The 969,700-nt window shown below is 45.4% G+C and overlaps 2 protein-coding genes across 3 annotated transcripts; both read right to left on the bottom strand.

The window, feature by feature from the left end:
* Window positions 1-1,612: 1,612 nt before the first annotated feature.
* On the bottom strand, window positions 1,613-34,223 carry SEC61A1 (SEC61 translocon subunit alpha 1). Its single transcript, XM_086939287.1, has 11 exons — window positions 33,984-34,223; window positions 30,305-30,372; window positions 29,622-29,687; window positions 28,336-28,414; window positions 27,121-27,252; window positions 17,726-17,835; window positions 14,987-15,140; window positions 14,240-14,400; window positions 13,197-13,394; window positions 12,515-12,706; window positions 1,613-1,711 (listed from the first exon to the last, which is right to left on the bottom strand). Exons 1-11 carry the CDS (start codon window positions 33,988-33,990, stop codon window positions 1,631-1,633), a joined length of 1,248 nt encoding a protein of 415 aa, XP_086795413.1. The 5' UTR covers window positions 33,991-34,223; the 3' UTR covers window positions 1,613-1,630.
* A 130,828-nt stretch (window positions 34,224-165,051) lies between these two features.
* Window positions 165,052-738,334, bottom strand: KBTBD12 (kelch repeat and BTB domain containing 12). 2 transcript variants are annotated; one of them, XM_086939286.1, is made up of 6 exons: window positions 738,234-738,334; window positions 720,050-721,230; window positions 686,031-686,301; window positions 608,935-609,085; window positions 480,404-480,601; window positions 165,052-165,307 (listed from the first exon to the last, which is right to left on the bottom strand). In XM_086939286.1, exons 2-6 carry the CDS (start codon window positions 721,117-721,119, stop codon window positions 165,291-165,293), a joined length of 1,707 nt encoding a protein of 568 aa, XP_086795412.1. In that variant the 5' UTR covers window positions 721,120-721,230; window positions 738,234-738,334; the 3' UTR covers window positions 165,052-165,290. The 2 variants fall into 2 exon arrangements, with proteins under 2 accessions (XP_086795412.1, XP_086795411.1); XM_086939285.1 differs by lacking the exon at window positions 165,052-165,307 and adding an exon at window positions 270,010-270,772.
* Between the last annotated feature and the right edge of the window lie 231,366 nt (window positions 738,335-969,700).

Here is a 969,700-nt window from a genome sequence, read left to right as displayed (position 1 = left end):
ACCTGTATGTTGCACCCAACCCCAAATGACACTTTACAGGTGTATGGCGCGAATTAAGCGTGCTCAAATTACAGGATGGTCCCATACATCTTAAGACTGATAGTGTGTTCAGACATTGCTCAGCACTAATGTATGTCTGACCATATATACCTGGAAGAAAGGGATTGAGTGTTTATGGTCATAGGGAAACAAATCCATCTATGGAGGTAGAGAACGTCTGAAGAAATGGGAAAAAGTAGGGTACACTTTTAGGGTTAACTGAAGAGGGAAACAAACTAGTGCTAGATAGCCTCTTGTTTTATTTCCTGTTCTCACTGGGCGGGGAAAAAGGGTTTTCCTGTTGCTAAACTGTATTTAATTGAGAGTGCTATGATCTTTCTTATGCTACAGAACTGGACTGACAACTGTAGGCATTCTCATTGTAAACCTAGTACATTTTCTTCATGGAAAACAAAAATGCTTTTAAAAAGGTAGTTCATTTGTAGAGGAGGCGCCTAAGATGATGCCTTCTTCGTAACTTCTGTGCCTTATAAAGAGCTTTAATAACTTAAGCAAAGTACTGAAAACAGAGTAGCAGTAGGACCTTCTCAAAGTCTGGGTAGAATTCAATTTGTTCAACAGCCAATTTGACTAGTTAATCAAAGTCAAAACAATTCTGTAGGCTACATAAAGTAGTACAAACCAATTAGCACATATGTAGCTGAAGTGAGCAATAAACCCTCCCTTCAATCACGGCTGACGGAGGTGTCAGATACTCAGAAGGAACTAACTTTATAAAAACGTCCTAGCTATGCCTTTCGGCTGCAGCTCACCGGATATCCTGATACGTGAAAATACTTTGTCAAGAAAAAAAAAAAGCATACAACTCTCTCCTTAACAGATCACTCTTCAGAATGATTAATTTAGAACAAAGATAAAAGAATCAGATTTAATTAGGAAAAAAAAAATAGGACTCCTACATGAGAAGTAAAGATAAACCGTCAAACTTTTCAGCAGAAGTTTGTTTGTTCATTTTGGGCCAGGGCATTTTACAAAGTATCTCGGTATGTGTCTGAAGGTCCATATACATGAAACAACGGAACGAAGCATGTTGAAAATATTCAATGAGTGATATTTCATACCCAGATACACTTATCAGAAACATGGAAGCACTAGATTGTTTCATAACAGGGCACACCATAATGCATACATGAAAAAGTCCTCTACATCTACCCATGCCACTATGTTTTCTGGTCACATGTGCTGTCATTGCTACGGTCAATTTGGCAGCAGGGTGTTTTATGATAGTAATGGTTATCAAAGGGGGTCCCTTTGCAAATAAACGTTACCGAATATTTGAGGGACAACTTAAGCTCCTTGCTTAATGGCACAAATTGGTAAATATTTCTCCCACCAAAGGTAAAATGAGGCATGACCAATATATAATTAGTGGTTATTAGGTCAAAAGAAAAGCAACAGACTTGGGTTGCAAATCAAGAATATATTTTAAAACAGACCCACCTTTCCGTATAGTTAGCTAGGGCGTGGTTAACATATACTGAATGCACATGCCTGCTTTGTACCATAGCTCAATCTGTAGCACCTCACACAAATAAGTTACAAAACCCATAAATAAATTATATGAACCTGCTTACCTATTCAGCTCATGAACCATGGAGGTCTCTCTGTGACCTCTCATAACCATCTGCTGTTCTTTCAGTTGTTTAGCAACCTGCAGAGAAAAAGATTTATTTAGAACCATACACACAACAGTTTCGAGAGTCCCATTTATTTTTATTTAATAAAAAGCTTTTATTTTTTGTTGTTGTTGTAATACTTCATTCGATATATACATCATAAAAGAATTCAAACATAAACCACACATATCTAAAATATATTAGATTCATTTCATGATTTAAAAAGATAAAAGGATATTTACATATAAAACACAGTTATATAAAAAGTCATATAGGTCATATGCAGTAGTGGGTTTAAGTGTCAAGTTGGGTGCCACGGTCTAGCTTTTGACAGTTTTTAGCAGCCTTGTTCGTATGAACCATGCATTTGATAGATACTTAGCAATCCCTCATACGACAAACAGATGTAGTATCTGATGAGAGAATACGCAGAGCAATCCTAAAATCTCTCACTCCCAACTCTCTACACACAGGTTTTAACCATCTTGTTCTGGGTTTTTTATATGCTATACAAGCGAACAAGAATGGGGTAGAGATTCGCTCATACATGGGCACCCAGGGCAGGTATGAGAATGGGTCCTCAATCCTTTCCATCCCTCCATGAATTTATTCAGAGGAAGTACTCTGTATCTCATTTTCATGAAGAGCGACCTATCTCTTGGGATTTGGATGAAATCTAGGAAGGGTTCAAACTTCTTAGTGGGTTTGTGTTCCAAAAATTTTGTAGTTAGAGTCCCCCACTTTGTGCTTTTTAATTCCTCCGCCTGAACTCATTCCAATAGATTTTTTAATAATTTGCTTATGGGGAGGGGATTGGGAGATCCAAAATTCTCCCAAACCTAGATCCAAAACCAACTGCTTTAGTTCGTTTAGCCAGTGGATCTTATTTGAACTATTCAAGATAATCAACTCATCCAACACCAGGGCATAGTTTTCCAGTTCTGGCGTCCTTCGCAGGCGCACCCAGAACAGCAAAGGACGGAGGCACACTACGTCTGCAATTGAGTGTCTATAAAAGGGGTTTAAGAGGAGTAGAGGGCAGAAGGGCAACCATATCCCTCAAACTTATTCTCCGCTCTTACCAGGTCCGTGGTGTTTTCACATCCCCACAGCTCCGAGCCATAGATAGCAGAGGCCAAGGCCTTGCCATCATAGACTGCCAGAGCTGGGGCTACCGGTCTGCTGATGGACAAGCGCCGATTTCTCAGGATTGCTCCAGAAGCTCTAAAAAGCTTTTATCTAATTAATAGGCCCTGTAGGACACTGGGAAGCACACTAAGAAGCAGGACACTGAGAAGCACACTGTAAGAAGCCTTCATGAAATGCACGAGATACAAGACAGTCTTGGAGGAACAGTTTCTCAACAATGTCAACCAAAAATGAGAAGTTACTTACCTGTATGCCTAGTTTTTCTTCGGAGAAATCTCTATTGAAGTTAGAAGCACTACCTGTATAACCGAATCAATTTTCTTCACAAAAGTCAATTTTAAAACAAGCATTTACAATGCAATAGGTCTCGCATTAGGAAAAAGTGTGAGCTATTGGTATTGTAAATTACACATTTTTAAAAAATATGTTTTGGCTTTGAAAATATATAAATTAATAGCATTGTTATTCACAAAGCCAATAGCTTACACTTTCCTAATGCGAGTCCTATTTGCTATGGCAATGCTTGTTGGTAGCAAGCAAGGGCCGTGCTGTTGTGGTGCTGAGTGATGATGTGGTGGGGCTGAGGGATGATGTGGCTGGGCTGAGGGATGATGTGGCTGGGCTGAGGGATGATGTGGCTGGGCTGAGGGATGATGTGGCTGGGCTGAGGGATGATGTGGCTGGCTGAGGGATGATGTGGTGGGCTGAGGGATGATGTGGCTGGGTGAGGGATGATGTGGGTAGGCTGAGGGATGATGTGGGTAGGCTGAGGGATGATGTGGTTGGGCTGAGGGATGATGTGGTTGGGCTGAGGGATGATGTGGTTGGGCTGAGGGATGATGTGGTTGTGCCCACGAGTGATGTGGGGTGCCCCGAGTGAAAGCTCACGGAAAGCTGTCAAAACAAACCGGCCCAATGCAAAGTGTCATGTGTCGCTGTGATATATTTAGAATGGCTGCGCTCTAAGGCAGTGTAAAGAAAGCACAGCGTAGAGTTGGCGTGGAGGCTGTGGGCAGGCATCATTGGGCAGAGGCCGGGCCAGAGGCGGGGTGCCTTGCTGGGATCATTGTAAGTTGGGGATGGGGAAAGTGTCTTTTCTTGTGGGTAGTTTTGTTTAGTGGTGTTTGGGATAGTGTGTGTATTAATGTCCCAATTCGTGCTGCACAATGTGGCCCATTCCGTCCTGGCAGGATTGAGGTACAGTGTTTCTATTACCTGAAGTTATGTGCCTTTGACTTGAAGTACGGGCAGTCTGTCGTCTTTGGTATTTGGTTTATAGAGTTTGTGGAGGCAAGCGGCACTGTGCCTTTAACTGGGGGGGCAGTATGTGTGGCATATTTGTAAATGACAGCAAACGAAGACGAAGACGAAGTTCCACTGTTTGTGGTGCTTTGAAGGTGTGAAGGTAGGACAGCCTACGATGATATGAAAGAAATACGTGAGAGACAGCGGTCAGAGAGTCAGGGAGAAAGACTTGGTACCAAGGGACTGGGAGAGCTCAAATAGACAGAAAAAGGAACAAGCTCTTGGCATTGCAGTGGAGAGGGAGCTGGAGCACATTCCTTTGAAGTCTGAGGCTGGGGAGCGGCAGCCTTTTAAGTCGGATGCCGAAGCACAGACAAATGGTGGTGTGTGACGTGGCTGGCGTTGTGCACGCGCCGGTCTCACATGAACTGTGTCTAATCCGTCACTTTGGTAGACTTTTCTTTTCCCCTTACTATAATCTTGCCAGCAATGCGCAAGCGCATTGGCTGAGGCGAGACCTAAATAGCATATTTGTGGTAGGGAACTGCAGTCTTACTTTCCAAATTATGTAAAACATTTTTTTTTAATAAGCTTATTTAAAATGCCAGTATTTATGCATGTAATAATACAGGTTTACTAGCGCAAAACAGGTGACGGGAATAACTTCTCACCACCCTTTTATAAAATACAATGTAAGAAAGCAGGGGAAGGTAGCTAGATGGGGTACATCCTATAGAGGCTGAAAATAACACACAGCTCCTTTAAGGGAGCACACTGCACCTGCCTGGTCAGTTGCTCCAGTTCGTTTTGCACATTTCACCTGTCTTCTCACACTAAACTGAATGTCTGCTACTCCTGGCACAAAGGACAATAAAGAACAAACTTTGGCAAAACCAAGAAAGTTCCTTTATGAACTATTGCCTTTGCAAATCCTCTTTTGCCAATGCTGCGCAGCAACAGACAAAGACCTAAAATTGAAACAAAGATGCAATGAGGGGACCATATCATTCTGTATGCACCTACCGGCATAATGGCTGTTGCGCATGCGTGCGTCACCATGCGTGCACACTAGCGCAATGACCGAGGTACAATTTGCTTTTTCTAAATTAACAATTCATGATTGCAGATGCCACTTGGATTGGTTATTTTTTAAAAGACTAATGGAAATGGCGATCAAAACACTTTTTGGATTAGATGCAAGATCATAAAAAAATAAAATAAAAATTCAAGGACAGCAGGGGAGAGCGGTTTGAGCGGGTGGACGCAGCAGAAGAGAGAGGGCAATAAAAACACAAGCACTCTTATGGGGTGCCTCCATGAAAAGATAAACCGTGAGAATTGGAAGGATGCAAGTCTGCCAATAAAAAGAATGGTAAAGAGGCAATATGCCCCGCAGGAGATACAAACAAGAAGAGTAAAGCAAGGCATTGAATAATAATAATAATAAACAAGCAACTTTCTGAGTGATGCAGCCAACCAATGGACATGCTGTAAAACTCACTAAATTGTAGGTCTTCAAGAGGCTTTTGCCTACACACAGCTAAAAGATGTTAGGCGAAATTAAATTGAAATCCAAGCCAGATTAGACAAATGGCTGTAAAAGAATAGAGTAACGACCACAGGCCACAACCAAATTCTAGGATGCCTTAAACGGATGGTCAATGAATGCAATGACTGGGGGGAGACGGAAGAAACGAACAATTTAAGCTTGGATCAGGAGGAGGTTCCAGAAATGGATTTAGCATCTTACAAGGTTCATGCCTCCTATGTCAGACAAGATCTGTAGCGAAGTGCGGTTTAGCAAGCAGAGGAACAGAGGATGTTATGAGACTGGATGATAAAGCCAATAACTCAGAAGAGTTCAGTGAAGGCTGTGCGGGCGAAACAGAAGATTCCTTTTGAGAGGGCACGATCTCAATGATATAACTAAAGAACTGCCAGCTTTTGTAAATCTGCACAGACTGGTTACAGACAGACGTTTAAGGTTTGCTGCATGATATTCTTGATTGAGCTCTCATTTCTCTGTGGAACAGGCACAGGGCTCCTCTGAACCTACACTGGCTACATACAGTCTATCCGGATCAATTATTTTACCACCTACAAAGCTATTTGGGTGGCTCGAAAATAGCTCTCCCAGTACGCAAACCTATAATTTGCAATGCTTTATCCTTGCAAGCTTATAATAATTTTAAGAAGCCATATTATTTTACCGATCTAAGGGGGGGGCCGCATGGCATTCCTGTAGTTCCACCGAAGTCCTGAAGGCTCACTTAGACTGATCACAAATTCAATTATGGGAAATAGATAAGGCATCTTTCCTTTTTTTACAGGATAAGACTTGGATTTGGGGTACTTTATAGCATAGATTTTTAAGAGTTGTCTGAGACTGCGTAGCTAATGGCAATCACCAGTTTTTGGCTGAATTATAATATCCAGGGGCGAGGGGGGCAAAAAGAGTTGCTCTGTGGGCCATAAAAGTAATTGACTCTGCCACCCTGTAGACATACACTTTCTTGTACGCTTTACTGATTATGGTTTGCATGCACTTGGTTTCCTTTTCTCCAGTGCTCCAGTTCTTTTTTGGGACGTGTCGTAGGTTGGTAAGGTATTTGGGAGTTTATGGAATGCATGCTGCTATGGTGGGCTGAAGGCAGCAACTCAGTAATCACTAATGACCTATAAACACTGCTATTACTCTGGCAGGTGCCGGCAGATGCATTCAGGCGGCTAACATGGAAAGGTGTGGACCAGGGCCAAATCAAATGAGTATTAGTTTTAGCTTGTTTATATTGGCACAGAATAAACTGAATTGTGCTTCAGAACACCTGTTAACCCAGGGATCTCATGGAAATGCTATGGCTCTGGGCCACACTAAGATTAATCCTTACTCCATGCGCACAGAGGATTTCAATATAAAAGCCTGGATAGTTTATCGTGTTCGGGTCAGCATAGGACTCAGATCTGAGGTACATTACATTATTATCCCTCGATTCATAAAGCAAATACACCCAGAGGCAGACACCTGGTATCAAGAATATCTCTCCCGAGGGGAAAAAAAAGACACTCAAGGGATGGTACAAGTATCACCTTCACATAATTACCTGTTTTTACTGTCTTAACACACACAGAAACTGCATTTTACAATGTGTTTTCTTTTTTCACTAACTTTATGTATGCTCTTGGCTCTTCTACTCTCCTAAAATGAGTAGGAGTGTTGGGTGGGGGAAGACATATTTAGGGGTAGTGGGTTTACTGTGGTTCCAGAGGCATGCAAAGGTCAGGGCAACCTTTAGCAGAAGGCAAGTGCATGTTTTGTATACTACATGCGGCTCTGCAGTGCAGCTCCTAGAGTGCCCCTACCCCTAGATCCAACACCAGGAAAGACATCTTCAAAAGTGATATCAGCTACACACTGCAGACGGTAGGCACATGATAAAAGACGATGAACCCTTAAAAGTTGTGCGGCACCCCAAGACACGTGCAGAGCAGGTGTGGACTGAAAATGGAAATAACCATGCAAAAACATTTTTGGCTGGTTTTATAACAAGAGTATACCAAGTGTAATGGATGGCCTTACTCAGACAAAATCAATGTTCATATTTTTCTCAGATTTCATTCATAGCCCAAAATGTAAGGAGTGTAGTACTACGAGCCATCAAATGAGCTTCAGCGCCTCACATGAGGCATGAAAAGCTATATAAATACAATTGCAAATAAAATAGAAAGCATAAGGGAGTGTCATGTGGTCTAGAAGGTATATCGGCAGACAAAGGAAAATTGAAGTGAGTGGCAAACATTTCACTATGAACTTGGGAGTGCAATTAACTCACTAAGTGCTATATGGACTAGTTGGCCAAACTGTTTAGTCTCCTAAAACGTAATTTAAAAACATGTTCCATTGAAACGCAACTGGATATTAAACTAAATTGCGATTTAGTCAAGTCAAGTCAAAGGATTTATATAGCGCACTACATACCCGTAGGGTTTCAAGGCGCTTAGGAAGGGGAGGAGAATTACTTGTCAAAAATCCACGTTTTAAGTTGCTTTCTGAATGCTAGGTGGTTCTGGGTAAGGCGAAGGTAAGCGGGGAGAGAGTTCCAAGTTTTAGCAGCCAGGTATGAAAAGGATCTACCTCCCATGGTGGTCTTGTTGATGCGAGGTACAGTGGCGAGGGCTTGGCTGGAGGAACGTAGATGGCGGGAGGGGGTGTAGAAGGACAGTCGTGAGTTGAGGCATTCTGGACCGATGTCGTAGAGTGATTTGTGTGCGTGGGTAAGCAGTCGGAAAGTGATCATCTTATTGACGGGTAGCCAGTGGAGGTCTTTAAGGTGACCAGAGATGTGATCGTTGCGTGGGATGTCTAATATGAGTCTGGCTGAGGAGTTTTGGATTCGTTGGAGTTTCTTCTGGAGTTTTGCGGTAATACCTGCGTAGAGGGTGTTACCGTAGTCCAGTCGGCTCGTGACCAGAGCGTGGGTGACTGTTTTCCTTGTATCGGAGGGGATCCAGCGAAATGTTTTTCTGAGCATGCGAAGAATGTTGAAGCAGGAAGAGGATACGGCGTTGACTTGTCTGTTCATTGAGAGTGAAGAATCCAGGATGACGCCTAGGTTCCGTGCGTGGTCTGTTGGGATGGGTGCTTTTCCGAGGGCTTCCGGCCACCAGGAGTCGTCCCATGCAGAGGGGGATGTACCTAAGATGAGGACTTCTGTTTTATCTGAGTTTAGTTTCAGACGGCTTTGTTTCATCCATTCGGCAACTTCTTTCATTCCTTCGTGTAGGTTGGTTTTGGCGGTGCTGGGGTCATTGGTGAGGGAGAGGATCAGTTGAGTGTCATCCGCGTACGAGATGATGTTGAGGTTGTGATGGCGTGCGATGGCCGCGAGGGGGCTCATGTATACGTTGAATAGGGTGGGACTGAGTGATGAACCTTGTGGAACGCCGCAGATGACTTCAGAGGCCTTGGATTTGAATGGTGGAAGGCGGACTCTCTGGGTTCTTCCGGTGAGGAACGAGGTGATCCATTCAAGTGCTTTTCCTTGGATTCCGATGTTTCTGAGGCGCTGTAGAAGGGTGCTGTGGCAGACTGTGTCGAAGGCTGCGGAGAGGTCGAGGAGGATGAGGGCGACTGTGTCTCCATTGTCCAGTAGAGTTCGAATGTCGTCTGTTGCTGCGATGAGGGCGGTCTCAGTGCTGTGTTTTGCTCGGAAGCCAGATTGTGAGGGGTCGAGGGATTTGTTGGTTTCGAGGAAGGCGGCGAGCTGGTTGTTGACAGCTTTCTCGAAGACTTTGGCCGGGAATGGGAGAAGCGAGATGGGGCGATAATTTTTGAGTTCGGTGGGGTCCGCTGTGGGTTTTTTCAGAAGGGCGGTGAGTTCAGCGTGTTTCCAGTCTTCCGGGAAGGTGGCGGAGTTGAAGGAGCAGTTGATGACGTCTCGGAGGTGCGGTGCTATGACGGAGTCTGCTTTGTTGAAGATGTGGTGAGGACATGGGTCTGTGGGGGATCCTGAGTGGATGGAATTCATCAGGCGGATGGTGTCCTCAGTGGAGATTGGGTTCCAGTCGTTAAGGGTGTTCACGGGGGGAAGATGATCAGCAAATGGTAGGGTGGGTTGGTTTCCGGGTTGGTTGTCAAAGCTGTTGTGGATGTCTGCAATCTTGTTGTGGAAAAATGAGGCTAGGGAGTCGCAGAGGGTTTGAGAGGGGGTGATGTCGTTGGAGTTGGCCGAGGGATTGGAAAATTCCTTGACGATGTTGAAAAGTTCCTTGCTGTTGTGGGCGTTGTCGTCAAGTCGATCCTTGAATGCTGTTTTCTTGGCTTTTCGGATTAGTTTATGGTGAGTGCGGGTGGCGTTTTTGAAGGCGTCCTTGGTGCTGGTGGTTGGGTCTTTTTTCCAGGCCTTTTCAAGGGAGCGGCAGAGTTTCTTGGACTTCTTGAGATCATCGTTGAACCATGAGGCCTTCTTGCTGCCAGGTTTGTTTTGACGTTTTTTCAGTGGTGCTAAGGTGTCAGCGGTGTTGGATAACCATAGGGTGAGGTTGGCGGCGGCTTCGTTAGCGTTAGAAGAGAGGGCTGGGGTGTTTTGAAGGAGCGATGCGGAGATTTGGTCCGTGGTGATTTTGTTCCAGTTCCTTTGTAGGGTAGGTTGGAGGTGGATGCTGGGTTTTGGTTTGTTGTAGGTGAAGTGAACGCAGCTGTGGTCAGTCCAGAGGAGGTCCGTAGTGTGGTTGAAGGAGACATGGTTGCTGGATGTGAAGATGGGGTCGAGTGTGTGACCTGCGATGTGGGTGGGGGAAGTGACTAGTTGTTTAAGTCCGAGGTTGGCGAGGTTGTCCACGAGGGTGGCGGTGTTGCGGTCGTTGATCCTTTCGAGGTGAAAGTTGAGGTCTCCCAGAAGGATGTAGTCTTTGGAGGGGAGCGCGTGTGGGGTGATGAAGTCCGTGATGTCTTCACTGAATTTTGCGCGGGGTCCTGGTGGTCTGTAGAGGAGGGTGCCTCTGAGTGTGGTTTTGGGGTCGATGTGGATCTGGAAGTGAAGGTGTTCGGAGTTGGCGAGGTTGGCGTCCGAGCTGGTTGATATGCGGATTGATTTCTTATGGACGATAGCGATTCCTCCTCCTGTGTGGCCGGTACGGTCCTTGCGTGTGATCTTATAGTCTTCAGGGATGGCAATGGTGATGTCTGGTGCGGAGGAAGCATTCATCCATGTTTCCGTTAGGAAGGCGACGTCTGGAGAGATGGGGTCCAGTAGGTTCCATAGGTCAATGGCGTGCCTGTGCACCGAGCGGGTGTTGAGGAGGATGCATTGTAGTTGGTTGGGGTCGGGAATCTGTGGTGTGGTCGTAGCGGAGATGTTGATGGTGCCGCTGAATTTGCAGGAGAAGCAGGAGAAAGGTCCATGGGTTTGGCCAGGGGCGGCTTGGACGCAGGTGGGAGCGCGACCGGGGTTAAGGGCTAGGAGGGTTGCGGTATCGTAGGTAATGCGGGGGGGCAGGGAGGGACGGGGGCCAGGGGGACTGGCGCTGGGCGCGGTCCAGTCGCGGACGGGCGTAGACGGGCTTACCTTTGGCGCACCTTCGGCGCGGATTGGGCGCGGTCGCTGCGCGTGAACGCTGCGCGCGGGAAGAACTGTCATATATGGATAGTGGAGGGGGAGGGGCGAGGGCGGCTCGGCTGGGAGGCGGGGCGGGCTCGGGTCAACACGAAGCACAACAACAACAGCTACAAAATGGATGGGGGAGTCGAGCAGGGCGCTGGGGGGTATCGCGCTATTACTTTGGCAAGAAAAACAATGGTGCAAGCAGGCGAGGTGAACTCAATGCGGTTAAAGGCACAGTTAAATAATGCAGCTCAGTTCTATGAAACCGGCAGGCAAGCGAGGTTGAAACAATTAATGAAATGGCAGTGCAAACAAATATGCTAGCGAGGTTACAACAATTAATTAAATGGCAGAAGCAGCGTGGGTCAACGATACCGCTACACGGTGGAGAAGCAGAGGAGCGACCACTCGGGGCAGAAGCACAGAGGGATCACAGCGCTTCTGGTACAGGAAGCGCTGTAAATAGATAGTGGGAGGGCGGCTCGGCTGGGAGGCGGGGCGGGCTCGGGTCAACACGAAGCACAACAACAACAGCTACAAAATGGAGGGGGGAGTCGAGCAGGGCGCTGGGGGGTATCGCGCTATTACTTTGGCAAGAAAAACAATGGTGCAAGCAGGCGAGGTGAACTCAATGCGGTTAAAGGCACAGTTAAATAATGCAGCTCAGTTCTATGAAACCGGCAGGCAAGCGAGGTTGAAACAATTAATGAAATGGCAGTGCAAACAAATATGCTAGCGAGGTTACAACAATTAATTAAATGGCAGAAGCAGCGTGGGTCAACGATACCGCTACACGGTGGAGAAGCAGAGGAGCGACCACTCGGGGCAGAAGCACAGAGGGATCACAGCGCTTCTGGTACAGGAAGCGCTGTAAATAGATAGTGGGAGGGCGGCTCGGCTGGGAGGCGGGGCGGGCTCGGGTCAACACGAAGCACAACAACAACAGCTACAAAATGGAGGGGGGAGTCGAGAAGGGCGCTGGGGGGTATCGCGCTATTACTTTGGCAAGAAAAACAATGGTGCAAGCAGGCGAGGTGAACTCAATGCGGTTAAAGGCACAGTTAAATAATGCAGCTCAGTTCTATGAAACCGGCAGGCAAGCGAGGTTGAAACAATTAATGAAATGGCAGTGCAAACAAATATGCTAGCGAGGTTACAACAATTAATTAAATGGCAGAAGCAGCGTGGGTCAACGATACCGCTACACGGTGGAGAAGCAGAGGAGCGACCACTGCATCATAAACCCACAGCCAGAATGTTACAATTGTGAACATTTGAGCTTCAAGAAAAGTCTTATCACCATGACAAAAAATTTAGCGGTTACAAACCAGCTTCCTCACTTACATCTTTAGCAGAGGATCCAGACACTTCAATCCAGGTCTTTGAAAAGAATGCACATGAGCCCAGCATGAACACGATATAAATTGCAGCATGAACCGGATCTTCTAGTACAGAACCAAACGACTCCGGTGGAGAGAGGTAGTAACACAGCCCACCAACCGGGTAAGCTCGAGCAGGACCGCCAGTCGAGGTATCCTAAGAAAAAAATAGTGAACGGTAAAGAAACAAATATTCCTTACACATAACAAATCCCAAGAAAAGAAACAGGTTCTTCATGTAAAACTTATGAATGTCTTTAAACAGAAAATTTTGTTGATTTCCCTTATTTACTTTTTAATCAATATAAACAGATGCTCTTTGTTGACAGTTTTGAAGCATGTGCCATTTTCCTGGGATGTTTATCGCCTCAGTACCTCTAAATTTCAGCCCTTTCGAATATGTACTGAAAGTAAATGGCTTACCCCAGGTCAGGGAGAGGGATGGGGAGATAAATTGCGTAGAACTAGAAATGATATCCCCTCTGCCCATAATGTAATAAAGGTCACCAAAACATACACGGTTGAACAAGAGTAAGATACAGGAGTATTGTAACTGTTGAATCCTCTACGCACATCATTTATTATGCATCAGCACAATTCCTATTCCCTTATATAGATTATGAAAAAAATCGCAGCAGAATACTTACAGACCAAGTACCTAGGAGATTAACCAGTAGGTTGCCACTAAAGCGAGCAGACAACATCTGAGATATCACATACAAATTGGATACCAAGGCAGATTGGAGGATGATGGGAATGTTTGAGGTATAGAAAAGCTTGATAGGATAGGTGTTGTACTGTCCACGATAACGTGCCGATTTGATTGGAAGGTCAACTCTGAAACCCTGCATATAACAAAAGAGAGACAGAGTAAACATGCAATAGAACTTAGAATGACAATATACTTAACACAGAAGATTCAATGAGAACTGTTATTTTCTCGCTTTCAGCAATCTATGCTGGTTACTGGAAAAAGGGTGCTGCAACCAAAACGGATCACCCCACTCCTCCCATGTCAAATAGTCATTTACAAACTCTTTAACCTCAATGTGTTCAGTTTCTGCGAACATTAGGATATTCATCATGCCTTTCAACATTAAAGAGGAGGAGCTCAAGAATGTACTTAACGGGTTGAAGAAGTTCCTTTACTGTTGTAAGGGACGCTTTAAAATTTGTTTCACCCTGAAGTTGTCGTCAAGTTAAAAAGCTTAGCACGCTGAGAAGTTTAAGATTTTATAAAACTTGACCCACAGAAAATTCTTGTAAAGGTTTTTGATAAAATACTTTCCTGAAAAAGCTTAAAGAAGAAATCTGCTTAAAATTGATTTTTAAGTATTTCATCTCCACAGAGATGGCAGACAAAATGGGTACCAGTCCAAAGACAGATGCGGACTCAAAACTGCAATACAGATTACAAGCGGTCTTACATGTGATTTACAACATATACATAATGATGCCTTGGTTGGAAGAATGAAAGACAAATATCCTAAATTCTTAATTTTAAGCTCAAAACACAATTTTCAGTTGGAGACCATTTTATTTTCCATATATTGAATATATGAAGGAGGCCATAAAAACAATAAACTACATTTGCAGCAATAGGAAAAAGCCTACAAGATGTGGACCAGAGAACACATTTACTGTGTAAATATATAGTGGACGATGTATAAGGATGGTTACGTAAACTCACCTGAAAGTATATTACAACAGCAAAGACAAAGATGGTGGCAATCAAATTCATCAGGTTGGGAAGGTTCTGTCGGTAGAAGGCCTCACGGAGAGCTCTGATTTTGTCAGTGCGAGTTGCCAAAAGGTGGAACAAAGCAATAATGGCACCTTCAAACTCAGTACCTGAAACGGCAGTGTAACAAATATAGGAATCACTATAGGAATGTTAGAAAGACCACGTATCCTCTGCAGGCAGACCAACATTGGCAGAAAAGTATACGAAAAAAATATCATGTACGAAGAAAATATCATGTTAGGATATGAATACACCAGGAACTTAAATATGGTAAATGCGCTTTATGGAACTGGATCAGAATCCAGCAACACAGTACTTAGGTACCAATATTATTGCTCCGCTAAACCCTTTTTTCTATGCAGTTCCTATAGCGTGGTCTCAGGTGTCCACCAGCATGGATCTGTTTTTATCAAATACTGTTCAAAGAGTGATCCATACCTGTCTTGAGTTGAAGGGAGAGTTTATGTCCTCTGAACAATTAAGACAGAGCACAGGCGGAGTCTATGTAATTAAGTGTATATAGAGCACTCTGCTTGTAAGGATGCAAACTATGGAGGTCTGTAATTCTAAGAAAACAACCTTTTTTGCAACATATCTATTTTTGAGTATAAGGTGAAGTACCAAAAATAATGCAGGGACACAAAAATGACAGCAGGTTAAAAAAAAAACAATTTAAGCCAGACTTCCTTTTACCTCGGCCAGTGTTCACAGTGGTGGGGCTGAAAGCTTTCCAGACAATTGTCTCACAGATGTTTGTAGCAATGAAGAGAGAGATACCAGATCCCAAGCCATAGCCCTTTTGTAAAAGTTCATCCAGAAGAAGAACTATAAGACCAGCGACAAAAAGCTACAAGAAAGAAATGAAGAACCATGTTAACACAGGGTATTACTCTTACTTAAATTTGTTGCTGTCAATTTACCTGTATAAGTATTTGATCTCATTTTCGCAATTGCATAGCTTAGAAAGGTTTTGACCTATTTACACTGTACATGCATGGCTTTTTTCATAAGAAAGAGTGAGGTTTCAACAAAGAATACAAATAAAACGTCTAGGACATTGGGACATCAGAATTATACTGTAATGATATAGTCTAGTTGTGACGTCTTTTCTTTATAATCTGCGACTGGGAGAGTCACAAAACGCAAATTATAAAGAAATTACAGACTGGCGTTTATACCAAGATTACTAAAAACCCCATGTATAATATATGTATAGGGAGAGCGACACACACCCCTACATTACACAAGTAGACCCAGATATTTATTGCAGCGATTCGAATGACTTTCAAAATGCCAAGCATGCATATTTTTTCACAGGATCTACAAAGGAGGGTGAACAGCGTGTGTGTGTGTGTGTGTGTGTGTGTGTGTGTGTGTGCGCGCGCATCTTGACACCCTAAGTACGGCACACAAGTCGTGATGTGGGCTCCCTACTCACAGTGCCATGGAATTTAGGCGGCACCATAATGACGAGATCCAATAAAGCGGAAAAGGGCCTGGGGTTACTTGTGTTATCATTCAGAAGGGACTCATTTACAGTGGGTGCGATTAATTCAAGTACGGAATCAATCACTTTTTTCTGTTTCTTGGTACTCACTGATATTCAGTACAGAGTAGCAACCAAATGTAGCCAAGCATTTTTATTTTTTTAATTGCAATTTGTGTCTCTTGGTGATCTAGACACAGTTTTGGCAAGATAACTTTTAGGATTTACCCTTCTTGAGACACATAAACCAAGTCAAATTCTGTAATACACGGCAGAACTAATGTTTTTGAGTCTTCAAGTCAAGTAATCTGCTGAAAGACCTCTAAATTGAATGGACAACAGATCTCACCAAAAATCAGGTCCCTTTTTCAGTGTGGTTTAGCAAAGCTTGACATTAAGTGTCAAGAGGCGTGACAAATATGCATTTGCACATGGCGAGTGCAAACATCTGAAAAAAGAGGAGTCACAGGCCTGCACACAGACACCATCAATAAAGCTGTGCACAAGGATACAGCTAGGAATTATACAGTCGTTATGTATTCCATGTTTTGGTGGCCTTCAACTATTTGGAAAGGAGTCTCCAAAACTAAGCAAACAATGCAAGTAATATTTCCACTATTAAGCCTTAAGCAGGTGGTTGACAGTCTCCCACAAACTCGCACAATCCAACCACCAAGATCTAATAAAAATAGACATTTTAGAAAACTGGTTCACTATCTATTTTCCAAAAGCGTATGCAATACTCAAGGAAAACAAGCATTGGAGTGGAGTTGATAGTGACCACTTCACAGTTAACACAAATACAACACTTTGGGCATACATATTTAAGATTCTGTGCCTTATGAAGCACTTAATGGAGAATATGGATGACCATGGCATATTCTTCTAGATGTCCAACTGTTGCCTCAGGATCACCATTCTGGAAAGGAATTCTCTATATTCACTAACACTTAGCAGGTCAATTTTCTTAGACAGATTTTTTTTCCACGAATTCTGCCGAAATTCTCCACTTCTCTGCTTTACCAAAACCGTTTCTGGTAAACCTTAAACAGATATCACACCTGAAAAAGGGACTCTTTGCCCATAGCATTTCTGACATCTTTATCACAAGTAATTCATTTTGCACATTATATTAACAATAATTTACGTAGTTTTAGCACATTTAAAAGCGAAGCAGAGATGCATTGAATCAACAGAAACATTTTAGATCAGAATATTTCATGAAGCAGCCATTATTTAACAAGATCCTCTGCTGATGTACTACATCTGGGACTACTAATGGGTCTTGGTGGCCACTAATCGCAAACCCTAGCAAAGTCTTTTCTTTTGGGGAACAAACAAAAGATCAGATTTATACCATATGCCCATGGCCTGCACCCGCTGCTGAAAAATCCTGAGCTTACCCTGATCACAATTAAGTTCTCGGAGGAGATGTATTCACAGTAATTGTTTGCTATTGCAAACACACACCCAAAGGTTATGAAACTGGAATACTAATTAGCATTTTTAAAAGTGAATGAAGGAAATTAATTTAAAGAAAATAAAGAAGCAGAGGGAAGTAAAGCAATAGGTGTTTTTGTTTAAGGGTGGTTTAAAAGTTACATTAAAGAAGGGACAGCAGAGATTTCATTGAGGGGGGTACAAGCTGGATGGTGCAAAGAAACGGAGGGATCAGGAAGACTATTAATAGGGGGGGGGGGGTGTAAAATCTGGAGTACTAAGCGCATCTGACAAACAGTGCAAGTGACCGTGGAAGCCACAAGTGAGTAAAGTGTGTGTGTGTGTGTGTGTGTGTGTGTGTGTGTGTCTGTGGGGTTGCGGGGCGGGGTGCCTTTAAAGCACTATTACGCCATCAGGTGTAAAGATCCCAATAGCCAGTGTGAATTAGTTTATCCGTTTGAACCAAAAAAATAAGCATAATAAATCTACTTTGCTTTAGCAAATACCTGGATAGTGATAAGGAGGCAGATGCCCGCACCCATCTCTGAAGGATCGCCATACATTCCTGTCATTACGTACACAATAGCCTGGCCGATGGTAATAATCATACCAAACACTGTAGAACAGAAAAAAGGTAAGAGTTAACCCCAGGATATGGGGTAATTTAAAATCATGAATAACATACTTTTTCAGAACCACTTTGGAGGCGATGGGGCAAACAGCGCTTACTGGGTTTTACGCCTGTCCTTGTGTATGACCTACTATTGCTCTGCAAGATGAACACCAAGCACACCCGTTCAGCACTTGACCCTTCGGACAGCTGGGCAAGCAGTCTGAGGCTTTTCATGGAGGTGGGCGTCAAGGTGTAGAGGCCCAGCTCAACCATTACCAAATAGCATGTAATAACGATAGGCTAATCCATTGAATTAAAGAGACATATACCAAAGTGAAACACCATACAAAGAAGTAGGACCGTAGGCACGGTCAACAGGAGAAAATAGGGCAAAAAATGTATCAAGCTTGATATATCATTTCACAGGTGCAGGCTCACTGCACACAGCCTAATCAGACTACTTTGTCACTTATCCGCAGGTCAGTCATTCAATTCCTAATTCACTGGCAACCCCCACGGCAGCTTTTCCTAAAGCCACAGTTACATGGTCTTGAACAAAACTTCAAAGGCACAGAAGTTATCTGAACAGAGCAGGAGTAAGGCCCTTAGCAGGAGGCTTCATTCCTGAGGGTGTGCTCAACAGCCCCGCCTTTCTCAAATGTTTGGGTGCTTTATGCAGACCACGACTGGTCAGTGCGTGCAGCTGCAGGGTTCACAGGAGACAGTCCCAAAACAAACCAAGAAATTCTCCTAAACAAGCAAAGAGCTCATCCTCCAGAGCTTGTGATTCTCCAATGTTCCTCCACTTCCTGACAAAGACAGCATAGAGGATGTCAGAGGCAGTCTTTGGAGGTACTGGTCACACGCTCTTTTTTCTCCAGGGTTGCCGCAGCATATAGGGTGTGGTTTAAGTGTACGTGCACAGCACAGAAATACAATCCAGCACTCAGGTCAGTTCTTGAGTCACAGCAGGCTAGTGTGTGCCTCTGGCCTGTCCCTGCCACTAGGACATGGTGGCTGGGCTCCTCTGGACAGTCCTTCTGCAGGGGGTATCTTCAACTTCCCTCCCTTAGCAGACCAGAAAGACTCTGGTACAGAAGCAACCCCACAGCTTTTTGAAGATTTTCTATATGAAGTCAATCAATGAGAAATCTGGAACCAACGGCTGGTGGGGCCAAGAGGAGGAGGAGGCGTGGATAACAGAATCATGCTGCAGACATAATTCTGATCCAATTGTAAGGGTCCAATGTGGTTCATGCGCTTTGTTACCGTCTCCTTTGCAGAGCTCACAGTCTTAGTTTCGGGTCAGGGTTTTCACAGCAGGTACAGAAGAAGAACAAGCATTTACAATGCAATGGTTTTGCCTTTGTTAAAGTTAGAGCTATTGGCATTGCTCTTGACATTTTTATTTATGTTTTTTTTTCTAACATAAATGGCATTGTCATTTACAATGCCACTAGCTTTATCTCTCGCAAATGACACACACAAACACACAGAGCCCCCCCCCCCACACAGAGCCACACAGAGCCCCCCCACACACAGAGCCACACAAAGCCCCCCCCCACACACAGCCACACAAAGCTTCCCACACACACAGCCACAGAGCCCTCCACACACACCCACACAGCACAAGCAGGCAACAGGGGCACACGGAGGCACAAGCAGGCAACGGGGGCACACGGAGGCACAAGCAGGCAACGGGGGCACAAGCAGGCAACGGGGGCACACGGAGGCACAAGCAGGCAACGGGGGCACACGGAGGCACAAGCAGGCAACGGGGGCACACAGAGGCACAAGCAGGCAACGGGGGCACACGGAGGCACAAGCAGGCAACGGGGGCACACAGAGGCACAAGCAGGCAACGGGGGCACAAGCAGGCAACGGGGGCACACGGAGGCACAAGCAGGCAACAGGGGCACACGGAGGCACAAGCAGGCAACAGGGGCACACGGAGGCACAAGCAGGCAACAGGGGCACACGGAGGCACAAGCAGGCAACAGGGGCACACGGAGGCACAAGCAGTCAACAGGGGCACACGGAGGCACAAGCAGTCAACAGGGGCACACGGAGGCACAAGCAGGCAACAGGGGCACACGGAGGCACAAGCAGGCAACAGGGGCACACGGAGGCACAAGCAGGCAACAGGGGCACACGGAGGCACAAGCAGGCAACAGGGGCACACGGAGGCACAAGCAGGCAACAGGGGCACACGATTACTGGTGGCTGACATTATTTCATAAAGTCGACCCATCACTTGTTTTGCTTTCCTTAAACAGAACAGGGTAGGAATCAAGTTCCTGCAGGAAACACATTAAAATGCACATGGAGTATTCCAAGCTAGCAGAGAAATGGGGTGGACAGTGATATTAATCTGTGTCTTCTACCGTCAACAGAGGGGTGGCTATCTATTTGTTCTAGAAGTGATAAACATGGACCAGGAAGATTACTTCTGATAGATGTTTCATAAGCAAGAGCCCTATGAAACGGACAAGCAATGGTAACTCTGTAATGACGGGTAAAATGGATATCCTCAATGAACAGGGACAGAGCACATATTTTCGAATGTAGTTGGCTGACTTGATGGATAGCGTAGATATGATGGATGACTGGAGAGAACTGCATTGCACTGAAAGGGCTTATTCCTTTACCCTCTCCACCTACCCCCTACCCCTCCCCATGGCTCAATAAAAGAAAAGACACGAGAAAAAACAGCTAAACCTAGCATCTTCTTTCAGCCAGTGGGGCTCTCCTGCAACTCCGGCAGCGGTAGGGGGGCGGGAACGGGAGCCGAGGCAGCGGTAGGGGGCGGGAACGGGGCCGAGGAGACACAGAGAGCGCGAGGCAGCGGTAGGGGGCGGGAACGGGAGCCGAGGCAGCGGTAGGGGGCGGGAACAGGGCCGGGGAGACACAGAGCGCGAGGCAGCGGTAGGGGGGCGGGAACGGGAGCCGAGGCAGCGGTAGGGGTAGGGGGGCGGGAACGGGGCCGGGGAGACAGAGCGAGGCAGCAGTAGGGGGGGTGGGAACGGGAGCCGAGGCAGCGGTAGGGGGCGGGAACGGGGCCGGGGAGACAGAGCGAGGCAGCGGTAGAAGGGCGGGAACGGGAGCCGAGGCAGCGGTAGGGGGGTGGGAACGGGAGCAGAGGCAGCGGTAGGGGGGCGGGAACGAAGCCGGGGAGACACGGAGAGCGAGGCAGCGGTAGGGGGGCGGGAACTGGGAGCCGAGGCAGCGGTAGGGGGGTGGGAACGGGGCCGGGGAGACACGGAGAGCGAGGCAGCAGTAGGGGGGCGGGAACTGGGAGCCGAGGCGACACGGAGAGCGAGGCAGCGGTAGGGGGGTGGGAACGGGAGCAGAGGCAGCGGTAGGGGGGGCGGGAACGAAGCCGGGGAGACACGGAGAGCGAGGCAGCGGTAGGGGGGCGGGAACTGGGAGCCGAGGCAGCGGTAGGGGGGTGGGAACGGGGCCAGGGAGACACGGAGAGCGAGGCAGCGGTAGGGGGGCGGGAACGGGGTCCGGAGACACGGAGAGCGGGTGGGAACGGGCAAAAAAAAAAAAAAGCAAAAAAAAAAAAAAGCAAGCACTCACCTGGACTTCTTCCGGGTGCCTTCAATGCCGGACCAGATTCAGGGGGCGTTCCCGAGAACAGGCTTTCGGCTGACGTAGCCAAAAGCCAAAAATTCTCGGGAACGCCCCCGAATCAAGTCCGAGATTGACGGACAGAGCCTTCTCCCAATGGCTAGCCTCCATTTATGGAGCTAGCCAATGGGAGGAGGGGGTGTAGACCCGACCCCACACACAAATCATAAGGTTTTTGGCGCATGCGCACTACGTGTGCATCGCCAGTCAAAACCTAAAAAAAAAAAAAAAAAAAAAAAAAAAGTCTCGCGCTGAAGCACTCAAAACAGGAGCACAATCACCCGGGAAGACCTTGCAACAGGTAGCCATGAGCCTTTGGTACTTGCGCCAATGGAACAAACAAATGGGATTACCCCTGTACAAATCGACGACTTTCTCCACATCCCCACTCTCTCCAGGATGCCGAATGGTGGTGCTCAGGAAAAGACAATGAGCAGACCTCTATTAAAACAGTCACCGCTGCATAGCTACAGCAGCCTCCCACGGTCCTTCCACACCTTACTGTCAAAGTATGTTCTAAACCCAAAACTCCAGAATGGGAGCAATACACTTGTCAATTCTGTGGAGGGTCATCTTATGTCAGGCTTTTACCAAGTGGGATCAAAAAAAGGAGCCTACTTGCCTTAGAGTAACCCATTTGCATTCAACAAGGAGAAACTTCCAGCCACCAAATGTACTCCCAGTGCACACAAAGCTCACTCAGATGCCCGGGCAGGGTCCTCACAAATCATAGTAGTGGAAATGTATCATATCGACACAGATCATTCTCACAGGAAAACAGCTTGGCCTGTACTAATTATCAGAAAGACTGTATTCTGCCACTGCCGCTCCATGACTAGGTCTATGAATAAATCCCAAAATTCTAAGGTTTAGAACCCATTGCGAATGACACCGCAAGTCATCACAGCCTAGCCAAAAGGGAGCACAATCTTCAAAAAGAATTAAGTAGCCTTGTCAATAGTCACATGTTAATACACTCCCCCCCCCCCCCCACCCCACTACGAAGGCATTGACACTTCAGCATTTTGTTACTGATAATTAGTAGAGCACACAATCAGCAAAAGCATGGCAATGTAGCACCGGTCAAGTTTGGGAGTTTGCACAACTGGACAGAAGAGTAGGACTTTGAAACCACTATTACCATGTATGCGTGATCAAAAAGATTAGAGATTAACAGCAAAAAACTGCCAGTAACAACAGTTTTCCACCTTGAAGACTAGGATTTCCATTAGTTCAACACTTATGCTGCAATCTATTGGTTAGGGGACCAAAAGCATTTGGCAGAGTCCATGTAAGACACCTCCCCTCTCGGATCTCTACACTGCCCCAAGAGACCATGTCTACTTCAATTTCCTTTATCGTTCTAGTGTACTTGATGGCCATAATAAAAACCTGCAATGGTACCCCACCTGGGAGACAGACCGAGTACCTGGAAATTATCACTTTTTCAAACGGCAAACTTCTGCAGTGTATTTCACGACCAGTATTTTTCAATTCCAGATTGGCAGGTTTTGCATAAAGAACCATTTGCAGCTTAGGTAGGTAAATGACTGAATACATGAATTCAAAGGGAGGTTGGGACCAACACATGCACAGCTACTTCTTCCATGGCACAGTCTTAAATTATCTTTTGGAGTATCGAGGAGGATGGAAACTGGTGAGAAGACGATGGAGGGTAAGAAAGAGGAGTACATTCCACCATCCTGGTTTTTCATTTTCGCTGTAAAAAAAAGAAACTTTCACACAGTTTTGTTCCTTCTCGAGACAGATCCTTGGTGGTCCTCATGGTTGGGTACAGTATTCTAATCTGTTCAACTGTTTAACAGTAAATTTTACCCATAAGATTGAGACAGAAACTAAGCACAGTGCACCCCTAGTTTCTGCTTCAAGAAGGACAGGTTGGTGGCCTCAGCAATGATGCCCCAGGTCTGGAGATTAAGGATTTGAGAGAGCGAATGAAATATTGGGTGGTCATATCATCAGCTGCCATTGCTTCATTCTGTGGGTGTGATTTACAGCCTGTTCCAACCTAATCTCCACTCCACTACTCAAAACTCAACAGAGTTCCTATCGGCTTTGTCATGGTGTAGTTACCAGGTTTCCACATAAGCATATCAGCTACTCTCATTTGTCAGCTGAGGAAAGTATGCGACCGAAAGAACATGCAAATTTCTGAATCAATCTTGCAGAAAATGGAGGGTGCTGCACTAGGGCAGTTTGATATAGAGATGTCATGTGTGAGTTTTAACAAAAGTGAGCAACATGGTCATTGCTGGGAAGTCCTCCTTAGTTTGAGAAGATGTCACTGGGGCAAAGACGGTTCCATCATACAGCATAAGTAGCAGTAAAACCCCAGTTACTAGGGCACCATCAGAGGACAGTTCCTGGGCCAGTAAGCATTTGATGCACCTAAAGTCATGGTCGAGGGTAGCCTGCTTCAACCAGTGACAAAATCTTCACTCATGGCCGGTAAGGAGCAACTGCAGTGTCAAGTGACTGCGGGATGCAGTTGAGGATAGGGACTTTCCAGAAGATCCCATGCAGCATCTTCCTATCCCACTTGACAAGCACCTTGCTAAAGAAGGGAAGGAAGGAAGGAAGGAAGAAAGGACCTGCTGAAGATACATTGTATGGTAAGGAAGGAATTCTTGGATAAAGTTACAACTCACCTTTGGATAAGCGGGGCATACATTGTAACTACAACCCTAGTAAAAGTCGAATCCAAGGGCAACTATTTCAGTAGTACCATTCATGAGCCTGTGCCAAAAGACAATCCGTCCTGCAGCCCAGTAACCCCCAAAGCCATAAGAGGACTGCATGCCTTTGACAAAGATAAAGATCTCCAGTGGACAGTGGACCTGTCCAGAAGAAACCAACTTCAAAGAACAAACAACTCTGCCCTTAGGAACTGCAAAACCACCACCAGACTCACCTCTGCACCAGAAGACCACGGCGCGAGTGCAAGTGGACTACCAGTCCTGTGACCCTTGCCGGAATCCAAGTCGACACATGCAGCGGCACTCGAAGACTCCCCCTGGACCGCAACCTGCCCAATAAGGCTTTCCGACGCCCCAGAACACCCCTGCACCCGAAGCCCCAGGGCCTTGGGGAGCTTAACCAACGAGGTCCCTACATCCCCTAGCATTTCTACATACCTGGGCAGCTGTGAGTTCTTCTTCAAACCACCAAGCCTGCAGCCTTTCTTCAAGGCTGATCTCCCCCATTTAATTGCATAGGGTGCCCAATGTTGTGTTGGCACTCTGCACCCGGCCGCCTCTGTGCCGCTGAGGGTGTAAGTTTGGTGCTGCCTTGTGACACCCTCACCCCCGTACTGACCTTCACTCCAGGAGATCGACCCCATACAACGCTTTACTCACATGTGAGCAGCGCAACTATCCTAGTATCCACTGATTAAGCAAAGTTCTTACCTGCAAAACTGCATTCTTGTTTTTGTCTGATATGTTAACATTACAAAGCTTGAAAATTGCACTAAGTGTCCACTTTTTAAAGTGTAAAGTATTTTTCCTGAAAAACTTACTTCACCTTTTGGCATACATCTTGGTCTTAAAACAAAACTTGAGATAAACTAATTTTTCAAAAATTGGCGTGGGTCTCGTTTTTGAGTCGTGTGTCATTTATTGATCACTGTGTGCATAACAAATGCCTTACGCCACTATGTTTTAGGCCCATGGCTGATCGCCCACACAGTCACAAATAGAGCACTTTGGGTTTATATTGAGCCCTGTACACTTCTCTGGACTCTTTGCACAATATAACCACCTAGTGGTATATCATATAAAGAGCCAGCTTCCTACAATAAAATAACATTAAAAAACCCATTGACTCCAATATGAGCTTACCTTATAACAAACCACTCTCCATTTTATTTTCTGACGAGGGTGATGGGAGGGGCGGGGGTTATACTGGAGTTTGGTAAATCCACATGGCCCAGCTGTAGTTTTCAGAACTTTCAACTTGAACAAATCTTCTAAGAAGTACTTGTGGAGAACCATGCGTTGTTTGTAATCATGGAACTTGGTGAACAGTGCAGGGGTAGTTTCATTTTTAACTACTCAATACTGCATATTTCTCCATCGTACATGCATTATTCCTACACTGGTCCTGTTCCAAAAACGTCCCCCTGCCATTAAGAGCACTTGCTCAATCTCTCATAGTAGTCCTAGACCCTGTACTTTCACATATATATAAAGCCAGACACTCAGTTGAGTGAAGCAAAGTGTTTTTAATCTGCTTTGTTGCTTCCTTTAGCCTCAGCAACTAGTGTGCTTCGAGGAGGCTGCACATAGCACTCTCTTATGCCAACAGCCCAGCAGACTTGGCTGGACTCCCTTCTGTTTCTCTCTAAGGCCTCCCACCAGTAACACGAGGCATTAATCCACTGTTGAAGAAAATCATTCATCCCCTCTACCCAAGATGTACAAGGTCCTTCATCTTAGGCACAATTTAAAAAGTCCAGTAACATTAAAACAACCCCAGCCTGTTATTCCAGGAAATCCTAGAATTACGGTAACAGCAATTTTGAGCACTGCATCCCACACAAGTCCCAAACAGTAGCTCACCTGCACAGTCACTCGTGCACACTACTCTGAAGTCTTAAGCACTGAAAGCCTTGTCCAAGGCACATCAGGCAAATGTTGACAGGACAACACTATCAGTATCCTCGAGTGCACTGTCATCCCAGAAGTTCTGGCACCTAGAGAATTGAATACATCTCTTCAACTGTTGACATTTTGGTGACTAACACTCCATTCACAACACCGGTTTCTTATTCTCACCACACTTCTACCCTTTTCAGTCCTTTTTTGTCCACTCCTTTTTCATCACTTGTCCAATCATTTTTATCTCACTCGTCACCTAAATGCTTTGAGATTACTTTTGAGCAGCAAAAAGTATAATTCGGACAGTCAATGTAATATTTAGGTCATATGTAGGTCATCTATTACCAGCTGTTATCCTACACAATTATTTTGTTGTCCCAGAAAAACTAAGAATCCACCAGTTCTGATAAAGGGGCCGCTGTGCACCTTAACCAACCATTAAATAGATTTTGTGTGTGTGTGTATATATATATATATATACACATATATATATATATATATATATATATATATACACATATATATATATATATATATATATATATATATATATATATATATATATAATGTACTCCCTGTATCAGTGAAGTGGCAGCTCCTCAGCCAAGGAGGAGCGTCGCTTCGCTGACTTCAATGGGAAAATTATAATAATTGTTATTTTATTTGTCCTATTCAAGTGAACTGCTCTTTGTTTGGGCTGGCCAGAGCAGGGAGAGGAGTGGTTTGCACTCCTTATGTGCACATGACTGCCTGGTGAGGAACATGAAGCCTCCCAGTGTCCGACTGAGCGCCGAGGTTTGGCTCTCAGACCAATCGTAACGCTGCACTTCAGCATTGTGATTGGCCATGGCGAGTCTGGGTGCTTCCTGCAGCCAGCAGAGACAGGAAGAGGACAGTGAAGAGGCAGCAGCCGGCCAGCTCGAGAGTTGTTTTTTTTGTTTCATTCCGTCCTATGACCCCTCCCTCCCCACCACTCGCGATCGCATCTGCGTTGAAACAGAGACAGAAACACTGTTCATTAAAAATGATAACTTACATTTCTGTGCACCATTGAAGAGGGCTCTGTCTTTTGGAGTGTCTCCAACTTCAATAATTTTGGCACCAGCCAGAAGTTGCATGATGAGACCAGATGTGACAATTGGAGAAATGCCCAACTCCATTAAGGTACCTGATCAGAATGAAGTAAAGGAAAAAAGAGAACATACTTCATTATTCACACCAAAAAGACAAGAAAAAAAAACAAAAGTGACGAGTGGTAGGTATCATTGCTACCTAATAGTCTTGTAACCAACATCCAAAAGCCCAACATTTGCAACACTCGCACATTAGCTGGGTTGGAACCCATGATGTCACACTGCTTTGGTGCTCCATATGCTATCATACTGAATCACAGCCCTGCACGTGCAGAAAAACAAGTAGGATTTGCACATAGAATGGACATTTGTAAGTTATAGGACTACTAGACTTCTAATTTCTCCAGGATCCCAGTTGAACTATCTTAAATTCCAAAATAAAGCCACACAATCATATCACTGTTTGAAAAAAGTAGAACACATTAGAAATTCTGAGTCAAGATTTAATTGGCGATTCATCTTTATACCAACTTCTAGCTGGATTCAGTCCAATACCACCAATACAGGCCTACCAACTCACATGGTGCCTCTATGATGGTCACTCGATATCTGCTCTCTTCGTCCACTCACCAGGTGAGGAGATGACCTGGTGGCACGAAAAAGGAGCTAAAATGACTTTACATGATTTTTTAGCTAGTTTTCGGAGGCTCTGGACAGTCAATATCCATGAAAGGAGTATGAAAATAACCCAGGATATCGGGGGAACAGCAACCATTTGAATTTTTTTTGTAATGTGTTGGGGGCAGAGTGCCTCTTGGGTAGCGCTTGGCATGAGGTCCCGTCCCTTCTCACACTGTAAAATATTTTTGTAAGTTGGCTGGTCTGGCAACAAGGCATTTGCCAATGCCCCCCCGATGCAAAAAAATTAATATGATGCATAGGTTACTGGTTGCCCTTCAAGTGGCAGCTCACTGCACTTCGGTCAAAAAGAATTATACTAAAGACGGTGTCACTTTGGAAATTGAAGTTTGTTACATGTGATAAGTGGATAAAGAGCCAGGACAGAATTTCAAGCACAGCGACCATCCACAGTTTAGCCAAATACATGTTAGAATGAACACAAATGACACCAGGATGTATACCCCTGACACAGTGACAAACACAGAGAATGAACTTACCTCTGTTTGAGGCAAGAATGACTCTCATCCAGTAAAAAGGATCTGCGGAGTCGGAGGACATGATTCCGAACAGGGGAATCTGGAACATCAAGTTTCAAAAACATTATATAAAGTCCTATAATTACATCACTGCTTAGCTAAAAAATATTTTAAATACATTCCTGTCTTTCATTTGGGCAGTAATGCATATACAAACCCTATTTACATAGATGTCTAAACCAAATCTCTGAAGAAGTGCAGTCATCTACGATTACTATTTCACTGTCCTGGGATGTGGCCTGCTGTTGAGTCCCTCTTGCTAGGGTAGCTAAATTAAATTATTTTTGCACGAGACAGGTTGTGCCAAAAGTATATATGCACGCAAGTTCCTGGGTAAAAGGTCCCAAAATGCACTGTGAATTCTTTTGTTCTATATTTGTTTTATTTCAAAGAAAAAAAATAAAACAAAGAACAGCGGACACGTTTTGCCCGTATGGCTAGCAGGCCAAGGGCTTTTTCAAGGCAGAGAGTCTTACAATTATAGATTTCAGTAGTCACCTCAAGCACGTTCGGTAAGCTAGTAGGTATCAGAATCCAAGTTGGACTTATGATCCAAGGAACCTACGTGCATATATACATTTGGCACAACCTGTCTCGCCACCTGACAGTCATGTGCCACAAAAAGAATTTGGTCCGGTCTCCTTGTGCGCGAACCCCTACAGATCACCCCCATCAGAACTTAATCATAGTTAAATTAAATGTTTACCAAGGCTACCTAAACCTCATTTTGTTTTTTTAAATCACATTCATCCGCTTTTCAAAACAAATATATGGAAGACTTCTTGTACCCACTGTATGATATTTGTATATGGGGAGTCTTTTCTGTGTTGACCAAGTTGTAGGCAAGCACTTACAGCGAAGTGAGACAAAAATCCTATTTATCTCTAGATGTTATTCCAAATCATAACTGGGTTTTATATGCTACTGGATTATCAGCTGCTGCCAGTCTTTTCCAAAATTAGGTTCCAATACGATCACACCTCAGGACTGCATGCAAACATGTGCACACAATCCACAAAGTAAGTATGACATCCGGGACATTAAATTGGTAAATGTGGGCTCCCCTCCACTGAGTTAATCTAGAAGTCACACAAATTACGATGTTGTAATTTACATTTGGCAAGTCATGTAGTTTGGTATACCAGCACCAGAAACTGATGGTGCATCTGGGTTATATCCTTACCACAGCTTAAAGATGCATAAACATTCCATACGATATGGGCTATATACAAAAAGTGCATTCTTACCTGGCAGCACACTAAAAAGATAAAGAGCGTGATTGCAGTCCATAATACTTTCTCTTTAAATTGAATCTGCAAGAAAAGTGCAGAAAAGCATTTAAATCCACAATTGTTCACTGCAAATCTTGTATTCATCTGCACAGTATCAGTACTACAGGATTCCCTGCAACAATTTTTTTAAGTGTTTATAAATTTTCTCTTTGAGGTTTCAGGGGGCACCAATACCTCCCAAGAAGTATACTGCAAATTGAAGAAAATATAACAAATGCAAAATATTTGACTGCTATATAACATAATATTGGCTTTAAATTACCACACCAATCATGTACAAGCCAGTCCACAGGTTGATTTTTAACAGCTACCCTCTATGAACCAGAACAACAAATTCAACCCTGTGTATTGACATTTTTAATGAAGAGTTCAAAATAAAGAATGGTTGAAATTGTGTTGGTTTGGCTAAATGTGTAACTGTAACACAGCCAAGCAAGGGATCATAAATTGATCCACAACAGATATATTGCAACCAAACACTTAACAAATTATCAGCAACTAATATTTGGGTTATGAGAAGACCTACAAGAATGACGTGTGCATACATTGTGTCTTGGCTAACACATACTTTCAATATTACCATTTAAAAAAACAGAAACATGAAGTGTGTATGACATCAAGAAAACTAACCAACATACCTTCCTTTCAGGTTTTTGGATTTCTGGCAATATAGCACAGAAAGGCTTGATGACTTCCAGAAATTTAACTGTGGAAACAACAAAACAGTTTCATTAAATTAATATAGTCACTTAATAAAACCATGCAGTCTAGTAACTTACAAGGCCGGTTTTAATTAATTAAAAGGGTGGATTCCACCCACTGAAATAGTTCTTATTTGACACAGAACGAAAACAGGATTCTAACATTACTTTTAAGGAGGATGCAAGCCCTTAATCACATAACCACAATAAGGATAAACATGTTTATTCTGGAGTTATTGTGGTTTGAAACCAGTAAAACCTAGAACTGGGTATACAAATCAGTCATATTGGGACTTAAACATGTGATACAGGAATACTTTTTAAAACAAGACAGGTGTTGAGCAAGAAGCAGCCTTAATACGACCAGGGTATAATTGCTGCATGTAGATATAATAGATTGGTTGTAATAAGATTAAGGTACCACAATCAAGAAATGTCCCACTATTGAACACTGCAAAAGGAAGGAACTAATTCAACGTTCAATTATTATTAATGTTGGTGTGATAAAAAAAAAAGTAGGAGATGGATCATTGAACCAAGTGACCTCACATTGGGAACGACGGTGTCACGTACTCTAACTTCTTTACACAAACAGAAACGTGAGTCAGTCTTAACGCGACTGCTAGACATAAAAAAATAAAATTGTGCAGACACCAAAAAAACTAAATTTGGCAGTTTATAAAATTGCTTGTTAAACCCAAGAAAGTATGTATACGATTTTATATGCACAGCATCCTGAACAAAACTCCTACACCCAAATAATATTTATGATTACTAAGAATGCACAAAGACAAACTAGTCTAAATATAAATGTCTGCCGGTTTGAAAGGGAATTGATGTTTCTGCGATATTTGAAAATGAGCACAAATACTGAAGCACCAAACGGTGAAGCAAGGTTCATTTCATATGTTGTTTTGCCTTTCTGGCCCTCTTATGATCTGGGCGTGGTTAGTAGGAAACGAGGACACCTCAGCACTAAAATCGTGGAAAACCAGGATTACAGGAGGGAGCACCCCCCCCCCCCCACACACACACAAACCGCATTGTAAATATCTAAGGTAGAAGTACTAGTCAATATTGTAGACATACATGCAAAGAATTTTGTAACTTTGATATGGCGTAACACGATTATTAAGTCAACGCACAATGGGAAGAGGGCAGTGGAATAAAGATGTTGCAATGTAGTATTGTCTTGTGCGGGTGTTGGTTCGATTTTGCTAAACTTCGGAAACTACACAGCAGATCTAGACAAAAAAGTGTATGCCTTATAAAGTTAAGGAATACAGACAAAACTGCATTGTTTTACATCAAACTAAAAACATGCCAACATTAAAGACGAGCGCAAAGCCATGATGATGAGCTATGCAACTTGAGTGTGAAAAGACAACAGTGAAGTCACTGGCCCTTTTGGGGTTTGGCTAATTTGTCCTGATATTATGTTGAAGATATATAATCTGCCAAGCAAAAACATACGATTAGAACGTACATGTAGAGAACTTGAGGCCAGAGGGCTATAAAAATGCAATTATAATGCATGGATTTCAGAATAATTAACCCGCCCCATGAATGAGGGTCACTTATTACGACTGTGTGACAAATTGTATAACAACCCGCACCCAAACATAATACAACAACATGTGCATTTACAAGGTACACACAGTTAAACGGATGAATAAACACAAGTAAACACACAGAGACATGTGTAAACAAAGACGCACAGACCCACATGCAACTAAACTGGACGACATATCACTACTTTTACGTCCCTGGAGTACACCAGTCTATCATTGTTCAGGTTGTGCCATTTGAAAGGTGCAGGAGAATAGCTATATGCAAACTGGTTTCACCATAACGAAAATCGCAGGGTAAAGTACACTTCTAGGCCACGTACTCTCTTAAGAGAATAAGCAAACAACCTCAAATCTTAATGCCTGGGGGCGGGAGGAGGGTTCAGGGGGCTGGACTTGTCAAATCAACAAGAAGCAGCTGGAGTCTCAATAGGCAGGGAAAAAGTGATCCATATCAATTCCCTCACGGCGAGACATTAGTATAACATTCTAGCAAACAGCAAATAGAAGATTACTAGCACACGTCAAGCACAACATGAAATCACAGTCATAAAATCCTTTGGTAAATCTTTCCTGCATGACACATATCAAGGGGCACGATGTTTTCTTCTGTGCACCACTACATCGGACAGATCAAAGCTGCTTGAAAGGCTGCTCAGCCCTTGCTCTAATACACGAGGTCTAATGCCACTCCAGTGACCAGTCTCTTAAAGTAGCATTCGCTATCCTCTGCAATATCTTATTAGTTGGTTCACATCAACTGCCAGTATCCAGCCCTGCTCAAGATACAGCGCATGTGCAAACAAACATAGCTCTCTGGTATGCAAACTTAAAGAGGGCTTTATAAACGCTCTTCCTTACATCAACTAAGTGTAACAGACAGTACGGGTGAAGGAGCTTGGATATTTAGGACATCGAAGTATACTGCGCTTTTCACCAAAATGCGGTCTCCTAGCACACTGCACAAAACAGGCGTAAGGAACTCAAATGTAATGATACCCAATGAATGGCTACAAAAGGAAAAAAGACCAAGTCAAAACTTCCGACATTGGAACTTATGGCTTGAATGTCATGCAGACACCTTAAGGAGAGATCAACTCGCTGAGCGATATTTTGGAGATAGTTCAGCAGTTATGGAAAAGTGACATTGCACAAGCTATAGTTTAAGCAACATCCGGTGCAGCTACTGTAGACTCGCCTACTTGTGAAAAAATACAAAATAGACGGGAGGACTCCACAAATCTACAGAACCCTTTTTGCATATTCATATACAGTCCTTCGTTTTCAAATACAAATCCAGTCTGTCTGGTACATCGTTGTATCAGGTATAACTAAGAACTTCCTGCCATAATCACCGAGGCCAATGCTGGCACTTCGATTGTATCAAGAGAGGATATGAACTAAGATATTTATTAACACTAGGTGAGTGTGTCTAGACGTTCTTGTAGTGACCATTAATCAACGATGTTCCAGGCCGTTGTTTTGAATTTAAAAAAAGAATTAACTGTACTGGATTAAAGGATTCAGTGGATTTATTAAGTGCTTCCGTGTTTGGTATTGTTTATTTATTGAGCCAACTATCTTACCGGCTTCGAAAATGTCCCTGGGGTATAAAAAGTGACCCTATGGTATAATAACTCACTCATAAAGGACTCATGTCTACAGTCTTGACATTTACGTTTAATGAATTGACTAATGGGGAGGAGGTCTTAATTAGCTGGTCTTTTGGGGGGGGATGTGTGGGCGACAGAAAAGGAAGAGACGTTATCTCATTGAGGACACTTGTGTCACTACCGCTGAGATGTAGGGTAGGGTCGTTCTTTCACAATAAACGGACATCCTGTGTCAAAACCAAGGTCGGAGGCCGTGAGGGGAAGTCCTTAGGGACAGGGAACCATGGGCTGCTTCTCCCAACATCCCTATTACCGGACGCCCTCCGATCATAGTATTAAAATGGCGGATTTTGGCGTTATTTATTTGAATTCTAGGGCAGGCTGCGTCCCCGGCTCGGCTGCGTGCTCTCCCTCCCGTGGGCTGCGGATACTCACTCCCCATGGTGTCTGCCTGGTTCCCCGCGTCCTCTGTTGCCCGTTCAGCCGCTGTCCCGGCACACACTGCCCGCCTGGCTCCTCGGGCGGCCGCTGCTAAAAGAACCCGAGCAGGAGAGACACGTCACCTTCCCAGGGAGGCAGCGCAGGCACACGTCAGTGCTCCTCGGAAGCAGCTGCCAAGCGCCTGACGTCAACGCGCCGGCGACACCGAAGACAGACTGTACACGTTGGTGCTCCTAGGAAGCAGCTGCCAGGCAACTGATGCAAGCGCGCTGGTGACACTGAAGAAAGACTGCACACGTCGGAGCTCTTTGGAAGCGGCTGCCTGGCTCCTGACCCTGAAGAAAGACTGCACACGTCAGTGCTCAGAAGAGGGCCAGGAAGGAGCACGAAGCGTAGAAACAAAATAAACAACACAGAAGGTGTCTCTGACATACGAGTTTATGTCAACTGTGTTAATAGTTGATTTGTAACAGCTGACTGGCCTATTGTTGCTCAACATTTGCTTTAGCTGTGACTCGGACGGAAGCTGCCAAAAGTGACTTGTACATTGCAGAGCGTCAGCGTAGCCACCCTCGTTGAACGGGCAACTTCACTTCACTTTACAATACATTCATTTATTTATGCGATTTTATATAGCTCGAACTTTATCCGAAGGTGTCAGAGCGTTTTACAATAGAACAAGTTACATTACACGAGGACTTCAGAGTACATGAATTACATAAAAGGTACGAAACAGATAAACTCTAAATTTACAAAGAATGGTAGTAAGAACAGATGCCTACTATAACTAGTGGTTTGTAGTAGGCATATGTTGCAAATTCAGGTAAGATTACATTTTAAGAAGAGTTAAAGTGATTAGGGTTTGACAAATATATATTACATATTTACAGAGCTTGATATTCTCACCGTTGCTGGGGGTCTTGCGGTGCTCGGTCAGCCAGACTTTCAGGGTGATTGTTACACTCATGGGCAGTGATATAGGGCCTGGAGGAATCCCCGAGCTGATAGTGGCCAGATGCCCTCCACGCTTGTTAACCGAGTTGCCTCAACGCTCCTGGTACATTGAGAACAGTTTATGGCGCTGGGACCAGCTCAGCGTTGTGGGAGGCTAGTAGCTGAGGTGTGCAGGAGTGGGGACATCATGGCTGCCTCATTTTTTTTCATGGCTTCCCCCTACTTCTTTCTCTCCACTTTCCTGTAAAAAAAAGAATTAGCAGATCAAGGCACATTTACGGGAAGAAATCCTATCCATTGGCTCTCAACCTGACCCACCACCACTGGGTCGGCGTGAGCAGATTATGACCCCAGGGGCTGGTCTGGAGCTGCGCCAGCATGCAGGGGCGAGATGGGGAAACATTGATGAACCCCTGCAGGCATTCTTTGGTCGTGGCACAGGTTGCCGTTCATCCATGAGAAGATGGTTTGCACCAGGGTGGCAGCTCTCAGGGGGTTTCTCCATCGCTGTCTGAGTGCAGGCCTGGGGACCTGACCACTTCACTGGGGAGTGATGGTTCAGTGCCAGCTTAAAATCAGGGCACAATAAATCCAGCAGCGGCATTTGTAAGAGGGGCGGTCTTGGGAGATGCGATGGTGGCAGATGGGACCTCGGGCTCTCTCACCACTTTGGTAACTGATTTGGGCGCTGCGGCAGCTGTCGCGGTGAGCGCGCTGGGATTGCGGATGCATAGGTGGCACTCCCAGTCTCCCAAAGCCGGAGAAAATGCTGTTGTACCGAGTTGCCGTGACAGTGCACAGATGTTAGGTTGCAGGTGTGGATTTACACCAGAAAGGTGATCCCGTATCTGGGTTTTCTCCCTGTTTCAACTGTGTGATCAGCCATGTTGCGGGATTTTCATCATTGGCGATCCTTCTTTGTACTTCTTGAATGCTGCACAGACTTTGCAGGGATGCAGGATTACGGGATCCTTTACATAGATGGAGCGGATGTGGTCTGGCGGCTAGATTGCAGACTTTGGAGATGAGAAACTAAGGTTCAAGCCTCAGGGTCGCCTTCACATCCTGTGATTCTGGGAAAATCACTTAATTTCCCAGTGCCTACCAAAAAAATGAATGTGTCCTTGTGTAATGTAACCAGTGCTCATGTAAAGCGCTCCAATACCTTCGGGTCGAGTTCGCGCTATAAAATTCTGCAAAAAAAAAAAAGGATCCCAATGAGTGGTGGCTCGATGGGGGGGGGTGGGTTTTTGTGGATTTCTCCCACATGGCGATCTCTAGCTGGGGAGCTACCGGCAAGAGCTCCTTAAAAGTCGCTAATTTTGTCTGGAATATACTGACAGTACTGGTAACCACCGTCCTGTTGACAGGAATATGGAAGTGTTCTTATCACTGCCCTACAGACTGCATCGGACCCCAGCTGCTTTACTCATCTATTATGTGGACAGGTATGTGCAAACAGTGTTGCCTTTTGGAAGAGGCAATTCAAATTCAGAAGTCAAGCCCCTCCACAAGTAGCCCTCTGCAGACCCAACGGACCTCAAGAACTACAGACCCATCTCTCTCCTCCCATTTACAGCCAAAGTCACAGAGAAGATCGTCAACAACCAGCTCACAAACTTCATAGAATCCAACGTGATCCTCAACACCTCCCAATCAGGATTCTGGAGAAATCACAGCACCGAGACTGTCCTCCTAGCCGCCACAGACAACATCTACACTCTCCTAGACCAGGGCCACACGGCAGCCTTTTACTACTAGACCTCTCAGCAGCCTTCAACACTGTCTCCCACTGCACATTAACCACCAGACTTCATGACGCCGGCATACAGGCAACTGCCCTAGACTGGATCCACTCCTTCCTCACCAGCCTAACCCAAAGAATCAGACTCATGCCCTTTCTCTCCAAGCCCACAGAGATCAGCTGCGGAGTACCCCAAGGATCCTCTCTCAGCCCCACGCTCTTCAACATCTACATGGCCCCCCTCGCTACCATCATCAGAAAGCACAGACTAAGCATAGTATCCTATGCCAATGACACCCAGTTCATCCTCTCCCTCACCCAGGAACTCAACATTACCAGACACAGTTTCCAGGAAGGCATGAAAGACGTTGCATCCTGGATGAGCAGCAGCTGCCTGAAGTTCAACTCGGATCCAACCCCTCCGTATGGGACAACACCTGGTGGCCCACCGCCCTCGGCGACCCTCCCACACCAGCAACCGTGGCATCATACCCAACTCCTACCTCACCATGAACTGACAGGTCAACCACCTTTCTTCAACATGCTTTAGTACCCTCCGCATTCTCTGCAAGACCTTCAAATGGATTCCCCCGAATCCAAAAAGTCCGTCACCCATGCACTCATAACCATCAGACTGGACTACAGGAACGCCCTCTATGTCGAGATTAAAAAATCTCCACTCCTCAAACTCCAGACCGTCCAGAACACAGCAGCCAGACATGTCCTCAGCATCCCACAACAAGACCACATCACCCAGCACCTACAAGACCTCCACTGGCTCCCTGTCGAAAAGAGAGCGACCTTCAAGCTGCTTACTTATGCCTACAAATCCCTTCACAACACCGGACCCCAATACTTCAACGAAAGCATCTCCTTCTACGCACCCAGGAGAGACCTCTACTCCACCAACCTTGCTCTGACCGAAATCCCACACATCTGCAGAGTGAATACGGGAGGAAGATCCTTCTACATCGTGGCCAAGAACAGAAACAAACTTCTCCTCAGCATCAGATGCACCCCCACACTGCAAGCATTCAGGAAGAGCCTCAAGACCTGGATCTTCAGATGACACAGAGCTGCTCGAATCCCTCCTCCCCCCAGTGCCTTGAGACCATCCCAGATTTATTGATTGAAATCAAGCGGATCACACTTGCAGAATATCACCTTGTTATATAATGAACTGCAGCATCGACAGGGCTTTTTGTGCAGTATTTTTAACACAAGCATTCACATATTCACTTCACTAACTAAAATAATAAAAAATGTCACTTTTTCCCATTTGTATGTAATCGTTTATGAGTACTGGTACTTTTAGCTATGTTGTCCGTGCAGCAATAGCAGGCGTCCAGAGGAAACTACTCTAACAGGAAGCTCCTACTCTTTTAAGTAGATCCAATTGATTTTTAGTTTCATTGACGTCCCACTCTTGGGTACAGTTTTAGTCCTGCACCAAAGTGTGCCCCTCTCCCATGGTTTCCCTAATTTCCTGCCACACTTTTATCTCTCTCCAGCTACATCACATCCTAAGCTAATACATACATTGCTATGTGTCCTCATAGAAAGTATATGGTGTTTGTTTGTCTGTTATGTGAGAGAACTCATATATACAAGGGGTAGTGTAGAAGGGATCACATGCATCAGCTTTGTAGTTTTTAACTTATACATTTGTCCTCTGGACCATCTATGTTAGCTTTATCATCCGTTGCATTGTGTGAAGATTACAAACCCCCCACCACCATAACACCAGCATCTTTGTGCTCATTTATGCCGGTTGAAGGCCACACCATTGGTGCACTGCATACATCATCTTTGTGCCACACTCGTTTGAATTCTATGTCAAGACCGGAGGCTTTGATTATGCTTCTCCTTCTTCACTTCTTCAAAACAGCAGCCAATCACAATAAAGTTTCAAAAACACTACATTTCTCATGACTCCATTCTAGTCACCTGATTAAACATAGAAACCCAGCCCTATGAAACCCTTTCACAACATATGAATGTAAGGAAGAGGGAACAACATATGTAGAGGATAACATGTTTTTTGACTGTTTGTCTATGACACCTCGTTCTGCCCATTCTATCCCCTATCAGCAGGACGAGTGGTCTATGTCACATACGCCTGTTTGGGAAGCTACAGCGTATGGTAGTAATATCGGTGCCTTTAACTGGGAGAATCCTTTACAGAGAATCCACCCCTCCAATGATGTAAACAGAGCAGGCCCAATAAGGAGAGGAACCGGGGAACATCCTGTTCAACGCAGATATACCCCGCAGTGCTTTTACGACGCATCCTTTACAACGCAAGTTGTAACCACGACTTGCGCAGGAGGGCGCTAAAGGATAAAGAATAGTATATTTACTATTCCAACACCTTCCCTACTATCCACGGGGACTGGTGTTAGAATAGTAAATTATACTATTTACCATCCGCGCCCAACAACACAAGTCGTTGTAACAACTTGCGTTGTTAAAGACGCGTTGTAAAAGCACGTGTTGAAACGGTACGCGTTGAACCCTCATACATCCAGAAGAACCTCACTGGTGTAGGCGTGTGACATCACCCAAGGGAAGGAAGTGGGAGAGTCGGAGAACGCCATTGTAGAAGAAGGAACGCCATGTATTGGAGAGCCGAGACAGATAGAAGAAGCAGTGGAGAAACCGGAGAAATCAGAAGACAAACATCACCGTGCTTTATCCGGCCACGCTCCTGGAGGAGCGTGGCTGTCCCAGGTACGGGCTAAGGTCTTTGGGTGGGTCGGGAGGAGGGAGAACACAGGAAAGTAGAAACCCGACTTCCCTCATTTTACTCCTGCTTGCGCCCTCACCCGAACACATTATCACACCTCATCTTTTTTTTTAAACGTGTGTCACGGTTCTTTTGGGTGCTCCTTCACTCCTTTTCCCCACAACCGCAGTGTTATATCTATTCTCAGCGCGTTCTCCTTGTTTGTTTTCTTTTATACGCCGAAGCCCAAAGAGTCCGTTCTGCAACCCGAATACGGAAAGAGGAAACGCGTGACAGTGCCCAAACTCTAGGATTATCCTTCCATCCACAAAAGGACTATATGTAAAGACTTTATATACCTTATAACTGATAGTCTGGCATTACTTAAGAAACACAGCTTTAAAATAAATAAACCCTCACTATCCCGGCATTGTGTGAGATCTATTCTTTCAGACCCGCAACAATGAACTTCCTTGTTGCTTTGCAGCCAGTTAAGTGCATTCCTCCTATGTCAATATATGATGTAATTGCCTATTATATGGTGTAATTGCCTATTGATTGCTCGTGTAGTTTGTATTACTGCATGTTGTTCACTCAATACGTGTCATTTATTGCATCACCTGGTATAGCTTGACTTAACTTGCTGTGCTTTTGCTGTGTATTTATTGGAACACGCTGTGCAGCTCGCCATTGTTATTGCTTTTCAAAGGGAGCGTTCTACCTCCCGACGGGGTGGTCTCCACCCTTGTCTTTCTGTGTGGAGTGGGAGAGAAGGGAGCGAGTACGCGCAACTGGCCGTCATGCGCTCCTCTTTCTCTTTTTAAACATTGTGTGGTCTCGTGCATGTGCTGCGGCCATTTTATTGCTTCCCATGATTGGAGGCTTGAATTGAACATGCGAGGCACGTTAAAACTCTATCTGTCTTCTGCCCTTTGTGTTTAGCTCTCAGTTTATACCCTTTGTCTCTATTTTATGAATAGGATTGGAAAATTATCATAGTCTTTGTCTAAAGTTGTTTGTGCAGGTTCTCCCTCCACCCTTTATTGGTATTATAACTCTTCAAGTTACTTTGTTTTCCTTTGGGGTCTGATTTACTGCTCCCCCTGATTGCTCCTTTGTGAGGATTGATTGTCCTTTTTTGATCTTTGGTCTTTTACGCTCCTGAGACACCTTTGTTGACTCTGCTGTGCAGGCATTCAGATCCTGGCTGAGTACTAGGAAAAGGGATACTATTATGAGGACTCAGCTGAGTCTCTGGAGCAAGACCTTGTGGATGCATTGGATGTTGAGTTGTAGCATTCAGTAAACAAGGCCCTGGTGAGGGCAATTGAGCACCTGAAGCACCACCTATATGGCTGTGCTGAGCAACAGGCTTGGTTGCCTACCCCTCCCCTGTGAGTACAGGGTGGTCGTTCGTTCTCCCAGACTAAGACCAGCGCATAAGCCCCTAGAGGCCCCTATTCTGCTGATTTTGAGAGGCTGGCCAGTCTCTAACTATGGATCATGACTACAGTGGCTCGTCCACCGTCTCAGCCCCAATCCATTTGAAGGTGATGATTCCAGCTCTTCTGCCCAGAGCTCCGATCACTAGGATGTGTTTGGCCTTAGTAAATGCAAACGCAAGGTCTGTAACATTGACCCCATTCCCCAGGCTAAGCTACTTACCTTTGAACCCTCTGAAATTGTCCATCTGAAATCTACTATTTGGCGGCTCCCTCCACATTTAGTGGCGGATTATGATCAGTCACATACCTGGCATGCCTTTGATAAGGATGTGCAGACTTGGTTACATTCCAAATGCCCAAGGCTGGACCTTCCGGACAAGGTCACAGATACACCCGAGAGGTAGCTCATACTCTTGTCACTTGCCTCAAGAAGTACTCTAAGAATCCAAAGAAAGGGATCAATACAGCCTGGTTCTCCTGCCAGGATAAACTGCTGGACATGTCCGGACCTCTAAGAAAAATTCTGGTATTGGGTTTCGGAGCTATGGAATCCACAATGGTCATTGATCCGGATAAGTTAGTCATCTGGGTGCAACAGGCTATTTGCCAGTTAGGTAACGTGAATTGTGCCATTTCCTGCAAATGGTGTCACTCTATCCTCCTTAAGCTCGACTCAAAGCTCATGAAGCTCGCATCTTCCGATTCAGTTCCTGTACACCTGGGCCTGTAAGGCCAACCTTTCCTGAAGAAGCTGTCCAAATTTGTAGCGACCTTTAGTAATTTGGATATGGCACAGGGGGTCACTTCAAAAGGTCTTCAGTTCACATTTTGTCAGGGCGGACACTTCTGAGGGCGAGCATTCATCTGTGGCTACAATCAAGGCCCACAGAGTGGTTTTTATCAGCAAAACAGAGGTGGTTACCAGGATTCTAAAAATGCCACCATCTACCCCTCTTGTCCCAGAGCCGACAGGATCCATTTCTGGAAGGGTCGCTATGGAGGATCGCAGGGCTCCTCCCAGGAGTCTGTTGCCACAGGTGAGACGAATTCAGTTTTCAGAAGTGTTACTGGGGAAAGGATTCAGTCCTTCCTACCCAATTGGCAGACTCTTACACAGGATGCGTGGGTTTTTTAGAAAGTTCAGGGCTACAATCTGGAGTTCTACAGTTCCCTGAGACAGGAACTCCTCCCTCCCATGATGTCTTTATCCCAACAAGAGCAATATTTTATCACCTCAGAGGTTCAAACTCTCCTACAAAAGGGTGCAATAGAGTTATCGACCCTTCACCTTCACCCCACAGTTTTCTCAGTTGCATCTTCCTGGTTGGAGAAAGAAGGGGGTGGTTGGCGTCTAGTGTTAAATCTCAAAGATTTTATTGGTTGAATCACCCACCACTGTTTTTAGATGGAGGGCATCCATCATCTGTGGGATATGCTCCAAGAATGGAATTGGATGGTTCAGTTAGATTTAAAAGACGCATACCTTTCCGTCCCCATCTTTCCACCCCACAGACGCTTTCTTCAGTTCCTTTGGCAGGATCTTTGTTACAAGTACACAGTCCTTCCATTTGGCCTCTCCTTAACCCCTTGGTGCTTTATGAAACTCCTGACGCCGGAATCCCCGAGAGCTTGTGGGGTGCGTTTGATTATTTACCTAGACAACATCATTCTCATGGCCCAGTGCCCCCAATTGAATCTCACTCATTTGAAATGGACGATTTCCCTTCTCCAAGATCTGGAATTCATAGTGAATGCTCAGAAATTGGTTCTGATTCCGTCACAGAGCATAGAGTTTCTGGGATTTTAAGTAGATTCTCTCATTTGCCAACTTATTCTCTCCCCAAAAAGTCTGGAACATCAAGAAGGAGTTAAGATCGACTTTGAGCAATCGAACTGTGTCCTTGAGTTTGATATCTAGCATTGTGGGCCTGTTAGCCTCATCGATTCAAGCCATCTTTCCTGGCTCCCTGAATTTTTGGCGCTTAGGAGAATCAAGATTTGACATCTCCTGAAGGCATGTCGTGGTGGTTGGATCACATGGAGACCTGGAATGGCAGGGCAATATTTGGCTCCACTCCAGAGATTGTAATCAAGTCTGTTGCCAGCTGTTGTGGTTGGGGTGCTCATTGCAGCCCTATTTCAACTGGAGATCATTGATCCTAGGAGGAACTGACCCTCTACATCGACTGTTTGGAGCCCTCAACGGGCTAGTTTGTGATTCGCAGCCTTTCACCGGAGAGGTCAGATTGTTGCATACTGCTTCGTATGGACAATATATCAGCAGGTTAGTACGTGAACAAATTGAGCGGAACGAGATTCCACATTCTTGCAGGATCGCCAAGGATTTTTTACATTATTGTCTCCAGCATCGGATCTCGCTGGTAGCGGAATATCTTCTGGGACAGAGCAATTCCAATGCGGACTGACAGTCCCACCACTTTCGGGATTTCAGCGACTGGAGGCTCCATCCATGAGTGTTCCATGCTCTGAATTGCCTGTGAGGTCCCTGTTCCATCTCTCCTCAAACGTCAGATTCTGACTTTTTTTCAGTTGGCGTCCAGATCCTAAAGCCCAGGTCACAGATGCTTTTCTTCAGGACTGGTCTCCCAGCCGGTGCTATGCATTCCCCCCTTTTCTGATGAGCCCCAGAGTATTGACACAGCTCTGTCACGAACAAGTGGAGTTTGTGTTGGTGACGCCATATTGGAGAATGCAGGCTTGGATTCCTGTTCACCTGGAGCTGGCCTGTGCCTGTGCCTGTCCTATTCTGATTCCATTCCACTGGAATCTCCTTATTGATCCAGGGTGTTCTCCTCATCTATTGACATTGTTGTGACACCTCTCTTTACTAGCTTGGAGGGTTTCAGGAACAGATGGAGCATCCCAGGACTTTTGCAAAATAATAAGTCAGGCTTGGTCTTCCGGCACCTACAAGCGTTACTCTTCCTCTTGGAGACGTTGGAGTGGCCGGTGCCATGAAGGGGGTGCAGATCCTGTTGGAACAGATTGCTGTTTGTTCAAATTTCTTGCCCTCGCTGGCTTCAGTAGGTTTAGCTTACAGGTCTGTTAACAATTTCAGGTCTTCCATTTCAGCAACTCATGTGCCGGTTGATGGTAAGGCTGTGGGCAAACACCCCATTGTCTGTAAGTTGTTAAGATGCATACGGATTGTGTGGCGTGGCTAACCGCCAATGGAGTAGGCAGCAGAACACCGCACTCCTGCGGGAAAAACCCCACATCAGGCACCATCCTGAATAAAATGCTGTACTAAAAGTCAGCACTGGCCAGAAACAGAGATGAGCACCCCACGGGCGCCCTGAGGCCCCCCTCCAAATAGATGGGCGGACGCAATTTAATCCCAAGGACTGGCCTCCATGTTGCGATGAGGTGGACTCCTCAAGATGGCAGCCGCGGGCGGGACCCCGGGCCACTGACACTGACAACAGTAAGGAGTCACCTGGGGGTTGGAACAGACCTGCTGCTTCCTAGGAGGAGGCAGTTCGGGGAATGGTGGGGGGAGGTTTGATTCCCTTGGATAGACTGGGCTTCTGCCCCTACACCTGAGCGGACTGGCGGAGCCTGACGGTGGCAATGGGGGGGACTGGGAGTGGCTGACGAGGGACGCAGGTTCCCCCTTGGTTGTGGAGGGCTGCCACTCCCGGCAGAGTGTGGGCCCGCTGAAGCTCCCCCATTTGCAAGACTAGCAGTGGGGTATTGAGGGGCGACCCATAAAGCCCTGCGTAGTGAAACTGGCCCCCCATTGTACTGGTAACTGTCTCTGAGGTTATGGGCCTCCTACCTGCCATCAATTGAGGAGCTGTTTGGGTATCCCACTGATCGGGCGTCTGCGGTGTGGTGAGGCCTGACTGCCGAAAGTGACAAGGGACTCCTACTGCATTGTGCTGACCGGCGTGGCCACCCGAGTGGACTGAGACTATGGGCACGCAGGATGCCGACCTAGTGGAGAGAAGGCTTGGCAATTACAGCAGAGTGACTCCCCTGAGCCGGAAATGTGAGTGGGAGTGCCACCATGCCTGCTGTTCTGCAGAGTGTGCACTGAGTCTGGTGGAGACCTATTGCCAGGAGAGCTGGGGAGATCAGGAGACCTGATAGCACCTGATGGGAGGCACACCTGTGGTCCTCGTGTCCTAGACCCTGCCCCCAACGAGCCCAGCTCCCGCTTTGGCAACATGAGGGGAACGGCCCGGACTGCTGGAGACAAGAATGAGGAAGATGACCAGGAGGTGGGACCTCAAGGCGGGGCGCATCACGGGAGACGAAGGAGCAGACTCCCAGGAAGAAAGTTACGGCCTGTTAGCGCAGTCCAGACCCTAGGAGGGCCCCTCCTTACAAGACATTCTGCAAGCGATCAGTACCCCCAGGGTGATACTGGAAGCTAAAATAGAAACATTAGTGACGGGCAAGGGTAAGTTGTGGGCAGATCATCGCCGGCTGGCGGAACGAGTAACCTCATCCGAGCAAATTGTGGCAGAGATATCCCCAGAACTGTCGGCTGTGACTGGCCGACTGACAGATGTGGAAGTAAAAATCAAACTGTTAGAGGCGTGAGCTGAAGATGCAGTAAACAGATCACACCGGAATAACAGAAGGATCATAGGGCTTCCGCAGAAAGCATGGTGGACTACCTAGAGAAGTGGATTCGGGACAAAGTCACCCTGGAGGGACTGTCCCAGTTCTTTGCCCTTGAGAGGGTGCATAGAGTGCCGGCGTGCCCTCCACGCTCGGGAGCTCCACTGCAGGCAGTGGTGGCCAGATTACTATACTATAAGGACCGACACTTTATATTAGAACAAGCTTGGACGCTGGATAAGCTACAGGTTGGAAATAGTCAATTCCGTATTTCCCCTGATTTCTCCAGGGAGGTGCAGAAATGTGGATCCACGTTTTGGGAGCATGTCTTCCCCAGATGAAAATACCATACACTATGCTGTTCCCAGCTCGGCTCAGAGTGGTGACAGATGGAGGCACTTTGTTCTTCCAGAACCCGGTGGAGGTATGAGGTTGGATTGAGCAGAGGGACTCAGCTAAGAGACACAGAGGACCCACCCAAAGACAGCTAGAGCATGAAGAAGGTCCAGTAGGTGCAGGGTGGAGGCCCCGTCCAGAGCAGAGGTACAACAAGAAAGGCAGAGGGTGGTGGAAGTTGTGCCTTCTTTGAACAGTGGGGGGGGGGGGGGGGGGGGGGGAGGGAGAGAGGGGTGCCCTCATTCGAAGGCTGCTGATGATGCTGAGGATCTGCGGAGCCTGGACTCAGACAGCGGACATAGCTCCAGCAGTGCCTCAGATACTTAACTGCCTTGAGGAACTCCTGGAAAGGCTGATTATTTAGCGAACATCCTTTAATATTGTCAATATCTAATGATGAATGAATGATGCTTTGCCTGTACCCTACATTGCTTGACGCCTTGTGGGACAAATGCTGTGTGGAGGGGTGGGCCCAGGGAGGCTGCACGATGCAACCTCAATCCCCACCTTGTTTCTCTATTCTTGCGTTACCTGTGGGTGCTCCTGCGAGGCCTAGTTGTATGCCTGTTTGCTGGTTTGGATGAGTGGAAGTTGCCTGCTTGTCCTATGGTGTGGGAGTAAGGGAATGTGTTTATAGTCTTTACTTGGGGTAATGTGAGTCTATACTGCTGGAGTTTTTATCTGGGACAGGCAAAGATCGACTGTTTTAGTACTCAGTACCAACTGCGACTGGTGCTGGGTGGCGGAACGGTGACTGTTTTACAGTAAAATTGCTACCCATGCAAACTATAAAATTACTAACTTTGAATGACAGAGGGATGCACTCCATGACAAATTGATATAAAGTATTCTCTTACCTGAATCGCAGGAGGATACACATTGCTCTGCTGCAAGACGCACATCTGATGGCTAAAGAGTGGGCGGTATTATGCAAATGCTGGAGGGGGCAGGCTTACTTCACTACATAATCGGCCCTGGCACGAGGAACATTGATCTGGATCCGGACTGGGGTTCCTTTCCAACACACAGGGGAACTGATAGACCCTGAAGGAAGGTTTGTAGTGGTGGCAGGCAGACTGGAGGGTAGAAACATTGTGCTTATTAGCGTGTACACCCCAAATGTAGACCAGTGTGGCTTTCTGTCTCATTTATCAGGAGTTCTGCACCCCTCTATGTTACAATCAACTCTGCTGGGGGCGATTTAAACTGCATAGCGGACCCTGACACAGACCGTTCCCTTTCCTCCTTCAGAAACTCCCCCCATAATCAGGACGGCGAGATGCTTCACGGAGTGGCAAAGTAGATGGGGACTACTAGACTCCTGGCGCCACTGTACCCGCTCCAGAGGGACTATTGCTTCTTTTCCCACCTCCATGTCTGGCTAGACACATTCCTCTGTACTCCTGATACACATGGGCGAGTGAGAGATGTGGAGCCTTTAGCTCAAACTGTCTCAGATCACAATGCAGTGCTGCCGCAGCTGCAATGGGAGCATCCGCTTACCTGCATCTCCTCCTGGCAACTGAAACCGGAGGGCCTGGAGGATCAGGTGTTCGGGGAGAGTATTGGTGCTCACCTCAGACAATAGTTTGCAGACAAATATGGGTCAGCTTCTTCCCCGTTAGTAGAATGGGACGCTTTCAAATCCCTCCAACAGGGACGATGCATTGTGAAATCAGCGGAAATCCGTAGCCTGCTGCTGCAAGTAATTACGCAGGCCGAATAAACTCTGCGGGAGGCAGAGAAATCCAGGCTGGGACACCCATAGTTTCACCAGACATTAGGAGATGCTAGTGAAACATTGGCGGAACAGACTGAATGACTGCGTAGTTAAGACTATGAACAATACATGGTGAGGGCTCAGGCTGAGCGTGATCACACAGGCTCCTTACTGGCCTGGCTGGCTAACCCAGCACGAAGAAGATCAATGATTGTTGAGCTCTCCTCGGATACAGGCGATCACTTGTATAGACAGGAAGAAATCAACAAAAGATTCCTGCATTACTACACTAGCTTGTATACAAGCGTTGCCCATAGTGCCCACACCGCCATCGCTCGCTCCACCATGCGCCCCATACACTTACAAACCAAGAAGACTCATGAGACATAATTGTGGGAAAAACGGTGGTGCAGGTTTATTTGCATACAAGTAGCAGATAGGTGGGTCATCTTACAGGCGATCCAAAGCGGCAGCCCCTCGCTGACCCGCATGCCTAATTAGCCATTTTGCACGGTAAGTCGATGCTCTTGACGGTGCAATACTTTGATAGTTATCTCGTTTACTCCCGCCCCCCTGTCAGGGCGGAGCGATGAGGCACACCCCCGGTCGGTTCAGGCCCCCCGACCGCCCGAAGGACTAACGGGGCGCCGACGTTGTTTCCTGGAACCCCCTCGGCTCCAGGTTCTTGGCTCAGGCACCCCTACTGTGCCAGGCAGAGGTATTGCTCTCCTTCTGCCGCAGAGGTACCCTTACTGTCCATCTGCTTCCAGATCGCCCTGTACTCCGCCACAGCTCTGGATGAGGCCCCCGACGATGACAGAGCCCCCCACCACCTAGCCACCTTTATACTTTATACCTAGCACCCTCCTATCAAATGCACCCTGCTGCTGCTAACGCTTCCTGTAAGTCAAGGAGAAAAACATCCATACCAATCCCAGACAAGTGAACCACATCCTTTTCATAGTAGCCCACAGTCCTGTCCTGTATTAGTGCATGCCTAATAAACCCCAGACCCCTCTTCTCCATGAATTTTTGCATAGCCCTGTTCACCCTTCTCCTGCCTTGCTCGATGGCAAGGGGTGACCGTGCTCCCCTCCATGTCCTGCGTGGGACAATCTCTGACCATACCAATTCAGTGGTCCCCAGCTCGTTCGTTATCGCCGTGAACTCCCGCTGCATGGCATCCACTAAGGCTCGCCTCCCCATGGTTACCAGGTCATTACCACCCAGGTGTATCACTAGGATGTTGGGAGGCCCCCCAAGGCTGCCACACCCTGCTCCAGTCTGCGCTTTAGCTGACCCCATCTCATTCCCGGTGAGCCCATCCATACTATTCGTGTCTTTGCAAAGGCCAACTCCCATTTCCTGTATGACGCCCATTGTTCGAGTCTGGAGACGTACGAATGCCCCATCACCCACACGCGGCAGTCAACTGCAAGAAAAGACACCGTTGGCATTATACTTTTATTCAAAACTCACTGCACAGCAAACGAAATTCAAACGATAGCACTCCAGAATTGTTTTGCAAAAAACTCAAGGTTCCAAGGGGAAACGGATCAGAATTGGCATTGCATTGAACAAGCAAATGGTTTCACCCCTTTATTCAGCCACCCTTCCCTTAAAAGATAATACTCAACGTCCTTGCCCTGCCCGTGTTGCATAGCAAAACGCCAAAATTCCACATTCTTGTGCCCCCTATATTCACGGGCGTACATATCTTTGGTAACATGCTGATGACCATCTCCCCACTCTTTTGACCCCTTCTTCCCCCAGACCCGCCCTGTACGCTGCTGTAGCTGCCCCTATTCTGATAGAATGGCTGGAAAATTTCTTGCCATCCCCAGCAGCTGATACTCCAGCCTTTGCCAATACCTTCTCCATCACCCTTTCAAATTGAAACTTAGTTAGTGGCATGCCGTCTGCGTGGATCAGGAAAGGTCCCGCCAGCAGGGGTCTAATTTTCAAGTACTCCCGTACCAATGTCACCGGGCAATATCTGGGGTCCTCGAAAGCATGTAATGTTATGGCCACTCCTTACCCGGCCTGATCAGTTTTGGATTTGCGCAACCATAAGACCAGAGAATCCCTAGCATTCACGTCTAACATGTCCAGTGCTCTCCCAGACCTGTCGTTTTTGGACCTTACCACTAGCTCACTGGCCCGGAAGGCTCCGAAGAAGGCCAGGCAGAATGCTGTTGCAAAAAGTTGGGCCTCAAAGGCCGAGTTGGCCACAGCCGGCACTGTGTCCACCATGCACTTCAGGGCAGGAAACTCTATTCCGGCTCTCTTATCGGGACTCCTGACCTCATCCCGCGCCCAACCCTTCAGCGCCGCCCTAATCCTAAACGCTCCCGTAGGGTCGTCCTCACCATTCAGCCTAGTTTCGTGCTTGAGCGCGGCCAGGTGGCTGCACACCCAAGAATGGGACTTGCCGGATTCGTTCGCCCAAACAACAAACCCCTCAACTTGCCCCTTCAAGCTCCCATCCGTTGCGCCAAGGTACTTTGTCACTGCTCGGAAGGTGTCCAGCTGGGACGCATATCTCCTCCTGGTTGATTGTGCCAGGGAACGCTGGCCCATCTGTTTCAAGCGCTCCCCCACCGAAGGAGTCACCAATACACTGCCGGGAACGGTGTCATCTCCTCGCTTGCCTGCGGCCATGCCTCCCGGAAACGTGACAGCTGAAAGCGAGAGAGAGCGTCAGCTGCCACATTCTTGACACCCTCCACATGTCTAGCTCTAAACTCTATGTTGTAACGTAACCCCGCCCTGACTAACTCTCTCAGCAGGCTAAGAACCAACGGGCAGTTTGCGCTCAGGCCGTTAATTGCCTGGACCACAGCAAGGTTGTCAGACCAGAACACCACCTTCCTGTTGCCCAGTCCTGCCGGCCATAAGTGCAAAGCCACCACGATGGGAAAGAGCTCGAGGACAGTGATATTGGCCGTCACCCCTTTTTTGCGCCATGCATCAGGCCATTTCATGGCGCACCATTTTTCACGAAATATTACTCCAAAGCCTACTCTCCCTGATGCATCAGAAAATAAACAAATGCCTTGGCTGCTCTCCCAGGGGGCCCTCCAGATTACTGTACCATTGAAATTTCTCAGGAATTCATCCCACATGATCAGGTCAGCTCTCAAGCCCGGTCCCAGACGCACTAGGTGATGCTTTTTCGCCATCCCCGCCGTAGCCTTAGCCAACCTGCGGGAGAACACCTTACCAGCCGGGATAACTCTTGCGGCGAAATTCAGCTTGCCTAACAAGCTCTGCACCCGTTCCAGTGTTGCGCTGCCCTTACCCAACATTGCACTAATCTCCTGTCTCAAGTCACACACCTTCTCAGCCGGTAGTCTGGATTGCCCTTTGACAGTATCTAGCTCAATACCCAGGAATGTTAGCACCTGGGCGGGCCCCTCAGTCTTCCCTGGTGCCAGGGGGACCCCCAAATGCTTAGACAAGCCCTCAAAGGCTCGCAAGGCTTCCTCGCACTCCTGAGAACCGTCTTTGCCAAAAAAGAGAAAGTCGTCCAGGTAGTGAGTGACCTGTGAAATACCATGCCTGTGCGTAAGGGCCCACTGTAGGAAAGAGCTGAAAGTCTCAAAAAGGGCGCACGATACCGCGCAACCCATTGGCATGCAACGGTCAAAATACAGTGCCCCTCCCCAGCTGAACCCTAGCAGGTGCTGACTGTCGGGGTGCACTGGCAAGAGGCGGAATGCTGACTCTATATCTGCTTTTGCTAACCAAGCTCCCCTACCTGTCCTCCTGATCAAATCGATGGCCATGTCTAGAGAGCAATAAGAAACCGTACACGCCCCTTCATCCAGCCAGTGGTTAACAGAATTGCCCTCTGGGTATGAAAGATGGTGGATCAGTCTGTAGGAGCCCTGCTGCTTTTTCGGGACTACACCTAGCGGGGAAACTAGGAAATTCGGGAGAGGTGGAGAAGAGTATGGCCCGGCCACCCTCCCCAAGTCGACCTCCTTCTTTATTTTCTCACTGACCACTTGAGGTAGGTCCCTAGCTGATCTCAAGTTCAGTGCATCCCTGTGGCCCAAAGGGCCCTTATATGGAATCCTGAACCCATCCACAAAGCCTTCGGTCAATAGCTCACGCTCCTTCCTAAGCGGGTATACCCTGAGCAAAGGCAGAATGTTCAGCAGTATTATCGGGGAAGGACCCTTGGAATGCACCATCCCACCACCCAGCTGGGGGATTACAACATTGTGTTCAAAAGCTAAGTCGCCATGTACTAACCGTCCTGTCTGCCCTTCACTCACCTCATTGTCTGGCCCCATCTGAACCCTGTGTTGTAGTGGTGGCTGGGTTCTGAACATTGGTGCAAGAGATTGCTGCGTGTTGTGACCCACACTTGCTGCACTCGTGTGCGAACTTGCACGCTCTCCCCCATGTGCAAGCGCCATTGTTAAACTGCCTACAGGTCCCTGAGTTGAATCGCCTTGGTCCTGCTCCATAGCCCCTCCCTCGACCTCCCCGAAAGGGCTGCTGAAAGGACCGCCTCGGGTATTGCTCCCACTTCCTATCTTGGTCCCACCTCTTGGCCTCATGACCCTCACTCTGTGACCTGTGCGATGTATCCCTTTTACCATTCCCCGTCCTGCACATATGCTTGAACCAAAGCTGTATGTCGGTGTGGTCCCACCCTATGACTGGGCAGCTAGCCATGGTCTTCCTGAACTCCTGATCGTAAGAAAACCATCCCATCCCCCCAGACTCTCTTGCCCCTTGCTGGATGGAATTGGCATACTCCATCAAGGCCTCGCTTTGATCTGGGTCCTTCTGCACAATTATAGCTGCCAAAATGTTGAACGCCTCTGTCCAATTCTCAATGGTCTTTTCGGGCCAACGCTGAAACCTAACCTTATCCTCCTTCTTCTTACCCATCCTCCTCGTGTCAGCCCCCGCATTGTCGTGCATAAGCAAGGTCAGGATGTCTATGTACTCCCTTCTCCATATGCCCTCCTTTGCGGCCTGCGGCACTTGCCTTGCCAATGAACAACCACCTTTAGATTTAAAGCCTGGTTTCCCCATGCCTGTTGGCTGACCCAAACCTGCGGGACTTGGAGCTGCCCGAACCGCCGCCCCACCTGCACCCAAACCTGCACCTGATGTCCCTTCTGTGGCCGGTGCCCTACCTGCAGCATGTGTACCTGAGGTGGCGCCAGGCAGGGGCACTACCGGGGGGGTACCCACAGGTGTACTAGGAGGTCCGCTCTGAGGGACAATGGGGGCCACACTTAGATGATTCACTGCTGACACACTCTGTGAGTTGAGTGCGTTGACAATCTGCGGAGCTACAGTCAGAGGAAACCCGTGACCCATGCTCGGCTGGACCGCAGGCGCACTGATCTGCTGCGCGACAGCCGATAGACTTTGTGAGTTGATAGCATTAATAATCTGCGGAGCACCCGAGAAAGAGTTGGGCCCCGCCTGTGGGACATTGTTGACAGCGCCCGGTTCACTGGCCGGTAAGGCACTTTGCCCCGCCTGCGAGTTGGCACCCAAACTGGCAGGCATTGACGTTGATATTCCGACCATTGGTGACGGCCCCGCTAACGGTGGCGGTCCTGATTGAGCCCATACCTGGCTCACTGGATCAGAAGCTACTGCCCCCAGCAAAGGAGCCAACTTCTCATGTGCAACAGTCATGGAGTCTAAACGCTTCTGAAACATAGCCATCAAACCCATCATGTCCTCCATTGTCTTACCCAGTTGGGACAAGTCATTCATCTCCGCCACAGGCACCGCTGTGGGTACTACTGCCGTGTTTGCTGTGTTGACCGAAACCTCAACAGGCAGGGTTGGTGTCGCTGCTTCGATCCTACGTGGCGGTGAGGCTGGGAAGTCCTTCCGTGTGCCTTTCCTTTTGCGGGTGGACCGACGCGTCCCCTCTCCTGAAGTACCCGGTGCGTCATCGCGTGCACCCGGTCTGCCCGCCTCTTCCAGACGGCGTGCTTCGATAAAGCCCTGTGCCCAGGCCGGCCCCTTCGACTGTGCGACCGCCAGGAATTCCGCCCACAATCCGTCCTGTGGCAACGCATCACCGCGGGAGCTCATTACGAATGTTCCTGCCTCTTGGAAACCCTACGAGTGAAAAGTACACGTCAAGCACTGCATTTGCCAGATCATTTAAATGCAATCCACTAAGACGAGTTACACCCCGCGTTCCTACATGTCCCCACAGTGGCGGGACACTATCCTAAAGCCCTGGTGAGCGTAATACATATGACTCTAGCGTGACGATGACTCTAGCGTGACGATGACTTTCCCGCTGCTATACCTGTCTACCTATCGCCACTCGAGCATCTATCCCGGTGTCGTGTATCGAAGTGAGTGTTACCTGATGCTCTTTAAGAACGTCCGCTGTCCCACCCTTCCGGGATCCGCACGCGCCGGGCACGACCTGTAAAACAGCACGTGTTACTGCACCTGTATTCCTTCAAGATCGCCTACCTGCCACGAAACCCGCGTTCCCGCTGGCCCGTATTACAAACGCATTTACCAACTATATTACCTGGCATTCTTCAATATGGCCACCCGGTCACTGCCCGCAATCCTGGCGTATCTGCAAAAACTGTAAAATACTATGCGTTACCCGACTGCACCTGAATCCTTCCTGCCCTGTTGGGATAAATGATCTTATCCGGATGCCCCACCCGAAATTGCATAGGCGACCCCATCTTACCTGAATGTCTTGCGCAGTCGCTGCTGCCGACCCCTGCCCGCGCGCTCGCCGGAGCTAAACTCGACACTTGGTCCCCCTGACAAAGCGAACAAGATGAAGGAGAATGCCAAACAGGTGATTAGAACATAACGTATGGGCCTTGAAAAGTGTTCTTGATATGCTAAATTGAACAGCGAATCTGTAAATGTCATACACATGCAGGGAAGAAAGCAAAAGCGCAAATGAAATACATGAATGTAACAAGCTTGGTATTTTCTCAATTCGTGCAGAGTTTGTCAACTCTTCATTGCGGCTTTGCCCGTGAAAACAGTGCTTTTAAAGTGTGTAATATTTCCACAGCTCCTCATGAGGTCACCTAATGCGAACGAACCTTTACTTTAGAGGCGCAGAATGCGTCATAGTTGCCAACTTGATGCATGTGAGGGAAATTAAGTAACTGCAATGTGGAGTCAATTTAAAAGCAACGCCACCTCATTATTGCCGGAGCCATAACAAGGCTGTCTGAGAATGCGTTTAACCTGCGATGAAAGATGTGCAATGGGCATACGCTTTGCATTAGAACTTGATTAATGAAACAAAAACCGTTTATAGCTGAAGAATGCGTGAGATAATCATGTTAGCATGCTATTGCACGCAACTCAAGGGCTGCGAGATGTTTTATTTGTCTTGTGACAGTGATATATATCCGCTCCCTGCTCTTGCGAATTCCGAAGCAGTATCTGTAAATTGACTACATCCTCCTATGCGTGTTCTCATACTGAGAGGTCTTCACACTATAGAATGTATGGAGCTAAAACAATTGTGTATAGCACCTCTATTTTGTAAACCTGCAGATTTCTGTTTTAGTTTCCAATTCCAGGAAATTCGCTTTCCGGGAATAACGCATCTGCGTGTCGGTAACACAGTATGATTACAGATTATGAAGGGCAAAAGCTCTTGTCCCGACCCGGGAATCGCAACCCGGACCTCTTGTTTACTGCCGACCACGAAGCGCCGGCCCTGCCACATAGGCCCCTGATATGGAGGGAGGAGGGCCAACCCGCTGCCAAGCGCCGCTGGAAACCTCAGCCCCCCCCCCCCTCTCTCGGAAGGTCAACCCCCCCGCGGCCCGTTTCACCCCGGGAATAACTGCCAGCCTATGACACGGTGTCCGAGCATGCAAAATTATCACCTACTTTAAACAAATCATTCCATCACTATGAATAACCCGATCATGCTCGCTAGTAGCCTCTGCGTAAAATGTCCCCTCTCGCGCTCTCTTTTCCCGCCCTCATTTTGGGACGGATACCCTTATTTATAGCACGCGCCGAACCAGGAAGTGACTGAGGGACAGAGGCGGACCGATGCAGGCACAGGACACGTGAGAACCCGCCGGAAAGACACTGCCCGACCCGCTCCCCCTCATACCCCCCAGGCCGCAGGACCCGTGTGAACCCGCCGGAACGTGGAAACTGTCAATATTAATAATATTAATTGCAGTTTGGGGGCAGCGGGCATTGGACGTTTCCTAGGATTTCCTTGTCAATGCATAAGCTCCTGGGATCAGGGACTGACCACGATCTGATGGAGTGTATCAGTGATGGTCAAATACAGAGCGGTTTTCGCCGTCTTCACCACCGGCTACTCGATAGAGGTTAGGACGTACTCGGACTCGGTAATGCCGCGAGTTAGCGGAACAAGTCACGCGCCTCGAAAGCGGCGTGGTAAGGAAGTCCATTGTAACTTACACGAGACATCGTGCTTGCTGCAATAAGGCCTTGTCCTAACTACATTTAACTGCCATTCTACGCTATATGTCCTTGGACAGATTTTGCCATGTATCACACGAGCCCACCAGCGGCTCCATGGTAGAAACTTCATACCCGACCCAGCCCGCGCAAGCGATGGCGAACGCCCCGCTCGGGGCCCGTGTCTGACAGAGAGCACCAGGGAGGGGGTCAACCTTTGCAAGGGAGATCGGAACTACAAACTCAACCTCCCCATTCTCGATAATTTCCCCGCCGTGCCTGATGCACGCTTTTCCCCGCCGTACCTGATGCACGCTTTCCCCACGCCGTCATACCCACAGCACACAATCATCTGCGTGTATTGAAGTGGGCGTCCCCATGCTTTTCCAGTTTTTCTTTCCAGTTACCGGAATTGTTGGGAAAGCCCCAAGCTACAACCCCCGACGACTAGAAAGTGGCCATGCGTCGCTTAACATGCATCCAATTAACTGCCCACATGCCATGAAAGCCTTAGCTGGAGTCGGTGACTGCCGCGCTCACCGTATGGTAACCTGCTCTGTGCCTCCCAACACCACCCCCGCAGGCTGCTCACAAGATCCTCGGGCTAACACTCACAGCAAAACCAGACGAGGGAATGCCCGACGCTAGCCGCAAGGCCGGCAGGCGCACGACGATCACACACGGAACAACCTGCTGCACTGTGACATGGTTTGCTATCTACTAGCGATTGACCATTCAACCGGCGGAGCCTCCCCGTCTGCCCACGCATACTCGCGGACCGGGCCCCGGGCTCTCAGGCTAGGATCGCACACAAAATCAGGCCCACACGCGGCAGCGCCGCCGGCAGCAAACACACAAAGGCTCTCCCCATCCGCCCGGACCGAAAGCAATCCGTCTGCTAACCCGACTTCACCCGCCGCCATAATCTCGCACTCCCCTCCCTGACAGACCCCAACGCTCTACGGCCAATCGATCGGAACCACGGCCGTCCAGCTACTACCAAACCCCCCCCGTGGACTAGCCACTGGGCCCTATCAACCTGGTCATGCCCAGGGACGGGGCCGGGGGGAGGCCTGTAGTAACGCATACCTCGATCAACGAGTCCCACGACGAACAGCGCAGAGCAGTCAGGACGAAACGCGGCGGAAAGAGGACGGACACAGCCACGCTGTCCTAGATAAAGGCCCTGGGTCCGCCTCCCCCCTTACACGCTCCCCCTGCATTGGCCACCTCCTAAAGGGGGCGGCACCCTGTCCGGCGCGCTGATGACGTTCTGCTCGCGAGGCATGTGTCACTAGGACGCTGTCTCGCGTTATCTCCCCTTCGCGTCGCGCGGCCAGCGGCATTATGGAGAGGACGAGTTACAAACTTATCTGGCACCTTTGTCGTTCACTGCCCTCTCCGCTGAAGAGGTGAAGAATTTGAGAAGTTCAAAAATGACCCAGGAGACACGAGGAGCAATAAAACTCTGGGGACAGACGGCCATCTGGCTGAATTCTATATGACACACGCAAGTGACTTGACCCCGTGGGTGGAGACCCTTTACCAGGAAGCCTGGGACAGAGGCCATCTTTCAAACACATTGAGGGAGGCATTAGTGGTTCCAATATTGAAACTCAGAAAAGCTGGGCTTGATTGTAAGTTGTACAGACCTCTGTCAATGTTCAACCTCGACTACAAAATACTTAGCAAAATTCTAGCGGCCAGACTTCTCCCTCCCATGCCCAAATTAGTCCATCCTGACCGCACTGGGTTCATACCGGGTAGAAACATTGCACTGGACATCAGATGGTTGGTAGCCATTATGGACTGCAAGGTCTATGATCATAGCGGGGAGGCGGGGTGGCGTCCTTCTTGATTGACATTGAGAAGGGCTTTGACAGCCTAGAATGTAAGTTCCTTTATAGAGTCCTGAGCAGAATGAACCTGGGACGGGGTTTTCTGTCATGGGCTAAACTACTATACACAGACCCAATGGCCAGGCTGCGAACAGGACGGTGGATCTCTGAGAGTTACAGAGTGGGTCGAGGGACCCGACAGGGATGCCGGCTGTCGTCCCTGTTATTTTCTGTAGTGATGGAGCCACTCGCTTGTCTAGCACAGGAAGGAAAAAGATACCCAGGAATCCAGAACTGTAATTATCAAAATCAAATAGCCTTTTATGTGGATGACCTAATACTCTTTCTCAGAGATGCGAGGAGGGACCTGCAAGGGGCAAGGGATTTGATGGAGGAATTTGGCTCTTGGTCTGGTTCGCGAGTTAACTGGCAGAAGTTGTTGTAGTTTCTTTTGGAGACTGGAGCTCCCCGGCAGGATGACTTAGGTGACCTCCGCTGGGAACCTGACTGCTTGCCATACCTGGGGGTGAAAATACACCATGATAGGCAGCACCTGCTGGACAGAAATGTAAGACAGCCTATCAGATCCTTACGGGCGAGCACTGACTTTTGGAGAACGCTCCCACTGTCGGTCGCTGGTAGAGTGGCCTTGTTGAAAATGGTGGCCCTCCCCGTCCATCATACCTTTTACACTATGCTCCCAGAATGGATCCCTAGGGCAGTTTTTAGGGAACTCGACTCCATCCTGACGATGTTCCTATGGGGCTTGGGCTGCAGGCGGGAGGCCTTGGCTAAGCTACAGTGGCCCTCGGCTAACTGCGGTCCCAGTACCGGAGTTTGAGTCCTTCTACCGAGCAGCTCAACTTCAGTGTTTTACTTATTGTATTGCAGGGAGACGCTCCCCGGTTTCGATATTGTGACTGTTTGTCCCAGAGCTCCTCTAGATTAATTGGGGCACTGCAGATGATGACACACCCCACTAATGAAGACCTGCACAGCGTTGTTGGGCATGTTGCCTGCAGAAAACGGGGCCAGGAGTCCGTTACTCCCCAGCCATTCTCCTAGAGATGCTGAACGACTTGCCCCATGGAGGGCGCTGGGATGGCTTACATGACTGGATAGATGCCAGGGCTGAAAAGGTGGGTGACCTATCCCGTGATGGACTGCTACTCCCATTCGAAGACTTTAGGGACGAGTTCGACTTACCCTGAGGTCGACTCCTCTTGCACAGGGCGGTGACAGGAGCGTTCTGGGTACATTGTAAAGCTGGGCTTTCAGAACCACAACTTCACAACACTTGTCATTACATAATACGAGTGTCAGGCACTTTAATGGTGGTTTCCTGTCTTTGCAGAGCGATAAGAAATAATACACTACTACCATTATGGTCGCCAAAGGCTAGATATAAGGAGGATTTGGGAACCCCTATCCCGGAGAAAGACTGAGATAATATCATATCTAGAGTGCCCAAGGTCTCCAGGAACGCGAGATTCAAACTGATTAATTACTTCTCATTCCACAGGGCATATTTGACAGAACACATAAACAAATGCTTCCATATGAAGGATGCGGCCCGCCCACGATGTTAGGAGATGGGGCGGAGCTGAAACACATGCTATGGGACTGCCCAACTTTGGTACCTTATTATTTATTTATTTAAAACACTTATAAAGCGCAGCTGTCGCCTGGCAGGCATCCTGGCGCTGGGAGGCTTACTCCTGAATTGGAAGCTATGGGAGTTGATTTAGAAAAGTGGAAGTGGAAGGGGGAACTAGGGGAAAAGCCAAGTCTTTATTAATTTCAGAAAAGGCAAGAGCTGTGAGGTATGACGAATGTCAGCGGGCAGACTGTTCCAGAGCTTTGCAGCCGCCACTCGGAACGATCTTCCCCCGATCCTGGCTCTCTTGAATCTGGGTACTATTACAAGTCGGGCAGTCGCGGATCGCAAAGCTCTGGTTGGTGTATACCAGGTAAACATCCGTTGTAGAGGTCTAGGTCCTAACCCATGTAATGCCTTGAAGACCAGGCAGAGAGACTTAAAGGCAATACGTTGCTTCAAGGGAAGCCAGTGTAGCTCGGCTAAGGCAGCCGTGGTTGAGGATCTCCTGGTCCATCCAAGGGCCAGTTTGGCTGCTGCTGACTGGATACGTTGGAGTCTGTCCAGCAGTACCAAGGGAGAGTCGAGCAGGAGGGCATTACAATAGTCAAGGCGACTAAGAATAGTGCACCTTACTATCTGTGCTCTTGCGGGTGGTGGAAGTAGTGGCAGGATTTTACGTAGTGAGCGCATAAGGGCTGAACAGGTGGCGACTGTTCTTGATACCTGTGTTTCCATGCTCAGTTTGTTATTCAGCATGACGCCCAGATTGCGAACACTAGCCACCGGTTGCGGATTATCTGGATTTTCCGGGGGCCAGAACTCAGCAGGTAGAAGGCGAGGTATGCGGCTTGCTGGACAGAACATAACCTCGGTTTTAGAGGAATTGAATTGGAGGGAATTATGGTGTAACCAGCCAGCAGTATCTCTCAGGCAGTTGTGAAAGGCTTCTAAGGTAATAGATTCTTCACCCTCCCAGGAAAAAATAAGCTGGGTATCGTCCGCGTAGTTTACTGTAGTCATCTTGTGGGATTTGATAAGAGTGACCAGTGGTAATAAGTAAACATTAAAAAGGATCGGACTGATAGAAGAACCCTGGGGTACACCGTGGGGGACTGGGGAGAAAGCAGATTGAAAAGGGGGAAGGGATACAGCCTGTTTCCTATCTCTAAGAAAGGAGTGGAACCAGAGCAGGGCGGTGCCCTCAACCCCAGCCTCTCTCAACCTCTCCAGCAGGATCACGTGGTTGACAGTATCGAATGCGGCAGACAGGTCCAAAAGGATCAATGCCACCGCTTGACCCCTGTCTGCCCGCACTCGAAGTTCTTCCATGGCCGTAAGTACAGCTGTTTCGGTGCCATGGACTGGACGAAATCCGAATTGGAAGTCGTCCAGAACGTGATTCTGCTCGAGGTGGGTTGACAGGCAGGTGCTGACCCATCGCTCCACCACTTTCGCCGGAAAGGGCAGGAGTGAAATGGGTCGGAAATTGGAAAGGCATTCTGGATTCAGGGATGGTTTTTTCAGAAGCGGGGTGATTAGAGCTAGCTTCCAAGGGTTGGGAACCACTCCACTGCGGAGAGATTGATTGCAAATCCTCTGAAGGGTATGGAATAGCTCGTGCCCGCATGCTTTCCAGATTTTTGGGGGCAGTGGGTCAAGAGGGGACCCAGAGGTAATGCCCAATGCCAATCTTTCAAATTCTGCTTCGGGAATCTGGGGGAAAGCCAGAAGACTTTCCCTGGGCGAACCGACTAAACTGGGAGGACGGTTAGTGGGGCAGATTGCCGGGGAGGTAGACGGGTATTGGGATGATGAGATTGTCAGGTTATTGATGATTGTCATGATTTTATCCAGAAAAAACTGTGCGAGATTGTCACAGAGGGTCTGGGATGGGGGAATAGTTTTCTTAGCACAGTCGGGGTGTATAAGATTCTCTAAGATCTGGAATATACTTTTAGAGCTGTTAGCTGCATTAACTATTGTGGAGCAATAGTAGGCCGATTTGCTCACTCTAATAGCCGCTTTATATTCAGCAAGTTTATTTTTCCAGAGGGTTTTATTGATGTCACAGTAGCCGTGTCTCCACTTCCTCTCGGCCTGCTTACAAGCTGACTTGAGGGTTTTCAGGGAGTCAGTAAACCAGGGAGCAGACCCTCTCCCTTTAGGATTACCGTGTTTTAAAGGGACAATGGAATCCGTGATGGATATTATCCTGCTACTGAAGGTTCTGTAGTTGTTTTCCACAGAGCTAATGGAAGAGAAACTATCCTCCATATCGAAGACTGTGGTGGCAGAGCTGAGCTTTTCTAGAGCTTTCCAGTTCCGGTAAGTAAATTCAGCTGGACGACTATTTTTGGGCTTATTTGCAGTGGTACTAGTAATATAAAGTTTGATGAGTGAGTGATCAGTCCAGCTCATAGGCAGAATATCGCCCACTTGTATTAGGTCTGAGCTCGAGAAAATAAGATCAAGTCGATTGCCTGCAGAGTGGGTGGGTTGCCTAATCAGTTGGTGTAGCCCCACACTGTCACAAGAAAGCAGGAGGTTGTCTAGTGCTGTGTCGAGGCAGCCATTTGGCCAAAGATTAAAATCTCCCAAAATAACTAATTTATTATGGGAGGTTGCCATATTTGTGAAGATGGTGAGAAGTGCTTGTTGTTGCAGAAAGGAGAAAGGTCCTGGGGGCCGGTAGCAAATAATCACTGTAAAGATATCTCCTAGGTGGCAATTTATGGCCAGACCGAAGAGCTCGACCCCAGGCACTGGGTCTATGTCTATAGTATATATAGTCCAGGAGGCACGGAATATAATACCAACTCCGCCGCCGCGGCCTTTTGGTCTTGGGAGGTGCAAGATATTGAAGTTGAGTGGACATGTGGATGCAAGATCAATATCACAGTCGGCCTGTGCCCAGGTCTCAGTTAGAAACAGGACGTCGAGATGGTGTGTTTCTATAAGGAGGTTGATTTCAGTGGCGTGTTTAGGTAATGATCTGACGTTCAGTAGGCCTCCTGAAATCAGGCCCCTCTGGGAGAAGTCAGCTAAGGGAAACGCAGTGTCCTCAAAGGTAAGCTTACCTTCGGGTGTGGATCCTTGTAAGTGAAGCAGTGTGTCTCGGGTATAGCGTGAGAGATGCGAGTCAATTTGGCCAGAGGTGGCGGCGCTGGTCGCGTCCTCGTCGGGGACGAGCGCAGACGAGCTTGCCTTTAGCGCGCCTTCGGCGCGCAACCGGCGCGCCCGCTGCGCTCGTCCGCTGCACTTCCGATATTGACACATGGTTTATAGTGGCGACTGATGACGTGGGAGGGGGCGTGGCCAGCAATGGAAGGGCGTGGCAGAAGTCTCCCTCGGCGTGCCGATGGCGCCCAGAAAGCAGCGTTATGGGGGACAGGCAGTGTCAGCTAGTAGTCAGCTGCACGGCGCGATCAGGGTGAGTGCCAGAAAGGACAATGTGCAAATCTGCAATTTTAAAAACACAATACACAAGTTTAAAAAAAATTAAGCTCAGAGACAGACTCCCGGCTTTCCGCCTCAGGAGTAACGCAGCAATGAAGCGACGCTAGTGCTCAGCGCGCTTTAAGTGATTCAGTGGAGGGGGCGTGGCCAGCAATGGAAGGGCGTGGCAGAAGTCTCCCTCGGCGTGCCGATGGCGCCCAGAAAGCAGCGTTATGGGGGACAGGCAGTGTCAGCTAGTAGTCAGCTGCACGGCGCGATCAGGGTGAGTGCCAGAAAGGACAATGTGCAAATCTGCAATTTTAAAAACACAATACACAAGTTTTAAAAAAATTAAGCTCAGAGACAGACTCCCGGCTTTCCGCCTCAGGAGTAACGCAGCAATGAAGCGACGCTAGTGCTCAGCGCGCTTTAAGTGATTCAGTGGAGGGGGCGTGGCCAGCAATGGAAGGGCGTGGCAGAAGTCTCCCTCGGCGTGCCGATGGCGCCCAGAAAGCAGCGTTATGGGGGACAGGCAGTGTCAGCTAGTAGTCAGCTGCACGGCGCGATCAGGGTGAGTGCCAGAAAGGACAATGTGCAAATCTGCAATTTTAAAAACACAATACACAAGTTTAAAAAAAATTAAGCTCAGAGACAGACTCCCGGCTTTCCGCCTCAGGAGTAACGCAGCAATGAAGCGACGCTAGTGCTCAGCGCGCTTTAAGTGATTCAGTGGAGGGGGCGTGGCCAGCAATGGAAGGGCGTGGCAGAAGTCTCCCTCGGCGTGCCGATGGCGCCCAGAAAGCAGCGTTATGGGGGACAGGCAGTGTCAGCTAGTAGTCAGCTGCACGGCGCGATCAGGGTGAGTGCCAGAAAGGACAATGTGCAAATCTGCAATTTTAAAAACACAATACACAAGTTTTTAAAAAATTAAGCTCAGAGACAGACTCCCGGCTTTCCGCCTCAGGAGTAACGCATCAATGAAGCGACGCTAGTGCTCAGCGCGCTTTAAGTGATTCAGTGGAGGGGGCGTGGCCAGCAATGGAAGGGCGTGGCAGAAGTCTCCCTCGGCGTGCCGATGGCGCCCAGAAAGCAGCGTTATGGGGGACAGGCAGTGTCAGCTAGTAGTCAGCTGCACGGCGCGATCAGGGTGAGTGCCAGAAAGGACAATGTGCAAATCTGCAATTTTAAAAACACAATACACAAGTTTTTAAAAAATTAAGCTCAGAGACAGACTCCCGGCTTTCCGCCTCAGGAGTAACGCAGCAATGAAGCGACGCTAGTGCTCAGCGCGCTTTAAGTGATTCAGTGGAGGGGGCGTGGCCAGCAATGGAAGGGCGTGGCAGAAGTCTCCCTCGGCGTGCCGATGGCGCCCAGAAAGCAGCGTTATGGGGGACAGGCAGTGTCAGCTAGTAGTCAGCTGCACGGCGCGATCAGGGTGAGTGCCAGAAAGGACAATGTGCAAATCTGCAATTTTAAAAACACAATACACAAGTTTTTAAAAAATTAAGCTCAGAGACAGACTCCCGGCTTTCCGCCTCAGGAGTAACGCAGCAATAGGTTCCTCCGGCAAGGGGGTGCGATCCGGGTGGCGTTGCTGACATGCATCCAATCCATGTACTGCAGCGGTATTGCGGCGGCCGACATCCAGGCATACTATTGAGCTTCGCACCTCCTGGTAATTAACGAATGGTGGTATGGTTCTCAGACAGATCCGGCTTATGCCATGGAGAGGCTCTTTATGGAGGATACTCCACTGCTTCATCTACTATACAGTTGCTTGCCCTTAGAGGCATTTCCCACGGCCTGCCGGACAGTTATTCAGATATGGAGGCGCGTGGTTCGGTCCATGGGGTGGTGGGGTATGCTGACCGGCGCCACTCCCCTCTGGCAGGGAACACACCTTTGGCCTGTCTCGGCACTAGTGGGGTTTCGCAGGTGGGATGATATTGGGATAGCCACTCTCTCTCAGAGACATTATGCAGGGGTCCACACTTAAATCATTCCAGCGGCTGCAGGCTGATTTCGACCTTCACAAGTCACAGTTTCATCGGTATCTGCAGCTACGACACGCATTGACCCCCCCTGATATGACATCTTCAGTCACTGCCAGAGTTCCACCCGCTGGAGGGTCGGTTGCTGATGGGCGATCATCCAGCAAATTTACCAAACCCTCACTACACAATCCAAAACCACTATAAATCGGACCCGGGCAGTGTGGGAGGCGGACGTGCCTGCCCTGACAGACGATGATTGGGCAGCAGCGCTGGCAAGCCCCAGGTATGCCGCCGTCTCGACCAGATATAGGCTTATTCAATTTAAATATCTCCATAGAATTTATTACACGTTCCTCCACCTCTGAAAAATCGGGGCTATCCCGTCCCTCACTTGTCTCCGTTGTGGTACCGATGAGAGGTCATTCCTGCATACGGTGTGGAGTTGCGGGGCATTGCAGCTCTTCTGGTCAGGCGTGTTGTTTCGCATGGGGAAGGTGCTGGCATGGGACTTTCCTGCGGACCCTAGATTGACGCTATTACACAGCACAGAGAACATTGGGGGAACAGATATTAAAGACATCTTTTGTTTTTGGGCCTCACATTGGCCAAGTGAGACATAGCGCAGCGGTGGAAGGCCACATCCCGCCTAACATGGCCACTTGGAAAAAGGCCTTAGGTACGTGCATGTCAGCAGAGATTGCGGTGTATCAGGCAAGGGGCTGCCAACAGAAACATGGAAAGATCTGGGCTAGGTGGGCCAATTACAGAGGTATTGACTTGTCTTTAATGGGGCAGCCTGGCACCCGCGACCCTATCGATAGACTTGTGGTGAATGACTTGCCAGTCTAACGTGCCAGTGCTACACAGATGTGGACAGAAATTCATTCGGTGTGTCAATATTATATTTTCAAAGTATGTATGGTGCATGTTTAGGGGGGGAGGGGGTGTTTTCTATGGTCTGATGTTCTGCAGACCTCATGGGTGGGTAATTTGCAGTACCTAGAGTTTATACACTGTGCCTTTCAAATGTACGCTGCTTGCTGTACCTGGCCCATCTGGTGCTTTGTAAAATAAAAAAAAATCTGTTTTGTGGGACGTGACCGTTGTCCTGTGGTTTTTGGAGTTTTTGCCGGACAATAGATATCCATCTAGAAAACAATTGTCAGCCAAATTGACTCTTATGTCTCATATCGTATAAGCGAGTGTGTTTGACGTTCGTGATTTGGATCTCGCAGGGAAGATTTTTTTCTCCTGAGGATTTTACTTTCTCTATCTCTCATCGCACCAAATGCAATTCCACCTCCTTTTCCTATCCTCTTTTTCCAGATAATACTAAACTTTGGTGGTGCAGGATTATGCGGCGATTAATGCTGAATTTGGTACTGATATGAGGGGATGATTGTTGATTGCTTTGCAGAAGCCTTTTCGCGCTGAGGCCTTTGCCATGCTGGCGAGATGCGTTCGCTGGCTTATGTGTGAGGTAGGTATTGATACCTCCATATTTGGCGCTCACTCGGGTCATGGAGCAATGGCTTCCAAGTCATTTGCTTTGGGCTCTAGTTTGACTGACCTTCTGAAAGCGGCCAATTGGTCAGCAGAATCTACATTTAAATAATTTTACTGTAAATGTATTGTGAATGTTGCTTCTGTGGTGGTGGCTCAGCTTTAAACAAGCATAATCAGAGCTTCCGGTCCTGACGTAGAATTGAAAAGTTTCCAACATTCGTGACAAGACTTTTCAATTCTATTAAGAACACGGAGGCGAGGATGATCCCATCCTTTATGTTGTATTTACCTGCATATGATTGATTGCATATTGCTCTCTGTTATTGCATGTTTTCTGTACTTGTTGTGCCCTTCTCAAAGACACTGTATTGGCTATAGTATGTCATTGGTGAGGCTAGTGTTTACAGCATACTATTTTACTCACCTGTTAGGAACTGGTGACAAGTGATTATTGGATTGACTGTACAAGGAGGCTGTGGAAAGGCCATAGTTGGTCGGATGTCTCTTTTTGGTGGAGACTCTCCTAAAGTTTCTTCAAAAGATCGCCGGGTCCCATTGGGCCGAGTTCCGATTCCTGCTCGCGCCGGGGCAGATGGTTATATTCCATGAGAGTTGCTGTCCTGTCGTTACAGGGTCTTGGACTGTTGGTTGTGTCTTGGCATTGCTGAGCTTCGGACTGTTATGTTCATTGGATTGAGCAAAGAAAGAGGAAGTTCATGTGTTGTGAAAGGGTTTAATGGAGATGGGTCTCTGTGGCTAATCAAGTGCATAGAATGGAGTCTTGGGAAATGTAGAGTTTTTGTAACTTTATTAAGATTTGCTGCTCTTTTAAAGAAGTGAAGAAAGAGAAGCATAATCCTTGCCTTTGTGTCCTTAATTGAAAATTCTTGTCACTAGTGTCGGAAAATTCCGAATTGTTGGTCATTTCTCATCAGGGTGGCTGTGTGTGTGTTAACGTATTTTAATTGGATTTATGAAGCACGTACCCATTTATTAGGTGTAGAAGTGCTGTGCGGCAAATAGCACACTACTCTGGAACCCAAAGTTAGAAGTAAATCGAGCAGTTGTTGGTTAGTTTTGTGCTTTACATGCATTCATCTAATTTATTTACTTCAAATTCTTAGTAGTAAAGTAACAGATGGGAAATATATATATATGTTTATGTATGAGTCTAGAGAAAACCCGAGACTAAAGCAATGCACAGCTTGAGAGGCACTTTGGCCTAATTTATGTAAACAAAAGTATTATTTCCACAGTTGATCAGAAAAAGTTTTTTTACTCAAATGTTCTTCAAAAAGTATCCAATTAAATACAATATAATGTTCAAGTAAACTCAAATATTAGTACATATCAAAAAACTCATCAATGTCTCTGTTTTCGAAAAGTAAATTTCACTTTTTAGTATATGAAACATTCATCCACAACCCAATGCATTTCGGGTTCATTCAGAACCCTTCATCAGGGGAAATCATATTTATAAATGTCCACATTTTATATGGTTTGAACTCCTCGGAGCCAGTCAGAATGCGAATCTACAACAAAAAAGATTGTGATAACTTCAGTTACAGTTCAGTTGAATTATAAAAATCACAATGATAATGAGCATGAACATAGAATGCAGTGATATTCAATTGTGATTAATGTTGCTGTGGGTTTTCCATACCGCAAAACGACAGAAGTGCCAAAAAATTGTGAATAGAAAAGTCTGAATCAAATGTACCTCCACCATTAAAACCAAGAAAGCAGAAAAAACGAAAAGCACAAAGTACCCTTCAAATACTGAAATGAATAAGTTACCAAAGGTGTCTAAACCTACTAAGTGCCACACAGGTGTAGTCTATAGAAGTCTGAAGTGGTGCGAAATACCTTATGACGTCCTGGAAAGACCTAGGGTCTGTAGCATGAAATTCAACACACAGCACTTCTTCCTGTTAAAATTAACAAAGTACTGTTGTTTGACCGTCCTTATCGAATCAATTAAAGTTGCACTGTTAAACCGCTATAGTGATGAACTCTATACTCACAACACTGCCTCAGTTTCAGATCCTATTCCAATCTAACTCCTGAAGATCGGAGGATTTTAAACAACATGCGACAAGATCACACTACAACTTTCTAACCAGCGCACAAGGGAGGTGCCTTGGTGGTTCTTGATACTGAATTCTATCAAAGAAACGTAAACATGCATGTTTCAGATGAAGACACTTACTTCCAACTAGAACTAGATCCCATTAAGGAATTACAACAGGTTTTGAGCACCATTTTGACAAAAGAAGTAGAGACGGGAGTGATTACGGAAAAAGAGAAACAGTTTCTGTACAATCAATACCCTAGAACTCCCTCGATGTATATGTTACCTAAGGTACATAAAGACAGAAATAATCCCCCCTTCCTCCCCATTGTGGCGGGGTGTGGGTCTATACATGAAGCATTAGGATTCTTTTTGGACTTCTATTTACAGCCACTTGTCCAGTCTTGGACAACTTACGTGAAAGACACTACAGACTGTTTAACAAAACTTGATTCCATCAAAGAAATTTTTACCCAGGATATATTGCTTTGTACCATCGATGTGGTGGCGCTGTATACTTCTATAGCCCACGAAGAAGGACTTGAAGCTACAGAATGGAGACTCCTTAATTCAGATTTATCGCATGAAAAATGCGTATTTCCATTGGAATTATTACACGTTGCTTTGTTCCACAGCTATTTTTGTTGGCAGGACCGCTTTTATGCACAAAGAACAGGGACCTCCATGGGTTTTCGGGGGCACCTGCGTATGCAAATACGTTTATGGCATACTTTGAAGAGAAACATATACTCCACCATCCTGATTGGCAACAAAATGCCATGATGTTTATTCGATAAATCCCTTTGTATCTCCCATAAAATTATGCAAGGTAAAGGACCTCCAATTCTGAGTAGCCTAGTCACTCCCTATAAACCCAATAGACCTCTGCACTCAGATAATAGACATCTGACCACTGTGCCCAGATTCAAGAAGACACGCACTGGAGGCAGTCGCTTTTCGGTAAAGGCGGCTTCACAGTGGAACTCTCTCCCACCGAAACTTCGGGCAGAATCCGGCCACCTTCTTTTCCGAAAGACACTGAAAACCTACCTCTTCCCCAAATAACTTCCGTTCTACTCCTCATACCCCTCTCAGAGTGTAACTCTATCTTAGCGCTGGGATGTCTGCGGGTAGCTACGCGCTTTACAAAAACGCAATACAATACAATACAATACAATACATCTTGGTGATTTGGAAAGGCCCACGCATGATACTGGAGAACTGTCTTGAAGAATTGAATTCTTTCAACAGTCGAATACAGTTTACGCATGACATCGATGAAAATAAGATACATTTTCTGAACATTGAAATTTTGAAAACTGAAACAGGATTGGTGACTAGAGTTTACAAAACACCCACTGATGTGAATAGTGCACTTCATTTTTCAAGTGCCCATCCCTTGTCTCTGAAAAAACATTTACCTGTCTCGCAGCTTATGAGAATCAAAAGAATAACATCACAAAAGGAGGACTGTGAACAATTGATGGATGATCAAGTGAAGAGATATAGATCCAGAGGTTACCCAGATTCGACTTTGAGCGAAGCAAGAAGGACAGTGTCCAATAAAAAAAGAGAAGATCTTTTACAAAAACAAAACAAACCTAGTGCGAAAAAGGAGGTGTTTGTTTTAAAATACTCCACCCAATCTCCAAAAATTAAAACGATCATCTGTAAGAGATGGGAACTATTGAAAATGAACCTGACTTTCACGGAATCATCACGGGAATACCCCTATTCGCCCACACTCGGGCTCAGAATCTTCGAGAACTGTTGAAAACACCGAGAAAAGACACATTGAGAGAATTTAAGGGGATGAGGAAGTGCCACAATTGTGGCCAATGTGGGAATGTAATCACTGGGAAGGAATTTCGACATCCCCAAACTGGTAAAACAATTTCTTTAAGACATACCTCTGATTGCACGACTGAGAATATTATATATGCAATTAAGTGCCCTTGTGGACTGACTTACATGGGCAGGACGAGTAGAAAAATCAAAACACGGATAGTGGAGCATAAGAGCCGTATACGCAACACAAATATGAATTCGGCACTAGCAGCGCATTGGATTAATGTAGGACATACCATTCCGCAGCTGAGATTCACCATCCTTGAGTGCATTACACCACACACAGGCATTGACATCGACACCACACTGTCACGTAAAGAAACACAGTGGATCCTTAAATTAGGGACCGTAATCCCAGGGGGTCTTAATGACCACTACGAACTTCTGTGTTTTCTATAAGTGTTATCAGCAGTGATTTGCGAATGTGAGGGGCATTTTACATATTTCACAACTACATTATACTTCGTTTCATTTTGATCTTCCTATCATTCTTATATTCCCATTTACTTTCATTTGAGTTCTATTTTTCTTTTTTCTATTCTTTTTCCAATAATACTTTGATTAGTTTTTTAAATTACTGCGTTTTACAGGCTGATGGGTAGCGCCATCTTGGATAGGTTAGGACTAGGTTCGAGTCCTTTGTTGATGTTGTTGGCCAGAAGAGGGCGGCGTGCCGTGTCTCTGGCTAGATTACACATTGAAACCGGCCACCCTCTTCGAGTACAGACGAGGAGCAGTTAGACTTTTTTGAGCAGCATACTTGCACATCCAAAGGTAGGGGGACTTCTACTTTTTTATTTAGTATCGCTTCACGATTCATGATACACCGCTACATTTACTTATGGGTATCATGTATGTTTCAGATACTCCTACGGCATAGAGTTAAGGAAAACGAAGGGGGTGATTACGAGAATCCAGGTCTTTGATTTCACCTTGGATCTGAAACTGAGGCAGTGTTGTGAGTATAGAGTTCATCACTATAGCGGTTTAACAGTGCAACTTTAATTGATTCGATAAGGACGGTCAAACAACAGTACTTTGTTAATTTTAACAGGAAGAAGTGCTGTGTGTTGAATTTCCTGCTACAGACCCTAGGTCTTTCCAGGACGTCATAAGGTATTTCGCACCTATTCAGACTTCTATAGACTACACCTGTGTGGCACTTAGTAGGTTTAGACACCTTTGGTAACTTATTCATTTCAGTATTTGAAGGGTACTTTGTGCTTTTCGTTTTTTCTGCTTTCTTGGTTTTAATGGTGGAGGTACATTTGATTCAGACTTTTCTATTCACAATTTTTTTGCACTTCTGTCGTTTTGCGGTATGGAAAACCCACAGCAACATTAATCACAATTGAATATCACTGCATTCTATGTTCATGCTCATTATCATTGTAATTTTTATAATTCAACTGAACTGTAACTGAAGTTATCACAATCTTTTTTGTTGTAGATTCGCATTCTGACTGGCTCCGAGGAGTTCAAACCATATAAAATGTGGACATTTGTAAATATGATTTCCCCTGATGAAGGGTTCTGAATGAACCCGAAATGCATTGGGTTGTGGATGAATGTTTCATATACTAAAAAGTGAAATGTACTTTTCGAAAACAGAGACATTGATGAGTTTTTTGATATGTACTAATATTTGAGTTTATTTGAACATTATATTGTATTTAATTGGATACTTTTGAAGAATATTTGAGTAAAAAAACTTTTTCTGATCAACTGTGGAAATAATACTTTTGTTTACATAAATTAGGCCAAAGTGCCTCTCAAGCTGTGCATTGCTGTAGTCTCGGGTTTTCTCTAGACTCATACATAAGCATCCTTCCCGGGGGACAGGTACCTTCTCCCACAGCACTGCACGCAGACATTTGATTACATCTGTGCAAATTTATTTTATAAGTTCAAGAAAGAGGTGTGCACACCCACCCACATCAACAAATATATATATGTGTCATTGTTAGTAGGTGCTATAGGAGTTCATGAAAATGATCGGTGGAGTGAATAGATGAGCCAGACACTATTAGAGACTTTTATAGGGCAAGGACATGGTTAAAGTAAACTTCAAAAATCTTACTCATATCATATGCCTGTCTTGAAGCCTTGGAGTTCCCTCCGTGATGAACTGGCTTTCATCCCACATGTAAACAATGCCACATCTGCATTCTTTCATCTGCACCCTTTGTATTAGATCTTGCCATTGCCACATTGGATGGTGTTGACCCCCTCAGCAATCCTCTCCATAATTATCCATCACCCTTATATCCAGTTAGATGTCACTGCCAGTACACTGGGCAAGCTTGCATGGCCCCGATAATTTTTGGTGCTGATGAAACAGTTGTCAATATAGGGCCATTACCTTTCAGGACTTGAAAAATATACTTGTCCACTCGCTATGTTGAGTCAGATTCTGTCAGGTCGAGCTATTTTCAGGACATACTGGTCCGTTCTGGTGAGTGAACTTGAGCTGGAAAGGTACAGGGGCCGTATTACAGAAGGTGCCCTGGGGCGCAACGGGTGTTTGAGCACGCTTTGCGCGCACCCGGGGCACTTTGGTATTATAGAAGGGGGTGTGTGTCCCCTTCTATAATTCCAATAGCGCTGGCGCACTTAAAACACCAGTGCGACCTTCAGAGGGTATTCCCTCATTTGTAAATGAGAGAATTCCTTTGACTCTGTGCCCGCGCCATATTACAGACGTGTTTACAACAAGGGGTGGTGAGGGACAGAGTCTCTGAATTAAGCAGAAAGCTCTCACCCAGTCAAGAGATCAGGGCTAGATCCAACACAGTTTTTTAGCTCACTGCACCATCCCAGTTTCAGAACCTGGCTGTATGCAAATTAGTCTGTTCCTGTCCCAGTGCATGATGGGAACAGGGCAAACCAAACTACAAAAGCCAATTCTTACACTGGGAAGGAAACAAGCTCCCGGGGACCGGTTTCTGGCATTACAGCCGTCTTCGGCCCGGTTTGCTTGAATCCTGATGGTGCAATGAGCAAGGGTCTCACATCTGAGAATACCCTTCCACGCTTAGGGTGGACAAAAATATTTACAACAAGGGGTGGTGAGGGACAGAGCCTCTGAATTAAGCAGAAAGCTCTCACCCAGTCAAGAGATCAGGGCTAGATCCAACACCGTTTTTTAGCTCACTGCACCATCCCAGTTTCAGAACCTGGCTGTATTCAAATTAGTCTGTTCCTGTCCCAGTGCATGATGGGAACAGGGCAAACCAAACTACAAAAGCCAATTCTTACACTGGGAAGGAAACAAGCTCCCGGGGACCGGTTTCTGGCATTACAGCCGTCTTCGGCCCGGTTTGCTTGAATCCTGATGGTGCAATGAGCAAGGGTCTCACATCTGAGAATACCCTTCCACGCTTAGGGTGGACAAAAATATTTACAACAAGGGGTGGTGAGGGACAGAGCCTCTGAATTAAGCAGAAAGCTCTCACCCAGTCAAGAGATCAGGGCTAGATCCAACACCGTTTTTTAGCTCACTGCACCATCCCAGTTTCAGAACCTGGCTGTATGCAAATTAGTCTGTATCTGTCCCAGTGCATGATGGGAACAGGGCAAACCAAACTACAAAAGCCAATTCTTACACTGGGAAGGAAACAAGCTCCCGGGGACCGGTTTCTGGCATTACAGCCGTCTTCGGCCCGGTTTGCATGAGTCCTGAAGGTGCAATGAGCAAGGGTCTCACATCTGAGAATACCCTTCCACGCTTAGGGTGGACAAAAATATTTACAACAAGGGGTGGTGAGGGACAGAGTCTCTGAATTAAGCAGAAAGCTCTCACCCAGTCAAGAGATCAGGGCTAGATCCAACACCGTTTTTTTTTAGCTCACTGCATCATCCCAGTTTCAGAACCTGGCTGTATGCAAATTAGTCTGTTCCTGTCCCAGTGCATGATGGGAACAGGGCAAACCAAACTACAAAAGCCAATTCTTACACTGGGAAGGAAACAAGCTCCCGGGGACCGGTTTCTGGCATTACAGCCGTCTTCGGCCCGGTTTGCTTGAATCCTGATGGTGCAATGAGCAAGGGTCTCACATCTGAGAATACCCTTCCACGCTTAGGGTGGACAAAAATATTTACAACAAGGGGTGGTGAGGGACAGAGTCTCTGAATTAAGCAGAAAGCTCTCACCCAGTCAAGAGATCAGGGCTAGATCCAACACCGTTTTTTAGCTCACTGCACCATCCCAGTTTCAGAACCTGGCTGTATGCAAATTAGTCTGTTCCTGTCCCAGTGCATGATGGGAACAGGGCAAACCAAACTACAAAAGCCAATTCTTACACTGGGAAGGAAACAAGCTCCCGGGGACCGGTTTCTGGCATTACAGCCGTATTACAGACGTGGGCGCAGAGACAAAGAAGCCCTCAAGAAGGCGCACTGACAGTGCGCCATTAAAAAGGTTGTGACTGTCAGTGTGCCCCCTGAGGGCAACCCTCTGCAGGGGGTGAAGGTGATCCCATGGACCCACCAGACATCTCCTTGCAGGCGAGTGCAGTCACTGAATGCACCCACCATCAAGGGGATCTCTAATCCCCTTTGAAAGTGCAGGCGGGTGCTGCATGCACTGTGAAAACACAGAGCAGCTGCTCCGTGTAGATGAATGCTCTGCCTCCAGCGCGAGGTTGCGGCTGCCCTTGAGGCAGCGCATACATCATAATGGGCCACATTATCATTGTTTGCGCCCGGGCACTTTTTAAAAGGTGCGCCGGGCGCAAACAATGATAATGTGTAATACGGCCCCAGGTGTTCTGTTTATTCAGAAAGTGAATAAGCAATAAAGATGCCTTTACTTGACACATTTGCTGTCCAAGGGTAGAGGACAAATGCCAGTTGTCTTGTTACTAATTGCTGCTTATCTTATCCTTGAAAATTGTGTTTACTTTTACCAACTCTTACTACAGTCAGAGATTTTTGTCAAGTGAGCCGTCTGAAAATCATTCTGAAACAAAAGGCTGTAGGATGCCAGTTTTTTTTAACACACATTTAAAAAGCTTGTAAATGAAGTGTACAAATATTTCAAAATATATCAGGATTTACGAAAGCTAATTTTTTTGTAATTCAGAAGTGTGATGCAAACAAAGATTTAAATAGAATCAGAACAAATAAGAACCCTTTACCTCAGAGGTCTTCAAACTTTTTGATGCCGAGACCCCCTTGTAAATCCTTTTTAGGCGTAAGGACCCCCTTCCGACAAAAGATTCTAGAAACTGGTACTCCTCATCATAAACAACTATCGACAAGCATAAATGCGCCTGTTAGACCTCATCACATCCATCCATCCATCATTCATCCACCCACACTTCCACACATCCATCCATCCTTCATCCATCCACCCTTTCATCCTTCCATCCATACATCCATCCTTCATCCATCCATCCTTTCATCCTTCCATCCATCCATCCATCCATCCATCCTTTACCTATCCACCCGTCCATCCACCCGTCCATCCACACACCCACCTTTTCACACATCCATCCATCCATCATTCATCCATGAAACCTTTTATCCATCCATACATCCATCATCCATCCACCCTTTCATCCTTCCATCCATACATCCATCCTTTACCTATCCACCCGTCCATCCATCCACCCATCATTCTTCCACCCACCTTTTCACACATCCATCCATCATTCATCCATGCAACCTTTTATCCATACATCCATCCACCTTTTCATCCTTCCATTCATCCTTCATCCATCCACCCTTTCATTATTCCATCCATATATCCATCCACACTTTCATCCATACATCGATCCTTCATCCACCCACCCTTTCATCCATCCACCCACCCATCCATCATTCATCCACCCACCTTTTCACACATCCGTCCACCCCTTCATCCTTCCATCCGTCCATCCATACAGCCCCTTTCATCCATCCATACAGCCTTCATCCGTCCACCCTTTCATCCATCCATCCACCCACCTTGTCTGTGCATCTCTCATGGGGGGTCAGTATCTCTCTGCTTCGTCTTCCTTCTTCTTCCTCTCTCATGGCAGGGCATCCCTGTGCCTCCCTGCTTGGGGGGGGGGGGGGGGGGCGGGTGTCAGCCAGCTGTGAAAATATCTCACTGTGAAGAACAGACTCTCAGCCACATTTCTCCTGCACAGGCGCCAGGTATGAGGGCTCGTGGGACTTGAACCAATGATTGTAATGTCCTTCTGCTGTCCTTCTGCTGTTTACTGTGTATTTGTAAAGCGCTCTGATACCTACTAAACTAGCGCTATATAAAACGTTTAAAGTAAAAATAAACCCACAGCTAAGTCCATTGAACTCAAAGGGCTACAGCCTCCTCCCCCAGCCCCCCCCCAACCCCCAGCTCGTGTATGTCAGCCTGGCTGAAACAGCTTGGACACACACAAAGGCACACCAGAGTACTATCACAGGTCTTTAACACCTTGGCTGCTAGGCGTTTCCCCCCCCCTGTGCTGGAAATTGCTTTATTACTTTATTTATGACGAGCTCAGCTCGTCATCAGCACAGCTCAACTGTGCATCATGACGAGCTGAGCTCATCATGAGCATCGAAAGGGTTAAAAGACCTTTACTTGTTAATGAGGCTTTGATGTGTTTCACACCTCGGTGTGAATTAGGCGGCCTCCGCCGTGAGCACCCTCCATCAGCCCGACGCCAGGAACTGCACTCTGCAGAATCTGCGACCCCCTTCCCAGGACTCCACGACCCCCCTGGGGGTCGCGCCCCACAGATTGAAGACCTCTGCTTTACCTGGTGATATGCAAATGACAAATATTTACAGAAACTTGATTTCCAAACATTGTTTGTACACTATAGAGTTTTATCAGTAAAACACATGTCAGTGGGACATTTGGTGGCTATTCCAATGGAAAATCTGCTGATTACACATAACAGTGTGCTACCACTTCATTCTTTAGTTTTTATTTATTGAAAGTGATAGTTTTTAAACGTGATTTGAGAAACATTCCTGCCTCACCCTGATGATAATTCTGTTAATGAACTAAGAAGCAAGTCAGGGGTCATGTGCATCCTATATGTTAGTTTCTAGATTTGTATAACATATGGAGCAAAAATGTATGCTATTAAATCAAGCAATATAAGATTTTTGTACAGCAGGTGCTCTCGTATGTGATACTGAAGAAAATGGTGGCTCAGTGATTTAAAATATTTGTCCAGGATCACATAATTTGAGACCAGTTTAAGGGTCAAGAACATTACAATTAGGTCGAGTAGATTATTTAAGTCATTAGACCTGCAGGTTTGGTAACATTTTAATAATTTTTTTGAGGCCTGCCTTTAAATCTAGATCATCAGGCAGAGGAGCCAAAAAGTGAAGCATGCACGGCGGCATTGCGCCAGAGCCAGGGTGTGCCTGGGGTGTGGCTTTAGGAGGTAAGGGATATGGTTGGGAAGATTCCTAGTACTGGTTGGCTCAAAACAAATGACCCACAATAAATCTCGTGCACAAGACAGTATGAATTTGACAAAGTGACGAGATGGTCGGAGTAAGCATGCCTCTTAGCAATAAAACAGTGGATGTACTGCAGATGTATTATGGGGTTTGCAACGAGGATACAATTAGTAAGAACGTCATTATTTTTCAGACATTAAGGGGCATATTACCAACAACTAGTGATAATTATCGCTATGTTGGCTTATTGGCAATATTTTTATCGCCCAGCTCCGCCGATTTTTATCGCAGATCAACCTTGCTATTGTCAAGGTTTATCTGAAAAGTGATAAAAATCGGCCGAAATGCATGAATATCGCTGAAAAGTCAGCGATATTCATGCATTACCGAGCTAATGCTCTTATCCATGTTATCCACCTACCTTTGGATAACATGGCTAAGAACTGCTCTGGGCAGGCATTAGCATTTGGAGATATTCGCCCTTAGCCCGAATATTTCCAAAAGTAGGTAATAGGAGATAGCGATGTTAGCGACTGTTTCCAGTCGCTAACATCTTGGCACGCCCACTTTGCATGTCATTAGCGATAATTATCGCTGACATGCAAAGTGGGCCCCAAGATGATTGCTATCTCCTACTAGCTGTCGCTAATTGGTGTTAGCGACAGCTAGGTAATAGGGAGATAAAATTATCGCTGCTTTAGCGGGAAAATTCCAGCTAAAGCGGCGATAAGGCCCTTGGTAATATGCCCCTATGATCGTTAGAGGCAACTCATGCTCAGATTGACACAATGGGATCATCAGCAAGTGTCATTATAGGTAATGGTCAAGGCAATATCGAGTTGCTGGATATGGGTGGGAAGGAGAGTATGGCTGTGCATCGTGCACGCTATTCGGATCATACAATGAGAGTTGGACCTTTTGAGAGCCCCAGTATGAAGAAGCTTTCCTAAACCCAGAGGCAGAACCATTTGTGAACATAAACCAAAATAAAACCAGGGAATCACAACTAAGTGATACAAACAGTCAAGGCCACATCAGAAGTAAACACAACCAAAGATCATAGAAAGCCACTGATCTCATTTAATCAATCACATACGCAAGGCCTGGTGAAGGAGGGACACGGAAAGTAAAGGCATTGAAAAATAATACAAATTTTACCAGACCTCCTGGTCTACTTACTTGAATAATCTAGACCTAACTGCAAATCGCATTCACCATAAAACTGTTCTTAAATTGTGTGATCCTAGGCAACTATTTTATTTCACAGTCACCTTTTCTCTTTATTATCGCATATACATTTAAATATGTGAGTTCAGCATGTCTGTTGCAAAAAAATATTTTGTTTGTTTTAATAGACTTAACTTTTGCTCCACGTATAGAAAGAATCTAGCCCATATGAAGGGTAGACACTACCCCTGACGTGTCTCTTAGTTCAATAATAGCTTTGTCATCAGGGCCGGGGTCAGGAAAGTTTCTCAGTTCATGTTTATAAAACTTTCACTTTTAATATATTTCTAAATCATGATGAGCAACACATTGTCATTAACAGGCAGCACATTTTCCATTGAAATGACCATAACATTTCTCACTGTCTTGCAGTCTGATTGATAAAACTATATAATGTACAAATGAGAATGCATGCTGTTCTTTGCCAGCTCAAGCTCCCTCACCAGAAAGGACCACCAGTAAGCCCTAAAAATAGCTTGCACTGATAAAATCTGACTCATCGAAGCGAGTGGGTGATTTTTGTAGGCCTGCCAGTACTCTTAGGTGATCCATCCAATGGTTATGATAGGAGAGGAAGGAAACATTTTTAAGAACAAGAAGTTGGAGAGTAGTGTATTATACACTTTTCGCAATAAATCCGGAATGGGATTTAACCTAGCACGACTGCTGGCCATCATTTACCATGTGTAAGGAGCTGAAAAAAATATATATATTATATATATATATATATATATATATATATATATATATATATATATATATATATATATATATATATATATATATATATATATATATATATATATTGTCACTAGGGCTGTCTTTTTGTCCACCTAGCTAGCACCTTTAATTATGCGCAGACCAGGATGGATTTATTCAAATTTACAAGGAAGTTAAAATTGAGAAAACTGTACCTGGTCAACAAACACAAAACGCGTAAACCTCTAGACATTAATATCACAGGGGAGGCAGAACCCGCGATAATGTCGGTAGGGGATTATGAACTTCAATGTGATCTACAAAATCTCCTAAGGGAAGGGGACACAGAGGGGATTCTGGAGGAGGACATTCCCATGAGAACGAATGCCCCGGGAGCAACCACGGTTAAACCAAAATCGACGTTCAACCCTGTGATGGTACACGACAACATCGATGTGTTCAGTGAGTTGGTAACGGCTGAAATTAAAAAACTTCACAGAACATCATTAAGTGATGACAGCAGGAAACAAAAATACAATGATGCGTTTGGCAGTTTGATGAAAAAATTATAGAGTCAAAACAAGGTGGTCATCAGACAGTCTGATAAGGGAGGAAATATTGTCCTCTGGCCAATGCACATGTATATGGAGGAAGCTCTGAAAGAGCTTAATGACAGACAATGCTACAGTAGAAGTGACTGGCAAACACCAAACTATATTCCTGGAGAGGGCAAGGGCTCTTAAGTGGTGATGAACTAAAGTTCCTAAAGACGAGTCATCCGGTAATCCCGGTATTTTATCTGATCAAGCCACCGGGTAGGCCCATTATATCGGCCAGAGGAGGAACATTTGAAAATGCGTCTCGTTACATCGACCACTTCCTCCAGGAACATGTTAAAACTGTCAGGATTCAAGACTTGCGCCTGCATTGCCGGGCAAACCAAATACAATCAAACACGGAATGGGAGTGAATTGACCGGGAAACTACAACTCCCAGAATCCCCGGCGGAGGGGAGGTGATATCTGTACTGCTGACACACATCCTGTTGCGTATAATTCGTTTTCGTGCCTTGTTCCTTGCCGGCTGGCAGAGGAACACCTTTCCCTCGTTTTCATTCAAGGTTTTCCGAGGTTGGAGAAACTGGTGGTGTTTGTTCCTGTTCCGAGGTAGGAGCAGAGAGTTGAGACTGTGGACAAGTTTGCACGGAGCGCGAGGTATTCCTTCCGCGTTGCCGTTAGGGGAAGAGCTTGTCCTTGTTGTTTAATTCGAAAGCGGAGCGCGGTAGTTTCCTGCTACGCGTTGCCGTTTTCCTTTCATTCTTTCACGGGAAGAGAACTCATCTTCCGGAGGCATTGTGATTATTCTTTTACGGAGTTTCACTGGCGGAGCGCAGTAGTGGTCTCAACTACGCGCTGCCGTGTGGTGATCTTTATTTCTACACTTGGTATCACACGTGGAGAGCGGTGTAGTGCCTGGAGTTTTCTGGGGATCTTAGGTTCGCCCGATGGTTTACTGAATTGTGTAACAATGCAAATACTCATGGTTTCTTTTCCATGACAGAGCGGAGTGTTGTGGTTCTTGCTTCCTACACACTACCGTGTCTGTAAGACCTTGGGCTTCATTTTCTTTACTTACTGTTTTGACAATACCAAAAGGGAAATTGACCGGAGTATTCATTCTATTCTTTCCCTCATCAGAACCCATTATTGCAGGCCATCCTCACACGATAGTCATGGTATGCGGAAGGGTGGTAGATGTGATATTCATGTTGAGACCCTATGTTTATTCTGTATGATTACAGCGTGTTGTTTATATTTCATTTAGACGCTATACTGTCAAGGCTGAAGGTGAATGAGGCGGATCTTTTCTGGATTTGTTTCCTTTATTTTTCAGGTACTAGTGATTCTTTAGTGAGACCATTTGAGAGTAGCCAATGTATATGGAATTGTTCTAAGTGCCTGTTCTTTGTCGTTACAGGTTACTCCCTTTCCCTGCGGTCCCTTCCCTTTCCCTCCCTTGTTCTTTTTTCCCTCGCCTAATGGCTCAAATACTCTGTGTACTACAAGTAGAGTGTTTGTGACGTTGGGAGGTGGACCACTATATACTACAACCGGATCCTGCGGAGCTGAATATGACAAAAACCTTGCCATCCTACCTAAAAGACACTATGGACTTCTTGGAGAAAATCAAGACAATTGTGTGGTACAATGATTATTTACTGATCAGACTTGATGTGACTGCCTCATACACTAGTATCAACCATAAGGACGGTTTGAAAGCAGTTGCACATTTTTTGAATAGGAGACTGGTATGCATGCTAGAACACAATGCTATGATCAAAGAAATGATGGAGATTTGCCTCACGAGCAATTATTTCTTATTCCAAAATCAAGTGTTCCAACAATTGAGAGGAGTTGCGATGGGGGCCTGCTTCTCCCCCAGCTACGCGTGCTTGCACATGGGGCTGTGGGAGGAGCAGGTCCTGGGAGTCGCCTATGCAGAGGTGATGTCAAAGAATGTTGTGTCATGGTACAGATTCATAGATGACCTTTTCATAATCTGGAGGGGTCAGCAAGTGAGGCAGAACAATTTATCTCGGACATTAATGTCAATGAGTTGAATCTGAGATTTACCGGCATGATCAGTGATAATAAAGTCAACTTCTTAGACGTTGAAGTCTATGTCAAGGGAGGTAAGCTTCAAACCAGGTTGCATCGCAAAGAGACCGCGGGCAACACGGTCCTCCATGCGTCTAGCCACCACCGTGGTCACCTGATCCGCAGTATCCCCTATGGGGAGATGCTGAGGATCAGGAGAATATGTAGCACGGATGAGTCATGTTTGGCATCACAAACAAGTAGCAAGGAAAGGTTCCTGGAAAGGGGTTATTCGGCGGCCTTGGTTGTAAAAGCCATGACAAGGGCCAACAAGATGAATACTCTGCTCAGGACTGAGGGGAAACCTGATAAAACACTGAAGGTGAAGAGTAGTGTAGGCGGCCAACCAAGACTAATTACAGCTTACGGTCGCCAACACAAGCAGTTGCAAAAGATCTTTCGCAAAAATTGGCCAATAGTCAGGGGGGATCCCGTGATTGGTAAAACGCTGGCTGACTACCCAGCCATAACGTATAGTCGTGCCAGGTCAATGAGCGACATGCTTGTGAAAAGGAGCCCGGAGGTGGTGAGCAGAGACAACTGGTTAATGCAAAGTAAGGGTTTTATGAAGTGCGCCGTCTGCAAGGCATGCACCATGGGGAAGAACAAGACGACCTATATGTCCCCATTCTGTGAGGTACCAAATCGGATCACCAAGAAAATAACATGCAAATGAGATTTCGTCGTGTATGTGCTGGAGTGTGCGTGTGGCCAATGGTACGTGGGCAGTACCAAGCTACAGGTCCACAAACGCATACTCCAGCACATGCGGGCGGTCATCAACAAGGATGAGGCATATCCAGTGGCGAGACACGTCAACTTGTGCCACAAGGGTGATCTGGGTTGCCTCAGCTACCATGCCATAGATATGGTGCAGCCGCTCCGCAGAGGAGGTGACAGGGAAGCGCGCTTAAGATTACTTGAGACCAGATATATCCTTGAACTTAATACCAAGACGCCGAATGGTCTTAATGCGACAGAGGACTTGTATACATGCTTGTAAACTGAGATATAATGAGGAATATATCAGCAGGAGTATGACCAAACGGCATGCTCAGGAGAAAATTTGCAGGGTGTGTCATCTAAACAGAAAACTGCTTTTAGGATTTATTTTTACTCTATATTCACAGGTGAAATCACATAACTCTCACGCACATGTGCAATGGGTAAACAAGATCATGAGGGCAGTGTAGACGCAGTTATCCTCAAACAAATTAAGCCCACTTGGGCTTTTATTTTATTCATTCCCACTTTTTTGTTTTTAAACCCAGTTGGAAAAACAATGCATATTTTGCACAAATTTCAGCGGATATTGCACATACTTGGCCTATTTGCACTAATACATTCAAAATGTTTATTTATATTCATTTTTGTGTATATATATAATGAAATATTGAACCATGATTTTACATTTGATGTATTATAAATTGATATGGGCTGTATTTAATATTTATATATGTATTTATTGGCGAAATTTGCACAAGATCAACATAAAATAGGGAGGACTAACAAGTACAACATAATAAAATGTTTTATAGTCCCTGGGTTTTCAAGGGGAGAATTAAAAAGGTGAAAACGATGTAATGTATACATTTTAACAACATTGTTGGTGATTGCCATATTTTATACATCATCTCGCCGATATTGTTAATTGTTGTGGATTAGGCAGAAGTCTGTTGTTTATGTCTACAGGCCTGAGAGGGCGCAAAACTGTGTTAGAAATCGTAGGGGTGCATCATATTCACAAGTAATCAGCACCCACATATATAGGGGTTTATAATCATATTTAAGTGTGACACAAAGCTATGAACGCATGTATCAGAATTTCCCTTAGCTGCAATATAACGTGTTTCTCGTAGTATTAATGTCATGTAATTTAGAAATGTATTTGTGAAATTAATGTTAGTCCAGTTAAAGTGTGTTTAAAGAAACATCATGTATTCCAATGTATGCTTAGAAATTCATTATTGTATTCATGTAAACGACATAGAAGTGTTTAGTTGGGAAATGTATTCTTTTCTTTTTCTATAATGATGCAGGCCGAATGAGTAAAACTGTTTGCCAAAGGAAGGGGGTGACATCTCGAAACGTGCAGAGGCCCAGGTGGGGATAACGGGTTGTGTAGGCCGAGTCAGGAATGTAACTGCTAGCTTAAATCATGGAACACCCCTTCCCTAGAAGGTTGCTTTAAAGAATTAATTGCAAGTAGCATGATGTCGTGAACCGATTTATGTGCGTTCCTTTGCAGGTGCAAGGTTAGCCAGAGACAGGGCCCATTGTATGTGAAAGTTAGGAAAATAGTTGTAGACCTGGAGGAGTGGATGTGGAATTTTAGGGAAGCAACTCCAAAGGAGACGACTGTGAGACCCAAGGCCGTTTTTCAGCGAACAAGGATGAAGACATCAAGAAGACGACCCTTTGAAATCCAACTCTCCAAGGGGGGCGTCTCTTGGGGCGTGTCAACTGAAATGTGAATTTCGTATTAGGGACAGCACCCCGGGAGGAGAGCAGAGTAGAAGCGCACAAGGGCGAAGAAAGATGCTGGGTAGGCAGAGAGCTGCTTGCGAAATGAACTTAAGAGGCTAAGTCCGAACTGAGTGAGTGAACTTCTTTGGAAGTCACCACGGCTGACACCTTTTTAAGTTAGGGAAGGTCCGGTTGTAGGGATGACACTTAGTATAGTGTAGGGACAGACTTATCCTGATGTATTTCTTCTTTTCTTCTATGCCTACCAGGACCCAGATCATAGCAATTATTGCAAGCTTAGTGGTCTTGGAAATCATATTAGTGCTGTTTCTCAGTCGATTGAGATTTTTCCGTAGGATTATGTTTGTATTAGTACCTGTGTATCTGTTGAACCTTTTACTGAGGTGTTTGTATACACAACTGATTTTGGCTTTATAATAAATCTTCAAACTTGACCTTTTGTCAGTGGTTCTTTGGGGAAGGAAATAGAAGTGATCCAAATTGATTTGTTGAAAAATATTGCCTTCTACACTCTATGACAGGTACAAAGGTCTAATCGACCTGTGACGGGATTCTAGAGTTGAGATCCAAATTCTAGATTAAATTTCCCGCCTTTCCAGTTGGTAGCAGAGTAGGATGGTTTATCTTCTGGAGTGAAGGTAATCCACATAGGTTAAGATTTCCCCAAGGCCCATAGACATCCGAAGATGTGCGTCCATAGAGCAGCGGACGGAGAATGGCGATCCACGGAAGATGACGAGAAGTGACGGTGTGGCAGAAAGCAGCAGGTCGTAAGAGTGTGAGTATAAAAAGGGTCATGCGTGTTAGATTGCGGTGTGTATTGTGTTGTTGTGTTGTATTGTCTAGCGGAGATTGAATGCCTGTAGTGTGAAAGGAGATCAGGTTGTGAGCACGCGCAACCGGTGAAAATCTTAGGCTCAAGGAGAGTTTAAGTGGTTCGGGTGTATCGAACACTCACAGTAATTGTCGACCATTGAAAGGGGATCATGAGGTACCATTGATTGCCCGCAGGACCGAGATAGGGGGAACGAGTGTGTGAGTGTGTGGGTAACAGACGCTGGTCGGAAGTTACCGTGTGTATGAAACCTATCAGAGAGGTGATTGTTGTTCTTTAATGGGACAGACATTTACCAGTCGGTGACAATTACAGTCAGACTGTGGACGTACAGTCAGAGAAGTGATTGCTTGGTCGGAAGTGATCATTTCAAAGTGTATGATTGGGACGCATGCATGACCGAGAGACGAGCGGAGAAAGGAGGGGAACTGCTGCAAATGGAGGAGAGTGACGTCAGGAAGCGCCGCGCTGGGATAGGACGGTTAGTGTGAAGCCGCGCTGAGATAGGGTGGTTAGCGGGAAGTGAGTGACGTCAGCGAAGAGCCGCGCTAGGATAGGACGGCCAGAGTGAAGCCACACTGGGATTGGTGGATTGTCATTGTAAAGTAAACGAGCATAGTAAACAAGGAATTGTTGTGGATTTCATCATGAAATGTTTTAAAGGATTGCGAAGTTGTTTTTCCGGAGAGAAGAGTTTAGAACCTCGGGGTGGGGAAGAGGCTCCACCCGAGGATACGCCAGCTCATTACATGGCTACAAACGTTGGGTTACATACTATATTGTGGCTTGAGAACTGGTGTAAGATGACTGAGGGGAATGAGGAACTGACGTTTCCCAAGTACGGAACATTCAGATTAGAGGTGTTGTATCAGCTCAAAGCGATTATGTCTTCCTTGCGACCTTTGCCTAGGCCAACACAGTTCGAAGCATTAAATGCATGGATCAGGGCAGCCCACGAAAAAAACAGAGACCGAAGACAAGAAAGAGTGAACAGATCAGTTAGAGCAGTGCAGGATGCGAGGTGGGACGCACTACCCAAGAGATGGAGAGTACAAACCATAGAAGGGGATAGGTGGTACCCATTGTTGGTTAGTGAGAAGGAAGCACAGAAAAGGAATACAGAAGACGATGACAGTTTAACGGAAGATAGTCTGATAGAGAGGCTATTATCGGACAGACCACCTCCATATAATCCATAAGTAGAAGGGACCTCACCACCACCAACAGAAAGGGGAACATCGGCAGTGGACGGTGGGATTCTAAGAGAAAGTGACTTAGGTCCGGTAGGGAACAGGGCCGTCACGGTGGAAAGCGAGGTACCTCAACTGGCCCCGGAAGCAAGAGTAGTGGGAAGATTCACGGTACAGAAGGTACACTGTGAAGAGGGGGTCAATGCTCAGAGGTTACCAGATGCCCTTACGGTACCTGTTACCATAGGTCCTATAGTGTCAGTGTACAACCCAGAACAGACCCAAAGCGAGAGTCTGCCACAAATGGATAGGGAAAGAAACGCCAGTGAAATTAGGGATAACGTGGTGAATGAGTGGAATCAATGGTCCAGACCGATAGAAAGGAGCACCCCTTTGGCAGCATCAGCAGACTCCTCAAGAGAACAGGGGGGCTTAAGAGGACCGATGGATCTGAGAGGACCATGGCCCCGGCTCATTAGAGAATTGAGGCCAGATTTGAGAACCTCGGAGACGGTTGCGGATAACCAGAGCGACAGGTCAAGGGACGATTGCAGACAGTGGGGTTCAGAGAACAGGGAAATATCCCAGTGCAGGTCAAATGGAAGTAGACAAGATGGGGACCGTGGGAGTGAGGAAAATAGAGGTACGTTTACCCCTGGAACTACAGAAAGGCGACAAGAATGGGACCGTGAAAGATGGGAGAGAGGGAGTGTTCCCCATAACACCCCTGAAGAAGACAGAAGAGTGAGTCAGGAATGTAAAGGGAAAGACCCAAGCGAAACTTCTAGCCAAGGCACATTGAGAGCAGTGATAAAGGCCAGGAGAATAGATGTACTAAGGCTGAAGTCGGAAGTAGAAGAGGTAGTGGAAGGTACAATCCCTCTAGAAAGAATAGAACTTTACGATCCAGATGAACTGTTGTTTGTAGCGAAGGATGTTACTCGTCGAGCTAGGGCAGCTCACGAGAAACTAACAGAATTAGCGAACAAATATTCAGTGGACTTGACCAGGACAAAGGCGTTCCAAGGCGGCCATAGGTTGCAATATACAGACCAAGATCTTGACGAGAAAAGAGTAATCGGATTAAAAACCCACATCAGAGAACTAGTAGTGGGAATTCGAATTTGGGTCCAATTGGACAAGTGGGAGGAAAAGTGGTCGAGAAAGAAAAGTGTTAGACAGAGCACCATAGAGACTCCCACAGGAGCGGGGCTGTAATGGCAGAGTTTTTGGCTTTATTTAGCAGTGATATAGATCATTAGTCTTGCTCGCATCTAGTATAGGTATTCTTAGCCTGTGTTGGCCCTTTTAAGCCCTTTTTCCAGATCTAGAAGAGGATAGCTGCTTAATATGCCTTTATTCTTGACTTTCACCTGTCTATTGCCTATTGGCTTTGACATATTAGACACATTGGTATGGTTTATGTAGGTATTCTGACAGAGCTGAGGAGCATTTCACCCCTTTCAGGACTACAGGCCTAGAGCTAGAGGGACTCCATCTTGATGAAGCTGAGAGGCTTTGCAGGGCAAAGGCAAAGTTTATAGTTAAGGCTGTTTTTCACTTGGAGAGAACCGGTCTGGGCCAGCCCTTATCGGTAGGCTGTATTATTCTCTGTGTAGAAGACACAACAAAAGGCCGGCCGGCTGGGTGTGTGTCCTTGATGCGAGGTGATGCAGAGACCTGGTGGGCGGCAGGCTGATGGCTGGAACTTTCCATGAGGAAACAGCATTCTATATTTGTGAAGTGCAGAGGCGGAGTCAGTCAGTCAAGCAGAGGGTCAGTCAGCCAGAGAGTCGAGCAGAGGGAGTCAAGCAGAGCGGGTTCAAGCTGGAGAAGAGCTGAGTTGAATAGTGAGCTGGAACTGAAGGAAGCAGTCAGAAGCAGTTGCTTATCAGGAGGAGGTGTGAATAGCTGGAGTCTGAAGTAATGCCTTTTAGAAGAGACGGAGGAGAGATCGTGGACTAACCTATGGGAGCAGATGGAGTTAATTGGACATTGGCGCAGAGACAGAGTGAATAAGCTAGTGGAATGAATGGTGATCAGAGCGGCAGGAACCATTAAGATTGAAGATAGAAGGTGGAGACAGTCCGTGTGGGGGAGAGGAGTCCAGAGACAGAGCGATCAGCGCAGAGGTGTACCCAAGAGTGCAGGAGAGAGAGAGAGTCTGAGATGAGCCAAGGCACAGACGAGAGAGGAACCCAGATGACAGCTAGAACAAGACTTCACACTAATCAGGTGATATTGTTTTCATCACATTAGTTACACTTACACTTTATGTCTAATCTTTTCCCTTTCAGCGGAGTGTTCCTGTTATGTTTAATCCTTCTCTTTCAAGCGGTGTGTTCTACCTATAGTCTTTGTCAGATCTGTGTAAATGTTTATATTGTTATAATAAAACAACCCCCAGTTTGTAGAAAACTGGCAAGTGTCCCCTTGTATTCTTGTTCACTGAAGGTAAATGTATCTCCTAGGTAGTTACTAGGTACGTGAATGGATGAGTAATCCCAATCAGGTAAGTGGTGATCACATAAATAGGGAGTGAGTGGACCTTTGATGCCAAGAGCAGGGAGTACACTATATAATCTGGAACTATATTCAAAGTTATTATTGTAGTTTCATCCCGAGTAGACAACTGAGATATTAATATTATTGTAGTAGCAGACCCTTAGTGAAGAGACTTCCCAATATATATATATATATGTATAGGTGTTCATAGGAATGTGGTCGTCGTTGATATGCGGCGTTAGTGAGAGCACTGAATATGAGATCAGTGTGGATACCCACTGGATTGTGGCTTGAATAAGTGAGAGCGTTAGGAGGTCGAACTAACGTGTAGTTTCGCAGGATTGCGAACAGTTTGGAAAAGGGAGCATTGGGTTCTGCAGGCCCGTGTGTAGACGCACCGGATTGTGTGTCATATCTGCCCTAGGGTAGAACGGTCTGGGTCAGGGTGGCCGCGAGACCAACTGATGTGAATAAGTGTGGTGTAGGGTATGGATATCCCTAGTAATCAGTGAGTATTCTTAGTATCCCTATAGATTTAGTGGTGTTTTTAATAATATGAGCTTGTATATTGCGAGTTCCCCATCCTCAGGTAGGTACCAGGTGCCTGGATAGAGGAGTCCTGAGGAGGGAAGGTGAGTACGTTCTGGCTGGGTTGGAGGGGCCCCTGGGGGCTGATCCCACCTACTCAGAAAATCCAGCCATTACATCTGGCGTAGTCGGCTGCTTACGAATCCTGTGTGACCTGGCCATGTGCTTAGATTGTTTCCCATGTGTTGTGTGGGAGTGCCCTGAGCGCCAGACATTACATCTGGCGTAGTCGGACAGTTTACGAAGCCTGTGTGCCTGGCCATGTGCTTAGATTGTTTCCCATGTGTTGTGTGGGAGTGCCCTGAGCACCAGACATTACATCTGGCGTAGTCGGACAGTTTACGAAGCCTGTGTGCCTGGCCATGTGCTTAGATTGTTTCCCATGTGTTGTGTGGGAGTGCCCTGAGCGCCAGACATTACATCTGGCGTAGTCGTCATCTTACGAAGCCTGTGTGCCTGGCCATGTGCTTAGATTGTTTCCCATGTGTTGTGTGGGAGTGCCCTGAGCGCCAGACATTACATCTGGCGTAGTCGTCATCTTAAGAAGCCTGTGTGCCTGGCCATGTGCTTAGATTGTTTCCCATGTGTTCTGAGGGAGTGCCCTGAACGCTGGTTCCATCTGGCGTAATGTTGCAGTTTATGTAGCCTGTTAGACCTATGGGCTTGAACAGTTGCAGCGTGAGGAGATTGCATTACATCATGGCATTTGGTTTATTGAGGGTGGAAGGAATGGTTTTCATCTTGGTGTTTAAACTGTCAGAGTTGAAGGATGGCATTACATGAGGAAGCCAGTTACATCTATGTGATGGTCCAATTGTATAAATGTGTGTAAAAAATGCTTTTAAATTGCCCATTAAATTGCTTGCTGCATCTGCTTATGCTGTGCAATGTGAAATGTGTTCATTGTAATATGATTTGTGGAGTTCTTTGAATATAGCTCCTTGTAAATATGACTTGTGAATAGCGCCATATTAATGTGGCTTGTGAGGTGCAGGTTCTCATGTTGATCTATTGTGTTCCTTGTGCATTGCGCCTTGGAAATATTGTTTGTGAAAAGTTTGTCTTGTAAATATGGCTTGTGAATAGCGCCATGTGGTCATGGCTTGGACAGGGCATGTTATCATTACGTTAGGCAGGAGAGAGCTGGATCTCTCTCGGGTGCTTGGGGATAACGTTTTGAAAATATGTGTACGTGTCATCTGTAAACGTGAAGAAATGTGCTAATGATTTTCCCATGTATCTGCAGTCGTTGGGAAATGATTCTGCTTGAGCTGCCAAAGGGTTAATATCTTGAGTTGAGATGGCAGTCTTTATTTTTTACATGCTGTCAACTTGCATGGTTATCTGACCTGACTATAAAAGTCAGTGGATTATTTGATGGTTTGATTTTGACTTTTTTTTTGATTCCTTGGTCTGCCTATGTGCTTTGTCAGTTTCTTGACGGAAAGGTAACATCTTGTGTTTTGCGAAGGGTTTTGTTCATTTCACATTCTTTTTGAAATGCGTCTACGAATTTGTGTGGGTTTGCCTTGGAACTGATGTGGTTATAAATCAACCAGTCGGATTACGGAGAGAGCTGTGTTCTTTTAAAATGAGTGAAATGTTAAAAAGATGGCCCGTTAGAATGCATGCTACGAGCTGTTTTCATTAATTATTTCTTTGAGGGTTTCCATCTAGACAGGAATGTGCTGGTTGCAATGATCATAAATTCAGAATAATTAATCTTGCCCGACAGTGCATGGTAACATGTGCTTTTAATTAGTGGAAGGCAACCATGTGCCTTTGAAAGAAAAAAATGTTAAAATGTAACATTGTTATTTTCCCAAATGTAAATTAAAATGTATGCTTTTATAAATGTGTCAGCAAAACCTTAAATTAAATACAATGTTGAAATGTATCTGCATTTTATGTTGTTTTACAAATTATTTCTCTTTTCAGCAGCTGACAATGGACCATGTTAATTCGTTTTTTCCCCAAATGTAGAATGTATAATCTTGTGTGTATAAGTTAGTTGCCCCTTTCTAAATAAGTGCCCATATTTTAAGTGTCTTGCCTTTAGCTGAATTAGTTGGACTAAAGTCTTTTTAAAAACTGGAGCTTTTTTAATTGGCAGTACACTGTAACAGAATTGTTTTTTTTTTAAATGCTAGCTTCCGTTAGTTAGAAAATAAGGCATGAGAACAGGCAAGGAATTTGTTTGTCGACCTTGGCAGACCAGCTGGTTTGTGCAGACGAGTTTTTTTCCTTCATTCTGCAAGTTTCGATCACGTCCCTGTTCGTTATGATTGGCTACAATCCAATTTTCTTCCGCGGATGGCTTGTTTATTTAAGGGAGGGGCTGGCTTAGAGAGGCTCATCACTTGGCGGTATTTCAAAGTAGCTTCCCACTGTAGCATGGCTCCTGCTCTGAAGGGAGGGGCTGGCTTAGTAAGGATTAGGGTATGTTAGGCCCTGCTAATGTTATTAAAAGTTAAATTTTGAATGTTTTTAATTAATTAGGATATTTTCTTTTCAATAATGAAAGGCACCCGGGGTGCTTTTTAAATGGAAAATTTTATTTTGCAAGAATAATGATACTTGTTCTCTTGTTTCTAGGATTGCTGAAGTTGTGGTTGTGCGTGGGTCCCTCCCCCTTCCACTTCTTTTCTTGTTTTAGCTTTTTACTTTCATGTTTTTATTTTAGTTTATTGTTTTTGGATGATGGAACCAGACCAGACCAGACCAGACCGGAAGGGTGATGGATGGCCGCATTGGAGGAAGTGTCCGGATACCGAGGATGCAGGGTGGTGGCCTACACTGAAGAATTTGGACATAATTGCTTGGCCTGCAATTTTTTCTTGACATCACTACGAGCAGGCCCCACTTTAAAAAAAATAAATAAAACCCACAACCTTGTTTTATTTGTTACAGAATTTTAAAAGGATTTGATGAATGATCCCTTGGACAAGCAGGCCCCACTTTTAAAGCAAAAAACATGTCACCTATTATAGTTTTTCTGTTTTCTTCAAAACAGTTTTTGCCAATGAAGGACTTTTTTTTGAATGGTGGTGCGCACATGTGTTCCACAGTGTGATTTAAAAGCTTGATGTTACACCAGCTATCTTGTAGAAATGGGGTTGTTGTTTTTTTTTTTTTTACTGTTCTTACATTTTCACCTTGATTGATCAAAGGGTGGTTACCTTAAAATTTGGATTGTTCTGGGTGGTGTGTCTTTTAGTATGATTATGTATTAATGTTTGCCCAAACCTTGACACAGTTTATCATGTCTATTTCTCAGATTTCACCAAAATGTTAGCTTAGGTTAACTAAAGTAGGTAGGCCTCATTTAGCCTTAAGTTGTCCGAAGTAGGCCCCATTTAGGCCCCTTGCTGTTTTCATTCAACACATAAGTCCCTACATCACTAGATTTCACCAGTTATCATTAGAAGTTGAGGCACATTTAGTTTGAGGATGCTTTGGTTAGTTTCTGTTGTTATTAGATCCAATCTCAGATATGTTTCAGCATTCAAGTCAAGGGTGCTTTGATTTGTTTTTAGGTTTCTATTCCCTACAATTGAGTTTCAGGTGGAATTTCCTTGAGTTGTCATTGTTTTTAGGGAGTTTTTTTTAGGTTTTGATTTGTTGATAGATTGTGTTGATGTTTGTTTATCTAGATGTTATTGTTTATAAGATGTTCGCAAGATAAGGATCTAAGGGTGGATGGCAGAGATATTTAGCAGTGATATAGATCTTAATCTTGCTCACATCTAGGATAGGTATTCTTAGCCTATGTTGGATAGATTATGTTGATGTTTGTTTAGATGGTTGTTGTTGTTTATTGATGCTCGCAAGATAAGGATCTAGGGGTGCAATGTAATGGCTGAGTTTTTGGCTTTATTTATCAGTGATATAGATCATTAGTCTTGCTCGCATCTAGTATAGGTATTCTTAGCCTGTGTTGGCCCTTTTAAGCCCTTTTTCCAGATCTAGAAGAGGATAGCTGCTTAATATGCCTTTATTCTTGACTTTCACCTGTCTATTGCCTATTGGCTTTGACATATTAGACACATTGGTATGGTTTATGTAGGTATTCTGACAGAGCTGAGGAGCATTTCACCCCTTTCAGGCCTACAGGCCTAGAGCTAGAGGGACTCCATCTTGATGAAGCTGAGAGGCTTTTCAGGGCAAAGGCAAAGTTTATAGTTAAGGCTGTTTTTCACTTGGAGAGAACCGGTCTGGGCCAGCCCTTATCGGTAGGCTGTATTATTCTCTGTGTAGAAGACACAACAAAAGGCCGGCCGGCTGGGTGTGTGTCCTTGATGCGAGGTGATGCAGAGACCTGGTGGGCGGCAGGCTGATGGCTGGAACTTTCCATGAGGAAACAGCATTCTATATTTGTGAAGTGCAGAGGCGGAGTCAGTCAGTCAAGCAGAGGGTCAGTCAGCCAGAGAGTCGAGCAGAGGGAGCCAAGCAGAGCGGGTTCAAGCTGGAGAAGAGCTGAGTTGAATAGTGAGCTGGAACTGAAGGAAGCAGTCAGAAGCAGTTGCTTATCAGGAGGAGGTGTGAATAGCTGGAGTCTGAAGTAATGCCTTTTAGAAGAGACGGAGGAGAGATCGTGGACTAACCTATGGGAGCAGATGGAGTTAATTGGACATTGGCGCAGAGACAGAGTGAATAAGCTAGTGGAATGAACGGTGATCAGAGCGGCAGAAACCATTAAGATTGAAGATAGAAGGTGGAGACAGTCCGTGTGGGGGAGAGGAGTCCAGAGACAGAGCGATCAGCGCAGAGGTGTACCCAAGAGTGCAGGAGAGAGAGAGAGTCTGAGATGAGCCACGGCACAGACGAGAGAGGAACCCAGATGACAGCTAGAACAAGACTTCACACTAATCAGGTGATATTGTTTTCATCACATTAGTTACACTTACACTTTATGTCTAATCTTTTCCCTTTCAGCGGAGTGTTCCTGTTATGTTTAATCCTTCTCTTTCAAGCGGTGTGTTCTACCTATAGTCTTTGTCAGATCTGTGTAAATGTTTATATTGTTATAATAAAACAACCCCCAGTTTGTAGAAAACTGGCACGTGTCCCCTTGTATTCTTGTTCACTGAAGGTAAATGTATCTCCTAGGTAGTTACTAGGTACGTGAATGGATGAGTAATCCCAATCAGGTAAGTGGTGATCACATAAATAGGGAGTGAGTGGACCTTTGATGCCAAGAGCAGGGAGTACACTATATAATCTGGAACTATATTCAAAGTTATTATTGTAGTTTCATCCCGAGTAGACAACTGAGATATTAATATTATTGTAGTAGCAGACCCTTAGTGAAGAGACTTCCCAATATATATATATATATGTATAGGTGTTCATAGGAATGTGGTCGTCGTTGATATGCGGCGTTAGTGAGAGCACTGAATATGAGATCAGTGTGGATACCCACTGGATTGTGGCTTGAATAAGTGAGAGCGTTAGGAGGTCGAACTAACGTGTAGTTTCGCAGGATTGCGAACAGTTTGGAAAAGGGAGCATTGGGTTCTGCAGGCCCGTGTGTAGACGCACCGGATTGTGTGTCATATCTGCCCTAGGGTAGAACGGTCTGGGTCAGGGTGGCCGCGAGACCAACTGATGTGAATAAGTGTGGTGTAGGGTATGGATATCCCTAGTAATCAGTGAGTATTCTTAGTATCCCTATAGATTTAGTGGTGTTTTTAATAATATGAGCTTGTATATTGCGAGTTCCCCATCCTCAGGTAGGTACCAGGTGCCTGGATAGAGGAGTCCTGAGGAGGGAAGGTGAGTACGTTCTGGCTGGGTTGGAGGGGCCCCTGGGGGCTGATCCCACCTACTCAGAAAATCCAGCCATTACATCTGGCGTAGTCGGCTGCTTACGAATCCTGTGTGACCTGGCCATGTGCTTAGATTGTTTCCCATGTGTTGTGTGGGAGTGCCCTGAGCGCCAGACATTACATCTGGCGTAGTCGGACAGTTTACGAAGCCTGTGTGCCTGGCCATGTGCTTAGATTGTTTCCCATGTGTTGTGTGGGAGTGCCCTGAGCACCAGACATTACATCTGGCGTAGTCGGACAGTTTACGAAGCCTGTGTGCCTGGCCATGTGCTTAGATTGTTTCCCATGTGTTGTGTGGGAGTGCCCTGAGCGCCAGACATTACATCTGGCGTAGTCGTCATCTTACGAAGCCTGTGTGCCTGGCCATGTGCTTAGATTGTTTCCCATGTGTTGTGTGGGAGTGCCCTGAGCGCCAGACATTACATCTGGCGTAGTCGTCATCTTACGAAGCCTGTGTGCCTGGCCATGTGCTTAGATTGTTTCCCATGTGTTCTGAGGGAGTGCCCTGAACGCTGGTTCCATCTGGCGTAATGTTGCAGTTTATGTAGCCTGTTAGACCTATGGGCTTGAACAGTTGCAGCGTGAGGAGATTGCATTACATCATGGCATTTGGTTTATTGAGGGTGGAAGGAATGGTTTTCATCTTGGTGTTTAAACTGTCAGAGTTGAAGGATGGCATTACATGAGGAAGCCAGTTACATCTATGTGATGGTCCAATTGTATAAATGTGTGTAAAAAATGCTTTTAAATTGCCCATTAAATTGCTTGCTGCATCTGCTTATGCTGTGCAATGTGAAATGTGTTCATTGTAATATGATTTGTGGAGTTCTTTGAATATAGCTCCTTGTAAATATGACTTGTGAATAGCGCCATATTAATGTGGCTTGTGAGGTGCAGGTTCTCATGTTGATCTATTGTGTTCCTTGTGCATTGCGCCTTGGAAATATTGTTTGTGAAAAGTTTGTCTTGTAAATATGGCTTGTGAATAGCGCCATGTGGTCATGGCTTGGACAGGGCATGTTATCATTACGTTAGGCAGGAGAGAGCTGGATCTCTCTCGGGTGCTTGGGGATAACGTTTTGAAAATATGTGTACGTGTCATCTGTAAACGTGAAGAAATGTGCTAATGATTTTCCCATGTATCTGCAGTCGTTGGGAAATGATTCTGCTTGAGCTGCCAAAGGGTTAATATCTTGAGTTGAGATGGCAGTCTTTATTTTTTACATGCTGTCAACTTGCATGGTTATCTGACCTGACTATAAAAGTCAGTGGATTATTTGATGGTTTGATTTTGACTTTTTTTTTGATTCCTTGGTCTGCCTATGTGCTTTGTCAGTTTCTTGACGGAAAGGTAACATCTTGTGTTTTGCGAAGGGTTTTGTTCATTTCACATTCTTTTTGAAATGCGTCTACGAATTTGTGTGGGTTTGCCTTGGAACTGATGTGGTTATAAATCAACCAGTCGGATTACGGAGAGAGCTGTGTTCTTTTAAAATGAGTGAAATGTTAAAAAGATGGCCCGTTAGAATGCATGCTACGAGCTGTTTTCATTAATTATTTCTTTGAGGGTTTCCATCTAGACAGGAATGTGCTGGTTGCAATGATCATAAATTCAGAATAATTAATCTTGCCCGACAGTGCATGGTAACATGTGCTTTTAATTAGTGGAAGGCAACCATGTGCCTTTGAAAGAAAAAAATGTTAAAATGTAACATTGTTATTTTCCCAAATGTAAATTAAAATGTATGCTTTTATAAATGTGTCAGCAAAACCTTAAATTAAATACAATGTTGAAATGTATCTGCATTTTATGTTGTTTTACAAATTATTTCTCTTTTCAGCAGCTGACAATGGACCATGTTAATTCGTTTTTTCCCCAAATGTAGAATGTATAATCTTGTGTGTATAAGTTAGTTGCCCCTTTCTAAATAAGTGCCCATATTTTAAGTGTCTTGCCTTTAGCTGAATTAGTTGGACTAAAGTCTTTTTAAAAACTGGAGCTTTTTTAATTGGCAGTACACTGTAACAGAATTGTTTTTTTTTTAAATGCTAGCTTCCGTTAGTTAGAAAATAAGGCATGAGAACAGGCAAGGAATTTGTTTGTCGACCTTGGCAGACCAGCTGGTTTGTGCAGACGAGTTTTTTTCCTTCATTCTGCAAGTTTCGATCACGTCCCTGTTCGTTATGATTGGCTACAATCCAATTTTCTTCCGCGGATGGCTTGTTTATTTAAGGGAGGGGCTGGCTTAGAGAGGCTCATCACTTGGCGGTATTTCAAAGTAGCTTCCCACTGTAGCATGGCTCCTGCTCTGAAGGGAGGGGCTGGCTTAGTAAGGATTAGGGTATGTTAGGCCCTGCTAATGTTATTAAAAGTTAAATTTTGAATGTTTTTAATTAATTAGGATATTTTCTTTTCAATAATGAAAGGCACCCGGGGTGCTTTTTAAATGGAAAATTTTATTTTGCAAGAATAATGATACTTGTTCTCTTGTTTCTAGGATTGCTGAAGTTGTGGTTGTGCGTGGGTCCCTCCCCCTTCCACTTCTTTTCTTGTTTTAGCTTTTTACTTTCATGTTTTTATTTTAGTTTATTGTTTTTGGATGATGGAACCAGACCAGACCAGACCAGACCGGAAGGGTGATGGATGGCCGCATTGGAGGAAGTGTCCGGATACCGAGGATGCAGGGTGGTGGCCTACACTGAAGAATTTGGACATAATTGCTTGGCCTGCAATTTTTTCTTGACATCACTACGAGCAGGCCCCACTTTAAAAAAAATAAATAAAACCCACAACCTTGTTTTATTTGTTACAGAATTTTAAAAGGATTTGATGAATGATCCCTTGGACAAGCAGGCCCCACTTTTAAAGCAAAAAACATGTCACCTATTATAGTTTTTCTGTTTTCTTCAAAACAGTTTTTGCCAATGAAGGACTTTTTTTTGAATGGTGGTGCGCACATGTGTTCCACAGTGTGATTTAAAAGCTTGATGTTACACCAGCTATCTTGTAGAAATGGGGTTGTTGTTTTTTTTTTTTTACTGTTCTTACATTTTCACCTTGATTGATCAAAGGGTGGTTACCTTAAAATTTGGATTGTTCTGGGTGGTGTGTCTTTTAGTATGATTATGTATTAATGTTTGCCCAAACCTTGACACAGTTTATCATGTCTATTTCTCAGATTTCACCAAAATGTTAGCTTAGGTTAACTAAAGTAGGTAGGCCTCATTTAGCCTTAAGTTGTCCGAAGTAGGCCCCATTTAGGCCCCTTGCTGTTTTCATTCAACACATAAGTCCCTACATCACTAGATTTCACCAGTTATCATTAGAAGTTGAGGCACATTTAGTTTGAGGATGCTTTGGTTAGTTTCTGTTGTTATTAGATCCAATCTCAGATATGTTTCAGCATTCAAGTCAAGGGTGCTTTGATTTGTTTTTAGGTTTCTATTCCCTACAATTGAGTTTCAGGTGGAATTTCCTTGAGTTGTCATTGTTTTTAGGGAGTTTTTTTTAGGTTTTGATTTGTTGATAGATTGTGTTGATGTTTGTTTATCTAGATGTTATTGTTTATAAGATGTTCGCAAGATAAGGATCTAAGGGTGGATGGCAGAGATATTTAGCAGTGATATAGATCTTAATCTTGCTCACATCTAGGATAGGTATTCTTAGCCTATGTTGGATAGATTATGTTGATGTTTGTTTAGATGGTTGTTGTTGTTTATTGATGCTCGCAAGATAAGGATCTAGGGGTGCAATGTAATGGCTGAGTTTTTGGCTTTATTTATCAGTGATATAGATCATTAGTCTTGCTCGCATCTAGTATAGGTATTCTTAGCCTGTGTTGGCCCTTTTAAGCCCTTTTTCCAGATCTAGAAGAGGATAGCTGCTTAATATGCCTTTATTCTTGACTTTCACCTGTCTATTGCCTATTGGCTTTGACATATTAGACACATTGGTATGGTTTATGTAGGTATTCTGACAGAGCTGAGGAGCATTTCACCCCTTTCAGGCCTACAGGCCTAGAGCTAGAGGGACTCCATCTTGATGAAGCTGAGAGGCTTTTCAGGGCAAAGGCAAAGTTTATAGTTAAGGCTGTTTTTCACTTGGAGAGAACCGGTCTGGGCCAGCCCTTATCGGTAGGCTGTATTATTCTCTGTGTAGAAGACACAACAAAAGGCCGGCCGGCTGGGTGTGTGTCCTTGATGCGAGGTGATGCAGAGACCTGGTGGGCGGCAGGCTGATGGCTGGAACTTTCCATGAGGAAACAGCATTCTATATTTGTGAAGTGCAGAGGCGGAGTCAGTCAGTCAAGCAGAGGGTCAGTCAGCCAGAGAGTCGAGCAGAGGGAGCCAAGCAGAGCGGGTTCAAGCTGGAGAAGAGCTGAGTTGAATAGTGAGCTGGAACTGAAGGAAGCAGTCAGAAGCAGTTGCTTATCAGGAGGAGGTGTGAATAGCTGGAGTCTGAAGTAATGCCTTTTAGAAGAGACGGAGGAGAGATCGTGGACTAACCTATGGGAGCAGATGGAGTTAATTGGACATTGGCGCAGAGACAGAGTGAATAAGCTAGTGGAATGAACGGTGATCAGAGCGGCAGAAACCATTAAGATTGAAGATAGAAGGTGGAGACAGTCCGTGTGGGGGAGAGGAGTCCAGAGACAGAGCGATCAGCGCAGAGGTGTACCCAAGAGTGCAGGAGAGAGAGAGAGTCTGAGATGAGCCACGGCACAGACGAGAGAGGAACCCAGATGACAGCTAGAACAAGACTTCACACTAATCAGGTGATATTGTTTTCATCACATTAGTTACACTTACACTTTATGTCTAATCTTTTCCCTTTCAGCGGAGTGTTCCTGTTATGTTTAATCCTTCTCTTTCAAGCGGTGTGTTCTACCTATAGTCTTTGTCAGATCTGTGTAAATGTTTATATTGTTATAATAAAACAACCCCCAGTTTGTAGAAAACTGGCACGTGTCCCCTTGTATTCTTGTTCACTGAAGGTAAATGTATCTCCTAGGTAGTTACTAGGTACGTGAATGGATGAGTAATCCCAATCAGGTAAGTGGTGATCACATAAATAGGGAGTGAGTGGACCTTTGATGCCAAGAGCAGGGAGTACACTATATAATCTGGAACTATATTCAAAGTTATTATTGTAGTTTCATCCCGAGTAGACAACTGAGATATTAATATTATTGTAGTAGCAGACCCTTAGTGAAGAGACTTCCCAATATATATATATATATGTATAGGTGTTCATAGGAATGTGGTCGTCGTTGATATGCGGCGTTAGTGAGAGCACTGAATATGAGATCAGTGTGGATACCCACTGGATTGTGGCTTGAATAAGTGAGAGCGTTAGGAGGTCGAACTAACGTGTAGTTTCGCAGGATTGCGAACAGTTTGGAAAAGGGAGCATTGGGTTCTGCAGGCCCGTGTGTAGACGCACCGGATTGTGTGTCATATCTGCCCTAGGGTAGAACGGTCTGGGTCAGGGTGGCCGCGAGACCAACTGATGTGAATAAGTGTGGTGTAGGGTATGGATATCCCTAGTAATCAGTGAGTATTCTTAGTATCCCTATAGATTTAGTGGTGTTTTTAATAATATGAGCTTGTATATTGCGAGTTCCCCATCCTCAGGTAGGTACCAGGTGCCTGGATAGAGGAGTCCTGAGGAGGGAAGGTGAGTACGTTCTGGCTGGGTTGGAGGGGCCCCTGGGGGCTGATCCCACCTACTCAGAAAATCCAGCCATTACAGGGGCTAATGCATGCAGAGGCATACCCCTTGAGGGAGGTAGCCCATGGAGGATATGTGCACGTACCCTGGAGTAGGGGGGATTTGGCTGCCTTTACGAACACTTTTCCAAAATTGAGGGAAAACCCAGTGGAATGGTACAAGCAGGTAGAGAGGTTTGTCAAAATCTCAAAAGTACTGTGGGTCGATCTGAACACACTGTTCGACATTGTGGTTCCGGGAGATCTGTGGGTAGCATGCAAGGTCAGTGTCGAGTGGCCCACAGAGGAACCAGAACGGGATGCACACACGAATGGACCTTCACCAAGAGTGATGGTAAAATATGAACAGGTGATTACGTGGCTGAAAACCAAGGTGCCAGCACAAGACATAGATTGGGTGAAAATAGATCGAACTAGACAGGAACCAAAGGAGACAGTCCATGAGTATTATGAGAGACTGCTAGAGATATTTAAACAGTGCAGTGGTCTGGATGTGATGGATCCGAAGGATATGGGACAGTTTGTGTCCAAGTTTGTTTTGGGCTTGAGACCCGAGATCTGTCTAATGATACAGCAACATTTGATTTGCTGGCAAAACCAGCCTCTAGATGAGATCCTGAGATACGCGAGATACTGCAGTGATGAGATAGACTCGAAGACTAAGAAGCTTAAAGATAAACTGATGCTAGTCCAAATGCAATCGGGAGGACAGGGTCAGTCAGGAAGTGGAACGTTGGGGAGAAGATCGAACAGCCAGAAAAGGGACAGTGAAGATGGCTTAAGGCCAAGGGTGGATCTGGCAACTCTGAAAAAGACAACAAGGTGTCATCAGTGTCACAACATCGGGCACTGGAGGCGTGAGTGTCCCCATAACCCAGAGAATCAAGTACAGGAAGAGGAAGAGGAGAGCCAGACTCCCCAAACTCCGAGGTCCACAATAGTCAAGCTCAAAGTGGCAAAAGGGGGGACTCCCGCTCCTAGAGCCCCCGTTCCCCAGCCACCGAAGATCGGAGCAGGGAACAGGATATACCAGCAGATGCCCCTCCTGATAGATGGAGATTAATACTATGCTTTCAACCCAGTAACAGGAAGGTGTCTGGAAGGGGAGGAAGAATGCACCTCAGGAGCGGCCTTAGAGATAGACCAGAGAGGACCCTTTGTAGATGCGGAGGTAGCTGGACACCCCACTACCTTTCTGGTGGACACGGGTGCGACTCGTTCTACTGTGCGGTCAGCAGTGGTTCCTAACCTGCCTCTGTCAGGTCAGACCATTCAAGTTGTGGGTGTAGAGAATAGGAAGATGACGAATCCACTGACCGAGCCAGTTCCAGTGAAAATAGGAAACTTCTGTGACAACCATCAATTCGTGGTATGTGATTCTAGTCCTGTGTGTCTGTTAGGAAGGGACCTGTTGTGCAAACTCAACTGCACCATCTATTGTACGCCAAAGGGAGTAGAGTTGAAAACAAATGACGATGATGCCGCCTTTAAGGTCGCAAACACACGTCTGTGTATAGAATTGTATCCTGCACTAACAGTAGAGGAACTCCCCTGGGACTTGAGGGAAACAGTCAGACAGGAGGTTTGGGATTTTACAGGAGAAGAGATTGGACTAATCAAAGTCGTAGAGCCAGTCAGGATACAAGTAAGACGAGAGGCGGAATTTCCAAGAACACCCCAGTACAAGTTGACCCCAGAAACAATTGTGGGAATAAAACCTGTGATTGAGTCAATGATTAAACAAGGAATCCTGAAAGAAATAATGGGCAGTCCGTGTAACTCTCCGATTATGGGCTTGCAGAAGCCTAGCGGGAAGTTCAGGATTGTGCAGGATTTACGAAAGATAAACGGCATTGTTGTTCCATGCTGTCCAGTGGTACCGAATCCATCAGTGATACTGTTTCAGATTCCGGCACAGGCTGAGTGGTTCACTGTGATCGATTTGTGTCAGGCATTTTTCTCTATCCCGTTACACGAAGAGAGCCAATTTCTTTTCGCTTTTAAGCTGGAAAACCATGTATTAACATGGTGTCGTATCCCAAAGGGGTATACAGAAAGTCCATCGATCTTTAATCAATTATTGAAGATGAATCTTGAACGTCTAGTACTGCCCCAGAACTCGGTTCTTGTACAGTACATAGACAACCTCCTTGTTGCGCCGGAGACAGAAGATGCCTGTAGAATAGACACCATCGCGTTGTTGAACCATCTGGCAGAGAATGGTCACAAGGTATCTCCTAGCAAGTTACAATACTGTCTTCCAGAAGTACAGTATTTGGGACACAGGATAGAGAAGGGGATAAGAAAAGTGTCCCCAGACAGGATAGAGGCAATAATGAAAATGATGGTGCCTACCACACAAAGAGAGGTTAGAATGTTCCTGGGAATGGTTGGCTACTGTCGCCAGTGGATTGCCAACTTCTCACTGAAAGCGAAGCCTTTACAGAAACTGACGCTCAAGGACGTGAGTGATCCGGTACCATGGGACACAGACTGTATGATGGCTTTTCTAATGTTGAGAGAAGACTTATGTCAGGCTCCGGCCCTGGGAAGGCCTGATTACACTAAATTGTTTTCACTGTTTTGCTGCGAGCGAGAGGGCTGCGCGTTAGCAGTTTTGACCCAAGATCACGGAGGTGCCCGTAGGCCAGTTGCATATTTCTTGGCTACCTTAGATCCAGTAGCCGCAGCGTTGCCCGGATGTCTCAAATCCGTTGCGGCAACAGGTGTCAGCATTGAGCGTTGTGAGAGCATCGTAATGGGGCATCCATTGGTGGTACACGTTCCGCATTCAGTAGAATTGTTAATGACAAGGACCAAAACGCAGCACCTGACTAACAACAGGCTCACACGTTACGAGCAGGTTATACTGGCTGCAGAGAATGTGACCCTAAAAAGATGTTCGGTTTTGAACCCTGCTACATTGATGCCATTGCCAAATGTTTTAGATGATGATTGTGAAGACCATGACTGCCTTGAGGTGACTGAACTATGCACCAAACCAAGACCAGACATTGTTGATGAGCCTTTAGAAGACCCAGATGAAATTCTCTTTGTTGATGGCTCATGTATAAGGGACAATGCTGGACAGTTGAGAGCGGCTTTTGCCGTTTGCACAATTCATGGAATAGTCGAAGCTGCCTGTTTGGAAGGAGTACACTCCGCTCAGGTAGCTGAGATAGTAGCGTTGACGCGTGCCTGTCTGGCAGCCAACAAGATTCGAGTCACCATATACACCGACAGCAGATATGGGTTTGGCGTGGTTCATGACTTCGGCCAGTTATGGTCTCAAAGGGGTTATATGACATCATCACGTTCCCCTATCAGGAATGGAGAATGTGTCCGGTTACTGCTGGAAGCTCTGCAGGGACCCGCAGAAATCGCAGTGGTAAAATGCACAGCACATAGTAAAGGTGCTGATGTTGTGTCCCTGGGTAACAGATATGCGGATGAGGTAGCACGTTACTGTGCCGAGCAAGCTTACTCCTTCACAGACCAGGTTGTTGAAGGAATACACAGAGGGACCGAGCTAAACATGGTACTTGAAGTGGCAGACACTTGGGACTAATTGAGAAAGATGCAGGAACAAGCGTCAGATTTTGAGAAAAGAGTGTGGGTGACTTCTGGCTGTACGAAAGGGGATTTGGATTTGTGGATTTCGGCTGATGGGAGAGCTGTGTTGCCGAATGAACTAGTGAGCCCAATGGCCCGCCAGATACATGGTTCTGTACACTTGGGAAGAGATTAAGCATGGGCGAATTTTGCGAATCTCGCGTTCGCGAATTTTGCGGATTTGCGAACTCGCAATCCGCAAAATCCGCGAATTCTCGCGAATTTGCGGATTTTTTTTTGTGTTCGCGCGGGTTTCTGCCAGTTCGCGAGGGTTTTGTACAATTTCGCAAACGCGAACTTACCTGTCGGGTCGCAAGTTTTGCAAACTTGTTGTTTCTACGTGTCCAGCCTGTTTGGGACACTCTTCTTCATCACTGCCACTCTCTGTCACCACTGCCACTCTCTGACTACTCATGCCACCCTCTGGCCCACCCATGCCACCCTCTGTTTCATCACAGCACCCTCTGGTTGTCCAGTCAGTGTACATTATTGTGGCAAAGCAAAGCACACCTTCCCTGCCTCAAGTGACCTGAATTAATTTGGGGCTGATTAATGTGTCACAGAATATTTTTTTAGCTGGCACCTGCTTCCTTAGTGCTTCCTGATTAGTGATCTTTTGCACTTGCTAAGTGCTTTCATTGTTGCAAAATTAGTTACAACACCTGCCCTGCCCCAACTGACAATAATGAATTAGGGGCTGATTAATGGATTTGAACTTCCAGCCTGGCTCCTGCTTGTCTCGCTTAGCTGTAATTCAGGACCTTTGTGGCATATGTGTAACTATTCTGAGGTTCAGAGCAGGGTCACATAATAGTTGCAACTGGCAACTGAACTCTGGAGGGGCCCCTCAGGAAGCACTACAGGAAATGGCTACTAATGATGAGCCTGAACTTTTGAACCTGGTAAGTAGTTTCAGTTTTGCTAAGATCGTATTTCTGCAATTTAGCGCTTATTCGCGGGGCGCGAAGTTGTACTGGGAAGCCGCGAACAGTGCGAGCAAGCCATAAAATCCGCTGCTCGCGGATTTGCGGATTTTGCGGGAGATTCGTGAATCTCGCGGATTGCGAATTTACCGAAAATCCGCAAAATCCGCGAGCGAAACGGATTTTACGCCCATGCTTAGAAGAGATGCTATGATACGAGTATTTAGGCAGACGTGGTACAACCCTAAGTTCCGAACGGCTGCGGAAGCGGTGTGTCAGAGGTGTGTCACGTGTCAACAGATGAATGTTGGGAAGAGGACACCAGTTACGTTGAGTCACGTGGGAAGGTCTGGAGGGCCTTTCAACAGAATGCAATTGGATTTCATTGAGATGCCAAAGTGTAACAGCCTCAGATATGTCTTGGTCATTGTATGTGTGTTTTCCAGGTGGGTCGAGGCATATCCCACTCGTAGGTGCGATACACTCACAGTAGCTAAATTATTGTTGAGGGAGTTAGTACCTAGATTCGGGGTCCCGACCTCTTTGGAATCGGACAGAGGAACACATTTCAGCAGTGAAGTTGTGAAGATGCTCTGTTCTGCACTGAATATTGATCAGAGACTGCATTGTAGCTATCGGCCAGAGGCTTCTGGCATAGTGGAACAAATTAATGGAACGCTCAAGGCACGAATGGCGAAAGTGTGTTCTTCCACATCTCCTGGTATCGTTGGCCTCATCTGCTGATTGTGCTCATTGCTATTGATTTATTTAAGAACGCGCATTTGAAGACCACTGCAAGCATCTACTTCGCTATTATTTATTTATTTGCATAACATTGCAGGTTCGCTTGGCTGTTTATCACCGTAACCTGATAGCGCTTACCACCTCGCCTGCTCATTAAACGCTTGTAGCACTGTGCTGTCTCTGTGTTGCCCTGACCGCATTTTTGTTGTACTTTTCCCCGCACTTTGAGTATCTCTGGGGCTGCCTGCTCCGTTCCACGCTGCCGGCCATTTTGGTGTTTACCTTGTTGTTGTTTGTTGTGACACGCCCCAGTCTCCACCCCGCTCCCGCCTTCCCAGCTGACACTCCCTCCCACTAAGGCCATCTGCCCCACGCTGCAAAGTTCGAGCTGTGACCGTCCTGTGCTCCACAGACACGGCCGCTCCTCCTCGCTGCTCCCCGACCTGCCTCCCCTCACAGCCTGGTATCGTTGGCCTCATCTGCTGATTGTGCTCATTGCTATTGATTTATTTAAGAACGCGCATTTGAAGACCACTGCAAGCATCTACTTCGCTATTATTTATTTATTTGTATAACATTGCAGGTTCGCTTGGCTGTTTATCACCGTAACCTGATAGCGCTTACCACCTCGCCTGCTCATTAAACGCTTGTAGCACTGTGCTGTCTCTGTGTTGCCCTGACCGCATTTTTGTTGTACTTTTACCCGCACTTTGAGTATCTCTGGGGCTGCCTGCTCTGTTCCGCGCTGCCGGCCATTTTGGTGTTTACCTTGTTGTTGTTTGTTGTGACACGCCCCAGTCTCCACCCCGCTCCCGCCTTCCCAGCTGACACTCCCTCGCCCCTCCCCTTCCTCCATCCACATATGACAGCTGATTTTGCGCGCAGCGTTCACGCGCAGCGACGCGCCCTTTGCGCGCCGAAGGTGCGCCAAAGGTAAGCCCGTCTACGCCCGTCCGCGCCTGGACCGCGCCCAGCGCCAGACCCCCTGCCCCTCGCGCTGCCCAGACCTCCCGCATCACCTACGATGCCGCCACCCTCCTAGCCCTTAACCCCGGTCGCGCCCCCAACTGCGTCCAAGCCGCTCCTGGACACACCCATGGACCTTTCTCTTACTACTCCTGCAAATTCAGCGGCACCGACAACATCTCCGCTACGTCCACACCACAGATTCCCGACCCCACCCACCTACAATGCATCCTTCTCAACACCCGATCGGTCCACAGACACGCCATTGACCTATGGAATCTTCTAGACACCATCTCTCCAGACGTCGCCTTCCTAACAGAAACATGGATGAACGCTTCCTCCGCCCCAGACATCACCATTGCCATCCCAGATGATTATAAGATCACACGCAAGGACCGTACCGGCCAACCAGGAGGAGGAATCGCTATCGTCCATAAAAAATCAATCCACATCTCTACCAGCTCTGACGTCAACCTCGCCAACTCTGAACACCTTCACTTCCAGATCCACATCGACCCCAAGACCACACTCAGAGGCACCCTCCTCTACAGACCACCAGGACCCCGCGCAAAATTCAGTGAAGACATCACGGACTTCATCACTCCACACGCGCTCCCCTCCAAAGATTACATCCTTCTGGGAGACCTCAACTTTCACCTTGAAAAGAACAACGACCGCAACACCACCACCCTCTTGGACAACCTCGCCAACCTCGGACTTAAACAACTGGTCACTTCCCCCACCCACATCGCAGGTCACACACTCGACCCCATCTTCACCTCCAGTAATCATGTCTCCTTCAGCCACACTACGGATCTCCTCTGAACTGACCACAGCTGCGTTCACTTCACCTACAACAAGCCGAAACCCACCAACCACCTCCAACCAACTCTGCAAAGAAACTGGAACAAAATCACCATCGACCAGATCTCCTCATCACTCCTTCTAAACACCCCAGCCCACTATTCTAACCCAGACCAAGCCGCCGCCAACTTCACCCTATGGTTATCCAACACCGCCGACATCCTAGCACCACTGAAAAAACGTCAAAGCAAACCTGGCAGCAAGAAGGCCTCATGGTTCAACGATGATCTTAAGAAGTCCAAGAAACTCTGCCGCTCCTTTGAAAAGGCCTGGAAAAAAGACCCAACCACTAGCACCAAGGACGCCTTCAAAAACGCCACCCGCACACACCACCAACTAATCCGAAAGGCCAAGAAAACAGCATTCAAGGATCGACTAGACAACAACGCCCACAACAGCAAGGAACTTTTCAACATCGTCAAGGAATTTACCAACCCCTCGGCCAACTCCAACGACATCACCCCCTCTCAAGCCCTCTGCGACTCCCTGGCTTTATTCTTCCACAACAAAATTGCAGACATCCACAACAGCTTCGACAACCAACCCGGAGACCAACCCACCCAACCATATGCTGAACATTCTCCCCCCTTGAACACCCTCAACGACTGGAACCCAATCTCCACTGAGGACACCATCCGCCTGATGAACTCCATCCACTCAGGATCCCCCACAGACCCATGTCCTCACCACATCTTCAACAAAGCAGACTCCGTCATAGCACCGCACCTCCGAGACGTCATCAACTGCTCCTTCAACTCCGCCACCTTTCCGGAAAGCTGGAAACACGCTGAACTCACCGCCCTTCTGAAAAAACCCACAGCGGACCCCACCGAACTCAAAAATTACCGCCCCATATCGCTCCTTCCTTTCCCGGCCAAAGTCATCGAGAAAGCTGTCAACAACCAACTCGCCGCCTTCCTCGAAGCCAACAAATCCCTCGACTCCTCACAGTCTGGCTTCCGAGCAAAACACAGCACTGAGACCGCCCTCATTGCAGCAACAGACGACATTCGAACTCTACTGGACAATGGAGACACAGTCGCCCTCATCCTCCTCGACCTCTCTGCAGCCTTCGACATAGTCTGCCACAGCACCCTTTTACAACGCCTCAAAAACATCGGAATACAAGGAAAAGCACTTGAATGGATCACCTCGTTCCTCACCGGAAGAACCCAGAGAGTCCGCCTTCCACCATTCAAGTCCGAGGCCACTGAAGTCATCTGTGGCGTACCACAAGGATCCTCACTCGGTCCCACCCTCTTCAACGTATACATGAGCCCCCTTGCGGCCATCGCTCGCCAACACAATCTCAACATCATCTCCTACGCGGATGACACTCAACTGATCCTTTCTCTCACCAATGACCCCAGCACCGCCAAAACCAACCTACACGAAGGAATGAAAGAAGTTGCCGAATGGATGAAACACAGCCGTCTGAAACTGAACTCAGATAAAACAGAAGTCCTCATCTTAGGTACATCCCCCTCTGCATGGGACGACTCTTGGTGGCCGGAAGCCCTTGGAAAAGCACCCATCCCGACAGACCACGCACGGAACCTAGGCGTTATCCTGGATTCTTCACTTTCAATGAACAGACAAGTCAGCGCCGTATCCTCATCCTGCTTCAACATTCTTCGCATGCTCAAAAAAACATTTCGCTGGATCCCCACCGAAACCAGAAAAACAGTCACCCATGCTCTGGTCACGAGCCGACTGGACTACGGAAACACCCTCTACCCAGGTACTACCGCTAAAATCCAGAAGAAACTCCAACGAATCCAAAACGCCTCAGCCAGGATCATATTAGACATCCCGCGTAACGAACACATCTCTGGCCACCTGAAAGACCTCCACTGGCTACCCGTCAATAAGAGGATCACTTTCCGACTGCTAACCCACGCACACAAATCACTCTACGACATCGGACCAGAATGCCTCAACTCACGACTGTCCTTCTACACCCGCTCCCGCCAACTACGTTCTTCCAGCCAAGCCCTCGCCACTGTACCCCGCATCAACAAGACCACCATGGGAGGAAGATCCTTCTCATACCTGGCAGCTAAGACATGGAACTCACTCCCCACTCACCTTCGCCTTACCCAGAACCACCTAGCATTCAGAAAGCAACTTAAAACGTGGATATTTGACAAGTAATCCTCCTCCCCTCCCTAAGCGCCTTGAGACCCTCTGGGTATGTAGTGCGCTATATAAATTCTTTGACTTGACTTGACTTGAAATGGCCAATGGAGAAGAGTCTTGCCGGTGGCAGAGGCGGGCTCTATCTACTTAGTGCTTTGATCCAGGTTGTCACACTGCTTGCGCTGTTGTAATAGCGTACTGTTTTTAATTTAGCGAGTTAAAGGCTAATTTTAAAACGTTCCTTTGTGTGTCACACTATTGTAATTTGGGTAACTGCACCTCACCTCCAGGCTGATTTTAGAGCTTGGGGGACCACGCATTCCGCCCACTCCCGCCCCGGTCCGCCGCGCCCATTCATGGGCGTTTGAAGCGGAGGGTGAGGAGGAGCCTAGCACTTCCGGGCTCAGGGCTGACAGGTCAGCGCTCTAGCGGCCCCTACCACCTCTATAAATGTGTCTTGGTCAGCGACCGCGCAGCGGAGGCGTGCAGCGGGAGCGCCGGAAGTGCGCCGAAGTCGAGCCAAAGTCAAGCCCGTCTGCGCCCGTCCGCGGCCGGACGGGGCGCGGGGCCACAAACTCTGGCTCTTCCAAGTCCCAAGATATACGGTATGATAGACAAGAATTGCTGGATCTATGTCCTATCATTACCCTTCCATGTAAACACTCTATGGAGGCATTATCGCTACATAGCTGCTCTACATGTCCCTTTAATCCTGAGAACACCCTTACTAATTCAAGCACGAAAGGGCTGCTGAAAGCGGCACTGCTAAATTGCAGATCCCTTAGGAAACATTGCACTCAAATTTATCACCTACCTGAGGATGAGGCTCTAAACATCTTGTTTCTTTCCGAGACCTGGTTAGGCGAGCATTCTGACCCTGACATAATAGAGGCCATGCCACCCGGATATTCCCTCTCCAGACTCGACAGGAAGGATGGCAGAGGTGGGGGAATTGCCATTGCTACCAAAGCACCCTTAGAATGCTCCTTATCTCCCCTGATGATAGATCATAGTGAAGCCGGCTCTTTCACCATCATAACAGGGCCGAAACACTCCCTCTCGGGTGTCCTTGTGTATCGTCCCCCAGGAAGGCTATACGATTTTACATCTAGCCTAATGGAAGCCACAACTCATCTAGCACTAAGAAAAACCAGATTGCGAGTGCTGGGAGACTTGAATGTCCACTTTGATGATCCCCTTGATAAAGAGGCCTCGGACATAAAGTCTGAACTACTCTCTTTACAGCTAGAGCTTAAGAACCAGGACCCATCACACCAACTAGGACATTTACTGGACCCTATATTTGGGAACTGGACTGGAGTGCACCCTCTGTCTCCACAACAGGTACCCTGGTCTGATCACTTCGTAATTCCGATGCAAATACAGCTAGCTGAGACCGAACATAACAAAGACAATGTACAACGCTACCAATGCAGGAAATGGAAAAATCTTTCCCTTGACACCTTTATAAAGTCACTTGAAAATGCTGGTCCTCCAGGAGGGTCTGACTGTGAGACGGCCTATAATCAGCTACAGGAATGCATCATAACTGCTCTAGATAGCACTGCCCCTATTCATACTCTAGCCCAGGGGTCTCCAACCGGTCGATCGCGAGCTACCGGTAGCTCGCCGAGACCCCTTGAGTAGCTCGTGATGCTTGCGGCTGAATTTAGTATCCCTTTAGTGTTATTTCGGCTTTTTAGACAGTTTGCAGGCTCTGTTGCCCGCCCTCACCCAAACCAGCTGCTGATTGGCTTTGAGCTTAGCTAGGGCTAGGCAGGCCGGGCTAACGAGAATGACGTGCCTCTCCTTCCTAAGCAGATCAGCGTCTTCTTGTACCTCGTGACCAGGCGTCTATGTGCACCCTGCCTTTCCCTCATGGGCACCGCGCTCATTGTGAGAGTCACAAGTGCGGAGGGTGCTAGTGCTGAGCTGCATTAGGCGAGGCAGGGCAGAGCAGCTGTTTGCCGGTCGCGCAAGTAGTATACTGCTGGGACCCGAGCCCTCTGCACTTTTTAACAGTACAGCCTGCCACCTAACATTCACCAGAGCAGCAGGTAAGCCGATGTGGAAACAGACCCAGAACACTTCTGAACTCTTTAATTATAATTACAGTGGACTGCACGCAAAAAGCACAACCCGTTCAAATTTGCAGCTGCTGCCATTTTTTCACAAAAAGCTGTTCATCTGTCATAGCCCCCTTTTTCCGCGCTTTCCACTCCTCATTCTGCCACTTCCTCCGGCTTCCCCTCCCCTCTATCTCCCTGGGGACAGTAGCTATTTAGTCCACTATTCCGGTTACTGTTATCTCGTGAGCCTGGCTGTAAACTGTTAACAGGATAAAAGAAAAAAAAAACCGGTGATGCACCTTTAACAACTAAAGAAGAATTTATCACTATGTTTGTTTTTCTGTGCCACTTGTACTGTATGTATTATTCTCTCACTTCACTTCATTGCCACTGGGCGATGATACTTCCCTTTATGTACATTGGAGTGATGTGTTTATTCTGCGAGCATGCTGGTGTCAAGTAGTCAGAAGCACTGTCTAATGACGTGAACATTATCGATGTCCACTTGGTATGTATAGCAGACTGCACCTAATGGTGGTTTTGTAATGAGATGGCGATCTGCCACTTTGTGTGATTTATTCAACGGCCCAATGAAATGAAGCATGCGCTCTATCCGATTGGGTGTGACTTTGTGGATGGGTGCCGTAACAAAGTACTTCCTTCGGTATCTCTCATGCTGGGTGTTAAGTCTGTTGTTCACAATATCTCATTGTAAGCTTTCGGTAGGTTTAATTTTCATTTTATTTCACCATGTTTATATACTAATATTGTGCTCATAAAGAAAGAACGGTATTTTGCCTGAAGTACGATGTTTGAAGTATGATGATGTGGGGCTTATATGTCACGCTTACTCCAATCATGATTATATTTTTTGACAAAGACGGACTTGGTAGGAATGCATCCAGCTGCTAAATAAACTTTACTCGGCTTCAACCTGTAAAATCACTTCTTAATGAACTGCCTCCACTTTACCTCCCCCGACCCCCTCCAACCTCGGCCATCAACCCCTCCTTCATAGAACAGGCCTGATTTAGAATGCATATTAAAGAAGTGGTTACTTTCAAACGGACATGTTAGGCCAGGAGAAATTAATGGTGTTGCTAAATTCGATAAAGCTAATAATAAATATACCAGCTTGGAGTAAAATTTAGTGCTGGGTTACAATTAACATCCCAAAAAATGTACGTGAATTACAAAAGTTATCAGCTCAGGGAGCGTGTGTGGGGAGGGGGTAGGAGTGACATCTCACAGTCAGCTTTGGCAATGTTGAAGTGCAAACTCTATTTAGGGGTTGAGCGCCTCTAACACAGTATGCCCACCCTTTCATCTCAGATACGGGGTGAATTAAGATTAGAGCAGATAGGTCCTTCAAGTCAAGTATTTGAGTCGAGAGCTCATAGAGGAGCACAACTCGGGAGTGGTATGGCAGGTTCCTTGACAGAATGTGCAGCGAGCAAATGTGCAGCTAGCCTTAATTACATTTCCTATTTTCTGTGCAAACTGGCACACAAATTGCTGCCTAGTGCCAACACAGGCACTGCGTGCTGTGGTGTAAGGGAGCCTGCGTTGCAGATGGAATTGTTTTTTTCTCAGGAGTGGGCACCTTCTTGCACAAAAACAATCCTCTGAGAGGGAACTCTTAAGAACTGCATTCAAACCACAGTATGGCTCTGAAGACATTAGGTTTAACGTCAATGAAATTGGGCGCGAGAGGTCTCTCAGAAAAATGCGCAAGTTGCTTGGGGTTTAGTAGCTCACAACGATTTTCACTGAACAGAAGTAGCTCTCACTACACAAAAGGTTGGAGACCCCTGCTCTAGCCAATACTAAGAAGGCCAGGAAAACTAACCCGTGGTTTACCCAGGAACTTCAGTCAGCCAAATCTGCATGCAAAAAACTTGAGCGGGAATGGCGTACTAATTTTTGCCCTAAAATCAAAACCCTATACAAAAAAGCACAAAAAGACTATAATAAAAAGATTCGAGTCTCCAAAGCATCCCACTATAACAATCGCATCGTGGAAGCAGAGAACTCCTGGAAAGAGCTTTTTAAGATCTTCAAGGAAATCTCTGTAATAACCTCGAACAATACATCCCATAATGATTCGGTGGACACTTGCAACAAAATCGCCAAGTGTTTTGCCGGCAAGATCACTGACATCTATGCCAACTTCTCTGGTAACATAAAATCAGGCCACAACTTTATTGAGAGGGAAGATGCCGCTCTCACAGAATCTTGCCTACGTAACTTTACTGTCCCTCCCCCGGAAATATTCATGAAAACATGCCAAAGCATTAAATCTGGTTCCCCTCGGGATCCTGCTCCTCCCAAAGTAATAGGAGCTAGTCTAACAGTCTTAGAGCCGTACCTTAGACACGTGCTCCAAGTTTCTTTTGCCACAGCCTGTCTGCCTGAAGACTGGAAGAAAGCTATTGTACTTCCCATCAAGAAAAAACCCAATGTGAGCCAGGACACCCTAGAGAACCTACGCCCCATCTCTTTGCTACCTTACCTAGCTAAAGATGCGGAAAAAATAGCCAACACTCAACTCATGGCCCACCTCGAATCTCACAATGCTTTACATAGCTCTCAGTCTGGTTTTAGGTCGGGCTACTCCACAGAGACAGCGCTCCTGAGAGCGACCGAAACTCTAAGGGAAGGAGCAGATGAGGGTAAGACCATGGCACTCATTATGCTGAACCTCAGTGCTGCGTTTGACACTGTAGCACACTCCATCTTGCTACAGTGTCTAAACAAAGCAGGGGTCACCAAGGAGGCATTGGGTTGGCTGAAAGCCTTTCTAACCAACCGGTGCTTTCAGGTTCAGAGAGGCAACTTTCTCTCGGACAGCATAGCCTTAGAACAGGGGGTACCTCAGGGCTCTGCCCTGAGTCCCACCCTGTTCAACCTCTATATGGCTCTGCTGGCAGAGGTGGTCCAATCGTACGGCGTACAGCTAGTCTCCTACGCCGACGATACCCAACTGCTGATCTCCTTGTCCCAAGCTCCCTCCTTAGCTGCTGACAACTTCAAAACCTGTATGAGCGATCTTGCAGATTGGATGACCCAACACTGCCTCAAACTCAACGGCTCTAAAACTGAGGTGTTAATAATAGGAGGCAAGGACACTAGCTGGACCAAAGACTGGTGGCCACCCTGTCTGGGGCCTTTACCCACTCCTGGTAGGGAAGCGAAGAACCTAGGTGTCTGGGTGGATACTAAACTTTCGTTTGACAGCCATGTAAATAAAATTGTAGGGAAGTGTTTTGGGGTCATGAAAACCCTCAACCGCACCATGCACCTCCTCCCCTTCGAGGCCAGGCGTACCATGACCCAGGCCCTAGTAACCTCCCGAATGGACTATGGCAACGTGCTTCTTCTAGGAACGTCTGAAAAGAACATCAGGAGACTGCAGGTGTTAAAAAACTCAGCAGCACGGCTAGTGCTGAGACTACCTAGAAGAGCTGCTTCTAAACCTATCCTGGCTACCCTTCATTGGCTGCCTATTAGGAAGAGAATTCTATTCAAAGCACTTCTCATGTGCTACAGAATCATCTCGTATAAAGCACCGTCCTACTTGTCTGACCTAGCCGTTCCCTACGAGCCTAACAGAACCCTTCGCTCCATGGAAATGGGCCTTCTCAAGATCCCCCGTATAAAAAAATCTAGAATGGGAGGTCGCTCTTTCCGTTCGTTGGCAGCAAATAAATGGAACTCCCTTCCCTCCAATATTAGGTTAGCGAACAATGAATCCACTTTCAGAAAACTGCTAAAGACTTACCTATTTGCCCTTTAGCTCCTCTCCCTCTTCCTGTTCTCTGACCCTTCTCCACAGCGCGGGGATTCGCCGGGAGGCGTCACCAGGCGCTTTATAAGCCCCTTTATTATTATTATTATTATTAGATGCCTTACCTTTGGTGTTGATGAGCATGCGTAGCACACCAGACAGGAGAACAGGACTTTCACCCCATGAGGTGCTGATGGGAAGAGCTATGAGATTGCCTTCAGTCCCTTCAGCGGCCTTGCTGAATATCACAGATGATCTGATTCTTGATTACTGCAAGGGATTATCTGACGTCATCCATTCTGTGTCCCTTCAGGTGCAGACGGCAGAAATCCCGACTTCTAGAGACCTCTGTCACGACTTGTGCCCCGGAGACTGGGTGCTAGTACGGAAGCACGTGAGGAAGAGCTGTTTGGACGTCCGCTGGCGAGGGCCGTTTCAAGTCATCCTGGTGACGAACACGGCAGTGAAGTGTGGTGGACTGCCAAACTGGATACACGCTTCCCACACCCGAAGAGTCCCAGCACCCCTGGAAGAAACAGCTCCTCTCGTAGAAGAAAATCCAGCTGTGGAGGAAGATCCACAAGAGGGGACAAGACAAGCTGTGGGGGTGTCTGAAGAAGCTGGTAACTCATCTGACCGAGCTGAGGGAGATCACAGCGACAGTGACACTGAAACTGCCACTGAATGGGAAAGCTGCTGTGAGGGTGATCCCAACTCTGGAGAAGCTGAAGGTCGAGATGAGCAAGTTGTGCCGACAAGGGTCAGAGGAGTAAAGGGCACCGAGGCAAGTTTGCCTGAAGGGCGGAAGAGGTTGAACGTGAGATTGACCTCCGAAAAAGATCTTGCGCCTGTATCCGAAGAATCAGACCCGGAACCAGGAGACCAAGAGTCAGAGGAGAAGGGTCCAAGGAGATCAAGGAGGGTGAGAGTACCTTGCAGAAGATACGCCACTCCGGAGTGGACCTACCCTTTGACAAATGCCAGGTGTACTGAGATCCGGGAGGGTGAGGTCAGTGCTGGTGACCGATACGGCCCGAACTATAAATTGGAAGTGATACTGTTGGTGCCTGGACTGGAAATAGAAGGCCTACTGACAATCACCGTTCCTAATCCCCCTTTCCTAAGCAAGATAAGTGATTTGATCCTAAACAGACTGACTTTTCCTACATTTGGTCCTGAAATCCCTGCCTGTGATTCAATAATACTTCATATGGAACTTTTAGATTACGTACTCTGTGCACTCGGAGAGAACCTGATCATTGATGCGCAGTAAAGACTTTGTAAATAAGCTATAGAAGATACTTAGAGCCTAGAGGAAGAAGAAGAAATTCAGGGACATCCCTTAGAGGACGGAGAAGGGTAGGGTCACCTGAACATAAAATGAACAATGAAAAATTTGAAAGGGGACCTCTGCTTCTAGGTGTGGTTCGAGAAAATTCATAAAGCCAAGCAAGAGACCGTATATTGCCAAGACTTTGTGTTGCTGCTAAAATCGAATCACACTGTCCGAGACCATGGAGGCTGGGAACCCGACTCGTAGGGCAAAATGTATTATATGTACACTATTAGGGTTAGTGATTTTCTTTATATTTGTTGTAGTTTTAGTTTCTTATTTAGCACCACCGGAGCAGGAAGTGGAGGAAAAGGGAACTCCTAAACCTACCACTCCTAGCCAAAAAGAGGTAGACATAGGAGCCAAGAAAGCTTTGCTAGCTGAAGAAAGCCGTAGATTACATGCTGATTTGTCCAAAGGAAACTTTGGGAAGAATGCTTATGCTAAATTGCTGTATGAGTACATTGATGCGATGGATGCGAAAGATTGTTATGTGTGTATGCAATTGCCTGCTTCAGTAGATGAGGGTATTAGATACCATCACTTGCCATTAACATATGGAATTTCATGTAGTTTGTTGCTTAGTTTATTTTATGGCAGGGGTCATTTTGAGTATTTCTTTTCGAATTATGATGTTGTGTTACCAGAAGTCCCAAATTATAAGCATTTGAACAAATGGGATTATTATAAGAGTGAAGATCGATTAAGGAAATTTTTCATTCCTTGGAGAACGCTGGATACTTCACATGCCCGAAGAAATAATTTGACTTGTAAAGTGTCAGAAATTGAGAAAAAGTTTATAGGGCAGGTGGATGATCGATATAGAAGGCAGAAGATACTAAAGGCTTCGGGCCAATGGAAAACAGATTGGACCGAGGAGGAAAAGTCACACAAAAGGAAGGGTAGTAATAGTCCAATAGCTTTAGATCGAGTGCAAAAAGGGAAACTATGTATATACAGGGGTAAAACCTACTATGAGAATGTGTTTGTGGGAGAAGTAAGTTGTGAACATGTTTTCCAAATAGAATACTATACAAAGGATTTCTTGAAGGGAATGCAGGTGTTCCGAATGTATATTTTGTCTGTGGAAGAAATGCATACGTGAAACTACCGGATAATTGGTACGGATCATGTTATTTAGCAATTGTCTTCCCCAAAATATACCATACTAAGGGCCAGATGTATCAAGGCTTTTGCGACTCGCAAAGGCTGAAAATCGCAGATTTTCGGCCTTTGCGACTCGCAAACGGCCGTTTTGCGATATTTCACATGTATGAAATAATCGCAATTTATTTAATCGCAATTATTTGCGATTCCTTCTTTTGCATAGCATTTAAGGAATCGCAAATTTTGCGATTCCTTAAATGATATGTATGACACATTTTTGGTGTGCGAATTTGTGTAAAAAAATCGCATTTTACCATCAACTTGTAGTTGGTGGTAAATTGCGATTTTTGACAAAAATGCCCTAATTGGCATTTGTAAGGGTGGCATGTGACACTCATACATGCCCATAGGGCATGTATGTGTGCCACATGCACACACATGTAGATTTGAGGGGTGCAGCAGGGTGTCTTTGAGACACCCCTGCACCCTTGAAATAATTCTCAAATTGCGATTAGCAAATTGCGAATTCGCAATTTGAGAATTACTGCACAATCATTCCTATGGGCCTCCTGGCCCATAGAAATGAATGGGAAAATTATTCCTTAATTGCGATTAGCAATTTGCTAATCGCAATTAAGGAATTTTAAGGAATCGCTAAAAAATAGCGAAATTCTACATACATACCATTTTGCACTTCTCAAATAGCGATTCCTTAACAATCGCTATTAGAGAAGTGCAAAATGGTTTCTTGATACATCTGCCCCTAAGGATCTAGAAATCATAGAAGGAGGAACTCAAGCCAGAGGGAGAAGGGATGTAAGCAATGATGAGGTAATTGGAGACGTATTTGGTGCTATGTTCCCTCTTTTAGGCATAATACTGAATGATGTCAAGATTAGGAGATTGGCAACAGTTGTAGATAGGTTGTCTGCCAGTACTGCTAGGTCACTAATGCTGGTGGAGGGAGAAATGCAATCGATAAGGGCAATGGTTCTCCAGAACCGCCTTGCCTTAGACGTCCTATTAGCAAAAGAGGGCGGAGTCTGTAAACTTTTGAAGGTCCAGGAATGTTGCACTTACATTCCAGACAATTCAAAACCTCTTGAGAAATATATACGCAACATTACTGCTATCCACTATGAGATTAATGATTTGACACAAGAGAACACATGGGAAAAGGTTGGCAAGGGTTTTAGAGGTGTTGGAAGTTGGTTTGCAAATTTGGGTAGGAGTTTTCTTGAATACATTCTGGAGCCCCTCCTCATCATAATAGCCTGTGTAATTGGTATATGGGGTTTGTTGAGACTGTACAAATGCTATAGGTCCAATAGGTTGGATAGAGCAGTGAGGGGACAGGCACAGAGGATGGAAGAGTTACAGGATAATCAATACCGAAGCTTAAGGGCTTTGGAAATGCTCAGGCGAGGAAATGTTGCAACACGTGCTGTTTAAAAAAGGAATATGGGATGGTGGTGATGACACAGGTCATCAAAGGGGGGACTGAGAGAGCGCAAAACTGTGTTAGAAATCGTAGGGGTGCATCATATTCACAAGTAATCCGCACCCGCATATATAGGGGTTTATAATCATGTTTAAGTGTGACACAAAGCTATGAACGCATGTATCAGAATTTCCATTAGCTGCAATATAACGTGTTTCTCGTAGTATTAATGTCATGTAATTTAGAAATGTATTTGTGAAATTAATGTTAGTCCAGTTAAAGTGTGTTTAAAGAAACATCATGTATTCCAATGTATGCTTAGAAATTCATTATTGTATTCATGTAAACGACATAGAAGTGTTTAGTTGGGAAATGTATTCTTTTCTTTTTCTATAATGATGCAGGCCTAATGAGTATAACTGTTTGCCAAAGGAAGGGGGTGACATCTCGAAACGTGCAGAGGCCCAGGTGGGGATAACGGGTTGTGTAGGCCGAGTCAGGAATGTAACTGCTAGCTTAAATCATGGAACTGCCCCTTTCCTAGAAGGTTGCTTTAAAGACATCATGCTACTTGCAATTAACTCTATTGATTCCAGTTTGTTCAGAAAATCTGTGGTGTCCAGCATGTCACTCTCTGATAAAAGAATATCCTTCTTGGACGTGGAAGTGTTTCCTACTGAGGGCAGATTATCAACTTCACTCTTTGTAAAGCCAACTGATCGCAATAAAGCCCTCTTATATTCAAGTAATCACCCGAGGAGTCTTCGAGAGAATTTACCATTCGGGCAATTCCTCCGAGTGCGAAGAAATTGCACATTAAATGAAGATTACAAGTTTCATGCAACTAATCTGATGTCTAAACTATGTGATCGAGGATACCCAAAAAAACTGGTATCCAATTGCATGAAAAGAGCACGCTGGACGCCAAGGGAAACCCTCCTTGAACGACGCACCAAACCACAGCTAAAACGTCAGGTTTGTGTGACTACGTTTTGCCCTAATGCCAATCAATTAAAGAAAGTAATCGGACAAAACTGGCACTTGGTTAAAAGCCTAGACGAGAGCCTAAATAAGCCTATCCAAAGTGCGTTACTGGAAACCGCACGATTAATGTCAGGAAGTGCTCCAACCAGGGAAAGAAGAAGCGGAAGCCCAGAGGAGAACAGCAAAGGCAGCCTTTATTCACCCGGTCACAAAACTGATGGCGGCGAATGCATTTCGGCGTGTGCCTTCGTCAGCGCCCAGCACCAGCATGACTCATAGATCTTCCCTGCATCCGTTTTCATGGTGTGCACAAGTTCGCCCCTCCCCTTTGTAAATACCACTCAGCTGGTGTAGTCCGTTCTCCATACTCCGGACTGCAACTCCCAGGATGCCTTGTAATGCAGGTAACCCAGGATGGTGAGTTGAATCTGGGGGGTTATGTTGTGAAAGCCGAATGCACTCGTTGAGCAGGGTGAGATGTCATGTTGCAGTGTCCCAAGTTCACTCGGACTCCCCTCGGGTCTCCTCATACTGCCACAGCCTCCCGAACCAAAGTCAATAGTGCAGGGGCTAGACTGCGGATGCAGAGTGCCCACGAGAGAGGTGAGATACCTCCACTGCTCCTCTTCTTCAGTGCGGGTGGCGGGAAACGGACTGTTCCATACCTGGAACAAACGAAAATTGCAGTGAAGCAGACCAGTTGAAGTCCGAACCCAAAGCGTGGCAGGGGCTATCCAAAGTGCGTTACTGGAAACCGCACGATTAATGTCAGGAAGTGCTCCAACCAGGGAAAGAAGAAGTGGAAGCCCAGAGGAGAACAGGAAAGGCAGCCTTTATTCACCCGGTCACAAAACTGATGGCGGCGAATGCATTTCGGCGTGTGCCTTCGTCAGCGCCCAGCACCAGCATGACTCATAGATCTTCCCTGCATCCGTTTTCATGGTGTGCACAAGTTCGCCCCTCCCCTTTGTAAATACCACTCAGCTGGTGTAGTCCGTCCGTATATATATGTTCGCTCCAATTTCTCCAAATGATACCCAGCCGGGTTAGAAGAAATACAGCACTCTCGGGGTTCCAGTTGTCAGCAAAAAGGTTTATTACCAAAACAAACGCGTTTCGGGAGAAACTCCCTTCGTCAGTGTTACAAATGAACGCGCTGCGCGGCGCCATTATGTACATCCGTTATAGGTGGTAAAAACAAATATAGGACTGCTTCAAACATTCATGTTTAAGCGCCATCTTGAAATATGCATGTTGTTATTTCAAAGAACCACCCAACCATAATCACGCCGTGTATCGGCAAAATAAACTTAAGTATCAAATTTGTGACATACACAGTGTCTTATGTGTGTGGGTCAACGGGATATATCTTGAATAACGATGTCAGAAAGTCCACAAAACATCGCTTCCTGCAAACTAAGTGTCAAATCTGATGTCCATATATGATCACTATCTTGCCGTGTATCGGCAATTGCAGCCATTTAGGCCGCCAAAGATCCAGGTTAATGAAATGCTCCCAGATAGACCCATGTCATTACATTTTCTCAACACTATATTGACACTGTATATGACTTCAAGAATAATACCTTTAAAAACTATTTTCACCTTCATATCGAATACACCGGTCTTTAAATAATCCCGTCAGCAATTCATTATTTAAAAAATAATTGACTGTTACACAAGGATTATCAAATAATTCATCATTTTCCAGAAATCACGTTACAATAGCTGATGTTCCAAATTCATCCTAAATGGGATGACATTTCTTCTCCTATATTCAGACCACCCGGTGCCTTAGTCTCTAAATCGATTATATATCGAGACTCTAATCTCCTGAGTGCCTGTAACTTGTTGCCACCACGTGGCCTTTCAGGAACACAATCTAGACAGAAAAATCTCAGGAGATCCATATTGCTGTTATGCTTTATTGCAAAATGTCGGGTGACAGGATATGAAAAGTCTTTGTTGGCTATTGCCCGCATGTGTTCAAGCACTCTCAATTTCACTGGGTTGATAGTGCTGACAATATATTTTAGCTGGCATGGACACATCAAGCAGTAAACTGCATGGTCTGTATGGCAGGACATGAATTTGTTTATTCTTTTTCCACCCTTACAGCCCGTCACATCAAATGTCAGTGTTCGTTTACTCGATGCACAGGCTTCACACCTTCCACAAGGGAAGAAGCCCTTAGCATCTTTCAATGTTCCTTGGATCTTTCGTGTGGAATTTAAACAGCTTTGAACCACACAATCTTGCAAAGATCTCGCCTTTTTAAAGGTGATCAGGGGAACAGCCGGTATATCAGGACCAACAATATGGTCAGTTTTTAAGATATGCCAGTGTTTCGTCATGATAGATCTTAATCTAGAGGAGTTGGCTGAGTGATCATATGAAATTTCCCATCAGTATGTGGACGTGACTTCTTCTGAAAGAGAGAACCTCGATCCAATTTCCTCACCCTGTTCAATGCATCATACAGAAGATTCCGTTTATATCCTCTGTCAGAGAATCTATCCAAACTTTCGCTGGCTGCCTTTTCAAAGTCTTCCACTAGAGTACAATTACGTTTTAGCCTAAGAAATTCCCCGTACGGGATACTGTTTATGAGTCTCCGGGGGTGACTACTAGATGCGTGTAGCATGCTATTCCCCGCCGTGGGCTTACGATATAGTAAGGTATGGATTTTACCATCTCTAACGTTCACTTGCAGGTCTAGATAGTTAACCTTTTCTTGGCTTACTTCCCCCGTGAATCTTAGGTTACAATCATTGTTGTTTATAGTTGTATGTACTCATTGGCCTCTGCCACAGACCCATCCCATACTAGGAATAGGTCATCAATGTACCTGCACCAAGCCACCACCTTGGTGTTCCATGTGGCGTTCCAGGGGCCCAGGCTACCTGCTCCTCCCACCAGCCAACAAACAAGTTTGCGTAGCTGGGGGCGAAGCAGGAGCCCATCGCCGTACCAGACAACTGTCTGTATATGTCATCCTGGAAAAGAAAGATGTTATGATGTAAACAGAAGTGAATTAATTCTAACAACATCTTATTGTGCATGGCATATTTTAGTGATATTTTGTCCAAGAAATATTTGATGGCATGTAGGCCCTTTTAGTGCTCAATGCACGTGTAGAGACTCGTTATGTCTAGAGTTAACAGTACATAAGTCGGTTGCCAGTTTAAGGTCTCAATTTAATGAATGAAGTCAGATGTATCTCTGATATAGGACTTCAACGAAAGTACGAACTCAAATAAGTAGTGGTCCAGAAATCTGGAAAGATTCTCAGTTAGTCCCCCAATGGAGGAAATGATTGGTCTTCCTGGTGGAATGTCAATGTTCTTATGAACCTTGGGCAGGTGATAAAAAGTGGGCAGAAATGGATTCACAGTTTTTAGAAACAAATATTCTTCCAGTTCTATCATCTGCTTGTCATGCCATTTTTTTCAAAAGATCATGTAGCATCAATGCTCTCAAGATACTCCTTTTTGGTTATTCTGGCATAACAGGTCCTGTCCTGTAGCTGCCGCATGGCTTCTGTCAGGTATTGTTCTCTTGACATGATGACAATGTTGCCTCCTTTATCAGAGGGTTTACATACGATTGAATTGTCCTCCGATAGTTGTTTTATTGCCAATCTTTGCTCTTTCGAGATGTTGAAACATTTTCGTTTGGACGTTTGTTCTGTCCTGATATTCATCAGGTTTTTAATAACTGCGTCAGAAAATGAGTCAATGGCGTCCACAGCGGTTTGTGGCAGAAAATTAGATGTTAGTTTCAGCCCGCTTGTGGGTGCTTCCTGATCAATTTCAATGTTTGCTAATCTCTGAGTGAGAGTATTTGTTGCTTCACTTGTTTCCATACTACTCTCTAAACGGAGATTTTGTAATACTTCGCATGCGGTCAGATCATTGACGTTTAAAAGGTCAGTGTCCTTTTTATTATTTCTCAGATGTTTGACCTGTTTAGCAGTCGGTTTCACCTTGAAGAATTTATGTAACTTGATCTTGCGAATAAATTTGTAGAGATCAATCCTTGTTTGGGTATATTCCATATTCACATTTGGGCAGAATGTGAGTCCCAATTTTAAGACAGATTCTTCCGAAGAAGTTAGCGGTCTGTGGGACAGGTTTACAATGGTTAGGTGGTCCGATTGAGTTACCACCTCCCCCTTCTCTGACTTCTTGTCCTTGGGGCCGTGTTGGTTTGCCCGCTGCCTCTTCCCTTTCCAGCCACCACGTCTGGTTTGCCTACCCCTTCCGGGGGTTTGTTTTTGCTGTCCCTCAGCCAGCTTTCTCTGATTACTTTGAACTCTTGCTGAAAAGGAGTCTTGGTAGCCACAGCCACGGGACCCGTTGTTTCATCACCCGATACCTCACTTGCTGTGGCATTCCAGTCGGAGGTTTCGACTCTTACTTCTGGTGCTGATCCCGGCATTTGATTTTTCTTTGCAGATTTTTCCGTGGCTGTTCATATTTTTTGGAAAAGGTCAGGACCCTGCCCATCGCATAATCCTGCGGGACACCACTGTGGAAACAGCACCCGCTGCTAGAGTGACTCGTGTTATTGGCGTTTTTTGGAGCAAGAATATATATATATATATATATATATATATATATATATATATATATATATATATATATATATATATATATATATATATATATATATATATATAGTTATATATAAGTTATATATAAGTTTCTTTCTCACAAAACCAAGCAAGGATTGATGACGCTGTGTACAGGCCACTAGTACTTTATTGGGACAGCTGGAAAAGACGCGTTTCATCTGCCTTGAAGGCTTGTTCACCAACAGTTTTTTTGTTGTTAAAACGGCCATTTTAAAAAAAGTGCTCACACACCCGGTCACATGACGTGTCTACAAAAACAGTGTGTAACATTTTCAGATGGAGCCGGGATCGTTAGAGCATTGGTTTGGTTAGCATGGCATATGACCTGATACAACGTGGGTCTTTTATATATATTTCGTTTTCCTGCCCTTTCCGTAAAAAGTTCCCTTATGTATCAAAATTCTATATTTTTTGATCTCCTTCAGTCTTGAATGAGGGCAGTAATATATGGCTAGCCATTTACACTTTATAATATACGTATACATGACGGGAATGTCTGCCTCAAGCAGCGCGGCAGGAAAGCGGCATTTGGGTTTCATCTGTGGATATTTGCCTGTCTGAACCGCCGTTGTAAAGGAATTCCGCCATCTGCCAACTTGTTTGGATTGTGACTAACACAAGGTAATGCTGTTTACTTATAACGGATTACACAGTAGCGGAGTTCTGAAAAACGGCAGGCGTAATGGGGAACAAGCGGACCAAGAGGCTCAATAAACACCGGACTAATGCACCATTGGATTGTAAAGTGTTTTAATACCCAGAATTGATGGAGGACTACTAAAGTTGTACCTAGCCACGAAAACATGAATGGCACCAATGAAAATAACAACTAAACACACTAAAAGATGGCATCCAAGAACTCGAAGTGGGAGGACCATGAAAAGAGTCCCTCTTCGCTGATGCCGGGAAAGGAGGGGCCAAAGGCTGACTTTTAAATGCTTTTGAAAACAACAGCTTCCTCACATTGCACACAGCGTCTGAGGAAGTCGTAAGACGAAACGCGTCATGCTGGATGCAATAAAGAAGCTGAATTGAATCCCCTGTGTGCTCCGCGTGTCTTTTAAAGAGGGACACTTTTGTGATGAATATATATATATATATATATATATATATATATATATATATATATATATATATATATATATATATATATATATATATATAGTTATATATAAGTTATATATAAGTTTCTTTCTCACAAAATCAAAGAAAGGATTGATGACGCTGTGTACTGGCCACTAGTACTTTATTGGGACAGCTGGAAAAGACGCGTTTCATCTGCCTTGAAGGCTTGTTCACCAACAGTTTTTTTGTTGTTAAAACGGCCATTTTAAAAAAAGTGCTCACACACCCGGTCACATGACGTGTCTACAAAAACAGTGTAAAAGACAACAGACTGGTAGTTCATTCAGCGTGCAACCGCTGTGCATGTAAATAAATAAACAGTCAATTTTGTCAGCGCGCCCCACGCATCGAAATGGGGAACTTTCATATAAATTCCTAACTCCAAAACAAAATTACAGATCAGGATATCGAGATGCCGAATTGGTAATACCTGGATCGACTGAACAGGTACATGTTGCGCTGGTTTATTAGTTTTTGCCATGCAGACTTGATAAGACCCTATGTTTAACATTTTCAGATGGAGCCGGGATCGTTAGAGCATTGGTTTGGTTAGCATGGCATATGACCTGATACAACATGGGTCTTTTATATATATTTCGTTTCCTGCCCTTTCCGTAAAAAGTTCCCTTATGTATCAAAATTCTATATTTTTTGATCTCCTTCAGTCTTGAATGAGGGCAGTAATATATGGCTAGCCATTTACACTTTATAATATACGTATACATGACGGGAATGTCTGCCATGTTTTTAGTACAGTTCAATCATTACAGTGTAGACATTGAGATTTTGACATATTCTCCTTTGTACAAAATGAGGGATAATTTACGGATTTCTGATGATTGTAATATATACATTTATAGGCAACTGCCGAAAGGAGATATCTACATGGTTTTCCGAAAAGAATAGGAGGTGGGATTTTCCGACTACGTTGAATGAATTCCAAATACATAAGGTAGGCGCCATAGAAAAGGATGTCGATTGGAAATAGAAGTATGCCCTTGGTTGGGGATACTTTTTTGATTCGTATGGACAATTAGTATGTTCATAAGTAATTATGTATAGGACTTGGGACTATACCTTCCCGAAATTTTCATTTCTCATTTCTTTCTCTCACGAGTATAGGTTAAAACCCTGTTCATAATATATCGACAAGAAATTTAGATCTAAATTGGGGAATCATATGAAGTACCAAGACCTTTGGGCTTACTGCAGTAGGATAATCTAATACAGAAAATTCATAACTATATGGGAAAATACCGAGGAAGGAAGTCTTTTGAAAGACTACACGCCTATGAAATTTCGATTGCGGTAGGAAATATTCTTTATATATATCTATTCTCTCTATCTATGTGTGCGGTGCATCGATACATGCTTGAAGAATATACTGTGCAGATAATATGTCGTTAAAACATTTGTAATGCACGCATTGTTGAGATAATATGCTTTATACTTACGAATAGAAAGGACAAATAATTGCCAATGCCCCAAGGGTCTTTTAAATGAGCTTTACAGCTTTCTGTGATTTCTCGTCTGTATTCAATAGCTTTTAAGACAATCTCTGGTACATATACCTTTGGGTCTATGCTTTGGCCAAATACACAAGGGGGTTATTGGTTCTCTTACTATTGGAGATGGTCTGGGCATGTTTTTTATAGATATAGTTGACAGCAATGGTACATTTGTGCAATGTCGATATGATTGAGGAATACTTGATATCTTAGTGGGCAGGTAACTGGGCATTGAGTTATGTGGATAATGTCATGATCACTATGTCTACGTAGGCCAGCAAGTGGTGATGTAACTCCAGAGGTGGTTAGAGGGGTTTTCTGAGACCAAGCATTGTATATATTACAAATATTCAGTATTAGAAGCGACACTAATGCTTTGAGATTATTTGAGATTACTTGGTTTATACAAATGTTTGGGGACCATTTGGTCTAATTCATGCTATGTTGATAAATTATGTGCGGGACGCTTCCCACAGTTTGCACTGACTGAGGTCGACACAGAAAGAGGCGCTGACAAGTGTGATTACGATATTTATAGATGAAATGATCTAAAAACACATGAAATGATTTAAAAATGCATTAAATTGCTGAAAGGTTTTCTAATAATAAATGATATGGAGAATGCAGGCACCTTTTTCATAAGTAAAATTGAATGTCTCATGTGACGTTTGGAAATACTTAATCCTGCATTAATTGTACTTTTATGTGGGCACTGTAATGTTGCAACTTTTATATATATTTATCTATGTATGTGTACATGTTGTCTTTCGTGTCACTTATAGTATTATTTTTGTATGTCTTTTTTCTAAATTCACAGCCCTGAAGAAGTTCTGGTGACAGAACGAAACGCGTTGGCTGGTGTCTTGTCTATAAGTGGATCATTAAAAGAACACTGAATTTCGTACATCACGACTCAGCGTCTTTATAAGAGGACATTTCAAAGACATATTAATCTCCTATGATTGGTGGAGACTCACCTTTGTAGCGGTGCTTTTCCATTTAGGACAAAAATAGACTTTTTCCCAGGTTTGGGTAATGCTCTTGGAACAGGGAGCATGTGGAAAGTGCACGCTGGTTTATTGAAAACTGAATAATTTGGTGATAGTTGGATTGGTGCTTTGCGGTGTGCTGGAGCGGTCCACTGTTCGAACTGTGTTGTAACAAAAATTACAGATTAAATTACTGAGTTTTGGACTGTCTGAAATTTCAACAATTTTGAAATAACTTTATCGATCCTCATGCGTGAGCAAAACCCTCATCATATAAGGGTTTGCTCTTGTAATTGCAACCCAAGTGGGTTGTAACAATATTGCAGAATAAACTGACTGGCACGCATACCTCTGGTTGACAATTCAGCAGGAATTGAGCCCAAGTGGGCATATTAAGCACACAGCGGAATTAATCTAATGTACCATAGTGCATAAACTATGAAAAAATCATAAATAAAATAAATTAAACCAAAACATTAAAAGTTAACTTCAAGAGGGTACTCTTATTTGCTCAAATCTCTCATTATACAGTATAACCAGCAGCCCGTAACTGGATTTAAAGATGTGTAATTAAATCATCTTTCATATTTAATCCCATAGGGGTTCTTGTGTTTAATTCTAAGATGTAAGAAGACTCTAAACTTCTTAGCTTCTTTTCTCGGTTGCCTCCACGTGCACTAGCTGGTACACAGTCAATTACAAAGTAGCTGAGTGCCTGTGGACTTTTCTCATGATGTGATTCAAAGTGGCGTGCCACTGGATATGTTTTATCCCCATTGCATATCGCTCAAAGATGTTGCAATACCCTTTTGTGGACAGGATGAATTGTGCTCCCCACGTACTGCAAGCCACACGAGCATTGCAGCACGTAGATCGCATATTCATTTCTACAAGACAAAAATCCTCCGATCTTTCTCACTCTTTTGGAAAGACCTGGGGTACATGTTTGTGTGTTCTTTCCATGCCAACAGGACTTGCATTTTGTGCAGTTGACAAAGTCTTCTTTCCTCTTTAGCCATGTTTGTCCCTGAGCACTTTGTTGTTTCTGCGGGATCATATTGCTAACCAGCGGTTGTTTGAACGACCGAGCTCTCCGGAAAGAGATGGAGGGTCTTTTTTGAACTAGTTGCCCTAATACAGGATCATTACGAATGAGGTGCCAGTGCTTACTAAGAATGTTCCTGACCTTCCCATGCTGTCGATTAAAGGAGGTAACCCTTCTTACTTGGTTATTATGTGTACTCCCTCGCTTGATCTTACTCTGGCTAGGGTTAAACAGAATGTCTTCCCTACTTCTCTTCTTGGCTTTTCTAATAGATGTTTGAACATTTTCTTTAGTATAGCCACGGGTTTTAAACCGAGACTCATCGCGGTTCCACAGATTTGATTGTACAGATCGTTGTTGAAGAGAAAATAGTTGTTCTTAAGACACACAGAAACCTTTCTAAGTAACATTTGTGTATGTGCCACAATTTGATCGTCGATCACTCAGGAAGTGTTTAATTGCCCGTAGGCCATCTTCGTGCTTAAAGATGGTGTTTAGGGTAGTTACATCAATAGTAACTAAAAGTAGATCTTTTTCCCACGGTAGATCATAAATCTTTTTTAAAAAGTCCCCAGAATTTTCCATATAGGAGGGGAGGAGCTTTACAAGAGGGCATCGAAATGAGTCAATGTATTTTGAGGTGTTTTCCAAGGCCCCATCAATTGCGGATATGATCGGATGCCCTGGTGGGTTCTCTACATTATTATGAACCTTGGGTATCAAATAAAACTCCCTTCTCCCACCCCCATACCTCAAGAACTCTGAAGTACCTGTCGCAGTATAGTTAGCCTCTGGCCCCCAACGTAGGGCCTGAGACTGGCTACACCAATGGATCCCTCTCAACCTGCCCATGAACCCAACTCCCCCACTAAACCAAGATAAGGGGAAAAACACCCGCCCCTCGAATATCCCCTCCACCCCTGCCTCTTCACTCATATCACAGTCAACATATAGTAAAAGTCCCTTTGGCCCCAGCTCCTTCCTAGAGCCTCACTGCTGTGACATCATAGACACACTAGTTGCGGTGTAGGCTCATTCGCAGCAACATTCCCCTTGTCCACATACTCACTGTTGAAGGATCCACAATCAGAGGATCAGATGCACCCTTCGAACCTCCCGCCGCCCCCCGATGTGGAGCGCCTCCTGGATTGCCAGTTTCTCTTATTCCGTGGCTCCTGAGCCGTTTGCGACTGCGCCCCAGTCTGCGAAGCGTCGGAGTCCAATCCCGGCGGGGTATGCACCCTCACTTTCACCTTCTCATCAGTCCATTGGAAGACCTCCTCCAGGGTATCAAAGAAATGGGCGCGAGACTGGAACACAACCCTCAGACGAGCCGGATAAAGCAGAGCATAAGGGAGCTTGAGTTCCCTGAGACGTGCCTTCGCCGCCATAAACGATTGCCGTTGTTCTTGAACCAACCGCGTATAGTCAGGGAAGATGAGGATCCGTTGATTCTCATATAGGAGAGGTTCCTTTGCCCGTGCCTGCTGTAAGATGGTGTCGCAGTCATGGTAGTTCAATAGTTTAGCAATCACTGGTCGGGGCAGGCCCCCACTGGCGGCTTCTGAACAAGGGCTCTGTACGCCTGTTCTATCACAAAACAACTCGATAGGGAGTCTGAGGGGAGCCAACTCTCCAACCATTGAGCCAAGAATTTCTCCATGTTGCCCTTCTCGCAGTCCTCCTGGAGCCCAACAAAACGCAGGTTGTTGCGCCGAGCCAGCCCTTCGGCATCCTCAGCACGAAGCGCTAAGTTCTTTTGACTACTCTCCATATTGCCAACCTTGCGTTTCAGGGTCGCCACATCATCTTCCACTCCCGATATTCTTGTTTCGGCCTCCGTGATGCAGGCTACAGCATTGCGTAGGTCCTGGCGAAGCAGGGTAACATCTGCTCCCAGAGCCCCTATTTCGGCATCTACCATGTCTCTAGATTGAGTTATGGCTGCAAACAGTGCCGCGTTATCTGGCCCCTGATTTGGAGGGCCCCCGGCTGCTCCTGCTCCTCCATTTCGCCTCCGTAAACTTATCATTCGGTCCATGTTTCGTGGCTCCCCCACCTCTCCCACCTCTCGTCATCCTCGGCGACTATCAGGGACACTCACCAGCATCGAAGCTTGCCGCTCCCCACAAAGATCGTCTGCAATAGAGCCCCTCTCTCAAGCCACTTGCAGGATCCTAGGGCCTGTGGTCAAAATTCATCAATCCTGTCCCCTGCGCTGCGAGCTCATGCACACCTGTCTGGCCCTGTTCAAGTGGGCTAGGCGTCCGGAGCAGTAGCTAAGAAGGCCTTCAACCTGGGAGCCGCCACTGCCTATGCAGGCCACATGCCTCTTGTATCCTCGTCGCGCCTTCCAGCCATATTTTGCCTCCCGGGTTCTTATCTTCACCTCCGGTGTCACCCCCAACTTCGGGACCCCGGGGCCTCCTTCAGGCAAATCTAGCGCTCTCCCATCCGGCCACTGCACGTGGCCACTGTCCACCACCACTTTGCCCTTCAGGGTGCCAGCTCCAACCTCTGGCCGTAATCACCCCTCAACCACAGGCCGCCACCTCCAAGGGCCAACCTGCCCCCCAAAACCCAGTTGGCTGGCTTGCCGCAAGGAAAGCCCTCCCGGCCGGCATCAAACTTTAGCCCCCGGCTTCACAGCCTACCTCCCGGCCTCACAGTATGGCGTCCTCGGCGCCACTGCAGTCAAGGAGGTTCAGGCTCTCGCTGCTGCCCTCCTGCCCACTTCGGGAGTCGTCGATGTCTTGGAGCGTCCACTTGCAGCCCCCGGGGAGCAGCCGGTCGCCGGCCGCACTCCGCTCCCGACTGCCCCTTCCTGGGCACCGTGTCCGGGGGGCCCAAACTCTAGGCCCCGGCGTCTCCGGCCCGGCCTATGCCTCAAATCGCCACCCTCCGTCGCACGCTTTCCTGGTGTCCCCACGCCCCACAAAATGCACCGAGGCGTCTCCTCATGGTCCGGAGCCAAGATCTTCCCCTTCATCAGCAGTGCATTGCGGGCGCGCAAGTTATAGTTAGCTGAGCTAACTATAACGGAGGAATTTCAAAGGTTTTGTATGATAGAAATGTTCAGCTAACTATAACGTGTGAAACCTATGGTTTTTTCAGTGAATTTCATAGGTTTTGTAAATGATAATTTATAAATGTATTAATTATTATGTCTTTCTTTTTATACTAATTTCTTATATATTTAATATAAATATTTATATTTATTTTATTTCCTAGATTATATTTCATATTCTTATTATAAAATAATTACAAAACTAAATTGCAAAGTAATTTTTGGATGAATTATTGCTTGACGTCAGTTGCAAGTGTAACACAGCTCCAGCAATTCTCATGGGGCCTTATGCTCACAATGCTGTATCAATCCTTACACCTGCTTCAAGCATGTGCAAGGTTTTGACGCAGCATAAGCTCAAAAGTCACTGAATAAAATGTTATACATTTCACTCAGTCACTTTTAGGAAACCTCGCTGCACCCCCTTCTGCACAAGAAACCCTCTTCTGGCGCAGCGCTTTACAATGTAATACACCCCCCAGATGCGTCACATTCTTAATACCATACACCATGGCACATCTTTTGCACCACCGCTGTGTCACAAAAGTGACACAACGGCTGTGTAAAAGAGGCACAAGGAGATTGTAAATCCACCCCTAAGACATACAAATTCACCCAGGCACTTTCACCACTAACGCAAATTGAAACATAGACTTGTAACATATTTATGTACATATGGTACATTCAAGTGCTTCGGACATACTACAGTATACTATAGATAAACACCTTATACATTTATGCTGTAGCAGTTCCTTATAGTTCTGCACTTTCACATTCTCCATACACTAGTAACATATTCATTCATTCATTTATGAACTACACATTCATTCTGACAATCTTTTACACACTAACATAGAAATATAGGGCCTCATTTATGAGAAATGATGCATCGCTGCGTGAAAGCAGTGATGCGTCACTTCTCAATGCACACTCCTTGTGACATTCCTGATGCGCCATATTTAATGTATGACGCATCATGTCGCAAGGAGTTACAGATACGTCAGTATTTCTGACGTATCTGTAAGCGCAAAAGTGACGCATTGCTGGAGTGTGTCTTCCTTTGTTTGCTGTAGCTGCAATACTCTTAACTACGGAATATTAAGAACTCACATTAAAATTCACTTTAGATAGTAGTTACGCAACTCCGTTTACGATGACTAATCAAAATGTTCTTTTGTTTCCTTCAGCAAACATCTTTCAGAAGCAACTACGGCCTATCGAGCAACAGCAATAGAATTCTCTGCAAATTATTGAATATACTTTGACGTATAGAAGCAGAGTTCAAGTGGAGTGGTGAACTCCGGTGGCCGCACTCTTTATACAAGGTAAGCACAGCAGCCTAGATCTACAAAGCCTTCACAGGAATGCATTAGAAATAAGTCGCCATAATAGGCGTCAGTAACGCAGTAGGCACTTCCATATAGACACCACTTGAACGTGGCACTATACCAACTGAAATATACCAGGTACACTGCACTCGTAAAACTGTACTGTTAGCTTTATTTGTGAAACGGGAGAGGACCATATTATCAAGCCAGGGCGACAAAATTATTGCCACTTTATCGGCAGGAAAGTGGCGATAATGGGTTTGATAATATGCTCTATAGAATTCCAATCGAAGCTCATGTTAGATGTGAAGGACATCAGACATGACCTTCGATTGGAATTCCATAGAGCATATTATCCAACCCATTATCGCCACTTTAAAGACACTTTCCTCCGGATAAAGTGGCGATAATTTTGTCGCCCAGGCTTGATATTATGGCCCAGAGAGCGTACTGTACAGTAGCTTCTGTTTAAATTCTATAATTACCTCCGAGCAGTAACAACAGATAGGTTACAACAGTCTGACAAACAGATCTACAACCTTATTACAACACTTTTGAGCCACTTTTAACATGGTTAAAGTGATGCAAGGAAAAAATCTCAACTCCAGACTCTGCGACACAGTTTTAATGTTGTTTTCTCTCTCTCTCACTCTCTGTGACATCAATTCTCTTTCTCTCTTAAACTTAGACACTGCTGTCTGCTTAAGCATGTAAAAGAATTGTTGAAATCAAGTTGTCAATCCAAGTGCCTGAAGTGTTTGGCCGCAAGGTTTATACAAAGGTATGCACAGAGGCCTAGATATACAAATCCTTCATAGGAATGCATTAGAAATAATTCGGCATAACGGACGTTAGTAACGCAGTAGGCACTTCCATATAGACACCACTTAAATGCGGCACTATAACAAATAAAATGTACCAGGTACACTGCACTCGTAAAACTGTAGTGTAACTTTTATTTATGAAAGGAGAGACGACCATATTATCAAACCTTGGCAACAAAATTATCGCCACTTTATCGGCACCAAACTGCCGCTAAAGTGGCCATAATAGGTTTGATAATATGCTCTATAGAATTTCAATCGAAGCTCATGTTAGATGTGAAGGACATCTTACATGACCTTCGATTGGAATTCCATAGAGCATATTATCAAACCCATTATCGCCACTTTAGCGAGACTTTCCTGCTCATAAAGTGGCGATAATTTTGTCGCCCGGGCTTGATATACGGCCCAGAGTTTTAATGTTTTCTCTCTCTCTCACTCTCTGTGACATCATTTCTCTTTCTCTCTTAACCTTAGACACTGCTGTCTGCTTGGACGTGTAGAAGAATTGTTGAACTTAAGTTGTGAAGTCTACTTTCTAATGTGTTTGGTCGCAAGGTTTATACAACGGTAAGCACAGAGGCCTAGATCTACAAATCCTTCATAGGAATGCATTAGAATAATTCGGCATAACGGACGTTAGTAACGCAGAAGGCACTTCCATATAGACACCACTTGAACGCGGCACTATAACAAGTAAAATGTACCAGGTACACTGCACTCGTAAAACTGTAGTGTTAGCTTTATTTGTGAAACGAAAGAGGGCCATATTATCAAGCCTTGGCGACAAAATTATCGCCACTTTATCGGTAGCAAACTGCCGCTAAAGTGGCTATAATGGGTTTGATCTATAATTACCTCCGAGCAATGACAACAGATAGGTTACAACAGTCTGACAAACAGATCCACAACCTTATTACGCCACTTTTGAGTCACTTTTAACATGAGTAAAGTGACGCAAGGAAAAAATCTCAACTCCAGACTCTGCTACACCGTTTTAATGTTGTTTTCTCTCTCTTTCTCTCTCTCACTCTCTGTGACATCATTTCTCCTTCCCTCTTAAACTTAGACACTGCTGTCTTCAACGTGTAGACGTGTAGAAGAATTGTTCAGAATAACTTGTGACACCAACTGCCTAAAATGTTTACCCGCAAGGTTTATACATCAGTAAGCACAAAGGCCTAGATCTACAAAGCCTTCACAGGAATGCATTAGAAATAAGTCGCCATAACGGGCGTCAGTAACGCACTAGGCACTTCCATATAGACAGTACTTGAATGCAGCACTATAACAGAACTGGAATGTGCAAGTCACACTGCACACTTAAAACCGTAGAGTTAAAAAAAACTTGTAGGGGCATAGTATCAAGAACGGTGATAAAACTATCGCCATTTCAGCGGCAAGAAACTGCTGCTAAAGCGGCGATAATGAGCTTGATAATATGCCCTTGTAAATTCCCATAGTAGCCCAGGTTAACACCAGAACCTGCACTGCTATAGGAATTCACAACAGCATATTATCAAGCCCATTATCGCCGCTTTAGCTGCAGTTTAATACAGCTGAAACGGCGATAATTTTATCGCCGTTCTTAGGGTGTGTATTGGCCCCACTCCTTTTCAATTTGTTTATATCCGACCTCTCTCCAGCTCCCGACAGGGTAAACTGCCATCCTCGTCAACTTGACGGGACTCGCATAACCAACTTGCTTTATGCCGATGATCTGGTGCTGCTAAGTCACACAAAAGTGGGTCTCCAGAGGTTACTGGATGAATTGCTACCCTACACGACAAGAAACCATCTAGAGCTTAACTTGTCAAAAACCAAAACTATTTCTTTTGGGAAGCAAAAAAGGCCAACAGAAAGGTGGTACTTTAACAACATAAAGCTAGAGTAAACCCCCAGTTATAAATACCTGGGCATCTTTCTGGATACAAGAGGCTCCTTTATCAAGCACAAAGAAGCATTAAAAATTAAAGCTCTGTCGTTAGAGGTGCTCGCTGCAAAATTGTCAAAACAGCTACTAGGTCCTAGCCTAACCCCCATGCGGAAAGTAATGAAAGCCAAAGTAATCAACTCCTGACGTTCGGCCACGAGATCACCAAGGGTACAACCAGTACATTATTAAACAAACTAACAACAAAAATCTTTAAAAGAGCCTTTCGGTTGCCAAAATCTGCTCGCCAGCTCAAGTGAGACTTGAATTGGGACTCAAAGATCAGAATGGAGTGGAGGCAGGTGAATTCATTAAACTGTGTCATAGATTGCGCCATGCCCGGGAGGGTTCCTTGGAGGCCCGGCTCTGGCAGTGAATACAGAAAAATCAGACCAGCCACAAGCATCGGCAACTCCTGGATTACCTCTACAGTTCCTAGGTGCAAATGAGCTCTGGGATGCAAATCCATCTCTCCCGGTGCTAAAGTACGCCATCAAAAAAACTGTTAGATTGTGGTCCTTTCATTCGGACAGGGCGATACTCTCAAAGAGAAGACACGCCTGGGCTGTAATCGCCAATTTTAAAGTGGGTGTTCAGCCGCTCTAGTTATCAAGCACATACACACTTTATTGGAAACACAAGTTTATGGCCTTGAGGATGGGAGAATGGCCCTTTTTGAAGAACCTCCCGTAATGGCGCCGGCCGGGTAGTAGCACGGAATGCAGATTGTGTGGCTACCATTCAGAAACAATGGAACAAATTGTCTGCGTATGCCCTGCACTGCTCACAGCCAGACGGTCACTGTTGCGAGGCCAATGTATTATGTTGGGCGTACGATCTTGTCGCCAAGCAATAATGGCCGCTCTCAACCCTGACAACACCAAGTTAAACATTGGGCTTTTGAAATTTGTCCACAAAGCGTTAAAATTCTTTGAAGCCACACTCCCATCCAAATTCTCCCCACCATAGTAGAGCGGCAGATTTAACAGACCCAACACCCAAATTAGAGACTATAAGAAATACAGAGTTATGTACTGTATTAGAACACTATCAGATCTTATTGGCCCCCCGAATTTTAACTCATTTTAAATTAATTGTTTTAATCTCTTATTACAGTCATCTCTATTACTCAATTTTGTCATGTTTTAAATTGTAAATGTTTTTTTTTTAAACCAATCAATAAAGATTATTATTATTAGTCTTTATCGCCGTTCTTGATAATATGCCCCGTAATGCTTCAGCTCATTTACTCACATCTACATAATTCTAAACTCTAATTTTCTTTTTTCTTTTGCAGATTAACAATCGGACACCTTTTGGAATCCATTTCACAATTTGTTTATAACATTGTTTAAGTTATTTTTCCAGTTCTAATATAGTTATAATTGAGTTTCGTTTATATTTATTGTTTAATAAAAGTTAATAAAAGAAAAACTACATACTTCTTTTATTTTGTGGGAGAGGGGTATGACGGCCCACAATAAAAATAATGTTGAAATACTATAGTAAGATAGTCAAGACTAGGATTGAAAACTACTGAGTTCTACTAAAATGGCGGTGGACGAAGTACGTAATCAACGTTTGGCTCCTCGGCACTACCTTTCAAATAAATATATAAAAAATATGACTATTAATACTGTACAAAAGTACAGCAGCGGATGACACAAACCGGGAAAAGAAAGTGACAGATTTACTAAGTGATATAAAGAAAGGTTTGCTTGTTAAACTTGAAGAAAAAGAAAACGTGGGCTTCGAAACGACGCTGAGCATGCAAAGACAGTACAACTGCTACACCAAAAAAAAGGAAAGCTTTTCATACTATCATAGAAATGAAGGAGCATATTATCAACAAAAGGCGATACATTATCGCAGCTTTTATCGACAGGAAACTGCCGATAAAGCAGCGATAATGTGCTTGATAATAGGCCCTTGTAACTTCCCTTAGCAGCCCAGGTTCTGGTGTTAACCTCGGCTACTACGGTTATTCACAAGGGCATATTATCAAGCTCATTATCGCCGCTTTATTGGTAGTTTCCTGCCGATAAAAGCGACGATAATGTATCTCCTTTTGTTGATAATATAGCTCATTGCTCTTCTTTTGACCAGTAAACTTAGGTGTATATTATCAAAGACTGGTGTTAAAATTATCGTCGTTTTATTGGCAGGAAACTGCCGATAAAACGGCGATAATGAGCTTCATAATACAGCCTTGTTATTTCCCAAATAATATGAAAATTAATACTGTACAAAAGTACAGCAGCGGATAACACACACAAACCGGAAAAAGAAAGCAACAGATTTACTAACTGATATAAAGAAAGGTTTGCTTGTTGAACTTGAAGTAAAAGAAAACGTGGGCTTTGAAACGGCGCTGAGCATGCGACTGCTACACCAACAAAAAAGGAAACCTTTACATACTATCATAGAAATGAACGAGCATATCATCAATAAAAACAGGCGATACATTATCGCCGCTTTTATCGACAGGAAACTGCTGATAAAGCGGCGATAACGGGCTTGCTAATAGGCCCTTGTAACTTCCCATAGCACGCCAGGTTCTGGTGTTAACCTGGGCTGCTATGGTTATTCACAAGGGCATATTATCAAGTCCATTATCGCCGCTTTATTGGCAGTTTCCTGCCAATAAAAGCGACAATAATGTGTCGCCTTTTGTGGATAATATGGCTCATTGCTCTTTTGTTGACCAGTAAACTTAGGTGCATATTATCAAGGACCGGTGTTACAAATTATCGCCGTTTTATTGGCAGGAAACTGCCGATAAAACGGCGATAATGACCTTCATAATACGGCCTTGTTATTTCCCATAGAAGCCCATGTTAACACCAGAACATAGGCTTCTATGGCAATTTACAAGGACGTATTATCAAGCCCACCCTCCCAACATAAATAAAAAACTCCACACAATCCAGGTACCCGGAGCTGGAAGGTCATTTTACATATCACTGCCCCAGAAATGTGGCATTCCCCGTGACGTGTACAGGGAGAGAGAGAGAGAGAGAGAGAGACCTCAAAACATATTTTTTTTTTTTAAAGAACCGAGGGGTGCCGCTCACCAAGACTGCGGGGAGTACGACTGTAACTCCCCCGTATACTTCAAAATAAAACCAGAGGAGTTCCGTTCCCAAGTGCTTGGGGCACCTTACAAGCCCCCATTATGCAGAAAAATTTCCCCCGTATTTCCCCCCCCCCCCCCCCAACCCCGGGACCTAATAAATAAAACTGACTTCTACTTTTTTTTCAACTTTTCCACCGCGTACAACTACAGCACGAGTACCCCGCCATTTTTTATTTTAAAAAAAAAAAAAATCAGCCTAAAGATCCATGTACCACCCCCTGACCAAGACTATAGGCTCAGAATGTTTCTACCCTGCCCCGTTTCCTTATTTCTCAACTTTGTTTTACTGTTTTCTTCTGACTCTACTCTCCCGACAAACAACATGCCTGCCAAAACTTCCTGGTTTGGAATATTAACAGCCAATCAGCATGCAGCTCCTGCTCGTAATTGTACGTATTTTCATAAGCATACGCCACAATTTTCCTTTAACAAATACATAAATAAATAGAGCCTAAACATCCATGTACGACCCCCTGAGCAAGCCTAGAGGGTCAGAATGTCTCTACCCTACACCCTTCCCTTATTTCTCAACTTTGTTTTACTGTTTTCTTGTGACTCGGTTCTAGCGAGGTACAAGATGGCCGCCAACACTTCCTGGTTTCGAGTGTTGACAGACAGTTCACAGCTAATCAGCATGCAGCTCGCGCTCGTAATTGAACAGATTTCAGTACGCGTGCTGAACTCCGTCTCTAAATATCGCTTTGATTTTACTTGCAATTTTCTCAAAAACTACTGAACGGATTTACACCATTTAACAATAAGCGCAATCTGCGAACAGAACTCTACCTCTCTGCCAAATTTTGTGTAATTCCGTTCAGCCGTTCGGGCTGTAGCCCTGGCTAAAGGTCCCTATGAAAAATTGCATGGGGAAAACACGTTTTGGGACCCCCCTTTTTTTTCGGCCCCTGCTTGACCAATCACCCCCAAACTTTCAGGGAAGGAGCGGAACTGTGCAGGCCATTTTCTTGGAGAAATTCACGAAGATTCGTCCACCAGTGCCAAAGTTATTCCAAATAGAATGTTGTGGATTTCCTATGGAAACTAGGTCCTAACTATAACTACCTACCTATACTACCTATATATATATATACAATCCAAACAGTTGCCTGCTGTAAGAATGCCCACACAGGTAAGTCGGTTTACGCCATTTATTCAGTTGGAAGGAACACAATCACCAAACATCAGCGATGCCTCGCAATAGTGAATTGTCTTGCCCAATGTGTTTCGTGAAAACACTTCATCAGGGGCTGCAGGCATCACGGGAAACAAAGTCACGGCAGAGTTCTTTGCACCAATTGAATATAGTGTCTCCGCCTCAGTTGTTGTGGCTACTGGCATAGCCTGTTGGAGCTTGTAGTGCAATGCGTGTTCCTTGCTGTGAGGCGCCATGCACTTGCTCTCTTAGTGTTAGTATATACATATATATATATATATATATATACAATCACACATACACACACACACACACACACACACGTAATATATATATGCAATCTGTCTGTTAAAACAGGGGATCCAAAGATGAACCCTGTTAGACCTGGTATCCTTTGCGTGCTTTCCCCAGGTCTCCTGTTTTTGCTGACTTCTGTTTTGCTGGCCTTAAGACTCGGCACACTTTACCACTGCTAACCAGTACAAAAGTGCTTGTAGTCATTCCCTACAACATGTTAGAATTGGCGAAAACCCAATTGCCATATTTAATTTACTTCTGAGTCCCTAGTAAAGTGCATTACATGTCCCCAGAGCCTGTAAAATAAGTGCTACTAGTGGGCCTGCAGCATTGATTGTGCCACCCGGTTAAGTAGCCCTGGAACCATGTCTCAGGCCTGCCATTGGAGAGTCTGTGTGTGCTGTTTACACTGCCATGTCAACCTGGCGAATAAACCTTTTGTCAGGAACAAACCATCCCTTTTTATACATATAAGTCACCCCTATGGTAGGCACCGGACAGCCCAGAGGGCAGTGTGCAATGTATTTAAAGGGCAGGACATACAGTATTAAGTTTTACATGTCCTGCTAGTAAAAAAACTCTTAAATCCGTGTTTCACTATTGCAAGGCCTACATCTCCCATACAATAACATTGGGATTATCGTATTACATGTTATAAGTGTAATTTCTAAATGGGAAGATGTAACTCAAGCAAGTTTGGTGTCGCTGGAATCCTAATTTAAAATCCTAACTTATGGTGAAGACACATTTTAAATTACAGTTGTGATAACGTCACTTTTACAAACATGCATGTTAAATGCACTAAGTGTGGAGCATGTAGCCTGCCTCTGATTACATGACTGGGTGTAGTTGGCAGTTGGGCTTTGTGTATTCCCTTAGACAGCCCACACAATGGGAGCTTAGGTGTATCTCAATGGATCCCATCTGTGGCAAAATGGGAGGAAGGAGCTGGGCACAGCCTCACTTACATCTGAATAGGCTGTATCCTGTCCACATACAAAGGGCTGCATACTCCCCGTAGTGAGCCTGGAGCCATGGCAGGAAGGGAGAACAGATGTGCATTTCAAATGCATGCCTTTGAAGTCTCCCCAACTTCAAAGGCACCACTGGGTGTAAGTACAGCACTTCAGACACCACCATGTCACTAGGCTTCTGGACCTGGGGATACTCTGCAGGGTCGGATTGGGATCACAATTCGGCCCGGGCACTGACGAAAAAAGTGGCCCACATTCAAGAGGCGTGGCCCATATTTAAGGGGCGTGGCCCACATTCAAGGGGCGTGCCCTTTCATGAAACACCATTTGTACAGACAAGGAAAGAAAGTGGGAGGATACTGTTCTTGCACAGGACACAGGGCCAAGGTGACAATGGCCTACATGCTGAGCAACTAAAAAAAATAGCAAGGCCCCTTTTTGTCACAAAATTATTCGAGCCCTCCAGGGAAGGAGCACCTGAAAAGCAGCAAAGCCCCTGCTATTACTAACCTACTTAGCCCTCCCCAGACCTTCAGCTCAGGAGCACATGAACAGAGGTAAGGCCCCTGCAATTAGTAAATTAATCAACCCTCCAGGCCTTGGGAAAATGTCCTGGCAGGGGAGCACAAAACACAGCTTTCTGGGTCATCCAAGGTAGCCAGGTAGCCAGGTAGCCAGGGGGGAGGCTGAGGTGAAGCTGGTGCATGGGAAGTGCCTTCCCAGTGTGTTCTGGCAGTTTGAGTATTTGCCATTTACTGTAGTATTACCCTTGTACCTGTGTATGGTACCCTTTTGTAACTTGCACACGTCACTTTTCTCTTGTAACACACTGTTTGCTACCTCTCACTTTTGTTTGCTTTAGATACTTGCACCAGTGCCACCATTGCCTACGTAACGTTTGTTCTTGTGCTGGAGTGTCTGCCATTAATTGCAGTATTATACCTCTACTTGTATTTTGTATGCTTTTGTAACCTGCACACATATCACTTTTTCCTCCTGTAATGTATCGTTTGCTCCTCTTGTATTTTGGTTGCTCACTATTGTCATTTTTGATTCATGTAACTTAACGTTTGCTTTTGTAATTTGTCCACTTATAATTTTCTCCTCATGTATTATTGCTGTTCCTAGTGTGAAGCCCTCTGACACCTTCGGGTAAAGTCCGCGCTATATAAAATTGCATAAATAAATAAATAAAACAAAAAAATTCCAAACATCACCAGCCCCCCACAGCAAGACCCATTCTTCCTCGCCCACTATGCCCTGGATTTGAAGGGCTGTGGGCGAGGTGTTAAGGCTAACACCGTTTCTGGGCTGCATGGGCGCCAGGGGGCCGAGGTGCAAATGGCTCAAAGGCCTGAGAAACACCTGGCCCCCAGGGAGGCCAATTATGGCAAACAATCACCCCTCCCCAGCCCAGCCTCAGCTTGATTGCTTGGCAGGGTAGGGGTGAAGGAGAGGCCACAGCTGACAATCGCTGTCTGGCCGCACAGCGAGGCTGCTTTCATTTTCTCTTGTCTCTGTCTCCGTGCACTCTGTGGGCCGTTTTTTTTTCTCCCCTTTCCTAGTCCACTCTCTGTGGACTGGGACAGGGGAGAAAAAAAACGGCCCACAGAGGGCACTGAGGCACCGGCCCTTCGGCCCATGCCCGAATGCCCGCCTTGCCAATCCGCCCCTGATACTCTGCCAGGAAAAAGTACTGCTGTGATGCTGAAAGGACTGCCACTCTGCTGAACTCCTGCTCTGCTGTGCTGACCTATTTCCTGCTGTACTCTTGCCTGGGTGAGAAGGACTGGACTTGCATCTCTTGAACCCAGAGTGACTTCAAGGGCTAGATTACTGGCCCCCTGATCAAGCCTCAGGGACATAACAGGCTTCCAATAATGCTTACCAGCGGAACCGACGCATCTTCTCTGCTGAAAGGTGCATCCATGAGGTGAACTGACGCATTTCCACTGCTGCGTGGACTGGACCAGGCGCAGAAGGCCCACATTGCATTTAAAGTCCTCAGAACTGACATATTGCTGAAGGTATGGCGCATCTCTGGCCTAGGTCCTTGTATCTCTTGTTGACGGCAGCTTTGACGATGACGCCCAACTGCACATTGCAGCCTTCCAGCTCATCGAAACCGTCACATCGCCAGCTGCGTGCTGCATTCCCGATGTCAGAACTTCACATCACAAGCCCTGTCAACGGGATTTCTCAACGACGACTACGCAGCAGGACCTTGTACCGGAACCTCACAGCAGCCTCACCACATCTCAGAACCGGATCACTGAAATATTATCGACGGTCACATTATCGACTTGCTAAAATATCGTTGAAAAATTATCGACGACAAAAATATCGACTGTCTATACTTATTACACAAACTACAAAAATATCGAGTCAAAAATATCGAGTACTTACAATATCGAGTACATAAATATCGCCTTAATAAATATCGACTACAAATATATCGTTTTACATGAAATTAGCCCTAACACTACAAAAATATTGACAACTAAAATATAGACTACTAAAATATCGTTTTTTTAAAAATATCGAGTTCATTTTTGTACCCTTTCATGTCTAAAATACCATATTAATCATCAATAAAAGTCATTGCTCTATACAAAATACATTTTACATATAATACCTGTAACTTTTATAACATTCCTATTTATCTACATTTGCTATACATTCTATTACATGCGTTCTATCATTTTCTAAATATTCTTTGCATTTAACAAACATTTTCATTACTTATTTTCACTTCAAAATCTATTTCATTTAACAACTAACCTGCTTTAATGCGGCAATCACCACATACCACCATTCTCACATCAACAAACACACCAATTAACAAAAAAAATTCAAACTAGCCTATACAATGCTTCATTACAACCAATCAAATCAAAGCACACAAAATACACATACTATAAAAGGGATACATGCATTCTACCATTTGTTGCTGCTAACTCTATAGAAAGTAGATGCCAACACTCTGAAGATTTTGTTCCTGAAGAAACATCTTTAAAGATCCAGCTCACTAGCTAATTATTCAAGTAAGTAACAGTGCATTATTTAGAAATCTAAATTAGAAGTGTAGTATTTTACTTACATCTCCTAACTCTTGCACTTATTTTATTTTTATCTCTTCCTACATTTCTGATAGAAACTACTCCAAATCAATTCCTAATACATGGTCATATTTCTTCACATGGAAAATCAGATAGTAAGTATATATTAATGCTCTGTTATACACCAACTGCTGTTTTTAAACACTATTTCACAAGATTCTTTCTTTATTTTAAACATTATATTTACAGATATACTGAGATTTTCCTATTTCTACACTACAAATGTATAAAACTACACTAATTAAACATGTAAGTATAGATGTTTTTGTTATTAAACACCCAATATTAAAAATGCACATTTCTAAACAACATATATTGCATATTACATCTTCCCTACAGATCATATAAAACATCCAGCATCAACTATACCAAAAGACAAGACTACCCTTGTAAAAAATGTAAGTATACGTGTAATTTCTCTAAAACTTCAGAAAAAAACGCTAACTATGTTCTTAACACCATGTTATATTTTTTTAATTTCCTCTACAGATATTCTGAATACATCATACATCTATTCTACAGATCCTATAAAAACATCCAACACCAACTATACCAAAAGACAAGACTACCCTTGTAAAAAATTTAAGTATACTTGCAATTTGTCTAAAACCTCCGAAAAAAACGCAAACTATGTTCTTAACAACATGTTATATATTTCATATTTCCTCTACAGATATTCTGAATACATCATACAGCTATTCTGCCTACAGCAAAGAAAACGATTTATTTAAAAGTTAGTATACTTTTAAATATTTCCCATTTCCCAACGCTTCAAAATATTAATTATAATAATTTACATTTATTTATTCTATCTTCTCTACAGATCTGAACTTTACTACCTTGATGTACTCCACCAAATACTACAACTCTACTATTTAAACAAGTAAGTATATGTAATGTTTACATCAAATGTACTACTAAGCTAAATGGACAACTGCTTTTTTGTAGGAAAAACGTTTGTTATGTGTAAACATTAACTTAGCATTTCTATATTTTCATACCAACAGTAAATAAAGAAATACATACAAGAAAATCCTTCAAAATACAGTTCTGCATTTGTGATTACTACTTTTAGTAACTGTAAGTATAAATACATCATTAATGATGTTTGCACCACAAAGTGAAATATATGTGTTTTGATTTTGATTCTTTCTACTCTTTCCTAGAACAAGTAAAACAAAATGACAGAAGGTGCAGAATTTGTTATGTCACAAAAAAATAAATTACTATTATGTTATATGGGTTATGTGTATAATCAGGAAAGACAAAGTGGTAGAAAAGTTTTTTGGAAGTGTACCAAATATTACTCCAACAAATGTTATGGGAGGGCTACTACTGAGGAAACTAATGTGTTATTTACCAGGGAAGACAATCATCCCCCAAATGTCACAGAAATTGAAATAAGAGATGCTTTAGAAAGTATTAAAACTTCTAGCACACAAAGTGATAAACCAACAACACAAATCCTTAAAGAAGAACTGTTAAAAGTCCCAGCCCATGCTTCAGGTCAACTACCCTCTATTGACTCCCTGAACCGCACAATTGCACGCACTAAAAGACTCACTAGCACAACCCAACCCAACTACTTTTGAGGAAATTATTATTTCACCAGAAATGGCCATCACACACAATAAAGACAAATTTATCCTTTTTTATTATTATTATAGGAGTTTATAGAGCGCCTGGTGACGCCTCCCGGCGTGTCCCCGCGCTAAATGACAATGAAAGCAGTACAAACAGAATAATTATGTTTGCAACTGCAAGTAATTTAAGAAAAATCCAACAGTGTCCCCAATGGATGATGGATGGAACATTTAAACCATGCCCAAAACCTTTTTATCAACTATATTCCATCCACGGTTTATACCATAACTCTAACATACCTTTCATTTACTGTTTGCTACCCAACAAACAGCAAAACACTTATACAGAAATATTAAATGTTCTCAAAACTGAAATCAATAATTATTTTCCAGAAAAAATAATTATTGATTTCGAATTAGCTATGATTAATAGCATTTTGAGAACATTTCCCCACACAGCAATCCAGGGTTGCTATTATCATTTTAATCAGAGCATATGGAGGCATCTCCAAAAATTAACTTTAAGTATACTATACTCAACAGATAGCACCTTTGCCTATCAAGTTAAAAAATTGATAGCCCTGGCCTACGTTCCTGTTACCGATGTAGCGGAACACTACAATTTATTAATTGACAGCACATATTACAAGAGGAATGAAGATAAACTAACCCCATTACTGGACTATTTCGAAGATACTTGGGTGGGAAGGTTGCACAGATCTGGACATCGACGCCAACCCAAATTCCAAATCCCTTGGTGGAATGTCTATCATAGTACTTTAAACCAAGAGGCTAAAACAAACAACAGTGTAGAAGGGTGGCATAATGCTTTCCAAGCTACCACAAGCAGAGGCAAACCCACATTCCATAACCTTCTAGAAGCTTTGAAAAAAGAACAAAGCTATCAAGAACTAAGAATGGAACAATCTGTGTCCCAAATTGGTCCAAAACTCACTAAACAAACTAAACAAATGTTCCGACTACTGCAAAGTCAAGTCACACTATACCCTACAACTAGAGGATTAGAATACCTGTCAATAATAGCTAAAAGTCTACTATAAAAATGTCTACAAAATATACTAATGTCTTCTTACAATAATGGTAAAATTACATTTCATAAACATTTGTAATCAATTATAAATAATATATATTTGTTTAACAAACTTATCAAAATTTGGAACAATATTTCTGAACAAATATGCAATATTTATAATTACATCACACATACACATTACATAAAAATCGACATTTCCCACCCAATAAAAATAGTAATTTAAATACTTACAATTTTTGTAGATGAAAAAGACGTAATCCAGCAAAATGCAATCCATACAATCCAATCCAATATAGGACAAATCCAATATGGGAAACCCTCAAAAACCCGAAAATTAAGTTAAAAAAAAAAACGCTCCAGGAAATCCCGAAAACAGTAGTGTGGACACTTTAGTATTTAAAGTGATATACACACAACTTTTAAAAAACGGTCACGCATATCAATGTATCAATCCAATTCGAAACCCTCCAAAAACCCGAAAAATGTTGAAAATGTGTAAAAAACGCTCCTGGCAAACACGAAAAATAGGAGATAAATGTCAAAATATAACCATAATAAGTCAAACATTACTTTCTCCGTAAAAAAACACGCTTCCTTCCATGTAGTTTTCATGCGAGGAACCGTAACCTGTAAAATAACAGACATAACGAAACCCACCCACAAATAGCCCATAACATTTGTAAATACACTCACAATTAACAGTAACCATGTAAGAAGACATTTCCGAACACTTAAAATAACACTAGAACTAAAACATACACGACGCATCTCTATCGACGACATTTCACCTAAACGCTACTTAAACAATTCATACATACACAAAAAAACACTACACAGTTGGAATATACCCTCAAACATTACCACTTAGTTATAATTTGTATGTAAAAATAACCTTACCTCTCTCCACGCGAAGCAACTCCCAACCGCGAGCTTCTCCAGTCCTGAATGAAGCGCAATAACCTTACGCGGTAAAAAAGTAGTCCCCTAAAACCATTTTTGTAAAAGTATCATAGACAATACAATGTTATAGTTAAAAAATATAATACATACACATTTTTAATTTTACAAATTAATACACTAGACTCATTATAATTGAACATGTTTAAGAAATACAAATATATTTAATATTAATTAATATATAGTAATTATTATATATTAATAATATTAAAAAATTATGTAATACTTGGATAAAAGATGTAAATATTTTGTTATTGTGTACATTTATAGGAATAAGTTTGTGTTTGTTTTTAAGTAAACATTATAATTGTTTATGGTAATAATTAATAATAATAAATAATAAAACTTATTTATTGTTATTAATATCAAAATTATAACCATTAAATATATAAACAATGCCCTGAAATAATGTATTTTTTTATCTCTGAATGTATGTTTTTCTGAAAAGAATAAATAAATGATTATGTTTAGTAATTAATAATAATAATAATAAATATATTTGTTATTATTTTTATTAATTATTACAAAGTGTTTTATAATAATTTGTAAATATTATAAAAGTATATAATTGCATAAATAATCTTTTGGCAATACCAGATATTATTATTAAACATATTGTTCCCCTATACTGTTATAAAGTTTACAACATAATATATTTATATGTTTAATTTAAAAACAACATTGTCTGAAATATGTAACAACAAATGTTTTAATTTGTTTTTCAATTTCTTGAGCAAATGTAATAATAGTCATGTTACTTTATAAAAATGTAAATGTAAAAAATATATATTTAATAATATTAATAATTAATATTAACATTATTAAATATTAATGGAAGAAGTTTAAAAAAACGTTTTTTTTACTTCAATATAAATACTTGTAACTCAAAGTTAATGATGATTTTTTTTATATTTACTGAAATAATGTTGTTAACTAATTGTGTTTTATAATTGACAACATGTATATAAATGATAATGTGTTATTCTGCGAATACTACATTTCAAAATAATGTTATGTAATTTTTGTTTGTGATTGTATTGTAGTACACATTAAAAATTTCAAAAATGTTTAATAAAGTTTTTTTAAAACATCCATGTTGCATTATTTTTTAATATTATAAGACAGTAATGTAAAAATGTATGCAAATGTGCTGGACACTGACCAATTTAATATTTCCTATTGCTACTCCAGTCAAGCTAATATCATGGAAGGTGCTGGACACTGACCAATAATTATTTACTATTCCTACTCCAGTCAACCTAATATCAGTGAAGGTGGTGGACACTGACCAATGATAAATTACTAATCCAACTCTAGTGTAGCTAATATCAGTGAAGGTGCTGGACACTAACCAATTAATAATGACTATTCCAACTCCAGTCTAGCTACTATCAGGGAAGGTGCTAATACATAAATTTTGTAGATAAATTAAAAACTTAATAATGTAATGTAATTTTTTTATTTGTAATTTCATTTAATAGCTTTAATGTATTTTTTTGTTTTTTTACCCTGTACGCCTGTACCCCAAAAACCCAAAACTGACCCTGAACACTAAAAATACCCCTTCACCCAAAAACCCAAAACTGACCCTGAACCCTAAAAATACCCCTTAACCCAAAAACTGAAAACTGACCCTGAACCCAAAAAATACCCCTTTACCCAACAACTGAAAACTGACCCTGAACCCTAAAAATACCCCTTTACCCAAAAACTGAAAACTGAGCCTGAACCCTTAAAAAACCCCTTAACCCAAAAACTGAAAACTGACCCTGAACCCCAAAGCATACCCCTTTACCCAAGAACTGAAAACTGACCCAGAACCCTACAAATACCCCTTTATCTACAAACTGAAAACTGACCCTGAACCCTATAAATACCCCTTTACCCACAAACTGAAAACTGACCATGATCCCAAAAAATACACCTTTACCCAAGAACTGAAAACTGACCCTGAACCCTTAAAAAACCCCTTAACCCACAAACTGAAAACTGACCCTCGACCCAAAAAATACCCCTTAACCCAAGAACTGAAAACTGACCCTGAACCCTATAAATACCCCTTTACCCACAAACTGAAAACTGACCCTGAACCCTTTAAAAAACCCTTTACCCACAAACTGAAAACTGACCCTGAACCCAAAAAATACACCTTTACCCAAGAACTGAAAACGGACCCTGAACTCTTAAAAAACCCTGAACCCACAAACAGAAAACTGACCCTGAACCCTTTAAAAACCCCTTTACCCACAAACTGAAAACTGACCCTGAACCCAAAAAATACACCTTTACCCAAGAACTGAAAACTGACCCTGAACTCTTAAAAAAAACCCTAACCCACAAACTGAAAACTGACCCTGAACCCTTTAAAAACCCCTTTACCCACAAACTGAAAACTGACCCTGAACCCAAAATATACACCTTTACCCAAGAACTAAAAACTGACCCTGAACCCTTAAAAAACCTCTTTACCAACAAACTGAAAACTGACCCTGAGCCCAAAAAAATACTCCTTTAACCAAGATTTTTAAACTGACCCTGAACCCTAAAAAGACTCCTTTACACAACATTAAATATTATTATTTAATTACCAATTAATTAATATTAACAATAACAAAAAAGTAAATATATTAGCACATTAGCTGTAATTAATAGAATTTATTAATTAATATGATTTATTTCCAATTAATTAATTAACATTAACACAAAATTATAGATAATAATAAAATTACTCTAATTAATGTAATTAACTAATTAAAATTAATTAATTACCAATTAATTAATTTAAAAAGATGTTAAAAAATTAATTAAATAATTAACTAAGTAATATTAATTAATTACCAAATAAGTAATAAATTAAAAAATTAACAAACATATATTAATTAATTAATTATTATTAAATTACTTCCCACCCTATTCCCCTATAAACCCACAACCCGCTCCTAAACATTAACTACTATTTATATTAATATTAATACCAATTTTTTTTTTAAACATTTTATCAACATATTGTCAATATTTTTTACTTTGACTATTTATCGATATTTTGTCTGGTCGATATTTTTGAGTCGATATTTTTGTAAACGATATTTTTTTATCATTTTTTTAGTCGATATTTTGTCCAACGATATTTTTATAGTCGATATTTTATTAATGTCGATATTTTTTACTCGATATTTTGTCCATTCGATATTATGTAGTCGATATTATGTCTAGTTACCCTCAGGACCGACGTATTGCCCCAACTTGCCAGTGCTTCTTCGACACGGATCCATGCAGCGCCCTGCAACCAGGATTCAAGTTAGTTTGTTCAGCAGTCCTAACTGGGTACCTGTAGCCGACCCACGCTTTATCGCGGTTGGCCTGAACTTGTGATTTATTTTCCCGGTCCAGCGCGACCAGATAGCCCTTCTTGGCGCTTTGTGTTTTCTGGTGCAATTTTAACTTAAACATTTCAAATTCAATCTCTCTGCTTTCACTAATTGTAGCTTTGTCATTTTGGTCTTCTTTTATCTATTAAACTAAGCTTTATTTTTCTAAACCTGCTGTGGGATGTTTTTGTGTGGTGTTTTCACTGTTTTACTGTTTGAAGTGTTGCACAAATATTTACACATTGCATTCAAGTTAAGCCTGACTGCTCTGTACCAAGCTTCCAGGGGGTAAGCACAGGGTAATTTGGGGTTTGCTTGTGCCTTACCCTGACTAGGATTGGGTTGCTGCTTGACCTGGGCTCACGCCCCAGTCAACCAGCTCCCCAATTTCTAACAAACCCTAATACCAATATTATTTTTTTTGTGTTCAATTTGTTTATTGGCATTTCATCAACATACAATCATAGAGCACAATATGAGCACACACATGACAATAATATCGCAACAATTCCTTGTCATGGACACTGTAATCAAAAAGTATTACATTACCCCCCCACCCAAACAGTGTGGGAGACACATATATAATACACTTCCTTTCCTCAAACTCTTTCAGTACTCCCCGTAACCAACCTGAGCACACATCAAAAAGCCTCACGTCTAGTTCAGTCAGCCAGGGTCTCCATGTCAGTGTGTGGTGATGTGTCCTCTCATGCACCCTCCGTCTCCAAATCCAGGTGAGTCCCTCCCTGATCACCCTCACCCTGTACAGGCCTCCTCTCCAGGTACAGCGCCCAGTCATTTTTAGGGCGGTTTCGAGGCGGGAGCAGCTCACTATACTGTTCCATTTGTGCGCAGCAATATAACATGTCATTGGACCAACTAGCTAACGTCGGAGTCGGTCCTCGTATCCAAGTGAGCACAACGCAACGTTTGGCTACTAAGAAGTCCATATCCACCAGTCTCTGACTTGCCGGCGTTATATCCTTAGAATACCCCAGTAAGGCCAACAATAGAGACAGGATCAGTGACAGATCAGTGATTCTGTTCACCTCGTCATATATCGCACACCAGAAGTCTGCCACTTTTGGACACAGCCAGGCAAGATGTAAAAAATCACTGTGCCCTACACCTCTCACAGCCAGGGCTCTCACGTATGCCGTATCTGAAGAAATGCTCAGGGGTGTAATAAACCCTATTTAGGAATTTAAAATGCAGTAGTCGACGACGGCCGTTAAGGGATACTCTCCTAACGTTAGCACAGCAGTATTTCCATTTATCCTCAGGGAGGTCAATATCTAAATCAGTCTGCCAAGCCAATCGTGGCTTAGTATAGTCCGCTGTCCGTTCGGCTAGAGTGATACGATAGAGGTTCATGATCAACTTGGTCGATGTCTTAGCAGTGACTACATAGTCATATGACAAGACCGTTTGGTGCTCTGTCATTTCCTCTCCAAGCAGCTCCTTCAAGGCATGTTGCACCCTATGAAACTAAAAGCGTGGGAGTATCAGAGTTCTAACACCGTCCCTCGGGTTCAAATCGTCCCAGGTACAAGCCCTATTATTCACAAAAGATCGCCCATATCAACTATGTTCAAGTCAGCCAGGGCAGCCAGCACTCCTTTATCCCCACAAGGACTAAGCCACGAGCACCAGGCCAATTTCGCTCCCGGGGCATACAGCAGCGAGCAAGCCTGAGAGTCCATAAGGTTATGCCAGGCATGCGTCACTACGTTCATAGAGTCTAGGATGCCCGAACGACGATCTCTAGGTCGGAACAATAGAGCCGGCAATGGAGCCGGGGCGGCCACTAGCGCTTCAATCCGCAGGTGCGGTGCATCAGCAGGGCCATGTATCCAGCCATATGCGTGCGCTCCCTGAGCAGCTCGATAGTATAATTCACAGTCCGGGGCATGGAGTCCGCCCTCCTCATAGGAGCGGATAAGGATGTCCCATGCAACCCTGGGCTGTTTCCCAGCCCACGCCAGGCGGAGCACCAGAGCATGTAGCTGTCTAAAGAATGCTCCCGCCAAGACCATAGGAATATTACTGAAGAGGAATAAAAAGCGGGGGAGGACTATCATTTTCAATAACGATATACAGCCTATCAAGGACAAGGGAAGTACAATCCATGTGTTCACGTCGTCTTCCAACTTAGAAATCGCTACCCCGTAATTCTCCCTAAGGACCACTTCCGAGTCCGTGTGCAGCTTGATGCCCAGATAGCGGACTGAGCCAGTAGTCCACTAAATGGGGTATTCCGAATCAACTCTCTTAGTGGCGGGGGTGAGAGGAAACATTATGGTCTTGCCCCAGTTTACATGGATCCCGAAAGTGAGCTAAACAATACCACTTCTCTCAGCACCGTCGAGAGGTTGTCTTCCGGTTGCCGCACATATAGCAAAGTATCATCTGCATACGTGGACACTATCAGGTTATACGTGGGGAATCGGATACCACGATGACTGTGGTATTCACGCAAGGCGCAGGCTAGAGGTTCCGCCACCAGAGGATACAATAGAGGCGATAAGGGGCAGCCTTGTCGGGTACCGCGTTCTACAGGAAAGGGCTCGGTCGTAAGCGAGCCTATGCGGACCCTAGCCGTTGGGGAACCCTAATACCAATATTAACAATGGGGAGGACATCTGCAGACTATTTGAGTAATAAAGAAATACAGTTCTATTGACTAATACAAAAAATGAAGAGCAAACGAATATGCACTATCGTTATTAGTGTGTAGAATAATCCTATTGTGAACAATACCACCACAGTAATAAAACATCTTGGACTGGAAGATTACTATAGTCCTCTAAAATTGTGATACATAATAAGCAGGTCGAATAATTCAATAATCTGTGATGCACCTTATAATCAGGCCATAGTTTATCACTAGAAATAGTGTAAATCTCTAGGTTTCATGGATACTTTCTAACCCACTTTTAGTTAGATCTGCAGGTGCTGGAAGAGAAACAAACCACACTTTATCCACTTGGACCTCTAATGAACCCCCAAAAATGTGATTATTGCTCTGCTCTGCCAACTATAATTCAAACCTACAATTGCAGTAGTTTTGCCACAATCCCTACAAGTCAGTGGAGGCCCTGGATAAATTGTAATTTATGTACTATATATGTACTCTCTGAGGCCTGGAAATGAGCCAAATCCATTTGCATTTGGCACAACCGTCAGCCAAATAATATATAAACACCACCACTAAACTTATGGATAGGTCCCTTGGCACAGCCCCCAGTCAAATGCAATGTAAACTCTGCTAGTAAAAATGTGTATGTAAATTGTTTGTTTGCTATCTGTTTGGCCTGTAGCCAAACAATGTAAAACACCTGCTATTTAACCAGTAGCCTGGTAAATACTGACCCTTCTTTTAGTATTTATATGGCTTTCAGGTAAATAGTGCATAATCCCAACTATTTAGCTGGCCACCAGGCAGCTAGTAAAGGTTATGTGAAGCTTGTCCAGCATTAGCCATATGGGACAAAACACTGTGCTACTGAGCCAGGTTTCAGCTTACATTGAAAAGAAACTTCACTATATACCCACTGGTTTCCTAGCCGCTACCATTTAAATTATGACTATTTAAGAGCCTTCTGCAGTTCAACACATTACTGGAAATTATTTTTGAAGATTGATCAATTTCCATTCTCTCCTATTTCATTGTTCTTGATCCCATTTTGAATAAATAATTTAAATAAATTCAGAACACCCAATGTCTATAAAAACCCCTGCCCCCTCTGTAAGCATTTAGCCTTGGAACATGTATTGAAAATACATAATACAACCGCACAACCAATCACCTTCATTTTACTTCCCCACCATAGTTACTCTCACATGTGCTGCCTCTTGACTCACCTAGGTTAACGTGATATCCTTTATAGAAACAATCTATAGCTAATATCACTCATGCATAGGCTGATGCCTGGACATTAGGAGCCTCCCCCAACCTCCAGACATCCCTGGAAATGTGGAGACATTTAATTAGCACTCCTATTATACTGTAACAACAATGACTGTGAAAACATTTCCCACTCTCTACTCTGAAGACAATGAAGGGCTGAACAAGATGCTCCTCCATCAAAATAACCATCAAGGAAAATAAAGACCTGGGGCCAGATACAAGTATCAAAGGGTTTTACTCATTCTGCGTCTATGGGAAAATGTGTTCATTCACATCGTCCATGAATATTAAAAGGAGGTTCTTAGAAATGAGTATAAGAGGCACACAAGCAGACCGTCTACCCTTAAGATGTTGCTCCAGTCTCCACAAGCTTAAACAGCTGAAATGCAAATATATTTCATTACCGAGAAAAGTTGCTGATCCTCGATCTAATGCCGCTCAACAAAATAATTTTGCAACACCAACTCGTCTGGCTGTTTTCTAGTCCGTTACCTCAAATGCTAGAAAAAACAGAATATATGTCTGTAATGAAAATCAATAATGCTCATATTCTAAAGTAATATATAGACATGTTCAACTCATTATAGGAACTGTACACTAAACCCCCCCCCGATACATCACGTACTAGTGGTGTGTTAGATCTTTATCTGGACAAGATTAACCCACTCTGAGAATCTCACTAGCAGATGGAGATAACCTGAACGTGAAGTGGATCTAACCTGCTCTGTCAATACTCTCCTCTTAAATAAACCCCTTGCCCCAGATGACTACTAATCTCTTTTACATGCAGCTGGCTAATATATTAAGAGAAAACCTTATTTCACTCTCCCTGGGATCTACAAGTCTGTTTGAAGTCTGTCTTAAGTCTGTCTTAAGTTTGTCTTAAGTCTGTCTTACGTCTGTCTTAAGTTTGTCTTAAGTCAAACTTAGGACAAAATCCTAACTTTACTACTACTAAATGCCTTCTGTGAATATCAAAAGCAGTACGTTTAGGATTTTGTCTTAAGTTAGTTCGGTGAATCGGCCCCAAAGCGTCCAGAACTTCTGAAAGATTCAAAGTGTCCAAGACCAACTTTTTTCACCTTAAATACGTAAAGAATTGATAATTATTCTCTATCGTCACTGTTAAATTTGAAATTCCCAGCCTCTGTATTTAGGAGCTATCACCCCTTAATTTTAGGAGACTGTGGAAGTCTTTCCTTTTTAACGCTTAACTCTGTGCTCATCCTTTATAATGGCAGACTGTTGCTTATCCCCATTTAAACAGCTGACTGCACCAGGAAATGTTGGTGATTGTTCAGTGACAAATACCCTCAAAATTTACATTTACACATGCACAGATCTTGTACAAACATTGGTGTGCATTGTCCTTGACATTGATCTCTCTTGCCATTGACATATGTAAATATATGCATGTTATAAGGTCAGTTTGCAAGCCTCAATTTTCACTTGTCCTTGCGCAGATTATGTACTATTTACCAAGTGCCAGGATAAGATTTAATAAATGGCCTAGCTGCTGGTTAGTGAAACTGGAGCGTGTACTTTTTAGCAGTTGGGCAGGCAAATAGCAAAGAGTTTCACTACAAGCAAACTAGCAAAGATTATTAACTTTTTGCCAGTGGCTGTGCAAATAGCAAAGAAATGTCACTAATTACCTGGCTACTGACTAAATAAATAAATGATTACTTACCGGTAATCCCCATTACTCTTAGTCCTACTCGTCCTGGACCCAGTCATGCTCACCACCCACCCTCCCTGTTCAGGCCTTTGTTACTCGGTATGTCAGGAAGTGCTTTCTGTTGGCTATGTACTTATAGCCCCTGGGAGGAGGGTGGGTGGAGCCTAAAAGCGTTTCCTATTTTGTTTCCTGTCAGTGGAATATACCTCATTAGTAATGACTGGGTCGAGGGCGAGTAGGACTAGGAGTAATGAGGATTACCATAAGTAATCATAGCGTCAGTGAAGTCAGCAGATCCCACATTTGCTTACACCAAGAAGGGGCGAGTGAGGTGTTGCTGCTCAGTAACAGTCTCTGCTAATGATAGCAGTGGGCATTACAATCATACTAGGAACCATAGGCAAATCATGTGCATAGACATATGCAAATAAACCTGCACAGTAAGGGACGCTCAATGGTCCTTCAGTGTGATAGTATTCCATTACTTTTGGGGGGCATGCACACCTAAGTGGTTGAGAAGACGCGCATTCAACAATTATACCACATCATATCCAAACAACTAGCACCAGAAATCTAAATGCATGTCCTACAAATTTTATTCAGCAGTTTGTACCTATAAAAAGGTTATGGGAGAATAACATCTGTTAGCCTGCTGTGATGGAAGTGGGTGATATACACTTTGCTAATCCTTGTTAGACACTCTTAAGATGAAATATATACTATTTTCCAAACTGTAACTTTGTACATTATCTCTGTGTTTAGATCTGGCTGGGCAGCTTGAGCTTTCTGCAAAGCTTATCGAAAAGCAAGCAAACCAGAAAAATATATTCATGCATATACAATTCAATTCAATATAACTTTATTCGAATACTTGTATCCATAGAAGTGGAACAATAAAAATACATTAAAAACCATAAATATGACGCATAATGAATCAAAACGTTTAGAGATCCAGTGCCCTCAAAAGTACATAAAGTGCAAAATCGTGCATCTGAGCTGTACAGTATTCACGGAGCGACATTCTCTTACAACAGCTTTCGAAAAGGCACCCAAACAAATTATCTCAGCTTCATCATTCATGTGAAGAAACAATTCACGTGCCAGTATTAAATGTCTAACTTCTTGTTTCTTTAAAAAAGGGAGAGAAAATATTTGAAAAATAGAAGATAAAACCCACAAAAAACATAAAATGTGACATTGACTGTCCTGAGTTGCCATCACAAGAACATGGGGGTAAAATCCAAATTAATGTTAAAGTCATACACATACAACAAAGGGCTTTGGTTAGTCTTCTTCAGCCACTGGTCTTTTTGAGTGTCATTCCCATTAGGCCCATCACAGCAAATAGCAAATAGCATGGGCCACTTCCACCATTGACCCTAATGTTCTGTGAACAATGGCATTTTACCTGATCAAAAGTTGACATCCTACTGAAACTGAGTATGCTTCAGTGCCAGGGCTGGAAGGTGATAATTTCGTTTTCAATTTTCTCTGTTTATTGGTCCCCTTTTACTTCTTTCCATCTCCTTTTTTTTAAATAAAGCTTCAGCAGAGCACCTCCCCACATAGTGCTACCTGACCCCACATTTCGACTCATTTAATCAGTAAGATATCACATCCCACAGGGCCTCCAATTCTAATAGGGAGGTTATCTTGAAAATGGTATTGTACATAGTGCATTATTGTTTCACAGGTCCAAAATGGCTGCCATGTTTAGAAGCAAAATTTCATCCATCATGGTATTGAATATTGTGATAAACATACCATTCCAAGGGGGACGCCAAGTGAGTTTTTTTTTATAATTCTTTTTATTATTTTCAAAACAAAGAAGGAAATAGACATATCAGGTGCCACACATTCAGACGTAATAGTAAGGTGAGCAGGCTTGAAAAACAGGATAGATGCGAGCAACGGAAAACAATTGAGATGCCTACGCTAATGTTAGGGAAGCAGGGTGGGCAACAGTACAATATAGAAACCACTGTAAGTGAAAACGTAAACGTAAACGTGGTTACTTATATAGCGCACGTATCACCCCAAAGGGGTCTCGCGGCGCTTGCTTTGGGAACCCGTCCTGGTGTTCCCCTGTGAGGTAACCCCGGCAGGGTATCCACAAGGTGAAAGCCAGGCATCCCGCCGCGTGGAGATTAAGCAAGCTATTGCCCAGAGTCACAGAGTATGAACCCGTGAGACGAGTAGGCACCGGAGTGAGAAAGTCAGGATGTTCTGTAAACTATACTTATCAAAGGAAAGTGAAAGAGAGTACGAAGAAAAATAAACCATAAAAACAAAAAAGAGGACAAAACAATAAACCCATCCCCCCATCCTGCACCCCTGCATATGGCTGTCGCCTAACCCCAACTAGCAGTGTGCCTGTCGCCCCAACTAACGAACACTAAAAAAAAGTAGAAAATGGAGGAGGGCATCTTCATACATGCCCCCGGTCCCCCCTCCCCCCCTCCAGAATCAGAATCCCTATACGAAAGTCAAAAAGTCTATTAGGCTGCAACTACGTATCGCAACAGGGGGAACTTCAAATACCGCCCAACCTCCCGAGAGCATCATGTTTGCAAACCCCATGTCCAGCAAGACTCGATGTCAAACTTAGTCACTTAGTCTCATCCTTGACCCTTCCGATCAGACGTGTGAGCTCCCTCCGGGCGAACTGCCGCTTCCGCAGGATAGTCAAAGCACAACAAAACTGTACCAAAGTTCAAATCGAGACTTAGCAAAGAGATGAAAGTGCCGGGAGCTCTGTCAGGTCCAAAGACTCCCCTCACCGTTATGAATTCCCAACGTTTTTCCATCCGCCATCTTAGCGGTGCTGATGTGTAGGGGAGTGACGCAGTTACAAACCAGCAACAGTTCCCATCAAGAGTCTCCGGAAAGGGAGCATCAAATAGTCCTTTCGTAGTCGACAATCCACTTACGGCATCGAGCTTGTTCTCATCAGTCAAGACACTGGTCAGAGGCTCTAAGTGGCATCTTGGGTATCACGAGTCGTTCCGTTTCTCGTAGTGGAGCAGGGTCCGGTCCAATCTGCCCAATTCCAGACATACGTGCTATCATTTTATGAATGTGGGTTTCAAGGCGAACATGAAGTGACCCTGTTGCTAGCACAGTTCGTAGTGACGGGTCACTCTCGGTCCGTTCCACCACTCCTCGCTCGGTTTCGATCATGTTCACGTCCCCAGAGAGCCCGGTCTCCCCGGGGGGAACAGGTGGATGTGGAACGGACGACTGTAGAGGGGGACTTATCGTTGGTTGCAATAATGATCCGAATTCCGCCACCGCAGGCGGAGATCCCAACCCAGCGAACACCAGTGGGCCCTAACCGGGCCACCGGGCCAGGGACCCCCGTCCACCGCTTCAGTTGTGCATCGTCGCCCCTCCTTCGATGGTCACCAATTCAGCCAAACATTGGTCCAAAAAATCTTCCACTTCGGTAGACCGGACCCTGTCACACCACTACAGCCGATGTTGTTCAACTGTAACCCGGCTGGGCCAGTACTCGAGACCCCGGCTTCCAATTTGGTCTAGGCTGCAAACTGCCACACAATGTATCTTCGTCTACCAAACAGGTAGAAATCTCGGGATCGCACCATTAAGCTCTAGTCCGGTTCATACACTCGGAGGCAGGGGGCGAAATCAGGATAAATGACAGGATCTTCTGGCAGGAGTCGGAGGTCGGTGGAGCCGGGAGATTACGCGGCCATCTTGTTTGCTAGCGTAGCTCCTCCACCAAGTGAGTTTTATTCTTTTAATTGTCTTGCATATGCTTCATGAGTCTCTGTGTGTGATTTATTGTGAATGGAAGAGTAGTTTCATACAAGGATGAGTAATTATGTAAATGAATGTATGCATGAGTGCAAGGATGAGTGACAGAGTGCAGGTACGAGGAGTTATTGAATACCTAAACTCAACAGTGATTGAAGAGACGCTTTCAATCATAAGCCATCCATATGCGCCCTGCTTGTTCAACGAGTGCCAAACGTTTCCTGCCAGGTACAAATTGAAAACCTGTTTTCCACTAGCGCAATATTCTATGTAACCACAAGATGGCAGGAATACTTCATTTCCGCGAGATACCTATACAAGCAGCACGAGTTAAACAAAAATTTTCTTATCTTGTTTTAGAAAACATTTTAGAATCACAGACGCTGCTGCAATTTTATTGTAGCACACAGGCCTTAACACTGTTGGAAGAGGAAAAGCTCAATAATCAAGGGAGGGTAACCTACCAATATTTTGAGACAGTGAAATGAGGCAAAAATAGAGTGATTTGCTAAGCAAATGAGTACATGAAAATCGCTAGGGTCATAATCTGAGAAGAAATGGAGGTTGGGAATTGGTTTTAGAAAGATGCAAAGTGATATCAACATATGGACAAGCATAGCAGAACCTTTCGGATTCAGAATCAACAACAGGCTGTCCCAGCAGGAATCATCTGAAAACATCAAAACTGTGACCAACCAACTACACTACTCCCCATGAAGCTCAGTAACTTCACGCTGAGCAATGGAAGCGGAGTCATGCTGGTGAATACAGGGGCATATTATCAAGGGGGTTTATCTCCGCTTTTTTGGCTTTAAAAGCCAAGAAAGCGGAGATAAAATTATCTCCCTATTACCTAGCTGTCGCTAAGACCAGTTAGCGACAGCTAGTAGGAGATAGCGACCATCTTGGGCCCCACTTTGCATGTCAGTGATATTTATCACTAATGACATGCAAAGTGGGCGTGCCAAGATGTTAGCGACTGAAAACAGTCGCTAAAATCGCTATCTCCTATTACCAACTTTTGGAGATATTCGCGCTAAGCGCAAATATCTCCAAAAGCTAACACCTGCCCTGAGCAGTTCTTAGCCATGTTATCCAAGGGAGGTGGATAACATGGCTAAGAGCATTAGCTCGGTAATGCATGAATATCGCTGACTTTTCAGCGATATTCATTCATTTGCGGCGATTTTTATCGCATTTGCGATAAACCTTGGTAATACCAAGGTTTATTTGCGGTAAAAATCGCCGCAGCTCAGCGGTAAATTTTTGTCTCTAACCAAGCAATGGTGATAATTATCGCTATTGCTTGGTAATATGCCCCAAATTTTTTTCAAGCATTCGCAACAAGAATTTTCAATTATATTAAGGACACAGAAGCTAGGATTATGCTTCTCTTTAATTTTCTAGAGCAAAGGACAAGGGAACCCTACTCACAAGGAGCCAAGGCAGTTAAAGGATTATCAGGAAAACAATGGCTCCTGTGGACTAATGGAAACGTATTCTTAATAAAGCTTGCACAATGGCAATGTACAGGGTTAGATTGATGTCAGAAAGAGAGCAAGCCGGACACACCATGGATTTAGTTTGTATGAACAATGATTTACACAGACCATCCTTCAGGGGTCCCTACACTCCAGGTCCTGAAGAAACCCTATATTGCACACAGGGTCGAAACGCCGTTGACTGTTTACAAAAGCGAACCATTATCCAGCACTTATCATTGTATAAAGTGCGGATATACACAATGTATACCTGTTAATGGTCGTCTTTATGTTTTAAAGGAAACCTTGTACATATGTCACAAATATGTCACCATTAGTTTAGGTTCCATTTTTTCACTGGGACACCACTCACCAATACTTGACTATTATTTAGATACCAAATATGTATTGTTTTCAATTAAAAACTCACTGTATAAATCATTTGTTCATACAAACTAAATCTGTGGTGTGTTCTGCTTGCTCTCTTTCTGACATCAATCTAACCAGGTACATTGCCACTGTGCAAGCTTTATTAAAAATACGTTTCCATTAGTCCACAGGAGCCAATCTCTTTAATTTTCAGCAGCCAATCAAATGTAATACTTTCAAAACACTACATCTCCCAAGACCACCACAGTCACATGTCCCAACGCTACTGCCCACAGCCCTATATACCCTTCATGTTGCTGTTCAACTTCCTGTTTCTTTGCCTCAAATACCAGCAAAACAGTTAAACCTTCGGAGACCTTGAAACGAAGGATCAACAACAACTAGAACCACCAACTAGCCCAACGGGAGCCCGACTCAAATGTCCTGGATCCAAGGAATTCAGGGTCCTCTGTTTGCGACAGCGGGAAGAAGATCGTCCCACAACGAACCCAGGTACCACTGAAGAGTACTTCCAGAAAGATTGAACTTCCACCTGGCACAAATCACTTGTCCTCATTTCCTAGAAAGATTAAAACACCAAAGTCGTAAGCACTGGCCCATATATCATAAAAAAATCACAAGATAATCAACACTGTCAGGGCGGAAAAAATTATATACATCATACATTTTATTCAAATACATATATGTGCAAATCTCAGGTAACAAGTTTACTTTGTGTAATTCTTCTGAAATGACTAGTCTTACAGCCAAAGAGTGGCCCAAATAATGTGCCAGTGGTATGGAATTCCATTGCCTAAAATGTTACTCCAGCTTTTAGCTGATGTTTTTCTTCTCTCAGGGCGTATCCCAAATAAAGTCCACTTGGTCACAAGGCCATCCTCGACCTAAATGCCTAAAACTGTTCCTCCCAATAATTCTTCTATCATAAATAATCAAGAGCAGGGGTATAATAATGTTAATCTTGATAGTGATGCCAACTTTATTCTGGGAGAGGGGGCTTCTACTTCTATTACTGTGGCCTATTGTGAAGTTAAATCTTGTTTGTCTATCATCTCCCGGAATTTGGCTGGGATAACTTCTAAATATTTAGATCTAGGGTGGTTTATTTTTATTGAAGTAAAAATGTTTGTATCTTCCAAGAGACATGGCCTGTCGATAGGGTATCCATTAATGGTTACACCAGATATAGTGCTGATGCACTAGATCTGAAGAAATCTGGAAGAGCCAGTGGAGGCCTAGTAATTTTGTTTAAGAACGCTATTGCTTGTATTCATAAACAGCTGTCGATTGACTCACAGGATATAATAGGGATCCAGGTTATCTTTCCTTTGGGATTAATCCTGACTATTTTTAGGTCTCGCCTGTCGATGCGCATGCGCATCGAGCTTGCGAGTCTATGGTGGCTTATCCACTCTTTATCCAACTTGCAAGGAATCGTGGCGATTCCTTGCAGTGCACGAGAAATTTAAGCTCAATGCGCATGCGCATTGAGCTTAAATGAGCGTGCACATGCCCCCAGCCGCCTGCCTTGCCTACTCTCTCTCACAGCCTCCCCCAGCTCCGCCCCCTCACTTCTTGATTGCACGGCCGCTAGGCCGTGCCTCCCCTACTCTCCTCCCCCCTCCTCCTCCTACTCTCCTCCCCTGCCTGCCTGCCGTGTCGCACCTCTCCCCTCTCCGCCCCCTCCCCTGCCCGCCGTGTTACGGTGAAAGGCTTGGAGCTAAGAGAGAACGCACTAAACCAGCTTCTTTACGCCCCCACTGCTGTGTGTGGGTTTGGTTTACATAAAGGCTTTACACTCGATGGGAGGCTTGTTAAGAAGTGTCGAGCAGACTCAATTAGCTGACATATCGGTGACGCGTCTACAGATTTATGTGCTAGCTGCTGGCCTTTTAACAAAATCGTTGCTGTGCTTGTGTTTCTTGGCAACTCATATGGCTGAGATACCCGCCACCCCCTCTCAACACAATCCCCAAAAGGAAGGGAAACCGGAAACTGTTCTTAAAGTTTTTGGATGTGGGATGGAGTGACCATCCCGGCCGTATTTATTAAAACAAAAAATTAAAACATTAAACGTTTTCATGTTATGTACAATTTCATTATCACATTACGATGTTTGGCTAACCTTAACATAATCTCTAATACAGAGGTTCTCCTAGCCGAACTAGCATCCTACAAAACATTCTCTAAGAACACTGAAATTGTACATCCTAACGTTTAAGGGCCAACGGCAAGGTCATAACCGGTGTCAAGATCCCTAACCAGACTTACCCCTCCCACTTAGGAGGGGCGATGGCACAGGGGCTTACCACAAGTGCAACTACTAACAATTTCCCTTGACTTGACGGGGGCACTTAAGACTCGACGCCATTTAAAGGTCGTTCGAACACTTGTGTGTGGTATCTAGAAGGTATCGTTGACCTCTCCCCACCCCACACAACTTACCGCATCTGCCGTCGCAGATGACACTGGCCCCGGGAAATTCCCCAGGAGGGGGCTGTAACCCCTCCTACAAAGGAAGGGGCCTTGACCGCCTTTCCTTTACTTCCGGCGACCCGCCCTTAGACGGGACCGCCTCCCCACTGAGGGGCCAATGGCCACCTCTCCCGAGCGCTCCCATCCGTGTTGGGTGACGCCCACTCATAGGGATCTACCAATTAGTGCTCACCGATCATGACCTTACCGCCTACCAAAAAATAAATACGACAATTCTTCAACCTATGAAAACATTGGTCGCTACGACCGAAGGAACATGCTAAAAATGCAACATCACATCAAATCACTTTAATCGTAACAACCTAAACGATATTCACCATCTTTATTAACCACAAACTGATACTGTTATAGCCTGTAAACGAAACGGAAAAACAAACTTATCAATTCACTTTATTGCACAACAACTTTGCTGTCCTCAGGGGCTGGTGGGTGGGTCAAAATTGGCTCTTCGTTCCGTCCCGAGCTCACGTGTAGCGAGGAGGTGCAGCTTCGGAGCACAAGAACAAGAGGACGTCTTCTGGTCTTGCGCCTTCTTTTATCCGTCTTCAGGGCGGGCGAAAACCCGCCCCTGCCCGCCCGGGGGCGTGGCTGGCTGCGTCGGTGTCTAGGCCAGCCCACTCTAGGGCGGGAAAAGGCGCGCCCCGGCTACGCCGCTTCGGGCATACCAGCCGAGACGCGCCTCCCGCCCAAAAATGGCTTCCCGGGGGGATCGAGGCACTCATCCATACGTTCGGGGGGACCGAGTGGTCGCCCCTTTCCATATGGCTGAGATACCCGCCACCCCCTCTCAACACAATCCCCAAAAGGAAGGGAAACCGGAAACTGTTCTTAAAGTTTTTGGATGTGGGATGGAGTGACCATCCCGGCCGTATTTATTAAAACAAAAAATTAAAACATTAAACGTTTTCATGTTATGTACAATTTCATTATCACATTACGATGTTTGGCTAACCTTAACATAATCTCTAATACAGAGGTTCTCCTAGCCGAACTAGCATCCTACAAAACATTCTCTAAGAACACTGAAATTGTACATCCTAACGTTTAAGGGCCAACGGCAAGGTCATAACCGGTGTCAAGATCCCTAACCAGACTTACCCCTCCCACTTAGGAGGGGCGATGGCACAGGGGCTTACCACAAGTGCAACTACTAACAATTTCCCTTGACTTGACGGGGGCACTTAAGACTCGACGCCATTTAAAGGTCGTTCGAACACTTGTGTGTGGTATCTAGAAGGTATCGTTGACCTCTCCCCACCCCACACAACTTACCGCATCTGCCGTCGCAGATGACACTGGCCCCGGGAAATTCCCCAGGAGGGGGCTGTAACCCCTCCTACAAAGGAAGGGGCCTTGACCGCCTTTCCTTTACTTCCGGCGACCCGCCCTTAGACGGGACCGCCTCCCCACTGAGGGGCCAATGGCCACCTCTCCCGAGCGCTCCCATCCGTGTTGGGTGACGCCCACTCATAGGGATCTACCAATTAGTGCTCACCGATCATGACCTTACCGCCACAGGTCCGGATAGTTGACCGGCTATCCGGACCCCCCACAAAACTCCTACCTAAAGGTCATGCTTTAAAGATTTTAACCAGGCTAGGAAGTCTCCTATGAGTAACTCGTTCCCCGCCCTCGACAGATGCACACCATCCCCCAGATACATACTATCATCATTAATACAATTATGCGAGACTGAATGCAATGTCTTGGACCGGAACAACCTACTCACTTTGTTATTCAACTTTTTAACAGAATGATTCAAAGCAGGGATCGAGATAGCCCCCCGCCACACTTTTCGTGGAATCATATGAGACCACGCAATTAGGCACCCCGGAACTCTCCTCGCTAACCAACTTACCGTGGAAAGCATAGCCTCCAGGAGCAGTCGTCTACCGGTGGTGACCAAATCATTGCCCCCCAAATGTACTATGACTATGGACGGCGGTGACCTCATCCGCCCTAACAGGCCCTCAAAAAATTCCTGAAACTGGTCAATACAGAGACCGCCCCTTCCGTAGAAGGACACTCTGTACCCGTATTCCCCAGCTACGTGAATCATGTCACCTGCTTTGAATACGTCTGCGGCCCGTCTCACGTATGAGTGGCCCACGACCCACACCTCCTTCTTCACAGCCGGTGACGTGCGACCGCTGGCCTGGTGTTGGGTCGACTGCTCAGTCTGCCCTGCCGCGTAAGCTTGCACAACTGAAAATAAACAAAAGACAAGAGGCGTGAGTACATGAATACAGCTTCACAACATGTGCAATCGCACGTACCTCTTATAACAATTGGAGGACCAGCGCCCCACACGTTTCACTTGTTCTACATTAAGACCCCTGGCTGTAGCTTCAGTGGCAGCCCCTATACGAAAGGAGTGGGTCCCAAATTCGCCCGGGTCCAAGCCCGCTGCGGCAATGGCCATTGCAAGCACCCGTTGAAACTGAAACCTCGTCAGCGGGGTGGCGTCTGCATGCCTCAACAATGTCCCCCCCCATGATGCCACTCTCTGTGCTAGGTAATCTTCTAAGCACTGTACCGGACACATGGATGACTCGGGGTTCCTGCGAATGATCGTACAGTCCCCTCTCCCATCTTGGTCAGTCTTAGACCGGAGAAAGGAGACAATCATCGCGTCCCCCCTGATCTGAACATGTTCCCTGCACAAGCCCCCCGTCACATCCTGTTTGTTCCTTGCAACCAGCTCACTAACTCTCATAGCCCCGTGAAACGCCAGCGTAAATGCAGTCCGGAACAAACAGGTCTCAAAAGGGGACGAGCATGTATTCGGGAGTGTGGCCAGTAACAGGGACAACCTGTCTAGACCTATCGGTCGTCTCACGTCTACTCTGCGACCCTCTAGGCGTTGCCACCCACGCAGCGCTTTCTGTACTGTGAAAGACGCTGTTGGGTCCAGGATGCCATGGGCCCTGGCAACAAAGGAAATGGCGGCACGATGCCTTTGGGCCGTAGCCACCGATTTCCCAGCCCTGTGTAAAGACATAAGAAAGAGTACTACCCACTCTTCCTGACCCCAAAGACCCCCTCTCTCTGCCCCCAAAAAGGCTAAATAGGCCTGGAACGCCCCTTCATATGCCTTCCTTGTCCTGGGTGCTAGACTCTCTCCCACGAGGTGACGAAGTTCGGGGCACCGAGAGACCAGAGAGCTTCGGGGAAGGGTGCCGGCTCCGGGTCCGCTGAAGGAAGGAAACCCGAGAAAGCCTGCATGTGAAAACGAGACAGTGCATCAGCAGCCTGATTCATCACCCCTGGGACATGTTTTGCTCTGAAAACCACGTTCAGTTGCATACATAGTAAGACAATTTCTTTGAGCAGCCTCAAAATCAATTTACAATGGGCTGACTGACTGTTGATGCATTCTACCACGGTCATATTGTCGGACCAAAAAACTACAGAATGATCTCTGAAACCTTCTGGCCAGGTTCTCAGGGCAACGAGAATGGGAAATAATTCAAGGAAAGCGATATTACTCGTTAGCCCCTTCTCGTGCCACCATAGGGGCCATCTTTGAGCAGACCAGCTCGTGCCGAAGATGGCGCCAAACCCTATGCTTCCTGCTGAATCCGTCCATAGCCCAAGCTCTTCCGAGGACACGGCTGGCTTGTTCCAGACGACTCGGCCATTGAAGTCCGCCAGGAATGCTAACCATATCCGCATGTCCTGGCGGACCTCAGCCGATAACCTCGTGCGATGATGACCCTCCTTCAGGCCGATCATCGCTTGGGCAATGGAGCGGGAAAAAGGGCGAGCCATTGGGATTACTCTCAAGGCAAAATTCAACTTCCCCACTAATTGTTGCAACTGATGCAGTGTAACCTTGGGTGTATTTAAACATACTCGGAGGGCTGACCCGAATTGTAACACTTTGCTAGCCGGTAAACGGAAACACCCCTCCCTTGAGTCCAACTCGATCCCCAAAAACTCGAGGCAAGTCGTGGGACCCATAGTTTTACCCGGTGCCAACGGCACGCCAAAATGACCCATCAACCCACAGAATTCGTTTAAGGCCTGGGCACATTCGGGATTTCCGGCGGGGCCAAGGAACAAAAAGTCGTCAAGGTAGTGCATCACATTTCGAAAACCCGTCTTCTTAGTGAACACCCATTGCAGGAAAGTACTGAATTGCTCAAAATAGGCACATGATATAGAGCATCCCATTGGCATACACTTATCCATGTAAAATGATCCCTGGAACCCGAATCCCAAAAGACGCTGGTCGTCTGGGTGTACCGGGAGCAACCGGAACGCTGACTCGATATCGGATTTCGCCATCAACGTCCCGGGCCCCAGGCGATTCAAGATGGCTACTGCCTCATCAAACGATGCGTATCGCACCGAACAAACTTCAGGATCAATTGCGTCGTTCACCGAAAGGCCGTGTGGCGCAGACAGATTATGGATCAGACGAAACTCACCTGGGTCCTTCTTGGGGACCACCCCTAACGGAGAACAAACAAAATCCGGTACCGGGGGTACACTAAACGGGCCGGCGACCCGTCCCCGGCTAACCTCTTTCTGAATTTTTTCCTGCACCACAGATGAATGTTGTAAGACAGAAAGCTGATTCTTGCAAATCCCTACACCCTGAAAGTCCCCCACCGGGATGCGGAAACCATGTGTAAAACCGTTCCGCAGCACCCCGGCAGACGCACGATCCGGGTAATCACTGAGCCAGGGGATCATTGCCAAGGTATCAATCGGGGTTGGTAGAGGCGCCCCTCGGACTAAATTAGACCTGTTTGGCGCCTCCCTTGCCCCCATTCTCACCCGTTCTGGCTCTGCACGCTGACTCAGGATGGGATGACCCACACGTACTACATTCGTGTCTAAATTTACAGGACCCCGGAGGCCTGGTACATTTCCCTTTGTTGAAGTTATAACAGAAACCCTTTCTCCCGTTATTACCTGCGGGCCTCGACTGGTCGTCGGTGCTCGTACTTGGTCGAAAGGGCGACCCCACATTTTGGCGGGAGTAGTCAACAACATTGCTCCCGACCAATGGCATTCTTAACATTCCCGATTCTTTCATTTTATCCCATGTTAAAGAATCGTAACAATCCCAGGTCAAACTCTTGTTATGTTCCTTTTCCTTCCTGAACAGATTATCATAACAAAACCAATGGTTACCTTGATACGCCGTCGAGTAACCCATAATTCGTGATTGGTAAACGGGAAACTCAGGAAGCAACTCGGGCCTACGTTCCCCCAAAATCGATGTAAAAATACCCCAGGCATTGCCCCAGTTCCCAATGTTCTCATTTACCTTAAAGGCGGCCATTTTTGCGCGCCAAACACTCGGATGCATTAGGTCCTTCTGACTTTTTACATGCTCCACATCATAATGATCAACAAGCAAGGAAAAAATATTCACGTATTCCCCTGCCCAGATCTTTTCCTTTATGGCTAAAGGCACATGTTGTCCCAATCTCTCTCTACGAGAGGGTGCTGACTCGTCCCGTGCAATCGGCAATGGCCGCTTACCTGAACCGGACGCAGCTTCTGCCGCTTGCGGCTTGTCTATCCCTGCCAACGGTACGGCCACTCTAGCTGCCTCCTTCTTCTCACGAAGCTTTTTGATCAGCGCCTGTGCCTCAGCAGCCGTGGCGCCATCACTGCTATCCCCCAACCATGCTGCTAGCTGTGCTGCCAGCTCGGGGGGCATGTCTTCCTTAGGTGTCGGGGTGACGACAACGGGGATTGGATTCCCCTCGATCGGTACTGGGGTCGGCGCCTCGAGCGGGGCAGAGGGAGCCGGGACGCCCCCCCCAGCTGGAACCCTTTTCGATCTCTTAGGTCTCCCTCCAGCCGGTGGTTGGCCCGATCCCTCCTCCCCATCTCGCTCCGCCAGCCGCTTCTTTATGTCGGACATATCCTTAAAAAGGGCCCGAACCATCTGCTCGGTCGTCATTCTCTTTGGGCCTTTCTTGGGCATCTCTCCGACGAAGTCTCTGAAAGACAAAGAAAACGATCAAAACGCTCAAAATTGGCTCTTCGTTCCGTCCCGAGCTCACGTGTAGCGAGGAGGTGCAGCTTCGGAGCACAAGAACAAGAGGACGTCTTCTGGTCTTGCGCCTTCTTTTATCCGTCTTCAGGGCGGGCGAAAACCCGCCCCTGCCCGCCCCGGGGGCGTGGCTGGCTGCGTCGGTGTCTAGGCCAGCCCACTCTAGGGCGGGAAAAGGCGCGCCCCGGCTACGCCGCTTCGGGCATACCAGCCGAGACGCGCCTCCCGCCCAAAAATGGCTTCCCGGGGGGATCGAGGCACTCATCCATACGTTCGGGGGGACCGAGTGGTCGCCCCTTTCCATCAGTTGTGCAGGCGCTGAATGTTCCAAAACCTAGGACCATGAGCGCGCCATTTCTTTGATCATTATTGCGAAAACTGTAAACCGCTCCGCCCCCTCACTTCTTGATTGCACGGCCGCCAGGCCGTGCCTCCCCTACTCTCCTCCCCCCTCCTCCTCCTTCTCTCCTCCCCTGCCTGCCTGCCGTGTCGCACCTCTCCCCTCTCCGCCCCCTCCCTTGCCCGCCGTGTTACGGTGAAAGGCTTGGAGCTAAGAGAGAACGCACTAAACCAGCTTCTTTACGCCCCCACTGCTGTGTGTGGGTTTGGTTTACATAAAGGCTTTACACTCGATGGGAGGCTTGTTAAGAAGTGTCGAGCAGACTCAATTAGCTGACATATCGGTGACGCATCTACAGATTTATGTGCTAGCTGCTGGCCTTTTAACAAAATCGTTGCTGTGCTTGTGTTTCTTGGCAACTCATCAGTTGTGCAGGCGCTGAATGTTCCAAAACCTAGGACCATGAGCGCGCCATTTCTTTGATCATTATTGCGAAAACTGTAAACCGCTCCGCCCCCTCACTTCTTGATTGCACGGCCGCTAGGCCGTGCCTCCCCTACTCTCCTCCCCCCTCCTCCTCCTTCTCTCCTCCCCTGCCTGCCTGCCGTGTCGCACCTCTCCCCTCTCCGCCCCCTCCCTTGCCCGCCGTGTTACGGTGAAAGGCTTGGAGCTAAGAGAGAACGCACTAAACCAGCTTCTTTACGCCCCCACTGCTGTGTGTGGGTTTGGTTTACATAAAGGCTTTACACTCGATGGGAGGCTTGTTAAGAAGTGTCGAGCAGACTCAATTAGCTGACATATCGGTGACGCGTCTACAGATTTATGTGCTAGCTGCTGGCCTTTTAACAAAATCGTTGCTGTGCTTGTGTTTCTTGGCAACTCATCAGTTGTGCAGGCGCTGAATGTTCCAAAACCTAGGACCATGAGCACGCCATTTCTTTGATCATTATTGCGAAAACTGTAAACCGTGTTTACAATGAAAACAAAACGTTTCGCGTAGAAAACTTGATCAGGAACACTTGTATACATTTATTTTATAGATTTTTTTTTTCTTGTAAAAGAGAACAATAAAACGAACCAGCAAAGGATCTGCATTGCGTCATAACATAGCTTTCCACGCCATGTACAAGTAATCATGTGAATTCCGTCTCGACTCGGTACAAAGAGCAGGATCCAGAAACCATACAGATGACATCTCGGGGGTACGTGTCTGCTCCTCCGGGTGCTTTTTGCTGCACCCTCACACTATACACCGTCTCCTATGGAGCATGGGTCCAGACTTCTGAGCCATTCAGACTTTGCTGGGGCCCTTTCGTCTGCAATGTCTCGAGTAACTCCTAGGAGGTCTACACACAACGAGGAATGAGCTGCTCTTGTCCCCCCCCCCATGCTTCCATAATGCCCATCAAGGTAAGTCTAGGATCCAGCGTACACTGGCCATGGATGTCCCCAGGGTGCTAGGTATCTCTACTCTGCCCATGGCACGTACACGTGAGGATGGACATCCACCCCTTCCTCTGTACTCTAATTGGATGATAATAGACTCAATGGAGAAACGTAAATTGGATTGTGGAAAGCAATACCCACTAAACATGGTGCGAGTTCTTACAGGCTCCTCTCCGCCCCCTTCCTTTAATAGCCCTCCCCCTCCCCAGCACAGAGCACGAAAACCGGTTCTTATCCGCCTTTTAAGGGGTGCAAACTTGAAGTACAGGGCTCGTCCGGCAGCAGAGGTACATAATTGAACGTGTTCGGTGCCTGCATTTTATGCGCGAATGCACGCAATAACACAGACCGCTGTACTTGGTTGTCAAGCTTCATAATGTAAATACAGGCAAAGCTTTAACCGATCGGCCTAAAGGATATTTTCCTCAAAACACCTCGGTAGCTTTTTGTCACATTTTGAGCAGCAAATTCCGGTGATGGAAGTGTATAGCACTTTCTGGCGTATACTAATATTTCCAGATGCCAGTAAGAGCAAACCTGACACAATAGATTTATACTAAGCTGTGCATAAGATTTGTGCCTCTTCCTTTTATCATTCTACTTATGAGATTCGTGCCTCTTCCTTTTAGCATTCTACTTTGGTTTTGGTGGAAAATTGCAGAGTACATTTTAATATATAACCATTTTGAATCCGTAATGATATCGTAATGAAGACTAATTTTGACTGTTTTACTCTACCGCATGTCTTGAACTCTTGAGATTACAGTTTCTTTTAGGTCTCACTGAGCCACACACACCACCCCCACACAACCCCACACACAGACACCCACACACACCCCACACATACCCCCAAACACCCACCCACACCCCCACACCCCCCCCACAACCCCACACACCCACAGCACCCCACACACAACCCCCCACACACAACCCACACCCCCATCCCCCACACACACAACCCCCCATACACAACTCCCCACACACCCCCCCCCCCACACACACACACAACCCCCCACACACACAACCCCACACACACACAACCCCACACACACACACTCCCACACACACACAACCCCCCCACACAACCCCCCCCACACACAACCCGACTCACCCCCACATACCCACCACACTCCCACACACACACACACACCCCACACACACCCACACCCCCCACACCCCACCCCCATACCCCCCCACACACCCACCCACAACATCACTATGCGCTACTACAGCATCACTGAACACCACAGCATCACTCGCCACCACAACAACTGGCACGTCTTGGGTTGCCTTGTCCTACAGCTAAATTCGAACTGTTCTGAACTAGAGTCTCATAATTTTCACAATTTTGCAGTAAAACGATCAAAGAGGTACTAACTTAATTTCGACATCATTATTGAAGTGCAGTTTATCTTGTCTTCCTCAGTACTTCGTACATCTCTCTAGAGATGTGGCCTAATGACCAGAGCTGCCATCTTAGTCACGTACATACAAAACATGTTGCATTACAAATGCTATAGGTGTCACATTCGCAAAAGTTATAACTATTGGCATTGTAAACGACAAAGCTATCAATTTAGCTATTTTAAAAACCAATACATAAATAAAAAAATTGTCATTTACAAGACCAATAGCTCCAACTTTTCTAATGCGAGACCTATTGCATTTCCAATGCTTGTTTAATGTTTATGTTAGGTCTGTTTCACCAGGCACGGATTCACTGCTCCTATTCTTTCCACATTCTATTTCCAACTTCTATCTATAAATGTTTCCTCATGATCTTTATGAATATGGATTTGTTAATATGAAGGCTTATTTAACATTCTGTATCATACTTCATTAATTATTACAAGTATGAATGTATAGCTCAGTGTATTTGTTTGTTAGCTCAAAAATAATATTGCATATAGTGTTATGTTATCAGTTTTCTCAGTATATATTTTATATTTTCAGATTAGATTGTGGCAATTCCTGACGAAGGTGCATTAAGTGCCGAAACGCGCGTCGAAGACCTTACTTCTGCCACATTTTGGGTCTTTTCTTACTGTACTTTTTAAGATATCTGAATATGTTTGGAATAAATATATTTTTTATGTAATTGAATTTGTATTTTAACAATGAATATGTTATCATGAACTCAAATATTTGCAAATTGAATATCTCTAGTTAAAGACACTGTGCTATTTGATCTTTACACTGAGTCTATTACTATTGGTTATATTATTGGATTGCCTAGGAATTTATTTTCAATTGTATATTCACCCTGTCCTAGGAATTGTCTGACCAATTCATCAGGGGGTCCTTGTTACTTGCATTTGATAATGAGATCTTGTCACCTCACCAAGCTCGGTTTCGTGCCAGAATTAGTACATGCGACCAGGTTTTTAGGTTTACACTACTCTTCTGGAAATTCGTATTGCTAAATAAACAAAAATTGTATGTAGCTTTTGTCGATTTGTGAGCCTCGAGAAATGCTTTGTAAAGTTTTATTAGACATAGGAGCCCCTGCAAACTTGGTAAATCTGTTAGCTAGGTTGCACGAGGGAAACCATGCTCAGGTTAGGTGGGGGGAGCGGGCAAACTAACCAGTAAGATCCCCATTCCGTGCGGGGTGTGCCAAGGTTGCATACTTGCACCAGCATTATTTTCCTTGTGTGTCAAGGCAGTGGTTAACATGCTAAGTGAATGTGAAAATGATGGCCCTCTCCTGAATGGTAGGCAGACACCTATCTTGCTGTTCGCAGATGATTCTCTATTTATTTGCAGGTCCCCAATGGGCCTCCAGAATTTACTCAGCACATTTTTGGCTTTCTGTGTGGCTAGGGGCTTGGAACTTAATGTAGAGGAAACCAAGTTAATGTTTTTTGGTAAGAGTAAGAGCTGCACAAGAGCAGTGAGAATTGCTGCGAAACCGCTTGAGAGGATAACCACCTTTGACTACTTAGGAGTTAGGTAACGGGTTGACAGATTCGCTTGGTTGGGAACCACAACTTGATAAAAGTTATCTTCTCCTCAGCCACAAATCTAAATCTATATTACGGTTCTATAGACAGACCCAGATCCAATCACTAATTCCGCACTAGAGGTCTACAGGGCAAAAGCTCCGAGTGCTGCTATATACGGAGCAGAGATATGAGTCCATGTTGACACTCACAAGTTGGCTGTATGTGAGAACACATATGCTAGATCCCTTGTCCCTGTCCTAACCAGCACCCCTCTGATCCCATTGTTTTTCGATCTTGGGATGAAGAGAATTGGGGATGTTGCTTCACTAAAACCCTTGACGTGTTGGTTGCGCTTATGGACTATGGGCCAGATGTAGGTGTCAAAATACCGGTCGGTAACAGCCGATTTCGGCCGTTACCGACCGGTATTTGATGATTGAGATGTAGTGAGATGCAGTGTGGCTCACTGGTTAGAGGCAGCAGACCCGAGAGCAGAGGACGGCCCGGGACCAGGGTTCGATTCCCGGCGCGGCAGGTTTCTGGACCAGGGTCAGCGGACTTGATAATTCTCTCGCCTCGGTGCCCACTCTGATCAGCGATCACACTCGGCAACTCTGGGCACTAGCTTGCCTCATCTTCACTAACGGCCCCACCAGACCGCCGGGGATGCCTGGTCTCACCCTGGAGATACCCATTAAGGGACCATCTCTCAGGGAAGCCAGGAAGGGTTTCGCAGCGGTCGAAGCGCGGAGGTACCCCTTCGGGAGTGATTCCTGCGCTATATAAGCACACAATTAATTAATTAATTAGGGGGCCTTAAATTTACCGAATCGGTAAATTTACCGATTCTGTAAATTACCGAATTGGTAAATTTACCGAATTTCAATTTCGGGATGTAGGTGGCACTGAAAAAAGTGCCACAGGCCCTTTAGGAGTCGGTATTTACCACCCAATCCTATTGGGTGGTAAATTACCGAATTCAGGTGTACATGCACATCTGTGTATGTAAACCTGTGCCATGTGACATAAAATAATGCCCTTAGGGCATGTATGAGAGCCTTGCACTTGGGGTGCTAGAGGGTGTCAAAGTGACACCCCCTGCACCCTTGCAGGATTCGGTATTTACCGATTCGGTAAATACCGAATCAGTATTTCCCATTGATTCCTATGGCCTCCAAAGCCCAAAGGAATCAATGGGAAATACCGATTCGGTATTTACCGAATCGGTAAATACCGAATCTTACAGATTCGGTAATTAAAAATTTAAAATTACCTACATCTCCCTCCTTCCAATTTACCGATTTATAAATTCCGAATCGGTAAAATTCGGTATTTATGAGTCGGTAAATTAGTGAGCTAAGTGACTACTACTGAGAGTCTCTGAAAGAAGTCCTAAAGAGCAGTGATGCTAAACGAATCCCATGGCTTCTTTATGTAGCAACTTGGTGTAGATCTTTGGGATTGACTGGCCTTTGGGACTGTCCTGACTCTCCTGAGAGGAGTAGTAAAAAATATATAGTAAATTTAAAAGCTAAGTATTGGGCTCATGTGGCTGATCGGTATGCCACAAGTACGACCGTAGGACGTTTAACCACTCAGGGGCTCATTTATGAGCCCCTGCTTCACTTTTGCGCAACCGGTGCGGCACTTTTTGTGATGCACCAGTAGCGTAAACCATGCGCCATGTTGCGCCATATTTACGAAGTGACGCATCTAGGTAGATGCGTCACTTCGTAAACCCCAGCGCTACATTATACCTGCGCCAGGTATAATGTATGCAGGGTGGGCGTACCCCCGCAAGAAAGGGTCGTAGGAGTGGCGCAGCGAAATATATGAGATTTTGCTGCGCCACTTCTAGGCCGCCAGTGCGTCAAAACCTTACGCCTGCCTCATGGGAGGCGTAAGGGTGACGCAGGCCCTTTCACATGGGGCTTGCCCCATGTGAAAGGAACATTGCTGGAGTTGCGTCAGGCTTCCGACACAACTCCAGCAATGCGCCACTTTTTGCACTGACAGATACGTCAGTTATACTGACGTATCTGTCCTTCCTTGCGACATGATACGTCATATTGTAAATATGACGCATCTTTGGTGTCACAAGGAGGGTGCATTGAGAAGTGGTGCATCACTGCTTTCACACAGCGATGCACCACTTCTCGTAAATGAGGCCCTCAGTTCCTACGTTTAAGTAATTCCCAAGGTTTGAGCCTTCCTTAGATCTGATTTCATCACCACTAGAAAAAGGTCTGTGCGTGAGATTTCATTTGGGCTGTCTGCCATTAAGATCTATCAGTACGTGGGTCCCCAAACAAGTTTCAGTTGTCAGCCCTAGAGACCGACAAACACATTTTGTTCTTTTGTACTGAATACGAGCTCCCTCGAAGAATGTGGATCTGACCAATCGGTCAGAATTTGGTAACCGAACATTATTTGTTTGCTCTCAGGATTATGAGGACTGATACATCCAATCCTATTGTCTTTGCTGTGAGCAGCTTTTTATTGAATATCTGGTGTATGAGACTGATGACCCTAGATTGGTGAAGAGATTTCTTTTTATTCATCATCAGGGTTGTAATACAGCCAAGGATAAACCAGGTGTTTTCCCTGTGAGACAATTCTCGACATGCCTAATTATTTATTTAATGAGTCCTTTAATTATTTATGAGAATCATATTGTCTGTAGTTCTTGGAAATTGTTCTTAGGAGGTTTTACATTTATATTTTATCTGGAATTTGTGATTGTTATTTATTGTTAATATATACTTTGATGGTTTGTATAAAACCGAATACAGTTGTTATGGTGATGATATATGTGTAAATGACTGGGTGGGATAATCCTCGCCTCTGTGTCCTTCATGGAATTTAAAATTCTTGTCCCAAATGTTCGAAGATTTGTTATTCTGTGTCAGGACCGGAGGCTCCAATTATGCTTGTTTGAAGCAGAGCCACCACCTCAGACTGTCCTCAACTCTTTCTTGATGTTCTGGACATTTTGGGCTGGGAACACCAGTTGAGACAGCAGAGAGTCCACCTAAAAACTCAGGAATCTAGACATTGGGAAGGGGTTAGAATCAGTTTCAGAGCATTTATGATGAAACCCAGATCCCAAAGGAGAAGGATCGTCCACTCTAGATAAGTCATAGCCAAATGGGGACATTGAGCCATGATAATGATGTTGTCTAAATAGAGGAACAGACGTTCATCTTGAGCCCACAGGGACTCCACGGCAGGTCTCATGATCTTAAAGGTGGAGGGGAGGACAAAAGGGGGAACTCTGAATTTGTGACAAAGACCGCGCCAAAGGAACTGAAGAAAATGTTGATGAGGAGGAAAAATGGGGATGGTTAAGTAGGTGTCTTTTAAATCTGATCGAACCATCCGATCTCCCTCTTGGAGGATGTCCCTCAAAAGGTGGATTCCCTCCATCTTGAAATGGCGGTAGATTATTCACCCATTGAAGTATTTCAGGTTTAACACCAGGCGTGACCTGCCCCCTTTCTTTTCCACCAAAAAGATGCTACTGAGAAACCCGTTTGGGTGGGGAGACATCACTTTTACAGCTCCCATCTCCGATAGAGTTTGGATTTCTGAGGAAATGAAATCTTGCTATTGTTGGAAAAAATACATAGTGGGCGGAAGACTGGGTTGGACAGGTTGCTGTAAAACTCGAACTTGTCCCTGAATGAATTTGAGAATCCAAGGGTCCGCGTTAGACTCTGCCATTTGTGAAGAAATTACTTTATTCTGCCCTCCCCAGTAATACTTCTGAAAGTGGAATATTTCTTACCAGTGGACCCAGATTTTTGCAAAACTCTGTATTGCTCTTTCCTGAAGCGATTTTGGTTGGCACAGGGATGTGAGGGGTCGAAGGTGGAGTTATAGGAGGATTCTTGATTTCCTCCTCTTCCTCATTAGTAGAAGTCTTGTTGTGGGCCTTGGTGGTAGCCCTGGCCGAACACGTGCCCCCTGAAGCATCCAGCCCTGCCAAAAAGTGGTCTGAAAACCTTTTTAAAGGATCCTTGTGCTTTGTCAAGATTGCTATAAGTAGCCACACACTTAGAAAGTTCTTTCCAGAAAGTGGTGCCAAACAACAGGCCTTGAGCTATTGGCCCCGAATCAGATGATGTGAGCTCAGAGTGCTTCGGGTCGATTTTGAAGAGGATGGATCATTGATGTTCACAGGATATAGCACAATTTCCATTGCCTAGTTGGCACACAGATCTTTGGATCCAACCAACTAAGACATCTCGATCCATGGGATGCACTGACTTTTTGGCTTGTCATGTAAATTCTAGGATTTTAGTTAGATAGCCTGATACATCCAGTAACTTGTCCTGTCAGTCATGATCAAGGCCCTTTTTAGGATATTTAAAATATTTATTTAGGAATGTCACTAAGGTAGGATCAACTTCAAGGGTTCCTGTGACTTTACCAGGGAGGTCCGGCCTGGGGCATTCGGAACGTATGGCCCTATTCACAGAATGAACTTAAGACTCAATCCTAAACTTACTACTATTTCGGTATTCACAGAATGCACTTACTCATTTCGGTATTTACAGAAATTAGGAGTCCTAACTTTAGGACTCCTAAATGCCTTCTGTGAATACCGAAAGTCTTAAAATTAGGATTTTTCTCAGTTTAGTAGTAGTAAAGTTAGGACTCCTAACTTTAGGATAATCTTGAGGAATGGCTGCAACAGGCTAGCGATGAAGTTGCCCCTCTAAAGAAAATCAAAACTAAGCGTCCCCATGACGCTCAACGTTGGTTCACGGACCAACTCAAAGCAGTAAAACTTGCACTGCGACAATCAGAACGCCGTTGGCGCCGTCATTACGACCCCCTGCTTAAACTAGCCTACACCGAGGCCCTGAAATCTTATAAACGACTAATCTTGGAGGCCAAGACGGCATACTTTTCTCAAAAAATTTTGAACTCCAACAATAAAACTAAGGATATTTTTTCCATTGTAAATGAGCTCTCCATGCCAGACAGAGTCACTCTTCAATTGCAGCCGACTCAAACCCTCTGTGACTCACTTAATTCTTATTTTATAGATAAAATAATCACAATAAAAAATAATATTCCATCTCCGGCCTTCCCCACTTCTCCTCTTCTCCCCCCTACAAATACCAATATCCTTACAGAGTTCCCTCCTATATCCTTAGAAGAGTTCACTAATCTTCTGCATAAAGTCAGCTCGGGCTCTCCCAACGACTGCTGCCCCCCGCAGGTCTTAAAATAAGCTTTCCTTGCCTGCCCAGGTCCCCCTCTGGCACTACTTAACAACTCCCTTGCCATGGGGAAGGTCCCTTCTTCATTTAAGCAAGCTGCAGTTTTACCGATACTAAAGAAACCTACCGCAGATCCTTCAACACTTAGCAATTACAGGCCTATCTCTCTCCTACCTTATTTAGGAAAGATCCTGGAGACCTTTGTCACTCGCTGTTTGAGCTCTTTTATAGAGCAATCTTCCTTCTTAGACCCCCAACAAGCAGGATTTAGACCCCTCCACTCCACCGAGGCGGTCATCGTAGCTGTTATGGACACCCTTAGGAAAGGTGCGGATAAAAACACCCCTCAAGCCCTTGTCCTATTAGACCTCTCGGCAGCTTTCGACACGGTCGATCATACTCTTCTGATCGACCGTGTCCACAACGCTGGCATTCAGGGCGTGGCCCTTGATTGGCTCAAATCTTTTCTCCATCAACGCTCTCAGTCTGTCCACTTATCCTCCTTTTCCGCTTCCTACACTTCCCTTCCTTGCGGAGTCCCTCAGGGCTCAGCACTTTCTCCTCTCCTTTTTAATTTGTACCTCCAACCTTTATTAGCTTCCCTCCGCAACTCACCGGTCAAAATATTTAATTACGCTGATGATCTTCAGTTAATTTTCCCCATAGACTCCCTCCCTTCTTCCCGCACTAATTTTCAGACCACCATGATGACCATTGCGGAGTGGATGCACCACAGCCACTTGAAGCTGAACCCCACTAAAACGGAGCTCGTTCTGGTAGGAGGCCCCAATCATCCCTGGAACCCTTCGTTCTGGCCAACTTCCTTGGGGCTAGCACCCTCTCCCGTGAGCTCTGTTAAAAGCCTGGGGGTGATTATTTCTGAGGACCTGTCAATGCGACCCCAGATCAACGCGGTCACTTCTGCCTGTTTCTTCCATCTCAGGCGGATCCGCAAGATCAGCAGGTATTTCAGCAAAGAAGCTCTGACCCAAGTGGTCATTGCCCTTATCACCTCCAGGCTCGATTACGCCAACATTCTCTATGCTGGGATTCCAGCTTGCCACCTCCAACGGCTGCAGCTGGTGCAGAATCAGGCTGCTCGCCTGATCTACCACCAGCCTAAGCACCAACATGTCACTCCCCTCCTTCGTAGCCTACACTGGCTCCCGGTATCCAAACGCTGCACCTTTAAACTGGCATGTACCACCTTTAAAGCCCTTTCTGATGCAGCGCCCGCTTTCATCTCCTCGGCTCTGACCCGTCACATCCCTACGAGAGCCCTTCGCTCAGCCTCATCAAATCTCCTTGTGGTGCCTAGATTTAAAAGGAAAAAGCACGGTGGTCTGAGCTTTTCCGTTCTAGCTCCCTCCACTTGGAACTCTCTTCCCCTTTCCCTTCGTCTCTGTCCAAAGCTAGACTGTTTCCGCAGACTTTTAAAAACTCTGCTCTTCCAAGCTGCATTTGACTAAACCTCCTGCTCTCGGTCCCCCATTTGTCTATCAGCGCCAAGAAACCAATGGTGATAGAGCGCGTTACAAATGTTTTTAACAATTTTAACAATAGGATTCTTAAACTGAGAAAAATCCTAATTTTAAGACTTTGGGTATTCACAGAAGGCATTTAGGAGTCCTAAAGTTAGGAGTCCTATCTTTACTACTACTAAATTGAGAAAAATCCTAATTTTAAGACTTTGGGTATTCACAGAAGGCATTTAGGAGTCCTAAAGTTAGGACTACTAACTTCTGTGAATACCGAAATGAGTAAGTGCATTCTGTGAATACCGAAATGAGTAAGTGCATTCTGTGAATACCAAAAAGTAGTAAGTTTAGGATTGAGTCTTAAGTTCATTCTGTGAATCGGGCCCGTAGAGGTGCCATGACATCCCTCCCTGGCGATATGCGTTTTCACATAGCACGCAACTTCTTGCGGGGCATCCAAACAGTGGATCATGAAAGAACAATATATCCTGGCTCAAAGGCAAGCACCTTGGCCTGACTCTGGACATTCATGTAGCCTGACTTGCGCTTTCGCTTACTAGGACCAGGTTCCTCGACATGATCTGAGCTTTGAGAGGAGTTGAAATCTGTATCATCTGGGAGGGAAGCTGAGGCTGGAGTGGGGATAGGAGGAGTGCTATAGTCATGATCTATAGCCATGGAGTCTGCCAACTTTTTGAAAACCTCAATGTGGGGTCCCTTAGGGGTTTTAGTACCAGGCTTGTCTTGCGTGGCTGAAGGGCCACCAGCAATCATCAGTGGTGTGTAGGGATCCGACCCTGTTTCTGTGCCTGGAGAAATATCATCTCATATGAATATCATGTTGCAAATATTGTTTACAAAAATATAGATTTTCTATTATTAACACCAAATGGGCAATATTTCTGTAAATTTGAGATATTTATCTCAGATGATATTCTGACTACAGTTTTCTAGTACCGCAGCTCCAGAATAGCTGTCCCGCCGTAGGAAGCAGGGGTAAACTGTCATGCAGAGTTCTGCGATCAAGGACCTCAAATTATTATCTGGTAAAAGATATATAAATGTCTCACTCACTGCATCATTCCATTCTTTTGGTCTGATGAGTTCTTTAACATTATTAAAATCCCCTGTTTCTGCCTAACAATCAGCGTCTTTCATTTCTGTTAAATTGAAATTTAAGTTGACAGTTATTAACACTGGGAAATCCAAACCTCTGTCAATTCTAATACAGCAGCTACATCAACGCCTCCTGCAAGGGGTATATAAACTCTTATCTCTTTTGTCATACGTCTGCCAGACTGAAAACTGAAAACTATTGTCCTATTTTCGGTTAAGTGTCATCCGGTTGCTTGATTGCTATGATCTTGATTAAGAGTCTGTTGGACTCGTTACTCTATCACAAATGTGATGGATATCCCGTCCGACGTATTGCAAATACATTATATCCTACGGCACTTGTAATAATTCGGACCTGATTCTATGGCACTTGTAATAATTCGGACCGTATACTGTCATGTTTGCGATGGAGTAACCTCTTTGCCAGCCCCCAAATTAGGCCAGATGCCAAGAGATTGCTCTCTGTATGCCGTCCTCTGTTGCCCCTCCTGGTCTCAGTGTAATGACTGTTGCAGCTCGGTAAGGATACCCATTTTAAGGACCAAGATTTCTTGAAAACAAACTTTACAAAGTAGGTGCTTCAAACATGATGCCTACTTGTGAAAGCTTCAGTGCCTTCAGTAGGGCACCTCGGTGGTAGCCCCACTAAAACCGCCTGCCTGGCAAACGTCTCTAAATATGGCGGCCGTCCTTTGCCAGAGGAGTAAAGGCGATAGCCACCACTGACCTGGTAGGCTGTTGGGACAACTTCCAAGGTCTAAATGGTGCCCTAAGATTCTTACAAGCAAATTTAATTTCGTCACACAGATTAAATATATTCCTATCAATTAGCGTCACCAGTCCTGCAGCATTTCAAGAAACCATGGCTGTCGAGCTTGAGTCTGAACTAGTATTTATTTAATTATCTGAGGTTTTGTACAGACTCAGCAGTGCAGGAGATGGCTTTACAAACGTACACTGGAAGACAAACAAATGCAGAGTAAATAGGAAATGGTGTACTAAAAACAACATAATTCATTCGAAAAGGGCTTGGTGGAGGAAAGGTGTGTATAGGCGGGGATTGAACTTCATCAGGCAAGATAATGTCTTATGGGTATAAGAGGAGGGCAAAGGAGTAAAAGAGGGCTAAATACCCCCAAAAGAGTCAGGATTTAGTCAAAACATTAGTAGAAAGAAGAATTGAGGATCAGAATCAGAAGTATAACTTCCACAGGAAGTCCATTAGTTTTAGAAGACAGATCTCAAAGACCCCTAAGCCTAAGAAGAAAGCCTAATATGAGATTGATAGGTTCTCAGGCAGATCTAGAAGGGACATTGAAAAAGGAGGCCCATAAGGTCGTTCTTTAAATTGTCATAGGAGGGGTTTTCCAGTATGTAAACCAATATGTACATTGGCATTGCTAGGAACAAGGAACACCTCTTCTGGTCCATGGCGCTGCCAACCATGACCATCCCTCTCCGCGGTGTTGGCTATGGAGTTCTCTGCCTGCTGCAGATCCGTATTTGTGTAGGTGGTTGCTGCTGGGGATCAAAGACTCTTATTGGTGGGGACCTGGGCACTTGCTGGTGGTCCTGCGGGTGGCAATCCCAAACTTTGGCTCCTTCTGAGAAAGGAACCAGAAGAGTGATCAATTGCCTACCCCGCCCCTGAGGACAGGCCAGACTAGGCAGAGAGATTGGGCCCGATTCACAGAATGAACTTAAGACTCAATCCTAAACTTACTACTATTTTGGTATTCTCAGAATGCACTTACTACTTTTGGTATTCACAGAAGTTAGTATTTTGTCTTAAGTTTGTCTTAAGACAAACTTAAGACAGACTTAAGACAGACTTAAGACAGACTTAAGACTCACTCAAGACAAAATCCTAACTTAAGTCTGTCTTAAGTTTGTCTTAAGACAAACTTAAGACAAAATCCTAACTTCTTTGAATACCAAAAGTAGTAAGTGCATCCTGTGAATACCAAAATAGTAGTAAGTTTAGGATTGAGTCTTAAATTCATTCTGTGAATCGGGCCCATTGATGTTGTAGAGTGTGTGGCAGCGTCAGGAGCAGCAGTAACATGAGTGACGCACATGCAGTCCCACAAGCCAGCATCAGTCGTCGCCTGTCACAGCGCTCCCTGGACTGACTGGCTACAGCTCAGCTGGGATAGGGCTGCGGACAGGTCATACGCAGTGGTGGAAGAACATAAAATGTTTGTACTATTGTTTGGCTGCTCACACTGCTAATGCAGTAAATTTAGCTTGAAGGAAATACTCTAGGTTGCGCACAGCTCCTCCCACCTCACAATCCTCGTACCAGTGACACTGAACGGAGAAGCATGGTGGCCAGACTGAGGTCTCTCACAGTGTGCAGTGCCTCTTCAAGCTCTAGCCGTGCTGAAACTGAAAAACATAACTCAGACAATCTTCAAACAGAGAGAATGTTGATTAGGAATGAAAGGCAGTGCTTAATTTGTGATAGAGAGCGTGCCTGTGCCTGTGCCTGAAGCTCTACTCAGATTCCAGAGGCTGGTGCAATTAAATGTCGGCTTGCTTAATACCAAGGCTAGTACTCTTTAATCCACTACCGGACACTCCCTGCTCATTTTTGTCGCTCTGACAGGTTCCTGCTTCCTCCCTTTGTGACCGTTTTACCGTCTTTTTATTTCGCCGTCTTTCCAATCTGTGTTTTTCTCTCTCTTGCACTCTGTAAATATCTGACACTGGGAAGTGAGTGCTAGTCCCAAAATTAAGTGCCAATGGTCTCCACCGACAATCACCGGATGGAATTAAGCACTGATGAAAGGTGTGGTCCAGAGGGCAGACCAGCAAGGAGCACAAGTCAAGTCAAGGAAGAAGGGGTGCATTCAGTGACAGCAAGCTGGACGCCCAAGGTCAGCAAGTAGTCATCACAGTATTTGAAAGGGAGAGAGCAGAACAGTATCATATCTATTAGGAAATGGTAGTGTTTTCCTGTCTCCTTGCACTGGTGCACTTTAGGCTGTCATACACCAACACACCCGTCCGTCCTGGCACTCTGTGTCAAGTTGTGTATTTGATGCCAGATACAGTGTTTTCCCGGAAGGGCTCCCTTCCAATGCACAATACTATACTTTGACACAGTTTAACACTTTTCTCACTTGGTATGTGTGCTGTTCAGTAGAGCACACATGCAAAGTAAGAACGGTTTTGGGAAAAATGCAACTTTTTCCAATGTTACACCTGCCTCTAGGAGCCATACATTCCAGGGCCGGACTGGGAACAGAAACCGGCCCTGGGAAACGGCTCTGCCGGCCCCCTGGGGGTGGAGGGGCACTTGGTGGCCCGCCTGAGCTGTTTACTAGGGATCGTTTCGGCTGATTTTGTACAGGGGGCTAATATTGCTGGCCCCGGTAACAAAAACGGCCCTCCAAGGGCCGAAAACCGGCCTCCACCCTAGCGGCCTACTAGGGAAATGCCCGGTGCCCGCCACAGCCTGTCCAGCCTCGATCAATTCTGGTGCAAATCTCTACAAATTTTTATAGATAGAGATTTGCTTCAAAACCTAAGTGTCGTTGGGGGGAACACTCATGTACCACCCATGGAACGCCCCCTGGTGCAAAGTAGCACTAGGCAATGCAACGTTCTGCTTTGTGTCTCTGTGCTGTAATGTCCAGTGCAAAAACATGTTTTCCAGCCCTGCTTGTGACAGTACGTAAAAGAAAACTACTAAAGTATTACTTCACACATTCCGAATATTACTGTCAATCGACCCCATGAAGGCTGTATGGCTTTTCTCATTTTAGAGGACATTTTAGCCGCACTAGCGTAACAAAACTTGAGGTGGAGTGGGAGGGAGGGCCTGTAAACTACATGGAGGGCCCCCCCTCCAGACTCAGTCAGGAGCTGTCATGCGTTACTCCACTGACAAGAACTGCAAATACAGATGGAACAATTGTGGGCAATCAAGACCTGCATTTTGTTGTCAAAGATGTAATGTAGATTCAACTCATAGGCATCAATAAAATATGGCCCATCGTCAAATGCGGCAGATGGGGCAGCTAAAAGCAAAGAAGATTGGGCGAAAGGGCTGACGAGTTTAGCCCGCCGTTTCCTCTAAATTCTTTCCGGTTCAAGCTGACAATGAGGCAGTAGTGAGTAAAGGTTATGGCCCTTGTCAGCTGATTATGAACTCGGTTCCGTTGGTTTGATGGACTTTGCCGAGACCCCAGCAGTGCCAAATTTTGCACTTAAGGTTACTATAGTGTAGTTAGCAGTCTAGTAGTTGGGGTGGGCGGAGCTAGCAGGTTGAGGGGAAGAGGAGGGGACAGACCGGATGAGGGGCAGTTAGAGTAGGGACAGGGGTAGAACCAGATGTAATGAATAAAGCTCTTGAAAGAATACTTGTGTTTGTCCTCATTCCATTAAGGACATGACAACTGGCGACGAGGGTGGGATGAGGCAAGCTCACTACTCATAGAACCCCACAAGAGCGCCCTGTCCCAAGCAGCCTCGAGGCGAGGAGAACGCTGCCGAGTGAAACGGAGCTGCCGCCTGAGCAGAGAGGCCAGCAAGCAGCAGGTGACCCTACCCCTCCAGAGACCGAGAGGGAGCCAAGAAGGAGCCGAAGCACCGAGCGCTAAACCGCTCGAAGAAAGAGACGCTGTTCGTGCCGAAACGCGACTCACGCGGGAAGCGTGCAAATCTGGTGAGCGCTGCATGAACAGAAGTCGGGATCACACTCCGACTCTGCCAAGCTCCCAGAGCGAAGGAATAGTGCCTCAGTGTGAAGGACGCTGGTCCACGAAGGTCTGCTGGCAAGCGCCGCTGAGCGCGCTGAAGTCGGAGCTCGAGTGCCATCCGACGTCGGAAAACCTCACGCCTGATGCGTGAGTTTCGGCACGCTGTTGCCGAAGAAGCGCGGGACCCTGCAAAGTAAGGCGGGATCCCACCCCAACCTCACCTGACTGTGGCAGAGAGTGAAGACAGCCAAATCTGAAGTGTGCTGCCCCTGGAAGCGACTGCTGGTGAGTCCCAAGTGAAGGAGCTGGGCCGAGTGAGCAGAGAGAAAGTAGTGCATGCAGACAGCCACGGCGGCCATCTTGAAGTCAGGCAGTTTCAAGGACAGACCCATTAGTCAATGTGGGGCGGCCATCTTAAGGTCAGGCATAGCGACTAACACCTGGAAACGACACACACAAGCTACAGAGAGACCCCTAACAAACGTGAGACGACGCAGGGGAGCAATAATAACAATAAACAAGCATGAGCAAATTCAAACGAATCTGGAACAGAAACAACTGCGGTTGACACTCCCCGGTACCAGTGGGCAGGTCAGTCAGAGGCCTAAAAGGGCGGGAAGCGCGCACCACCAAGATGGTGACTCCTGACACATCTCCACAGCGAAATGAAGCCAAGCCCGTCGTGGCAGGAGGGTCACACCTGCGGGCCCCGGAACCGTTGACATTGACCACAGGAGGGGGCATGGGCCCCATGTGGCAAGAGTGGCTTGAAGATTTCGAAAATTACATGGAGGGATCTAAAGTGACTGTTGATAAAGAGAAATTAATTGCACTTCGCAACCTGGCAGGAAGAGAGATAAATAAAATAATCAAGGACCTTCCCCCTGCAGATGCCGATACCTATGACAAAGTGCGGGAAGCGTCGATAAGAAGTTTCTCCATAAGAGAAATGTGGACTACGAACGTCATGCATTTCACCAAGAGCGCCAAGGAAAGGACGAGGCGATGAGCGCCTTCATCACCCGACTGCGACGGCTATCAAGGCATTGTGAATTCGACACCTTTTCGACAGATGCTGCCATAAAATCGCAAATCATAGACGGGTGTCATTCAGAGACTCTTAGAAGGCGGCTGCTAAGAAAACCCCACAACATAGATGAGATTGAAGAAATGACGCGTATATATGATCAGGCTGAGGAACACGCCACCACCATTGAAACAGGGCGCCATGTGAGTCATGAACATGTGCATCGCGTCCAAGCTAAAGGCAGTAGTCGAAGAAGCTCAAAAGATAAGCAGTGGAGGTCACAACCATCATCTTACCCAAGATACTCTGAGCATAAAAGGCGAGAGCCTGGGCGGAGATAAAGAAGACCAGAAAAGACAAGAAAATGCTACAGATGCGGATATGATTACCCTCACGTGGATGCCTGCCCTGCCATGGGTCAGAGATGTAGGAAGTGTGGGCGGACGAACCACTTCGAAGCCATGTGTGGGGACTATCACAAAGAGAGGCGAGGTGAACCGACCAGGTCGTCTCGCTCGGACACCAGAAAACACCACATAAGGGCTGTTCAAGGAAAGTCCGTGTCCTCAGGTTCATCTCACTCAAGTCGAGAATTGCGAAGATCCAGGTGGGAACGTAGATCACCCTCCCGGGACTCTAGATCTTCATCCAGAGACTCCGTATATACAATTGAATATGTGAACATGATTGCGGACCCTGACCAACTAAAAAAATATCCACGTTTAGACATAAAGGTAGGGAATCCTGACACCAAATTCGTGCTAGACAGTGGGGCTTCACTGAACTATATCCCAGTAACAGAATATGATAGGATGAGCCCTAAGCCACTACTGACGTATGCACCAGTCCGAGTCTTCACGTGTATGTCTAAGAGACCACTTCAATGCTTGGGAAAATTCCCAACGACACTACAGCATGACGCCATCACCATACCGGCAGTCATACACTTCATCAAAGGCCCGGAGGCTGACTGTCTACTCAGCCTACCAACTGCAGAGCGTCTCCGCCTTGTTGAGATCCTCTTAAAAGTCAACGATAATCAAGACATTGTCAACAAGTTTCCCAGGCTGTTTCAAGGGCTAGGAAGATGAAGGATTGTCAAATACATCTCCACATTAACAAACAGATTAGGCCAGTAGCCCAGCACCCTCGACGTGTACCATTTCATCTCCAGAAAACCGTTGAAGATGAACTTCATGACCTCCTGTCCGCTGACATCATCGAACGGACGGATGGTCCAACCCCATGGGTTTCGCCAGTGGTCATAGTGCCCAAGAAGGGCACCACCGGCAAGGTGAGACTGTGTGTGGACATGCGATTGCCCAACACCGCAATCGAGAGAGAACGTCATCCAGGGCCACACCTGAGCGAAATGATCTCTGCTTTGAATGCGGCGAGGGTGTTCTCGAAACTGGATTTAAACAAAGGCTACCATCAGCTGGAGTTGGACGTCAAGTCCAGTTATATTACAACGTTTGCAACGCACCTAGGACTCTTCAGATACAAAAGACTGAGCTTTGGGGTGTCATCGGCCGCAGAAATTTTTCAGGAGGCGATTCGGCAGATTATTCAACATATCCCCAACACGCTAAATTACAGCGATGACATTCTTGTGTATGGCTCGGAAGTCCGTGAACACGATATAGCACTTGATGGCGTCTGCCACGCCCTGTTAGAAGCAAACCTGACATTAAACAAAGACAAGTGTGAGTTACATCAGTCCACATTAAAATTCTTTGGCCACATCTTCTCAAGCGCAGGAATGAAGCCTGATCCAGACAAGATAGCGACCCTAAACAACACCAAGAGTCCTCAGGATGTCAGTGAACTAAGATCGTTCCTAGGGATGGCCAGCTACTGTGCCCGCTACATCCGGGATTATGCGACCATCAGTCATCCCCTTCGCATCCTCACTAAACAGGGTCAGCCGTTTGACTGAACGCCACAGTGTGAACAGGCGTTCAGGGAGATCAAGCATGCAGTGGAGTCCGCTAACAATCTCTCGTACTTCAATCCGAGACGAAAGACGGAAATCACCGTTGATGCTAGCCCCGTGGGGTTGGGGGCTATTTTAGCACAATATGACGATGACTCTGACCAGCGGCGCATCGTTGCCTATGCCAGTCACAGTTTGTCCGATCCTGAAAGGGCGTACTCGCAACCCGAGAAGTAAAGTCTAGCTGTGGTGTGGGCATGTGAACATTTTCATGTTTTCATTTACGGCAAATACTTTACATTGATCACCGACCACCAGGCGCTAGTCACCATCTATGGCAACCCCAGCTCCAAAATGCCTCCAAGGATCGAAAGGTGGGGCCTGAGACTTCAGGAGTATACTTTTACCATTGTCCACAAACCCGGGAAGGCTGAAAACCCGGCTGACTATATGTCTCGTCATCCTCATGCATCATCAGATTCCGGCCCCTCCATTGCCGAGGAGTACATCTACTTTGTGGCTGACAGAGCCTTGCCACCTGCTATTCCGATGGAATCTATCTGGGAAGCCGCAGCGCAAGATGCTATCCTGCAGAAAGTTCTTCGCAGGATCCAATCCAATCGGTGGAGACATGATCCTCAAGAAGAAGACAATGACCCAGCGATCAAACAAGAAATGCAAGCATTCCGACACGTCTGTGACGAACTATCTGCCACCGCAGACGAAATAATACTAAGAGACCAACGGATCGTGGTCCCCAAACAATTGCGGCAAGGAGTCATCGATCTTGCACACGAAGGCCATCGAGGGGTAGTAGCAACAAAGCGAGCTCTCAGGGAACGTGTCTGGTTTCCTCTCCTCGACAAAATGGTGGAGTCCACCCTGAAAGCCTGTCATCTGTGTCAGCTGACCAACAAAGGAGACCCGCCAGCCCCACTGCAAATGACTGACCTACCTAAGGGAGTTTGGCAAGAACTCGCCATGGACTTCTATGGGCCACTATCCTCTGGCAAGTATGTGGTTGCCATAATTGATGAATACTCCAGATATCCCATCGCGCAATTTGTGCCGTCCACCAGCGCAGCTAGCACTCTTAAGGTGCTTGATGAAGTATTTGCGCAATGGGGCGTCCCCAAAGAAGTGAAGATGGACAATGGACCCCCCTTCAATGGGCAGGAGTTCAGAGCATTTGCGAAACACATGGATTTCAATCACAGGAGGCCTCTCTGGCCTCAGACGAATGGCACCATCGAAAGATTTATTGCCACGATCAAAAAGACATTTCAGCAGGCCACGGCTGAGAAAAGGGACCTGCAGGTAGCACTCAACGAGGTCCTCCGAGCATATAGGACAACTCCTCACTCGACCACTGGAAAGTGCCCGGCAACGCTCATGCTAGGACGTCCGATGAGAAATCGCATCCCAACCTGGGAAGGGGCCCTGCGAGCCGTGTCGCCAATTCGCAATCATCAAGAGATAACAGTGACTGACAAACATAATAAAGACAAGATGAAATCATATGCGGATGTCAAGAGGAGAGCGCGGTCTTCATCCCTACATGAAGGAGATTACGTCCTTGTCAAACAGGAGCAACAACGGAAAACGGACTGTCGATTCCGAAATGAACCCTTGCTGGTTACCCAACAGAAGGGCACCATGCTGACTGCGGAATCTGATCACCGTCGAATTACCAGAAACATTTCACACTTCAAGAAGTGTCCTCGAGACAGGAGTGGACCCTTGAGAGACACGACTGACATGCTCACCTCCGAGGAGTCTGACCGTGGCGCCCAGGAGAGCGGAAGTCAGTTAAGTGAACTGCTGGTTGATGATCAGATTGAAGCCAGGTCCTCGCGGCCCCGCCGAGACATCAAGCCACCAAAGAGACTCATTGTAGAGATGGATTAAAGATTATTTCTTTTGTTGTTAAGAAAGGGGGAGATATAGTGTAGTTAGCAGTCTAGTAGTTGGAGTGGGCGGAGCTAGCAGGTTGAGGGGAAGAGGAGGGGACAGACCGGATGAGGGGCAGTTAGAGTAGGGACAGGGATAGAACCAGATGTAATGAATAAAGCTCTTGAAAGAATACTTGTGTCTGTCCTCATTCCATTAAGGACATGACAGTTACAATCACAAATAAACTCTAATTAATCTGTTAGTTTGCAATCTCACTAACACAAAACCAGAGCAGGGAATCTTCTTTGCAGTTTTTTAGCGCCCTCTGCAGGTCCTCGCGATTCACATACATGTGTGGATTTTCACGGGAAAAGCTGCCACATGAAAATTATGGGGCTCTTTTCCTTCCGGTGCTCCAATGTTGACATAGGTAATGTGTTTTCAGTCTGAGTTAGTCGCTCCTGCGTCGTTAAAATGTTTATATAATTAATGTTATTTTGTTCACATATTTACTGGGCAGCGTCATTCTTCACCTGGAATACATAGTTCACCTGGGCTGCAAAAACCACAGACAATATCTGTACTAGTTCAGCTCTGGGCTTGGCGCAAATTGCAAATGCCCCGGGCCACTGCAATTATGTGATTTGCAGCGATTTTCACATCATTTTTAGATTTTCCACATTTGCCACATAATCCATCATCTGCCTCATGATCTGCAAATTTTAACAAAAAAAATGTTTGTTTCTAGCTCAAATAATTCAAAAGTTACTAAAATTGCAGTAACACGTGGTGCTGCCCAGTGGAAAGCCCTTTGCAAAGCTGTACTGGTCACCTTTCTGTTGCTTATTGCTATAGTTGGATGTTAAACTGGTACTAATGAGGTGCAACCAATGCCCATACCAACCAATGCCCATACCAACCAATGCCCATACCGTGTTACAAAGTTTAAAAATGATTTAACTCCATGGCTGCTAAGGCAATTCCCCTCCTGTGCTGGGAATTGCTATTTTCCTCTTATTATGACGAGCTGGGCTCGTCATCAGTGTTTGAGGAGGCTACACCATGACGAGCCCAGCTCGTCATGAGTGTGGAAGGGGTTAATAATGAATTAGTACTAATATGAAATGTGCTGCATTATGCCGCATAATTTGCATTTTCTTGCTGCATAATTTACTCAATCCTGCTGCATAATTTAAATCAATCAATCAATTGAATAGCACGGCTAATCACCCAGAAGGGTATCCAGGCACTGATTTGGCTCTCTCCTGCCTCATAATTCCAGTGGCCTTAGAAATGTCACATTTCAGCTCCACATGGAGGGGCCCATAACAGGTGCAATGAGGCCCACTTCAGACAACCCCTGAGCACCATCACGATGATTCTGCATACCGTAGTCAAGTTTGTTGCACTCGGTATTCACCTGTTACAACGCATTTTTTACTCCGCACTACCACTACAACGCGGGCATTACAACGCATACCGTTACAACGCATTGCGCTGGGGGGCGCTCTAGGATAAGAGGTAAGTTTAATTTACTATCCAACACCTTCCCTAGGGTCCACGGGGACTGGAGTTAGAATAGTAAATTATACTTACCACTATCCAGCACCCCAAAGCGCTATGCGTTGTAGCGGTATGCGTTGTAAATACCGCGTTGTAATGGTACGCGGAGTAAAAGTATGCGTTGTAACGACATACATCCGTTGCACTCTGACGTCATTAGTGCTCGCCTTCATTTCTGATTTTGTTTTTTTCTATTACTGCATTACATCCTCCAACTCTCTCCACACAGTCACACACTTGAATTCTTATAACTTACAATCTATCAGTTTTCTTTTACGATTCTCAGAAGGAGCCAAAGTTTGGGCATGCCACCCGCAGGACCAGCACCAAGTGCTCAGGTACCCACCACTGCATTGTCTGGGCAAAGGCCATCAAAAAAACTCACCAGATCATGGGGAACAGAATGGAGAAACTGCTGGGACTGACCCAAAACCCAGTTCTTGATCAATAATACCTGCCGAAACCAAAATCAGCGGGTTCCCACACCAATGCAACCATGGAGGGCACGCATAGTGAATCTCCCCAGGGAGCACACAACTTTCCTTTTACACAGTGCTTTAAATGGGAAGGTACTGTCCGTTTCTGAGTACCTGCACTTCTTTAATTTGAGGGAGTGAATACCTGCACTTCTCAGCGTTGCTGAAATACATTTAATGTGGGAGTACCGGCACTTCTCGGGAGCAAACAGGTACTCTGGATATTGAGTACCTGTACTTTTGTTTTTCCATTTAAAGCAGTTGTTCTTAATCTTTTGACTTCTGTGGACCTCCACGGAATTATTACTGGAATCTGGGGACCTCCCACTGAGTCATTATTGGAAGCTGAGGCCTCCCAGCCTAAGCTATTTCTATGATGTGAACTTTCAAGCAATACAACATAATGCAAACACAAGTATGTACCAAACAAATGCTTACATATTATAATATTTGGTTTAGTTCACAATCAAATCTAGAAAAAGTTTTCATATTTTCAATGTTGTATCTTATTTGTATATGCGTTATTATTCTAATGTATTAATCTTAATGTTATTTATTTTGTAAGATCATAGGGATCCCCCTAAGTGGGCCCGTGGACACCCAGGTGTCCACGGACCACGGGTTAAGAACCAATGATTTAAAACTGCGTTTACAGCTGTGCCACCAACCAGCCTGACCTCTGCCAGGCTGGATTCCTTGAGGAGCTCATCCTCCCCTCTGAGGGCACATGTTCTCGGCCCACACTGAATCCCCCAGAAACGTTGCAACCACGCATGGTCCCAATGCTGTTCTCCTTACCTCTAACATACAGTGCTTGAAAGCACAACCCTACACTGAATTCCTGCATAATAACACAAACTTTATTATAAATAGGCTTTCCTGTTTTCAGTTACTATTTATGGTCAATTCTGGTGGGGTTTTTTCAGTGTTTTCCAGTGATTTTAATACCTTAAAAACAGTGGTTATCTGTGGTTATACATTTTTGCGCCATTAAATCAACAGAAACAGTGTTTTTCCAGTGTTTATAGAACATTTTGCTTTTATTATTGCTTGCTTTCTGCACCGATAGTGCATGGTATATAGACAGTGAGCGTACAGTGTATATAAGGTCCAAATACATTTTTGCAATTCAAACTTTTTGTAGTACACCATACAATACTTCTTCGGTGAGTCATTAGTCATGTGCGCTCGCTCTTTCATTCCCATGTAAAAATAAATTCTGTGTAAAGGCCCTCTCAACATTGGCACTTGAGACGGGTAACGCCAAAACGGCCAGTACACAATTCCCTAACTCTGGCCACTGACATAGCTTTCCATACCAATACTGGTGCACTTGAAGAGTGTGATTCTCTGGGCAGGATCTGCAACATTTATGTCGAACTGGGCACTGATGCCCTCAGATTTATTGAAGTGGTCGAAATGAAGCAGCACTTTTAAAACTACAGTGAGAATTCCCCTTTAGGAAGGGGTCTAGAACTTGTACAGTGTACCACAGTGAGGTTTCATTGACTTCAAGTGCCATGGTTGGCGAAGGTCTCATAGGTAAGTGATTCAATTTAGGACTGATGAGGCTGGAATCAAAGATAAATTACAACAACAAAGTGCCTCTCAGACCTTGGATCAATGATTATTTTATCAGTGAAGAGCTCCAAAAGTTATCTCCACTTATGTACAGTTAATGAACTTAGATCACTTATAAAATCTTGATGAGACAAATTGCTAGCGTTTTCCCTATCAAGTGGGTATGGACAGAACTTAACATGAGTCATCCTGGTTTCCAGACGAGGCAAGACTTTTAACCAACTGAGTACCACATCTCCATGATCACCATTGTTTCCAGGATGTCTGGCGAAGGACAGGCGACCTGCGCCGATTCATGGCGTATGACACCACGCAAGCCCCGCAAACCAGGAAATGAAGACAGTGAAGAAGCCGGACTCTGTAGAACCCGTCACATTGATTACAGGAGCCGCCGGTCCTGACCCTGCTGGAGACGCAAAAGGAAGTTGTGGACAAACCCCACACAAGGTAATTGTGACCTGGTGCGTTCCCGCTATCTTTGCGGTCTCGCTAATCTCATTTTCCCCACATGAGGAAACTGACAAGACCCCAGAGTAAACAGCCACACAACTTTATTCTCCCGCCATCAGTAATTATCGACGTGCACGTAGAGCTCACTGGAACACTTTGGTAGTAGCATGTAGCCCTTCACCATTGATTATTCCCCTCCACATGGTGCACAATAAAAAATTATTATTCCCTGCTTGACTTGGCACAAACTTTATAGAGTACTAGCTTTCCATAAGCACCCTGTATTGATGTTCTCCTACATAAAGAAGTCCGCTGAGGATGGTCTAAAGCTTCTTTCTCTAAATGTAATCCACAGATAACCCAAAGACCAAAGGCCAAAGACAAAAAGGACCTAATACACGTGAAGACATCTGACCTCCAATCTCCCATACGGACACAGTTCCACCCAAGCGGTGGTCTGCTCACACGATTGGGAACCTATCAGGTACATTATCAGTATGTGTCATGCAATAGGAACAATTCATTAATAAATACAGAAGTTTTGAAGCAGTTTAACTATATAATACCTGTATGTACCCCTTTGTGTACTTGCAGTGACCTACACAAGTTCCCCTAGCCCTGAGGAAGACCTTCTATCAAAATAGTTCCCCTGGTCCAACCATGAAGGTCAAAACGCGTCGGCACACATCCTCTGAGGCCAAGAGTCATTACATTGAAAACTTGTGAAAAAACCCCAAATATCTAAGCACAATTAAGATGGCTTAGTCTAGAACATTTATATCTTCACTATGACCTCAACAAGGACCCCATATTAGTGCAAAGACAAAAAGCAGAAAGGTCCCGACTTTGAAAATACATTAGGGCACACATGATTCACTTTGCAGAATAGGCGACACAGTAGTCCAATAGAGCATATGTATTGAATAGGATGTTTTTTTGCCGTAATTTGTGTATTGTTTAGTAAGTTCACTGTGTAGAATGCATCAAAACATTTTTTGTGTGATGCTCATTTGTGTCTTGTCTCGATTAATGTATTGATTTGGTCCAAAACGGAGTTATGTATGTTATTGTTTCATTTCGTTGTTTCATTCAAAGATAAATGTTTGACACAGTCAACTTACCTGCTTCACGAATAATTATTATGTTCTAAATACGTGAGTTGCACATATCAATGAAAGATAAGGAGAAACGCTAGAATTTTGTCTCATCAAGATTTTATAAGTTATCTAAGTTCATTAACTGTACATAAGTGGAGATAACTTTTGGAGCTCTTCACGATGATAAAATAATCATTGATCCTTAGTCTGAGAGGCACTTTGTTGTTGTAATGTAATGGTTGGTGAAGGGACATTTCTATGCATCATTGCAAACCATTTCTCATACATTGTAAAATAAAAGTTCTTGAATTGCTCTTCAACGTTGCTTTGCAGTAGAGCGTACTTTTTTCGCATCACTATCAATATGCGACCAAAGGTCCTCCCATTTATTGCCTTAGACTCATCACTCAGGAAAATTTCAGTACACGGTTACCACATGGACAATATAGCATTCCTAGCCTCCTTGGACTGAGAACCATCAGCTAAGGGACCCAGTTGGGAAGACTCATTCTTTGATGCCACACAAAGCACAAAATGAGAAATATTTGCGTTTTAGTTCCAGCCCACTCTTTGGTCCAGATTCACAATCCCAGCCACCTTTCCACAGAGATCATGTCACTGCTGAGCCACGCAGGAGATGCAGCGGTCCCACGTAGGCACAAGAAGGGCGCTGAGCCAGATGTTCACTTTAGAACTTCCGATTTTTTAATGTTTGATTTTTACGATTTAACATTTACCTAAAATCAATCAACCCCACTGGAATACGTCTACGCCTTTTCCATCTAAATTGTCATTTAAAGATTCATTCCATGATAGGAAATTATCCTTGAAGATGTAGGGCCATATGCATGAACACATTTTCCCATACACACAGAATGGGCAAAACCCTTTGATGCATCTGCCCCATAATCATGTATCTGACCTATTCTTTTTACTATTGTATTGATTGTCTTCGAATATAAAGGCCATTTGTTATGCTAACAAGGCTTGTATCTGGCTATCCCTTACTCCTCGGCCCTCTGAAGAGGACTACATGTGATGTGCAGCACTTCACAAAACCTATACATACAATAATGTAAAAATCCTGCTAGAGGCACCTAAGAAAATCGAGAATACAATTCCTAATTCTATATTCTCAAAATTAATGTATTAGTTACAATACATCAAACTCAAAAATAGGAAAGCAGTGTTGATGATTACCCAACCATTGACTTGTTATTAATCAGATTTCTATATTGTACCTAGTACATGAATTTTGAGAACATACTATTGCATTCTCGATTTTTTTAGGTGCCTCTTCCAGATTCTGTTTTTTATAACAGTTACATGTGTAATGATAGTAAGGCAACTTTAATTTAGGGAGCACCTTGTGCTGGCCACAAGCTCCTTGCACCTCTTTTCCTTGATCTACTGAATGAAATGAAAAAATAGGTTAAAAACATTTTTAAGCCACGATGAAACACCCCAATCAGGATGACAACACAAAAGTATTTTTTTTCAACTTTTTTTAATAAATAAATAGCATGGCAGATGCCACCTCAGCAACTGGGATATAATGATATCTAATGCTACACAGCTCTGAATGCATGAAAATCTCCTTATAGTCATGTATGCATTTACCCCTCAACACATGGCCAGGAACAGTCTGGCCATTCTGTCATGGTCGCCTTTTCTCAGTTAGCTTCAGGCTAGTGGCTTGATTCAGTGCTGGCTGGTCTGCTACGATCGAGCCAGTGATTTAAATGGGGAAAAAAAGTGCAGGTACTCATCAAATTGAGCTGTGACCTGGGGGTGTGGCAAGAAGGCGGGGCTAGGAGGCGGGACAATGGGCTGGGCTAATGGCACTTTAAAGGGCGCAATAATTTTTTGAGGTGCGAATAATGACAAATTGCTTCAATCTGTAATATATTTTTGATACCCTTGCATGTATTAAAGATACTTTTAACATTCTGTTTCAAATGTTGCATATGAAATTGCCGGTGCACAAATGGCACACGAATCACATTTATTATGGACAGATTCAGCGACAATCACCATTGAGTATCCAACTAAAAAGGAGAGGCGGTGGACAAAGGTATTAATTTAAAGGGCATACAGATGAAACCAGGGTGCGGTGGGGCGTGGCGAAATGCTTGAAGACGCCAATCCCAAGCCAAGAAACCCCATTCCTTGCACTATAGTAAATGGACCCTTTCGTAGTAGCAAAGCAAGAGGAGGAGGTCTGAATTAAAGAATGGGGTTCCAATATGATCAGTGGCAATTGGCAGTAGAACAACACACACACACACACACGCACACACACACACACACACACACACACACACACACACACACACACACACACACACACACACACACACAAGAGGAGAAAATGTTGGATGAGAACTAATTAGCAAAGTGTACATTTATCCCTTGAGGTATTTTGCTGCTTTCAGAAAGATGTATATTACCCAAGTCAATTTTACTCATTTTATCGACCTCAGAAGGATGAAAGGCTGAGTGAACCTCCTATGATTTAAAGCTGAGAAAAAGAGGTCAAACACACATTTTTTAAGTGGATGCATTAGGCCACTGAGTAACCACAGCACTACCCCCACCCTACTTCTTGAACATCTACCAAGTACCAGCTAAACCCGGGGCAGGCCTGCTTTCATTGCTCTGGCTTCATTCTAACAGTGCTGCTCTAATAGCCATAGTCGCCCATTCGGTGGTGGGGGCGGGTAGAGGAGAATCAGTGTAGCTATGAAGCACATTTAAGCTAACTTGTTTGACCCTGACTATCTCTGCCTGCATCAGTGTCTTTCCTGAGTCCCAACACGAGAAGCACCACTGTGAAAAGAGTCTGCTACCTGCACAGCTCTAACAGTGTGAGGAGAGGCAAGGGCCTACGGCACATGACTGACCCACAAAAGAGTTTGCTGTAGGCTAAACATTCCATGTTTAGGGCCACCAGGATCACCGTCTTAAGTATGCTTTATCTTTCTGGTTATGGACTAACAGAATGCTATTCAGCACTGACCTTGACGTGCGGCCCCAGATCAACAGCAGCACTAGGCTGCACCCTACTCGACTAAGAACTGACATCAAAAAGGTGTTAAATAAACATGCACGCATTTATTTAAAGGTTAAGTGAAGTTAAAGAAAGAAAGTAACTAGGGTGTCTTGCACCTCTTAACTTTACTAACACACATTGGGCCCGATTCACAGATTGAACTTAAGACTCAATCCTAAACTTACTACTATTTTGGTATTCACAGAATGCACTTACTCATTTCGGTGTTCACAGAAGTTAGTAGTCCTAGCTTTAGAACTCCTAAATGCCTTCTGTGAATACCGAAAGTCTTAAAATTAGGATTTTTCTAAGTTTAGGAGTCCCAAAGTTAGGAGTCAAGAGAGACGCAGGAGAGTTTGCCCAATGACCGGCTGGGTAGGTGATGGTCAAAAAAGGAATCCATAGCCCATCTCCCCTTTAGCTTGTGAGGTAGCTCCACCGGGCATCAGTCAAAGTGCCTACTTAGTTCATGCTTCGGAGAAATAAAAGGAAGCGTTGTGAGGTGAATGGTGGCCAATTAGGAGGCAGCTAAAAAGAATAACAATTAAGCCAGCAAATGGTAAGTAATGGGCGGGCTCCAAGCGCTTTACTGTATCCAATACCCCTCGTACAACAGTGTATGCGCAGTATTAGGCAAGACCTAGAAGTTGGTCATTTTCTAGCCAAGCTAATTCATAAAAGAAAAATTTCACACTCTTATCATTGCAGTAAAGCTGCAAGTCAATTTGCTGTGTGAGCCAAATTTACAAACAAGAAGGTTCCATATATTTCATAAAAACTGTGTATCCATTATTTACAGTTCTAAATGCTTCACGGGAACCCACAGCTGCTCTGAGGCCATATAAACCTATCTACGATGCAAGAACTTGAGGCAACTGATTCAGAATTCATGCCTCCCGCTGGATGGCACGTGCAGTTCACAACTGTCACAGTCCTCAAGAGAGTGGCAGAGCTGGTCGTACAATTGCTTGTGGTAGAGGATACAGGCCAGCTTCACAATAGGTGACATCCAATGAGGATGAAGTTATTAGTAACTGAATTACTGGACGCCCCATTCTCTGTGTTGAGACGCTTATACATCGCAATTTTGAAGGCCTACACTAGGGTGCTTTTCAAGCCACATGCAAAGGCATGTAAAAAGCGAGAAATCAGACCGTGAAACTTTACAAAGTAAGGTTTGTTAATATACTGTAAGACTCACCCAGCATAGGCAATGTCAATCGGTTTTGCTTACATACAAATGAGACCGACTGGCATTGCCTGTGCTTGTTAATACTAGCCTGCCAAGATAGATGTTTAATAGTCCACATTTTTGCTGCAGTTTTACTAGTGACTACTAAGTGGCATTGAAAGGCAGCAAAATGATGCTATTTAAAATGTTGCTTTATTTGGAATGCTATATTCAGAGGATGAAGAAGTACAAATCTACAACGGCAAAGCCAAAAAGCTCCTGTGGGATTCAAACACAGAAATGGAGAAAAACAACAAATCGAAGCTAGGCAACTGAGACTGAGATTAAGGCCATTACATTTTGAATAAGGATTTGCCCTGTGGAGCATGGACTACTATGCCGTCTGTAGCAAGGCTGCAAATAGAATCATAACGGGGTACACCCCAAACCAATTTAAGGTCCTCCCTTGGAGAGAGGAGCCGGGCCAGCAGCGAGGACCGGAGCGAAACACAGCAGCAGAGGCAGAAACAGCAGGAAAGGAATTTATTAGATTCCTTTTTTATTGTTACTGCCTCTGCTGAAACGCAGGATTTGATGGGCCCCTCGGAGAGATGTAAGGCAGGGCACCGGTGTGAAGCGCTGCAGCCGCCCCTGCATTACACAAGCCAGGGCTCGAGTCGGGGTACCACGTGGGTGGACGGCGTCACCCCACTTATTTTACAGGGTGGACACCGTCCCCCCTGCCAAACAACTGGACTTCACTCTTTGGCCTCTCTGGGACGAGATCGGAGCGCACCTTACGTGACGTCACCCTGTTGTGACGTCACTTCTGGTGACAGTGTCCCCCCACTTCTCTTTGTAGGACTCGTGCCCTGACACAAGCACACTAACTCAAATTAGTGTGCATGTGTAATGCAGGGGCGGCTGCAGCGCTTCACCCCGGTGCCCTGCCTTACATCTCTCCGAGGGGCCCATCAAATCCTGCGTTTCAGCAAAGGCAGGAACAATACAAAGGCCACGCAGGGTACTAACCTAGGAGTTGATGAAGAGGGTTCCTCGCTGGGTCTGACTGGCGATGGCAAACCCCTTCAGGATAGTGCTCTTCTGTGCTGTAAAGTGGTGATCCTGTGGCTCTGCTTTCCGTCCTGCGCTGGGAAACTGAAACGGGATAAACTGTCCCTTTTCAAAGGGCTTCCTAGCCTTCCTACCTGGCAGGTGACGTCAGACGTTGCTTGGCTGTGTCACGTCACTACCGGTGTGACCCCGGTGTGAAATGGGCGTTGTCTGAGCAGGTGTCACAGTGTAAAAAGGTGACGCATGCTCACTAGACCTGAAACGCCGACCTGCTTGAATGAGTACCGGTACTCTCCTTTGTAAGGAAAAAGTGCTGGTTCTCTCGGAGGGAAAAAAAAGAAGTGCCGGTACTCAGTACCAGTGAGTACTGGCCCATTTAAAGCACTGGATCAAGCCTTAAAGACTCCCTGGCCCCATACTAGTGACAGTGGCTCTGACGTGGTAAAGGCTTCAATCTTTCGTATATCACTTCATCGCTATAAATGCACCTTCCTTCAGTGAATCAGCAGCATGTCTGATCAGAATGCAGAGAAAAGCCTTTCTGAGAAAGAAATTGATTAATACTTAACATGACAAATAGGTCAGATAAGGTAACACTGAACCCATGAGGTTGCGACCTTTTATCTTGTCCTGATGAAGACCGTGTTAAATTATTTTAAGTGTCGAAATCTTTACTCTTTTTTTGGTTGGCCAGGAACCAATAATCGACATAAGACATTATGGTTCATTAGTTAATGTCTTGTAGCATAAGAACTATACTTGTAACAATTGTATTTTGTATTTTTGCCCTCATCACTTTGTCAATTTTTCACCTGCACTGAGTCTAGACAAGATACACCATTATTCGATTTATGTCTTGTAATTTTACTTTGCCCTAATTATGTGCCCATCGGTTATAATATTCGGTTTTTGCTTTAATTTATTTTAGGGTTGCCGGAGACTCGTGACCCGGCTCCCCCAAATCAGCAATATTCCCAATGGAATCTGAAGGAACCCAACTTCCCATTGGTACTTTCCTAAATTGGAGAAGAGTCTGGAATTATGCAAATTAAAATAAATAATAAAATTAGAAGAAAAAAGCATGGGACGGGCAGCTGCTCCAATTATTTTGCAGTGGCTACTGAAATCTCGATAGTTTGAGCGCTGAGAGCGATGTTTAAGTGTTTTTCCTGAAACAACCGATTAGACGAATTTAGCTCTCGTGCATTATTACAAATAACCTCTAGGTGGCAGGAACAGCTAGTTTATGACTACAGAGCGTTGACTTTTTCAAGCTTTTCAAGCAGTAAGAACTGGGAGACCTCGATATATTTATTCATTTATTTAGGTTCTAGATGCAGCATTCCAAGACCATGAGCACAGGACAGCAGAGCAGGGCAAAGAAATTACGGGGACTTTAAATCCTAAGAAATAGATCCATTCCTTTGTAGTGCAGGTTTGAGCAGATCCGATTCAACAGAGTAGCACTGATTTTTTTTGTGCTGGGATGTTATGACAAACACATGCTATTTTACAGACATTATTGTGTTGACCGGCTGGTCATGGTCTAGTGTTTTAAATGTTCTGTTGCCACCAGCCACTCCTTGAGGGCTGACATCCACGCTCACCCCACACCCGTCCATCACAGGTGTCACCGGTCAGGTGACACTGTCATTAAAAGGGGCCGGGCGCACGTGACCTGGGTCAGTTCCAGATAGTATGCCACTGTGTCTACGTAATCAATCTAACTGCACGGGGCCTGCAGCCCAGCCCCTTACAATTACCTTACTTAGTCCAGCTCCTGTTTAGGTCAAGCATTCGAGACCTCTTGTATATACTTTAGTATATACTTATATATACTTTATGGGCTCTGGAGATCAGCCCCAGGACTTGTCTGCTTCCGCTTAGGAACTTTTTTTTCCTGTTCAACTGCCTTATGTAACTGTCTTGATAGAAAACGACCAGCAGAGGTCACTAAAATACCAACATTGCTTTATTCTTAGGGACTTTCTTTTTAAAAAAATTCTGGCAACTGCCTCTATTTAGCTTTCTTGATAGAAAACACCTAGCAGAGGTCAGTAAAATACCAGAATCACTTTAGCTTTCTATGGATTCCAGTTCATAGAAATTGTCTTGCACGAGCACCCATAGACCATAATATTTTTTTAAAATCTTGTATTTTCAGTGATATGACCACCGAAGGCCCTGATTTTATATTAAAAACAGAGCTCTGGACTATACCATTTCCCGCTGAAAGGCAATATTTTTCTCAATGTGTTCCCATCTTAAAATCTTCATGGTTTGTTGCTTATTTTACCTCCATGTTAAAGAACAGTCGATGTTTCAGCACCCAGGCTAATGTGCTGCATAGCTAAATACATATAAGGTCCCAAAGGCAAGACCGATTGCATTGCAAATGCTTGTTTGGGTTGATAATCTAGAAAGAAGGCCAGAGGAAGGAGTACATAGATGTGCCACCCTCGCCTATCGACTGAGTTTACCAGTACTGTTAGTCTGGCTAACACAGTACATTTTGGCGTTGTTAACCAAGCGGGTTGACATTACACAGACCTATTTGATCTTATAATATCTTCCAAATAAGTAGGTGATGTGTTAAGATGTTGTTTAGCTAGAACATCTCATGGGAGTCAAGAATGATTTTCAGCAGAAAAGACCAACAGGGGAAACATTACGTCATCATGACATCACGTATTCTGGTGTTTTTTATGATGCAAACGACTGCACGCAAAGTGGTGCCGGTCAACGCGGATAAGGAATAATCAGAGTGTACTTTATCGATAAGTAATGATGTATCGGCCACAGCAGTTCTGCGGGCTCAGTGAGTAGGTAGGTAAAAACAATTTTTTAAATGTAATAAATGTGACCTATTATAACAAAGGGTTCACATAGGAAACCTGAAGCAATAAAGGTGCCCAAAGATATCAAGAAGGCAATTTTTACTTAGAAATAACACTGATTCCTATTATCTGTGGGACGTGTATATAGCTCCCTTTGACTCAAATAAAGTGTAATTCTCTGGTAATATGTGCGGATGACTTTTATTACAGGATTCGTCGCCACTTAAACAGATGCATTTAAAAAATGCCTCTTCATGTCTTATTTTGATATAATATTAGATGTGAAGACAACTACTTACATCTATCCTAAATGTTGCCTTGTTTCATTGTTATTAAGTAATCTTGTGGGATATAATGCAAAAGCTCCCTGATGCTGTCAGCCAGTAGTATTTTGGCACTAACAAAAATCCGAATTAAAAGTACCCATTTTTAGTTCGAACCTGGGCAGCGCATGCTCTGCTCTGCGAGCCATGCCCATATTTGTCTATAGCTCAAACTTGCGTAAATGCGAGACCTATTGCATTGCAGATGCTTGTTGATTTTGGTTTCAGAAATGTGGAGCCTAAAATGTCCAGCCAAGTGTGGGCTGCTGCCAGATGTGAGTAGCGAGCCCAGGTGCAGTGCATCTGTCTCTTTCAAAACGCCAGAAAGCTTTTGCTTGTTTGGTAAAAGGTTGCAGAATATTTTAATTTCCTAATTACATTTTAGATCAATGGCTCTGTTCTCCTGCAGCTCCACGGAAGGCAAGGTAACCAACATCAAATTAACACACTCAGCAATTCCGGTGCCTGGTTAGCGAGCGGTGAACACAGGCTTCAAAACAGTAAGTAGATGTTTTTCCAAGCAAATGTTCTTTAAAATACACAGAGCCCTGGCTGCAGCCTATTAGTTTCGCATGCAATGTAATCGTTGCTCTGTTGCTGACATTCTAAAAGTGGACCTAGCCAATGCTTAATTTGTAAAAGAGTAATGGGCCTCTATATCTAGGGCTTGCGTCTGTTTTGCACCACGCAACATGGTGCATGTGTGCAGTGACGGCTCCTCTGCTAAGGTGTGGGAGCATTGCCCCACTGCTCTGTGAGAAGTTCAAATAGGAAAAATAAAATGATATTAACGCAACGATATTTTCATTTTAATTTTACGTCGTGGCTCAGCTGGTTAGGGGTGGGGTGGGGCTGTCACAGGAACAGGAGTGGTGGGCACTCTCTTAAGTGCAATGACTTTTGGTCTGCCGTCTTGGGCCGGCCAAAGAGTAATGCGCACTTTGCATGTTCTCCACTGGCTATATTGCACAGCCTGGATGGAGAACATGCCCAGGCTCCCAGTCCCTCACTGAGCGCCGGATAACGGCACTCAGACCAATCACAACGCTGCTGTAACACAGCCTTGTGATTGTCTAGGGGAGCATATGTGTTCCCTGCTTTCTGCTCCTGGAGTCGACCTAAGAGCTGAAGGGGACCCAAAGGCGGTGGCCGGCCTGCAGGTAAGTGTCATTTTTATTTATTCTTTCAGTCTTTCTATTCCTCCTTCTTTCCATCCTGTATGTTTTTCTTTGTTAGGGTCAAGGTCTGAAGACGGAAAATAAGTGCTGGTCCCCAAAAATGAGTGCTGGAGCCTGGAGGGCCCCACCTGCAAACACCAGCTCAAATTAAGTACAATGCTTAGCCAAGGGGCATGTTCTGGCCATCAAAGGTTTTCTTAGTTTAAAACAACACAAAAACGTATTTTGAGTGTGTTTTTGTCCCCCGACCGCAACACTATCAAGTACCAACATTCTGTAAAACCTTTTTTTATAAATAATCTCTCTCAGAAAATTTCAGTTCGATTGCAAAGCTATTCTGATCTATATAGTGGAAGAGCTCATTCTACTGAGTGTGATTTATTTTTCACCTTTACTGAAAGAGATTTCTCATGCTCAAACCACCCAGTAGGTTTATGTTTTTAGAATTGATGGATTAGTGAGTTGAATACCCAACATCCTAAGAAGTTTAGAAAATTGTGTCATATACCCTAAGGGTTTAAAACAATTCCAGTTGGGTTAAAATATTCCTCATTTTTTCTGGGTAGATGTTTTTGCCCTTTTCCTTCTGTTGTCTGGGGTAGTTAAATTCACTGGCTACATAGAATATATTTGGGTGTTGGCTCCAATTACTTCTATGGGTTTGTGATTGCTCCTTGCAATCACAGATACATCCTATTTCAGGCCTCAGTGCTCCTGGCCAGCTAGGATGCAGCCAAGCCTGGCGATGTTGTTGCCCCTATGAAACATATTTGCAGATGGCGTGTCCAAGGGCAACTGAGCATTAGAAAACATTGGTAATAAAAAATGTCTGAGTTGGTCAGCCCCTTGGTGGGTTTTAGGGGCATATTTACAAGGGCTTTATCTCAGCTTTTTTGGTTTACAAAGCCAAAAAACTGGAGATAAAACTAGCGCCCTATTTACAAGAGGGAGCAAACATGCGTAATCGCATGTTAGCACCCTTTTTCCCAACGCCTCCCTTTGCATCTCTAATGAGATGCAAAGTGGGTGTCACTTGGCGTTCCCCTGATGGACTACCTTGCAAATATCGCTGATGTTTACATCGCGATATTTACAAGGCAGCCCACATGATTTTAGCAGATGTTAGATTTTGGCGAAAATGGCTGTTTTTGCCAAAATCTAACGTCGGCTAAGATCCTGACTTAGCCATCCCTAACATAGGGGGTGGATTATGCTGATACGACCTTGTGGGTCGTATCAGCAAGGTTATCGCCCGTTTGCAGGGAACATCGCTGGAAAACCAGCGATGTTCCCTGCAAAAGGGCGATAACCTCGCTATCTCTGGAATTTTTATCGCCCTGGAGTAACGCATTGTTAATAACGCGTTACCAGGGCGATATATTCCAGAGATAGCCTGCGATAATATAATTATCGCTAAGCACAGCCAGCGATAATTATCGCTGGCCATTGTTTATATGCCCCTTAGTTTCCTCTCCCGAACTGGTTCACTTATGCCAAGCACAGGCTCAGAGTCTTGTATCGCATAGGGGAGAGGCCAGTCTCCTTCTCCAGACATCTTAAAACCTTCTATCACCAAGCTGATATCACTGCTTTTGCTGGCCCCCAAAAGGATGCTTGTTGTAATCAAAGAATCAAATTTAGATAATTGAGGAAGCAACCAGTTTGCAAACATTTGGCTAGTGACCTGGCGTCGCAGATCTCCTGAGGCAGTCCTTGTCTTTCACCAACTGTTCCAGCAAATTTCTGTAAAATTAGCCCATGTCCCAGTATCCAGGGAGGGTCATAAATGGATAGGATTCGTTTCATTATCTTGCCTTCATAGGGAGTCCGAATGCTATAAAGAGGACATACTTGGGGAGCTCGAATAATGCAAGATTTAATGACAGCAAGCAGCCTCTGGAATTCCTAAATCAATGAATTCATTTATAATACATAGAATCATCATGCAATCCCAGTACAAAAGCCTGTCTCTAATTTCGTTATTACAGTTGAGTTATAGGCCCACATACATCAAGCATTTTTGGAGTCGCAAACGGTGCGATTCCTTAAAATCGGCCGTTTGCGATTCCAAAAATGCTTTTTTGGATGCATCAAGCAATTTTAGAAATCGCAACATTTTTGCGATTTCTAAAATTGCGATTGCTTTTAAGAAATCGCAAATTTGCGATTTCTTAAAAGCAATGCATGATTACTTTTTAAATTGCGAATTCGCAATTAGAGGGATAAATTTACAGAGTAGTTGAACCACTCGGTAATTTTTTAAAAAGTGTAAATAACGCAGAAAATGCAGTTTTAAAACATTCATGTTACGGACACACATGTCCTTAGGACATGTGTGTGTGCAACATGATGCGAAAAATACATTTCAGGGGTGCATGGGGGGGTCATTTAGACCCCCCTCTCCACCCTTGAAATGGATTGATGAATTGCGATTTTCAAATTGCGAATTCGCAATTCCCATTTATTCCTATGGGCATTTTGGCCCATAGGAATGAATGGGAATTGCGAATTCGCAATGTGAAAATCGCATTTTTTTATGCGATTCGGTAAAAATAGCTATTTTTACCGAATTGCATAAAAAAGGAAAAAATCGCTATTATGCATTGGCTTTTGCGATTTCTAAATTGCGAATCGCTATTTTTCGCAATTTAGAAATCGCAATTGCCGATATTGATGCATGTGGGCCATAATGTCTCTGTTCCCTTTAATAAGAAAATGATGTAGCTGTTAAACTGTAATAGCTTATTACAGTTGAGACTTTAGGTCATAATGCCTGTTGCCAGAGCCTGCACCCAGAATGAAATGCTGGCCATGAAGCACCATTAGGGCTGCAGTGTAAAGAACAAAAGATCATTCTTATGAGCTGTTTAAAGGAAAAAACATGAATGGTGAATAGCAGAGAGGAGAGAATTATAGCCACGTGTTGATTTTTTTCACATAGTTAAGTACACTAAAAAGAAAAAAATGCTCTGCATGTTAATACTCATTCTTTGCTACAGCACTTTAAAATCTGATTTACAGTAAACTGAATCTAATATGTTTTTGTAACAAATTACGGACTGCTTTTTGGTGTGTTTAATTTTGCACTACTGATACCGCTTTATTCTTAATGTCTGTGACCATACTGTCTCTTTTATAAGAACGAGTACCACCCCAAGGATTTAAGCAGTAGTGGTTCCTCTATTGCAATGCTTGGGCATTGCCCCCTGTGTTAGAAATGGCGGTCTCTGGTTGGCAGTGGTTTGCACCCTGTCCGATTCGGGGCCCTTCATTTTAGTCAGGGTAAGGAGAACACACACCTAAGATATTTCCTGCTCACCCCATTGGTAGCTTGGCACGAGCAGTCAGGCTTATCTCGGAGGCAATGTGTAAAGCAGCTGTACATAACACACAGTAATACAGTGAAAACACTACAAATGGACACCACACCAGTCTAGAAGAATATGGGGGCATATTATCAAGGACGGCTTTAAAATTATCGCCGCTTTAGCGGCAGGAAACTGCCGCTAAATCGGCGATAATGGGCTTGATAATATGCCCTTGTGAATTCCCATAGAAGCCCAAAGACAAAATCCTAACTTCTGTGAATACCAAAAGTAGTAAGTTTATGATTTTGTCTTAAGTTAGTTCTGTGAATGGGGCCCAATGTTTCTAAGATGTTACTTAAGGTTATAGGCTTTGGGTCACTAAACAATGGATCATTGAGCAGTTGTGTCTATTGTGGTTCTGCAGGATTGATATATGTGTCAGTTCTCTTGAAGCAGGGGTATTCAACGTAGGCCCTGGAGATCCAAGTTCCAGGCCGGATTTAAAGGATAGCCTCAAAGGGTACTTTTCCATAAAGTTATTCTAAATGAAACTTATTTACTTAGTCAGGATTTTCATGAAAATCTGGTCGGGATCGGTCCCTCCTGGACCTATAATGGACATCCTGTTCCAGGAGGAGCACAGGAGGATCTGGGCTCTCAGACTTTAGGGAAGCGACCCTGCCACCCATATATGCACCTGATCCAGTGCGCTGCTCACTCTATAGGGGAACCCATTGCATTCCATGTGTCTTGTACCCGGACAGTCGCTTACCTTCAATGTCAATACAAAAAAAGAGCATTGCTCAGTGAACATTTACATATGCAATGATTTTGCTCTGACCTTGAATATGATGTGAAATCCTACTTTAAAAAGGCTGTGTGTTGTACACATTGCTACTAGAAATGTTTCATTTCTGCTGCACCTGACATGGAATGCTATTATCCCTATTTTCTGCTCACCATGCAACCGACCCAGAACTGTGTCATGCTCATTATGGTCTGGCTTGACAGCACAGCTGTCACCAGACAATTGTGAGAGAATCACCAGGAGAGGGTCTTTGGCTCCGCCCACATGTTGGGATCCAGGAGTACATTCACTTCAAGCTGATTAGTTTAGATCTCTATAGAGATCAACAAAAATAAAACAATTCAAGTTTTTCCATTCATTTCCAAACAATAACATCAATAATATTTAGAAAAAGGTTAAAAAATGCAATAAAAAAATGTAAAAACATTGTAACATATATATTTGTTAGAAGGAAACATTACTAAATTAATTATTTTGTCAACTCTCATTATATTAAATTTATTATTATTTTTTTTTTATTTAGAAGTTTTCTATAGCGCTAACAAGACCCGAGGGTAGCAGAGCGCTTTACAGTAAAAGAATGACGAGGTGAAACAACAAGACACGTAACAAATAAAGGCGATCCCCAAAAGACAGCATTGGAGGAGGAAAAGTTCGTAACAGTAGGGCTTTTGGTAGAAGGATACAGAGAAAGACAAAGATGCTAAATAAGGGGGTGCATGGTACAGCGACTGCAGGACATACAAAAAGTGCATGTTTCAAATCCTGGGACTCTAGGTTACATAAATTGTACAGACTAGTTTATTTTTTTTTAACTGAACCAGTAGCTTTTGAATGCATTTAATTGAAGAAAGCCCAACCTAAGTGCAAGTATCACCCTACTAACTCTATGATGCGTTTGTGGGCGGTTATATTCTATATTATCTTTATCGGTTGTTTGCAGTTTCAGTTTCTTGCAGTGCATACTGTCCTCAGAAAAACGAAGTTTTGAAATCAAATTTTTTTAAAGTGTCTTATTTCTCCAGGAGACCATGATTTCAGGTAATCTTGCATTCTTATTTTTCTAATGCACATGTGAGGTTTCCAGTAAAATTATAGCTTTTCTTGACTTCTGAAAATATTTCTGCTTTAATAAATCTCTAAGGGTCTCTTCTGCTGCGTGTAGTAGACAGTAAGCCCAACGTACTATATTTTCAACATAAAAAAAGCTAATTAGTTCAAATTCGAATCACAACGCCTAAACTGGAATTGCCTGGCTCACCATTGTTCATTTTCACAGAACCTTCCCTTCGTATAGATTTAAGTGTGACCATTTACTAAATGGGATGTGCTCCAGTGCAAACGTGAGTATCGGAGTGATGTTGGCTTGATACATTTATAATAAATAATTATAATGTCTCCTTCCAGAAGCTGTGTAGAATTTATTTAAAACATTGGTCCGTGCAAAAGCCTTATTCCCTAGATGTGAGAAATGCAGTTTACTATCCATGCTCTGAGAGAAAACTCTGCTTAGAAACATATACGTTTTCACCACTTTAGGGAGTTTCCACCTAGCGTCCAGGAAAATAAGCAATACTGTTTTCTTCCCTTGAGAGCCATTACTTTAGTTTTAGAGTCAGGAGTACATGTTTTGACTAGGCAGAAGTTGTGTGCTTCCATTTAAAAAGTGCTTGCCCTCCACACACACAGCTGTGATCATTTTATTTATGCAGCTGCCTTGGCTTGAATTTTCAGGGGCACATGCATACCATTGTAAGTGTCTTAGATAAATAGGGGCCAGATGTTGGTAAAATCAAATTTGCGAATCCTTAATAGCGAATTTTACCGATTTACTATTAAGGACTCGCAAAATTGAATGTAGGTAGGAATCGCTAAAATATTAGCGAATCCTTAATATTCCTTAATAGCGAATCGCAAATTGAGATTAGCTAATAAGGAATACCTAGCCATTCATTCCTATGGGCTAGGAGGCCCATAGGAATAAATGGGATGATATTCACTATTTGCGATTCGCTATTAGAGAATCGCAAATAGCGGGCGCTATTTCAAGGGTGCCAGGGTGTCAAAAGGACACACTGTTGCACCCCTGAAATGTGCATGTGTGCACATGAGGCGCACATACATGCCCTAAGGGGATGTATGTGCGCACATGGCACTTTACAAAAAGCAAAAAAGTGCTTTTTTAAAGGAAATCGCTAATTACCACCAACTTGAAGTTGGTGGTAATTAGCGATTCCTTAAGGCTAAAGTGCACTTTCTTTTGTGCTACTAACATTAGCATTTAAGGAATCGCAATTTGAGATTCCTTAAATGCAAGAGCAAAACAAGGAATAGCCCCTACATCTGGCCTTGATAATTTATGGTTTTTCTCTGGCAGTAGCACATATGGGAGGCGGGCAGTTATTAACGTACATGAGTTTTTAGGTGTGGCTTGACTATACATTCATAAGACAGACCTTTTGGCATTGACAATGCTTGTTTTAAAGACATACAGCCGAGGTCTTGTGAGGTAAAGGAGGCGATCTGTGTTCACTTGACTCGGCTCCTTCGTATTTGCGGACTGCTTATCGGAAGGGGGCGCTGTCTACAGAGTTAGATGACGTCAGCTAAAAAAGGCAGGCAGTCTGATGAGAATGTCTGCAGAGCCAGCACAAGACAATGAAATCTAAATTATAGGGCATTTTCGGACAGTTACGGACTGACTATATGCGGGCAGCCACATAGTGACACAGCGGGCAGATCCACAGACTCAAGAGGTCACGGGAGAGCTTTAACTACCCAGAATAGTCTGTTACCGTGGCAACGGCGCCTGAAGCTGCTGAAAACATTTAAAGATTATTTATTATGTATTTTTCTCGTGGTTAATAACTGCCGCTTTGAACTCTCAGTCAAACACGAATGTCTTTATTGGCTAAATGTAGTTTGGCCGGCCAGTCACGGCTACTTACTTGGCCAAACAGTGGGATCCTGTTAAATCGCCTTATCTCCACGTGCCTCAGTCTCTTTATCTGTCAAATGTCAAAGCAGCGCCTAGAGGCGATTCAAATCAGAGTGCGTGTTACACAAGAACAAGAGAGACATTCATTCAGGGGCTGGGCTATTACAGCGGCCTATACACTTGTTTTCAGTAGCATATGATACTTCACCTACACAAACCATAGGCACCATTGCCAAACGTGTTGACTCCAGTGCTTAATTTGTAAAAAACATAAGTGCCAGGGCGCTCTTCCGGAGGCCACCACAGCTTGCCCCACACATTGCCCCTGCCATGCTGCCAACGACAGAACCGACACCGCTGCTAACCATCACACCCTACAAGTGTGACAATTCAGACTATTCCAGGGCCCCAAAGCTATAAGAATGGTATGGAGCGGGCAGGCAATAAATAGTCAGTTTTAATGTACATTGAGTTTATAATTGTCTGTGTGGCCAGCTCTAAATCAGCCAGACAGCGCCATCTTGTGGCAGACAGTCAAAAGCACCGGTGTAGACAATTAAGTGCTGGAGCCGAGTACCGGAAAGCCCGGCTCAAATTACGCACTGGTTTACTCATGTATACGAAAAGCGGTCATTGTACCAGCATTAATATTAATGTGTTTATCCTTTGAGGTTTACCTTTTTATATACATTTATGTTTGGATTTGAATCATCTGAGGTGTTTAGCGTCAAATGACGCATTGTCCAATGCCTCATCAATACGCGGACTCAAAGCCTGATTTTGAGTTTGGTGCCTGACGGTGCAATATCACGCGCTTACCTGGTGGTGGCAAAAAAGCCACTTTTTAAGCAGTAGTGTAGCAAAAATGCCATAGGCCCTGGCACAGCCAAGAGAAATTGCCCCTTTGACAGCTGTTGGGATCATAGCCACGTTCAATTTCTGTAACTATTTGCCCCACACCCATGGTCTCACCAGGCCACTGGATATGGGACGACGGAACAGTGACCGCACGCATTGAGAAATCTCGCTGGTAGGTGGTCTAGTGTTGGATTCTCCTCGCTCACACTCGCCAACTTAGTATTGGTGAGCACGAGTTTTTCAGAACTCCACGTGCTCTGCGGAGCGCAGAGTGCGGGAAAACCCCGAAAACTCAGTGAATGGAGCGGAGTTGACTGCCCAGACCTAGTACATTTCTGCCCCCTTGGGAATAGGAACTATGGGATATGTCACTTGTCATTCAAAGAAATGCGCCAGGGAACCAGAGCCAGCATCAATAGCCAAGCAACAGCTGGTGTACCTGTGTGAAATCTAAGGCATTCTCAAAACTCCAGATAACTTTGGGCCCGATTCACAGTACTAACTTAAGACAAAATCCTAAACTTACTACTTTTGGTATTCACAGAAGTTAGGATTTTGTCTTAAGTTTGTCTTAAGACAGACTTAAGACAAACTTAAGACAAAATCCTCACTTAAGTCTGTCTTAAGCTTGTCTTAAGACAAATTTAAGACAAAATCCTAACTTCTGTGAATACCAAAAGTAGTAAGTTTAGGATTTTGTCTTAAGTTAGTTCTGTGAATCGGGCCCTATGTGTCTGGGTCTGTTAGAGGCAGCATAGAAGAATTAAAAATGCACTTTAAACTGGTGTTATTGGCAATCACTTACGCACGCTTCAGCTCCCCCAACAAGGAGCAGCTCCTTGGGAAGATGAGCATATGTTTTATAATGCCCAATCTAAAACTCCTTAAAATATACTGCTCACAGGGACTATTAAGCCTGGAAGGTGCCCTTCGGGACCCAATGACATTTTGAGAAGCTAATACAATCCAGGACAGAATTGAGTCCTACAGCTTCTGGTAATTCAGACCTATGCATCTGGGAGTGTTCTCTGACACCCCTCTCCTCATGGGAAGTCATTTGGAATAGAAAGGTACAAATTAAGCTGGTATCTATTTTGATTCATGGGAGCAGCGCAAGTACATGAAACCATGGTATGGGTGACCGGTGGCCTCAGTTGAAGCGCCTGTGTGCTTGGAGAAGAAGAGAGGCTGCGGTAGAAACAAAAAAGATAAAAGCCTGATTTAGATCTTGGCGGATGAGGAATACTCTGTCACAAATGTCTCCATAGGAGATAATGGGATCGTAATAGGGCGAATGGGATGTCCACCGTATTACGAACTCATTATATCCTATGGAGATCGCAATATGGCGGTCGGGACATCCGTTGCATTTGTGATAGAGTATTTCATCTGCCGAGACCTAAATAATGCCCAAAGTGATGTGCCAGAGTCTAGCATATCACTGTGTGTTTTGGAAATAAAACCAATTTTAGTAAAGTTCTAACCTTCCCTTCAAAATTAAAATGCCAATTCTTCCTCTCCTGCACTGTTTACCTATTTTTCATGTTGTATTTTTTATCTCTGTTTTGCTTCCTTACCGCCTTCCTACTGTGTAATGCAATTTCCTTCTGTTTTTTACTGTGTGTATGTAAAGCGCTCTGATACCCATGGGTCAAGCTAGCGCTATATAACACTTTTAAAATAAAAAATAAATAAATAATAAAAATTATTCATTTTTTTGTTTGTGAAGTTAATAAAACATTTAATCATTCTTGTATTTTTTTATGTATACTTGTTTCTCTAGTTTTGTGTATTTTTTTAGGTTCAAATTGTAGATATTGCTTAGGCTCCGGTTCCCGGCTTTCATTAGTGATTCAGTGGCGTCCACAAAAAAGATAAGTTTAAGAACTGCTGCAATAGAGGACGCCCTTTGGAATTAAATGTATCACATGTTTTTATGTCACAAGCATAGCATGTGCAGCATGTTCATTGCCTAGAATGTTGGTCAAAAAGGCACAAGGAAAATGGTGCATAAAGCAAGATGTCTGCCAGATATGGGAAGGATATCACCAGGTGCATGTGTTGGTCCTGCCCCTTGAGTGTTTGTGAGGATATCTCCTCCTCCTTCATGGAGAGGGGACACGCGCAGGGCTCTAACCAATCACTGATGCCAGGCCTATAATTTCAAGAAGGTTGCCAGAACCTTTATTTGACCATGAGACAGAATCAGCTCTTGTCAATGGGAAATGCAGCAAAGCACCAGCCACAGAGAGAGGTGAAAGGAATAAGGGATAGGGCAGCAGGGAGTAAAACCTGCAATAGGATTGCTGCGTTGCAAGTGGGTGCTGAAGGCGTTTTATGGCCATTGCTTCCCACTCCATGATAACGTTGATTTGTGTTATGGAAGTCAATGTTCTGGCCCTTAGTAGATCCTCAACGACTGTGAGTGTTGCGTCCTGGGGAATGCTGGTGTATAAAGCTTCGACGTCGAAGAATATTAGACTGTTATTGGTTCCTTCAAATCCTATGTTGTCCAAAAAACGTAAAATGTCTTTGATGTCTTTAAGAAATAGGGAACCTATTAGCAAAAAATAGCGATATTTATCGCTAAACGTGGTTAGCAACTTTTTTTATATCGCTGGTCATCGCTGGATATTTTAGCGGAGAAAACATGCTATATGCAACGTTTTTCTCCATTGTGCTAAAATATCCAGCGATAGCGGCGAAATGCGAGAATATCGCTGGAAATCCAGCGATATTCTCGCATTAACGCCAATGGGGGCTTAACCTGATAATCGACCCCCCATTGACTATACAGGTAAGTCAACTTTTTAGCAGGCGTTATTTTATAGCGATAATCGGGCTTAGCGCAATTTTTTTTAGCGCTTCGCCTACCTTGCTAATAGGCGATAGCTCTGTTAGCGACTGTTTTCAGTCGCTAACAGTTTGGGTACGCCCACTTTGCATGTCATTAGCGATAAATATAGCTGACGTGCAAAGCGGGCCCCAAACCTATAGCTATCGCCTAAAAGCTGTAGCTAACTGCTGTTAGCGACATTTTCCTAATAAGGCAATAAAAATATCGCCACTTTAGCGGGAAAAAGTCCCGCTAAAGCGGCAATATTGCCCTTGCTAATATGCCCCTAGGTTCTTTCTTCAGTCATTGGACGTAGGAAAGAATGACAAAGGATGGAGACTGGTTCAAGAATGGAGTTGATGCAGGGCATAGTCTTCCCGGGGGTGGTGGTAGTTCATTTGTGGATCTTCGCGTGAGAGTAACAGTATGGGATTTTGGGACTGTCTTTCTGAAGGAAGTCCGCCTCCTTGCTTGTAATCCATCCCATCGTTTCTGCTTTGTATACCAACTATTGATGTGTCTTCTCAAGGTTGAGGTGGGGTCCTTGTTGATTATTTTGCAGTCGTTCTGGTCTGAAAGGAGTCTTATGCTTTCTTTTCTGTAGTACTCTGTTTTCTTGATGACGATTGCACCACCCTTGTCTGAGAGGGTATTTATAGCTTCCCTTTACTTCTTTTTAATATTTTCGGATGTGCTTCTTTGTCTTAAGGAGGAGACTCCATGAGGACTGCCTGTTCAAAGGTCTGCAATTCTGAAGGTATTGCTGAGATTCGAGGGTTAAAGGTTAAAGGGTTTTGTAGTCCTGTGTTGAGATTGTGTAGTGTCTCTGGTTTGCTATTGATAACACATTGTAACTGAATCTTCCTGAAGAAGGTAGAAGGTTCACACTGTAATAGAAAGGGATTCACCCTCAATGTAGGTACAAATCCTAGTCCATAATTAAGAACTTTTTCTTCAGCTGCTTTGAAATCTGGGTCTGACAAATTAACTATTAGGTTGTCATTCTTGTGTTGATGTTTCTAGTTCTGCTCCATGTTTGGATTTGATAGTCTTCCGTCCTCTGTATGTGTGGCTGGACTCCTCTTTGTCGCATTTATCCTTTTCCACTGCCCTAGCCATAACTTAAAAAAAGGCCAAAGGATGTTGGGGTTCATATACCTTGGAGGATATACTCTGGTTGGTTGTTGTGAAAATGGGGGTGAGGGCTAGTATGATGGTCCAGGGTAATACCCAAAATTGAGTGGTGTTCTAGGTGTTTTGTTTCCACTGCTCCACTCTTCAGAGCCGGATGTCTATCTGCTTCCTTTTGATTTAGTCTTCTGATTGGTGCCCTTGGTCACACTAGCTGTCGGTGGCTACTGGTAGTCTTCGTTTATATAAGTGAATACCTTTTCCATACTGTATTCCTTTATACCCTTTTGTAATTTATTTATCTGTTGTTGAGTCAGGTATTCCTTATTTTCATTGTACTTCGTTAATTTCTTCCATTTATTTCTTGTACAGTTATGGTTGCCCTATGGCTTTCAATCTGGTTTCGGCTAACTCTATCTTGACTAGGGGGACATTAGGTAGTCTTTTTGCAGTATTGATGATAAATATCAGTAGATCCGTGGTACATCTCCAGACTATTTGGGACCACTCCTTCCAAAAGGTAATGTCTTCTAGGACAATCCTTGGCTCATTGGTCATGATTAGCCCACATAGGGGCACATGCATCAAAGTAGGCGTTTGCGAGTCCTTAATTGCGATTATTAAGGAATCGCAATTAAGGACTCGCAAAAGCATATGCATGTAGGAATCGCTATAAAAATAGCGATTCCTAAACATTCCTTAATTGTGACTCGCAAATTGTGAATCGCAATTAAGGAATGAATAGGAAATTGCATGCACAATTTGCGAGTACCAGTAGGTACTCACAAATTGCTCATGCAATTTCAAGGGTGCAAGGGTGTCAAAGTGACACCCTGTTGCACCCCTGAAATTGTGATGTGCACCCATGTTGCGCACATACATGCCCCAAGGGCATGTGTGTGTGTAACCTAAAACTTAAAAAAATGCATTTTAGTGCATTTTTCATAGTTTTTGCAAGTTACAGACAAGTTTGATTTGTCTGTACTTTGCGGTCCCAAATAGCGAAATCGCTATTTGAAAGTGCTTCTAGCATCGCATTTAAGGAATTGCAAATTCTTAAATTGCACATAGGAAACACTTTCCTGCATCTCCAAAGGCCAATTTGCGACAGCAAATGGCCGATTTTTGAGAATCGCACCGTTTGCGATCGCAAAAACCTTTGATGCATGTACCCCTTGGTGCTGTATTCGCCCGAAGGTATTCTGCCTGAATGGCTCCATGCCACCAATGTGTTTTAACCTTGGCACCGACATATGTTGAGGATAAAAGACTATTGAACGGGACTACCCATAACGAAGTTGAACTGATATATTGCCCAATCTATCATTCCCTTCAGAAACCATAACCAAAGACACCATCCCTTGCCATAGCAAATACTAGGCAAAGAGAACAAAAAGATCTTTATGAAAGAGCCCCCTTGTTGGGCCCGCTGGGCTTTGCAGCGCCCACCCACTGAGGAGCACAACCCAGTGATGAAGCATGCCAGTTCTGTGGGTGAGGGCTGACGCATCCTTTAAAGGGTACTCCTAATGATCACGAACTTCTGATTTCACTGTCTAAAGCTGAGACTTGGTGGGTTTGTGGAACGGCACACCAACTAGAATTTTTTGATTTAACTAATCCTGGGTAGGATGTGTGTTGGACGCCTCTAAAAACACCTCTACTTCTCCTCTGAGCTTTTGGAGAGAAGCCGGGATTTATACTAGTTTTTCTGGTTTCACATTGTGGAATTCAACCACTAGCTGGCATCTCTTTCCCTCTCTCATTTAACAGCAAAAGTTAATGCTTTGTATTTAGTTACATTTTTTTAAAATAAAAGAACAAGGGGTTTCTTACTGCGGAATATTCTTAAGCCTAAGTCATAGAAAAAATAAGTTCTATGCCAGAAGATCCAAATAGATATATACATGTATTTATTCAATCATGCAACACACACAAAAAACATAAATTGTGTAACAACAAAACAAGAAGCAAGAATTACAAAGCTCAGACATTTCCTAAAGACTGTAGAAATAATAAACAGGTCTTGTCACATGTCAGTTTAGAGTACCAATGCTATCATAACTTTAAAACATTTTCAGTAGTCATGGTACTGTTTGTCGACGATGTTTCGATCCCTCCGTACAATATGGGGATCTTCATCAGGACTTAATTGAATATGCATGAGACACAAAAAATGCCTGTAAGGAAGTAAAAATACAAGGAGGAGAGCAAGAGGCAGAGAGATAAGAGAGAGAGAGATACGGTCATAAGACCAGAAAGAAGAGGAGAGAAGATTTTGAAATTTATTAACAAAGATTGAGCTATAGCGGAAGGCAGCGACCAAACAACCCATGCACGTATGTGGTCAAGTGTCAACCAAACGTGCATCACACTGTAGGCCAAATATTGCCAATATGGTGAGAGAACACATGCGAGTGGTAAAGTGATAAACTGGGTAGTTCAAACCCAAAATTAGAAGGTGACTAAAAAGGGTATGGTAATTAAAACCAAAATTGAAGAGAACGCTGACCTATGCATAGGCACCCATTAGGGTACGATAATTGCTGAAGGGGGCAGAAGCCAAGTCCCTGTTGCAGCGGTGTTATGTATAGTCTAAACTGAATAAAATGGCAAAGTGAGTGTGTATTAGCTTGGAGAGAATTAGCTAAAGGACCAGAAATCGCTAAAGTTGCACCTAATGGCAAAGTGAATTGTCCATTGCTATCTTGTTCTCCATCAAACGCTGGGTTAGGAAGACCCACTAAGATAGCAGAAAGCTGAACCCCTGGTAGTTACTCTGAGTGCATTCAGCTCACTTTTTATAGGACAAACCCTGTGTAAACTAGTCTTAACATTGCCTGTGAAGGGATGATTGAGCCCAATGAGCAAATTCTTAGAGGATGATGAGCTACTACTGGGGCAAGAAGCATTAGTGAAGTGGAGCATTTTCAAAAGATTGTTGCAATAGTCGGCTGGCAGAGAGAGTGGGTTCATGAGGTCACAATGAGCGTGGAAAGATGTTTAATGAAGTTTATAGGCATTGCAGCCATTATGCAGTTTGAAGTTACCCTCACTGCACCATAAAAAACGTGGGGGCATATTAGCAAGGACCAGATCGCCGCTTTAGTGGCACTTTTTGCTGATAAAGCGGCGATAGGCGGTGATAAAAGAAATCGCGCTAAGCGCGGTTTGCGATAATTATCGCAAGTTGTTGCAAATATGACCCATAGTGCCCAATGGTCAATGGCAAGTTTGGCAACATGATCCCACCATGCTAAGGACATCCCAACCGCCAAAAAAGAACACTGATAGAATGTGCTTGGAAGGATCTTTGAACTTATAGGTGGTTCTTTCATGGTTGACCATTGAGGACCATGTATTACTGGTGCAGGTCTGCAATATTGAGTGTGCACTCTTGAGTTACCAGAATATTGAAGTTATAGTATCAAGTACCAATATATCGACAGGTAAGTATGTATAGGTGAGTATAGGTCTACTAAACGCAACTCCATACAAATGTACTTTGATGATATATACCTCTTTAAGGTACGTATATGTGGAGTAAAGATTAGTAAATCTATTCTTACCTATATGCACTTACACAGTCGCTATTCTGGTCCTCAACATTTTTGCTTCAATATTCTGGTACCTTGAGATTTCACACTTGTTATTTCAGCTGCAACCTGTATTTTCCATGGATAACCACAACCACGGTTTGGCCAAGGACAAGTATTTCTGTTTTTTTTTGGGGGGGGGGGGTTAATGATGCCTGCATATTTGGGCACATTTGTGGAGTTTGTACTTCCCAAAGATGTTCCCTGAATTTACCTGAGGCCTGCATGGTTACATTTACTGAAAACATGCAGCCCGATGTCCCACCAATGGTTACAGGAGGCTTAGGGAATTGTTTTCTCACTGTCACCTGAGTGGCCGCGAGGAATACATTGGGCCCGATTCACAGAACTAACTTAAGAAAAAATCCTAAACTTACTCCTTTTGGTATTCACAGAAGTTAGGGTTTTGTCCTAAGTTTGTCTTAAAACAGACTTAAGACAAACTTAAGACAGACTTAAGTTAGGATTTTGTCTTAAGTCTGTCTTAAGTTTGTCTTAAGACAAACTTAAGACAAAATCCTAACTTCTGTGAATACCAAAAGGACTAAGTTTAGGATTTTGTCTTAAGTTAGTTTTGTGAATCGGCCCCCATTGTTAGCTGCTCGGACTCTAGGGCCCATTTTACAGAATATGTTGCACTCTCTTTGTATGCGTCGGGCGCACCTTTCAAAAGGCATTCCCTGTGCAAAAAAGGAGATTGCACTCTATTATATAGAATGTGCTGCCCCAGGGCAGCTGCAAAGTTGTGCTACCCTGGGGGCAGCGCATTCAGTTGAAATACGAAGCAGTTTTGAAGCAGCCGCTCCGTGTTTCACTGTGCAGGCGGCAATCCCCTGCACTTTTAAGGGGAATTAGAGATCCCCTTGCAGGTTGGTGCAGTGAGTGACTACATTCGCCCGCAAGGGGATGTTTGGGGGTCCATAGGACCTCCTTTTCCCCTCCTGAAGCATGCTGACAATGGGTGCAATGGCAGTGCACCACCTTTTTCGCAGTGCACTGCCAGTGCGTCTCCTGACAGCTTCTTTGCCTCCACGGCCAGGTCTATAGTACAGCTCGGGTGCAGAGGCAAAGGGATTCGCTCATTTGCATTGGGCCACGCCCCCATGCAAATGAGGGAGCACCCTTTGGTGATAGAACTGGTGCTATATGTGCACCAGCACTATCTGTATTATAGAAAGGGCTGCACAACCGTCTGCGGCCCTTTCTGTAACACAAATGTGCTCCGGGGGCGCACAAAGTGGGCCCACATGCCTGTTGCGCGCCCAGGGCACTTTCCATAATACGGCCTCAGAAGTTTACAAAACAGACGGAACATGTGCTGCATGAGGAGAGGAAGGTGGCGCTGCTCTTAGTTTTGCATGGCAGTGGGACCCTTCCTACCACAGTGCTTGGTCACACCTGCCAATAGACCTAATTCAGGCAGAAGACACGATTTATGAGGCCAAAAATGGCTTTATTGTGGCTGAAATTGCCTCTCCTTCTATAGAAGTGAATGGTAGAAATACATTCTCCTGACTATTTTTTTAAATCTCCTAATTTCCTCTTTTAAAATGTTGGCATGTATGCAGGGCCCTTTCTTCAGTTGGCATAGGCATGGAGTAGGCATGGTGAGCGCTCATGGGTCTGTGGCAGGTTCAGACAGCCTATACAGCATTCAGGCAGTGCCGGTGTGGGCTGGTCTGACAGGTTAGTGAGAGGGCTGTTTTTAGTGGCTGTTTAGGGCCCTGTCTTATGGTCTGCTGGGCCAGATTTTACTGTTGATTTCTGTGATATTAAAACAAAAAATGCCTGCAGCAAGCTCAAATCCAGGCAGTGTTCCATGCCTTGCAAAGCAGTTATACAGCGCGGCTTAACAGGTTCAAGATTGCCTCATTTTACAAGCATAGACCCATTTTAGCTTTCTAATTCACTAATAGAGGCCATTGTTATTTTGGTGCCCTGGCCTATTTTCTGTTCCCGTCCAACCCTGGTCTGCGGTCCCAGGTTTAGGTTAATTCATTTATCCCATGATCTGTTTTTGAGGGGCCCCCATCTCCTTTGCATTTGAACACAGGTTGTTTTCCTTTTCCCTAAAATACATCGCTCATCGGACTAAATGATGCGACAGGTTGTCCTAGTGACGTAACGAAACTTGAGGAGCAACGCCTGCAAATTACACGGAAACAGCCCCCTCCCCAGCTCCCTATCTACCACTTTTGCTGAGGTGGGGCTCCCTCGCCCTCCGGGACCCCCCGCACTGCAGGGACTCTTGCTACGCCACTGGGTTGTAGGAACCACTTGATAGAACCGCCCCTTAATGAACACCAGGCGAGCAATGCCCATTGGACTCACAGGGCTTCACCCAAACCCCCCCCCCCCCCGCCCCGTTGGTGTGGCAGCCTGGGATGAGTCAGCTTCCCGGGCGCGCACACAGCCGCCCCGAGCACTTCGCAGGTCTTTAACACCTTCGCTGTGGTGGCTATTCTGCCGCAGCGCTAACGGTCGCGGGGGGCGGGCGGCTCACCTGCGCGGTTGACAGAACCGTTCCGTCACGGCTCACGGGTGAGCTGTGCTTGTGACGGAACGGTTCCGTCACGGCCCCGCCCGCTTAATGAAATGCACCGCGCAGGCGCGAAATCAGCGCCGCGCAGCGAGAGGGCTGTGACGGAACCTTTCCGTCATGAGCACAGCCCACCCGATGGGCGTGACGGAACGGTTCCGTCAATAGCGTCAAAAGAGTTAAAAGACCATTTGCATGTTAATGAGGCATTGTTGTTGTTTTACCCCTTCTAAGAGCCCCTGCAGTTCCACTCTGCCCATTGCCTTAAGATTCATCCCCTCCCAAAATTTCTTTCATAGCTCCCCCCCGAAATGTGTCTCTAGTTGCGCCTCTGATGAACACCATACTGCGTGCACACTCTTCTAGCTCAGCCTCAGGCAGGGCCGGACTGGCCGTAACGGGCATTGGACATTTCCCCGGGAGGCTGGAAGGGTGGGGGCCGGTTTTGCAGTGGTGGGGGCCAGTTTTGTTACTGGAGCCCGGTTTTGCAGCGGTGCTGCAATAGTTACCCACAAAGCAGCAGCTTCATACTTGCATGCATGAACCTCCCCAGTCCCCACCCACCTCTTCCCAGGGCTGGTCCGACCAAAGTGCCAGGGCTGCTGTGGGTTCCCAGTCCGGCCCTGGCCTCAGGTACCTTCTCTGAAGGGTGGGGACAAGACACACATTTTCCTTGCTCAATCTCACACAGCCCGGCTGCAGAGTATTTTCACACGGCCTCTACGTGAAACCACAGTTTTTGGACGAAATTGCAGCACCTGTTTTATGGGCAGCTAATGATGTCACCTAGGAATTAGCAACAGAAGTGATGCTAATGAACTGGTCCAAGCCAGAAACGAGGGCAGAGGTCGCCTCTAAAATGGCTTATTCCCGGCAGAGGCAGAATGGAGCCGGCAGATTCCTATCAGCATCTTTAATGACCCTCTGTGTTTTGGCTTTAATTGACTGTCTCTACTAAGGGTGAATAAAACTGCGCTAATGAATCCTCCCAGGGCCGATCTGCACCTCTCAGAATGCAGATAAAAAGGCTTAAATGGGAAGGAGCTAATCTGCCTTTAGGATTGAAAAAACGGAATATATAACAGCATTAGCATTGTGAGCCTGCTTCATAGACTACAAACTAATACACAATCAGAGATAAAGCTGCGAGGAAGAGGATGTGGCTTGGAGGGAAAATCAGGACACGATCGTGCTTTATTCACACAGATGCAGGGGTTTTCCAAACACAGGCGCCGCAGGTGTTCCAAACACAGGGACAGCGGGTGTTCCAAACATAGACGCAGTGGGTGTTCCAAGGACAGGAGCAGCAGGTGTTCCAAACACAGGCGCCGCAGGTGTTCCAAACACAAGGACAGCGGGTGTTCCAAACACAGACGCAGTGGGTGTTCCAAACACAGACGCAGAGGGTGTGCCAAACACAGGTGCCGCAGGTGTTCCAAACACAGGGACAGCGGGTGTTCCAAACACAGATGCAGTGGGTGTTCCAAACACAGTCGCAGAGAGTGTGCGAAACGCAGGAGCCGCAGGTGTTCCAAGCACAGGGGCAGCAGGTGTTCCAAACACAGACGCAGTGGGTGTTCCAAACACAGGCGCAGAGGGTGTTCCAAACACAGGCCCGCTTGTTCCAAACACAAGGACAGCTGGTGTTCCAAACTCAGGCACCGCAGGTGTTCCAAACACAGGGACAACAGGTGTTCCAAACACAGGGACAGCGGGTGTTCCAAACTCAGGCGCAGAGAGTGTTCCAAACACAGGCCCACTTGTTCCAAACACAGGGACAACAGGTGTTCCAAACACATGGACAGCAGGTGTTCCAAACTCAGGCACCGCAGTTGTTCCAAACACAGGGACAGCGGGTGTTTCAAACTCAGGCGCCGCAGGTGTTACAAACACAGGGATACCGGGTGTTCCAAGGACAGGAGTAGCAGGTGTTCCAACCACAGGCACAGCGGGTGTGCTAAACACAGGCCAGCGTGTTCCAAACACAGGGACAGCAGGTGTTCCAAACACAGGGACAGCGGGTTTTCAAAACACAGGGACAGCGGGTGTTTCAAACTCAGGCACCACAGGTGTTCCAAACACAGGGACAGCGGGTGTTTCAAACTCAGGGGCCACAGGTGTTACAAACACAGGGACACCGGGTGTTCCATGGACAGGAGCAGGAGGTGTTCCAAACACAGGTGCAGCGGGTGTTCCAAACTCAGTCACCACAGGTGTTCCAAGGACAGGAGCAGCAGGTGTTCCAAACACAGGCGCAGCGGATGTGTCAAACTCAGGCACCGCAGGTGTTCCAAACACAGGGACAGCGGGTGTTCCAAGCACAGGCGCAGAGGGTGTTCCAAACACAGGCCCGCTTGTTCCAAACACAGAGACATCTGGTGTTCCAAACTCAGGCACTGCAGGTGTTCCAAACACAGGAACAACAGGTGTTTCAAGCACAGGCGCAGAGGGTCTTCCAAACACAGGCACAGAGGGTGTTCCAAACACAGGCCCGCTTGTTCCAAACACAGAGACAGCTGGTGTTCCAAACTCAGGCACTGCAGGTGTTCCAAACACAGGAACAACAGGTGTTTCAAGCACAGGCGCAGAGGGTCTTCCAAACACAGGTGCAGAGGGTGTTCCAAACACAGGCCCGCTTGTTCCAAACACAGAGACAGCTGGTGTTCCAAACTCAGGCACCGCAGGTGTTCCAAACACAGGGACAGTGGTGTTCCAAACATAGGCGCAGCTGGTGTTCCAAACTCAGGCGCCGCAGGTATTAGAAACACAGGGACATTGGGTGTTCCTAACACAGGCGCTGCTGGTGTTCCAAACACAGGCACAGTGGGTGTTCCAAACACAGGCACCGCAGGTGTTCCAAATACAGGGACAGCAGGTGTTCCAAACATAGGTGCAGTGGGTGTTCCAAACAAATGTGCAGCAGGTGTTCCGAACACAGGGACAGCAGGTGTTCCAAACATAGGTGCAGTGGGTGTTCCAAACACAGGTGCTGCAGGTGTCCCAAAAAAGGGCAACGAATGTTCCAAACACAGGTGCTGTAGGTGTCCCAAACACAGGGACAGTGGGTGTTCCAGACACAGGGACAGCGGGTGTTATAAGCACAGGGTCAGCAGGGGTTCCAAACACATGGACAGAGGGCGTTCCAAAAACAGGCGTGGCAGGTGTTCCAAACACAGGCACAGTGGGTGCTCCAAACACAGGCATGGCAGGTGTTCCAAACACAGGGACAGCAGGTGTTCTAAACATAGGCACAGTGGGTGTTCCAAACACAGGTGCCACAGGTGTTCTAAGCACAGGGACAGCAGGTGTTCCAAATACAGGCACTGTAGGTTTTCCAAACACTGGCAGAAAATGTTCCAAACACAGGTGCAACAGGTGTTCCAAACACAAGTGCAACAGGTGTTCCAAACAGAGGGACAGTGAGTTTTTCAAACACGGGCGTTGTGGGTGTTTGAAACACAGGCTTAGCGTTTTTTTCAAACACAGGTACAGTGGGTTTTCCTAACAGAGGCCTAGAGGGTTTTGCAAACACAGGCACAGTGGGTGTTCCAAATACAAACTCGGCGGGTGTTCAAAACACAGAAGCAGTGGGTGTTCCAAAAACATGGGCAGATAGTGTTCCAAACACAGGACAGTGGATGTCCAAACACAGGTACACCAGGTTTTCGAAACATAGGTGTAGCGGGTTTTCCAAACATAGGCACAGCAGATTTTCTAAACATAGGTGCAGCAGGTGTTCCAAATATAGACATGTTGGACAGGCCTCGTGAAAGGGCCGCTCCCTCCCCGCATGATAAGGCCCGAACACCGGCTCTCCCGGTGTCTCCAGAAGAACCACCCCGGCAACCCATCGAAGCAACCCGCAACCCGTCCCCAACGGGACGCCTGCTCCCGGCTCAGCCGCCATCTTGGACACTGCACCACGAGGCCGCGTGGCCTCAGCTCGACCCCAACCCTGGGCCTGGCCAGGCCCCGACATCGAGGCACCACCATCCACCCAGGAGGTGAAGGAACCACTTGGCAGGTCAATGGGAAAGAGAAGTGTCGGTGGCTCTCCCCCGCCAGGTGCCGATCGCCCCCGGTCTCCCTGGGCGCTGGCTCCACCCCCCTGCTGGGTGTCTGGACTCCCTCATCCCGGACCTCCTGACCTCCAAGCGCGAGGGTCCGGACATCAAAGGAGGCCAGACCTATAACTGGGGCAGCTCCAGAGCAGGAAGGCAGTTGTATCCTGGAGTCGAGAGACACCTTGAAGAACTCATCCTTGACGGACTGCTGGCGCTGCCGCAGCCCTGCCTTGTGAATCATCGTTCCTGCCTGCTGGCACTGCCGCGGCCCTCTGCAACCTACACCTTCGTCGGGACCTGCTGGCGCTGATGCGGCCCATCCTCGTGAACCATCGTCCTGCCTGCTGGCGCTGCCGCGGCCCTCTGCAACCTACACCTTCGTCGGGACCTGCGGGCGCTGCCGCGGCCCATCCTCGTGAACCATCGTTCCTGCCTGCTGGCGCTGCCGCGGCCCTCTGCAACCTACACCTCCGTCGGGACCTGCTGGCGCTGCCGCGGCCCATCCCTGTGAACCATCTTTCCTGCCTGCTGGCGCTGCCACGGCCCTTCTCGAACGAGACTTGTCATCCTAGCCGGCTGGCGCTGCCGCGGCCCGACCTTCCAGAACTCCGAGCTCGAGGATTGTGAGCTCCTCATCTTGCCACACCTGTACCGGACCGGTACCAAGACTGTCCCGCTACCCTTTCCCCTTCAGAGACTAGAATTGAGAGGACCCTCGTGTCCCGACCCCACTGTATCGTTGATAACCTTGCTTCAAGAATCGTATATAAAGAGTGTTAACCTCATCCTTGTGTGGTGTCCATCTGTGGGGGGGAAGTTACTCGTCTGTACGATCGCTGGAGACGGCCCTCACCGGAGGCCTCTCCCCCTGTCCTCGGCCGACCCTCCGGGTCCCCGTCTAACATTGGTGGCCAGCGGCGCGATCCGAACCAACGCGTAATAGTACAGAGAGTAACTCACCCCACGACTCAACCACAATGACAACAAAAGAGAGCGGAACCACAGAAAACTTCCAGATGGAGAAACTAGAAGAGTACAACCACAGAGAGCTAAAACAATTTTGCATAGAACTAGGCATTGCTACCACAGGACTGAGCACGAAAGAAGACTTCAAAAAGGCCCTGGAATCTTGGGCGGAGACGGGTATGACCGTACCCCAAAACCAAAACCTCGAGGCGCCGGAAACAAACACCACTCCGACAGAAGGAAGGAGATCGGGTCTCTCCCCGGAGGAGATCCGAGAACGTGAAAAAAGCCGACTCCATGAATTGGAGCTGGCTCGACTGCGTTTGGATGGAGAACTGAAATTGGCGGAACAAAAAATAACGTTGGAACACTTGCGGCTCCGAGAGGAGCGGGAAGAGAAGCAAAGACAGAGGGAGTTAGAAGAGAAAAAACTAGCCTACGAACATGAGCGCAATCTAGCAGAAATAGAGCTTCGGAAACAGAATAAAGATCTTGGGGTGCCCGATCGCCCGAACACTCCTGGCACTACAGACCCTAAAGTCCACATCCCCAAGGATGTCGTCAGAGAATATTACCGGAACGACGATATCCAGCAATGGTTCAAAGCCTATGAGATAGCCATGACCTCCCACCGGATTTCTCGAAGTGACTGGGGAGCCGGGTTATGGGGGAGGTTCATCAACGAAGGGCGAGATGCCCTGCTGCAACTCCCGGACCATCAGATGACCTCCTACGACCACATGAAGGCCGCCCTACTCACTCGATACGGACTCACGCCCGAGATGTACCGCCAGCGGTTCCGCGACTGTAAACGGATCCCGGGTACAACTTGGGTGGAGTACGTGAACTTTTTCAGCAGAGCATTCGAGGGGTGGATCAAGGGCAGCCAACCACCTACGAACAACTCTTTAACCTCATTGTGTGGGAGCACCTCTCCAACAACTGCTTCGTCGAGCTCAGGCAGCACCTCCTCGACAGTAAAGTGACTGAACCTCGGCAACTCGCCGCTGAAGCTGACCGATGGGAAAGCACCCGAGTTGCCCGAAACGGGCCCAGCGAGCCAAACAGAACCAACCAAGGTCCCCATCGCCCCCGAGGAGGAGGAGGCCAGGGCCGGGGCAGAGACGCCGTCCCGGCGGCTCCCGCCAGCAACACCCCGCCCCCGGCCGGCAGGGGAAACCCCCTGATGCGTCCAGGGTTCCGAGCAAACGTTACTTGCCACCGGTGCCAGCGGCCCGGCCACTATGCCAACGACCCTAATTGCCCGAAGAACCAGAATCCTATACCACGCCAGGTCGCTGCCGCCGCCCTGGGAGAAGAGCAAACCCCAGAGGATTATGAAGAGTACGAACCGGACCAGCCCGAGTGGGAACCAGCCGCCATGTCCCTGGTCTGCCTAGGGGAAAGAGACATGATTCCGCGGGCTCCCCTACCCGCCAATACGAGAAAATACAGCCAGTGGGTCAACATAAATGGGCGCCAGGCTGAAGCCCTACGCGACACCGGGGCCAGTGTGACGGCAGTCCGCTGTCACCTGGTAACCCCGGAGCAGATCTTGCCGAACGTCCTTTGCCCCGTCCCGTCAGCCGACAACTCAGAAAGCCTGTGTCGGATGGCCTGCGTCCCCTTCGAGTGGGGAGAAGTGTCCGTAATGCTGAAGGTGACTGTCCGCGATGATGCCCCAGTGGACTGCCTCCTGGGGAACGACCTCGAAAGTTCCCCCTGGGCAGCTGTCAAAAGAAGAGAGCACCTGGGGATGTTGGGCCTCCCTGAATGGGCCTGCATAACGACCCGGTCCATGGCCGCCCGCGCCATCTCCAGTCCCGAAGAACCCAAATGGCCAGAACATCCTCCCTCGATCGTCCCGGAGGGAGACGACCTAAGCGCCAATCCCCCAGAGCAAAACAAAGAAGGGCCCGTTCAACTCCAGGACCTTCCCGAACTGGCCCAGTGGCGTCAAGAGGGTGGTCCCACCCAGGAACAATTCCGACAAGAACAGAAGACCTGTCCCTCCCTCGAGGGACTCCGGCAGCAAGCCCTCACCCAGAGCGCTGGAGATACCGCGGGGGCCCACTGGATTTATTGGGACAATGACCTGCTCTACAGTGAGCAAAGAATTGCTGAGCTGGGGGCCAGTCGGGTGCTGGTGGTGCCCCTCCGCTTCAGAGACTTCCTTTTGAACTTGGCACACAATGTCCCCCTTGCTGGGCACTTGGGGCAAGACAAAACATACAGCCGCCTGGTAACCCACTTCTACTGGCCCAAAATGCGAAATGATGTCTCCAACCACTGCCGGGCCTGCCCCACCTGCCAGGCCAGCGGGAAGAGCGGCCGAAAGATCAAAGCACCCTTGCAACCCTTTCCCGTCGTCACCACCCCGTTCGAACGGGTGGGAATAGACATTGTGGGGCCCCTGGACCCCGAACGGCCCAGGGGCACCGGTTCATCCTAGTCCTGGTGGACCACGCCACCCGCTATCCCGAGGCCATTCCTCTTCGGACCGTGACAGCACCCGTGGTAGGCCGAGCCCTAATGAGGATCTTCTCTCGAGTGGGCTTCCCCCGGGAAGTCGTCAGCGACAGGGGCACGAACTTTATCTCAAAGTACATGAGGTCTCTCTGGCAACAGTGCGGGGTCACCTACCGGTTCACGACCCCTTATCACCCGCAAGGAAACGGACTGGTCGAGCGGTTTAACCGCACTCTCAAAGGGATGATCATGGACCTGGAAGAACCCCTACATCGCCAATGGGACGTGCTGCTCCCGTGCCTCCTCTTCGCCTACCGAGAAGTCCCCCAGAAATCCCTCGGCTTCAGTCCCTTCGAGCTCCTGTACGGACACCCCGTCCGGGGCCCCCTCAGCCTGGTCAAGGAAGGATGGGAGATGGCCCCCCAGAAGACACCTCCGGACGTATATAAGTATCTCCTGACCCTCCGCAACCAGACCCGGCGATTCAGGGAACTCGCCAAAGCCAACCTTGAGGCCAGTCAGGAGGACATGAAGAAATGGTACGATCAGCATGCCTCCTCCATCGAGTTCGAACCAGGCCAGCAAGTCTGGGTGATGTCTCCAGTTGAACCCTGTGCCCTGCAGGACAAATGGACAGGACCCTTCAAGGTGATAGAACGCAAGGGCCCTGTCACCTACCTAATAGACATGGAGTCCTCCCGGAACCCCCTGCAAGTCCTCCACGCTAACAGACTCAAACCCCACTTCGTACGCTCGGAACTCAGCCTACTGATGGCAACGGATAGTGGGACGGAAGAAGACTCCGAGCCCCTCCCTGACCTACTGAGGACCCGTGAAAAAGATGGCTCAGTGGAAGGGGTCAGACTCTCCGAAGCCTTGTCCCCGGAACAACGCCAAGACTGTCGGGCTCTCCTGCTACAATTTGCGAACCTGTTCTCCCTCACCCCAGGGGTTGTTAGATTTCTCCCCAACTGGACCCACACCATGGAAGCGAGGATGGCCCCACGCCTCTACCCCTATTCGGAACGCCACACGCCCTTTATGTCACAGCGTGGCAGCGGACCGAACAAAGGAAGAAGGTAGGAAAAAACAAAACAAAGAAAGAGAAACGCCCAGGCTCTTTCTATGTCACAGCCAGATAAACTCTGTATTGGCATCTAGGATACGTTTTCTAACCTGCAGCAAAACAAGACAAGAAGCAGAGAAGAGTACATGAGGTTACTCACAGTTCCAGTGTCCTCCTACATGTATCCCCCTCCCTTCACCCTTATCACTGCCCAACACACCCCCTTTTCCTCCTTACCTGTGTGACATAGACGGCACTTCCAAAGGGAGATGTGTAACGAGTAGTCCCACAGGAAATGGCAAACAAACTCCCAATAGCGAGCGTTTAGTTCAAAATAGGGGAAAAAGTCATTCTTCTGACACAAAAAACCCCTTAAATAAGTATGCCAGCTTATATTGCCGTATTTGCATTACTCAATCCTACTTGTGGCCACAAACTAAAGGGCGTTCTAAAAGAAACGCTAGAAGCAAAACGCTTCGTGAAAAGGTCCCAACTTCACACAACGATGCGAATCGGGTACTCAAGAACTCGGCACCGCCGTAACTCTCACTGCATCCAGGAAGAGCTCCAAAATTCTCTTGAAAACAAACAATGAAATGTCCCAAGTCTTTTTTACGCTTCCAAGACCTGAAGCGCAGCGCAAGTCTCCCGTTGCACCCAACTTGCGGAAAGGTGTTCCAAGCAACAGGTATCCGGATAGCAGAACGAAGCCTCGTTCTGCACAGCTCTGCATTCAGCGGAACAACGCCGGGAATGAAAGAACGCACCCAACGGAATTAAAGTTCAAATCCCCACAACTCGTTCTGGTAATGGACGAAACCCAACCAGGTAAGAAACCAAGCCCCGATCAATGGCACGGGCACCTAGTTATGGAGAGAGGAAGGAAAAAGGGGGCGGATGCTACCGAAAGGTGGACACAGAAAGAGGACACTGGTAAATTCAGGCAACAGGTAACAGGAAAGAAAGAAAAGTCTGCCTAATTCCTAACAGGGGTCACCCCCTGGTGCCTTCACGACGTGGACACTGGGGATAGTCCACCTATTCGACACAGGGCGTACCGAGTGCCAGATCGGGTGCGCACCTGCATCCAGGACGAAGTCTCCAAAATGCTGGCCCTAGGAGTAATCGAGCCATCCGACAGCCCCTGGGCCAGCCCAGTCGTACTGGTCCCGAAGGCTGCTGCCCCCGAGCTCCGGTTCTGTGTAGACTATCGGGGCCTGAACGCTGTTACCCGAACCGACGCTCACCCCATCCCCCGGGCGGATGAGCTGGTTGACCGCATGGGGGCCGCCCGCTACCTGAGCATCTTCGATCTAACAGCGGGCCACTGGCAAATCGGCCTCACCCCCAGGGCCCAAGAACGATCCGCCTTCTCTACCCCGGGTGGCCACTACCACTTCAAAGTGATGCCATTCGGCATGAAAAACGCTCCAGCTACTTTCCAACGACTCGTGAACCAGGTACTGGCGGGCCTCGAAGAGTTCAGCGCCGCCTACCTGGACGATATCGCTGTGTACAGTCGTCACTGGGCAGACCATCTTCACCACCTCCGAGAAGTCCTGCACGCCCTCCAGCAGGCCGGCCTCACCATCAAAGCCAGCAAATGTCAGATTGGCCAGGGGTCCGTGACCTACCTCGGACACCAAGTGGGGAGCAGTCTGGTGGCCCCCCTTCAGCTCAAGATCGCTGCCATCCAGTCCTGGCAACCTCCTGTCACCCAAACCGAGGTCCGGGCCTTCCTAGGGCTCACTGGATACTACCGGCGGTTTGTGAAGGACTATGGCAGCATAGTGGGGCCCCTCACAGAACTCACATTGAAGAAAAACCCCAAAAACGTCAACTGGATTCCGGACTGTCAAGCGGCCTTCGAGAAGTTGAAGGCCGCCATGTGCACCGCCCCCGTGCTCCAGGCCCCGACTACAGCCGGGAATTCATCGTCCAGACGGACGCCTCAGATCATGGCGTTGAGGCAGTACTCTCTCAACTCAACGCCGAGGGAGTCGATCAACCAGTAGCCTTCATCAGCCGACGCCTGCTGGCTCGAGAACAGCGCTGGAGCACCATCGAGCGGGAGGCCTTCGCAGTAGTATGGGCCCTCAAGAAACTCCGGCCCTACCTCTTCGGTACCCATTTCAGGGTACAGACCGACCACAGACCCCTGCAATGGCTGATGCAGATGCGGGGGGAGAACCCAAAACTGTTGCGATGGTCCATCTCCTTGCAGGGGATGGACTTCTCTGTGGAGCATCGCCCTGGCCAGGACCACGCCAACGCGGACGGCCTGTCACGCTTTTTCCGCCTCGGCAAGGAGAGTACCCAAGAAGATGGGTGACTCTCCCTGCCTTCAGCTGGGGGGACGCATGTTGGACAGGCCTCGTGAAAGGGCCGCTCCCTCCCCGCATGATAAGGCCCGAACACCGGCTCTCCCGGTGTCTCCAGAAGAACCACCCCGGCAACCCATCGAAGCAACCCGCAACCCGTCCCCAATGGGACGCCTGCTCCCGAACACCCCGACATCGGCTGGCCCGGGCCTCCATCGGCAGCATTACCCCGGCCCAGCCGCCATCTTGGACACTGCACCACGAGGCCGCGTGGCCTCAGCTCGACCCCAACCCTGGGCCTGGCCAGGCCCCGACATCGAGGCACCACCATCCACCCAGAAGGTGAAGGAACCACTTGGCAGGTCAATGGGAAAGAGGAGTGTCGATGGCTCTCCCCCACCAGGTGCCGATCGCCCCCGGTCTCCCTGGGCGCTGGCTCCACCTCCCTGCTGGGTGTCTGGACTCCCTCATCCTGGACCGACCGAACTCCAAGCGCGGGTGTCCGGACATCAAAGGAGGTCAGACCCGTAACTGGGGCAGCTCCAGAGCAGGAAGGCAGTTGTATCCTGGAGTCGAGAGACACCTTGAAGAACTCATCCTTGACGGACTGCTGGCGCTGCCGCAGCCCTGCCTTGTGAATCATCGTTCCTGCCTGCTGGCGCTGCCGCGGCCCTCTGCAACCTACACCTTCGTCGGGACCTGCTGGCGCTGCCGCGGCCCATCCTCGTGAACCATCGTTCCTGCCTGCTGGCGCTGCCGCGGCCCTCTGCAACCTACACCTTCGTCGGGACCTGCTGGCGCTGCCGCGGCCCATCCTCGTGAACCATCGTTCCTGCCTGCTGGCGCTGCCGCGGCCCTCTGCAACCTACACCTCCATCGGGACCTGCTGGCGCTGCCGCGGCCCATTCCTGTGAACCATCTTTCCTGCCTGCTGGCGCTGCTGCGGCCCTTCTCGAACGAGACTTATCATCCTAGCCGGCTGGCGCTGCCACGGCCCGACCTTCCAGAACTCCGAGCTCGAGGATTGTGAGCTCCTCATCTTGCCACACCTGTACCGAACCGGTACCAAGACTGTCCCGCTACCCTTTCCCCTTCAGAGACTAGAATTGAGAGGACCCTCGTGTCCCGACCCCACTGTATCGTTGATAACCTTGCTTCAAGAATCGTATATAAAGAGTGTTAACCTCATCCTTGTGTGGTGTCCATCTGTGGGGGGGAAGTTACTCGTCTGTACGATCGCTGGAGACGGCCCTCACCGGAGGCCTCTCCCCCTGTCCTCGGCCGACCCTCCGGGTCCCCGTCTAACAAGACACAATGGGTTTTCCAAACTGAGGGGCAGCGAGTGTTCCAATGACAGACATAGTGGGTTTTTCAAAGATAGGTGCAGGGGGTTTTCCAAACATAGGCGCAGGAGGTTTTCCAAACACAGGTACAGACGTATTCCAAAAACAGGCACAGTGGGTTCTCCAAATATAGACACTGCAAGGGTTCCAATGACAGACGTAGTGGGTTTTCCAAACACAGGCGCTGCAGGTGTTCCAAACAAAAACACAGCTGGTTTTCCAAACACAGGCATAGCGGGTGTTTCAAACACAGGTGCCACAGGTGTTCCAAACATAGTCGCCACAGGTGCTCCAAACACAGGCGTGGCAGGTTTCCCAAACACAGGCTCAGTGGGTTTTACAAACACAAGTTCAGCAGTTTTCCAAACACAAGCGTAGCGGGTGTTTCAAACACAGGTGCGGTGGGTTTTACAAACACAGGCGCCCCAGGTGTTCCAAACACAGACACAGAGGGTTTTCCAAACACCGGCTCAGCGTGTTTTCCAAACACAGGTGCGGCGGGTGTTCCAAATACAGACATAGAGGGTTTTCCAAACAAAGGTTCAGCGTGTTTTCCAAATACAGGTGCGGCGGGTGTTCCAAACATATGCACAGCGGGTGTTACAAACACAGGCGCCACAGGTGTTCCAAATACAGACATAGAGGGTTTTCCAAACACAGGTTCATCGTGTTTTCCAAACACAGGAGAGGCGGGTGTTCCAAACATATGTGCAGCGGGTGTTCCAAAAAGAGGCTCATCGGGTTTTACAAACTCAAGCTCAGCCGTTTTCCAAACACAGGCGTAGCGGGTGTTTCAAAAATAGATGCAGTGGGTGTTCCAAACACAGGCACAGCAGGTTTTCCAAACATAGGTGTAGGGGATTTTCCAAACGGAGGTACAGCTGGTTTTCCAAACATAACTGTAGTAGGTGTTCCAAACACAGGTGCAGTGGGTGTTTCATACATAGATGCAGTGGGTTTTCCAAACACAGGCGCCGCAGGTGTTCCAAACACAGATGCAGTGGGTTTTCCAAACACAGGCGCCGCAGGTGTTCCAAACACAGATGCAGTGGGTTTTCCAAACACAGGCTTAGTGTGTTTTCCAAACACATGCGCAGCGGGTGTTCCAAACACAGGCTCAGCATGTTTTCCAAACACAGGTGCGGCAGGTGTTCCAGACATATGCGCAGCGGGTGTTCCAAACACAGGCTCATCGGGTTTTACAAACACAAGCCCAGCAGTTTTCCAAACACAGGCGTAGCGGGTGTTTCATACATAGGTGCAGTGGGTGTTCCAAACACAGGCACAGCAGGTTTTCCAAACATAGGTGCAGGGAATTTTCTAAACGGAGGTACAGCAGGTTTTCCAAACATAACTGCAGCAGGTATTGCAAACATAACTGCAGCAGGTATTCCAAACACAGGCGTAGCGAGTTTTCCGAACACAGGTGCAGTGGGTGTTCCATACACAGGTGCAGCAGGTTTTCCAAATATAGGTGCCGAGGATTTTCCAAACGGAGGCCCAGCAGGTTTTCCCAACATTGCTGCAGCAGGTGTTCCAAACACAGGCGCCGCAGGAGTTCCAAACACAGATGCAGTGTTTTTTCCTAACACAGGCGCCGCAGGTGTTCCAAACACAGACACAGAAGGTTTCCCAAACACAGGCTCAGTGTGTTTTCCAAACACATGCGCAGCGGGTGTTCCAAACACAGGCTCAGCAGGTTTTCCAAACACAGTTGCGGTGGATGTTCCAAGCATAGGGACAGCGGGTGTTCCAAAAACAGGCGCAGTGAGTGTTCCAAAGACAGATGCAGTGGTTTTCCAAACATAGGCAACTGAAGAAACCACACCCCATCTTCTTCCTAAACAACAACTAATGCATCCAAGCCACAAGATTATGGGCCAGATGTAGGTGTCCATTTACCGACCGGTAACGGCCGATTTCGGCCGTTACCGACCGGTAAATGGTCATTTGAGATGTAGGGGTCCTTTTTTACCGATTCGGTAAATTTACAGAATCGGTAAAATACCGAATCGGTATTTTTACTGATTCGGTAATTTTGAAATGTAGGTGGGACTCTTCTGAGTCCCACAGGCCTTATCGAATCGGTATTTTACCACCCAATCCAGTTGGGTGGTAAAATACCGATTCCAGGTGTGCATGCACATGTGTGCATGCACACCTATGGCATGTGACAGACGGACATGCAGGGCATGTCTGTGTGCCACATGTCACACATGCCTTAAATCGGGGTGCCAGAGGGTGTCACAGTGACACCCCCTGCACCCTTGCAAAAATCGGTATTTACCGAATCAGTAAATACTGATTCGGTAATGCCCATTGATTCCTATGGGCATTGAAGCCCATAGGAATCAATGGGCATTACCGAATCGGTATTTACCGATTCGGTAAATACCGATTCTTACAGAATCGGTAATTCAATTACCGATTCTTTCTACATCTCCCCCCTCAATTTTACAGATTCATAAATACCGAATCAGTAAAATTCGGTATTTATGAATTGGTAAAATTAACTTACCTACATCTGGTCCTATATGAGGCTCAGAAGAACTCAGGGGAATATTACCAACAACTAGCGATAATTATCGCTATGTTGGCTTAGCGGCAATATTTTTATCACCGTGCTGCGGCGATTTTTATCGCTTAGGAGCCTTGCTATTATCAAGGTTTATCTCCTAAGCGATAAAATCGGCCGACATGCATGAATATCGCTGAAAGGTCAGCGATATTCATGCATTACAGAGCTAATGCTCTTAGCCATGTTATCCACCTCCCATTGGATAACATGGCTAAGAACTGCTCAGGGGCAGGTGTTAGCTATTGGAGATATTCGCGCTTAGCGCGAATATCTCCAAAAGTTGGTAATAGGAGATAGCGATGTTAGCGACTGTTTCCAGTCGCTAACATCTTGGCACGCCCACTTTGCATGTCATTAGTGATAAATATCACTGACATGCAAAGTAGGCCCCAAGATGGTCGCTATCTCCTACTAGCTGTCGCTAACTGGTGTTAGCGACAGCTAGGTAATAGGGAGATAATTTTATCTCCGCTTTCTTTGCTTTTAAAGCCAAAAAAGCGGAGATAAACCCCCTTGATAATATGCCCCTCATTCTTTACTTTTCTGCATTATTCATCATTGTGATTCATTTCCCATTATATGCTTGTATTTATCAAACATCATGATTATTATCACAGTTAAAAAAATTGTCCATAATTTCATCTATTACAGGTCGCATGAATAGAAAAATACCTCATGTTAAAAACTCGACACAATCACTATCAACCATTCCACACACACACTAACTACCATACCTTCACTCATTCAAATATCTTAAAATCATCAACATATATTGTGAAGCTAGTTACTCTTATTACAAGGGTCACTATAATACATCCATGCCTCTATTACTTCATTTCCACAAAATGTAAAATTCTTTTCTTTGGTATTTTCTGGATCATGGGCAGAACATACATGTTTAAACAGTCATCTCTTCTTTCTCATTGCTCAATACGCAGCTGTTTTTTTTTTTACATTAACTACAGAAAACCGTCTCTTGATGATTGCAAAAATGTATCACATTCATTTCGTGGCTTTTCAAATTGGACTTTTCTTTTCAGTGGCTACACAACTGGATCTCACATTCATCCCAATTTCAACCTCTAATCCACAAATTCTAATCTGTAATTCTTCTCCCAGGCCCCAAATCTTAATTCTACCCCTAAATCTAACCCTAATCTTAACTCTACCCCTAATCTATGTTGTGCATCCCACCTTTTGTACTGCAGTGCCCACAATGCAGAGTACACTAGACCACGTAACACTACACAACTAGGATGTATTTAGCAACTACACGGGCACTTAGATCAACTTCGCTCCAAACCTAATCCTACCACTACACCCTATCCTACCCCTGGCCTCCACTATGGCCCACCTCTAACCCCTATCCTAATGCCATATTTTACCTGTACACTAATCCTAAACTTAAAACTGTATTCCTAACACTTACTGTAACGCAAAATCTGACCCGTGAACTTCTCCTAACACTAAACTAGCCTTAAAGCTAAACCCAGGCTTAGTCTCCATCCTAACCCTGAAAGCAATGACAAACCTAGCCCTAAACCTTAAACTTAATTTCTACCCTAAACATAAACCTTATTCTAACCCAGAACACAAGGCTGACCCTAGATGCAAGCTTAAACATACCTGTACCTTAATTTGAAACCTAAGAATGAACTTTATCTGAATTCGAAACTGAGGGACATATTCGTCACCCTTGCTCCATGCAAGGGAACACAGGGCGTCACAAAACCTACAATGGAATTTACCAAGTCATGCAAGGCCTCCTTGCGTTTCCCCGTGGTGCTTGGTAAATCTGGGGTAACACAAGGCCGCACAAGTTGCTGCCTTGCGTTACTCTGCCAGAGGGAGGCGGTTCCTTGGGTGGAGTGTGGGTGCTCCCTTGCATCCACCCATGCATTTTGGTGCATTATCCAGATTTACCATGAGTGGTAGACCTGTGAATGCGTCAAAATACTACGCCTTCCCAGGGGAGGTGTAACAAGGAGAAATATGCTTATTTATCCTTGTTTTTAGGTTTTGCCCGCACAGCGGTTGCACAGTACTTGAAAAATCCTGTGGTATTAAAAAAGAAGTACCAAAAGGGGATTGGAATCTACGCAAAACTTACCTGAACTTTCCATTCCAACATTGCTCTAATTTCCATGCTTCTGATTGGCCAGCACTTCTCAGTTCCTGCTCGGCTTGCTGACCATGCCGTGGTGTACAGCGGGGCCCAAGTACAGCTTCTGGTCACTGGCTACTGGCCAGTATCCTTCCACTAGCTGCGCACACAGAAGGCCATTTTTTTTTTACTTTGTTTATTGATTTTCACATAGAAGTCGAACATAATAAACATACATTGATGCCAGAGGCAGCAAATCAAAACATATTGAGAAAAAAAATTCCAGAACAATAATGACAATAAGTAGATATGCACAACCATAGCATTTCCGTTTGGGTCTCCAGATGCCGCGGTGTTTCACCTGAAACATAAAATTAGTATAGCATTTTTTTTTTACATGTCAAACCAACCCCACAGATCACAAATGCAATGGTATAAGGTATCAAGCTTAATATCAACCTGATCAATTTAAGAGGACCCTGTCGTCAACCAATCACAATCAGTGTGAGAGTTACAGTAATGAGTTACAATAGAACGGGGGGATATGACTGTGCACTTTCAGTCTCCACTGGATGCTCCAGGAGATATCTTTCAACCCCTTGTGCGCTGATGACGGAACCGGTCCGTCATCAGCTGCGATGGCGCTGTGCTGATGACGGAGCGGTTCCGTCATGGCCCGCCCGCCGCTCATGCGCGCCGCGAATTCCGCGCCTGCGCTGAGCGTTCTATTGAGCGGGCGGGCCATGACGGAACCGCTCCGTCATAAGCACAGCGCAACCGACGCTGGTGACAGAGCGGTTCCGTCAACAGCATGCGCCCGTTGCTCTTCCGCCCCGCCCCCTTAGCACTGCGGCGGAATAGCCGCCGCAGTGAAGGGGTTAAGAGGGTCCCAAATATCTCGAGGCCTGGACGAGAGTGGGAGCAGTTTGGCATATATGTTTGCTTGGTCCTGCTAGAGTATTAGATCAATCCATTCCTTGAATTTGGGTGCTCGATCGGGGCCCCAGCGGCGGGCCACACGTCGTCTGGTAAGAAGGATAGAAAATGAGACAAACTTGCTATGTGCCACTGGTATCTCCTCTGCGTGTCATAGTATTGAATGAAGAGGGGAAACTGGGCGTTGCAGGGAGGCCATTAATTCCACACAGAAGGTCATTTTTATATGAACCCCTTGGCCGCGGCGCTAATTCAGCCGCGGCGCTGGGGGTGAGCGCGGCGCCGCCATGCTTGTGACAGAACCACGCCGTTATGAGTCACGGGCGAGCTGTGCTCATGACGGCATGGTTCCGTCACGACTCCACCCACTCACTAATTCGCCCGCACAGGCGGGAATCAGTGCCGCGTGGGCAGAGCGGCCGCAGCATGACGGAACTACGCTGTCATGAGCACACGCCGCCCGTGGCTCATGACGGCCTGGTTCCGTCATGAGCAGGGAAGGGGTTAATTTCTTATTGAGCACTCCATACAAGTACATCTGCAGGCCGTCTTCTCTCCTCCCAGCTTGTCGCCCTCCTCCCTCATGTGGCCGGGTGCCTGGAGAGGTACTTAAAAGAAATTCAATTCAATCTTATTTAGTAGATTGTTCCAGCCATAACCTCAGCGTCTTGACATTATGGGCAAACCACTTAATCACAGGATGTTGAGCCGACACCGAGAATCGAGCATGGGTTCGCAGCTCCTGAGTTGGCAGCTCTAGCCCTTCAGCCACACCCTCTACCCAGAGGATGTCACATCCCTTCCTGTTTATATCCTAATCCTTGAAATGGCACTGCCTCTCACCCTTTTCTCTACCCTACTCCTAAAAGTCCCTTAAGCCCCAGATTCTAGCAGTGGCAATGTAGAGCAAGTAGATTGAGTGGTATTCAGTACAGTGGTATGCGCCAATAAATTGTAGTGTATATTGAGTGATATTCAGTGCAGTCAGTGGTATACATGAATGCAGTGTAGTGCAGAATGAGCGGTATTCAGTGCAGCGGTATGTGCCTATAAAGTGTAGTGAAGATTGAGCAGTATGCAGTGCAGTGGTATGCGTCAATGCGACGTAGTGCAGATTGAGTGGTATTCAGTGCAGTGATATGCGTGAATGCAGTGTAGTGTAGAATGAGCGGTATGCAATGCAGTGGTGTGCACCAATAAAGTGTAGATTGAGTGATATTCAGTGCAGTGGTGTGTGCCAGTATAGAGCAGTGCTGAGCACATAGATTGAGCGGTATGCAGTGCAGTGGTACGTGCCAGTATAGAGCAGTGCTGAGCACATAGATTGAGCGGTATGCAGTGCAGTGGTACGTGCCAGTATAGAGCAGTGCTGAGCACATAGATTGAGCGGTATGCAGTGCAGTGGTACGTGCCAGTATAGAGCAGTGCTGAGCACATAGATTGAGCGGTATGCAGTGCAGTGGTACGTGCCAGTATAGAGCAGTGCTGAGCACATAGATTGAGCGGTATGCAGTGCAGTGGTATGCGTCAATGCGACGTAGTGCAGATTGAGTGGTATTCAGTGCAGTGATATGCGTGAATGCAGTGTAGTGTAGAATGAGCGGTATGCAATGCAGTGGTGTGCACCAATAAAGTGTAGATTGAGTGATATTCAGTGCAGTGGTGTGTGCCAGTATAGAGCAGTGCTGAGCACATAGATTGAGCGGTATGCAGTGCAGTGGTACGTGCCAGTATAGAGCAGTGCTGAGCACATAGATTGAGCGGTATGCAGTGCAGTGGTACGTGCCAGTATAGAGCAGTGCTGAGCACATAGATTGAGCGGTATGCAGTGCAGTGGTACGTGCCAGTATAGAGCAGTGCTGAGCACATAGATTGAGCGGTATGCAGTGCAGTGGTACGTGCCAGTATAGAGCAGTGCTGAGCACATAGATTGAGCGGTATGCAGTGCAGTGGTACGTGCCAGTATAGAGCAGTGCTGAGCACATAGATTGAGCGGTATGCAGTGCAGTGGTATGTGCCAGTATAGAGCAGTGCTGAGCACATAGATTGAGCAGCATGCAGTGCAGTGGTATGCGTCAATGCGACGTAGTGTAGATTGAGTGGTATTCAGTGCAGTGATATGCGTGAATCCAGTGAAGTGTAGAATGAGCGGTATGCAGTGCAGTGGTGTGCGCCAATAACGTGTAGATTGAGTGGTATGCAGTGCAGTGGTGTGTGCCAGTATAGAGCAGTGCTGAGTACACAGATTGAGCGGTATGCAGTGCAGTGGAATGTGTCTATACAGTTTAGCAAAGAGTGTGTAGACTGAGTGGTTTGTCTCAATGCAGTGACCTGGATGCAGTGGGGTGCACCATGTAAGCAGCTGCTGTCTCCCCATCACCCCCCTCCCTCCGAGTCACGTGTGCACATCTCATGCTCACGGCTGCGCGAGGGCCATCTGGGCCCGCTCCTGGCTGTCCTCGTCTGCCCCCACAGGCTTTGCATTTACCATGTATCTGAGAGAATGAGACACTTTTATGCCGCGTTTCACTCCTCACATCTGTGACAATGGCCCCTCACCGTGACTGCTCCCTAATTGCCGGCGGGGCGGGGCGGCAGATGTGAAGTTGTCCTCTCTGCCGCCATTGTCTCCCCGCTTCCTGCTTCCCCCTTGTAATTCAGCGCGCAGCGCAGACATCTGAAATTATAGGGTTCGGCCCGCGCCGCGCGCAGAATCCCAAAGCGCTGCCGGCCCAGGATGCACCGTGCAGGGATGGATGAGCGCGCAGCAGGAAGACACCGGCGGGGAAACAAGGGCCTCAGCAGGAACTTCCGGCTGGGCATCCGCAGGGCCCCTAGTGGGAAACGCAGCACTCCCACCCTAGCACCTAAACCACAGGGCATCGGGGCTGACCCTGCGCGTGAGGCCGCGCGCACGAGACGCTTCCCTGTGCGCGCGATGATGGATAGTGGTGGCTTTTAAGGTGCTTCCAGAAAAGCAGAAATCTATTACATGGCGACCCAGAGGCTCGAGGCTCATGAATCAAACCTGCCAGTCTCACTGCCTGACGTCTCTATGCATTTGCCAATCATTGCCCTATGAGAGTATCATCTAATTTGCATAAAGAACTCATCACAGGATGCAGCACAGCAGGGCTGACTTTTAGCATGCTGGCTTACAGCATTTTTTTGTTTTGTTTTGGGACATTAGATGTGGGTGATATATTGTTGGAAACAGTGCTTTAAATGGACCAGTACTGTCCAGTACGGAGCACCAGCACTTTTTTTTATTTTGAGCGTAAGAGTACCGACATTTCTGAAGAGAAATATAATACTTTTAATGGAGAGTACCGGCACTTCTCAGAAACAAGCAAGTACTCTGGTACAGAGTACCTGCACTTCACTTCTAATTTCCATTTCAGGAGGAGTTTGGAAATGTAGGGACAGATTTACAAGAAACTGACGCATCTGTGCAGATGCGTCAGTTTCCCTGCGCCTCCATGCAAAACCCTGCATCACCATGGATGCGCCATATTTACAATATGGCGCAAGGACTGACACATCTGTTGGCGCAAAAGTCACGCATTGCTGAAGTCGTGTCACAAATACGACTCAACTCCAGCACTGCATAGGGAGGCCTATTCCCAAAACAATGCCTAACTCCTTACGCTTGCTCCAAGCAGTGATGCAGGGGCGTCCTAGAAGTGGTGCAGTGAAATCTTCTAGCTTTCACTGCGTCATTCTATGAGGCTTTCCTGCATGGCATTCCTACAGACATTATAGCTGACGCAGGTATAATGTGACGCAGGGTTTTGTAAAAGGGCCGCAATGTGGCACATTGTTATGCTGCCGCTGCATCACAAAAAAGTGATGCAGCAGTGGTGCAAAAGTGTCGCAAGGGGCTTGTAAATCTGCCCCGTAGGATTGGAGCATGCAGGATTGCAGAGACCAACTGTGCCACATGAAATGAAATGAAATTGTTTCATAAAGCGGGCAGTACCCGAAGGTGTCTTAGTGCTAGACAGAGCAAAAAAAACCAGGACATAACCTAGAACAAAGACAGATCTGGGAAAGCAATTAGTCTATTGGGTAAATATCCAGGTCTTCAGCTGCCTCCTAAATTTCCGCAGTGTAGCCTTATTTTCTCTGAAAAATACTTAGGGGGTCATTAGGATGACGGGCGGACTTTTCCCGCCCGCCATCCTCGTGGTAATAGGGACCTCCCGCCATAAGGGCGGGGGTCCCGTGGGGGGTATTAGGATGTGCCCGCCACAGCGGCGGGCACATCCTGCATGTTAAGCATTGTGGCGGGCGGTGCTCTCAGCACCGGCCACCACAATGCTTAAAAAGCACGTTTGCATTTGCATGATCAAAGCGGCAGGCACTTTGCCCGCCCGCCATCCTCGTGGTAATAGAGACCGCCCGCCATAGGGGCGCGGGTCCCGTGGGGGGTATTAGGATGTGCCCGTCACAGTGGCGGGCGCATCCTGCATGTTAAGCATTGTGGCGTGCGGTGCTCTCAGCACCACCCGCCACAATGCTTAAAAAGTACTTTTGCATTTGCATAATCAAAGCGGCAGGCACCGCGCGGTGCCTGCCGCCTTGATTATGCAAATACAGGGGGGTACCACAGGTACCCCCCCATGTGCACCCCCCTACTCTCCTTCGCTCTGGGGGCCCGCAGGAGGCCCCCAGAGTGAAGTCCGCATGCCTTTCCGTGGCGGCATTGCCACCACGGAAAATCATTGAAAAATGCCTATCATAATATGGCTGGCGGTGTCTGATAGACACCGCCACCGTATTATTCCTTTTCCGCCCCGGCCGCAAGGCGACCGGGGCGGAAAAGCGGCGGACGGTATTTCCGTCCGCCGAGGTCCCCCCTGCCATACTAATATGGCGGGGGGGAAATCAAGAGTGGATGTCGGGCGGATTGCCCTCGCCAAACTGGCGGGGGCAATCCGCCCGATATCATAATGGGCCCCTTAGTCTTGAGTGTTTTAATTCATTCTTTATACTTTAAAGGTCTTTTTTTCATACTTAATCTTTTCTTCAGGACAATGGGCCCGATTCACAGAACTAATTTAAGACAAAATCCTAAACTTACTACCATTTTGGTATTCACAGAAGGCACTTACTCATTTTGGTATTCACAGAAGGCACTTACTCCTTTCGGTATTCACAGAAGTTAGGACTCCTAACTTTAGAACTCCTAAACTGAGAAAAATCCTAACTTTAAGACTTTTGGTATTCACAGAAGGCATTTAGGAGTGCTAAAGTTAGGACTCCTAACTTCTGTGAATACCGAAATGGTAGTAAGTTTAGGATTTTGTCTTACGTTCTGTGAATCGGGCCCAATATTCCTTTCTCCATATGTGTTCTTGCAGTCTACATTTAAGTTGCACAGTTTTTAGTCCTTGCGAGAACCATGGGGCAACAGGACTTTTCTTATGGCTCGTAAATGTTTTTTCCGGTACCAGCCTCAATACGGCTGTGTCTAATCACTGTGTGTAGTTCATTGCTGCACTATTGACATTATTGTCTGGAGTAGGATTTGATTTATCACAGCAACCCAACTTCAAGGAGATGTTTTTGAATGTTGCCTGGAGGCTGAGGAGTTATGCTGTCTGACCTTTGACTGAGGACAGTAAAAAGGCCATGGCTGGAATGCTTACAGTAATCTCAGCCACTGGTAATTGCTGATGGCCACATTCCAGTCTGTCATTTTTCTGCCCACTATACCACTTTAGGTTGAAACCGGCCATATGTAAGTCAAGACTGATTGCTAAAAGACAATGCGGCTTCCGCAAAGACTGTAGCACAGAAGCCACTGCCCTTAAAATGACATTCACTGCATGCTGGATAGTGTTATATCTGCCTCCGCAACCGTAACGATATATCAGTGGTGTTTGATAGGATTGAGCATAATCGGCTCATCACAGTCCTTAAATCCCACATGGGCTTCAGAGGTAAGGTCCTTGAATAGTTTTCGTAATTCTGAACCAACTACAAACACCTGGAAGAGGTGGGCACTAATCTGTTTCACCTCATTCCTGTCATGTGTTGGGTCCCTCAGGGATCTGTCATTGCACCCGTGTTTTTCAACTTGTACATGGAACCACTAACAATCACGATGGAGGAGGCCGGGGTTGCGATTCTCCTACATACAGACAATAACCAACTGTATCTAAAACAAGTGTTTACAATGCAATAGGTCTCACATTTGCGAGAGTTTAAGCTATTGTTATTGTAAATGACATTGCCTTTTATTGATCTGTTTTGCTAATTAATACGTAAATAAGAGGCATTGTCATTTATAATGCCAATAGCTCAAACTCTTGTAAATGCGAGACCTATTTCATTTCAGAGAAGCGGCCGCCATTGTCCCGGGCTGCTTGGAAAGTTAAAGCGCATATGGCGCGCTGAATGTTGCAAGAAAGCATGTCTTGCCTGCAGTAGGAGAAACTCATTAAAGAACTTGGGGGCATATTACCAACAACTAGCGATGATTATCGCTATATTGGTTTAGCGGCAATATTAATATCACCGAGCTCCGCCAATTTTTATCGCTTAGGAGCCTTGCTATTATCAAGGTTTATCTCCTAAGCGATAAAAATCGTCGGAAATGTATGAATATCGCTGTAAAGTCAGCGATATTCATGCATTACCGAGCAAATGCTCTTAGCCATGTTATCCACCTACCATTGGATAACATGGCTAAGAACAGCTCTGGGCAGGCGTTAGCTTTTGGAGATAATTGCGCTTAGCGCGATTATTTCCAAAACTTGGTAATAGGAGATAGAGATGTTAGCGACTGTTTCCAGTTGTTAACATCTTTGCACGCCCACTTTGCATGTCATTAGCGATAATTATCGCTGACATGCAAAGTGGGCACCTAAATGCCCGCTATCTCCTACTAGCTGTCGCTAACTGGTGTTAGCGACAGCTAGGTAATAGGGCGATACAATTATCGCCGCTTTAGCGGGAAAAATTCCCGCTAAAGCGGCGATAATGCCCTTGGTAATATGCCCCATAGTGCTTACAGACTAAAAAAGACGTACAGTGTAACAACCGAAGTAAAAGGGGTAGTCCTCATGGGAGGTTACAAATGAAGACAAGGCGATACCAAGGAGGGACTAACAAGCCTATTACCGAATCAGCAGCCAGCAATTACAAAGGACAATGACACAGGCAAATGACAAAGATGGGCAGAGAATGGGCGGAGATTCTATTCCATACTCCAATATAGCATGCCGCAGAGCAGCGCATGCGCTGCTCAGGCTCGACCTAAAAATCATCACCGTGAGATATTCGTACTGTTTAAAATTGTCTAGAACAGAGTCCAGTAACTTTCCTTAAGTTAAATTCCCCCCAAAACACAAAGTGATCATTATGGGCCCGATTCACAGAACTAACTTAAGACAAAATCCTAAACTTACTACCATTTTGGTATTCACAGAAGGCACTTACTCATTTCGGTATTCACAGAAGTTAGGAGACCTAACTTTAGCACTCCTAAATGCCTTCTGTGAATACCGAAAGTCTTAAAGTTAGGATTTTCTCAGTTTAGGAGTTGTAAAGTTAGGACTCCTAACTTCTGTGAATACCGAAATGAGTAAGTGCCTTCTGTGAATACCAAAATGAGTAAGTGTCTTCTATGAATACCAAAATGGTAGTAAGTTTAGGATTTTGTCTTAAGTTAGTTCCGTGAATCTGGCCCTATATGTCTATCTGAGTCCAAATTTCAGATGTGCTGGCTATCTGAATTCACCTCTATGTTTTCTCACCAGCTCTGCTCTGTGAGGTTAAATCATTAGTACACTTTCTTGTTTTCAGTTTTTATTTCTTGTGAATTCTGAAAACTGTGTAAAAATCAGTGGTCATCAGTGTTTACTTTTTTTTCTCCGTACAAAATAACTGGGATGAGGATTTTCTAGTGTTTATAAAGAAATGTATTTATATTTCATTCTTTTCATCTCGATTCTTTCTTGCTTCTAACTCCCTTTTTACGTTTTTCATGAATTTGCTCTTTCAAGTGACTTTTTATTTTTTCACCTCTTTGCTTGTCGGATTTCTCTCCGTACTCAATCCCCTCGTTTTAGCAGTCCAGTCCCGTCCCATGTCAAGTACGTGCATTGACTGGTCGATGTGTGCACTTCATTATGGTTTGATTATGGTAGTTAAAGGTTAATGGTGGGCATTTAACACCGCTCTGGGATGTGGATTGTGGAGTGCTCGGTGCTCTGTTATTTCAAGCCAGTATCGCACTGCCCTGTACTTTGTCTGGAGATACCAAGAAAGAACTGGGCTAATATATATAATATGTGTATCTATTCCTGCTCTGCCTTGTCACAAGGGAGAAAACCACTAAGTAATTAATATGGATGCCATTATTTATAGGGACTTTGTTGACTGCAAACTGTTCTGTTGTATGGAGATAAAGTTGAGGTAGTGAAGTAGGATTTTTGGGGGCATTCGTCGGTGTAGTTTACACCAGGAATTAGGTTAATTTATGGTATTTTGAATTTATTTATATGTGAGCCTGCACAAGGACGTCTTCATTGATTTTTATGAATCACGTGCACCTTTGTTTATGTCAATGAAGCAAGTGCAGTGTGTTTCCACTTGTGTTATAAGTGGGACTGCGCTAAGCACTTTACCTTTGTGTTCTGCGCAGTGTGCACAGTTCTAGTGCATTCCCATCCGGATGTACGTCAGTACAACGCAATCTTTTAGATCGCGGTATTTTACAACGCTGCCATTACAACGCAAGTCGTTACAACGACTTGCGTTGGTGTGCGGGGATTGGGGATTATTATAATTTTATATTCCAACACCAGCGCACGTAACAGTAGAGAAGGTGTTGGAATATAAAATTACAATATTCCTTATCCAACAGCGCCATCCAGTGCAAGTCGTAGTAACGACTTGCGTTGTAATGGCATCGAGGTAAATAAAGGTAGTGCGGTGTAAACACAGCGTTGTAAACGATGTTTCCCTTCCCATCTTTGAGGTCAAAGGGAACAAGCATGGCTCAATACCATTCCATTAAATGCAGTCACAGGAGTTTGTTCAAGTGATGTTGCTAAGTTTTAAACTTTGTTCAGCAGCATAAATTTCAAGCCTCGTTTTCATTAGGGGTGTGCAAAATTTGCTGCCCTGTAATTATGCGAAATTTTGGCAAAGGTGCTGAAAATTATGCACAATTACTCGAAATGCAAATCGGGCATTTGTTGATAGAATTTTGCATGAAATGAATTCTCGGGTCAATTTTTGCAGCAAGACTGCATTTTTATCCCCCCAAAAATGCAAGAAACCAAAAGCACCTCAAATAACAGCAGCTTGCGTTCTGCTGTTCCCATGCATTTGCAGAAAGTTATTACACGCGCATGGCGTGTTCACAGTAAGTTTTTTTACTGCATATGGCATGTAATTAGGCAAAATGGGATAATGCCATAATTATGGACCATGACCATGGGGCTGCATCATGAATGCATCCTACTTTAGTGTGCAGGCTCAAAATGGGATAATACACTTGTTTTTTCTGAAATTGTTCTGTCTTCAGCAAATAGAAGGAAACACATTGCAATGATTCCCTCTTCATGTTACTGAGCTGAGTTCTTTGCAGCTCAAATTCTAGCTCATAAGTTTGCTGAGGCAATTTGTGGGCTGAAAGCAGCACAATATCAGCACAACCGGCAAACAAATCCCTTCTGTAGAGCCCCTGTGAAATTGCAATCTGTCCCATGTTTAGATTGGTCCAGTTGAAAATCCTTCCCCGTATATGCTTCCCTCGCACACATCTATATGAGTGGGGCTGGGGTCTATCAGGCCTGTGTGTATAGGGTTGCCAAGAGGAAGGCACTTTCTACCAGGGGAACATCCTTTACCACAAACCTTTTACAACGCGGTACCATTACCACGCAGGTTTTACAACGAAAGTCATTACAACGACTTTTGCTGGAGGGCGCTCTAGGATAGGGAATAGTTCAATTTACTATCCAACACCTTCCCTACTATCCACGGGGACTGGAGTTGGAATAGTAAATTAAACTATTCACTATCCAGCGCCCCCCAACGCAAGTCTTTGTAACGACTTGCGTTGTAAAATCTGCGTCATAACACTCCACGTTGTAAAAGCACGCGCTGTACCGTCATACATCTCTTCTACCATATACTATGGGAGTCCCCGAAATAGTCCCTTTATGGACCAAGGTTACGGACACAATGTCTGTGGTTGTCGGTGATTCGGTGCCGATGGAGCCAAAGTGGCTGTTGTTGATGATCAAGGGAGACACAGATTGGTCGAGACATGTTGAACTTGTGTTGGCCCTAGCTGCGGGTGTATCAAAAAGAAACATTGCCAGGGGATGGAGATCCCGCAATGGGAACAGTGGAGGAGGGTCCTTGATTGGTGCCAAAGGGCTGAGAAAACTATATATAAGAGCAGGGGTTGCATAAAGAAGTGGAAAAAGATTTGGGGGCCATGGTGAAAATATAGGGGATCGGGGGGACCTCGGGGGGCAATCATTTGTGTGCTGATGTGCTATTTTTGTTCACCACAACGCTATTCTTTAATCTGTTTCTTGAAGACTGTCTACTGTGTCATGGTACTACGAGCTATGTTAAATAAAAAGAATTTAAAAAAAAAACCTGTCTGTGCATGAGTACTGCGAGGTTCATGGTATGACCCTTGATCCTTCTGCGTGAGGGGATGTGGCTCGTATAGACTTGCTTTACAGACCATCATGGAGCAAACCTAGGAAAGGAATGTTGTGTGTAGTATTTTAAGGGAGGCATGCACAGTTATCTTTGTTGCCAAAATCCTGATACCGGAGGCTGGAGAAATCAAAACTCTGCACTGCTCTCAGTGAAAGAGGATGATATCATGGAGGTGCTGCTTACCCTGGACTCACCACCATGCAGAGCTCAGCTGAGAAGCGGCTGGCCGCTACACAGCATCATGTACGGAACAGTGAACGGAAGCCAGATGAGGTGAACCAAGCTCCCAAAACGGGAGTGAAAGAGGTCATGGGGACCAGGGACACGGGGGATGGTTACATGGGTATATTAAGTGGCTTACCACTAATTGAGTGGACCATAGTGAAAGCATTTATCGCCCAAAAGAGCTCAAAGGTCGGGGCTGAAATTAAACTGCTTAACACCAGCGGCCACCAGTAAAAGTGCAGCAAAATCTATGGGCCCAATTCACAGAACTAACTTAAGACAAAATCATAAACTTACTACTTTTGGTATTTACAGAAGTTAGGATTTTGTCTTAAGTTTGTCTTAAGGCAAACCTAAGACAGACTTAAGTTAGGATTTTGTCTTAAGTCTGTCTTAAGACAAACTTAAGACAAAATCCTAACTTCTGTGAATACCAAAAGTAGTAAGTTTAGGATTTTGTCTTAAGTTAGTTCTGTGAATCAGTCCCTATGTGTTGAAGATGACCATCTGTGCGTGGTACCACACCCTATTTTTACCTCACTGGTTTTGCTGGCTGTCAAACTCAATGCGCTTTACCCTTGCTCACCAGTCAAAAAGAGCCTGTGCTCTCCATTTCAACATGATGAAATTGACATACTCCTTATTGCAATCTTTAACTTATATAGTTGTACCTATATGTCCCAGTGTACCCAGGGCCTGTAAGTTAAATGTCACAAGTGGACTGCAGCACCTATTGTGTGTTCCACTATAAAGGCAATGTAAAGATGACTGCAGGCCTGCCACCTCTCGCCTGGCTGTGCTGGTTTAAACTGCAAATTCAACCCGTTAAAGTAAACCCGTTTGACAGGCCTAAATCCCAGTTTTTAATTATTATTAAGTAATCCCTAAGTGGCCTCACATGCCAATAAGGAAGGGTTAATTATATTTAAAAGTAGGACATGTACATGTTTACTGTTAAACATGTCCATGCAGTTAAAATGCCCAAAAGGCTATTTTCACTGTAGCAGGGTTAGCTGTCCCACAGAGAAGTATGAGGATACAATATAAAGCTTATTGGCCACCTACACTTAGGAAAGAGCTACAGAGTTCATGTTTGAACTTTTAAAAATATTTTTTGCAGGCCTAATTAATTGACAAAGTCAGATTTGTAATACATATTTTAAAACAGGTCCATTTAGACAAGTTGCATGTTGCCTGTACAAAGCCTCTGGAAGCCCATTTGCAACTTCATACAGGAGCTGTATAGCTCCCCCGATGAGGTTTTAAGTGAACACAAAAGAGCTGTTTCCCTGGCCACATCTCTAGGGTGAGATAAGGAGGTCTGCACAGTGGAGAACATCTTCTGCCATGTTGGCTTTGGGCAGAGGAGAGCACTGTGGGATTATTTGCAGTAAAAGAAAACAGGAAGTGCAGCAAACATGTGTAGGGTCACCCCATGGAACTTTTATGCTATTGGTTAGGAAGTGGCTGGGATTTTCCACCACCCACACACTGGCACTGGGCATAGATCTGTAACTCACAGTACCCACCTCAGATCATTTCTGGCCCTTTGGAAGAACAGAACAGTACTCTTTGCAGGCACCACCACTGTACTCATGCAAAGACTCCAGACGATCCAAAACGCATCCGCCAGGCTGATCCTCAACCTACATAAGATAACCCACATCACCCACCACCTAAAAGACCTCCACTGGCCCCCCCAAGTCCATGAGAGATGTCACTTCAAGCTCCTGACTCATGGCTACAAAGCCCTTCACAACTAAGGACCCACCTACTTGAACCTCCGGCTGCACTTTCACTGTCCCCACAGGAACCTCCGCTCCGCACATCTCACCCTCGTACGGATCCCCTGCATATGCTGCCGATGCACCGGAGGACGCTACTTCTCCCATCTCACCGCCAAAGCCTGGAAAAGCCTCCACCTCTGCACCCGACCCTTGCTGACCAACTTCAGTAAGGGGCTCAAGACCTGACTCTTCGAATGAGACCTACAGCAAGCACCTGGATACCTTCTTGGATCACAAGCAGCCCACTAGAAATACTTCTTGATTGATTCATTCAAAAGAGGGCTGGACCTGCTCTCTGTGACATTAAAAGAGCCTAGAGGACTGGCTCTGCTATCCCTCTTGTACCCAGGACAAAGAAGTGGATTCCAAGTGTCATGAGGCTGACCTCCTGTTTGGGCTACAGGAACACCACATGCTTCAAGATCCTATTTCCTGCATTTCCAGCTGACTAGTACTAACTGGATCTGCCCTGGACCCTGCTGCTGGCCTCTACTAGAGTGAGTCTTTACCCCCAGGTGCTCTCCCAAAGATCCTAGACCCTTGGCTGGTGTCAAAGTGTACAGCTCCTAAAGATTTATGACCTGGGGACTTGGAACGTTTTTGGCAATGTTTTGCTCTGAGAACCGACGGGGGACTGGGACAAACTGACCAAGCCGATCAGACGAAGGTGCATTGCCAATGGGGCTAAAAATTCAGGCTGTTCGAGCAATGTACTTCTCTGCAGCAGCAAATCCAACTCAGCAGGACCTCGCAGAGAGGGTATCCGGCCTTGTAGAGTTGCCTTTGGCTACATCCTTCTCCCACTGCAGGAATCTGAGCTCCATAAAAGTGACTATGTTTGAAGGTAGAAATCTTCACCTGGCGAATGCGTAAAAAGTACTCAGCCAGTAGGTGCTGGGTCCGAAATTCGAATTTCTCCCGCTCTGAGCTTTTGTGCCAAAAGTCAATGGCTTTACCGAGTTCTGGTCCAGTGGTTAGCCAACTACATGGAGTCTTCTTCTGCAGCATGTTGCCTTGCTTCGCAGAGGAGTTTTGACTTTCATTCCAGAGCCTAAGTCCGGTGGTAAAACTTTTCACCGGGACAAACCTGCCCCTGTATTCGACAGACGCTCCATCGCAGTCAGCCTTAAATCTTACTCTTGTCCTGGTCAAGCACAACCAGATGACTGTGGTTGTCTCTTAACTCTTTTTGGTGCTATTTTGAACCTTCAAATGTAAACATTCCTATCTCTGGTTCCTCTACCTCTGTTTTTGTTGGCTTGGTTTCATTTTATTTATAACATTTCACTCTATTTTCTAAATTGCTTTGGGATTTTTCTTGTGTTGTTTTCACTTTATTACTGTTTGAGTACTGAATTACCTTTGCACATTGCCTCTAAGTTAAGCCTGCATGCTCTGTGCTATAGCCACCAGGGGAGTTCAGGTTGCCTGCCTGCCTTATCCCAAGAACTATTGCACCACTATTCAGGCTTTAATTGTATTTATTTTGGATTACAGCAACCACACTCTAGCAGGGAAAGGTAGAGTAAATGCCGGTTACTTTTTGGTGGAAGACTGTAACAAATTCATTGCACCTGGCAATCGAAGGTGGAGCCAATGGGATGATGACCAAACGGTCTCTAGGTAACGTCGCTATGGAGAAGATTTCTTGGAGGAGTCAGCATTTTTTTGCATTTTTTCTGCATAAAAATGCTGTGGATGTCTGTCTAATAGTTTTATTATACTCTTTAATAGGCATGTAATAGTTGGATTTACAGATCGGATTGCAGGCTTTGCGCCAAGCTCGTTCCAAGGTCTTACAACTTTTCGCCATAGCTGACAATTTTCCATTAAGCCCGCTAGCTTATGGATGGTTTTGGTTTGGAAAAAGATAGTGGTGTCAGGGGAACCATTTTATAAAGAGAGACTTTGATCCAAGTGTTAACCACTGAGTTGGCCTCAGTGACATTATTGGGAAGGCTCGATATAGCTACGGCTAAAGATTTGCGAAAGAGGTCGGGTGAAAGTTTTGCCCATTGCCTAGACAGTAGAAGAGGCAAAGAAGTGCAGCTGTTATCCACTGAAGTATGAGCAGACGAGTGGCGTAATGATCTGACCACGATAGTGACATAGGAACCTCCATCAGCATGTTGTGTAGGTTAGGGTCTAAGATGTGGCCCGCATAATGTGTTGGGAGAGTTACCTGTTGCATTTATTCAGTGCTTTCCAGATCACTCCTAAATTTCACAACTGAGGGGCAAGTTGAGTTATCAAAGAGTAAGTTGAGTTCCCCTAGTATATTGAAATTAGTGAACCTAAGTGCCTGTGGAGCAATAAGCTCTAGGAACGCATAGGTGAAATTAACTGTTGGACCTGGTGGACGATATATGAGAGTCCCTGGGAAGGAAAATGTATGGCCTCATTTTAATGTGAAGATTAATGATTTGCTTTCAGGGACCCTCAATTCTGTGAGTGAGCATCTCACTTCAGACTTAAAATCAATGATGAGCCCCATCCCCTTTGAGCATAGTGGTCCTGTCAGACTAAGTAGTAATCGTGTGGAAGGGCTTGAACAATTAAAGGCGGTGAGGTTCTTTAAGCTACATTTCTATTAAGAATAAAGCATTGGGTTTGAGGTCCATAATAAAGTCATATATATTCATCTTATGCGTAACCCTGGATCTACTATTGATACAAAAGTGTCTTAGGTGGGCAAAGATCGGTTGGTGAACCTGATTTAGCTGCGGCCGGTGCTAATGAGACATTCTCTAGGGTGGTTGGGTCAAAGCAGTCCAAGGTGCGTCCTGTCCATATATCCTGCTCCCCAGACCAGCTCGGGCTCTCCGGTGCTTGGGTGCTTTTTCCTGGGAAGTTCTCATAAATTCCAAGAATTTTGTCTTGGAAGAAGCTGGCAAGCTGATTACAAAAGTCTTGAGATTCTAAAGGGGATTATCTGCACGCATGTGGCGACACATAATCCTTTACAATGTTAACAAGCATTTACAATGCAATGGTCTCGGCATTATTAAAGGTAGAGCTATTGGCATTGCTCATGACATTTTTTTTTTAAACATAAATAAGTGGTATTGCCATTTACAATGGCAATATGTGAGCATTAGAGAGTAGTAGAGAGTTTTCGCGGTCACAGAGACACACACACACACACACACAGACAGAGCCGCGCGCACACACACACACACACACACACACAGACAGAGCCGCGCACACACACACACACAGAGCCACGCACACACACACACAGACAGAGCCACGCACACACAGACAGAGAGCCACGCACACACACAGACAGACAGAGCCACACACACAGACAGAGCCACGCACACACACAGACAGCGCCACACACACACACACAGACGGAGCCACGCACACACACACACAGACAGCCACGCACACACACACACAGACAGCCACGTACACACACACACAGACAGAGCCACGCTACTTGTCTTGGCCTGTGTCCAATAAAAGCTTCTGACTGGCCTGGGTAACTAATGCAGGTCTACATGTACGTTATAAACTCTGTTTGTGTTTGAAGCGTTAAATTACGATTTTCGAAGCAACGGAGTCTGCATTTATCAGTATACTTAAGAGCTGTCCCGCAGGTCACCAATCAGTATGCTGTTTTCTTTTATATTAGGTCACGGGCTGACAGATTCAGAGCTTGCAATGTTCAGTTACCGGTTTGTGTTAAAGCAATCAGGGCTAACATAAAAATATTTACATACTTATTGCAGATGTACAGAAAAGTCTATAAGGCATTTGGAGATGGCCCAGTGTGCTTGTGGATAGGTGAAAGATGGTTAACTCTGTTAGTAGTGATTTTAGTAGGAAATGTAACGTTTATTTTGCAACTACGTTTCTCGCAAATTTAACAAGATGTGCATTGAAGCAACTGTGTTCTCAGAGCTGCACCACGTGGATATACTTCTATGAATTACACACCCCTCCCCCTTCAGGATAGTCATTCCCACAGTCCAATAAAGAAATGATGTACCACCCTGGGCTGTTCCAGTACCCACCTGAGGTCAGGGATAGCAGCCATTCCGCGCGTCTGAGGCTTTCCTTACACACGTAAATCATTCATGGCTAATATCCGAGCCCCCCCAGGAGCAGGTGCCCGGGGAAGACAGCTGCTTGCAACGGGAAAGGCTTCACCAGAGCAAGGGATGTTCAGAGCACTGCACTGAAAAACAGATGGGGGGAGTCAGTCATATGGGAGGCTTCACCTGAAATTAGACCGACTGCCACAGCCCGCTACCCTGTCAGAACCCCACCCTCTGGTAAATCGCACTAGGTCTTTACAGCCCCCACCCTCCCCCTCCACTTCCCGGGGTGGCTGAAACAGCCTTCCTGCCTCTGAAAGCATTAAAATGCTCCGTTCACAGAAGTAATCCATCCGAGGGAGCAGGGCATCCACGGACTCATTCTCCGAGCAGTCTGGCGAGCTGTTCTGCTGAGTTCAGATGTCTAGCATGCCCAGGCAGCTCTCGGGGAGAGATTTAATTTGCGCAGAGACGACATCAGCCACAGCTGTAGTCACGAGACTAGCCAGGCTGATTGGTGGTCACCGACTCCAGGGCCGGCCGGTGTCCGGGAATGGTGGGATACGCAAGGGGGAGTGGGGGCAGGGAAAAAAAATCTCATTCCGTGATACGCCGAGACCGGCCGGGCCCACGGGACATGTCATGAGTGCACGCAGAGCTTCAAAGGGCGCCCGCTCCTCTATCTCTGACATCAGCCGCTCTGCTAATGGAAACAAGAATAAAACGGCAAAAACAAAACGGCGGCCGCAACGCCTTTCGGATTCGGGGCGGGAGCAGCGAACAGCGGGAGGGGGCGGGAACTAGGACAGCTGGAGCATGCGACCTACCTCATCTTCAACAAACAGCAAAATGGCAGCCGGCGCTTCAGAAAATTTTCGGATTGGGGGCGTGGTTTTGCTGTCCTAAGTGACGGACGACGTCACAGGGCTAAAGAATGCAAAAAATCACGCCCCCAAATCCGAAAAAGACGGAGCTTCTTTGAAGGGACGGCTCTCTCCTCCAATGGCTGGCCTCCTTTTAGGAAGCCAGCCAATGGTGGAGAGACAAAGCAGGGAGGCGGGTTCTGAAGCCCCACTAGAGGACATTAATTCTTCTGACCGAAAGCTGCTTCGCAGCTTAACGGTCCCTCGACCTAAAAAGGGCTTTGGGGGAGTTGGCCGCACCTTCAATTTGGTTGAAAATAAATTGGCGTCGTGCCAGTTTTAGGTTTTAGTGGTAAGAAGTCAAGGCTTGCCTAAATTGGATCCTATCAGGTACTATTTTACTGTTGCGCCAGGCTCTCTCCAGTCTTTTACATTTGGATTTTTCGGCCCTAAGTTCGCTGGTATACCAGGGGGCCGATGGACGGTCATGTGCCTGGGCCATCTTTTTTTTAGGGATCACAACATCCAAAGCCGTTTCAAATGACTTATTGAAGCCCTCCAGGGTCAGCTCATTGTCCCCAACTTTTCTGTTCATTTCTGATTGAAACACCTCCTCAAAGGCTTCGACTGAAAGATTGCGCCAGGGTCTGCGCATAAGTCGCTTCTTACCAGTGATTGGAGTGATGATCTTGGACAGGGCAGTTTAATGGTGAAACTCACCAGCGCATGGTCAGACCATGTCAGGTACTCTGGGGGTTTCAGTTCAGATGGTCCATGTTGGAGAAGATAAGATCTAACGTATGTCCCGCAGAGTGGGTAGGGCCAATCACTCTTTGGGACAGACCCAACAGAGCATTTGACATGGGCCAGAACCATTTGCCACGGGCTCTTGGGGAACATGCAGTGCGTCCACTGTAGGGGCCTGTGTTTGGCCTCATGGTCACAGGATCAAATCCCGGCGGGTCCACTCAGCCTTTCATCCTTCTGAGGTTGATAAAATGAGTACCATTTAGTTGGGTAACAATAAACATCTGTTATTCAGCGCCAATATACCCTTGGGTGAACATGCGATTTACAAATACACGCTGTGTTATTTACACACTGTAGTAACGATCAGAGAGGGAAGAGGTGGCCTGTCTGTGGTGAACAGATGTCAGTGATATGTCTTCAGGCCTTTGAGTGAAAACCACAAAAACTAATATGTGTGAAGTAGAGTGTGTGAAGTAGAGTGTGAATATATGTCTTCCTTGAGTGAATGTGCATATTGCCCTATTTTCTGATGAGCCATGGAGTTGTGAATGATCTGCTGCCTGTGATTGAGGCAAGGGATATTGATATATAATACTGATTTAATGTCCCTGAAACCCACAGTGCAGATCTCCCAATGTTATGACAAAACCTACATTTATTCACTAACATTTAGAGAAAGGTCTACAACAGAGTGGAAGCCTGCTCAAAGAGTCTAGGCCTGTGCACAGATGGTGTCCTGGTAGCTGTGCAGTGTTGTATGTCAGAAAGCTATGCATAGGCAGAGTTTGGAGTAGTTACTAGTTAAACTGAGGCAGAATGGATCCCTGCATGGTGGAAGTTAGTTGTCCAGGGGCTGGGCCGAGCGAGATAGAGAAAAATGGGGCAGGCTGTCATCTATGAAATGGGTGTAAGAAGGCTACAGGTGGGATTCCTGTAGCAGGGGGAATCTGAGGGCTAAAGGAATTTTAGGACATTTGTAGGTATAACAATCCCATAGCGTTCCTGTCAAGGTTCATGGTCTTAGACCCCATGAGTGGTGTGGGTAAGGTGCTCCTCCTCAGTCCTCCCTTGTAAACCGAAGGAAAAAACTCTCTGAATATTTACTTTGGATGCAGTTCAACTACTCTGGAAGGTGAATGGACTTGTTTATTTATGGATGGCCACTGTAGCTGCGCATATGCGTGTTGGCGGACCTTGTCACAAAGGGATGTTTCTTCCAACAATATAATCGCAGCGGAGTTACAGAAGCTATATCCGACAAGTGTCAACACCTCCTTCAATTCTGGCCTGCCTTTTGAAACACTTTTCACACTGGCTGAAAATTGCTCAAATTGCCACTTCAAAGAGATCTCCCATGCTTTCAGCCATTGGTGGTCATTGTATCAGTTGGACACCCAAGCCTGAAGTTTCATCAAGTGCATCCATCATCTAACACCACTATATCGTAAATCCCAGGTGTTTCCCTAATCCACAGCAGCGTGCAAAGAACTTTCGAGCGATCTTTTCTGGCTACTTTCAATTTCCACCTGTTTTCCTAAGGAGGCCGAAAAGTTCCCTTCCAAGCAGCCCAAAATTGGAACACTTTGTCTTATGCCTGTCCCACAGCTTCATAACCTTCCGGCTGATCCAGAAAATTCATCTGTTCTCAGTCTCCTTCCATACACAGTGCATGGGCCCTGTGCCTAGGTATCATTATATCTATGAACACTCTCTATATCGCTCAATCACTCATTCCATCCCACACTCTCCCTTACCCTCCCCATTAGTAAATTTACAATGATCCAGAACCAGGCTAAATAAATTTTACGAGGAGTCCACAGTATCCTCTCAAAGTTTTTAATTTTTATGTTTAAGCCACATTTTAATAGGGTAATGATACTTTAGTCATTCCTGTAAGCAAAAGTAAAATTGCACTGATAAAAACGAAAACAAAAATGCTTAGAGCTACACTTGGCAATTCACAAATTAGTGCTAAAAAAATTGACTATATTCATAATAAAAATGCAACTAAAAGAACATCTATCACCATCGCCCTTCATAAGTTCGCACATTTGAGGCATCTTTATGAATTTAAATACACCATTCATGTCATCATGCAAATATTATAAAATGCTTGCATATTCTAAAATCTAGATCATACGAAGGAAAGCATACATCAATGAAGGAAATACCTCAGTTCCCAAAGAGATTGATAATTAAGGATATTTGTTCTCCATCATCAGTAACATTTATTTAAGACATTTTATAATAAGAAGACCTTGACCTCCGCCGAGGACCGCACAATCCATCATATTGGGCCCTTAACTCTAACATCCAGCTCCTTAAATGTGGCCCTTGGTGTGGCTCCTGGTATCCTAGTGTGGATACTGATATCTTTTGTATTGTTGTCTTCACCAAGGATCGAAAAATAACATATGCTATGATGGTTGTAAGAGAGGACAAAGACCTACAATTTGTGACTGTGTTGTGCCTTTCGATGCAAAAACTACATATGGTGATTGTGTTGTGCCTTTCGATGCAAGAACTACACATGGTGATTGTGTTGTGCCTTTTGATGCAAGAACGACACTTTGTGACTGTGTTGTGCCTTTCGAAGAACTACACACGGTGACTGTGTTGTGCCTTTTGATGCAAAAACTACTTTGTGACTGTGTTGTGCCTTTCGAAGCAAGAATTAGAGTTTGTGACTGTGTTGTGCCTTTCGATGCAAGAATTAGACTTTGTGACTGTGTTGTGCCTTTCGATGCAAGAACTGCACATGGTGACTGTGTTGTGGCTTTTGATGCACTAGCTGCACCTTCTCAGCGGTGATGTGTACATTATAATCTAGTAAATAACTGGTAAGTACCTACAAAATTCGATGATCAAAACATGTTTAATTACCCTACCTGTGCTGTGGGGGTCGTTGTTGCTCTTCTGTCCTTTACATCATGCTAAAACAATTTTACGTGCTTGAGTGACTTGATGACATCATCGGCGTGTGTCTCTGTAAATACAGTGGTGCACAATTGTTCCCTGCTTGTGCAGGACAGCAGAGCTGTGACTCATGTGACCAAAGAACATTGTGCAGAGAGACTAGCACAGCTCAGTGACTGCCAGACTCTCATTGGCCAATCAATCAATCATTTCATATTTGTAGAGGACCACTAATCACCCGCGAGGGTATGCAGACGAATCTGGGTTAATTTGCGCATTTGAATGTTAGCAGAAGCCCATTCAGTGATACTCATCTCTGCACATATGGAATTCCCTATATCTGCCCATCAATGCAAGACTGGCAAGGTATGGTGTACCAGGGACCAAAGTTTTTCCCAGGCATCCGCTGCAGAATGTTGGGTTGCCGAATACCAAGGTTGCAACGTACTGATGCCGGCTCTGCCTCTTGCTTCTACCATTCTACATTTCCTGTCTTTTTAGTTCACCCTTCACAGGTTGTTTTTCACTCTAACTTTCTCCAATCTTCCTTTGTGACTGGTTTCCTATCTTTCTTGTCCTCTTTCTAAATCCCTTTTCTGCCTTTCTCTCTTTTGCTCTGGGTCAACGTTTAATGATAAAAATAAGTCCTGGTCCCGAAAAATGGGTGTTGGTGTTCACGACCTGCAATCACCTCTACACATTAAGCACTGCTTCTAAGGAATCAATGCCTTTAGCCCCAGACTACTTTTTTAAAGGCATGATTGTATTACTCTCTCTGGTCAGCACTTGTGTGTCTCGCTAGGTTCTTTTTTAGGACTAAGTGGGCCTTGTATTCTTCAACTTGCCTTCTAAGTTCTGTCCTGAGCTCTCATTGGCCGAATCCTGATGTTTATTGACAAGCCATATCTGCTGCTTTCCATATGCTGCCTGAGGTTTTCATGCTTCTGTGGTGAGGCGGCCTGAAGCTTTCCCCCTATCCTCTTTCTTTCAGTTTGGGACTGCGTCTGCCAAAGAATATCATCTTTGTTGGGACAGAATTTTAGGCTAGGATTCCAGATTGATTTGTTAAAGTAAGTGACTGCTTTGATATATCCTATTATGAGATAATATGAAGAGAGAGCCGAGGTTATGCCTCGATTACATGCAGTAATGTAACAGCACTTACACCCCCTTCTTCCTTCCGTTATGTGTCTTTATTTGTCGTCTGTTAGAGGGGTCTGCTTTGGTAATCATACCATAAGACATGGGTGTGTTGATGAGGAGTTTAATGTGTGGGGAATGGTCACAGATTTCCTGTTCTCTAACCAGAAGTCAAATAGGTTTATCGTTAAGGTTCATGACTTATTGCTTTGTCCTTCGACTATGTACGTCAAAGGTAAAGATGTTCATGTTCTCCATAAAGGGCTGTAGGAAGCATGCAGATTGTTAATTCTCATATTTGGACACCTGATAAAGTTGTGTCATCCTGCTTGGAGGTCTCCGAGATACTTGTTTTGATGGGGTTTGCCTTCGAAGGAATCCAAAATTGGGCACCTTGAAAGCCCTGCACATTGTTTCCTCTCTTCAGGTGAGTACTTCTGGATGAGTAGAAATCTTACTGAGGTAAATATAGGGATTATAAGAATGTGGGAGTTTAGAACAGACATGACTCACAATCTTGAAAACATAAGCTTGTTCATTTGTCCCCAGCCACTAGTGTGCCAGAGCAGAGAGAGAGCAGGACTTCCCTATACCCTAGTAGCTATGCCACATTTCAGTCCTCTCCATTTGATGCAGCGCAGAAAAATGTCTTTTTGAATTATGTTAAATCAAATGTTAGTAAATTTGCCCCTTTGAGTCTATCCCGCGCCCTCCATGCCACTGGAATGAAGCTACACTGGCTGATGAGGGGAGAAACCCTGAAACCGGTCCTAGGATGCTTGTTTCCTGTCCAGGCTGGACTGTTCCCATTGGGCGCAGGGTCAATACTGATTTGGATATGGCTGGGTCCAAACTAAAATGGCATGGTGAGCAAAAAAACGATGGATTTAGGCCCAGAGCCCTGTACTGGGTTGAATGTATGATATTGTTCTGCATTCTGTCCATCAATTGCTCTTTTTGCCTTTGGGTCTATCAGCAGTGGGAAATCCCCTTCCAAAGGTAAGGGCAATGCTTTCCTTTGATAAACACATGGGGCACCGCTAAAGACCTTTGAATCTATCAGCAGTGGGAACCGCGATTGCAAATGGCGAAGACTTTGATAGACCCATGGGGTGCAGCTAAAGACCTTTGAGTCTAGCAGCAGTGGAAAAGACCTTGAAAATGGTGAGGGCAGTGTCATGGTTTTGATAGACGCACATGGTGTACCTACAGATCTCTGACTCTATCAGCAGTGGGAAAAACTATTGGAAATAGTTTGATGGATGCATGGGGCGCAGCTAAAGACCTCTGAGCCTATCAACAGAGTGAAAGGACAGTAGCGTGGTTTTGATAGATGCATGGGGCGCAGCTAAAGACCTCTGAGCCTATCAACAGAGTGAAAGGGCAGTAGCGTGGTTTTGACAGATGCATCGGGTGCAGCGAAAGACTTTTGGGCTATCAGCATTATGAAATGGCAGTAGCGTGTCTTTGATAGTCCCATAGGGCGCAGCTAAATATCTCTGAGCCAATCAACAGAGTGAAAGGGCAGTAGCGTGGCTTTGATAGATGCATGGGGCGCAGCTAAAGACCTCTAAGCCTATCAACAGAGTGAAAGGGCAGTAGCGTGGTTTTGATAGTCTCATCGGGCTCAGCTAAAGACTTTTGGGCTATCAATAGTGTGAAATGGCAGTGGTGTAACTTTGATTGAAGCAAGGGACGCAACTTAAGGCTTTGAGGCTAGGAGCGTTAGGGATGGCAGGGTAAGGGTAGTAGTGTGGCTAAGATAGTTGAAGAAGGTGCAGCAAAAGGCCTTTCTATCAATAAGCATTGGAAAAACCATCTCAAGGGGTTGGATAGCAGGATGTTAAAACAATCTCAAACTGTTGAACTTTCATAAGATGAAAACAAATACAAAGCAGCTTAAAATACAGTATTTAGAACCACAATGCTTGTAAATAAAGACACTGGCTGAACAAAAAGGTAATCCATCCATCATCCGGCATCAAGGGGACCTCTTCCAGACCTCCCAGCTGCTCTCAGTTTGAGGAACTAGCCTCATCACCCAGTGTTCACTTCCCACGCAGAGATCCAGATTGAACGGATGAATGGAGGATATAATGAATGGGATGGACTCTCCCAGAGGGGGTGGAGCTGTGGCTACTGCTCCACCAAGTCTGTGGGGGGAGGGATGAGATCTCGAGGGTTCATCTTTGCAACAAGGCAGACGTCATAGCTGTCGTGCATCAGAACCTTCACAGCCGCCACGTTCCACTGGTTCTCCCACGTGTCAAGCTCTAGAATGTCTTTCATGATGACCTCGTGACGATCTGAAACAGCAGAGAAAGAATATGGAGCTCAGGTCAAAGGAACAAGACAAACACGTAGAGCAGGTTCAAGCCACGTCACACTGTGCTGGAAGCCACCAGCCATGAACCACACACTCCAGTGAGCCCTCAGCCACGTCACATGAGCTCCTGGACAGCTTTTGCAGACTCTGACATTCCTCTAGTATCTTTCCGGAATGCCTCTTAATCTCCTGCAAGCCCTTAGATATGTCTCATGCTACAAGCCCTGTGCTTAGTCACATGTCCTCCTGAGAATCCGCGGACAAGTCATGCTCCCTTCTAGGTGCCCTCAACCGTGTTGCACACTTTGTTGCATGCCCTCTGGCACCCATGTCTGTCAACACACTCTATTAGGAGTTCTCTAGCATATGCCACCCTCCTGTGGCGACTATCTGCAGCATCACAAGCTCTCCTGGGAGCCCTCTGCCAAGGTTAAGACTTCTTTGGAAGCCCTCTTCCAGGTCGCATGCTCTTCTGCAAATCGTCTGGCAGTCACTCCCTCTTCGTATGACCTCTAGCATGGTATGTTCTCTTTAAGGACTGCTATACGTCTAACTGCCCCTGTAGGTCATAGGATTTCGCCCATGCCCTCTGCTATGTCACAAGGGTTCTTTCATGAATTCTGCGTTATCATGAGATTTCCTCCATACATTCTGCATGTCCGATGCCCTTCTGAAAGTACTGCTAGTTGTCAGTCAGCGCCTCAATGAAGTCTCTACCATCTCTCACTGTGTCCTCTCACTGTGTCCTGCATGCCCTCTGTCAGTCACACTGTCTCACAGGTGATCTTTCGCTCTCTCCTGTGGGCTAACTGTCCACCAAACACTCCTGTGAGCCTCCCACAATGTCACAAGCTCTCCTATGTTTCCTTTGCCATTATAAGACAAACAGGCACATGCATCAAGCTATTTAGGAATCGCAAACGGTGCGAATCGCAAAATTCGGCCGTTTGCGATTCCTAAATCACTATTTGGGATGCATTAACCAAAAAGTGAAGAAATCGCTATTTTTGCAATTTTTTAAAGTACGATTGCTTTTAAGGAATCGCAATTTTGCGATTCCTTAAAAGCAATGCATGAAACTGAAAAAAATTGCGAAATCGCAATTAGAGAGAAAAAATTACCATGAGGTTGGACCTCATGGTAATTTAGCGAAATGTTAGAAAAATGCAATTTTTTGCATTTTTTTAACTTTCATGTTGTGCACACACATGCCCTTAGGGCATGTGTGTACACAACATATGTGCATTGTTTGATTTCAGGGGTGCAACAGGGTGTCCTTTGGACACCCCTGCACCCTTGAAATCGCAATCTCAATTTGCGATTAGCTAATTGCGAATCGCAAATTGAGATTGTCTTCCCATTCATTCCTATGGGCCATAGGAATGAATGGGAAGGGATTTCTTAATTGCGATTCGCAAAATGCTAATCGCAATTAAGGAATTCTAAGAAATCGCAATTTATTTAGCGATTTCTTAATGCATAGGCATTTGCAATTCCTTAATTGTGATTCCTTAAAATTCGCAATTAAGGAATCGCAAATGCCGAGTTTGATGCATGTACCTGTATGTCCCTTGTCAGGCCATTACCAATCCTTGGTCTTGACGCTGGGTCCCTTGCCATGGCTTAGACAACACATCTTCCATGTCAAAACCTCTCCTAAAAGCCCTTTTATACCACAATCATTCCCCAGTAGTCCTAATAGGTCAGCACCCTGCCAGTGACATGCTCTACTGCTGGTCTTTCGCCTTGTCACATTTTTTCTCACAAGACTCTACCATATTTCACGCTCTCTTGCATATGCTCACCATGCCATACACTCTCCTCCAGGCCTTCGTCATGTCTCATACTCTTCTGGAAGTCCCCTGCTATGTCACAGTCTTCTTCAAGCCCCCTTCACATTGCACCTTCTTCACCAAGCTCTGCGCCCTACGGGGCTGATTCACAGAACTAATTTAAGACAAAATCCTAAACTTACTACTTTTGGTATTCAAAGAAGTTAGGATTTTGTCTTAAGTTTGTCTTAAGACAAACTTAAGACAGACTTCAGACAATATCCTAATTTAAGTCTGTCTTAAGTCTGTCTTAAGTGTGTAGATTCCTGGTGGGGAGCTAGCGGAACAGAATGGAGCCTAGACCAGAGGGGCTGTTTCTGGCCAGAGCCTTGTATGCCAGGCATACGATCTTAAAATGGATCCGTGCCTCTACAGGGAGCCACTGTAGTAGCTTTCTAGCTGCTGTGGCTGAGGAGCGCTTGGGAAGGTCCAGGACGAACCTGGCAGCGGCATTTTGGACTACCTGCAAGCGCTGTAGTAGGCTCTTTTTCAGGCCCGCGTACAGCGCGTTGCAGTAGTCTATTCTAGAGCCTATCACAGCAACTGCTAGTTGTTTCCTGGCCTGAAGGGAGAGGTAGTTCCTAATCCTTCTCGGGATATGGATAATGCCCCAGCAGGTGGAGATGGTACGACTAACCTGCTTGCTCATGTCAAGGGCAGGGTCAATCATGACCCCCAAATTCTTGGCAGAGGCAGTAGGGGTAGGACAGGCTCCTAGTGACTCTGGCCACCAGCTAGAAGACCATACTTCCTCTTTCCCTCCGAACACCATCACCTCTGTCTTCTCTCCATTTAGTTTAAGCGAGTTTGTGATCATCCATTTGCCGACCGCCTCCATACAGGATCTAAAATTGGAGGCAGTCGGAGCGCTAGCATGGGAGAGAGAGACAAGGATCTGGGTGTCGTCAGCATAGGAAATTATCTCCATCCCGTAAGATCTAATCAGCCTGGCAAGTGGGGTCACGTAGATGTTGAAAAGGGTCGGACTTAAAGCCGACCCCTGAGGGACCCCACATTGCACAGGAAGGGATGGAGATAAATAGTCCCCCAGCTTCACTCTTTGTACTCGGTGGGTGAGAAAAGACGTGAGAAGATCCAGGGCTGCTCCATGCACCCCAATCTCCCTCAGCTGAGTTGTTAGTACTGAGGGAGAGAGGGTATCGAAAGCAGCTGTCAGATCTAGAAGGATCTGGAGGGTGGTCTGGCCCTCACCAACCCGTGTGCGTATGTTATCCAACACAATGGTGAGGGCTGAGTCAGTGCTGTGATCCCTCCTGAAACCGTGTTGAGAGAAATCGAGACAGTCCGAGCTTTCGATAAAGGTGGCAAGGTGTGAATTGAGGTGCGCCTCTTGCATCTTTGCTGGGGCAGGGAGTAGGGAGATTGGCTGAATGTTTTTTAGAACTGATGGATCCAGGGTGGCCTTTTTTAGGAGAGGTTTTACCACCGCTCTTTTCCACTGCGTGGGAAAGACCCCATCTCTCATCTGCTGCAAGACATGCACTGTAACGTGTAAATAAACATCAGAGAATGGCACCCTGCCTGCTGAGTATGAGTTTTTCAACCTGAGCGAGATGTTCAAGTAGACTCGCGTTTACAATGTTTCGACCTAATGCAACTTTAAGATCATCAACAGGACATAGTAGTTTGGAGCATTAGCAAGATTTGGATCTTTTAGACAATCAAGGATATTCATAAGAGTAATGAGTAAGCCACAGGATGTTGATCTGATGTAAGGGCTGTCAAAGTTGAAATAAATCACAATCATCTGCAGATATGTTCAAATTTCACTGAAAGCGCACATCTCAATAAACGAGCAAGCCAAATCAGGCAAAATGGACATTGAGGTTTATAACTAAATGCATTTATTTTGCCCCTGACAGAAAATTGATTGTCGAAGTCCACTATCTTTTATTGTGTCCATAACTTTTCAACTCTTTTTATCAGACGGTGTGGGCACTATTAGCACTGAGCATCTTTATGTCTTAAGTAAAAAGTATTTATCTTTTTTTTCACTAGAATGGTTGTATTTGTGGTTGATGAAAATCTGTGATGATTTTCAGTTGTTGAATATATTTAGGCTGTCCTGAAATTGGTAATAACCGATTGTGCCCGACAGTACTCCACTGGCTGAAAATCAGCTGACCCTGTTTAAACCGGGTATCGCTGATTTCTCACATTTGTTGCACCGTTTGGCCACTTGAGGGAGCCAAAGCAGCATAAAACAGAACAGGTCTGAAAACTGCAGTTTAGAAGCAAACAGCGCAGAAAAATGCGAGTCACCCCCATTAAATTAGGGGAGACACATTGGTTGGCAAGGTTGGTGGGCGGGGTCAGGTCCTATTTAAATTGCTCTAAGAAGTATGTCTGGCCCCACACACAGCACCACACAGCAGACGATGATGAGACAACGACCGCCAGTGCTCCAAGACCTAGCAGGTAAGTTCTGCAAGGGGGTGTTTTATTACACTGCAACCTCTGTATTGGCAGAATCCTGGATACCGCCTGTGGTTGGAAAGGTGGCAGGCCTCGTTCAGTGGTGGTGGTTGTGGTGGTGGTGCAAGGCATTCTTTGATTCAGTAACTTCCCAACTCCAGCCTGTGCGGAGAGTAGGGAAGGTACGGATTTTAAATCCAACACCTTCTCCCCCCTCCGCAAGGCGTTGTTTACACTTGCGAGGTAATGGTATGCATTGATACAACGCGGTCGTTGTAACAACCACGTTGTATTGCATGCGGGGTGACGGCTTCGTTGTGAGGGCTGTTTACCACATGCAAATATGCCTCCTTTTCAAGCTGTAACTGTAACCCACGCCGCACAAATGCATTCGAAGAGCCATCACAGGCAGGGTGCAAAAAAACAAACCATGATGGCCCTCGAACCAGTCAGCCTGCTCCCCTTCCCCTCCCATAACTGTGGGAGGTTTATTTTTTGCAGTTTTATATAGCACAAACTTGACTTGAAGGTATGGGAGCGCTTTACATGAACACCAATTACATTATTCAAGGTACCCCGACTCCAACTCTTTCCTACAGTGTCGTATTGCAAACCTTTGGTGCCCGCTTCCCCTGAGTGTCTGCAGAAGGCAGGCTGCCTTGATCAGGTGTGTGGATACTGGAAGTGGGCAGAGCTTCAGCTCTAAAAGGACCCAGACCTGTGAGTCTTCCCCTGCACCTCATCTGCTGTGGTTCTCTGATTAGTGCTTTCAGTTATGGCCTTTTGGGGAAATAGACCACCTGCCATTGGACAAGCACTAGCACTATTGTAATGGTATTTACATAGTGCCTATGAACCCCGTCGAGGCATTGAAGCGCTTTGCAGAGAGTAGCATGCTATTCAGGTACCGAAAATGTTAAATTGACAAGCAGCACAGATGGCAGGAGGGTAAACATGAGGAATATATATATATTTATTGTAATAATATTTATATAGCGCATACGACCCCTGACGAGGCATTGAATTGGTGTTTTCCAGTTCTCCAATCCCTCCCCTACCCACCATTAAACTTCAGAGGGCAGTTGTAGGTTTAAGAGTGTAAATGTTAAATGTCATCACTAGGTGGCGATAAAACTTTCTAAATGCAATATGCCTACCGCTTTGACAGAAATACACATTATTCCCTTCATAACCAACTATAATACAGGCCCCAATAATAGAGACTGACTCCTATGAGCTAATACCATAACACTTTACATACAAATGCACTTCAGGAAAAACTCTAATACAAGTTATTCCTTTGTATTTAGCTGTGCAGAAAGGAAGAACGTCAACGAGGCCGACAGAAACCTCTAAACTATAAGAAACTATGGAGAAACCCTTCCTCTAACAAAGATTGTCATATAAAGTCACAATCTGTAGTGGAACTTTTATTTGGCAATGAACTAAAACAAGCTTTGGAAAATCATGAAACTGTGAAAATGTTGTCTTGCTCATGATTTTCTCAATTTTATGCAGTGACGATCTCGAAGAATGATACCATGTGGGTTGTGTTTTTGCAACTTTGTCACAGAGCAGTCAATGCAGTCCGCAGTGTTTGCTCTTTTCTCTGCATCTTTGCCAACCTGTTTTTAAGTGGTTTTTTTTTGCATTGACCTAGTCTGTGAAGAACAACATGCCCGGCAGAATAAAGGCGCCAGAAAATTAATGCGCTGGATAACAAAGATTTCATGGTTGAAGAAGTGCATGGGTGAAAAATGTTAATTTGCAAGTTTTGCAGAGTGACTATCCCAAAAATAACTGGGAAGACTGCAAGCTAAATTGCTGAACATCTTGTCACCAAGACCCACTTAAAATAGAAAGAGCCACCTAATACAGACAGCATATGCCAGATGTTTATTGCTGAGACGATGACACGCTACAAAAGAAAACATAATGAAGAATAGGATGTGGTGCATTATTTTGTACGTGCCCTAGTACAATCTAGATCCAGTTTACACAAAGCCGATGGACCGATTGGGAATTTGTTCCACAAGCTTGCACCAGCATGCAAAACATTGCCAAAAGCAACCCAAGTATAGGACAAATACCTACCAGAGGTGTTCCTCGAAGATAGTGAACCTTTTTCTTAGTTACTCCAAGGTGAAGTAAAAATCTCTGTTACCATTGATGAAACTCCAGAGATGCATAGCAACCCATCAGTTCCAGTGCAAATCACATTTCGCGATGCAAAAAATGGATGGTTCTGACACACCATCATAGCAGATCTAGATGTATTGGACAAATGCAACGCAGTGTCTCTTGGAATGTTGCTGCAAAAAGTTCTTACCAAGTTCAACAACGATTGGAGTGATATTGTTTGTATTTGCAGTGATTTAGCTACATGCATGAAAATATTGTGTGAAGACCTGTCAAAATCGATACCAGAGCTGAAGTGCTTCCCTGTAAGAGATCCTTGACACTTGCTAGATGGTATGCTGAAAGCATCTTTTCAATCTTCGGAGTTAATGAAGAATGCTATTGACTTTTCAGTTCTTTCTGGTGTACTGTTTCGTTATGTGTGGAAAGAGTCATCCCAACTGTGTCATGTAGCTGGTGGTTCTCAGTCCTAGAGGCCATGAATGCTGTATGGTCCATGTGGAGACAGTTTACAGAATATTTGCTTAGTGATGATGCCAAAGGCAAGAAATGTGAGGATCTTCGGTTGCATATTGATAGTGGTGAGAAAAAGAGTACTCTTCTGCATTTTTTGATTTTTACAGGAAAACATGACTGCTGTAGTGGACATAATAAAAAAAAACTAGAGTCTGAAAACACCCTTGTCTACCAAATGTTCAGCGTAATTGGTGTAGATTTGAAATATGTGCCTTGTTAAACGCATTTGTTGCAGAACCTGTCCCAGAGATTCGTAATATTCAGATACACCAGTATTGGCATGGAAAGCTATTGAGTGGCTAGAGTTAACAAATTGTGTACTGGCTGTTTTGGTATTGTCCGTCTCAAGTGCCAATGTTGAGAAGGCCTTTTCACAGATAAATGTTTACAAGGGAAAGAAAGAGCGCGCGCGCATGACCAAAGACTCACTGAAGAAGTGTTGTATGGTATACTACGGTAAGTTTGATTTGTAAAAATTTCTTGGACCTCATATACACTGTACGTACACTGTCTATCTATCATGCACAGTGAGTGCAGAAAGCAAGCAATAATAAAGGCAAAACGTTTCATAATCACCAGGAAAGCATTGTTTCAGTTGCTGTTAATGGCGCAAAAATGTTTAATGATCAAGGTGGAGTGTAGGAGACTCCCACACTGCTTCCTGTGGCCCTCCTGTGGGTGTAAAAGTCACCCTCCTACAGTATTTCGATGTGGTATGATTTGTAAATGGAGAGGAAACCAGTTCATGCTCAAATTCCACAGTTTATTTGTAGGGTCACATATTCGTTCATAGCGACTCCATTAGTAAATAAGCAAAATCTTTAAATTGCACGTGACACAATCCCTATGCATTTCGGGACTAACGTCCCTTCATCAGGGAACTGGTTAGTATCTGCAAGGAAATAAACATGGATTCAGGAAATAGGCACAACCCTACAATCATAAATGCTACAACTGAGAAGTGTGAGTGCGTCGGTGAATCCACCAAAGGTGAAATAACGGAGGTGAGTTGACAAAATAGCAGGTGCCTGAAACATCTTCACTAGATACGAAAAAGTGAAAAAATGAAAAACAACTGTGAGTGTAACAAAGACGAATTCAAGGCTTAAACGAAATCAGAAATAAAGTGGCTGGAAAACATCAAAATGAGTGAGAAACGGTGTGATCCCAATATCGTGAAGTTAAAGATAGGGGCGACGTGGCATGCGAGGCAGGTATGCCGAAAGTTAACACCTTAGCTGCTTTGGAACGTCCAGCTCCAGTGCTGAACGTTCCATTGCGCAGGTGCAGTTGGAACGTCCAACGGCCGACGGCAGCACTCCCGATGTAGTGGTGCCGTCGGCCGCTGGACGGACGCAGCGCTTAAGGGGTTAATGAAAGCATTAAGTGTATACCGGGAAGATACATAAAAGTAAACATAAACGCGTAAAACACCCAAGGTAGATAGAGAGGCCGCAAAATCTCACCGGTTCATAGTGCAAAATATGATTCGACGAGTTCCGGGTTAACGGGAAACACGCCAGAAAAGAGTGTGGGTCGCTTAAGAGCGTGCAGTGAAAATAGAAAACATACTTATAACCGTCAGTGGAAGAAACGTTCGTGGTACTGAAACTCAGAACGCTCCGAAGGGTTGAACACATAGTACAAAAATTATACATATGCAAGTAGAACCATCTCTAAGTGCGAGTAAAACTAAATGCATGAACAAGAGTGCAGTAAAAAATAAAAGCGGAGTGAATGCAATGGAACAGTAAAAACAAAAGGTGGACAAACAGTGTCGGCCATCTTGAGTGGGGATAAGACTCCACAAGTCATCAGTCTAAACAATATTGTACAAAGGATCAAAGGAAAGGTAGTAGACACAAAGGGTAAAGAAAAAAGGAAGAAAAAGAATGAAAAAAATGGATGAAATAAATAAAATGAAGAAGGAAAAAGCAGGTAAAAGCTGACATCTAAGTAAAGGGAAATTGTGCTGTAAAAAGAAGGACTTCTAGACGAACATTATGAGGAGAAAAAGGGGAAAAAAAGAAACTTCTGATAAACTCAAAAAGAGTAGAAATACAAAGTTCAGTTCAAAAGAAGTAAGGAATGTAAATGAATAAGTGTTGGATAGCAAGAGGGTGATAAGGATTAAGAACATTAAGCGTAAGAAAGGCAAATGTTCATAGGAAGCAACTGTAATCGATCCTCTCGTTGAGTCCTTTACGATGACAAGCATCCAGTTTCTTTATCCAAAAGGTTTCACGCTGTAACAGTTTTTTACGATTGTCAATGCCTGGTCTCGTAGGAACAATCTCCAGAACAAGGAACCTTAACTAGCTGACGTTATGCTGAGATGAGGTGAAATGTGCAGCTAAGGGTGATTTCAAGGATTTGTTCCTTATGGTGCTTTTGTGTTCGGTAAGACGAACTTTGACTTTCCTTTCGGTCTTCCCAACATATGGTAAGCCACAAGGGCACTTGAGCAGGTATACCAAATTCATAGAATCGCAGGTTGCATTAGTCCGCAATTTTACTGGTTTTCCAGATGATGGATGGTTGATAACGTTGCCTTTGATAATGTTATTGCAGTTGCCGCAGTTGTGGCAAGGTCTGGTTCCCAAAAACACTGCATTCGGTGACACAGTTTGGGTTTCCAAAACATTCTTTAGGTTGCTGGCTCTCTGATATGCAAACAAAGGAGTGTAGTTAAAAATTCCTCCGAAATCTGGTTCAAATTGAATCATTTGCCAATGTTTCAAGATAATGCTCTTTATGTTCGAGCTTCTGGATGAATATTTAGACACAAAAACCGGCCTCTCGTTGCTGGTTTGTTTGATACTGGAGGTTAGAAGCTCATTCCTGTTCTTCAGTGATATGCGTTCATGCCCTGTTTGTAAAGCAAATTCTGGGTATTTCCTCTCCCTGTATCTCTGTAAAATGTTCAATTCAGTACGGTGATATGCTTCAGGGTCAGAGCAAATTCTTTTGGCCCGCATCAACTGTGAGTATGGCAAATGTTTCTTTAAAGGGGTAGGATGACAACTGGTATATAATAATGCATTGTTTCTGTCAGTGACCTTCTTGAATAGTGAAGTCTTAATCTCACCATTGTCAAGAGTAACTAGAACATCCAGAAAAGGTAAATTTACGGAGCTTGCACAATGGGTGAACCGTATGTGATCGTCCACACTGTTAATGTGAGAGATAAATTCTGGTATACCATCCAGTGATCCACTGATAATTAGTGTTATTTAAGGTATTGAAATCTTTGGAAAACACTGAAAACACTGCAGTAGAATTTACGAAAAATAGAAACTGAAAACAGGAAAGCCTAAATATAATTGTTGCGTTACATAAAGACTTTAGATTACATGAGTTACATAAGAGATATAAACATGAAAAATTGCAAATGTACAAGTTATAAAGTCACTCAAGGAAGAGATACAAATAGATAAACTCTACAATCACATAGGAATGGTAGTAAGTACAAAGGTCAACTACATATACTAGTGGTTAGAGATAACAATATATACAAATTCCAAATTCACTCAGGATTACATATTTAACATATTTACAGAGCAGGGAATTCTTGCCATCGTTCAGCCAGGTGTTCAGGGGGCAAGGGAAGGAAGAGGGGGGGACAGAAAGAAAGGGAAAGGAAGGCAGATAAGGACAGGAAATTGAGAGTGAAACAAAACAGGAGAGGGACCAGAGATATTAACAAGATCTACAACAAGGAGTAGGTCCAAGACAATAGAAAGGTCGCTGGGACAGAGGAAGAGGTCAAAGATCACTAAGATGGCGGATTAGGGACAGGGAAGTTAAATTAGAAAGTCACAAAATGGCGGGGAGCATAAGAGTACAAGTCAGAAAGTCAAGGGAGCAAATTCCAAAAACACCAAGAGCAATTTTGCGTAGAGTAACTAGGGTGGAAATGAGCAAGAGAGTCAGGAGGGGGAGGGCAGTCGGTTTCAAAGTCATAGCCGTACTGTCCATGAGCAGAAGTTGAGGACAGGCCTGAAGAGCAGTCCAAGTACAAGTCCAGGTGCTAGAATAGTGCAGGACATCAACTCTGCCTTTAGCTCACCATCACTGACAGTACGAAGTTCTTGCCGAATCAGGACATGAAATGTCCTTCGCATTTAACTTCTTGGCTCTGTTTGGTTCCCAAAAGGAATTGGTGGGTGTTAGACGGACCGGGAGGGTCGGCCGAGATTACGGGGAGAGGTCTCCAGGGAGAGCCGTCTCCAACGACTGTACAGGTAAGTAACTTCCCCCCCACAGACGGACACCACACAAGATTGAAGGTTAACAAGACTTTATATGCAATTCTTAGGTTACGTCGTTACGATACAAGGAGGTCTGGACTCAGGGGTCCCCTCGGTTCTGATCTCTGGTTGAGGAGAAAGGGTAGCGGGACAGTCTTAGTTACCAATGAGTTAAATAGCTCTCAATCCTCGAGCTCGGCGTGGTTGCTGATCGGGCCGTGGAGGAGCCAAGCAGGTCCCGAGATGGATGAAGGATGGTCGACGGGCCGTGGAGAAGCCAAGCAGGTCCCGATGAAGATGATGGTTACAACGGTCCGCGGCCTCGCCAGCAGATCCGGACGACGGTGAAGAATGAAGGTTACGACGGCTGTGGCAGCGCCAACAGGCAGGACGATGGTGCACAGGACAGAGCTACGGCAGCGCCAGTAGTCCGTCCAGGATGAGTTCCTCTTACGTCTCTCGACTCCAAGATACAACTGACTTCCTGCTCTGGAGCTGCCCCAGTTATAGGGCTGGCGTGCTTTGATGTCCGGACCCTCGCACTTGGAGGTCGGGAGGTCCGGGATGAGGGAGTCCAGACACCCAGCAGGGGGGTGGAGCCAGCGCCCGGGGAGGCGATGGGCGAGCGGCACTGGGCGGGGGGAGAGCCATCGGCACCTCTTTCTCCCATTGACTTGCCAAGTAGCCCGCTCACCTCCTGGGTGGAGGGTGGTGCCGGATTGTCTGAGGCTGGGCTAGGCCCAGGGTTGAGGTCGATCGGGGGCCAGGCGGCCTCGTGGCGAGGTGTCCAAGATGGCGGCCCGGGCTGGGTGCATGGGCCGGCAGTGGATCGGACCCACGAGGTTATCATGTTCGAGGGCAGGGGTCCCTGAGGGGACGCAGGGCGTGCAATGGTGGTGTGTGGTGCTTGCGTGACTGGGCTCGGGCCTGGTCGAGCCGGGGGAGAGCGGCCCGTCATGTGGCCTGTCCAACATGCGTCCCCCCCAGCTGAAGGCGGGGAGAGTTACCCATCCTCTTGGGGACTCTCTTCGTCGAGGCGGAAAAACCGGGACAGGCCATCGGCGTTGGCGTGGTCGGACCCAGGCCGGTGTTCGACTGTGAAGTCCATACCTTGTAAGGAGATGGACCAGCGTAGCAATTTTGGGTTTTCCCCCCGCATATGCATCAACCACTGCAGGGGTCGGTGGTCAGTCTGCACCCGAAAGTGGGTGCCAAAAAGGTAGGGCCGGAGCTTCTTGAGGGCCCATACCACAGCGAAGGCTTCCCTCTCTATGGTGCTCCAGCGTTGTTCCCGGGGTAGGAGTCTCCGGCTGATGAAGGCCACCGGTTGATCGAGGCCTTCGGTGTTCACTTGGGACAGGACCGCCCCAATGCCCTGGTCGGAGGCGTCCGTCTGGACGACGAACTCCCGGCTGTAGTCTGGGGCCTGGAGCACAGGAGCGGAACACATGGCGGCCTTTAACTGTTCGAACGCCGCTTGACACTCTGGGGTCCAGTTCACCTTCTTGGGCTGATTTTTTGACGTGAGTTCGGTGAGAGGCCCCACGATGGTACCATAGTCTTTCACGAACCTTCGGTAGTAGCCCGTGAGGCCCAGGAAGGCTCGCACCTCAGTTTGAGTGATAGGGGGTTGCCAGTTCTGGATGGCGGCAATTTTCAGCTGTAGGGGGGCCACTAGGCCGCTTCCCACCTGGTGTCCGAGGTAGGTCACCGACCCTTGTCCAATTTGGCATTTGCTGGCCTTGATCGTGAGGCCAGCTCGCTGAAGGGCTTGCAGTACTGCTTGGAGGTGGTGGAGGTGCTCGGTCCAATGGTGGCTGTACACAGCGATGTCGTCCAGGTAGGCGGCGCTGAACTCTTCGAGCCCCGCCAGGACCTGATTGACGAGCCGTTGGAACGTCGCTGGGGCATTCTTCATGCCGAAGGGCATGACCGTAAAGTGATAGTGGCCATCGGGGGTGGAGAAGGCAGAGCGTTCTTGTGCTCGGGGTGTGAGGCCGATCTGCCAATAACCTGCCGTCAGGTCGAAGATGCTGAGGTAGCGGGCAGCGCCCATTCGGTCGACCAGTTCATCTGCCCGGGGGATGGGGTGTGCGTCCGTTCTGGTGACTTCATTCAGGCCCCGGTAGTCGACACAGAACCGGAGTTCTGGTGTGGTCCCGGGGGCGGCTGCTTTGGGGACCAGTACGACCGGGCTGGCCCATGGACTGTCTGAGGGCTCGATGACCCCGAGCGTGAGCATCTTAGCTACTTCCGCCTGGATGCAGGCCCGTACCCGATCAGGTACGCGGTAGGCCCGGTGGCGGATAGGAGGGCTGTCTCCGGTGTCCACATCGTGCACACACCAGGAAGTGACACCCGGGGTGAGGGAGAACAGACTGGCGAACCGTGATAGGAGGGCTTGGCACTCTTGCCGTTGTTCTCTGGTGAGGGTCTCCGAGAGTCGGACCCCATCCACGGAGCCGTCTTGCTCCTGGGTCCGCAAGAGGTCAGGGAGAGGCTCGGAGTCGTCTTCAACCCCATTGTCTGTGGCCATCAAGAGGCTGAGTTCTGTTCGTGCAAAGTGGGGTTTCAGTCTGTTGGTGTGGAGGACTCGGAGCGGATTCCGGGCGGACTCCATATCGATCAGATAGGTGGCAGGACCCTTGCGCTCGATTACCTTGAAGGGTCCCGTCCATTTGTCTTGGAGAGCGCACGGTTCTGTGGGGGACATTACCCAGACCTGTTGCCCCGGCTCGAATTCAATGGATGAGGCGTTCTGGTCATACCATTTCTTCATGTCCTCTTGACTGGCCTCTAGGTTGGCTTTTGCTAGGTCTCTGAACCGCCGGGACTGGTTGCGGAGGGTGAGGAGGTACCGGAAGACATCTGGAGGACTCTTGGCCGGAGGCATCTCCCAGCCTTCTTTGATCAGGCTGAGTGGCCCCCGTACTGGGTGCCCATAGAGCAGCTCGAAGGGGCTGAAGCCTAGGGACTTCTGTGGGACCTCCCGGTAGGCGAAGAGGAGGCACGGCAGCAGCACGTCCCACTGGCGACGGAGGGGCTCTTCCAATCCCCCGATCATCCCTTTTAGCGTGCGATTGAACCGCTCAACAAGTCCGTTTCCTTGGGGGTGATAGGGGGTCGTGAAGCGGTAGGTGACCCCACACTGTTGCCAGAGGGACTTCATATATTTAGAAATAAAGTTCGTGCCTCTGTCACTGACGACTTCCCGGGGGAACCCCACACGGGAGAAGATCCCCATCAGGGCCCGGCCGACCACTGGGGCTGTCACGGTCCGGAGAGGAATAGCCTCAGGGTAGCGGGTGGCGTGGTCCACTAGTACCAGGATGAAGCGATGGCCTTGTCTTGTACGCGGGTCCAGGGGTCCCACAATGTCTATCCCGACCCTCTCAAATGGGGTTGTGACTACTGGAAAGGGTTGCAGGGGAGCCTTTAATTTGCGGCCGCTCTTCCCACTGGCTTGGCACGTGGGGCAAGATCGGCAATGCTGGTGCACATCGTTTCTCATTTTGGGCCAGAAGAAGTGGGTCACTAGGCGGCTGTAGGTTTTATCCTGTCCCAGGTGCCCTGCCAGGGGGGCATCGTGGGCCAGGTTTAGCAGGAAGTCCCTAAAGCGGAGGGGCACCACTAGTACTCGGTTGGCCCCCAGCTCGGCGATTCGTTGCTCGCTGTACAATAGATCATTGTCCCAGTAGACCCAATGAGTTCCGGAGGTATCCCCGGCGCTTTGGGCGAGCGCTTGTTGTCGGAGTCCCTCAAGGGAGGGACAGGTCTTCTGTTCCTGACGAAATTGTTCTTGTGTGGGTCCCCCTTCTTGAGCCCACTGATCAAGATTAGCGAGGTCGGAAGGTTGAGCAAGTTCGAGGGGGATGCCATGGTCGGGGGTCTCGGCGGGGGCGACCGGAGGCGGTGGCGCCGGCCATTCGGGTTCTTCCGGGTGATGGTTGGCACGGGCGGCCATGGACCGGGTGGTGACGCACGCCCAGTCTGGGACGCCCAACATCCCCAAGTGTTCTTTTCGCTCCACGGCTGCCCACGGGGAGCTTTCCAGGTCATTTCCGAGGAGGCATTCCACGGGGGCGTCGTCTCGGACCGTTACCTTCAACATGCCGGAGACCCCTCCCCACTCAAAGGGGACGCAGGCCATCCGACACAGACTTTCCGAGTTGTCGGCTGATCGCACAGGGCAGAGAACGTTCGGTAGATATTGTTCTGGGGTCACCAGATGACAGCGGACGGCTGTCACACTGGCCCCGGTGTCTCGAAGGGCTTCGGCCCGTTGTCCATTGATGCTCACCCATTGGCTGTACTTCTGGGTGTTAGCGGGTAGGGGGACCCGCGGGACCATGTCTCTTCCCCCTAAGCACGCGAGAGTCATGGCGGCTGGCTCCCACTCTTGATACTCTTGCTCGCCTGTTTCTTGTTCCTCGGAGATCTGTTCTTCCCCTAGTGCCGCGGCGGCCACCTGGCGGGGTCTTGGACTCTGATACTGCGGGCAGCTTGGGTCGTTTGCATAGTGGCCGACTCGTTGGCATCGGTGACATGTAACATTGGCTCTGTATCCCGGTCGCGCCGGGGTGCTGCCCCGGTTGGCCGGGGGGGTGGTGCTGGTAGCGGGGGCGGCCGGAGTATTGTCTCTTCCTCGTCCTTGGCCCCCTCCTCCTCCTCTGGGTCGGTAGTGACCATTGTTGTTCCTGTTCTGCTCGTAGGACCCATTCCGGCCCACTCTGGTGATCTCCCACCGGTCAGCTTCGGCTGCGAGCTGCCGGGGATCGGTTAACTTGCTGTCGAGGAGGTGTTGGCGTAGTTCAATGAAGCAATTGTTGGACAGATGCTCCCATACCATCAGATTGAACAGCTGCTCGTAGGTCGTGACGTTGTTCCCTCTGATCCAGCCTTCGAAGGCTCGGCTAAAGTACGTTACATAGTCCACCCAAGTTGTACCTGGAATGCGTGTGCAGTCTCGGAACCTCTGACGGTACATCTCGGGCGTGAGGCCATAGCGGGTGAGGAGGGCCGCTTTCATATGGTCGTAGGAGGTCATCTGGTGGTCTGGGAGCTGTAACAGAGTATCGCGGCCCTCATTGAGGAATTTGCCCCATAGGCCGGCTCCCCAGTCGGCTCTATCGATCCGGTGCGCAGTCATCGCGATTTCATAGGCCTTAAACCATTGCTGGATGTCGTCTTCTCGAAAATATTCTCGGACCACATCCTTGGGGATGTGCACTTTTTTCTCCGCGGTCCCTGGGGTGGACGGTCTGTCGGGCACCCCTAACTCTTTATTTTGTTTGCGCAGGTTGATCTCGGCTAGGTTCCGTTCGTGCTCGTACGTTAGTCTTTTTTCCTCGAGCTCCCTTTGCCTCTGTTTCTCCTCTCTTTCTTCTCGGAGGCGAAGGTGCTCTAAGTTTATTTTTTGCTCGGCCAATTTGAGTTCTATGTCCATCTTGAGTCGGGCCATTTCGAGTTCGTGTAGTCGGGCTTTTTCTCTTTCTTGGATCTCGTCTTGCGAGAGACTGGTTCTTTGCCCCTCAGGGGCCGTGTTGGTATTTTTCGCGGTGCTTTGCTCAGGGGCTTCGACATCCCCGGTCTCTGCCCAAGATTCTAGGGCATGCTTAAAATCGTCCTTGGTACTTAGTCCGGTGGTAGCGATACCTAGTTCGATGCCGAACTGCTTTAGTTCACGATGGCTGTATTCCTCTAGTTTTTCCATTTGGAACTTCTCAGTTGATCCGCTCTCTTTAGTCGACATTTGTTGTTCGTTGTGGGGTGAGCTACTCTCTGTACGTTATGCGGTGATTCGGATCGCGCCGCTGGCCACCAATGTTAGACGGACCGGGAGGGTCGGCCGAGATTACGGGGAGAGGTCTCCAGGGAGAGCCGTCTCCAACGACTGTACAGGTAAGTAACTTCCCCCCCACAGACGGACACCACACAAGATTGAAGGTTAACAAGACTTTATATGCAATTCTTAGGTTACGTCGTTACGATACAAGGAGGTCTGGACTCAGGGGTCCCCTCGGTTCTGATCTCTGGTTGAGGAGAAAGGGTAGCGGGACAGTCTTAGTTACCAATGAGTTAAATAGCTCTCAATCCTCGAGCTCGGCGTGGTTGCTGATCGGGCCGTGGAGGAGCCAAGCAGGTCCCGAGATGGATGAAGGATGGTCGACGGGCCGTGGAGAAGCCAAGCAGGTCCCGATGAAGATGATGGTTACAACGGTCCGCGGCCTCGCCAGCAGATCCGGACGACGGTGAAGAATGAAGGTTACGACGGCTGTGGCAGCGCCAACAGGCAGGACGATGGTGCACAGGACAGAGCTACGGCAGCGCCAGTAGTCCGTCCAGGATGAGTTCCTCTTACGTCTCTCGACTCCAAGATACAACTGACTTCCTGCTCTGGAGCTGCCCCAGTTATAGGGCTGGCGTGCTTTGATGTCCGGACCCTCGCACTTGGAGGTCGGGAGGTCCGGGATGAGGGAGTCCAGACACCCAGCAGGGGGGTGGAGCCAGCGCCCGGGGAGGCGATGGGCGAGCGGCACTGGGCGGGGGGAGAGCCATCGGCACCTCTTTCTCCCATTGACTTGCCAAGTAGCCCGCTCACCTCCTGGGTGGAGGGTGGTGCCGGATTGTCTGAGGCTGGGCTAGGCCCAGGGTTGAGGTCGATCGGGGGCCAGGCGGCCTCGTGGCGAGGTGTCCAAGATGGCGGCCCGGGCTGGGTGCATGGGCCGGCAGTGGATCGGACCCACGAGGTTATCATGTTCGAGGGCAGGGGTCCCTGAGGGGACGCAGGGCGTGCAATGGTGGTGTGTGGTGCTTGCGTGACTGGGCTCGGGCCTGGTCGAGCCGGGGGAGAGCGGCCCGTCATGTGGCCTGTCCAACAGTGGGGGTCACACTTTTTAAGTCGGTTTACTTGAGAATAAGTTGACTTGAATCTTTTTTAACTAATATTCCGGTGTGGTACATCTTAAAATAGTATCTCTACTTTGTCTATGATAAAACCATTCTTCTAAAACTTCACTTTGGAAGAAAAACAAATACATCATTAAAAAATATGCACCCAATTTATAGTAAGTTAAAAATTCAATACTGCCTGGTTGCATCTTAGTTCTGTGTGGATTGGCAGTCAAGCCTGTCCTTCTTACATCTTTGTGTTCTCTATAACTATTTTATTAGATCATTGTATTCTGTCAAAATTCTTTAATGAGCTTCTACAAGATAGGTTGTTGGGGAGACATTTTTTGAATATTGGAGAAAGCTAATGCCGGCTGATCCTTGTGATTTGCATCATTAGACCAACAAAAGTTACACTTCACAATCTCCAGTCTCCAATTTGATGTGGTTCTTATGAGTCAGAGCAAGGGTTTTTTTCTCTAGGAAGGGGCGCACTGCTATGTGATAACGCTAATATACCAAAGAGTGGTGATTCTCTATAGAGTTGAAGTGCAAGAGGGTGAGGGGATAAGCCCTATAACCCCTCCAAGGAGTACTAGCAAACGCTTGCACTGGATAGTCACAAAAACAAAATACCCATGCACACTCTGAAATCAATTAAACAGTAATGTCAGTGTCGACCTGTGAAACATTACGGTGACAAAGGCCTGTAAAAGCACACAATAATGATTATATATTTAGACGTTTCAGGTGTTGATGTTGAGTGTCTTTTAATGTTCAGACACGGAAAACCAGCCGACACGTGTTTCGTCATGTGTGGCACAGTCAGCCTGCGACTCTTCAGGGCTGTACACGGAGAATTGAGAATGAAAAGGTCGCTCTGTCGGTGATAATTCCGACCCGACAGGTGACCATATCCGGCGCACAGAAGGAATATTTTTTTCGGACGCACCCGTCGAGAAACTCGTACTGGTTGTTGGGACATTTGATCCATGTGCTTTCACCACGCCGTGGATCCATCCCTCTAACCATATTCCAAATTGATCGCTATACTTAAAGTGTATCGTTTCCTATGACCCTAATAGATACCAATAGGACACCTCCTTTCTGGTATCTACATATCCACAAGATGATTTTTACCCGGGCCAGGGCCCTGTCGGGTCGTAATTATCACCGACAGAGAGACCTTTTCATTCTTAACCACCAGGGGTGGGTGTAACTCAAATAATTAACTGTAGCATATTTACGTGCAATTACCGCAAAATTGCACGAGATTACACAAAATTACGCGAGGAGCATAACCCAGTTTTTAGACCTATTTTTTGTAGCACAAAATGCATCCTTGCATCCAAAATGGAACCAAGGATGCATTGTTTGCTAGGAAAATAGTGCTAAATGTAACAGAACACAAACAGCAGCAGCCACTTATGCGCTCAAAATTCATTGTTCCTGGGCATCTGGGGTAGGATTTGTTCCCCCAAATTACTCATAATAATGCAAACGGTGGTAATAGGGTAATTTTCGGTAATTTTTCATCAAAAGAGTAACACAAAATTACCATACTTAGGGGGTCATTAGGATGGAGGATTTTCCGCATCCTCCGGGCCGGCGGAAGCCACCGCCGGCCCGGAGGATGCGGAAAATCCTCTGCGGACCCACCAGGACCCACCGCCACATTAGGATGGCTGGTGGGTCATGGTTTAGGTCCGCAGCTTTTCCGCCGCGGCTGGCTTACAACCGCGGCGGAAAAGCACTAAAATGGTGAAGGTGTCTCTTAGACACCTTCAGCCAGATTAGGATGTGCATGGAAACATGCTTTTCCGCGGCGGCTTTTCCGCCGTGGAAAAGCATGTGTAACTGCACTGCAGGGGCCCATTGCGGGCCCCCTAGGTGTAGTGGGGGGTGCACATGGGGGGTACCTATGGTACCCCCCTGCATTTGCGTGCACAATGCAGCAGGCACCGCGCGGTGCCTGCCGCTTTGTGCACGCAAATGCTGTGCATGCATTTTTAACATTGCTGCAGGTGCAGCTTGAAGCTCCACCCGCAGCAATGTTAAAAATAGAGGATGTGACCGCCACCCTGGTGGTCACATCCTAATCTGCACAGAGGGAACGCCGCAGCCCATGCGGACGTTCCCTCATGCTCTGGGGTCGCGGACGGACTCAAGTCCGTCCGCGATCCTAATGACCCCCTTATTCTGATTAATCTGGCATAATTAAAATTTCATCCAGGCCTATTAACCACCATGGACAACACGTCATTTAATTTGTCGCTATTTCCTTGAAAAAAGATGCCTGCTGGTGGTTCAATTGTACATATGCTCTCTGATGCCAGTCTTTGAAAAAGAGTGATATAGGCAGGCCACGGACTTTACCCAATTCTGTGGCAGAAATACTGTTTTTGTATATTTATGGTTTTAATGCACTTACCACTTTATCCATTTTCACCATAATTTGCAGATTTCAAGAAAAACGTTTCTAACTCAAACATCAAAAGTTCCTAATGCAACACCATACATGGTGCTGCATAGTGGCAGCCCATTTCAAGAGATTAACATAGCTGTATTCAGGTATTAAACTGGTACTAATGAGATAAAATGTTTTCCGAGATATCATTGATAGGACCTGCCTCCGCAGTCTCTGGAGTGGAGCTTGATGAGCCAAAAGGATTGGGAACCATCTTCTTGAAGTCAGAGTTTCTGTAGCCTGCAGCTGATGTAATATACCCCAAAAGGTATTTGGACAAAATATTGAGTTGTAAATATCGGGAGACAGAAATATCAGAAAAAAATATTGCAATACAAAAACAGATATATCGCTGTCAAGCGTTTTCTTAGGTAAGTAATATTGTTAAGAATGTTATTGTTGGTAATATCGTTTTTAATAATATAGTTGTAAAGAATATTGCTTTTTAATTATTTTAATGTGGTTTAGTTCATATAATAATTGTATGTGTTACTATTGTTTGAATAATTGGTATTTTTTTTAATATAGTTTGTAATTTAAAGTGATTTACAATGTTTAATTTAATTGCTAATAGTACTTTATAGTGTTGCTGTGGTTTGTTGGGTTTGTAGGGGAGTAGGGTAGGAAGGTAATTAAGTAATAATTAATTATTAATCAATAATTTTTAAGTACGTATACGATTGACATTAATCATGTATATTAAGGTATACTGATTTATTTTACTTATATTTTAGGTGCGGGTTGCTACACTGGTAGGGGTATAAGGTGGGAAGTTAGTTAGGTAATAACTAATTCACAATTAATGTATTATTAAATATTTAATTGATTATTAATTGTGTGAACTGTGCAATAATGATATATCACAGTTATATTTTAGGTGCAGGCTGCTGAGTATGTAGGGGCATAGGGTGGGAAGTTAATTTAGTAATAATTATACATTTTTAATTTATTAGTAATTATTGAATTGGTTATTAATGATGTACATTGTGTAATACTGATACATTTGAGTTATATTTAAGTTGTGGGCAGTGTATAGTATGTAAAACAATAAGTGACATGGCCTTCATTAGAAGGACACTGAAGCTTGCACCATCTATTGCTCCTGCCAGCACTAATTACAATACCAACACAAATACTAAACATCACACTCCTACAAGTGTGGCAATTCATACAATTTCAAGGCCCACAAAGCTATAAGAATGCTTTGGTGGCACATATTAGGGAGTGTTAATGGATATTAAATTAATAAACAGTAGCTGTTGTGCTCAAACCCAAATTTGTCAGACAGTGCCCACCATGTCCGCGACTGTCACAAGCACCTGTGCTAAGAATCAAGGGGCATAATATCAAGGAATGGCGTTATAATTATCGCCACTTTAGCGGCAGAAAACTGCAGCTAAAGCGGCGATAATGGGCTTTATAATATGCCCTTGTGAATTCCCATAGAAGCCCATGTTCTGGTGTGAACATGGGCTTCTATGGGAATTCTCTACGGCATACTATCAAGCCAAATATTGCTTCTTTACTGCCACTACAGCGGCGATAATTATAACGCCATGCTTGATAATATGCCCCCAGTTGCTAGTCCCAAGCATCACAAACCACCAGCTCAAATTGAGCACTGGTTGCGGGTTGCTAGGTTTGTAGGGGTATAGGGTGGGAAGTTAATTAAGTAATAATGGGAAAAATACGTATTATTTATGTATAAGTAAATATATAGAAGCATGCCGAACTCAGCGCCCTACTCAAGAAACCTACAGCGGACCCCACCGAACTCAAGAATTACCGCCCCATCTCGCTCCTCCCGTTTCCAGCCAAAGTCATCGAGAAGACCGTCAACAAGCAGCTGACCGCCTTCCTCGAGACGAACGGATCCCTCGACCCCTCACAGTCTGGCTTCCGAGCCAACCACAGCACCGAGACAGCCCTCATCGCGGCCACCGATGACATCCGAGCCCTGATGGACAACGGAGAAACAGTGGCCCTCATCCTCCTAGACCTCTCCGCGGCCTTCGACACTGTCTGCCACCGCACCCTAGTGCAGCGCCTCAGCAACGTCGGAATCCAGGAGAGGGCACTGGAGTGGATCATCTCCTTCCTCGACGGAAGAACACAGAGAGCCCGACTACCACCGTACAAGTCAGAGGCCACCGAAGTCATCTGCGGCGTCCCTCAAGGATCCTCGCTGAGCCCCACCCTCTTCAACGTCTACATGAGCCCCCTCGCGGCCATCGCACGCCAGCACAACCTCAACATCATCTCCTACGCTGACGACACCCAGCTGATCCTCTCCCTGACCAACGACCCCGCCGCCGCCAGAGACGACCTTCACGAAGGGATGAAACACGTAGCCGAGTGGATGACGACCAGCCGCCTGAAACTGAACTCAGACAAGACGGAGGTCCTCATCCTGGGCTCCTCGCCCTCCGCCTGGGACGACTCCTGGTGGCCCCCCGCCCTGGGCACCGCACCCAAACCGACAGACCACGCACTGAACCTGGGCGTCATCCTGGACTCCTCCCTCACCATGACCAGACAAGTCAACGCCGTCTCCTCGTCGTGCTTCAACATCCTGCGCATGTTACGGAAGATCTTCCGGAGGATCCCCACCGAGACCAGGAAGACGGTCACCCAGGCCCTCGTCACCAGCCGACTGGACTACGGCAACGCCCTCTACGCCGGAACCACCGCCAAGCTCCAGAAGAGACTCCAGCGGATCCAGAACACCTCAGCCAGACTCATCCTCGACATCCCATGCTACAGCCACATCTCCGGACATCCGAGAGACCTGCACTGGCTCCCCGTCAACAAAAGAATCACATTCCGTCTCCTCACCCACGCACACAAAGCCCTACACGATCAAGGCCCGAGCTACCTCAACAACCGCATCAACTTCTACGCTCCCAAACGCCATCTCGGATCAGCCAGTCACGCCCTCGCCGCCGTCCCCCGCATCCGAAGAACGACAACAGGAGGAAGGTCCTTCTCCTACCTGGCCGCCAAGACCTGGAACTCCCTCCCGACCGACCTGCGCCTGACCCAAGACCACCTCTCCTTCAGGAAGAAGCTCAAGACCTGGCTGTTCGAGCAGTAGCAGCACCCTCTCCCCCCCCCAAGCGCCTTGAGACCCTCAGGGTAAGTAGTGCGCTCTATAAATGTCTTTGATTGATTGATTGATTGATATAGTTTATTAATAATTATGTAAATTGTGTAATATTCATAAACGTTAGTTACATTTTAGGTATGGGCTGCTGGGTTTGTAGGGTTGTAGGGTGGGAAGTTAATCATTAATTCGTTATTAAATGAAAATTAATAAGATTGTTTAATTATTAATGACAATTAATTATAACATTGTTTATTGGTTTTGTAAATTGGTTAATTGTTTATTATGTATATATTTTACGTAAGTAATGTTTATATTTAGAGTTTTATGTTTTTCTAAATTAATAAGGTTATTCAAATATCGAATGTGTTTGAATGGATGCAGTTTACCTACTGTTGCTTAGACTGGCTGGATATAGTAAATGTAACCCATCCGAAGTCTAACGCTTTCCCTACTGCTACTTAGACTGTAGAGGGAATAGTAAATGTAACCCATCCGAAGTCTAACGCTTTCCCTACTGCTACTTAGACTGTAGAGGGAATAGTAAATGTAACCCATCCGAAGTCTAACGCTTTCCCTACTGCTACTTAGACTGTAGAGGGAATAGTAAATGTAACCCATCCGAAGTCTAACGCTTTCCCTACTGCTACTTAGACTGTAGAGGGAATAGTAAATGTAACCCATCCGAAGTCTAACGCTTTCCCTACTGCTACTTAGACTGTAGAGGGAATAGTAAATGTAACCCATCCGAAGTCTAACGCTTTCCCTATTGCTACTTAGACTGTAGAGGGAATAGTAAATGTAACCCATCCGAAGTCTAACGCTTTCCCTACTGCTACTTAGACTGTAGAGGGAATAGTAAATGTAACCCATCCGAAGTCTAACGCTTTCCCTACTGCTACTTAGACTGTAGAGGGAATAGTAAATGTAACCCATCCGAAGTCTAACGCTTTCCCTACTGCTACTTAGACTGTAGAGGGAATAGTAAATGTAACCCATCCGAAGTCTAACGCTTTCCCTATTGCTACTTAGACTGTAGAGGGAATAGTAAATGTAACCCATCCGAAGTCTAACGCTTTCCCTATTGCTACTTAGACTGTAGAGGGAATAGTAAATGTAACCCATCCGAAGTCTAACGCTTTCCCTATTGCTACTTAGACTGTAGAGGGAATAGTAAATGTAACCCATCCGAAGTCTAACGCTTTCCCTACTGCTACTTAGACTGTAGAGGGAATAGTAAATGTAACCCATCCGAAGTCTAACGCTTTCCCTACTGCTACTTAGACTGTAGAGGGAATAGTAAATGTAACCCATCCGAAGTCTAACGCTTTCCCTACTGCTACTTAGACTGTAGAGGGAATAGTAAATGTAACCCATCCGAAGTCTAACGCTTTCCCTACTGCTACTTAGACTGTAGAGGGAATAGTAAATGTAACCCATCCGAAGTCTAACGCTTTCCCTACTGCTACTTAGACTGTAGAGGGAATAGTAAATGTAACCCATCCGAAGTCTAACGCTTTCCCTACTGCTACTTAGACTGTAGAGGGAATAGTAAATGTAACCCATCCGAAGTCTAACGCTTTCCCTATTGCTACTTAGACTGTAGAGGGAATAGTAAATGTAACCCATCCGAAGTCTAACGCTTTCCCTATTGCTACTTAGACTGTAGTAGGAATAGTACATGTAACACCTCCCAAGACCAGCACTGTCCCTACTGTTGCGCAGACTGGAGTGGCAATAGTATATTCTACCCTTCCAAAGTCCAATGCTTTCCCTGCACAGAGTGGAGTGGGAATAGTAAATTTAACCCCTGTGAAGTCCTACGCGTTCCCTACTGCTTCACAGACTGGAGTGAGAATAATAAATCTTATCGCAAGAAGGAGAAAAACGTTTTTTCCCCCTCATCATTTCCTCTTCCTATGTGTGTTGCATCCTGCAGCACACATAGAAAGACAAAAATGCCTCTATGGATTGTTTTTGTGCAGGAAATTATTCCTTTCTGCACAAAAACAATTCTGCTCGCAACAGAGGCACCCTTGCACCATAGTGCGTTGAATTGTTGTTGCTGCTACATCTTAAACTTTTTTTTTAATTTGCTTTTAAATTAGTTTAAAACAGTGCCTTAACCTTTTTCCCGCATTGTGAACTTTAGCAGAGAAATGCAATAGAGGTTAGCACTCCTGCTTTTGAGGGGAGAGTGTATAAAATTATATCCAGTGTGTGGATGAGTCGTTAGTGTCTCGCCCCACAAAATTTAGTGGGTGTGAGAACGGGGAATTGTTTTTGCTGCTACATCTTCAACTTTTTGAAAATTGCTTTTAAATCATTCAAAAAAAGTGATTTTACCTTTTTGCAGCATTTTGCAATTTAGCTGGGAGATGCGATAGAGGTTAGCATTCCAGCTTTTGAGGGGGAAGTGTATAAAATCATATCCGGGGATGACACTCAATTGGTCTTTTCTCTCATTTATAGCCACAAATCCCCCTCCTTTGCACTAGGCCTCTGCCTCGAAAAAGTTTCAGGTTGGATGAACAGCTCTTGCCTCAGGCTTAATGGAGGAACAACAAAGCGTATGATGCTAGTTAATAACCAGGCACCTTCATGTAATCTGAAATGGCCAAGCTGTTTAGGCCCTCACTCAACTCCAAAAACTGCAATAAAAAGCCTCGGAATGTGGCTGGACAATTCTCTGAACTTCAACAGCCAAGCAGGAAAGCTGTCAGCCATTTGCTTTGGCCTACTAAGGAAACTTCGGAAAATTCTCCCTCTCCTTCTCCACACCGCCAAGAGGCTGGTGGTCCAGATTATTATTCTTTCCAATCTGGACTACGGCAATTCTCGATACTTTGGTTCTCCAAAGATCACAAAAAGAAAATTACAGGTGATCCAGAATGCGGCTATCTGGATTCTGTGTGACCTGCCTCAACATCAATCAGCCCAAAAAGCTTTAGCTTCCCTCCACTGGCTTCCAGTGGCGGAGAAGATCAAGTTTAAATCACTCTGTATCGCCCGCAGGGCACTACTTGGTAAAAGGTCTATGATCTCCCATTCCACGGGAGAACCTTGCGTTCTTCATTGGCCCATCTAGCCATAGTTAATAGATTTAGATTGGTAAGAGTTGGAGGGTGCTCGTTCACCTATAATGCGGCTAAACTACGGAATGGTCTCCCGCTCGCTCCCAGATCAGCCAAAATAGAATTTCCATTCAGAAAACTTCTAAAGACTTGGTTGTTCTAGGTCAGATCACTCTAACCCTCTTCTTTTCCGCTTTGCGGCTCTGACAGCGCTAGGACGCCTATGGGTATCCATGAGCTATATAAGTGCAAAATAGAATAGAACAGAATAGAATGTTGGATCGTGCAATATGACAGCCATGTTGAAAGCATGGAAGAGAATGCTTCCTATGCTTTTAGTAAGGCTGGTCGCTACTTTTGGCTTTGCCAATGTATTGTAAAATCATCCAGCACTGGCAATGGCAATAGCGGAGGCCACAAACATTGGCAAGGCGCGACCTATTGGCGTAGCCAGTTAATGTTTACATAGTGCCTCCTGTAAAAAAAAACACTGAAGAAAGAATGCGAGGTTCTAAGTGAATTTATATCTTCCATAGAAGACAAAACAATTTCAGAATAAAGATTTTGGATACGGGGGTCCCAATTTAGAAACTCAGAAGCCAAAAGAGTTGTATGGTGAAGGCTGCTCCGGATAGGGTGTACGCGTGATTTGGGTATTAATTAGCATCATCTCAATTCATTTAGCAATGCAGTGCTGTCCAAGCCTCCCGATAAATGTATTTTTTGGGGCAGATTTACAATAACTGGCGCATCCCCAGGGATGCGCCAGTTATTGTGCGCCGCAGCTCCGCCACCCATGGTGCGCCGCATTTACAATGCGGCGCACCATGGGGCAAATACAGCACAGATGCGTGACGCATCTGTGCCATAAAGGTGGCACATTGCTGGAGTGGCGTCGCAAGCGCAACGCAGCTCCAGCAATGCTCTGGGGGCCCTATCTGTCCAATGCTGCGTCAAGCCTTACGCCTGCTTCAAGGAGGCGCAGGGTTTTGACGCAGCATTGACCTAAAAGTGACTAAGTGAAATCTTGTAGATTTCACACAGCCACTTTTAGGAGGTGATCCTGCGCAGGAACGCTCCCCTGCGCCGGAACGCCTCCTTATGGCGCAGGGCTTTACAACGTGACGCATCTCCCAGATGCGTCATGTTGTAAATACCCCGCACCATGGCACATCTTTTGCGCCGCCGCTGCGTCACAAAAGTGACGCAAAGGCGGCGTAAAAGAGGCGCAAGGGGCTTGTAAATCTGCCCCTTTGTTTGTAGTTTTACATAGCGCAAACTCGACCCAAAGGCATCAGAGCACTTTCCATGAGCACCATTGGTGTTGAATTATTGACGGACACATTCATTTTCGGGCACTGGGAGATTAAGTGATTTGCTCTGAATCACAGGATGTCTAAGCCCCCCCCCCCCCCCCACCCCCCCCCCCCAGGCTCGAACAATGGTTCCCCTGCTTCAAAGTCAGCTGTCCTAGTCGTTAAGCCACACCCTGTCCCCAAGTATTTAAGGACTATGTTCAGAAAACCTGGCGGCTTGGCGACACAGACTAGGGACAAATTCACATTCGTACTTAGAATCTACTAAGCTTGTATAGCGACTTACTGATTTGGGAGCAGTAAAGTGGATTGCCATTTGCAAGTCTCATTGTACACATTGTGAGTCTGTGCAAGTCAAGGGGGAAGGAGCGGCTAATGAATGCTCTTGACTTTCAGCTTCAAGTGACTGACGGTGGGATGCACAGTTGCTTGGAAGAGGGGTTACCAAATGCCAAGAGCAGGCACAAAATGCATTGAGTCAACATCTGACAACAGGCGTAAGGATTGGCAGGCAGTGGTCACACCGATCTCCTCATGTTCTTCCTGATGTCCCCTTCACAAGGGGCCCTTTTTATGGAAAAAGGTGAGAACACTGGGCGTACAAGAAATACCCTCCCCTCATATTGAAAGGAAAACAGGCGGGTCCAAAGGAAGAAAATGGATTGAGAGGGAAAAAAGCTCACACCCCCGTCCCCATAAAAAACAGGAGGATGGGTGATACGATACCCCTTTAAAAATGAATTTCAAAAGTGGAAACTGACATTTACAGTGGATTTATTCCAATAAAATGCTCTGAATTTTCTAGGAAATTCATGAAACGAGTCCCCTCTTATCAGTCATGTTGAGATTAATAACCCGATAAAAATCTCAGCGTGATTAATGGACCAAATAAAATCACTAGAATGAAGGTTGAGGAATAATATTAAAATGTTTGTTCATCATTTCACTGCCAATAATGCACCGAAATGCCAGCGGTGGCAGAATGCATTTTATGCTCTCTTTGGGCCATGATGACATCAATGGGTTGACCCCTTGGCCCACTCTTGCGGCGCGGGGGGGCTGCTACTTATCGAAGAGCCAGGTCTTGCGAAGTCTTCTAAAGGTCGGCAGGTCCTGGGTCTGTCGTAGGTTGGTGGTGAGAGTGTTCCAGGTCATGGCGGTGAGGTGGGAGAAGGATCGGCCGTCGGCGGTAGTTTTCTGGATGCGAGGAACTGTGGCGAGGACGAAGTTGGCGGAGAGGAGGCTGCGGGTGGGGGTGTAGAAGCGGTATACCGGTTTGGCGTTGTGGAGGGCCTTGTGTGCGTGGATGAAGAGCTTGAAGGGGATCTTCTTGTCGATGGGGAGCCGGTGCAGGTCTCTCAGGAGGGGTGTGATGTGGCTGCGTCGTGGGACGTCGAGGATCAGTCGTGCCATGGCGTTCTGGATGCGTTGTAGCCGTCTCCAGAGCTTTGTTGTTGTTCCTGCGTAGAGGGCGTTCCCATAGTCCAGTCTGCTGGTGACGAGTGCATGGGTGACGGTCTTTCTCGTGTCGGAGGGGATCCATTTGAAGAATCTGCGGAGAATTCGGAGGGTGTTGAAGCAGGACGTGGAGACGGCATTGACTTGCTTGGTCATGGAGAGGGCGGAGTCGAGGATGATCCCCAGGTTGCATGCATGTTTGGTGGGTTCTGGGGGAGTTCCTAGCATGGTGGGCCACCAGGAGTCATCCCAGGCTGAGTGGATGGAGCCGAGGATGAGAACCTCCGTCTTGTCTGTGTTCAGCTTCAGTTTGCTCTCCTTCATCCATTCGGCGACGGCCTTCATTCCTCTGTGGAGATTGTCTTTGGCGGTGTGGGGGTCTTCGGTGAGGGATATGATCAGTTGGGTGTCGTCGGCTTAAGAGATGATGTTGAGGTTATGTCGTCGTGCGACGTGGGCGAGCGGTGCCATGTAGATATTGAACAGCGCCAGGCTGAGGGAGGATCCTTGTGGGACGCCGTAGATGATCTCGGTGGTATTGGAGCGGAAGGGTGGGAGGCGGACGCTCTGGGTTCTGCCGGAGTGGAAGGATGTGGTTCATGCCAGGGCCTTCTCTTGGATTCTGGCGTCATGGAGGAGTGCTGTTAGGATGCGGTGGCAGACCGTGTCGAAGGCTTCTGATAAGTCCAGAAGGATGAGGGCGGCTGCTTCTCCTTTGTCCATCAGGATCCTGATGTCGTCGGTTGCGGTGATGAGGGCGTTCTCGGTGCTGTGGTTGTTGCGGAAGCCGGACTGGGATGGGTCCAGGATGCTGTTGTCTTCGAGGTAGCAGGTCAGCTGTCTGTTGAAAATCTTCTCTGTGATTTTCGCCGGGAAGAGGAGCAGGGAGATGGGCCGGAAGTTCTTGAGGTCCTTGGGGTCTACCTTGGGTTTCTTCAGTAGGGCGTTGATCTTGGCGTGTTTCCAGTTCTCCGGGAAGGTGGCTGTCTCGACGGAGGTGTTGATGGTTTTCCAGAGATGGGGTGCGATGGCTGTGCCAGCTTTGTTGAAGATGTGATGGGGGCATGGGTCCGATGGGGATCCGGAGTGGATGGAGTTCAGGGTCTTGATCGTGTCTTCAACGCTGACGTTGGACCAGGCGGTCAGGCGACTAGTGCGGGTGGAGGTCGCGGGGGTGGTGTCGGCGGTGGATGTGGGGGTGTCGGAGTTGAAGCTGTCGTGGATGTCAGTGATCTTGCGGTGAAAGAAGGTGGACAGTGAATCGCACAGGTCTTGCGAAGATGGGATATCGTTGGTGTTGGAGCTGGGGTTGGAGAGTTCTTTCACAATGCTGAAAAGCTGTTTGGAGTTGTGTGCGTTATTGTCTAGGCGGTTCTTGAAGGCGGTCCTCTTGGCTGTCCTGATGAGTTGGTGGTGTCTTTGGGTGGCGTTTTTGTGGGCTGTGTGGTTGTCTGGAGTTCGGTCGCGAAGCCATCTCTTCTCCGACAGGTGTGTTTGGAGGTCCGGAGGTCTTCGGTGAACCATGTGGCTTTCTTGTTGGTGTGATTGGCTGTGGAGGTCTTGAGTGGGGCGAGGGTGTCGGTGCAGTCGTTGATCCACTTGTTGAGGTTGATGGTGGCGGCGGCGGGGTCGGTGGGGTCGTCGGGTGGACTAAGGGCGAGGGTGGTGGTCAGCAGGTCCTCGGTGACCTTGCCCCAGCGGCGGCATGGCAACTGTTGGGCGCGGTGGTGTGTGGTGGGTTTCCTGAAGGTGAAGTGGAAGCATCTGTGGTCGGTCCAGTGGGGTTCGGTGGTGTGGATGAAGGAGACGTGAGGACTTGTGGAGAAGATGGGGTCCAGTGTATGTCCAGCGGCGTGGGAGGGTGTCGTCACGTGCTGTTTGAGTCCGAGGTTGGCGAGGTTGTCGATCAGGGCGGTGGTGTTGGCGTTGAGGTGGAAGTTCAGGTCCCCGTGGAGGATGTAGTCTGTGGAGGCAAGGGCGTGGGTGCTGACGAGGGCGGAAATGGTGTAGCTGAACTGTGGTCGTGGTCCGGGTGGTCTGTAGACGAGTGTTCCTCTGAGGGTGGTGTTGGGGTCGGTGTGGATCTCGAAGTCCATGTGCTCGGTGGGGGTGAGGGTTTCGTCGGTGTTGGTCGAGACTCTGAGGGTGTCCTTGTGGATGATGGCGATTCCCCCTCCCACTTCGTTGGTGCGGTCTCTGCGGGAGATCTTGTAGCCCTCAGGGATAGCTATGGCGATGTCGGGTGCCGAGGTGGCGTTCAATCAGGTCTCTGTCAGGAAGGCGACGTCTGGGGTGGTTGAGTCTAGGAGGTCCTAGAGTTCGATGGCGTGCTTGCGAGCGGAGCGGGTGTTGAGGAGGATGCATCAGAGGTGGTTGGGTTCTCTGGTTGATGGTTTGGCGTGACGGATGCTGGTGAAGCTGCAGTTCCGGCATGAGAAGGGCCCTTCGGTGTTCTTCGGGGTGGCCCGGTAGCAGGAGTGATCTGGTCTGATGTTGAGTGCGTGTAGGGTGCTGGAGTGGTTGTGCAGTCTGGTGTTGCGGCGGCCTCGGGGTCCAGGGGTTCTGGCGCTAGGCGCAGTCCAGGCGCAGACGGGCTTGCCTTTGGCGCGCCTTTGGTGCGCAATCGGCGCGCCCGCTGCGCGTCCGGGCGACGGTCAACATAAAAGGCGAGGATGGAGGGAGGAGCAGCTGGGAGCGGGGCATCGAGGGGGCGTGGCCGCGGGCGAAGTGGCGGGAACGGAGGACACAGAAGGGAATAGGGGAGGGAGGTGGGAGGGCCGGAGGGAAACAACAGCGGGAAAAAACACAGGCCCAGGAGGGGATACAAGCAGTCCAAACAGCGGCGGTCAGAAAAGGGCAAGTACAAAAATCAGCAGTAAAAAATGGAACAGCACAATAACCAGCAAGTTGAAAAAAACAGACCACAGAGGCGTAGAGCGAGGCACAGGGGTCTTGAACCCTAGGAGCAGCAGCAGCGGGTGGGGGAGCGCTCACAGGGTGCTGTGGGCGTCAGGGGAGCGATCCGGTTCCTGGAGCAGGGTCGGAGGTCACCCCTGGTGTCCGGCAGCGATCTCCTTAAGAGGAGGAAGGGAGGAGCAGCTGGGAGCAGGGCGGCGAGGGGGCGTGGCCACGGGCGAAGTGGCGGGAACAGAGGACATAGAAGGCAATAGGGGAGGGAGGGTGGGGCCGGAGGGAAACAACAGCGGGAAAAAACACAGGCGCAAGAGGGGATACAAGCAGTCCGAACAGCGGCGGTCAGAAAAGGGCAGGTACAAATATCAGCGGTAAAAAATGGAACAGCACAATAACCAGCAAGCTGAAAAAACAGACCACAGAGGCGTGGAGTGAGGCACAGGGGTCTTGAACCCTAGGAGCGGCAGCAGCTGGCGGGGGAGCGCTCACATGGTGCTGTGGGCGTCAGGGGAGCGATCCGGTCCCTGGAGCAGGGTCGGAGGTCACCCCTGGTGTCCAGCAGCGATCTCCTTAAGAGGAGGGACGGAGGAGCAGCTGGGAGCGGGGCAGCGAGGGGGCGTGGCCGCAGGCGAAGCGGCGGAAACAGAGGACACAGAAGGCAATAGGGGAGGGAGGATGGGGCCGGACGGAAACAACAGCGGGAAAAAACACAGGCGCAGGAGGGGATACAAGCAGTCCGAACAGCGGCGGTCAGAAAAGGGCAAGTACAAAAATCAGCGGTAAAAAATGGAACAGCACAATAACCAGCAAGTTGAAAAAACAGACCACAGAGGCGTGGAGCGAGGCACAGGGGTCTTGAACCCTAGGAGCGGCAGAAGCGGGCGGGGGAGCGCTCACATGGTGCTGTGGGCGTCAGGGGAGCGATCCGGTCCCTGGAGCAGGGTCGGAGGTCACCATCGACACGCTTCTTTTGCTGCAGAGTGAGTTGGGAGGGACGGAACAGTGGGCACTACAAAATGTCAACAGTGTTCCTAGAGCCCTCTACACATTCTATTTCTGCCTTCATTATCCCGAGACCAGGGGTAGCAGGCCAGTGCCATGGGTACGTAAAGGCAAGCCAGGACTATCAGCCGCTACCCCTAATTGAGTCCATGTGCCAGTGTGAAATCTTGAGTTGCTTTCTGCTCAGCAGGTTGAGAAGCTACGCACTACAGAAAGCCTGCACTGAGAGGAGGCATAGACACAGAAAAACAAGTCTCATACAACATAGGGAGCTTTGTGCAGAAGGCGGCCATCTTAAAGTAGCCTTTTATTTGCAAAACAGCCTTTGCAGCAAAGTTCTTACCACGCAATACCTTTACCGAACAGCCTTTACCACGCATGTAAGTACCCCACAGGTAGGTATTTGTGCCTTTACTATGCAGGCATTTTTTTAAATGATAATTATTATAATATAATTATGCTATTTTTTAAAAAGGAATTAGGTGGGGGTAGTGGTTAAGGGAGGTAATAGTAATTTTAGGGTTTAGGTGTGGGAAGTGGTAAAGGGAGATAAGGGCAATTTTAGGATGAAGTGGTGCATAGTGGTAAAGGGAACTAAGAGTATTTGTAGGGTGTAGTGGTGTGCAGTAGTAAGGGGAGATAAGGGTAATTTAAGGGTTTAGGGGTGATTACTGGTAAAGGTAGGTAAGGGTAATTTTATGTGTGGGTGGGTAGTGACAAAGAGAGGTTAGGAATAAATTAAAAACAACGGGATTTTGTTATTTCCTCCGCAAAACGCACACAATTAAAAACTGAATTTAATATTTATATATATATGTGTGTGTGTGTGTGTGTGTGTGTGTGTATATATATATACTAGCAGCCCGTCCCGACGTTGTCCGGGTATGAATTGCTGCCGGCCAGTAGTATATTGTTTTGTAGGATTTCATTTTGATAGCATTTCTTATCTGTGACAGGCCTGTAAAACGCTCCGATTCACAGTGCACTGCTGATGCACTTAAGAGAGCGCGTTCAGTAGTGTGTGAACTCGAGTTTCCCTACTTTATTTTTCCTTGCAATATTATATAGCGCAAACTCGACAACATGGCATGAGCACAATTTACATTACAGAAGAACGCATTCATTTGTGGTAGGCACGGGGAGACAAAGCGATTTGCCTGGAATCACAGGATGTTGAGCTGATGCAGAGATTCGAAAGTAGCACCCCAGCTCTAAAGTTCGCAATTCTAGAACTTGTGGCGGGAGGTGTGTCTAAAAGTGTATGTCGGTGCTGGCCATCAATGAGAGAAACCTGTGCCTTTTTCATATGGGTGGTGAAAAAATATGAGTATGTTGCTGGAGATGTGGGCCGCCGTGCCACCAATGTACTTACCGGGGAGGGTAAACACCCATTATTCCGCAACTTTCTTTCCGCATACCATCACTCCGCATACTTTCATTACGAAAGTACCATGACTCCACAATGCCATTATAACGCATGGTATTACATTTTATATGCTTTTACCACGCATACATTTACAACGAAATTCGTAGTAAATGCATGAATGGTAAAAGCATGTTTTTTTTTAATGTTTGGATAAGGTAAGTATGGGTATAGGGGTATATGTTTTGGGGCACTGAGGTATATGTTTTGGGGTGTTTGGGTATTATAAGAGTTCAGATATAGTTTTGGGTTATGGGGTACAGGGGTAGTTTTAGGGTTTAGGGATAGGTATGGGTTTTGGGGTACAGGGGTATTTTTAGGGTTCAGGCTAGGTTTGGGTTTTGGGGTATAGGGGTATTTTTAGGGTTCAGGGGTCGGTTTGGATTTTGGGGTACAGGGGTATTTTAAGGGTTCAGGGGTAGGATTGGATTTTGGGGTACAGGGTATTTTTAGGGTTCAGGGCAAGGTTCGGGTTTTGAGGGACAGGGGTATTTTTAGGGTTCAGGGGTAGGTTTGGGTTTTGAGGTACAGGGGTATTTATAGGGTTCAGGGCTAGGTTTGGGTTCTGGGGTACAGGGGTATTTTTAGGGTTTAGGGATAGGTTTGGGTTTTGGGGTACAGGGTATATTTATAGGGTTAAGATGGGTTAGTGTTTAAGGGTGTTGGGGTATTTTAAGGAGTAAGGGTGGGTTATGATTATGGGGTGCAGGGGTATTTAAAGGGAGTAGGGTGGACACCCGAAGCTGGAATGTACAGAACATGGGAAGAAAAAACAATGAAATACTGGGCACAACGCTAGCTGTTTTTTCCGTAATCCCGCGCCCCGCACATGCCCACGCCCCCAGCACACGCCCACAGCACACAATATGAGACATGGCATGAAGGGTGGAACGTACCACACGCCCCCAGCGTTTGTCACGCCCCCAGCACACGCCCACAGCACAACGCAGACACGCCCACAAGGGACTACTTTGCTGGCACGGTTCTTTTACCTTTTAAATGTATATGGTGGGCGTCTGCATAGACTATGTCCTTCTGCTGCAACTGCCCTTTCCAACGCTGTATTGGGTGTTGTGATTGGTGCTGTGGTTCCTGAGATTACCCGCCTCAAAGGTTTGGGCTCTCTCTTTATTATATTAGTATAGATATATATATATATATTTATATGGCCAAACAAACAGTTGGTGCGCTCTTTGCCTAGCGGGTGCCGATTTCGAGGCCAGACCAAACCTCGTAGTCAATTAGCCAGCAAAATTCGAAGAAAATCGCACTCCAGGAGACAGGAACTTTTCGTGAAGCTTGTTTATTTAAGCATAGTGAAATCCGCCACCTTCACCACCCACCAACATTTGGCACCGGGTAAAAGAACATTTCTTGTTCGAAACGTTGGTTGACATTGGTGTCGCAAGGAGGGCGCAGGGAAAAGTGACACATTGCTGTTTTCACGCAGCTATACGTCACTTTTCATAAATGAGGCCCACTGAGAGGCAAAGGCTTGCGTGGTAAAGGCATCTACGTGGAAAGGACATGCGTGGTAACTGGAGGAAAACAAATAAGAGGCTCGTATTGATAGTTACATGAATTTTATTGCATTTTTTATGGTCTTTTAAATACAACCTATGAAATAAGTTTGAAATATGATCGTTTTTTTATATTATTGTGTCACCCATTTGTATTTGTAATGTAATGTGATTTTTGATTAACTCTTATGATTTTAATTAATCGAATAAATTGGTTTTGACTTGACTTGAACTGCATGCATTGCATTGTATTGAAAGGCTTGATGCTGGAATTTTTGTACAAAGCCCAACACCCTCTTTTGTAAAGACGTGACCCACGACTCAGTCAAAAAACACGATGTTCCAGAAAATGCTACATATTTGAACCTCTGGCCTCTGCGCTCAATTAGACTTTCCCAGCCTTTGCCGGAATCTATTGGCGCTGGGTTCAAAGTTCTACTGCAAGGAACTTCAAAACCAGTGAAAAATTCCGCGGCTCCGGCTGGAAGGGGCCGAGATTTGAAGTGTAATCAAAATACACCGCTTCCTTCTGACGAGAGTGACATTTAATAAAAATGTGTCTTGGAGTCAATCTAATATGTAAGGTCTGTAGCCCAAGAGAGCTAAACCCGGCCCCGAGGCAGAGACAACCATCTATTGATTTCCGCTCTCTGCTCTTCGGGTGTAGGAGTCTTGCATCCGAGGCGAAGGGAGGGGGGAAGTAGAGTTTTGGGTCTAGTGGGCAGTGAAGAAGGTTTTGTCTTTTGGCTTTCTCTGGGCACCCGTGAGGTTCTCGTAGCTTCGAGAGGCTCAAATAGGCTAGCACGGGGCCAGTGTAGGCAGTGCTTAATTTGTCAAATATGAAGTGCCAGGGCCCCTTTTAGGAGGCCACTGTGGCTTGCACAACCCGTTGTCCGCCCCCCAGCATTGGAACAAGTACTAACCATAACACTCCTATAGTGTAACAATTCAGACTATTCCAAGCCGCCCACTGCTATAATAATAGCTTGCATAGCAGGTCTTTTTATTGTGTATTGAATTATAAAACGACTGTTGTGCTCATTTCCATGTGACACACAGCCATAAGTGCAGGTGTTGATACTTAAGTTCTGGTGCCAAGCACTGGAAACCTCTGGCTACCTTTAAACACTGAGTGCCTGATTATGAGTCTCGCGGTCCAAGGACCGCCATGGTGGTGCGGTGGTGGCAGTCTACCGATGTCCCTGGAGGTGACGCGGTAGTCCAGAAACCGCAATATGATTGGCGGGACCTCCGTGGTTATGATAAGTGATTACGAATTTCCTCTCCGCCAGGGTTTTCATGTCAGTTCCTGCTCCATGAACACTCTGGCAGAGAGGAAACAAAGGGGGCCCTTTAGGGCTTCCTTGTGCCTCACACCCTGTTTATGCGCACAGGGGGGCAGCACTGTGTGTGCATACACCCCAGTTTCTGCACATCATGCACTTTCAAGTCCATGCCGTTCAGGAACTGTTTTTGGTGTTCCCATTGCAGTGCCAATTATTAAAGGTACCACTGCCAGACATGAGTTTCACTTGTAATCTGGCGGATGGCCCGACCACTTGTTTGGCGGTGCGGTGGCAGGGTGGCTCCACCACTGCACGGTTAAACTCATAATCAACCCTAAGTGTAGGGCTGGCTTTGTAGGTAGGTAGTGGACTGCAGGTCTGCGGAGGTCGTGGGAGGCGGGTATTGGTCGGGTGTTGGAAGGGATCTGTTACCTGTGCTGATGAACACTTCACATTGGACTGGTACTTCAGTCGTGGGTGCACTAGTATTTGATGAACACCGGGGGCAGCAGACGGGGAGGACAATTGGATCCAAGTGCTGTGGCCTCCTTAGTAGGGTGACCAGGGTTCCTGGATTTTATGGGACAGTCCTGACTTTTCACAAACTTTCCCCGCCGATTTTAGCAATTTTGGGTCTGGTCCCAATTTTCAGTGAGGGTCGATTGCAAACATTGGAGCCACGTTTTTATGTGTTCCAAATCAGTACTGTTTAGCAGTTCTTATTAAAAAGCTGTTTAAATAACCTGTTTGATACTGGGTTTAAAAACTGACTTTTTATTTATTACCTTAGTGCCTCCATTGTGTTTCTATATTGATGAGCACTGTCATTCTGCGCCGGTCGTATGACAGAGGCACGCATGGCTAAACCCCATGTGCCTCTGCAACCCAGCCCGAACAACGAATGTGTCTTAACAATGCATTCCTTTACCACGCATGCCTTTACCACACAATTTTGTGGTAAAGGTGACTGTAAAGGGATATGTGTGGTAGAGATCACATCCCAGCCCCCGCTCTGTGCCCTAAAAACAACCCGACCCCCCCCTATTTCCTAAAAACAACACGATCTTCCTGAGCCCTAAAACAACTCCAACCCCTTCTGACTCCTAAAAACAGCCCGACCCCCCCAAGCACAAAAAACAACCCCCAAACCTAAAAACAATCCTGAACGCCCTGAGCCCTAAAAACAAACCAGCCTCCCCGAGCCCTAAAAACAACCCACCCACTCCGGAATCCTGAAAACAACCCTGACCAACCTGGGACCCTCAAAACCTGGCCCCGGCTCCACCTACCAGACCACGTCCTCTCCCAATCCTTCCTCTTCCTGTGCCCGCCCATCTCAGCATCTAAACCAGGCACTGCCTTAACCACGCATATGCATAGTTTGAGCATATGCGTGGTTAAGGCAAGCATAGTTCCGCTTGTGGGGAAACGGCACGCGTGGCTCGCCCACATTGTAAAGGACATTTCCCTTCTGTGCCGCTCAGGTGATGTTGAATTAGTGCTTCTACTATTTTTTGTGAAATGTCCTGGTTTTTAGCTTTCAACATCTGGCCACCCCACTCCTTAAGCAAACTGGCGGCACACTGAACAGCCTCAGATGAGGGAGGAAGTGCTCAACCTAGGCTAGGTAAGCAGCAGGATAACTTGTAAGTGGCCTGACATGGCGGGGTACCCTGTGTGGTTCGAAATTCCTCTTTGGAGATGGGCGAAAGGCAGTTGGGGTGAGGAGGGACATGAGGCACAGGAAGTCAAATACCACAGAGGGTTGTGGATTGAATGGGGGGGTCTCAGCAAGGAGCAGTCATGATGTGGGATGGAGACAGATGCCAGCACAAAGATTGATTAGCTGGTGGTGGCATTGAAGCGGGAATGGGCCAGGTAAGGGCATGTAAGGAGATTGGTGTGGTACCAGGAGGGTGAAGCGCTGCATCAAGAAGACAAAAAGGTGAACATTTTGCATTTTGGGTTGGGCTCTGGTGAAGATTTTCATGCATGAGTTGGGATGTTTAGGGTGGTGCCCATCCAGCATGGAGGCAAATGAACTTATAGAAAGGCAAACTTGAATATGAACAGCAAGGGGTGGTGGAGCTGGTGACTAAGCAGTCAGTGAGGAATGAAAAGTTGCCATAGCTGCTAAAGATCTTTGTTTGACACACCGAATCACTTTGGATTTAGGTAAATTTCCAGAATGGAGAAGGACATTGCAGATGCGTTGTCTCGTTCGCAGGGGCAGCGTTCCGTGGGCAGATGACGAAGGTGGAAATAAAGAGGATTCAGATTTCATAGGTGCTGATGGATTCAGGTTCTAGCACATCAAATGCTACCCTATGAGCTGTTCAGCGTATGGGTTTAGGGAGGTGTGGTTGGAATTTACAAGTGTGAAGTTGTAAGTAGAGCAGCAAGTTTAAGCAGAGGGGAAGATGGAAGTACTTGATGGAGAAGAGGGAACATGTTCTAAAATGAACTTAATTGATAGAAGATATTCCCTGGTGACGTTTGTCCTTGCTGGTATTGCATTCTACATTAAATAGTTTTGGGGCTATGGTCCTATGGCACATAAACTGGGGGCGGAGGGGGAGATGTTAGAAGGTCGGGCTGGGCAAAGAGGGAGGGACAAAGCCCTCGTAGGCCAGTGGAATCTGAGAAACTGGGGGAAGGTTGAGAAGTCACAAGGGAGCTGTGACTCGGCCTCAGAGGCAGCGGTGTTTACATTTTGCAGACATGGACGTTTTCTGGAGCCTTTAAGGTGTCCAGATTGTTATGTTGCTGGGTATTCCATGATTACAGCAGGAGGATCAGCAGGATAGGTGGAAAGCGTGGCTATTAGGTTAAGTAGGTCAAACACTGATAATACTAAAGTGGGTGAAAATTAAGTTTTAGTTTGAAGATAACTGTTGCTTCTAGGTGCAAATGTGAGTGAGCGGTGTCTCGCATGAAATGTGTGCTTCAGGCACAGTCTATATAGCAAATGTATACACCGGGGCAACCATCAAGGAAAAGCCGTAAAAAACGTTTAATTTTGAAGAAACAAAAAGTAATGCGTGGAAATTTACGGAATTCCGCTTGCTCACAATTTGGGCCTAGTTTCATCTGGCTCTAAGATTCCACGCAATCACAGGTTGCATTACTTTGATAGAAGAGACTTTGCCGGGAATTCTATGGGTATATGCGCTGTTTCCGCCCCATTATGATCTCTTTGCACACATTAGTAGAGGTCTGGTGCCACATGACACAAAGGCGTTTGTATGCAAAAATAAATCAGCACTGCCAGTTGCACTGCTTAGCATCGCTAGAGCGTCCAGGGCAATCAATAGTTAATATGGGTCTGAGAGTTTTCAGTTATTGCGCTGTTACTCTACTAAGATGTATGACAATATCACACATGATTTTAGCATGCATGCTTACAACAAATCCTTTACCACACATGCCTTTTCCAAGCATAGTAAGTGTAGTTAACATAAGTAAAAAAAAAATATATATATATATATATATATTCACTGAAAAAACAAAGGGTAAAAGGGCGTTATAGTTAGTTGAAACATACTGTTTTAAACTAGCAAAGCCACTCAAATTCACGAGTTATAGTTATCTCAAGTAACTATAACTCATGCCCCCACCATGCACAGTCTTGTCATGATGCTATCAATGATGTCATAGAAGATGTCATGAGTAATGTAATATGTAGGGTAATTCATGGCAAGTGCATGGTGAGGGAGTTATAGTTACCTTAGTGCGCGAGTTATAGTTAGTTGAGATCACTATAACTGGTGAATTTCAGTGGTTTTGTTTGTTTAAAAGTACATCTTAACTAACATTTTCACCTAACTATAACGTCCCTTTTACCTTTGTTTTTTTTCAGCGAATTTCTTTGTTTTTTTTTCAATGGAAAGTAAGATATTATTACCATACCTAACTATAACGTCTCTTTAACCCATGTTTTTTTCATTAATATTTAACTACCATACGGAAGGCCAGCCCCTCGCAGTGCACAACCTTTCGCTGTACGTGGCGTAATTACGTCCATCTCCACGTGGGCAGCCAATTGCACACTGCCCTTTGCTTGGGTAGGTCACAGGCCAGGCCTTTCTCCCAACCCCCACTGTTGTCCAAACTCCTGTGGACACACATGGCTGCATATCAGGGGTGTCATTTTAAGTAAGGCAGAGATATTGAATATGTCAAAGGGTCAGAACACCAAAATGTAAGAAGTGAGTGTATTGGATTTATGAAGGAGTCACAATGTCTACATAAAAAAATAATGTTTTGTTTTTTGTCAGAAAATGACCAGTAATTACAATGAAATGTATATTTCATTAATTCACACAGTTCAATGTGTCATAAAAATTATTGTCATAAAAAATGGAAATAAAGCTTTATTTTTTTTAAAAATCAACATCTTTGAGTCTTTTTTTTTAACACTTTTTATGCAACAAAGTGCAGCCATAGAACTCAAACTGAAGAATTTAGAGTTTCAACTGGGAGCACTTAAAAAAATAATAATCTCCCCTGTGTTCATGGATGCAATGACTCAATAGACTATGGGCCTGATTACGACATCGGAACACCGGTGCAGTCTCAGGACCGACCGGCCTCCGGTTGGTGGTCCCGACATCGCTATTACAATTCGACCGCACATGGTGCGTTCAAATACTCCCATTTCTCTATGGGAGCTTGTGCTGCGGCAGTAAACTGGCCGTAGCACAAGCTCCCATATAGAAATGAGAGGTTATGTTAATCCCTGCACCATGTTGCAGGCATCACTAGTTGGTTCCGACGCGCAGCGCAGGGATTAACTGCCTCCCTCTGCCCCCAACCGAAGCTGCAGAGAGAAAGAGGCCATGCAAGGGGTCTCCAAAGTTGCTTTCCTTGTCGGAAAGACTGACATGGAAAACCTGTCGAAAACCGACATTGTAATCCCAACAGTTGATACACAGTTCGTAGGAATTATGGTGAGGCCTCTGAGCTCCCTGAGCCACTCGGAATCCAGCCGGAATGACCGGCCGGTTTCACTTTCGACCGCCGGCATTGTAATGCATTTGGAGCCTTTCCGACCGACATCAAAATAAGGACCTTACTGTTTTTTTATGCTGCTGGGTGGCTGCTGCACTCCCTGCAAGCCCCTCACAACATTAAAAACATGTTTGATGGTGCCCCTGCCTCTTCAAAGGGCACCACATGCTTTAAATATATTATGTTAATATGCCCTAGGGCATTATGGGGCGCTCCTTGCAGTGAATAATGAATGAGCGGTTCCTGCTGCTTATTTATTATTTTTAGATTTGGGGTGTTTCGGTGCCCACCTTGGACATCCAGATACTTATTTTTTGTTGGAGGTGGTGGGGGAGCCACAGGTCCCCCATTGCCCCCCGACGCCCCCTGCTAGCACCCATCATGGTGCCCTGGTGCCAGGGGAGCTGGCGATTCTTTTTTTCACTTCCTAATATTGGGGAGGGTGGTATGAGACCACCCTCCCTGAACCTTTTCAAGAATGGGGACCCCCTTCCTCCAAAGGATATCCATTTTTATGGTGGGGATGTGTGCAGCCCCCATCCCTAAGCCTTTACCGACCTGGGACCCCATCTCCTGGGCCAGTCTTCTTTTTTTAAGGGGACGGGGACATTACACCCCTGAGCCTTTACAGGCTCCTTGGACCCAATCCCCCTGGGCTATAGTCTTTTTTTAAGGGGGAGAGGGATGCACCGCCACCTCCCCGAGCCTTTATGGTCCCCAGGGACCAAAATATGTGGCCCGCTGGCTCTACTGCATGTACCCATCCTGGGCACCATAGTAACCGGCTACGCTTCTACTTGGCGGAAGCAGGTAATTCGTTCTGCTCCCGCTGGGCAGGAGAAATCTCTATTTCCCTGCGGCAAAGTCACGTGCAGGAAAAAAATGTATACTCGCACCCAGTGGAAGCATTTTTGCTACTCCCCCGATGGGAGTGTAATTTTTTTCCTTGCTCAGTCAAGGCCCCTGCTGAGCTGAGAGGACTTTTTTGCCTGCAGCTATAGTGCTCTTCTCAGAGGGATTACTTATGCAGCACTGAACCCACTGGGGCCCTGGAAAGATGCGCATTTCAGACCAGTTAATGGTATCCACCCATCAGGAGGATTCTTAATGCAGCTTTTGATTAAATTCTAAAGAGCTTTTATCAAACCCACCTGGAACAGCCGGATGCATAAATGTCTGCAGAAAAGCAGAGTTTTGCAAGGAAAAGGGTTTTTCTACAGATATAAAAGATATTATTTTTTTAGATTTTAAAGCAATGGCCAGATAGAGGCCACCATCTTCTCAGACTGGAAATAGGCTGTCTTTCAGAATGGTGGTTCATTCTAGTCTTTTTCCCAAAACTTTTTATTGTCCTTTTTAGTAAAAAGAACAAAAAATACAACATAGAGCACCATTAAAAGCCTAGGCATCATATACATGGACACTTCAAAACCCATTAGCCCCCCTCGCCCCCCCCCCTCCCCGATCTCCCCCTCCATTGCGATTCTTAACATTGCTTGATGGTTCTGCCAGGGCCATCTGTTCACAGCCTGCATCAGTGTCTTGGGCACCACATATATTACCTCTATAGTCCATTCCAGGCTTTTAACCAGGATCTTTCTTACCCTGTTGGGCACAAATAGGCGATAACAATTGAAGTTGTAGCCCCTGACGAAATGCACTGCAGCTAATGTGTTTTGCAGGGACTTTCGGCTCACAGAGTGAGGGGTGGGTTTCTTTTAATGCAGCCATCAATTCTGAGAATTAATTAGATTCTGAATCCAAACAAATCTGACAGGTAAGACAGTCGAAGCAGAAAAGATTGAGTTGCTCAAGATGACACAGTTTGATCAAGTGGAGGACTTGGGATTTGAGCTCAGGTCTGCATGGTGCTCTGTCACAAGCTTGGCCACTAATCCTTAACTTTTGTCTCCACGTAGCACTGATATCCCACAGCCACACACAACCAACACACCCCTTTCATAGCAGTAAGGCCTGCACTGACTGCAAACAATTCATTAAACATCCTATTTATGACAGGCTACATGTGTGCAGATACCAGGCTGACTTAGATACGTATGTGCAGATACCAGACTGAATTAGACAATAGTCACACTTTCTTATTCCATACATATCTGCACACACATGTGCACACGTGTTCAAAATCATTTTACAAGTGAGACTCAGTAAGACTCAATCACAGCAGGGATCCAAGAACAGGGTGGTCCAAAAATAAAAAAATCTGGGGCTCATGTAGCGGGTTAGAACCCACTTGCTCAAAGTCGCTTTCCCTGGCTGTGTCGGCAACCAGGGAAGGTGCGCGGTTGTGGGGCAAGGGAATGCAGAGCTACGCTGCACCCCAACTGAGTCTCTCTGCATGAGACATAGGAAGCCAAATTTCTTTTAAACAAACTTTATTAAGATTTGGCAGATAACAGTATGTGTTGCATACGTTGTGATAAAAAAACAAGAAAAGCCCGTCACAGAAATACACAACATCAACTGTGTCTTTAGAACTGGAGTGATACAGCACATAAAATATTATAACCAACGATGATCAGAGTATACATATTGCTGGTATCATGGGGGCATATTAGCAAGAACCTCGTTAAAATGATCGCCGTTTTATCGGCAGGAAACTGCCGCTAAAACAGCAATAATGGGCTTGATAATATGCGTTATAGAATTCCAATAAAAGCCCAGGTTAGAGGTGCAGGACATCTAACCTGGGCTTCTATTGGAATTCTATAACGCATATTAGCAAGCCCATTATCGCCGTTTTAGCAGGAGTTTCCTGCCGCTAAAACTGTGATAATTTTAACAAGGTTCTTGCTAATATGCCCCATAGTATTGCCAGAAGAGTAACAATTCGAATTTAGTAATCCTAAACACCCCCTCACCCTAACCCCAACTAATCTTCTGCTAGTAGGACCTGTTCAAACGTGGTAGCAACGTGAGGGTCGGGGTGGGGGGCGGCGAACAAGAACAATTTACAGTATTCAGGGGTCCACCTAGCGTACAGCCAGGGCTTTAAGTAGGCCGGGTCCTGCCGGTGCTGAGCACCAGCAGTTCTTAAAAGCAAGTGCTGAAACGGTTCCCTATCGGGCTCTCCATTTTTTCCCCTCACCTCTCAGGCAGCCACAGCCCATGGAGGGAGTTTTGGTGGGGCGGAGAGGCGGGGCAGGGGAGGGGCAGGGTGGGCGGTGCTAAAAACTGGAGTATGGATAATTGAAGGTAAGTAAACAATTTAATAAATAAAACGAATTTCGTAGAGCGCCCTGCATCAGCAGTAGTAGTGTATGCAGCTTATCCATTTATAACATGTGTGGCTTCTAATCAGTGTCTTTTTAGGAGAAATGCAGCTAGCCAATAAGGTGACCACTGTAACTGGCCCACGTAACAGTAAGCCCAGAAGCCAGGGGCGCCCATTCCACCCTCCTCCGGCGGTAGCTGCAGCTTGGATAGGCCTACTCTGCTTCTCCCCGTGCCTCACACCAGATTAATGAGTAAAGGATTGAGCAGTCTAAAGTATACAGCGGGGACCACCACTGGAAATTTTACAAAAATATATAGAAGGCAGGGCAGCTTTACCATTTTGGAAAGTGTCAAGTCTCCCGTCACCGCAAGGGGCATGGTGATCCAAAACCTTATTTGTGAGTGGAGTCAAGTGATGGCCATGTTTACGTTTCCATCCAATAGGTCAGCCATAGACCTATACATCTGTATCCAGAGGTAACTGAAGGTGTGTGGCGCTATAGGATTATTATGTGTACCTATGCATACTGTATGCCCAGTGTACACTCCTGGAGGAATAAAGCATGAGATTGGACATGGTTAACGTGAAGCCAGAGAGTTCACCAAATGTATAGTGCAGGATGGCAAGGGGCGATAGATCCATGGTCAGGTCACCCATGTATATGATCGTATCTTCTGCATACAAGGAGGAGACAGCATGTTGCCACTGGCCTTGAAAACACCATTCGGTCCGATACTCTGTGCTAGTGGTTCCATAGCAATTACAAAGAGAAGTGGAGACAGGGAGCATCCCTGCCTAGTGTCTTAATGCATTGCATAGGGGGGTAGATATGTGTGAGCCCATCTGTGCTTTTGCACTGCGATCTGTGTATAGGAGTTTGACCCAACTAATATAGGTCTGGGGGATTCCAAACCTCATCAGTGTGGAGTACAACTACTCCCATCTCATGGTATCAAATGCCTGCTGGAGGTCGAGGGAGAGTCATCCTGCAGCGGGGTAATGTTCCTGCGCCAACTCCATGACCTGGTTCAGACGTTGGATATTTAAGGAGGTGCTCCAGCGTGGGACAAACTGGTTTTGATCAAAGTGTATTAAGTCCGGCAAAATAGGGAGCAGCCGCCTCACCAGCACCTTGCTCACTATCTTATATTCGGTTGTTAGCAAAGATAGGGGCCTTTAAGAGGACATGTCCTGCGAATCGTGGCCTGAATTGAGCAAGGACATAACTAGGGCTTAGCGAGCTGTGGGCAGAAGTGAGCCAGTTTCAAGCAATGTTTTATATAATCTTTCTAGATGTGGCAGAAACCAGAAGGCAAACGTGATGTAAAATTCAACTGGAAAGCCGTCCAGACCAGGGGTCTTATTTGCAGGGGAGCTCAGATATCCCATTGCAGATTTCGTTCTGCATCGGGGGGCCCGTTGTGCCGCTTGGTGGGACAGTGACACCCAGGGCAGGTGCAGGCGGTCTTGAAATGTTGTAATGGCAATGGGGGATTGTGGAAGTGCGGGGGCAATATAGGCAAGCGTAATAGTCCCTAAATGGTTCATTTATATCCACTTGAGTGGTGCATTGGGTGGGCGTGCGCACTGAGAGTTTGGGGTGGGGGACAATTGCGGACAAATCATGCACGCCAGGAGAACTCCAGCCTTGCCACCTTCAGCGTGTAATCTCTGAGTGTGTGAACTATAACCTATAACCCGAAAGCACTGCAGGAACTCCGCATATTGAATGCGACACTCCTGGAGTTCGCCATCACGGGAGTCGTCATGGGCTGCTTTGCATTCCAGGGCCCCAAGTTGTGTTTCATCACACTTGATGTCTTCCAGCACTGAGTGTTGTGCCCCCACTAAAGTAGATACGGATATTCCACGTATAATCACCTTACAGGCCTCCCACTCAACCAGTGGGGAGGAGGCAGTGCCTGTGTTTTCTGCAAAGGAATTTGTAATTGTTGATGCCAAAGTATGTTTGAATAATATGTCTTTTAAATGTTGGGGCTATAAATACCACATGGGGACTGGGGAATGGATGTATGACGGTACGACGCATACCGTCGCAACGCGTGATTTTACAACGCGTCTTTAACAACGCAAGTCGTTACAACGACTTGCGTTGGGGGGCGCTGATAGTGAATAGTATAATTTACTATTCTAACACCAGTCCCCGTGGATACTAGGGAAGGTGTTGGAATAGTAAATATACTATTCTTTATCCTCTAGCGCCCTCCAGCGCAAGTCGTGGTTACGACTTGCGTTGTAACAGACGTGTTGTAAAAGTACTGCGGAGTAAAATCCGCGTCGAAAAGGAAGTTCCCCTGGGGAATGCATATGGCTCCACCACATGACAAGCTCCAGGGGGATGTGATTGGAAAGGGATTTACCCAGGTAGGTGGAATCAGTAATGTCTGCCAGCATGTATGCAGGTCATAAGATGCCATCTTGGTAGGAGTGTAATTTATGTGGGGGGGGGGGGTAAAAAGAACATGCTCTCATACTCACATTAAGTTCCCTCCATGCATAAATCAAGGGCCCTTCTGATACCCATTCACAGACGCCCGTGCCTAATTTGAGTAAGGAGGTGGTAGGGAGAGGTAGATAAGAGCGATCCAGGTGTGTGTCTAGGACTGCATTGAAGTCCCCTCTGATTATCCAGTGGAGGTGAGACCAGTCAGCCAATATAAAGGACAGATGTGAGAGGAATGTATCATGGTCCGAATTAGGAGCAGCCATAAACTCTATCCAGCATTAACTGTCTAATATCCATCCTCTCACTGACAAGCACATAGCTGCCGCCAGTATCCACTCTAGTCTCCACAGCCTTAAACGGTACACCCAGGGCAAAAGCAGAATAAGTAGTGGCAAACAGTTGTTCCCTCCATTTCGTTTGCAGTTTAAGGGATTCAGCTGCAGAGAGGTGGGTTTCTTGTAAGTCAACTATATGAGACTGACAGCAGCTGAGCTGAGTAGCGTTTATGCTCTAAGCCCATCCCCTCTCACATCCACGTCAATACTTTAAAGTCATTTTCTACTGTAGTCATAAAGCGAAGGCATAGAAAACATTACCAACACCGCCCTACCTTCGACATCCCACTATATATCAGAAATAAAATCACCAAACACATTAACCGCATCGCTGCGGCGGTTATTTTTCGGCTACGCGGCTTTTTTCTAAAAGCCGCGTTAGATGACGAGCTCAGCTCTTCATCCGCACACGCCCCCCGTGGCTGATGACGAGCTGAGCTCATCATCAGCATCGAAGGGGTTAAACAAAGAAACCTTCGATCTAGAGTGGCACCTTGCCTACAAATCCGAAAATATAAGAAAAAAACAGTGGGTGGCACATCATTCTCTGTTCAAGCAGGCACACTATGGAACTTTTTACCCCCCAAAATAAGTTCCACAAACAACCACCTTATCTTCAGAAAACTACGCAAGGACTGGCTCTTCCCCACATAACCATCAAACGCAAACAGATAGAAATATGCAACATATCTCTCTGTATATAAGCATGTATTTCTACAATATATATGTACCTATATATGTGTATTGCTTTGTATAAACGTGTATAATGCTTATGTTTAAAAGAAAGAATTATTATATATAGATATTCATTTGTTCTGCTTAACAAATGTACATATTACTGATAGTTACATTATTCTATGTTTTCAACATGTATATAAGCGACTGCATAAATAAGTAAATCTTTTTATCATAACTATGGGCCAGATGTAGGAGCCTTAATACCGGTTGGAAACGGCCGATTTCGGCCGTTTCCGACCGGTATTTGGCTTTTGAGATGTAGGGGGCATTTTATTTACAGAATCGGTATATTTACCGATTCGGTAAATATACAGAATCGGTAAAATACTGAATCGGTAAATTTACCGATTCTGTAAATCAAGATGTAGATGGCACTGTAATCAGTGCCACAGGCCTTTACCGAATCGTTATTTACCATGGAATACTATTCCATGGTAAATAACGAATTCCAGTGTACATGCACATCTGTGCATGTACACCTGTGCCATGTGGCACACAGACATGCCCTAAGGGCATGTCTGTGTGTCAAATGGCACACAAGCCAGAAACAGGGGTGCAACAGGGTGTCAAAGTGACACCCTGTCACCCTTGCAAAATCGGTAATTTTACTGATTCTGTAATTACAGAATCGGTATTTGCCATTGATTCCTATGGGCTTCAAGGCCCATAGGAATCAATGGCAAATACCGATTCTGTAATTACAGAATAGGTAATTACCGAATCATACAGATTCGGTATTTTTACCGATTATTTTACCTACATAGCAATTACCGAATAGTGAATACCGAATCTGTAAAATTGCATTTATATAGAGCTTACTACCCCTGACGAGGCATTGAAGCGCTTGCTACTATGCTGCCACTCACTGAATGAGTACAGGACGATCTTTAGGTGCATGAAACGTACACATGATGTCTTTTTGGGGGTCCTCTTCATGGGGTGGGCTGCAATAAAACATATGGCACTCAAAAAGCTTTCTGTCCTGGAGCATGTTTTTGCCGACGCTGATTGGGTCCCGGGATCCTGATATTCATTGCCGCATGCTGATTGACGGCTCGCTGATTCCTCCTTCCATTTATTTTATTCTGAGAGGTAGATGTGCTGTGCAAACCCCATGCCTAAGAGGGCGGGGGCTGAATAGCCAAGCAGTTTGGAAGAAGGTTGTATTGCCTCCTCTCCAGCACCAGGTCACAGAGACTGACTGTTGTTACTGTGACGGTCTTTATATCAAGAGTCATTACATCATATGTGTGTATGTACACAAACACACACTATACTACCCCTTAACGCTACCCTTCCCTGAACTCTAAAAACCCCTCACTACCCCTTAAGACTACTCTGCGCTGAACCATAAAACCCATTACTACCTCTTAATGCTATCCTTTCCAGACCTTGAAAAAAACCTTCACTACCCCTAATTCTACCCATCCTTGGAATCTAAAACTTATTACTAGCCCTTAAAGCTTACCATTCCTGAGCCCCCCGCCCCCCCCCCCCCCCCAAAAAAAATAACCATTAAAATTGGAAGCGCAAAAGGTAAGGAAAGGGGACAGGGATGTATGGTGCCATGGAAGGGAAGTTGGGAGGAAGATGTCATCTTTACTTAAAAAATCAAGGACAGGGGTCAAGGAGATCCTCAAGAGCAGAAAGGGGCAGGGAAGATGCAAGAACATGAAAGGTGTATGCGCAGGCGTGAGAAGGGGAGGGAGTTGGGGTCATCTTGAACAAAGGTAAAAAAGAACAAGGAAGCATATGAGGGAAGGAAGGAAGACGTGAAAGGAAAGGGGACAAATTAAGGAGGATTATGGGCAGTCTACCCCAAGGGAAGAAAGTAATATACAGGTTACCCCAGTAGAGTAGTTCAGGTTGAAAGGTACAAAATGAAAATTAATATCTGTGAAACTTTAAGATACAAACTTGTAGAATAGAATTAATTTTGTGATACAAAGGCATTCATTGAATTGGAATCTATCATCTAATAAATACCTTTGATCTTGAAAATGTCTATAAACAGGTTAGGGGAATGGATTCCCAAGCTGGTATTGTACAAGTTGTTTTCTCAGAGATCACATTGGGTCCCTTGATATCTTTGAAGTGTGAGTCTGTTCTTAGTGACTTCTATAAGTAGCATGTTTCAGAAGAGGAGTCGTGGTAGGTTGAGAGCCGATATGACTTTGCAGCAGTAAACTTGTAACTGATTTCCTTTTGCTGTGGTTCTGATGTGGAGATGAACATGTAATTTGGAATCTAGCAGGAACTTTGGAGACTTTGTGTTGGAAACAATGGTGGGCGTATATGCTTTCTCTGCCAGTAGAGTGATCCATTTCTGGATTGAGAGTCTGGCGAAGGTGCCTGCCCTAAGCCAAAGACACAAATTATGCCCAAAAAGTACAAAGACAGTGTAGGAGATTTTGCCTTTGTTAGTGCCTTCGCAAAGTTCAAATTAATTGTGGGGTGGAGCACTTTTACCTTATTCACACCATTTCTCCCATCACTGCATTGTCGTTTTGTATTGTTAGATTTCTATAGAGCTTCATAGCCCGGACGCGGCTGCAGAGAATTAAGACTTGTTCCTGGTTCCTGGGCTCTATTCCGGAGTGTAAGGCTCATTGTGTGTGTGTGGAATGGATTTTGACCTGTATGAAAGGTGTTGACTGAGGTTCAAAGAAATGCATTGAACAATGTGCAGTGTACCTTGCTGACCATAAACATGAGGTGTCGCAGTGAGTGTGAGAACTGATGCAGTTAACGCACATATTCCATGGTATAGAGTTATGTGGATGAGGTAAAGAGTGCTCTCCCCAGCTGCAAGTGACTGTCAATTCTTATTCTTGCAGAATTGAGGGGCCTATTACCACGGCCACTAAGCGACAATAATTCCACCGCCCTATTACCAAGCTGTCGCTAACACCAGTTAGCGACAGCGAGCGGTTTGGGGCCCGCTTTGCATGTCAGCGATATTTATCGCTAATGACATGCAAAGTGGGCGTACCCAACCCGTTAGCGACTGACAGCAGTCGCTAATATTGCTATCGCCTATTATCAAGAAAGGCGAAGCGATGGAAATATTTGCGTTAAGTGCGAATATCGCCAAACGCTAACGCCTGCAAATACCATTTCTTAGCCATGTTATCCAATGGGAGGTGGATAACATGGCTAACAGCATTTGCACGCTAATGCGTGAACACCGCTGGTTTTCCAGCGATATTAAAGCTAACACCTGCAATATTATTGCTTTTCAGATAAACGTTGGTAATAGGATGTTATCTCAGCGATAATATTGGGCGAAGCGCCGCGTTAAAAAAACTAACGCTAAGCTCAGTTAGCGATAAATATCGCTAACTGTTGGTAATATACCCCAGTTTGCAACTTTTTGAAGAGAGTGGTGCAGCATTGACCTGTCCAGAAAAGTGTGGTGGGGTGGGGGTGGGGCGGGTGATGGGGGTGGTGAAAGTGACAAACGACGATAGGGATTGTAAAATAAATAAATAAATAAATAAAACCACTTACCTTGCACTTGCCGCATCGCTGACTCGGCGATGCGGGGAGCGCCAGTCGTTTGTGACCCCACCCTTGCCCGACCCATCGCGCTTACCTGCACTGCCGAGGTGACTGAAAGAGTGACCAGACTAGAGTACGTCTCATTTGGTGATGGGCCCAGAGCTTATGCTGAACCGCTTACCTTTTGTTAATTGGGGTATAATTTTCAGGGGGAGTAGGGACCACTGCCAGCTCTCTCTGAAACTAAAAAAAATACTTTTTATTAGAACTTTGGAATGTTGAGAGCTCCATTGTAGACAATGGAGTGCTCCATGCTTCTACATGCTTGTAAAGGCCCGCAAAGCAACATTCCAATGTTTTACAAAGGCCTCTCGGAGTTCGAGGGGAGGTATCGCGGCGGACGGAAAGACCGTCCACCGCTTCTCCGCCAGTAGGCAATCGCCACGATTGCCTACCGGGCGGAAAAGGCCCACAATATGGTGGCAGTGCAAGGCACCGCCATTCATACTATGATGTGTGTGGAGAAATGCCTTTCCATGGCGGAGACTCTGCCATGGAAAGGCATGCAGTGTTTACTTTGGGGGCTCTTTAACTCTGTGAGAAAAAAAAATTGTACACACACGTTTCTTGGTGCCGGGGCTGTTATTACTGTGAGTCACTGATGCTGATACATTCCCTAAACCTGCTGCCTCTGGGCAGGCCCTGAGTCTACAGTATTTGCTGGGCTGACAAGCTCATAGCCCTGAGGCCTGTAAGGTCATCAGCTCAGGTAAGACATAGCCTTGAGAACCAGTCTCCACTCCCTGATGACGTACGGGTAAAGTTTGCCCTGGGTGCTTCGGGCTGAAGCCCTGTAACACTGGGGCTTCACATCAGTCAGGGAGTGGAGGGGATAGTCACCTCACCCTTTCCCTACTCGTTACAAGGGGGTGGAACCTGCCCTGTGAAGTTGTCTTGCTGAAGGAACAACACCCCTGGAACCTTCTTAGTCTAGCAGGCTTTACTGGCACTGGCAGCCTAGGACAAGCCCTAAGGAAGGTGAGCGACATGTGGAAGCTCGGCAGTGCGTACGTTAGATTTGCATTTTCCGTGAAGTCTTTTTTTTGTTTTGTTAATTGAGTGCACATGTGCTGTTTGTTTTTAAAAAAACCTTTAGTGGAATTTTCTTAAGAGAATGATATGTTACTGGGACTCACTGTCCTAATTTAGTATGGCAGAGTTTGTCAGAGTTGAACTGGAAAGTTTGAAAAGGAAGATTTGCTATTTTTGACAGAGGGATGGAAAGCGTGCCTAAACGGTCTGCATTTCAAAAAGCATTCTTTGTGTGGTTATTTTTCCATAGCAAGGTAAAAAAAAATGTAGCAAATTGGGAAAAGATGTATAATTTGTCCTGATTGTGTTTTTTGAGATGTGGTGAAATCAGAGAGTAAGGGGAGCATTTAGATTGGAATATCCCCACCAGAATAGCACTTTAGTGATGTTCTGGTGGTGAGATCCCCTTCTCCTTATTTACAAAACAGTGTTAAGCCACTTATCGTGGCCTAATGGCACCTTGTAAGTAAGGGCCCTTTTTATGCTTCACTTAGTGTGAAAGGGGCATGCAATGGGTTTTTCAGTGTTTGTTCCCCCGCAACACCCATTGCTTATACTTAGACTGGCGATGCAACTCTTCATATTTTGTTCTTAGTCGCGGGCGGCATTGATCGTGGGTGGGGGGTGGGGGGTTGCGCGGGGAAAGGGTGGGGGGTAATTATTTTTTTTTAAAACTTACCTACGCCTCCGGTGCCAGACTCCAGAGTCGCGCCTCCTGCTCTCTATAAACAGGAAGCAGAGCAGGCAGCTTCCCTCTCTTCCCCTAAGCCAATCACAACACTGCAATGGCAGTGATGTGATTGGCTAGGGCGCCGTCCTTACAGGCATCTAAGAGGAGGCAACCTGCATGAAGAAACCAGAGAGTGCTATGACTGATAAGTGTCCATAACATTGGGCTAGCCACTCCTCCCCGACCCGCCCACCTGCCCGCCCCCAACCAGGCACACCCTTCTTCTGCTTTCTTGCAGTGCGAGAAGCAGAAACATTACATGGTATTTATACCATTTTACGTTTCTGAATTTGCACTGCGAGAAAGCAGTGGGGCGACACTCTAACTCCCACGTGGAGGAGCCGCCCCTGTTTGCTCTCCCTATGTGTGCTGCATTCTGCAGCACACATAGAAACAGCAAATCACCTATCAAGATTGTTTATGTGCAAGATGGTGTCCCTTGCTGTGCATAAGCAATCACCGCTGCAGAGGAGGCACTATGCAACATGGCTTAAGGGTGCCTGCACTAGCGCTAGGCAGCTTTTTTAGCGCCAACGTCAGGAGAAATGCTGGGGTATTTTTGTAAATACAGCACATCCCTGCAAATAAAAAATGTCAGAGCGTGGCATTACCAATTTTGGAGTAACACCACACTCTTACATTTTATTTTAAATATCCCCCGTGAAGTCTGGGCGCTTTAAACCAGTACCAGCATGATTACATTGTGAACTTGAATGTCTCACAAATGCTTCTCACCCGAGATAAATGGACTGTGTGTTAATGCTTTATCTTGTGTTTTTTGTATTTATTTGTTCACTGAGAGTTAGCTTTTCTAATTGGAGCGTTGCTCGTCTTTCGGTTCAAGCAGAACTGATCAGGCACTGCTTGGGTGAAAAACTTATAGAGAGATTGCTTAATGACGTTTGAAGGATGACTGGTGAAGCACTCATGAGCTAACATGGAGTAATACTGCTGTCTGCATACAAATATTGACCAAAAGTTGGATTTGCAGGGATTACTTCATATGTGCACAGATCGTTGAGTTAAAATACTGACCATTTGTGCTTTGTAATGTTTCGTAGTGATTTATACAGCACTCATGGTAAGGCTTTGCAGAGGCTGTATGCAGCACACTGCAGCAGTGCTGCTCCTGGTGCTTAACTGCAGGTGCTTGTTTGTCAAAAATGTCAAGGTATCTGAGGGCTTTAACATTTCATTATGGCCCTCTGTGTTTTGCTTGAGTGCAGAAAATATCCGTAGGACCCATGGGGCCCGATTCACAGAACTAACCTAAGACAAAATCCTAAACTTACTACCATTAGGGTATTCACAGAAGGTACTTACTTATTTTGGTATTCACTGAAGGCACCTACTCATTTCGGTATTCACAGAAGTTAGGAGTCCTAATTTTAGGACTCCTAAATGCCTTCTGTGAATACCGAAAGTCTTAAAGTTAGGATTTTTCTCAGTTTAGGAGTAGTAAAATTAGGACTAACTGTAGAGAGCAGAGGCCCCTAGCTCTAAACCCTAGCCAGATGTGGTTGGTCTCTTTTAACGCCACTGCTATACTGGGTGAGGGTATGGTCTACCCCGGAGTTGACTCCCTACAGGGACTCTTTAGTAGATTTAATCTCCTGTGACAAACAATTCTGTACCCCATTGCTGAAAAATGTTAAGAAGCAGTGTGACCTGCTGAAAATTGGAGAACTATGGAATTCGCCAGCAGACATTGCCAATGGCTTAACCAGAAACTGAAAAAAGCATTCTGGGAAAACGCCAAGCTGTGGATTCGGTCAGACCATATAGATGGGAGCCTGACTGGGTAGTTCTTGAACTATAAATGTTCACATATGTTTGAGATTTACATTGAGGGAATTGCCTTCCACTAGCAAAATGCCTATATGTGCAGTTCAGATTTGGTACATTACCCCTTAAAAAAATTAAAATCCAAGTAGGACAAATCAGGTTGCTCTCCAGAACACTGCCCTTACTGTCCACTGGAAAAAGAATAGGCAGACCATTTTCTCCTGTTATGCCCCAGCTACTCACTGCCGCAAAAGACATGGATAATTGCAGTCTGTAAGCTGGAGGGAATAAGGCATCACTTGGAGGCTTTAGGAATTCTAGAAAATGACCTGAAGGAATCGATAGTCTTCGCAGTGGCACGATTCCTACAGTGGGCATGGAGTGTCAGATCGAAAGGGCTGCCTTCAGGGTTTAGAGATAGGTTTGGGTTTTGGGGTACAGGGTAACTTTTATAGGGTTAAGATGGTAAGTGTTTAAGGGTGTTGGGGTATTTTAAGGAGTAAGGGTGGGTTATGATTATGGGGTGCAGGGGTATTTAAAGGGAGCAGGGTGGGATTAGCACATGATATGAGACATGGCATGAAGGGCGGAACGTACCTTACGCCCCCAGCGTTTGTCACGCCCCCAGCACACGCCCGCAGCACAACCCAGACACGCCCACAAGGGACTACTTTGCTTACACGGTTCTTTTACCTTTTAAATGTATATGGTGGGCGTCTGCATAGCCTATGTCCTTCTGCTGCAACTGCCATTTCCAACGCTGTATTGGGTGTTGGGATTGGTGCTGTGGTTCCTGAGATTAGCCGCCTCAAAGGTTTGGGCTCTCTCTTTATTATATTAGTATGGATTTTAACTTATTTTATTGTGTATTGTATTGTATTGCATGTTGCACTTTTATGGTCATTCAACAGAAATAAAGTCTATTGATTGATTGAATTAAAAAGAATTCTTAAAAGGGGCCCCCAAAAATTGTCTAGCCAAAAAAAAGGCCACGAAAAACCCTTAATGTAGCACTGAGCACCCAACACAAATGTTATTTGCAGTGGGGTGCTTTTTTACATTTAATTTACAGTAGGTGCAGAATGAGCCTAAAATCAGACCGGAGTAATTTTAGGGCCAGATGTACGAAGCATAAGCATATTACCAGTCTCTCATTGGGCCATTTGGGACCCAAAATGCATCTTGCCCTGTACAAAAGGCAAAATGCGACTCAGTAACTTGTTACCAAATCACATTTTGCGTCTGCGATTCGGTATTAGGAAGGAGTGTGTTTAGGGCGTCCCTTCCTAATACCGATTAGCACTGGTATGTATAAATGTTTTGCGGCTGGAATGCGATCACAAAACATTCACAATTTACTGGCTCCGGAGAGGAGGTGGTATCCCATTTGCAAATGGGAAGGTTTACCCATTATGAATGTGGATGAAAACATTTTTTAAGAGCAACCAATGGTCCTAGGACCACTTCTCATTTTTAGGTCGAGGGACCGTAGGGCTTGGCAGTAGGCCAAGACCGGAAGTCCGGAGAATTAATGTTTCTTAGAGTGGCTGCTTTATCCCGCCTCTCTTTTTGTCTCTCCTCCATTGGCTGGCTTCCTAAACAGAGGCCAGCCATTGGAGGAGAGATGCGCCACTTAAATTTAGCCCCGTTTTTTTCAGATTCGGGGACGTAAGTTTTGCTGTTCTTTAGACAATGACATCATGCGTCACTCAAAACAGCAAAACCACGCCCCCGAATCCGAAATTCTTCAGCGCTTTGCGGCCGCCATTTTGCTGTTCGTCAAAGATGAGGTAGGTCGCCTGCTCCCGCTGTCCTCGTTCCCGCCCCCTCCCGCTGTTCGCTGATCCCGCTGTCCTCATTCTCGCCCCCTCCCGCTGTTCGTGGCTCCCGCTGTCCTCGTTCCTGCCCCCTCCCGCTGTTCATGTCTGTCCGTTCTTGTTGTGACTCTGTTCCATCTCCTTATGATTCACCCCTCTTTGTTTTGTTTTTTTGATGTTTTCAACTTCCATTCTCAGAACATCTTCTGCTTTTCTAATTGCTCTTTTTCTATGGTTCTTCTGACAGCGTCACCTCTGCTTCTCTCTCACGGCACTTTCGTCCTTTTGTCGGACTCCCTCCAGGACCCACGTGCCCGCCCTGTCCATTCTCGCCCCTTCCCTCTCCTTGCCTCGTTGGGAGGACCAGGGCTTGATCATCTGTGCCTTCGGTCCCTCACCAGCCAGGCATGGTGGTGCGGAGGTCAGGTCACCAGCGGAGCAGAGGCGGCCGAGCTCGGCAGCACACAGGCACACAGGCAGGCACGCGGCGGGCCAAACAACACCATGGCAGTCGGCAGCCCCTTCCCCCCCCGCCCGCTCCTGCAGCTGCCCCCTCCTCTAGAGTCGTGTTTACCTCACTTTTCCTAGTGGCCCCAGTACGCCCCTCCCTTATACACACCTCTTCTCAGCGCATCCTCTACCCTCCCTTTTCATAGCAGCCTTGTTATCTATCCCGGTTAACTCACCCCACCACGATCGTCGAGACCCCCCTCCCCCAGTAACCTATGCCTTCTGACCTTTGTTACCGCCTAAAAGAGATCTTCCCCTAATGGCGTTATAACCACCCCAAACATTAAACTGTAACCATCCACCTGCCTCTTCCCAGGAGCATTAATACCCCCTTTAAGGTGTTTCTTATCAAAACGTTGGCACGTCCTTATGCAAGCAAATCACTCACCCCCCCCCCCCCAATCAAGAGGAGGATCGCTTGCACAATACAACTGTACTAAGTTAGCTGTGAAGTCAGTGAAAGCGCGTGCACTAGACACAGACAAGGTTCCAGAGACATATGTCCTTTTCAATCCTTCGGGGAGGGGAAGCCCTTTGCACCTACAAATACGGCAGGCGGGCAAATGCTTCTGTCCCCTCGTCACCGATGATAATACTTTAGAGTCAGCTGCTATCCTATAAGAGCTCCTTCACGATCACCAGGCTGGAAGTCTTTCTGAAGGGCCTTATTTGGAGGAAGTGTGTCGAAAAAGGCAGCCGTCTTTCTGTAATGTTTGTGGGTGATTCTCTGCCCGGAACGGAAGCGCACTCCAATCCAGAGGTCACACTGCTTTGACCAACAGTTGTTGCAGTCTAGACTTTCCACTAATAAAAGCCTCATCTTGGAGTTAAGCTATCTACGACGCATGCCCCCCAGGTTCTCAGTAACTCCAATGATCTCCGTACCTCGAGCAACTGCGATGTACTAAACATCGTTGCTCCTTCTTGTGACGTGTAAGCCCCACCAAAACCCTAGCTCAGTCGCCGTAGGAAAGATACACCTCAAGTCGCGACTTGTGGTAACAAGAGTTCAAGTGTCAACATATAAGTGCTCGCAGGCCTTCAGCAACACACCCATTCCTTTCACCCCTGGTAACCCTTACCCCTAACAACCCCTTTCTCTCCCAGCATTCCATAGCAACCACCCGTACCTGACCACTCAGAACACGTAGCTCCTCATTTCAGCCCAGAAGCGGCACTACACACCTCACTCCATGGACTAAGGGAACTCACGATCATTGCGTAAAGCAACCCCCCCCTTGGAAACGGTAGCATCCGAAGGCACCAACCTGATCGAGAGCAGGCAGGGTATGGCCAAGGAAGCAGACTAACGAGAGGCCCCCGGGAGGAGGTGTCTGTCCATCAGCTTGTCCCCCTCTCTCTCCTCAGATGACACCAAATGGACTCCTTCACTCACACACCCGGATGAAGAGTTTTTGGCCACCGCTGTCTGTACAGGAAAACACACCGAATTGCACTCCCCCTTACCAAAGCTCTTAAAAGGCAGAGGAAGAAACCACAGTTTGCGTGCACGCGAGGAAAGCGAGAAATAACAGCAAAACAAATGGTACAGCTAATGAGGACAATTAAATTAGTTATGTTCAAGGCGATGGGATTGCAACCCCCCTCCCCGATCCGCTACTACTCGTTGGCAACTGCTGCTCGCTAATTCATGGCAACTGATTGCTGCCTCTATGCAAATCTTTGTTTAAATCGTTTAACTAATTACATGACGGGATTGTTCCTCGCCTAAGGTGACATAATTCTTAGCAATAAGCCCCCCACTTGGAGTGTGGCAACAATAAGATTTCTGGTATTAACAGCCAACCAGCACCACACATTAAACAGGCTCAAATCTCCCAGTTCTAAGTACTTAGCGCCCTCAAATCGACCCCTGCGATCCCAGTTGCTTTATCTAACAGAAGAAGGGGGCACAGGGAGAAAACATTGAAAATCAACCGAACGTCGTGCGTAAGAGGCTATAATGAAGTCAATAGTTAAAATTCAGCGCCACGCCATTCATTTCCCTTTAAAATGCAATGATAATTAGATGGGTCATAAAATGCTCTTCTTTTCATTATGACTGATGAAATGCATTAAAGCTGACAGGGTATTACCTGACGGTAATTCGGTTTTGTCATGAATTAAATTATTTGAAAGCAGGCTATCGCCCCAATCATTCAATTTACAGAGAGGTTTTTTTAAAAAAATCTGTGCTACAAGGGTGAGGGGGAAAAACAGTTTTCCCCACTCTCTTTACAACCTTGCATTATTCACACCTCAGGGGGAGTGTGGGGAAGAAAAACAAAAAATGGGTGCACATGAAGAAAGAGGCCGGCCCTTAATGCTCTGATGTGATCAGCGTCAGTGACCGGCGACAATTAAATACAAGTGCCCGAGAGGTGATCTCGTGAGCACGAGGTGGAATGTAATCATCCCATGCTTGCACTTGGGAAAAAAAGGGGGTGGGGGAGAGGACACACAATTAACTCACAGTAAGCCCCAATTTCACCACATCAAGGCTTCTTGCGTTCCCATCTCAATTCATCCCAAAAGGTTAATAATAGAAAAAAATAAAACACACATTTGGAGTTTCGACTGTGTGTGGCTCTGTCTGTGTGTGGCTCTGTCTGTGTGTGGCGCTCTGCCTGTGTGTGGCGCTCTGCCAGTGTGTGTGGCGCTCTGCCTGTGTGTGTGTGGCCCTCTGCCTATGTGTGTGTGGCGCTCTACCTGTGTGTGTGTAGTCTGTGTGTGTGTAGCCTGTGTGGTGCTGTGTGTGTGTGTGTGTGGCGCTCTGTGTGTGTAGCGCTCTCTGTGTGTGTGTGTGTGTGTGTGTGTGTAGCTCTCTGTGTGTGTGTGTGTGTAGCACGTAGCGCTCTGTGTGTGTGTGTGTGTAGCTCTGTGTGGATAGCTTTTTTTGTAGGTGGCTGTATGTGTGGGTGACTGTCTGTGTGAGAGTGGCTCTGTGTAGGTGGCTCTATGTGAATGACTGTGTGGGTGGCTCTGTGTGTGTGTGTGTGTGGGTGGCTTTGTGTGTGTGGCTCTGTGTGGGCGTAAATGCAATAGGTCATGCATTTGCGAGCGATTAAGCTATTGGCATTGTAAATGTCAATGCCATTTATTTATGATAAAAAAAACATAAATAAAAATCATGAGCAATGCCAATAGCTCTACCTTTAATAATGCCGAGACCATTGCATTGTAAATGCTTGTTATTTTTGCAATGCAGCCTGTTTTCCATTAAGAAAAATGGGTTGCATTACTGAAAAAAATTGCTTTATTTAAAAAGCAATCAGAGTAGGCAACCCCAGCATGCCACCATTCCTGTGATTGTAGCCATTCCCCATGGCTCGCAAATTGCGACCAGCCTCATGACTGTTGATGAGGCATGTCCATTTGTGACCCATTGGGATCGCAAACAGTGTCTCAGACACTGTTATACATAGCTGTTTCGATTTCCTATTTGCGAATCACAAAGATTTGCAATTAGGAAATTGCAAACTGACTTTTTTGTACATCTCGTCCTTAGTTCCTGTCCGTAAAACCACTTGAAGGATGTTTGTGAATGTTTACACAGGTATACACATGTGAGTGTTTGCATATACCCTTTCCACAACTAACCTTTAATAATTAATTTAGCGAGAACACTGGTCCCTATTTTCAAAGGAAGAGTCACTTATATATAATAATCATACTCTAAATAGGTAGTATGTCTTTTGTCCAGCCGGACAAGAATTTATTTTACATATATATATAAAATTAATTTGTTAGAAACACTCAATGACAAGTGGGCACAGCCGTGACCCATGAAACAATGAGACCAAACAACGAAGCACAGAATGGCCAAAGGGCAAAGTGAAATACGTCTGTACACTCCTATTTGAAAATTTTAACAGACTTAAATCATTCTCTCATGCACGATTGCACATTACAATATTGCATAATCATATTGCATATGGCGTTTTTTGGTGTCGACGACGTTTCGATGCCACTACTAGATACTGGGCATCATCCTCAGGACAACATAATATTTCATTGTTGTCTTTATGAATTCACAATTGCACTATGCCTTAATCGCATTACTATACATATACATGACACAGGGAAAGAAAATGGGAAGACAACATTTGACCGCGAGCTATTGCGCCCGCCCCTGATCTGTTTTGCAGGTACCGCTCCTCTCACGAGCCCGGTTTTTAAACCCACTTCACGCCTCACTCCTTTCATTAAGCCCCTCCAACTCTGTGTCAGCACGATAACAATGCATGAATGCTCAACTATGTCCTTACACCAACCACTGCGCCGTTATTACTAGTGATCTAATCTGAGACAGCATCGTTTTTGTGTTTTTGATCTATTTATCATTCGAATGTGATCTACTGATTACTGCGCCGTTTCTATCCACAATGCATTATTACCTCCATGCCTGCCCGAATTAATGCATGAACCTCTTTATTGTGCTCCCGCCATTGTTTAATCACACTGACCGCTGCGCCTCACTGAGTGTTCACGTCACGACATTAGATTGCATCCGCATTTAAATTAGTGCATGAACCCTCTACGTGCTCTCTCTTTAGCGTTACAATACCGATCACTGCGCCATGGTTCTACATTTAGTATTGAACAATTTTCTCTTCCATTTTATCACAATTGTCCTTTTCTGTAATGGTTATGATCTGAAAAGAGAGGTCTCACCTCTCTGACCAGTGGCGTCACTAGGGTTGGTGTCACCCGGTGCGGGTAACTCATGGTGTCACCCCCTCACGACTTACCGCATGGACCTTCTCCGCTCCGAGTCCGCCAGTGGACACAGTTGGTAAGTAACGTTTGTAAATGTAATCGCCTTTGGGACCTTATAAGTGTTTAGCCATGCAACGGTTGACATTGTTGCACCAAGGATATTGGGCTGCATAACTAAATACTTATAAGGTCCCAAAAGCGAGACCTATAGGCACTGCCAATGCTGTTTTTTTTTGCGTTAGCCGCAGTTGATCAGAATCGGCAACAAGCACTGTCAAAGTAAAAAGATCAGCTACCACTTTCAAAGGTGTGACCTCAAACAGATTTCTGGATTGGATGCCTTATTTCCAAATTATTTTTTGGGAACTAAATAAGTAGGAAACAGATTTTTCACACAACTGCACATCTTGTAGGTGTGAATCTATGATGCCTACAATTTAGTAGGTGCGAGTCTGCATCGTTTTGGAGTGAGTTATACTAGAAATGAGAGTATGTTGGTGACAGTGCCTAGGGAAAAACCGGTCTTTGTCTATCCTTAGTGATCTAAGAGCAGTAGAGTGCCCTGGGGATAGAATGGGACGAGGGGGCATCATCTCAGTGCTCAACGACCTCCCTGTCCTGAGGTTGCATTAGAGCAAGCTATCCATTAACAAGTGACAGGGACCAGAGGGCCACAGGTGCTCTAATGATGAAAGTGTGGTGCCAAATATCTGTACCAGCTATAGCAGAGAGATGAGAGGGGAAGTAGCCGAGCGGAGACCACTGTGTCTGCCGGCAGTGACTTCTAAGAGCCCTGAGGATGGAGAGGGACAGCCAGAGAGGGCAGCATGGGACAGGGAGGGTCAGAGAGGGCAGAGTGCGACAGGGAGGGCCAGCCGGAGAGGGCAGGATAAGACAGAGAGGGCCAGCCAGAGAGGGCAGAGTTGGACAGGGAGGGCTAGCCAGAGAGGGCAGAGTGGGACAGGGAGGGCCTGCCAGAGAGGGCAGGATGGAACAGGGAGGGCCAGCCAGAGAGGGCAGGATGGGACAGGGAGGGCCAGCCAGAGACGGAAGGATAGGACGGTGAGGGCCAGCCAGAGAGGGCAGAGTGGGACAGGGAGGGCCAGCCACAGAGGACTGGATAAGACAGTGAGGGCCAGCCAGAGAGGGGAAGATGGGACAGGGAGGGCCAGCCAGTGATGGCAGGATGGGACAGGGAGGGTCAGAGAGGGCAGAGTGGGACAGGGAGGACCGGCAGAGTGGGACAGGGAGGACCAGCCAGAGAGGGCAGAGTGGGACAGGGAGGGCCAGCCAGAGAGGGCAGGATGTACACAGTAAAGTCAATATGGCCTACATCTTTTAAGAACAGTGGGCATGGCTCGGGGCTGCAGATATTGTTTCAAAGATAATTTACTGATGAAGCATAACGCTGAGAAGGCGGTGCGAGGTAACGTTCTGCACACAGAGAACACAGAGCACCCCCACACAGCTCCCCGTGTCTCCCCGGGCTTCGATGAGCTATACATGCCAATGTATTACAATAATCCCTTGGTGGTCAGAGCCAAGGTGCAATTCGTCCTGGAGTGAGCTAGAAACCTGAACTATCAGTCCACAGAGAAACACTGACGCAACAGCACCTCCCCCCATGCCCCCCCATACCCTCCCCCCCCCCCCCCCCCCCACCTCCAATCACCTCCCAAGTGGGATTCCAAGGCAAGTGAAAGCCTTGCAGGCGCTAGGGAGAGAAAACACTGGTGGGACACTGTCTGCCAAGTCTACCCAGTGGCATCATTCTGAGCACCCAGAGACTGAAAGTAAACGGGGCTTTCAGAGCTTCCCTGTGAGACCGCCAGACAGTCTAGGAGCTAAGCTGCTGCCTGGTCCGTGAAAAGAGAGCAGCATCTTAATTTTCGATTTTTGAAAAATATTGCACTAGCCATTTTTAATGTTGGTGGGAGTCCTGCCTCCCCAGCCCCCCTCACTTTTAGCCACCCCTAGGATTCCTCTAGGCAAAACAATGTTTAGGTTCTTGCAGATGTTGAATCCATTTTTCATTCACTAAAATGGGCCCTGCTGAGTTGAAAATTATTTGACACCTTTTCCATTTAAAAAAAGCAATTCGATTATGAGGCTTCTTATTAGTGAAATTGCACACACAAACATATATTTCAGTTTCAGTTCAGTTTAAATGTATTTGTTTGATAGGTTGCCGACTAGGCAAAACAAACATCACAATCAACACATACAGTTAAAAATGACAAAAAATGTAAATGGAATTAATAATATAATAATACTATACATCTAAAAAGATGTATGCTAAAATTACAAATTGCTCTCAATTCAAGTTTATGTAAGTTATACAATACAAAAAATAAAAAAACGCATCCAATTCCTGCTTCGAATCACATAAGTATCCTTCCCCTGGACTTCTGCCCACCCACAACACGTTATAACATTTCATCTGTCCAATAAAACGAAGAGGCCTCCATATAAAGCCATACCAGACATGAAACTACTTTTAGGAGAGTTCCTTCTATCTCCCTTCTGCCCATCTGGCCAACTAAGCAAATACGAAAGCGAAAGTCTGGATGCAGCATTTGTTTCTCTTATTTGATCAAACATGCTAAATATAATTACTCCATTGTGTTTTTGGCTGGGCCCTAGGGGTTCTGGAAATAACCCTCAGCACTCCCTGCCGAGACTATCTAGTGCGTGGTGGTGGCGGCAGTGGCGCACGTCAGAGGACTCCGCACAGCGCAGGGGCTGGGCCAGGGCCGTCATTGGTAGCGCTGTAAGACTGACGGCCCTGGGATCCACAAACTTGTTACGCCGCCGCGCATCGCATCATCATCTTCACTACTATGCTAGGTGGTGCATGCGTGGCTGCGTGCACTGCAGTATTTGTTGCTTGTAGGCTGATTGGTGTCACCCCATGACGATGGTGTCAGGCAGGTGTCACCCGGTGCGGTCCGCACCCCCCACACCTCCCTAGTGACGCCGCTGTGTCTGACTACGCACAAAAAGCACTCAGTCACGCCAATCGTCGGTTTCTAATTCTTTCTCACTCACTTGTTGCCCCACACATCTCGCCGCGTTTCAAACTCACGACAGTCACTTTTTTACCTGCCTAGCAACATTCATGTTTATCAATCCATGTTCTTTATGTTTTCTTCCCATTTTCTTTCCCTGTGTGATGTATATGTATAGTAATGCGATTAAGGCATAGTGCAATTGTGAATTCATAAAGACAACAATGAAATATTATGTTGTCCTGAGGATGATGCCCAGTATCTAGTAGTGGCATCGAAACGTCGTCGACACCAAAAAACGCCATATGAAATATGATTATGCAATATTGTAATGTGCAATGGTGCATGAGAGAATGATTTAAGTCTGTTAAAATTTTCAAATAGGATTGTACAGGCGTATTTCACTTTGCCCTTTGGCCATTCTGTGCTTCGTTGTTTTGTCGCATTGTTTCGTGGGTCACGACTGTGCCCACTTGTCATTGAGTGTTTCTAACAGATTAATTTTATATATATATGTAAAATAAATTCTTGTCCAGCTGGACAAAAGACATACTACCTATTTAGAGTATGAATATTATATATAAGTGACTCTTCCTTTGAAAATAGGTACCAATGTTCTCGCTAACATGATACTGCCCAAGGTCCCTATACTATACCTTTTGGGTTCCCTTGTTTTTTGTAACTTTAATTATTAATGGCAGTAGAAAATGTCATTGTTCTGGCAAATTTTCCTCCGTCCCAAGTGCACTCATGCGTTGAAAATGCCACTAATGTTGAATCTATGAACCAGGATGTGAAATTTAGAATTGCAATTAACTTATTTTACGCATGTAAGACCTTCTCCGAGTCCTCTGTGAATCAGGCCCTTAGAAAGGGATGTGTCTTTCCAGGACAGATTTTCTAGCTGAAATATACTGCGAGAGAAGCAAAACGGTGCATGGGGCTGTAAACAAAAGAAGCAGAGTTATTGTTTGCTCGCTGACGAACAAAGCTTTCTGTGTCGTGATGTTTCAGACTCATTTGTAACTTCTAATTTCCATTTTGCGAGCAATCATGTTCTGTTCTGCTCTGCGCTGTCTACTGTGCGTGACGTGCATGTAATGTCATGTGGGTTCACAGTGAAGCTGTGATTCAGCTGCAGTGCCCACTGTACCTCAATGTCAGCTCAGCTAGGCTGGGCATAGACCAGTGACGTAGACTTGCCAGCTCACACGGTGTCACGCGATATCAGCTCCCTTCACATGGTCACCTGGGAAGGAGTCGATATCACATGGGTGACTGAAAATGCGAGCTGGTGGAGCCTGGTTTGAAAATGGTTTCCAGTTCATCTTTGGAGGGTCTAAGCAGTTGATGTCTATTAACCCCTCCCATGCTGATGACAGCCCCCGTCCGTCATACAACACGGTGGGCGTGTGCTGATGATGGCTGGGGGCCGTCATGATCCCGCCCAATCTTCAGAAGTGCCGCACAGGCGCAGAATCGCGGCCACGCCCAAGGGGTTAAGGTGTGTGAAAAGCCGCCAGGACGCTGGTGGTATGCCCAGCAAGCTTTTGTTTCTTTTTCAAGAGCGGAGTTTATCGAGAGTGGGCAGAAGTGTCTCTGAGAAAATTCTCGTGTTTAAGGAGTACAATGGTTCAGGGTTGGCCTTACTAGGTCCAGAGCAAGAACTTTAAATCTATATGTAACCCGGGTGGGGAGGCGGGTGTGTTCAATTTGAGCTAGACACTTAATTAAATTGGGAGCAAGATTGTAGGGAAACGTATATGGTTTATTTTCCATTTATACAAATAGGTATTTGGGAATACGGTCAGGTGCTCACATAAGTGGGAAGGTGCGTATTGTGACTAAGTGAAAGTGAAATAAAAAGACATAACATCACATTGACAACATAAAGGAACTCCAAATAATTATGTACTATGTAAGGGGTTCCTGTTGTAAGGGTCGACGGCGTTTCGATCTTTTAGTTAGTTAAGATCATCTTCAGGACAGAGTGAGCAATCTGAAATCTCTATTTGGGGGTTGAGAAATTGAGGGAGGGAACAGGATGAGTCTTGGTCCTTCATGTGGTTGTGTTCAACCTCATGCCTGGGGATATGGATCTGACGTATATGCTCCTAGGAGGCAACACGGTGGTGCTGTTTACAGGTGAGTTGCTGGAATGTTGCGTACATATATTAATCTAGAGGTCTAAAGGTTTCCTTTAAATGTGGTTTCCAAACAGGTGAGGGGTACACTTAGGCTCCAATTAGAAGTATTCAGTAAATTCTGAGGTCATCTGGGTGAATGAGTTGACATCAATTGGGAGTTCTACTGGCCAGCCGAGCTTCGGATTTTAGGCGGTTCTACTCGCCCCTGATTGTAGTTGGTTTTTAGCTACCGATGGGGATGGGTGCACCGTCTAGGTTTGGGCCGATTACAAGCGAGGTTCACCGGATGAATCAAGGGAACCGACCAATCCCAACAATGTACTTGAATAACTGGGCTCTGAGTTCCTGGCTGTTGATCAAGTAGGGTGATCAAGTAGGGTGTATTAGAATTAGTGATCCTTCAATACCGGGACTTAATCGCGGCAAACAGAGTCATCTAATCACCATCCTGGTCAATGCGCTGCATTCACTGCATCTGCGGCGGCGAACCTTGGAAAGTTCTCAGCATGAATCCCAAGGCCTTCCCTTCTCCTCACATGGTTAAAGGTTTTGGCTTGGATTGACGACACAGCTGCTGCCAGACAATTATGTGAGAATCACCAGGAGAGTGGCTTTGGCCCCATCCCCATGTTGGGAGTCAAGAGTACATGTTTTGATTGGGCAGAATTTGCATGCTTCCACAAAATAGTGCTTGCCCTCCGCACAGGTGTGATCATTTTGTTTATTTATCCAGCTGCCTGAGCTTGATCCTCCAGGGCACATGCATGACATTGTAATGCTATTAATGTGTCTTAGCTAACAATACAATTTATGGTACAGTTCTCTGACAGCAGCACAGATGGGAGGAGGCAATCATTAATATACATAGATTTTTAGGACAGTGCAACTGTCAACTGACCTTTTAACCGACACCAATATTATTCTATTTTTCTTTGCTTTCATGCAAATACATATCTGTTTCCATGCTATATATTTGTAATGCTTCACATTACCATACACCATTCTCTTAAAGTCAGACCTATTGGCATTGCCAATGCTTGTTTTTAAAGATGGTAGGACTGGAGGAATGAAACAGTTACACCAAGCACACTGGGCCAGCAAAAAATGACAATTTCCTTCGCACAGCAGATCTTAGCGCTGTTGCAGGTAGGGAAAAACATCGCTGCCATCGCGCGCCAAACCCCCGGGCCACGCCCACTTCACCCAAGCCTTCCTAAGTCGCGCTGAATTACAAGTTGCGTCATAGATACCTAATTACTCCTGAGGCGGAAGCCGGGAGAACTTGCTCGTATTTACTTTTATAAACATTGCATTGTACTGCTTTTTAATCTACTGCACACTCACCTTTGGGCACTTTCCCCCTGAAATCTTGCTGTAATTTCCTTCGCACAGCGGATCTTAGAGCTGTTGCGGGTAGAGAAAAACATCGCCGCCATCGCGCGCCAACCCCCCGGGCCACGCCCACTTCCTATGGCCACGCCCACTTCACCCAGCCTTCTTAAGTCGCGCTGAATCACAAGTCGCGCCATAGATACCTAATCACTCCTGAGGCGGAAGCCGGGAGAACTTGCTCTTATTTACTTTTAAAAACATTGCATTGTACTGCTTTTTAATCCACTGGACTCTCACCTTTGGGCACTTTCCCCCTGAAATCTTGCCGTAATTTCCTTTGCACAGCGGATCTTAGCGCTGTTGCGGGTAGGGAAAAACATCACCGCCATCGCGTGCCAAACCCCCGGGCCACGCCCACTTCCTGAGGCCACGCCCACTTCACCCAAGCCTTCTTAAGTCGCGCTGAATTACAAGTCGCGCCATAGATACCTAATCACTCCTGAGGCGGAAGCCGGGAGAACTTGCTCGTATTTACTTTTAAAAACATTGCATTGTACTGCTTTTTAATCCACTGGACACTCACCTTTGGGCACTTTCCCCCTGAAATCTTGCTGTAATTTCCTTCGGACAGCGGATCTTAGCGCTGTTGTGGGTAGGGAAAAACATCGCCGCCATCGCGCGCCAAACTCCCGGGCCACGCCCACTTCCTGAGGCCACGCCTCCCACCTCCCTATATCAATGTGCATTCCCTGGACGCGCAGCGGACGAGCGCAGCGGGCGCGCCGCCAGCGCGCCGTAGGCTCACCAAAGGTAAGCCAGTCTGCACCCGTCCGCGCCAGGCCGGGCCCTGGGCCCGTAACCCCTGGAAAAAACACACCGCCATTGCGGGTCTACTCATCTGACATGCTACTCTCCTTGCGACTCCCCGTCAAACACAAGATCCTACAGAATGACAGACAGAGTTCCATCTCGTCCTTCCTGCAACTTCCAGCTTGAGGTCCCTCAGCTTTGCCGACACCTTACCACAGGTTGCCAGCCGATACACAGGTGGCTTCTTGGTAGCCTAAATTGCCGGTCTCTCAGCAAACACAAAAGAAACATTTACGACCTTCTGTCGGACGACAAACGGGATGCCTTGTTTCTCACAGAGACGTGGCTACATGACAGTGCTGGCCCTGACATTGCAGAGCTCTACCGTCAAACTATGCGATTATCAGAAAAGACCGACCAACAGGAGTGGGGGGTGGCATAGCAGTCATTTTTAAAAAATCATTTCAATGTACTTTGGAACCGGTCTCCTTAAATGCCTGCGAGATGGCCCTTTTTAAACTCCAACTACACCCGAATTTCACCTTCACTGGTCTTTTGATCTACAGACCACCAGGTCCCGCTTATTCCTGGGCCACTCAATTTGTGGACTGGATTGCATCGGTTCGGGTTAACTATAGTAACCTGTCCATCATAGGAGACCTGAATATACACTTTGATGACCCATTGAATAAACTAGGCAGTAATTTAATCCATGACCTTGCTGCCATGAACCTTACGCTGTGGAACTCGGGAGCAACACACAAAGATGGTCATCTCTTGGACTCTATTTTTTCCAGCATTTCCCTGTCACACTGCCCACCAGCTCTGCCCCTTCACTGGTCAGACCACTTCCTAATCAAATTTAGCGTGCCTGATCCAATGGCTGTTAGGCCTTCCAGCCCGTCACTACAGCCCTGTAACAGGAATTGGAAGAAGCTGGATATAAATCACTTCATTTCCGTCTTAGACTCTGCACACCAGGGCGAGATATTTGACACGGAGGACATGGAGGTAGTAGCCACAAAGATTAACAAGTGGCTTTTAGGAGCCTTAGACACATGTCTGCCTCTGACTCACAAAACATATAAAACCCACAACCCTCCAGCGTCATGGTACAATGAATTATTGAAGGCTGCTAAATCCAAGTGTAAACGCCTGGAACGTCTCTGGAGGAAAGACTACTCCCCTGCATCTGCTCAACTTACAGAATTGAACTTAAGCTCTATCACAAAGCCTGCACCACAGCTAGAGCCAATTACGTGGCAAAGACTATTTCCGAGGCCACAAACAAATCTAAATTACTGTTCCATCTAGTAAAGGAATTAGCGGGCTCCAACACCACAGCCAAACCCCTTCCGTTGAATGATGTTCAATGTGAAGAACTGGCGCAGTTCTTCACAAACAAGATTGAGACCATCTATCAGGATATTGTCAAACAACATCAGGCACAAGCCGCAAAGAACCCAGATCTCAATCCGAGGGAGGAGAGCACCTCCTTATCGCCAGACCTGTCCTATGAGCCACTTACATCCTGGCCTGAGTTAAACGTTCAGGGCCTTCAAGTTATCTTAGGGAAATTGAAATCGGGCTCTCCTATCGACCCCCTCCCAATCTCTGTACTAACACTTTTGGATACTCCACAACTTTCTGTAATTTGCCAGACTTTGAATCTATACCTCTCCACGGCAAAGGTCCCATCTATGTGGAAACATGCCATGGTCTCACCACTGTTAAAGAAACCATCGGCAGACCCCAAAATCCTGGCCAATTTTCACCCTATATCCCTCCTACCTGCTTTCTCCAAAGTCTTGGAGAAACTCGTCCACGGTCACCTTGCTAGATACACGGAGGTAAATGACATACTTCACCCTTCCCAATCGGGTTTTCGCCCTGGCTTTTCGACAGAGACGACATTGCTCGGGGTGATGGAAAATCTTCGCCTTCTGGTCGACAGAGGGGATTCTTCTGCGCTGATTCTTCTTGACCTCAGCGCAGCATTCAACACCATCTCCCACAACATTCTGTTAAAATCACTCTCTGCCATGGGCATCAGGGGCAATGCATTGGATTGGATTGCATCATTCCTGACCCTTAGGACATTTCAGATCGCTTCCAACACCTCGGCCTCAAATGTCCATCTATCCCCCTATGGTGTCCCCCAGGGCTCGGTGTTGAGTCCTCTGCTTTTTAACCTATACGTAACCCCTCTCGCCCAGATCGCCGAAGCAGCAGGTTTAAACATGTTCACCTATGCGGACGATTCTCAGATTGTTTTTTCACTCTCCACTGAAGATCAGGACTCCTCCTCTCTCCTGCAGATAGGCCTTAGGAAAATTGCAACTTGGATGAGTGATAATTTGCTCAAACTGAATGGTAGCAAAACGGAGGTCTTAATACTGGGTCCAAATCAAAATCTCTGGAACCCAAGACACTGGCCCTCAGAAATGGGTGCCTTACCCACTCCGTCGCACCAAGTACGCAATCTGGGCATTATCATTGATAACGGCCTAACCATGGAGCCCCAAGTTACCAACTTAACATCTACCTGCTTCACCATACTGAGGTGGCTCAGGAAAATCATCTGAATGCTGCCTGACGACACACAGAAGTCCGTGGTCAACGCACTAATCACTTCCCGTTTAGACTACGGAAACGTCCTCTACTTGGGGTCATCACAGGCAGTCCTGAGATGCCTTCAACTTGTTCAGAATGCCGCTGCAAGACTACTCTGCAAGTGTCACAGAATGGAACGAATGTCTGGACATCTTAAGGAACTCCATTGGCTGAGAATCGAAAATAGAGTCAAATTTAAAACACTGAGCCTCATGCACAGAATCAAATGGGGAAATGCCCCCAGATACCTACAAACCCTTGTGCACTCCTACACGCTGGCTCGTTGCCTGAGATCTTCATCTCAAGGCCTCTTTTGTGTGCCCAAAGTGCGCCGAGCAAGGATTGGAGGACGATCATTCTCCCTGTTGGACCCTAAACTCTGGAATGCGCTCCCTCTGAACTTACGCTTGGAAACCCGCTACATCCACTTCCGCAGAGCCATAAAAACATGGCTTTTTAATTAGTAAGCTGCTCCCGCCTCTCCTCAGAGCTTTATGATCTGCTCATTGGTTCAGTATCTTTTCAGCGCCGGGAAACCCTTTTTGGGTAGCTGTCGCGCTTTACAAGCCTAATAAATAAATAAATAAATAAATAAATAAATAAATAAATAAATAAATAAATAAGGTGATAAACAGAATAAGTGGGTTGATGAGATTATCTCTTCGCGCCCTAAGTTACACTTGACAGCTGTCCACTAAGCCTATGTCATAAGCACAATTGTCAGCCAGTCAAGGGTATTTCAGACAGTGCGTGCAGACCTGGATGTCGAGTCATCAAAATGCCAACCTGGATTGATTCCGAACAAAAGAAGTTACTTTCAACCACATAGATTCATTCTCCGTCTGTTAATACCTCCTGGATCGACTCCTCGCTCCCGCCAGACGGGACGACCTAAAGACTCTCCTCGCTTGCATAGGTTGCTCACCACCATTCTACGATACCCAAGATCATTTCCCTCTACTCATCCCCTCGATCGATCATGTCTGAAATGACGTGTCGATTCAGAGACTAACAGCCCGACCCGAGGTTACCCTCCACTCACCATGCAATTCGTGCTTTCAGCACAGGTCATCACTCAACCCTGTCCTGAGGAAGATCCCAATTCAAGAGGATCGAAACGCCGTCGACCACTCCAAGGCGCAACATACAATGTGGTTCATCTAAAATTGCAGCCAGCCCAAAGTATAACCAAAAAGACCATAATTCACCTGGAACCATATTGTTGCTTCTATTCACTGTATCTATTCATGCACTAGTCACCCTGCGCCGTTTTTTGCTGATCACTTTGTCACTTGCGTCGCCACCGTGTACATCATTAGCACCACTTGTGCACCAAGTACAAATAGGGTTGTTTTAATTGAATTGTTTACAGTGCCGATACAACTGTAACCAGTCCTCTTCCTGTTTTGGATAAACATGATGCCTGAGCACATTTACAACTAAGAATGAGTCTCCTTTTTCTTGTCTGGTAATGTTGTTTAACATAGCTGCCAAGGTTTCAAATTCCTATGTGTGACATTTTAATATTTTCAGTGTAAATATGAGTGACATTTCAATGATTATGAGTGACACTTTTTCACGAGCGAAATCAAGCAATGAAGATGAGGGACACATATAAATATCAGAAATTAGACCCATTTGAGCAACAAAAAACTCCAGGAACATCTTAAAACTCCTGCAAAGCACCAGTCGACGTGGGACCTGGCCCAACAGGAAGGATGTGTGAGGCCTCAACATGAACAAGTTACACACAGAGGCATCTCAGCTGGATAAGTGCCACACTCTCAGCTGATTCACGCACAGACAGGCTGACGAGCACCATTTTGCATTGTCCAGTCACAGGCTGAGCTTTGCGCAGTAATCTGCAATACAACATAGCCGACACCGTATTATTGTCAGAAACCTGCTTTAAATGACCCCCGGCGGTTTTGAGAAATAAACCGCAAAAGTAAAGGAGGAGACAGAAACACACACCTGGTCACAGCTCTAACCATGGCCGTCAGCCAGTTGCCCATTAGCTATTCTCATTCTTTTAGCATTACATTTACAACAACAGTGACATTGCAGACTATACTGTCCTGTTTTGAACATGCTGTAGATTACAGGCTGTTCATTAAGACATCACATGCCATTAACTGCAGACTACACATGTATACATTTGTAAAAGGTGGAGGAGAGGGATGAAAAGAAAGAAGAAAATAGGAGGCGGTAGAAGAGAGGGAAGGAGGGAGACAATGGGAGTAGGGAGAGGGGGAGGAGGTAGATAAAAGGAGGAGAGAGTTGATAGAGGGAAAGAGATAGAAAAAGAAAGGGTATAGGTGCTATTGGAGGAGCGAGTGAGATGGGCAAAAATCTGAAATGGAAGTGGAAAAGCAAATGTGAGGCATTTGACATGGCTATTGCAGAAAGTAAATATAGCCAGAGGTGCGCTGGCCTGCTTGGTTAATTTATAGATACGATCTCGGTTATGGGATGGAAAACGAATGTGCTGCTCTGCTGTGAATAACTGTACTGTCGCTGGAAGCTGGACGAGCACCCTGCACCTTCCGATAAGTAGTGTGTGTGGACCCCCTAATGTGGGTCATACAAAAAGTGTTCCATCTTTGCTGAAGGGACCCTGTCTTTATGGGCTCTACAGGTTCCGCTGTGGATCCTAAAGTAAATGATCATTGAGCATTGAGGTTGCCAGGGAGTGGTGAGCAGAAATGGTTCAAGTGCAACAAGTAACCCTTTATATGTTTGCTTTGTGCTGTACATTTAAAGAGACAGGTGGCAGTGAGTTTTCTCTCCTCCGAGCCGGTGGAAATTGCTCTAGCACTGAGCTCATTCCCAGCTTCTGACTGAAAGATTCAGAGTTACCAGACCACAGACAGAATGTCGATTTTTTCGGAAAGCAGGCTGCATGCATTAAACAAAATTCCTTCGCAGCTCTGTGGGGGTCAGTCAGGGTGAAGGGGTAGTAGCTGGATGACAGGTAGCGATGTGCAGGCACCAGTGGGCACGCCGCCCATGGCAGATGTCTCACCCTCAGACCTCACCCCGAGTCTGTTTCTCCGATTATTATATTTTTGAGCGTGAGGCGGAGGGTCCGGCTGAGAGCTTCCTTCTGTTCTAGGCCTGTGACTGTGAGAGGCCTGTGAGAGGCAGCCCCTGGACCATAGTGCAGCGTGATCGGCTCTATGCCTACGCAGCAAAACTGGAGGGGATCACGCCATCACAGGGATGGGTCAGAAGGTACAGGTCAGCTCAGAGGCATGGGAATGAAGGTTAGTAATTAGGGAAAGTCTCAGGGAGGAAGACAGCGAGCAGGTACAGGTCAGCTCAGTGAGCCTCCCCCTGGGCATGGCAGTTTTAGTAATTAGGGGAAGTCTTCAGGGGAGAATCCAGCTGGGCCGGTATGAATGCACGTGTGACGGAGGAGAGTAAAATTATATTATTTATATAATAAAGGGAGTCGATCGACATTAGATCATGCAGCCACGCCAGGACACTACAGATCTTCTGAGCCACTGACTGCAGGCAGCTGCTGATCTCGCGCTGCCTGAAGGAATTGCTCAATCGCACATACCGTGTTTAGCTGCATTTCACCACTTTCTCACGTACTTCTCTGCCAGTAATTCTTGCAGCGAATCTGCTCTGCGCGGTAGGCTCAGACGGCAGGCCTCGAGCCACCATGCAATTGCCGTTTGCCCCCTGCTTACTCAGTCCTCCGAGCCAGGCCATTCAGGTCCTCCAGTGACAGTCCTGATCACTGCTGCTGCAACGGCCACTCCTGTATGGCTCTCTTTGCAATTTTATATCACCGCGGGCGGCGCGGCTGTGGCTCAAATACTTACTGCAGCTTTCTGACTGAGAAGCTCAGCCACGCGGCGGCCGACGGTGCCCCCAGACAGCGCTGCTGCGCCATGACGTTTAGACGCAAAGTAGTCCAGCCCCCTCCCTCAAGTTAACTCTCAATCAGCAGGGCATGACCCCCCGGCCTCAATGCACACAAGTAAATGTTTCACTTTCAGCCACTAATAATTCAGCCAGCCGCAAGCGAGCCCTAAGCATGATATAATGAGAGCAGTGCGCGCTGCCAGCTGCCACTCCACTTCAATAGTTGTAGGCAGCGCTAACGGTTTGAGTGACAGCTGTGGGGCTATGCCTAAATGCGTGACAATACATTTCAGTGCGGTGAGCCTAAATGCGTGACAATACATTTCAGTGCGGTGATGCGGAGCACTGCACTGAAATGCGTTAGTGTCACACACGATGCGTGATACTTGGCAGAACTGTTTTAACATATCCTACATAATTGTCTACAAATAATACCTGTTGGGATACCATATGTTTACATTCCAGATAGAGTAAGTGTCATTAGAACTCTTTTTTACCCTATAATATCACAGGTTTGTCCACTTATCCATAGAGGTTCTTTCACCATAACAGCAGGGGCTTAGGAAGAAAAAGCTCTCACCCTTTGACCTCGTGACATCACAGGTATGACCAACTGTACCGCCATTCAGCAGCCTCATAATTGCTGGTAGAACTTAGTAGATGGGTCTTCACTGGATATGCAGAAGGTAAACAAACAAGGTTTGCAGAACTGTCTTTCATTTTTGTTCCTACTGCAGTATTTATGACCCCTGATACCTGGGGCTAGCAAGGGTAGTACCAGGGATACTAAAGGACAAACCAGGGGTAGCAGCTGCTTTGTCATGGTACTCCTAAATTATGTACATGCATGATGGGGCTTGTCATTTCTCTTTTCCTACAAGTTCCAGCATGCTTAGTGCTGTTGTATGAAAATCAAGACTGGCTGAGAAGGGTAATGGCAGTGGAGAGACCATACACTGCCTAGTTATTCAGGAAGAAAGTCGGATAGAAGACTCTATTAAGTCTCAGACTGAACAGTAACTATCCACTCCTCTTCAATCTGGTATATTGGCACAACCACTCCCCTCTTACCTTCCTTTTCCGCCCGTTTGACAGCAGCTGTAGAGAAGGTGTGTTATACCAGAACCTAACCTCACCAACTCATAGAATCCTGGTAACCTATTGTTAATTTGTACCAACCTATTACTCGCTTGTATGTAACTCAGTGCTCCAAAGCAACTACAAAGACTACATGCACGTGCTATATGAACCAATTTATATAAATCAATAAATATAGAAGGACCTACATTTAACACTGCCCACCACACTGGATACCTTGCGCTATCAAACATTAACAGCTGCATTGATCTCAATTCAAAATCAGTCTCAGGCATATTAGTGACTATTTTTCAAGTCACTAGAAAGCACAACACAAGATAGATGGAAAACACGAATGAAACCCGCCCACAGTCCATTCTTATATTTTAGCTGATGGACACCATTACACATAGGGTCAGCTCCTTCCTCATGATTGGATGGCTTAGTTGCCCATCACAATTGTCTGACCTTGATTTAACAGCTTTTTCCCTTTTTTTGCAATTATCCCATAGATTTAGTTTCACTTTTTTCTGACCGGATGAGTTGTTGTATCTTTGCATTGCTGACTAGAGGGTCTTTTGTACGTCTGACCTTTGAGACAGTTTTAGCTATCTTGCCAGATAATTATTTTCAAAATATGTAAATGTAATATACATGTACAAAGGAGCTTGCAACCATTGTTCTTCATCCAGTGGTCTGTTCAACTGTCATTCACATAATGCTTCGGCCTACTACGAGAATAACATATGGTATACCAACTGGTATAATTCAGAGGCAATTAGGCAAGATATGAATACAACATTATCATATGGAGGTAAGGAGACTCTTTTTGTTTATTATATGTGCTTGTGGCATCATATTTAATGTGGAGATATTAAAAAGGAAGGAAAAGAAACAGGGCATTTTACAGTTGTTAAAGCACTGCAATTTACAAATAAAAAACCCCAAATAATAGCAACCCAAATTGTACTTGGTGCTCAGTGTGAGTGAGTGAAAAACACGGTAGCGACGCAAGTGACAATAATCAGCGAGGACGGCGCATAGTGACTGGTGGTAAATATAGACAGTGAATAGATGACACAATGTGGTTCAAAAATTGCTTTAGAGGTTCGTTTAGATATGATTTGCTGGTGTTGTTCGTGAACCACTTTGTCTGTAGCGCCTATGTTCGCGCTGATGGTAGGCGGCGTTTCGATCCACTTTAAATCGGGATCATCATCATGAGGACTGGGTTGGGTGCAGTGCCTGGAAGTTGGGAGACAGAAGGCTGATCTGCAGAAATGCGTAGGTGCCGGGAATCGAATTACCAAGGCTGGCGAACATTCAGAGGTGGATGGGCGTCCAGTGTCAGTTTGGGGCAGGTCAGTGGATCCGACGGTAAAGTCTCGATGCCGATCACGTGGTGATCGGAGGCTGGAGAAATAATCTCGAGGGGACAGAGCGCTTCACTGGAATGAATCCGGACTTGCGTTGCGAGCATGGAGCAACGGTTCAGGCAACTTCAGCCATTGGCTGCCCTGACTGTAAGTGACTTTGCAAACAAAACAGGTGATGGACAGAATGTGGATCAATGTCACACATTCACCCCAGTCCAAAGATCTGGGCCCAAATCCATTGTTTTTTTGCACTCCACACCACCCTGGGTTAGACAATGGCGATATGCAAATCAGCTCTGACCCTGTGCCCCATGGGAACAGTCCAGTCCGAACTACAAAAGCCATGTCCTTCCCAGAACGGAATCAAGCATCCGAGGACCGGACCGGTTTCGAGGTAACACCTCTCATCAGCCCGGCTAGCTTGACTCCAGTGGTGTGGAGTGCCTGGGACCCACGTCTGAACATCCCCAGTGCACTTAGGGCAGAATTTGCAAACAAAACAGGTGATGGACAGAATGTGGATCAATGTCACACATTCACCCCAGTCCAAAGGGCCCGGCAAATCAGCTCTGACCCGGCACAGGGTCAGAGCTGATTTGCATATTGCCATTGTCTAACCCAGGGTGGTGTGGAGTGCAAAAAAACGATGGATTTGGGCCCAGATCTTTGGACTGGGGTGAATGTGTGACATTGATCCACATTCTGTCCATCACCTGTTTTGTTTGCAATTACCGCCATAAGTGCGCTGGGGATGCTCAGATGTGGGTCCCAGGCACTCCACACCACTGGAGTCAAGCTAGCCGGGCTGATGAGAGGTGTTACCTCGAAACCGGTCCGGTCCTCGGATGCTTGATTCCGTTCTGGGAAAGACATGGCTTTTGTAGTTCGGACTGGACTGTTCCCATGGGGCACAGGGTCAGAGCTGATTTGCATATCGCCATTGTCTAACCCAGGGTGGTGTGGAGTGCAAAAAAACGATGGATTTGGGCCCAGATCTTTGGACTGGGGTGAATGTGTGACATTGATCCACATTCTGTCCATCACCTGTTTTGTTTGCAATTACCGCCATAAGTGCGCTGGGGATGCTCAGACGTGGGTCCCAGGCACTCCACACCACTGGAGTCAAGCTAGCCGGGCTGATGAGAGGTGTTACCTCGAAACCGGTACGGTCCTCGGATGCTTGATTCTGTTCTGGGAAGGACATGGCTTTTGTAGTTCGGACTGGACTGTTCCCATGGGGCACAGGGTCAGAGCTGATTTGCATATCGCCATTGTCTAACCCAGGGTGGTGTGGAGTGCAAAAAAACGATGGATTTGGGCCCAGATCTTTGGACTGGGGTGAATGTGTGACATTGATCCACATTCTGTCCATCACCTGTTTTGTTTGCAATTACTGCCATAAGTGCACTGGGGATGCTCAGACGTGGGTCCCAGGCACTCCACACCACTGGAGCCAAGCTAGCCGGGCTGATGAGAGGTGTTACCTCGAAACCGGTCCGGTCCTCGGATGCTTGATTCCGTTCTGGGAAGGACATGGCTTTTGTAGTTCGGTCTGGACTGTTCCCATGGGGCACAGGGTCAGCGCTGATTTGCATATCGCCATTGTCTAATCCAGGGTGGTGTGGAGTGCAAAAAAACGATGGATTTGGGCCCAGATCTTTGGACTGGGGTGAATGTGTGACATTGATCCACATTCTGTCCATCACCTGTTTTGTTTGCAATTACTGACTGTAAGTGACAGCAGATTGCCATTGCACATGTGCACATCCATAAAACATATTCCACTTCACCAGGGAGGGCCGAGCATTATGTGTCAGAGTAATAATAGTGATATCCCACACTGTATCAATCAATCAATAGTCCTTTCTTTTGGCTCAAAATGCCATTAAAGGTACAGGAAAAAAAAACATAAACTAGGGCGCACATTCAAATACCGCGCCAACAATTAATCATTAAAATGCAAGATACATGAGATATATAAACCTCCAGTTAAAAGCAAATAAAATGCGGTGCAATTTCTTGTGGAACATAAATATTACCGCAAATTACGACGTTTTCCCAAATTACTCAAAGAGAATCGCATTATACAATATTAAAAAAACTCTAAAATGCGTACATGTTGTGATAAAAAGTTTAAAATATTAATTTCTGACTGTGGCAGAAGGCCCATTCCTTAACAGCAATGCAGAGCAATAAAATCTGCAGATATAAGTGCCATTGACTTTATGTTTCCTTAACTCATAATGAACCAAATTGAAAGCAAATATCTTGCAGTCGAGTATACCGTGCCCTCCCTGGCATCGGTCTAACATACCCCTAAGGCACTATGGCGATTACTGAGGCAGAGGAAATGGCAAAGCGGCCTAACTCAATGTGAGCTTTGCTTCCTATAAGCACTGCAAAAAAATAATACATGTTCTTAATTTTCAACTGCCTGGAACCCCAATGGGCACAATTTTTAGAGCAATCAGATTCCTTGTGCCCGGAGCAAGTAAAGGAGGCAGTGGTAATATACCAAATCTAAATTGTATATAAAGTGCTCGTGCAACTGGGTTGCTAACATAATTCATAAAAGGTTCAAAGGGGCATATTACCAAGCAATAGTGATAATTATCGCTATTGCTTGGTTAGAGATAAAAAATTATCGCCGAGCTGCGGCGATTTTTATTGCAGATAAACCTTGGTATTACCAAGGTTTACCGCAAATGCGATAGAAATTGGCAATAATGCATGAATATCGCTGAAAAGTCAGTGATATTCATGCATTACCGAGCTAATGCTCTTAGCCATGTTATCCACCTCCCATTGGATAACATGGCTAAGAACTGCTCAGGGCAGGTGTTAGCTTTTGGAGATATTCGCGCTTAGCGCGAATATCTCGAAAAGTTGGTAATAGGAGATAGCGATGTTAGCGACTGTTTCCAGTCGCTAACATCTTGGCACGCCCACTTTGCATGTCATTAGTGATAAATATCACTGACATGCAAAGTGGGGCCCAAGATGGTCGCTATCTCCTTCTAGCTGTCGCTAACTGGTGTTAGCGACAGCTAGGAAATAGGGAGATAATTTTATCTCCGCTTTCTTGGCTTTTAAAGCCAAAAAAGCGGAGATAAACCCCCTTGGTAATATGCCCCTAAGTCTGGTGCACATTTAAAATATAAATAAAGATCTGTAAGGCTACCTGAGGTTGCAACAGATAATTTGGCACCAAGGGTGTAATTCCAGTAACATGATTTTACATCTTCACAGGCACCTCGGAGTATTCCTGCCAGATGGGATCAGTAGTCACTCAGACCTAGCTTCAAAAACCATCTATTTATGATGGGAGAGAACCAGGGATTATAGTGATTGCTTGCACAACTAAACAGCTCTCTTAGGCTGGGTCTGGTGGCTTAGTGGACTGAAGCGCCCACTGTAGGCAGCCTGTGTTCGACCTCAGGGTTACAGGTTCAAATCCTGGCAGGTCCATCCTTCTGAAGTCGATAAAATGAGTACCATCGAGTTTGGTAACAATGAACATCTGTTATTCAGAGTCACACTTTACAAATACAAGTTATGTTAAATAGGGCCATGCCTTCGATGGTCCAAAGCCGAATCCATATAGAATTGGTTTCAAAGCTGCAGTATCAGAAATTGACCTAAGATTAAGATCAAACCTCAATGGAAGTGTTGGGGCACTCATAAGGAGTCTCAGAAGTGACATAATGAAAGCATTTTCTGACGTTTCCAATGATGCTATGATGCTATGTTACACTGGTCCCATAGATCTGCCCCATACGTGGCCCCACATACTTAACTTTTACATGTCTCTACTGCAGGTGAGATAGTGAAAGAGGACACTTTTCGCAAATCTTATAATGGCCCCTGCTCTGTACCGTACTGTAATTTTACCATGTGATAATTTTACTATGTAAATGATGATGAGAAAATTGTTGCATTTAAAATAAATAAATCATACAGCTCACAGCACCTACCGAAGTATGATGCTGGCCGTTCTTAATGTCAGAGCAACTCCCCCTATGTCTTGCTTCCTGCTCTACACAGCAACCGCTAGCAGTAAAGAGCTGACAGCCTATCGATTACATAATCGGGACCCATAGTAACACACACAGGGTACCCACAGGCATGAAATCTCTTTTTATAAACTTGAGAATACTTCCAAAATAGTTCTTTTCAGTGTCCACCACGGACGATTTAATAAATAATTGTAAACTTCGCCCGTTAAACCCGCAAATCTATGGATTAATACAGTGCGTCTTGGTATAAGACAGGTTCAAATATGGCGCACACGATCACCATCGGGACCCCAGGGTCCTATTGACGTAGTCCTTTCTCTTTGTCATTCAATTCAACTCCGCGGTGAGACAAACGGAGTTACATATGGCGTTTTACCGGCACTTCACGTAGTACAACGCTCGTTAGACGGAACCCCATACAAGGCGGACACTCTTGGCGAACCAGGTATGCAGCCACATGTTCATTTTGAACAATTCGAAAATATTGCTGCATTACTATCAAGCAGACTAGTAATTTAGTTTTTTTCACCAGACAGTGATTCCACTTCGGTGAAGATAAGGTAAGGGTCTCATGACCTGTAGAAACGATGATATCGATATGTTCAAGAGGATTAGTTGTATCTTGACATATATGAATTTCTTTTTTCAGCGAATATATAACGTCACACACAGGTATGTTTCCATCAGGCCTTCGGGATATAGTTTTAGAAACCCTTATGCAATCATAAGTTGATTATTTACTGTGATTATTTATTTACTATCATCCACAGTGACCAAATTGAACATAAGGATTGACACGCATATAAATTGTCTGAACTGGCAGGTATGACCTAACAATAGGATCTAGCTACATACACCCCATGAACCCCCTTTAAGATTCTGACATCATCTTATTTGTTTGATTTCCAGACACGCCCCTGATGAAGGCACCATCGCGGCGCCGAAATGCATTGGGCTCACGTGTAATAAATGTATATACTGTTTAATGTAGAAATTGAATTGAATTTAAATCAATGATATGTTGGTTATGTGTGTAAAAATGATAAAATGTTGAAATACGCTTGTATTATGAAAACATGACAATAATACATGAGTAACACTAACAAAGCTTGAAACAGAACAAGAATAAAACAAGCATTTAAAATCAAAGTGTGTGAAGTATAAATAAAGCGCGGAGCGCTAAGTGCACAGTGCCCGATTTGGTGGGCCCAACAACCCACCGTAATTTGCTTTCATATCCCAGGACTGACAACCCTGACAAATCGGAGCACCATTGGATTAGTAAGATAAATCTTGAAACGGGAGTGCTCCTTGCGCACACCATTTACTTGCTTTGCTTCCTGCTCTGGCAGTTTGCTGCCTGTTTGTAACATGGGGCTGTCAGTGAATTAATCGTGCTTTTTCGGTCTCGCCTGCTAGAAAGCACGCGTGCTGTTTTTTTTGAGACATTATCAGGCAGTAAATACCAGTCGCAAATGGGCAGATTCTCAGAATCTACCCCTTTGCGACCGGTATTTTTGCATTTGGGATGCATCATCCCAAATGCAAAAATCGCAATGTAAGGAATCTCTAAATTGAGATTCCTTAAATTGCGATTGCATTTAAGGAATCCCAAATTGAGATTCCTTTAATGCAATGCATGAAAGTAAAAAAAATAGCGAATTCGCGAATAGGAGTAGCAAATTACCATGAAGTTGAACTTCATGGTAATTTGCTAAAACTTTGAAAAAAGCACTTTTGTGCATTTTTAAAAGTTTCATGTTTCATGTTGCGCACACACATGCCCTTAGGGCATGTGTGTGTGCTACATATGTGTAAAGTTCAATTTCAGGGGTACAACAGGGTGTCATTTTGACACCCTTGCATCCTTGAAATTGCATGAGCAATTTGCAAGTACCTACTGGTACTCGCAAATTGCTCATGCAATCTCCAATTCATTCCTATGGGTCTGTAGGCCCATAGGAATGAATGGGACAGATTTCCTTAATTGCGACTAGCACTTTGCGAGTAGCAATTAAGGAATGTTTAGGAATCGCTATTTTAATAGCCATTCCTACATGCATAGGCTTTTGCTATTCCTAAATAGCGATTCCTTAAAAATCGCTATTTAGGAATCGCAAAAGCCTACGTTGATGCATCTGCCAGATTGTTAGTTTGCCGTGGGCTTAAAGCCTGCCCATTGCTTACCATTGATTGGCTTCATTGTCACTCTCATTTTCTTGCTCCTTATTCATTAGTATGTGTGGGCTTTCCCTCCTCTTCTTGGCTGTATCCCTCCCGTGGAGCATGAACCTATTACTGTGTTCTTACACTGCTCGCTTTTTCAGACGTTACTTTTGTTTGCTTAAACACTCTACAAAAGTGTATATATTCCTAGTGTACTTCTCTTTCCCTTGCTGCATTGCTCTCACGCCTGTGGAAATCTCTGTAATGCTCTCAGCATCATGTGATCCCCCACCCATGTCATTTTCTTGTCTGTGTTCTTTTCCCTTCTCTCAGTTCCACGTTGCTCTCTTTCTTTCTTGTTCTCCCACTGCGCATCACATTGCTATTCCACGTGCTCTTTTGCTCGCTGTCACCCATCTTCATATTCCGTGTTGCTTTCTGACCACTGTGTTGCTTCAGCTTCCCAGCTCTGTGTCGCCTACACATTCACCCATCCGTGTTGCTTTCCATCACCCATTTTGCTTGCGTTGCTTAGGTGCCCCTAGATGTGTCGCTTCTTTCAATCAGCTTTCCAAAAAATTAATAAAAGCTTTATCATGTGGTTTTTTTTCGTTTTATTTATGGATCCTAACTGGATTGGCAAATACATTTTTTTTAAAAAAAGAAGCCAATGTCCTTTGTAGGTGCGTGCATGCCTGGTGCATCAGCCTACAAAATGGCACAATCTATTTTTTCTTTTTAGCGATGCTGCAAAGCATCGGTGATGCTGTACTGCATGGCTAAAAGGTATTGACAGCCAATATGCCAAAGGCGAGAACTATTGGCTTTACAGTGCTTGTTTGCAAAAAGGGTCCCAGCTGCAGGCCAACTGCAGATCACACTGGCCTCCGGAGCCTTGGAGACATACAGGCACATGCATCAAACATTTTTGCGAGCGCAAACGGTGCGATTCGCAAAAATCATTTGTTTGCGCCCGCAAGAAGGGCTTCTGCGATGCATCAACCTGTCAGCCTCTTGCAATTTAAGAAATCGCAAATTATTGAGATTTCTTAAATTACGATTGCGTTTAAAGAATTGCAAATTGAGATTTCTTAAATGCGATGCATGATGGAATCGCAAATTGCGATTTTGCTAATAGAGGGCACAAATTACCATCAATTTGTACTTGATGGTAATTTGCAAAAACTTGGAAAAATGCATTAAAGTGCATTTTTCAAAGTTGTAGGTTACACACACACATGCCCTTGGGACATATGTGTACACAACATGTGTGCACAGATCAATTTCAGGAGTGCAACAGGGTGTTCCTTTGACACCCTAGCACCCTTGAAATTGCATGTGCAATTTGCGAGTACCTATTGGTACTCGCAAATTGCGCATGCAATCTCCCATTCATTCCTATGTGGGCCTGCAGGACCATAGGAATGAATGGGAAGGCATTCCTTAATTGCGAGTCGCAATTTTCAAGTCGCAATTAAGGAATGTTTGGGAGTCGCTAATTTTATAGCGATTCCTACATGCATAGGCTTTTGCAATTCCTTAATTGCAATTCCTTAATAATCGCAATTAAGGAAAAGCCTGCATTTGTGCATGTGTCTGATATTTCCCTACAGCTAAGGATCAGACTGCCCTGCTGATCGAGGACTTTTTGCTTTCCACGTTTATGAGTCTGCTGATCTGTAAGGGAACAGTAGCAGCTGCTTGTTTTTTACCCAGAAGAGGCCGCGTCTTTCTCCGAAGTGTCATCATGTGTTAGATGTGCCCTTGTATTACAAATGTGAACGCTACTCTGGTGTGTTTCAATCTAAAAATGCATAAAATATGTGCTCAGCAAGCGTTTCTCAGACTATCAGAATTCATTTGATTAATAAAAGTAAGGGACGTGTGGCTAAACCGGCGAATAAACTGATCACTGACTTTACTTTGCAATTTTTATAAGAAATAGAGCAGTAGTCTTTCTCTTTTATTATTGCTAACTGCAGAAGTGGACAATTTTGTTTTGGCATTTAGAAGTGGACATGTGTCTTGTTAGAACCTGGGATGTCAGGTCACCTAGGGTAGCCTGGCCTAGGGGTAAGACAAGCAATTCTAGAGGCACAAGTGTGAAGGTTGCAAACCACCCAGCAGTAAATCCACGCAATAACACATAAAAAGGACGCTACACCAATGTTGGAAAAATAAGTACTGATTTATAAAAATAATATCTATGCTCTCTTGGTTCTGGATTTCACAGTTGAGAAGTACACATTTGTTCAGAAGGATTAATATTACATTTCTGTCTGTGGAAAAATTACAGCACCATAAATTCAGATGTCACTAAGTCAGAAAGGCTATCTCCAGAAACGCTAACTTATCTCAGAAGGATTATTTCAGCAGGGTTAGCGTGCATTAACAAACAACAACAATAGTGAATTTCATTACATTTGTCTTAAAACTTTACTGGCTTTGTCTTCTCCTTAGTATTTAAACCTTTACCTCCCTCTACACCTATATCCACTCAACAGATATACATTTAATGAGAGGTTTTCTTATGCCTTTACATGAGCCTCCGCAGCTCCTATAAGGAACTCTTCCTCACCCACTTAGTTGCAGTAATTGGCGGTATAACAGTGAGCTAGGGCACTTCCCACATGTACTGATATTAGTTTCCCTCAGAAGGGTAAGACCTTTGCTTGCCTCCCACTTCTCTATTCTCTGAGGCGCTTTATCCTAGGAGTGCTCAGCTCTCCCCTTCACCCCCTCTCTCCTTACTGTCTCAGTGGGCGGTACTGCCACAGTCCTCCGGCCTCTGGCTGACAGCCGGCCACCGACGAGTCTGCCAAGCTCCCCCGACCAGCTACTTAGCTTGGTGCTGGCGAGGGGAAAAACAACACCAATCACGCGGGTACTTGTGTCAGGCTTCCGCCCCTTCCCCACTGCTCAGCGCTGCTCCTCCGTGTTGGAGCTTCAGCAGGGAAAGAGGTACTAGAAGCGGAGAAGCGCCAATGCCTGCTCCCTCGCCGTTCGTCTTCCCGCCGGTCTGGGTGTCACTCTCACAGCGGGTCCACTGCGCAAATGCGGGGGAGTAGTGTTGCCGGCTGGGAGTCGGTCCCGATCACCTGACGCTGGAAGCGTCTCCTGCGTGGGCCTGCTCACTTCTTGGATCGCCTCACAAATTGGGGCATGCGCGGTGGCGCTTCCTGGACAGTGTCTCGCCCCACCTTCTCCACAATAGCGCTACAACAGCAACGCGACCAGGACCCCCGGGGTCCCGCACACAGCTGAGGCGGCGCTGCCTCAGGGAAACCGGTTCCCCTCACTCCTCGTCGATTCACCAGGAAATCCAGGGATCTGCCGACTGCACGTCCGGCCAGGACCTTCCAGGACACAAGGGCTCGAGCCTTCCCCAGCACCCAGGAAGGTAGGAAACAGCGCTGGATCGATTTTCACCTCAGCTCCCACTTCCTAACCCTACAAGGTCCTTTTACCATTCAATACTGGATGGAGGCTGGTGTCAAGGGATGAGGGCTATTCTTCCAGAGTCTCTTTCACTGGGCAGAGGACTGCGCTCCGCAGCGCCACAGTCTCCTTCTCCTGTTTACACCCCACTATTTTCAAGCTAGGGGTTAGTCAGGCGTCCAGGGTCTCCCTTAATCATCCACAGCGGGGACAAGACAAGGATCTCAAAGGAGGAGTAGAGAAGTGGATTAATTAGGCTGCTTCCCAGTCCAGGAGATTAAGAGATCAGGCGCTTAATTGGTGTTCCACAGAGCACCCCTTCAACCCCACTCCACTACGACCTTGGGAGGAAAAGGATTGAGGACATGGTCAGACTGCGTCCCCTCCTATATTGGAGGCGCATAAAAACCACTCCTGAGCTGAGCCATTACGCAGCTGCCCTCCTGGATGTTGATAACTCTGATATTTTCCATAAAGTTCTTTGGCTTAAAGAAGTGAGGAAATTACTCCAAAAACTGCACCTTGAACACTTGTGGTCTGCAGCAGACCCAGACGATTTCCCATCAAAAACTACACTAAAAAAGTTATACTGGGACATGATAAACAATGCTGCATTGACCTCTAACCAACCTTCTGTCCTGACATCTCAGTTCTTAGAAATCAAAACTTTCCCAAAATTTGAACAGTACTGGGACTTGATCTCCAAGCCCCTAGATAGGAAACTGTATTTTCAGTTCAGAATCGGCTCCCTACCTTTAAATGCTTTCACTGTCAATTGGTCTTCTACTAATGTAAACACATGTTCTTATTGTAAAACATATGTAGAGGACATTCCGCATTTTCTATTTGTATGCCCCTTATATGCTGCCCCAAGGAATAGATGGTTGAAGCCCGCATGCAGAAATTTGGGCACAAGGAAATGTCTAGACGCCCTAAGGATCCTGAAATCTAATTGTGCCCCTAACCTCGCAATTGCTGTGGCTAAATACATGGGGTGGGCATGGATAATACGCACGCGCACTTTAAAAACCCTATGATCTACTTGAGCAACAATTTCTTGTTTTTAAACTTTGTGCTGTGTTGATATTCTTCAAAAAATGTGTATTTTTAATATTTTATTCGCCAACCAAAGTACAAATTGTATGGTATTTAATATGTTTTTAATCCTAGATTAGTATTTATTCTGTTTAGCTTAGGGATACATGCTTTTATTTATTTTTTTTAAATTATATTTTTATTGCAGAGTTATAAACCACAGGATACAATTATTCAGCCAGTACACATGTGGGATCCCCCCGTCCAACAAGAATTCCCAGTCGTACACAGCCATTCAGCCCGCATCCCGGAGGCCGGGCGGCATATTATATCGCTCAAGAGGAACACATCACAGTGCACGTCCCATAGGGACCCTGGTTGAAAGATCATTTTGCGTATCTGCTTTTACCCCCCCACCCACAACAACATTCCCGTCAGCCATCCCAATGATAGTCAGTGATGTCGCCCTTGTCGGGACCTGCCCTAGACGCTATGGGTCGTCACACCTGGCCGCCCTACCCAGCCATTCCACCCTCCACATAGTACCCACTGTCCCAGTAGATCCAAGGCCCTAATAAACGATCAACTAATGGCTTCCGGCCCTCCCCAAACACCCTACAACCAACCCCCCCAAAACCCCCCCTCCCCTGGCAACTGCTGAGGTGTGTGCCTCGTTCCGTCGAATTGGATGGGTCCACTACAGTGCGTGGTACTATACTTCTGTGTTCGCCCCGCGGTGTCCAGCGGCTTAGTCCTCTCCGTCCTCATCCTCTACCAAAGAATCACGCAAAGCCTGTACCACTAACTCCCATGCACGCGCCGCATCCAATGCCTTCTCATTCCCCAACTTCACCGCTTGCTTCATCCGGAGCACACTCTTGCAGTCAGACCACCGCAGCAACTCATTCTTCCATCTACGCAATGAGGGTCCCCCCCTGGACTTCCAATGCCACGATATTTCCCTCTGTGCCAATATCAGGCCCAGATCCATGAATTTGCTTGTCACCCTGGTGTGCTTAGTATGCGGGAACCAGAGCAATAGGCACGCCGCCATGTCGAATTCCACCTCCCTGTCAGTCACTTCATTCAGAAGTTTCCCTATCTCCGCCCAATAGGTCCCCAGTTGTGGGCACCCCCAGAACAACTGGTCCATGCCCGCTCCCGGGGACGAGCACCGCGGGCAACAAGCATCCGGCACCCGAAAGTACCGCTGTAATTTCTCAGGAGTTAAATAGGCCCTATGGAGCACATAGAAATGCACCTGCTGAAAACGCGCGTTTCTAGTGCCCTTCCACGTGCGTCGCAGGATATGACCCCATGCCGGATCCGGTATGGGCCGGCCGATGCTCACCTCCCATTTAGCCTTGAGCCCTTGGAGTGGTTCTAGCCCCTCGTTCAGCATCCTATTATGGAGGCACGTCACAGCTTTGAACGTACCAGCCGCCATCACCACATATTGGCACGCCATAGTCGTCGTGGGTTCCAGGAGCCCCTCTTTCCAATGCTTTTGTATGGCAGCCACTACTGCCGCGTGTAGGAGGAAGCCCCCAGCAGGCAGCCCGAACTGGTCCCGGAGCACTTCGAACGGCGCCAAAGCCCCATCTATGTACAAATCGCCCACCACCTGCAGTCCCGCCTCCTCCCAATCCAGCAACGGGGACCAATCTCCTCCGTGCGGCAATGCCGTCAACATCCCGATCGGGATCTCCGGGGCATAAGGCCTCGATGCCCTCGCTCTCCGAAGGCTCCTTTGCCAGCACAGCCGGAGCGTCGCTCTTCCATGGTGAGGGCCCGTAACTCGAGCCGCTGCTGCATGATGATGTAGGACAGCACGTGGCGTTGTATTCCCCGATCCCGGTCCTCCTCCGGGCCCCGGAACACCCTGGCCACATTCTGTGTAAGGACCTGCAACTGCGCTGCAAGATAGTACAGCTCGAGGTCGGGCACAGCCATTCCCCCTTCCAGCTTGGGGCGAAGTAGCGTGTTCAGGGCTACTCTGCGGCGGCCGTGCCCCCATAGAAAGCCAATTATCATTGACCGCAGTTCTCTAAACACCCCCTGGGGAATCCAGACAGGCAGCGTTCGGAAATAATAGAGGAAGCGGGGGAGCGCCACCATTTTCAACAGTGCTATCCTGCCCAGGACTGTCAGCGGGAGGGTTGACCAGAAAGACAAGCTGCCCCGCAGCGCTCGGACACAGCGGCCAATGTTGCCCTCCAATAGGTCCGCAGCCGCATGGTAAATGCGGACCCCCAAATAGGTGAAACAAGAGGGTTCCCATACCACACCCAAATCGCTGCTAGGGGCTGGCGATCCCGCTCGCAGCGGGAACACACAAGTCTTCGCTCAGTTGACCTTAAGGCCCGACAGCCGGCCGAACTCAGATAACAGATCCATCGCTCCAACCAATGCCCCCGAGGTGTCAGCTAGGTACAGGAGCAAGTCATCCGCGTAAAGCGATATATAATGCCACTGCCCGCCACTAACTATCCCCGCGTATCGGTCACCCGACCTCGCATGGACCGCCAAGGGTTCCATCGCCAAGGCAAACAATAGGGGGGAGAGAGAACATCCCTGTCGTGTTCCCCTGCCCACCGGGTACGCCGCAGACACCAGGCCGCCCAATCGTACTCTCGCCGTTGCCGATGTATATAAGACCCTCGTCCACCTCCGAAACCCCTCGCCCATGCCAAACCTCTCTAGCACTCCATCCAGGAAAGGCCATTCCAAGCTATCAAAGGCCTTCTCGATGTCCACAGACAAAACCGCCGGTGCTCCCTCCCCGTCCAAGATGGCGTCCATTAGTCCCACCAGGCGGCGGATATTCAGCGCCGTGCTCCTCGTGGGTATAAACCCGGCCTGGTCCCTGTGTACCAGGCCCGTCATATGCGGGGCCAGCCTGGTGGCCAGTATTCGGCTCAGGATCTTATAATCCACCGTCAGCATGGACAGCGGGTGATAAGACCTCACATCCGCGGCATCCCGGCCAGGTTTGAGGAGCGGTACAATCAAGGCCTCCCGCATGGACCCAGGCAATGCCCCCGTTTCAAAAGCTTCCGTATACACCACCAGCAGCCTGGGCGCCAAGCTGTCCACATATTGTTGATAGAATTCAATTGGCAGCCCGTCCACCCCGGGCGTCTTGTTGCGGGCCATATGTTTGATGGCCACCCGTATTTCCGTGAGCGTGATCGGGCTACCCAACTCCCTCACGTCGTCCTCGTCCAGGACCGGAAGCTGCCTCTCCCCCAGGTATTCCGCGATGTCCTGACCCCCCACTCCCAGCTGACTCCGGTATAGTTCCTCATAATACCCCCTAAATCGTTCCAATACCGCTGCCTGGGAGTACACTATCTCTCCCTGCGCGTTACTAATGCCGAGAATCGGGCAGCCCCTTAGTTCCGGGTTAGCTAGTCTGGCCAAGAGGGTACCCACCTTGTCCCTGTCTGCGTGTGCCCTGATGATGTACTGCCTATAGTCATAGCACCTCAAACGTTCCGTCTCGGTGGCAACCACTTCCTTCGCCTCCAACAACTGGGCCTGTAGACCTGGCCTAGCCGGCCTGCGGCGCTCCAAGTCCCTCAAAGTTTCTTCCGCTTTCATTAGGTCATTCAGCACAGTCGTACGAGCATTTGAGAACCTACCCAAACACACCCCTCTCACCACCACTTTCATTGCATCCCATTCAGTAGACCTACTCGCAGCCGTGCCCTCATTCACTCCGAAATAACTATCAATGCCTTGCCGAACCGCATCGCTGAACACAGAATCCTCTAGTGTCTCCGGCCGAAGCCGCCATGTTGGTATCACTGAGCGCTCCCTCTGCCACTGAATGTGCACCAATAGGGGGTTATGATCGGATATAGTCCTAGCCAGGTACTCCGCATGGGTAATCAATGGGGCTAGGGATCCTCCGCAAAGCACCGAATCGATCCTGACATGTAGATCATGGAGAGCGGAATAAAAGGAATAATCCCTGGCTCCCCTGTGCCGCTCCCTCCAGACATCCAGCAACCCCCATCGTTCCTGCCAGTCCTTCCTGTGCGCGGCCAGCCTGCGCACCGGAGAGTCTACAAGGGGGGGATGGGACCTATCCAGAGTAACATCCGTAATCGAGTTAAAGTCCCCCCCTAACACTATCGGACCCGCCAGGAGAGAGGCCAAGGACCCCGAGAGACCATCAAAGTATCGGCCTTGGTCAGTGTTCGGTGCATAGAGACAGCAGAAAACCACATCCCGTCCATATAACCTCCCCTCCACCGCCACAAACCTGCCATCCGGATCTACTACTTGGTTCAGCACTTGAAAGGGTATCCCCGCCCTCACCCAGATCAACACCCCCCTGGCATACGCTGAATAAGTGGTGCCAAACACCTGGCCCCGCCATCTTTTCTGCAGGGCAGCGCACTCTTTTTTGGTGAGATGAGTCTCCTGGAGCATAGCAATCTGAACCCCCCTGCGTACCAGATATGCATGGACTTTGTGACGTTTCACCATGGTCCGCAGCCCCCGGACATTCCACGTTAGGCATTTCAAGTTAGGTAATGTCCCCATTCCAACTTCGTACAGTCCAAATCAAATAACAAAGGTCCATGGCCCCCCCATTGCAGTTGCCCCCCCCTGAACATTCCCAAAACTGAAACACTTCCCAAACCCCACTCCCCAGGACAGAGCACACGAACCCGATGGCCGCCCCCATCCAAACCTTGAACCAACTTCCCACACTCTTACCCTGTGGTCTCCACCACAGTCGACCTTAAGGGCCCAAGGGGGGTGAGTTGCCGCCGACCCCAGCTAGCGGACGGGATACATGCTTTTATGACAATGTTGTCGAATAAAGTATTTAAACTTGAAAACTTTAAACTTGATTAATTAGGCTGCTTCCCAGTCCAGGAGATCAACCCTTTCACTAGTCTCCCCCCACCTTCCAAGATAGCCTGTCGTCCAGCTGACTCTCTCAGGTAGACAAAATGGCTGCCCAGCATTCCGCCTTATATAGGCTGACCCTCAGTGGTCCAGAAGGGACCAGAAGGTTCTGGAATGCCCTATACTAGTCTACGGGCAAGTTCTGGGTTTGGCAGTTAGGGCAGTTGGTAGCCACCATTTTGTGGTTCCAACTTTTCAGAACAGGCCTCTGGGCCTGAGGTGAAAAACTATGAGGGGAAAAAGAACACCTATCCCCTTGACCAACACCTAGAAAAAGTTAGTGGACACAAAAATTATTAAGGGTATGAGGGGCAAAAAGGGGACAAAATAAATAATACATTGGAGGGACTACGCAAAAAGCCAGACAGGTCTAACATGTCTGTTGTCAAATTCTGAGGAGTTTATGATGTTTTTCTTTTTGTGATCTTACAAAGGGTCGTGTTGGAGGCATCTGACGTGGGATCTTTCCACTTTCTCATATCCGCCCATTATTTTGCTCATATTTTTCACCCCTAATTTTTTACTGTCTTCCTAATTACACAGGGCCCGATTTACAGAACTAACTTAAGACAAAATCCTAAACTACCACTTTTGGTATTCACAGAAGTTAGGATTTTGTCTTAAGTTTGTCTTAAGACAAACTTAAAACAGACTTAAGACAGACTTAAGCGGGAGGAGCCAAGATGGCGATCGGAGTGGAAGCGTAGGCTCCCGGCTCCGCAAGCCTCTGAGCCCCGCACTGAAATCCTGCTCATGATCCTGTGATTGCGCTACAGCGGGGTGCCGGTGAATGCGCACAGGTATCACTCGCGTGATCCCGATGTCTCTGCCTGCCTTGTAACCGGAGAAATCCTCGATGTTGGTTGGCGGCCTCAATAACCCTGGAGCCGAGGCCTCTGCTGCTAAACACGGCCGGGTGTTAATTGATCAACAGCGGCCAGCTGGGCCTGGGCGGAGCTGGTCCTCCGGGACGAAATAACTACTGAGGGAAAAAGAAATACATCTTTTCTGCAAGAGCGCTGCTTGTCACGCTACACGACCGGAGTGCATCCTCGAGGTGGGGGCTCACTGGGAACACTGTTTAATTGCGCAACGCTGGAGGTGAGCTGTATCGACTCCATTTTCGAACTTGCCCGGTTTTCGCGGGCCGCTCCCGAATTTGCTGCTAGCCCTGAGTCGGAGAGGGGATGACCATTACCGGAGACCGCTCCTTAGACGTGTGCTTTGGAGGCCTTGGTGATCCGAATTGTAGCCCGCCCGAGCTGGACTCGCCCCTGCTTCGCCTTCACTCTCCCTACAAGGTGGAAACGCCTGATGGCTGCCTGAATGAGATGGAGTGCATTAACCTGCCTATCGAAGTGCTGTGTGATGGGGAGCGCGAATCACCGCGTAATGCTGTGGTGTGGGGAACGCAGCCTGCGCTGTCCAGTGGTGACGTTCTCGCTGCTCTTGGTGACCTACAGTCTGTGTGGAAAGATGGTTCCCGAGAGTTGGGAAGAAAGCTTGACGATATTGCGCTCACACTGGGGCGATTACGGTCGGACGGCTCCCAGATGTGCGAGGATTTGCCTCTGCCTGTCCTTGTGGAGGATACTATGCTTACACATGGGTGCGGAGGGGAACGGATGATCCCGGACTGCGTTGGTGCCTGCGGACAGCTGTCCGTCTGCTTCTACTATACTGACGGATTCCTCTCACAGCTGCGGACTGTGGCTTCATCCATTGTATCGCCACTATTGGCCCAGACACTGTTTTTGCAACTGTTGGCTCCTGTGACTGCCTCCTCTTTCCTCTCCCTTGTTTCCTTGCTGTGGAATACGTGTCATCGGACGGAACTGGGGGTGATGGTCGTCAGTGAATATGAATCTATTGGTGATCGGCGACGTCCATTTTGTATTTGCATGCCGCTCTTCTGCCTTGCGTGGACATTTTGTTCCTTTGTGTTGGCTGGGACGGGTTTTACTCGGCGGGCATACCTCGGGGGACTCACACGCACAGGGCAGGGCTAAGTGGTTCTCTTTCACGGTTGATGTCTACTTGGCTGGCGGGGGATTGGGTCGGAGTGTTCCTATGACACACTTAGTTGCGCAGTATGTGATAACTCTCCCCATTTCTTATCGTATTATTTGCTTGCTGTTGTTGACTGTGGCTCTTGGGGTGGAGAATAAATTCGTGGTTGGGGAGACCGGGAGCACGTATGGATGGCCCTCCTCCGGCTTCATATGACACTTTTTCTTTCTTTTCTTTCTCATTTCTGTATCTATATTTCGGGTACTCTTTTTCTGGGTGACAGGCACACTGCTAGGGGGGGTAGGCCGTAGCCTCTGCATGCGTGTAGGGTGGGGGTTGGGGGGGGGGTTTGTTTTGTCCGTTCTAAGTTCCTATGGGCCTTTATTTCTTCTCTCTCCTTTCCTTAGTTCTTTTTATCCTTTTTTTCCTTCTTCTGGATCAGCAGGTAGGCTCGGTATGGGGTGGGTAATGACTGGTACGAAACATGAATATGTACTCTTTATCCTGATATGCGTATCATTGTGCCGCTCTTCCGATTATGTTTTCCGCTCGTTTGATATCTTGTGGTATGCATTGCCCACTCTGTGCCTTCGGCGGATTGTATGGCATCTGATCCTTCTTATTTTCTAAATTTTAAAATTTACCTTAAAAATTTTAAAATGAACCTTAATTCCTCCTGTATCTCAGCAGTCCGATATGTCCTCCGTGTAATTCGGAATGCTTGCTATTTTATATTGAGGTACTGCTGAGTCACCGTATAACCTGCGTATGTGCTTAAATTAACGTCGAGGCCGGCCGGATGGTTGTAGGCCCGTAATTGTCTGCTGATACTGCACAATAAAGGTTTTTTAAAAATTAAAAAAACAAAAAAAAGGCAGACTTAAGTTAGGATTTTGTCTTAGGTCTGTCTTAAGACAAACTTAAGACAAAATCCTAACTTCTGTGAATACCAAGAGTAGTAAGTTTAGGATTTTGTCTTAAATTAGTTCTGTGAATTGGCCCCACAATGTCAGAAATTGTCATTCACGCTAATCTTTTACCTGATGTGACACATGCAACAGAAAATAAACTTGCCATTGGAGGATGAGGTCGTCTATTTGGCCTGAGAGAGTCTTGGATATTTCACAAACTGCATTGGACAGGGTTATTTATTTATTATTTATTATTTATTTATGACATTTATTAAGCGCGCGGCTACCCCCAACGGGGGTGTCCCGGCACTCAGGACAGCAACGACGAGGAACCTAAGGTTAGCAGCTGGAGAATAGGAATGTCTTCAGTTTACTTCTGAACTGTGATTCTGATTCGGTCAGGCGAAGATTTACTGGCAGGGCATTCCAGAGTCTGGAAGTAACCACCGCAAAAGCTCTACCACCTTTCCTAGCTCTATGGAATCGAGGGGGAGCAGGAGACGAAGGTGATTAGATCCAAGAGCATGTGATGAATGGACAAGCTTCAGCCTTCGTCTGAGATACTCAGGACCCTTCCCGTTCAGAGTCCTGAAGGTAAGTACCAGGGCTTTAAACTGGATACGGGAGGATATTGGCAACCAATGAAGGTTCTTCAGGTGAGGGGAGATAGAGTGGCGGTAGGGGACCTTGCAGATCAGCCTGGCCGCAGCATTCTGAACGCTCTGCAACCGTTGTAAGAAGTAGACTGGCATTCCCACGTAGAGGCTGTTGGTGTAGTCCAAGTGAGAGGTAATGAGGGCATGGACTACAGTCTTCATTGAATCCATGGGCAGGTAGGGGGAGATCTTTTTTATCATGCGCAGTTTGCCAAAACAGGCAGAAGTCACTTTATGAATTTGGGTCTTGTAGGATAATTCATTATCAATTTGAACGCCCAGATTACGCGCAACTTTAACAGGGGAAGGGGGCGGGTTCAGCTCTGACGGGCACCACTTGGATGGCTGCAGGGGGGCCGCTTGGTTAAAAAAATAGCACCTCCGTTTTGTCGGTGTTAAGCTTCAAAGTGTCATTAGTCATCCAGGATACAATGTTGGAGAGACACGTTTTAAAGTTCTCAAGTCCGTGGTCAGAGTGGTCTCTAAAGGAGAAAATTAGCTCAGAATATGAGACCACTCTGACTCCATGTGCCTCTATCACCGTTGCCAGGGGTGCTAAGCAGAAATTAAAAAAAGGGGACTAACTGGCAGATGCATCAAAGTAATGTTTTGCGAGTCCTTAATAGCGAATTTTAAGGAATCGCTATTAAAGACTCGCAAAACGGGATGCATGTAGGAATCTCAATGTTATTAGCGATTCCTTAAGATTCCTTATTACCGATTCGGTAATAGCTAATCGCTAATAAGGAATGGCTTCCCCATTCATTCCTATGGGCCTAAAGGCCTAAAGGCCCATAGGAATGAATGGGGAAGCCATTCCTTATTAGCGATTAGCTATTACCGAATCGGTAATGTTCCGCTATTTCAAGGGTGCCAGGGTGTCCAAAGGACACCCTGTTGCACCCCTGAAATGGACCTGTGCACGAATGTTACACACACACATGCCCTAAGGGCATGTGTGTGAGCAACATGTAACTTTGAAAAATGCACAAAAGTGCATTTTTCAAAGTTTTAGCAAATTACCACGAAGTTCAACTTCATGGTAATTTGCTCCCCCTATTAGCGAAATCGCTATTTTTTTGGGTTTCATGCATTGCATTTAAGGAATCTCATTTTGGGATTCCTTAAATGCAGGAGCAATTTAAGGAATCGCTATTTAGAGATTCCTTAAATTGCGATTTCAGCATTTGGGATGATGCATCCCAAATGCTGAAATACCGGGAGCAAACGGCCAGATTCTGAGATTCTGCCCGTTTGCTCCCGGTATTTTCTTTGATGCATATGCCTGTAAGAGCCGACCCGTGAGGGACTCCAGAGCTAAGGGTTTTTTTTAATCTTTGGACAACAGGGTTTAACTTCCTGAAGTAGAAGGAGGAATCCAGATTATAAAGAGAAGCTGATAGTAGGACCTGCACTAGGCCTTGGTGAAACAACGAATGCAACTGACCATTGGTGAAGAGAACCTTAGGAAATGACCCAGGAGAAGAAGGAAGTGGATTGGAAGATCATTTGATCCTGTGCAAGATTAAGTAATGTTCAGAATGACGCATGTCTTGGAGATTGCTGGCTCTATTGGCACAGATGATGTACTCCCAAGAGGTTACATTTTGGGTGGGTACCAATTGAAAACAGTTCATACATGGGTTTGCAATTATAGCAAGACAACATGAAGGCCTGTTGTGGATATAACAATTCAACAGGATGCCACATTGGCACACAACCCTCTAAATGCCTTTTAATAGATGGATAAGACAAAGAGAAACAGTTACTCAAGATTTTCTGTACAGAAGAACAGTTGATAAATATATATTTTCAAGAGTGAATGGTAAAATGCATAACTGAAAACCCTGTCTATAGTATCGACAGTGGAAACCTACTTCAGGTGCATAACTACAAAGAAGGAAAGGGTAAGGACAAGAAGGAAAGAAAGGCTGTTTTGTTCTGGTAGGTCAAGATTAAGTGATAAAAAGTTGTGTGAATTTTTATCTCAGTGGCATCTTTCTGCACTGAATGGGAAATTTCCTTTAGAATGTCCAGCAGGCGGACCTTCACGTTTGGTAACGAACAGCAGCCACTTTATTATATTTTGATTAAATACACCAGTTTTGTCTGTTAGCAAAATTCTTCTAACAATATTCTAATCACATGACTTTTGTCCGACATATACCCCTACACAATCCTTAAACCTTCATGTAAAGATGAAGCCCTTCGACTTTGAAATTAAAACCGTATTTGGTGTTGGTCGATTTTCTGGGAATTATCTGAATTGGTATGGTTATTCATTATTGCAGATTTTGAGTTTGTTATGCTGCACTGATATTCAATCAATCACGCATTTGTAGAGCGCACTACTCACCTGCGAGGGTCTCAAGGTGCTGAGAGGGGGGAAGCTGCTACTGTTCAAACAGCCAGGTCTTGAGAAGTCTCCTGAAGGTCAGCAGGTCCTGGGTCTGGCGCAGGTGGATGGGGAGGGTGTTCCAGGTCTTGGTGGCAAGGTGGGAGAAAGATCTGCCACTGGTGGTCGTTCGGTGGATGTGTGGAACGGTGGCGAGAGCAAAGGCGGCGCAGCGAAGCTGGCGGTTGGGAGTGTAGAAGCTGAGCCGTCTGTTGAGGTATGCTGGTCCAGCATGGTGGAGTGCTTTGTGAGCGTGAGTAAGGAGCTTGAAGGTGATCCTCTTGTTGACGGGGAGCCAGTGCTGATCGCTTAGGTGGGCAGTGATGTGGCTGTGGTGGGGGATGTCGAGGACGAGGTGTGTGGAGGCTTCTGTATGCGTTGGTGTCTTTTTTGGAGTTTAGTCGTGGTTCCCGCGTAGAGGGCGTTGCCGTAGCCCAGCCTGCTAGTGGCGAGGGCCTGGGTGACCGTCCTTCTAGTTCTGGTGGGGATCTATCTGTAGATCTTGCGAAGCATGTGGAGGGTGTTGAAGCAGGAGGAGGAGACAGCATTAACTTGCTGGGTCATTGACAGTGATGAGTCCAGCATGAACCAGAAGTTGCATGCGGGGTCGGTGGGTGTCGGCGCAGGGGGTGGAGCCGAGGATGAGGACCTCCGTCTTGTCCAAGTTCAGTTTCAGGCGACTGTTCTTCATCCATTCCGCAACGGCCTTCATTCCTTCGTGGAAGTTGGTTTTGGCGGTGGCGGGGTATTTGGTGAGGGAGAAGATCAGCTGGGTGTCGTCGGCGTATGAGACATGTTGAGGTCGTGCGATCAGACGATGTTGGCGAGCGGTGTTATGTAGAAGGATCGCGTCAACCAAATGGGAGGAGGCATCGCCATCGTACACAAGAACACCATCCGCATCTCGACTAACTCTGACGAAACCTTCACCGCCGCCGAACACCTGCACCCTCATCTACAGACCACCGGGACCACGCACACAATTCAGCGAAGACATTGCAGACTTCATCAGCCCGCACGCCCTTCCCTCCGCCGATTACATCCTCCTAGGGGACCTCAACTTCCACCTGGAGAACAACAACAACCGAAACACCACCGCCCTGCTGGACAACCTCGCCAACCTCGGACTCAAGCAACTGGTGAACACCCCCACCCACTACGCCGGCCACACGCTTGACCCCGTCTTCTCATCCAGCAAGCACATCTCCTTCAGCCACGCCACCGAACTCCACTGGACCGACCACAGCTGCGTCCACTTCAGCTTCAGAAGAACTACGACCCGCAACAGGTTCCCCGCCGAAGCTGGAGCAAGATCACCGCTGAGCAGCTCACCGCCTCCCTCAGCCAGAACACTCCCACCAGCACAACAGACCCCAACGAAGCAGCCAGCAACCTCACACAGTGGCTGACCACCTGCGCCGATGACCTCGCACCACTAAAGAACCCTCCCAGCAGACCCGGCAGCAAGAAAACCCCCTGGTTCACCAACGAACTCACGGAATCCAAGAAGAACTGCCGCACCCTCAAGAAAGCCTGGCGGCTCGACCGGACTACAGACAACAGGACCGCCCTCAAGCACGCCACCCGCAAACACCATCAGCTGATCCGCGCCACCAAGAAGACGGCACTCAAAGAACGACTGGACAACAACGCCCACGACAGCAAGGAACTCTTCAGCATCGTCAAAGAGTTCTCCAACCCCAGCGCCGGAAACAACGACATCACTCCCTCGCAAGACCTCTGCAACTCACTCGCCTCGTTCTTCCACCGCAAGATCGCCGACATACACAACAGCTTCGACGCACAGACCACGCACCCTACCACCGAACCAACGTCCGCCACCACCACCCTCTGCAACTGGACCCCGATCATCACCGAAGACACCACCCGCACAATGAACCCCATCCACTCCGGATCACCAACCGACCCATGCCCACACCAAGTCTCCAACAAAGCCGACGCCATCATCGCACCCCATCTCTGAGACATCATCAACTCCTCCTTCCACACCGCCACCTTCCCGGAGAGCTGGAAGCACGCCGAGCTGACCGCCCTCCTGAAGAAACCAACAGCGGACCCCACCGACCTCAAGAACTACCGTCCGATCTCGCTCCTTCCTTTTCCGGCCAAAGTCATCGAGAAGACCGTCAACAAACAGCTTGCCGCCTTCCTCGAGACGAACGGATCCCTCGACCCCTCGCAGTCCGAGGTTTCGGGCCAACCACAGCACCGAGACCGCCCTAATCGCAGCCACTGACGACATCAGAACCCTGATCGACAACGGGGAAACAGCGGCCCTCATCCTCCTGGACCTCTCTGCGGCGTTCGACACTGTCTGCCACCGCACCCTAGTGAAGCGCCTCAGCAACATCGGAATCCGAGAGAAAGAGCTGGAGTGGATCATCTCGTTCCTCCCCAGAAGAACCCAGAGAGTCCGCCTCCCTCCGTTCAGATCCGAGGCCACCGAAGTCATCTGCGGCGTACCACAAGGATCTTCACTCAGTCCAACCCTCTTCAACGTCTACATGAGCCCCCTCGCAGCCATCGCACGCCCAAAACAACCTCAACATCATCTCCTATGCCGACGACACCCAGCTGATCCTCTCCCTCATAAACGACCCCACCACCGCCAGAGCCAACCTACACGAAGGGATGAAAGACGTCGCCGACTGGATGAGGAACAGCCGCCTTAAACTGAACTCAGACAAGACGGAAGTCCTCATCCTGGGATCATCACCCTCCGCCTGGGACGACTCCTGGTGGCCCCCGGCCCTGGGCACCGCCCCCAAACCAACGGACCACGCACGCAACTTGGGCTTCATCCTGGACTCCTCCCTGTCAATGACCAGACAAGTCAACGCCGTCTCATCTTCGTGCTTCAACACCCTGCGCATGCTCCGCAAGATCTTCAGATGGATCCCCACTGAAACCAGGAAGACCGTCACCCAGGCACTCGTCACCAGCTGACTGGACTACGGGAACACCCTCTACGCCGGAACCACAGCCAAACTTCAAAAAAGACTCCAACGCATCCAGAACGCCTCCGCACGACTCATCCTGGACATCCCCAGACACAGCCACATCACCGGACACCTGAGAGACCTGCACTGGCTCCCCGTCAGCAAGAGAATCACGTTCAGACTCCTCACCCACGCACACACGGCTCTCCACGACCTGGGCCCCAAGTACCTCAACGACCGCATGACCTTCTACACGCCCACCCGCCAGCTACGATCGACCAGCCACGCACTCACCACCGTACCACGCATCCGCAGAGCCACCGCCGGAGGAATATCCTTCTCCTACCTGGCAGCCAAGAATTGGAACTCCCTCCCCACCCACCTTCGGCGAACCCAAGACCATCTCTCCTTCAGGAAGCAGCTCAAGACCTGGCTGTTCGAGCAGTAACATACCCCTATCCCCCAGCGCCTTGAGACCCTCCCGGGTGAGTAGCGCGCTTTCACCGTGCTTATCTGAGACAGCTGCCACTGTTAAGATATAAGAAACTGCCTAAAAAGTAAAAACAGCATTCTACTTGAGGAAATGGGAAACAAGTGTATGAAATTATTTTAAAAGTTTATAGCCGTAAATGTTTTGAGGTTAGTAAATAATGGTGCCTCAATTACCAGTTGCGCTTGAAGTAAAGTATTCCTGAAGATGTTTGGATAGACTAAATATCGGTGGCCAGACTTATCATTCTTTCACACAATGCAATGCAGCAAGGGTAGGGGGGTGAGTAGGAGGGGTGCCAAATTTAGTTTCAGCGCGGGAGACTGACTGAGGAAAAGCCAGCCCTGTATTCTGTCCATGGCCCTTGTTTTTAGTATTTCTTCAGTGTCAGGGGAAAAATAAGTGATTTCCCTCTTGATATTGGGTAATGGCTGGGATTTGGGGACTGGCCCAGCATGAGACATTGCTGAACGCTCTCTCTAGATGAACAGTGCGGCATTTCAAACCTTGATCTGAATCCAATGGGCATGTTCTCTGTGTAGCAATATCAATTTTAAGAACCCACTCCTGAGTTGGGCCACCTTCAACACAGTGTCACTTCCAGAAGTTTCAGTGGAAGCTGGCCACATGAAATCATTATAATGCAAAAACAAAACAAACAAACAAAAGATCAGTAAATAATTAAAGCAAGTTATGTAGCAGATGAGAAACAACTTTACTGAGTAACATTAAATATAAAACAGCAGTACCGTATGTTTTTGTTCTGACGGAAAAGAATTGGTACACTATACAGTATGAATAATGTAGATGAATATAATAAAATATATTCAGCACACCTCTGGTTCTATTTGGCTAGAATGCACAATTGAGCAATACTGTAGGAGGCAAGATTGATCTATGCCACTTTTACCCACCTTGTTCCTCCCTTTCTCTCTCCCTCCTATTCAGGAGTGGTTCTTTGTTGTCAGTGTCGCCATCCTTCAACTTTGATTTGTAGAGCGCGGCTAATCACCAGCGAGGGTATCCAGGCGGTAGGTACTTGCTGGGATCAGGCAAAGAGCCGGATTTTTAGTCCCTGTCTGAACTCCGCGAGAGAGGATGTTGTTCGGAGTGGAGGGAAAGGACATTCTAGGACTTGGTGGCAAGGTAGAAGGAACGTCCTCCATTGTGGCTTTGGTGGATGCGAGGGGTTTGCGCACAAGCAACAGAAGCCGAGCGCAGGTGTCTGGAGGGTTTGTGAAAGTTGAGGCAGTGGTTGATGTCAGCTAGTCTTTAGTTGTGAAGGGCTTGTAGGTGTGTGTCAGCATCTTTAATTGACATCTTTTCGGGATGGGGAGCCAGTGGGGGATCCTGAGATGGGGTGCAATGTGGGTCTGTCTGGCGAGGTCGAGGATGAGTCTGGCAGCCGAGTTCTGTATCGTCTGGAGTCGCTTCAGAAGTTGGATGGTGATTCCTTTGTACAGTGCACTACCATAGACCAGACAGCAGGTGACTAGGGCTTGAGTGACTGTTTTCCTGGTGCCGGCGGTGAGAATGTAGAGTGTGTGTAAGCAGGTGGAGGAGACTGCGTTGATCTGGTACTTCATGGTGAATTTTCTGCCCAGTATGATGCTGAGGTTGCGGGTGTGGTCTGTCAGTGTGGGTCATAATTCGGAGAGCCACCAGGTGTCATTCCCACGGAAGGTGTTATTCCGAAAAATCAGCACTTCCGTCCTGTCTGTGCTGAGCTTTAGACAATTGGTCTTCATCCAGTCCGCGACACTCATCATGCAGTTGTAGAAGTTGGTCCTGGTGGTGGAGGGGTCTTCTCAGAGTGAGAGAATGAGATGGAAATCCCATGTGTAGGATATGATGTTGAGGCCAGGGGCTCTGAAGATGTTGGCCAGGGGCGTCATGTGGGTGTTGAACAGTGTGGGGCTGTGGGATGAACCTCGAGGGATGCCGCAGATGATTCTCTTAGGTTCGGAGGGGAAGGGAGGTAGGTGGAGTCTCTGGGTTCATCTTGTGTGGAAGGATGTGACCCATTTGAGGACATCTCCATGGACCCCTATGTGGTGGTCTTTTTTGAAGAGTCTGTGGTAGGATACAGTGTCAAATGCTGTTGAGAGGTCGAGGAGGATCGGCCACTGTTTCTCCCTGGAGGAGGATGGTTCTGATGGCATCGGTGGCAGCGATCTGGGCGGTCTCAGTGCTGTGGCTGGTGCAGAATACGGATAGGAATGTGTCCAGCAGGTTGTTTCTTTCCAGGTGTTCAGTGACTTGGCGGTTGATGGCCTTCTCGAGGACTTTGACGTGGAAGGGGAGCAGAGCGATGGGGCAGTAGTTCTTGAGTCGCTTGGGTCCACAGAGGAATTCTTGAGAAGGTGTCTGACCTCTGCGTGTTTCCATCCATCTGTGAAGGCAGCTGTGGTGATGAATGAGTTGAGAATGGAGGTGAGTTCATAGCTGATTTCCTTGCTCCTGAGGTTGAAAATGTGGTAGGGGCAGAAGTTTGGGGGTGCTCCAAAGTGGATGGAGTTCATAATGCCTACGGTTCTCTGAGTGGTGTGCTGTTCCCATGCGGTGAGTAGGTAGTCGTGGGTGGCGGCAGTTGGAGAGAGGAGGTTGGTGGGTTCAAGTTACTGTAGATGGTGGTTATCTTGTTGTTGAAGTAGTCCGCCAGGGTGTTGCAGACTTCCTGGGAAGAGGGTATCATATTGTCATTGGCTGACAGGCAAGATAACTCACTTATGGTGTTGAAGAGTTCCTTACTGTGGTTAGATATTGCATCGATGCTGTCTGCCAGGGTGCCTTTTTTGTGTTTCTTTCAGGCGTTGGTGTTTGTTGAGGGTTGTCTTGAAGGTGGCTCGGTCTGTGGGGTCTTTGCTGCTGCACCATCTTTTTTAATGTTACTTCATAGTTATTTTCAGTTCAACGATTTATTGCCCATGGACCTGGGGCAATCCTCCCAACAAAACCGCAAAAAAGTGTAAATAAGTAATTTAAAATATAAACAAACTCTGGACGAAGGGAAATGTCGAATTTGTGAAAACATATGGGTCCAAAAACCATTTGTACTTGCTGTACAGTTCATTCACTGTCCTTCCCTCATCTCATCAGTAGCAAAATGGAGGTTATTGAGGGGCAGAAGATGAAATAGGGTTGTTTTTTTTTTTGCAGTTTTATACAGCGTGAACTTGACCGGAAGGTAGTGGAACGCTATTCATGAGCAACAATTAATTACATTACACAAGGGCATATTCATGTTTGTGTTATTTTAGGCACAGTGGTGATTTGCCCCTCTGAGATGTCATCGGAGGTCAAAATGTGTGATTTTACTTCAGCTACCCTTGAATATTGGTGGAATCGGGAAACGTCGTTTACAACACGGTCGTTACATCGCGATGCTATTACATCGCGGTTTTTAGAACGCAAGTCGTTACAACAACTTGCGCTGGGTGGCACTCTAGGACAAGGAATAGTATAATTTACTATCCAGCACCTTCCCTACTGTATGTAGACTGGAATTGGAATAGTAAATTATACTACTCCTAAGTCCAGCGCCCTCCAACGCAAGTCGTTGTAACGACTTGCGTTGTAAAAACCGTGATGTAATGGCATGCGATGTATTAGCATGCGTTGTAATGTCATACAACCAGTGGAATCTGATCTGAAAAACCTTGTATGACGATTTACTGTGACATGTAAATAAGAAACAAGAACAGTTGAGGCAAAATGTCATCCGCACTGTGGTTCCATCGATTTGTAGGTAATATCAAAATGAAGTTGTTTTTCCATCTGAAAGGAAGTCGCGTCTTCTCTGCGGTTTGTCAGTTTTAGAATCTGCATAAAAACAAGTGTGGCAGCACACAAGGGTGCGGAGCCATAAAAATAGAAATAAGACTAGCCTGGCATCACCCACTTATCTCCAGCCATGGAAACAGAGGAATGTGTGTGCCAGCTTTGAAACAAATCAGGCTTATAAATAGGAGAGTAGCTTGGCAACCTGCCAACCAGTTCAATACAAGCGAAGCAAATTAGGACTAACTTGGCAGCCACAAAAAAGGAAATTGGCAATGATCCCATCTTGGTAGTAAGAGGGGGGTTTAGAACAGGGCATTGCTCAGATTTCCTGGGATTTTATCACTCCTGAAAACAGGGCACCTCTCATATAAATATTTCTTCCAACGGTACAGTGTGCGCACCTGCATACCTGATTCCTAAAATATATATGGAAATGGCTTGTATGATGATTGAGAGGAGCAAATTAACAGCAGCTGCAAACTTCAGTTTCTACAGACTATCTCAAGAAGCCTTATGACATGGCAGGTGATGAAATTAGGTATCTTTTTGTAGTGAAATGCACACAATTTCATGCAAATTAGGCAAAATGTCGCCTATTATGTGAAATATCATCGACCATAGGCCTTATAAATATGGCCTAAGAGGGTGTTCCTCTCCTAGAAAGAGGCTGTATCTCACCTCGCTTTTCTAAAGTTGTGGCTGCCAGGATCAGTAGAACGCGAAGCGAACCTCACGCCCCAAAGAATCAAAGAGAGTGAGAGGTTCCAAAATCTTTTCTTCTAACCCAAAGGCCCATTTAAGGATGGATTTTGCACCCATCACCATCACTTTAACTTAGAGAGAATTAAATATACGTTGTTTCACATTATAACATAAAAAAAACTGTCAATAGTTCATTTAGTTGATTCTCCTAACTGGCCTTTAGTGTATCCTTGTGTGCGAAGTACAAAAAGGAAACCTTAACATGCCATACATCCTAGGGTGACTGAACTCATCCTGCCTGAAGGTTATTTAAGAAGAAGTGAAAAGGATGGAAACCCCGGGGATGTCACTGGATACCTCAGGTGGACACCAGTCTTGGTACCACTGGTGGACACTGATCTTAATGTCAAAAGGAGGAGAAAGCGCGGTGCCCCATTCTGGCCAAGTCTCACGTTAGCAAAGCTGCCCTTGTTGTACTAAAACCAGAAGTACCAGGGGGAGACGATGTTTACTACGAGGGAGTTTCACCGCGGTAGGTTTACAACGCAAGTTGTTTAAACGACTTGCGCTGAAGGGCGCTGTAAGCTAAGGACTAGTACGATTTACTATTCCAACACCTTTCCTACTGTACCTAGACGGGTGTTGGAATAGTAAATCATACTGGGCCAGAGTCACAGAATGAACTTAAGACTCAATCCTAAACATACGACTATTTTGGTATTCACAGAATGCACTTACTACTTTTGGCATTCACAGAATGAATTTAAGACTCAATCCTAAACATACGACTATTTTGGTATTCACAGAATGCACTTACTAATTTTGGTATTCACAGAAGTTAGGATTTTGTCTTAAGTCAAACTTAAGTCTGTCTTAAGTCTGTCTTAAGTCTGTCTTAAGTCTGTCTTAAGTTTGTCTTAAGACAAATTTAAGACAAAATCCTAACTTCTGTGAATACCAAAAGTAGTAAGTTCATTCTGTGAATGCCAAAAGTAGTAAGTGCATTCTGTGAATACCAAAATAGTAGTAAGTTTAGGATTGAGTCTTAAGTTCATTCTGTGAATCGGGCCCATTGTCCTTAAGTCCATCAGCCTCCAGCGCAAGTCGTTGAAACGACTTGCGTTGTAAAACTCACGTTGTAAGATACCGCGATCAACATGATCGCGTAGTATCATCATACATTCATTCGTACCAGGTCTCATTGATTGAGCCGCAGTGCCTTCCACGGAAAAGACCTGTTCACAGAATGAACAGCGGTCAACAACGTTGAAGATGACCTGTGCCTTCTTTATCTGAACCTGCTTATGGTTCAACAGGAAAAAGACAAAGGTTTGCAAAGCAGGAAGAAATAGTTTTATTCTTATATTAGGTAGCTTCAATTCAGGACAGAACAGATTATTTTTCCCTGAAGGGTCCTTCTGAACCTGTATAATGGAAGAAGGTTTCGATGACCATCCAAAGGAGTCGATCAATGGATTGTATGATCAAATATCGACTAGAGACACATCTGCTACCAAAATATCCGGTCAAAATATGGAGGACCAAACTATCGAGAAGGTAAGTGCATACTTGTATGTATTATACTATTCTTAACTCCACATCTACATACCTTGAAGATATATATATTGTCACTGTACATATATGTGGAATATATACCTATACTTAACCAGTGGCGGCTGGCATCTACCGGGAGGGGGAGGCAGGGCATCCGCAGGGAAATTATTATTTTAGAAAACACTCACCTAACGCGAGGTCATCGCCCTGGACCGGACCTCTTCCTGACTCTGAACTGGAACCGGAAGCTGGAACTCCCTTGCCCAATCCTGGCACTGCTCACATGCGCCATACCAGCCCACCCTCCTCACTTCTGAGTGACATGCTTCTGTCACTCAGCAGCAGCCTGTCCCCGTCCAGAAGCTCGGCTCGGGTCAGGGGATGAAAAATAAAATGGTAATTAATTACCATTTAATTTTTTATCTTTGGGGGATTTTTAAGTGGAGCGACACTCTTCCGCTCTAACGGAGGAGCCCCACTATACTTAACTATATATTCTTACCTTTTGATATCTGTCCTCGATATTGTGGTAGCCCGATATTCGGGAGTGAATATTAAAGTGAATTATCAATCAATGAATATTCTTTTCTAAAACCACATAGTAAAACAGAAAACCAAAAGAAACTTCCTTAAATTAATACACCTGATTTGCAATCTGGAATATTAAAAGTTTTTAGATTATCAGTAATACATGTCCCCAGGGCTTCTAAATAATAACAAAACTTTATGTTTGGAATTTCATTTTGGAGTCCTCCAAGATTAATCTGGGCAGAGTTAACTGGACATGTTAGTTGAGTATTGAAGAGTAAATGAAAGGCAAAGAGGTCAATCTAAATGTTTTGGAATTGATGGCTTCTATCTGGGACAGGGTAAGCAATTTAGCCACATGGGTGCTCACTGAAAGATGTAATGGAATGGAAGATTCTGATGGAGCAAGGGGGACTCCAGTCAACGCTAACATTTGCTAGAGCTTTGCTATTGTAAATGTAAAATTGATACTTGTATAGCGCACTACTCACCCGCAAGGGTCTCAAGGCGCTTGTATGAATACCGCTGTGGAACCCGTCCTGGCTTTCTCTGTGAGGCGTCCACTCCTGGGCACCCCCAAGGTGGAGGCCAGGCATCCTTAGCGTTGTGGAGGTCGTTGTGGAGATTAAGCAAGCTATTGCCCAGAGTTGCAGAGTGGGACTCCATGATTGGAATAGGCACCGAGGCGAGAATTATCAGGTCCATGGAATTTTTGAGCCCAAGACCCGCCGAGGCAGGGAAATGAACCCTGGTCCCGGGCTAGACCTCTGCATCAGGGTTTGCCGCTCTAATCATTGAGCCACACTTCTCCACTATTGCTGTTCGGTTAATAAAGTTAAACCACATTTGTACTTGTCGCAAGGTTTCCTGTCTTTTCTTGGGCATGTAGGACTATCCCTGGGCATTGGGGTCTGTAGCTGGGTATTCTGAATAATGTGTGGGCATTTTAAATTATTCCTCAGCATACAACTGATGTCTCTAAACAACTGGGGCTCTGCCTTGGCATTTGGGTGTGTGGCAGGGCACTTGAGCCTGTTCATGTATGTATCGGATTATACTTGGGTGTATGATAACAGCACCTGGCATATGATACCTTCATCTAAGTTGGTGCTAGATACAACCATGGTATATGATGCCTGCACCTTAGTATCCGTAGTAAATATATAGATGTTAATTGAATTAGGCTTTTTTTAGTTTTAGTGAGTTTTTCCTATTATATTAAACTTGCATTTGCTGTTGATTTTTGTTATTTCAAGTTATATCATATCATCAGGACCACTAGTCATAGCATCACTGTGACTTTTTATTGGGGTTAAAGATCAAGTGATGTCACATCCAGGGATGTATTTGTGGTCATAAGGTGTAATGTCAGTCCAGCTGCGCATGCCACTTTGATGAATTTTCTTTTAGTTTCTGGGATTCGTCGCCACACAGCTATAACAGCAGCTCTGAGGGAGAAGCACACGCGTTTCTTACAAACACATACTTGTTTTGCTGTTGTGAAGTAATAATGCCACATAATGTCCTGTAATATTTCATGAGTTTATCTTGTGAGTTGCCAATAAACTCTCTGGCTTTTTTGGCAACATATGTTGAGCTGCTCAGCTGAGTAGAGCCCTTCCTACTGGAAGCAGACTTGGGCACTGTTGCCCAGACTCTGGTTGTTTTACATCCTGAGTCTATGCATGCCTGATTTTTGTCTCCTACATTCACCTAACTCAACTAAAGTGTCCTCCATGAAGAAGCACGCTTCATCTGAGATCTTCACATGTACAACTGGACCGCACTGACCTAGAGGAAACTCCATTGTTTCTCTCTGCGTAGGCTGCCAGGTCTGGCACCTCACCATTCCGGGTGAAGAAAATGAAAGCGCCCAGTGGAGCACACCTGACGTACAGCAGCAGCATGCAGGGACGAGACAGCAAGATGTCCGGCATTCTTCTGTTATACTTGCACTAATGGAAATGGCAGACCAGTCCAGATACTCAAGGGCCTACCTCTGTTCCAGCTCAGCAAGATGCTGAAACCCCATCTCTTCAAGAGGCACCATGACAACCTCTGTAGTGAGTCAAGTCCCATCCCTTTCTACTCCATCCCCACCCTCATTCACAGCCCATCACTCCTCTCTCTGCCACACCATCCCTCCCCCGCCCGCAGTGGCTTAGCTAGACCATGTTTTATACAATAACAAAGGGTATAAAGGAATAAATACAAGATCATTTCCGGTAGAGCACATTTAATTACCCTCTCCACAATTATTATTTTTGATGAATGTATCAAAACATATTTATAACCCACAAGGACAATAGCACCTAATCAATGAATATAGACACAGAAATGACATATATCACAACGTTCTGTATAAACCAAAAAACATAAATATATCACACAATAACCCAAACAAATTATTCTCACTATTGTCCTCCTTACAATTCTGGAATGACCATTAAGAGGTAGTCCAGTTGGCACACTTAAGGCTAGTCAACTAGTACAAACCGTTCTAGTGTGACACCCGCCAATTCCAAACAATCACTACAATTCTAGTGACTCCTCCTTTGAATACCAATAATATGGCCCAAAACTGAATCTGGATAAATAAATACCATGAAACTGTGAGCTCTAAATATAAGTCCAATGCAAACATACAACCAGAAAAACGAATAGTTTACACCTACATCAAATTAAAAAATTGTCTTGAACCCTCCTTGATTGCTGTGTCCTCTCGGTGCACCAAAGACAAGTATTAAACATTTTTAAAGGGATGCCTTTACCTCCAGCATCATCACTAGAAGAGAGGATTTATCAAAGGCAACCATTCATACTGGCATGGCTCTATTGATTGGTGGCATGGTTTCTCTGTTGTTCTATCTGTCGGGAACTATATGCCCGTGATAAGACCGGCACGTCTAAATAGGCGTGCTCTGCTCCCGTTTTCCGCCAACAGCATGCTTATAGTTGGGGATTGCACTGACACCTGGAGCCTCAGGTATGTGTGCCTTATTTAACCTGATCACCTACATCTTTCAGGACACTGAGCCTGTTGGTGTCACAGCCCGCCGGACACAGTTGAGGCGTGGCTGGTAGAGCCAGTACGTGAGTCCATTTGCCTTCTAATGAGTGTTGATCTCTTTTTAATGTTTAAACATTTGGCAATTAAATCACGGATGTTGCCTTTCACCTTGATCACGATGTTGACAAAGTTAACTACTCGTTTGCTTCACTAAGGGTCATCATTTTCATTTTTATCACAGAGGTAGAGTTGCGTTGATTGCAAGTGTACGCTGCGATTCATGTTTTTGTGCACTTTTATCTTTTCTTTTAGATTTTCCTCAACGTTTGTAGGTACTAAATCTTCAATAATACTATTAACGTGGGAGGTAGGTTTATCCACTTGTACCACGGTGTGTAGGTAGGTTTTACATGGTACTGATGAATTTCCATTGATCCTGTTGGACTAGTCAGGGAAGAAACATGTTTACCCCCTATAGTAGAGCGCAACTTTTCCCGATTTATCATTTCAGATAAAGTTGCCACTCTAATTTTTCTTTTAATCAGGTAGGAGCCAGTCATAATAAAATTCTCTATTGGACTACCTAACCTGTTTTAGCCTTCATTTTAACACACATCTACACCTACCCACACCTCACCATACAGCAAGGAACAAAAGATCTCCACCAAAGAGCCCCTTTATGGGTGCCCGTCAGGTATTGCACCGCTGACCCGACGAGGAGCGAGTCCATGTGATGAAGCATGACACCTAGCTGGCTGGGTGTGTGAGGGCCCTAGTTCCGTAGGGAGGCATTCCCCTCCCGACCCACACTATTTGGACCACTGTGTCCTTGTTAGCCTCTCTCTACTCCTATCTACTAGACCCACCTAGAAACTGCATTCCACTCAGGAACTGCATACCTCTTTTTGTTTAACTGACTGGGACATGTATGCTGGACCTTACCAAAAGCCGTACATCCCCCCTTGTTGATTAAAATTAGTCCCTTTACATCCTGGCCATCATCAGATGTTATCCTTAATTCTGAGAGTGACACTTTATGGAGAAGGTAATACCCCACCTGGAAAATACTGATACCGCAGAGGGCATTATTTACCGGGTGCAGTAGTACAATGACATTAAGAATTCTGCACTATGGAATAGGAAATAATGCCGTGATACTACATGTTTCCCCATGTTCCAATTTAAAAGTTTTCCCTGCACAGCTTTCACCAAGGTATAATTCTGAATAGAGCGCATATTCCTATTTGTGTCTGAATTTGAATCGATGCAGCCCTGGGTCTTGGTAGGCAATAACAAAGGAAACAACTCTCACTCTGTATAGCCCTCTGTGCTTAATTTGAGCCAGTGGTTTCCAGTGCAGTGCTCGGCACTTAATTGTCAACGCCGGCGCTTGTGACAGTCTACCACAAGGCGGCGCTGTCTGGCTAATTAAGAGATAACCACAACAACAGTTAACTATTAATTCAATATACATTAAAATGGACTATTGCCTGCTGCCCAAGCCATTCTTATTGCTATGGGGGGGCCTGAAATAGTCTGAATTGTCACACTTGTAGGAGTGTGATGGTTAGCAGTTGTGTTGTTACTATCATCTGCTACATGGCGGGGGCAATGTGTGGTGAAGCTGCAGTGGTCCCCTGTCGAGAGCACTGGCACTTATATTTTTTTACAAATTAAGCACTGCATCATACATAGCAAAAATCTGCAAAAGGTTTGGTTCAGAGTATCTTAAAATAGTCTGTGTGCACCCAGCAATTTATCTTTGAGGACACACCTCTATTCAGCGAGTCACTACGAGAAGAAATGCAGAACTAGATAGAACTGCCGTAGATATGCTTTGCAAGACTATGGCATGATGTACAAAGCCATTTTTTTCTGGTTTCAAAGCCTGTGATTCTCAAAATTACAGGGTTTGCCACTGCAAAAAACCTTTGTCAAACGGGTTTTTGCAACTCATTTCAAAATACAATTAGGTGAGGGTATAAAATGGGTGTCTTGCTGCTATTTTGAATGTATTGTATCAATGGTTTGTGACTGCAACTGTGTTAACCATTCAGTTACCAACCCAGAATTGGAGAGGTAACTGATTTGCAAAAGGGGAAACTGGTCTAATGGAACTGCTTCTCCTTTGAGAATAGTGGCTGGCAGCCTTGAGTGGAGCAGACAATGGTCTTTATGCTCCCCGGATGTCTTCCCTGGATGTCATTTTTTTTTAATTTAAAGAAGCACCTGTCCCTTTAAGAGACCCAACAATGTTGACATCCAGGGAGAGCAAATGCAAAAATGGAGCTCATCTTATCCTTGCAAGCCCCCATTCCTACTTATGCAACCATTCATTCGGGGTCACAAAAGGCCTCCCATCCCATTTATCTTGATTAGGCCAGACGTTTGCGACTTCCTGGGAAGATAGATTTTTAAAATGCGCCGGATTAGTGGATCAGTCTCAGGGCAAAATGAAGCCCTGTTTGGAAACTAGTCAGAGTGCAATTTGCACAGACTGGTTTGCATATAGTGCTTAACACTATTCTAATAAGCTCTTCCTGGTCTGGACAGTAAGCAAACGGCAATCACCATGTAGCCATACACTCCACACCGTACACTATCCAAAGTTTCATGGTTGCTCTCTGCAGAAGCACTATCGCAGTGCGCATGCTCGATGACGACATACACAAACAGCAGACACCCTACTCTTCTGTGAACAGATCTGGGCTGGGCTTAGAGAAGTGTGGTAACAGATAATCCTCCTGAAAGCAGCAGGAACATACTTTTCTCCATAAATTCAATTCCTGCCTGAGAAATTGCCACCAACATGCCAAAGACAGGGGGGTAGATTTACAAGCCACTTGCGTTGCCGGTACGTCACTTTTTCCCATATTAAATGTGATGCACCGGCGGCAGAGGGGTCATGTAGAAAAACCTCAGGATTGTTAACGCACCTGTAGGAGAATACTTCTGTGGAAAACACATTACCACTTTTTGAATGACTGCACGCCACCACATTTCGTTAAACCATGCCTTAATGGCATGATATAGACCCTGGGCGGGGGATTTTCTGTCAACCATTGTAGTGGCTTTCTACGATCTCCAAAGGTGGGGCACGGCAATCCACCAGATTTAAGGCATGATTTAGATCTTGGCGGACGTTTACTCTGTCACAGCGGGGATGGATATCCCCACTGCTGAAATATAAATTCCTTAGGATAAAATGGGATGTATATCTTGGCGGACAGGATATCCGTCAGTGTTGTTCAAGTTCAAGTTCTTGCATTTGTATAGCGCACTACTCACCCAGAGGGTCTCAAGGCGCTAGGGGAAGGGGTTCATTATTTGTCGAATAGCCAGGTTTTAAGTTCTTTTCTGAAGGCGATGTGGTTCTGAGTAAGGCGGAGGTGGGTGGGGAGTGAGTTCCAGGTCTTGGCCGCCAGGAAGGAGAAGGATCTTCCACCCATGGTGGATTTTCGGATGCGCGGGACTGCGGCGAGGGCTTGTGGACGATCTTAGTTGGCGGGTGGGTTTGTAGAAGGACAGTCGAGTGTTGAGGCATTCGGGTCCTAGGTTGTAGAGGGCTTTGTGTGCGTGGGTGAGAAGGCGGAAAGTAATTCTTTTGTTGACGGGAAGCCAGTGGAGGTCTTTTAGGTGTCCGGTGATGTGATCTTGGCGAGGGATGTCTAATATGAGTCTTGCTGACGCATTTTGGATGCGCTGGAGTTTTTTCTGTACTTTTGCTGCGATTCCAGCGTATAGTGTGTTACCATAATCCAGTCGACTCGTGACCAGTGCGTGGGTGACAGTCTTTCTTGTCTCAAGGGGATCCAGCGAAAGATCTTTTTGAGAATGCGAAGTACATTGAAGCAGGAGGACGAGACTGCGTTGACTTGTCTGGACATCGAGAGAGAGGAGTCTAAGATGAAGCCGAGGTTACGTGCATGGTCTGAGGGTGTGGGTGCTGTGCCCAGAGCAGAAGGCCACCAAGAGTCGTCCCAAGCTGAGGGGGAAGATCCCAGGATGAGCACTTCCGTCTTGTCTGAGTTGAGTTTTAGGCGGCTATGTTTCATCCATTCGGCTACTTCTTTCATGCCTTTGTGAAGATTGGTCTTGGCGGTGTTGGGGTCTTTGGTGAGGGAAAGGATTAATTGGGTGTCGTTGGCGTAAGAGATGATGTTGAGGTTGTGTTGACGCGCGATGGAGGCGAGAGGACTCATGTAGACGTTGAAGAGGGTAGGACTGAGTGAGGATCCCTGAGGTACGCCGCAGATGACTTCGGTGGCTTTTGAGTAGAATGGGGGAAGTCGGACTCTCTGGGTTCTCCTAGCGAGGAACAAGATGATCCAGTCCAAGGCTTTTCCTTGTATGCCGATGTTGCTGAGGCGATGTATAAGGGTGCTGTGGCAGACTGTGTCGAAAGCGGCGGATAGGTCGAGTAGGATGAGGGCCACTGTTTCACCGTTGTCCAGGAGTGTTCGGATGTCGTCGGTCGCTGCAATGAGGGCGGTTTCGGTGCTGTGTTTGGCTCGAAACCCGGATTGAGATGGATCAAGGGAGTTGTTGGATTCGAGGAAGGCAGCGAGCTGGCTGTTGACGGCTTTCTCGATGACTTTGGCCGGGAATGGGAGGAGGGATATGGGTCGGTAGTTTTTAAGTTCAGAGGGGTCTGCTGTGGGTTTCTTCAGAAGGGCGCTGAGTTCGGCGGGTTTCCAGCTGTCTGGAAAGGTGGCAGAGTTGAATGAGCAGTTGATGACATCACGGAGGTGGGGTTCGATGATGGAGTCAGCTTTGTTGAAGATGTGGTGGGGGCAGGGGTCGGTGGGCGAGCCAGAGTGGATTGAGTTCATGAGGCGAATGGTGTCTTCAGTGGTGATTGGGTTCCAGGCGCTGATGTTGTTAGTTGGCGGAGTAGGATCTGAGGGGGGTGGGGCGGGTTGATCGCTGGGAGTATTCTCGAAGCTGTTGTGGATGTCGGCAATTTTGTTGTAGAAGAAGGAGGATAACGCGTCGCAGAGGTCTTGGGAGGGAGTGATGTCGTTAGATGCTGCGGTGGGGTTTGTGAATTCTTTGACGATGTTGAAGAGTTCCTTACTGTTATGGGTGTTGTTGTCGAGACGATCCTTGAATGCAGATTTCTTGGCGGAACGGATCAGTTGGTGGTGTTTGCGGGTGGCTGACTTGAGGGAGGCCATGTTGTCGGAGGTTGGGTTTTTTCTCCATATCTTCTCCAGGGTGCGGCATAGCTTCTTTGATTTTTTAAGTTCGTCATTGAACCAGGGAGCCTTTTTGCTGGATGATTTCATCTGGTGCTTTTTCAGGGGTGCTAATTCGTCAGCACTGTGGGTAATCCATTGGCTGAGGTTAGTAGCCGCTTGGTTTGGGTCTATTGGGGGTTGTGGGGGGGTTTTGGTTGAGTGATGTGAGGAGTTGGTCGGAGGTGATTTTGTTCCAGTTTCTCAGAGGAATAGGTTTGTTGCCGGTTGTGGGTCAGGGTGGTTTTGTAGCTGAAGTGAACACAGCTGTGGTCCGTCCAGTGGAGAGCTGTAATGCGGTCGAAGGAGATGTGCTTGCTGGAGGTGAAGATAGGGTCGAGCGTGTGTCCGGCTGTGTGGGTGGGGGTGTCAACAAGTTGTTTGAGTCCGAGATTGGCCAGGTTGTCCAGAAGGGTGGTGGTGTTGCTGTCTTGTATGTTTTCAAGGTGGTAGTTGAGGTCTCCTAGAAGAATGTAGTTCTCGGAGGCGAGGGCGTGTGGGCAGACGAAGTCCGCGATGTCGTCGCTGAATTGAGTGCGGGTACCTGGAGGCCTGTAGATGAGGGTGCCTCTAAGTGTGGTCCTGGGGTCGGTGTGGATCTGAAAGTGGAGATGTTCGGCAGTTGCAAGATTGTCGTCGGAGCTGGTTGTGATTTTGATGGTGTTCCTGTGGATGATGGCGATGCCTCCTCCTGTTTGATTGGTGCGGTCTTTTCGGATAATCTTGTAAGTGTCCGGTATGGCTATGGCGATGTCGGGTGCAGATGATGTGTTCATCCATTTTTCAGTAAGGAAGGCGATGTCAGGTGACGCAGTGTCGAGTAGGTCCCAGAGTTCTGTTGCGTGTCTGTGGACCGAGCGGGTGTTGAGCAGGATGCACTTTAGGCGGTTAGAGTCGGAGCTGTGTTTGGGGGACGTGGATTTGGTGAGGGTCCTGAAGCAGTTGAACTTGCAGGAGAGGCAGGCGAATGGGCCGTGAGTACGTCCTGGAGTGGCTTCGCAGCATAGTGGTGAGCGTCCTGGGTTGAGGGCAAGGAGAGTAGTGGCATCATATGTGATTCTAGAGGGTCGGGTGCGGCGGGGACCAGGGGGACAGGCGCTGGGCGCGGTCCAGGCGCGGACGGGCGTAGACGGGCTTACCTTTGGCGCACCTTCGGTGCGCATGGGGCGCGACCGCTGCGCGTGAATGCTGCGCGAAGATGCCTCTGTCCTAAAAGGGTGGTGAGGGGGGGGGGCGAGGGAGGAGCAGCTGGGAGGCGGGTGCGTGGTTGAGGGGGCGGGCTCCGGGCACAACAACAACAGTAATGGCGGCTGGGGCGGAAGCGCCGACCGGGTTGGGGGAAATTGATGAAATGATTATGCGGTGGTCAGCGAGGTGGCTATACAAATAGTAATTACAAAAACAATGCAGGCAAGGGCACACGGACTCTAAACAAGCAGTGCAGGCAGTTCAAAATAATGAAATAATGCAGGTACAGGCACACGAACTTTAAATAAACAGTGCAGGCAGGTCGAAATAATGAAATAATGCAGGTACAGGCACACAAACTTTAAATAAACAGTGCAGGCAGGTCAAAATAATGAAATAATGCAGGTACAGGCACACAAACTTTAAATAAACAGTGCAGGCAGGTCAAAATAATGAAATAATGCAGGCACGGGCACACGATCTCTATGCAAGCAATACAGGATGTTAAAATAAATAAATAATGTAGGCACGGACAATCGCTGTAAGTAACAGCAGAGCAGCGCAAACGATACCCAGCTTGTCTCTCTCTTTGGTAGACACAGCTACTTTGGTGGAAAAACACTCCTGCCAAAATACACCAGTGGTTCTCGCTGCCCTGGAATTTTCATCAGCAAATGGACATATAACCGCAAAAGTAGGTGGTACAAGGTCAGGGAGGGTCTGGATTTTCCAGCATTTTATTATCCCTATAATTACCTTTGAGTAAAAATCCACCACCTTTCGTGTGGTGGTCTTTCCCAGAGGTAACTCCACCATACATGGATATATTATTATAGACTGTGTGACAAACGTTTTAGCAGACCTGCATTTCTATTCCATGTGGTAGATGACACATCCAGAGATGTTTCATGTGGCAGAATAACCCCGATTGAATGTCGGGCGAGCATGCTGGATAGTAAATTCACCACTAGTTGACCTAATTCCTATTATCAAACTTATCTAATCAACCTTTCTTCCAATATACCATTTATCCTAGTAATTTTACCTCTACTTGCCATAACCATCAGGTTTTTGCACAAACTGAATGGCAGATTAATAGAGGCTAAGCTCCAACCGCTTCTTGTAGACCATGCCCACCCTGACACATGGTGACCACCACCCATTCTAGCCCCTTTGGCTAACTGACCCCTTTCCTTGGGCATCCACCAGGTCTGTCACAAGTGGAGGGCAGGTGGGCTTTGCCCTGGGCCCAGTGGTGTCCTTAGTGGGCCCCCTGCAAGGAATGGTGCGGGGTACCAGCGCACCACCTGGGATGTGGGTTTGTCTGTTATGCCCCTATCTGAACCCCACACTTTTTGGGGCCCTGCTCTCCTCTTACAAGAAGCTTTTAAATGATAGAACAGAAGGCTGCCCTCATCCTTCCTGATGCAACTACCATAACACCACTATTAGGTTAGGCCAAACAATGGCAAAAATGGGAGGAGATAGGACTCCCACTGCACGACAAGGAAAGGGAGCGCGCCCAGGAATATCCAAAGAAAGTGTCTCGGAACGCCCGTTTTAAAAACATACAATTGTCCAAACTATATCGTGCATATAGTGGAGAAGTGTGGCTCAGTGGTTAGAGGCGGCAGACCCGGAAGCTGGGATCCACCGTGGACCAAGGTTCGATTCCCCGCCTCGGTGGGTCTCGGGCTCAAAATTCCACGGCCTCGACAATTCTCGCTCGGGTGCCTACTCAACTCACGGGGTCTCACTCTGCAACTCTGGGCAATAGCTTGCTTAATCTCCACGACGGCCCCTCGCGGCAGGATGCCTGGCTTTCACCCTGTGGACACCCTGTCGGGGCTTCTCACAGGGGAATACCAGGACGGGTTCCCTAAGCAAGCGCCAGGATGCCCTTTGGGTGACAGGTTGCGCTATATAAATACACCTACATTTACATTTACATACCTCACCAACGCGCGGCTCCAACGCTTATACTCAGACACTCAATTTGTATGCCGATGTCAATCTCTAGATGCGACATTTAAACATATGTTTTGGCTATGCCTCACAATACAGCCCTTCTGGAATACAATACATGAGACATTGTGGGAGTTAACAGGTCTCACTGACATTAAAACCTGGGAAGCCAGTGGGATAGGGATCTTCCGCAGGCATAAAACTCTTACGGTACAAACGCGGTTCATTTCATTGGCCCTCTTGCTAGAGAAGAGAGGAATACGGTGCATTGAAGAACCACAAAGGGACTCCCATTGGTGGCCTGGGAGGGAGCGGTCTGAAAATGGGGCTCAGCAGAGGAAGACGCAATCAGGCGGGAGGAGGTACAAGGGGTGCGCAGAAAACACATCTCAATGGAATGGGCATCAATACTGCACCAAATCACCTGGCCAATGCTCAGCAACGATCGTCGCTACAGACACCAGAAAACCCGAGTCATGCTACACAACCCGTGTCCCCCCCCCACACTCATATGGACGCAGTTATTTATTTATTTATTTATGCATTTTTAGGGCTCGCCTGCTGTGCGCATGCGCATAGCTGGCGAAGCTCTAAAGTGGCTTAAACCGAGTTTAAACACTGGCGATTCCACTGGCGATTTCTTCAAGTGCATGTGCGCTTTTTAGGTCATTGCAAGCAAGCGCAAGCCCTAAAAAGCGCGTGCACAATGCCACCAGCCGCCTGCCTGCCTGCCTCGCATTACTCACCACCCCTTGTTGTAAATATATATGCCTCGCATTACCACATCAAAGACAAGCTTATCATCGTGCGCTCAGCATTTCTCCTCCCAGCGCATTCCTCATCCCCTAATTATTCACGGCTAACATTAAATCATGGTAGCTCGCCTGTCTTCCGCAACTTAGTGATTGTCTCCTGGCTGATATTTTTACCTCTGTGTTGCTTACATTTGTATGTTGCCATTGCATACTGCCATGTAACATCCCACACGTTTTTCAAACAATGATGCAACACACGAAGAAGGGATGGTGAAGTTATTCTGGTAAGGAGGCTTATTTGTACTTAAAACCAACACTTTGGTATGACGAAATTTAAATACACAGCTCAAATAGAAGTGTCAAATAATCACGTTGTTTACGCAATTTAACAAAATCTGGTGCACACACGCGAAAAATACTATTGCATTTTCATAGTATGTGAAAAATGCAGCATATATTTCTCTCGTGGATTTTTTAATATATGTATTGTTTCCAAATATTCTAGTTTTGCTCAAATATTCCTTTTTCATAGTTTATGCCCATGTTAGACTTTAAATTAAAAGAAAGTTTCTACACTTAAAGATGGTCGACATGTTTGTGTAGCGATTTCAGATGCTTGCCTCTTGTGCAGACTTATTTGTCCCTTTTGTGTTTTTACTACCGCACAGCAAGGCTGGAGCTTTGGGTCATAGAGGTGTACGCATAAGCACATGATCTGTGCATTAAGATTGCCCGATTGTATTGCAGGGCTGCTTTGTGAAATGGTAAGGAGGACAGCCTCTCCTTACCTCGACGGGCCTGCCCAGTATAAGTTGCTGCAAAGACAGCACAATGGTGACCGCAGAGGTGACCATGGCAGACACTGCCAGGATCATGTCCCCTTCGGAGTCTCCCTTTTCTTCCACCCACTGCACAAACCTGCTCTCCCTGATTCGCGTGGATGTTGGGGTGGCCTTACACAACAGTTGGAAGCGGCGGGTAGAACTTGCACCCTGCTTGTCCAGTTGTCCCCCTTAAACTGTGCATCCTAGCTTCCTTCTCTGTTGAAAAATCATCCTGCACTTTACAATTGCAGAGGAAAGTTGTTTTGACGTGCAACACAAGTGCGGCATTGTCAGAGGAAGGAGCAAACCTTTCTAACTCTGGGTGGAAGTTGTAAAGTTTGCTTCCTCCCCACAAAACAGATGCAGCACCGGCAACAGCAGATCAAAAATGTGTGTTGGAAATGCATACCCTTCGTTGCTACCCACACACTGCCTCTTTTTTTTATTAATCACGTTGCTTAACTTCTCACCAGTTAAAACGATTGGCATTGTCTGTTCTTGTTTGTCTGTGCCTCCGGGGCAGGGTTTGTTGGATTGCCTCAGTGTCTCACACAGATGTGACTCTTTACCCTGCAAGCCTACACAGTCATGGCTCAACACACACACCTCTTTAAATATTCTTTGCATCCCAATCACCCGCAGACAAACTAGCCCGCTTAGGTTAAAAAAAAAGCATTTGCAATGGAATAGGTGTCGCATATCCGAATCTTTGACTATTGGTATTGTGAATATTGCCTTTTATTTATGTGCACTGCACAGCAGAACTCCATACAGCTCCACCAAGGCATCCACCACACAGCTCCACCGATGCACCCACCACACAGCTCCACTGAGGCACCCACCACACAGCTCCACAGATGCACCCACCACACAGCTCCACCGAGGCACCCACCATACAGCTCCACCGATGCACCCACCACACAGCTCCACCGATGCACCCACAACACAGCTCCACCGAGGCACCCGCCACACAGCTCTACCAATGCACCCACCACACAGCTCCACCTACACAGCTCCACCGATGCACCCACCACACAGCTCCACCGAGGCACCCACCACACAGCTCCACCGAGGCACCCACCATACAGCTCCACCGAGGCACCCACCACACAGCTCCACCGAGGCACCCACCACACAGCTCCACCGAGGCACCCACCACACAGCTCCACCGATGCACCCACCACACAGCTCCACCGATGCAGCCACCACACAGCTCCACCGACACAGCTCAACCGATGCATCCACCACCCAGCTCCACGATACACCCACCACACAGCTCCACCGACACAGCTCCATCGATGCACCCACCACACAGCTCCACCGAGGCACCCACCACACAGCTCCACCGATGCACCCACCACACAGCTCCACCGATGCAGCCACCACACAGCCCCACCGACACAGCTCAACCGAAGCATCCACCACCCAGCTCCACGATACACCCACCACACAGCTCCACCGACACAGCTCCATCGATGCACCCACCACACAGCTCCACCGATGCATCCACCACACAGCTCCACTGAGGCACACACCATACAGCTCCACCAAGGCACCCACCATACAGCTCCACTGATGCACCCACCACACAGCTCCATCAATGCACCCACTAAGCTCCACCGATGCTCCAACTAAGCTCCACCAATGCACCCACCACACAGCTCCATCAATGCATCCACTAAGTTCCACCGATGCACCCACCACACAGCTTCACCTACACAGCTTCACCGATGCACCCACCACACAGCTCCACTGATGCACCCACCACACAGCTCCACCGATGCACCCACCACACAGCTCCACCGACACAGTTCCAACGATGCACCCACCACCCAGCTCCACCGATGCACCCACCACACAGCTCCACCGACACAGCTCCACCTATGCACCCACCACACAGCTCCACCAATGCACCCACCACACAGCTCCACCGATGCACCCACCACACAGCTCCACCTACACAGCCCCACTGATGCACCCACCACACAGCTCCACCGATGCACCCACCACACAGCTCCACCGATGCACCCACCACACAGCTCCACCGATGCACCCACCACACAGCTCCACTGATGCACCCACTTCACAGCTCCACTGATGCACCCACCACACAGCTCCACCGAGGCACCCACCACACAGCTTCACCGAGGCACCCACCACACAGCTCCACCAAGGCACCCACCACACAGATCCACCGAGGCACCCACCACACAGCTCCACCGATGCAGCCACCACACAGCTCCACCGACACAGCTACAACGATGCACCCACCACCCAGTTCCACCGATGCACCCACCACACAGCTCCACCGATGCACCCACCACACAGCTCCACCGAGGCACCCACCATACAGCTTCACTGAGGCACCCACCACACAGCTCCACCGAGGCACCCACCACACCGCTCCACAGATGCACCCACCACACAGCTCCACAGATGCACCCACCACACAGCTCCACAGATGCACCCACCACACAGCTACACAGATACACCCACCACACAGCTCCACAGATGCACCCACCACACAGCTCCACCGAAGCACCCACCACACAGCTCCACCGATGCACCCACCACACAGCTCCACCGATGCACCCACCACACAGCTCCACCGATGCACCCACCACACAGCTCCACCGATGCACCCACCACACAGCTCCACCGATGCACCCACCACACAGCTCCACCGATGCACCCACCACACAGCTCCACCGATGCACCCACCACCCAGCTCCACAGATGCACCCACCACCCAGCTCCACAGATGCACCCACCACCCAGCTCCACCGATGCTCCAACTAAGCACCCCACCAATGTACCCACCACACAGCTCCATCAATGCACCCACTAACCTCCACCGATGCACACACCACTCTGCGCAACCACAGCATCACTCTGCGCAACCACAGCATCACTCTGCGCAACCACAGCATCACTCTGCGCAACCACAGCATCACTGGTTCAAATATGTTCTTTCAATGTTTCAAGCTGTTTTCAAGCTTTCATGCTTTATTACAAATCACAAAAAGATGTTAATATTTCACTTCTGTTCTTAGATTTTCGTCACAATAAAAAACACTGAACATAATCTTCACAAAATTTATTTACAAAGTTTAAGCTATTGGCATTGCCATTGTTATTTGTAATATCAATACATCTAAGTCACGTAAATACACAACATGTTGCATTACAAATGCTATACGTGTTTGCGAAAGTTATAACTATTGACATTCTAATTGACAAAGCTATTACTTTATCTATTTTAAAAAATAACACATAAATAAAAAAAAATCATTTATAAGACCAATATCTCAAACTTTCCTAATGCGAGCCCTATTGCATTTCCAATGCTTGTTATATAGCGCGGACTTTACCCGAAGGTGTCAGAGCGCTTCACAAAAGGAACAGAAATGAAACATAATGAGAAACATTACAAAAGAACAGATTACAAAAGCAAACGTTATGTTACATAAGGTAATAGTGACATTTGTGAGCAAACAAAATACATGAGGTAGTAAAAATTGTGAGCAACCAAAAATACATGAGGTAGTAAAGGTAATAGTGACAATTGTGAGCAAACAAAATACATGAGGTAGTAAAAATTGTGAGCAGCCAAAAATACATGAGGTAGTAAAAAGTGCACAGGAGGAAAAAGTGACAAGTGTGCAGTTACAAGAAAAAACAAAATATCATTTGAGGTATAATACTGCAAAAGGTGCTAGACACTCAGGCACAAGAACAAGCGTTATGTAGGCAAAGGTGGCACTTGTGCCGGTATCAAAGGTAAAAACATGTGAGAGATAGCAAAGTGGTGTGTGCATGTTACACAAGGGCACCAAACACAAGTACATGGAAAATACTCCAAAGAGGCAGACACTCCAACCCCAGGAATACACTGGGAAGGCACTTCCATGGTCGTGGAAATCATCAGTAGTGGGAAGTCTTCCTCCAAATAACAAGAGGACGTGAATTACTTTTGGAGGTGTCTCTGGAGGAGGAGAACTTTGAGGTCCCTTTTGAAGGCCTGGGAGGAGGCGGTGGTCCGGAGCTGAGGCGTAAGGGAGTTCCAGATTCTCACTGCGTTGCCTCAAAAGGATTGGGCCATTGTTCTCTCCTTCTTGAAAGTGGGATGTTCAAGTAGTAGATTCTCCGCATTGCGTGAAGGTCTAGAGCCTCCAGAGAGTTTCAGTTTATTCGCCAGGTAGCGAGGAGAGGAGGAGTGCAAGGCTTTGTGGGTGATACAAGCGGTTTTGTAGATAGCTCTAGCCTCGAAAGGAAGCCAGCGGAGGGTGGATAACATCGGTGTGATATGATCGCTTCTTTTGGCCCCATAAATGAAGCGAGCTGCTGAATGGAAAACAGACTTAAGTGGGGACAGGTGAGATTTGGGGAGGCCAGTAAGAAGAGAATTGCAGTAGTCTAGTCTGGAGAGGACCAGCGATTGCACCAGGGTTATAAGGTCCTGCTCCGGGAAGAAGCGTCGGATTCCCCAAAGAAGGCATAGTTGGTAACGAGCAGATTTTGCAAAAGAGTTGATGTGGGGAGTTAGATTGAGTTTTTTGTCTAGAATGACTCCAAGGGATTTTGCGCTGTCGACAATGATGGCTTTATTGTTTAGTAGATTCATCTGATCCATCCATGATTGAACCGGGGGGGAGAGAGTGAGGAGGAGAAGAGGAGGAATTCAGTTTTGGAGGGATTCAGAATCAGTTGATGAGTTGACATCCAGTTTTGGATGGAGTCCAGAGTAGAGCTTAGGAAGGAGAGATCATGAGTGGAGGCAACCTTGAGGTAGAGTTGAGTGTCGTCTGCATAGAGATGATAGTGAATCCCGGATTTGCTAAGGAGGTTTCCCAGTGGTTCTAAGTAGAGATTGAACAATGTGGGTGCAAGTATAGAGCCTTGAGGAACACCCTGACCTACCGCCACAGGAGGTGAAAGACTGTTCGCTATTTTGATCATTTGGGATCTGTCAGAGAGGAAGGATTCAAACCATTTAAGCACAGTGCCCTCCATGCCCATTCTCTGTTGAAGGATATTGAGGAGGGTGTTGTGATTGACAGTGCCAAAGGCTGCAGAAAGGTCAAGGAGAATTAGAAGACAGGACCCCCCCGAATCGAGTATCCTCAGCGCGTCATCAACCACTTGCAGTAGGGCTGTTTTAGTGCTGCAGTTTTGGATGAAGCCAGACTGACAATTGTCAAGAAGATCATTGTCCTTGATATGACAAGAGAGTTGTTTTGCTACACATCTTTCTGTGATCTTCGCAAGGAAGGGAAGGTTAGTGATGGGGCGGAAGTTGTTGAGGTCCTTCGCATCAGCAGTGGGCTTTTTAAGCAGAGGGGTGACCTGCCCAGTTTTGAAGGAGACAGGAAGGGAGCCTTGCCAGAGGGAGAGGTTGATCAGAGTGGTCCAATAGGAAAGGGAATGGGTATAGAAGTCCAAGGCAATGACACTGGGGATAGGGTCAAGAGATTGGTTGGAGGGCTTTGTTTTGCGTATGCACTTGAGAAGGGCATCTTCAGATATGGGGTCAAAGCTCTGCCAAATGGCTAAGGATTTGCGCTCCTCTGGAGGTGTAGGATGAGCGACCTGATCCACAAGTGATTTCACTTTTTCATCGAAGAAAATAGCGAAATCCGCTGCTCTCTTAGTAGAATCCTCCACCTCGGAGGATGGGGGAGAGCAGCTCGGAGTCTTGATGAAATCGAATAGTTTTTTGGGTCTATTTTTGGCGGAGTCAATGAGGGTTTTGAAGTGCGCCGCTTTTTCAAGGAAGATATGCTTGTGGTACTTGGATCTTGCTGTGCAAAGCATGGCTAAATTGTCTGTGGAGGGCACTTGCCTCCATTGCTTCTCCAGGAATCTTAGCTGCTTCCTTTCCTCATAAAGGGAACTGTTGAACCAAGGTGCTGAAGGAGTGGCCCTTATCCTTTTGCTTTTGAGTGGAGCGACGTTATTAATTTCAGCTGCAAGAACTGTGAGGCATTGGGAGGTGAGATCGTCAACATCTATGTTTGGGTCTAGCCTTGGAAGTGATAGCAAAGCTGATTCACAGAGGGGACCGACATCAATATTTTTGGCATCACGGAACCAAGAGATGGCCCTCTTGGGTTGGCCAAGAGTTATAGAGTGTGAAAGTTGAAGAGAGAATGGGATGAGGTGGTGGTCAGACCAATCTACATGGATTGGGGTAGAGGTAGAAAGCATGCCTGCTTTAGAAATAACAAACGCCAGGATTACGCCCTTTTACTCCCACTACCTGTCTGGAAGCGGGACCCGGCAACGCCCCCGAGCGCATAGGGCCGGCTATAAAACGCTCAGCCTCAACGAGTCACACTCCTAGAGAGTCCCCTCATTTCCCCGACCCCCCTCCCTCATAAATGCATGCAAAGTCAGAATGTTCCTTACTTTTAGGCGTCAGCAGAGGCACTCCAAGTCCGCCCAGGTATGATCACCCCAAGTTCTAATCCCCATTTAACCACACACACCGGTAGTTTCAAAGACCGGGTGCTTTTTCAGACAAATAGTTCCTCAACTGCCCTAACTTCCTCACTTTCATCTCCTAAAGAGCTCTTTAGGATAGCAGATTCCCTTACCACCCTTCAGATTCCTGATCCGGTGATGGCGTCACAGGAGCTCTGCAACAATATTGCGACGTTTTTCCAGACTAAGATCCTGGACATATATACCGCTCTAGAGTTGCTGAAACCTGTTACCACCAAGCCCGCTGCCTTTGCTGTCCTGGACTCTGGCCCTTCGGAGAAGTCTCCAGTATGGTGCCTGGAATCCTTTCCCTCTCTCTCTCTACAGGATGCAGAGATACTTCTCAGTAAAATTAAATCTGGCTCTCCTCTAGATGTCTGCCCGCTTAGGATCCTAAAGCAGTGTGGAATTTCTCTTTTACCCCCTCTTGTAGACATCATGAACAGGGCCATGAAGGAGGGTATTTTTCCCCAGCAGTGGAAGAATGCGGTAGTAAGACCTTTACTCAAGAAACCCTCTCTCGACCCTGGGGTACTAAAGAATTTCCGCCCCATCTCACTGCTCCCAGCCCCCACGAAGATGTTAGAAATCCATCTGAATAAACATCTTGCTGCCTTCGTGGAAAATTCTGGCTGTTTGGACCCTTCCCAGCATGGATTCAGGAGGGAACATAGAACAGAGTCTGCCCTCACCATAGTACTGGATAATATCCGCACGCGTGTGGATGGGGGGCAGACCTCCCTCCTGATCCTCTTAGACCTTACTGCCGCCTTCGATACCCTCTCTCCCTCAGTGCTAACATCTCGCCTGAGGGAGATTGGGGTTCAGGGGGAGGCACTGGCTCTACTCACTTCTTTCCTCGACAAGCGAGAGCAAAGAGTGAAGCTGGGTGGGTTTCTATCTCCATCTCTGTCTGTGCAATGTGGGGTCCCTCAGGGGTCGGCGCTTAGTCCGACCCTTTTTAACATCTATGTGACCCCCCTTGCCAGACTTATTAGACCTTTTGGGATGGAGGTAGTTTCCTATGCGGATGACACCCAGATCCTCGTCTCTCTCTCCCAGTCAGTTACTCCGACTGCCTCCAATTTTAGATCTTGTATGGAGGCAGTCGGACAATGGATGATTCACAATTCAGTGAAACTGAATGGGGAGAAGACTGAGGTGATGGTGTTTGGAGGTAAGGAGGAGGTATGGTCAGCTGACTGGTGGCCGGACTCACTTGGAGCATGTCCTGTCCCTGCTGCATCTGCTAAAAATCTTGGGGTGGTGATCGATCCTTCCCTCAGTATGTGTCAACAGGTAAACAGGACTATTGCCACCTGCTGGGGCGTTCTACGCATACTGAGGAGGATTAGGCACAACCTTTCACAGCAGGCTAGGAAACAACTGGCAGTGGGTCTAGTGGGCTCTCGTCTGGATTACTGCAATGCGCTGTATGCGGGACTGAATAAAAGCCTGCTGCAGCGCTTGCAGGTGGTCCAGAATGCAGCGGCCAGATTCGCTCTGGATCTGCCTCGGGGCACCTCGGCCACGCTGGCCAGGAAACGGCTTCATTGGCTCCCAATGGAGAACCGCATTCTGTTCAAAACCCTGTGTTTAATCTATAGGACCCTAGCAAAAAATAGCTCTATAGGAATCGGATCTATCCTGTCCTGCTATAGTCCTTGCAGGAACTTACGTTCCTCGAATAAGGCTCTTCTATCAGTCCCGCATATCCGAAAAGCCCGATGGGGAGGTAAAGCCTTTTCCAATCTTGCACCCAAGTGGTGGAATGTTCTTCCTATGGAATTGAGGTCCCTCCCCACTCTGCAGCTTTTTAGAAAAGCCCTGAAGACCCGTCTCTTCGCGCTCGCATATGCATAGTCTGATTTGCCATCTTTTCTGATTTATTTTGATAGGCGCCTTGACACCTTAGGGTTTTGGTTGCGCGGTATAAATTATTTTCAATTTCAATTTCAATTTCAACGGAAAGGCAATGAGACCCACATTCATACCACATAATAGCTGCAGAGGACTAACCTGGGGCGGAGAACTCCGCTCCGCCCATGGAGTGTGTGGAGATTTGCCTACTCCCCCTATTAACAATTACTTCTACATTAATAGAAATTAAATTAAAAATCATTTACTGGTACCGAGGCGTCCCCGGGCTGCCCTCCTCCTCTTCCGCGCCGTCTGGGTAATCCTTGAGAAAACTGCACATGCGCGCTCCCGCAAATGCCCATTTCTTGCAAGAAATGTGCATGCACAGGTGCGCGCACATGTGCAGTTTTCTCAAGGATTGCCCAAACGGTGAGGAAGAGGAGGAGAGAACCCCGGGGACGCTGCGGTACAGGTAAGTGGTTTTTAATTACATTTTTTATTAATGTAGAAGTCATTGTTAATAGGGGTGTTGGAGGCGAGTGGCGGAGGGGAGCAGAGTTCCTCGGAGTTTACAACTCCGTGGACCTCCACGTAGCCCCGCTACACTCACTACGCCCAGGGATACAGAGGACCACATAACCAAGCCTCCTGCCTTAGAACTATCCCCCAGCCCTGGGGGGGCCAGGGAAATATGTTGTCTAACTGTATTGCTTAAATCAACTGCTTTGCCTACATTCATGTAACAGAATATGAAAAAGCTAATAAAAATCGCTTAAAAAAATAATAATTAGATTATGCCAAACAATATGTTTTCTCTTTGCCTACCAGACATGTTTTCTTAATTATGAGCTGATGCTTGGATCAGAAGCCATAGAGAGGCCAGCCAAATGTTATGGTTCCAGTCCCCAAAAAGCATCTGACATGTCTGGTATTCACTGTGCCCACAAGCCAGGCCTTTCTGGACACTGATAGAAGTCTGGAGTATGGTATACTCCTCAAAATATAACTATGAGACTATGGCAAATGATCCCCCAATTGGAATTGTTTCGACATCCACAATTGGCATTTTACAAAACTGAATTTAAAGAGCTTTTAGTATTTCAAAGCGCATATTAAATTCCCATGGTAAATTCTATAATGAAACTTAGCTCCTTCCACCTCTCTCTGCTTTAAAAGATAATTACACTTATGCCCCCTGAAAGGATGATAAATGCAGTGGGGTTTCTAATTAATCTCAGACTTGATTATTCGAAGAAACTCAGCAGGGGTGTGTCTGGAAAACTGAGCGGTCCATTGTATTAATTATCCTGCGGGATCTGCATTGGCTGAATTTGCAATCTTCTAATAGCTTTTTAATCTGCTGCATTATACAAAGTGACCTGAATAGTTGATGTGGGTCAAACTCGCGAACTTTCATTTATGGATCCTTTGCAAAATGTGTGAAAAGGACAGTGGTGGCTGGCGATCTATGAAAGTGGTTGGGTGGGATACCTGTCAGGAGTTCACCCCATTTTTTCACAATTTACCATGAGAGTTTCCTATATGTTAAGCTTTACCATCATTGGGGAGAGGATGTAGCCTTACGGCTATAGCGGTTGATGTCGAAAATGGGAAACCGGGTTCGATTCTCGGCTGCGACACTCAACATACTGTGATTCTGGACAAATCACTTAATCTCCCGGTGCCTAAGAAACATGTCCTTGTGTAACGTAACTGGTGCTATGTAAAGTGCTCTGATACCCGATTTATTGGGTCTAGTTCGCGTTATATACAACTCACCCCAAAAAATATAAATTTGTGCTAATGGCAGTATTTTGTTATGGCTACTCTCTTATGACAAGAATTACATGTAATATTCCAATACCAGAATGTTGCCATTTATACTGTTCATACACTATTGGTGCCCCGTATGACAAACCGTTCCTCCAGTGTTTCAGGGCCAGCATTTTATTGCGGTTTGCTATCCCCAATATCCCCCTCAGCACCAACATGCAATGGCTGCCCTCTCTGAGACAAAGAATAACCTCCAGTATGTTAGCACCACTATTTTGCCCTGGGTGTACCCTTATTTCAACTATTATTTCATGCCTGCCATTTGCCTTGGTGCCCTCCCTTATGCAAAAAATTCCCTGCACTGTCCTAGTGCCAGCATTTTGCCACGGGTTCCCCAAGCCAAGAATTTCCTCCAGCATGCAAGTGTCAGCAATTTTCCACAGGGGCCCCTGTGCCAAGAATTACTTCTAATATATCAGGGACTATATTTTGCCATGGGTGCCCACACCTATGCCAATAATCATTTACAATATGTTAGCAGCAAGATGTTAAATTGGGTGGCGGCATAAGCCCAGAATTATATTGAGTATGCCATGGCCAGTGGAAGATTCAGAATCATAAAACATACAAACTAACACACACTTACCAACCTACACTCACTTTCAGTCATATTCACTCCCTCTCACATTCACTTTCTTCCCCCTCACTCACTCCAATGCTCTCACTTACTTATTCTCCCTTCCACTTACTGTCCCTCACACACAAACATACTCATGCTCACTGGTTCTCACTCTCACTTACAAACACACTTACATACACTCACCTTTTCGCACTCACTGGCTCTGGGCCAAAAGTGAAACTGCACCTGCTGCACCATTAATAGCTAAACCTCCGACTTAATTTCACTCCCTCTCATAATCCCTAATCACGCACTCCTTCTAACTCACTCACACTCCTTCACTCATTTCCTCTCACTGATCCTCACTTATTTATTCACACTTAGGTTCTCACTTATACTCTTATTGACTCTCCCATGCACACTCACACACACACTTTCACCCAATCTCATTCAGTCTCAATCACTCTTAAACACATATATACACTTGTACAGAAAAAACACATTTTTTTTGTTTACTTACCTTGTTTCTTTTGCTGGCAACTCAGGGCCTCCAGAGCCGCAGCAGATCAATCTGGCACTGCAAACTGGAACCAGAAGACCTTGATTGCCAATGAGGACCCCGACAGAGCAGGAAGGGCTGTGCCCTGAAGTCCCTGATAAAGATCCACCGCTGGAAAATGACCTTTTTCCAGTTCACTTTAGTGGAGGCTCTCCTGTGGGAGTCAGTCCTCTAGCAGTTTGAGCTTTCCTGTATGTTTGTGCCTCCCGGAAGTAGCAGCATGTTGATGCTTCCTCAGTGCAGTGGACGGGAGGCATAGAAATACATCCAAATATTCCGAAAAATAATAATTTACTATTCAGACTCTTGTCTTTGAACATGTGGGGAATGTGTATTTTCGGTTGTCCTTGCAGAATTGTGAGCAAGCAGGTAGTTGAGTAAATATGTACAGACTTGTTAGACTACAGGCATGGAGCTGGCTTGCATACTAAGTAGAGGTTTTAGGCTATGGAACACAAGCAGCTGCAGCATAAGAAACACCTTCCCAATGTTCACAAGTCATGCACAGGACTGGCGATTGTTTATTTGTTGTTTTTTGGCCAGACGAACAGCTTCTTTTCTTTCATTTTACAGGACCGAGGGCTAGATGTACAACCCTACCAATTTGCCAGTCGCAAATTGCGTCGTTTTGCGACTCACAATTTGCGACTCGCAAATAGGAATGTACAACAGTGTCTCAGACACTGTTTGCGATTCCTAATGGGTTTGCAAACTGCCTGCCTCATTAATATTCACGGGGGAGGTGCAATTTCCACCCCTATCAAGAATGGCTAGTACTCCCAGGAAGGGTGGCCTGCCGGGGTCAGCAGATCACCATGCCTGTGACTGGTTTTTAAATAAAGCAGTTTTTTTACATGCAGCCTGCTTTCCTTAAAAGAGAATGGGATGCACTTAAAAAAGAAAAATGAAATGGGGGATCACTGCCTACTCTTAAAAAATATTTCCTCATCCATTCACAATGGGGAAGGGGTCCCCTGGGGACCCTTTCCCGTTTGCGGGTGGCTTACCATCTACTTGAAGTAGGTGGTAAACTGCAAGTGTTTTGCGACCGCAAATGCGGTTGCAAAACAATTATACATAGAAGTGCGAGTCGCTATTAGGAAGGGACGCCCTTGGCACAGCCCTTCCTAATAGCGAGTCGCAAACGTTATTTTGCGAGTCGGTAATAGGTTACTGAGTCACAAAATAGGGTTTGTACAGGGGCAGACCAATTTTGCGGTCACAAACGGGCTGATTTCCCGTTTGTGACTGCAAAAAACTGTCATACATCTGACCTTAAATCTTCAGGATCACCTTTAAAAGACCTGTGCTGCCAATTACAGAAGATGTTAACATCTTTTTCTTTTACACCATTCTAAGCTGTGAAAACAAATTTAACAGAGCTTTGCTTCTACTGAGTATGAGAGTTAACACTCGATGTGGTGCAAGAGAAAGCTTGACCAACATGAACCTGTGGGAATGGTCTGCACTTTCGAGGTCTCTCAGCATTTTCAAACCCATGGAACTTGGGGCTCACACAATTGCATCACAACTCCTTCAGACCTGCCACTCACACATGTATCTCAGCACACTTCACATCCTAATAACCCTGGGTGTAGTTCGCGTAGTAGCGCTACGTGTAGCTACGCGAAGGGCATTTTGCACTATACGAGCTACGCGAACTGCGTAGTGCGATAGGTAAATGCTGATTGCAATGATTGCTCAGTGCCGGATGCTAATCCGCATTGTGCAATCATTGCAAATGGCATCTTGCCCAGTGCAAGCAGTAGTTTTCTACCGCTCGAGTAGATTTTTACTTGAGCGGCAGCTTTCTCAACACGGACTGGTGGTTTCTCATCGCGAGCGGTCGCGAGCAGACGCGACCACTTGCAATGAGAAACCTGACCTTCCCGTTTTGAGAAACTCGCCGGGAGGTTTATTTTCCCCGCTCGCGATCGGCAACTTGATGTTGCTGATCGCAAACGAGGAAAAAGTCTCGCCGGGATGTCATTTTGGTCACCAACTTGACGTTCGAGGACTGCGAGCGAGCAAAAAATGCCAACTACGCTATGCGTTTTTGCACTGTGCTGTGTGCAATTTGCGTAGCGCATAGTTACGCAAACTACACGAGCGTAGTTTTCCGCCCAGGCCTACATCCTAAACAAAAGGTGAGTGAATATCATACTTTAAAGCATTAGACCTTACTCTGCATGCCTTTACTCCGCAGGCATGGCAATAGATTGACTTTACAATGCATTTTAATACCATACAAAGCTTTACAACAGATGCCTTTATCCCGCAATGCTGTCTTACTTTAACTTAATTTCTCCAAACTACTGAACGGATTTACACCAAATTATAGAAAGCATGCTTCCTGGGCCATGATCTTGCTTTCTGCCAAATTTAGTGTAATTCTGTTCAGTTGTTTTGGCAGCCATTAAAACTTGACCGCAACACATTGCTGCGAGTGCTGGCTCTTTGTTGGGGGCCGCACTCTTGGTGTGCACCAGCGGTGATTAGGTACACACCACCACCTTCAGGGTTCTTTGTGGATATATATATATATATATATATATATATATATATATATATATATATATATATATATATATATATATATATATGTATATATATTTATTTTATTTTTTTTCCACAATCCTGTTATGCCCGGGATCTCTCAAGGAACAGGTACGGACCACAGCGTGTTAATGTTGTTCTAGTGCGGTTTATGGCATCGATTTCAGCAGCATTTTTTGACAGCAAGTGCCCAGCATTACGCGCTTCGACAGTGAAACACTGTCTTGATCACATGACGTGCCCAGGCCCAATCAGCAATAAATATAGGTGCAAACGGTGAAAAAAACTAATACACTTTGCTCGCCTTTTCTTAAAACATCAAACTAGAAGATATACTTCTGACATTTCATACAATACGATTCATATTGATTGTATTGTCGGGCATTATATTGTGCAAAATTGCAAATAAATAAAGTGAAAAATAAAGTGCAAGAGCAAAAAATAGTATAATACAACACTAATTAATCACCAGTTATTAAAACAGCATAACTGTTAATAATCTTTCAGAGAAGAACGTGAGATGCTTTATATACATGTAAGAACCACCAGATAATATAAAGTGCTAGTGCAATATCAGTCTCATATGTAAACTCACTAAGTGAAGACAGTAGGAGAAAACCATGGACAGTCCTCATAATTACTATTATCATTAGTTGCCCCTCGTATTTAGCAAGTGCTAAAATTCTATATGAGAGCCCTCATATAAGGAGACATAATTGACAGTATTAAAACCAGAGGGAGACATGTTTATGACAGATATTAAAAACCAGGTGGAAACATTATGGAATACCTTTCTAAAATCGCCCATAAACCTCCAGGCCTTGGCCATATCAAAAGACTAGTAAAGTCAGAGGTAAAACCCGAATTTCTCCAGATAAAACCAATAATAAAACCTCGTCTAAAAACTAGGCTAAAAACCTTGGAATAAATATGGAGCGATAAAAATAGGTAAAATACAGATACAGTTCACAGTTAGTACACAATACACTTGTAAAAAGTAGTGCAGTTCCTCCGCGGTGTTGAGACCATTAGTCATTTTAGTATCAAGTGTTAATATATAGTGAGACTCCAACTGTCTGAGCTTCTTCTCCCTGTTACCTCCCCCTGAGTGATCTAGGCACTGTATCAATGACAAAATAACTCAGTTCTTTTAAGTCATTGTTGTGTACATGTTTCAAGTGTCTAGCCACCAGGTAACTGTTGCTCTCAAATGTTTTAATATGCGATTAAAAGCTTGTAATTTGGTAATGCCTACGTATCTGAGTTTGCATGAACACTCTAATACATAGACAGCAAACTCTGTGCGACAAGTTAACAGCTTAGTGATTTTCATAGGATCCGAGTCAAATGCTGTTATTATCTCATTTGTGTTTTTCCAAAATTTACATGCTCTGCATGAGCTACACTTGAAAAAGCCCATTCTGTTCGATAGACAGTTCGATGTACTCTTAACCTCAGGTCTCGTTTTAACTAGTGCATCCCTCATAGTGGGAGCATGTCTAGAGGTAATCTTGGGTAATTCAGGCACCAATTGTGACATAGTCAGATCTGTTTTTACAATGGGCCAATTCTTTTATATGATCTTCCTGAACTGCTTCTCTTGTTGACTATAAGATGTAATGAGTCTCAATGTGTTATCTTGTTTGGAATGGTCTCTGTTGTCCCTACTAGCAGTATCAGTACTTGTGGAGATGACTATATCCTCACCAATAGTATTTGTTTTACTCATGGCCACCTTTAAATCCTTCTCCTTATACCCATGAATCCTAAACCTCTGAAATGCCTCACTTTGACAATTCTCAAGGTCATCATCTGAATTACAAATGCCTTTTATCCTTAAGAATTCCCCATAAGGGATACTTTTTATCAGATGCTTAAGGTGGGAACTGCTAGCGTGTAACACTGCATTACCTGCAGTGCTTTTTCTGTGCAGTTTGGTATGGATGACATTGTGTTGGATATAGATATCCACATCTAGGAACTGTACTCTCTCCTTGCTGGCTTCAGCTGTAAAACTTAGATTGAGGTCATTTTGTTAATCACATTGACAAATTCATATGCAGATTCAACAGACTCCCCCCAGATGACGCACATGTCATCGATAAAACGCCACCACTGTCTGACATGTGCTTCAAACAATTCCTTGTGGGTGGTTCTGAGGACGTGCTCCTCCCACCAGCCAACGTGTAAACATGCATAGCTGGGAGAAAAGCACACCCCCATCGCGACACCACGTAGCTGTTGATGCACTTCTTTGTTAAAAATTAAGTAATTATTGTTCAGGCATAAGTTGATCATATTAAGAAGCATTTCATTTTGTTGATAATATTCATTGTGACGTTTGGATAAGTAATGTCTAATCGCTGCTACTCCATCCTTATGTCGTATACTGGTGTAGAGTGAACTTATTTCTATGACTAGCAAGACATATTCATGTTTCCATTCTATTGACTGTATTTTAGATAAAAAATGGCCAGTGCCACGAATATAAGATGGTAACGTCTCTACATACTCATGAAAAAAGTAATCGACGTACTGGACATTGGTCCAATAGTCCCTTTTGCGCCGATATTATGGGCCTCCCCGGTACTGGTGTGATGTTTTTGTGCACCTTGAGGATAAAGTACAGTACTGGTGTAATAGGATGGTCATTCTTTAAAAAAACAAATTCATTCTTAGTCAGGAGCCCCATTCTTTTCCATTGTCAGACCTTTTTAAACACGGATTCCTTGATGCATTTAGGATAACTGAACGCAGCCTTTCTGTAGCATTCCGAGTCACCTAGGTGTCTTTCCACTTCCTGCATGTAGAGTTTGCGAGGCCATAACACTATGTTGCCCCCTTTGTCAGATTTATTAATCACAAGGTTATCATTATTTCGTAATTTGTGCATAAGTGCAGAGTATTGCTTTTCCTTGTATTTTCTTTGTTTATCTCTTTGCAACACAGTTCTGTTAAATTGTTTTAAATCTTCTACAACACAGTCACTGAATATGTCGATTGCGTCTTTTGGCATCATGGGTATAAATACTGACAGTGGTCGAAAGGGGGTTGGATTGCTAAGATTACATTGCATCCCTAGTTCTACAGATCTTCTTGTGTAGAACTAGTAGTGTTGTCGTCTTCTTGAGCTAATGCATGCATAGACCTGAGTAATGGAATATCAGAAACCTGAACATGTTCATTTGTTGTCATAGTGGGTTTGAATGTATTTACTACTTCCGTGGCTTTGTTCAGTTTGAAGTGTATATATATATATTCACTGAAAAGAACATAGGTTTCACACCAGTTATAGTTAGCTGGAAATTTTACTGACATAAAACCATTGAAATTCCCACGTTATAGTTAGTTAGTGGGACTCACTATAACTTGCGCGTCTGCAATGCACTACTGATGATGTCACATATTACATCACTCATGACATGGTCAGTGACATCACTCATGACATCACTGATGACACCATCCAGTGAATGTGTGTCTTTCTGAAAAATAAATATGTTTTATATATGTATATGTAAAGGTCGATGGACGAATAAATGTTTAAATAAGTGTCTAAATGGATGTTTTTTAAAAAAAAAATTGATTGGTTAACTGGCTTATTAAGTGTACCTTAGTGAATACATATATTAGCGAGTAATGTTTAAATATTTAAATATATGTATCAGTGTTTCATTTTGTGTATAAGTGGCTGCATGGGTTGGTGAGTAGCTACATGAGTGTGCATATGGGTTATTGGATGTTTTTTTAGTATCAGTATGAGTGTCTGTATCATTTGGTGGGGGTATTACTTAGCACATAGATGCATCAATGACTAACTCACTGTTTGTATGTGTTTTGAAGACAGCATATCTGCAGGACTGTATGGGTGGATGAGTGTGTATATGTGTGTGTTAGTGAGTGAATGACTGTCTCACTAGTGTCTTTATCAGTAACGACATATGTTTTAATCTAGTATATGTGAGCATTGATGTATATAAGTGAGTATATGTGAGAGTGAGAGATTTTAAGAGTTCCTGTTTAAATAAGTATGTGTTTCTATAAGTGATTGTTTAAGAGAGTAAGTATGTGTACGTTTCCTTAGAAGTAAGGTGGTAGTGTGTGTATAGCTGTATATGCAAATAAATGGATGTTCAATAGTTTATTTGAATGTGTGAGTATGTGTGTGAGTAACTTTTGGATGACTGTCGGTTTGTAACAGGATGTATAGGTGTATCACTAAATATGATGAGTGAGTATATGTATGAGTGACTATATAGAATTGTTGGTGAATGAGTGGATGTGTATATAGATGGTGGAATTACTGAATTGGTTGTTGTAACTGGTATGGGTATCTCCATTTTTAAAAAAAAAATGTAGTTTCTATTTTTGAATATGTGTTTCAAGGGTTACATTACACTGAAAGGAGGTCTGTCACTCTGTCAAAAGGATGGTGTCATCAGTGATGTCATGAGTGATGTCACTGACCATGTCATGAGTGATGTAATATGTGACGTCATCAGCAGTGCATTGCAGGCGCGCAAGTTATAGTGAGTCCAACTAACTATAACGTGGGAATTTCAATGGTTTTATGTCAGAAAAATTTCCAGCTAACTATAACTGGTGTGAAACCTATGTTTTTTTCAGTGAATTTAATAGGTTTTGTAAATGCTAATTCCTAACTATAACTGGTGTGAAACCTTTGGTTTTTTCAGTGAATTTCATAGGTTTTTAAATGCTAATTCCTAACTATATATGGGCCTCAAACCTATGTTTTTTTCAGTGAATTTCAAAGGTTTTTTAATAGCAAATTTCTATAGCTATGAAATATAATATTTGTATAATGAATCCTATATTATATATTTATGTAATACTATTTTTTATGTATATTGTTCATGGTTTTTTATTATTTTTTTGCCTTGGAGCGCACCCGGTGCGCATACCGGTGAGCGCACCGGTAAGTGCAGTCTTTCGGCGCACCCCGGTGCGCGTACCGGTGAGTGTCCCGTTTGCGCTATTGCCTCGAACGAAAACATCATTGTGACGTATCGCGTAGCCGCGTCCGCATAATACGCATGGCTTAAGCGCACCCGGAAGCACCCGAGCGCTTACGATCGTGCTACGTAAGTGACCCGGGGCGCACCCCGGGGCGTGTGTAGCGTAAGCGCGTCGGGTCATTAGACCTGAAAATAACACTTTTCATTGGTTCAAGACAGTTTTGGTTTCCAAATGATGAAAGCCCGGGTCATGTGACCTTAAAATAACACTTTTCATTGGTTCAGGACAGTTTTGTTTTCCAAATGATGAAAGCCCCCACCTTTTTTAATCATTCTTACTTTTTACTTTGACTGAGGAAGACCTGTTTGCAGACCTATTTGTACCTATTTGTACTGAGAAATGGCTACAGTAGCAGCAGCAGCAGGAGCATCTCAACCACCACCACCACCACCACCACAAGGACCACCACAACACCACAGTTGTGGAGAAGAAGAAGAGGAGGAGGAGGAGGAGGAGGAGCGGAGGCGGTACCTGCCTGAAGATACTACCACCTATAAGCCAAAGGAGCACATAGTCTGGGAGTTTTTTAAAATCCCAAGGGGCCTCAAGAAAGTTACTTGTCTGATCTGTGGCACTGTACTTTCCAGGGGGAACCCTGCAAAAAAGTATTCTTTTGGCAACAACACCATGATTCGCCACATGCAACGCCGGCACCCAAATAACTATGCTGCGGCAGAGGTCAGAGAACTGACCAGAAACCCTCCCCAATCTTCTCCCAGCACCTCCCAAAGTAAGCAACCCACTCCATCGGGTCCAGAGAAGAGTGAGATGGTCCCAAACATCCAAACCCAGTTTGGAGATTTCAAAATAGTTAGCAAACTTTGCGGAAGGACAATTTGCTATGGTGAGCAAAGTATTAAGCTCATCAACCGTGCTGGTGACAACCACAGGTGCCCAAACAAACCTTAATTTTTTCCTGATTTGTTTTGCTCCAGTTGAGCCGTTTACAATTCCCTGTTTTTTGTTTGACCCATAAAAATTCCCAAAAAAATATAAAATTGTTCATAAAAGCCAAAAAAAGTACAAAATGTTCCAAAAAACAATAAAAAAAGAAAACAACAAAAATAATAAAAAAAGTTCTTTTTAGAACCACCTCCAATTTATAAAGAAATGCTAATTTTTTTTTAAAAATCTGTCATTCTTTTTTCCCCATGGTACGCTCCCCGGTACGCTCCCCGGTGCGCGTATTGGGCGCGCCCCCACATCAACCCTAGGGGGTTAGGGGGGTCTACCCTGCCCCCTTTTGGTCATTTCCCCCTTTGTTTTTGCCACCTCTTTTGTCTCGATCCTACCGAGACACAAGATGGCGGCCGCTCCGGACTGTTTGGAATGTTGACAGACACACGAGAGCCAATCAGCTTTCCGCGCGAACTCGCGTACCGGGGCGCGCTTATAGATATATATATTTTTTTGAACCTAAATTACTCAAAATCCACTGGAGCACATATCTTGAGACATAGCAAAGGCACATCGGGCTACCAGTCCCTACAATTTTGCCAAGTTTGGTGGAAATCCATTCAGCCGTTCGGGCTAAAAGTGAGTCCAACCGCCCTATGGAAATTAACATGGGGAAAACATGTTTTGGGACCCCCCTTTTATCTATATATATATATATCTATCCATACTACTATAATAAAGAGAGAGCCCAAACCTTTGAGGCGGGTAATCTCAGGAACCACAGCACCAATCACAACACCCAATACAGCGTTGGAAAGGGCAGTTGCAGCAGAAGGACATAGGCTATGCAGACGCCCACCATATACATTTAAAAGGTAAAAGAACCGTGCCAGCAAAGTAGTCCCTTGTGGGCGTGTCTGGGTTGTGCTGTGGGCGTGTGTTGGGGGCGTGGCAAACGCTGGGGCGTGTGATATGTTCCGCCCTTCATGCCATGTCTCATATCGTGTGCTGTGGGTGTGTGCTGGGGGCGTGAGCGTGTGCGGGGTGCGGGATTACGGAAAAAAAAGCGAGCGTTTTGCCCATTATTTCATTGTTTTTTCTTCCCAGGTTCTGTACATTCCAGCTCCGGGTGTCCACCCTGCTCTCTTTAAATACCCCTGCACCCCATAATCATAACCCACCCTTACTCCTTAAAATACCCCAACACCCTTAAACACTAACCCATCTTAACCCTATAAATATACCCTGCACCACAAAACCCAAACCCTAAAAATACCCCTGTACCCCAAAACCCAAACCTAGCCCTGAACCCTAAAAATACCCCTGTACCCCAAAATCCAAACCTACCCCTAAACCTTAAAATACCCCTGTACCCCAATACCCAAACCTAGCCCTGAACCCTTAAAATACCCCTGTACCCCGAAACCCAAACCTACCCCTGAACCCTAAAAATACCCCTGTACCCCAAAACCCAAACCTAGCCCTGAACCATAAGAATAACCCTGTAACCCAAAACCCAAACCTACCCCTGAACCCTAAAATACCCCTGTACCCCAAAACCCAAACCTAGCCCTGAACCCTAAAAATACCCATGTATCCCAAAACCCAAACCTAGCCCTGAACCCTTAAAATACCCCTGTACCCCAACACCCAAACCTAGCCCTGAACCCTAAAAATACCCCTATACCCCAAAACCCAAACCTAGCCCTGAACCCTATAAATACCCCTGTACCCCAAAACCCATACCTATCCCTAAACCCTAAAACTACCCGTGTACCCCATAACCCAAAACAATATCTGAACCGTTAAAATACCCAAACACCCCAAAACATATACCTCAGTACCCCAAAACATATACCCCTATACCCATACTTGCCTTATCCAAACATTTTAAAAAAACATGCTTTTACCATTCATGCATTTACAACGAATTTCGTTGTAAATGTATGCGTGGTAAAATCATATAAAATGTAATGCCATGCGTTATAATGGCATTGCGGAGTCATGGTACTTTCATTATGAAAGTATGAGGAGTGATGGTATGCGGAAAGAAAGGTGTGGAATAATGGGTGTTTACCCTCCCCGGTAAGTACATTGGTGGCACGGCGGCCCGCATCTCCAGCAACATACTCATATTTTTTCACCACCGATTGAAAAATGCACAGGTCTCTCTCATTGATGGCCAGCACTGACATACACTTTTAGACATACCTCCCGCCACAAGTTCTAGAATTGCGAACTTTAGAGCTGGGGAGCTACATTCGAATCTCGGCATCAGCTCAACATCCTGTGATTCCAGGCAAATCGCTTTGTCTCCCCGTGCCTACCACATATGAATGTGTTCTTCTGTAATGTAAATTGTGCTCATGCCATGTTGTCGAGTTCGCGCTATATAATATTGCAAGGAAAAATAAAGTAGGGAAACTCGAATTCACACACTACTGAACTATACTACTGGCCGGCAGCAATTCATACCCGGACAACGTCGGGGCGGGCTGCTAGTATATATATATATATATATATATATATATATATATATATATATATATATATATATATATATATATATATATATATATATATATATATATATATATATATATATAAAATTGAGAACTCTGAGTAGTTCCCAAGATTAGGTGGAGAGCAGCTTCTGTACAGAGCACCCTACTACATCGGCAACACTCTGAATCTGCTCACCACAAATGTCTGTTTTTCTCAGCTGTGTCTCTTCAGATAACAAGGAGCATCGCCCCACCACTCTGTGAGCAATTCAAAAAGGAAAAATAAAATAATAACGCAATAATTACAATTTTATTTTTCTGTTATGGCTCAGCTGGTTAGGTGTGGGGTGGGGCTGGGGTATCACAGGAACATGGGGAGGAGTGGTGGGTACTCTCTTAAGTGGGCATGATGGTTTGACCAGCCGTCTTGAGCCATCAAAACAGTCATGCGCACTTTGCATGTTTTCCATCTGCTGTATTGCACAGCCTCGGTGGAGAACATGCACAGCTCCTGGTCCCTCTCTGAGCGCCAAACCACAGCACTCAGACCAATCACAACGCTGCTTTGATGCAGCATTGTGATTGACTAGGGAAGTCTGGGAGCCTGTGTGCTTCCTGGTTCCTGCTCCTGGAGTCCTGGAGTTGACCGAAGAGCCGAAGAGGACCGAGAGGTGGCAGCCGGCCTGCAAGTAAGTGTTTTTTTTTCCTCATTTACCCCGCTACCTCCTCACTCCCCCCCGCCTCACCACCATTGTTAAGTAGCGGACCCCACTGGTTTTTCTAGTAACGTTTTTATACATAGGATTAGCACAATGGCATCCACGCCGAGCTAGAAAGGGACAAAATATTTTGCCATTTCTTCAGCAAAGTCTTTAAGCATATAATTAGCTCAGTGCCATCCATGCCAAGCTATTTGCACTGGCACACAATCTGCTGCCTAGCACCAATGCCGGCACCCTTGCGCCAATGTGCCTCTTACCACTCCAGGCACAGTATTACAACTTTGGAATACTTTTTTTTCAGTGGGTCCTTAATTTTCTAATTTGTTTTGCAGCTGAGCACTGGTATCCCAATACACTATGGTGGAGGGCCTTACATCCTTGGTCTCTGGAATACTGGGAGGGAAAACTTCCTGCCCAGCTCAATGCTGTTCTGAGACAACACATCACATCCTGTCTCATGGCCCTTCCCCTGAATCAGACTCCGGCTCCTTCAATCAATCCAGCAACATGAATTGTGATGTATTTTATTTTTGTAATGCAAACAATGTATTGCTAAATTAGTCACTGGATGTGTCAGGTTGAACGTTGGGTGGCTACTTTAGTACATGCCATGCTTGCAATTCACTGTTAAAATACAAGCATTTGTCGTGATTCTATGGGGCGCTTAGCGGGGGTGCCTCCAGAAAAGCAGAGCAAGCGTGGGGGCGCCATCAGCCACCTTTTCTGCTGTTAGCAACCCCACTCCTTACCAGGGTTTTGATTGGAGCACGCACAAATGATTCTGAATAACTTAAATATAAGTATTGGATTCCACTAAGTCGTGTTACTCATTCAAAACAAGGTTCTGAGTAAAAAGTGTCCCCATGAGCTTGCTAGTAATGCTGTGGAAAGAAAAGTGCAAAAGCTTACCAGCCTCAGGTTACCTGTAACCTCTAGGTCCAAATATTGATAAAGAAATGACGTTGAACCCACCAGTTGTATTTCCTGTTGACAGTGCCAAATACGTCCAAGTCTGTGCTCGATACTGAGGGTAAAGAGGGGGGAATGGAAATTGGGATATTGCAGAAAAAGCACAGAAGAGACGTCTTCGATGGATTATGGTCACACACCTCATCTTGTCAAATGGTGGGCTCTCTTGGCTAATCCTATCTATCTCTTGTGTCGGCTCTTTTTTTCTCAGAATTCGGTTTTCAACATACGGTACAGTACAAAGAATAAAGCAGTTAAAGGTTTGATCTCGGTGTCAGGATATAAACAAGCTTAAGACATATATTTACATATAGTATAACAGCAACAGTCTCCACCAAGGGCACTAATGCAACAGACCAAGCAATGGGCAGCCAGGGAGGCAGGCGAATCGAAGTTCAGCCATGGAAGGGGCCATGGGACCCCAAGCAGGAGGCCAATCAGGAAATAAAGGGGGCCCTTTCCCCCGCTTTAATTAAAATGTCGGTATGCGGATCGCCCCGCTAGAAAACGCTAACTTCCGCTGGGAGGTCAGCGCCCAGCGTCTGTGAGGGAGCACCACAAATGGGTCAAGTGGGACCTACCAAACAGTAATCAGACAAGGGGTCAAAAGGCCAATGAGCCCACCCAAAAAAGAAACGAGGGAAACCCAGAACGGAAGGGGGGTGGGTCCTCCAGCTATGCAAAGTTATACTGTCCAGAAACAAAAAACTATTGTTACTCTATGCTCTTATCATCAATTCCCAGTGCACACAGTTTTTAATGCTGCATCCATTATACATAAATGGTAAACCTCTACAGATAATGAAAAAAATATCCAAGAATCATTCTAGGAACAGGTGCATTATAGTAAACAGCGCAAACACTAGGAGATGATGGACGGAGCACTGAAACTTTTCAGACACTCACCCCCAGTCACAGATCTGGGTTGAATCCATCATCATTCTTTAGCTACCTTCCCCACCTCAGTTCAGACCCAGCTATATGAGGACCTGGCCTGGCAGTTCGGGCTGGACTGTTCTCATTGGGCGCAGGGTCAAGACTGTTTTGTATATGGTTGTGTCCAAACTGGAATGGCTTTGTGAGCAAAAAAACGATGGATTTAGGCCCAGATCTCAGTATTAGGGTGAATGTATGGCATTGTTCTACATTCTGTCTATCAATTGTTCTTTTTGCATTTGTCACCCCGAGTGGGATGGGTATGCCCAGACGTGGGTCCTGTGCTCTCCATGTCAAGCTATCCTGGCTGATGAGGGCTGAAAGCCTGAAACCGGTCCTAGGATGCTTGTTTCAAGTCCAGGGAGGACCTGGCCTGGCAGTTTGGGCTGGACTTTTCCCATTGGGCGCAGGGTCAAGACCGATTTGCATATGACTGGGTCCAAACTGGAATGGCATGGTGAGCAAAAAAACAATGGATTTTGGCCCAGATCTCTGTACTGGGGTGCATGTATGACATTGTTCTACATTCTGTCCATCAATTGTTCTTTTTGCATTATAGTAAACACTCAACATGTCAATGGGGCAGTACCTCTACCGTGGAACAGCCAAGGAAATTGTTGTGAGATTAGTACTATTCTGAGGTCCTATACACAGTTGTTAAAGCAGCACAACTTGAGGGGCTGAACAGACACCCTCACAGAGGAAAGATTTACTCAGGATTTAAAATTAACTCTGCAAAAGCCCAAGAGACAGTTGTTTCAGCACAACTTCAGAGGCAAGACAGTTCCAGTTTATAGGCAGTTCAAATATCCACCAGTAGTTTCACAATCTAAAGATATAAATATAAGTCTCCCTGGTTGATTACTAAACTGAGACCCTGAGGGCAGTGCTGGAAGAGCTTAAAGAGTTTCTAGGATGTATGGAAATGACTTGAACAGTTCTAAGAATGAGAGGATATTCTTTGAAGTGACGCTGCAGAAGGAATTTCAAGAAGCGCTGCAAATAGAAAACTTCTGGGAAAAATAAGTTGCCATCAGGGTTGAAGATTGGCTCATTTGGAAAGCCAAGAACACAGGTGAAGAGCAGAGACCAAGAACCTCTCTTCAATAGAAAGGAAAGCCAAACGCCTGGCCACTCACTGGGTGTGGATTTAATAGACACCAGAATCCCCCAATCCTACAGTAAATCGTGGAACCCCCAGATCCTCGAATCCTGTGTTAGATCTGCGAATCCCGCAGTAGCCTGCTATTCGAGAGGCCTTGATGTCACCACTTTTGGGGTGCCCGTATCGGGACAAGATAGGCAGTGCTGGGGATGGTGGATGGGGTGTCACAGCTGGGTAGTACATACCAAACAGTCACAGTTTTGGGAGGAATTACTCCTGTCACACCAGCATGGATGACATCCCGAGATGCAATACCCTGGGCAAGGGATGGAGGGGGGGAGCAATCATGCACAGGACCAGAGTTGGATGTAAATAGGAGTAAGTACAGAGAAAAGACAGATGCTGGGAGTCAGGCTGCCTGTTAGACAAAACACTGAAGACCACCAGGTTTGCACCAGATACCCGGGGTGTAGTACATGGCTTCACAATGGAGAAGCATAACAACTTTTGCCACAAAGGCAAATAGGGAATTTTGTAAGCTAATTAATTAGGTATGTGTGATAAACAATGTTTGGAGATTCTGTTTCATTAATTCTAATAATATTATCACAGGAGTATCCATTATTATGGTGATAATCCTAGTTGACTGGATATATAATAGAAAAGCATATAATAAAACGAATTATATCATACAGAGATTTGCATCTGTACTGATTTGGGGAGTTATGGGTGTTCCTAACACTACAGACGAATGAAAGAGGTGGAAAATACCTGTTTTCCGGCTTTCCTCAGATAGGGCTGCCCACTAAAAAAATGCGGTTTGGATACTATAGACAGAACCCACACAAACCCTCCTGAGAGAGTCAGACACTCACTCAAGGAAGTGCAATTTATGGCCGGTGATTAAAGATTTTATAGGAATGCTTTTAGCTCCCGGTTCAGAGCTGACACTCGTCCAACTTGTAACGCATTATAAGGATTTTAAAGCCAGGCTGCAGTCCTTTTCATCAAACGCTGCGGTCATTTTAGTGGACTCAGCAATGCACCTCGCCAACATGCTCATAAACTGAGTGAGGGCACTTTTAATTTAAAACCCCTGCACTTTAATTCACTCTGGAACATGATCTGCTCTTGTTAATAATGCCTGCCACTTGTCCTCTGCCTTCAAGTATGTTAAATGCCCGGCTTAAGTGGTAGTTTGGACCAAAGTGTGATCTGGTGCTTGATGCCAAGTCAGGGTCTGTGCTTCTTGAAATCAAGGGAATATAAATGAGCAAAAACGGATGTGGTTTAAGAGGCAGCTCATATCTTTAATATTCATGTTGCTGCATAGCTCTAAGAAGACCAGGCCTGGGAGAAATGTTAATTACGGTTTGGGAAAGTGGAGACCCCCTACATGCACAAGTGAACTTGCTAGCCGTAGGGAAAATAATATGAAGGGGAAAAAAAGAAGCTAAGCTAAAATGATTGAAAATAATGTTTTGATATTCAGATATAACAAATAAAACCAAAATAAAAAATGTATTTGTTAAAAAAATTGAATGAATATTGTCATTAACTTAAAATGACGCATAATGTCGCTTGCATAATTATATCCATGTTGTCCTGGAATTTGGAATGTATTGATTGTTGTACACTTGCTTTTAACTTCCTGTTCTCCCCTTCATAGAAATGTTAATTACGCCAGAATAATTTGAGTAATTATGCATAACTCTTGTAATGCAAAAATTCCGAAAGTACACGATTACTCCAGCTTGAATGATTAGGATCAATTTGGTTCAATAATCCTACCTCAGGAGCCCCAGAACAGAGAGCTAAGAGAGAGTGGCTGCTGGCAACTGTTGTTCATCCTGTAGAATATACTGCTATTTTCTGTGCTCAAAATGCATCTTTTGACCTATTTTTAACGCAAGGATACATTTTGCACTAAATGCTGGATTACGCTTCTCACACAATAGTGCATCATTACGAGAAATTTTGAGATAATTACAGATAATATGCCAGCTACGCCCATCCCTAAAAAAGACCAGCAGTTCACCTCGGGTGCACCACGCACCGAGTGCCCGCCTCACTTCACCACATCACTAGAAAAGAGCCCGCTGTTGGAGCGACGCACATGCGCACTAACCTTGCGTTGCAGAACGTAAAATGGCAAAACCTCATCTTTATTTCTTACCTAGAGGAAAGAGGTTTTGTTAGAAAATAGAGCCAGCGTAGGTCGCACTCATGTCCTTTGATTTCATAAACTCATGCCAATGACATCACAGGAAGTGACATCATGGAGGGAACACAAAAGAAATTCTACATGAAGCGTAAATTCATTAAAAGAATATCAGAATAGTCGCGGTTCGCACCGGTAAGATCGAAATGGTGGAAATGGACAGATGACACATTTTACAGGGCTCGAGTCGGGGTACCACGCGGGTGGACGGCGTCCCCCCACTTATTTAACCGGGGGGATACCGTTCCCCCTGCCAAACAGCTGGACTTCACTCTTTGGCCTTTCTGGGACGTCACTTCCTGCTGTGATGTCACTTCCCGGTGACAGCGTCCCCCCACTTCATTTTTTACAACTTGTGCCCTGCGACGCAATAAGTAATTGTAAATAAATCAATAAATAAAACCACTTACTTTGCGCTCGCCACATTGCCAACGCGGATATACCGCGAGAGCATAGTAAGTGGTTTTATTTTTTTATTATTTTATTTTTCAAAGAGTTTTATATTATTTATTTAATAATACTTATCCCGTAAATTGTCGACTTCCACCACCCCCACCCCGCCCCACCGCTCTTACCTGTGCGAGCCGCTACCAAGTAGCATGGCCACAATCTCAGAATCTGACTAACAATGACAATCACAGGATATAGTTATTCTAACCTAAAGCAATGCCAACTTTCTAAAATTCGTTAGACAAAATGATTAAATCACAGAGGTTGGAAAGCAGTCCGGATGGTTCCAAGTAGCATCAGTGGCGAAGGAGGTGCAATTTTGGGTCGCCACCAAATTAGAAAAGCAGAATTTTTATTGAAGTGTTTAATTCACTGTAATGTAACAATCTATGGCATGTTTGGATAGAGCAAACAACAAAAAATACAAACAGCAACTACGGAATCAAAAAAAATAGGAACTTTTGAAGGGCCACGAGCAGGGAGCATTAATCATTTTGTGCTGCAACACACAATATTATGCTGTAAACACAGTTTACAAAGATGTATGGAAAGTGATGGCAATCAGAGGCAGGTTGTGCTTCGGGCTGTCACCTGAAGATCATTTTGGAAATCAAAGGAGCCAACAGGTGCATTTCACAGCACCAGTGATCAAGGAAAGTGGCACAGAAACAGGGCACTCGCCAAATATTTCAATACACGTTCAGGAAAGAGATTGGTCTCCAAGAATTTGTCATTAAAAATGGGACGAACAGTGAATTGTACAGAAAGCACAGTTTAAAAAAAAAGTAACATATACCTTCATTTTTTATATCAAATGTGTAGTAAAATCATTGTACTTGTAGCTTCCAATTGTTTTAATTTTTTCTTATTTCCTCTTTCAAAGCAGAATTTCAGTCGTATCATACGTCGGAATATATCTACTGAGAGTGAGCAGTTTGGGTACACATAAATGTAACATACATGGGGGCTTATTTACAAGCCACTTGCGCCACTTTTGCGTCATTTTTAACATGAGAAAAGTGACGTACGTGTGGCGCAAGGGGTTTGTAAATTAGTCCCATGATCTTTAAATCATTTAAATGTGCATTAATGTTAGATTGTTCAGTGAAATGATGTCCTGGGTCATCTGGCATAACACACAGCCTAAATATGTAAAATACACAAATTATTTAAAATATTTCCAAGAATATTATATTCCTGCATACACAATATCTAAAGTACTAAGACTATTTAGAAGGGGAATTACTAAATATAATGCATGAATTTGAATATACAAGTTTTGATCCCCTAATACAAATAAAACAGCTGCCGTGCTGGAAAGTGCTGTGTTGCCCAAGGACATTGTTTACATGCTTTAGAATCACTTTTTTCTCCTCCAGCTTATTTATTCTGAAAGTTTAGTGTTTACAGTTAAGAGAATTTTGATGTGGTATCCCTTGTGCTGACATTTCAATGGAGACTTTTTATTAAGGCCCAGATTGTGTCTCAGTTCTTTTATGGAAGGACAGTATACCATCAGCCCTCGCGCTGTTGAAGGATCTACCTTACCCCCTCCTTCTTTCTATCTTTCTTCCTTTCCTACCTGGGGGTAGTACTGTAAATCGCCATAACTCGCCAGTCAGCCCACCGCGAAGGGGCACAAAACACAGCCCAGCACCATGCTCCTAAGATACGCCCAATGTAACCATAACGGCGTTGTTTGCACAACTGTACTACCCTCGCTGTATATACACGGTACTGTAATTATAATAATCTGTCAATAAAATTGTTTGAAAAAATAAATAAAAATAAATTGTGATAAGTGATGGGCAATGCCCGGACTAGACTGATTTTCAAGGTACCACATCATGCACGTATTACATCACATCTCAAATTCCAACATTTGCTCCAGGTGAGCAATCAATTAAACAATCAATCAACTGGTTTTTGTAGAGCGCGGCTAAACCACCAGAATATATCCTGGCACCCCACTCTTGCTGCTAAAGGCAGGATTAGTCGAAAAGTCAGGTCTCGAGTCTCTTTCTGAATTCCAGGAGAGAGGGTGAGGTTCAGAGGTGAAAAGGAAGGTCGTTCTAGGACTTGGAGGTGAGGTAGGAGAAGGAGCGTCCTCCACTGTTGCTTCGGAGGATGCAGGAATTGTGAGTGAGGGAGAGTGAGGCGGAGCACAGGTGTATGGAGGGTTGGTGGAAATTTAGGCGGTGGTTGATGTATGCTGGTCCTTGGTCGTGAAGGGCTTTGTAGGTGTGTATCAGAATCTAGAATTAGCATCTTTTCTGAATGGGGAGCCAGTGGAGGCTCTTGAGGTGGGGAGTGACATGGGTCCGTTTTGGGAGGTCAAGAATGAGTTTGGCAGCTGAAATCTGTATCGTCTGGAGCCTCTTCACGAGCTGGGTGGTGATTCCTAAGTAGAGTGAGTTGCCGTAGCCCAGCCAGCTGGTGACTAAGACTTGAGTGATGGGTTTTCTGGTGTTTACAGGGAGCCATCTGAAGGTTTTTCAGAGCATTCAAAGGGTGTGAAAGCAGATGTAAGAGACTGCGTGGCTCTGGCTTTTCATGATGAGTTTGTTGTCCAGAATGATGCCTAACAAAAATGAATGTGTCCTTCTGTAACAAAACTGGTGCTCATGTAAAGCGCTCTGATACCCAATGTCTCGGGTCTAGTTTGCGCTATATAAAACTCCCCCAAAAAATGTCATGGGCGTGGTCTGTCAGTCCAGGTCCAAGTTCGGAAGGCCACTGAGAGTCGTTCCACAGGGAGGTGTTGTTCCCAAAAATCAGCACTTCTGTCTTTTCCGTGTTGAATTTTAAGCAGCTGGTCTTCATCAAGTCGGCGACGCTTGTCATGCAGTTGTGGAGGGGTCTTCTGAAAGCAAGAGGATGAGCTGGGTGTTATCAGGGTAGGATATGATGTGCCATGGGTTCTGACGTTATTGGCCAAGGGCATCGTGTAAGTGTTGGAAAAGGGTTGGGCTGAGGGATGAGCCTTGAGGGACGCCGCAGATGATGCTCTTGGGTTCCGAGGTGAAAGGTGGTAGGTGGATTCTCTGGGTTATTCCTGTGAGGAAGGATCGAACTATTTGAGGGCATGTCCCTGAAACCTGATGTGGTGCAGTCTCTTGATCAGAGTGTGGTGGTATACAATATCGAAAGCTGCTGAGAGGTAGAAGAGGATCAGGGCAGCTGTATCTCCCTGGCCGAGGTGGGTTCTGATGTCATCGGTGGCAGCAATCAGTACAGTCTCAGTGCTGTGGTTGGCGCAGAAACTGGATTGGGAGGGGTCCAGCAGATTGCTGCTCTCCAGGTGTTCGGTGAGTTGGCGGTTGATGACATTCTCAAGGACTTTGGGGGAAGGGGAGCAGAGGGATGGGGCAGTAGTTCTTCAGTTCTCTGGGGTCGGTGGAGGCTTTATTATTATGGAGGAGGTTTAACCTCTGCGTGTTTCCATACACTAGTAAAGGTGGCCATGGTGATGGATGAGTTGAGAATGGAAGTGAGTTTGTTGTTGATTTTCCTGCTCCTAAGGTTGCAGAGGTGGTGGGGGCAGGGGTCAGTTGGTGCTCCAAAGTGGATGGAGTTCATGATGGCTGGGGTTCTCTGTGCTGTTAGCTGTTCCCATGCGGTGAGAAGGAGGTTGTAGGTGGCATCAGTTGGAGTGAGGAAGCTGTGCAGGTCGGTGGGTTGGGTTTGAACTTTCTTTAGATGGTGGATATCCTGTTGTGGAAGTAGTCCGCCAGGGTGTTGCATAGTTCCTGGGATGGTGAGATCGTGTTCTCAGTGTCTAAGGCACCGGAGAACTGTCTGACGATGTTGTTATATGTGATATGATATCCATTTGTAAAGCGCAATGAATCACACCTAAAATTGTATCTCAGAACTAGCATATTCCAATCCCATCCCCAAACTTATAGAACAGCCAGGTTTTCAACAATTTCTTAAATTGACAAAAACCTACACAGCCAAAAAGAAAGACAGGAAGCTGATTCTATGCCCTCGGGGCAGTGTGAGAGAAGGATCTGCCCCGTGTCTGGAGAGCCTGATCCCCAGAATAGAGAGAAAAGCCTTATCACTTGATCTCAGCGTACATGCCGGACAGTTGAATTGAAGTTTGTTTTAAAGATAAAGCCTGAATCTACCAAAAAGGCTTTGTGAAGAAGACAGCAGATTTTAAAAACAATACGTTTCCTCACCGGTAGCCAATGTAAAGACCTGAGGTGTCAAAGGCGAGCCTGCTGCAAGAATGCAAACCAATCTGGCTGGTGTATTTTGCACGACCTGTCCTGAAGTTTCATCAGCAGAGTTTCATTAGCTGCCATAAGCAGAGCATTGCTGTAGTCCAGGCGACTGATAACCAGCGCCTGGATCGGCATTTTCCTGGCAGCACATAGCCAAGGAAAGACTTTCTTCAAAGTGTGCATCGTGGCAAAACAAGTCCCTCTTGCAGCAGCAACACAATGTTTCATTGTCAAGTCCTGGTCAGTTTTTATCCCTACATTTTTAACTAAGTGAATAGGAATCAGGGCAGAACCCAGCTCCACCAGCCACCAGTCCGGTGGCCAGAGATACTGTTCTTTGCCAAATAGCAGGACCTCCATCTTCTCACTATTCAGTTGAAGAAATGTCTTACCCATCCAAGTAGCAATGTCTTTCATGCAGTTTTGAAGCACTGACTCGAATCCTCAATGTCTTGTTCCATAGTGATGATCAACTGTGTATCATCAGCATACGAGATTATTTCAAAGCCATAAGATGTTCAAGAGTTCCTTGCTGTGGTTGGTGCTGGTTTCAAGGCAGTCTGCCAGGGTACACATTTTTGTGTCTTTCAGGCATTGGTGGTAGCTGGTGGCTCGGTCTGTGTGATCCTTGATTGTGTGCCATCTTATTTCTATTGCCTCTGCTGCTGAGTTTCCAGGGCCTGAGTTCTGGTGTATACCAGCTGGCTTGTTTGGTGGATCTCCTGGGCTTAGCGGGCTTGATAGGGCCAACTCTGTTGGCACAGTTGGTGGCCCAGGCAGATAAATTCTTGACAACCTGTTCAAGGTTGAGTGCGGAGTCCGGATGGGTGGAGGTGGTGCCTGGGGATCCTGCGGTGGTGAAGTGGACGATGGTGTGGTCAGTCCAGGCGAGTTTGGTGAAATCGCTGTTCTTAACTCTGTTTCTGGCAGTGAAGATCAGGTCAAGTGTGTGTCCTGCACTTTGTGTAGGGTTGGTGACCAGTTGGGTGAGGCCAATGTTGCTCTTGCTTTCCAGGAGTTTGGCAGTGTTTGTGTTGTTGGGGTTGTCGAGGTGTAAGTTGAGGTCACTGTTGATGATGTAGTACTGGGAGTCAATGGCGAGTGGGGAGATGAAGTCGGGGATGGTGTTGCAGAAACTGAGGGGTTCTGAAGGTTAGGGTGCCTCTGATTGTCGTTCTGCTTTGGAGTAGAAAGTTGAGGTGTTCCACAATCGATATTGTGTCATCTTCTGTGGCTGTGCAGCAGATGGTTTCTTTGTGGATGATGCAATGCGTCTCTGTGTTTGTTGATGTGGTACTGATGTTTCATTGTGTAGCTGTTGAGCATCGTACTGGCATTGTCAGGGGGTGGGGTTAAGCCAGGTCTCTGTGATAAAGATAACGTTGGGGGAGAGGGTGGTGATGGTGTCCCAGATTTCGGTGGCATGTTTGCAGAGAGGTCGGGCTTTGAGCAGGAGGTTGTGGATTAGTTCCGGGGTGGTCGTAGTCCGAGAATTCAATTTAAAAGCTTAGCCCTTACCAGGCTTTTCACAGAATGGGTCCCAGGTATTCAATTGAACGTGTAACATTATCATCCCATCAGTGATTTCAGATTGTCAAATGCACTATTGTTAACAATTCCCAGGGTTAAGCAAGTGATGAAAAGTGGCCATTCATCTGCCCTTCTGAATGCAAAACTTTGCAATAATCTTTCTGTTACTTTACGTGGCATTGACAATGACTTCTGCTTAAAAAACTATTCAAAACCTGGCTCTCTGGACCTGCTTAACTAATGGTCAAATTATCTCATTGTGCCGCCTCCTACTTACTTAGAGTCGGGATGCCTATTTCGGGTGGTTTTAAAAGTGACCCATTAGTTAATGAATTCATTCATTTATTCATATCCTCAGACAGAGAGTCTGGAAAGGGGCGACCACTCGGTCCCCCCGAACGTATGGCGGAGTACCTCGATCCCCCCGGGAAGCCATTTTTGGGCGGGAGGCGCGTCTCGGCTGGTATGCCCGAAGCGGCGTAGCCGGGGCGCGCTTTTTCCCGCCCTGGAGTGGGCTGGCCTAGACACCGACGTAGCCAGCCACGCCCTCGGGGCAGGCAGGGGCGGGTTTACGCCCGCCCTGAAGACGGATAAAAAGGGACGCAAGACCAGAAGACGTCCTCTTGTTCTTGTGCTCCGAAGCTGCACCTCCTCGCTACACGTGAGCTCGGGACAGAACGAAGAGCCAATTTTGAGCGTTTTGATCTTTTTTCTTTGTCTTCTAGATACTTCGTCGGAGAGATGCCCAAGAAAGGCGCAAAGAGAATGACGACCGATCAGATGGTGCGGGCCCTTTTTAGAGAGATGTCCGACATAAAGAAACGGCTGGCGGAGCGAGACGGTGAGGAGGGTTCGGGCCCTGCGCCGGCTGGAGGGAGACCTAAGAGGCCGAGAAGGGTTCCAGCCGGTGGAGACGTCCCGGTTCCCTCTGCCCCGCTCGAGGCGCCGACCCCAGTACCGATGGAGGGGAATCCTATCCCCGTTGTCGTCACTCCGACACCCAATGAGGATATGCCCCCCGAGCTGGCAGCACAGCTAGCAGCATGGTTGGGGGATAGTAGTGAGGGCGCCATGGCTGCCGAGGCACAGGCGCTGATAAAAGGGCTGCGGGAGAAGAGAGATGCAGCTAAGGTGACCGCGCCGGTGGCGGGGATAGACAAGCCGCAAGCGGCAGAAGCAGCGTCTAGTTCAGGTAAGCGGCCATTGCCGATCGCAAGGGATGAGTCAGCACCCTCTCGTAGAGAGAGATTGGGGCAACATGTGCCTTTAGCAATAAAGGAAAAGATTTGGGCGGGGGAATATGTGAATATTTTCTCCTTGCTTGTTGATCATTATGAGGTCGAACATGTTAAGAGTCAGAAGGACCTAATGCATCCGAGTGTTTGGCGCGCAAAAATGGCCGCCTTTAAGGTAAATGAGAATATTGGCAACTGGGGCAATGCGTGGGGTATTTTTACATCGATTTTGGGGGAACGTAGGCCCGAGTTGCTTCCTGAGTTTCCCATTTATCAGTCACGAATTATGGGTTACTCGACAGCGTATCAGGGTAACCATTGGTTCTGTTATGACAACTTGTTTAGGAAAGAAAAGGAACATAACAAAGGTTTAACTTGGGATTGTTACGATTCTGTGACATGGGACAAAATGAAAGAGTCAGGAATGTTGAAAATGCCGTTAGTAGGGAGCAATGTTGTTGATTACTCCCGCCAAAATGTGGGGACGCCCTTTCGGTCAGGTACGAGCACCGACGATTACCCGAGACCTGCCGGCAACACGGGAAAAAGGGGTTTCTGCTTCAATTTCAACAAGGGAAAATGTACCAGGCCTCCGGGATCGTGTAAATTCAAACACGAATGCAGCAATTGCGGGTCGTCCCATCCTGAGTCCTTGTGTAGAGCCAAAACGAGTGAGAATGGGGGGAAGGGAGGCGCCAAACAAGCCTAATATAGGCCGAGGGGCACCTTTACCGACCCCGATTGATACTTTGGCGATGACTCCTTGGCTCAACGAGTACCCAGATCGTACTTCCGCTGGGGTGCTGCGGAACGGTTTTTCATATGGTTTCCGCATCCCGGTGGGGGACTTTCAGGGTACCGGGACGTGCAGAAATCAACTTTCCGTCTTCCAGCATACATCTGTAGTGCAGGGTAAGATCCAGAAAGAGGTTAGCAAGGGAAGGGTCGCCGGGCCGTTTATTGTACCCCCGGTACCGGATTTTGTTTGTTCTCCGTTAGGGGTGGTCCCCAAGAAAGACCCAGGTGAGTTTCGATTAATCCAAAATCTGTCAGCCCCACGGGGTATTTCGGTAAACGATGCAATTGATCCAGAGGTATGTTCGGTGCGGTACGCATCATTTGATGAGGCAGTAGCCATTTTGAATCGCCTGGGGCCCGGGACGTTGATGGCAAAATCGGATATCGAGTCAGCGTTCCGGTTGCTCCCGGTACACCCAGATGACCAGCGTCTTCTGGGATTCATGTTTCAGGGATCATATTATATGGATAGATGTATGCCAATGGGATGCTCTATATCATGTGCATATTTTGAAAAGTTCAGCACTTTTTTACAATGGGTGTTCACGAAGAAAACGGGTTTCCGAAATGTGATGCATTACCTTGACGACTTTCTGTTTCTTGGACCCGCCGGAAATCCCGAATGTGCCCAGGCCTTGGCTGAATTCTGTGTGTTGATGGGTCAATTTGGCGTGCCATTGGCACCAGGTAAAACTGTGGGTCCCACGACTTGCCTCGAGTTTTTGGGGATCGAGTTGGACTCTAGTGAGGGCTGTTTCCGTCTACCAGCTAGCAAGGTGTCGAAATTCAGGGCAGCCCTGCAAGTATGTTTAAATGCATCTAAGGTTACACTGCATCAGTTGCAACAATTGGTGGGGAAGTTGAACTTTGCCTTGAGGGTGATCCCAATGGCCCGCCCTTTTTCCCGTTCAATTGCCCAAGCGATGGTCGGCCTGAAGGAGGGTCATCATCGCACGAGGTTATCGGCTGAGGTCCGCCAGGACATGCGTATTTGGTTAGCATTTTTGGCGGACTTCAATGGCCGAGTCGTCTGGAACAAGCCAGCCGTGTCCTCTGAGGAGCTTGGTCTATGGACAGATTCAGCAGGACGCATAGGTTTTGGCGCCATCTTCGGCACAAAATGGTCGGCACAAAGGTGGCCCCCTTGGTGGCATGAGGAGGGGCTGACGAGTAATATTGCTTTCCTTGAACTGTTTCCCATTCTGGTGGCCCTGAGAACCTGGCCCGAAGGGTTCAAAGATCATTCTGTCGTGTTTTGGTCTGACAATATGACCGTTGTAGAATGCATCAATAGTCAGGCAGCCCGTTGTAAACTAATTTTGAGGCTGCTCAAAGAAATTGTCTTACTGTGTATGCAACTGAACGTGATATTCAGGGCAAAACATGTCCCAGGGGTGATGAATCAGGCTGCTGACGCACTATCTCGTTTTCACATGCAGGCTTTCTCGGGTTTCCTTCCCTCAGCGGACCCAGAGCCGGCACCCTTCCCCGAAGCTCTCTGGTCTCTCGGTGCCCCGAACTTCGTCACCTCGTGGGAGAGAGTCTAGCACCCAGGACGAGGAAGGCATATGAAGGGGCGTTTCGGGCCTATTTAGCCTTTTTGGGGACTGAGAGAGGGGGACTTTGGGGTCAGGAGGAGTGGGTAGTACATTTTCTGATGTCCTTACGTAGGGCTGGGAAGTCGGTGGCTACGGCCCAAAGGCATCGTGCCGCCATTTCCTTTGTAGCCAGGGCCCATAACATCCAGGACCCGACAGCGTCTTTTGCAGTACAGAAGGCGCTGCGTGGGTGGCAACGCCTGGAGGGTCGCAAAGTAGATGAGAGACGACCGATAGGTCTGGATAGGTTGTCCCAGTTGCTGGCCACACTCCCTACCACATGCTCGTCTCCTTTCGAGACGTGTTTGTTCCGGGCTGCATTTACGCTGGCATTTCACGGGGCAATGAGGATAAGTGAGCTGGTTGCAAGGAACAAACAGGATGTGGTGGGGGGTTTGTGCCGGGAACACGTTCAGATAAGGGGTGAAACGATGATTGTCTCCTTTGCCAGGTCCAAGACCGACCAGGATGGGATGGGAGACTGCACGATCATTCACAGGATCCCCGGGTCCTCCATGTGTCCGGTACGGTGTTTAGAGGATTATCTAGCACGAAGGGTGGCATCATGGGGGGGGACATTGTTGAGACACGCAGACGCCACCCCACTGACGAAATTTCAGTTTCAGCGGGTGCTTGCAATGTCTATTACCGCAGCGGGCTTGGACCCGGGCGAATTTGGGACCCATTCCTTTCGAATTGGGGCTGCCACTGAAGCTACAGCCAGGGGTCTTAATGTTGAACAAGTGAAACGAGTGGGGCGGTGGTCCTCCAATTGTTATAAGAGATATGTGCGATTGCACATGTTGTGAAGCCGTAATAATGTACTCACGCTTCTTGTCTTTTGTTTGGTTTTCAGTTGCGCAAGCCTACGAGGCGAGGCGAACTATGAAGTCGACCCAACACCAGGCCAGCGGTCAGACGTCACCGGCTGTGAGACAGGAGGTGTGGGTCGTGGGCCACTCATACGTGAGACGTGCCGCAGACGTATTCAAAGCAGGTGACATGATTCACGTACCTGGGGAATACGGGTTCAGAGTGTCCTTCTACGGAAGGGGCGGTCTCTGTATTGACCAGTTTCAAGCATTCTTTGAGGGTTTGTTAGGGCGGACGAGGTCACCGCCGTCTATAGTCATAGTACATTTAGGGGGCAATGATTTGGTCACCACCGGTAGACGACTTCTCCTAGAGGCAATGCTTTCCACGGTAAGTTGGTTAGCGAGGAAAGTTCCGGGGTGCATAATTGCGTGGTCTCATATGATCCCACGAAAAGTGTGGCGGGGGGCTATCTCGATCCCTGCTTTGAATCATTCTGTTAGAAAACTTAATAACAAAGTGAGTAGGTTGTTTCGTTCCAAGACATTGCATTCGATCTCGCATAGTTGTATTAACGATGACAGTATGTATTTGGGGGATGGTGTGCATTTGTCGAGGGTGGGAAATGAGTTACTCATAGGAGACTTCTTGGCTTGGTTAAAAACGTTGAAACATGACCTTTAGGTAGGAGTTTTGTGGGGGGTCCGGATAGCCGGTCAACTATCCGGACCTGTGGCGGTAAGGTCATGATCGGTGAGCACTAATTAGAAGATCCCTATGAGTGGGCGTCACCCAACACGGATGGGAGCGCTCGGGAGAGGTGGCCATTGGCCCCTCAATGGGGAGGCGGTCCCGTCTAAGGATGGGTCGCCGGAAGTAAAGGAAAGGCGGTCAAGGCCCCTTCCTTTGTAGGAGGGGTTACAGCCCCCTCCTGGTGAATTTCCCGGGGCCAGTGTCATCTGCGACGGCAGATGCTGTAAGTTGTGTGGGGTGGGGGGGAGGTCCACGATACCTTCTAGATACCTCACACGAGTCTTCGAACGACCTTTAAATGGCGTCGAGTCTTAAGTGCCCCCGTCAAGTCAAGGGAAATTGTTAGTAGTTGCACTTGAGGTAAGCCTCTGTGCTGTCGCCCCTCCCAAGTGGGAGGGGTAAGTCTGGTTAGGGATCTTGACACCGGTTATGACCTTGCCGTTGGCCCTTAAACGTTAGGATGTACAATTTCAGTATTTCTAGAGAATGTTTTGTAGGATGCTAGTTCGGCTAGGAGAACCTCTGTATTAGAGAATATGTTAAGGTTAGCCAAACTTCGCAATGTGATAATGAAATTGTACATAACATGAAACGTTTAATGTTTTAATTTTGTTTTAATAAATACGGCCGGGAGGGTCACTCCCTCCCACTTCCAAAAACTTCAAGAACTGTTTCCGGTTTCCCTCCTTTTGGGGATTGTGTTGAGAGGGGGTGGCGGGTATCTCAGCCATATGGAAAGGGGCGACCACTCGGTCCCCCCGAACGTATGGCGGAGTACCTCGATCCCCCCGGGAAGCCATTTTTGGGCGGGAGGCGCGTCTCGGCTGGTATGCCCGAAGCGGCGTAGCCGGGGCGCGCTTTTTCCCGCCCTGGAGTGGGCTGGCCTAGACACCGACGTAGCCAGCCACGCCCTCGGGGCAGGCAGGGGCGGGTTTACGCCCGCCCTGAAGACGGATAAAAAGGGACGCAAGACCAGAAGACGTCCTCTTGTTCTTGTGCTCCGAAGCTGCACCTCCTCGCTACACGTGAGCTCGGGACAGAACGAAGAGCCAATTTTGACCCACCCACCAGCCCCTGAGGACAGCCAGTTGTTTTATAATAAAGTGAATTTATAAGTATGTTTTCCGTTTCGTTTACAGGTTGTGATGGTATCAGTTTGGTGTTGATCATAATAAAGATGGTGTATGTTTTCCGATTAAAATGATTTGATATAGTGTTGCATTTTTTAGCATGCTCTTTCGGTCGTAGCGACCAATGTTTTCATAGGTTTGAGTAGAATTGTCGTATTTATTTTTGGTAGGCGGTAAGGTCATGATCGGTGAGCACTAATTAGAAGATCCCTATGAGTGGGCGTCACCCAACACGGATGGGAGCGCTCGGGAGAGGTGGCCATTGGCCCCTCAATGGGGAGGCGGTCCCGTCTAAGGATGGGTCGCCGGAAGTAAAGGAAAGGCGGTCAAGGCCCCTTCCTTTGTAGGAGGGGTTACAGCCCCCTCCTGGTGAATTTCCCGGGGCCAGTGTCATCTGCGACGGCAGATGCTGTAAGTTGTGTGGGGTGGGGGGGAGGTCCACGATACCTTCTAGATACCTCACACGAGTCTTCGAACGACCTTTAAATGGCGTCGAGTCTTAAGTGCCCCCGTCAAGTCAAGGGAAATTGTTAGTAGTTGCACTTGAGGTAAGCCTCTGTGCTGTCGCCCCTCCCAAGTGGGAGGGGTAAGTCTGGTTAGGGATCTTGACACCGGTTATGACCTTGCCGTTGGCCCTTAAACGTTAGGATGTACAATTTCAGTATTTCTAGAGAATGTTTTGTAGGATGCTAGTTCGGCTAGGAGAACCTCTGTATTAGAGAATATGTTAAGGTTAGCCAAACTTCGCAATGTGATAATGAAATTGTACATAACATGAAACGTTTAATGTTTTAATTTTGTTTTAATAAATACGGCCGGGAGGGTCACTCCCTCCCACTTCCAAAAACTTCAAGAACTGTTTCCGGTTTCCCTCCTTTTGGGGATTGTGTTGAGAGGGGGTGGCGGGTATCTCAGCCATATGTACTTAAGGAGGATGAAAAACACACTGCAGGTATGAATTTATCAGTGCCTTTATATATGTCACCCTCCTTCTCAAAATTAGTAATACAGAGAACCAAGGAGTGCCATTAACACATAGAAATAAGGTTAACCAAAGTGAATTAACTCAGCTCTGAAGAGTAAGTTGCTTGAGAAAAAGTGCCATGCCATCATAAACGTGTTAGAAGCAGGGGAAACCCAATAAACCCTTGTAGGCTTGGGCACTGTATATTTATAGTCAAAAAATGCTACAAGGGACTTATTTTTAAAGCCAATTAATCTTACTTATGAGTCGTACATATGTAACACACTCTAGTGTATCAACAGATTATCACGCTTTGTTATTGACAAGAGTAGCATTTTTGACTATAAATGTCATCACAAAGCCACCAGAACTATTACATATTCTTTTTTCAGTCCAATTACAAACTGTTCATACTTGCAGGAGTGAAAATGTCATGGGAGAATTTTCATAAACAAAGCTCTCACAGATACCCTCTGTATCTGATGTTCCAGAAACTGTTTTTACCACATTTCTTTCTGGTCAATACATAGTTATTAACTTTGCTCCACTAAAGGCAATATGCACAGACCTTTAGGGACCAAACTTTCAGTAGTCAATTTTTGTCTGCAGGCAATTTTGTGTTGATTTCTCAAATGAATTAAAAGTTGTAGGAGGTCCCGAAACTTGTTATTTTTGAAAGCAACATCGATTTTCTAAAAGGAAAGGTTCTTTGCACACTCCAAATTCACAAAGCTAAGGTTCACAAAAGTTTATCGATACGTCAGCCTTTCAGTCATTCAGTGCCCTTTATTAGCTTGGTGAATTTTCAATTAGCCATTATGGATTTACAAGCAACTATGTGACCGTCCAAAGTTCATGCTCCAGATATATGCCTGTATGTATGCATGTATGTGAGTGTGTGTATATATATATATATATATATATATATATATATATATATATATATATATATATATATATATATATATATATATATATATATATATATGGTGTGATCAAGAGCACACGAAACGTGTCGTCAGAAAGGTTACGAATAAAAGCAACATCTTGCCTCAAGCCGTGGGGGTCTGTCTCCTTCTTTCGCTACGCCGTGCGGTGTGAAGGTTTGGGGATTTTCTTTGAATATATATATATGTATGTATGTATGTAGATAGATGATAGATAGATAGATAGATAGATAGATAGATAGATAGATAGATAGATAGATTCACTGAGAAAAAAAACAAAGGTTAAAGTGGCATAATAGTTAGTTGAAAAGTTCAGTGCCAACGTAACATTTTAAACAAAAAAAACACTGAATTTCACCAGTCATAGTTATTTCTAGTAACTATAGCTTGTGCTCTAAGGTAATTATAACTCACGCCCAGCCATGCACAGTTTTGTCATCATTGTTTTGTTTAATGTCAATGCAAATGTTGTAGTGATGTTATCAATGATGTCAGAGAACATGCAGTGAGTGATGTAATATGTGAAGTAATTAATTGTGCATGGCGAGTATGCAACTTATAGTTATCAGCAAGGGCACCGGGGACCCCATCCCTTGGGGCATTTTTTATTAAAATAAGGCGATAGGGGTGCATGCCCCCCTCCCTGAGACTTTTCAGCCCCTGGCACCCCATCCCTATGGGGCATGTTTTTAAACACCCAGGGGCCGATTCACAAAACTAACTTAAGACAAAATACTAAACTTACTACTTTTGGTATTCACAGAAGTTAGGATTTTGTCTTAAGACAGACTTAAGACAGACTTAAGACAAATTCCTAACTTAAGTCTGTCTTAAGTCTGTCTTAAGACAAACTTAAGACAAAATGCTAACTTCTGTGAATACCAAAAGTAGTAAGTTTAGTATTTTGTCTTAAGTTAGTTCTGTGAATCGGGCCCGAGGAGTGTGGCATGCAGTCACCTCCCTGAGCCAGCAAGGGCCATGGGGATCTTTCTTTTTAAATTAAGGGAGAGGGGCGTGTGACCCCCCCCCCCCACCGGAGCCTTTGTCTATTTTCAATTGCTCCCCCCGGTGGGAGCATAGTCGAGCTCCCTGCCCAGGAGAGGGTGGGCATGGTATACCCCCACTCACCCAGGCAGCAAACACCAGGGCTTTGGGGGTGGGCTCCTCTGGACCCTGTGTTGTATCACTCTTCAGCGGTTGGGAGGCCCATGGGGCTGATAAAAGCACAGTGAGAGGGGCAAGGGCTCCCTCTCCCCTTTTTTTAAACTTGTTTTGGCCCTGAGGGAGGTTTCCGCAGGCCCAGTTGAGGTCTGGAGAGGGGGCCACATACCCTCCTCCCTATCCTAGTACATTTAGCCCTGGGGATTTGAGCCCCCAGGAACTTTATGTGGCTCAGGGAGGGCAGTGGAATGCCCTCTTCCTCTCATGTTTATATTTGGCCAATGGGATTGTAACTTTAAAAAACACACACAAAAAACCCAGGGCTTTAGAGGGGCAGGATGTCCCTACCCATTTTTCTTTTAAACTTAGGACAGGCATCTAAGTCCTCGAGTTCTGTAATGGCTGCTTGCAACATTTTTCTTTAGGTTGCAGGCAGACAATCAGAGAACTCACTTCTGTGGAAGCCTGATTCCCATGGAAACAAATTGGGCCAAGGCAAAAAAGCCCCTTGGGCCAATCAAATAATCTATTTTTTTAAATTGGGTTAGAGGGAGTCTCACAAGAGTCCCTTGAACCCAACCGTCCAGTTATACAAATATGTTTCTTTTTTTATTACCTCAAAAGCTCCTGAACGGATTTACACCACAACATAATAAGCACGCTTTCTGGACCAAAATCTAGCTTCCTGCCAAATTTGGTGTAATCGGTTCAGCAGTTTTTACAGCCTAATGCATGGGGAGACTTGGTTTTGCGACCCTGCTTGACACATCATGCTGAAACTTTCCAGTAAGGTCTCAGGTGGACAGAGATTTTGATTGGAAAGTTTTGTGAAGATTAGTCAAACGGGGCCAAAGTTATAAGCAAACCCAAAAACAATCTTCCTATGGAAACGCAGACCTAATTATAAGTAACCAATGCTGACCCAATGCTGACCGCATGGGCATATATATCTATATATCTATATCCAGATATATATATATATATATATATATATATATATATATATATATATATATATATATATATATATATATATATATATTTTTCACACGTACAATCCGGCGCAATCCTTCAAAGATTGGACAAAAAGGAATCACACAGGAGCCGTGGCCTCTATTCCAGTGCAGATTTATTGCAGACACAAACGTCCTACGCGTTTCGGAGTGGAACACTCCTTCGTCACGGGCAAACTTTGTGCATTTCATCTTTGTTAATAAAGTAAATCAACATGTCACGTGATACAATCAACATAAACAAAATACTATTTCATATTGTAATTCATATGAGTATTTCAGGTTTCTTTAAAAAGGTTTTGTAAAGGGAAGGTGAATGACTAGCATATCTTGAACATTGTTTTACATGTATAAAGGATACAATTTCATTATTTACGAGTAGCGCGTTCGAGTAACACACATTAACTTGCAACAGTTAAAGGTCACCTCTCATTCATATACTCCATGTGTTAAATCCAAATTAAATTAAATTAGTAATGTTCATAATTCTGGATGACATAGAGATGGTAAAATAAATTACTGCATTTATAAATGTATGTCAGCCGTCCGGAGATTTGAACCCGTTATTTTCAAAAGTGAAACAGTGGTGTCTTAACCAACAGTGCTACATGCGTTTCTTATCATTCCACCCCAAAAGGTGCAGCTTGTGCTGGGCTTCAATAAACATAAACGCCCCAGTGGGCAAAATTCAAATAAATGCTCTCGTTTTAAGGCAATACATTTGTATATAACCGTTAAGTCCCAGTTTACGAGTTATTGCTAGTAACCAGTAGATTCGAATTTAAAACGTAAATGCTACTGATAATTCCTGCAGATAAAAGCAAAACTTCATCAAACATAATCAGTCATTGTTTGATACGAACCCTTCAATTCTGAAGAGAAGCCCATGCATATATTAATTTAGGCACTGAGGCTACGCGCTGTCTACATCATTATCGTAGAATCTATCAAACACATAGTATTCATGGAACATGAGGGTCCGATGAGGACTCGTACACGCTGGTCAACACAGTTCAATAACGCCCTAGTGGGCTAGATCATGGTTAGGCGAATTTGCTGGAGTGCTGCCCATGTGGGCAAACTGTTCAAAAGGGTAGCCAATTCATCACCTCTTCCCCAAGCATCTGTTACCTTAAGGAAAGACAGAATGTCTATTAAAATCTTCATACCGCAACAGAGGTTACTGAAGAAGGCACACAAAATTCTAAAAAACAGCAAGCAGAAAAAACAGCAGTTTGCATGGACAATTTGAATCAAACATGCGTTTTAGTATAAGTGTACTGATAACTCCTCATCCTTATTCAATCCATGGGGCACCATGGTGTTGAATCTAATAATGAATTTGGATTCCAATTTCCTAAGTTCTAACAATCTGTTGCCACCTCTTGTATTAGGAAAAACACAATCAATGGCAGCAAATTTAATGAGATTGGCATTACTGTTGTGATTCTCCTGAAAATGCCGGGCTACTGGATATGTTTTATCATTTTTATTGATAGCCCTCAAATGCTCTAACACTCTTTTCTTCCCTGGATGGATGGTGCTCCCTATATAGTACTTAGAACATGGACATTTGAGAATATACACCACATATTCCGTGTTACAATTCAGATGTTTTTGTATAACCCATGGTGCTTCATTGTTATTAAATTTCACTGATTTAATGCTGCTACTGTACTTACAGGCCTTGCATTGGTTACATGTAAAGAAGCCTTTAACTGCATTCTCTTTTCTTGGATTAGGGATCATATTGTTGCACAATTGGTCTCTTAATGATTTGGGTTTTCGAAAGGTAAGTGATGGATAATCTCCTATACAATCCTTCAAGTCTTTGTCAGTTTTGAGCACTTCCCAAAACTTTTTTAGGCTCCTCCTGACTTCCCATGCATGTATACTATAGGTGGTAGTAAACCTTACAGTTTCCTTGGGCTTGACGTTTAATTCAGTTTCCGTAGGAAACAGAAGTTCCTGACGATTTAGAGCTTCTACTTTGTTAATGGCCTTTTTCACAGTTTTAGCACTGTAACCACGTGCTAGGAAACGCTCTTGCATGATTGATTTTTCAGTTTCAAATTTACTGATTGTGCTGCAATTTCTGCGAGCCTGTAACAGCTCCCCAAAAGGTATACTTTGTATAAGGTTATGTGGATGGCAACTATCAGCATGGAGTAGACTGTTGCCAGCCGTAGATTTTCTGAATAAGGAACTCTCTATGGTGTTATTTTTTGTCACAAGTTTAAGATCCAAAAATTCCATGGTATCTTTGCTAATTTGGTGTGTGAATTGGAGATTCATTTGGTTAGTATTTAGTGTCTCTACAGAGCATTTGAGGGCTATCAATAAAAATGATAAAACATATCCAGTAGCCCGGCATTTTCAGGAGAATCACAACAGTAATGCCAATCTCATTAAATTTGCTGCCATTGATTGTGTTTTTCCTAATACAAGAGGTGGCAACAGATTGTTAGAACTTAGGAAATTGGAATCCAAATTCATTATTAGATTCAACACCATGGTGCCCCATGGGTTGAATATTGATGAGGAGTTATCAGTACACTTATACTAAAACGCATGTTTGATTCAAATTGTCCATGCAAACTGCTGTTTTTTCTGATTGCTGTTTTTTAGAATTTTGTGTGCCTTCTTCAGTAACCTCTGTTGCGGTATGAAGATTTTAATAGACATTCTGTCTTTCCTTAAGGTAACAGATGCTTGGGGAAGAGGTGATGAATTGGCTACCCTTTTGAACAGTTTGCCCACATGGGCAGCACTCCAGCAAATTCGCCTAACCATGATCTAGCCCACTAGGGCGTTATTGAACTGTGTTGACCAGCGTGTACGAGTCCTCATCGGACCCTCATGTTCCATGAATACTATGTGTTTGATAGATTCTACGATAATGATGTAGACAGCGCGTAGCCTCAGTGCCTAAATTAATATATGCATGGGCTTCTCTTCAGAATTGAAGGGTTCGTATCAAACAATGACTGATTATGTTTGATGAAGTTTTGCTTTTATCTGCAGGAATTATCAGTAGCATTTACGTTTTAAATTCGAATCTACTGGTTACTAGCAATAACTCGTAAACTGGGACTTAACGGTTATATACAAATGTATTGCCTTAAAACGAGAGCATTTTTTTGAATTTTGCCCACTGGGGCGTTTATGTTTATTGAAGCCCAGCACAAGCTGCACCTTTTGGGGTGGAATGATAAGAAACGCATGTAGCACTGTTGGTTAAGACACCACTGTTTCGCTTTTGAAAATAACGGGTTCAAATCTCCGGACGGCTGACATACATTTATAAATGCGGTAATTTATTTTACCATCTCTATGTCATCCAGAATTATGAACATTACTAATTTAATTTAATTTGGATTTAACACATGGAGTATATGAATGAGAGGTGACCTTTAACTGTTGCAAGTTAATGTGTGTTACTCGAACGCGCTACTCGTAAATAATGAAATTGTATCCTTTATACATGTAAAACAATGTTCAAGATATGCTAGTCATTCACCTTCCCTTTACAAAACCTTTTTAAAGAAACCTGAAATACTCATATGAATTACAATATGAAATAGTATTTTGTTTATGTTGATTGTATCACGTGACATGTTGATTTACTTTATTAACAAAGATGAAATGCACAAAGTTTGCCCGTGACGAAGGAGTGTTCCACTCCGAAACGCGTAGGACGTTTGTGTCTGCAATAAATCTGCACTGGAATAGAGGCCACGGCTCCTGTGTGATTCCTTTTTGTCCAATCTTTGAAGGATTGCGCCGGATTGTACGTGTGAAAATTTTGGGGGTGGCTATCCCAGCCGTGAGCCCGCCGAATCAGAGACTTGGGAACAGCTACAAACTCTGTGTCTATATATATATATATATATATATATATATATATATATATATATATATATATATATATATATATATATATTACAAAGTCCAAAGTTTCCCCAACCTCCGGCCGGCAATGGGCGCAATCCTTTGAGAAAAGTCCATGCGGACTGAAACGCGTCAGGAATGCCTAATTAAAATCATCCGGAAATAAATTCTTTCACTGCTGAGGTAGCGGCTCGTTTCCCTTCTTTAAGGAGAAAAAGTTTGTTTGCATATATATATATATATATATATATATATATATATTACAAAGTCCAAAGTTTCCCCAACCTCCGGCCGGCGATGGAGTAATGCACGAACTCCAGTTGTAGTGATATTAGTTGTTCTTTATTTTCAACTGCTTACTGTGCTCCAACAACCTGCCATATATATATATATATATATATATATATATATATATATATATATATATATATATATATATATATATATATATATATATATATATATATATATATATATATATATATATATATATATATATATATGCAAAAACAACAGGTGATGGACAGAATGCAGAACAACCTGACGTGGGAAGATTTAAGGACATTACAGATTTTAGCAAGTCAAGAACCCACTAGCTCGCAAGTTACAGCATCTATGATATCAGAAGCCAGGAGCTATGGATTGGAACAAAAATCAATACAGAAGCCATTTAAGCCAAAGTCAACCTATATCCCGACAACCCCCTATGACACAATTAATATCTTTGAGGAATCAGTCAAGAAAGAACTATCAGCAATGAGGCTGGCACCGTCATCTAATGAGACAATGAATTTAACTAAAGGACAACGAGAAGCACTACAACATCTAAAAGTGACCCGGACTTGGTATGAAAAACCCTGGGATAAGGGAGGAAATATTGTTTTACTGTCTCGTGATTTCTATATTAAAGAGGCACTTCGGCAGTTGTCTGATACTGCATGCTATACAAAAATAACTAAAGATGAATATATTCTAAGTATCCATAAATACCATGAACTTATTCAAAAGTGGGCGGATAAAAACATGATCAATGATAATGAGTTTACATTTCTAACATGCCCACACCCTGTAACAGCTACTTTTTATCATTTGCCGAAACTGCACAAGGATGCCACTAGACCACCAGGACATCCTATAGTTTCCTCTTTTGGTTGTCTAACCAAGGCAAAGTCTCAATTTGTGGATCACTTTTTAGCACAATTTGTACAGATGCTGCCCTCCTATATACGCAACTCTACACATTTTATTAAGAGCATCGTTGACATTCCATGGGAGGAAGATATGGTATTGATAGTGTTGGATGTGACTAGCCTTTATACTGCGATTGAACACACTAAGGGCCTACAAGCAGTACGGTATTACTTGAAAGGCAGGTCATTGGAGGTAACCGAGCATAATGAAATGCTAATTGAGTTTATCAGTTTCTGCCTGTCTAACAATATTTTCCTTTTCGAGAGACAGCACTACTGCCAAATATGGGGTGCCGCAATGGGCGCCTGCTTCGTCCCCAGCTACGCAAATTTATTCCTGGGCTTGTGGGAGAAGCAGGTGGCCTGGGCGGACAAGTATCACAAATGGGTCAAATGGGCCATATCTTGGCACAGGTATATCGATGACCTGTTCATCTTATGGAAGGGTCCACAGAAAGATGCTGAAGAGTATATTAGTGAGCTGAATTATAACACCTTGAATTTACACTTCAGTGAGCAGATGAGCAAAACGGAAGTCTCCTTCCTAGATCTTAAAGTATTCATTGCAGAGGGCAAGATATGTACATCATTATTTAGAAAGGAGACTGCTGGCAACTCTGCACTAGAAGCCTCAAGCAGCCATCATAAAAGCCTAAAAGACAGCATACCATATGGCGAGCTTCTACTTATAAACAGGAATTGTACTAATGTAGATGATTTTCACATTGCAGCACATGAAGCAATAGATAGAATTAAAATGCAGGGCTATTTGAAAAGCTTTTGCTGAAAACTCTAAGTAGGGTTGAGAAAATACCTAGACACTGCCTACTAAAAGATAAAGTGAAGCCGAATATAAGGGAGGACGATGCATGTAGATTTATTACCACCTTTTCAAATGAGGCAGGGACTTTGAGAAGAATTCTGTTCCGTAATTGGCATATCTTGAAAACTGATCAGATTATAGGAAGGATACTACCTGACTATCCGCAGATAACATTTAGGCAGAGCCAGTCTTTGAGAGATGAACTAGTCAAGAGCCACAACGAACCGATTCCATTTGTCCCAAGGATTAGCAAGGTCACAGGATTTTTCCCTTGCTCTAAATGTAAGACATGTAAAAACAGCCCAAGAGTTCTCTCATATAAAATACCTGGGATGAAGGGTGCCAAAATGATAAATACGTTTTTAACGTGCAATACACCATACTGTGTATACTGTCTTTATTGTCCATGCACTAAATAGTATATAGGAAGCACTATACACCCAACGAAGAAGAGAATCCTAGAACATGCCAGAGCAATCCAGAATAAAGACTTTTCATACCCTGTGTCAAGACACTTTGCCCAATATCATTGCAGTGACAGGAATCTTCTAAAATTCTTCTGTTTAGATCATATCCCTGCCAGCGATCGTGGAGGCAACAGAGAATTGAAGCTTAGAAGGCCTGAGTCAAGGTTTATAATTGACATGTGTGAGACTTGGCCCTTTCCCCAGAAATTTTTCGCTTTTTATCCCCTGTTAATTTAGAATGCCCCTATTGAAACAACAGTGTGTAGGTCTTGTGTAGTGGAGAAGAGCCTGTGTAGTGTAAAACTAGTGTTAAAGTACAGGTACTTCCTACCCCTAACATGGCCGCCACAGACCACTGCTGCAGCAGCGTGGTTTAGTGGGCGCATTCTAGTAGCCAGGGGCTGGCTGGAACCCTCAGGCAATGTATCCATCTTAGCCTGCCAGCCTGTCCACAGGTAGAATGGTGGAACCTCCTGGAAGCCTCTGGAACCTTCTGGGAGAGGTGAGGTGACACCAACTGACACCAACTGACACTACCAACTGTCAACTGGCACTATAAAAGGAAAGGGAGGGAACTTTCCTGAGGAGAGAAGCAGAGGGGAAGACCTGGGGAAGTACCTCCGCAGGAGGATAGGCAGTGGGGGTCAGGGCAGGGTCTTATGATGCTGGAATGACAGGGCCTAGTGTGCTGCTTTGCAAGTGTTGAGGTATCCTGTTCCCCCCCCACTGACCTAGCCCCGCGGCAGGGAACCCCCAGGGACCACTTGAGGGGATTGGCTGAGGAGATCTAACACCAGCCACCAACTTAACCCCCTTCAAGGAATAAGAAACCAAAGGAAACAAGAAACCAAGCAACTAAACTAAGGGCGCAAGAAACATCACGCCAAGAAGGAAACTAAAACCCCACAGGACTTTTGAGGAACCCACCTGGTATTGGCGCTGTGTCGCTCCCTGTGCCCCCTGATGCCACCTGGGGTTCCTGCGCTAACCTGCCACTGCTGTGTGGCTTGACCTGTGCTCTGCCCTTGTTTGAAGTCAGCTACTGCTGAAGCGCTAGCCTCCTAGAAACTGCCAAAGCGCTACATTGCCCTCCAAGCGCTTATCTACTGTGTCCCTGTGAGAAGCACTGAGCCTGCTGATATTGCCGGAGTGCGCTGTGATTCTTGAGGCTATAGTGGCCCTGAAGCGCTAGAATCCTGAAGCGCTAGATCTGCCTTGATTGCTGTCCTGATTGAGCCGCCTTGCTAATCTATGGAAAACTGAGTCGAGCTGTATTGCCCCTCAAGCGCTTTCTTGTGTGCCCCTGGAAGAGCGCTGGACTCCCTAGAACGGTGGCACCCATACAAGCGCTATATCTCTGCTCCGGGCGCTGGACTGCCCAAAAGGGATTGGGAATGAATCGTGCTGTCAGCCCTACTTTCCCAGCGTTCTCCTGCTGACCCTATGAGGAGCGCTGGGGGACTGGAGGAGGTTGCCGCCTCGAAAAACCCGATTGCCTGGCAAAGCGCTGGACATACGGTCCTGTTGTAACCCCGCGGCGCTTTGGCCGCCATCCTGCTACTTAGCGCTGTGAAGAGGCACAGGCCGGGTCCACTCACCACCGCCGCCCCGGTTGTCCAGGTGGGACTGCTGGGAGTACAGTCATCGTCCTCGGCAGCCCCCGGTGCCTGGAGAGGGCCGCCGCAGCATTGCTGAGTGTTGCGATCACCGCCGCAGCCCAGGCCAAGCAGAAGGAGTCTCCACGGCAACCCCCGGTGTCAGGAGGGGGCCGCCGGAATTCCAGTCAGGTCGCGCTGGGCCTGACAGGCCGTGAAGCCCCGACCTCACCTCACGTGACGGAGGTGCGCCGTGTCATCGGCCGCACCCCCGCCCATTGCCGCGCAGCTATTGGCTGCAAGCATCAAGCCCCTTTGCCGGCCGCGCTGTGGTTGGCGGCCGGCACTTACTTGCTGGGAAGACTGTGCCTTGGCGGTTCGGGGCCTCCATTGCTGCATCAGAGGCCCCGGGCTAACCCTAATCTGCCGGGCCTCCATCCAAGGACGTGGGAGGCCTACTAGAGGGCCGGAGCCCTCCCCGTCAGACCCCGGAACCGGCACAAGGGCTCCTCCATGAGCCGAAGGAGAAGGTGAAAACCCCCCTGGGGAGGAGAGCAGAAGGCCGGAGGGAGACCCGGGTTCGCCCTTCCCTGAGGGAGACTGTGTTGGGCCCCGTTGGCCCCGTTGAACTGGGTAAGAGCCCCGGATTGTCAGCAAAGCCCTCGGTGAGGACTTTGTGTCTGCCAATTAGATGGTTATTGCTAAAGTGACCAGTTGGAATGGAATGTTAAACCTTGCATAGGGGTATGCTGATTAAATGTTTTACATCTAAGGAAAGGTTTTTATTCTTACCAGACAGAGTTAGATATGAATCCCTGTTGAAATGGCATGGTTATTCTTACTTAGGGTAACTGGTAGTTAATTGCCTGGTTGCCCTTGTCTAATTAATTGTTATCCAAACTCTAATGAGTTGTTGCCTGGTCCACAGGGAAATGTTTTACCTATGCATAGGGAAGGGTAAGATGCCAAGTGCAATGTTCCCTAAGTATAACTCCGGGAAATGCCCAATGCTGGGTAAGGCAATGTTTTGTTCTTTATTTAAATAAGTTGGTGACATAAAGAATTGAATGGCCTTACATGAAATGTTTTCCCTTTCATGAGGAAATGTTGATTCCTGATTAGGGAAGGGTTGCTCCTATTTCCCTGAAGTGTTTACTCCTGATTAAAGAGAGGTTTACCTTGGTTAACTAACTGTTCTACATAAGGAAATGTTTAGCCTTGCATATTAGGATGGAAAACCCTATAGGAATATTTGGCACTGGGTAGTTAAATGTCTAACTCTGCCTAGTGCGATGCCTTTCAGTTATCTAAGAAAACGTTAATCCTACAGGAGTGTGTTTTACAAGTAAAAGTTGATTACTTACCTCCAAGGGGGTAAACCAGAAGACCATACCTGATTCTTTATTGAGCAGCTGGTTATCACTCATGTAAGGTGGAAGGGCCTAACTTCTAACAAAGAATGTTACATAGAGAAATGCTCTGCCTTTAAGGGAATGTTTTATGTACACTATGTTGAAATGCCTAAATGAAATGCTGGTTTTCCCCAGTGAGGTGTTTTATTCCTAAATAGGGAGATGGTTTAACCTACACAAGAGGTCATTTATTTTTAATGAAATGTTTTGCCTCTTGAGTGTTATATTTGTTGAAGACTAAAGTTATTTATGATACATCCTTTATGCATTCATAAGTTTTACCCCTAATAGGGGAGGAGGAGTCTAATGCTGAGGCTTTTAGGATGTTACACCGTTAGTGAAATGTTTCCTCATTACTTAACGCCGTGCTGTATTCATGACCTTATAATGTATTTCTTACAGGTGATGATGAGAAACCAGGCCAAGGACAGGCCTGTGGTTATTTAATATTTATTATTTATTCATCCAGTATTTATTGCCAAGTGTTCTCACATATGTACTTTAATAGAAAGCTAATAAGCTAATTTTATGATGAATTTCTTCTACCCTGATCCTGCTCCATCTACCTGATTATCTATCTTAATAAAGTTAACTTGAGTTTTTACACAAACTCACTGGAGTGGTGTCACTAATTGCGTGCCCAGGTTTCTGACTCAGTGGTTGCGTGTGCTGCATGGTTGCTTTACACATAAGCTTTCGGATGCCTACCCGCTCGTGCCATGCTACCCTAGGGGACTGGTGACCCCAGTTCCAACATATTGGTGGCAGCGGTGGGATCCAGGACTTGTGACCATGCAGCACCCTCCATTGGGACAGGGTGCACAGCAATTGGGCTGCACAATTATTGTGTGTAAGCCAAAGTAATTGACCCCTCCATTGTCTAGCCTGTAGAGTGTATCAAGATCTGTTAGACCTAATCCTGTCACCCACGACCTGGTATCTTTTCCCAGATTTATCTGAGTCCCCACCTGGCATACTGGAGTGTTGTCAGGGGATGGGGGTGCCTGTTGGGCGGAGGGAAGAAGGAACTCCGTACCACTTTTGGGGCACGGGTAGGAGCCCACCCAGAGGGGAGAGGGGATGGGGACAGGAGGGGCAGGTCACACCCAGGGAGGCGGGCACACCAGAGAACCTTGGAAGGGGGTGTGTGTCGTCAGAGAGGTTAGAGCAAAAAAGGGAGAGTGTGAGCCTTGCAATGAAGGAAGGGAAGCTGGTGCACAGGCTTCAGCTAACAGAGACAGAGCTGAAGACCTTGAAATCATGTGTGCCAGGTACTTCCATGGTGGCAGCGTACCCGAGGTTCGGGGTTTGGACCAGTCACAGGGTGTAGAACCTGGACTGGGGTTTCAGGTGCAGGGGTTGCCTGACCTGGCGGGAGGAATCTCTGTATTCAGAGTTCCCCCGGTTGTGACTCTCAGGGGCACTACTCCAGGTGGGAGGGTGCGCAACCCTGGGAGGGGGTGCAGAGGGAGGAAGGACTCTCCTCTGGCACCGGTCCAGCCACGGGGTTAAGATCCTGGGTTGGGTGGCCAGGTTCAGGGGTTGCCTGACCTGGCGGGAGGAATCTCTGTATTCAGAGTTCCTCCGGTTGTGACTCTCAGGGGTGTCCCGAGGTGCCCCAGCTGTGGTCACTGGGCCTGGAGTGTTCTTTAAGAGAACCCCAGGTTGGGAGACTAGGCTGTCCCGATGTGTCATCCAGGAGGGAGGGTGCGGAACCCTGGGAGGGGGTGCAGGGAGAGGTAGGTCTCGCCCCTGTCACCAATTCAACTTAAGGGTTTAGACCCTAGGTTGAGGAGGAGAGTGGAAAAAGGTACCACGGGCCTGGGGCGACTGCCCCCCACTCTGAGAGAGAGTAAGGGCCAGAGACATCCGGATTGGAGGTCTGTCCTGGCCGCATCCCACTAGGAACACCAGTGGGGTGGTTGGATTAGCGAGGATGTCATGGTGGTATTGGGCCTGCGTCCACCTTTTTCCGCCCCAAGCAGGGAAGCCCGTCAAGGGAATGATCAGTCTACCCTGGCTTTTGGCTGGGGGGGAGATGTGTGAGACTTGGCCCTTTCCCCAGAAATTTTTCGCTTTTTATCCCCTGTTAATTTAGAATGCCCCTATTGAAACAACAGTGTGTAGGTCTTGTGTAGTGGAGAAGAGCCTGTGTAGTGTAAAACTAGTGTTAAAGTACAGGTACTTCCTACCCCTAACATGGCCGCCACAGACCACTGCTGCAGCAGCGTGGTTTAGTGGGCACATTCTAGTAGCCAGGGGCTGGCTGGAACCCTCAGGCAATGTATCCATCTTAGCCTGCCAGCCTGTCCACAGGTAAAATGGTGGAACCTCCTGGAAGCCTCTGGAACCTTCTGGGAGAGGTGAGGTGACACCAACTGACACTACCAACTGTCAACTGGCACTATAAAAGGAAAGGGAGGGAACTTTCCTGAGGAGAGAAGCAGAGGGGAAGACCTGGGGAAGTACCTCCGCAGGAGGATAGGCAGCGGGGGTCAGGGCAGGGTCTTATGATGCTGGAATGACAGGGCCTAGTGTGCTGCTTTGCAAGTGTTGAGGTATCCTGTTCCCCCCCCACTGACCTAGCCCCGCGGCAGGGAACCCCCAGGGACCACTTGAGGGGATTGGCTGAGGAGATCTAACACCAGCCACCAACTTAACCCCCTTCAAGGAATAAGAAACCAAAGGAAACAAGAAACCAAGCAACTAAACTAAGGGCGCAAGAAACATCACGCCAAGAAGGAAACTAAAACCCCACAGGACTTTTGAGGAACCCACCAGGTATTGGCGCTGTGTCGCTCCCTGTGCCCCCTGACGCCACCTGGGGTTCCTGCGCTAACCTGCCACTGCTGTGTGGCTTGACCTGTGATCTGCCCTTGTTTGAAGTCAGCTGCTGCTGAAGCGCTAGCCTCCTAGAAACTGCCAAAGCGCTACATTGCCCTCCAAGCGCTTATCTACTGTGTCCCTGTGAGAAGCACTGAGCCTGCTGATATTGCCGGAGTGCGCTGTGATTCTTGAGGCTATAGTGGCCCTGAAGCGCTAGAATCCTGAAGCGCTAGATCTGCCTGGATTGCTGTCCTGATTGAGCCGCCTTGCTAATCTATGGAAAACTGAGTCGAGCTGTATTGCCCCTCAAGCGCTTTCTTGTGTGCCCCTGGAAGAGCGCTGGACTCCCTAGAACGGTGGCACCCATACAAGCGCTATATCTCTGCTCCGGGCGCTGGACTGCCCAAAAGGGATTGGGAATGAATCGTGCTGTCAGCCCTACTTTCCCAGCGTTCTCCTGCTGACCCTATGAGGAGCGCTGGGGGACTGGAGGAGGTTGCCGCCGCGAAAAACCCGATTGCCTGGCAAAGCGCTGGACATACGGTCCTGTTGTAACCCCGCGGCGCTTTGGCCGCCATCCTGCTACTTAGCGCTGTGAAGAGGCGCAGGCCGGGTCCACTCACCACCGCCGCCCCGGTTGTCCAGGTGGGACTGCTGGGAGTGCAGTCATCGTCCTCGGCAGCCCCCGGTGCCTGGAGAGGGCCGCCGCAGCATTGCTGAGTGTTGCGATCACCGCCGCAGCCCAGGCCAAGCAGAAGGAGTCTCCACGGCAACCCCCGGTGTCAGGAGGGGGCCGCCGGAATTCCAGTCAGGTCGCGCTGGGCCTGACAGGCCGTGAAGCCCCGACCTCACCTCACGTGACGGAGGTGCGCCGTGTCATCGGCCGCACCCCCGCCCATTGCCGCGCAGCTATTGGCTGCAAGCATCAAGCCCCTTTGCCGGCCGCGCTGTGGTTGGCGGCCGGCACTTACTTGCTGGGAAGACTGTGCCTTGGCGGTTCGGGGCCTCCATTGCTGCATCAGAGGCCCCGGGCTAACCCTAATCTGCCGGGCCTCCATCCAAGGACGTGGGAGGCCTACTAGAGGGCCGGAGCCCTCCCCGTCAGACCCCGGAACCGGCACAAGGGCTCCTCCATGAGCCGAAGGAGAAGGTGAAAACCCCCCTGGGGAGGAGAGCAGAAGGCCAGAGGGAGACCCGGGTTCGCCCTTCCCTGAGGGAGACTGTGTTGGGCCCCGTTGGCCCCGTTGAACTGGGTAAGAGCCCCGGATTGTCAGCAAAGCCCTCAGGGAGGACTTTGTGTCTGCCAATTAGATGGTTATTGCTAAAGTGACCAGTTGGAATGAAATGTTAAACCTTGCATAGGGGTATGCTGATTAAATGTTTTACATCTAAGGAAAGGTTTTTATTCTTACCAGACAGAGTTAGATATGAATCCCTGTTGAAATGGCATGGTTATTCTTACTTAGGGTAACTGGTAGTTAATTGCCTGGTTGCCCTTGTCTAATTAATTGTTATCCAAACTCTAATGAGTTGTTGCCTGGTCCACAGGGAAATGTTTTACCTATGCATAGGGAAGGGTAAGATGCCAAGTGCAATGTTCCCTAAGTATAACTCCGGGAAATGCCCAATGCTGGGTAAGGCAATGTTTTGTTCTTTATTTAAATAAGTTGGTGACATAAAGAATTGAATGGCCTTACATGAAATGTTTTCCCTTTCATGAGGAAATGTTGATTCCTGATTAGGGAAGGGTTGCTCCTATTTCCCTGAAGTGTTTACTCCTGATTAAAGAGAGGTTTACCTTGGTTAACTAACTGTTCTACATAAGGAAATGTTTAGCCTTGCATATTAGGATGGAAAACCCTATAGGAATATTTGGCACTGGGTAGTTAAATGTCTAACTCTGCCTAGTGCGATGCCTTTCAGTTATCTAAGAAAACGTTAATCCTACAGGAGTGTGTTTTACAAGTAAAAGTTGATTACTTACCTCCAAGGGGGTAAACCAGAAGACCATACCTGATTCTTTATTGAGCAGCTGGTTATCACTCATGTAAGGTGGAAGGGCCTAACTTCTAACAAAGAATGTTACATAGAGAAATGCTCTGCCTTTAAGGGAATGTTTTATGTACACTATGTTGAAATGCCTAAATGAAATGCTGGTTTTCCCCAGTGAGGTGTTTTATTCCTAAATAGGGAGATGGTTTAACCTACACAAGAGGTAATTTATTTTTAATGAAATGTTTTGCCTCTTGAGTGGTATATTTGTTGAAGACTAAAGTTATTTATGATACATCCTTTATGCATTCATAAGTTTTACCCCTAATAGGGGAGGAGGAGTCTAATGCTGAGGCTATTAGGATGTTACATCGTTAGTGAAATGTTTCCTCATTACTTAACGCCGTGCTGTATTCATGACCTTATAATGTATTTCTTACAGGTGATGATGAGAAACCAGGCCAAGGACAGGCCTGTGGTTATTTAATATTTAATATTTATTATTTATTCATCCAGTATTTATTGCCAAGTGTTCTCACATATGTACTTTAATAGAAAGCTAATAAGCTAATTTTATGATGAATTTCTTCTACCCTGATCCTGCTCCATCTACCTGATTATCTATCTTAATAAAGTTAACTTGAGTTTTTACACAAACTCACTGGAGTGGTGTCACTAATTGCGTGCCAGGTTTCTGACTCAGTGGTTGCGTGTGCTGCATGGTTGCTTTACACATAAGCTTTCGGATGCCTACCCGCTCGTGCCATGCTACCCTAGGGGACTGGTGACCCCAGTTCCAACATATTGGTGTCGAGCGGTGGGATCCAGGACTTGTGACCATGCAGCACCCTCCATTGGGACATGCCAGAGCAATCCAGAATAAAGACTTTTCATACCCTGTGTCAAGACACTTTGCCCAATATCATAGCAGTGACAGGAATCTTCTAAAATTCTTCTGTTTAGATCATATCCCTGCCAGCGATCGTGGAGGCAACAGAGAATTGAAGCTTAGAAGGCCTGAGTCAAGGTTTATAATTGACATGCAAACAGTAATCCCTGAATGGTTGAATACTGAGGAAGAACTTTCAATTCACTTAGGTTAATGTATGAGTCTAGAGGCAAAGAAAAACTGTATATGTTGATGTCCGGTCAAAAGATACGAGACTAATGAATAAGACAATGTCTGCTGTGAATGTAAATATTTCTCTTTTTTTTTCTTTTATTGTAAATTGGATTATTTAGTGTCTTAAGTATAAACTGATTAGAATTGTTAGATGAGCTATGTTTGGTAATTGGAACCAATAGTGCAATACAGTAAGCCCATCCAGGGCTTAATTATGCAAGCCATAACAAAAACAAGGCTATAATTTTGAGATCAAATAATGAGTATTAATTAATTATTTGAAGGACTTGAAAGAGCGTTTATTTGAGAAAAAAGCAAGTCGTTTTCTCATTGAATTATAACCAAGGGTGGTTAAATTGCATGACTTTGTTATGGTTATAAGCAAAGCACTGGAAGTATTTATATGGGTTGTTAAATATTGTTTTGAAAATGTTTTTTGAGTTCCTAAAACACCGAACATGAATTTAAAGACTGTTTTGGTGAAAAACAAGTGTTAAAATGGTGCTTGCTTTGTAAACAGGTATTTCGGGGAAGTCCTCTTTCTATGCCAATGATTGGTGTGCTGGAAACACTGTTGGCGAGAAAGTTTAAATGGCGATTGATTTCTTGTGCAACTTGTACACAGTGGAAAAAGGCGGGCAATGCCGAAACGCGTCCTGTGTTTTGTTTGAAAATCGATGCATGAATAAATAATTTGGTGAAAGAATACCACAGCGAGTGCGGCCCGGTCTTTACCCTTCACCGGGGATCGAATATACATTTGAAGCTCCAAGGTTTCACCCAGATGCGGAACTCTGGACAGGTGCTTTGGCCTGGTAACGTGGGGGTGGATCACGTAAACATAATGAAAAGCTCAAAAGCAGGCCCGGAGAACTGACAGGACGTTAAGAACTTATCTATACTACTATAATAAAGCAAGAACTTTGAACCTTTGAGGCGGGTAAACTCTGGAACCACAGCGCCAATCCACACACCCGATACATCATTGGAATCGTGAGGGTCTGCGGATGGACATAGGCTATATAAATAAAAAAAACAACGTTATTTAAAAAATTGATGATAAAAAAAAGTAGTCCCTTGGAAGTACCGCCGGCCGTGTGCGCTAACGACGCTAACGACGTGCGTGCTGACATCAGCGCGGGGAGGAGCGGTAAAGTTTGCAGAGGCTGAGGAGCGGCGGCGCCCGCGGTGGGCTTGCAGCGTGGAGCGCATAGGAGCGGTGAAGTTTGGCAGCGTGGAGCGGACAGGAGCGGTGATTAGGAAGCTTGGAGCGGACAGGAGCGGTGAATTAAGGAGCGGCGGCGCTGGCAGTGGGCTGAGGTAGGTGAGAGTGGGGAGGCTGAGGAGCGGCGGCACCCGCAGTGGGCTTGCAGCGTGGAGCGGACAGGAGCGGTAAATTGAGGAGCGGCGGCGCCCGCGGTGGGCTGAGGTAGGTGAGTGTGGGGTTGCAGCGTGCAGGAGCGCGGGGAGGAGCGGTGATATTTGAGAGCCTGAGCGCGGGGAGGAGCGGTTATGTTTGAGAGCCTGAGCGCAGGGAGGAGAAGTGATCTTTGAGAGCCTGATTGCTCCCGGACAACGTCGGGAGGGGCTGCTAGTTTTGAATAAATGAATTTCGGCACTACGCCTTCCTCAGTGATTTTATAAGCGCTAGTGCTTTAAATTGAACCACCAGCATTCTGGAAGCAATCCGACCTAACCGCAATTTGTAACATATATTTATATATTTTTGTTTTAAACAAGGGCTAAACTGAAGTTATGGTTAGCTTTAGTTAGAAAACCTAAATGTATATATATATGTTAAAACATCGGAAATCTATCTAAGAAAGCAGGTAAAGTGCTAAAATCACTGGCATTTGCAATGTATGGTTAGAAACTTCAAATTAACCTTTGAACTTTTCAGTAAACTTTTTTTTTTAATCATATGGCACACTCAAACGTTCCCTGCCCCTGAACTCATACCTGTGGCGAAGTGCCAGGAGCAATGTAGATCTCCACAGGGCCATCTCTGCACAAAATTTGCATTGGCAGCGAACTTCCAGAACTCGTGTCCTTTGGCTATATAAAGTGGAGTTTGTCTGGAGGACCCGGTCTTGGTGGAATGCCCTATGCTTAAAATTGCTCAGGCGGGCAACCCTGCTGCTAAAGGCCTTTGGCCATGCACAGGAGGATTGGCTATAAGGCTAGACCCTGCCCGAGACCTCCGCAGGGAGAAATGTCCTCCTTGCATGGCTTCAGCTATGCACAACAGGGTTGGTTGAATGCCCTGTGCCCAACACCTGTGCAGCAGGGGTTGGCCACAGAGCCTGGACGGAGCCCAGGCACTACTCGCAATCTGCTGCCTATGGCTAACCCCACATTTGGCCATTGGCCAAGCACAGCAGTAATGTACTGAATACTTTATTTTTATTTTTTCTGGAGTATACGCCAAGCCTCTGGTGGATTCATGAATCCTGAAACCCAAGAACATCTTGGATTTGTGTCTCTGGCATAGGATTTGGACATCTTGTGATAACAATATTTTAAAAACAATAATTATATTGCCGGGGGGCCCTTTGGGGCCCATCAAATGGGCCTGGGGGTCAAGGTAGGTTCCCAATCTTTTTTTATTCTTTTCCCAACACAATGCTCATTGCATCATGTTGGCTAATGGCGGCCGCAGTAGAATATTTCTGTGATGGCTGGCCTATGAGCACACTGTAGAGTCATGAACACGTGATCCGTGACGTGGGAAAAAGCTCTCTATTACAATGGAGTGTCTCTATTTTTTTAACTGGAGTGATGAATCTGTAGTGGATTTGTGAATCAGCAGAGGATCTGCAAATTAACAGTCTAGATATTTCTAAAATGTAACTGATTCATGACCCATCTGTTGTAAATGCCGACTTCTCGAAAAAGCAGTGAACGGATTTACATTAAGCAAAGCTCTTCCTTGAATAAAGTTTTACTTTCATACCAATTGTGGTGTAATGCCATCCAGCTGTTTATTGTGTATCGATAAGCAAATCATCCTAATAGCTCTTTGCCACAACCCCTTCTTGGCCACTGTTCTGCATAAAACGTTTCATAAAGAATCCACTGAGGTTGTACAATTTTTGGAAATTTGTCTTTAGATTCATGAAATGTCATACAAATGCCTTTCCTGTTGAAACTCAAACATAACCAAAATTATATTGGTACTGTTTAATATAAAAGGATATAAACAGGAATATATAGTTGTTTTCAATCATAAATTCCATAAAATATACAAAATGGTTGTATGCCACAATATCACCAAAGCAATCATGATATTTGTTGCCTAAAAAAATCGACAAAAATATCACAAAAAGAAAAGCTAAACAAACAATATATTAACACCATAAAAATATTTAGAACCAAAATCTCAATAAAGCATTTAAAAAGTCATGAGTAAAATTACCCAGAACAATACAGAATTAAATAAACTTACAAAACACAACATTAAAGAGTATATTAATTAAAAAGTCATGTTTACCTGACACAAAACGACAACACATCAATATACATTACTGAACCAATCACATTCAAAACTATTATGGTTTATAATAGAAAATCAGTTAGTAATTGAGGGGTATTGTTGGAACAGACCCCAAGCAGGCAAAGCTGGTGCTAAACATGACTGGAATAGAACGTCATTCTGCATGAAAGAAACAGCTGTATTCCAAAGTAAGTGCACATTTATGTTTTTTACATTAAAATATAGATTTAGTATATCGGCTCCTGACAAATGGCTAGAATTAATACTACAATACATATATAACTTACCAGTTCCCTTAAAATATTTCCACCACAGATACATGTGCTGAAAGTTTTCAAATTGCCTATACTCCAAAACAAGAGCACGCACTCGCATTGAAACTCCGATATGCTGACGCGCTGCTGAAGTACCTGAGCACGCTAGCACGCCATTGATTTTACCTGCTCTATTACAATTTTAAAATCGCCGTATGTACTGTTGTAGATGATAACGATTTGCACAGTATAAATTTTAAATTGTTGGCATATTAGCAAAGCTGTACCCTTGTGTGTAGGATACCGCACATCTCCCCGTTCCACCGCAGCTTGTGCTGTTTGTTGTGGAGGGAGTGGACTAGCGCGGTACAGAGGGAGTCCTTCACCCTCATTTCCGGGGGCCATCTTGGAGAGGTGACGGTCTAGTGGTTGCACTAGGACCATCAGGAGCCTCCTATTTAGGGCGAGCATTTCTTGCCGCGCTAAAGCAAAGCACTCACTCGCATTGAAACTCCGATATGCTGACGCGCTGCTGAAGTACCTGAGCACGCTAGCACGCCATTGATTTTACCTGCTCTATTACAATTTTAAAATCGCCGTATGTACTGTTGTAGATGATAACGATTTGCACAGTATAAATTTTAAATTGTTGGCACATTAGCAAAGCTGTACCTTTGTGTGTAGGATACCGCTCATCTCCCCGTTCCACCGCAGCTTGTGCTGTTTGTTGTGGAGGGAGTGGACTAGCGCGGTACAGAGGGAGTCCTTCACCCTCATTTCCGGGGGCCATCTTGGAGAGGTGACGGTCTAGTGGTTGCACTAGGACCATCAGGAGCCTCCTATTTAAAGCTCACATGGGGCTGACGCGCAGCGGACGCGCGCAGCGGGCGCACCGATGGCGCGCCAGAGGTGCGCCAGAGGTAAGCCCGTCTGTGCCCGTCCGTGCCGCGGCCGGGACTAGGGACACTCCCCTTAGCCATTCCTGTCACGATATACATATTTCTAGAGATATGATATACTCGCTGCAGACCCAGGATAGTTGCTGCCAAAACACACTGCAAGCAGACACCTGGCGGGGACACACATGCTGTAAACACTGTAGAGCTGAGCTAATCCCGGAGATACATACCATTACGCCCAACGGCTCTACAATTTTCCGTGGTGGACTCATTAACGCCAGGTCAATGTGTAAAAATGGAGCGCATGTACATGATCTAATTGCGGAGAACGATCTGGATTGCTTGTTCGTTACAGAGACGTGGCTTAAAGCCTGGTGTACCCCTGATGTTGTTGTTTTTGAGTTCCTAAAACACCGAACATGAATTTAAAGACTGTTTTGGTGAAAAACAAGTGTTAAAATGGTGCTTGCTTTGTAAACAGGTATTTCGGGGAAGTCCTCTTTCTATGCCAATGATTGGTGTGCTGGAAACACTGTTGGCGAGAAAGTTTAAATGGCGATTGATTTCTTGTGCAACTTGTACACAGTGGAAAAAGGCGGGCAATGCCGAAACGCGTCCTGTGTTTTGTTTGAAAATCGATGCATGAATAAATAATTTGGTGAAAGAATACCACAGCGAGTGCGGCCCGGTCTTTACCCTTCACCGGGGATCGAATATACATTTGAAGCTCCAAGGTTTCACCCAGATGCGGAACTCTGGACAGGTGCTTTGGCCTGGTAACGTGGGGGTGGATCACGTAAACATAATGAAAAGCTCAAAAGCAGGCCCGGAGAACTGACAGGACGTTAAGAACTTATCTATACTACTATAATAAAGCCAGAACTTTGAACCTTTGAGGCGGGTAAACTCTGGAACCACAGCGCCAATCCACACACCCGATACATCATTGGAATCGTGAGGGTCTGCGGATGGACATAGGCTATATAAATAAAAAAAACAACGTTATTTAAAAAATTGATGATAAAAAAAAGTAGTCCCTTGGAAGTACCGCCGGCCGTGTGCGCTAACGACGCTAACGACGTGCGTGCTGACATCAGCGCGGGGAGGAGCGGTAAAGTTTGCAGAGGCTGAGGAGCGGCGGCGCCCGCGGTGGGCTTGCAGCGTGGAGCGGATAGGAGCGGTGAAGTTTGGCAGCGTGGAGCGGACAGGAGCGGTGATTAGGAAGCTTGGAGCGGACAGGAGCGGTGAATTAAGGAGCGGCGGCGCTGGCAGTGGGCTGAGGTAGGTGAGAGTGGGGAGGCTGAGGAGCGGCGGCACCCGCAGTGGGCTTGCAGCGTGGAGCGGACAGGAGCGGTAAATTGAGGAGCGGCGGCGCCCGCGGTGGGCTGAGGTAGGTGAGTGTGGGGTTGCAGCGTGCAGGAGCGCGGGGAGGAGCGGTGATATTTGAGAGCCTGAGCGCGGGGAGGAGCGGTTATGTTTGAGAGCCTGAGCGCAGGGAGGAGAAGTGATCTTTGAGAGCCTGATTGCTCCCGGACAACGTCGGGAGGGGCTGCTAGTTTTGAATAAATGAATTTCGGCACTACGCCTTCCTCAGTGATTTTATAAGCGCTAGTGCTTTAAATTGAACCACCAGCATTCTGGAAGCAATCCGACCTAACCGCAATTTGTAACATATATTTATATATTTTTGTTTTAAACAAGGGCTAAACTGAAGTTATGGTTAGCTTTAGTTAGAAAACCTAAATGTATATATATATGTTAAAACATCGGAAATCTATCTAAGAAAGCAGGTAAAGTGCTAAAATCACTGGCATTTGCAATGTATGGTTAGAAACTTCAAATTAACCTTTGAACTTTTCAGTAAACTTTTTTTTTTAATCATATGGCACACTCAAACGTTCCCTGCCCCTGAACTCATACCTGTGGCGAAGTGCCAGGAGCAATGTAGATCTCCACAGGGCCATCTCTGCACAAAATTTGCATTGGCAGCAAACTTCCAGAACTCGTGTCCTTTGGCTATATAAAGTGGAGTTTGTCTGGAGGACCCGGTCTTGGTGGAATGCCCTATGCTTAAAATTGCTCAGGCGGGCAACCCTGCTGCTAAAGGCCTTTGGCCATGCACAGGAGGATTGGCTATAAGGCTAGACCCTGCCCGAGACCTCCGCAGGGAGAAATGTCCTCCTTGCATGGCTTCAGCTATGCACAACAGGGTTGGTTGAATGCCCTGTGCCCAACACCTGTGCAGCAGGGGTTGGCCACAGAGCCTGGACGGAGCCCAGGCACTACTCGCAATCTGCTGCCTATGGCTAACCCCACATTTGGCCATTGGCCAAGCACAGCAGTAATGTACTGAATACTTTATTTTTATTTTTTCTGGAGTATACGCCAAGCCTCTGGTGGATTCATGAATCCTGAAACCCAAGAACATCTTGGATTTGTGTCTCTGGCATAAGATTTGGACATCTTGTGATAACAATATTTTAAAAACAATAATTATATTGCCGGGGGGCCCTTTGGGGCCCATCAAATGGGCCTGGGGGTCAAGGTAGGTTCCCAATCTTTTTTTATTCTTTTCCCAACACAATGCTCATTGCATCATGTTGGCTAATGGCGGCCGCAGTAGAATATTTCTGTGATGGCTGGCCTATGAGCACACTGTAGAGTCATGAACACGTGATCCGTGACGTGGGAAAAAGCTCTCTATTACAATGGAGTGTCTCTATTTTTTTAACTGGAGTGATGAATCTGTAGTGGATTTGTGAATCAGCAGAGGATCTGCAAATTAACAGTCTAGATATTTCTAAAATGTAACTGATTCATGCCCCATCTGTTGTAAATGCCGACTTCTCGAAAAAGCAGTGAACGGATTTACATTAAGCAAAGCTCTTCCTTGAATAAAGTTTTACTTTCATACCAATTGTGGTGTAATGCCATCCAGCTGTTTATTGTGTATCGATAAGCAAATCATCCTAATAGCTCTTTGCCACAACCCCTTCTTGGCCACTGTTCTGCATAAAACGTTTCATAAAGAATCCACTGAGGTTGTACAATTTTTGGAAATTTGTCTTTAGATTCATGAAATGTCATACAAATGCCTTTCCTGTTGAAACTCAAACATAACCAAAATTATATTGGTACTGTTTAATATAAAAGGATATAAACAGGAATATATAGTTGTTTTCAATCATAAATTCCATACAATATACAAAATGGTTGTATGCCACAATATCACCAAAGCAATCATGATATTTGTTGCCTAAAAAAATCGACAAAAATATCACAAAAAGAAAAGCTAAACAAACAATATATTAACACCATAAAAATATTTAGAACCAAAATCTCAATAAAGCATTTAAAAAGTCATGAGTAAAATTACCCAGAACAATACAGAATTAAATAAACTTACAAAACACAACATTAAAGAGTATATTAATTAAAAAGTCATGTTTACCTGACACAAAACGACAACACATCAATATACATTACTGAACCAATCACATTCAAAACTATTATGGTTTATAATAGAAAATCAGTTAGTAATTGAGGGGTATTGTTGGAACAGACCCCAAGCAGGCAAAGCTGGTGCTAAACATGACTGGAATAGAACGTCATTCTGCATGAAAGAAACAGCTGTATTCCAAAGTAAGTGCACATTTATGTTTTTTACATTAAAATATAGATTTAGTATATCGGCTCCTGACAAATGGCTAGAATTAATACTACAATACATATATAACTTACCAGTTCCCTTAAAATATTTCCACCACAGATACATGTGCTGAAAGTTTTCAAATTGCCTATACTCCAAAACAAGAGCACGCACTCGCATTGAAACTCCGATATGCTGACGCGCTGCTGAAGTACCTGAGCACGCTAGCACGCCATTGATTTTACCTGCTCTATTACAATTTTTAAATCGCCGTATGTACTGTTGTAGATGATAACGATTTGCACAGTATAAATTTTAAATTGTTGGCATATTAGCAAAGCTGTACCTTTGTGTGTAGGATACCGCACATCTCCCCGTTCCACCGCAGCTTGTGCTGTTTGTTGTGGAGGGAGTGGACTAGCGCGGTACAGAGGGAGTCCTTCACCCTCATTTCCGGGGGCCATCTTGGAGAGGTGACGGTCTAGTGGTTGCACTAGGACCATCAGGAGCCTCCTATTTAGGGCGAGCATTTCTTGCCGCGCTAAAGCAAAGCACTCACTCGCATTGAAACTCCGATATGCTGACGCGCTGCTGAAGTACCTGAGCACGCTAGCACGCCATTGATTTTACCTGCTCTATTACAATTTTAAAATCGCCGTATGTACTGTTGTAGATGATAACGATTTGCACAGTATAAATTTTAAATTGTTGGCACATTAGCAAAGCTGTACCTTTGTGTGTAGGATACCGCTCATCTCCCCGTTCCACCGCAGCTTGTGCTGTTTGTTGTGGAGGGAGTGGACTAGCGCGGTACAGAAGGAGTCCTTCACCCTCATTTCCGGGGGCCATCTTGGAGAGGTGACGGTCTAGTGGTTGCACTAGGACCATCAGGAGCCTCCTATTTAAAGCTCACATGGGGCTGACGCGCAGCGGACGCGCGCAGCGGGCGCACCGATGGCGCGCCAGAGGTGCGCCAGAGGTAAGCCCGTCTGTGCCCGTCCGTGCCGCGGCCGGGACTAGGGACACTCCCCTTAGCCATTCCTGTCACGATATACATATTTCTAGAGATATGATATACTCGCTGCAGACCCAGGATAGTTGCTGCCAAAACACACTGCAAGCAGACACCTGGCGGGGACACACATGCTGTAAACACTGTAGAGCTGAGCTAATCCCGGAGATACATACCATTACGCCCAACGGCTCTACAATTTTCCGTGGTGGACTCATTAACGCCAGGTCAATGTGTAAAAATGGAGCGCATGTACATGATCTAATTGCGGAGAACGATCTGGATTGCTTGTTCGTTACAGAGACGTGGCTTAAAGCCTGGTGTACCCCTGATGTTGTTTTAGCTCTGCCGCAAGGGTATCACATCCAGCGATTGGATAGGCAGATACAACGCGGGGGGGCTCGCCATTATCCATCGCGATTCGATCAAATGTACCACATTTGAACTCCCAGATATCAGGGAGGCGGAAAGCCTGGGTTTCAATCTCCATATACACAAGACCACGACTTTCACTCTGTCTGGAGTATTGATATACCGACCTCCGGGTCAACAGAAAAACTTCCTAGATAGTCTAGCTGAGGTGATCAGCAACCTCGCCCTCAAATTCGCTAATTTTACTGTTTTAGGCGATCTAAATCTCCACCTTGATTCTGACTCTGACACTAATGCGTCTTGCTTTAAAGATCTAATAGACGTACTTGGGCTGACCCTACTAACACGGGACCCTACGCCCAAGGCAGGACATCTATTGGACTGCGTCTGCACAAATCTAACATCTATACAGGTCAAACTGCCCTGCCCCCTAACCTGGACCGACCACATGTTCATACCATTTGACCTCATAATGGAGGGGAAGGGGATCAGAAAGGATCTCCCTAGGGCTGACGCCAGTATGAAGCATGATTGGAAGAAAATAAGTAAGGATCCAGACCTGCAGCAGAGAGCTGCAGCACTGAAACTCATTCTTACGGGTGTCACGGAAGTAGATAATAAAAACTTCAATCACTGGATTAAGAAAATCTGTGGTCCCCCTAAGGCCACAAACCCCAGTAAACCACACCAGAACAAAAAATCGGCACCCTGGTTCTCGCTCTCCTTAAAAGAGAAACATGTAGAGGTTAAAAGATTGGAGAGAAAATGGCGCCGCATGTATAAGGAAGAGGATCTCAGCCATTATAAAGAATCTAGGAAGCAGTACCATGCACAGATTAAAACTGCCAAAAAGGAATATTACTTAAAAGCAATTGATTCCTCAAATAATAAACAGAAAGAGATTTTTAAAGTAGTTAACGATTTTATGAAACCAAGGTTCCTCCTATCAGAGATCCCTCCCTCCCTCACTTTATGCAACTCGATTGTAGATTTTTTCGAGCAGAAAATATTAAACCTCACCAAAGACTTTTCTGAACAGCCCGCTGTCAAGGCAGTAGAGGACCTAGAAACTGCCCCGGGAATAGCACAATTTTGTGATTTCCTGCCTATTAGCCCAGAAGACTCACGTCAATTGATTCTGTCCACTAAATCTGGATCTCCCTTTGACCCCTGCCCCCCTATGCTGTTACATGCCTTAGTAGATACAGTCAACCCCATCATAAACAACATCATAAACTCATCTCTGTCCTCTGCCGAGATTCCATCGGAATGGAAACTGGCGGCAGTAAAACCGCTGCAAAAAAAACCCTTGCCAGACCCCTCAACACTCTCCAACCTCTGCCCAATCTCCCTGCTCCCGCTGCTTTTTAAAATGACTGAAACTGTGGCGACCAAACAGTTGACTAAGTTCCTCGAGGATGAGGACATCCTGCACCCTAATCAATCTGGGTTTCGGGCCTCACACTCCACCGAGTCCGCCCTTTTGTACACCGTGGAGACACTGAGGACCGCCATGGATCAAGGGAGGAAGGCCGTCCTTGTCTTACTTGATCTATCGGCGGCCTTCGATACGGTGTCCCACTCAATACTGATCAGTCGTCTGGTAGCAGCGGGGATAGCGGGCACTGTGTTGGACTGGTTGAAGAATTTCCTCGACCATCGTAGACAGGTCACGGTGTTGGGAGAACACTGCTCTGAGGAGAAAATCACGCAAACAGGGGTACCGCAGGGCTCCAGTTTGAGCCCGGTACTGTTCAACTTATATATGACCCCCTTGATTGAGCTGATTTCGTCCTTTAACATCAGTACCATATCATACGCTGACGACACTCAGCTCATTCTAGTTCTAGATAGGGAAAATGGAAAGGCAGAGGAAAATCTAAAAGACTGCCTTACCGCAACCTTTCATTTGGATGCGTGAGAACCATCTAAAATGTAACACCGGGAAGACCGAAATGATACCTTTCGGCCCCCAAAACCCCTTTTCCCCTAGCCTATGGTGGCCATCGGATGTGGAGTCCCCTCCCGATACCATCGCCACGGCCCGGAACCTAGGGATCAGGTTTGATAGTGCCCTATCTTTTAAACAGCAGGCAGGGGCAGTGGCAGGGTCTTGCTTTAACATCATCAGAGGACTCAGAAAGTTTTTTTATTTTCTCCCTCTGACAGCCAGGAAGACGGTGACAGTAGCACTCGTAACTTCTCGTTTGGACTACTGCAACAGTTTATATGCAGGACTCAATCGTTCTGTCCTGCATAGGTTGCAGGTTGTCCAAAATGCTGCTGCCCGCCTGGTGTTAAAATGGCCGAGGAGGTCATCTGCCTCGGCTGCTCTAAAGGCCCTACACTGGCTACCCATTCACAAACGCATACTGTTCAAGATCTTGGTGATTACCTTCAGAGCATTTCACCAAAAAGGACCCAAATACTTTCTCCCCTGGTTCAAACGGTATGCACCAACACGTTCCCTCAGATCAGCAAACATGAATCTGTTACGGATTCCCAAATTCAGACTCTCAACAAGAGGAGGGAAATCCCTCGCAACACTGGGCGCAAAGGCCTGGAATAAACTCCCACCCAATCTGCGCCTGATCTCTGCTGAGAATAATTTCCGTAAGGCCCTGAAAACCTGGATCTTCAACCTGTCAGACACGGTCTGTATGACTTTGGTTTAGACACAGTTGTGTTTCAGTATAGATGAGACAGATGTGCGAACTGACTGTTTCCGGCCTTCCACCTAGGCTACGGGCTAAAAGCGCCGCGCTATATAAGTGCATACTTACATTACATTACATCTGCTAAGATTTTCTGAAAAATGTAAGGTTTATGACTCAAGAAGATAGGTAAGTGATAAATATACTTTTAAGGTAACTATTACTAAAATTAACTATAATCTCTCCGACAATATAAACCCTTGATAATTACTGAATGTTTTATTTATGTCATTTTCAGATCACAACTTGTCAACTGAACCTACATATACAACATCGGAAAAGGCAAGCTCACGGCTGACTTATATGGGAACACAACACTGCCCTACCCTGACCCACAGTCCTAACACTACCCTACACGACCCCCAACACTACCCTAAACACTAAAACACTACCCTACTCTACACAAACACCACAACACTACCCTAAACCCTAAAACACTACCCCCGGCACGTCCCTCCCCGACCCCCAGTCGGTCCCTACACTCAAACACTACCCTGCACGACCCCCTGACACTACCTTAAACCCTAAAACACTACCCTCACTACACAAACACCAGAACACTACCCTAAACCCTAAAACACTACCCCCAGCACGACCCTTCCCCGCCCCCCAGTCCAGTCCCTACACTCAAACTCTACCCTGCACGACCCCCCCACAAGTCATGCGATGTAATGAGTTGCGGTAAAACAGCCGCGTTGTAATGGCTGTTAAACCCTTTCCGCCAGCCGTGTCCCGTGTCTTCTCGGCTCCTACTCTCCAGAAACAGGAAGCAGGCAGCCAGGCTCCCTCCCCTAAGCCAATCACAACTCTGCAAGCAGCATTGTGATTGGTTGCTTAAGGGAGGGACAAGCAGCGTTGTGATTGATGGGGACGCCACCCAGCCAGGTTCCTACAGAGAGACCATGTTCCCCATTTAGCGTGCAATGCAGCCTGCATGGAGAAGGGAAGAGTGCGCATAACTGAGCTAAACATAAAATGGTAATAACCATTTTATGTTTCTGCTTCTCGCGCTGCTTCACGCCTGCCGATGAAAGACGCCGTCATGCCCGGGTAAGCCAACTAAAAGACTTCCACGAAGAACTATTACGGTGCTCACCTTGATAAAGAAGTACAAGATATATGTCCATAAAACGAGTGATGGTAATGACCATAAAAGACAACACTGCCTGGGATAGAACTCCACAGTATTTTGAATAAGAACAGAGAGCATGATTCGCGTTGAACAGATGAGATCGGCTGATCTAATAAATAGCTTTTGGTCCTGAAGAGAACCCTATGAATTTGCAATTGGGTTCGTAACGCGCCTACTGCTTATTAACCAAACAAGCAAAATGAAAATCAATTCACCCCTTGTTGTTTTCAAGTACAGAAATTTTAAATATTAAGGAACCTGGTTTTCATGCTTGGAACACAGTGGGGATGTTGTCAATAGTGCACAGTTTGGTTATTTGCCCATATGAAAGGCTCAAAAAGTTAACTCAAAGAAAGAAACCTAGTTTGGTTTTACTGTCCTGTTGTCTCATTTATGTGTTTATATGTTTTGTCATTGTCCAAAATTTGTCATTAATTGTTGAATGTCATATGTGTTATTTGGGTCATTCTTTATGTGTTATTGTAATTGATGTCAGAGAATATAATGTTTCTAAATTGTGGGTGTGGATGTAGCATAATGTTTGTATAAATTAGGAATTTTTGATAAATGAATTTAAAAACAATTCTTTCAAAAAAATTAATTTGAAATTATAAAGAACACCTTTTAGGTCCCATTGAGTCGTTTTACCTATGTCCTATTTAAAGAATTGACTAAAAGAATATCAGTATTGGCTTTTTGTTACTGATGAAGGGCCAAAACCCTCTGTTGGTAGTAGGTTATGCAGCTAGGCACAGGAAATTCTGATCGGCCTCTTCGAGGGAACACAAGGTACCTGCAGGCACTGTGGTTCTGCTGAGGTTCGTCAGGGTGGGGTCAGACCCATTGCCAAATTTATAAGGTATGTGATTCATTAAAGGCGTGACATGTAAGCTGACCAAAATATGGGCCACATGGCATAGCCTACTACGCAGGACTAACTCCTATTGGTAATGGCAGCTAAATACAGCACTGAGCAACTTCTACCCCCATCTCCCTGAACATAGGTTTGGCGAATCAGTACATTGTCCACCATGAAAATCCAAAAAGGACCTGGATTACTGTGCTGGGCTCTTGACCTAACAAGAGGACCAAAGCTCAGTGCAGTTCGAGAGCTGTTGAGAAGGTGCCTCAGGACGGGAATGCCGGACTCAATAGAAGGGATTTTCTGCTATATATGCTTGGTCCACATATGCGCACTTCTGCGGCGGGCGGTTCCATGACTGGGCCAGCCGTATTGTATCCCAAAAAAAAGGTTGCCCCCATAGGGAAAAGCCTCTCAGGTGGATGCAAATTCCTTTAATGAAGGTGCAGCGGGCTAAGCAGCGACAAGATGCCTGAAATCACAGCCAGACGCATTTTGGGATTCCACGCCCTTGTTCACAGGCCAGGCAAAGAGTCAACAGTGAGGACTGCAGTCACATGTTTTTATTTCAAAGATGCCCGGCCCCAACAGGCCTCCGAGCATTATGGTACTTGTAGTGATGCACAATAAAACGCCAGTGGGTTTCGATGTTGCTCCCAGTCCCATGCACAAATAATTACCACAGTGGGTTGGCATTCATGTCGCCAACCTGCTCCCTGCCAATACCTGTAGCCTTCATCAGGAAAACCACCAGTCCCAGGTACCACCCATTCGTGGTTCACAGATCCGCACTTCAGCGGCAGGCAGTTCCACAACCGGGCCAGCCATATTGTATCCAGAAAAAGGGTTGCCGCGCTACGGAAAAGCTTCTCAGGTGGATGCAAATTCCTTTAATGAAGGTGCAGCGAGCAAAGCAGCGACAAGATACCTGAAATCACAGACAGACACGTTTCGGGCTTCCACGCCCTTGTTCACAGGCCAGGCAAAGAGTCAATAGTGAGGACTGCAGTCACATGTTTTTATTTCAAAGATGCCCTGCCCCAACAGGCCTCCTAGCATTATGGTACTTGTAGTGATGCACAATAAAACCCCAGTGGGTCTCGATGTTGCTCCCAGTCTGAGGCACAAATAATTACCACAGTGGATAGTCCACAGATAAAACTAGCGGAAGCACCTGCTAAGGACAATTCTAAAGACTGATATACAAAAACTATCCAATTGCCAAACATTTTAAGGACTTGCATGGGAAAAATCTAAGTGTATTCAAGTTCTGTGCACTAGACAGGGTCCCACCGTCGGAACGAGGTGGGGATAGACTGAGACAACTACGACAGCTTGAATCAAGGTTCATAATTAAATATGACACTGTGCAACCACTGGGGTTGAATAAGGATGAGGAGTTAGCGGTCCACTTAATTTAGGAGCCCATGCAACATATTCACCGTACTGATAATACTCTAGTGATGTAATCCCTTAAAACCATGAATTTGAAGCTGTCTTGGATGTTTAAATATTTGAGTATATTTTAAAGTGATTATATTTTTTATGTTTGTAGGAGACACATATGTCGCCGCACAAGGATGATGTAAGACCACTGGTTGATGCTGATTTGATTTGATTGGATGGAATCACAGGACTATACATTTGTTAATTTGGAAAACTTTTGGAGTTCAACTAGGTTGTTGAAGTTCAAGGACATTGAGATGAGATTGGAATGAGGCAGTCATGCCCACTGGGGCGGAATTGTCATGATACATGTATCTGAGCATTGGTACATTCGCCCACTTGGGCTAAATTTCGTAAACCTTTGATTTGGTAAATCTGTAACGCCTTCGAGCAATTACATGTAACAAGTTGATTTAAAAGTTACAATAATTAATCTCTGTGGTCCTTAAACAGTTTCACTTGTATACAATGTATATTATACCTGTGGCCAGTTATACATTCAAATATGGCCGCCATATAGTGGTAGAACAAACACTGGTGTGAGGACGAGTAGTCCTACGTTTATGTTTACATTTCTTTTTACTTTAAAAATGTTGATGTGTGTAAACACCGTTACCCGTGACCAAGGTGCGGCTGCACCGAAACGCGTCGGGTGTTGATTGACATTCTGTGTGTGAAATAAATAACACGCTAAAAGGACCTGGGCTCGAGTCAACTTTGTGATGGTAAAGTTGTTTTCTTGAAAAAAAAAAAAAAATATATATATATATATATATATATATTAGCACGATTTTCACCAGCAGGTTCCCTCCTCCAGTCCCGGGAAGAAACCACACAGGAGCCGTGGCCACGATTCAAAAGTGCAGTTTATTGCGAATCACAAGAACCTACGTGTTTCGGAGTAAAACACTCCTTCCTCCCGTGAGGAAGGAGTGTTTTACTCCGAAACGCGTAGGTCCTTGTGATTCGCAATAAACTGCACTTTTGAATCGTGGCCACGGCTCCTGTGTGGTTTCTTCCCGGGACTGGAGGAGGGAACCTGCTGGTGAAAATCGTGCTAATATACAGGGGTGGCTACCCCTGCCGGGTGCCCGCCGAACAAGAGGCTTGGGGAATAGCCACAACTGTGTGTTTTTATATATATATATATATCCAAGCTCCTTTACACCGGTACCACGAGTCACTCAAAAAGCGGGTGCTGTTTCGCGGCGGTGTCCCACGTAACAATGACAGCTCCAATTCCTCTGCAATGCCCAGCCGGGTCAAAAGAAATACAGCACTCACGGGTTTTTTCAGCTTTCAGCAAGGGTTTATTTCAAGAACAAACGCGTTTCAGGAAAGAATCCCTTCGTCATTTGCTCAAAATGTTTAAATCTGACATATATCTTTAGCTGCATATATAACTATAGACACTCATGGATATACACATACATAGAAAGTCAGATTTAAACATTTTAAGTACACATCTAGGCTCGTGATTTCCTCAAACACTGCTTTGCATCGAAAGGTTGCAGGACAACTAATTTGATTGGAAAGGGGTAGTGTGTTTTTTTTTCTGTGTTGCTTCTCGATACATTCAGCAACTGTGGTCGCCTGGCAAAGGGAGGGGTGGGGGCAGGTTGGGGGAGAGGTGTCTAGACAGATAGAACTCAGGCACCTGCCTCCATTTGCCTCCCTCTAGCGGTGCCGCCGGTTACATTGTCTTACGTTCATATTCCATCACACACATGTTCAAAAGGCGGCTGCGCAGGACAGATTCATTAAAGCTTGGAATACATTTGAAAGACAAAACATTGCTGATCTGGAAATATTTGTTAATCGGTGCAAAGCATATAGTTCATCTTATGTACTGTATCACTAAGGGCCTGGTTAGGAGTTTGGCTGACGGGTTTACTCCGTCACATAACCCATCCTCCAAATTACAATTCCATTACATCCCATGGAACTTGCAATTCGGCGGATGGAATATCCGTCACGTTTGTGATGGAGTATCCCACCCGTCAGCATCGTAATCAGGCGCTAGGTCCTCTCAGCGTATTTAACACAACAGCGTCGACCAACCAACCTTGCCTTTGGGCAGGGTTGGATTGTGATTAAAAATCGGCCCGGGCACGCATAAAGAAATTCGGCCGACATTTGTATAATACCTTCCCTCAAATCACTGCTTCAGCGTAATTTTACATAAAAAGGGGGGGTTTAAAAAAAAAATATGCACGCATCAGTTTACACTAGTGAAACACACCTGAAAACAAGTGAGGCCACTTCTGCTCAGGCCCCCTGCCCTGCTCAGTATGCATACATTAATGGGAGGCCCAGCGAAAGAAAAGGGGTGACACCTCTACCTGTTGTTGCTATACGGGAGGTAATGAGTGCCCATCTCCCTCCAGCAAGGCCACTTAGACACCCACTGGGCCGCTGGCCGTATAGTCTCAACAACAGAGACACTGCCCAAATCGGCCCCCAGGCTGCTCAAAAGCAGCTCTCAGGTGGAACTCGCACCCCGGCCCCTCGGGCATTGCACGAAAGCCCCTGTTACCAATCCGACGATGCCTGTGGGTAGGGTCATGTGGAAGGCCACCCATCAAGATGGCTTGCCATGCACTGCCGGCTGGGGTAGCTCTGGCACAGTAACGAGCTGGTATCTGCTGTCTGAGGTGACCACTTCTACTTCTGCTAAGAAGCCTTATATGGCTTTGTCTATGATGGAAATTGCTATTGGTGAGGGACCAATTACTCTGCTGCTACGTGCTAGGCGTGTGCCTAGGCGCATTACGAAAGTCCCTGCAGCTCTTCAAGGGCCCCCAACCCTTCAGGGGGCCCCCATTCAGCCAAAAGCCAATGTATATCTGTGAGATATGGGAGAGTCAGGGGCCTATCATTAAATTCTGCAAGGGGACCCCATCATTTTTCATTATGCCACTGCATGTGCATGTTTGAAGGTACATCACAACTGCTCCAAGCTGGACATTGACAGACCTGTGTGTGAGTGAAGCTTGCAAAGCTGCTTGGTTATGACTTATGTGTAGCGGAATTACGTCATTTAATTCTGCTCTTGATGTTTCTGAGTAGTTAGGGTTTCCACACCCAGGTTTTCCAGGTGTACTACAATCTGACTTGATTTTTCCAGACGGATCAGCCAAGTCACATTTATTGTTTTTTTGTGCCCTAAAATTCTTTCCCTCCCCATCTCATCCCAACTTATCTCCCTGAACCTCTTCCCTACTCACAGGCCCGTGGATAGATTTACCACCTGCTTGGTACAGGTGACAAATATATGCTGTAAAGCCTTATGAAATGGAGAATTCTTTGTGGTTTTATGACCAGAAATTGTGTGCACTGGTGAGAAGTGACAAATGGATAATGGTAAAATCGCATGCAGTTTTACGTTATTACAGTAATGTGCAAATTAGAATCTTGAAATCAAGTCCTGTGTGTTAGGTAAGCTAGCACTGCTGCTGTCTGGGTCATACTTGTCATGTGTGAAGAAACATTATACTGTTGTGGCCGTATCTGTGTGTTTGTGTACATCACACTTGATGTTATACCTGTGAGTGAGGAAGGCATGCACAGCAGTTGTTTATATTATGCCTATTTTGGGTGGTTATCGCCACTCATTTACATCTAGTAGTAAAATGTAAATAAATGTAAATTGATACTTGTATAGCGCACTACTCACACGCAAGGGTCTCAAGGCGCTTGTACGAATACCGCTGTGGAACCCATCCTGGCTTTCCTTGTGAGGCGTCTACTCCTGGGCACCCCCAAGGTGGAGGCCAGGCATCCTTAGCGTTGTGGGGGCCGTTGTGGAGATTAAGCAAGCTATTGCCCAGAGTTGCACTCCGTGATTGAAATAGGCACCGAGGCAAGAATTATCAGGTCCGTGGAATTTTGAGCCCATGACCCGCCGAGGGGGGTAATTGAACCCTGGTCCCGGGCTAGACCTCTGCATCAGGGTCTGTCGCTCTAATCATTGAGCCACACTTCTCCACTGTTGGTTATGTTATTGCATTAGTAAAATTCGGACCATTGATGCAAAGCATCAATCACATATGTAAAAAAACCTCTAAAATGTAAAAATGACAATATTGCTGGTGGATGGCTGGCCAATCAGCTAGCTGGACGACTGGCTGGCACAGCTAATTCCGAATTGTGTCTACACCCCATCCCCCATCCCTGCCCCCAGTGTTATGGAAGCCCCACTTTGTCTTTAAATTATATGTAGGACTTACTATGATTTTAAATGATATATTCCAATGTTCTTGGTCAATGGGCGATCGTAAATATTCATTCCAAGAGTTACCTCTAACATCTCACACTGACACATTCTCTTTCAAGTATGGAACAGAGGCTATTTTAAGGTTGTGACAGATTTTGACATATTTTGCTTGCTGTGCAAGGAACTGTTTAATCAGTTTTAATTCTAACATTATCCAGATCTGTGAGGTAGAGTAGGTACAACAAATAACATTCTATATGTATTACGTTGGACCATTTCAAGAGTCTTAGCTAACTTCCCTAATCATGCTTCAGCCCTGTAGGTTAATGATGGCAAACGTTTGCTTGTAACCTCCTGAAGCAGAGGTTCTAATAAGGGATTTTTAAGTTTTCTTGGCAGAATAGTCAGAGCAAAACCAAGAGATCAAGCATTTGAACTTAATGATGAGATGTGATGGCGAAAATTACCTCACTCATCAAATAGCACCACAAGATACTTCTAAACATGTACATGTTCTAACAATTTAAATGCTACATACGTTTTTTTTTTTTTGCTATCATCCGAAGACTAGAGCTTTCATGCATGACTACCCCAAATAGTTCACTCTGTTAATTATCCCTAAAAAGTATTTAGTTTTTTTGTAACTTCAAAGAAACTAAGAGAATGTCTGCCTCTCTTGTAACATCTCCATTCAGGGATGTTCTTCTTTTTCTCTTCCTGGTTCTTTATTTTTCAGACTGTCCCAATGCTCTCTAGCCAACAGCTCCCTCGAGATAAGGATGGGTAGGTGTATCAGCCCAGAAGAAGAGAAGATGGAAAACCTTTTCCGATCCTGTTGTCTTTACTAAACTTTCTTTCCCCTTTCCTAAATAGAAAGTGATGTCCTTTTTGTCTCACTCTCGGGTTACCCATTTCTTAAGGTTGCGAATTCTGTTCCTCAAGTTGAGCGTTTTTTCCTAAATTTGAATTTCTTTTTCAACAAGATCCTTCCCTGAAACAGGTCTCAGTTAAATACTCTTTAGTGCATGTTGCTAGAGCAGACTTGCTTTCCCTTTTCCTGATGTTCCTCTTTTCTATGACAGTCTTCATTGAGCTTTCATCCTAAATTCACCAGTGCCACCGCCATCAATGTGATCGTGGATCTCTTCCACACTTTCTCCTTCCCCGTTATGCACTTGGCTAGCCATAACCCTCACCAGAATCGTGCAGAAGCAAAAGCCCTTTGTTGGAGGGTTGTTCCAGGTTAATAGTTTCCGCCTGGCCCGGTACTTGGCATCGACAGCTGTCCTTGCCTCCTCTGCCAACCGCTACTCCTGGAGTCCATGTCCTTTGTCACCCAAGTCGGTTTCTCTCCAGCCTTTATCAGATTTTTTGTGGAACTTCCCCTCCTACATTGCATCCTCCCTTAAGACTGTTTCCTCTTTTTGCTGCAAGAGTCTACAAACAACAGGGAGAGTCTCTCTTTCATTTCTATTCTTTTTCATCGCCTTCAGTCTGTTGTCTGTTTCTTTTACTCCTAGTCTGCTTTCCTTTCCTAATGTTTTCTCTCTTTCTGTTCTCCAGGGGTCTGTAGTAAAGGTGGTGGTAGTGGTGTCAGGCCTCGTGGGAGCCATCATTTGAGTACGTTTTCTATGCTAAAAACTTTCAGAAAATGATCACTGTTGACTGATGACTCATATTCATCCTCCCACACAGGACTCAGATCACATCACATCTCAGGGAATTCCACTGGCTCCCAATACTTAAACGTGTTTGATTGAAACTCCTCACGCACACATTCAAGGGACTCCACTACTCAGGCCCCACCTACTCAAAAAGTCACATATCCTTCTACCCCCCACCAAAACACCTCCACTCCGCAGGACTCCTACCCGCACACATCCCGCACACAAAGAGAACCAGAGCGTGAAGACGAGCTTTCCCTTACATCACTCCTAAAGCGTGGAATGACTTAACACTACTCTTCTTGAATTCCACAAGCAGCTGAGGACCTGGCTTTTCAATTAACCAATCTACCATAGGCAGGGCTAGACACACACAACTGCTCATCAACAAGATAACCTCACGAGTGATAGTGCGTTTTACAAATATACATAACAGTACACTGTCACATCTGTTTATCATAGAAAAATTATTTTCAGATTTACATAACGGGACGCTAATTAAGTAGTAACCTAAAACAACATATTGTAATAGTGACGTATTGGAGTCATCATTACCGTGGGCAGAGAACTCCGCTCCAATGGATTTTTGCATACTCCGCGTTCTGCTGAGAACGCACAGTTTATGCAAAACTCTGACTCCGCAGTGGAGTGGAGTTCAGCCCTGGGCCCTCCCCACCTCCACCCCCTCAATAAATATTTTTAAAAGAAATATAAAATTAAGGTAAAAAATACATTTACCTCTATCTCGGCGTCTCCGGGCTGCCCTCCACCTCCACGCCGTGGTCTCTCCTGCAGAATCCCCTACGTCAGACATACGCCATAGTAGGACTGTGCATGCATGTGCATCCTACCCACGACGTACGTCTGACATAGCGGTTTCGATTTCCAGAGGAGGCCATGGAGAGGAGGAGGAGGGCAGCCTGGATATGCTGCGATAAAGGTAAGTGTGTGTTTTTCCCTACATTTTTATTTCTTTAAAAATATTCATGGGGGGGGGGGGGGGGTGTAGGGAGGCGCGGAGCGGAGGTTTTGCCCAACTTCGTGGAGCTCCCTGTAGAGCAACTATGCCAGCTCCGCCCGGGCTTAGTCATAAGATTATTAAGGAGCCTGCCATTTACTACTCCTAACCATACTTTGCGGCAGACGAATGATATTTACCCAATCTATCCTTTTCTGTGAAAGGATCATCCGTGGTGGAATTTGCCAAATAACCCTGGTTGCACTGACTCTCCGCCGTTGTGTCGGAAGGTACTGGCTGCTGCTTTACACCGTTTCTTATTAGCAAATTTATTCAGGTGAATTAATCTGTTAGAAACCCACCAAAAAGGGAATGTTGTAAAGAGAACCAGTAGACAGGCACTGAGAGCTAAAGAAGGAGTGATGTGGCTTCCTGGAGGAGTGTACCTTTTCAGGTTTTATAAGAATTGATTCTTTTATCAGCTTCTTCAAAAAGAACATCGACCACAGACAATACACCAATCATCCCATCACTGCTCAGCAAAGAGAACTATTTTCATCGGAAAAGAACCCTTCAAGCATAACATACCCGCAGCCCCAAAAAGGAGCCCACCATGTAACCCGGATCATTCTTTTGCCAATTCTGTAGATTCCCAGCACCCCTCCTCCTTGTAATGTCTACATTTTAAGCCTCTAAAGTATTTTTTAATGCCACTCTGTGTGCAGGATCAGTCGCTCCATGGGCTAGCTCATTAAAATGCCAATATTTTTGCAGCATCAATTCTTGCACGGCATGTTATTTGGGGAGACGCGCATTAGATGCGCCTTCTTGTTCCATCTCTATTTTGCATGAGCAATGTTCCTCCGCACCAGGCCTGCTGTGTCAGCAGCTTTTGTGATTTCATCCGCGGCTTCTACAGCTCAGCTTTTCGCTCCAAAGGGATCTTTAATAATGCAACAGTATTTTCATAAGATAGCTCTGAATTCAAGCGCGCGGCACTGGGAGGCAAAATAATGATTCTGCTGGTTTGAGCAGAAGCCTTATGTAACCATCTGTGGATATTTCTGCTCTCTGATTGGTTGGTGACCTGTGCCAAACCTGCCAGCAAAACACTGGGTCCCTATTCACAAACCCATTCCCATGTGTAAGTTCCTCTAACAAGGCATTCACAAAAGGTGACTTTGCACTTGTAAATCCATTTACTTATGTAATATTGAGCCACAATTGTGTAACATTGTGTCTGAGTGAATCCCACTGCAGAAGCAGGGTTTGGGATTTCCACAGAGCGAATGCCCTAGAAAGTTTAGAAACACCCACAAATTCTTGTGTGCGTGTCTGACCATCAACCTCCCTCCCTTCCATTCTTACTCTGGAAATAGAGATGTCCTTCCTGTCAAGGGTGGATGTACATTTCTGTGCATGGTAGGAAGGACACCAGTGTTTAATTTGAGCCAGAGATTTCCGATGCTGAGCATCGGCACTTACTTGGTTTCCGGTACTCGGCACCGGCACCTAATGGTCAACACCACACCTAGGCTAGACTGCCACATGGTGGTGCTGCTCATGTAATTTAGAGATGAACAGTATAACAGTTGTTTAGGAAAACAATAAACATTACAAAATTGCTACTACCTGCCCCTCAGCCATTCTTTTCACATTGGGCACCTGGAATAATCCGAACTGCCGCATTTACATGCCAGAGAGATGGTTAGTAGTTGTTTTGGCATCAATGACAAGGGCGATGGGTGATGCCAGCTGCAATAGCCTCCTAGTCAGAGCCCAGGCACTTTATATTTTGCAAATTAAGCACTGAAGGACACCCTTAAAAGTTGTTGATACATTAGGAAAGGGGTGGTAAAAAGTTTTTTTTTCAAAAGTGCCATTGCAAAAATAACATTCCTACGTGTGCATTTGTATACTGTGAAAAACTGCACACTCCGCTGAGCATCTGAATAGTCACAATAGCTAATTCATAAAAATGTTCCAGGCATATGCCTATAAACCGGCGAATGCAAAAACCACAGTTGATGGACAGAATGCAGAACAATGTCATACATTCACCCCAGTACAGAGATCTTGGCCTAAATCCATCGTTTTTTTGCACTCCACACCACCCCAGTTCAGAAATGGCCATATGCAAATCAGTCTGACCCTGTGCCTCATGGGAACAGTCCAGCCCGAACCGCCAAACCGGCGAGACACAGGTTTTCGGGATTTATGGCGTTAGTGAATTGGCAAAGGTTTCCAGAAGTACTCCTGAAAACCTGTAATTCACAGGTTTTAAGAGGTACTAAACATCTGCCAATTCACTAAAGCTGTACAGTTGCACCAACACCAGAGTCATTGAAATATACTCCATGGCCCACATTGCCTTCATTCACCGCGCCCTTTTCGCCACCATACCTGCACCATGGAATCCTCCGCAGACATAGAGCTTTCCATCCACTGCCCCGGCACTGCTAGAATTGCTTCGTAATGAAAGAAGAGGGAAGGGCATTGGTGGTCCAGCTCTCCAAAAATCTCCGTCAGCATTGTAGATTTCCACGGCATCGAGACATATCCGAGACTGTCCCCGGTCTGGGCCGCGACAACCGATTCCACCTGAAAAGAAAAGAGGCATTGTTAGATTCTGGGAGACAGAATGCATTACCTCTAGGATGGGGAGCATAAGACAGGGTCAGTATCTGGGGGCTGTTCTTGTATATCACACTGAGAAAGCAGGCAGGTCCTCTAAAATGTATTAGGTGTGTGGTAATGTCTCTAAGTGGAGATTCTTCCTTGGATATGTAACACATTTTCTGTAATCTTTTAGTTAGCCAACTCTTCTGCATTTTCCTTTAACCCGTTGACCGCGGCGCGAATTCCGCCGCGGTGCAGGTGATTTATGGATTGGGCATGTTTTGGATGGCCCCCGGCCGTCCTCTGCACACGTCCACTGTGATGTCGGACGGCTGGGGGCCAGCCGATGCACAGAACGGGTTAAGCTTCATTCTCAATTTAAAAAACAGTAAAATACGAAGTTATGAATGGAAAAAAAATCTTACACTCTTGTCTCATTCCAGAGTATGCCACTTAAAAACCCTGGTGTGGAATGGCCCGGTTACTTACTAGTAATCTTCATTACTTTGAGTCCAGGTCCTGCTTATTCCCACCCGCCCAGGGGGACGGACTTGATTATGTTGTAGCGGATGGTGGAGCAGTGGAGAGGTGTGGCTCACTGGTTAGAGGTGACAGACCCGAGTGCAGAGAACGGCCCGGGACCAGGGTTCGATTCCCGACGCGGCAGGGTCTTGGACCAGGATCAGCGGACTGATAATTCTCGCATCGGTGCCTACTCCGACCAGGGATCACACTCGGCAACTCTGGGCATTAGCTTGCCTCATCTCCACAACAGCCCCACACAAACGCCGGGGATGCCTGGTTTCACCTTGGAGACCCCCAGGAGGGACTATCTCACAGGGAAAGCCAGGACGTGTTCCCCAGCGGTCTATAGCGCTACGAGGCCTCCGGGTAGCAGTGCGCTTTACAAGACACAACAATTTACAATTTACAATGGTTGTAACTTGCTTGTATATATACAGGATGTGTTGTCATTACTCCTCCCCTTTTCTACTGCAACATGGAAATGGCGGCCATATTGGGAGGATTTTTTTGTATGTCTGCTAGGGAACAGGTGTTGTGGGACGGAGACAGAATCTTGTAAGTAAGGATTGTAGCGGGGAAGACGGACAAGGAAGTAATGGTGGCTTCAAAATGGCTGATGGTGGCCATGTTGAAGGGCTGGGAGATGTTAACATTGACGAGATCACTATTATACCTTATATTTAATGTATGCAAGAAAATCATTATTTCTGCTGGTGGACTCCACTGGAGTGGGGAGGATGGCTGAGTTCTTGCAGTCGCATGCTACTTGTGTTTTACACAATAAATCACAACACACAACACCTACAGTATGTATGGGGCTAAACTACTGCACTTTCGAGTCAAAACACTATTATGTGGGCGACACATCATAAAGTGCTGAACAAAGATACTTAATTAGTACACCACACATCAGAAGTATACAAAAGTCAATGTGCTACTTGTGCTTTGCTGTACTACACAATACCATTTTGTGTTAAACTGTTCCACTTTTGTGTTAGATGACAGAAAACAGCACCGTATTCCTGAGCTCTTATTCTGGGATTGGAGTGTGGATACTCGGTTCATTTGCAGAAATGTGCTTTGAAATAGATAAACAATGCTATATTATAATTGCCCTTGCCAAAGGGGACACTGGCATTCTTATTCTGGCTCAATAGATTCTTGGGGGGGGGGGTCAGATTTTCAAATTAGCTACGTTAGTGGTTTAGTGAATTATGTTTTTTAAACAAACTAGTGACATCAAATTGCTCGACCAAGTTTATTTTTAGTTTCAGGGTGTGATATGATTGTGTATGAGTTCATTTAGATGCATTGAGAAACCACTTTGTACAACTCTGAACCAAAAATAGAATTCACTGGAGTATTAATATAACTACATGTGTTAGCTATCAGTCTTGTCACCTCAGATCAGCACAGTTTGATTTATATCATTTCTGACAGCCTAGGGCTGATCTCATTAGGGTATAATTGCCATGCAATTGTGGAAGCAAGTGGCACTGCACAGCTGTGAAGGATTGTCAGTTTTAATCCGTTCCGTGCTTATGACGGAACCACGCCATCATGAGCCACGGGCTCCGTGGGCTCATGACGGCTGCCGCTCCGTCCACGTGGCATTAATTCCCCGCCTGTGCGAGCGAATTAATGAGTGGGCGGGCCATGACGGAACCATGCCGTCATGAGCACAAGCCGACCGTGACTCATAACGGTGTGGTTCCGTCATGAGCACATGGGCGCCGCGCTCATACCCACCCCCCCACGCCGCGACAAAACTTGCGCCGCAACGAAGGGGTTAACCCACCTTTAGCCAAAAGTTTGTTTTGCAGATTTATATAGCGCAAACACGACCCGACGGTATTGGTGCCCTTTATATGAGCACCAGTTCTGTTGCACAAGGACATAATAATTGGTTGGCATGGGAAGGGAGAAGTGTGGCACAAGGACATAATAATTGGTTGGCAAGGGAAGGAAAAGTGTGGCTCACTGGTTAGAGGAGGCAGACCGAGAAGCAGAGGTCGGCCCAGGACCAGGGTTCAATTCCCGACGCGGCAGGGTTTGGAGCCCAAAAGTCCACGGACCTGATAATTCTCGCTTCGGTGCCTACTTGAATCAGGGGTTCATGCTCTGCAACTCTTGGCAATAGCTTGCTCAATCTCCACTACGGCCCCCGTGGCGGGATGCCTGGCTTTCACCTTGGGGGTGCCCAGCTGGGCTATCCCACAGGGAAAAACCAGGACGGGTTCCCAAAGCAAACGCCGAGATACCCTTTGTGGTGATACGTGCACTATATAAGAAACTACATTACCATTTTTAAGATTAAGTGATTTGTCCAGAATCACAGGATGTGGGGTCGACCCCGAGGCTCGAACATTGGTTTTCCAGCTCCAAAGTCGGCAGTCTAGCCGTTAGACCACATCCTCTCCCCAAAATTGACTTCATACCTAAAGTCTGACATTGTCTTGAACCTCTCTTAAAACAGTGGCCCCTAAAAGGGCATCCTTGGAACCTCCTGGGACTATTTTCACCAGGCATGAGTGACTGTGTTTTCGTTCTTGTGTAAACCAAGGTATCAGGAAGAAGGGGCCTGGCATCGACTCACCAAAATACCAGGGAGGCGGAAGTGAAATCCTTCACTATTTGACCTTAATGACGTCACAGGAAGTGATATGCTATGATCTTTGAAGTGTGTTCTTCCCAGAAGTGATGCCACATGACATAAACCCCAACAACATCACAATAATTGACATCAGGAAGTTCCATAATACCTGTATGATTAATATACCAAATATACATGAGGGTACTAGAAAATTTTGGGAAAATGGTGTCAAATTGTGTATTTAAAGCACCATTTTTCACATGCATTTTGCCAAATCATCTGAAAAGGCACTCAGTACATTTTCGATTCCTTTCTTGGAGTGCCAAAACAACAAAACCTGAGAGCAACAAAGATACCTAATTAGTACACCACACATCACAAGTATACAAAAGTCAATGTGTTACATTGAGAGCTAACTCCACTCTGGCCGGGTCAACATTCTGTCATGGTTGCCAAAGCTAGACTGGGAATTCAAAGCAGCCCTGGCAATATTGTCATACTGGCCCCCACCCCCGAAAGGGTGCGGGGAAAGGGGGCAAGCATGAAGCACTGCTGCTTAACAAAATCAGCCCCCAGCACTGGTACTTTTGTTACTGGGGACGGATATTGCAGCATCGCAGAAAAACTGTCCCCTACTGCTGCTAAGCGGCCCCCACCCTTCCAGCCTCCCATGCTAATGCCTGATACCTACTATGGCCAGACCGAACCTGATGGTTGCCCCCATCGTCCATATGCTGTGAGTGCCCCCTACGCCAAATATCACGTTTGATACGCTCGCACCAGAAATTTGCCATTAACATCATCCAGATACCTTAGGTGACCTTATGTCACAAGTTACCTCTAATTTGCCAGGCTCCACATTTCGTCATGGCTGCCCCCTCCCATGAGACTAGTGCTATGATTTTGCCATGGGTGCGCCAATGCCAACAATGACATCTAATATGCCAGTTCCAGTTTTTTAGCACAGGCCCGTTATTCCATTGATTATCTCCAGTATGCCTGTGGTAATATGGTATCACATTTGCCTGCCATGCTAAGGATTACCTCCAGTAGGCCAGCACCAATATTTTGTATGGGTGCCTCTATAAGCTCAGAATTACCTTCAGTATGCCGGAGCCAATGGCAGTCTTTAATCATAATTCCTTGTTCTCACTCACTTAAATTCACTCAGTCTCACTCAGTCTCACTCACACGCTCATCTGTTCTCAACTGGTGGAAAAATAAACTTCTATTCATATTGCTGTAGCATCAATGGGCCAATTCACAAAAGTAATCTGAGGCAAAATCCTAACTTCATGACTTTCGGTATTCACAGAAGGCATTAAGGAGTACTAAAGTTAGGATTTTGTCTCAGTTAATCTTAAATTTTGGTCTTAAGTTACACTTAAACAAACTTAAGTTTAATTGAGACAAAATCCTAGTATGTTCTTGGCACCGATACATCACAACATGCACTGATATATTATAAACTCAGATAAGAATGGCGTTTTCTTATTGCTCTGAAGTGCCCTGTAGCGTAAATATGCCTGTTAAGATTCATGAATCTAGAAGGCCTAGAGCGCATTTCACTCAAGGTTGTAGATTTGTACGTTTCCTCATTGTAAAGCATAGCCTCGCTTTCAATACTGCCAACCAGAAGTGAGGTTTTAAATATAGCAATGAAGTAGTGTATGGCTGTATTGTATCTTTGCTTCAAGGACATCTCACATTTTCTCTGTGAAAAGATCCTGCCACCTGCTCATTAGATGCCTTTCACTGAAAGTTAACATTTTCTGACACATCTGCAACCCATACATTTGTATGGAGAGAAAAATGTATATGAACCTTTCAATTTTGTATGGATTTTAGCATTATAAGCTCCAACAGAACGTGTTGACTGAGAGCTCAGGTCTGTTGAATTGACAATTGTTTATTTATTATTTGAAGTGCTGCTTGCTATTTTTATATTAAATGCAGGTTAGACTTTCGGCTTCCCGATGTGTAGTGTTTTATTGTAACACTCATGTGTACTCACTCAATCATTCTCACTCAATCTTGTGCCACACTTACTCTCACTTGTCTCACTCATTCTTATTCTGACTCATGTATCCATTCTCAGGCACTCACACTCACCTGCAATCACTCTTGCTCTCACTCTCTCATTCTCACTCACTTAATCAATCAATCAATCAATCAATCATTACATTTGTATAGCGCGCTACTCACCCGGAGGGTCTCAAGGCGCTGGGGAAGGGGGGTCCACTACTGCTCGAAGAGCCAGGTCTTGAGTTGCGTCCTGAAGGAGAGGTGGTCTTAGGTCAGTCGGAGGTGGATGGGGAGGGAGTTCCATGTCTTGGCCGCCAGGTAGGAGAAGGATCTTCCTCCGGTGGTGGCTCTGCGGATGCGTGGAACGGCGGCGAGGGCGAGGCTGGTCGATCGTAGCTGGCGGGTGGGAGTGTAGAAGGTCAGGAGGTTGTTGAGGTACCTGGGGCCAAGGTCGTGAAGGGCCTTGTGTGCGTGGGTGAGGAGTCTGAACGTGATCCTCTTGCTGACGGGGAGCCAGTGCAGGTCTCTCAGGTGTCCGGAGATGTGGCTGTGTTGGAGGATGTCCAGGATGAGTCGTGCGGAGGCGTTCTGGATGCGCTGGAGTCTTTTCTGAAGTCTGGCTGTGGTTCCGGCGTAGAGGGTGTTTCTGTAGTCTAGTCGGCTGGTGACGAGTGCCTGGGTGACCGTCTTCCTGGTTTTGGTGGGGATCCACTGGAAGATTTTTCGGAGCATGCGCAGGGTGTTGAAGCACGAGGATGAGACAGCGTTGATCTCACTCGATTGAACCTTATTACTTAGTCACATTCAATTGCACTCACTATTACTCTCACTCATTCTCACTTATTCTCATTCGATTTTAGTCACACTCACATACTCTCTCATTCTCACTCACACTCTTTAACACTCTCTCATATGTATTCATTTATCACACACCCACTTGCGAACACTAACACTCACTGCCGCTCACTCGGGCACATTTGTACAAAATAATAGAGTATTATTCACTATTAGTATAATAAAAAATGGGCAGAAAACAAAGAAAGCATATCCCTGATGCCCATAAGGGCGAGTCGCCCACATAGTTCTTGGTACTGATTTTGCCCCCTCAAAAGCAAATGGTTGCAAAGGCAATGCCAAGGGTCGCGAGGAGGAAGCGAGCCCAGCAATCTCAAAACAACATCAATGCAAGATGGGGAGATCTCAGATTGGTAGATTATTCAGGAAGTTTTGTTGATTCTGAGGTGTCAGCACTAGAGACACACTGCAACAGTTCACACCTGAAGACCTCAAGGATGACAAAACGTTATTGTGTTTGTAGACAGAAAAGAGTTGTACAACAAAACACACATTACTTCACCAGGGTGTGGGATTTTCAGAATGTCAAGCTTGAATTGGATTGTAGGTCTGGAAATTGAAGATAACTGTGCTCCTGCCTTGAGCATACTCAAACTTATTATATGCACTATATGCTGTCCAATAGGAATTACCTAAGGACTTGCTTGTGAGTGTCACAGATGCAGACCCACGACTCCCTGTTAACATACTGATGTGCTCTTAAGTCAGGTGGCGGCAAAGCAAGATTTACACACTCAGCAAGGCTGACACCTCATGGTAGTCAAAACAAATAAAACATGTTACATAGGTAATGTAATGTAATGCGCACTGCTGCCCTGAGGCGTCGTGACGCTGTAGACCGCTGGGGAACCCGTCCTGGCTATCCCTGTGAGATGGTCCCTACTGGGTATCTCCAAGGTGAAACAAGGCATCCCCAGCGAATGTGGGGGGCCATTGTAGAGATGAGGCAAGCTAATGCCCAGAGTTGCAGAGTGTGATCCCTGGTTAGAGTAGGCACCGAGGCGAGAATTATCGAGTCCGCTGACCCTGGTCCACGACCCTGCAGCGGCGGGAATTGAACCCTGGTCCTGGCCGTTCTCTGCTTCCGGGTCTGCCGCTCCTAACCAGTGAGCCACACCACACCACTCCACTGGTGCATGTGATCATCACATTTACATGTGTGATCAGCACAAAATACATTTTTTAAGGTGAGGAAGAGCAGGCAGGAGTGCAGGTGGTGTAAATGAGGCTTCAATGAAATTTAAAATAATCTAATGCAATTTCTGAAATGTTGTTAAGCGAAATTACCGAAATTACACCATTTCGGCTGTAAACAACAGAACATGAGCAGTTGTTGTTCGCAGTGCTTTTGTTTTTGTGCATTTTTGATTAGCGCAAAATGCATTGTCGTGTCAAAAAATTGACAAAATGGTGCATTTCATGCTAAAATATAGTGATAAATGATGGATTTAAATTTCACGTAATCACACATCATTTGAATTATTTTAGTGACATTTTGCATAGTTCCACAGAATCAAATTACACCAATATCACATATCTCTAGACGTAAATGCTTAATGGGCATTCCAGATACTTGCACGTGGTCTCCTCGTGCAGAACTTGAAGTGAGTTTTTGGATGTTACCTAGACTTTGTCCTTGTGATAAAACATAAGGACTCTACATTTGCAAATTATACCAACAAATAAGAATAATAAGGAGTCTTTTAAAGTTTGGTACCTTTTTTGGCAGTTGTACATAAATACTATCATTAAAACCATTTGTAGCAAGAAATAATTGACTGAATTCTGCTGGGGAACGCATAGGATTTTATTTAGAGCTTGTTGGAGCAGGATCATCACCATCCTGGACCACTTGAAGTTCCTAACCTGATACAGAGACAACAAGAAAGAGGAATCGGAGCATAAATGCCTGCACAAGTTCCAAAATTGCTTCTATAGTGGCATGAAAAAAGGTGCAAAACTGGCTGGAGGCACAATTCCCTACACCCCCAAAATTGGGAAGCAGGTCAAGACCGGCATCTACAAAATCATGTATACAAGATAGCCCAGCACACTTTTATACATAAAATATAACAATGATATGGTAATCAAAAAACAAAGCTTGTTCCAAAGATGAGTCGATGTATTAAATTTGATCCTTTATTCAATTATTTTTTTAAAAACTTTTGAAACCGCCAACACGTTTCGTCCCATCCAGGGACTTCTTCAGGGCTGATGGTGTATGGACGGACAAATTATAAGCTGTGTTTGTTCATCAGTAGTGTTGGTTAGAATGAAAAGTTTGAGATATCAAGAAAGAGTGTGGTTTCTCCATTAGTTTTTAAAATTTCAAATTTGATTCCACGTGGCTTCTCTTAAAAAGGCAAAGTATCCTAGTTCCGAAGTGTAGTTACCTAGACTTTGTCCTTATGATAAAACATAAGGACTCTACATTTGCAAATTATACCAACAAATAAGAATAAGGAGTCTTTTAAAGTTTGGTACCTTTTTTGGCAGTTGTACATAAATACTATCATTAAAACCATTTGTAGCAAGAAATCATTGACAGAATTCTGCTGGGGAACGCATAGGATTTTATTTAGAGCTTGTTGGAGCAGGATCATCACCATCCTGGACCACTTGAAGTTCCTAACCTGATTTAGAGTAGGGAACCGCTGATTTCTGATGTTAGGCCCTCAGTGACTCCATCCTCAGAAACCCTTGACCTGGTGACCATCCTCCACTGGGCCGCAGGTCAGACTGATAAAAGCTACACACACCCTGACTTTCTGTGCCGGACACATCCGCTCATCCATACTCCTACTTGCACAAATTCCACGTGTACGGAAAACCAGATCTGGCACTCTAGCCTTCTCCTGCATCGCTCTTAAAGCTTGAATGACCTGCACTCTACACAAGAGCCTTCACTTCACTTTTTGAAATCCGTAAGAAGCTGAAGACCTGGCTTTTCGAGGTGTCCCACTGGGCCCTTGGCGTGCCTATACTCACACCTGCTCAGCTCCAGGATACCCTCCCGGGTGACAGTGCGCTCTATAGATCTGCATATCAAAATAACATAACATAGCATAGCATAACATAACATAGCATGACATAACATAATACAACATGACGTATCATAACATAACATAACAGGGTCCTCTGTGCGAACAATGGCCAGCCCAGGCATGGAAACAAATGATTTCCCTGATGCACTGAGAGCAAATTAACCACCCTCCAAGGCAGTTTTTTGGTCTGAAACTACCTCCCGGCCACCACCCCACAACTATGCAGAGCAGCCCAAAAAATCTGGGATCCTGTCTGCCATTCATCTATGCCTTCAGAGCATCTTCTACCATAGTGAATGCACTGAAGATACAGAGATTCCAACTAGGCCGAGAAGATTTCTCGATGTGATTGGTAGTGTGTCCAACCTGAATATTGAACCCACAGTATCAGTGGGACAGAATATCGAGGAAAATTATTGAAAAATAATATTGGATAGGTAAGTAAGTCTAGATTTTCCATACCTTACACCACATATATGTACCTACGTGGTACATACACCTTCAAAGTACATAGATGTGGAGTCAGCAATAGTATATCTTTACTTCCCTGCGTGCACTTACCTTTCAATATTTTGTACCTCAATATTCTTTTCTATACATTTTTGTATCTCAATATTGTTGGTTTCGATATTCAGGAGCACAATTCTTTGGTGGGACGTCTCCAGAGGAGTAGAGGCCAGGGCTCTGCTAATCTTGCAGGCCGACGGGCTGCACCCAAGGGTCTTAAATGGACCCCTAGGTTTTGAAAAATATTATACTGATATTCCATAAGTCAGCACCAACAGAAGAGATTCATTCAGAAATTGTTATAATGCACATCTCTAACATACAGTTCTATCACTCTTTTATGATTGGATGCAGTCACAGAAGCCTGGACGACACACTAGTTTTTCTTTTGAAACATGAACTCTTTAATCAAACAATTGATTCCAAGTTCCCTGATTTGGAGCTGAGGGGAGGTCTAGGACAGCTAAAGTTGGGTCCAGTCAGAGGCATTTTACAGCATGGTTTGATTTGCCCAGGACCCCCACCTTCTAAGGGGCCCCTAGTAAAGTGAACTTTCTTTTTATTTTACTACTGTCTATACTGTTCCTCAATCTAAAACCCTCCACTTCTGACTGTCTGTCTATCCAGTGTCCTTTTAAGGATATTTTGGGTCCCAGGCAAGACATATTTCAGCTGTTTTTGTGTGACCCTGTTGAAGTTTACCCTATATTTAAGTAGTGTTTGGCATCATGTGGGCTTTAATTAGAAGGGCACAGGTATTGCAGTTCGAATTCGTTAATAGTGGGGCCCCTAAACTAGGTCTTGTCCAGGCTCCCAAACATCCTAATGACGCTGTGTCTATGTACAAAATGATTTTGAATGCCCTAAGGTGAATATTGGTAAAGAAAACTAGACTTCTTGGGAAGAGTGAACTTGAAGATTTCTTTACCTAAGTGGCCAGAAGAACTAGCCACATCCAGGTAAAGCTTGGAACCTCCGTGGTATGCAGAGATATTTTTAGGGTTCGCCCCGCCAGAGGTTTTGCAGAGTTTTAAGATGCTAGATTCCCTTTAGTGGAGGTTCCTATGGTAGACTGTGCCTGAATTCAAACTCTAGTGAAAAACTATTTCTATACATTTGGTCATAACTCCTTAGAAACAATGGAGCATCCGAAGTTAATTTATTAATTTGTTGTTGTCTACCAACCAATTTGTGTTACGTCACTCTTAACACAGTTAAAATTGCATATGAGATTGGTGGTGCTGTTCTGTTTTTATTCTGGAAACTCTGATGAAGATCTTTAACCCCTTCCATGCTCGTGACGGAACCACTCCGTCACGAGCCACAGACTCGCTGTGCTGGTGACGGAGTGGTTCCGTCACGGCGTGGTCGCCCCTCCCACGCTGCAGGAATTCCACGCCTGCGCGGCCGTTCTAATGAGCGGCGGGCCGTGACGGAACCACTCCGTCACAAGCATGGGGGCGCCGCGCGGTCCTCCCTTCCCCCCAGCGCCACGGCGGAATTACCGCTGCGGCCAAGGGGTTAAGCTATGGTGAGAATTTAGGAAAAAATAACAAAAAAGGGCAAAACAAATGATGGTTTACAAATCACAAAAAGGCCATCATTTAGGCAGGGATGATTTCAGCTGTCATTTTGTCAATGTTTAAAATGACATATTGAAAAACAATAAAAACGATCAGGTTACATAGAGCAATTAAAGGTAGCATTATCTGACTTGTTCAGGTTTTTTTAATCACGTTTTTCTCCATTTGTCACTGTTTTCCCATCATTTTTTCCCAGTCTTTTATCCCTGTCTCACTTTTTTTCATGAAAAATAAGCCCTGGTCCCCAAATAAAGTGTTAGTGCAGCCCACCTGTTTCGGAATAGATCTAATACTAGATTTAGAGATCAAAGATATCAATATTGAGTAGGATCGACCGGCCCATCTTCATAGGTTGTGGCGACCGAGGATGAAGGCATTTGGCCTGTTTTAGATTTATGAAGCTGGGGAGTTTTGTACTTGAACCTTGAAACCACTTGGAATAAGAGAAACTGACTTGTGCACTGAGGAGGAAGTGTTAAATTATTTATAAGTACTATTAATAATAATATCTGCCCTTGGTTAAATGTTGTTCGTCTGTAGTGCATAACATGCTAAATAACAGGACTTAAAGGGGCCATCCGGTGAATGAGGTCACAATTGGCAACCAAAAGCTAAGCAGGCGTCACTGAACAAAGGAACATTCTAGAATGTCTACAATAGGGGTCTGTAATATATGTATGACTCCTGAAGATATACGAGAAACCTATCTGGTAGATTTATATGGCGGCCCTTCTTTTTCATCTAGACCCCAGGGAACTCTTGATAATAAGCTCCCCCACACTTGGCTTTCAATAAAGGAAGTAAGAGCAGTTATCGAAAGAATAAAGCTTTCAAGGGCCTCCGGTCCCCACAACATTCCAGCGGTAATAATTACATTGAATAGTGATTGGAGGGCAATGGTGTATTCCCTCTTTGTTTGTTGGATATCTTCAATGGGCCTCCATGCTCCATCATGGAAAGGGTCTATGGTAAAACCCATCTTAAAAAGTGGGAATGGCTTAGATCCTACACATTATAGGCTGATCAGCTTTTTGGATATTTCCGTTAAGGTATTCTCCAAAATTATTCCAAGTTGGAAGACTGGACCGTCGAATCCAAGATAATCCCAATAGAGCAAGAGGGCTTTCGGGAGGACCCTTCCAACATAGATCATTGCTCCGCTTAGCGGGCCATCATTCAGAAGCCTCTAAAATTGAATCAAAGCCTGTGCTTTTGTTTTGAAGACTTCAGGACAGCCCTTGATACAGTGGACAGGGACACCCTATGGATAAAACTTGCCACCAGGGAGCTCCCTCCGAACCTCCTTAGTGTATTACAATCCCTACACTTCGCAAATTGGGCTCTGGTGGAGCTAGATAAATCGGGCCGGCTATCCCCGAGAATTCCCATTGAGAATGGCCTTCGGCAGGGGTGTTTTTTAGCACTCCTGCTTTCTAGTTTATTTTTAGCTGACCTTCCTACTTTCATATCCCAAACAAAGTCATTTTCTCCTTAAGTCAGGAAACAGCACATTCCCTGTCTGCTTTATGCAGACGACCTGATACTGTTGGATTGCACCCCAATTGGTCTGCAGAGGAAATTATACAACCTTGAAACATATAGTAAGCAGAACCAGCTCAAAATGAGTCTAGACAAGGCTACGGTTTTGGTCTTTGGCAAAAGAGTAAACAATGTAGCTGGTATCTAAACGCACGGGTGGTGGGGTCAGTTGATTACTGTAAATATTTTGGTTTGACATTTAGGAGGAACTTCAGATGGGACATCCCCTGGGATTGTATTCAGCAGAAGTCATTGCTGCAGGCCAGTTGTTTGTTCAGATTTAATTAGAAATACAGAGGGTTGTCTCATATCCCTTTATTGAGGGCCTACATAGGGAAAATACCTCCCCTGGGCTTGTATGGTGAAGAGGTCTTTTCCCTTGATCCCTCCCTATGAGTGGGACCGATTAGAAGGGGCAGTCCTCAGAAGACTTTTTTCGCTTCCACCTGGCAGCATGGTCCAGGGCATAAGTGGGGAGTTCAATCTTACCTCCTGGAATATGTCAGCATTTACTGGGGCTTTAAGATTCTTAAATAGACTATCGGAGGACGGTGAAGTGACAAAGGTCTCTAAACTCTTCTGGGACGAGTTCAAGGCAGTGAAAGAAGGTGGGCAAGGGAAGTAAGAAACAGATTAAATGGTATTAAGAACCTCCATTCTGATGGTGGTACGATTACATCCTGGTCCCCTTTTACAGGTAAAAAATGTATTGAACAAATCTGCAGCAAAGCGAGCTGGGACTCTCGACCTGAGTCAGAAACCTTCGATTAGCTTATTAATTTATTTGAAAAGTTTTATATAGCACTGGGTAGACCCGGAGGTATCAGAGCGCTTTACATGAGGACGAACATTGTTTCAGAGCATGGTTTCAAGTTACATGAGTTACTGGAGCGAAGTTACATGCATTAAAAACATAGATGTACGGGAAAAAATCAGGCCAAGAGTGGGGTATTATCTAATCAATGCATCCGCTTTTGTTGGGCCAGGGTTCAGGAAAATAATGTTTTTTTGTCCCTGCCCCTGAATGTAAAATGTTAATTGTTGTAAATACTTATGGACTGTGCTTTTACCTTTCAAGCTGCATTACGTTTTTAACACCCTTTTTTTTAATATAGAATTGTGCGAAGGACGAAGGTTGTAGTGTTGCTGTCAGAAATGCATTATTTAGATGTGGCAGTAGGAATTGCTCGGTTTTTATGTTCTGTCAAACAGAATTAATGATGGATTACAGTGAGGGGGATGATGGGTTGGCCTGACAGGTTTTACATTAATTCTATACTGTGACTGGTTTATGTGTTTTTAGAATGTTTTATGGACAATTGCCCAAATAAACTTGTTTTCTACCTACCTATCTAGAATGTTCACTGTTGGTGACTGCTAGCGATGCAGAGATCTGTTCTTTTTCTCTACATTTGTCATATATATATATACATGTCCCTTTATCAATATATGAGTCGTAGGTGCATTCCTTTAAATATTACATTGTTTGCAATTAATATGTGCCATTATTTTTGTTTTAGTTGTATAACCAGTGGACATCAATACCTTCATGTGTTGTTCATCCCAAATAAACTTAACTCCTAAGCAGACTCTAAGATATATACTTCTAGGAATGATAGTTTGAAGGCAGGAGGGAGGACCCACTGTCAAAACTTCTGGGAGCCGCTATACTCCACATAATGTCGTTTAAATAAAGTTAATTAAGAGATAGATTTATAATTTTAATTTATTTTTTTGCCGTTTTAGGGAGTGAACGCCACAAGAATGCTGCAAAATAATAAATGATTAAACACTTCTGTCCTGGTTGCTCAGTTAAAATGCTCGACATAATCATACAATGAATTTGTAACAATAATAATTATTCTCATAATACAAGGGATTCTGCAATCCCAGTATAAAAACCAGGCTCTAATTTCTATAAAACATAAGAGGCGACTTGTGACACACCCAGTCGCCGATTATAAGGAAATGACTAACCACTCAACTGTAATAACTTATTATAGTTGAGTTCTGAGCCAGAATACCTGCTGCCAGAGCCAGCTCCAGAGGGGCACGGCAGGTCAGGTCACAGAGCATAATTAAAGCAGCTGTGTAAAGAACCAAACCAAACTTGCTTTTCATTAGTCTGTTCTGTTTATCTAGCTGTACAGTGACAAGTAAAAGGGAGATATTTATGGCAGCATCTTTTTTGCACTCCTTAGGTAATTATAAAAAGTTAGAATCTTTCTGCATATGTGTACACATTCCGAGCTATTGCCCTTTCCTTTACAAAATACAGACTTGTATTAAACTGATTATAATATATTTTTACAACACATTTCTATCAGCTTTTTTGATCTGTTTGATTTTGCACTATAGGTACTAGAAATTCTATTTTTATTCCTCATGTTTGCAAGCACACTCTCTCTCTCATATGAAAGATCTATACACCAAGGATGTAAGTGATTTTTAGGAAAGGTGATGGTGTGGCCATGTATTACAAGAGATAAAGTACCCCCTGATGTCTATGATAAGGATATTCCAAGTCACCTCAGAGTTCCATAATCTTAAAAAGGAACTCAACCTTCGGTCTTGCTCCTCTACATCATGGGTATTCGCAAACATTTTCCCAGAAGCCATAATGTTTGGCCTGTGATATGGGTAGCGTTGATGCCAGCAGGGTGGTGGTTGGGGATTTGAAAAGGGCGGTTGCTGGTGAGGTGAGTGTAGGTGAAATGAAGCATATACATCTAGTGTCTGAACTGCACAATGTGAAACCAAAAAACCTGGAATTAATCCAGGCTTCCCCACTTAACCAAATTGTGTTATCTTAAGCAATTTCATTGACCTCGAAATACATAATTTAAAGATGTGCGCTGTATAAAACCTTCTCATGTGTTTGATTTAATAAACTATAATGTTGTTCTATAAAGGAAACCCAGGCCACCCAAAGAATGCACATTACTGGCATGATTCCTAGTTCACCATTGGCATTGTTGGTCGAGGGGCGGGGGGCAGAATGAATGCTTCTATATTGATTTTTATAAAACATCTCTTAAAAAAAATACTTCTCAATGTACTGATATAATCTGATGTACTAAGGTCAAATGGTTCTGCATCTTAATGAAATACACTTTTTTAATTTTGAAGAGACTTTAGTGCACATGCATCACAATAGTCAAAAGTGATTCTTTAATTGCGATTTTTAAGGAATCACAATTAAAGAATCGCTATTGCCTATGCATGTAGGCATTGCAAAAATAATTCCGATTCCTACACATTCCTTAATTGCGACTTGCAAATTGCGAGTCACAATTAAGTAATTGCTTCCCATTCATTCCTATGGGCCTAGAGGCCTACAGGAATGAATGGGAATTGCATGCGCAATTTGCGAGTACCCAATAGGTACTCGCTAATTGCGCATGCAATTTCAAGGGTGCAAGGGTTCCCAAAAGGACACCCTGTTGCATCCCTGAAATTTCAATCTATCCACATGTTGCGCACACACATGTCCCAAGGGCATGTGTGTGTTTAACATAGGACTTTGAAAAATGCACTTTAGTGCATTTTTCAAAGAAATCGCAAATTACCATCAACTTGTGATTGATGGTAATTTGCAATTCCTATTTGCGAAATCACAAAATTTTACTGGTTAATGCATTGCATTTAAGAAATTGCAATTTGCGATTCCTTAAATGCAATTGCAATTTAAGTGATCGCAAATTTTGCGATCACTTAAATTGCGATTTTTGCATTTGGGATGATGCATCCCAAATGCAAAAATACTGGTCGCAAAGGGGCAGATTCTGCGAATCTGCCCGTTTGCGGACGTTTTTTCCTTGATGCATGTGGCTCTTTATCACATTTTTACATTTTTGCTGCAAGATGTCTTTAAAAATGGTGTTCCTAAAGCAACACGGTGCAGGACACCCTCGTTATTTACTTTCATTAACTTCAATTAACCATTGAATACATGCTTGCCTGTTTATTTAACTTCTTTTTAGGGTTATTGATGAGTCAAGTAAACTGTAGCCCAGTGCTGCTGTTTACCAGAGGGCCGAATGTAAAGGTCAGAAGGGCTGCATACTGCTCCGGGCCGTACTTTGAGCATCACTGCTCACATCTCTTTAAAAAAATACTTCTCAATGGACTGATATAATCTGATGTACTAAGGTCAAATGGTTGTGCATCTTAATGAAATACACTTTTTTAATTTTGAAGAGACTTTAGTGCACATGCATCACAATAGTCAAAAGTGATTCTTTAATTGCGATTTTTAAGGAATCACAATTAAAGAATCGCTATTGCCTATGCATGTAGGCATTGCAAAAATAATTCCGATTCCTACACATTCCTTAATTGCGACTTGCAAATTGCGAGTCACAATTAAGTAATTGCTTCCCATTCATTCCTATGGGCCTAGAGGCCTACAGGAATGAATGGGAATTGCATGCGCAATTTGCGAGTACCCAATAGGTACTCGCTAATTGCGCATGCAATTTCAAGGGTGCAAGGGTTCCCAAAAGGACACCCTGTTGCATCCCTGAAATTTCAATCTATCCACATGTTGCGCACACACATGTCCCAAGGGCATGTGTGTGTTTAACATAGGACTTTGAAAAATGCACTTTAGTGCATTTTTCACAGAAATCGCAAATTACCATCAACTTGTGATTGATGGTAATTTGCAATTCCTATTTGCGAAACCACAAAATTTTACTGGTTAATGCATTGCATTTAAGAAATTGCAATTTGCGATTCCTTAAATGCAATTGCAATTTAAGTGATCGCAACTTTTGCGATCACTTAAATTGCGATTTTTGCATTTGGGATGATGCATCCCAAATGCAAAAATACTGGTCGCAAAGGGGCAGATTCTGCGAATCTGCCCGTTTGCGGACGTTTATTTCCTTGATGCATGTGGCTCTTTATCACATTTTTACATTTTTGCTGCAAGATGTCTTTAAAAATGGTGTTCCTAAAGCAACACGGTGCAGGACACCCTCGTTATTTACTTTCATTAACTTCAATTAACCATTGAATACATGCTTGCCTGTTTATTTAACTTCTTTTTAGGGTTATTGATGAGTCAAGTAAACTGTAGCCCAGTGCTGCTGTTTACCAGAGGGCCGAATGTAAAGGTCAGAAGGGCTGCATACTGCTCCGGGCCGTACTTTGAGCATCACTGCTCACATCTCTTTAAAAAAATACTTCTCAATGTACTGATATAATCTGATGTACTAAGGTCAAATGGTTGTGCATCTTAATGAAATACACTTTTTTAATTTTGAAGAGACTTTAGTGCACATGCATCACAATAGTCAAAAGTGATTCTTTAATTGCGATTTTTAAGGAATCACAATTAAAGAATCGCTATTGCCTATGCATGTAGGCATTGCAAAAATAATTCCGATTCCTACACATTCCTTAATTGCGACTTGCAAATTGCGAGTCACAATTAAGTAATTGCTTCCCATTCATTCCTATGGGCCTAGAGGCCTACAGGAATGAATGGGAATTGCATGCGCAATTTGCGAGTACCCAATAGGTACTCGCTAATTGCGCATGCAATTTCAAGGGTGCAAGGGTTCCCAAAAGGACACCCTGTTGCATCCCTGAAATTTCAATCTATCCACATGTTGCGCACACACATGTCCCAAGGGCATGTGTGTGTTTAACATAGGACTTTGAAAAATGCACTTTAGTGCATTTTTCAAAGAAATCGCAAATTACCATCAACTTGTGATTGATCGTAATTTGCAATTCCTATTTGTGAAACCACAAAATTTTACTGGTTAATGCATTGCATTTAAGAAATTGCAATTTGCGATTCCTTAAATGCAATTGCAATTTAAGTGATCGCAACTTTTGCGATCACTTAAATTGCGATTTTTGCATTTGGGATGATGCATCCCAAATGCAAAAATACTGGTCGCAAAGGGGCAGATTCTGCGAATCTGCCCGTTTGCGGACGTTTATTTCCTTGATGCATGTGGCTCTTTATCACATTTTTACATTTTTGCTGCAAGATGTCTTTAAAAATGGTGTTCCTAAAGCAACACGGTGCAGGACACCCTCGTTATTTACTTTCATTAACTTCAATTAACCATTGAATACATGCTTGCCTGTTTATTTAACTTCTTTTTAGGGTTATTGATGAGTCAAGTAAACTGTAGCCCAGTGCTGCTGTTTACCAGAGGGCCGAATGTAAAGGTCAGAAGGGCTGCATACTGCTCCGGGCCGTACTTTGAGCATCACTGCTCACATCTCTTTAAAAAAATACTTCTCAATGTACTGATATAATCTGATGTACTAAGGTCAAATGGTTGTGCATCTTAATGAAATACACTTTTTTAATTTTGAAGAGACTTTAGTGCACATGCATCACAATAGTCAAAAGTGATTCTTTAATTGCGATTTTTAAGGAATCACAATTAAAGAATCGCTATTGCCTATGCATGTAGGCATTGCAAAAATAATTCCGATTCCTACACATTCCTTAATTGCGACTTGCAAATTGCGAGTCACAATTAAGTAATTGCTTCCCATTCATTCCTATGGGCCTAGAGGCCTACAGGAATGAATGGGAATTGCATGCGCAATTTGCGAGTACCCAATAGGTACTCGCTAATTGCGCATGCACTTTCAAGGGTGCAAGGGTTCCCAAAAGGACACCCTGTTGCATCCCTGAAATTTCAATCTATCCACATGTTGCGCACACACATGTCCCAAGGGCATGTGTGTGTTTAACATAGGACTTTGAAAAATGCACTTTAGTGCATTTTTCAAAGAAATCGCAAATTACCATCAACTTGTGATTGATGGTAATTTGCAATTCCTATTTGCGAAATCACAAAATTTTACTGGTTAATGCATTGCATTTAAAAATTGCAATTTGCGATTCCTTAAATGCAATTGCAATTTAAGTGATCGCAAATTTTGCGATCACTTAAATTGCGATTTTTGCATTTGGGATGATGCATCCCAAATGCAAAAATACTGGTCGCAAAGGGGCAGATTCTGCAAATCTGCCCGTTTGCGGACGTTTATTTCCTTGATGCATGTGGCTCTTTATCACATTTTTAGATTTTTGCTGCAAGATGTCTTTAAAAATGGTGTTCCTAAAGCAACACGGTGCAGGACACCCTCGTTATTTACTTTCATTAACTTCAATTAACCATTGAATACATGCTTGCCTGTTTATTTAACTTCTTTTTAGGGTTATTGATGAGTCAAGTAAACTGTAGCCCAGTGCTGCTGTTTACCAGAGGGCCGAATGTAAAGGTCAGAAGGGCTGCATACTGCTCCGGGCCGTACTTTGAGCATCACTGCTCCATATGGTCATGGAATTCCTCAGTGACTTGCAATATCTTGCAATATCTTTATATTATACTGAAGGGGGTACTTTATCCCATATATAACAATAGTTTATTTTATATAGCACTTTACACCACACTCCCATTTCTTAGCCTAGTGATGAGGAGTAGGTGTAACTAGTATCCAATTGATCAAACTCCCAAGTGTGTAAGATTGAGTTATCTTTATCGAAATTCACACTCGTGGCCTCCACATCACTATGTCAGCAGTAAGAGATTGACTCACTGAGCTATCCCGTCAGTATTGTAATGTCCAGTATCCCTTCAAATGACACAGGATAGGGGATATCAGAAATAGCTCTGAATGATATCATTATGGCGAAACAAAACCGGATATATTCTCATGCAAAAGGCACAGCTAAGTTTCCCCCAGAATGACAAAGGATTTATTACCTCCAAAATGATATGATATGATTGTACGGGAACCTCAAAATAATTTTTCAGAAAAGGTGAATTATGAAATCCCCAAGACATTTTGAAGAACTAATTAAGACATTTAAGGCTGAAAACTATTCCCGTAAAGAATAGAAATAACTAATGCTATTAGTAAAGGGAAAAGGATAACATTTTAATAGAATGATGAGGGGGTCGATAGAGATTGGCCCAGGAGTGCACATTCGAAGACTGATGCTAGGTCTTGAAATTAAATTACACTTTCTTGCCATTTCCAGGCAAAGTCTAGGAAGCCTCCTTCGATGCCCTCTATCGTACAGTGATCCCAGGAAGATGAGAGGGGCAGATAGTCACCGAGACAACCAACTGCATTTCTCAATTAGAGGCTCTCACAGATCAGATCTGTCATGAGGCACACAGGGCTCACAGAACTAAGGTGGGATAGCAAAGAAATCTGCATTTTTTAAACACTGGCTGCATTGCCATTCCAACTTCATTTTGTCTCGCCACTGATTTGCTAATCAGTCAAATCCAAAATTTAATTTTTAAAGAAGTCACACAAAATCCGATGTCATTAATATTTATGGGGCAGGATTTATTTTTTAGATTCCTTGTAAATTATTGCAAGAGCATGGAGGGGGGCCTGCGAGGCCAGTGATGGCCAACAAATCGCATCCCTTACATTTGCAGTCACTGAATGACAACATCTTTTTATAAACTGCGACTTTCTATTATGAGGACTAATTATGAAAATAAAAGTTAGCATTCACTGAATGATACTGGTGAAGGTTGTGTGTGTGTGGGGGGGGGGGTGCATGCATTCGAACCCCGGACCAGTCTGCTCCCTCAATGCCACATGCACACATTCACGTGGTAAAGGCTGTCTCGTGGGGCCAGCTTCCATTTTGCAAGTGAGGTATCATTACCTTCAGGAAGTAGGCATTAGAGCAGTGTTTTGCAACCAAAATTATGGTCGAAAACCACTGATGGCCTGCAATTGCTGTGGCAAACAAATAAAATCTTCCATTGTGATTTGGGAGGAGGAGGGGGGGCTTTCTCATACCAACCTGCAATCAGCGGCAATGTACGTTTTGTGAGGCAGAAATCAATTTTCAACTTCTACTGTGTCCTTTGTATATTTCTGCTTGCCCTTTTGCGGTTGCAGGGACTGTGATATTGCAATTTGCAGGCTTTGTGACCATATAAGGGATAAGTACATCAGGGCTTTTATCACCTATGGCTTGATAAAATTTAAACCTCTTATATCTTTTTAACGGGAAACAACGTTTACAACGCAGTCATTACATCCAACATCCTTTACATTGCATGTCATTACAATGCAGCCATTACATCGCATGTCACTACAACGCATGTCATTACAATGCATGTCTCGCAACGCAGGCATTACTTCGCAAGTCATTATAATGCATACCAATACAACGCATAGTACCCTTACACTAGCCAGCACTTACCCTGCTGTTGCACTCACTGGAGTTAGAATAGTAATTTTTACCCCTACACTATCCAACACTTACCCTAACTGCGATGTAGCGGTATGCATTGTAATGGTATGCGTTGTAAAGGTACAATGCGATGTAATGGAATGCGTTGTAAAGGTAGTTTCTGAAAATGTGATGTACTGGCATGTGATGTAAAAGAATGCGTTGTAAAGGATGTTGCGATGTAAAAACTGCGTTGTGTAAAGGCATGCATTGTAACGTCATATATACACTGAAAATATCATTAAAAACAGTTCAGATTTTGGGGACCTCTTTAAATACATAAAACTTTCAAATGTCAAACATGTAACTGACACACTAGTGTTTCACTACCTTGCGAACTAAGAACACACTTATGTTTTATTCGTCAGTCACCTCATCTACATTACAAAATGCCCATAAGTAATATGTAGTTTACCATCACCATTATGTCAACACCGTTATCTCATTCTTACTTGTAGTTTGTTCTGTTTTCCTGACCTTAGCTGTGCCCGCCCTTAAACGCATTCCTTGCTCTTACTCTAATCTTAAACCGTTTCTTTACTGATACCTTAACCCTAATCTTTCCTTTACTCTTTACCTAACATTAAACTTAACCTTTACCATTACCTTAACCCTAGTCTTTCCTTTACTCCTAACTAACCTTAAACTTACCCTTTGCTGTTACCTTAACCCTAATATTATGTTTACTCTTAACCTAACCTTAAACTTATCCTTTACTGTTACCTTAACCCTAGTCTTTCCTTTACTCATAACTAACCTTAAACATATCCTTTCCTGTCACCTTAACCCTAATCTTTATTTCATTCTTTATGAAACCTTAAATGTATCCTTTTCTGTTACCTTAACCCTAATCTTCTCTTTATTCTTAACGTAACATTAAGCCTATTCTTTATTCTTACTTTAACCCTAATCTTTCCTTTATTTGTGACATAACCTAAACATTTCCTTTACTTTAACCCTAACATTGCCTAACCACCACTGCCTTCCCCGGCGGCCCTCCCCCCTCTGCGCCCATTTGCCGCCCCGCTCCCACCTCCCAGCTGCTCCTCCCTCCCTTAACCACATATATGGAGGGCGCGCGCAGCGGACGCGCCGCCGGCGCCCTGCCGGCGCGCCAAGGTCAAGCCCGTCTGCACCCGTCCACACCTGGACCGCGCCCAGCGCCAGGACCCCTGACTCCCATGACCGCCACGATGCCCGCCGCCACTACGGCTCCAGCACCCTCCACGCACTCAACACCGGCCGATCACGCACCTGCTGCCTGGCCATCCCAAAACACACCCAACAACCCTTCTCCTGCCGGAACTGCAACTTCACCAGCATCCGGCCCGCCAACCCACCCACAGAAGAAACCAACTTCCTCAGATGCATCCTGCTCAACACCCGCTCCGCCTGCAAACACGCCGTCGAACTCTGGGACCTACTCGATACCACGCCCTGGACGTTGCCTTCCTGATGGAGACCTGGCTGACTCCCTCCTCTGTACCCGACAACGCCATAGCCATCCCGGAAGGCTACAAGATCATCCGCAAGGACCGCACCAACAGGACAGGAGGAGGAACCGCCATTGTCCACAGGAACACTCTCAGAGTCTCGACCAACACCGACGACACCCTCAGCACCGCCGAACACCTGTACTTCCAGATCCACACTGACCCCAACACCACCCTCAGAGGAATCCTCATCTACAGACTCCCCGGACCCTGACCACAGTTCAGCGACTCCATCACCGACCTCGTCAGCACACACGCTCTTGCCTCTACAGACTACATCCTCCTCGGGACCTGAACTTCCACCTTGAGAACAACAACGGCACCAACTCCTCCACCCTGATTGACAACCTCGGCAACCTCGGACTCAGACAACTCGTCACAGCACCAACACACTCCGCTGGCCAAACGCTTGACCCCATCTTCTCTGCGAGCACCCACGTCTTCTTCGACCGCACCACCGAACTCCACTGGACCGACCACCGCTGCATCCACTTCACATTCCGGAAACCCACCATACACCACTGCACCCAGCAGATGCCTCGCCGCAGCTGGGGCAAGATCACTGAGGACCAGCTAACCGTCGTCCTCGCCCAGAGCCCACCCGCAGACCCGACCTACCCCGACACCGCAGCCCACAGCCTCAGACAATGGATCAACGACTGTGCCAACACCCTCGCCCCGCTCAGGTAACCTGCCAACACCCACACCAGCAAGAGAGCCAGCTGGTTCTCCGAAGACCTCCAGGTCTCCAAGCGAGCCTGTCGCAAACTAGAAGAAAACTGGATCCGCAGAAAAACACCGGAAAGCTACTCAGCCCAAAGGAACGCCACCCGCCAACACCACCAACTCATCAGATCCGCCAAAAGGACCGCCTTCAGAGACCGCCTAGACAACAACGCACACAACAGCAAAGAGCTCTTCAGCATGGTGAAGGAACTCTCCAACCCCAGCTCCAACACCGATGACATCTCACAAGCACAAGACCTATGCGACTCGCTGGCCACCTCCTTCCATCGCAAGATCGCAGACATCTATGACAGCTTTGACACCGTCATCACCTCGGCAAACTTCCAACACCCCCGCTCCCACGACCACCACCCGCACCAATCGCCTGCTCGCTTGGACCAACATCAATGACGACAACACCATTAAGATCATGAAGACCGTCCACTTCGGATCCCCGGAAGACCCTTGCCCACACAACATCTTCAACAAAGCCAGCAGCACCATCGCACCCTACCTCCGGAAAATCACAACATCTCCTTCGAGACAGTGACCTTCCCAGGGAGCTGGAAGCCGCAGAGATCAACGCCCGACTAAAGAAACCCAAGGTGGACCCCAAGGACCTCAAGAACTTCCGACCCATCTCCCTGCTCCTGTTCCCGGCGAAGGTCATCGAAAAGGCCGTCAACAAACAACTAACAAGCTTCCTCGAAGAGAACAACATCCTGGACCCATCCCAGTCCGGGTTCCGCAGCAACCACAGTACCGATACCGCCCTCATAGCCGCAACCGACGACATCAGGATCATGCTCGACTACGGCGAAACCGCTGCCCTCATCCTCCTGGACCTGTCAGACGCTTTCGACACAGTCTGCCACCGCACACTAAGAGCACGCCTCCACGACGCCGGAATCCAAGGAAAGGCCCTGGACTGGGCCACCTCCTTCCTGTCCGGGAGAACCCAGAGCGTCCGCCTCCCCCCCCTTCCGCTCCCAAACCACTGAGATCATCTGCGGCGTACCCCAAGGCTCATCTCTCAGCCCAACACTGTTCAATGTCTACATGGCACCACTTGCCCACGTCGCCCGACAACACGACCTAAACATCATCTCCACGCCGAAGACACCCAGCTGATCCTCTCGCTCACCAAGGACTTCCACACCGCCAAAACCAACCTCCACGAAGGAATGACGGCTGTCACCGACTGGATGAGGGACAGCCGACTGAAGCTGAACTCAGACAAGACAGAGGTCCTCATCTTCAGTTCCACCCCCTCGGCCTGGGAGGACTCCTGATGGCCTACGGCACTAGGAACACCCCCCACACCCACCAACCACGCACGAAACCTAGGGGTCATCCTCGACCCCACACTCTCCATGACAAAGCAGGTCAACGCCGTCTCCTCCTCCTGCTTCAACACCCTCTGCATGCTTCGCAGTATCTTCAAGTGGAACCCCACTGAAACTAGAAGGACGGTTACCCAAGCCCTCGTCGGCAGTAGACTGGACTACGGCAAAGGACTCTATGCAGGAGCCCAGGCCAAACTTCTGACAAGACTCCAACGCATCCAGAACGCCTCCGCACGCCTGATCCTCGACATCCCCTGCCGCAGCCACATCACACCCCACCTGAAAGACTTGCACTAGCTCCCCATCAACAAGAGGATTACCTTCAAACTCCTCACCCTTGCACCCAAAGCACTCCAAAACACTGGACCAGCGTACCTCAGCAGACGACTCGCCCTCTACACCCCCGCCCGCCAGCTCCGCTCCGCAGACCACGACCTCGCCATCGTCCCCTGCATCCAAAGAGTGACCATCAGCGGCAGATCATTCTCCCGCCTCGCTGCCAAGACATGGAACACCCTCCCCATTCGCCTCTGACAAACCAAAGACCTTCTCACCTTCAGGAGACTCTTCAAGACCTGGCTCTTCAAACAGTACCAGCTCGCCCCCCCTTCCCCAATCCCCAGCACTTTGAGACCCTCACGGGTATGTAATGCGCTTTACAAATGCTATGATTGATTGATTGATTTATGCTTACCCTAACTCTAAGCCTAAACCTTTCCCTTATCCTAACTCTTTTCCTTACTATAACCCTAAATCTGTCCCTTACCTCTGTGTCTCTCATTTATTTTAATGTATGCTTCTATTTATTAAATGTATGGTTGTAACAATCCCATACCTAAACACCTGCTTTGAGGCATTCATATTCATTATGAAGCAACGTTTCTATGTCCTATTGTGCGATGCATTCGAATTTATCTGCATTCACGTGTGACCACTATGATAAGGTTACAATACAATGTAGAAATGCTTATCAGTCTTTCTCCTTTACTTTCTTCAGGAGAGGTACGATTAATAAAGGGTAACAGGGCACCTCTGCAGTCCAGGTGTGTTTTGGGCCATGTAGTTAAGACAGACAGTGTCAAGAACAATGGGATTGAGATGTACATGTGACTTGTGGGCAATTACTATAGGGGTGAGCCATTCAGGTGACTCAATGGGCTTAATGATTCAAGCCTCCTTTAGCCTTTTAAGCTCCTCTTCCAGAGGTATTCTCTTGAAATTGTGGGTGGAACACACTTTGTGGGTGACGTGTCTGGCTCCTTCCTTGAGTTTTATCTTATGTTGGAAATCTTTTAGCAATCCTAATTGGTCAGAAAACAACAGTGGGAACTCTTTATAAATCTTAGCCTCAATCTCTGGTGAATTCACAAGAATTAAAGGCTCAGCCCTATTGGGATCAAAGGTCATTTCTATTTCTTTTTGGTGTTTCCACCCTAACAAGGTCGAACCCTGTTTTGAAATACAGTGGAGCTTCCTATGAAAGACATGCGCATTGTGACCATGCCTGTTGATGGAATAAGGTCTTCTCAGATGTACAGCTGATTCTGACAGGTTATAGTCATTCATTTCAAATGTCTTTTTGAACACAATATAATCAATTAAAGTGTACAGGGAACAAGAATCTGCTAACACTTTGACCTTCTTGTCATATAAATAAATCTCACATGAAGGAGGATGCTTGCATTCACTTCCCTCTTTGACTTGTAAAAACAAACTTACTTAAGTGACACTCATTACTTTAAACAACATTTACACTTTTGTTGCTGGATTCTTTACATACTCTTGCTTAATGTCTCTTTTTCCCACATCTGCGACAAACCCAGTCACATAAATCGGCACCGGCACATATATGTCAACACCATCACTTATGACAGCTGCCACATGGTCTTGCTGTTGTTGCAATTAAAAGATGAACAGAAAAACAGTTGTTTATTAATTCAATATGTATTAAAATCAACTAATACCAGCCACCCAAGCCATTCTTATAGCTTTGGGGGCCTCGAAGAGTCTGAAATGTCACACTTGTAGAAGTGTGATGGTTAGTAATTGTGATGGTACTGTCATTGGCATTGCTGGCAGGGGCGATGGGTGGTGGCCTCCTGACCAGGGCCCTTGGACTTATCTTTTTTACAAATTAAGCACTGGACAAACCACACTGCGTGCAAGACAATTGGGAGAATTAGCCATATGATTGGGGTTACCACATCTATAACACCTCTGTATACAGAGATCTACCTCACTCTTAGGTATACCACCTCTTATTTTTTGTACTTTTGTCAACTTATTGAATGTTTGTTTTATCAATTACCTCACACACTGCAGTGTCATTAGTTACTTTCATCTCCTTCATTTCTTTCACAAAACTCAGGTGTGTGTTCAATACGTTTTACAATTTCTTTACATTGTTTTAAATAAGGATTACATAACAGTATCTTCTGTTGGATTTTCAAGTAATCAGTGCATCACACTAATTGGTTTCATATTAATGAATCACATAAGTCACCAAACTCACAGGTGTTAGATAATCCTCTTTGTGCTGCTATGTGGCTCATGACTTTTTCACCTTTCCCTTGGATCCGAACAAAAAACATATGTCTCTCTAAGACTTCATTTATTTTGTCAACAAAATGGTTTTCCCGTTTTTTTTAAGTAGATTGAAATAAGGCTTGTTGTTCACGACTGCCATCTTCTTCCAAGGGAGCCTCTTGTAAGTCTTCATAAATATTCTTACCTTCTACTCCTAAATTGTGCAAAAAGATATGATGCATTCTTAATGAAAGGAATGTTTCCCCTCCTATAAAGTAAGACTAGAATAGTCTTGCCTGGCGTTTCTAGGGTACAGCTGGTTCTCCAATATCATTCAAAAATGGCGGTTGGTTCATTCCACCTGTCCCCATAATTTATTTTCTCTTCTTATATCTTCATTAATACTGATGAAGAACAGAATTACTCAGTTATATTGGAAAAATATCCTTGGTTTCACACAAATCAACTGTCTATTGGGTAAAAGGAAAGAGAGAGACAGAGAGAGAGAGAGAGTAGGCTAATGTGTACCTTTAAACAAAATGATAGGTTCCTTGGCTGTACAGAATACCCGTAAGGTATGGACTCCTGTTTTTATGTCAGTGCTAAAGCAGAGTAAATAGCAAACTCCACCTCTAAGCCTTGAGAGGAGGATCAGGGTCTCTCAACAGTGCGGCTCCATCAGGCCAACTGACAGAACAGGGATGTGCAAAATCCCCACAGCGGGGCAGTGTAATCAAACAGCCGAGCTGACACACATTAGCAGGGAAGACTCGGAGAATTAGTGTGGAGCAACCAGCTGGCCTAGACCAAGAACACAGCCACAAGTAGGGAGGAGCGGTGCGGCATAATCCGCTGGCCGAGCTGGTGTGTACGCGGCCACAAACAGGGAGGAGCGTCACGGTGTAGTCCGCTGGTCCAGTTTGTAAGCACAAGCAGCAAAGAGCCAGGGAACCAGGTCCATTAGCCCAACATAAAATCTGCCACACACCGGGCTCCTCACACTTCCTCTCCTCACAGCCAATCAGTCACATGCTAGCCTTAAAGAAGAAACTGAGCAGCCTGGAGCGCTGAAGGTCAGCAATGGGTGACAATAGCTACTCACCGCTCTCTGTCAGGAGCTGCTCTGCAAGTCCAATATAGTTAGGTGATAAAACGGTGATCAATCAGTAACAGCAGACTGAAATGGTACAGGGGTGGCATTGATTGATGCCCCTTACACAGCTTCCTTGTCCCCAAAAATTTTGAAAAACTCAAATGTTCATGCACATTAACAATTATGAGCTATATTCGTCAACACCAAAAAGCTCCTCACACCGTCTATAGTTTTGTTGTAACTGACTGAAACTGGTTCATTCAAAACTTTCTGAACATTCCAAGCTTAGGAAGAAAAAATGGGCCTCATTATGATGGCGGTGGGACTGCCATGGTCAGGCCGTCGGTGGTGGTCAAACTGCCATCGGACCCTGCATGATGGCGGGCGGATGGAAGGGGGGCAGAAAGACCAACCGCCATGCATCGTTGGAGGGGCTGCAATCCCTCCAAAAGTGGCGATGTTTGCTCAGGCACCGCTGTAGGGATTACAATGTCCCTTTCGGCCCGCCGTTTCATGGCGGATAATTCGCCATGAATAGGCAGGCGGAAAGTGACTTGGGGGCCCATTGCAGGTCCCACTTTCCCTCTGGCCCTCTGATATGAGCAACAGGGGGGAAAAATGTTGCACCCTACATATCCCTGCACAATGTGGCAGGCACCGCATGGTGCCTGCCACACAGTGCAGGAATATGTGCAATGTGTTTATTTTGGACTGCAGCGTGTGCTGCAGCTCACAGCACACGCCACAATACAAAACATACAGAATGCGACCGCCTTGAAGGCGGATGCATCCTAATTCTGATGGCGGGACTGCTGACAGCTAGTCGGGCGGTCCAGACAGGATGGTGGTCGGACGCTAGTTGGACCGCCATTCTAATCAGGCCAAAGTAATGGAAGGAGGCGGAAAGGAGGGGAAAGAGGCACCATGGACAGGAGGGAGAAAAAGAAACTACAGTTTTCATAAAACCTGAGATAAACTTAATCCAAAGTGTAGATGTACATGTCCCTCCACCCTTAAACGCTGAAAAAGTAATTTATGACCGTAAATTTACCAGTAGTAGTGGATTTATGTCTGTCTTTGATGTTCCATACCCGTTACTAGGCCTTCCAAACCGGGGGGAGTTCGAGCTATGGAAAAGGATAGGGAAACCTTTTAAAGCTTGTTAAAGGTAATAAAACATATACTAAATATGTTAAACATTAATGTTTAATAGTTTTATATATTTCATAAAAATGTAGGTAATATTAATGTAAGTGAAAAAGCAATTTTAACTTAAATAATAATTAATTAATAAAATACATGTTATATAGTAAATTTAAATACACTTTATTTTTAAGTTTGAATAAATAAACTTCTCTTTTAACATAAATATTATATTAATTTATTATGAACTGAAAAATACTAACGACATGTTTAAAATTATTCTAAAATGAATTAACCATGTACAACAACAAATTTAAGTTAAAACTCATTTTAAATAAATAAAATAAATACAATTCTTGTAAATATATTAATTGTAACTATTTATATAGAAAATTATTTGAACTTTAAATTAAATCTAAATATATTTGAAAAATACACTTTACACATGTAGCCTGGAGGTCTCTGCCTCGGCGGAAATCTCAATATGGTAAAGTGAACGGGGTAGTTTTTACAACTATTGAAAACATAAGTAAAAAATGTAATGTTACATTTTAATGCATAATACATTTTATACATATATTTTAAATGTAGAAAAACTGTTAAACTGTGATACAGCACAGTTATCTTGCTATCTAAATGAATAATTAATTTGATTAATTATATTACATTTAATAAATAATATTTCTGGAAAAATGTATTGTAAATAAAAAAATCTCAAAATTTATTTTTTAATCCATTAGAAAATACTAAAATGTACATTAATTTTTTTTATTAAGGTTAAAAGTTTTTTTTTTTTCAAAAATAAATTGTGTAACTATTTTAGAAATAAATAACATGTTTTTAGTTGACTATACTTCTTACCTATAAAAAAAAGACATTTAAATTTTTAAAATTTTACTATTTATTTTAACATTATTTCCTATCTCCGTTATATTCTATGGGAGTGTGCTGCAGTAACAGTGGCCCACATGCATCAAGCACTTTTTCATTCGCAAACGGTGCGATTCCTTAAAATCGGCCGTTTGCGAATGCAAAAGTGCTTTTTGGGTGCATGAAGCAATTTTAGAATTCGTAACATGTTTGCGAATTCTAAAATTGCGGGTGCTTTTAAGAAGTCGCAGATGTGCGATTTCTTAAAAGCAATGCATCATTATTTTAAAAAGTGAAAGTTCGCAAATAGGGTGCCAAATTTACCGAGTGGTTGAACCACTCGGTAAATTTGGAAAAAGTGTTTAAAATGTTGAAAATGCTTTTTTTTCAACATTCATGTTACGGACACACATGTCCTTAGGACATGTGTGTGTGCAACATGATGCGAAAAATAAATTTCAGGGGTGCATGGGGGGGTCCTTTGGACCCCCCCCTGCACCCATGAAATTTTCTAAGTGCCACTCGCAATTTGCATTGACTCCTATGGGCCTTTTGGCCCATAGGAATCAATGGGAATTGCGAAAACTAACTTAAGAATTCGGTATTTCTTTGGGATTCGGTAAAAATTGCGATTTTTACCGAATCACAAAGAAATACCGAAAAAAATGATGCATAGCATTTTGCACTTCTTAATTTGCGATTCCTTATTTTTCGCAAATTAAGAAAGGCAAAATGACACAATGATGCATGTGGGCCAGTGAGTGGCCATGTGTGGTGCTGTCCTACATTTATGTCTGTTCTGGGCCTTTTTGGTAGTAGTAACTGTAGAAGAGCAGTTTGAGAAAAGCAATGGGCTTATCTTTCTGTGGATGGATGCATGTCCCTCCCTGTCCCCCTCTGTACTCTTATTTAACCCGTCCTAACTTCTCCCTAAACGTTTCCCCTTTATTAGTAGGTATTCCCCATTTTCCAGCCACTCTGCATCCCTCTCACATTTACTACTAAAAAAATATATCTATGTGTGCGGAGACTCTCTGCGCAGAAAAAGATAGAACAGGCAAAGGCATAGCAGGCCTTCGCAGTTTGTTTTGTGAATAGCATTTTGTAGTGTACTGTAAGACGTGCTACAAAGTGCAGTTTGTGAATAGTCCCCCAACATTCACTATATACGGCAATATATCCAGCTGAGTCCAGACGAGAAACCTGCCACACTATGTTTCAATCACAGTAGGTTGCATGATTGTTGCATAACAAGCAAAGGTGTTGTACAATCAACCATAAAATAAATCTCAACTGCATCTGGTGTAGTTTAAAGTTCATGCAATGGAACATGACAATTGAGGATCATACATAGAGATAATCGTAATCTGGCAAAATACTGTACCGTATGGCCGGCTTTCGGGCAGTGCCACTGATGCAGCCACTGACCTGGAAAGGGGGGCTGCATTGAAGGGGGGCCCTGACCTCAAGAGGGATGCTGTGTTTAGCAAAAACTTACCATTTAAAAGAACCTGCTGCAGAGCTCCTTGTGCCTCCAGCTTTCAGGCAGCAATAAAAATGTCAAGCTAACTCTTGTGATTAATGTTCCTAGAGAGAGATCAAAAGTAGAGCAGGGGGTTAATGTGCCTGCTTCAAAGAACAGATCTGTATTTTATGTGGATAGCTGAGTGGATTAGTAAAGCCATCCTTTACTAATGCTTTAAAACAAATGAAATGCTTGTGAGAGAGGGGCTATGGAGGGATGAGGAGCACTTTTGCTGGGTGCTAGTGAGGCAATCTGAGGTGGAGGTCATGGGGAGGGGAAGATGCCAAAAAAGATTGTCGCACTAAGCATCAACAGCTGTACCGTACAGTCCACAACATACAAAGCCCCATCATATTAATAGTAAGACCACCGCTAGTATGGTAATTCCCAATATGATTTATCTTATAGCATCTACTTTTCTGTGGCACACCTGCAACAGGTGGAGTTACAGAATCAATTAAACATATTACTCCACTCCCGAAAAAACATGGCCTTGACTCTGACAACCGTAACAACTTCAGACCCGTCTCCAATCTCCCCCTCCTTGCCCAAAAAATTCTTGAAAAGTGCGTTCTTTCACAATTGACTCAGCACATGGACAGCATCAAACTTCTAGATCCCCACCAATCCGGTTTCCGAAAAGACCGTGATCCTCAACATCGTGGATGACATTCACAAATCTTTAGATACCGACAAATGCTGCCTACTCATCCTCCTGGACTTATCGGCAGCCTTTGACACGGTGGATCACAATCTTCTCATCAAGGCTCTCCAAGACAGGGTAGGAGCAGATGAGGTGGTCTTACAGTGGTTCTCTTCCTTCTTACACAACCGCTCCCAAAGGATAAAAATCAAAGCCTTCACGTCTGACTCGCATCCTGTCAACAGAGGTGTCCCCCAAGGATCAGTGTTCTCCCCTCAACTATTCAACATTTATATGGAACCCCTCACCTCCATACTCAAAAAAGCCAACATCACCTTCCACCTCTATGCAGATGACACCCAGATCTATCTGGAAACGTCCTCCTTTGAAGATATTCAGAGGAGGACGTTCAGAGTTTTGTTTAGTCTCTTGAAGATATTCAGAGACTAAACAAAACTCTTAAAGAAGTCCAGCATTGGCTTTCCATGAACCACCTCATACTCAACCAAGACAAAACGGAAATTCTCCTCATCTCCAACAAAGACGAAACCCCCCAAATCATGGAATTGCTTAAAGAAATCGATGCTCTCAACTGTAATCTCACTCTGGCTAACTCCACTAAATCATTAGGATTTACTCTAGACCCCAAACATCAAGCACTCCGCAAAGAGTGCCTTCTTTAATCTGAAGCTTCTCAACAAAATAAAACCCTTCATCGTCCCAACGACCTCAAACAAGCCACCCAATCCCTGGTGTTATCCAGACTTGACTATGGTAATGCTATCCTCTACGGTACAGCGAAATCCCACCGAGGCCCCCTCAAAACAACTCTAAACGCAGCGGCCAGAATGGTCACCGGATTCAGGAAATTTGAACACATTGCACCCGCACTCGAAGATCTAAAATGGCTCCCAATAGAAATGCGTGCCAGCTTCAGAACTGCCTGCCTCACGCACAAAATCCTCCACACAGGTAAACCTGAATACCTGGCCTCCAAACTCAAAAAGGCCGGCCAGACTAGGCCTAAGGAGTTCCAACTCCCTTCTGCTCATTCCTATGAAAACACACAAACAGAAAACTGCTGCACGTTACTTCTCCGGAAATGCACCCAAAATCTGGAACTCCATCCCAGCAGACATTAGGACTATCCCGTCCTTTGTAAAATTTTAAAAACTCCTAAAAGACCTCTTCCTCAACCGTGCCTTCCCAGACAAGTAAACAGTGCTAAAGGGCTCATTCCTGTTTTTCGCAACACCATGACACCTGTCAACATAATCTACCACCCCTAGATTCCTTTTGCCCCTCCACGCCCCTCCCCTTCCTGAAAATGGTTCTGTGCAAGACAATTATGAATTCTGCAAGGCTCTCATGACTGCCCTGCCTCCTTCTTGCACTACACGACAGGATTTCCGAACTATTATGTACACTGATGATTATTTGTGATTCCTGTACTATAAATGCTGTAAAGCGCTCCCATACCCCCGGGTCTGGGTAGCGATATATAAAACTCCTAAAATAAAATATATAAACATATCCCAAAGCTTCGACTCTGCAATGGCAGCATGTATGTCAAAAAGCGCTCCTAGAGTCTACACTTCTACTGTACCATTATTACCCCAGGATACTCCATGAGACTACATGATTCTCTGGTGTTCCAAGGACAACAACATCATCATAATCTAACAGTGGCTGGGATGTTTGCTCCCACCAGCCCAGTCACTTGGATCTCCTGATCGCGCCAGTTATGCCTGAAAGACTCAAGACCTGGGTGACGAACAGATCACCACGAAGCACTTAGCAACTCCAGCGCCTCAAGACTCTCATGGGTGATTTGCTGCGCTTTACAAAAATCCTTGATCGAAGTCTTCGCATTGGGTCTGTGCGGGGGTCATGATCAGACTGTCAATCAGCCATCTAATGTATCTTGTAACTCCTTCTATTACCGAACAGGGTATACAGTCAAAATATCGAGTTTTTAATATCAATTTACATTAATATCGAATTAAAAATATAGAATGGACACAATATCGAATGAACAGAATATAAACTACAAAAATATCGAATAGAATAGCATTAATATCGAATTAAAAATATAGAATGGACAGAATATCGAATGGATAGAATATAGACTACAAAAATATTGAATGGACAGAATATAGAAAACAAAAATATAGAATGGACAGAATATAGACAACAAAAATATAGAATGGACAGAATAAAGACAAAAAAATATCGAATTTGAGGTAAGTTAATATTAATTTTTTAATAATATCTAATTTTTTAAAGTATTTTTTATGTTAGTATATGTGTGAAAAGTGTAGATTTATTTTCTAATTTATTTTAATAATTTAATGTTATGGTATTTTTTTGCGTAATATAATTCTGTAGCAGGTTGTGGGTTTATAGGGGAATAGGGTGAGAAGTAATTTAATTATAATTATTTACATTTTTTAATTTATTTATTGGTATTTATTTTGAATTAATTGATATTAAAATATGTAATTGGTAACTAAATAAAATATAATTGGTAATTTATTTTAATTAATTGATTAATTAATGATTATGTTAATTTTAATAATTTATTTTATGTTGCGGGTTGTGGGTTTGTAGGGGAATAGGGTGGGAAGTAATTTAATTATAATTAATTACATTTTTTAATTTATTTATTGGTATCTATTTTTAATTAATTGATATTAAGATATTTAATTGGTAATTAAATCAAATATAATTGGTAATTTATTTTAATTAATTGATTAATTGATAATTATGATAATTTTATTAATTTATTTTATGTTGCGGGTTTGTAGGGAAATAGGGTGGTAAGTAATTTAATAGTAATTAATTAAATATTTTAATTTATTGTTTTTTGTTCAAATTTTTAATTTTTAATTGTTAATTAATTAATTGGTAATTGGTAAATAATTTGTATTAATAGGTAATACTTTTTAATAATTCATTTTTATTTGTATTTTTAATTTATTAATTATTATATTATATAAAATTGTTAATTACTTTTAATTAATTAGTAATTGGTATTAATATTTAATTTATTTTTATTTATATATGAAGTATTTACTTTCCCTACTGTTGCACTCTCTGGAGTTGGAATAGTAATTTTTACCCCTACGCTATCCAACGCTTTCTCTACTGTTGCAATCTCTGGAGTGGGAATAGTAATTTTTACCCCTACGCTATCCAACGCTTTCCCTACTGTTGCACTCTCTGGAGTGGGAATAGTCATTTTTACCTCTACGCTATCCAACGCTTTCCCTACTGTTGCACTCTCTGGAGTTGGAAAAGTAATTTTAACACTTCCGCTATCCAACGCTTTCCCTACTGTTGCACTCTCTGGAGTGGGAATAGTAATTTTTACCCCTACGCTATCCAACGCTTTCCCTACTGTTGCACTCTCTGGAGTGGGACTAGTAAATTTTACCCTGCCTCTATCTATGTTTTCCCTACTGTTGCACTCTCTGGAGTTGGAATAGTAATTTTTTACCCCTACGCTATCCAACGCTTTCCCTACTGTTGCACTCTCTGGAGCGGGAATAGTAATTTTTACCCCTACGCTGTCCAGCGCTTTCCCTACTGTTGCACTCTCTGGAGTGGGAATAGTAATTTTTACCTCTACGCTATCCAACGCTTTCCCTACTGTTGCACTCTCTGGAGTGGGAATAGTAAATTGTACCCTGCCGCTATTCAACGCTTTCCCTACTGTTGCACTCTCTGGAGAGGGAATAGTAATTTTTACCTCTACGTTATCCAACGCTTTCCCTACTGTTGCACTCACTGGAGTGGGAATAGTAAATTTTACCCTGCCGCTATCCAACGTTTTACCTGCTGTTGCACTCTCTGGAGTTGGAATAGTAATTTTTACCCCTACGCTATCCAACGCTTTCCCTACTGTTGCACTCTCTGGAGTTGGAATAGTAATTTTTACCCCTACGCTATCCAACGTTTTCCCTACTGTTGCACTCTTTGGAGTTGAAATAGTAATTTTTACCCCTACGCTATCCAACGCTTTCCCTACTGTTGCACTCTCTGGAGTGGGAATAGTAATTTTGACCTCTACGCTATCCAATGCTTTCCCTACTGTTGCACTCTCTGGAGTGGGAATAGTAATTTTTACGCCTACGCTATCCAACGCTTTCCCTACTGTTGCACTCACTGCAGTGGTAATAGTAAATTTTACCCTTTCCGCTATCCTACGGTAAAAATATTGTAATATTTTTATAAATATTACGTTTATATATATATATGTATTAACAAATAAATGTGTTTTTTTAACTTACATTAATTATTTATTATTTTTAAGGTTATTTAAATATGTTTAAGTTCATTATATTTATTATTTCATACATTTTTAATTAATTTAAAGCATTTGAAAAAAATTGATATTTTGACTAACTATATTTTTTACATCGATATTTTTTATTCGATATTTTTGTACTTACCTGTTTGGAGATAGGAGGTCGATATTTTGGTATTCTATATTTTTTCCTAGATATTCTTGTAATTCGATATTGTTGACATCGATATTGTTTCAGTGATCCACCGAACTGCTTACCCATCTCTTGTGAAAACACTGGTGCCTGCACCTGTGGTAAGATTGAGTCCTGACTAGTTGTGTGGCTACTGGGATGAAGGGAAAGTGGCACAGCCATCAGCTGTGAGGAGCTGTGATAAGCAGCGTGGTGTGGCTTACAGCAGCATGGAGCAACACAACAGTGAAGCCTTGAGACCCAAGACGGCATTTATCAAGTTTTGATATTGACCTGTCTAGGAGGTTCATGAAACAAACAATATATAGGCAGCAACTAAAGCAGTAAAAACAAAGCAATAACTCAAATAAAGAGTTTGAACAACCGGAGCAGATCACAGGAATTGAAGAACTTCTTTGGAATCTTTAACACTATTCTTTGAAAACATATTTTCAAAAATGTTCTGCACCATCATTTAAAAAAACACATTTCCATTCAAGATGCCCCACATTAAATACATTACATATATATTAGGGAGAACAGAGGCCCTGCCATTGTCCGGTGTGATGTTCTATTTAAAGCCAGCTGAACCTCAAATCCAGAAATAAGCTACACATACTGTGGTCAATTAAGTTGTGCATTCATGTTTTTTTTAGGAATTCACCACCCCCTCCCCCCTAGTTCCAGCTCCTTCTTCCACAACTGAGTGAGAAAGCCTGCCCTCCTCAAGTGGAGTGTGGGTGAAGGCCCGCCTCTACAGACATTTTAAACAAGTATTTGCAATGCAATAGGTCTTGCATTTATGAGAGTTTGAGCTATTGGCTTTGTAAATGACAATGCCTTTTATTTATGTGCTGTTTTTAAAACAGATAAATAAAAGGGTTTATCATTTACAATATCAATAGTTTAAACTCTTGCAAAGGCAAGACTTATTGCATTGCAAATGTGTGCTATACATTCTTTTTAAAGCGCATGGGGAGTGTGTGTCCTGCCTGCAGCAGCAGGCAGGACAAAGCTATTTGAGAAAATAGTGCTCGGTAGCTGTAATTAAAGCTTACCGAGTACCAACACACATAACAGGGGGTGTCGCCATGGAAGGATACAAAATGAGACAAGGCGGTACTAAGGAGGGACTACTAAGCCTTTTGACCAATGAACAGCCATAGTTTACAGTGGACAATGACACAAGCCAATGAAAAATGGGAGCGGAGCTTCAAATCCCTACCTCAACACAGGATGCCTTGCAGAGCAGCGCATGCGCTGCCCAGGCTCGACCTAAAAATGGAGGACAAAGTGATAGATTTTTGTCACATTACGAAAGAAACTCACAAAAAAGTTAATGGTTTAAAAGACATGTGCGTCATGTGAGGCCACGTGTCCAGCAGCTCTTTCTTTTTCTTCACATATTTTCAACCTCTTCATCATCTCTCCTTTGTCTACTTTTCCATCCGCCTCTCTTTTCCACCTCTCCGCACCACTTTCTCCCTTCCAAATTGTATCATTTGCCTTTCTCTCATTTTTTTATTTCTTTTAATCTTCTTACTCCCTCTTCCCGTCTACTTCTACTTTCCTCCCGTCTCAAGATACATCCATTCTCTTTTCTATCTTTTCCTTTCTGACTTATGCGCTAACTTTCATCCACATCACTCCCAGCTTCCTCTCTCCTGCCCCTTTCTAACCCTTCACAGCCACCATTGCCCTACAGCATTTCCCCTCTTTTACTCTCCTGTCAGCCACCAGTACTAAAGAGCCATCACGTGCATGGCCCCAGAACCCCTTACAAGCATGTCTCACACCCAAACACCTCGCCTAGACTCCAAAATGTCACCCTAGCCCTGTTTGAAGTCCATTACTTGTCTCCCTCACAACACATTATTTTAACTCTTCCCTTTCTTGCACTGCTTTCCTTTCCCTGTCTCTACTTTCTCCCCTGTTCACCACCCTCATTGTTAACTTTTGCACAAACACATCGTTGACTTTCTTTACCCTGAAGGTGACTTTAAATGACCTTGATGATGGATGACAGCTCCCTGGTGACTCCTGGCCTGCGGTCTCTGTGCACATCCTGCGACAATGTTCATTTCTAAACAGACTCGCTCTCTTTACATCTCATTACCCTTCCCTCTGCTGGGCAGCGAAATGAAGCAGCTGTTCAGGGTGCCAATGCTATATGAATTCCCTAAAAATATAGGGCCTCATTTATGAAAAGTGACGCATCGCTGCATGAAAACAGCGATGCGTCACTTTTCATTGCGCCCTCTTTGCGACATACTGGATGCGTAATATTTATAATATGACGCATCATGTCGCAAGGCGTTACAGATACGTCAGTATTTCTGATGTATCTGTATGGCGCAAAAGTGACGCATTGGTGGAGTATGTCTCAAAAGTGACGCAACTCCAGCAATGTGTCCTTTCACATGGGGCAAGCCCCATGTGAAAGGGCCTGCGTCAGTCTCACGCCTGCTGTGTGGCAGGCGTAAGAAATTGACGCATTTGTGTCCTAGAAGTGGCGCAGTGAAATCTTCTAGATTTCACTGCGTCACTTCTACGACCCTTTCTTGCGTCAATACGCCCCCCTTGCATACATTATACCTGGCGCAGGTATAATGAGGCGCAGGGGTTTACAAAGTGACGCATCTACTTAGATGCGTCACTTTGTAAATATGGCGCAACAAGGTGCATTTTTTACGCCACTGGTGCGTCACAAAAAGTGACGCACCGGCGGCGTAAAAGTGACGCACAGCCTCATAAATGAGGCCCATAGGGTCTTATTTACAAGCCTCTTGCGCCGCCGGTGCATCACTTTTGATATGTCAAAAAGTGACGTACCGGTGGCGCACGGGGCTTGTAAATATGCCACACAGAGTTCAGTCTTCTTTCCTCCAGATTTCTCGCTTCCACACACACTTCCATACTCTCCCTTTTCAGTCTAACCTTTTCTGTCCCTGCGGCTCTCTCTTACTTGTCTCACCCTGTCTTTTTCTCCATCTCGAAATTTCTCCACTCGTCTCCATCTTTTTGTGTGCAGCTTTAACTGTCATTTACAGTGCTTAGAAAAAAATGAAATAAAGCATAAGGCGCTACATAAAAAACAAGATTGACACTGATCTTCAATCACATCTTGATCAGCCTGTAGGAGTATTTTAGACTCTGTTTTTCTATTGGCTGTTGGAGTGGGTCCTTCTGCCTCCTTTGCAACGCACGAGGGACTATTTTACACCAGATAAATAGATTCAGTGACCAGACATTCATCATTTTTCATGAAATTAGGCAAGTATACTCTTAGGAATAATTTATAATGTCAAAGATTCGGGTGTACACGAAATTGTTCTGTAGTCAGAAGAGCAGAAAGCGCTATGGCAAGCAGCATCAAACTATATGCTGCCAAGACGCTGAATTGTATAAATTGCACAATCATGTTAATTGTCATGGTGTTGTTTGCAGTCTCTGGAACTAAATTCTATCCTGTTTCCTGCTTGGAAGTAAGAGAGGTCCGTCTGAGGTCAAGGTTATATAGAGACAGCGAACTGCTGATCAAAATCATTGCTGTGAAAGTAACAGGGCTATCCATTTCATTTTGTAAACAAGCACCTGAGAACACATAATCTGCCCAAAATAATTTCCACGCCTCAGCATTCAGGTTACAAACATTGGTCCCGAAAGGTAACATATCAAATTTGGAAGTTAAAGGCCAACTAGTGATAAACCTGTTCGACTAGCTTTATTGCTTTGTATTTAAACACAAACATGCATACACAGATCACATGCCCACATACATCCACATGTACAGACAGAACAACTCTTCCGGCGTCCATGCACTCAAAAGCCAACATACACAGTGACACTCATGGGCAGAGATGAAGGCGACCCGGCACACAGACCAACAATCAAACCATCACACGAGGGCCCCTTCTGTACAGACACCACAAAGAGGCACACACAGCCCACAAGCAAGCACACACACACACACACACACCGTCACCAACTTCATTTAAACATACACACTGATGGACTACTTACTATGGTACCCCACTCCCCCTTCTAGTCCATCTTTCCCTTGCCTCCATTAATTTCCTTTCCCCTCTTTCATGTCTCATTTTTATTTCCCTTTTCCTTTATTCCTTCATTTATTTTCTCTTCTTCACTACATCAATGTCAAACTTACAAACCTATTGGCTTTGTCAATGCTTGTTTACTCTTGCACGCCCCCTAAGCATTGCTATCACAGCTACTCACTGTTCTCTGTCAGGAGCTGCTCTGCAAGTTCAATATAGATAGGTGCTCAAACGGTGATCAATCAGTTTCAATAGACTGATATGGTACTGGGGTGGTGTTGATTGATACCCCCTGCACAGCTTCCTCGTCACCAAAAATGTTTAACCCCTTCGAAGCTAATGACGAGCTGGGCTCGTCATGGCGCTTACCTGCCGTGCGCGGATGACAAGGCCAGCTCGTCATGAATAATGGTCATTTTGGTTTTTCAGCGCAGGACGGGAAAACGCCTAGCAGCCATGTGGTTAAAAATACTCAAATGTCCATGCACATGAACAATAATGGGCTTTACTCGTCAACACCAAAAAACTCCTTACGGCGTCTCCAGTTTCGTTGTAACTGAAAGAAACTGGTTCCTTCACAACATTCTGAACATTCCAAGCTTATGAAGGAACAAAGTAAGGGAAAGGAGCGGGAAGAAGGGGAAAGAGTCACCAAGTAAAGGAGGAAGAAAATGAAACTACAACGGTATTCACAAAATCCGAGTATAAAATTACTCCAAAGTGTAGATGTGCAAGTCCCTACACCCGCAAACATTGAAAAAGTCATTTATGACCGCAAATTTACTAGTATTAGTGGATTTATGTCTGTTTTTGATGTTCCAAATCCACACCCTCTACAGGACCTCCACAACCACAACCAGGGGGGAGATCGCCCTATGGAAAAGCATTTGTAAAACATTTAAAGCTTTTTAAAGGTAATAAGAACTTAAACAAAATATGTTAAACACTAATGATTAGTAATTTTATATATTTAATAAAAATATAGGAAATATTAAGTGGAACAGCAATTTTAACTTAAATAATAATTAAATAATTGTTATATATAAAATAAAATACACTTTATTTGTAAGTTTGAATAAATAAACAACTTCTCACCTAACATATTAATGTTACATGAATTTATTATGTACTGAAAAAAAGGGCCATGTTTAAAATTATTCTAAAATGAATTAACTATGTTCAATAAAAAAATTAAAGTTAAACCTATTTTAAATTAAAAAAGATAAATACAATACTTATAAATATATTAATAGCAACTATTTATTTAAAACGTATTTGAACAGTAAAAGAAATCTAAATATATTTGAAAAAAAAAACGTTTCACTTGTATCTGGAGGTCTCTGCCACCGGGGCAGTGTTCCCCCTCTTGTAAAGTATAGGGAAAAGTTAAAAAGATTATACAGTTATTGAAAAAATAAATATAAAATGTTATGTTAAATTTTAATGCATAACACACTTTATACATTTATTTTAATTGTAGAGAAACTGTTCAAATGTGATACAGCACAGTCATCTTGCTATATAAATGAATAAATATTGTAATTAATTAAAATAAATAAATAATACTTTTATTATAAATAAAAAATCCCAAAGTTACATTTTTTATGTATTAGAAGATATTAAACTGTAACTTCATTTTTTTATTTATATTAAAGTTTGGATATTTTTAAGCTATAAAAATAACTTGTGTAACTATTTTATTGAAAAATATATATGTTTCGAATAAACTACACTTCTTCACTATAAAATACAAATATTTACATTGTTAAAATGTTAATATTTATTTTAACATTATTTCCTATCTCCATTACATTCTATTGCTCGTGCATTTTGGGAATAGCAATGGGCTTACTCTTTTGTGGATGGATGCATGTCTCTCCCTGTACCACTACCTACCCCTCTTTTACCCTCCTAACTTCTTCCTAAACCTCACCCTTTTAGTAGTAAGTATTCCCCATTTTACAGCCACTTCCTACATCCCTCTCACATTTACTACAAAAAAATATATCTATGTGTGTGGAGACTCTATGTACAGGAAAAGACAGAACAGTCAAAGGCAAAGGGCCTTTGCAGTTTGTTTTGTGAATAGCATTTTGTAGTGTACTACAAGACATGCTACAAAGTGCCGTTTGTGAACAGGCCCCAAACGTTTAGTATATCCAGCAATATTTCCAGCTGTGTCCAAACAAGAAACCTGCCACACTATGTCACAGCAGGTTGCATGATTGTTGCATAACAAGCAAAGGTATTGAACACTCAACCACAAAAAACACTCAACTGCATCTGGAGGAATGTAAAGTTAATGCAATGGAACATGACAATTGAGGATCATACCTAGATATAATGGTAATGTGCCATGATACTGTACCAAGGAGGTGTCGCTGGTGTAGCCGCACTGGGTGGTGACCTGGAAGGAGGCGCTGACCTCAAAGGGAGGTGATGTTGTTAGCAATAACTTACGATTTAAAAGCACCGGCTCCAGAGCTCCTTTTGCACCCAGCTTTCAGGCGGCAATAATAATGGCAAGCTAACTCTTGTGATTAATGTTTCTGCTAGAGAGAGATGCGAGTTTTGTCTAGTGGCAGTTTTGACTCGCCATAAAGCTGCACAGAAGGTTAATGTGCCTGCTGCAAAGAAATGTATTTTATGTGGACAGCTGAGTGGATTAGTAAAACCAGCCTTTACTAGTGCATTAAACCAATGAAATGCATATGAGAGATGGGCTATGGAGAGACATGGAGCACGTTTGCCGGGTGTAGTGAGAGAATCCGAGGTGGAGGTAATGGGGGGCACCAACAAAGATTGTCACAGCGGTTGCCACCAGCGCTAAAGCCGGCCTTGCTCTACCGTACATTCGACAACATACAAAGCCACATCATATTAATAGTACAACCGCTACTGGTATGGTAATTTCCCAATAGCAGTTACCTTGTAGCATCTACTTTACTGCGGCACACTTGCAACACGTGGGGATACAGAGTCTATCAAACATACACCAAAGCTGCGACTCTACAACGGCATTGTTTTGCCAAAAAGCTCTCCTAGATTCCACAGTTCTGCAATACCATTAATACTCCAGGAGACTCCTTGAGCCAACCCGATACTCTGGTGTTCCACGGACAGCCCTATCATCATAATCTGACAGTGGCTGGGAGTTTTGCTCCCACTAGCCCAGTCAAGTGGGTTTCCTGACCTCTCTAATCATGACTGAAGGACTCAAGACCTGACTGTGTGAATGAACAGATCACCACGAAGCACTTAGCAACTCCAGCGCCTCGAGATCCTCACAGGTGATTTGCAGCACTATACAAAATGCTTGATCAAACTCTTCTTGTTGGGCCACCCCATGTACACCTCCGACTGCGCGGAGGTCACTCTCAGGCTGTCAATAAGCCATCAAGGGAGCTTTTAACTGCTTCTATTACCGAGCTGCTCACCCACCTCTTGTGAAAACACTGGTGCCTGCACCTGTGGTAAGATTGAGCCCTGACTATTAGTGTGGCTGCTAATATGAAGGGGAAGCAGCACAGCGACCAGCTGTGAGGAGCTGTGATAATCAGCGTGGTGTGGCTTGCAGCAGCATGGAGCAACACAACAGCGAAGCCATGAGACACAAGAGGAAATGTATCAAGTTTTGATATTGACCTGAATAGGAGGCTCATGGAACAAACAATATATAAGCAGCAACTTTAGCAGTAAAAACAAGCAATAACTTAAATAAAGAATCCCTACAAACAACCATTGTAAATATCATTCCAAGAAGGGTTTGAAGTACTTGAAGATGCAACAGTTTGTTACAACTTTAGTAGATCACAGGAATTGCTGAACTTCTTTGGAATCTTCAACAACATTCTTACATTAAATACATTACCTACAGATTGGGGAGAACAGAGGCCCTGACATTGTTAGGTGTGATATCCTATGAAAAGCCAGCTGAACCTCAAATCCAGAAATAAGCTACACCTACTGTGGTCAATTAAGTTGTTCATTTATGTTCTTCTTAGGAGTCCACCGCCCGCTTCCCCCCCAGTTCCAGCTCTTTCTTCCACAACTGAGTGAGCAAGCATGCCCTCCTCAAGAGGAGTGTGGGTGAATGCCCGCCTCTACAGACATTTTAAACAAGCATTTGCAAAGCAATAGGTCTTGCATTTATGAGAGTTTGAGCTATTGGCATTGTAAATAACAATGCCTTTTATTTATGTGTAGTTCTAAAACAGATAAATAAAAGGCATTATCATTTACAATGCCAATAGCTTAAACTCTTGGAAATGCAAGAACTATTGCATTGCAAATGTGTGCTATAAAATGTTTTAAAAGCATTAGGGGAGACAAAGCTATTTGAGAAAATAGTGCTTGGAGGCTGTAATTAAAGCCGACCGAGCAACAACACTCGTAACAGGGGGTGTCGTCATGGAAGGTTACAAAATGAGACAAGGTGGTACTAAGGAGGGGCTACTAAGCCTTTTGACCAATGAACAGCCATAGTTTACAGTGGGCAATGACACAAGCCAATGAAAAATGTGGGTGGGGCTTCGAGTCCCTACCTCAACATAGCATGCCTTGCAGAGCAGCGCATGTGCTGCCCAGGCTCGACCTAAAAATGGAGGACAAAGTGATGGGGCCCGATTCACAGAATGAACTTAAGACTCAATCCTAAACTTACTACTATTTTGGTATTCACAGAATGCACTTACTACTTTTGGCATTCACAGAATGAACTTACTACTTTTGGTATTCACAGAAGTTAAGATTTTGTCTTAAGACAAACTTAAGACAGACTTAAGACAGACTTAGGACAGACTTAAGACAAACTTAAGACAGACTTAAGACAGACTTAAGACAGACTCAAGACAAAATCCTAACTTAAGTCTGTCTTAAGTCTGTCTTAAGTTTGTCTTAAGACAAACTTAAGACAAAATCCTAACTTCTGTGAATACCAAAAGTAGTAAGTTCATTCTGTGAATACCAAAAGTAGTAAGTGCATTCTGTGAATACCAAAATAGTAGTAAGTTTAGGATTGAGTCTTAAGTTCATTCTGTGAATCAGGCCCATGGATTTTAGTCACATTCCGAAAGAAACTGACAAAAAAGTTAATGGTTTAAAAGGCAGTTGCGTCATGTGAAGCCATGTGTCCTGCAGCTCTTTTTTCTTTCTTCACATCTTCTCTACCCCTTCATTATCTCTCCTTTATCTACTTTTCCATCCATCCATCTCTCTGCACCACTTTCTAACCTCCAAATAGTATCCTTTGCTTCTCTCTCATTTTTTCAACTCCTCCACTCAATCAATCAATCAACACTTTTGTATAGCGCGCTACTTACCTGTGAGGGTCTCAAGGCGCTGGAGGGGTGGGCGGGGAAAGAATGCTGCTACTGCTCGAATAGCCAGGTCTTGAGGAGTCTTCTGAAGGTCAGCAGGTCCTGGGTTTGCCATAGGGGGAGGGGGAGGGAGTTCCAGGTCTTGGCGGCGAGGTGGGAGAACGATCTGCCGTTAGAGGTCGCTCTTCAGATGCGGGGGACTGTGGGGAGTGTGAGGTCGGCGGAGTGGAGCTGGCAGCTGGGGTGTAGAAGCTGAGTCCTAAGTTGAGGTACGCTGGTCCAGTGTTGTGGAGTGCCTTGTGTGCGTGGGTGAGGAGCTTGAAGGTGATCCTCTTGTTGATGGGGAGCCAGTGCAGTTCTCTTAGGTGGGGTGTGATGTGGCTGCGGGGAGGGATGTCGAGGATCAGGCATGCAGAGGCGTTCTAGATGCTTTGAAGTCGTTTAACAAAGTTTGGTCGAAGCTCCTGTGAAGAGGGCGTTACCGTAGTCCAGCCTGCTGCTGACGAGGGCCTGGGTGTCTGTTCTTCTAGTTTCGGTGGGGATCCACCTGTAGATCTTGCGGAGTATGCGGAGGGTGTTGAGGCAGGAGGACGAGACGTCGCTGACCTGCTTAGTCATGGAGAAGGTTGAGTCGAGGATGAACCCTACGTTGCGTGCGTGGTCGGTGGGTGTTGGAGCTGTTCCCAGTGCGGTTGGCCACGAATAGTCGTCCCAGGCCAAGGAGGTGGATCCGAGGATGATAACTTTCGCCTTGTCCGAGTATAGCTTCAGTCGGCTGTTCTTCATCCACTCGGCGACGGCTTTCATTCCTTTGTGGTGGTTGGTTTTGGCAAAGTGGGGGTCTTTGGTGAGGGAGAGAATCAGCTGGGTGTCGTCGGCGTAGGAGATGATGTTGAGGTCATGCAGTCGGGCGACGTGGGCGAGTGGTGCAATGTCGATGTTGAACAGTGTTGGGATGAGGGACGAGACCTGGTGTACGCCGCAGATGATCTCGGTGGCTTTGGAGCGGAAAGGGGGAGGCGGACACACTGGGTTCTGCCTGAGAGGAAGGAGGTAGTCCATACCACAGCCTTGTCTCGGATCCCAGCATCGTGAAGGTGTGTACGTAGGGTGTGGTGGCAGACTGTGTTGAAGGCGGCTGAAAGGTCCAGGAGGATGAGGGCATCGGTTTCTCCATTGTCTAGCTAGGCCCTGATGCCATCCGTTGCGGCGATGAGGGCAGTTTCGGTACTGTGGTTGCTTCGGAACCCTGACTGGGACGGGTACAGGACGCTGTTCTCCTTGAGGTAGCAGGTCAGTTGTCTGTTGATGGTCTTTTCGATCACCTTCGCTGGGAACAGGAGCAGGGAGATGGGCCGGAGGTTCTTGAGATCCTATGGGTCAGCCTTGGGTTTTTTGAGTAAGGCGTTGATTTCGGCATGCTTCCAGCTCTCCTGGAATGTTGCTGTCACAAAGTTGATGGCTTTCCAGAGGTGGGGAGCGATGGTGGCGCTGGCTTGTTGAAGATGTGGTGTGGGCATGGATCTGACGGAGATCCCGAGTGGATGGTGTTCATGATTTTGATGGTGTTGTCGTCGTCTATGTTGGACCAGGAGAGCAGGCGGTCGGTGCGGATGGTGGTCGTGGGGACAGAGGTCTCGGTGGTTTTCGGGTGGTAGTGGCGTTGAAGCTGTTGTGGATGTATTCGATCTTGCGATGGAAGAAGGTGGCAAGGGCGTTGCACAAGTCTTGCAAAGGTGGGGTGTTGTTGGTGTTGGAGCTAGGGTTGGAGAGTTCCTTCACGATGTTGAAGAGCTCTTTGCTGTTGTGTGCGTTGTTGTCTAGGTGGTCTTTGAAGGAGGCCCTTTTGGCGGAATTGATGAGGTGATGATGTCTTCAGTGGCGTTCTTGTGAGCTGCGCGGCTGTCCGGTGTCAGTTCGCAGTGCCATTTCTTTTCTAGCTTTCGGTAGGTTCGCTTTGAGGTCTGGAGGTCTTCAGTGAACTAGCTGGCTTTCTTGCTGGTGTGGCTGTTGGAGGGTTTCTTGATGGGGCGAGGTGTTGGCGCAGTCGTCGATCCACTGTCTGACGTTGCGGGCGGCGGTGTCGGGGTCGGTGGGGACGACGGGTGGACTCTGGGTGAGGGTGGTGGTTAGCTGGTCTTCAGTGACTTTGCTCCACCAGTGGCAGGGGATCTGGTGGGTGCGCTGGTGCATGGTGGGCTTCCGGAAGGTGAAGTGGATGCAGCGATGGTTGGTCCAGTGGAGTTCGGTGGTGTGGGTGAAGGTGACGTGGGGGCTTGTGGAGAAGATGGGGTCAAGCTTATGGCCGGCGGAGTGGGTGGGTGTTGTGACGAGTTAGCGGAGTCCGAGCTTGGTGAGCTCGTCGATCAGGGTGGTGGAGTTGGTGTCGTTGTTTTTCTCAAGGTGGAAGTTCAGGTCCCCTAGGAGGATGTAGTCTGTGGAGGCGAGGGCTTGTGTGCTTACGAAGTTGGCAATGGAGTCGCTGAACTGGGTCGGGGTCCAGAGGGTCTGTAGACGAGGGTTCCTCAGAGTGGGGTGTTGGGATCGGTGTGGATCTAGAAGCGCAGGTGTTCGGCTGTGCTGAGGTGTCATCGGTATTGGTCGAGACTCTGAGAGTGTTCCTGTGGACAATGGCGATTCCTCCTTCTACTCCGTTGGTGCGGTCCCTGCAGGTGATCTTGTGACCGTCCGGGATGGCTAAGGCGATGTCGCGTGCCGAGGAGGGGTTCAGCCAGGTTTCCATCAGGAAAGTGACGTCTGGGGAGGTTGAGTCGAGTAGGTCCCAGAGTTCAACGGCGTGTTGGCGGAGCGGGTATTGAGAAGGATGCAGCTGAGGTGGTTGAGTTCCTTCACGGTGGGTGAGTTTGTGGGTTGGATGCTGGTGAAGCGGCAGTTCCGGCAGGTGAAGGGTCCCTGGGTGCGCTTCGGGGCGGCTCTGAAGCAGGCGTGCGATCGTCCAGTGTTGAGTGCGTGGAGGGCGTTGGCATCATAGCATTCACTCCATTTCTTTTAATTTTCTTACTCCCTCTTCCCGTCTACTTCTACTTTCCTCCCGTCTCAAGATACATCCATTCTCTTTTCTATCTTATCCTTTCTGACTTATGCGCTAACTTTCATCCACATCACTCCCAGGTTCTTCTCTGCCGCCCCTCTCTAGCCGTTCACAGACACCATTGCCCCCACAACATTTCCCCTCTTTTACTCTCCTGTCAGCCACCAGTACTAAATAGCCATCACTTGTATTCCCCAGAACCCCTTACACGCATGTCTCACACCCAAACACCTCGCCTAGACTCCGAAATGTCACCCTAGCCCTGTTTGAAGTCCATTACTTGTCTCCTTCACAACACATTATTTTAACTCTTCCCTTTCTTGCACTGCTTTCCTTTCCCTCTGTCTCTACTTTCTCCCCTGTTCACCCCCTCATTCTTAACTTTTGCACAAACACATCGTTGACTTTCTTTACCCTGAAGGTGACTTTAAATGACCTTGATGATGGATGACAGCTCCCTGGTGACTCCTGGCCTGCGGTCTCTGTGGTCTCTGTGCACATCCTGCGACAAGGTTCATTTCTGAACCGACTCGCTCTCTTTACAACTCATTACCCTTCCCTCTGCTGGGCAGCGAAATGAAGCAGCTGGTCAGGGTGCCAATGCTATATGAATTCCCTAAAAACACAGGGTCTTATTTACAAGCCTCTTGCGCTGCCGGTGCGTCACTTTTGATATGGGAAAAAGTGACCTACAGGTGGGGCACGTGGCTTATAAATAAGCCACACAAAGTTCAGTCTTCTTTCCTCCAGATTTGTCACACACACACTTCCATACTCCCCCTTTTTTGCCAAACTTTTCTCTCCCTGCGGCTCTCTCTTACTTGTCTCACCCTGCCCTTTTCTCCATCTCGAAATTTCTCCACTCTTCTCCATCTTTTTGTGTGCAGCTTTAACTGTCATTTACAGTGCTTAGAAACTACAGAAATACAGAATAAGGCGCTAAATAAAAACAAGATTGACACTGATCTTCAATCACATCTTAGATCAGCCTGTAGTATTTTAGAATCTCTGTTTTTCTATTGGCTATTGGAGTGAGTCCTTCTGCCTCCTTTATAATGCACGAGGGACTATTTTACATCAGATATATACACTCCGTGATCATACATTCAGCATTTTTCTTTCAATTAGGCAAGTATACTCTTAGGAATCATTTATAATGTCAAAGATTCAGATGTACACGAAATTGTTCTGTAGTCTGAAGTGCAGAAAGCGCTGTGGCAAGCAGCATCAAACTATATGCTGACAAAACACTGACGTGTCTACATTGCACAATCATGTTAATTGTCACTAAATACTAGCCTGTTTCCTGCTTGGAAGTAAGAGAGGTCCGCCTGAGGTCAAGGTTATATGGAGACAGCGAACTGCTGATCAAAATAATTGCTGTGAAAGTAACAGGGCTATCCATTTCATTTTGTAAACAAGCACCTGAGAACACATAATCTGCCCAAAATAATTTTCACACCTCAGCATTCAGGTTACAAACATTGGTCCCGAAAGGTAACATATCAAATTTGGAAGCTAAAGGCCAACTAGTGGTAAAGCTATTCAGCTGGCTTTATTGCAGTGTATTTAAACACAAGCATGCAAACACAGAGCACATGCCCACATAAGTGCACATGTACAGACAGAACAACTCTTCCGGCATCCATGCACTCAATTCAATTCAATTTGTTTACTTTATTCGGTTTCATTAGAAGAAGACCATAAAAGTATATTCATCTCAAAATAGTACATGTTCCAAAAAATACATGAATTATTTGTTAAAATCACAGTAAATTATTTACAGAGTAAAATTTGCATTCAGAGATTTCCAATTAAAAAACATACGGCAGAAATGTAAAGTGCATCAGATCTTAAGTTATAATTTAGTTCTGTGTCGAATACAAAATTTTAAAAAACCTGGCTATATTTAAAGCTAGAAGATCAGATTCCAAGAGTTGTAGAACCATGAAAGCGAGTCGACATTGGCGTAGGCCCAGACTTTTTAGAATTGGTACGAGCCATCGCTTTCTAGGTTCGGTGTAGAATTTACAGAAAAGGGCTAAGTGTAAAAGCGATTGAGAGGATATTCCATCACAGGGACAATGGCATAACAGCTTTGACCAGTCATTAACGGTTGGAAATGTGACAAATCGGTGGAAGATATTAAGTCTGAATCGGGTCAGTAAAAATCTGTCATAGCTAGATCATTTCCAAGTTAAATATGTCTGGATCACCAAGGATGTTTGAATTAACAAGGAATGCTGGACAGAGGTTTTATTGACTTCAGCCAACAAACGAAGACCATTTTTTAGCAAATTCCTTGGAATCTGTGCCATTTCAAGGGGGTTGTAGTAAGATTTCTCCAGGCCAAGATCATATAAAAACTTCCTGACACATTGCAGCCACTCAATCTTTTTAGCGTTTTCAAGTATAACACAGTCTGCTACAACAGATTGAGTAAACGCTAACTTATTTGACGTCCAGAGACGGTGCCATAAAAAGAATTGGCTGTATCTTTATGATATCAGAAATGTAGGACACGCCTAATTCTAAATGGAAACTGAATGTGGACGTACTTTGTGGGACTGCAAGTAAGAATCTTAAAAAGCTATTTTCCACTTTTTGTAGAGATTCTGCCTGTACGTATCCCCACAGCCCCGCCCCATAGATGGCAGTACTAACACATTTAGCCTGGTAGATACGTATCATCTCCTCCGGGGGTCGTTTGCCTAATCTCTGTGTGAAAGTTACTAGAGCCATTGTAGATTTGAAAAACAGTAATTTTCTAGCCTCTATAGCTCTTCTTCAGGTACCCTTTTCATTGATTACAACTCCTAGGTAGGGGTAAGTGGGAGTGTGCTCCACCCTAGAGTTCTTTGTATAGATGTCTCTCCCTTTTCTTAATTTTCGGCCCGAAGTCATGATAAAAGTATTTTTAATGTTAATTTTTAGATCTAAGTTTGACATAAATACATTATATCGATTTAGTGAACGTTGTAGTTCAAGGGGAGTACGGTCAATAATCACTGCATCGTCCACGTATAGGAGAGCGGGGATCGGACGATTCTGGACTAGGGGTAGGTCCTGGCACCCTTCCAACATGGCTAGTTCCAGGCCATTTGTGTAAAGGGTAAAAAGGAAGGGGGCCAGGACCCAGCCCTGTCTTACTCCAGCTCAACCCTGAAGGGTGCGGTTAATTGACCCCCCAAGCCAAATCTCACTCAGGCAGTCGCGTTGCAATAGATTTCACGCAGATAATTAACCAACAGAGGATCAACACCCATTATTGTTAAAGTATCCCAGAGTTTTGTATGACCTACGCAGTCAAACGCTGCGGTAAGATCTACGTAGGCCATGTGTAATCTTCCACCCTTCGCATCCACATATTTACTCCTAAGTAGCGCCAAGTTAAGGACCTGCTCGATGGTACCAAGGCCTTCCCTAAATCCGTACTGGAGGTCAGATATGATGTTATTATCTTCCGTCCAGTACTGAAGGCGTTCTAATGGAATGCGGCCCACAACTTTTCCCAAAGAGTCCAGTAATGAAATAGGGCGATAGCTCGATGGACTATTGCGATCACCCTTTTTAAAAACCGGAACCAGAATGGATTCTGACCAAGAATCCAGAAGACCAACTTTACCCGTTGCTTCCAGTACCCTGAGCAATATTGGGGCCCATAGATCCATTTTAAATTTGTAGAGATCGACAGGTACCCCGTCAGGGCCTGGGGCCTTGCCCCCTTTGCTGGCATTTAGGGCATGCTCAACTTCAGCTAGAGTAAAATCTAGGTCCAGTGAGATGGAAGGAGGCCTTGAACTATTGCTACTAGTCCCTAGATTACACTGGATTAGGGTCGTACCCTGTGTTAACCCAAAAATCTGGGAGAAATAGACTATCCAAGCCGATTCATCAATCGTAACTTTTATTTTACTGGTCTCCCTTGGGCCAGAGAGAAATGGAGTGTTTATGACTTCCCAGAAAGCTGCACTATCATTGGTTACACAGCTATTGTGTAAGGCTACCCATAGTTCCTCTTTTAATTCCGATTTTCTTTGTCGTAGGGCCTTATTGTATGTTTTCCTAAGTTGGATGACCCCTGTCCTGTCTCTATTGGTTTTTTTGAGAGCAGTTTTAAGGTTAGAGTAGGCTTTTGTACAAGATGAATTAAACCAGCCAACCCTAATTTTTCTTTTACCTTTGGGTATGATGGTTAGGGTTTTTTTAACGGATTTGGTTACTACCTTAAAATTGTCAAGAATCTTCTGTCGGGTTGACCAATCCGCCAAACATGAGCTAATTGCAGACATGGAGTTTCTGACAACCTTTTCAGTTATCTTTTCCGGATCTGAGCAGGTCCATTTTATGGAGTAACCATTCAATCTGTTCATAGTCAGACTTTCCTCCTCATAAAGCATAGTCAGCCTATCCCTACCTCATGCCAACTGTGCGGAAAAGGTCATAGAAATCGGGAAGTGATCGCTGAATGCGCAATCATGAGTTTTAAAATTTCTTATGAGGGGTGAAGCCCTAGTTGTCAGAAGAATAAAATCTATACAACTGAAGGCTCCTCTACCATTGAAAGTTGGACTTAAGGGAACAATGGGAGATATCAATTCATTTACGTAGGCCAGTTGAAGGAGCAAAATCGACTCGTTCAAACACGCACCAATATAGGAGTGGGAAAAATGAGTGATACTATTTTCCTGCTCGTCTAAGAGGCCCACGTTATATTATCATTTCTTTCACAAAGGGATAAATTGAAGTCACTACCCCAAACAATGATAGGATTTTTCCCGTGATGGTTATTATTAAAATCTAGAAGGAAATAGCGAATTTCATTCAGCGTCACTATTAACTGGGATTGTTGTAAGTTATTATAGAAATTGACTAGCACAAGGAGATCCAGTTTATCAGTGTCTATTGAGAGTATTTGATAATTCTCCGCGTTTTTTAAGGTACTAATTTCTCTCACCTGTATTAGGTTTGAGATATAAACCACTAGCCCACCTTTTGCGCGCCCTGATGAAGATGAAGTTGCAGGTGAAAAAAATGTTTTATAACCATTTAAATGGATTAGTAGTACGGCCCACTTCTCTTGTAAACACAAGATGTCATAGGCCCGCACAAATGTGAGCCAATCTCCTTCGTTGATCTTAGAGCGGAGGCCAGCAATATTCCAAAATATAATGCTGAGGGGGACCCCTCTTGGAGAATTAATATCAGGCGGTAAGTCTGTGGTCGAGCCTCCAAGTTCCTTTAGACTCGTACTACCAGTTTAGGAAGCCAAAGCTAAGTCTGAGTCATTTATTATTGGGGCACTCTGTGAAAGTGATCTATTGCCGTGATTAGCTACGGGAGATTCTTGCTCCTGTTCGGATAGGGCCAAACTAGGGTTAGAAGATAGAGTCAGCGGATTTGCTGCAATAACTGCTACCAAAGGTGGAATACAAACACGAGTGACTGATCCATCCCTATTATTGCCCTCAACTATATGAGGAACAGACCCGGATGCACAAATTGGTTGTCAGTCCACCTCCTCTAAAAGTGACAGCAGCTCAAATCTGTTAGAGGTTATAACAGAGCCGTTTGCTTTCGCACTAGACTTGGGGACAGGTTTATAGAAAAATCCAAGAGGAAGGGACACAATTTCTGTTGGTAATGCGGGAAATTCCTCTTTATGAATTAAAAGAGAGCGAACCATTCTGGGGTCCTAAAGTTTATAACGATGCAATCGCCCAGTTTGGATTTTAAAGAGGGACCCACCCACCCCACCACTCTTCGGGCCATCAGAATTTGATTTATATGTTGAGGGTTGAAGTGCTTATATTTCATCAGCCAGTCCACTACTTTATTACGAAGGGAAACACCTATTCAGTCTGTCCCTGTTTTAAAGGTGGAACCCCTGTTAAAATCAACAAATAGGGACAGGATGCAGGAGGCAAATTTAGGTTATCTGTGTTGGGTTGAGCAATAGAATTAGTGGAGTTAAGATTATTATTATCCTGCCCTTGATTTTGCGTATTCTCCACCCTGGCAGTAACCTTTAATGTGCGATCCTCTGCTACGGAATTATTTAGAGTTTCTAAGTGCGGTTCCTTTCAGGATCCCGACTTAAGCTCTTGGGTGGATTGCCTACAAACAAGCTTTTGCGATAAGAAAGAATTCATACTAACGAGGGTCGTTTTTGAGATTTCGAGTCGAGTACTAATTGAGTCTACATCCTCTTTCAGTTGTTCTAACTTATTCTCAATACGGGCGGAGCGGGAGACGCGAGAAGTTAATGAAGCCCCCGGCCACGGGGGAGGGGCAAGTTGCCAGGTGATAGCCCCCCTGCGTCCTGGGTCTCGCAGTTCCTTACAGGCACCCCACAGGCTTCTGGTTCCGTGCGAAGCGTCTCCCATGAACTCAAAAGTCCACATACACAGTGACTGACACCCATGGAGAGAGGCAGAGATGAAGGCAACCCCTACACACAGACCAGCATTCAAACCATCACACGAGGGCCCCTTCAGCACAGACACCACAAAGAGGCACACACAGCCCACAAACAAGCAGGCACACACACAGTCACCAACTTCATTTTAACATGCACACACTGATGGGCTACTTTCTATGGTACCCACCGTTCTCCATACTTTCCCTTGCCTCCATTACTATCCTCTCCCCTCTTTCATGTCTCATGTTTATTTCTCTCTTCCTTTATTCCTTCAGTTATTTTTCTCTTCTTCACCATATAAATGTCAAACCTACAAACCTATTGGCTTTGTCAATGCTTGTTTATTCTTGCACGCCCCATAAGCATTGCCATCACAGGCGGCCATAAAGTGCATGCGGGGGTAGAGAAGTATTTTAATTGCACTGTAGTGGGAGTGACAGACTCTACCCTTGTGCCTTCAAAACAGCCCTGGCATCCTGCTGGCATCTGACTGCTGCCACCCCTGGTGCCTGCTGCAGCTGGTAATGAGGACTGAGGCAGGCCTCGGCTGTCATGTGTCAGGTTTTTGTATTTTATGATTCCCAGCGTCGTCTAATGGCAGCAGATTTAACAAGATTTCTCGGTTGACAGGGCACCCCTCAGAAGTGCCAGTCAGTCACCCTGGGCAGCCTGCACTCCCGAGGGAAGGACGCCTTTTGATGGAAGGGCTCACTTCCCGGAGCTGCTGCAGCTTTCACAGTCGCTGCCGAGAGCAGGTGAGTGACTTCACCTCAAGCCTCGACGCCTCTTCCCGCCATTTTTGGCTTCCCACTCCACCCTGGCTTGTTTACACCCAGGCAGGGCCTGTCTCCTCTCTCCACTCCCCGCCCGTGTTTAATTAATCATTTTTACATCTCTCACGTGAAATAACTCCGGCACTGCTCCCTCTGAGGGGCTAAAAATAGCTCCGAGGGTCACCTTCGAGTCCCCGGCCCGCCGCTGCTCCTGGGTATAATGCCCGCGCTGCGCGCGCCACGCTCGAATGGACACGCCGTCACGTGCGTCGTCAAGGCCCTTTCACTGCCGCTGCCTGCTATGGGCTCGCGCTGTGCAAGGTTCCTCGCGCCGAAAGGACCAAAATATGAGCTTTTGTGCTGGAAATGGAGTTGACAGAGCAGGCCTTTTGAAGGCTGGAGACATTCTCGGAGTGGCAGCAAGTGCTGGCTTCCTAGGCCCCGGCTGGCGTATTGTATGCACGCGATTCTGCAAAGCACTTCTGAATACACTATTTAATTGGTTATTTTTCTGTATGAATATTTGATTTTGTGTAGAGTTGCAAAGCTCCTGGGTGTTTTAAGGGCCTGTTGCTTCTTTCTTACTTGAATTCTAGCCAAGGTGCAGGAATGAGTGGGCGAGGGTTGGTGAGAATGGCAAAAAATTGATTGTCAGAGGCCAATTGTTGTATTTAGCTATTAGAAATGTGTTGATGGTTCTAGCATGTATTCTCCACTTAGCTCAACCACCATCACAATTGGAAAAAATTGACGTACGCTTGTCAGTCTCAGCACTGAAGTCTGGAATTGGGTGTGCTTACATCTATCCTATCCTAGAACGCGGTGGGTAGGCAATTTGCCAAAAAGAAAAAGTGGGTGACCCAAAGTTGTTCTTAGGCACCCATTGTCAGTGCTGGTGTTTGCTGGGGTTGCTACATACTAAGGCTGCGTAGTATAGATAACACGTCACGCCTCCTTTTTTTCTCCACTATACACTTCTCTTAATCTCACTCTTGCAAGTTCTATTTCAACCCTGCTTTCTCCCTTTGGCTCTGTTTGCCTTTCTTTCTCTTTCTTCTTCTTTATTCGTTTTCTGCCTTTGTCTCTCTTGCTCTGGGTTGAAAGTCTGATGACGGAAAATAAGCCCTACTCCCAAAAAAATGAGTGCCGGTGTTCACCTCCTCCATCAGTATGTACAAATAGATTCACATCACTTTCCATTCCTGATGACATTACAGGAAGTGACATCACACCTAAAGACATTTTAGTAAGTGTCATCAACTAACATTGGCTACGATAATAGGGCATTGTACTTATTTTGTAAAAAATATTTTTTTAAACTATATTGATGCGAATTGGTGAAATTTGACTAATGAAAAACACTCAAAACTCACTACTAACTATCCTTGCTCGTACCGTCATTCCCGCTCCTGACTCCCTGCACACCCCTACCTCAGCCCCTCCCCCTGTACCGCATTCAAAATCTGTCTCCCTCTCAATTTCGTATCTCAATACCCGCTCCCTAATACGCCACCAGCTTGAAATATTTCAACTATTACATCAAAGTACTATTGACATCCTCCTCCTAGCTGAAACGTGGATTACGGAGGACTCTGGCCCTGACATCCTTGCTGCAATCCCCACTGGCTACTACATTATGTCAGCCAATCGGCCTGCTGGAAAGTTGGGGCGGCGGAGTAGCGGCTATTATCCGCACTGAACATATATTCTCACAGCTTACTGTGGCTCCCATCCCTAAAACGGATTGCCTCGTTTTGAAATTCTCCTCCGGCATTTCCTCCTTTGTATGTGTTCTTACCTACAGGCCCCCTGATTACATGCCTCTTTTCCCCCAACTATTCAGTGACTCTATTTCTCATCTAGCGATCAATCACACCAATATTATGATTATCGGCGATTTCAACTATTGGCCTTCGGATGCCCGCGAAAGTCTATCTTCCGTGGAATTTACCGATCTCCTAACCAGTATGAACTTTCACCAGCACGTTCACACCCCTACCCACCAGAAAGGCCATACTCTGGACCAGGTCTGGACGGTCAATCTGGACATTTCCCCCCCTGGCGTTCTCCCCTGCTCATGGTCTGACCACCATCTTATCTCTTTTCTCTTACACCTCCACACTCCCTGCCTTCCCCCCCTGGCAAAGAATCTTTCAGCTCGCAACTGGAAAAGGGCTAATCTGACAGACTTTCATGCCATATTGGCCTCCACCTCACCTACCCCTGCGATCTCGCTGGCTGATCAGGCTGACCATTTGGATGAATGGCTACGCCTCGCTAGCGATAAAGTGGCCCCTTTTAAAACTATCAAAGCCAAGTGCCCCCACGACGCTCAACGTTGGTTTTCCGACCAACTTAAAGCCGACAAACTTGCCCTTCGGCAAGCAGAACGTCGTTGGAGGCGCAACTATGATCCCTTGCTTAAAGTTGTCTATGTAGATACCTTACAGTCTTACAAACGAGCGATCCTGACAGCCAAAACTGCCTATTTTCCCCACAAGATAGTGGACTCCAATAATAAGACCAAAGAGATCTTTTCTATCGTTAATGAGCTCTCCCTGCCGGATAGGGTTACTCCCCAACCTCAGCCTACCCAAACCCTCTGTGACTCTTTAAACTCTTATTTTTCTGAAAAACTCACAACTATAAAAAACAATATCCCTATTCCTCCTGTCCCTCTCTCTCCCCCCCCCCCCAGGAATCCCAGCCTTTTGACAGAGTTCCCACCTATCTCTTTAAAAGAATTTTCTTCACTGCTTCTTAAAGTTAGCTCAGGCTCACCCAATGACTGCTGCCCTCCTCCGATCTTGAGGGAAGCCTTTCTGGCCTGTCCGGACCCTCCTCTAGCCTTGCTTAACAACTCTCTGGCCACTGGAGAGATCCCTCGTTCCTTTAAACAAGCAGCCGTCTTACCTATTCTGAAAAACCTAACGCGGACCCCACCATTCTAAGCAATTACCGACCCATATCCCTTCTCCCTTATTTAGGAAAGATCTTGGAGACGTATGTCACCCGTTGCTTGACCTCCTTCATAGAGAAATCCTCCTTCCTGGATGCCCAACAAGCTGGATTCCGACCCCTCCACTCAACCGAGGCGGTTATAGTAGCAGTCATGGATGCCCTCAGGACAGGTGCCGATAAAAACATCTTTCAGGCCCTTGTCCTTTTAGACCTCTCGGCGGCATTCGACACGGTCGATCATGCTATCCTGATCGACCGTGTCCACAACGCTGGCATACAGGGAGTGGCTCTCGACTGGCTAAGTTCTTTTCTTGACCAGCGAACTCAAGCTGTCCATCTGTCCACCTTCTCTGCACCCTATATACCCTTAACTTGCGGGGTCCCTCAGGGCTCCGCACTATCTCCTCTCTTATTTAATTTGTACCTGCAACCCCTTTTAGCCTTCCTCAGAAATTCTCCGGTCACAATCTTCAACTATGCAGATGAATTTTAGTGGTCATCGCCCTCATCACCTCCAGGCTTGATTACGCTAACATGTTGTATGTGGGGACCCCGGCATGCCACCTTCATCGGCTGCAATTGGTGCAGAATCAGGCTGCTCGCCTGATCTTTCACCAACCCAAACATCAGCATGTTACCCCCCTCCTCCGCAGTCTCCATTGGCTCCCTGTTTCTAAGCGGTGCTTGTTCAAGCTGGGTTGCACTGTTTTTAAGGCACTCACTGCGGCAGCTCCTGCCTTTATATCATCTTGCCTGACTCGCCACATCCCCCTCAGAGCCCCCCGCTCTTCCTCTCTCAACCTCCTTGTGGTCCCCAAATTTAAACGGAAAAAGCATGGTGGCTCGAGCTTCTCTGCTTTAGCTCCCTCTACCTGGAACTCCCTGCCTTCCACACTCCGTCTTTGTCCCAGCTATGACTGCTTCCGCAGACAGTTAAAAACCCTGCTTTTTCAGTCAGCATATGAGTAACTCTTTCACCATGATCTCTGCAGTTTGTTACGAGCGCCAAGAAACCGTTGGTGTATGTGCGCGGTACAAATATTTTTAACGTAACGTAACGTACTAAAATTGAATGGTGAAGACCTTTCCTCAACAGAATGTTCCCACGACATTCTGTCGTCAATACTCACGATCCACCTACCAGTGTTTCAACATTAACCAGCTGTGCCACTATGAATATTGACCAACCGCTGATATACATTCTGAATTCTTCCCACATAATACTGATCGAGAGCTCTTCTATGTTCTCCTAGTAAAATAAATTATCAGAGGCTTTATCAATTTAAGCACTTGCAATAGTAAAATATCTGATTTCTTTTGCGTCTACAGAGTTTTGTGCACTTCTCTACTCAATCACGAAGGGATTTCAGTTAAAGCAATTCTTGATTTAAGGCTGCCAGATAAACCTCATAGCTGTCTCTCGCCGCTCACTCTGACAGAACAAATTTGTGCCGTTTTAGCTGGAATTTTTTGCTTTCCAAATTCATGAGAGAGTCTTTAGAGACGAAGGTGATTTAGCAACTAGGTTGTCCTCAGTGGGTTAGGTCCTCATTATATCTCCCATGGAATTCCCAGTTGGGTTTTAACCACATCGATGCTAGCGTTATTTTCCTCCCTTGCTGGACATTTGATTTTCCCATTGTTCATGACGAGCTCAGCTCGTCATGAGTGTATGGTGGTGTACACCATGACGAGCTGAGCTCGTCATGAGTGTCCAAGGAGATAACAGGATCTTACACCAGGATTCTGAGTGTTCCACCCATACATTTTTTCTCAGGTAAAACTGTTAGAATTAGAGCAACAAAAACCGCATAGTCCAACTTTATGCACTCGGACCAAGGGAAAACAAGCCGGATCCTAATGATGCCGTAATAACGTATCGAGTAAATACCACACCTCTTAAGGCACTGGGAGACATATTAGCAAGGGCCATATTGCCGCTTTAGCAGCACTTTTTGCTGCTAAAGTGGCAATATTTTAATCGCCCTATTAGCAAGCTGTCGCTAACAGCAGTTAGCGACAGCTTTTAGGTGATAGCTACAGGTTTGGGGCCCGCTTTTCATGTCACTGATATTTATCGCTAATGACATACAAAGTGGGCATACCCAAACTGATAGCGACTAAAAATAGTCACTAACACAGCTATCGCCTATTAGCAAGGCAGGCGAAGCGATAAAAAAAATTGCGCTAAGGGCGATTATCGCTATAATCTAACGCCTGCTAAAAAGTTGACTTACCTGTTTATCAAATGGAAGGTGGATTCTCAGGTTAAGTCCCCATTGGCGTAAATGCGTGAATATCGCTGGATTTCCAGCGATATTCACACATTTCGCCACTATTGTTGGATATTTTAGCACAATGGAGAAAAAAGTTGCTAATAGCAGGTTTTCTCCGCTAAAATATCCAGCGATCGGCAGCGGTAAAAAATAAAAATTTGCTAAGCGCCTTTAGCGCTAAATATCACTATTTCTTGCTAATATGCCCCCTTGTGGTCAGGTTCCTACTGCCTCTAATCTTAATTTCCCCATCCTCTTCTCTCATGTGTAAACCACCATTTCTTTTCTTACCAGCACAATTTTTAAAGCTGAGGTCAGCTTTTGCTTGCTAAATGTGTTTTTTTAGTCTTTTTGAGCAAGAAATCAGTTTTATGGGAAGTTTGTCTTCTCATTTGTTTCCTTCAAAAAATTTGCAAACTCAAACAAGATTATGAAAATTGCATAATTTTATGAAAACTCTATACAATTGTGGAGGAGAAACATTTCACAACTTTACAGACCTTACCTTTAAAATTATTTTGCTTGACATTGGGTTAAGTTGATAGTAGAGGATATTCAGACAGTCTTATGTTCCAAATTCATTGCATTTTGTGGTGCAGACTTCCTTTGTATAAATATAACCAAGAATTGCTCATGGTGTTGTTTAAGCCTCAGGTCTATCAGAGTTAGGTACACCAAATGCACTCCCTTGACTTACCCAGCCAAAGTTCCAATAGGAAGGGCAGGCCAAACATTGAATTAATATACTTGACTTCACAGGGAGTTCTTTCAACGTTAAAGAGGTCACGGCGACATATGCCAGTTACTTTATATCCTCAAAAGCTCTTCTAATTGTCGAGGTATACTGCACAGCCTCAGGTCAGCTGCTGCATTCAACATATTACAGCGATTGTTTGGAATTGTGTCTGAGCTCAGCATCTCATCATTTATTAATATGGATTTTAAATATTCTTGGATGAATAATCATGCCAGTAAATAGCATTACAAATCGCGTGTACTGCCCCCGTTTGTGCCACGGCGCACTCTTACCACATTACAAAACCAATGTGCTGTCCCCAGTGCAGCAGATTCTGACAGATCACTCCTGCTCTGAGAAGAGTGCATTAATGAAAGACAGGGCTGCAGTTTGAAACAGCTACTTCCTCGTTCGCTGGGGTGGACCGGCCTCCCTCTAAAGGCGAAGGCATTCCTGTGCAGGTGAGTGCAGTACATTACTCAGGGAACCTGGAAATATGCGTTTTTACTTAGTTTCCGCATAATTATGGATGTTCTGCTTTTGCCACATCAATCAATTAATCAGGATTTGTAAAGCGCGCCAAAGCACCTGTGAGGGCCTCAAGGCACTGAGGTTGCTAGTTGCTTCGCGGTGATCTGCTCATTCAAACAGCCAGGTCATTGTTGTTTTGTTCTTTTTCATAGGTTCAACCAGTGGCCGAGAATCGCAGAGCCAAATAGGGTTACCGGAAGGGTAGGACCCTTGATGTACGTGTGACTACAGGGCCACCCCCGCAGCCGCAATATCCCATGAAAAAAGGGCCCCAAAACCAACGTGTTGAACCCATGAAAAAGAACAAAACAACAAAAGGTCTAGTATATACTCGACTCTTGGATGCAGTCAGGTTCTTGCATCCAGTCTGTACGGCATTTGACATCTCGTTGACCTGACATACCAGGGAGATGAGAATAATCACCCTGATGAAAGCCCCGGACCTATTGGGGCCATAGAGTAGGGCTGAAACATGTTGGTTTAGGGTCATAGGACCATTGTATCCTTAACACCCTACATCTTCAGTTTAATTTTTAACATCCCCAATTACTCCTTCAATAAAGGGATACTTTGGAGTCAGCAGGAGGATTTTTAATCTTTATGCCCCCTGGTCTATTTCTTTTAAGTGCTCCCTGGAACATGCTCGAGCCCACCCTGATCTTTAGGAGTCAGGCGAACCGGATGATGAAGCATAACACTATTGGAGTGTGTGAGGGTTATTTAAAGAAAAGTAACCCTTGTCTCCCCCGCTTTTAGTAAGGCTTAGCTCCATCTGAAGAAACTAGTGCCCTGCATGTTAGATAGAATTATTATTATTATATTATTATTATTATGTTTCTTATATAGCGCCAGAATCGACCCCCGAAGGGGTATCTCCGCGCTTGCCTTGGGAACCCGTCCTGGCTTTTCCCTGTGCGATAGCCCCTACAGGGCATCCCCAAGGTGAAAGCCAGGCATCCCGCCGCGGGGGGCCGTTGTGGAGATTAAGCAAGCTTAATGCCCAGAGTTGCAGAGTGTGAACCCATGATTAGGTCAGGCACCGAAGCGAGAATTATCGAGTCCATGGACATTTGAGCTCAAGACCCTGCCACGTCGGGAATCGAACCCTGGTCTTGGGTCTGACCTCTGCTTCAGGGTCTGCCTGCTCTAACCAGTGAGCCACACTTCTCCACTACGAATACGAGGTGGGATACTTTTTTTTATATACAGTAATTTGGGAGGACGTATCCCTCCTATATCCCTTACATACGGTGTAAGTACCTCTCTACCCTCCTCACTTGAGAATGGAAACACCTATCCCTTTTCCAGGTCCTATATATATCAGCAAGAGAGGTTACAACAGATGTCGCAGTGTTAAAAGGGATGCATCAGCGAATGTTTCTGCCTGGTGCCTTGCTTCTATGGCTATGTTTGTACCACAGGAGTGCAGCTCCATGTGTGATTCTAAAAACACAGAGCGATTTCTTTCAGATGGTGAAGGCGAGAGTGTTTTGGGGGGTAAGTGGAACTGATAGTGAAGGATTGATTAGGGCAAGGATGTGGTAGATTTGAGTTGAGAGAACAGAGGGACACCTAGTGTTTGATGACAATGAGACATTTGGAGACATAGCTCACCCCCAGAATAAACTCATATTTGTGAGATATTTGCTACCCCTGCAATAGAAACCATCAACCCCCTCCTCCCTCTGCTGAGGAAACAAATGTTGAGGGCTTCCATTTTAACACACACGGCCTGATTCACAAAGGTAAACATACACGTTTGTGTAAGTCTACGCTCTTCACAAAACTGAATTTTAATAGTGTCTGTAGTCAGGGCAGAGAACTCTGCAGTCGAAGGCAGAGAACTTCACACATAAAGAGATTGGACATCCCCATCTATTTATGTGCGCAGTTCTCCTCCCCGAATGCGTTGTCTCCGCCCCTGTAATCTTACTATTAAAATGCAGTTTTGTGAACACTGAAAAAGCATCAACTTACACAAATGCGTAACTTTATCTGTGTGATTCAGGCCGTAATGGAGGCGCCTGCAGCCTCTGCAGTGCAGGGATGACCCCGTACCTGCACAGGCCCCCAACCCTTCAGGGGGCCCTCATTCAGCCCACGACAAAGAACATTTGTTAAATAGGGAACATAAGTGGGCCCCTCCTCACATTCTCCAGGGGGGGTGGGCATCATTTTGCATTACGCCACTGCTCAGGCATCCCTTTGGCTAACGATGGCAAGAAACATGTTGACCGTTGCTCACAACCCACACGCCCTATAGGATCATTGCATCCAGATAGGGTCTACTTTGTTTTTAGTTAGATTAGCAAGTCCCATGAATAAAGTTTAGACAGTATGGCCTTCCTAAACCTATTTTAACACACTGTTCTGCACGTTACTATACTACGCACTTCATTCCACCCACCCCCACGCACCATACAGCTTCATCAAAAAGATCTCCTCCAAAGATCCCCTTCGGGGGTTTGCGTTGGGCATTGCAGCACCGGCCCGACGAGGAGCAGGCCCAAATGATGAAGCATGAAACCTTTTGGGGTGTGTGAGGGCACTTCCTCCAAAATGAGGATATTCCACAGGCCTGAACACTCTCACTTTGTCTCAGGAACTGCACACCATCTTTGTTAGAAATCATTGTGATGTCGCCATTTTGAGTTCTTTGTCGCTACGCTTCCTAAATGCAATGTTTATCTGATGGGAGAGGTTCACATAAAAGCAAGGCATGCGGTTAAAGGCTGCGTCTGAGCGCTATCCCACCGGGGGATCAGTGACTGAGCTCTCTCTTAACCTGTGCATCCTCTCTCATATCCACCGTCCCAGAATCCCTCAGCACCCTTCCTCCCAGATCTCGAGTCAGCCTGTCCACCCCGCTCCTTTCATTTCCGTCCTCGCACGTGCTTATTTTTAGAACATTTCATATTGCCAAAGGCTTCTGATAACTCCGTTCTGAGCACCTCATAAACACAAGAACAGCGCTGCAATAAACATTATCTATCTGAAATCAAATAAAGCACAGATTAGCAGTTGGAGAGGGAGAGAGACAAGTGCAGCTGTGAATTCATATCAGGCAACAATCAAAAGACAAACCAGGAGCACATCAAGTAATATTAGGACAGAGATGAGATTAACAAACCCTTAAATATCTACCTATTTCATGTTTTTACACAAAAGAAGGCTATGTCTAGGCACTGTGTATCAACCGACATAGAATCTGTTTTACAAACGTTTGACTGTGAAATGGCACGCGACAAGGTGGGGAGATGTTAGGGATACAAAGAGAAGTGCAGTTTTAGTAAATTTAGTGCTGGAACATCATCAAATACACTTCCCAGCGTTCACTGTAATATTAGGGGTGTACAAAATTATGGGCATCTAACCTGGGCTTCTATTGGATTTCTATAACGCATATTAGCAAGCCTAATACCGCCGCTTTAGCTGCAGTTTCCTGCCGCTAAAACGGCAATAATTTTAACGAGGTTCTTGCTAATATGCCCCTATATTTCTGTCTTCTAGGTTCTGCCAACGTGGCAATCCTCAAAACGTTGCAAAATGTGCCACTTCTGCAATAAACCGCATGTGGGTCAAGCGCTTTGCTGAAAAGGAGAATTTCCAGTTAATTGTTTTTAGTATTTTTAAGTAGACATTATGTTTTTTTCCTGCAAATCTCACTTTTTAGATCTTGTGTTAGGAAAGAACTTTCAATTTTTCTACAGTTATATAAACAATGTACTTAGTCATAAGGCTTCTCAGCTGGACCTCTTCATCCATTGCTCTGTTTCTGTGTCACTCGTATTTTGTTCTACCCAGAGCAGCAAACAGCATAGGGCAATAGGTAAGCCTACTTCAGTTATTGTCTAATTTCACACTAAATGATGGTATTTTGCTCTCTCACAAGGAGCACATCCACACATAAAGTAGTTCCTTCTGTGCCAGAGCATACTATGGACATGTGTGATTTTACAGATAAAAATAATACTTTTGCTTTCAGCCAATGTTTTTTTATGGTGTTGAGGGCTCATTAGCCTCCCAGGGCACCAACGTTTTGAAAAACCACCCCAAAACAAGCATTGTCAAATGTCAACAGGCTTTGGGCTTAAGGCAAAACTATTGGCTATGCAAATGCTTTTTTCAATAGTTTGTGCAATCTTTTTTTTTATTTGATACTTTGGTGAGTTGTCAAAGGTTTAAAAAAACGCAAAATTAATTAAGTTAAAAAGGGTGACCAAAAGGTTTAATTGAGATCTTGTATCGGTCCTTGTACAGTTTCTGTCTATGTTCCATCAAAAGGTTTTGTCATGAAGAGTCTTTGCTTTCTCTCACTCTAGGATCCTCCCCTTCACAGAACCTATGCCAGCATCTGGATGTGTATAAGGTAAGCTTCGCCCCCCTATAAACATCATCATTTCTGTTGTCCTCAATTCTGAATAGATCCTTTAAGTTCCACCTAGATTTCCTGAACTGTAGTTTGCTTTCAATCATACCACTTGGGATGGTCTTCAGAGCCAACTTTTTAAACCAGTACCACCAGAACCACCAGATGACCCCACCCTAGGATGTCTGACAGATCTGAACACCTCTGGCATTCCATTTCACAGCTAATATTTTAAACCCCTTCTTAGGGTGGGGGGAGGGGGGTTGTCTTTGATTTCAGGTAGATCCTTGTAAAGCCTTGACCAACTGGTTGGGTCTGCAATCTTGGAAATGTGGGGGACAATACGGTTTTCTTAAAAGACATAAGTTATGCATGAAAAAGATATATTTTTCCAACTTCCTAAGCACAGGTTCACCAACCCTCTATGCCACAGGCATCAATGCTGCGTGCAACTGGTCTCAACGTAGTATCATACTACTAGCAATAAGTGCATTGACCTAACAGGTGGACCGAGTGAGGTGAACGTAAATTGCATACTTACAGAGACAGTACTCCTGGCCAGTTTGATAAGATCGTGGTAAATAATATTGAAAGCACAATATCGATGGGTCACAATATTGTGTCCAGAATATCGAGGGACAAAATATGGAAGAGGTAGGTGCACAGAGAGAGGGATGGTTTTACTATTCTGAACTCCACTTTCACGTACAGTGGAAATATATATTCACTGAATAAACCAAAGGTTAAAGTACTGTTATAGTTAAGTGGATTTGTCATTGACAACATTAATGTTTTGAACTAAAAAAAACACAGAAATCCACCAGTTATAGTTAGCAGCACTAACTAGAACTTGTGCCCCCCATGCACTGCTTATGAGCTCACATATGACATCACTCATGACATGTTCTATGGCATCACTTATGATATCACTGGTGACATCTCAAATGACAACAATGGTCTCCTCCTCATTTACTTAGGTTTGGTGGCATGGGGGATTGGGTCCCAGGGGCCTTTAATGGCTCAGGAAGGGGGGCCCACAGGGGTGGGCCACCCACCCTTTATTAAGAAAAATGTCTCCAGGTCATGGGGGTCCCTAGGGACTCTAGAAGATTTGGGAAGGGGGCCTTGTGGGACCCATCCCCTTGTTTTATAATTTTGGCCCCGGGGTGGGCTCCGGGATTATAGTTTATACAAGTGGTCCAGACGCCATTTTCTCTTTTTTTTCGATTCTGCAAGAGTCTTACGGGATCAAGGCTTTTTTTGCCAATTTTGTTTTACTTTTTGGCCGCAGGGGGGTTACTCTAGGTCCCCCCCCCCCCCAAGTGCCTCGGGGGTCAAGGTATCCCTACCCGACCCCATTATAATTTCAGGAAAGCGGATTAAATGCCTAACTATGAGATTGGCGGTCCGATGGACCGCCAGACCCACAGTGTTGGTGTGGCTACCGTCGCACCACCAGTCTGACCCACATATTCCGAGTTGGGCGGTCGGACTGCCATGGGACCACTGCTACTGCCAGGAATCGGCGATCACATCTGCAACAACTGCACCAGCCCTGCATCACAGATGCTGCACCAGACACGTATCACAGATGCAGCTCCCTCCAACTATGTAGTTCAGTTTTGTGAATGAGGAAGAGTGCAAGTGAGAATTTATGTGCTATGAAGAGCAGAAATAAGTGCAAATTCTACAGTTCTGTGTTACACGCTATATGTCAGTGTTTGTGCTTCGCGGCAATCTATCCCCTGACCACATTTTGAGTCTAAAAATATGTCTACAAAATAACGCATTTCGGGAAATAAAACGCTTTCATGTAAAAATGCAATTCTTTTCCGAATTTAAGATGCACTTTTTACCATAGTCACGTTTTGTACAGTATTTAAATGTGACCAAGAATGGGGCCAAAGACCAGCTGCTGTCGTGCACAAACATTTCCACACAGCATGTAATCCGGTCCCTGAAAGAGGAAGAGCTGATCCTCAAACTCTAAATGATAAAAGGAGTGCCAAATCGACGTGCCTCATATTTGTTATGTTGCAAAAATGCAACACACTGTACATGTCATAGGTGCACTTCTTTATCCGGTTTTAAGGCCATCAGCTATCTCTATCTGAGTGAGAAAGCAGTAATCCTCTTAAAATGGCTCATCCTGTTATTTCTCCCCAGTAAAGCCTGCGTATAGCCCAGTCAGTCAGTAGCTTCCAAATCCACTGTAAATCAAATAATCTCTTATTAAAGGGCAGGCCTTAGACTTTGATTAGATGTTCTGTTGTTTCTGACATGCGGAGAATGGAAGGTTGTTATTGCCCTTGTGATATTCGAAGCCTACATTTTGTAATATAAAACACACAAAAGGTGATGGGAGGCTGCTTGCAATAAGTCTAACCACTGACAAATCACTTAGGGTACCATTCCAACCCACAGCTCTTTTGCCCACCATGCCACCTCAGATTAGACCCAGCTATATGCAAATCAGTGCTGACCCTGCTCTAGTTGGAATAGTCCAGCCTGAACTGCCAGGCCAGGTCCTTCCTAAGCTGGAACACAAGCAACCCAAGACCAGTTTCTCCCTGATTGGGGCTCAGGAGGATTGCACAATTGGCATCTCTGGTTTTGTGGGACTGCGGGCCGCAGCCACAGATGTGATCAGTACAACAGGTGTGATAGATGAATGTCTTTGTCAGTTGCAGTCTCTGAGCCATGGGGAAGGTCTTCTGCTTTGGAAGCAATGAAGGCTGTTTGCAGGACATGCTGCACTTTAATTACTGGTAGCCCTAGTCTTTGGGTGAGCTGCAGGGTTGCAGAAGGCATCCTGCTGTTCTCACTGTAGTTTCTTCTGGTTATTTACCACATGAAGCTTGTTCTGGGAGACCGGCTGACCCCTCACGACTCAGGTCAGGGCTGGCTTTGCTCCAATGGCAGCCTGCTTCTTCTGGGTGCACCACACGTTGGGAGCTCAGCTAGGATTCTCCTCCTGGCCAGCCTTTACCCTCGCAGGGCCAGGTACTCTCCTTCCCTCTCTGAGCTGGCAGACAGGCTTCTAGGCACTAGGAAGACTCATAGCTTCTCCAGCACGTTCTGCATACTTCGTGTGATGTCTCCTGACGTCTGGGAGATCATCCTGAAGACACCAGCCCTGGTCTCACATCAGTACTGCGAGTACTCTGTGGCACACTCCTTTTCTTGGCCAAGAAGACATTATTGGAACTGATACAATGGGGTTGGTTTGGGCTCCACTTGTACGTTCATTTTCCAGACCGGGAATGTGGATCACTGCCTGAGATCCAGAAACCAATTTGGGATGGATGCCTTTCAAATGTAATTTTCTGGCCGTAATACAGACACATCCTTTGTGTACGGTGATGGCTCTTACAGCAGGTAGTGATAATGCTGGCTCTTAGAAAGAGTATCCATAACTTAGGAACTCTGAGTATGAGGGCTTTGCACCTGGATGTCATCAGCATTCCTACAGTAGCAATCAGGACAGGACGAAAGGGTGGGTTAGTCCTAGGATCAACTTCACCCTTAGCAACAGAATCTGAGGACTAACCCTCTCCCATACTATCCATCAGATGGCGCTGCTCAGGAACATCGATCAGCATTCTCTTGATAAAAGGTTTTCCTTAAATGCCTAAGGCTAGCCCTGTCTTCAGCATCCCTCACTTTTCTCACTGCATCTCCACCCTGCAGCCACAGGAATATAGAAAATTATCTCCTACTGACTGAGGAAGCTGACTCCACCCTCCATCTTGTGCCATGCTAAACAAGGGACAATCCAAAATGGGTCCCATTGGTCCCACAAATCATACCTACATCTCACATAGAATCTGGGTACCATATGTGTGCGAGCATCCTCCATGCATATCCTTATGCAACACGGACATAGAAGGTCGGTGCAACAGACTAGGTGTTAAATGAAAGCAAAACTTTACTCGAGTCAGGCCAGTAGGCCACACTTCTCTCTGATGAAGAAAAAAGTTTTTTTCAGGACTACTACTTCTCAAAAATCTGTGCTGTGTCACCACTGCTTCCTGTCATCAACCCAGGACATGGACAGCAGTTCCATGTCAATGGAAGGGAGCATGTTTGGTGTGCCTCTCCAGGTCACAGAAAAGGTTGTGGGATGGGTATTACCATGGACTGGCCAAGGTCTCAGCGCACATGTTAGATTAGTATGTTAGTTGGGCAAGTAGGCCACTCAGGGCAGGACTGCACACCCACATACCATTCAGGGGACATTCCAGTCCCAACAGGGATTAAAAGTGATAGGACAGAGGAGGGCAGAGTAGAGAGGATATGAGAGAAAGGGATAGGATGTAGCCTAACGGCTAGGGCGGTCAATCTCAAATCTAGGGAACCGGGTTCGAGTCTCGGGAGGGACACTCAACATTCTGTGATTCTCGAAAACTCACTTAATCTCCCTGTGCCTAACAAAAATGAATGTGTCTTTGTGTAACGCAACTAGTGCTCATGTAAAGCGCTCTGATATTTCCGGGTCAAGTTTGCGCTATATACAACTCTGGGGAAAAATAAATAAATAGAGCTTGATGATTTGCCGAGCCTGCTTAGCGCAGAATGTGCGAAAGGAGATGGGAGTGAGTATGTTGAAGACTAAGGGAAAGCGTCCCGATAGTGTAAGATAAATAATAGATAATTGCTTGTCATAAGAGAGTTAAGGGTGATAACAAGGGCTGAAGGACGAGCAGATAAATGACATGACATAGCTCACGGATGACATCCCCCGGGCACATTGGGGCTCCAAGGTCCTGGTAGGATGATTTCATTTTTGTGAGAATTTTCACTTGTATACCAGAGCACTTGCACTTTTATTTTGTAAATACTTTGCATCACACTCATTTGAAATTAATTTGTGAAGTCGTATTATACCCTGACTTGGTCCTGAAGAAATACTTCCTCCTGGCTGAAACATGTCGACCGTCTTGCACAGCGCCATTGGGTAGTCATATTGTCAGACTACCAGGCGTGGTTTTAACTTTTGATACCAGAACAATATCTATTAAAAACATTTTTGTTCTGATAATCAATCTTAATTTCACTCACTTTCACGCACTGCACTTCATCAGCAGCCCAAATTGAGAAAACCTTTGGTTGGAGACAGCATTTGGTATCCACAACTGCACCGTCACATGATGGGCTGGGCGTTGTTTGGATCCATCATCTAATCTCATGTGATGATACTCCGCCAATTGGGTGGTCTGATGAGAAATTCTCAGCCTCTGGCTACTCATTTTGGTTAGCTGTTAGTCCCTCAGTTTTGCCTATAATCCTGTCTTAGGACACACTTGTATATTTTGTGACCCGGATATTCCTCTTTGTAGTTACGGTAATGGGAATGACCACAGGAAGAGAAGTGTCAATGACTGGGACAGAAGGGACAGCAGACTTTGGGAGGTTGAGGTAGCAACTGGGGTTGAGGAGGGAAGCTCGGGTGTGAGGGGGACACAGATGGAGGGAATGCTGCCCCAGAGGAGGAGAGCAGGGGAAAGCAGAAAGGGTTTGAGTACCAATAGAAATTGCTTTTTATAAGTGGGTGATAGGGATTCACTTGTATCAGACTGGACTGCAGTGTCAAAGTTACCCTAATACCAAAGGCAGCATACCACCTATGTCAACCACTCAGGGATCCCTCAGAGGGTTACTGGAAAAAGTCTCTTCAAGATGCTTAAACACCCCAGGTTAGGCGCATTTTGGTTCCCATTTTCTGATTGGCAGTCTTGTCGATAGACCCAGGTTCATTTGGATAATAAATGCTCCTCTGAGAAGGAGGCACAGCAGGTGATCACTTTGTGCGTAAATGACCCTGGGCATCCCTGGTACTTCTGTCGCGGCAGGCTTCTGCCCACCTCCTCCAGGACCACCTGCAGTGTACCTGGTCTGCCAGGTAGAAGTGTGCCAGTTCTTCTTCTCAATGGTGCAAAGGTTTTTAAATTGGGCCCTAAATGTCTTTGCCTTTCTCTCTGTTCATATATATTTATAAAGTTCTCTCTACCCACTGCTGTGAGTATGCACCTCCCTGATCCACTAGGTGGGATCTTACACCTTTGTTTATGTACTTCTGTCCTTGTGTGTTGCTGTCTGTCTCTGTGCCTCACTGTGCCTTTTCCTGCCTGTCTCTTCATGTATGCACTTACCTGCCCCTCTCTCAGTGTCTCCCCCTTCCAATGTGTGTGTGGGCGAGTGAGAGGGAGAATGTGTTTTGCATCTGAGTCTGTCCCTCTCCACCCACACTTCCTCTCCCTTTGCACGCTCCAGTTAGCTGTATTGATTTATGTAGGTGACTGTTATGACTTACATGCATTGCTCTATTGCTTTTAAATTCCATTATCATGCAATTTTCAGATACTCGCCAGCCCTGCGATGCGTAGCAGGTTTCAGATGTTTTAACAAATGATAGCAATAAACAGGGCACACTTATCACAGTCAAGAAAATGTAATGTAATTATCTATTTAGGCCTCATTATGAGTCAGGGGAGCAGAATTACCATACGAGTTCCTCTCCACCTGAGTTGCCTGGGGTTCCAGCTCCTGATTCTGCTAGGTGCTGGAACACCAGACCTGATTTTAACAGGTGGCAGATCTTCCTATTAAAATCGCACGAGGCTTCAGTGGCAGCAGAGCAGGTGGGAAAACTATGTGTTAAACCCCATGCAATTAGGTTTTATGAACAGTAAATCTGGTCTCACACATTAATATCCCATTCCAGTGGGTTTAACTCTTAATTGCACCGTTACCACTTCACCACGTCAGTGCAGTTGTAATTTAGGCCCAGTGTACTGGATCAAGCAAGCCTGGCTGATGAGGCGTGATACTCTGAAACTGTTCCCGGGATGCTTGTTTTCTGTTCCAGGGAGGACTTGGCCTTGCAGTTTGTGCTGGACTGTTTCCATGGTGAGCCGGATCAAGACTGATTTGCACATGGCTGGGTCCAAACTGGGGTGGCATGGTGAGCAAAAAAGCGACGGATTTAACCCAGATCTGTGACTGGGGGTGAATGTTTGACAATGTTCAGCATTCCGTCCATCATCTGTTGCTAGTGTAGCAGCGTGCATGCTGTTGTGCTGATGACACAGCATTGCTCAATTTGGACCAAACTGTGGTGGCATGGTGGGCAATACAACAATAGGTTGTAATGAAACCCAGAGTGATTGCCAATGGTTAGAAAAATTGCAAGCATTTTTCCCATCACATTTTGAATGTTTCCCAATAGATTACCCACGTGTAGATTCCTGGGCACATGCTCTTATTAAGTAGTTGCCATACAGTGCTACATACAAATTATATGTAAAATGGAGTCTTATAAGGTGTGGACATTTAGTTGCGGAATAACATAACATCGCCATGACTGCATTTTAACAGTTTTTTCAATGAATGTATGTTAAGATCTTATTACCAACCCTAATGTAAATTTCACAATACCTTCAACAGTGCACAGACCAGACTCTGCACACAACCCTCCTTGACTGGCCAACCCTCGGTGAGTGGCCAACCCTCTGTTTGCAACCAATCACCACTGTGCATGGCATTTGACTGTATGCAGCAGAGTAAGACGCAGAACCTGGCATCTGGCCATGCCCTATGCTCAACCCTCCGTATCTGGTCAACCCCCTGCTGCGCATTGGTTTTGGCTTTGCACTGCTGGGATTGGCCGTAGAGGCTGTACTTTGGCCATACCCTGAGCCTAACACTCCATTGATGGCCAACCCCCACTGCGCACGGCCAAATCCAGAAGACTATCCTTCTGTTTTTTTAATCTGCAGTTCCAGGAGGAAGCTTCCTGACCATGTTGTTGCGGTGCCACCCAAGCTTACTATAACTGGGTTAAAGGACTGTCCAGCCGCTAACGGTCAGACATCACTAACTTTGAACCCATTTAAACCCACTGACACATTGTTGAAATGCTAATTTCCTGAAAACTACTGACTGGATTTACTCCAAACAAGCAACAGCAATTTCCAGAGTAACGTTTTAGTTTCATTCCAAATTTGCTATATTCCCATACAGGGTTTCTTTCCATAGCAGAGAGCAAACATTACTATGGCAATTAAAATGGGAAATGCTGCTTTTTGAACACTCCTTCAAGTGTACCCACCCAAAGGACTTGCCTGAAAAAAAACAAAAATGTCATAAGTACAATAAACATGGGGCCCGATTCACAGAACTACTTAAGACAAAATCCTAAACTTACTACTTTTGGTATTCAAAGAAGTTAGGATTTTGTCTTAAGTTTGTCTTAAGACAGACTTAAGACAGACTTAAGACAAAATCCTAACTTAAGTCTGTCTTAAGTTTGTCTTTAGACAAACTTAAGACAAAACCCTAACTTCTGTGAATACCAAAAGTAGTAAGTTTAGGATTTTGTCTTAAGTTAGTTCTGTGAATCGGGCCCAATGTGTCTACCAACTTTTGTGCAGATCTGGAAAACTGTGCCTAAGTTATTGGCAAGTACATGATTTTTTGATAACTCCCTCCCCGCCCCCACCCCGTTTAACCTCCCTCCCTTTTTAGATCTGCATTAACCTGAAGTTCCTCCCTTTGGCATAACATGCTAAGAGCCTTCCAAATATCATGCAGATTCATTACAGAGCACAAACCATATTAGCAGATTAAATCTTTTTTACCCTCAGCCCTATTCAATTTTGCCCCCCTTTCATGGATCTGCACCAAATTTGCCAAAGCCACCGACCATCACACAGACTGACAGATTTCATGTGGATTCATCAAATGATGCCATGGTTATTAGCATGTGAACATGTGTTTGACACCTTTTTTTTAACCCGTTGGCTGCTGCCGTCGGCCATTGGCCGACGGCAGCACTACCTCGCTGGTGCTGCCGTCGGCCAATGGCCGACGCGACCGCGCCCGTTTTTTAAAACGGCCGCACTGCCGCAAAAAAGCGGAAGCAGCCAACGGGTTAAAACCCCCCCTTGACGAATCCTCTCAAATTAAAAAATGCTAAGAGCAAGCAGAGCATGTTAAGCAAATTCTCAAACAGCATTTTATTTATGGGAAGTCAACAATACAAGTGAAGATATCTCTAAAATGTAAACTCTTAAGGCCCAACCAAGGCACCTCCTTAAAATGACAATTTCTCAAAAACTTCTGAGGTGATTTATACCAAAAAAACAATAGCACTATCCTTGAGTCAAGTTCTAACTACGGTGGCAAGTTTGGTGTTATTTCATTAAGATGTTTTTGTGGTATCGAAAAGCAAAAAAACCCTCTGGGAATTAAAGTTGGAAATCACACTTTTGGGGCCCGCCTTTCTCTTGGCCCCAGCCTGAAGGATTGTGTTAACATACTATAAAATTTCCCAAACTTGATGACATTTTTGGGGGAAAGTTTAATGGCGATTGAAATGAATGGTGCCAAAGTTATTATTAGTAAAACAACACATGCCTTTCCTGTGGAAGGTCAGACCGAACTAAAGCATCAGGGTAAAATAAATAAATTCGGGACCCTAAATTTGGTTGTTGGAATTTGCTGGGGCAGGACTACACCACCGATAATTTCCCTGTGGTTGGGAGACAAAGGAGGAGCTATCTGAGAGCTCAGAGTGCATCTTGCCTTCCTGCAACATGGTACACGCCCGGGCTGTGCCCATGCCAGGCCCGCCTATGCTAGGCAGCGGCCCATCAAGACCGAACCAGGCCCTATCTCTTTGATCGTCATTAGTTTTTCGTGAAGCTGTGGGCAACCGGAATTCGACTGATACAACGAACTGCTGAAGGCCTCAAATGAAAGTCCTAGGGCCCGATTCACAGAACTAACTTAAGACAAAATCCTAAACTTACTACCATTTTGATATTCACAGAAGGCACTTACTCATTTTGGTATTCACAGAAGGCACTTACTCATTTCGGTATTCACAGAAGTTAGGAATCCTAACTTTAGGACTCCTAAATGCCTTCTGTGAATACCGAAAGTCTTAAAGTTAGGATTTTTCTCAGTTTAGGAGTAGTAAAGTTAGGACTCCTAACTTTAGGACTCCTAAACTGAGAACAATCCAATCTTTAAGACTTTCGGTGTTCACAGAAGGCATTTAGGAGTCCTAAAGTTGGGAGTCCTAACTTTACTACTCCTAAACTGAGAAAAATCCTAACTTTAAGACTTGCGGTATTCACAGAAGGCATTTAGGAGTCCTAAAGTTAGGACTCCTAACTTCTGTGAATACCGAAATGAGTACGGTAAGTGCCTTCTGTGAACACAAAAATCAGTAAGTGCCTTAGAACTCCTAACTTTAGGACTCCTAAACTGAGAAAAATCCTAATTTTAAGACTTTCGGTATTCACAGAAGGCATTTAGGAGTCCTAAAGTTAGGAGTACTAACTTCTGTGAATACCAAAATGAGTAGGTGCATTCTGTGAATACCAAAATAGTAGTAAGTTTAGGATTGAGTCTTAAATTCATTCTGTGAATCGGGCCCATAGTTCCTTTCACTGCCTTTATGACCTCTCACAGCATGGGTAACAAGGGCAGTGTTAAGGGTACCAGTGGCCAGCCAGAGGTAGCAGTTGCTGAGATGGTGCTGCAAAAGTTGTTTGCCAGAAGTCACTGCTAGGACAGCTGCCTCAAGAGGTCCAGGTGCGGAATGATTTGCCTCCAGCCATACTTACGGCAGACCTCCCAACTTTGAAAAACTGTTCATATGTAATACCGGAGGTAGAACATTGCAAAGAGCGTGCCTAAAGTGGGGCTTTGCTAGGAGCCAATCACTGCCTAAACATCCATGTAGGGGTGGGGCATTCAAAAGGGGAGGGGCTTTGTGCTGTCACTGCCAAATCAGTCACTCCTGTAGTCCCAAAAAATGCGACCTCCCAAGACCTGGTGAGCTTGCAAAACCCGTAAAAAAGATCTAAAATTTGCAGAATCGCCACGGAGAAGCTTCAACACTTCGTCAGGGGTAGTAAGCGCTACATAAATGCAATTTCATTTCAATTCAATACAAGCTGGAAGCCTACTCTGTAGAGTGGTTTCAGCTCACTTGTGTTACATTGCCTCTTCACTACCAGGTGAGGATGTGAACAGGGCCCATATTATGTGACACATGGTGGTAGAGTGTAGGTTGTCAGGTCTAATTTAGAGGCCTTCATTACATCCCTCCTGTACATGTTGTCCATTGACACCCCCACCAGTGTATCCCCATCTTTTGTCCCTCCCTTCAATGACCGCCATTATAAAATGAGATGCCACCACATGCACCTTTGACGCTAAAGAAAACAACATGGGATCCATATTATGACCTGGATTCAGATGCTGTATTTTCAGCAGAGATGGGGAGATTAAAACAAGTAATTAACAATTAAAATGTGGCTTGTGTCCTCCTCGGTGTAGCTCACCTTTAAAACAATTTGCAAGTGCATTTTAATTCTGGCTTCCAGGCGGTCTCTTATGTAAGTTCTGCTCATTACGCTTTAATCGCGCTCACGCTGAGAGCCATCGCGCCTTCACGGCGCTGCTTGCAGCTCCACAAATAACTGGCACAGCAGCACTGAGGATCCTCCTGCATCTCAGAAGCAATAATCCTAAAAGCAGCCGCTGTCTCTTCAGGGGGAGCTGTGGGCAGCCCAGGACATCCTTTACTGTCACTGCGGCAACCAGCTTCAGGGGAAGCGGGCCAGAAGAGTATCAAGAAACTCAAAGTGATTAATGGCGGGCTGCCTGCACGCGACAGGAAGAGGAAATGGAAGTGCATGCTGAAGACCTGTCAGTGGGCCGCTGCCATATTCATTTATTTATTTAGAGTTTTTGTAAAGCGCTCATACCACAAGACGCGTCTCAAAGCTCTGGAGAGTGTGGAAGAGACATTGGAGAAACACAGCAATGGGTCACATGACTGTGTGGTGGAAACCACACATGCAACTAAAAACCTGCAGTTTAAGAATAATGAAGACTCAGGAGATGGTAGAACTTGAAAGTGAGGTCTTGCGGGTTTAGGTCAGTCTACGGCATTCAATTGGCTATAAAAGTAGAGGATCTGTGATTGATGAGGAAGGATCTTGGTGTCAGCAAAAAAGAGTTGAACATGTGAGTCAAAACATCATCCGAATTTTAGGAAGTCTATCTTCCATCTCAGTTGTAGAGGGCTGGAGGTACCTTAAATGTATTTACATGTTTTGGAAAGTGTTGACTTGCTCCAAATCGCCCATCATAGTGATAAATAACCATGAGTTAACTCCAACACCCCATCCAGTCTGGACCTCAATCAAAGTCACGGGGATTTATGTTCCCAGACAATTCAGCTGCAATGTTTCGTGGGGTCAACACTGCATTCAGTGGGACACTATCCTTCCAAGGACGGCTCAGGGTGGGGCAGTCGCAATGTTTTAATTGGACGGTTGGAAAAGCTTCTTTGATAAGAATTATTTTTAAGAGTTTTTGAATTTTTCAAGAATAGCTTGATTTGTGATATTTTGGCAAAGGATGTCGTATGGCTGTGCTCCTATGATGCAAAGCAGCTTCCCGCCATAGAATCTTTGATTAGACCTGGACTGGAGCAGCGGATTTGCATTAATGGACCTCAAGGAGGAATTGCATCCCAGGAACCATAGTGGGTGATATATCGGGTCCTCCAGTTCAAGCTCTGAAGACAGTGGTGAGAAGCTTAAACTTTATTCTCTTTGCTACCTGCAGCCGCTTCAGTGCTTTGAGAGCCTGTGAGATGTGTGAGGATGACGTTAGACTGACACAGTGTCTGGCTTCTTAGCTTCATAGTCTATACAGTTTCATTGCCTTTGTCTTTACCGCTCCAGCATAAACAACATTGCAGTAGTTCAGTTTATATAACACCAAGGTCCTCCTTAGATTATTACAAAAAAGCAGGTAGAGAAGCTGGAGGATCTTACCAGCATGAGATTAAAGAGCCCGATTCACTGAACTAACTTAAGACAAAATCCTAAACTTACTACAATTTTGGTATTCACAGAAGGCACTTACTCATTTCGGTATTCACAGAAGTTAGGACTCCTAACTTTACTACTCCTAAACCGAGAAAATCCTAATTTTAAGACTTTCGGTATTCACAGAAGGCTTTTAGGAGTCCTAAAGATAGGACTCCTAACTTCTGTGAATACCGAAATGAGTAAGCGCCTCTGTGAATACCAAAATGGTAGTACGTTGCGGATTTTGTCTTAAATTAGTTCTGTGAATCGGGCCCAAAATGTATGTTTCTGGATCCTGCTGTGATATATTGATTAAAAAAGGTCAGAGTCGAGACATATGCCGAGGTCGTTTACTGTTCTGGAAGGGGCAGATGAAGCAGTTAGTTCTTCTGGCCACTTAAAGAGAGGCTGCCATGAGGGGTATTTGGCCCTAATGATTTCTGTTTTTGTCCCGTTTAAGCAAACTCTCTTACATCCAATGATACATTTGTTTTAGGCAGGTGGGGATGGCACAACCCACTGTAATTACCCAGGTGGATGTGAAGCTAGATATCTTCAGGATGCATCTGGAATTGTGGAAGGAGCTGTAAAGTCAGCTATGCTGATGGTCTTATGTATACGTAGAGCAAAAGGGGAGGCAGGCGAGCTCCCTTTGGTCCCGACATGACAAGGATTTCACAGCCAGAGGCGAAGAACCGATTATAATTTATTGGCTTTGGTCTGTCAAGAACATTCCTGGAGAGCCCTTCCAGAGGCCTTGTCTGTTTTTCCAAGTTTTCCAATAAAGTTTTGTGTTCCATTTTGCTGTTATCTAAGGTCAAGGTGGATTAAAGTTTCTGGTCCAAGTATGTTAGCTGGTGCTCCAAGATATCTGCAATTGTGCGTTCTGCTTTCCTCCCCGCCTGAACCAAGATTGTCTGGCAGGCAGAATCAAACTGGATAATAGGAATTCTTGTAGATGTGTGTTTTCCCTTTCCAGGATCTTGCTAATAAAGAAGAGGTTGGAGGTAGTTCTGCAGTTGGCACTCGCATTGGGTTTCCTGATGTTGTCTTCAGTGGTGGCATGATTAGGGCATGTTTTAGAGCCCGGGTACCACTCCTTCTTGACGACGGGCAATGTTCTTGTTATCTCTGATGTGAGTATAGAGCTGTTGTCTTTTATTGAGTTAGTCGTATATGGCTTTGCTGGGCTATTCAAGGCTTTCAGTTTAGCAGGCCCTTGTTCCAATCTTGAACAACACTTAACCTTATGAAAGATAGGAAAGCGTGTAGATTTTTGGTATACCAGGTCTTAACCCGGCTTTTCTGCTACCTGTGCCCAATTCTTGATGATTTTGTTCTGGAACAAGGACATCAGGTTATTGCAACGGGAATCAATGGCGACAGGGACTTTTTCTTAATATGTTTGGCCTCTAACATCACAGAAAACCTTAAATAATGATCAAATTTGGTGAGGTGCCAGGATGAATCGGGTACCAAAATGATCTTTCCTTGCTTCCATGGTACGGCAGCTCTGAGTCGAATGCATTAATTGTAGAGACCTGTGTCTAATCAGCAGATCACACGTTCCAAGCGTCTCATACTTCTGAGGTCAGTAGAATCAACGCTCAACAATAATTTACACCTGCTCTCATCTACCACTCTGAGCTTGAACGAATTGACAAGTACACTGTAAAAGTGTATTTATTGTCATGGTCACCATCCTCTACTTCATACCTACAAAAATCCATGCATGGATTTTACAATATAGCCTCAGAGCCCGACGTATCAGGCTCTACCGGCCATCAAAGGGCCGCTCCAGCGTTAAAGGCCTGAGCCAAAGGCGAGGGCCTTTAACAAGGGAGCGGGCCTTTATTGGATGGTAGAGCCGTTATGGAGGGCTCTAAGGCTATAAGAACATTCTGCCCCTAGTGGGCAGAATGTTCTAATTTGTAAAAACGAAGGCCTCTCCGGGCCCAAGGGGGTTTAGATCCCCTTGGGCTCCAAGAGGCCTTTGTTTACAGTAACAGCTCCCTGGCGCTGCCCCGGCTTCCCCTTGCCTCAGGATCATGAGAGCAACTGCAGACACAAAGAGTAAACAGACCTTTGGGAGCCCTGGTTACTTTCTGTAGTATCAACCTCTCACCCTTTCTGCAACACAGTGAGTAAGAAACTGGAGGCGTTGAGGGTGAAGGGTGAGAGAGGAGGCCACCTAGTTATGTTGTTTGGGCTTAAGGGGTGCATGATGCCTGTTCCGCAGCCATGGTTTTGGTGAATCGACGTCAGTACCCTCTCCCCACTCGTTAACCGGTTATGAGAGAACTTTAACTGAGGCCACATACTGCTAGTTAATGCCTGCAGTTGGGGCAATCTGATTGTCTGTCCTACTCTCAATGTCTCAACAAAATTTTTAAACAGGGGTCCAGGCAGAACCAATTTTAACCTGGAGACTTTTCTACCTTTCTTTTCCATGTTCCCAACTTTTGTACAGGCATTGATTGCTTGCCTTAAAGACAACCTTCCCCAACAGACAGAAGTTTCAAGGGCATGGAAGGTCTCCACTTCCACACAATACTTTGAACAATCCTTTGAAATATTATGGTTGATAACAAATTTGATCAATGGTGTTTTTACATTTTATGTCAGCACCAAGTTTGTAATGAGTTCATATATTTATTGATTCCATTTTTAGACTTCTCATAGAGAAAATATTTAGGATGTTATTGTGTTGGGGAGGAAGGGTGGCAATTTATTCGTTGTGATAATGTTCCAATTTTAATGTTTGCAATGTTTTAAAATTATTATAAAAATGTCAATGCATTCATTCATTCATTCGCCTTTTTTTGCTGCATATACTGAAAATTCTTGAAAACCAAATTGAAAAGAGACGTAAACAACAAACAAAATAGTACCTTGTTTATCAAAATAAACTTTCATGGCAAAGTCTCAGAAGCGAACTGGGACACAAGAATTTAATTAGCTGGTACTGCAGGCAAAGCAGCAGAAACAAAGACTCTTTGATTCCTAAATGTCTTCTCATTGAATGCTTATAACCCCTCTTAAGAATTGCAGAAGGGAATTTAAATACCAGAATGACGTCATATCCTTTCCTGAGAGGGCCCTTCGTTCTGGAGTTGCTGTGTCTTTGTCAGCCCTGCAGTGGGAGCTTTGAGGACGGTCTGTGTACCCTTTTTGGGGCCCCCACTAATACTGAACTTTCCCAGCCTCAGCTGAAAGGAATGTGGCTTTTCGTAGGAGATTGACATGCAGAGAGGCGAATATCTGGACCCCCCTCTATGTGAGAGCACAGTGGGTAGTCTTTGTGGGAAAGGCTGCAGCCATCAGATTTATGAGCTGTGGAAATATACAGGAGGTGGAGCACATGAGGAGGGGCCATATGGGGGGGGGGGGGGTCAGGTCATACCTGCTGCACAAAAGGGAAATCGCTGCTTTTAAGATGGGGGTTTATCCTGTAGTGACCCTATAAGGCGCGTGGGAAGATAAATGCAGGATGCCTGACTACAGAACCCATGGTCAGTTCCAATAAAATCAAACGAGGGGTGTGGGTTGGAAATGCATTCTGTTCAAGATGCTGTAAATATTTGTACATGTAATCCTCATGTTACTTTAACCAGGAACACACTTTCTGCACTCAGCGTGAACATTAAAAGGGCTGCAGGGGGGGGGGGGGGGGGGGGGTTGGCTCATCAAATCAATATGTGACCTTTTGTATACAGCGTATGAACCTCCAAAGGGATTCAACTAAAATAGCCTTAGTTAATTTAACTACAGGATGTGAATATAAACTATTAAAAGGAGTGATATTGTTTCCAGTCAAAAAGCTGTTGTGCTCTCACAAGAAGGGAAATCAGATGCCCCCCCCCCCCCCCTGCTGTGACATTTTAACTGACTGAGCAGGGCATGTCTGGGGATAAGACTTCAGTCTCCACTTAAAAAAAAAAAACTTTGTATGCTGTATTTTCATCAGAAAAACCTCTGTTGAGCCTGTTTCCTATCTGCCTCTGTCCTATAACCCCGGCCACGTCACTCTGCGCACTAAGAGATACATATCCCTTTCAAGCAGGCCTTGTCAATCTATTACAGGAAACAGGATGACTAAGATGTCCAGTGCAGTTTAAAAAGCGCATGTTTGGGAATTGTATGCAATGTTTTCATTCCAAAACGTTTGCATTTTAAGCCACGAAGAGTTACTTTTTTAGCAATACCCACTCCTCGACTCTGAAGGTTTTTATTACCAATGACAATTCGTCTGTCCCTGAAAATGTCACTTTCCCGCAAATTCGGAGATTCTCTTTTCATGCTGTGTCCTTCCGTCTATGACGAAAGAGGGCTTTATTTCAATTGTGTTTATTTTTTATTCATGTTTGTGATTTTATGTAGCGCGGACGTGGCCGAGGGCAATAGATGGATTTACAAATTCATGGCAAAGTTGTACAAAGTTGCAGAAAGTTATTACAGTGTGTTTGATAACGTTAAAAAGTATCAACGAGACACAATGATTCCCGATAAGTAAACAGCAAAGCCCCATATCACAATATAACTGCACCATACTTATTTTAAGATTTTTAGCTGTACATGCTTTCATTATACTTCTCTATATTATATATAGAGTCAATATCAATATTGTAATCAATTTTGATTTCTCTTTTGCTACTTGAAATAGTTGTTGCACTAGCATTCATTTTTATTTGGATTTAAATTGTATCTGTTTTGTTTATTTTTGCAGCACACCCAATGAAATTCGTTTTATTTATTTATTTGTTTGCTTACCTCCGTTGGGCCGTATTCCATAGTTTCCTCCCCCCCACCCGCCTCACCGTCCCGCAGCACTCCCACCACCGGCCGCTACTGGTGCGGGGAGAGGCACATGGACACCTGGTGTTTTTGTACTACAGAAGTTCTTTTCTACTTCTCCCAGGTCTACTAGAAACCTATCCTAGCACCCCAAGATCCTATGGATGGGGGTCACACATGTCCAGAACTTCCACATTTCCAAGTTCCATGCGCGAGGTCCCCATCCAGTCTAGGTTCTTCTCTTTGCATTAACAAATTTGTAAAACCTCATTATAACATCAAGATTACAAGTCGCAGAAGGTTAAAAAATAAAAAATAACAGATTAGATGATCCACTTACACATGGATTGGAGAAACGTGAGAGCTCTAACTTGCCAGTCATGCTTTCTGAAGTATTTAGCTGATATGAATTAATCATAGTGTTTTCTATGACTGCTTTTACATTCTAGTTCAGCCCTACCTTGACGTCACACATAGGCCACCCTCTCTGGACCTTATTTAGCACGTGAAGTGCCTTTGGAGACACATGGCGCATTGTAGAGTGGACAAAACGCATGCTAGCTTTAATGCCCTGGGGGAAATGGAGAGGTTTAGGGCCCGATTCACAGAACTAACTTAGGACAAAATCCTAAACTTACTACTTTTGGTATTCACAGAAGTTAGGATTTTGTCTTAAGTTTGTCTTAAGACAGACTTAAGACAAAATCCTAACTTAAGTCTGTCTTAAGTCTGTCTTAAGTCTGTCTTAAGACAAACTTAAGACAAAATCCTAACTTCTGTGAATACCAAAAGTAGTAAGTTTAGGATTTTGTCTTAAGTTAGTTCTGTGAATCGGGCCCATAGTGCTGTCACCTGGCCCATTTCAACAGGAGCATCTTTATCCAACCCTGAGTTTTTATACATAACAGCACTTTGCATGCTTGGACTTGTAGGTCACACTCATCACTTCCAAAAATGAAGGAATGCACAGTGCTGTTGGCTGAAAAGCTGAGACTGGTGGAACACAGCCCATGTGGCATGGGGTCCCTTGGAAGCTGTGAAACAAGGAGTGAGTTCTTGCCCTCTGAGAAGGAGCCTCTAAAGGAATGAGCAGCCCCAGGCATGTAAAGCATCACAAGACATGAATATTAACCAGAGGAAGAGCAGTGCATAAATCAACACCATTAGGAGCACTTTAGCTCTCTGAGAAAAGGCCCAGTGGATGGGAATATAAAGCTCCTCTCTGGATTGAAGTGTGAACTGATTGCCTCGCATGAGAAAGCCCAGTTAAGAATGAGGTCTTAGGCTCTGTGGAGGAAGAATCACGTGATTCCAGCAGACACTGTACATATGTGGGAGGAAGCAGAAGGGAGCACTTATCCGCTAAAATCAGACTAGGACTGAGCAGATTGAAGACTTGTGCCTGGAAACTGATATACTGGATATTTGAGGTTGCAATGGCTACTTACTCCAGAGTGTAGGTCTGAATTGTGCAAACTCAAACTAACCTTTCTCCCAAATTTTCACTTACCAAATAAATTACAAATTATATCGTCTTGATGCTGGATCAAAGGAGCTCTTTAAAGTTCTCGATCAGGGTTGCGGAAGTACTACAAGAAGTCACTAATCTACAGGCCGTCACAGCTCTAGGCCTGGTCGCTTCTTGACATCCTTTTATAAAAATATTTGAGGTCTATTAGCTGCAAAACTCACCACCCTCTTCAAGTCCTTTTTTATGCTCGCCATTAGGTATTCTCTAATTTCTGTAGTTGTTCTTTGGTCTCGTTTTGGACAATTTCACTGCTTATCAGAGCTATAAAGGTTTTTACTGTTCTTTTAGTGGCTAGACTTGAGGCCTTTACTCATCCACCTGATCAATCAGGTTTCATAAAATTCAAAGAAGGTGGTGGGGGGGGGCAATACGAAATAAATGTACATATTGTGGATAATGTTTTCCACACCCAGAAGATGCCTACTTAACTTGGAAGACAAGATCCCTTGGTAAGGATATGGTAAAATGGAATAGCATCTCTATCCTAGAGTATACAAAGAGGAATGCGCCAAGGTTGTCCAATCTCTTCCCTTCTTTTTGCATTTACTATGGAGCCACTGAGCAACTACACCAGACAGAATAAGGAGATTATGTGAGCAAGGATAGGATAATATGATTTCAAGCTCTCTCTAATGTGCCCTCGCTCCTCAAGGGCTCTAAGACTGAACCCGCAAGACCGAAGTCAACTGCAGCTACCAACCAAAATAGCAAAGGTGCCAACGGCTGGAGTAAGGACAGCAGAACTGTGCTTTGGGACAGATTAACGCCAAAGTGAGGTAAGTCCTAGCTTGGTTAAGCTGAGGCGGTTTGACATACTACATTGAGGGTAGAGGAATTTGGATTGGCCCCTATTTGTGTGTTTTCCAGCCCTATGCATATTATGTTGTTAAGATTATATATGGAATTATGGACTGTAGAGCTCTCACATTGTTCGATTGTTGTTCTCTTTATCCCTTTTCACTCTCCTAGCCACCCCCTCCCCCTCCTCCCTCCCTTTTCTCCTTGCACAGTAGGAGTCCACTTGTTCCATCCTTCCTTCTTTGCAGCAACCTGGAAAAGCACCTGTAATTCCAATGCTTAATGTGTATCCTGACAATCTATTCTACATGCACACTACTCTATAATGCCAAACATGTATCATGTTACATTTGTTACATTCATATACGTGTAAGTTACATGATATGGGCTTTATTGTTAACTGTTATGCACCGCACTCTATAATATCAATAAAAACTTTAAACTCAATAAAGAATTTTAAACCACAAAGAGTGTTTGGAAAGAGGAAATCTGGTGGCATACTGGGGTGGTAATCACTGCTGAAGTATTTTGTGACCTGACATATGCAAGAAGTATATGGGTTTTACCCATTTCAAAGCCAGCTCAGACTGGTTTTGGGCATTTTTTGGGTCTTATATAATTTACACTGGAAGTAATGTCCTTATCATTAGATTCCCTCAGGGTTACCTTGAGTTGTAGTCCTACTGAACAGATTGTACTGCTGGGCGGTATTTTCTCCTACTGTAATGGAGTGTATTTACCACCAGCAGTGGCGTCCCTATCATCCTTTTCAAAAAGAGGCCTTAAGCGTGTCGGCCTAGATTTATCAAGGTTTTGCATCATCCTTGCACCATGCAAGGGGACTCAGGGTGACACAAAACCTAGAATGAGATTTACCAAGCCATGCAAGGCCACCGTGGTGAATGTGGAGTAACCCAAGGCAGTTCAAGTCGCTGCCTCACGTTAGTCTGTGTGTTGGGGGTGTTCCATGGGTGGGGCATATGCGTTGCACACATCCTCTCATGTATTCTGAGGCATTCCCAAATTTAACAACGCTGGTAGACCCAGGGAATGCGTCCAAATTGTTTGCCTTCCCACTAGAGGCAAAAGAAGAAGAAATATCTTTATTTGTGCCTCTAAGAATTGTTTTTGTGCAGGCAAGTGCTCCTTTCTGCAAAAAACAATCCTGCCTGTAACAGAGGCACCCTTGCCCCATGGTGCAAGGGTGCCCGTGTTGGTGATTGGTTGTAGCTTGTGCACCAGCAGAGGCAGAAGACAGGAATGTCCCATATCTTTATATATATGGCAGATTCCTACCCTCTTCCTTTCACGCAGTGCAACAAGTTGTTGCTTCTTTGTGTACAATAGTGTTAGCTCTTCTCTGTGGGAAGGTTGTCCTCAAAAGATTACCAACTCCAAACCAAGGCCCTGACTGCATCTGCCAGTGATGCCCCCTTCAGATGGGGTGGACATTCTGATTAATCAAAAACTTGAGTTTGCTCCCAAATCCGGCGTTCAAACTGAGAAAGTCATATAGCACCTGGCCGTTCTTCCCCACAGAAATTCTTCCAGGTAATCCCTGGTGGAATTTGTGTGGGGAAAAATACAATTGTTGGAGTTTCTTATCTCATGGTGGTGGTAAATGTGTGAGGTTACTGCATTAGCTCCCATTCTGAGGTGCAGGACTAGGTGAAAAAAGAAGGCAGTATTACTACACCCGGTAAGCAACGCACCCTGCGGTGTTGTGTTTGCCGGGTGCGGTATTACCGGGTGCACATTTACCACACAAGCAACAGGCAGCTGAGAATGAGGCGGAAGCTGCAGTTTTGCAGGTTACTGTCCTGTTTTGAGGACAATTGGGAGGGATCCTTGACTGAGGAAGAGATTGACTAGCCTGGTCCAGTAGGAGAGAGTGTTAGTATAGAAATCAATGGCGATGTCACTGGGAATGGGGTCAGAGGAATGGTTGGAGGGTTTGGTTTCGCGGATGCATTTGAGGAGATCAACCTCTGAGATGGCGGCAAAGTTCTGCCAAGTGACTAAGGATTTTCGCTCCTCGATGGGGGTGGGGGGGGTGACCTGTTCCACCAGAGATTTTACCTTTTGATCGAAGAATATAGCGAACTCAGTTGCCTTCTTTGATGCATCCTCAGACTTGATGGTTTGGGGAGAACAATTTGGGTTTTTGATGAGGTCGAAAAGTTTTTGGGTCTGTTTTTAGCTGAATCGAGGAGGGATCTGAAATGTGATGTTTTTTCCTGGAAGATGTGTTTGTGGTATATGGATCTTGCTGAGCATAAAAGAGAGAGGTTGGGGGTGGATGGAGATTGTCTCCAGTGCTTCTCCAAGATTCTAAGGTTTTTCCTTTCGTCATAGAGAGCTTTGTTGAACTAAGGAGCTGATGGTGTGGGTCTTTTCCTTTTGCTTTGGAGTGAAGCAATCTTGTCGATTTCGACTGCGAGGATTGAGAGGCAAAGGGGAGTGAGATCGTTGCCATCCGTATTGGGGTCTAGACTAGGAAGAGACTGCATAGCAGAATCACATAGAGTCTCAAGAACAATGGTTTTTGTGTTGCGGAACCACGTAGAGGCTCTTTTGGGTTGGCCGAGAGTTCAAATGTGAGAGAGGTGAAAACAGAAGGGAATGAGGAAATGGTCAGACCAGTCAACACGGATGTGTGAAGCAGTGGTAATCTGGATTGTCCCTTGATTGATTTATTTACAGATTTCGTTTAGATTTTGAATACCGTTTTTGCCCTAATTTTACCTTCCAGCAACATGCTTTTTCCTGAAGTATAACAATCTTTAAACTTCCACCTGCACTTCACATGGTTTGTTTCCACTCCTGGTCATTTTACCCAAGAAACCTATGAACAAAAACTTTTTACCACTAGTCTGCTTTCCGTTTAAAATAAATCCATTCTGGCTATTTTATTTTAAGAAGAGTATCAACTGCTGCTCCTAGCTTTTTGCACATGACTGTTTTTTAACTGCTATTTTTATAGGATTGATTTTGGAATTGTATGTATTGTAAAGATTTTAAAAATCACACAAACAAGAGACTCTCTGCAAGGTATGCAGTGTACGTTTCTTGCATATTCGTTGCATTTCTCCCAGTTCGTTTTTCAGCTTCTGAAATGCTGATCTCAATTTTTTTTCAGTAAACTATTTTCCTCTGTCATCTTGAGACGAAATTCTGGTTTCTCGCTCCGTGATGATGTGTGTGGTCAGGCAAGTTTCAATATGGCTCGTTTGTTGGCAGCAGTAGCAGCACAAGGTAGGGTGCAGGTAGACTCCCTAGGACCGGACAGTCGCCGAGGATTTTGAGTTCTTCTGACTGATGGCCTCCAATCCATGCGCGACCTAATGGAAACATAGAGAAAGTGCTGCTACTTATTATCTACAGTACCTATTCGCTCCTCCGAAGTGCTGCTGCTCTCCCATTTTAATGTATTACAGCAGTGCTCAGAAGTGCAGATGCTCTTTCTTTTAAATTAAAGTAGTTCAGGTACTCATTACCAGACACCATCTGCTCAGTTAAAGCAATAGTTTACATGAAGAAGTTTGGATTTAATGATCACTCTGGTAAGGTTTTCTATCATGGAATGGCAATTTTACACAGGAGCGAGCAGTGGGAATTATCTGCGGTGCAAGCAGGTGTAAAGTGTAGGATGAGAGGAGATTCCACAAGTGTGAGAGCGTTTTTGAAGAAGTGTTTTGAAGGAGTATGTGCATGGGAGAAAGCAGAAAAAGGGTGTTGCATTGCTTTTGGCACCTGTTGAGGAGAACTGCATTTCCATTTCTGGTACTTTGCTGCTCTTTTAAGATAATCTTAAAGTTTCTCATTGCTCAGATGGGTGTAATTTCTTGTATTATTGTTTCCTCGTCTTCATTTCTTGATTTTGCTCGCTAGAAAGTGTCACTCAGTCGTTGAATGTCACTCATAATAACATTGAAATTCTGAAAATTTCACACATAAGTAATCTGAAACCTTGGCAGCTATGCGCAATACGTTTAATTGGAGAGTAATTGGAGAGTACCAGCACTTTTCAAGAGTGACTAGTACGTTTAATTACAGAGTACCGGCACTTCTCAGAAACAAGCAGGTACTCTGGTACAGGGTGCCTGCTCTTCAATTTTTCAATTTCTAGCTTTGGAAGGCATAGGTAGGTAACATGCCTCAAGCTACTGTACATTTTTCAAGGACTAGCACAGGAAGTGATTTGTTTTTGCTTGTTTCGTCCTACATAAATTCTTTCACACCTAATTCCAGAGCTCAGCTTAGCAGCGGGCTGCCTGTGGAGGAGAAGTTGTGAGCTTCACCTGACTATCAGCGGCGATACTATGTGTTTTTCAGACCTCTTTCAGGTGCTCGCCGTCCTTTTTCCTCAGCACCCGCCAGGAGGCGGCAATCTGAAGAATAGCCCCGGGCGCTACAAGCTCTAGCTACGCCCCTGTGCTCTACACACATACATAAACCGCAGCGCTCTACATGCATACATACACACCACAGAGCTCCACGTATACATACACTACAGCGCTCTACACGCATACATACACCACAGCACTCAACACACATGCATACACAGCAGCGCTCTACACGCATACATAAACCGCAGCGCTCTATATGCATACATACACACCACAGAGCTCTACGTTTTCATACACTACAGCGCTCTACACGCATACATACACCACAGCGCTTAACACGCATGCATACACAGAAGCGCTCTACACACATACATAAACCGCAGCGTCCAACACGCATGCATACACAGCAGTGCTCTACACCATACATACACTGCAACGCTCAGTGCTTTACATACACCACAGCACTCAGTGCTCTACATGCATATACGCCGCAGCGCTGTACACGCATACATACACCACAGCGCTCTAAACACATACATACACCGCAGCGCTCTACACACATACATACACCGCAGCGCTCTACACGTATACATACACCTCACAGTCACATTACAGCCTAGTTAAGTATGGAGAGGCCATTTTGTATCTCGTTAGACGTGCGGCTGCACTGCAAGGCTACATGTGCCCAAATTAGCAAAGCAATTTGCAACTCATTAAGTAACACGCAGCAATCAATTTTGTCCAAAAATATGCTGGAATGCGGCTGGTGTCTTGTCAACCCAGCAACTGCCAGAAAACGACTGGCACCACGGATGAACCAGTTTTAAGCTGCTGAGAAAAAAATCTAAAGGACTTGAATTCTGCAGTTTTCTTTTGCTTTGATTTCTGATGGCTTGTGTAATAGTGCACATTGTGAGAGACAGCGCTATCACGAGGACCCATTTCAAGAACGACTCCTCTCACCAGTCGTGGCTACATAGCACCGTGCATTGCTAGCAGCACTTAAATGCTTCTTTTTCCTGGACTGACCACACACCCGCACGCACATAGTCACAAAATATACACAGATGCACACTTACACACACTCACAAAACATACACAGATACACACAAACATATGCCCACATACACAAACTGATTTTTTACACAAATACTCACATACATATGCCCAAATACACACACACAAAATATACACAGATACACACAAACATATGCACACAGACACACTCACAAAATATACACAGATACACACAAACATATGCCCACATACACACTCACAAAATATACACAGATACACACAAACATATGCACACACACAAAATAAACACAGATACACACCAACATGCACACACATATACTCACAAAATATACACAGATACACACAACCACATGCACACACACACACAAAACATACACAGATACACACAAACATATGCACACACACACACAATATATACAGATACACACAATCATGCACACACACACTCACAAAATATACACAGATACACACAAACACATACGCACACAACCTCAGGGTGGTCATTTGCAACTGATATGCACTATTTGACTTTATTCTCCCTTGACATTTCTTTATTAGATAGTTCCCAAAACCCCAACCCACAATAAAAGAATCTTAAATACTATCCAATACTGCACAATATTACTGGCCCAATGCACTTAACACTGCACTTCTTTCCACCATTTTTTTAAAAAGTGCATAGCCTAAGATTGACCAAAACAGAAACGTTGTGAATGTGGACCCCTGCATTCAGTCCAGCCCTGGAGTGCAAACATGAAGCAGCAAACCACACATTTTTAGTCTCAAAATTCAAACATTCTTTGGTTGAAAAGCCAGGAACAGCTGAACGTGTCACACTTGACATGGGGACACTTGTCAGCTGGGAAGATATTTCCTGGCCAAGGCGCTGCCACATGGCGCACAATCCCAGATATATGACATCTTGCCATTATGTCCCAGGTTTTACATTACATGCACACGCCTAAGAAAATTAGCTGTTTATTAAAACATGAACTAACACCGTCTAATGACGGCATTCAGACCATGGAAACAGAAGTAGCTGAGAACCGTGAGAAACAAGCCTCTTGGCGCTACTCTAGTTTCAGTCTAGATCTGCGAGCTCAGTCCTTCTGAAATGTGACCTGGGTGGCAGCTTATCAATTTCTTGTTTTGGTGGCGAGGTTTCAACCTTTGGTGAACTCCCATGTTCCTTAAGACGTCTCATGTGTTTGGTTGCAAAGCTTTAAGCCTTGTTTGTGTGCAAATAAACACACACTCAATTACTGAACATTTCCTAAAACATCTGTACTCCTGGCATGCGGGGCAACCACTCTGCTACAACATGCATTTAACGACTGATATACAGTACTGAGTGATGCTCAGGCTACAGAAGCACAACCAACAGAAAAAGCAAATACTCCCAGTGAATGCAAGATGTAGTAAACATGTGAACTGGAAATAGGGACCGACTCACTCACATGGATTACCTTTTACGGTAATGTTGTGGATTTGGGAGCCAGTTTCAAATTCACTTTTTTATTGTTTACCATATAAAGCTACTTAAGCCCTGGTGGTGAGTTAGATCATACTCTGTGTTGCCCTAGATTAATGTGAAACAAAGGTCACCATTTATACTCCCTGTACCAAACCCAGCCTTGCTGAGCTGATGGAGGTGCTGAGCGCCCAAAGGACTGAGGCGTAGAGGTGGGCGAGCCGACAAATTCACAGGGAGAGCCGAGCCAGAGCCGAGCCAAGCACCTGGTTTGACTCTAAGAGTCCATGCACGAACAGAGCCTTGAAAATAAGTGGCATGTAAACCATTCAACAAACATCATGTAAAAATTAGCAAAAAGTCTCATCAAAATTCAAAAAGTGGGGGCGCTAGAGGGCGCACTGCGGGATGGCTGGCTGAGAAAGGCAGCTCCGCCGGACGGAAGCTACTTAGCGGCCTTTTGCCCCTTTAAAACACCCCAGAACGGCGAAAACGATGTATATGGCAATCGGAAACCTCTGCGCTTAAGTGACTGCAGCTGCGAGGCGGAAACAGCGACATACAAGGACATTATCGGCAAAAGTGGACGAGGACCCGAGAGCCACTACAAAATGGCCGCGCTCGCTGCCCAGGACTGCCGCTGCTTTTAAAAGTCAAACGACCGGCACACTGATGCCCGGACCCGCTGTGGTGCCTGAAGCGGAGCGCCGACATCAACGCACCGGTGAAGCCTGGAGGTGAGCCCTAGTGCACAAGATAATTGCAGGAATACAGCGTGCGTTCCAGTGACCGCAAGATGGCGGAGGTGCTGGAACGCAAACCCGAGGTCCCGGGAGGAAAGGCGGCGAAGACCTGGGTAACACGAGCGAGTGAGGAGAGGTAATCACTGCAGACACAGGAGCGGGAGGCGTACGGCAAGAGGCTGATGGCAGGGTATGACATAGGCAGCAAACGAGTATGCGCCAGCTAAAGACAACTTGGTGGAAGCTTCAGCTGCGAGGGAGAGAAAGGCGCGAAAACAGTGTTGCTGAGCGGACAGTCCAGGCCACCGGGTAGTACACGTCCCGCCCTTGCTAAAGCCTTAAACAGTTATAGCGCCGGTTAGCAAGAAGCTTCAACAGCGGCCACCGGGCTGGAGCGCGGCCATCACCTCGTGACACTGAGAAGGTAACTTTCTTGCATCACAGGAGGCATGGCGCAGCAGCGGACCTAGGAGCCCCCATATTCAGATCTGATATCGCAAGGGTGTAATGGCGCTTGGAACCTGGGAAGGCTGCTTAAGCTAGTACTGACAGGGATAAATAAAGCGATAAAGCTGCCCGCAACCGGCAGATGGCTGATGAGTAAACCCACTACCTTGCTGAGACCCCGGACACCTGCCCGCCGTACCACAGCCGTGAAGATAGCCCAGAAACACGCTAGCCCGCACACCGAAAGCCCCCGGAAACAAGTGGACGACATGGGTAAACCGGACAAGCAACAATCAAAACTACCGTTCGAGACCAGAAAGCAAGGCAAGAACAACGCGACCACCCCAGACACTGAGGGTGACCAGGAGACGCCTGAAGGCACGGGAATGGAGGCTGTCCTGAAGGCGATCCAGCAGAGCCTACAAGAGATGAACAACAAACTGGATAACGTGATGCTGAGGGTCGACAACATGGCGGCAAAGATGGAGAAGCATGATGGACGGCTGACGGAAGTGGAGCAGAGGATCTCAAAAGTAGAAGACGACTCCAGGACCGCGTTGAAAACGTGCAGTGGTCAGGATAAAGCGCTAGAGACTCTGCGAGCGAAGGTGGAGGACCAGGAAGCTAGGTCCAGGCGGAATAACGTACGCATTTCTGGCCTGCCAGAGTCCACCAACACTGGTAAGATGGAGACCTATGTGGAAACACTGCTGAAAGAGGTCTTTGGAGCTGATAAACTCTCACCTGCCTTCCTTGTTGAGCGGGCTCATCGATCGCTGGCACCAACACCTAAACCGGGAGCAGCCCCACGTATGATAATAGCAAGGTTGCTGAACTACAGGGACAGGGATACAGTACTCAGGTTGGCCAGGGAAATGGGCAAAATCACGCATCAAGGAAATACCCTGGAATTTTACCCAGACCACACTATGGCGGTACAGATGGCACGCAAGGAGTTTGCCCCGGTGAAGAAAAAATTACGGGATATGGGGCTAGAGTACGCAATGCTCTACCCGGCAAAACTCAAGGTCATGTCAGCGGGTAAGCCAGTAATACTCCCAACAGTGCAGGCGGCTCAGGAGTACGTCAAGAAACTGGGAAAGCGGAGGAAGTCACAGGAACGGGACGACCAAACCAGCGACATGGAATAACTCTTGGGCAAATTGGACCCCTAGCGAAGACAATGGAAAGGACTACTGTACGCCCAGCTGTGGACGAATATCGGCTGCTGAATGCTAAAGTGCGGAATGAGATCAACACGCTATCGAGCGGCCAGAAAGACGACGGGCGGCCCTGTTCTCGAACTGCTAGCGAGAGTGAGGGCCTATCACAAGCCCCATGCCTGGAGCAGTTGAACATTTGCACCGGAGGTGACACCTCTCGCAGTAAGTACAGTGAACGCATGGGGAATGAGGAGCTGGAAGGTATGGACTTTCGTCTATGATGGGGGGCACAATGCACTTGCAGCAAGCGGAGGGCTGACATGACAGCCTGTGACACTTGGTGACACTAGCTCCTAGGGATGTGGCTGTCAACCGGTAGAGGGAGGTGGACTCCAGCTGAGAGAGACAGCAGAGACAGACACATGCAAGTGTAAAGCGAGGTGCTGGACGCTCAAGGCACGGCAAACTTGCGAATAGGCGGCAAAGTTGAAGGCTGCGATTGTGGACTTGCGTGGGGTGGGAGAAGGGACAGAAGGGAATGTACAAGCTATCAATATTAGTACGCTAAGCTTCTGTCCACATCCACCATGTGGATGGAGATGTGTGAACCTGGCGACACCCCCAAGAGGGTGCGCCCCAATTCAAGTTTAACTACTGTTGGGAACAGTTCAAGGGTAAGGCTTTGGCAAAGTTTGGGCGCTAAAGTGGGCGGGGGGATGGAGGGGGATTTTGGGTTTGTTATATTACAGTCACTGTGTCTGAGAAGCATGGCGACCTTTCTGTCGCTGAACATTCTAGCTGAAGCACTTGAAATGCTTTATTCACTACACCTGTTACATACTACAACGCCACCCATCACTACGACAGACACCGAGTCGAAAGCTAACATGAAAAAGATGTCCAGGTTCGCACTAACGTGATGGGATCTCACACCTTAAAAGTTCTTACGTGGAATGGAAGGGGCTTGGGGAACCCCAAGAAAATCAGACAGATATTTGCGTCTCTAGATAGGGCGCGAGTTGACATAGCCTTTCTACAAGAAACGCATATCGCGACGACGAGCTCATCCACTCTAGGTAGCAGATGGGCGGAGTCAGTCACCAACTCAAATTACTCGTCCTATTCAAGAGGGGTCAGCATTTTAATAAAGAAGGGGACTCATTTTGATATAACTTCCACACTCAAAGATCAGGATGGCAGGTATGTGATTATAGTGGGATCAGTGAGACACAGGAGAATGGCCTTGGTGAACACATATGGCCCTAACGTGGATGACCCAGGCTTCTTCAGGACTGTCTGGGATGTAATTGCAGGTCTCCAGGTGGAACTTGTGCTTTCGGGGGGGGGATTTCAATGTGGCACTGAGGGATGGGCTGGACAGGTCAACGGGCACACTGGAACCACATGTCAGGGCGAGAGTGATGATACAGGATGCGATGGAAGACTTGGGTCTGATAGATGTATGGAGGGAGCAACACCCAGGTATGAAAATGGCGACACATATAAATGCGGCACGTAACAGCTGGTCCAGACTGGACTACTGGTTAGGAACACGCGAGGTGGCGACCTGGAACACACACATAAGACATATCCCCAGAACACTGTCTGACCACAGCCCGGTGCTGTTTGAGATGGCCATCCCACAATACGTACCGCCGCCTTTCACCTGGAGGTTTAATGCGGCGGCGCTGAGAGACCCGATATATCAGACACTTTACATAAAGCAATGATAGACTATTTCGAACTAAATGACCCCAAGACTGATGATCCTTGTCTACTGTGGGAAGCATTTAAAGCCACGATTCGCGGGGTTTGCATTAGTACCTCTGCAGGCATACTGAAGGACATCCGAAGTCAGATACAGACACGTGAGACAGCCATATATGACCTAGAACAGAAATATACACAAACAGGAGACACCAAACTATTAGGAGATATACAAACGCTACTAGCCGAACATCGACAATTTGCGGAGGACGAGCTTAAATATGTATCCAAACGAACTACTGCCAGAAGATATGGGGAGGGTGGCAGGCCGGGCAAGGCACTAGCAGACAAGATTTGCTCAGGACGCACACCTTACAATATCACGGCTATTAAAACCCAGGGGGGACAGGTCGTTAGAGACATTGGGGGAATAACTAAAGAATTCATGGCCACTTATGGCGGACTGTATGAAGCCCGACCCGGGCCACCGCAAGAAGAATTATTGGCCTATATGGCAGACGTAGAAATAGCTTGGCTGGCAAACGGACACCGGGAATATCTGGCTCGACCAATCACGGTAGAAGAAGTCACAGATACGATTAGGAGACTCCCCAATGGCAAGGCGCCAGGCCCAGATGGGTACGTGACGGAATTTTATAAAACATTCGCGGACTTGCTGGCGCCATATCTGGTGCGACTGTATGGGGCAGCACACGAGGCACAATCTCTGCCGCCATCTATGAGGGAAGCCCTGTTGATTGCATTATTGAAACCTGGGAAGGAAGAGGATAGATGCGATTCATACCGCCCCCTCTCCCTCATTAATGTCGACACGAAAATAATAGCAAGCCTGCTGGAGGATAGACTTAAGCCACTGATGCCCATGTTAATTAGGCCGGACCAATCTGGATTCATACCTGATAGGTCCACCGTGCATAACACGCGCACGCTCTTTGCATTGGCTCACTACTTGGCACCAGACATCAAAGCAGTGGCGGTGTTACTAGACGCGGCCAAGGCGTTTGATACCATTGACTGGTCATTCCTGCAGGCTGTTCTGCTTCGCATGGGATTTCCACCTATCTTTCTGGGATGGATTAAAATGTTGTATACAGACTTAACGGCTAGGATACGTATAAATAAATATGTCTCGGAGCCGATACAGATATGTAGGGGCACCAGACAAGGATGCCCGCTTTCACCAATGCTATTTGCGCTGGTTCTGGAACCGCTGGCATGCAAAATTCGGCAACGTCACCACTACTCAGCGATACAACTACCGTCGAGGCCCATACACATCTCGCTGTATGCAGATGACATGGTGTTGTATGTCAAAAATCCGGAGCAACACCTCAACCCCCTGATAAGAGAGTATATAAAGTTCGGTCAGCACTCGGGATTACAGATAAACTGGTCCAAATCTCTAGTACTAGCTTTAACAGATAGCACGCATCCCTCGGTTCTAGACTACCCTCTTGAGTGGTCAGACGAACCAACCAAGTACTTGGGGATATGGTTCCATAGGGACCCGGAGCTGGTTATCCGCACTAATTATGGTAGGACAATATCATTGTTGGAGGACAAGGTTGCTAGGTGGAATAGACTGCCGCTTTCCCTGGCGGATAGAGCGGCGATAATTAAGATGGTGTTACTGCCCAAATTCCTCTATCTCTTTAATAATATCCCAATCAAACCACCTGCGGAGGTCTTCCGTAATATAAAGAAACTGGTGCTTGCCTTACTGTGGGCGGGGAAACAGGCCAGGTTGGATTTACACTAAGCATGAGCGGATTTTGCGGATTGGCAATCCGCGAATTTTGTGGATTTGCGGATTCGCAATCCGCAAAATCCGCGAATTCCCGCGAATTTGCGGATTATTTTTTTTTTTGTGTTCGCCCGTGTTTCTGCCAGTTCGCGAGGGTTTTTACAATTTCGCAATTTGCGACCTTACCTGTCGGGTCGCAAGTTTTGCGAACTTGTTGTTTCTACGTGTCCAGCCTGTTTGGGACACTCTTCTTCATCACTGCCACTCTCTGTCACCACTGCCACTCTCTGACTACTCATGCCACCCTCTGGCCCACCCATGCCACCCTCTGTTTCATCACCACACCCTCTGGTTGTCCAGTGTACATTATTTTCGGCAAAGCAAAGCACACCTTCCCTGCCTCAAGTGACCTGAATTAATTTGGGGCTGATTAATGTGTCACAGAATATTTTTTTAGCTGGCACCTGCTTCCTTAGTGCGCCCTGATTAGTGATCTTTTGCACTTGCTAAGTGCTTTCATTGTTGCAAAATTAGTTACAACACCTGCCCTGCCCCAACTGACAATAATGAATTAGGGGCTGATTAATGGATTTTAACTTCCAGCCTGGCTCCTGCTTGTCTCCCTTAGCTGTAATTCAGTACCTTTGTGGCATATGTGTAACTATTCTGAGGTTCAGAGCAGGGTCACATAATAGTTTCAACTGGCAACTGAACTCTGGAGGGGCCCCTCAGGAAGCACTACAGGAAATGGCTACTAATGATGTGCCTGAACTTTTGAACCTGGTAAGTAGTTACTTTCAGTTTTGCTAAGATCGTATTTCTGCAATTTTGCACTTATTCGCGGGGCGCGAACTCACGCGAACAGTGCGAGCAGCGCGAGCAAAATCCGCTGCTCGCGGATTTTGCGGGAAATTCGCAAATCTCGCGGATTGCGGATTTCCCGAAAATCCTCAAAATCCGCGAGCGTAACGGATTTTCCGCCCATGCTTAATTTACACACTATGACACTTCCATTCGCGCAGGGGGGTTTCAAGGTTCCGGATTTTTATCTCTACTACTTGTGCGCTCAGGCGCAATTCGCGCATTACTGGTACCATGAAATACCCTTCCTGACACATGTGGCGGTAGAGGCGGGAGACGCGGACCCGATTCCGCTGACGAGTATAATAACACATAAGAGGCCTAGCATACACGCACATGCAATTAACCCAGTGAACACAACCACAGAAGCGTGGAGATTGATGGGAAAGGCGGCGAACTGCTTACCACTATATGCACCTGCCCTTCCACTGGAGCACCACTCAGCTTTCTCAGTCACACAGGAAAGGGTTGGCATGGATTTGCTGAAAAGTGCTGGGATAGATAAGTTGGGAGACTTATTCCACGAGGGGGTCTTCAAAACACTAGATAATCTGACATACATTACTAACCCGACATTGCTCTTTAGTTTTACATACTACTGGCTGCAAAGGGCGGTCAAAGAACACCTCCCGGATTACCCGAATGAGCCTAAAACACTGGCACCCTTGCAGCTAGTACTCACCATGCCTACAGCTTCCCACTTAGTATCGAAATTGTATGCCAGCATACAGCGAGACATAGGGCTGCACACGGAACGAGCAAGAGATAAATGGAGCACTGCACTAGGCGCACAGCTCACTGAAGACGAGTGGTTGACAGCCTGCTTGATTACAGGGATGCTAACGCCAAATAGGAACCTGCGAATTATTCACTACAAGTACCTGCATCAAATGTACTATACCCCAGTGAGATTGCATAACTATGGGTTAAGAGATGACTCTAAGTGTGTGAGATGTCGCCAGGACAACGCAGACTTTATGCATTTGGCATGGAACTGTGACAGGGTGGCTAGGTTCTGGGATGAGGTCATGAGGGCCCTAAATGAAATGCTTGGGGTGTCAATGCAATGTGGGGCCAAGATATGTCTGTTGGGAGTTATACCACAACTGAGGGCGCAAAGGCGCAAATTCTGTGGGGTAGCATTGCTGATGGCCAAGAGACGGGTGGCGATGCACTGGAACAGTAAATTAGGGCCGAAACGTAAACACTGGTTGGAAGATTTAACGTACTGCCGAGATATGTTGGTTGTATATGAGGAAGAACTGCCAGTGGGATCGAGGCCCAAGGATTACTGGATGTACTTACGCAGCTATTTGTTGGAACATGAATCGGTGGAGAATGGGGATAACCCATAGAGTTGGATGTGTCAATCAAGATGAGATGAGGTGTAGTGATATCGACTGGTGACGGGGGGAAGGATGCTGTGACACAGTGATGGTATCTACTCAGGTTAAGAGGGTTGATTGTTGTTTCTAGAGTTCGAGGTTTTACCTAAAAAAAAAACCCAAAAAAGTAAGACGACTGACGTGTTTTTGATATGCATATGCACTGCACTACAATGTCACATGATCATCGACACAACGCCGCCGATCCCTTGGATGTCGGCTGATGGGCTGTGTAATTTGCACACTGTCTTCATGTGTCATACTTGAAAAGCCGGCCTGATGAGGTTGTAGGCGACTCCATGTATGATTTCATTCTGATAAAGTGCAATAAACTTCTTACACCAAAAAAAAAAAAAAAAAAAAAAAAAAGTGATTTAGCATGCCGACACGTTTCAGCTTAGTACATTAGATGATCTCACTGCATTCGGAGGTATATATTGAAAGTGGCGGTTTAATACAAGAATTTAGAAATATTCCTGCCCCCAAGCCCTTATGTCAATGCCATTAGTAAACTAAGAGGCAAGTCAGTTGTCTTATATGCCTTGAATGCGGAATATATTCTTATTATAGATTGAACAATTTATATTCTATTAAAACAATACCATTTTTTTGTACAGCGTACACCCTGGACTCAGTATTTAAAGATCTTCATATGGGATAAAGAAAAAAAAGAGATACTCCTTGGAATAAAATGTTGCCTAGCACCACACAGTATTCAAGCTGGGCAACTCTGACCAATCCCAGCTTTCTTTGTTTCACATTGTGCAGTTCAGCCACTAGATGGGTATCATTTCTGTCTCCTGTTCTAATGCGATATCAGCAATACTTTTGGGCTTGAGGCTTGTCCAAGAAGACTTCAAAATGACCCAGAGCCAGGCATCTGGATTCAGCTTTCAGTGGCTTTCCCACCAACTCTGAGGTGGGCTGTCTGCAGGAGGTAGCAGAGGGGATAAAGGAGGGAAAGTCCGGCAGAGCGGGAGGACCGACCTACCTGTGATAGAAGGCTCACCAAGGCTGGAGTGGCCGTACCGGGTATGAGTGTTTTTCCTCCCAGGAGGCTGGAAGGGTGGGGCCGCTTTTGTTACTGGGGTCTGGTTTTGTAGCAGTGCAGCAGTTTTTAAAGCACTGCAAAGTTCCTTGTATGTTTAGCAGTTTTCTGGAAACAATAACATTGTCTAGATAACTCAGGTGATTAATATACCTTCTGGAGAGAGATGGGAGTTTTGTCTAGTGGCAGATTTCACTCATCTAAGCTATCACAGAGGATTATTACGCAAGCTGCAAAGAACGTGTACCATGCAGATTAAAGAACAGTATTTTATGTGCACTTTTAACAAATGCCTACCAGGACGGATGACATGTGAATCCTACACCTTCTAGTCCCCTTTGTGAAATGTAACATTTCTATACACGGATTTACACATGTATGATTCATTGTCTCTGTATGTGTGTCATGTAAAGGGCTCCAACACCCTTCACTGATATGATAGTTGCTATAAAACTAATAAAATACATATGAAAGAGGGGCTGTGGGGAAATGAGAAGCACTGTGGGAGGGTGATAGGGTGGGTATCATTGAAGAGCCCTAACAAAGATTGTCATATTCTGGTGCATAGTAGGGTCATCATTTACTGTGCTTTAAAAGCTAATTCAATGGAATATATGAAGACAAATGTGTTGTCGAATGCATAATTTGTTTCCTAAATTTTCGTGGGGGGAGGCCCCCTGCAAACCACCTCTTTGTAGGGTCGCTCGCTGCACTCAGTATGCACCGTACGGGGCTGGCCTTACAAAATGTGCCAGGGCTGCATTGGGTTCCTAAGCTCAGGCAGTCTTCTACAGCTCCAGTTCACTGATTAAGGAGATAGTGAAAGTACTTGCTCCTGCAAACAGATATACTGTTCATGCACAACTAAAGCCTGCACAGTGTATCTGTGTACTGAATGTGCCCAATGTCACACAGTCACCAGAGCTTACGATTCTGATGTCGCCGTGTCATGCGGTGAAAGACGCATCAGCCCCCCAGCCTAATACACATGCCGCCTATTTATTTTATTTTCCCTATTCCGTCGTTTGTCATTACCACTCTCCCCACCCCCGCCCCATCACACCGTGCTTACCTGCACAAGCCGCAACTGTTCTTTTGTGATGCTACCGCACACTTTGAGAAGTCACATATTGATGGAAAATCTGGTAGTCATTTCCAGCATGTCCCAAATTTTCAAGAAATTTGAACATTTTCTGAAATATGCATGGAACTAAGAAATATGTGTTTTCTCAGAGACATATGTTCTGCATATTTGGACCATGCGTACATTGTAAACAAAAAATAAAGTTCCACATATATGTTAGGTGACTCCCTTCTTTCCAGGAGGCCTGCTGAGGAGTAACTTGATCAGGTTTACGCTGAATATCAATGTGCTAACTAAACAAATAGTTTATTATTTGAGCCATTTCTCTGACTGCTTTTTGGACTGTGCTAAAAACATTCTTGTTCCATTGAAAGATTCCCTGAGAACTAGAGGCGGACTCTACTTGTCCCGGAAGCCAGTGTAGAGGTTTTTGGCTTCGTCCTACTGCACCAGTAGTTGTGAACTTATCTTTTAGGAGGGCAGCTCAATGGACATCAGGTGACCAATGACCAATGAGTTGCCCCTTATGACTGCTAATACTGACAGGACCTAGTGTATTAGGCCGGGTTGGCGGCGCTGGACAGCCCCACATAGTCTGCTGCAAGGGCACATTTGGTGCCCATCTTGCATTTTCCAGTTCAAACCAGATCAGGGAGCCGTTGGCTTCCCACTTTGGTGCGAAACTGGACTGAGGACATGGAAGTATCCTCACCACTGTTTGACCCCTCCTCTGGGAAGGACCCCTGAGTCATCCCAACACTCACCTTAGGGTACTTAAGGGCTTACACATGGGTGGGTCCCGAGATTCATCGTGGGACTTGATTCAGATCCAACTGCACTTCTACTTCGACCGTCTGGGTACTCTGGACTCGGCTGAACTACGCTTTAGAACTCAAGACTGTACCTGGGAAGATCACTGCTGCTCTTGGCCTCCTCATCCTGCAAGCTTGCTGCAACATCTGTGCCCGTGCTCCGTACAAGTCCTTGCAAGGCCTGTGGACATCAAAGACAACTGAAGGAATCTATCTTGGAGTGAAGGTGTCACTCCCATGCATCCGCAGGCACCGCAACACAGTCGACCTGTTTGCCGATCCTGGACTCCACAAGGCTTAGCAACACAGGTGGTGGTAATGTACTTCCTCGAGGTCTGAACTGTTCTCTCTTCAAGCTTGGGCCCAGTATCCCTCATCGTAGTCGCTACAGCTGAAACCCTGTGCACTGTGTCGTTGCATCGCTTCATTGCATGGCAATTGCATTTGTTGTCCCAACTGACTCGTGCCAACAGAGTCGGACACATCAAAAGGTTCTTTCAACATGTCTGTCCCCGTTATAACTGATAAGTGCAGATGCGGTTGGTTGGATAAGACGGACTCTGTCGTCTTCAATGTCATGGTAGGTCAGACAGAGCTATTGACTCAGTGTAACAGTGACGGAAGCTACTCATCAGGCAACCTGCATTCTTGAACTCTAGGGGCCTTCACAATCTGTGCCTCCTGGTCACTCCTGAGTGGCAAAGACTTTGTCCCCTCTGCTTGCAGGTACTCTCCGACTCGAACCTTATTCTGGGTTCCAACCGACTCTTTCATCCTAAGACTGCAACCGCATCGTGCCCATTGACACAGTACTGAGTACACGGTTGTGTACCCTCTTGGCATACGACCGTCGTGGGGTTCCTAGAACCTCACCTGGGGTGGTTCCTTGGGTCCCCTACTCTTCCACGTCTCCTGAGTTCAATATCGCTTTAGGTCGCATTCTCCTATTTGTGATATATGGTCTGGTCTCCCCCTTGGAACCACTGGGTATTTGTGCGACTTACAGTTCTAGCCTTAAAGTATTGTGTGTATTGTAAATATATCTCCAGGCAGGAGATATTATAAAGTGCTAGTGAGTAATTGTAATAAATATCTATTTTTATAAGTGCACTGTGTAGTTCTTTTTCACTTAGTCCATTATAAAGGATTAGATTCTGGTAAACTGAGCTGTTTTGCACTCCTCCGAGACTAAGCCTGAAGGCATCTCTCCATAGCTACCACTTAGAGAGCTTTCCACAGTTATCTAAACCACTAAAATCACCATAAGGGTTGTCTGGATCAGAGCAGGGTGCTACACTTAAAAAAGTGAGCACCATATACTAAGCCAGCCTCTCACACTGCTGAACAGACCAATTGAAGAAAAAGCTGAACCAAAGCCCCTCTATGTAACTATATTTTTATTAAATCACTGACAGCCACTACTCAGCATCGGCCTACACGAAGGGGCTGGAATAGCAGAGGGGGGCTGCCCACCCAAGACAGGAAGTCCTAAAGCACAGCCCTTATGCCACCGAAAAAAGCAGCATAAATGGTGTGGTGCCCCAGTGTGGAACTCCTGAGGGCCCAATAGGTCGGTGGTCTGACCTGGTCACACAAACTACTTCTGGCTCGGGGGCTTCCAGCCTGGAGACACAATAGGGCTCCCCCAAGTACTGACCATGATCCTAGATCTAGAGACTAGAGTCCTGAAGGCAAGAACGATGGGTTGTCCCAAAATCTACAGGCTTAAGCTAGCAGGAGGACGAAGCAAAGGGTGTTTCCCAATTACACCAGGACTGATGCCTTCGATTGAACTATGATGATGCCCCATGGGCGAAAAACCGAATCTGTTTGTAATTACTGATGAACCCGGGTACCATTGGCCGTTACACGGTGGAGCTGTCCTATGCAGCAATAGAGGAGTCTGCCATGGTTCACCCCCTCGGCCGTCACCTACCCAGCTGGACATCGGACATTGTTTTTAACGGTGCTTCTCGGTCTTGTCTATCTTTCACTTTGACTACTTGTTTCCCCTGAGGTCCCTTCCCCCCTCCGGTCTGCCTGACGCTATCTACATTCCTTTCCCTCTGTTTACCTTTCCCCCTCTACCTTCCATTCCACATAAGACATTTCTGTCTTTGCTAAGTAACTTAAAAATAATCTATGTTATTGTGTCATCTCATGTTTTTCTACTGTCTGTTTTCACAGCGGAGTCCGAACAAGCTTGGCCGATGCGCGGTGGATCTGTCGTATGCAGCTATTCACCCCCTCGGTCGTCACCTACCCAGTCGGACATCTGACATTGTTTTCCTCGCCTCCCCATTATGCTTCCTTCCCCCTATCTTTCTATGATGTCTATACTTTGAATCTGTAACTGAAGTAATGATGTAATCTTTAGCTTGCTGATCCTCATGTAAAGCGCTCTGATACCTACGGGTCTAGTCAGCGCTATATAGAACTTTGCAAATAAATAAATAAATAAAAGAAAAAATTAAATGAGGATAGCAAAACACCTAATTATGTGTTGGAGAAAACCAGCCATCTCTATCTTTCACAAGTGTGATAGTTCCTAGCAAGTTATCATACTTCAAAACTTGTTAACAATGATATGGAGTAAATCAAACCAATAGCATCGTTCATATTAAAAATATGGTCCATATGGATTAATACCAATTGACATGACCACTATTGTGCTTTTTAACTTTTCTGTGAATTTTCCTTTGATTTTGAGTTAGACACTAGGTTTTAGTTAGACACTAGGTTTTAGTGACACCAAATGTTGTGATGCCATCAGGAACAAGGTCCAATGGAATCTCTTCCTCGGATTCAGGGTCAAACACCATACAATGTAACTTCCTGTGATGTCGATTGGGTCAAATGATGTGTGCTATCACTTCCAGTAGCCATGGCTTTTTGGTGACCCAATTTCCATGCTTAGCACACAAAGGAATGAAAAATAGCACTTTTTTAGTTTCTAAATGAATTACAAACAATATGTGGTGATGTTTACATGCAATTCTTATATTTTTTTCAGACAACAGGTGTTTAATCCCACACCACTAGGGACTTTCTCAAGGCTCTAAAGTGTACCACACACTGGATGCAGTCGAGAAGATCTTTGACAAGCTACTGCAAAATCACATCCACCAGTGGTTAGATTATGAAAACCATTTACCAGCACACGTCGGGTGGGCTCGATTTGATTTGAAATAATCCCGATGACATTAACCGCTTCCATGCTCGTGACGGAACCGCTCCGTCACGAGCCTCGGTTGAGCTGTGCTCATGACGGAGCGGTTTCGTCATGGCCCGCTCGGCGTGCCTGCGCGGCGCTGATTTCACGCCTGCGCGGCGCGTTCTATTGAGCAGGCGTGGCCATGACGGAACCGCTCCATCATGAGCACAGCTCAACCGAGGCTCGTGACGGAGCGGTTCCGTCACGAGCATGTGAGCGCCGCTCGGACCCCCCTCCCCCCTAGCGCTGAGGCGGAATTGCCGCCGCAGCGAAGGGGTTAACAAGTCTATTGCTTCTGGCCTTTGGGCCAGCTGGGTCTGGTGGCTTAGTGGACTAATGCATCTACTGTAGGGGCCTGTGTTGGACCTCATGGTCACAGGTACAAATCACGGCGGATCCTATCAGTCTTTCATCCCTCTGAGGTCGATAAAATGAGTACCATTGAGTTGGGTAGCAATAAAAACATCTGTTTATTCAGCGCCTTGAGACCCTAGCTTGGGTGATATGTGCGCTTTACAAATGCACGTTATGTTATGTTTTATGTTCATTGACCCAAAGTAAGATTATGAATTAATAGACAGTACTTTTATGGAACTATCTAGAGAATAAAGTAAGAATAAGGCTTAATTTAAGGTAATTTGAATCCACTTCTCAAAAGGCTGCTTAAGATGTAGAAATGTTGGTGGACTGTGAACTGATGTATTCATATTGTTCTAGGGCAGGGGTCTTCAAAGTGTGGGGCGCGACCCCCAGGGGGGCCGTGGTGTGATGGAAAGAGGGTCGCGCATTCCCGGTCACACTTCTGCCGAGGCCCCCTCCTCCCCCATAGTGTGTCTTAGCTCGAGCTGCAGTGGGCTCCACTGGGCTGTGTCTGCAGTCTTCCAGCACAGCACGGCATGCCAGAGTTGTTTACAGGTCATTAAAGATCATTCGCATGTTGTGGTCCAGGGCCGGCTTCAGGCAGAGGGTTTGCTTTTAAAAATATGCTTCTGTGTTCAGAGTCATCCACTCCCAAGCATAGCAGTGGGCTGGCGAGAGACACTTTTCTCTTGTAACACACTGTTTGCTACCTCTTACATTTTGTTTGCTTTCGATTCTTGCACAAGTGCCACCATTGCCTACGTAACGTTTGTTCTTGTGCTGGAGTGTCTGCCATTTATTGCAGTACTATACCTCAACTTGTACTTTGTACGCTTTTGTAACTTGCACACATGTCACTTTTTCCTCCTGTAATGCACTGTTTGCTACCTCTTGTATTTTGTTTGCTCACGATTATCACTTTTGCCTCATGTAATGTAACGTTTGCTTTTGTAATTTGTTCACTTGTAATGTTCTTATGTATCAGCTCTGTTCCTATTGTGAAGCGCTCTGACACCTTCGGGTAAAGTCTGTGCTATATAAAAACACATAAATAAATAAATAAATAAATAAATAAACTCTAGTAGTCTGTGTCAACTCTAGTATAATGAGTTATGTGTGTGGGCAGCTGCGAGCACCGCAGAGAGAGCTGAAATGTGAAAACATCTCATGAGTTCTCTCAGGGGGTAGGAGGGTCAGCTGCAAGCCAGGGGCGTAAGGCAAAATGGTGTCCCCCCCTCTACCCTCCATCTTCCATATCTTACAGATATTCCTTGGCCTTGGCCTCAATGGGGGCCTCGTGAAGGGTTGGGCCCCCTGCACCACAGGGGCCTGTGTTACTCCCCTGCTGCAAGCACTGCACATTTAGCTGAACTCTCAACTTCCCATGAATACTCTTGGAGATGTTTGGGCATGAGAGGCGCTTCTGCAAGCAATGCACGCCGAGCTGAACTGTGACACCCTCTATCATGAGTTTTGTTGCGGGTCTGCTGTAAACAATGCAGAGCCAGCTGAACTTCTTCAGTTCCTGTCTTGAGTTCTTTGTGGCAGAGGATTGGGGGCTTGCTGTATGGTTCACACTGTGAGCTGAGTGGTCTCAACCTATGACTATCTGGGCAGTGGTTATGTGCAAGCACTTGACAGCAAGTTTTGTCTTTGTCCCCTTTACTTATCAGTCATGGATCATTGAGGCAGCCCTAGAACACAATTAAAAGTGCCTTCTATTTATATTTGCTGTTCACAGTATGCACAGACGAGTGCTGAAATATACAGCTTTAGGTGAATGTTTATTTTTGTGTCATCTGGGCCATCAAAATAATGAGCAGGCAACCCTAACCCTAGGACTGGAAGTGTGTTGCAGGATCAGCACATTATTTATTTTCTCCACCCTCGGTCCCTGAATAATGCCATAATAGCAATAGTTTAACTTATATCTGAAACCCTACGCCCCATCATTAATATGCTGAGTTAGTTCATGTGTCTGGGAATACACCCTGCATTCAGACCTCTCGCCCTTCACTTTCACACTCACCCTGCACTCACAATGCACTTATACTGATCACCATGCACTCACACCATTCACCCTGCACTCACAGCGATCACTCTGCACTCACAATGCACTTATGCTGTTCACCCTGTACCTCACCCTGCAGTCACACAAGCACACTACTTACCCTGCACTCATGTGACACTTCACCCACCAGTCCCCCTCACTGCTCAATCTGCAATCTCACTCAAACAAGCCCATCACTATCCATGCATTCATTCATCCCACTCTGCACTTACATCCGCACCTAAATTCATATGGTCACCTCACTCACTCTGCAGTCACTCCTCTTTCCCTACTCTCGCACTGTTGCATCGCTCACTGTGCACTCACATGGGCACTCTTGTCATCCACAGAGTCCAGAGGGTTAATGTGCCTGCTACAAAGAATATGTACCATGCAGATCACAGAAATGAGTGTTAGTAAACTATGAGTAGCGCTATAAAAAAATGAAATGTTTGTCAGAAAGGTGCTATAGAGAGATGAAGTGCATTGTTGGTGAGTGGTAGTGAGGGAATTTAGGGAGGAGGAGGAAACGGGGGAGGGGCCAAAAAAAGACTGTTGCACCATGTGTGACCAGTGCTAAGGCCAGCCCTGTCTGTGAGTGTAGGCCCCCCGCGAAGTTTGGGTTTCGTGGCTCTCCTGCTTCTGCCTATTACTATTATTATTTACATTTATAGTGCCCTCCTGTTACCAAAAGGTGTCTTGGGGCTAATAGCCATCTGTTGCCTGAAGGCAAATGAGAAACACACAGAAGGGGAAGGAGAACCAGCCAAATGGGGTGACCTCCAGAGCATAGAGCCAGGTTTTGTGCAAAACATGTCAAAATAATAAAGCAATTCTATCCCAAAACAATTCAGCATCATATAACATTATTTAAATGTTCTCCCCACACAATTTAGTCAAGCCTGTCATGTAATTTGGTCCTCACCTGCCTCATAATTCCAATGTTTGTCAGGAGGGGGTCCTTATGACTGAAAATTTTGACAGGGGGGTCTCAGCACCGAAACGTTTGAAGACCTCTGTTCTAGGGTAAAGCGTGAAATAGTATTTGCACCAACTTGCACATTATTTCACCACATTTAGCACTTTCACAGCTGTCTGCAGTGGTAAGGTAAGGTACGTTAAGGTCATTTTTTTATGCACGATTAATTAAAACTGTTGCATATACATAACACATGATTAAATAAGATTGATTATGTACAGTAGCAAGGTTAAAATAAAGCTTAAAGACATTGTTTGGCCAATTTTGTCCATTTAGTGAGTCTATAGGTTAAAAACAATAACAAGATGCTCTGTGCTCCATTTGTCCTTTCCCATTTGTTTTGGCTGGAATGGGATCTTGCATAGATTTGCATATTAATTAAATCTTGTGTGAAGTGCCGCTGTGCAGAATAGGCTTGCAAGGTTTGTGGGACCAAGTGTTCCCTGGGATGGCCTTTCAGCTAACCTCCTTACTATTTGGCTTGGAGTTTGCTGTTTGGTCCTTTGTTGTGTGTTGGCTATATAGTAGTGCTTGTGGGAGTTGTGTGATGTGCAGAGCTAGATTGGTTCTAACTGTAGTCTCTTCTCTGCAATATTGGGAATTTTTGTAAACCTGCAAGCCAATTGAACGTTGGCAGATTTGAAACAGATCAGAACTGCCTGTCTGCTGGAATGAATCCTGTATTGATTAAAAAGAGGGTGAAAGAGTAAACGTCGTTCTTTTACTATACTTTTACAGTTGCAAATTATGTGCGCGAGGTCTTCCGTTCCAAGGCTGCGTAGTCGACAAATGTTGTCTCCGGATTTCATCTTCCATGCTGGAAGGTGTGGTAAGATCGGCATTATACCCATTCTGGGCCATATGTAGGTAAAAGGAGAATACCGATTCCTTAATACTGAATTTTACCGAATCGGTATTAAGAATTCGTAAAACGCGATGTAGATAAAAAAATCGGTAAAGTTTACCGATTCGTTAAGATTCGGTATTAAATACCGAATCTGAAAGAATCAGTAAAAAAATCAAAAATCCAACAATGAAATACCGAATCGGTGTTACCGAATCCATTACCGAATCGGTAAAAACAGATTCGGTAATTCAAAAATTCGTACGTAGGATAATCAGCCAATCCTGATCAACCAATTACCTCACAAACAGGAAGTGGCCACACCCAGCCAGGTGTACAGGACCAGGAGCACACAGTGAGGCAGGCAGGCAGTCAGCCAGGAGAGCTGAGGAGGCAGCAGCAACACAGCCACACAACCATGAAGCAAGACAGAAGAACCCGAAAGCAGTGAAATGGCAAGCCAGGACAAGGAGAAGGAGGGAGGTGACAGAAAACGAAAACTGAAGTTCAGTGACAAGGAGCTGGAGGTCCTGATCCAGGATGTCAGCCAAGAGCACCACAAGCTGTTTGGAGCCCAGTCCCACCAAGTGCCAGAGTCACAGAAGAGGCAAATCTGGAGTGGCATTCGTGACAAAATCTATGCCATAGGTGTCACCCAGCGCACCATAGAGGACATCAGGAAGAGGTGGTACGACCTCAGGAAAGCAGCAAAACAGAGGATGGCAGAGAGACACCGGCAGGCTGGCCTAACAGGTGGAGGCAAAAGCCGAGCCCCAGCACCAACACCACTTGAACTGATGGTGGAGTCCACCATCCAGCCGGAGAGTGTGAGCGGCGTGGGGGACGCAGACAGCTCCGTCCGAGCAGCAAGAAAACAAGGTAAGAAACATGCCCAGCATGCTGTGCTACCCCCTCCCCAACCCCAATCCCCATAGTGGCAAAGGGACACCCACTCCACCCCATGTCTTACTGGTTACCTTCAATGCATGATGGGTGATGTAGTCAAAGGGAACACATGACTGGGTCAGTCAGGCTATCAAGTACAATACCATGGTAAAGGAATTGGCTACGTCAGGACAACCACTGTGCTCTGTAGGCATGTTGTTTAATGCAATTCCATTGCTGACAGAGCATTGAGTACATGTACATTTGTGTCATTACAGGCGAGTCATCTCGCAGTGCAGCATAGGGCAGCAGAGGCAAGTCAGCCAGGCCAGAGGGGAGCCAACATGAGGATGACAGCATGTCCTCAGGGACCACAAGCACGGCGCCATCACAGCCACCCATTCCTCCAGCACAGCCATCACCACCGCGCCAGGGAGGGCCGCAGTCCCCTCTCACACAGTCCCCAGAGCGACGATCACCGACACCACCACCACCACAGTCAAGCAGGAGGCATGCCGTGCCCAGCCTCCAGCAGATGGAGGGGTCGGAGGAGGAGGGCAGATTTGGCGAACAAAGTCCCATTGCTGATCGATACCACAGGGAGAGGGCTGGTTCTGCATCCGAGGGCTCCCACATCACAGTAAGGCCGGACTGTCCAGTTGCATCCGAGCAGGGAGACAGTGTGTTTGCTGGACTGGAAGGCAACATGCTGAAGGTCCAGCGCCTGCAATGGAGGGAGATGAAGTCAATGCACAGGGAGGTGGCACACATGAACAAGCATATGCACAGGATGGAGAAGGGCATCAGTGCTATGGGTGAGAACTTGTGTGCGGGAATGGAGAGAATAGCTAACTCGGTGGACAACCTCTGCAGACAGCTACAGCAGGACCGTCTTGCCAGGCGCGGGGAGAGACAGAGGCTCCAGGCCTATACCAAGTCGGTGAACCGGCTGGCCACTACAACTTCAGTGATGTGTCGCAGGTCCATCGCCATGCAGGAGGAGATGGCGCATTGCAGCAGGGATGTGGCCAGGGGGATGGTGTCCATTACCTCTGTGCTACAGCTCATGCAGAATGCTAAGACGGCCACAATGGAAGGGGGGGGACAGTGAAGAGGCTACCAGCTGTGGTGGCATTACGCCCTCACCCACTGAATGCAGGAGGCGTAGTGAACGCAACGTGCCTGCACATGAACAATCGTCCACACCAGACAGTGTCGAAAGGGAACGTGGATGTGCAGTGCGTGGACGCAGGAAGTAAGGAGCTATGGCTGTTTCCATGAATGAGATGGGTGATGTAACCCATGTCCAATTTACATTGCTCATTATAGTGGAGGTGTGCACAATAAACACCTTTACATGTAACAGGTAATGGCTCAGTGTCGTTACTCACTCAGAAAAAGTTTGACGTGACCTCTGCCCGTCTCTGTCTCCCATCATGTTCAATTGCACCGCAGGGCTCTGGCTGAGGGTTGTCGTCGTCCTCGTCCTCTGAGTCAGTTAGTTCCACTGCTGTACTTTTTTTTGTGGCTAGATTGTGCAGCATTGCACATGTAGCAATGATCTTGCAACATTTCATGGGGCTGTACAGACATGCACCTCCAGTTTTGTGGAGGCAACGGAATCTGCTTTTCAGCAATCCAAATGTGCGCACCACCACGTTGCGTGTGCTCCTATGTGCCACATTGTACCTCCTCTCCCTTGGGGTGGTTGGGTTGGGTTGAGATATGGTGTGAGCAGATAAGGCGGGAGGGCATATGCGCTGTCACCTATGTGAAGAAGTAATTGACATTGATTACTGTGAACAACAGCTTGAGGCAGGGTGTACATCAGGGTGTGGCACATGTACTTACCAAGTATGTATCCGTCTCCAAATTCGCCAGCAAGCAGGCGTGTATGGATGCCACTGTTACAGAAGATGTAGGCGTCGTGGCTACTCCCGGGGAATTTGGCCACGATGTCAGTAATGATGTGCTTGGCATTACAGATCACCTGCACATTGATGGAGTGGGTGGATTTGCGGTTTCTGTATATGTATTCGCTTGCTGCAGGTGGGCAGATGGGTATGTGTGTTCCATCGATGCATCCAATGACGTGTGGGAACTGTGCAAGTTGGTGGAACTCAAGCTTGGTTCTCTGCAGCTCCGCCTGTGTACTGGGGAAGGAAATGTAATGTTCCATTCTGTCCATCATGGCATCCAGGAAGGTCTGGAAGAAACGGGATAGACAGCTCTGTGACACTCCACCCACTGCAGCTATCACACCCTGGAAACTTCCTGATGCAAGGAGGTGCAGGCAGCAGAGTACCTGGACATGGGTGGGGATAGCGTGGGCCCTTGGTGTCTGATGCTCCAGATAGAGTCTTAGGTCACGGATTAGGTCCAGGATGGTGTCTGGGTGCAGTCTGTATCTTTCATGGATTTCAGCTTCTGTCAATTGGAACAATGTGATGCGTACTCTGTACACCGCTCTTCACGTCTCCAGATCCTCACTCCTGCTGCTCTCAAGCGTAGCCGCCTTGCAATGACGTAGAGGGCTGCCATTGTGGTCACACAGATGCATTTTGGGCCGCTTTTTATGCACTGCACCTCATTACCACATGCTCTTGAAACGTGGTAAATACCGAATCGTTATTTCCGATTCTGCTCGTTTTCGGTGTTAACGACGTTTGCTACATCGCATTCTTGGGGGTTTTACCGATTCTTTAATTCCGATTCGGTATTCATTGTTTCGGTATTTCCGATTCGGTAAATAAGGAATCGGTAATTTTTCACTGATTCGTTATTAACTATTGCATTCGGTATTACGTACATCTCACATGGCTGGATACCGGTCGGTAACACCGAAAAAGGCCCTTTTTCGGCATTACCGACCGGTATTTGGCCACCTACATATGGCCCTCTGTATTTTACAAGTTTTTCTTTCAGTTGAATCTTGAATCCTTCGCACAAGTACTTATGTGGTTTGGCTGTTACTTAGTTGTTGAATATGTTCCAACCATGTGCTCTCTTTGCAAACGCAGCCTTATCTTCTTCCAATGACAATGCTTTGATGGTCTTGGTATCCACTTTCTTGAAGCTGGTGTGGGACGCAGATGTCTCCCATAGATGGTTCTGGCCAAGTTGACTTAGGGAGTCTCTGAGATACGTTCCCACCAGTGAGTTCCTTCTTAGTGACAGTTCAGTCCAAAGTTGCCAGTTCAGTGTATTTTGCTCCAGCCCTCCGATCTTGTGCCAGCATTTTATAAATGTGCCCCTTCTGGCCAGTGACTGCTTCTGTAGCCCAAACTCTAGCCTTATTTGGGCGGGTAGGTGTATTTTGGGAGGCTGAAGATTGTTCTAAATGACCTGATGGTTATTTTTCCCACAGTAGTAGCGTCTCTTCCTCTCGTTGCATCACTCCCACAAGTTATCGTTAAGAGAAGGTTGGCTTGGATAACCTGTAATAGAGGGCCTAGGGAGGGCCCGGCAATCACTTTCTTTAAAGTCTTCATGGCGAGAGATATTGTGATGCCTTTTCGTTTTAGTGCTTCCATTTGAGGTTTGAAGGAGCCTTTGTTGTCTGGTAGAACACCCAAGTATTTGTATTCCTTTGTCGATTCTAGTCGCTGTAAGTCAGCAAAATGTTTTCCTTTTTTTGAAATTTATTGTCATTGTTTTTGTTTTGCCTAGATTGATTTTCAGGGTTTTAGAGTATTCCTGTGTTACGTCAAGTAAGTGTTGAAGTCCTATTGGTGTTCGACTTACTAGGACTAAGTCGTCTGCTTTTAAAAGGATAGAGATGGTCATCTTGCAGGGGGGTAAACTTCAGATGAATGGAATACACGCATATATATCCCCCACATGAGGGCGATCCTTCTCCCACCTTGTGTCAAATCCTAGAACGCCCTTCCCCTCCACCTTCGAACATCACCCTAATTGGCGAACTTCAGGAAGGGGCTTAAGACATGGCTCTTTTACTGAGACCCTACGCCCAGTGCCCCGATACCCTCGCGGGTGCTGCGTTGTGCTATATAAGCACAGTTTGATTGATTGATTGATTCTTGTGTTTGCAGGTGAGCCACAGGCTTAACTTGGAGTAGTGCTGACTAACCCTGGGCGTAGTTTGCGAAGTAGCGCTACGCCTAGCTATGCGAAGTGCATTTCACAGTATGCGAGCTACGCGTAGCTACGCAAACTGCGTAGTGCAAGATGCTGTTCATACTGATTGCAGTGTTGGATGCTTGTCTGCACTATGCAATCAGTGCAAACTGCATCTTGCACAGTGCAAGCCGTCGTTTTCTGCAGCTCGAGTAGGTTTCTACTCGAGCCGCAACTTTCTCAATGGGGACTGGTATTTTCTCATCGCGAGCATACGCGACCACTCGAAATGAGAAACCTGACCTCCTCGCGTTGAGAAGCTCACCGGGAGGTTTATTTTCCAAGCTCGTGATTGCCAATTTGATGTTGCTGATCGCGAACGAGGAAAAAGTCTTGCCGGGATGTCATTTTGCTTGCTCGCAGTCGCTAACTTGATGTTGAGGACCGCGAGCAAGCAAAAAATTACCGCTGCACTTCGCTACACTACACTCCACATATTTGCACTGTGCTATGTGCAATTCGTGTAGTGCAAAGTAGCGCAAACTTTGCAAACTATGCGAGCGTAGTGTAGTGCTTTGCCCAGGCTTAGTGCTGACTTAATCCAGGAAACCAGGAATAAGTCAGTCAATATGTGTGAATTCTTCCCACACATATACTTCATGTAAGAGTCAGTCGCGGACCTTGCCCTCTCCGCTATCCCCCAATCTTGATATCTGAGTTTTTCAATGGCTTATGAGGAGCATGAGGGGACACATGACTAGTGGCAGAGCATTAAGATTCAAATCCTATCCTCTCACATGCCGAGATACAAAGCTCTGTTCTAGTTGAGGCCTTCACAAAGCCTGAGTGTTGGCTGTCAGGACAAAGCACTGGCTGTCCAGAGAGCACAGTGCATCCCTTCAAAGGCCAGCCTCGGGCAGTGTCTTTTCAAGCCCTGACAATCCCCCTATTTTTCCATGGCAGCTGCAGAATTTTGTCCTCAAGATTCATAACCTTGTGCGAAAACATCGGCCCGAGCCCCAAACGCACTTTTAATCATGAAGCTTCTTTTATGACTGAAAATGGATAAATCACGTCTTCGTGGTGATCACAAGAGGTGACCTAGTAGGTGTCAGTCCATTTACTTTCATGTAATATTACACTATCATGCAATATTATAATAATATTTAATAAAATAGCAGAATTTCTCAGATCTACCGCAGGTAAATGTACAAATACATTTTGTAAAATGGGCTAATATTTATGCATTTTACCTTGTATTTAACCTGCAAAAGCTCTTCTGACGTTGAAAATTAACATCATGCTGTATTTTCAAACTCGGGTGTAGGTTTACTAAAAAGAATAGCACACTGCAGCACCACAACCAAAGATGCTGTGTTGCATTAATGCCTAGTGCCTTGTATACACCTTAGCGCAAAGCTGTGTGTGTTATGTCTAGCATACGTTTGGTACAAAACCCCATGGTTAAACTTTTTTAACATTTCACAGATTGGATGTGCACCGTATGTACAGTGCAACACACATGCAATACGTGCAATCTTTCGAGAAATGAAAACTTATCTCCATCTTGGCGCCTGCCTCAAGGTGGTGTTATTTTTTATATAAAATCAAAAGGAGTGGAAGAGGTGTGTTGGGACGGGCGAGGGGAGGTCAACACCAAAATTGTTGTGAGACCCTCAACAGTTTTGTTCCGCTAAAGGCATGTCTCCCATTGACATACTTAGCCACTGATCGTTACATCATTGGGGCTTTTCCTCCACCAGGAGGGATTGTCTCTTGAATCTGAAAACATATGGGATCCACCTTGTGAGGAAATTTTTTTTACAAATACCTCCTACCTTTAGAAAGGACACATTATATTAAGAAGATCAAAGGTAGTGGTATGATTAAAAAATTTGAGATGTGAAAGAAAGGTATTAGGTGTCTCTCACATCTATCTCTGGAAGAACCAGGTCAACATGTTTCATCCAACTTTGCATCATTTTGCGTACAGTTGCGCTGGCCTAAGGTCTTGATAAATCTGCCCATGAGTGCTTTAAATACACGGTGAATGTACTGGATGTCCATACATTGTTCTGTATGGCTACTTGCTGGCTGCACTCCAGTCAGGGCTGTTAAGAATGTTGATGCAAAGCTGGGTAGTGAAAGTGGCAGCTCAAGAGAAGCTGGGGGGCTAGGAGGAAGCTGAGATACCCAGGATGTGCAAGTGATCATTCAAGATGCTGGGATGAAAAGATTACCCCTTGAAGTCCTCCTTTGTGAGATATCCTGGGGCACCCTCCTCCTCAAAAAGTGATGTTCCCAGGCCCCTTTTTCAAAGGCCCTTGGGAAGGGTGTGGCACCCTTGCAACATTAGAATCTCAGTGAGAGGCAAATGCCTGTATATAGGAGTGAGTGAGAGCCAGGATTCTATCATCATGGTGATGTTAATAATAAGCCTGGAGACTGAAATTCTCGTGTGTAAGGCAGTGTGCCAGAGGAGGAATGAATGTGTGAATGATTGACCTTGACCCTTTCAGTGAGCCGCAGAGAGGGACTATTATGTAAAACTGTTTATTATCTATAATGCTAATTGAAGGAAAATGATAGGCATCATTGAACAGTTCTGTAATATTCACACACAGAGGTATTTCTAACCATGGGTCATCAATTTACTCACTGGACTCGATTTTGGCTTGTGTGCATGCCCAACTAGGCAGGTGAAAATCCCTGAATACAGATTAATTCCTTTGTGTGTCATGTCTGTTGTACTGATCTAAAGAAGTATATTGGTGATTATGAATTAGCAAAGGGCTCATCAAGAAATATGAACGAGGACTCCAGGCAAACTCAAAGAAAATTCATGTAGGGATCATAAAAAATTGGTATGTGTCTTGTTAGAAATTGGGTTTCTGGTTGGCAGATGTGTGCACCCTATCCAAGTAGGAACCACAATCCTAATAAGGGTGAGTGTAGTACACACTAAAATGTACCCGTTCTCACCCTCTGATAGCTTGGCACAGAGCAGTCAGGCTAAACTAAAGAGGCAATGTGTAACCTATTTGTGCACATACACACAGTAACACAGTGAAAACTACTCCACAAAAGTACTCCACACCAGTTTAGCAGAATAGCCAACATTTATCTGAGTAAAACAAGACCCAAACGACAATAATCCAGCATACACAAGTCAAGTTATGAATTTTGCAACATTAAATCAAAATGCAGTGCTTAGAAATCAATAACTCAAACCAGAGCTATCTGGTCATGCTTGAAAAGGGCAAATCCAAAAGTTCAGGCCGACTGCAATGGAGCACGATCAGGATGTGAGATTTACGCAGACCCACTGACAGTACCTTGGATGCGTTAATGCTCAGGAATGATGTGCTGAAATCCAGAGGTGATGCATCGCTGTCGTGTCTGATGCCCCGGCTCTTAAGGTGGGTAAAGTCAGTGATGTGTCGATGTATAGAGCGCTGTGCGTTGGTTCCAAGACGTCGAATTCGAACTGCTGGACTGAAGGCAATGAATCGATTAGAAGCCACGTCGGGCCAGGAATGCATTGGAGTAGGAACGGTGCATCTCAGATGTTGGTGATGCTCTGTCTGAGACTCACGCAGCAGTGGTTCTTAGGAGGTGGTTCGCCGTCAAAGTCGGGCTGCATTGTAAGTCGAGGACATTGCCTCGCTCACTCGCTGAGCAGCGTCAAGGCTTCGGGGCAGGAAGCTGCAATGCGTCGGTTTCGCAGGGATGCTTATAATGCAGCGACGCGTGTTGGTGTTGCGGCTTAGTGGAAGGCCCTTTGGAAAGCTGGAAGGGTCATCTTTTTGTTGGTTATTGCTATACTTGGGTGTTAAACTGGTACTAATGTGGTGCAACCAATACCAAGATAGTTTTAATAAGTGTACAAATGACAGAAAAATTAAGTAATACTGTTATAATATGCAACATTTATCGGCACAATGTGCCTTTTCTTGCTGCATAATTTACTCTACCCTGCTGCATAATTTGGCCCCCTCCTGCTGCGTAATTCCAGTGGCTCTGGCCATAGGTGCAACCACAACACCTCTTAACATGATGTCTGTGACAGACAAGACTAGAACTGTAGAATATTGATTCCCTGTGCCATGTATGTGCTATTTTGTCGGGAGGAGGGACTGTTACAGCTAAGGTATGTGGAGTTTGAAGATGTTACTGCATTTTGTAGCCTGAATCCCAGGGAAGTAACTCAATAAAGCTATATTTTAAGATAAATCCCTAGAGACAGACACTAAAAGGAGTAATACGGACCCTCTCCTTACTAACAGAGATCTCTTTGCCTGTATCCACTGTGGTTCACTTCATAGCCTAAGACAGCACTTTGGTCAGTTTACCTGGAGGTTGGGGTTGACTAACATGTTAAATGGGCCTAAACACGTGGACGCAATGACAAAGTGCAAGTCAGATGCCCACTACTCAGAAGCCCGATAGATGCGCAATATTGATATTGATACGCCTTCTTTATCACAGTTGATGGTTCCCCTTTGTACAAATGTGTCAATTGCCCATAACGATGTGGATGGCAAAGTCCTGCCAGTTCCGCGAGCTAACTACTACTTTGTTTCAATTAAGCCAGGCCCGGTGGCAGTCATAAGCTGAGGTGATGTATATAGCCCGTCTGATGCTGTGGACGGATTTCACCCACCCCTCGTCAGATAAGAGGAAGGTTGTTGTGCCCAAGGGTGTAAGTGTTGTAAGTGGAGTAATTCTTCAAAAAGAGTAAATGTACAATGGGGATTGACGTATTTAGCATCAATAATGTTTCAATCACAAATGTTTACAAAGGAAAGCTGGAGGGACATTGGGCCATATGTATCAAGGAACCAATTTGCGATTCTGTATTTGCGATTTTTAAGAAATCGCTATTTCAGAATCGCAAAATGGTATGTATCAAGAAAAACACATTTTTTTGCGATTTCTTGATATTCCTTAATTGTGAATTCGCAAATTGCGAATTCGCAATTAAGGAAAACTTTCCCATTCATTTCTATGGGCCAGGAGGCACATAGGAAGGAATAGGATTTTTTTCTCAATTTGCGAATTCGCAATTTGCTAATCGCAAATTGAGAATAATTTCAAGGGTGCAAGGGTGTCCAAAGGACACCTTGTTGCACCCCTGAAATAAGCATAGGTGCACATGTGGTGCACATACATGCCCTTAGGGCATGTATGTGCGTCACAAGGCACTTTGAAAAATGCAAAAATGTGCATTTTTCAAGGAATTTTTCAAGGAATTCGCAACTTACTTAATTTGAGATTCCTTAAGGCCATTTAGCACATTTTTTTGCGTTCTTACATTGCATTTGAGGAATCGCAAAATTTGCGATTCCTTAAATGCAACTGCAAAATAAGGAATCGCAAATTTTGCGATTCCTTATTTTGCATTGGATTTTCCTTCATACATATCATTTTGCGAATTCCCATTCGCAAAGGCCAAATTTCTGCAAATTTCGGCCTTTGCGAATGCAAATTTCAATGATACATATGGCCCATAGACCTCTCCCCGATGATACTCTACTCTCAAATATATGGTTGCCTGTGAAAGTGTTGTTAGGTGGCCATGAAGCAAAGAAGAGGCACTCATTATGGAGAACAAGCCAGAAAGGGATGGCAAGGGGCTGAAAGAGAGGTCAGAATACCAAAGACAAACCACAACTGGTGCAGTCCACATAAAAAATCAGATAGCCCAAAAGGAAGGGATACACTCAAGAAGAGCAAGAACTACGGGGCATATTATCAATGACCGGTGTTAAAATTATCGCCGTTTTATCGGCAGGAAACTGCAGATAAAACGGCGATAATGGGCTTGATAATACGCCCTTGTTAATTCCCATAGAAGTCCATATTCTGGTGTTAACATGGGTTTCTATGGGAATTAACAAGGGCGTATTATCAAGCCCATTATCGCTGTTTTATCGGCAGTTTCCTGCCGACAAAACGCCGATAATTTTAACACCGGTCCTTGATAATATGCCCCTACGTTCTGCATTCTATAAAGATAAACCTGCAACGGGTGTGGTACTCTCCTTGCTTTACAGACCATGGTCTGGGTGCAGATGCATGTGTTTCCAATGGTATCTAAGTACATGTGTTCGGAGGTCGACTTCACCATAATTGTTTTGGCAAGATAGTAGTAAGTGTTCAGAACGTGGCATTCGGACCTCTTCTTTGGACATCTGGGGAGTACAAGAACCAAACAAACCGCCTGCTCCTGGATCTTAGAACCACCATGTGGACCCATCAAGTATGTCCGGATCTGCCACATTCCGGTCAAGTAGAGTCCTCGTGTGTGTTTTGTGAACAGGTGCTATGGGAAAACAGCATGGAGGAAAGCATGTTGATCCTCTATGGGGGTTCTACATTTACATCACTTTTTTTCATGAAAAGTGTAGAGCATTAAATTATATGAATAAAACATCTAATCTCTGATAATAAAATAAATATATCTTCAGGTCAGTATCAGAAATATATATTAAATGTAGGTTGGCTATTCTTTTAGCAACACTTTCCTGGAATATTTGGAGGGGTTTTTAATAGAGCAGTATGATCCCACCTCGCGCCTAACACAAAAAACAAAGTTCTCTAGGATCTAAGTATTGGACTTGCATGCAGTGGAGAAGACAGGAGAATCTATCCAAAATGGCGACCAACATGAGAAACGTCATTGAGTATGTGGTAAACCATGTATGATATGGATTTTTGAATTATGTTGTGATTATTATATTGAAACAATTGCAAGTAAGTGGTCCCTTGTGGAATGATGGGTTATTCACTAGGAGTATGTTAAAGAATGCAGAATTTGCTATTACTTTAAGGTTATGTATTTTCTGTATAGGTGTTGTTCATTAATGTTTACTCTTGATGAAGGATGGTGAGGCACTCGACCCCAGATCGAAAGTGAGCTTAGAATGCAGGGAGGAAGAGGAAAAAACACCCAGCACCTAAAACCAAATTATAATCCAGAGGCAAGTCAGAGTTCAGGCAACCAGTCAGCAAGCGAAATAAAATCGTAATCTGGAGCCAAGTCACCGATCAAGCAAAAGAGTCATGGGGCATCATTTATGAGAAATGACGCATCGCTGCGTGAAAGCAGCGATGCGTCACTTCTCAGTGCGCACTCCTTGCGACATTCCTGATGCGTCATATTTAATGTATGACGCATCATGTCGCAAGGAGTTACAGATACGTCAGTATTTCTGACGTATCTGTAAGCACAAAAGTGACGCATTGCTGGAGTGTGTCACAAAAGTGACGCAACTCCAGAAATGCATCCCCCATGTGAAACGGCCTGCGTCAGTCTTACGCCTGCTGTGAGGCAGGCGTAAGATTTTGACAGAACGGCGTCCTAGAAGTGACGCAGTGAAATCTTATAGATTTCACTGTGTCACTTCTACGAGGCTTCCTTGCGTCAATACGCCCCCCTTGCATACATTATACCCGGCGCAGGTATAATGTGGTGCAGGGGTTTACAAAGTGACGCATCTACCTAGATGCGTCACTTTGTAAATATGGCGCAACAATGCGCATTTTTTACGCCACTGGTGCGTCACAAAACGTGACGCATCAGCAGCGTAAAAGTGACGCACAGCCACATAAATGAGGCCCATGGAACTGAGGGGAAACTGAAAAGGGAAGCAAAACCACAAAGATGAGAAAAGTAAATACAGTGAACGAACTAAACAATAACGAAAGAGACAATACAAGAACGAAAGTTGCCAGCCTTCCGCGGGGAAGGAAGTGGGTGCCACTTCTGACCTGGAAATCACATCCCTTGACCTTCACTAATTATTCATCCTGAAGCCCCAACCACATAGACCAGCCTTCCACGCACTCACAGGGCTTCTCATGCAGATTCTGTTGAGTCCTTTCCTTGAAACAAATCCCATTTCCGCATAACTTCCCAATTCAGATATGCCTCTCAGTATTGCCAATACCTTTATTTTTAAACTTTTTTGCCAGTCTTCCTGGTGATTCACGATGTTCAACATCACTGAGTGAGTACTGGTGAGGAATGAGTGCAGAAGTCGCTGTGAGGTCGCAGTGGGAGATTTTCACACCACTGCCGACGAATGCTGGTCTGTGGTCCCCTTTGGTGGCACTGAGGTATGTGCTTTTGTTAGCTTTTAGGTGATTGCTGGCAGGAAGGTTGTTGAGCAAGCTGATGGTGGCAGCACTGCACATAATTATTTTTCTTTTCTAAACTTCCTGCTCAGACGAGCAAAATTGTAGTTTTAAATATAAAAGAGACTGAAGTGTCATAATAATGCGACATTGTTGACTTGGGACTGGGCTAGTGTTCAGAAACCATAACAGCAATGAATATGGGGGCATATCATCAAGGCCATGCGATAATTATCGCTCAGCGCTCTTAGCGCGAGGATAATTATCGCCGGCCAACTCTGAATTTTATCGCGGCGATAGCGTGCTATCGGCAACGCTTATCTAAAAAGCGATAAAATTCCGAGTGCAAGCTGCCAATTGTGCGATTATCATTGGAACTACAGCGATAATCGCACAAGGTTTGGTGAAAGCTTGCTGATAGGGCAAGACATACTAAGCCATGATATCCACCTTACGTAGGATATCATGGCTAAGTCAGTTTTGAAGCAGGAATAAGGAAAGTAGTGATAACAGAGGTTATCACTACTTTGCTTGGCGCTCTGCAGGTTAGCGTGCCCATTGATAATTGGAGAAGTGCCGATGTTAGTATCCAGTCCCCCCTGGACTTCTTACTTCCTTCAGGCCCATGCATTCAGTGAACCTCAACCCTTTATCACAGGCCTTGTCCACCTCAGACAGAGCGCCCTGCATGTGGACAGGAGGACAATGTCACCCCAGTCGCTCGAGGTCTGTCTTTGGCAGTCTTTTAACAAGCAAGCAGCATTCCCCAACAGTTTCCGCCTGTCAGGGGTGGGGGCGGGGTGGTTACTGCTACAACCATCACAAAATCAGGTGAACTAACTTGATAGCTCAATCCACCCAATGGGGGACCACCTAGCTGCCTGTGACCAATCAAAGACAGTCTATATTCTCTCTTCAGGTTCAAAGCCTACTGTCTGATTTGGCAATGTACATTGTAAACAGCTTTTTAAAGTCAATGTTGAAGCTAGCATAGGGAAGATTTAGTAGTTTGCCATCTGTAGGAAAGTAGCAAGGTGCTGCTGCTGCTGCAACACATCCTGTGTGGGGGTAATGTGTATCTCCATATGAATAGATGTCTTTTGAGTGAGTAAAGTTCTTATAGCATTTCTATTTTCTGCACCTCCCCCAAACTCTCAGCAGGAAATGGAAGTCTGTTAAATGGCTTTGGAGAGGAGTCAGAAGAGGAAGTGGTCAGCACAGTGATGTCAAAGACTGTGGATGTCCTTACAGTTAACCCTGGCCTTCTGAAGAACCAACCTGCTTGCACCAAGCCTGTATCTCCTAGTCATCTCACCTCCACCACAACGTCTCTCCCCCACCCCGGAAGTAATTTCGTTGAGCAAAACACACTGGTGTTGCGCTTTGTGATCTTGTGTTGGTCCCATCACTGCACAGGACAACTGAACGCAAACAGAGAAGCCATATCATAAGGAGCTTGTTGTAACACTCATTGGGCACCTAATATAATAGTCCCATTGAGCTTAATATTGCACTAAAATACAAATTGAAGGGTGAATCTCTCATTAGCTGATGCCTGATGGCAGGACGATAAAGAATGGCTAATCGAATCGCAATCTTGTCCTACTTACCCAAGACATAAATCTCACTGTTGACTACAGCCGTACTGAAGCGGTACTTGGAGTACATCATTGGCGCGCGTAGAGTCCATTTATCACACCCTGGGTCATACTCCAGCATTCTGTTGCTTAATCGATCGGGTTCATCGTCTGGAAGATCCATCTGTATGAAAGATGACAAGTTTTCAGCAGCGTAACACTTAGCAGTCACTGAATCGCACGCGCGAGCATGCTGCGCATCAGCGTCTTGGATGGAGAGCAACAAAACGGGCACAGCCATTACTACTGTGAAATAATTCATGCTTACAACAGTTCATAAATTCTCTGGATGCAACTTTAAGGATATTGCACATGGCAGATGCAGAACATAACTTTGAGTGCCTACGACTGCCAATCTGGGTATTAAGGAAACGATCAAAGTCTGCTGCCTTTACCATGCCAACATGTGGGCTCATCTAAACCATCTTTGTAGATCCGTGGGCTTGCATGAAAATCAAGGACCATATTGGGGCCGCGGAATCTGCTACGCCCCAAGGCTCGCACTCATATCCTCAGTGTCCTGCAACCCTGCTCTGAAAGGTACTCCTGTTTTTTGTTGGACTGAATGATGCTCTAAGCACAAGCCTATAATCTTTGACTTTTCTTATGACCTTGCCTTTGGGGGTCATTGTTTACTGATAGCTGTTCCATGACCCTGGATGTCTTGAATTTTTACGGAAGACTTTGAGGGCCCGATTCACACAACTAACCTAAGACAAAATCCTAAATTTACTACTTTTGGTATTCACAGAAGGCATTTAGTAGTAGTAAAGTTGGGATTTTGTCTTAAATCTGTCTTAAGTCTGTGTTAAGTCTGTGTTAAGTCTGTGTTAAGTCTGTCTTAAGTCTGTCCTAAGTTTGTCTTAAGTCTGTATTAAGTCTGTCCTACTACTTTTGCCATTCACAGAAGGCATTTAGTAAGTAGTAAAGGTAGGATTTTGTCTTAAGTTTGACTTAAGACAGACTTAAGACAGTCTTAAGACAAACTTACGACAAACTTAAGGCAAACTTAGGACAGATTTAAGACAGCTCTTAAGACAAAATCCTAATTTTACTACTACTAAATGCCTTCTGTGAATACCAAAGTAGTAAGTTTAAGATTTTGTCTTAAGTTAGTTCTGTGAATTAGACCCCAAGATTCTTTTTAAGAACAGAGCTTCTAAAACTGGTTGTGGGCACTACTGTTGGCTTGTAGTGTAGTTCCTATATTCCCAATAGGCTCTGCGCATTGGAATAATATATCCTGTAGCTTAGACGTAGGACTGAGGTCTACTAGGTCTCTACCGGTTATACTAGACTTGATTGTGAGTGCCAGCTAGCTCAGAGATCACTAGAAACTTTCTCGAATAAACAAGAAGGGATTAGTTTCTGACAACCGCATAAAACATGACAACTTTGTTTCCCAAGAATAAGAAATAAAATCTCTAGTGTCGCGGAAACAATAGATAACTATTTCACTCAGTCAATCGTGCATGCTTAGTTTCACCAGAGGTGCTAGAGAAATAGAGAGACGGGCGTTTTCAATAAAAGGTATTTATTGAACAGTCTTCTTTCTCAAGCATTGAAAATGAACTGCTACAATAGTAAAGCTTACTATGAAGTACAATGCATATAATACAAACAGTATTATAAAGTAGTACTGTAAAAGCATGATATGGTTTCTAAGCCATAAAGTGCATAAAATGTATAAAATACATAAAATACATAAAATACATACAGTGATAAAAGGATGACTAAAATACTCAACTGGTGCTTCTAGAATACGCCTACCCCGGTGTACCTAACCTAAGTCTGGTAAGAGGGAGGGAGTATAAGAGGAGGAGTTCTCTGCCACGAATCTGATTCCAATAATTCTCTAAAAGGTCTAATCAGCTCCGTACCTTTGTTTTAGAATGAAGGAGATCTTGTATCTCGTTCTCGGGACTCGATTTCCCAGATACCGGCAAGGGTAGCCTGGAAACACTGGAACTGGATTTCTCGGCAGGAGAAATGAGAGAGTCTCTCAGTGCGTCTGCTGGAGGGTCGGCTTCCTTCGGCACTTGATGCAGGGCACTTGATGCAGGGCATTGGGCAAGTAGATAGTCGATCTGCTCCAAACCACTGTGTGTTTGTTTAGGCAAATAAAGGCATATTTATACTTTGAAGGTGCCAAGTTTGACGCATGTTTGGACTTAATAACGTCACTCAAAGGCTCATTTCTTGGAAAATGCCGGGAGTTCTAGGAGAACTTAATATTCAAGCAGGGGGAAGGCCCGAGCTGCTGAAGGCGGCTTTTCCAAGAAAACGTGGTTAATTCTTGGAGCTTAATGGAAGTATCCATGCCGTATTTGGGCTGTATGTTTTAGGCCAAATATGGTAATGATTTCTATGCCTACATAAGGAAATGATAAAGTATACCTATATAAGGGCATGAATCGGGAAATTTATACTAGGGTCCGAGATTCATTTACAACAGGCTCACACAAACATGCTACTCTGTGCAGAGAATACCATTTCCTAATCATTTACCAGCCATCAGACTACGCTTCTCAGCTCTGGACGAACTCCTAGGCACATCTTACTAGCAATATGTGCTATAGTCCTAATCATATGAGAGTCTTAGTAATGAACTAACTTCCCTTGCATAATCCTGCACATGGAGTCACTGCCAGCAGTATCACAAACGCAATGGGTTAGCAGGCCTAACAAAGAGTGGGCCACACACCTGACCTTCTGTTACACACCAGTGAGGAGCCACAAGACTGGGCCACCATCTTTTAACGCTGGCCAGAGCCGGACCGTGGCTATCTTCTAACTCGTGAGGGGCTATAGGCATGGAGGTGCGGGGAGGGGAGGCATGCGGCGATAGGCTGGGAACATCCCAGGTCTTGAGGTCACATGACCTAAGGACGCGTGCTGCCTTCTGGTGCTTCTCGATGGACTGGGAAATGCTGGTTGAGGACTTTTAAATCCTTCTGAAGGATCAAAAGTAAGGTGTGCGATGATTGGACCAGGGCATAGCATGAGTCTCTAGGTCATGTGAGCCAAGGCCTGGCACCTCCTCCCAAGAAAGTGGAAAATATGAAGTCAAAAATCACTAGTAACACACTATTAAAGTAAGGCCATTGCCCTCTGGCAGCACTCTAAGGCAACAGCTGCAACCAGTGTGGCACGTGTTCCGGTCAAGCAGAGGGCGGGCTTAGTAGGGACCAGGGGCGCCCGCACATTCCCTCCTGTCCCCACAGATACTCTGAGATGCTGCTGCTCTGCACATTAGCACAACAGTGGAGAAGCTGCATGGGATTTGCTTTCTCCTTGCTCCCAAATACCACTTGGAATGGGGTGCAGGGAGGCTGTCATTGTGTTATCCCTATGAATTAAGAGACATTCTGTTGGACATCAAAGTCCTTAAGCACACCACAATGTTTTAAACAACGTCAGCTTTTGTCCATTATCAACTTAATGCAAACATTCTCACATTAAGGGCTATCTCTGCCATCTCCCCCGTTGGTCGGATTAACCATTCCTTGCCTCCAAGAAAAAAAGACATTCAATAAAAAACAAACATATATTCCTTATACATTTTATACAGGAGTCCACTGCATTTTGTAGTAAATAATGTGACGCCTTGTTTCACGTGCATAGCCAAACGTATCCCAAGCCTGCCAAGGGGCTCATTGCAGTGATAAGTGCAGCCAGTTCTAGATTTTTAGCTGGCAGTGCTGTGCATTCTGGGACTTATAGTTGTACTTTTCTCGTCGTAAACATGCTCTTTTTTAGAAGTGCCACCACACAAAGTCCAATTGGCTGAAACTCCACGCCCAACTTAGGTGGCGCATATGGATGGAGTCGGTGAGGAGCCATGTTTGCTGGGAGTTCACTTTTTCACGCGCATCCTGCCGAGTAGACCAACATTGACAGTAATCATTGATTTAGCTTTTGTGTAGTAGATTTGTTTGTAGCAAGCTGTACTAACAGGACCACAGTACAGGAAGCGTATGGGCAGCAGCAGCATAAGCATCCCAAAAACAAAGAACTGTTAAAGGACAGATGGGAGCAGAGGGCCTGGTTTGTGGCACACATGCCCACCCAGGCCTCCTATCGCTTCTGCAGCCCAACCGTAACTGACTTCACCTCCGGCCCCTCTTTAGATGCTCTCAATGAGGTCCAGATGTACGTAGCTTTTTTGATGTCGCAAATGGCCTGATTCGCATAATCAGGCCATTTGCGACTGCAAAGAAAGCCTTTTTCAATGTACCGAACCCTATTTTGCGATTCGGTAACCTATTGACAATTTGAAAAATGGGTTTGCGATTCGGTATTAAGTAGGGGCGTGTTAAGGGCGTCCCTTTCTAATAGCGACTCACAGTGGTATGTGTGAATGTTTTGCGACCGAAATGAGGTCGTAAGACATTTTAATTTTACTGCAAACTCCGAATTAGTGGTAGTAACTGTAGGAGAGTAGGATCTGCTTCTTATGGTTACCCCCACTTTTTGCTGATGTTTCACTGTTTTTAGACTTTAGTCTGGCTGGGACCCTGCTAACCAGGACCCCAGCTTAGCTGCTTCCTCTCTAAATTGATTACCAGTACTTTAGGTATACTCCAGATTGGATTCAGGGGTACCCTTATAAGTTCCTAATATATGGTATACTATGTACCCTGGGCATAGGTACCCCAGAGGCCTACCAGGGTCTGAAATATGTATTGTGCCACCCCTGAGAAACCTTCCAAAATGACACCACAGGTCTACTACTGCAGCCTGTGTAAGGTGGTGTATGCACACCGTACTGAGATATAGGTTCACTATATCTCTCTATATCACTGCACGTGTAAACCTATCAATCACCCCTATGGCAGGCCTTAACAATCCTGAAGGCAGGGTGTTGAGTTTCGTGTGAGAGGATGTCCATGCATGAGCGGAGCCCCTCTGCAGCTTTCGGAACCTTTATTCCAGGGTTGTTTGTGATGCAGCCAAGCCATATACTCTTAAGTGCATTATAACCTCGCGGTAAATGCTAACTTTAGGATGGCTGCATGGAAACATGTTGTGTTTGGTGTCAAACAACTTGAATATCATACCCCCACACCAGTAACTGATGTGGGAGTATGATCCCACCTTCCTAGAGGAAGAAACATGACCGCACCGGTATACCCGTTACCAGCATAGCAGACCCTGGCATCACAAAATGGATGCTGCCAGCCACAGACATGAGTCTTCCCTCCTGCTGCTGGACGGAACTCTGGCAGGGGAGGCCTGGACAATAGGTTTCCTGTCACAGGGAGGTGTAACCACCTCCCAGACAGGCTTTAGTGAATTTGGGCTGGGTGGGTGAACTCCAAGAGTGCTTTAAAGTCTGCATTGGGGGCACATTTGGTGTCCCTGTGCATAGTCCAGCTCAAACCGGTTGCAGGGGCAAAACTAGACACAGGTAATGGGTGTAGCCAGCCCTCTTTCCTGACCCTCTCATAGGTGGGTCCCCAGAGTTTGTCCCAACCCTTCCTTGGGTATAAGATAGGAACCCCTGGCTACAGGACTTTAGATTTACATGGACGAAACTCTGATACATAATCCTGGAATTTAGAATCACACCAGACACTTCTCTTCTTTCCGGCAGCAGCCCTTTGCCGCAGATCGCCATTGAAATAAACGACGATTCCCAACACCATTTGACACCTATGCATCCGGCTTCCCTGGGTGAGGTAACTCGAGTATTCCGGTGCTCCCGTGGGTGCTGGCTCTAGAACCCCCTAAGTCTAAAGGAGTTTGCTCAAAGTCCTCTGCTAAGTGTCTTTAACTTCTAAAATTCCAACCGTCACTTTCCCATAGAATAGTACGAGGGTTGGCGCCTGTGTTCTCAAACTGCACGGGTCCCCCTTGGGTCTCCTGTATCACTACCTTTGGTGGTTCCTTGGGGTCCCAGCGATTCTAAGTGCTCTAGGCATGGTGTCTAGTCAAGTCATGGTTCTTATACCAATTTCTTGGTATATTGTTTGGTCCTCCCTGGGGCCATTGTATATTGTGCTATATTCTGTCATTTTAGAACTGAATTATTGTGTATCTTGGACTCTAATCGCATCAAAAGATTAGTAGTGAGTGTTTAGAAATAAATACATATATTTTATATATACCTTGTGTGGTTCTTCTTTTATTTAGTAATTCAAGAAGTTATAATCTGGTAAACTAAGCTGCTTTACACTCCTTCAAGACTTAGCCTGAAGGCTGCTCTCAATAGCTACCACTAGGATAGCTTTCAATAAAGGTTGGGCCCGATTCACAGAATTAACTTAAGACAAAATCCTAAACTTACTACTTTTGGTATTCACAGAAATTAGAATGTTGTCTTAAGTTTGCCTTAAGACAGACTTAAGACAGACTTAAGTTAGGATTTTGTCTTAAGTCTGTTTTAAGACAAAATCCTAACTTCTGTGAATACCAAAAGTAGTAAGTTTAGGATTTTGTCTTAAGTTAGTTCTGTGAATCGGGCCCGTTGTCTTTAAACCTATCATCAATAAGGGTTGTTTGGACTGGTGCAAGGTGCCCACTATAACTAGTGGACAGCATGTGCCAGGCCAACTTCTCACATTGGTGGCAGCGGTGGGATTCAAGCCTGCTATTGCTTTACCAGATAATCTCTTTGAGTGACTAACTGAAAACCACTAAGGGTTCTTTAGGAATATTTAAATCAAGTTTAGTGTCAAGTTGTGTGTCAAGGGCTTAGCACACCCTTTCTACATCTCAAGAGAGTTTAGTAGGCCTCACTAGAGTAGGTATGTGCATACACCACACCACACTAGTCATGTCTTCAAGGTCAGAAGCCAGTGGGCCTCTCCCAACTAAGTATGACAATGTTACATACCAAGAATTGAGGACTATATGTGCCTCGAGGAAATTGAAGACAGTGAAAAGACCAACCACACAACCTCTCATAAAGTTGTTGCTTGCAGATGACCTCAGAAAGACCCCAGGGTCTGATGAGGTAGGTAGAGTGGGTGGATCAGCAGAAGAGGAAACTGAAGCTGACCAGGAGGATCAAGATGATTCTAACCTGGAAAATCCAATCCTTCCTGAAGGGGAGGAAGAAGGGCACTGGGGGGCCATCTTAATACCACCTGGAAGGGTTTATAGTGCACCAAGAAGATCCAGATCTCCTTCTCAGGAATTGAATCATTCTGGTACATCTGTAGGGATCTCTGTCTCTCATAGGGCTACTCCCCCTCACCAGAGGGAGTTCTCTTATGAGAGAAAATGCAGACTGCTTGAGTTTGAGAAAGCAGAGCTTAGGATCAAGAGAGAGCAGTTGGCATTAGATAAGGAATCCCTTGAGCTCCAGAGAGCTTCACAAAGATGGGGGCTAGAGCCCCACTGTGGCAGCAACAGTGTCCCTAGAGGTAGAGAACATACTCATGACCATAGGAACCTGAACAAGATTGTCCCTTTCTACCAGAGTGGGGATGACATCCACAATGGGTAACTGCACTGGAAAGGAACTGTAAAGTACAGAGGGTCCCTAGGGAGCAGTGGGCAGCAATCGTGTGGCTCTCCTTTGCAGACAAAGATAGAGACGAGCTCCTCACTGTAAGAGAAGAGGATGCTGATAATTACAAATTCTTGAAGAGCGCACTGATTGATGGGTTTGGCCTAACCACTGAGCAATACAGGATTAAGTTCAGAGACACCCAAAAAGCACAGACTAAAGACTGGGTTGACTTTTTAGATAGTGCTACTAAGGCTCTACAGGACTGGTTAAAAGATTGTACAACTTAATTTTGAAGGAGCAGATCCTTAATAATTGTCAAAACAGGCTGTTGCATCAGTACCTGTGGACTCTGATCTGACCTCTCCCCAAGAATTGTGAAAGAAGGCGGACAAATGGGTTAGAACCAGGGTATGCCCAGACATGGGTACTGTGCTCTCCATGCCACTGGAGTGAAGCTATCTTGGCTGATGAGGGCTGAAAGCCCGAAACCGTTCCTAGGACCTTGTTTCCAGCCCAAGGAGGACCTGGCCTGGTAGTTCGGGCTGGACTGTTCCCATTGGGCGCAGGGTCAAGACTGATTTGTATATGGCTGGGTCCAAACTGGAATGGCATGGTGAGCCAAAAAACGGTGGATTTAGGCCCAGATCTCTGTACTGGGGTGAATGTATGACATTGTTCTGCATTCTGTCCATCAATTGTCCTTTTTGCGCAAAGTTGTTGTAAACAATACAAATTTAAAGTGCAAAGAACAAAGAATCCCAAATGCTATCTACAACTATCAATAAAACAAAGGTTTGTACCCGTGGGGGTTAACAGTAATATTAGGTTTTTACAGCGCTTCAAAAGGTAAAAATTGTTGAGTGAGAGTGTAAATAATTTTAATAACAATAATAAAAAATAAAAAAAGTGTTAAAAAGAGAAACGTCACCCAAGCAGCAGAAACAGAGGCATAGCAGGAACGAGAAGCATTTGCAATGATTAAAACACTTGGAAATGGATAACAATACAGGCGTTTGCAATAATGTTGTAGTAAAGGCAACTGAATTCAAGGAAACAATTACAAAGTAGCAACACAGAATACCAAAAATGCCGACATTTATTTCATAGAAGGTCGCCTCCTCACAGCACTGTGAAATATCAAAACAATTAACAAAGGTATGAGGAAGGAACAAGTAGTCGCATATTTTAAATATGCACCATACTTTAAGTATGCAATATCAGCATATTTAAAGTTTGCAGAAAGAGCAAACAGTGGCAATAATTTAAGTATGCATATTTTAGGTTTAAAAAGCCATAGCGCATTTACACTTGGTAACACCGTCTGGAGGGATATAATTAAACAAGGCTGTGAGGCAGTGATACTTTCAAACACCTGAATGTGTAATAAGCCACACGAAATATTAATAGACGGGACGCAGCAGGAAACTTTTGAGGCTTACAGCTTTCGCTGCTCAAAAGTCTGTTTCAAAGCAGACAGCAGAAATGTAGTGTCATACTCCGCAAAGATGGCGAGGCGCTACCTAAATATTATATGTGCATTCAAAAAATGAATAAAAGGATGCAGGAGCGGTAGTGCAGAAAGATGAAAGCTACCGTGTTGTCAGTGGGCCACAGTATGTGCACTGGAAAACTAGAAATGTTAATTTATTAACAATAAAATAGGAAAAGAATCTTTCATGTGGTGGGACGCATACATATTTGCAAAACAGTATATAAACAGTAGGAGTCAATCGACTTCGACACATTTTAAAATAAATTAATGGATGTCCACTCCTAACACTACTCAAGTGAAAGTGAAAAGATGCATAAAATACAAGAAACGCTGAAGAATTAGCCCACATGAATTCATTAATAATGTTTTACTTATAGTGAATGAACAAACAATGCCCTTGGCATTGTTTGTTCATTCACTATAAGTGAATGAACGTTTTATAATTAATTGGCATTAATTATAAAACGTGGCATTGTGAATAATTACAAGATGTTTGCGTCAACAATATTGATCTGTGCTAGGCAGCAACTTCTTACAAGGCAGGATATAATGAAGATGTTAGCATGAATGATATTAAACTCTGAAAATATATGCAGAAATTATAACTTGTAGGCAAGCATAGAAACATAAAAGGAAAAACCACGTGGCACTCCCAGGTAGAACCCTGTTATTAAAAAATATATGTGTAACAGTTCTCTAGTAGCTTTAGGTAACGCGTGTTCATAATCAGAATAGGACACTGAATACACCAGTGCATGGCACTTACTTCACATCAAGAAAAATAGTTCTATATTGCGCTTACAAAAGGAAAAATCTTTCTAAAAGCACTTTATGGTGACCCGAAAACAAATTATATTTTTCATGTATTGAGAAGAAAATGTGCTTAAAAACACACCGCATTCACATTTCTTTTCAAGTTACAATATAAAAGCAAACCGTTTCAAATAAATGTTAAGTGCAAACGAAAATAAATACACGAAAATTAACAACTTTTCTCGGCATCTTTATATTAAAGAAAAATAAACTGTGAAAAGACACGTTGAAAACACATTATTTAGAAAAGCAAATGTAATACATCTGTGGAAAAACAAAAGAAACAGACACAAAGAAAATTAAGCCTAAGCAAATGTAAAACAAGCATTTACAATGCAATGGTTTTGCCTTTGTTAAAGTTAGAGCTATTGGCATTGCTCTTGACACTCTGAAGCTCCACTCTGCACTCTGAAGCTCCACTCTGAAGCTCCACTCTGAAGCTCCACTCTGAAGCTCCACTCTGAAGCTCCACTCTGAAGCTCCACTCTGAAGCTCTACTCTGAATCTGAACTCTGAAGCTCCACTCTGAAGCTCCACTCTGCACTCTGAAGCTCCACTCTGAATCTGAACTCTGAAGCTCCACTCTGAATCTGCACTCTGCACTCTGAATCTGCACTCTGAATATCCACTCTGCACTCTGAAGCTCCACTCTGCACTCTGAAGCTCCACTCTGAATCTCCACTCTGCACTCTGAAGCTCCACTCTGAATCTCCACTCTGCACTCTGAAGCTCCACTCTGCACTCTGAAGCTCCACTCTGCACTCTGAAGCTCCACTCTGCACTCTGAAGCTCCACTCTGAAGCTCCACTCTGAAGCTCCACTCTGCACTCTGAAGCTCCACTCTGAAGCTCCACTTTGAAGCTCCACTCTGAAGCTCCACTCTGCACTCTGAAGCTCCACTCTGAAGCTCCACTCTGCACTCTGAAGCTCCACTCTGAAGCTCCACTCTGCACTCTGAAGCTCCACTCTGAAGCTCCACTCTGCACTCTGAAGCTCCACTCTGCACTCTGAAGCTCCACTCTGCACTCTGAAGCTCCACTCTCCACTCTGAATCTCAACTCTGAAGCTCCACTCTCCACTCTGAATCTCCACTCTGAAGCTCCACTCTCCACTCTGAATCTCCACTCTGAATCTCCACTCTCCACTCTGAAGCTCCACTCTGAAGCTCCACTCTGAAGCTCCACTCTGAAGCTCCACTCTGAAGCTCTACTCTGCACTCTGAAGCTCCACTCTGAAGCTCCACTCTGAAGCTCCACTCTGAAGCTCCACTCTGAAGCTCCACTCTGAAGCTCCACTCTGCACTCTGAAGCTCCACTCTGAAGCTCCACTCTGCACTCTGAAGCTCCACTCTGAAGCTCCACTCTGCACTCTGAAGCTCCACTCTGAAGCTCCACTCTGCACTCTGAAGCTCCACTCTGAAGCTCCACTCTGAAGCTCCACTCTGAAGCTCCACTCTGAAGCTCCACTCTGAAGCTCCACTCTGCACTCTGAAGCTCCACTCTGAAGCTCCACTCTGCACTCTGAAGCTCCACTCTGAAGCTCCACTCTGAAGCTCCACTCTGAAGCTCCACTCTGAAGCTCCACTCTGCACTCTGAAGCTCCGCTCTGAAGCTCCACTCTGCACTCTGAAGCTCCGCTCTGAAGCTCCACTCTGAAGCTCCACTCTGAAGCTCCACTCTGAAGCTCCACTCTGAAGCTCCACTCTGAAGCTCCACTCTGCACTCTGCACTCTGAAGCTCCACTCTGAAGCTCCACTCTGAAGCTCCACTCTGCACTCTGAAGCTCCACTCTGAAGCTCCACTCTGCACTCTGAAGCTCCACTCTGCACTCTGAAGCTCCACTCTGAAGCTCCACTCTGAAGCTCCACTCTGCACTCTGAAGCTCCACTCTGAAGCTCCACTCTGAAGCTCCACTCTGAAGCTCCACTCTGAAGCTCCACTCTGCACTCTGAAGCTCCACTCTGAAGCTCCACTCTGCACTCTGAAGCTCCACTCTGAAGCTCCACTCTGCACTCTGAAGCTCCACTCTGCACTCTGAAGCTCCACTCTGAAGCTCCACTCTGAAGCTCCACTCTGCACTCTGAAGCTCCACTCTGAAGCTCCACTCTGAAGCTCCACTCTGAAGCTCCACTCTGAAGCTCCACTCTGAAGCTCCACTCTGAAGCTCCACTCTGAAGCTCCACTCTGCACTCTGAAGCTCCACTCTGAAGCTCCACTTTGCACTCTGAAGCTCCACTCTGAAGCTCCACTCTGCACTCTGAAGCTCCACTCTGCACTCTGAAGCTCCACTCTGAAGCTCCACTCTGAAGCTCCACTCTGAAGCTCCACTCTGAAGCTCCACTCTGCACTCTGAAGCTCCACTCTGAAGCTCCACTCTGCACTCTGAAGCTCCACTCTGAAGCTCCACTCTGAAGCTCCACTCTGAAGCTCCACTCTGAAGCTCCACTCTGAAGCTCCACTCTGCACTCTGAAGCTCCACTCTGAAGCTCCACTCTGCACTCTGAAGCTCCACTCTGAAGCTCCACTCTGCACTCTGAAGCTCCACTCTGCACTCTGAAGCTCCACTCTGAAGCTCCACTCTGAAGCTCCACTCTGCACTCTGAAGCTCCACTCTGAAGCTCCACTCTGAAGCTCCACTCTGAAGCTCCACTCTGAAGCTCCACTCTGAAGCTCCACTCTGAAGCTCCACTCTGCACTCTGAAGCTCCACTCTGAAGCTCCACTCTGCACTCTGAAGCTCCACTCTGCACTCTGAAGCTCCACTCTGAAGCTCCACTCTGAAGCTCCACTCTGAAGCTCCACTCTGAAGCTCCACTCTGCACTCTGAAGCTCCACTCTGCACTCTGAAGCTCCACTCTGAAGCTCCACTCTGCACTCTGAAGCTCCACTCTGAAGCTCCACTCTGAAGCTCCACTCTGAAGCTCCACTCTGAAGCTCCACTCTGAAGCTCCACTCTGCACTCTGAAGCTCCACTCTGAAGCTCCACTCTGAAGCTCCACTCTGAAGCTCCACTCTGAAGCTCCACTCTGAAGCTCCACTCTGAAGCTCCACTCTGCACTCTGCACTCTGAAGCTCCACTCTGAAGCTCCACTCTGAAGCTCCACTCTGCACTCTGAAGCTCCACTCTGAAGCTCCACTCTGCACTCTGAAGCTCCACTCTGAAGCTCCACTCTGAAGCTCCACTCTGAAGCTCCACTCTGAAGCTCCACTCTGCACTCTGAAGCTCCACTCTGAAGCTCCACTCTGCACTCTGAAGCTCCACTCTGAAGCTCCACTCTGCACTCTGAAGCTCCACTCTGCAGCTCCACTCTGAAGCTCCACTCTGAAGCTCCACTCTGAAGCTCCACTCTGAAGCTCCACTCTGAAGCTCCACTCTGCACTCTGAAGCTCCACTCTGAAGCTCCACTCTGCACTCTGAAGCTCCACTCTGAAGCTCCACTCTGAAGCTCCACTCTGAAGCTCCACTCTGCACTCTGAAGCTCCACTCTGAAGCTCCACTCTGAAGCTCCACTCTGAAGCTCCACTTTAAAGCTCCACTCTAAAGCTCCACTCTGAAGCTCCACTCTGAAGCTCCACTCTGCACTCTGAAGCTCCACTCTGCACTCTGAAGCTCCACTCTGAAGCTCCACTCTGAAGCTCCACTCTGAATCTGCACTCTGAATCTGCACTCTGAAGCTCCACTCTGAAGCTCCACTCTGAAGCTCCACTCTGAAGCTCCACTCTGAAGCTCCACTCTGAAGCTCCACTCGGAAGCTCCACTCTGAAGCTCCACTCGGAAGCTCCACTCGGAAGCTCCACTCGGAAGCTCCACTCGGAAGCTCCACTCTGCACTCTGAAGCTCCACTCGGAAGCTCCACTCTGCACTCTGAAGCTCCACTCTGAAGCTCCACTCTGCACTCTGAAGCTCCACTCTGAAGCTCCACTCTGAAGCTCCACTCTGAATCTGCACTCTGAAGCTCCACTCTGAAGCTCCACTCTGAAGCTCCACTCGGAAGCTCCACTCTGAAGCTCCACTCGGAAGCTCCACTCGGAAGCTCCACTCTGAAGCTCCACTCTGAAGCTCCACTCTGAAGCTCCACTCTGAAGCTCCACTCTGCACTCTGAAGCTCCACTCTGCACTCTGAAGCTCCACTCTGAAGCTCCTCTCTGCACTCTGAAGCTCCACTCTGAAGCTCCACTCTGCACTCTGAAGCTCCACTCTGAAGCTCCACTCTGCACTCTGAAGCTCCACTCTGAATCTGCACTCTGAATCTGCACTCTGAAGCTCCACTCTGAAGCTCCACTCTGAAGCTCCACTCTGAAGCTCCACTCTGAATCTGCACTCTGAATCTGCACTCTGAAGCTCCACTCTGAAGCTCCACTCTGAAGCTCCACTCTGAAGCTCCACTCTGAAGCTCCACTCTGAAGCTCCACTCTGCACTCTGAAGCTCCACTCTGAAGCTCCACTCTGCACTCTAAAGCTCCACTCTGAAGCTCCACTCTGAAGCTCCACTCTGAAGCTCCACTCTGAAGCTCCACTCTGAAGCTCCACTCTGAAGCTGCACTCTGAAGCTGCACTCTGAAGCTCCACTCTGCACTCTGAAGCTCCACTCTGAAGCTCCACTCTGCACTCTGAAGCTCCACTCTGAAGCTCCACTCTGCACTCTGAAGCTCCACTCTGAAGCTCCACTCTGCACTCTGAAGCTCCACTCTGAAGCTCCACTCTGCACTCTGAAGCTCCACTCTGAAGCTCCACTCTGAAGCTCCACTCTGCACTCTGAAGCTCCACTCTGAAGCTCCACTCTGCACTCTGAAGCTCCACTCTGAAGCTCCACTCTGAAGCTCCACTCTGCACTCTGAAGCTCCACTCTGAAGCTCCACTCTGCACTCTGAAGCTCCACTCTGAATCTGCACTCTGAAGCTCCACTCTGCACTCTGAAGCTCCACTCTGAAGCTCCACTCTGCACTCTGAAGCTCCACTCTGAAGCTCCACTCTGCACTCTGAAGCTCCACTCTGAAGCTCCACTCTGCACTCTGAAGCTCCACTCTGAAGCTCCACTCTGAAGCTCCACTCTGCACTCTGAAGCTCCACTCTGAAGCTCCACTCTGCACTCTGAAGCTCCACTCTGAAGCTCCACTCTGCACTCTGAAGCTCCACTCTGAAGCTCCACTCTGCACTCTGAAGCTCCACTCTGCACTCTGAAGCTCCACTCTGAAGCTCCACTCTGAAGCTCCACTCTGAAGCTCCACTCTGAAGCTCCACTCTGAAGCTCCACTCTGAAGCTCCTCTCTGCACTCTGAAGCTCCACTCTGAAGCTCCACTCTGCACTCTGAAGCTCCACTCTGAAGCTCCACTCTGAAGCTCCACTCTGAAGCTCCACTCTGCACTCTGAAGCTCCACTCTGAAGCTCCACTCTGCACTCTGAAGCTCCACTCTGAAGCTCCACTCTGCACTCTGAAGCTCCACTCTGAAGCTCCACTCTGAAGCTCCACTCTGAAGCTCCACTCTGCACTCTGAAGCTCCACTCTGAAGCTCCACTCTGCACTCTGAAGCTCCACTCTGCACTCTGAAGCTCCACTCTGAAGCTCCACTCTGAAGCTCCACTCTGAAGCTCCACTCTGAAGCTGCACTCTGAAGCTCCACTCTGAAGCTCCACTCTGAAGCTCCACTCTGAAGCTCCACTCTGAAGCTCCACTCTGCACTCTGAAGCTCCACTCTGAAGCTCCACTCTGCACTCTGAAGCTCCACTCTGAAGCTCCACTCTGAAGCTCCACTCTGAAGCTCCACTCTGAAGCTCCACTCTGCACTCTGAAGCTCCACTCTGAAGCTCCACTCTGCACTCTGAAGCTCCACTCTGAAGCTCCACTCTGAAGCTCCACTCTGAAGCTCCACTCTGAAGCTCCACTCTGCACTCTGAAGCTCCACTCTGCACTCTGAAGCTCCACTCTGAAGCTCCACTCTGAAGCTCCACTCTGAAGCTCCACTCTGAAGCTCCACTCTGAAGCTCCACTCTGCACTCTGAAGCTCCACTCTGAAGCTCCACTCTGCACTCTGAAGCTCCACTCTGAAGCTCCACTCTGCACTCTGAAGCTCCACTCTGAATCTGCACTCTGAAGCTCCACTCTGCACTCTGAAGCTCCACTCTGAAGCTCCACTCTGCACTCTGAAGCTCCACTCTGAAGCTTCACTCTGCACTCTGAAGCTCCACTCTGAAGCTCCACTCTGCACTCTGAAGCTCCACTCTGAAGCTCCACTCTGCACTCTGAAGCTCCACTCCGCACTCTGAAGCTCCACTCTGAAGCTCCACTCTGAAGCTCCACTCTGAAGCTCCACTCTGCACTCTGAAGCTCCACTCTGAAGCTCCACTCTGAAGCTCCACTCTGAAGCTCCACTCTGAAGCTCTACTCTGCACTCTGAAGCTCCACTCTGAAGCTCTACTCTGCACTCTGAAGCTCCACTCTGAAGCTCCACTCTGAAGCTCCACTCTGAAGCTCCACTCTGAAGCTCCACTCTGCACTCTGAAGCTCCACTCTGAAGCTCCACTTTGAAGCTCCACTCTGAAGCTCCACTCTGAAGCTCCACTCTGTACTCTGAAGCTCCACTCTGAAGCTCCACTCTGAAGCTCCACTCTGAAGCTCCACTCTGCACTCTGAAGCTCCACTCTGAAGCTCCACTCTGAAGCTCCACTCTGCACTCTGAAGCTCCACTCTGAAGCTCCACTCTGCACTCTGAAGCTCCACTCTGAAGCTCCACTCTGAAGCTCCACTCTGAAGCTCCACTCTGCACTCTGAAGCTCCACTCTGAAGCTCCACTCTGAAGCTCCACTCTGAAGCTCCACTCTGCACTCTGAAGCTCCACTCTGGCGCTCCACTCTGAAGCTCCACTCTGAAGCACCACTCTGCACTCGGTATAATCTTCATGCCTCCTACTTTCCCTGCAGCCAACCATCTCCTCGGATGACGGGCTGCCGGCGATACCTCCCTGCAGCTTGGTTTGACCTTCATGCCCTTTCCCGGCGGGTGCCCTCAATCCCGGACCAGATTCGGGGGCGATCCCGAGAAGAGGCTTTCGGCTGACGTAGCCAAAAGCCAAAGAATCTCGGGAACGCCCCCGTGTCTGGTCCGGCATTGACGGACAGGCCCCTCGTCCAATGGCTAGGCTCCATTTATGGAGCCAGCCAATGAATGACGAGGGCCGACCCAAAGCCACACTACAGTTCTCATTAGGTTTTTGCTCCGCAAAAAAGATGCGCAGAGCGCATCTTTTTGGCGAGGCAAAACCTAAAAACACATACTGCATTAAATAGTTGCTTATACAGCAGGTGATGAAAACCCACCAATATCATTAGAACATCTCACCAACTACTACAATTCATTATCACTAAATACCATCAAAAATTAGCCACTTCTGTCTTAAGATGTAAACTTTTGTAATTTCTGCCCATGTAGAGTTTCAGAAAGAAAATACAAAATTGTTGTCACTAAAGACAACTCTTTAAAGCAAAAAATAACAAAGCCAATAGGGTTCACCTACATGAAATCTATTGGCTTTACCAATGTGTTTTGACATGTTGCACAGCAGCGCGAGCTGCTGCTGAACATGGCTTAAAGTAAACTGAGCCAGCATTGATCACGTCATATAGTTCTTTTTTCCTTTAAAGCATATTGCACAACATCTTGCTCTGCTGTGCAACTGTAAAGAAAAAGCAAGGAGGGATCGGGGTGCTCAAGCAACAGGAGGGAGGATGGTGGGAAAGACCTCAGAAAGCTGGAGAAGGGTGGGGTTGGGGGGGCTTGGGTGAATCTGCAAGGATTAGGAGGAGGGTAGGGGGAGGGTGTAACCACAGGGAGCGGTGGGAGGGCAGAGTGAAGTGGAGGAACTGCTGACACATGCAAGAGTACCTACAGAAAGCTGTACTTGGTCCATGCTCCACATCAGGGACAAAGAATCAAACCCAGGAGGACGCCGGAGGTGAGGAGGAGCCGCTGGTCAATAGGAAGAAAGGAAGGATGAATGATGTGGGAGCCAACCAATGATAAGTACAGGTAAGTAAGGGTGGCTGTAAGCCCTTTTTAAATTTTTTTTACAGGAAATTTTGCAAGCGCAGGGCACGCACTGTGCATAGGAAATATAAAAGAAATCAAGGACATCCAGAACCCACCCAAAATAGTTTTCCAAACAATTTAACAACCGAAGCTAGAAACAAAATCTTTCAATCTCATTCTCAGCTCCTATTGCTACCAACATTGCCAACTTTTTCACAAATATCTTAAAAATACATAACGATATCAAATCAGACCAGATACAACAATCCAGCTGGAAATTCCACAATGGAGTATTCGAGATGGCCGTCATTTAAGATATTACCAATACAAAGACACACCACAGTATGCAACTGACCAGCGACCCCACCGGAAGCAGAATCCCACCCATCCACTTACATATACCATATACCTTTCCCTCTCTTCTCCAGACCCTTCTGATTTGGGAGACAACCTAGGCTGGCTTCTTTCCTGGCCCAAACAAGCAGCTTAACTACTCTTTAATGTCCATTTATCGCTTCCCCTGCTGCCCAAATCTTCATCCATTTCCGTGGGCAGCCCCTGTCCTCATATATTGTTTTCACTGCCAGCATGCACCAATCCATTTCTTTGCTCCAGGCGTCCAGTACAGAAGTAAAGTAATTTCATTTAAGTACACTAATACCCCAACTGGGGTGTCCTGGCGCTGAAACGCATACCTCTGTGGAAACCTTCCTGGCTTTCCCCTGTGAAATGTCCACTCCTGGGCACCCCCAAGGTGAAGCCAGGCATCCCAGCGCTGTTGGGGCCGTTGTGGAGATTAAGCAAGCTATTGCCCAGAGTTGGACTCCATGATTGGAATAGGCACCGAGGCGAGAATTATCAGGTCCGTGGAAACTGAGCCCAAAACCCAGCGAGGCGGGGAATTGAACCCTGGTCCCGGGCCAGACCTCTGCATCAGGGTCTGCCGCTCTAACTATTGAGCCACACTTCTACACAGTGTCCAGAACCCAAATTTTCTGGGGCACTGTGATTGTTACTTCATTTACTATAATGAGTAAGGTCCGCCTTGGTGTGTTTTCTATGTGAGTCCCTAAGGTCTGTTTCATGCAAGTCAACACTGCCTGCAAGTAGGCAGCCCCAGACTGGGAACCCAAAGCAGCCCTGTCAATTTTGTTAGACTATCCCTACCCGGGGGGGGGGGGGGGGGGGGGGGGCAGCATGAAGCACTACTGCTAAACAAAACCGTCCCCCAGCACTGCTGTCTTTGTTATTGGGGGCCAATATTCCAGCATCCATGCAAAACCAGCCCCCACCATTCCAAAACCAGCCCCCACCATTCCAGCCTCCCGGGCAACTGCCCGACGCCTGCTACGGCCAGTCTGGCCCAACCAGTAAGTCTGTATCATTAAGCACTCCCAAAGCAGATTGTAGAAGGAACCCACCATTTCACAACCTTGTAATTACATCTCATTTATAACTCAACCCATTTTTATTTCTGGCAGACCTGGAATAATACTCTCTATGCAGAACCCTGAGTTGCACCATGCAGAATCCAGACCTTATTGAAAACACCCTCGGGCTCTGCAGCACCTCCTTCCATTCTCCCTTTGAATGTGAGAAGATTGGACTCCCATGTCTCTCAGCCACTACAGCTGCCTCAGTAATTTGTTTACGATTTTTTTGTAGAGGCAGGAGATAGCTCCTTACACCAGGGGTTCTACCAGCACTCCGGACTCCATGGGAGACACATCCGGGACGTCTGTTCCTGTAGAAATGTGTGGGAACAGTATGCTTGACCTGTAGGTAGTGGAAGGTTTCACCATTTGTTAGGTTATATTTCTGCTGTAGCTTTTCTAGTGGCATTATGGTGTCCCTCTAGCACAGGTCACCTCATTTTGAGATGCCAATCATGTCCCATTTATACAACATTTGAGGCTCCCTGCAGCCCTAAAATACTGAGCATCCCACAGAAATGTCTCCACAGTGAGTTGTCCTTTCCATCCCAAATAAGTTGTGGCCTCCCACCAAAGGGACACCGCAGTTTTTATAAGTGGGGGACAACCACCAAGGGGTATTCTTCCATACAGTCCCACGGGGTAGCCCCTTACTTATATCTGTCAATTTTTACTGCCGGCTTCGACTGGTCCGCAAAGGCCCTTTCATGTATTACATTCAATTGTGAGGCCCATTAATAGGCTCGGATATCTGAAAGAGCTATTCCACCATCATATATTCCTCTAGTCAATTTTTTTAAAAGTGACCCGGGGGCAGGGGACTAGCCCTATAGTAGAAGCCGAATATACCCCTCTAGATACCTGAAGAAGTGTACCGGGACGTGTATGGAGTCTTTTGAACGCAAATAAAAATCCCGGAAGTGCCATCATTTTAAACATTGCAGCTCTTTCCATTAGCGACAGTAGACCAACATCCCACCTGAAGCAGTCCAGATGTGTAAACAGGTTACGTGCCAGAAACTTGCTTGGATCTTTAGCAACATGGATACCCAGATATTTAAACCTTTCTGCTTTTATTGGCATATGGCAATCTTGGGGTTGTCGTGGAACATCCCCAGTCAGGGGGTAAATTAGATATTTGTCCAAATGTATCTGATATACAGCATACTTACCAAAGTTGCGAATAAGCGGCCTCATCCTTTTTACCTTAAGCTGAGAGTCTGTCACATAGAGCAGTATATTATCCACATAAAGAGATTTACGGTCTTCCCAGTGTCTCTCCGAGTATATTCCTTTCACTGGAGGATCTTGTCAAATCCAAGCCACCAGGAGTTTAAAGGCCTGTCCAAATATAATTGGCAACAGTGGGCAGCCCTGCCTGGTGCTTCCCTTAAGCTAAAATATTTCAGCATATGTTCCATTTACCTTAACTCGTGACAGTGGGATGCAACACAATAGTCACACCCATGCCATAGAATTTGGCCTAAAGTCCAGTCTATTGAGCATTGCAAACAGAGATGTCTATTCCAAGGTGTCAAATGCCATCCTGCAATTCTTCCGCCACCCCCATCACTCCTAACATATTGCGTAATTTAAGTCTTGTACTTCTATTGGGCATAAAGTCCGCCTGGGTGGGATGCTAATATTTTGACTTATGCATTCAGCAGAGAGATTGGTCTGTAAGAGGCACACTCATCTGGGGGTTTGCCCGCCTTTAGTATTATTACTATGGTGGCCAACCTAAGCTCAGTAGGAAGTAGGCCCAAAGCCCTTGCCTCTTTGTGTATGGCTAACTGGTGCGGCGGCAGCTTTGTGTCAGTGCCCTGCCTTAATCCAGTTTGTATCTCCTCGTTTTTTAAGTACCACAGGTTTAGTGCCCACTGTCCAGTCTCTCTGAAGGCCCTGCCCACATCAGGGTGGCCAAGACCAGTGCAATGGGGCGCACAAGACCAGTGAAGGCTCCACAACCATCGACACAGTCCCCGACCTGGTCTCCAAGCTGGGACGTTCCTGGCGCATCCTCCAATGTGGATAAGCTGGATCTAATCCTGGCTGCCATTGAGGCTTCACACCTCATACTGGAGACAAAAGTGGATGCGATCGCCATAGATGTCAATCTCATCGGGCAGGATCATAGAAAGTTGGTTGAATGTACCACCCTCGCAGAGCGCTCCTTGGCAAACATCCAGCCTCAGGCATCGAATCTTCAAAAGCAGATGTGGCACCGCAAAGATCGAGTACAGTCTTAGAGCAGAGGGCCGAGGATGTGGGGGATCGGGCATGGCACAGCAATGTCCATATTATTGGCCTTTCTTAGGTCAGTGAGGGCCCCAACTTGTTGCTTACCTGGATGGGTGGTCTAAAGAGCTGATTCCTGTGGAAGACCTCACCCCATTCTTTTCCATCGAAAGGGCCCATCAGGTCCCTGCAGGGCACCCCCCTCTGGGTGACCCTGTGGGCTCATCATTGCCAAAATGCAGCATTTCAAGGACAGAAACATTGTTTTCTGGGCTGTCTGCCAGTCATTTTTGCATCTAATTCCTGAGGGTTAAACGCAAACTCCGAGATTTGGGCTTCAATTATGCACTGCTGTGATGCGTAGCAGTAAAATCTTTTCTTCCAGGCTCTGTTGGAGGCTTGGGACTAGATCAAAGCCTTATCACCTCCCTTGACTGCCCTGGTGGGCCAGGGGGAATGGCCCAGGGGGTAGCCTGGTTGCTGTCGTCACCAGTGGCACAGCCGGCTGGGTCAGCCACAGATCTGAGCCGTGCCCTCTCCCGAGCAGGCGCAGGACAGCATCCTACCTGCTCTGGAGGTGGCAGCGACCTTCTGGGATTCCCCACTGGATTTCTCAGATGTCATGCCCAGGACAGGGACACTAGGACCCTGGGCAAAGGGCAAAGGCCAGGGGACACCGGACACCGCTTCCGGTTTAGGGGAGGGGACAGGAAGGGACAAGGACATTCCAGGGAGGAGAATCTAATAAAGCATACCTGCAGAACAACATCGCATCCTGTGTGTTCCTGGGGCCGATATACACGACAACTGGCGACAAAGCGTGCTATCGTGTGCCCAGCAGGACAGAAGGAAAGAAGAGTTGCTGCACATCGTGTCGAGGGACGAGCGACGACACCATCGAGACCAGGAGCCCATCCTGTCTCGTGTATGCAGGAGAAAACGACGCAGGAGCCCACCCCGACCGCCAGTGAGCAGACACTGGTAGCACCGTTGCACCATTGCCCCTTAAGACTCTGATATTGGCAGGCCCCATGGGTGAGCCCCTAAACAGCCACTGATATCATCAAACTGGATCGACCTCCACCCACGTGCCAGTTCCCTTTTTGTCCTGTACTCCCCTCATCATCGGATCCTATATACTGGAGGGTCGGGCCAGATGACTGCGCTTGGCAGAGGCCTCCTCTTGCTGCCTGGTTCACTCCTCCTTCGCCCTTTACTGCTGTCGTGCTTTCGACCTGCCTTTCTTCTAGGACGGTTTGGTGCTTTTGTTTGGGCGGCAGGCTGTTCCCTCACTGTTCCCAGTATGCTTGTTCTGTTTTATTCTACATTGTTCAGTTATTGTGTGTTGGGGGTTGATCCAGTGTCTCCTGATCCCCTTTCTCGGCGGGGATCTCTTATCGCCCTTCTCTGCTCATGTGCCTCCTTTCTATTGTTGGCTCCCCGTGGGAAGTGGAGGGGGCGGATCACTTGGGCGACTATGACACCCCAGAAATACAATGTCCTATCCTGTAATTTCCATGGCATGCGTACCATGCCAAACACTATCACATACACACCTTCCTTAAACAGAATGGCACACACATAGCCTTGCTGCAGGAGTCTCGCATCACTAGGGTGGAGGGGGTCAAACTACAGAAAAGGTGGAGGGGCAAGTCTTCATCACTAATTTCTCAACCTATGCTCTAATCTGCGTGTGGGCAGGGACCCCATTTGAGATGCTTCACCAGGAGGTTGATCGGAGGGCACATATGTCCTCCTAGATGCACATCTGAATGGTAGCCAAAGCCTGATAGGCTGTATATATGCCCCCAACACAGACCAACCCAGGTTTCTGAATCCCCTCCCTCATACTCTGTCTCGTGGGCCCAGCTATCATGGCAGATTGGCAGTGATTTCAACACAGCTCTGGGTCTGGTACTGAACCGCTCACATCCGCCACTGCCCTCCACCCCCACGGTTGCTAAAGCAGTGAGCTTGCAGGCCTGGCTACGTCAATAGGAGCTTTCAGATGTCTGGTGACACTACAACCCAGGTAACCAGCTCAACTTCTTTTACTTCCTCATGCATAGGGCTTACACAAGACTGGATCGCATAGTCTGCTCTCGATCCCTTTGGCCCTTTATTACTCAGGCTCCCCTGGCAGGGAATTGTCTGGTGGCGGACTCCATTGGGACGAATCTCTTTCCCGATACCCATGTGGCGGCTCTTCACCATGGTTCTTGAGGATCTCTCACTTCAGGTCACGCTCGGCACTAAGGGCCCGATTCACAGAACTAACTTAAGACAAAATCCTAAACTTACTACTTTTGGTATTTACAGAAGTTAAGATTGTCTTAAGTTTGTCTTAAGACAGACTTAAGACAAAATCCTAACTTAAGTCTGTCTTAAGTCTGTCTTAAGAGACACTTAAGACAAAATCCTAACTTCTGTGAATACTAAAAGTAGTAAGTTTAGGATTTTGTCTTAGGTTAGTTCTGTGAATCGGGCCCTAAGATCCAGGAATTCTTTGACCATAATGAGGACAGAGCCTGTGGAGCCGGAGGCCTTCAAGTTGGTGCTCCGTGGCAAGAGCATACAGGCAGTGGTTGAGGTCCGGCCTGTGATCCTTTATGAGTTGGAGGCGGCTGAGCACTGCTCCATCGATGCAGAGCTGTGGTCGACGAATGACCCTCTTCTTTTGCCCTCCCTGCTCCCCCTCATGGGCGACAGAGACCCAGCTTTTAAAACGTCTCCAATTTTAGATGTTGCATCGTACTCTGCCAAGATGAATGCTACAGACAATAGATTGGGTAAGCTATTGGAGTGGCTGGCTAGCAGAGACACCAAAGAGTCAATAGTACTGGAGCTCCCCACTTCGGATGGCAGTTTCCTCCGGTCACAGCAGGATATACATAAGGCCTTTATGGCCTACTATTCTGATCTTTAACATCCCAAGCTGGAGACCCCACCTTTGCTCCTGGGGGAGTTCCTAGACCAATTGCAACTCCCCAGGCTCACACCAGTTGAGAGGGCAGACCTTGATGCCCCCCTTACAGGCCAGGAGGAATATAGCACATTACTATGCGATGTATTACATTGCGTGCTTTTACAACGCAAGTCATTACAACGACTTGCAGTAGTGGCACGCTGGACTTAGGAATAGTAATATTTACTATTCCTACTCCAGTTTGCGCAATAGTAGGGAAGGTGTTGGAATTCATTTCCAGTACCTTAGCACCCCCTACAGCAAGTCATTGTAATGACTTGGAATGTAAATGCATTGTACACTAACAACGCAGTCGTAACAATCGCATTGTAATAGTACAGCGATGTAACGTCAGTGTTGTAAACGCAGTTTCCCAGCCAGGAGATATGAGCGGCAATGACTGCTCAGGTATACCCCTAGCCGACAGACCCATAGGGCCTTGTTGTACATGGACGATGTCCTCCTGTATTTGCGGGACGTGGACTCCGATCCCTCTGTGCTTGCTTTGTTACTGGTGGACTTTGGCTGGGTGTCAGCACTAGTAGTCAGCTGGGATAAATCCTGCTTTTTTCCATTGGTGCAGGGAATGGAGCTGAGAGCCATGGACCTGGGGTGTGGTGTCACATCGGTAGGAGACCTCTTTTGTTCGATATTTGCGGATTCGGGTGTACCACATGAACCCAGACCTTTTCATGGGTAATGTGGTGACAGCTGCCAATTTGCTCATCAATTCCACTCTGGACATCGCTTCCCCTAACGGTGGCTGGCTGGGTGGCAATCTCCAAGATGATTCTCCTCCACCGCTGCGTCCCCTATTTTGTTAACCTTCCCCTTTCCCTCCATTTTTCCTTTTTTCGGGATCTTCATGCCCTTCTGGCTGACCTTTTCTGGAATAGGTCAAGTAGATAGGTGGCCCTTGCAAAACTTCAGCCCCCCCCAGAGCAGGGTTGCCTCGGGGAACCCAACTTTGAAAAGAATTACTTGGTGGCCCAGTTCTAGTGGCTCTTTTACTGGTTGTGAGGACGCTACTTGGAGCTCACCAGGACGATCATTCCCGCCCTTTCGAGGGCACTCCTTCTTTACCTCCTCCACTCCAGAGGAGAGCCCCGCTAAGGTTTGCCTCTTCTCCGGTGGGTCGCACTCACATGCCTGAATACACACTTTGCCTCATCAGGCACATTTCCCCTTATGCACCAAAGATTCTGCTGCTTGGGTTCCCTGATCCGGAGGTCGCCTCACCCGCGGCCGCCTCCGATGGTGAGAGGAAGTTGGTATCTCCTGTATATGCGACCGTCATGAGGATGGGCACCACTACTTTTCGAGGCCCTGGTGGAACAATATGCACTCCTGAGGGTGAGTTCTTCCTTTATGCTTCTCTGAGGGGTGTGCTGGAGGACACCTGGGGAGCAGGGGTACAGAATCAGTCATGCACCAAATCCTGCAAATACTCCACACTATGGGTGCTGGTCCTAGCTTAATCACTTGTCTTACTAAGGTCTTCCTGACACACACACAGCGATCTCTCCAGCACTTGTGGAGGGTTTGAGAAGAGGAGTTTGGCAGATCACTTCATGACAAGGAGTGGGAGAGGGCATTGGCGTTCCCGTAGAGGGTGTCTCGCAATGCCCGCCTCAAACGTATCCAGTTTTATATCCTTCAACTAGCATATTTCTCCCCAACACAGATCACATTGGTCTTTGCCGGTTCTTCTCACAATTGCCCCAGATGTAGCACCCAGGGGGGCGGATTTAAAACATATCCTATGGGACTACACACATTTACACGCATACTGGCCCTCTGTTCTCACACAACTGGAGCACCTCACAGGCAGGTGGGAATCTTGGGCATTTACTCTAGACCACACAATCGCCAAGCCCACTGCCCTAGCTCTCATATTGGCTAATAAGATGATCACACCTCACCGACCTCTGCTCCATGGCTGGGACTCAATGGGCTAAAGCCGATGCTGTGGCATTGATCAGGGAGGATGCAAGACGTCACGTAGTTTATGGTCTTTCGCTATATTGGCACCTTTGAAAAGCTCTGCAGGTCCCTTGATGGTATTTTTATGATTATAGTCTGCTTAGATAGTTACTGCACTGGATTGTCTAATCAAAACGTTTGTGGGTAGTTATGGCCCTGAGCTGGCTTGGTTGTGGGGAGAGAGAAGTGGAGTGATCTGCTGGTATGTGCATTGTTACTCTCATCTCATATCTGAAAGACATTGTGAGATGTAAAGAAGTGACCTGCAGCCTTGGACTGGATTAAAGTCCTACTGTTGCACTGCAGGTTGCTGCCCATATACATTAATAAAAAAAGGTTGCGAATTGGTGACAGAGCAACGTGACAGGAGATGATGGAGTGTCGACGTTTCGGTCTAAGTAGCAGTCGTCAGATAGACCATCATCAGGACGGTGTTTTTCTATGCAGGAAAAACTCCCTTGAATCCTTAAGTGGATCTTTTATAAGCACGGAAACAGCAGTGGCATGTGGCAAGAATGTCACATGTAAGTGCGGTAACAGCAATGGCGTGTGGCAAAGATGTCCGACACGGAGCTTCAACTTGAGTTTAAGAAGTACGGGCTATGGCTGTTTGCCAGATTTCACGTGAAGATTAACATCAGAGATTTTTTGAGCAATGTTAAGAACCGGCATACGGGCGCATCGTCATCAGTTGTTTCACAACTGATGACAATGCGCCCGTATGCCGGTTCTTAACATTGCTCAAAAAATCTCTGAGGTTAATCTTCACGTGAAATCTGGCAAACAGCCATAGCCCGTACTTCTTAAACTCAAGTTGAAGCTCCGTGTCGGACATCTTTGCCACACGCCATTGCTGTTACCGCACTTACATGTGACATTCTTGCCACATGCCACTGCTGTTTCCGTGCTTATAAAAGATCCACTTAAGGATTCAAGGGAGTTTTTCCTGCATAGAAACAACTGATGACGATGCGCCCGTATGCCGGTTCTTAACATTGCTCAAAAAATCTCTGATGTTAATCTTCACGTGAAATCTGGCAAACAGCCATAGCCCGTACTTCTTAAACTCAAGTTGAAGCTCCGTGTCGGACATCTTTGCCACACGCCATTGCTGTTACCGCACTTACATGTGACATTCTTGCCACATGCCACTGCTGTTTCCGTGCTTATAAAAGATCCACTTAAGGATTCAAGGGAGTTTTTCCTGCATAGAAAAACACCGTCCTGATGATGGTCTATCTGACGACTGCTACTTAGACCGAAACGTCGACACTCCATCATCTCCTGTCACGTTGCTCTGTCACCAATTCGCAACCTTTTTTTATTAATTAATTTTGGTTGTGTCTTTAAATATCTGGACTTGATGTTTCTAGTTATGAACTGTAGTGAAAATTTGATTGACCTCTGTTCATGACCTTTTTGCTTTACTTCATTTGTATTTGTCTCCCTACTTTTGTTGCAATATAAAAAAAATGTTTTTGAACACTGAATACGATTCTTGCTCTATGTGTTCCTTTTGCCTTCCACCAATATATTTGTTACAGTTGATATAAGACGGTTATCCTGTGGATACACAAGAGTGCGTTACATATGTACAACTCATTAATGAATTTAAATCTGTTCTAAATAAGTCCCTTGTAGCATCCCTTGACTTAAACTACTTTGTGCCCAAGCCTACAAGGGTTTATTGGGTTTCCTCTGCCTTTAACAGCCCATATACATTAGCGCCTCTGTGCTTACAAGTGCTATACAAATGCTGCAGTAAAATAAAATGCAATATTTATCATTCGCCCATATCCAAGGTTGTGTTGATCCTATTAAAATCATTGGGCCCGATTCACAGAACTACCCTAAGACAAAATCCTAAACTTACTACTTTTGGTATTCACAGAAGTTAGGATTTTGTCTAAAGTTTGTCTTAAGACAAACTTAAGACAGACTTAAGTTTGGATTTTGTCTTAAGTCTGTCTTAAGTCTGTCTTAAGACAAACTTAAGGCAAAATCCTAACTTCTGTGAATACCAAAAGTAGTAAGTTTAGGATTTTGTCTTAAGTTAGTTCTGTGAATCGGGCCCATTGTTTCCATCTCCTGCGTTTTCTCAGTAAATATGAATTTGCCACATAATCTGCAGATTTCAACAATAAAATAGTTGTTTCTTGTTCAGACAGATTAAAAGTTACTAAACATGCTGCAGCATGTGCTGCAGAGCAGTGGAAAGTCATCCGCAAAGATTGAGTGGTCCCCTTTCAGTTACTTAGGGCCCGATTCACAGAACTAACTTAAGACAAAATACTAACCTACTACTTTTGGTATTCACAGACTTTGTCTTAAGACAGACTTAAGACTGACTTAAGTTAAGATTTTGTCTTAAGTGTGTCTTAAGTCTGTCTTAAGACAAACTTAAGACAAAATCCTAACTTCTGTGAATACCAAAAGTAGTAAGTGTAGGATTTTGTCTTAAGTTAGTTCTGTGAATCTGCCCCTTATTGCTGTATTTGGATATGGAACTGATAGGGCCCGATTCACAGAACTAACTTAAGACAAAATCCTAAACTTACTACTTTTGGTATTCACAGAAGTTAGGATTTTATCTTAAGTTTGTCTTAAGACAGACTTAAGTTAGGATTTTGTCTTAAGTCTGTCTTAAGTCTGTCTTAAGACAAACTTAAGACAAAATCCTAACTTCTGTGAATACCAAAAGTAGTAAGTTTAGGATTTTGTCTTAAGTTAGTTCTGTGAATCGGGCCCATAGTGCCCAATTCACAGAATGAACTTTAGACTCAATCCTAAACTTACAACTATTTTGGTATTCACAGAATGCACTTACTACTTTTGGCATTCACAGAATGAACTTACTTCTTTTGGTATTCACAGAAGTTAGGATTTTGTCTTAAGTTTGTCTTAAGACAAACTTAAGACAGACTTAAGACAAAATCCTAACTTAAGTCTGTCTTAAGTTTGTCTTAAGTTTGTCTTAAGACAAAATCCTAACTTCTGTGAATACCAAAAGTAGTAAGTGCATTCTGTGAATGCCAAAAGTAGTAAGTGCATTAGGTGAATACCAAAATAGTAGTAACTTTAGGATTGAGTCTTAAGTTCATTCTGTGAATCGGGTCCATACTCATTAAATGAAACAATAGCCCAGACAATGCAAATGTGCAAAAAAATTACATAAAATGAAGTAATACTATCACAAAATGTGCTACGTTAAACAGCATAGTTTTCTTGATGTATAATATAATTAACCTTACTGAATAATTTGGGTCTCCCTTACGCATAATTGCAGTGACCCAGCCTGCACCCCAGAAAGGTTATCACAAGGTCTCACTATGCAATCAGTGAATGAAAGGTAAACAATATCTCCACGTTTAACGCATTGGCTGGGTCGAACGTTCAGCTCCAGTGCTGAATGTTCGAAAAACGGGTGGGGCAGCTTCGGCCAACGGACATGCGTAGCACTACCAAGGTAGTGCACGCGACGACCGTTGGCCGACGGCAGCAGCCAACGGGTTAAATTTGTCAGAAGACGTCGCCTGACTTTTAAACTCTGTCTTTGAACATGCAGCCAATGTAACAATATCAATAGTCATTTGTATTGCTCTTTCACCTTCTGAACGCCAGCATTTAAAAAAAATATTAGCCTGTATGCCTTCAAATGTGAATGCATTTTGTTTTGTTTCATAAACACCTTGCTGCACATAAACAATCCTTCCCCCAATGCAGACCCCCTTGCAATATAGTGCAAGGGGGCTTGCGTTGGTGCTGGGCAGCTGAAATTAGCGCTAGGGCAGGGGGAAACGTAGGGCTGCACCGTATTGTTGTAAATACAGTTCAGACCTGTGTTTCAGAAGTGCCGGAGCACTGCCAAGATGGCTAATGCTGCTCTCTGTCCCTTCTTTGTAAATATGCCCCAAAGTTTGCCAAGTTTACGTGGGATTAGGTTTAGCCTTTCGGGCCTTCAAGGTGTGATGATTTCCTGATGCAGAATTCCCCAAGTAGGACATCCTTCAACAACAAAATGTTGCGTGCAGAAGCTGCACATCCACAAATTGAGTTAGGTGTTGTGGAAGGGTGGGCTCTGAGCCACGAGCAGTTATATATATATATATATATTTTTAAACAGAATTTCATTCCTTTTGCATTTTACAAGGTTTGAACAGTATAAAAAATACACTAAGTTGTGAGTGAGTCTAATTTACAATTATACACCCTTCTACTTTAAATAACATCTAATTGACATACTTAAATCCAATCTAATTGAATTTAAAGTTGGACTGTGGAAAGTTGATTGAGTGTGCTATAATTTTTATCTTTAAAAATCCACACATTCTTTCACATAAAATCACACAGTGTGCACCCTGAACAGGTAAACAAGAACATCGATGGCACAGACTATTGAGGACAGAAATCCAATCCAAAGTATTGACAAGTAAGTAGGTATAGATTTTCTATAATTTATTTCACATATATGGACCTGTACAATCTGTGTACTTATATTTTCAAGGGATGTAGATGTGGAGTTAGTTTTAGTAAATCTATGCTTCCTTGTATGAACTTACCTGTCGATATTCTGTCCTCGATATTCTTGTGCCACAGTTTTCTGGGGGTCGATATTTAGTATTACAACCAGTATTTGAGAAAGAATGCACCTTTAGAGCACGGGTCCAATGTTTGGTTGTAGATGAGGGCAGTGCACCCCTAAAATATACTTCTGGCTACGGGCCTAGTTGCCTAGGGTTAAAATATTCTGTGATGTGCACCTGCTTCAATAAAGGGACTTTTTCTTTCCTGAAGTGTCAGTGGGATGTATTGTACACTCTCGTCCAATGATACATCCGTCTCCACAGCTGTGAAACGCATTCTTCTCTCCTGCATATGCTGCTATCATGCCCCTTGTTTACACTAATCTTAGCACACTATTCATGAGAGCTGCTGCAGGGAACACACACTCCTAACCACCTGTTTTAAAAACGGTCATGACTGACAGAAGCTGAATCTAATTTGAATGCCAGCCTTTGTGTCCTGATAAACCCATGCTTCCATGCTAGCTGCCTCAATTATCTGCATGTGCTGCAAGAAAGGGAACGTGCCTTGTTTTCACCACCGTTGTTTTCAAAATAACTTGGATGCCTTCTGCGTGGATGTATCGATGAATATATTAAAAGGCAATTCAGGTTTTCAAAATCTTTATAAAGAGAGCGAAGAGCGTGGCGCTGTGACGCGATGACTGCTTTGTCCATCACTGGATATACCCTCTTCCGGTTCTCAGACTCTCTTAGTGGGGTTGCAGGCAAAGGAGAGAAGCAGTGGCGTAGCAAGGTCGGGTGTCACCCCCCTACCACCCCCCCCCCCCCACCCCCACCCCTCGAGTACAAACTGCAGAGACAGAATTCGGCGGAAAGAAACACCCCTTCCTCTTCCTTATCCATACGCTCTCCACCATTTTGCCACCGCCCTCAGTGATGACACCCGGAGTGGCCGCACCCCTTCCTACATCGCTGGAAAGAAGCCCAGGAAGCAAGGCTCCCTTGGAATCATCTGTATCCTGGTTGCATTCACACACAGCTTTGCAGCAATGGCATGTGGCAGACCTTGCACCTCCGGTGGTCCTTCCAGTCTCCCTCTCCACTAGTTCTTGTCTCGACCACAACGGCGGGGACCACTGCAGAGGCTGACTTGAGTGCCCCCATGGTCCCAGTACCCTGCCCTTGAGCTATGTGCACATGGCATCTCCCCTTCACTTGAAGGGAGTTTGTGTGGTTCTGCAGCTCTTCCTACTCAGACTTGTTCTATTAGACGCACAGGCTTACGTCTGATCTGTGTTGAGCATCTGATTGCCTAGCTCGAACAAAGATACCTTTTGAAGTGGGAGATGTTTTGAGTTATCTTCATGTCTCCATCATTGGGTCTTATCATGGTTCCTTTCTAACTGACGGCTATCCATGGTCTTTCAAATATGTGACATCCAATTTCCGCTGCTGGCCTTTCTTGACCTGAACCCAGTCTCCCACATTAAGGTCAAGTTCCTTAACTCTCCTCTTTTGGTCAGTGTATCTCTTTAGCTTGTCCATCTGCTGTTGATCAGGCTCTTGTATCCCACCATCTCTTCTGGACCCTCTGGTATTCTCTGGGGTCCACTATGGTATTGGAGTGCATACGTCACCACCCAACAGGAGTGCAGAAGGGCACTTCCCTGTGGAAAGGTGCGGGGTATTTTGGTAGGCTCGGAGGACGGTGTTGAGGGCTCACTGAAGAGGCACTTTATCAATTTATGCTTGCTGTACCATCTTTTTCCAACGTGGCCATGAATCTTTCCACCATGCCATTCATCTGTGCCAAAGTGGCATGATCTTCTGTGTCTGAAATGTTGATGGCTGGCGAAGTCTGCAAAATTGTGTTGATTAAAAGGTGGAGCATTGTCTGTTTTGACAGTCTCCGGAGCACCCGAAAATACGAACATTTAGTTGAAAGTTGGCTCTACTACATGTGTGCTGGTTGATGACACGTCTTGCTAGTGGCAATCTGTAATACTCATCCATGATGACCAGGATGTATTTGCTGGATTTTAGAGGTTTGAAGAAATCAACCTAGACCTGCCTACAGATGGTGGATGGTAGGTCTGACATGTGTCAAGCATCTGAAACTGGATTCGTTTTCTTGGAGCTTGTTTGGTGACCTTCATGTCCTAAACCAACTACTTGTTGCTGTAGGTTCCTCAAGAGCACAATCCTTCCTGCTCGCAGCAGGATCCCACAGCTGGTTACTGCTAGTACCTCACTCACATGCTTGAATGCCTCTAGTTCGATGAGGTCAATCTCGCAATCAAATTCATGGCTTTTTTATTGCTGCTACTTTTGCTGTTTTACTCTTCATGCCACTTTGCACAATGTGGGCTCTTTTTTTTTCTCTGGCCTTGATGATGGTGCCAATTTTGGAAAAGGTGATGGACAGAGTTTCTGAATGATGCAGAATACTCCTACCCAGTCAAGAGATCAGGGCTTGATCCATCACCGTTTTTTAGCTCACTGCACCATCCCAGCTTCAGAACCTGGCTATATGCAAATTAGTCTGTTCCCGTCCCAGTGCATGATGGGAACGGGGCAAACCAAACTACCAAGCCAATTCTTATACTGGGAAGGAGACAAGCTACCGGGGACCGGTTTCTGATGATGGTGCCATTAGGTGTTGATGGAGGATATGCCTTCTCCATTATGAACTTTTGGTATTCCTCAGCTCGGGAGGGTTACTCCTTTGTCAGTGATAGGGGATGCCGGGGCATGTAGTCTGCCGGATTCTGATCCTTTCCTGGTTTGTGTTTTATAATATATGCTTTTTGCTGTAGCCTAATTCCCCACCGCTCAATATGTGGCGCCTTAGGGCTGCCAAATGTTGTCCTAGTGCTTGATGATCTGTCACAATTGTGAACTGCTTGCCATGAAAAAGATGGTGGCAGTGTTCATATGCACATACCACGGCTAGGGTTTCTCTCTCATGTTGAGAATAGGTCTTATCAATGTCCCTCAGACGTCAGATGGCATAAAACACTATTAGCCATTGCTCAAGCCATCGCTCATGTTGATCCGCAACAGGGCTGGCATTGATCGCGATGTCCGAGCAGAGTTGCGGATTGAAATGTGCCACATTATCATTGGCATTGACTCTTTTCTTGGTGGTCTGAAACACTCATTCCTATTCTGCTGTCCATTTAAATGTCCTGCCTTGCCTGTTGAGATCCCTCAGGGTCGCAATGATAGTTGTGTAGTCCTTGACATACCTTCTACGGCACGTGGCCATTCCTGGGAAGGATTGAAGCGTTTTGATGTCCCGAAGTGGTAGTGTGCCATTCAGCTTCCTGATCTTGTTTGGGGAAAACATGCTGCAGTGTGTCGGTATGCTGCTCGCTGGTCTTACCAAAGAGGAAAATGTTGTCACTGTAGTTAAACACATTTATGATGTGTCTGATGTCCCTCTGGGTGACTTACTGGAATATTTTGGCAGCTGGTGACACTAGAAAGCTGAGACTCTTGTATCTAAACAATACAAGTTGCGAGTTGAACATGGTGATGTATCAGGAGTTTTTGAGCAGTTTGAGATGATGGTATCTTTTATATAAGTCTAGTGTGGAAAATGAACAATATGATCATATCCTTGATTTGAAGGCCTTGTTGTATTCTCTCTCACAGTCTCACATTGCGTTTGAGTTCTATTTCGGTACCACCAAGAGTGGCGACACCCACGGAGTGAGTCCTTTGGATTTTTCAGTGATGTCCACCTTAAGGTGGTCTTGAAGTTCATCTTTGACCGCTTGTTGGAGATGAAAGGATATATTGGGATGATGCAGACTAGCCGGTTTGACGCTCTCATTGATGTGCAGTCATACTTGGTAGTTTTTCTTCTTTCCTAGTCCCACGAACAGCTTAGGGAGCTGTTGAGCCAGTGTGATATCATCGCGGTTGTAGTACGAATGGTGACAAGCTTCGGTTAGTCAGCGGTGCAAAAGCTAAGTAGGCAGTCTGCGGGAATGTGTCTATCCATGACATGCTCTCTACAGGAAAGTGTCTATCCACGACATGTATGTCTGCATCAGTCGTTGTGTCTTTGTAGTTGAGCACTGACTTTAACTTCCCAAGACATGGTAGTGGTTTATGAGCCATCCAGGTGAAGACTCATGCTTGCATGTCACAATCTTGGCAGGGGTGCAGAAGTAGATCTGAATTGGCATGGGACCCGGAGAAACTGCTGCTCATATTTCCATGGTGACATGGTTTCTTATCTTTGCTTTGATTTGCGTATCATTTACAGTGGAGCAAATGCAGACACACTCCTGACGCCAGTGTTTGCCTTGTGGTGATTGCAGATTTCTTTTTTTTTTTTTTTTACTTTAAAAAAAAAAAAAACTTTATTATGTAAAGAAAAAGATAATAACAGATCTACAACCACGGAGGCTGGTCAGTCAAACACAATAACATCAGCATCAAAATACACAGCTCATCAGCCGACAACCCGGGGGTACGGCAGCGACGTTTCGTGAGTATGCAGAAGCAGGTGGTATAGCTAGGATCAGTGAAAGGTTTCACATTTTATCTGTTATTTAAATAAAACCACAAACAAAAATACAGAAAAAAAAAAGGAAATAGGGTCGAGGCATTGCTGTGTATAAACTGGCTGTCCCTGATGGCAGTGGGAGACGGGTGAAAGACGTATTGCAATTGAAGAAGGAGAAATATCGGGGAGGGTAAGGGGGGGAACCCGGCAGCAATCCAATACAGTGTAATCAACAAACTCTGAGTACAGGGAACGCACGGTCAAGGGAGTAGAAGCGGGTCTGGAAGGTCGGTGAACGGGGTGGGGGTGCAAATCTCTCTCCGGTATGCGTTCCATTGACCCCAGACCCTACCCCATTTCTTAGGCCTGCCACGGGAAACATACACAACTTTCTCTCTGAACATGGACCAGTCCATATTTTCTTTCCACTTTAGGAGCGTTGGTGGCCTTGGGGAACCCCATAACTGGGCTATGTCCCGTTTAGCAACCATATTACCCAATGTAGCCCATTGAGTTTGAGCAACAGTATAATCATTTGGCTCCCAGACATTCAACAGACAACGTCTGGCCTCAGGCAACAACACAACCCCCGTCACTTCACCCATAACTGCATGCACACGTCGCCAAAACATCGCCACTTCCGGACATTCCCAGAGGATATGCAAAAAGGTAGCCAGCATACCACATCCGCGCCTACACAATCCATCCACAGAGAAACCCATATGTATCAGTCGTGGGCCCGCGACATATACCCGATGCAGTATTTTGAGTTGCACCAGCCTAAGACGTGCCGGAATCGCGACCTCCTTAGGGGAGGATATCGCCGCCTGCCAGTCCTCGTCGTCCAGTTCTAATCCGTCACTGGTCCAAATAGTCCGCAATTGCAGGAGGAGATCTGAGCGATCGTTGATAAGCTTCTTATAAATAAGAGATATCGTGCTGTCCGGGACGTATCCATCAAGCACTCTATCCTCGAGAGGGGAGGCCTCTGGGATAGAAGTGTCAGCGGGGAAAACCGAATTAATAGCATGTCTGACTTGGAGATACCGGAAATATTCCCTGTCACTCAGTTTATATTCTCGCTGGAGTGCAGCAAAGGTCTTAACTGTGCCCTTGGCCCAGAGGTCGCCCACCCTGCTGATGCCGATGAGATCCCATCTATCAAATCCCTTCGACGTCCACAGGCCACCTAGTGCTTCTGCAGCATACAATGGGGTAGATTGCGTCAATTTATCCGTCCAACCCGTGGCGGCGGTCGCACTTCCCCAAACTCGCACCGCCACTGCAGTAGGGCCTGTGAGGTGCTTCCGGTCGGCTCTGGAATAGAGCGCTCGGTTGTAATCTCCCCCCGGGAGTTGCCATCTGTCTATCTCAAACGCGGGGTTCGGGACAGGGCCATACATAGCGTGGTTCACAGCACTCAACTGGGATGCCCAGTAGTAGCGCTTGATGTCAGGCAACGCGATACCTCCATCGTACCAAGGCAAGGTCAATTTCGCCAGTGCGATCGCCAGGCGGTTGGTCGCCCACCCCATACCAACCGCCTCTGCAAGCCCTCAATCTCTTGAAAATAGCTAGCAGGTACCAAATCAAGTGTGTTTTGAATGGCATATAAAAAGCGGGGGAGAGACATCATTTTGAACAGAGCCGCCCTTCCCAAGGGGGATAGTGGCAAGCTGCACCACGCCACAACATCCGAACGAAGCCGGGAGAGAGGAGGCAACAAATTCCGCGCATAGCGGGCTTTGGGGTCCAGTGAAATGTAGATCCCCAAGTATTTAAAACCATCTCTAGAAACCGGTATCGGACAATGGCGGGGAAGAAGGGGCTCATCGTCCGTGAGTGGATAAATACATGACTTGGCCCAATTAATGACTAGCCCGGAATTCCACCCAAATGAGCGTAGTACATCAAACAGAACGCCAAACGACTTACGAGGAGAGGTAAGGTACAACAAGATATCTTCAGCATAAAGTGATATGCGGTCCTCGAAATCAGGCGACCATCGAATGCCCTTAAGCAATGGTTCCCACCGCAGCCAAGCAGCCAGGGGCTCAAGGGCAAGCGCAAAGAGGAGCGGCGACAAGGGGCATCCCTGTCTCGTTCCCCGTCCGAGGGTGAAGGGCTCCGAAGCCCTACCATTAACAACCACCTGTGCCAGTGGCTGCTCATACAAGAGCCTGATCCATCCGATGAATTTAGGGCCGAACCCAAACTTTGCGAGAACAGCCCACAAATACGGCCATTCAACGTGTCGAAGGCCATCGAGGCATCAAGAGAAACCAAAATGGCCGGTTCTCGAAGAGACCCCGCCCTTGCTAAGACGCCATGGAGGCGACGTAAATTAAGCGCGGTGTTTCGGCGGGGTATAAATCCAGATTGGTCTGGATGGACCAGGTCCGCGATCACCTTAACCAGCCGATTCGCCAGAAGTTTAGCGAGAATTTTAGGCTCAACATTCAAGAGCGAAATCGGCCGATATGACGAGCAATGATCACGGGGCTTGCCATCTTTATGGATGACAACAATGGACGCCAGTTTCTGATCCCGAGGAAGAGAGCCGAGATCTCGTGATGACAGAAACATCTTGCGAAGATACGGTGCCATTTTGTCTGGGCATAGTTTATACAGTTCCACCGGTATACAGTTTGGGCCCGAGGCCTTCCCGGAGCGAAGCGAACGGATAGCGAGCGCTACTTCATCTGTGGAAAAATCCACCTCCATAAGCTCCTTGTCAGAATCCGACAGGCCAGGCAGGGCGATATCTCGAAGCAAAAGATGCGAGTCTTCCTCCGGCCTATCAGAGGCCGGCGCATAAACCGCCTGAAAGTGACGGGCAAATGTTTGGACTATGTCAATCGGGTCCACGACTCGCACACCATCCATACTCTCCACAACAGGCACCACTTGGTTCAATCTATCCCTTCTGTCCAGCCATGCGATCAACTTTCCCGCCTTATCACCAACATCATACAAACGCCCCTGTTGGTCACGGTGCATCGCCTTGGCCGCATCAGTAACCAGCGCCTTATAATCAAATTGTTTCAGGGCCAGAGAATGTAGCACCTCCGGAGTGACCCCAGACCCCATCCGCCCCTTCAAGTCAGTGATCTCATTTTCCAGATCTACCACCGCGGCAGTCTTACGCTTCCTTTCGCTGGCAATGAGGGACAAGACTTGGCCACGAATCACTGGTTTATAGGCCTCCCACAATGTAACCGGGGAGGGAACCGATCCCTCATTCTCAGCGAAATAATAGTCCATACATTTCACTATCTCCGACCTGATCTTAGGGTTACGAAGGTGCCAGGGGTTAATCGGTGCAACACGACCCTCAGCAGCCAATTGCATGTCAATTGTAAGCCAAAGCGGAGAATGGTCAGAAATCCCCCTGGCCAAATACCTAATCTCACGCACCAAGACTATCTGTGCTGCTGGCACGAGAATATAATCTAATCTCGATAGACTCTTGTGTGCACCTGAATAGAAAGTGTATTGGAGCTGTCCAGGGTGTAGCTGCCTCCAACAGTCAGCCAACCCAAGCGTATCCAGGAGCCTTCCGAGCCAGAGCTGTGCCACAGGCAGAATCCTGGGAGGGTTACGATCTTCATCCCCGCTAACTACAGAGTTAAAATCGCCACCCACTACCAACAACCCGTCAGGAAGCCCCAGGATCACATCACTCAGATCAGCAAACGTAGTAGATTGTAGGCCAGGGGGGACATACACAGACAAGAAGGAGACCGTTTTCCCTTCCCACCGCCCCGTAATAGCCGCATAGCGGCCCCTGTCATCCAACACTACATCATCTATCTCCAAGGTAAGGGAAGTACGTACCATGACCCCCACCCCTCTTGAACCAGAAGTGAACCCAGAGTGCGCCACCATACGGTAGCCGCGTCTGTTTAGTGCATGGCATGCATTTCCAATCAAGTGCGTCTCTTGAAGCAAAATCACATCCGGGGCACAACGTTTCAAATATTGCAGCACAATACCCCGCTTTATTCTATCTCCAAGACCGTTAACGTTCCAACTCAGCAACCTAAGCTCCCCCCCCCCCTTATCCCGGCAATAAGCACCCAGCCCCCCTCGCCCGGGAATAAGCACACAGAGCAAATAACAGGAAATTAAGCAGCCTCGAACAAAGCAAAAAGAAAAAGGCCCCCGCCACCCCCAATGAACCCTGAAAAACACACTCCCCCACCCTGCACCCCTGCATTAGACCAGAAAGCCACCCCAACTTGCAGTGTGCCCGTCGCCCCATGAAACTAGCCTGCAAAAAGAGAGAGAAAGCCCCCAGAGGAGGAAAAGGAAACCCGATTCCCCCCACCCCCGGGTATTCACAATATAAGCGAGTCTATTAAGAAGCCACTGCTAGAAGTCCAAAGTAACCAGTTCGCCGCTGAAGACTCACTACTCCTGTTCATCACAGCCACCCTCGGCACCTCTCGTGCTCTCGCCGCTCATACGATTTGATGGCAAAGTGTCCAACCAGACACTGACCACATCAGGGCGATCAAAGAAAAACGCCCGCTCCTCATACTCGATCCTCAATCGGGCAGGAAAAAGCATGGCATATTTCAGACCAATATCTCTGAGCCGTCTTTTCACCCCAGTGAAACCCATGCGCTGTTTCTGCACCGCCTGGGTGAAGTCTGGATAGAAACTGACCGAGGTATTGTCAAATTTAGTGGGACCGTGGTTCGCGAAGCTTGCAGGATAGCGTCCCGGTCACGGAAATTAAAAATCCTGGCGATGATGGGTCTCGGTGCGGGCCCCAGCTTCGGCTTCCCGCCAGTAACTCTATGCGCTCTTTCCACTGTAAAAAATTTACTGGGGCGCTTAGGTGCAAGATGTTTAAGGACCAGGCCCTCCACCAGAAGGTCCGTGGAGACATCCGATGAGTTCTCCGGAACCCCCACGATGCGGACATTGTTGCGCCTGGCCCGGCTCTCGAAATCCTCCAGCCGGCGGGCGTACTGGTCGTTGGAGGTACGGAGAGTGCGGACCTCAGCCTGAAGGTCCGAGACATCGGTGATCAAGCTCGCAGTTTTAATGTCTAGAGACTTGACCTGTTCATTTGTCTTACCCAGGTCTGCTCTGATAAGATTAACCTCGATCGCCACCGTGTCAATCTTTGTAGCGAGAGTCTCGTATTGTTGGCCCATGTCTGTCCGAACACTAGTAATGGCGCCCATGATGTCCTTTAGTGTCGGCTCCTCCGATGAAGGAGTATCATCTACAGTCCCTTCAAGAGCCTTGCTCGCTTCACATGGAGACCCTTTTGGGCGAGTGTAGCACTCTATAGTCTGGGTTTGGATGAAACCCCCACGATGCGTGCCCTTGGTGTTACGCTTCTCGGCATCCACCTTGCCCGCCATAGTAGGCTTTGAACTCCCACGGAGTCGTTGTGATCTGGGCAAAATGATCACGATTTCGATGGACCTCAAGGGCAAGAGGGTTAAGAACTAGAGCAAACTCAGGATCCGCAGCTGGGACGAGAAGACGAATGGGGCAGCCGTAGAACGTCGTCAACAGTGGCCCAAAACGAAACCAAAAGTACCACCAGGGCTGTGGGCGTGCCCAACTGGCCGTTGTTGTTGAGTTGCCACCTGGGTACTTCGGAGACTCAAGGCCGGGGATGGTCTACGATGTAGGCCACAATCTTCAGGATGAAGCAAGTTCGGTTTGCGGCGTCCGATTTAAGTTCCGAAAAGGTCCTCAGAGTCAGCAGGGCATAGTCAACAAATACCCGTCGATCAAATCAGGATTTGTGGCAGGATAGATGCGGGAGGCGAAGAGGGTCTCAGGAGCCCTGTGCTCACGCGTCCATCTTGGATCCGCGCGAAGCTCCTCCGCAGATTTCTTTTTTATGGGTGGTCCCCCCTGTGCCCCACTCGCCTTCCCATCCTTCCAACAAGCATTGCACCACCTTCAAATGCAGTGCTGTTTAATTAGATGCTGCACTGCAGGCAGCGAACTGTCCATCTGCACATATGAGGCAGCACAAAGTTGATTACCCTTTGCTTTGGTGCTATGAGAAGTCCTCTCTGCCTACTTAGCAGACTGATTCATGGTGATTTTGTTTGCAGCACCAGCAGCAGGTGCACCCCATGTCTGGACATTTTCCTTTTTGCAGGTAGGAATGCTCCCATCGATAGCACTCCTTTATCTCCTTATCGTGATAATGTTTTTTGTTCAAGAATTTTGTTTTCGTATTCATGAGACTTCCACAGAAATAGGGGAACTCAAAGTCTGTGCAGTCTATTCTTACAGATATGTGTTATCAAAAGAGACTAGCATATGACCAATATTGTTAGGACTCTGATTAGATTTGTCATGGGCACCTCGTTGGTGAGTTCATGAAGCCCTCACCCACCAACCTAGTTGGTGGCATGCTTCATCATCGGGCCCACCCAGTGACACCTAATGTGTCCCGGGTGTGCTGCGACGCCTGATTACAGCGGAGCTGGTATTTTACTGAGAGTGCAGTGTGAGGTGTAAAGTGAAGTGTGAGTTAAAACAGCTTGTTGAGGGTCTCAGTACCCAAGGGTAAAATAAAATTTAATTACTGGGCCCCCGTCAGCGGTTAAAATAAGGCTTGGGGATGTTTAAGGGAGGTAATAATAATAACGTTTAAAATGAATAAATAATACATATTGAATAATATAACTGTAATTAAAAATAAACAAAACATATCAAATATACTTACCTAACAATACATTTTATTATTTATTTTAATTACATATAAATTATTAAAGTATACTATAAATTACAAAAATATCTACACACATAAAATAATAACATAAATAAAAATAAACAAATATATTTAATAAATTTAAAAAAATAAAATATGCTTTCAATATGTTTAAACTTAATTAAATACAACAGTATCTAAAATAATACAAAAAATATTAAATACATAAATAAATAAAACTACTATTTAAAGTCCAAAAAAAACTACAGTAATGAAAACATTGTATAGCGTAGAATGTAAAATTACCATTCCCACTCCAGAAAAATAAACAGTAGGGAAAGCGTTAAATAGCGTAAGGGTAAAAATTACTATTCCCACTCCAGAGAGTGCAACAGTAGGGAAAGCTGGATAGCGTAGGGGTAAAAATTACTACTCCAACTCCAGAGAGTGAAACAGTAGGGAAAACGTTGGATAGCGTAGGGGTAAAAATTACTGTTCCCACTCCAGAGAGTGCAACAGTAGGGAAAGTGTTGGATAGTGTAGGGGTAAAAATTACTATTTCCACTCCAGAGAGTGCAACAGTAGGGAAAGTGTTGGATAGCGTAGGGGTAAAAATTACTATTTCCACTCCAGAGAGTGCAACAGTATGGAAAGCATTGGATAGCATAGGGGTAAAAATTATATTCCAACTCCAGAGGGTGTAACAGTAGGGAAAACATTGGATAGCGTAGGGGTAAAAATTACTATTCCAACTCCAGAGGGTGTAACAGTAGAGAAAACATTGGATAGCGTAGGGATAAAAATTACTATTCCAACTCCAAAGGGTGCAATAGTAGGGAAAGCGTTGGAAAGCATAGGGGTGAAAATTACTATTCCAACTCAGAGGGTGCAACAGTAGGGAAAGCGTTGGATAGCATATAATTTAAACATAAAATACTTATAAATAATTTTTATATTTAAAATAATGTGTAATTAAATTCTAAAATAAATATACATCATTTACAAACAACTAATAATTATTAAAAAGCAATTACATTTGAATAATTAATTAACAATAAATGAACAACAAATACCAATAAATATTATTAATAAATATTACTCACCAAATAATAAATATTAAGCAATAAAATATTTTTCATTACAACAAAATATTATTCAAAATTAATTCACAGTTAAAATTTATTAAACAATACAATTATTTTTTATACCAAATAATACTTTTTATAAAACATTGATTACCAATTAATTACAAATATTTTCCAATTAATAAGAAATAATTACCATTTAAAAATATTATTTGGCAATTAACAAAATTATTTACCAATTAAATAATTAATTACCAATTTTAAAAATTATTTCCGAACTACAAACATGAATTACCAATTAAAAAAATTAAATAACAATTAAAAACATTAATTACCAATTAAAAAAATTTATTATCAATTTAAATATTTAATTGCCAATTAATAGTTAATTATAAATATTTAAATAATTACAAATAAATTACTCCCCACCCAATTCCCCTATAAACCCACAACCCGCTACAGAAATATAAACAAAAATGTATTAAAATAAATTTATAATTCCTAAAAATTATTATTTAATTAAGTATATTTTAATTACTTCCCACCCTATTCCCCTAAAAACCCACAACCCGCTCCGGTACTAAAACATTAAATTTATTTAAAAATACCATTATTAATATATTAAAATAATACACATATAATTTAAAAAAATTAAAATACTTAGCAAAAACATATTACACATACATAATTAAATACATAAAAATAATACAAATATCGATATTAGTAACATCAAAATTAGTTACATCGATATATATGCTATCGATATTAATAACTTCGATATTACTTACATCGATATAAATAAATTTGATATTACTTACCTAAGGGTCGGTTTTCTGTCCAACGATATTCTTGACATCGAAATTCTGTACCTTCGATATTTCCAACTCGATATTTGTGTAGGTCGACAATTAGGAATCGATATTTAGACTGTGTACCATCATCCGCATAAAGTGATATGAGGATTTCTCGCATATTACACCGCAGGGCCTTATCATTATGATGTTACCGTAGCCTCGCCGCCAGGTGTTCCAGAGCAATAGCGAAAAGCAAGGGGGAGAGAGGGCACCCCTGTCGGGTACCCCTGGTGATAGAGAATGCCTGGGACGTGTGCCCATTAACAAGTACCTTGGCCACTGGCTTATGATATAACAATCTGATCCATGAAAGAACGAGAGGGGGGAATCCCATTCTCAGCATCACCCCAAATATATAATCGCACTCAATGGAATCAAAAGCCTTGGTGGCATCTAAAAAAATAGCCACCATAGGCAGTTCAGGCAAGACATTATTGAGAACAGTAAATAACGTCCGTAGATTGTGGGATGTGGCTCTCCCAGGCGCAAAGCCTGATTGGTCTATAGGAGTCACAGTGTTGAGGCGATTTCCCAGGTTTCAATAATGAGATCATCAAAGCCTTCCTCATAGATGCGGGCAGGCTGCCAATGTCCAAAGATTCCTCATACAGCTCGCGTAAAATGGGGGCCATGAGGTCAATGTACGTTTTATAAAATTCTATAGGGATACCGTCTGTCCCCGTGGCCTTCCCTCATTGCATGCTCATAATAACTTCCCTGACCTCATCCAGCTCAAATGGGGCACATAAAAAAGTTTGCTGCACGTCACTTAGCCAACCCAGTGCTACATCTCCCAGGTAACCTGCCAAGTCCATCTCGTCTTTCATATTTGTTGTATAAAGGCGTTGGTAGTGGTGTGTGAAGGCATTAAGGATATTGGTTGTGCCTCGGTATACCGCTCCCTCCATGTCCTCTATTTCCAGCACGAAGTTGGCACCGCGAGGCTTCCGGACCATGTGCGCCAATGCCTTGTCTGATCTCTCCCCCTCACCGTAACACAGAGCCACTCAATGCTTACCCCGAAATCTCGTTTCTCTCTGCGCAGCTTCTACATACTCTGTGAGTGTCTCTCTAAATTTAAATTGGGCTGAGCTGGTCGGCGCTACAGCCAGTGCAGTTTCCAGTGATTTTAGTTCTGTCTCCAGCTTCCGAATTTGGTTGATTATCTCTTTAAGGACACCCGACCCTTTTGCAATGCAGATTCCACCCAGCGTGACCTTGAATGCCTCCCAAATGACTTCTACGCTATCCACCGACCCCCTATTGCATGTAAAAAAATCCTGTATTTCCTCCCGCAACTCTTCCTGAAATGCCGCATCAAGTAAGCATGGGGCATAAAGCCGCCGGGAGCTGCGTGGTGCACCAAAGTCTGAGGAGAGTAGAGTAAGTTTAACTGGGGCATGGTCCGAGTACGTCCTGGCCAAGTGTTGCACGTGTTCTATTGCAGCGCCCAGCCCAAGGGACAGTAGCCAATAGTCTAGCCTCGCCCATGACGCTGCCTGTGCCGTGTCATGTGTTCCTTCCCATGTGAGTGGATGGGTGTGCCGCCAGGCGTCTAGCAGTTGATAGGCGCTAAGTGTATCACAAAGGGTTGTGCGCTTTGGTGGAATGATGCCGGGCTGGGTTCGACCAATCCAGTCCAGGGTTCAGTGAAACATTGAAATCTCCACCCCAAATAACATGATCCGAGCCAACCTCTAATATCCTGGCCCACAATGTGATGTAGAAGTGCGGGTCATCTATGTTGGGCCAATAACAACAGGCCAGGGTGATGGACACGGAACCCAACCTCCCCCACGCAAGGCAGTATCGACCTTGTGAGTCCCATGATGCCCCTGTTAGGTGAAACAGCACCTGTTTTTTTATAAGTATCACCATTCCCCTCGCATATGAGGAATAGGAGGAGAAGATTCTGTGCACAGCCTATTTACTAGCAAAGGTATTGGCTCTGTGAGGGGAGAAGTGTGTTTCCTGTAGCATGGCTATGTGTGCCCCATGTCTCTCCAGATACGCCAATATGTGTTGTTTCTTCTGAGCATCACCCAAACTCCGGACATTCCATGTAATGATATTTAATTTCTCAAGAATCAAATCAGCTATACTCCTGAGTTTCCTCCATCAGCTTCACCAGTACCCAACAACGCCAGTCCACTTCACCCACCCTTTTGCAGGTTACGACTGCGATATTCCTTGGATGTCCACCCATCAACTCATGTACTAACTGTCCTATATCAAAGGAAAGAGCCGTCTCCTGAGACTTGTACATACAAAAAACCAAACATACCCCTCGGTCCCCCACCCCCTCCCACTGAAGCAATCCCAACTCGCTAGTAATGTGACCCCACCCACCCCGCCCCCTCCCCCTCCCCAACAAGTACAACATTGTCGTCCCTGCAAACAATATGCAGTGGACCATCCCAGGGTGTTTCCCTTCGGGGTCATCTCCAGGCGGCGACACAACTACCCCTCTCCCATAGAGCACACCGCAGCCAGAGCTGCTAGGCCCTAACGGGTGGGGGGTGCCCGGTGAGCAGCTAACTTAGCATAGTATGGTTCATTAGTCACATAATATAAGCGTCCTCTTGTGGTACTGCCTGCCAGTAAGTAACTCACATGTGTCCATACATTAGTATGATGTCCATAGTCTGCAAGCATTCTCTCATTGAGAGCCGTCTTCTCCCTACTCCGCCAGGGACCGCTGGGAGCCCGCCGCATCGCCATCTGGCTGATTCATTCTTTTCACTTGCTTGAGGAAATCCTCCACTTGCTGTGGTTTGGTGAAAAATCTCTGTCTGCCCTGGTGCGTAACTCTCAAGCGTGCCAGGTATAACAGTGCATAGTGGATCTGTGCTTTTCTCAACTTATTCTTGATGTCCAGGAATTTCCGCCATTCCGCTTGGACTACAGGCGTGAAGTCTGGATAAATAGAGAATGAGTTCCCATCATACGACAGTGTCCATTTACTTCTTGCGGCCCGCAGAGCCATGTCACGGTCCCTTTAATTCAAAAGTCTTGCTATTATGGGCCTCGGGGTAGGCCGGTTGGGGCCTTTAACCAGAGATCTATGGGCTCGCTCCACAATGAATTGGTTGGAAAAGGCCTCCGGTCCAATCGCTGCTAGCAACAGTTTCTCCACATACTCCTCCATCCACCCAGTATTGGTCGATTCCGGTATATTTAAGATGAGTATATTTTTGCGCCTACTGCGCGCCTCCAAGTCCTCATTCTTCGCGGCTATGACCCTCAATAGGTTATCCATGCGGGCAAGTTGCTTTGCATGTCTAGAGGTTGTGTCCTCTGAGTCGGAGATTCGCCTTTCCGTTTCTTTGATTCTATCTTCGTGACCATCCAATTTGTGTGCAATAGCATCCATCCGAGACGACATTCTATCAACCTTGTCCACTATGGTTGCAAAGCCTTGCCGAACTTCTCGAAGAATGTTCTGAACATCAGTAGACTGTCCAGCGGCCGCCCCCTGGGTGTCATTAGTCCCGGCTCTGTCCTGCTCATCCTGCGTGCTTCGGTTACACCTCTTAGCTGCATTGTATTGTATTGTATTGTATGTTGATTTGTAGAGCGCGATTGATGCCCGGGGGCGTCCAAGCGCTAAGAACCATCATATCGAGAGGGGTGACCAGGGGAATTTACTGAGGGCAGTTAAAGAGGAAAGTTTTGAGCTGTTTCCTAAACGAGGAGAGATTGGGGTTGGCTCTCAGCTGAAGGGGTAGGGTGTTCCATAGCTTGGAAGCGTTGTGAGCGAAGGTCCTACCGCCGGTTCTTGATTTCTTTATTCTTGGTGTTGTGGCCATATACATCTGGGTCGATCTGAGATTCCTATTAGGTTGGTAGTGCGAGACTAGGTTGAGGGTGATGAGGGGGCCCGTTTTCCAGAAAGCCTGGTGGGCGATGCATAAGGCTTTGAATTGTATTCTTTGGCGGATAGGTAGCCAATGTAATTTAATCAGCCCAGTTTTGGCTGATTGACGCCGAGGGATCTGAAGTAGTGTGCGGGCGGCGCAGTTCTGCACCGTTTGTAGTCTCCGCAGCGTATGTTCTGGGGCAGCGAGGTAAAGGGCGTTGTTAAAATCCAGTCGGGACTGGATAAGGCCTTGGATGGCTACCTGTTTTGCCTCCATAGGTAGAAGATGGAGAACCTTCCTTAACATCCTTAGGAGGCCGAAACAGGTGGCTGCGAGTTTGGTGGCTTGGGTGCCAAAAGACAGAGATCTGTCCAGCCATACCCCAAGGCTCTTGATGTTGTCCTTTGGGGCTGGAGGAATACCCAGGCAGGGCGGCCATAGAGTACTGAAGGAAGTAGGGTCAGCAGGGCCCAGGAGCATTAGCTCTGTTTTATCCCCGTTCATTTTGAGTGAGGAGGAGGACATCCAGCTCATGACCTCCTCTAGGCATTTCTTGAGCCCTCCCCTCGTAGTCAGGTTAGCTTCCTGGGCTAATGAGACCACCAGCTGAGTGTCGTCAGCATAGGAGACAATTTTAACTCCAAACTGACGAACAACCTCAGCCAGGGGCCTCATATAGATGTTAAAGAGCGCTGGGCTTAATGAGGAGCCCTGTGGTACTCCGCATCTTAAAGGTCTGCTGGTCGATGATGATTCTCCATCAAATACCCGGAAGGATCTATCCTTCAAAAAGGATTCAAACCAAAACCATGCTTTGTCTTTCATGCCGATGTTCGACATACGGTTCAGCAGTATGTCATGGCTGACCGTGTCGAAAGCCGCGCTTAAATCAAGGAGGATCACTGCCACTGATCCTCCTTTATCCAGGATGGTTCTGGATTCCTCGGTGACCATGAGGAGCGCGGTTTCGGTGCCATGTTTTGGTCTGAAGCCCGTTTGGGTGGGATCCAGTAAGTGATGGTTTTCTAGATAGTTGACCAGCTGGCTGTTGATATGTCTCTCCAGGATTTTGCTCAGCCAGGGTAGTAGAGAGATTGGCCGATAGTTACTGAGGTCTGAGGGATCTAGGCTCGGTTTCTTTAATAAAGCTCGAACCATGGCTTGTTTCCATTCCGGCGGGACTATGCCGGTGGTAATGGAAGAATTAAGGAGGTCCATTATGATGGGCAGGGTAATTTCGGAAGCTGACATAATGTCTGGCGGGGCTGGGTCGTCAGGAGACCCTGACTTGACTTTCCGTGCTGTGGACTCCAGAGTTGTAAGGTTGAGGGGGGAAAAATGATCCAGTGTGGGAGGAGGCTGAGAGGAGGGGGGTGTCGGGTCCGAGTTGCTCAGGGTGGGGGGGGGGGGGGGTGCTGGGCGCAGAGGGGAAGGATTCATAGATGTTGGTGATTTTTTGAAGGAAGACATCTGCCATCTTATTGCAATGTTCTGTGGACTTGGTCTCACAAAGGCTGGGTGGTAGTTTGGTGAGGCTTTTCACAATGTGAAAGATTTCTCTAGGTTTAGATTTGGCGGAGATGATTTCTTTAGTGAAATATGCTGTTTGGGAGGCCTTGATTTGTTCTTTGTACTCCTTAAGTAGCTTACGGTATTGAGTTTTGTATTCTGGTGAGGGATCCAGGCGCCATTTCCTTTCAGCTTGCCTGCACTGGCGTTTCTTTGTCCTAAGGGATTCTGAATACCAGGGAGCAGATTTGTGGGAGCGTTTTGTAATGATTTTCCTTTTAGGTAGAGAGTGGTCAAGTGAATGGGTATTCCATTCTTCGTATGTCAGGTTTGCGCGGCATGGGTCCTCATTATGAGGTGGTGGGTTGCTGGCCAATTTAGTGGTCCATTTCTCGATTGACAGCTGCATCGAAGTTCAACTTCGGTTGTCTTGTGTGTAGCTTGCCCATGCTTATTCTAGATGTGTACCACGTTTCTGCGCACTTTCCCGTCTTGTCACTCCTCTTCTCAGTCGCCCCGGCCTCGTCTCCCCTACGTGTGAAGCTATGTCAGTTGTCTTCCGCCACTGAGAGTGCAGCAGCGCCCAGCCAGCAAGTCTCGGCAAATGTGGTCTATTAGGCTCTGACACCATTCCCAAGATGCAGATTACAGGCCCCTCACAATATCTCTGCTAAGCCGGCTCTCCCCAGGGTATTCAGTGCACTCCCCACACCACGTGTTGGTTCTAGCGTTTCTCAGCCTCTTCCACTCAAGTCAGGCCTTGCAGACAATGCACACCCTACCCTGTGGGGGGAATTCAAAAGCCCGTCCTGCAGTCCACCAAGCTATTGTAGGCACCTCCGCCCACACTCCCTTGCCGCCTTTTCTGCCAAATGGCGCCCGTTAGTACTTTTTACTGGCTGGTGCTTCTTCCCCCTCGCACAGCATTAAAGGTGCGCCCAGATCGGCACAGATCTATTGTTAGGCTCAACCGGGGTACCTCTACATCCCAGCAACAATTGCCTTCAGGGGCTCCAGGCTGACACTTTATATAAGGCCAGCGGCACCTCGGCGCCCCCCACTCCAGTGAGGCAGCACAACCAAGCGACAGCGAGCTCCTATACTGCCAAGTCAATGGGGGTAGGGCTCTCTTAACAGCTCACTCCTATAGCTGTGTGGCGGCAAAGCTCTTTTCCCCGCCGTCGCGGGCCACTCACCGCCCGGGGGGGGGGGGGGTCTTCCGTTACTCACCGCCACCTCCTCTCACAGTGCGAGCAGCTCCTCTGCACTCCGGGCACCAGCAGCCTTCCTCCATGGTGCTTAGGCCGGAGCCGCCCCTCGCCTCCGACTGTCAGCTCCCACACGGCTCGGCCTAAGCACCACGAGCCCAGCCGCGGGCTCGCGTAGTGACTGTCACCAATCCCAGCACGCCCAGGGCTCCGCAGGCTTCGTCGGTCCAACTTCAGCAAAGCAATGCAGGAGTAGACGACGGCCGATCCTCCCGCGCCCCGGCAGAAAGTAGCAGGCAGGTTAACTCTCCCCTCTGGTACCGTCAAATACCGCAAATGAAACCATATATCAGGATAAATTGCATGACAAAATCACTGGACGGCAAGAGCCTCACATACGTGCGGCCATTTTGCAAGTGCGCCACCTAGCGCCCCCAAGAATGATAACAATATTTTCCTTAAATTATGATTTATTTCACTTTTTATCTCAGCAGGGGGTTTATTATTGTTTATTTAGTTTTTGTTTAGGTGGGAAATGTACAACATCACATACTGTTCCTACCCAGCAGCCCTGGTATGGGTAACACTCCTGTTTGACTCTTGTTAAAGCTTTGCTCTTTACTGTTAAATCTTTCTCAATAATGCTTTACAGTGTGTTTCTGTCAGGCAGATTTCATAGGGCTCTTGATTAAAAAAACGTAAACATCTAGTACGGGACAAGATCATTAGTCAATAAAGTATCTGCATCGTGAAACCTCTATCCACCTCTTTTGTAAAAAAAATAAATGACAGGAGTTATTCATTTTCCTTTCCCTATATTTAGAGATAGGCTCAAAATCTTAATTTACATATCTCCCTCCCACAGAGCAAGACATTGAATGATGGAGATGAAGTATTTATGCTAAAATTGCATTTCCCACCAGCAGCAGTCATTTTGATGCATCAGTGTCCTTCATAATGAGAATTTCCAGCAAGCGGGTAAAAAAGCCCAAAAGATCCCAGCATAATTGATTTTTTCATATATCTAGTTCTAATGCGATGCTATATGCACAGAGAATCGAAAAAGGATCTTTCCTAGCACCGAAGGGAGCAGCACCGTGCGACGAACACTATCTGGTGCCACAGGCAGCAAAACTACCAAAGTTTGCCTTGAAAATACTGCAAAGTCAAAGAGAGACAACAATTTAAGACCCTGTGCTTACTACTCACAACTGCATTTTAGAGTACGTAAAGCAGTTCTCATGTAGTGCTATTTCATATACTCTTACACAACTTTCCAAATTGACCCCAGAACATGTAAAATGGGGAAAATGGCAATAATCAGGGAATATTCATACAGTTATTACAAATAGAAATGGGCGCGGTCAGCTTTGTCCACTCTGAAATGCTCTGCCTGCAATCTGGAGATAGAAAAACTAAGCTTTCCAAAAGTCTTTAAATCCTTACCCTTTTACTCGCCTTTGCAGAAGCGGCTGGGCACCCTGAAATGATCAACCAAATGAAGCAGCTCCATAGAACCACCTGGGCACCCTGAAATGATCAACCACAGGAAGCAGCTCCATAGAACCACCTGGGCACTCTGAAATGATCAACCACAGGAAGCAGCTCCATAAAACCACCTGAGCACCCTGAAATGATCAACCACAGGAAGCAGCTCGACAGAACCACCTGGGCACCCTGAAATGATCAACCACAGGAAGCAGCTCCATAGAACCACCTGGGCAACCTGAAATGATCAACCACAGGAAGCAGCTCCATAGAACCACCTCGGCACCCTGAAATGATCAACCACAGGAAGCATCTCGACAGAACCACCTGGGCACCCTGAAATGATCAACCACAGGAAGCAGCTTCATAGAACCACCTGGGCATCCTGAAATGATCAACCACAGGAAGCAGCTCGACAGAATCACCTGGGCACCCTGAAATGATCAACCACAGGAAGCAGCTCCATAGAACCACCTGGGCACCCTGAAAATGATCAACCACAGGAAGCAGCTCCATAGATCCATCTGGGCACCCTGAAATGATCAACCACAGGAAGCAGCTCCATAGAACCACCTGGGCAACCTGAAATGATCAACCACAGGAAGCAGCTCCATAGAACCACCTGGGCACCCTGAAATGATCAACCACAGGAAGCAGCTCGACAGAACCACCTGGGCACCCTGAAATGATCAACCACAGGAAGCAGCTCCATAGAACCACCTGGGCACCCTGAAATTATCAACCACAGGAAGCAGCTCGACAGAATCACCTGGGCACCCTGAGATGATCAACCACAGGAAGCAGCTCCATAGAACCACCTGAGCACCCTGAAATGATCAACCACAGGAAGCAGCTCCATAGAACCACCTGGGCACCCTGAAATGATCAACCACAGGAAGCAGCTCGACAGAACCACCTGGGCATTCTGAAATGATCAACCACAGGAAGCAGCTCCATAGAACCACCTGGGAACCCTGAAATGATCAACCACAGGAAGCAGCTCGACAGAATCACCTGGGCACCCTGAGATGATCAACCACAGGAAGCAGCTCCATAGAACCACCTGAGCACCCTGAAATGATCAACCACAGGAAGCAGCTCCATACAACCACTTGGGTACCCTGAAATGATCAACCACAGGAAGCAGCTCCATACAACCACCTGGGCACCCTAAAATGATCAATCACAGGAAGCAGCTCCATACAACCACCTGGGTACCCGGAAATGATCAACCACAAGGAGATGCCTGGCTGGTCTCCAGCACTACGCGATTTAACCCAATCACTCCAGTCCTGATCTCCCCCCTCGAGTTCTGCATTGATGAGTGATTCTTCTATGAATCTGCCTGCCTGGCAGAAAAGGTCACATGTACAGACTCTTGCCAGTACCCAGCTTCCTAACTCATCATCTAAGGGGGGCAGGAGCCCTCATTTGTACAGAGATGCTGGACCTAGAACCTCCGGGCTTTAGGAAACAGAGGATCCTCTCCTGATCTGTTGGGAGATTCCACAAGAGCTTGGAATTAATTTCCTCTGAACTTTCCTAGACTTCCTCCCACTGGACATTTAAAAAGAAAACTCAACAAGCTAAGGCAGATTGAATGAATGATTGTAACTGAGTTGCAACTTTACTGCCTGCCATCCCTGTCTCTATAAACTTAGAGCCTATGCCCTGACTGCACAACACTTGACCTCTTGACTTTCTGTTCTACCTACCCCTGACCCCCTAACCCTCCTCTCTCTTCTGTTCTTTCCCAGGACCTCCGTGCATCAATTCTTTGGGTTTCTGATCCATACGCAACCTTAGACCTCCTTCCTTTCTTCTTTGCCACTACAGTGCGGTTGTTTCCTGTCACGTGTAGATTGTGCTACAGTATTATCCTGTCTTTAACTACTCCTGTGACATGACCAGCACTGAATGTGAGCCAGACTTTGCAATTTATCTTCCTAATATTCTTGCATCTTTCACCGTGGCCCTCCTGTGTACCTTGTTCAATGTTTCATGGTTTCATTTGCTCCTCTCTGTAGAGCAGTCAATGCCCCTCGGCCTTGTTCACCAACAAACAATACCATTAAAAGAGCAAATATTAAACTAACAATGTACCTCTATTGCTAACTGTACACTAAAATGGATGCTCACAGGTACTTATTTCAGAGCATGCCCTAATGAAAAGCATCCCCCATGCTGCTGTACGCGCCATGAGCTCATTCAAAGACACTTTATCCTGCTTGAAAGACATCTAAAGGCCCTTTCAAGCACATACCATCTTCGAAACCAGCTTCATTGCATAAAAGGCAGTAAAGAATTGCAGATAAAGGTTACATCTCCTGAGACAACTCGCCACAAGAAACTATAGTAGCACAAAAATAAATAACATGGGAGCAAATCTTCAACATCTTTATGCTTCAGATATGGGACAAAGCGCCAGATTCATTATGCTTTTTACCACTAGCAACCCGTCAAATACGATAAATCAAAGAGTTAGCGACTTGTCAAAAAACATTTTCTTTTCACTAAACACATTTTTCGATTTCGAAAACTTTTACCGAATTACAAAAGTTGTTTGTAAATAGTTAAAGATTCAGGGCCTGATTCACAGAATGACCTTAAGACTAAATCCTAAACTTACTATTTGGTATTCACAGAATGCACTTACTACTTTCGGGATTCACAGAGTGAACTTACTACTTTCAAGATTCACAGAATGAATTTACTACTCATTCCGGCCCGGAGGCAATGTTTCCGGCCCGGAGGCGGAGCTTGCGGCTCAGAGGTGGAGATTTCAGCCATGGCTAAATCCCCACCTCTGAGCCGGAAGCTCCGCTTCCAAGCCGCAAGCTCCGCTTCCGGGCCAGAAGCTCCGCCTCCGGGCCGCAAGCTCTGCCCCCAAGCCGGAAGCTCCGCCTCCGGGCCGGAATTTTTCCGGCCCGAGTGCGGACATAAAGTTAGTAGTCTTAAATCTATTCTGTGAATACCGAAAGTAGTAAGTTCATTCTGTGAATGCCGAAAGTAATAAGTTCACTCTGTGAATCCCGAAAGTAGTAAGTGCATTCTGTGAATACCAAATAGTAGTAAGTTTAGGATCTTAGTCTTAAGTTCATTCTGTGAATCGGGCCCTCAGTTTTTGGAAGGCGTGTTTTTAACGTCCCTTCCAAATACCGAACCTATATCCTCTGCATCAATGGTTTGCAACCGTAATTCCGGTCACAAACCATTGATCAGTTCCATACTCCGAAATTGGGTTGGAAACTCATTATGCAAAAAGGAAGAGGACCCTTTGCAGGTTGGGGTGTGATCTTAAGGCGAAGAAGGCAATGGTTTAAGGTACCATTGGCAATTCTCAATTACGTTTTTCAAAACTACATTATTTTGTTTTTAAAAGCAAAATTAGAGCTGCTTTAAAAAAAAAGGTTTTGACTCTGAAATGCAAAGACAAACATGGTGTTCTGCTGTCTCTTGCAGACCACCATTTCTGTCTTTACAGCCAAATTGAGGCAGTCACAATATGCAACCTGCCTAATGAACATTCGTTATTTTACCAGCTGACTGGACCTATTATTACATAGGTCTTTTGTAAAATAATTTAGTGGTTGCAAAACAGTCGATGTACAAATTGACATTGAGATTGTTTTTTGCGATCACAGTTTTAGAGCATGTGGCCTAAAATCCCACTGCGTAACTGACTTGTCACATCACTCCTACAGCTGAGGAAAGAACTGAAGACACATATGAAGCAGCAATTATTCCATCAGTCATTCCCTGGGAGATTCAAGACATCCCACCATAACTATGGCCACAATATTGAATCGTCTCCACTCGAAGGGGCATACTTATGAGAGCTTTGCTGCATGGCCGCACCACGCAATGTGGTGCATGCGTGACAAAACCCTCCAAGTCATATTTTCGAAGCCACGTTTCGTGGCTTTGAATGGCTTCAAAAATATGGATTAATGCAACGCAGCACAAATTGCTGTGCAAGGAAGGTGTTGTGTGGGTGTTCTCGCTGCATCTTTCTATGTTTTTTGATGTATTTCCAGATTTACCAAACCTTGTAGCCTGGGCATGTGCCAAAAAGTTACGCCTCCCAGGAGAGTCGTAGCAAGAAGAAATACGTTTATTTCTTCTGTCTTTTTCCTCTTTCTATTTGTGCTGTGTTCTGCAGCACACATAGAAAGAGGAAAAGCCACTCAGGATTGTTTTTGTGCAGTATGATATCCCTTCCTGCACAAAACCAATCCTGCCTACAACACAGGCACCGCTGCACCGTGATGAACGGATGCCTGCATTGGCACTAGAGAACCAAAGCGGCCACCAGCGCAAGGGGAAAGGACAGGAATGCGCCGTATTGGGAAATGCTACATGTTCCTGCCCTTTCCCTGTGGCACAGGGCAGCACAGCAAGGTGAGGGGATTCTGGGATCCTGTGCATCAGGAGCAGACGAGAGCACTGAGGTGGGGGTGGTAGGTACGTTTTCTTTTATTTTTTTGATTATTGTCTCTCGCGCGGCCCATCACTTTTCCCTGCTAGCAGACGCCACTGCGTTTATGAGATACTGTAACCACTTCATTCCTGTTTTGAGCAAACCCCAATCTCACCTAGACATAAAAGTAGCAGATGTCACTGCCGGGGCAACTATTGGTTAAAACATTGACAACAGTGAGGCCTGTTCTCTTGGGTGCATCAGTAAAACAAATATATTCCAGATGTTCTAGAATTATGCTCCAGAACAGTCTTTGGGGAGGTGTTAAAATTGAACACTCTTCTCCCATACTATGCTCACATCCCAGACCAGAAATGATGCCTATGAAGAGTTCTACTTTGGAGAAATGTCATCCGTTGGACTAGGTCAGTTGGCTGACACCACAAATGATGCACCAAGACCAAGGGTAATGAAGCACGCATAAAAAATTGCTCTTGCAGGAATTATTAGGATAAAATTAACAAATAATTATTCTTGATTTCTTTATGTGGTCTTGATGTCATTGCAATGTGTTTTTCCCCTATTCTGCTAATGTATAACGTAGCTCTGAATGGTGCTGTTTGTTGTCAAATTCAAAACTCAATAAAATTGATTGTCAAAAAAAATTTGCAAACAATGAGTCAATCTTAACCAAAAAGGAAGAAAATTGGTCAAACTTATCAAAAAAGACCAAAACTCCACATGTGTGAGCGTCTATAAGAGCGTGACTTTCATACTGAACAGCAACGACTAGGCCATCAGGTCAAAAATTTGAGGGCTCCTGCCTCCTCCAACATCGTTGCGTGACACTCACACATGGTCTCATTCACTTTTGCCTTGGAGCGTTGTTGGAGCCACGTTCTGATGGATTTTGTGAACGGCACCTGTTTATGGTATTTCTTTGGAGCTGAAACATTTTACTTCAAAGTGTAGTGATGGCTTTTTTACTCATTTGCCTTTACTCACATTTCCTGCCTTTGTAGCATTCAATGATTGATCTCGCAACTTGGCCATACAGGTCAGGACACCTTTGATTTTTTTTTTTTATTCGCATGCATGGGATCTGCGCAGTACATCCCGCTGGTCATTCTACGGCTTAATTAGTTTCAAATCTGACTGCATGCCAGCATTGCGGATATGGATTTTGTTTGCGTAGGGGACCAAAATGCACGCTTTGCATGTTTGTGTATCCATGGTCCTTCACTGCAAATGAGGAGTTCAGGAATGTTTTCAGAATGTTTGCGTTGGATTTTGGCCAATCTACACGATGCAACCACACGTTGTTTTCTTGCATGGTCTGATACACCACCTAGTCACTTGCCTCAGCCTCTTTATAGGCCACCCGATGATCCTGGGTACACATTGCCTAGTGTGCTATTTTTTTGCACCTGTAAGATTGTCTCATATTGGCACTATCATAAGCATGCCATGCAGTCGGACATTTTCTTGTGTGGATTTTTCCCCCATGATTAATTGTATGGGTCTTTTTTTCTTCTTCCTCTATTCAGCCATTCTCAACCATTTTTCTTTGAGACTATTTGATCCAGATTGATCTGGTTGGGTAAGACAATTTTGTCTTCCATTGCTATCTAGTAATTTGTTCAAGAGATTCAGACTGATTGTCCTTGTACTTCACTCTGTAGGTTGATACCAGTCCTTTGTCCTGATGAAGGCCCTAGATGATTGATCTGGAAAGGGGTCAAAATGTCGACACTTCCTCGGCCTACCTATATCTTTAATTGAAGGACTTTCAAATTCAAAAACCCATATCACTGGGTTTGTTATCGATTCACTCATGTATCCCATGGGTTTTGGCCCTTTGTACATATTGCAAAAACTGATTGCTTTTGTGCCTTTTCTGTTATTTTGTATGACTCACTGTATTGCACTTGCACTGCGCTGTCATTTGGATCACCTACGTTGGATCACATTATGATGACCAGTTATCTATGTTTAATGATTCAAATATAAAATTGACTATTCTCATGTATGTGGATTTTTGGTCTTTTTTATTAAGATTGGCCAATTTCTTCCTTTTTGTTAAGATTGCCTCATTACTTGATAAAACAAATGAGACATCTGCGATCTTTAAGTGTCATTCCTACTATTATGAGGGGTGGTTTCTCCATTAGGGCTGTGGGGCTGTGCCCTTATAAAAATTCCAACACATTTACATTAAATAATATAAAAAAGATCGATTTATTTAGAGATAATAACGCATCTCTAAATAAATTGATGTATTTAAGTCTGGGTTGTCTGATCAGGCTGCCTGCCCCGCCTCGCTCTGAAGCAGCAGACGGAAGACAGGAGGTAAATCAACTCTCTTAACATGGGGCACGACGCAGGGCTTTCTGTTTTAAAGCCCTTCATTGCCATTGAGGTCTCTGGTTGTATGCACACTGTAGGCCAGTGACGCGTCAGGCTTTCGGGCGTAGGAGACTTCCTCCCTGCGTGATTTCAGACATCCGTCATTCAAAGGCATACGTGAGAGTGGATGCAAGCACATCTGATAGGGTGCCTTGTTCTCGGTAATGGTGAGTGATTGCAAGCTAATGCTGTGCTCTGTATTTTGTGCTGAGACCCCGCATCATGGAAATCTTACCCACTGTGACTACTCTCGCCCTCACTCCACATTGCTTGCTCCTTTAGAAGTGGAGCTGCGGCATTTGCTCCCTTGTGTAATGGATCCAAATAAGGAGCAGGGTTCGCTCTTGTTCCCTTGCAAAATGAATCCAAATATCTGAGTCAAGGCCAAAGTGAGAGATCTGTGATTACTGTGTAACCTGTGTTTCCAGTGGCCAGTCCCCTGACGTATTGCATTAAAACTGGCCCTGTGTGCATGCCCCTAAGTTAACACTGATGCTAAAAACTTGATTGACTTGCAAGCAATGAATGTTAAAAACATCGAGGGAATGCAACTCAGTGATTTAGTTCCTCTCTTATTTTACATGCTTTACTTAATCTTGCATTCCCCACGAGTTAGCTATTTTATAATGTTGTTGTTTATCTTTTTTTTCTGTGCATACTTTGAAGCTTGAGCAATGTTAGGTGTCTATGAGGGGCTTTGATTGAGCGCTCAGGCGCTAAGGCTAAAGCCAAACAAAGGGCCTGTCAGTGGGTTGGCCTCTCTGCAGAGCACACAGAACAATGTTTGTGTATTCCATTTGTAACTGAAATTCTGTGGATATGTGTGTACAGGGGGTATACTGATGTAAAAAAAATTGCAAGGCAAAAGTAAGAGAAATTAAAGTGCTTAGATTTGAGGGAGTGCAGTGCATGTTTGGGAGCAGTGAAGTGACAGAGATGGGAGGAAGGCCATTCAGGGAAGAGTGAAAAGGTGATGCTGAAGAGGAAAGAGAGGGGTTGAAGATGTGAAGATGGATATGCAGAGAAAAAGAAGATACATATCTAACATAAAGCACACATAATTGAAGGCCAAAACTACTTCCACAGGCTTCAATGTTATTTAATTCAGAGACTCACTATTTCAGAATGTAAACATTTCCAATGTTAATTATTTATAAGAAACCATTGTTGTTACTCATTTATCTTAAACAGCTAACACCCACTGACAGACTTTAGGCGTAGGTCAGTTGCTGTGCCATTTATCTGGATAAAATTACGCCTCACAGAGAAACCAAAATCCCGGTGTGATGACACACTATGAGAATCACAGAAATGTATTTGCCATGTTCCTTCATAGAGAGCACCCACTTTTTTTTTTTTTTTAAATTTTTGGTAAACCTTTATTGATACTTAAATCAGTTACAACCAAAGCAGTACAGAGCATCATGATCAGCCATCAGGACGGGAGCGGATAAAACAAAGCAATTAGTCCATAGCAGCACAAAGCTCCGCTCCACAAATACTCGGTTGTAACCCAGGAAAGCAGTCTTACCAGAAGGTAACAGGATTAAAGAAGGTTTCATTTTAAAAATTAAATGAGAAAAGCAGGATCTGTGGCATTACACGTAAAACAGAACAAAGCGAGGGATATTCAAGAAGCAGGATGGTCATAGTCCGGATTACTGTCGGTAAGGCATGGAAGTTCCAATACAGTATCAGGATAGTCGAAATGCAAAGCAGTTCTCCCACCGAACAGTTCCGGGCCTCAATGGCAAAGCATTAAAATCACCCCCATCGTTCAAAAAGGAGGAGCATGCGGAAGAGTATCTCCACAGAGATCCCAATTAATAAGCAAAAAAGGAAAAGTAAAGTCGAGCCAAGAGCAGCAAAAATAAAGAAGGCCATAGAAACGAAGGAGAAAGAAGGAAAACAACAACACCCCTCCCCCATCCCCCCACCCTGCACCCCTGCATGTGGCTACGGCCTACCCCCCTAGCAGCGTGCCTGTAGCGCAGTATGAACCCGAAATATAGACAAGAGAAGAAAAGAAAAAAGGAAAAGCGATAACACATCATAAAATAAGAAAAAGAGAGAAAAGAAGGGATAACTAACAGCCCACGATAGGGAAAGAAATATGTGGGAGATTCCCAATATGGGAACCCCGACCCTCCCCCCCACCATCGTACAACGTTTCAATTGCTTAGAGAGTAAAGACGTAGCATTGGGAGTACCCACTTAAACAGGATATTATTAACCGCTCAGCATTTCAAGTCCCACAGAAGATTATAGATCTCCCCAAGCAGCAGCAGTGGCGCCCGAGCGCACTCGACTCCCACGGGCCCACAATATTAATAGTACAGATTACACCAGTCATATAATGCCGGGCCAGGTCAGAAAAGTACAAACTGGAGCATACAAGCCATTACAGGAGGAACCAAAGCCTCTTCAACATCACGTAGCGCGGTGCACTCAACCGCCATTAACCTTCACCCAAGGAGCCAGTTATCCTGTAGATGATCCGCAACGAGCCACCAAGGAGTCTCTTATGGGAGCATGTCCGCGCTCCAGCCACCATTAAGTCACATCCACATCCGGCCGCGGCTCCGCCGCAGGGAGCTGCGACATTCGTCCCACAAGGAGTGGCGGGCAAAGCTGGTGGCGGCTTCCAGTTAATCATCGATCCAAAGGCAATCAGACCATCCTCACACCGTTTCCAGAATGTACTTCTCCGGCCCCTTGGGGGTATTCATGCACCATCCCCGGCATCCAATACACTCGGTCGCTGCCATAGCTAGGTGGAACCCATCAAGTCACCCCTTTTTCAGGGAGCACCATCGCGGTGCAGTGCAGACCGGTTCCGGAGTCGCCGGCCCCCGCCAGATAGGGGGTTGTGATTAGTTGGTGCCCCAACAATAAAGTAACACTGGATGCTATTTTCCCCCACCACTGGCTAGGGCACACGGGCCCCCCCAGCCCAGGAAGTAACACATCAACATCGTGCCCCCACCTGCACCAGCGAGCCGGAGCGTAAATAGCAGTTCAATGTAGAAGGCAAGCAATGTACCTCCGGGGAAACAAAGACCAGTTCCCATTGTCCGGCTGCCGATGAAATGTGCTGGGGGGACAGGGGGGGGGGGGGGGGGGGAAGAAGCAATCAGCACAAAGGAACCGTGCATCCGGCCGATAGCGGGCTCCAGCGGTGTCGAAGGGTAGATTGGCCTCCATGGCGGGTGACCGGCGCCCCACGGGCCCGTGTGGCCGCTGTTGTTGAACTGGTGGCCGGGTGCAGTGTATCGCGAGGACCTGGCTGCTGGCATCGGGCGGGCCGCTCCACGGGAAGGAGCACACCTCCGTCAATGGTGCGTGGATTTTCGCCGGAGTCGGATGCCTCGTCTCCGCGTCTCTTCCGACGCACAGGAGCTCCGGTTTCGCATGGGGCAAGCGAGCAAATCGTTCGGTGCGGGAGGAAGGTCGGCGGAGCCGGGACCCGGTGCGGCCATCTTGGTCGCCGGCCCGGCTCCGCCCCCCGGATGAGCACCCACTTTTTTAATCTCACTTAAAAACCTGTCTACACATATTTCTATATGACTGGTTACAGCTAGCATCTGTGGGTGCTTCCCGAAGTTTGGTTAGAGCATATTTTTCCAAAGTTAATGCTACATGCAGTGCAAGACACTGGGCACGCATACATTTTAGAGGACTAAAGTTGTCATGCAGAACAGTTTACATATTACAGTGACTGTTGAACAAATTAATGCAAGAAGATATGGAGCAGTTTTTAAGGTGTTTAATATTTCAAGACTATACGTTCGCAACTGCTCAATACACCTTGCTTTATCACTACATTCATTTGCTTTAAAAAGCACCATTTGACAATCTTTTTTTCATTTCTTTCTCAGGAGAGGGACTCCCCCTGTACCCCAGGTTTGTCCATTGAACTTGTTCACATCGCATACTATATAAAAATTATGCCCAACAATTACGCTTCACCACTTTCAAAAGTCACCAGCCGCCACTGCTTATGGTGAGCATTTTGTCTACCAACTACTGAGTGGCAAAACATTAATTTCTAGTGCGAGGCACAAAAATACAGAACAATATATCTTCAGACTTTAGAGTGATTCAAGATCTGACCTCCTTCAAGAATTTCCTAAGGTAGTTCAGTGAGTATTTAGGCACTTTCACGTCAGATGTTCCCCATGCCTCGCCAAGCTAATACATGAGGAGGTGACCACCCTATGAGTACCCCGGTGCCACTGGCCCCTATCAATATGGCACCTGCTAGCCTGGCACCAACTCCGACCTAGTCTAGATGTTCGTTCCACGGCATTGGATAAAGCACCTGGGCAGATGAGCCCAGGATTGCAGCTGAGCAAAATAAGCATACAAAAAGAACAATTGATGGACAGAATGCAGAACAATGTCATACATTCATCCCAGTACAGAGATCTGGGCCTAAATCCATAATTTTTTGCTCACCGTCCCACTCCAAATTGGAATCAGCCATATGCAAATCAGTCTTTACCCTGCACCCAATGGGAACAGACCAGACCGAACTGCTAGGCCAGGTAATCCCTGGACAGGAAACGAACATCCTAGACCGGTTACGGGCTTTCAGTCCTCATCAGCCAGGATAGCTTGACTCCAGAGGCATGGAGAGCACGGGACTGATTTGCATATGGCCAGTTCTAAACTCGGGTGGCATGGTGAGCAAAAGAATGACGGATTTAACCCAAATCTGTTAACTGGGGGTGAATGTTTTGATTTGTTCTGCATTCCGTCCATCAATTGTGTGTCTTGAACAAAACAAGCAGGCAGAAACCATGTCCACAAAGCTGTCTTTGCTGCTATGATGAGTTCACTGAGAGGAATCGCCAGGAGCGTGTTAAATGCCAGAGGATTCTCAGTGAATTTCCAGTGAGTCATGCAACATGTTCATGCAACATGTTCCTTTGAAACCTTGCAAACATTGAGTGCGGCGGCTAAGCACACACACCTTGCATAAAATATTTGACACAGATGTCTACAGGTATCATCTCCATAGGAATAAAACTGGAACCCTACGGGAAGACTGCGAGCAGCTCAAGGCCCTAAAGAATATTGTAAAAAGAAGATGGGAAAAGGAGAAGCTATTGTTTGATTTAATAAAATCTTGGAACCAACATGACTACCATCTTTCAGCGTCCATTGACCAACCTTCAAACCAACTGTGGACATCAGAGTGTTTTATTCCGAGCTACAATGTGTCCAGACAGCTCATCTGTGGAATGCAACAACTTGGCCCTAGCCGTTCCTTATCGCCAATCTCTGCCCTCGCGATGAGCTAAATAGGGGATGAAAATCCTCAGCTCTGGTGGCTCCAGTGAAGACCTCTTGAAGATCAGAGACCAAAACCACCTCATTAAGTGGAGGTAAGACTGAAGAAAAAGTTTCCAATTGTTATTCTAGGAAACTCAGTATGTTGGTAGTTCTGCACTGTTAGGACAGCACACTACCTGCACAACACTGCAAACACATCTGCACTGGCAGTCACCAAACATGTTTCGAAGGGCCCTTTCCATTTATCTTAAAGCTTATGCACTTCCTCGTGGCGTGATATGTCACATTTCCTTTTGCGAGTGAGTCAGAAAAGATTTTTCTTCAAGAAACAGTCTTGAGAAATCCACTTTGAAGTTTGCACTCCATCCCGCCCATTTTTGCCATAATGGGTGGGAGCGCTGGTACTTACAGAATGCACTTTCTTCCAAGCACTTTATTTTGCTTTAAGTTTGTTTCCGTACAGCAAATGGGCTAGGTTTTCAGTCTTACTTTAATTGCTGTTTATCCTAGTGAAGTTAATGAAGACATTCGTCAAACCCCAAAACATACATTTGAGTTTTCTTAGGAAATGTTGGGGAGTACCTCCACCACAGAAGCACCAGAAAACTGTACTGAGAAGAATTAATGCTAAGGAGGTGAGTCAGGGACTTAAAAGCCCTACAGGTTTGACTGGGGCAGTGCTGAAAATAGTAAGAACCAGGAAATTCCTAATCTTTCTTTTGGGAAACCATAGCAACTGTTGGGCATGGTCCTTCTTAGGGGAATTTACCCCAAAACATGTTGCTTTTTCCTCCTAGTTTTTGCCAAATCTCTCTGCATGGCCTTAGGACTCTGGGCACCTTCCCGCTGGACTGCAGAGGGAAGGTGCGCTCGCCCATCCTGCTGGCACCAGGAAGGTGGTGCATAAATGGTTGGTTTCGGTAAAGTACCTATGCATGCCCCAAAAACAGGTACCCGACATACTTGGGCACGTACAGCACTGGCTCGTAGTGGGACGTAACACTGAGTGTGCAGCTCACTGGCTAGACTGTTAACAACGCATGTGGCCTGCCTGTGCCAGTCTGTGAGGCACCATTCCACCGCGGCTTAGGTTGGCATCCCTCAACCTCAGCCAATCCCAAGTAGGCCTTCTCATACCACGAGGACACTGCCCCCAGGGAAGCCCTGAGGGGCGCAGTGGGTGGTAGGCTGAAAGCAGGGCGGGGACACATGGATGTCCCCCGTCCAGGTAGCGAGGAGCCCCTACGTGGGTTTCCCCTACCTTGGAGTTTGACTCCCCACAGGGTACTCCTGGGGTGTTGCCAATGCTTTTGTGTGGCCTTCAGGCTCGAGGCACTTCCTCACCGTGAAAACAGTGTGAATGTGCAAGCGCCTTCCTACACATGAGACATGGGACAGCCTGCCATCGCAGACCTGTGCGTGCATGCTTGCTGCACCTATGGGGTGTTGACTGTGTGCCCATCCTGCCATTGCGGGCCAGAGTGTGCGTATTGGCCCTTGTGTTGGTTTGAATACATGTTCAGCCTGGCGTTGCAGGTTTATGGGTTCGCACTTGCATCAATGGCATTTGGCCCAGGGGTCTGGCCTGGCGTTGCAGGCCGGTGTGAGCATATTTTCATCTATGATGTTCCAAGACCCAGGACTGGCCTGCTGTTTCGGGCCAGAGTCTGCGCGCTTGCACCCATGGTATAAGTGACTATGTGTCCGACTTGCCAGCCTGTGCGATCTGTGAGCATGCTTGCCCCCGTAGTTGGTAAATCCGTGTCCAGCCTGCTATTGCGGGCTTGTGTGTGAACCCCGGCACCTATGGTGCTCGGGCTATATGGCCTGCCTACCCTTGCAGCCTTGTGTGTGGCGCTAGGGACAACGTGTCCCGTCTGCCTTGCAGACGTGTATGTGCGCTCTTGCACCTAAGGTGCTCGTGACTATGTGTCCAGCTTGCCATGCAGGCCTGTGGGTGCGCATTTGCACCCTGAATGGTTAAACCCATAGTCAGCTGCTATTGCAGGCTTCAGTGTGTGCACTGGCTCTGAGGGTGACAGGGTTTATGTGTCCAGCCTACTATCACAGGTTTGTGTGCTCATTAGCGCACGTGCACTCAGGTATAGTGGAATGGCCAAGTGTGTTTTCACTACATAAGGGACTTGATCTTCCCTTAGACTAACCTGGGGTTTATGTGACATTTCTTCAGGCTGCAACCGTGGATTTCAGTGGAGCAGTCTCATAAGGTTTCCTATCAATGGATTCACCGTGCCAAACCCTTTCCAATAATGTGGGAACACCCCCGCGCCGCACGGCCACCAGCTGCTGCGTGTGCTCCAGTGCCTGCCTCTGCCTCAGCGCCGGCCTCGCTGCCGCCTGATCGCTCCCCTTGGTTTTGACCTACATTTGTGCTTGTTTCTCTGTGTGCCGTATGAGCGTTTGTTAATCTGTTTTTCCTCCGTTTTGACCTGCATTTGTGCCTGTATATTTTCGCCGTTTTTCTTCGTGTTTTGCCCTCCATCGCTGCATTTGTGCTTGTCTCCTTCCTGTTTGCCCGCCTACCTCGCCGCCCCCCGCTCTCCCTCCCCGCTCCCGCTTCCCGCCACCGCCATTAGCCCCGCCCCTTTCTCTTCTGTTCCCTCCCCGCTCCCGCCTCCCAGCTGCTCCGCCCACCCGCGCACTTGGCCTTAAATGGCGACCGTGCGACGCAGGTGAGTGTGACCCACTTGTGGGACACCCCCGCGCCGCACGGCCACCAGCTGCTGCGTGTGCTCCAGTGCCTGCCTCTGCCTCAGCGCCGGCCTCGCTGCCGCCTGATCGCTCCCCTTGGTTTTGACCTACATTTGTGCTTGTTTCTCTGTGTGCCGTATGAGCGTTTGTTAATCTGTTTTTCCTCCGTTTTGACCTGCATTTGTGCCTGTATATTTTCGCCGTTTTTCTTCGTGTTTTGCCCTCCATCGCTGCATTTGTGCTTGTCTCCTTCCTGTTTGCCCGCCTACCTCGCCGCCCCCGCTCTCCCTCCCCGCTCCCGCTTCCCGCCACCGCCATTAGCCCCGCCCCTTTCTCTTCTGTTCCCTCCCCGCTCCCGCCTCCCAGCTGCTCCGCCCACCCGCGCACTTGGCCTTAAATGGCGACCGTGCGACGCAGGTGAGTGTGACCCACTTGTGGGACACCCCCGCGCCGCACGGCCACCAGCTGCTGCGTGTGCTCCAGTGCCTGCCTCTGCCTCAGCGCCGGCCTCGCTGCCGCCTGATCGCTCCCCTTGGTTTTGACCTACATTTGTGCTTGTTTCTCTGTGTGCCGTATGAGCGTTTGTTAATCTGTTTTTCCTCCGTTTTGACCTGCATTTGTGCCTGTATATTTTCGCCGTTTTTCTTCGTGTTTTGCCCTCCATCGCTGCATTTGTGCTTGTCTCCTTCCTGTTTGCCCGCCTACCTCGCCGCCCCCCGCTCTCCCTCCCCGCTCCCGCTTCCCGCCACCGCCATTAGCCCCGCCCCTTTCTCTTCTGTTCCCTCCCCGCTCCCGCCTCCCAGCTGCTCCGCCCACCCGCGCACTTGGCCTTAAATGGCGACCGTGCGACGCAGGTGAGTGTGACCCACTTGTGGGACACCCCCGCGCCGCACGGCCACCAGCTGCTGCGTGTGCTCCAGTGCCTGCCTCTGCCTCAGCGCCGGCCTCGCTGCCGCCTGATCGCTCCCCTTGGTTTTGACCTACATTTGTGCTTGTTTCTCTGTGTGCCGTATGAGCGTTTGTTAATCTGTTTTTCCTCCGTTTTGACCTGCATTTGTGCCTGTATATTTTCGCCGTTTTTCTTCGTGTTTTGCCCTCCATCGCTGCATTTGTGCTTGTCTCCTTCCTGTTTGCCCGCCTACCTCGCCGCCCCCCGCTCTCCCTCCCCGCTCCCGCTTCCCGCCACCGCCATTAGTCCCGCCCCTTTCTCTTCTGTTCCCTCCCCGCTGCCGCCTCCCAGCTGCTCCGCCCACCCGCGCACTTGGCCTTAAATGGCGACCGTGCGACGCAGGTGAGTGTGACCCACTTGTGGGACACCCCCGCGCCGCACGGCCACCAGCTGCTGCGTGTGCTCCAGTGCCTGCCTCTGCCTCAGCGCCGGCCTCGCTGCCGCCTGATCGCTCCCCTTGGTTTTGACCTACATTTGTGCTTGTTTCTCTGTGTGCCGTATGAGCGTTTGTTAATCTGTTTTTCCTCCGTTTTGACCTGCATTTGTGCCTGTATATTTTCGCCGTTTTTCTTCGTGTTTTGCCCTCCATCGCTGCATTTGTGCTTGTCTCCTTCCTGTTTGCCCGCCTACCTCGCCGCCCCCCGCTCTCCCTCCCCGCTCCCGCTTCCCGCCACCGCCATTAGCCCCGCCCCTTTCTCTTCTGTTCCCTCCCCGCTCCCGCCTCCCAGCTGCTCCGCCCACCCGCGCACTTCGCCTTAAATGGCGACCGTGCGAACGCGCAGCGGTCACGCGCAGCGGGCGCGCCGATTGTGCGCCGAAGGCGCGCCAAAGGTAAGCCCGTCTGCGCCCGTCCGTGACCGGATCGCGACCAGCGCCAGGACCCCTGGCCCACGAGGACCCCGACCGACCCGCCTGACGTACTCCGCCGCCACCCTCAACGATCTCAACACCGGCCGACTCCCAGAATGCCACCAAGCCACTCCACGACGTACCCACGGACCTTTCAGCTGCCACGCCTGCAAATTCACCTGCATCCGGACCTGCCCCACACCAGCACCCGCCAAATCGAACACCAACAGCACCCACCTCAAGTGCATCCTGCTCAACACCCGCTCCGTCCACAGACACGCCATCGAACTCTGGAACCTCCTTGACGCCACAGCCCCTGACGTTGCCTTCCTCACGGAGACCTGGATGAACGCCTCTTCAGCTCCCGACATCGCCATCGCTATCCCAGAGGGCTACAAGATCGTCCGGAGGGACCGCAACGTCAACCAGATGGGAGGAGGCATCGCCATCATCCACAGGAACACCATCCGTCTCACGACCAGCACCGACAACACCCTGACCACCGCCGAACACCTGCATTTCCAGATCCACACCAACCCGAACACCACCCTCAGAGGCACCCTGATCTACCGACCCCCTGGACCACGCACACAATTCAGCGAGGACATCGCCGACTTCGTCAGCCCGCTTGCCCTCCCCTCCTCTGACTACATCCTCCTGGGGGACCTCAACTTCCACCTGGAGAACAACAACGACCGCAACACCAGCACCCTGCTCGACAACCTCGCCAACCTTGGACTCAAGCAGCTGGTGAGCACCCCCACCCACCTCGCCGGACACACACTCGACGCAGTCTTCTCTTCCAGCACAGACATCGACTTCAGCCACGCCACAGAGCTTCAATGGACGGACCACAGCTGCGTCCACTTCACCTTCAAGAGAACGACGACCCACCACCACCAGCAACAGACCGCCCGCAGAACAAGGTCACAGCAGACCAGCTCGCCACCTCCCTGAGCCAGCACCCTCCTGCCAGCTCAGAGGACCCCAGCTAGGCCGCCGACAACCTCACGAAGTGGATCAGCAGCTGCGCGGATGAGCTCGCCCCGCTGAGGACCCCGCCCAGCAGACCCGGCAGCAAGAAAGCCCCATGGTTCACCGACGAACTCAAGAGCTCCAAGAAGAACTGCCGAGCCCTCGAGAAAGTCTGGAGAAGGGAACCTACACCGGACAACAGGACCTCCTTCAAGCTTGCCACCCGGAAGCACCACCAGCTGATCCGCGCCGCCAAGAAAACAGCATTCAAGGAACGGCTGGACAACAACGCACACAACTGCAAGGAACTCTTCAACATCGTGAAAGAGCTTTCCAACCCCAGCGCAGGAAACAACGACATCACCCCATCGCAAGACCTCTGCAACTCACTCGCTTCATACTTCCACAACAAGATCGCGGACATACACAACAGCTTCAACAACCAACCAACGCACACCATGACCGAACAATCACCCCCCACCACCACCCTCCACGCCTGGACCCCGATCAGCACCGAAGACACCATCCGCACGATGAACTCCATCCACTCCGGATCACCGACCGACCCCTGCCCTCACCACGTCTTCAACAAGGCCGACGCTGTCATCGCTCCCCACCTGCGAGACATCATCAACACATCCCTCGACACCGCCACCTTCCCTGAGAGCTGGAAACACGCCGAACTCAGCGCTCTACTCAAGAAACCAACAGCGGACCCCACCAAACTCAAGAACTACCGCCCCATCTCGCTCCTCCCGTTTCCAGCCAAAGTCATCGAGAAGACCGTCAACAAGCAGATGGCCGCCTTCCTCGAGACGAACGGATCCCTCGACCCCTCACAGTCCGGCTTCCGAGTCAATCACAGCACCGAGACCGCCCTCATCGCCGCCACCGATGACATCCCAGCCCTGATGGACAATGGAGAAACAGCGGCCTTCATCCTCCTAGACCTCTCCGCGGCATTCGACACGGTCTGCCACCGCACCCTAGTACAGTGCCTCAGCAACATCGGAATCCAGGACAAGGCGCTGGAATGGATCACCTCCTTCCTCGACGGAAGAACACAGAGAGTCCGCCTACCACCGTACAAGTCAGAGGCCACCGAAGTCATCTGCGGCGTCCCTCAAGGATCCTCTCTGAGCCCCACCCTCTTCAACGTCTACATGAGCCCCCTCGCGGCCATCGTACGCAAACACAACCTCAGCATAATCTCCTACGCCGACGACACCCAGCTGATCCTCTCCCTGACCAACGACCCCGCCTCCGCCAGAGCCAACCTGCACGAAGGGATGAAAGAGGTAGCCGAGTGGATGACGACCAGCCGCCTGAAACTGAACTCAGAGAAGACGGAGGTCCTCATCCTGGGCTCTTCCCCCTCCGCCTGGGACGACTCCTGGTGGCCTCCCGCCCTGGGCACCGCACCCAAACCGACAGACCATGCACGCAACCTGGGCTTCATCCTGGACTCCACCCTCTCCATGACCAGGCAGGTCAACAACGTCTCCTCCGCGTGCTTCAACATCCTACGCATGCTACGGAAGATCTTCCGGTGGATCCCCACCGAGACCAGGAAGACCGTCACCCAGGCCCTCGTCACCAGCCGACTGGACTACGGCAACGCCCTCTACGCCGGTACCACCGCCAAGCTCCAGAAGAGACTCCAGCGGATCCAGAATGCCTCAGCCAGACTCATCCTCGACATCCCACGAACCAGCCACATCACCCGACATCTGAGAGACCTTCACTGGCTCCCCGTCAACAAAAGAATCACCTTCCGCCTCCTCACCCACGCACACAAAGCCCTACACGACCAAGGCCCGCGCTACCTCAACAGCCGGATCAACTTCTACGCTCCCAAACGCCACCTCCGATCAGCCAACCACGCCCTCGCCGCTGTCCCCCGCATCCGAAGAGCGACTACAGGAGGAAGGTCCTTCTCCCACCTGGCCGCCAAGACCTGGAACTCCCTCCCGACCGACCTGCGCCTGACCCAAGACCACCTCTCCTTCAGGAAGAAGCTGAAGACCTGGCTGTTCGAGCTGTCACTACAACGCATACCACTACAACGCATGTCATTACAACGCAGTCATTACAACGCATACCATTACAACACATACCTACACTATCCAATACTTACCCTACTGTTGCACCCCCTGGAGTTAGAATAGGAATTTTTACCCCTACACTAGCCAACACTTACCCTACTGTTGCACCCCCTGGAGTTAGAATAGTAATTTTTACCCCTACACTATCCAACACTTACCATACTGTTGCACCCCCTGGAGTTAGAATAGTAATTTTTACCCCTACACTAGCCAACACTTACCCTACTGCTGCACCCCCTAGAGTTAGAATAGTAATTTTTACCCCTACACTATCCAATACTTACCATACATGCGATGTAATGGTATGCGTTGTAATGGTATGCATTGTAAATGTAGTATGCTTTGTAGTGGAATGCGTTGTAAAGGTAGCTTCAAAGAATTCGTTGTAATGGCATGCGTTGTAATGGAATGCGTTGTAATGGATGTTGAGGTGTAAAAAATGCGTTGTAAAGGTATGCGTTGTAAAAGTATGCATTGTAACAACATACATCCTGATCAATGTATACCTAACGAGGTGCCTACTGCATGCTAGAGGCTGCCCTGCGTTATTCCCCATTCATCGTTGCTCCCTTCCTGACCCTTATCTTGGCGGACAAACTAGCATCTAGTCACCGAGCCCCACACAAAGACATTGTGGCGCCAGGTAGTAACAAGAGAGAGATTGACTGGACTTAGGTAACGCTTTCAATATAGTTTGGAAGCGGCTTAAGAGACTGCATGACTCCCTTGTGTTTTGAGACCTGTGTGGTGACTTCCTGAGTGGTGGCCAAACCTTAGTTGTTTACATCTACTTATTAATTAAACGTGTTACTTTCTCCACCTGCTCCCGAGTACCAAGACTAAGTGGGACCTGGGGATTTTCCATCCGGGGTTATTGGGCAGTCAGGGTGAACTGGAGGGTGGAGGGAGGTTTCGGCAGAGTGTTTTCAAATTTACTTTCGGAGTATCAGTGTACCACATTAGGTTTTTGAGTGCGTATGAGTGCAATAACGTTCTGTACGGACTAGGCTGGTTACAGTGCACCGTCTAGTGGTGCGGAGTGAGAGTGTGTGTGAGACACTGTGTGATCCACTTGTGTTTCATAACCTTGGCCGGCAGTGTGGTTTTCTAAGTTGATTTCATACCAAAAGCGCCTTACAGTTGACACTGGTTTTACCCCCGTGGCCCCAGTCCGCAATGATTCCACCTCGTGCCTCTTTCATCCACCACCATGCCCCCCTTGCCCTTTATTTCTCTCTTCAAGGTTTCTTTCATCCCTTCATTCTCCCTTTGTCACTGCTTTCAGATATTTACCTTTGGTCTTCTTTCTCTCTCTTCTGCCTTTGTCTCTCTTGCTCTGGGTCAATGTCTGAAAATAAAAAATAAACCCTGATGGACCCCACCTATAACCACCTACTCATATTAAGCACTGCCCAGAGGACAGGCAGTACCTGGGTAGCAGAGTCCCAAGGATGAAGGCAACACTGGTGAGCAGGCATATACACTGGCACAACAAGGAGGAAGGGAAGCAGACAGCATCTGTTGAGTTAAGAGAGAAGCAGGTGGCAAGGAGGAGAAGACAGGGTATGTAGGCAGATTATAGGAAACAAAATATCGTGGAACAAAATATCATGTCAAGAAATGGAGGACAAAAATATTCGGAAGGGAAGTATATATGTATATATGTATATCTATACTACTATTATAAAGAGAGAAGTCTGTCCTTTGAGCCAGGTAAACTCGAAAAGTACACCACCAATCTAAACACCCAAGACATCTATGAAAACCTCCGGGCAAGCAGAAGGACACAGGCGATATAAAAATAAAAAATATACGTTATTTAAAACATTTACGAATAAAAATAAAGTAGTCCCTAAAAAGTAGCGCCGGCCACGACGTCTGCGTGATGACATCGGGAGAGCGGGAAGGAGCGGCATTCAAGAGTAACAGGAAGAGCGGAGGACATGAGCGTGGGGAGGAGCTGCGGAGGACAAGCGGAATAGAGCGGCGAGAAGCGGAGGAGCAGTGGCTGCGCTGGGAGGAGCGGCGGATGAGGTAGCGGACAAGCGGTCAGGAGCGGCGAGAAGCAGGGGAGCAGTGGAGCGGTAAACACAGCAGCACGGGGAGGAGCGGCGGATGAGGTAAGTCAAGCAGCCGCGGGTGCGCAGCGAGGGACGGGAGGGGGCCATGAACAGAGAGTGAAAGTTGGGACGTCGGGGGAAACAAACCGTGGGCAGAAGCGGCCGCTCTGCTGCGCCTCTCCTGCTGCGATGCTGCCCCCAGCCCCTTTCTGCCCCGGGCAAGGCCGGGGCGGGCTGCTAGTATATATATATATATATATATATATATATATATATATATATATATATATATATATATATATATATATATATATATATATATATCTTCAGGATACATAGGTATGAAGTTAGGAATAGTAAATCCATACTTACGAATTTGTACTTACCTTCTCGATGTGTTGGTCCTCGATATGTTTCACACAATATTTTAGTTTATGATATTCTGTCAGTGTTCCGAAAGCAGGCAAGGAAGCAGCAATGGCTGCAGGAAGGGACGCAGGCAGTGTAAGAGGAGCAGCAGTGACGTCAAAGTAGACATCCACAGAACACACTCAGTCTCCACTCCTGGTGAATGGTGAAGCCAAATCAAGGCACTTATGTCAAAAGTATGACGATTCCACGGGTACGAAGACAATATGAAAAGAACACAAGCTAGTGTGAAAAAGGCTTTACAACCCAATCAACCGATGGTAGAACCCAACTGGGTCCAACTTCTGTGAAGGGAGAGAGAACTACAAGAAAGGTTGATACACTTTTACAATTCAAACGAATACCATTGGGGAATTAAAAATGCCGCATGGATAAATATTCAAAGTCTCTGAAATATGGTCCAGCTCATCCTGGTTTTTAGGGACCAAGATGAGAACCGATGATGAAGCATGGTACTACTATTGTGATTGAGGGTCTACCAAAGAAATAAGGAAACTTCCTTTTTTCTTATTCATCATTAGCAAGGCTTCTTTTGGGGAGTGATTGTGTACATTAGGCACAGGATACCTTTTTGTGGTTGCTGATGTGTGAAAGACAACGAGCTATCACTAGTAGTGCATTTTAGAGCTGAATTTGAAAGAGCATCTCTGTAGAGAGGCAGGAAATGATGCTCATATCTAAACAAGTACTGGCAAAGCCAACGGGTTTGGCTTTAATGTGCAAATACAAGTAAAAATCACATGTGCATGCTTGCGCTTGCATGTGTTAGCACATTAAAGACCAATCTTCCGGCTTTGCCAATTCATAGAGTGGGGACTGTACTTTCAAACGAGGGATAGTTGAAGTTGGTAGGTTATAATACCGATTTTAACGAGGTGCAATGTTGTAACTATCTAGGTTAGCTATAGAGCGTGGAATGCTGTGTTAGTGCATTCTACATCTTGTATGTGACAAATTGTGAAGTTTGCAAACAGAGTGATAAACGTTTCAAGACTGGTGTACTGGCATCTTCTGGCCACATTACTGATCCAGGGTCACCGTGGCACACTGTATGTATGGACTTTATTGGTCCAATGAACTGTTTAAAAGAGAACTTACGGTTTGGAATTGTCTTTGTTGATGTTCACACAAGATGGTTGGTGATCAAATTTACTAAAGACATTACAACTGCAACAACCGTTAAAGCTATGAGAAATATTTGGAGAGATGAAGGCATACCTTCAGTATTGTTAACTGACAATGGTACCCAATTAACTTCTCTAGAAATGAAGAACTTTTTGTCAACTTGTGGCATTAGACACAGTCGTACTTCCCTATACAATCCACAAGGAAATGGAATTGTGGAAAGGGCTAACCGTATGATCAAAGGGGTGATCCAAATGGCTATCTCCAGTGGTGAAGAAGTAGACTCAATGGTATCAGAGATGGTATGCGCATATCGCTCAAGTGTGCATAATGTTACTAAGAGAACGCCATCTGAGATGATGCGTGGGAGACCACCTAACACGAAGTTAGTCCCCACTTGGATTAAAGACATTATTACAAGAGAAGTAATTCCTACCAGCACTACCCAAGGCATGCAACGTGGAAGTGTGAACCACAAAAAACAGTCTAGTAAGAGAATTTGTTCAGGAGACTTAGTAAAGATACGTTCAGGTAGACCAGAGTCTTCTTTTAGGAAATATTTGGGTCCTTTTAGAGTTAAATTTACCTTGCCATATTGTGTGGTTCTGGATAATGGCGATAAATGGAATTAGAAAAGGGTAGCTTTATACCAGAAAGGTGGTGTAAATACAGATGTTGTACTTGAGAACGATAGTGGTGGAAATACAATTTTGCCTATGTCTGACAATGGCCTCATTTACAATTCTCAGGAAAATTCTGTTTCTCAAAGAATTGTTCAGGGAGGAGGTGATGCTCCTGCTTCAGATTCTGAGGTACACCAACCTACTCGGGAGGTAAGACATCATAGAAATCGTTGTCCAACAGAATATCTGAAGGATTATACATGCAAATAATTCATTTTTGCTCTTTTCATTTAACGTTTCGTTCTTTATCAAAGCTATGTATGTTAATGAGTTATTCAGTGTCCTATTGTTAAGGAAAAACCTGGTTCATGCTAATTCTACTTTAATTGATTTTGTTGTTTAACTTCATTTTTTTTTTTTAAATTGTATAATATTTTTTGCTTCACATCTTTTTGTTTATTTAAGGAAAGAAGATATGTTGTAACTATCTAGGTTAGCTGTAGAGCGTGGAATGCTGTGTTAGTGCATTCTACGTTCCTAGAAGGTTTGGAGGTTCTGTGTGGTGGCAGTTACTGACGGACCAGCCAGAGGGACAGCCACACATTTCTACTCGGTGTTATCTTCAGAATAAAATACCTGATACTCATTCAAGCAACTTCTGTCTGTGGAGTCTTATTACTTACCACATGCAACACACCAGAAGCCCAAAACAATCCACACCAAACACAAGCCATAAACTGCACAACTGTATTAATGAAATGTGTGGGTTTAAAGGGGCCCTCCATTGTAGAAAAAAAATACCTTGCGTTACCCAATCCTGCATCATTAACAATCGACAGCAATAGGCATTCTAGAATGTTCGTTTGTTTGATGATGTCACCTGGGGGTTTGAGATCTATTGTGACATCATTCACCAGATGTTCCCTCTATGAGATGGAAGCTTCCACCTGCCTGAGCAGTTCTCACCTGAGGGGTCCACCCGCCCATCACATAGAGCTTGTTATTGAGGGCCACCACAGCATGGCAGGCTAGCGCGATGGGCAGCGGGGCGACGCCCCTCCACTTGTCTTGTTCCACGGAGTACTTTTCCACGCAGTTTGTAATGACAAAGCGGTTTTTCATCTTCATTTGTCCTCCAATTAGATAAAGGTCATTATTGACAGAGCCCAGGGCATACAGCTCTCGAAATTCAGCTGAGGACAGCTTTTCCCAGACATAGTGCCCTCGCTGGTGGTACCTGCAAGACAAATTCATCGAAAGATCAACCGTGGGCACACAGGGCCGCACTCAATATTATACATACAAAATAATTGTAACATTTCTATCCTGGATACATATCATCAGCAGACAAAATGTACTAGTTTGTACAATATAAAGGTATCAACGTTATTGAACGCTGTGCGTGAGTAGCCGAGCGGACAATGCCTGACTCTACCATGTCTGCATGATCGAAGTGAATTAAAAAACAGTAAGGGAACTACGAGGCTGTGCATAATGGGGGCGGGGTGTGTAAGTGTGGGGGGGGGGGGGGGGTAAAAGGCGTGGCAAAAAAACAAAATATTAGGAATGTACATATAAAATACCACAGCTTAAATGTAAAATAAATGCAGGTTAAGTTCATCAGTGGATAATGCGCTTTCTTACTTTATGAAACCCCATAATAGATAATGCACTGCAAAGATCTGTGTCTGTAACCAGAGAGTCAGGAACTGGATCCTGATTGGAACAGTGGAGAATAGTTAGGGCCCCTGGGGCCTGTGTTGCGCCCCTTTAAAAAGATCACACTTCACAGCTCAGCTGGTAACTTCTTTCCAACATCACTCAAAAAAGAATACATCTGTGTCAGTATCATCAGAAAATGTCAAGTGATTTGATACCCGAACTCCCTTCACATTTGCAGATCCACCAGGGTCTGTAATACAGAGAGTGCCCCGGGGGCGCAATGAGCATTTGTGCCTACTTCGTGCACCCCCAGGGCACTTTGGTATTGCAGAAGGGTCTACAGACGCTTATGAAACCCCTTGTGTAATCTAAAATAGATTAACCTAAAGCGCCAGCGCTATCTGCAGGGGGTGTTCCCTCATTTGCATGGGAGCGTGCCCCATGCACAATAAGGAATCCCTTAGCCTCTGCGCCTGCGCCGTATTACAGACGCGGGCGCAGAGGGAAATACGCTGTCGGGAGGCGCACTGACAGTGTGCCCCTTCAGAGCAGCCCTCTGCAGGGGATAAAGGGGGTCCCATGGACCCCCCAGACATCCCCTTGCAGGCGGGTGCAGTCATAGACTGCACCCACCTGCAAGGGGATCTCTAATCCCCCTTCAAAGTGCAGGCGGGTTGCCCCCTGCACAGTTAAACACGGAGCGGCTGCTTCAAAGCCGCTCTGTATTTCCCTTGAATGCACTGCCCCCAGGGCAGCACGAGTTTGCGGCCCCAGTTGTGCACATTTAAATTTCTTTCAGTCAGTGGCCGCCTTGGCAGGAAGGCTTGTTTAGCATTCTGCCCGCCTTCGGTTGGACACCGCAGGAGTCTCCGTGCCTTACACTGCAGCTGAAGCATTTCAACTCCCAGAATCAACCGTCCTGGGATGGTTATCTTTTCACAGAAAGAAGGGGAACGTTTTTCCTTAAATTAAAAAGGTACGTAGTGCTCCTCTAATCCCGCCCACTTCAACCACTGGCATGCATGCACGCTTTGTGTGTGTTTGTGCCCAGGACTACCACTTTCAAAATGCTGCCATGCCCCCCACGCAGCCCGCGAGCCCAGATGTGCAAGTCCGGCATCAGTATTCTGCAGGCATCAACCTGTACAGGTTAGGTAGCGGAGGGCCGGTCACGGGAAGGTGGGCCAGTGGAAGCGGCACCATTATCAAGGGGAGGAGCTTTCACAGCGTAGATCAAGATTCAACGGCGCAAGAGGTGTCATTTGAGAGAATGAATGACCATGAAACTTCAAAAGAAGGAAGTCATGTTAAGCATCTAGAAGGAAAACTATCTTTGCATTTTAACCTTTTTCTTTTATTCAGATTTTAACAGCCTGATTCATCATAGACCCGTTTTGCGAGTCTATAATAGCGATTCATAAAGAATCGCTATTACAGACTCGCAAAACGGGATTCATGTAGGAATCGCAAAAAGATTTGCGATTCCTACACAATCCTTATTTGCGATTAGCAAATTGCTAATCGCAAATAAGGAATAACTCCCCATTCATTCCTATGGGCCAAAAGGCCCATAGGAATGAATGGGGAGTATTCCTTATTTGCGATTAGCAATTAGCTAATCGCAAATAAGATAGCGATTTAAAGGGTGCCAGGGGTGTCCAAAGGACATGTGTGTGTGCAACATGCAACTTAGAAAAATGCTTTTAAAAGCATTTTTCTAAGTTTTCGCTATTTACCACGAGGTTTGACCTCGCGGTAAATAGCGGGCCGAAATTGCGAATTCGCAATTTTTTAATGGATGATAAATTGCATTTAAGGAATCTCTAATAGAGATCCCTTAAATGTAATTCCTCGCAAAATTGCGACATCGCTATTACCGATTTTTGCATTTGGGATGATGAATCCCAAATGCAAAAATAGAGCTCGCAAAGGGCCAGATTCTCAGAATCTTGCCCTTTGCGAGCCGATTTCGGCTTGATGAATCAGGCTGTATGTATCTTATTTTAACCTTTTCTAACTTGCATTTTCTTCCGCTTTGTAAAGGATTTTAATTAATAATACAATAAAGTTGCATCTAGAAGGAAAACAGCCGAACCAGAGGAAATTAAGCAGAAAGTCGGGACTTGGAGGGCCATCTGCTTCACTAGTGGGGTCACTTTTATTTTGGTGCCCGAGCCTATTTTCTGCTACAGTCCAACCCCATAAAGGCGCACCCATTGCACTGGGCACGGCAGTCACATACTCCTATGCCACCTGCTGTTACTTTAATGGCACTCAGTGTGGGTGCAAACTCTCCATGCAGAGGAGCGATGGGTCACTGAGGGGACCCCCCCTTATTATTCCAATGCTGCAGCATTGAGGCCAGTGCGTCGTGCAACAAGTGAGCTGCATTTCCAATGACAGGGCAGGAGGGGTGAGGGAGCGAGGCAACAAATGCCCCCACAGCCAGTGGCGGCTGGTACCAACGGGGGCGGATGCACACGCAAATAAAATATAAAAAAATTAAACCCACTTAGTGAACACGTCATCCACTCCAGATCTCGGATCTATTCTTTCTCAACTGCAATGCGGGTACCAGCAAACTCCCTTGACCAATCCTGGTGCTGCTCATATGCTGTTAACAAGCATGAGAGCAGTACTCTTATTGGAGGGAGCAGCCTCTCTCAGCGCTCCCCAGTGCACGGGAGACCTGCACTTGCTCTCAATCCAGCTGTCTAACACAGCTGGAATGAGAGGGTTAAAGTGCGCATGTCTGGCTGGCCGTCGCAAGACCTCTGCCGACACCTACTACCTACTGCCACTCAGCAGGCCCCACCCCATCCTGACACTCGATTCAGGGCGGGATAATGAAAAATAAAATTGTAATAAATTGCCCTTTTATTTTTCATCTCTGGGGCTTTGGAGAGTATTTAAGTGGGGTGACGCTCCACCGCTTTTACGGAGGAGCCGCCCCTGTCCACATCCCAAGTAGGCCCTAATCAGACACGGAGGCAAAGGAACAGAGAAAGACAGGACAGGGAGAGAGGGACATTGGATTGTAAAATAACATAAAATGTGTATTTGTACTGCGCACGTTCACACAGAAGGGCATCTTGGCGCTGAATAACAGATGTTTATTGTGACCCATCTCAATAGTTAGAATTTTTTTATCTAAAAAGGATATAAGTAACCCTGGGCTAAGTACTTCGCTACGCCCACGGAGTGGGCGTAGTGGTGCCTACTTTGCCCTTTGCGAAGTAGGCATAGCAGGCAACACTACACCACTGCGCCGCCCGCGCATGCGCATTTCAAGCGAGAAATGCGCATGCGCAGGCGGCCGGGCATGCGCCTTAGTATCCAAGACGGCGGCGCGATTACGAGAGGGAGCCCCAGGGGACGCAGCATACAAGGTAAGTGGTTTTTATTCATTTTTAAAAGGTAATTTAAGTATTTAGGGAGGGCGGGAGGGAGGCGGGTGGCGTGTAGTGGGGCTACGTGAAGTGCGTAGGTGGGCGTAGTTTCTCGCCCACTTCACAAAGTTTCGCGTAGCCCCACTACGCCTACTACACCCAGGGTTAGATAAAAGGTTGAGTGGACCTGCCAGAATTTAAACCTGTGACCATGAGGTCAAACAGAGGCCTCTATAGCATTAGTCCAATTGTATTGTATTGTATATTGGATTTATATAGCGCTTATCACCCAGGGGTCTCTAAGCGCTTGCCTTGGGAACCCGTCCTGGCTTTTCCCTGTGAGATAGCCCCTACAGGGCACCCCCAAGGTGAAAGCCAGGCATCCCGTCGCGGGGGGCCGTTGTGGAAATTAAGCAAGCTTAATGCCCAGAGTTGCAGAGTGTGAACCCATGATTAGGTCAGGCACCGAAGCGAGAATTATCAAGTCCGTGGACATTTGAGCTCAAGACCCTGCCGCGTCGGGAATTGAACCCTGGTCCCTGGTCTGACCTCTGCTTCAGGGTCTGCCTGCTCTAACCAGTGAGCCACACTTCTCCACCAAGCGACCAGACCCAGCAAGAGGCAGAGAAGAATGATAGAGGTTACAGTGGCATTATAGAAAGAAAGTGGAAGCTGGAGGGGAAGGGGTGAGACATGGGAGAGAAGAAAATGTGAGGAAAAGTTGAGACTGGACATAAGGAGGACGGGACATAGAGTGTTAGAAATGGGGGTCTCTAGTTGGCAAGGGCTTGCACTTTTTTCCAAGTAGGGACCCTTCTTCCTGGTCAGGATAAGGAAGTTACACACCTAAAATAACCCCTGCTCACCCCCTTGGTAGCTTGCCATGAGCAGTCAGGCTTATCTTAGAGGCAGTGTGTAAAGCATTTGCACATAACCAACAGTAATACAGTGTATGCACTACAAAGGACACCACAACAGTTTAGAAAAATATCCAATATTTTTATATACTTAAGACAAGACCAAAAACGATAAAAATCCACAATACAGCACTTAGCAATCTTCAGTTATCAAAATAACCTTGAAAAACAGTTCCTTAAAGTCGATAGCTTCCTCTGGGGCTATCACAGCATCGTGAACAACAAAATCCAAACAGTTCTGGCTGACTGTGGCGTCGCGGGCCAGCTATGGTGTCGGGAAGACCCGCAAAACATTACCTTTAGAAATGCAGGGTGACGCAACCTCTTGTTGAGCTTCCGAAAGCACAGCGTAACTGGTGTCAGTTCTTGAGGTCGGAGCAGGAGTGGTTGGGCCCTTGAAGTCACATGCGTTGTAGATCGAACTCCTCGCAGTTGAAGTCAAGAGCGCTGGCGTCAGCAGGCGTCGGGTGCTGCAGTGCAGAGTGCAGTGGTTCGGCGTGAGGTGCCCTCAGGTCACGGTGCGAGCAGCGGCTCGGTAGCGGCATCAGATGGCGGCATCGGTGAGACCAGGGTCGTGGTGCGAAGGGGTGCGGTGCTCGTCGCAGTGCTGGCAGGTCACGGTGCAAGCAGCGTCGTCGTCATTGCTGAAATGCTGTTGTCGGCTGACGAACTGGAATCGATGGCGCCGGCGTCGGTAGGTCAAGGCTGTGGTGCGGGATGAGGGTGGTGTGTCGTGTAATTTCACGAGTGGTGCCCTCGAACCACGGTGCAAGCAGCGGCGTCGCTTTCGGCATGGACCGTCGTCGTGAGGGATACCAAGGCGTCATTGTGAAGTGAGGCGATGGGAGTGCAGTGCCGACAGGTCGCGGTGCGAGCAGTGGCTCGGTGGCGGCATCAGCAGGCATCGTCGGTGAGTCCAGGGTCACGGTGCGGCGTTGTGACGGTTCCCTCTGCAATGCCTTCAGGACAGAGAGTCGGCAGCAGCATCGTAGACAACATTAGGTTGCTTTTTCTTCTGTTGCAGCACAAAACACACAGTCTCCGGTGTTGAGGGCAGAAGAACTTGAAGTCTTTGCTGTTCCTGAGACTTTTTGAACAGGGGGCAAGATTTACTTCAAGCCCTTGGAGAAACTCACAAAAATAGATTGCAGAAAGGTCAGTCCAGTCCTTTCACTGCCCAAGACAGAAGCAGCCACTACAAGCCAACACAGCAAAGCACACAGCAAAGTGGTAGTTCCTCCACACAGCTTCTCAAGCTCTTCTTCTTGGCAGTCTTCTTGGTCCAAAAGAGTTCTAAAGTTCAGGGGTTTAGGCCCCACTTTTTATAGCCCAAAATCCTTTTTCCTCTCAGGCAAAGAGTGTTTGTGCCCAGCCAGAACATGTTCTGCCCTCTCTGGTGTGGCTTCCTGGCAGGAGGTGGAGACAGCATTGTCAGAGGCAGTCCAGGCCCATTCGGGTGAAAGGAAATCTCCTCCCTCTACTCTAAATGCAGCCCAGGTCTATTTAGCACTTTCCTGACCCACCTAGACTATCTGGAGCCAGTGCTCTTCCCCACCCCCTATCATCCAAAACCCAGACAGTCAATCCAGATCCCAAGCAGAGGCCTACTGGTTGGCTGAGCAAGGAAATACCTACTTTCTAAAAGTGGTATTTTCAAACACAGAATGTAAAAATCACCTTCACTAAAAGATGCATCTTTAGATTCTGACCCAAATCTGTGACTGGTGGTGAGTGTCTGAAAACTTTCAGCACTCCGTCCATCACCTCCTTGTGTTTGCTTCGTTCGCCCTAAGTTGGCAGGGTATGCCCAGTCGTGGGTCCCTTGCTCACTTTGCCACTCGATCAAAGCTAACCTGGCTGATGAGGGCTGTTAGCTGAAACCATTACCAGGATGCTTGTTTCCGGTCCAGGGAAGACATGGCTTGGCAGTTCGGGTTGAACTGTTCCCATGAGGCACAGGATCCAGACTGATTTGCATATAGCTGTGTCTGAACTGGGGCGGCGAAGTGAGCTAAAGAACGATGATGGATTCAACCCAGAACTGTGACTGAGGGTGAGTGTCTGAAACGTTTCCTCCCTCTGTCCATCATCTCCTTGTGTTTTCTTTAGATTCGGAGTTCAGGCATACTAAACTTTATTTTTCTACCTAGTTCCCAGGGCCAGTTATGTTTATAAGATGTTATAAACAAACTCCCCATCTGTCCTATGGAAACAGGTAGCCTTGCAATAGTGAATAAGGAAATTGGCAGTAATTCACTATCAGGACATGCCACACACACCAGGGCATTTCCTTCCTTTCTCATACACTGCGCCCTGCCCACAGGGGTACCTTGAGCCTAACTTAGGGGTCACTGACATGTAAAAGAGGGAAGGTTAGGGCCTGGCAAGTGGGTACACTTGCCAAGCTGACCTTGCAGTCCCAGACTGCACACAAGCTCTGCAATGGCAGCCCAGAGTTACATTTACGGGCGGGCCCAGAATGCTCCCAGGATGCTTGTTTCCGGTCAAGGGAGGACCTGGCTTAGCATTTGGGGCTGGTCTGTTCCCACAAGGAACAGGGTCAAGACTGATTTGCATATGGCTGGGTCCAAACTGGGGTGGTGTGGTGAGCAAAAGAATGATGGATTTAACCCCGATCCTTGTGACTGGGGATGAATGTTTGCATTGTCCAACATTCCGTCCATCAATTGTTTCCTATGCATATGTCGCCCTAGGTAGGAAGGGTATGCCCAGACTTGGGTCCCGTGCTCACTACACCACTGGATTCAAGCTACCCTGGCTGATGAAGGGTGATGCCCTGAAACTGGTCCCAGGATGCTTGTTTTCAGTCCAGGGAGGGCCTGGCTTGGCAGTTCGGGCTGGACTGCTCCCACAAGGAACAGAGTCAAGACTGGGGTGGTGTGGTGAGCTAAAGAATGATGGATTTAACCCAGATCCTTGTGACTGGGGGTGAATGTTTGTATTGTCCAGCATTCTGTCCATCAATTGTTTCTTTTGCATATATCGCCCTAAGTGGGAAGGGTATGCCCAGATGTTTGTCGCGTGCTTACTACACCACTGGATTCAAGCTAGCCTGGCTGATGAAGGGTGATGCCCTGAAATCGGTGCCAGGATGTTTGCTTCCGGTACAGGGTGGACCTGGCTTGGCAGTTCGGGCTGGACTGTTCCTACAAGGAACAGGGTTAAGGCTGATTTGCATATGGCTGGGTCCAAACTGGGGTGGTGTGGTGACTTAAAGAACGATGGATTTAACCCAGATCCTTGTGACTGGGGTTGAAAATTTGCATTGTCCAGCATTTCGTCCATCAATTGTTTCTTTTGCATGTGTTTGTGTGTAAGGCACAATCCAGGCCTGCAGCCCAATAACAGTATTTGATTTACAGGCCCTGGCACACTCAGTGCACTTTACTAGGGACTGACAGGTAAATCAAATATGCCAATCATGGAAACACAGATCCATAACATAGTTTAAAACAGGAGTACTTGCCCTTTACCACTGATCAGCAGTGAGAAAAGTGTGCAGAGACACTAAGCCAGCAAAAACAGAGTCAAAACCGGGAGGTCAGAAAGTAAAATCTCAGGGGAAACATGCCAAAAGATGCCTAGTCTAACATGGAGCATCAGAGGAAGAGGACAAGTGAAATACAGGGGTCAAACCAGAGGCTACATCGTCAGAGGACAAAGAGAAAGAGAAAAGAGACACATGTTGAGCACAGAGGGGTAGATTTACAAGGTCTGACGCATCTCTGCAAATCAGCAGGGATGCGTCAGAAAACTTGCGACACGCAAAACTACCCATGCGCCACCACTGATGCGCCTATTACAATGCGGCGCGCCATGGCGCACGGATGGGCAGATGCGTGTTGCATCCCTTGGCGTAAGGGCAGCGCATTGCTGGAGTCGTGTCGCAAGCGCGACGCGGCTCTAGTAACGCTCAGGGGCTCCCTATGCCTAACATGCTGCGTCACTCCTTATGCCTGCTTCAAGCAGGCGCAGGGTTTTGACGCAGCATGTCCGTAAAAGTGACTCAGTGAAATCTTGTATATTTCACTGCGTCACTTTTACGAGGCGTTCCTGCGCCGGAACGCCCCCCTGCGCCGGAACGCCCACATGAAACCTGATGCAGTTTTCATGTGGCGCAGGGATTTACAACGTGACACATCTCCCTAGATTCGTCACGCTGTAAATAATGCGCAACGTGGCGCATGGTTTATGCCGCCGCTGCGTCACAGAAGTGACGCAATGGAGGCGTAAATGTGTCGCAAGGGGCTAGTAAATCTGCCCCAGAGTTGATAAGGAGAATGGGAGAAATTGCACTGCACTTATGTCCTTTGGTAAAAGTGAGTTTATAATCGGACAAAGGATCATGTGTATTTTTATGTAAAAAGCCTGCGACCTGCAAGCTGGGGAACCGGGTTCGAGACTCGGCAACAATGCTCAACGTCCTGTTATTCTGGGCAAATCACTTAATCTCCCTGTGCCTAAAAAACAACATGAATATGTCCGTCAGTAACACAACTGGTGCTAATGTAAAGCTACCTTCGGGTCGAGTTCCCGCTAGAATAAAATCAAAACTAAAAACAAAATGTATATAAAAAATTCTGCACAATAGTACATTTATTCTATTACGAAATAACCTACATAGCCGAGCACATACAATCCCGGCCATAATCCTCTTAAAGTGCACTTTTTTTGCTTTGCTTTTTATGTATAAGGCGTAAATTCATATTCTTTCCTCGTTTAAGCACTGTAATAACAGATGTTACTATTAGTCATTTTTGATGGTACTCATTTTACTGTCCTTTGATCTTCAGTCCCTTAAATGTTTTCAGTTAATCCCGCCCTTAGCCCCACCCAACCTCCAAAGCTTATTTGGGTGGGCAACTGGACTTATTTTTCCCATTTAAGGCACCATGCAATGGAGAACACATTGTAGCAATGGCCCTTGTGACCAGCTTTATTGCATCCAGTGTCATCTTAAGGATTTTGGGTCCCCTGGCAAAAAAATATTTTTGGGGCCCCCTTTTGGAATACCTGTGAATTTTATGACATTTTAATGCAAATTCGAGCCCTATGTTGGCAACAATATTGAATTATACGTTTAAGTTAATGATGCAAAAATACAAAAAAGTTCACTTTTGCAGGGACGTTCTGGAAGATGGCGGCCCTGGGCAACTGCCCACTTTGCTCATGTCTTAAAGCATATCTGATGCATGGTGTTTCCCTCAATGCTCTGATTTTGCCCACATGATTTTTTTACCTGGACAGGTGTGCATTTGCAAACAATCCAGGACTGAACATAACTTGCACAAAACTCGTGCTTTAAAAACTTTGGGGCCTTATCAGGCTTGGTGGTATGCTGTTTGCTATAATCACAGGTTAGATACGACTTTTGTCTACCCCTTGGCTTTAGCTGCCAAGCGAAAAGAATTGTGGAGTCCAGTTACACTATTTTTTGATTTAAGTGCTCAGAGTTCTCTGCCTTTGTCCCCGTTACAACAAGAAGTTCCTAAACCTCCATGAATTCCTGTATTTTGTTAAACATATTAATATTATTTTCGCTTTTCTTGTAATTACAATGTATATTTAGTATATATTTTATTACCTTATATCATACCAGATGCCAATTTTGCTTATATTTATTCTCAATTTTTGATGTTTCTTTTTGTAGCTTATATTAATATCTTTAATTATCTTGATGTATACTTTTGCTTGTTATTTTCTTTGTCTTACTTTGTAAGCTTATCTCATATTCTTTCAATAACATTTTTCTGAACTTAAAAAAAAACAAAAAAAACGTTGGGGCTTATTTATGATCCCATGCGTCACTTTTGCGCTGCCGGTGTGCACCAGCGGCATAAAAAATGTGCCATGTTGCATCATATTTACAAAGTGACGCATCTAGGTAGATACGTCACTTTGTAAACCCCTGCGCCACATTATACCTGCGTCAGGTATAATGTGTGCTGGGTGAGCGTTCTGATGCAAGTAAGCCTCGTAGAAGTGACGCAGCGAAATCTATGAGATTTCCCTGCGCCACTTCTAGGATGCAAATGTGTCAATATCTTACGCCTGCCTCACAGCAGGTGTAAGACTGACGCAGGCACATTTGAAATAGTACTTTCTCATGTAAAATGACCCATTGCTGGAGTAGATTCACTTTTGTGACACACTCAGAAATACTGACGTATCTGTAACTCCTCATACAGTACATATGACACATCATTGGTGTCACAAGGAGGGCGCAATGAAAAGTGGCGCATCGCTGTTTTCATGCAGCGATGCATCACTTTTCATAAATGAGGCCCTTTATGCGGGACTGAGAATGAGGCTCTGAGAGTTTGGGGCAATCGCAGTAATGCTGGGAATCGCTCTTTGTGTTACCACACTTGGGCCCAGATTTACAAACAGTTTGCGCTGTGTTTGCGCCACAAAAGTGCTGAAACCAGCTCAAAATGGCTTTGTTTGCTATTTACTCTGCCTAAACATAATGCATAGCTGCGCAAAGCTCTGCTTTGTGTTAATTAGCGTCAAGGGGGGCGTTCCAGGACACACCCCTATTTACTAACAACAGTAGACAGGGTTTTGCATAAAAAACTAACGCCACTTGAAAGCAGGTGTTAAAAGAAGAAATGCTTCCATTTCACCTTTCTTTTCCGACTTTCTGACTTTGATTGTGTACTGCACTGTACAGCAGACATTCAAAGCAGGAACGTTTCTAAAAGTTGTTTAGGCATAGTATTTTGCACTGAAATGTAACCCTTCAAGTACCAAACCTATGGTAGACTCATGCACACACCCTAGCATTATTGCACAAAGGTGTGTGGGTGGCTCTCGGCAGCAAAATTCTGCACAGGCGCTAGGGGGGGTGGAGGAGTGCCATATCTCTGTAGACACGGCGCTCTCCTGCTCTCTCTGTGTCACACAAGGCATGGCTTGGCAGTTCGGGCTGGACTGTTCCCTTGAGGCACAGGGTCAGACTGATTTGCATATGGCCATGTCTGAACTGTGGTGGTGTGGAGTGCAAAAAAACGATGGATTTAGGCCCATATCTCTGTACTGGGGTGAATGTATGACATTGTTCTGCATTCTGTCCATCAACTGTGGTTTTTACACAATGCAACATGGCATTATTGGCTGCTGCGCAGTATTTGGTTTGCAAAAACAACAGGTGATGGACCGAATGAGGATCAATGTCACACATTCAACCCAGTCAAAAGATCTGGGTCCTAATCCATCGTTTTTTTGCACTCCACACCACCCTGGGTTAGACAATGGCGATCTGCAAATCAGCTCTGACCCTGTGCCCCATGGGAACAGTCCAGTCCGAACTACAAAAGCCATGTCCTTCTCAGAACGGAATCAAGCATCCGAGGACCGGACCGGTTTCGAGGTAACACCTCTCATCAGCCCGGCTAGCTTGACTCCAGTGGTGTGGAGTGCCTGGGACCCACGTCTGGGCATCCCCAGTACACTTATAGCGAGTTTGCATAAACAACAGGTGATGGACCGAATGAGGATCAATGTCACACATTCAACCCAGTCAAAAGATCTGGGTCCTAATCCATCGTTTTTTGCACTCCACACCACCCTGGGTTAGACAATGGCGATATGCAAATCAGCTCTGACCCTGTGCCCCATGGGAACAGTCCAGTCCGAACTACAAAAGCCATGTCCTTCCCAGAACGGAATCAAGCATCCGAGGACCGGACCGGTTTCGAGGTAACACCTCTCATCAGCCCGGCTAGCTTGACTCCAGTGGTGTGGAGTGCCTGGGACCCACGTCTGGGCATCCCCAGTACACTCATAGCGAGTTTGCAAAAACAACAGGTGATGGACCGAATGAGGATCAATGTCACACATTCAACCCAGTCAAAAGATCTGGGTCCTAATCCATCGTTTTTTTGCACTCCACACCACCCTGGGTTAGACAATGGCGATATGCAAATCAGCTCTGACCCTGTGCCCCATGGGAACAGTCCAGTCCGAACTACAAAAGCCATGTCCTTCCCAGAACGGAATCAAGCATCCGAGGACCGGACCGGTTTCGAGGTAACACCTCTCATCAGCCCGGCTAGCTTGACTCCAGTGGTGTGGAGTGCCTGGGACCCACGTCTGGGCATCCCCAGTACACTTATAGTGAGTTTGCAAAAACAACAGGTGATGGACCGAATGAGGATCAATGTCACACATTCAACCCAGTCAAAAGATCTGGGTCCTAATCCATCGTTTTTTTGCACTCCACACCACCCTGGGTTAGACAATGGCGATATGCAAATCAGCTCTGACCCTGTGCCCCATGGGAACAGTCCAGTCCGAACTACAAAAGCCATGTCCTTCCCAGAACGGAATCAAGCATCCGAGGACCGGACCGGTTTCGAGGTAACACCTCTCATCAGCCCGGCTAGCTTGACTCCAGTGGTGTGGAGTGCCTGGGACCCACGTCTGGGCATCCCCAGTACACTTATAGCGAGTTTGCAAAAACAACAGGTGATGGACCGAATGAGGATCAATGTCACACATTCAACCCAGTCAAAAGATCTGGGTCCTAATCCATCGTTTTTTTGCACTCCACACCACCCTGGGTTAGACAATGGCGATATGCAAATCAGCTCTGACCCTGTGCCCCATGGGAACAGTCCAGTCCGAACTACAAAAGCCATGTTCTTCCCAGAACGGAATCAAGCATCCGAGGACCGGACCGGTTTCGAGGTAACACCTCTCATCAGCCCGGCTAGCTTGACTCCAGTGGTGTGGAGTGCCTGGGACCCACGTCTGGGCATCCCCAGTACACTTATAGCGAGTTTGCAAAAACAACAGGTGATGGACCGAATGAGGATCAATGTCACACATTCAACCCAGTCAAAAGATCTGGGTCCTAATCCATCGTTTTTTTGCACTCCCCACCACCCTGGGTTAGACAATGGCGATATGCAAATCAGCTCTGACCCTGTGCCCCATGGGAACAGTCCAGTCCGAACTACAAAAGCCATGTCCTTCCCAGAACGGAATCAAGCATCCGAGGACCGGACCGGTTTCGAGGTAACACCTCTCATCAGCCCGGCTAGCTTGACTCCAGTGGTGTGGAGTGCCTGGGACCCACGTCTGGGCATCCCCAGTACACTTATAGCGAGTTTGCAAAAACAACAGGTGATGGACCGAATGAGGATCAATGTCACACATTCAACCCAGTCAAAAGATCTGGGTCCTAATCCATCGTTTTTTTGCACTCCACACCACCCTGGGTTAGACAATGGCGATATGCAAATCAGCTCTGACCCTGTGCCCCATGGGAACAGTCCAGTCCGAACTACAAAAGCCATGTCCTTCCCAGAACGGAATCAAGCATCCGAGGACCGGACCGGTTTCGAGGTAACACCTCTCATCAGCCCGGCTAGCTTGACTCCAGTGGTGTGGAGTGCCTGGGACCATCGTCTGGGCATCCCCAGTACACTTATAGCGAGTTTGCAAAAACAACAGGTGATGGACCGAATGAGGATCAATGTCACACATTCAACCCAGTCAAAAGATCTGGGTCCTAATCCATCGTTTTTTTGCACTGCACACCACCCTGGGTTAGACAATGGCGATATGCAAATCAGCTCTGACCCTGTGCCCCATGGGAACAGTCCAGTCCGAACTACAAAAGCCATGTCCTTCCCAGAACGGAATCAAGCATCCGAGGACCGGACCGGTTTCGAGGTAACACCTCTCATCAGCCCGGCTAGCTTGACTCCAGTGGTGTGGAGTGCCTGGGACCCACGTCTGGGCATCCCCAGTACACTTATAGCGAGTTTGCAAAAACAACAGGTGATGGACCGAATGAGGATCAATGTCACACATTCAACCCAGTCAAAAGATCTGGGTCCTAATCCATCGTTTTTTTGCACTCCACACCACCCTGGGTTAGACAATGGCGATATGCAAATCAGCTCCGGTCCTCGGATGCTTGATTCCGGTCTGGGAAAGATATGGCTGTTGTAGTTCGGACTGGACTGTTCCCATGGGGCACAGGGTCAGAGCTGATTTGCATAAAGCCATTATCTGACCCAGGGTGGTGTGGAGTGCAAAAAACGATGGATTTAGGCCCAGATCCTTGTACTGGGGTGAATGTAAGACATTGATCTACATTCTGTCCATCAAATTGTTTTTTGTAATTTTCTCGCGCAGTATTTGGTGACCAGATTTAGAAAGGCTTTGCGTCAAGTATCGTGCAAATTTATGTGCATGGCGCTCAACAGCCTGATTGTGCAGTGGTGCTGGGGAGAGGGGAGGAGAGTGTCATATCTCGGTAGATACAGCACTTTCCTCCCCTCTCCCTGTCGCAAAACAGCGCGGCAACTTTGGGCGCTTCACTGCTTTGTTTGACAGGTACCTAAACCTGGGCCATGGTCTCTGTGGCATCTCTGCACATTTATAATGACATTCATTTGCACAGGTTTAGCACCTGCTTCTGGCTGGTGCTAACAGGTTCTTTTCTACCCTGGTTCAGTATGGTTTTGCCACATTACACAACATCACAAACATGCAAAATTTAGTATTTGAAGCGATATGACGTCTTTCCCTTCATTTGAAGGATAACAGCTCTTTATTCATGAGCAGAAAAGATCACAGGGAGAAGAGTAACTCGATTACACGTACCTTACAAAAAACCCACATTTCAGTACAATCTTCCTTTAATTGAAAAATAATTGCGATGCATCGGGGATGAAGAACGTGGTAAAAACACAAATTTAGAGAAAGCAATAATTATAAGAGCCAGCTCCCTCCTCTGCAGCCTCCTCCTCAAATACCAGAAAACCACTTTCAGGCGAGAAAATTGCTAACCAGTCTCATTAACTGTACATGGAGGATGATGTGAGACCGCGATATTTTTTAATTACAAAAATAATAATTGTGCTTTAGACCTCGCCTTCCATAGAAATGAGTTGAAAAAATAAACTGGGAATGCAACACCTGGATAACATCCTGGGCCTGCAGCTCGCAATCAAATTTCAAGTTCTTTTAAGTAAAAAAAGCCTTATCAGTCCCTGAGGATCTCACCTCCCAAGTTTCTTCTTTTTTAAAGGGGAGGGGGCCCATTCCTCCCTCTATGAGCCTTATTAGTCCCTTGGGACCCCATCCCCACGTAATTTTTTGTAAAGGGAGGGTCATGTGGCCTTGCTCTCCGAGCCTCATTAGGCCTTGGGTACCTCATCCCCTAGGGCCAATTTTTTTAAGGGGTGGGGGTCCCCTGCACAGCCTCCTCCCCAAACCTTTAAAAGGCCCATGGGAACACTATTCCCCAGGCCGCGCATCCCCTCTTCCCGAACCTTTCAAAAGCCCTTGGCACCCCATTCCCCAGAACCAAATTTATTTTAAAGGGGAGGCAGGGCCGCATGCCCTCCCCCCCCAGCCTCATTAGGCCTTTGGGACTCCATCCCCGGGGCCCTATGTATTTTCAAAGCAAGTGGGGCCAAGTGCACCCCTCTCAGAGCCTTATTAGTTCTTAATACCCCATCTCCCAGGACCTCTTTTTTAAAGGGGACGGGGGCCACTGGGCCATTATAGGTCCCAGAAGGGACACCCTTGAGTCCAAAACATACATAACAGGAGAGTGGGGCCTCTTGACCAATTCCATGAGTCTATTTAGACCCTGGGGCCCCGCCCTCAGGGTGCAGCGGGAGCCGGCATTGATCCCTCCGACAAGGAGCAGCTACTAATGCTTCCCCCACCCCTTTATTAAAGATATCGGCCCTGGGGAATGGGGTCCTCGGGCCATCCGGAGGCTCAGGAAGGTCGGACTGCGCCCTTCTCCCCGAGCGTTTTCCTGCTCCAGGGACCCTATCCCCTGGGGTCCACATTATTAATGGTAGGTGACCCGGTGCCCAACCAGGGCACCCACCATACACTTGTTGGGGGCTGCAGGGGAAGCCCTAGGGCCCACACAGCCCTGGCTGGCTCTCCCCTCCCGAGCCTTTCAACAGCCCTGGGCACCCCATTCCCCAGACCAAATTTCTTTTAATGGGGAGGCGGGCCGATTGACCCCCTCCCACAGCCTCATTAGGCCTTTGGGACTCCATCCCCCGGGGCCCTATGTATTTTCAAAGGGAGTGGGGGCAATTGCACCCCTCAGGGTGCAACGTGAGCTGACATTGATCCCTCCCACAAGGAGCAGCTACTAATGCTGCCCCCTCCCCTTTATTAAAGATATCGGCCCCAGGGAATGGAGTCCTCGGGCCATCTGGAGACTCGGGAGATGAGACTGCGCCCTTCTCCATGACCCTTTTTCTGCCCCAGGTACCCCATCCCCTGGGGCCCACATTATTAAAGCTAGGTGTCCTGGTGCCCAACCAGGACACCCACCATACACTTGTTGGGGGCCGCATGGGAAGCCCAAGGGCATCCACGGCCCTGGGTGGCTCTCTGCATGCAGTGAGAGCCGACATTGATCCCTTACGCAGGGTGCAACTACTTATGCTGGGGGAGCAATACTTAGATATGTTTCCCTGCCCACTTCAGTGCAGGCAGGGAAACAGATCAAAAGTCTGCTCCCAGCCGACAGGAGCATTTTTAAAGCTCCCGCCCCCTGGAAGCAGACTTCATCTTTGGCGCTGCTTGGCAACAGGTTAAAAAATGCTCCAGGCAAGTGGGAGCAACCACAGGTTGCCCAGCCAGCTCTGATGCAGCCAGGGAAAACAATGTGTCCCGGGGTGGGCTCCCCGGGAGATAGCTTGGTACCTGACACCGTGGGATAGGTTCCCCGGGGCTATAGAAGGCTCAGGGAGTGGGGCCGAATGTCCCCCCTCCTCTTAAGTTATAAATAGCGGCCCAGGGGCAAAGGGCCCCAAGGGCCTTTTAAAGGCTCGACGACAGGGCTTGCCCAGCCCATCTCCTGTTTTTTGTGCATTTTGGCCCCAGGGCTGGGTTATCCGGGGCTTACAATGGCTCGGAAGGGGAGCACATGACCCTCCCCCCTTTCTTAAAGAACCCCCCCCCCTGGAGCAGGGGTTCAGGGGCCTATAATTAATTAATTTGGCCCAGCCGCCGCTTTTTTTTATCCTGAAGCAGTCCTGGAGGATCTCATTAATTTTTACCAATTTGTTTTTGGCCCCAGGCAAGGTCCCTCTGGCTTCACCCATGAGGCGTAGGGGGTCCCTGATTCCTACCCTGTCCCCTTATATCTATTACTTTCACAAGTGCAGGACAGGAACTAAGTCCCGGAGTCCTGTAATGGCTGCCAGCAATGTTTCTGATGTTAATGGCAGCCAATCAGAGCTCTAGTTCCCACAGGAGTCTGACTCTGGCGAGAGCGAATTGGCCCAAGGGTTAAAAAGTTCCCTGGGCCAGTCAGAAAGCTCAGTTTTTGAACTGGTGATCCAGCGACATTCTCTTCAGTCTCTTGCAGACCCAACCATCCAGATCACTTTGTGGGACCCCCTTTTTTCTCAGCCCTCTCTTGACTGATCACTCAGGAACATTTCATGCAAAAACTGTCAAAAGTAGCACCTTTTTGGAAAGTTTTGTGGAGATTCAAGATTTGCCAAACAGGGCCAAATTAATTAGCAGCGTAAAAACGCTTTTCCTCTGGAAAAGCTGACCTAACTATAACTACCTAGTGGCGATCACCACTGGGTAATATGGGTAATATGTGTATATAAATAAATATATATATTTATATATATATGTATTTCGAATATGTATTAATTTTACATTCTTTGATTTTTGGTAGTAGACATGTGCAACTATATGCATCAATTATTAGTGGACAAAGTAAACAATATATATTTTCACATGAATTGATACATTACTGTCTTGAAATATTTATCCTTCATCATGATGAAGTAAGTCTGTTGTTTAGCTCCATGAAAGATATGAGAGGGGCTGTTGTCATGGTGCAACTGTATATAAACATTATTGGGTCCTTCCTTGTCATGTGATCAAGACTGGGGTAACCCGGTCGAAACGCGTCATGTTGCTGAAAGCACAATAAAGCACTGCATAATTTAAACTGCTAAGTGGTCCGAAACTGATTTCCTGTTTTGAGCAAGGTGGGAGCAAGGCTGCCAGACAGCCGAAACGGTTTACGAAGAAGCTGAATAAATTCTGAACGCTATAACTCTTTTGCGTCCCGAGAGTGCGTGATTCCCTTTGTGGATTTGGATTTTAAAGATATGCATGTATGTAGCCGGCAGGGGCCACGGGGCCTTGGGGCTTCCCTCGCGACCCCCAAAAAGGATGTGGTGGGTACCCAGGGTGGGCACCAGCACAACCACCCTTTGTTGGCTGGGCCCTGGGGGATGAGATTCCTGTGGTGGAAATTGGCCCGGGGAGAGGAGCTGCGTGCCCCCCTCCCCTTTTCATCATTGGCCAGGGTTAGGGGGCTACGTGCCCCCCCAATTAAAAATGTGCAGGGCGGGCGGGATGGGGCCCCTGGGGCTGAAATCAGCCAAAGGAGAGTGGCTGCATGTCCCACTCCTCATTTGCTAATTGGCCTGGCCCTGGGGATGGGATCCTCGAGGACGAAATCGGTCCAGGGGGTGAGGAGCTGTGTGGCCCCTCCCATTTAAAAAACGTTCTGGGACCCAGGGGGACGGAGTCACCGGGACTGAAATTGTCCCAGGGGAGGGCTGGCTCCCTATTTACTGGGGTGCCTACCCTTGGAACATAGTAGTTTGCTGTCACCTGGTGGGAGCTTCAACAGCTCCCACCAAGCGAGAGAAAACAGTAAGTCTGCTCCGGGGGAGGGGGGGCGTGCAGGAAAACAGGTGATTGAATTGCTCCTGCATGCAGAGAGCAGCATTTTTGAAGCTCCATGCTTGCAGAAGCAATGACAGCTCCTGATGGAGGCAGGGAGCTAGCAGTGATTGCGGGGGCATTGGGACTCCCTCCGTGTTCCCCAACCATGTACATTAGGCACCCTGGGTGGGCTCCAGGGTATCCAGAATCAAGTGGCGGGCCCCGAGGATTGGAATTTCCAGGGCCAAAATTGCCGCTTGGCCCCCCTCCCCTTGTTAAATGTGAGAAGTGGGTTCCTTTTTGTCCCCTTCTGGCGAGAGCAGAGTTCATGGCTCTCAATTTAAATTACTGTGATAAGCAAATGTGCAAATCACCTGAAAGCCTCACCCGTTTGCTCCACCTCGTGCACCTTAGTTATACGCAAATGTCTTCCTGCCTTTTGCCAATATGATGTGCAGCTTCCCAAAAGGTCCCCCAGGGTGTTTGCCACCGATTTTGGTGACACCTTCTTGATGCCAAAGAATGGAAAGACATCTCCACCAAACAAAGAAGTGCTTACTTTATATAGTTAAGAGGAAGTACCCTTGTTTGGTGGAGATTCACTTCTTTGTAGTCTTATTGTCTTCTCAATAGGAGGATTCATGTTATCACAGATTTCTGGATAAAGACACACAAGAAAAAATCACATTGCCGAAACACACACAAGGTCATTTGTGACATTTCTTCATGGTCCATTACGCAGCTGTAGTGTAGAATACACATTGGACATTTACCCAACAAGGTAGCACTTAGTAATTAATCAGCAGAAAGTACTCCAGTTGAGTAGATATTTCGTGCAAAACTGTGGACTCTTCTTGGATAAAGGGCAGGTGAGGTTCTGTCTGGCCCGTCACTCACACAGCTACCAACACACCCACACAGACACTTAGAGACCCACATCCATACAGTCACTCACAAATCCATTCATACACCCCCAAAACAACTCACACATCTACTCACAGACCCATACTGCCAATCACATACCCACTCATGCACCAACATAACCACCCACCCACCTACTCACAGACCCATACAGCCACTCATCCACTAACTCACAGATCCATACAACCACTCACATACCCAGTCACAGGCCCATACAGCCACTCACACACCTACATATCCACTCACAAGCACATTTACACACCCACACAGCTACTCACACACCTACTTACAGACCCATGAAGCCACTGGCACACTCACTCACAAATACACCCCATCAAAACTACTCATGCACCCACTTATATACACATACAGACACTCACACACTCACTCACAGACCCTTATAGCCACTCACACACCCACTCGCAGACCCATACAGCCACTAACACACTTACTCACAGACCCATACAGCTGCTCACACACCCAATCACTGACTTATACAGCCAATCATACAACCACTCTCAAAGGTTACAGGTTACAGTTAGTAACTAAAAATTAAAAAAACCTTTGATGTCACTAAAAATACAAAGGTTATAGGGACGTTATAGTTAGGAAATAGCGTTTAAAAAACACAGAAATTCACTGAAAAAAGCAAAGGTTAAAGGGAAGTTGTGGTTAGGCTCAGATTTCACACGCACAAAACCATAGAAATCCAGCAGTTATAGTTACCTGAACTAATTATAACCTACACCCCCACAATGCACTGCTCATGACTTCACGTATTACATCACTCACGACATAGTCAGTGACATCACTGATGACATCTCAAATGATATCACTGATGATATCACTGATGACATCATTCACAGAACCACTCACACACCCACACAATCCCCACACAGTCCCTCACATATCCATATAACCACTCATACACACACACAACCACTCACACACATTCACAGATCCATACTACCAATCACACACTCAGCCACACACCAAAACAACCACTCACACATCCACAGACCCATATAAACACTCACACATCTACTCACATATCCATACAACCACTCGCACACTCAAACCATTCACACATCCAATCACAGATGCATATGACCACTCACACACCCACTTACACACCCACACAACCATTCACAGATCCATACTACCACTCGCATAATCAGTCACATACCAACACAACCACTCACACATCCACAGACCCATATAGGCACTCACACACCTACTCACATATCCACTCACACACTCACAAAACCACTCACACATTCACTCACAGACCCATACAACTACTCACATACCCACTTACACACATACGACCTGAAAACACCCAGTCACATACTCTCACAACTACTCACACACCCATAAAACCACTCACACACCCATACAGCTACTCACAGATCCACTCACAGACCCACACAGCTACTCAGACACCTACTCACATATCCATACAACCTGTCCCACACACATACAACCACTCACACACCCATAAGACTATTCACACACCCATATAACTACTCAAACACCCACACAGCTACTTAGATATCTATGCACACACCTATACAACCTCACCCACACCCATACAACCACTCATACACCCATAAAGCCATTCCCCCATACAACCACTCACACACCCATTCAACCACTCACACACCCAGAAAATCACTTGCAACCCATTCACAGACCCATACAAACGCTCACATTCCAACTGACAGACCTATACAGCCACTCACACACCCACTGACAGATTCATCTAGTCACTCACACACCCACTGACAGATCCATACAATCACTCATGCACCCATACACCACTCAGAAACCCACTCACACACTGATCCAATTAGTCACACAACCACTCAGATAACATACGTTTGAAATATCACTCATTTGTGTTACAGAAAACATTGTAATTTAACTTATGCAGTCGCTCAGTATCTATCTTTTAAGTCTCAGAAATGTTCACAAAACACTTACACCCACTGGGTGATGTCAACAGTGATGTCATTTGAGATGTCGTCAGTGATCAAAGAAACCAAGAAAGTAGTCATCACCACACACAACGACTCTACAGCCAATTCCACTAAGGAACTCATCAAAATAGTCAAAGAATTTCCAACCCCACAGCCATAGAAAACACCATCCACTTCTCTCAAAAACTCAGCGACACCCTCTCAGACTACTTCCACAGCAAGATCACCAGCAACTACAACAATTTCAACCTCCAACTCGCCACTCTCAACCCCAATGACCTTAACCAACCAGCGAACATCAGCCAAATCATTACCACCTGGTCTCCGCACACCACCCTGATCATCTCAGTCATCATGTCTTCCATCCACTCCTGGGGACCCACCAAACCCTGCCACCATCACCTCTAAAACCTCACAAAAAACCAATCACCACGCAACCCACCAGCATCCTCAACACCTCCATCTCCACAGCAACCTTCCTGCACAGACGTCAGACCCCTCCTAAAGAAAGCCTCCGCTGACCCCAGTGATCTCACTAATTATCGTCCGATCTCTCTGCTCCCCTACCTGACCAAAGGTCTCGAGAAAACCATCAACCAGCAGCTCACCGAAATCCTGGAACAAAACCACCTACTGGACACCTCACAATCTGGATTCTGTTAAAACCACAGCACTGACACCACACTGATCTTTTTTTTTTAATCCTCATTTTGCGATTATATAGATAAGGAGGTTTCGGGAGTCTGATGATCTTTTGTGTTGCCTTTGCCTTCACTGCCCCATCATTTTCAGGAATTGTTTTTGGGGAGTATCCCTTTTGATGTTATGATCCATCAGTTTTTCTCCACTTACCCTTTATCGTTTCCAATAATACCATGGTTTAGTGGGGGAGCTAGCCAGTTTGGCTACTCGGCAGTAATCATTCCTGCCTGGTATTATGGTTATCGCGTTAATCATTGGATTTATTTGTCCATAATCCAGTAAAAGTTAATAATTTGTTTGAAAATGCTGTTCCCAAATTTCCCAAAAGTTTATTCTCTTCGAGTATTTCCCTTTTCTATCAAAATTATTGATTTTTATTGTGTAGTTTAGCCAGTTTGTATGACTTGGAGAGACTGGTTTAACCCAGTTAATGCATATTTCTCTTCGCGCTAACAGCATTAGAACGAAAAGTAAGCGTTCCTGTTTTTTACTTAGTTTACTTATATCAGCACCTGTATTACTGTGTATCCCAAAAATAATAAGAGAGGAACTTACAGTTATGTTGGTTCCCAATACCATGTTCAGTGTCTTACCAATCTCATCCCAATAGTTGGTTATTGCGGGGCATTTTTGGAACATGTGAATGTCATCCGCTTTAGCTTCTCCACACTTAGGGCAGGACTTAACGTTGGTTCCTTTGAATTTGAAAAATCTTTTTGGGGTCCAATAGGCACGATGGATTGTGTACAGGTGATTCCTCCTTAATGAGGCTGATTTTATACAGGACCAACATTTTTCCGGGACTTGGAATTCTTCCTCTCCGGCTTCAATAAGTGCCCAATACCACTTTGATACTTCTTTTCTTATTGGCGTAGTTTTTATCATTTCGCTTTCAAAATTCTCATTTCCAGTGTTTTTTTCTTGTAGAGATTTAGCCCAGTTAGTTAGTTGGTAATATTTAAACTTCGATATCTTACCATCTGTAAGTTCATATAGCAAGTTCCATGGAATTATCTCATTTCCTTTTAACAGTTGTCCCCATTTTTCTATTCCTGCTGTTTTAAGTGGTACAGCTAAAGAGTCTTTTAAGCATTCCGGTGACCCTGGGGAGTCCCATATTGGTGCTTTTGTACTGTAATACAATATATTTACTGTGCTTCTGATTTGGAACCAGATTCTAGCCGCGTTGTGTAAAATCTTTATTTTTTATTTTTTTTTATTTTGTATGTCCAATTTTGAAAAGGAAATAGTCTGTTTTTTCCGTCATATTTTGCAGGAAACTTGGGTAATATTGGTGCTTCCTCAGAAATGGTCTAAAGTTCTTAAATTGGAAAGACCTATAGTATTCAAATAAGTCAGGGCTAGCTATTCCGCCTTGATCTTTCCTCCTCCTGAGCTGACTCCAGGCTATTCTCGTTCCTTTTGGTGCCCAGATAAAGCTTGCTATTTCGCCCTGAATCTTCTTTAAGGGTTCTTTTTTTAAATCCAATGGTATTGTATTAAAAAGGCAAGTGAACTTTAGGATGATGGACATTTTTATTACATTGGATCTTCCCAGAAAAGTTAGCGGCAGACCTGTCCATGTTTTAAGAAGTCTTCTCATTTCTTTGGCGATTATCGTTAGATTTAGTTGCGGAACTTTCTCAATTTCTTTTACCAAAATGATTCCTAGATTTTTTATTTTATCCCTACTATATGGTGTGGTTGGATTGCAGTTCCAGCTCATTGCCTCAGTTTTTCCTCTGTTTGCCAGGTAACCTGAGACTTTACGAAAATTGTTCATCGTATCTTCCAGTGCTTGGTAGGCATTTTCATAGTTTGTAGTAAATACCATTAGGTCGTCCGCATATAATGCTACTTTCTTTGACCAATTTTGATGTTTAAAGGAATGGATTAGTGGATGGTCTCTAATCAGGGAGGCCAGCGGTTCAATGTAAAGATTAAAAAGTAGCCGCGACAACGGGCAACCTTGCCTTGTACCACGTTGTATTTCGATGTTACTAGTTAGTCTTCCATTAATTATTATTTTAGCCCTTGGATTCTTGTATACTTCCTTTATCATATGGGCAACACTTTCCCGCAAGTTGTATTTTCCAATGATTTCGTTTAGAAAGGCCCAGTTTACTCTATCAAACGCTTTAGCAGCAGGTAATTATAGTAAGGGGAAGTTTTTCGGCGGTGGCGATATCTATTGCTGCAAATAGCTCATGGATGATCTCATGGATTTGCCGCCCTTTTATAAAACCCTTTTGGTCTAAGTTAATCAGCCCTGCATTACCTTAGCTAGTCTTTTTGCTACAACTTGCATGAAGATTTTGTAGTCACAATTAAGTAACGATATTGGTCTGTATGACTCACACAATTTTGGATTTTTTCAAGGTATTAGGATAATGCTAATTGTCACATCGTTCCAAGTATCAGGGATTTTCTCATGATCCAGATTTATATTATTCATTAAATCTGTTAGTTTATCAACTAGGGATTCTTTTAACGTTATATAAAATTCATTTGGGAGAGCATCGGGCCCAGCAGCTTTTCTTCTTTTTAGGTTGCTTATAGCTGTTCTAACTTCCTCAGGCTTAATCTTTTGATTTAATTCTATCATTTCCTCTTCTGTTAATTTTGGAAGGGAGATAGCCTCTAGATATTTATTAATTTGTTCTTTAGTTGGTTTTATGTCTTCTTTGTATATGCCCGAGAAAATTTTTGAGAACTCCTGTCTTATTATATTATCTTCAGATGTTTGTTATAGTTGTTCTGGGATCTGGATGCATGGTATGTTATTCCTAGATTGCTCGGTTTTTGTTCTCCATGGTAGTAGTTTTCCGCAACCTTCCCCATATTCATAGCTAGCTATTTTACTGTTTTCCCATTTTTCTCTCACGATGTTTTCCAAATAGTTCGTTAGCGTTTCTTTAAGACTTCGATGTTTTTTCTCAAATTCTTCCTTTGTCTCTGAATAGGTTCCATTCTCTAGTTGTATCTCCGCAGTTTTAATGTCTAATTCCATCTTTTTAATTTCTAGTTTCTTTGTTTTTATTTTGTGTGCCACTAGACTAAGTAGTTTACCCCTTATCACAGCTTTATAAGCATCCCAATTTGTTTGTTTCGAGGTGCCAGTTGCATTATCTTCATAGTAGTATGTCGAGGCAATTTCTAGCTGGTTAACATTTTGTGGGTTGTTGAATAGGGATCGGTCTACTGTCCATCTAGGAGGAGTTATATCTTTGGGTAAAAGTAGAGGTAATTTTACCGCCGAGTGGTCAGATAAATGTGCAGGGAGGTGTTCAATGCGGTTAACATTACTTTGAAGAGATCTATTGAAAAGAAAAAAAATCTAGTCTTGATTTATGGCCTAATTTCTTATTATGGAAAGTAAAAGGATACGTTTTCTCTCCTTTTTGTGGCCACATATCTTCTAGATCTAGGTCTTTTTTTTATAGATGCTTAGCTATTCCCTCATCTTAGGTAAATTGAGTTGGTTATTAGGAGGTGATCTATCTACTTTCGGGTCAAGTATTATATTATAATCTCCTCCTATTATTATGGGGGCAGATGTTGATAGAATTTCCGAATATAGATTTTGGAGAGGGGTAGAGTCATCTAGATTTGGACCATAGTATCCTACTATGTTGAGTATGTTATCATCTATTCTTATTTTCACTACAGCCCATCTTCCTTTATTATCCACTGCCTTACTTTCAACTTTTGCCTTTAAGGATTTTTTTAAGATAATTGCTACCCCCTTCACGTTACAATCTTGGGTAGTATATATACAGGTATCCACCCATTTTAATTTTTTTTATCTGATCCCACTCAGTGCTTACAAGGTGAGTTTCTTGAAGTATGATAATCTCACTCTCCATCTCCTTTAAGTATTCCAAGATTTTTCTTCTTCTATTAACGTTCCATGAGAGGACGTTTACTATTTTTTCTCTCATCATTTCTTCTTAAAAAATTCTAGGATTTGGACTATGTTACGGCATTTTTTATGCAATCTATTGGACACCCTTTTAACTCCTTTGTTTTTTGTTTTATGAGGATATTTTTTTCTGATGTTTTTCCCTAGTTTGCTCCCCACCCGTGTTTTAACATATCTTACATTATAAATTATTTGTGAGGATTGCTTTTCCCCCCTGAGGAAGCCTCCCTTCTTCTTTTGGGTGGAATTTTCACCCGATTCGAGCTCCGGTTTCACCAGTTTTTTTACTTACTTATTTTATTTAGAAGATCACTTTCCTTCTTTAGTTAAAACTAGACTTTTTTGGAATTTACGAAGAGGTTCCTTCTCTGATTAAACTAGTTAGACTTCTCCCTTTGATTCTGGTCCTTTATCTGATTTATAAGATTTTCTACCTCCTGGGGCTCCCTTATATTGTACATTTTATTGCGCCACATGATTCTTAGCGCTGCTGGAAATTTCATCTGGACGTTAGCCCCAAGAGTTTTCAGCTCTTGCATATGTTGCCCCAGTTCCCACTGTCTGTCTTGTGTGGCTTTACATATGTCCGAGCGAATTTTGAAGGACCAGTTATCTTTGTTTTGTGTTCCATTTTTTTAGACCCTCACTCAATATTTTTTCTTTAAGGGTGTATTTCATAAAGTTGACAAAAAATGTTCTTGGGGTTTTCCTTTCCTTACTTTTCCTGAAAGGATCCCTATGGACCCTTTGAATGTCCTCCATCAAATTGCAGCTTTTTGTCCATTGGAAGTATTCTTCAAAGAGGGAAACGATAAATGATTTTATATCTGAGCCCTCCAAATTTTCCGGTACATTTAAGATTCTATGGTTGTTTTTTCTTCCTTGATTTTCCAATGATTCCAGTTTCTCTTTAACCGATCATTCCCTGTCTTTTAGATACCTGATTTCTTTTTGGTTTATACTCACCTTTTTGCTGAGGGTTTCAACTGCAGTGACTCTCTCCCCCAAGTCATTTAGTTTTTGGTCCAAGCCTTCACAGACCTTGCGTATCTTATTTTGATTCCCCTCAGAAACTGAAAATGTTTCTGTCATTTACACCCATTATTTTTTCTACAAACATCTCCATAGCTTTGTCAGTTGGATGTGCTGTTAGGAGGTTGTTAGTTACTTGTTCTGTAGCTCTCTCTGGAGATTTAGTTTGTGGAGATATTTGCGCGTCTCCATTTACCTCCATTAAAGGTGTAGTGTTCGAGGCTATATTAGGCTATATTAGGCGGGATAGTAGGTTCCGTTGACATTTCGTTTCTCATTATCACTGATGTCCCGCTACTTTTTAGATCTTCTAAATTCCTTTTAGACGTGAGGGTTTTACTTAAGCAATCACCGTCACTTGAGGATGGTTCAATGGATTCGTTCTGGATAGAAAAATGGCCTCCTCTAACTTGTACTGATTGCTGAACCTTAAAATAAGACCGTAAAGATGGGGTAACTTTAATTTTTTGTTTTGAAGTAAGCTTCGGTTTCGTAGATCTTAGCTTTATATTTTCTGACAGTTCTACTAGATTGGGGGACACTCTCTGCTTTCTTTTAGTGGTTCTTGGAGTCACAGTTTTTTAATGGTTCGAATTGTTGCACTAACTTACGGTTTCTTAGGCAGTAAGAGGATTTTCCTCCACCTCCCAGTTCTCTGTCCTTTTCTACCTCTGTTAAAGTGCTCGTTTCAACTCCTCTTTCTAATTTCCTGGATCTTGTGTTGTATATAGACACTCCTGTTTGTGCTTGACTGTGACTGTGACTCTCCTCTTTGCTTTCCCCAGCAACCTTTTGTTCCACACTGATCTTCGCCACAAATGACATCAGAACCTTCCTCAACCACTGAGAAACTGTGGCTCTGATCCTCCTTGTCCTCTCCGTGGCGCTCAACACCATCTCCCACAACAGCCTCATCAATAGACTCTACAACATAGGAATACAGCAAGATACCCTCGGGTGGATCGCCTCCTTCCTTTCAGGACACACACACAGCATCCAACTGCCTCCATTCACCTTCACACCCAACGACATGATATGCGGTGTACCACAAGGACCCTTCCTCAGCTCGACCCTGTTCAACATCTACATGACCCCCTCACAGACGTTGTCAGATCCCACAGACTCAACATATTCTCCTATGCAGATGACACTCAACTGATCCTCTCACTCACCAAAGACCCCTCCAATGCTGAATCCAACCTCTTCAGTGCCATGACCAATGCAGCCTAATGAATGACAGACAACTTCCTCCAACTTAATTCCGACAAAACTGAAGTACTGATCTTCGAGAAGAACACCTCTGAATTGTACCACAGCTGGTGGCCTGCAGAACTCGGATCTACTCCCTCACCGACCGACCATGCACGCAACCTCAGCATCATTCTCGACAACGAACTGTCTATGAAACCACAAGTCAACGCAGGCACCTCTTCCTGCTTCCACATTCTTTGCATGCTCTGCAGAATCTTCAGATGGATCCCAACCGACACCAGAAAGACTGTCAATCAGGCCCTAATCACCAGCCACCTCAACTACAGCAATGCCCTCTACATCAGCATCTCCACCCGGCTCCTCAGAAGACTCCAAAGCATGCGGAATGTTGAGGCCAGACTCATCGTGAGCCTCCCCAAGCGAACCCACATCACCCCCACCTAAGAAACTTCCACTAGCTTCCCATCCAGAAGAGATGCCAGGTCAAGATTCTCATGCATGCTTACAAAGCCCTCCACGACCTAGGACCTGCCTACAACAACCATTGACTGAACTTCCTCCAACCCTCCAAACACCTGCACTCCTCTTCACTCACCCTCACACCCCCGCATCCGCCTCAGTCGCAGTGGTGGCTGTACCTTCTCCTACAACACTGCCAAGACCTGGAGTGACATTACCCTCAAGATCCGGACAGCCCCCTCACTGGCAGACTTTCAAAAGAGACTCAAGACCTGGCTCTTTTACGGAGACAGAGTTTCCAGATACTTGTTACAAATGCTGTTTGATTGATTGGTCAACATTATCAGTGATGTCACTGACGATGTCATGAGTGATGTAATATGTGAGCTCCTAAGCAGTGCATTGCAGGGGCATAAGTTATAGTTAGCTCAGGTAACTATAACTGCTACGTTTCTATGGTTTTGTGTGTGTGAAATCTGAGTCTAAATATAACACATCACTGTAACCTTTGCATTTGTCAGTGAATTTCATATACATATATATATATATATATATATATATATATATATATATATATATATATATATATATATATATATATATATATATATATCCATCCATACTAATATAATAAAGAGAGAGCCCAAACCTTTGAGGCGGGTAATCTCAGGAACCACAGCACCAATCACAACACCCAATACAGCGTTGGAAAGGGCAGTTGCAGCAGAAGGACATAGGCTATGCAGACGCCCACGATATACATGTAAAAGGTAAAAGAACCGTGCCAGCAAAGTAGTCCCTTGTGGGCATGTCTGCCTTGTGCTGTGGGCGTGTGCTGGGGCTTGACAAACGCTGGGGGCGTGTGGTGCGTTCCGCCCTTCAGGCCATGTCTCATATTGTGTGCTAATCCCACCCTGCTCCCTTTAAATAGCCCTGCACCCCATAATCATAACCCACCCTTACTCCTTAAAATACCCCATCACACTTAAACACTAACCCATCTTAACCCTATAAATATACCCTGTACCCCAAAACACAAACCTATCCCTGAACCCTAAAAATACCCCTGTACCCCAAAACCCAAACCTAGCCCTGAACCCTATAAATACCCCTGTACCTAAAACCCCAAACCTACCCCTGAACCCTAAAAATACCCCTGTACCCCAAAATCCAAACCTAGCCCTGAACCCTAAGAATACCACTGTACCCCAAAACCCAAACCTACCCCTGAACCCTAAAATACCCCTGTACCCCAAAACCCATACCTAGCCCTGAACCCTTAAAATACCACTGTACCCCAAAACCCAAACCTACCCCTGAACCCTAAAATACCCCTGTACCCCAAAACCCAAACCTAGCCCGAACCCTTAAAATACCCCTGTACCCCAAAACCCAAACCTACCCCTGAACCCTAAACATACCCCTGTACCCCAAAACCCAAACCTACACCTGAACCCTAAAATACCCCTGTACCGCAAAACCTAGCCCTGAACCCTTAAAATACCCCTGTACCCCAAAACCCAAAACTACCCCTGAACCCTAAAAATACCCCTGTACCCCAAAACCCAAACCTAGCCCTGAACCCTAAGAATACCACTGTACCCCAAAACCCAAACCTACCCCTGAACCCTAAAATACCCCTGTACCCCAAAACCCATACCTAGCCCTGAACCCTTAAAATACCACTGTACCCCAAAACCCAAACCTACCCCTGAACCCTAAAATACCCCTGTACCCCAAAACCCAAACCTACCCCTGAACCCTAAAATACCCCTGTACCCCAAAACCCAAACCTAGCCTTGAACCCTAAAAATACCCTTGTACCCCAAAACTTGCCCTGAACCCTTAAAATACCCCTGTACCTCAAAATCTACCCTGAACCCTAAAAATACCCCTGTACCCCAAAACCCAAACCTAGCCCTGAACCCTAAAAATACCCCTGTACCCCAAAACCCATACCTATCCCTAAACCCTAAAACTACCCCTGTACCCCATAACCCAAAACTATATCTGAACCCTTAAAATACCCAAACACCCCAAAACACATACCTCAGTACCCCAAAACATATACCCCTATACCCATACTTACCTTATCCAAACATAAAAAAACACATGCTTTTACCATTCATGCATTTACAACGAATTTCGTTGTAAATGTATGCGTGGTAAAAGCATATAAAATGTAATTCCATGCGTTATAATGGCATTGCAGAGTCATGGTACTTTCGTAATGAAAGTATGCGGAGTGATGGTATGCGGAGAGAAAGTTGCGGAATAATGGGCGTTTACCCTCCCCCGGTAATTACATTGGTGGCACGGCGGCCCACATCTCCAGCAACATACTCATATTTTTTCAACACCCATTTGAAAAATGCACAGGTTTCTCTCATTGATGGCCAGCACCAACATACACTTTTAGACACACCTCCCGCCACAAGTTCTACATTTGCAAACTTTAGAGCTGGGGAGCTACGTTCGAATCTCGGCATCAGCTCAACATCCTGTGATTGCAGGCAAATCGCTTTGTCTCCCCGTGCCTACCACAAATGAATGTGTTCTTCTGTAATGTAAATTGTGCTCATGCCATGTTGTCGAGTTCGCGCATAATATTGCAAGGAAATAAAGTAGGGAAACTCGAGTTTACACACTACTGAACGCGCACTCTTAAGTGCATCAGCAGCGCACTGTGAATCGGAGCGTTTACAGGCCTGTCACAGATAAGAAATGCTATCAAAACGAAATCCTACAAAAGAATATACTACTGGCCGGCAGCAATTCATACCCGGACAACGTTGGGACGGGCCGCTAGTATATATATATATATATATATATATATATATATCCAAACCGAAGATGCTCCTTCCGGACACCCTTCGCCTGTTAGGAGTGGTTTGCTGCCAGCGGAGCTGCTGGTAATCAATGTGCAAAAAAGAACGGAGTTCCAACGAGCACTCAGGTCATAAAAGACATATATATATAAAAGGAAGCAGAGAACAATCAGTCATTCCCAAGTTTAGGTGGAGAGCAGCTCCTATGCGAATCTCTGAATCTGCTCACTTCAAATGTATGTTTTTCTAGCAAAGTTTCTAAGCATAGGATTAGCACAGTGCCATCCACACTGAGCTAGAAAGGGACGAAGGCTTTTGCCATTTCTGCAGCCATTTTTGTGGCACTCTAAGCATGAAAGGGCACTGTTTTGACTTATACTGGGTGCTCCTGTGTGCCTGGACAAAGCTAAGCCTCTCTGAAGAGCTGTAATGACAGCTAAATGTGTCAGGGGTTGCTTTTATTCATTCCAGGTTCGCTTGGATGGCATTATACCGATCCAAAGCTGTAATACTGTCCCTAGAGTGATAAAAGACATTTGGCAATTTACAGCTCGTATGGATGACACTATTTAATTCTATGCTTAAAGACGTTGCTGTGGAAACGGCAAAACAGGTTGTCCCTTTCTAGCTCGGCCAGGATGGCACTGGGCTAATCCTATATTGGGATATGTCATGGTGACGAAGTGTAGTAATACTCAGAGCACAGGTAGGTTTCAGGTGACATGAGAATCTCAAAGGTAGGATTTTTTTAAAAACTGGTAGAGGAAGACAGACTTGACTTGCAATAAGGAGTCCCGAAAGCAAAGTCACGACTTTTGCAAATCATAGGATGGGATTTGGAACTTCCCCCAATGATACAGGGACATTCTCCTCAAAGATGTCATGTGACATTGTATCATGATTGCCTCATCATCAAGAAGCAGCTTTCATTATCAAGGTGACGCTCCTAGAATCATCCTCAATGTTAACGAGCCACTAGTATGATACAATGCTTTTTGGTGACCACATAAATATAAATTGAGTTGAAGGACGATTGACAAGGTAGCTGATACACATGTATACTTTAAGAAAAGTATGAGCTTTTTAACTTAAGAACTAAAAATGGGAGCAGTTATTTGCCAGTGCCATGTCTTATATCCCCAATTAGAGAGAACAAACATGAAGAAGCCTGTGAACTTCTATAGAACTTTGCCATTACACACAACTGTTACTGGATTTTAGGCAGTATGGATTGAGGTACACACCTACATATTTCAACACTCTTGTTCTTTTGTCTTGAGAGTTTAACTGCACTTGCCTCTCCAGCGACAATGATTTCATTGTTCTCCGTGACCACGCCAGCACACACATAGCCCAAGACCTCCCCATACTTTGGAGAATGGATGAAGTACGTCTTCTGCGTCAATGGGGCGTAACAAAAGCTAGCATCTCCATAGCTACCATGCTTTGACCGAATACCCAGGGAGTTGTTGCCAATGCACAGCAGAAGGCTGGTGGTCTCCATGCCGTAGCGAAGACTGAGAGAGTGCTGCTTGGACTTGGAGATGTTCTCCAAGGCACCCTCAATCATATTGTAGCATTCCGAGTCATATAGCAGTGCTGTGTTCCTCTTCCGGGCTTCCCGGAGAAATGAAGGGCTTACAAGCATCAACCTCACTTGTTTCAGGAGTTCGGGTAGGTGCTCGGCTCTGACGCGTCGGTCATGGTTCACCCAGCGAAGAACCAGGTCCAAAATATTCTCCTCCCTGGATACATTCAGGTCGTCGGAGGTGATCAGACTCAGAAGCTGCTCAACTTCAATTTCCAACAGCTCATCATGCAAACTGACTTCGGCAAAGTGCTGGTACAAATATTTCTTGGCTTGATCACATAAGTCTTCTGCCCCAATGCCCTTTGCAAAATAGTAGACCCCCACACAGTTGGAAGCGTCCATGTGGTCTGTCATGTACGCTTGACATACGCTAAAAATGTCTTCCATCTGCATGATGAATGCAGCAGTGGCTACGTTCTGAACATTCGTGTTGGTGATATGAAGCTCGGCCCTGTACATGTAGTTCAAGATGGCCGCCGCACTCTCCGCGGTTACATCGTGCAACACAACATCCTTCTGGGTGCACTCCAACAAGCCACAAGTAAACATGGCTCTGAAATAGGGACTGAATGAAGCTAGAATCAGCCGGTGGCATGGGAACCTCTGGCCCTCGGCTAGCAGCTCTACGTCAATAAGCGCTGCTGACTCTCTCATCTTTGATATTTGGTCCAGCACCTTTGAGCCATGCTGCTGCCTTCTCTTCTCATCTCTGTGGCATTCCATGGCGAAGCTGCAAATGTATCTATTTTTAAATTTTCATCAAAACGAGTTGAGTTTTTGAAGGGCTATTTGCATGTTTGATCATTCAAGGCGTGATGCAGATTTCCAAGCAATCTGGAAGAGAAAGCAGATCATTTGAATATAGGACTTAATTGAGGCATTTTGAGTTTTGCTGATGAATCTTTAAACACTAAACTTCTGTTCTGAAATGACTTCATCTGTTTGTGAGATAATTAACTTTTGTTGTATTGGATAATTGCTATATCAAAATGTCTTCATGGGAATACCTGCATTTTTCACTGTTCTATAATTAAATACAACCTATTGCACAGAAAAGACCTATACAATGTACCACTGTCTAAATCACAATGACAATAAATGCTACACAATTGGATTTTATTTGTGGTCATGATAACTGTGTACGACCTTTACATAAAAAAGTAAATATCACAACATAATATTTAACATTATACAACTCAAAGAACATTCCTCAGAATTAAAAAACATAGTAGGTAAAAAGTTCAAAGATAACTTAAAACTCTTGACCACTCTAGAACCTAACATGCTAGCCTGTGCGCACAACTCCCGCATCCGCCGCAGCCGCAATGGGGGCCGCCCCTTCTACTACATCACCGTCAAGACCTGGAACGACATGCCCCTACATCTCCGAACAGCAGCCTGCCGGCAGGATTTCAGACAGAATCTCAAGACCTGCCTCTACGAATGGGTCGTCGCACTCTCAGAGACCAGATACCTCTAGGGTTGACAGTGCTGCGCTATACAAATGTCATTTGATTTGATCTGATTTTGATTTGAACACAAGATATATTTGGCCCTGCCCATTAGTGCTGGCTCTAAGGTTGATAGATGCGAGGAGGGACATTGCAAACCTTGCAGTACTCCCGGGTCACCAAGGGTGGAGAACTGGGACACAGGAATGAATTGCTATATGAACTCTGAGGAATGGTACATGTAGACAGAGACTGCCCATAAAAATTCAGGAAATTATGGGGGAGATGCTTGTGTACGTACAAATAGACAGAAGGAAGGTATCAAAGAAACTGGTGAGGGAGCCTTTTATTACTCATTTAAAGAATCTCTTTGAAAGTTGTCTTGATAAAGACCAGTTGTGTATACATTATATGAGATTTTAAGGAGTAATGTGGATAGCAGTATCATTGATAGTGTTGTCAGTGATGTCATCAGTGATGTCATCAATTATGTCATATGTCATCAGTGAGGTCACCAATGTTATTTAGCATATCATCAATAATGCCATAAGTAAGGGGATAAGCAGTGCATGGCAGGAGCACAAATTATAGTTAGTCAGAATACATATAACTTCCACATTTCTGTGTTTTTCATGTTTTATAACCGTACTGCATTTTAACTGTGTTTTTTTAAAACATATGTTAACATGAAATTACCAAACCCAACTAAATCTTCACTTTAACCATTGCTTTTCCAGTGAATTTCAGTTTTTTAAAAATTATATACTAAGTGGAATTTGTAAGGACCAAACCCTTATATATGGATAACGACGAGCTAGGCCCTGCGCCCAACCCTTTGGGGGTGTCCAACCCACCTAAAGAAACCCTTCTGATGTGCAGAGTGGGAGTGGGTAACACAGTTTAGTTCACTAATCCCAGTTTGGATCTACATTACCCCAGAAGAAAGCTTCCTGACCATGGTGCCACAGTCCCACAGAAGCTTGCTTCGTAGTTGGCGTGCCGCCGCAGGCCAGACCCCACTTCCTCAGCCCCCTTGAGTGACTGACCCCGCTGCATACAAAGCAACAAAGCGACCACAACTTGCGACTGACTCCACTGCACACAGCCATCAGCTGTGTTCAGAATCCCCTGAGTCTTGTAGTGGCAGCCACAATATTTGCTCCCGATGTTGCTACTGCCAATGAGATTCTTTCTGTCCTGCGGGTCTGTGGTACCAAAATGGTTACTGGAAAAAAAAGCTCAGTCGGCCAATCAGAATCAAGCATATTTTTTCATTTTGGAGTTACGGAGGATCTATAGTGCTAGTACCATCTATTGTACAGGACAGAATGGTCCAGATATCCCTAACTGTTTCTGAAGATTAACCCCTTCATGCTCATGCTGAGCAGCTTTTTCAAACAATAAGGGCATAATTTTGATGTCTGTCGGAAAGCCTCCGATCTATGGTCGGAGGCTTTCCAACAGAAATCTTCGGTTCCACTTTGGACCACTGTTAGACCTGGCATATCTTGGTGTGATTACCCCTGACTTTTTTGCCTCTGCCTCCTTTGCAATTTAGATGCTTTGGGTACTTTGCCACTGCTGATCAGTGTCAAAGTACAAGTGTCCCTATGTAAAATGTAATGGTAACTGGTTGGCCATGATTGGTATGTGTGCCTTACTAGTAAAGTCCCTAGTGATGTGCACTGTGTGTGACAGGGCTACATCACAAAGGCGTGCAGAGAAGGGAACTCAGGTCTTCAGTTAAGGGCCTGCGCGCAGTTTGCTTAGTTAGCATGCTGTCCTAAAAAGTGCAACCACTTGTCAGGCCTGACTTTCCCTTTTACATACACATTGGGCACCCCTATGGTAGGTCTCGGGTAATCACTGGTCAGGGTGCAGTGTAGGTAAAAGGCAGGACATATACTAAGATGTGTGTTATGTCCTTACAGTGAAAAACACTCCATTTCATTTTTCACTGCTGAAAGGCCATCCTGCCCATAGGGCAGAATGGGGGAAGCTGGGTGTTGTGTTTGTTAGCCTAGTTTCCTGTAAGGTTATAATGGAGAGGTGACGTTTAGTATGTATGAACTCACAGTGTCAAAACACATCTTTCTGTGAAGGTGGTTTTGTCACTGTGTGTTCAGAAACCACTCTTTTAGATAGTGGCTGAGTTTTGTGCTTTAGGCATTTCTGCGTGTCTCTGCTGAAATGTGGATTGTCTGTCAGGATCTGGAAGGTGAGAGGAGCTGGAAGAGGTCTCGACCCAGGGAGGGGTGGAGATGGCACCAGGCTACCCAGCATCTGGAGAGTAGGGGAGGAGAAGCCCAGGAGGTGAAAAGGCCTGGGCTGGTGCTATAAACCAATTGACCCATCTCCTGCTGAGTGATTAAGGATCCAGACCACCAGTATCAAAGGGGGAAAGGTGACACTGGGAGGGAGACACCCAGAACTGATTTAGGGAGTGATCATGGACCCCTGAGCACAAACAAATGTCAACAATATTGAGGGATATAACTATGAGAGCTGAAACCCCTGAACATTAGAATGAAACAGAAATGGATTGAGACTGAAAAGGCTTGGACCCATGCTGCTGTCAAGAGGAACCTCTGCCAAAGAAGGAGCAACTGAAGAGACTGCTGTGGAAACACCAATCCTTGCTTCGTGATCTGGGGCTGGTCTGAGGTTTGCTGTTCTAACCAAGGGAGAGGCTGCTGGGACTGTGCTTTGAGGTGCTGGGTCCCCTGGCTTGAAGACGACTGTGCTTTGTGCTGTGTCTTGTTACCCCAACGGCCAGAGGTGAGCTGTCTCCCTGTTTGGAAACACAGGAACATAAAAGGTTCTGGAGAAGTCCCAAGCAATGCGGTGTGCGCGTGCTTTTGCAGCTTGAGACCCTCAGAAGTTGTGCCTTGAGATCTTGGGCACGCAGGAGTAAGCTGAGTCTCGGATGCACAGGGTGTGTGTTGTGGTGCAGGCCAAGGCGTTGGTGAGGCGCTCTTGGTGGTTGTGTGAAGGGGGAGATGAGGTGAGACTTGGAAGTGCAGAGTGCGTGTCGTGGTGCAGGCCAGGGCATTGGTGAGGATCGCCTGGTTGCTGTGTGCACCGAAAGAAGAAGGAAGTCTCGGACGCGCAGAGTGCGAGTTGTGGTGCAGCCAGGGCATTGGTGAGGAGCGCCTGGTCGTTCATCATGTGCACCGAGTGAAGAAGTGAGACTCGGACGCGCGGAGTGCGTGTCGTGTGCCAGGCACCATATGTGGTTGCATTGTAATTTGGTGGTCAGAAACGCCGACCTACTGTCGGTCGGTTCCAACACCAAAATCTGTTGCATCTGCCCAACATCGTAATCAGGCTCAAATCTCTCAAAAACTACATAACAGATTTACACCACACCAACAAAAGCTCAATCAATGAGCAAAGTTCTGACTTTGTGTCAAGTGTGGTGTAGTTCCCTTCAGAGGTTTATTCTATATCGGTGAGCAAATGGAATTCAAATGGGAAACCACACTTTTGGGGGACCCCCCTTTTTCCAAGATCCTATTTAATGGGTTAGTGCAAAACATTCCTGAAGGACCCAAAGTGGATGCAATGTTTTAGAAAGTGTCATGCAGATTTATCAAACTGAGCAAACATTTTTAGGATGGCAAAAAACAGCTTTCCTGTGGACTTTCAGCCTCAACTATTATTATACTGGAGCAATCACTTGGCAGTGTAACAAACATGTATATTGATTTACTTTTAACTTTAGTACCATTTGGGGTATCTGCACGAACACTCGCAGGCATTTAGCAAGTTCAGCTCACTATTAGTGTACCTCAATTTGTGCTGTGCTACTGCTTCATGAATCAGCATGGAATTATCCAATCTTCAGTATGTTTACAGTTCTCTTGGCATGTCAAATTTTATGCAGACCAATCAAAAGGGAGCACATTTAAAGATAGGTATTACAATAGCTTTCATATGGTAATAATTTCACTGCCTTATCCTATATCTGAATGAAATTTTGTAGACCCATAACGTGTTCAGCTTACTCTTGAGTCACAGAGTTTCATGCCTTTTCATCAAGGAGAAGCAGATTCAAATAGTGGGTGTAAGACACTGGGTGTTAGTTTAGGGGGGTAGGTACACCCTCTTCAATAATCATAATCCTTGTCAGGGTTAATCTCTAAGGCCACTAAATACACCTGAGCTTAACCCCCGCAGCTATGGCACAGCTCAGGAAGGCTTAACTTAGAAGCAATGTGTAAAGTATTTCTGTAGTACTAAAACAATAATAAAGTCAAAATCCAAAACAATAAAAATCCCAAAACGAGTTAGAAATAAAGATTACATTTTAATAAACAAAATGACACCAAACTAACAAAAATCCAATAAAAAGAACTGGAGATATGGATTTTGAAAGTGTTTAGTAGGCTTTGGGCCAAGAACACAAAGTTCCAATGGTAGTCAATGGTCACTGTAGAAAATCACCATGGTGCATTTTGATGCTGACAATGATAGAATGCGGGTCAGATACACAAACGAGTTTAATCCTGGTCAAAGATTTTTCCTTCTGATTTTACTCCTTAAATTCCAATTCACCACAGGAATCCACTTCTAAAGTCTGCCATGACCTCAGCGGAGACATGTACACTCTCACATGGTGGCAGGCAGAGATCAATAGGAAAGCCCAGTCTAGGTCCACTCCCCAATGGTCAGTGGGGCAGTTGCAGGAAAAGGCATCCTGTAGGTTTAACAGGAGGTCAGCCTGGTGACCCTTAGAGACCTCTTAATTGTCCCAGGTACTAGAGGGAGAGTAGACTCTGTTTTCTAGGCTTCTCTCAGGTTTCAGCAGAATCAGCCCTCTACTGATCTTAAACAGAGCTTAGAGGTTTCTGAAGTTGATGCCCGAAGATGCTGCATTCATGCCTGGAAAAGCTTGGGGTGGGAAATGACCCCTGGTCATGCCCTAACCAAAGAGGTAAATGTTACCAGGGTTAACCCTATCCACTTTAGGCATTTCAAAGATGACAAAAAAACCTAGGCTCAGAGGGCTGGGTGTGTGTGGCAAGTGTACTATGGTGATCCTAGTGTCCTCCCACATCTAATGCTAAAATCTATTTTTAGCGGCACTGTACCTCCAATCACCTCAGAGACAGAAATCTGGTAGAACACATGCTGAGTTTTGAGACAGTGGAATTACAAGATATACAAGATTTGTTTTGTCATTATGTTCCCCTCATTTGAAGTGTGCCTGAAGTGTTATATGCAAACATCTAAGAGCCATACAACTGAGTGAGCACACCAGAGTGGAATTGCAAAAACAGAAACAGAAACAAAAGAATGAGGAACAAGATCCACAGTATCTGCATGGATTCTTCAAGCTACACAAGAGGAAGGGGATCCAAGATTGCAAATGTCCAGAACATACTGCAATGAATGCAACAAAATGATTTGTTCAGGAGAGATGCCTAAAAGGATATGTCAATGTCCATGAACCAGCATCTAAAAAAACATCATATGCACTTTTTGAACTTTAAAGACGCAAAAAAAACACCCAAAAATATTTTCACCATTAACATTTTAGAAAAACTTAATCAAGTTAAATGATTAATATAAAAAGAAAAAATCTAAAAAGGTTCTATTATAAAAAGCTTGAAAAACAATAAAAGAATTACAAATGTGTTGTCCAGCCAGGGTCAGTTGAGGACAAGACCTGACCCGACACCAGGCCCAGTGTCCAGTCACGGCTCCTGCAGGTAAGCGCGGTGGGGACAGGAGGGGCGGGAGTGGGAAGTTGAGAGACTACGGAATAAATAAATCCTATTCCGTCGTCTTTCGACATCCCCCGCCCCACCGCGCTTACCTTGCAGGAGCTGCGACTGCCAGTGTCAAATCTCTGGCACACACAGCTGAGTCAATGCAGCGTCGAGGTTGGTCAACCCCTGCTGCGCACAGGCAAAGGCTGTGTGCAGAAAGGTTTGCAGTGTGGTTGGCACAGGACCTGACTGTGGGCACCTGAGCTGGCTGCTAGGCACAAGTAGAGCGCAAGGCCGGCATGAATGGCCAGACACAGCAGCTAAACCCCGCTGCACATGCCCACAGGCTCTGCGAGGTTGTTATCTGCCTGTGGAGGGCTGGATACTCCTGTGGTGACCCAATAATGCACATTAATGAATGCCTTGTGCAGCAGTGGTTGCCCTTACATGGAAGGTGAGAAGTTTTTTAAGGTACCCCCTACTGTGCATTGCAAGTGGCTGTGCACAGAGGGGGTGACTCCACAAAGAGGGTGGGCTGCAGGGTTTAGCCTTGGGTCATGCGCTGTAGCTTATCTCTGCTTCACATGGCTGAAAGACATGCACCTTAAGCCTTGCACAGGCCTAACAGCTACAGCTACTGCCCACTGCCAAAGTCATTGTAGAGTGGCGGTCAGCAGTATACAGAACATCAGGTCTCAACAGAGCTCCATCAGGAATATGATAAACAAAGAACATCAGTAATTGACTGAAACAACAAAGACTAAATTAAGTTATGGTAACCTTAGGTTATTACACTACAACATATGTTTACAAACCCTATGAAATTCACTGAAAAAGGCACAGTTAAAGTGATGTTATGGTTAGAAAACATAACATAAAAACGCAGACGACATCTGCCAAATATAGTTCAGTAAACTAACCATAATTAGCACCTCCATCATGTACTGCTTATGACCTCACATATTACATCACTTATTGCATGCTGAATGACATCATTGATGATGATTTATATCATTATTTATTGCCATTGTGGATGGGGGAAATGGGCAGCATGACTCGCTTCAGGCTTCTTTGCCACTTCTGAGCGATGGCCCCTCCCACACACAAACATGGTAACACATAGCATAGAACACTCCTTTGCTTATATATACTGCACATTTCCTGGATATATTCAGAACTAGGGGATATTTTATGAACCTCAAATGTATGTACTCCATACACACCAGTGACCCTACTTTAACTCAGACCCTCCTTACTGAACACAGGGAGATGCGATGTTGAACTCCAGCTAGCACATCGCAATCTTGACGCAAGTACCTTTGTTTATGGCTCTAATGGGTCTGTAGCCAATAATGCAACATTAGAGCCAGTGAGATGGGTTAACAGTGTTATAACTGGAGTACAAATTGAAAGTGAGTATAACTGCTCTTCAAATGGATTTGTCAACCTTACAGAACTGCAGTTAGCTGCATTATGAAAAAACATGGGACTTTATTAAGAGTTTGGCGGACAGGATGCCTTGTCCGCCATAAGTGTCGTAGATTGTAATGCACTTGAAATATGGCGGACGGCGAGGTTCTTTTCAGAAACTCCAAATAAGGGCCATGGTCTTTTAAAACAATTTCACTCAGTGCTTAAATTGAGGCGGTGGTTGCCAGTGGGTGGTGTCAGCACTTTTTTTTGCCAATCAGCACTATTTTATGCTGGCACAATCTTGGTGAAACAATTATTTAGGTCCGAAGAGACTCTCTTGGTAAACTCTGGATGTCTGGGTGAGGTCAGAGTGTGGAGAGGTGTTCATGCAGGCCATGGTGGACCATTTTGAAATTGAGGCTGAGAGTGTGAGTCTCTGGCAGTGCCTGTCAGAGTGCCATAAGGGTGTTCTGGCTACAAGCTCATTCAATGCAGAGCACAACATGACAGTAATGTGTGTCAATGTATTTATGATTAGGGCTCCCGGTTTTATGATATTTATTTTTTCAACATTCCATCTGTATTTATTAATATTTCTTTTTTGCTAATTTTATCTGTATTTATCCATATTTATATTGTGTTTTGTGTATAAAAGAATATGTAAAACTGCACATTTCCATATTTATTTAACTGATAGGCATGCACTCACACTTTGATGTCTGTCGTGTTTTAGCTATTTAAGCTGGCAAATATTACATAACAATACATCCACTGGTAAATACTAGCATTATGCCATAAATATTTGTTGACTTATGCCTTTATTTAAAGAAATAGCATCCTGTTTTTTAATTTTCCATGCTGTCCATCTGCCGAGCTGCTGGACTATAATTCATAAAAAACAGCATTGAGAGTCACTTAAAAGAAACACAATTTTCTGTATTTATCCACTTTTAAAAATAATGGAGACAGAAATCACATTGTTTTCTGTCTGTATTTGTCTGTAAAAATCCGTAAAAACGGAAAACAGGGAGCCTTAATTATGATTCTGTAGGAGAGTGTGAAAGAGGTCCACAGCTGTGGCAATATGGTCAGTGGGTCTTGTGTACCCCACACCATGAAGGGCACTGCCAAATCCCTGCACCCAAACCGCCCCCCCCCACACACACACAACCACACTCCATACCCCCAAATGCCACCCTCCTCCAGACCATGCTGTTTAGCTCGCGGCTGTTCAGGTTTCCTCTGCTTTGGCGACGGATGTCATTTGCGGATGAAATCTCCATGGCTTTAACAAGCACTGACAGCCCTTTGTTTGTTTGGATACTGTTCTAACCCATAGCAGATGATGAATATATTAACATAAATTTGTTTCCCTTCTCGCAGATATAAAAGACGAGTGCTGAGGCCCGGGCTACTGCAGGGCTGCAATCACTCAGGGAGACTAGAGCACCAAAAAATATTCAAACATTGAAAACAAGCATTTGCAATGCAATAGGTCTCGCAGTTGCGAGAGTTCAAGCTATTGGCATTGTAAATTACAATACCTTTTATTTATCTGTTTTGATAATTAACACAAATAAAAGGCATTGTCATTTACAATGCCAATAGCTCAAACTCTTGTAAATACTAGACCTATTTCGTTTCAAAGAAGCAGCCGCTAATATCCCGGGCTGCTTGGAAACTGAAAGCTCGCATGACGCGCTGAGAATGTTACAGGAAAGCATGATGTGCCTGCAGTAGGAGAAACTTGCTATAAAAATAGTGCTTACCAACTAAATAAGACATACTGTGTAACAACCGAAGTAAAAGGGCCAGTCCTCATGAGAGAATACAAATGAAGACAAGGCGGTACTGAGGAGGGACTAACAAGCCTATTAACGAATCGGAAGCCAGCATTTACAAAGGACAATGACACAAGCCAATGAAAAATATGGGCAGACAGTGAACGGATTTTCAAGTCCATACTCCAATACAGCATGCCTCGCAGAGCAGCGCATACGCTGCCCAGGCTCAACCAAAAAATACCATACCTGAAAGTACTGTAAATCCAAGTGGGGGGGGCTTCTAAAATTTATGAACTGAGAAATGCAATTAACAAGTCTCAAAATGGAGCATCACGTGGAGAGAACAAAGAAGTGAAAATTGTGTGAAAATGCAAATAATGCAGAAAAAGTAGAAGCTGAATCAAATTAAAAATGGGAGGCCAAGCAAAAGCAACTCTCAGTAGCGGATGCAAACCTGCTAGGTCCAGGAAATACTCGCACAATCCTAGGGATGGTGAAGAGCAGCTCAAATGCTAGGATGAATATGGTGTTCAACCCCAGCGGAAAATAAATCTACAGTCGTGGGCAAATCTTTTGGGCGCACATTTATGTGGGCCTGGCGTGACAGACCCCAAGCATGTGCCCTAAAAAAAGTGGGATTTAGCCCAGAGGGTTCAGCTACCATATAGTGCATGCACACAGATGACCAGAGCTCGAGTCATAAACCCATTTGTATATGTACATCTGGCTGAGACATGTTAATTGCTCGATTTAGAAATGCAGGTATTCACCAAAAGCGACCTTGCTGTCGTAAATGGCTTTACTCAGCGCAATATTACTGCAGCGCTGATATAATGTTGTGCATGGGTACATCACATTCAAGTTCTGGCAAAGTTTGGAAAGGCCCCAAACCAGAGTGTGTCTGTGTCCTCTGAAACTCCTCTCCGACCCCTTCAACCCATGGAAATGTTGTGTAGTTGCATGGCAATGCATATGTGGATGTACTATTGTATGTATGTATGTATGTATGGCACATTTGTAAAGCGCAACTGTCACCCAACGGGTATCCTGGCGCTGTGATCTTTCAAGGCCTGAAACACAAACATTACTTTAACAGCCAACTACAGCCAACTACAGTATCCTGGGGAAGAGGTGGGTCTTTGCATGTGTGGTCGGAGGCGTGTTTAGCTTCGTCAAGAACGCACCAATACCTTTCCAGGTTGGGGAGGGAAAGTGCACACCCCAACTAAATTTGAGGGATTAGGAGAAGGGATTTCTGTCAGGCTAAAACTATTTTGCCTAAGAAGAAAACTAAATTGTGCCTTTATCAACAAATTATTGACATTTCTTCATGAACAATTGTACAATATAAACAATTATGTATGGGGACAATGTGTAAAAATATTGGAACTTTTACAAATAATTTGAAGACTTAGATCTATAATGGTGCAGATTTCCAGAACATCTGAGAAGTTTCGTAAATTCTGATAAAATGTGTAAATTTGCTCTCATGTGAGGACCTAGATATGAGGGTGCAGATTTGCAGCTTTAGCCGTGAATCAGCCACCTCATCCATGCACCTATTGATAACATCTCACAAGCATGTCAAAGGAACAACACTCACACATGTAGCAGGCATGCAGGCCTCCCTGCATGCAGCAGACTAGGCACCAGGCACAGGGAGGACCAGACATTCAAGGAAGTGAACAACCATCTTTATTTAGCTGAACATGCTTGGACCAATCCAGAAAGGCATTTAATGAATAGGTTTCAATGCAAGTAATTGACAAAATGTGACCTTGCAGTGGGAAACCACTGTAGTTCCCTTCCTTCATCTGCTGGTCACACAGTAAACAGGCCTCTAAAGGATAATTTAATTACATCTAATATTAAGCTGTTTAGTATGAATTCCTCTTTGGTAGTCCGCCATTATGCTGAAATTGATGATTTTGTTCTAGACCAATGGCCTGACGTTCTATTTCTTGCTGAAACATGGCTGCCCAAGCCACACATGCAGAATCCACCTTAGCTCACCCTCCAGGTTATTACAGTATTAAAATGTGCGATAGACGAGGGAGGAGCCAGAAAAATAAAATACCCCCCACTTTGATCCATTTATAGCAATAAATGCGTGAGTAAAGTGAGGAATCCTAACCCTTCCTATGAAGTGTCATGGTAATTGGACCCCTGGGAAACATTTGCAGAATATGATGCAAAAATATGACTATTATAGCATGATTTTAAAGGAATTTGGCCAAACACTACACATTTACTTGTATTGACCTATTTCTTTCATTCATTCTTTCCATCTTCTTTCTTTTTGTGGTTCTTTCTTTTCTTATTTCCATCATTTTATCGTTTTATGTGTATTCCATTTTTTTCATCTTTTTTTCCTTCTGTCTATTCTTCTCTAAATCCATCAGACCTTTTTTTTCTAGCTTTCCATTTGTTTATTCTTGTGTTGCTCCTGGCATTCTTTCACAACTTCTTTACATATTTTTTTTTGTATTCCTTCTATTCATTCATTCTTTCTTTCTTTCTCTTCTTTCCATCAATCTGCCATCCTTTCATCTCACATTTCTACTTTGTTATTTCATTATATTTTTCTGTTCTATCTCTTTTTTCCTCTCATTTTTAGGTTGAGCATTCAAGACCTCTTGTACATACTTTAGTATATACTTATATGTGTGCGTACTTTGTGGGCTCTCGAGATCATCCCTCCGACTAGTCTGCTTCCACGTAGGGACTTTTTTTCTGTTCAACTGCTTCTATTTAACTGTCTTGATAGAAAACGATCAGTAGATGTCAGTAAAATACCAGAATTGCTTTCTGCTTGTTTAACTGCCTCTATTTAACTGTCTTGCTAGAAATCGACCAGTAGAGTTCAGTAAAATAACAGAATTGCTTTCTGCTGAGGCACTTTCTTTTTTTAATTTTTCTGGCAACTGCCTCTATTTATCTTTCTTGATAGAAAACGACCAGCAGAGGTCAGTAAAATACCAGAATCACTTTAGCATTCTCTAGATTCCAGTCCATAGAAATTGTCTTCCAAGAGCACTCATGGAAAATATTTTTTTCAATCTTGTGTTGTCAGTGATATGACCACTTATATTAAAAACAGAGCTTTGGACTAAACAATTTCCGCTGAAACACAATATTTCTCTCCATGCGTTCCCTGGCGTGTCACGCAGTTTGATGCTTACTTTACCTCCATGTTAAAGAACAGTAGATGTTGCAGCACCCAGGCTAATGTGCTGCATAGCTAAATACATATATGGTCCCAAAGGTGAGACCGATTGCATTGCAAATGCTTGTTCTTTTTTAGTTCTTTGCTCTTTCCGTTTCTTCTTTCCACCCTTCATACTTTCTTTTCTTCTTTTATACCTTTTTTACCTTATTGCCTTTGTTTATCTGTACCCTCTTTCCTTCATGCTTTTTTTTCTTCCTTCATTATTTGCATTTTACCTGCTTTCCTTTGAACTGTCCCACTCTATTGACTACTACCTTTTTTTCTTTGTCATTTTAATAGTTTGTCTTTCCCTCCATCACCTTTTTGGGCTGCTTTTAGGTATTCTATTGGTCCCCATCCCACAGTTGTGTTATCATAGTTTATTCTTGTGGAATTTATCTTTTTTAACTTCTGACTTGCTATGACCTGAGACACATAGTTACATTTTAAGAAGGGCCATCAAACAATATAATCTCTCCCAGTAGCACCCCCGCTTAAGCTGTGGTCAGTACGCCCTTGATGATAGACCCTGTGGTGGGGGTGGAGGGGGGTTGGCATTGTGTCATAATAGTATTGAGTGCAGTGTGGTACCTGCCCCCTCCCCCCATTCAGGACTGTGAAAGTGGGCTATTTAAACTCCATCTCAATAAAAATGTCACTTTTTTAGATGCCTTTATTCATAAACCCCCGGGTCCTCTTAAGAAGTTTAGGTAATTCTTAATAGAGCATACTTTGTCATTCTCACATAAATTGTCTAATTTTAATTATATTGGTGGCATAAATTTGCACTTTGATTTGACCACTGATAAAGGGATTCAGGATTTTAATGACAATCTGGCTTCTATGCAATTGACTCAGCTAGTAGAACATTCGACACACATGGCCAGAAATGTTTTAGATCCGTTGTTTCCAATTTATCCAACCTTAACATTGTCACCCCGTCCCAGTGACTTGGTAGTATTTATGTGTGGTATTACCCCAAAAGGGTGTAATATTACAAAGTAGTACATTGAAGTGGTGAGCAGAAGATGTTTCAAGGCACGCTTAGCCTTCAACATTTGTAAACACCCACCACCATGTCAACTCATAGGTATTCAGAATTCCTCTCATAATAGGGATGGACTCATTTGGGGTTAGTCAGTGATCGCAGCTGAGACCCTTAGCTTGCTCCCTGCTACTCCTGGCACTGCCTTTGCAACCCGTGGCCAGGGCCGGACTGGCCGTAGCGGGCACCGGGCGTTTTCCCGGTGGGCCAGATGGGTGTGGGCCGGTTTTGGACTGGTAACGCCATTTTTGGTACAGGGGGCCATTTTGCAGCAGTGCTGCCATATCGCCCCCCTGTACAAAAGCCAGCCGCAGTGTTTCCCACCTGCACCTTCCCCAGGGCCTTTCTGACTGAATTTACAGCGCTGGTTTGCGTTCCCAGTCCGGCCTTGCCCACGGCCTCAGAGGGGGCAAAACCTTTGCCTCCTCTGAGCAAAAGAGGTCACAAAGAAAGTGCCAGGAGTAGTAGGGAGCAAGCTAGAGGTCACAGCCGCAACCCCTGACTACATCCGAATGATGTCCATGATAATAGGTTTTACCCAAGAAATTAAGTGTCCAAAGTGATTGGCTTTCCAGGGTGGGAAGAGAACAATATTTCATTGGGCTGCAGCAGAAGGGGTGTCCCCTGGAGCAGTGATCCTCAAAGTGTGGCCCTCCTGACCTTTATATGCGGGCCCCATGTGAATAGCAGCATAGCCCTTTTGCTCACCTTAAAGAGAAATAAAATTCACAACGATATTAACCCCTTCGATGCTTGTGACGGAACAGTTCCATCACGAGCACCGGTTGGGCTGTGCTTATGGCGGAACCGTTCCGTCACGACCACGCCCGTTTCTTAGAACCTTCAGCACAGCGCGAAAATTCGCGCCGCGCTGAAGGTGTTAAATAAACGAGTAAGCATTTATTTACAGGCCAACTGAAGTAAAAGAAGCACAGGAAATATACTGCACCATTCCTAACTTTAACTACACTTTCATTTTTAAAGACACCTTGCAACAAGCATGTAAAAATGTGATAAAGCCCATTTAAAATTAAAAAAAAGTGTATTTAATTATCATGCTGAAGCGTTTCATCTTAGTACATCAGATTATATCAATTCATTGAGAAGTTGTTTTAAATGTGACAGTTGTCAAACATGAATTTAGAAACATTCATGCGGCCCCCATCCTGGCAATAATGACAAGAGTAAATTTAGGAGCCAAGTCAGTTGTTATGCAGACCCTCTGGGCAGCCTGGGTTGCTTTTATACTTGGACAAAATTATAGTTTATTAAGTCAAACCCAAGAGACGGTTTTCTAAAATCCACATCCTGAGATCATGTATAAGATCACACAATTTAGATAAGTGGGGAAGCTAGGCTTATTCGTAGGTTTTCTGGTTTCACATTGTACAAGTCAGCCAATAGATGTACATGAGTACATTCACCTATGCGCACCCCACTTCTGGCCCAGCCTGCCACCCTGCTGGCATCAATGCGACTCTCGGTCACACCACAGACCAAAGTTTTGGCCCCAGGGAAAATGTTTGCGAGTAGCCATGTCTTGAAGAAATTATCTTTTTCCCATGGGGGCAAAAAGCAACAAAAAAAACAATCTCTCACATTGCGCAAAAAGGCACTTGCTTTGCATGATGCGTAATTGTACAATAAACACGACCTCGTGCTGGTGAAGAAATGTATCATCCTTTGGAAGATGACACCTAGAAATATACATTTTGTGCAGCTTTCCAAGGTAACTGGGAAGGTTTAGGGAGTACCTAAAGTCGTTATGCAGGGGCAAAAATCTCCTTGTTTAATGTATTAGAATGCGGACAGGAGGAGTGAGAAACAGACTGTTCAATCTCTTTGTGATTTGATGGATCAAGTGGATGTCTGATGGAGGTGGTGTTCCTCCCAAAAACCCACCATCCCTTCCATCAGAATCAAAACAGGGACCCTGGTTGCCCTGACGGTTTCAGATTCTTCCCCCTTTGCTCCTTGCCACCCAGACACGTTTTGAGGCATGGGCAAAGTGGCCTCATGGGGCCCCCTGATAGAGCCAGCTTTGTTCTGCACAGAGTCTTTCCCTGATGAACTTGAATTGAATCATTTCTAGTCCCTTACAGACATTTTGTGGACAAAATATGTTTATGTTTAACTCCTTGGCTGCTGCCGGAATTCTGCGCCTGTGCGGGACATTCCGAGCATGGGCGTGGTCATGATGGCTCCCCGCCGTCATCAGCACACGCCCACCGTAACTCATGACGCCCAGGAGCCGTCATCAGCACCGAAGGGGTTAATGCAACGTATAAAAATGTTCTTTTAGATCAAAACAGGACCTCACATATGAGAAATTGGAGGGTGTCACGGAGATTATTTGCAGTAATATTAGTGAAATGCTGCTGTGTTACAATACTGAAAACCAGGGCACAAGTCCTAAAAAAATAAGTGGGGGGACGCTGACGTCACAACAGGAAGTGACGTCACGAAAGGTGGCTTGCACCATCAGACTCATTGCCTCCCCTCGCTCACACCATGAGATGCGATTGCATCAAAGAAGCCAGCGTGTGAGCAGCGTTCTGAATGAGCTCCGAACTCGCCCCAGAGAGGCCAAAGAGTGAATGTGTGGCTCCATTTTGCTCCAACCGGTGAAATAAGTGGGGGTACCCCGAATCGAGCCCTGCTGAAAACACACACCACTTTCACTGAATATCAGATGTAAACAGATTTAGAACTTGACCAAAGAGAGCATGAAATAACTGAAACGGGATCATAAAATCAAAGCTGTTCCGAACAGGGCCCCCCAAAATACATTTGGCCCAAGGCCCCCCAAAATCTTTAAAACGTCCCTGTACAGCAGTTGCCAAAATATAACACACGCATGACAGTCAAAACGGGCCACCTGATAAAAAGTGTTAACAAAATGTAAGCACAAGAGGTAAAACGCTATACATTATACATAGTATTACGTAAAACTGCTAAAAACCAGTAGTTTCCCTTGTAGGAAGAGGGTTTAGAAGTGGTTCAGGCAGGCTCAGTGTGCGGCCTGACAGCGCGCGCCAATTCCGCCGAAAGACACACATCCTGCATAAAACGCACGCGCCGGGACTAATCCATAGACACGCTTCACCTTGAGCCCTGCGACCGCACTCTTACATTTAAGCCCGCCCGCCGCCCCGCAGGGGGTGAATCCACACAGCAGCACACCCGCAGCAGGAAACACGAGGTTAGTCTTCTGAACAGTACCTGCTCCAGGCTGATTTGTCCCCGGATGTGCTCACATTTTGGGGCCAGGAAGCTGTATCTCTGCGTCCGGGGGAGGGGAGAGACGTCCGTGAACCACAGAGAGGTCCCAAACATGATACGGTCACATGTCTCCAGTGTTCAGGATATAAATAGACCTGTCGTCCTGGAGTCAGAGGCTCCCAGAGTCCAGCGCACCAGCTCCAATCTTTCCATGCAGGTGAAATGGGATCGGAGTCCCCGTGCACTAACATCGTAGCTTTGACTGTTTTGTCGGTCAATTATGATCAATTATTGCATTCTGTATTATTACTATCATAGTATTACAGAAGGCTATACTTACTGGGCCCAGAGGGCTGTGTAATGTTATTAGAACATTCCACCCACGGTAGCTAGTATGTACTAAAGTAAACGAGGTGAAACAGAAAGACAAAAATTAGAAGGTTGGCACAGAATGACTATACCAGCCAATGTTGTCTTTTGTCACTCAGTTGTCCTTTGGAGCTCCCAACATTTCAGTGTTCTAATGATGCATTACTGCCCACTGCTTAAGGCGTTAACATTAATGAGGGGAAGGGCAATTAGCAGCTGTTAACGTCTGGCAGTGTGCGGCCAATATTATTAACCCACCTTATCTGACCCAAAAAACAAGCAGAAAAACAGGTAAATTGCCCCTTTCAGCTTTATGTACTGTTTACTTTCACTAAACAGGAGCAGGTGGCAATATTCTAAGAATTCTTATTGGGTGAGCCGCACCCTAGCATTCCTAAAGGGAGTGCTTAACATCCCAGTGTTCTAATACTGCATTGTATGTCGAGGGCTATCACTGTTATTAAAGGTAGTCTTCCCAAGTTGTAGGCCTGAGTCGCACAACGTTCCACCCACTGAGGTAGAATGTTCTAAAATAAACATGGAGGAAAAGAAAGAGATGCTTTGGTATGTTGAAGAAGAAGGTCTAGACCAGTCATTTTTAGTCCTGAGCGACTTCATTGTCTACAATGGAGCTCTCAACATTCCAATATTCAGATATAGTCTTTTAGCCCGCAGTCTCGGACTATATTGTACGTCAAAGTCCCAGAACACATGTTATAGGCCTGAGCCGCATGCCAGTGTGTTGGGGAGTGCAAAAACAACAGTTGATGGACAGAATGCAGAACAATGTCATACATTCACCCCAGTACAGAGATCTGGGCCTAAATCCATCGTTTTTTTGCTCACCACACCACGCCAGTTCAGACATGGCCCAATGCAAATCAGCCTTGACCCTGTGCCTCATGGGAACAGTCCAGCCCGAATTGCCAAGCCATATCTTCCCTGGACCGGAATCAAGCATCCAAGGACCGGTTTCTGGCTATCAGCCGTCATCAGCCAGGATAGCTTGACTCCAGTGGCGATCATACCTGTCCCACTCGGGGTGACAAATGCAAAAACAACAGTTGATGGACAGAATGCAGAACAATGTCATACAGTGTGTCGGGGAGAAGTGAGCGTTTTTCAATTAGTGGTCTGAAAGAAATCGGTTGATTAGGATTTTGTGTTGGCGCTAGTTAGTTTGAGCTGGAAGGTGCCATGAATACTGGGTGATGAACATTTTGTCATGGATTCTGACACATCACTGAGGTCCTAAAAATGAGCCACTGTTTCCAGGCGCCCGGTAGATGGTAGATTTGCTAGCGTTGGGGTTTTGAAAGGATCTAGGTGTCAGTAATGGCAGCGGGGTGGAGCAGGACGAAGGGCGAGTCAGAGTAGTCAGTAAAGTTTTATTGCAGATTGAATGTATATTCCACAACCAGAGAGATATAGGAAACATATGGCAGTTCCAGTGTTTGTATTCAAGTCTTAACCATGCGTTTAGACAAGGGGGAGATGAGAAGGAGGGTGAATGATTTTTTTAAGGATGATGTGAAGGTGAGGAAAGAGGCAAAACAGTGTGACAGTGAAAGGTGGAGAAGGTGGAAAAGAGGAGTAGTGAGTTTTGTGAGTAGCCATATAGGCCTCTTACTTTGCAAAATGCAAGCAGAAAAAGCTGAAGAAGCTATTATTGGCAGAAACATGATGTGAGAGGGTGTGACACAAGAGAGCGCATGTTATAGGAAAGAAAAGAGCAGGGGGCTTCACTCCTGGGGTAGTGGGTGCTCAAAAGAACCTTGCAACAGTGTGAGAGACAGAGGTAAGCCTTGCTTAGAGCAGTGCTGTATTTATAATCTGTGTTAAATCTCTGTAATAAAACAGACCTATACTGCAGTGCTATATTACCTGTGCTAAAGCTCTGTGTAATAAAACAGAACTATACTGCAGTGCTGGATAGATTACGCACTTGAAGCTAGCAATGTAAACATGAACATAGCAATGATGTTTACCATATAACTTTGATGCATTTATGTTGGTTACAAACAAATGGTAAAGTGTCTTTTTGCTGCAAAGCATTGTGCACGTAATAAATTAGTAGCTTGTATAGATAATGATACACAATATGACATGACCTGTTATAATATGGGCTGCAGACCTACAAGCAGAAGTTGTCAGCTATTGACCATCTTGGAACAGTGATATGTTTTTCCTCAGGTGAACACTGAGCTCTATTCCTTCATTTTAAAGAATGCAGGACTGGAGGCAGATAATCATGCGTCCTTGCTGGAAAGGAAGGGAATGTGCTGCCTTTAAGATTAAGAGCTAAAACAAAACATCTTCCTATTAAGAAGGGAATTAAGGCCTGGCTCTGCACATAACATAACATAACATAGCATAACATAACATAACATGATATAACATAACATAACATAGCATAACATAACATAACATGATATAACATAATATAACATAGCATAACATAACATGATATAACATAATATAACATAACATTACATTACGTTTTCTTGAGTTCTCTAGAACACAGAGTTCAGTTTTCTGGACTTCCTGGTACTAAAGACTCTATCAATGTACCACCACAAGACAGAAAACCGACTGGGCAGCGACCACCCCACAACTCACTGAGCAACATCACTGAGATATGTTTACGGTAACACTTAATCCCCATGATACATTACAGCTATAGTTAGTAGAGCCCCCAAACCCTCTTTCATTCAGGAAGAATACACTAAAGAACACTAGGAAATGATGAATACATTTTAAAGATATATTTTTAACACCAAAACTCTATCCTAGTGCACATTATGTGACTTGTTAATACAATATGGGCAAATTAAATGGTAGCAGCAACGTTTGCTAAAATGTAAATAACAAATAAAACTTTAGCATATTGGCTATAAGATTTTATAACAATCCTACCTTCATTTATCTACTGCGATTTACTAGAAGTAATTTTAGCATAAAAGAGAGAAGGAAGCCTGCTTTGAGTTTCAAAGATGGTTCACACCCGCATGCCTGTCTGAACAATAGAGAGTATGGCCAATATATTAGCAGAGCCCGCTATACTCGTCGTGCGAGGCGAGCTAGGCTGATAAACTCAGACAGCGAAGGCTGAAGGCCTCCCGGGTATCCAATGTTAAAAATCGTGATTCGGTCCTGCATGGCCCGTCTCATTGTCACCTGGTTCGATGGTCACAGTCTAATCCTTCCCACCCGGTGCACAGCTTTTACAACAATATTGTTGAAACTTTGAGATTAAATAAACAATTAGCAGAGAGTGGTCTGATACCTTTCTCTTATTTTCATTCTTCAATACCATGGGGCATATTACCAACAACTAGCGATAATTATCGCTATGTTGGTTTAGCGGCGATATTCTTATCGCCGAGCTGCGGCGATTTTTATCGCTTAGGAGCCTTGCTATTATCAAGGTTTATCTCCTAAGCGATAAAAATCGCCGAAATGCATGAATATCGCTGAAAAGTCAGCGATATTCATGCATTACCGAGCTAATGCTCTTAGCCATGTTATCCACCTCCCATTGGATAACATGGCTAAGTACTGCTTAGGGGCAGGTGTTAGCTTTTGGAGATATTCACGCTTAGCGCGAATATCTCCAAAAGTTGGTAATAGGAGATAGCGATGTTAGCGACTGTTGCCAGTCGCTAACATCTTGGCACGCCCACTTTGCATGTCATTAGTGATAAATATCACTGACATGCAAAGCGGGGCCCAAGATGGTCGCTATCTCCTACTAGCTGTCGCTAACTGGTGTTAGCGACAGCTAGGTAATAGGGAGATCATTTTATTTCCGCTTTCTTGGCTTTTAAAGCCAAAAAAGCGGAGATAAACCCCCTTGATAATATGCCCGTGTTCTTTTGAATAATAACAATAAATGAGAAATTTATGAATCAGATTTCTAGAAACTGTGCTCATTATCCAATAATAATGACTGAAAACAGAACAGTCATCTCAGATTAAGTACTGTGAATATATTCAAGCAAACTTGATTATCACCTTGCACAGAAAAATATTATAAACCAAATGTGAATTCCATATTTATCACACGTATCCACTTTTGAGTAAGTCTCACATGTACCTCAAACCTGGGACTTTCTAGAAGAGAAAATACATAATAATCATGACATTCACATAACATAACACTTGTTTCTCTGATACACTGCATGACAGAGGCAGAGTATAGTGTAACATTCAGTGGCTTTCCCTGTGATTCTTACCAGCATGTGACAGCAAATGGTTGCGTAATGGACTGTGCATAGTTTATTTGATTTACTTATTATTTTATCTTCTAATGTAGTCCACCTGTACTGATAGGTGTTATGGTGTTTCACATGAAAGAAGAGACAATAAAACTCACAAGACAGGACCTATGATTTAAAAGGTCTAGCACAAGGAGCAGGAGCAATGGGTGAGCAGAAATATTTTGGAAGCTGAGCTATGTGGGTACGAATTTGCATACGGATTGCCAAGACATTTACTGGTGGTTATGACAAACCCGACTGCTGAATGCAAAACAGGTCTATGAATGTTTGGTAGATTCTAGATAATATGGTTTTTTTAAAGTTTCTTCTGGGTATGACCAGGGTGGAGACAGCTAGTTTCAGCAGTTCAGGGTTAATAAAGTGACAGATTTTTTCCCGTGCTTGTGGATAGCTGTTTGCCGCTTTCGCCCCAGTATTAGTGCGAGGGATGTGTATGGTGATCGATCAATCATGAATCCAAGCAACTTTAAGGAGGAAGCAAGACCAAGTTCAGCGTTTCCAGAAAAGAGGGGTCTAATGTGTCCCTGTGATAGGATGATAGTTCTATGGCTAAGAACCAAATTTGGACTGACCCAACCCAAAGCCTTTTGCTGTGGCCTTTAACTAAGACGCCTAGCTGAGAACGTCTTGAGGTCCACTACCCAAAAGGGGTTAAGAGGCAATGAGGATGAAGGTGGGTTTGCAAAATGGATTAAGACTACGTAAATGCCTGAAATCATGGAAAAATCCCTGCCTGGATTGGGATCTCACGAAACAGTGTTGACTGCTGCTCAGGTGGGAGATGTTGCATTCAGCAGGCCTTGGGCCTTCCTGTCTTTGCTTGAAATTGGTATATGGAAGTGTATGCCTTCTAGGTTTATACTGCACATCCAGTTATTGTGTTGTAAACTGGGTACATTTGGTGCAGTTACAATGTCCTCAATTTTTAACTTTGTTATTCTCCAGTTCAGTCATTTAAATATTTGCTATTTTCAAAAGATGCAATAATATATATGTCATTGAATTCTCAAATTATAATATAAGAGTGTAGGAAGCTGGCTCTCCATATAATGCACTAAAAAGAAGTACTCTGTGCAGAGAGTCCAGTAAGTCCCAGAGGCAAAAGTAGATAATACTAATGCTTTATTTGTGGTAGTGTGCAAGCAGTTATGCTTATCAGAGGGCAGTGCTAAGCATTTGTTGTACTCAGAGAGGCAATAAATGACACACACACTCAAGAAAAAATCGGAGACCAATTTGCAAAAATAACACTTATTTCTCAATAATTTTTCAAACCAAGAACTTCGTACAAGGGCAAGTACGTTTGTGGATTTTCAAAGTTTGGAAAAGATATGACAGTTGTGCGCAATTGCACACACATTTTTTTGTAGATTTTTTATATAACTTGAACTTGACCCGAAAATAACAGGTATCAGAGTGCTTTACAGGAGCCCCAGTAACGTTACAGACAGACACATTCATTTTTGTTAGGCACAAGGTTGACCGCTCTAGAGAAAATTGCAATAATACATATAAAATCATACAGTTGATTTTCAATGTTCACCTTCTGGATTTAACGATGTAGCAAGGCCAGCCCCAATGTTCCACCTTTATATTTTCAGGAGAGTCCCGGATTCGGCCGGGAGCAGGGTGCTGAGGTCATTGGTAGCAGGCGCTACGGAGGAGGGGGTCACCTCATAATAGGCTGCACAAGGGGACTTACAGGTAAGTCGGGGATCCCAAATGAGGGATGCGGTCATAAGGGCCTCAGGACCATGGGAGTACAGCTGGTTTGTCGGTACCCAGGTCGTGTGGGCCGGGTGCAGAGCAGTTAGGTCAGCTGGAACTTGATGCCTCAGGCCGTCCTTGTGGTTAGGGGCAGGAAAGTTGCAGGAATGATTTCGGGACAACTGGGCAACTCATGGAGTAGGTCTCAGCGTCCCTCGACTGATGCTTGCTTCCTGGGCAGTTGAAGTCAGGAATGGACTTGGTGCCAGTTGCAGGGGGTCCGGTACCCGGGTATTGGTACAGCATGGCTCCGGTAGGTCCTGGTGTTTTCACACTCAGTGTGGAGACAGATCTGACCCTCCAGAGCTGATTTGCTGTGTCAGAGTCACCGCGGAGCAGCAAGTCGGTAAACCGGTTGTTGTGGGTTCGGTGCCTGCAAGCTGCAGGGGAGTAGCTACTCTACTCTAAAGGAGGTCTTTGGTGATTGGTGAAGGGCTGGAGGTAATCCGGGGTTCTTGGAGCCTCACAGAAGCAGCAACAGACAGCGCACCACAATGATCAAGTCCCTAAGGCAGCAGGCACGGTTTTACGCCAAATTATGCAGCAGAACCTCTGTACTTGGGTCAGCAGCTCTTCTTTGTCCTTCCCGTCTTTTAGTCCATCAAATCTAAAGTTTAGGGTCCAGGGGTGTCACCTAATACTTAGTTTTGGGGAACTACAGGTGATGACAGGTAGTAGCCAATGGGCCACCTACATTTAGGGTGTCTACATCCTCTATGTGACCACTTCATGAGGAAAGTGACACAACCCTGCCCCACCTTAGGGTTGATGCTGGCTGAATGTGAGTGCACCTCCTAATCGAACTAATTTTACTGCCTCTCCTCCTGACAGACGTGGAGCAGGGCAGAGGGGTTTACATCCTCCACTAGCTGGAGATGTCTGGGTTGCATTTCAAAGGTGGCATCACCTTTGTAGCTTCCTGCCTTGGAATGCTATTACAGTCTGGAGGACGTGTGAAGCCCTTCTGCCCAGAACAGGCTTTGATCCTGGCCTCTGAGAGTGCTGGTTTTCACCCCATGAGGGCAGAAACACGCCTGCTGGTGGAAGGTTGGCTAATACTAGTCAGAGACCACACCAGTGCTTTGTGAGTTTCAGGGGATATCTCTAAGGGGTCCTCTGTATACATAATTCAAAACTGCCATCAGTGTGGGTTTATTAAGATGAGCTGTTTGGTACCAAACATCCCTGGGTACGATGATGCCATCAAGGTGCTGGGGAACCTGTAATGACGGGCGTCCAGCATATATACTCTCTATGGCTTTCCTGCACACTTACAATATCCAAGAATAGGCTTTGATATTGCAGAGTAATATCTGCTCCTGCAGATACATGGTATATAGTGCAGCCCGCCTTCGGGCTATAAAGTCTGCAGTAGACCTTACCTTACCTGTACCTCATGCAGTGTCTGTGGGCACGGCACACAGGGATGTATGTCATGTCAACTCTTCATTTTTCTCTGCACCAAGACACACAGCCTGCATTGGCATTTTGCATAATCTTGGGGAGGGGTGCCTAGGGTGGCACAAATGGTGCTGCTGCCCTACTTGACCGCCTTCAGTCACAGTGCCATAGGTACGAGGGGTACCATTCAATAGGGGCTTACATGGGTTGCCGAAGTTGTGCCAATTGTGGTACAGTTTTTAGGGAAGGAACACTGGTACTGGGAACCCAGCTAGCAGGGACCCAGTACAGCTCAGTCAAACTTGCATCAAAAACCAGGCAAAAAGAGGAGGAGGGGACTGCAAAAAAAACACGTTCCTACAAAGAGTCATTGTGACATATATCAAAAGACAGGCAATCATTGAAATGGGCTCTATGGAATATTTTCATTCAGGCATTTTTCAAGTATTAGGGATAAGGGCAATCACACATATTAGCAATGCTTTTAGCTTGAACATCTCGTGTTCAGTTCTACTCTTTAGTGGGGCTAATATACAGAGTACAGTGAGCTGACACCACCCTCCTAGCAGTGAGTATATCTGTTACATTTACAATATCCCTCTGTCAGTTTGATTTCCATGGATAAATATCTGTGGTCCGTGGTTAATTTGTAAAATATTAAGTTCCGGGGCTCTCGTCAGCAGGCAGCTTGCACCAGTCCATTTTTCCTGTTAACACCACCTAAAACACAACCAACTACTAACCATGAAAGTGGGGAGAATATGTGGCATAATGGCCAGAGTTGCCGACTTTGGAGCTAGGGAACCAGGTTCAAGTCTTGGCATCAGCTCAACATCCTGTGATTGTGGGCAAATCCCTTAATCTCCCTGTGTCTACCATAAATGAATGTGTCCTTAGCTGGTGCTCATGAAAAGCTCTGGTGTTATTGATCAAGTGCCGGTGCTAAGCACCAGAAACCACAGGCTCAAATTAAGCACTAGTCTGCCTATTCGACCTAATGAATGTGTACCACTGCACCCCTCAACCGTGATCTCCGTCATATGTGATTTTAGGGATCTAACAATATGTGTATCATGGCATACCCCCGGCTGCCTCGCCAGGCAGCCCCTGCAGCACATCCTGCACCTGTTCAAAACAAGGTGCGTCATAGTTGCATTGCAGGCGCTTCACCTGAATCACACCAACCTCTAGGAAGAGGGTGGCCTCTGGAAGAGGTATTCCAGCACGCTGTTTTTCATTTCTCAGTGTCTCTAAGACACGTTTAGCTGCTCGCACGGTTGTGGTAGACGGTGTCTTTTAGCTTGCCATTTGTTTTTCCAAGGAGTGTTAATGTTAGCCCATTAGCAGTGAGATGCCCGCATATGCATTTGAAAGGTGAACAAAATTTTATTTTGCAGTTTACAAGTCTGCCAAGTGCTAGTATGATATGATACCATCAGTCTTTCCTTGAGGATGTATGTCATTACAACGCATGCTTTTTCCACACATGCCTTTACAACGCAGGTTTTACAACGCAAGTCGTTACAACGACTTGCGTTGGGGGGCGCTGGATAGTGAATAGTTTAATTTACTATTCCAACTCCAGTCCCCGTGGATAGTAGGGAAGGTTTTGGATAGTAAATTAAACTATTCCCTATCCTACAGTGCCCCCCAGCGCAAGTCGTTGTAACGACTTGCGTTGTAATTCCTGCGTTGTAAAGGTACTGCGTGGAAAAAGTTTCGTTGTAAGGATGTTTCCGTTCGTTGATGGTCAGACAAAGGCATGTTGCATTGTGGGGCCTGTAGTTTTGCTTTTACCACTATTGCTATGGGCTGAAAACCCCAACATGCAAAGTGTTGTTGCCTGAAATACCAGAATTGGCTGAAGGTGATACACATGACATGGAGCCACTAATCAGCTATATTTTAATGGGCAGTTGTATGCTCTCTGTACACAAAACATACAGAAATAGGCAAATATCTTATGGAATTGCCATACATTCATGTACTCACGTGGAATGATGAACCGTTGCCGACCTGGTGTGGTATGCTTCAACAATGTGCTCCATCTCTACACTGAAAGCTCCTCAGAGTACTAATTCACTGGTTGTACAGTCTCCTGGGTGGACATTTTTATAGTTAAACTGTCAGATCTATATTAAAATGATGTCCACCCAGAGCAAAACAACCAGGGAGATCAGAGACACAACTTACAAGGTAAAGTCAATTTAGAAATCAAGTCTGCGATGAATCTCACAGAAGGATGTGAACCAAGGAATCAATCCTACAAGGACACACCTAGGTGAATTTTGGCCAAAGAGTCTTGTAATCTACACTGCGTCTTGGACTAGTTTGTGGCCTGCAGCCCTTGCCTGATTTCTTCTGTTATTATATTTAAAAACTTTTTTTAGGTAAGCCTATACACTTGGTGATGGTATTTTTTACACTCTCTTTTTTCACTAATAGCCATCTTTTCACCCACACTTTTTCTCTTAATATTTTAAATACTTTATGATGATTTTATTTTTTCCTTTTCTTGTTTAGGTTATACTTCAATTATATTTATTTTCATTTTGCCACACTCTGTCCTGATGATGGCCCTGGTACAGTCTACCTTTGGGCTGAAAAATCAACCTTCACATATGTAATATGGACTGCTGGAATTGATCTATTTTTTGATCAATTTGAGAATTTGATTTGCTTTCAAACTTAATAGCTATTTTCTTTTTTGCTTAATTAATGGCAGCCTATTACTCTGTTAGTTTATATCAGCCCTCTCTGTGTTGCATTTATTTATGTTTGTTTAATATCCTTTTGTGAAATAGAATGAAGAATGTGTTTTGGTGTGTGCTATGGTATTAGGCTTACTTCAATATTTAGTATTATGTATGGCAGGAGAGGGCAATGTGGAGGGCAACTCTAATGGTCCCAGCCTAGATAATTCCTGTGGTAGCAATAATGCGCCTTTGGCGCCACAACCTTATCCACCTTGGGCCCAGGCACTATTATCAGATCTTTTCACTCAATGCAGGGCCATTGCAAAGGAAGAGATTGCCCCTCTCTACGCACAGGTACAAAATGTAGTGGCTAGTGCGGGTAAAACACAAGCTAGTAAGCAACAGAGCTACAATACAAATCCATTACCCAGGCAGCAAGTAAGGGCTGAGATCCACCGGATACCTACTAGGGCTCAGTCAATCCACCAATACACAGAAATTGCCACAGTCCTGGTTCCCATAAACCCTAAAGATGCACCTTCCATTACTGATAAGGCAGACAAGGTTACCCCCCAATTGGCTGGGCAAGCCCTGGCAGAGTCCCGCCCCAAAGTATGGAGGAAGGATTCATGGCAAACCCATCGACTGGGGGCAGATCCAACTTACAATGGGGATATGGCGAATACAGCCACGAGTGGAAATAGGGAGGAACTCCCCATACATAGGAAAATAGCAAGACCGCCCCTCCCTACCATCAACTTACCTCCAGCAGCAGCACCTTACGTTGTTATCTTGGCAAGCATTCCCGCACTTAAAGACAACATAAATGAGTCACAATTAGATCTTAGAAATAAGATACTGTTTTGGGTGGCCAGGCACAAGCATTTTCCATATACACGGCTGGTGAGATTTTGATGGTGCGTAGGGTGGCTTGGATTGGTCCCACAAAAAAAACAATCTCGGGAGGCTGTGTGATTATTAACTTAAAGTACCCTGAAGCCGTCCACAGATCGATGACCTATCCTTCCTACCCTTTGGACCATCGATCTGCCATCAGAGCTCTCTCTTTGGATTTTGTTTACCCTGCCCCACAAAGTACTGGTGAAGTCTACCTCCCCCGGGACTGTGCTAGCTGGCGCATGGATCCTTATTTGGTGCCCACTAATGTTCCATCCATATTTAATATCCCGGTGGGCAATAAGTACGCCTCCTTAGAGGGCGTAGCTTGACTGAGAGGTCCGGAAGCTTTTATTGATTATAAATCTGGAACGCAAGCTTCAGTGACCGTATCCGATGCTACTCAGGCCCAGGGACAGACTACAGACTCTATGGAGGCGGGTATGGAGTCATGGAATCAGGATCCCTCACCACATAAGCGGTTATGTGAATCTGGTGGCTCCCCTATATCTATTCCTGACCATCTAGCCCGTGTCACTATAGATTCTTCTGGGGGGTAACTACGGCGCTGGATAACATTAGAATACTGTCCTGGAATGTGGCAGGTCTTAACAATAAAATTGCCTGCCCCGATTAGGGGTCTTTCATAGATCAGTACGATATATGCCTGTTTCAGGAGACATGGGCCAGGGAGGAAACACTAAGACTAGGTTTTGCTTCATTCAATCATCTGGCAACAATGGGGGAAAGGGGCAGACCCTATGGGGGCCTATCTATATTGGTAGCATCACACCTGGGCTGCACGGTGACACAAGTGCCCACCCCATCTGTAGATCTACTATGTGTCATACTTAAGTTCCCGACCAATCTTAGGGTAACCTTCGTTAATGTATATTCCCACCCTGTCAGAATCTATAACACTGGCCTTGCTCGATACCTTTATTCCCACAGCTTCTGGAAATAGTCAATTGATCATTGCTGGGGACTTCAATTGCCAATATGAGCCCTTAACTGGCATCGGCATTTCTATCAATACAGAAGAAGACGAGCAATGGTCCATACCTGAGCTCCAAATTCCTCCAATAAAGGCTTGGTCACCACTGGCTGTCCAACTCAATTAGATAACTATGGCCCACTCAATGAGAGCTTGCAATGGCCGAACGCAGTCCGACTCTGAGGGCAAGGCCACGTTTAATCGTACTGGCCAAACATCTCGGATAGATTACATCCTAGTCGAGACAAGATCATGGCCTAGGATCACTGATTTCGAGATTATTCGCCGTCATGACAGTGACCATAACGCTCTGGTCTTAAACTTGAGACTCCCCGATACTGGCATCTCTGATGGGAGCAAATCAACCCAGAACAGTGAATTGAATCTCTCAAATAATAGGAGAAGGCTTAAATGGCCGGTGGTTAAACAATCCCTAGATAAAATGAGTGCCTTATACTCACTTGTCAGTGCGACCCTCATGGAGATTAGTGGCTGTATTGAGCTGGAACAAGAAGTGGTGTCACATAAAGTTGCAAAACTTCACTCGGGGCTGGTGGCTGCTTTGGCTGACATATTTAACCCGGTAGCAGAAAGGCAAAGGACGACACAGAAGACCCAGTCATGGTTTAATGTTAACTGTAAAAAGGCGAAGACTCTTCTCATTGAGTCAATTAAAGCTCCTTTTCAGAGTCTAGTTAAATTGAGGAGGCAAGAATATAAAAAGGCCATTGTAGACGCTAAACAGCAATGGGAAAATAGCAGGTGGGACAACATAAAAAGTGCCCTTTGCAATAGGAATAATCAGGAGTTTTGGGAAATTGTGAGAACCGGCAGCAGTTATGGTTATGTTGCAGATGAGCCAAATATCGCACTGAGAGATGAATGGAGCACTTTGGGGCACTATACTCGATGGAAATAGGCTCTCTCGCGAATCAAGAGACCCCCAGAACACTCTCAAGGATATACAATCTTATCCAGAAGCCGAATCTGTATTGTCCACCCCTAACCTAGTCCTAGATACAAAGATCACACTGTTGGAGGTGGAGGGTGCGATAAAAAGACTGCCAACAGGCAAAGCCCCTGGAATTGACAAAATCCCCGGGGACCTCTACAAAGACCAACTTGAGATTTGGACTGCTTACCTCTCCTTGGTCTTTAATGCCATATTGCAGGACTCCCCTATACCGGAAACTTGGTTGGGGGCAGAAATAGTTCCAATATTTAAGAAAGGCTGCCCGTTAAACCCTGTAAACTACCGCCCAATCAGTCTGATCGATGTGAGCCAAAAACTGTTTGCACAGATTATTCTTGACCGCCTCCAGAACTGGATGCAGGAAGCGGATGTACTGAGTATCTACCAAGCTGGATTTAGGGAAAAAACATCTACAGTTGACCAACTTTTAAGATTACAATTATTATATTGGAAAACGGTTAAAATAGAGGGTGGCAGTCTCTATTTAATTTTCGGTGACCTCAAAACAGCATTCAATCTGGTACCCAGGGATATTCTGTGGGAGGTCCTGGCGGATATGGGAATTCCAACTTATCTCCTTAATATTCTCAAGAGACTTCACACCAACAATTTCGCGCAGGTCAGAAGTGGCAAGAGTGGTACCTTGACCCCTAGGTTTATGGTCAACAGAGGTGTGAGACAGGGATGTGTCCTGGCACCCACCCTCTTCTGTCTCTTTGTTAACGTCCTGATTGCCCATCTTAAAGGGGTCAAAGATATTGATACACCCAAGATACATGGAGAACAGGCAGTGGCACTTATGTTTGCTGACAACACTCTTCTCCTGTCTAAATCCCCGATGGGAATTCAGCGTGCTCTAGACAGTTTTGCCAGCTTCTGCCAGAAAAGGAGGTTGGAGATAAATATCTAAAAAACAAAGTATATGGTCTGTAATCTGTTGTAAATGAAGTTGGTAGACAGATGAAAGGCTTAACACTTGTTTATTAAGCACCATAGAGAAAAGCTGGTGTTCCCATCAGAAAGCAGGAGCTAACTGACAAGACAGAACATAGGGGAAAATGACATCAGGGAAAATGGAATGCATGACTTAAAGGGATACAGAGAAACATAAGTGCAGAGAATACAACATATCCTCTTCCCTTCCCATGGAGAAACATAAAAAAAAAACATAATAAGGCTATGCCCTTCGTTACAGAGGAAGACCTTACTTGCAAACAAAGTCGCGCAAATGGGCTGGAGGTCTCCTCACTCTCTGGGTACTACTAGTACGAGACTCATTGGTGTCACATGCCCTGTGCTCACTGGACCTCACCGGTTCTTGCTCGGCTTTCTTATACAGTGCCACACGCCTCAAGTTCCAACTTTCACCATTAAATAAAGTGACAAATCTCCTGTGTACAGACTTCACCTTAAATGGACCCCTGAACTTCGTCAGTCCGACACCCACTCGACCGGGCTTGACCTTAACCCAATCATTCACAGCGAACTTACACGCGCCATCAGATTTGCAAACAATGTCAGGCTCATTAGAACTGGCAGGGGGATCAGCGTTCAGGAGTTCCTTCATCCATGCAGCCACAAGTTTGGTACCCGCTGGACGTCCCCTCATGACAGAAAACGGGACCAAACCAGTCACACCATTTTCAGTGGTCCTGTAGGCCCACACCAGGTCATTTACCAGACTCTTCACATCTAACCGGGAAGAAATCGCCATTTGAATAGCACCTTTAACCATTCGGTTGGCCCTCTCCACCATGCCATTTCCCTGGGGGTTATAAAGCGAGGTCCTTGAGTGAATGATCCCACATCTTCCCAAGAAGTTAGCCATCTCCAAGGAGGTGAGCTGCGTCCCATTATCAGTAATAATCTTTGTGGGGAAGCCTTCCTCCCTAAAAATCTCACCCAGTACGGCAATAGTGTTGCTCGTAGTGATCTCCCTCATAAATTTGACTACTAACCATTTAGAAGAGACATCAACTACCACCAGCCCAAACCTCAAATCCTGGTTCAACTGGTGAAATGGACCAATGAAGTCGAGGCATATGGTGTGCCAGGGGCACTTGGGATCCGTTATTGAGCCACAACCAGTATGACTACCCACCTTAAGTCTCTTTTCACTTTCTAAACAATCGGTACATCTCTCCACCCACTGTGAGATTTCAGAGTCCATTCCGGGCCACCAAAAATTGTCCCTAATTCTCCTCTTGGTAAGGGACTGCCCTAAATGGCCCTCATGACCCAGCTTAAACAAGGTAAATCGCACGTCTTGTGGAGGAATGAATTTGTCATCCATTAAGATCAAGAATCCCTCATTGTCCAAGATAGACAATTGATCCAGAACCTTCAAATAAGGACGGAGTGCAGGAGATAGACAACTTTCTCTCCTTGGGCCCTTTGCTATCAAATCTTTGACTTCACACAGCACTGCATCTTTAATCATTGAAGTGTTCCACAGACTTCTAGTAATTGCCCCAGCACACATATCTACAACTTCATCTACAGCAGCAACAGAACCCTCCGAATTGAGAGATTCAACCCCTAACTTGTCTACTCTCTCCCAAGGTAGTGGGAGTCTAGAGAGTCCATCCGCCTGGCAATTCTTCCAACCGGGAATGTATTCCACGGTGTACAAGTACTCTTGAATCCTGGCGGCGAGTCTCGCTAACCTGGCGGAGCCTTTACCAGCGCCACCAGGCGAAAGTATCTTAACCAGGGGTTTATGGTCTGTCAATAATGTAAATTTAAACCCCCACAGGTACATTCTATAATACTCGCAACCCCATGCTGCAGCCAAAGCCTCACGCTCGATTATAGAGTAATTTCTCTCGGCTGTAGTAAGTGTCCTTGAGGCAAACGCTACAGTTTTAAGACCGGAATCGTGTACTTGAGCTAGAACAGCACCAACACCCACAGCACTTGCATCCACTGTCAGAACCGACTTACGGTTGGTGTCAAACGGTGTCAAAATACCCGCCTCACAAATCTCCACCTTGATTCTTTTGAAACACTCATCTTGTTCCACACCCCACACAAACTTGCAACCACTCCTCAACAGCACCTTGATCTTTTCAGTTTTCTCTGCAAAATCCCTTACAAACTTAGCGTAGTACTCGATGAGGCCGAGGAAAGACCTCAACTGATCCTTATCACATGGAGATGGTGCATTTCTAATGGAGTCTAATAAATCTCTCTTGGGTTTTACACCATCCACAGACAATGTATACCCAAGATATTCAACCTCCTCCACTGCAAATTTACATTTCTCTTTCTTGAGAGTTAAACCCGCTTGTTCCATCCTTTCTAAAACAGTTTTCAAAATCACATTATGTTCTTCGACAGTGGCACCAAATATTAGAACATCGTCCTGAAAATACACAACATTGTGCACCCCTTTTAGTACAACACCCATCATCCTCTGAAATACCCCAGCTGCAGAGGCAAGTCCAAAAGGCATTCGCGTGAATTGGTATATTCCTTCGGTTGTTATGAACGCTGTAAGTGCTTTAGAGTCTTGGTGTAGTTTTATCTGATGATAGGCGCTGCGAAGGTCTAACTTGGAAAAATACCTCCCACCTTTTAGTGATAGGACCAACTCATTGATGTTCGGTAAAGGAAAATTATCTGTCACAATGTTTTGGTTCAGGGTGCGAAGGTCCACACAAAAACGAAATTTCCCATCAGATTTGGTTGTAATAACCACGGGGGAAATCCAAGGTGACGTTTCGATCTGTTCTATCACACCCTGATCTAGCATTTCCTTTAACATCTTCTTCACTTCCTCACGTGCGATAAATGGAACCTTTCTGACTCTGTGTTGCATGGGTATGGCATCATCCCTCAACACAATCTTATGCACATAGCCCCTTAACTCTCCTATATGTTCATCAAACAAACCATTCATCCCTTCCACTATCGAATCCGTGGTTATACTGTCTACTACCATTACCTGTTGTGCTGCTCTTGGATTTATTATTATCCCAAGGTCATACTGCTGTCCCCATCCTAAAATTGCAGGACCAGACTTGGCTACGTACACCTTCCCTTCAGCTGAACGATCCTTGAATGTTATTACACACACCATGAACCCAATCACATCTATGCTTTCACCTTGAAAACCACAGGCATTAATGTCGCTGGGAGACAACTGCACATCCTTCCAATTGGTTTGGAACATATCTTTGGGAATAATGGTCCATAAGGATCCAGGGTCAACCATCAGTTGGACCTCAATTTTATCAATGAGGAATAGAGCTTTTGGTCTGAATCTCCTCCCAGGCTCACCCTCGTTCACACCGTCTCCACCTAAACACAGTATTTTATTCGCACCTTCAACACTAACAAAGTCTCTTACTTCATCCCTGTTTTCAACGACAGCAACTTTATCGACGTTTGTACTTCTACACATCTTCGCGAAATGTCCTTTCCGCCCACATTTCCTACACATCTTGTCAATTGCAAAACATTTTCTAAAGTCTGAATTGTGAAAAGTGCTCCCACACCTACTGCACATTCTTCCTTGGAATCTATTTCTATCGTTACTTGAAAATGTATTGTTAAATCTTTTCTGGCTACTTCCTCCCAGATCCACACTCCTCTTGTTTACAACAGCAACCTCGTCATGGTCAACACACGAAACATCATTGCCTTGAGCATTGCCTTTTGCGTTATCTTTCTTTTCCATCTCTTTCATGCATGCATTCGATTCCTCAACCACTTTTGCTATGTCAATGGCCATTTGTAGGGTTGGGTTTTTTGCTGCCCACAGTTTTTCTTGCATCTTTTTATTTCGACACTGTACTATCAGTTGGTCTCTTATCATTTCATCTCTTATTTCTCCAAAACTGCATTTTATCGACAACTCACGTAGTCTAGCCACAAACTGATCTACCGACTCTTCATTCCTTTGAGGCTGAGTGTAAAATTTGTGTCGGGCCATAACAATATTTACTTCTTTTGCGTATTGTTTTTTCATCCGAGCTTTAGCTTCAGTGTATACATTAGTTATTGCTCTACCATCTTGGTTGACTGCCACAGGAAGGTATTTAAAAGAATGTTGACCCTCCTTGCCCAAAGCACTTAACAAGAGAGCCTTCTTCCTAATTGCACTAAAATCTTTCCCATCAAGTGCTTCGATGTAGTTCTCGAAAATGTCTATCCATTCATCCCACTCAATGGGTGGATCTCCTGTGGCTTGTAAGAACAATGGGGGTGCAATGATATTTAAGTTCTCCATTTTTTTTTTGTTATTTTTAAAAAAAAAAAATGTATTATATTTTTTTTTTTTAATAAAAAAATGAAGAAATAGTCACACTGGGATAACAATTACACTCCTTAACATATGCTATATGCACTCCATTGCTCTTTCTTTACCCGTCTAATGTAAAGAATAAGGTCATTGGTAGCTTACACCATGCAGTGTCTAATAGAGAAGCTCTTCCCTGGGGCTCCAACACTTCAACTTGCAGCTTTCGTTGTGCACTCTCATTAAAGCTAGACTGTAAGTAAGGTTCTCTCACCCTTCGCTTTCTCTTGTAAATGGTGCACTCACCCTTCGTTTCCCCTTGCTGACGCGTTCACCTTTCAATTTCTTTTTCTTTCGTTCCTTACGATTTACAGAGATTTCCAAGCTACTCGGTAAATTTTCCGAGTAACGCTCATTACTCAGGACGTCTGTAACAATTTCTACTCGCGTTGCCAAGATACGCGGTAATCAAAGATGGACGCTGCCTGGTTGCGTCACTGCCGGCACTTTGCTCACCCGCGTCGGTCGGTTGCTAGGATACGGAGTGGTCCGGATGAACGCTGCGTGATCGCGTCACTGCTTCACTTCCTGCATTGTTGGACGCGCAGCTCGGTTGCGAAGGAAAACAATGGTCGAAATTGGAACGGTGAGTCTCCTGCGCTCGTGTGTCTGCTGTGCTTCTCTGCTCAAGAAGTGCGCTCGTGTATTTTCAAAAGATGCAACACATATATTTGTGTTGAGGTTGTCAGTTTGAGCAGGATTACGTAGATAAAGTTATGTTTTGAGCATGAATGCTACACCAGTCACTCCGTTTTCGTTCTAAAGGTCACGTTTACATCTCCTTTAAATTTTACAGTCAACAGGAATTTCTCTTTCTTTAAAAAAAAACGGAGCTTTCTCAAACGTGGTATTTCTGTGACTGTGTAGTCTTTAAGCTTGATGTTCATCAAAGTTAATCAGAATTACAACGAGACACACAGCAAGGGTTTGTTAATAATTTCTCCAACTCACCAGTTGCTTTGGAGGCTTGCAGGTTTCAATTCAAAGGTAGATTTTTGCAGTTTCCACATCCAGCGTAATATGCTCTTCTTGCTTGTTTCAATAGATGTGTAGTAATATATTTTCCTCTTTTTTTTTAAGACTTGCGTGGTTCTTTAGAGTTGTTTTCTCAGTTTCCTCAAAAATTCGCGTGGTTCTTTTCACCAGTGGAGTTCTTCTCCCTCTATGGTTGTTTAGCTCCTTCTGTTCATCGTCGCCATGTGTTGTAAATGAAGTTGGTAGACAGATGAAAGGCTTAACACTTGTTTATTAAGCACCATAGAGAAAAGCTGGTGTTCCCATCAGAAAGCAGGAGCTAACTGACAAGACAGAACATAGGGGAAAATGACATCAGGGAAAATGGAATGCATGACTTAAAGGGATACAGAGAAACATAAGTGCAGAGAATACAACATAATCCACCAAAGACCATTCGTGCTAATCCCTCCTTAAATGGCATTTTACTGGATAGAGTCACTGTATTTGAGTATCTGGGCATCACCCTTAGTGACAACATGAAGTGGGGACTTCAGTTAGCTACGGCCAAACTTAGGTTGGTGCAGCTGACAGGGGTTGTTTTAAAACTGCACCGGGAATCCTCAGCTAAACCGGGCGCTTCTGTCCTGGAAATTTATAAAGCCCAAGCCAGAGGAGCCATCTTATACGGGGCAGAACTGTGGGGACACTGTCGACCAGAAGATATGCTTAAGGCGGAAAACTGTTTTCTGAGATCTCTGCTTTCCCTTCCAGCTAGCGTTCCCCTTATCCCTCTAAGAATGGACCTCGACATTAGACCTATAGATGAAGTAATCAGTCTCCGCCCCCTGGTATACTGGCGCAGACTGTGGGTAACTCCTGAACTAAGGTATTTCAGAGAGGAAGTTAAGGAACTCATGAAACTCCCCGAAGCAGCCAAAATTCTATGGTTTGCCCACATAAGATAGGAGAGTAAGAGGCTGGGACTTCCGGATCTCTGGAGTGAGCCTGAGATGGCGTGCTTGAGGATGTCCTGAGCAGACTTGGTGAAACTCCATCGTAACAAACAACTGCAACTTGTTACCACCAACTCTGCGTTGGGTCCCACAACTTTAGACTTTCTGACTTTTAAAGATGAGTACAAGCTTGAGCCCTTCTTGGATGAGATTGTACCAGGCCATGCTAGGAAACTCTACACCCAATTCAGGCATGGCACACTGCCACTCAGGGCTTTCTCGCACAAATGGTCAGATAATAAACTACTCGAATGCCCTGCGTGTGGGGCAAAGGAGGAGTCTGTGCCCCATGTCTTTTTTTTCTGTCCATCTTACAAGAAAATTTGACAACGTTGGCTTATCCAACTATGTAGAAATTTGGGGACAAAGCAATACCAACAGGCACTCAGGATTTTAAAATATGACACATCCCAACCAGTTGTATTCTCTGTTTCCCGTTTTCTAAACGCCTTGTGGAGAAGGCGCTGGCTATACATTAAGAATTAGTCATGTGTTTAATGCATCCCCTAGGCCTGGTTACTGTGCAATAATTCTGCCCCGGTTATGTAATGCCTTTGATCTGATCACGTATAAATTTTAACTTGTATATATATATATCCTTTTTACCTTTTTAAACCTCTTTGTAGTTTTTATGGAAAGTAATCTGTCTACCCTTATGTTATCGATACCTGTGTTGTGATGCTTTTATATTGAGTGTTTTATGTATTTTTGCATCTTTTAAGGTCCTTGACCGAAATAACGATTACTTGACTTGACTTGATTATGTATGCTTTTTATTCACATAGCATCACTTTTTGAGTTTGATGCTTTCTCGAGTGACCCATAGTCATTTGATTGCACATAACTACTCTGGTTAGTAGAATCATTGGGTTGACTCCATAAGTTGACATTATTACTATTCTCAAAGTCAGACAGCTCCATGCGACCCTTCCAGTAACCTTTTTCCCAGTTGCCCACGCCTTCAGTTCATCTAACTGAGTGTTGTAATTGTGCAGCCATGTAATAGAGCTCCAAGTTAGTCAGCTCAAGGCCACCTACCTCCCAGTTTAACTGCAATGCATCCAAGCAGATCCCTTCTGTTGCTCAGCCCTCTGCCACCAGTACACTGACTTAACTTTGGAGGTAGGTATTGTGTACCATAGCTTAAGACAACCATGTAATCCTGCCAGGGCCCATGCCCTCTAGTACCTTCAGCATGTAGCTGCACCCCGGTGTGTCTAAGGCCTTTCCATATGTCTTATGTAGACAATGAATAAAGTCCTTCCTCCGCTTGCACTGAGTTTAAGACAGATGTAAGTCTTCCGAAGTTGTAAGAAGTGCTGCCTCAAGGTATAAAACCGCATTTGCTTTGTGAACCAAAGATCTTACCATCCTCCGCCGGCAGGTGGCTAAAAGTTTACTTAATAATTTGGTATTACTGTTGAAATCCAGACAGGTCTATTTTTAAATCATGGTAATGATGGCCTCAAAAATATGATTCGAGCCTCCGTGTGAACATCTAAGGATGTCTCAGAGATGTTGTGGTGTAACTTCCGCCTAGATACCATCTCCTCCAGATGTTCTGCAGCTTGGCATCCTCTTAATGGCTTATGAAATCTCCCTTTGTGACTGGGGCATCTGGCAGACTACACTGTTCCTCTGTACACTTTGGTAATTGAACATCACACATGAAGACCTCACTCTGTTCCTTCTGTCGTGTCCTACGAACAAGCAACTCACACAGGACGCGATGTGGATTCTGCAGGTATTCTTTTATTGGTCTGGTTACAGCATGCATGGATCATGACCTCCTGCCTCGAGGTCCAGCAGCAGAAGGTTCCCTCTCCCCACCCCTTGACCGGATGTGGTGTCCGGTGTCCCCTCGCCCCTGCGCTGTCCCAGGGTCCTAGTGCCCTTGTCCTGGACACGATATCTCCCCCCTTGTTGCAAAACAAAAAAGATTTTTTTTGAAGAAAGGAAGAGAGAGAGAGAGAGAGAGAGAGAGAGAGAGAGAGAGAGAGAGAGAGAGAGATGATGATGTGTGATGGCCCATAGGCCCCTTCATTTACACCTCCTCAATTAGTCTCTTTGGTTCCATGTGTTTCCTTCTTGATCGCTGTTTTCTGATATCCGCTTGAGCTGCTTCCTTTTGTGTGTCTTTCTACAGTTCTTGCTTTGACCTTTCCGCTTCTCTTGCTTCTGCCTTGCTGACATGCGAAAGGTGCCCTGTGATGTGACACTGGCCAAACTGCCGCCTTTGCCATCCGTTCTTTTGCTTTTGTCATCTTCAACTTGCCTCCGGGGATCTCGTTGCTACATTTCCTCGCTTGTCCTTCTTTGACCATCGCGATGCCTCCTTTCTTTCTTTTTCGTTTTGTCGCATGTCTTCATTTCTTTTCATGGGCCTTTGTTGCTGCGTTTGCTGTTTGATCTCTTGCAGCAGTGTCTTCTTGTTCCACTCTTTTTACCCTTCTTGTGTGTGATAGTCTCATTCTTCTTGATTCCCTCATCGCCGTTCCATTTCTGCTTTCTTGTGCCACCACCTGTCTTCGGTGATCTTTTCCTTGTTGGTGTTGTGTCACCTTTGCTACCAGTTCCATTTCGCTACCATCTGAATTTGGCTCTCTGCGCAGCCTCCGGTCAGCATGTGCTGGGTCGTCCTCGGCCGTCATAGCAAATCTGATCTCTTTCAATTCTTTGTGGTGCTCTTCGGTCCATGTGAAACGTTTCCCTTTGTTTGTTAGCCCGCTCAGTGGGGTGCTTGTGGCAGCATCATCTTCTTCCAGTCTTTCAGTTGCCATGAGACCCATCATTTGCATTGTGATGTTGCTCAACAGGCACGGCGCTGTTTCTTCTGTGAACTTTCCTCGCTCCATTTCCTTTGCGTGTGCTGTCGCTCTAGCCTCCGCTCTTGCTAGGGCCAGGATGTTTTCTAGTGACGTCGGCTCTTTTAGTATTTTCGCACGGAACCCCGTGTCACGACAGCCTTCTATGATTCGCAATCTTATTGCTTGTTTGTTGTCAAATTTGTCAAATTCACAATGTGTTACAAGTTTCCTCAGTCTGGTCGCAAAGTCATCTGGTGTTTCGTCTATTTGTTGAGACGCAGTTGCGAAAGTGTATCGTTCAAAATCAATATTTCTTTGCTGGTCAAATTTCGTTGTTAAACATTTCTTTAGTTTCTTATAAGTAGTTGTTTCCTCTATTGGTAGCGTCACTAGAAGGTCCTCAATGTCATCGCCTGCAAAATTTAGTAATAGACCCAGTTTCTTTGCCTCTGTCACATCAGTCGCTTCCATGTATCTCTCCAGACATCTGATCCAATTCTCCCACCTTATTCCTACTTGTGGCTCCGACAAGTTGAATGGTGGTGGTTTTCTGTATTGTGCACTTTGTCTTTCTGGCTTGGGGTCTGTCATTTCTTCTTTTCTGTGCTCTTCTTGACACTCTTTTGTTCTTTCTTCTATCATCTTTTCCTTTTGTCCTGTTTTCTTTATTGCCTGTGCTTGTTTGTTTTCCTGGTGCTAAACTCGGCACTTTCTGCTCCTTTTCTTCTTTTCTGTGCTCTTCTTGGCACTCTTTTGTTATTTCTTCTATTATCTTTTCCTTTTGTCCTCTTTTCTTTATTGCTTGTTTGTTTTCCTGGTGCTCAACTCGGCACTTTTTCTTTTTAGTCAGCACTTTACCGTCTTTATTTTCTCTTATGTGTCCTTATTTTCCTTTCTTTCCTTTTATTTGTTGCCTTTTTCTCTTATTTACTATTCTTGTCTTTGCTTGTGCTTTATTAGTGCTCAACTCGGCACTTTCTGCTCCTTTTCAACTTTGCTGTCCTTTTACCTACCCACTCTCTTTTATTAGGTTGTTTTTTCCTTACAGATCCTTTAATTTCCTTTGTTTACTTTATTTTCCTCTTTCTTGCCTTTTTATGTGCATTATGATCCTTTTGTACCTTTAATCTGCTCTTTTTCCATTTAACTCGTCTTCGCCTGACTTAAAAATGGCCGCCGCGCTGTTCTCTGCTCCTATTGGTCAATTTGCCTGACCTCAAAATGGCCGCAGTTGATCTTGCGATACTTCTGATCCAATCCGGGCGCTGCCTGACATAAAAATGGCCGCCGTCTTTTCCTTCGCGGTGATTGGTTCTCACGCCGGACTTGAAAATGGCCGCTGAGACTCTCGCGAGAGCTCGCGCCAATTTCCTTTCACTTTGCGCTTTCCACACGGCGCTTACCGGAGCTAGCAGTCTTCTTTTCCGCATCAGTCGGGGTGGGCTCCCGCGTTGTTGCGCTTCTTCCAGGCACTTTTCCTCTTCTTTCCTGCACAACGCGATCCAGGGTGGGCTCCTGCGTTGAAGTCGCGAATATTTATCCGATGGGCACAACGTTGAGTTCGTCAAACCTTCGTCGCCAGTTGTCGTGTCCTAGGACCAAGGAACTCACACAGGACGCGACGTGGATTCTGCAGGTATTCTTTTATTGGTCTGGTTACAGCATGCATGGATCATGACCTCCTGCCTCGAGGTCCAGCAGCAGAATGTTCCCTCTCCCCACCCCTTGACCGGATGTGGTGTCCGGTGTCCCCTCGCCCCTGCGCTGTCCCAGGGTCCTAGTGCCCTTGTCCTGGACACGATACCTTCATGGTGGTTCTGGGTGCCTGTAGATCTGTGTCAAGTGTGGGCTTATTAATGCCTACCTGTGTTGCAGTCAACGCACCTCCCGACTGGTGTATTCCCAAAATCATAGGTGTGGACTTCTCTTTTTGAAGCTCCATGAAAATAGCCTCTCAGATCACCTTATGTGTGAATATATTTACTGCATCCTAGGTGTGTTGCCTTTTAGTCTCAATCAGATCTTGCCTCTTTTAGGGGTCTACAGCATCACCTTCCCTAACTCAGTGACCTTCTCTGTGCCTGCTGTGAGCTACCCCAGATGTTGCCTGTACCATATGTCTTACTCTTGGACTCACCCAAATACCATGTTCAAAGCCTCCCATTCCATTGCTCTGAAGTCTGCAGTTATAGATAAGTAGTTAGTTTTCATGTCCCTCACACTCTACAGGTAGGTGGTGTCCTGTAGCACTTCAGCCTGTAAATTTCATTTCATTATGCAGGTACATGTAAACCCGCCTGTGTAGGGTAGCAGCAGTGGGTGGTGGCCAGAGAGCAATCTGCCCAGTTATTGGGCTGCGATGACCCTGTGCAGCTCTTCGTGTGACACCAGAGCACTATCTTACCTTCTGTAGGTATTGTGTGCAAGAATAGTAGGAGAATTCCTTCACAGACCGTTAATCCCGCCTGGTGCAGGATCGCTTGCAGCGCAATGGCCATACCAGGCTTTGAGTGCAACTTTGGAGGCTGCCCATCTTGTACCTATCTAAGATGCAATCATGTCCCCAGCCTCTATCATAGAGATATCCAGGAAAGGCATTCTCACCGCCAGGATGCTCCAATAGAAACAGTTGCAATCTATATTAGGCACATACATTTCGATGAGACATAGTTTTCTGTCACCTAGTGCACCATGGATCAGAGCATACCCTCTTTTGGATTCTGATTGAGTATGATGTGACTGGAAAGGAACCCCATTTCTACAAAAACAATGGCTCCTGTGGACAATTACTCAAATAATATGGTGATATTACTGCACAATGGCAATGGAAAGGAACCCCAGGTTGCACCCAAACAGACACCCCTCATATGCAGAATAAGTCTTAGATAACAGTTGCCCCCTCCTTTCTTGCACTCCTTACTCTTCTTTTCAATTGTTAAGTGTGTCTCCTAGAGAAGTACAGCCCCAGCACCATGCCACCTGGGATGAGCGGACTCTTTGCCTTTAGGTAAAGGTATTATGGCCCTGCATATCCCATGTTCATATCTTTGTTCCATGCCCTAACAAGGTCTAGGAGGTACCTGGTGCTTGGCCTTCCACTTTTTTCCTATGACATTCCACTATTCCGCCCACTGACCACCCCTTCTGAGACTCTACCCTGACTCCTGTAACAATACTCTGGGGAGATTCTTGCAGGCCAACTAATGGATCTGTGCTCCATGATAAAAGTGATTCCCCCCCAGCAACCTATGCACAAGTGTGACTATGATCACCCGCCCTACCCCTTTCTATTTAACCATGATAGGGTGAAGGCAATTCCCTAAAATATTGTCCAGCCGTGGCCTGTGCGGTGGGGCCAGATGTGGGGGGATTTCGACGGACGATGCTGAGGGAAATTTAATTATTTATTTAATTTGCCCTCGTCATCATCCATCGAAATCCCCACCACTCATACCTGCACTGGCCACGGCTGATGGCGCCCATATCTGCCTCAACCTAAACTGATGTCCTGAGACGTAGTGAACCTCATCCTTCTTGACCCTCAACTGATCAGATACAGTAACCAACTATCAAGCATCCTACCTTCATCCAACGACTCATCCTGAAGGTTCTTGTGTGCAGTCACTACTCCTCAGAGGTCATCTTGCAGAACTTGTGAGCTCCACATCATATTCGTATTCCCTGACTTACTTCTCTGACTCCTCCACCTACGATGCCAGCTCAGTTTCACACATGTTGTTCTCCTTTACCTTGATGCAGGTGTTGACTCTGTAAGATGTTGGCACCGGCTGCAGGTATGTTCATTTTAATGAGGAGGCAAGTGGCCTCCAATCCTTGGGTCTCCGAATTAGCAGGATTTTTTTCTGGAGCAAGATTAGAAGCATGCAGTGCTGATGTCAGCGCAGGCTACACATGGTTCAAGTATGGAGGCCCAAAGTGCTCAGGGACTATTTGCACCCCTCACAACATGGATAGAAAATGCCAGGAAGCAATGAACCCAGAAACTATGCATGGTATATGAGCTACTCATGCCAGAGATAGTGACAGCATGAATGATCTGTCAAAAAGGTGAGTGAACAACTGGTGCTAGTGAGGAAAAGACTGACAGCATGACTGCAAAGAACCCAAGCTGAGACCTTTCAGGAAGGTCTGTTGGTGACTAGAGAGGGATCCCTTGTGAGAGTAATGCGCATACAAGCGTACAGCTCCCAGAAGGAAGACTCCCTTGTGGCGCCTCACCAGTGGAAGCTTGAGGGGGCTTTCTCAAGAGATTGACTCAAGTGTGGTGTGAGGATCTACACATCTACCAGCCCATGGACAGGAGACAACTCCATCTAATGGCTTGCATTAATAGACATTGAGGGAGTCTCCTTCGTTGGGAAGCACCCAGTCGTGGCTGCTTCCAATATGCAATGGCGAGTGGCAGGGCAGCAGTATCAGTGGAAGTTGAATAAAAAAAAAAACTTACCTGATCCTGCGGCCTCCTCGCGCTCCAGTGTTACTCTGTTCTTCTACGTCTCCCGGCAGTCCCTGGGACAGACTCCCCATCCAATACAGACGCAGCTCTTACACTCTGATAGCAGCGCTGGAATTGGCCTGAGCGTGCTGGTTAGGCTCTCTGCTCAGTAACAGACAACCTAAATGTGCATGTCAGTCTGGCCAGCCTGAGATGGCCGGCAAAACAGGCATGCGCACTAGAAATGCACATACACTTCATTCATCGTCCCTCCCATGGCCGGCCCCGTCTCTCCCTACACACGCTGGCTCAGCCAGCAGCTAAAAAACAATAAACACTGATAAAATATTGATTTATTTTTCAGCTGCTGGCTATGGCCAGCGGGGCGGCGCTCCTCTGCCATTGCGGAGGAGCCCCTGCTGGTACCACTGCTCCGGAGGGAAGAGACGAAACCCGCATCTCTGGCTTGAGTGGCTGGATGGCCAGCCAATAGCTGACACTGAACGGCAGCATGACTATGATAATGGTAACAGAGTACCAAGAGGACCTATAAATGTGTAAGTTTTGACCTTATTCTCATACGAACAGCGATGATGATGATGATGCTACTACTACTGCTAATAATAATATTTAATATTAATATAAACAACAATACCAAGAAACACAAGGAGAAGAAGAAGGAATAAAATGAATACAAGAAGATGAACAACTACTTTGTTAAAAGGTTTTTGTGCTGCCGTCTCTCAGCTTGTCATCCTGCAAAACAGAGGCCCTTTGGAGTAGGTACAGCCTGACTTCTGTCGCACTCTTTGAAGCACTCTGTCATGACTCTGGGGATGGATCCCAAAACATTTAAAGTGGGTATAAAAAGTGGAATATTCAGGGGATATGTATATACAGTAAGTACAATTAGAATGGACTGTGATCTCTTTGCACTTTTACAAAGGCGGAGTTAGACATTTTTGGGCCGATTCACACAGGCACGTAAGAGTACATAAGAGTACTAGTGTAGAACTGCTTCCATATTCATAAATGCTTTTGTGTATTAACCCCAAAATACTAAAAAAGTGTGGAGTGGGCATGTAGTAGTAACCTAGGGCTCACTGCACCCTTTACCAACAAGCATTGGAAATGCAATAGGTCTCACATTAGGAAAGTTTGAGCTATTGGTCTTATAAATGACTATTTTTTTATTTATGTGTTATTTTTTAAAATAGCTAAGTTAATAGCTTTGTCATTTACAATGCCAATAGTTATAACTTTCGCAAATGTGACACCTATAGCATTTGTAATGCTACATGTTTTGTATTTACGTGACTTAGATGTATTGATATTACAAATAACAATGGCTTTTAATTTTTTAAAATAATTAATACTTAAATAATTTATTTAATTTGTAATGTCAATAGCTTAAACTTTTCTAAATAACTTTATAGAAGATTATGTTCAGTGTTTTTTATTGTGACGAAAATCCAAGAACAGTGAAATATTAACATCGTAATAAAGCTTGAAAGCTTGAAAACAGCTTGAAACATTGAAAGAACATATTTGAACCAGTGATGCTGTGGTGGTGCTGAGTGATGCTGTGGTTGCGCTGAGTGATGCTGTGGTGGTGCTGAGTTATGCTGTGGTGGTGCTGAGTGGGAGATGGGGAGAGGGAGAAAAAGGAGAGCAGGGAGAGGGAGAGGGTAAAGAGAGGGTGAGAGGAGAGAGAGAGGAGAGAGAGGGGGAGAGAGGAGAGAGAGACGGAGACGGGGAGAGAGGCGGAGACGGGGAGAGAGGAGAGGGAAGAGAGGGAAAGGGAGAGAGGGAGAGGGAAGTGAGGGAAAGGGAGAGAGGGAAAGGGAGAGAGGGTAGAGGGAGAGAGGGAGGGTAAGAAGAGAGGGGGAGGACAAGAGCGAAGGACAGAGGGGAGAGAGAGGGGAGGGAGGGAGAGAGAGGAGAGCAAGCAGAGGGGGAGATGGGGATGGGGAGAAAAAGGAGAGCAGAGGGAAGGTAAAGAGAGGGAGAGAGGAGAGAGAGGGGGAGAGAGGAGAGAGAGAAGGAGAGGGTGAGAGAGGAGAGAGGAAAGTGAGGGAAAGGGAGAGAGGTAGACGGAGAGAGGGAGAGTGAGAGAGTGAGGGGAGGGAGAGAGAGGGAGGACGAGAGGGAAGGAGGGAGAGGAGAGGGAGTGGAGAGAGAGAGGGAGAGAGAGAGAGGAGAGCAGGGAGAGGGATAGAGGAGGAGAGAGTGAGAACCATGTTATCGACTCCAGCACCATGAAATACCAGGAAGGCACGTTTGGTTTAGGAGCTTGATGCATAATAAAAAACAAGCACACACGTTACAACTATGAGATTAAGTAAGCCATCACAAGTGCAGGTGAGTCTGAAGTCCGTGTAATGCAATACATTCAAAATAAACATGGTTGTGGTTGTTGATTACTTCTGTATTTTAAAAGTTTACCAGTATTGTTAGAGTGATAAATATGCTTTGCGAGGACACACTGGATACCCGTAAAACTTATTTTTCCTCTCAGATCTCCACAGATGTTGATATTCAAACCCCCCAAAAAAAAGATTCTGCGTGTATTCATGAACATCTCACAAAAACTGTATCGATGAAAGGGCTTCTGCTAAGCTGTTTTGTGATTGCAAAATTGAAGGACAGGGAGAAATATGCAACAAGCACACTTGAAAAAAACCTCTAGACACAAAGAGGCACTGATAAACTCTCAAAAGGACACCAAGCCTACTAGCTGTGAGGGAACCATTTCTATGTACGATTGGTGCGTGTCTGGGTCACTGGGTGTGTTTTAGCCAATGACTGTGTAAGTTATATTACACACTTGTTTGAGTGATTGTGCAAGTGTGTGACATACTGTGAGTGCAAGCCTATATTTGAGGGCTCGAGTGGATAGGGAGTTAGGCAAATTCCTATGTGCTTATGTGTGTGCATGAGATGGGGTGGGGGGGTGTGTGTATGTTTTTAGGTGGATGCGGGACTGTGCTGTGTGTATGTTTGGCCATAGCGCCATGGGCCCACATGAACGATAATGCCGTGAAGCATGCTAGCCCACACAAATCTTCTCCCCCCACACCTGCCCTGACATTCTTTCATTTGATGTTTTAGCTGCTTATCTGCAGACAGAACAGAAACCTGAAGCTATTGGCATCAATGAGAGCAGCGCCTTAGCATAACAGCTGACAGATAATCACATTTCATTGACAAACTTTAATGCTCGAGTAACAAGAGTGAAAAGCAGCCTGGCTCGGAATAAAGCCCACACAGATTTGCCCTGCACTGCTTGCTGCATTCTACTAGCTACAGGATCTGCACAGGGCCATTTAAAATGAGGAAGCAGGGAGCCCCTTTTGTGTTTAGAGGTCAGTTCCTCGCCGATTACGCCAGAGTTATGACTGCCCCTAAACGCATACATCTCTGCCCCTCTCCCAACTCACCTGAATCACTCACAGATTAGCGCCTCACGCTGATGCCAAGTTATTTGCGGGAGTGGGCAACAGTGTGTGGCAGCAGGGGGTGAGAGGGAGTTGGGAGGGCAAGAAAGCAGGCTGATGAGATATTAATAACAGCGCCTGCAGCAGGTTAAAAAAACAAGACGGAGGGCATTGCTGTGGGGAGGGGGAGGAGAAATGCGGCACGGCCGCAGCAGGGGGCGGAGCGGGGAGAGCGGCGATGAGGGTGTGAAGCAGCAGGGGGTGCGGTGATGGAGGCTGGGCTGCCTTTGATGTGGTAATGCGAGGCAGGCAGGCAGGCGGCTGGCGGCATGTGCACACGCTTTTTAGGGCTTGCGCTTGCGCAATGACCTAAAAATTACATGCACTGCAAGAAATCGCCAGTGGAATCGTGTGCTTGGTTAAACGCTGTTTAAGCCCCTATAGTCTCGCTCCGCTCAATGCGCATGCGCATTGAGAGGCGAGACATAAAAACTCAGCTGTGTCCCTTCTTCCTCTCTTCCCTCTCCTGCTGTTTGCCTGGACTGTGAAATAGTGCCTAGTATATTGTCACTGATCTCTCTATAGAGGTTAAATAATTGTATATGCTAATTTTTCCTTCTACTTTTCTTGCAGACCGGAAGAAAATTTCTTCAAGAAATCCTAATATTCCTTCCTGATTTTTGCAACCTTCCTTCGTTTCTCAACCCTTTGTGAAGGACATAAACACAGCCTATAGGAGACAAGGGCATAAACAGCCTACAGGAGTCAATGACACAAATACAGCGCAAAGGCGACAAGGACATAAACACAGCCTACAGGAGACAAGGGAATATGACAAGGACAAAAACACAGCCTACAGGAGAAGAGGGCATACACCCAGCCTACAGGACACAAGGGCATAAACACAGCCTACAGGAGACATGGGCATGAACAGAGCCTAAAGGTGAGATGGGCATACACACAGCCCACAGGAGACAATGACATAAACGCAGCCTACAGGAGATAAGGGCATAAGACAAGGACATAAACACAGCCTACAGGAGTCAAGGGTAAAAACACAGCCTACAGGAGACAAGGGAATAAGACAAGGACAAAAACACAGCCAACAGGAGAAGAGGGCATACACCCAGCCTACAGGACACAAGGGCATAAACACAACCTACAGGAGACAAGGGCATGAACAGAGCCTACAGGTGAGATGGGCATACACACAGCCTTCAGGAGACAATGACATAAACGCAGCCTACAGGAGATAAGGGCATAAGACAAAGACATAAACACAGCCTACAGGAGTCAAAGGTATAAACACAGCCTATAGGAGACAAGGGAATAAACACAGCCTACAGGAGAGACGGTCATAATCACAGGCTACAGGAGAGTCCGTGGGCATAAACAAAGCACACAGGAGCAACAGGCATAAACACAAAACACAGGAGACAATGACGTAAACACAGGCTACAGACGATAAGAGCAAGCAAACAGTTTCTGAGAGCCTTAGCTGTCTGGAAGGCGGTGCGTCTCCGTGCAGCTTAGACAAGGGCCCCTCTGTTATTTCCTCTTTGCTCCACCATGACATAAAGGGCAGGCCACACCTAGCCATCCATGAATAGCATTGCAGGGAGCCAGGATCTGAACTTGTCACCTCGAGCACGCAAGGAAGAGGGGTCGGTGAGAGCCACTCAAAGATAACAAATGAAGGAGCTGCGTGAGATGGTTCCTCCCTCTGGAAGGACATGAACTCTGGGAGGGCTCTTTCCGTCTCTATGAGACGGGCCATAAAACCACAAATCACTCGTCCAGCATCAGCAAACTCTCCTTAAAGGGGCCGGCCGATAAATGATGTCACAATAGATCTCAAACCCCAGCGGCCTGCCATCAAACAAAGCAACATTCTATAACGCCTATTGATGCTGATTGTTAGGGATGCAGGGCCAGACACAGAGAATGGTGTGTTTTCTTTAGGATGGATGTTTCCTTTAAAGGGCCAAGCGGTTCACTTCCCTGACAGCAACTGATGTAAGCCTAAAAGGTCCAATCAGACGTAGCCATAACTTCAGAAAAAAAACCAGAATCATCTAATCAAATAAACACTCAAGATCCTCTGCGACTCGCATACACATGGAGAACATCAGAAATCACTAACAGGGCGCAAACAAACCGCAGATCAAACAACACCCACTTGGATTCTTGTGCAGTCTTCGCCAACCAAACAGGAGAACACTGTTTGATTTGTGCTGGTGGCTGCAGCTGGTGAGCACCAGCACTCGTTTCTGGGAATTTCCTAATCTTCACATGTTGGGGCAGATTTACATGAAACTGACGGATCTTTACAGATGCGTCAGTTTCCCTGCTCCTGCTTGCGATACACATGTGCCACCATGGATACGCCGTATTTACAATACGGTGCACTATGGCACAAAGATTGACAAAAGTAACGCGTTGCTGTAGTCGAGTCGCAATCATAACGCAATTCCAGCAATACATGTTGAGGCCTATGCTTATTGTACTGCATCACTCCTTACACCTGCTTCAAGCAGGCGTAAGGTTTGGACGCAGAGGCATCCTAAAAGTGGCGCAGTGAAATCTTGCAGATTTCACTACCTCACTTTTACGAGGCTTTCCTGCGTAGGAACGCCCACCCTGCATACATTATACCTGACAGAGGTATAATGTGACACAGGGCTTTACAACGTGACACATCTCCCTAGATGTGTCACATTGTAAATTGGCCACATTGTTTACACCACCACTGCGTCATAAAAGTGACACAACGGTGGTGCAAAAGTGTCGCAAGGGGCTTGTAAATCTGCCCTGTAGTTCTTTCGGGCTTGGTATCTGACTCTTGTCGATTGTCCCAAACTAGCCTTTGGTCTTAACAGAGACATTTTAAGACATGGGCAAAGATGTCTGGCTGGAAGCCTGTTGTAATCAAGACAACATATTCTGTATGGTATAATAAAGTTGGTATTTATTTTAGAGTTGAAGTCATAAAATCAAACCACATGAAGAGATATCAGGATGCGATGCTGTCGTGTCCAGTAGTCAGAACATAATGACACGACAGCAATGCATCAGAAATAGAATTCAGAACACCTAGAACGAAGAAGCAGAATCACAGAGTAATTAAGCGACAGATACAACATCTCCCTTCTATAAAACAAAAAGAAATTATACTAATACAAATATATTAATATAAATAAAAATCCTTAAACTTTGCAGGAATTACAATATTTCTTTTCATATCAGTAATATTCAAATTTGAACGTGAATCTGAGCAAACATTAGTATCTTCTTTCAAAATAACAGAGTCTCCATTTACAGAAAAATTTTGCGAAATACAATTTTCCACAATATCATTAGAATCATTATCTTTAGAAACATTCAAATTATCTTCTAAAATTGCATCACTGTTCTCATCCCCCTCACAACTGTTATATGACTGAATATTAGACTCCACAACATTCTTGTTGTTCCTCATTCATTTTGTCTTTATAACGTAAAAACGAAGAATTATCAAAACAACCTCTTTCAACCATTTTCTTTACAATAATATCTTTTTGAAAAGGTTCAATCTTTATTATTGCACTTTTGTTCCACCATCCTTTGTTTTTAATCATTACAGATGAATTAGTAACTCTAACAACCTGTTGTGGCAAAGAATACTTAGATTCACCTTTTCTTACTTCTTTCGGTTTTATAATAATTACCCAATCTGCAGTTACATACTCACCCTTACATTGAGGAACTATCTTACTTTTCAATTTGTATCTTTTTCAAAATTATCCCTAACACATTCATCAACTGATCTCGAAGAAGCTAGTCCTTCCATTTTTCTCAAAGAAGATAAACTGTTCTCAAATACAGGTTTAACCACATGGCTGCTGGGCGTTTCCCCCCCCTGTGCTGGAAAACCACTGATGCCATTTGTTCATGACGAGCTCAGCTCGTCATCAGCACACGACACCTTTGGGTGATGACGAGCTGAGCTCGTCATCAGCATCGAAAGGGTTAATATAATCATTTGCATCCCTACCTTTCAACAAGAAAAAAGGTGTAAAACCTGTGATAGAATGTGGGGTATTTAAATAACTCCAAACTTTTTCTTTTATATGTTTTTTAACATCTAGTCCTGAGGATAAAGCTGTTTGTATTCCCTCCTTCAAAAATTTGTTAGCCCTCTCGACTAATCCATTCACAGCTGGAAAATACAATGGGCTTTTTTCATGCTTTATGTCATGCCTTCTTGAAAAAGCAATCATTCTCTTAGAAACAAAATGTGTGCCATTATCTGACACCAATTTTTTGGGAAAACCTTCAACACAAAAGATCTTGTCTAAAAAATCAATTACAACTTCTGTGCTAGGAAATTTTACAAAATCATAAGAAATCCATTTTGAATAATAGTCAGTCAAGACTATCAAGTATTTCATATCATCACCTAAGATATTATATGGACCACAAAAATCTATTGCCAATTTTTCCCATACTTGGTCTGGCAATAAATTAGTTGAAGTAGCATTTTTTTTACTCTTCCAATGCTTGTCAGATAACAGGCATTCTGGATATTTGTTAACAAATTGATCTACATAGGAATCCATACTTGGCCACCAATAATATTTTCTCAATATTTTTTTAGTACCCGACATTCCAGGATGACCTGTGTGTGCTCTATTGATAAGACCATCAATCAGCGATTTTGGTGGTACAAAGAGTCCACATCTAATTATTATTTCATTCTCCAAACTCAATTCCGAAGAAACTTGTTGAAAAGGTACCAAATCTTTTCCAAGATTTCTTAATGGTCGCCATCCATTTCTGATATACTCTTTAACTTTAATCAGAATTTCATCATTCTTATAACCATCCAACCAATCAAGTTCTGAAAAAATCCCCAAAGTATTTTCAGAAGCATCTATAGCTGAAACAACCACACATTCATCATCATTGATATCTGATTTTTCTATTCCATTATCAAGCGGAATCCTTGATAAAAAATCCGCTCTAAAGTTAGCTCCACCAGATATATGTTTAACCTCAAAATTATATTCCTGCAACTTTGAAATTATTCTTACTAACCTCGAGGTTGCCTGTCCAGTTCCATTTCCATTCATCAAAAATAAAAGTGGTTTATGATCTGTCAAAAGATCAAATCAACTACCCCATAAGTAACTCTTGAACTTTTCAACTGCCCAAGAGCAAGCTAAAGCTTCTCGCTCTATTGTACTATAATTTGATTCAGCCTTGCTTAATGCTCTTGATATAAATGCGATTGTATTCTCCTTTCCATTTACATTCTGTGTTAAAACACCTCTAAGCCCTACAGAGCTTGCATCTACGGTGACTGTACACTTCACTCCACAAGAATATGGTTGCAAAGCTGGAGCATTCTTAATCATTTCTTTGATTTTTTAAATGCTTCTTCATGAACAGATGACCATACACATTTCTCATTCTTTCTAGTCAAACATCTGAGTGGTTCAACGACCAATGCATATCCATGTACAAACCGTGCATAGTACTCACTAAGCCCTAAAAAGGATCTTAGTGAGTCCTTATCAACAGGTGCCGGTGCATGCATTATTGAATCAATAAGATTCTGCTTAGGTTTAATTCCTTCTTTAGTAATTGAGTGTCCTAAATATTCTAATTCATTGACTAAAAAATTGCACTTATCTTTAGATACAGTCATCCCCCTTTTACTCAAAATGCCTAAAACTCTCTCCAGAATTTTATTATGTTCATTTTCTCCTTTCCCAAATAGGAGAATATCATCTTGAAACGCCTGTACCCCTTTGATGTCTCCAAACAATGAGTCCATTAGCTTCTGAAATACACTAGCTGCAGAAGCTAAACCAAATGGGAGTCTCAGCACACATGCGCAACTTTCCATTTTTCCTCTTAGCCAAAACGACCGCCGAAACCCACTCAGATGAGTTTGTTGGTTTAATGACTCCATCTTTACACAAACTATCTAAATGTTCCTTCAATTCTTGTCTCACACTTAATGGTACATTCCTGACCTTATGTTATACAGGTGATGCACCATACTTTAATTTAATTTCATGTACAACACCTTTCACACAACCAATTCTATCTTCAAAAATGTCCTTATATTTCTTTAAAATAGAATCTAAATCATTTGAATTATGATGTTCACTACATAAATCAACTGACGCAATAGGAATATCTCCTAGAATTATGGTTGTATCACTACCAGGTTTCAACATGATACCCATTCTTCCTAAATCACGCCAACCAATAATATCCCTTCCTTTCTTTGCCACATATACTTTTGTTGTTACTGACCTTCCTAAAAGTTCTACCATACCAGTAAAATAACCCAACATATCAATAAGTTGTCAACCAAACGCTTTTGGATTTACATCTGCAACCAAAAGCTTATTCTGAAAAGGATTCTTATCATAAGTAGTTTCAACGAAAATGGTTATTGGAGATCCAGAATCTGCCATTACTTCTAATTTTTCACCTTCAATCACTGCTTCACCTAATGGTGCTTTAAATGTGATGTCAGAATCAATTATATTCACATTAACAACAAGATTACTAATTCCATCTTCTATGTCATCTATAACATTTACACTTGTTTGCGAAACATATCTACTTTTTAAATTGGTTTTACATGCACTCTCAAAATGTCCAATTTTTTTACATTTTGTACATCTTTTTACTTGTGCAGGACAATTTGGATTATTTCCAATATGATTCTTTGACCCACAACGATAACATATTAGATTTCTCTTATTAATTAGATTTCCTCTTCCTTTGATATTTTCTTGTACTTTAGTCTTATTAGTAACAGTATATATAGCTTCTGTATTTTCAGATCCCGATATAACTTTTGTCGATACTGAAGATCTTTCAATTCCAACAGCAATGTCAATTACCTCACTCAATGTTGGATTCCTGCATGCCAAAAGACGTTCCTGTACTTTTTTTGAAAAACAATGAAACACCAATTGGTCTCTCAAATATATAACCAAGCATGTCTCCAAAGTCACATTTGGATGCTAAAATGCGTAAATCTAAAACATAGTCTTCAATACTTTCTCCTGCTAACTGTTTCCTTTTATTAAAGCTATGTCTCTCTACCATAATGTTAGGCTGTTCGTGGAACCTTTTTTCCAATCTTTTTACAGCCTCTGTATAATCATCCCAAGGAATGAACTGTCCAGGAGGTGGTTCACTTTCAGGTATGTTGTCAAAAATGTCCCTACCTGCATCTCCTAGTAATCCATAAAGAACAGCTTTTTTTCTTTCTTTAGAATAATCTTTACCATCTATGGCAATTAGATAGCTTTCAAAAGATTTATGCCACTGTTGCCATCTAACTGGTGGTTTACCTGCATGTTGTAAGACAGGATTTATTTGATATGGCTGCATTTGATAAGCCATGGTGTGTTAAATATATTTCCTCTTTACACTTTTTAAAAAAATGTATTTAGAAGTAGTCACTGTTTTCCTTTTTATGAACTGCTAACTACAAATATCATAAAATGTATTTCAAATATTTTAATAATGTTCTCCTTTCCTTTCGATTTACTTTGAGATATGCTTTACCATATTTGACCATAAGCCTCTTTTAAAACTTCTCTCCGATCTTCAAACTGCTGCTGCTTCGGTTTTTATCTTCCCAAAAATTTCCGCCACGTAGGGTCACGTCTATTGACCTCGCGTGATGACGTCTTCCTCACGCTCCTCAAGCCTCGCGCACAGACATTCAGTGCGTCTCCTTTCTTCGTGTCACAGATTATGACACTCTTCAACACGCTGAAATCCTTGACGTGCACTGTACTCACGCAGCACTCACGCGATGTTCTGGAACACCACAGTCTTTTAAAACGCAACAACCAACTCCATTTAGCCGATCTCGATCAAAATAAATTAGGTAAAAGTAATCTTACCCAAATTATTCTTCCGTCGATAACTCATTTGAAGTGGTTAAATTTTGCCTTCAAATTATTTTCATCTCTGCTTCACGGTGGGTTTTGACTAATCAACTGCCAATTCCCAAAAGAAAATTCATATCCCAGTCCATCGTCGCCATATTTATGTTGTAATCAAGACAACATATTCTGTATGGTATAATAAAGTTGGTATTTATTTTAGAGTTGAAGTCATAAAATCAAACCACATGAAGAGATATCAGGATGCGATGCTGTTGTGTCCAGTAGTCAGAACATAATGACACGACAGCAACGCATCAGAAATAGAATACAGAACACCTAGAACGAAGAAGCAGAATCACAGAGTAATTAAAGCGACAGATACAACAAAGCCCCTATAGGTAAATGTGTTATACATACAATTTTAGTAAAATCAAAATGTCTTGGCTAGTGCTAAAAAATCTTTCACATTGAGTCCTGACCAACAAGAAGTTCTTCAACCCCCATGGCTTTCCTAAGTGTTGCTTTGCATCCCTATGTATAACATGTATATATATTACCTACTGGCGATAGCCAGTAGGTATATATAGTTAGGATGTTTTCTCTATGTAACTTTTGAAAATTCTATGTCTAATAACTTTGGTGTTTGTGGACGGAATCGGCTGAAATTTTCAGGAAAATGGCACATTTTGTTTCTGAGCAGCCCCTGAAAATTTGGGGTGTTTCGTCAAGGGGGGGCTGAGAAAAAAGGGGGGTCCCAAAACGCGTTTTTAACATTGAGTTTTCCATAGGGCGGTTGGCCTCACTTTTAGCTCGAACGGCTGAATGGATTTGCACGAAACTTGGCAAAATTGTAGGGACTGTTAGCCCGATGTGCCTTTGCTGGGTCTCAATATATGTGCTCCAGTGGATTTTGAGAAATGAACGTTTAAAAAAAATTATATATCTGTGACAGCGTCCCGGGTAGCGCTCTCGTTCGCGTACTTTTCGCGTTACGGAACTTTGCGAAGCAAAGCTGATTGGCTCTCCGGTGTTTGTAAACATTCTAAACAGTCCGGTGCGGCCGCCATCTTGTCTCTCGGTAGGATTGAGAGAGAAGAAGAGGTGAAAAACGAAGGGCGAATTTAATGAAAGGGGGCAAGGTAGACCCCTCTTGACCCCCTAGGAATGATGTTGGGGTTAATAAAGGGTCCCATGGGGAAAAAAAAAAAATTGATTTTTCACGGTAGAAGCGCTTCCCGGTTCGCGAACCGGGTCGCGAACAGGTAGCGAAACGGGAATTCGCCATTTTGTATTTCATTTTAATTAAATTACAGGGTATAAGGGGGTACAGGAGACGTATCTTGACCCTTTATGTTTTCTGAGGGTGGCTGAGGAGGCTCATATATGTTGATACATGTCTTCCAGCGGCTGCGCGTGAGCGTTTTTTTTTTGTTGCTGCGTGACGTCTGTTAACGTTCGATTCGAAGGAATTCAGGAAGTGTTGAGCGCCATTTTGTCACTGCGAGTAAATATTTTGTTAAAAATAATTGTTATAAATTAATCCGTATTGATAAACATTGTCTGCGCCATCTTGCCTTTTTTCCAATGCCACAATTTTGTCGTGCACGGCAGCCATTTTAGTTGCCTTGACCAGACCCACTCTCTGCACGTCGCCGATCCTCAGCATGGCTCCCCACCCTCGCAAGCATCTCCCCCACGCACTGGTCACCCCCGCTCTCTCTCTCATGCATGGGCCATAAACCTCCCCCCATCTGCGTTGTTCTTCCCTGAGAATCACACCCTGTGCCCGCCCGACACCTCCCTTTCACCCTATTCACTACCGCACCCTCTGACACTCCTCTTCCTCTGTGTCTGATTGTCCAGGCCGGTCCTAGGCTATCACCTAGCCGTGCGGATGTAGTTTATGGCCCCAACTTTAAAGAATTACCCCTCTTCAAAGGAGTTACAGTAGATCAAGGCCCCCACCTCATGAGATCCGTCACAGCACACGCGTTCCTACTATCTGATAACCATCCTGTATTGTGATTGGGGAGGGGATTCTCACTGTGAGGGTGTGTGGGACCGAGCCTGAAGAGGAAGATTCCAGGGATGCCTCTTTGCACATCAAAGTTTTTACAATTATGTGTCACATTAAAAATATATAGCACTCCAACAAAGTAGTAGGATTATAAAACTTTAATAACTTTTAAATATATACAACGCAACAAAAACAGTAAACACATTTAAACATTTTTTTGAAAAAAGAAGCAACAATGGTCAGTAGCTGTCTTTTGTGCGAATAGTCCCAAGGCAGCACAACGTGCTGAGTTCTGGACGGCACCCAGGTGATGTCACCTGGGTGCTGCACTGGTTTTTGGTATCCTACAATGCTGCTCCGAAAAACGGCGTGGGGCGCCCCGGGGGGGGGGGGCCTCGTCAGTAGCGGTCTGTTGTGCGAATAGTCCCAAGGCAGCAGAACGCGCTGAGATGTGGATGGCACCCAGGTGATGTCCAGTAAGTTGCCGCACTGTTTTTGGTATCCTACAATGCTGCTCCGAAAAACGGCGTGGGGCGCCCCGGGGAGGGGGGGGGGGGAGGCGGCGTGAACGGGCCTCCCCAGGTGGAGGCTCGTCTGCTGTAGTGGGGCGCCCCTTTACCGTTTCAGTTGCCATTCCGCCCGCTTTTGGTACACTGTGCCAAAATCCGCCATTCAGCTGAGTTGCGCCCACTCTTGCGGTGCAGCGGTAGGCGGCTGCCACAGGACTCTCAAAATGGCGGCATGCTCTTCGGATTTGTGCCTGGTCCACTAAAATGGCCCTGGGACACCTTGGAACTCGGACGCTTGTCTGCTAGGGCATGGACCCCATTCTCGAAAGCGTCCCCTCAGTCTTGAAGATTCTACAAAAGTCTTGGGGGCCCCCGACTCCCGCAGGCTTCCGGTGGGGAGCAGCTGCCATGATTGCTTGCGGAATGGCCACGACGGAGCTACGAGATGGTGGTGCTCTCATGCTGACGCCAGCTTCAGTCTGAAACATCCAGAAACACTGTAGACTATCAATTCGATGAGTTCCGGTGGAGCCCCAACGTGACCCGGTAGGGAAGAACTTGCCCTCCCCTTTTTTGAGTGATGGTTCTTGTTGCCTGTCCCCTCTGTTGTCATCTAACAGAACCTTTTTGGATTGCCGAGTGAGAAAAAAAAAGGTGGGGCTTTCATCGTTTGGCGAAAAAAAAATGTTTTAATCCAATGAAAAGTGTTATTTTTTGGTCATATGATCCAGCCTTCCATTATTAGGAAACCAAAAGTAAAATGAACCAATGAAAAGTTTTATAAACAAGTCACATGACCTGTTATTACGCGACAACGCAGGTCCAGAATATAGTCAAAATGTCTCCACCAACCAGCGGTCGGAACACAACCCCTTTCAGTAGTCCAAAAAGTTCTGTAAATTGACAACAGAAGGGACAGGCAACAAGAACCATCACTCAAAAAAGGGGAGGGCAAGTTCTTTTCTACCGGGTCACGTTGGGGCTCCACCGGAACTGATCGAATTGGTAGTCTACAGTGTTTCTGGATGTTTCAGATTGAAGCTGGCGTCAGCATGAGAGCACCCCGTGGCTACATCGTGGCCATTCCGCGAGCAGTCATGGCAGTCACTCACCACCGGAAGTCTGCGGGAGTCGGGGGCTCCGGTGACTTTTGTAGAATCTTCAAGGCTGAGGGGACGCTTTAGGGAATGGGGTCCATGCCCTAGCAGTCAAGCGTCCGAGTTCCAAGGTGTCCCAGGGCCATTTTAGTGGGCCAGGCCTAAATCCGAAGAGCCGGCCGCCATTTTGAGAGTCCTGTGGCAGCCGCCTATCGCTGCACTGCAAGAGTGGGCGCAATTCAAGTGGATGGTGGGCGAGACGCTGTAGCCGGAAGAGCGGGCGCAACTCAGCTGGTTGCGTGAAGCGCTGAGGTGTACCTGAGAAACCTCCACCTGGGGAGATGGGGGAGGCTCGTTCGCGCCACCTCTCCCTTCTAGTGCATCCCACGCCGTTTCCTGGCGCAGGTATATGTGATGGTCGGACTAGGGCACTGCAGGACGTGTCTTCAGGTCGAACGGATTGTGGGACAAGGTCCAGAATGGAAGAGTCACCAAAAGGCAAAAAGTTCCGCTTGACCCCGGGAGCCGGCCGCCTATGTCGGGGGCGATCTCAGGCCACACCAGGGCAACAAGACTTGGGGAGGGGGTCGGAGCCAAGCGCCCCCTCCGAGTCCGCGCCATCTCACCGCCCCTCGGGGGCCTCCGTCAAGCGGTTTAGGGAGGCACCGCATCACATTGTTTTCCAATGCAGTCAGGTCCACAAACGGCCCTCACTTACTTTGAGAATAGTGAAGCTGCAGCAGGTGCAAATAAGCTTCAGACAGTGTTACAAGCGCTGCTCAGAACTCTGAACTATGGCACCCAACATCCAGGACTTATGCCATTTGAGCATGGCAGTGACATCGAAGCAACTCAGGGACCAAAACCATGAACGTACACTCACGTATGAAAATCTTACTATTGATGCTTGACTGAGGCCAAGGAGATCAGAGTGCATGAGTCTCATGCTCGATCGATTGAGCTAGCCGGATCGGGCAACAAAAAGTATAAAATAGTTATGTAAATAGTTATTTAATAAAATGTTTTACCCTGTTACTTTGCTGGTGTGTTGTATATATTTATAATATTTGCATAGGGTTTGTCGTTATTTTGGGTGGGGTGGGTGGCGGAGTCGAGCTGTCTTGCAGCCATCATGGTGTGGAGCTCAGTTCATCTCACTAGTTTCGTATTTCTCATGAGGGGTTGTTCTTAATGTTTCTATTTTAGCGAGGTCAAAAAGAGATCCCATTAGTGGCCTACTGATTTTGCTTGATTCCTTTTGTTTTTTAAAACGATTTTTCACTATCTGCAAAGACTAAACGGAGTATTGCGACTCTGTGCTTGTTTGTAAATAGAGAATTAACCAAAGAGAACCAATTCTAAAATAGTAAATGCTTGGATAACAATCAATCAAATGGAGAGAGAAGCAGGCACGACGGATTACTACGGGGGCAAAGGCCTGCGTTAACTACCCTTCACTATCTGCAAAGAGAGAGTACTCCTAAGAGAAAAGAGGGGGGGGCAGCGTTTCAAAGCACATCAGTGTGCATAAACACGAAAATGTTTTTACCTATCACGTACTTGACATTTGACAGCTTTTGATATTTGCTATTAAAAAACCATTGAAATTCACTGAAAAAACCATAGGTTATAGACCATATATAGTTAGGAATTAGCATTTACAAAACCTTGAAAATTCACTGAAAAAACCATAGGTTATAGACATATATAGTTAGGGATTAGCATTTACAAAACCTTAATTTACTCGCACAAAACCATAGAAATTCGCATATATAGTTAGTTGCAATAACTATATATCGCGCACCCGCAATCCACTGCTGATGATGTCACATATTACATCATTCATGACATGGTCAGTGACATCACTGATGACATCACTGATGACATCTCATTTGACATTACTGATCACATCACTGATAATATCATTCATGTGATAATACGATGAACCTCGTCTGACTCTAATATAACCTTAGATACAATCAGTGTAAACAGACACTCATAGATTGGCACTCATCCATGGAGTTACTCACACATCTAGTCAGTCATGAAAAGAATCAATCACTCCTCCATTTCCTCAACTATACAGTTATACACACCTTACTAATTCAAACATATTCTAACACATATTTACTCTCTTATACAATCCCTGATACAAGTTCACAATGATTCATACAGCCACTCTCACATTCACTGGCTCTTATGCTCAGTTATTTATATATGTCAACTCTCACATGTACTGTGTTTTACATATGTACTTACTTTGACATGTAGCACTGAGATATCCATTCACTCACCAATACACTCATGCACACAGTCAACCGCCCATACAGCTGTTTCCACATGCACGTTTGAACCCATACATCTAGTGAATCAACTGCTCACACATCTATGCACAGAGTCATACACCTCCCAGCCACCCATACACATACTCAGTCTCCAATACAAATACTTGGGCAACCAATCAATAACCCATATAGTTACTCATATAGCTACTGATTAACCCATGCAGCAGTTTACAGAACAACAGACATAATGATGCACAAATTAAGACAGTTTAGTCACTAACCCATGCACTCAGTGAGACACATTTAATCACTCTATCATACAGTCATGCACCTACTAAATCCTTCATCCAGACACTTATACATCCACCCATTCTTCAATATGTAAAACATTTAAACTTTACAGAAACACACAGTCACTGGATGATGTCATCAGTGATGTCACTGACCATGTCATGAATGATGTAATATGTGACATCATCAGCAGTGGATTGCGGGTGCGCGATATATAGTTATTGCAACTAACTATATATGCGAATTTCTATGGTTTTGTGCGAGTAAATTAAGGTTTTGTAAATGCTAATCCCTAACTATATATGGTCTATAACCTATGGTTTTTTCAGTGAATTTTCAAGGTTTTGTAAATGCTAATTCCTAACTATATATGGTCTATAACCTATGGTTTTTTCAGTGAATATATATATATATATATTATTTCTTTTCTTTTCATACCAATCCAAGTACTTCTGTTTTTGATAGTCATTTTGGATTAGGAAATTACCCATGGTTCTATTGTATTTTGTATTGACACCTTTATTCCTTTAATAAACTTACTTTTGAACTTAAAATGTCTTGGCTGGCACCAAGCTCTCTAGTGTGCTGTTCATTAAAGTGTGTAGCTAACAGGGACACCACATTCTTATGATGAACAGCACAGCCATGTTCTTGACTGCAGGTTTTAAAGTTGCACATGGTGATGCCAGTTTAAACTGTGGGACACGTACACAACATTCGTTTTGCTGCCGTAAATTAATTGGTTAATTTCTTTTTCTTAGCAGCATCTGTTACATCGGTGGCTTATTTTTCGCCACATAGGTACACACTGAAGTAGCTGCAAGTAAGACAAATATTTCATACTGGGGGTAAACAGCTTGTTGCCAAATTCATTATGTGTGGGAATTTTCCAGAAATTCTCTGCTATCCTAGTCAAGTCAAGTCAAAGAGATTTATTAAGGGTACATATCACCCAAGGGTCTCATGGCACTGCTGTAAAACTCCACTGGGGCTACAGGTCATTTCTGAATGATCCAATTCCATTACATGCCTGTTTCTTTACACTGCCTTCCTAAATGCAATGCCATGCACTTAAAATGTCACTGTAAATGGGATTTCATCTGTTTTGCACTGTTTGAGTTTAACAGTTGGAGGGAGCAGGTGTCACCGCCTCGAACTTTCATGAGACAATTTGTAAGACCCTCCTTAGGAATTTGAGGTCAGAGAATGTATGTCTCATAATTTCGAACTGCTTTCCATCATACATGCTCTCCCATGTTGAGCATGAAGGATGTGCTATGTTTCCGCATAAGACACTACTACCATCTTTTCTCTTTGTAAACATGAAGGTTTGCAAAATCATCTTTTCACTGTACTTGTCACACCTACATATTTTGGAGATGACCGACTCATAGCCCATATGAATTGCAATTTATTAGCCAGATATCATTTTGGGTGGTGATTAAAAACCCTCTGCTTTACGGAGGATTTGTTAAATCGCTCATTGCTGGATCCTCCGAAGATGGGGAATCTTTCTGCAGTGTTACCTCCCCTATGCTTTCCCTCGGGCAAATGAAAATCACCAGTGGATTCTGCACCAGAAGAGAATCCTCAAATGGATAATTTGCCACTTTATTCATATATATGAAGATTTTATGTTACTGTCAACTCTAATTCAAGCCCAAAGTGTACAAGACTGCAGAAGCTTTTGCATGTAAGTAGGTAAGGTGTCTCTGGCCATTAAAAGGCATCACTCACTGATCTAGTCTCCTACTCTGCCCTGCACATCAACGCGAAGGGCCCAATAGCTTTGGTATTTGTTATATTGCATTGGATGTGGTTGAAACAACCCTACCCAGATGCTTTAAAGGAGAGAAAAGAATAAATTAGAGATGGGATGTGTAAGAAATAGGGTTATTGGTTGAGGGGAGTGGAAGCCTCACTCGGGCAACAACCACAATCCTTGTCAGGTTGAACCACAAAAAGTCCCTAAATTAACCTGTGCTTACCCTGTGGTAGCTTGGCACAAAAGCAGTCAGGCTTAACTTAGAGGCACTGTGTAATGCATTTACGCAGCACACAAACTGTTACGAAGGGAAATGCCAGGACAAGAAAAATTCCGAACCAATTTAGAAACATAGAGTATTTTTAAGAAATAAAATGACACCAAAACTAATTCATCCAATCAGTAGAACCAGGGTTATGAAAGTTTTTATTGAAAAATACCACCAAAAAGAACAAAGCCCCAACCGCTGGTATCTGGTCACACGAGTCATAGGTCATAGCCATAAGTTCAGGCTACAAGTTATGACCAACAGTGATGAAGTGCTGGTTGGCTACAAGTACCAGGTTCATCCCAGTTTAAAAGTTACTTTCGGACGTAGAACATTTTTTGAAGATTTCCTGGAAAGGTAGAGTCTTCAGTGGGGGCAGCAGGCTGTAGCCAAGAGGCGGTCATAACCATCACGGAGCTGGAGGATGGGGTTGTGGTGAAGATTTCTACCTTCGGGCATAGACGTTTTTCAACTCGGACTCCTTCAGCAGGACAAGGCTGCAGGCTGTAGCCGAAGAGGGCTCCACGAGGCTGGAATATGTCATCAAGCAGACCCCCTGAAAAGGATTTGCAGCTGCAGAGAAGAATGTTACTGGAGCTCCGCGAAGTCAGGATGACCGGCGATGCACCTTGGGCAGATCAGCTGACAGGTAGGTCCAGTGTTCTGGCGGTTGTAAGGGCAGATTTTTGTGAAAACGTTTCTAATTCCTAGCTTTTAGGGTTAGAAAGGAGAAGTCCAGCAACACCACTTCCAAGGGTCCTGCACCTGGGGGGCACACCTTGGGGAGTTAGGACTCACTCCAGCAAACCCCAGCTGCAGGGTTCAAGGTAGGTCCAGTTGTTACTGGTCAGCTGGTAAGGGACAGGTAGACCTGTGGAAGCTTGTTGTGCCCCTGTAGCTTACTCAGGAGGGTAACCGACTAGTCTTGGATTGAATACTGACTTTCCACCCGTGAGCAGAATTCACTATTGCAGATTTATCTGCTCTTGTGGAGGAGAAATCTTCAACAGTAAATGCATTGATACATCACACAAATCCCTTCGTGAATTTGCAACAGCCAAAAATGAGGTCTTTTGGGTTGTAAGCTTACATTTGTAGCCGAAAAGATCTTTATGAATAGACTGTGTGCATACCCAACCTTCCGACTGATAAAATGGCCCATCATCAGCTGAAGTTGCTCATGAATATATGGTAGAAACCTTCCAAGCTGATGAAATCTGAAGATTCACTCCCAGATAATGCTCAAGTTCTTAATTTTCTCAGCATAGTCATATTAAGGCAAAAGAGAACAGAAGGAGCCTATTTGTGCAGAAGATGAGAAGGACTGAGAAGCAACTTCTTCATTTTTGCTGTGTTTAAATTAAAGCCACTGTCTCCTATTAACTGTCCACCATGTCCAGAACTCAGACATAGAAGCAAATGTTCCAAAGACCACTGTCATACAGATAAATCTATTTTCTATGTTTTAATTAAAAATATTAATATAGTGCTGACCTAGACACATGGGTAGTGTAGCACATTAACAAGGAACATTTAAATGCATTCACATCCGAAATATAAACAAGTTCTCACATATAAAAGGGAAGAGAGAGCATTTAACTTTCAACATTGCATGCATAAGAATGGTCCATAAGTGACCTGAAGCACATTTTAAATATTAGGCGACATTAGAGAACATATTCATTTTATGTACATTTTACATTTTATAATGATGTTCACTGAGGCACATCACATAAAAAAACACCAGGTTTTATTTTATTTAACATAATAAAATTATTCCTTAAAACATAGATTTTGATTGTCTCTCTTTAATTAGAAAAATTGCAGGCAATCATAAAGTGAACCAAAGAAAAAGCAACCACACGGCTTTCCACGTGTAATAAAAGGCATATCTTGAGTGTATTGTTGTTTGAACACACGTACCTGGAAAACCAGATCCAGCAGGAGCGACGTTATTTTCCACACTTTATCAAACCCACAGCTAGCTCCACATTGCTATTGCGGAGTTGTACAGTAGTCCTCGGGAAAGGGGAATGGGACAAGCGAGAGAAACAGAGACACAGAATGTAGTTATATTCATGGTTTCACAGCTGGGTTTAATCTGGACTACCAGAGTGTTGAGATTTAAAATGTAGAGGAGAACTTTAGTACAACTATAGATTAAACATTAACGTTTTAATTTGACACATATGCGGAGATGTACCTGCTAACACTTGCTATATTTCCACTTTCTATCATACTTTGGGTCCTAGTTATTCTTTTGAGCTGAGATACAATTGTCATTTAACGTAACTGGTGATATGTAAAGCGCTCTGATTCCTGATTCGGTTCGGGTCTAGTTCGCGCTATATAAAACTCTGCAAAAAAAAAAAAAACAAGAACCAGTATTTCGATAAACGTATTTATTAAAGAGATGTACCTTCAATATTGGGAAATAACTTTTTGTGCTTGGTTTGTGTTCAAGGTGACAAATGAATAACTGTAACTTGAAAATATTTGTTACAATTGCGTAAGTAGTTTCTACCCCTGGTCGTATATTAGTTCACTACTTTTGATATCAACATACATTACAACAAAACGTCTATGGTAATAAACTTGAAATCAAGCTTACAGTAGTTTATAACTCATATGGTTGATTCTTGTGAAGTAATAGGTGCAATAGAGTTCGGAACCCTGTGGATGAATCTTTTTTTTTTTAAATGTCCTCATTTGTCAATTTTCATATTAGGTGTTAGAGGATCCAGGCGGCTGCAACTGAAACGAAGATACCGGCCTCTCCCCAAAGGGAGGGATGTATGACATCCTTAGTCTTGTGTGTGCTGCCGACAACAATCTGACTCCTCTATACACGTGCTAAAAGTTACACCACTGACCAGGTTGTGGGGAAACTCAACTTTCCCCGTCCAAGCTACCTGTATATCACATTGTTAATCATTGGACCAATGATATAACATGAAGAACGGGAAAAAATGAAAATAATTATATGCAAAGAGAAAGAAAAAAGATAGAGGAAAGAAAAGAAAACAAATCAATGGCATGCTGTTTGAACCCAATTATTCCATAGGTCTCAAAACTTCATTCTCTTAGTATTTGCTTTAGCTCGTTCTAAATTCATTATTTTTTTGTATTGATCTCACCCACTCTGCCTCTAGGGGGGATTGGGCGATATCCATTTAATGCAGAGCTCTCTACGTGCAAGGAGAATTCATATAAATACAAGGGCTTTGTGTGCTTTTGGAAAAAACTCTATTTCCCTCACCATCTGGCATCACCCCAAAATCTACCAACACCAAGCTCACCTTCATTTCTTGACGCAAAATTCCTGATAACATCATACCCACTTTCTGCCAGAAGATCTGGATTGAGGAACACTGCCAAAACATGTGGGCTTCGTTTGTGTTGACCTCGCCGCACATGAGGCACTTCTTCACCGCCTGAGTTCCCAGTTTGGAGAGTCTCCGGGGCATCCGGTAAGCCTTGTGGACAGTAAAGAAATGGTTCTTCTTGAGGGGGGCAGACTTTACATATGACCATAGATGTGGATGATTCTTGTGAAGCAAACACGTGCTAATCCCTATGGATGACTCCTTGTGAAATAAACACTTGCTATAGAGTTTGCAATCCCTACAGATAAATCCTTAGAAGCAAATAAGTATTACAGAGTTTAGAATCACTATGAATGAATCCTTATAAACAAATAAGTATTACAGAGTTTGGAATTACTATGGATGAATCCTTATAAGCAAATAAGTATTATAGAGTTTAGAATCACTATGAATGAATACTTGTAAACAAACAAGTATTTTAGAGTTTGAAATCACTATGGACGAATGCTTATAAGCATATAAATATTACAGAGCTTGGTATCACTATGGATGAAGACCTATAACCAAATAAGTATTATAGAGTTTGGGATCCCTAGGAAATATCCTTATAAACAAATAAGTATTTCAGAGTTTGGAAACCCTATGGAAAAATACTTATAAATAAATACGTGTTAGAGAGTTTGTAATCACTATGGAGAATCCTTAAAAACAAATACGTATTACAGAGTTTGGAAGCCCTACGGATATATCCTTATAAACAAATAAGTATTTCAGAGTTTGGAATCTCTATGGATGAATCCTTACAAACAAATAGATGTTACATAGTTTGTAATTACTGTGGATGAATCCTTATAGACAAATACGTATTTCAGAGTTTGGAATCGCTATGGATGAATCCCTATAAACAAATAAGTATTACAGAGTTTAAAGAATCACTATGGATGAATCCTTATAAACAAATAAGTATTACAGAGTGTGGAATCACTATGGACGAATCCTTATAAACAAATAAGTATAACAGAGCTTGGAATCACTATGGATGAATCCTTATAAAAATATAAGTATTACAGAGTTTGGAATCACTATGGATGAATCCTCATAAGCAAATAAGTATTACAGAGTGTGGAATCACTATGGATGAATCCTTATAAACAAATAAGTATTACAGAGCTTGGAATCACTATGGATGAATCCTTATAAAAATATAAGTATTACAGAGTTTGGAATCACTACGGATGAATCCTCATAAACAAATAGGTATTACAGAGTTTGGAATCACTATGGATGAATACTTATAAACAAATAAGTATTACAGAGTTTAAAGAATCACTATGGATGAATCCTTATAAGTATACTGTAGAGTTTGGAATCACTAAGGATGAATCCTTATAAACAAATAAGAATACTGTAGAGTTTGGAATCGCTATGGGTGAATCCTCATAAACAAATAGCTATTAGAGAGGTTGGAATCACTATGGACGAATCCTCATAAACAAATAAGTATTACAGAGTTTGGAATCACTATGGATGAATCCTTTTGAGCAAATAAGTATGACAGAATAAGGAATCCCTATGGAAGAATCAATATAAACAAATAAGTATTACAGAGTTTGGAATCACTGTAAATGAATCCTCGTAAACAAATAAGTATACTGCAAAGTTTGGAATCACTATGGACGAATCCTTATAAACAATTAAGTATTACAGAGTTTAGAACCACTATAGATAACTCCTTTTGAAAAAATAAGTACCAGTCTATTCCTTGCAAGAAACTTCTCTGGTTACCAGGGGCCAGATTTAGGTAAATAGTATTTACCGATTCTAAAATACTGAATTTTACCGATTCGGTATTTTAGAATCACTAAATGCTATGTAGCAAATAATTCTGTAAAAATTACCGAATCGGTAAGATTCGGTATTTACCGAATCGGTATTTAGCGATTTGGTAACTGGCATTCATTCCTATGGGCCTAGAGGCCCGTAGGAATGAATGGCAATTACCGAATCGCTAAATACCGATTCAGCAAAATGTGGGACACATTCAAGGGTCAAACAATCAAGTTATAGGACTCGCACCGCAATATATGGCAAATGGAGTGTTCTGTGTGTAAAGTTGTGGCATGCAAGGCTGGGGCTTCGCTTCCTGGGCAATCAAGCGTCAACTAATCATCAATAAGCAACCCTCGTTGAGGGTTGTCCCCCTGCGCACCGCTTCAATGTTACCAATTAGGTATTTCAATCAATAATCACGTCATAGTTTCATCCAAAGTTGTCTGTTTACTTTGGATGAAACTATGACGTGCCCCCATAATTCAGACCATATATTTGCTTTTTGTTTTGATTATTCCCCTGACAAAGGACTATCACAGTCCGAAATGCATTGGGATTGATCATGTGGAATGATAAATGTTTGGATTGGAATAAAAAACAATGTTCATTGGAATGAAATTTGCAATTCCATGAAGAAATACAGAACTTGTGTAAATCCATAAAGAAAAACTTTAACAAAATTCATTTGAGCCTATTGGATTATTGATTGAAATACCTAATTGGTAACATTGAAGCGGTGCGCAGGGGGACAACCCTCAACGAGGGTTGCTTATTGACACATTCAAGGGTGCCAGGGTGTCACTTTGACACCCTGTTGCACCCCTGAATCGTGCTTGCGTGCAGATGTGGCACACATACATGCCCTAAGGGCATGTATGTCTGCCACATGGCACAGTTGAAAATGCACTGATTTGCATTTTCAAAGGTATTCCTTATTTACCACCAACTTATAGTTGGTGGTAAATAACGAATCCTAAAATGGGAAAAGCACTCATTTGAGTGCTCCCTACATTGCAAATTCGGTAATTTACCGATTCTTTAAAATACCGAATCGGTAAATTACTGAATTTGCAATTTAGGCCACCTACATCCCACATGTTTAATACCAGTCGGTAACGGCCGAAATTCCGTAATTTCGGCCGTTATTGGGCCATCTACATCTGGCCCCAGATGTCTTTCTTGACTTCATGAAAAAACAGATAACCGGATTACAACAACAAGCCTTGAAGGCAGCACCTGTGTATAAGGATTGCAGGACAAGGACACAATAGATCAAGAGGAATTTATTCTCTGTGCGTTAAGTTGGCCAACACATCTGGCAAGTCTTGTGCGAGTCCTGTGGGCTCATGGGACATCTAGTCCTTTTCGTCTTTACTCAGGTGTGTCACAAAATGTATCCTAATGAGGCCAGAAACTTCTATCCAGGCAGTGCCCACACCCTCATACTCTTCCATTCTCCTCTGCTCCTGGTGACATGTCTCAGAGTAGTGCATTCTTCAGGACCAGCGTACAATGGTGAGCGCATCCTTCGCTGAATTCTGACAGTTATGAAAAGAAGGAAAGCAGGACATTGAAACTGGATTCTTTGGTCAAGAGATGAAATGCATGTTAATAACAAATCATCTATGTTAAAAAAGAACATTCAAGACACATGGGCATTTACTACTATTGCCCTTAAAAGAGCCATTGAGTCAATGATGTCACAGTACATCTCAAAACCTTAGCTGACAATATCAAACAAAGAAACATTTGGAATACCTATTGTTAGTGATTATTAGTGGTGCAGGACCCGGGGAAGGATGTTGTTTTTCTTCTCTACACTGGATGGCCTCTTCAACAACTGCTCTAAAGCCCTTCAATTTCCACCTAGGATCTACTCCAGCCAGGAGCTTCAATCGTAGGCTTACCAAAATGCCCTTTCCACTCCCAAAGGAGGAAGAACTATCAGGTACATGCATCATTGTTGGCTTTTGCGATTTCATAATTGCAATTTTTAAGGAATCGCAATTAAGAAATCGCCGAAATTTTTTCGATTTCTAAACATTCCTTAATTGCGAGTCGCAAATTGCAAGTCTCAATTAAGGAATGCCTCCCCATTCATTCCTATGGGTTTCGCAATTAACGAATCGCAAATTGAGAATGCGATTTCAAGGGTGCAGGGGTGTCCAAAGGACACCCTGTTGCACCTCTGAAATTAATCTGTGCACATATGTTGTGCACACACATGCCCTAAGGGCATGTGTGTGCACAACATGAAACTTTGAAAAATCCACAAAAGTGCATTTTTCAAAGTTTTCGCAAATTACCATGAGGTTCAACCTCATGGTAATTTGCTCCCCCTAATTACGAAATGTCTATTTTTAAAACTTTCATGCATTGCATTTAAGGAATCACAAAATGCGATTCCTTAAATGCAATCGCAATTTGAGAACTCGCAAATATTTGCGAATTCTCCAATTGCGAGGGCCTTCACCCTTGATGCATCCCAAAAGCTCATTTTGCAATCGCAAACGGCCGATTTTTGCGATTAGCACCGTTTGCGATCGCAACAAGCTTTGATGCATGTGCCTGTATGTGTGTTGAAGATTAAATCAACAAAATGTAGCAGTGGGTCACACAAGCAAATTGGCTGACTAAGTATCTGAAAAAGTAGGATAGACAACAAAGATGAGTGATAAACCTATTGTGTGACTAAGTGATATATACACTAATCAAATGGGTACTCCTTCTATGTGAAAAAAAATACCCATCAGTTGTCGATCGATACCGCCCTGTTCATCATCTGGGATCCTTCACACCAGGAAGGTAAGGTTTTTTGTACCCACTGGGGATAAGAAAGATGTACACAACCTACCTGACCAGCGAGGCCCAGTGAAAACTATGGTGTACCTGGGTGTAAAGTGACAACTGTAGAGCAGTGCACAAGAAACGTGAAATAAGTAAAAGAAAATGTGCTGGAATGACTAAAATTGGATAGTGAAGAGGGTAAAACCCTTTAATAAAACACCTCTTCACTCCAAAATCCATAAAAGAGTGCGACAAAAGTAGTCTCAACAAATAACTACTACTTAATGTGTGCGGTCAACATGTTTCTGCAGACTACGTGGACCCCAAAAGGTATCCTGCTGCTTTCATCAGGACCATTATCGCTACTGCTCAATGTTCTGGTGAGAAATAAAAAAGATTTTTATCACCTGGGTATTATGTAGGTCATCATTCTCCTGGCTTTTTTGGTCCCCAGAACAACAAGTGATCAGGAAACACACGAACAGATACATAGAAAGACAAACAACCAAAAATTAATATAAGTTTGGTTACAGGATCCATAGGGTGATCCAGTTCAAGACAGATTGTATTTCTATCTGGTGCCTAAAAATGGCACATATACTATCTTGTTAGTAGAGTATACACTCTCTCTTACCTAGATGGCAGGAGAGAAAAACTCCACCTCACCTGGCCACAGCGCAGGTAATTGGAGCACCGCTCTAGTGAACAAGAACATTAAAAAGAAGGGATTAGTATGGCACGTCATTAAGAACTGACCTCATAACACTGCTCAAAGCGACAGGATAACGGGGTGGAAAGTATCCATGTCTTACTTTGAAGTGCTTTCACTTCAGCATACATTCCGGACAGTCCTTTCCACTCTTTCATGAGAAGGGGGCTATGATATTATTAGCCATTCAGAGGTTATAACAGCTACCAATTTATCAACCTTCACAAAACAACTGCCTGTTATCACCTGGATCATTGCACTGTTGTCACTCATAGTTTCCCATACATATATCGAAGATTGCACTCTGTAGTTTGGTTATGGGACCTAACTCAGAGTGGGTTTCTACTCACAGGAGGGCCTTCTTAGTATCGCTAAACAGTTGTCCAGATGGCACCAGTACCCCCACACTTCGTAACAAAACGACTCTGTGGTTGTTGAGGAAAAAGCAGGTCTAGTAAAAAACGCGGGCTCACCTTCCGGTCGGTACTCCTGACGTCCTTCTGGGCTGTCTCGGGGAGGTACCGACCCGAGGAAACCTTGCGCATTTAACCGCATTGTTGTGCTACGCGAGTGGCGTCATATACGTCATTATTCTGCGCAAGTCTGTGGGCACTTGGGAAATGTAGTTCCCATCCCACTCCGGTCAGAGACCCAATCTAAGCCGCTGCTCAGTAAAACTTTTAAATTTGCACCTAGACGTCTCCTATTTCCCAAATAAATACAGGGATGATAAAAGACATTCAGAAGAAACCACCATTGCGAGGCAAATGTCATATGTGTTTACCCTTAGTTATCGCTGATCAAGTCGCGGCATGCGCCTCATCTCGGTCAGCCCTCGCTAAGGTACTTGGGAGTTGTGGTTTTTACTGGCTGTTTGTTTGATAGAAAGGCAAAGTATGTCTGCAATGTCCTCATTATTTTGTGATAATAAAGTTGAGACAGACGCAAAAACGAGGAAACATGTTTTTTCGAGCCCAACTTGGTAGGGAACCTCAGTTTGCACGTATAGTATTTAATAGGGCAGTACCCCGAAGAAGGACATGTTTTGATGTATCCCAGTTTATAAGAACACGTATGATTGGGAACTATAGGTTTTTTCCGCATATTATAACGACATCCTAGGGATGTCTTAGTGCAATCCACCTTTTCAATGTATCCTCAATCTGTACAAGCACATGTGATTGGCGACTCTATCAGCATGTTGTAACGACATCCAAGGAATGTCTTCGTTCAATCCACTTTCATCTGAATTTAATTTATACACCCATTTCTGCTCTTTTCTAAACAGAAATTTGTTTACATCTGTTATGTGGGTGGGAATCAATGGCTGTTCAATTACTGTCCATTTTAAGTCGGTGGGCTTGTGTCCCACTTCCAAAAAATGATTAGTCAGCCTAGTGGCCTGCTTCTGACATCTAATTGAGCTCTTATGTTCAGAAATTCGGATCTTAATTTTTTGCGTTGTCATCCCTACCAATCATATGTGTTCTTATAAACTGGGATACATCAAAACATGTCCTTCTTCGGGGTACTGCCCTATTAAATACTACACGTGCAAACTGAGGTTCCCTACCTAGTTGGGCTCGAAAAAACATGTTTCCTCGTTTTTTCGTTTGTCTCAACTTTATTATCACAAAATAATGAGGACATTGCAGACATACTTTGCCTTTCTATAAAAAAACCAACCAGTAAAAAACCACAACTCCAAAGTACCTTGGCGAGGGCTGACCTGAGGCGCATGCCGCGACTTGATCAGCGATAACTAAGGGTACACACATACGACATCTGTGTTCTTATAAACTGGGATACATCAAAACATGTCCTTCTCTGGGGTACTGCCCTATTAAATACTATACGTGCAAACTGAGGTTTCTTACCAAGTTGGGCTCGAAAAAAGATGTTTCCTCGTTTTTTCGTCTGTCTCAACTTTATTATCACAAAATATTGAAGACATTGCAGACATACTTTGCCTTTCTATCAAAAAAACAGCCAGTAAAAACCACAACTCCCAAGTACCTTAGCGAGGGCTGACCGAGATGAGGCGCATGCCGCGACTTGATCAGCGATAACTATGGGTAAACACATATGACATTTGCCTCGCAATGGTGGTTTCTTCTGAATATCTTTTTATTATCCCTGTATTTGGGAAATAGGAGACATCAAGGTGCAGATTTAGAAGTTTTACTGAGCAGCGGCTTAGATTGGGTCTCTGACCGGAGTGGGATGGGAACTACATTTCCCAAGTGCCCACGGACTTGCGCAGAATAAGGACGTATATGACGCCACTCGCGTAGCACAACAATGCGGTTAAATGCGCAAGGTTTCCTCGGGTCGGTACCTCCCCGAGACAGCCCAGAAGGACGTCAGGAGTACCGACCGGAAGGTGAGCCCGCGTTTTTTACTAGACCTGCTTTTTCCTCAACAACCACAGAGTCGTTTTGTTACGAAGTGTGGGGGTACTGGTGCCATCTGGTCAACTGTTTAGCGATACTAAGAAGGCCCTCCTGTGAGTAGAAACCCACTCGGAGTTAGGTCCCATAACCAAACTACAGAGTGCAATCTTCGATATATGTATGGGAAACTATGAGTGACAACAGTGCAATGATCCAGGTGATAACAGGCAGTTGTTTTGTGAAGGTTGATAAATTGGTAGCTGTTATAACCTCTGAATGGCTAATAATATCATAGCCCCCTTCTCATGAAAGAGTGGAAAGGACTGTCCGGAATGTATGCTGAAGTGAAAGCACTTCAAAGTAAGACATGGATACTTTCCACCCCGTTATCCTGTCGCTTTGAGCAGTGTTATGAGGTCAGTTCTTAATGACGTGCCATACTAATCCCTTCTTTTTAATGTTCTTGTTCACTAGAGCGGTGCTCCAATTACCTGCGCTGTGGCCAGGTGAGGTGGAGTTTTTCTCTCCTGCCATCTAGGTAAGAGAGAGTGTATACTCTACTAACAAGATAGTATATGTGCCATTTTTAGGCACCAGATAGAAATACAATCTGTCTTGAACTGGATCACCCTATGGATCCTGTAACCAAACTTATATTAATTTTTGGTTGTTTGTCTTTCTATGTATCTGTTCGTGTGTTTCCTGATCACTTGTTGTTCTGGGGACCAAAAAAGCCAGGAGAATGATGACCTACATAATACCCAGGTGATAAAAATCTTTTTTATTTCTCACCAGAACATTGAGCAGTAGCGATAATGGTCCTGATGAAAGCAGCAGGATACCTTTTGGGGTCCACGTAGTCTGCAGAAACATGTTGACCGCACACATTAAGTAGTAGTTATTTGTTGAGACTACTTTTGTCGCACTCATTTATTGATTTTGGAGTGAAGAGGTGTTTTATTAAAGGGTTTTACCCTCTTTACTATCAAATTTTAGTCATTCCAGCACGTTTTCTTTCACTTATTTCACGTTTCTTGTGCACTGCTCTACAGTTGTCACTTTACATCCAGGTACACCATAGTTTTCACTGGGCCTCGCTGGTCAGGTAGGTTGTGTACATCTTTCTTATCCCCAGTGGGTACAAAAAACCTTACCTTCCTGGTGTGAAGGATCCCAGATGATGAACAGGGCGGTATCGATCGACAACTGATGGGTATTTTTTTCACATAGAAGGAGTACCCATTTGATTAGTGTATATATCACTTAGTCACACAATAGGTTTATCACTCATCTTTGTTGTCTATCCTACTTTTTCAGATACTTAGCCAATTCGCTTGTGTGACCCACTGCTACATTTTGTTGATTTAACTGTGTATGTTGGGGGTTGTAGCAGTGCTAGGTCCTAAAATATCCCCTCGGGCCCTTCCCTCTCTCTTTGTGTTCATGTGTGTTGAAGATTCCATTTTCTGGGAACATAGATCGCTTGACAAAGTGACCTGAAATTAGATTTGTTTCCTATTTGACCTGGAATGAGAATCCATTTAGTGGTTGTGAAGAAATAATCTTGCGTTTCTATTGATTTCATGTTAATGTTCCTCTTCACCTGGATATCACAGCCTGCAATTATATATTTTATAATCCAATTGGGTGTTGTGCTCCTATGACTTTGAAGTACCCGTTAGCCTTACTATGGTTGCTAAGTTTCATGAATCTAGCAGGACTAGAACCAATTTTATTCAAAGTATTACATTTGCATATTTCCTGCAGTTAGCATGAAAGCATAGCCTCGCTTTCAATATTGACAACCAGAAGCGCGATTCTAAGAAATTAATGAAGCCAGCAGTGTGTTCATGTATTGTAACTTTATTTCAGGATGTCTCGCATTATCCCCATGAGAAGATTCTGCCACCTACTCATGAGAAATGTTTGGCAGAATGCTACAAAACCTATTATGGTCCATAGATTGTATGTATAAACAGTGTTTAAATGTGCATGCATTTTAGCATTACAAGCTCCAAATGACCGTTTTGGGTGAGAGCTCTGATCAGTTGAAATGACAATTGTCTCTCGATTATTTGCTGGGCTGCTTGTTATTTTTGCATTAAATGTGTTAGAATTTTGGCTTCCCGATGTCCTGTGTTATATTTTAACAGTGGGGAAGACATATGGGGCTAGATGTAGGTAATTGAAATTTACCGATTAGAAAATACCGAATTTTACCGATTCGGTATTTTCGAATCGGTAAATGCTATGTAGCAAAAAAATCGGTAAAAATTACCGAATCTTTAAGATTCGGTATTTACCGAATCGGTATTTACCGATTCGGTAAATGCCATTCATTCCTAGGGGCCTGGAGGCCCATAGGGATGAATGTTAATTACCGAATCGGTAAATACCGATTCGGTAAAAGGGGGAAAACATTGAAGGGTGGCCGGGTGTCACTTTGACACCCTGTTGCACCCCTCAATTGTGAAGCAACTTGCTTAAAATAGCTTTTTGGGGAGGTTTTCGTTATTTACCACCAACTTGTAGTTGGTGGTAAATAACGAATCCTTACATGGGATCAGGACTCATTTAAGTGCTCCCTACATTAGGAATTCAGTAATTTACCGAATCAGTATTTAAGAAATCAGTAATTTACCGATTCGGTAAATTACCAAGGGCCAGATGTAGGTGAAATAGATTTACCGATTTTTAATTACCGAATTTTACCGATTCGGTAATTAAAAATCGGTAAATCTAAGGGGTGGATATGTAGGTATTCCAGATGTGCTGGAATACCGATTCGGAAGAATTCGGTATTTACCGATTCGGTAAATACCGAATTGGTAATGCCCATGCATTCCTATGGGCTTTGAAGCCTATAGGAATGAATGGGCATTACCGATTCGGTATTTACCGAATCAGTAAATACCGATTTTCACAAGGGTGCAGGGGGTGTCACTTTGACACCCTCTGGCACCCCCAAAACAGGCTCGGGTGCCATGTGGCAGGCATACATGCCCTAAGGGCAGGTCTGCCTGTCACATGGCATAGGTGTGCATGCACACATGTGCATGCACACCGGAATCGGTATTTTACCATCAAATTGGATTTGATGGTAAAATACCGATTCGGTAAGGTCTCTGGGACTCTGAAGAGTCCCACCTACATCTGGGTGCCTCAGAATCGGTAAATTTACCGAATTTTTATTTTACCGAATCGGTAATTTTACCGATTCGGTAAAAGAATGCCCCCTACATACCTGTCACCCATTTACCGATCGGTAACAGCCGAAATCGGCCGTTACCGGTCGGTAAATGGCCTGAAACGGCTACCTACATCTGGCCCCAAATCCTTAATTTCTGCCCCTACTTCAGCAAAGCCTATTACCGGTCGGTAACTGCCGAAATTCGTTAATTTCAGCCGTTCCCGACCGGTAATAGCCTTCCTACATCTGGCCCATAAACTCCATGACTAGCGCACGCACTATCAAGGATGTGTTCTCAAGGGGGGCCACCAGAGACCCTCACACAACTGGAACTCACACCAATTTGTCCCAGAGAGAGGTGGGTCCCGTATTGATTAATTTGGTCGCATATGTCAAGAGCCATGCTATTACAACTGATTCTAGAGAGAAGAGACCTAATTCAAGATAAGGGCTCAATACATGCCCCTCACACCCACATCAGAGCACTTAGTGAGATATGGTTACCTAATCCTATATCAAAGACTAGATGTCAGAGTTTCAGCAGGTGCACCATCTCCTATGGAGAACCTGGAAATGTGAAGACTATCTGGGGAACGAAACCACGGGCCAACTTTGCACATGCAAGCCGTAGCGGCTCCCTTTTATAACAAGTGGTGTGGTGGGGGAGGGGATGTGTGAGGGGTATATAATAAATAAAACAAAAGCACTTGCCTGCTGCTGCGCTGTCGGCCGCCGTCTCAAGGTTCTTATGCTCCGGTCCCTGAACACTGTGCAGGCTCTGAGACGCCAATCAAGACGATGCCCACATGAGAGCAGCGCCGTGATTGGCCTGAGCAGGCTTGTTCAATGCTGGCTCAGGTCCTATGGGCCTGTGCCTCTACTCCACCCGGCTGTACAACACAGCTCAGGTGGAGAGAGATCAACGTGCGCATGATGGTTAGGACCACCTATAACAGACGGCCGAACCGTCATGTGCAATTATAGTGTGCACTACTCCTCTCCCTCCTCTCGTCATGCCCCTTAGACCTGGTTGCCTTTAGCAGAAAGAAAAATAAGATGACAATAAAATGGTTTTATAATTATTTTATTTTTCCTGTTTCTGTCAGCTGCCTGGCACTCAGCTTGGAGGGGGGGCAATGGTCCTCAACCACAACGGAGAAGCCCCCGCTGTAATGCAAGTCAGCAATAGAGTTCCATCAAGAAACTGTGGGCCATATGTATGAAACTTTGGTTTTGCGATTCTCAAATAGTGATTTTTTTGCGAATCGCTATTTGAGAATCGCAAAACGCTATGTATGTAGGATTTGCAAATAATTTTGCGAATCCTACATATTCCTTAATTGCAAATTGCAAATTGCGATTCGAAATTAAGGAATACCTCCCCATTCATGAATGGGAAGACATTCTCAATTTACGATTCTCAATTAGAGATTCGCAAATTGAGAATGCAATTTCAAGCGTGCCAAGGTGTCAAAAGAACACCCTGTTGCATCCCTGAAATGTGCATGTGTGGACATGTGGCACACATACATGACCTAAGGGCATGTATGTGCGCCACATGGCACTTTGAAAAATGCAAAAAAGTGAATTTTTCAAAGAAATCGCAAATTACCACCAACTTGAAGTTGGTGGTAATTTGCGATTCCTTATGGCCAAATTGCACTTTTTCTGGACCCCATATATTGCATTTAAGGAATCACAATTTGCGAATACTTAAATGCAATCGCAAAATAGGGAATCACAAATTTGCAATTCCTTATTTTGAGAGGCTGTTTTCCTTTCATACATCCCACTTAGTGTAATTTTGAATGATACATATGGCCCTGTATTCCTAATCTGAGAGGAAGATTTCGTGAGGGGTTGCTTCCAGTTTCAACTGAGCAGCTATGTGTCTGTGCAAATCCCCAATCCTAAGCTTTTGAAATACTTTGTTAGGAGTCATCGTCAGCATCATCCCCCCTCCCAGATAGAAAATGTATGTTCCAATTGTGCCTGCACTTTAAGGTGGAATGCCACTTAGAGCAGACTACACATGGCACATAGATGGGCATTTTGCGATAGAAATAGAAGTTGGCATGCAAAAGATACTGCACATGGATGAAATGATTCGGACAACTTTATAATCTTGGCATTTTATGTCAGTTCCATGCATAGACACACTGGGCTCCGAGGCAACGTGGAGATATTTATTAAGAATAAGCATACAAAGGGGCAAGACAGATAGCAGCAGGTAAATTCATCTGACAGCTGCTAACTACCCTTACACACACAGACATTCACATTCCACCTTCCACACTCCATACCACATCATCCAATATTCTACTTTCCACCGAGGCACATACCACACAATGCATGCAATGTATGTGACTGGAACTCAACTGCCATCACACCACAGAATAAAGTCTTGCAAGTTCTCATGAATGTTTTCCAGGAATTCTCTGTGTCTATGGAAGAACCTCTGCGAGAAGGGTGTTTGATTGCAATGCTGGAAATCCCTCACTGAGAAGATTTTGCAGTTAGCACAAAACATCCATCGGGTTGTTACAAAAACAAGTCACACATGCAAGAAAAGTATTGACATCACGATGAGGGCGCTATGCCGGAGACTATGGTGCTTACAAGTCAGGCTGCCAGGCAAGGAGACCAGCCAACATCCCTACTCCCCAAACAATGCAGCAATGAGCCCTGGGAAAGGGGGACAGAAACTCTAATCGCCACACTAGGGAAGATCATGGCCCTACACGGTCAGCCCAGAAGTTTATGTCAGACAATTGGACACCAAAGGTGTCGCCAGTAGGTGGATTCTGTAAACCTTCATCACTAGAAGATCACGCCATGCCAGACTCAAGCCAAAGGAAATGTTGAAAGGTTTGTGTATACCCTGAAGAAGACTCATTTAAGTATTATCGCAGAGCGAAACATGGAAATGGAGTAGAGTCTGTTCAATGTGTAGGCATACCCTATTCTCTCATCAAAAGGATGTGCATCGACTAACATGCTCCAGGGACAGTCAGTACCAGCAACAATCTGTGACTTACCTGTCTGTCAATAAAACTGAAATACTATGTGGCCTGAGTAGTGTGGTGTTGCCTAGGTTTTCTTGTTGTGGCTTCAGGTCAGTTCTCTTTTGTTTGTTTTTAGAAAAGATTTTATTGACCAGTTGGATGCAGATTTTAAGGGGCACATTAGGACAAGCTTGTGCTCTGATACGTGCCCGCTCACGAGACACCTGCTTGCTTTGCGTAGAAGGCGGCCAATAAAAGGAGCTTCCTGGGTTCTGGCAGGAACTCAACAGCAGGTGAAGGGGTGTTGTTTACTGCCCTGTTACTCATATAACAATCCTCGCTCTCATTAACATGGAAGGCTTTTTGTTGTCCTGCTTGGCGCTGGACGCTTATGCCTCTATGCATGGTGCTCTCATCACACAGCCTTCCATTATGCTCTGATAGGTGTGGATGGACCAATGAAATACGTGCACTGTTTGACTTGAGGTGTGGCCTCCCTGGAAATCAGAGAAACACATTCTTTACCTCGTTTTGTGGTTGGCGTTTGAAGGTCTCTCACTTTGCCCTTCACTCCTGGAGTTCAGTACCGGTTTGGTGAGTTATTGTGCAGTTTGGTCGGTCATTACCCTCTCACCCACTTTTCCTGTCACTGAGGTCACCAGGGACAGGTGACAAGACGTCAAAGCCAGCAGCATTGGGAGGGTGTGGCAACAGGCGCCTGGAGGCAGCTAAAGCAACAGGGCTCAAGTTCTGGCTCAAGGTTGAATGCCCGCAACATGATTTCACACATGAGATAAGCAGGCCTACTTTACAGCACGGAAGTGCACAGAGATCAGGCAATAGCGTGGTTGATGACGAAATATGCACCGTTTGGCACAGGCACACAGGGTGCAATCTGGCACAGTCTGTGCACTCAGCCACATCTCCGTGGTGTGCATAGATTGCTGTGCACCTAAAAGAGTATATGGGAGAAACAGGGAGGGCAGCATTCCAAGGGTTGGAGCTTTTCAATGCAAGGAGCACTGGGTGGGAGAAAAGGCCCAAGGGGGAAACCAAGACATTGAGCATCCAAGGGAGAGCACAGTGCGGCACCAGATCTATAAAGGGTGGCTGCTTCTGGTGTCACCTCCTGGCACATGCCATGGTGGAGAAGTGTGGCTCAATGGTTAGAGCGGCTGACCCTGATGCAGATGTCTAGCCCGGGACCAGGGTTCAATTCCCCGACTCGGCGGGTCTTGGGCTCAAAATTCCCCGGACCTGATAATTCTCGCCTCGGTGCCTATTCCAATCATGGAGTCCACTCTGCAACTCTGGGCAATAGCTTGCTTAATCTCCACAACGGCCCCCACAACGCTAAGGATGCCTGGCCTCCACCTTGGGGGTGCCCAGGAGTGGACGCCTCACAGGGAAAGCCAGGATGGGTTCCACAGCGGTATTCGTACAAGCGCCTTGAGACCCTTGCGGGTGAGTAGTGCGCTATACAAGTATCAATTTACATACAAGTATCAATTTACATTTACATGCCTTGTGTGATGCGACATACCCACCGTGGTGCAGGGGCAAGTGTGCATTGTCTGCTGAAAAGTTCGCACTTCAAGCAGTGCCTCCAGGACAAATTCCTGTGCACAGACAAATGCAGGCGGCTCTGACTCACATTGGGTGTGTGCTGTGCCCTGCAGCGCGCACACATTGCATTGACTTCTGGGAGAAGAGATCAACGCATTCCGCCTTGTTTGCGCCTGCTTCCAGTAGATATTAGTTGCTGATGCGAAGCCAGGTCTGGCTGTCTCAGTAGATCACGCGTTGCATCAAAATCTAAAGGTGTTTGCACTAATCCACTACCAGTGACACCGCTTGGCTCAAAGTGATTTTTGCGATAAGAAAAAATCCATTCACAGCTACCGCTTTGCATCACTCAAGCACCGGCATAAAGACTCACTGCATCCGGATCTGGGTCTTCCTCTGGACTCTCATGGCGGGTGGTGGCATCCACAGACAACCCATTGGTTGTGACTGAGCTGGAGCATGGTCATGCAATTAAGCAGTTATGGATGGGGACAATTTTAGTCTCCACTTTTTTGTTACTTTGTTTTTTAGTTGCTCTAGCCTGATTCATTATTTTGAGTTATTGGTAACAGAGTATCCTATCTGCCATGTGCATTATATCCTATTACGCTTGTAATACAGCAGACAGGATAGCCATCACATTTGTGACAGAGTATCCTGTGCTCTGAACTCTAAATAAGACCATATATTTTTGCTGCTGGTGGGTCAGTCAGCCAAGTGTCAATGCCAAGAGGGATCAATGTTTTTGTAAGAAAGAGGACACATATGTATTTCTTGATTTGAAGATTTTAGTGTTGAGTGAATTGGTAGGGATGGTAAAGATGTAGGCATGATGATTGTCAAGACAAGCCCGCACAGGGGTCCGGGGAACAGACGGCCAGTAGGCTATAGACAGACGATGGATTTGGGATCTTGGCACTCTGTAAGGAGGAGCAAGCAGGAGGTTAAATGGATTAAATGATGGATAGGGAGGACCAAGACAAAGATTACTGATGAGTGTGTAGTACTTGGAAAGATGCAGGAACAATAAGTGGGAGAAAGAGATGGCGGGATAAGGAGGACTCCAGACCTGGGAATAGTGGCATTACGCTCCTGCAGGCCCTTATGCCATTAGACCTGAAGTCAGTGCCGATCTTGCAACATTCCTTCTAGAAGCCGGTCCACACCTTGCCGCACCCCAATCATTAGTATCTTTTATAAGTTTCTCATATATAGTGGTGTATGGAGCAAGGAGGGGGTTGATCATGCTGGCTCCTGTACTTGCCACACAGGTTAGTTAAAATTGCTGTGTTCAGATTTCAGAAGGTTCACAGAAGCTGCTGCTGTTGTATCTCTCCTGTGCCTCTGTTATTAAACTATGCAAGGTAATTTACACCTGAAAAAGGACGCCTAACTGCAATGAATTGTAAAATACTGAAGATAGTATAAAAATACCTTCTCTGGCTTATATTTATGGGAGGAAACTACTAATTATGGCTTATTATTGTCAGCAACAGAAAAATATGTGACATTTGAGCCCATATAATTTGTAAGTTTGCATGAAGCTGAGAGGACCTTGCTGGAAATGAACAAGCATATCTTGTGGGTGGCTGGTTATCTTTTTAAGTTGTGGGGTGTTAGGGATTCTTACCAGAGCACAAGTCTGGGGTACACAGGCGGGGGAAAAATATATATATTTAAAAGTAGACTTACCTTCTGCCGCCAGCCACCGCCTCAGTGATTCACTGCGCCCATGCCTCGGTGCTCCTCTGCTCTGCTCATGGCAGTCCAGGGGCACAGGCTCTCAGACTCCCAACCCAATCCAGAGGGTGCTCTCATGCTATTACCCTTGGATCAATAAAGGGTTCTGACCCATAATCAGCAAGGCTAGGCCAATGATAATGTGAACAAGGACAACATTGCCAGTACTGATAACTGCTTCTTCAAATCACTCTTGACAATCACAAGTGACACTTATAGTGATCGGGAGAAAATACATTTGGAAAAAATAAATAATTTTTATTATTCTTTTTGGGAAAGGTTTGATTTCAGAACTAATTAGTTCATTTTTTTTTTTTTTAAATGTATTTTTATTGCAGGAATTAGTACAAGTTACTTGCTGATATCCAATTGTAAAAACAGTGTCAATGGTAGTAAAGGGACCACATCAAAAAGTAAACGGGTTACACAGCCTTTCAGCCCACATCCCGGAGGCTGGGCGGCGCTGCCTAAAGTCCCACACAGAATAATCCGATCGTCATGTGATATCCGCCAGGAGTAATGTAAGTCTTCGTCTGCTTTTCCAAATAACTATGTAAAACTCTCCCCCCCTCCCCCGCAATCTAACCCCCCCAGAGGGACCGAGCCAATCGAACAATAACGTTACCTTTCCCACGGAAATGAAAGAGCAGCACATGGCCCTCCTGCCTCTCTCCACCCCCCTCCCGCCCACCCCTCCGTAGGTGTGTTGAGCATGTGTCTAGAGCTAGAGGTAGGGAACAAATCCTATCGTAAAGGAGAACATGGTGAAAGAAGGTTAATGGGCCGGAGTGTGTGCATCATCATCGCTATCTGAGTCGCTGGAAATGTTGTAATCGCGCAGGGCCTGCACCAATGTTTCCCATTCCTGCGCCGCCTCTAACATCTTCTCGTTGCGCTGCCGCCTTGCCAGTTGGTACCTAAGGGTGCTTTCCCCAGCTGCCCATTTCAAGAGTTCGTTGCGCCATTTAGTGCCCGTTGGACCAACTTGTGCTTTCCAATGTCTAGTGATCTCGCGTTTTGCCAGCAGTAGGCCAAGGTCAATAAATTTACTCGAGAGCCTGTTCCTGGGAGTATGGGGGAACCAGTGCAGTATTCCAGCCGCGGCATCCATTATCAGGTCCCTCCCTGTTACCTCCTTGAGGGTATCCCCTATCGCTGACCAGTAAGAGGACAGCGCTGGGCAAGACCATAGCATATGTATGAAATTAGCTGCTGGCGTTCGGCATCTGGGACAAACCGCCGAATCCGAGGCAAAGTATTTCCGAATTTTCTCCATGGTCAAGTAGGCTCGGTGTAAAATATAGAAGTGGACCAGTTGAAACCGGGCATGATGAGTGCCCTTCCACGCGCGGCGCATCAGCTGGGTCCACGTAGTCTCCGGGATATCCCTCCCAATATCAACTTCCCATCTGGTCCGGAGGACCTCCAGGGGGGGCAGCCCCGCATTGATCAGTCTGGAATAGAGACACGTTACCGCCTTGATCGTCCCAGCCGACATCATGACGTATTGGCATGCCTCCGAAGTACGGGGTTCCTCTTGGCCGGTCTGCCAGTGCGCCTGAACCGCCCTCACCACTGCCGCGTGCAGGAGGAAATCGCCGCGAGGAACATCAAAACGCTCCAGGATCGACTGGAATGGCAACAAGACACCCTCTTCGTACAGGTCACCCACGAATTGCAGCCCTGCATCTTCCCAGTACCTCAACCGAGACCAATCACCGCCGTGCGGCAGGGCAGTGAGCATCCCCAACAGGATCTCCGGAGCGTAGGGGCGTTTCAGCCGTATATGAGCATGTACTCGGTTCCAGCATGATCGAATGGTCCGCTCCTCATGCTTGAGGTCTCTCAGGGCCAGCCTTTGCCGTAGAGCGACATAGGATAAGACATGCCTAGGCATGCCGCGCCCCCTCCCGTCCTCCGGTCCCCGGAATTCCCGCGCAACTTCTTGAGTGTAAGTCTGTAGTTGGGCGGCTAAATAATATTTCTCAAAGTCCGGCACCGCTAGCCCCCCCTCCGATTTTGGTCTCATCAGGGTCCTAAGCGCCACCCTCCGGCGACCCGACCCCCAGAGGAATGTCACCAGCATAGAATTCAAGGTCCGGAAGGTGGCTGGTGGGATCCAGAGCGGGAGCGTCCGAAAGTAATACAATAGCCGAGGGAGCGCCACCATTTTCAGCAACGCGATACGACCGGCCACCGATAGCGGCAAGGTGGCCCAAAAGCTCATGGTGCCTCTCAGCGCTCGGATGCAACGAGCAATATTACCGTCTAGGACATCCGTCTGGTCGTGATACACATAGACCCCTAGATATTTGAGGCAGCTCGGCTCCCATCTGATCTCTCTGTTGGTTACAGGTTGGAGCTCTCCCTTTCGGATTGGGAACAGACAAGTTTTCGCCCAGTTCACCTTCAAGCCCGAGAGCTCTCCGAAGGCCGTGAGCGCCGCGTCTGCTCCGGTCAGGGCAGCATCGGCATCCTCTAAGAACAGCAAGAGGTCATCGGCGTAGAGGGAAATAAATTGTTGCCCTGATATGGTCCGTAGGCCCCCAAAATGGGCTCCAGTGCGGACCGACAGCGCCAGTGGTTCCACCGCAAGCGCGAAGAGCAGGGGAGACAGGGAGCATCCCTGTCTCATGCCTCGGGCCTCCGAGTACTGCCGGGAAATCAATGAGCCCGACCGCACCCTGGCCGTCGCCGAGGCGTACAAGACCGCTGTCCACCGCAGGAACCCCTCCCCCACACCAAAACGTGTCAGGACTCTGTGGAGATATGTCCACTCCAGGCTATCAAAGGCCTTTTCCAGATCAACTGATAAGACCAAGGGGCAAGGTGCTCCATCGTGGGCCTCTCCTAATATTCGAAATAGGCGCCGGATGTTCATCACCGTATTGCGCCTGGGAATAAAACCCGCCTGATCGACGTGAATTAGGGAGCCCATGTGGCCCAGCAGCCTCGAGGCTAATATGCTACTCAGGATTTTATAATCGACCGTGAGCATCGATAACGGTCTGTAAGAGGTCGGCTCATTACCCTCCTTGCCCGGTTTGAGGAGCGGGACCACCAGAGCTTCGCACATCGACTTCGGCAGGTGCCCCAAGCGTTTCGCCTCTCGATATACCACCAACAGTTTAGGGGCTAGCAGGTCCACGTATGCGGAGTAAAACTCCACCGGGAGTCCGTCCAGTCCCGGCGTTTTATTCCTCGCCATCTTTTTAATGGCCCCTCGGATTTCTCCCAGCTCCACATCCCTCCCCAAGTCTTTCGCTTGTTCCGGCTCCAAGGTGGGGATCGGAAGCAACCGTAAGTAATCATCTATGGGGGTGGTGTCTTGCAACATCTTACTACGGTACAATTCCTCATAATAGCGCAGGTAGCATTCGAGGATCTCGGGTTGGGTATACACCTCACCGCCCGTCTCAGTGCGCATGGCCATCGTGGGGGTGGTGCACCTCAAGGGATTGGCCAGCCAAGCCAGGAGCGCCCCCGACCTATCTCCCTCCGCCAATGACCTAGTTAAGTAGGCCCTGTAGTCGAAGCTCCGAAGCCTTTCGACTTCAACGGCCACCGCTTCTCTCGCTGCCAGAGCTTGCCCCTGCAGTTCCGGGTTACCGGGGCGGCGAAGTTCTATCTCACGGAGTTTCCGATCAGCTTTAGCTAGATCGTCCAGGATAACTTTACGCATCCCCACCTTCTTTGCTATACAGTAACCCCGAACCACCACCTTGAATGCGTCCCACTCCGTGGCTCTCGACCCGGCCGTACCCGCATTCTCTGCAAAATATTCAGTAATTTTGTCCTCCAGTTCTGTCCGAAACACCTGATCCTCTAAGATCTCGGGTCGTAGTTTCCAAGTAGGGACAGCGGGGGTACCAGGAGCCCACTGGAAGTCAACTAGCAACGGGTTGTGGTCGGATATAGTCCTGGCCAGATATTCAGTCCTCACCGTTGCGGCTATAAGTTCCGCCGAACCCAGCAGCCCATCCAGCCGCACGTGTAGTTCGTGCAGTCCTGAGAAGTGGGAGTAATCCCGAGTATGCGGGTGCTGCGCTCGCCATAGATCCGTCAGTCCCCATTGGGATTGCCACTCCCTTCTACCCTTGGCTACACGATGGACCGGGGAGTCCGGGAGGGGGGGGTGGGAACGGTCGAGATCGACATCCACCACCGAGTTAAAGTCCCCTCCCAATAAGAGGGGTCCCGAAAAACAGTGGGCCAATGAGCCCGACAGCGCGGTTAGAAAGGAGAGTTGGTCCACGTTGGGCGCGTAAATGCAGCAAATGTTCAGGGCCCACCCCCCAAATTACCTGTGATGGCCACAAACTGCCCCTCCGGATCCACCACCGATTTAGTCACCTGCAAAGGCACCCCGGCTCTCACCCAAATCAATGCGCCTCTCGCATAAGCTGAGTATGTCGTGTAGTATACCTGCCCTCTCCACCTACGCTGCAACGCTAGTCCCTCCTGTTTTGTGAGATGTGTCTCCTGGAGTAATGCTATCTGCACTCCCCTGCGCACTAGGTATGCATGGACCTTGTGTCGCCTGGACATAGTGTGCAGGCCCCGCACATTCCAGGTAATGCATTGTAGGTTGGATGCTTCAGCCATTGTCCCTCAAAATCCCAGTTAGTTCCCCCCGGCAATGCTCAGGCTCGATCGGATTCTTTCGTAGACACACACCTCTGGCAGTCGCCCCCCTCAACAACAACAAAACACCCCAATAAACCCAACTCCCACCCCACCCCCCTAGAACAGGTCCCAAATCGTGCCATCTAGGCCCCATCCAAACCTTTTCCCCAGAATCCCTGCCCCTCCCAACTAACCTGACGGTAGCCACCGCAGGTGTGCCTTAAGGGCTGAATGGGGGCCGAGCATCAGCAGGGGGCCTTCACGCCCCTGCACTACTGAGACGTAAATGTGCCCCAATCATTTAAGGTCCGAAAGGGATACAACCCCAGCACCTCCCCGCATCAATAAACCACAACTCCCCCCAAATACCCCTCCGCAGACATTGTCTTTCCCCACAACCGGAGTTAGCTCACCCAGGGTCATCCTTGTCCACCCAGCAGGCCTTCCGCCGATTTCGGGGTAATCGTGGGCAGAGTCACACTGTCAGTTTCCGAGGTCTCCGTGTTCTCCGTGTCCGACCGATGCCCACCCGCACCAGCCTCCGAGTCTTCCACACCAGGCCCGCCCTGTGGGCCAGATAGGTTGGAGATCAGTTCCAACACCCCTCGCCGCTCTGTCGCCGTTTCCACTGTCGATGGCCTGCTCGATCTGCCACGTCGATTTCGAATCCTCTTTGATCTCCGCTGAAGACCCAGCTCTGATACAGCCTGGGAAGAGGAGCCAAGCCCGTCCTTGCCTGCCCGATATAACTCAAGCCAAGCGCAGACATCCTCCGGGTTAGCGAAAAACTTGGTTGTGTCGTCCAGGATGATGCGGAGTTTCGCAGGGAACAACAGTGAGTACTGAATGCCCTCGCTCCGAAGTTCCCGCTTGATCGCCAGGAAGGAGGTACGTTTCCGTTGCGTCTCATAGGAGTAGTCTGGGAAAATGTTCACCTGGCTGTTCTCCACCTGAAATGGCCCCTTGTGCCTGGCGGCGTCGAGGAGATGATCCCTGTCTCTATAGTGTAGCAGTCTCGCCACCACCGGACGTGGGGGGCGGCCCTGCTGTAGCGGTCTAGCCGGCACCCTATGGGCCCGCTCCAGGGTGTAGAAGGAGGATAGTCCTTCAGGCGCCACCACTGTCCGGAGCCAATTCTCGAGGTAGGCCACCATGTTGCCGTTTTCAACTTTCTCTGGAAGGCCCACTACGCGGATGTTGTTCCTTCTGTTGCGCCCTTCCGCATCCTCCGCGCGCCGCTCTAGGTCTCCGACGCGGGCCAGCACGTCCTTCAAGGTGGCAGCCAGAGTCTTTTGCGCGGGTTCAATCGTCCCTACCGAGCTCTCTACCTCCTTAACCCTGTCCGAGAGCTTGCTGTGGTCCGCTCGGAGCAGGCCCAGACTCGTCGCCACCTGAGCGATGTCCTGCTGGAGGGCAGACCGCGTGTCCGCAATTGCCTCGATGATCCTGTCGAACTGTTGCTGCAACCGGGGGCTCCCTGGGTTCTCGGGGTCCAGCCTGTCGTCCCTATCGGCGACCTCCGTGTCCGAGGTGGCCGGGGCTCCCCCTTTGGGGCCCTTCAGTTTCCCCATAATGATCGTGTCCTCCGGGGGGGGGGTTGCCGAGCCAGGGGGGCAGGGAAGTCCCCCACACTGCAGTCCACAGGTCCGCGCCGATGCCCTCTGCCTTCAGTTGCCAGCCGGGCCCCTGCAAGATGGCATGGGGGGCCTGGAGCTCCCGACCCCTCGACAGGACGCCCTGAGCCCGGCCTCGGGAGCCTCTAGGGAGAAGGGGGAGACAAGGAGCGATGTACGCCGGGAGACTGTGTTGCCTCTGTGCCTGCCAACACTACCAGTCACCACTGCTGTGAGTGCGTGCCCCCGGTCCCAAGCACCATGTGGGCCGTCCCTGACTCGGGCCACCGCTCTCGGTATATTTCCCAGTCTTGGGGGCCCCTTCCGTGCTCCTCCACGTCCAGAGGCGCCGAGTGGAACCAATCGCCCAAGTAGGGCGCCGCAGCAAGCTCCGCCGGTCTGCTCGCCTCCGTGTCACAAGCTGTGCTGGCACGGGCTCGGCGGGCGTCCCCAGCCCTCTCCACCAAAATCCCGGCTGAACAAACCCCTGATCACAGCTCCGCTGCTCCGGTCGAAGGGGCGGTAGGGAGGAGCAGTCCTGGGTCTCGTCCGGGTGCAGCTGTGGCACAGTCTACAGGGACGGAGCGGGCGCCATCTTGAGCTCCGCTCCGTTCTTTTCGCCGCTCTCCGACTCGGTGTCATCAGCCGCTTCCCGGGTCTTCCAAGTAGCCCTTCGTGTCGGTTCCACCAGCCCCGGACATAACCTTCGAGGTGGGGAAGCTGTGATGCCCAGGAACCGCTCGTGTCAGGATAAAAGGAGGCACCGTCTCAGAGCCGAGCGATCAGGCGACCTCCACCATCGGCGCTCAAGCCACGCCCAGAACCAATTAGTTCATGTTATTATTTCAATAAACGATTTCAAGGAATTACAAGACAACGTAAAACTGTACAAACATATAACACATTGCCTTTTTCAAACCCCAATGTGGCAATACAATAAAACAGTTGAGAAGCGTAAGAAAAAGCTCAAGTTCCATAAGAAGTGAAAACCGATAAGAAAAAGAAGTGAACAAACATCAGAAAAAGAAGAAAGAACAAACCAAGGACAAGGTTAAGACGTTACAATATTTTAAAATATTCTGGAGTGCAACCCAGCCCTGGGAGAGTATTGGCCAAACAGTCCTGTATTCAGGTCTTCAAATGCCAACTTAATTCTCCATTATACCATACTTTAACACTCCAGACCTGATACATAAACTTGAAGTACGTGAGTCATGTGAGAGAGTGAACCCCGAGGAAAAGGAGCTCATGGATTGAGATTTCCAAATTGGTTTAAAACTTTTCAGGACTTTGATATAACTGGGCAGGGGCCTGGCCTGGGCGGAGGACAGAGCGGCAGTAAAGGATGGAGAACGTAAATATGAGAGGTATTCTGTCATAAGAAGGGAAACAGGTGAGGAAGCCATCTTTTCTTAAAAAACTAAACTTCAACACGTTTTAATTTACATTTTTAGGTCGTTGATCCACCACTGCCATCTCAGAACCGATATGCAGAGCAGCTTTTATATTCTAAAGGTCCCACTTAGATAGGAAGAAGAGACAGAAAGAAGCAGGGAGGGCGCAGTGTCACACATGCCTGCCATATGGGAGACCATAAAAGGCTTCTGCATCCCCTGCTTTGACTGGTGATTGTTAGGTCTTTGGGCCCGATTCACAGAACTAACTTAAGAAAAAATTCTAAACTTACTACTTTTGGTATTCACAGAAGTTAGGATGTTGTCTTAAGACAGACTTAAGACAGATTTAAGACAGACTTAAGACAAAATCCTAACTTATATCTGTCTTAAGTCTGTCTTAAGTTTGTCTTAAGACAAACTTAAGACAAAATCCTAACTTCTGTGAATACCAAAAGTAGTAAGTTTAGGATTTTGTCTTAAGTTAGTTCTGTGAATCGGGCCCTGTGTTCCCAGTAAAAGTGGTGTCTGCCTTTGGGAACCTCTTCATTTGGGGTTCCACAGAAAGGAGGCCCTCCGCTTTAAAGGCAGTGTTGGGTGTAGCTTCCTGTGAACCCATTGGTGTTACTGTCACTTTTATTGTTCCCATACTTTCAAAGATATGGGGGCCTATTTACAGAACTAACTTAAGACAAAATCCTAAACTTACTACTTTTGGTATTCACAGAAGGCATTTAGTAGTAGTAAAGTTAGGATTTTGTCTTAAGGTTGACTTAAGACAAAATTAAGACAGACTTAAGACAAACTTAAGACAGTCTTAAGACAGACTTAAGACAAACTTAAGACAGTCTTAAGACAGACTTAAGACAAACTTAAGACAGACTTAAGACAGACTTAAGACAAACTTAAGACAAAATCCTAACTTAAGTCTGTCTTAAGTCTGTCTTAAGTCTGTCTTAGGTTTGTCTTAAGTCAAACTTAAGACAAAATCCTAACTTTACTACTACTAAATGCCTTCTGTGAATACCAAAAGTAGTAAGTTTAGGATTTTGTCTTAGGTTAGTTCTGTGATTCGGGCCCGTAATGAGTGTCCTTTCGAGTAAAACTTCTCATGTGGACGTGTATATTTTGAGGGTCACAGCAGTTAATGTGGAGGAGTAGTTCTCTCTGAAAGTGTGGGATTTAGAAGAACTAAACAGAGATCTTTCGTGAGCTATGTCCTGACCAGGCTTTCTTTAAATGGACAGGTTCAAACCCTGGACAAGGTCAAAGGATCTCATTTGGAGCGTTCGAATATGACCTCCAATTACCCTACATTTTATGTCATAAATGATCAGTGTTTTGGTGTCGTCTTGCACGGTATTCATCCATTTCAGTGCATTTAAATTGGAGGTTCAGTTGTTGTCAGCAATTCAGTGCAAGGAGCCTGCATTACAGTTTACAAATTAAGAATGATGCTGTTGTACGAGATTAGGGAAGGGGTATTGTGTGGGGGGTGAGGTCATAGTGCCGGTGGGTAAGTGAGACAGAGTGGAGTGTTCAGAGTGAGCAAGGGGTATTTTTCCATTTTTTATTTGTACATTCCATTCCTAAGGAAGAGAGAAGGGAGAGAGAGCGAGATAGAGCGTGAGGGGACAGAAAATACAAAAAGAACGTTTCTCTAACGAATGCATTTAAACATGAACTGCGTGTGCTGTTCAGAGGTGCGTGCACGCATGCGCATGCTTGTGCCTCGTGCACAGGGCCAAAGAGACTTCCCAAGCCAAGGACCCGCACGCGGCGGCCTCGCTCAGCTGCGCAGTCCCACAATCCCTTCGGCGTGACTCTTGCCAGAAACAGGCCGTGCCCCAGTTACTAGGATAGACAAATGTGCGTTCTACTGTGGAAAAATCATATCTTGTGCCTTTACGATTATCTTTATATGCGAGTTTTTAAAAAGATGATTTTGGAGCAGAGAATCTGCAAAAGCAGAGAAGCCTGCAAATCCATTTCTGTCTAAAATTACTGTTATGAGTTTCATCTTCGTTATGAGATCCGTAGGGGTAGTTTCCTGCAGAGCTCAGCTGGACCCTTTTGCCTTTTTACTCTAATCTGCCTTTTAGTAATTTACATACTTCTGTCCTATACCCCTGCTACCAGCTCCTGCTAAGATACTGGAAAAATGAATGAACCAAAAATGTGTTTAATTCATCGAGAACCACGATGTCTTCGATCCTCTGCAAAATCAGTTCATTTTGCAATGAGTTCCTCCCTCCCAGAGTGGGGAGGGGGGGGCCGGCCGAGCACTTTGCCGGGGCCGGTTGTGGTTCCCAGCCCGGCCCTGCTTTCAGGGCGTAAGCCTTTAGTCTCCCCTGTGTGGTTCCCTAGGGCTTCTCCCTTAGCCTGACCCTTTTTAATGTATTTGTAGCTCCGATGGCAGAAGTGGTGTGCTCCTTTGGGTTCTATGTGCTATCATATGCCAATGACACCCAGATTATCGTGTTCATCTCAAATGACCTTACATCGGTGGCAGAGAAGTTCAATCACTGCATGACCAGTATCAGCAGGTAGAGAAAAGACAATGCCCTAAAATTGAATGCAAAAAAACTCCAAGGGTCTGGTATTTGGCACGCAGGAATCCCTCTGGTACAACTACTGGTGGCTGGAGGACTGTGGACCCCTTCCCACTTCGGTCATGTCAGCTGATCCAGTGCGGCTCTCAAACAACCCTCCCAATTCATCTCAGTTTACTTAGGAGCTAACTTACTTTACTCGTCAGTGGGGCCCATAGTACAGCGAGCCACTCATTCACACTATCACACCGCTCCCAAGATCAGTAAGACTAGAAGGTGAGCTCCTGGACAGCGGAGCATCCTATTAATCTACATTAAAAATGTATACATTATATACATATGCATATGAACGATTCCTCTTTTTCTAGATTCATAGGAAAATAACAACAAGGCATCCCACTGGTAGAAGTTAGTTGATGGAAAATCAAGACCAGATTAATTTACTATTTCCCATTTATCTTTATTTTTCTTTTAATCTCGTTATTCGGTCATGACTTTATTTTATTGTATTCAAACGTTATAACTCACAAAATTCTAATTAAAACATTTATCTAAAACTTTAGTCAAGAAGGAAGATCATTTTCATTAATCTAACATTTATTAGCACATACATTAAGAACTAAGAAATTTAGAAAACATATTACCAAGCTTCATTGATGACAGAACACAGGATTAAAAATGATACAGGTTCCCAAATCCAACTCTCTATCTTCCTCGATGTCCACCTCCCATCAGGACTCCGCATTCAGTTCTATACCCATCAAAAGTTAAAGTTAAAAAATAATTCAAAGTCTTTTGCACCTAAAAATCATTCAGTCCAACAGCATGTCATGGTGCGAAAATAAATTCAGGAACAGCTTTTTCTCTCTCTTTCTTACCGGCTCTTTGATACCCCTTTTCTCTAACTATTTAACTAAAATTTGAAACTTTAGGGTCCATACTCATTTCTCATTGGTCCATTAGAGGGGTGGTGAACATCACCTCATCTCCTTATTGTTCAAATTTTGCATTCTCATTTCCATGTTTCTCCTACGATCAAATTGTCCATTTTGCAACTCGTCATCCTGCCCTTGTAACTTTTCAACATCATGTAGTTACAGCACTTAAGTTTCGCAGACTTTTGCAGAGTTCTTGACGGTCTTGGCAGGGCACATGTGCTTTGAGAGCCTGCGCAGAGGATTCAGTCTGCTGCCCAAAGGGGAAACTGAAGCTGCAATCCATGGTGTGGACCCGCACTGCAAGGGAACTGCCCCTGATTCACCATTGAGGAATGTGGGTAACGCTGTGGATGGCGTTGCGTCCTCACTGGCTTTAGTCAGGAACTGAAAAAAGAATGACTGCCCACCCATTGGGCAAAGTCAACTTACAGCGTGTTTACAAGCAGGGAGCAGCTCTGACATCTGGGAGACCTCCGACAGTGCCACTCAGGAGAGAGAGCCTGCACCACTAGGTGCTTCCGGGTGGACTGCTAGTAGCTCGACCTCCCCAAACTGAGCAGGGCTCATGGGTGTGCATTTGAAGGTGTCTGCTGCATCACCGAACTCTTCTGTGAGAACCTGTAAAATGTGAATTGGGCCAGTTGGGACCCGGGGGAACTCACTGTTAATGTTTCTGCAGCGCCAGAGACACTTTTGACTAAGTTCCAAAATTGTCAAAAGGGAGAACTCCAGAGTACGGCCTAATTGTTTGCATTCCCAGATGCAGCCACCGGTGAATGGGGAATAACCCTGAACACATTATACGAAGGAGGGTGGAACAGGAATTTGACTAACAACAAGTAGAGCCCCAACCTCAAGGGGGATTGTGTTGTTGCATTTGAACAATGCATTTCTTTGCATGTGTAGATTTAGAAATATGATACTACTTTTCTTATAAAAGCAAATATTTGGCTGGACATTGATTTATTGTTTGTACTGTTTGCACTTTGAGTTATGAGTCGTGTTCACTGACCTATATCTACATCCCCCAAGGGAGCCTTGACTGCTTGACCACAGCTACCTCCAAGAGTCAAATGCAGAAGCGGTACTTGGCTCAGTTGATCGAGATCCATAGTAGGTCAGGCTCCAGGAAGTCAGGAGTTAAATGCCTCAACCACCATGGTTTGGCCCAATAGCCTCTGAATGTTACGCAGCCCTCTTAAAGGGGCTCTTACAGTTTACATTATCATATAGAGCAGCTATGTCCTCGACCCAAATGGGGATGTCTGTGAGAAGGTGGCCTGATATGCAGTGCTCACTATTCTAGTGAACACTATGTATCAGTCCAGCAACCCTTATTGATGATTGGTTGTAAGTCAACCTTATAGACCAGCTATCCTAGTAGCGTGGATACGAGCAGTCTAAGGCTAAAGACTCGAGAGGGCGCGTTAAGCCAGCTGTTTACCACACATATACCCCTTGAATACCAAGTGAAAGGACACCACACAAGTGTTATGAAAATAAACAGTTATTTATTTAAAGATCACAACAGCCCTGTACTCTTTATGAGGACAGGGTACTAAGCACAAACCAAAACTCTTACAAAAATACTTAAGTTAGCACAGTATATACAAATGCCCGAGGGGCACGGAAAACCATATACTCTGAAAGTGGAATGCGAAATTCCTAGCAGGTAAGTACAGTACTAATAGCTTTTGGAATCGCTAGGACTTGACTAGGGAATCGTTAGATTATGTCTAGGAGGCCTAGGGGACTCGGGTGCAGTGTGTGCACTCTCACGCGAGATGCGGGACAAAAGTCTATGGTAGCTAGGAATTAGAAAGTTAGTGTTCTCGGGCGAACCCGACCTGGTAGGGAGAAAACGAAAGTAGATTCTGACCCTTGGATAGTGAGGCTATGCTGGGGCACCGAAATGCCGAAGTTACCTAGCCCAGGGGCTGCAGCTGCATAGGTCTGAAAAGACGTCGGGAATCCTCGTAGACGGACCAGGAGCCGGAAGAAAAGATGCTGGCCGGTGACCAGTGAAGAAAGTTCAGTCGGATCCAAGCCTGGATCTTGAAGATAGATGACACCTGAAAGCAGAGGGGACCAAGTTCGAGACTACTAGCCAGTAGTCAGTGGGCACCAGGAGGGCACCGGATGGTAGCCACCTCGACTAGGTGAGTGGGTGACGCTTGACTCGAAGATCTCACGGACCAGGAGGCGTTGTCGGCGACCAGGATGGAGGATCGAGCTGTCCCACGAAGATAGAAGCTGTCGGCGTCGCTGGACCCAGGATTGGGCAACAAAGCCTTGGCAAATTCAAGCCCACGCGGTGGACCTAAAATGGCGTCTGGAGTGGACCAGGAGGGTCCGGGGTGCCTCTCTTGAAGAAGGAAGCAAAGGCCAGCCTGGGGCAACCAGACCAGCAGTCGTGAAGTCGTTGGGCGTCGTTCAGAGGGCCACAAGCCAGCCGGCTAGTAGCCAAACAACGCGGTGCACAGCAAACAGCAGAAGGGCCCCACGCAGATCGTGGAGATGCAGGGGGGCTGATCTTGGGTGCTGGAGCTGCGCAGGGTCGGGGCTTCTCGGACCCCAAAGCACTCACCAGTGGAGGACACGGTGGGCTTGCAGTAAAGATGTCGTGCAGTCTTGGCGATCGTCGGTCCCTTGAGGTCTCGTCGCACTCACGGTTCTCAGCTGGGCTGTAGAGGTGAGTAGAGGTCAGAGGGGCCAGGGAAGCCGGGTCTCGTCGAGCTGGGTCGTCGGATTCGTGATGAAGGACTTGCAGCAGACCGCAGTGTTCTTTAGGATGGTGCCTGCGGATGCAGGGTGACTACTCCTTAGCCACAAGGGAGAATCTTGAAGAAGAAATCGTGAAGTCCTTTCGAAGAAAGTGGTATCTTGATTCCAAAGATGATCTAATTTGAACAGGGGGCCCGCTCCTATCTTTATACTAAAAAAGGGGGCTGACCCGGTGACTAGGTCCTGCCTATGGGTGGGACCAGGAGGGGGGTGGTTACACCCCTCTCCCCTGCCGGACTTCCCCAGGCCAGGGGCTGGTGTGCCCCTGGAACTGGTTCTGACTGGCCTATGCGTAGTGAGCACCGGGGTGCCACTCAGCAGTCACCTTCCTGAAAAGCCCTGCCTACCCAGGATACACAAAACCATGTCTGGGACGGTGCTAGCACCGCCCCTGACAGGAAACCCTTTGTCCAGGCTCCCCTCACTGGGAGGACTCCCAGCTGCAGGGGGTCAGACTCGTGTCTGTGGTGGCAGCATCCATTTTGTGGAGCTGAGGCTTCAGTTAACTTTAACCGGGGTTCACAGCTACATACATGTCGTGTCCCTCTAGAAGGGTGGAATGCTAACCCCGTCGCCAGAATTGGCGAGGGGTTAGTATTCCAATTCGTATGACACCTTACTCGACATGTTTTGATAAAGCAATACCAAAGTTAGCATTTAACCGCGAGGATTATAATGCACTTAAGAGTATATGGTATGCGATATCATGGAACAGCTATTAGGACTTGGTTCCGCAAGCTGCAGACAGGCTCAGCTCATGCCAGAGCACCATCTCACACGATTCCAAGCACTCTGCCTTCAGGATTGTCAAGGCCTGCCATAGGAGTGACTGATAGGGATCTGTGTGTCCATTTTAGGGTTAGGTATAGGTATACTACACCTACAGCAAAGGGTGATTACACGACTTTGCCCCAGCTGTCATGCAGCCAGTTGTGTCAAATTTAGGAGGCCAGCCAGGGGTGGCATAATACATGCTGCAGCCCCTGGCAGCCCTGGGTACACCCATGCCCTGAGTTACAGGGTCTGATAGGGTGACCCAGTACCAATTGGAAATGCACCTAGGGTACATGGAATCCATTTTAAGGGAGAGAGCAGTAGGCCTGGGGTCCTAATTGGCAGGGTCCCAGGTCGACTATGTCCAAAACCAGCTAAAACACAGGGCAAAAAGTTGGGGGCAACCATAGTCAGGATGTACCTTCCTACACAACCCCCCCCCAAACGAAAGGAGATAAGGCTATCCTTGTCCAGGTAAGCCTCTATTACCTAAGTGGCCATATAAGGAAGGACCAGCTCTGGCTTGGTTTCCCCCTGTGTCATGGTCCACTAGGCAACCCCTCACCCTAAGGGTATCTGCGGGTCTCCACCATAGGGAATCTCTGTCTCTGGTGTGTCTTGGGAAAGAAGAAGGCTGATGCTGGGATGGAGTACTGAAGTGAGGCTCCTCTACCTTTGGGCTCAACTTCCTCCAATCACCATCCATCATGTGTGCCTTTCTTTCTTTAGCTGAGATGCACTGAGCTCTCAGGGTCAGCCTCTGGCTACCTAAAGCTGGAGGCTGAGTCCCTCTGTTTGGCTTACTGGAGGGACAGGTCAGGTCTGGGTTTTTAGGCCCCATGTTTGGCTGTGCCCAACAGTGTCCAGCTGTGGGAGTTCCCTAACTACTTTTAAGGGGGATCCCTCAGGAGTCTGTTCTATTTTCACTTGGCTAGGTTTACCAGCTTCAGTGATCCTAATCTGCTGATTAAGGGGTTCTTTTGGACAGGGGGCCCTCTTGGGTCCACCACTGGCCTCCCTGATCTCTTCAGCCCTGGGCTGACTGAGGCAGGGTAGAGAGGTGCAGGTTACCTGCTCCAGACTGGGTCCCACCTGGGAAGGGTCCACTGCCATCAGGGGCTCTGCCAGGCTAGGCCTGACTACCTCTGGGGCAGTTCCTTCAACAGGGGTAGAGTCAGTTCCCTGAGGAGGCTGGCTCTCACCTAGTGTCTGGGAGGGGGAAGACTCTTCTTCCTCCTCAATGCTCTCTGTTTGAGTGGAGTGATCCATTGTTTCAGGCTTCACAACCTCACTATCGGTTTGAGTAGAGGCTGAGACCATTTCAACCTTGCCAACCTTTTCAGGAGGGCACTCAGTCTGTGTTTGGGCTGTGACTGTCACAGCCCTCCTATCCTGTTCTTGAAAATCTGTCTGAGCCTGGGCAGTGGCTACCACTGCCCTTCCAACCTTTTCAGGGAGGAATGGTGCTTGGACTGGGGCTGTAGCTATTACTGCCCCATTAACCTGTCTGGATAGGCCTATCATCCTGGAGTGAGTTTCTTGCTCCACCTCAGCCCATGCTGAGAGTTCCAGGTCATTCCCCAGTAAGCAATCTACAGGTAGGTTATCTGTCACTGCCACTCTCATGGGCCCTGTGACATTACCCCAACTGAGCTTGACTACTGCCATGGGATGCCTTCTCTTCACTCCATGAATGTCTGTCACCTGATAAGTAAAACCAGGGGTCAGTTGAGCAGAGGGGACCAGATGGTCACTCACCATGGTGAGGCTGGCCCCTGTGTCTCTGAATGCCTCAACTTTCTGACCATTCACTAAAACTTCTTGTCTATACTTTCCCAAAATGTGGGGTCCAGTAGTGAAGTTGGCAAACCCCATGCCAGTCTCACAGACAAGAGTGTGGTCAGGGAACCTGGCTAGGCCATAGTCCTCCTGATTGCCCAAAGTAATGCCCACCACATTCTTGGGGGCACTCCCACCACCTGGGGGATTACCACTAGTGGTAACAGGAGGTCTGGGAGTGTTACTTGGGGGTATGTTTTCCTTATTGCTATTTTTAGGGCACTTGGCATCACTTTTGTAATGGCCCACCTGTTTACAGGTATGGCAATAAGGTTTCTTCTGTTCTGAAGGAGTGTTCTGGGACCCACCACCCTTGTTGGAGTTTTGGGGCCCTTGGGAAGTCTTCTCTGTGGATTTATCCCCACCCTTCTCTTGAGGCTTGGTTGATTCCTTTTTCTGGTCACCACCCTGGTTTTTAGGCCTAACCCTGGTTCTGACCCATTTGTCTGCCCTCTTACCCAATTCCTGTGGAGAGGTCAACTCAGAGTCTACCAGGTGCTGATGTAATAGCTGGTTCTGACAATTATTTAAGATTTGCTCCCTCATAATTAGATTATACAATCCTTTGAAATCAGTAACCTTACTACCCAGTAGCCAGCCTTCAAAAGCCTTAGTGGCACAATCTACAAAGTCAGCCCAATCTTGAGACTGAGTTTTCTGGGTATCCCTGAACAGCACCCTGTACTGCTCAGTGGTTAGGCCAAACCCTTCAACCAGTGCATTCTTCAAGACTTGGTAATCATTAGCATCCTCTACCCTTGTGGTGAGGAGCTTGTCTCTTCCTTTACCCTCAAAGGAGAGCCACAAGATAGCTGCCCACTGACTTGGGGGAACACCTTGCACAGTGCAGGCCCTCTCCAAAGCAGTAATCCATTTGTGGATGTCATCCCCTTGTTTAAAGGGGGGCACTATCTTACCAAGGTGTTTTGTATCAAAACTCCTTTCCCTATTGCTAGGTACAATGCTGCCACCAGTGGGGACTGCCCCACTCAATTGTTGCTCTCTAGCAAAGGCAAGCCTTTCTTTGGCCAGGGCAAGTTCTTCCCTTTCAATCCTCAGATTGGCTGCCTTTTCCTTAGCTTCATACACTCTCCTCTGGGGAGATGTCATTCCCCTTTGAGAGGAACGTTGAGAGCCATTGGTATGAAGGGATCTGTTAGAGCCTCTAGATAGAGACCTAACTCGTCCATTCCCAATGTTAAGCTGACCTGAGAGTGGCCCCAGGGCTCCCCTAGAGTCCCTCTCATGTCTGCTTAAGTTGGTCCGGGTTAGTCTAACGACTTCTACCTGTCCCTGGTCTGCCTCACCCCTAGACTCCAAGTCATCATCCTCATCATCAGCATCATCTGCTTCCTGAAGGGGATGGTCTTGGCTATCAAAGGGACCCCGTAGGGAGGGCATGTTGCCTTCTGAAGTAGAAGGGTCTGGGTTACCAGCCCTCCTTGCATCATGAGTCTCTAAGAGACCAATCAGAAAAGCAGTTGTGGGGTTAGACCCCTGCTTAATCTTCCTAGAGGTACATACTTGTCGTAACTCCTGGAAGCTAAGCACAGCATATCTTGAAGGTATGACCTGTGGAGGGTCAACTGACACAAGGGGAGACTCAGTGTTTCCTCCTTTGTCTGACATGCTGATTCTAGTGTGGTGTAAGTGATGCACCTACCTACACTATGTGTTTACCTACTGATCCCTTGCTAAGAGTTGCAGCCAAGGTGTGCTAGGCCTTGAGGAGCTGCAACAGCTGGTTCAGTAGAACTCAGAGTATTCTAAGCTTTAGTTATATGTACCTAACAGTACTTATGTGATCTTTCAACAAGATATTCTCAGGATACGTGTGGTAAAACAACAGCAAGCTCAAATCCCAACCGCTGCTCACCAATGTGAGAAGGTGGCCTGATATGCAGTGCTCACTATTCTAGTGAACACTATGTATCAGTCCAGCAACCCTTATTGATGATTGGTTGTAAGTCAACCTTATAGACCAGCTATCCTAGTAGCGTGGATACGAGCAGTCTAAGGCTAAAGACTCGAGAGGGCGCGTTAAGCCAGCTGTTTACCACACATATACCCCTTGAATACCAAGTGAAAGGACACCACACAAGTGTTATGAAAATAAACAGTTATTTATTTAAAGATCACAACAGCCCTGTACTCTTTATGAGGACAGGGTACTAAGCACAAACCAAAACTCTTACAAAAATACTTAAGTTAGCACAGTATATACAAATGCCCGAGGGGCACGGAAAACCATATACTCTGAAAGTGGAATGCGAAATTCCTAGCAGGTAAGTACAGTACTAATAGCTTTTGGAATCGCTAGGACTTGACTAGGGAATCGTTAGATTATGTCTAGGAGGCCTAGGGGACTCGGGTGCAGTGTGTGCACTCTCACGCGAGATGCGGGACAAAAGTCTATGGTAGCTAGGAATTAGAAAGTTAGTGTTCTCGGGCGAACCCGACCTGGTAGGGAGAAAACGAAAGTAGATTCTGACCCTTGGATAGTGAGGCTATGCTGGGGCACCGAAATGCCGAAGTTACCTAGCCCAGGGGCTGCAGCTGCATAGGTCTGAAAAGACGTCGGGAATCCTCGTAGACGGACCAGGAGCCGGAAGAAAAGATGCTGGCCGGTGACCAGTGAAGAAAGTTCAGTCGGATCCAAGCCTGGATCTTGAAGATAGATGACACCTGAAAGCAGAGGGGACCAAGTTCGAGACTACTAGCCAGTAGTCAGTGGGCACCAGGAGGGCACCGGATGGTAGCCACCTCGACTAGGTGAGTGGGTGACGCTTGACTCGAAGATCTCACGGACCAGGAGGCGTTGTCGGCGACCAGGATGGAGGATCGAGCTGTCCCACGAAGATAGAAGCTGTCGGCGTCGCTGGACCCAGGATTGGGCAACAAAGCCTTGGCAAATTCAAGCCCACGCGGTGGACCTAAAATGGCGTCTGGAGTGGACCAGGAGGGTCCGGGGTGCCTCTCTTGAAGAAGGAAGCAAAGGCCAGCCTGGGGCAACCAGACCAGCAGTCGTGAAGTCGTTGGGCGTCGTTCAGAGGGCCACAAGCCAGCCGGCTAGTAGCCAAACAACGCGGTGCACAGCAAACAGCAGAAGGGCCCCACGCAGATCGTGGAGATGCAGGGGGGCTGATCTTGGGTGCTGGAGCTGCGCAGGGTCGGGGCTTCTCGGACCCCAAAGCACTCACCAGTGGAGGACACGGTGGGCTTGCAGTAAAGATGTCGTGCAGTCTTGGCGATCGTCGGTCCCTTGAGGTCTCGTCGCACTCACGGTTCTCAGCTGGGCTGTAGAGGTGAGTAGAGGTCAGAGGGGCCAGGGAAGCCGGGTCTCGTCGAGCTGGGTCGTCGGATTCGTGATGAAGGACTTGCAGCAGACCGCAGTGTTCTTTAGGATGGTGCCTGCGGATGCAGGGTGACTACTCCTTAGCCACAAGGGAGAATCTTGAAGAAGAAATCGTGAAGTCCTTTCGAAGAAAGTGGTATCTTGATTCCAAAGATGATCTAATTTGAACAGGGGGCCCGCTCCTATCTTTATACTAAAAAAGGGGGCTGACCCGGTGACTAGGTCCTGCCTATGGGTGGGACCAGGAGGGGGGTGGTTACACCCCTCTCCCCTGCCGGACTTCCCCAGGCCAGGGGCTGGTGTGCCCCTGGAACTGGTTCTGACTGGCCTATGCGTAGTGAGCACCGGGGTGCCACTCAGCAGTCACCTTCCTGAAAAGCCCTGCCTACCCAGGATACACAAAACCATGTCTGGGACGGTGCTAGCACCGCCCCTGACAGGAAACCCTTTGTCCAGGCTCCCCTCACTGGGAGGACTCCCAGCTGCAGGGGGTCAGACTCGTGTCTGTGGTGGCAGCATCCATTTTGTGGAGCTGAGGCTTCAGTTAACTTTAACCGGGGTTCACAGCTACATACATGTCGTGTCCCTCTAGAAGGGTGGAATGCTAACCCCGTCGCCAGAATTGGCGAGGGGTTAGTATTCCAATTCGTATGACACCTTACTCGACATGTTTTGATAAAGCAATACCAAAGTTAGCATTTAACCGCGAGGATTATAATGCACTTAAGAGTATATGGTATGCGATATCATGGAACAGCTATTAGGACTTGGTTCCGCAAGCTGCAGACAGGCTCAGCTCATGCCAGAGCACCATCTCACACGATTCCAAGCACTCTGCCTTCAGGATTGTCAAGGCCTGCCATAGGAGTGACTGATAGGGATCTGTGTGTCCATTTTAGGGTTAGGTATAGGTATACTACACCTACAGCAAAGGGTGATTACACGACTTTGCCCCAGCTGTCATGCAGCCAGTTGTGTCAAATTTAGGAGGCCAGCCAGGGGTGGCATAATACATGCTGCAGCCCCTGGCAGCCCTGGGTACACCCATGCCCTGAGTTACAGGGTCTGATAGGGTGACCCAGTACCAATTGGAAATGCACCTAGGGTACATGGAATCCATTTTAAGGGAGAGAGCAGTAGGCCTGGGGTCCTAATTGGCAGGGTCCCAGGTCGACTATGTCCAAAACCAGCTAAAACACAGGGCAAAAAGTTGGGGGCAACCATAGTCAGGATGTACCTTCCTACAATGTCCATTCTTCAGCACTTTACAATGGATTTCCTCGTACCATAGGCCAATTTCAGTAAATATCCATCCTTCAGCTCATCAGTGTGACGGAATGCATCGAAAAGCAACACACAGTTTTCCCATTTTGCCACCTAACAGCTTTAGATTATTTGCTGGCTCTGTCTGGCGCAGCATGTGTTACAGTGGGTCCTTGTTCCCTTCAGGGAGCACTCAGAAACATTCCATAACCTCAACCATCCACCCTATCTGTTGCCCGTCATTTATAAGCAACCGGTTATTTTTGTAGCAATAATGTCTAAATTCTAAAACAACATGGTATACTCTAACCTTAGAGACTCCCTGTGATACGTATTGGCTCTGCTGCTTTAGGAATGCTTTAGGGCCTTGCCCAAGCTATAAGAGCAATGCCGGATTGAGCTTGAGGTCAAAAGCTACCATGGGATATTTTCCAAAGAAGGCATCTACATGAGAACATCCTTGACAATAATTTCCAAGCGCTTTCCTACTTCCCTCTCGAGGAAAACTGAACATCCTTCTGTGACATCACAGGCTGGAGTCACATGATCATCTCAGACCGAACACGTAGGGACCAATCCACAAGAGAAAGTTGTGTCTTGCTTTCCGCGTGTTCTATATGTCCCTGCTCCAGAAGGTGTATGATGCTCCATGGAATGTTGCTATGTTCCTCGGAGTGCTGGTATGACTGTTACACCCGCTGAGACTAGAGGCTGAGCAGGGAAGCCCTTTGCTCCTGCTGGGCAATTCTGTAGATGTATTCTTCAACCTGCCCCACCGCTCTTACCAGCATGGGCCGCACCTGTGTTTCTTAAGAGCTGGGCAATTGTTCTTTTTACTGCCATGCTTTCCTCCAAATCTATTCCAATTTCCTGGTAAAACCTTGCCTTAAATATTTCCTCTAAAGGGTTTGTACCTCCTGTTTTTGTCTTTACTTTTATTGACTGCAGCAACTTCAACAGAACACGCATTATCCTCATGTAGTCATTTGAAAGATTTGATAGATCTTTCTATGCCTCTTGCAGAATCCACCACTCATGCTAATGATGGGTTCTTATGTCTGGGCAGCTGCCCCTGTATTTTGTTTTATTAAAGTAATTACAATCTGGTCTCTAATGTATTGTTCCAAAATAGTTCCAAATTTGCAATTGTCAGATCCAACACCCGGATTTCGAGAGACCTGCAACCTCCACACGATTTACTCCAGATATGACACTTAGCCCTGAAGAGTCACATCCTTCACACGATGTGACAAAACACGTGTCGGCTTGTTTTACTTTCACATGTACTGATCAAGATTGAACTATAAATCACTCTTCTTGCATCGCTGGATCTCCACTTTTTATTACGCTCTTCCGATGAACTGTACCTAACTGTTTGGTTCTAACATAAGAACCTATCACTCTGAAACGTGTGCACAGGACCTATATTCATAGCTTGAGGCAGTGGTTCGACATCCAGTCGGCTACCTCCTCTAAGCATTTGGCAAAGCGGGTCGCTGCCTGAGCTGTCTGATACTGTGGCTTTTAGCTCGTCACTTTCCTGTATTCCAAATCCATCCAGCGTTACTCTTACAGAGCTCACCGTTTTAGCAAAAGATCCACTGGTGCCAAGTCCCGCCTCTGTGAGAAAGGTATCATATATATTTGTTACTTTGTTAGCAAAGAATTCTGCTATCTCATTGCAGAACTCTTTCGTGGCTGGGATATCCTCTTTCTTCTCTTCTTTGTTTCTGAGGGATTTTAGAATTATGAACATTTCTTTATGGGAGTTATTGGCTTTGTCTATTTTATCTGTATAGAATTCACATCTGATTTTTTTGATCAGTACGTGATAGACATTCAGTTCTTTTTTATAGTCTTTCTTTGAGTTTATTGCAGTAATTCTTTCTCCAGATGCGTTCTAATTTCTTAAATGATTTCCTAGCCTTCCTAAACTCATCATTTATTTATGCGATTTTATATAGCGCGGACTTTACCCGAAGGTGTCAGAGCACTTCACAATAGGAACAGTAATGATACATGAGGAGAAAATTACAAGTGAACAAATCACAAAAGCAAACGTTAAGTTACATGAATCAAAAGTGACAATAGTGAGCAACCAAAATACATGAGGTAGCAATCGGTACATTACAGGATGAAAAAGTGATATGTGTGCAGGTTACAAAAGCGTACAAAGTACAAGTAGAGGTATAATACTGCAATAAATGGCAGACACTCCAGCACAAGAACAAACGTTACGTAGGCAATGGTGGCACTTGTGCAAGTATCTAAAGCAAACAAAATGTGAGAGGTAGCATACAGTGTGTTGCAAGAGAAAAGTGACGTGTGCAAGTTACAAAAGGGTACCATACACAGGTACAAGGATAATACTGCAATAAATGGTAAACACTCAAACTGCCAGAACACACTGGGAAGGCACTTCCATAGTCATGGACAATAGAATTTTCAATAATGGGAGGTCTTCCTTCCGATGATAGTGAGGGCGTGAATTAGATTTGGAGGTGTCTTTGGAGGAGGAGAACTTTGAGGTCCATTTTGCAGGCCTGGGAGGAGGAGGTGGTCCGGAGCTGAGGCGGAAGTGAGTTCCAGATTCTCACTGCGTTGCCTGAAAAGGATTGGGCCATCGATCTTTCCTTCTTGAAAGTGGGGGGTTCAAGCAGTAGATTTTCCGCATTACGAGATGGTCTGGAGCCTCCAGACAGTTTCAGTTTATTCGACAGGTAGCGAGGAGAGGAGGAGTGGAAGGCTTTGTGGGTGATACAGGCAGTCTTGTAGATAGCTCTAGCCTCGATTGGAAGCCAGCGAAGGGTGGATAACAACGGTGTGATGTGGTCGCTTCTTTTGGCCCCACAAATGAAATGGGCTGCTGAGTGGAGAACAGATTTAAGGGGACACAGGTGGGATTTGGGGAGGCCAGTAAGAAGAGAATTGCAGTAATCCAGTCTGGAGAGGACCAGCGATTGCACCAGTGTTTTAAGGTCTTGCTCTGGGAAAAAGCGACGAATTCCCCTAAGAAGGCGCAGTTGGTATCGTGACAACTTTGCAATGGAGTTGATGTGGGGGATTAGATTGAGTTTGTTGTCGAGTATGACACCAAGGGATTTTGCGCTGTCGACAATGATGGGTTTATTGTTAAGTAGATTCATCTGATCCATCTATGATTGAACCAGGGGAGGAGAAAGTGAGGAAGAGAGGAGGAGGAATTCAATTTTGGAGGGATTCAGAATCAGTTGATGAGTTGACATCCAGTTTTGAATGGAGTCGAGAGTCGAGCTTAGGATGGCGAGATCGTGAGCGGAGGCAACCTTGAGGTAGATTTGAGTGTCATCTGCGTAGAGATGAAAGTGGATCCCGGATTTACTTAGGAGATTTCCCAGTGGTTCTAGGTAGAGATTGAACAATGTGGGTGCAAGTATAGAGCCTTGAGGAACACCTTGACCTACCGCCAAAGGAGATGAAAGACTGTTCGCTATTTTGATCATTTGGGATCTATCAGAGAGGAAGGAAGCAAACCATTTAGGCACAGTGCCCTTCATGCCCATTCTCTGTTGCAGAGTGTTGAGGAGAGTGTCGTGATTGATAGTGTCAAAGGCTGCAGAAAGGTCAAGGAGAATTAGAAGACAGGACCCCCCTGAGTCGAGTATCCTCAGCGCGTCATCAACCACCTGCAATAGGGCTGTTTCAGTGCTGCAGTTTTGGATGAAGCCGGACTGACAATTGTCAAGAAGATCATTGTCCTTGATATGACGAGAGAGTTGTTTCGCTACACATCTTTCTGTGATCTTCGCAAGAAAGGGTAGGTTAGTGATGGGGCTGAAGTTGTTGAAGTCATTCGCATCAGCAGAGGGTTTTTTTAAGCAAAGGGGTGACCTGCCCAGTTTTGAAGGAGACAGGAAGGGAGCCTTGACAGAGGGAGAGGTTAACCAGAGTGGTCCAATAGGAAAGAGAATGGGAATATAAGTCAATGGCAATGGCACTGGGGATGGGGTCAAGAGAATGGTTGGAGGGCTTTGTTTCGAGGATGCACTTGAGGAGGGCATCTTCAGAGATGGGGTCAAAGTTCTGCCAACTGGCTAAGGATTTGCGCTCCTCTGGAGGGGTAGGATGAGCGACCTGAGCCACAAGGGATTTCACTTTTTTGTTAAAGAATATAGCAAAATCCACTGCTTTCTTTGTAGAATCCTCCAGCTTGGAGGTTGGGGCAGAGCGGTTAGGAATCTTGATGAGATCGAATAGTTTTTGGGTCTATTTTTGGCAGAGTCAAGGAGGGTTCTGAAGTGCGACGCTTTCCCAAGGAAGATGCTCTTGTGGTACTTGGATCTTGCTGAACGAAGCATGGCCAAATTATTGGTGGAGGGCGCTTGCCTCCATTGTTTCTCCAGGAATCTTAGTTGCTTCCTTTCTTCATAGAGGGATTTGTTGAACCAGGGTGCTGAGGGAGTGGGCCTTATCTTTTTACTTTGGAGAGGAGCGACGTTATTGATATCGACTGCAAGGACTGTGAGGCATTGGGAGGTGAGTTCGTCAACATCTAGGTTCGGGTCTAGCCTTGGAAATGATAGTAAAGCTGATTCACAGAGGGAAACCACGTCAATATTTTTAGCATCACGGAACCAGGAGGTAGCCCTCTTAGGTTGGCCAAGAGTTATAGAGTGTGATAGGTGAAGAGAGAATAGGATGAGGAGGTGGTCAGACCAGTCTACATGAATAGGGGTAGTGATAGAAAGTATGTCTGCTTTTGAAATGACAAGGTCCAGGACTGAGCCCTAAGAGTGTGTTGACTCTGTGCTTCTTGCGATGAGCCCCAGTGGAGATTGAAGTCACCCACAAAGGTCTGATTGTCACTTTGCGAGTATTGGTCGCGGATGAAGTCAGTGAGTTCCTCCATAAACGAAGGGCCGCTACCCGGCGGGGGGTAAATGACATGGAATCTGATGGGTGAGCGGTGGTGCAATTGTAGCTCAAGAGAAAGGCATTCAAAAGTGTGGAAGGAGCTGAAAGGAAAAGCCTTCAGTTGAAGGGAGTTCCTAAAGATGACTGCAACACCTCCCCCAACGCTGTCAGTTCTGTCATTCCTAAGTAAAGAATAGCTTGTGGGTAATAGGAGATCAAAGATAGAGTGAGAGGTATTGTTAGACCAGGTCTCTGTGAGGAAGAGCATGTCTATATTGTGAAAGGTGATGGTATCGGAGATTTCAAGTTTGTGTTTTACTGCAGATCTGGAGTTGTGGAGCAGACAGCGCAGCTCTGTCAAGACTGTTTTGATGACGGGGGCACTTGGGCTCTGAAGGGTGATCGGGATATTGTATTTATACGGGGGTGCTCGGGAGGGTTTAGGTGGATGCTTGGTTCTGACAGAGGAGATGGTCGGAATAGAGTAGATAGTAGGGTTACTGGGAGGTGCAGGTTGAAGAAGGGTGGCATTCAAAGGCTTGCGTGAGTTAACGAAGTTTGCAGACGACAGGTTGAGCTTGGCTATAGTGGGGTGAGGGGGCAAGGTGCATCTCGTGGGATGGTGAGGGTTTTCCAAAGGAGTAGAGGCGTATGGAAAGGTGGAAATCTTGGAGCTTAAAAGTGTAATGGCAGTTACAAGCTGGGAGATAGAGGTGATCAGGGAGTCTAGCTTATTTTCCAGAGAGAGTAAGGCACAGCACAGATGGTTGGGTGGCTGGATGGAATTGGTGGTGGAAGGCAGGGAGAGTTGGGGGTACAGGAGGGAAATTGGGGTATAGGGTTCAAAAGTGGGGAAAGGTGGAGGTTGAGAGCGGGAGTTGGTGAATCAGAGGCGAAGGGAGAGTTGTCTTTGTTGGAGTTGCAAGAAGGAATTATACCAAGGTGCTGTTACCCTTGGTCTTTTAGGGATTTTCGTGCTCCAGGATGCTACCTTATCTAGCGCATCAGTAATCCATGTCTCTATCTGGTCATTGGCTCTGTTAATATCATTGTCCAACCTTGGCTTCTGCTCCTTTAAAGCTCTTGTAAATGAGGTGGTGTTAAATTTATTCCACTTTCTGGTAGTTATTGCCTCCCTGTGATATTGTGCCTTCAACCTCTGCGATAGCACAGTAAATGGACCCAAATAGTGATCTTACCATGGAACTGGCCACCGTACTTCTATTTCTATCTCATTGCAATTAGTAAAGATAGGGTCTAAAATGTGGCCCCCCTGATGGGTTTGAGAATCAACTTTTTGCGCCAGATGTAGTGAGAGAAGGTCCTTACAGATAGCACTTATTTCTTTATTTTCTTTGTCATCAAAGTGTATGTTTAGGTCCCCCAGTATCAGAAAATTGTTATGTCTCAACGCTGGATATACTATCCTGTCCTCCAAACTTGTCACAAACTTTGTTATTTGACCGGGGGGGGGGTATATAAGGAATCCCGCTAAGGTATTGTTATCTGCTATTGACAGCATAAAGAAAAGTGACTCACAATTACCTAGGCCAGTTTGTTGTACTTCACATTTTATCTCATCTTTATGGATTATGGCAATTCCCCCACCTCTTTGGCCTATCCTGTCTTGCCTAACTAGGCAGTAGCCATCAGGAATGGCGTCATTCACATCAGGTGTTGAGTTCTCATTAAGCCATGTTTCGGTTAAAAACAAGATGTCCAGGGATTTTTCACAGAGTAGATCGCGTATCTCCTGCTTATGTTTGGCCATAGACCTGCAGTTTAGTAGTGCTAGCTGTGTTTTTAACTCCCTGGTGGTATGTTTTCTACAGGTGAATGTTGTATTGCAGTGCCTACATGTTCGTGCCATGTTCTCTACATGGATTTTATGTCTACATGCGATACCAAGGGGTTTATTTAGTTCTAATAGTGCTTCTTTCGAGTGCTTAATCCTCTCTAAGATCCTCTGGGAGCCAGGGCTCCTGGCCCCTGGTCCCCGCCGGACGTGGACGGGCGCAGACAGGCTTGCCTTTGGCGCGCCTTAGGCGCGCCAGCGGCGTGCCTGCTGTGCGCGACCGCGACATTGCTTTAAATAGGGGGATAATTGAGTATGAAGCAGCGCCTCTGCCTGCTAGATTGGATGTGAAACGCTCTGCTCCGCCCTCCACAGAAACGGCACATGGCCAGGGTGGACCGGGGCAGGCAGACAAATACAGGTGAGTGAAATACTTGCCTGCCTTACTTTGTGCAACAAAAAGCTCGGTATCAAGAGCTAGTGCAGTTTAAAACATTAAGAACAAGTTTAAAAACCATTTGGAACAGAAACAAATATTACACGGACATTCGCGCACACTCACTTTCACCTCAAGTGTCTCGAATTGAATGTAGTCGGTGATCGTCTTTAAGGGAACCAAAAATCACTCGTAGAACCTATGTAGCTGAATTGTAACCACAGAACTCACATTAACAAAAAAATGTATACTTTCTCAAAATAACTGTCTCATTTACTGAAGTTGATTGTGGTCGCCTAGCTTCCATTGTTGATCATCTTGGGTTAACCTTGCCTGTAACTGGTCCTGAGTTTATACGTTACTCATTTAAGATGTTTTCCGGTGTCTCATTTTTCTCTCCACTGCAGGTGGGCTATTGGACTTCTCATTAGCTAGAGAAAGTGTTGCAATTTCCTACTGTTGTCACTTAACCCTTGGTACCTTCCGTCCTCCCCTCCCATTCCTTCCCTCTTGGTACATTCCCCCTGAAGCTTACCTTGGAATGTTGACTCCTGAGAATGGCCAGGCTGTGGAGACTGGATGATTGGAATAAAGGAGAGTTCTTACTTCCACCGTGTTACCTCTTCTGTCACGCCATATTCCGGCGTCCCAGCCTCTATCGCCCGCTCTCAGCCTGCTTTCAGTCAGACTCACGGCGACGTGCTCCAGCGCCTCCGCGCATTTTCAGGTATTTTGGAGGTATAAGCCCGGGCCTCAGTCTGTGACAGCTAATCCTCTCATCATCATTAACCTGTGGTTGACGGGTGAATAAAACTTCATTCTTCGAAGAAGTCAGAGAATTTAGTCAAGTAAGACATTTCATTTACTCGACAGTACTTTTTTTTAAACCACGGTGGCACGCACACCTTCTGGATAGTTACTGTTATATCCTCATACTGCGTGTCGTGCATTGCCTCACGGTGATACGCACACCTCCTCTTCACTTGTGATGGAGCGAGCTTTTGAAATAAGCTTGTGAAATTAATCCCTGTAACATGAACTAATAAATTAATGAGATATTGCATGAATTATTGTATTAAACCAATCTAGATTAAGTTTTTACATTACACTACACGTGGGATTAACATTATTGTGCTCATGTTGCATTTGCGAGTATGTTTTATAATACGTAATTAATGTTGTTTGTCTGTCCTTTTGTCTTTGTCAACACTAATGCGGCTGAATAAAGAATGGCATGTGCTCATTTATGTGCATTATGTGTGTGTCTATGTCTTCGTTTATGTTGTGTTTGTCATCTTTTTACCTCTTTCAGATTTATGAAGATTGATTCCTGCTGGACACTATGAAGAATGGTAGATTATAAATGTGCTGCTTTATTTGTGCGCTTCTGCTAGGTGACATATATTAATGGGTTAAGCATTAGCAATGGAGGGTGGGTAACAGAAGGGTTTACATTGCTTGAATTAATTACTCTTTTATGTCTGTTTAAATACTAGCCCGTGAGAAAGGCTTGAGGCCTAGTTTTGGAGAATCTCGGTTGACCTGACTGAAAGGAGCCAAGCACAGCTATGTTAAAGCAATTTCGTGGATTATTTTCTACTTTTTTGAAATGAACTGAAGCTCAAACAAAGACTTTGTGCAAAGCGTGCTCCAAAAGTATATATGTCAAGGTCGAGGAAGCGAGAAGAGGCATTTTGGTTAAAGTCCTGGAGGAAATCGTGAACTTTTAGTATAAATGTTGCGATCTTGCGGAAACCGTGTCACTTCATGTCAATGGACAATGACAAGCTGATGTCATAGTATTCTGATGCGGTGGCCTCTCGGTGGTCTGATGGTCAGCAACCAATCAGGTTGCTGTATTAAGTAAAATTATATCGTATAGTTAGATTAGTGAGTCAGAAAAGGTATAAGAACCTAGCCCTTTGAGGGGAGCGGGGCTGACGTTCCTGAGGGCGAAGTGCTGTCCGTTTTTCCTTGGACACGTAAGGGCTATGCAAAATTATATGTATTTTTCTTTACAGGTCAGAAAGCTTAATTTAGGGAACTAGGGTTATGTTTTTCTTTAAGTCATTGATTTTGAGCAATTATGAAGTGCCAGACCTTTGTGCCAATAAACTAAATGTTGATTTTGAAATAATAAAAATGTTTGCTTTTAATAAAGAGCTAATAAAGAATTTGATACTGAAGCTTTAACTTTGAAATTTTAAAAATAAAAGACTTAAAACGTCAAGCTGGTCTTGATTAATTTAGTCGTAACCATTAGCAAAATTCATCGGCCATAGTGGTCTGATTAAATGTTTTCTTTATTATGATTATGATTAAAATGTTATACTGCAGTTGTATATAATGTACATAATATTTTTTTAGCTAGTGTGATTAATTAGGCCACATGATTCAGCTCCATGATTTTCTGTCTCAGTCTCATGGGCCTTGGTATTAAATAGTTTGGTGAGTATTAGGTAGTGAATGGTGGTGTAGAGACAGAATTTCTTTAGTGACGCTGGATCAAATCTCTGGTAGCAGAGTTCAGTTGCTATGGTAACTGACATGTTACATGCTAATTACATAGGATACATGTCTAAAAAATGTTGTTAGGTTTGTTCACTTGTTGTATGTAGTCGAAAGGATTTTTCCAGCAGTGTGAAAAATTCCTGGTTGTTTGCCGGCTAGAAAAGTTACACAGTGCATTTGTTCTGTTTTAAAATTGTGGTATATCGCAAAGTGTTGCGGACGTACAACACAAGTTTAGGGACCTTAGATGTGACTGGTTAAATGTATAGTAAGGATTGTTTATGAAATTGTAGCATTAAGCATAGGGACCTGGTGAGCCCGTTTTAAAACTTTTTGTGAAAAGAGTAATAGATTTATTCAAGCTTGAGTGAAGGGTAAGATGGCGTCGTCTATTCTTAGTAACGTCTGAAGATTTCTGTGGTTGGTTAAAGTCCTGCCAAGACTTCGTGTGTGCATGAATAGGGTTTTCCGTTTGAATGCGTGAATGATTTGTGAAAATAGCGTCGTCTATTTCATGCGAAAGAATTCTGAATGTTTGTAAAACTATAACTTTATTTAGCGAAACAGACAGGTGGTTTGTTTATTTGTAGTTACTAATTAAAATTAATTGGAAACGCATTGTTTAAAATGGCGCTGTGAAAAGTTTTTGTAAAGGAGGGGTGAGTTTACGGAGTAACACACAGCGAAGCTGCAACGGCAGTGTACGTCATTTCGGTCCGCGCTGTGAATGGCTAACATACGTCACAGCAAGCGCACTGATTGGTTCACGTGACAGTGACGAGCTGATACCAGATTGGGCAGTTCTGAATACTATACTTCTATTGGTTAAACAAGGTGGTGACGTAGCTTAGCCTGATTGGACTGTTGGTGTCTTTCGCGCACGGATTGGCTGGAGTAGCGGAACACCGAGAAAACATTTCGAACTTTTCGGAATAAACGATTTTGACTTAAATCATGAGTTATTGGTACGATTGTGAGAAAAAGATGCCTTCATGGTTTCAGAAAATGAAAAATGTATTTAAACCTGACAAGAAAATTGAAACGCGTGGTGGAAAATGACTTCATAAGTACAAAACACCTGCAGCCTATATGGAAGGCGAACATGGTTATCATATTGTAATTTGGTTTGAAAATTGGATGCATTATACACAAAAGGATGGTGTATTAGCATGGCCGGAGGATGGGTCATTTAATACCAAGGTTTTGAGGAACCTGAGAGAAAAAATGATGGATCTTGTGCCGAAGCCTAGACCTACACAATTTGAGGCTTTAGTTGAATGGGAAGTTGAGATGATGGAACTTGAACGTGAAAGCAAATGCTCAGCACCTAGAAATTCAAAGCAGATTCTAAATAGAGAAACACATGAGGACAAAGTGAGGCGCTCAAGGAAAGCAGACATGTATGATGGTCTGTACCCAGTGAGAATAATGATCACTGGAGATCCAGGTCAAAAGAAAAATGATGAGAAAGGTGAACTTGATGAGGAATTAGATGATGCAATTTTAGAAGACATTTATGTTACTAAACGCAAACCGCCACCTTATCAGGCAGATTCTCAATCGACTCAGAGAGTTTCTACAGGAACTTCTCCGAGTGCACCTCCTACGGAAATTGATGAAGGTTCACCCAGATTTTTAAAATTACCTGAAAGAGTAGGGTCAATAAATAATTCTAGTACACCCAGAGAAAGTAGAATTCCAGAACAGAGAAATAATTTTCAAAGAAATCCAGAAAGAACCCTTGCTGATATGCCAGAAATTTCCAGTTATAATAGAGCAAAGGAAGATTTAATTCATCAATTAACAAAAAGCATGGAAGCAGTAACAGTACCAGTAACAATTGGTCCTGTTGTACTGGTTTTTGATCAGGGAGAAAATAGACATTCTGCCTTGACAGTTCCATTAAATGCGGAAATTCAAAAAGTGGCTGAAAATTTTTATTCAGAACTTTCAGAGATTCATAGAGAAAAATCTATGATGCCAAATTTAACTTTAAATCGAAGCTTAACAGATTCTCAGACACCATCTGTTGCAGAATCAGATCCAGGCCCTTCAGAAAGAAGCCTGAATAGAATAGATTTAACGCAAAATGCATTGTCACCTGAAGCTCATGAATTTAAAAAGCTTGATGTTGCAAAATTAAAAGCTGATTTGGAGGAATTCATTATTGGCACAATTGGTACTGACAGTCTGAAGTTGTATCAGGATGATGAATTACTTTTTATTTGCAAGAGCATCCAGTGGAAAACGAAAAACAGGTATGAGCAATTGGAAGAAATGGCTGCTGAATTAGAAATTGATTTGAGCAAACAGAAACATTTGCAGAAACATTACAGAGTGGATTTTTCTGAGAAGGATATTGATAATCTCAATATTGCTGGAAGAATGACCCATATTAAAGAATTGATTGCTTTCCTGAAAAGATTAGGTGAATTAGGCAAATGGAGAATAAAATGGTCAAAGAATAAAGAACAGGACAGAAAGGTCAGAAGTGAAACAATTTCAGAATTTCCAATGAGGGAAATAGCAGGTGGAGGGTATGTGCATGTCCCTTGGTCAAGACAGGATATACTGTTGTTCACTAATGATTTTCCTCGCCTGAGAGAGAAACCAGTTGAGTGGTATCGACAGGTAGATAGGTTCATTAAGGTGTCGAAAGTTCTGTGGATTGATCTGGATGGATTCTTTGACATTGTTGTCCCATCAGATCTTTGGACAGAATGCAAAATTTCTGTAGATTGGCCAAAAGAAGAACCTGTCCGAGACACAATTACAGGTGCCCCATCAAAAGATGTTATGGATTTATACAATAAAGTAATTTATTGGCTGAAAGGAAAAATTCCCCCGAAAGAAGTAGATTGGGTTAAGATTGACAGAACAAATCAAGAGCCGAAAGAATCAGTACATTCATTTTATGAAAGGTTACTGTTAGTCTTCAAATAGTACAGTGGCTATGAAAAATTAAATGAAAAAGACATGAGCCACTTTATTTACAGATTTGTCTATGGCCTCAGACCTGAAATAGGTGAAATGATAAAAAAATGGAATTGTGTGCTGGCAAGCACTTTCAGTTGATGACATCCTGAGAAAGGCAAAATACTGCAGTGACGAGATAGACGCCAAACAAAAGAACCTTAAAGAGAAAGCAACGTGGGCACAAGTGAAAGTAGCTGAGCAACAGCAGATGGCTTTTGAAAATAAAAATGTGCAGCAGAATCAAGGCAAATTTAAAAATAATTTTAATAATAAGTCTAAATTTAATGTAAATGTTGAAGAGCTGAAACAAAAGCTCCCATGTTTTAATTGCGGCGAGATTGGACACTGGAAGCGAGAGTGTAAAAACCCGCCCAGAAATTTTAAAAATACTTCATTGAATCCACAGATGCTGAATGAGTTAAATCAGCAGCAACAGCAACAGCTACAGCAGCAGTTAAACGAGTTAAGTCGACAGCTACAGCGACAGGTAGCGAATCAGCAAAGCCAGATTCAGCAAAGCTAGATTCAACAGAGCCAGATTCCACAAGCACCATTCCCAAATTGTGTAAATGCTCAAAGGTTTACACCTGAAACAGGTTTCTGTGGTGGTAATCAGGTAAATAATGTGTCAACGGTAAATTTGTCAAATGCCTCACAACAGTTTTGGCTGAAAAATAAGGAAGAAAGTGATTCATCTGATGATTACTCATGACGGTGCCTGAGAGAGGAAGAAGAGTGTGTGCTTGGACCCACTCTTGAGGTAGATCATTCTGGTCCATTTGTTAATGGTAAAGTGAATGATGTAGATGTCACTTTTCTTGTGGACACAGGTGCTACCCGCTCTACTGTTAGATCAACAGAAATAGAGAACCTTCCTCTCTCTGGTGAGTCCATCCAAGTTGTAGGTGTAGCTAATCAGCAAATCAAGACAAATCTGACAGAGCCTGTAAAAGTTGAAATTGGGAATTACAAAGATAAACACAGGTTTCTAGTTTGTGACAGCAGTCCTGTAAATCTGTTGGGTCCTGATATATTGTGCAAGATGAATTGCAAAATATATTGCTCACCAGATGGCATTGAATTACAAACTTCAGAAGTAGATGGTCTTTACAAATTGACAATGTTGATGGTCGAAGAAGAAAGGAAATTATTATTTCCTGTCTTTGACAAAAATAATTTGCCAGAAGAGCTCAAAAAGCCAGTCAAACCAGAAATTTGGGACCTAACTGGTAATGATATGGGTCTTATGAAAAATGTGGATCCAGTGAAAATTACTGTGAAACAAGGAATAGATTTCCCGAATGTTCCTAAATACAAAATGAAAGCTGAGACAGTTGAAGGGTCATTCCAGTGATTGAAAAATTCATAAGTCAAGGTGTGCTAAAAGAGATTGAGAGTAGCCCATGTAACTCACCGATTATGAGTAGCAAAAAGCCAAACGGAACTTACAGAATTGTTCAGGATTTAAGAAAAATTAACCAAATTGTTGGTCCTTGTTGCCCAATTGTTCCAAACCCTGCGGTAATTCTTTATCAGATTCCGCATGATGCAGAATGGTATACGGTCATTGACCTATGTAACGCCTTCTTTACAGTTCCACTGCATCCAGAGAGCCAACAAATTTTTGCATTCAGGTTCCAGAACCGTATTTTAGCATGGTGTCGTATCCCACAGGGGTATACTGAGAGTCCATCTATCTTTAATCAGTTATTAAAGAAATCCCTGGAAGATTTGATTTTGCCTGGAAATTCGACATTGGTGCAGTATATTGATGACTTGCTCGTGGCAGCAAAGACACGAGAAAACTGTGTAACTAACACCATTACTCTTTTAAATCGTTTGGCAGATGAGGGACATAAAGTGGTAAAGTACCTTGGTCACAGAATTGCAAAGGGAATCAGTGCCAAAGAAAAAGGTCTTGAGAAGAGGAGACATTTGGCCAGAAGATAATCTGAAGTTCAGATTAGTTAAAAAGTCAAAGGAGCAAATTAATGAGATTTCTAGTCAGGGAGGAGACTCTGATAAGAAAGACGAGAAAAATAAGAAAATTGAAGTAATCACTCGCAAGACAAGAAGAGTGATAAAGCCGAACCAAAAGTGTAAGTCCCCAGAGTGGTCATACACCATCATTCCACCAACTGTTGAAGTAGGGAGTAGCAGTCAGGAAGATTTGGAAGAAGCTAGTGACACTGATTGAAGTTGTTTAATTTTTAGATTAGGATTCTAATTTCCTGGCATAAGGCTGAAGAAAATGTGTTAGGGTGACACAAGGTTGAAGAAATTGTGTTAGCTGGAAAATACACATTCTTGTGACGCAAGGTCGAAGAAAAGCTGTTATAGGGTTTATGAAAAAAAAAATTAAAAAGGAGGGAGTATTTAGTATAAACATTTGTAGTAACATTTACTTACACATTAATTTTTGAAATGTTTGTTTTTTGATTATCTAAAAATGCCTAGCTCTGATACTTCAAGGTGTTCTATCTTGAAGAGGTGTTGCAAAATGTCTATAATTTGTGTGGTTCTTTTTATATTAATTTGGTTGATATTAGCTGTAGTATACCCTTTTGGTATTGATAAACAGAAACAAAAGACTAATATAACAAGCAAGGTAGAGACTAAACATGAAAAACATGCTGACAAGTTTAGCAGAGTTATTGAGCATAATCCAAGGATCCATCAAGATAGATCTGTTGGAGATTTTTCTAGCAATTCATTTTCGAGGCTTTTATCTGAATATGTTAAAGTAATGAATGTCAAGGATTGCTATGTCTGTGTGAAGCTGCCTGCTTCTGTCTCAGAGGGGGTTACTTATAACATGTTACCTCTCACTTATGGCATCACCTGCAGTGTAATTGCTAGCCTGTTTTATCAAACTGGTCGGCTGGAGTACTATTACTCAGACTTTGATGAGGTTTTTGCAAACCTCAAAGTTGTAAATAGCTTAAATAAAGTAAAACCTGCAAAGCAGATGAGGGAATTCTTTTTGGTAACTAATGAGCTTAATTACGAATATGCTTATAGAAATAATTTAACATGCAAAATGAGAGCTGAGGAAAAGACTTTCCTGAACATGGTTGAGGAGAGAAGGGCAGTCTATAAGAGAAAGGAAGTACTTAGACATGCTAAGTCAAAATACTGGCAGATGGCGGACGCAAAGCCTAATGGAGTTAACACAAATGCTGCTATAAATATAGATGAACCAGTTAGTGGTAAATTTTGCATCAGAAGAGACAATACATTGTATGATAACTTCTTTGTTGGTGCAAGTCAATGTGAGGACACATATCGTATCATAGGGGGATGGGGATTTAAAGGTGGAAGAGATCCAATTTTTCCTGGGATTTATTTTATCTGTGGTAACAAGGCATATTTTAGCCTCCCAGACCATTGGCATGGGACGTGTTATCTTGGATTAGTTTTTCCAAAGATTTTTCATGTTGACAGAAATGAAAAGAGAACCTTTGAATTTGGTGAACACCTGAACAGGTTCAAGAGAGAAAGCTTTACAGAAGTCATGGGAGACATTTTCGGTGCAATTATTCCTATGGTTGAAATAACAATGAATTCGATTAAAATCAGAAAGGTTTCCACAATTGTAGACAGATTATCTACAGATACAGCAAGTGGTTTTCAATTGGTCAATACAGACCTTGTTGCTACCAGAAGCATGGTTATGCAGAATCGTCTTGCATTAGACATTCTGCTTGCAAAAGAGGGAGGGGTCTGTGGGGTCTTACATGTCCAGCATTGTTGTACATATATTCCTGACAAGAGTCGGAATATAGAGTCGCTTATTAAAAATATAACAGAATTTCATGAGGGGATAGAACCCCTGGAGGAAGAATATTTCACTGAACGTTTAGGCAAAAGACTAGAGGCAATCAAGGAATGGTTTTCAGAAATTGGTGGCTCAATCATCGGCAAAGTGCTCTGTCCAGTAATTATCATCATTATGGTGATATTGCTGCTAAAAATCAGTTGCATGATTCACAAGAGAAAGAAGCATCAGAGGGAGAAAAGGAGGATTTTTAAACTCAGAAAGGAACAAGAGAAGGAATATGAGTTAGAAGAGATGCGAAGGGCTCAGTTTCAGAGTGTTGAGCAAACAGCGGAAACAGGGGTATAGGGAGACTAATACTGAAAGAACTCAAAATGTGACGTCTCTAAATTGGGTTCAAAATTTTCTAAATTTTGTGTGTTGTTTGGTGATTTTGTAATCACCAGATGAGGGAGTTGATGGAGCGAGCTTTTGAAATAAGCTCGTGAAATTAATCCCTGTAACATGAACTAATATATTAATGAGATATTGCATGACATATTGTATTAAACCAATCTAGATTAAGTTTTTACTTTACACTACACGTGGGATTAACATTATTGTGCTCATGTTGCATTTGCGAGTATGTTTTATAACACGTAATTAATGTTGTTTGTCTGTCCTTTTGTCTTTGTCAACACTAATGTGGCTGAATAAAGAATGGCATGTGCTCATTTATGTGCATTATGTGTGTGTCTATGTCTTCGTTTATGTTGTGTTTGTCATCTTTTTACCTCTTTCAGATTTATGAAGATTGATTCCTGCTGGACACTATGAAGAATGGTAGATTATAAATGTGCTGCTTTATTTGTGCGCTTCTGCTAGGTGACATATATTAATGAGTTAAGCATTAGCAATGGAGGGTGGGTAACAGAAGGGTTTACATTGCTTGAATTAATTACTCTTTTATGTCTGTTTAAATACTAGCCCGTGAGAAAAGCTTGAGGCCTAGTTTTGGAGAATCTCGGTTGACCTGACTGAAAGGTGCCAAGCACAGCTATGTTAAAGCAATTTCGTGGATTATTTTCTACTTTCTTGAAATGAACTGAAGCTATAAACAAAGACTTTGTGCAAAGCGTGCTCCAAAAGTATATATGTCAAGGTCGAGGAAGCGAGAAGAGGCATTTTGGCTAAAGTCCTGGAGGAAATCGTGAACTTTTAGTATAAATGTTGCGATCTTGCGGAAACCGTGTCGCTTCATGTCAATGGACAATGACAAGCTGATGTCATAGTATTCTGATGCGGTGGCCTCTCGGTGGTCTGATGGTCAGCAACCAATCAGGTTGCTGTATTAAGTAAAATTATATCGTATAGTTAGATTAGTGAGTCAGAAAAGGTATAAGAACCTAGCCCTTTGAGGGGAGCGGAGCTGACTGTTCCTGAGGGCGAAGTGCTGTCCGTTTTTCCTTGGACACGTAAGGGCTATGCAAAATTATATGTCTTTTTGTTTACAGGTCAGAAAGGTTAATTTAGGGAACTAGGGTTATGTTTTTCTTTAATTCATTGATTTTGAGCAATTATGAAGTGCCAGACCTTTGTGCCAATAAACTAATTGCTGATTTTGAAATAATAAAAATGTTTGCTTTTAATAAAGAGCTAATAAAGAATTTGATACTGAAGCTTTAACTTTGAAATTTTAAAAATAAAAGACTTAAAACGTCAAGCTGGTCTTGATTAATTTAGTCGTTACCATTAGCAAAATTCATCGGCCATAGTGGTCTGATTAAATGTTTTCTTTATTATGTTTATGATTAAAATGTTATACTGCAGTTGTATATAATGTACATAATATTTTTTTAGCTAGTGTGATTAATTAGGCCACACGATTCAGCTCCATGATTTTCTGTCTCAGTCTCATGGGCCTTGGTATTAAATAGTTTGGTGAGTATTAGGTAGTGAATGGTGGTGTAGAGACAGAATTTCTTTAGTGACGCTGGATCACTTGCATCCTTACTACCTGTGTGTCACTGCATTTCTTACGGTGATACACACACCGATTACTAGCACCTACCTACTGTGGCACTTTTCCGCACTTATCTTTCAGCCACTTTTATGTAATTTATTTTTAGCACACCTTCTGGATAATTACTGCTATATTTTCATACTGTGTGTTGGTGCGGTGCCTCATGGTGATACGCACACCTCCTCTTCAATTGCATCTTTACTACCTGTGTGTCACTGTATTTCTCACTGTGATACACACACCTATACTAGCACCAGCCTACGATGACACTTCCACCCCTCTTATCTTTTGGCCACATTTATGTAATTCATTTTACCAACAATAATTGTGAATTGTTATCACCACCAGTAATTGCAGTTGTATATCTTATATTTATTCTTCCTTCCACTGAGATTTTGCTCCTTGCTGTACTCCCAAGTATCTCCATGGGTACGCCAGGTATTAACCAACCACCATTGTTTCTCAATGAATGTGGTGACGCTGAAATTCACTGGAAAAATTGGATTAAGTTATTTGAGTTTTGTCTCATTGCTATGGGAGGTGAGAAATGTTCTGCAGTGCGCAAACAGCACATTCTTTTACATACCTTAGGTGTCCATGGTCGCAAAGTATATGAAACACTTTCTGAACCTGAGTTAGAAGAGGATGATGATTCTGATGCTTATGATGTAACACTTATTAAATTAGAGTCTCACTTTGGAGATAAAGTTAATGTTGTATTGGAACGCCATACATTTTTTAGTGAGTACAAGGTAAAAATGAGTCTATAAACAACTACATTGCAGCGCTCAGAGGGCTATCCCAACTGTGTGACTTTGGTGACTTAAATGATTCCCTTATAAGGGATCAATTAGTTAGATGTACGAACAATTCAAAAATTCAAGAGAAACTACCTGCAAAAAATCCATCTTTAAGGGAAGCTGTAGCAATAGCTCAATCTGTAGAACATACTGCCAAATGTATAAAAGAAATGAAAACGAAAGAAGAGATTGTTGCAGCGATTCATGATGAAACCATTAACGATAATGTACTTAAAATTAAAAACAAAGAAGTCACCAAAGTTACTCCCACTGCCAAATTTACCAAAGAGGGTTCCGGTCTCAAATGTTTTAGATGTGGTCGCAACAACCATTTAGCAAACAGCTTACATTGTTCTGCTAGTGGTGTTACATGCAAAAAATGTAATAAGAGAGGTCACTTAGCCAGAGTGTGTAGAGAAGGAGAAATTGACACCACTGTGAGATTGATCACGAAAGATAATGAAGCACCTGCTAAGTTTGTTTTCCAATTGAAAGACAGTGTTGAAACTACCAAAGCTAATTATCCCAAATGTACTGTATTTATTGACAATGTACCTATGGAAATGTTTGCAGACTCTTGTTCCCCCTTTACCTTGCTCAACATCCTTGATTTCGAGAATTACATGAGTGGTAGGGAAATTGAATTGAGTTCACCTGACATTTCTCCTGAAGGTTACACTAAAGACCCCATCCCTCTTATGGGCATGGTCACTGCCCTCATTGTTTTTAAAGGGAGATCCACGGTTGGCAAAGTGTATATTGTAGAAAAAGGAGCAAATCTTCTTGGCTGGCACCACCAGAAAGAACTAGGAATCATTTTAGATCCAAATAATAAAGAACAAGTCATCCTGGTGGACAACTCCAATAATTCCTTGTACCAAGATTTTCCTGATTTATTCACAGACAAATTAGGGAAGTTAAAAGATTATCAACATAAATAAAAATAAGACAAGGAGCCAAACCCATTGTTCACAAGACCCGCCAAGTACCTTTGTTGCTGAGAGACACCCTCAAAAGTGAACTAGATAGATTATGTGAGTTAGGTGTCATACAACCAATTGATTCATCGGAATGGTTGGCGCCCTAGTTTTAGTTTCTAGAGCTAACGGTCAAGGTATTCGCCTTTGTGTAGATCTGTGCAGCCTAAATGAAAATATTTGGGTGGAAAGGTTCCCCTTACCCAGCATATATGAAATGCTAAGCACTATGGGCAAAGCCAAGTTCTTCTCCATGATTGATCTCTCGATGGCCTACCATCAAATGGAATTGCACCCGGAGTCTAGACCCTTAAAGGCATTTACCTCTCCATTTCGAGCGTATATATTTATCAGAATGCCGTTCGGTATAGCCTCCGCTGCAGCAATTTTCCAGAAAATGATCCAACAAATCCTTGGAGGAATTAAGAACACGTTATGCTTCCAAGATGATATTTTCATGTATGAGTCATCTATGGAAGAACATGACAAAATGCTGTACTCAGTTTGCAACAACTTACAGAGGCCGGATTGACCGTTAAATTTGATAAGTGCAAGTTGAGAGTTAACTCAGTTGATTATTTGGGATACACTATCTCCCAAGAAGGTGTCAGACCAAAACACAGCTTGATTCAGGCCATCAAGGATGCCCCTTATCCAACCAACAAAGACGAATTAAAGTCCTTCTTAGGGCTGGCCGAATACATGTCGAAATTTGTAAAGAACTTTGCTGAGTTGTGTTATGGCCTACGTGAGCTCCTAAAAAAGGGTAAAGAGTTTACATGGGAAGAAAGTCACAATGAGATGATTGACATGATAAAAGCACACATCTTGAGGTCACCAGCTCTAGGAGCCTTTGATCATAATAGGAAAACATTTCTAACCACAGAAGCTTCAAACAAAGGACTGGGGGCGACATTGTCACAAAAAGATGAAAATGGCTTTTGCCTCCAGATCCCTGAGCCCCTCAGAACGGAATTATGCCGTCATTGAAAGCGAGGCATTGGCATGCTTCTGGGCGGTAAATCATTTAAAAATGTTCTTGTGGGGCATCAAATTCACGATACGCGCAGACCACAAGCCACTAACCTTTATGATTTCTTCAAAAAATGATAGTAAATCCCCTCGCATCATGAAATGGATTCTTGGGTTGGAAAATTTTTGTTTCAAGGTAGAGTTTTTACCTGGACCTGAAAATATTATTGCCGACTACTTGTCCAGATCCCCCCTGGATGTCTACCATGAAGATGAAAAACTAGATATTCCGATTCTGACCACATATCTCTCTTCCCTCACCAAGGAAGAATGGGACGAAAGTGAGAAAAATTACAAGGATGTACAGGTTTTAAAAGACTTAATAATCAAAGGCTGACCTGAAAACAAATCCCAAATACCAGATTCCATTAAAGATTTTTGGGAAGTTAGATATGAGCTAACTGTAATGGACAATTAAAGTTTGCCGCAAGGACAAAATTGTTCCTCCCAAGAGCATGAGGAACAAGATAATTGACCTTGCCCACGAGGGTCACCTAGGCAGGAGCCTTACCAAAAATAAACTCAGAAGTTGTTATTGGTTCCCAAAAATGGACTCCTTAGTAGAAGTGAAAGTGAGGGATTGTGCCAGTTGTGCAAAAAGCGATAAGAATAACATTTTGAGGAAAGTGCCTTTATCCCCGATCGAAGTCCCAGAAATACCTTGGACCAAGCTAGCCTTAGATATAATTGGTCCCATGGAGATGCTAGGACCTCAAAAGAGATTTATGTTTGTCCTTATTGACTATACATCACATTGGATCAACATTCAATTTACTTCCACCACGAACACTGCCAACCTCATTACCTTTTTAGAAAATATATTTTTCTTTGAAGGTGTTCCAGCTATACTCATCACGGACAATGGGGTACAATTCACCTCTGACATGATGAAGAATTGCCTTGTAAAATTCAATATAAAACACGAGAAGACTGCATTATACTGTCCCAAGGCCAACGGATTAGTGGAAAGGGCTAATCGTATGATTAAGGACCATATTCAATTGGCCATTTCAAACAACCTCAAGATTGAAGAATCGTTGAAGGAATGTATTTGGGCATACCACACAACTCCCAATCTCATTACTGGGATCTCTCCTTTCGTAATGCTAAGGGGAAGATAGCCCAGCACTAACATGAATCCCAGATGGTTGGAGGGAGGCAAGAAGGCCACCTTCAATCAGGAATCAACTCTCAAGAAAGTTCAACAACATCAATTGAACTATAAAAATTGGTATGACTTAAAACACGGAGTTAAAGAACGTGACTTTCTCCCCAACACATCAGTTGCAATAAAGAAACACACTCATGTGCAACCGGGGTCAAGCAAATATTTATCCTCTCAAAGAATGTTTAGGTCCAGCAAAAATGTTTTTCATCTTGACAATGGGCGGACGTGGAGCGGAGACAGATTGGTTAATGTTACTTAAATTCACTGTATTTGATGTATTGTATTTTCATCTCAAGTTCTCCTCCCTATGGAAGGGAGATGTGTTGTAATTTCCTCCTGTTGTCACTTAACCCTTGGTACCTCCATCCTCCCCTCCCATTCCTTCCCTCTTGGTACATTCCCCCTGAAGCTTACCTTGGAATGTTGACTCCTGTTAGAACTGGCTATTTCTGGTTGGCTAAGGCTGACGCCAAAGCTAGGCAGAAACCACCATTCTAGTCAGGGCAAGGGAGTCACACGCCAAGATAACCCCTGCTCACCCCCTTGGTAGCTTGGCACGAGCAGACAGGCTTATCCCGGAGGCAATGTGTAAAGCATTTGCGCCAGCACACAACAGCAACAACATCCTAGGCACACCACAAAAGAAACTCCACACAAGGTTATATAAAAATAACTTTTGTATTGTCAAAACACATCAGATAGAATCACACATGTACATTGTGCCAACTGGCACGGGCAATATTCACAAGGGATTATTTACACAGGACAGGGCCCCGTGGGCGCCTGTCAGAATCAACACTTTTAGAAATAGCACTTCTAGAACTTAGAATAAGTATAGCACAAAATAACAGTTATAGATCACATCCAGAAACTACTGGGAACAGGTAAGTACCACCTACGCAACCCTAAACACCTTAGGAGAATGTCACGCAGGGAACCAGGACCTCACTAGGACCACCTGTACTGGAAAGAACAACCACCTAAGAATCACAATACAATTAGGGGTATAAGCAAGAGCACATTACACATGATGCATCACAACATTCAGAGGTGTAGGGAAGGAAAAACACATGATGCATAAAACATACATTCAGCGGTGTAATAACAAGGCACATGATGCATCAAAACACATTCGGAGGTACCGGAGAAAACACATGATGCCTAAAACATTCAGAGCTGTAAGGAAGGAAAAACACATGATGCATAAACCAACACATTCAGAGGTGTAAAATCAAGGAAGACACATGATGCATAAAAACATTCAGAGGTGCCAGACCACAACTCAATAGCGCAAAAACACATGATGCTTAAAAACATTCAGAGGTGTAAGATCAAGGTGCGTAATCATATTAAATGCATTACATTTCCTAGCACCACCTCACATTGCGCAAAACTCACATTAGGCAATTACCATCACATAGATAATCACATTGCACCTAAATAAAATCACATACCAGCCCCCATCTAATAAAGGGACTAGAGCCCTGTGTCCAGAATGTCAGGGCGCGCTGCCATGCAGCGCCAGTCACAAAACCTAAATGTTGCAGGTGCCCACTACTTGCTGGGCACCTGAAGACAATCCCAAGCGTCTAAAGACAATCCCAAGCGCCTAAACGGTGCAGCTGCCCACTAATTGCTGGGCAGCTGGGAATCAAAACTGCGACAGGGTCCTCACTGACCCTTAGGCGCAAACTGCGCCCACTGCTGGAGCCACACAGGCTCTGAACTGCGCACGGTGGAGCCTCACAGGCTCTGGACATCGCACATGCCCCCGACGTTGGAGCCACACAGGCTCTTAAACAATTATGGCCCATGGAGCCCTCAGGCTCTGCAAACAATAGCACCCGAGCCTCGCTGGGCTCGTAAATCAACAGTGGCACTGCGGAGCCTCTCTGGGCTTTAAACAAACCAAATGGCCCCCTGAGCCTCTCTAGGCTCGACAAATAACTGGGGCGTCGTTGGAGCCCCCCTCCTGGGGACTCGTGGACAACTGTGTAAACCAAGAGCCTCTCTGGGCTCAAAAACACCGCAAGGCCCCCGGAGCCTCTCAGGGCTCCTCAACAGATATGCCCCCTAGTGCCTCTCTGGGCTCTCAGCTCCCGCAATGCCCCGGCACTGGAGGGGCGGGACGGGCACCGGCAAGGTGCTCCGACGCCCCCTCCTGACACGAACTCACCGGGTCTCCTCTCCTGATGCGGGGCTCTCCCAGTCTCACGGGAGCCCCGCGCCATCTTCCCCGTACTTCTTCTCTCTTCCCGGGCTGCGGGGGCGGGACTTCCGGCTGGGCCGCGCCTCAATTGGCCGGCCGGACAACCACTTCCGGGTCATCGCGGGCAGCGCGGCGGCCCGTTTCAGGCACTTGTAGGCTGGGACTAAATTAACCGAGGAGTGGGCTCCCTCGAGTAAAAATATAAAAATAGCAAATAAGCGAGGTGGGCACTCGCTAGCACGAATGAAGCGCTCCTAAGCGCCAAAGGCAGATGAAGCGCTCCCCAGCGCTACGACAGTCACCAAATCGCTTTCAAGCGCTAGAAGCAGAGCAAAGCGCTATTAAGCGCTGGGGACCATAGGAAAGCGCTCCCAGGCGCCAGGGCAACCGAAAGTCACAAAAGTCCATTCAGGAGTCCAGGACCTCAGCAGTCCAGGACATAAGGTGGAGCACAGCAGCTCCCAGAAGAGGAAAGTCCATCAGATATCCAGGGGCTGGGCAGGGCCCAGGGATACGCCTGGGCCCAAGCAGCAGCACGCCCCTGGTAGGATTCAAGTCAGAAACAAGAACATTTTGGAAGGGGACATAGCCCCTTTTTATACTATAAAATCCTTTGTCTAAAGGGTGCAGGCAGTGTGAGAACCAGCTTGAACTGGTTATAGGGAACTCCTTTCAGGGTGAGGGGCAGAGGCGACAGTCGCCCAGCAGGAGGTGGAGCCAGCATTGTGGCAGGCAGGCACAGCCCTCTTCACTCCCAGGTGCTATCTCCTCCCACTTCCCTGGCAGTAGATGCAGCCTTTCATCCACAGGCTGACTCAGACAACCCCCTGGGGCTCCCCAGCCCCTGTCACCCTCAAACCAGACAGTCAATCCACAAGCAGGCCTAGGCACTCCTGGACCAGGCTCACCAGCCAATCACACGCCAGACACAAATTACACAAATATGCCAACTTCTAAAAGTGGCACTTCTCCACTAGACACAATCATGCCGCATATATCATTACGCAGCATTCAATCTCACGAGTACGCACATACCAAACTCGCCCCTGGACTCCCCACACATCAGGAACTACCATGGGCATACATATTCCCCATTCATTCCTATGGGAGGGCAGGCCACTCACCACACATACACAGAGAGCTCAAGCACTTTACACTGTACCACAGTGAAAAAGTGCGCAGAGGCCTAAAATCACCAACACCAGGTCACAGAAACAGGCTAGGAAAAAGCAAAAAGTCTCGGGTTGAACCTGCCAAAAGGGCCGGGTCCAACAACTCCTGAGAATGGTCAGGCTGTGGAGACTGGATGATTGGAATAAAGGAGAGTTCTTACTTCCTCCGTGTTACCTCTTCTGTTTTAGCGAATTATAACAGAAAGGTTCTTTGTTTTGCATTAGACTGATAGTGAGATGCGGTAACGAAGATTTGGCAGCAGATGTGGAGGAGGGACGGTGAGAAAGGTCTCCTGTACCAGGCAGAGAAATGGTACATTCAAGGATGAGCAGATGTGTGGATTAGTGCCCAGCCTGGGAAAATAGGGGGTCTAATGGCTCCCAGAGAACTCTGTTGTGGTATTGGTTCATTATGGTGGGAACTTCATAGTGAGAAGCTTCTGAAAACTTTCTGTTGTTTTAATTTGTGTTCAACAGCTTAATTTAGAAAGATCCTGTCCTGACTTTGTGAACAGGGGACTATTTCTGCACTGGTTTCCCTGCCCTGAGAGGAATGGTTTAAAGCTTGAACACTGTTTCATTTCCCTTTGAACCTTAAACGAAGTTCATCTGATGCTGACACCTTCCTCTTTCCCTTACTTAGAAATACCACAATAACTTTCAGTACCTTATTAATAATAGAAAAGTTTCGTTATGGAACACTTCATTTGGATAGTCTGCTGTCTCTTTGTGGTTGTGGTTAACCTTTTGTTCTTTATAATGCTTACATTTAGATTGCTTGATTACTTTAATGTTTATCCTGTGATGGTATATTTCCTTAGCTTACATGACTTGTGATTTGACTAATTTGCTAATAAAACTCAATAGTTTGGATATTATCCTCTCTGTTGGTCTTCTGGAGGCATAAATATTTCACAGATAATTGACATGTGCTGCTACTGTTTGCTCCTTTCACACACCTCAAGTTGGCAATCGACAGTCCATACGACCAGTGGGGGGGGGGGGGTTGTGTACAACTATTTTACTAAGAGATTGAGATGCAAGGATCCCTGCTCTATCAATTCCCATGCATTAAAGAACAGAGTTCAAGGTCCTTGTCCAGACCTACAAATACCTAAAATGCTTGTCTGCAATACATCATGGATATGAATAAAAAAAATACCAGCCAATCAGCCCATCTGCTTCACTGAAGACAGTCTTCTAACCTTTGCCAAGATGACAGGAGCTTAAGTTATTTATAAGACACCTTATCAATTAGAAACTCCATTCGTCTGTCATGTACTTGCTTCCTTCTTATTGGCCGCTGTGAGATCTCGTACGGGGTTTGATCATTTATCAATAGTATCCCAAGAGTCACTGTTTTAGTTGTTAGTACTTATTTTAACTCCTGAATGCTGCTATTGGTTAAAGGTTATGTACCTGTATTGTTTTTACCTTGTGATCAGTATTTGCACTGTAATGTTTTTTATTGGTTTATTTTTAAGATCGTGCAATTCCAGTTATTTGATTGCAATTTGCAATGTTTTTTAACTTCTATTCATCATCTGCATTGAAATGTTTGATCTGTGTACCTTTATGCACCCGAGTGGTGCGAAATGAAGTTGATGATGATGATAAGATGCCTCAGAACTAAACGTCTGTCACACTGCAGAAAACAGAACGCACACATTGGAGAAGGATGAGGCAGGTGAAGAAGCTGCATCTTTGCAGAATTCCCATTAGTGTATGCTGCCTGCTCTTTGCGATTTATTTTGGAGAAGAACAATCCTGCTCCTTGCATTCCACCAAATCAATGTCTAGACAATCTGAGAATCTCTTTATGCTTGTGCAGAGCCGGTCCTAGGCCTTCTGAGGCCTTCTGAGGCCCCGGGCGAAAGGGAAGATGTGAGGCCCCTCTAAGTGCCTTACTGCCTGCGCGAGTGCGCTTTTCCCTACTCTGCGGGGCCGGCAGGGGGCCCCCTGAGCGTGAGGCCCTGGGCAGCTGCCCATACCGCCCATGCCTAGGACCGGCCCTGTGCTTGTGGTCCTCCCTCACTGTACCAGACAGACAGATTGACTGTAACTCGTTCATGGCTTAAAATAAATCTGACCACTCCATCTGTGCCTTGCCTGTCTCCGGGTTTGTCAGTACCCACTTACACCATCATGGACAGGCCATTCCTCCACACCTGAGGCTCCGCACACTGGGCCGAGGGTAGTAGACCTGTGTATACAAGGCAAGTCATGTCACACTAGTAGAGTGGATGTTGCAGTGCAGAATGGGTAAATGTAAATTGATACTTGTATAGCGCACTACTCACCCGCAAGGGTCTCAAGGCGTTTGTACGAATACCGCTGTGGAACCCATCCTGGCTTTCCCCGTGAGGCGTCCACTCCTGGGCACCCCCAAGGTGGAGGCCAGGCATCCTTAGCGTTGTGGGGGCCGTTGTGGAGATTAAGCAAGCTATTGCCCAGAGTTGCAGAGTGGGACTCCATGATTGGAATAGGCACCGAGGCGAGAATTATCAGGTCCGTGGAATTTTGAGCCCAAGACCTGCCGAGGCGGGGAATTGAACCCTGGTCCTGGGCTGGACCTCTGCATCAGGGTCTGCCACTCTAATCATTGAGCCACACTTCTCCATACCCACAGATTGATATGTCCAGAAAGCTTAACAGTCTGAGTCATTGCAGTTATTGAGTCAGGCTACCACCATCACCTCTTGTACACCGTCCATCTCTCCCCACAATAAGATACAGGAGTTGGCCATCTGATGTTGATAAGAGCTCAAAATGTTTGGATCTAAAACATTCATGAAGCCAATTCTGTCTGGCTTGCTTTTCTGGGCTGTTGCTTTGGTGTCCACTGTGCCACTGGTCTTGGTTCCACAAGTCTATCTGTGAGTGGGGCACCCTTGAGGTGGTGGTGGAAGAACAGCGGTGGAGGTCCCTAGAAGTCTCATCACGGAGAAGGGCGGTACGCTGCAAATCAATGTTCTTCTGAGGAATGAGGAATGGTTGTCCAGCAGCCTTTAATGGCTTTGGCCAACATCAAGTCCATTAGCTGACAAAAAAAATGGTTCTGCCTGCCGTTGTATCAGCGCTCCATAGCAGCAACGGTCGCAATGAGATCAAATCTTCAAGGTACTGTAATCCTACTTCCCGGTGTATTATCTCAGTTGATTCAGATGAAGGTAAACTTAAAAGACGCTTTAAAAAGGATTTTTGTAATGTAGAAATACCTGATTGCAGTGTTGGCCCCACACCCCTGCACCATTTTTTTAAAATTTGTTTTTATTGCAGAATTAGAAACCATTGCATACAATTGCTCAACCAGTACACTCATGGTGTCCCCCCGCATCAATCGTAAGAGCGTAGATCATACACAGCCATTCAGCCCGCATCCCGGAGGCCGGGCGGCACAGCGTCCTGAGGGACAATGGTCGAAATCTCTTTACGTATCTGCATTTTACCCCCCCAACCCCTAACCTGTCCCCAACACCAGCCATCCTAGACTAACATTCCAGTGCTACGGAGACGCTGCAATCCCGTTCCCCGGTCCCTACGAGGGCCTCATCATGTCCGTCCCATGCGCCCCTGCCGCTTCTCCGCTATCCACCCACGCTCCACAGACCCAGTAAGCAGTCCCAATCCGGAATCGCTGCCGTATCCAATTTGCCTCCCGGCTCCTAGCCCACCCCTCAACAGCCCCAGAACAACCCCTAGTCCCACCCCCCCAGCAACCGCTAATGGTGTGTGCCATGTTCCTGACTCTTGCATGGGTCCCGCTACAGATCCGCTGATACCTCCGCACTCGTAAGCCTCGCAGTGTCCTCGAGTCCTATCCATTCAGTCCTCATCCTCCACCAATGAGTCACGCAGAGCCTGCACTATCAATTCCCATGCACGCGCTGATTCTAAGTTCTTTTCATTATCAAGCTTGACAGCTTGCCTCATTCGGAGCACACTCTCGCACTCGGACCACCTCAGCAAGTCATTTGTCCACCTCCTCACAGACGGTCCCTCCCTGGACTTCCAGTGCCAGGTAATCTCTCTCTACGCCAGTATCAGCCCTAGGTCAATAAACTTACTTGTCACCTTAGTGTGTTTGGTGTGTGTGAACCAGAGCAACAAGCACGCCGCCATATCAAACTCCACCTCCCTGTCGGTCACTGCATTGAGAAGTTCCCCAACCTCCGCCCAGTAAGCCTCTAATTTCGGGCAGCCCCAGAATAGGTGATCCATATCCGCCTCCGACGCCAAGCACCTCGGACACCGCGCCTCCTGCACCTGGAAGTACCGTTTGATCCTCTCCGGAGTCAAGTAGGCCCTATGTAATACAAAGAAATGCACCTGCTGGAAGCGCGCGTTCCTCGTGCCCTTCCACGTACGCTTAAGAATATGGCCCCACACCGTGTCCGGAATGGGCCTGCCTATGCTCGCCTCCCATTTCGCTTTCAGCCCCAGGAGCGGTTCCAGCCCCTCATGCAGCATCCTATTATGGAGGCAGGTCACCGCCTTAAAGGTGCCAGCGGCCATCAACACGTACTGGCATGCCATAGTCGTGTCCGGCTCAATGAGCCCCCCTCTCCAATGCTTCTGAATGGCCGCCACCACGGCCGCATGCAAGAGGAAGCTCCCCTCCGGCAGCCCAAACTGTTCCTGTAGTACCCCGAAGGGCACCAAGGTCCCATCAATATACAGGTCCCCTACCACTTGCAGTCCCGACTCCTCCCATTCCAACAATGGGGGCCAATTGCCCCCATGCGGCAGTGCTGTCAGCATGCCTATCGGTATCTCCGGTGCATACGGTCGGGTCGCCTTCGCCCTCCTCAGACTCCTCTGCCAGCATAACCTGAGTGTCCGCTCCTCCATAGTGAGGCCTCGCAACTCCAGTTTCTGCTGCATAACGATATAGGCCAGGACATGGCGTCGTATCCCCAACTCTCGGTCGCACTCCGGCCCTCTGAACACCCTAGCCACATGCTGCGTAAGAACCTGAAGCTGCGCTGCCAAGTAATACAACTCAAAGTCAGGGACGGCCATCCCCCCCTCAATCTTGGGGCGAAGCAACGTGTTCAGTGCCACTCTACGGCGGCCATGCCCCCAAAGGAAGTCAATAACCATCGTCCGCAAGTCCCTAAAGATCCTCAGAGGAATCCAAATGGGCAGCGTTCGAAAATAATACAGGAGTCGTGGAAGCGCTACCATTTTCAACAGAGCAATCCTACCTAAAACCGTCAGAGCAAGGGATGCCCAAAAGGACATACAACCTCTCAGCGCCCGTACGCACCGTCCAATATTGCCCTCTAATAGGTCCGCGGCCTCGTAGTAGATACGGACTCCCAAATAAGTAAAGCAAGATGGCTCCCAGACCACCCCCATGTCACGTGCGGGGCAGGGCGCATCCGCTCGAAGCGGAAAGACACAGGTCTTCGCCCAGTTAACCCTGAGGCCCGACAACCGGCCAAACTCAGACAGCATTTCCATCGCCCCTTCCAGAGCCCGTTCCGTGTCCTCCATATATAGCAGCAGATCATCCGCATACAGTGAGATGTGGTGCAGCTGCCCTCCACTTGCAATCCCTGCATACACGTCTCCCGACCTGGCACGCACCGCCAAGGGTTCCATCGCCAGTGCGAACAAAAGAGGGGAAAGGGAGCACCCCTGTCGCGTTCCCCTACCAACTGGATAAGCCGCGGACACCAGATTGCCCAGGCGTACTCGCGCCGTTGCTGAGGAATACAGCACTTTCGTCCACCTGCGGAACCCTTCACCAATACCAAACCTCACTAGCACTTCATCCAGATAGACCCATTCCAAACTATCAAAAGCCTTCTCAATGTCTACAGACAACACCGCCTGGGCACCGTCCGTATCCACTGTACCATCCAGTATCCCAACCAGGCGACGAATATTTAACGCCGTGCTCCTCGTGGGGATAAACCCCGCCTGGTCCCTGTGCACCAGGCCAGTCATGTGTGGGGCCAACCTGGTGGCCAAGATCCGGCTCAATATCTTGTAGTCTACCGTCAGCATGGACAATGGCCTGTAGGACCTCACATCAGTCGCTTCCCTGCCGGGTTTTAGCAACGGCACTATCAGTGCCTCCCTCATTGATCCGGGCAGATCCCCCAACCTGTAAGCCTCCGTATACACCTCCAGCAGTCTGGGTGCCAAACTATCAACGTACTTCTGGTAGAACTCTATCGGTAGGCCATCCACACCGGGCGTTTTATTCCTCGCCATGTGCTTAATGGCCGTCCTGATCTCGGCCAGCGTGATAGGCCCACCTAAGTCTTTTGCATCGTCATCGTCAAGGACCGGAAGCTGCCTTGACTCCAGATACGCCGCGATTTCGCGGGCCTCTACTCCCAAATGACTCTCGTACAACTCCGCATAATAGGCCTGAAAGCACTCCAGCACCGCCGATTGGGAATACACCGTTTCCCCCAGTGCATTTTTAATGCTTAGGACCGGGCAGCCTCTAAGTTCAGGATTAGCAAGCCTGGCCGGGAGCGTACCCACCTTATCCCTTTCGGCATGCGCTCTAATGGCGTATTGTCTGTAGTCATAGCTCCGTAACTGTTCCATTTCGGTGGCCACCACCTCCTTTGCCTCCAGCAACCGGGCCTGCAATTCCGGTTGGTCCGGCCTACGCCGCTCCAGTTCCCTCAGTTTCTCCTCCGCACTGGCAAGCGCATTCAGCACCGACAATCGAGCATTCGAAAACCTACCCAAGCATACACCTCTCACCACCACTTTCATCGCATCCCATTCAGTGGACCTACACGTAGCTGTACCCTCATTCTCACTAAAATACTGATCAATGCCCTGTTGGACTGCATCACTGAACACCGAGTCCTCCAGCGTGTCGGGCCGGAGCCGCCATGTTGGAATCGCGGAACGCTCCCGCTGCCATTGGACATGCACCAGCAGAGGATTGTGATCCAAGATGGTTCTGGCCAGATACTCCGTGTGAGAGACCAATGGGGCCAGGGACCCGCTACACAGTACCGAATCAATTCTAACATGTAGAGCATGGAGTGCCGAGAAAAAGGAGTAGTCCCTAACATCCCTGTGTTGTTCCCGCCATACATCCAACAGCCCCCACCTTTCTTGCCAATCCTTCCTATGCATGGCCAGCTTACGTACCGGGGAGTCAACAAGGGGAGGGTGGGATCTGTATAAGGCCACATCCGTGATCGAATTAAAGTCCCACCCCAGTATCACAGGACCCGCTAGGAAGGAGGCCAAGGATCCGGATAAACCATCGAAAAAGCGGGCCTGATAAACATTCGGAGCATATACACAGCTGAGAACCACATCCCGACCATATAACCTCCCCTCCACCGCCACATATCTGCCCTCGGGATCCACCAATTGATTCAGCACCTGAAACGGTATCCCTGCTCTCACCCATATCAGTACCCCTCTAGCAATTGCTGAGTAAGTGGTGCCAAAAACCTGACCCCGCCATCTCTTCTGTAGTGCGGTGCATTCCTGTTTCCTTAAATGAGTCTCCTGCAACATGGCAACCTGAACCCCCCTCCTCACCAAATACGCATGCACTTTGTGGCGTTTGACCATAGTTCGCAGCCCTCGGACATTCCACGTTAGGCATTTCAAGTTAGGTAACGTCCCCATACCAGCATAGAGCGATCCAGTTCAAATGCAGCCAGTCAATACCCACACCATAGCAGTTGCCCCCCGAAACAAACTATAGAAAAGAAAACTCCCCGAACCCCACTCCCCAGGACAGAGCCCACAAACCCGGTGTCAGCCCCGATCCAAACCTTAAACCAAACACACATCCGACTAACCTGTGGTCGCCACCACAGAAGGCCTTAAGGGCCGTGGGGGGGTGAGTTATCGCCGACCCCGGCAAGCGGAGCCCGCGCCCCGCGCTCTCCATCCTGCCATGCCAACGCGGCACCCTGCCCGACGACCCAACCAGCTCCAACAGGATGCCACCCTACCAAAAACCGTGTCCAAGTCCCAATGAAGAATCAGCCATGAAAAATCTCATCAGACGTCTGGGGGGTGACCACCGGCCCCTTCGAGCTCTCCGCCTCCGAAAGTTCCTCTCCGGTCCTGCCACCGTCGTCGCCAGAGTCCGTCGCCGCCAGTTCACTCTCCGGCTGCGATCTCGTAATGGCCACCGTCGCTGCAAGCGCCTCTCTCTTGTATGCAGCCATTTGGGCCTCCCGTTTCTCTCGCTGACGCCTAGTGCGGGAGCGAATCCTTTGGGACTGCCGGACCTGAGGCGGTTTAGGCTGATCTCGCCGACTTTTGTGATTCCTGTCCGTGCCAGCTCGGTACGATTCCAACCACAGCCATGCGTCATCCGGGGTCTGAAAAAAGTGCGTGGCCCCATCCAGGATTATCCGCAGCTTGGCCGGGAAGAGCAAGGAGTACTGGATGCCCTCCTCCCTCAGTTCCTTTTTCACTGCCAGAAATGATGCCCTATTCTTCTGGACCGCCTGAGTGTAGTCCGGGAAGATCGTGACCCTGCTGTTTTCCACCTCATATGGGCCCGAGGCCCGAGCTCTCTGGATTAGGAGGTCCCGGTCCTTATAATGAAGGAGCCTAACCACCATCGGTCTGGGGGGGTGGCCAAGCGCTGGCGGGCGAGCCGGCACCCTGTGAGCTCGCTCCAATGTAAAGAAGGAAGTAAGTCCCTCCGGTGCCACCACAGTCCGGAACCATTCCTCCATGTAGGCCACCGCATCCTCCCCCTCAATTCGTTCCGGCAGGCCTACGACCCGCACGTTGTTCCTTCTGTTGCGGCTTTCGGCATCCTCCGCTCGTCGTTCCAACATGTCCAGCCGGGTCAGGATGTCCGTTATCTTGTGTTCCGCGGTCACCACCGCCGGTTTCAGGTCCAATAAGAGCTGCTCATGATCCTTTACCTTATCCGCCAACTTGGCATGATCCGCTCGCAGGAGCCCCAGCCCCGTAGCGACCTGCGCAATGTCCTGCTGCAATGCCTCCTTGGTCGAGGTGATAGCATCCAGTATGGCATCCAAGCGCCGATGTAGCCTCTGCTCCTGGTCCATCATCGGCGGGGAGGCCTCGCCAACCTGGGATAGTGCGGCCACGTCCTCCCGGCCCCGCTCCATGTTGGTCGCTCCCCCCGCAGCCGCCATCTTAGGTGTCTCCGTCGCCTCTACACGGGCAGAGGGCCTCGCCAAGTCCCAACGACCACTGTCCAGTGGGACGTGCGTCTCAGCAATGATCTCGACAGAGTGCCTCCACAATGCCCGCAACTCCAAGGATCAGAAGGACCAGCGCCGTCCACCTCACTGCCGCCAGATCCGGGGGGAGGGGGAGGGGGAGAAGGAGCAGAGACGAGCAGTCGCCCCCAAAACCCCGATCAAATGCTGGGCACCAAACTCCCCGCCTTTCAGGACCGCATCTACAGCTCCCACAACTCCGATCTCGCAGAAGCGGGCCACCCCGCCAGTCGACGCCAATTCCGCTCAGTTTCGGTTTCCGAGGCCATCGACCCGCGCCGTCGCCATTTTCTTCACACTCCAGGCAACACCTCGGCCGTCGTCTTACGAGGTCTCCACGGGGCCAGCGAACCCCAAAGTGCTTTCCGCCGCTCCCCAGTGGCTCCCCAACTCTTCGTAGGCCAGTCACAGCGACCAGGGGTCGCTCCGGGTGCAGATTTCAGGAGAATTAGCGTGACCCTGCCCGGAGCTGCAAGCTCACGCCGCCATCCCGATCGGCGTCTAAGCCACGCCCCCCACACCCCTGCACCATATATGGGGCAACAACAGATCTATCCTTATCAATTGCTAGCTTATCCTTAATTGGGCAGTTGCCTAATTTTATCGCAAATCTAAGAACCCCATGTGCACTCCTGTTCATCTTAGATTGAACATTAGCTATTTCATATAGCCAGTTACTACTATCTGAAAAAGTTACTCCCAGGTAGCAAAATGTGTTGTCATTATCTACAGGAGTATTATCAATGTAAAAAGTTTTGCATTTCTTTTCAATTTAGGCCTGCATACCATAACGTATGTCTTTGTTTTGTTGATTACATGTTTCTTTGCATTGATAAAATTCCCAAAGCTGTTAATCTCTGTAGGCCCACCGGGGTGCTGGATAGAAATACAGCGTCGTCTGCATAAAGCAGCACTGGGATAGGTCTCCCAGAGGCTTGTACCAGTTGCAGAACCTTGTCCAACTCATTGATAAACAATGAGAAGAGGAGTGGAGCAAGGACACAGCCCTGACAAATGCCTCGTTTCACATTACAGTTTGGCGTGCATTCGCCCCCTGGCCCATGTCGCACTTTACTCAATAGCATCTCATAGAGCAGGGGCGGCCTTAGGCATGTGCAAGCTGTGTACCTGCACAGTGCAACCAAACCCCAAGGGCCTCCAAGCCAATATATATCCTTAATATAATAATCCTCTGAGGATAGATACATATTTGCGTGGCGGCCCCTGGCAGGGATTTGGCGGCCTCCGGCTCTGTTCCACTTCCAAACACATTGATCCCCCCCTCTTCAATGGCCTACGCACCAGTGTTCCTCCAGGGGCCCCCTACCTACGCTCCCTGCCCAGGGCCACCATGAGCCTAGAGCTGCCCCTCCATAGAGCCTCGCACGAAAGCATATAATTGGTTTAGGTGCACCAAGGCTAAGCAGAGTCGGCCATAGAATTGAGTGGTCGACAAGGTTGAATGTGCTGCTAAGATCTGCGAAGCATAGGTACAATCTCCCTTCTTTGGCAGAGGTATATATACCTATTAACAAGATTTATACACTGTTCTATAGTCCCCACATCTTTCCTATAGCCGTATTGTGCTGGGGAAAGTATCACCTTTTTATGTGCCCACTCTTCTAATCTCAATAAGAGGACTTTACTCATCCTCTTAACTGAGGAGTCTAGGAGTGATATGGGGTGGTAGTTTTTTGATTCTGACTTATTACCCTTCTTGTAAATGGGTATGATAACAGACTTGCCCCATGAAGGGGGTATATGCTCTGTCACAGCTGTGTTGTGTACCCTAGTGAGAATGGGCTCCCATAAATCGGTTGCAGCTTTGTAAACGTCAACTGGGACTCCGTCTGGACCCGGGGCTCCCCCCCCCTACTTCCCTTCAGGCCCATGTGTACCTCTTCAATTGTAATATTGTGGGCTATTTACTCTGTGTTATGCTCAGTGTGCTCCCGCTTCATGGTCTGATGGATGAAAAATACTTGAAAAGTGGACTACCCAAGCTTCACATGTAACATGGGATAACAACTCAGGGAACAAATCACTCTTTAAAAAAGGCGAGTTAACTGTTTCTCAAATTAATTTGTTATTACCAGATTCTGCGGCCACAGATAGCTTCCCCCATGCTGCCTCCTGTAATTCCCTTTTCGTTGCCGAAATGGCTATTTTATAATTAAACAGGAGGGTTTTGATCAGATCATTGTCTCTAGGGTGTCAATGTAAGGCCTGTTTCAGTTGATTTGAGGCTAGTGTACATGTGTCGGTCAAACCAACCTTTAAGTTGTGTGCTTTTTTCCTGATGGGGAGGGTCAATATCCCATTAATAATAGCTTTAATATTAATAAAATTAATTCATTGTCAGCTTGGGTAGGGCTGACAACATCATTAACACAATAAGAAATCTCTTCACCACATTTTAAAATTATTTCAAATTTTAGTGGGGTCGACTCCATCCCATTTAGTACAAACCCTGTTAACGGGGCGTTATTAACTATGATATTTGGATAGGCTACAACCTTTATACCCTCAGAAAAACTGTCATTGTGATACAGTTGTGATTGCTCAGCGCAAGCTGAGCTACCCTCGAAGTAGCTCACAGATTGTTTACACTAGAAGAAATTAGCATATGATCGATGATCGATGAAGCATTCCTACCTACGAATGGGATCTGGTCACCATTAATATCACAGGCACACTGTAAAATTTCTAAGTCGTACTTAGCAGTTATTAAGTTCAGGGCTCCCCCATAACTATTTTGTGTTTTTACCCCACATACCTGAGTATCAGGCAGAGGGCAGGTTTGAATATTAAAATCCCCAACCCAGATGAGCGCAATGCTCTTATTAATTTAACTCAATAGGGTATCTAACATCTTATCCAGCTCTAAAACTCTTTTACTTCAGGTAGAATCCAAACACATTATTGTAAAAATGTACAATAACCAAATCCCTTCCTCCTTTAGAGGTCAGCCACATTATTTGAGAGTGCACCCCAATCTTGACATCTCTCCTTACAATTACCGGCAACTTTTTTGAAATGAGAATCAGAAGCCCCGCTTTCGCCCTTCCAGCGGCAGATGACACTGCATGTACCCAATGTGAAGAGAATCCTTCAAAATAGATTGGAGAGGTACACCAAGTTTCTTGTAAACAAATCACATCAAGTTCATTGATAAAGTCATACCAGCCTAAGGAATCCTGTTTACTTATTAGACCAGCAATATTCCATGTTTTTATAGCCGTTATCCATTTCATGCCCTAAATTACCAGAAAAGGACTCACTTCCATAATCCTCACACTGACTAGTGCTAGCCAAAATAATACTCTCAGCATGTGGTGGGTCAATAATCTGGTCTTTATGGGGTAAGGCAGTAACATCTATATTAATCCCGTCAAGGTCACCATTCCCATCCTTAGATGTTGTGGCCTTAACCCTTGAGGTGTGGTCAAGTTCTTGTCAATCATTTTCCTGTAAGGTGCTTAGAGCTTGGTACCTATTTACAATGGGCAATGTGTAACGAGATTGAGTGTCTATGTCTGGGATCATACGTAAACTACCAATCCCACCCTCTGCATACTGAGTAAGCCTTAAATGTCTATAAAAGAAACCAAGGGGCTTTAGTGACACATTCTGGTCCAACTGATTGGGTGGGATTGCCCCTACTAAGGTATTTCTTGCCCAGCTAGGGTCTCTAAAATGAATAATTATACAATCTCCTCAAAGGTTCTTCCGCAGAAAGCCAATCCAGCTCCCTCTTTGTGTTACTAATATCTGATCAGCTACTGCCACTGGGTATCAGCAGTTCATATGAAGCCAGTGTACCACTCTGTTCTTTAGGGTATCACAAGTTTACTTTTTGCCTGGTCACAGGGGGGGTACATTACCTAAAACTGTCACGTAAGGACAGCATTCCAATGGCAGATGTATCAAAACACCCGCTCCTCCATTTTGAGCACCCTTGTCCAGCATCAAATTATACATTAAAGGGTATTGCTCCAAACTAGCCATATCCCTTTCTTTTGAGCCTACTTGGGTTCTCCGTGTCTGCTGTGTAATAGAACCTGTGGTGCCCATGGGGGCATATATGGTCTCAGGTTCCCTATGGTTGTGCCCTACCGTTGTAGAAATGGAGGAACCCCTGCACAGATCTCTACTTGCCACAATATTTGTTGCCACGTCTGGGGGTGCTAATACATGTGGTGATATCTTGGGATAGTCCCCCCTTGTTGTTTCGTTCCCCCTCAAAGTGTCGCTGCTAGTGTTCCTATTGTAGGAGCTAACCGTATCCATTTCACAAATCAGATTATAAAGTTTTTCATGAACTGGGCTTAGTAGGTCATCTATTTTAGTTACTATGGAGGCTACTATTTGGGCCAGTTGCATGTTCAGAGGGGTATCTGGGTCAGTTGTGCTCTCACTTGCTGTTTCTATGGGCCTCTGATTAAATCTTTTCTGGCCTTTTGAGCCACCAGTCGTTACTAGTGTTGTGTATCGATTTAGATTCCGTATGCATTTTCCCGATTCATGCCCTTATATAGGTACAATTCACATTGCCCTTATATAGGCATAGAAAACCAGTCCTTATTTAGGCATAGCCCATGCTACCCAGATACAGGCATGGCTACTTCCATCCGTTCATCTATGTCACAACTATTTCTTGTAAAACCAGACTCTTAAGCAGTAGGGACTTCCCCTAGCCTGGATATTGATTTCTCCAAGAAACTCATTATTATGCATGAACAACTATTCCTTAGGGGTTCATCCATGATGTTCATATGCCCGACTTTATGTCAAAGCTGGCATTCCTAAACACCTTCAAGGTATAAATATACATTCACTTGCTATAGCACAGCACGGTGTGGTTTGGTGCAGTTCGACTACATACTTGCACGACGCAGCTCGCTACAGCAAGTGCCGAAGGAAGCCAACTCTCCAGCTGACGTACTAACCAGAATCTGTCATCTCCTGCCAAGAATCCAGCTCCAGTGTTTCTGGCTCCCCTTGCAGGGTGTTGGGAAATCGAGTCCGTGAAAGAGATACTAACCTCTCTCATTCTAAGGTATGGAGCTGATTAGAACCTAGAGAAACCTTTGGCAATTCTTGGCAAAAACTAAACCTATGCTAAAAACAGCACTTACTTCTTCCCTGGTACTAGACCTACGTTAGTGTCAGAGCAGTAAGAATTCTTACTTGAAGTTTTCCCAGGAAACTATCAGTAACAGAATGGTGAGCTTTTCCCAATACCTATCTGAGCCTCCCTCCACCCACCAAAGGGAAAAACTCTAGTTGTGTGAAAAGACTCCCAGGGGGAAAAGGGGGTGGGACAGAGAAGAGACTGCTGGTTTTCAAACCAGTGTCTTCTACTGCTAACTGCAACTTGTTCTTCCTTGAGCGGTTCACACTGTAATACACAAACAAGGTTATCAACTGCAATTCTCTAATCCTACTCTCTGTACATACTCTTGCTCTCTCTCTGGAAACTACTACCTACCCTTTACAAGACCAGTCTACGCCTCTCTTCTATTAGGATATAGTTGTCTTTTGTTGAGCCTATTGGTTGAGTAGTTATGTGAATTATCTCCTGCAAATTAACATAAACAACTGTTATTTGCTTGCCACTCTATCTACCTTTTTTTCGAGTTAACATCTCTATTAAGTGCTCTCTGTTCATACTCCTGCTCTCTCTCTGGAAACTACTACCTACCCTTTACAAGACCAGTCTAAGCCTCTCTTCTATTAGGATATAGTTGTCTTTTGTTGAGTCTATTGGTTGAGTAGTTATGTGTATTATATCCTGCAAATTAACATAAACAACTGTTATGGCTTGCCACTCTATCTACCCTTTTCTTTAGAGTTAGCTTCTCTATTAAGTGCTAGTGTTATTTCTATTATTAACCTTTTGTTTTCTCTTTTAATCTTTATACAATAGGATACGTTTGTGCAGACAGCTATGCAGAGGTAAGTGTTGTTCTTGAAATCTAATGTCTACTAAACATCTTATGCCACCAGAATCAGAATATTTAAGTCTTTTATCTCATTTCTTTTCCAAAGGTAAACAGTTATTTAAGCTTTTACTGAAAGGTAAGTATTGTGCATCATTTTCATGCTTCTAAGAATCACAAAATCATATTTTTAGAATTCACAAACTGTTAACCAATCTATTTTTATCCTGTAGGTACTTGCGTGACCAAAAAGCTGAAGTCTTGAAGAGGAGGAAAGCTCGTTGGTCTGGAAATCGACTTCGAGGTGTCTTTTCTCAGGAAATTACTTCAGGATACCGACGTGTAGAGAAACTAAATCTACCGACGGTAAGAACTTCGGAAAATAACGCCTTACTACACTGTAGCTACCACGAACGCATTCAGGAAACTTCCGATTCCCTCGACGAACTCGGTGAAGTGCACAGCACTCAGAGCCAGCACAAGGCTCAGCTGTGCTCTTGAGTCTCGTGAAAGTCACCGGAAGGCTGCCGCGCTAACCTAGCGCTGCGCCACCATGTTGAGGAGGCGCCTCCTAACCAAAGCAGACCAACTCCCGTGACATTGATAGAGAGGAGAGCAGGTAGCCCCAACAGATTGCCTCCTTGGGGTATTAGTTTTCCTGACAGTTAGGTACATTGGGGTAGGCGTATTTTAGAAAGAACCAGTTGAGTATTTTAGCCTGTGTTATTTATGTATGTATTTTTACATGTCATAGCGACATACAATGCTATTACAGTATTATTTTATATTACTGTTTACGCTGTACGCATTATACTTTGCATTCTGTTTAACGATTATAGCAGTTCACCTCTCTTGCATGACAAAGAAGACTGTTCAATAAACCCCTTTTATTGAAACGCCCGTCTCTCTATTTCTATGCAACTCTGTAGAAACGAAGCATGCACAATTGACTGAGTAAAATAGTTATCTATTGTTTCCACGACTCTGAAGATATGTTTTCGTTTCTTAGGGAAACAAAGTTGTCATGTTTATGCGGTTGTCAGGAACTAATCCCTTCTTGTGTATTCAAGAAAGTTTCTAGTGACCTCTGAGCTAGCTGGCACTCACAATTAAGTTTAGTATACTCGATAGAGACATACTGACCTTAGTCCTATGTCAAATCTATAGTGTATATTATTCCAATGCGCAGAGCCTATTGGGAATATAGGAACTACACTACATGGCGCCCAATGGTTTGGTAAGGCACTAACTTAACGCTAGATACTAAAGTAACTCAGTCATGCTTTTCTCAGAGACCCCTTTTTCCCGTAATTCCTCCAATAGACGTCTGGAGTGGTTAAAAGGGATAATATCCGCCATAGCTGAATAGGACGAAAAAAAATCCTATGTATTAGTTTTCGGTTTGTTCAACGTTGAATGATACAGTGTTCCAAAATATTGTGCACCTTATCTTCGTTTCCTTGAAACTTGCTCTGCAATTTTCATTAAACAATGTTGAATAACGGCAACAACATCGAAACCGGTGGAGCTGCGGCTGATCCAGGCGATACAGCTTTTAACTTCACAGGTTTCCCAGAAACCGACGAGGATGCTATATGCATTCCTCTAGATTTAAGGAAAGCCATCACTATAAAACTTATAAAACATGGCCTGACATCGAGAGGTATTTACAACAAGGGGTGGTGAGGGACAGAGTCTCTGAATTAAGCAGAAAGCTCTCACCCAGTCAAGAGATCAGGGCTAGATCCAACACCGTTTTTTAGCTCACTGCACCATCCCAGTTTCAGAACCTGGCTGTATGCAAATTAGTCTGTTCCTGTCCCAGTGCATGATGGGAACAGGGCAAACCAAACTACAAAAGCCAATTCTTACACTGGGAAGGAAACAAGCTCCCGGGGACCGGTTTCTGGCATTACAGCCGTCTTCGGCCCGGTTTGCTTGAATCCTGATGGTGCAATGAGCAAGGGTCTCACATCTGAGAATACCCTTCCACGCTTAGGGTGGACAAAAATATTTACAACAAGGGGTGGTGAGGGACAGAGTCTCTGAATTAAGCAGAAAGCTCTCACCCAGTCAAGAGATCAGGGCTAGATCCAACACCGTTTTTTAGCTTACTGCACCATCCCAGTTTCAGAACCTGGCTGTATGCAAATTAGTCTGTTCCTGTCCCAGTGCATGATGGGAACAGGGCAAACCAAACTACAAAAGCCAATTCTTACACTGGGAAGGAAACAAGCTCCCGGGGACCGGTTTCTGGCATTACAGCCGTCTTCGGCCCGGTTTGCTTGAATCCTGATGGTGCAATGAGCAAGGGTCTCACATCTGAGACATCGAGAGGTGGCAGGGTAGCTTTTGTGATAGAGGCACATGAATATCACCAGAGAGAGGTATTCTATTCCTGGATAGTCTTCCCTGAAGCAAATTCAGTAACACATGTGTTTCCACAAAGAAGATGATCCACCGGAGGAATACATTCCTTTCGAGGATATTGAAATTCCACACACATACCAGGAGCATGAGCTCCGGTTTAAAGGCGCCCTAAAACATTTAAATCACATTACCAGGCTCTGTCCACTAGGTAGACCAGGAGCAACATGGCCGATTTTAGCCGGCTATACACCACATCCTGACATTAAAGAAATGTCAGATGCAGAGTTAGTAACTCAACTTAAAGAGTTAATCAAAATCTATAGACAATTAGTTCAATATGTCATGCAGACTTTTACAGCCAACCAACAGTAGTTATTCCACAACAAATCTCTCACCAGGGAAATACACTGAAGATCACACCACAGACTTTACACTCAGTCATAGGTAAATTACCTACAAAACGTGAACACATTCCATTCTGGATAGCTCAAGAAATTACTCAAATCGAAGCAGGATTTACTAATACTAGCCCTCACGAGAAACACAGAATTTTAACAATCTGTTTTCCAATGGGATCACACCACATCTGGAGGACTGCACCACTTGGGGTACAGTCTTTGCTGCAATCTACACTAAAACACATGGAGTTCCATCTATGGCGGTAATACCTGACGTCCTGAAACAGATTCAAACCGAATAGGGGGCAGAGCCTGCTTTAAATTTGGGTATGAAACTACGTAAAGATTTCAAACAGGTCTCAGTAATAATATTAGCTAATATTAATGGAGAAACAGCATCAGTGGCGATCCGCCAGAAGTTGAGGGAATTTGACTTAACAGAGCAACCTCAAGAACCAGCCAGAATAATTTAAAAATCCTAAGAAGAATTAGGCAGAGACAGTCTAGGTGGGAAACCAGTGAAACCACAACTGTCTGAAAGCCCTAAAAAGGTCTTTACTAAAAACACTCCTACCTCTAAAAAGAAGTGGGAAAATAGCAAAAACACTTCTAAAGAGAAGCGTTCTCATTCCAGAGGTAGGTCTCCTCAAAAGGAGCCCTCTGAAAGGAGGTATAACCTCAGGAATAGGGATAATTTGAAAAAACCCGACAGATATCAAGATACTGATACACGTTCCTCTTGTACCTTTCAGACTTTGTCACAGAAATCCAAAAGAAGAGGACGGTCAGAAAATAAGGAAGAGAGTGTGAAGTCCAAAGATGATCAACAAGTTCAGAAAACAAGAAACCTCAATTCACCAAAAAGAAGGTAGCAGGTCTAAAAATCAGACATGTCGAGGATCTTGAGGACACAACTCAAGAACAGAGAATGAGGTCAGACAATGTTGGACAGTGCAGCAGAAGTCACAATAGCTCGCAAGAACTTGAAGGATCATCTGGAGACAGTGGACTTGAATGAATTCATTCAAGTTGAAACTGCAGATACCAGGGTTAGTTCCACATAGGTTATATGATAGAAGGAGACATACCAAGAAAAGTGAGAGCAGTCCTTTGGGAGCGACTTTCTAAGTTTTATGACATTCTTATAGCTGAACAAGACTGGCCACCACAATTTGTTAGGAAGTTCCCACATGGCGAAGACATTATTATGCCAACCTTCTCTGACCATATTCCAATCATTTTAAAATATACCTATGCCAGGAAATGGGCAGTAGCCCAAGCTCCCGCATTATACAAAAATCATGTAGAATGGGATGAGGACTCGCCTCACCATAAAATCCAACAAAAAAATATACCAACTGCACAAAGGCAGTACCCAGTTAAGCAAGAAGCTAAAAAACAGGTCAGGGAGATATTAAATCAACTCGAATACCAAGGGGTGATTGAAACATGCACCTCGTCAATGAACAATCCTTTGTTTCCTGTCTCCAAACCAGACAATACATATAGTCTAGTATTGGATTACAGACATCTAAACTCTTGTTGCAAAACATTTGCAGTGCAAAATGCACACAGTACAGCATTAATGAATAACATTGTGCGTAAAAAATATAAAACGACGTTAGATATTTCTAACTGTTTTTTTTGTCAAAACATTGCACCTGAAAGTAGGTATTGGACCGCTTTCTCAATTATGGGGACACAGATTTACTTCTGTTGTCTCCCACAAGGATTCAGGAATAGTCCTGAGTTATTCCCAGCAAGGGTAACAGAGTTACTACAAACTTATGATGGTGAAGCATTGTCATATGTAGATGACATCTATCTGACAGATGATGACTTGGATAAGCACTTGAATAGGGTGAACACCATTATACCTGGATTCGCCTTTAAGGGTTATAAATTCAATTTAAAAAAATCTAGAATTGCCCATTTAAACATCCTTTTTCTAGGATATGAAGTTTCAAGTGAAGGCAAAAGCCTGGCAGCAAACTTTCTAGAAAAGTGTGCGCTGCTCCAACCTCCAAAAACTCTGAAAAACTTACAGTCGATTTTAGGATTCTTGAATTTTGGAAGAACTTACATTCTAAACTATGCACAAAGGGGTGGGGAGCGGAAGGGGGGCTGCAGGTGCTTGGCCCAGGAGAGGCGCTGTCATCCGCTCACAATCCCATCCACAGCGGCCCATCCGTGGATAAATACAGCGGAATTGGACCGAGAACACTGTTGTGATCGTCCTGGTCCCAGGAGCGATGTGCGGGCAGCCATCCTGAGCCTGTAAATTATGACCGACGCCGGAGTCCTGAAGGCGATTCACAACTGCAAGGTGGCAGCTGGCATAATCAACGAAGCTGCTAAGGACCTGTGAGGGCACAGGCGGTCCCCAGCCGGGGGCAAGGCCAGACCGTGACCCCCCCTGATGATACCGGGAGCAGTCGGTGCTGGAGTACTGAAAGCACCTAGCAGAAGCACAGTAGCTGCAGCCAACGTGAGACAGGAGTGCGGGAGCCTCCGTCCACTAGTGGGGCACGGTCGCAAAAATGATCCGCAGCTGCGGCGGAGCTCCCGGACTCGTTCATGAAAGCAGAGGTGAGCGGTGACCCCCCCCCCTTCCTTCTGACCGAAGTTATGCGTGAGATCCTGGCTGTGGGCGTAGCGACCACTGCGGGCACTAGAGTAGCTGTGCCTGAGGCAGGCCGACTCTGCGAGGCGCTAGCAATGACTGGGGGCCTTTGCCTGCTGTGCAATGTAGAGTGTGGTTACCGTGTTGGAGCTGCTGGGAAGGTGAGGAGGGACCGAGCAATATTTGTGGCCTGCTGGACGTGCTGCCGAAAAATTGATGCATGGGCTGCTATGTGACATGAAGCAGCTGACTGAGCCATTGGGTGCTGAAGACTGCCTCCCCCATGTCGGTGATAGCTGGGTGTACGACCTGGTGGGGAGAGGGCATCAACACTGGCTCTAGGGGCCACGTGAACTTAGTGGTGAAATTGGTGCATATAATAGACTACACAGGATGTGCTTTGTTGTGGGGGAGTTCGGAGCTGTTTTCGGTTGATCTGGGGCCGCCATTTTGTGCCGAAGTTGTTGTGACTCTTACTCTGGGCCCACCATCTTATTGGCCTCGACCGATTCCAGGATCACTGTTTGCCGCCGGTCCACGCCTCTGGTCGCCTGCCTGTCCATTGCCAATGGCCACCTCTGGGATGCTCTCTCCCCACCATACATTAATGAACACTAATGAGGCTCCCTTATTTTCACCCCCACCTTGAGGTCCCTCAAATTACCGAGATGACCCAACGTGGTGATTGAATTTGGCTCTGGACTTAGTGACTATGTGACCCCACCTGGGTTTGGGTCAGCTTACTCTAATCTTTTTGGGCTCCCATGAGGTACTTGTCTTCCCCTGCCGGTCTGCCAGAACTGATCTGCTTTATGCAGTAAGCATTTATAGTGGTGCTCGAGTGATGCAAAGTCGCAGCTGTGATTGGATTTTTTCTTATCACGAAAATCACTTTGAGCCAGGCGGTGCCACTGGTAGTGGATTAGAGAAAACACCTTTAGATGTTGATGCAAAGAGTGATCTAGTGTTTTGCTTCCCATCCCCCTGTTTCTATTCCCCTCCCCATTTTTATCCATCCTCCATTGGGGACTTGTCCTTATATGTTTGTCTGTGTAACTGTAACTAAATCTAACTATGCAAAACTGTTATTCTTGTTATCCCTGACCTCAGAGACCTGAGCAACATGGCTGATGCCCGGTGGAGCTGCTAGACAGCTATAGAGGAGATTGGCCCTGGTTTTCCCCCTCGGCCGTCACCTACCCAGCCTGACATTGGGCACAGTTCTCCTTGTCTCCCAATGTGTGTCCTTCCTCTCCCTCCCTCCGACAAACTACTTTAAAATTGCTTTTTGCTGTGTTTTTACTATGCTCTTGTAGCAGATGTAGGGGCATATTACCAACGATTAGCGATATTTATCGCTAACTAGGCTTAGCAACAAATTTTTAGCGCTAAGCATCGCCGGAAATTATCGCTGAGATAACGTGCTATTAGCAACGTTTATCTCCAAAGCGATAAATTTTCCGGCGATAGCGTGAATATCGCTGAGAATACAGAGATATTCATGCATTAGCGACAAAATGCTCTTAGCCATGTTATCCACCTCCCATTGGATAACATGGCTAAGAACTGGTCAGAGCAAGCGTTAGTTTTTGGCGATAGCGGGAATATTTCCATTGCTACTCCTGCCTTGCTAATAGGTGATAGCGACGTTAGCGACGGCTTTCAGTCGCTAACAGGTTGGGTACGCCCACTTTGCATGTCATTAGCGATAAATATCGCTGACATGCAAAGCGGGACCCAAACCACTCGCTATCGCCTAAAGCTGTCGCTAACTGCTGTTAGCGACAGCTTGCTAATAGATCAATAGAAATATCGCCGCTTAGCGGTCGAAAACGGCTGCTAAAGCGGCGATAATTACCTATCGCCCTGCTTGGTAATATGCCCCGTAATTTGTATCTTGTAACTCGCTGTTCCTCATGTAAAGCGCTCGGATACCTCCGGGTCTAGCAAGTGCTATGCAAAAGTCTTCAAATAAATAAATAAAACCTGATTTTAACCCCTTTGTTGCTGCCGTCGGACAACGGCTGTTGCGAGCACTACCTCGGTAGTGCTGCGCACGTCCGTTGGATGACACGGCCCCGCCCAAGCAATAGAACGCCCGCAGAGGGCGGATTTTGCGCCTTGCTAAAGGGGCTAAAACAGTAAATTGGACACAAAAACACACAGAAATGTTGTGTTCCTTGCAAACAGACATGTAAGCAAATAAACATTCACAAACTCGCGTAAACGTACGCAACTTAGTAATACCCTTGCACCCCAAACCCAAACCCACCCTGAACCCTAAAATTACCCTGGGCACCCCAAAAAACAAACAAATCCCTGACCCTAAAATACCCTGGTCACCCAAAACCCAAACACACCCTAAACCCTAAAATTACCCTGAGCACCCCAAACCCAACCCCACTCTGAACCCTAAAATTACCATGGGCACCCTAAAACCCAAAGAAACCCTGAACCCTAAAATTACCCTGGGCACCCCAAAACACAAACCCACTCTTAACCCTAAATATACCGTTGCACCCCAAAACCCAAACCCACCCTGAACACTAAAATTACCCTGGGCACCCCAAAAAACAAACCCACCCTTTTTTTAAAACAAACTTTATTGTAATTCTCTGGTTGTTTGCCGAACATTGGAACAAGTATAAATTACATTTTCTTTCTTGTTGTTCCTTATCCAAACCCCGCCATCGTCAGCCTGAAACAGGCTTCGAGGCACAATACATCATGTAACATGTCAAAATACAGTTTTCGCAGGTTCAAGCCATATACTGTGACAATATAAATTATAATCACCGAAGATGGCTACAGTGTGTACTTTGGAATTACATCTTAAAACTGAGCCTACCCTCCCCCTAAACAAACCCACCCTTAACCCTAAAAATACCCCTACACCCCAAAAACCAAACTCAACCTGAACCCTAAAATTATCCTGGACACCCCAAAACCCAAACAACCCCTCAACCCTAAAATTACCCTGTGCACCCCAAAACACAAACCCACCCTGAACCCTAAAAATACACTTGCACCCCAAACTCACCCTGAACCCTAAAATTATCCTGGGCACTCCAAAACCCAAAGCCACCCTGAGCCCTAAAATTACCATGGGCACCCCAAAACCCAGACAAACCCTGAATTCTAAAATTACCCTGGGCACCCCAAAACCCAATGCGACCCTGAACCCTAAAATTACCCTGGGCACCCCAAAACCCAAACCGACCATCAACCCTAAAAATAACCCTGCAACCTGTACCCCTATACCCCAAAACCCAAACCCACCCTAAACCCCTTGCGTTGAGAGGAGGTGGGGTGCACTTCTGTGGTGCCTGCCATGTGGTGCAGTGACATGCACTACGGGTGACATTAGCATGGCCGCGGGTGTTGCTGTGGAGGTCGCATCCTGATTCGCGGTGTGGGACCGCCGTATGTCTGGCAGCCGACCCCAACACCGCCAGGATGGCGGGCGGACTCAGGTCATCCGCCATCCTAATAAGCCCCTCAGAGTTGGGCAGGCCGTAACTATTCCATCGATAGAATACTTCCTCCGACCGCCCAAAGAGGTAGGGGCAGTTAGAGGAAGAGCCCTATTTAGGGTGGACGGTGTAAATTATTTCTTTTCTGTTAATCAACACCAGAAAAATTCTGCCACTAAGGGACAGGAAATAACAATAATGGCCCCACACACACGTTTAAAACTCCGGAGGTATAGGGAACGTTAGTTTTTTGTTTTTGGGATTTTGTTTTTTAAAAACCAAAAACTTTTGAATGGTTTTACAGGCGGCCTTCATAGCTGACGGTACAGTGCAGTCAACGTTTGCTAAAATGACAGGAACTGCCATGATAGTGGTCCCTCTCAATGCAGAGAGTTGTCCACCACAGTGCTGAGCAAAACTCTAAGGGGCTTATTTATGAGCTCCTGCGTCACTTTTGTGCCACTGGTACGTCACTTTTTGTGACGCATCGGCGGCGTAAAACATGCCTCCTGCTGCGCCCTATTTAAAAAGTGTCTAAGCAGATGTCTCACTTTGTTAACCCCTGCGCTATATTATACCTGCGTCAGGTATAATGTATGCATGGTGGGCGTTCGCACGCAGGAAGGCCTCGTAGAAGTGACGCTGTGAAATCTATTAGATTTCACTGCGCCACTTCTAGGACGCAAATGCGTCAATATCTTACGCCTGCTATGAGGCAGGCATAAGACTGATGCAGGCACATTTGAAATGGGACTTGCCCATGTGTAATGACCCATTGCTAGAGTTTCGTGACACACTCCAGCAATGCGTAATTTTTGCACCTACAGATACATACTGACGTATCTGTAACTCCTTGCGACATGATGCGTTATACTGCAAATGTAACGCATCCAGCATGTCGCAAGGAGTGTGCAATGAAATGTGACACATTGCTGTTTTCTCGTAGCGATGCACCACTTTTCATAAATGAAGCCCTGAATTTGCTAGACAGTGGTCCTTCGGTATAGTGGTGGTATTGTCCTTAGCCATGCCCACGGAGAAAATTACGTCCACCAATCAGGTTCTATGTGCTATTTTAAAAATGAATTGGAAAAATAAGACTCCTTGGACCTGGCTCAATGTGGAATAGCACATTTCCAAGGTCAATGTTCACTGAGGGGCATTATTTCTCTGGCCTATACAGGAAGGAGAGCATCTTAAATTGGAACAGCGTTGAGTTGCTAAGAAACATTCACTGCACCCTTGCATTTGCAAGGGTTGAGTACACAGCTACCGAATTCTGGGATGAGAACAATATAATTTGTGTAAACATGGGAAATATGTCTTCCTCAATTAAAAAACACTTCACAATTAATTGAAAAACAGACAGCGAAGCACAGTTTCTCATCAAGTTCGCATCAATATTTTATAAAGACATTTTTACCCTAAGTGTCTGTTTTATAGTATTTTCCAATTAGCTCATGAGTGTCATTTACATAATAGCAACAATTCTCAATAATTTGATATTTAGCCTGTACTTGTAGCAGCCATGCATCATGAGCACCCCCATCTCACATGGTCTTTAAATGCACTGACCCTTGTATGGAAGGATTAGATTTCTTTACCCAGAACTTTCCATATGTTTAATAGAGTTCACTCAAGCAAAGCAGAGTGTCGTCGGTGACGCCATCAAGTGTGACGTGACCCCATGGGTTGATTTATTTCTATGCCGTTCAATTCGCCCTTTCTCTTTTACGGTTTAATTGTGGTTCTGTTTACAGATGATTTCTCTAACCCTTCCCTATTAGAGTTAAAACTAATTTAGGGTGTAAACACTGGCTTTTGTAGCCACATATAACCCAGTCACGTTTTTGATGAAGCAGGTCTCAGCCTGGGGGAAGGAGGAAGTGGTGTGCTGGCAGCAATATTGAAAGGAAGTAAAGGATGAAAAGAGAATGGAGGTAAATTACAGCAGCCAGGAGTAGCAGCTGCAACCCATGGTTTGCCCTTGGGTGCTCTAGGCTCCATTCTTGAAACCCCTAGTTTCAGGAGCATGAGGCAGTGTCAGACACTTTCTGAAGTTTGCAATCTTTGCCTATGGTTCACCGTCCAACTAACCCAGAAACATGTGTTGGAGGTGCTAAGAGTCATACAACGTGTCAATATTGTGATGTCATCAATGGGAAAGTGATGTCACTTCCTCTAACCCCGGAATTTTAGTGAATCAATGTTCCTGGAAAAGAGAGCAATGTCACTTTCTCACAATAGTCACCTTTGTATTTTCGCAATTTACTTGTATTTGTGGCAGCCCTTTAATATTCAATACTTCTTGAAATATATATGAGTACATCAACTCTCCCTTTGTTTTCCTGGTGTGTTCTCAATTTAAATCGTTTTTTTATTTATTGTGTGAAAGAAAGTGTGAAACACCTTTTCTCTTGTATTGAATACACTTATCAAGGCAATTGTATCGCCCAACAGAACCAATTGTTTTCTATATTACCAATACCCAGGTTCTGAGGTACGCCGGGTCGCACCATTATCCTTAATAATGTCCTAAGAGAGGAAGGCTGGACACCGGAAGGAAGGTTCGAAAGAGACACAAAAACTGTGCCATTGAGAGGGACCAAAGGAGAAAGTCCTACTGGGAGAGAAGGAAGCTCTACTCACAAGGAACTCACCAAAAGTACAATAAAAGACTGGTGGCAAGAAGGTGACCCTACCTTACGGAAATAATATACTCCAAAAGTAGGGGTATTGTTGAATAACAATGGCCCTATGCAGCAGCAGAAACGGGACTGATCTGAACTAAGACACATAGGGCCCGATTCACAGAACTAACTTAAGACAAAATCCTAAACTTACTACCATTTTCGTATTCACAGAAGGCACTTACTCATTTTGGTATTCACAGAAGGCACTGTAGGAACCTGACTCTCTATATAGTGCACTAAAAACGAAGTACACTGTGCAGAGTCCAGGCTGACCCAGATTAGTCTACAGAGGCAAACGTAGATAATACTAACGCTCAATTTGTGGTAGTGTGGGCGAGCTTTTAGGCTCATTAGAGGGTAGTGCGAAGCATTTATTGTACTCAGAGGCAATAAATGAGACTCACACTCAATAATAAATCCAAGACCAATTTACAAACATAACATCAATTGATTTCTATATAATTTTTCAGACCCAGCACTTTGTTCTACAGTAAGTACTTTTCAAGATATACATTTTTCAAGTTTGCAAAATAAATCGCTCTTGTGTGCAAACCTCCCAATCTAACAAATTTTCTTGCCTGTCCTCTCACCAAATGTGGGGCAGGACAGGGTGGTTGCATCCTCCACTAACTGGAGCTAACAGTGCCCCAACTGCTTCCTCACATCTTCTGACAGAAGTCCAACCCCGGAAGCCAAGGAAATACAATGTACCAGAATTGTTACGGTGGTCCTTCTGACCTACCTGTCTAGGAGAACCCTGACACCTCAGGACACAGTCCAACTGCAGACCTGCCAACTCATACAGTGCCACACAATATTAGCTGCCTTTACTCAGTCAGTCAGTGAGGCTCCGATTTCACACAGTGGCAGGGAAGAAGAGCTAGAAACCACTGAACAGAACGGCTTTCCAGCTTGTTTTTGGAGTCTTTCAACATCCAATGCCCATTAAGTGGTGTGAAAACATCCCATAACATCTGTGTAAGCCTCAGTAAGCTTTTATTTTTTGGATGTGGTTGGCTGGTGAACGGAAAGGTTGAAGTGCTTTTTACAGAGTTCTCGACACAGGGTCCCTTAATCTCCATATGTATGAATGCCTACAGTGGCCACACAAAAATATAAAAAAACTTGAACCTGAGGCCATTTATAAAATTATAGGCCCAGAATATATCAAAGTCCAATGTTCGTAATAGAAAAGGCACCATTCAGAATTACTAAAAAGTCACGTGCCATAATAGTGAAAGTCTCCAAAGCCACTCATGGGTGGATAGAATATGCAAAATAGGTAGCCACAGCTTCCAACATGAAATCACTGTCATCATCCGAAAACAGTTCAGCCATCCAAATAAGTAATGGGAAAGAACATACGTGCTCCTCCAGCACCGAATCCTCTAGCAACATCAGAGGACAACTCAGTGGGTTCTCGAGAACGCTATGTGCTAGAAAGTCATGCGCCGCTGCGGATATGTCCCACTGACCCATTAGTCCATGCATCGCTGCCACGGCCATAACCCTTTCGCCAGAACAAACCAACTCGTGAGCAACTACGGGGCTCATCAGCTGATCAAAATCGACGTCAGGAGAAGTCGGTAAGCAGAGACACAAATCAATGGCCCAGTCGAAATCACAGCTCAGGCAATGAAACACAGGCTGGACACATGTGAAATAGGAAAATCGAAACGATAATCCAAAAGCCGTGCTTAAAGTCGCAAGCGGCAAGGAGCCATAGTAATCAAGCATCCGGTTGCGAAACAGCAGCAGTAGGGGCTGAGCGTTTTCTTGCGCAGGAAGGGCATCCATGTTTTATAAAGCAAAATATCACCAGAACACCTGCAGCCAAAGCCAGCAAAACAGGGAATCCGCCAAACAAGCTTGCGAATATAGAATGAAAAAACGCAGGGATAATACCAAATACTTTTTCAAACGTAGTCACGAGACCACTGCTAACCAATTTAAAAAAATGTGCTAGGCCAGACGTGGAGGAGGCATTAAAGATTTGATGAACCAGCTCGCAGAAATGAAACGGCAAATCAGTATTTAAAAGTGCCTGCACCTCTGTGCGTGTGTTAGCTATGTGAAGGACATAAGTTTCACGGGCCAAGCTCGGGGCCACTTCGTTTTGAGACAATAGGGCTCTTATTCGGCTCAAACCATTGAACTCCGCTCTCAAGGTTGGGATTCGCAGCCAAATGGAAACATCTGAATTCCCATGCGTGGGTGGATATAACACGTTCTTGCAACACACCACACGTTCTGATACAGTAACCACATATGCGATACCGACCATTAACCCACAACACATTTCGTTGTTCAAAAGTAAATAACTACCGTTAGACAATAAAGTGAATGTGGGAACTATAGCAAGAACCGGTGTGCCTTTTAAAACACAGGCTAAATTTGGCCTGTCCTGATTACAAGAACCATGCAATTGGATGTGCCTACATATCAGTGAACGGTCAGGCGACTGTGTGCATTCTTCACCATTCAGATTCACTTCCTTTCCTTCTTTCAGACATCTGTATGTATATGGTAAAGACCATGTCTCATGTAGGAAAGCACTTTCCAGTGGTTCATATCGCCCTATAGCAATATATCTCATACAATTTGTAAATTTATACAGAGCAAATGGTAAAGTAATAATACCATGGATAAGCCATGTAGCAGCAGCCGCCTCAGCCACAGAGAAGGGCAAAGATTCTAACTTCTCAATGTGTAACATAGAAAATGATGCATCTCGCATGGAAAGCATGCGCTGCTTGTCAGTCAAATTAAATGGGGCAAATAGTGATGAGACGTTCATATAACTCCAAGGCACTCGACCAGCCTTCAGAGTCTGTAGTGTCCAGGCAAACTGCATAACAGAACGCAATTGATTTTGACCATGATATAATACGGACACTTCATCATGCACAATGTCAACAACAGAAGAAACAATATTGTTTAATGTGTAAATTCGGGAAGAAAGCGTGTTAATACTGTTATCGACCACTGCAAGTACTTTTTCCAAATTTGCTTGGTCAATTGCCCTTAGGCGCTTAGCAGCCTCAATTTGAGACACTTTCCAAATTTCATTGTAAACAGCATAAATCCACCGTTTAGATCTACCCTTAGCTGGGTCTTTTATAAAATCATTTAAATCCACATTTTCAGTTAACTGAGACAGATGTAGTTTAACTGCAGCTAACGTGGAATGTTGCAGCCAGTTCTGACACAGTTTCCCTACAGAGTAAGTGGTCACAGTATAATCAGTTTCAAAACGGGGATCTGGTCGCACTTGTGTGAACCCTTCAGCCAACCCTAGAAATCGACGTTGGCAAGAATCAGAACTCTTTTGCCACAACAGCCAACCTTTTGGATCCAAGCTGGATACATTAAAGGACGAATTGTGTATTAGAGACTATATCTCATGAATAGACAAATCAGAAAAATTACCCCATCCTGAATATTCTTCTAAGTCGGGGATAATTGGTGTATTTAATTTTTTAGAAGTAGCCAATCCAAAGCATGTTGTCTGGGAAATAGTAGAATTTAGAAACAACATGTGAATGGGATGAGACATGCACGGTGCAAAGCCTCAGTGCCTTGTACCTGCCAATCTTTGGTACCCCAAACCGATTTAAGGTCAATAATTCCCTTCCAGAACTCGTAGCCATCTAAAGCCAATTTGTCTAGAAAGGACTTCGAATACAGCAACTTTGTATCGGTAAGTCTATCTTTGGACATGGACTTTTCTGTCATTCTGAAATAAAAGGACTCAGGATTTGATTGATTGAAATCTGTAAAATAACTGTATTTTTTCAGACATGTACCGGAGCTTCCAATTAAAGGAGCTGGGCAGTGCTCCCACTGCGTGTAATTCACAGCAACCCTCCTGGAATTCGTCTTATGGAGAAAATGATTACCATAATGTTGGAAGCAAAACAAATCACCATAATTAATAGAATCTAAATATAAGTCTTCAGCATCAAAAGCTGCATAGTATTTCAAATCAGAAAATAATGCTTCTACGGCATGAATATCCCAATCATCAGAACGTATATTTTGTTTAATCACATCTCCCATGTTTACTCTAAGCACATTCGGAACATTAATCACTTCAGTGGGCCCATGTATTTGAAATCTAACCGCATCCCACACAATCCCATAAAGGACAGGCCAAGATGTATGTTGACTGTATTCAAGTTTCGTTTCAGTCTGTGTGCTGAATGTGAAGAGGAAAGAGGGGCCAATGTTCCATTAAGGTACCGAATTCCTGTTCTTTCTTTAACGTAGTGACCATCGATCAGGCGGAAAAAGTAAAACACAAAACCAATTGACATAAAAAGGTAAAATGAAAATAGGATTAACCAAACGTATGTCCAAGGGGGAATTTAAAAAATGTTTTTTAAACAACGTGGCATATTTTGCAATAGTTGAGGGTTTCTTTGAAAGTTCCGAAACAGAGTCAAAAGAGAATCTGGACTGGTCGGCCAAACAAGTCTGCAAATCAGGCATCGATAAATCAGCAGGATAGGTGTAGTTCAGCTCATCAATGTTAGTAACAGGAATAGTATTTAATAAAGGACTGGATATGGCAGGCATCTCGAGGGACACCTCCTGTTCTGCACCAGATGTAATAGCCAGCACAGAGTGCCTCACCATGGAAGGACAGGATACAGCCGGTGTCATGCTATGAAGAATCGGCCACCCTGTGTGTCTTGACATTGTCAATAGAAATAAATCTGTTTTCCTTACGACCTGGAAGTGGTGGTAAAATGACTGTTCTTGTGCCCTTCACTCCAAGAACTCGAACCGGTGCACGATATGAGGGACCAAACTCTTTCTTGTTATCGATCTTCTCTCGAACCAGTTCTCCAACTTCGGGTAGCCAGCCAACTACTGGGATCTGCAACGCATCATCCGATGTGGAGGGCAAATGTTCCTTTGCTAGACTGTCTCTGGTCTTTTGTAGATCCTGTAAAAAATTGCAATGTTCATCTACGTCAAAGGCCGAGGCCTAGGCCTTGCAGTCTAAACCATCGAGGTCAGGGACGTACATCTTGATACCAAAGAGCATTTCGTACGGGGTCCGCCCACCCAGAGACCTTCTAGGGAGATTATTAAGCGCACGCTGCACGCCATTGAGGTGGGCTAACCAGTTTCTGCCAGTGCCTATAACTCGGGCTGTCAAAGATTGCATTAAGTCACGGTTCATTCGTTCCACTCCACTGTTACCCTCGGGTCTGTACGGACTTGAAAACTTGACTTGGACCCCCAATGAAACCATAGCATCCTTATACGCCTTAGAGGCGAAAGCCGGACTCTGATCCGAATGGAAGGTACCACAGGCAAAAATCCCTATAAAGACTCGCAAATCCTTGATGACAGTCCGTGAATCAGCGCTCCGATGTGGCCATGCCCACACAAAGCGTGTGCATGAATCAACTGCTACCAAGATGTACTTGTATGCAGTATCAGAAGAAAATGGACCGCAGTGATCCAAATAAAGGCATCCAAGTGGTTTATTAGAGATGTGCAACTGTGTCTGAGGCGGATGCGCAGCAGTCGAAGGTTTAATCTGCTGGCAAATGTCACATTGAAGGACATAATCGCGCGTCTGTTTGTACAGTCCCCGCCACCAGAACCTCTGTTGTAGCTGAGTTACAGTGGCTGAGACGCCCGCATGCGCAGACGCCACACCTTCATGAGCCGCTGTAATCAAAGCAACCCTGCGATCCGAGTTGGGAACTAGCCGTTCGCCAACATCAGGAATTTTCACATAAGGATCCTTATCGGGACTTAAGTGGTATGTGTACTTAGAAGGGAACCCCGCAGGATATTTACCTCCCTTCTCGGTCGCAGCAACAGCTGCCAAGATGTCATCATCTATTTTGCTTTTGGACCTCGAGACTGCTGCAACTAAGTATTTCGATACCGCTGACTTCGCTGCTTCATCAGCAAGCTAATTGCCAACAGCGTAGACCCCCACGCGCTGATGACCGAGAGTATGAATCACAAACACGAGTGGCAACTTCTCTTTAAGTTCCGCCACTCGGACCCAGATCATTTTATGTTTTATTGTGCTACCTTTGGAATCACGAAATTCATTCTGAATCCAAAAGAACAAGTTTTCATTGTAAGACTGAACACAGTAGTAAGAGTCACTCACGATTAAAGTCGTCACACTAGGATCTGCGTACTCCAATGCAAGCATCAGCGCACGAAGCTCTGCTAATTGCGGTGCAGTCCCCAAGTGTCTGCATGTGCACGACACTGGACTTGAACTCATCGTTCACCATGGCACCGACCACAATGGCGCAAGCGGAAACGTAGGCATGTTTAGAGCCATGCGCAACCTGCGCCAAACCATCAGTGTAAATGATTCAATGGAAATCCTCCAACGGCCGCATTGCTAAAGGAGCAGGATGAACAAATTCATACTGTAAAAACTCCTGCGACCATAAAGCGGCGTCAAAAATAAACGTGACATCCTGGGATGTCAAGGATGCAGCCCACTGAATCCACCTAGGGTGCAAAGCTTTGGAATTAGGTACACTGGCTTTCGTAACTGCCTCCAAGGCAGGACACGGGGTAACAACCAACATGCGTTTTCCTTGTGACAGGGCATGTTCTTTAAGAATTGCCATCTGTACAGCAGTTAAAACTTCTCCACAGCGGAAAAACGCAATTCAGCCGAAGCGTACAAGTGTGACTTGTAAGCAATAGGTACTGTATCTCCTTCATTAAAAGTCAGGTACGTGAAACCCACCGCCCCAGGGATAATTCTTATCTCCAGGTTGGTCTGGTTATCACGAGTCTGTAAGTATTCAGAAGCGAGCAAATCAGCCTGCAAAGACTGCAGAATGGCTGAATGCTCAGGCAGCCAGCATGATTTGGAGAAAGATGGTTGTATCAAAGCATACAAAGGCTTGATACGCTGTGCATATTCCGGAATGTAAGTTCTCCCGAAATTCAAAAAACCCAGCAAAGATTGTAATTTTTTTCAGTGTTGTCGGAGAGCGCAACTGTGCGCATTTCTCCAGGAAGTGAGGCGCTAACCCCTTTCCCTCGTTATTAAGCTCGTATCCTAGAAACAACACTGTGTACTCTGCAATGTGCGACTTTGCAAAGTTAAACTTGTAAACTATGTCTGCAAAGTTACAAATTATGCTATTTACTCGACACAGATGCTCCCAAAGATCGTCGTCTATGAGATAAATGTCATCCACATACGAACAAGCAACTGGGTCGATGCCCTCCAGAAGAGAGACAATGCGGGCGGAGAATACCCTAGGACTATTCTTATAGCCCATTGGGAGACGCCGAAACATTTTTTGCACACCGCCGCATGTAAAACTGGTCCATTGGGAACTTAGACCATCTAATCTATGTGCATAAAAACCATTGGAAATGTCAAGCGTGGTTTTGAACCGTTTACGCTCAAGACTATTCACTAAAGCAGAGCCATGAGTATTCTGTACTGCGCAGTTACGGCAATGCTAGTTTAAATGCCGGTAATCCAAAACCAAACGATATGAGCCGTCCGGCTTGTTTACAGTAAAAAGGGGGTTATTCATCGGTGACACACACGTTTCAATTACACCTTGATATTCCAATTGTTCAAGGATAGCTGCGACTGAAGCTTTGGCGTCACGCCGTATGGGATATTGAGGTTGAGGCTGCGGCTGAGACCGTAACGGAATCTCATGGCTTGGAGACAATTTATCCCAGCCACATTGATTGCGGTACACAGCCGGCGCAAGCGCCAGAGCCCACTCTTCTGCAAAATGCAGCGCTTCCACTCTCGATACAGTGTGCGCGAAACTGGGGAGGATCACCTCCTCCCCTCGCGGAGCTGCGAGAACAAAAGGTGGGGGCCAGTCTGCCTCCGAAAGCAAAATGTCATACGTAGACGAAAGATTTTCCCAAAATACCCAGTTTACAGTTCGCTGCATGTCACCTTCAATTAACAGGACAATTTCAAAAAGACGTTCAGGGGGAGCAACATGCGTATCAGCAGTTTCAATCACAACATAAGTGTCAGTCGCTGTCACCTTCAACAGTGGACGGAGGGCCTCTCTCACTATGGTAATCTCTGCCGCGCTGTCCAGCAAGGTCAGAGCCCACGTCAGATTCCGAAGCCGCGTTCTCACTATCTGGGGCATATCGATGCGCTGTCAGGGCGGCGACTTTCTTCGTGGCAAACTGTGGTCTCTTGGGCGTAGCGCCTTCCTGCTGCTCTCCACCGTTACGCGGGCGGGGCTGACCACGTCCTTGCTGGCCACCCCGGCCCCTGCCGCCCCCTCCACCACCGGTTGACGGAGCCGATGAGTCCTGAAAGGAACGAGGAGAGCGTTGGTCAGAAGCCTGAAACCTTTCAGGTGATTTAATCATCGCGCGATCGCGCAAATCATAAACTCGATCCGACTGCGCAGGCAACGGAGACGCAGGAGCAGAAACCTGTGTTTGTTGTTGTTGTTGCTTACCCTGATTCTGCTTTTTAGGCCAATTTTGTTTTTTGGACTTAGGTTGACCACTAGTATCCGAAGACTGACCCTGGGGCTGCTTTTTCTCCTTATCAGGAAAAGCCTTAAGCCCCTTCGCATTGCGGCCAACCGTTTTATAAGCAGCCACAATAATCCTTGCCAACCGACGGGGTCTCTCGGCCTCGGGAACTAACGCCAATGCGTTAGCAACCTGAAAGTTCACTGCATCTCCCTTGACATTCGCAAGGATCAGATCGCAAACTACATCAAAGGTGCCACACAGGCGCATACCCAATTCAACCGCCGACTCCGGTCCGTGTTCATCCTGAACACGTTTAAGGACCGCACCCAGATTGGTCACAGACGGGGTACCATAGCACCTCGAATAGACCGCTGCAAAAGTCTTACCCCAGGTCTCACAGTCAACAAGTTCAGGTGCCAAATCTTTCGGTAAACTTAGTGTAAGAATCCTGTGTTTATCACCACGACTCGTGTTGGAAAACACAGCTTCCAGCTGGCTGAATTTCTCAGCAAGCCAGAACGGAAAATCATCCTTGTCCTGGGGCTTTTTGCCCATCACGGAATTCACCATGACAGGATTGATTTTCAAACCAGCCTGTTCTGCACGAAGCTGTGCACCCCTAGGGGCTACGTCCTGAACATTACGGCTAGTGTAATGAACAAGCGCTCTAATCACTGCCACTGCGACTTCATGAAGCCGCCGCAGATCAGCCACGTTACAAGTGGCGCGATTAGGGTGAGGAGTGAATCCAGCCAAAGCGGGCCAAGGTGTGCCCGGAATGGACAAAGGACCTAACCTCGGAGCGGTTAAAGCGTGTGGTAGGGCACCACCAAACCAAACTCCATACTGCCAAGCATCAATAGGAACTTCCAGTGCCCTGTACGGAGCATACGCAACCGGTACAGCTGAAGCAGTGTATGAATGGAACACTCAAGAATTAGCGTCCACCGCCGGAAATGTCACCCACGAATAAAACAGTTCGTACGGGTAAGCATGTTCCGCACTCACCACCAGAACCATAGCCAAGCCGTCCACAGGGACATTATAAGCCCGCAAATGGTCACGTACCGCAATGCGACTATGCTGCGGGATGTCCACGGCTTGTGCCATGTCAGCACAGGAAAGTGAAAAAACAAAGATTACTTTGTAGCACAACTGGGTAGTAATTCAAGGAAACCGTTTTTAGATAGATTCAAGCTTGAAAAAGACCTATTTCAAAAATAGGTAGGTTTTTCCGACACTGCCGTTTTCCGGAAATGGGAATGAAGGGGTTAAGGTTTGAATGATATACTACTCGAGTGTCATGATATAAGGCCAACAACGTATGGGCGCCATGTAGCAGGGTTTCCGTTCTCCCACAGAACTGTGCACAGAGATCTAGAACCTGGGTGAGTTAGGGTGACCCAAAACTCACCTTAGTTTCAGAAATCCCCTTACCAAGCTAGCTACAGTGTCTCATCGGTAGTAATAACTTCCCAATGACTTAGACAATCCAGAACATGAACTTAGGGTACCTCAGGTATCGTGGAACACATGAACACTCTTTCGTTATATAATCATTACAAACCGAAACTGGGAGGCAAAGAACACACGTGCAAGTTTGAAATGTTTATTTTTCAATGCAAAGTTCTCAAACGCAGTATCTTATATAATATCAACATACATATTATAAAAATCAGAGTTAGCAGCATAGTCACTAGTCCATAGTAAGCGAACGGTGATAGCATATTATAATGCAAAATCTATCGAAATCTGTATCACCTATATTTTGCGCACCCTAATTAGCATATTATATTATATCTAAGAAGGTCTCATTTGGGTTTTTAGCAGGGCGGGCCCATACCTCTAATGGTCAGTAGGAGCAGATCACATCAACAGCTACCAGCTCTCTGCATGCGAAGCATCAAGTGTGTTGATTCATTCCCTGTAACTCTATCTTAAACCCGAGTAGAGCTCAATGTTGGCAGCAACATTATTTGTGTTATGTCTAATGTGGTGCGAGGATCAGGCCTTCAGCAACCTTGTATTAGGTTATTCTTAGAGGGTGCAGTTCTCAGTGTGCAGACATTTGTACCAAGTGTACCAAGCACGACTGATATCAGAGCAATAACATATTATTCTCAAATAAATCACATCTTTCGTCTAGGTTGAAAGCTACAATAACAATTAGGTGTTGTGTGCAAACTGAAGCCGAAGGAAAATATGGTGTTTAAACATTTAATAAACTCATGCTAACTTAACACAATATATAGAAACGCAGTGACCATATGACAATAACATCTGTGTAAGCCTCAGTAAGCTTTTATTTTTTGTAAGTGGTTGGCTGGTGAACGGAAAGGTTGAAGTGCTTTTTACAGAGTTCTCGACACAGGGTCCCTTAATCTCCAAGGCCCTATCCCCGCCTCACACTGTGAAATATTTCATTAAGTCGACAGGTCTGCAACTGTGTATTAGCACTTTTTTAGTCCAGGATGGCTATGCAGCCAATTAAGGAACACACACCAGAGTAATTTGAGTCACAGGCCTTCCAAGGGACAGTGCGACCAGGTAGCCCTCAAAGCAGTACAACAAGTTCACTCCTCACTGGTCCTGGAGAACAATCACTGAAGTGGCACCACCGACTATGATAAGAGAGTACAGTTCAAGTTAAAAGATGCAAGCTAAAAGCGGGGATCTTCCATTAGTCCTCGTCATAGAGGTCAACAGACAGCTTTGTCTGTCTTTTTGATTCCATATTATTCTTGTGAGTCTTCTGCCTTCTTTCCCAGATTTTGAGCCGTGTTCTGATTTTTAAAAGGTAGAAGCCTCAAGATATATTGCCAACTCATCAGTGGATGGGGATGCTGTTATAACATATCACAATAATTCCCTCATGCTGTTCCCTCCCCAAGTACAAAATCCCCTCCAGAGTTAGTCACCATCCATGCTGCACCACGTTGAGGGCAATCAGCCACGGGCAGAATGACCTATATCAGTGATTCCTAATCTGTGGTCCAGGAACCCCTGGGGTTTCACAAAGCCTACGCAGGAGGTCAGCGACTGCTTAGAAAATTAAATCATATTAACTGATTCATAAAGTGTATATAAATAAAGAAGCTAAATGTACAATTGAAAGTTTTCAAATGTTCAGTAAATGTGGAGAAATTTGAAATTGGAGTCTAAAAATTAAGTCAGCATCCACGCATTGATTTTTAGGAGCATGGCAAGAGGATCAGACAGAATATAGTATGGACAATGAGCGGCCTCAATTGAATTTAGAAACACTCCAACACTCCTATTACAATTTCAGTTTTGATTTTTGTTATAATATTTTGTGAATTAAATACATTATTTCATAATTTTTTGTATTTGTTTGATGAATGCTTGTTTCTGTATGCATCTGTGGTTCAAATCATCCAAAATGCTTAAGCTGTTTTTCCCGACATCCGGTAATGATTAAGTGGCATCACTAAAGACTATCGGGAACAAAAATATTGTGTGGACAGAATATCGTGTCTAAAATCTCGAGGACCAAAATATCGAGAAGGTAAGTGCAAATAGGTAAGTATAGATTTACTACTCTAAACTACAATCAATGTACCTGGAAGATATATATATCACCATTGTACATATATATCGAGTTACATATAGTAAAACTGTGCTTACCTATAGAAACTTACCTTCACAATATTTTTGATCTCGATATTCTTGACACAATATTTTGTCCCATTTGTGCCATGATATTTTTATTCTGATATTCTGTCCAAACACCGACTCAGTGGGGGTTCCCGGATTCCAATAATGATTCAGTAGAGGACCCCTGGTTCCAGTAATGATTAAGTAGGGGTCCTCAGAAGTAAAAAGGTTAAGAACCAACAACATATATCAAACACAGACACACATCAAAGGGCAACATTTATTTTTGGAGTTTAGCTAGCTGTAATGTTTTTTAATTATGCAATGTTTTCCAGACCTGTGGTGTCACGGCGGTCCAGCCACCGCAGCACCGGCAGTCGGACTGCCCAATTACGACTTGGGCAGTCAGAGCAGAGCGTACTTGGATATTTGGCCCCGCCAGGGAACCACCATTCCATGGGGATGGCGCGGCAGTCAGTGGCTTTGTAATATGCAGGTAGTGCCGCTGCTGCAACGTCATGCATATTACAAGTTTCTGGATCAGTTCCATGGAAGAAAACAGAATGCATTTAAAAATAAAAACGAAATGTTTAATTTTTATTTTTTAAGAGTAGGCAGTGGTCCGTGAGACCACAGCCTGCTCTCGAAAACTATTTTTTAAAACATTCTCAAAAGGGAAGAGGTTTCCAGGGGCCGCCTTCCCATTTGTGAATGGGTTAACAACAACTTTCCATTGGTGGTAAAGTACGAATAGTTTGTGACCGCATATCAGTTGCAAAACATTAGTACATACCGTTCAGATTCCCTATTTGGAAGGGATGCCCTGAACTCGCCAATTCCAAATAGCGTTTCTATTTGCATTTGTAAAACCAAAGTACGATTCGGTAACTAGTTACTGAATCGCAATTTGTACATTACAATAGCATTTATGTGATCTCAAATGGCCAGATTCTGCAAATCAAGCCCTTTGAGTAAGCAGAAATGCTTTTTACATCTAGCCTTAAATATATATGTATTTGTAAGGGAGCCCAGAGATTGGTTCTATCTAAAGGCACATAAACATAAACAATAAACATTTTAACCCGTTGCGTGATCCTGTCGGCCGTTGGCCGATGGGAGCACTACCTCGCTAGTGCTGCCGTCGGCGAATGGCCGACGCGGCCCGCCCATTTTGCGGAAGTGCCGCACTGCCGCGAAATCGTAGCCACGACAAAGGGGTTAAAAAACAAATTAACGATTTAATTGCCTTCTTTCAAATGAAAAAATGAAAGAAAGTGAAAAGTCAGGAGACAAATGTCATAGCAAGACTTTCTAATCCAGTTAGGAGAGCCCTCACTCCTAATGTGCAATATAGTGGATGGTAAAAGAGAGTTTGTTTTCTGCACAGGAATGTTTCAGTTCTTGAATATATGTATATAAACCTTAGTCGAATGCACTAAATTAAATCAATACGCATTTAAAATATAAAATCTTACAATCATCAGCATAAACTGACAGTTTAACCATATAACTTCTTTTTTTTAAGGCTATTAATAAAAGTCTCCAGGTGACAGACATACCCAAATATCTCAGATACACTAACTTGGCAGTCTCTCGATTCACAATGTCATATTTTATAAATAAATGACTTCTTGTACTGAAAAGGGGGCACACAATGTAGTACAATATATGCGCATGCTCATTTTCCTTTGAGAATACAAGTTTTCCTCACTTGAATACAATCGAATAAAAGGGGTTTATTCCGGTTCGGAGTATGAGTATGGAAAGTTTTATTTAATGATTTGGAAGTGTTTACTGCTCTGTGTTTAGGATCCCTGAACACTGGGCTGTGCCAATTGTTTGGCTGCTCTTTTTCACGACTTCCCCCTTTTCTTTTAAGAATTTCGTTTCTGATCAAACCATTTTGCACATTTTGGTGTTTCCTCATTCTCTATGGTTATTTGACTGAAGTGTGAATTTTGGCATCCATTAACTGTTTATAAAGTACCTGTCCTGTGGGAACTAGAAATCAGAAAAAGAGACCCATCATTTTGTATTTTGTGCTTGCATGACAGTGATGCTGTTGAATAAGGTATTCAAACAAAATATTGAGTCAGTAATATTGACTGACACAATTATTGAGCCATAAATATTGTGACAGAAATATCGACAGCAAGAATATCAAGAATATCAATTTTAAGGTAAGTAACAGCAATTTTAAAATATAGAAGTCATTAATATCGTTTGCAGAAACATAGGGGCATATGTACAAGGAGTTAACGCTGCTTTAGCGTCAGTAGCGGTCGGCAGTAGGTGTTTCTATAGGGCGGTGACGTGGGCAGGAGGAGGGGCAGGGTGGGGGGAAATAATGTATGGATTACGGAGTTTTACAGGTAAGTAAACATTTAAATACATAAAACGAATTTCGTTGCGCGCACTGCATCACATTTGGTGATGCAGTGTGCGCAACGAAATTCGTTTTATGTGTTTAAATGTTTACTTACCTGTAAAACTCCGTAATCCATACATTATTTCCCCCCACCCTGCCCCTCCTCCTGCCCACGTCACCGCCCTATAGAAACACCTACTGCCGACCGCTACTGTTTAGCGTAAAAAGAATTATGTTACAGTGGCTTATTTTTTTATTGCCTTATTTACAAGTTGCTGCTAACCTCAGTCGGCGGCAGTTTTCTGGTGAAAATGTGTATTTTTAAGATCGCCACTTCTGTTAGCGGGAGTTAACAAAAATGAGATGCAAGGTAGGCGTTCCCATGCAAAAACTGCTGCTAACCCCACTTTGCTATATTTACACAGAATTCCTTGTATGGAGCAAAACCAAAAAACTGCCTCTAACTGGAGTTTGATGCAGTTTTTTAAGACCAGAAAATAGCTGGTCTTAAAAATGGTGCAAACACTTGGGGCCTCATTTCAGAAGGTTTGGTGCTGGACAGTGCTGCAAGGAATGTTGCTGTGCTGCCCTGCGAAAAAACTACAGGGCAGGAATGCGCAGCATCAATAAGATAGTGCGCATTCCTGGGCCTCAACCATGAAAAGTGTTGCATCACTGTGACAAAACAGCGTTGCAACACTTTTTACTATGCCCTTCTTGCGACACCATGGATGCGCTGTATTCACTGTACAGCGCTCCATATCGCAATTAATTACAGATACGTCTGGAATCCTGAAGTATCTGTCAGCGCTAAAGTCAAGCATTGCTGCAGTTGTGTAACAAGTATGAAACAACTCCAGCAATTCATGGGGCCAGACTATCACTGTGGCACTGCGTCACCCTTACGCCTGCCATGAGGCAGGAGTAAGGTACTGACACAGTGGCATCCTACAATTGTTGCAGTGAAATCAGATGTTCACTGCACCACTCCTATGAGGCTTTGTTGCGTGGGAAGGCCCACCCTGCATACATTATACCTGATGCAGGTATAATGTGGCCAATGCCCCCTCTAATTTTTTTCCTCTGTGTGCGGCAGTGTAAGGTCTCTGTGCGCTGCAGCCAAGGTTATGTGTGCCAGGAACCAGACCTCGCGTGTGGGAGCAGCATCTAAAGGAAGGGGTGCAGCCAACATTGAAGTAGAAGTGCCTATGGGGCGCTTTTACACAAAGTGTAATAAAAATAAAGAAAGAAAGAAAGATTTTATAGCGCAGCTGCTCAAGTGAAAGCGGACCGCGCCGTAAATTAAATAAATAAGCGCTGCCAGCTAGACAAGCGCACTTTGCAATGCACAACACACAGCTGGTGTTAACTTGCTGGGTATTGCAGTCACAGGGACCTAGGCTCAAAAGGAGCACTAGGTTAGCCTGCTCAAACCAATCCTGGGGCTTCTCTCATGCTGAGAGCAGTTCCAGGATTGGCTAGGTTCACGTTGGCACAAAGTCAACACGAACAACTTTCCGTTTCTTTCCTACCTTGAGCGCATGCACTACACACCATCTAGGCCTTGGAGGGGAGCAGAGGAGCTGGGGTGAGGAGGAGAAGAAGGGATGGAGTCAGGATCTAAAATGGCAACTGCAAGCAGGGAGCGAGGCCCGCAGTGAGTGAGGCTGGAAGCAGTTGAGGATCAGAAATCGCTGCGCTAACAATGCTGCCAGTCTGACTCTGAACTCCGTATTGTTGGCGTCCTCGGTCTCCCAGACTAAGCTGGAACTTCAAGACAGGTAAGCGCTAATAAAGAAACAGCTGTGAGCATTTTAAACTTCTCTATGTAGAGGAACTAACAGCTTGTTGAAGTCCAAAATGGAGGCGAAAGCCTTTTTCACCAACATAAAAACAATGGCAACGATATATGATAGCCCCCATTCCGGGGTAAGGCTTGGCGTAAATACTAATCAAAGGAGGAGCTTCTCTGCCTCTTGCAGAAGCCTGGAGTGGTCCTGGAGTAAAGAAATAGAGTAAGCAACCACGAGTCATCACTGGGTATCTGGGTAAGTTAGTTACAGTGGATCGGTGTTGGAGAACTGTTTGGAAGTTCAGGATCTCTCCAGGGGGAGTGGTGTGTCAATCCCTCTACAGCACCTCGCCTTCAACTGCCTATTTCCTGCAAATGGGTGGTTTCAGCCTGTGTTCTTGGAGCAAAGAGTCCCACTAACCTTAAAAGACAAGAGAGGCAGGTCTTACAGTACCATTTAGAGTGACTTTGATTTGGCCGTCATGACCACCTCATCCTTGGGTATAGCACTGTCCCACAGTTTTTGCAATCCCTTTTTCAAGACCTAAAAGAAATGCAGCAAGTCCAAAAGCACAACGTGTGTTTTACAAGTCGTGCTTTTGAACTTGATGCAAGTTTTTTTGTTAATGGAACATGACTGCGGGCTGATTTTGGGCATTTGTGAAAATATTTCTGTTAAATGCAGCGCATGATGGTGCTGCAATTAACAGGAATACTTCCACAAATGCCCACTATCAGCCTGCAGCCACACTCTATTAAGGAATGAAATACAGCAAGTCCAAAAGCACGATGTGGGCTTTACACGTCGTGCCTTTGAACTTGGTGCATGTTTTTCTAGGTCACGCCCGCGTAGGCTGCGCATGCGCAGTCTCACTGGCGAGATTTGATGTTTTAGAGGAGCTTTCACTAGAGGGCCTAAAGCCCCGCCCCTCTTTCCCATTGGCCGGCGAAACCGTTTATGCTAAGCGGTGGCCAGCCATTGGGAAAGAGGTTAGTGTGATGTACACTTTTCTTTTTCACAGATGGCCCACTTGGACGGGCTCGCTGACTTCCTTCTTCAGTAAAAGGTTTCTCATCTTTATGGGGCCAAACACATGGCCCCATAAAGATAACAAACCTTTTACTTAAGAAGGCCAGGCCGTGAGAAAAGTGTACGTCATGGCGTCATGGCGAGTGCTTGTTGATGAATCACTGACATATTGTCGAAAGACACAATATCGTACTACAAAAATATCGGCACAAAATTATCGAACACAATACTATCGACATCCTATACATAACTAAAAACATACAAAAATATTGTTTACACAATATCGACCTACATAAACATCGATCTCACTAAAATCGACAACATACATATCGAAAGTTTTAAATATCAACTTTATTAAAATGTATACCCTAAGTCAAAAATATCGTAAACACATTTATCGACAACAATATTATCGTTATTTTATGTATATCAAAATTATTTATATATATATATAACAATACTTTCCAACATATAAAAATTACATTAATACCAAAAATACACATCTCTCATAACAAACTATAAATATAATTACATTTCAGATTTATTAAACATCTAATAAATTTACAAATTTTAATAAAACTTTTTAATTTAATTATATAACATTAAGACACTAAATTATTATTTTAAGTTTGCCGTATATATAAATAAAAAACCTAACATATATTCAAAAATACAAACTAATCAATGAAAACACAGAAAATATAAATTAACCAATAGCAAACTAATTATTAACTCCAAACCACTATATAAACAATTACACACCAAACACAAACCACCTGAAGAAAAAAACGACAGGAGAAAATACATTGGATAAATTCGACTACACCTACAAGAATATCAAGATTAAACCTAAAATTCTATGGATTAAAAATAGGTAACTAAAATAAACTAAATAAAAGTAACTGCTAAAATGTGAGAAATTACAAACATGATCAAATTAATAATGCACATCTACTTTTTATTTTCTCCTAGCACTACAGAATACTTTACTAACAAAGAACAGAGAACAGAATTCTGAAAACCATGAAACAACTAACAAAGTAAGTATGTTGAAACATTTAACTAACTGCAAAAATTTTAAAAATTGCAGACATGTTCAAATTACTAATACATATCTACTTTTTATTTTCTCCTACTACTACAGAATACTCTACTGACAAAGAACAGAGAACAACATTCTGAAAACCAAGATACAACTAACAAAGTAAGTATATTCTACCATTTTCTGAAAAACATAAAATAGGTTTAAGCTAAATGTATGGCAAAAACTGTAATTGCAACCTAAAAAATATCTCTGAACAATTAACGCAAATAAATGTATTTTTTCCTAACGGATCAAGAAAACACAGAAAATAAAGGCCACAACTAAACAGTCAAGTACATCAAAATCAAGGACAGAATTTCTAAAAATTTAAGTATATATTATAGAAATGTTTTTTAAATTAACTTAAAATACATACATTATTTTTTTAATAACTACAAAATGTATTTCTTGTAGAATAACAAACAACAAAATGAGTGAAGGAGCTGAATTTGTTACCAGCCAGAATGGACAACGATTACTCTGCTACATGGGTTACACTTATACCCAAGAAAAACAATTTGGGATGAAAGTTAATTGGAAATGTTGCAAATATTACTGCAACAAATGTTACGGAAGGGCAACAACTAGAGAAGCAACAGTACTTTATACTAGGGAACACAACCACCCACCAAACGTACCAGAAATAGAAGTTAGAACAGCATTGGAAAACATAAAAGAGGCAAGCACAGGTTCCCAAAAAGCAGCAAGTACCATCTTAAAACAACAAATTCCCAAAATACTTAAAACAGCGACTACTCAGATGCAAAATATTATTTCCCTAAAAGAACAATAGCCCGAACAAAAAGAACAACTACTACTACCACTCCACCTCCTAGAACATATAGCGATCTAAATTTAAATCCTAATCAAACTATAACTTTAAACAAACGACCATTTGTCATTTACGACAATGAAAGCAATGATAAAAGACTCACAATTTTTGGCACAAATATAAACCTCATAAAACTTCAGCAAAGCCAATATTGGATGATGGATGGGACTATTAACATCTGTCCCAAACCTTTTTTCCAATCATATACAATACATGGCCTATATCAAAACTGCAACATACCTCTACTTTATGCGCTACTACCAAATAAAACTAATTCCACATATATGGAATTATTAAATACAATCAAACAAAAAACTAATGACTACTCCCCTGAAAAAATAATACTTGATTTTGAGCAAGCAATGCTTTCAAGTATTTTAAAAATGCACCCCCATACCTGTATTCAAGGCTGCTATTATCACTTTAACCAGTGTCTATGGAGACATTTACAAAAGACTACTTTAAGTATAGAATATGCAACAAACTCATCTTTTGCATATCAAATAAAAAAGCTCACAGCACTGGCTTACGTTCCAGAGACAGACGTAGTAGAACACTACAACCTTTTAATTGATAGCACCTATTATAAACAAAATGAAGCTAAATTAAGTCAACTTTTAGACTACTTTGAAGATACTTGGGTAGGCAGACTCCACAGATCTGGCCACAGAAGAAATCCTAAATTTCTAATACCCCGGTGGAACGTTTACCGAAGCGCCTTAAATGCTGAATCAAAAACAAACAACGCTGTTGAAGGCTGGCACAATGCCTTCTTACAGTGAACTGGCCGAACTAAACCAAGTTTAGAAAAATTTATAAAATGCCTACAAAAAGAACAAAGCTATCAAGAATTCAGAATGGAACAATCCATTACTGAACTAACTCCAAAAACATCTAAACAAACCAAACAAATTCACAAATACCTAGAACAACAGGTAAAGTTGTACCCTAGCACAAAAGGCATTTAAATACCTCAACATAATAGCCAAAACACTACTCTAAATTACTGTGAAGAACAAACCAGTCCTAAAAAATAAAACCAATACAATATAAATAACAATAACATATTTTATTTAAAAAAAATAAAGTGTGCAATATATGTAAAATGTTATTAAATACATATACTCACATTAATTAAATTTGAAATAAATAAAACATAACAATTATAATATTATCATTACCCACCCACATTAAATAAAATTTAAAAAACTTACCAAGCACATTCCAAGTGCTGTAGAATCCATGTTCACCAAAACAATCCAGTTAGGAAAAAATGTGCCCCAAAAAAAAGAAAAAATACAACTGTCCCAAAACTGAATAATCCTTTCAACGAATATCCTTCGAATAACCATAAAACCCCCAAAATTTGTAAAATATAGAACAAAAGCTCCAGGAAACCCGAAAAATTTAAAGAAGTGTTCAAAATCCATTAGTTAATAAAACTAACAAACACTCCTTTAAAAAAAAAAACGACTGCTTCCGATATCACGAACACCTGCAACAAAAATATATAAAACATACATTCCCACCCACATAAAACAACACATAAACACCTACTAACATCACTAGTAACATTATATTTCACCTAAATATACTTTTAAAATCGATAACAAGCTAAAAATACGTACATCCACCATATGTAAATACAACATATCAAACAGTTTAATATAACTAATTTACTTCTAACAACACTAAATAGTACCACACTACTATCAAAATTACTTTAAAACACACTTAAAATATATAAAACAAACCTTACCTTTAGCGACGTGAAGTGTCTCCCAACCGCGAGCTAGTCTTCATCCAAATGACACAAAACAGGCCTAAAGCGGTTACAAAATAAAAGACCCAAAACTAATAAAATAGATTAACCTTACAAACATATTATGTAATTTTCTAAAAATTTCCTTTACTAAATTAAAAAAAATACTATGTTAAAAAAATCAATTTTTGTTATTTTTATTAAACTACTTAACAAAATGTATATATTTTGTAAACTTATAAAAAATAAATATAAAAAAATACATAATATTTATTATTATAATTATTAAAACATGGAAAAATTGTACAAAACACTGTGAACCAAATTTAGAATTTGTATATCAAGTCAAGTCAAAAAGCTTTATTTCGATAAAAGTCATTATCATAAAAGCAGCTCAATGTATAAAAAAGTTACAATTAAGAACAACAATAGTAAATCTAAAAAGATTTTGTGTCTCTGTACCAATCATTTGAAAAAGACAATAGTTTCAAAGAGTACTTATACAGTCAAACTAGCCAACAAGTTGGTTAAGTTTTTAGAGATTAAACAATTTTAACAGCATTTTTAATTTGATAAATTTTTCTAAAAAAGAATTAAACAAATTGTTTTAGCTTTTTGGCTCGGATAGCCCAGGCCCAGGATAAAAATGTGGCTAGGGCACAAGCATAGGGTACACTACTGTCCGAGATAAGTATCCTGATTGCCACGTCATGGCTCCTTGTCCCCAGCTGGCGGCATAGGTTTTTAAGCCAAACCCTCCTTGGAGTGGCGTATTCGCCGCAAACAAACATGAAATGTGCCAGTGTTTCCGGTTTGTCAAGGCACGATGGGCATAGTTCAGACGTTTCCGTACAGGGTTTCCAACTTTTAGTGAAAGTATTAAGTGGTAGGGTTCCCATTCTAAATCTGAAATACAAGGCCCTGTCAAAGTGTTTTCCAATTGCATTCAGGTATAGTTCCCGCCTGGGACAGTCTTTGAACCTCAAAAAGTCCTCTGTTAGCCTGCCCATATTGGTACTAGAGTTTCTTTGAGAACAAATCCAGTCCCAATAAAGCTTTTTAAGAGTTTGCTTTGGGGGTGAAGTTCTATTTAGCCATGATTCTAGTTGACCCAGCTTAATTAATAAGCTTTTCATGTCTTTTAACCATTTGATTTTATGCCAGCTTGGTGATGACATGATTTCCTTGAGGCCTCTGGCATATCCGCTTAGTTCTTCTACCCGCCAAATACGGGCCCATAGTTATAAAGGGCGAAATTTCGCGATTTCGCCAATCTGGGTACAGCCAAGGTCCAAAAATAGAGGAAGTGTCGGGGTGCCTTGTGGAAGGGACATTATTTCTCTGCAGAATTTGTTCTCAGATCTCTGCAGAGCATCAGTAGACGAGGAACCCCAAAGTTCCGCCCCATAAAGGGCAGAGCTAACACCTTTAGCTGTGTATATCTCAAGGACTGTTCCTATAGGTCTTGTTGTACTGGAGCGTTGCTCTCTCAAAAGGGCACCTGTAATCCTTTTGTGGCTCAGCAGCATTTTATCTAGGTGAGGCGTCCAGTCCATTTTGTCTGAAAGGCGTATCCCAAGGTAATCGAAGACCTTTACCCTTTCCAAGAGCTCAGCGTTCAAGGTGGGGGAACGCACATGCTGTTTCGGTGGATTGAGGACAAGGTACTTCGTTTTGTTTGTATTTATTACCAGGCCTCGTTTGGTACAAAAGGATTGGAAGTTGTCCAAAAGTCTCTGGAGTCCCATTGGGGTTTTGGAGATTAAAAGCGTATCATCCGCGAAGAGGAGGGTCGGTATGCGTTCTCCAGCCAGGGATGGCTCGTCAGATGGATGCTTGAGGAGATGCTCAACCACCCCGTTGATGTAGAGAGAGAAAAGGGTGGGAGCCAGAACGCATCCCTGGCGGACTCCTCTCTCAACCGGAATACTAGCCGTTTTTTCCCCTCCAGGGCCCCACCTGATTTGGGCAAAGCTATCCTGGTGTAGTTTAACCAACAAGGATAGTAAGTAGTGTGGCAGCCCCATGTCAGCCAGTACTTTCCATAGTAGGTCCCTAGGTACAAGGTCAAAGGCAGTCTTTAAATCGATAAACGCGAGATAAAGACTGCCCTTGCCTATAACCACAACCTTCCAATATACCATCATGAGCCTGAATGCTTGCTCGATCGTTCCAGTACCCACTCTGAAACCTGCCTGGAAGTCAGAAAGGATTTTGTTTTCTTCTGCCCAATTTAAGATTCTAACTAACAGGACTTTGCCGACAACTTTTTGGCTGATGTCTAGCAAGCTAATCGGCCTATAGTTAGATGGGTCATCCCTCGAGCCTTTCTTATGGATGGGGACCACCTCCGCCCCTTTCCACGATGAGGGAATAGGGGCACCCCTACAGATGGCAACAAGGAGGGAGTGAATCAATTTACCCCATTTGGCGCTATCGGATTTTAGCAGATCCCCGGGAATCCCATCAGGTCCGGCCGCTTTTTGTGGAATGATGAAGCTTATTGCATATTCCACTTCCTTTAGTGTAAAATCAAAATCAGTAGGGCAGAGTGCATAGGTTATGATAGACGGGGGTGTAACAGGCCCTCTCCCATCGGGGCCGTTATGGCAGGAGTATAGTTTGGAGAAGTGGTCCTCCCACACCTGGCTTGGAATGTTGCAGGTTAGCAGGTCACTGTCTGGTCTGTTGCGTGCCCTTATAGTGTCCCAAAAACATTTAGGGGCCGATCAGGATCGCGGACGGACTTGCGTCCGTCCGCGACCCCAGAGCAGGAGGGAACCTCCGCATGGGCATGCGGAGTTCCCTCCTGTGCAATTAGGATGTGACCGCCACCCTGGCGGTCACATCCTCTATTTTTAACATTGCGGCGGGTGCAGTTTCAAGCTGCACCCGCGGCAATGTTAAAAATGCACGCATTGCTTTTGCATGCAGAAAGAGGCAGGCACCGTGCGGTGCCTGCCGCTTTCTGCATGCAAATGCAGGGGGGTACCATAGGTACCCCCCATGTGCACCCCCCACCCCCCCTTCACCTAGGGGGCCCGCAACGGGCCCCCGCAGTGAAGTTCCGTATGCTTTTCCACGGCGGGAAACGCGCCGCGGAAAAGCATAATTCACTGCCCATCCTAATATGGTGGACGGTGTCTGAGAGACACCGTCACCATATTAGAGCTTTTCCGCCGCGGTTGTAAGCCAACCGCGGCGGAAAAGCTGCGGACGGAAACCAGGACCCACCAGCCATCCTAATGTGGCGGTGGGTCCTTGGTCAGTCCGCTGCGGTTTTTCCGCATCCTCGGGGCCGGCGGTGGCTTCCGCCGGCCCCGAGGATGCGGAAAAACCGCTATCCTGATCGGCCCCACAGAATCCTTTTTCAGGCTGGCTTCTTTAAGGGTTAGCCAGTAGGCATCTTCCCACTCCCTTTTGGCTAACCGCAAGGCCTTTTTATGTTCCCTTCTAGCTATTTGAATTGATAGGGGAAACTTCCCTCTAACTGCCTCAATCAGAGATGTCTTAGCCTTCCTGCATGATGCAGAATACCAGTCATGTCTACCTTTGGGTTTGGTCAAAGGTTTGGTTTTCCCTATGGTCCCTTTCGCCCAAAAAAGATCCCCTATAGTTTTTATGGCTACTTCATAGATAGTTGTTACCTTATCTGCTGCCAAGAGTAAGTCTATGGAGCTGATTTCATCTTGTGTGCCTTTAATCACCTCTTCAATAGTGGACAGTTTGTTAGTGTCACACAAGATTTTGTTCCACTTGAGGCGTCTCCCACAAGAGGAGACAGTAATCTCCTGTGGGCAGCTCGGTGATACTAGCGGCGTTCCGGTGGACCAAGAATTCTTTAAGGTTAGGGAAAGTGAGTTGTGGTCACTCTCTATGGTAGGTATAACAACCATATCGATGACCGAACTCCAGAGCCTCCGGTCCAACAGAATATAGTCTATCCTTGTGGAGTGACCAACTCTGTTGAACGTTGGAGCACCCATTTGATCAGAACGTGTGCGGCCATTGGCTGCTCTTAATCCAAACTCTAATGTAAGTGCATTAAGCTGTATTGCACTGCGAGTCCAACGCTTGATGGGTGGAATAGAGAGGATGGGAATACCCCACCTACTATCCTCTTCTCCCAAGTCAGGTATTCCTTCTAGGGGGAGTGGCTGATAAGTGCAGTTAAAATCTCCTGCTATTATGGTGTGGCCAAGTTCACTATGGTCCCCTAATTGGGCCTCCAACTCCAATACTGTTGGTGAGATGCACCCATTTTTGGAGCCTCTAACGTAGACATCGTAGAGATCTAGAGGTAGTCCCCCACGTTGCCCCGATAGGGAGATACCAAGAATATCTGGGTTTCCTGCCTTCTTTATGGTTATCCGACAGTTGAGCGAAATGCTCACCCAGATAATAAGCCCCCCTGATGGCCGCCCCTTCCCTGCCTTAGGTTTTACAGCTGGTGTAAAGAATGTGACAAACCCGACACGATGCAGTGGCTCAGTGATCCAGGTCTCTTGAAATACACAAATCTTGTGGGCGTCAATCAGGACATTCCACTCCGGAAGGCCTAATTTCCTAGAAATCCCCGCGAGGTTCCAACTAAGGATTTTTATCTCGTCATGTGTTGGATCACCGTTGGGGATAACAATAATTTTAGAAGTTGGTGGATCTACACTATCCCTAGTTAATATGTGTGGAAGTGATACTGGGGGTGCCACTGTTGGAGATTCAGGACATATAGGGAAGAATATGGCTGGCGAAGCATCCTCCATATCTTTATTGGTGGTAGCGGGATTTGTATCTAAACCTTTCATGATGTTGAGTCAGTCTACCTCATCTAACACACAGTATCTATTTGGATGGGCGAATTGTGAATATGAAGGGTCAAAAGAAGGGGGCAAATCCTGCCATGGCTGTTGCCACTGATGGTTAGTGGGTAGTGGGGGCTGAAGGGATTGCTGCCACTGCTGAGCAGACTGGTATAGGGGTGGTGGGTGCTGGAAAGGTTGTTGCCATTGAGGGCTAGCATGATGTGGGAATAAAGATGGAAAATGTAATGGCTGTTGCCAGTGTTTAGTGGTACGTTGTGGGGGATACACAGGCCCTCTGTTGTTTGAAAAAGTAAGCCGATGGGGATTTAGTCTTGGCGGCATGGGAAGGAAGTAAGATAAAGGGAGTGGGTTGATTTGGGTAGCAGGACCACTATTGGGTGTGTTGCATATGTAACTGGCTGCCCCTATATCCCTAAAGTTAACTGTGATTACATCCCCTGGTATTGTTTTCTTACTCCTGCCCACCCAGTCCCCTCTACGCACAGTAAGAATTTCACCACTCATATTGCTGGGTAAGGGTTTGTGTAGGTGAAGCCACTGGGCACATTTGTTTCTTAACTCTACAAAAGTTTCTTTTACTCCCTCCTTCAGTGGGGGAACGGCTGTCAGCACAACCACAAAAGGAGAGACTTCCGGTGGCAGGCTAATTGACTTGAAACGTGCCTGCTTTGGCTTAGAGCCTTCGGGCTTATTTGTAGAGTGAGGAGCTGCAGGGTTAGTAGACTTTCCTGTGAGATCTTTTGCTTGTAAAATGGTAGTTTTATTTCCACTGGCTGAATGTTGCAAAGTCAAAGTAGGGCCTACCGCCTGCGGGGTAGATAGGAGTGGGGGTTGAGCAGAATTATTCCCTGTTTGGGACAGGTGTAATTCGGCTGAGTCCTTGGTGACTGCTGGTATTTTTACTTTGTTAGATGCATCTTTAGGGAGCTTGACGCAAGGTGAAGGCTTGGGAAGCGGTTCTTTGATCCCTTGTGGCTGGACAGACCCAGGCCCATTCATCTTATTAGGCCATTTCGAGTTTATTAGTGACGTGAGTCTGTCAAGTTTGGAAATTAGAGGCTTTATTTGTGCTGCTAATGTGGCCTCAAGGTCCTGTTTGAGATCTGTTACCATGTTTTCAACCCAGCAGGGTATGCCTGACGCCTGGTGCGGAGTAGGCGATATCAAGTTGTGATTCCTGCCTTTAGCTTTGGGTTTTTCCTTAGACTTGGTCTTGGACTCTACCTTTGTAGGAATAACCCTTCCCCCAGAGTCGATAGGTACAGGAGGTATTTGTTTATCCATTTGCCCATTCAGGCTTGGCTCCGTCTCTTCAGATGTCTGACAGGCTTCTAGATCTGGGGTAGCCTCAAGATCAACAAAGGACGGGTCCGAGTCGGATTGGGTGACTGACAGATCGACAGCATTCGGTACTGTGACTGTGCCAGCGGTGGTCAAAGGCAAGGGTAGGGAACAATTATTCGAGGCTTGTTGGGAGGGTGAATTTGCGTTTGCGAGAGAGCCCAAGGAAGAGCGCTTAGCGTTCATGAGGTCCAGGGAGACTCTTTTTTCCAGCAATACAATACTTTTATCGATGGTCTCATTCACCCGTGAGATGAAAAGATCTATAGGTCCAGTCACTTGTGCTACCCCCATGGCTTTTTTTGTACAGCTTCTAGTTCTATTGCGCATAGTTGACATCTGAGGTGCTGGGCCAGATGCAAAATGGGGCCTCAGAAGAGCGGTAAGTGATAGGGCTGGGAGGCGGCCGCTGTATGGTTATAGAAGAGATGGAAATCAGTGCCGCCTACCTTGCTGATGGATTAGGGGCGATGATGCAGGGGTTCAGGGCCAGGGCCGTCCTCTGCCATCCTTGAACGGCCTTAAACGGCCCGCTCTTTGCCCGGTCTTCGCCCCGGCCGTTGCCCCGCGCGCGTCCCGCGTGCGCGTTACTGCCACAGATTATGTAGAAAGGTCAGGTGGAGGGGGCGGGAAGAGGACCAGCTGCGGCCGATCAGCGCCGCGCTGCACGCTGGTCCTCGCAGTCCCGCCTCAAGCCTTGGGGTCCAGATGTAGCCTCGCAGAGATCGCGTTGGTGCTCCTATGTACTTGGGAAGGTCCAGGGACAGGTATCAAGCAAAGTCCTTAGCCTGCGAGCGGCCCCCGCGGAGCGGGGGCCGCGAGGCGTTGCTTGGCAAACAGGAAGGAGAGTACACGAAGGGAACAGCACTCTCAGCAGTTCAGTTCAATGGAGGTACCCGGGCTGCTCACACACCGCGATGTTTTTGACGGGTGGAGGGGCGGGAAGAGGACCAGCTGCGGCCGATCAGCGCCGTGCTGCACGCTGGTCCTCGCAGTCCCGCCTCAAGCCTTGGGGTCCAGATGTAGCCTCGCAGAGATCGCGTTGGTGCCCCTATGCACTTGGGAAGGTCCAGGGACAGGTATCAAGCAAAGTCCTTAGCCTGCGAGCGGCTCCCGCGGAGCGGGGGCCGCGAGGCGTTGCTTGGCAAACAGGAAGGAGAGTACACGAAGGGAACAGCACTCTCAGCAGTTCAGTTCAATGGAGGTACCCGGGCTGCTCACACACCGCGATGTTTTTGACGGGTGGAGGGGCGGGAAGAGGACCAGCTGCGGCCGATCAGCGCCGCGCTGCACGCTGGTCCTCGCAGTCCCGCCTCAAGCCTTGGGGTCCAGATGTAGCCTCGCAGAGATCGCGTTGGTGCTCCTATGCACTTGGGAAGGTCCAGGGACAGGTATCAAGCAAAGTCCTTAGCCTGCGAGCGGCTCCCGCGGAGCGGGGGCCGCGAGGCGTTGCTTGGCAAACAGGAAGGAGAGTACACGAAGGGAACAGCACTCTCAGCAGTTCAGTTCAATGGAGGTACCCGGGCTGCTCACACACCGCGATGTTTTTGACGGGTGGAGGGGCGGGAAGAGGACCAGCTGCGGCCGATCAGCGATGCGCTGCACGCTGGTCCTCGCAGTCCCGCCTCAAGCCTTGGGGTCCAGATGTAGCCTCGCAGAGATCGCGTTGGTGCTCCTATGCACTTGGGAAGGTCCAGGGACAGGTATCAAGCAAAGTCCTTAGCCTGCGAGCGGCCCCCGCGGAGCGGTGGCTGCGAGGCGTTGCTTGGCAAACAGGAAGGAGAGTACACGAAGGGAACAGCACTCTCAGCAGTTCAGTTCAATGGAGGTACCCGGGCTGCTCACACACCGCGATGTTTTTGATGGGTGGAGGGGCGGGAAGAGGACCAGCTGCGGCCGATCAGCGCCGCGCTGCACGCTGGTCCTCGCAGTCCCGCCTCAAGCCTTGGGGTCCAGATGTAGCCTCGCAGAGATCGCGTTGGTGCTCCTATGCACTTGGGAAGGTCCAGGGACAGGTATCAAGCAAAGTCCTTAGCCTGCGAGCGGCTCCCGCGGAGCGGGGGCCGCGAGGCGTTGCTTGGCAAACAGGAAGGAGAGTACACGAAGGGAACAGCACTCTCAGCAGTTCAGTTCAATGGAGGTACCCGGGCTGCTCACACACCGCGATGTTTTTGACGGGTGGAGGGGCGGGAAGAGGACCAGCTGCGGCCGATCAGCGCCGCGCTGCACGCTGGTCCTTGCAGTCCCGCCTCAAGCCTTGGGGTCCAGATGTAGCCTCGCAGAGATCGCGTTGGTGCTCCTATGCACTTGGGAAGGTCCAGGGACAGGTATCAAGCAAAGTCCTTAGCCTGCGAGCGGCTCCCGCGGAGCGGGGGCCGCGAGGCGTTGCTTGGCAAACAGGAAGGAGAGTACACGAAGGGAACAGCACTCTCAGCAGTTCAGTTCAATGGAGGTACCCGGGCTGCTCACACACCGCAATGTTTTTGACGGGTGGAGGGGCGGGAAGAGGACCAGCTGCGCCCGATCAGCGCCGCGCTGCACGCTGGTCCTCGCAGTCCCGCCTCAAGCCTTGGGGTCCAGATGTAGCCTCGCAGAGATCGCGTTGGTGCTCCTATGCACTTGGGAAACAGGTAGGAGAGTACACGAAGGGAACAGCAGTCTCAGCAGTTCAGTTCAATGGAGGTACATATATAAATATACCTGTGTTAAAAAAATATTTTCATTTCAATATATTGTTTTAAAAAAATTAAATTAATATTTCAATATTAATATTAAATTAAAAACGATATGTACAACCAAAGATTCCAACTACACACAAATTGTATACCTTTATTTATATTCATAAATAATTTACTATCCCCACTCCAGTCTACATTAAAGTGGGGTAGGTGCTGGACACTAATTAATTATAATTTACTATTCCCACTCCAATCCACATTAAATTGGGGTAGGTGCTGGACACTAATTAAATATAATTTACTATTCCCACTCCAGTGTACATGAAATGGGAGTAGGTGCTGGACACTAATTAAATATTTACTATTCCCACTCCAGTCTACATTAAATTGGGGTAGGTGCTCGATATTAATTAATTATAATTTACTATTCCCATTCCAGTCTACATTAAATTGGGGTAGGTGCTGGACACTAATTAATTATAATTTACTATTCCCACTCCAGTCTACATTAAATTGTGGTAGGTGCTGGACATTAATTAAATATAATTTACTATTCCCACTCCAGTCTACATTAAATTGGGGTAGGTGCTGGACACTTATTTGAAATTATTTACTATTCCCACTCCAGTCTACAATAAATTGTTGTAGATGCTGGACACTAATTAATTAAAAATTACTATTCCCACTCCAGTCTACATTAAATTAGGGTAAGTGCTGTACACTAATTAATTTTAATTTACTATTCCCACTCCAATCTACATTAAATTGGGGTAGGTGTTGGACACTAATTAAATATAATTTACTGTTCCCACTCCAGTCTACATTAAATTGGGGTAGGTGCTGGACAATAATTAATTATAATTTACTATGCCCACTCCAGTCTACATTACATTGGGGTAAGTGCTGTACACTCATTAATTTTAATTTACTATTCCCACTCCAATTTACATTAAATTGGGGTAGGTGTTGGACACTAATTAATTTTAATTTACTATTCCCACTCCAGTCTACATTAAATTGTGGTAGGTGCTGGACACTAATTAAATATAATTTACTATTCCCACTCCAGTCTACATTAAATTGGGGTAGGTGCTGGACACTTATTCAAAATTATTTAGTTTTCCCACTCCAGTCTACAATAAATTGTTGTAGATGCTGTACACTAATTAATTAAAAATTACTATTCCCACTCCAGTCTACATTAAATTAGGGTAAGTGCTGTACACTAATTAATTTTAATTTACTATTCCCACTCCAATCTACATTAGATTGGGGTAGGTGTTGAACACTAATTAAATATAATTTACTGTTCCCACTCCAGTCTACATTAAATTTGGGTAGGTGCTGGACAATAATTAATTATAATTTACTATTCCCACTCCAGTCTACATTACATTGGGGTAAGTGCTGTACACTAATTAATTTTAATTTACTATTCCCACTCCAATCTACATTAAATTGGGGTAGGTGTTGGACACTAATTAATTATAATTTACTATTCCCACTCCAGGCTACATTAAATTGGGGTAGGTGCTGGACAATAATTAATTATAATTTACTATTCCCACTCCAGTCTACATTCAATTGGGTTAAGTGCTGTACACTAATTATTTATAAATAACTATTCCCACTCCAGTCTACATTAAATTGGGGTAGGTGCTGGACACTAATTAATGATAAATTACTATTCCCACTCCAGTCTACATTAAATTGGGGTAGGTGCTGGACACTAATTAATTATATGGAGTATTTATTTTCCCCCGCCATAGCTACTGATCATTCACAACATAAGCTAGTAAGAGGGGCATTGTATAATTTATATCAGAAAGAAAGAGAAAGGTCTGAGCATCAAAAACCGGCCATTATAAGGTATATTCGACTTTTAGCACAGTGTGGCAGGCACATGCCGCAGGGATACCTCAGAAAAAACCTGGGGAGGTGGAACAGATGTTTGCTCTTTCGTCTTAGGGATGGGAGTAATAAATATTCCTTATCATTCCCATTGGGCTTTAATAAAAATCTTTTTTTATTGAGAATTGCCGGTATATAAAAAAAACAGACATACAAATTTAATAAACCGACAGAAAATCACAAAAATTCATATATCCCGTTAATACATCAATATAGCCTTTAGATTTAATATTGTTATTGCCCACCTTTATAAAGGTATATAAGATATTTAATCCATATAAAAAGATAAAAAGATCAGTTTATACCTATTTACATATATATATATACCACTGTTTAAAAAAAGGTTGGCAAGATTCAGACTAAAAAAAAAAAGATACAAAAAAAAAAAATACTAAAAAAAAAAAAGTTACCTAAAAGCACCGTTAGTAGATATACCCTCCCTCCATGCCTTCACCGGTGCCCACATTTCAAGACCGAAATCCTGCAATTTTTTACCTTTATGAGAATACAGAGAGGATTCAATGTTATGTATAGTGAGGAATCTGGCCATCCACATCGAGAAATTGGGGGGAGAGGGATCCTTCCAAGCAGCTGATATCAGGATTCTTAGAACGGCTGCTGCTAAGAAGATTAAAGCCTCTGCCTCTCTCCTTCCACTCAGCCCTAGTCTGCCATCAATCCCCAATATCATAACTGTTGGGATAGGCTGATCTTCGAGCCTAGCAGCCCCTCCAGAAATTTCTCTATCTCCGTTTTGATTGTGACAAGTTTTTCACAGATAGAGAACATATGAACCAAATCAGCCGAATCCTGTTGACATCTAGGACATTTACTGTCTTCTCTTATCCCCCACCCATGTAACTTAGCTGGTGTATAGTATAGGTTGAAGACAGTCATGAAATGTTGAGCCTTCAAATTGGAGGACCTAAGTACCTGCCTATCTAAGGATAGGGCTCTATCAAGGTCTGCATCTGGGTCCTGTAGTTTCGTTGCCCAAGCTGCCTCATGTTTCTCAAGATCATTAGGCAACCTGCCCAACAACTCCTGATATACTATCCTTATCCTATCGCCATGGTTCGCTACATAATCAAGAATGGGGTTAGGGGCAGAAGAGCAAGTGGCAATTACATCTGCTCTGAAAGTTCGTGCGATTTGGAAATACTTAAATCTGTGAGCTATAGATAGATCGTACTTCTGTTGAATAGCTTCGAATGACATCAGCTTACCACTACGCATAATATCACCTATCGTCTGTATGCCATGTTGCTCCCAGCATTTCCATGCCCCATCCATACTAAGGTTCGGAAAGAAGCCTGATTTCCAAAGTGGTGAGTGTCTATTAATTCTGGAGATCTGCATATATTTCTGAACTCTCTTCCTTAGGTCCCAGGCTCCCAGTATAATCTTGAGCCTAGTTTTCTTAAAAAATCTGCGACTCTTTTTTCTCAATAAGGCACCCACGGCTTCCTGCCCTATGAGAAGCTCGTATATTGAGGGAGGAATATACATGTTATCATTTGGATCCCTGGTATAATTCCCTCCCCCACCACCAGCTTGGAATAAGATAGACATCTGGGTTATTAAACATGCCCAGTGGTAGAATCTAATGTTTGGGGCACCCAAGCCTCCCAGCTCCTGAGGAAGAGAAATATACTTAGCTGCTCTTCCAATCTTGCCGTATTGCCAGAGAAAACTATTAAATATAGATTCAGTTTTTTTTAATATTTGTTCCTCAATCAAAAAGGGTATAGACCTATATAGATACAACAATTTGGGCAGCATTGTCATTTTCAAAACGTTTGTTCTTCCAATAATAGAGAGATGTAATGCATCCATACGTTTTAAGTCTGTTTCTATTTTTTTAAGTAGTGGATTGAAATTGTCCTGTATAATTAGCCCTGTCTCTGCTCTAATTATAACCCCCAGGTACGTAGCAGAGTCGACATACCGTTGATCCATTTTTATTATATTCTTTGAGCAGATCACCTGTGTTTTCTCCTCGTTTAACCTGTATCCAGAATAATGTCCAAATCGTTTAGTAATCTCTACTAATGTTCGCATGGTCACTGCCGGATCAGGTGTCATAACCGCTAGATCGTCTGCATATGCAAGGATTTTACTCTCGAACCCATTAGTTATGACTGGTTTTATGTTGTTACTTACCAATATCTGCCTAATCAGTGGATCAATATACAAGGCAAATAGGATTGGTGAACAGGGACAACCCTGACGGGTGCCCCTTTCGATCCTGATCCCAGCCGAACTCAGACCCATCAACTGTTTGTGCGCCATCGGGTCGCGATACATGGCCCTGATAGCTATCAATATCTTTGGACCAAAGCCTCTTCCCTGTAATACATCCCAAAGATATTGCCATCTAACGCGGTCAAATGCCTTCTCGGCATCGAGGAGGATCATAGCAACCCCCTCCCCCCCAGCATGGGCCTCGAATATAGATATAGCTCTTCTCACATGGTCCGTTGTGCCACGACCAGGAATGAACCCATGCTGCCCTGCCAAAAAAAAAAAAAAAAAAAAAATCTGGGAAATTTGCAATGCCCCGTAACTTAGAGTGTAAACAAACTTTGTTACACTTTTTTTTCTTGTGCGGTTTTTATGCTAAATACACAAAACATTATCTAATTCCTTACTTTAAAGAGCATGCTGTGGTGGACTTTAATCTAGCATTTAATGAATTATTGTTGTTGAACTGTGATGAAATCATCTTTAGAGTAAGTTGCTTTCTTCAATCTGCGATACGTTCTCGAGCAACTATGGACATGCCCTGATAAATTGGATCATTTGCACATTACTGCCGTTTTAAGTAAGAGCTTGTACATTTATTTATTGCATATTTACCCTACGCAGCAGCCCCCACTGTTGATTTGATGATACGTATCATAAAATGTTTTTGTTATATAAAGTTTGCACTAAAGTTAATTAGTTTACACTGTGCTTACATCTAATGAACGCCAGACTAGATTATAAAGTATGATGTATTTTTATACATGTTTTTATCGGATTGCTCCCATCTAATATAGACTGTTAGGCTATCATTGCACTGATCGGCTGTGTTTTTAAATTGCTCTTAAAATGTTTTAAACTGTTTATAATGAAATTGTCGTGATGAACATGTACTTTTATGGATGCTTTTATATCCGAATAAAGATCCCCTTTGACTTTTGACTAATTAATTATAAATTACTGTTCCCACTCCAGTCTACATTAAATTGGGGTAGGTGCTGGACACTAATTAATTATAATTTACTATTCCCACTCAAGTCTACATTAAATTGTGGTAGTGATGGACACTAATTAAATATAATTTACTATTCCCACTCCAGTCTACATTAATTTGGAGTAGGTGCTGGACACTAATTAATTATAAATTACTATCCCACTCCAGTCTACATTAAATTTGGGTAAGTGCTGGACACTGTAGCCGGGTCTGGTGGCTCAGTGGACTAATGCGTCTACTGCAGGGGCCTGTGTTCGACTTCATGGTCACAGGTTCAAATCCCGGCGGGTCCACTCAGCCTTTCATCCATTTGGGGTCGATAAAATGAGTACCATTGAGTTGGGTAACAACAAACATCTGTTATTTCAGCGCCAAGATGCCCGTAGTGGTGAACGTGCGCTTTACAAATACTCATGTTATGTTATGTTATGTTACACTAAGGGGCCCATTATGATGTTGGGCGGATCGCTTCCGCCATGGTGGCGGTGGCGATCCGCCCGACAGAAATGTCTGCCTGCCACCCTTTCCCCCCCCCCGCCACATTACAATGGCGGGGGGGACCGCAGCGGTGGCAAACACCGCCCGCCACTTTTCCGCCCCGGTCGCCTTATTCCCACTCCAGTCTACATTAAATTGAGGTAGGTGCTGGACACTAATTAAATATAATTTACTATTCCCACTCCAATCTACATTAAATTGTGGTAGGTGCTGAACACTAATTAATGATAATTTACTATTCCCACTCCAGTCTACATTAAATTGGAGTAAGTGCTGGACACCAATTAATTATAAATTACTATTCCCTCTCCAGTCTACATTAAATTGGAGTAGGTGCTGGACACTCATTTAAAATTATTTACTATTCCCACTCCAGTGTACATTAAATTGGGGTAGGTGCTGGACACTAATTAATTATAAATTACTATTCCCACTCCAGTCTACATTAAATTTGAGTAGTAGCTGTAAACCAATTAAATATTTATAATACATCAAACAAAATTTATACAAACGAATTAAATTATATAGTAATATAATATGTGTTTTCAAAACAGAAATATTATTATACATTTTAAAAATATATGCACATTTTTCTTACAATATTACAAAAATATGAATTGTGTATTAATTTGTTTTAAAAAAATTGAAATTAAAATCTTTATTTTTATTAAGTTTTTTATTTTTTTATTTATTTTCAATTTTTTTTAATTTTAAAAAAAATTAAAAATATTTATTGTTTTTTCTATTTTTTTAAAACACTCCCCACCATTATCCCCTATAAACCCAACATCCAGCCACTATGTTTTTTTTTTTTTTTTTTTTTTTTTTTTTTTTTTTTATTTGATTAGTTTTTAAACAAATATTTCTTAAAAATTGAAATTTTAATAATATCTCCTCACCCTTATCCCCTATAAACCCAACATCCGACTACAATTTTTTTTTTTAATTTTTAATTTTTTTAATTTTTAAAAAATATATTTTTTTAAATTTTTAAATTTTAAAAACACTCCCCAGCCTTATCCCCTATAAACCCAACATCCCACTACTAAATAATTTTTCTTTAATTTTCATTTATAATTTTTTTAATTTTTTAACAAAAATATCTTCACATTTAAAAAATGTTTAAACACTACCCACCCTTATCCCTTATACACCCAACATCCCGCTACTAAATATTTGTTTCATTTATTTATTTATTTATTTTTTTAAAAAATTAATTTTTAAACAAATATTACTTCAAATTTTTATATTTTTGAAACACTCCCGACCTTTATCCCCTATAAACCCAACATCCTTCTGCTAATTTTTAATTTTTTTATTTTTATTTTTCATTTTTTATTTTTAAACAAATATTACTTCTAATTTTTATATTTTTGAAACACTCCCCACCCTTATCCCCTATAAACCCAACATCCCGCAACATTTTTTTAAAATTTTTTTTAAAATTTTGTTACATTTTTGAACAAAGATTACTTCAAATATTTAACATTTTAAAACACTCCTCACCCTTATCCCCTATAAACCCAACATCCCGCTCCTAAAATTATATATTATTTCAAAAAATATATATAAAAATAACATTTAAATAACACATTGAAATTACTAATTATTAATAAACACTAAATATTTCTAAAAAATAAACAATTTTTACTAATGATTGCAATATATCAATTTTTTTATACAACGATATTTTGTCTTACTATATTCTTGCATCCGATATAAAATTACACATACTTAAAACAATATTTTTGTAATCGATATTTTATGATTCAATATACTTTACCATCGATATAAAAACTTCGATATTCTGCCACATCGATATTAAAAATTCGATATTATGTCTGCTTACCCTGTAGGTGTGGGCGGAAAATCCGTTCCGCTCGCGGATTTTGCGGATTTTCGGGAAATCCGCAATCCGCGAGATTTGCGAATTTCCCGCAAAATCCGCAAATCCGCGAGCAGCGGATTTTGCTCGCGCTGCTCGCACTGTTAGCGTGAGTTCGCGCCCCGCGAATAAGTGCGAAATTGCAGAAATACGATCTTGGCAAAACTGAAAGTAACTACTTACCAGGTTCAAAAGTTCAGGCACATCATTAGTAGCCATTTCCTGTAGGGCTTCCTGAGGGGCCCCTCCAGAGTTCAGTTGCCAGTTGAAACTATTATGTGACCCTGCTCTGAACCTCAGAATAGTTACACATATGCCACAAAGGTCCTGAATTACAGCTAAGGGAGACAAGCAGGAGCCAGGCTGGAAGTTAAAATCCATTAATCAGCCCCTAATTCATTATTGTCAGTTGGGGCAGGGCAGGTGTTGTAACTAATTTTGCAACAATGAAAGCACTTAGCAAGTGCAAAAGATCACTAATCAGGGCGCACTAAGGAAGCAGGTGCCAGCTAAAAAAATATTCTGTGACACATTAATCAGCCCCAAATTAATTCAGGTCACTTGAGGCAGGGAAGGTGTGCTTTGCTTTGCCGAAAATAATGTACACTGGACAACCAGAGGGTGTAGTGATGAAACAGAGGGTGGCATGGGTGGGCCAGAGGGTGGCATGAGTAGTCAGAGAGTGGCAGTGGTGACAGAGAGTGGCAGTGATGAAGAAGAGTGTCCCAAACAGGCTGGACACGTAGAAACAACAAGTTCGCAAAACTTGCGACCCGACAGGTAAGTTCGCAAATTGCGAAATTGTAAAAACCCTCGCGAACTGGCAGAAACACGGGCGAACACAAAAAAAAAAAAAATCCGCAAATTCGCGGGAATTCGCGGATTTTGCGGATTGCGAATCCGCAAATCCGCAAAATTCGCGGATTGCCAATCCGCAAAATCCGCTCATGCTTATTACCCTGTTGATATTGCAGCGAAGGAGTCCAACAGAAACAAAGCTAAGAAAACTCCACTGGCAAACTATACGAATTTAGACCAACAGACACCATCAACGGGTCTAAAAGGCATATAGAATGAGAATACATTTTCTTTAACAGTTCATCACGTGTTCACGTAAAGAAACCAGCCGCGCACTTGTATTTGTCACAACGTGTGAAACACCCCATAATCAATCAGAACAGTAGCCGCATGTACGCACTCCTAAGCAATATTTGTCAGAACGTTGGGAGAGGATAAAGAGATGATGGGTGGGCTGTGATGTCCCGCAGCGCAGCACTTTGCACCCCCAGCAGCGGCATATTATGTAATACGCTGCTCGGGTGCCTCGATTGCCAGGAACTCTCTTCCCCAGCGGAAACGCTGCTCTTTTGAAGAAATTGCTTGAATGTTTCTGTGGAGTTAATGGGTTGAGCATTTTTGTAACACGCTCTACATTTCCACAGGTCTGTAAACACAGCAGTACTCATTTTTAAGTAACAAAAATTAGTACCGCTGCGTTTCCAGGATCCAGCCCTGAGTAAGAAAAACATATGTAAAGTAATTGATACTGTTGTATCCTAGTTACAGTTTCAAGGTTCTGTGTGTGTATGACATGTTCACTGGATTCTGGATTGTGGAATCCGGAGAACATGTCAGAGGACAACTGTTGCTGAAAGAAGAATGACCCTGTATGCCATTGGGGGAGAACAACTGTTACTGAAAGAAGAAGGACCCTGTATGCCATTGGGGTTGTATTACAGAATAAACTTGTTTTATAAAGTAATGGGTATAGTGTAGAAAGTCATGGTATACAGTGTATTCATTTTATTCTGTGTTCTAAAATTGTTTCCTTTACTTTTCATGTATCGTAATCTTTGGGCCTGGGAGGTGCTATTTATTCCATTTTGGAAGTCCTTCTGCGCATGACCGACTGCTGCGAGAAGATGAACTCTGTAGCCTTGGACCCGAGCCAGAAGGCAGTCACAGCCAAGATGTGCCTGGGAAGCTCACATCTGACCCCATTAGAAGAAGCCAAATTACATACAATGTATTTGTCAATAGAGCAACCATTGTTAGGTGAAAATGCAGTTGTCATGTGAAAAGAAATTGATGGAGCGGGAACGAAAGAATTAATATTCAACATTGAAGTGTAAGAATTTTGATGGTGTGATGACCTGTCCTCTTTTCCTGTCCAATCGAAATTGGGGATCCTTAAACTTGCAACATTGGGGGGTTGTACATTGACCTGAACAACAGTATAACTAGAGTAGGTTTAGCTTGTTAATTTGTCTGACTTGTCCGAATAGCTGACCTGTCACTGACCCAACGCACTCAATAGGTGACTTTAAGCAGAGGGCTGCGGAGCACTCTGTCGGGAGATTCGCTGATCCAATCGTGGTCCTTGGAAGCTGAAGTGCTGGCGAAGCACTTTATCGGTGCAATCGATAACCCAATCAGGGTTCTGGCTGTTAGCTGCAGAGAGGGAGTAGCGCAGGCTTTGCAACTGAACTGCGGGTGCTGGCCTTAACCTTTGGTGGTCCGGTCCTGATCCAAATCTGGGTTTTTCCTGTCTTGATTCTGATTCTGCACCTGCTGGCCTACTGGCACTGCAACTTCTGGGGTTCTCCTGTCCTTTCAACTGACCCGTGGCCAGGGTTGGTCTTCACACCATTCTAAGTAAATATAAGTCTGTGTGGGTAATTGTCAGTATAATTTGCGTCCTTTTCTCTACCCGCCCTAAATTGCTAAATCTTTATTTGCATATGTTCCTTTCTTCTTACCCTCCCTTGGATAAATGATAAATTCATGTTTTTGCTGTTCATTAGTGTGTTCCACTTTCTTACCCACCTTTTAGTTGAATGCTAAACGTTTTTTCAAGTTTGCATAAATGTTCCCTTTCTTCTCACTCCCTTAAAGTAGTTAAGCTTGGTTATCTGGATCAATAGAGTGTTCCTATTTTTACCTTCCCTATAACTTCATGGTAAATTTGGTTTCGTCATTGCATATTATGTTCCCTTTCTTTACCCACCCCTTGATAAGTGCGTAAAAGCTGTGTTATTTAGAATGCTCCTTCTTGTCCCTACCCTTGGGAAATCGTGCAAAGTCTGTTTAATTAAGAAGCATGTTCCATAATCTTACCTTCCCTTTAATTTTGACTCAATGATTGGCATAATATATCTCTTGCATAGTTATACACTATTTCTGATTTTGGTTATTGATAGTCTTATTGCTTTCAAACTTTGGATTATGACCTTTGATGATGATTAGATAAAGACTTTTAAACCTTCCAGAGTCTGTAGTTATTATATGAGTGCAATTGCTATTAGATTATTGAACTGCCTTTAAAAAAAATAACTCCCTGATCCAATAGGTTATAGGTACCAGTGACAAGGATTGGTAAGTCAATGGTTTAGGACCTAGTAGGAAAAAATAGACTGATAGTAGAGTGAAGGTTACCTGATTAAGTAAATGTGTAATATTGAATTATGGGCCCAGGTGAGTATGGTAAATTTATAGTCGAGTGACCTGCGCTCTCTATCAATAGTACTGGCTATCCTAATATTGCGTTTGACTTCAGAAACAGTGGACCAAAACAGCTTGCTATTACTGTGATGCCTGTGATAGTATTTCCCAGCATGACACAACAAATTACTGCCGGCGTTTATTGGTTACCCGACCAGAGTTCCTGGGTTTGGGCATTATCGCAGTAATGAGGGCCCTGTTTGTTGCTGAGCTCTCGGAGCTGAACTACCTTGAGGTATCACATGCGGGCTTTACTGTTTTTAATAGACCCTCCCTAATCCTAGAACATAGTTCTGCGAATGCCCCCAACACCTGTGAGCCTTTTGGCTCTTCAAATCGACAGGTAATCACCAGCTCCTAGTCTTCCCCAATTACTATATTAAAGAATTGGGCTGAATTTTGCATCCTCCACATCAACCTCAGGTTATCGGTTGAAGGTTGGAGGTAACAGGCACCAACATCCCTCCAAAATGTCCCCTGGAGTGTGAGGATGATTTTCATAGTGTTATGATCACTAAATGTAGAGGATCAACCATGCCATTTTGAAATAGAGCCTCCAAGTTAAGAGTAATGAACAGATGGTCAATGATTGAGAAATTACCTCTGCCCTTAAACGTGGAGACGTCATAGCAACTAGGACCCCAGTCCCAGTCCCAGTGCATTTACCAAATCTAATAGGGGAAGGAATCAGATTAACCCCTTGCGTGCTCGTGACGGAACCGTTTCGTCACGAGCCTCGGGTGGGCTGTGCTGGTGACGGAACGGTTCCGTCACGGCCCGCTCGCCGCACCTGCGCGGCGCGAATTCCGTGCCTGCACTGAGGGTTCTATTAGGCGGGCGGGCCGTGACGGAACCGTTCCGTCACAAGCACAGCCCACCCGAGGCTCGTAACGGAGCGGTTCCGTCACGAGCACAGGAGCGTCACGCACCCCCCACTCCCCCTTAGCACTGCGTCAGAATAGCTGTCGAAGCTAAGGGGTTAATTCCCTGCTATGGGTGTCAATGGAGATGTTGTCAGCCAGGCAAGGTATTGGTGAAAAAACCCTGAAGTTGTCTGGAATTCGTACATTAAAATCCCCAACCAGGCAGAGATACATCTGTTGTCTCAGAGATGCAAAATTATGCATTCATTTAGGAATAAGTTTGAAAAGAGGATGGAATTTTGAATTAGGTATATTACTAAAATCATTCTTATAAAAGTTCACAATATGCAAGCTGATAACAGTCCTAATGAATGTGCTATCGTGTGTCTTAATGACTTTGACATGACCCCCTGTGTTAGTGTTTAACCAAATAGCCACCGCCCCCAGATGCACGTCCACTGCGCAATGGTGCGCCAGGGATGCTGGAGAGGGGGAAGGGGAATAATAAAAATAGAAACTGATCTTTCCTGCCGGCTGCAGCAATCTTCTCCCGCGCCACGCTGCTCCACTGCTCCCATCTTGGCAACACTACAATTCCCATGGGCACAGGCTCCCAAACCCCACCCAATCCCAGCGCTACTCCCAGCATGAGAGAAACGCTGGGATTGGGTGGAGCGGGCTTGTTTTGCGCTCCAGCAGGGTCTTGGAGCCTGTCTCCCTGAGCACCAGATATCTCCAAGGGAACAGCCTGGAAATATCCAAGTGCGCATGTGAGTTTGGCCGGCCACAGTCAGCTGGCCAAACCCCCATGCACACGTTTAGCTCCTGCCACCCACCACTTCCCCTGCTGTGTGAAACTATATAGTGAAGCTATAATGATAATAAAATAGGTTTATTGTCATTTTATCCTATTATTCTGCTACATTTTAGCAGTGGGGCAACACTCCCCCGCCATAGCGGAGGAGCAGCGCCTGAACCCTGCCCCAGCTCAGTCGCAACCAATGGGCGCCCTGTGGATGCCACCACCCGCCATGAGAGTCCAGGGGAAGACCCAGATCCCGATGCAGTGAGTCTTTATGCCGGTACTTGAGTGATGCAAAGCGGTAGCTGTGAGTGGATTTTTCCTTTTTGCAAAAATCCCCTTGAGCCAGGCGGTGCCACTGGTAGTGGATTAGTGCAAACACCTTTAGATTTTGATGCAAAGCTTGATCTACCGAGACAGCCAGACCTGGCTTCGCATCAGCAGCGAACATCTCCTGGAAGCAGGCGTAAACAAGGCGGAATGCGTTGATCTCTTCTCCCAGAAGTCAATGCAATATCTGCGTGCTGCAGGGCACAGCACACACCCAATGTGAGTCAGAACCGCCTGCATTTGTCTGTGCACAGGAATTTGTCCCAGAGGCACTGCTTGAAGTGCGAAGCTTCCAGCAGACAATGCACACTCGCCTCTGCACCACGGTGGGTGTGTCTGCATCACACAAGGCATGTGCCGGGAGGGAGGTGACACCAGAAGCAGCCACCCTTTATAGATCTGGTGCCGCACTGTGCTCTCCCTTGGATGCTCAATGTCTTGGTTTCCCCCTTGGGCCTTTTCTCCCACCCAGTGCTCCTTGCATTGAAATGCTCCAACCCTTGGAATGCTGCTCTCCCTGTGTCTCCCATTTACTGTTTTAGGTGCACAGCATTCTATGCACACCACGGAGATGTGGCTGAGAGCACAGACTGTGCCAGATTGCACCCTGTGTGCCTGTGCCAAACGGTGCATATTTCGTCATCACCCACGCCATTTCCTGATCTCTGCGCCCTTCCGTGCTGTGAAGCAGGCCTGCTTATCTCCTGTGTGAAATCACGTCGCGGTCATTCAACCTTGAGCCAGAACTTGAGCCCTGTAGCTTTAGCTGCCTCCAGGCTCCTGTTGCCACACCCTCCCAAAGCTGCTGGCTTTGACGTCTTGTCACCTGTCCCTGGTGACCTCAGTGACAGGAAAAGTGGGTGAGAGGGTAAGGACCGACCAAACTGCACAATAACTCACCAAACCGGTAATGTAGTCCAGGAGTGAAGGGCAAAGTGAGAGACCTTCAAACGCCAACCACAAAACGAGGTAAAGAATGTGTTTCTCTGATTTCCAGGGAGGCCACAACTCAAGTCAAACAGGGCACGTGTTTCATTGGACCACCCCCACCTACCAGGGCATGATGAACGCACCATGCATAGAGACATAAGTGTCCCACTCCAAGCAGTACAACAAAAAGCCTCACATGTTAATGAAAGCGAGGATTGTTATATGAGTAACAGGGCAGGAGAGAACACCTCTTCACCTGGTGCTGAGTTCCCGCCAGAGCCCAGGAATTGCTTTTTATTGGCCGCCTTCTACGCAATGGGGAGCATGGTCAAGATTGATTTGCATATGCCTTGGTCCAAACTAGAATGACGGGCGAGCAAAACAACAATGCCTTTAAACTAGATCTGTGATTGGGGGTGAATGCTTGATTTGTTCAGCATTCCGCCCATCAGCTGTTCTTTTTGCATTTGTAGTCCTGAGTGGGACGGGTGTGACTAGACATGGGTCCCGTGCTTGCTCTGCCAATTTAAGCTAGCCTGGCTGATGAAGAGTCTTACCCGAAACTGGTCCCAGGATGTTTGTTCTCCGGTCCAGGGAGGACTTGGCCTGGTAGCTTGTGCTGGACTGTTTCCATGGAGACCAGGGTAAAGACTGATTAGCATATGGCTGGGTCCAAACTGGGGTAGCGAAGTGAACTAAAGAATGATGGATTCAACCAAGATCTGTGCCTGAGGGTGAATGTTAGACAATGTTCGGCATTCTGTCCATCACCTTTTTGTGTTGCTTTAACACCTTCCGTGCTCTAGACGAGCGCACAGTGGCGCTGTGCTTATGACGAGCTGAGCTCGTCATGACCCGCGCGGCGCTCACACGTGGGGATAATTCGCCTGCTTTGTTGAGCGTTCTGAAGAAACGGGCGTGGTCATGACGAGCTCAGCTCCTCATGAGCACAACACCACCGTGCAGCATGACGAGGCGAGCTCGTCACAAGCACCGTGGCGCTGCGCGAGCCCCCCTCCCCCCAGCACCGTGGGTGAATTAGCCCCGCGGCGAAGGGGTTAAGTCACCCTTAGTGTAAAGGGTATGTCAAGACGTGGGTCCAGTGCTCGCTCTGCCACTGGATTCAAGTTAGTCTGGCTAATGAGGGGTGAAGCCCCGAAACTGGTCCCAGGATGCTTGTTCCTGGTCCAGGGCATACTTAGCCTGCAGTTCGGTCTGGACTGTTCCCATGGGGAGCAGGGCCAGACTTATTTTTGACTTCCAAAGCCTCCAAGCTTCAGTGGGACATAGCAGCAGAAGTACCGATTTCAATGTAACTTCATCGGACTCAGCTTCAGGCTTGCGTGTTGGAATATTTTGAGCTCCATAAAAAAGACTAAGTCAAAGGTAAAAATTTTGACCAGGCAAAGGTGCGAAAAGAGTCCACCCGATGTGAGTACTTTGTCAGCTGAGAAATGTGAATTTCTCCTACTCTGGGAATTTCCAAACAAAACCAATGTCTTCAGCAGGTTCTCGTCCAGCGGCTATCCGGTTTTGAGAGGACTTCGTCTGATGTAGCCTGCAACCTTGCATTGCTGTAAGATTTAGACTTCCATAAAAACAGCCTAAGTCAGAAGGTAAAACCTTTGAATGGGACAGCTGGCTTGGTGTATCCGACCTACGCTTCATTGTGGTCGGCCTGAAATTGTGCCTAGATCTTGCCGATGAACAGTGAACAGTGATTCCTGGTTAGCGCCTTACTTTTTCTAGGTGCTTTTTGCTTTAAAACTTAAAAAATTCTTATCTCTGGTCCCCTTGTTGGATTTTTGACATTTTGGCCTAATTTTTTTTAATGTTTAGAAAGTAGTTGTGGGATTTTTACTGAATTGTAGTTTTAACTTTTGACTGTTTTCTTGTTGCTAAATACTTTGCACATCTTCCTAACTTAAGCCTATCTGCTCTGGGCTTCCACAGTTTTCCTAAATTTAAAATGTTGAAACTGTTTGTTTGTTTGATCTTACTGGATACTGGGATTTATTACTTGGATAGGACTCTCATTCTCCCCAACTAATAATCAGTTTTCTTACACTGTGTGCAAAGACACTTGCTTCTAAGGCACTCATTGTCACAGCACTGAACACTGAGACACACACCCATGAGAGAAATATCGTCATGAACATGTATGCTATTGGTTTCTCCACTAATGAGGTACATGACATCTAGAATCCCAGCTACAAGCATATCTCCGCCATCTTATGTGAGTATTTATAAAAGGTCTCAGCTCTCCCGTTCTCTTCTGAACCATATCTGCCCTTGGACTAACTCCTAGCTCCAGGACAGCCAGATAGTAGGAAAGCGCTTTACAACATTGTCATACATTAATTCTTTGAGTCACTACCAAGGCATATGCTAAAGAAGAAGCCCTCACCTTCTGTAAAGAAGTAAACATATGTAAAGGTACAGCCTACTATGAAGGAAGCAACCATGGAAAGGGATTCTCTAAAATGTCAATCACATTCTGAAAATACCGAGGAGTTAAAATACAGCTCACAGAGACACTGATTAAAAGTAATCGGGGTAGGTATATTCCCCAGCTTCGTGACTAGATTCTCCTGCAGAAGAAAACATCATATTCAATAAAGCCCTGTCCAGAGGAGCAATAAAGCTGAATCGCCTCTGACCTACTCCCTCGCTAGGTCTTCTATACTTTTCGAGTCTTCGGCATCAAGCTCCCATCAGCCATGTCATTCATTTTGTTCCAGGGTAAGTCAGTATTTAAATTGTAAAAAACATAACTGCTGGGTTCTCGACATGAGGCAGCTTGCATCTGCCCATTTCTCCTGTTAGGGCCGCCTAAAGCAGAACCAAATACTAACCATGATAGTGGGGAGAGGGTGTGGCGTAATGGCCAGAGCTGCCAACTTCAGAGCTGGGGAACCATGTTCGAGTTTTGGCATTGACTCAACTTCCTGTGATTCTTGGCAAATCACTTAATGTTCCTGTAAATGAATGTGTCCTCAACAGGTGCTCATGAAAAGCACCGGTGTTGGCGATTAAGTGCTGGTGCTGAGCACAGGAAACCACCACTCAAATTAAGGACTGGGGTAAGTGGAACATACCATAAACAATTTCTTAATGCCTACAATGAGAAAAAGGCAAAAAAGCTACCTGATCAAGAAATACCATCCTCTAAACCAAGAGATCCCTTTTCTGGACTTAGGGCCTGATTTATATATTGGCGGACAGGTTACTCCATCACAACAGTTATGGATATCCCATCTGCCAAAATATACCTTCCATTATGTCTAAGGCTTCCGGTTTTCAATTTTTACACAATTTGTACAGATATATACAGGCAGAAGACAATGTGTTTCCTGTCTGTATTTATTTTTAAAAGCGGAAAAATACTGAAAATAGTGCTTCTTGTGAGAAACTCTCCATGCTGTCTTTGATGAATTCTAGGCAACAGGTGAGCAGGCAGACAGCATGGAGGGTTAAAATACAGGTTGACATTTCCTTAAATACAGTCAAATATTAACATGTATTTGTAGTATGAAGCTAATATGTACCAGTGAGTGTAGTCTTTTGTTATACGTGGCTGCTTAGTTTGCTAAAACATGACAGGAATCCATGTTTGAGTGCACGTCGAAGAGTTATATAAAGCAGAAATATACAATTTTACAGCTACATTATTCTTGAAACACAAAATAAATATGGATAAATACCAATAAGATGGGCAAAAAATAAATATGGATAAATACAGACGGAAATGTTAAAAAACATAAATACCATAACACCGGAAGCCCTAATTATATCCCAGGCGATCAATATTTCGGAGGTGGGAAATCCGTCACCGTTGTGACAGAGTAACCCGCCCGCCAAGATCTAAAACAGGCCCTTAATCTGCAGGCACATTCAGTGACGTGTTGAGGAAATCAGAAGGTAATGGATATAGGGGTTGAATTAACTCTAGTTCACATTCTAGGCCAACGTTTTTTGACCCACTATAAGCTCCAAACAAGAACCACTCGAAACTGGTCAGGGTTGCTCCTCATGAAATGGGCCTGGTGTGGAAGTTCGGGATGGACTGCTCATTATAGAGCAAGACCCAAGACCCAGACTGATTTACACGGAGGTATACATTTGGCACCGGAGAAGATGGCTGCCTAACCGCAGAGCTCTGCATCGCATCGGAGGACCCATTTCTTTACCGGTGACGAGAAGACAATGAACTTTTTGGTATAGGAGGTGAGAGGGCACTCTTTTTTGCCAAAATTACACGCTGCCTGTGTGTTTTTTTCCAGTTTGCCGCCCGCTCCTGAATTCTGTGAGATGAGCGCTGGCCATGTTGGGCAGGTCTCTCTCTCTCATCTCATGCATCACGTTGAGGTGCTCCTGACACAGCACTTTCTACCCTAACGGAGTGCCTTTCGGACCTCAGAATTTATGCTACAATGCTGACTGAGACTGATTCTTGAATTATTTACCTTTTCCAACTCAACTAACTTCAAGGATACCTGCAGCTATTATCTTATAGGGGCACATATAGAAGGCAGACGTTTTCTGTTATGCCTTCATCACCTGTACCTTCTAGGTCTGTCTCCTGACTTTTCACGGGTCATGTCCACAACAGTAACTTCACAAATTTCAACTGAAATATCTCACTCTGCTATTCCGTGACCCTATACCTCTTCTTCTTTTTCAAACTCATTAAAACCTGCAGGCACCTCCTCTGCCAACAAGATACTTAAGCATGATCCTCTCTCATCAGAGAAATCACCTTTTCCTATTTCCCTGGAACATCTGCTTGAAGAAATACGTACTTTGAGACCTTTTGTTGAGGAGGCCAGTAAACGTATACCACATCTTGATGACAAATGGTCAGTTATGGGGGCAAAAATGTCTTGAGCTGAACAGAGAGTGAGTGAGATCCAAGATGAAACAAATAAAATAATTTCCTCGGAAAAATAAATTGATATTTTCAAATGCCAATCGGAGGATTTGGAAAATAGAAATGAAGAAACAATCTACATATCTATGGTGTGTCAGAAGGCCTGCAGGGACAGTGTACTATCTCCTTTTTCACCTTGTGGTTACCATAATTCTTAGATATTTCATCCTCTACTACATTGAGACTCCAGAGACCTCATAGACTTGATCAACCTGCTTCTGCTGCTTCCGCTTTTACTAAACCTAGAGGAGTTATTTCTTTTTGGAATTCACTGACCTTTTGAAAGTACTTAAGCTGCAAAAGCTAAGAAGCATCTACACTGGTAGGGGAAAAAGATCTTTATCACGCAAGATGGTTTTAAAACCACTGCTACTAGACAGGAGTAGTTCCTTTATCTTCGACCAGTGCTTCTTTCTTTGGGTGTGCACTACGGCCTGTTTTATCCCTGGACCTTCAAAGTGACATATCAAAATAAAATGACAGCATATGAAGACCCAGTGCAACTTCATATTTCTCCAGTCATGTCCATCAGACAACATGGATACTGCAGAACCTTCTCATCGTTGAGTCTTTTAGACACACAGATCTTTAGTAATTGTTGTTTTTTGCCCCTTTGATTATAGCTCTGCTATGGTGCTTTATGTTGTAACATGTCAGGTTTCTTCCTAGGTTTTTGCCTGGAATTATGTTGTATGTTAACTTCATCTTTTTATTTTTTGTTTTTCTGTCTTCTCCATTTCTGTTAGCATGCTCCGTCATCAACTGTTTTGCTCCACTGATGTGCCTTTCTCATTCTGTGTTGTCTCAATTCCCACCTCTTTTTAGTTACCTAAACAGGGTACGTTCTCTCAGTCGTCGCTTGTTCCATATGAACTGTCTCTATGTTTTCTATCTTATTTCCCTTGTATTCTCAATTCTCCCTTTTCTTTCTTGATTATGCCCTACATTTTTCTTTCTTATACTTTCTTAACCTTCTATCTTGCTCATGGCTTCTTCTTATTTTCGTCCATAATTTATTTACATGGTTTTTGAGGACTGTTTTCAGTTTTCAAATTAGCATTTACTCATTCAGAGTGTTATTATGGAATGTTAAAGGGTTTATGAATCCCATTAAGTGACAGAGAGTTCTATCGCATCTGGCCAAATACAGTCAGGAGATAGCTCTATCCCAAGAGACTCACCTCACAGAAAGTGACGCTTTGAAACGGAAGCGTGGATGGTTTGGCTCTGTATTGGTGCCCCTTCTTTGCATAAATAATAGAGTGGTTATCTTAAGTAATAAACAAATAGATTTCAATGTGTTATCTCAAGAAACGGACTGTGAAAGCAGATGGATTATAGTCTGTTTCCTTAACAACAAAAATCCACAAAGTGTTTAATGTTTGTGGACCTACTAAAGTGGATTATGACTTTTGGTCTACTGTCCAGAAAGAATGTCTTCAATATGATGATTCATACCTCATTTTAGGGGGAGATAATAACCACATTTCTGACCCATTTCTAGACAGCTAGTCATCAATAAGGTTTGTACCACATAAAACATACAATTTTTTCTACTATTTCTCAAACTGCTCTTGATTCTTGTATGATTTAGAAAAGGGGGTGGTGATGAACAGAGTGTCTGAGTTAAACAGACCACTCTTACCCAGTCCAAAGATCAGGGCTTGATCCATCACCGTTATTTATCTCACTGCCCCAACCCAGCTCAGAACCTGGCTATATGCAAATCAGTCTGTCCCTGGCCCAGTGCATCATGGGAACAGGGCAGACTAAACTACCAAGCCAATTCTTCACCAGAAAGGAGACAAGCTACCGGGGACCGGTTTCTGGCATTTCAGCCTTCTTCGGCCCGGCTTGCTTGAATCCTGATGGAGCAGTGAGAAAGGGACTCATGTCTGAGTATACCCTGCCACACCTATAGTGGCCAAAAACGATTTAGAAAAGGGGGTGGTGATGAACAGAGTGTCTGAGTTAAACAGACCACTCTTACCCAGTCCAAAGATCAGGGCTTGATCCATCACCGTTATTTATCTCACTGCCCCAACCCAGCTCAGAACCTGGCTATATGCAAATCAGTCTGTCCCTGGCCCAGTGCATCATGGGAACAGGGCAGACTAAACTACCAAGCCAATTCTTCACCAGAAAGGAGACAAGCTACCGGGGACCGGTTTCTGGCATTTCAGCCTTCTTCGGCCCGGCTTGCTTGAATCCTGATGGAGCAGTGAGAAAGGGACTCATGTCTGAGTATACCCTGCCACACCTATAGTGGCCGAAAACGATTTAGAAAAGGGGGTGGTGATGAACAGAGTGTCTGAGTTAAACAGACCACTCTTACCCAGTCCAAAGATCAGGGCTTGATCCATCACCGTTATTTATCTCACTGCCCCAACCCAGCTCAGAACCTGGCTATATGCAAATCAGTCTGTCCCTGGCCCAGTGCATCATGGGAACAGGGCAGACTAAACTACCAAGCCAATTCTTCACCAGAAAGGAGACAAGCTACCGGGGACCGGTTTCTGGCATTTCAGCCTTCTTCGGCCCGGCTTGCTTGAATCCTGATGGAGCAGTGAGAAAGGGACTCATGTCTGAGTATACCCTGCCACACCTATAGTGGCCAAAAACGATTTCCCCGGTCCCCGGGAGCTTGTTTCCTTCCCAGTGTAAGAATTGGCTTTTGTAGTTTGGTTTGTCCTGTTCCCATCATGCACTGGGACAGGAACAGACTAATTTGCATACAGCCAGGTTCTGAAACTGGGATGGTGCAGTGAGCTAAAAAACGGTGTTGGATCTAGCCCTGATCTCTTGACTGGGTGAGAGCTTTCTGTTTAATTCAGAGACTCTGTCCCTCACCACCCCTTGTTGTAAATATTTTTGTCCACCCTAAGCGTGGAAGGGTATTCTCAGATGTGAGACCCTTGCTCATTGCACCATCAGGATTCAAGCAAACCGGGCCGAAGACGGCTGTAATGCCAGAAACCGGTCCCCGGGAGCTTGTTTCCTTCCCAGTGTAAGAATTGGCTTTTGTAGTTTGGTTTGTCCTGTTCCCATCATGCACTGGGACAGGAACAGACTAATTTGCATACAGCCAGGTTCTGAAACTGGGATGGTGCAGTGAGCTAAAAAACGGTGTTGGATCTAGCCCTGATCTCTTGACTGGGTGAGAGCTTTCTGTTTAATTCAGAGACTCTGTCCCTCACCACCCCTTGTTGTAAATATTTTTGTCCACCCTAAGCGTGGAAGGGTATTCTCAGATGTGAGACCCTTGCTCATTGCACCATCAGGATTCAAGCAAACCGGGCCGAAGACGGCTGTAATGCCAGAAACCGGTCCCCGGGAGCTTGTTTCCTTCCCAGTGTAAGAATTGGCTTTTGTAGTTTGGTTTGTCCTGTTCCCATCATGCACTGGGACAGGAACAGACTAATTTGCATACAGCCAGGTTCTGAAACTGGGATGGTGCAGTGAGCTAAAAAACGGTGTTGGATCTAGCCCTGATCTCTTGACTGGGTGAGAGCTTTCTGTTTAATTCAGAGACTCTGTCCCTCACCACCCCTTGTTGTAAATATTTTTGTCCACCCTAAGCGTGGAAGGGTATTCTCAGATGTGAGACCCTTGCTCATTGCACCATCAGGATTCAAGCAAACCGGGCCGAAGACGGCTGTAATGCCAGAAACCGGTCCCCGGGAGCTTGTTTCCTTCCCAGTGTAAGAATTGGCTTTTGTAGTTTGGTTTGTCCTGTTCCCATCATGCACTGGGACAGGAACAGACTAATTTGCATACAGCCAGGTTCTGAAACTGGGATGGTGCAGTGAGCTAAAAAACGGTGTTGGATCTAGCCCTGATCTCTTGACTGGGTGAGAGCTTTCTGTTTAATTCAGAGACTCTGTCCCTCACCACCCCTTGTTGCAAATATTTTTGTCCACCCTAAGCGTGGAAGGGTATTCTCAGATGTGAGACCCTTGCTCATTGCACCATCAGGATTCAAGCAAACCGGGCCGAAGACGGCTGTAATGCCAGAAACCGGTCCCCGGGAGCTTGTTTCCTTCCCAGTGTAAGAATTGGCTTTTGTAGTTTGGTTTGTCCTGTTCCCATCATGCACTGGGACAGGAACAGACTAATTTGCATACAGCTAGGTTCTGAAACTGGGATGGTGCAGTGAGCTAAAAAACGGTGTTGGATCTAGCCCTGATCTCTTGACTGGGTGAGAGCTTTCTGTTTAATTCAGAGACTCTGTCCCTCACCACCCCTTGTTGTAAATATTTTTGTCCACCCTAAGCGTGGAAGGGTATTCTCAGATGTGAGACCCTTGCTCATTGCACCATCAGGATTCAAGCAAACCGGGCCGAAGACGGCTGTAATGCCAGAAACCGGTCCCCGGGAGCTTGTTTCCTTCCCAGTGTAAGAATTGGCTTTTGTAGTTTGGTTTGTCCTGTTCCCATCATGCACTGGGACAGGAACAGACTAATTTGCATACAGCCAGGTTCTGAAACTGGGATGGTGCAGTGAGCTAAAAAACGGTGTTGGATCTAGCCCTGATCTCTTGACTGGGTGAGAGCTTTCTGTTTAATTCAGAGACTCTGTCCCTCACCACCCCTTGTTGTAAATATTTTTGACCACCCTAAGCGTGGAAGGGTATTCTCAGATGTGAGACCCTTGCTCATTGCACCATCAGGATTCAAGCAAACCGGGCCGAAGACGGCTGTAATGCCAGAAACCGGTCCCCGGGAGCTTGTTTCCTTCCCAGTGTAAGAATTGGCTTTTGTAGTTTGGTTTGTCCTGTTCCCATCATGCACTGGGACAGGAACAGACTAATTTGCATACAGCCAGGTTCTGAAACTGGGTTGGTGCAGTGAGCTAAAAAACGGTGTTGGATCTAGCCCTGATCTCTTGACTGGGTGAGAGCTTTCTGTTTAATTCAGAGACTCTGTCCCTCACCACCCCTTGTTGTAAATATTTTTGTCCACCCTAAGCGTGGAAGGGTATTCTCAGATGTGAGACCCTTGCTCATTGCACCATCAGGATTCAAGCAAACCGGGCCGAAGACGGCTGTAATGCCAGAAACCGGTCCCCGGGAGCTTGTTTCCTTCCCAGTGTAAGAATTGGCTTTTGTAGTTTGGTTTGTCCTGTTCCCATCATGCACTGGGACAGGAACAGACTAATTTGCATACAGCCAGGTTCTGAAACTGGGATGGTGCAGTGAGCTAAAAAACGGTGTTGGATCTAGCCCTGATCTCTTGACTGGGTGAGAGCTTTCTGTTTAATTCAGAGACTCTGTCCCTCACCACCCCTTGTTGTAAATATTTTTGTCCACCCTAAGCGTGGAAGGGTATTCTCAGATGTGAGACCCTTGCTCATTGCACCATCAGGATTCAAGCAAACCGGGCTGAAGACGGCTGTAATGCCAGAAACCGGTCCCCGGGAGCTTGTTTCCTTCCCAGTGTAAGAATTGGCTTTTGTAGTTTGGTTTGTCCTGTTCCCATCATGCACTGGGACAGGAACAGACTAATTTGCATACAGCCAGGTTCTGAAACTGGGATGGTGCAGTGAGCTAAAAAACGGTGTTGGATCTAGCCCTGATCTCTTGACTGGGTGAGAGCTTTCTGTTTAATTCAGAGACTCTGTCCCTCACCACCCCTTGTTGTAAATATTTTTGTCCACCCTAAGCGTGGAAGGGTATTCTCAGATGTGAGACCCTTGCTCATTGCACCATCAGGATTCAAGCAAACCGGGCCGAAGACGGCTGTAATGCCAGAAACCGGTCCCCGGGAGCTTGTTTCCTTCCCAGTGTAAGAATTGGCTTTTGTAGTTTGGTTTGTCCTGTTCCCATCATGCACTGGGACAGGAACAGACTAATTTGCATACAGCCAGGTTCTGAAACTGGGTTGGTGCAGTGAGCTAAAAAACGGTGTTGGATCTAGCCCTGATCTCTTGACTGGGTGAGAGCTTTCTGTTTAATTCAGAGACTCTGTCCCTCACCACCCCTTGTTGTAAATATTTTTGTCCACCCTAAGCGTGGAAGGGTATTCTCAGATGTGAGACCCTTGCTCATTGCACCATCGGGATTCAAGCAAACCGGGCCGAAGACGGCTGTAATGCCAGAAACCGGTCCCCGGGAGCTTGTTTCCTTCCCAGTGTAAGAATTGGCTTTTGTAGTTTGGTTTGTCCTGTTCCCATCATGCACTGGGACAGGAACAGACTAATTTGCATACAGCCAGGTTCTGAAACTGGGATGGTGCAGTGAGCTAAAAAACGGTGTTGGATCTAGCCCTGATCTCTTGACTGGGTGAGAGCTTTCTGTTTAATTCAGAGACTCTGTCCCTCACCACCCCTTGTTGTAAATATTTTTGTCCACCCTAAGCGTGGAAGGGTATTCTCAGATGTGAGACCCTTGCTCATTGCACCATCAGGATTCAAGCAAACCGGGCCGAAGACGGCTGTAATGCCAGAAACCGGTCCCCGGGAGCTTGTTTCCTTCCCAGTGTAAGAATTGGCTTTTGTAGTTTGGTTTGTCCTGTTCCCATCATGCACTGGGACAGGAACAGACTAATTTGCATACAGCCAGGTTCTGAAACTGGGATGGTGCAGTGAGCTAAAAAACGGTGTTGGATCTAGCCCTGATCTCTTGACTGGGTGAGAGCTTTCTGTTTAATTCAGAGACTCTGTCCCTCACCACCCCTTGTTGTAAATATTTTTGTCCACCCTAAGCGTGGAAGGGTATTCTCAGATGTGAGACCCTTGCTCATTGCACCATCAGGATTCAAGCAAACCGGGCCGAAGACGGCTGTAATGCCAGAAACCGGTCCCCGGGAGCTTGTTTCCTTCCCAGTGTAAGAATTGGCTTTTGTAGTTTGGTTTGTCCTGTTCCCATCATGCACTGGGACAGGAACAGACTAATTTGCATACAGCCAGGTTCTGAAACTGGGATGGTGCAGTGAGCTAAAAAACGGTGTTGGATCTAGCCCTGATCTCTTGACTGGGTGAGAGCTTTCTGTTTAATTCAGAGACTCTGTCCCTCACCACCCCTTGTTGTAAATATTTTTGTCCACCCTAAGCGTGGAAGGGTATTTTCAGATGTGAGACCCTTGCTCATTGCACCATCAGGATTCAAGCAAACCGGGCCGAAGACGGCTGTAATGCCAGAAACCGGTCCCCGGGAGCTTGTTTCCTTCCCAGTGTAAGAATTGGCTTTTGTAGTTTGGTTTGTCCTGTTCCCATCATGCACTGGGACAGGAACAGACTAATTTGCATACAGCCAGGTTCTGAAACTGGGATGGTGCAGTGAGCTAAAAAACGGTGTTGGATCTAGCCCTGATCTCTTGACTGGGTGAGAGCTTTCTGTTTAATTCAGAGACTCTGTCCCTCACCACCCCTTGTTGTAAATATTCTTGATTCTTGTATGTCACCCAGCCACTGGAGACTATACATTCTACTCTTCCATTCATGGATAACTCTCTAGTCTAAATTATATATTTTTGAGCAAACAATTGTCGCAATGCCTAGTCACTGCTGGGATTGGTCCCGTTGTTATTCCAGATCACGCATCTTGATCACAGATTTAGAATTAATCCCGGCTAGCCCTAGATCAAATAGATGAAGGTTTAATAATTCTCTACCAGGAGATGTAAACTTCTCTTCTTCTTTTCTCTCCTTTGCAACTGAATTGTGTTCTTTAAATTCAACCTCTGACATCTCCCCACAGCTTGTATGGGACACATTTAAGGCAGCTGCAAGGGGGCTTTATCATTGACTTTGTTCCCAGGAAAAACGTATACTAGATAAAGAGCATAAGGAGTTGTTGTCTTCAATTAAAAATTTAGAAACACAGTTTTAATCCTCAAAATCCAACGTCGCCTTACAAAAGTTAATCAAAGCCAAATTTATATTTTAATGACATTTCTTCAAAACAGGCATCCTCTTTATTACTGAAAAACTTTACTCAATATTATGGAGAAAATAAAAAGGTTGGGACGGTATTGGCAAATTACCTCAAAGCTGGGAAACAGCCTTCTCATATTGCCTCTGAATCCAATACTGAAGGTGTTTCTCTTTTTAAAGATGACGGTATGTTACATGAATCTGCAGAATTCTACGCTGGTCTTTATACACCGTAAACTTCCACCCGAGACTCATATATCACATCCTATCTACAACCAACTCCGAAAAACAGCGACTCTCCAGGTTCATTTTTCTCCTCTTGAAATATATGTATATTTTCTTTACAAGAGGTCCTTAGTGTAATCTCTCTCCTCAAAAAGGCAAAACACCTTGTCCAGTTGGTTTTTCGGTCAAGTTTTTCCTTCCCTTTTCTAATCTACTGATCCCTAAATAACTACAAGTCTTTCATTATCTACCTACTTCTGGTATGCAGACCAATTAATTCCAGGAGTCTACATTTTGCCTTTTTCCAAAGTAAGGTAAGCATCTCACATTATGTCATAATTATCGTCCTCCATCTCTTGTCATTGTTGATTACAAGATCTTCGCTAAAGTATTAGCACAACGCTTAGACCCTCTCTTACCACAATTGATTGTGAAAGGTAGATTGGCCTCTGACATTGCATGTCTCTTCTTTATTGTTCTGAGGAAATCCTTATCAGTCAAATACTCATTAGCAGCTATAACAGGTGATACTGAAAAAACAAGTGATAGGATTATTTGAGATTTTTTGCTACAATCTTTAGGTTGGCATGGCTTTGTCCCTAAATTAAATTTCTCACTAATCTCTTTATTATAGGCCTCCCCTAGGGCCAGGTCCTGGCTAATAGCAAGACCTCCCCATATTTTGTTCTACGACGAGGAGTTCGTCAGGGCTAGAGTTACCAACGTTCATGAATTTCACTGATCACACATTATTTGGGCCTCTTGTCGGTTGTCCATGATGATTTATTTCACTGATGTCTTTTGTCCGTAATTCTGGACATTGGAGCGAGCTGTCCCCTTGCAAGCAGCCTCAGAGTTCAGGAAGTCTCACTGCAGGGGCCAATTCGCACTCCTGTTTTGAACTTCAAGGGCCTGCAGCAGCCCCTCCTCAACCTGCAACAAACTGGTATTGGGCCATTATTATCATTCTGTTTGCCAGCCTAATTATAACATACAGAATGATAATCGGCCTCTCTGTGCAGTAACAGCATTTGCTGGGACTACTCCTGCCAGAGTGTAGGGCATGGCATTCTGGTTTGTTCAGGGTCTCTTGTCATCTCACCAGGGGCCAAGCTCTGGGGAGCTTGAGGTTGCATTTTGAAATTTCTTACAGGGTTAAAGGATCAGCCTCTAGATCCTTTGTGTGCCGATAATTTAGGCTGAAAGCGTCACTTTAACTCTGGTGATCAATGTATCTGTTTGAGAAATTAAAATCTGTTTGAGAGTCCAGAGTTTTTTCTTTTCTGAGTTTTGACTCATCATAAAGTGGCGCAGAGGGATAGTTTGCCTCCAGCGAAACACAATGAGTAACATACAGATCAAATAATTGTTTTTTTATGGAACCAGCTAAGTGGGTTACTGTTTTTGTCACAGGGACCATTTTGTTAATTTCAGTTCATAAAATACAATCCTAATACAGCACAGTGAGCTATGACTCAAAATCAAATATTAGCATGAAAACTGCAACCAGTTTACAGCCTTATTGTTTTTCTCTAATCTTTTATTATTCTGAGGTTAATAAATAGGGTTTCGTTGGATAATAATATGGCAGGTTTGAGTGAATTATGCAGCAAGACAAGGCATATTATGTGGCTCAATGCAGCACATTTTGTAACAGTATTACTTCATTATCTTGACATTTGTAAACTTGTTAACACTGTCTGGGCAAACATTGCACCTAGTTAGTACCAGTGTAACACCCAAATATAGCAGCACAATGGTGTAGATAGAGCTTTTGCAGAGGGCGGTCCCAGAGTCTGCTACCCAGTAACGGCCTATGCAGGTAGGAACGGGAAAGGGGGAGTCGACAGACTACGAGTGGAATTTTTATTTTTTATTTTTAAAAGTGGACCGCCCTCTGCTCCAGCCTAGCTACGCCACTGTAGCAATAAGCAACAGAAATGCGACCAGCCAACCTTTGCAAAGGGCCATCCACTATGCTGAAAAGTGTTGCTGCGTTTTAGTAACTTTTGAATCATTTGAGCTAAAATCTGCAGAATATGCAGCAGATGAAGGATTAAGTGGCAAATGCAGCAAATCTATAATTATGCGAAAATTGCAGAGGCTGGACAATTGAATAATTCCAGTGACCCTGGTCTCAAGTAACATTTCCTATACATTGGCCCAGGGGGCGAGCTACGCCACTGCAGCCCAGTCAGGGGTGTAGCTTTCATTCCCGTATCCTGTGCGTTGTCCTAGGCCCTGAGGTAAAAGCACTTTAGAAGTTGATTGTGGGGGGGGCGTGGCTTAGCGCCCGATGCGGATGGCGGCTCCCGTGTGAGCGCTCTGCAAACGCCGAGGGATTCACCCCTTCCTACCTGTGCCGGCCGCCTGGCAAACGGAGCTTTCCCTGCCGGAATGTAAGAGGCACATCGCGACCCGGCGGCAGCTCCTCTCAGCTCCTTACAGGCTTTGTTTCGGCAACTACGAGCAGCCGCGGCTCCCTGTCAGCCGCGACCGCCATTTTGTCTGCCCCTCGCGCGTCTGACGCGCACATTATATCGGACAATGCCACCATCATCTGCTGCTTCGGACCACCGCAAATGCTCTTGGTGAGCTTACTTCATCAGACTCCAGTATGATAATGCTATTACTCTGCCTATTTTACTCTGCTTAAGTATTATTTGCACATTTCACGATCTTGGCGGCCATTTTGTTCTCCTCAACTGTTTTCATCACAATGCTCCTCATTCTTCTCGCTTCCAAGGCCTCCTATTGACTGCGCGCATTTTCCAGACTGTTTTCACCTATCACGACGCTGGGACTCTTCTGTTGGATTCCTTTTCCTTGCTGCACACATATGCTAGTACCTCACCTTTCACTTTTTGAACACTTTACGCTTTAATTACTAGCAGGAACGCTTCCTCACTTCTGCAAATGGATACTGCTGCATATCTCCATGAGTATTTTTGCAACTCCCACATGCTGTGAAACGGCGCCTCTAAGTCTCCTTGCTTCTCAACGTTCTCTGCTAATTAACCCTCCTACATTTCACTATTGATTTTGGTAGACAAGGGCTTTCTCAGCTTCCAGCCTTTCTAATGATTTCTTCTTGGTGGTGGCTTTTATCATATGGAGAGGAGCGCACTTGGTCGTATTTCCAAAAATCCACGAATTCCAAAATCTTTTCTGCACTGGCGCACCTGGAAGCGTCTCAAGCACTCGCCGCTCCAATGTCGCAATCCAACACAGAACGTCCTGTCCCGGCCCCGGGAAAGGTTACGTCGAAACGCCTCAAAAAAGACCCTCCATCACCGTCAGGCTCTACTTCAGCTGTCTCTATGGAGCTATTGTTAGAGGAGATCCGTGCTCTACGTCCTTTCATGGAAGAGACCAACTCTAAGTTGCAGGTCTTAACCGACAATTGGTCACAAATGGATGCGAGAGTGACGACCGTGGAACACTCCATATCTTCTCTCCAGGAATCGTCCTCCAAGGTGACACACATGCAGTCGCAAATTTGCTCTCTCCAGAAGCAGGTTGAGGAGCTTGAAAATCGTAATCGACGCAACAACCTTCGTATTTACGGCCTGGCGGAGAATTGTGAGGGGAATGACCCCGTTGCTTTCTTCAAATCTTTCCTGCCTAAGCTCCTCCACTTACCTGAGGGAACCACGCTTAACATACAACAAGCACATAGGCTTGGTCGCATATCTTCATCTTCTTCTGCTTCTCCTAGACCACGAGGTGTCATTATGTACTTTTTGGAATATACTGATCTCCTCAAAGTTTTATCGGCGGCCCGAGCTTCTCCACGCCTCACATGGTCAGGTTCTACCCTCTTCTTTGCGCAGGATTATGCCAAAGCCACAGCCAGCCGCCGTAAAGCATTCCTGGATATGCGACCGGAGCTTCGATCCATCGGCGCCAGATATGGCCTCTTTCACCCTTGACTTTTTAGAGTCACTTACAACAATAAAACAATGACCTACGAGGATCCTGTTCGCCTTCGGAGCTTCCTTAATTCTTGCCAAGCATCAGAAATGGACCTCTCCAGCTCCTCATCGGCTTTCCCTCCAGGACTTTCATAACCCACTATTGTGGTTTTTTCACTAGGCTGCATAGTTGTTGTTGATTTTGCGCATGTTTGTTCCTATCATGTTGTTTCTATCCTTCTCTTATCTGAACTCTCTCCCTTTATACTTGTTTTCCTTCATACTTGTTCTCCTCTAGTTCTGTAATATGTTCACTTTTTTCCCACTTACTTTGCTATTTTATTTATATCAGTAACTTTTTTGATGTTTCTTCCTCCTCAACTATTTTGTTTTTCTATTCTCTCCCACAGGTTTCGTAGTTTACAGTATGTGCTCCCCTCGGCTTAGCGGTTCGTTTGCACCGGTTGGACCGCCTCCCCCAGTGGGCGCTCCCCCCTCCGCTCTATCTTCTCGTCCTCTCTTCCCTGTGATCGCCCTTCCTCAATTTCACCCTTCGTAAGTATGTTTCCCCGCCTTCCCTTGGTCTTCGTTATACCCTTTCCATCTTCGATCTTGTTTTTATCTCTAGTCCTTCTTTGTTCAAAGGTGTCTTCTCTACTTCTCTCTCAATTACTTCTATGTCTTTTTCTTTCCTTGTATTTTCTCAATCACCTAGCATTTTTCCTACTTACTCTCCTGTATTTTCTCTTCACTGCTTTTCAACTCCACGTTACTTCACCTCTTTTTGACTTTCATGTCTTTTTTATCCATTTTATTATTCTGGGCATTTATTCTTCTCCTTTCTTTATTGATATATTCCGTTTCATTTACATGATATGTCGTTAAAAATAGTTACATGGAATGTTAAGGGCGTTAATTCTCCTATCAAGCGACAGATAATTTTGTCACATCTTGCACGCTTAAATGTTGACATTGCTTTTTTGCAAGAGACTCATTTATCTGCTGAAGAATCTGTTAAGTTGAAGAGAACTTGGGTGGGTGATGTATATTACTCTCCAGGGGATGGCAAGCGCAATGGAGTAGCTATTTTATGCCACAAACGTCTCTCTCACTCTTTGCTTACTCAGGAATCAGATGATGTTGGTCGCTGGACATTTGTTAAGCTTTCCATTAAGAATGTTCCAATTTCCCTTCTAAATGTCTATGCCCCCACTGCTGGCGATCCTACTTTCTGGTATACCTTTTCCCATCACGTTACCAGATTTATTGATAATAACTTTATTTTAGCGGGAGATTGTAACCAGCCTCTCGACCCCTTCTTGGATAGACATTCCAAGGCTCCCTTCATTCCTAATAAGTCACATAAACTTTTCTCTCAAGCCATCTCTCAGCATAAACTCACAGATGATTGGCGTTTATGTAATCCGGAGCTGCAGGAATTCACTTTTTATTCTCCCTGTCATCACTCCCAATCCCGCATTGATTACATTTTTGTTACTCATGACATTGCCCAAACCCTTACCCATGCAGAGATTGGCCCGATACTACTTTCAGACCATGCCCCTACTTTGGTTCAACTTAATATCCTCCCTAAATCAGTTGGACCCAAGCGATGGCGCTTTAATAATTCCCTTCTCTTGGACCCTAAATTCACTTCATCTTTCACTGAATTTTCTGATGGATTTTTTTCACTCAATGATAATCCCTCCATTCCCAAGCATACCATTTGGAATGCCTTCAAGGCTGCATCAAGGGATTTTATAATTGGCTTTGTAGCAAAAAAACGGAGAGCTGCTCACAACTTTACAGCTGCTCTCCTTCTTGACATTAAGAAATTGGAGCATTCTCATTATACCTCACGTTCGCAGGACAGCTTAACAGCTTTGGTTAATGCCAAAATGAAATTTAACAAAAAGTCCACGGATGATGCATCTTTATTTTTATTAAAATCGAGTGCAAAGTTTTACGGGGGTAAAAATAAGGCTGGGAAGATTCTTGCTCCCTATTTGAAAGTAAAGCACAACAAATTAAATATTGAATCAATCTATGACACACACTCTGTTCTCAAACACAAAGATACAGATATTCTTGCTGAATTCTCTACCTTTTACAAAAACTTATACTCTTCCGAAACCCAACCCTCCCCTCAATCTTTAGACCGCTTTTTCTCCAACATCCAAAAACCAGCTCACTTCCCACTTGATCTCTCTCATTTGGAGCTTAATATCTCTCAACGAGAGTTACTTACAGTGCTTCAAAGTCTTCAAAAAGATAAAGCCCCTGGGCCGGATGGTTTCACTGTTGAATTTTTCCTTCACTTCTCAAAATTTCTCATCCCTAAACTACACTCCCTCATGGATGCTTTCCTTGCCTTGGGCTCATCCTCAGGTTCTTTCTCTGATGCACATATCTGCCTCATACCCAAGGAAGGGAAAGACGCTCAACATTGCAAAAATTACAGACCAATCTCCTTGGTTAACATCGATTATAAAATATTTGCAAAGTCTTTTGCTGCACGTCTTGATCTTCTTCTCCCGGATCTTCTGGGCGAAGAACAGTCAGGCTTTGTTAAGGGACGCTTCATTACTGATAATACTAGACTACTATTTAATGTTTTATCCAAGTCCCGTCATTTGCCCCACTCCCTCGCTGCCATTGCCCTTGATGCTGAAAAGGCATTCGATAGAGTTGAATGGACCTATCTTTTTCACACTCTTCATTGGTTTGGTTTTGGCCCTAAATTTATTTCCCTGATCTCCTTACTCTACTCCAATCCACGTGCAGCTGTTTGTGCTAATGGTCAAATATCCTCATTTTTTGATTTGGGAAGAGGTGTCCGTCAAGGGTGCCCCTTATCTCCCTTTCTTTTTAATTTGGTCTTAGAACCCTTTTAGTCTAGACTTTGTCAAAACCCTACCATACAAGGCTTTCACACATCAGATTCTCCAGTTAAGCTCGCCGCATACGCGGATGACATCCTTCTTTTTATTTCCAACCCTGCTGATTCGATTCCCGCCTTCCTTACTGAAGTGCATGAATATTCCCAAATATCTGGCTATAAACTCAATAATGATAAGTGTGAGATCCTACCTTTAACGAAATTCACTTTTAAACCTGACTTTATTGCTTCCAACTTCACATGGAAACCTTCCAATATTAAATACCTCGGCCTGCATATCACTCCTACTATTCCTGACACTGTTTCCCTCTGTTTATCCAAATGCACCCAAAAATTAGAGGACCTGACGTCCAAGTGGCATCCTCTTTACTTGACCTGGTGGGGCCGCCTTGACACTATTAAAATGATGTTGTCCCCCATAGTTCTTTATACTATTTCCAATATTCCTGTATCCATACCCTCGAAATTTTTAAAAAAAATCAACTCCATTCTGATGTCCTTTCTTTGGAATAAGAAGAAGCCTAGGATGTCTCTCGCCCGACTGATTCGCCCTAAGGTGGAGGGTGGAGTTAACTTTCCAGACTTCCCTGCTTACCATCAGGCGTTTTCATTGCGACAAGCTTCTTTTTGGCTGCAAGATCCCAGCACTCCTTGTCCTTTATGGGCTAAATTTGAACGCCTTCTTCTTTCTCCGTTCTCCTTTGCTGAATATCTTTCCTTTTCCCGTAAACCCTCTTCCATTTCTACTCCCATCCATAAATTCACTACTAAACTGCTCCTGTCTTCTTCCCATTCCCCCCCTGCGACCATTGCTGACTTCCTCTCTTCCACCATTTGGCACAACAATGCCCTACTTATTCGCAACAAACCCTTCTTCTGGAGAGCATGGCATCACAAGGGGTTGCTGTGGGTCTCTCAACTCTTTTCTCAATCTTCTTTCCTGTCTTTTACCACTCTCCGTTCCCTCTATGACTTGCCTACCTCTTTCACCCGTAACTATCACTTACTTAAGGAGGCTGCATTAGCAACCTACAATCACCTCTCTCAGCTATGTCCATCTCCTGCTTCTCCTACTCCCGTCTCCTCACTTCACTCATTTTTGCGCAAGGCTCCAAAAGCCTCCTCCATTTATAAATATCTTTGCACTATTGATTCCCCTAGACCTAAATCCAAAGTAGAGGAATGCTGGGAACACGACCTTTCCACATCCTGGCCAACTTCCTTGTGGGATAAAGTTTGGATCAAGATACGTAAATCTTCAAGAGCGGCAACCTTAACGCAATCCCTGTTTTTTATTTATAACAGACTTCTCTATACACCTTTTGACCTCCATAAGCGCTTCCCAAATACTTCCCATACATGCTGGTCTTGTTCTTCCCCACAAGCGACTTTATTTCATATGTTGTTCTTATGTACTCCTGTTCATACTTTTTGGATGCAGGTTTGGGCTCAAATCAACTTGATTTTTCATACAGATATCCCTTTCTCTCACATAAACATTTTTTTAGGTAGCCTTTCCCCTTGTTGGGACACTGTTGAACTAAAGCCTCAGATTATTGACTTACTACTAGCCGCTGCATTCCAACAGATAACGGTAAATTGGAAGGATTCCACCAACGTCTCCTTTAAGGCGTGGTGGTTCAATGTATGCCATAACCACAGACTTGACACTGCTTTTGTTTTTCCAGCTCACATGGCTGTAAAGCGTTTGGACTTATGGCTCCCTGTCACACTTTACTTGGATACTTGTGCCACTCGCTCGTTTCGTCCACTGCCCTCGCAACAAGAAGTCCTCAAACCTCCTTAAATGCTCACTGCATTCCATTTTCTTGTTCTTTCCCTCATTTTATCATTTTTAAATTTCTTTCAGGTATTTTCTTGCTACTATGTTTAATGTTTATATGCCCTCTCTTTTACATTCCACTGCCCGGATTTTACTTTTGACGTTACGTATAACCTTATGCTTGATTTATTTATCGTAATTTTTATTGTTTTATATTTCCATTGCAATCTGTATTGACACCTTGCTTTTTCTTTTTCATATCAAATAAAATTTTCTTGAACTTAAAAAAAAGAAGTTAATTGTGGAACAGCTGACAGGAAGGTGTAGTCTATGAACAGAGGGATTTAATTGAATTGTAATCAGTGTTTCTATAAAAAATGTATTTCAACATTTATAATTAATGGAAAACAAAGAGCACTAGTAGAAATGCCTACATAATGATGTGCTCTACTCATAGAATCATCTAGTGTCGCACTGTAACCTGCCAGACAACTGCTATGGGCTGGAACCTTGGATGGATTTCTCCCCATTCTTTGAAAAAGAGCATTTTCCTAACAAGCAGTGATTTTCAGTCTATCTGTGTGTATGTATATGTATATGTCATTTCTGTAGCTGGACCCTAGCCATAAGGAGGCACCGTACAAGGTCCAAGACATAATGCAAGTCTGGACACCAAATCTTTGAGGGATATTGTTGCCAGCATTTCACACACCACAGCGCATAAGTGAAGTTGTTGGGCTACATTGCGTGAAAGGGAAAGAGGAGAGTAGCAGCATATTTTCAAAGGTATGGTGCATTAGAATTGGGATTAAAAAGGTCTGCATGCCTTAAGCTCGACTCAGACAAGACCGAAGTCCTACCCCTGGGCCCCAACCCCTCCACCTGGGATGACTCCTGGTGGCCTGAAGTGCTCTGACCCCCCCACACCTACACACAAAACCACTACATCATCCTGGTCTCCTCGCTCTCAATGAACTGCCAGATCAACACCTTCTCGTCCTCCTGCTTCCACACGCTCTGCCCGCTACAAAAGATCTTCAAGTGGATCCCCACCGAGACAAGGAAAACAGTCACCCACGCACTCATCAGCAGCAGACTCAACTACGGCAATGCACTCTACACCGGCACCATGAGAAAACTCCAGAAGAAGCTGCTAAACATCCAAAATGCCTCCGCCAGACTCATCCTGTCATCCCTCGCTGCAGCCACATCGCTGACCACCTGAGGGACCTCCACTAGCTCCCGGTCAACAAAAGGATCAACTACAAGCTCCTCATACAAGGACTCCACAACGCCGGACCCGCATACCTCAACCACGCCTCTCCTTCTTCACCCCCACGAATATATGACGTTACAAAGCATGCAATTACAAAGCGTGCTTTTACAAACGCAGTCTTTAAATCACAACTCCTATTACATCGAATTATTTTACATTGCATGCCATTACATCGCATTTTTTAAAACTACCATTACAATGCAATCCATTACAACGCATACCATTACAACACATACCATTACAATGCATAATACTTTTAGGGCAACATTAGTGTTGGATAGTGTAGGGGTGAAAATTACTAAGTGTTGGATAGTGTACGGGGAAAAATAACTATTCCCACTCCAGTGAGTGCAACAGTAGGGAAAGTGTTGGATAGTGTAGGTGTAAATATTACTATTGCCATGTACCCCAAAACCCATACGCACTCTAAAGCTAAAGACATCTCCATTACTTACCTTGTAATGCATTGGCATAGCATGTTTTCTAATGGTATGCGTTGTAATGGCATACGTTGTAGTGACATGCGTTGTAATGGCATGCGATGTAAAGGCAGTTGCGTTGTAACAGTTGCGTTGTAAAGGTAGGTCGTTTTAATGACTGCGTTGTAATGGATGTTTTCCCACCCCCACCAGACATCTCCGCTCTGCCCATCAGGCCCTGGCCACCAACCCACAGACCCGCAAGACCAGTGCTGGAGGAAGATCCTTTTCCTACCTCACTGCAAGGACCTCAAACTCCCTCCTCTGCATTTCAGGCAATCGCCGTCTCTACCTCAATTCAGGAAGGACCTCAAGACCTGGCTCTTCGACTGAACAGCAGATCCCCTCTCTCCCCCTGCAGCACCTTGAGATCTGTACCGGTGAGTAGTCCCACTCTGAAAAAACCTGATTGCTTGATGGATTGACATCCAAGTTACAAAGTGAACCCTCAAATGATCTCTCTGTTCACTCCCTAACAACCTCTTCCCCTATTGGTTCCCATTTCTATATCTGTTTCCCCCTCTCCCCTTACCTAGTCATTCTTCACTGCCTCTCTCCCCACATGCTTTCTTTTGGTACCCCCTTCCTCGCCTTTTATATGTCCCACCTACATCTTTTTCTCTTTCCACCTTCTCTCTGTCACTCGCACCATCTTTTTGTATCTGTTTTTTGCTTTTTTCTCTCCACCATATTCTTCTGTTGTCATCTTTTCTCTTTTCACAATCTGTTCTTTCTCTCACCTTAAAGGTACTCGCTTGCTTTACTCTTCTATCTGTATTCACTCTCACTGTTCCAACCTTCTGTCTTTCTCATATAGCCTTCTCTCCTTTCTCACCATGATTTTCCTCTTTTTCTCACACTCTATAGTAGTGCTACTGCCTGTGAACTCTAATGGCCTAATTATGACTTCTGTGATGTGAGAGCGGGCCGCCATGCCAGTGTCCTGCTCCCACACCACCAAAGCCATACTGACACTGCCCGCCAGATTATGAATTTCCTTGTGTCGTGCAGGCAGTGCTTTGATGGTGCTCATTAAAAAGGAACCTCAATGGGAGCGCCAAAGGCCGTTTCTGCACGGTATGGACTGTGCAGTTCATGCCGTGCTTGAAAGAGGGTGAGTGCACACAGGGGGAGCACAACAGGTGCCCCCCGTGCAGGAACTTCATGGCCCTAAGGAAACAGGGTGCCCTATCGGGCCCCCTTTGTTTCCTCACCGCCACAGTTTTCATGGCCGCCTCACTGCCATTAAAACCATTATGGGAGGAAACTCCTAATATGCTCGTTGGTGCAGCAGCAGCATCGCCAGAATATTAGGGTCTCCCAACGCTATGCAACTGCTGCAGGATCCATGATCCAAGGCAGTTGAGGTGGGCCTGTAATTGTAAAGCGGGGGTGGACCACGAGTCTGGCAGTCCAGGGACCGCCACCAGGGTTTCGGCCAGTCCAATGAGCTGCTGAACTCGTAATCAGCCCGAAGTCTCTGTTCAGCAACAGAGTGATGCGTCTGGCGCTATCATTCATGGTACGGGGTTGGAATTGTGAAATCTGCCTCTCAAGTCGGCTGTCAAATTCTGCTTGCAGCATAAATGTCTACTAGTTTTTTTAATCTTTAACCTTGTCCAGCTATTTGTGAATGTCTGCTCAACACGCCACTGTGTCTTGAGACTCTCACAGGTGAGTCGAAGTGCTATACAAAGCCCTAATTGATTGATTGAATGTGTAATACAAATTAAAGAATATAAACCAGCTGTATAGAACATTTGAACTGTGCTGGACATGTGTGAATTTTTATGTTTTTTGAAGACTATCCGCCTGATTCATGAAGCAAAATTGCGCCCGCAATCGCTGCGAAAATGCAATTGCGGCTCAATATCCGTAATCGGCATTCAACATGAAAATAGCAAAATCGCAAACACATAATAGCGAATTCGCAATTATATTCGCAGAATCCCGGTAGGAGAGCATTAGCGAATCAGAAAATGCGACAATCAACGGATTCTGCGAAATAAATAGCGAATTCGCTATACTATCGCAATCGGCATTCATGAAAAATCGCAAATAGCGAAAAACCCAAAAATCGCAGTTTGCGCGGCGCAAATTGAGGACAACTCAAAGCAGGTGGTAACCATAAAATCCATTAAAAATTTTCTTTTAAAAAACCGTTGGCCAATCAGTAACAGGTTCAGGCCTGACCAATCACACATAAGGACAATCAACAGCAGCATAGGAGTTCCACAATGCCAGGAATGTACATGGTGGTCAGGCGTCGAAGGCTACAGCGAGCAGCACGGAGGAGACGCAGGATCCAGGACAGGATTTTCCGCCAGCGGGTTACCTACTGGGCCAAACCAGAGAGCAGATATATGCTAAATACAGGCTGAATGGGGAAATGATAATGCAGCTAATACAGGACCTTGACCCCCTGATGCAGCACCCAACAAGGCGTACCAATGCGGTGCCTACACATGTGCAGGTATTGTGTAGCCTGCACCTCCTGGCCTCCGGGAGCTTCCAGGGGATAGTAGCGGCTGCTGGGGGGATATCCCAGCCCACCATGTCACGCTGCCTCCAGACTTTTGTTGACGCTATGCTCACTCAGCTACACCGTCACATCAAATTTCCCACCAGCCAACAGGATTTGGACTTGACCAAGCTACAATTCTACAATGTAGCCCATTTTCCACATGTACTCGGATGCATAGACTGTACCCACATCGCCATCTGCCCACCAGCTGCCACAGAGTATATGTTCCGCAATCGCAAGTCCTACCACTCCCTCAACATACAGATGGTCTGCAATGCTAAGACATAAATCACTGACATTGTGGCCCAGTAGCCATGACTCCTTCATATTCCGGCACAGCGGCCTCCACACACGACTGGCCAGGGGAGACCTTGGGGAAGGACACCTACTTGGTAAGTACACTTTGTCGACAATGTCACATTGCTATTAGGTAGCAGCGCAGCACAGGCAATCACCCTCTGCTCCTCTCATTCAGGTGACAGTGGCTACGCCCTCCGTGAATACCTCCTCACCCCATACCTCAACCCTGCTACACCCGAGCAACGGCGCTACAATCTTGCACACATACGGACAAGGAATTGCATAGAAAGGACATTTGGGCTGCTCAAGAGCAGGTTCCGCATACTGCACAAGACAGGTGGGGCCATGTATTACAGTCCTGCAGTGTGCTGCCGCATTGTGGCTGTCTGCGCAATACTACATAACATTGCAACCAAGCGCCGGATACCTGTCGACATCTCTGGCAGTGAATCTGAAGGGGACAACCGGCCACCTGCACATGCACGCCATGCACGCGGGGAGAACCCAGCTGAAGGACACAGACATCGCAACCACATCGCAGTGAACAGTTTCTAGTGAACCCTCTTCCCTCACCCCACAAATCACAAATGCATGCAAAATGTAATAATGACACAACGCTAATGTGTGCTGCAAAAATAAAGATAATTGTTTCTTTCACAATAATGGTACAACTTTAACTTTCTTCTTTACTAACAGTATTACTGCATACTGCTGTGTGAAAGGACAGGGCAGGCTTATACTCAGCCTGTGCCTGTAATAGTCATATGTAGTCAATTGCGCCTCCTGCGCGTACCACCCAAGCGCCTCTGAGGCTCATCCTCTTCCTGGGCACGTGTACCTGCCGTGGGCCTGGTGCTGCGCCTGAGTGGCCCTACTTGTGAGGCAGAGTGGCTGCTCATGCTCGATGTCCCCTCACTGACATCATCACCCCCGACAGTGGCAGGTAGAGCAGGAGGGTGTAGTGCTGTCACCGCCGTGGTCAGGTGCTCCAGGACCCTGGCCACATCCTCGCAGCACTGGATGAGCTGCTGCTGCTGTGCAAGGGACCGCCGCGACAACTGTGCTGTTGCATTGCCTACAACATAGTTGGACCTGGTGTAGGCCGCCAGCCGGGTCAATAGCTGATGGTGGCGCTGGCGTGCTGCGTTGTGCTGAGTTGTTATCGCTGCAGTGTTGGCCTCCAAGGCTGCAGTCATGCGGGCCATTCCCTCCCCCACACCTGCCATGGCCGACGTCATGCGGTCAATGCGGTCCCCCACTCCGGCCACATTGCGCCCAATATTGTACAGCTGTAGCTGTATGGCGCCTTGCTGCCGTGCCTGCCGCTGATCAATACGCAGCATGCGTCTTTCGACGCTCGTTCGCGCCAACCGCTTTCCATTGCCCCTCCTGCTGATTGCTGCATTGGTGTTCTGGCGAGACCTGCCACGCCTGCTCTGCTGCCCTGACACAGTGGCTGGCCGCTGTGTTGCCGCTGTCGCGGGCCCTGATGTAGTAGCAGCAGCTGCTGGTGGTGTCACAGCAGGCGTTGCTGGTGCGGCAGGGACTGGAGGCACACTAGTCGTGGGCCTGGCTGCGGCTGGAGTTGGTGCGGCTGCGGCGGGGGGCACACTTGTCGTGGGCCTGGCTGCGGCTGGAGTTGGTGTGACTGCGGCGGGGGGCACACTAGTTGTGGGCCTGGCTGCGGCTGGAGTTGGTGCGCCAGACGCAGGGGGAACACTGCTGGTGGACCTGACTGCTGGTGTTGTTGCTGCGACAGGGGCTGGTACCTGTGTTTGTGGCGGCACCTCCTCCTCATCATGGGCCTCCTCATCAATTAGCAGCCTTTCGCTGTCGCTGCTTTCAACGCCACCTGTGAGGGTAAGTGGACGATCAGTAGTTGCATGTATCTGTCAGATGTGCAGTTGCTACATGCATGCTGGGTGACATTCCCTGACTGGCTATGGCTTTGCGTACTTTGGAACCTGTCTGGCTGCATTGTGGTACTACTACATTGTGGCCACACTACATGTCCCACAATGCTTCAGGGCATTACCTGATGTGCAACAGTGGCATGACTATGGAACATTATGGGAGCCTATATGGTCATGGACATTCATAGGGGACAGGGTCGCAGTCGCATGCCACTTACCTTGGGTGTCTTGGGTGGGGCGGGATGAGTCCAGACGCGTGAATCCAATGCACGCCTCCCTCTCAAGCGTGTCTTCCACTTGGTCCTCCAAGGCTGTGTTTGGAGGGACTGTAGGTCCTCCCCCTCCAGTGCCCGATGCCTCTCCAAGGCGCTCCGCCACCTTCTCTTTGGCACGACCTCCGAGGTCGTACCATCTTTTTTTAAGTTCGTCCAGTGACCTATCGGCCACACCCACGGAGTTAACGGTGGACGCTATTCCCTGCCAGATCCTCCTTTTTCCTGCTCCGGCACCCTCCTGGAGTCCTTGCCAAACAGTTTGGAGTGGTTGGCCACCACCCCTTCTATCAAATGATCCAGCTCCTGTTCTGAAAATTTCAGCTTCCTCTTCCGCCCTGTGGTGTTGCTGGGGCCAGGAACAGCTTCCTCAGACATGGCAGCAATGTTGTTGCAGAGTAGGATTCAAAAATAGAATGGCAGGAGCTCTCACAGTTGCTGACTCGAGGTCTGCCTCACTGTGGTGAATGGGGGTGGGAACTGGCTGCTTCCTGGTTGTGATGTCATCACTGTGCTCGAAATGCGACTTCCCGTTTTCCCAATCTCGCGATTTTGCGATCTCGCAATTAGCGATATCGCTATTTGCGATATCGCAATCCCGACACGGATGTAGCCGGATATAGCGATTTTTCTGCAATTATCGTTAATCGCAAACGGAATTTGCGCCCGCGTGCGAATCGCATTTTATTATCGCTAAACATCATGAATTCCGATTTGCGATTTCTCAATAGCGAATCGCTATTTTTCGCTATTTGAGAATCGCAAATCCCGTTTTTCATGAATCAGGCTGTATGACTGTTGACAATCATGTGTGGAGCACTTTTTAGCGTGGTGATGCTCACCCATTTGAAATGTATGGAATGTGTGCTCAGTGTTCTGTCTAATGTAATCTGTGGATGTTTGTGCTGCTTCCCAATAGAATTTGTTGTTTGTAAATAGCAATGTCCAAATGCTGGTTGCATCTGAACAACGATATTGATGTATTTTCAGTAACATCTATCCTTCTATTGTAAGTGTATTAGGAAACCATCTGGGTAGCTTGGAGTACAATAATAGGATTCATAAAAAAGATAGACACTGAAGGCAGGTCTTTAAGCACATCAGTGCTTGGGAAAGTCTCATGAAGGAGCCCGTGAATTAAAAGTTTATAGAATATGCAGACTCTGGCTGACGTGACAAGAATAAAATACAAACTGGGTACTGCATGCAAATTGGATTTCTTGAGGTGGGAGGTAATGGAATGGGAGAATACTCATGGATGTGTCATTACTTTTGAAATAGTTACTGCTGTGTAAGAAGGTAACTGTCTTTCCTATGTGAGCACGTCAACCTTCAGTTGTGTATGAATATGCATCAAGTGTCATTGATGAAAGACCTATTAAACTCATTGTGATCTGAGGACATGGTGGTCTTAAGCATCCTTCATATCAAAATAACTAGCAGTGACTGAGCTAATCTCCCCTGGTTAAACCACTGTACCTTCCCAGTAACTTTATACAATTTGGAAATAAGGTGTCTACGGGCCAGATGTAGGTAAAGTACATTTACCGATTCTAAAATACCGAATTTTACCGATTTGGTATTTTAGAATCGGTAAATGCTATGTAGCAAAAAAATTGGTAAACATTACCGAATCGGTAAATACCTGGAGACCCATAGGAATGAATGGCAATTACTGAATCGGTAAATACCTATTCGGTAAAATGGGGGACACATTCAAGGGTGAACACCCTTGAATCGTGCTTGTGTGCAGATGTGGCACACATACATGCCCTAAGGGCATGTATGTCTGCCACATGGCACAGTTGAAAATGCACAGATTTGCATTTTCAAGAGTATTCATTATTTACCACCAGCTTATAGTTGGTGGTAAATAACGAATCCTAAAATGGGAAAAGCACTCATTTGAGTGCTCCCTACATTGCAAATTTGGTAATTTACCGATTCGGTATTTTAAGGAATCGATAATTTACCGATTCCTTAAAATAACGAATCGGTAAATTACAAAATTTGCAATTTAGGCCACCGACATCTCAGCAGCCTAATACCGGTCGGTAACGGCCGAAATTCGGTAATTTCGGCCGTTACCGATCGGTATTGGGCGACCTACATCTGGCCCTAAATATTTAAATTGGACATATGAGGCACATCAGAAATTCACCCCTCACTTTCTAGCCGGTGGTGGGTAATGCCCTTAACACAGGATGCCAAAGTTCTGATTCACCTGAAGGCCCACTCGAGACAAGCCAAGATCATTTCATTTATTTACATAGGCATAAAAACGTGGTTGGATGCTTTCATCCAGTAAGCCCCTTCCACCTCTGCCACCATGTATTTAATTCACTGAGTCACATGTAGGACAAGTGCATCAATCCCGGTAATGCCGCCTTTAGCCTACACCATTTCTACATCGAAACATAGAGTTCTGATAATGGCAGAATATTCTTCTTTAACAGAAAAAATGAGATAATGAGCAACAGAACACCATGTATCTCCTCTACAGCACCACCCACAAGAACACCCTAAATGTACAACTTCACACCCTTGCATAACCAAGTACACAACGTCTAGCAAACTATCACACATACATCCCAGCCTTATCATGAGATTGAGTTGAGAAGGTGAATGGGCAATCAAGATGCTTTTACATTTAGTTTCATCTTGTCACAAGTGCTATTTGTTCAAGACTAGAGAGGACATGTCAGGCTGTAGCCTTTGACACATGTCTGCTTATTCCTTTAACATGTGGATTGGTGTTTACAATATTCTCTAACTTTGCATTCAAAGGATACTATGCCTGATACAGTCCGTACCAACTTAAAAGAGGGTTTGAATAACATTGCTTCTCTATTAACCTCTTGAAATCTGTTGTTTCTATCTGGGTGGGGTCAATTAGATTTGTTTAAAATGATCGCCCCTATATTGTTATATATTCTTTTTATGATGCCGGTTTATGTTCCTCATTTATTTATTTTTTATTCTATACTTTCCTGATTTTTATGGTGAAATAAAAAATGTAGGACCTTCTTATTGTATTCTTTCTATAGTATACCAAAAAGAGGTATATCAGGCAACGAATCCATGTATTCCCTTATGAGTGGACAGGGGCTTTCTCTAGCAATCCCAGGGTGCTCTTCTAGGGGGCAGTGTGGTCGAGCAGCCTGAGGCTCATCAGAGAGGAGTGTTAGACATCTTCACATATACACAATAGTCAATAAATGATGCACACAACTCAATAAGGGGATCCACACCAACACCTATCTTTATATATGTTTAGGCCCCAGAATCAATATGATCAGGCAAGTATGGTTTGCAAGAGAGATACTTTACGTTTCGACACAGTGCATTTTTCAGAAGCTGCAATGTTATCCTATGGGAGTAGAAACAAGTACAGGATTCAGGTGCAGTACAGTGACGTACAAAACCAACCTCCTAGACTTAAGGTGGGTTGGGGCAAGGTCCAAGGCAGCCCCGGCAGGTCACCTCCAATGGCCCTAGTGTGGCAGAGGCCAGAGGTGCAATACTGCTACGGATGCTCAATGCAAGTCAAGGGGGACCGGTCTTCATGAACAGAGGCTGTAGGTTTGGACTGGGAGGCCAGTCACGCTGAAACCACAAGTAGGCTTGAGTCTTGCGATGCTACAGTACATGTGGACACTGATAGTCCTCTTCTCCTCAGGCCAGGGCAGCCGGGTGCAGAGGGTCTTTGAGGTGTCTAGTTTCTTCGTTCGGGACCTCTCGATTGAGGGGGCCTGCACACAGAGGCCGCAGGCGGCTTCGGAAAGTTCATGGAGGGTAAAATCACAGTGAACTTTGAGGCCAATCACGAGCTGCTAAAGGGACCGCCCGCAATAGTTGCGGCGGCCCCACCATCCCAAATGTGATGCCCCCGCCACACTGGCAGGCCCATCCCATATATTTTACATTGCGGTGGTCGATGCTGCTAGCAGCACCTGCTGCACTGTAAAATATACACATTGTGCTTTTACATGCACACCGTGACAGGCACCGTGCGGTGCCTTCCACATTGTACATGTAAAAGTAGGGGGGTACCACAGGTACCCCCCCATGTGCACCCCCCACCCCCCAACACATGGGGGCCCGCAACAGGCCTACAACAGCAGGAACCGCCAGCCTTACCATGGCGGCAATGCAGCCATGGAAAGGCTGCTCTGAGCCTGCATCTTAATATGGATGGCGGTGTCTTCCAGACACCGCCACCATATTAAACCCGTTTTCTGCCGGTCGACAAGTCGACCGGCGGAAAAGCGATGGATGGTCTTTCCGGCCGCCGCTGACGCCCCCAGCCATCATGATATGGCAGGGGGTCTTTGTAGTGATGATGGCGGGCGGATTGTCCCCTCCGGGCCATTGGTGACCACCGCCAGCCCGGCGGGGGCGATCCGCCCGCTATCGTGATTGGCCCCTTTGTCTTTTGAGGGCTTGGGGACCACACTGACACCGTTGGTCCACTTTGACTCGGGCTGGGGGCTCGGTGCAGTGGGGCTTGGCCAGGTGCGTGCTGGTCGGAGGTCCCTCGGATCTTCTTGGGGTGTCTGCAGGATGCAGAATAGCAGCTCTGCTACTCCACAGGAATCTTTGAGTCCTTATTGAAGGCAGGCCCTCCTTTCAGATTTTGGAGGCACAACAGCTCACAGGACAAGTCGACTTTGGCGCAATTCAACAGGGAACAGCACACAGGCCGGCAGGGCTGAGGCCAATTCAGTTACTCTTCTTTGGTCTTGGCATTTGCGGCTCTTCAGTGTCCTTTTTCTTTGGAGGTTATCAGGATCCGATTTTCTGGTGCCTGGGGCTTCCCTAAATACTTAACTTAGGGGCATTAAGGGAGTGTAGGGTTTTAGTCAAAGTGCTACTTACCCTTGGGGTCACTATGCCCCCTATGTGACCACTTCCTGTGGGAAGTTGGCATAACCCTGTTACAGAGATCCTAAGTTTGCCATCACCAAGAAGGCTAATATGAAAAGTTGCCTCCACTTCAGGTAGCCCACTTTAGGGGTGGTACTAACCTGAAGGTGGACACACCTATCTTGACAAGCTCATTTTCCTGCCTGTTCATGTGCTAAAGGGCTCTGGACAAAAGGGATAGGCTTCCTCTCCTGTGATTAAAAACCAGCCAACACACCAGTAGCTGTTGGGTTTTCAGAGGGCACCTCTAAAGTACCCTCTGTGTGCATTCATTAATAAATCCAACACTGGAATTAGTGGAGGTTTATTAGTACAGATTTTTGATACCAAACATCCCTATCTTCAGTAAAGCCATCACGTACCTGGGGAACTTGCTTTTACCAGTGTCCAGCACATGCTTACTAGCAGTAATGGAACTTGCCAGCACTGGGGCATATCTGCTCATGCAGACATGTCTTCATGTGTGCTGTAGGAGTGACTTACAAATACTACATGTAGTGTTAGGGGACATGGCACACAGGGATGGGTGTCATGTTGTCCTTTCACTTTTGTCGACACCAAAACAAGCAGTCTGCTATGGCAGTCTTGCATGAGTTTGGCGAGGGTCCCTTAGGGGGGGCACTATTCATGCTGCAGCCCTCTTTAGTATCTAGGTAACAGGGGCACCATCTACTAAGGACTTACAAAGGCTACTAAAGGCAATACCATTTGGGCAAACAATCACACATTTTTGGGAAAGAGATCTGACATTGGGGACCTGGTTAGCAGGAACCCAGTGCACTTCCAGTCAAACTCACATCATATACCAGACAAAACGTGCGGGTGACCATGTCAAAAAGGGCCACTTTCCTGCCATTTTTTTAACCCCTTCGCTGCGGCGGCTATTCCGCCGCAGTGCTAAGGGGGAGGCGGGCCGGGTATCGGTTCCGTGCTCGTGACGGAACCGCTCCGTCACAGCCCGGGGGTGAGTTGTACTTGTGACGGAACGGTTCCATCACGGCCCCGCCCGCTCTTCAGAACGTCAGCACAGGTGCGGAATTCGAGCCGCGCAGGTGTGGCGAGCGGGCCGTGATGGAACCATTCCGTCACCAGCACAGTCCATCTGAGGCTCGTTACGGAACAGTTCCGTCACGAGCATGGGAGGGGTTAAACTGGAGAAATCTAAATTAGAGGGTGGAGTGAACTTTCCAGACTTTCATCATAATCACCACACCTTCAGTTTACGACAGGCGTTTTATGGCTTCAAACTTGTTCTTCCTTTTCTCTCTCTGTGGCTTGAATTGGAACAATTGTTGCTCATTCCCTGGACTCCACTAGAGGTTACGGCTTTTACTTTCCCTTTTCACCTAACAACATCTCCACTTTTTAAATATACTTATGATTTATTAAAATGTTATTCTTCTCTTCATAGAATTTCTCGAGATGGATTTTTGCACTCCCCTTTGTGGTATGATAAGCTGGTCAACCATAGGCATACATCATTGCCCTGGAAGTCTTGGACAGAAGGGAACATAAGTTGGGACACTGCTTTGTTTCAGGGAGAGACACCAATCTCTTTCCCAATATTTCAGCAGTCTTTTAAATGCCCCACCTCCTTTTGGTCTCGTTTTACCCTTTTGATAAATATAGTGTTGGGGGTCTTTCTTTCCTTGGAAGACACACATACTTCAGTATCCTCTGATTAGATGTTTTTAGGTTTCTCAACTTCCAATACAAAAGCTTTGCAGATCTATAAATATATATTTCCCCTGTTTATCCCGTTAGGTCCAAATCAAAATTAGAATAACTTTGGGATGCAGATCTGAGTTGTAAGTGGTGAAGCATGTTTTAGAAAAAACTAGGGGGGGAAATGTATAAAATATCAAAAGCAGAAAATACAACACAGACACTATTTTTATCAATAACTGACTGTATATTACCCCTTCCCTTTCAAATAAATTCTCCCAGAAGCCAGATGCTCACTGTTGGTCCTGTAATAAACCTAATAGTAATTTGATGCATACATTGCTCTGTTGCCCACGTACTCTTTCCTTTTGGCAGACGTTCTGGCAATATATTAATGCAATTTTTCACAGTCATTGTCCTTTTGAGGTTATTTACCTATTTCTTAGCAGTTTCATTGATGTTGAGGAGGCTCCTGTATTTTATAATAATAAATTATTCGACTAGTTACTTGCTTTTCAACAAATTACTATTAATTGGAAATGTTCTTAAAATATTTGATATAAAGCTTGGTGACACAGTATTTTTTCTCAACATAGGCTGGATAGAGCTTTTATGTCATCTTATAGTTATCAAATAAAAGGTGATTTGTTTTGTTACCTCTTAAATCCTTTTTCAATGATAGTGCTAAACCCTTACCAGCCACTGCTTTCAGATTATCAAAAAACTTAAAACCACCTTAAACTCTCTGATGCTGAATTTGATACCTTTCTTTTAATGGTTTTATAATGATATATGATGCATTTATACTTGATAACCTTCATATAGCCCTCAACCTGTTATTGCATTATTGTTTTCAGGCATTATAGAGCTTATACATTTTTTATATCGTATTCTTTGTGAATCTTCCTAACCCTTTCCTGTTTCCTCCCCATCCTCCCAAATTTAAATCCGTTTTTAAAATGCAGTTTTGTTGCTTTTACTTTATTTATTTGCTAATTGATCTTGCAAAGTATGTCTTACTAATTTCCTTTTTCTTCCCAATTAACGATGGAATATTATAAGAGGTATTTTTTTCACAATGTATGTTTAATTCTCAAATATAGATAGCCCTTTCGAACTTAAAGAAGGAGTGATTTACATGTGGCTGGTGTAGTGGGCAAAAGTGGTGCAGTGGGCAAAAAACTCGATTAACTTGAATGTGAGTGAGACAACTAATTTCCAATTGCTGAGATTAAATTAGGCATTTCATCTATCAGTTTTTGGTGGTTTTTCTAAGTATCTCACCTTTTGATTTCACTGGATCTAGAGAGCACAAAGGCTGATTGTGGCCCAAGAGTGGCTGTGTTTGACACAATAAAGTCTTAAAGCCATCCAAGAATTTAGTCTTCAGCTTGATCTGCATTTTGAGATGTTTGTTCCCATTTCATGATAGTGGAATGAGATAATATCTATTGGGGTGGAGAGTTAATGGGCTCGCAATTAACCATGAGCGGAAAATCCGATCCGCTCGCGGGTTTTGAGGATTTTCGGTAAATTCGCAATCCGCGAACTCTCGCGAATTTACCGAAAATCCGCAAATTCGCAGGCAGCGGATTTGTTTGCTTGTTCATACAATATTGCGGCGTGCGGCGTTCACTTACCGTCATTCAGCGTTTGCCGAGTTGTTTTTCACGATATTTTGCAAGTGCTGCGCCATTTTGGATTTTGCTGCGGGATCCCGCGGGAGTTTGGCGACGCATCGCGAGAGTTCGCAATTGCAAACATGTAGATGCGGCGGGCAGCAACAATCTCGCACTCGCGAAATTACAAAATTTGCAATTCTGCACAAGAAATCCACCAGCAAGCAGCATAAACCTTCTGAAAATGATGATTTTTATCAGAATAACTCCTCAGGTTGACATTTGCCTGCACTGTTTTGGATTTGAGGCTTTTTTGACTTTCTTTGGATCACTTTTGGATTAGAAATCAACTTTCACAAGTAAGTTTGTTTGGGGCATTACAGTTGCTGTTCTGCAGAAAAACGAGTTTTGCAAAACTGAAAGCACTCAGCAGGTGCAAAAGTTCACTCATCATTAGTAACCATTCCCTGTAGTGCTTCCTGAGGGGTTGCTCCAGAGTTCAGTAGCCTACGTACAGTTGCTGTTCTTCAGAAAAACGAGTTTTGCAAAACTGAAAGCACTCAGCAGGTGCAAAAGTTCAAACTCATCATTAGTAACCATGCCCTGTAGTGCTTCCTGAGGGGCCCCTCCAGAGTTCAGTTGCCTACTTGCAACTATTCTATGACCCTGCTCTGACCCTCACAGCAGGCTCATAGAATAGCTACAAGTAGGCCACAGAGGTCCTGGGAAAAATAATTGCACTGCAGCAGAAAGCAAATTACAGATAAGGAAGCAGGTGCCAGACAGGAAGTTTAAATTCAGTGACACATTAATCAACCCCAAATTAATTCATGTCAGTTGAAGCAGGGCAGGTGTGCTTGCTTTTCCCCCCCCATAATCTACAGTGATGAATCAGAGGGTGGCAGTGATGTACCAGAGGGTGGCATGGGTGAATCAGAGGGTCGCGACCGTTGCGAGCCGACAAGTAAGTTCGCAATTGCGAACTGGTACAGAACCCTCGCGAACTGGCAGAAACCCTTGCGAACACACCAAAAAAATCTGCAAATTCACGAGAGTTCGCAGATTTTGCTGATTGCGAGTTCGCAAATACGCAAATTCGCGAACGCCAGATTCGCAAAATTTGCCCATGCTTACTCGCAATATCAAGAGGATGTTGTACAGGAATGTTTATAGGCGAAAGAAGGGGGTTCCCCAATGGGCTTCTTTTTAGATGCAGGCGGGTCGAAGGGGGGAAAAAGACTGAACAAAAGAAGAAAGAACGTACCCCGCCAGTTGATGATGTGGTCCCAAATCTGGGATACCAATGTATGTGGGGTGATAAGCCTAGAAGTTGGTACTGCACATTACAAGATAAACTTGATTTAAGTATTTGCACGAGAAAGTATTTAGCAAATATATAAGTACTTTTATTTTAGTGTAAAAAAACATTTATATACATCTATAACACATAATTGTCATACAGATATAGCACAATACATATAGTCAATTCAGAAGAAAGATAAAAGTAACAAAATTACATTCTTCTTTTAAACCTACCCAGCAACATTTCATACTACAATCAAACTATCATTCTTTCAATTTTTACAAAAACCTAATCCTACCTAGAGTTCAGACATTCCACTCTCATTCTTCAATACATACAAATGGTTCTGTTGTATGCCACATAAGGATGGTAGGTATGTGGCATAGAGCAGAATATTGTTCCAGACAATTGATTTTAACACGGCATTTAATTGGTACTACATAGTATGCCGTATTTCAGGAGCCACAAGCCGACGCGCGTTTCGGTGGATGGCCGAGTGGGCCACACCTTCGTCAGGGCTGGGAGATGTTGACTGGGAGGAAACAGGATAACAAGTAGGTTCCAGGTAGGTCGAGAAAGAAATCCCTTCGGGAAAGAGGAGCACTCAATTCTTTCCCTTTGAGTTAGTTAAACAATGTTTGTACAAGGGTGCTACACTACTAATGTGTGATGGCTCAATTCAATAACAGTACCAGAACAGGAGTTACCCTGAATGTAGTGTGCACTGTGCCTTATGAACCATAAAGTTCAGTACATTTTATCACAATTTCACAATCATCTTGTTATACAAAAACCAAATGTAAATTATTTATAACCACAATAAACCTAACGATATGAGTTTTTGGAAAAATATATATATATATTTTTTTTTTATATGAACATTTGTTTTACTTTATCATATATAACATTAATGTGTTTTCTCTTCACATATTAATGTATTATACATTCAATGTAAATAAATCAAATTGTTGAACCATTCTAATTAATACATTTTTCAAATCCATCAATTTTTGAGTTTGAAACATATGTCGAGGCTGGCCCAATGCATTTCGGAACACATCGGTTCCTTCTTATAGGGCAGTGTTCTAATATGTCTTGTGTTCAAACTCCAATCAAATTCTGATGCCACTATCAAAGCGTAGATGTCCACTCGAAGCTAAACTGAGGTAACCCTGCAGCTGTATCCTTCACGGATCACTGAAATAATATAGACTGCCAAAATATCGACCTGCAAAAATATTGTTGCCAAAATATCGACAGACAAAATATCGACTTTCTATCTACAAACAGGTAAGAACAAAAATATCGAGTTTAAAATATCGAGTGTTAAAAATATAGACTGTCAAAATATCGATTTTTTATGTCTTTAAAATAAGTTTAAACTATTATAATATTACATATATTTAATATAAGCATTGTTAAAATTATTAAATAAATGTAACATAATTACATAATTAATGTAAATTTAAATATTAATAATAATAATACATATATATATATATATACATGTTATTAATAAAACATATAGAATAGCAAAAGGTTTAAATTTAATGTAACCACTCCAGTGGGTGCTACAGTAGAGAAAGCGTACGCCTGTACCCCAAAAACCCAAAACTGACCCTGAACCCTAAAAATATCCCTGTACCCCAAAAACTGAAAACTGACCCTGAACCCTAAAAATACCCCTTTCCCCAAAAACTGAAAACTGACCCTGAACCCTAAAAATACCCCTTTACCCAAAAACTGAAAACTGACCCTGAACCCTAAAAATACCCCTTTACCCCAAAACTGAAAACTGACCCTGAACCCTAAAAATACCCCTTTACCCAAGAACTGAAAACTGACCCTGAACCCTAAAAATACCCCTTTACCCAAAAACTGAGAACTGACCCTGAACCCTAAAAATACCCCTTTACCCAAAAAACTGAAAACTGACCCTGAACCCTAAAAATACCCCTTTACCCAAAAACGTATTATTTATTTTAAATTAATTACCAATTATATTTTAATTATTTACCAATTATTATTTAATTAACAATTAGATTAAATTTACATAATTAATTAATTATAATAAAATTACTTCCCACCCAATTCCCCTATAAACACACAACCCGCTACAGAAAATAAATTACAAAATATTAATTATTTATCAATTATTTATTTTAAATTAATTACCAATTATATTTTAATTATTTTCAAATTATTATTTAATTAACAATTAGATTAAATTTACATAATTAATTAATTATAATTAAATTACTTCCCACCCTATTCCCCTATAAACCCACAACCCGCTACAGATTTATATTACTCAAATATTATTAAATATTAATAACTTACCTTATTTTCGATATTTTTGTAGTCTATATTTTTTCTAGTCTATATTATGTCTAGTCTATATTTTTGATTCGATATTTTTGCTATTCTAGTCGATATTAGTCGATATTTTTGTTGTCTATATTTTGTCTAGTCGATATTTTGTCCAGTCTATATTTTTTCATCGATATTTTGTCCAATCGATATTTTGGAATCGATATTATGTCTGTTTACCATCTTTCACAGTGTAGCATAAGGTAAGATATGTTCTCGATCGTAACTGTTTTCAAAAACGAGTCCTCCTATCCATGTACACCAACAACCTCTTTAGCCCGCAAAATCACAATATGGTGTATCCACCTTTCACTGTGTCTCTCCTTCTCGACTCTATCAGCAGTAGGTCGAACAACAAAAAAATCACCTATTAGCGCTTAATGATGAAGAGCCCAGTAGGTCTGTGAAGGAGACAAGGGGGGTGTGGTGCACCATTGAGGGATAGTTATTTTGTCTTTGGAAGCTTTTATGACAGGCTGAGTTGCAGAAGTGGAGCTAAAAGGGATGATGTGTAGGAATGGTGGTGCTATCTCCCCTTTTGGAATAGTGTGTGTTTGTTATACTGTGCATCTTGATGCTGTAGTTATTCAGCTTTGAGTGATGGAGAGTTGGTCCTCCCAGCGTCTGCTGGATCCTTACTATGGCAAAGAGGTTTTGTTGGAGTTTGATTTTCAGATGGGGTAGAAATAGGGGAATGGACAGTGTCTGCCAAACATTTGAAAAGGTCCACTTGAGGTCCTCAATGTGGTTCGGTGTTTTGTGGGAGGGACTGTGGGTCTGTGGAGTTAGCATGATGGGTGTTACTGCTCGCACGAGCCTTCGGATTCGCCAGCCTTTGATCTTACAGAAATGCACATTTGAGCAAATATGAGACTGTGGATCATCAGTGTGTTTTTACCCAAGTCTATCCCCCTCCACAATCTGTTCCATTCAGCTTGGACTGTAGACATTCAACTCTACCTCTAGAGGTCATCCTCAGATTCCCTTAACCCATGTTGTGTGAGTGGGTGTCTGTGGCGACATATTTGATGCATTCAACATTTTTCCAAAGTATTCCACCACTGGACAAAAAGAAATTCTTCAAAATCTGCAGCATCACACTACAGGCACAAATGTCTCTGATTATGGGTTTTTGTTTGGAAATTTGATACCTGAAACCTCATGGGTCAAGAAAATCAATCAATCAATCAGTAATCTTATAAAGCGCAACTACACACCCATGAGGGACTCAAGACGCTGTATTCAAGGGTTTTGCTGCTATCAAGAACACTCATTTTGATCTTCTGCTTTAACCCCGGCTCCCCAGGGCTCATGACGCGTCCAGCTCATCATGCTACCCAGTGGAGCTGGGCTCATGACGAGCTGGACTCGTCATGGCTCCGCCCACTCCAATAAAACACCCGCACAGGCGTGGAATTCGCCGAGCGGCGAAGTGGCGCGGCCGTTATGACGAGCCCAGCTCTTCAAAGCTCAGCTCCACTGTGCCTAATGACGAGCTGGGCTCGTCATAAGCATCCATAGGGTTAATATTTAAAAATGAAAGATGGAGAAAACTCACAGAGGCCATTTTTATGGTCTCGCTTGACAGCGCAACTGTCGCCAGACAAATATGTGATCATCGCTGGAGACGGGCTCTGGCTTCTCCCACATGTTGAGAGCCAGGAGCACATGTTTTGATTGAGCGGACATTGTGTGCTTCCACAAAAAACTACTTGCCCTCCACACAGCTGTCATCATTTCGTTTATTTACCCAGCTGCCTGAGCTTAAACATTCAGGGAAATACGTGACATTGGAATGCTATTAAAGTGTCTTAGATAACTAGATAATGTATGCTGTTTTTCTCTGGCAGCAGTACAGCTGGTTGGAGGGCAGTTACTAACCTACATGGATTTTTAGGTCTAGCTCGACAGTTCAACAATCACCTGACCTCTTAACCTACACCGATATTATTCGACAGCTCTTTGCTTCGACATAAATACATATATTTTCTCATGCTATTTACTTGTAATACTTCACATTACCAGGCAACATACATGTAAAGGAGACCTATATACATTTATTTATTTATTTATTTGCAGGTTTGTACCGCGCTGGCTTCACTCCCAAGGGAGTATCTCCGCGCCTTTGGCTTCTACAGAGGGTTTTGAGGGAGGGAGTCTTTAAAGCTGTTCCAGTCTGGGTTTACTGTTCAAACAAAAAGGTCTTCAACCTTTTCCTAAAGGGGAGATGGTCTACACATAGCCTAAGAGATACAGGGAGGCTGTTCCAGAGAGAGGGGCCAGCTATTGATAGGGTTTTAGTTCCATGTCTGGCCTTCTTAGCTCTGGGTACACACAGGAGACCTTGTTCACTTGATCTTAGTGTCCGAGTGGGAATGTAGGGCGTAAATTTGGTGGTTAAGTATGCGGGGCCCATACCATGTAGGCTTTTGTGTATGATGCAGCATACCTTAAATTTTGCCCTCTGTCTGACAGATAGCCAATGCAATTTGGTCAGCAGGGGTTTGGAGGGCGTGCGGGGAGGAGCATTCAGAACCAGGCGGGCGGCCGTATTCTGAGCTACCTGGAGTCTGTTCATGACTCCCTCGTTGGCAGACAGGAGCAAGCCGTTACAGTAGTCCAGGCGACTCAAAACGAGTGCCTGGACCAGTGTCTTCCTAACTGCATCAGGTAGAAATGGGAAGATTTTCCGTAGCATGCCAATAACCTGAAAGCATGCTCCCACCACCTGGTTGCCATGTTGTTTGAGGGTAAGCTCCTGATCTAGACGGACCCCCAGATTCTTGACAGTTTGTTTAGGTTTAGGCACTGGGCCAAGATCTTGTGGCCACCAGTCTGGGGTCCAGAGCATTTTTGCCTCCCCAAACATCATGACTTCCGTCTTCCCCACGTTGCACTGCAGGTAGTTGGAGGACATCCATCGTGCCACCGCTTTCATGCCCCTGGAAAAAGAGTTTCTGACTTCAGGTGTAAAGATCTTAAAAGGAAAGAGGAGTTGAGTATCGTCTGCGTAAGATATTGGGATAAAACCATATCTTCTCATGATGTTAGCCAGGGGTGCCACATAGATGTTGAATAAGGTAGGGCTCAAACAAGAGCCCTGTGGCACCCCCTTGGTGATCTCAACTTCCTCTGACCTGTATGCACCCATAGCTACTTGCTGGGTGCGGTCTTTCAAGAAACTCTTTAACCATGCCAAGGCTTCCTGTTTTAGGCCGATGTTAGCCAGTCTGGTGATCAAAATAGAGTGGGATACGGTATCAAATGCCGCAGACAGATCCAACAGCACCAGGACAGCAGAGTAACCCCTGTCCTGGTACATGTGTAGATCGTCTGCGACAGTCAGCAGGGCGGTCTCCGTGCTATGTTTGGGTCTAAACCCAGATTGGGACTGGTCCAGTACTTCGTTGGATTCAATGTATTTAGATAATTTGTTGTTAACATGTTTTTCAGCAATTTTGCCTAGAAATGGGAGCAGGGAGATGGGCCTGAGGTTAGCTAATTCTTCCCAAGGAGTAGCAGTATTTTTCCTCAGTGGTTTCACCAAAGCCTTTTTCCATCCCTTGGGAACCTGTCCCGTACTTAAAGAAAGATTGATAATTTGCTGGATAGAGGGTCCCAGAGCCGCAGCCAGGATGGGCATGATCCGTGCAGGGATAGTGTCAGTAGGGGATCCACTCTTTATCATAGAGATGTTTCCTATTACTTCCTCCATAGATATGGGGGGGAAGGCAGAGAGGGAATGCCTGATCGGCTTTTCTGGTTCCAGGTTTACGATGAGCTCGTTGTCAGCGGTGTTCTGATAATTCAGAAGCGTAATCTTATTATAAATGGCATCTATTTTTTGGTTGAAGAACTGAGAGATGTTGTCACAAAGTGTTTGTGACGCTACTTCTGCACTTTCGCATGCGGTGGGTTTAAAAAAAGTCTCTAAAATCTGGTAAAGAGTCTTGGGATTGTTACCAGCTGCTAATATTTGCGACGCAATGTGGTTTTTCCTTGCTGCTCGGATGGCTTTGTGGTATAATTTCTGAGAGCTTTTGTATGATTGTTTATCCTGGTCTTGACGAGATGCCCTCCATTTCTTCTCCAGTTTTCTGGTGGTTTGTTTGAGCACTCTAAGGTTCTCTGAAAACCAGATTTCCTGCTTATGTGCAGGTCTGGGCTTAAAGGTTTTTAATGGAACAATGTTGTCTATAGCTTTGAGGAGAGTTTCCTCATAAGTCTGTAGGGCATTGTCAATGTTCTCTTTGTCATTTAAAATTGGTCCCACAAATTTTTTATTAAAGTCTTGTTGGGTCAGCTTATGCCAGGGTCTTCTTTTGTTCGCTAGGGTGAGGTTTCCGTTTCCACATGAGATAAGGGTGGGAGTGTAGAATTCTATTATAAAGTGGTCAGTCCACTCCACTTGATAGGGGGATTTACATTCGACCTGCAGGGAGTTAGTTAAAATTAGGTCTAGCGTGTGTCCTGCTTGATGAGTGGGTTCATCATTGATAGGCTTTAGACCCAGAGTGGCGAGGTCTGATAGCAGTGTCTGGGCTTCGCTGTTAGAATCCAGCTCACTATGGATGTTAAAATCTCCCAAAAGGAGGAAGTCAGAGTCTTCATATATGTGGGGTGCTAATGTTTCCATCAGAGTGATGGATACATTTGCACATGGCCCAGGGGGGCGATATACCACTGCTCCCTTTCTGCTAGTTTTGTTCAAAGTATGGATTTTGAAAACTAATACTTCTAGGTTTGGGGTGCAGATTTCATCCAATACCGTTATGTTTATTTCCTGTTTATGTACAATTGCTACCCCTCCGCCAACTTTAATAGGACGGTCCATCCTGACCATTTTGTACCCTGTAGGGATTCCCAATGTTATGGCAGGGACGGAGTGAGGCTTAAGCCATGTTTCAGTTAAGAAGCATAGTTCCGGTTGATGGGAATTGATCAGGTCCCATACTTCAGTAAAATGCTTCGGTAGGGATCTTATATTGCATAGCAGATTTTTAGTTTTAAGAGGAGTGTGATTCTTCTCATTTCCCATAGATTGGGGGTTAGAGTCCATCTTTTTCCTACCATGAGGACGCTGCTTAGCGGTTGCGGGAGAAATCTTACTAGCTACCGCTGCAGTAGTAAATTGTGATTTACATAATCGGCATGAGAAAGGGCCTTCTATGTTGTGTTCCGCCTCAGTTGGGCAGAACGTTAGTGAAGACTTTAGTATTTCTAATAATGCCTGAGAGGTATACGTTAGCTTTCTGCCGGCGTGTCCCTCCATAGCCTTCGGCCCCTGGCCCCGTCCTGTCGTGGACGGGCGTAGACGGGCAGGTCTTTGGCTTGTCTTCGGCGTTGGTAGAGGCGCCCCACTGCGCGCAAGCACTGCGCGCTTGTGGCCGACGAGGGCTATATAGCCTTATGGGGAGGAGAGCTGCAGCGCTGATCGCTCGCCTTCCTGGGAGTGTCTTGCTCTTGCCTGCCCCGCCCTCCGCTCAACGGTATAGGCTACCGAGTCGGACCAGGGCGGGCAGGCTTGAGTATTGAGCCAAGACAACAATTAAATGCCGTGGGAGCCCCTCTGAGCCCTGTCAGGCGCTAGTAAGTTAAAACGGGTGGTTTTAAAAGTTATTATATCAATTCTAAAACCAGTCAGTGCAAATACATCCAAACTTTAAAATTTTCACATCAATTTTAAAATGAAATGCACATAAAAATACGGGGTCAGTGCTGGAGCGTATTAAAATTATTATTCAATTTTAGCAGTGAGTAAATTGGAGCGCCTTGTGACAGCGCTTCCGCTCAAATAC

Source organism: Lissotriton vulgaris, chromosome 9, assembly GCF_964263255.1.
Source record: "Lissotriton vulgaris chromosome 9, aLisVul1.2, whole genome shotgun sequence".
In the NCBI taxonomy this organism is placed as follows: domain Eukaryota; kingdom Metazoa; phylum Chordata; class Amphibia; order Caudata; family Salamandridae; genus Lissotriton; species Lissotriton vulgaris.
This window is presented reverse-complemented; position numbering and strand designations above follow the sequence as displayed.

Coding starts and splice junctions, on each gene's coding strand:
- SEC61A1 (XM_086939287.1), bottom strand. Junction 29,688..30,304: donor TCCAAAAACCTGAAAGGAAG/GTATGTTGGTTA, acceptor CTTTTCTTGCAG/ATTCAATTTAAAGAGAAAGT. Junction 1,712..12,514: donor CTGGATCCTCTGCTAAAGAT/GTAAGTGAGGAA, acceptor TTTTCTCTGCAG/GTTGCTAAACAACTGAAAGA.
- KBTBD12 (XM_086939285.1), bottom strand. CDS start 721,119: ATGGAATGCCACAGAGATGAGAAGAGAAGGCAGCAGCATGGCTCAAAG. Junction 686,302..720,049: donor AAGAGTGTTGAAATATGTAG/GTGTGTACCTCA, acceptor TTTGTCTTGCAG/GTACCACCAGCGAGGGCACT. Junction 270,773..480,403: donor CGGAGGATTCCATGGTGCAG/GTATGGTGGCGA, acceptor CTGCTGTTTCAG/ATCGTCACGAGGTCATCATG.